A 1047741-nucleotide genomic window follows, 5' to 3' on the forward strand; every position below is an offset into this window, starting at 1 on the left:
CTTATATTTGTAACAATTTATCCACCAATTCCTCTAGACTCTCTGGACAAGAGAAAAACATGAGATCTATTACCCATATTTGTCACAAAAACCAAAAAGGAGTTTTCTAAGATACCAGTTCCTGTGTTCTTTCCTGCTCTTTCTAGCAATGCTGCTAATTGATCTGAATTCACTAATTTTCCATGGTACTCTGATAACTTGCTGGCCAGTTTTTATCCTGACGGTCCAGAATGTTAAAATCTATGTTCATCTTAACATTTAAGAGTAGAGCAATAATAGTGCCAGAGATATTTAAGAATGAGTTTCCTTGAATTTCCACTTGAAGAAAGGAAGAGGCCTTGGAAAAGATTGAATCAAGAACTTTACAATTGATTGGATATACTTGGGGAAATTATATTGAGAATCCTTCTTTGTTAAATACTATCCAATCAGGACTTGCTATTCCTGTTTTTGCTTTATTTTAATATAATTTTCTTGAAACCTCATCAAATGCATATTTGCCATTAATCATTCACTACAAAGCAAGCTGTCTGCTGGTATTCATATAGTCTCACACATGTGTACATATCTGTACATGAACATTATAGAAAGAGTTGCTCAATACCTATAATGTATTCAGACAATAGAGAAGGAGCCCTTCAAAAATGAAATAGCAGTTTTTACAGAGTTTTATGTACAGGAATGTGTTCAACACTTAGGTATGGGAGTATAATTTTTTAATAATGAGAGAAGTTGATTACCATGTTCATATCACTTTCCTTCAGACAGGCTACTGACTTTCCTTTGGAAAAAATCTTCATTTCCCATTAAGTTGTCAAGGGTCACAAGGATTTAGAAAGCATTTAACCACTGTCCTGGGTTGAATAGTATCCCTCCAAAATTCACATCCACCCAGACCCTCAGAATGTGACTTTACTTGGAAATAGGGTCTTACCGATGTAATTATTTAAAATGAGATCATACTAGATTAAGAAGGCTTCTAATCCAGTAATTGGTGTCCTTATAAGAAAGCCGTGTGAGGACAGAGACACAAGGAGGAGAGCACCATGTTAAGACAGGGACATAGATTGAAGGGAAGCATCAACAAGCCAGGGAATGACAAGGATTGCTGGCAACTAGCAAAAACAAGGAGAGAAGCATGAAGCAGATTCTCCCTCGGAACCTCCAAAAGGAACCAACCCTGCCAACAACTGATTTTGAACTTCTAGCCAACAGAACTATAAGAAACTAAATTCCTGTTGTCTGCATATGACAGCAGGACTGTTGTAAACATCTTGCAGCCGTGATGGGACAAGCCTGAGGACCAAACCAGTCCTCTGAGAATGGCAGAGGAAAAATAGGAAAAGAGCCCGAGCTTTTAATAACATTATCAAGCCTCTGAATTAATTAACCTTGCAATCACTCTATCCTGAGTTTTCTTGTTAAATAAGATAACAATTTCCTTATTCCTTAAGCTCCTTTCAGTGGGGTCTTTAGCCCTTTGCAGTCAAAAACATCCTAACTGATAAGTCATTTCTGGTATAAATACAAAAGAGCAATACTTTAGCTCCATTTTATGTTAAGTAGACTTTTGTGCATTACTCTAGAGCTTAGCTATGAGGATAAAAAGATGAGTAGAATTGAAACGTATGTGAAGGGGAAATCTCTTATACAAAATAACTTGAAGAGAGAAAAGGCTATCTTCAGCTAAATGTTTTTGTGCAGATAACAATGACATCAATGGTCTTGAATTATTTAATACCTTGTTCCACGGTGTCATTTATGAGCAATGTCTTTTGCAGTTCAAGATTAGAAGCATCTTAACTTTGCATTTCATTCACCTTAGTCACATAGTTTTCAATCATCTGTTTTTCTATGTTGGCTATGCTTCAATTTATCTTTTCAATTTATTAAAACTTCTTTTTTGTACCTGAGCAAATACAGCAGAATACATGCAAAATGCAAAAGTAGAGAATATGTAAAAGTAAATAATCACCCCCAAATAAATAATCCATATCTAAAGCATTGGTTTTGCTAATATGAAAGGGTAACAAAGCAAGTAAAAATGAGCTGAAGATGACCAGCAAACTATGACAATAAAACTTGGGAATAGTTCTATGAAATGAAAAAATATATTTAAAAGTATTTCTTTCTGAGGTGAAAGTGATATGGCATTAATGGGCTTGGAGAATGAGTTTAGATGCTGAGTGGGGGCTTGAAATAGTACCAGGGAAAACTATAGTTCAGCAGCAAGGGCTGGAAAACTAGAAAGAATAAGTAAAATGGAGCCAAGGAAGAAGATGAGATCATAAAAAGCAGTCTATTTGAGGTTCAGCTCTAAGATTTGTATAATCAAAGTAAAAATTTTTCCATTTCAGGGACTGAAGTTATGTTGAAATGGATTTTGATAAAACTCATCATTCAAACTTTATGAGTACGACTCCATAATTGCTACCTATCCATTATATAGAATGTACCCACAGACTTCTGTTGGCTGAATTAGTTCTGACTCATTGGTATGTTTTTAGAACATTTAGATATATCGGTGGAATGAACATTTCAGGCAGTGTTGTCCAAATGCACCTCAATCAGAATACTTCAGTAGTTTCTGTCATTTCTAATCAAGCACTAAAACATTACAAACCACTTAAAACATTTCATAAAATAGGCTTTGGTGAATTTTGTTTCTTTAATTTCAAAGGAATTTAGCAACAGCCTAAGATAGTTGTTATTGCTGTTTTTAATGTTAATAATACTCCCCTCAAGAGAAATAAATAGTGACCTGGTTATTTATTCATTCACTCAGCGTTTATCAGCATTGCTCCATGCAAAGCCCTATACCAGGTGGGAAATTTTTTTTAATCTTTTTTTTTTTAGATTTTATTTATTTATTCATGAGAGACACAGAGCGAAAGAGAGAGAGAGGCAGAGACACAGGCAAAGGGAGAAGCAGGTGCCATGCAGGGAGCCTGACAGGGACTCAATCCCGGGTCTCCAGGATCACAACCTGGGCCGAAGGCAGCGCTAAACCACTGAGCCACCCGGGCTGCCCCAGGTGAGGAATATTTAGATGAATCAGACAGGGATTTTGCCCATTCTGATATCACAGTTAATTTGACAACATAAAACACATACACAAACGACTATAACAAGAGATAGGAAGTAGTAAATGTTAAAGGAGATGTGGACATAAAATTCAAGGACAGTGAGAAAATATTGCCATGAGAGAGGTACAGGAAAGGCTTTGTGGAGAAAGTGCATCAATGCTGAATTCATTTCTTCTTTCAAGAAAAATTTACTAGGAAGGTCTCAGCCCTCACGGAAGGTACAATCCAATGGGGGAGACAGCTGACAAAAGATAGAGATTTGAAATTTTTTTTAAATTTTTATTTATTTATGATAGTCACAGAGAGAGAGAGAGAGAGAGAGGCGCAGAGACACAGGCAGAGGGAGAAGCAGGCTCCATGCACCGGGAATCCGACGTGGGATTCGATCCTGGGTCTCCAGGATCGCGCCCTGGGCCAAAGGCAGGCGCCAAACCGCTGCGCCACCCAGGGATCCCAAAAGATAGAGATTTGAGAGTGGAGCATTCCAGGGAAAGGGAAAGAGTTTAGTGAAATCAAGAAATGGAAATAAGGGAATGCCTGGATGGCTCAGTTGGTTAGGCATCCAACTCTTAATTTCTGCTTAGGTCATAATCTCTGCGTTGAGATCTCAGGGTCATGAGATGAAGACCTGTGTCAGGCTCCATGCTGATCATACAGCCTGCTTAAGGTTCTCTCTCCCTCTGCCCCTCCCTCACCTGCTCGCAGGCACTCTATCTCTCTCTCTCTCTTTTTTGAGAGAGAGAGAGAGAGAAAAGAAATAGGGTCAGTGTGGCCACAGCATAATAAGGGGAGAGTGATAGGAGGTGAAGTCAAAGGGGTAGGTCGGATTCAAATCATGTAAGACCATGTAGGCTATAGGAAGGAGTTTGGGTTTTACTCTAAGTGCTTTAGGAAGTCACTAAAGGGTTGTGCCGGAAGATAACATGATCTGGTTTGCATTTTTAGAAGATCCCTGTGGTTGCAGGATGGAGAAGGGATTGTAAGGAAGTAGTAGGAACAGGAACACCTCTGAGTAAGCAATGAAAAAGTTCAGGTGAGAGATCATGACTGAAATTCCATTGGTAACCAGAGAGAGAAGTGGCTAGATTCAAGGTCTGTTCTGAAGATAGATCCCAAAGACTTCCTGCTGGAGCAGTGTGAAGTATAAAGGAATAGAAGAATAAAAGATGACCCTTAGGATTTTGGCTTATAAATGGTGGTGACATTTACTGAAATTGAGAAGGCCTGCAATGGGAGTAGGGCAGAGGGAAGAGATAACAAAAATCCTAATTTGACCATGTTACATTTGAGATACATTTTGGACATCCACGTGGAGATAAGTAGACAGTTACATATACAGATCTGGAGATCACTGGAGATAAAAGGGCTGAGAATATAGGTTTGTGAATCATTAGCATATAGATGGTCTTTAAAGCCATGGACCTGGAAAGATCAGTAGGGATAAAGTGTTGATAGAGACCTAGATTGGACAGAGACCTAGGACCAAGCCCTGGGACACTTGAGAGATGAGAAGGTTTTCATAGGCAGAAATCAGAAAGGCATTTAACAGGAGGAAATGAAGTGAACCAAAGCTCAGGGATGGCAAAGCGCTGAGCACGAGTGGGGAAGCATGGATAATCCATTTAGGGAGAGTCAATAATAGATACTAAGTCCTAGATTTGGTCCAGACTTCAATGGAAATCATGGAGGGTTTTAAATCAATGGAGTGATTCTGTCCCTGATCAAGTCAGAGTAACTTCTTTGTGATGCCCTTGTTGAGATACCACTAGAAACCCTCGACAAGATTGGTTTTTAAATCCTACCTGAAGACAACTGGAGAGCAAAGCAAAAGCAGGCAGATACTGCAGGGATCAACACTTGAAGAAAAGCATCAGCTCTTTGTGAATTTCCTGTGTTTATTTTATAGCCTCTTGCCTGAAGGCAAGTCCCACTCTTCACCTGGCAGGGCAGTGAAACTCTGTTTTCCTGGTTTGACAAACCCAAGGACAGAGTTTAGACTGAGGTGGGGGAGGGGATAGAAATCTGAATGGAGAGAGGCAGAAAGGGAGTACTTTTTTAAAAAAAGATTCATTTATGGGGATCCCTGGGTGGCTCAGCGGTTTAGCGCCTGCTTTTGGCCCAGGGCGCGATCCTGGAGTCCCAAGATTGAGCCCCACATCCAGCTCCCGGCATGGAGCCTACTTCTCCCTCCTCCTATGTCTCTGCCTCTCTCTCTCTCTCTATGTCTATCATGAACAAATAAATAAATAAATCTTTTAAAAAAGATTCATTTATTTAAGTAATCTCTACACCTAACATGGGGCTCAAAGTCATGACACCAAGATCAAAAGTTGCACGCTCCTCCAACAGAGCCGGCCAGAAAGGGAATACTTTAAGTCTGTGTTGAAACATTGACTAAATCTCTGGCTGATCCTGGAAGTACACATACAGAGGGCAGACTCCAAGAAGTCCAGGTAAGGTTAAAAAAAAAAAAACACTGAGATTTTAGCTGCTGTTCACCATGGGGGAAACCGTTTGGAATTTGAGCTCAGCCAAGTTAACCGCCTGCAAAAACAAACAAAAAGTTCTTTTGGAAGAACAGAACAGAATCCAGAATCTCTAAAAACATGTCATTTACAATATCCAGGACACAGTCCAAAATTATTAGACATGTGAAGAAATAGGAAAGCATGACCCATACTCAAGAGAAAAAACAATCAATGAAGAAAAATCAATGGAGATGACCCAGATGTTGAAATAAGCAGACAAAGAAAATACACTTGTAATGAATAAAGCTGAAGAGTGAACTCATCCCTCTGTATCTTAGAAAAGTTGAACTTAAATCAGTGTATGAGATTAATTTGAGGATGCAGAGGCCAGAGATGGGAGAACAGTAAGGAAGCTTTGATGAGTGAGCAGTTCTATGGTTATAAAGATAAGAAAGATGGCAAAAAATTACTTTGAAAAATATCATCTGACTATGGGAAGAAGTGAGAGGAATCAAAGATGACACTGAGGTTTCAAGTATGGCTGACTAAAAGAATAATAGTACCATGGGCAGAAATAGAAATGTCAATAGAGGATATAAAGCTTGGATATTAGATGACAAATTCAGCTTTCAAAACATTGAGTTTGAAGTGTTAAAAAGATATCAAGATGGAGTATGCAACATAGAGTTCCAAATTCAAGATAAAGCTATGCAAAAGGTCAACATGAAGGCTAGGAAGAGTGATTTGGGGACATTTAAAGAAGTGCCTAAAAAAATGGATTAAATTTTCAAGGAAAATGTCTATAGGTAGAAGATAAATAATATATAGTATTTACATATTGCTGCATAGCAAATCAAAATGCTTAAAACAATGACCATTTATTTAGTTCATAATTCTGTGGGTTAGCAATTTAGGTTGGGTTCAGCTGGACATTTATACTGGTTTCTTACAGGCTTTCTCATGTATCTGCCACCAGCTGCTGGGTCAGCTTTGCTGACAGTTGTTGGAATTAGGTTGAAATAGATATTGATAAAACTCACCATTCAAACTTTATGAGTATGACTCCATAACTGCTACCTATCCATTATATAGAATGTACATCTTTCAGACCTTATCTGAGATGGTTCATCGCTGCTCCATATGTTTTCTCATCATCTTGTAGTTTAACCCGGGCTTGTTGACATGAATTCTAAAAGAACAAGCAAAATATTTTAAGGCTCAGACTCGGAACCAGCAACACATTGCTTCTATCTCATTCTGCTGGCCAAAACTAGTCATCAGGCTGTCCCAGATTCAAGTAGTAGAGAGGTAAACTCCACACTTTGACGGGAGAAACTGCAAAGTCACATCACAAAGGGGCATGGATACAGAGAGGGGAATAATTTACGGCCATTTTTGCAAACTACCAAAAGTAGTCAAAGGACTTTGAATTTGCACACCCATGTTCACAAAAGCATTATTCACAATAGCCAAGAGGTGGAAGCAACCCTAAGTGTCCATTGACAGAAGAATGGATAAACAAATCATGGTATATACATGCAATGGAATGTTATTGGCCTTAAGAAGGAAAGAAATGTGCACATGCTATACATGGATGGACCTTGAGGACATTATGCTAAGTGAAATAGGCCAGTCACCAAAAAGATAGAAACTGTAAGATTCCATTTATATGAGGCATTTAAAATGGTGAAATTCATAGGAACAGAAAGTAGAATGGTGGTGGCCAGAGGTGGGGGGGAAATGGAAGTTGTTTAACAAGTACAGAGTTTCAGTTTTGCAAGATGAAAAAGTTCTGGAGATCAGTTGCACAATAGTGTAAATATACTTAACACTACTGACCTATACCCTTAAGTGGATAAGATGGTAATTTTTACGTGATGTGTTTGTTATCACAATTAAAAATAAAATAGCTGTGAAAAGATAGAATTTTGGATATGACCCATATTTGGGGAAGAAGAGGAAAAAGAGAACCAAAGGAAACAGATTTTGCCCAGTCTGGAACTAGCGGAAACCAATCTAGCGAGTGGGATTTGAAAATGGTTCTCTACTCTTCTGTCTTTAAGGACCACTGTAAGATAAAGGGTTCTGGAATTGAGTCTTTCCTCAGTAAAGGAAAGAGGAGAGCAATCTGCTCATCTGGGTCCCTTTTCTCCAAGATTCTAGAGTTCACATGATTTATCCAATCATCCAGGCTTGTAATAGAGTGGTAGAAATTCCAACCCCAGATCCACTTCCTTTTCTTATCCCTGCCAGCCCCATCTCCTAGTTCTGGACCTCAATTCTGGTCTCTTGGCTTCACATCAAATTGATTATTCCCTGTTAAGGATACAGTCAGCCTCCAGTGCTTCCCAAAACCACAGCCCCATTTTGCTCCCAGAAAACAGACATCCCTCGGAGAGTGATACACACCTTAGAATGGTTCCAAAGTTCTGCTGCACTCAGGGATTTGTTTGTCTGGGCTGTCCTTTTGCTGACACAGAAGGGATAACTTTCCTGCTATCCCAGATGGCCAGATTTGCTTAGTTCTGCCTTGTTCCCTGCTTACTCACTACTACATTCAAGATGTCTTGTGGCCAGAATTGGAGTCCTCTTGTCACTTGAAACTGCTGAAGATGGGAAGTCAGGGAAATGGGCATTCATCTGAACAGCCAAATGGGATACCAAAGTTAAGTAAAAACTTTAAGACCACCAAAATTCTATTCATAATCAAAATGCTATAACTGTCTCAAAAGTTTACGGTTTGTGGGTTTAAACCAAGATCCAGACAAGGTCCACACATTACATCTAGTTGTTTCTTTTAATATAAATCATTACCCCCTACCCTCTTTTTATTCATTTCACTGACTTGTTGCAGAAACCTGACCAACTAAACCTGAAGACTGTATCACACCCTTTATTTTTGCCTATTTCTCTTTTGTTTTGTTAAAATTAATGATTTCAATAGTGATACTTTACTTTTTAATTGAAGTATATAGTTGATACACAATGTTACATTAGTTTCAGGTATACAACGTGATGATTGGACAATTCTATACATTATGCCGCGCTCACCACAAGTGTAGCTACTGTCACCATACATTGTTGTTATACCATTGATTATATTCCCTACGCTGTGCCTTTTATCCCTGTGACTTATTCATTCCATAACTGGAATACTGTGCCTTCCACCCCCCTTTATCTATTTTGCCCATCCCTTTGCCTCCTTCCCCTCTGGCAACCACCAGTCCTCCATATTTATGGGTCTGTTTCTGCTTCTTTGTTTGACTTTGTTTTTTACATTCCACATATAAGTGAAATCATTTGGTATTTGTCTTTATCTATCTCTCTTATTTCACTTAGCATAATATCCTTTAGGTTCATTCATGTTATTTCCAATAGCAAGATCTCATTCTTTATTATGGCTGAGTAATATTCCAATGTACATGTATACCACATCTTCCTTATCCATTCACCTATCGATGGACACTTGGCTTGGTGCCATCCTTGGCTATTGTAAATAATGCTGTAATAAACACAGAAGTGGATATATCTTTTCATTTTTTTAATTTTTAAATTTTTTTATTTATTTATGATAGTCACACACAGAGAGAGAGAGAGAGGCAGAGACATAGGCAGAGGGAGAAGCAGGCTCCATGCACCAGGAGCCCGACGTGGGATTGGATCCCGGGTCTGCAGGATCGCGCCCTGGGCCAAAGGCAGGCGCCAAACCGCTGCGCCACCCAGGGATCCCTATCTTTTCAAATCAGTGCTTTTGTTTTCTTTGGGCAAATATACAGTTGTGGAATTACTGGATCATAAGGTATATCTTTTTAAAATTTTTTTGAGAAATCTCCATAACTGTTTTCCACAATGGTTGCACCAATTTATATTCCCACCAACACTGCATGGGGGATCCCTTTCTTCCACTTCCTCACCAACACTTGTTATTTCTGTGTTTTTGATACTAGCCATTCTGACAAGTGCAAGGTAATATCTCATTTTGATTTGCATTCCCCTGATGATTAGTGATGTTGAGCATCTTTTCATATGTCTGTTGGCCATCTGTAGTCTTCTTTTTTTTTTATAAATTTTCTTTTTTTAAATTTTTATTTATTTATGATAGTCACAGAGAGAGAGAGAGAGAGGCAGAGACACAGGCAGAGGGAGAAGCAGGCTCCATGCACCGGGAGCCCGATGTGGGATTCGATCCCGGGTCTCCAGGATCGCGCCCTGGGCCAAAGACAGGCGCCAAACTACTGCGCCACCCAGGGATCCCCATCTGTAGTCTTCTTTGGAAAAATGTCTATTCAGGTTCTCTGTCCATTTTTTAATCAGGTTATTTGTGGGGTTTTTTGGTGCTGAGTTATCTAAGTTTGTTATATATTTTGGATATCAATCCCTTAATGGTTATATAATTTGCAATTATCTTCTCCCATTCAAGAATGCCTTTTTGTTTGCTGATGGTTTCTTTCACTCTGCAAAAGCTTTTTAGTTTGGTGCATCCCCAATAGTTTATTTTTGCTTTTGTTTCCCTTGCCTTAGGAGACATATCTAGAAAATTGTTGAAAAGGCCAATGTCAAAGAAGTTACTACCTATGTTTTCTTCTAGGAGTTTTATGGTCTCAGGTCTCACAATTAGTCGCTAATTGAGTCTACGTTTATTTTTCTGTATGATGTAAGAAAGTGGTCCAGTTCCACTTTTTTGCATATGGCTGTCCAGTTTTCCCAGCACTATTTAAGTGACTGCCTCTTCCTCATTGTAAAATCTTGCCTCTTTTATCATATATAAATTGACCGTATGAGTATGGGTTTATTTCTGGCCTCTGTTCTGTTCGATTGATGTATGTGTCTATTTTTGTGGCAGTGTTGTACTGTTTTAATTACTACTGCTTTGTATTATATCTTGAAATTTGGGATTGTGATACCTCCAACTTTGTTCTTCTTTCTCAATACTGCTTTGTATATTTGTCTATTTTCTTGCTCTGGTGTCATTTAATTTCTTTTTCTAGCCCCTTTTTCCCTGAAGACAGAAATTAGCTCTAGAGGGGCACAGTTCAATGGAACTCACTACCAGAGTGGAAATGTCTTATGATGTGCACTGATACCATAGTCACTAGCCAAAGATGAAAATTGACACTTGAAATGTGGTTAGTGGGATTGAGGAGATGCATTTTAAATTCTTATTTTATTTTACTTAAACAGCTATATGTGACAAGTGGCTATCATAATGGACAGCACAGCTCTAGATGCTTAATTGAATTCCACTTCCAAGTTCTTGAGAAGAAGACTTCATAGGTTTTTTTTGTTCTTGAAAAGAAGACTTCATAGGTTTTTTTAGTATATGATTCCCATTGCATGACATAAGAGGCTTAGAGTGTTTGGTTGCCCCACCTTTTCTGGTGCTAAGAGTGAGCAGTGAGTTCAAGTGGTGATAGCCTGATCCTTCCAGTTCAAGTTCCCTGTCCACTTTTCATATAATGGCTTCATTCATTTATAATTTTTGCCTAAATCAGTTCTTTCATTATGGATTTCAAAATGGTGCCTTTCTAAGTCTATCACTCTGCCTACACTTATAAGCCAAAATTCTTCTATAAGGAACTTGCATTTACTAATTTTATATGGTTGGTCCAAAATACAGTTTATACAAGAAAAGACATGATAAATCCTTAATTATTTCTCTTAATTGCCATTAATGGCTGGAGAGAAATGCAGGTGTCTTGCATCTATGCAAAGCTTCTGGGATTTTATCCTGAGCTATGGAAAGCCACTGTGGATTTTAAGCAGGGGAAGAACAAAATGAGATTTTCGTTTTAGGAAGCACCATTTGGCCATAGCGTGGAAAATGAGTTAAAAGGAAAATTCCAGAGGGAGCCGTCATAATACAGGCCAGAGATGGTGAGGACCTGAACTCTAGTGAGGGTGGTGGAGTAGAAGAGTTTGACAGAATCCAGATTGGAAAGCAGAATCAACAAAATCTAGCTGTCAAATCATGTGGTAGACGGGGTAAACAGGGTAGGATGACAGGATGAACTCTAGAGTTGTAATTTGGTGAACTAAGTAGCTGGTCGTGCCATAAACCACCTTGAGAAATATAGGAAGAGAAGTAGAGAGAAGTTACTTTCCAAATGAAAAATGAAATCAGCCCAAACACAGACCTCTTGGACAGAAGGAATGATTTATGAAGCTGCAGCATAATTCTTTTCACTAGAATCTAACAAATAATAGTGAGTACATACTATACTCAGGAAAAATTGCTGATATAGGATCATCTGGATTCCAGAGATCTATAAATAAAAAGCAGGAGTTATTTTATTAGCATTAAGTATTTAACCCAAAGAAATTAAATTCCAGGCTCTATTTCTAATCCATTTTTAAACATGTTCCAAATTCCTATCTATCATTTTTTTCCTATTGCTTACAGAGATGTGCCTACTATTTTAGGAAGTCCTTAATAGTGGATAGAATGTTTTCAGAAGTGAAAAATGCTGTGCAACTGTATAAGCAAAAATCTCAGTGGTTGTATTCGTTTGCTAGGGCTGCCATAATAAAGTACCACAAACCGGGGGGCTTAAGACAATAGAACTTTATTGCCCACAGTTCTAGGGGCTAGAAGTCCAAAATCAAGGTGGCAGCAGGGCCATGCTCCCTCTGAGAGCTGTAGGGGAATCCTTCCTTGCCACTTTCTGGCTTCTTGCCTCTTCCTAGCTTCCAGTGGTTTGCCAGCCATCTTTGGTGTTCCTCGGCTTGTAGATGCATCATTCCAATCCTATGTCTTTACGTGACATTCTCTCTGTGTCTCTGTCTTCATATGGATATCTTCTTATAAAGTCACCAGTCATATTGGATTAGGAGCCCACTGTACTCAAGTGTGACATTATCTTAACTAATTATATCTACAACAACCCTGTTTCCAAATAAGGTCATATTCTGAGGTACAGGATGTTAGGACTCCAATATATCATTGTTGAGGGACACAATTCAACCCAGTAGAGCAGTCTAAAGACCTATACTGAATTATGGAAAGAATAGTTTTCATTTGAAAATTATCTCCTTGGGGCGGCTAGGTGGTTCAGCTGATTAAGCGGCTGCCTTCAGCTCAGGTCATGATCCTGGAGTCCTGGGATGGAGCCCCGAGTTGGGCTCCCTGCTCTGTGGGGCATATACTTCTCCATCTCCCTTTGCCACTCCTTCTGCTTGTGTGCTCTCTCTCTCTCTGTTAAATAAATATAATCTTTTTTTTTTTTAAAAAAAGAAAATTATCTCCTTTAGCATTATTTCAAAAGCATGATATTGATTGCTCTTTGGAGAAACTGAAGCTTAGTTTCATTTTTTTTTAAATGACATTCACAGAACCTTGTTGTCTCTAGCAAGGTGAAAAAAAATAAAGAATAAGAAAGTGATAAGACATGCAAATGTATTTAGTAAAGATTGTTTAAAGTACTTATATAATTGTATTTTATGATACATTTCCCCCAAGCATTTTTCTGAACATTTTCTGAAACTAATATAGTGCAAAACATTCATTCTTTATCTGAATGAAACACTAATTATTGCTGACATTATGTATTAGAACAAAACAAGATAGTGTATGTAAACAATTTAACAGTTTGCAAGTACTCAATAGCTGTTAACTGCTATCAATATATAGTATTCTTAGAATTGCAATGAATATTAAAGAAGTTAATACCTGTGAAACACTTATAATAGTGCCTGACACATGGTATGTACTCAATATATGTCTAGCTTTACTGTCAACATCACCATCATTATATAGGATGGCAAAGTGTCTAGGCTTTTGGGTGGTCCAGTTGGTTAAGCGACAAACTTTTGATTTTGGCTCAGGTCATGATCTGAGGGTTGTGGGATAGAGCCCCAAGTCCTGAGTCACCAAGTCCAGCTCTGCGCTCAGCAGGGAGTCTGCTGGAGATTTTCTCTCTCCCTCTGCCCCTCCCCACTGCGTGCACATGCTCGTGCGCTCTCTCTCCCTCTCTCTTTCTCTAAAATAAAGAAATCTTTTAAAAAGTATAAGACAGTTGAGTGTCCAAAACTGTGATCAGCACTTGAACTCAACATTTTCATATAGTTTCATTAGGTAGGGTTTCTTTAAATTTCATTTAAACTATAGAATTCATCCCTTATTTAGTGAACAAGTGTAGGTTATTTAAATTTAGTTTTTTTGAAATTGTGCTAATTTCTTTTTTAATAAAGGGATTTTATATGCCCCCAAAGTATACATTTTATTTACTAGTTAACAGGAACATGACTTAAAAATAAGCTACTGAAATCATAATCAGTGTGTTGTGTGATAAAAATATACTTCATCTCCAAGTATGGTAGTATTCATCTACAGTCGATTTTTCCTGCGACAGATTTGATTTGACACTCCTTCATTCATACAATTTTTGTGATTAAACCTGCAGATTTCTCAAGTATATAGATTTTGAGTTCAGTTGGTGGTCGAGGAATAGAGTTCCATTTAATTCCATAGCCTTTCTTCAAGTCACTTCCCCAGTCGAGGTCCTCTTGTGGGGCTGGTCTTACATCCAAGTCATTAAAAATGTCAGGATATTTTCTAAAGTATCTTTTCTAGTTGCAGACTCAAATGTACATTCAAAAAAACAAATACAAGCTTTTTAAAAAAAATGTAACCACAATAACAGCCATGGTCTAAAACAACAGTTCCATTAAGTTTGGGTTTGGTGTTTTTCTTTCTCTTTCTTTCTTTCTTTCTTTCTTTCTTTCTTTCTTTCTTTCTTTCTTTCTTTTTCTTTTTTTTCATAGTGATGAGTACAAACCGGTGGTCCTTAGGTCTTAGCTTTAAAATGGTTTGTGGACTGAAAAAATTTGAGAACCACTGCTCTGACCAACCAAACTAAATTGATAGTTGTAAAACAGGAATGTTTATTCTCTGAAGGAATACTTTATACAGCAATTTTTGGTTAATGTTAAAGCAGCCGTTTTTAATATCAGTTTGAAAATGAAATTTTAATGTATTATCTCCCTCTTATGAATTACTGTTCATAAACAAGAACATTTAGTGGGTCTTTTCTGTTCTAGTAAAATGTAAACTGAAGGAAAACAGTAGCTTATTAAAGCTCCAAGAATGGCTTCTCAGTTCCTTGTCAAGTCTCAAAGTCCCATAATTCTTTCCCTTCAAACAACTCTGAAACAAAATGACACCTCTAAGGAGTAAGCATTTTGGAAACCAATAAAGGAAAACATTAAAGCATGTCTGACACAGACCTCTCCTCCACACTTCCCTGTTCTTCCCATCTTCCCTACATAAGTATGAGTCAGGTAATGTTAACTTTGAATCATACATTCGTTAGTTTCTTTTGAGCATTACATAAACAAAGTTTTGATCATAGCCTATGAGGCAACTGACCTGTAATCATTTGCATTTCAACACATGTGGCTTGAAAACAGAGCAGTAAGTTACCCTACATGCTCTTTTATTTGAATTCCACAGGAAGTTACTCACCAGATCATTTTTTGTGATCCAAGAATGCACTAAAGAAATAGATTATACCATAATAAAATGCTTACACAACAATAACTTTTGAGTGAAGCATTTAAATTACATTATGTATGCAGGAATACTCCCTTTCTGAAGTTGATAACAATACCTCCATTTATTGAGTGGTTCCCTATGGGGCAGGCGCTGTGCTCAATGTGTTACAGATGTTTCCATTCAATCTTTCCATCAATCCTACCATGTATGTATTATTACCTTATTTTCAAATGAGGAAAACAGAGCTTAGTCTGCAAATATTTATTGAGCAACTACTATGTTCCAGACCCTGTTCTAGGCCATCAAGTTGAGGATTAGAGACATAAAGGAACCTGCAGTTGGGCACAGGCCTGTCTCAGCTCTTATCATGATCCCATATTGCCTTACTGAGAAGAATGTTAAAGAAGCAATTCAAGTATTTGTATCATAGAATGTCTTCCTCTTAGTTCTTTATAGATTTTATTACCATCTTTCCTCATAGGCAACTCTAGAATCATTGGCCTTTATATCTGGAGGGGAACCTAGAGAAAAAGGATCCTTACATTTTCCAACATTTGAATTTTCTCAACTAAAATGTTCAAATAGATGTAGAAATTCCTGTTGTCTCTTGAGATGTGTCTCAATGAAGAAAATATTCTTTTTTAAAAAAGATTTTGTTTATTTATTCATGAGAGACACACAGAGAGGCAGAGACATAGGCAGAGAGAGAAGCAGGTTCCATGCAGGGAGCCAGATGTGGGACTCCATCCCAGGACTCCCGGATCACGCCCCGAGCCAAAGGCAGGGGCTCAACCGCTAAACCACCCAGGCATCCCAATGAAGAAAATATTCTTTTTTTTTTTTTTAAAGATTATTTATTTATTTATTCATAGACACAGAGAGAGGCAGAGACACAGGCAGAGGGAGAAGCAGGCTCCATGCAGGGAGCCCGACGTGGGACTCGATCCCAGGTCTCCAGGATCACACCCCAGGCTGTAGGCGGCGCCAAACCGCTGCACCACCGGGGCTGCCCTGAAGAAAATATTCTTAATTTTTATTTGGGAACTTTAAAAACCCACAAAATTCATATACATGGAAGATATGTCACCATGTATTTTGTTTGATTACTGTCTTATGTGAGATAAAATTTGAGCCTAAGTTTTATCTTTCTTTCTCTCTGTAAAGACATAGTCTCTAGCAATTACTTTTTACTTTTTTGTGAAAAATAAATATGCTTCAGATAATGTGAAGGGAAAAAAGACTCTTCAGAGAGATGATGATGATTACATTCTATGGGTTTTCTATAGTAGTAACAAAGCTATATGTAATAGAGCAGTGAATTTTGGATATGTGTAAGAAAGAGATTGTGCCACGATCTGTAGTTAGTCATCTTGTAACTTTTCCAGACTGATGGAACTCCATTTTTTGAACAAATGTTATTTTGTTAAGTAAATGCCCATTTAAACTTCTATACAAAGGTTGTAATTATAGCAGGAAATTGTTGGGGACAGGGGAAGTTAAATTTGGTTGTCTTGTCATACATCAGGAATGATTTCTTGGAAGTCTAGTCCAGATTTTCGACTGAGGTTTGCTGTTTCCCTTTGCTGTAGTTTCAAGTAATAACTTTCCAATATTTTGGTTCTGAGTGGGAGATTTATGCAGGAGGTGGGGCATAGAATCAGACTTTTGTGCTGGTTTTGTACCAAGGAGCTCCAAAAGACAGTGGAATGTGAGGATATCACTTAACATTATATTATGACATAAAAGGCTCAATGTGAAACTTCTAAAGGAGTGCTGTCCTCTAGAACTATAGTGCTTATCTTGACAAGTAAGCCCCATATATAAAATGTATAGTAGCTATATGAAGACATAAAAAGAAACAGGTGAAATTAATTTCAATAAAATATTTTATTTAACTCAATATATTCAAAATACTATTTCAACATGTAGTCAATAGAAAAATTATTACTGAACTACTTTATATTCTTTTTTTTTGTACTGAGTTTGTGAAATCTGGTGTGAACTTTACACTTACAGCACATCTCATTTGTGACCAGCCAATCTTATTTTAATTATTTCAAGAGCCATGTGTGGCTAGTAGCTACCATATTAGCCTGCACAGGGTGATCTCTAGAGGCAGCTTCTTTGAATAACTAAGAGTTTTCCTTTCTTAAACGGGAAAGCAAAAAGTACTCCTGTTCAGGGTAATATCAACTTCTATGTTCAAATAACTCTTTTTACCACCACCTACAAGAAATATCCCCCAGGTTCATTTGATTTTCTCAAATTATCCCACCCAGAGAGAGTGGTTGCACAACTTTTGGATTTTAAAAGAAATAAATGAAAAAAGGTTAACAACAACAACAACAACAACAATTCACATTTCTCTTTGGACAAAAGGAAAGAGAATGGTGTTTTTCTAAATCAATTCACAAATACTTATCAAGTTGATCCTATGTGCAAGACGGCTGTGCTAGTGGTAGACAGCACATTATTAACAGTTCATTTCATTCTTAATTCCTGCAATATGAGTACCGGCCACAGTAACTTCGTTTTAGAAGTATTCTTCTAGTTTTCAAGGTAAAAAGAATAAAAGTTGATACCGAAATCAACTTTTCAGTATACAACTTGATTTATTACTGTGGAATAATTCGCACGGGTTAGTGTTAGACACATAATAACTGCCTCCTTAAATACAAGGTATGTTTTTACTCAAGCAAGAATCTCAGTTGTAATAACTGATCAGTTTGGTGGACCAATTTACCTTAAACTAACCAAATTGACCAACTTCTTTTCGCTATAAGGAATGGTAATATGGGTTTGCAATGTAAATGAAAGAAAGAAAAATTAGGCACTTCCTACATAAATATAAAGCAGCGCACAACTCCTTATTCTTAAACTTCTGCGAACTGGTTTTACCTTCCGGAATTACGGAGACCGTGCTGCCAAATTAGCTGAGTCTGGGTCCAGACTGGATTTGCAGCACTAGAATCAAGCATGTTGGGGGAGGTGACACAATCACGAGCTAAGTCCTCCCCACCCCCCGCCGCACAGACCACGCTGAGCCTGCCCAGATGTTGCTCAACCCTGAGCTGTCCCCCTGAGTCCAAGGCTGCGAGAGAGGGCGCACGGCGAGGACTTCCGGCCACCTCCTTGGGCCCCCTAAACAGATGGAGTCGCTTCTGGTGGCCACGAGGCTCCCGGGCCTCGAGCTTGTGCCAGAGGGCGTGCAGGCGAAGGCAGCAGAAAGATCCGAACACCTGCCTTCTTCGGGGCCAGTGAGAAACCTTGCACCGCCCGCGCAGACCTGGCCCGCCAGGAGTGGGGCTCTAATCTCAACCTCACACCTGCCTTAGGAAGACAAGGGCTCTCCAGGTGTCTGGGTCCCGGGATGATGAAAGCGAGCTGTTAAAAGGCGTGCACCGGAAGCGCAGCGGGGGACGCGAGGTGGCCGCGGGGCGTGGGAGGACCGGGACGCCTGGGCCCAGGCCTGAAGGGATGAAGGCACTGGCCTTCCCGGAGATTTCCCTTTACTTTTTTTCCTTCTCGTAGAGAGGGTTGGCCAGTGGCTGCAGTAGCTTTCCACTCAGCCCAGCGACTTTTACAGAATTTTGCCCAGGCGCACGGAGTCTGCTAGGCACCTGGCGTTGGGAACACGAGGTGGAACCGCACCCCCCACCCCCCCACCCCAGCGACACTCAGTCCCGACGCCCAGGCCTCTTCCCACAAACTCTCAGTCCTTTTGGATTCCGTTGCCGTCTGGGGATTGGTTTTCCTTAACCCAGGGCTTCCCTATCTTGGGCTGGAGGAGTTAGGACCTCCCTCGCTTTCTCTCCTCCACCCTGGGCCAGCCTGATTTTTTAATCTAATCTTTTATTTAGAGTCAACAGTGGAGCAAAGAACCCCAGGCTCCTGCCAACAAGATATTTTAAAATAATTCCCCAACCTCTGCTGAGTGGGGCAGCCTCAAGGAACCTCCTTGTTTTTTTTCCTCGTGCAGATTTAGGTACCAGGGAGCGGGGACTTTGAGAGTCGAGGTTCATGCCCGAGGGCTCTGCAGACTTTGGGTGGGGGGCGACTCAAGCAAGACAAATGAATTCCAAATATTAAAGATATAACACAACTGCCTCGATTTGGAGAGCCTTGAATCAAATCGAGAGACGAACCTCCAGGGGGCTCCAGGGCACAAAGCTTACGTGTCCCCATCCTGGGGGACGTTACGGAGGAGGGGGCGGCAGGTGAGTGCCCAGCGTGTGAGCCTGGATAGGGCGGATCCTGGCCCATTAAAGGATGTGCCCATAGACACTATGCTCCCCACAAACACCCACTGAGGAGTCAGACCGAAAAGACACCCACTCACTCCCCGGGTCCTTGACACCCGACTGCGCCCACTGTGCCTCGCCCACCTCCCTCCCCAGCTAGGCGGAGACCACTGTTCTCTACATCCTTAAGTAGCCTCCGACCTGCTCGGACCCTTAGCCTAGGGCTCCCAGCCTTTAGCTTTCATTGCCCTTCCCCTTTTCTTTCCCCTGCCGCCCGCCGACGCCCCCAGATCTCTCCGGCTCGCCCTTCCTGAAAGTAGGCGAGGCCCAGAAGCTGAGGTTGGGGCGAGGAAGGAGGGAGGAGCGAAGCGCGGCGGCCGGGGGCGTGTCTTCCCAAGCCCCGCCCCCGGGTGCGCGCGGCGGTGGCGGCGGCGGCCGAGCCTCGCTCTGAGAGACAGGTATCGCTTAGGCGCCATGTTGTGAGCGGAAGTGGGGGAGCGCGCGGCCGCCGCTGTTCTGCTGGGAGCGGGCGCGGGAACCGGCGGGGGGGGCGGAGCTGTAGTCCCGGCGGCGGAAGGAGGAGAGGAAGAAAGGGGCGAGACCCGGTGCCCGGCAGCGGCGCGAGGCTCTCGCTCGGCGCGCGGACATCTCCAGCCAGGCGCGCGGCGTTCGAGGGTCGGTGTCGGCGCCGAGCCCTCTCCCGGGCAGCCGGCGCTGGTGCTGCTGCTGCTGCCGCCGCCGCTGCTGCTGTCGTGGGGCTCGGGCGGCGACAGAGCGGGGCCGGCCGCGGGGCGGGCGGGGAGGGAGGAGGCGGTGAAGGCGGCGGGCCGGGGGGGAAGATGCCGCTGGCGCAGCTGGCGGACCCGTGGCAGAAGATGGCTGTGGAGAGCCCGTCCGACAGCGCTGAGGTGAGTGCCGCCGGGCGGCCGGGGGCTGGCGCGCCCCTCCCCTCGCCCCCGCCGGCCAGCTCCCCTCCCTGGAGCTGGCCACTTGGCCCCTTCCTCTGCTGCTCGCGTCTCCCCTCGGTCTGGGATTCCGGTTTGGGTAGTTGGGGTTGGTCTATTTGCCCTTCTCTTCCACCCGCACCCTCACCTCCCCGCCCTCGCTCGGGGGGCTGTGGTGTGGTGGCGCGTAGGGTTTGGAGTGGGCGCTGGGGCTTTGCAAGAAGCTGATTTTAATCAACTTTGCGTGGGGGGACCGGGAAGCGGAGCGGGGGCCGAAGAGGAGTTGGGAAGTTTGGCCCTGCCTGCTTGGGGGCTTCCCTGGACCCTGGCGACTTTGGAGTGTAAGGGAGGGGTATGGATTGGGTTCGCTGGGAAGCAGGGACTCCCGAGTCCGGCCAGGGGAGGGAGTTGGTGCTGTGAGTCGGGCGCGCAGGGGCCAGAACGGCCCAAGGCAGGACTGGCGACCTGTGGGGGCTTCGGGTAAGGGGTACAGGACAGCCAAGGGTTTTTGCCTTCCCCCCAGTCTGTCTGCCGCAGCGGTTTCTGCTGGTGCAAAGGAGAAAGTGGAAGCCTGAGATCCACCCCCCTCCCCCATTTCTGAGGTCGCTGAGCTCGAGGACCCCAGTCCCTAGGAGCTTTAACTTGAGTTTCCTGTCCATGGAGGTGAGAGGGTGATGTTCAAGGCGATCATTAGCCGCCCTAAAGGGCTTTCAGGTTTTCTTCGCCCGGGATCTATTCGATGACGGTCCCTGAGACACCTAACCGAGTGCCAAAAACCCAAAACAATATACCCAAACACGGCAAAACAATTTCCCCGGACACAGCCTAGCATCGAGCTTTCGCAGCCGTCCCTGTCCCAGAACCAACTCGGGGTCTGCGAAAATAATCCAGACAAGACCCATTCCAGGGCATCAGCGCTCCTCTCCGAAGTGGAAAATCAATTCCTGATGGTGGCACGTCTGTGATTCTCCCTTCTTGACTTTTTGCTATCTTCTATCCCCGCAGCGGACTTTGGGGGATTACAGGATGATAGCCTGCGTGTGTGTAATAGTTAGTGAGTGACCCCATTTCTGGAAAGCATGACTGAAACGCGGGGGTGGAATGGGGCAGGCTCTGATGAGTGGTGTACTTGGCGGCAGCCGCTGCCCTGCCGGCCTCCGCAGTGTGAGAGGTGGATAGGGTTACTGGTTACGTCAGTAAGACCGAGGCTCAGTTTGATCTGAGATGCGGGACACTTGCATTCTCGGGTATAATGGAGGGGGAGGGGAGTCAGTTCAAATTGCTTTTCAATTTTTTCCTAGTCACCTCCACCCACTGCTGTATAAAATGTTTACTTGCTCTCCTTAACGTGAGCAGAGTTGTAATAGTGCTTACGGCTGGTACTTAGTATTTTGTGACTTGGATCATATTTTTAAAATCTAAGCTAAACGCTGCTCTTCAATGGAAAAGATATTGATAGATGTTTTCTAAATATTTTTAAAAAGGAAATCACGTTTTTAAGACTAGCAGGATTACATTTAAATTTTTGTTAGCCTGTTTAATACTATCGATGTATTATAAGGAAATTGAATTTAAAATGTTTTATCATCCTTTGAATGGATAGTATGGAAATTAGTATGCAAACAGACTCTTTTCATTCATTTTTTCCTTCAGATTTATTTGCATTGAGTAATATAGCTAAAAGCTTTATAAAATATGTTCTCAAAGTGCTGACCTTGTGAAAAGAAATTGAATTGCTTTGAGCCTGATTGTTACATGCAAACGGTAACATTTGCAACTCATAATCAGTCCACATTTCTGCTTGGCACGTATCAATGTGTTAAAAAATCATTTAAAATTCCACCTTATCTTTTTTCTACATAGCATACATTTGGATAAGGAAGGCACAAAACTGATATTTATTTAGCACTTACTATATGCCAGATACTGTGGTACATGCTATTTCATTTTATCCTTCCTATGACCCAACAGAGTAGGGTTGTGATCCTCATTATTACAGATTAAGAAACGGAATATCTGAAGTTAAGGGCACAAAGATTATAAATAGTAAACGACAGAGCCATAACTCAAAGCCGAGTGGGTATAATTCATGTGCTTTGCTTTATATTAAGGTAGCTGCTTCAGATCCTTTGTGGAAAAATTCAGGGTATAAATAAATAAGCCAGTAGTTGGAGGTCATGTATTTTTCAGAAACAGTTACGGTATTATAAGCGATCGCACTTGTTAAAGCCTAGTTATTTCAGTTACTGTCATGGTTTCCAGAACCTGGCAGATAGGATTCCACAACTTGCCATTTTCAAAGAATTTTCTTGATATTCTGGCATAAGATATGTCACAGGGAGCTGGAGTTGCCTAGATTAATTTTTTAAAGATTTTTTAATGGCCTTTAGATATTTTGTTGCCTTTGGTGGTTCATCTGTTTCAAGTAAATTACTTCTGATACAATTTTGGAAATTGAAGCCAGCAAGGAAAAGGTTGAGAATTTTCATTCAGAAGTCTAATATTGAACTTAATATTATGTCTGCTATTATGCCATCTCCTCCCCCAGTAAGTTCTTAATAGAAAGTAATTATATTTTACCAGAATAAAGTCATTTTTTGAAAGATATTTACTTGAGTAAATTCATCGAAATTTTTTCTTTCTGGGCTAAAAGGTGTCAGGGTTGGTCTCTATAGAGATTTACATTTGTGGTCTGATTCCTAGTAGATTGTAAAATCTTGAAAGGAGAGCCTTTTTTTCCTTTGTATTCTCAGCACTTAACACAGTGCCTGGCACATGTATATTATGAATCCAATAGACATCCACTGAGTGAATTATGATGGTCAGGAATAGGGTGATTATCAATGTTACTTCTGTTCTAATCATTTTAATCTTACATTGAAATATGAGCAATCTTAAAAACCTTAGTACCTCACCGAAAATACAAGGCAGTTTCTTCATTCCTTTACATAGCCTTCCTGCTTTTAAGACCTCACATGGGTCTCATGGTGCTCAAAACAAAAAAACCCTTGTGGTTAACTCAAACATGGGTCATAACATGATAGGCTAGAACTAGGCCAAATGTTTAAAGAAGCAAATTTAGGATAATAAAGGAAGTACTATGTAAGCAGTCAAGGTTAGTACAAGATTAAAAACAAAATAGTGTCCTAAATAGTCTAGGTGAATTCACAACTCTTTAGTGAGTTATTTAAAGATGCTAGTATGTTTTTGAGTGTCTGACGGTTTAGGAGACAGATATCAAGGAATTGTGACTATTCTGTAAATTCCTTGCCACTGCTGTCAGAGATAACATTTACTAGATCATAAGCCTGACCTAAAGTGACACTTTTTCTAAGTTTTCAATAAAGGATAAATGATAGTAAATGTAAATGTAAATAAGAACAATTTTAATTAATTTAGCCTTAATATACTTAAGGTTATTTTTGCTTTATAGAAATGTGCTGTATAAAAATAGCCACCTTGAATTGTTTTAAATAGCAAGTACCCATAATGCATTAAAATATTAATTATATAAATATTTTCTTTATAAAAAATGAGACCCTTGTGTTGGAAACCATCTTCAGTGAATGTGCATCCATTTTTATCTTCAAAGATTGTATTGGATTCTGGAGTATTTCTACTATATTGATATTAGGTTTCTTATTTTTATCTGTAGGGAAATACATTCTATTGAAGTATGATCATTGATTTTGAAAAATGTTTTATTAAGTTTCTTTTCCTTTTCCTGTTTCATTTCTATCACCTTTCAGGTTTTTTTCTTTCCCCCAAGTGAAGATCTGAGGAGAGGACAGGTATTGTTACATGTCAACTGTCAATAGTAACTGTGACACATTACTGAGCACTTCATTGTTTTCAGTGATTATGATATTATAAGATGTCAGTTTTTGTTCAACTAAAATTTAGGAAAGTTTGCTTTTTTTGCAGCTCTTCCTATACTAATTGGATTGATCCAAAATGTGAAACTTCTTTGGTACATTTAAATTTTAAGATAAAGAGATAAACCTAAAGAAACAAGTATAGGCAGACTTTGCCTTTTCTTTAGTATGTTTCTGGAAATTAAAATGAGTATATCCTATTTTTATTTAAGGAGACTGGCATAATTGGGATGTGCACTCTTGACCAAGGACATGATAATTGGTAAATTATAGATAAAAAAATATAGTAGATCATTTATCGAAAGTCTGAATTGCAGAATTGTAAAGATTTTTTTAAAAATTTATCACACACTAAAAAATTCATATCATTGTGATCATTGACAAGATTTGCTCTAGAGTTCCGTACTCAGGGACATGTGATATAGCAGGCTGTGAATGTTGGGTGATGTCAAGGGCGCCAGTTTCCCAGTGCAGACTGGATGCTTTAGACCCAGTGATCCAGATTACAGTGTACAACAGTGACATTTTGGTGGTCCCTTGGTAATGCATGAGTGTTATAGAGCTCAGTTGTTTATGTGTTTTGATGGATAACAAGTTTTAAAGCATTGGAATGCAATTGTGCAAATCTATATTATACATGCAATTCCCCAATTCACATAATAGAAAATAAAAACAACCAACTGCAGTTTTATATTTGGCATTAAATGTCTTCTTCTACCCCACTTCAGATTTGCTAGTTTCCTGTGTCACTAATCTGGAACAATTAGCAGATCTCACATATTCCAGCTTATCAATTTAATACCAAGTAGCATAAAAACAAAGATAAAACAACTGTAAATGTTAGTTTTCTGAAACAGATTGAGGATAAAATGTATCCATTTAAGACAACTATTATTTTATACATTTGGCCTATTTTAAGCCAACACATTAGTTACTAGCAATTCAATATTTCAGTTTTACTTACCTCCTTAAAATTTAGAAGGTACTTTGTAAGATAATTTGGATGTATGGCAAAGTGTTGGAGCCATAAAGACCTGGGTTTGAGTCCTGGCTCTGCCACTTAATAATTTAGTGATCTTATGCAAATTGGTTAATGTCTCTATGCTTCAACATTCTAATCTGTAAGATAGGGATGAAATAATACCTACCTCATAGGGTTGTGGTGAGAATTAAGTGAAATGATAATATATATAAAGTATGTGGTTCAGTGCATGGTTTAAGTGTCTAATAAATAATATAATGAATCTGTCTAACAGAATTGTGTGAGGAAGTTCTGTGTTTTTCCTCTGGGGTAATTTTTTCTGAATCAAGCAGAACAATTAAAAGTGATTTGTTTGATTGATCTGTTTAAACAGCCATTATTATATCTGAATATAATTATAAGGATAAGGTAAATGCGAATCTCTTGAATCTGTCCCTTTTTATATTGTTCCCCTCTTCAATATCATCTTTAAAGGGGAAAGACAAAGAACGTTTGAAGAATATGTGTGGAAGAAGGAAGAAAGCAAAGTTAATGTTCACATTTCGACATTGGTCAAATTGGAAGGCATCTCACAGTCCATGGCATGCGATTGTTTAATTTGCAGTGTTTCTTTCCCCTTAGGGATATATAATAGTATATTTTACACATGATAGTGTCTTACGATTGGTGAAAGCTGGTGTATCCTAGATGTCAACTTCTTGAAGGAAGTATGTCCTTGAAGACATGGATAAAGTCAATATATAGTGTTAATAAGTAGAATTTTAACTTACTTTCTCTAAAATATACCAAAACAAAATGTGCACACCTTTTTATATTTTAGGATAAGTCCTATTAATTTCACTTTTAGGGACAGAAATTAATATGTCACACCTCCCTCCCCATTACTCTAAATACATTTGTTTTGGTTATTTGAATATGCCACAAGTAACTGGGTTTTCCTGTCTAGAAATAAAATCCTTTGGATTTGGTCTTTTATGTGGTATTTGTACTTAAAGAACTTGAAATATGATATACAGTATTTTTAACTGAGAAGTCTCTGGAAATGTTAAAGATGTATCTATGCCCCAGCAACCATCTCTGTCATGCAAAAACAAAAACGAAACAAAGGAGTGTAACATAATCAAATACATGTGGCAGTTATAGAGGTAAATAGTATTTGGCCAATGTCTTTACCTCATAACTTCTTAGAACTTTTAAGATGATATTTGTACATGCTGAATCTGCAAAAAAGATATAGCCCACATCATTTGAGACTTCATGTCAAAACCCTTTTTTTCAACCATCTATTGAAGTCTCAAAGGACACAAGTGCTTTGCAGAACAGTTTGGACACTGATAACTATAGTAACATGATCCAGTATTGCCTGCAAATGAGCTGTTATGTTTAATTGTATCAAAGCTTTTTTTTATGTCAAGAGTTTTTCATTTTGAATTGAAATCTTTTAAATTGTACAATTCTCCATCTTTTTTTTAAGATTTTATTTATTTATTCATGAGAGACAGAGAGAGAGAGAGAGGCAGAGACCCAAGCAGAGGGAAAAGCAGGCTCCATGCAGGGAGCCGGATGTGGGACTTGATCCCGGAACTCCAGGATCATGCCCTGGGCCAAAGGCAGGCACCAAACCGCTGAGCCACCCAGGGATCCCCCAATTCTCCATCTTATAATGGACTAGACATTTAAATATAAAAATTTATTTTTTTAACATTTATTTGAGAGACAGCAGAACAAGAGAGAGCATGAACTGGGGGGAGAGGGAAGGGGCAGAGGATAAGGGAGAAACAGACTCCCCACTGAGCAGGGAGCCCAACAAGAGGGCTGGATCCCAGGACTCTGGGATCATGACTTGAGCTGAAGGCAGACGCTTAACCAACTGAGCCACCCAGGTGCCCCTAAATATGATTTATTTTTTTTTTAATTTTTATTTATTTATGATAGAGAGAGAGAGAGAGAGAGAGAGAGAGAGGCAGAGACACAGGCAGAGGGAGAAGCAGGCTCCATGCACTGGGAGCCCGACGTGGGATTCGATCCCGGGTCTCCAGGATCGCACCCTGGGCCAAAGGCAGGCGCTAATCCGCTGCGCCACCCAGGGATCCCCCTAAATATGATTTAAATGAAAATTTAAAATAACTTAAACTTTTTATCCCATATTCTGAAAATTAATGGTCATATTCTACCTTAATATCAAGCTAATTGCCTCTGTTAAGTGGCCTGTACATTGACTTGCTCTGTAATTTATATCTCAAATTCATTATTTTTAAAAACTCTTTTATCATTTGGAAACTTTATGTTGCCATCAATCTGCCTATCTCTCCCACTCTTCTTTTTAAATTAATCGCTTCTAACTCACAGTTACTAGAAAATATCTAGGATTACTGATATTTTGATAGTCATTTTTAACTTGGGAACCTTGTTACTCCATCTTAAAAAACAGTTTACACTCACAGCTTACCAAATAATGTAAAAGAGCATCCTCACCGTTTTTGTGATCTCTGCTCATTGTATACACATACCTCTGGGGCCAAGGGTGTTTGGACATACTACCTATTAATAACAGTGTTTTATGCTTCAACATAGAGTGACCAAATGGCTCAATTACTGGCATTACCTATTCTGCGTATTTACCTTCCTTTCTGGAAAGTATCAACTAGAAAGGAATGTGAATAAACTAAAGAACAGGCCTACAAAACAGAAAGCTAGCCTACTGCCCCACCTGGAGTCAAGTCTCCACATGGTCTTTGGAGGGTTTTTTTCCCCATGAAATAGTGCTAGTTTCCTGACTGTTAGCTACCCTATATTTGTGTGTAAATCCAAAAGCGCTTTTATACTTCCTATCATTCTTTTCCTTTATTAGTATAAATAGAATTACAGCAGTAGCATAACTTGTCAGGCTTCCCAATATTCACTAATATACCCATGGTATATTACATACCTTAAAAACTAGTTATGTTTAATCCACCATGTAAATTGATTTTTATAATCTTCTGTATAATGATGATCTCATCTTCAAACTTGACCTGGTCATCTAGATTTCTGTGAGCTTGCCTCTAATCCTGTGGTCCACAAAGCTTGTTATAGGAAACTTGGTTCAGTCATTTGATATGTGTTAGAAGCAGATGTTAAATTGATAGCCTGAAGCAAAAGATGATTTTGACATAATAGATTGAAGTGTGTCTCACATATAATGTTTTGGTAGAAAACTCTCCAGAAATCTTGTAGAATCTATACTAAAAACTTCAGATATTCTAATTTTTTACATTTAGGAGCCTGAAAATAAGATAAAATAATAGTAAAGATTAACTTAAAAAAAAACCCATAACTTCTAGATCATCATTGTTCAGTAGCTACCAGCCACACATGGCTATGGAGCACTTGAAATGTGGCTAGTGTGGCTGAGGAACTGAACTTTAAATTTAATTTGAACTATTTTAAATTTAAATAGTCACCTGTGGCTATTGGCTGCCACATTCAACAGCACAGTTCTAGATTATAGGATTAGTACAAATTGAACTTTTTTTCCTATACTGGTGTTTTTCAGCTTTGCTTTGTTATTTGTATTTTGAAATTAATAGGCTAAAGCTTTTTCTTTCTTTCTTTTTTCTTTTTTTTTGTACAATTTTTTTCTCTGAGCTAGGTGTCGTCAGAGTCCACACCACCACCACCATCTTGCCTGTGGTGGTGCGTTAGTTTCCTTTTTTTTTTTAAGATTTTATTTATTTATTTATTTATTCATGAAAGATACAGACAGAGAGAGAGAGACAGAGAGAGAGAGAGAGACAGAGACACAGGCAGAGGGAGAAGCAGGCTCCGTGCAGGGAGTCCCACATGGGACTTGATCCCAGGACTCCAGGATCACACCCCGGGCTGCAGGCGGCGCTAAACCGCCGCCGCGCCACCAGGGCTGCCTGCTAAAGCTTTTTCTAAATGAAAGAATATTTACTATGCTTTTTCAAATTATGTTTAACCAGCTTTGTTTTGTTCTTCACCTACCCTGAAGATTTTTATAAACCCTATTACATGGTATGTGCCCCTCAAATCACCATTCTGCACTTTCTACACTTTTGCTAGCTTTCTAGTGACATTTCTCATTCAATGATAACACCAAGGACTGGGGAAATTTAGCTATCAAAAAATGTTGCATTTTGTTAACTATGCTGTGCTAATTAATACTGGAAAAGTGGATTGATACATCTTGTAGATTAGCATTTACTCAATGTCCTCTGTAACTAGACACCGTCTATATCAACTTGAATGAGGTAGACATAATTCTTCTCAACCTACAGATAGGGAAGCTAAAGCCTGGAAAGGTTGAATAAGCTGCTCATGGTTGCACAACTAGTTAGTAGAGGAGGCAGGAATCAAACCCTAGTCTCAGATTGCAAATTTCACTGATCTTCTGCTAAACTGCCATGCTTGAGTTGAGAACAGCATGTAGGTGAGTGACTCATTCTAGATGTAATCTCCTACAGGGGAGAAAGCTTCTCTGTGGTTTGCCTGAGAAGATATTTTTATGGGAATGTATAGGTAGAGTTAGAAAATGAAATCGATTCTACTCTCCAAATACATTGTGGGTTAAATAGGTTTTTGTGACCTGGCCTGAGAAATGGGGTTTGTAACATTGTATGACATAATGTTTTGGGATTTCTAAACAGGTGTCTTACATGTGAACATTTGAAACAAAAACTATAGTATTTGGAAAAGGGGAGGGGACTGTCCAGATACTAGTTAACAGTCTTCATAAAGTAGTCCTCAGGTGTGTGCTTGGGTAACTGTGTTCTGTTTTTGAATTGCTGCTTATTAAATCATTACCTCTTTATATTTGCATCTCTTTAGAAAAATCTATTTGACACTCCCTCAAAGTGTCAGAAAATAGGATCTGAGTCAACCTGAAAAAGTTACCGGTTATCTTGCTACAGTATAAAAAAAGGAAACTTAAAGTTTACATGGTCATTGGTGGTTTTTTTTTCCTGTTTAGGTTAAATAGCCTTAATTAATCATTTTTAAAATTGAGATATGATTTACATACCACAAAATTCACTCTTGTATACAATTCAGTGGGTTTTAGTATATTCACAAGGTTCTGCAACCATCACCACTATCTAATTCCAGAACATTTTCATCAGCCCAAAAATAAATCCCATACTCATTAGCAGTCATCCCTATTCCTTCCTTCCCCCAGCCCCTGGCAACCAGTAATCTACTTTCTCTGTAGATTACTTATTCTGGACATTTCATATTAATGGAATCATATAATATGTGGACTTTGTGTCTGACCTCATTCATTTAACAATGTTTTCAAAGTTCATCCATGTTATATCATGTATCAGTGCTTCATTTTTATGGCTAATATTTTACTGTATAGATACACCACATTTTGTTTATCCATTTATCAGTTCGTGGACATTGGGGTTGTTTCCACTTTTTGGCTATGGTAAATAATGCTGCAATGAATATTTTGTATTAAGTTTTTATGTGAACATATGTTTTTTATTCTCTTGGGTATGTACCTATGAGTGGAATTTCTGTGTCATATGGTAAGTCTATGTTTAATATTTTTGAATTACCAACAAATTGTTTTCCAAATTCCTTGAACCATTTTACATTCCCACCAGCAGTGTATGAGGATTCTAGTTTCTCCTTATCCTCATCAACACTTGTTACTGTCTTTTTCATTATAGCCATCATAGTATGTGAGCAGTGGTATCTCATTGTGGTTTTGATTTGCATTTCCCTAATAACCAAGGGTGTTAAGGGTCTTTTCATGTGCCTGTTGTCTATTTGTATACATAATTAATTCTTGTGCTTATTTTTTACTGATTTGGAGACTTAAATGGAGTTTTTGCATTAATGCTGTTAATAGAAGATCCTTGTCTATGTTATATTGTATACAGACCTTCCTGGAGTTAAATAGGATTATGTTCCATCATAAGTTGGAAATGCATTTAATGCACCTAACATACTGAGTGTCACAGCTTAGCCTACCTTACCTTTAACATGCTCAGAGCACTTATATTAGCCTAGAGTTGGGCAAAATCCTCTAACACAAAGCCTATTTTATAACAAAGTGTTGACTAGCTCTTGTAATTTATTTAATACTGTACTGAAAGTGAAAAACAGAATGACTTTAAGTGTATTGGTTGTTTATCCTCATGATCACATGGCTGACTAAGAGTGCTATTCCTTACCACTGCCCAGCATCATGAGAGAGTATCATACCACCTATTGCTAGCCAGGCAAAAGATAAAAATTCATTGTGGTTTCTACTAGATGACGTTAAATCACTTTTGCACCATTGTAAAGTCAAAAAATTATAAGTCAAACCATCATAAGTCAGGGACTACATAGTTCTTTAGAAAACTTAGTTTCAATCTGTGTTTTCAAAAGTTTTTTTTTATTTTTATATGTGATAAATTCAAAGTTTTTCCTAGAACTCTGGTTTTCCAACTGGATCAGTAGAGCCCTATGTTCTTTGGAGATATCTTATGTTACCTCATCACCTGGACCATCCCTTTTCCCAGCCAGAGTAGAGTTTCTAGAGGAACACAACAAAGAGTTAATGTTAATTATAGAAAATTATGGCAAGAAAGCAACTATTGAAGCAGTGATATTTTTCATTAGAGTCTTCAGTGTTGTTAAACTATTCTATAGTTTCTTATTTAAAGCAAGAGTACAGGAAATAATTGAAGATCAATTAAAACTGTATGTTTAGACTCTCCAAAGTTAAATATAAGTCAATAGATAAATGATTTTTTTTCCAAGAATCCATTTCTTAGGTTCAGTGAGATGTACAGGTGTTTCATTTAAAGAAGTAGGAAAATACAAAACAAAACCTTCTTGCCTCCTTTCCTTCAAGTTCCTCCTGGTTATTGGTATAATTCAAGAGGAATAACTATTACAATGGATGTTGGTAGCAGTAAGGAAGGTTACTTAAAGAGAAAAATGTCACAGACAAATTAAAAATAAGATTTCCTGGGGTACCTAGCTGGCTGGTGGTGGAACATGTGACTCTTGATCTCAAGGTCATGGGTTCAAGCCCCACATTGGGCATGGAGCCTACTTTAAAAAAAAGGATTTCTTTTGGATTATTAAAAAGAGCTCATAAAGGAGTTTTTTTTTAATTTATTTATTTTTTATTTGAGGGAAAGAGCACGTGAGAGATAGCATGAACAGGGGGTAGGGGCAGAGAGAGAGAGGAAGAAGCAGGCTCCCTGCTCAGCAGGGACTCGCCAGGACTCTGGGATCATGACCTGAGCTGACGGCAGACGCTCAACCAAGCCACCCAGGCGCCCCATAAATGAATTTTAAAGTGAACTTTTCCCCTTGGCTGTTTGAGTGTGTTGAGGATATTACTAGGTAATGATGAATGAAATATGATTATTTCCTTTGGAATATTATAGTTTAAAAGTACTGAGGTGGACAGGCAGTTAAATAACATGAAGCAAGCTAAATTAGCCAGGAATGTTACAAATAGATATAATTGGAACTTCAGAAGAAAATTATGATCTATAATGTTACAGCAGTTTTCCATAGTGCATTTTTAAGCATAATGTGGAAGATTAGAAAGTAAATATTATTACCCCGACACCTAATAAAGTTCCTTTTAAAACACACATACACACACAAAGCAAATAAATGTTATTTTCAACATGAAAATCACTTAGAGGAGATTTCTGGTTCTCCCAAGTTGAAGGAATCCCATTCCTCTTAGGTCCTCTTTTACAACTAAAACCCTTAAACATAACACCTCAAGTACAGGAACACTCTGAAAGGTGGAAACAAGAAGGCAGACTGCCTACAGACTTTGAGACTCAAAGAATGACACAAATAGTGAGTTCCTTGGGTTATTTTTATTGCCTCCCGTATATCTTGGACAGGTCCTGTAAAAGCCTCTGACCTGAATCACCAATAGGCACAGACAAAAGGGGCTCCAAGAAAAGCCTGTTCTCTTTAGCCAAGTGAATCGGGGAAAGGGTAGCCTAACAATAGTAAATCTTTTTGGCAGTCCCCGCCCTACTGCAGCCAAACACCCCCAGAAAAATCCCACCCTACTCCAAAGAAGCAAGTGGCAGTGCTTGAATTCCTCCACTCAGTGATGTTGGCTGGGCAGATCAAGGACCTAAACTCTCATTCCCTGCCTAGCAAAAGCAGACAGCACTTTGATTCCCCCTGCTGGGTGGTTTTGGCAGGTTGGTCAGGAATTTGATTTTCCCTCACTGTCCCCCCTCCATCCCACTACCTGCAGAAGGAAGTGATTCTCTCACTAAGGTACCATCAGTGGGGTCCAGGAGCCAGTTGAGCCTCCACCCCAATCTGGAAGCAATGAGATTTAACAAGGTGGTATTAGGCAGGGGTAGTCCCCACTCCTGCCCTGAGCCTACACCTTCATCTAAAATCAACAAGGTGGTTGGACGTGGACTAGTCAACTCTGCTTCCCTTCTTTCCTGATGTCATTGGGGCCCAGTGGGTAGCTGAGCCCCCTCCTCCATCTGGCATCTACAAGGCAGAACAAAATGGTGGATGGCAGGGCTGGTTGGCACTCTACTTCCCCCTCTTCCCTTCCCTGTTAGCTGGGCCCTTAAGGAAGTTGAACTTTCCATTCTACCTTACAGCAAAAAGCAGTGTGAGTCAGCCTCTGCTTTTTTTCTTTCTTTCTTTTGTTTTTTAAAGATTTTATTTATTTATTCATGAGAGACACGGAGAGAGGCAGAGACATAGGTAGAGAGAGAAGCAGGCTCCCTGTGGGGAGCCTGATACAGAGCTCAATCCCAGGACCCTGGGATCACAACCCAAGCCAAAGGCAGATACAAAACCACTGAGCCACCCAGGTGCCCCTCTGCTGTCTCCCTGTTGTCAGTGTGATCCATCAGGGAACTGAGCTTGTACCCCTACTCAGAGGCAATGCAATGGTGTGGTACCCCACTTTTACTGGTACCAAGAATGGAGCTGAACTTCCATCTCACTCCTGTTCAGAAAAGCAAGAGTCCTTGCTCCACTTTTACCAGGGTGGTGTCAGTGGGGCCCAGCAGGAAGCTGAACATACACATTCACCCTGCCCTTATACTACATCTCAACTAGTAGACTGCCTGCTAAAAAATGATTAAATAGGATCAAGAGTTTTATCTCCAAGATGTCCATTATGCAATTAAAGATCACTGTACTAAAAACCAAGAAAATCACAACATGAATGAGAAAAAAGTCAACAGATGCTAACACCAAGATGCTTCAGATGTTGCAGTTATCTGACAAGGTTTTTAAAGCAGCCATCATAAAAATGCTTCCATGAGCAATCACAAACACATTTGAATCAAGTTAAAAAAAATTATCTTAGAAAAACAAAAGATATAAAGCAGAATATGGAAACTTTAGAGCTGAAAGATACAGTACCTGAAATAAACAATACATGGGCTTAATAGAAAAGTGAAGATAACAGGAAAACGTAAATTTGAAGATAGAGCAACAGAGATTACCTAATTTGAACAACAGAGAAAAGTGAGCCGATTAAAAAAAAAAAAAAAGTCCTAGGAGCCTGGGGAACATTAACAAGAGATTTAACATCCATGTCGTCATAGTCCCAGAAAGTGGAGAAAAAGAGTGGACCTGAAGAAATAATGGCCTATACTTGCCCAATTTGGCAAGAGACAAAATCTACAGATGCAGAAACTGACTGAACCCCAAACAAGATAAACCCAAAGTAATCCATGCCCAGACAAATCAGAATCAGGCCTTTGGAAATGAGAGCGTGTTTAATGGGTATGGAGTTTCAATTTTGCAAGATGAAAATGTTTTGGATATTGGTGGCACAACAGTGTAAATATATTTAACACACTGAACTGTACACTAAAAAGTAAGATGGTAAATTTTATGTTGTATTTTACCACAATTTTTAAAAAAATGCTTAAACTAAAAGTAAAGCAGAGAATCTTGAATACAGCTAAAGAGAAATGAGCTACTACATATAAGGGAACAATGATTCAAATGACAACAGATCCTACATTAGAAACCATGGAAGCCAGGATGAAATGCACCATTTTTCAAGTGCTGAAAGAAAAAGATCAGCCCAGAATTCTATTCCCAGCAAAAACATCATTCAGGAATGAAGGTACATTCAAAACAGTCTCAGATGAAGAAAGGCTAGGAGAATTTGTCTATAGCAGATCCTGAAAGAATGACCACAGGTAGTTCTTCAAGCAGAAAGGAAATTTTAGAAGAAGGATCTGGAATATCAAGAGTAAAGGAACAATATGAATTATACACAGTCTTTTCCAGAAAATAGAAGAGGAAATACTTCATAATTCATTTTATGAGGCCAATATTGTCCTGAAACCAGGACCTAAAGACAGTACAGAAAAGAAAGCTATAGACCAGTATCCCTCAAGAACGTGAACACAGAATCCCCAAAATGCTAGCAAAAGAAATCAAGCAACATATGAAAAGAACTATACACTGTGATGAAATGGATTTTATTCCAAGGATATAAGATTGGTTCAGTATTTAAAAAATCAGTCCGTATAGTCCACCATATTAAAAAGGAAGAAAAATCACATTATATTGATAGTGCAGAAAATGCATTAAACTGAATTAAACATTCATAGTAAAAACTCATCAAACTAAGAATTCTTTATCAGTTTGCTAAAGAATATTTACACACACACACACACACACACACACACAAAGAAAAAACCCACATCATACTTAATGGTGAAAGACTGAATGCTTTCCCCTTAATATCAGGAACAAGACAAGAATGTCCATTCTCACTACTGCTATTCAACATAGTCCTGGAAGTTCTGAACAGTGTAATAGGCAAGAAAAGGAAATAATAAAAGACATACAGATTGGAAAGGAAGAAATAAGACTTTTACAAGTGATTTTGTAAATCCCAAGCGATCTACATAAAACTAGAAATGAGTTCAGAAAAGTTATATGATACAAGAACAGAATAAAAGAATAAATTATATTTCTGTATATTGGCAATGAATGTATGAAAACTGAAATGAAAAACATAGTACCATTTGTAATTGCTCAAAAAAAATACTTAGGTGTAAAACTAACAAAACATGTATAGGATGTGTATGCTGAAACTAAAAGTGCCAATAAAAGAAATCAAAGGTCAAAATCTATGGAAAGGGTACTGTGTTCATAGATTGAAGACTCAACATATTAAAGATGTCAGTTCTCCCCAAATTCTTCTAAAGGTTTAACACGAGCTTATTCTGAAAGTTATATGGAAAGATAAAGGAACTAAAATATCTAATATAGAAATAAAGTGGAAGGATCCAATTTTAAGACTTACTATATAGCTTCAGTAATCAAAACTGTAGTATTTTGTGGTATAAACGCAGAGGGGTGCCTGGATGGCTCAGTCATTTTGAGTGTCTGACTCTTGATCTCAGCTCAGGTCTTGATCTCAGGGTTGTGAATTCAATATAGAACACAAATAGACCCATACAAGTACAGCCAGTTGATTTTTATCAAAGATGCAAAAGCAATTCAATGGAAGAAGGATAAATGGGCTTTTCAGCAGTGGTGCTTGGAACAACTACATATCCGTGGGTGAAGCAACACCTCAACCTCACACCTTATACAAAAACTAATTGAAAATGTATCATGGGGGAATTAACAGTATACTTACCTTGATGAGCAACGAGTAACGTGTAGAATTGTTGAATCACTATACTGTATGCCTGAAACTAATATAACACTGTATGTTAACTGTAGTAGATTTAAAATAAAAAATAGGAGAAAACGTCTGCTAAAAAGATGCACACACAAAAAAACTCAAACAGGAAAATATCATGGATTTAAATGTAAAATATAAAACTTTTAGAATTTAAACCTCAAAGAAACTCTTCAGGATATTGGGCTAAATGAAGAATTCTTAGACCAAACACCAAAAACACTATCCATAAAAGAAAAAAATTAGACTTTATCAAAATTCAAAACATTTGCTCTATGAAAACAACCCTGTTAAGGCAATGGAAAGACAAGTAGGTTACAGAATGGGTAAAAATATTTGCAAACCTGTATCTGAGACAGGGCTTGTATTTAGACTATATAAAGAACTCTAAACAGTAACTTAAGGCAAACAATCCATTTAGAAATCTGACAAAAGAGATGAATAGGTATTTCACCAAAGAGGATATATAGATAGCAAATAAGCATATGAAAAGATATCAGCATGGTTAGCTATCAGGGAAATTAAAATCATCATGAGGTATGAGTCCTTGACTTTTGGAAGAGCCAAAATAAAAAATAGTGGGAATACTGAATGTTGGTGAGGATGTGGACATTGTAGATTTCATGCGTTGCTAGTGGGGGTATAAAATGATACAGCCTTTCTGGAAAATAGCTCGGCTCTTTCTTTTAAAACTAAGCATAAACTTACCGTATGACCCAACAGTCATACTCTAAGGCATTGATCCCAGAGAAATGTAAGGCATTGATCCCAGAGAAATGAAAAGTAATGTTCACACTGATGTCTGTACACAAATTTTTATAGCAGCTCTATTTTGTAATGTCCAAAATTTAGAAACCAAATGTCATTCAGTAGGTGAATGGTTAAATAAGTTGTGGTACATCCACACTGGAATGCTACTCAGCAACTTAAAAGGAATGTATTATTGATACATGTAACAATCTGGATGAATCTCAAGAGAATTCATACTCAGTGGGTAAAGTTACATATTGTGTGATTCCATTAACAAAACATTCTTGAAATGACAAAATTATAGAATGGTGACAAGACCAGGGTTAGAAAGAGAGCAGGAGGGAGGTGGGTGTGGTTATAAAGGGGGAGCACATAAGATCCTGGTGGTGATGAACTAAGTGTTTAGTATCTTTATAAGTGGTGTAAACACAGGAATCTATAATGTGATAAATTGGATAGAACACACACATGAGAACCTGTAAAACCATTGAAATCTGAATAAGGTCTGGGCTTTGTACTAGTATAAATTTCCTTGTTTTGACAGGAAGTTATGTAAGATGTGACCACTGGATTAAAGGTATATGGGACCTCTCTTTTACTTTTGCAACCTCCTATGAATCTATAATCATTTTTTACTTAAAAGTTAAAAAAAAGTCCGCACTAGATAAAATTCAATGTCTGTTCTCAATTAAAAACAGTAAAATGGGATTAAAATGGTGTCTTTAATGTGAGACTTTAAAAACAGTCTCAGACCAATAGCCAGTGTCATGCTTGATGGGGACATACTAAGTCAATCTCATTAAAACTGCCTGCTGTTTTCACCTCTATTTTATACTCTAGAAGAGTTTGCTAATACAATTAGTCAAGAAAATCAGAGTATTCAAAAGAATAGTAAAAAATTACTATTCATAGATGTTATAGTCATCTACTTAATCTAAGGAAGTCACTAAAAAGGTTCTTTAAAACTGATAGTCTAATAAGGTGGTATTATGCAAAAATATATTCAGAAATCAATAAATAGCTTTTCTAGGTAGAAATGGTAATGGAAAAAATCTCATTCAAAGTAGTAAATATTAAATTTTTGGAAATTAACATAATAAGCAAAGGGCAGGAAGTAAATTTAAAAATTAGTTGCATTAAAGAATAATTTGAATAAATTGGAAGAAAAGCTATTGTTCTTTAAATTACTTTAAGAGTTAAGGCTTGTTTTTTTCCTTCTTGTTTATTTTTTAAGAATTGAGGATAACATTCTGTCTTGAATGTTCCCAGATGTTTAGTTTTTTAAAAGTTTCTTAGGCTTCTTTTAGTTATTTTATAGTTTATCTGAACAATTAATACTAACAATTTTTAGTAAAATGAACTTATTGATGGTGATAATAGCATAGCATTATCTTAATATACTTAATATATGTGCAGCTAGAATTAATCATGGAGCTATAATTAGAAACTTTGACTGTTTTTTCAGAAGTAAACCCTGATGCCAGGTTGTGTTTATATATACTTATGGTAATTTTTAAATACGCATACACATTTTTAATGAGTAATTTGGATTATTATTTCCTAAGTAAATTCAACTCCAAGCTTGTCTAAAACACTTTGTATTAAGATACAGTTAATAAAACACAAATAGGAATTTTGCTTGGATGTTAAGCTCTGATTTATTGTGTATTTGAGTAAATCCCATTCTGTTTCATTTTACTACGTACAAGTTATTGCGGTCTTCTTTTTGTTCATAAGAATGTTGATAAGACTGTATCTAACTTTAAGTGATTGTTAACCATTACATTATTGGTGACATATATTGGGTTCAGGTCAGCAAACATTCAAGCACCACTTGTTTTTATCAATGAGGAAACAGATTCAGGTCATTTTGCCACAGTCACATAACAAAAGCTTGGGCTTTTAAAGCCCTTCATCATGGTTTTTCTGTTTTAGATAGGAGGGCTCCATTAAGCCTCTGGAAACCAGAAGAAATCATTAGACTTATTCCTGAGACTCTTAAATTAGCTAACCCAAGTAATGCATTAAAGAGTTACCTAGTACTAAAATTTTTAGCCTTCAAAATGGAAGTGGTCCCATTAAGATAAGAGACTCCTCAGAATCCCCTCACATATTTGTATTTGTCATTTCCTCTGGCAAGGCGAGCAGGAGGAAAGAGAAGCTAACATTGAACACTCAAAGACACTGGGCTTTACCACAACCTCCAGCATAACTAGTATCCAAATCTTATAGATTAGAAAACTGAGGCTCATGTTAAGTAACTTGCCCAAAATCACACCTATAATAAAGGGCAAAGTCAGGTTTTGAAGCTTAATATGTTGGATTCCAAAGCCGAAGATGTTTTCTCTACATTGTGATTTCCCAGACTTGTCTAATCACAGGAATCATCTAAAGTGCCTGTTTAAAAAATGAAATGAAATGCCATGGGGATCGCTGGGTGGCTCAGCGGTTTGGCGCCTGCCTTCGGCTCAGGGCATGATCCTGGAGTACCGGGATGAAGTCCCACATCGGGCTTCTTGCATGGAGCCTGGTTCTCCCTCTGCCTGTGTCTCTGCCTGTGTCTCTCATGAATAAATAAATAAAATCTTAAAAAAAAAGAGAAAGAAATGCCATGGGGCCATGGGGCTTCTGAATTTCTGATTCAGTTTGGGATAAGACCTGGTAATGTATCATTACCAGGAATCTTAGGTGATTCTGATCATCACACAGGTTTGGAAAATACTACCAACTCCATTAGAGTACTGAGTTGGGACTTGAAGGCATTAGGAAGGCAGGAATAGGTTTGGGAATAGATAGAGGAGCTTAAAAAAACATGTTGACACTTAATGAGTTACCAACACTAGTGAAATAAGAATAGTAAAATTTGGGGCACCTGGCTGGGTCTTGATCTCAGATTTGTAAGTTTGAGCCTCGTGTTGGATGTAGAAATTACTTGAAAATAAAATCTTAAAAGAATAGTAAAATTGGATTGTGAAAATTATAAAATTGCTTTAGGTTCCTTACTCTGCACAGAAAAACAATGTCTTTTTTTCTTTTTCTTAGTACTTCTCTTTCAGGTGACAACAGTTACACAATCATTCTTTGACATTATCCTTGTTTATATTTGGGTACAAAGGCACTGCTGAAGGATGGCTAAAAGTGTATTTTGGATGCAGACAGGAAAGAAGGAATTAGACTCAGAAATAACATAAAGGTGCACCTGGGTGGCTCAGTCAGTTAAATGTCGACTCTTGATTTCTACTCAGGTCATGATCTCAGGGTTGTGAGATGGAGCCCCGAATCATTGGGCTCTGCTCTGGGGCGTGGAGCCTGCTTAAGATTCTCTCCCTCTCTGCCCTTCCCCTGCTCACAGGTGCACACATACAAACTCTCCTTTAAAAAAGGAAAAAAAGAACATAAAAACAGCTTTAAATACAGAATCAATAATTTCCTCAGGTGTGAAAACTCTAGAAAATCTTAAATAACTTTAATCCTTTAAGTTTAAGGCTTAAAGTCACAAGATTATAACATTCTCAAGCTGCAAGAGCTCTTAGATAACCACATATTTTATGCATAAAGAAACCACAACTCAAGAGAGGCTTAAGGACTTGCCCACAGACCTGTGGCAAATTTTCAAATCCATGCTGGCCAAGGTTCCATCTAACTCTTTTGGATTGCAGATAAGTATCAGAAAATAGTGACTTTTCCACAGTCACACTGCTTTTTAGAAATAAGTTTACTGGCAAATCATATTTACCTTATATTCACTACTTTGTTTATCTAATTTTATAGTTTCTTCCTTCTTTACATGCCCTCTTGAGAGCGTGAATATATTCAAAGGGATTGTTTTTTAGGAGATTATGCTATTTGAAGTATCATGTCTGAATAACAATATGTTAGAAAAATGAACCATTACCTTCTTAGAATAGTGTATTTAATAAATGGACACTTTCAGAACATGTTGTGTTATGGAGGAACTCTAGTTTTCTCTACCTTTGATTACAAAATTTTATTTTATAGAGAAAAATGAGCAAAGGTAGATGTCTATACGTGAATTCTAACAGCATTTCTGTTTTAGGAGTATGAGCTTTGGATTCAGACTTGGGTTCAGTTATCTGCAAACCTAAGAGTTCTGTGATCTTGAACAAGTTATTAACAATTTTTTCTTCTCTGCTGTACAAAATAACCCATCTCATGGTTTATTAATGATTAATTGGAATGAATTGAGAGAAAAAAATGTAACAAGGCTAACATCGTATTTTGAACAAAATAAGCATTGCATAAGCGATGGCTGTGGTTATTTCCTTGAGCCAGTAGTTATTTACAAGAATGTTAATTTCTGAATGAGTGCCTTGGGTTTATTTCTTCACTTTCTTTATCATAATCAGAAAATATGATCTGTACAATTCCTACTTTGAAGAATTTTGTATTTACTTTATGGTCTAGACATACTCTTTATAATTTTTCATAGATACTTGAAATGAACCTATATTCTTTTTACATTCTAAAATTCAGTATCTACTCTATCTAATGTAAATTACTTCAAATGCTTTGTCCTTATTTTGTTCATTATGCTAGCTGATACTAGAATGCTAAAGCTTCCCCTCCTGTTTTGTGTTTGTTCATTTAATGTTATAGTCTCCAAAATATCTTTTGTGTTTTGTGGTTTGTTTGTGATTAAATGTTCAATACTATTTTGCATTTATTACTTTTAATGACTTGTTTGAAAAAATAACATGCTAATTATAGATCTGAAAAATAGTAAAACATACACAGAAGGAAAAACATTTTTACTCTAAGAAATATCATTATTGAGTAGGGGTTTTAGATTCAGATTTGGGTTTGAATTTAGGCCCTGCTTATTAGCCTTAGGCTGATGTTAGACTTTTTTTTATTTGAGCACCTACTAAATAATTATTGAGCACCTACTTGTGCCAGGCATTTTGCTAGGGGCTAAGGATATAGTACTTAAAAAGATTGACCTACCCAACGTAGTTTAATTTCCCATTTGTAAATTAGTGATAATGCCTTGAAGAGTTGTTAGAAGCATCAGAGGTGATCCGATAGTACTTATCACTTGCCTGGTGTGTGCTAATTGCTCAGTAAATGATAGCAATTATTATCACTATATGTATTAAGAACTAATTACATTTTTAGTTCAAATCAGATGACCTTTCTAATTGGTTATAGGTTTTTGCCTCACATTTTATTTTTGGCCTCAATATTACAAACTCTTTATGTTCTTCTAGTCTTACTTGTTTTGTTTGTCTCTTTAAAGCAGTAAATAATTGTGTGGGCTTTTTAACCTTTTAAAAAATATAACCAGTGACTCTTAAAATTTTTATTATTAAGTATTTCAAACACACCAGATAAGAGAGAATTGTATAATGAGCCACCATATTCCTTTAACCCCGGAGAGATTGTCAATTTATGGCCAGTCTTGTTTATCTGTACTTTACTCATGCCCACACACACATTCTCTCTTCCCCTCCCTGGCTCCAGTGGATTATTTTGAAGCTAATCCTAGATACATCAATTCAGATGTAAATATTTCATTTATATTTCTTAAAAGGTAAAGACTTTTAAAAACACATAACCATTGTAACATGATCACTCATAAAAATGTCAATAATTCTGTAATAGCATTAAGTTCCAGTAAGATACTTTCTTTTAATTAGATACTTTAAACTTTACATTTCTTACATTATTTCTTTTGAAATGATTTCTGTCATCTTAAGTTTTTTTTCTTGTGGTTCTTTTCCTTCTGACATATGGATTATTTTTGTTTGAGGAGGTTATGAAATATTGAAAAAAGAATTATAGAGTTGGAAAGACTTGGATTTGAGTCTTGCTCTTGCCATTCACTAATTAACTTTGCTGAGCCTTGGTTTCCTCATCTGTAAAATAGGGGTGATTATACCTACCTCATGTTCTTAGGGTTGAATGTGATGCTTTCATAAAGTAGTTATTACAGTCTTTGCCAGTTATTATCTTCTAGTGATTTGGACTGCAATAAATAAATTGTTGGTTATCATATGGTTTCTCAAAACATTCCAAAATTTATATTTATTAGCTAACTACTAAAACTAGTGGTTTTCAGTAATCCTTTTAGGAAAAGAGAGAATTGAGAATCTTTTTCTCCCTTCTTCCACTACCTCTTTTATTTGAATCTACATTAATTTAGCCTGAGATTACAAATCTTACCTTTAACTAAGTTTTATATTGTTTATATACTTATATCAATTATTTACTCTTCCTTATAGACCCTTTCTCCATTAGTGGGGTTATTTTATTCATTTGTTTCTAAATATTAAGTTGGTGTCAGTATACTTCACTAGTTCTTCCCTACCTCAGTAGTCTTAAGTTCTTATTTTGATTCTCTTTTAATGGTCTAGGACGTATCTTTGAACAATTTATGAAAAAAGATACTACCAGGATGGTGAAATTTTATAAGACTTTGCTGATCTAAGAATAATTTCCTGTGACCTTTGTACATGAAAAACTAGGACAAGGTATACAATTCTTAGATCATAACTTTTCCCTTTCAACTTTCTGTAAGTCATTACTTCATTGTCTTCTGGCATTTTATTGTTGCAGAGGAAAAATCTGAGGTCATTCTGATTTCAGTTCCTTTGAAAATAACCTATTTTTTTCTGCTTGTATGCTTGTAGGATTATATCTTTATCCTTGAAATTTAAAAACATTTGCCAGGACATGTCTTGGTGTTGATGATCTCTGTTGAACCTTCTCAGTCTCCAGTCTCAGGTATTTTTTTTTCAGAACTGGAAAGTTTTCTTATACTTTTGATTGATTAAAATGCTCTGTTTTTTTCTTTAGGAACATCTGTTATTCATAGATTATTTCTATGTCTGTCCTCCATAGTTTTTTAATCTTTTCTTTCTTTTTTTTTCATTTATTCAAGTTTGTCCTCTGTGGCATGGATTCTGTTTCCTGCAGTGTCGATTCTAATATTTGCTATTCACAATGCAGATTTAATTTTGCTACTGTGTTTTCATTTCTTTATTCTTACCTCAACATACTCCTGTTTCATAAGCAGAATTCCCCTAAGGGGTACACTCCAAAAAACATAAGGTGGATTCAGGCCTAAAATGGATCTATTTTCTGAGGCCACAAACCACAGGACCAAACTGAAAACAAAAAGCTTCTGAAAGGGTCCTCTAAAACTTAAAAATGTAGATATAACCAGAGGTCATTTCTACCCTAGTCTAGAAAATACAGCAGTCTTGAGTATTAGCAGACCTTTAGTTGCTCAAGGAATAGCAAAGCAACCCATAAGGGCACCTTAACTAGAAATAATGGATTTTTCTGATTATATTAATTGCACTTTTTCTCATTATAAAAATAATAGATAATAAATGCATATAATTTTGAAAATACAGTACAAGAAGAAATTCCTATGACCCAGGTAACTACTGATAACATTTTATGTTTTGCCAGTTACATACACACATGTTGGGGGGGGGCATAAAATTGGGGTCATGCTATATAGTTTTGTATCCTTTATGATTTAATATATTACAAGCGTATTTTTGCATCATTAATTTTTTGAGGCCCTTATTTTAACCATTGCATAGTATTCCTACATATGAATAGATGTGTTATGATTTATTTAACCAGTCCCCTGTTGGTCATTTAGATTGTTTTCTATTTTTCAGTATAATGAGTATGATGAATATCACTGTACATAAGTCTTTATGCACATCTCTGATATTTCCTTAGGATAAATGAGGAGCTGATTCTTAATCCTGTCATATTGGTAAGGATTATATACATTCCTTATTAAGAATATAAAATGCTTGTTTCTTATTGTTTCATTGTGATTGCATAGAAGATTCTTTGGATTCTGAACAATTTGATGGTATCTGAACTGAAATTCAAGAGAGGTTTCTCATGCCTCATCCTCAACACCTTCATGGACTCCTATTGTATATGCTTTGGGCAGGAGAACAACTGCGGATGTCAGGGAGTTTGGAAGGCAAATATACTTGTGGGAACTTGAGGGTGGTTAAAAAAATATATACAGTCCTTGCTCATTCCTACAACCCGGTCTTCAAATTAGTACACCAGGGTTCTGGACCCTTTCTTTTCCTCCTCCCTTCCTATTATTTCAGGCTCTTATTCTCTGTGAGGAATTCTTTTCTCCCGATGTTCATATGTATATTTCGTTTCTACATAGGAGGATGTCAGATGATAATTCCTAGTAATCTCAAGGTACCATCGTCAGTCACAGATGATTTTTTTAGTTCTAGTATACCTGTGTATGATGATCTCCTGTTGGACTCAAAGCATTTTTTAATGTATTTTATATTTTCTTTAAAGGCATCCAACAGTAACCTGAAACTGTGCATTGTTGTAACATACTATTACAACAAAACAATCTGTTTAATAAAGTTACTTAAAACAAAATTTTTATTTAGTAAAATATTCTTATTTTTAACATTTCAGAATTTTCCTTAAAATACTTGGGAATACTCTAGAAGTCCTGAAACCTTGGTTAAGAATTACTGGTTTGGATTGTTCATCCTTTTTAAACCAGAAAGATGATCTTAAGTGATAATTTCATACCACAACCTTAGAAGTTATTTTGAAAACAATTCTTGCTGAAATGCAAGCTAACAGTCTCCTTTGTCTGATTTGTTCTGATGAGACCCATATTGTATGTTATTTTAATTTTTGACTTTTACACATTTCAGACTAACAGAGTAAAGCATGATTAGCATTTCCTAACCTTTTCCAGTATTTCACATAATATTTGCATATGTACAATCTGCCAAGCTCTGCAGTTTTTTGGCCAGAAGGCATAATGGTGGGATGAGAGAGGATAAATACATTTGCCTCACTTTTAAACTATTCTTTTTTGTCTGTACTCATTCTTTGGCCACATTGACACGTATGAATGATCTCTTTCACCCTGCGTGGTGGGAAATTGGCTGTATTAAGTGGTGAAATAAGTATCTCAGCACTCCCCTGTACTACTTCATTGCATTTTATCTTTAGAAGTTAACTGTAGAAATGTATATATTACACAATTCAGGCAAAAGAGAGGGGACAGGAAGTAGCATTTACTGAGTATCTACTGTCCCTTGGTGGATCCATTTGAGTACAACATCCCTGTGAGGTAGATATTATGTGCATCTTATAGATGAAGAAACTAAGACTCAAAATGTTGAGCAACTCACCCAAGGTCAGGTAACTATAGCAGTAAGTGACAGAGCTGGGGTTTAAACCTGGTACTAGTGAGATGCAGACGACATTTTTTCTGCTTCTTAAAATTAAATAAGTTTTCTTATTCAATAGGTACTATTCCTTGAACTTTTGGAACTATAGAAATTGTGATATCGAGTCAGACTGATGGCCCATGTATCGTAATTCCTAGTGAAGCCAAGGGTCATTTTTCATAAAGGAAACTTATTAGTTGCATGAATAATTATGCTCATTTCTAATAGATAATACTTGAATCCTTGTTTTTATGAAATGATCAAAAGGTTTGTTGAAGTAAAAATGCTTTTTAAAGTAGATTTTTGTAAAGCTTCAATATGTAGAATAACATTGGCTTTTATATTTTCCTTAAATTGTTCAAAATTTTCAATCTTTGCTAAACTTAGAAAGGAAGTAGATATTTTGGCAAAAAGTAGAGCATAAACTACCTTTAGATCATGTTTCACTTCATTTTTTTTTAGATTGCCTTGTTTGTATATTACTGTTAACTGGCTGGGTGAGGAGTTTAGAAAAATATATTGTAAAATTTATGGATTACATGAAGATGAATATAAGGAAGAGGTTTATTAGCAGATTCAAAATCCATTTTATAGAAGCTGTAGCAATCCTATAGAGGATCAGAACTAGAAAAAGATGAATCAAAAACTTAAAATAAGGCTTTATTCGTGAGACTAAGTATATCAACAGGTATACAGGGCTTAGTTGCACTATAGAGAAGGCAAGTATTTAATCAACAGAAAACTTAGTATGACTCAGCAATGTGTTTTGGGCATTTCAAGAATAATGCATACGTGAACTGCATTAATATACAAGGGAGGTGATAGGCTCTTTACTCTGCATATGTCGTATCAAGGTTGGAATGTTAATTGAAAGCAGTTCTGTATACTACTCTTTAAGATGAATTTGGTGCATGCTTAGAAAAGAAGATGGTCTCATCTATCTGAAAGGAATGTTTGAAGGAACTTGGCTTGTCTAGTAAAGAACAGACTCAGGATGGTTTACGGTCATAAGTGTAGATTTACTTCCTGCGATTTTGCAGAGTACAGGCAAGTTAATCATCATATATTAGCAATTCTATTAAAGGGTATTTGTAGCTGAAGAAAATTACTATATAATGAAGAATTTTATCTAGGTTGCCTGGAGAGATAGTACATTCTTGTCCTGATAGTGTTCAAATCTAGGTGAGAATGGGAAAGAAAGAATTGAAGCATATGATGTTTATTTGGAACAAAAGCCTTTCAAGATCCTTTACTTACTATCTCACTTTTGAGTCTAACACTAACCCTTTGAGTAGACAGGCAAATATCCCCATTTTGAACAAATAAGATAATAGGCTGAGACAGTCTGAATTGCCCAGAATAATAAAGCTCCCAGGACACTATTCCATGTTTAGTGCTATTTCTACTATACCAGTTAGCCTTAAAAGTAAGTTATAAGTAAGGGATTCTTACTTTGTATACACTGAAAATTGCAAGGAGCAGATGGTTCTCAAATTTTATTCCCATGGAAAATGTAATTGTAGCTCAGTCAGATCAAGGGTTCTAAAAGTCAAGTAATGGGGAGCTATTCAGCAGATCTGTGTTATAGAAAGAGAACTCTGCATACAATTAATGAGAAAATCTAGTTTGCACTACTAAATAAACGATGGTACCATTCCCTAAAATAGCAAATGTAGGAGAAGTAGCAAATTGGTGAGCCATAAAGGGGGTGACTGAATTTTGGATATAGTTAAAATGGCTACCATTGAGTGTTTATTAAGTGCCAGGCACTGTGCTTAGAGTTTTATATCATTTATCTTAGTCTTTACAATGACTTTCTGAAGATGAGACATTTTAATCTCTACTTTTCATATGAAGAAACTACAACTTAGTTTAAGTAACTTGTCTAAGGCTTCATAATTAGTGTAAGAGCAGAAATTTGAGTCTAGGTGTCTGGCTCCCAAACCAGTGTTCTTAAGAGCTAGTTTAAGGTTTGTCTGTGATGTTTGGATAAAAATGATCAGTATTCAGTTGAATAAATGATTGTGGCTTTTGGGAGAAAGATGTCTCCTGGAGTTGAGTACTTACCATAGAAGTGGACAATACTATAGCCTCTGAAAGTGTCTTAGGATGATAAAGGTTGTTTATACCGGCCTCCCTTTTTCTACGTTTTAGCACCATTTCTGTGCTTTATAAAATTGTATAGGCATTCCCTAACCTAGGAACATACTCTATGAATGTTTGAAAATGAAGCGTACTCTTTTTATGAGTCAGTAGACCCATGAGATCCTCTAGGATAGATCTCTAGGTTGGGGACCATGTATTATTATCCATTCATCCACAGCTTCACACCTAGAACATAGCATGAATGAAATGAAATGGGAGGATTAATGGATGGATAAATAGGGATTTGGAGGGTAGAGAGCGTTCAAATTCAGAGCATCTGCCTCATGTGGGATGTAGGGTAATGGGTGGGCTGCCTTCTATTTCCCAGTTGATAATGCTCCAAAGATGGCTAGCTTAAATCCTTCTACATTTGTTGAATTGACAAGTGGTCAAGGGCATTTACTCCTTTTTCCATTGAAGTAACTAGAGAAGCCCCTGTGTTCCTGACTTCTGGTTTTGTTTTGTTTTGTTATTAATTACACAAATAATACATATTCATTGTAGACACATTAGAAAATTCAAGTATGCAAAAACAAACATTTTAAATTGTCTAAAATTCTTCCACCCCAAAATAGCCACTGTTAACATTTTGGTGTATATCCTTCCAGAGTTTTTCCCATACAAATATATACATTGAAACATGTATATATTTATTTAAAATGGGATCATTACAATCCATATTTTTTTGTAAACTGCTTTTTCACTTATTACATGTGACTGTCTTTCCATGTCAATAAATTTACATCTTTATTATCATTTTAATGACTGTATAGTATTCCATTATATGGATGTACCATCATATATTTAACTAGTTCTCTATTGTTAAGAATTTAGGTTTCCAATTTGGAGTTCTTTTTGGAAAAAGTTATGGTGAGCATTCTTGTATGTACATCTTTGCACACTTGTTTTAATACAGACTTAGATTACCTTCCTGGAAGGTTGTACTGATTTATACTTTCTCCAGCAATATACTCTAAGTGCTCTTTTCCTCATACTCGTATTAGTGCTGGGTGTTATTTTTTCTGTAAACATTACCAGTTTGAAAGGCAAAGGTATCTTTTGGTTAAATGCGTTTATTTGATTAGTACTAAGGCTGAACTCTTTTTTCCCTTATTGCTCATTTCTGTTGAGGTTCATCATTTTTTCTTACAGGTTTGTAAAACAAAGTTATTTATGTATTCAGGATGCCAACCCTTTGTCATATGTTGCTTTTTTGTAATCAATTTGTCTTTAATCTTTTTTGTGTCTGGCAGATGACATTTTAAACTTTTATCAATTCAAATGTCATTTTTTCCTTTATGATTTCTACCCTCCTTACCCCATAAGTATTATTTACTTGTATTTTCTTCTAATACCTGTATAATTTTATTTTTGACATTTAAATGTTTAATGCATCTGGAATCAATTTTAATATGGAGATCTAGCTTACTTTTCCCCTGAAATAATCAGTTGACCTGATTAATTAATCAATGGAGTTGGAATATAGAATGGTTTTGCCAAAGAAAGTATTGTAAATGATGTTTGGTGAGGTTTAAATGACACCATTTGTAATGCATTTAACTTAAAATAATCTCAAGGGCTCACCTGGAAAGGTAATCATCATTTATTATATTATTTCCATGAAAAATGTTTTTATAGTTAACTTTTAAAGCACAACCTGTTGCATTTTGGCAACTACATACTTATATGGTGATTTGGTACTTCATTAGAACCCTGTAGGGGTGATAATATTCCTATATGATTTTGTTTTGTCTGCCTTCATTTAACTTTAACTGATGTGAGTTCCGTGTTGGTAACTTTCAACTTGTGCTTTTCACAGAATGGACAGCAAATTATGGATGAACCTATGGGAGAGGAGGAGATTAATCCACAAACTGTAAGTAAAATATTATATAATAAGGGATATAGATAAATCAAATGCCATAAAATTGAAGGATTCTTATTTTTAAACTGAGCAAAGTAATGATCTTATAGTATTAGAAACTTGATGATGCTTTCACATTAATTTTACCAAAATACAGTCTTGAACATGCCAGTGCCATTTTTAAAAACTGATTGGTAAGACTGATTTATTTAAGAGAATGACAAAACAAATTGCTTTATATTGTTGGAAGTTTTTCATTAGTACCTTAAAACTTATTTTTTTTAAAAAATCAAACCATAGATTTATTAAAGACAAAAATATAAGGATAATACTTTATAGAAGCATTTAACATAGAAGATGAACATTCACCATTTCCTCATCTTGTTTTTTTATTCACTTCAAGACTCCAGCACCTAGGCCAGTGACTGGCACATAATAGACACTCATTAAGAATGAATTTAAAAATGTTCCTACCTTTAAGATATCCATTGTTTGCAGCACAGTTAGTATCTTCTTTTTATTCCGTACACAAGACAGTTATTACTGATATTTATAATATATATATTCTCAAACTTGTTCTTTTCACTTAATAAGTCTTGAACATCTTTATATGACAGTACATGTAGATCTGCTTTTTTAAATTGTTGCATGATATTCTATTTTTTTGAGATTTTATTTATTTAGTCCAGAGAGAGAGAGAGAGAGAGCAGAGGGAGAGGGATAAGCAAACTCTACTCTGAGCACAGAGCCTGACATGGGGCTCAATCTCATGACCCTGAGGTCATGACTTGAGGCGAAACCAAGAATTGGACACTTAACCGACTGAGCCACCCAAGCACCCCTGATGCATGATACTCTATTTTATGCATGTCCTATACTTAATGGAATTTTCCCCTATTTATTTTTGTGAACTTGTGTTTCAGTAGGATATAGTCTTAGAGAAGGATGCTAGAACAAAAGGTATGAATATTTAAATCTCAATAGGCATAGGAGCTCCTGGCTGGTTTAGTCGGAAGGCATACAACTCTTAGTCTTGAGATCATGAGTTCAAGCTCCACACTGGGTGTAGAGATTACTTAAATAAATAAATTTTTTAAAAAATTAAAAAATCTCAATAGACATTGCCAAATTGCTGTCCAAACCAAAAAAGTTACAAAAATATCACTACATGAGAGTACCTGTTCAACCATACCGTATTCAACACTAGATATTATTAGAAATTATTTTTCATTTGAGCTACTCTAAATAAATAATACTTTTTCATTTCAGTTTACGTCTCATTTGATTATTAATAAGGTTGAGTACCCATGTATTACTGGCCTTTGTGTTTTTGGTTGCTTATCTCCTTATGGTCTATGTGATCATATATATTCAGGGTATTAACTCCACATCGCTAATGTATCTTACAAATATATTCTCCTTATTTTTTTAACATTTGTTATGTTGTCTTTCACTGTAGGTATACAGAAGTTTTCATTTTTTTTAAGTTTTCATTTTTAAATGGTCAGATCTGGCTTCTAGGTTTTGTGTTTTGGTTATAAAATATCCTCTTATATTTTCATCAACCACCTCTATACTTTTGTGATTTACATTTAGGTCTGTGGTCTACTTGGAATTGTAATACCCATTATGACATAGAAATCTGACTTTTCTTTCCAAATAGCCTGTTGTCCTAATCTCTACTAACTGAACAAATAAAACCTATTCAACTTATTTGAAATCTCTTTTATCATATATAGAATTGATATATATATTCCTTCTTTCAGTTTCCTAGGGGGCTGCCCTAACAAAGTACCATAAGCTGGGTGGCTTAAAATAACAGAAATTTATTCTCTCACAGTCAGGAAGACACCAAAATCTATGTGTCAACAGAACCATGCACTTTGAAGACTCTGGGAGATGATCTTTCCTTGCTTCTTCCAGCTTATAGTGGCTGCCAGCAGTCCTTGGTGTTCCTTTACCACGTTATTCCAGTCTTTACCTCCATTGTCAACATGGCATTTTCTCTATATATCTCCATGTCCACAAATTTCCTTCTTCACGTAAGGATACCAGTCATTGGATTAGGGCCCACCTTACTCCAGTATGACCTCATCTTAACATTATTGAATCTACAAAGACCCTGTGTTCAAAAAACACATCCACAGGTACTGGAATTAGAAATTGAACATACCCCTTTGGAAGACACAATTCAATCCAAGCATCCCTGAAAGTCTTCACCTCACATATATTTTCAATTACTATACTTTTATTATATATTTTCTATGTGTGGCAAGGCAAACCCTCCCACCATTTTACTTTTCAAAATTGTGGTCTTACACATTATCCAAATGAACTTTACAATCAACTTATCAAGTACTCCTAAAAAAGTTACAGGATTTTTATAAAAATTCCATTAAATTTGCTAATTAACATGAAGAAAATTATTTTAATAATATTGAGTCTTCACATCTCAAAAATATTTATTCTGATATTCTTTTATATCCTTTATCAAAAGTTTACGGTTTCTTTTTTTTTTAAGATTTTATCTATTTATTCATGAGAGACAGAGCGGGGAGCGGGGGGTTGCAGAGACACAGGCAGAGGGAGAAGCAGGCTCCCTGTGGGGAGCCCGACATGGGACTCGATCCCGGGCCTCCAGGATCACATCCCGGGCTGAAGGCGGCGCTAAACTGCTGAGCCACCCGGGCTGCCCAAGTTTACGGTTTCTTACATATAGTTTTATACATTAATTTATTAAGATAATTCACAGATATTTTATAGTTTTTGTTATATTGCAGTGGGATTTCTTTTCTGCTCTTTTCCATCTGGTTATTGCTAGTATATAAAACGTTAAATGTTGGGGCCCCTGGGTGGCTCAGTCAGTTAAGCCTCTGCTTTCGACTCAGGTCATAATCCCCGGGTCCTTGGATCAAGCCCCACATTGGGCTCCCTGTTCAGCGAGGAGTCTGCTTCTCCCTCTCCCTCTGTCCCTCCCCCTGTTCATGTGCTCTTTATCTCTCTCTCTCTCAAATAAAATCTTGTTAAAAATGTTAAATGTTTCTATATTCTTTTTAACATCTTGGGAAAGTTTTCGGAAATCAAATTGTCAGGAACATTTTGTCAGTTATGGAAGAGTGAGATCATCATACTCTTCTTAAAATCCTTTAGTAGTTTTGTGCTTCCTTCAAATGAAATCCAAACACTGCAATGTGACCTATCAGGCTCTGTATAATAAGATCTTTGTATACTTCTCTGGATCATCCTCAGTCATGCTCCTCTACCCTCTCCTGAAAGTGCAGTCACTCCAGTGTATCAGGCTTTCTTTTGCTCCTGGGCCTTCATAGGTGATAGTTCCTCTCTCAGAATTCTTTTCCCTTAGCACCCCTTCCACTTAACTCCCAATCATCCCTCTGGTCTAAGTTTGATATCACTTCAACTGAGGCATCTTCCTGACACAACTACCAGTTTTATTTCAGCCCTCAATTTTTCCTTTGTGCTGCCATAGCAGCCTCTGAGTACCCTAAATTGGAATATCACATTAGATTCCATTACTTATTTATTCCCGACTAAACTGTGAGCTGCATGAGGCATTGACCATGTAGGACTTATTCGTTGTTTTCTATCGAATACCCAGTACCCAGTAGGTGTTCAATAAGTGCTTGTTAATTAAATGAATGCGTAAATTAACTGTTGGCTAGCACAAGGGCCCACACATGGGACCTGTGCCTGAGGTTACCTTCACATTTAGTGTAGATTTCTGTTCTGCACATCTCAGGCCATTTGAGGCATTCTATTTCATTCATCTAGAGTATGTATTTACTAGCATTTAAGCAAATATGAAAACAAACAGTGAGTGTTAATATTTATTTTTTTTGTCACCAGTTACCTGTTTTTCTTTACATAGCAATTTCTTTGGAAGGAAAACCTTCAAATTTTTTATTCTCTCTGTAGTCCAAAAACATTTTCCATTGTGACATTATATGGCTCATACTTTCCTTCAGAGTACTCATGGCATTAGTCACATTACATCTGGAAGAAAATTGTATTTTATAGCCAGGTTGAAAAGGTGCTAGACTGGGTTGTGATATCGAGCTCCACGCTGGGAGCTCTCCCACTCACTCTCCCCCTTCCCCCCCCACCCCCGTGCTTACTCATGCGCTTGCGTTTACATGCTCTCTCTGGGGGGCAGGTGGAAGAGGTGCAGTGTGAGTGAAGTTGTTGAGCAGATCATTCCAGATTATAAGAATTAGGATTGAGTATAAAATAAAAGCCTAATATTTACTATTTCATTAATGGTATTAAATCGAAGAGATTGTCAAATATATATTAGCCTTATACTTTTAAATTATATTTGCCCTTAATGTATAACAGTTTTCATTTTGTCAATTACTGATAATTTAAATAGCAAAAGTTGAGATTAGTTATTAGTTATTATTTGACGCATAACAAATTACCCCAGACTTGGTAGCTTAAAACAACATGCATTTCTTATCTCACGTTTTCTGTGAGTTATTAATCTGGGCACAGCTTAACTAGGTCCTTTGGTTCAGGGTCTTTCACAGACTGCAGTGAAGGAGTTGGCCAGGGCTAGGTTTTCATCTGAACCTCAACTGAAAAGGTTTCTTCCAAGCTCACAAGTTTGTTAGCCCAGATTCTTGGCCCATAGAAAGTGTGAGATGGTAATTGTATATATGGAGCTTGTCAACTGGTAAGCTTTCTTATAGGTTGATTGGCCCCTTTTTTTTAAAAAAAAAAGATTTATTTATTCATGAGAGACCCAGAGAGAGAGAGGCAGAGACATAGGCAGAGGGAGAAGCAGGCTCCATGCAGGGAGCCCGATACGGGACTCAATCCTGGGACTCCAGATCACGCCCTGGGCCAAAGGCAGACACTCAACCGCTGAGCCACCCAGGCATCCCCCTGATTGGCCCCTTTTTAATGGGAGTATGATGAATAGCCAGTTTTGACCACAACAAGATGGTAGGATGGATGGAGAATAACCTGGGTCCATTATTGACCTAATGATCTTGTGATACCTCTTCACCCTAATTTACTCTGTTACCTATGGACTGTTCCATGAGAGGAAAATAGGCACTTATCTTGTTTGAGCCACTGTATTTTAGGGTCTTTTTATTACAGCAGCCAAGTCTGAACTCTGACTATAGCGAAATCATTCATTAACCAAGTACTTCATGAATTTCTATTAGGTGCCAAAAACCCTGCTCTGTTGTTGGAGACACAAAAGCATAGGAGGGAAACTTGCAGTCTTTAAATAGTAAAATAAAGTTGTTTTTGTGTTCTCTTCTGGTAAATAATCACCCGAAACATCAAGGAGAATAAGAAACAGAAATGTGGTCTTTGAAATTAGAAGACTTCTGTAATTTGAACCACAACCATAAATATGAAAAGTAAATAAAATAGTTATAACAAGAGGAAGTTAAAGACCTTTTAGAGGGGTATAGCAGAAGGAAACATGCCTTATTTATTGTCCTCATAGCCCCAGAAGAGCTCAAGAATGAGGTCACCAGGTACCATGGAAGGTGGAGGAATAGCACAGGGCTGAAAACAGATTGGTTGAATGTCAGTATAAACAACTTCCACTCTCTCCTCTGTCCTACACCCGGAAGAGACCGAAAGTATTTTATAGAGAAAAATGAATCAGAATGGCTCCAGACTTGGGAAACCCCAGGTATAGTAGGAAATGGGGTGAAGCACTGGGCTAGAAACAGATCAAGTGAAAGCCTACTACTAAATGTTTTTTTGGTCCCCTTCCCTTACCCATTACACCAACCAGGACCATATCTTTCAGGCAGGAAAGTCAAGCCTTCTTTCCTGAAGAAATTGAATGGTCCCTGAATAAAAGACCTTCAGAACAGAGATTTAGGAGATCTTAAATGTAAAGGCTGGCTATTTGGCCAATTAACCTACAAAAAGGGATAAATTGACAAGCTCCAGAACACCTGGTTCACCTCTTAGTGTCTCACTCTTAAGTATGACTGAAAAGCCAAATGTTGCTGGACATTTTGAGAAAGGCTTCCAAATGAAAGAATAAGCTCAGGCAGCCCGGGTGGCTCAGCGGTTTGGCACCTGCCTTCAGCCCAGGGCGTGATCCTGGGGACCCGGGATCAAATCCCACATTGGGCTCCCTGCATGGAGCCTGCTTCTCCCTCTGCTTGTGTCTCTGCCTCTCTTTCTCTTTATGTCTCTCATGAATAAATAAATAAAATCTTTTTTTATTTATTTTTTATTGGTGTTCAATGTGTCAACATACAGAATAACACCCAGTGCTCATCCCGTCAAGTGCCCACCTCAGTGCCCGCCACCCAGTCACCCCCACCCCCCACCCACCTCCCCTTCCACCACCCCTAGTTTGTTGCCCAGAGTTAGGAGTCTTTCATGTTCTGTCTCCCTTTCTGATATTTCCCACACATTTTTTCTCCTTTCCCCTTTATTCCCTTTCACTATTTTTTATATTCCCCAAATGAATGAGACCATAGAATGTTTGTCCTTCTCCGATTGACCTATTTCACTCAGCATAATACCCTCTAGTTCCATCCACCTCGAACCAAATGGTGGGTATTTGTCATTTCTAATGGCTGAGTAATATTCCATTGTATACATAAACCAGGAGCCTCGGTGTCCATAGAAAGATGAATGGATAAAGAAGATGTGGTTTATGTATAAATAAATAAAATCTTAAAAAAAAGAATAAGCTCTTGAAGGAACAATGCAGTAAAAAGGAAAACAGAAGTTAAATCTGAGTGTTAAAAGACAAAGTTGATATGCTAAATAAGAGTAGGATGCTATTGTTTCAATTAGAAAAAGAAATTCTTAGAATTAAAAATGGAATAGGAATGTTTTACATTTTAGTAGAAGATTTAGAAACTAATGTTAGGGAATCTCCCAAAAAATAGAGTAATAGAAAGAGATAGAAAATTAGAAAATAGAGAAAAAGGGGAGCATTCTAACATCTACTTAATAGAAATTCCAGAGAAAACAGGGAAATGGAAGAAATTAGGAAAGAAATATCATATTTGAATATCTCATTTAAATATCTGTGAAATTGAAATGTTTGTTAAAGTCAGTGGTGTGACACATTTTAATTGGCAGCATTTTTCTCCTATAATGGTACAGTGATAATTGTGCTCTTAGATAGATGGAGTACTAAATTACCCAACCCTCCACCAAATTTTCCCTAACATGAGGCCTGTGAGTAGCTAGATTAAAATAACCTAATGAGGATCCCTGGGTGGCGCAGTGGTTTGGCGCCTGCCTTTGGCCCAGGGCGCGATCCTGGAGACCTGGGATCGAGTCCCACACCGGGCTCCCGGTGCATGGAGCCTGCTTCTCCCTCTGCCTGTGTCTCTGCCTCTCTCTCTCTCTGTGACTATCATAAATAAATAAAATTAAAAAAAAAAATTAAAAAAAAAATAACCTAATGAAAGCCTGCTAATAAACAAACAGAAAACACCTACTCTCAAGAGGAATCATTATTGTGAATTATCAAACACCAGTGAGAGAAAACCCTAGAAGTGTTATTGGACTGACACCCCACACACACACCAAATTTACATGTTGGAGCCTAATCCCCAATGTAATGGAGTTTGGAGGTGGGGCCTTTGGGGGGTAGTTAGGTCATGAGAGCAGATGCCTCATAAATGGGATTGGTGCCCTTATAAAAGAGACCCCAGAGAGCTCCCTTGCCCCTTCTGCTATGTGAAGACACAGCAAGAAGATGGCTGTCTATAAACCAGGAAACAGATTCTCACCAGACGCTGAATCTGCTGGCAATTTGGATTTGGATGAATTAACTTCTCTTGTTTATCATAAGTGACTTAGTGTATGGTATTCTGTTCTAACAGCCCAAACAGGCTAAGACCAGCTTTTAGAGATTTTTGAAATAAAGGACTGTGTGTAAAAATAATATCAAACATTTCAACATTGAAAGTTAGAAGACAGGGAACAATGCCTTTGAAGTGCTTAGTGAAAATGATTTTCAACCAAGATATTTTCAGACATATACCTATTTTTAGGAAGTTGCTGGAAAGTGGGCTCCACCGACACTAGATGGTTGTTAACTAAGAAAAAGACATGAGATTCAGGCAACAAAGGATCCAACATTTATAAGCACAATGAAGAAAGCTCCTTCCCGTTATGATGAATAAAGGGTGCTTCAGAAGACTAGTTCAATCAGTAGGCTTAGAGAGTACTCAGTCCAGATTGAAGCAGACAGATGATTCCAGGAAGGCTGTCTCCAGGGGAAAAAAAAATAGAAGTGATGAATTATCCAATAGGTTTGTGTACTGAAAATTCACTTAAGAGACAGAGTGAGAAGAGTTTGAGATAGGCATAAAGGAAGCAAATTTTAAAACAAACCAAACTTAAGAAGAAAACAGCTGTACACAAGAAATATAACTAGAGTATATTCCTTACCTTGGTAGTGAACAATGTTTGTACAGTCATAATAATTATAAAAACGGATTATTGATTTAACCAAAATTTGTGATATGAGTGTTAAGTCATCTATAATAGGATGTCTGATGATAATATCTGAAATTGATGAGTCAAGAGAAAGTAGTATAAGATTATTCTTGTTCTTTTTTTAAGTTTTTATTTAAATTCCAGTTAGGTAACATGCAGTGTAATATTAGTTTCAAGTATACTATAGCGATTCAGCGCTTCATACATCATCTGGTGCTTATCAAGACAAGTGTGCTCCTTAATTTCCGTCATTCCCCCACCCACCCACCTCCTCTCTGGTAACCATTAGTTCCCTATAATTAAGAACAGTGGTTGGCCTCTCTTTTTCTCCTTTGCTCATTTTTGTTTCTTAAATTCCACATATGAGTGAAATCATATGGTATTTGTCTTTCTCTGATTTATTTCACTTAGTATAATACTTTCTAGCTCCATCCATGTCGTTGCAAATGGCAAGACTTCATTCTTTTTGATGGCTGAGTAATATTCCATTGTATATATGTACCACTTCTTTATCCATTTGTCAGTTGATGGACACTAGGGCTATTTCCATAATTTGGCTGTTGTAGATAATGCCACTATAAACATCAGGGTGCACGAATCCCTTTGAATTAGTGTTTTTTTATTCTTTGGTTAAATACCTAGTATGCGATTGCTGGATTGCAGGGTAGTTCTATTTTTTAACCTTTTGAGGAACCTCCATACTGTTTTCCAGAGTGGCTGCACCAGTTTGCATTCCCACCAAGAGTGCAAGAGAGTTCTTGTTTCTGCACATTCTCGCCAACACCTATTGTTTCTTGTGTTGTTGATTAGAGATAAATATCAGAGAGAGCAATGAAAAGAGCTGAAAGGGTACCAGGAGCTCTAGGTACTGCTGCTTTTTGGTCATACAAGCCTTGCAGCACTATTTGTACATTTAACCATTGATAAAAATTTAAGGTAACTAGAATTTAAAATAAAACTAGTTATAGCTGGTATAATCAGGTAAAAATTCACAGAAGACATAAAGTTTTGGTATAGGTTTTTAAAAGTGAATGTCAGTATTTCGGTGAAGGCATTCTCATGGGCAAGTGATGTAAAAAAAAGCCAAAGGGGGAAAAATGTGAGAGGTACCTAAATTAGTTTGACTAAAATGATAATCATAAAGGAAAACCAAATTTCTTTTAAACATAAGATATCTACACTCAGCTCTTGAGTTATGGAGCTGCCCCTGTGTTGTCTCTTGAACATGTACTCTGGTTTCTGTTTGTGAAGAACCATTTCATTCTGGCTGGATTGTTTCCCTCCTTCACACCGCATCTTTTCTCTCTTCCCTTTGTTCTTTGCCCTACAATCTGCCTTCTTATATCCTAGATCCACTTCTCTTCCATCTTCTGCAATTTTATTTTATTTTATTTTATTTATTTATTTATTTTTTAGATATTCAGTCATTTTTTTTAATTTTTTTTTAATTTTTATTTATTTATGATAGTTACAGAGAGAGAGAGAGGCAGAGACACAGGCAGAGGGAGAAGCAGGCCCCATGCACCGGGAGCCCGATGTGGGACTCGATCCCGGGTCTCCAGGACCAAAGGCAGGCGCCAAACCGCTGCGCCACCCAGGGATCCCCTTCTGCAATTTTAATACTCTTTTCCTTCATTTGGCTTTTTAAAGGTTCAATACTTTCTTGTCTTTACTCACCTGAAGTAAAAACCTTTATTTTCTCCATGTATCTCATAAAATATAAGGACATTTATCCAATTAAGTTGATTCATACCGGAATATAACAGATACTTATCACCTTCCTCAGTCTTCTTCCCTCAGGGATGTTTGCATATTAATCAATATTTTTTATAATTTATTGAATTTCTCACCAATTAGTTTGTTCTAGCTGGTGTCATTTGTTCTCTCTCTCCTGATGAAGAGACTTGATTATTTTTTGTCTTTATTCTGGTAGAGTTAGGGAGAGACTACCTTCATAGCAGAAAATAAAGTGCCATATAGCACTTCAAGCCAAGATATCTTTCTGGACTCCAGAATTTCCCATCTTTTCTCGGCTGACTAGAGGACTGGCTAGCATAATCCATGCTGAAGAAATAGGGAGTCTTGACTGTTTAGGTCTCTGTAGTCATCCAAGAGCCATCATTAAAGCAATTTCTTGCTTAGTTGGGAAATAATTCTCTTAGTGGTTCTTGGAGTACTGGGCAAAGGTTCTTCTGAGGCTTCCAAATTAAAGGAGATAAATAAGTTCCTAGCACAAAGTAAGAACCCAATAAGTATTCATTTTCCTGGCTTCTTCCTTCTAGAGTCTTTTTTTTTAGATTTTATTTATTTATCCATGAGAGACACTGAAACTAAGGCAGAGACATAAGCAGAGGGAAAAACAGGCTCCCCACATGGGGAGCCCGATGTGGGACTCAATCCTAGGACCCTGGGATCATAACCTGAACCAAAGACAGATGTTCAACCACTGAGCCACCCATGTGCCCCTTCCTTCCAGAGTCTGATCCTGCTCTTTCAGACTACTCACCAGGGATAAAGTATGCCTCCTAGGAACTATGGTGGTATCCAGTAATTTTGTGGCTGACAATAGATGTGGCCTTAGACAAAATTGTGAAATGAGCTAATCTTCTCTTAATTTGGTCTTTGACCCTTCTATTTCTCTTATTATTTACTTCTGGTGACCATGCATACATCAATTACTTATGACATCAACTTTATAAATATTATATGACTACAGTCCTAAACACTGTATTTATCAACTCAGTCTTTGTAGCTCTTGTGTCATAGTCACATGCATGATTAGCAAGAATGAGAGAAAGCTTGTTAAAAGTAATAGTGATAAAAATGGCTTAAAAAGATAAAGTGAAGATAATTCATGCCAGGTTAAGGAACAGCACCTCTATGCAGGACACAGGCAGTAGTACACTGGCAGTGCCCCCCTTCTTTACAAATCCCTTGAAGTCATGATAGGCCTTTTAGGAGTAATTTCTTCAAATTTGCACACATCCCGTTACTCTAGCAATTGTTCATATAAGTAACCCTAAGGCCGCAGTAATGTGTATGATGGCCTTCACAGTATCCGGGGAATTTCACCAGTTCCTAGTTGTCTGCTGATTTCCTCCACTTCCTTGAAGGTTCCCTCAGCCTGCCTTAAACCTTCCATTTGAACATCCAAAGTGATACTCATAGCCATGAGTCCAACACATTCTTGCACACCTCTTGCAGTCATCGTGGGCCAAACACAAAATAAACTATAGAAAGAGAAGCCCTAGCTTAGACAATAGACAGTGAAGAACCCACTCAACACAGGAAAGTACAATAGAGTGCTCATTGGCAGGGAACATTTGTAGAGTGGTACATTGACAACACTTACTAATTGTGTAGAGTATTGTCTGTTCTAACTCTCATTGGCTGAGAGTATATTTTAGCACTCAGAGCATGGGAAAAATATACTCTAGTACATATAAGTATATACCACTTAGGAAAATATTTCTTAGATAAATAGCATTATAATTAGCACTGCATGGTGGCATTAAATGGAGTATGTGTATAATTGGCAAATTTTCCAAGCATGTAAAGTTTCCCTTTGCTACATTTTTGGCTCTCTTTCAGCGCTATTTTTTCACTTCCTAGTGTCCCTTTTGTCCACCCCTAAAGAGCTTTTAAACAAATACAACCTTCCCCCTTTTTTTCATGGCTTGCCTACCTCATATGTTGCCTCTGATCCAAAATTGCTTCTCCTCTCCTGCAGTCTACACATTTGAGTGATTTAATCATAATTGGAAAGAAAGCAAACTGATTCGATTCAGTTCTGTTCAAGTATGAGTGGTTTGAGTCTATCTAAACTACTGTCATGATTTTGAAAGTTTATTAATAAATGAGAATTCAAATAAAGGAACTAAGGATTTGGTGAAAGAAGCTAGAAAAAGAATTACAAAGTAAACTTCTAGGGAGCCAGAAGAAGGAATTAAATACAAATTCCAAAATAAGTGAATGACAAAATAGGAGGTGTGTGTGTGGGGGGGAAGCAAATACACAACATTCAGAAAGCAAAACATGCTATGATCACAGATAGGAAAAAGTTTAAAACATCTTGACAACAGAAATATTTATAGATGAAATGATACAATGGGATTTATTTCAACATAATTATGGGGGGAAATGAGTGTATGAAGCAAGATTGGCTGTGAGTTGGTAATTGTTAAAGGTAAGTACTAGGTACATGAGGATTTGTTATAGGAGTCTACTTGAGATATGCTTGACATGTTCCTTAAGTTTAATTTTAAAAACAAAGAATACTAAATGTAACTGTATACTAATATAAAAGTCTTGCTGAGGGATGCCTGGGTGGCTCAGTAGTTGAGCATCTGCCTTCAGCTCAGGATGTGATCCCAGGGTGCTGGGAATGAGGCCCGCATCAGGCTCCTCACAGCAAGCCTGCTTCTCCCTCTTCCTACATCTCTGCCTCTCTTTCGGTGTCTCTCATGAAAAAAATAAATAAAATCTTCAAAAAAAGTCTTGCTGAAATGTGGTTTTCTAGAAAAATCTAAATGTTATCATTTAGAAAGGGATAGAAAAACAGAATATGTCAATAGCAGGAGAGAAATTTAAAATGCTAAACTCTCCACCTCCCAATTATGGTGCCAGGCCCCTATGATTTCATGGAGAAATCTTTGAAACTTTCAAGAAATAGATCATTCCTGTAGTCTTTAAATTGTCCTAAAGCATAGGAAAAAATTTACATTGCCTTCTAGTTTGTTTTATAAAGCTAGCAAAGCCCTGAAAATGAAAGCTAACATACAGAATGAAACTCTGCCAATTTGGCTTATGAATATAGATGTAAAACTCCTTTTAAAAATTTACAAATCGGGCAGCCCGGGTGGCTCAGCAGTTTGGCACCGCCTTCAGCCCAGGCCCTGATTCTTGGGACCCGGGATCGAGTCCCATATCAGGCTCCCTGTGTGGAGCCTGCTTCTCCCTCTGCCTGTGTCTCTGCCTCTCTCTCACTCTGTGTCTCTCATGAATAAATAAATAAATAAAATCTTTAAAAAGAAAATTTACAAATCAAATACATATATTAAAACAGTGGATTTTTCCCAGAAATACAAACATGTCAGGACATCTGTTGATCTACATTATCAAATTGTTGGGTCAAAGGAGATAAACTAAGTGACTATTAATGGATAGTAAGACGTGTTATAAAACTGACTATTCATTCCTCTAGTCTGACCTTAATATGATAAAATAATGTCTACAACCAAATACTGACTTCATATCTGAATGATATAGTGAGTATATTCCCAAGTCATGATCAAGTGGTGTTTATTAGTGCTTGCTTTATGGTTCAGAGACTGAGAAATTTGGATTTTGTTCTGTGGCAGGAACAATTTGAGAATTTGAAGAATTTGAGGTGGAGGTATGACCCAGTCTGATTTCTGTTTTAAGATTATTCTGGCTGTATACTAGGCATCACCCATTCCTTTTCCCACTGCAGTAGCAGAGTTGACAGAGCCCATATGGCCTGTAAAGCCAAAAACACTTACTGTCTGGCCCTTTACAGAAAAAAGTGATAATGTGTATAGTAATATTCAAGTGTGTATATGTGTGTATACAGAAAAAGACTGGAAAGCAAAGCACCAAGAATAGTGATTTTTTTTAAATTTTTCTCCTTGTTTATTATTCAAGTTTTCTGTAATAGACATGTATACTTTTAATAATAAAGTTTACTTTTTTAAAAATTTTATTTATTCATGAGAGAAACAGAGAGAGAGAGGCAGAGACACAGGCAGAGGGAGAAGCAGGCTCCATGCAGGGAGCCCGACGTGGGACTTGATCCCAGGTCTCCAGGATCACGCCCTGGGCTGAATGCAGTGCCAAACCGCTGAGCCACCCGGGCTGCCCCTAAAGTTTACTTTTTAAACAATAAGATAAACATTAAAACCAGTAAGAGACAAGAATAAAGAAAAGTTAGCGGAAATTTTTTTTTAATTTATTTTTTTATTGGTGTTCAATTTACTAACATACAGAATAACACCCAGTGCCCGTCACCCATTCACTCCCACCCCCCGCCCTCCTCCCCTTCTACCACCCCTAGTTCGTTTCCCAGAGTTAGCAGTCTTTACGTTCTGTCTCCCTTTCTGATATTTCCCACACATTTCTTCTCCCTTCCCTTATTTTCCCTTTCACTATTATTTATATTCCCCAAATGAATGAGAACATATAATGTTTGTCCTTCTCCGACTGACTTACTTCACTCAGCATAATACCCTCCAGTTCCATCCACGTTGAAGCAAATGGTGGGTATTTGTCATTTCTAATAGCTGAGTAATATTCCATTGTATACATAAACCACATCTTCCTTATCCATTCATCTTTCGTTGGACACCGAGGCTCCTTCCACAGTTTGGCTATCGTGGCCATTGCTGCTAGAAACATCGGGGTGCAGGTGTCCCGGCGTTTCATTGCATTTGTATCTTTGGGGTAAATCCCCAACAGTGCAATTGCTGGGTCGTAGGGCAGGTATATTTTTAACTGTTTGAGGAACCTCCACACAGTTTTCCAGAGTGGCTGCACCAGTTCACAGGCCCACCAACAGTGTAAGAGGGTTCCCTTTTCTCCGCATCCTCTCCAACATTTGTTGTTTCCTGCCTTGTTAATTTTCCCCATTCTCACTGGTGTGAGGTGGTATCTCATTGTAGTTTTGATTTGTATTTCCCTGATGGCAAGTGATGCAGAGCATTTTCTCATATGCATGTTGGCCATGTCTATGTCTTCCTCTGTGAGATTTCTGTTCATGTCTTTTGCCCATTTCATGATTGGATTGTTTGTTTCTTTGGTGTTGAGTTTAATAAGTTCTTTATAGATCTTGGAAACTAGCCCTTTATCTGATATGTCATTTGCAAATATATTCTCCCATTCTGTAGGTTGTCTTTGAGTTTTGTTGACTGTATCCTTTGCTGTGCAAAAGCTTCTTATCTTGATGAAGTCCCAATAGTTCATTTTTGCTTTTGTTTCTTTTGCCTTCGTGGATGTATCTTGCAAGAAGTTACTATGGCCGAGTTCAAAAAGGGTGTTGCCTGTGTTCTTCTCTAGGAGTTTGATGGAATCTTGTCTCACATTTAGATCTTTCATCCATTTTGAGTTTATCTTTGTGTATGGTGCAAGAGAGTGGTCTAGTTTCATTCTTCTGCATGTGGATGTCCAATTTTCCCAGCACCATTTATTGAAGAGACTGTCTTTCTTCCAATGGATAGTCTTTCCTCCTTTATCGAATATTAGTTGCCCATAAAGTTCAGGGTCCACTTCTGGATTCTCTATTCTGTTCCACTGATCTATGTGTCTGTTTTTGTGCCAGTACCACACTGTCTTGATGACCACAGCTTTGTAGTACAACCTGAAATCTGGCATTGTGATGCCCCCAGATATGGTTTTAGTTAGCGGAAATTTTAATAAGATAAATTTAAAGAAAGTCAAAAGAAGCAGGAAAAATATAAACAATAATACCTAGTTTCATGCACACAGCCACACAAATATTATCTGTTTCAGATTTTGGCATGTGATACTTCTTACTAAGGCAGCCATTATTTGAATTCCTACTATATGCTCTTTACTATGGGGATGCAAAGATAAGTATGGTGTCTGTTCTGAAGATAAATCTGGTAGGGGCAGAGGCATGTGCTTTAACTGTATCAGTGCCATAAGCAATGTACCAGAGGGCCTTAAGCACATTCATTTTTGGTTAGGAGATAGTTTGCACCCATATAAAGCTGTTGCTCAGTGATGAGTTGTAATATGATTATAAGGGATTCCAATCATATGAACTAGTCTTTTAACTTTATTTATGGTGCCTTTTCATGTAGAGAAGTTTTTGAATTTTATAATAAAATCTATGCTGTTATTTTCCTTTATGGCTTCTGCATTTCCCAGACAAGTAGCCAAATGTCCTAACATCTCCATCAGATGTAAAGTGTCACATTTATTCTTTTATTCCTTTTTTTCGCTCTGTTTATCTTTTACACAGTTGGTATCACAGTGCTTTCATTAAGGTATCATTTCAACTCAGGGAGACTTATTTTGGATTTTGGTATCTGAAATATCGCACCATTTTCTTAGTGCTAATATTAAAAAGACAGCACACAACAAAATGTGACTGTTAACCTGAGCATCAGTAGTCATTAAAGCCAATTTAGACTAACCCCTTAAATTCAAAGGTTATTTGGTGGCTTCAATAAAGTTGATAAGTGCTTTACTTCAATAAAGTTGATAAGTGCTGTATATAGAGACACTCCTATTTTGTTTTGCATGTCTTAATCAGTTGCACAGTAACCATGCTGTTTGCTGCTTCTTGACATTCTTAAAAGGCATCTCATGTTCAGACTGCAGTTTTATATTAGGTGGTTGTCCTAACCATGCTGCCCTTTTGAGCATTTGTAAGGAGCTAAACATATATAGAACATTATAGAACATAGCCGCAAAAATTTGATATGGCAGGAAGGGCCCTGGCCTTTCAAATGGCACCTATAGCACCTAATCGACACTCTGTTTGCTCAGTAAAGTAGTGTTAAAGTGAGCTTCCATTATAGATAGCTCCATCATCAAATATGTGCCTACTTTGATCATGGTTCCTTTATCCAGAAAACTAGCTGATCATTTTTGGTGTTTTCTGAAGATTCTTCAGGTTTTATGTTTTTGTTTTGTTTTGTTTTTTTTTAATCAATTAATTAACATATGGTGTATTTTTAGTTTCATAGGTAGAGTTTAGTGATTCATCAGTTGTATATAACACCTAGTGCTCATTACATCAAACTCGCTCCTTAATGCCCATCACCCAGTTATCCCATACCCCACCTACTTCCCCTCTAGCAACCCTGTTTGTTCCTATGGTTTGTCTCCCTCTAAGATTTCATCTTATTTTTCCCTCCCTTCCCCTGTGTTCATCTATTCTGTTTCTTAAATTCCACATATGAGTGAAATCATATGATAATTGTCTTCAGGTTTTGAAAATTCAGTCATTTTATTAAATTCATATAGGTTATGTATATTAATGATTGATGTTTTTGTTGGTTCCACATAGGTTAAAGGCACATCAAGTAGAGCATTTTCCCACAGCTCTCAGTGTTTCTATCCTTGGGTTTTGTTTAAATGCCACTATCTCAATGATCATATTCTGATTATTGGCATATTTTTAAAAATATTTTTCCATAATAAAAATACCTTAGAAGAAATTCTAGAGGCTGTTAGAGAATAAAATAGAGTAAGAAATTGTCTGGTAACTTAACCCCTCCTTTTACAGTTTGGCTTATTCAGTAAGTGTTTCTTTTGCTCACTGATAACCCAGGGGTTGGTCTTTTATTTTTTATAAAGATTTTATTTATTTATTTGAGCGAGAGAGAGCATGAGCAGGGTGAGGGGCAGAAGGCAGAGGGAGAAACAGACTCCCTGCTGAGCAGGGAGCCCAGTGCTGGGCTGGATCTGGGGACTTGAAGATCATGACCTGAGCCAAAAGCAGACATTTAACCTACTGATCCACCCAGGCACCTCAGGTCTTTCTTTCTTCTTCTTCTTCTTCTTTTTTTTCTTTTTTTGTAGTATATTTTTTTATTAGAGTTCGATTTGCCAACATATAGTATAACACCCAATGCTCATCCCATCAAGTGCCCCCCTCAGTGCCCTTCTCTTAATTTAAATTTTATCAACTAGGATTTTTAGCTATGGACCTTGAAGTCTTTAACCTGGCCAATAATTGAAGTCTATAACCAGTGTGAATTTAAATATAATTTACTTTAACTTAAGACAGGAAGAATTTGTCCTTATATCACAATCAAAGTTTCTTGCATGTGATCATTTTCTTCCTGTAGTTATGAAACAATGCCTCATTGACAGGGAACACCCATGACTTGTCTATATATAACCTTAAAATAGTCTTGAGACTGTCCTTCGGAGTGTGTGTGTCAACGTTACAAAGGGTAAAATTTCACATATGCATCAATGACTTATTATTTTAATAGTGCTGATTAGTTTCATTTGCTTTTAAAGAGTTATATAGTTAAATACTGGCATTTCTCAGGATCTGAAATAAAATAATATTCATTTCGCTGGTTGTGAAAATTGTCTAGAATGCTGGGAACCAGGAGTTAACATTTTAACAGGATTTTGCTATCAGCAAATCTGTTTTGGTTTCCTGTTCTGGCCTCCCTACCTATCAGCTACATAGTGCCCTCGCCATTACGTTTCTCCTTTCTTTTACCACAGGAAAATTGTCAGGCCTCTTTTTCTAGCATTTCAGGACCCGCCTGACAGGAAATTTTCTAATTGCCGGAACAGCTGGTAGGAGAAAACTTTGCAGGGGCTTGGCCTTCCCTTTCCAACCTAAGTTTTACAGTCAGAAATTCTTTTATCACCATCATGGTTTCGTAGCCATGTTTAAATTTTTGTCTTTTCGTGTTCGCTCTATACAGGTAAGCTTTGTTTAACTTCTGTAAAGACTAAAATGTTTTAGTAGGAGCTCAGTGTAATTATACTAATTAAACAATTATTTCATTTTATATATTTGTTTAAGAAGCTTTCCAAAATTCAAAACCAGTTTTTTTTTTCAAAACCAGTTTTTAAAGAACTTTTAAAGGATAGTATTTCTGTTTGCTAAAAGAAAGCCACTTAAGTGTATTATTCGTTTCAACTGTATATTTTGTAAACTTATTTTTACATTGGCTTTTTTTACTGGTAGTTTTTATTTTGTCCATGTTTGTAATTTTGTATAATAAAATAGACGACAGTAACTCAATATTAAACCAGTCATGAACAAAATTGTGAATTTACTAGTATTTAGGAGATTATTATGTAAGCAATATTTTGATGGGTTGGAAAATGTATTATTTTAGAGAGTGAAGAGCTTAAAGTCAGAGTTTTGTTGAAATTGACTCCTTTCAAATTTTGAAGTTTTTAATCAACTGTATTTAAGTAACTTTAAGTAATTTTATCTAACCTAGAGTAGGCACAGCTTTCAAAGCATTATTTTGTTAAAATGTGTTAGTGAATGATAATTTGCATTTTATTTCATCTAAAATTCTGCCAAATAAACTTGATATTTTGCCATGAGAATTGCGCTATCCTGCTGCTCTTTAAAGAGAATTTAATTTTTTGATTGGGATTCTCGATTAGGAGAAAACTGCTCTGTGTAGCAATGATTAGGAATGTTAGTCTGGAGAAAAGCAATGCTGGTTTCTCAAACATAGAAAGAAGAAGCTGGCTTGGAATACTCTTAGAGAATTTGGTTAAATGAAAAATGTTGAGCATATTTATCATCCATTAACAAATAAGTAAGTTGGATTTGGTCCAATTGTATTCTGGAATACCTTAAAATGTGATTTTTTTTCCAGCATGGCTTGAATAACCAGCCTAAATTTTTATGTATCTAGATCATCTAAAAATTAACATCTTTTTAAAATTAAAAACTACGTATTCTAGAACCTTAGGTATCTGTATAGAGATTAATACTTTAATTTTGAATTTCATTCAAGAGGCAGATAAAGTATACGTTTTTCATTTGTAAGGTCTTTATGGTAGGCAAAAAAAATAGTTACATATCTATGGTTAGAAAAGAAAAGATTTATTTATTAGTTTTTACCCAAAAAAAATTTAAATAATTTACTTCAAGTTCCAACTGTATTTTCTGACATTCAAAACAATTTAGAAAATACAAATGCCTTAAGAACACACTTCCTGACCCAAGGGAGAGCAGGAAAAAGGAAATTATGTATACAAGTCAGGGCATAATGCCAAAAGTTGAATCATCCTTTAAAATCAATTAATATCACCCAGTCTGTTTACTTAAAGGTAGTGTGTTACAATATTAGGTTTTCTGTAACTCAAATAGACAGCATCGCTTTCTGTTCCTTTTCTTTAATCCCTTTACATTTTCAGAACAAAATTACATCTTTTTCTCTCGACTTAAAAAGGAAACATTAGGTTAATTTTTTCCCATTAAGGGGTGAACTTTAAGGACCATTTAAGAAGAAACCTACAGACCTCTTGGTGGTCCTGGAAAACAAATGAGGGGACTTTCTGTGTCACTGGAGGAACACCGAAAGGTCCACCTGTCCATGAATTTCTTCTGCCATTTTTCTGTGATGTCTAAAATGATACTCTTTACAGAATTCCTAAAATTATATTTGTTAACTGACCTTGTTTTTTCTATGATAGGTCACATCTAAACAAGTATATATCCAATAATAAATCCTTGAAACCCTAGGTAAATTCCTAGAGAGCAGATACTCTATCTTAGTATCAATAACACCTCACACACTATGTGGCTCATAATCTGAATTGCCTTCTAACAGAAAGGAATGGCCCTAAGAGAATATATCATAGATTAGAAACATTTCCATTAGGACCAGGCAATTAGGAAGAAGCAAAAGCACCAGAGCCTCCTGAATTTTAGTCTCCTCTTTACCTGTTCTTCTCTTCCTCTCTGATCCAAACACTGGTTTCCATGTGTGCTCCCACACTGACCTTTCCACTGGCTTGTCTCTGCTTGAGATACTCTTCCCCAAGATGGTTGACTCCATCACATCCTTCTGGTCTTTACTCAAATAGCACCTCTTCAGTAAAACCTGCAGTGATGGTTTTATTTAAAATTGCACACTTTCAAAAAAACATTGCAAGCTTTCCTTTTTATCCCTGCACTTCTGATCCCTTTTACCCAACTTAGTATCTTTTTTTCATGGTAAAAAAGAATATGTATCTTGTTCTAACCTGAATATACCTATTCTTATCGCTTGGTTTCTCCCCAAAATGCCAGAGATTTTGGTCTATTTCATTTATTACATATCTCAGGCACCTAGAAGAGTGCTTGCTTGGCATGTATAAGGTACTCAATAAATAAATGTTTAAATGGATGAATGAATGACTTCCCAAACATAGCTTGAGGGTATTGTACACCTAGGCTGGGGATGGCAAATATCCAAAAATAATGGGAGTGTAGACCAATGATACAGGGGTGTGATGGAGACAGTTGCCAGCCTCACAGTTTTACCTACAACTGGAACTTTACTTATCAAATAAACATAGACTTTGTAAAAATAAAAATACAGAATCTACTATAATTTTTAGAAATATACAATGTAAGTTTTTTCGTGATGATGAATGGGCACATATCAATGTATCATTTAATATATGCTTGGACGCCTGGGTGATTCAGTAGTTGAATGTCTGCCTTTGGCTTGGGGTGTGATCCTTGGTCTGGGTATTGAGTCTGGCATCGGGCTCCCCATGGGGAGACGGCTTCTCCCTCTGCCTATGTCTCTGCCTCTCTCTCTGTGTGTCTCTCATAAATAAGTAAATTATATATATATACACACAAACACACACACACATACTTGTACCAGAGAATGTAAAAATATGTGAACCTCACAGGGGAATAATGGATCTAACTCAAATCTATGCTTGACTTCATTGACAAAATTCTTTTTCCATAAAATTATAGTTGCTTCACTGTGTACTTACAGGAAAAATACAATTTTACAAACTGTACTTCTTTGTTTTAATGTAACAGACTTACTTTGGTAAAAAGTGGTTTATTGGCACGATCTGTTTGTCACATGCAAATGTCCATCCTTGGATTATCAGTGCCTTCAGAAATTTGATATTCCTCTCTGTACCCATCTCATTGGATTCTAGTTATGAGCTAGAAGAGCACATTGTTGCTTTTCTCCGTGTTGTTCAAGATTACTCAAGCTTTAGTATTGTCCTGGTTGAACCTCAAATTCATTTCAAAAATACCCATGGTCCCATAACTTGGAGAAACTGGTGACATTAAGCACAGTCTGGCATTGAGATACCAATCAAGGGTATTTTGCCTATACTCCTATGACTACATACACATAAAAGTAGATAGAAGGAAGGTAGCTTGCTAATGTGATTAGTAAAAATTTAAACTTGGAAGGAACCCAAAAAATGCGTTAAAGATAAAACAGGGACAGATCTTTAGAAATTTTTAGGGTAAAAGGGTAGGGAGTGGAGGAAGTTGCTGGGTTGTTTTTTTTTTTTTTAAAGAAACATTGACAAAAGGAGCACTTGCAAATTTATTTTAAAATAAGATTTGCCAGAATAAGAAATTCAGTATGAGGATGGGAAAATAAAAACCAAGGAAGTCTCTCAGAAAATAGAAAAAAGATAAGTGACATACAGGATTCAATCCCAGATATACAATACCTAACTAATAGAGAAATTGCAAAAAGACAAACCCTGAAAAATGGACGGAAGGAAATTATCAAAAGAAAAAAAAATGTTAGCATTGACACAGAGAAGAATTCAGGTCTCTAGATTATAAAGGCTTACCAACCATCTAGCATTCTAAGAGAAAGGAGACCCATATTTATCTCACTAGTGTGGAATTTCAGAAGTACAAGGACAGAGAAAATTCTTAGAGCTTCTGGAAAGAAAACAGTTCACCTTCCCAAAAAAAATGTGTATAAGGCTAGCATTACCCATCTCAGTAGCAGTCCTGGCTGCTAGAGGGCAGTGGACCATTAGCATCAACTTTCAAGGCCAGATTGCTTTTATTCTAGAATTTGGTACCAAGCCAAAGTGTACAAATGTGAAGACAAAGACATCTTCAGATGTGCAAGATTCAGAAAACTTTTTTCCACATCACCTTTCTTAACAAGTTACAAGGGAGTAATCTGAGAAAGAGAAGGACATGGGAAACTGTGAATAGTGGGTTCGACAAGGGAAGCACTGAAGAGATATCTAGAGGTAATAGCTATGCAGCAAAGCCTAGAGAACAACCTAATGGAGGGCTCTCAGAAGAATGGGAAGTATGGTAAAGGATTAAGGAAAAATTAAGACTAATGGTCAGATTAACCTCCCCCCCCCCAGGGATGATGGGGCTGTGATCCTAGCTCCGGGTGTAATCCCAGAGTTCTGGGATCGAGTCCCACATCAGGCCCCCCTCAGGGAGCCTGCTTCTCCCTCTGCCTCTGCCTCTGGCTCTCTCTGTATCTCTCATAAATAAATAAATAAAATCTTCAAAAAAAAAAGAAAAACATGTAAAAAAAATTATGGTCCCAATAGAACTCAGAGTAAAATGTATCATGAATTTAAGCATTTGATGAAGTAAGTGTTGTTTTGTTTTGTTTTGAGTCCCCTTGGATTGTCTTGGAAGTCACTTTTATGGGCCCATATAAAAGGAAATTTAATGTACTTTCTAGCCAGGATGTAAACAATATATTGTCTTAAAAATGTGAATGCTGGTGTATAGGCCTGCTAAACAAACAAAGAAACAAACAAACAAGTAAATAAATAAATGGCTGTGGTGACAGCATGAAGGATTTGCTTGTAGTTTCAGAAGAGAATGTTAATTTTTTAATATGAATAAAAACATAGGGAAGTTTGAGAGAAAAAACGTATAGGCATTATTAACCTCCTTTGTAAAGTGAGGAGTTAAGGGGCACCTGGGTGGCTCAATCATTTAAGCATCCAGCACTTGATTTCAGCTCAGGGTTTGATCTCAGAGTTGTGAGTTCAAGGCCCACATGGGGTTCCACTCCTGGGTGGCTCAGTCAGTTAAGTGTCCAATTCTTGGTTTCAGCTCAGGTCGTGATCTCAGGGTCATGAGATTGAGCCCCACATCAGTTTCAGTGCTCGTGGTGGAATCTGCTTGAGATTCTCTCCCTCTCCCTCTGCCCCAACCCTCCTCATATTCTCTCTCTCTCTCTCTCTCTCTTTCTCCCTCTCTCAAATAAATAAATCTTGAAATAAACCAAAACAAAACAAAGAAGTTAGGATTCTATACAACAGTAATAGAAAGAAGTTTATGTAAAAGTAATATAATTATCAAACAATCGGGAAGATGATGAAAGTGGTATGAGCAATTCCTTCATCTTACTTTAAATTAGCAGGCATTGTCTTTAATAAACCAAGAAATTATCAAAGTAAGTGCAGAAAGAACTTTTTTAAAAACCTGAGGAATGGGAGTGAGAAGAGACTTGCATTTAATCATAAGGTATTCTGTCACTATTTGATTTGTCATCCATGTGCATGTATTACTTTGATTTTAAAAACAAAATGTTTGAGGAACAGGAAAGAACCCAGGTTGACAAAAGATTACGTGTAAGGCAGTGTTGGGAGAAAATACCATAAAAGTAAGTTGTAGCCATATTGTAGAGGGCCTCAAGTGCCAAGGTGAAGCAGTGCATTTAATTTATGAAAACTCAGGAGAGCTTTTGAGCACTCTGGTCATATGACTGGAGCTCTCATTTCAGAAAGTGAATTTGGCAGGAGGATGAAGTGGACTGGCATTGGCACAAAGGGGTCATTACGAGTAACCAAGTTTGTTTCAGTTTTCCACAGGAAAGGTAATTAAGGATTATACCTGGGCCATGCTATTGGAAATAGGAAAAGAAAGAAAGAAAGGTATTCCCATTACCATGTTTGATGCATAGTAGATGTTTTAGTATATGTTTGTTGAATGAAAGGGTCAAAGGGAGATTCTGTGTTTTTTGGTAACTTGTTGACATGAGAGGAAAGGAAGGCTTGAATAGTTACTGCTGTTTATTTTGAGGTCCATAACCTGATTGCAGCTCTCATTATGAGAATAAGACTTGATCCTCTATGCCTACTGCAAAATACAAAACATTTATAATTCAGTGATCCTTCCCTACCTGTGTTGCACCTTTGTGACATACAATTATAGTATGTATTTTTATGAAATAAGAAATGAAACAATATTGCAGTCTAAAATTACATCCAGGGGGATCCCTGGGTGGCTCAGTCGTTTGGTGCCGCCTTCAGCCCGGGGCATGATCCTGGAGACCTGGGATCGAGTCCCGCATCGGGCTCCCTGCAGGAAGCCTGCTTCTCCCTCTGCCTGTGTCTCTACTGCTCTCTCTGTGTCTCTCATGAATAAATAAATAAAATCTTTAAAAAAAATTAAAATTACATCCAGGATCCCTGGGTGGCGCAGCGCTTTAGCGCCTGCCTTTGGCCCAGGGCACGATCCTGGAGACCGGGATCGAGTCCCACGTCGGGCTCCCGGTGCATGGAGCCTGCTTCTCCCTCTGCCTATGTCTCTGCCTTTCTCTCTCTCTGTGTGACTATCATAAAAATAAATAAAAATTTAAAAAAAAATTACATCCCACTTACCCGAGAAAACTGGTAAGACATAGAATGTTATAGAGTATAGTTCTTCATAGCCTCATGATTTAAAGGCATACATGGCTGTTAGATTCCAGTTAGGCTCTTGAACAGATAGTTTTTTCCATAGTAGGCTGACTGGTACATGTTAAAATCCAACCTGTGACCTTGGCCTCTTGAGTTTAAGTCTGTAATCCACTAGTCTTTAAAATGTGATGTGACAGCACTTTGGGTTACAGAAAAGAAAGAGGAGAATTTCTTTATAGTTTCATTTCCATGTGTAATGTACATAATTTAGTAATAGAAAAAGTATATATAATCTATAACCCAATAAGTATACAAATATTGGGTATATGCTATTTTTTTTTTTACTGATGAGGATATGCTACCAAAAGTTCAGAGACATTTCTCTAATCACTTTAGCTAACTGACCCAAGAGTTACATACCAGTAGGAAATAAATGTGTATGTTCCTGTCATTGATCTTGGATGGAGAACCACAGAGGCTCTAACAGTCTCAGTGTGGTATAATGCTAAGAGCCTTGTTTTAGAAGTCAGAACCTGGAATTGAGCCAGAAGTCTGCCAGTTATTGGTTTGTGATCTTTACTTAATCTCTTTAAACTTTAGATTGTATTCAAATCATTTGGCCTTTAAAAGATCTGTCAAATTTCTAGTGATGAATGGGGGAGTCTGTAGAGAATTCTGAGATGTTTTTGCTTGCTCTGAAGTATACTCCACCCTGTTATCAGCCCTCGCTAACATTGATATGTAGCCAAAGATTTGTTATAAAACATAAGTGTAAGATAAAAGGTGAAAAAAGCACCTAATCCAGGCTTGGTACATGATAGGTGCTTAATAAATATTTGCTGGATTTTAATCTAAGTCTTCCTTAATCAGTTCCACATATACAGTGTTCTTTGAAAGTTTTCTTAAAATAATTTGGTAATTTGCTTCCTACCTTTCCTAATATAGCTACAAAGAGCTATCACTCTCGAGCCCCTATACACCGGTCTTATTTGCAGAGAAGGGTTGCACAGGAAGGGAGTAGAGTCTCAGAGTCAGGTAATGCTTGGTTCTACCCTAACACCTACTGCACAGGATGATTATGAGAAATAAAGGAGATAGTGCATGTGAAATTACAAAATAAAGGACTAAACCATGTTAGAAGATTGTTTTATTGTTGCCACAGTTTTGAGAGCATTCAAAATGATTAAGTTGCCTAAGTAGTCACACAGTCTACACACTTAGGTCTTACGAAGTAAAATGGTGGAGCTGGATTCCTTTTTTGTCCTGTTACAGGAGCTTTTCTTCCTTTCAGTGCTCATTTTCAAAACCTGCCACATTAGGATACCTAGTATATCTTTTTAAAAAATGGGATCCCCGGGTGGTGCAGCGGTTTGGCGCCTGCCTTTGGCCCAGGAAGTGATCCTGGAGACCCGGGATCGAATCCCACGTCGGGCTCCCGGTGCATGGAGCCTGCTTCTCCCTCTGCCTGTGTCTCTGCCTCTCTCTCTCTCTCTGTGACTATCGTAGAGTTAAATAAATTAATAAAGATTTTTAAAAAAATAAAAACTGTGTAACTCTATATATAGCCAACATCCTATCTCAGAAAATATTAGTTAAGCTCAAACATGCATATGGAACACAAAAATAATAAAAATAATTATTTGTGTACAACACATTCGATTCCACTAATACTTAGGCAGTAGGAAAAAATAACATGATAGGCAAAAAAAAAGAGAAAAATAGTCTTTGATAGGCTTATATTTCTGGTATTGTTGGGTTTTGCTTCATTGTTTTTGGCTGTAACCTATAGTACTTGTCTTAATTAAATAAGGTATACTTTATCTGCTAATCCCAGAGTAAATAAGTAATTGAAATTCTGTATATACCTACATATATTTTCAACCTTTCTTCATTTCTGATGCCTTCCCTCAGATATACTGAAGTATCCGCTGTCTAAAAATTCTTTTCTTAACCCTAAGACCTTCCACTGTTTTACTATGCTGAGTAGTAGTAACTTCTTTCCTGTGTCTAATCCTCCATCCATATGTTAAATCTTTTTTGATTTTGTGTTTTAGAGTTATTGCCTTTTCCACCTCTCAGATCTCAAGTACTCGAAACAGAAAGTAATTTATATATTTCCAACAAAATAAATTTCAGCATACTGATTCAAATGGCCTTGCTGAGGGTAGAAATCTCCATATTTGGGCAGCTAGGGTGGCTCAGCGGTTTAGCGCCGCCTTCAGTCCAGGGTGTGATCCTGGAGACCTACGTCAGGCCCCCTGCATGGAGCCTGCTTCTCCCTCTGCCTGTGTCTTTGCCTCTCTCACTCTCTGTGTCTCTCATGAATAAATAAATAAAATCTTTAAAAAAAAAAAAGAAATCACCATGTTTGCCTTGGAATATTTTTCAACCCCACTCTCCAATAAACATGATTTGTGTATGTGGAGGGGGACATGGTTCTACCTAATACCAGCACATGTCAGAACACAGCAAATTAGGGCAGCCCCAGTGACGCAGCGGTTTAGCACTGCCCTCAGCCCAGGGCCTGATCCTGGAGACCTGGGATCGAGTCCCACATCAGGCTCCCTGCATGGAGCCTGCTTCTCCCTTTACCTGTCTCTCTGCCTCTCTCTCTCTGTGTCTGTCGTGAATGAATGAATGAATGAATGAATAAATAAATCAATAAATCAATAAATCTTAAAAAAAAGAACACAGCAAATTATTCTTTTGTGTTTTCAGACTTCTTTACACCCTCTGCCCTTATCCCATGAAACTATTCTAATTGTCTCCAATAGGAAGAATGAAGACTTGGAAATACCTCAGTGCTAACGTTAAGTAGAGGTTAAATTGGTTTATGCAGTGGGCTGGTATCATTCTCTCTGACTTTTAACTTGAAGGTGTATTTGCAGGTCACATGGCTGGCTCAGTTGGTAGAGCATGCAACTCTTGATCTTGGGATCACATGTTCAAGCCCCATGTTGGACATAGAGCTTACTTTAAAAATAATAATAATTTGAGGATTTCTAATATGATATGCTAAATTTATATTTCTTGATTTATAGCTGGAGAAACTATCTCTAACTCTCTCCTCCCTTTTTATTTTTTTATGTCAATAGGAAGAAGGCAGTATCAAAGAAATTGCGATCACACATCATGTAAAGGAAGGACATGAAAAGGCAGATCCTTCCCAATTTGAACTTTTAAAAGTATTAGGGCAGGGATCATTTGGAAAGGTAAGTCATGAGTGTGTGTGTTTTTAAAACGTGTTTTTTTTTTTTTTGGAATTTGTTCATACAGATGGAGAATGGAAATATTTTATGAAATATTTGTTTAAGCAATGTTTCTCTCTTCTTAAATTTGTCACTATCAGTAAGTTTGGGAAAGTGAATAAAGTCATTCAAAGGACACTGGAAATTTTCATAAATTGTCAGTAATCACTTCATATTTATTTTATCTTAAAGACCATGTGACCTCTCAATTGCATTTTGCAAATGATTAAAATAAAAAATATTCCCCTGATAATCTTTTTGAGTCCTCATGTAAATTTGGAAGGTGATCTTGCCAGATACATTATAGCAATATATCCCAATCTTTCTTCCAGAGTATCCCTAATACCAGCAGAAAGTGAATGGTTACACCCATGGAATTAGGGTGGGGGATTACCACTATGAGTATGAAATTCTGGAGACTTACAAGTAGTTTTCAAAATGAATGCAAAGGTTGCATTCTATTCAATGATATTCATGTTTGTTTTTAATATCAAAAAATGTTTCCCAGAGCCACCAACTACAATTGGTCCAGAAGATGCAACATCATCATCATTTTCTTCAAATATTCCTTGTCCCCCTGCTGCATACCTCAGGACACTTTCTGTCCTCCTTTTTGAGAAGTACAGTATTATGATTACTATGATTTGATATAACTAATCCATTCCTCAGTAGGAGGAAGATTCTCCGACTGCATTCAACTTTCACATTGCAATGCTTCCTTACCACCTCCCCGTGATGAAACATCTGAAGATATTATGCTTTGCAAGCCCTCAAAACAACACCACTTTAGCTCCCTTGTGTATTTTAGGGGGATTGTTTAGCAATTCTTGGCTAACATAGGTAATTTATTACATCTGTTAACCTCTTTTAAACTCAAAATGATGCTTTTGTTTCAAATATAGGGTTAAGTAGGCAGTAGAATGTAATGGTTGCAAGTTTAAGCTCTGGATCAGCCAGACATGGATTTTTTCCCTTCTACTTACTTGTTATGTGTGCTTAAACAAGTTACTTAACCTCTTCAAGCCCTATTTTCCTTTCAGCCGTCATTAAATATTGAAATTCCTCAAGGTTCCATTCTAGGCTGCCTTCTCCTCACTCTATACTCCCTACTAATTATTTTCTCTATGCCCACTGTCTTAATTATAACCCACATACAGCTGTCCTAACAGATTTCTATCTCCAATCTAGATTGTGCCTCTAAGCTCTGAACTCTATGTACAGCTGCATATTTTTTTCTCTTCACATGACTCAAAGGCAGTTTAAACTCAACATGTCTACAACCAAAGTCATGATTTTCCCCTCCCCCCCAATCCTATCCTGTTTCACTTTTCTTTGCAACTGTGAATGGCATCCAGTTAAGCAAGCCAGAAACTTGGGAGGCATTTTTAACATATCGTTCCATGGCCCACCCTTTCCCCTTGCCTCTCACCACCAATGTGATCTATCAGCAAGTCCTACTGAGTTAAAGATTTCTCAAATCATGCCTGTCCTCTCCTCCCCTGCCATTCCTCCATTCTATACCACTCCCATTTCTCCTTGGCCTGTTGAAGGAGGCTCCTAACTGGAACTTCCAAATTTATTCTTTCCTCAAGCCACTATTTACATGACAGCCAACAAGAGGTAATCTTATACTTCAGTAGCTTCCTTTAGCCTTTAGGATAAAGGCATACATACTCTTAAGATGGTTGAGGAGCCCCTTGTTCTGGTGCCTAGCAACCTCAACAACATCACTTTTGTATTTTTCACTACCTGTGTTCTGGCTACATTGGCCCTTTTTTTTTCTTAAGCCCCTGGCTCCATCCTACTAGAAAGCCTTTGCACGTGTGCCTTCCTTTGCGTGAAACACTCCACCCCACCCCTTCTTCATCTTATTAATACCTTTCATGGTTATCATCTCAAAGAAGTCTTCTCTCCCATTCTGACTAGGTCATATCCCTGTATTTTACCCTGTCAGAACATTATACATGTCATCTTCACAGCACTCACCACAATCGCAGTTTTTCACTTGTGTAGTTGTTTGTTTATTGGCTATCTCCTCAACTAGACTATGTGTTCTTTCAGTGAGTACAAGGGACATTCTTTGTGCCGTGTCTCAGCATTGAGCTGGTAGCACAATATCTAACATATAATTCTGGAAAGAAGTAATGAGTAACCGGGCTCCCTGCATGGAACCTGCTTCTCCCTCTGCCTGTGTCTCTGCCTCTCTCTCTCTGTGTCTCTCATGAATAAATAAATATTTTTAAAAAAACAGAAGTAATGAGTAAATAATAGTTCTGACCTCATAGGTTAATAGTGAAAATTAAATGATAAAAGGCCAAGCACATAGTATCTGCTATGAAATTGTATTATCATGCAGATGCATTATGGATAAACCCAAATAGATTGGTTTCTTTCTATACATTAGATTTTCAGAGAACACAATATTTAAGTTGCCAGAGGTTAGCATGCATCTCCCTTTATTTCTTTAAAAGTAACTTAAATACCTTACTATAAATAGCAAACATTAAAAATAGGGCGTCTCCTTTCTTACTCATCCTAAAAAGACAGCGTAAGCCAAGGAAACAGGGATGACCTGTCAGAGCTTAGAATAGCTTCATGGGGGAGTTCGAAAGGTCATGAATGCTGTGGTTGGGGAAGATCCGATGGCATCTGGGACCACTGCTGCTCCGGCTACACTTGACTGGTGACGTGCCAGAGGGAATAGATTAAGAGTGCCTGAGCAGGAGCACAGAACTGGGTGGCTGGCCTGGTTCTTGTTCCAATACCTCCACTGTGACACTAGTCAAATTATTTAACCTCTCTTAGCCATAGCTTGTGCAGCTATAAATAGGCATTCCTTAGTCCGCCTGCCTCCCAAAATTATCATGATGATGTATTACAAATGCTTGTGAAGGTCCTTTACAAACTAGAAGTGCTGAAAAGTGTTAAAGTACTTTCAAAGAAGGGTGAAAGAAGTTTGGAATCCACAGGGAGAATTTTTCTTGTAGAATGGCACAAAGAAGCTTGATAAGGGAATTTTAAGAATAAATACCAGGTGAATCCTAATTATTTCACCTAATTAGAATTTATTTCTGTTCAAAAATATTAATAATCTCTGATTACTTTTAACATTTGAACATCATTCCATCTTAGGAGCCTGATTAAGAATGCTTTTTCTCCCTAGTTTGGCTCCCTGCTAACTGGCTAAAAAGAACTAAAGGGTGATGAGGCATCATGAGAGGGGTGGAGGGTGGAGGAGCGATTTGGGGAGAGGAACACACAATGCATCAAAGTTTCTGTGCAAGTTGTGGTGCTCTTCACTAGACTTTTGAGGTCACTGTCAATCACCTTTAGCACAGTTTCTCAAAGTGAGAAACTCGACTTGCCCTAGAATCAGTTGAATGTAGCATTTTTTGATTTTGTGTTAATGGACTGGCATGCTAGTGCAGGTAATTGAGAGCTGACCTGAAAGTTAATTCTTGATTATAATTGCTTCTCTTCCCATCTGTAGCAACTCAATAACAAATGCTAGGAAAGAATAGGTGAAGAAAAAAGTTGAAATTCAGGTCTATTTAGCCAGTATGCTTAAAGATTGAATGAAGAAGATCATGCATCACTATATTGTACACCTGAAACTAATTTTACATTATAAATTAATGAACTGGAATTTAAGTAAAAACTTAGATCACAAACCTAATGATCAAAATGAATAGATTTATAGATAGTTTTATATTAGTCATGTTATAGCATGACTGAATTATTTAAAGCAGGCTTATTCATTTTGCATAAATTTCACACTATATTTTGAAAGAAGCTAAAAATAATTTGGAAAATCAAGAAGCTCAGTAACATACCTAGGAACTGTGTTCTTCATATTTAGTTATATACGATAATTCGATTTTTAAAAGATCAAAGGTAGGGTTCTGTCTTAAGTCACATTAAATATTTGTGAATGGCCTCTTCAGTGTGTTTTAAATTGTTTTGCCCAGCAATGAAAAATTTATGTGCAGTTTTCATACCTTGAAAAGACCAATTATCAATAAATAATTATATCAATAGAAAATTGTGGTCAAGGAGAACTGTGTGACAATTTCTATCAAATCAGAAGAATTTTTATTTTGTTAAAAGCAGAGCAATGACCACCTGTGTTATACTTCAAACATGTTAGACTTTAATTACATAGTTTAAAAATTTTTGTGTCTTATATGCTCTTTGGGAATTGGCAGACAACAAAAAGAAAGAAAACAAGGTATTCACTTATGTTGACACCCCAAGTTATTACCAGTGTTTACAACTCATTGTATTTATAGTTGATACATAAGAAAAAGAAATATCTACAGTCTATCAGAATCTCTAATAATAAACTATTATAGAAAGGATCTTATTTTTAACAATGGCATAGTTTGTGATACTTTGTAAAACTTATCTCTCATTTAAATACAGGTTTTCTTAGTCAAAAAAATCTCAGGCTCTGATGCTAGACAGCTTTATGCCATGAAAGTATTGAAGAAGGCCACACTGAAAGGTAAGTGCTGTGACTGTTTATACTGTTTGAGTAGTCTAAGCAAACTGAAAGGTCTCAACAGATCTCCAGTGACTCCTAGGCCAATTACTTACATTCTGAATCTGTTTCTGCTACTGTCTTTAAATTTAGACTTTATTTTAGTGAATTTTTCCTACTGGGCTAGGAATCATATGACTAGTGAGAATGGTAGTTGCCATGTTATAAAAGAAGTATTATAAATTCATCTTGGGCTTTTGCAAATAGAGGTTTAGAAAATTCAAACTGGGCTTGATTCATCTTCAAATTAATGTGATTATTTTAATGTAAAAACGTACTGATTTACTGGATGCAGAATAGCTTTTATTTTAAGGACTTTATCATTTTGACTTCTGGTCTCCAAGTTTTTATTCTAATCCTCTGATTTTGAACAATTTTATATAGAATTTGACTCTTAGGGGATCCCTGGGTGGCGCAGCGGTTTGGTGCCTGCCTTTGGCCTAGGGCACGATCCTGGAGACCCGGGATCGAATCCCACGTCGGGCTCCCGGTGCAGGGAGCCTGCTTCTCCCTCTGCCTGTGTCTCTGCCTTTCTCTCTCTCTCTCTCTCTCTGTGACTATCAAAAATAAATAAATTTTAAAAAAAAAAGAATTTGACCCTTAGGTACATAGTTATTTAGAAGAAATTATACATAGTTTTTAAAATATTTAAATCTTTTATTTAGTAATATTGGCTATTTTATCACATAGCCTCTAGTAGTTGTATTGATTTCTGACATCATTTTTTCCTCTGCAATTTATATATAATCTTAAACTTTTAAAATTTTCAGGAAGGGATATTTGTGATGATCATTTATTATTTCTGATGTTATTCTTCCCAGTTAGTCACCTACCCTGGATATCATCATTCCAAGAAATTCCAGCATTCTCTATAAACACCATCCTATTTTTCCTTTCTCTTACTCCCTTCCTGAATGTATTTTCTTTCCTATCTAGTCTCTACAACTGGCACACTACTTACTTGATTCTTGCTAGGCCCAGGGAGTTAAATTATATCCTCAGTGCCCTACTTTATATCGCTACTTGTATAACTTTATGCTTAAATTCCATGTTATAAAATTACATTGGCGGAACTTAAAAGAGTTCATTCACAACAAGAACAAGAGTAGGTTTCATATATTTTACAGGATCTGTGTTGTGCATAACATAGGTAAAGGAAACTATAAAACTGGAAAACCTAAAAGATATCAGGAAAGGAAATAAATGCTCAATTCCTTTTAGAGAAGGCTACCTGTTAAGAATATCAGTATTCGGGGGATCCCTGGGTGGCTCAGCAGTTTGGCTCCTGCCTTTGGCCCAGGGTACAATCCTGGAGTCCTGGGATTGAGTCCCACGTCGGGCTCCCTGCATGGAGCCTGCTTCTCCCTCTGCCTATGTCTCTGCCTCTCTTTATCTTTCTCTCTCTCTCTGTCTCTCATGAATAAGTAAATAAAAGGGTGAATGGATGATTAATTTTTTGTGATCTTGAATGTCTTAAAATGCCTTTATTCTACCCCCTCAGTTAATTTATAATTTGGCTGAGTGTAAAATTCTAGGTGAGGAATAATTTTCCCTCAGATATTTGAAGGCATTGTTTCCATTGTCTCCCAGTTTCCTGTGTTGTAATTATGAAGTTTATTCCAGTTCTGATGTCCAGTCCTTTGTATGTAAGCTGCTTTTCCTCTTTAGAAGACTTTAGAATCACTCTATTCTTTATCCTTGGTGTTCTGGAATTTGTACAGTGATATTTCTTTATTGTGAATTTTTAAAATTCATCATACCAGATATTGGGTGGTCTCTTTGAATCTAGAAACTCATTTCTTTGGTTTTGGCAAAGTATTTTGTCATTTTTTCCCCATTTTATAACTCCTGTTCTTTGAATATGTTGACCTTCTTGAACCTTTTCATTTTTTTCCTTACTGTTTTCCAGTTTTGTCTTTTTTTCTGTTTTCTAGGAAGTATCAATTATCTTTCAAACTTTCTATTGACGTTTTTGTTTCTACTATCATTTTTAATTTCCTAGATTTTTCTTGTTCTCTATTCCCTTTCTAAAAACTTTTTATTATGGAAAGTGTCAAACATTTACAGAAGGAAACAAAAGAATATAGAGAACTCCCATATACCCTCCTTGCTGCTTCAGCTTTCTCAAGTCAAAAAAAATTTTTTTTGCATGTTTCCTTTCTTTTCCTTTCTCTTGATACTATGAAGCAAATCCTAGACATTGTAAACTTTCTTCCATAAATATTTTAGTGTGTATCTCTAAAAGATAAAGATTCCTAAAAGAAATAATACAACTCTGTCATTATACCTAAAAAATCAATATACAAATATCTAAGCAGTGTTCAAATTTCCAGTTGTTCCTGTTGTTATAATTCATCTTTCTTTTTGTAATCTGTTCAAATCAAGATCTATATAGATCTCTATTTTGTAGTTGGTTGATATCTCTTTAAGTCTTTTAATCTATGAACTCTGTCTCCATTTTTTTTCTTGGTAGTTTTTGTTGATGATAATGGTTTCTTCCCCCTACCCCTTTTAAAGCTTCTTATTTCATGGGTGCTTCACTCTATTGGTGGATATAAATTACCAGGTTTTTAAAATTTTCTTTTGTTCTTTATATTGTCTCTGTTTCCTTTTATATCCTTTTTTGTGTTTATTTTGATAGCTGTTATTCATATTTAGAGCCTTTCCTCAAATGCCTGGAGATCCTTTGCTATCTTTTTCTCATTTAAGAATGAGGTAACAGGGATCCCTGGGTGGCTCAGCGGTTTAGCGCCTGCCTTTGGCCCAGGGCATGATCCTGGAGATGCGGGATCGAATCCCACGTCAGGCTTCCGGTGCATGGAGCCTGCTCTCCCTCTGCCTGTGTCTCTGCCTCTCTCTCTCACTGTGTGCCTATCATAAATAAATAAAAAAAAAATTAAAAAAAAAAAGAATGAGGTAACAGCACCTGGGTGGCTCAGTTGTTTGAGTGCCCAACCCTTGGTTTTGGCTCAGGTCACGATCCCACAGTCCTGAGATCAAGCACTGCACTGGGCTCCACGCTCAGCAGGGAGTCCACTTGAGATTCTCCCCTTCACCCTCTGCCCCTTTCCTCTCTCTCTCTCCCTCTCTCTTTCAAATAAATAAATCTTTTTTATTAAAAAAAAATGAGGTATCAGGACACCTGGGTGGCTCAGCGGTTGAGCATCTGCCATTGACTCAGGGCCGGAACCCAGAGTCCCAGGATTGAGTCCTACATCGGGCTTCCTGCATAAAGTCTACTTCTCCTTCTGCCTATGTCTCTGCCTCTCTCTCTCTGTGTCTCTCATGAATAAATCTATTTTAAAAATGAGACCAAATAGCCAGTTGGAAAGGGCCTTGTGGCAAGAATTTGCTTATTTTTTATTGACTTCATTCCCCTAGGCTAAGCTTTTAAAGCTTTCTCTTAACTACTGTGTAAGTTACCACTTACTCATCATCTTCTGCTCTTGCTTCCCCTCCTGTTCTTTGTCCTTGTGAGTTTATGCATAATTTTTTCCATTATCCTAATTTCAGTCCGGTTTTAGAAGAAAGTAGAAAGTAAAACATTTATGTTTAACCAGAAGTCTCTTTCCATTTCAGAGTTCCTATTAATACAATGAATAGGGTCAAATAGAAGTCAGTAGTGTTGAGTTTGTGGGGACTTTTGTCCTAATACAGTAGTCTGTGGACCTAAAAGTTTTATAAACCATTGCTTAAAACAGTTTCTTAATATATAATCCTAGAAACATAAACAGCATTTCTTCTTGTTCACTCTTATGTTCAAGTCAAGGAGGATTTAAAATCTAATAACTACTGTATGAGAAAAATTATTTCAGAGGAATGTAGTTGCTTTGCCAGCATGAGTCATTAACAAATTCTATTTTAGGGTTCAGAGTTTAGCCAATATAAAACATGCCTTCTTCTAAACCAGTATATCCTTATCAAAATTCCTGATTCTAGAGTGATTTATATTTGTCAATAGGTCTTTACATTAGTAAAAGAAACCAGATTAGAATTATTACACAGTCCTGTTTCAGACAAAATGAAGGCATTCTTAAGTAAATCTCGCTCGTTTTCAACTAAACAAGTTTTCATCAGTGTTACATGTAAGGAAACCACCTCACAAGATAATCAGAAAGAAAATCATCGTATTCTAGCCTCTCATTTCATAGAGAAGGAAGCAGGAAGTCCCCAAGTGGTTTAAGAATTTGAGCAAGGTAATTCATCTAGTTACTAGCAGGGCCACTAAAAACCTGTAGCTCTTGACTCCTAAATAATTGTTCTCTTCATTGTGGTAGAATAAATAGGTGAGGGATATACAGTAAATACGCTGGTGGATATTTTTGCTGCTTACTGAGCAGAGAGGTGAGTTTTAAATGATAAGCTTTGGGATCCCTGGGTGGCGCAGCGGTTTGGCGCCTGCCTTTGGCCCGGGGCGCGATCCTGGAGGCCTGGGATCGAATCCCACGTCGGGCTCCCTGCATGGAGCCTGCTTCTCCCTCTGCCTGTGTCTCTGCCTCTCTGTCTTTCTCTGTGTAACTATCATGAATAAATAAATAAAAATCTTCAAAAAAAATAAAAAATAAATGATAAGCTTTGTTATCTTTGTATAATTATTAGAAGAGATAGAAATTTGGAACCTAGCTCTAAGGTAATAGGAACTAAATCCAAGATCATATGGGTAGCAGTAGAAAAAGCACAGATGTGGGCTAGACTGGAACAGAATTGGATAGAGGACACCAGAGTTGTTGTGATAGGACAAGATAATGAAATCAGAGGTTAATACTGAATTTGATACACTAGCTAGACAAGTCATTTAAAAGACAGAGCTTTATAGATATCAAGAACAATTTGATTTCTATACCTGGTTTGCCCATTTTCAGTCAGTGGCACCAAAATCTCCCAATTGGAAGTGGAAAACTGGGAAAATGTGAAACATAGGATTTAGTTTTAGATTCCTTTATTTCTTTTTTCCAGGGGTCTTATTTCCGTGTTTTAAATATCTGGTCACTTTATATTGAAAACAACGCCAACTCGTCTTTCTCTCTGTCCCTTCCCTTCCCCCACAGAAGACTCTCTTCCGCATTCTCTCTGCTTAATCTTGACATAACCATTCAGTCACTCTAGCCTAAAGATTACAAGTCATTTATTATTTATCCTTATTATGCAACAGAAAAAAAATAAATTTTAATGAATGATCATTTTCACCTCTTAAATCCATTGAGCTACCAACACAGAATACTTCTCAGAATGTATTCTATTTATTTATTTAGTTGTCTGTCATTTCCACCAGATTATGAGCTTCTTGAAGATTATTTTGTTTGTATGTGTATTTCTCCCAGTGCCTTGTACATAGAATTTGCTCAGGAAATCTTTTGTTGGTAAAAGAGAGCTTTACCTACAGGACCAAATATAAATGTATCTGCCGTTCCAGATTGTCAGGAATCTGAGTCCTCTTAATTTCACCGCCCCCTCAATTTCCATACTGATTTGGTTTTTTTTTTTTTTTTTTTTTTTTTTCTCTTCCTCATGCATGCCTCTGTGTCCTTGCTTGCACTGGCACTCCATACCTGGCCTTTCCTTTTTTAGGCCTGATCCATCCAACCCATCTAAATCCCACTCTAAAAGTTCCTAACTCTACCTCTTCACTCTTGCTTTCCCAAACTCATCTCTCCTTTCTCTGAATTTCTGTACTACTTATTACTGGTAATAAGTCATTTTATCCCTTTGATCATACTCATCGTGCTATACCTACCATTATCTCCTATATACCAAGCTCTGGGATGTATAGACCTTATCTCAAATGGTCACACAGTCCACAAAGGTACAGTGGTGTAATCTCTATTTTATAGATGAGGGGTAACGGAGGCTCAGAGAGTTTAAGTAGGTAACTTGCTCAGGATTACACGGTCTGAATCCAATTTTTTTAACTCCAAAAATGCCTTTGTTCTTTCAACTGTACCCATTATTTCTTCTCCCTCTCTTCCTTCCCCCAAAATAGACCTTCTTGGGTATACCTATCCTTCACTATATCTGCCACATTTTACAGATGCTTAATGAATGCTTGTTGAATTGAGTTGATAGGGTTTGTAGGGGTAGTGAAACCTATTCCATTTTCTTGTGTGTTTTAATATTTCATTGGGATGCCTCGTTTTTAAAAAGTCACTCTTTTTTGGCCACTTTTAATAACGTTGATTAAAATACTTGTAAATTTAATGTTAAAGCCAACATCTGATTCAACATCTGATATGTTCTCTGTAATTTTTTTTAACTTAAAGCACAGATTTTATAAATATGAAGAATTTTTTCTGGTTGTATAGTTTAGTAAAAAATATTAATTTTGAAAATTCAAGAGTAATAGTTTTATTTATACGTACTAATAGTTTTACTGGTATATATAAAAATACGAATTTACAGTTTTAGCAAGATTTTACTCAAAATAGGCACCAAAGAGATTTTTTTTAAAAGATTGTCTCTGAAAATTATTGTAGTATAGCCATGTGTACAATATTTTGTAGTTCGAGACCGTGTTCGGACAAAAATGGAGCGTGATATCTTGGTAGAAGTTAATCATCCTTTTATTGTCAAGTTGCATTATGGTAAGTTATGAACCACCTGCAACCTCATCCCTCCACTTGATACCCCCTCCCTGAGTGCAATCAGATAATTTAATGTATATAAATATTTGCTTGTGTATGTTTATATGTGTTTACCAGATAAAGTCATGGAAATTAAGCCATTACTCCTTAAACAAATTTTAAAGGCCTTTATTGCATTTACACTTATATTTCTGAGTGGTAGCCATAGGAATAAGTAATAATAATCAGTTTTTTATTATAATAATTAATAACAGTATACCAGGATTTTATAGTCCATATGTGTTAGCCCAACTTGTCTTAAAAGCAAGAAAGACAAAAAAAAAACAACAACAACAACAAAAAAAAAAAGCAAGAAAGATCCTTAATGTCAACATCCTGAAGCTTTTATCACCTTTCTTTCCCCCAAAGATGTATGTGCTTTTTCTCAGTGGATAAAGTTGTGGTGACTTTTAATATGCGTAATGAAAGCTAACCAACCCACATTTTCCCTGCGCTTAAATGACATGGTTTTTGTATTTTGTTTAATAGTTAAGTAACCATGTAGGGAATTTTTCTTATTGATCACATGTTTTAAAACTACTGTATTCCTGAGAGACTATTGCCTCAAGAAAGTGCAACAAATATTCTAGTGGTTCCATAATAAGAAACACTGCATTTAACATTTCTGCATGGAAACTAAGAGAAATCAGTGGTTATCTTCCCAATAAAAATCAGTTTAGATTTATGATATAATAATTAATTTGCTTAAAAATAATATTCATTTGTGAATGAGTTGACCTAATGTAAGCCAAAAAACAAGCTGGTGGATTAAACAAATTTTCCTTTCTTCATTCAGCTTTCCAAACTGAAGGGAAGTTGTATCTTATTTTGGATTTTCTCAGGGGAGGAGATTTGTTTACACGCTTATCCAAAGAGGTATATAATTAATCTCTATTTTTTATCTATATGCATCCTGTTTTAACCTAAAGCTTTGTTGTATTTCAATATTAAGTTTTATCGTATTATCTCTAGTGGCACAAGATTCTTACATTAAGGTATTAGAGCCAAAAAGAGTTATATTTCCTATCTTTTGAAGTTATTCTGAAAGTAGGACTTCAAATTGATAAACTGTCTTTTGTCCTGCTTCTTTTAATTACAGTTTTTCAAAAGCAATCATGTATCAAGATATACTTAAATTAGTAGTGGAAATTCAGTATGCATTTTAAAGATCACTTTCTAAAATGTTACTGTGGTGGGCCAGCAATGGCACAATCTGAATATAGTTGTTACATAACAAAATGTGAAATTATTTCCCCCACAGTGCACATTTAGCATTTAGAAAATGATTAATTTGATCACTTTTGCAAATTCTTTTCATAAGTAAATTGTGGATAAAACTACATGTGATTAACATACTTATAACTTTTTGAATATTAAAAACTCTAGAATGGAATTTTAAATAAAAACTATAGACACAGAAAGAAAATAAGACAAAAATTATTATTATTTTACTTTAGGTGATGTTCACAGAAGAAGATGTCAAATTCTACTTGGCCGAACTTGCACTTGCTTTAGACCATCTACATAGCCTGGGAATAATCTATAGAGACTTAAAACCAGAAAAGTAAGGAATCATGCTACTAAGTTGAATATAATGTAATATAATTATTTAGGAGGTAATAAAAAATAAAATTACTTTGTAGAACTACCACAAGAATTATGTTAGAGTTCCTGTGCTTCCCATTTCTACTAACACTGTATTCTCTTACTTTTAAAAATCTGCCAGTCAAAGATTCCTGGGTGGCTCAGCGGTTGAGCATCTGCCTTTGGTTCAGGGCGTGATCTCGGTCCGGGGATCGAGTCCCACATCAGGCTCCCTGAGAGGAGCCTACTTTTCCCTCTGCCTATGTTTCTACCTCTCTCTCTCTGTCTCATGAAAAAAGAAATAAGATCTTTAAAAAATCTGCCAATCATAATATCTGTTATTGTTATATTGCTTTCATTTGCATTTTTATTTTTAATGAGGTTGAAATCCTCATTCATATGTTTATTGGCAATTTGTATTTTTGTGTGATTTTTCTGTTCATGGCCTTCATTCATTTATCTTGAATATCATTTTTCCCATTGTTTTGTAAGAAACCTTTACAAATTAAGAATTTAACCATTTGACATATATTGCAAATAGATTTTTCTAGTTTGTCTTTTAATTTTATTCTATTTTTACCTACACAATTATTTTTTTCTCAGATCTGCCAGTCTTTTGTAATTTCTTCTATGACTTTTATTCTTGGAAAACCTTTTCCCATCTTATAATCAGATATTTTTCTTCTTATTTTATGGTTTCTTTTTTTTACTTTTAACTCCATCTGAAACTTTTTTGGTATGAAGGATAGCATGCATAGAGCTAATGCTTCCCTCCTCATACACTTTATTGAAATTTCTTTTTTTTCTTAGAGGATGGGGGGATAAGGGGCACAGAGAGAGAGAGAGAATCTTAAGCAGGCTCCACTCCCAGTGCAGTGCCTGATGTGGGGCTCAGTCTCACAATCGTGAGTGAGATCATGACCTGAGCTGAGATCAAGAGATCAAGACCACCCAGGTGCCCCTGAAAATTTTCTTCTCCACATTATTTCAAATTTTAAATGTGAGTTGAGCAAATTTCCCATTGTTTATATAGTAGCAACTGTCAAAAAGCTAATATTTGAGGAGACTGGGTGGCTTAGTTGGTTAAATGTCCAACTCTTGATTTCAGCTCGGGTCATGATCTCAGAGTCCTGAGATGGAGTTACATTTTATTGTTTTATATCATTTAATTGAATGTATTTATTTTAGACGATTGGATTAGCATTGGTCATAAAATTATGTATAAAGGACCGGCCCTTCTTAAGAGTCGAATAAGATCAAATGTAGGTAAGACGTGAGATCTTTCACCTAGATGTCTAGGTGACACTATTAATTGAAATAACATTTAGTTGTTAAATAATCTAAGTATATACCATAATATAGAACTTAGAAGAAATTTCAATTTTAAACCAGTTGTTTTATGCACTGTAAGGGGTTTTCCATTTTCCACATTGTTTTAAACCAGAACTCTGTTATAATAAATATGGCTAAAAATTATTTTTAGAACTTGAAAGGGAACGTTGCCTATTGAAAGAAATATAGTTGGCTTTTTCTCTCAAAGGTAGAGGATGGGCATGCTTATCTTAAAAAAATGTATTTGCTGCAGAAGGAATAAGTAATGTTCCTTTAGCTATGTTCTCTTTTTTTCTCAAACTACTAAAAATAATTTGAATTTTGTTTTTAGAACTTTCATGTATTTATTAGGCAGAAGGGAGGATGATTTCCACCATACCTTAATAATTCCCTTTATATTCCCTAAATGGTTGGTCTGCTTTGTAATCAAGCATAATTAAGATTTGTATTTTTTTCATAAGTCTCTTATGAAAAAGACTTTGATAAAGAAGTCTCTACTGAATTATCCTCAGTGGCAAACTTTATTGTAATCATATTTGAATTGATTATTTAGAAAGGTTAGTGGTATTTTTGACATAGTAAAATTTTATTCTATCAAAATTTGGCTTTCACATTTTTTTAGTTAGAATTAAAAATAAGGAAATGCCTGTGTTATGGAATAGCTTTGAATATAAATGAAACAGTTTATTACTTGGCCTTTCAAGTCAGTATACTTAAAATACCTATCCAGAAATAGAATTATTGGCCTACAGCCTAGTATTTACCCTTCCTATAGCTTATTAGTTAATGACATTATTCTCCACTCAAGTATCTCCTAAAGCCAGAAACCTGAGTATCTTCTCCATTTGTTCTTCTCTATCATGATCCATATCTAAGAGCTCACTAAATACCCTTTATTTTCTCCTCTAAATTGGTTTATTAAAATCCAGATCTGATTATCTCTACCTTTCATGCATATAAATATTTTATGATCTTCAGTGCTCTTGAGAAGTCCAAACTATTTGGAATGCCTTATTGACCTTTTGTAGACTGGCCCCATGCATTCAACATACATTTCTTATTTGTCTGTACTCTACCAAGCACTGAACTATAAGATGGGTAAGGTCAAACCTTCTAGAAGCTCACAGTTTACTAAGAAAGAGAGAAAACACTGGAGAATGTATACAGTGAAGGGATGGGTCAGTGAAAAACAAGGAGTATAAGGAAATTGTGTTAAGAAGAGGACCAGGGGATCCCTGGGTGGCTCAGGAGATCCCTGGGTGGCTGAGTGGTTTAGCGCCTGCCTTTGGTCCAGGGCATGATCCTGGAGTCCTGGGATTGAGTCCCGCATGAGGCTCCCTACTGTGTCTCTGCCCCCCTCTCTCTCTCTCTCTGTCTCTCTCTCTGTCTCTCTCTCTCTCATGAATAAATAAAATCTTTAAAAAAAAAAAAAAAGAAGAGGACTGGATAAGGTGCACCTGGGTGGCTCAATCAGTTAGGTGTCCGACTTTTGATTTCAGCTCAGGTCATAATCTCAGAGTTGTGAGATCAAGCCCCAAGATCCAGCATTGAACCTGGTTAAGATTCTCTCTTCCTCTCCCCCTCCCCTACTCTAAAAAAAAGAGGAATGGATAGAAAAGCTAGGAAAGAGTGACTGAATCAGATGCCTAGAAAATGACAGCTTTAATTCAGTTGACTTAAATATGTGGACCCTCTGTCTATTGTGCAAGCACTAAGGATTTCGGTTAGGCCACTTCTGCAGAAAGGTATTAGAGCAACTAGAAATCAGAGTATGGGTTTTGGCTCTTTTCCTAATAGTTTTCAAGTGCTCTTATACACCTTTATAAGGCTTTTTGCCTTTGTGTGTCCAAAAATTTTCTCCTTTTTTATATTTGCCTTATTCACAATACAAAAAAATATTTTATTTTATTTTATTTATTATTTAAAAAAATATTTTAGAATAAATGTAGTGATCTGACACTTAACACAGCAGTTTCAGGTCTAGGGTCTATAAATATCTACTGGTTTGAAAAGATTTTCTGACTTTATTTTCTTTCAGCATACTTCTTGATGAAGAAGGTCACATCAAATTAACAGGTAAAAAAATCCTCATTTTATTAAAATATTCTATATAATTTCTTTTAAGGCTGATTATGGTACAAATATTGACTAGCACATTGTCTTAAAAACTTGGATTAGAATTTTTAATAATAAATGTAAATATTGGAACTCGAAATTTAAACTTTAAGTTTGGAAATTATTGTGGGATATTTATGAATTTGATATTTATTTTGGCAGATTTTGGCCTAAGTAAAGAGTCTATTGACCATGAAAAGAAGGCATATTCTTTCTGTGGAACTGTGGAATACATGGCTCCAGAAGTAGTTAATCGTCGAGGTCATACTCAGAGTGCAGACTGGTGGTCTTTTGGTGTGTTAATGGTAAGGATTGAGGTGTTTTTTGAGTTCAGTAATATGGTAAAACTATAAATCACTTGTTTTTTTATTCAGCAATTTTACAAGATTTGATTTTAATTAAGATGATGCTTTTTTACTTTCTAGCCTTGAGATTTTATGCTTATTGACTAATACCTCTGATGATATTGCCTTTTTGTAGTTTGAAATGCTCACTGGTACACTACCTTTCCAAGGAAAAGATCGAAAAGAAACAATGACTATGATTCTTAAGTAAGTACTCCCTAATAGATATGTTTTAATGAGATTTAAAAATACTTCAAAGTAAAATAGATTTTATTCATCGATATTATGACATTAATATTGATGTGTTTCAAATATGAACAAGACTCATAGATTTAGAATACTCATGTTACTTTTCTTTTTTTGCCACACACATGTTGGAGCCTTTGGCCTTTATTCATGCCCCCCACCAAGTACCGCCAGAGACAAGGCTCCTGCCCCAAGCAGAAACACTGGGGGTCCAGGGCTCTGGGTTATATCCTCCAAAGGAATACTCATATAATCCTCATGTTAATGCTAACATATTGAAAGATTTACCTTTGAGATTTGGAATATAACAAGGACATCCATTATTCTACCTCCATTCACATTATCCTGGAGATACTAGCAAGTACAGTAAGACCAATAAAAGAAGTAAGGTTTAAGGTTTAAAAAGAAGAAATAAAGTTGTCATTATGTATGTAACATGATTGTGTCCATAGAAAATCCAAATCTTCATATACATTCTTGGAATTAATAAGAGTTGAGCTAAATTGTTAGATAAAAAATCAGTAAATAGGGATCCCTGGGTGGCGCAGCGGTTTGGCGCCTGCCTTTGGCCCAGGGCGCAATCCTGGAGACCTGGGATCGAATCCCACATCGGGCTCCTGGTGCATGGAGCCTGCTTCTCCCTCTGCCTGTGTCTCTGCCTCTCTCTCTCTCTCTCTGTGACTATCATTAAAAAAAAATCAGTAAATAAAATCTATTTCACATCTATATACTAGCAACAGAAAATGGAATTTTTAAAAAAGTATTTACAATAGTATTAGAAAATCTCAAATAACTAGGGATAAACCTAGCAAAAGTTATGTAAGAACTCTATGCAGAAAACTTAGGAAACTTTATTTAAAGAAAAATTTAAAAGACCAAAATAACTGGAAGGTTGTACCATATTCACATTGTGACAGCCGTAGTGTTGTAAAGATGTGGGTTTGTATAGATCAGCAGCATTTTCCAACAGAAATGTAATGTGAGCCACGTACATAATTTTAAATTTTTTAGTAGCAACATTGAAAAAGTAAAAAAATTAATATTAATTGTAATATATTTTATTTAACCCAGTATATCCAAGATATTTTCATTTCAACATGTAATCAATATTAGAAAATGATTAATGAAATATGATTCATTTTTTCATATTAGGACAATATGTCATTGAAAGAAGTATAGAAAATAGATTTGTGCATTAAAATAGCCAGGTAACAGACCTATACATATATAGACATTTTATTTATGACCATTGGAAATTGCAGAACACTAGGGAAGAAACAGCCTTTTTAAATAAATCATGCTAGAAAAATTGGTATTCATATAGGAAAAAGATAAAACAATCCCTACCTCACACCACACACAAAATCATTTCCAAGTATATTAAAAATATACATATATTTTAGTATATGTGCTGCCAAAGTGAGCACACATATGTATTTTCTTATATATGTAAAAAGGCAAAAAAGATTCTAGAAGAGCATAAAAGTGATGATCTTTGGGTTGGAAAAATAGTCTTCGGATACAGAAAGCACTAGCTGTAAAAGACTAATAAAGTATTATTACATTAAAACTGATAACTTCTTATCAAAAGATTCCATTTGAGAGAATAGAAGACAACATTTGAGACACATCCAACAAAGGGCTTATATCTAGAATATATCAAGAACTCCAATCAATCAGTAAGAAAAAAGCCCAATAGGAATGTGGGTAGGAGACGTAAGGACTTCACAAAAGAAGATATTCAATGGCCATTAAATAGCTGCTCACCCTCATTAATCAGAAAATGCAAATTATAACCACAGAGAGTTATAACTGCATACCCACCAGAATAGCTAACAGTAAAAAAACTGGCAATATAAAGTGCTAACAGGATGTGGAGCAGTAGCAACTTTTAACCACTTTGGAAAGCAGTTTTTTGACCATGTTCCAAAGCCAAATAATATATATACCCTCATCCAATAATCCTATTCCTAGGCATGCACTCAATTTACATGGATCAATTTACTTGCACATTAAGAAACTAGAACAGAGATGTTCATAGCAGCATTATTTGTAATAACCAAAAAGTGGAAAATGGATCACTGGCAGTAGAGTGGATTCATAAATTATGCTATAGTTAGTCATAGAATGAGATACAGCAGAGATACTATGTAAATACTTTAAGCTTTGCAAGCCACATACAGTGTCTGTCACGTATTCTTATTGTTTATTGTTTCCAACATTTTAAAAATGTAAAAACCTGGGTGCTTCAGTGGCTCAGTCAGTGAAACCTCTGACTCTTGATTTCAGCTCAGGTCATGATCTCAGGGTCACAGGACAGAGCCCCTTGTTGCACTCTGCCCTCAGTGCAGAGTCGCCTTGTCCCAATCCCTTTATTCTTCCCTGCCACTCACACATACTCTCTCTCTCAAATAAATAAATACAATCCTTTAAAAAAATGTAATAACTGAGACAGCTGGGTGGCTCAGTCTGTTAAGCCTCTGCTTTTGGCTCAGGTCATGATCCCAGAGTCCTAGGATCGAGCCCCATGTCAGCCTCCCTGCTCAGCAGTAACCTGCTTCTCCCTCTCCCCGTCCCCCACTTGTGCTCTTGCTCTCTCTTAAATACATAAACAAAATCTTTTTTTTAAAAATGGAAAAATCATTCTTAGCTCTCAAGCTATACAAAAACATCTGAGGCCTTTGGTTCAGGGGTACAGTGTGCCATACAGCAAAGAAAATGAACAAACCACAGTTATGTGCAGCAACTTGGGTAAATCACATTAAGAATGTTGAGCAAAGACAGTTCAGACACAAAAGAATAAATAACTATATGATTCTATTTACAAAGTTTTAAAGCAGACAAACTGAAACATAATTTTTAAGGTCCATATTTAAATGGCAGCAGCCAAGGCAAAGTAAGAAAAGTGGTTACGTTGAATGAGGGGTTCTGGCAATGTTATATTTCTTGGCCACAGGACTGTTCACTTTGTGGTAAATCAGTGAACTGTATACTTTGGTGTTGGGGCTGTGCCAAGTTTGTTTGCACTTTATGTTATTCTCCCCAATAAAAACAGCAAAAAATATTTGCTCGATAAATGAATGTTCCCTGAACCTTCTTTACTTCATCTATTCGGGCCCCTTCCTTTCAGTGAATAAACATAGTCTAGTGTTAACAGACTAACTCTTTCTTTGACCTGGCCTTGTTTTCAAGTTTGTGTACCATCTTCCTGCATCCTTTGAGCACAAAGCCTCTTTAAGGAGTAGTCTGTGCTTTCTGTTACCATTTCTTGGCTCCTTTTATTCCACAACCTGTTGATTGTTCATTACCACCACTCAACTGAAACTCCTTTTCTTATGGTCACCAGTGATCTGGTTGCTTAAACCAGTGGCAGATTGTTAGGTGACTCTCTGCACCGTTTGTGGACACGATTCATTCCACAGAAGGTTGAGGTCTTGCTACATATACTTAGGATGCAGTGTGAACAAGACTGACAGGATCTTCTGTGGTCTCACAGAGCTTGCATTCTATTAGAGGAGACAAAAAATTAATATTTGAACACATGAAGATAATAATTCCGGATAGTAATAGGAGCAATAGGCATAATAAACCAGATTATTTTTGAAATGTGAGGGAAAGGGCAGAAGCAGGAGCCATTTAGATGAGACAGGTAAGAAAAGTGTCTCTGGGAGTATTTGATGCTATTGCCACCTTCTCCCCATTTAGATCTTTCTACTCACATCTGCTTCTCCTCCCTCCCTAACAGTTTCTCTTTTGGTCTCGTGCTTGACCATTCCTTCTCTGCCTGCTTTTCTCTGTCTCTGCCTGCTTTTCTCTGTTTAATTATGAAAACTTTCTAATGTAATTCACAAAAATAGGATTAATACAGTGAACACATATATCTGTCATGCAGATTCAACAGTCCCCAAGATTTGCCACATTTGCTTCATCTGTTTCTTTTTTCTTTCTCTTTCTTCATTGAAATATTTTAAACATTCCAGACATGCTATTTCTCACCTACTGCAGTTTGCATCACTGTAAAGTATGGATGTTTTCTTACATAACCATACCTAACAAGACACTGCTAAGTATCCACTAATACCAATTCTTGACCAGATTTTTCAGATTCTCTCCAGAACTGTGTCTTTACAGTCCCAAATCACATCTGAACATTTCATTTCTCAAGCTTCTGTTCTTCCAGAACACTCTACCCTGTGTTACCTACCATTTACTTGTAGAAGAAACCAAGACAGTTTTATAGAATTCCACTTTCAGAATATATCTTGTCAAAAGACGACCTCTTGGTATATGAAATAAAAACCATAAAGCCAATCCTATCGCTTACTACAGTAAGAAAGAGAGATCCTGATCTAATAGTGTCTAAGCAGCACAGACCAGTGTTCTTACGTAGGGTTTTGGGCGAAGGGTAGAGTTCAAGAATTGGCAGATTTTCAGGGCCATAAGTGGGTTGACATCATCTCTAAGAGTGGTTACTTTGGTGGGACTGTTGTTGATCACTTGGCACTCAGGTGTGGTTGTTGGAGTCAGCCCATTTTTGTCTGGCTGATTTTCACAGATGAAGAGCAGTTACTTATTGGTTGGTTTGGAAAAAACAAAAACTATGTTCACCTAGGCAAGTTGTTTTTGATCAATTGAATGAATTTAAAGCCAGTTCTTGTGGCTCTCTTGTTAACATGGTGACATAACAATTAGCCTTCTAGGAGTGTTGAAATTGTTTTATTCTCCTTATAATATTGTTGAACTTGTTCCTTTGTTGAATTTCTGGTTATTTTTTGGCAAGATTATTTCATAGCTCATGCTGCACACATGAGCCATTGCATCAAATCAGAAGGCTTAGAACACCTGGTTGCCCCACTTTAAGTGACCAGTTCCTATAGTTACATCTGATCCCTCTGTTGCAAAGTTCCTTGGCAGATTTTCAACTAGTGGTTTCAACCATTGGTAACCATTAATTGAAACAATTATTTTATTAGGGATTCAAAAATAGTGATTTTCTATTTTATTCCTTCTTCATTTATTAGCTGATATTTTCCAAAACAATGAACTTTCTCTCATCAACGAGGGCTCTTTAGTTACCTTGAAATAAGGCTCAAACAAGAAAAGCAGAATAAATGTTTGATTCTTTCCTTAATTATTTCCAATTGCCAGAGCCCTGGTTACCTCCAGTGGGGATGGTGTTGAAAGAGTTGGTTTTTATGTTAGTTTTGACTACAACAAACCCATGGGATTTGATAATCAGTGTGATTCAGCATTTACAAACAATTGCATTCATTATTTTTAATGCTCAAATTGTTCTTTTTCTGACCACTGTTTTAATGTTCTTGTTCCCCAGGGTTTCATCTCTGATATGCTTTTCTTCTCTTCTGTGCTCATTTCGATCTTCCCTATAACTACTCTCAGCATTTTAATTATTCTCAAATTACTCTTTCTTACCTTAACCAGACATCAGACCTGTATTTGCATTTACTCACTTGCTTGGCTCTCCAAAAACATGATATGTATGACTTAACATCTTTAAACTAGATTTATCTGTTTGCTGTTCTTTTTTTCTTCTTGTGCTTTCAATTAGCCTCATTTCTAAGTACCCCATTTCCCAAGCCAGAAACCTGAAAATCACTTTTGATTTCTTCCCTTCTCTTGCACATGCAGGTATTGGTCAAATTTGCTTTCAGAAATATTTCAGTGTCCCAGGCGTTTCTTTGCATTGTACTGCTTACAGTTCTTAGATCATGGTGGTCTCTTACTTACACTATTGAGTCAAGCTCCAAAGTAGAATGCTTACAACCTACCACCACTTCCCACTCCAGATCAGTCTATACTGCCCTTGGAGTTACCTTGTTGAAAATAAATTTGGTCATGTTATTCCACTGTTTAAAGACCTCTGGTATATCCTTATTACCTAATTTGGCAGTATTTTCCCAGATTTGTTGAACAGAATGCTCCCCCTACAAGATGTGAATAGGTCTTCTCTGAAAAAGAGGTACTGGGAGCAAATGTTTAGAAAAATACTGATTTCTTTACTTTAGATTTTTCAGCCTTTTATATGCATGTACTTTATTCTGTGTTTCCAACAAGGGGTATAATAGATAGCATTCCACAAATTCATTGGATCATGAAGTATTTTGTTGTTGCTGCTGAGTATCTAGAGAAATCAAGGTTATTTAGTAAGATGTTGGGGGAACACTGGCCAAGTGAATAAATTCTCAACCTTTAAATTGCATTTAAGGAGATCCCTGGAAGGCTCAGTGGTTTGGCACCTGCCTTCGGCCCAGGGCATGGTCCTGGAGGCCTGGGATCGAGTACCGCTTTGGGTTCCCTGCGTGGAGCCTGCTTCTCCCTCTGCCTGTGTCTCTGCGTGTCACCCTCTCTCTCACTTTCTCTCTCTCTCTCATAAATAAATAAAATCTTTTAAAAAATAAATAAATAAATTGCATTTAAGGCCTTTCACAAACTCTCGTGTTAAATTAGATATCCCCTGATATTCCCTTAGCAGTCTTTCCATACGTCCTTCTGAATATGCCTCTTCACGTACTAGGTTTATCCTTGGGTTATCCATCTCCGTCTTCCCCCACTGACTTGATGGGGTGCTATCTTTATCTGTATCCTCAACACTAAGGAATATCTGGCACATAGTAGCTCAGTAACAACTCACTGAATAATAAATGGATCTATTTCTCAAATAGACCTTTCTCTGCTAGCCATTTCCCCAGCTCTTTAATTATTTTCATACTTAGAGGATCATTAGTTTCCTTAATTTATAAATTAGAAAAAAAATAAAATTATATATTAGAGCTGAAACTGACCTTCAAGCTCATTCAAGCTGGTGGGTTTCAGACTGTACCTTAGACTCTTAGATGTTCCACAGACCTCTTTCCCACCAGCTCTTCTTCCCTGTAGGGCTATTAAAGGGAATGGGAGGAAAAAATAGGCATATGATGCACATGTTCTTTTAGCAGTTGTAAATAGTGGATTTCTTAAATTCCTTTTGAAAAAGGGTTCCAAGGCTACATTTTGGGAGCCATTGATCTAATAGTCCCCTTGCTTATAAAGAAGTGGTAACAGACCCAAGAGAATTGTCTTTTCCCAAGGTCACAAAGTTCTTAGTAACAGTGCCAGAACTAAGACTCAGATGATCTTACTGTCACAGCAGTGCTTTTTGCAAAATTTATAAAAATGGAAAAGTTTGTTAGAATATTATGGACTGAAATTCTATTAAGTGTTCACACAAAAACCTATATACAAATGTACAGAGCATCTTTATTTGTAGAATCCAAAACTGGACACAATCCTGATGCCCTTTAATAGGTAAATAGATAAACTGTGATACATCCATGCCATGGAATGCTACTCAACAACTAAAAGGAATGATTTATTGATACATGCAACCACTTGGATGAATCTCAAAGGAATTTATGCTGAGTGAAAAAAGGTTACATACTTTATAATTATATTTACATAACATTCTTAAAATGACAAAATTGTAGAAATGTAGAATAGATTTGTGATTGCCAGAGGTTAAGAATTGGAGAGGGAAGGAGACAGGTGTAGTTATAAAGGGACAACATGAGATATGCTGGTAGTAATGAACTATTGAGTATCTTTACTGTGGTGGTGGATACAGGAACCTATACATGAGGTAAAATGGCATAGAACTTACACATTGAGTGAACTTACACAATGGGTGCAGTTAAAACTGGAGACATCTGAGTGAGATCAGTGGATTGTATCAATGTCAGTATTCTGGTTGTTATAGTATACTATAGTTTGGTAAAATGTTACCATTGGGGAAAACTGGGTAAAAGGTATACAGGATCTATTTGTATTATTTCTTACCGCTTAGTATAAATCCACAATTATCTTAAAGTAAAAAAGATTAATTTTAAAAATTAAAAATAAAATACAAATACCTCCAAAAAATAAAATGTTACTATGTGGATTTATTCTTTAGAGCCAAACTTGGGATGCCTCAGTTTTTGAGTCCTGAAGCCCAGAGTCTCTTACGAATGCTTTTCAAACGAAATCCTGCAAACAGATTAGGTAAAATTTGTAATTAATTTTTTTTGTTTTTTTTTTTTTTTTTGGTTTATTGGTCTTTGGGGTTTTGGGGTGGGGGGTGGATATTTGTTTTGTTGTGGAATTATGATATATTAGGACAAATGTTAAAAGCAAAGGCTTGGGGATCCCTGGGTGGCGCAGCGGTTTGGCGCCTGCCTTTGGCCCAGGGCGCGATCCTGGAGACCCGGGATCGAATCCCACGTCAGGCTCCCGGTGCATGGAGCCTGCTTCTCCCTCTGCCTGTGTCTCTGCCTCTCTGTGTGTGTGTGTGACTATCATAAATAAATAAAAAATTTTTAAAAAAAGAAAACAAAATTAAAAAAAAAAAAAAGGCTTGATGCCTGGGTGGCTTAGCGGTTGAGCACCTGCCTTTGGCCCAGGGTATGATCCTGGGGTCCCAGGATCAAGTCCCAAATCAGTCTCCTCACAGGGAGCCTGCTTCTCCCTCTGCCTCTGCCTCTGTCTCTGTCTCTGCCTCTGTCTCTGCCTCTCTCTCTCTCTCTCATGAATAAATAAATAAAATCTTTCAAAAAAGCGAAGGCTAAATAAAGTATATATTCGTCCCTGAAGTAAAATTACCATTTAATCAAAAAATTTAAACCATTTTTTGATAGGTGCAGGACCAGATGGAGTTGAGGAAATTAAAAGACATTCATTTTTCTCAACAATAGACTGGAATGTGAGTATACATGAAGATTTGCTTGAATTTTTTTTATAATTAATACATGTCTAAGTCTCTTTTTTTTTCCTCCAGAAACTGTACAGAAGAGAAATTCATCCACCTTTTAAACCTGCAACTGGCAGGCCTGAAGATACGTTCTATTTTGATCCTGAGTTTACTGCAAAAACTCCCAAAGGTAAGGAGAAAATGTGAAAACCTAAATATAACAGTGTGTGTGCGTGTGTATGTGTGTGTATAATACTCATATCTCCCCTTCATACTATATCCTTCCTGCAGTAACTAGATAATTAGTAAATCCTTTACAGCATTTTATAGCAGTCAAGTTCCTTGTTAAATCTTTTAGCAAATTAGGTTATGCCTTAAACTTTGATACTATTTATGTGAAAAAAAAATCTTTGGTTGTGTGTTTATTTACCTGTAGCTATTTTTACATGAAATAATCTTTTAGTATAGATAGTACTCTTTAAAACTCTAATATTCGTTAGTATTTTGGAAGTACTTTTTTAGTTCAATTCCAAAACATAACTTAAACTTTATATGAGGTGTGACCATCTCAAAATGATTTATATCCTGTGTCATGCTTTATTCTAAAATTACATAAACATTGACTGTTATAGAGAAATTATCTTTGAAATGGTAATCTGTATTTCATTAAATTAGTGTATGCATGCATGTAATGGTGTGCTCTGCACTCTAATACCCTGTTGTTTAAGTGTACTAGACCCCAGGTTTATCACTGACAAACAAATAAATAAAAAGTATATTTGTATATATTTTCTATACAGTACATCACTTAAACCTCATTGTAAAGCTTTCGAGACAATATCCTCATAATTTGTGTTAATAAGCATTGATGGATGTTTATTTTTATTAGACAGTCTTAGAAATTAGGATTAATACATGAACAAAATTTCATCAAATATATGAATAGTGATATGCATAGAATTGGTAATATATGGTAATGTTTTACTTTACTTTCTCATTACAATTTGGCCTGATAGAGGAAAAATTTCAGAAAAGAGCAGTTCTATATTGTATTCTTCCCAGATTGGTTCTCTTAACAGTGGTCTTCAGTATAATACTGTTACATTGAATTAAAATGCACTAAACAGTATTTATTGCTGAGAATATCAAGCTGATGTTAAAAAAGAACTTTGTATGGAGTTGATATTTAAATATATTTGCCTGTTTGGTTTTTGCTTTCCCTTAGCCTTTATAGCATGATTATAAATATTAGTATGCTTAATTGTGTGTTTATATTTATGAATTATACATTTGTTATGCATGCTTTTATTGTTTTATAGTGAATATTATATTTTAAAAGCATTTTTCTGTTTTTGTTACTGCTAGTAGATTCCACATAAACAATTTGAGTAACAATATATGTCATGTCATAAAACATATTTTAAGGACTGCATACCATGATTGTCTTAGAAATTATTTTCGTTCCTTATATATATATAAATATAGTAAATTTTAACATGTAGTTTAGATTTCCAGATTCTGATATTGTATATTGAGGCCATCAGACTAAATTCCTTTCTCCTAAATTATCTGTGGATGAACCCTGTATCTCCCTCTCACCAGGATCCATAGCATTTTTAGGTTATCATTTAAGGTTGCACCATCTAATATGGTAGCCAATAGTCACATGGGGTTATTTCAATTTAAATTAATTAAAATTTAAAATTTTGTTTCTCAGTCACACTAACCACATTTCAAAAGGTTAGGAACTGCATATGGCTACTGGCTACCATATTGAACAACACGATAAAGAAAATTTCTATCACTACAGGAAATTCCATGAGACCATGCTAATTTAGAATAACATTAGCCTAGTAATTTTCATCGATTTATTATATTCTTCAATGAATTAGCTATTTTCTGGGCTCAGAGGAACTTGGATGTTAGAGTTGTGATGCCAATAAGCCATCAGGACAGAGCTGATTGAGTGTTACTGAGTTATCCTGGAAGCCCTGAATGCCTAAAAAGTGGAATTCCAGAATAAGAGAAAGGTCATACTGTCAACAGTTCTTCTTCCCTTAACTTACCATTCAGAGTATAACCTTCTTAGTAATGTATTATTCTTTTCAGATTCACCTGGCATTCCACCTAGTGCTAATGCACATCAGCTTTTTCGGGGGTTTAGTTTTGTTGCTATCACCTCAGATGATGAAAGCCAAGCTATGCAGACAGTTGGTGTGCATTCAATCGTGCAGGTGAGTGAATGTCTAAGTAATTTAAAATTTGAAATGTTGTAAGATATGATTCACTATGTGAATAATTAGATTAGATTTGATCTGATGATTTTAAGTGAGCAGTTTAAAATACATTTTATATCATTGACTTACTCTTAGAAATTCCTTTCATATGCCTTTAAAAAGATAGGGTACCTAAGTGGCTCAGTTGGTTAAGTGGCCAACTCTTGATTTCTGCTCAAGTCATGATCTCAGTGTCATGAGATCAGGCCCAAGGCCAGCCCCACTACTTGGTGGGAAGTCAGCTTAACATTCTCCCTCTGCCCCAGTGTGTGCACGTGCTCATGCTCAATACCTCTCTCTCTCTCTCTCCCTCTTTCTCTCTCTCATAAATCAATCAATCCATCTATCTATCTATCTATCTATCTATCTATCTATCTATCTTTTTTTTAAAGATTTTATTTATTTATTCATGAGAGAGAGAGAGAGAGAGAGAGAGAGAGAGGCAGAGACACAGGCAGAGGGAGAAGCAGGCTCCACGCAGGGAACTCGACGCGGGACTCGATCCCAGGACTCCAGGATCGCGCCCTGGGCCAAAGGCAGGCACTAAACTGCTGAGCTACCCAGGGATCCCCCTATCTATCTATCTTAAGGGAAAAAAGATTGCATGCACCAGAGTCCTGGATACTGATCTAACTTGAAAGGGGAATTCTAAGAGAGTTGAGATGCATATCACCATCTTGTCTCTACACTCTCCTATGCCTCAAAATGTTTATCAGGCCTAATTTGTTTCATCTTCTGCCTTTGTCAGGTCAGCCTTGATGAACTAAGATCTCCTGGTTCCCTGATGGCTTGGAACAGGGCTCAGCAGATTTGTTCTGTAAGGGCCGGTTAATAAATATTTGAGGCTTTGTAGGCTATATGATCTCTGTTACAACTACTCAACTCTGACAGTGTAGCATAAAAGCAGCCATGGACTGTAGCTAAATGAATGAGTGTGGCAGTGTGCCAATAAAACTTTATTTATAAAAACTAGTATTAAAACAAATTTGGTCCATAGGCTATACAGTTCGCCAACTTCTGCTATAGAAATACATAAGAAATAAAAGTGAACTTCAGCCTTATATTTTCCAAGTTTTGTGTCCTTGTTCTTTTGGAGTCCCCGTTGCTATTTAATAGAAATGGTTATAGATACTACCTTAGGATGTCCCCCACCCCATTATCCCATCTGTGTATCAGAGTTGGAGAATGAGGTAAAAGCCACAGAAGCAGGTTTCCAGATGTCTGTATGCCTGTAACACGAGACTGAACTAGTAAATGTTATTAGAGGAACACAAGTAGTACAAACCATTAGATGTATTTCTTCCCATCCTAGTATCATGGAAAGATAAATTTAATTCATCTTCTGAATTATAGAAGGAACTAGATATATCTTTTGAAGCACTGATTGTTTTTAGGGCACTAATTAGTGCTTGGATTTGCTTAATGATGAATTTGCTTGAAGATGAAGTTGCTTTTGCTCTCAAGTTTTCTTCGCAAGTTAGTCATCTTGCTTTCCACTTTCTAGAAAACCAATTTAAACACTAGTTTTTAAATAAATTTCATGGTTAAAGTAGTTTGTTCCTTTTACTATAGCAAGCATGTGATGTATGGCAGGTTTTTAAGTTATAACTTCTGTACCTAACATAGAAATCACAAACATATATTCTACAGAATTCAAATTCTAACCGATACACAGTTTGTAGACATTGGTAGGCAGGAGGCGGGTCTCCTTTCAGTATCGCCAAGGACAGCACAACTTCCCTCAGCCTGCTTATGAAACTACTAATTTACTAGGCATCATCCTACCATATGTTATCAGTCTTTAACCTATTAATAGCTTCTCTAGCAGAAATGTATTGAAGCTTTGACTTGAGAGTGGAAAATGGAGGGCATGGCTACTGATAATCCACAATGACGATAATAGGTGTCACCTTCAAATATGTTATTTTTATTTAATCCTCACCATTACCCTCTAAGAAAACATAGTTTAGGGTTGCGCAGTCTGCAAGAGGAGCATCTGAGACAAGAATCCCAATGTTCTAATTCTGAATCCTCCTAAATATTTTCTTCTATACCAGAGACTTTAAACTTCTCCCTATTTGCAAAAGTACTTTAAAAGACCTAGCATCAGTTGGGGAGTGCAATAGGGCTCAGTCACAGGCAACCCCTTACCAAGTAACTCTGCATTTTCGGTTTTACATATTCAAATTTTTTAGCATAAGCTTTTTCTTAAAAGCCTATTTCTTGCTGTACATTTTATGGCAAACATTCTAAAATACACAGTTGTGGGGATGCATGGGTGGCTCAGTCGGTTGAGCATCTACCTTTGGCTCAAGGCATGACCCTGGAGTCCTGGGATCGAGCCATACGTCGATCAGGGAGCAGGGAGCCTGCTTTTCCCTCTGCCTTTCTTTCTTTCTCTCTCTCTTTCTGTGTCTCCCTTGAATAAATATAAACTATTTAAAATAAATAAAATACACAGTTGTGGAAAAATAAATGCTGTAAAGATTCATTTTTAATTTTTGCTTATATTCCTTTATATTGTTAATATCAGCAATGCATAATGAGTAACATATTCCTCTATTATGAATTATACCATTGTCATTACAAAACTCTTTGTCAATTTATAATTGTGTTTGTAGCAGTTGCACAGAAACAGCATTCAGTTTACTGATGGATATGAAGTAAAAGAAGATATTGGAGTTGGCTCCTACTCTGTTTGCAAGAGATGCATACATAAAGCTACAAACATGGAGTTTGCAGTGAAGGTAAATATTTTTAGATTTAAAATTCAACTCTGGGGTGCCTGGGTGGCTCTGTTGGTTGAGCATCTGACTCTTAGCTCAGGTCTTGAACTCAGGATCATGAGTTCAAGCCCCATGCTGGGCTCTATAGTACCTAAGGTCCTCTATGCCCAGCATGGAACCTACGTTTTAAAAATTAAGAATAAATTAAAAAATAAAATACAGCTCTACCAGTTGTTATTCACACATGTCAGTACAAGTTAAAATTAAATTTTTCTTTGGCAAATGTGCCTTTCATTTTTTTAAAAAGGTAAATTTAAATATCTGCCTATAGCAACCTTCAGGAATCTCAATTTGGAACCATGGATTCACCTGTAAACTAAAGGCAGGTAGCGTACCTTTGGTTTGCTCAAGGCAGTAGTACATCTGACTTGATTTTTAATAGCATCTTCTTACTCTAAAAAGTAATATGGGGGCATTTTGTGGTCTTGAGTGTCAGGGACTTCCTCAAGATTGTATGCCAAATTTTATGTGTTTACATTTTTCTGGCAAAAATGTTCATATTACCAAAAAAAAAATGTTCATATTGTCCTTCACATATAAAAGGATCTGTGAACTGATAAAAGGAAAAGACCACTGTTAGAAAATTTATTATCATTAGCTGTTTTAATTTCATTGTTTCATTCATTGTTTTAATTTCATTCAAGACAATAAGAATTTTTGAAGCCAAATCATATGGCTCTATGATAAAGTTTGAATTACAGACCTGTAGCTATAAGTGAAAAAATACTACATTCAAGTCTCTGCCTTTTCACTTCTTGGAATGGTAGTCACTGCTCTCCCAATACAAGCAATTTAAGTAATGTCTAAGGCTCTTAATTTATTTTGGACCTTAGAACTGGTCTGTAAGTGTGGGTAGCTCATGTTTACTTACATGAAGAGAAGCATTAATTGTTTTTACTTCTGTATATCCATCTGTCTTTCTAGATCTAATATGATTTCACTGTGCAAAAATAAAAATAAATGTGTTTTATATATGCATAGCAAATATCTATGAAAGACACACACATACACAAAAAAATTGTTATTACTATTCTAAACTTGGATGTAATTGCTTTAAAAATCGTCAGTGTCCAGCTTTCTGTCAGATATAAGGATAAACCATAGAAATGCATGTTAATTTGCTCTTCTCCTACTCATTGCTCTTAGTGAAATCTGGGGTACATAGGAATTTTCAGATTGCTTACGAGAAAGGAGAGAAGGTGAGTAATGCACATGATGGGCAGTTTAAGGATGTGTCTTGCCTCCATAAACACATCAGAAAAAGAGCAGAAATACCCTGAGGTCCCCTTTGAATTACAGAAACCAGGAACAGTATACCAAAACCTCAAGAATATCTTCAAGCTATTTGTGGATTCTTGTGACTTAAATTAGATTCATAAAATCAATCCTAACACAGCTTCATTCTGCTGAAATTACCACAAATCTAAGATCTACAAACACAAGTATGTGATATAAGCTCTGCTCAGATTAGCAGATCAAAGAAAATGTTGCTAGGAATAACACCTCCCAGTGTGTTCTGGTTTTCAAAAGACTAGTCCCAGATCATCTCCCTTGAATTAGGATGTCTATTCCATATACCTTTCCTCTTAATCATCTATTTGCCTAATTCCACACTGTCATTTGCATTTGATTACAGTGTACACCTATGTTTGTATTCCCTGTTCTCCACATACAGAACTGTTTTACAACTAAATCCATTTCAGATAACAGATTTGATTCATACTTTGAGTTGCAAGCTTTTTCCTAGATTGCTGGAGCATTTGAGTATTTGTTGTGTACATTAATTACTAAGCTCTTTTAAAATTGAAAATATAAAGGTCACAAAATTTGTTTGAGACTACCCTCTGGACAAAAGAAAGCTGAACTTGTCCTTTTAAAAATATAATATCACTTTAACAGATTAAAACATTAAGAGATGGGGACCCCTGGGTGGCGCAGCGGTTTGGCGCCTGCCTTTGGCCCAGGGCGCGATCCTGGAGACCCGGGATCGAATCCCACGTCAGGCTCCCGGTGCATGGGGCCTGCTTCTCCCTCTGCCTGTGTCTCTGCCTCTCTCTCTCTCTCTCTGTGTGTGACTATCATAAATAATAAAAAAAAAAAAAAAAATTAAAAAAAAAAAAAACATTAAGAGATGTATTTTTAAGAAGCAGCTGACCTAAAAGGGTTGAAAAGCTACATTAGTATTTTATTTTATTTTATTTTATTTTTAAAGATTTATTTATTTATTTATGAGAGAGAGAGTGAGAGAGAGAGAGAGGCAGAGACACAGGCAGAGGGAGAAGCAGGCTCCATGCCGGGAGCCCGACGCGGGACTCGATCCTGGAACTCCAGGATCACGCCCTGGGCCAAAGGCAGTCCCCAAACCGCTGAGCCACCCAGGGATCCCCTACATTAGAATTTTAAAGGGCTTTATCATAATAATTAAACTTAACTCTAGCCAAGTAAAACTCTTGGTGTGGTTTCTCTGCTTAGCTTTCTGCCTAGCTTCAAAAATAAGCTTGTTCTACTTAACTGTTAATTAATTTTTTATAAGTAGCTTACAACTAATGGGTTATTCCATTGAAGCATTTTATTAAAGGAAATAAAGTTAATTCAATAAACAGATGCTAGTGGCAGTATTATAGATACATCTTGTTCTTAATTATATGTATTGATAAGGGTTAAAAGTTGACTGAGCTTCCAAGGTTTTAAGACATTCGGGGATGGAAGAAAAATACCTTTTCTTGGGGCTTTTGAGTGTTTAGTAAGTCCTAAACTTAGACTGGCTTTCAAATTTTGATTAAACAGTCTGGCCAGGTACTAGAATAAAACTGGTTGGTAAATGGCTCATATGTCCAGTATTTATGTAAGATAATACCTAAGGTCTGTAGCTGTGCATACTTAAGGTTCGTGACCTTAATAGTTCATGAGATTTTATGATAAATATTTGCCTTTTAGATTATTGATAAAAGCAAAAGAGATCCAACAGAAGAAATTGAAATTCTTCTTCGTTATGGACAGCATCCAAACATCATTACTCTAAAGGATGTAAGTAGTAGATTCTTGAACTCCAGTAATTTGAGTCACTTGTCCAGCTCACATTTGGAATGTTTTCAAATATCATGTGATAGACCAAGAACTTGATAATACTAAGTTTTAAAAAAATTGACTAAGGACAACATGTATAGCATAATTTAAGTTCTAAAGAAAAACATGTTTAATTTTTGTACTTTGCTTTAAGAAGAAAAGCATTGCTGACATTATTGCTTTTAATATCTATATTTATTGGAACATTTGGGTAGTTATTAGTATTAGGAATTGACTAGTCTCATGCTCCATGTTCTCCCCAGACTGTCTTCCATAGTACTGCCAGAGAGAGCAAACACTTGGATATAACCACGTTACTCCCCTGCCTACAGTTCATACCCTGCTTCACCTCCAGTCTGCCTTCCTCTGTCTGCAGTGGTTTTCACACTTCCTCTCATACCCCATGCTCGAACCATGCTGCATGTACATGCAACCATGTACATACACATCTTTAAACTTTCCTCCTTTTCTCATGCTGCTCTTTGAATTTATGGTTTCCTCAATCAACAATACCACTTCCCTTCTTTGCCTGGCCAACTACCGTACATCTAGAACTTTGCTAAAACATTACTCGCTCCAGGAAGCCTGTCCTGCCCATCACCACACCCCAGACAAGTGAGGTATCTTTTCCTTGCTACCTGTGGTTTTTATCATAACAGAGCTGTTGGCAAAGGGTATGAACTCCCCAGACAGTATTAAATCTTCTCTTGCTGATGGTGCTCACATAGGCTCAAAGGCCGTATCAGAGTTGTAGACCTGATATGTCATGTGGCCAACTAAGCCAGAGGACTTCTAAGATACTTTGCCTTTCACCTCTGAGATTTTGTGAATTCCAAAGTTTAATCTCCCTTCTTACTAACCCAAACTCCCAGTTTCCTCAGATTAATTTATCACTGCATTGTTAGGAGAATGTTAGCTTGGTTCCATTAAATGTGAAGCTGTGTAACTTAAGTGACTCTTTGATATAACCTCCAAGAATCCAACTAAGTAAATCAAAAAGGAGGTGTAGAAAATACTTTCTCTCATCCTTGCCTTAGAAATTCCGTAAGCTGTCACTGTTTTTACATCTTTCCTCCTTCCTTCATTTCAAATTTTAAAGTCTCTAAAATTCTCCCTACTTTTATTACAGCATCTCCAACATTTTTTTAAACTCTTGTTTCTATGTCTGTTTCTACTAGAATAAAACATTGAAGATGGGTATCTTGTTTTCTCCATTTTAGGGGCCCCAGTACATGGTACCTCTTATGGAGCTAAATAAAAGTGTTCAGTAACCCTGTGGTGAGGGAGAATAAAAGGAACTGAAGTTTAATAAAGGGGTTATTTCAGTTTGGGATTGCCTGGAGTACAATTCCGAAATTAAAATGAGCTTTCTATTTCTACGTTAGGAGTAAACTGGTATACTTCTGTGGAGTTAGGTGGAATTTCTTTTCACTGCTTAATCTTCCTACTTAATTCTTGCCACAACTTGTCTTTGAGTATAATCAAAACCAGAATAATTCATTGTACTGTGTATGTAAATACAAAAGTTCTGCAATTGTAGAAGTTCCAGGAAAATACAGGCGTGTGTCTTTATTCTAGTCTCTGCTGTCATCAGTAGATAGAAAGATCAAGAGATACAAACCCTGAGAGCAAAAGTTCAGTGCTTCTTCATATACACTGCCCATAGTTACTTTGATTGCCATGACTTACGTTTCACAGAAGGAAATTACAGTTTATTTTTCTGACATTCAATCTAATCAATTCCTATTTTAATATTCTTGTATTTACATAATTGTTTATGAATTTTATGCCTTCTATTGACTGTGATCAGTAAAATTTTCCTTGACTATAAAATGAATTTTAATTTCTCTTGAATATGCTAAACTTTGTTCTGAGCTTCAAATAATTTTTTACATTTTGATCTTGAATTTTACAGGTATATGACGATGGAAAATACGTGTATGTAGTGACAGAACTTATGAAAGGGGGTGAATTGCTGGATAAAATTCTTAGACAGAAATTTTTCTCTGAAAGAGAGGCCAGTGCTGTCCTGTTTACTATAACCAAAACTGTTGAATATCTTCATGCACAAGGGGTAAGTCTTTCCAACATTTTATATATATGTGTACACACACACACACACACACACACATACACATACACCTTAACCTTTTTATTAACCTTTTCTTTCTTAATGTTTGGAATAAAATTATAAAGGTAGAAATTACTTTATGCATTGATGGAAAATAACTATGATTAGCTTAATTATTCTGCTGTTCTTCCTCTAAATAAACTTCTCCCACCGAACTTGAAGGGATACTTTGAAATCCTAACTTGTTTATATTAAATTCTTAGGCTTCCTAAGAAAAAGCAAGTGAGGTCTTCTGACCTAGAAGACCTATCACTGTTTTTGCTAGGCCACTCTGTACTCTTGAGAACTGGGTCTGTTGCAAGTTTAGAAGCAGAACCAAAGAATCATGGGTTATATTCAGTTATAAAAGGAAATTAAGGGCTTATTTCTTAAGGAGTTTATTTTCAATACATTATTCTCATTCTGTTTGTGTTTGCTCCTAGACGCTAACAAGTGGAATGTGTTAATTTCATCCTACAGCTTCTTGACTTCTAGCTGGTCAAGATTTGCCTAGTAACTAGCTCAAAATTCATGTGACTCTGTATTCTCTGAAGAATTGATGACTTTGCAGTCATCTGAGTCTTCTCTGTTCTTTTCCCATTGCATCAGCAGTAATTAGTTGTCTGAAGAAATAATGTTCTCAATGTTAGGAACTAAAACTGAGGAGATTGATTAGAATCTAGACTCAGAATTCAGTAGTAGAAAAGACATAAATCTGATAAGGAATATCAGTAGGCTTATATGCAAGAGAAGTATTTTTTTTTTCAAGAGAAGTATTCAAGTAAGTAAGTAAAGGGGGAAAATAATACAGAATTCTAAAGGAGTTAATATCTTTTTGTATGTGTGACATTGTCACTTAGATCAAATAGACAATACTAAAAGTCTGGACTTTTTTTTCCTTTTTACTCCTAAACCTCATGCCTGTTCCATGAGCCTGTTGGTGCAAGTTTGTTGTATACCTCATCATACAAACTGTTTCCTGTACTTAGAATGACCATCCCTCACTGTTCTGGCTTGTTTATTCTATTCCTCAGGTCTTGGATCAGATGTTACCTCCTCTAGAGACCCATCTCTAATCTGTTTATTCTCTGCCTCCCCCACTACTATGTAAGCTCATAGCATGGAAAGGCAAAGATCTTATGTGTCTTGTTCACGATAGTTCCTTATATAATACCCTGGCACATGATAGGCATTCAATATTTGTTGAATGATTGAGTAACCTAGAGACAGATACTATTGCTATTTGCATTTTACCATAACCTACTTAATCAATTGGACAAAGAGGAGGGAAGTACATGCTACTTTTTTCTTCCTCCTTTCCTTGCCCCAATTCTGTATTAGAGAGTTATATTTACATTATCAGCATTTTATAATAAGATAATTTAAAGGTCAGCACTCATCATCTTGTTGAGTACGTTGCTTGTCAGTTTGTGAATAAAGAGTTTTCCATAATGGAAATGTATTGTTAATGTACCTCTTTAATTTGTATTTCAACTAGGTGGTTCACAGAGACTTGAAACCTAGCAACATTCTTTATGTGGATGAATCTGGCAATCCAGAATCTATTCGGATTTGTGATTTTGGCTTTGCCAAACAGCTAAGAGCAGAAAATGGTCTTCTCATGACTCCTTGTTATACTGCAAATTTTGTTGCACCAGAGGTAACTGTGAAATTATTTGCTTCCAGTATTTCAGTATATTTAAAAACTCATTTGGGGGCACCTGGGTGGATCAGTAGTTGAGCGTCTGCCTTTGGCTCAGGTCATGATCCTGGGATCCTGGGATTGAGTCCTGCATCAGGCTTTCCACAGAGAGCCTGTTTCTCCCTCTACCTATGTCTCTGCCTCTCTCTGTGTGTCTCTAATGAAGGAAGGAAGGAAGGAAGGAAGGAAGGAAGGAAGGAAGGAAGGAAGGAATATTTTTAAAGCCTCATTTGCTGTGTTTAATATAGCATAGTTAATAGTTGTTTAATTGAAGACTTACTGAACAAATAATTAAAATAAATGTCAGCTCTTTTTCTTCTGATGGCAATTTATCCTGTCCTCAGCCCCCTACTGCTTAGTCCACTATAATCCTTTCCTTGCTCTGCCTTCTGTCTTCCTACATAATCACACATCTGTAGAGGTCTACTATCACTAACACTTTTGTACTTGTGAGCGCATGGAATTAAACGGAAACTAGCTTATTCTCATTCTTTCCTAATCCTTCTAATTTCCTGGTTTAGTCACCATCTTCCTGTATTTCTGAGGCTAATGCATCATGGTCTCTTCTTGTATTTAGCTTCGTAACTAGGTATCATCTGTTATCCCCTAAAATCAATTCAAGGTTCTTCTGTTCACAGAACTACCATCTTAGCCCCTGCTTCCTTCACCATATCCCAAATGACTACTAGAGCCTAGCTGCACCCTGCTACCTCTCTGGTTCTTGTGATCATTCTGTAGAAGAGCTCTACAGTGAGTTACTGAAGGCTTCTTCAAGCACTGCTTTGATTGAGTTGCTTCTTTTCCCCATTGTAGCAAATCTAAAATCCACTGCTTTATCCTCAAGATTTCTTCTTTTTATAATCACTGTTTAAAAAATATAACTATGAAATATGTAATAAAAAATAAGTTACCCCTAATATAGGGCTTATGTGCCAGTAACATATGTTAGCTGATTTTATCCTCACAAATACAGTTTACATATAATAATTTCTTCTCATCATAACAATGTGAAGCAAAACTTTCATTCAAATTTTACAGGAAACCAGGTGCACAGTAAGAGGTTATGTAATTTGAGGTCAGATTTGAGATTCGATCCCAGGCAATATGGCTGCAAAGTATATGCTTTTACCATTAGATATTTCACCAAAAAGTGATAATAGTTGGTAATGTTAGGACACTTGGATTATAGAGCTGGATTTCCTCCTCTATTTTCTAAACTTTTTGTAATTTTATTACTTTTGAAATATAAAGACTACTTGCACCTGTTCTCCTGGTGGCACCAGAACTAATGAGGGACAGACTTTTTGCTTGTTTGTCCACATATCCACAGCTTCTAACACATACTAGTGTCCAAGCATGGTCACTTCATCTAGCCATCTTGTTTTTCTTCTTGAGTGTTTCATGCTTCAGATGAGCAATCTGCTTCTGGAAATCACTATATAGCTGTTTTGCCTTTGCATGTTGAAATGAAAGTTTTTGCTTCAAAACCGTTTTTTGCTTCAAAGCCTCTAAATTCATCTTCTTAAGGAAATCTTCCATGATTAAATTCTCCTTAGACTTGACTTTTTAACTCTGTCTCAATTTACCACTTAATCACCCAAGTTAAAACTTGGAAGTCTTTCTGAAATCCTCCTTCTCCATTATTTCTCTACATCTGGTCAGTCACCAAACCTTTCCACTCTGATTTCTGACTATTCTAGATCTCTTTTCCCTTTCCTTATACATCCCATCTCAACGGACTCCTTCCTATTTTATTTTTACATCTTTTTCTCTCCATGTCGTGCCTTAGTGTGGTTCCTCGGAGCCTTTCACTTAGTTTTCTACAAATTGCCTCCTATCAGATGGCCTTGTTTCCAGTCTGTCTTTTTGCCAGCATTTCCTCTATTCCTTGAGTTTCTCTTTTGGTATACACATCTACTTATTTTTATTTCCCTGTTTAATGCTTCAATGACAACAGATTGCCTACAGGAAAATATTTTAATTCCTTAACAAGATATTTATAAAAGTCCTTCTTAGTTCTCTCTGGTGTCCCTACCTAGACACTTGGTCACACTGAATCCTTGCCTGTCCTTAAGCATGCTCTGCTCTCCTTGACTCTGCCCTTTAAGTGTCATCTGCTCTCCTCTACCTCCTCCCTTTACCTCCCAAATTCTTATAGTCCCAGTACAAGAAGGCTGTAGCTTCCTTCTCTCTCCATATTAAGAATGAATTGTTTTGGGGCTCCTGGGTGGCTCAGTCATTTAAGCATGCAACTCGACTTCAGCTCAGGTCATGGTCTCAAGGTTGTGGTATCAAGTCTCTTGTGGGGCCCCATGCTCAGCAGGGAGTCTGCTCAAGATTCTCTTTCTCCCTTTGCCCCTCCCCCCACTCACTGTCATGCGCTCTATCTCTAAAATAAATAAATAAATCTTAGAAACAAAAAAGAATGGTTTCCTCATCTTTCTACCCATAACACCTTAGGCATAATTTTGTTATAATACTTAACATGTTAAAAAAAAAATACTTAACATGTTGAATTATTAACTATATATATATTTTTATTTCCCCTGCCATATTTTAATTTTCTTAAGGAAGCAAGAGTGTTTTGAATTTATCACTGTTCAAGCCTGATAATAGTTGTTGATTACTAAATGCTCAAGTGAATCATATTTTATATATGTAAAAGTATAGTTTTGCACTGTATCATTTGTACTTTTATATGTTCCTAAAAGTTCTATTTTATATAACCATTTCTGCAGCCTCATACAAAATGAATATAAATTCATTTAAATAAGAAACTTGGAAGCAGAGAACAAAAAAGAAACTTCCCTTTAGTTTTATAGTCCTCTATATGCCATGATGGCACTCAATAAATGCTAATTCAAATACCAAAACTAAATTTATATGTGTATATATATATATGTGTAATATATATATAATTACTTATAGAATATTCTAGAACAGGATTAATATATTGCCTTTTTGTTAATCATGTTCTGTTGAGGTTTTTCTTAACTACATTGATAGAAGATATAGTATAGTTCGGCCTATTCTAATCTCTAAATTCAAATCTCGGTGGTATGTTAATACTAATTTTTACTTTTTCTAGGTTTTAAAGCGACAAGGCTATGATGCTGCTTGTGATATATGGAGTCTTGGTGTCCTCCTCTATACAATGCTTACTGGGTGAGTGAACCATATTTTGTAAGCATTTATTCATCAATATATTGTTCAAATTATCTAGTTTTATTTTTTTAATCTCTGTGTTGTAGTATCTTCTTTTCATGTTATCTAATAATACAGTCCTGTGGGTGTGTGTCTCTTTATATATACTACATTTATAACTATATCATTACTGGGGATCCCTGGGTGGCTCAGCGGTTTAGTGCCTGCCTTTGGCCCAGGGCGTGATCCTGGAGTTCCAGGATCGAGTCCCACGTCAGGCTCCCCGCATGGAGCCTGCTTCTCCCTCTGCCTGTGTCTCTGCCTCTCTCTCTGTCTCTGTCTCTCTCTCTCTGTGTCTCTCATGAATAAATAAATAAATCTTTAAAAAAATAAGTATATCATTACTGATTTTCTATAATGTACCATTTATTAATGTCTTAAGGTCTTAACTTGATTTTTTCCATTACCTTTTTTGTACACTTATGTTGTAAACATACACTATTTTAAATATTTTATTCTAACGTGTCATATCTTAAAATATTTATATTATCATATATTAAGACTAATTAATATTTCATAGCTTATACCTTGACCTGATGCTTTATGGAGCTTCATGCTATTGATATTTTTCACTTTAGGAGATTTCAGTAAAGTATATTAATTAAATTAACCGGAGTACTCTTGGATACTACAAATAAATGTGAAGATTACCTACAAAAAAAGAAATTTTGCTCATTAACATTTTAATTTCATTATAAATTAGTTACACTCCATTTGCAAATGGCCCTGATGATACACCAGAGGAAATACTGGCACGGATAGGCAGCGGAAAATTCTCACTCAGTGGTGGTTACTGGAATTCTGTTTCAGATACAGCAAAGGTAAGTATGGCTTCCTATTATAAACTTTTGAGAAAATAATTTTTCATAGTCCCTAGTGAGAAAGAAAATATCAGTTACAAACTTTTGTTTATAAAGTATTATTTTGAAGTGGTGTTACCAAATAACTTGAACTCAAAAATGGACCAATTATTTTGTTTCCCACAAGGTAATGGTTTGGCTTTATTACCTGTACATCTAAAACTACTTCTTGCTGACAAACATGATGAATAATAATGATGGTATAAGAAACTCTTAACAGTAGAGAACAGGGATGCCTAGGTGGCTCAGCAATTGAGCATCTGCCTTTGGCTCAGGACATGATCCCGGAGTTCAGGGATCAAGTCCGGCATCGGGCTCCCTACATGGAGCCTGCTTCTCTCTGCCTGTGTCTCTGCCTCTCTCTCTCTCTGTGTCTCTCATGAATAAATAAATAAAATCTTAAAAAAAAAACAATGGAGAACAAACTGAGTATTGATAGAGGGAGGGGTTGGGGAATAGGCTAGATGGGTGATGGGTATTAAGGAGGTCACTTGTGATGAGCACTAGGTGTTACATGTAAGTGATGAATCACTAAATTCTACTTCTTTTAAAGATTTTATTCATTTATTCATGAGACACAAAGAGAGATACAGGCAGAGGGAGAAGCAGGTTCCATGTAGGGAACCCGATGTGGGACTCGATCCCGGGACCCTGGGATCACGCCCTGAGCCGAAGGCAGACGCTCAACTGCTGAGCCACCCAGGCGTCCCTAAATTCTACTTCTGAAACCATTATTACACTGTATGTTAACTAACTAGAATTTAAATAAAAATTTGGAAGAAAAAATACAAATCTGTTAACCAAAATAATAATAATGGTGGTGGTAATCTTCATGATTTGTGTGTCTGTTCTGTGCCTCACACTGCACTTCACCTAAATCATCCCATTTAATCCTCTTAACAAACCCTATAAAATAGGTGGTAGTATTCTCATTTCACAGAAGGAAGCAAGGCCAGAATTTTTGTGTCATTTTGTCCGTGGTTACATACTGGGAACATGTGGGTGCTTCAAACTAAGCAGTTGGTTCCAAAGCCCTTGTTCCCTAGACTAACTGCACCATGTTCTATTTTTGACCAATATTATGTAGAAAAGGGTCTCATCTTTTTCACAGTAAATGGTAGTATAGTTTTATAGTGTCTGCTTGAAATCCATTTGAAAAGCCTTTCTCACCGGAAGATCTGCCATCCTCTGCCAGACTTGCTTTCCAACTCTGCTCTAGTTTTACTTTATTCATAGAAAATGCTCTTTTAAAAAGAAGAGTGAAAAATTTAAAAATCAGAAAAAGAAGAGCCAAGTTTTCTACTTCCAAATAAGAAAAACATAGAGGAGATAAAGAAGACACGTAGTGGTAGAAGTACTTGCTGATTTCTCTGAGAGGAGGAAGCCTGAATTGAGATGATTGCATAAGTAAATAGGGTATTTCAAAAAAGTAGGCTAATACTTTTGGCATAGAGATGAAGCCTCTGTTAAATGATGTCTGTATAGATAATATTTGGCTTTGTATCTGATTTAAAATGAAATATTAGCCTTTTCCTTTTTTTTTTTTACCAATATTTCTTAAACCAGATGATTCATTTTTCTGGGACTTCTTTTTATTTTTATTTTTTTAAAGACTTTATTTATTTACTTGACAGAGAGCGAGAGAGATCACAAGCAGAGGAAATGGCAGGCAGAGAGAAGGAGAAGCAGACTCCTCGCTGAGTAGGGAGCCTGATAGGGGGCTCAATCTCAGGACCCTGGGATCTCACCTGAGCTGAAAGGCAGACACTTAGCCAACTGAGCCACCCAGGCACCCCCTATGATTTCTTTTTTTAATCCATGTATTAAGCACCTACAACATGCTTAATATGTGAAGGTCCAGGAATCAAAGACATGACTGAGAGAATTCCTTATCTCAGGAAGCTCATAGTCTAGTTGGGAGATCACCAGAAGTATACAGTACAGTGTCATGTATGCTGTTACAGTGGTACATTTTTTGTGTTAAAGAAGTTCACAGATGGTGCTCAGTCAGAAAGATTTCCCAGAAAGCTTTCAAGAAGCAATGAAGGGATTTTCCTGGCAGCTTTACGGAGCAGAAGGATGTATTCTATCCCAGGCTGAGGGAGCAACACATGCTATTTGTGGTCAGGACAGCCTGAAAATGACAGAATGCCTCCAGGTTGCTGTGCACAGTTTGTTGTGACTAGGACAGGGTACACGTGAGAAGGTAGCTGATGAACCCAAATTATGAAAGGCTTTGTAGATTATGCTCAGGATTTCAGGTTTATTCTAGATGTTGGAAAACTGTTGAAAAATATTAAGCACTGTAGTGATCAGATTTTTCTTTTTCAAGTTTATTCTGTGGAGCAGTAATTCTTATCGCTGGAGTCTGCCGGAAATTGTCATGGTTGGTTATGAGGCAGGCATATCAAGTAATGTCACAAAATAAAGTGTCAGAGCTTACCCATCACTTCTTTTTATTTTTTCAAAGATTTTATTTATTTGAGAGGAAGAGAACGAATGAGTTGGGGGAAGGGACAGAGGGAGAAGCAGACTTCCTGTGGAACAGGTTGCCTGACATGAGACTCAATCCCAGGACCCTGGGATCATGACCTGAACCGAAGGCAGATGCTTAACTGATTGAGCCACTCAGGCGCTCCCATCACCTGCTTTTTAAATAAATTATAGAGATAACCTTAATGTGCTTTAATTTCCATAATTTGATTCTCATTAACTTGTATTCTAGTATGCTTTTTTTGAATGAAAGAAAGACCAGAAAAAAAAAAAAAAAAAAAAAAAGAACAGGCAGCCCCGGTGGTGCAGCAGTTTAGCGCCGCCTGCAGCCCAGGGCGTGATCCTGGAGACTCGGGATTGAGTCCCACATCTGGCTCGCTTCATGGAGCCTGCTTCTCCCTCTGCCTGTGTCTCTGCCTCTGTGTGTGTGTGTGTGTCTTTCATGAATAAATAAATAAAATCTTAAAAAAAAAAAGAGAGAAAGACAGGTGAGGATGAGATAAAAATAGTGTGTGAAAAATTGAATCTCACAGCCTTTCTTATTAATATCATGTTATTACTGATAACTTTTGTTAATTTGTCCAGATAAGACCTGAGATTACAAGCATGTGGTATAGTGAATACCCCCACAAAATTGAGAGGGAGGGTTTTTTTTTTTAATTTTTTTTTAATTTTTATTTATTTATGATAGTCACAGAGAGAGAGAGAGAGAGAGAGGCAGAGACACAGGCAGAGGGAGAAGCAGGCTCCATGCACCGGGAGCCTGATGTGGGATTCGATCCTGGGTCTCCAGGATCGCCCCCTGGGCCAAAGGCAGGCGCCAAACCGCTGCGCCACCCAGGGATCCCGAGAGGGAGGGTTCTATCTGATGTGTTGCCTCAAGAGCAAGCTGCACATGTGAATGTCATTAGTCATATGGGCCATATGTGTCATGTGTGGCTTTGAGAAGAAAAATACTGTCGCTACAATTTAATAGGCACTTATGTGCCAAGAACTGTGCTAACACTTATACCTACACTATTTCATTCAGTCCTTACTGACCTAACATTAGGGGGTTTAACTTGTAGGGTTTTGCAACATTTCAGGTCACAAATGATGAAGACCTAAACTAGAGAAGTTGTAGCAGGATTTGAGCCAAATGGAAGAGAAATTTAGGAGGCAAAATAGACTTGGTGGTTAATTGGACATAAGAAACAAGGAAGGGGCACCTGAGTGGTGCAGTTGGTTAAGCATCTGATTCTTGGTTTCTACTCAGGTCATGATCTCAGGGTTGTCAGATCGAGCCCCACATTGGGCTCCATGCTGAGCATAGTTTGCTTGAGATTCTCTCTCCTTCTCCCTCTGCCCCTCCCACTTGTGCGCTTGCTTGCTCACTTGCTCTCTTGCTCTCTCTCAAAATAAATAAGTAAATCTTGAAAAAAAGAAGAAGAAGAAGGCATGAGCAGATAGTAAGCATGTAGTCCACATTTCCACCTCAGACTAATGAGTAGGTCGTGGTTTCCTTCACCAAGATGTGGAATACAAAAGTAGTTTTGAGAGGAGTGATAATTACAGATTTGGACATTAAGAATTTGAAACACAACTGTAATACATAATTAAGAGATGTATGTCCATTAGTCAACTGATTATATGGATGCAGATCTTAGGAGAGAAGTCTTGGGTGGACAGTGGAGTTAAGAGTTGTCATCATCTGTATTAACTAAAGCCATGAGCACAAATGAGCTTATCTGAGCAGAATGATGAGAGCTATGGAAGGAATGAACAGACTTTGGTTGTGCCCTGGGCACTTTTGCAACCTTTTATGTACTTGAAGCACATTTTCCCACTTTAAGAATTTGGAAGGGGAGTTCCTAATTGTTTTACTTCTTCTAATTTTGCTCAGTAACTTATTCCTGTTCTTAGCTGTTAATGATAACTAAAAATAAGAAACTGTAAATATCTGATAGCAGAGGCATACTTGGAATAACATCTTGATTCCCAGTACTAGTCATCCACCAGGTTCTGTTGGTTCTTTCTCTTAAGTACCTCAATTTCATACATATTTCTCCACCTCTCTCCCTTTTTTTTTTTTTTTTTATTTCTCCATCTCTTATACTGCCCCGAAGCCATCATCTCTCACCGGTCTCACACTGGAGTCTCCAGGCTTGCACCCTCCAATCCATTGTCCTCCACACTTAGTGAGCTAAAGTACAAGCCTAACTCTATCACTCCTTTGCTTTAAATGATTTCTTACCTCCAAAGTCCAGATTTGCTAATGTAGCTTACAAGGGCCTTCATGATCTGGTCCCTTTTCACCTTTCCCACTTAATTGCTGCCATGTTCTACTTGGCAGTTTTTGCTACAGCCTCACTGCACTCCTTTCAGTTCCTTAATTATGGCATGTTCTCCTCCCTGAGGGCTTTCCTCAAAACACACTCAGCTCTATCTTGCTGAATTGCTCTGTATTCCCTTCCCCTTTTCTAATCCATCTACTGCTCATCCTTTGGGTCTCACATTCCTCTAAAGTCACTTCTAAGCCACCCCATCCTGTACAGGTCAGGTGTCTCTTTGTGTTCCTCTAGCTATACCTCTTGATTCATCCCTTCAAAGAATTTACCGCTTGCTTTGTAATTGATTCTTTGTTTCTCCTTCACTGGGCTGCAAGCTTCATGAGGTCAGAGTTCATTTCTATCTTGTTTGCTGCTAAATACCCAATGCCTAGCAGAATACCTGGCCTTTAACAAATACTTAATAGATACATTTTGAATGAAAAATTAAGTGGTAGATGGCTTTCATAAATCATAACTGTTATTTTGGAGAGTATAAAACTATCTAGCAATTATATGGATCTATATTCCATGCATAGAAAAAGCATTTGGAGAGATATAAAGCATTTGTCTCTGAAAGAATCAGATTCTGGGAGTTCTTCATGTTCTTTTGCTTCTCTATTTTTCTGATTTTTTTTATAATTCCTGTGAGATGCCCATGAAGTGGAAAAAATAAAAATAACTCTAATCTGGGACGTCTGACTGGCTCAGTCAGTGGAACATGGAACTCTTGATCTTGGGGTTGTGAGTTCAAGCCTTGTGTTGGGCATGGAGCTTACTTAAAAAAAAATAACTCTAATCTTTTGGAGGGGGCATTTGGAGCCCTCCAATTAAATTCCTATTATTGGACAGTTATGTTCTGCTTTGCGTTATTTGACAATAACAAAAAAGTCTTTAGCTGAAAATTTACTTAGAAATAAACTTACTAGGGCACCTGGGTGGCTCAGTGGTTGAGCATCTGTCTTTGGCTCGAGTCATGGTCCCGGGGTCCTGGGATTGAGTCCCACATCAGGCTCCCCACACGGAGCCTGCTTCTCCCTCTGCCTTTCTCTGCCTCTGTGTCTGTCATGAATAAATGAATAAAATCTTTCAAAAAATAAATCTACAAAAGTATAGAAAAATCAGAATATCTCAGTGAAAAAAAGAGCCAAAGTACTTAAAGATATGTAAATATGGTAAATTTACTCTTTGTAATGCACCAAAACTACTGTTAGGGAGGAGAAAAACAGGTTTTTGCTTTTTCATTCTTTTTAATATTTATTATTATTCTTTTAAAGCATGTATTATTTTTTTAAAGAAATTGTCATGTTGGGGGCACCCAGGTGGCTCAGTCAGTTAAGCATCCGACTGTTGATTTCAGCTCACGTCATGATCTCAAGGATAGAGTCCCATGTCAGAGAGTCTGCTTGAGATTCTCTCCTTCTCCCACTGTCCCTCCTCCTGCTTGTGCTCGCTTGTGTGTACACACATGCGTGCTTGCCTGCTCTCTCAAATAAATAAATCTTTAAAAAAAGAAAAGAAATTGTCATGTTGACCAAATTGCCTTGAACCCCAAAGTTTGGTACCAGGAGAAAATAGTGTCATAGAAGCTAAGGAAGAATGCTTACCAGTATCAAGTGCTATAGAAAAACAAACAGAAAAGTTTAGGATTGTTTTATTATTATTATTATTCCCATTACAGGACCTAGTGTCAAAGATGCTTCATGTGGATCCACATCAGAGACTGACTGCTGCCCTTGTGCTCAGACATCCTTGGATTGTCCACTGGGACCAACTGCCGCAATACCAACTAAACAGACAGGATGCACCCCATCTAGTCAAGGTGAGCTGCCCCATTCAGGCACTGTTTTCTGCATGTCCTCCCAGAGAGTGTGAGCCTCCCTCTCCATGCCCGTAGCATCTTTCCCTTTCGCTCAGCCTGCATCCATTTCTCAAGTGAGATTCTCTTACAATGAGTGGTTTAGAAAAGAAAAGGTCAAGGTGCGCCAAAATATTATAAAACTACTTTAAGAATGACTTCTGAGGGATGCCTGCGTAGCTCAGTATTTGAGCGTCTACCTTTGGCTCAGAGCGTGATCCTGGGATCCTAGGATCAAGTGCGAGTCCTGCATCAGGCTCCCCACAGGGTCTGCTTCTCCCTCCGCCTATGTCTCTGCCTCTCCCTTTGTGTCTCTCATGAAGAAATAAATAAAATCTTTAAAAAAAAAAGAACGACTTCTGAATTTATCAATCAGATAAGCTTATGGATTTCCTAACTTATTTATACTTTTCTTTCTTATGCAAAACCCAGAGCAAACTAGGTTGTCAGCAGTGGCAAAGCAAGTTCTAAAAGAGCATGCTTTGCGGCTTCTCATATTAAAGGATTGCAAAGAAACAAAATGTCAGGATTTCTGGGTGGCTCAGTGGTTGGGCGTCTGCCTTCGGCTCAGGGTGTGATCCTGGTCCAGGGATCAAGTCCCATGTTGTGCTCCCGGTGAGGGGCCTGCTTCTCTCTCTGCCTATGTCTCTGCCTCTCTTTCTGTGTCTCTCATGAATAAATAAATAAAATCTTTAAAAAAAAAAAGTCAGTAGTCCTGAGAAAAGTGAGGACTGCTTGTTATAGGCATATCCTTGTCCTTTCTCATTTATAAGTTCAGCCTCCCACATTTGCCTCTTTAATTTTAATTAAATCAGAGGGTTTGACCAGTATGGTTATTTTCATTATGAGCCCAACTAAATCTATATAAATTTTCATGTGAAGAAATTATTTAGGGGGAAAGAAATTTCCATTTCATATTCTGTGAACTTGTGACTACCCATTGTCGTTTGTGTTGTGACCTTTCTTTCCTGTTTTCAGGGTGCTATGGCAGCTACATACTCTGCTTTAAACCGTAATCAGTCACCAGTTTTGGAACCAGTAGGCCGCTCTACTCTTGCTCAGCGGAGAGGTATTAAAAAAATCACCTCCACAGCCCTGTGAAGTGACCTCAGTGAGATATTTGGTACCATGGTGTAAGCTGATAGCACAAGTTCTGGCGACAGGTAGCACATACCTGAGAGACACCTGCAAGCACACACTGTCCCAGCTGGTACCCATAATGCTGCTGCTCCTGCTGCTGCTCCTGCTTCCGTCTCTTCTCGCTTTAAATGATTGTTAGCAAGTTAGATTTTCCTGGAGCTTCGGATGAAATGAAAATGGAAACAATGATGAAGACATATTCACTGAATCAACAAGAATAATGAACATATGAATACCACCTAAAAATACACTGAATAAAGTACTCTACACCATATAGCATTATTTTTATAGGAAATATTTCATGTCCCTGAAATATTCTTTGTTAGTTATAGGGATGGACAGTTTATGTTAAGCACTTAGCTTAAACAATCCGTTTCTATTAGCACTGTATCCCTTGTGCCATCCAACATTTTGTATGTTTTTGTAAACAGTTCATATACAGTACATTTCTGTACTGCTTTCTTTAATGTATACATGCTTTGTTTAACTTGGAATCTATTATTATTAATCAATTGACTATTAAATCTGGTTAAATAGTTCACCTGGATTAACAGTATTGTTGGACAGCCCTAAAAATGGCCAGATTGTGGAACAGCTGTTGAATGTAATACTTGCAAAATGTACATATCTTTCCCCATGTCTGTTTCACTGGTTCGTTCATTTGTTTGTTTCTTAAAGTCAGGTGCTTTGTCAGACTAACCTAGAGAGCTGTTATGGTAGAGAAAGTTATCACATGTGTGTGGCATGACATCAAGAGTACACCTATGAAGTTAGTCCATATACGTTGCAACTCCTTAGGGTTCTTTTTTCCTTAATTAAGGAAGTAGTTCTTGCACTTTTGAGCTTGAATAGTATCCATATTTAGTATTTGGCATATAATTTGGGATTTTGCCAATATACATCAAAGGCCTTTAAGAGTAATGGTGAAGAGATTGGTGAAGGAAAACTTAGCAACAGGTCATACAAGTCCCATTAGATCTTTCATGTTTAAATAGATCAAATTGCAGAATTTAGGATATGAATAACAGGATACCTGTTCTTATATACCTGCAAGAAAAGTATGCTTTTTTTTGGAAAAAAGGTAAATCATAATGAGTTCTATCCCATTACAATGCTCTATATTAAACACTAATTTGAATGTAATAAAGGCCACCAGCCTCTCTATGAAATTGGATTTAAACTTTCTTATTTGAGGGAATAAAACATTCTTGATCAAACAATACCTGTTCTCACCTGAAATCATAGCTGAGGTAGGCTAAGTGAATGTTCACCATTGAGTGTTTCCTGAATTCCTTCTGATGATTTTTAGCCATATAATGCTTCCTTTAACTTCAGAAATGATCAGCTTTCATGGTGGTCACTTGGGTCTGCTTAGATTACAGTGTTCATTATCTACATCTAATTTGGGTAGTTTCCACAATTTTATTTGATTAAAGAAAACTTTGTTTCCATTATTACCTGTATTTTGGTCAAGCTACCTAGCATACATTGATATGTAATATGAAAAACATGAACACGGAAATTTAACTTAACCTTATCAAGAATGTGCCCAACAGATCTTTCTTACTCATGTACTGAGCCATTTACATCAGAAGTCTTTTTACCTGCCCGAAGCTTTAAATCTTTCTTTTAGAGTACAAAGCCAAGAAAACATACTTTAGTTAAATGTCTTAGAAGCCACTTATTATTCCTTAATTTCTCTTCTTTGCAACTAAAGAGAAGGGGAAAATCTATAACATTCATTTTGCTTAAGTGACACAAAATGATTACTGCACAGAAATCAAATGTAAGTTTATCTTCTAAATTAAAAAAATATATAGGAAGAGGGATTCAGAAGATCTAGATGGGGAAAGTACTTTTAAATTCTTGAGTACATGAATGCTAACTATCAAAAATTGCTTCCCATTGCCTAGAAAGAAAACTTTTTTTCTCTCTTTCTCTCTCTCCTCTATTCAGTGTTTCAAACCACAACCATCCCAAATTCTTGTTGCTTTTTAAAATGTTAATGTAACTCTGGGCAAAAAAAAAAAAGATTTCCAAATTTTGGACACTGATGCTATTCCATAATTGCTTAGGTGTATTGTCCATCATAGTCTTAGAACCAGAAGTAAATGTGTAAATCTTTATAAATTGTCTAGTCCAACTTTCTCATGTTGCATGTAAAGAACCTAAGACCCAAAGCAAAGACTAGAATCCTTAACTTCTCATTCAGTTTTTTTCCCCCTCATAATACCATGCTGCATTCCCTTCATATTATCACCCAACCAGGAACAGAGTTGTCCAAAAAATACATATTTCTCAGGACAATATTCTACTGGTATATGAATGCCAAGCTTATTGCTTTCAAAGATACTTTCTTCTTTGCCTACTCCAGCTACCAGTTTTATTGGAGAAAACCAAGTCGTATGTACACAAAACTGAAGGCTTTTGCCTAAAATGCATTTCATGAGCTTAATTTATTTCATCTGTAGTCCTGGTGTTCCTATTTCCTTTGACTTAAGGCAGACAGACTTGGCCAACAGTTGTGTTCTAAATATAGTGCTTGTACTGGGTTTACCTTTCCATTACTTACTGAGTCCAGTTCCTCTCGGCCCTTCACCAGTTAGTTCTCCTAGTTACCAGGGCTTCTCCCAGAAGGTTTTAGTTCAGTCTTAATGATTATTTTAATGCTAAAGAAGGAACTAAACCATCAGACCACTTTTACAAACCTCCTCTTAGCCTATAATCCAAAATAATATCTAGAATGGTAGATTGCATTTAATGTTGCCGAGCACATGCTGAAAAATATGGATTACACTACCACGTGTTTGTATCTTCCCTTTCAAGTAATGATGTTAAGGTAAGTTTTTGTCCTTTTAATTTTTTATGTAAATCATTTCAACTCCTAATTTATAGATGTCTTTTTTTCTAAGTACAGTAGACCTTTAACAGATTTGACATGGATTCATTTATTCACAAGCAACCCTAAAAGTCCAAAAATATGATTTTGATAAGCACAGAATCAACATACTGCAAGGCTGATGTGGGAAAAGTCACTGAGTGTCTGGAGGGGGTATGGTGTATATGCAGTAGATATTGACATTTCACATATGGTAGGCTGCAAAGTAAGGGTTTGGATCAACCATTTCCCACCTAATTTTAAGAAGTGGTTGCTTTTGGCGCTAGGGGACATTATGGGAGGTGGGGCTGGCCTGTTTGTTGTGCCCTGTACAGTCAGCCCAGGAGATCCTGGAAGGAGAGCGGTGCAAAGGCTTCATGAGTAAGCAGAATGGGTTGGGTTGGCAAGGGACTGGGGTAAGTCCAGCCTGGGATGAGAGCAGAAAAGTATTCAAGATTTGGGAGCCTTGGTACTTAATCACCATGGAAACCAGCAATACATATCTCAACATGGCTTTGATACTCTCTACTTCCCGGCCTTTATAAATGACTGAAAATTTTTCAGGTTGCTTTACCATATTTTATAGAGATAATTCTCATGGTGGTATCGAGCATTTATGAGATTTATGAAGGCAATAGGACAGGTATCTCAGGAATGTAAAGGGTTAGAAAAAGTCTGTTTTCTGTGTTTAACAAATACAATGGGTTCCATAGTTGATCCTTGGTTCTTAAACCAAGAGGTTCTAATCTAGCCCTAGAATTTGTCCCTCCAAAAGGTCTAGCTCCATGTGACTCACAAACCAGATGTATACATTGAGTTTTATTTAATTGACAGATAAGTTGACTTAACTCAGTATTTATATTTCGATTAGTGAAAATAGTCCTCTTTTCACCTCCAGATTGCTTACATTTTGCTGGTTTCCCCAAGTGACCATTGGTGGAGACCAATTAATGAAGGAATGAAATTTGCTTTCTTGGGACTGTGGTATTCTGCAGAGCCACGCTTAACCACTTTTTCTAGTGAAGAACCTACAGAATGATAATACCTAAATATGGATGGCCAAGAAGAATTTGTATCTACAGTGTGCTTTATGTACTTCTGACACTGCTGTATTTTGTGTGGTCAAGTGACTTGTAACTGGTTCCAATGTGACTGTTCTCAAAGAATTCTAGTAATTAAGTCGACTTAATTTTCTTAAGCCTCATATTACTATCAGTCTCACATTTACCACTTTGATTCTAGTCTTTTAACTGTTCATAACAGGGCATACCAAGGGTTGGGATGAGAGTCTACTTCCTACCTCTTAAGGCACTTTCCTCATTATTTTGCCATATAACCTTGAAGTGCATGATAAGCTGTTTAAATGTCCATGACTTCTCCCAGAGCAACTGGCAAAGTATATGACGTTGAATAGAGATTAGTGGAAAGGAAAATTTAGAGACTGAGTTCAGAAATGCAAACCTCAAGAAAACCTCTTTAGAGCACATACCATCTGAGTACAAAATGTGTAAACGTCTGTGAGAGGAGAGTCTGTAATAGTCTACGTAGATTAGTTCAATATCTAATGGAAGTGAAAATCTTTACTCCTATTATCACTATAGTACTGAATGAACCGTATACTGAGTTTTTCAAACAAGTATGTAAAGTAGGACTTTTAAATACAGAGCAAGGCCATAAGGATAAAGGTATTGGTTTGTGTTTCTCTAAGTGTAGTTTATCATCTAAAGCTTTCTTTTTATTTTTTTTTTTAGTTGCCATTCCTTAGCATCCTTAATAATTATGGGTGATGAGTTTTTAATTCTTAAAATTATATACGTGTATTAGGTTTATCTTAACTCTTACCCTAAGCAAAAGGGATGGTATACACCTAAGGGATGTAATTATTTTGCATTTTTGGCCTTGGGTGGGGATGGGGTGGGCATCTACTTAAACAGTTTTTAAAAAAGAAAAAAAATCACAAATATTTTTCTACTATTATACATGATCTTACTTTATACTAGTTTCTCTCTAGTAAGGCATGCCAGAAGCCCAAGGTACCATATCATGAGTTCCTATGTATTGTACCTTTTATTGGTGGTTAAATCGCATCAGATGCTTGGCACTGCTGCCATAATTATGAAATGCTTGTAAAGGAATAAATATCACTGAATACTTTAAATTGTTTTACTTAAGAGTTTAATCTGGGAAGTTTTCAAATCATACTATTAATGTGTAATCTAAGCTCTTTCAGATGTATCCATGAATAATCCTGGAACAATATTGCTTGTATTCCTGTCACAGAACAGGTTTTGTAATCTTTAAAAGAAATGAAAATTTATATAATAAAGTTTCAAATAAATGCATGTATGTCATTTATCAGGTTATTTCAACTATATGACAATATGTCCTAATGTCAAATTCTATCCAAAGTATAAATTTTTTTAATTGGATTTCTAGAACTTAAAACAGGAACGTTTCTAAGTTAATAAGGAGCACAAAATAATTTTTGTATGTAGGTGCCCCTACAATCTATTCTTAATATAGAATCTGAAATTATCTGTTCAAAACCTACCAGGGATTATAACAAGTCATTTGGTCCTGTTACCACTCTGATTTCATCTGCCTAAACTCTCCCTGGCTCACTGTGTTCTAGCCACACTAACCTTCTTGCTATTTCTTAAATATGCCTGATATGGAGAACATTGGCAAATTTAAAAAAACGCCAAACTTCATTTTAACTTACAGCCCACTGACAAGTACTTGAGACAGGCAGAGTTCCTCCAGGAACTCAACCGCCTCAATGTGAGTACTTTGCTAAAGGCAAAAGGCAACCTTAGCTTGACATTAGCCCAACCTCCAGGATCCTGTAAAAATCCCTTTGGAAACTTCCTTTATCCTACCCTCCCACCCCCACCCCTTGCCAAGATATATGTTAGCTATCACCCTCCGAAGGAAGTTGGGGGAGAAGCGGTGGGGCGGTGGAGTGGCAAAGCTAGAGGGAGAAGCAGACTCCCCGCTGAGCAGGAAGCCCTAGGCAGGGCTGGATCCTAGGCCTCTGGGATCAAGACCTGAGCCAAAGGTCTTAACCAAGTCCCAAGCTTAACCAACTGAGCCACCAAGGTGCCCCTAAAGACCCTATTTCTAAATATAGTCACATTCTGAGATGTTAGGGGTTAAGAATTCAACATATGAATTTTGAGAGAGCACAGTTCAGCCCATAACACTTTGTCTTCTCTCCTCCCTCCCTTCCTGTGTATATTGAGCACTTCCTAGGTGCCAGACGTTCTGCCAAATGATGTTAACAGTAGGCAAAAGATGTAGTCTTGGGGATCCCTGGGTGGCGCAGCGGTTTGGCACCTGCCTTTGGCTCAGGGCGCGATCCTGGAGACTCGGGATCGAATCCCACATCAGGCTCCTGGTGCATGGAGCCTGATTCTCCCTCTGCCTGTGTCTCTGCCTCTCTGTGACTATCATAAATAAATTTTAAAAATTTTTAAAAAAAGAAACTTCCTCTTAAAAAAAATGTAGTCTTTTATAAAGTAAAAACAAGTGCCATGCAAATATGATGCCTTGGTAATGGGGATGGCCGAAAAGCCTTGCCCTTCCCGTCAAGATCCCGACCAGGTTGGGCGGGTGAAAGGGTCTAATTAAAACTAGCAGTGAGATCAGTTAATGAGTCAGCAGTAGCTGAAACCCGGAGACGCGGGCTGGTCGGTCACAAAGCAGCAGAGTCAGCTGTCAGCCAGCAGCGGGCGCCAGCGGAATCCGCCCTTTATTATGACGCTCGGGCCCCGCCCCCTCCCTCCCGGACTCCTTCTCCCGGCTCGCGGCACCGCCCTGCCACTCCGCGTGCTCCTGCGAACTCCCGGGAACCCTTCCAAAGCGCGTCACCGTCCGCTCTAACAATGGCGGGGGAGCTGGGGCGCTCAGTCGGCCACGCCTGCGCCGTAGGGCCGGGGAGGGGGCGGGGGGCGGGCCCGCCGGCGTTGGGAGGCGGGGAAAAGCGACGCAAGCGGCCGCGACGCCATTTGCTGCGGCTGAGCGTGGGCGCAGGCTGATCTCGGAAGAACTCGGTCGCGAGACTCTCCCGCGCACGCGACCCGTCCTCTCTTGCCTGCTTGCTACCGCGCGGTCCCACGCGTCGCTCCTGGGGCCCCTCGGAGGAGTAGCCGCAGCCGCCGCCGCCGCCGCCGCTCCCTAGATTGGAGTCGAAAACGCCAGGAAGCCGCCGTCACCGCCATGCCCAAGAATAAAGGTAATGCCGCCCGGACCCTGGAACCACGACTCCGCTCGGACCCGGGCTCTCCGGCCCTGACCGCGGCTTCCGGGTTTCCCAAGCCGCAGTGACCTTCCTCTCCGTAGTGCCTGTGCGCGGCTGCACCGTACGGACGCGGTTTGGGGCTTGGGAGAGGAGCTGGGAAGTTACTACTGCTACCACTTTGGCCACATTGGGGTGGAGCCGACGCCATTTTTGTAGGGCCTCCTGCGGGAGAATGTGGGCTTTTGCTCGCGATTCGCGCCAGACTGACCGCGGCGCTTTGTGGACCTGTGGGGAGACCTCCCCGAGGCGGCCAGGGTTTCGCAAATGGGCGCCTATTGGCCTTCCTGGGCGAGGAGACTTACACCCTGGAAGCACTTAGTAACTTTCAAAGGGTAATGCCCGCTCTAGGGACCAGGTACTCCTGCATGGGTTTCTTTATGGACAGTTGTTGAGTATTGAGACGACTCCTCCTTCCTTGTAAGCAGTGGACGAAACCTTGATGTATATTTGCATATTTAAGGTTCATTTCTAGAGATTTACTCTTCCCCATCCCTTTATGGGCTTTAACTTATTTTTTTTTTAATCCCCAGAACACTTGTTCCATATTTACCCACGTTTTCTATTTTTGCTTCAGATCTTGTCTATATTGTGTTGGGAGTAAAGAGCTTTTAAGTTCCTCCATTCTGAGGTTAAACGTCCACAAATTATCCGTCTCAAAAATAAATTTATGTGGAATTTCCAAAATGGAAGGTCTAATGTACCTCAAAGCAGAAGAATCCTTAAGAAATTACCCTTTCCCCCCCCCTTTTTTTAGACTGAAGGGGATGCTTATAAATTTTCAAATTGTATCTTTATAATTTTTCAAAGAAATTGTGTCAGTAGAAACCGGGAAACCTTGTATTTCCTTCAGGAGAGGATCATATTACACAATTCACAGGAAGTTTTTCTTTGGTTATTCATTCTTGAGACCCCTGCCCTGATCCAGGCCTACTTTTGTTCTCCTCTACTTCATAGCTGGCTCCAGGGATTCTTCTACCTTCTTTCCTCTTTGTAGTTGTCACTACTCATTTTATCTCCTGAGGTACTTGGTTTTGCCATTCTGTGCAAGATTTGGTGCAGTTCCCTTAGGGTACTCCATTGTCTTCGGAAATCTAACTTGCAGGTCCTTTTTGTAGCATTTTACTCTAATTATTCTGAGTGAAATCTATTTCTAAAAGTCAGTTTTCTTGTAGCCTGTCCAATCTTTTATTTTCTTTTAGATGGTAATTGGATCACCTCAGTAAGTAACTTATTCTTACCTTTTTTTCTAGTGATGAGATTTCCAATTCCTTCACTAGACTCTTAAGTTCTAATGGGCAGTAATATATCTGTCTTAATCACGTTGAATTGTTAGCACTTGACACTTAGTAGATGCTCAATAAATATTTGCTGGATTAAGTCACCTTCCTTTTGGTTGACTCCACTCTCATATAAATAATAGGTTCCCCTTCGGTTCCCAGGGAACAGGATTTCTTAGTTCATTAGCCTCTTCTAAGGTTACACTCCATTACATGGCCATAAAATAGGGGACTGATCAGGGTATGGTTAATTATGGTAAATTGGCAATCAGTGGATCGTTATCCTATAATATTTCAGCATACAAAAATATAGATAATACAAGGAACACCTGGGAATCTATTACTCTGAACTTGAAAATTAAAACAATCATTTAAAGGCCTGTTTCTCTCCATTGGAAAAACCAGAAGCCCTGTGAATATAATTTTGGGGATGGTTTCACAAAGATATAAATTGCCACAAACTGTGTGTTGACTGACTTTTGCTTTGAACTGATTATTACCAGCTTATTTCTTCTAGAATTCTCTAGATACTTTTATTACCTCAGGAAAAGGGATATCCTTTGGTCCACTCATGAAGACTATTTGGGGTAAGGTGCTCCTGCACTTGGAGGAAGTTACTACCTTTACTTTTTAAATTGCCACTCTTTAGGACTATGTGAACTACCCTTGATTGATTCTTTCAAAGAATTGCCCAACTCTGGTATATAACTCAGTAAACAAAGCTGATAGGATCCTTGTTCTAATGGAGCTTTCACTCTGGTTTGAAGAACTGGCATGAATGCCTTGGAGCCAAAGCTACTGTTCTCTTTCTAGGAAATCAGTTTTGGTATGCCCTAAGAATGTCTCACATACTGAACTCTGAGGACTCTGCGTGGGTCAGGACATTACAGAGGCTCATTTGACCATAGCATGAAGCATTGTGAGATTGCCCCCAGGACAGATAAAATGCACTTGATTTTTTTTTTTTTTTTTTTTTTTTGCACTTGATTCTTGAAGTGTCTGTCTTTGCAGTGGCTAGGTGTATTCTTTATTCTGTTAGGGTGGTGAACCTTTTGCTGCTTCTAGGTTTTTCCCATGAGTCTTTTAATATCACTACCACATACAGCCTTTCTTCCACTTTTTGAAAATGGGCACCAGTGTGGTTTTAAGTTCTGGAATGGAACAATGCTCTGGAGAAATAACCTAATGTGAGGGCCAGGAACAGAAAAAGAGAGATTAGGTTCGGATCTTCACCCCCCCACACTGAAATATGTTGAGTTAATTTTCTGAGCTTCAGTGAACTACCTGGTAAACTGGAGATAAATGACCTTTTACTTCATGGGGTGATTGTGACAAGTAAATGGGTGGCTTTATTGTATAGTGGCTAACAGTATAGTTAACTGGGGTGGGGTCACACTGCTCATTTCAAATCCCAGATCACACTTGTGATAAAGCCTTAAATAAGTCACTTTACCTTTTAAAGACTATTATCTCTTGGGAAATGAAGACAAAATAGTACCTATCTCATAGGCATAGGCTTGTTACAGGTGAGTTACTGGGACAGTGAGACCTCTACTTCAATTAAAGCATAAGATAATGGAAGAAAATATAGGTGTGTTTAAGAGGTAGATAGGTATGTTTATAGTTTGAGAGATCTATATTTAAGGTGATTGTGTTGCCACTAACAAACAAGGGTGTTGATTTAAGACCAGCTTTGTTTAAAAAAAAAAAAAGGTTTTTTTTAGTAAAATCAAGCTTGAGAGGACAGTAACCTACTCACTGGAGTCATTAGAAATAGACCAATGCTTAGTTGAAATAGTGGGCTTAAATGTAAAATTAGTAGCATATAAGTGATAGGTGAGAGAAAAATTAATTTCTTTAGAAAGTGGGTTAGCAGGTGGGAAATTGGAATTCATGAAACTAGAGGAATAGGCATAATGGGGGAGGGTGGCTGGTGAAAGTCAAGAATAGTGCAAGTGGCCCTTTAAAAGTCAGAAAAAGTTGGGAAATGATTAGTAGTGTCGTTTTAAAGTGTGAAAAAGAGGAGGGAGAGGGAACATAGAGGTATTTCGATCTTCTGTTCTAACTCCTTCACTTTACATAGTCTATAACAGATCCTGAGAGGTTTTTGTGAAAGTTCCTTTTATCCTTTCCTTCTCCCTCCCTCTGCCTGGTCCTAATTTTCTTGTTTCCATCTTAGAAATATTCCTCCTGATTGATTGTCTCTTCCTTTTCGTGGCTAGGCTCGCCTGCTTCATTGTGCATGTGTAAAGGACAATGACCAGTTTCCCACCCAAAGCATCATATCCCTCTGGTTTTTTGTTGAAGTATTTTTTAAAAATTTTTGGATAGTAAGTACATTTACAATTCAAATATCAAAAAGTATGAAAAGTGTAATCTCTTTCCTAAACATGTCCCATAGCTAACCAGTTCTCCTTCTCACAGGTGATCATTGTTAATTTTTTTGAATATGCTGTCCCAGAGGTATTTATGTATATATAAGCAAATATGAAAATGCATCTATCTTCTCCTTTTTTTTTGTTTTTTGTTTTTTCTTTTTTAAGAAATCCACAAAAGCAGGGACGAGGAGGGGCAGAGGGAGAGAGAGAATCTTAAGCAGGCTCCACCAACACACGGGGCTGCTTAATCTCACAACCCTGAGATCATGACCTAAGCTGAAACCAAGGGTCGGACACAACTGACTGAGCCACCCAGGCACCCCTGCATTTTTCTTTTTTACACCAATGGTAGCTTTATACCCTTCATCTTGCTGTATTCATTTTTAAAACTACATTATAAAGAATTTTGAATATATACAAAAGTAGGCTAGTATAATGAACCTTCAGATACTCATCTCCTGGCTCCAGACACTATCAATTCACAGCTAAACTTGAACCAGCACCATCCACACCAAATGAGTATCCAGACTTGGTCTACACATTGCCGTTGATTGACAGGTCTTTTCTTTTTAAGATTTTATTTATTTAAAGAGAGTGCACATGGTGAGGGCGGGGAGGAAGCAGAGTCACTGCTGAGTGGAGAGCCCATCGTGGAGCTCTGTCCCAGGACCTGGAGATCATGACCTGAACCAAGGCAGACTGGCCAACTGAGCCACCCAGCTGCCCCGGCCTTTGTTTTTTTGATTAGTTTTACATTTGTAGAGAAATGAGCAGAAGGTAGAATTCTCATATTACCCCAGCATGTTAACATTTTACAGGAGCCAGTATACATCTAGTATTACTAACAAGTTCATAGATTACTTTAAGGTTCCTTCTTTATGTTCACTGTGTGGGTTTTGATATATGTATAATGACATGTATCCACCATTACAATAGCATACAGAATAATTTCACTGCCCTGAAGATCTTCTGTGTTCCACATACTCCTCTGCCCTCTCCTCCCCAACTCATGGCAACTACTGATTTTTTTTTTTTTTTTTTTTTTTTTTTTGCTGTTTGTATAGTTTTGCCTTTTTCAAAATGTTACATAGTTGGAATTATACTATTCAGCCTTTATAGGTTCCTTCTTTCCCTTAACAGTTTGCATTTAAGGTTCTTTTCAGATCTTTTGGGATCTCCATAGCTCATTTCTTTTTACTGCTGAGTAATATTCCATTGTGTAGATGAATCAGTTTATTCATTCACCTACTGAAGACATCTTGGTTGCTTCCAAGTTCAGGAATTAGTGCCTTGTGTTCTTAACTTCAAATACTTTGCTCAGTGAATATTTCCTGCAGCTTTAAGATAAAATTCAAACTCTCAAAGAAGCCAGAGTTGTTCTCCCTCTACCACAAAATCAATATATCCCATTCCAGGAGCTGTAACTTTACCACCTCTTGCCCCAAGTCATCCTACTTAAACTTTTCATGGGGACATCGGGTAAAAGAGGGGGCTTATTTATTCAGAAATTTATCAGTAACCATTATATCTCCCACCTTGGCCCTTGTGGGCCACTGTAAAGGAGGGGTTCACTGAGCACTGTGCTCAATCAAGTGGCCATTGTAGTTCAGGAATTTTGATCATTGAATGCAGATGTCCTCAGGGATCTATATAATTTTATATAATACCTGTTTTTGGCTGGTTTGTGTTTTATGTCAGAGATAACCCAAAAGGAATTTCCAAGAAGGGTAAGGGAATGATGTGTTTAATATGATTGGAAATTGTAAGTTTAATACGATTGTGTGACCACATTAGATAAGTTTTTAAATTAAAATGATTTTTTAAAAGTGTATTGCGAGTCATTTATTTCTTTAATACTACTGTATAGATAATTAATGTCTTCTTCCTTAAAACCATCAGGTAAAGGAGGTAAAAATAGACGCAGAGGTAAGAATGAGAATGAATCTGAAAAAAGAGAGCTGGTGTTCAAAGAAGACGGACAAGGTAAGCATTTTTGTGAGGACTTTTTTTAGTAATAGTTTTTTCTTTTTTCTTTTTTAGTTTCCTTTTTTTCAATATGGATGGGTCTTGGGATCAAGAACCATGTTGGGCTCCCTGCTCAGCAGGCAGCTTGCTTGTTCTCCCTCTGCCTGCCACTGCTCCTGCTTGTGGCCCCTCGCCCCAATCAAATAATTTTTAGAAAACGGAATTTCAGGCAGCCCAGGTGGCTTGGAGGTTTGGCGCTGCTGCCTTCAGCCCAGGGTGTGATCCTGGAGACCCAGGATTGAGTCCCATGTCAGGCTCCCTGCATGGAGTCTGCGCCTCTCATGAATAAATAAATAAATAAATCTTAAAAAAAAAAAAAAGAAAAAAGAAAACCATTTCAGTGTCTAAATATGAAAGAACTATTCATAACCCTGAGCGATGACCTCCTGTGCCCCTCTTTGCCCTTCTGCTCCTCAGCCCTCCACACCTCTCTAGAGAGCGTCTCATCATTCCCTGGTATCCTCTGTGCAGTGAGGGTTGGAGGCATTTCTGTAAACGTCTGGGTTTCATTGTTTTCCATGAACACTCATAACTAAAAATCCATTATACGGTTCATAGGGAACTAAGCCTCAAAAGCTATGGTTAACAATTGCGTAATTTAGCAGACCTTTTCATTAGAATATGGATATTTAAGGGGTTAATTAGAAGTCTTTCCCTCACTTCTCCAGTGCTATTAGCATATAATTTCAGGATACAGAATACAGTGAAAGTGAACAATTGACCTTTATAAGCTAAGATGCATAACACTAGTTTCCCATATTTTTGAGCAATTTTTTTTTAGCAATGTCAAACCTTTGGAAAAGTCATAGTATTAGTACAATGAACTCCCTTAAGCCCTTGATGTGCGTGTTTCTTGAACATTTTAAAGTTAGTTACAAACATGAGACTTACGTTTACCATACCTGCTGCATTATGCTTCTTAACTATATATACTCTTACATAATCACAATAGAATTATCACACTTAGATAATTTAACATGACTATATTATATATCTAGTATATATTTTTGAAGTTTTCCAGTTATCCCAGTAACCCAGTAATTTCCAGCATATTTCAACAAACAACATTTTTTGTCTTTTTTTTTTTTTTTTTTTTTTTTAAGATTTTATTTATTCATGAGAGAGAGAGAAGCAGAGACACAGGCAGAGGGAGAAGCAGGCTCCATGCAGGGAACCTGATTATGGGACTTGATCCTGGGACTCTAGGACCACGCCCTGGGCCAAAGGCAGGTGCTAAACTGCTGAGCCACCCAGGGATCCCCTTTTTTTTGTCTTTTTATTAGAATTTTAGTGGTTTTATTTATGGCTGTGTATATGTAAGCTGCTTAAAATGAACCATGTTTTGTGGCTAAAAGACCTTTTCGTTTCTTAGCCTTAGTCTGAGCAAGTCACTTCAGCATTTCAGAGGCCTTTCAAAGTTAGGTCTTAGTGTATTTACAAATCAGTGGATATTCTCTCCGTAGAATAATGACTTCTAGTATAACAAAGACATTATTAACATTAAGCTATTTGTTTGCCAAATATACCAAAAATTGTGCTGAGATTAGCCTCTAAAGGATCTGAGGGACAGGAGATCCAAAATCTGGAAACAATCCAAATGTGGGAGATTGATGAGGTTTAATGTACATTTTGGGACATGCCACCTAGGTCTCCAAAAATAAAGCATATAGTTATGAAGATAGTAGTCCTTCTGCTTATTCAAAATGAGTTGTTAAAGCATTTCTGATAGCAGAGATAGCTTGTTATAGAAATGGCATTATGGAGTCTAGATTCTGGCTCTGCCATTAACTAGCTTGGTGTTTATTACCCTTTTGTATTTATTTTACTATATATATTTATTCCTAACCAGTATACCTATGTGTTCTAGTCAGTTTTGTTTTGTTTTTAGATTTATTTATCTTAGAGAGCAGAGGGGAGGGGCAGGGGCAGAGGCAGAGGGAGAGAGAATCTGAAGCAGAGTCTGCTGAGAGCATGGAGTCCGACTCAGGGATTGATCCCAAAACTGAGATCATGACCAACGCCAAAACCAAGCATCAGACTGGGCCACCCAGGGGCCCCTGTTCTAGTCCATTTTATGTGGACTTTTAAGTTGCTGTTTTGAAAAGTTGAACAGTATCCTGAATACTTCTTTTTCCTTCCTCCAGAGTATGCTCAAGTAATCAAAATGTTGGGAAATGGACGATTAGAAGCAATGTGCTTTGATGGTGTAAAGAGGTTATGTCACATCAGAGGGAAATTGAGAAAAAAGGTAGGTGTGGAAATTTGTTTTACTTAAAATTGTGATTAAGGGAGGGAAATGGCTCTATAGTTTTTATGGATCAAGGACCTCATTTTTGTAAGTTCCCCAAAGATTTCAGTAAAACAGTGACTTGCCTATGATAAATGAAAGCCACAAACTCCTTAATGGTAACTGTATGGATTCCATTTCCATTTAAAGACACCATTTGTATCACCTATGTTTCTGCTCAGAATGTTTAACCTGAATCTAGTTATGAAGAAACAATCAGCAAATCCAAATTGAGGGAGACAGGCAAAACAAATGGCCTGGCTTTTAATACAATGTTAGTGATCTTGCGGGGGAGAGGGAAACTATTCCAGTTGAATGGAGATGAAAGAGACCTAATGTTAAAGGGGTAAGTGGCCCATGTTTGGATACTGGTTTGAGGGTAGGGGAAATAGTTGTAAAGAGTGTTAAGAAAAATTGAATATGAATTATATTAAGTATTCTGGTGATACTCAATTTTCTGAGTGGGCCAGGTTGGAAAGGAATGTTGGAAAGGAATGCTTAATTTCCTATCACAGTGGGTGTTGAGGCAGATATATTAATCAAGTTGGGTAAAAGTCCTTCCAAGTCTGATTTTATGGGTATTTTTTTAATCTCGTTTCCAAACTATAAAGGAGTTTTGCTAGCTTTGTGTATGTGGGTTGGTGGAAGGAAGAGAGGGAAGGAAATAAAAGCATTTATTAGAAATACATTTCTAACTTTGTATTCTCACATGTAATGGATGGACAACTAACCACTTGGAGTAATTCACTATTAAAAATTCCTTACTAATTTCTAATCATTCTTCTGGAATTAATAAAATGTCAAGTAGTTAAATAAGAGTGTTATTTTTTTTTAATATCTCAAATTATACAAGATTTGAAACATGCTCAGCTGCTTACTGTAGTTTTTTTCCCCTAATTCTAAATATAGGTACTTCATCCACAGTTGGGTGAATAGTATTTTATGGAAAGACTGACGCAGTGTTGCTTTGATTCTTTATTTTTAAATATGACATGCATTGACTTTTCTTTCATAGGTTTGGATAAATACCTCAGACATTATATTGGTTGGTCTCCGAGACTACCAGGTAAAAAAAAAATTTTTTTTTCCCCATTTATGTGATTGAATTTCAGTGAGCCATTAATGTTTAGAAGTTAAGTCATGACCATATTCGACCAGTTCCACCCCAATATGCTGCTCACAAGTGTGTCCACAAACATTTCTTAAGGGCCAGGTATTTTTTAGGTGTTGTGCTAGGTACCCTAGGCATCATGATTCCCAAATGGCCATTCTGGGGAGTCCACGTTTCCACTCTGGATAAAATAACAACGTGAATTTTTCATGAAGCTAAATGGCCCTTTTTCCTTTTTTTGGTATTTAAAAAGTTGAGTTTTTTGGAATGAGTAATGTTACATAGTGGTTGTTTTGTTTGTGTTCTTATTTGTCAAAATAAAAATTTAATCTTATGTTGGACCTCTGTGGAAATTTTTCTTTTCTTTTTAATTTATACGTGTTGAAATCAAAATCTGGAGACTGTTACTGTGGTGGATACAACTGAATGAGTCAAGCTGCCATCCCAGAGAATGCCTGGTAGTGAAAAGAATGACAGGCACACTAGTAATTACAATACAAACCATGATAGAAGTATGTGCCCTAAATTTGGATGAGCATTTAGAGGAAAAAATGGTAGTTGCCCTTCATGATCTCAACCTGGAGACTACTCATTTTGGGTCTGTGTAGTTCATTTGAATGCTTTTCTGCCTATTGGAACTCATCATCATATATTGTGAGTGACGTTTCTATTTTTATAACCTTGATCCTGCTTCGATTTTTTAAAATATATATTCCAGAATAAAGAACTAAGATCTTTATTCTAAATCATTGTTTTTTAACCATGAGTGAATTTTTTCCTCCAGGGGCCATTTGACAGTATCTGAGATATTTCTGGTTGTCACAACTGAGGGAGGCAGTGTTGTTGGCATATAATGGATAGAGACCAGGGGTGATGTCAAATATTCTGCCTTGCACAGGATAGTCCCTACAACAAAGAATTACCTAGCCCAAAATATCAATAGTGGTGAGGTAGAAAAGCTTGCTTTAATTCATACCATTTTTGGATGCCTGGGTGGCTCAGTCATTTAAGCATCTGACTCTTGATTTTGGCTCAGGTCATGATGTCAGAGTCATGAGATTGAGCCCTCCTTGCTGGGCATGGAGCCTGCTTAAGATTCTTGCTCTCTTTGTGTCCCCATCCCCTCCCCCACAAGCCTGCATTCTCTAATAAAACACCATTTTAATGTCCATTTTCTTCTTTTGATCTTAAAAATAACCCCAAAAGTAGGAAGAATAATTCTGTTTGACAGAATAAAGAAACCAAAGTTTGAAAAGATAAAACATACTGACTATAAAATGATAGCCAAGACCATCCTTGTCTGATTATTAAACTCCCAAAAACCACCTTCTCTACCTCTGCCACTTAAAGCATGGTCCAGGGACCAGTGGCATCATGGCTTTTGGGGACTTGTTAGAATTGCAGGTTTTTTGACCCCACCCCAGTCTTCCTAAATTGGAATATACATTTTAACAGTTTCCCTTTGAGCGTCTATAAACATAGTTCAAGAATTCCTGGTTTGAATCACACTGCCTTTGCATCAGTGATTGTTTTCATAGCCATTAGGACCTGCTTTTAGGTCCAAAGAACCTTTTGAAGTTGAAACAACCAACTTCAACACTTCTTCCTTAACTGAGTCAGATTCTTTTCCAATGGGAAAATGTGAACAATCTATGACAGTAGTTTTCAGTGGTACATTTGCATCAGAAACACTTAAAAAGCTTTTAAAAATACAAATTCATGAGCTTCACTCCACTTCTACTAACATATCTTCTGGAAATGTAAAGACTCCACTGGACATTCCATTCAGTTCATATTCTATGAACCACTGATTCATGGAAATGTATATTAATTTCCTTAGGTTATTACACAGTTTCTGGTGGTTGTTTTGTTTTTAAGATTTATTTATTTGAGCGAGAGGGAGAAGGGGAGAAGCAGACTCCTTGCTGAGCAGAGAGCCCGACATAGGGCTCCATTGACCTGGACTGACAGCAGACGCTTAACTGACTGAGCCACCCAGGTGCCCCCGCAATCTTAGTTTTAGACTGTTTAATCCTGTAAATTATGGTTCCAGAGAATTTTTGTATTTCAAAAGACTTCTAATCAAAACATAATAGTAAATAACCTAAAAGATTGGGTTTGCACAGTTCTGCTCTTGTTAAAGTGAGATCTGTAAATATCTTCCTTAAGCTTGTTGATCATTATTCATTTATGTAGCTTCATACTATAATCCTGAGGATGTTCTTTAGAAGGTAGGAGATAAGTTTACATTTTAAAGGGGCTTTTTTTTTTTTTAAGATTTTATCTATTTGAGAGAGCACACAAGCAAAGTGAGGGTCAGAAGGGGAAGGAGAGGGAGAAACAGACTCCCCACTGGGTGGGGAGCCTGATGCAGGTCCCCATACCAGGACCCTGAGATAATGAATGACCCAAGGAGAAGTCAGAAGCCTAGCCAACTGAGCCATCCAGGTGCCCCCTAATAATTATTTTTAAAATTTTAATTCCAGTATAATTAACTGTATAGTCATTCAGCAATTCCATACATCACCCAGTGATCATGACAAGTGCACTGGGTAGGAAAAAACTTTAAAATGTGAAAAAAAGTATGTAACAACAGGGAAATTTGATTTTTTTTATCCAGTTTTAAAATAATTTGTGAAATAATGGATAATATTTTGGCATAATTAGTTCTAAAAGTTAATGGTCTCTTTCAGGATAATAAAGCCGATGTAATTTTAAAATACAATGCAGATGAAGCTAGAAGTCTGAAGGCTTATGGCGAGCTTCCAGAGCATGGTAATGTCTGAGTTGTTTTATTAACCTGTCATAAGGTGTTAGTACTTGGTGTTATTTAGATAAAAGGATTTTGGTAGAATTTTGTGGGTTTTACTTTTTTGCTTACATGGTTTTTATTTATTTATTTATTTGTTTTAATTAATTAATTAATTTTTTATTTATTCATGAGAGAGAGCAAGAGAGAGGCAGAGACACAGGCAGAGGGAGAAGCAGGCTCCTTGCGGGGAGCCTGATGTGGGACTCAATCCTGGGTCTCCAGGATCACACCCTGGGCCAAAGGCAGGCACCAAACCGCTGAGCCACCCAGGGATCCCCACATGGTTTGTTTTAAATATGCCTATTTATACTTCATAATACTGACTACCTTAAGAAAAAAGTTACTGGGATTCTGTCCTTAATAAATATGTTTTCTGGTGTGGAGTTATATTTTATAAACTCTGAACTTCTGCATAATACCAAAGGAATAATTTTGTTCAGTATTTTACAGTAACTTTCTCAAGATTGTCAGTGTTCATCTACTTAAATGTGAAGCAAGGATAGTAGGTACTGTTGAATTTTTTAAAGTCGGTTTTCAATTTTTCTTTTTTTTTTTAAAGATTTTATTTATTTATTCATGAGAGAGAGAGGGAGAAGCAGGCTCCATGCAGGGAACCCGATGTGGGACTCAGTCCCAGGTCTCTAGGATCACGCCCTGGGCCGAAGTTGGCGCTAAACCACTGAGCCACCTAGGCTGCCCATGTGGAAAACTTAAAAGTCTTTCATAACCTCACCAAAGGGGGAATGTACTCTACATACTATTTTGTAAACCTACCTTTTCCATTTGGTGGTTTTGTTTTGTAGTGTTTTTTTGTTTTGGGTCTTGCATATTATTCTGAAAACAATATAATTTTACTTCAGCATGAAAATCCTGCTAAGTTATTTACTTGACATTTTCAGTCCAGAAAATGCTAGTATATTGGGGAATAAGACCAGCACCTCTCAGTTCATTTTCATTGCTTCTGACTAAATTTTCTGATTGATGAGTCTGGTGACTGGTAAGTCTAACCATTTTTTTTAGGCACAGCTGGAAGTTGTATAGTTTCAGAATTTGTGTAACTGGATCCTGCCTTACTAAAAATATCTTTCTGAAATAAATAGTTGGGACTATATCAAACAAAATGCTTTTGCATAGTGAAGGGAACCAACAAAACAAAGCGGCAACCTATTGGATGGAAGAAAATACTTACAAATGATAAATCTGATAAATGGTTAATAACCAAAATATATACAGAACTCCTACGATTTAATGCCTAAAAAACCTGCTGTATAATCCAATTAAAAATGGGCAGAGGACCTGAATAGACACTTTACACAGAAGACATACAAATGGCCAACAGACCTATGAAAAGATAGCTTAGCATCACTAATCATCAGGAAAATGCAAATCAAAACTACAGTGAGATATCCCCTCACACCAGTCCAGAATAGCTAGTATCAAAAAGAGAAAAGGAACCTTTGTGCACTATTGGTAGAAATACAAACTGGTATAGCCAGTGTAGAAAACTGGAGGTTCCTCAAAAAGTCAAAAATACCATTCAATCTGGTAATTCCACTACTGGTTATTTACCCAAAGAAAACAAAAACACTTATTGAAAAGATGTATGTACCCCTATTGAGCATTATTTACAGTAGCCAAGGTACAGAAACAATCGAAGTGTCCACTGATAGATAATGCATAAAGAACATGTAATTGATACACAATGGAATATTACTCAGACATAAAAACAAAGGAAATCTTGCCATTTGCAGTAACATGGATTGATCTAGAAGGTATTATGCCAAGTGAAATAAATCAGAGACAAATACCATAATGGTTTCACTTACATGTGGCATCTAAAAAAACAAATGAACAAACAAGAGAGAAATAGACTCCTAGAGAACATAAACTAGTGGTTGCTGGAGGGTTGGGGAGTAGGTGAAATAGATGAAGGGGATTAAGAAATAGTGTCAATTCTAAAGTCATGCCTGAAAAGTGCAGCATGGGGAATATAGTCAGTAATATTGTAATAACTTCGTGTGGTGACAGATGGTAACTGCTTATTCTGGTGAGCTTATAGTGTATATGTATAATTATCAACTATGTTGTGCACTTGAAAACTAATGTATATGTCAGCTCTACTTGAATGGATAGAAGTTTGACTCATAAGAGTCTTAGAGTTCAACATTTGGTATCAGACCACTTCTTTTAGCAGACGCTCATTTTAATATCATCTTGGTTATATGAGCATATTTGTTATTGTTTCTTTAGCTAAAATCAATGAAACTGATACATTTGGTCCTGGAGATGACGATGAAATTCAGTTTGATGACATTGGAGACGATGATGAAGACATTGATGATGTGAGTAGATGGATCTTGCATTTTCCAACTTTGGTTTCTGAATTATCCACAGAGAAACCAGCTCTTTTTCCTATCTTCCTTTAAACTAAAAATGTTGAATAGAGTATATTTCAAGACTTGGCCGTATTATTGAGAAGACAACTAGTCAAACTATTATACTTTGGGAATTCTTATAATCTTTTCAACATTTCTTCCAGAAAAGATCAGTATTTGCTTTGGCGATATGAATGCTAGCGTTGGAATCATAACTTGTTTAAGAGTGTCTGGAGAGAGAAATATTTTGAAATTTAGCCAACAGTTTTAAGAAATAGAAGATCTTCTCAAAAGATTTTATTTATTTATTTTAGAGAGCATGTGGTGGGGAGGGACAGGGGGGTTGCAGAGAAAGAGAGAGAGGATCCCAAGCAGACTCTGCCCTATGCGTGAAGCCCAACGTGGGGCTCGATCCTACAAACCTGAGCCAAAACCAAGAGTTGGACACTTGACTGAGCCACCCATATGCCCCAAAAGGTCTCCATTGTAATAAGGTTTTTATTTAGTTATTTTAAAGATTTTATTTATTTATTCATGAGAGACACAGAGAGATGGAGAGGCAGAGGGAGAAGCAGGCTCCATGCAGGGAGCCCAACGTGGGACTCAATCCTGGGTCCCCAGGACCACACCCCGGGCCGAAGGCGGTGCTAAACCACTGAGCCACCCAGGCTGCCCAACGAGGCTTCTTCCTCCCCCCCCCCCAGGCTTCTAATAATATATGTTGTAATTCCAGGGGTGCCTGGGCGATTCAATCGGTTGAGCATCTGACTCTTGATTTCAGCTCAGGTTGTGATCTTAGGGTCATGAGAATCAGGCTCTGCGCTTGGGGTAGAGTATGCTTAAAACTCCTTCTCCTCCTTCTGCCCCTTCCCCACATATGTGGTCTTTATCTAAATGTTTAAAATTGAGACCTTTTGCCAATTATGTTCTTTTAGCTGTTGGATATGCAGTGTTGACAAACTCTTGGTTTAGAGTTGGTGTTTTAGGAAAATGTATTATTTTTCTGAAAGGTGAAGCAGTTATGCTCACAAGAGTAAATGCCCTTTTTTGTTAACATAAATGAAATTCATACTTAGTTTTTGGCAATATAAACTTATTAAATAATTGGGGTAGTATTATAAGTTACTCATAAATCCAGTTTGGTCTCTTTTTTTCAACTCCTTAAAAAATAAAGTTCAGAACCCACCTGTGTATATAAACGTAAAAATAATTTTGCTAATGTTTGGTTTGATTCAAAGATGAAATTTTAGTGTACCTGGGGCAATTGTTCCTAAGACTGCAACACAATTACTGGAGCCTTTCAAAAACACAAAGGTTCATCTTGGGAAAATTTGAGTTAGACATCACAAGTGATCCCCACTACCAGAATTCGATCATTAACATTTTTTATACCTGATTTATCACATATCTTCTTATATCTTTACCCATTAATTCATCTTATATTTTGATGCATCTTAAGACCATTTAGAATACTCAGGATGGGGGATCCCTGGGTGCCTTAGTGGTTTAGCACCTGCCTTTGGCCCAGGGCGCGATCCTGGAGTCCTGGGATGGAGTCCCACGTCGAGCTCCTGGCATGGAGCCTGCTTCTCCCTCCTCCTGTGTCTCTGCCTCTCTCTCTCTCTCTCTATCATAAATGAATGAATGAATGAGTGAATACTCAGGATGAATTAAGGATTTGAGTACATATCCTCCATGCGTATATGCATTTATGAATTTTTATATAAACATTTTTTTAAGATTTTATTTATTTATAGAGACAGAGAGAGGGGCAGAGAGAAAAGCAGGCTCCATGCAGAGAGCCTGACGTGGGACTCATCCAGCGTCTCCAGGATCATGCCCTGGGCTGCAGGCGGCGCTAAACCGCTGCGCCACCGGAGCTGCCCAAACACATTTTTTAAATGTACTTCCCTTTAGAGACCCTGAGCCACAGAATTCTTGTGACTGAATTGTTTTTTTTTTTTTTTTTTTTTTCTGAATTGTTAATGATACTTTGACAGTAGATTTATCGATTATACTCAGTGACCAGACCTGACATGGAATTGTGTTGTAAATTAAGGGGCAAGCCAAACATTTTTGGAGCTGGATTAGAAGGCCTCTGTTGGAAATTAAGAACCTAACCAGAGTACACATTTGAAAATGAAGCCACATACACAGAGGTGATAGGTTGAGGATCTAGATAGGGTTAAGATTCTCTAAGAAAAAACTTGTGAATCTGTGCCAGTGATTCCTTGAACTGGACCCAGTAAGCTCTCAGGGAAAGACATGGTAAAAGATGGTGGATACTAAAGGAATTTGAGTTATCTTCAACATTTTGCAAGGGTTGCCTTGTTTATCACCTGAGAACTTTTTCTGGACATTTCTCCAGATGGCTTATAGGTATGCTAGCCTTCTTTCCTATAACCAGGTTGAGAGGAGAATTTGGTCATTGTCATACTTGGGCTCTTTCTCTAATAATACTCCTTTGTGTCTGCTCCCACCCTAGAATACAAAATCTCTCATCACTAACACAAAAGGGAAGAAACACTAAACTTTATTAAGAATATTTTGCATAAAAAATAAATAAAAAATATTTTGCATAACGTGACATTTTGAAGGAGGTTGTAAAGATTTTACTGGCAACAAACTAATTGAGAAAAACTCGGTGTATAGAATTTCCTCTTCAAAGATAGCCTTAAGGTTTGCAAGCCTCCTTTATGCGGTAGACTGCTGGAATATAAGAATTCTTTTGTTTGATTTGATATTCTTTTCCCTTCCAGATCTAAATTGAATTCAACATTTTACATTCCAATTTCTCTGAGGATTGTTCCAACAATTTGGATTTTGGCTGTGACCTGTTAAAGAAGATTAAAATTTCATTAGCATGAGTGCAATTTGTTAAAGCAGATTGATTTGTTTCTAAGGTATTTCTTTAAAAACCGAATTCTCTTAAGTGAAATGTTAAGCCCCCTTTTTTCTTTTGATGTATTGGAGCTTATGGGTAAAAAACTACATCGACTGTTTTTAAAAGGAAGGGGGAAATGCATTACTGCCTTTCCTACTTTGACCATTTTCCATTAAGTGAATGTTCTGAATAAACCATTTACCCTACACTCATGGATTATGACTAAGCCCTAACTTTGGCCTGTTGACTGTACAGTGATTTTCTGTATATTCCAGTTACTTAAATGTTCCCTTGAGATTTTGATACAAATTGAGGCGGCAGAAATCTGCATTTGAGGTAAAAAATGATTAGGTCTGCTTTTCATATTTAAGTAGCATGTGGCTATTTTTGTACTAATTTTGATATCATGTACATTCTTTTCATGATATTATTTTGCCACTATAAATGTATCAACAAAAATGCATTTCCAAAATGTAAGTTTTAGAACCTGGGTTTTACTAGCAATTTTTAATTTGTAAGGTTAGTAGTTACAAGAATTGAACAGTAGGTGGCACCCAGTCATCTTAAACTGAAATAGTGATATAGTTGTCATTTTTTTTCCTAAATGTGCATAGGAAATTTCCCAAAACAAAAGATTGTTTTGATCATATGCATGTATGTAGAATATTTTTGAAGAACAAAAATATTGTTAAGTGTCATTTTATTTCAGAAGTCATAAACATATAAGCTACAATTTTGAGTGCTTTATAAACACTTAAATTATATATAAATGAAAATTTAATTTCCTAAAAACTGTACAAATTAAGCCTTTTTCAAACTATCCCTAAGCTGGGAAAAGAGGAGGGAATAACAGTTTACTGAAAAGATGGTTTCTCATTTCTAAATGGAAGAGCTACAGCTGAGAAATACAATAAAGACAATGTCATGCTGCAGAGTATATTATACCCTTACTTTGTGCTTAGGATGTATTTTATTGTGTGTAAAGATTTGTTTTGTTTGTATTTTATTGGGAATTTGGATTTTCCCTTATTTAGTTTTTGTTCTCAACTCTACTGAGATGAAATTAAGGGCTGGGCTATTTAGACCATACTAGCCACATTGAAATCTTATGCAACTTTGAAAGAAGAGATCCATCATTTAGATTGTGAAGCTTTTATTCAACTGGTCTCCAGAGATGTTTTCAATGATGAAAGTACTCCAAAGGGAAATAAACCTTCATGTGGCTTCAAAACATAAGCACATCTTCTCTAATCTCATGTTTATTCCTTAGTGTGCAAACTGGAATCAGAATCTGAGGTACTATAAAACATTATTAAATCAAAGAATAGAAATGAGTAGACAGTTGGAATTTGTATTTCTTACTCTGTGGAATTCTGAATGCTTACCTAGATGGAATGAGCCTGAGACCATGGGCTGGTTTTTAATACTTGTAAGAAACTAGTCTTGAAGAATCAACTTAATGATTATCTTCATCAAAATCTAAACTTCCTAAGATATTTAGGCTTCTGTACGAAAAGTGGCCAAATTTGTGGTGTATATATAGATCCTTTTTCTGTGTTATTTTACCAAGAAAGTTGTAACTCTGCATTTGTGGTACAGTTCATGGTAGTGATGGTACAACTCATGTTAGTTTTTCTACTTATCTCCTCTAACAAATATGGTTCATCTGAAGATTCTTAAAATTACAGCTATGACCCCTATCCGTGTGTGTTAGTGATATTTTTTTTCCTTGCCTAGGTAGTAACAGCTCAATCTAGTGCCATTGCATCCTGGAAAATCTCAAATCATGATTATAAAATGGTAAAATTCTAGGTCCTATGCAACACTACTTGGAGGGATTGTTTTACTAACTTGTCTTTAATGTGAAAATTTATTGATTATATTTCAAATGAGGAATGGAAGTGGTCCTTAGTTGGGTTTTTTGTTTTGTTTTTTGGTATGTGTACGTGTGTTGTTTTTTTTGAGTTTGGTTGTTTTTTTTTGTTTTGTTTTTGGTTGGGTGGGGGGTTGGTTATATATACTCTTTGATTCCCGTAACACAATGCTATAAGGTATGCCCTGAAAGACAATAAAATGTTTGAAATCCAAGAATAATGGTTCTTCCTGCTAAGTGGGTATAATAATTATTACTAATTAATTTGATGGGCTTGCATTTTTCATGCAGTGTTGATTCTGCTTCCAGTTAGAGTACATATGGTGGCTCAACAACCAAACCAAGTATTTGTGTGAAAAAAGATTTGCCAAAACTTAATTGCTTGACTGTTGAATCTGTTTTAAACATCCAGCCTCTTAAGAGACCACCTCTTAAGGATCCTGTAAACTATGCATGATAAAAATTCTTGTATTTTATTAAGGAATGGCCGTTGGTTTACTCACCACATCTACAGAATCATGGCTGTGAACATAGTTGGTTACAAAACTCCTTGTAACTTGTAGTTTAACTTAATCTCATCTATCTTGTATAAATATTAAATTATAGGATGGTGAAGAACATCTTTAGTAGATATAAACTGCTGTCAGTGTTGACTTCAGAGTAATCAAGTAGGTAAAAGCATGTTTGAAATAAAAATATCTAGCTGGATTTATACTTTATTTGTATTGTTTACAGATTTTAAAATAATCCAGTATTAACTGTAGCTTGACAGTTAAAGTATCAGAATGAAAGTGAGGTTCTTTATGTTACCTATCATAACAATTTTATAAAGATCTGTATTGGTAGGAGACATTTAGATCTTTATCCTGCTTAGCAAGAGGAAGTTTCACTTATACTGTTTGGATTCCCATGAACTTTTACATACCACATTTGTGTTTTTGATTTATCTTAAACTGTCATTCTTTTTATACTCATTTCTTCCTAGTCAGCAGAGAACAAAATCTTTAGTCTCACTACAGCTGCGTTAAGACACTAACTTCTCAGGTACAGAGTAAACCAAGGAATTTGGAGAGTACTGGAGTGGGTCAATCCTTTCTTCCCCCCAGCTGCTGTGTACTTAAGAGTCAGTGTGATAGAGTGAAGAGCATGAGCCCTGGGGTCACGAGGCCTGTGCCCTAACCCCCACTCTACCCTTTACCTGCAAGTGACCATAGGCACCTTCCCACACTTGTGAGTTTCAGGCTCCTCACCTGTAAGATGGGGATGATGAGAACAGTACCTGCAAAATTTGTGGGAGGACTAATTATGTGTCCATATGTGTAATGCACCTAGAGCAGTGTCTGCCGCTTTTCACTTGGTATCCAGGACTGTAGAAGATTAAATAAGCACATCTTTTATATTCTCTATTTACCATTTCTTTCACTTGCAGTCTTTGGTTCCTATAATAAAAGAAACTTGTAGAATATATATATTCATATATTCATGTTGATACAATATTTAAAATAAATGCTACCATCCTCATTTAATTCAGCATAAGACTAACAGAAGTCTCTAAATTGCTTAAAGATGGATGTTTTGCAAAATACCAACTACTCTATATTTCTTTAGAGAACGTTTATAGTTATTGATAGTTCTGGTCATTTCATTATTTAGTCTAATGAGTCCTTTTACTATGTATAGATTTATGACAGCTAATTAGTACTGACTGATTTGGAGGTTTGGACTTATGTAAGAAAAAGTCCCATCATTTGGACTTATGTACAAAAAATTGGATGCAAACTATTACAATTAGAAAATAAAATATGAAATAACTTTTAACAGTATGCAGTTGATTCTTTTCGAACTGTTTTATTTTTTTTAACTGTTTAAATTTATATTCATGATTCTTTTCTGAAAACCAATTGTGATTGAGGGAAAATGTATACTTTGTATTACAGTTGTTTTTGAATGAATACATTCAGACTCCAGATATGGGGTTGCGTTTTGTAGGTGAGTGATTTGGTTACAACCATGTGCAGAAGACATTTTCTAATATTTCTAATAGTAGATCAGTTGTCCAGAATGACCTCAGATTGCCAAAATCACATTCACTGGACCTTATTTTGTGTTCTGCAGAGATACATGGATGAAGCAGATATCCTGGTCAACTTGCTCACTTTCCCCCCCCTCCCCCAGCCTGCTCACTTTTTAAAACTGTCTTTTCTGTTTAAATCCAGGCTTTGTTCAGTTTACAGTTTGATAATGGGCAGATCAAAAAGTATGGACAGGGCAGTCCCAGTGGCTCAGTGGTTTAGCTCCGCCTTCAGCCCAGGGTGTGATCCTGGAGGCCCGCGATCAAGTCCCACGTCGTGCTCTCTGTATGGAGCCTGCTTCTATCCCTCTGCCTGTGTCTCTACCTCTCTCTGTATCTCCCATGAATAAATAAAATCTTTAAAAAAAAAAAAAGTAGGAACAGAATCTGAGTTAAATACCCTATATCTGATACTCCATTCCAGTTATGATCCACTGGAGTATCAGGTATAGAATTAGTTGGATTTTTGCAAATTTAATAAGGATCAATGCATATTTATGATTTTAAATCCCTTAGAAATCCAAGAATAATTGGAATTCTGTTTACTTGATAAAGGTTATCTACCAGAAGCAAATATAGAAACAATCTAAAAAGCCAATCTTACGGGGCGCCTGGGTGACATACTTGGTTAAACCTCTGACTCTTAGTTTCAGTTTGGGTCTTGAGCTCAAGCCCCCTGCCCCCAATTGGGCTTCATGGTCAGCAAGAAGTCTGCTTCATCCTCTCTCTCCCTCTGCTCCTCCTGCTTGTGCTCATTTGCAAGCATGCACTCTCTAAAATCTTTTTTTAAAGCCAATTCTACTTAAGAATGCCCCTGAGAAGCAATAAAAATTATTAATCTCATTAAATCCAGCCCTTGAGTACACACCTTTTTAATATTGCATGTGATAAAGTAGGAAGTGCTACAATAAAGCACTTAGGCATACTGTGAAGTATAACAGTTGTCTTTAAGGAAAAACCCTTGTGTGTTTGAGTTGCAAGCTGAATTTGCCACTGTTTTTCATGAACACTATTTTTCCTTTAAAAGGACAATGACAAACTGGTTATTGAAACCTAGGTTTGTGGTCAAACATTTTTTCAAAAATGAATGTGCTGAGGCTGTTCCCCAAGGAAGACAACTGGCAACACTTGTTGGTGTTGGTAAGATTTAAGCTTTCAAGCAAAAATTAAGTTTCGAAAAACTAGTATCTTATCACAGTAAAGACAAGAGATTAGTGATCATATTAATGTGTCTTAAAGGTGTTGACACTTGGAAGATCTTCATAGCTGAATCAACCAGTATTTTCTAAATGATCAGTGGATTTTAATGTAATAGAATAGAAAGATCATTGATTCAGTGTTCGATTCCACACTGCCGCTAACCTTTGAAGACATTACCATTATCAATATAGGGTATGGAATCAAAAGTACACAATTATCTGAAGAGACTATGAGAATGTTTCTTCCTTTTCCAACTAAACTACATGCCTCTGAGGTCAGATTTTCTTCATATGCCTTAACTAAAAGAACATACTATAACACATTAAATACAAAAGCAGATCTGAGTCTACTATTAGGCCAAACAGTAAAGAGATTTGCAAAAATGTGAAACAATAACACTTAATTTTTTTTTGTTTTTAACTTTTCATTAGAAATATATTAAAGCATCGGGTTTAGTTTTGAATTAAAATTAAATTTCTTTAAAGATTTTATTTATTTATTCATGAGAGACCCACACACACAGAGAGAGAGGCAGAGAGAAGCAGGCTCCATGCAGGGAACCTGACGTGGGACTCGACCCTGGGACTCCAGGATCACGCCCTGGGCTGAAGGCAGCACTAAACCACTGAGCCGCTGGGGCTGCCCTGAAATTAAATATTTTTTTAAAATTTCTAATACATCAGTATTCATGGATATAACCTATCAGTGAACTTGTCATTTCAAGGAAAACTGAGTGTTGCCAATATTAACATTTGTGCTATCAAGTAAAAAGTTGGAATGCCTGGGGTTCCTGGCTGGCTCAGTAGGTAGGAGCGTGCCACTCTCGATCTTGGGGTCATGAGGTCATGAGCTCCAGGTTGAGTATAGAGGTTACTTTTTTAAAAAGTTTTGGAAAACAACATCTACCACTATTAGAAAGGTTCTTTGGGAGTCTCCCTTTTAGGTTAAGAGTAGGGGTTGGCAAACTTTAAAGGACCAGATAGTATTTTAGGGTTTGTAGCCCATATGGTCTCTTAAAACTACTCAGTTCTGCCATTGTAGCACAAAAGCGGCTGTAGTAACAGAAATGAGTGTGTCTATATTCCAATAAAACTTGAGTATATGAAATAGGTGGCAGGCTACATTTGACCCATTCATGGGCTATAGTTTGCCAACCTCTGCTGGTATGGGTCTCAGACAAAAAATTTGAGAACTGCACTAGACTAACAACTAAATGGTATAATAGGTTTTAAGATAACCATTCAAGTATAACTAGATTTTTCGGAAGTTAATCTACTGGAAAAAGCCCAGCAAACTAAAACTTTAATTTAGACTTAAATAGACATTGTATTCATAGATGATATACTATAAAAATGCCAATTCTCCAAAGTAATCTGTGATTCCTTTTTTAAAGATGTTTATTTGAGAGAGAGAAGGAGAATGAGCGGGTGGAGGGGGGCGTAGTCAGAGGGAGAAGTAGACTCCTTGCTAAGCAGAGAGCCTGATGTGAGGCTCGATCCCAGGACTCCACGATCATGACTTGAGCCGAAGGCAGACGCTTAACTGAGCTACCCAGGTGCCCCTCTGATTTCAATATAATTACAATTAATACTCCATCATGAAGTCCAGGTGGCTCAGCGGTTGAGCGCCACCTTCAGCCCAGGGTGTGATCCTGGAGACCCAGGATTGAGTCTCACGTCAGGCTCCCTGCATGGAGCCTACTCCCTCTGCCTGTGTCTGCCTCTCTCTGTCTCTCTCATGAATAAATAAAATCTTAATAATACTCCATCATGATAGATGGGAGGGAAGTTGTAGAAAAACTGATTCTAAAATAAGTTCATATGGAAGTCATGAATTTCTGAGAATTCTAAAAATAGGAAAGCAGACCTCTTGGTCAAGTAATAAGTAATGCCATAGTGATGAATAGATGCAGTAACAAAAACATCAGAACAGAGCTCAGAACCAGTCCATGTATATATGAGAATTTGGTATATGATAAAAGTGGTTTTGGAATCTTTGGGGAAAGGATTTTCAAAAAAATTTATTTCCATGAGAGACAGGCAGAGGGAGAAGCAGGCTCCATGCAGGGAGCCCAATGTGGGACTTGATCCTGGGACTGCAGGATCACAACCTGAGCTGAAGGCAGATGCTCAACCACTGAGCCATCCAGACATCCCAGGACAGATTATTTAATGGATGATGCTGAGAAGCTACACTTTACAGAGAAAAGTAAATAAGGATCCCTATCACACCATAGACTGAAAATAAATTGCTTTGGAGTAGAGGTATAGACTATCCTGGAGTCAGAAATATAAAATAATAGCTCTTTGTTCTAACTATGTGATGGTTGTGGTTTGAATTTATCCCTTTTCCCCTTGACTCCCATCTCCACTAGGGTTGAAAGGCTGCAATAAACGTCCCACAATTGGGCCTTTTAAAGCTGCATTAAAAAAAAAAAAAAACTCCTAAAGTACAAACCATCAGGTGAAAAGTTGATTTATTTTTTTAACCATGGGAAAGACCAGGATCAAGAATTGTGGATGGTTGCTAAGTCTTAGGAGGAAGTTTTGACAAGGAGTAGGATATTTGCATGGCTTTACAGTGCCTCCCCACAGATTGTCTATTAGTACCTCTACGGTGGAGAACCTGGCAACCAATTAGGTAAAATTACTGTATCCATGTTATATTTACTGAAGTTAATAACTAATATGGTTGTAAAAGAATATTCTAAAAAAAAAAAATTCTTATTAGGAAATACACATTGAGGGATCCCTGGGTGGCTCAGTGGTTTGGTGCCTGCCTTCGGCCCAAGGCGTGATCCTGGAGTCCCGGGATCGAGTCCTGTGTCGGGCTCCCTGCATGGAGCCTGCTTCTCCCTCTGCCTGTGTCTCTGCTCCCCCCTCCCCCGTCTCTCATGAATAAATAAAATCTTTAAAAAACTAAAAAAAAAAAAAAAAAGGAAATCTACATTGAAGTATTAAGGGATAAAGGGTCATTTACATGTATGCAATTAACTCAAAAAACAGTTGAGGATAAAGAGATAACACGATAAATGGGGTAAAATGTTAACAATAGGTGAATCCGAGTAAAGGGTATATGAGTGTCCTTTGCAAACTCACAACTTTTCTGTAAGTTTGGTATTATTGCCATATAAGAAGCTTTATAAATGGATGGATTTGGGCATAAAAGTTAAGGAGTTTTGTGCTAATCTTAGAAAAGGTTAATCGACTGTGTGAATTTATAACACTTAAACCTCCAAGGAATTATCCAGAGCAAAAGAAACTCCTGAAAATCACCCGGAAAAAAGACAAATAGTTCAATAAAAAGACGGGCAAGGATTGAATAGGTAATTTAAGAAGAATAAAGCTAGGCACCCAGGTGGCTCATCGGTTAAGCTTCCTACTCAAGATTTCCACTCAGGCAGGTCCTGATCTGAGGGTCCTGTGATGGGGCCTTGCCTCTGGCTCTGCCTTCCGCCAGGAGCCTGTTTGAGGATTCTCCCACCACCCGTGTGCTCTTTCTCTCTCTAAAATAACTTTTTTTTTTAAAAAGAAGAGTAATAAACCAGAATGAATAACTGATCTGTTTCTGATTTGTATACAGCTGCAATGAATAGATGTTGACAGCGATACCAAGCAAGGAAAAACCGTGATAGCTATTGAGCAATATTATTTACATATATATTAAGACCATGCATATCTTCGCAACACTACGTATTCGAAAAACAGAGGTACAAAAATGAAACCGTGAGGTGCCTATGACTGGAGGAATGGAAGTAGGAATAGAAAGTAAAAATAGAAAAAAAAAGAATAAAACTAGGGTGGGGTGTTCTGGCATGTCAGCAAGACCAGAGCTCAAGAGTTGGATGAATTGGGGATCCCTGGGTGGCTCAGCAGCTTAGTTACTGCCTTCAGCCCAGAGCGTGATCCTGGAGTCCCGGGATCGAGTCCCACATCGGGCTCCCTGCATGGAGCCTGCTTCTCCCTCTGCCTGTGTGTGTGTGTGTGTGTGTGTGTGTGTGTGTGTGTGTTTCTTTGTCTTTCAAGAATAAATAAAATCTTTTTTAGAAAAAAAGAATTATGAACTCCTACCCAAGTTCTGTAAGAAGGAGGGGTGGAGTGAAGACAGCACCCATACCTTTATTAAGGTGGCTCAATCTTACTTGGGTTAGGAAATTTTTTTTAAGATTTATTTATTCATGAGAGAGACAGACACAGGCAGAGGGAGAAGCAGGGTCCGTGCAGGGAGCGGATGTGGGACTCGATCCCCGATCCTGGGAATCAGGCCCTGAGCTGAAGGCAGGCGCTCAACCACTGAGCCACTCAGGTGTCCTAGAAACTTTTCTTTACAGCCAAGGGACCAGTCCCCACTTGCCTGCTTTCCTGCTCATTTGTGTCTAAAGTCCCTTTCTGGCTTTCTCACCATAGCCGTGCCCTATTCCTGACACACCTTTGGGAGTGTCACCAACACGTCCATCATGTTTTTGTGCCACAAAGAGACTCTCCAGGCTTTTCACTACTAATTCAGGTGCCGGTTCCTGAGGGTTTGAGCTTGGTGGGTTTTTAAAAGATTGTGTAATTTAGATACTATAGAGTTTACCCATTTAAAATGTACAATTTAATGGTTTTCAGTAAACTCATGGAGCCAACCATCACATAATCTGATTCTAGAATGCTTTTATTATCTCCAGTAGAAACCTTGTACTCTTATTCAGCTTAATTTGGTTTTTTAACCATGCATTTCTATCTACCCCAGGGGTGGGAGTTAAACCCACAGTGGGCTGGTCACTGTCCAACAGAGAAATGTGCAGCCTGGGGCCCCCCTGCGATCAGTTATCACTTGGCAGGCTATACCTGGGTAAACACCTGGAAGTTTGAACTAGCACTATGTATGCAAAGATATCTTTTTCAATTTGTATGTTTTTTTTTAAAAGTGATAAATGCTCATGGCAGGGGTAAAAGGATGTCCAGGAGAATCCCATCACCACCATTACACACACACACCCTTCCCCGACCTCTTACTCCTAAGGCTACACACCTTTAATAGTTCCTTGCGTGTCTTCCCAGAGAGGTGGTCCTCGCAGAGATTTCTCAACTGGGCAGTATTTTCTCCCGAGGAAACAAGGAACCATCGAGTAGCTGTGGGTGGAATCCGCCAGGGAGTGAGGGCATGGTTGGAACGCCTAGGTCCCCAGACTACATGCCCCTGCCCTGCCTTGCAGGCTGAGCAGCACGCTACTGTGGCCCTGCCCTGGGTGGCCGCACGCCTTGGCTGGGCTGAGGAAGAACCTAGCACCGGCCGCCCGCGCACCTTGAGGACTGGAACCTAAATGCGTTAGGTGGGAGGGTCCGTGGGCGTCCACACTAGTGGCACCTGCCTGAGGCCCTAGCCAGGAACTGTTTCCAGGGCTGCAGTCCGCAGTGTGTATGTGTGTGGACGCCTAGCGTGCGTGAATGTCCGAAGGCTGTGTGACGACGTGTGTCCACGGTGTGGGAGAACATGTACATGCTGGGTGAGCACGCGTGCACTGTGGTTACTCTGAGGATGCGCGCACACTGTGAGAATGTGCATCCTGTGTGTACAACGCTTTGAGTGTGCGCACTGTATGGGGAGGTGCATTTACACTGGCGTGTGCACACCACATGTAAGCAGTGTATGAGGAACTGTGTACACGCCATGTGTGCTTCTGCGCTGTGCGAGGACCGGTGTGCACGCCGAAAGTGCGCGCGGTTTGTATGCGTGCTGTGAGAAGTGGTGCGCACGCCGCATGTACACGCCGCGTGCCCCGTGCCCTGTGAGGGCCGGTGTGCCCCTCGCGTGTGCGCGCGGTGCGCGTGCGCGGCGTGAGAACTGGTGCGCACTTCGCACGTGCACGCCGTGTGCGCACGCTGTGTGAGGAGGACGCGTGCGCGTGCGGGTGCGCGCGGGTCCGGTGCGGCGCGGCGGCTCCGGCAGTGCGCCTGTGCAGCCGGCGCGTCCCGATGGAGCGCGGCGGCGGCGGCGGCGGGGCTGGGACCGGGACCGAGGGGGCTGCACGGGGACCCCCGCTTCCCGGGAAGATGGCCGAGTCAGGCGCGGTGCGGACCTCGCCGCCCAACCACCGACCTTCAGGTGGGGCCCCCGGGGTGCGGCGGGCGCTTGGGGGCTTCAGGTCGCCCCGGGGGGCGGGGCGGCCCCGCCGTGGGCCGCGCAGGGCAGCGGCTCTGGAGCGCGCGGGGCGGGGACGCAGCGCGGTGCTGGTCTAAGCGCCCTTCTCCCCGCCCGGGGTCGACTGGGCGCCGTATCCGGGGCCGCGTCGCTCGCGGTGCGGGTGGCAGGGGCCCTTCTCAGGTGGCTTGAGTGAGTGGGTGCACTTGGGGGTGGCCTAGGGTGGGTGGCAGGTGTGTTTGGTGTGGGGAGCCTGGGCCCACGGTGGTGAGGGGCACTGGGGGAGGCTGAGAGGGCTCTAGGGGGTCGCCGGAGCCTGCGCGCTCGCCCACTCTGCGTCTTGGGAAATGCGCGCGAGCGGCAGCTGCAGCCTGCCCCATAGGTGGCCCGGCTTCGTGCTTCGCGGCATCCCGGGGGCAGATCCGGCACGTCACCCACTGGCAGGGGCAGGTGGAGCGCCGCCTGGGCGGCCTGGTGCGAGCCCCCCGCGGAGTTCCCCTGCCACCCGCAGGCGCCCCGCAGGCCTCGTGCGCGTTGCCCAGGGGTCTGGTGGGGCCGTAGGCCCCTTCAAGTGGCAGCGCGACCGCTATGTCTCCCAGCCCGCGAGGCTGCAACTGCTAGGGGCTGTGGAGGGCTGGTCCCCGGACGGGCTGCTCAAAAATGAGCGAAGCAGGGGGGGATTTTGAGGACATTTGGCAGAATTTTAGATAAGCAAGTCTCACGTCTTTGACGTTCTGTAAAGTGGCTGCAGGTAGTGCGGGGGTGCAAGCCGCGGGGAAACCGATTTCATGCTGTTTTTCCAGGCAACACCTTTTTTTTTTTTTAAGTTAATGTGACCTATTTTTAAAACATTTTTTTACTGTAGTATCACATGCATACGACAGATGCGCACAGGTCTTAAGTATATGATTCAAAGAATTATCAAATAGTGAAGATATGGATATTGTATATGAGGTGAACCAAGGAAGGGAAAGAAGTGAAAGGAAATGCGCTTTAATCATTTGAAACATGTTTTTCATGGTGGATGGGAGGTATTTTCTGATTGGGCCTTCATTTGCATCGTTCATAGGAGGAGGTGGCTTAAGTCTTTTCCCAATTTGTGTTTTTCTTGGTGCAGTTTTTAAGGCAGAATTTAACAAATATCACAGGTTAGTGATGTAAATTCTATAAATATGTATACTTCTGTTTTCATTCTTTTTGCTTAATTTGAGAAACTCAGATACGTCTGCTAGGGAAGAACCCAGAACCCACCACCCACCCACCCATCAGAATCAGCCTTAGGGGAGGGAGACCTAGCAGGAGAAAATATTGGAAAGGTTGTTGAAGTTTACAGTTTTATTTGAGAGTCTAAATAATAGGCTATTTCCATGTCTTAAAGGTAGAGACGGGCTGTATGGTAAGGCTTGCAATTTGTGGGATTTAAATTTCTTTGAAAGAATTTAATAAAGGGGCATTCTTATTAAGTCCTAGTAGGAAACTTTGTAGAACCACTTAATGCACTCTCCACTGATATTAAAATTAGCTTAAAGCTGTTTTCCTTTATTTGATATCGAAACCATAAAAAGACGTATGAAGGTTTAAAATATTACAGTTGGATGCGTTACAGTTGGTGTGGAAAAATTGGAGTGTTCAATTTAGGTGCCAGGTAATACCATGGTTTGTTCTTTTGAAGGCTAGTAAGGTAGATACTTAGAAAAATAATGTCATCCTCAGTAAAATCGGGATTATTGTAGTTTTATTATCCATCCTGGATGCTGATCGTTCTTGGTTGCCTAGAGGCCTTATCATTTTGGATCCATCCCTAATAACATTCATCCTGCACATCTGGGGGATATGAGTTTATGAGTGGTTTTCCTAGGAGCTCTGTAGAAGGTGGTGAGGGAATACCTCTTGTGGTTTCCTTTAACAGAAGGTTCTTCCAATCTTGAAATCTTATGCATGTTCCCATTACTCACCAGTGATGCTTTTTTATCTTTCCTTTTATTTACCCCCAGCATGGAAATTAGCAAATGTATGGTTCTTTCTAATGCTTTGTTATATGCACCATATAACTAATGATGAGCAAGTGCCTGTTGCTTGAATCTGCTTTGATTTCTTTAGCCAGCAAAGAATCACTGGATCTCAACTGTCAGGCTACCTCAGTGTCATACAGGTCCTGTGCTTCCCTCAGCCTGAAATGCCCCCTTCTTCCCTTTTTCCTTTCCAGGATTCACTCCCTCTAGGGCTCCTGTCAGTCAGAATTAAGGAACTTCCTCTTGTCTGTGCCTGCAGCACCTCCAGGGAAGCACTCTTATTCTGCCTGTTACATTAACCTTCCAGCTCCTCTCAGCAGGCGTTCTTTGAGTGCCCACTGTAAGCTGGACCCTGTGCTGGTGGCTACTGCTGCTGCTGAAGCTGAGTAGATTGAGGGCCAGAATGCCTGGATGTGAATGCCACCACACCACTTTCTCAGGGAAGTTATTTGACATCTTGAGCTTCAGTTTTCTCAAAGAACAACATGGGGAGATAGAAGCACTGCTTTGAGGATGAAGGAATTAGTATCCGTAAAGCTGTGCCTGACACATGGTAAGTGCTCAAGCTGATTAGCGGTTACTTCCAATTATAGCATTGACGTGAGAACAAGGCCTGGGTCTAGGTTATAGGTGCCTCTCTCAGTGCCACCTGGTACCGAGGGTGGCTGCGTGGTCATATTACTCCTCAGAGTTTCTGCACATACTAAATCTATAACTGATGTTTAACAGTTGCATTATGCTGGGAGCAGCTATACTGAATGGAACGCTCAGTAAATATTCATGAGTTGGATTAAAGTTGTGTGTTGGTGGAGTTCATGATTACACGAAATTGGAATTACAAAGCGTGTTTCCTAAGACCTGTTGACTTTTTTTTTAAAGATTTTATTTATTTATTCATGATAGTCACAGAGAGAGAGAGAGAGAGAGAGAGAGAGAGAGGCTGAGACATAGGCAGAGGGAGAAGCAGGCTCCATGCAGGGAGCTCGACGTGGGATTCAATCCTGGGTCTCCAGGATCGCGCCCTGGGCCAAAGGCAGGCGCTTAACTGCTGCGCCACCCAGGGATCCCCCTGTTGACTTTTCTGGTGCATTCAGTGGGCAAATGTTGTTTATTGAATTGAATTCATTTGCCCATTGTTCCATAGTAAGGAGAGAATTGCTTTGAGGAAAGGTAAGGTTCCCTGTTGTCCTTCCACTTGGAAATCTTCCATCCCCTGCCCTAGATCAGGAGAAAGTGGTGCAAACTGGAAGTTCACGGGACCCTCCCCCAGGGGCCAGAGTAGGATGGGGCTGAGTAGGAAAGGCTGAGAGTAGATCCTCAAGAAACCAGTATTCTACATCCTTTCTCAAAGTTGTATTTAAGACTATTCTTGAACAATTTCTTTTTTTAAGATTTATTTATTTATTTATTTATTCATGAAAGACAGAGAGAGAGAGGCAGAGACACAGGCAGAGGGAGAAGCAGGCTCCACACAGGGATCCTGACATGGGACTCGATCCTGGGTCTCCAGGATCACACCCTGGGCTGAAGGTGGTGCTAAACCGCTGAGCCACCCAGGGATTCCCACACTTTCTTTTTTTTAAAAGATTTTTTACATAATCTCCATATCCAATTGGACTTGAACTCACAACCCTGAGACCAACAATTGCATGCTCCACCAACTAAGCCAGCCTGGCAGCCTGAACACTCTAATTCTAAAACTGCTTAGACCTAAGAAGAGCAAGTTGACTTTGTACATGTGTATTAACATGTCAGGTCCCCTTGGCATTAGGAAGGACTCATGGATCAGGATGGAAAGACCCAAAGTTGTGTTTGGTCTGGGACTTCTGACCTTGTTTAGTTATGACATTATAGGACTTGGACTTGGCAGGACCTTCAGGGTAAACTGCTGAAAGTCTGCCTGACTCTTTGCGTTTTCTCTTCTGATGTCCCAACCTTGGTGACGCAAATTGTCAAAGTCTATCATTTCTATTTCTAACCCTTCTTCCTCTCCAAGATTAAAAGATGTTTTCCCCTTAGTCAGATGCCCCATCTTCTGGAATAGTTTGTTTTTTAAAAGAACATCTCTCATCTTTTGTTGGAATTATATGGATTGAATCTTTTTTTAAAAAAAGATTTTATTTTTAAGATTTTATTTTTTTATTCATGAGAGACACAGAAAGAGGCAGAGACATAGGCAGAGGGAGGAGCAGGCTCCCTGTGGGGACCCTGATGCAAGACTGGATCCCGGGATCATGACCTGAGCTGAAGGCAGGCACTCAACCACTGAGCCACTCAGGTGCCCCTGAATCTGTTTATAAACAAGGATTTGCAGGGTTGATTTGAGCAGGCAAGAGATGGGGATGTTGGTGCACAGTCTGGTAGGCCTTGTTGGGAGGATTTAACAGGATATAAGTCAGAATGCATCCAGCATGGTAAGTGCTCCCAGGATGGACGGTATGGGTATGATGCTGACAATGATACTGCCTGGTTTTGGGGGACTGTGTGTGTGCTGTATTGGCTCTGGCAGCAGTCCAAGGATTTGAAAACTTTCCCTGGCCCTGTCCTCCAACCTCTCATTAGTGAATTGTACCAGAAAAAGGAAGTGGTTGTGGTTGGAGGTAGCTGTTCTTGGGGTACTGTGGCCTGGGAGGGATTGCCCACTGCCTATCTCACATCTCAGGTGACTCGCTTCAAATGTGAATTGGCTTCTGAGGCTCTGGGGCAACCTAAGCTTCGGGATCCCCCTCATTCACCTCTGAGGTCTGTCTGAATATAGGCTTTTATCTGCTTTTTTTGTCAGGAAGCATTTTTTCTACCTTTTTGCCTAGGAAGTTTCCTCTTTTTAAAACTCTGTGATTAGCAGAGTTCAGGTTGTATCTTAAGGAAAAGGAAGATAGGTATGAGTGAGCTACACAACTGTGATGCCAAATTCCCATGATCCTTTGGAATTGCAGAGTCTATCCCTAGGGTACACAGCTCCTGGCTAGCACTGGGTTCATTCACTGTCTGAAAATACCTGCTTTTCCTCTTGATGCCAAATAGACTGACCTCTTTTAGCCCCAAACAACCCTATGGGGTGCTTCCTGCTCCTTTGTCATCTCCACTCTCTTCATTTTTACCTTCCTCTTTATTATGTAGTAATAAGTTTAGTGAGACAGTGTTTATATACTATACATTTCATCCATTTAAAATGCACAATTCTGGCTGAGTGAAGTAAGTCAGTCGGAGAAGGACAAACATTATATGTTCTCATTCATGTGGGGAATATAAATAATAGTGAAAGGGAATATAAGGGAAGGGGGAAGAAATGTGTGGGAAATATCAGAAAGGGAGACATAACGTAAAGACTGCTAACTCTGGGAAACGAACTAGGGGTGGTAGAAGGGGAGGAGGACGGGGGGGTGGGAGTGATTGGGTGACGGGCACTGGGGGTTATTCTGTATGTTGGTAAATTGAACACCAATAAAAAAATAAAAATAAAAAAAATGCACAATTCTGTGATTTTCAGTATTTTCACAGAGTTGTACGCCATCACCACAGTCAATTTTAGAAGTTTCATCACTCCACAGAGAAACCCCATACCCATTAGCAATCATTGCCCATCCCCCCTTGCTGCCCTCCAGCCACTTGCGGGCTGCCACCGATCTACTCGTCTCTGTAGAGACCTCTGGGTTTCTGCCATGGCGGTCTTCAGCCTTTTTTTTTTTTTTTTTTTAATTTAAAATTTTTATTTATTTATGATAGCCACAGAGAGAGAGAGAGGGGCAGAGACACAGACAGAGGGAGAAGCAGGCTCCATGCACCAGGGGCCCGACGTGGGACTCGATCCCGGGTCTCCAGGATCGCGCCCTGGGCCGAAGGCAGGCGCCAAACCGCTGCGCCACCCAGGGATCCCGGTCTTTAGCCTTTAATGCAGACACATGTTGTTCTTGCCCAGCGGTCCATGGGTGGGTCTCTGTGTATCAGAGGTTTAGAAGCCATCATTCTGTGCTCTCCATCTTTTAGGTCCAATACTTGTTTCACCACAAAGCCTTGTGCCTTTTCACCTTCTGTGCATTCGGCTGCTCAGGGCCTGCAAGGCAGCAGAACCTGAATGTAACCTCCCAGACAGCCTACAGTTACACACTGCACATGTGTTCATTTTAGCTCCTCAAAAGGTAACAGCTGCCACTTATTGAGCACTTCTGTGCCAGGCACCATTATAAGCACTTGGCATACATTATTTTACTTTACTTCACACAACCACTCTTTATACTTTTTTTTCTGTTTTTATACTCATTTTAGAGATGTTTCAGTTCTATATTGCTGTGTAGCAAACCATTTCAAACTTATTATTTCTCACAATTCTGGGGGTTAGGTGGGCTCAGTTGAGTGGTTCTTCCATTCCATGTGGTGTCAGCTCGGGTCACAGTCGGCTGGGAACACATGGGTTTATAATGTCCACCATGGCCTGTCATGGGCCAGACATCTAATCACAGGGAGTCTGTCTTGGACTTCTCACAACATAGCAGGTGTGCTTCAATAGTGAGGAAGCAGAGTTGTCATTTCTCTTAAGGCTTGGAAGTCCCAGAATGTCACTTTTCTTGCATTCAGTGGTTAAAGCAAGTGACAAAACCAGCCCAGATTCAAGGGGAGGGGAACTAGACTCTACCTCTTGATGTAAGGAGTGGCAAGCACCTAATGGTAGAGGAATAATCTCCTTTTTTAGAGATTCTCTCCTGCAACAGATATGTTGAGTGTAAAAGAGGTGAAATAATTTTCTCAAGGCCATACAGTAAGTGGCGAACCAGTGTGTTTGACTCCAGAGTTAAGTATTTTTAACCTTCCTGCTACTGTGCCTTCCCCAATAGATTGTAATAAACTCCTTTCACACATGGGCCACGCCTCCCACATCTTCTGTACACCTCTGGAGATCTAGCTCAGTACTTTAGGTCCACATTTTATAAGGATTTTGTGTGCCTTTTTCTCAGTACACAGTTTTTCTCCCCAAAGGTAATGAGGACCCACATTTCATTGAATTACAGCAAAAAATTATTAATTAAAATGCTTAGAGGGCACCTGGGTGGCTCAGTGGTTAAGTGTCTGCATTTGACTCAGGTCATGATCCCAGGGTCCTGAGATTGAGTTCCGCATTGGGCTCCCTGCTCAGTGGGGAGCCTACTTCTCCCTCTCCCTCTGCCTGCCACTCCCCCTGCTTGTGCCCTTTCTCCCCCCTCTCTCTGTCAAATAGATAAATAAAATCTTTTTTTTAAAAAGGTGCATAAATCTTTAAAAATAAGATGCTTAGAGAAAGAGAAGTTCCATTTAGCAGGATTTCTGGTGTGCCAGGAATTAACTTCCTATTCTCTCTGTGCCAGCCTTTATTGTTGGGCCCTGGAAGATCTCTTTAGTACGCTTTTCTGTCTTAGGACACTATTGAGTATGACTGAGGATTGCAGTTCTTGGGCCATCACTCCAGAAGGGGCATGGAAGATTCTTTTATACTCTAAGCCAGTGTTTCTCAAACTAATTCTGGTGACCATTTTTTTCCCCTAACTTCCAGTCTGTTGTTGACCAATATGATATCTTGGTAAAATAGAATTAAAAAAAAACTTACTGAAGAAATAAAATGTAAAAGACATGGAAAATATAACTCCTGATTTTGAAGTATTAGATTAGTTACTAGATTCTAAGATATCAGTGGATATTAGATTACTCTGTCAAATTCCTGTGTTTCTAAATGCAAGCTCTCAATTTATATCCCTATTGTGAATGATAATGAACAGTAAGGAGACTGGTACGTGTTCACAGGCCACAATCTGAGTAGCTGTGCCCTGGGCCAGCATTTCCCAAAGGGTGTGGTACACAAAAGGGTTTTAGGTTACATGTGGACAAATTTATTTTTTCAATTTTAGGTTAATAGGTGTGTAGATTTTTAAATTGTATTATAAAAATACAACTAGTACATCAAACTTTAACTTCATGAATATTTTCAGAATGAGTAGAAAATGAACTCAATTTAAAGAAAAGTACTGAGTAATAATATAGGTTGATGCTGGCTAATACAATGTTAGCCATACATATAATTCTAAATTTTCTAACAGGTACATTTAAAAAAGTAAAAAACAAAAAGGTGAAATTAATATAATACAATTTATTTAACCCAGTATACCCAGAATATTATCATTTCAACATGTAATTAGTATAAAGGATCATTAAATAAGAGCTCTCACAATGTATTTTTTGCACTGAGTCTTCCAAAACCAGTATATATTTTATAATTTCAGCACATCTCCATTTCGACTGGTTACATTTCAAGTGCTCAGGAGCCAACTGTGACTAGTGGCTACCATATTGGACAGCACTCACTGATCTAGAGCATTTCCATCTTGGCAGACAGTTCTTTTGGTCTAGAAATGGCACCATGGTCACATAGGGCACAGTGGTATTGAGTGCTGTTGAGAGTGGTATGAATGTGTGCTGTGGTATTCAGTCCAATGCGGGTAGGCATAGTGGAAATGGAAAGATGCTTTGATAAAGTGGTCTTCCCTACAATAAGGCAAAATAGGCTTACTCCCCAGGTGCTTGAAAGGAGAAGCTGTATTGGCTCTTCCCAGCATGGCCAAGTGGTAAGATCCTCCCACAGAATGTTGTCTTGGTGACCTGACAGGTTGTGAAAAGAGGGTGGGCTTGACTTTGTGGTAATTGTTGAGCTTTTATCAATGGAAAGCATGGTATAATATTGATAGAAAGATGGGAGGAGACAGCAATATTAACCAGCTTAGGATCTTCCAAGTTCAGTGTTGGGGTTCAATGGGAATCCTCTGTACTGAGTGGGATCTGGTAAGCCGGGTTGGGATGGGCTCTGTGAAGTCAGATCTGGGCATTTTCCCCTCCTCTCCCAGAGTTGGTATTGTATCTTCCCGACTGCCTGTTTACAGAAGCCACTTACTCATTATGATCAACAAGTTCCTAATTGGTTGACAGGACAAACTCTGGGGACCACATTACTGGGCAGTTCCAGTGAATTCACAGATTGTTCCCACCTCCTGTGTCCTGGATTTGATTATATGAGAGAGCTGGCACTGGCTATAAAGGGACTTACTTGGGCAGGGCCAGTTAGCCAGCACTCACTTTCAGGGCCTGCAGGACAAGTCCCTGACCAAACCAAGTTATCTTCCTCCTAAGAAGTTGGTCTTTCTCAGTCTTTGACACCAAATATTTAAGAATTAACTATTGGTTGGGGAGCCTGGGTGGCTCAGTCAGTGAAGTGGTCTACTCTGAATTTTGGCTCAGGTCATGATCTCGGGGTCCTGGGATAGAGCCCTGTGTCGGGCTTCTTGTTCAGTGGGGAGTCTGCTTGAGGATTCTATGTCTCCCTCTGCCCCTCTCCCCACTCACATTCTTGTTCTCATGTTCTCTCTCTTTCTCTCTCAATCAATCAATCAATCAATCTTTTTTAAAAAATTAACTGTTGGTTTAGCAAATCCACCAGTGTGGAACCTGGGTTGGTGTGGTAAGCTTAATTTCCTTCTTAGCTCTGTTTTTCTGTCTTTTGTTTTTCTCTTTCTCACTTCTCATATTTATTTCTACTCTATTTTATATAAGCAGAAGGAGGGCATAAAGGAATGCCTGAAATTAATAAATACAGAGCAGGAAGTGTTCCTGTAGCTTGGGTCTTTTACCAGGCACTTAAAGCCCTTAATTAAACAGTACTTTTTGTCCCTATTTCAAAACAACACCTTAATATGTGCCCTTAACTTGAACTAACCATCTGAATTGTAAACTGGACAAAATAGGATTCTCATGTGCTTATTTTTTAAACCATATGCTCCCCTACCCAAGATTCCTATTCTAGTCCCTGAGTACCTAGGTGCACTTTCCCCTTACCAGAGTGGGAACTGTCCTTATGCATGGGAGTGGTATCGCCTCTTAAGAGTTTTTGCTCTTTTCTACCTTAATTGTGTGGGTTGTCTGGAACACTAGTCAAGGGCTACAAGTTGGTGGTGAAATATTATGATAGCTTTCCTTCCACTTGGATAATTTCCCCCCACTAGAGATATGTATTATGAACAAAACTTAAATGATCATTTTCATTAGGTAACCAGTATTATTTAAGCTGTTTTAGTTACATCTTCAAATTTTCTTTTAAAAATTACTAATTCTAATTGCGGTTTTCTTACTACAAGACATGTTTCTGCTCTCCTTTTTCCCGTTCCCCACTCACCTAAATTTCTACTTCACTTGATTTTGTTTTTGTCCATCATAAATTATTTCTAAAGAATAATTGCTTCTTATTAATGGTCCATTAATTTCCACACATGCCTGATCTTCTGGGATGAGATTAGCTCTTTTTATAGCAGAATGGTCAAGAAAGCAGAATGTGGACTGTTTCACTCTATCCTGTTAGCTTTCATTTCTCTTAGTTGTCTTTTATTTTCTCTCTCTTTTGACTGAGGGACCCCAGAAGACTTGATGCCTGTCTATTAACGATTGCTGAAGGTCCTTTGTGGTACATGATTTCATCTTTATTAGTTAAAAATTAAAAGGATTCTTGGCACTTCGGCATGTAAAGATGATTTCAGAGTGAACACTTCTTTTTTTTTAAATGTATTTATTTACTTTAGAGGGAGCGGGAACATGTGAGTGTGCTGGAGGAGAAGGACAGAGGGAGAGAGAGCCCTAACCAGACTCTGCACTGAGTGTGGAGCCTGATGCAGGGCTCGGTCTTATGACCCTGAGATCACAATGTGAGCCAAAACCAAGAGTCAGATGCTTAACCACCTCTGCCACCCAGGTGCCCCTAGAGTACATGCCTCTTATAATCAGGCCAATTCAAGCAGGAGGTACCACATGCAAGGACCAGGACTAATAGAACTTTCCATGAGGATTGAGATGTCTTATGTCTATTCCACATGGTAGCCACCAGCCACCATGTGGCTATGGAGCACTGAGGAACTGAGTTTTTAATAGTTTTAAATAATAATTTTAATTATTTGATTTAAGATAATTTAAAGTAAAATAGTCACATGTTGTAGTGGCTCCTGAATTGGACTGTGTAGTTAACTAAATGTCAACTAACCTTGACAGATGAAGATCAGAAATAAAGAATAAGTTTCAGGCCTTAGACAAGTTACTTCAAACCCATCTTGTTTTGGTGTCTCTTCTACAAGCTCCAGTATTTGGCCCTTGTTATTCAGTCACTCTCAGATGTGCACAGGCTATCAAGTATAGAACCCAGAAGTTACCTCCTGAGGTTCATATCAGATCTGTAGGGCCATGATGGAATCTAGCACCCAAGACTTATTTCTGGCTCCTGGTGGCTCTGGAGCACCCCTGGTCAGCTAACTCTTCTTTGTCCCTGCCTCAGTTTTGGCTATACAAATTGGTTTGAAGATAAATTGGATTGATTTACAAGGCATTATGAAACCATTGGATGAAACCATTAGCTATACAGGATTTGGGTGGCCTGCAAGGAGAACTTTCCCAGTGAGAGACTGGCAGGGACTGAGACCATAGGCCTAGGCCAGAGAACCCCATGGCGGAAGGTGAGGTTGGTGAGGGCATTTGGGGACATTGGGCACCATAACTGAATGAGTCATGTTCCTTCTTCTCTAGGACATACTCACTAAAGTAGATAAGCCTCAGCTCTCTTCTTCCAGCTTGTTCCTTACACACTATGGCCACAGGTGTTGGCCCATGAAAAGAACTCAGTTGCTTGTCTATAAGATGGTACACTAGGAAATTTGACTGGTGCTTTCCAACTCTTGAGATACTATGATCTTCCACTGCCGGCTCAGGAAGCAGGGGGAAGAAGGGTAGGTTTGTCTTCACTCTTTTGTTGTAGGGATCACTAGCCAAGTAGGCTTGGAGCCAACAGACTTACCAACCTTCCCCTTTCCCAACCAAGTCAGGACTTCTACCTCCTTCATCTCTTATGACCCTATCTCTGTTGTCTGAATTAGACCTGTCATCTGGGGCCTGACCATTATTACAAGAGCCTTAGAGGTCTTAGTCCCTCCACCTAGGTCACCCCTTTGTCATGGATCCATCTTGTCACTCTCTTACTTAACCTCTTCTGACATCTGCCCAGTATGAGTACAGTCTAAACTGCTGATAGGGGATGCCTGGGTAGCTCAGTGGTTGAGCATCTGCCTCCAGCTCAGGGAATGATCCTGGATCTGGGGATCAAGTCCCCACATCGGGCTCCCTATGAGGAGCCTGCTTCTCCCTCTGTCTATGTCTCTGCCTCTCTCTCTGTGCCTCTTATTCATAAATAAATAAAATCTTTAAAAAAATAAACTGCTGATAGGGCAGGCATATTGAGATGGGGCTCCTACTTCCCCTTTCAGCCCCCTCTCTCTGGCCTTTGACCCTTGCAGCTTGTAGCATCCAGCACACTCTGCTCTCACTTGTACCTCACTGCCCATGGGCCTGCTCTTCCCTGTGCCCAGAATTCCCTTCCTCTTTGTATCTGCCATGCTTGTCTTTTAGTACTTGTCTCACATCTCACCTCTTTCCTGAAGCCTTCTCTAACCACACACTTTTGGTGAAGTTTTCTTTTCTCCTCCGTTTCCATTTCGGTGTTGATAATGTTAGTGCAGTTAAATCAGATCATGTGCAAATAAACTTGAGGTTGGCATTTGGAAACTAAAGTACACAGATCTTAAGCACACAATATGATGAATGTTTACTTATGAACATATAACCAACACTCAGATCAAAAAACATTTCCAGCACCCAGAAAACTTCCTCATGTCTCCTCCTAGACAGTGGCCCCCAAAGGGAACCATTGTTCTCACCTTTTTTTTTTTTTTGAAAATTTATTTCTTTAAGAGAGAGAGAGAGAACGTGCATACGGAGGGGAGGAGCAGAGGGAGAGAGAGAGAGAGAAACTGAAGCATACTCCACGCTGAGCATGGAGCTCTTTACAGGGTTTGATCTCACCACCCATGAGGTCAAAACCTGAGCCGAAATCGTGAGTCAGACGTTTAACTGACAGAGCCACCCAGACACCCTCTCACCTTTTCCCCCTGTGGTTTAGTTTTGTTTGTTTTTGAACTTTATTAAAATGGATTCACACAGCATGCCCATTTTTACTGTGGCAAAATAAATATATGTAACTTCAAACTATTTTAGCAGTTTTTAAGTTCATTGGCATTAAGGACATTTACATTGTTGTGCATTCATCACTGCCATCCATTTCCAGAACCTTTTCATCAAGTATATACTTTTTTGTGCTTGTTTTTTTTTTCCACTCAGTATTATAAGATTCACCCATGCAGTTCATTTCTTTTTATTTCTGAGTAGTATTATATTGTGTGACTATTACTATAGTTTGTTTATCCATTATTTTGCTAATGGACACATGGGTTATTTCCAGCTTCTTATTCTCTTGACTAAAACTACTATGAGTATCCTTGTATACATCTCTTGGTGCCTATGCAAATGCATTTCTATTGTTTAAATGCCTAGAAGTGGAATTGCTGGGTCATAAGGTAGACATATGTTCAGCTTTAGCAGATAGTGCCAAACTGTTTTCCAAATAATTGGAAGCAGTTTCCCATTGTGGTTATAACAAATCACCACAAATTTAATGGCTTGTAGCAACATGAATTTATTATCTTATAATTATCGTAAGTCAGAAGTCCTAAAATATGTGTCAGTAGAACCTTTCTGGAAGCTGCAAGGTGAGAACCCATTTCCTTGCCTTCTCCATCCAGCGTCTAGAGGCTGCTTGCATTCTTTGCCTCATGACTCCTTCCTCTATTGTTAAGGCCAGCAGGATAGCAGTATCTTCCAGTATCTCTCTCTCCAGCTTCTGGTTCCCTTGTCACATCTCTAACCCTCACTCCCCCGTAATTGCATTGGGCCTGCTTGAAAAATCCTCGATAATCTCCCCATCGCAAGAGCCTTAATTTAGTCACATCTGCAAAGGCCTTTTCGTCACATAAGGTAACATTTTCACAGATTCCAGGGATTAGAACATGGACATCTCAGCAGGGATGAGGGGGAGGATATTATTCTGCCTACCACATGTCTGTACTGTTTTGCATTCTCATCAGGAAAGCATCAGAGTTTCAGTTCCTCCGCATCTTTGTCAGCACTTGGTATTCTCAGTCTTTTTAATTTTAGCCATTCTGATGGGAATGTGGGGTACATCGACAACTACCACCTCCAGGCAGTATGTCCTACTTTGCTCTGATATATATAACTTTATTGCAACTTACCAGTATTATAAATATTTGTTTACATGTTTCTGTCTTGACCAAACCATATATCCTTCATGCAACAGGTCGTAGCTGGTTCAGTAAATGCTCCTTGGATGGTAAGTAATGACTGAGGGCATTTTTTTAATAGAGAAGTGAGCAGAGCTAAAGATGTAAATAAAAGGCTGTGTGTATAGTCCCATCTCTGGCTTGAAGTAGGGTTTCTCCCAAATAAAAAGTAGGACCAGAGCAAATAACCTGGTTTCTAGCTTTTGCATGCTGTTGTCTTTCCCAAGATAGTTAATCTATAAGTGAGTAATGCCATAGAAGGAGATGTGGGCCTCAACTCCTGAGGGCGTTGGTTGGAAATGACTTCACCTTATATGTAAATTAGAGGGGAATGCAGTTCCAGCAAGCAGTCTTCTGGGGAATCTGATCTTGGACCTTTTGGAGTGGCTGAAGTTTTCCTTTTCCCTGGATTCTGCTCTAGTACAGCAATACACTGCAGCTTCTGGCTTGCAGAAGGAAGGACTGGAAGGTGAGTGGGGCTTCTTGATCTGAAGGAATGTAGTGTGTGTAGACTTAAACCCACCTTGAAGACTTGAGGCTAGAATTTCTGAGGAAAGTGAAGCCAGAGTAGAAAAGAATTTCTGATGCCTCTGGACAGAGTGGTGGGTGCAAGTGCTTTGACACTAGGGAGATAAACCTGGAAGGAGAGATTAGTATTAGACAAAATGTACACAGGATTGTGGATTCCTTTGGGAACATCCTAATGTAACTACTCTCCTGTTCTTGTTTGTTCCCAGTTTATTTTGCTGGGCACACCCCTGGTTTCATGAGGGCTATAAGGTTTCAGGGACTCAGTCTTATCTTTCCAGGTCACCGACGTGTTGGCAGCATTCCTGCAGCTTGGCATTACTTTGACCCTCTGGGGTGTGGTGTGTGTGAGAGACACCTTTCCACTGATGTGACAGAGGATTTCTTTGGCCCTCATAAGAAAACTTCTCTGTCACTGCGAAGACCTGGCTGGTCAGTATTTAGATCACAAAGGGGTTGGTCTTTTCAGAACATGAGAGACTCCTAACTCTGGGAAACAAACAAGGGATAGTGGAAGGGGAGGTGGGCGGAGGGACAGGGTGACTGGGTGATGGGCACTGATGAGGGCACTTGACAGGATGAGCACTGGGTGTTATACTATATGTTGGCAAATCGAACTCCAATAAAAAATATACAAAAAAAAAGGAATTGGTCTTTTGAGAAAAATTCTAGCTCAGGGTAGAAGTTACTGTGTTGGGCCTATGCTGGGGTTATTGGTCCCTGTTGAAACATACTGACAATGTCACAGCTTTAGTGATTTGAATAAGTACACATGTGATTCACAGGCTGATCAGCAAATAAGCTAGCCATGCCAGAATCAAGGCATGCCTGGGCCTTAGGTGGTGCAGCTGACACACGCACCCCAGGAGGATTGGGATAGCCTGAACGGAGCTCTGGCTATGTTTATGGAGTCCCAGTGACTTCCTGGATGTCCTCTGCTCTCTGCCTGGTGTATTCAAATTGTGGAAAAGTCATGTGGCTGCATTCCTGCTGAGAACTGACCCTCCCATACTCAGACCAAGGGCCTGGCCTTTTGGAGTTCCTCTCTGTTAACTCTAGGTCTGGAGGGGATCTCAAGGGAGAACATGGAGTGATGCCCCCTGTAAGCAGGTGCATGTTAATTTTTTCCAGGACAGCGGATTTTTACTCCACATTCTCTGAGGCTGGAGAGACACCCCTTACTCCTAGGTCAAGAAGTCCTTTATGTTCATATAGACATCTCTCCTCGAAATGCCTCTCCTCTTGCTTTGCCCTTTGTGGACAGGAAGAACAACCACTCAGCATCCTTTTGGTAAAATCTCCCAGTCTCCATAAAGAGACCTGGGGCCCAGTTCCCTAAGCCTTCCTTACATGACTTTTTGTTTGGTGTTTACTCCTGTGACATTGGTGTCTCCTTTCTCTGACTTTTTGTACAAATTACCCATTATGTAGCCTTTTTACCTCTTTCTTCAGTTAAGAATTTACTGATGAGATATTACCTCATACCTGTTAGAATAGCAATTATCAGAAAACAAGAGAAACAAATGCTGGTGAGGATGTGGAGAAATTGGAACCCTTGTGCACTCTTAGTGAGAATGCAAACTGGTGCAACTGCTGTGGAAAACAGTATGAAGTTTCCTCAAAAAAGAAAAAGTAAAAATAGTACTATACCATATGATCCAGCAATTCTCCTTCTGAGTATATATCCAAAAGAATTAAAATCAGGATCTCAGGGATATTAACACTCTTCACAACAGCTAATATGTGGAAATGACCTAATAAATGTCTATATACGAATGAATGGATAAAGAAAATGTATATACATACAATAAAATGTTATCTAGCTTTAAAAAAGAAGAAAATTCTGTAATATGTGACAGCGTGGATGGACCTTTGATGACATTATGGAATAAGCCAGTTATGGAAAGACAAATACTATATGATTCCATGTATATGAAACACCTAAAATAGACAAACAAATTCACAGAATAGAAGAGTAGATGGGTGGTTCCCAGAAAGTAGGGGCAGCAGGGAATGGGGAGTTACTAATCAACACATAAAGTTGCAGTTAAACAAGATGAGTAAATTCTAGAGGTCTACTGTACAACATTATATCTAGAGTCAACAGTACATTTAAAAGTTTATTAAGAATGTAGATCTCTCAGAGCACCTTGGTGGTTCAGCCAGTTAAGCATCTGACTCTTGATTTTGGCTCAGGTTATGATCTCGGGGTTATGAGATCAAGCCCTGCATCAGGCTCTATGTTTAGTGTAGAGTCAGCTTGAGATCCTCTCCCTGTCTCTCCCTCCCCCTCCCTCCCTCTCTCTTCCTCCCTCTTCCTCCCTCTTCCTCCCTCTTCCTCCCTCCTTCTCTCTCCCTCCCCTTCCTCTGCCCCCCATGCACTTGTTCTCTCTCTAAATAAATAAATAAACATCTTTTAAAAAAAGAATGTAGATCTCATGTTGTGTCCTTACCACAACAAAATTTTAAAGATACAAAAAATTAAAAAAGAATTTACACTTTAAGACATTAATCTGATCAGTTACTGACTTGGCCACTAAGTAGCTATGAGGACATAGCTAGTTTCTTGGCCTATTCTTAGCCCCAGTTTCTTTACTTATAAATAGGGGTAAGGGGCACCTGGGTGGGTCAGTGGTTGAGCATCTGCTTTTGGCTTGGGGCATGATCCTGGGGTCCTGGGATTGAGTCCCACATCAGGCTCCCTGCAGGGAGTCTGCTCCTCCCTCTGCCTATGTCTCTATGTCTCTCATGAATAAATAAAATCTTTAATAAAAACAAAATGGGGGTAATAACAGAAATTCTTCACAGGGTTGACAGGAGGATTGTGTAATGTAATGCATGGAAAGTGCTTAGTACAGTGTCTTGCACACAGGTAGTGCTCCATGAGGTAGGTAGTATGGTCATCATCTGTGCATTGAGTATAAGATTCCAAACCTTATGTCTATGAATATAAAAAGTGTATTTTTGGGATGCCCAGCTGGGTTAGTCTTTAGAGCACGGGACTCTTGATCTCAGGGTTGTAGTCAATCCCCATGTTGGGGGATAGAGATTACTTAAAAATAAATTATATAAATATATATATATATATTTGTATATAGCATACATTTATACCAATGTACTTATATTGATATATATATATTTTTTAAGATTTTATTTATTTATTTATGAGAGACAGAGAGAGAGAGGCAGAGACACAGGCAGAAAGAGAAGCAGGTCCCATGCCTGACGCAGGACTCAATCCCAGGACTCCAGGACCACGCCCTGGGCCGAAGGCAGGTGCCAAACCACTGAGCCCCCCAGGGATCCCTCGTTTTAACCATTTTAAAGTCTACAATTCAGTGGCATTGAGTACATTCACAGTGTTCTGTGACCATCACCACTATCTTTTTCCAGAACTTTGTATCATCCCAAACAAAAACTACACCCATTAAATAGTAACTCCCCATTATGCCCTCCCCCCAAACCCTGTAACCAGAATTCTATTTTCTGTCTCTATTTGTCTATTCTAGGTACCTCGTATAAGTGAAATAACAACATTTATCCTTTCATGACTTATTTCTTTTAGCATAACATCTTCAGGGTTCATCCATATTGTAGCATGTATCAGAATTTCATTTCTTTTTAAGGCTGAAAATATTCCATTGTATGGATAGACCACATTTGTTTACCCATTCATCTACTGATGGACACTTGAGTTGCTTCCACGTTTTGACTGTTGTGAACAGTGCTGCTATGTACTGGGTGTCCAAGTATCTGTTTGAGTCCCTTCTTTCAATTCTTTAGGATATAGACACAAAAGTGGAATTGATGGGTCATATGGTAATTCTATATTTGGCTCTGATTTTTTGAAACAGTTTAATAATTATTATTGATATAATTCATATAAATGTCACCCTTGTTAAGTGTACAGTTCAGTGGTTTTTCATATATACACCAGGTTGTACAATCATCCCCACTGATTTTTATAGCCTCCTAGGAACCAGAGTAGAGACAGAATCTTGAAGGCAGCTTAAGTGGAAGGAAGGGAGCTTTCAGATTTGTATGAGATTCTTTAAAAAAGTAATTCACAGGACACCTGACAGGCTGAGTTGGTGGAGCATGAGACTCTTGATCTTGGGGTCATGAGTTCAAGGCCCGTACTGGGGACAGAGATTACTTTAAAAAAAAAAAAGATATTTGTACCAAAGCCTTCGAATGCTATGCAGTCTTTAGCAAGAATACTCTGCTTGCTGTGAAGCTTTTAGACTGAAATTCAGAAAGGCTCCCCTGCTACCTGACATATTTTCAGCTACTTAGGAGGCCTTGTTTTATGGATGTTGAATAACCTCACAAATGGGTCAGACTCCTCAGGAATGCTCTGGAAGCCATGGCTTCTTTCTTCTTTATTGCATCTCTTATGTTTGCTTTGTCAGATGTCCTTCCCTGGCTTGAACGTTGTTCTATTCCTTCTCTGGTTCTGATCCCAAATTCTGCAACTACTTGGTTTCCAAACATCAGATTGTTTACAATGAATATTTTTAATATTGATTTTTAGATTTCAGATTGCTCTGCTTTGAAACAAATAATAAAACTCTTACACTTTAGTTATTGAACAACTTGGGAATTAGGGGCTCTGGCCTCCTGTCCAGTTGAAAACCTACCTATAATTTTTTATTCCCCCGAAATTGAACTACTAACAGCCTACTGTTGACCTGAAACCTTACCGATAACATATAACTGATTAACATGTTTTGTGTTATATGGCTTATGTACTGTATTCTTACAACAAAGTAAGGTAGGTAAAGGAAAGTGTTATTAAGAAAATCATAAGGAAGAGAAAATACATTTACAGTAGTGTACTTTATTTGGGAAAAATCCTCATGTAAATGAACCTGCATAATTTAAACCCATGTTGTTCAAACCTATGTTGTTCAAGCATCAACTGTATATGCCATTCATGCATACCAGCATGCTCTGTTTTTTGCTTGTTCTTGTCATGTAGTTGTGGTTTTAATATTTTATGCTTTGGGGATGGTTTTATTTTTTTTATTTTTTTAAATTTTTATTTATTTATGATAGTCACACAGAGAGAGAGAGAGAGAGAGAGGCAGAGACACAGGCAGAGGGAGAAGCAGGCTCCATGCACCGGGAGCCCGACGTGGGACTCGATCCCGGGTCTCCAGGATCGCGCCCTGGGCCAAAGGCAGGCGCCAAACCACTGCGCCACCCAGGGATCCCTGGGGATGGTTTTATTGTGGTCTTTTGATAATTGGTCAGCTTTCATTACTTTTTTAAGATTTATTTAAGAAAGAGAATGCATACATGTGAGTGGGAGAAGGGCAGGAAGAGAGAATCTTCAAGCAGACTGTGCTGAGTGTGGAGCCTGATGCAGGGATCAATCTCGCAACCCATAATCTAGCTGAAACCAAGAGTCAGATACTTAACTACCTGAGCCACCCAGGCACCCCTCTTTACTTTTATTTTTAATACTGTACAGTTCCCCAACTTAGTGTATAATTCAGTGTTTTTTAGTATATTCAGAGTTGTGCAGTGTAGAATCATTACCACAATCAATTCTAGAAATTTTCTTCACCTCAAAAAGAAACCTCATATCGTTTAGTAGTCTCTCCTCCTTTCCTCCCAGCACCTATCCTTAGGCAACTCAGTCGCCAATCTACTCTGTCTCTATAGATGTGGAGCCAGCTGTCTTGCATCCTTGTTAATAGTGATTTTCCCCCCTAAATTTTACTATAAGCCACCCACCCATCCTTCCCTCCCTGTTGCATTCTTGTCATTTGCTTCTTGTTGTTGTTGTACATGTAGAGTTTTTGACTCTAGTGATAGTAGTAGATTATCTATAAATCCGTCAAAGTGGATGTGGCACAGCTGAAGGAATTCATCCAAAAATAGCAAGGACGGACAGGTAGCCACTGTTGAGTCCTGGAATGTCCTTTTAAGCCACTTGCCTTTATTGTATACTCTGAAGCTGGCTTTCTTTTCATTGGCTGGGCTGCCAGAACCTCGGAAACTAAGTCAGTGGGAACCTCTGGGCTGGAAGTTGCCCTGGGTTTGATTCCTGACCCCATGTAAGTTCCAAGATGGAAATCAAATGCACAATTTCCAGATGTGTAAATTCAGTAACTTCTTCTCTAACAGAAACAATATTTAATAGTCATTGATGATAGAGGAGCTTTAGAATCTGCAAATATCTGTCTGTATCATGCCAGTCATTGTTATTGGCAGTGAGAAAAGATTGGTGCACTTGGGCTTAAATAGTTTATTCATTTAATATAGTAATTTTCTTGCTTTTGTAGCCAGATACCCTGGGTTTAAATCCTGGTACTGTTCCTTTTATTACCTAGGTGACATTGAGCAAGTCACTTCACCTTTTTGGAAGACTCTTTTCTGTGAAAGGGAAGAATAATAAATCTGACTGTATGAGATTGTTATGAGATTTAAATAAGATAATACATGTAAAGCACTTAATACAGTGCTTGGCCAAGAGTAAGAGATCAGTAAATGTTAACTGGTATCAAGGGGCCATATTTATTATGTGCCTTCTGTATACAAGGTGCCAGGTTAGGTTCTATGAGGAATAAACTAGAGTCTCAAGAATGGAATTCAAGCCCTTTTGGTGTTACAATTGTGCCTGGAGCTTGGTGGTTAATGCTGAGGAGGCAGAGGCTGGGTGGCATCCATATTTTGTCTCTTTAGAACCATAAATTTTATCAAATAATTTCTATAAAACACAGTGTTGATTGGAAGCATCAACACAGGAAAGATTTGACTAAGGTTAGGTTCTTCCTTGGAATGGTACATATTGTCATTTCTTGTGAGCAAATTAAAACATTTTATCATTTACTGTTGGCTACTGGTAGCCATAATCAAAGCAAACCATGTTTGTCAAATAAACTTGACAAAAAAGGGTAGTCATGATCCTATTTAATGAATCTCCTACTAATTTTTCTGTGTTAAAAAGACATCAGTTTGTTCCCAGGCATACATATCTCTTACTCTATTTCATCTCCATATTGCTGCTATCAGAACGAGTACCAGCAGGCTATTTCTGTGGAATTTTCTGAGCCACGTGAGAGAGCACAGTGTACTCTTAGAACAAGATCTGTCCTGCCTTTCCTGTGTTCCAGAGTCTACTTTGGTTGAGAGAAATAGAACGAGCTTCTGTTTGGGGAGGAACTTTGGGTTTTTATATATTTCTTAAAACAGAAAATGGTGAGCATTCTGATGGTAGAAGTCCTGTATCAGTTTTAGTTTGAGAGAATCGTGTTTGACCTGGTTGTAGATGATCAGAGTCAGCTGCAGTCTGGTGTAGGCTAAGCCTTCTGACCCATAGGAGGATAGGACCAGGGGCTGGGCCTTAGAGTGTCTCCCAGAGGCCTCTTAAGATATTGCTTCAGCCCCTTAACTCAGTGTTGTCTTGGAAAAAAATCTTTTAGGACCTCACTTTCCCATCAGTAAAATGGGATTACTTCTTGCAGTTGTATTAAAGATTACAAAAAAAATTACATGTAAAGCACACAGCATGCTGCCTTTCAGGGGTTAGGCCTGTTGAGTAGTCTTTCTAGGCTTGGAAAAGAATGGTGAGTTTGCTTTGTGGCACCTTCAAATGAGCACGAAGACCAGGCCAGTCAGTTTCTTCTTCTTTTTTTTAAAGATTTTATTTATTTATTCATGAGAGACACAGAGAGAGGGAGGCAGAGACATAGGCAAAGAGAGAAGCAGGCTCCCCGTGGGGCTTGATGTGGGACTCAATCCCAGGACTCAGGGATCACGCCCTGAGCCAAAGGCAGATGCTCAACCACTGAGCCACGCAGGTGCCCCAGCCTAGTCAGTCTTTTGGTCAGTTAAACATCCCTCAGGGGGCACCTGGGTGGCCCAGTGGGTTGAGTGTTTGACTCTTGAGGATCTCAACTCAGGTCTTAGCCTCAGGGTTATGAGTTCAAGGTCCGTGTTGGGCTTCACACTGGACTTGGATCCTACTTAGACAAAACATCCTTCAGTTATTTTATCCAGGGGGAGCATAAAATGTGTGACACATGCTGACACTCCTTTATCCCATCCACCCCATGCTAGACTCAAGTCATCACCTGGAAGCAACCTCAACATCCTTCTGATACCATGCTCCAAGCAGCTGCTGCCAGTCAGTCAAGATTAGCAGGAGAGATGCAGGCTGGTTGTCACCCTTGCAGCATGTAGTGTGTCTGAGGGTATTGACCTGCACCCCCACTCCTCCATGGCAGTGTCTGTTGAATGTCCTGTCTGAACGTGAGCCTGGCTGAATCAAAACCTTGTAACAGGGATCCCTGCGTGGCGCAGCGGTTTAGCGCCTGCCTTTGGCCCAGGGCGCGATCCTGGAGACCCGGGATCGAATCCCACGTCGGGCTCCCGGTGCATGGAGCCTGCTTCTCCCTCTGCCTGTGTCTCCGCCTCTCTCCCTCAATGTGTGACTATCATAAATAAATAAAAATTAAAAAAAAAAAAACCTTGTAACACTCTTTGCTATGTTTCCACAGCAGCTAGGCTTTTCTGCTTGTCATCTCTGTTAGCCCTTGTTTCCTTCTAGCTTCTATTTCAGCAGCATCTCCTTTAGTGTTAAAATGTCCATAAGGCATTTCTATTAACAACCTCGACAGAGTCTAAGGACAGGTACTTAAATGAAGCTCTTGGTCTACTCCAAAAATGTTTGAGTGCCTGACATGTGCCAACCTGTGATACATGTTAGAGTCAGCACAATACTTAGCTTTCCAGAGCTCAGTCTTGATAAAGATAAAAAGTAGACAAACTTATGCTTTTTAGTTCTTCCCTCCACCCTGTGGTAAAGGCAGAACTAATCTCCTTTTACAAGGAGGCGGCGGCTGAGAGAGCTTTTGAGGTTTGTTAAACACCTACTGCATGGAGCCGGCTTGCTTTTTAGCAGCATGCTGGTGAAGGCATGGCTTAGGGACACCCTCTTCCTGTCAGTGGGGCATCCATACAGGGGCATGAATGGTGGGATGGGCTGCAGACTGCCTATTCCACAGCCATCCTTCTCTTCTTGTAGAGCTCAGGTATTGGGGTAGACAACAGTGCAGCTAGGCTCTGAGTCATTCCAAGCCTAAGTCATTCTTGGTGGTTGCATTCTCCTTTGCCATGTGTTCACTCTTCTGGTCTCCCTTGCAGCCATGTGACCTAGTACCTGCCAAGAAGACTTAAGGGGAAGATGACTATAGATCTTTCCAGGACCAAAGAGAAATGAGCAGGAGGAGAGAGCCCCTTCCTGTTTTGACTCCTACCCTCTTCATTCCACTTCACCAGCTCTCCTTTGAGAATGTGATACTGGAGATGTGGCAGCCATCTATCTTGTGGTCATTAGGGGTGAACACACTGAAGGATGGCTGAATAGAAAAACAGATCTTGAGTCCTTCATCTTCCAACCATTGAAGGAAATTGAAGACTTTTTTCCTAAATGCCTCTTGACGAATGAGATCACAAATGTCTTTGTGGTTTAAGCCTAAAGTGTGATTCATAGCCTGGCATCATGATTGCCACCTGGGAACCTATCAGAAATGTAAATTCATGGGCCCTGACTTTTTAAAATTTTTATTTAAATTCAATTAATTAGGGATCCCTGGGTGGCGCAGCGGTTTAGCGCCTGCCTTTGGCCCAGGGCGCGATCCTGGAGACCCAGGATCGAATCCCACGTCGGGCTCCCGGTGCATGGAGCCTGCTTCTCCCTCTGCCTATGTCTCTGCCTCTCTCTCTCTCTCTCTCTCTCTCTCTCTCTCTCTCTCTGTGACTATCATAAATAAATAAAAATTAAAAAAAAAAAAACTTAAAAAAAATTAAAAAAAAAAAATAAATAAATAAATTCAATTAATTAACATATAATGTATTATTTGTTTCAGAGGTAGAAGTCAGTAATTCAGCAGTCTTAAATAACACCCAGTGCTCATTACATCACATGCCCTCCTTAATGCCCATTGCCCAGGTACCCCATCCTCCCACCCCCACCCCTCTAGTGACCCTCAGTTTGTTTCCTACGATTAAGAGTCTTACAGTTTAAAAAAAAAAAAGTCTTATGGTTTGTCTCCCTCTCTGATTTCTTCTTGTTTTATTTTTTCCTCTCTTCCCCTATGATCCTTTTATGTTTCTTAAATTCCACATATAAGTGAGATCATATGATGATTGTCTTTCTCTGATTGACTTATTTCACTTAGCATAATATCCTCTAGTTCCATCCATGTTGTTGCAAATGGCAAGATTTCATTGTTTTTGGATGGCTGAGTAGTAGTCATTGTGTGTGTGTGTGTATACACCACATCTTCTTTATCCATTCATCTGTTGATGGACTGGACATCTGGGCTCTTTCCATAATTTGGCTATTGTGGACATTGCTGCTCTAAACATTGGGGTGCAGGTGCCCCTTCAGATCACTACATTTGTATCTTTGGGATAAATCCATAGTAGTGCAACTGCTGGGTTGTAGGGTAGCTCTATTTTCAATTTCTTAAGGAACCTCCAAACAGTATGTTTTCCAGAGCAGCTGCACTAGCTTGCATTAGGATTTTGTGCTGTCCACTTCAGCAGTTGTACTTTTACAAGCCTTCCAGATGATTCTGATGTAAAATCAAGTTTGAGAAGCACTAGTTTAAGCCATTGTAGCTTTCTTAAAATTGTTGCTGTCAAGTCAATAAGAAAGGAGCTGCCATTTGCCAGTCAGTTCTCTATGTCCAAATGAGGACCAGTTTGTCAACACTGGCAGCTAAGTTACCCCCGTGGCTGTGACACAGATCTGTTGACTCATTTGGTTTGATGATGCTTTTCCCAGGGGGCCACAGTCAAACCTGCCTCAGTTTTGGGGTGTCAGTGTCTGAGTCTACAAGCACCTGTCTAAGCCCAGCTTAGCTCCCATATCCTGTCACTCCCTGTGGAGCTCCAGAAGTCCTTTGCCCTCAGAACCAAATATGATAGGTATAGATATTTATTTCCCCTGTGGAAAAGAATTCTCCAGTAAGTAAAGGGTAATAGAGGAGACACTAGATGTAAAAGTCTCACAGATATGTGAAGTGATGTCTGAGGTATTCAGACAGCAAATACTTGCTGAGGACATACTCTAGCCTGGGCTCTGGGCTGAGTGCAGAGAAAACAGTGGTAGACAAGATAAAAAGATATGGTGGAGCTAGAATATCATAACTGCAGTCATGAGGACAGACTGGGGCTGTGGGTACACATCGAATGTGTCTTCCCGGAATACCAAGGTAGAGCAGGGAATGCTTCCTGGAGGAAGTAGCTATTTATCCAGGAGTATTCAAAGTATATGTGTTGGGGGTGCAGATTGTGGTGTTCAGGCAGGAGCTGCAGCTTGTGTAGAGGTAAGAGAGACCTTGGCTTCTTCAGAGAAGAGACAAGAGCTCTGTGCCAGGAGGGCAGAGTCCCTTTGGAAATGGTTCTTTTCAAGCTCTCAGACCCAGGGATGCATCTGAGAAGCACGTTCAGATGTAGACAGAACAGTATTTAAATTATTTGCTAATGTGAACTGGACTCTCATTGTCTTAAATGGAAATAATTTATTTACTGCTTTTTTAAAAAAGATTTTATTTATTTCCTCATGAGAGACGCACACAGAGAGAGGCAGAGACATAGGCAGAGAGAGAAGCAGGCTCCACACAGGGAGCCCGATGTGGGACTCGATCCCGGGACCCCAGGACCATGCCCTGGGCTGAAGGCAGGCACTAAACTGCTGAGCCATCCAGGGATCCCATATTTACTGCTTTTTATTAAGGCCCACTGAATGCTGGTTGGACAAAGCAGGCAAGTCATGGACACTGCTTTCATCTCACCTCCCATGCTGCCCTGTTCCCTCTACATTTTGTTGTTGGGTAAAATTATGATATGTACTCATTCTCATGAACAGGGGCATTTGCTGTTTATTTGGGACCTTCATAAAACCACTTTATTTCACTAGGCCTCCCTTTCCTGCTCCTGTGAAGTGGACTAAAATCGTATTACCCTCACTTGTCTGATCCTAAGAACTATCTGTTCTGCTTGTTGGAAATTCAGATTCTCTGCCTCTTCTTGGGAGGTGCCATTTCACCAGGCCGGAGAGGTTTAGGAGTCTGTACATTTAAATTAACTTTATTGTGTGTGTGTGTGTGTGTGTGTGTGTGTGTGTGATATATATATATATATACACACACAGACATACTTTTATATGTATAATTTATATACAAGAGGGATCCCTGGGTGGCGCAGCGGTTTGGCGCCTGCCTTTGGCCCAGGGCGTGATCCTGGAGACCCGGGATCAAATCCCACATCAGGCTCCCGGTGCATGGAGCCTGCTTCTCCCTCTGCCTGTGTCTCTGCCTCTCTCTCTCTCTCTGTGACTATCATAAAAAATAAATAAATAAATATTTTAAAAAATTTATATACAAGAAAATGCATCCATTTTATTTTATTCTTTTTTAAGTATTTGAGAGAAAGAGAGAAAACAAGCAAGCAGGGGGAGGAGCAGAGGGGGAGGGAGAAAGAATCTCAAGCAGATTCCATGCAGAGCATGGAGCCCAATGCAGGGCTTGATCTCATGACCCTGACTGAGATCATGACCTGAGCTAAAACAGTCAGACAGTCAACCAACTGAGCCAACCAGAAGCCCTGAAAATGTACCCATCTGAAGTGTACCCAGTAGATGTGCTATGACAAATGTATACACTCCAGAAATCACTCGCATGATCAAAACACAGACCAGTCCGTCTGAACACCTTGCAGACACTCTCCATGCCCAACCCTAGGCAATTATTGATCTGCTTTCTGTTGCCATAGATGAGATTTGCCATTTTTAGCATTTCCTATAAATGGAATCTTATAAGAATGTACTCTTTTCTCTGTGGCTTCTTTCATTTGGCATGTGTTTGAGATTCATAGGTGGTGTGTGTGTGTATGTAAGTAATCATTCCTTTTGTTGCTGAGGATTACTAAGAATATACGACTGTTTTTGCTGCATTGCCATTTAGTCATTCTCTTGCTGATAGTTGGATTATTTCCAGTTTTGGGTAATAGATACTGTGAGCATTCACGTGCAAAACCGCTTTGTGGACATACATTTGTATTTCTCTAGGGTAAATCCCTAGGAGTGGGGTTGCTGGGTCATGATAAATGCATGCTTTGGGAAAGGAATAGCCAAACTCTTTCCCCAAATGATTGTACCAGTTTATATTCTCACCTGCAGTTCAGGAGAGATCTAGTTGCTTTGCATCCTTTCCAGCACTCGATAGATTTTTGTGGGATTTAAAATTATTTTTCTCTTTCTAGTGGTTGTATAATGATATCTCATGGTTGTTTTACTTTGCATTTTCTTGATGATTGAAGGTATTGAGTATTTTTACAGGTGCTTCTTGGCATGTGAAGTGTCTATTCACATATTTTGCCCCCCCCCCTTTTTTTTTTACTGAGTTGTTTGCTTATTTCCTGCAAGAATTTCTTTATTGCTTATATTTCAGAATTTTACATCTTTATTCACAGGTAAGATTAGTCAATAGTTTTTTTATGTTAGTTTCAAGTGTTTTTCTTTTTTAACTTTTTATTATATTCTGGATGCGAGTTCTTTGTCAGACATCAGTATTGTGAATGTTTTCTACTTGTCTGGTTTGCCTTTTCATTTTCTTAATAGTGTCTTTTTGAAGATCAGAAGATTAAATTTTGATGGAGATTTGTCCCTTTTTTTTTCAATTTTTTCTTATAGTTTGAGATTCTTGTGTTCTAAGAAATCCTTGCCTACTCCAAGGTCATGATGATGTGATCCTAGGTTTACTTGTAGAAGTTTTATAGGTCTGTTTTGAGTTAATTTTTATATATGATGCAAAGGATGGATTGAAGTTAATTTTTTAAAAATATTTTATTTATTCATTCATGAGAGACACAGAGAGAGAGAGGCAGAGACACAGGCAGAGGGAGAAGCAGGCTCCATGCAAAGAGCCCGACGCAGCACTCGATCCCGGGACTCCAGGATCATACCCTGGGCCAAAGGCAGGCGCCAAACCATTGAGCAACCCAGGGATCCCCTGAAGTTCATTTTTTTTTGCATACGGATAGCCACTTGTTCCAGCACCATTTTTTGAAAAGACCATTCTTTCCCCATTGCATTACCTTGATGCCTTTGTTGAATATTCTGTTGCTCATATATGTGTGGCTACATTTCTGGACTCTTCATTGTGTCCTCTTGTTCTGTGTGTCTGTTTTTATGCCAATACCATACTATCTTGATTATAGGACTCTGTATTTTTTATTTATTTATTTATTTATTTATTTATTTATTTATTTATTTGTATTTTTATTAAATACTACTAGAAGTTTCTTGTGATCCATGTCCATTTGGGAAACACTGTACTAGAGTTTTCTAAGGATCCTTCCAACAATGACATTCTTAAGTCTCTGTATTCTTGGCAGCTCAGCTTTAGTTTGTACTGCAGCTCATTGCTGCTTAAAGTGCAGTCCACAGGCCAGCAACATCAGCATCATCTGGGAGCTTGTTCAAAATGCAGATTCTTACCACTTCCCAGACCTAATGACTAGAACTTACGCTCATTATAATGAAATCCCCAGCTGATTCCCATCAAGGTTGCACAGCACTCTCCTGGATGTAATTCCCCTGAAACAGGAGTTTTCTAGCTTTTTGGATCATGAATAACTCCGCAACTAGAAACATACTACAATGTGCATATTGATATAGCTGAAACAGATTTTTATACAGCAATGGCTACCCTTCCTTTATTTGTGTTTGCTTTTCTTCTCTTTTTAAGATTTTATTTATTTGAGAGAGAGAGAATATGAACATGAGCAGGCAGGAGAGGCAGACTTCCCGCTGAGCAGGAGGCCCAATGTGGGGTCCAGTCCTGAGACCCTGGGATCATGACCTGAGCCTGAGGCAGATGTTTAACTGACTGAGCTACCCAGGCACCCCTGTGTTTGCTTTTCTATTTTTCTTTCCTCTCTTCTCCTACCATATTCCTCCCTCCTTCCCTTCCTATTCCTTCCGATTGAATTCTAAAGTTCACTCATTCTCAGTGAACAGTTTGAGCATGTAGCTGTGTAGCTAATTCTACCACCAAATTCTAGAATGGTTCCATCATCCCAAAACTTTCCCTTCTGCTCTTTACAATCAGTCCTGCGGTATGTATTTAAAATAGCATTAGCTACCGACACTTTGCAGAGAGTCCTAGACTTGAGTTGGACTGGCTCTGTAACACCAGTGCTCAGACTCAGCTAAAAGTGACTCTGAACTGGGCCGAGGGCCCTGTGACGTAACTTCCAAGCACAAAACTATTTTTCACAGAAAATTATTTGTAGGTGGCTCAAATAACTGGGTGGCTCAGTGCTTGAGCATCTGCCTTTGGCTCAGGTCATGTTCCTGGGATGGGGTCCCACTTTGGGCTCCCCACAGAGAGCCTGCCTCTCCCCCTACCTATACCTCTGCCTTTCTCTCCATGTCTCTCATGAATAAATAAATAAAATATTTTTTTAAGATTTTATTTATTCATGAGAGACAGAGAGAGGCAGAGACACAGGCAGAGGGAGAAGCAGGCTCCATGCAGGAAGCCCGACGTGGGACTTGATCTCGGGTCTCCAGGATCATGCTGTGGGCCAAAGGTGGCGCTAAACCCCTGAGCCACTGAGGCTGCCCCAGTAAATAAAATCTTTTAAAAAAAAAGTCACCTGTATATTTTTGTCACATAATAAGGCATCATATATTTATAAGAACTTAAATATGTAGAAATTAGTTGCTGAATCTATAAGTTAAAAGAATCCTGACCATCTAAAACCCTTGAGTTGATATGTCTGCATATTTTTTATTCAAGTTTGGCTTTTTGTGAGTTAGACCAACAGTTTGCAGAGAGGTGAAATGATTTCAGCCATTTTGTTTAGCAGTTGCCAGTTACATGTGTCTGAAATAATTTTCCAAAAATATAAAGGGGTTGATTTGCGAAGTTTTATTGTCCACATCACATTCTAAAAGGCTAGTCCTTAATGATTTAAAAGCTCGGAGTTGACTACATGTTGTAGATATCTGTTGTCAGTGTGGACTGTTTTCCTTTGTAATCAGTGCCTGAGTTTGTATGTAGATTCTGCTGTTTACCAGTTGTGTAGCCTCAGAAAAGTGTTTAACTTCTCAGTTTTCCCACCTGGAAAATGGAGATATACCTCATATATTTTTTTGGAAAATTAAGTGAGTGTAGACATGTCAAGCATTTAGGACTGGGCCTGACATGATCATTGTTGGCTATCATTAATCATCATTATTGTTGTTATTATTTTTGGTTCTCTAAACTAGCTATTGACAAAATCTCCCATTTAGCTATTTTCTAAGCCTCCCAAATTCCTTAACAACCAAATTTAATGGATGATGGATGAGACATTACTCATCCATCATCTTCCCCCCCCCCCAAGTTTTCCTTATTTTTGTAGATGGTGTCAGCCATTTTTCTCCAGGCTGCTTAGGCCCAGAACCTCATCTTACCTTTGGTTTTCTCCTTTCCACCTCCACTCAGTTGTTTATTTGTGTAGTATCTACCTTTCTGTGCTAGAATTTATCCATTCCCTTCCATTACATTCCAGTTTAAATCCTCACAAACTCTCATCTGGATTATTCATTCACTATGGAGCTGACATAGGAGGATAGGGTTTCTGCGGGCCAAGTCCTGGACCCACCCAGGTGGGCTAGGAGAACAGGATGGGGTGCTGGGGGTGCTTGGCAGTGTGAAGGACAGAGCAAAAGGACAGTGGGGAGAAGGCTCTGAGGAGGACCAAGCCACACCTCAGATCCCTCCTGTATTTGAACTGCCTTTATGTTCTTCGTGGACATCTCTCTGCATAAAGTCATTAGATCAAATTGAACCAAATGGCTCATTATCAGCTTGAATGGTCACCTGGAGAAAAACTCTAGAAAGTATTTTACTCTAGTACCTACTCTTTATCTTTGTTTATGACATTTGGTGACCATCTTAGCTATGGTGTGTGTAGGACCATCATGCCCTGTCCTGAGCAGAGAACTCTAATTTTGAAACCTCAGAAGATTGGTGCTGTGTTTGATGAAAGAACCGACTGCTGTATCGATGAGTGAAACCTTAGGTTGCCTTGGGAACACAGACATCCTTCCTGTTACTATAAAAAGGGATACAGTGGCTGCATTCATGAGGCAACCTACATTTTAATGATTCTTTGTGGTAGAAAAAAAAGTACCCAAAGGGAAATGCTATATTTTTAATAACTGATCAAAAACTTAAAACTTCCTTTTAGTGCTGATCAAATCAAGTAAATCCAGTTTTTAAGTGCTGTTATATTTTACAGGGATCAAAGCTGCTCCCAGCCCTCTCTCTTCCCACCCTCTTCCCTGGTACTGCCAGGGATAATTGTTGCAAGACACAATATGAATTGCTTCCATCAGCAGGGATTGTGATTAAGGATATAATTTATACTAATGTTCTTAGGAGGGAATTCCTTTGCCCAACAGGGCCTGTGAAAGCCACATAAAAGCAAAGGGAATATGTGTACCTTCCTTGGAGTGGTTTTCTCATTCCAGGTCCCCAGGGCAGTCCATTATCCTTGCCTCTGTTGCAGATTTGCACCATGGTTTCACTGCACCGCCATCCAGGAAAGTGACATTGAGGCAGTTTGTTCCATAACAGATGTTATAACACCCTTAACAGTACTAATGTATTTAGTCACAGTCCTGCCTAAGAAAACAAATTGTGCCTATTGATGCTGTCAAACACTAATAATTTTATTGATTCTCTATTTTTGAAGAAGAATTTTTAAAACTACTACAAATTGCTACAGCTTTTAACAAAGCTGCCCAAATAGGAATCATGTTTATTCTGTATTTATCATTTTCTGGCCTTTTTATTGCTGCTCTATATTGATGTGGCATGAACCAAGGTGTATATGGTGTGTAAAGGAAGTCTTTCTACATATCACATGCAGCACAGCTTACTAGAGAGGGCTTTTCAGCCTTTTAAGGTTGGAAGATTGATTGCGGGGGGAGCTGTGGGGGGTGTCCTGTGTCCACTGTGGGATGTTGCATCCCTGGCCTCAACCCCCCAGACTCCAGTAGCATCTCCTCTCCCCCCACTCTAGTTGTGCCACAACCCAAAATGTCTTCAGGCATTGCCAAGTGCCACATGGGGGCACAATTACCTCTGGTTGAGAACCTCTGTATTTGAATTTGTGTAGCATGCTGTTCTTAAAGGCAGCGGTCATTTAAGCATTGGTTTGGGGTCAGCTATAATAGAAATGTGTGTAGTGACCTTTAAGTGTGACATTTTGGCTAATTTAAAATGTGGTGAATCCAAAACTGGATTGCTCTGATTGACTAGCATACTTAAATAGCACCAGTATATATTGTTCTCTGTTGATAGTGTTTGCAAGTGAAAGGCAGCGTGCAGGATTTAAAAATACATACATCATCGGTTTTTACCTTCCTGTGGTGAAAAACAAGTAAAGAAACAGTGACAGCTACCGTAGGCAAGGCACCCATGCATACACACTTAACTGTAGTGCACAAAAGGGTGTTTCTTATGTATTGTTTTGGATGGCAGGGGCTTTTTCTGTGAAACAGCCAAAGAGAAGCCTTTACACGTCCATATACCTTGGGACTGAATGAATTCCTGAAGGCCTTGTTGTTTTACTTTACAAAAATCTTGTCCAGAAATAAATACCAAGATTTATGTCTAACTTTTTCTCTTGTCAGTATCATATCTGTTATCTTACTGTTTTCAAAATAAGCTTTGACCACTGACAGTAATAAGTAGAACTTTAAGATTCATGTGTCTTTTGTTTTTCCAAAGAGGTATTAGGGGGGTGGTTGGAGGGGGATGAGATGAGGTCGGGTGAATTTATTCAACAAGCTGGAGATATCTGCAAGGCTGTTAAAAAGACAAAGCAGATTGCTCAGAATGATGCTGAGTGAGGGCACACCTTGTGCTCTGCTCCTGTGGTTTAAGAAGAATCTGAGACATGAGACAGGAAGCTGTTTCTGCCTCAAGGCCTCAAAATGTCCTTGAAAACTGTCCTTGTTTAAGAATTATATTGTGGCTGAGCTGAGAATGCTACATGCCAGGCTGAAGGTTGGGATGGGGGTGGAGCAACCCTGTTGGGTATGCACTTTTTAGTGAAAGAAGGAACAGGGGGTTATGACTTTGAAAATTCTTTTTTTTTTTGAAGATTTATTTATTCATTTGAGGAAGGGTGGAGACAGAGGGAGAGGGAGAGAGAGAGTCACAAGCAGGTTCTTCATTGAGCATGGAACCTGTTGTGGGGCTCAGTCTCATGACTTTGAGATCATGACCTGAGCTGAAACCAAGAGTCAGATGCTTCACTGACTCTACCACCCAGGCTCCCCGACTTTGAAAATTCTTAATATGTCTCTAAATTGTTTATAATACAAAGAGTGGGTTTTTCCCCAGCCTCTTTATTTCCCCTTTGTATTTTGTTTTAAAATTAAGGAATCTTCTATAACTGGAGGCCTGACAACCACACTGATGACTCGGATTGGGTTTCCAAAGCCCTGTCAGTGGTTCCTCAAAGTGCTGGTGTAACTGGGGCCATTTCTAATGTGGGATTGTGTTACCATGAACTAAAACTGGGAATAGAGGGACTTGGACCAGGGAGAGTTCACTGTGGATGGTTAAGTTGTACAGCTATGGTCAAAGATCAGGTCTGGTGCCCAGTGAGACAGCAGAGGCAAAGCAGGCAGCCTAGGAACAAGGGATTCTCTACAGGGAGAGTGAAGGTTCCTGCCAACTCTGTAATGTGAGGATGAAGGGACCTTAAGTGCCTGTGAGCATGTCAGTGTGTGGAAACTCTGAGGAAACAAAGTCAAAATAATGGGCTTAGGACAAGGAGCTCTGTGACCTGCCTAGCTCATGCTCAAGGACACGGCTCTTGGGATCCCTGGGTGGCGCAGCGGTTTGGCGCCTGCCTTTGGCCCAGGGCGCGATCCTGGAGACCCAGGATCGAATCCCACGTCGGGCTCCCGGTGCATGGAGCCTGCTTCTTCCTCTGCCTGTGTCTCTGCCTCTCTCTCTCTCTCTGTGACTATCATAAATAAATAAAAATTTTAAAAAAATAGTTTAAAAAAAAAAAAAAAAAAGGACACGGCTCTTCCCACCATTGTGACTCTGGGCCTCAGCTAGGTCAGGCATGGCACGGAGATTGACCAGAAGGGCTTCCGGTGACACTCTGGGATCCTTTACACATCTTTTACTTTCATGGTCATCAAACATACACACCACCTTGAAGAGAACATCAAATGACAGTACTAATAATGGAATGCCACAGTTAATGTCTCTTTACTAGCTATTACCTGCTGGATTCTGTCCACAGTTTCAAAGAGATGTTTGTAAATCTTTTGTACTTTATTGCTGACAAAGCAAGTAAGAATAATCCTTTTCCCCTGTGTTTGGCCCTTTTTCCAGATGTCCAAGGCCTTTCTGAGTCTTATCTCAGGATGGTGAGTTGGGGGCTTGCATTTTCACACAATATGACCCTCACTATAAACAGCCACTTCTCCTGGTATGCAATCTGCCCCTGCCACACCACTGAAGGACAGCTGGGTGCTTCAGGCTTAGAAATATCGATTCCTAACATTTATCGAGCAATGACTACAGCAGGCAGTGTTCTGAGCAGTACACACATGCATGCATACAAACATTAATTCCTTCACTCAAACCCTCCCCACTTCTTCTCTCCCTTCCTCTTTCCCCTTTGCCCTTTCCTCCTCAATCTCCCTTTCCATTGATGCTCCTTGATCTCAGTGGGATTGGAACCAGGCCTTCCTGGCTCCTGAGCTCTTGCTCCCAGACACTGTACCTAGCTGCCTTCTCCATACTTTCTGGGGGATGGGAGGGCTATTTAAGGGTCTGCAAATCAGAGCCTTACCCCTTGCTTGGATCTCTGCATCAGGTGAGCCTCTGGATACTCAAACCAAAGCCCCATATGTCAGAGCCTCCCTATCTATAAAGGACCTTGAGGCCAAGTTCAGACACCTGACCTTGTGTGCCTTGTCCATGGTAGAAATCTCAATACTTGCTCTGCTTTCCATGTTCACTCCCTTTTCTGGTGCCAGCTCCCACTTCTCTGGGTTTTTTGTGGTCACGCTTGACAGGATGGGTGGAGTCCAAATTCTTGTGGCTGCAAACAATTCTGTGATGACTAGAGACACCCTTGAGGGAGTGGGCTTGAATGTGGAGGAGAGGTGACTGTGTGGCCACCACATGGCAAAGAATCCTGGGAAGGTGGATCTCAGCATGGAACCACCCAGTTCTCTTGGTGAGCCCTATGCTTAGATGTTGAAGGGTGGCAGAATATGGCACCCCAAATATGCTTCTTTTACGTAAGGATGAATTTGTAAGGGAAGTCTATGTTTTTTTTTAAAGATTTTATTTATTTATTCATGAGAGATACAGAGAGAGGCAGAGACACAGGCAGAGGGAGAAGCAGGCTCCCTGCAGGGAGCCCAATGTGAGACTGGATCGCGGGTCTCCAGGATCACGCCCTGGGCTGAAGGCAGGTACCAAACCACTGAGCCACCTGGGCGTCCCTATTTTTAAAAATTTGCAGTAGGAGCACCTGGGTGGTTCAGATAGTTGAGCGACTGACCCTTGTCATGGTTCAGGTTGTGATCTCATAGTTTGTGACATAGAGCCCGTGTTGGGCTCTGTGCTCAGCAGGGAGTCTGCTTGAAGATTCTCTCCCCTGCCCTGCCCCTCTAAAATAAATAAATAAATCTAAAAAGTTTTTGCAGGGATCCCTGGGTGGCGCAGCGGTTTGGCGCCTGCCTTTGGCCCAGGGCGCGATCCTGGAGACCCGGGATCGAATCCCGCGTCGGGCTCCCGGTGCATGGAGCCTGCTTCTCCCTCTGCCTGTGTCTCTGCCTCTCTCTCTCTCTCTGTGACTATCATAAGTAAATAAATAAAAAAATTAAAAAAAAAATAAAAAGTTTTTGCAATAGAAAGAGGGCCAATACCAGGAAGAGAGCTATTACTGGAGCAAGCTTTTTCACCTGAGAGACATATCTGCACAGTAGGGCAACTTTTGTTTAGTATTTTTTCTCCTTACCTTCCATGAATTGCAATGCCCCTCCCCCCCAACATCTTTCTTTTGTCTCTAGGTGAAGATAGTATTTAAAATCCTCTTTCTATTACCAGAAGTCCCAGCCAAGAACTCAGAATGGTAGAGGGTAAGTTATATAGGTTTCATTTAACTAGTAAATCATGTTGTGAATAGAGTATGCTGTGCATATAGGTCCTTTTGAAATAATATATACTTACATTAAATTGATTGTAGAAACACAGGAATCCAGGTAACTCCTGCCTCCCAGATGAACACCAGGGTGGGAGGCAAGTTTGTGCATCACAGTGCCCAGTAATTAAGTTGAATTTTTTACCTGTTTGTTGTCTTCTTTTAGACACCTTTGATTTTGTTCCTCTCACTTTCTAAGTGAATTATTAGCAAGGAAGAACAAGTCTTAGAATGGAAACTGACTTCTTAGGAAGTTGTGGGGGGTTTCTTGGGGGGATTTTGTGGGATTCTTGGGAAGACTGAAATATGGAGGTTATGATTCCATGGCCCAGGGCTTGGGCCCAGTGAGCATCTGCCACAACTTGTTTGGTCTGCATTCTCATATATCATCAGCGGAATGGGGCCAACTGTGACTACTCCTGCTGCCAGGTGTTTCACAAGACCCCCATAACCCTGAAGTAGGTAGTGATGTTCCTGCTTTACAGAAGAGCAGCTGGAAATTCCGAGATACGAAGAGATTTACTCAGGGTGCTTTGACTGGGGTACTTTGGGGCAGACTGCATAGATGGAGCCAAGAAGAAGCCACTGGGGCCAAGCTTTCCACATAATACGGAAGTAATCCTACAGAGACAGTTTTCCTGGTGGCTGTAGAAAAGAGCCAGGTCATTTGGACAGTGGTATCTGGGATCTGGTATGTGTGGAAACAGTTAAAGGTTAATAGTGAACTTGGAAGAGAATGATTTTCAAGGCAAGAAGCTGGCTTGTTAGACCTCCTTATTTCCTGAATCATGAGGCAGTTTTTAAGAGCCCTGCAGCTTGAGCCACCCTCCCTGGGCCTTTGCAAGTGACTTCAATTTCCACACTGGCTCTGGTGAGGCTTACCTTTTGTCTCCCATGCTACCCTTAAGAGTCTGAGTGTCCACCCACACTTCTTTACAGGGTCACAGTGGTTGCCTGGGATATCCAGGGTTAGTCATGGTAGCCTGGGGGCACTAATGACATATAGCAGATCACCCAGCACTACATTTTGCTTTTTCTATTTGTTATCATAGTTGTTGGAGTGTTACAAATAGGTATCGTACACAAAATATACATATTTTAAGTGCACCATCAGGTGATTTTTGACAAGTATGTACATGGCCTTCACCCTAGCAGCAGGGTCAGGAGCTCCTGAGATGCCTGGTGGGTCTGCCACTGGAGTACTGGTGCAAGCTGAAGATATTGCTGATTTGAAAACAGGTTTTAAAGATGAGGAGAGGGGATCAGGGACTAGTTCTAGACTATAGTAGTAGCCATTGTGGTGGTGCAAAGGGGGATAATAATGATGATACTGATGAACATGAATGCAGTCTGAGAGCTTAATATGTCCTAAGCACTTGTATTTGCATTCTCATTTAAGGACCACATCTAAGCCAGTGATGGTGATGATGATGATGCTGTTAGCTAATATTTATTATGTACTTTTATTATTTTTTATTTTAAAGATTTTATTTATTCATGAGAGACAGAGAGAGAGAGAGAAGCAGAGACACAGGCAGAGGGAGGAGCAGGTTCCATGCAGGGAGACCGACATGGGACTCGATCCCAGGTCTCCAGGATCACGCCCTGGACTGAAGGCAGCGCTAAACCGCTGAACCACCCGGGCTGCCCTATTTATTATGTGCTTTTAATATGTGCTAAGAGCTTTACATATATTCTACTTCAAACTTTACATTACTCTACAACACAGGTACTCCTATTATCCCTATTTAACATATGAGAAAACTAAGGCTTAGAAGCTTCCTTAGTAGTCACACTGTCTGTGTGTGCTGAGCAGGTATTTGAGTGAGCCCAGGCTGAGCCCATTTTCTTGTGTTCCTTTGTGCATCCCAATAAGAATAGCTCCCAGTTTCTGGACATCTAGATCCCTAGGTCAGTATTCTTTCCTTTAGGTGGCCTTCCTTTTCTGTCAGTACTGAGTTGGTGCCTTTCAGCTTGAGAATCAGCCAGACAGGCCTAAGATCCAGGCTTTGCTACATAGCACCTGTGACTTTGGGCAGATTTCTTAACTTTGAGTCTGTTTCCTTATCTGTAATATAAGGGTATCTTCCACATCCTAGGATTATTATGAACATTAAATAACATTTGGAAAACATAATGCCCGGCAGGAAATAGGTGCTTAATAAATGGTACCTTTAGAAAAAGACAGTCTGGCCCATGAATATGTGTACATTTTACGAAACTGGGTATGGTTGAATTTTATAATGTGACACGTTTTCACTTGATTCTAGGGAACTTATTGGAGTTGCTGGAGTGGGTATTCTTGGGACATTTGACTATGTGTATATGAATATAATTAGGAAATTTACTGTTAAAGTAGTGATGAACAGCATCAGCATCATCATATACAGCCTTCATAGTTAATGTTTGTGAAATATCATCTACATATTCTTTTTCTGGTAAGAAACTACTTATGCTGCTAAAGACAGGGTCTCCTTTCTATTGATTTACCAGAAGAGGCATGTGTCTACATGTCATAGATACTAGTGATAACTGGTAACTGATACTGTTGGAAGAAGATGAGAAATCAAAAAAAATTATATATATACACACACACATCTACATACATACACACATATATGTATATATGTTCTAGTTTAATTCTTATGGAAAAAGAAAGCTTGCCCTGATTTTAGCCTGATGCTGTTGCATGCATTCTAATTGCCCCATTAGGAAAGGTAGGAGGATTGGTTTTCAGAAGACTTCAATAGTGGAAAAGAAGAACCCTGAACAGGAACAGGCTGGCTGGAATGCTAACAAAGAATACCTCAAATGGTTGAGCTTCCACTGTGTGCTGGGCACAGTGAAGCAGTGCCTGTAATCTTCATTTAACCCTCATGAGTAAGATAGGGACTACTGTTCTCCTCATTGTTTAGGAGAGGGGTCCGAGAGCACTTGCTACAGAACTTCACCCTTGTGCCTTCTTCCAGTAACCATCTGCGGAGAATTTTGTGGCATATTGGTGATGATTATGTGACAAGTTTCAGGGTAAGGAGGAGATTCATTCTCATTGTTCAGCCTTAATGTCAAAGTTCTATGTTCTTTATGATTGATTGAACTTCACCCAGTTCTACACTTAAAAAAACCAACTGGTCATTCTCTCTATTGTGCAGTCCTTGTTTAAGAAAATCATTTAGGAGGGGCATCTGGGTGGCTCAGTTGGTTAAGCATCTGCCTTCAGCTCAAGTCATGATCTTAGGGTCCTGGGATCAAACCCCACATCGGGCTCCCTGCTCAGCAGAGAGTCTGCTTCTCCTTTTCCCTCTGCCTACCCTCCACTCATATGCTTTCTCTTTCTCTCAAATCTTTTTTTTTGTTTTTTTTTTAAAGAATCATCTAGGGATCATTTGAGTCATTTAGTAGTAGTATTATCATGTCTGCATTTTTCCAGAAAACGTAATTCATTTAGCTATTTTAAAGGAAACCTATAGGAGTTTAGTGAGTATATTTCATAAAAACATAATAACAGCATAGATTTGCATACATCCTTATATCGTTCCATATTTCTCCACTTCTTTCTTTTTTTTTTTTTTTTTTTTAATTTTTATTTATTTATGATAGGCACACAGTGAGAGAGAGAGAGGCAGAGACACAGGCAGAGGGAGAAGCAGGCTCCATGCACCGGGAGCCTGACGTGGGATTTGATCCTGGGTCTCCAGGATCGCGCCCTGGACCAAAGGCAGGCGCTAAACCGCTGCGCCACCCAGGGATCCCTCTCCACTTCTTTCTTTTCAAGGACATTTTATTTTTTATTTTTTTTTTTAGGATTTTATTTATTCATGAGAGACCACACACAGAGAGGCAGAGACACAGGCACAGGGAGAAGCAGGCTCCATGCAGGGAGCCCGATGTGGGACTCGATCCTGGGTCTCCAGGATCACGCCCTTGGCTGAATGCGGCGCCAAACCGCTGAGCCACCTGGGCTGCCCTCAAGGACATTTTAGTATCTATATGCATTTTTAAAAAATTTATTTTGATACCTGGATGTCTATGCCTTCATCCTAGTAAGTCGGCTATTGAACATAAAAGGCATTTCCAGCCCTGCCTCCTTCAAAAGTATAAATTATGACATCATCCTTGAAAAAGAGACATGTTGAAAGTAGTGAATGGGATTGTAATAGTGACATTTTCTTACCATTGAAACTAAAATTTAAACCAGTTCAAATAGCATTTGAGAAATGGATTAGATCAGTGGTTCTGAAAGTGAGGTCCCCAAACCACATAGCATTAGCATCACCTGGGAATTTGTTAGAACTGCAGATTCCCAGACCTTACCAGCCCTACTGATTCAGAAATTCTGGAAGTGGGGCCCGGCAATTTGTTTTTCACAGGCTTTCTGAGGGATTCTTCTGATGTATGCTAAAGCTTGAGAATCACTGGATTTGTGTTTGTCCCCAAAAATCTCAAAAGAGTTATTAAGGTATGGAGAGAAATGGTATCTTTGGAGTTGAAGTGACCCATTTCTGCTCTTATCAAAGACAGAATATGGAATTAATGGCCACCGAAGGGTCTCTATAACCCTTGATTCCCCTGAGGTTAGCTCCTCCCTAGGCATTTGTTTCTAAAATAAATATCCAAAGCTCAAGTGATAGCCAAAAAAATAGAACTCAGTAACCAAAAGAGATTAAAAGCAATTCAGATCTTTACTGGAGATTAGGAGAGTGTCAAAAGATTGAATTCTAACCTGTAGCTCTTTGCCTATTCCTCTGGCTCCCAATGTTACACACACATATACTATACCTTCCAGGAGTCTCTTGAAACTCTTCCTGTGTTCAGCTCCCAAGCAGAATTGTACCCAGAGGCAGCCTTAACAAGGTTCTGACTCCCATGTCCTCCTCTTACTTCCTTCTCTCTTTTGTTCCCTCATACAGGTTTGCCTCCCTTTCCAGTGTCTATTAATCAAAGCTGATTCGCTTCTTACAATCCTGAAACCCTTTTTACCTACATTCTCTATCTATAACAAAAGCCCAAGAACTGATCCAGCATATCAGATGGGCAGATGGAGGAAGCCAATTGGATAAAGACAGTTCTTTTCTGGTGGAGGAAACGGACCAAACCTCCCCATCTCTCTCTCTCTCTCTCTCTCTCTCTCTCTCTCTCTCTATCTCTCTCTCTCTCTCTGCAAGTAGAGGGTTGAATTGGGCCTCTGAGAGCTCTTCCACCCTGAATTCCATGATTTGGGATCTTGAAATTTATTTTATTAATTATTTAATTTATTAAATTTACTTTTTGGGGATTTTTTTTCTTTTGGGGGATTTTTTTGTGCATTGTGCACTGATATGATTAAACCCTGATTGTAACAGTGTAAGGGTTGATTTATTATTCTCAGAATCCTTTAATGGATATGAATTTCATTTTGGAGAAAAATCAGGTTGCAGGACAAGAATCTTTAGAAGATCTGTCAACTGTTGGTGCTGTTGATTTTCATTACAGTCCACTGCATTAAAGCAGTCATCCTGAAATATGGACAGATGCCGACAGGACCTACTGAGAATTGAGATTTAGTTCCACATTGAAAGAAATTTAAATAGAAAGTTTAGTAACCCTATGGGATTGTAATTGTTTTTAAGATTTTATTTTTTTTAAAGTTTATTTATTTATTCATGAGAGACAGAGATAGAGGCAGAGACACAGGCAGAGAGAGAAGCAGGCTCCTGCAGGGAGCCCGATGTGGGACTCGATCCCGGGACCCCGGGACCACGACCTGAGCCGAAGTCAGACACTCAACCACTGAGCCACCCAGGTGCCCTGTTTTTGAGATTTTAATTGAAAAACATAAGAGAGGAATATGTGATGCTTTCTGGACAAAAACAATACCCTCATGCAAAGATGAAAAAGGTTCTAGATTCTGTCAATTGATTTTTAGTTTACTGGTAGGATTGAAGTTCAATGAGATTTCAGGCTTTATTATTTTCTAGCATATTTTTGCATATACCATTACCCCTCTGGAATTTTCACCTTCCTCCCCTTCATTGATCTGAATATGATTCTGTAGCAGAGTGTAGGAAAAATCACAGTGGAATAAGGATCAGAGAGAAATGAGAATCCTCCCACTTAGTATGACATTGGGTGGGTCACGACTTTTTGAGTTTCAATTTCTTTAATCTCAAAATATAGCCCCCCTAAAAATAATAGCCACTAACATTTAATGAGCTTTTATTTTTATCATAATGGAAAATTCTTCACATATATCATCACTTCATGTAATCATAATTGTGTATCATAACACATTTATAATTTATTATTTTTTCATCACCTCCCCCATCTTTTGAACAAACAGTAGCAGATATATTTCCTTTTCTTTCAGCTTACAAATATTCACTTTTGTTCCCCAGTTTTATAAAATATAACAAAGATCTTGAAATTGTGTGGCAGATATTTTTCAGGGATTATATGTATATGTATGATTTTTACATACTCAGATGAACCACATGCATTCTCATTGTATGAAAAATGCTTTATTGGAACCAAATATACCATTTGGATAATTGAGAGGAAAAAGTCAAAGCAGTAACTTGGGAGACTTGGACGAAGGCCACAGATGAGATTTTAAATGTTATTGTGGAGCCCTCCATATGATGGTTTTTTTTCTTTCTATTATTGCAATATAATTCACATAACATGTTACCATTTTGAAGTGTAAACTTTGGTAGGGTTTAGTACATTGACAGTGTTGTACAACCATTGTTTACTATTTAATACCAGAACATTTCCATTATCCCTAAAAGAAATCCTGTATCCATTAACAGCCCATCATCCCCTTCATTCCTTTTTTTTATGACCAAATAACATTTCATTATATGAACATACCATGTTTTATTTATCCATTTAGTAGTTGATGGACATTTGAGTTCTTTCCACTTTGTGGCTATTCTGAATGATGCTGCTATGAACATTCATATGCAGGTACACCTCCTCTTTTATACCCATCAGCACTTTATTGAGGGGTATGCTCCCTAAGAATTAAGAGTGAGGGGAAATGTATATGAGCTGGGGAAGGAAGGAGAGAAAATAAAAGATGATGCATCATCAAGCTGACTATGGCATTGCAATCAAATGCAGCTGGTAGTGCTTGGACCCTCAGGCCATGTCCAGAGAGGTTAGGAATCCCCAGTGACTCAGTAGAATCCCAGTTCACTAATAAAAGAAGAGCAAGCAATTCATCCATTGTTACCTTCCTGTCTCAGAGTGCTTGTCACAGGGCCTTAACCCCTGTGTCCTCTGGGTCATGTTTCCTGGCATCTGCAGGACTGGCCTTGTCAATGTCAAGGTTCTACCATTGCTCCTTTTTACCTGGTGTCACGTATGGGGGCTCCTCTGTTGGAGGCAGTGGCAGGAGCAGCTTCCAGGGCGTGGTGAGTGAGAAGCTACTTGAGCCATCACTAGAACAATTGTGGCTAAGGAGCATGACAGGTGGCTGAGGTCCAGGGTTGGTGAGCCCATGAGTCTGAGCAGTTTAGGGTGGTGCATAATCTGGGTCCCTTATGCTGAGTGATCCAAAATTGTTGCTTGTTTGCCTTTGGTTGATTGGTGGACTGGTTTTCTGGTTACATTGCTGTGTAACAAACTACACCAAGACTGAACAGTTTATAATGTTGCCTTCTTTCTCAGGATTCTTTGTGTTGCCTTGGGGTTGATGGAGTGGTTCTAAATTGAGATCTTTACTGAAGGGCAGCTGGAGGGCCAAGATGGCACACTCAGAGGCAGATAGTTGGTGATAGCTGTTGGTTCTGCTGGTTGGAACACTTTCCTGAGACCCACTGTTTGACTTGGCCTTCTCATAGCATAGTGATGTGTTACAAGATGGTGAGTCCCTAGAGCTAGCATTCCATATCCCTTTTAAGTATAGGAAACTGAGGCTTTTAAAGTTTAAATAAGTGGGTCAGGTCATACAGAGGCCACAGGAGTGATGCCTTTGCTCTGATGCTTGTCATAGGATCACAAGAAACAAGGAAATGTGTCTCTTAATATCCTTTCTGGGCCTGGCATACAGTAGGTGCCTGTGAATTCAGCATTTATTAAGTGCTTATCATAGTACAGAATACTGTACTAGGCCCTTGGGGCTACAGGAAGAAATGGGACATGGGTATTTCCCTTAAGAAGCTTATTTTGGGTTTGTTTGATGGCTCAGTCAATAGAGCATGCAACTCTTGATCTCAGAGTTTTAGGTTCAAGCCCCACATTGGGTATAGAGTGTACTTAAAAATAAAACCTTGGGCAGCCCAGGTGGCTCAGCGGTTTAGCACTGCCTTTGGCCCAGGGAGTGATCCTGGAGACCCGGGATCGAGTCCCACGTCGGGCTCCCTGCATGGAGCCTGCTTCTTTTTCTGCCTGTGTCTCTGCCTCTCTCTCTCTCTCTCTCTCTCTCTCCTTTCTCTGTGTGTCTCATGAATAAATAAAATCTTTTAAAAATAAATAAATAAAATCTTCAAAAAAAAAAAAGAAAGGAAGAAAAAAGAAGCTTATATCCTGATCGATGGACTGGAATAGGTAACAGTGTGGAGGGTGGAGCTTCCTGTGCTTGAGGACCATGAATGAGAGAGGGACCCCAATTCAAATTAAAGAGGGAAAAGGGCTGAGAGAGGCAGAGCACTGATAGAATTTAGAGGAAAGATTTATTTTAGCCTTGTGGGGGAACATTGGGGGCAGTGGGAAAAACTGCTTTCCTTTCTTTATCTTGGTACTCCTTGCCGAACTCCAGCAGCATAACAGGTACAAAGATGCTTCAAAATGTTACTTGTTTTTATAGACATTACTGATAAAAGGTTTAAATGCTCTACACATGGGGAGGTTTCGGTCAATGGGACATAATATTCATGGCCTATTCATTCAGTAAGTGTTTGAGTACCATGTGCAAGGTGCTGGGGATTGAGAGATAAGAGTTTAGAGGGCAAGGGGCGAATGAATAGGCAGGCCCAGGCCATATAGCATGTGGGGCAGTAACAACCGTAGCAAAGGGAACTGCTGTGTGTGGGGATCATCTCTTTGCAGGCAGATGGTCGATCATCTCTTTACATTCCCTCCATTCCACTTTGTGACCCCCACATTCTCCTGGGCTCCAGACATCCACAGAGGAGCCACGGGCAAGGCCTTGCAGTGTAGAATGAGCATAGTCTAGAACAACAGTTCTCAAGATGTGGGCCCTGAACCAACAGCATCAGCCTCACCTGGGAACTTGTTAGAAAGGCAGATTCTCTGCATTTGTATCTTTGGGGTAAATCCCCAACAGTGCAATTGCTGGGTCGTAGGGCAGGTCTATTTTTAACTGTTTGAGGAACCTCCACACAGTTTTCCAGAGCGGCTGCACCAGTTCACATTCCCACCAACAGTGTAAGAGGGTTCCCTTTTCTCCGCATCCTCTCCAACATTTGTTGTTTCCTGCCTTGCTAATTTTCCCCATTCTCACTGGTGTGAGGTGGTATCTCATTGTGGTTTTGATTTGTATTTCCCTGATGGCAAGTGATGCAGAGCATTTTCTCATATGCATGTTGGCCATGTGTATGTCTTCCTCTGTGAGATTTCTGTTCATGTCTTTTGCCCATTTCATGATTGGATTGTTTGTTTCTTTGGCGTTGAGTTTAATAAGTTCTTTATAGATCTTGGAAACTAGCCCTTTATCTGATACGTCATTTGCAAATATCTTCTCCCATTCTGTAGGTTGTCTTTGAGTTTTGTTGACTGTATCCTTTGCTGTGCAAAAGCTTCTTATCTTGGTGAAGTCCCAATAGTTCATTTTTGCTTTTGTTTCTTTTGCCTTCGTGGATGTATCTTGCAAGAAGTTACTATGGCCGAGTTCAAAAAGGGTGTTGCCTGTGTTCTTCTCTAGGATTTTGATGGAATCTTGTCTCACATTTAGATCTTTCATCCATTTTGAGTTTATCTTTGTGTATGGTGCAAGAGAGTGGTCTAGTTTCATTCTTCTGCATGTGGATGTCCAATTTTCCCAGCACCATTTATTGAAGAGACTGTCTTTCTTCCAATGGATAGTCTTTCCTCCTTTATCGAATATTAGTTGCCCATAAAGTTCAGGGTCCACTTCTGGATTCTCTATTCTGTTCCACTGATCTATGTGTCTGTTTTTGTGCCAGTACCACACTGTCTTGATGACCACAGCTTTGTAGTACAACCTGAAATCTGGCATTGTGATGCCCCCAGATATGGTTTTCTTTTTTAAAATTCCCCTGGCTATTCGGGGTCTTTTCTGATTCCACACAAATCTTAAAATAATTTGTTCCAACTCTCTGAAGAAAGTCCATGGTATTTTGATAGGGATTGCATTAAACATGTATATTGCCCTGGGTAACATTGACATTTTCACAATATTAATTCTGCCAATCCATGAGCATGGAATATTTTTCCATCTCTTTGTGTCTTCCTCAATTTCTTTCAGAAGTGTTCTATAGTTTTGAGGGTATAGATCCTTTACATCTTTGGTTAGGTTTATTCCTAGGTATCTTATGCTTTTGGGTGCAATTGTAAATGGGATTGACTCCTTAATTTCTCTTTCTTCAGTCTCATTGTTAGTGTATAGAAATGCCATTGATTTCTGGGCATTGATTTTGTATCCTGCCACGCTACCAAATTGCTGTATGAGTTCTAGCAATCTTGGGGTGGAGACTTTTGGGTTTTCTATGTAGAGTATCATGTCATCGGCGAAGAGGGAGAGTTTGACTTCTTCTTTGCCAATTTGAATGCCTTTAATGTCTTTTTGTTGTCTGATTGCTGAGGCTAGGACTTCCAGTACTATGTTGAACAGCAGTGGTGAGAGTGGACATCCCTGTCTTGTTCCTGATCTTAGGGGAAAGGCTCCCAGTGCTTCCCCATTGAGAATGATATTTGCTGTGGGCTTTTCATAGATGGCTTTTAAGATGTCGAGGAATGTTCCCTCTATCCCTACACTCTGAAGAGTTTTGATCAGGAATGGATGCTGTATTTTGTCAAATGCTTTCTCTGCATCTAATGAGAGGATCATATGGTTCTTGGTTTTTCTCTTGCTGATATGATGAATCACATTGATTGTTTTACGGGTGTTGAACCAGCCTTGTGTCCCAGGGATAAATCCTACTTGGTCATGGTGAATAATTTTCTTAATGTACTGTTGGATCCTATTGGCCAGTATCTTGTTGAGAATTTTTGCATCCATGTTCATCAGGGATTTTGGTCTGTAATTCTCCTTTTTGGTGGGGTCTTTGTCTGGTTTTGGAATTAAGGTGATGCTGGCCTCATAGAACGAATTTGGAAGTACTCCATCTCTTTCTATCTTTCCAAACAGCTTTAGGAGAATAGGTATGGTTTCTTCTTTAAACGTTTGATAAAATTCCCCAGGGAAGCCATCTGGCCCGGGACTCTTGTGCCGGGACACCTGCACCCCGATGTTTATAGCAGCAATGGCCACGATAGCCAAACTGTGGAAGGAGCCTCGGTGTCCAACGAAAGATGAATGGATAAAGAAGATGTGGTCTATGGATACAATGGAATATTACTCAGCTATTAGAAATGACAAATACCCACCATTTGCTTCAGCGTGGATGGAACTGGAGGGTATTATGCTGAGTGAAGTAAGTCAGTCGGTGAAGGACAAACATTATATGTACTCATTCATTTGGGGAATATAAATAATAGTGAAAGGGAATATAAGGGAAGGGAGAAGAAATGTGTGGGAAATATCAGAAAGGGAGACAGAACGTAAAGACTGCTAACTCTGGGAAACGAACTAGGGGTGGTGGAAGGGGAGAAGGGCGGGGGGTGGGAGTGAATGGGTGATGGGCACTGGGGGGTTATTCTGTACGTTAGTAAATTGAACACCAATAAAAAATAAATTAAAAAAAAAGGCAGATTCTCCAGCTCACCCCAGGCCCACTCTGTCACAAGCTCTGGGAGTGCCACCTGATAGTAAGAGTTCACAAGCCCTCCAGGTGGTTCTGATGCATATTCCAGTGGCAGGGGAGTAGTGGGCTAGGCTAGGACATTTCTCAGTCCTGCTGCATGTTAGAATTACATGGGAGTTTTTAAAGCACTACCATTCTGTTTACACCTAAGATAGTAAGTTAGCCTCTGGGAGGGAAATGCATCTGTCCTTTTAAAAGCTCCCAAGGTGACTCCATTGTGTAGCCATATTTGAGAACCACTGGTCTTCCTGCATTGAGACAGATGACAGCACGAATCACCATGGAGGTGAATACATTCATGCCTTGCCAGTCCACAGAGAGGAGGATGCCCCACTGGGAGGTGGCTGGCAAGCATTGTATTTATTGTTTGATAAGCTCTTCATTTCTAGTTCCCTTTTCTTTTTTATGGACACTGACTCAGTTGCACTGATATGAGTATGTTTGGGAAAGTTACTTTAAAATTCATTTAATACAATTAATTTTTAAAAGCCGAACACAGCTGGCTTCCCCTAAAAACTTTGTATTTTGATAATGGTTATTACCAGTACCATGAATAATTGACTGATATCAGCTCATTAATATTCTAGTGAGAGAGTGCTAAGGCTAATAAAATTCATTTTAAAATTAGTTTTTAAAAATGTATTGCTACAGCCCAAGGATAATGGGAAGTTACTCCAAGCAAGAACACATCAGTGAAGTATGAAATTTTACGGTGTTCTGTTAACATAAAATAGTTGTTTAGCTGCTCAATATCCCTGTTTCATTTTCATTTCCATGGAGTGAGTTGCTCAGGACGAGGCCTCTGTTTCAGTAGTGCACATTACCTGAATGCTATTGTCCTGGGAAGCATTCTTGCATCAGGAATGGCACAGGCATGGCTCTGACATGTATACCCCTTGTCCTTCTCCTGAGTGAGACACCTCCCAGGAAGATATCCTCTGCTCCCTCTGTCTTTGGTTCTTCTCCAGGGCTTCACCCCTTAGCCATATTTTTTAAATTAAACTTTCTTTTTTTTTAAAAAAAGATTTTATTTATTCATGAGAGACACAGAGAGACAGAGACACAGGCAAAGGGAGAAATAGGCTCCTTGCAGGGAGCCTGATGCAAGACTCAGTCTCCCAACCTGGGATCATGCACTGAGCCACCCAGGCATCCCTAAATTAAACTTTCTATTTTGAGGTCACTGTAGATTCACATACAGTTATAAGTGATTCTACAGAGAGATCCCATATACCCTTTACCTGGTTTTCCCCAACAATACTAGCTTGCAGCACTATAGTACATTGTCCTAACCAAAGTGGTGACACTGATCTAGTCAAGATAGACAACATTTCCATTACCACAGGATCCCTCATGCTGCCCTTTAATAGCCACCTACTCCTTTCTGCCCCTCTTCCCTATCCTCTGACAAGCACAGATCTATTCTCCATCTCTTCTCGTGGGTTCAAAGATAAAATTGAGTCTCTGGTTTAATAAAAAAGAAACAAGTGTACGCATATAGTACGAGGTATTAATGGATAAAGGATGATTTATTGGGTAGGAAAACTAAACATTTTAGAATTTCAGGCCATACAGAGAGAAGGCTACCTGTAGGAACCAAATTGAGCATTAACCCTTAAGTATACTGGGTCTTTAGAGGAGGTCTCTTGGTATTGTTAATGTTTATATATTATTTACCCTGTGTTAATCATGGTATACCTCAATTCCTCTGACTGTGTTGTACTAGTGGTAATAACTGGTTAAGTCCATGGCCCCTAACAAATAGAGGTGGTCTGGTTTGTGCTCTACTGGGATAAGCCGGGTGCTTCTCAGCAGAGGTTCCTAGAGCGTCATGGAAAGGCACAAGATGGAAGTTGGAGATATGAGTTAATTATTTGGCTTTTCTTCAAATGAATGTTCTAGAAATGATTGAGAGTTCTTGTATTCAGGAGGGGCCAAGCTGTGTGAAAGAACGAGGCCCTACCCCAGCCTTACAACCCGGATTGAACTCTGAGATTTGCTTATCCATATGTGCCCCAGAGCAGCTAAGCGTTACGGAAGGGATCACATGAAGGAGCTGCCAGATTTCTCCTTCAGTGCTGTCCAGTGTGATAGTTGCAAGCCTCATGTGGAGAGTGAGTGTCTGAAATGTGACCAGTGTGGTGAGGAACTGAACTTTTAATTGCATTTAATTTTTTAAGTTTATTTAAGGAATCTAAATACCCAGTGTGGGACTTGAACTCATAACCCTGAGATCAAGAGTCACATGTTCTTCCGACTGAGCCAGCCAGGCTCCCCTAATTGCATTTAATTTTGATTATCTTAAGGTGAAGTAGCCGCACATGGCTTGCAACTCTGTGTGACATTACAGAGACTCCAGGTTACCCATATTGGAATGTTTGAGTCACTTCACCCTCTTCATTGAAGCCAAAGCAGAATTGCTTTTCATGGCTGTCCCCAAGATTCTCTGGCTAACCGTGTTTCCCATCTAGCATCAGCCTCTCTAAAACATTTCCAAACCATCAGTTTGAAGAGGAAGCAAATAATTACCCTGCCTGGACATTGGCCAGATCTGCACCCAGCCAGCCAGTGCTTGGCTTACAGTAGTGCTTATTTGATACCTCTCTAATGAACTAGACTTAGACCTTTCCAAATTTGCAGACTTATTCCAGAGACAAAGATGGGATTTGTTCCTTGTGTGTGATACTGGGTGACAGATTTCATTCATAGGCACTAAGGTCAAGCTGTTACATTTCTTCCTTTGCAAGAGAACAGTAGTTAAGAGTGTGGGTTCTAGAGTTAGGTTCTTGGATTAGGATCTGGCTTTTCCACTTTCTGATGGTGTGACCTCAGACAAGTTAATTAACCTCTTTGTGCTTCCCTTTCTACAACTATGAGGATTGAAATAGTACCTGCATCATAAGGTGACTGACCCAAAGAAATACAAGAAGTGCCTTTGATCCACAGTAACTGGGTCACCTCCTATTATGATGAAGCACGTGATGATGACTTTTTTTTTAATTTTTTTTTTTTTGTGATGAAGACTGAGCACGGTAATGAAGATTTTCTGGAAAGGAAATGATTTGTAGTTGTGACTCTTACAAGTGCCCACAAGGGGGCAGCCTAAAATAATGCATATCCCTGGAACAGAGCAACTTGTTTTTGTAAAGCATCTGGGTAATGTGGCCAGTTCCAAATGTGCTTGGCCCTTTTCCTTGTTTTTCTCTTCTATTTGAAAAACACTTTTAGTGTTTCTCAGACTGTACCTCAGATACAGGGCTGGCTCATTAACATCTGAAGGGTGACATGGGCAATACAGAGTAAGGTTCAGGTCCTGCTGGGAGGGACGGGTTGATATGGACACAAGCAAGCATCTGTCCAGAGGTGCTGAGCTTCACTTTGTAACTTCTCACACAGAATAAATTCTTATTAATCAAATTCTTTTTTTAATTTGATTTATTTATTCATGAAAGACAGAGACAGAGAGACAGAGGGAGACAGAGAGAGGCAGAGACACAGGGAGAGGGAGAAGCAGGCTCCATGCAGGGAACCTGATGTGGGACTCCATCCCAGCTCTCCAGGATCACACCCTGGGCTGAAGGCAATGCTAAACCACTGAGCCACTGAGGCTGCCCATTATTAATCAAATTCTTGATTGATGTAGACACTAGAGCCTGAAAGCGTTTAGAAAAAAGAGAAACTTGGTTTTTCTCTCTCTTGTCTTGTAGGCAAGACTACATGCTTGCCTTTGAGCATTGTGCGTTCACCTCAGGGGCACTGTTGAGTGGTACCCCAAGCTGGGGTGACCCAAACATAGATAAGCCACCCTTGCCTCAGTAGCCTCTCCATCCTCCCAGGGATACTGAATCAGAGAACTCTGTAACCAAGCAGAATGGAATTAGGGTTCTGCCAACTGTGAGGGAGAATAGCATCATGGGGTCCGGGGCACTGTGAGATCCTGAAGGTAGGTGGGATTTAAATAGCTGTGGGGATGTGGGAGAAGGGTATTTTGAGCTGGAAGGTGTGTGGAAGAAAGAGGCAGTGCTGATGTCAAGTTGGTTGGGAAGAGAGTTTGGGATCAAACTGTGAGGAGTCAGCAATGATGAGCTTAGAAGTTGGGCCTTCAAATTCTTGATGATGTTCATGTTGTTGGTAGCATGATGATCAAGAGCTAACTAAAAACAAACACGAGTAATGGCATTTATAGTCCAGGTTGATTTTCTAGCACTTTAGTCTTGAGCTTTAATATACCTGATATATAATCCAGGCTGCAAAATCAGATGCCCATGGGGAGTTGTGATAATCCAGTGTTTATCACATCCATCTCTGTATTCCTGCTGCCTATATTGAGTCCAAGCCTCTAGTCTCTCTCCTGGATAGTCACAGGAACTTCCCCAAAAGGGGTGTAGGTAATTGTGGCAGCAAGGCACACAATGAGGTCAGCATATGATACTACCAAAAAGAGGGCCTGGGCCTATGAAAGTGAGTCTGGTTGTATTAACACAGAAGCTGATTTCTCCAAGATGTTGTGCCTAAATATTATATAAGTAATGCTCATGAATGATTGTGACTGAGTGTAGTAAATTATTTCTAGTCCTAAAATGACCATGAATATCATTTGATCTTTGACTCAGAAAGCCCTTTATGGTCCTGTAGAAGATGGGTAGAGATGTGGAGCTTCTGGGATGTTTCCTGGACATTTTGTGGGGGAGGAACTGCCATCTGTTCCTTTTATTTTTATAGATATTTACATGACAAACAGGAGTACATTTTATTTCTTCTTTTTGATTCTAAAATACTAAGATTGACATTGGAGCAAATTTAGCAGAACCAAAATCAAACTTGAGTGTTTATATTTCTCAGTGTTTACCAAGGAACTTGTATGTGTCCCTCAGCATTTGGCTCCCTTCGGAAAGTAGAATGTTCACTATCAGTTTAATAATTGTGTCCACTTTTGTGCTTCTCTTCTCCCTTGGGATCCAGGCTTGGGGAGGCTTGATGGGCTTTTCTGCACACTACCAAGCCTCCCTGGCACTTGCTGTATTTTCTGACCCCCTCCAGGGCCAATCCTGGGCACAGAGGACTAGGGAAAGACTGTGGTTCTCCAGGATTGGCATTGGGACCACTACAGCACAGCTTGGTGGGTGAATGTGAAAGCTATGGCTACTACCCCTCAGCTCTCAGGGCCTGGCCGTGTGTGTGTGTGTGTGTGTTAGGGAATAATGTATTGGGCCTCCGTGGATTAAGTGATGGTGATAGATGATGTATATGTGTGGCCAGACCCCCAGGGTGCAGGACCAATGGCCCCTGGCACTCAGCAGATAGGGACAGAGGGAAGAATTAATTCATCTTGTTTTTATTTTTTGTAGGCATGGATGGATTTTTAAGATCTGATGAGAGACAGAGACTAGCTAAAGAAAGACGAGAAGAAAGAGAAAAATGTCTTGGTAAGTTGTGCCCTTTGGCTGTTTAGGTTCAAGGGAATAAAAATATGGTGGTGTATTTTCTGAAGATCCTTAGAAATTGATGGGTGAATGGGAAGAGAGGTAGAACAGTTGCTAGATGAACATGAGCCCTAGAGAGCGAATCCACTCTTCGGCTGGCATGTTCACAATTGTTATTTATTTCTCAGAACAGTTCATTTACTCAGTTAGCAAACATTGAACCTCTGCTGTGTTCTAGACACTCTGCCGGAGACTGTGGGTAGGTGGTGAGGAACAAGAAACAGTCACTGCCCCCACCTCCTCAAGCATCTACTATGTGCACTCACTCAGGCTCTTTCCAGGGCATCTAGAAGGGCCATCCTTAGAACTGAGAAAATTATCAGTTAAGACATTTTCTATATTAGGATGGGAAACCTTGATGAGAGAGGGTGTCTTACCTCTTGCAAACTATAGACAGATAAGTCTGATGTGTTCCCACAGGGTACTGTGAGGTAGGTAAATAGTGAATTAAGACAAGTGAGCTTTCTGGTTCTTCTTGATTGCCTCCTGCTGGTTAGTTCACACATTCTTTCCCCAGGGAACCCTTCCCTGACCCTGCCAGATAGATAGTCCTTAGGAAAGGTCTTGAGGGGAATGTCATGAGTTTACAACCCTTGTATAGCTTAATGTCTTATGCATGGTACATACACAGTTAACATGGTTTTTAGTGGATGTCCCCTTAGAACTCATTTCTCAACCTAGTGTATGGCTTGGCCACCATGACAGATCTGACTTGGTGATAGCAGCAGGAGCTGTGGCTCCCGTGTACAGGGGCAGTTACTGTGTACTTTCCACGCACAGCCTCATTTAATCTTCACCACACTGTGATTTTGCAGACGCAATGGTCCCCACTTCACAGAAGAGGTAACCAAGGCAGAGAGATGATGTAGTTAGCATGCCCAGAGTCCCCCAGCTAGTGGCAGAGATGCCAGAACCCTTCATCTCAAGCACTGTAGCCTAGAATCTCACCGGGTGCTTTTTGTTTGTTTGTTTTGGTTTTGGTTTTGGTTTTGGTTTTTTGTCTCTTGCTGCTGCATTTTGGTTAATCCAAACAGTGTGGGGTGCTCTGGTAATGACACTTCTCTTCCACTTTCCTTCCCCCAGCTGCCCGGGAGCAGCAGATCCTGGAGAAACAGAAAAGAGCTAAGCTCCAGTATGAAAAGCAAATTGAGGAGCGATGGCGGAAACTGGAAGAACAGCGGCAGCGGGAGGACCAGAAGAGGGCTGCTGTGGAAGAGAAGAGGAAGCAGAAGCTCCGGGAGGAGGAGGTAAAGTCCCAGGACCTCTAAGCCATCACAGTGGCTCCCACAGGGCTTGGTGCTCAAGGGCATCCAAGTGTCCTGCCCAGCTCTGGGATACGAGAGAGATTTACTACTGAGCTTTCTCTCTGGTACCTCACCATGCCTTTTCTCAGCAGCAAGACAGCAAGCCCTGGAGTAGGGATGAAGAGATTTACCCATTCGACTCAGGTGTTAATTTGTTCTGTGACCTTGGATAAGCCATTTAGACTGTCTGGGTATTTGCTTGATTTGCTTATCTCTGAAGTGAGGCGTTGAATTTGGCAGTCTCCAAGGCTTCTTCCAGACCTAACCTTCTCTGACTTTGAGACTCAGAGAGGATGATGGATAGGGGCCTGGTAGTGTAGTCTGGGGGTTGTGCTGGGAACCTGTGCCTTTAGGGCAGACATGAGGCTAGGGGAAGGGATGTGAGGGCAGAGGGTAACTTGGTTGTCTTATTCACAGCAAACTGTCTGCCTTCAAATACAAAGATGCTAGTATATGTAAATTTTAATGCAGTTCCTTGCTTTAATCATCCTTTCTCTACAGTTACCTTTTAAAAGAGAAATGGATCGTTATTACCACTGCAGAGTCCTTTATTTTTTTCTTTTCTTTTTTTTTTGCAGAGTCCTTTATTACTAAACTTTGAAAATATATTTAGAAAGCATATTTGGAGAGTAGATTTTCTTAACAAGTGTATTTTAAGGATGTAATCATAGCCTTGTATCAGGTGATGATCATTTTTTATTCATAAGCTATAATGACTCATCATTTAGTATGAACAGTACAGAGGTTAATCACCAGTTCTATAGGATTCAGAGACATTTATATAGGTTTGGTGTCTTTTTAAATCTGTTTGATTTATGACTATATATCTTTTACCCCTTCCTCTTTTTTAAATGGAAAAAAAAAAACCCATGAACATGTACGCATGTATACACACACACACACACACAATTAGACTCATCTTTGCCCACAAAGCACTCATTTAAATGATGATTTCTTTGTCCCTCTTGGCAAATGAAAGTCATTGCAAGGGTCTTAGCCCCACTTTACCATTGTTGGCTGTGGCCTGATGGCTGCATGGATTCGTCTGCTCCCTGTGCAAATCCCAGCTCTACTACTGGGCATTTGGTAGCCAGGAACAAGTCACCTAGCTCTTCATATCCCTATAACTCAGTCTCTTCTGCCCAAAACAGAGGTAGTCACAGGAATTAAAGGAAGTGACTTTTGTGAAAGTACCCAGCAAAGCACCTTGCATAGAGTAGTGTTCAGAAATGTTACATTCCCTTCAGTGACTTCAGCTGAATCTTTACTGGTTGCACTTTAAGATAATTTTCTGTTTGCTTTGTGTGCTTCCTTTTACCCCTAACATGGATGATAATGGGGAATGGGGGATGCTGCCTGATTTTTGTCACTACACATACATGCTGAGCTTGCTTCCCTCTTTTCCCCAGACACAGCAGGGCAGGGCTGAGAGCCTGGTTGTGTAGCAACACAAGGAAACAGCAGCCTTCCTCTGCCACAGCTTCTACCTTCATGGCCTCTGGAGTCCCAGGTGGAGCTTAAGAACTTTCCACACGCAGGCCAGCCTGTTAACCACATCAGTGTCAGCAGTCTGCTGATGCTTAGACCTGCTTGGCATTCTTGTGGGTGATCTTTAGAGAGGACAGGTAGGTCTACATTGCAGGGGCCCCTTTCCAAAGGAGAACCCTGCATTTACCCTCATGGTTCCCTGGAAATCTTTGGCAGGGCTGCCCCCTGCTTGGCACGTGGCTACATAGATTCTTCAGTCTTTTCTTGTTCTTGTCATGTTCTGTCTTTATTAACCAGAGAGAAATATCTGCAGGAATGGTTCATTCCATTTCAGCCCATTTTGCTTCTGTAACTTATTGGAAAGTATTTGGTTTGCCTGCCAAGTCCCAACTCTCTGGGGCTGATCTTAGGAGCTCAGAAAAGACCTGTTGACTCCACACCTCCTTCCTAGCCCTGTCTTGGTTCCATGTCCTTAGAGTTGCCAGGATGTTGCTCTTGGTAACTCCTCACATATGTGTGGGTGAGCCCCAGACTTGACCAGGGGGCTTCCTGTCTGCCAGTACAGAAGTGGGCACCACAAACAGCTTGGTTTCCAGAGGTTTTCAGGACTGGGAGAGCTGGAGGCTGGTCAGGCCTGTCCTGGGGAAGGAGATAACCAGTGTCTACTTGAGATATTGACCTTGAGCTCATTATCTAGCTGAAGGCTACTTTCTCCACAAGGTAGGTTCTTCTAATTCTTACATGCCACACAGCTCTCAAGAATCAAGCTTTTAGAATAAACTTGTTACCTACGTGGGTTAGGGCTGACAACACAAGGTACTCCCCCATTCTCCACTTGGGGGAGTATAGTTTCCTGACTAGAAGTGCGGATTTGGTGAAGCTAGCTCCATGTTTCTCATGCTCAACAGATAACCAGGAAAGGCCTCTTTCAAAGAGTAACTTCATCTCATACTTCTCATACTCTTATTGCTTGATACCTAACAAAACCCACCAGTCTGAATGTAAAAAGAAGAAATTTCTGGGGCACCTGGGTGGCTCAGTGGTTGAGCATCTGCCTTTGGCTCAGGTCGTTATTTGGGATCCTAGGATCAAGTCCTGCATCGGGCTCCCTGCAGGGAGCCTGCTTCTCCTTCTGCCTATGTCTCTACCTCTGTCTCTTTGTCTCTCATGAATAAATTTTTAAAAAAGAAGAAGAAATTTCTAAACTCCCCTAAACAAAAACTTCACTGAGCTGAGAGCTAGCTGGTCTCAGAGGGCATTGGCTGGCATGGGGCCATGGGGCCTATGTGGCCTTCTGGCCAGATATAAACATCTGTATGTAAAGAGAAAAACCTTCTGCAGACCCCTTCTACGAACCCCTGGGGGCTTGTCCCCACATTGTTTTCCCCAGAACACATGTTGTAAGGGCAGTGGAAAAGGCACAGCCAGCTCTCCACTTCTGCCAGAGATGGCTCTCTGGTTCATCAACAGTACCTGAGCTGTGCCCTTCCAGAGGGCTTTTATATTCGTCAGCCAGCTCCATAAGTCATCTTGGTTATTCTCCTCTGATTTCATCTAGGCAGATCTAGAGCCAGAGCTAAAGGGTCCATAGGTGAGATCCCTTCATTCCTTCCTTCCACTAAGCAATTCCCAATAGAGGACATTCTAAGGACAAGAATCTGCCTTGCTTTTCCCCATCCTCTATTGATCATCTGATGATACTCAGGAGAACTAGAATTTGGCAGGAATTTCTGTATGCAGTATGCAGCTCTAATATTTATTAATACTGTTCTTCTGGTGTGATTGAACTTTCTTGCACGCTCTTTTATGCTCACCCTTTCCTCTAACCAGTGGTTCTCATAGTGAGTTCCATGGCCAGCAGCATCCACATCACCTGGGAACTTTTCAGAAATGCAAATTCTTAGCAGGTATCACCTTAGACCTGTAGAATCAGAAACTCTGCATGTGGGGCCCAGCAATTGGTGTTTAACAAGCCCTCCAGGGGATTCTGATGCAGGCTCCCCAAGTTTGAGAATCACTGCTTTAAGTAACTGTCCTGTTAATAATTTCCCTTTTCAAATTTGAACTCAGTATTGGTTAAGGACTTACTTACTATGCTAGTCATCGTCTCGTAGACCTGAGTGATTTGGTAATGCAGGTAATGTAATCCCAATTTTTTAAAAGATTTTGTTTATTTGAGAGAGAGAGTGAGTGAGCATGAGCATACTTCTGAGCATGAACACAAGGGGAGGGACAGAAGGAGAGGGAAAGGGAGAGAATCTCAAGTAGACTCCACATTCAAGCACTGAGCCCTATGCAGGGCTCCATCCCATGACCCTGAAATCATGACATGAGGTGAAGCAGAAACCAAGAGTCAGACACTTAATAGACTGAGCCACCCAGGTGCCCTCATCCTCATTCCATCAAATGAAGTAACAAAAACACCCCCCCCACACACACACACACACAATAATAGTGACTTATATAGGGCTAACCTCTAACAAAAGAGAAGTGAGCCAGTTTAGTTTTTTTAAGATTTATTTATTTATATGAGAAAGGGAGAGAGAGAACACATGAGCAAGAGGAGGGGCATAGAGAGAAGCAGACTCCCCACTTGAGCAGGGAGCCCAACTTGGGCCTCGATCCCAGGACCCTGAGATCATGACCTGAGCCAGAGGCAGACGCTTAACTGACTGAGCCACCCAGGTACCCCTGGACCAGTTTTGATTTTGACATGTTTGAATCACCCCATTCTAATGACTTTGGGTTCTGTAAGTCTCTTTACCATAGAGTTTGAGCTTGGTTACCATGTATTTTTCATCATCTCTGCAAAAGTGGGTAACACAGAGTGATTGTGCTCTCTCTCAGGGATAGCTTCATTTTCATAATCCTGCTTATGATTCAAAGGAATGTATCTCTAACAGTGGAATTTGGAGCAGCTTAGTAGGTTGGAGGTAGATGGCAGAAGGTTTTTTTGTTTTGTTTTTAAGGTAACCAAACAGTCCGTAAGTAGGTCTGGTGTTGGGTGAGCATTCCCTTATAATTACACTCCTATATAGCTGTTCAGTAAGTTTGGCTGGCAGGTCTTGATGTTATTTGTTGTTATTGGTCCCCTGGTAAATGAAGGACTGTCTTATGAGGTCCTTTGGCATGTAGGAAATCTCCCATAACTCACTCAATACTAAATTCACTCTGAGGTAAAAGGTTTCAACACTTAAATTAGGTCATTGGTTAAATACTTTATGTTAAATCCATATAATGAAATACCTTTCAGCCTCAACCTCAGTCTCAAGCGACTGTACTTCAGGTATCAAATAGTCAAAAAGCTCTAGTCCCTCCAAACTGCCAACTTTTCTTGGGTAGGCCCCGGGGGTTGGCTCTCAGAATTTAGTGGGCCAGGGTCATGAAGACAGGACTCTGCTAGGAAATGCACACTCATGATTGTAGTCTCAGCCAAAAACTAGAGCAAATAAAAATCTGAGACTTACAGGAGAAAAAAATCCCCTTTCTACTCAGAGGTCCCTGGAGAGGCCATCTCTTAGCAAAGTGCTATTCAGAGAAAAAAAATATGCAGAGGAAGCCGAGATGTGGATAATGCTCATCCCATCCCTCTGGTATAGACAAAACGGATAGATCCAGATACCTCTTAAGTGACCTTTCTGTGTTTCTAGTAAGTGAAATAAAGGAACCTTTCCCTGATTCTTAAGTTATGGTTATGCAGTTGGTGCTGCCCTAAATTAATTTTGCTTGCTTTTTATTCAAGCCATGAGAAAATAGTTATCTTATTGTTTTGGAGTTGGGCTAGGATGAGCCCATTTACTAGAGCAGCTCAAGGTTGATATGAAGGCAAAAGGGCATCAGTATATACCTGTTTACCTTGCTTCAGGCCTTGTCCAGTGGAGGTAGAAAGAAGATGTGGTATTTGCAGTGTCATTGGGATGGTGGGGAATACAAAATTAGAATAGCTTCACTCCAGTGCCAAGGAAATATTTGCCAGCATTCAGACCCAACTTTATAAAAATAACACTTTGATTAACATAGGAGAGTGCTTTTAATAAATGCTCTGGTAAGGGAGAAGCCTAGTTGTTGTTTTTTTTCCTCTTCTGGCTAAAAACTATTTAGTTCTTCCTCCCCTCCCCCCCATATAACTCCTTGAGAATGCATAGATGCTTTATTTTATGGCTAGGAGGTTCCCTACTCTTGTCTCTTTTAAGTTTTGAAATATGCAGCATTATCCCCTGAATACTGTATAAGAGAAAATTATTACAATGGAGAAAACAATTGATTCCCTTTTAAGAATTTCTAAGATGAAAATGAGTCTTGGTAAAATAGATCTCAAAGCCAGGTATCACCCCAAAAAGCTATGCTTAAGGCTATAAAAAATCAAATTATATTTTTATTAAAATATTTTCAAACCAGAATGCTTTATGCTTTTCTACTAGAGAAAATGCCCTTGGTTCCAGAGCACAATTCCAGTTCTACTCAATGGGGCAAAAACGAGACTTGAGACAGGTCTGAAGGGGTTAATGCTTGTCTGGCATTATTCTTAAATCAAGGCCTGGCTGCTGCAGCAGCCTGTCCCCTGGGGCTGAGAGCCAGCACTAGCTGCATTGTTTACTCTCCACCCACTAAGATCTGCTAGTGTGGTGGGGAGAGCACGTGTGCTTGGGTTTTGGATGCTGAGCACTGAGAGCCCCGTTTGGTGACTCACCCTGAGCCCTGAAGCACAGCAGCACAGTAGCACAGTGGGGCTGGGTGGTTATGTTGCTCTCCCTTGCGTAAATTGGGCAGGAGCGGCTGGAGGCGATGATGCGCCGGTCCCTGGAGCGCACACAGCAACTGGAGCTGAAGAAGAAGTGCTCATGGGGAGCTTCGCTGGCCACTGGGCCTGGAGGTCGTGATGGTGAGTGAAGGGCTGTCCCTGCATTGCAGGGCCCTGGTGGGAGATCATGAGGCAGGCAGGAGATAATGGGCACAGGCTGGTGCCACTGGATCCGGGGGATGCTTTGTAATCATCTGCAGGTACCTTTTTCAGATGTGATGCCAAGCTTCCTGCGTATGCATTTCTCAAGAAGGGAATTTCTGGGTTCTTTTTGCTAGCAAACAGCAGTTGATAGAATAACTGGGCTTTAAGGTAAAGCATAAGAAAAGCAAAGAAAATGAATGCTTCATTCGGAGAATATAAAAAATAGTGAAAGGGAATAAAGGGGAAAGGAGAGAAAATGAGTGGGAAATATTAGTAAGGGTGACAGAACATGAGAGACACCTAACTCTGGGAAATGAACAAGGGGTGGTGGAGGGGAGGTGGGTGGGGGAGATGGGATGACTGAGTGATAGGCACTGACAGGGGCACTTGACGGGATGAGCACTGGGTGTTATGCTATATGTTGGCAAATCGAACTCCAAAAAAATATATATATACAAAAAAAAAGAAAGAAAGAAAATGAATGCAGAGCCTGGTTAACCAGATGCACCTGACAAGCCTGGCGATAATCTGATTTCAGGGAAGGTTAGATAGCAGTAGACTAAGTCCCTGCTGCACCATGGCCCTGCAGGGTTGAGCAGCGGTTACCCTCCAAAAGGGGCTGGGGGTTTTCCTTCCTCATTATTCATTTTTGTTGCTCTTTCAATTTTGTTTCAAGGTGACTTATTTCATTTTTTGGTTCATACTCATCTTTAAATTTTCAAGTGTTTAATGTGTGGACTGTTAATAGTCTCTGGGTGTCCTTTCTCTTCAGCGTCTTCTGTGATCTTGTCATTATGTTACACAGGAGCTGTATACTAGCTCTGAGAACAGATGGGTTCTATTTGTAGTACAGTTGTTTGACTTTGCTGTATTGTGCTTTTAACCTTTTGTCAGCACTTTATTTTTTTCTTTTTGAGGAGTCAATAACCCATTTCAGTTTTTCTAATTTCCTAGTTAAAACTAAAGTCAACCAGGAATTGGGACTTTTTTCTTTTACCTCTCTTTGCTCTGATTTTTTGCTGTGTAGGTGAATCAGAAAATACCCCACCCCCTCCTCTAGGTTTAGCAGCCAGCACCCTCCCTCCGGACCCAGGGACCACTGCCACCGCTGCCGAGTCCACCAACGGTATATCTGAGCTTCACCGTGCCATAGCGTTTTGTGATGACTGTTCTGATCATTCCCCTCCATCACTGTGTCTGTCTCGAGCACTTTTACAGTTGATTTCTTAGACTGGCCCCTTAGAACTTTTTTTCTAGAAATGTGAATGACATCCTCATATTTCTTTGTTCCTCTGTCATCATGGAGCTGTGCATGCCTTACATACACCGTAGTGCCCTGGAGACATTTCATCCTTAGCTCACTAACTTCTGTCTTGAAAATATTGTCAGTGTTTGATTTTTGTGCATTTAGATCTTTAACATTCTCATTAATTAATTGGTTTTAGGCATTATGTAGTAGGGTGTTTGAGTCACTTCTGATTACCAAAACCTGTGCTCTATAGAGTTTTAGATGTTAATGTGATGGATTCCTGGAAGAAGTGTTTGAGATGGAGTGGTAGGGAGTTTATCAGTACTAACACTGGGAACCCAAACAAGGAGATAAGTTTGCTTTGTTCTTGATTTCATCTCTCTAATAGGCTCTTTGTTTTTGGATACAGACCTGCGAAATTCTTAGGGTCTAGAACAAGAGTGGAATTAGTAAAACTTTTCTCTCATTTAATAAAGACTTTAGAAATTCAATCCATCTTTGGCTAGCAAAGAAAACACAAAATATAAAAGGGATGCAGTATTTACCAGCAGTACAGATAAAATTACAGCGGTAGAAATAAATATCCTTGGTTTCCAGCATTCTTTTGACAAATATCCTTATTGTGTTGCTGAGTAGCAGAGAATTTATTCCATGGGCCAAATTAACTATAGTGTGGCACTGGTCTTCCTCTAAAAGAGATGGGGCAGTAGGTAGAGTTGATAATTACCCCTTGAGAATCTCACCCAGGGCTTGGGGCCAGAATGAGGCAACCACAGTACTTAACTCGGGCATACAGTTTAAGGGAGCACCTTATGAAGACGAAATAATATTTGAATAAATCACAGTTAATGCAGAAAAATCCATGGTGAACAAAATATCAAATTTCTAAAGACAAGTACCATACTGAGCCAGCCATATTGGAGATCAGGCAGAAGGGTGGAATGTGTACCCCTTTACACATAGTCTTATGGACTTTCTACTGGTTAATTTTTTTTTCATTAAAGTAGTTGAAAAATGCTGAAAAATTGGTAGATATATTAAAACTCACTTTTTAAATTTAAATATTTTATTTATACCAAAATAGAATTTATTATAATTACACTTCAGCTTAAGATAATTTTTTTGAAAGATTTTATTTACTTATTCATGAGAGACACGAGACACACACAGAGAGGCAGAGACACAGGCAGAGGGAGAAGCAGGCTCCATGCAGGGAGCCTGAAGTGGGACTCGATCCCTGGGCTCCAGGATCATGCCCTGGGCTGAAGGCAGGCACTAAACCGCTGAGCCACCCAGGCGTCCCAGCTTAAGATAATTAAAATGTATTTAAGATTGTCACTTGAAGGATACCAGGTGGCTCAGTGATTGGACATCTGCCTTCGCCTCAGGGAGTAATCCTGGAGACCCAGAATCAAATCCCACATCAGGCTCCCTGCATGGAGTCTGCTTCTCCCTCTGCTTCTCTCTCTCTCTTTCTCTCTGTGTCTCTCATGAATAAATTAAAAAAAAAAGATTGTCACTTGATCACGACACATTGTAAAAGATGGCAGTTTTCTTATTTGGAAACAAGATGAGAGGAATACATTTTGAACATATTAGTGATGAGTTTGCTTCCTTTAAAGCCAAGGACACACATCTTTCCTTTTGCCTCAGGCTTTGATATGGCTTGACAGGGCATTATTAGCACCTCTTCATTTGCTATAATGGTTTAATTTAGAAACCAGTCCAAAATAATGCCTGGAAATTAGGAATACCAAACGCAGGACCACATGTTAAAATCCTAACCATAAACAGTCACAGCATTAGAAAAGCGCTATTGTGATCCCATCTCTGGAGAGGAGGAAGAAACCAATTGCTAAAGATTGTTTTGCTTTAAATACAGTGACTTGCATTCCATTATTATTTCTTTCTCCACCCTGAGCTTGTAGATAACCTTCAGAAAAAGTCTGCTTTCAGCTCACACAGTCTCAGACCACTGAACATTTTCCAGTGGTGATTTGTCTCTGGGTCCAGATTGGTTTTGTTTTTGTGGAGTCTGAATATGCTTAAGATCCTTGGATGCAGGAAATGATTTGCTGGCAGAATTAGCATGGCTTTAGTTGAACAGTTGAGTGAGGTTGACTATTTGAAATTGAAGAGAAGATCTTGCTTCAGACTGATGGGTGCCTTGGCCTGTGCATTTCCAGATAGGCTAAGTACATAGCTGGATGATGGAAGCCGTGTGCTGTGCCACAGCTGTTTAGGAGGCGTGTGGATGAGGACAGGAAGAACACTTGGGGCTATGTGTTTCTCAGTCTACAGTGGTATGAATACCAATGTCTTTAATGCGTTTCTCTGCAGCATGTGACAAACTTTCAACATCAACCATGAATTTGCCAAAGCAGACGGAGCCTCCCATGAGTAAGCGCCTGTCTTCATCCACCGTGGCAATATCCTATTCCCCAGACCGAGGCAAGTGAATGTGTAGACCTGGTCTCTGTGGTTTTCTTCTTTCTAGTGTGAGTGTCTTAACATCGGTCTTTGTGAGAGCCCCTCTTGAGCCTTCTGCAAGTACCTCCATTATTTGAATTCAGCCTTGTGGTCTGAATGTGGGAGCCCCAGGGCCTTGCTTAATTGGACTTTGGAAAGTGACATCGCTCTTTAGAGCCAGGTCATTGTTGAATAGGTACAGGAATTTATGATATTCTTTCAGTCTGAAAGGGATTATTGGATTTTCCACAGTGCATGTAGGAGTTATCGTGCCCTAGAATTAATTGACCAATGGGCACATGGGACTGTTAAAAAAGTAACAGCCTGGTTATTGATGTGATCTAGTTGATCAGCCAGAAACAGCAGAATTGATCATGCAGATATATGTGGAAAACTTAGATGTATGAAAAAAATGGGACTCTGCTGTTGTCTGTGGTTTGTAGGCCTGCCCACTTCTGTTTTGAAAACAGAAGTTCAGAGCTAATATGAAGCCTTTAAAAGGAGAATAGGATGGGTGGCCTGTTCCGGCACTCATTTTGAGGTGGAAAGTGATATGGACATGTGCCGGTTCCAGAAACTGAATAGATTTAAAACTGGTTGTGTTCCAACAGAGGCTCAGATAAGTCACTAAACATATGACTTTATACCTTTCAGAGTATGTAGGTTAAGGAAGAGAGGGAAGCTCTCTATGCATTAAATGCATATTTTAAAACATCTTTGGAGAAGTGCCAGGTGCCAGTAGAATATTTAACAGGCTAGGCATTACCAAGGGGCAAGCAGGAGAGTGTTCGTGACTTTGAAGAGGCCAGTATGCCTTGCTGATTGTTTTTCACTGGCATTGACCTTGCACCTCCAGCACAGAGGCCTGTCGTGTGTCAGAGACCCCATAAGTGTCAATGTTGCTGATCTCTGATGCAGTTCATTGTTGAACTGAACACTGGAAACCTTGAATTAATTGAGAGCTGAATGAGAAAACATCTACTTGCTTTTAATTCTGTATAGCTTTTCCATAGTGAGTGTATTCCATGTGTTTTCATTAATTCACATGGTTACAAATTGAGGTTAAATTCATATTTGCATTGATTACTATGTAAAGATATCAGTATGTTATTGCATATTGTTGGCAACTGAATTATCTGCTTGTGGATTATAAATTGAAAAATATAATTCCCAAACCATTTACTGGCTAATGGGTACCCAAGAAATTCAAAGTAATGGAAAAGTTAATCCGTTACCACATAATACATTCCAAAGCCATCAAAATGACATTTCAGTCACTGAATTTTAGATTATGATTACTGCTACTTCCATTAAAGCCGATAATTAGTTGGCTATTTTTGTTTTTGTGGTTCTTATTTAATTTTTGCCCTTATGTACATAGAAAAAGTATGAACAGATGCATATTTATACGATCACAAAATCAGTGTATAATGAAATGTTTTTTAACAGAAGACCCTAAAGTGTTTCATAGGAGTAATCTTTTTACAATGGTAGATCTACTTGGTGAGTAAATGGTTTCTTGAGTCCATATTACATCTTGGGAGATGGGCTAATTCTCTTTAAGTGATACAGGTAATATTGTGATACTATAATAGCATATTCAATGAATTCTGGCACCCCAAAAGAATTAACGTGTTCTCCCAAACCCCAAAGGACACATCATTTGTTTTATTTTACTATGACAAACTCCAAATCCATCCTTTGCTAAAATATTTTTATTTTCCACATTCATTCTGCCACCCAAAAGTTAATTTGCATCATAATCTGTGTTTGTTTTAAATATTTTATTTTGTTTTAATTTTGCTTTTTAAATTTTTCATTTGATTCCATCCCTCAGCTCATCGTACACACCTTAGTCCCATGGAAACCTTTCTTGTTATGCGACTGTTGACACCCACACAGGCTTCTTTAGCCAGAAGCAGAAGTGTACTCATGCTCTCTGAGCAGGCCAGTGACTCAGGTAAAAGAGGCCAAGTTGGTGACGCCAAGGAAAATGCCCAAAGTGGTATTGGTTGACCTACAGGTTATTCCTGAATTTTTGTATTTTGTTTCCCATTTGCTGACTTTGAGAAATGTCTTCAATGGTTAATAACATTTTCTACCTACCAGTGTTTTGCTGTTACTATGTTTGTTTTTTTTCTTTTCAGTGTCACAGAGGTAAGTAAATTATTTTATGATTGAGGGCATGTGGATTAGGGAAAAAAATCTATTTCATGAGCTATGGAGGTTAGTAGACTTTCTTAAAGAGATGATTTGGCAAAGTAGCCTGTAAACCACAGTCTCTGGAGTCCTATAACCGGATTTGACACTTGCTAGGTCTTACCACTTTGGGTAAATTAATTAACCTCTCTAAGCCTCAGTTTCCTTTTTTAAAAAAGATTTTATTTATTTATTCATGAGAGACACACAGAAAGAGAGAGGCAGAGACACAGGCAGAGGGAGAAACAAGCTCCAAACGGGGAGCCCAATGTGGGACTCGATCCCGGGTCTCCAAGATCACACCCTGGGCTGCAGGTGGCACTAAACTGCTGAGCCACCGAGGCTGCCCCTCAGTTTCCTTTTTTTTAAAGACTTGTTTACTTTAGAGAGACAGAGGACGTGCACAAGTGTAAGCACACTCATGGGGAGTTGGGGTGGGTAGAGGGAGAGAGAGAATCTTGAGCAAGCTCCCCACTGAGTGTGGAGCATGACACAAGGCTTGATCCCACAACTCTGAGATCATGGCCTCAGCCAAAATCAAGAGTTGGACACTTAATCAACTGAGCCATCCAGGCATTCCAAGCCTCAATTTCCTTATCTATAAAATTGAAATACTTTAAATTGTCATGAGGATTAAATGAGATAAGACCATGATTGGCACAGTAAGAGCTCAATAAATGTCTAGAGCCTTGCTGCTCAAGGGGTGGCCCATAGACCATCAACATTGGTATCGCCTGGGAGATTATTAGGAAGACATACTCTCAGGCCCCAGGAGACCTGCACAGTGAAGTCTGAGAAACTCTAGGCCACACTGTCAAAGCTTCTCTTGACTAAATCGGATCAAATTGTCATGGCAAGATTAATGAGGGCTGACATTCTCTGTTTGCAGATTAGCAACATTGTATCCACAATAAGGCAGGGTTGGTCTTAGTTCCCAAAATAGTATGTTCACTTAGATGACATATAAATGACATATGATCCTCTATTTCTAACTAGTTTTTAGAAATAGCCTACTAGTTTCTGAGTAGTTGTACTATTTCCACAAAGAAGATATACAAATGGCCAATAAGCACATGACAAGATGCTCAACATCATTAGTCATTAGGGAAATGTATGTCAAAACCACAATGAGATACCACTTCACACTTATAGGATGGCCAAAATTAAAAGAAAATAGGGTAAATATGTGTTGGCGAGGATGTGGAGAAATTGTAACCTTCATACGTTGCTGGTGAGAATGTAAAATGATGTACTCACTTTGGAAAACAGCCTGGCAAGTTCCTCAAAAGGTTAAACATAGGGTTACCATGTGACCTAGCAGTTGCACTCTTATGTATAGAGCCCAGAAAATTGAAAACACAAAATAACTGTCCCTGAGTAGTTCTTAGCAGCATTAGCCACAAAGTAGAAACAACTCAAACGTACATCAACAGATGAATGGATAAACAAAATGTGGTATGTCCATAAAGTGGAATATTACTCAGCTATACAGAAGAATGAATTACTGATACATGCTACATGATGAACCTTGAAAACATTATGCTTAGTGAAAGAAGCCAGACATAAAATTCCACAAGTTATATGAGTCCATTTATATGACTTGTCCAGGATAGCCAAATACAAAAAGACAATAATGCTAGGAACTGGAAGAGTGGGGAAAGGGAATGAATTCTAAATTGGGTATAGGGTTTGTTTTGGGAATATTGAAAATGTTCTGGAATTAGACTGTTGTTACAATTGTACAAACTTGTGAATATACTGAAAACCACTAAATTGTACGCTTTTTAAAGGGTTTTATGGTGCATGAATTATCTCTTTAAAAATTCCTGGGAAATAGAAAGTATCCCCCTTTTGTGAACAAGGAATGTGTCAGAAAGTCCCCAAGACCATTTGCAGATCATTGATTCTCTAGGAGGACTCCTAACTATGATTTATTACAGTAAAAGACTAAGAGCAAAATCAGCAATGGGCAAAGACCATGGGGTAAAATCTGGGGAAGATCGGGAACAAGCTTCCAGAGTCCTCTTCCACTGGAGCCATACAGGGCACATTCCCTCACCAATCAGTTGTGACATGTGTGAAGTGTTACTTACCAAGGAAACTTATTAGAGACTCAGTGCCCAGAGTTTTTATTGGAGACTGGTCACATAGGTACCCCTTGCTAGGTACATACCCAAATTCCAAACTCTCAGAAGGAAAGCAAGTGTTCAGCATAAATCATGTTGTTTGTACCAACAGCTCAGGCACAGCAAGCCACTCTTATCGGTTAATGGTGGGAGCTCTCATGGAATCCAAGTTCCCTGATACCAGGGCCAACCTTGTAAGCTGGCCTTTCCAAGGACAGCAGTTAGACCTGCTATGTTTTTCTTCTCTTTTTTAAGGTTTTATTTATTTGCGAGAGAGAGAGAGAGAACACAAGCGCACAAGCAGGGGGAGAAGCAGACTCCTTGCCGAGTATGGAGCCCAACGTGGGGCTCGATCCCAGGACCCTGAGATCATGACCTGAGCCAGAGTTAGTCGCTCAACCAACTGAGCCACCCAGGCACCCCTTTTCTTTTCTTTTGTGTACAGTCCATCCCCTTGGTCCTTGGCAAAGGCATCTTTACAGCAGAATTACCATCAGCAGGATTCCACACAGGCTGAGGCCAACCAACAGTATTGACCTCACTTACACCCTTTAGGGGTTCTGGACTTAGCCAGTTAAAACACAGACCATTAGCCATAAAGATCTGTCTTAGAAAGCCAGATGGCTTCCTCCATAACTTTCTTTCTGAACCTTTTTTTTTTTTTTTAGCCTAGCCGAAGGCATCAGTTCAGGCCCAATACAGCCTGGCCAGTAAGATGAAACTGTCTCAAAGTCTTCCAGGGCTGAGGCAGTATCATAATAGTCAGAATACATACCCAGGGAGTATAATCCCTGAGGGCACATGTGTCCCCTGGAAATAGTTTACAGTGTTGGGGCACCCCAAGCAGGACATATATTGGTCATGCAGTATAGGCAAACAGGGCTCCTATTGTGTCATTCCCACCATGGTCCCTCCCACCCCAGGTTTCTCTGGCCCAAGGAATTCAGTTCAGTCCTTGCTTTCAGAGGTACTGCCTGAGGTGGTCAGTTCCAAACAGTTCTGTGCACAACATGAGTTCATGAGTTCATTGCCTGCTAAGTGCGGGTGGCATATGGAGGTGATCTTTAGGGACCATACAGGAACTGGCCTGCCCTGTGGCTCACAGTCACATTGTCAAATGCAGCCTGTGTTCAGCAGTCCATTGGAATCTGAAGCGCTCACAGCAGCTGGCACAGACAGCACAGTTTTTCTTCAGGAAGAGGGGAGAGTTCCCAGGAACAGTTCTGGAAAACAAAGACCCTGAATGTCCTTCCTATCCCCTGCACCACTACAGGTGCTAGGTATGGTGGGTTTTTTTTTTTTGCCATTGTTATCAGGGTGCCCCATTCAGTAATTAAGACTTTACATTTTCTCAGTCATCCTCTAGTTTTAAAATGACTGTTCATAGGGAAAGGTTGAATGCAAGGACCAGAGCCTTTTTACAAAAAAAAAAAAAACAAAAAAAAAACCAATAAACTTAATTAGACATCATGTTCAGGAACAAAATTCTGAATTAAAAAAAATTCAGGAAAGGTTTGCATCAACTGCCATCTCTGTAGTCCCATTTATTTATCCAGTGAACAGCCTAGGAAAAAAGCAGTCTCTCTCTGGGGACAGATGCATTGCCTTCCTGAGGTGTGTGTAGCAGAAGAAAGGAAGGGAAGTAGAGTCAGACTCCTAGTCCATTGTTATAAACTGTTCCTAACCCAGCCAGTCAGATACCAGACGTCAGTTGAGTCTGATCCTCAGGGGTGGGTGAAGGGGTCATACTGCCTCTTAGTACCCTGTCCCAGCTCACAGCTATGACAGGAATCACAGGTTAGGAATGTAATTAGGCTCTGCATCAGAAATTAAGAGCTGACCAGCACTTCCATGTTAGATGGTCCCATCAGAGAAGGAGCTCTTTCCTGTGAGCATTTGTTCATGACCCAAGTGGCACAGCTGGTATCTGTGATACTTTCATGGGGTAGGGCCTCGTGGAGGAAGTGTTCTGTATCTGTAATAAACCTGGGTTGATTTTTAAAACTCCAAACGTATCTCTCTGTCTAGAGATGGCCTCTCTTTTCATGTCTTCCTTTTTCCAGAGGCTCCATTATGCAAAAGTCATAGCAAAAATCATCAGGTGTGGAGATTTGTTCTGGTTCCGGTACTTAGAATTTTAAATTTCAGCCAAATCACTAATGGCAAAAAACAAGGAGGTTGTGTCTCACTCCCACTTGGAGGAGAAAATAAAAACCAAAGACATTACCTGGATTGTACTTTTCCCCTCACTTTAGCCAGCATGGCCAAAAACAGCTAGAGGGCCCAGCAAGTCAGCTCTTGGAATTGGATGGGTTATCTTGGGATCCCTGGGTGGCGCAGCAGTTTGGCTCCTGCCTTTGGCCCAGGGCGCGATCCGGGAGACCCTGGATCGAATCCCATGTCGGGCTCCCAGTGCATGGAGCCTGCTTCTCCTTCTGCCTGTGTCTCTGCCTCTCCCTCTCTCTGTGTGACTATCATAAATAAATAAAAATTAAAAAAAAAGAAACCTGGATGGGTTATCTTTAAATACCATAGGTATTTATCGCTTAAAACAGACAGGAGCTCGGTTGCTATTTGACATGGTGACTGACTCCATAGCCACCAGGCACCAGAAGGTCATCATCCTCCATTCCTTTAGCCTTCTTTTTCAGACACTGCTTTTACCATTTATCAGAGAATCAGAGTCATTCTTGCAGTTCCTGCTTCGGGCACCAACTATGTCAGCATCCCCAAGACCAGCCTCAGGTTTGGAGATTTGCTAGGAGAACTCAAAGGACTCAGCATATGGTGGCACTCACAGCTGTGATGTGGTACAGTAGAAAGCTACACAGGACATCAGCAGAGGGAATTGGGACACAGATGAAGTCCAGAGGACACCGAGTGCAAGTTTCCAAGAGTCCCTCTCTCAGTGGAGTCACACAGGACATGCTTAATTCCCCCAGCAATGAGCTGTGATAATATATGTGAAATGTTGCCAACCAAGAAAGCTCAGAGACTCAGTGGCCAGGGTTTATCGAGGGCTGGTCACATAGTCTCCCCCTGCCAGTTACGTACTCGAATTCTAGACCCTGAAGGAAAGCAGGATAAGTCATGTTGTTTGTACATACAGCTTAGGCATATGAGCTACTTGTTAATGGCGAGAACCCTTCTGAAATCTAAGGTTCCATGTACTGATCAAGGGCCAACCTTGTAAGCAGGCCTTTCCAAGGACAGTTTTCAGGGCTGCTGTGTTAACTTTTTCCTGTACAAGGAAAGTGACATTTAGAGAGGTTAAGTAACCTGCCTAGAGTGATCCAGCTATTTGGTGACAGTGCTAGTTTTGGGTTCCAAAGCCCGACTTTGAACTCCTGAAACGAACTGGACTCTTGAACGTTATGTATGGAAGTCTTTTGAGATAGTGTCTATTCTGCACATACTAGAAAAAGTATGGTGGTATTTAGAGAATGTGGATTGCCCATGTTAGGTTTTAACAGAACTGTGTTCTTCCCAATTCCCTTCTTCCCCTACTTTTTCCATCTGTGCTCCTTGTCTCTTTGGCTGTGATATTGTAACTCTCTAGTATCCCATGCCTGTCCTCGTGTAGCTCCTGCTGGCCCTCTTAAATCTTCTTACAAGTCTTCTCCCACTCGGAGTGCTGAGAGGAAGAAGACTCCGTCTACATCTGGCGTAGGAGATTCTGGGAAAGGAGCCCCTGCAGGAGCGGAGGCCTCTCCGGTAGGTTTAAACCCCCTCATTCCTTGGGGCTGGTTTATTTGACAATGTGATTACTCCCTGTGCTTGACCTGGGGTCTCTGTGTCTATCAATCTCCAGAGACTGCTCAAATGGTAGACTTAGTTTAAAAAGTCACCCATCCTTTGAAAATCATTTAACTTTTTGCATTTTCCTAAATCTAAGTGCCTTGGAGCAAATTCCTAAAGACCTTGTCCTTGTTACAGCCTGCCCTCCATAGGACAGGAGTCAAAAGGAACGTTCTGAGTGCCCTCTCTCTGCTTTTAAGTACTAAGATTCTAGGTCAGCCTTCAATCCACAGTAGTGGCCTTTAAACATTTTTGACATCATACTGATAGCATCAGTAAACCAAATGTTGAACAGGTATTCCCAATTATGTGCATTTATATAGGAATTATACATTCCATACTGCTTTTACTAATTATTGCTTGATACATAACAAATCACCCCAAACCTTAGCCGCTTAAGACAAATGTTTATTACCACACTGGTTCTTCGGGTGACAGATTGAGGATGGTTTAGCTGGGTGGTTCTGGTTCAGGGTCTCTTCATGACAGTGTAGTCAGGATGATGGCCAGAGCTGTAATCCTCTGAAAGCATGGCTGGGTCTCTTCTAGAACTGGCTGCTGGCCTCAGGTTTTTATTGCATGGACCTCTCTATAGAGCTGCTTGAATGTCCAAATGACATGGTAGCTGGCTTCCTACAAATTGAGAAATCAATGAGGGGTGGGTACAGGCACTCAAGGGAAGAGCTGCAGCACCTTTTATACTCTAATCTCACGTTACACACCATCATTCTGCTATATGCTGTTCCTTAACAATAGACCAATAGTTGGTCACTAAGACCAACCCACACTCGAGGGAAAGACAGGAGCATCAAATGACATGTGGACCTGTTTTAAGACTGTCACATTACTATACTATTGGACATTTATTTTGTAACACCATGTGTGTTTTTAAAATCCATTTGGCCCTGAGGTTCTTACATGAGAAGTGAATGTGTCAGAACCTTGGGTTTTACTGTACAGTCAATTACTGTGGAAGGGGGCTAAGGTGTGTGTGTGCATGGGGTGGGGGCAAGGAGGATTTATTCTGGAAAAATCCAATAGAGAGAGAAGGGAGCCACCTTTGTGGAGCCCCCACCATTTACCAGGCACAGAGGCCGTGCCTCTTGCCTCTTGCTGAGGGAGGCCATCGGGAGGATGTACAGGGGCAGGTGCCTCCCTATGAGGTTGCAATCCCCATTACACCAGGTACACTGTTAGAGTCCACAGCTCAATGTCTTGGGTGTTAAAAACCACATTTACACCCACCTGTAGTTTTTTTCTGAGTGATTATGTATTTTCATACTCTTCCCAGTTTTCTTTTTCATTTTTAAATTCTTTAAAAAAAATTCCAATAGGCATACAGTGTTCCATTAGTTTCAAGTTACAATATAGTTATTCAACAATTCTATACATACTCAGTGCTCAACACAATAAGTATACTCTTACTCCCCTTTACTTCTTTGACCTATCTCTTCCCCTCTCCAGCAACCACCAGTTTGTTCTCTATATTTGAGAGTCTGCTTTTTGGTGTATCTCTTTTTTTCTTCATTCATTTTTGTTTCTTAAATTCCACATATGAATGAAATCATATGGTATTTGTCTTTCTCTGACTTAGTTTGCTTAGCATAATATCCTCTAGATCTGTCCATGTTGTTGCATATGGCAAGATTTCGTTCTTTTTATAGCTAATAGTCCATTGCATATTATATACCACGTATTTTTTTTTTACATTTATGCCACATACTCTTTATCCATTCATTTATCAGTGGATACTTGGGCTGTTTCCACAATTCGGCTGTTGTAAATAACCTGCAATAAACATAGGGGTGCATATATCCCTTCGAATTAGTGTTTTTGTATACTTTAGGTAAATACCCAGCAGTGGAATTACTGGATTATATGATAGCTCTATTTTTAATTTTTTGAGGAACCTCCATACTGTGTTTCACAGTGGCTACACCAGTTTGCATTCCCACCAACAGTGCATAAGGGTTCCTTTTTCTCCACATCCTTGCAAATGCTTGTTGTTTCTTGTTTGTTTGTTTGTTTGTTTTTATTTTAGCCATTCTGGCAGATATGAGGTGATAGTTCATGGTTTTGATTTGCATTTCCCTCATGATTAGTGATCTAGTTTCTATATGTCCAGAATTATAATGTGGTTCTGTTCTTAGTTTTTTGCAAGATAACAGAGTAGGAAATCTTTGCATTTTGAGGGTAAAGTGTCTTTTTATTGGATGATCTCAGTATTGACCACCAAATTGATGACCTCGTGGTGCTTTCCTGCAAAGATTCCTGTTGTGGGAAGCACTATAACTTCATATGGACTCTACTGAAAGAAAGCTGTGTATCACTTCTATTCCATCTGGGATATTTTTAGAAATTGTACAAGTATTGCCAGTGATGGGCCATGGCTGACCTATTCTGTGTCCCCTTCAGACTGAGAAGATGAAGAGGAGCCCTCGAACAACAACTTCTGTTCCCAGTGCGGGCCTTGGGTCTCCTCTGAGAAGATGTGAGTTTCCAGGGAGCATTTCTAAGAGGTCATCTTCTCCAGTGACATCCAAGTAAGCATCTTTCTGCTTTGCCACTGTTGGACAATTAAAACAATTTGGTGGGGCTCTATATAGTGCAGCACGTGCTTCCTGCTGCCGCATGGGTCGTGGCCAGCCCTGATAGGTGAGCAGGAGGGATGCTGGACTTTGGGTTACCTCACTCGCTCTCTGTGTATCTTTTGGATCAATGATGGGCTCTTCAGCTATTTGTTGCCTGGTAAGTATGAGGCTCTGATTTACTGAGATGATCCATTCAACATTTTCTCTTTCGGTCCATCAGTTCCGTTCTGCTTTTCTGGCATTCTCCTTCACCTGCATCTAGAGTGAAATGATTGCACTGTACTTGGGTGCTCAAGCTCATGTACTTGAGCACTCACTCTCTCCTTCTCTCATCTGTCTCTTCAACAGAGAGGCAATAATAAGTTGTCTGCCACAATTGGCAGTATGTTGTTGTTGTTTTTAAATGAAGCCATTATATTTTTTTTGTTAAGCATTGGGTAAACTCCCCAATGAAACCATGTAACTGCAAAACAAATTCACACTGTGACCACTCTCTTAAGTCATTAAGAGAGACTCCTAACTCTGGGAAATGAACAAGGGGTGGTGGAAAGGGAGGTGGGCGGGGGGGTGGAAGTGACTGGGTGACGGACACTGAGGGGGTCACTTGGCGGGATGAGCACTGAGTGTTATGCTATATGTTGGCACATTGAACTCCAATAAAAAAAATGAAATAAAATTAAGTCATTAAAATATTTTACTTAGAGTAACCAACAAGAATAACTCAGTAAATAACTCAGTCTAGCTAGCAAAATGGAATCATTTTCAGTAGTACTGAGAGAGAAAAGAGAAATATGATTTTAATTTGGGAAAATAAGAAACTCTGTAGAGAGAATCATGTAAGACTTGTTTAATGCATCAATTTCTTTAGGAGAACATAGGATGAAACACAAATTTAATGAACACTTGGGGGACGCCTGGGTGGCTCAGTGGTTGAGTCTGCCTTTGGCTCAGGTCACAATCTCAGCCTGGGATGGAGTCCCACATTGGCTCACTGCAGGGAGCCTGCTTCTCCCTCTGCCTTTGTCTCTGCCCCCCTTTCTCTGTTCTCTCTTTTTAAAATTTATTTATTCACGAGAGAGACAGAGAGAGTGAGGCAGGGACAGCAGAGGGAGCCTGATGCGGGACTTGATCCCCGATCCCAGGATCACACCCTGAGCTAAAGGCAGAGACACTCAACCACTGAACCACCCAGGCATCTCTAAATAAATAAAATCTTTTAAAAAAATTAATACTTCGGAATTTGTTTAAAATATTCAGAGAAAAAAATATTTCAGGGTGACATCAGCTCTTATTTCTAGTTTGTTGCATTCTAACAGAGACTTGTTCCCTAATATTATTTTGTTCAGAGAACATGTGGTTTTTATAAATTACAAATACCTGTTATTGATGTATATGTCTTCTATAAGAGAAATCCTTATATAATATGTTGCTGAATTAATAGCATCAAGTTTTTGTTTTGTCTTTTAAGTCCATTACATTCTTTCTGTGCTAGTATTGCCTCTCTTTGGTTATAGCATTGCTCTCTTGCAAATTCTAAATCCATTAGGTGGGCTGTAGGTCTCTATTTGTCATTGTCTTATTTCTGAGTCTTCCATTCACATGTTACTACTCAGGTGTTAGGGTGAGACATTAACAAAGAAAAAAGCCTATTCATATTGGGGTTTTTCTAGATTACACTCTTTTCTTTCATACTGACTCATGGTCCCTGCAAGGAGAGTAGCTGGCAAGTTTCATCATCATCATTGTAAATTGCACCCAGCTAACCTAAGGAGGTTGTTGCCTTCTGTAGAGATGATAATTAAGTTTTTAGAAGCAGGCTCATAGTGGGCTCTGTGCTATTTCTTTGATGGTGTGTTTCAGGAACTATTTTATATATATATATTTTTAACGATTTATTTATTTATTTATTTGAGAGAGAGAGAGAGAGAGAGAGAGAGAGAGGCAGAGACACAGGCAGAGGGAGAAGCAGGCTCCATGCCGGGAGCCTGATGTGGGACTCAATCCCGGGACTCCAGGATCATGCCCTAGGCCAAAAGGCAGGCGCTGAACCGCTGAGCCACCCAGGGATCCCCTATTTTATATATTTTTAAATTGAGATACAATTGATTATATTAGTTTCAGGTGGACAAAATTATGATTCAGTATTTGTATACATTATGAAATGATGACCATAGTAATTCTAGTTACCATCCATCACCATACATAGGTACAAAATTTTAAAAAAATTTTTTTTTCTTGTGAGGGCTTTTAAAATTTATTCTCTTAGCAACTTTCAGATATGCACTACAATATGGTATTATTAACTAGAATCACACTGCTGTACATTACATTCCATGGCTCACCTATTTTATAACTAGAAGTTAGTACCTTTTGATCCCCTTCATTTATCTCATCCACTCTTCCACTCCCCTCTTCCCTCTAGCAACCACCACTCTGTTCTCTGGATCTGTGAGCTTGGTTTTGTTTTGTTTTGTTTATTGTTTATATTCAACATGTGAGATTTTACAATATTTGTCTTCATCTGATTTATTTCACATAGCACAGTGCCCTCAAGTTCTATCCATTTGTTACAAGTGACAAGATTCCATTATTTTTTATGGCTGAATAGTATTCTATTGTATATAAATGGAGCTATTTTATATTTTAAAGGACACGTCAGCCAAATCTTATAAACAACTCTCTCTGACCAAAGAGATTTTTTTTTGACCAAAGAGATTTAAACAAAATCCTAGACTTTTCTTTTTTTTTTAAGATTTTATTGAGAGAGTGAGCCGTGCATGTACATACATAAGATTGTGTCAGTTGGATAAGGGGCAGAAGAAAAAGAGAGGGAGGGAGGGAGAGAGAGAGAGAGAGAGAGAGAGAGAGAGAGAGACTCTCAAGCAGACTCTGCACTGAGTGCCAAGCCCAACTCAGGGCTGGATCTCACAACCCTGAGGTCATGACCTGAGCTAAAATCAAGAGTCGAATGCTCAACTGACTGAGCCACCTAGGAGCCCTCAAAATCCCAGAGTTTTTAATGCAGTTCAATTTAGAGAAATTTTTTAAATTTCCCCTCTATATAGAGGAGTAATGAGTACCTAGTAGGTGCTCTATAATATTTGTGGAATGAATGAGTGCAAGTCCCTGTGACCCATATGCTTCGGAGAACCCCCAAATGAGTGAGAACAGTCTCCAGTTGAATAGACCCCAAGTGAAGTGAGAGAGAGATGGGGATGCAGATGAGGACAGTTGCAAGCCTAGGGCAGATAGAGTTGTTCAACGTAAACTGCTCATTCCTCAGAACTCAGCTCAGCCATCATCCTCTGTAGAACCAGCCAAAACTGAATTCACCCCCTCTCTGTGCTCACAGAGCCTCATATGCATACTCCAATTATTCCTTCATTCGTCAAATGCCTACAGAGTGCCTTCTCTGTGTCCAGTGTTCTCAGCCCATGTGAGAAGCATACTTGACAGTGAATGACAAATATAACATCAAGTGGTGAGAAGTTCTATGAAGCAAACTAAAACTGAGTCAGATGACAGTGGTGGAGGGGGGAGTGGTAGCTAGATATGATGGTCAGGGAAGGCTTCTCTGGGGAGGTGAGATTTGAACAGAGCCCTGAATGGAGTGAGGGAGCAGACCATATTGATCTGTGGCTTCTTGCACTGTATCATCTGCTAGACTACCCAGAGGGTGGGGACTGATTGGATTTATTGTTGCACAGTAAGTGCTTAGTGTGTCCATGTGACGAAAACAAGAAGGGAAGTAGAACCTAAAGGGCAGAAGCAGATTGGCTGGTGGGGATAGGCGATGCTAGGATCATTCCTGCCCAAGGACTCAAGCCCTTTGCCTCCTCTTTTCTTTTGAGCCATTTTTCAGTTTTTTCCTCCCACTGATCAGTTCCTTAAATGTTCTATTTTCTGGGCTGCATATTTCTCCTGGGAAATTTTTGAAGGATGAGGGGTACTGGTTTCTAATACTGTAGTACAGCATATTCCTGCTACTTCAGCAGAGAAAAATTAATGAAATGACCTTTTTTTTTTTTTTCAGAGCCCTGTACTTGTCATCTCTAGTCCAGGCAGGAAAAATAGTGAACTTAACATAGCTGGACTTCTGGTATACTGTCAAAACTACCAGAATCATTATCTCCTTAAGAAGTGCCCTTGGGGGCTCCTGGGGGGCTCAGTCGGTTATGTGTCTGCCTTATGCTCAGGTCATGATCCCAGGGTCCTGGGATTGAGTTCCGTCTCTGGCACCCTGCTCAACAGGGAATCTGCTGCTCCCTCTCCCTCTGCCCCTTCCCACTGCTCCTATGCGCGCTCTCTCTCTCTCTCTCTCTCAAATTAATAAATAAAATATTAAAAAATATAAGTGCCCTGGGGACAGGAATTTGCTCCAGTACTTCTAAATCAGAATTACCAAGTTAAGACGTCTAAGGAGAAGCAAACATTTCTCTTTTTTTTTGAAAAATTTTGAAACTTTATTAAAACTCAGTTAATTAACATATAATGTATTATTGGTTTCAGAGGTAGAGTTTAGTGGTTCATCAGTCTTATAAAACACCCAGTGCTCATTGCATCGCGTGCCTTCCTTAATACTGTTCATCACCCGGTGAGCCCGACCCCTACTCCGCTCCCCTCCAGCGACCCTCATTTGTTTCCTATGATTAAGAGTCTCTTATGGTTTGTCTCCTCCTATAACTTCATCTTGTTTGATTTTTTCCTCTCTTCCCCTATGATCCTCTGTTTTGTTTCTTAAATTCCACATATGAATGAAATCATATGATGATTGTCTCTCTGATTAACTTAGTTAGCTTAGCATCATACCCTCTAGTTCCATCCACATCGTTGCAAATGGCAAAATTTCATTTTTTGGATGGCTGATTAGTAGTCCATTGTATACATATATCACATTTTCTTTATCCATTCATCTGTCGGTGGACATCTGGGCCCTTTCCAGTTTGGCTATTGTGGACATTGCTGAGAAGCAAACATTTATTGATTTTAAGACATTCAAAAAAGAAAGATAATTTCTCCCCAGGTAAAAATTAATGGCTGAACCACAATGGGTATGAACCAGGTCTGAGAAATGTGGGAAGTCAGGTAGACTGTAAATAAATTCTGAAAATCCAGCCAAACTCTACAGCAGTGAAAAAGAATGGATTTCAGCTGCCCACAACCAGTGGGTGGATCTCAGGAACATAGTGTTGAGCAGCAAAAGGAAGTTGTAAAAGAATATCAACAGTATGACATTTATATTGAGTTCCCAGATGTGTAAAACCAGCATGTTTTCAAGAATATAAATGTGGTAAAATTATTAGAAAAGTAAGAAAATGGCAAATATAAAATGCAAAGTAATGATGGCTTCTGAGTGGGGCATAGGGGAGGAGGCCAGGAAGGGGTACACAGGAGATTCCAGCCTATTTATAATGTCTTTCTTTGGAACTAGTTGTTAGGTGTGTGGGTATTTGTTATATCATCTTCATGTTGTATCATTCTTCATGTTATATCATTCTTCATACTTTTCCTATTTTATAAATATTTTTCACATGCTCAATATTGAAGAAAGAAAAAAAAGAAACCCTTGAATTTTAAAATGGTGTCGCACACAAAATAAATCCCAATCAGAGTGACATTTTCAGCCTTCCCTCTGCAGACCAAGTGTGTTGATCTTTAAAGCATACTGGAAGCGATGTGGCTTTGAATAGTGGTTTAGTTAGTCCTTTTGAACCCCCCATCTAGAAACTCAGACAGGTCATGTGATAAATGGCTCTGACAGCACATTGTTCTCCTCCCGGATCTCAGATAAATTAAGCCACTGTTCCGTGGCTGTGCATATTAATGGCATTGCTCTTTTAAGCGTTCAAGTTTATTTCCATTGTTTGCATTGTTGAGTACTTGTATGGGTTTTAGAAAACTAGCTTCAGCAACACTCTCAAAGATTTGGATGGAGCATAGCTTTCTTCTTGTAACCTAGAGAGAGGAAATGAAGTGTGGCCATGTGCGTTTACCCAGCCTGTCCCTGCCTCTGAGTTTTGGTGCTGCCTGTACTCCTAATTCTTCAGTGTAAAATGTTCTCTAATGGTTTCAGCTTTTTATAAATATACTCTAAGTCATTTTGGTCATTATGATGGGGAATGTTTCAGTTACCTCTTGCTGTATCATAGTAATAAGCTACCCCCCCCAAAATTTAGTAGCATAAAATAACAATTTGTTATTGATTCTCATAGCTCCATAACTTTGGCTTACCGGGAGGGTCTCTTTTGGGGTCTTTTGTGTGATTTTTCTGAGGTTTGACTTGGGTTCATCTGGTAGTTCTCATCTGGGGTCTTCCACCATAGGTTCAATGTCACTTGGGGCTGTAGTTAATGTAGGTCTTGACTGAGCTGAAAGTCTGAGATCAACCATTCACCTGGATGCCAGTTAATGCTGGCTATTGGCTGGAGCTTGGTGGGGGCTGGGAACCAGAATAGAATGCCTACACATAGCCTCTCCATATGACTTGGGTATCTCACAGCATAGCACTGAGTTCTAAGAGGCAGTGTTCCCAAGAACAAACAGGAAGTAGAAGTTGCCAGGCCAGTTAAGTACTGTGCCATGAATTGGCACAGCATTCCTTCTTTGCTTGCTATGTTTTGTTGATCAAAGCAGTCCAGCCAACCCAGACTCGGTGGGATGGAGAAAGAAACTCAAAAGATCGTGTGGGGTCAGATAAGATTTTGTTGTGGTCATCTTTGGAAAATACAGTCTGCCGAAGATGATCACTTTGAGAGCTCATACCTGAGCTCAGTTTGTGTCAGCCTAGATTAACTTCATCATGCATTTTGAGAAACAAAACAGATTTTGTTTGTCATCAGGGGAAAAAAATAAGACCAGGTTGTCAGCATGGCCCAAAATAAGTACCTCCCACTCAGAATCATGGACTCATGGAGCCAAGTGATTCCTCTAGTGGTTGAGGGCCTTTAATCAATCATTACTGAGCATCATTGCCTACATTTCCCTGGTGCATATATGATGTGGTTACACCTGCCTACAGATGAGCATCTACACTGGATCAGGGCCTCTATTGACAGGCTGGCTGTTGTTTTTGCCACCACCATTTTTTCTCAGATAGACTTTTACATTCTTTTTTTAAAATATTTTATTTATTTATTTATTTATTTATTTATTTATTTATTTATTTATTCATGAGAGACAGAGAGAGAGAGAGAGAGGCAGAGACATAGGCAGAGGGAGAAGCAGGCTCCATGCAGGGAGCCTAACACAGGACTCGATCCCGGGTCTTCAGGATCACACCCTGGGTGGAAGGCGGCGCTAAACTGCTGAGCCACCCAGGCTGCCCAGACTTTTACATTCTTATATGAAAATTTTCTTGAAAAGGATAATTAAAAATGTTAAGTTATGCTCCCTCCTCATAGCAGACTTATACGTTCACAGTACATTTGATAGTCCTGTATTTTTTCAGTTTTACTAGAGGATAATTTGAGTTTAGACTTTTTTTTTTTTAGTTTTGACCAATTTTTAAGAAAAATTTTTAATTTTTCTTTTTATTTTTAATTTTTTAACATTTTATTTATTTGAAAGGGAGCATGAGTGAGGGGAATGGCTGAGGGAGAGGAAAAAGCAAGGCACCACACTGAGCAAGGAGTCCATCTCGGGGCTTGATCCCAGGACCCTGAGATCATTACCTGAACCAAAGGGAGACCCTTAACTGATTGAGTCACTCAGGTGCCCCCAAAGCCTTTTAATTTTTAAGTCCTTTCAGCCGTACAGAAAAATTTCAAGACTAGACCAAAGATGTTTAGTCATATTTGCTTCGTCATTCCCATCCCCCCACATACTTTCATTCACTCTGTATAGACAAACTCACACAGATTTTTCCCAGAGCCATATAAGAGTAAATCAAAGACATCACGACCTTTTATCCCTAGGAATGAAGACATTCTTTTTGTGTAACCACAATACGATTGTGAAAATTAGAAAATTTATTTTTGACATGTTACTGTTACTTAATTTACAGTCTATGTGCAACTTTTGCTAACTGTCTCAGCGAGATTCTTTATAGCATTTTCCCCCCACTCTGGGATCCAACCCTGGCTCCCACATTGCATTTGGTTGTTTTGTCTTCTTGGTCTCCTTTAACTTTGAACAGTTCTTCAGCCTTTCTTCTTCATGACCTTGACATTTTTAAAGAGTACAGGCCAGATATTTTGGGGAGTGTCCATCAATTTGGGTCATGATTAGACTCAAGTTATGCATTTGAGGCAAGAATCCCACAGAAGACATGTTGATTTCTTCTCAGTGCATCGTATCAGGAGGCCATGGTGACAGGTTGTTTCATTACTCGTGATGGTAACTTTGACCACTGGGTTAAGGTGGTAGCCACAAGTTTCTCTGGTATAGAATTGCTTTTTCCTCCCTGGAAAGTAATAAACTCTGACCATGAACATTGACTTTTCAAAATGTGGGCCACGCTGTGCTGATAAGGAGGCCACAGACCCCTCCCATTATGTGGATAGGCTCTGTTCACTATGCCTGGAGTCAAGTGGCTTTAGAGAAATGAACTAGATTCCAAGATGTGGAGGAAAATAGTCCTTTGGGTTCTGCTTTGCAGTAAACTCACATCCAGAAGTGTGACAACCCTCTCTCAAACTTATTCTTGCTGCTCTACTTACAGAGGGGTTTGCTCATTATTTCCTACCAGTCATGGAACCTCAGAATGTTATATAATCCTGCCTTGTGCACTAGAAGACCTATCTCTACCACCCTAGCAAAATATGTGAATCCCCTCTGTTAAATCTTTAATCATTGGAGGAAGTATTGAACTTTTAAAAATTAAAATGGAAAACCTAAGGGCACCTGGGTGGCTCAGTTGGTAAAGTGTTTGCCTTCAGCTCAGATCATGATCTCGGGGTCCTGTGTTGGGCTCCCTGCTCAGCCAGGAGTCGGCTTCTCCTCTCTCTGCTCATGCTTGCTTGTGCTCACTCGTGTGCTCGCTCTCTCTCTCTCTCAAATAAATTAATAAAAATTTTTAAAAATAAAATGGGAAACCTATAAAAAAACAAGATGAAGAATCAAATAATTTGAGGGCCAGCTTTGGCTGTCTTATCTGGTAGCACCTCTTGGGAAAGATCCTTTAAATGCTTAGGTCTCAGATACGAGTAATATCCACCTACCTCACTGGATCATTGTGGCAGGCAAATAGATACTTTTTATGTAGATGAGAAAGTACTTATCTGTGAAAGCACAATAAGTTCCCCTGATAAATTCATGTTTAATTTCTTTCATCAGTTAAAGATACCTGTTTTAAGAAATTGCAAAAAAATAACTTTGCCAGACTTTGCTTGGTTTGTAGTAGTGTGAGCAGAGCTGACCAGAGAGCCTTGGAGCCTGCCAGACCAATATCCCCTGGTTCAGGATGCTTGTGCTTAGCATCTCTTGCAGTCCTAAATCCCTGTAGAAAAGTGGCAAGACAGAATGAGCAGAAAACTACATAAATGGGGGTTAAAAAAAATGGGGGTTAATAGGGAATTTTTAAGATTGTATTCTGTATTTTGGTTGCTGTTGCTTGCTATTTAAAAAAAAATCAGTGATGCCTACACTTTTCTAAGTTAAAGGTTGTGTTTGTGCATGCATGCGTGTGTGTGTGTGTGTGTGTGTGTGTTTTCTAATTCTGTATATTGAACAGGGGCTGGAGTAGGGGAATGTAAACAGACTGCTTAATACAGTGAGTTTATCCTTACATGTAAGGTAGAAATTAGTTTGAGATGCATGCTTCTAGGTAATTAGCCCAGTTGTATTTAGAATAGAACCTCTCAGTCTGTGGTGTGAACAGAACCATTGCATGACTTTTCTGTTGAAGCAGGGCTGCTCAGGGCTGAGCTGACCTGAGGCTGTCAGACCTCCCCCATCCAGACCTTTCCGGCTTTTTCTCCCTAGGATTGTAATTCTTTTTTTTTTAAGATTTTATTTACTTATTCATGAGAGATACAGAGAAAGAGAGAGAGGCAGAGACACAGGCAGAGGGAGAAGCAGGCTCCATGCAGGGAGCCCGAGGTAGGACTCGATCCCGGGACTCCAGGATCAGGCCCTGGGCCGAAGGCAGATGCTCAATTGCTGAGAGCCACCCAGGTGTCCCCCGAGGATTGTAATTCAGCCATGCATTTCCATCTACAGGTTCCAGGCACACTGATTGAGGGTGTGACTTCATTGCATTCCATTCTCTTCTGATAGTGAGCCATTTAAACCAGCCCCAGGGGTACATCAGGATCCAGATGCAGGCTTTCTGCCTGCTAAGGAGACTAGAATGGATTGGGCCTGCAGCCAGTTCAGGTTTCTTACTTACTCCCTCAATTCCATCCCTGGGGACCCTCATGGTGGGAGTCATATCTGCAGAAGAGCTTCTTATCCATCTCTTCATTCACTGGCAGAGACACCAGCACAGTGCAGACCCCCTTGGGTAGAGCCCACCTCTTCAGGCACTGCTCAGAGAAGCTCAGAGTGTGTGCTTTCTGTAGGCAAGTCCCAGAGAGAATGTGGTTGGACTGGGCTGTGTGAGTCCAGCACCTTTGCTCAGTCTCACCAGCTGTGAAGAATCCAGCTGTGACTCTGTCAAAATATATAAGCCACTAATAGTTACCTCTCAAGCTAAGGCTCTCAGGAAGCCCATAGTTGTGCCTTGGGGTGACTGTGGGGATTAAGACACTGCCTATCCAACCATAGTAGCTCTATTCTTATCTGCTTTATACAGATAGAATGTATGTGGAGGTAGCTGTATGTATGTGTCATTCAGGTGGTTCTCACCTGGGATGACCTTGTCCCTGAGGGGACATTTGACAGTGTCTAGAAACATTTTGGGTTGTTGCAACCAGGAGTTGAAGGTGGCGATAGTTATTGGTATCTGGTAGTTTGAGGCCAGGGATGCTGCTAAACATCCTACATGCATAGGACAGCCTTAAAACAAAGAATGGTTCAGATCCAAATGTCAGTAACAGCAGGGTTGAAAAACCCTGGTACATATGGATATGGAGAGGACAGGATACTGTGCATGCATGGCTCTTTGGTGTGTATGCAAGAGAGTCTAGGAACAAATTTAGAAAATCAAGGTTAAAGGGTACAATTGGAAAGAAATACCTGCTATAAACAATAGCCAAACTGTGGAAGGAGCCTCGGTGTCCACCGAAAGATGAATGGATAAAGAAGCTGTGGTCTATGTATACAATGGAATATTCCTCAGCCATTAGAAACGACAAATACCATTTGCTTCAACGGGGATGGAACTGGAGGGTATTATGCTGAGTGAAGTAAGTCATTCAGAGAAGGACAAACATTATATAGTCTCATTCATTTGGGGAATATAAAAAATAGTGAAAGGGAATAAAGGGGAAAGGAGAGAAAATGAGTGAGAAGTATCAGTGAGGGTGACAGAACATGAAAGACACCTAACTCTGGGAAATGAACAAGGGGAAGGGGAGGTGGGCGGGGGGCTGGGGTGACTGGGTGACTGGCATTGAGGTGGGCACTTGACGGTATGAGTACTGGGTGTTATGCTATATGTTGGCAAATCTTTCTCTCTCTCTCTCTCTCTCTCTCTCTATATATATATATATGTTTGTATATATGTATATAAATCAATGTCTCTATATATATGTATGTGTATGTGTATGTATATATATAAATCATTGCCATTTTTAAAAAAAGGAAAGAAATACTGGTTGCTGAGAAGTCCCTTAGGAATCGTGAGCCTGAGTCAGCTGAGCCCAAGGGCAGACTGAGAACAGTCTATAGTGGGGAGGCACCATCCATGTGGCCAAGTTGTTGCAGAGGTTCTGTGTGGCTCCAAGCCTATAGGATGATGGCACAGGGAAGTTGGTATGGCCAGTATGAAACCATTCTTTCTGGGGCCAGAGCTGTCCATCTGGGGAGCAGACTGTTCGAAGGGGCAGACAGTCTACCATGGATGTGAGATCTGGACTGATTCTTTATTAGTAAAATACCAGATGCTCAAACAGCGAATTTTAAAAATTCGAATTAGGTTCAAGTTGTATTCATTGGGTCGAGTATGACACTATGTGTCATTATGTGGCCCTTGGTCTGGCTTTTTTTTTTTTTTAAGATTTATTTATTTATTTATTCATGAGAGAGAGAGAGCGAGAGAGAGGCAGAGACACAGGCGGAGAGAGAAGCAGGCTCCATGCCAGGAGCCTGACACGGGACTCAATCCCAGGACTCCAGGATCGCGCCCTGGGCCAAAGGCAGGCGCCAAACTGCTGAGCCACCCAGGGATCCCCCTTGGTCTGGCTTTGATTAAGACAAAGTGTTTTCTTGGGCATTTATAGCTGGCCTTTAAGCATGAGAGCATCATTGGAAAACTGGCCTGCATTTTACCTAATCCACATAACACTTGATGATTATTTTTTAGCTCAAGACCAAGTATAATAGTGATTTGATCATACTTTTTCCTTACCATCAGAACCTGATTAGGTAACTCTTAATCCTATGGTGATATATTGGCCTTTAGTATTATGTCGAGTTACTTTTTTTTTTTTTTTTTTGCTGTTTTCATAGATCAAAAACAGTTGAATATTGGAAATTTCATATGGTTCAACCTGCTATACAGGATTGAGACTGACATTTTGTAATTTATGTACAGATTACTTCTTTCTGAAGGAACTCTGCAAATGCTTCTTTCCTGTGCAGACTTCTGGGTAAACTCAGCTTCTGAAGCTAGGTTGTTACCTGTATCCTCAACACCTAACACTCACCAGGAGCCAAGCCTAGACCAGTGTACTTATGATGGACCTTTTTTCAACATAAGACAGGCTCCAGCATTTTAACAAAGCAGTATTTCCCTGAGTGACAGTAGGCTTGTTCTCAGCTTTCACGTCTTCCCAGTAGCAGGACAGATTCTTTTAAATCTTAAGAAACAAAACAAAAAAAAGACACCTCTACCTCCTCTCCCCACCCTTTGCCTGAGTTTGTTCCTCAGCATATGAAAAGGAACTGGATATCAGTCATACTTTAGTAAAGAGTAATTTAAAAAAAAAAAAAAAAAGGGAACCAGGGGGGCAGCCCCGGTGGCTCAGCGGTTTAGCGCCGCCTTCAGCCCAGGGTGTGATCCTGGAGACCTGGGATCGGGATTGAGTCCCACATTGGGCTCCCTGCATGGAGCCTGTTTCTCCCTTGGCCTGTGTCTCTGCCTCTCTTTCTCTGTATCTCTCCTGAATAAATAAATAAAATCTTAAAAAAAAAGGGAACCAGGGACCTTAAAGACATTGTGTTGAGTGAAATTATTTCAGCTTTTTTGGAACCATGCCTCTTAGGAACAGAGAGAAGGTTCTGTGATCAGGCCCAGTAATCATCTGCTGGTGTGTTTTTGGTTTTCCAGGGCAACTTCAAAAGCATATCCACAGTCTCCAAAGAATATGAAGCCGTCATACCCAGGGTCTCCTGTGAAGTACCGCTTACCCACCTTTCCCAACCAGGAAACACCGAAGAGGAAAGCAGAGAAAGAGAAGAGCAATAAGGAAAGGGAAAGTGTCCTGGCTCAGCAGGCAGCTGGCCTGCATGGAGAAGAAGCCCCAGAGAAGCATGTGGTAGACAAACATGTCACTGAGAAGCATGTGGTCACAGGAGGGAAGGCTGAGAGCAGTGGAGGTAGGACCTTCTTGTCAATGCTGCCCCCAGGCCGTGGCTTTTACATATTGTTTCTCTCTTTGCCCGATCCATGTGGGAGTCTCATGTTTGGGAGGGAAGAAGGAAAGGAGATTTTTCCCTCTGACAACTTCATGCCCTCATGCTGTTTTCTCAGGCTTGCACATTGCCCCTGAGTGCTTCCCCTTGGTCTCCTATGGATCCCTTGGAGGAGGGATTGACACTGGTCATGGCTTTGGAATTTCATGGGGGTGTTGAGCTGCATCCAGCCAGCATCAGCACTTCCCACAGAGAAGGTCTTCCTTTAGACCTTCAAGCTTTTATGCTAGATGCAGTGAGTTCACCCAGATGGGCACTGTGGTGGTGGTTCCTGTGGGTCATGCTAGCCACCCTGTCTCTTCTCTTCACCTTTCCACTACCCTCCACTGGGAAATGCATTCACAGGGTCACAGCCATCCTGCTGCAGCCTCTCTGCTCAGTGGCTAATCGTACCTCTCCCAGCAGCATTTCCCATTACCCACTGAGTTGGACTTTTGTTTCTAAGTGGCAGCTACACTGATTGTGAGTACAATCAGTATTTCATTTCCCATGATCTTTTCCTCTCATATAACCTCAGGGAAGCACACAGCAGGCACCACTGATGCTGGAGAGGCTGCGAAGATCCTGGCTGAAAAGAGACGACAAGCCCGGCTACAGAAGGAGCAGGAGGAGCAGGAACGGCTGGAGAAAGAAGAACAGGACAGGTATGGGGGCTGCTCAGAGTTTCGTTACCATCTTATATAAAAAGCTATGGTAGAAAGAGCAGCTCTCCTTTCTTTTTAGAGTTTGAATTATTGATAAAAACTTGGCAGAAATACAGGTCTGTATGGCAGGTGTTCGGGAGACTGTGTCTTCTACTAGATGAAATTAACAGTGATGAAATGTTGCCCTTTTAAGACTACCTGGAAACTCATAGCTCCTGGATCTAAATGTTACCAATAACTTCCCATTCTTCCCTTGGACTCTAGGACCAGCCAGGCCTCATAGAGCTATCAGGGGAGTTTGAGCATTGCACATGGAATGACGTTCTCCCTGAGGACAGGAGGTTCCAATGGTAGAGATCTTGGTTCTGCTTCCCAAATCATGTTTTTTCCTTAAATTTTCCTAACTTACACCCCCAGGTGAGAAGGAGGAAGGTTGAACAAAGGCCCCTAGATGAGGTGGAAGCTGATGTCATTGTCCACAAGCAACAAGGTACAGGGACTCCAAACCTGGAGCACAACAGAAGACATCATGGTAGTGGTCCTTAAATATGGGAGGGGGTGTCAGTACCATCCAGGGAATGCAATGAAAATACACAGACCTAGGCCCCATCCTGTTTTAATAGCTCACCAAAGTGTGAGAACCACCATGTTGTTAGTACCAGGACACTTTAGTCAAAGTACAGATAGTTCTGCCTTTTCTGATCTTTGTATTCAGAAAAGAATGCATGTTGAAGGACAAGCTAGATTTTATCATTAAATTGATAAAGAAGCTTTCAGGGTAATCACACAGTGCAGTCCAATATATTTAGGGAATTAACTTGACAGGAAGCAAGCCATGCCACAGCACTTCAAGACTGGTACGGAATTTAGAGTGATAAATAATATAGGATTGCCTTGATCCTTAAGTGACCTTGGCAAGTCTTTTGTGGTCTTTAATTACAGGTTTACTGATTTTTTTCTAAAGACGGGCAGTAGGTCTTACTTGTCCCTTTTTCAAGTTCTGTACTTCTCTGATGATTTTCCCACCTCCAGCCCTCTGGTCAACAGTGACAGATCTTTTGTTGAGTAGTGTGTTTGGGCTGGTTTGAGTGGGCCATAGGATTATGAAAAGAGGTCACAGGAGGTTAAGATGAATCACAGGACCTCAAATGACAGGCCTTGGTGATTGAAAGTTCTGGGCAGGTAAGTAACATGATTGTGGCTGTATGCTTAGGAAGGTGAAGTTCTTTACCTTCCAGCAATCACCCTCTCTCTCACACACATTTCCTACACAGCCCAGCTCCTGAAAGACTTGATTGTACTTTCTGTCTTTATTTCTTCAACTCATGTTCATATCTCACACTCACCATTCCTCCAAATTGCCAGACTCCTAATCCATTTCTTTGTTGACTTTGGCCTTATCAAGCTTGCCCTTGCTTCTTTTACCTCTCCTCCTCAGTCTCCTCTGTCCACCTCCCATCCTCTCACATGCTGCCTTGACTCCTAACCCTAAGTCCTAGGCCAGTTTCACCTGACAAGCCCTCCATGAGCAGTGGTGCTCCCTCCTGTTTGACCATTTTCCTCTGGCTTCAAAAGATTTGGGGCTCACATTTCACATAACAGTTTCATGGTAAGCATTTGATGTATTAAACCAACTCTAGGGATCCCTGGGTGGCGCAGCGGTTTGGCGCCTGCCTTTGGCCCAGGGCGCGATCCTGGAGACCCGGGATCAAGTCCCACGTCGGGCTCCCGGTGCATAGAGCCTGCTTCTCCCTCTGCCTGTGTCTCTGCCCCTCTCTCTCTCTGTGACTATAATAAATAAATAAAAAATTTAAAAAAAATAAAAAATAAAAAATAAACCAACTCTACTCTCATCTCCCCTTCTACCCTCATTTTCCCTTTGCCTCATTTACCATCTGTTTCTGAAGCCAATTTCATATTGTTTTGTAAACCTTTAATACTTCCTGGTACAAGGGAAGCACTAAATAACACATGCATGCTGGTGACCTCTGAATCTGTGCCTATGGCCCAGTCTCTTGCTAGAACTGTACTGTCTACTACTATAGCCGTCTATTCCCATGTGACTACCAAAATGCAAATTTACTAAAATTAAGCAAAATTCAGTTCCTCAGCTGTACTAGTCACATTTCTAGTGTTCAATAGCTACATGGCTAGTAGCTACCATATTGGTTAACACAAATTTATAGAACATTTCCTTCATCACTGAAAGTTCTCCTGGATAACACTGGTCTAGAACCTAGAGGCCATATCCCAGTTGCCTTATGCTTTACTTTGAGTGTATCTCAAATGCATCTCAAATTCAGTGTGTCCAGAGCAGGTCCAGAGAGAAGGTGCTGAAGGACAAGATGAAAACAGATCAAAGAATGGCAAGTTCAGGATGTTGAAGATTAAGCTTTTGTTTTTAATGAAAACTTTTAAACACACAAGGAAGAGCGAATAGTGCAACCCACATTTTTGTTCACAGATTTGAATAGTTCAAGGCTGAGCACGTGTCAGGGATGTGGTGCAAGTACAAGAGGGGCCAGGGGCTGGAGGATGAGAGATGGGGTCATTACATAAAGACACGCATGAAAGGCCATTGACAGGGATAAGGGATGCATCTACCATATGCATATGCTATATGATGACCATGATGCATAGTTTTTTGGTACTTTCTACCTGGCAAGGAAAGGAGATGGGTTTGGAGTAGGTGACAGGAATTAAGACAGAGGGGTGATAGAATTGCACATAGCTCTTGTGAACTCCAGACCCATGGTAAAGATGGCAAGGGCAAGGAGGTAGGGCAGCTTGTAACAGCAGCACTGGAGAAGTGACCAAATCCATGTTCTCTGGTTTCTTAAGCAGGTAGAGAAAGAATATTCATCCTTGGAGAGTATATTGAGGGACTCAGTTTCACATAGGAAGCTAGTTTTGACCTACTTTGGGAGAAATGGAGTATGGTTAATGGAGAGTATTTTGTGTATAACAAAAGGGACAAGCAGGTACTCATGGGCTTTGTGGGGAGGAATGTGTGTTGTACTTACATTGATGATGAGAATTAGGGAGACTTATGGGCCAAGAGGATGTTTCCTCTGTGTGTGTGTGTGTGCGTGTGTGTGTGTGTGTGCGCGCGCACTTTAGGCACCTCTGAAGTCCTTATGGTAAAACAGAAGAAACAATGGCATTTCAGATCCTGAAGATGAAGATAAAGGTGAAGTAGCTTGTATATTAATTCATATACAATATATATCTTTTGTGTATTAACTTCTCAGAGATAGTCAAAACCATCTTGTCAAATGAAGGATAAGAACTAAAACAGTGCTCTGAATCAATCTTTGGATAAGTTTTGTTATCGACACACCCATTTTGTTAATCTTGTGTTAAACATATTTGGTCTTTCATTGAGAAATCTAAGAAGTGGGGTTTCTTTCTGATTAGGCCCCATAATGCTCTTGTCCAGAGTTCTCTAGAATGTTTGTTAATAATTTCATTTGTTCCAGCAATGGAACAAATTTTTTTATTATTTTTATTTTTTTTAATTTTTTAATTTTTATTTTTTAAAGATTTTATTTTTTTATTTTTTTTATTTTTTTAAAGATTTTATTTATTTATTCATGACAGACAGAGAAAGAGAGAGAGAGGCATAGACACAGGCAGAGGGAGAAGCCGGCTCCATGCAGGGAGCCTGATGTGGGACTCGATCCTGGGTCTCCAGGATCACACCCCGAGCTGAAGGTGGCACTAAACCTCTGGGCCACCAGGGCTGCCCCAGCAATGCTTTCAGACACTGCAACTTTTGCTAATGTAGGATATATTGTGTACTATTAGTCTTGGGCTAATGTCTTTCAGTGTTTCTGTACCTATGTATTTCTTTGGTGATACATAGGCCAGCTGCCTCTACAGTTCCTGCAAGACAGAAGGATTTTTTTAAAATTTTTTTTTATGATAGTCACACAGAGAGAGAGAGAGAGAGGCAGAGACACAGGTAGAGGGAGAAGCAGGCTCCATGCACCGAGAGCCCGACGTGGGATTCGATCTCGGGTCTCCAGGATCGCGCCCTGGGCCAAAGGCAGACACCAAACCGCTGCGCCACCCAGGGATCCCAGAAGGATATTTTTTTAAGTCCTGATATTTTGGTAGGGAGGGCAGAGGGAGAGAGAGAATCTTTTAAAGTTTTTATTTATTAGAGAGCACAAGCAGGGAGAGGAGCAGAGGGAGATGCAGACTCCTCACTGAGCAGGGAGCCCCACATGTGGCTGGACCCCAGGAACCTGGGATCATGACCCGAGCTGAAGGCAGATGCTTAACCGACACCCACCCAGGCACCCCAGGTGCACTCTTGATCTTGCCCATATATCACATTGCCATTCAGTACACACTGCAAGATGAATATGATTACTTAATCTTTTTATAGTTGAGGAAAGTGAGCCGGAAAAATGTTAGAAATGTAAAAACAAACACTTACACTTTATAGGGTTTTCTCTCACTGCTTAGAGCTCTTTATCATTCTATTATCAACCACTCATCTGTGGATGAAAAATGCCTAAATATCATTTAATTTTCATAAAGCAAATAATAAAAGATTCTTTAACACTTTATTTTTTTAAGATTTATTTACTTATTTTAGAGAGCATGAGTGGGAAGAAGGGCAGAGGGATAGAGTGAGAGAATCAGCAAACTCCCTACTGAGTATAGAGCCTGATGTGAGACTCTTGTCTCATCACCCTGAGATCATGACCTGAGCCAAAATCAAGAGTTAGATACTTAACTGACTGAGCCACACAGGCACCCCCAAAAGAGATTTTTTAAGATTGGCAAAACAAATGAGAAATAGATGTGGTTTTTGTTTTAAATATTTTATTTATTCATGAGAGACAGAGAGAGAGGCAGAGACATAGAGGGAGAAGCAGACTCCCTACAGGGAGCCCGATGTGGGACTCGACCCCTGGACCTGGGATCATGCCCTGAGCCAAAGGCAGATGCTCAACCATTGAGCCACCCAGGCATCCCAAGAAATAGATATTTTAATTTCTATATTAAATATAAGAGTTCTGTTTAGCATTTTCTTTCACTTTCCACTTGCTACTTCAGAAGTCATAGAGCAATTGGAACCCAAAGTAAACTTTTTGAGCTCATAGTCACTACTCTTAAATTGCCAACTGCCATAGTTGTAGCTATTGAAACACTTGTAGGTTTTTTTCTAGCTTCAGATAGTTTTAAGTAGTTATTTCACTTAGTTTTTTAAAAGAATTGTCATTAATTAAGAATGATGGAGCTGTGGTCATTTGTAGGTTGACTAGGAAACATTTGTGTCTTCATTAGGGTATGTTCACAAATTAATACATCATTACTCTTGGTATTAACAGAATTTAAAGTCAACTCGTGTGTGTGTGTGTGTGTGTGTGTGTGTGTGTGTGTGTGTATTTTATTTTTTTGGTAAATGTATGGCTTTCCAGGAAGGATGAGTCAGTTTCTTGAGTGGATACTAATTCAAGTGCACATGTCTGTAACTATGTTGTGCCTTATGTTCTCCTGTCAGCACACACAGTTCTTTGGCAGTTTGGCTTTTGAGCATGTCATCATCTCCTAACAACAGTTATGTTCTCAAAAGGCTGGAGAGAGAGGAATTGAAAAGAAAGGCAGAGGAGGAAAGACTTCGCCTAGAAGAGGAAGCCCGTAAGCAGGAAGAAGAAAAGAAGCGGCAGGAAGAGGAAGAAAAAAGAAAGGCAGAAGAGGAGGCTAAGAGAAAGGCCAAGGAGGAGCTGTTACTAAAAGAAGAGCAAGAAAAGGAAAAACAAGAAAAGGAGAAGCAAGAAAAAGCCATGATTGAAAAGCAGGTACTGTATGACTCTTCATATGGACTCTCCTTGAGGGGTTTAATTAGTATTAGGTAAAATTAGTTAAATTTGAATGACTCATAATACTTACTTGAAGTTTTTTCTTAAACTAACAAGACTGGTTATTAAGTATGAGTTACTTTGGGCAATAAAAGTGAATTTTGTAATGTTTGCTGTATGTCAGTTCACATTCCCCAAAAGGTAAACCCTAGGATGAGAATTTGGATGCCAGTACTTTATTTGGGATAAGATCTCAGGAAGCTGGTAGGTAAGTGAGGGGAATGCCAGTGTACGTGCACCAGTGAGTAGCTTACTATGGACCACTGGGAGTTAGTTCCTTTGGGACTCTAAGAAACTGTGGAATATGCCTTAGAATGGTCCCTCTGAGGATTGAGTAAACTGGATTATTTGTCAACTCCTGCCTCTCATGGCTGTAGGTCACTCCTTGGGGAATTAAATTTCTGAAACTCCTGGGGCACCTGTGTGGCTCAGTTAGTTGGGCGTTCAACTCTTGGTTTCAGCTCCAGTTGTGGTCTTGGTGTCATGGGATCGAGCCCCACATCAGGCTCCATCCTCAGTTTGGAGTATGCTTGGGATTCTTTCCCTCTTCCTCTCCCTCTGCTCTTGCCCCTCCCCCAACTTCCGTGTGCACACACTAATAGGTAAATAATACATATAAATAATAAAATATATATAAATAAAATATTTAAAAGAAAAAAGTTTCTGTAACTCCTGGCCACAGGAGACTGCTCTCAGACACAGGAAGACCTTGGCAGGCAGTACTGGAACTATCTGCAGGTAATTTGCATGATGGACTGAGGCTATGTGAGTGAGGCCTGGGATGTCTCTGTGTCATAAAGCAGGCTGTGTAAATCCACACTGAATATTGAGAACAATATCCACTTTGAGGTAGATGATAATGTGGAAGAACATGTGCATATCCCAAGGAATCCCACTACAGTGCTTTCTCAGCTTAGTAAAGTCTGTGCCTTGGTTTACCTGTTTCTGCCAGAAGGAAGCAGCAGAAGCAAAGGCCCAGGAGGCAGCTAAACAGATGCGTCTAGAAAGAGAACAGATCATGCTGCAGATTGAGCAGGAGCGACTGGAGAGGAAGAAGGTAAGAGCTAAGGATCAGGAGGAGTTAGGGTGAGGCAAGAATAGGAAATGAATCCAGTTCTGTTCTGTAGTTGTTGGGTAGAGGGATCTTAATATTGTCTAATTAGGTCAAGTTTGTTGATAGTGCTGTTCAAATCTTCTGTATCCCATTGGTTTTCTGTCACCTTGTTCTATTAGTAACTGAGAGAAGAATATTAAAAGCTCCATCTGTGATTATGGATTTATCCATTTCTCCTTCCAGTTCTTACCAACTTTTGTTTTATGTTTTTGAAACTCTGCTGTTAGGTAAATACATATTTCAGATTATTAAGTTTTCCTGTTGAATTGACCCCCTTTGTTGCTAATATATCTTTATCTCCAGTAATAATTGTCTTAAAGTCCACTTTATCAGCCTTTTTATGATTAGTGTTTATATGGTAAATATTTTTTCCATCCTTTTACTTTGAACCTATGTGTGTCCTTATAAGAATCTCCTGTAAACAGCATATAGTTAGGACTTGTTGTTTTAATCCAATTTGATAGTCTGTCTTTTCATTGGAGTGTTTTATCTATTTACATTTTATGTAATTAGGGATAAAGTTGGGTTTAAGGAGGCTGATTATAAAGCTCCATTCCCATGGTGTCCTAGATCCAGCCCAGACTTTGTACTACTTTAAGCCTGAGAGCTAGGAGACTAATCTCTGGCCTCCCCTTCTGACCTGCACCTCAGCTTCACTTTCTCTAGGGTGGTCCTCTAGAGTGACAGATGGTGATTTGTTGATTTTCAGATAGTCTAAGGAGAGGAAGGAAAAAGATGGGGTACAAACCATTGATTCTGGTTACTATTTCACTTCTCAAGCATCTGACTTTGTTCATAGGGCAGAGGTGTATATCTGCAAAACTGATGGAAAACCTTTCTGTACTCATTATCCTCTGCTGATGTTTCTCTTTTACAAGTTTTCTGACATTAAATTGCATATAGAACCAACTGCTTTTTTTTGAGAACCAACTGCTTTTATATGTATTTGATATTATAGACCTTTTATTTATTTATTTTTATTTTTTTTATTATAGACCTTTTACCTGGTTCTTTTTGGTTTCTAGAGAATTGATGAAATCATGAAGAGAACAAGGAAGAGTGATGTGTCTCCAGAAGTGAAGGTAGGGTGTTCAGTGCCATTTTGATAATTTATGGACTGAGAAGAAAAGAATGGCACAGTACATTCAGTGGGATTGTAGGTCTTGCAGAGGAACAGCCAGAAAAGTTGAACTCTTCCTACTTTGTTCCTGGCTAGATTAAGGAAGCTGTCAGTACCTGGAAGGAAAGAGAAGTCTAAGAGAGGAGTTTCAGAGACAGGGTGGTAATGAAAAATTTCCTCCAATAAGAGGGTGTAGGGATGCAGAGAGAGGCACAGTAGTCCCTGAATAAAACAGAAAATGGTGACATATTAATAAGGGAAACAGCTGATTTGTAATAAGCTCAGAAGACTCCAAGAATTACCATGGAACAGGCAGATGGCTCAGCATAGTTCCAAATATCCTTTGGTGCTTTTCAGAAGCACCTGTCTTTCTGTGTAAAGTCTTCCTTCCCTGTATTTGTTTTCAGAAGGAAGACCCAAAGGTGGAGCTTCATTCTGCTGTGTGTGTGGAAAATAAGACAAAACCAGTTGTCCCGAATAAAATTGGTGAGTGTGAGAACTGGTTCTTTGGTTCCTTCCTTTCAGCATAGCCCTTCCTATGGGGGGCAAGCACCCGTGGGTCTTCAGAGTGTTATTGCTGGAAGGGGACTGTGTAGTTTCCCTGCTGGGAGAGTCTTCATGTCCACCACAGTTCTGTCAGGTCCATTCAGAAAGTGGTACTCTAATAGTCCCAGCACAGAAAGCCGGCCACCTGCTGGCCCATGCTACTTTCCAGGGAGCTTACCAGCTGGTCAGGTTCTATTCAGAACTGACTCTGCTATACTATTGTGGTTTCTCCTATCTTCTAGACTTCCAGCCAGTCCAGCTCTTCTCTCTCGAGTATACTTAAAACTCCTTAGCTGTGTATATACCATGGCAGCCAATGTCAGAAGGGCGTGTCCATCTCAGAGGCACTCTATCTCTCCTTTGCCTTGGGGCTCAAGAAAACACTTTGCAGAACCTGGGGACCTGTACAGTATATGACACCAAGCCTCCTGGGTGGGTCATGAGTCCTGCACAGACACTGATGAAGTCATTAGTCTTCTTTTCCCTGTGTGATGCTGATGATATGGGGTTCTTTTTGCAAAACAGTGCAATACTGTTGGTAAAGCAGTTATTTCATTGTTCTGGATATTTTATGGTTAACAGAATGACTTTGTGTTCTCAATCAGAAATAAATGGATTAAACACCTGCCAGGAAGTTAATGGTGTGGGGCGTACTGCGCCAGAAACTTTTCCCCGAGACATTTTCTCTAATGGGCTTAAACCAGTTGGGGGACTTGTTCATCTGGACACCATTGATGGGAAATCAAACAGTCTGGATGATTCAACTGAAGAAGTTCAGTCTATGGATGTGAGGTAAGTTGATTTATTTTCAGTGTTTGTTGATCACTGCCTCTGTTGATTTTTTTCATCTTTTACACATGTGAATCAACTAAAGTAGGTTTGGTTGCCATTCAGGAAAGCTATCAGTGTTTTATTAGAGTCTTTGGTCCGGTTCCTTAGAAGTAGAGCCTAGGAGGGGTGCCTGGGTGGCTCAGTGGGTTGAGCATCCAAGTCTTGGTTTCAGCTCAGTTCATGATCTCATGGGTTGTGGGATCGGGCCCCATGTCCAGCTCTTCACTCAGCAGGAAGTCTGTTTGAAGATTCTCTCCCTCTGTCCTTCCCCCCACTTGTACACATGCGTGTTCTCTTTCTTTAAAATAAATATTTTTTTAAAAATAAGTAGAGCATGTGACAAGTATTCTAAAGCATGGGATTTATAGGGAGAATTCTCTGGAACAAGTGTAGGATTGGAAGCAGGATGGGGTTGGGGGAAGTGCTGGGGCTCCCGGGCCCATGTCTGGGCCATGCCAGAAGCTCTCATTGATGACCACCAGTCCATGATGTTCTGGCTGCAAATTACATAAAGCTTTTAACTGTGATTGAGCTGAGCACTCTTCTCAGAGATTTTGAGTGGTGATTTTTAGTTTTGTTTTGAAAACAATAAACAGAGATAAACCTGAAAAAAAAAAGCAAAGATTCTGTTTTAGGTAATCCTACAGGAACTCTGGAGGATGAATTTCCACCAGAGTGGTCTGATTAAGGGAGGCAGCCTTTGTGCCACTATATCCATCAGTCATTGAGTGTGGTCACCCAAGGTGGGGGATGCAGTTATAACTTCTGTGGGCATAGGGCTCCAAGTAGCCAAAGGCAGTTGTCCAGAGAAAGAGTGGCAGCTATGAGCTACCAGCAGTCTGCTTGCTCTGCAGCTGGCAGATGGGTGCACCCAAGAGGACCCAAGTAGAATACCAGCAGGACTCAGTGTCCAGTGTCTCATGTTAAAGAAACTTGTCATTGGAGACTTGATAAAGGATCTAATTTGCTTTCAGATACTAAAATCTTAAGGAATTCTTAAACTGATGTGTTTGTGGATAATACCACCTGGCAAATTGATCCTAGATAAAAGAATTCAATTAGCATGTGGTTGGAGCAGAGACACTGAAATGGAGAGTCTTGGGCAGGGCAGTTGAGTGGGGGCAGCTGAGTCAGGCGGCAGCGACGGCATTTTGCAAAGTTCTGTCAGAGCTCCAGCAGGCCAGAGCTTACCCTTCTCTCCTTGGCTGCAAATTCTCAGCTTCATCTGGGGAGGATGGGTCTTTCCTAGGGCACAGTGATTGTAAATATCCCAACTTGTGCACTCTGGCCTTGAGCCAGATATGTAAAAACCCTGGGTCCAGCTCCTTGTGACCACTAGAGCAAATTCTACAGAGACAGCCCTTGCCTCCAGTCTCCCTCTCCTCAGCCCCTGGGGAAAAACAGCTGAGGCATCTTAAATATTAGCACAACATCTCTGCCCCCACCCCATGTTGAGCCTATATCTGCTTTTTCTTTATGTCTCTTGGAGTGGGAAAGAGGATAAGACACAGCATCAGCCAGGGTTCAAGAAAGTAAAGGGGCTTTGTGTGTGCTCCGAGTTTTCCTCTAGCCACCTCTGCATTTAGAGAGAGATGACTCCTGGAGGTTGTACCCAAGCTTGTGACATTTCTCCTCCCCACACTCTGACCAGCTGTTTAAACCCAGGGAAAGGAGGCAAGGTGAGGTGGAGATGGGGTGGGTGTTTCTGCTAATGGGGCAGTTTGCCCAGGCTCCAGCCACCAGAAGTGGTGTTAGATCTGCTACTGCCCCTTAACTAGGCTGAGTATGAAGGAAATGGATTTTCTGAGTTTTTTCAGTTCCACGGTTTTTTGTAGATTCTTCTCTCAGGTCTTATAAAGGAAGAACAGTCGAGCCTGGCAGCAGCCTTACTCTGGCTCTTAAGAAGGACTGAATGATGGGACCTCACATTCCAGCCCACCACTCATCTGAGCTAGGCCTGTGGTTGACACAGCTATGAAACTTCTTCTATCTCTAGGTTGAAGAGAGAGCGAGCCAGGCCTGCTGGGCAGGAGCTGGATAAGTCAGGGTGGGTAGAGTGGGCTCTTACTTTAGAGAGGGAAGATGGAAGAGATTTGCTCTGCAGGTGACTGGATAGGTGGTGGGGTCCGTGTTCACAATGCCTCCCACCTAAACTGAACACTTAACTGCAGGTGGCTCCACACAGACTTCCTCAGTATGATCACATCACTCTCACAGGAGCCTGGTAGGAAGAAATGATTGTTCACCCCATTGTACAGCAGAGGAAACTGGAGCCAGGGGACAAAAAGCAGCTTGTCCAAGGTGGTACTGCTAGAGAAAAGCAGGACCAGGAGCCCCAGTGCTGATTAGGGCCCTTCCTCTGCTCAGTTTTAACTTCTAGCATTTGCTTTCTATTTGGTTTTACCATTTTGAAGGTTTTGGAAGTGGTTGTCTTCTCTGCAGTAGAGTGTTGGTCAGCCTGTGGTTCTTATTTTCTTATTTCCTGGGGGCAGTGTGAGCTTGGCCTTCACAGCCCTACTCAGTCCACTTCCCTTGTTCTCCTCCATTGGGGCCTTGCGTCTATCAGTGTCTCAGAGTTGAACTAACTTGTATTTTTTGTAGTATGTTTCACACCAGCTCTGGCCCTAAATCCATCTTCTCTAGAAAGGTAGTATAACAAAATATCACAAATAGAATTAATTTTTGCCTCTTTCTCTACCTCTCTCCTTTCCTGCCCTCCCACCCCCACATTCCAGTCCTGTTTCGAAGGAAGAGCTTATCTCTATCCCGGAATTTTCACCAGTAAGTGAAATGATTCCTGGGGTGTCTCTGGACCAAAATGGAACTGGTAATGCCCGAGCTCTTCAAGATCTCTTAGATTTCACCGGACCCCCCATGTACCCTAAGCGATCCAGTGAGAATCTCAGCCTGGATGACTGTAACAAAAACCTGATTGAAGGATTTAACAGTCCTGGCCAAGAAAATACTCTGAACACCTTCTGTTGACAAATACATCCATCTCTTTAGTGAAAGGTACGTACAGTCTTTTAATTATAGTCTAAATCTATACTTCTCCAACTGGGGTTTGTGAAGGTGGGAGAAACATCACTCAGTCTCTTGGATGGTTAGGTTTATTTGAAAAATAGAAACGTGAATATGAATACAGGTATCACCCGTTTTTCAAAAGTTCACACTATGCCAAATGTAGTTTATGAAAGATCTACATTAGTACCAGTTTACATTAACTGAAGGTAATCCAAAGAGGGTTTTCACTTTTACAAAAAACGACAAAATGTGAAAATTGTATTCAGTGTTTGTCTTGGAGCCAGCTGTTAGAGAAGCAGCATGTGCCCTAAGTAGTCAAAGTGTCTCCACCAAGCTCCTTCCTGAGAACTGCCCTCAGCATTCAGCTGCCATAGCTCTGCACTGTCTGTGAGCATCTGTGCTTTCTCTCCATTTATTTTGCACATCCATTAGCAAGATGTGTTCTAAGGTATCAGAAAAGCCTAAGAGGTTATTTTTGGGGTCTGGAGATACTCAAAATTTTTTTCATGTAAGTTAGTGGTAATTGCCTCTTAACCTTACGCCATGCTACAAGAGGTTTCATAGGAACATTCTTTCAGATAGGAGGAAAACCTATATATAGTATATACTGCAGCACACACATAATAATTGAGATGGATTCAAGTAAATCCTTTGTATGAGAGCCTTTAGTGCCACACCCCACCATGCCTGCTCTTGCTATTTGGGGTTTGTGGATGGGTGTGTATGTTGAGAGTACTTCTGAAAGTTTGATCAGGCATCTATATGGAGTAGCACCATTTTTAGAGGCAAAGAGAAAATGCTGTAATAGTGGTGCATGGTGATATTAATAAAATGAATTTCTCCCCTACTTTTACTCAATGACATCCCACATTCTATCTACAGTCATTTATATTACAGTGATGAGCATTGGGCCAAATGTTCACTATTTTGTTAACCCATTCTGGAATCTTTTAAAGCAAACATTTAATCTTGGGTCACATCAGAAGGAGTGGGAGGATGGAGAACTGAAGTTTGTGTCCTGAAGCTTTTATTCCTCACCTTTGGCATTTTTTCTTGCAAAAGTGGGTTTTAAACACTGAATTTATGGGACTTAGTTATATATACCTCACATTGGATTTACTTCAGTTTGGGGCTTGATTTTGATGATGAAAACATAATTACAATCTATCATTAAATCCTTTCAAAACTTAATTCCAATTGTCTTCCCATTTTAGAGTCTTCAAAACATTTTTATATTCTCAGCACACTCTCACTTTCTTTTTTAACTTTATTTAAATTCAGTTAATTAACATATAGTATATCATTAGTTTCAGAGGTAGAGTTCAGTTATTCATCAGTTGCATATAACACCTGGTGCTCAATATATCACATGCGCTCCTTAATACCCATCACCCAGTTACCGCATCCCCCACCTATCCCACCTCCAGCAGCCCTCAGTTTGTTTCCTATGGTTAAGAGTCTCTTACGCTCCACTCCTATAACAGAACTTCAATGCCTGATAGGATATAGTCCAACCTTTCTGTTTCTCGAATGAGGAAACATAAGATGCCTGTTCAGTCAGAGGAGCATGCAGCTCTTGATCATGGGTTTGTGAGTTCAAGCCCCATGTTGAGCATAGAGCCTACTAAAAAGAATATTAAGGTCTATTTTGGGGCACCTGCCTGGGTCAGTTGGAGGAGCATTCGACTCTTGATCTCGGGGTCATGAGTTTGAGCCCCATGTTGGGTGCAGAGATTACTTAAAATCAAATGAGGAAACAGGTTGAGGAGACCACATGACCAGGGTCACTGTATTTTGTGTACATCTTCCTGTGCTCAGCTGTCAGCTGTAGACAGTACATCTTAATAGTTCACCTCTCTTGGCTCTTGGGAAAGAAGTTGTGGCCCTTTCACACATGAAAGGGTATGCATGGCAGGTAGTTTTAGAATAAACCATGTTCCTAGAGAGTATTATGCTAAGTCAAATTAATCAGTAAGAGAAAGACAAATACCATATGATTTTCATCATATGTGGAAATTAAGAAAACAGACAAACAAAAGGGAGAAAAAGAAGCAAACCAAGAAACAGACTCTTAGCTCTAGAGAGCAAACTGCTGGTTACCAGAGAGGAGGTGGGGGGGGGGGAATGGTTTAAATAGGTGATGGGGATGAAGGAGTACACTTGTGATGAGCACTGGGTGTTGCATGGAAGCATTGAATCACTATATTGTACACTTTTTAAATAAATTTATTTTTATTGGTGTTCAGTTTGCCAACATATAGAATAACACCCAGTGCTCATCCCATCAAGTGCCCCTCTCAGTGCCTGTCACCTAGTCACCTCCATCCCCCGCCCACCTCCCCTTCCCCCACCCCTAGTTCGTTTCCCAGAGTTAGGAGTCTCTCATGTTCTGTCTCCCTTTCTGATATTTCCCACTCATTTTTTCTCCTTTCCCCTTTATTCCCTTTCACTATTTTTTATATTCCCCAAATGAATGTACACTTCAAACGAATAGTACACCGTGTTAACTGAATTAAAATAAAAACTTAAAAAATAAAAAGAATGGGATAGAAATAAATAAGCATGTGTTAGTTGCTTGTTTTGACTGCATTTGGCTTCTTAAAATAAGTTCTCTGAAATCTTAAAATGTGTTTTTAAGATTTTTTATTGTGGGGGAGTTTGTTGGGGGTTTTTGTTGTCACAGTGGTTGGGGGCAGCACTGATATTAGGAAAGCAGAGTTTGGGATATTAGCATCCTACAGGTTTTTGGACAGTCACAAAGAGAATTTGGCCACCTAATAGAGTAGTCCTACCCAAAATGCTGTAGCACTTCAATTGAATGATACTATATGAGCCAAGGAAAATATCATTACCAAGGGGGTAGAAAGTACCAGACAGTGTGATCATTTTAGTGAAAGAGAATAGATACATTGTGCTCTCTTCATTCATCTCACCTGGTTTTGTTTTTGAATTGACACAGGTGGTGTTTGGAGAACCCATGAAGCTGCTGGTAGTCAAATCCGAGCTGCCGGTCCTCTGAAGAAGCTCCTATTGTCCTAAATCATCGGATTCCAAATTATTAGATCAAAATGTAACTGTATTCCTAGTTAGTATGTCAAACACCGGCCACTCTTGGTAGAAATCTTGAAACATTGGCCTCGTTGGGCTTTAGCAAAGTTTCATGTTACAGTTCTATTTATGAGCTTCAGCTGCTGATAAAGCGCTTCTTGTACTACTTTATTATCATAGTGAGCCTCTGAATAACCCAGGTGATCCCGTGTTGGAAATTCACCTTATAGCTGTTCTTATTCCCAAAGTTGGAGTACATAAACATGTAGATGTCTTTTCCTGTAAATATTCTAGACATTAACCCAGACTCTACTTAAGCATATATACCAAACTTGGGCTGCTTATCTCCCTGTGTTTAGAAGAAGAAATTCCAGAAGGTTTTCCCCCTTCTCTGGGATTTCTTTGTTGGAAGTTACTATCAAGAGGCTTTTTTTTTATTATTAAGCTTAGCCACCTGTAAAATGTTTGCCCCACATTACTCCTTGGGGACCTAACAGAATAAGTCTGGTTGATTAAGGAAACAAGCAGTGTGGAATGATTTCTGTTCACTTACGCATTTTCTTATAGATGTGGGCACCTGAATCTAGCGAGAATCTTGTCATTGTTGCACCTTTAAAAGTCTCCAAGCCATCGAGTGGCTTTTGGACTAAAGGAAGTTTAAATGAATTGTGTATCTCATGCACAGGTGGTTGGTTTTCATGTTGTTGCTATTGCTTTTCTCTTGGATCTTGGGGCCCTTGTTTACTCCTGTGTTTGCTCTAATGAAGCTAGGCACAAGTGAAAATGATAGTGTTCTGGAACACGGGGGCCCTGAATTGGACCTAATATGTCACTTTAAAGACTTTAACATAAAAACATATGAACTGAACAGGGGACATATGACGCTAGAATGTATAATCCATGTGTTTCATGCCATATAATAATGTGTTTTCTTAATTTTATTTCTTGTGGTAAAATGTGACTTTCAGATTAAAATGACCTTCTTTGAAACTTTTTTTTGACTTGTACAGTAAAGAGTTTGGAAAATATCCATAATTTTGAGGTTTGCAACCAGGAGATAAAAAGAAGTCTCGATAGTAATCTTGTTCATGTGCTTTTAAAACCAGCTACAATTTAAGACTTCATTAGTTATGGAAACTGTATGTTTGTGTATGTGTATATATTAAATAAAATATATGCCTCCAGTAATGCAGTGCCATTGATCTTGATGAATATCAGGGTAAAATCCCTTTTATGACAAGCACACAGAAAATGATAGCATGGTCTGACTTTCAAAAAACGCCTCACCATCTTTCTTACAGCTTTATTTTGCTGTTTGTTTTGTTGTGATCTGTTGTACCTCACAGCACCATTGTGACCGTGGTGATGCCTCATTTGCATGATTTGTACGTTGTGTTTAATGTGAAATACATGTTCATTGAAGAGTCTGATGGCTTGCTAGTGTTTTGTTTCTGTAGGCTCAATGAAGAAATGTTCTGAAACCAAATCAAATTTTTTAAAACCTATGTGGAGAAAAACCAAAAATCCTGTGTGGGTGTCCTTTCCCTGTCAAACTCATTAAAATTTCTCTGTTGTCAGTTCCAAGTGCAGCCAACTGGAAATAAGCTTAAGTGATGAGCTGTCCCTAGGACATGATGAACTTCTAGGTATAGTAAAGTTGCTGTATTTTCATACCACTGATGTGAGGGAATTCTAGCTAGCTAAGATGCAGTTAACCTTAGTGCAATCCACAAAAACAGTCCACATAGTGATCTGGCATTTAAACAAAATTATAATGGGTATGGTGATCCTTATTTTCCAGTAAGCTAAAACCCAGGCTAGCTGTGTGTGTGTGTGTGTGTGTGTGTGTGTGTGTTTAATTCATGGCCTGTCTACAGCCTGAGAGACAGTATCAGCCAAGACCAAGAGCCAAGAGGGCAGAACTGGAATGGGAATGTTGGAACTCTCATGATAACTTTCTGCCCTGCCATCTCTGAAGCCAGGGATCCAGTCTATGCAGCCCTCCTCAGTTCTGCTGACAAAGTCTCTGTTGAGTGCACAGGAGTGGACATCCTAAGTCTTTCCCTGTACTGAGTGTCTTTGACAGTGGCATTACAGCTAGTGTCTGTCATCTTGAGCCCTGGCCACAGGGTCACAGTGGTGGCCAGTCACTCCTAAGAGCAATTTTTATTTCGTGAACATTCTAAAGTTTTCTTAGTATGTACAGGTTTTCTATTAGTCAAATTCTTTGTAAACTAAATTTGGAAAGCAAATGTAAAGAACTATTTTGTTTCGAGAGGTGCACTGGGGCACATTACCCATTACATTGGCCACAACAGAGTGACCTCCATCTCCACTCTTCAGTATTGTTCAAGAAATGCAATTATGTGAGAAAGTAGAGTGAGAATGCTTAGAAATAGAAGCCTTTACAGATAGTGTTTGGGAATGGGGCAGACCCAAAGAGAAACAAGTGAAAAGCTCTTATAGTATTTTCACAAGTGAGCCAACTACTAAGGAAAAATCAGTAGTTTTCTTACACATTAATAATAAACAGGAAATCCCAAGAAAACCCAGAAAATTCCTGGAAATAAACTCTATCTAAAACTTGATCAGCAGGGACATTAGATGTAAATGGAAAGACATGTCCCCAAGGTAGGAAAACCTGTGTGTGTGACTAATAGTAGGTAGCCCTCACCTTTGTGCAGTATTTATAAATTGAATCAAGTCCCAGTCAATGGAATTTCTTTTTTGCAACTTGTAAACATAATTATACGGTACATGTAAGAAAGTGAACACAAAGCTAAGAAACTTTTTAAAAATGAGCTTTTTTTTTATTATTTATGATAGTCACACACAGAGAGAGAGAGAGACAGAGACATAGGCAGAGGGAGAAGCAGGCTCCATGCACCGGGAGCCCAACGTGGGATTCGATCCCGGGTCTCCAGGATCACGCCCTGGGCCAAAGGCAGGCGCTAAACCGCTGCGCCACCCAGGGATCCCTAAAAATGAGCTTTTTAAAAAGGGAGAATCTCCCTGAACAAACAGCTAAATATGTGATAAAACTTCAATAACTAAAGCAGTGTAGTCTGATAAATAGAATTTGAAATAGAAAATAGGCATCAGGGATCCCTGGGTGGTGCAGCGGTTTGGCGCCTGCCTTTGGCCCAGGGTGCGATCCTGGAGACCCGGGATCGAGTCCCACGTCGGGCTCCCGGTGCATGGAGCCTGCTTCTCCCTCTGCCTATGTCTCTGCCTCTCTCTCTGTGTGACTATTGTAGATTAAAATAAATAAATAAAGATTTAAAAAAAAGAAAAATAGGCATCAGAGGATCCCTGGGTGGCGCAGCGGTTTGGCGCCTGCCTTTGGCCCAGGGTGCAATCCTGGAGTCCCGGGATCGAGTCCCGAATCGGGCTCCTGGCATGGAGCCTGTTTCTCCCTCTGCCTGTGTCTCTGCCTCTCTCTCTCTCTATCATAAATTAAATAAATAAAATCTTTTTAAAAAATAGACATCAGTGACATACCCAAGAGACATAAGAATATAATGTTTGATGGAATAAGAATGGATTATTTCTTCCTGTGGAGAGATAGCATGTGGTTTAGTGTCTCCCGAGCATCAACTGAGTATCTCTGATGGGTTTTGAATAATGGCCCAGAAGTCAATGAGGAAATTATAAAGACAGGAGCAGGAACCAAGGTATAGCTACCAATTTTGATTCAAGGTTTAATTCAGGGGAGGATTTAGGCACGAGGCTTGGTACAAGTCTAAAGATCTTGAACTGATGCCCCCCACCCATCAGAAGGTGCCATGATCTCAGGAGGCGAGAAGCAGTGGCCTCTACTTGCCATCGTTTAAGCTTCTTTTGCAGGAGTGGACTTTAAGAGCAGCGCATCCACAGTTCCTGCTGTATCTAAGGTGGTCCTAAGACTTCTCCAGATTATGAGGTAGGTAGGAGAGGGTTACTTCCTTGAGGACACACGGCTGGAACTTGACAGTGCTGGGGCTGACTCCAGGGCCCCAGCTTTGGTACCCCCAGGGGAGTTGACAGGTTCTTCTGCCCCTGAAAACAGCAAAACTGCTTTTGCTAGAACAGGTGCTTATAGCTGAGAAGGGCTAGAACTCCTATGGGGAATCCTAGTTCTGAGTGTGCTTTTTTTTTTTAATTGTTGAGATATTCACATACTATAAAAATATCCCCCTTTTTCATTTGAGTGTGCTTTGCACGCATTTCTTATCCATCCATCCACTCAAAGCAGCAGAGTTTGGCTGTATTATTGGTTCATGTCCCCATTGTACCTAGAAGCAAGAACATGGGATTTGAAAGTAGTATTCCCTGAACCAATCACTTCCCCATCTTCCTGTCCCAACAGGCCAAATTAATGCGGTGTTTATGTAACCTGATTTATGTGGGCTGTTCAGTGTTGTTTCACATTCTCTGTGCATAAATATTGGATCAAATTCCAAACACAGGCTCACTCATCAGATACCTAGTATGGGCCTTCTAAGTCAATGAGAAACATGGAGTGGGTGAAACTGAATTAAAATGCTTTGAAAAGGATGCCTGGGTGGCTCAGCAGTTGAGCGTCTGCCTTTGACTTAGGGCATGATCCCGGATTCGAGTCCCACATCGGGCTCCCTGCATGGAGCCTGCTTCTTCCTCTGCCTGCTTCTCTACCTCTCTCTCTCTCTCTCTCTCTCTCTCTCATGAATAAATAGTCTTTTTTTAAAAAATGCTTTGAAAATTCTGACCCTTGAAGACATGCTTTTAACAGTGACCATCTGATCTAGTGGGCATAGGGTGGCTCTATTTGACTCTTGTTTTGGGGACAGATGGCCCATGTTAACTAGGAGGGAAATATTTTTCTTTTTTGACCCTAAGATCCAAGTCAGAGTCCAATACAGTGGGCACTCCACACACAGCAGGAAGAAATCACTCCTGCTGCAGCCCAGAGCCTGAGAGGCACCTTTCAAAAGACAGAGGGAGCTGATAGGCTTCAATGTGACACCTAGTGAACTCACTCCCCACCTCTTCTTGCAGCTGTGCAGTAAATAAGAGAGAAGCATCTGTGAATCAATTAGTAAATACCAAAGTTTAATCCTTCCAATTGACTCTGAGGGATGGTTGATGTTAGGGAAAAAGCCTAAAATGACCAGCCTTATGGACTTCCAAGATAGTGTATTAGAGCAGGCTTTTCCCATGTCCCCTTATCTCAGGAAATGCAAAAAACAACGAATAGAGTCCCAAGGAATTGGAACTTCGTGTAAAATAACTTTTTTTCCCCGCCCCCTTCCAATAACTTCCTTTTTGACTTAGAGCCAGCAGCCTTCTGTTGACTGTCCTTGTCTTTTAATCACATTTTCCGGGGAATATAAAAAATAGTGAAAGGGAATAAAGGGGAAAGGAGAGAAAATGAGTGAAAATATCAGAGAGGGTGACAACATGAGAGACTCCTAACTCTGGGAAAGGAACAAGGGGTAGTGGAGGGGAGGTGGGTGGGGGGATGGGGTGACTGGGTTATGGGCACTGACGGGAGCACTTGACAGGATGAGCACTGGGTGTTATGCTATATGTTGGCAAATCGAACTCCAATAAAAAAAGTTTTTAAAAATCACATTTTCCTAGTGTGTGCAAGCTCATCTTTGAAACGACCAGAAAGTCGTCAACAAAGAAGGGATAGCTAAGAAGGGGCTCCGTCTTGCAAGTAGACATATGGAGAGCTTGTGGGAATGCATGTAGTCCCCAGGGTGGGATGCAACGCTTGTTTTAGAACAGACAATCTTATTGGTACCATGGGAAGGAAGAAATAAATTTCATTTGCTCAGTGGACCTGACCTTCAGAAGGGTTCTCAGGGATCACTCCTGTGCAGTGATGGCCCTGATGGCTGTTATGGGGTGTTCAGTATTCACTGATGGTAAGAAATTATCCAGAACGTGGAAATAAGGCCAAAAGATAACCTGCATGCCCTTTCAAAGACCTGCTAGAGCGTGGTCTTAGCGCAGCAGCCCAAGGGCCACTGAGTCTCAGGAGACGTAGCTTTGTGTGACTGGCCATGTGCTTGGACTAGGACCCAGTCTCTGGAGTTACTCACTTGTAGATAGAAAGTTGCAGATGACTTTTGTCTTACAGAAAAGTTAACTCTAAAGGTTATGCCTCAAAAAAAAAAAAAAGGTTATGCCTCTTTGTTCCTATAGGGCACTAAACAATTTTGTATGTAACTTTGCGATCTCATCCCACCACTTGTTTCCCAACAAATGTATGTCCTGTGGTGCTGCATGTATACCCACATCCGTGTGCCCAACAAGCAATCCCCATATCCTCAATTGGCCCAGTTTTGTCATCCTGCTCCTTGATGAATTCAACACAGTTTTGACACATGCTCATGTATGTTTGTATCACAATTGTGCCTGTAACCTTTAGGAAGTTACACTTTGATGATAAGGAAGCCTTAAGTCCTCAGTAGGTTTGGGAAATTACAAACAGCTGCTATAATGGCTTTATTTATTTATTTTAAAATATGGAACACTTGACAAATTTGCGTGGCATCCTTGCGCAGGGGCCATGCTAATCTTCTCTATATCGTTCCAATTTTAGTATATGTGCTGCCGAAGCAAACACACTATAATGGCTTTAAAGATTTAAATTAAATGCTGATGTAGTGGATGTCATGGTGTACCACCTGGATGGACTTCCTCTTTCAGACTGAGGTATTTGTCCTTCCAGCTGCTGGAAGGACAAGCTTTGCGTAGTGGCAGTATCGTAGCCAATGAGGTTTATCAGATGCTGGAAGGACAGTTGATGAGGCTTGGTGGTGGAGTTCCTCCCTGAGAATTGACTCTTTTTTTTTTTTCATTGAAGTTTGATTTGCCAACATACAGTGTAACACCCAGTACTCATCCCATCAAGTGCCCTCCTAAGAATTGCCTTTGACTAAGGGAGGCTGCCTCACGGAGGTTAAACCCCCTCACTTGGGTAGCCTGTATCTAATGGATAATGTGGGTGTACAAAAACCCTTGCCTCAAAGTGGGACAATTCAGAAGGGCTGTCTCAGCTTCAGAGCTGCTCCCTGTGGGTTCACCTGAGGCCTTTGTTGAGGCTGCATTGCAGCCCAAGTTCTCCCTCCTGCTTCCTCCATTCCTCTGTGTACTCCCCATGTGCCTCCTGCATGCTAACTGGTCTCAGACTCTGTTCCTAGAGTACAAGACCTGAGCCAGCTAGGCATTGTACTAAGAGCTTTCCATGCACTCTCCACTAAACCTTAGCAATGGCTTTCTGAGATAAGCACTGTTGTTGCCATGCTCACTTTACCATGAGGACCAAGACAGGTGAAGTTGTTTGTGCAAGGCCACATACAGTCAGGAAGTACACAGCTGGGCTCCAAAGCCAAGGTCTGCTTTTGAGCCTGTGCTTGCCTTAGCCTACTATACCTCAAAGTTCCTGTTTGGGAAAATCACACAGACTCAACCCTTTGAGGCTCTTGCCAATTGACACATCCCCTAGCTATATTTACAAGTTTTCCAGTTATTATGTGTAGTTATGATGGGTAGTGAGGTCAAGTCTGCTGTTACATATTTTTGTATTGTTACAATTTGGGATGAGACATTTATTTGTGTGATTCTTTGATTAATGTCTATCTCCCTCATTGTAAGCTTCTTGACAGCAGGGCTGCCAGACTGCCTAATATTCCTACCACCTAACACAGGAATTCAATAAGTATGTGAGTGAATAAACACAGTCGTTACTGAGGAAATCTATGAATTAAAATCCATGGCTTCTGATCTGCATATCTTTCTGTCAGACCCACATTCTATCATGACAGTCTAAAGGATCGTGATTTTTTGTTTTTGTTTTTGTTTTTTTGTTTGTTTTTTTTTTTAAAGATTTTATTTATTCATGAGAGACACAGAGAAAGAGGCAGAGACACAGGCAGAGGGAGAAGGAGGCTCCCTGTGGGGAGCCTGATGCGGGACTTGATCCCAGGACCTTAGGATCACAACTGAGCCAAAGGCAGACAACCAACCACTGAGCCACCCAGGTGCCCAAGGATCCTGGTTTTTGTGTTTGCTTTTGGATTCCTCAGCACCTAGAACACCATCTGTCACAGAGTAGCCCCACAATAAATCTTTGTTAAATGAGTGTTGTTGTTTTTGTTGTTATTGTTTTAGTTAAGAATAAATATACCAATTTGGATGGTTCCACTGTATGCAGCAGAAAGTGGCTTCAATTTTAAAGGTATTTATCAATCACATATGATAGTATGTGGCAAGCTCCGAAGGCAGCTCATTGATATCAATATTCTGGAGCAGCATTTCTCTGTCTTGGCTTTAAGAAGGCAACATCCCATCCTCATGCTATTATGGTCAAAGGGATGAAGGTGTTCGTGTACAGGATGCTCCTTGTACTGCTCCCTCCTTCTACCAGGAAGGTAACTCTTTCTCAGAAGCTCCCAGCAGATATCTACTTTTCCTTGGCCAGTACTAAGTCTTACACTGACCCCCTAAGATAATCACTGGCCAGAGGGAAGGGGATGATCACGTATGTTAGTTAAAGTAATACTAGCTTCTCTTTTTTTTTTACGTAGGATCTTTTATTATTTTTATTTATTTATTTATTTTAATTTATTTTTTATTGGTGTTCAATTTACTAACATACAGAATAACCCCCAGTGCCCGTCACCCATTCACTCCCACCTCCCCTCCTCCTCCCCTTCTACCACCCCTAGTTTGTTTCCCAGAGTTAGCAGTCTTTACATTCTGTCTCCCTTTCTGATATTTCCCACACATTTCTTCTCCCTTCCCTTATATTCCCTTTCACTATTATTTATATTCCCCAAATGAATGAGAACATATAATGTTTGTCCTTCTCCGATTGACTTACTTCACTCAGCATAATACCCTCCAGTTCCATCCACGTTGAAGCAAATGGTGGGTATTTGTCATTTCTAATACTAGCTTCTCTAACAATTACTCGTGAAGATGCTGAATGTCTCAGATACGACAGAGCTTTTTCTCCCTCATGTGAAGTCCAACACAAATGTGCCTTATTATAACTCTCCTCTAGGTGGTAATCTGGGGACCAGACTCCTTCCATTTTGTAGCTCCTTCATCTTCCAACTTTATCATATTTTTCTGCATCAGGCCCACAGGATAGGGAAAGAGTATGGAGAAGACACACAACTTCCCAACCAACTAGTCCTCTAAGGGACGCATACCAGTTCCATTCATATTTCATTGGCAAGGACTAATCACATGACTCCACATAGATAGATTGATACAAGGGTTGGTGGGAAGTGTAGTTCCTGGCTGGTTTGCTTCTTTCCAGATATATTGCTCACCCCTAGCTTTCCAAAAATTCTGGTCATACCAATTCACTTTTACAAAAGACCTACATTCATACCTGTTTTTGCTAACTGAAAAAAAATCAGAAAATAATTTTCACTTTTATGAAAAAAGCTGTTGCCACACTAATGTAGGTCTTTCATAAAAGTGAAGTGGCTAATGCAAACTTTTGGAAAACAGGAGATACTCTTGGCTGTACGCTATTTTGGCTTAGCACAGTTTTCATAGGAAGTTTGGATGGAAGGGAAAACCTGTACTGTGCAAGGGGAAGCACAAGTAATTTGGTGTATAGTTCGTTATTTCTGTTATGCCATGATTAATTTAGCCAGAGCTGTGTAATGGGAATATGATGTGAGCCACATATGTCATTTTCAGTGTCAACTAGGGGATCTGGGAAGAGAGGGGCAGTAAATAGTTTGATTGCATTATTGTAAAATCTACCACAGGGTCCATTCTGTTCTCTTTCCCTACTAGTCTGAAGGGAGAGTAAGAAGAGCTGGTATGAAAAAGTAGAAGAAACTAGGGGGGCGGTACCTAATAAAAAAGGAGTTAAACAAGTTAAATTTATCAGACAAATGAAGTTTTTGAGAGCTTAATAACTTTTGGATTGGCATCTGGGTTGTACCAGAACACACCAGACTGCTTTTGGTAGGAAGAGTTATGTGAACTGAATTTATCAAGGATCTGGGGGAGGAGCTTCAGGAAGGGGGCAGTAAAGATTTAAATAAGGGGAGTAATAAACAGTTTGCAGTAAAACTAAGTTTTAAACCTAACCTCATTGTTCCTTTTTGCCTTGCATCAATGTAGATAGTCCCTATCAAACTTCTTTTCAAAATAGTTGCTGAGTTGTAACATGTTTTAACACTACAAATATTATATGACTTTCAGAATCAGGGGCAAGCCACTTCACATATTACATTGCACAAGAGTTCATCAGAAATAATTTATGGGACCAGTGAGCTGGTAGTAACAACCAAATCTTGTTTAGGAATTTGTCCTCCATCTCAGTAGGAAAACAGACATAAAGACAGTGACCAGAATGAGCCAAAAAGAATCTGCAGCATAAGCCTATTTAAAAACATTTTCTTCCAAACAGTATAAATCAATTCTGTTTGCGCCCTGTTGTTGACAAAGCCCTTAAAACAGTAAAAGTAAAGAAAGGACAGCACACACACACACACACACACACACACAGAGCCTATCTCAGGGGATGGAAGAAAACAAGGAGGAAACAGGGCCAGGTAAGCATTATACATCGAATTTCATTTACAGTATTAAGCAACCCAAAGTCAGTTAAGAAAAGAGAAAACTCACCTGGTTTTGGGAGTCCTGGGTTATAAGCACTAATGTAGTTGCTGAAGGCATGACCAACACAATACAAACCATCTATACAAAAACTATGAGAAAAATCTGGGCCAACAGCATTGTCAAGGGATGAGAAAGCTATTTGTCCTACTTATTTCTAATTATCTAATTCTCACATTAGCATTTTAAAAAGAAAGCTGTATAGAAGGGCAGCTGGCAGTTTTCCCCAGAAGCAGTGTTCCTCCAAAAAAATGACAATACAGTGGGCACTTGGTCTAAGTCTGTATCAATACCTGAGTCCTTTTTTTTTTTATTTGACTTTTTTTTTCTGGTTTCAGAATTAGTAGTCTAAAAACTACTATGAAGGTAGTTGCAATAGCAATAAAATAAATTTTAAAAAACTACCATGAATTTCAACAAGCCTCTCCATCTTCTGGTTTACAGGGAATACACATTTTAGAGAAGTGGTTCTCAAACCTGAGAGTGCTTCAGAATCTCTGGGAGGCGCTTGTCGAAACTATACTGAGCCACACCCCCAGAGGTTCTGATTCAGCTTTGAAGCAGAAGTTGTGTTTTTGTTTTTGTTTTTTTTATTTTTAATTCTTTTTAAATCTTTTTTTTTTAATTTTTATTTACTTATGATAGGCACACAGTGAGAGAGAGAGAGAGGCAGAGACACAGGCAGAGGGAGAAGCAGGCTCCATGCACTGGGAGCCCGACGTGGGATTCAATCCTCGATCTCCAGGATCGTGCCCTGGGCCAAAGGCAGGCGCTAAACCACTGCGCCACCCAGGGATCCCCTCCTTTTTTTTAAAAATTCAATTTGCCAACATATAGTATAACACCCAGTGCTCATCCCATCACCCAGTCACCCCACTCTCTCACCCACCTCCCCTTCTGCAACCCTGTTTATTTCCCAGAATTAGGAGTCTCTCATGGTTTGTCTCCCTCTCTAATTTTTCCCACTCAGTTCCCTTCCTTTCCCTTATAATCCCTTTCGCTGTTTCTTATATTCCATGTATGAGTGAAGCAGAAGTTTTAAGATCTAGTGCATGGTCCCACTCTTGTTCCTTTCCTTCTAATGTGACAGCAGTAATATGTCAGAGAGGGTCTGTTCCTTCAGGTCTGTTCCTTCAGCCTCGCTCCCAGACAGAAGCATCAAAGCTGACCCTTGATGGACTTGAAATGTAAGCAAGAAATAAACATTTGTTGTTATAAGCCACTCAGATTTGGGGATTGTTATTGGAGCATAATTTGTTATTACTAACACAGAATCCTTGTATTAAACATACTCAGCATTCAGTAGCAGATTTGGCTTTGCAAAGAAAAATAAAATAAATGGAAAGGTAGATAATAACCTATTTTTGTTAGCTTGTTTTGTGTGTGGGTGCATGTATATATACACAGCAAGAGCTATGTGACCTTGTGCAAGCGACTTAACCTCTCTGTCCACAAAGTGAATAGCAAATAGTGTGAAGGCCATCTGCTTGTGCTGTTAACCAATCAGTCTGAACAAAGATCACCTCGTTCAAAGATGATTCAAAGAATATCTATCTCTACATAATAAAGTACACAAAAACTAATCACAGAAGGGAGAGAAGAGCATATTTATGAAAATTATTGACTACAGAATTCAAAAGGAAAAATTTATCACCAGATTAGCATCCTTTTGCAAGAAGTTAAGATGAAATGCAGTCAATAGGACAATTTGAGAGAGAGAGACGGAATGAAGCAAGGAAACTAAAATCTCAATAACAATTTAAGTAAAAACAGAAGCAAAAATAATGCTTTGGGAAACCTTATAAGTAATATTGAAAGCAAATTTGAGTTGTACAGAATGCCAAAAAAAAGGATAAAGAGACAAAAATGATAAAACAGAGGGATGCCTGGGTGGCCCAGCAGTTGAGCTGAACCTTTGGCTACAGTGTGATCCCAGAGTCCCGAGATCAAGTCCCGCATTGGGTTTCCTGCGTGGAGCCTGCTTCTCCCTCTGCCTCTGCCTCTTTCTCTCTGTATCTCTTATGAATGAATAAATAAAATCTTTTTTAAAAATGGTAAAACAGAGAACCACCACAGATAATTGCTCTTCCTAAAAGACCAGAACAAATAGAGCAGAAACAGTTCTTGAAGGTAGAAGAAAACCTTCCTGGACTGAAGCCATATATATGCAGATAAAAAGGTCTCACACCTCCTAATCAGGCAGATGGGACAATACGTGCAATGGAGTGGAAGCAAAAGCAGTTTTTGTCTTAAACTGCAACACTTCAGTACAGCCAGAACACTGAGTACAAGCGAGCAGAAGGCTAGAGAGGTGAAGTATGAACCAGATAATGAAAGGCCTTATATATTATGCTGAGGACTTTGGGAAGCAGGAAGCAATATCATGTATAAAGAGAGGAAAATGATCATTGCTGTGGGGCTTAAAGAGAGTGGTAAGAGTTGATAACAGCAATTATTGGAAATGAGAGAGGTCACATAGAAGAGGTACCAAGGTTCTAGCGGGTATCCATAAACTTGTAGTGACATCATTCTGTTATAGTTGTGTGACTTTTTCTTCCCAAGCAGTACTTGAAAATACAGATGTAGACATGGAAAATGCAGATAACTGGAGTGTTTAAAGGTGGTCGTTTGATCATTTTGATGTGTCAAAGGACAATTCCAGAGGTTCTGCTTACAAGAGTGATTGAAGTTAAAAGCCATGAACTTAAGTCAGGGAGAAGATTCAGGGGATGTGAGAACTCTCTGGTATTTGAAGAACAAGTACACTGGGAATAAGGGAGAGATAGGACTGCAAGGATGAGGATGTGAGTCCAAATAAACAGAAATTGGACACTTAAGGTTTTAGAGATGGAGCAGTATAAAGTGATGAATGTCTAGATTTTCTAGAATATGTGCCTGGGAATGGGTGGATAAAGTAGAGGTGAAGTCATCTGGGTTGAGGAAATTAAGGAAACGTGGCTCAATCATGGGTGCTGGACTCATTGGGATGATGGCTGTAATTCAATTCAGATGGAGAGGAAAATTCTAACGCAATCAGCTGACAGTGACACGGGAGGGTAAAAGATGATACGACCAGATGAGGTGGACTCTGAAAGAGAAATCTTGCAAGGGGTAAAAAAAAAAAAAATTAAAGTGTCAAGTGAGAAAGCTCCAAGAGTGAGGAGATAAGTACCTTTGGGGCAGATGGATGGAGTGGGGGAGGAGAGAAATCAAGAGAGCAAACGAAAATGAGTCAGTATTTTGAATTGGATGGTGGGGAGATGTTGGTACCGTTAACCTATTTGGGAGTTCTGGGGGGGGGTTCGTTTTCTGGGTGGAAACTTAATTTGAGGCCATGAGAATGGTTAGAGATTGTGCAGGCAGGGAGAGGCTACAGAGGTACAGATGAAGGTGGGCTGGCTTTGGAAGGGCCTCGAGGGCCAAGGCAGGAGCTGGAAAGCTGGGGCTCATCTGCCCCGCCACCTTTGCCTACTGTGTGCAAGGCTGGAAGGCCCTGGGACCAAGCTCCTGGCGCTGGCTGAGGGATGGGCTCCAACCCCCTGGATCCCGGGTCCTGGAAAGCCTCGTGCATTGCTCCCCCCCGCCCCCCACGGCGGACTGGCAACAGACGGCGCATGCGCCCTGGACAGAGCGGCAGAGGTGGGAACGCCCGGCAGAGGGCGCAGGCGCTCTGGCCGGAGCAGCCCAGGCGGGGCACCCTCGCGGGGAAGGAGTTGAGAGCAGGGGTCGGTGGAAGAGCGGGCCAGCGCGAGCCGCGGAGAGTGGGCGGGTCCGGGGTGGGGGCGGGGCGAGGCGGTTCCGGAAGGAAGTGGTTCCGGGTCCCGTGGCCCGGCGGTGGTAGCTGTGGTGCCTCTGCTGTGGGAGGTGGCGGCCGTGTGAGGGGCGAGGCCCGAGGGGCTGGCGGCGGGGCGGCGGCGGCGGCGGCGGCTGAGGGGCTGGCGGCGGCGGCAGTGACTTCCCGGCCGGGTGAGCGGTCCTGGGGGGCGGGCGGGGCGAGGAGGCCCCGGCCCTCAGGGAGGGCGTGTCCGTCGCCCGGGAGGGGCGGTCTTGGGGCGGCGAGGAGGGCTGTGGGGAGGATGCTCCGGCTGGTCTTGGACTCCCTGGGGGCCACTCCCCTCCCACCGCCCCAGGCCACTGGGACAGTGCCATCTCGGGCGCGGCGACCTGAGCACCTGCTGCCGTGGCCCTAATCCTTCCCCGTCGTCCGGCAGCCTGGGGCCCCGACGTTTCGGGGCGACTGTCATGGGGACAGGGGGTTGGTGTTGAGGGATGGTGCCCTTGTCCCTGAGGCGAACCGGGACGCCGAGCCTGAGAAACCCGAGCCGAGGAGACCCTGCTTTGTCCTCCGGAGGCTCTCCTGCCGCGCAGCGGCATCTTCTTCTGGTAGCGTCCAGAAGGAGTCGTGAAGGATGCTCTTTATCCTGCTTTACAAAGTAAAACTTGTGTTTTTAGAAACGTATCTTGAAAATTGCCGCATCTCCCTGTGCTCTTTCTAAGGTGTATTAGGAAACTGGGCCAGTCACTGTCAGGATTATCCTGTCGGTAAATCAGGAGGAAAAGAAACCTGAGAGAAACTTATTCTCCCAAATATTTTCCTGCCGGGGTCCTTTTTGAGCTGCCTCCTAGGTGATCGCTTTTCTTTTCTGTAACAAAGTAAAAACCACAGGTAGAAATCTTGAAGGTCTGTCAGACTTCTGGCCCAGCAACCTTTTTAGGATTTTCCTGAAAGAGACCTGGGATGAATGAGACTTTGGAAAGAAAAGATTTTGGTGGGGATTCATAATGAGTGCTTTATTTTTCAATAGTATTTTAATTGTTATGATATAGCAATGTTTATTAAGGGTTATTTTTTAATGGTACTTTTAAAACGGCTACTAAAACGTTCTGTTGAAAGCCCCTGCTGTTGTTTCACAGCTCCCCCCTTTAAAGGTCTTTTTAGAAATATTTTATATAGAAACATTTAATAATACATTTATTAACAAAATTTCTAAAATAACGCAAAACCATATGAAGAAGATAGTTTCACCAGTCCAAGTAACCATTATGAATATGGTTACTGCATATATATCTCCATTCTCTTTTTGTGCAGATATGAATGTATGGATTTTTCTAAAGTGGATTCTCTTTTGTAACCATTTTTTTTCTGACTTCATAGCATGCCATTACATGGCTGTAATGATTTATTTAGTTGGTTATTCCATTTTCACTACTTAAATACATTATTGAAGAAATGTAAAATCTGCACACCCGTGATTACTTCTAGTGTACATTCCTAGATTATAGAATTGTTGGGTTTGTTTTTTTTTTAAATGTAAATTGCTCAGTTTCCCTCTGGAAGGGATGTGCTATTTTGCACTCCCACCAACAATCTGTGAGTGTCTTTTTCTACACCCTAGCAAAAGGCAACATTTAAAGGATTTCTACAGGATCACTTTTGGGCCATTTATGTTCTCTCCAACCAAGTACCATTAGTATTCTCTAACTTACTTTTTAAAAAATTTATTGATAGCAATTCGGTTTCTCATCTTTTATTCCATTTTACTGGTTTAGTAAGGAAGTGTTATCCAGGTGAGGCAAAGGCATCATAGAGTGGACAAGAGATTTGAACTCAGGGGTTCCTTGAAATCCAGTATCTCTGATTCCTTGAACAAATCACTTATCTTTTCTAAGGGACAATTTCCTCAACTCTAGACTAGATATTATGGTGCATTTGCCTTACCTTTCTTACAGGGTGGTTATTTAAGGGTCGAATGGGATTTATGGGAGGTGCATTTAAACATACTTTGTCTTGTTGCCAATTATTGCCATATTGTAAAAATTTCAGAGCACAAAAGCATGTTGATTTTTTAAAGTAGATTTCTGAATTCATAAAAGCCATTCTGTGATACCTTTGCCCCACACTCTTTCACTTATTAAATTTGAAGGTTTTTTTACTTTTATTCTAGATTATATTCAGAGTGCTCTCAGTTATGAAATTAGGTAAATGAATGGATGCATCTGCACAAATATTGAAAGAGCATATATTTAAAGACACTGTATATAAAGCTGAGGGGGACAAATATAAAGCTAAATAAAATATAATCTGTGAAATCGTGATAAATAAAATATAGTCTTTGTGCCCTACAGCTACAGAATGCTCAGGCAGCTAAAGCTGCTTTCCAAATTTAGACGGCAATTTTAGATGTGATGCAGGATGTCAACTATTCTCAAGTGTGCTAAAGTCCAATTCTGCTGACCGAGCATCTGCACAAATGACCAGGCAGTCTCTTCAGGGTCATCTTTCTGAAGGTAGGAATTGCGAGTTGGGGAAATGTTAGTATTTGAGTCTGAGAATCTGGATTCTGGTTTCAGGTCCTTCACTTGGGGCAGATTGGTTAACTTTTTTGAGGCTTTTTTTTTTTCCACCTATGAAATGGAGGTTAATTCCAACTTCCTTGAGGTTTGTTGTGAGGATTAAATGAGATATTATTTGCAAGACGCTTAGTGAATCAATAAAACTAGCACTCATGTTCATTCTTATCCACTGAAAACTTAGCATCTTGAGGAAAAAGAAACTAGTACCTTTGCAACTTTGTGTGCCTCCCTCCTACTAGTCATTAGCACTTAGTAATGCTTGCTAAATTAACATAAAATAGGGTGACTGGGTGACGGGCGCTGAGGGGGGCACTTGATGGGATGAGCACTGGGTGTTATTCTATATTTTGGCAAATTGAACACCAATAAAAATAAATTTATTTTAAAAAATAAATTAGGGATCCCTGGGTGGCGCAGCGGTTTGGCACCTGCCTTTGGCCCAGGGCGCGATCCTGGAGACCCGGGATCGAATCCCACGTCGGGCTCCCGGTGCATGGAGCCCGCTTCTCCCTCTGCCTGTGTCTCTGCCTCTCTCTCTCTCTCTCTCTCTGTGACTATCATGAATAAATAAATAAAATCTTTAAAAAAAAAACTGTGGAAAAAAATAAAATAAAAAAATAAATTAACATAAAATATGACTGCTGATAAAAACTCAGTATGGACCATTGAAGGTAATATGTAAATGTGGGATACTGAGAGAAATTGACTACGTTATTTGGAGTTTGCATTAAGGAATTAAAGGAAACAATTAATTGGACCTAGGTTCATCTCTACTATGTCTGTCATTCTATGTTATATCTCTGGTGCCAGGCACATAGTCCCTCCTTATCAACAATAAACCTCCTCCTTAGACTGCTGTTACCCAGCCACAACCCAGTTTCTTTTTCCTCTTCCAGTCAGCCTGTTAGGAGTTGGGTTTGTTTTGTTTTGTTTTTAAAGATTTTATTTTAAAATAATCTCTGTACCCAACATGGGGCTTGAACTTGCAACCCTGAGATCAAGAGTCACATGGTACACTGACTGAGCCAGTCAGGTGCCCCTAGAAGGACTCATTAATAATTGGCTTTCTTAAGTCTCCTTCCCTTCCACTTAGTTCTGTAGCCATGTGGATCTCTATGTAGCTTTTGCCATTAATCTCCTTTCTTGAAATATTCTTTAGTTTATGAGATTCTATGCTCTAGGGTTCTCTCCTTCCTCAAAGGATGTTTCTTCTCTATCTCCTTGGCTGGTTCATCTTCCTTAAAAAGTTGATGTTCTTATAGGCTTGGTCCTTTTCATGATACACGAGGTGTGGAATGATTTATAGAGCATTGAGACTATCTGGTGTTTGAAGGTTTGGTGGAATTATCCTGTGAAACCATCTGGGCCTGATGCTTTTTCAAGGATATTTCCTTATTTCTTCTATGAAAATTGGTCTGTTTAAGCTTTCCTTTTTTTCTAGGCTGTAAAAACTAAAGTTTGTTACTTAATTTATTTTTTGGTTTCGGGAATAAATTCAGTGATTTATCACTTACATATAACACCCAGTGCTCATCACAAGTGCCTTCCTTAATACCCATGGCCCCTTTAACCCACCCCCCACCCACCTTTCTCCATCAACCCTCAGTTTGTTCTCTATTGTTAAGAGTCTCTTATGGTTTGCTTCCCTCTCTCTCTCCTTTTTCCCCCCTTCCTATATGTTCATCTATTTTGTTTCCTGAATTCTACATGTAAATGAAATTATATGGTATTTATCTTTCTCTAATTGACTTATTTTGCTTAGCTGTTTAAGCTTTCTGACTCTAATGGGGTAAATTTTGGTACTGTGTATTTTTCTAGCAAATTATCTCTTTCATCTGGGTTTTCAAATTTTGTAGGTAGAGAGCTACACAGTAATCTCTCATGATTTAAAATTTTTTCTTCTATTTCAATGGTTGGTTTCTCCCTCGGTCTGTCTTATTTTTGTATATTTGTTTTCCCCCCTTTTTTCTTAATCACATTATCTAGTGGTTTATATATTTTATTTTTTTCAAAAACTATAGAATTTTATATTATTACTTAGATCTAGTTTTCTATTCTCATCCTCCGTTTTTATCTTTATTATTTCCTTTCTTGTGCTTTCTTTTGGTTTACCTTGGTTTTTTTTTTTTTTAGGTTTTTTTAAGCCTTGGAAATGAACTTATTTGCATTATTTCATTTTTATTGATAAATATGTTTAGAGCAACAAATTTCCCTTTGATCATTGCTTTAAATGTATCCCAGAGAATGTGCTATGTAGTGTTCTTGTCATTATTTCTTTAAAAATCTATAATTTCAGTTATAAGATACTCAGTTATTTAATAGGAAGTTTTTAAATTCCTAGGTGGAAGAGCTTTTCTGTTATTTTTATTAGTAAATCCTGGCTTTATTACATTATGATCAGAGGATATTTGTAATATTTCTATTCATGGCAGTCACTGATGTTTTCTTTGTGATTTAATATGAGTACTTTTGGGGGATCCCTGGGTGGCGCAGCGGTTTGGCGCCTGCCTTTGGCCCAGGGCGCGATCCTGGAGACCCGGGATCGAATCCCACGTCGGGCTCCCGGTGCATGGAGCCTGCTTCTCCCTCTGCCTGTGTCTCTGCCTCTCTCTCTCTGTGACTATCATGAATAAATAAATAAAATCTTTAAAAAAAAAAATATGAGTACTTTTGGTGAATGTGACATGGGCACGAGAGACGAATGTGTATACTCTCTAGTATCAGAGCATAGAGTTTGATAAATATCCTTAAGATTTATTCTATTGATTATGCTGTTTAGTTCTTCTATCTCCTTATTTTTGGACCACTGAATTGTCTAATATACCACTAGGGGTGCATAAAGACCCCTGTTATTAGTGTGTTTATAACTGTCTCCTTGCATCTCAAGTAGTTTTTGTTTCATAAAGGTGGTTCCTATGTTATATTTATGTAAATATGTGTATTTTTGTATGTTCTGTCTAAATCATAGATTATGACTTTCAGCATTAAAATTTGTTGTTTTTGTCTTTGTTTTTTGGTCATGATGAATGCTTTGGGGTTTGAATTCTTTGCCTAATCCCAGAAATGCCACCCTGCTCTCCTTTTGTTACCAATTGCCTTTCATTTTTGGCCATCCTTTCATTTTTAATGTTTCAACATCACTTTGTTTTAGATGTGTCTTTTGTACAACTCCTTGAGTTTTGTTTTACGAGCCAAATTGAAACTTTTTATTATAATAAACCTATTAGGTGAGTTAAGCCCATTCACATTTATTATTAGGACTGATATATTTGGCCTCAACTTTATCATAATATTTTGTTATATTTGCTATTTCTTTTCATTGCTGGCTATGAGGTATATTTTTTGCTCTTTTATTAAAAAAATTGGGGGGGTGGCATTTAGCAAGTTTTGTATTTTTGTTCTTATGGTTGACCTTTGTCCTTATACCTTTATAAATGCCCTTACTCCCCTGTTGGTTTATTTAATCTTTTGTGTGTGTGTGAAAAAAAATACATTGTATTCATGAAGTAAAAGTAGGTTAATGATATAGGAAATAGTGAGATTCTTTATCTACTTCTAGCTCCTCCTTATGGAAAACCTGACCGGGGGGTGGGGGGAGGGGAAAAAAAAAGAAAACCTGACCATAACACCTAGCCTCTGTATCCAAAAGCATAATCCATCCTCTGGTCTCCTCAGGTCTGGCTTCCTCTGATTTGCTGATCACCCTCTTGTTCTGTGGGCTCTGACTTGGTGCAGTTCTGGGCTTAGATTGTGGCTTCTTTGTTGCAAAGGCTTTCCTGGGGAATTCTTTACATTTGTAAATGCTAGGTTCCTATTTAGTACAAAATTTTTGTCAGTTGATATTTTCTTTTTTGGTAACATCTTTACTGAAATATAATTAACATACCACACAATTCACCCATTTAAAAGTGTACAATTCAGTGTTTTTTGGTATATTCAGAGTTGTGCATCCATTATCACACTCCAGTTTTAAAACATATTCATCATCCCCAAAAGAAACCCTGTGTCTGTTCCCCCAGGGCCCCACCACCCCACCACCCCACCCAGGCAACCACCAGTCTATTTTCTGTTTCTGTGGATTTGCCTATTCTGGACCTTTCATATAAATGGAATCATACAATATGTGGTCTTTTGTAACTGGCTTCCTTCCCTTAGCATAAGGATTTCAAGATTCATTCCTGTTTGACCATGTGTTAGTACTTCATTCCTTTTTATGGCCAAATAATGTTCAATTGTATGGGTATACACATTTTGTTTATTCATTTATCTCTAAATGGACAGTGGGACTGTTTCTACTTCTTAGCTGTTATGACTAATGCTGCTATGAATATTTATGTATAAGTTTTTGTATGGACATATATTTTTATTTCTCTTGGTTGTATATATAGGAGTGGAATTGCTGGATCATATAGTAACTCTGTTTAAATTGTTTTTAAAAGGTTTATTTAGTTAGTTTTTTTTTTAAAGATTTTATTTATTTATGAGAGACACACACACACACACACACAGAGAGAGAGAGAGAGAGAGAGGCAGAGACACAGGCAGAGGGAGAAGCAGGCTCTATGCAGGGAGCCTGACATGGGACTCCATCCCGGGTCCCCAGGATCACGCCCTGGGCTGAAGGCAGCGCTAAACTGCTGAGCCACCAGGGCTGCCCTATTTAGTTTTTTTTTTTTTTAAAGATTTTTAAAATTTATATATTCATGACAGACACAGAGAGGGGTGGGGGCAGTCAGAGACACAGGCAGAGGGGGAAGCAGGTTCCATGCCAGGAGCCTGACATGGGACTTGATCCCGGGACTCCAGGACCATGCCCTGGCCCAAAGGCAGGCGCTAAACTGCTGAGCCACCCAGGGATCCCCTATTTATTTAGTTTTGAGAGAGAGAGAGAGAGAGCACGAGCGCATGAGTGGGAGGGGCAGAGGGAGAGAGAATCCCAAGCAAATTCCACACTGAGTGCAAAGCCTGATACGGGACTCCATCTCACGATCCTGAGCTCAAAACCTGAGCGGAAACCAAGAGTTGGATGTCCAACCAACTGCATCACCCAGGTGCCCTTGTTAAATCTTTTTTAAAGATGTTTTTAGATTTTATTTTTTTCCAATATTTTATTTATTTATTCATGAGACACAGAGAGAGAGGCAGAGACACAGGCAGAGGGAGAAGCAGGCTCCATGTAGGGAGCCCGATGCGGGACTTGATCCTGGGACTCCAGGATCACGCCTTGGGCTGAAGGCAGGCGCTAAACTGTTGAGCCACCCAGGGATCCCCTAGATTTTATTTATTTATTTGAGGGAGAGAGAGAGAGAGAGAGAGAGACAGCAAGCACACAAGTGGGAGGAGGAGCAGAGGGAGAGGGACAAGCAGGCTGTGCTGAGAGCGGAGCCCAACTCAGAGTTCTATCTTAAAACACTGAGATCATGATCTGAGCTGAAAGAGAGGTGGATGTTCAGCTGACTGGGCCACTGAGGCATCCCTCTGTGTTTAATTTTTAAAGGAACTGCCAGACTATTTTCCCAAGCTGCCACATCATTTTATGTCCGCCCCCCCCCCAGCAATGTATGAGGTTTTCTTTATCTCTTCATCCTTTCAACACTTGTTATAACCATCTAGTTAGTGTGAAGTGGTAGCTCATGATTTTGATTTGCATTTTCCTAATGATTAATGATGTTGAACATCTTTTTACATGTTTATTGGGCATCTGTATACCTTCTCTGGAGAAATGTTAATTCAGCTCCTTTGCCCATTTTTTAATTGGGTGGTCTTTTATTATTGAATTGTAAGAGTTTTTTTTTTTTAATTTTTAATTTATTTATGATAGTCACAGAGAGAGAGAGAGGCAGAGACATAGGCAGAGGGAGAAGCAGGCTCCATGCACCGGGAGCCCGACGTGGGATTCGATCCTGGGTCTCCAGGATCGCACCCTAGGCCAAAGGCAGGCGCTAAACCGCTGCGCCACCCAGGGATCCCTGTAAGAGGTTTTTTTGTATGTTCTAGATACAATCCTTTATCAGATATGATTTGCAAAAAAATTTCTCCCTTTCTGTGGGTTTCCTTTTTGCTTTTTTGATAGTATCCTTTACAGTGTAAACATTTTAATTTTTGATGATACCTGATTTATCTATTTTTTTTCTCCTATTGCCTGTGTTTCTTAAAAATATTTATTTATTTATTTATTTTGAGAGACACAGGGAGAGAGAGAGAGAGCAGCAGAGACACAGGCAGAGGGATAAGCAGGCTCCACACAGGGAGCCCAACGCGGGACTCGATCCCGGGTCTCCAGGATCAGGCCCTGGGCTGAAGACAGGCGCTAAACCGCTGAGCCACCGGGGCTGCCCTATTGCCTGTGTTTTAAAGTAATATCTACGGGCTCCCAGCATGGAACCTGCTTCTCCCTCCTGTGTCTGTCTGTCTGTCTGTCTCTCTCTCTCTCTCTCTGTCTAAATAAATAAATAAGTAAGTAAGTAAATAAATAAATAAATAATCGATCTATCTATCTTTTAAAAGATGGGGGGGATCCCTGTCCCTGGGCAGAGACATAGGCAGAGGGAGAAGCAGGCTCCCCACAGGGAGCACGATGTAGGACTCAATCTCAGGACCCCAGGATCACACCGTGAGCCAAAGCCAGCCGCTCAACCAATGAGTGACCCAGGCATCCCACTATTGGTCCTTTACTGACATTTTCTCACTCATAATTTGGTTGGATGTAGCTCATCCTCTATCTAGTAGATTTCTCAGAAAGGGCTAATTAAGTGCAGGAACTCCCTATGTTCTTGTATACTAAAAACTGTTTTTTTTCTTTAGTCTTGATATTTGAAGGATAGCTTGACTGATATAAAATCCTTGGTTCACACTTACTTTCATTGATTTTATTTTATTTTTAAATTTAAATGGTGATCCATTGTTGCCTTGCTTTATATATTAGTTTTGAAATATCTGATGCTAGTCTGATTTGTTTGGATTTATAAGTTATTTATTCTTTTTACCCAGAGGTGTTGAGGATTTTATCTTTTTTAAAAGATTTTGTTTATTTATTTATTAGAGAGAGAGAGAGAGAGAGAGAGAGTCTCAAACAGCCTCCACACCCAGCACAGAGCCCTACGCAGGGCTTGATCTCGTGACCCTGAGCTCATAACTTGAGCCAAAACCAAGAGTCAGACGCTTAACAGACTGAGCCACTCAGGCACCTAGAGGATTTTATTATCTTAACTTTGAAATCAAATAGTTTTTACTAGGCTATGTTTCAGAGTTGATTATTTTAGGTTAATTTTCCCAGGTATCTGGTGAGCCCTTCATTGTATAGATTCAAGTATTTTTCCATTTCTGGAAAGTTTTCTTTTCTTTTTCTTTCTTTCTTTCTTTTTTTTTTTTTTGAGGGGGGGAGCATGAGCAGTGGGGGAGGGGCAGAAGGAGAGGAAGAGAGATTGAGAGGCTCAATCTCATGACCTTGAGATTGTGATCTGAGCCAATATCGAAAGTCAGACACTTAAGTGACTGAACTACCAGGTGCCCCTGAAAAGTTTTCTTGAATTTTAGTTTAAATGTTAGTTTATTTCCAATGCTTGTTTTTTCTTCTCAGAGACTACATTAATACAAATATTATTCCTTCTTTACCTGTCTTTTAGTTCTACTACTTTCTCTCTGACTCAATCTCTGTCTCACATACTCACTCACTCATTCATTGTCATTTTCATTTTGGAGGGTTGTTTTCCTGCTTTTCTTTGATGTCCCTTAGTAAATTTTCATTTGAGTTTATTCTTTGGACACCTTGTAATTTATCTTCACTTCTGAGATAATTTAGGTTTTTTCCTCCTATTTCTTTCTGAGTTCAGTTAAGTTTTTTTCTGTCATTTCACTTTGTTTTTTATTTATTTTTGTCCTTAGTTTTTAAATTTCGGATTCAAGGTGAGCTTTTAAAAATATATATCCTTAAATGCATTTGAATGTATTTAATTCTGCTGGAAATATAGACTTAGAGTTTTCTTCTGCTTCCTGGTTTTTAGGTGAGGAATTTTCCTCAGTTGAGGAATTCTCTTTTTTAACTTTCTTTTTTTAAAGAATTTATTTATTTATTTATTTATTTATTTATTTATTTATTTATTTATTTATTTATTTATGAGAGACACATAGAGGCACAGGCACAGGCATAGGCAGAGGGAGGAGAAGCAGGCTCCATGCAAGGAGCCCAATGCGGGACTTGATCCCAGAACTCTGGGATCATGCCCTGAGCCAAAGGCAGATGCTCATCGACTGAACCACCCGGGTGTCCCTCTTTTTTAACTTTCTTATAAACACATGGAAATCATTATACTTTAGACATTTTGCAAATCTTGTGAGTATGAAATAGTATCTTATTGTTTTATCTTCCTGATTAGGTATGGTTGATTATCTTTTCATGTTTATTCGACATTTATGTTTCCTTTTTTATTGTAAACTAAAAGGATAGAGCTGTCATTTACTGAGGTGGGACAGAGACCATAAGAGGAGCAGAATTTGGAAGGAGGTCAGGAGTTTGCCCTTGGACATGTTTGCAGCATCCAGTAGGTTGTTTTGATATGTAAGACTGCAGTACAGAAGATAGGTGAGGGCTGAAGATACAAATTTGGGGATTGTTAGTTTATAATGATTATTTAAAGCCATGAGACTAAATGAGAGTGTAGACTGGGGAAAGAGTATAGACAATGAGAGGTCTAAAGACTGAAGTCACTAGAGGATGACTGGGTTCACTATTTTAGGGTCAGAGTGGTGAAGGGGGAGATGAGAAACCAGCAAAAGAGACAGAAGGAATTGTTAGAGGTAGGAGGAAAACCAGGAAAATGTAGTATTCTGTAATTCAAGTGAAGAAAATGTTTCTAGAAGGAAGGTATGATCGACTGACAAGTGCTACTGGTGGGTCCAGGGTAAGGAGGAGAAATAACCATTGGATTTAGTGACAGATTTGATTAATGATCTTGACTAGAGCAGTTTGGTGTGGTGGTGGATTGAAGGCCATATTGATGTGAGGCCAAGCAAGAATAGGAGAGGAATCAGAGAGAATGATTATGAAAGGCAACCCCTTGAGGAATTTGATTATAAATGGAGAAAGAATGGGGCACCTGGGTGGCTCAGCGGTTGAGCATCTGTCTTTGGCTCAGGTCATGATCTGGGTCCTGGGATCAAGTCCCACATCAGGCTCCCTGCAGGGAGCCTGCTTCTCTCTCTCCTATGTCTCTGCCTCTCTCTCTGTGTCTCTCATGAATAAATAAATAAAATATTTTTTAAAAATGGAGAGAGAAAAAAAATGCAGAGAAAAGGTGGTAGCCCCAGGAGGCTATGGTTCTAGAGATTTGGGAGCTTCCCAGGAGGTAGGTTGTAAAGTGATGGGAAGGATCTACTGAAGAGAGGGAAATGTTGTGGGAGGAAGAAGAGAATCACTGGAGCTGGGTCTTTCACTTGAGTCAGGGGATGTGTCCAGTGCTATCCTGGTAGAGATGGCCTCTTTTGGCACTAGCATCCTCTTCAGCATCTTTCTGGGAGTGAAGGTGCCTGCTGTCCAGTCATCTTTGTGTGTTCAAGGGAGATAGATTCATTCACTACCCCTGGTCCTGTACATTCCCTTTGAAGTAGCAGCATATCCAGTTTATCTACTATTATTGACATCTTCTCTCTGGTCACAAACTCTGCTGGTGTTTCAGTCTTTTCTCTCTCTGTGTATCCTGAAGATAATTCCTTTGATTAATTTTACTAGTCACAAATAAATTAGTTTAAATCAGAGATTGACAAACTTCTGTAAAGGACCAGATAGTATTTTAGGCTTTGTGCTTCACAGACAGCCTCTACTACATATTCTTCTCTTTCTTCTTCTTCATCTTCTTTTTTTTTAACCCTTTAAAATGTAAAAACCATTGTTAGGTTTTTACTCTGTTTTTTTATAAATGAACTCTTCCTTCACCCTTATCCATTAAGCCACTGAGCCAGTACTTTTAATTACTAGCTGATGTGCACTAAGCAATTGCAAACAGAGTTAACTTTTTTTAAAAAGATTTTATTTATTTATTTACTCATGAGAGACACACAGAGAGAGAAGGCAGAGACATAGGCAGAGGGAGAAGCAAGCTGCACGCAGGGAGCCCAATGCGGGACTCGATCCCAGGACTCCAGGATGATGCCCTGGGCCAAAGGCAGGCACCAAACCGCTGAGCCACCCAGGAGTCCCCAGGGTTAACTTTTAAAAAAAGTTTTATTGAGATGTAACTTACAGGTTTAAAGTGTGCAATTCAATGGGCTTTAGTATGTTCATAGAGTTGTGCAACATCTTCATAATGTCTGATCTAATTTCAGAGTGTTTTCATCACCCCAAAGCAAACTTTTTTATAGCTTTGAGGTATAATTTATATGCAATAAAATTCACCCATTTTCAAGTGAATAGTTTGAATTTTAATAAAGCTAATTTTAATATTATCAAAGGGAAATGTTTTGAGTAATACTTTATTTAATCACATAGTAAATCTTATTTTCTCCCAAGGGACCTTCACCTTTTCCTTTAAGGCAGTAGTTCTGTATTCCTTGGGCCAATAGCATCCATATCACTAGGGCACTTGCTAGAAGTAAGGCCCACCTTTGGGGTAGGGTCTAGCAATCTGTGTTTTAACAAGCCTTTCAGGTGATTCTGTTGCACACTGAAGTTTGAGGGCCACTATTCTAAAGTCTTTTGCAGAGTGGAATTGCTGGGCTATGGGATATGAGCGTGTTCAACTTTAAATGGGTACTGTCAACTTCCAAACTGGTTAATACTCATGTATACTCTCTTAGCAGTGTATGAGAGTCCCTATTGTTCCACATCCTCACCAACACTCCAGAATGTGCAACTTCGATTTTTTTTTTTGTCAGTATTGTGGATGTGGAATGGTTATGATCTTAATCTCATCAGTTACTGATGAGATTGAATATCCCACGTGTCCATAGATCATTAGTGTTTTGTGTTCTGTGATATATTGTTTGGAGTCTTTTGCTTCTTGAAGCAAATAGAGTTATTTAGACAAATAATTACAATGTATTCAAATAATCTCAAAATAAACCCAGAATTCCCAAGAAGAAACTCGGGGAAAATAAGAAAGTCAAGGAAAGAATCCCAGGGGAGATAATGATCAGACAGTCCTGAAAGAATAGAGATTTGTCAAGTAGTGTGAGGAAAGGCCATCTATGTGATAGTGAGAGCATGGCCTGATCAGGGAAAATCAAGTAGTGTGGTATGGTAAACTAGTAGGTTATGTGGAGAAAAAGACATACATAAGGCTTGGAGGAAGATAGGAAGTGACTAGATATATGTGGGGTTTTTTTAAAGGCTTTTATTTATTTGAGAGACAGAGAGCAAGCATGAGCAGGGGTCGGGGGAGAGGGAGAAGCAGACTCCCTGCTGAGTGGGAGCCTGCAGGGCTCCATCCCAGGAACCTGAGATCATGACCCAAACCCAAACCAGGAGTTGCTTGGACACTTAACTGACTGAGCCACACACGCACCCCTGGATATATGTGTTTTAAATTTGTTTAATCTGGGCAGCCCCAGTGGCTCAGCGGTTTAGCGCCTGCCTTCAGCCCAGGGTGTGATCTTGGAGACCTGGGATCGAGTCCCATGTCAGGCTCCCTGCATGGAGCCTGCTTCTCCCTCTTCCTGTGTCTCTGCCTCCGTCTCTCTCTCTCTCTCCCTCTCTCCCTCCCTCTCTCTCTCTGTCTCTCATGAATAAATAAATAAAATCTTTTAAAAATAATAAAAATAGATAAATTCGTTTAATCTGGGACACCTGGGTGGCTCAGTGGTTGGGCGCCTGCCTTTGGCTTGGGTAGTGATCCCAGGATCTAGAATTGGGTCCCGCATTGGGCTGCCTATGAGGAGCCTACTTCTCCCTCTGCCTGTGTTTCTGCCTCTCTCCCTCAGTCTGTGTCTCTCATGAATAAATAAATAAATAAATCTTTAAAAAATTCGTTTAATCTTTTATTGATTCCTGGGCTAAGGTTATAATTAGTTTGGGTGGTTTTTTATTTCCTTTCCTATTATAAATAAAGCTAATATTAAACACCTTAGTATATATAGCTGATTTTTTCTTTTTAGATTATTGTCTTAGAGTAATAAGTTTATTTAGTTTTTAAAGATTTTATTTATTTATTCATGAGAGACACACAGAGAGAGACAGAGACATAGGCAGAGGGAGAAGCAGGCTCCCTGCGAGGAGCCTGATATGGGACTCGATCCCAGGATCATGCCCTGAGCCAAAGGCAGATGCTCAACTGCTGAACCACCCACACATACCATAGAGTAATAAGTTTAAACTGAAATTATTAGGTTAAAATAAAGTAGTCATGATTAGTTTCATAATTTCTTACATATTTCAAGATTACCCATCATTAAGGAAATGCAAATCAAAACCATGAAGTACCATTTCACCCCCACTAGAATGGCTTTAATCAGAAAGACAGACAATAGCAAATGTTGGTGAGGATGTGGAAAAATTAGAACGCTCATACATTGCTGGTGGGAATGTAAAATGATGTAGCTGCCTTGGATAAGTTTGACAGTCTCTCTAAAAATTGAACATAGGGGCGCCTGGGTGGCTCAGTCAGGTAAGCCTCTGACTCTTGATTTCAGCTAAAGTCTTGATTTCAGGGTTGTGAGTTCAAGCCCCACATTGGGCTCCATGCTGGGTGTGGTGCCTACTTAATAATAATAATAATAATAGTTAAATATAGAGTTATCATATGACCCAGCAATTCCACTCCTAGGTATATACCCAAGAGAAAAAGAAACATGGGTCCACACAAAAATGGATACACAAATGTTCATAGCAGCATTATTAATAATAACCAAAACTATAGAAATAACCCAAATGTCCACTGAGAGAGGACATAAATAAAAGGTGGTATATCCATACAGTGGAATGTTATGCAGCCATAAAAAGAATGAAGTACTAATACATGGTAAAACAGAGATGACCCTTGAAAACATTATGGCAAGGGAAAGAAAACAGTCACAAAATACATATTGTATGAGTCCATTTATGTGAAAGGTCCAGACTAGGCAAATCCATAGAAAAAGAAAGATTAGTGGTTGCCAGGGTCTAATCAAAGGAGGGATGGAATGGGGAACAACTGCTAATGGGGTTTCTTTTAAAGAGGTTTAAAGTGTTTTAAAATTAGATTGTGGTAATTGGTTGTACATCTCTGTGAATATACTAAAAGACACTGAATTGTACCCTTAAAATGAGTGAATTGTATGGTATGTGAATTATATCTTTAAAAATCTGTTTTTCAAAAAAAATAAAATGAAGGGGCACCTGACTGGCTCAAGCAGTAGAGCATGCAACTCCTGATCTTGGGGTCATGAGTTCAAGCACTATGTTGGGCATATGTTGGGCATATAGCTTACTTAAAAATTAATAAAGTGGAAAAAATTCCTCTAGAAAAAATATGCTTTTTCATCAGCAGCAGCAGTATTTGGTGTCATCCCCCTTCACCAACCTTGGGATTTTTATTTTTATTCAGCTTCACAGGTAGAAACTGATATCCAAAGCTTCTTTAGTTACGTTATAAAGTCCCTCGGTAGAATCTAAACTCCAGAAGATAGGAATTTTTCCCTATTTCTGTTCATTGCTGCATCCCCAGAACAAATAATTATTTGGCTGGCAAATAATGACTTAGTAATTTTGTTGAAGGAATGCATTTTAATTGTTTTTTTATTTTTTATTTTTTTCAAAGTATTTATTTATTCATGAGAGACAGAGAGGAAGAGACAAAGGCAGAGGGAGAAGCAGGCTCCCTGTGGGGAGCCCAATGTGAGACTAGATCCCAGGACCCTGGGATCATGCCCTGAGCCGAAGGCAGACGCTCAACCACTGAACACCCAGGTGCCCCTTGATTGTATTTTTAAAAGATTTTTTTAGGGGTGCCTAAAAAAAATGGGCCACTGGGTGGCTCAGTGATATTTTACTTTACTTGCAAACTAACACATTAGCCTACCACAAGGCACTCCTGGGTCAGAGACAAAGGCCTTTATTATATTCATGGTACAACAGACACCCTGAACGTTGTATTCCTGTGTTGCCCTGACTCCTGAGTCTTCTGAGTGGGCGCTGCAGAGCGAAGCGCAGAGGTGACCACATAGCTGAGGAACCCAAGCCTCATCAGGGGCTACAAGCAAACCCACCCAAAAAAAATATAATATATATATTTAAAGATTTTATTTATGTATTTGAGAGAAAAGTTGAGAGAGGGAGAGAGAGAGCTTGAGCATGATCAAGGGAAGAGCAGAGGGAGCAGGAGAAGCAGACTCCCCTCTGAGCAGGAAGCCCGACATGGGGCTCCATCAAGGACTTGGGTACTCTGGGATCATGACCTGAGCCAAAGGCAGACACACCCAACTGACCGAGCCACCCAGGCATCCAGTTTTAATTAGAGAATTCTTGGACAGCCCAGGTGGCTCATCGGTTTAGCGCCGCCTTCAGGCCAGGGCATGATCCTGGAGTCCCAGGATTGAGTCCCACGTCAGGCTCCCTGCATGGAGCCTGCTTCTCCCTCTGCCTGTGTCTCGGCCTCATTCTCTCTCTCTCTCTCTGTCTGTGTCTCTCATGAATAAATAAAATCTTTAAAAATAATAATAATAATTAGAGAATTCTCGCCTTTAGTGTCTTAATTTCACAGTTCCTCTGAACTAATTGTTCTTACTAACCTCGGTTTCTTTTTGGAAAGAGGCACTGTATAAATAATTGAATTGAATGTCCTTCTGATGAGCGTTGTGGTTCAAGTCCTTTAACCTTATATACTTTTACTTCTAAAATTCACTACAACAATAGTTTGCAAATGTTTGACTATGAGGACTCCCTTTTTAAACAAGTGTCCACCTAATAATAGTTATGCTTTTTGTATTAATGGGAAAACTACATAGTAACAAGAAGCCATTTATATTTTTAACAATGACCACACAATCTTCAGAAATTTATAAAATAGAGGTTATAATATATGAGACACATACTTATTCCATAGTCTGTGCATGGTGGCTCCGTGTATTATTTCATGGATCCATGGAAATAATTTTGAAAGCCATCAGTAGTTTGGGGCCAATAAGTTGGGAACTACTTAATTACAGTGTCAGAACTAAGGAGGATTACTGAAATATAAATAATAACTAGTATAGAAGATTATGCCATAGTCCCATGTTTAAAAAATTTAGTTCCTAAAACTATCAGCTTCTTTTGAAGACTTAATATTATATTTTATACAACACCTAGGTGGCTCAGTGGTTGAATGCCTTCAGCTCAGGTCGTGATCCAGGGGTCCTGGGATTGAGTCCAGCATTGGGCTCACTACAGGGAGCCTGCTTCTCCCTCTGTGTCTCTGCTTCTCTCTCTGTCTGTCATGAATAAATAAAATCTTTTAAAAATATATTTTATTATTTTAAAAGATTTTATTTGAGAGAGATAGCACAAGGCTTAATATTTTAAAAATCAAGTTTACATAACTTTAAAAGTGTATTTATTTGCCATTATTTGTTTTACCAAAAAAATCAAAAGCAAACTAAATGTTTAATCATACTTAATCAAGTTTTGGTATATTTATCTGGTGGAAGGTAGGTAGCAATTTAGTACTACAATTAGGTATTGTAATTCTTATTATCCAGAATTTTAAAAAGCAGGATGTATCATCAGGTATCCCTAAACATTTTGACTGTGATTATATGAAGTGTTTATGTACATGGTGAAAGCAGGAAGGTAGTAGTGGCTCAGATGTAAAAGAGTTCTGGGTAGGGATTTCCTATTTTTGGAACACTTATTTAGCAGTTGCTGTGTGCCAGGCACCATTCTAAATTCTTTTCATGACAACTCAGGGATCATTCCACTGCAGTGTATTTGGCCTTTGGGACCTGTTTTTGTGTGACCCTTGAGCTAAGAATGGTTTAATATTTTTAAAGAGTTTTTTAAAAAAGAAGATGCAGTAAAGACCTTCTATGGCCCACAAAGCCTAAAGTAGTTACTGTCTGGCCCTTTATAGGACAAGATTGCTGCCCCCTGATTTAATTCATTTTATTCTCACAACATTCCAATAAGGTGGGTCCTATTATTATCATCCCCATTTTACAGATGAGGGAACTGAGTATAGGGACCTTCAATAATTTTTTGTCGGTGGTATTTACTGCTTTTACAGCAGATTGTAGGCTCTTTCTGTAAACTTGCCTAATACTGTTTTTCTTTGCAGTGTAAAAAGTGGATAGTGGCTCAAGTGTCAAAAGATGGCACGGTCACGATCTCGATCCCCCAGGTGGAAGCACAGGTGAGCAGTTCTTAGTTTAGCAGAGGAAGCTTGGGTTTGGGATGTGCTTTGATTTTCAAGTCCACTGGTACTGTTGAAAACCTATTTTAATAAGTTCATGGAACCTGTTATTCACAGTAGGTATTTTACAGTAATAGAGATTGTATTTCTAGATTCTGAAAACTGGCAGCTTGCATTAATTATGGCTGGCAGCTTGACTTAATCCATAATAAAAAGAAATGCAATGGCCACAGCAAGGGAGAGTGAGAAACATCTTTGAGTGTTACATTTTTTTGCATCAGTAAGTAGTTTAGTACTCTTCTGTGTTTTTTTTTTCATAATCATTATTTTTGAAAAAATTGGGAGTTAGAAAATCAGGAGTTACCTCTTTCTTCTTCTTCATTGCAGAATAATAGAGTTTTGAGTAATTCATTTGTAGTTCAACTTTCTTCTTTCCTTGTTGGCAGTATCAATAGTATATACACATAATTAGATTGGAACAGTTCAGCCAGTATTTATTGTATACCTGCTGTAGGCTCTGGGGCTACAAAGGCAATATGATGTCTTCTGGGGCCTCAGCAAGCATGCAGACTGGCTGGGAGATTGGCACCACAGTCAGCTATGATACCGTGGGTTAAGTACGGTGCTACCGACTGGGACAAAGTATTCTGGGTCCACAGAGAAGGAATAATTCTGCTTTTATGGAGGGAAAAAGGGGATGCTAAGAAAGCCTTCCAAGAAGACATGAAATTTTAGCTGGCCATTTAAGGATGGATAGAATTTCTAAAGGCAGAAACAAAGAAGAAAAGTATTCCAGTTAAGGGAGGGCAATAGGAGCAAAGGCATGGAGCTATGAAAGTGACTAGTATATTCTAGGACTTTAAAAAGGACCATAATTACATACATAAAAAGCAGACCAAAACTTCTCATGTTAATACAACTTGGCCATTGTTCATTATGGTTCTACAGTGATTAATCAATCATTTTGTTAACAATTGTCATTTTGTAATTTGCAAGACCAAATTGTAACAGGAAGGAGCTTCAGGAAGAAAAGGGAATGTAAACAAATGGGTAATTTTAATATGGAGGGCATCACAGAGGTTGTTTTGTTTCACCCTTTTGTGATAGGTGCTGATGAAGAAACACAGAAGACTTGCCAAGCTTAGTACCTGATTTCTAGATTCCTTCTTAGAACTCTTTGTCAAAAACTGTACAGCGTCTGATATTTTACTTTACTTGCAAACTAACACATTAGCCTGCCACAAGGCACTCCTGGGTCAGAGACAAAGGCCTTTATTATACTCATGGTACAGCAGGCACCCTGAGTGTTGTGTTCCTGTGTTGCCCTGACTCCTGAGTCTTCTGAGAGTGGGCGCTGCAGAGCGAAGCACCGAGGTGACCACACAGCTGAGGAACCCAAGCTTCATCAGGGGCTACAAGCAAACCCACCCAGCCTTGGCCTTAGAGCAGACATATCCTGGATAGCAAACAAATTGGCCCTCTTTCCCTGAGGGAGGCCCTATCTCTGTCTTCCCAGGCTGTGGTGCCTTGGAACAAAAGCTGTCAATGCCTCTGCTTACCAATGCAGAATGCAAGAGACCCAGGGAGGATTGCCTCCGAACAGACTCCTCAGATCTCTTTTGTTTCTTTAGGAGAATCGAAAATGATAGTAACCATTCCGGCAATCTCCTTCAAAAGACTGGGGTTTAAAAAAAAAAAAAAGACTGGAGTTTTATACAATAAAGCCCCTGATATGAAATATAACAACAAAGCAGTACTCATTATGAGATAAGGACTAAAGTAAGGGGCTGAGTATTTCATCCAGTCTGGAGACCTGTCTCTCCCTGCCAGTTTTTCTCCTTAGCGATGGAAGAAATGCACTCTTCTAGAAAGTCCTCAGAGGCTCTACCTGCTCCTCCCTGTGATGAGGATGGATGACAGAGTTCCTTCTTAAGCTAAATAATGCACTTGCTAGTATGTCTAGTTTGGTGACTCCAGAGGGAGATATTGCCAAGACTAGTATATAAATCCCAGTATGTACATGAGGAAGATAAATCTGCCTCCTTCCTTGTGGGGAGGACACACAGATGTGTCACCAAATGGAAAGGGTCTGACTCATGGTTGCTCCAACTCCCTGGCAGCTTCTGAAAGTGTGCAGTAACAAAAGCTGCAAGGGTAGCTGCCTCATTGATTAGAAGACTATAAGCCCCCAGGGAGGAGATTGGGAAATTGGACAGGTTAGGTGGGAGGTGCAGGTGCAAAATTGAACTTTATTGTGTTCTGGGTAGTAGTAGTGCTCTTCTCTCTGCTCTTGAAGTCCAGGCAACTCAGACTTGTTTCCCTGGCTACAGGAGCCTTCTTCCTCCTCCATGGGAATGAAATCTTGATGTTGGCAATGCTGAGGTATTGGGGAAGGTAGTTACAGAAAAGATATGCTGTCCCTGGGGAACATGATGGCTGCATTAAAGCCCACATTCACCAATGTTATAAGCTCTATTTCAACAGCACATGTAAGGGAATAGGTCTGGGAAAGAAGCAATTTATCTATCTTAGTAGTATTTATGGAGGAACTAAGTATGAGATTCAAGCCTTAATGCCCTCTTTCCCTCCCATTCCACACACGAAGTATGTAGTTTTTTGCTCCTCGAGATAGCCTTAGTACTTGGGGAAACTGCGGGGTCAATCTTCAGTCTGAGATTGGGTTTATTGTGACATCATAAACTCTTAGAGTCTAATTTGATTTCATAGGTTATGTTCCATTTGCCAGAGACTCTCCTATACATTAATTTGTGTGACTCTAGCCCTCCTGTTGTTTGTTTCTTACCTGGCTGTTGAACCTGACACAGGCTTTTGTTGACTGGCTCTTTTGCCCAGACTGCTGTCAGCAGTCTTCTAAAATGGATCTTGCTGTGTACCTAAGCTGGTCCTTCTCTAGCAGGATGAGTGTGCTTAGCCCATTTTGATACGCACGTGGGATGCATTAATTCAGATGGAAAAGTATGCTTGTTGAATTGGCCAGAACAGTAATCAGACACCCAAATGAACAATTTAGAATACAGATATAGCAAATTGTTGAATTTAATTTGAGTGGGAGAAGCAGTGGAAAGCAAATGTCTTATTTAGTTAGTTCATATTAGGGCAAACCTAGTTTATTGTCTTTAAATGGACTGAACTTTTCCATTTGTTTACATAGGTCTTTATCACCAGTACCTAGAAATTCTGAACACTACAAGCAAAGACATTCTCATTATGGCTGTGACTATAGGAAGGATCCAAAAAGACCCATGACTTGGCGAATGGAGAGTCAGAAACATGGACAGAGTAAATCAAGGATTCCTTCTCGTGGAAATACACATTACCGATCTTATGAACATAGATCACCTTCCCCAAACCTAAGAAGAAACTCTTTAGAAAATGTTTATTCTTATAAGCCTTACCGAGTATACTCACCAGGAAGAGGGGATGGTAACAGAAGATCTCACTATACGCCCAAATACTCAGGAAGCGTACCCTACAAAGAGCACCAGAGGAATTGTTATCCCCAGAAAGTACAGGGAAGGTATATTCCTGATGACCACAGCAGAGTCAGAGGAAGTGGAAAAGGAGGGAAACCGCCTCAGAGATCAGCGGCAGATTCTTTTAGGTTCGAAGGAAAGTGGCATGAAGACAAGTTGAGGCACCAGAGGATACAGGACGAAAACCATCCTCAGTCACCTAGAAGAGGTTCTGAAGACTGTGAGAAAAGGAGCTCTTTTCAGAAGAGGTATAAGAAAACATTAAACCTGGGTAATTTTGTATAAAGCCTCAAGTGAAAAAGTCTGTTTACTCTTTACTTCAACTTTATGGTTGAAGAGAACCACCTTGAAAAGCTTTTGTCTAAAAAAGATAAAAAGCATATAATGTAGTTATGGTCTACTGGTAGTAGTGAAGTATTTCTTTTTAGAGTAAGTCATGTTAATGGCTAGAATTGTAACAAAAGATGGTATTTTCCTCTTTTGCTACCTTGTGCCTCTATGAATTGGCTTGAGGGATTATAGTTAACTGGCCACTGCATTTAAAGCCATGCTGCCCAACATTCCACACATATAAATTCTTACTTTCTTCTCTCTAGTGCAAGTGTAAACTGCTTTATGTCAACACAGGTATCCTGAGGATCGTGCTTTCAGAAAATACGGTCACACATCAAAAAGACCCAAAGATGTGGAGAGGTATGAAAACAGAGAGCCTGCCAGGAACCCACAGTGGAAGTTTGGGCATTCTCTTCCATCTTACCAAGAGAAGAAGGAGCAGCGGAACCTTGGACCATCTCATCGACATACTCAGAGGGAACCTCCAGAGACCAGTTCAGCAACCAGGGTATCCTGTGACTATCGCCACAAACGTCGTAAGGCCTCAGGTGGGGACCAGGACATTTCTGATGGAAGAACGCAGAAGCACTCTAAGGAGGAAGATAGAAAATCCAGTTCTCAAAAAGGCTCTGAAAATAGACAGTCCGTTTGTTTTAATGTTGGAAGAGGGAGAGAGACTGAAGGTGGGCAAGCCAAAGAACCTTCCAAATCATCTAAGAAAGACTGCACTGACTGCACTCCCTCTACACATTCAAGTAAAAATGATGTTGGCTCGAAACCCTGCAGCAACAAACGGAAGGAGAAAAGAAAGAAAGAAGGGGGTGGCAGGAAAGAGAGCAACTCTTCCAGCAACCAAGCTGATAAAAGTAAACTTTCCAAAGTGAAACCTTCATCTGCCAGTCTTAAGAAGAAATCACTTACTGTTAAAATAGATGCGAAGAAAACAATAAATACATCCAGGTATTATTTTTGTTTTTTCTTTGTGCTATTTAAGAAAAATATGTTTCTGCCACCTTTATTTGAAGCTTTGAAACTGGAACTCACGGTGTGTTTAGAATCCATTGAGTGGGGAGGGATTGCCTGGATTTTTTCACAAAAGCCCTGTAATGAGGATGAATCCCATGATTAGTAATACAGAGTGATCTCATGTCTACTGGTTTCCACATCTCAAGTATCTCAAGATACTTTTTTGGTGCAGGGTACTCTCTGGAGTTGTTTCTTTTCATGAATTTATGTTTCTGTGCTGCTAGATTTTCTGTAACCAGGGATAGGCTGGGTGGAGTTAAAGGTGCCATTCCTTGCTCAGTTTCTCAGAGCCTGTTTTCCCTGTTGCCTCAAATCCAGAGAATTTTTTATCTGGAAGGGCTCTTCACTGGCCGTGATTTTATAGAGGAAGAAAGCGAGGCCTTGAAAGATGAAGCGACTTGTCTAAGTCAGAGCACGTGTGGCTCAAAGAGGCAGGTAACCTCACTTGGTTCCTGCTACCATCTCAAAACAATTGGTGCTCAGCCAACTAGCTTCTCCTAGGTAGAGGAAATTAGGCTAGAGTCTAGAAAGAGACCTTTTTTAAGACATTCACTTTAGCTCTTAATGATTCTTAAAAAAAATAGGCTACTGTTTTAATAGGTTATATTCTGCTAAAGTGGTTTGCATACTTTGTTCAGTTATGCATATTACCTCGGTTTATGGATTCTGGAAATAATAAGGCACTACAGTTGGCTATGTCAGCTAAGTCTGTTCATTACCTTAATACACTACCAGTATGTGAATAAATAAAGTGATGGGCTGTGGTGATTTGATGCATTTATGTTTACAGTTCATTCATACTTGTATTGCAATCAAAAACAATTTTAAGCAAAATCTAAGGTCAGAATATGACAGGGAGGGAGGTAAACCCACAGGCTCTCTTTCTTTTTTTTTAAATATATGTATATTTTTTCTTAAAGTTAGATATGGCAGTCCTTCTCCCTCGTATTTCCCTTACAGTCATGTACTTACAAAAATATTGTAAAATATACATATGTATATGTCCACAGAAAGCATTTATAAATATGATAATGTTCTAGAAAGTTGGACAAATAGAGGGGGGAATCACTCAATATTCTACTACCCTAGGATAGTTTTATTAACAGCTTAGTACAGCTCCTTTTGTATTTTTCTGTGTATATCTATACATGGTTGTCATAATACCATATAATTTTGTATTCTATTTCATATAATAAGCCTTAAATCATTTTGTGCTATTATATTTCCTGCTAGTTCTTAACCTTAAGAGCACAAAAACTACTGTAAGCATCAACTTTGAGGATGTTCCCTCAAGCTTTTTTCTTTTGAACATTACACTATGAAAATGTCCAAATACACAGAAAAGTTGAAAGAACTGTATGGTAAATACTTATATTCCTACCACTGAGGGTCTACAATGAAAATTTTACTCTACTTTCATAATCATGTATCTGTCCATTTATCCATCAATCATTCCATCTTATTTTTTCCATATATTTCAAAGTGGATTATAGATATTAGTACCCTCCCCTTTAAATTCTTCAATATTTCATTTTTGTTTACATTTTTTTCCTTTGGAGACAAAATTGCATACAATCAAATCACAGGAATCTTGAATTTTTTAATAGAAGTAATGATACACCTATATTTAATAATGATAAAAAAATTAGTTAACTTAATTCTTTAATTAATTAACTTAAAAGAGATTAATAAATTGGTTTAAAAAATAAATTGGCTTAACACTTTTAAAGAATCTTAAAAAAAATAAAAAATAAAAAAAATAAAAAAAATAAAGAATCTTAAAAATATCAATTCTGAAGGATTTTATTGTAATCTCATTAGAAATATTGAACATGGTTAATTTTATAATTAGATATTAAGAAATGGAAGCTTGATTTTCATTATGTGTCACAAAAATAAGCTTCCCAAAATTGAAGCTGCTGTATCTTTTCTTTTGAATTTATGAATTATAATTTTGTGAAATTTATGACCTGTCAGCACATGTCTGAATTACCTGACAAAGACCTTAGGATAACTTGATCCTTAGGATGGCTTGTGCAGCAGAGCTATCACTGCAATATCCTTCCTATTCAAAGACCTGAAGAATAAATAACTTTGTAAATATATGCATCTTGACAGTATGATAAAGCATAGTCGACAAAATCTCTCTGATGATAATTATTTATTGATGAATGGTTAAGTTGTAGAAGAGTTTTGTGGGGTTGGATTTAATTATGTATGGACTGATGAAGTATCCATAAAACAAAGGCAGTTAATGCCTTCAACAGAGTCATGTTTTCAACTATTAACATAACTTAGATTTTCCTCTGCTTGAAAAGATTAAATCATAGAGTGGAGAGAAGTTTATTTGTTGGTTAAAATCTAGAGGGTTTATCCATTTTTTTGAAAATCTGAGATGGTTGTTTATGCATTCATTTGCTTTCTTAGCTTTGATCACATATCAGTGTATGTTCTTCCAGTTATCATTGTAGTTGAAGACATATGTGATTAGGCTAGTGATTTTTCTAGATTCCAGTTTGTATCTAGAACAGCAGTAGATTGACACTTGCTTGAATGTTCACTGCATAGTTAATACTTCTGTTAACAAAAGCTATAGTCTAGTGACCCACTTTGTCAGAAACTGCATCATCAGAGGTAGAAGTTACCTATAAGTCATAATTATATGTTTCAGAGTGTAAATTATGGAGTCATAATATGAAAATTTCTACAAATGCTATTATGAATTCCAAACACTGCTGTGTACATCTTGAAGTTTTGGGGCAGATGAAGGGAGTTTGGGTTTAATGTTGAGCAAGTAGGTGAGAGACTGAACCTTGTTCAGGCTAGGAAGGAAATGTAGAGAGTTAGCAGGGGGTGCCATTCTTTGGAGAATAGCAGGGGGTGCCATTCTCTGGAGAATAAACTGGTATGGATGGACCTGAGGCTCCTTTGACCTCCCTGGCTGCTGGTACTAGGTGTCTAGGATGGGAAGGTTGGCTATTAAAGTTGATATTAAAGTTCATATCAGTCACATATGCATATAATCCTTTTATCTCTTACCTCCCCTCCCCAGAAGATACAGGGAGGGCCTCCCTACCCCCATCAGCTATTTCCCCATTCTGAAGGAGGATGAGGTGGGTGATGGGACCCAGAAGACATCAGAGCTCTGATGCTCTAATGAAAGAGGTGCCACACGGGTGGGGGACCAATGTGAAAAACCATAGGATTGAAGGAAGGTAACCCAGTGACACAAGTTTACCTACCTGTGATATGCCATGGGTGGAGATACTTTTGTGATAACACAAACCTGCTACCTCACTGTTTATTATCAGAAAAAGCTAAGATTTCCCCCCCTAATATTTCTAATATACATTTTTAAAAATCAAAAATCAATTGAGATAAACTTCCCTTTCATTCTTATTTTTCACCCTAGCTTCTCTAGTGTGTCTTAGGGAACCTAGCATAAGAAGATGAATATTCTGTTTTGGGTAGGGGTACATCAGTTTTTGTTTTCTACTGGGTCCCTGAGCACTCTGACATTGGCAGACCACCTCTCCATGCCTTTTTGGGCCCAAGTTAACCTGTAGTTTCTCCTCCTGGCTTTACAACTTTGCTTCCATTGGCCATGTGTTGGTAACTGTTGAAGCTGGGTTGATAGGCTCATCATAGGATTTTCTGAACTTTTGTATATATTTGAGATTTCATATTATAAAAAATAAAATATTTAAATTTTAAATTGGTCTAAATGAAGTTATAATTTTAAAATAAAAGCAAGCCAAGAAAGTTTTTAAAAACACACTTAAATTGGCCTCAATTAGAATTTTGAATTCTGTCAACTTTTTAGCTAAAACTGTTATTTCAAATTGTCTAAGTTGTTTTCCATTTATTATTTCTTCATTCAGCAAGTATTTTTTTGAAGACCCACCTTGTGTGAGACAGCCTGTTAGGGTACCCTGGGACTATAAATTGGCGTAGGATTGGGTTTCTTTTCCTCTGGTCTAATAGACAATAGGGCAATGGTGTTAATACCATGGCACAATGAGTGATACACAAGGTGGGGAATTCTGGGAAGGCTTCTTTTAGGAGTTGTTGACATGTGAACTAGGCTTCAAAGGTTTTAAACATGTGGAGATGAGATGAAAGACATTTTATATTTATAGGTTAACAAAGGCAGACAACGCACACAGGAACTTTGAGCTGTGCTTCAAGTGGTCAGTGAAAGGGAATAGATGGACAGGAGGCTGTGAAGGTGACATTGCCACACTGCCAGCCTGGTTTGACAGGAATAGCTGATCAGAGAGGGCAGGAAGCTCAGTTCTGGCTGCTGCCTTCTTTCTGTGAGGTGACTTGGATGGGCACTGGGGTTGGAGAGGCCAGTTCGAGGAACTTTGTGAAAAAAAAAATGCTGAATTAGGGGAATAGCGGTTCTCCCTAACCCTTTACCCTCGGCTTTGGAAATGCTAAGTGTCTTTTGAGGAAGACAGGAGCAAATGAATAACTGGGAGAGTGCTCTTTGAGCAATAAGATGCTGTTCTTAGGAGATAACTGAGAAAGGACAACTTGATATGTGTCGCGTGGATTCTGTTGTAAGCTTCCAGAGGGCAGAGGATCATCCATTAGTTTAGGTTATTCTTGGGCTTTTTGTAATTGTTGTTTTGCCATGCAGTTGGGTTTTTTGATGGATCTTAACTGTATATAAGAGGAAATTAAGGTTTAATGTGGCTTTTTATATTTTCCTAGTTATTCACAACACTCAGTGAGAACATCAGGGGAAATGTCCTTAGAGAAAAACAAAACAAAACCAAAAACGAGTGGAGTTGGAGCAGGGAAGAAAGAAACCTGGAAAATTTCATTCGAACAGTATCAGAAGTAGTACTAGAATACAGGTGTTTGGCTATATTTTAATTTTTAAAACTATCTAAACTGCATCTCAGATGAGAACATTTAGTCTTTTCAGCTTACCTACTTGTATTGGAAGTATTTCTTGAAATTATGAAGTTGTTAATCAATGCCTGTCTTAGGAAATAGTGAAAGGAAAATGTGAACCAAGAGGTGATTAAATGTATAAATGTAAATACTTAGAACATTTTGCATTCTCCAGTTTCAAGAAGCCTTTTCTTATAGCAAAACCATCATAATTGTTTCTAAAAGACTAAAATTTCAGGTAATATGATTTTAATATTTCCTAGGAAATGACAATTTTAACATTTTTTAATAATAAATCTTGCAGTGGACTAACTCCAGGATAAATTGATAGGAAATGTAAACACTAAAATTTCAGGAATTAAGTGTAGCTGTAAAGTATACCATAGCACTCCTAGGGATTGAGGGTTGGGCATGGAGTGGGTATAAGAGTTATATCAGTAATTAACTTGTAATAAATGACAAGTGAATTTTAATAATTACCAGGTGGAAAACTGGAAACCTTTACAACTAGTTTCCTCATGGGAGAAACTGAGGCTGCAGTACAAAATGTTATCAACTGATTTCCCCTTATGGACGGACCATTTTTGTAGTTCTATTTGAATATCTTATTTTTTTCCTGTAAAATGTTTTCAAAAGCATTTTTTTGTATGGAGCAGACTTTTTGTACTGTTAAAAACAGTATTTGTAATTGTTTGTTAGTAGAGGTTGTTACGGGCCATTCTAGCTTCCAGTGTTTATCACTGAATGTCTCTCAGTTATCAGATACGCAGTGGGAAGCTTGGAGCAAATTAGGAAGAAAGAAGGGAAGTGAGTCTTCTAATTAAAGTCTTTCTGATGAATCAAGGAAACCATAGCATTGGCATCAACCTGCTGCATAATCACTTTTCCAAGTTTCTGCTCTGGCAGGGAGTTGTCTCAACAGTGCTAGTTTGAGAGCAGGGAGCATAGAAAGTCATATGGAAGGCTTGCCTCTGTTAAGTTAAAAATAGACACATAAAACCTTCTTATTAGAGAAGTTAAAAAGTTTAAAGAGTATCTATAAGCTCCTCATTACCCTGGAACAGTTTCATATATATGGCTATTAAGTGACTTAAATAAATTAATCTGTGCATGTGTACACCCACACCCCAAGATGTATCCATCAGATTTCTGTTATTTATTCCAGCGGTGCTACTGTTATTTAAAACATATTTCAGGGCTCTCTTGTGGGTTTATCTTCAGTCTGTCACATACTCATAAAGAACGTCAGCACTTGTAAATCTCAGTTCTTTGGTAGTGAACATGATTTTTGGGAAGAAGCAAAAGATATTTAGAGTTAAATGCAGAGGAGTGAGATGGCTGTAAGCTAGTTAGTGCCATTTTGGGTCCAAAATGAGGTATAAATATAAAATAACAAGACATTTTCTTCTGTGACACATAATCTGCCTCCAGACAAAGAATTTAAGAGTAGTTTTAAGCAAGAGCAGCTTTCTTGGAATAAGGTGTAGTTTCCCATTATGACACTTGGAAGGATTATGTTCATAACAAACACTCAGCTTCTGGGATGGAAAGCAAAACACTCAAGACATCCATTGTCCCAGTGTCATAGCACCTCCCCATAGGGCTATTGTAAAGATTAAATGAGATAATGTTTGTAAACAAGTTCTGAGCCCCTGTGTTTGGCTTGCAGTAAGCCCCCAATAACTGTTGGCTATATGTCATAATCATGACTTCATAATGACACAGAAAGGTCAAGAGAGCTTCTAACACAAGTTATAAAGATTCAGGAAACATTAGAGTGGTAGAATAGCTGGTTTTATATAACAAAATAACAAATAATAGCATTTCTTTAAGGATGCATTTAGGGTGAACACTAATTGGTTCTAAGGATCATAACTTCGCTAACAACTAAGACTATTTGCTGACAGTTTAGTGAGATCTTATAAGTGATTAATCCCAACAGAGTTTGATTTCAAAATACTAAGTTTCTCATTGCTGATATAGAGGTATAAGGATTTTTATGAAGTCAAAGAAGTTATTATGTTTGATAACAGCTTTTAAAGTGTGGTAGTACTTCAGGATAGCATAAGCTTGCTAGATACACAATTTCATGGACATTTGGGAGTAGAAAATAATCTAATTGATTATTTTTTGCATATTGACCTTTGATGCCTTGCTGTATTTTTTGAGGTAAAAATTGTTTAACTTAGAATTTTGAGGATTTTATTATTAAAGTCGCAAATATTTAATGATCTCTGATTTGAAAAGGAGAACTCAAAACCATGTGTCTAAGGCTATTTCCTCCTACGCATTATTGCACATGTTCTATGGCATACAGTTTAGTGCCTTAACTATAAGAAAAGATAAACATCTTTTTAGTTTTATAGCTATCTTGATTAATTTTAATAAGTTCTTTTCTCAGTACACAGTTTCCAATTTAGTTAAACATTTACAAATTATTCTAGGGCTGCTTCTAGCTATTCCACAGAGAGACAGATGTCACATGATTTGGTTGCTGTTGGCAGGAAAAGTGAGAACTTTCATCCAGTGTTTGAACATCTTGACTCAACTCAGAATACTGAAAACAAACCTACAGGAGAATTTGCTCAGGAAATCATAACTATAATCCATCAAGTTAAAGGTTGGTATATTTTGCACATACATTAGGGATAACACAAAAATAATGTACTGATTTTTCACAAGATAAAGGTAAATATCTGTGATATAGTAATAGTAATATTTCATTATAAATTAGGTCATTAATAAGGAAATCTGTTGGAGAGAGTGTAAGATATTAATTCAAGCCTAGTTCTTCATGTGTTGTTCCAATAACCTGATACTTCAAAACATAGTAGATTACAAATTGAAAGTCAGAAAGGGAGAGGATGGATTCTACAAGAGACAGGACTATTGAGAGTCGTGAGAAACAATAACTGATAACCAAACAGGAAGGAGGAAGCAACAAACACCTTATATAAAACTGGACAAGAACTCTGGAAGTCTAGGTATTTTGGTGATATTCTTAAAGCCCCCTGAGGGCGTTGCTGGGACTTTGTGCCATAACGGTGAACATGAAGTGATTGATAAAAAATTCCAGTTTGATTTGGCATACTCCATGGCATCAGGGAGTTGTATCACAAACACTTTAAATATTTGCATTAAATTGTTTCGTTTTAGCTTCTGGCCAGTTTCCATTAATTGGAAAATTCAGTCACATAGAACACCTTTCTTCATTGATGCTGCATAATAAAGCAATCGTGGGTATGATAAACTGGAGACCTTCAAGAATTTCAAATTTTTTATTTTATATTTCTTACTAGATATTTGCACTGATTTTTAAAAAATATTTTATTTATTTATTCATGAGAGACCGAGAGAGAGAGAGAGGCAGAGACACAGGCAGAGGGAGAAGCAGGCTCCACGCAGGGAGCTGGATGTGGGACTCGATCCCGGTCTCCAGGATCAGGCCCTGGGTGAAGGCGGCGCTAAACCACTGAGCCACCCGGGCTATCCCTGATTTTATTTTTACTTTCATGCAACATGTTTTGAAAATGGATTATTTTCTCTGCATCCTCAAACTAAGGCACATACTTACTTTGAAGCATACAGTTTGTCTGAAACAGTTCACCTTCTCAGTTCCAGCCCCTCTCACCCAAAGGAAGTGTGATTCTTGGAGGAAAGGCAGGTGGTAGTGCAGAAAAATCCAGGACATTGTCCCAGAGTAGGAGCAGTAAATTAGGGAAAAGGATTGCTTAAATAGCATTCTGATGGGTCAAGTGTATTACCTTTCTCTCTATCCTGTTAAAAGCCTTGTAGCATAGCTTATTTCATACTGTCTTCATGAGCTTCAGTTCATGTTAATTAAAGTACAATGGCAGTAGGACTCCTTCTGTGATATATAAATAACATTTAGCTTTCGTTCAGAATTGTTTTGATGTTTCCGGCTTGTTTTTGAGTTTTTTTTTTACTCTAGGTGAACTGTAAAACTCTGTGCCATCTTTACTTCCCAGTATACTAAGGTCTTACCTGGGAGAAGAAAGGTACTCACTTTGAGAGAGCCACTGTCTTTTCCCCCAACAAATAAGCAGGCATGTCTAATAGGAACAGAATCCTTGGGTTGATAAGTCAGGCTTTTTTTTTTTTTTTACTGTTGATTAGGCTTGGGAAAGCATGCGAGCGCTACAAATTAGTCTGTGGAACACGTTTAGGTGCCACATATTTTCGAGAGAAAACAGGTTGGACGTTTTTTTTTCACAGTCCCTTCTTCCTGTGCTTATGTGTAATCTTTTAAGTGATAATCAGTTTTACACTGAGATAAACTATTTGTTTCCTTTTTCAGCAAATTATTTTCCATCATCTGACATTACTCTACATGAGCGTTTTTCAAAAATGCGAGATACACAAGCTGCAGATGTAAATGAAATTAAATTGAATTCAGATCCAGAAATTCACAGGTAATGATTGATTATTGTATGCCCATTTAACTCATGGGAATAAACCTCAGAACAGATTCAGGAAGGTGCTGCTTTCTATCTTGCTGTAGACTCTAGGACTGCATTTCCTACCTAAAAGCCAGGACTAACCCAAGCAGGTACTGGGCCATTGCACTTTGACGGAATCGGTTGTATTAAAGCCATTGACTAGTATTGTTTAAATGTGTAGGACTTTGACAATCTTTACCTACCTAACTTTGATTCTGTGTCTATAGTAATTGCCTACTGAAGTTATCACTGGAAGAATGAAAGACAATTATCGAGCCATTGAAATCATGGGTTGCTTCATGTTGTCAGAAATGGCTGTTCTGAGGGCAGCCGGATGAAAACCTATGTCTTCTTCTGCTGGCACCTGTCCGCGCAGGTGGTGTGCCGTGTCTTGCGAGCTGAGCTGAATCAATGTTAGAATGCAGTAGATCACCGGAGCAAAGTTTAAGGTTACACAGACTAGTGATTTGAGAACCACTAAGGCGTCACTATCATGTTGTTCACAGGATATGTGTGTCCTGGGAGACTGCCATGTAGATGAACATCCAACTTGGCAGGAGGTTTCTTTTGCTTTTTCCAAGACACACCAGCTTTATTTCAAATTCCATTCTCTAGTAATGGAATCAAGGTATCAGTGTATAACATAATTATTTAATTGTAATATGCCTTTATTATTTTAGGAGAATAGATATGTCTTTGGCTGAGCTTCAGAATAAACAAACTATGGTATATGAATCAGAACAGGTAAGTGAATACAATTTTTGCTGAAAGATTCTCATTGTTGGCATATTGGTGGAAAAGGGAACCGGTAATGGAGAGTAAAAAAGGGATTTAAAGTGGGTGTGAAAGAAGGATTGAGACCCAGGAATCTGAAATTTACAAAGCTCTCCAGATGATTCTAGTTACTGGCCAGGTTGCAGAGAGAACGCTGACAAAAGACAAAAATATTCCCTAAGAGAGACAATCCCTAAGGGTAACAGCTTTGTAAAATTGACCTACAGTTATAGTGTTAATACTCATTCTAAAACTTCACACTGTAAAGCTTGTGGAAAGTATGTTTGATACCTACATTTTTTCCCCAAGCAAGTCATGTGGAATATTTTTTTAGATTGCACATGGAATGAATGCAGAGGAACTAAGTTTAGTTTGATATTGCCTTTCTTGTACTGTAGAATGTATGAAAAATTCTGTGGAATATGAACTAGCAAAATAATGAAAATAATACTGAATTTTTGTATTGCCATGCATTGTATTCCCACCCAACACTTCCTCAACTCATACATTTCCCCCCACCTCCCCTCATTTCTTTGCTAATTAGAAAAACTCTCTGGACTGGGGCACGGGGAAGAAAACTGGCTCTTGGTTTAGAAGTATATCAAGTTCTCAAAGAACTGCTAATTTATTCATTGAGAGTAAAGTGTTTTTGTAGAGGAAGAATTTTAATACATTTCTGATAGAATATGTAAATAATTTTTTTCACTTGTAAATAGTTAAAATTTTTATTAAACTTACAGAGAGGTAGTTTGGTTTATTGAATAGATGCTATTTTCAGAAAATTTCCACTCATCAAAATACTATAACCAACTCATAGGAAATTTGAAAAATCACCTCTAATTCAACCACTTAACACAAAATATCATTTGATCATCTTTTATCACAGTCTTACATCTGGCATTTTAACATAGCCACTACCATACTATATTAGTTTCAGATGCTTTTTGCTTTTTACTTAATAATATTGCTTTTATGTAAAATCTCTGAGCTCCTCATGATTTTTTATGACTGAGGCTTTTCAAATTTTAATTAACTTTTCTCAGTAATTTTTTTTTCATGTTGACTTCCACATAGCCTATGTTGACCATAATTTAAATGTTAGTGCATTATTAGACTTAAATTTCCCATGAAATCATCCTTCCCTCTCCTAAAAATTTATTTTCCATTTACGTTGCTTTCATTTTTTGATAGTTTTAAATATAGCACTTTGAACATATTTGGGTAGATAGCCTTTTCGTAGGGATAGTGTCCGAGAAGTGGGATTCCTGGTTCATTGTTATGAACTTTTCTGTCTGTGCATTGTCGATTGTGTCTCAAGATATTTTAATCGATTTACACTACCATTAACAGGGTGAATACAAGGTAACTTATTTAGGACTTTTACTTAAGGTTCTTATTAGATATGGTCTTTGTGCAACTAACAGTAATGTGAATGGTTTGTCTTCTGTCAAAATTCCTCAGACTCTGGTCAAAATAATAGATCCAAATGATCTACGACATGACATTGAAAGAAGGAGAAAAGAACGGTTACAGAATGAAGATGAGCACATTTTTCACATAGCTAGTGCTGCAGAGAGGTAATCAGTAGATGAAAAACATCCTATTATCAGGGAGTTTTTGGTTTTAGCATATTTTTCAATTTTTGTGTGTGATGATTTTCATTTTAGTGTAGGGATTTAATCCTTCAAATTCATTTTATATGTTTAAGTGAAATCTTTTAAAATGTTTCAAAGTTATTCAGTGATCATCATATGCTGTTTGATTGAAACAACAAAAATTAAGGGGTAGGTGAGTATTTGAGGTCTTCGTAATTTTAGAAAAGAGTATAACAGCTTTTTGAATATTCGCAGGTGCCAGGACCTGCAAGTTTATGGACTGTTTGATTCAACCTCACTGAAACTGACACATTCTGCCCTTTAGATTCTGGTGCTCTTTGAATATTACAAAATTTCCTGAGATTAATACAGTTCTCTTTTGGAACTTTTCATGGATGTCTGTCCATGAAGCAGAGGTAGGGGTAGTAGAAAATGTGGAGGAGACAGGAGTTGGAATCCCACCTCTGCCATTTTATAAGCTGTTTGCTCATGGGCAAACTGGCTTAGTTTCTAGAGCCTTTTCCTCTATAAAATGAGATGAACTAATTTATGATGTAGACAGTTTAGACATATTAAATGAGCTGGCACATGCAAAGTACTTATGCCATGCATGGCAAATTGATTATCAGTAGATCCTTGTTTTTCTTTCCCAATTCTGTACTTCTTTTAGGGGCTCTGAGTATTTTAGATTGGCCCCAGTTTATCACTAGTTTTAAAAACTATGTGGGATTCATGGCAACTCTGGGGCCCCATATAATTATGAGGTATAATGGAATAAGACAACATTTATACTTCACCCAAGGATCTTCAGGCTATTTAGATCTCTCAGAAAGTAGGAATATATGAACAGGAAGGGCCAGTGTTAATTCTCTTTCCATATCCCTTAGTATCAAATTACTAAGATAACTGACTAGCCTTTTAAGTCAAGTCTGTGGCTAACTAGGTCTTAGTCAAAATACATGGAGCTTGTTTAAAACTGGACTTGATGCTGACAGCAAGTTTGGAACTCATTAAAAGATAGCTATTTGTTGAGGCATATAAAACAACTGAAAGTGGTTAGAATCTCATCCTTTGGTGGGTGAAAGTCTCTAGTTTCCCAATATGACACAGCATGACTGCTCTTTAGCGACATAAGCTCTCTCTCATGCTTTTCTTAACTCAGCAAGTGTAAGAAACTCAGTGTGCCAAGAAAGAGGATTTTTAAACCAGATTTAAAATAATCAGCACTTTATAAAAACCATGTAATATGTAATGCTTTAGAATATATCTTCACCCTTTGAGATGAAAAAGTGCTTGAGCCCTGGAGTTGCACCTGAGTTCAACATCCAGCTCTGTAGACACCTAGCTACGTGACTGATCTTAGGCAAGTTATTTAATTTTCATTTCCTCATACATCAAATACAGATGAGAATTATACTTAGCTCTCGGTGGTGGTGAAGATTAACTAAAGTGACAGGTGTGAGGTACAGAGTAGCTGGTCAGCATTAAATATTATTAATATTTGCTTTGAGGATGGTGTGTAGTGTGCAAAGATAACATTCTGTACAGTGTCTTTTGCTAGGTGTGTTGAACTGTTTTATTTGTATTGGATACCTGGTGTGGCATAGTGGAGCCATGTGGATTTTTTTTCTTTTAGCCATGTGGATTTTTTAAATTGAAATATTACTGACTGTAAAATTCATCCTTTGAAAGTGGACAATTTAGTAGTTTCTAGAATATTCACAAAGTTGTGCAGTTGTCACCACTGTCTAATTCCAGAGCATTTTCACTACTCCACAAGAATCCCTGTAACCATTAGTTGTCATGCCCTCTTTCTCCATTCCCTCAGCCTCTGGCAACCACTAACCTACTTTCCATCTCTGTGGATTTTCCTATTCTGGACATTTCATATAAATGCAGTCATGCAGTATCAGGCCTTTTGTGGCTGACTTCTTTCATTTAGCATATGATTCTCAACATTACTCCATGTTGTAGTGTGAATATTTGTTTTATGGCTGAATAATATTCCATTGTATGGATAACCATATTTTGTTTATCCCCTCACCAGTTGGTGGATATTTGGGTTCTTTACACTTTTTGACTATGGTTAATTATGGTGCTGTGAACATTCATGTGAAAGTTTTTGTGTGGACTTATGTTTTCTTTTCTCTTGTGTATATACATAAGATTGGAATTGCTGGGTCCTATGATAATTCGGTGTTAAACTTCTTGATGAACTACCAGACAGTTTTCCACAATGGCTGCCTCATTTTGTATTCCCATTAGCAGTGTATGAAGGTGCCAGTTTCTTCATATCATCACAAGCACTTGCTATTGCACATCTTTAAAAAAAGATTTAGAAAAAAATTATTTCGAATCTTTATATTTATCCTAATTTGATTTCCTTCTTAAAATAAGAAATAAACTGTTGATTTTATCCTTTTGTCTTAGAAATTCAGTCTATGAAATTGACCTCATTACTATTTTTGCATAAACCTTTTTAGTCAAGTGTTTAGATTTCTGTAGAAATTCAGAAGAAATGAAATATGAAATCATAAATCACAGGATATTGCAGTTTCCCACCTGTGTGATCTTTTCCCCCTCAAACAGTTATATACAAGTTATTTGTGTATGTTTGCCCACCATTGTATCCCCACTGCCTTGAGCTCAATTGAATGAATGTTGACTGAATGAATGAAGACTTTGCAAAGGAGTATATAGGACAGAGGATACCTACATTGTAATATATTTAAGCCTTCTTTTAAGCCTGATTACCTTTTATTCCCTAATACATAAGGTAATCTTTCCTGAGCAAGCCTAATGCTAGGACATTCTCAAAAATTCTGTTCTCTCTTTTTTTCTCACTTCTGACCAATATCTTATCCTAATGTCTCTATGTCTTTTCCTGACCCAATCTTTCTCCCTCTTGTAACCACCATTACTAAGTTCCATACAGTGTTACCAAGTGTTGTGCTATATAGGCATGATGTAGTAGAGATGTAGTGGAGCATAAAGAAGCTTCAAAATAGAATCAGTAGACTTTGAGAGGACATCAGATTGCAGAGACTTTCCTTTTAGCTACACAGTACCCAGAAAACATACAGAGGAAGAAGGTATACACAAGGTCCTTATCCTCGTCAAGCTTACAGTTTAATGGTAGGAGAAAATAAATAAATACATGTCAGTGAGTGATAGGTGAAAATAAGGCACAAGAAAAAGTCTATTAGGACAGAATAATATGTGTAGTGTGTTTTTATTTAGATAGTTATGGAATGCATTTAGGATTTTTTTTAATTGAGCAGAGATGTGAATTAAGTGAGGGAATTCACCATAGGTTTTTTTGGGGGGGGGATAATATTTTTTAAGAGCAGGAACAGCAAAGGCAAAGACCCTCAGGCAGAATCATGCTAACTCTTATTTAAGGACTAAAAAGCAGACCAGTAAGGTTATAACACAGTGGGAAATGAAGAGAGTAAGTAGGTAAGACCAGATTGTTGAAGAGCCTTGGAGGACATGATGACTTTGTATTTTACTCTGAGTGAGATTAGGAAATATTTGGGGTTCTAACCCAAGAAGAAATATAATCTCATTTAAATTTTAAAAGATTCACCTTGGTTGCTGGGTAGAGAATGGATTGTAAGAGCAAGAGAAAAATCATTTCTTTCTCATCTAGAAAAAGATTATAGTCAGGAAGTCAGAGCATGGTAGGTAGGGTCAACCTATCAGGAAACCAGCCTCCTCAGATCTTGTTCCTCAGATATCCTCTCCACATGGTATTTTCCTTATGGTCCAGGAAGGGTGTTTGTGCCCTACCCATCATGTCCATAGTCTAGTCTTGTCTTTAAAGACTATGGAATTGATACATGCAGCTTCAGCAACATTGGTCAAAATTTAGTCTCATGGCCATACTTAGCTGCAGAGATGCTGGAAAATAGTTTCTTTAATTTGGACACTCATTTGCCTGGTCACAAATCAAATATCAAAGGGTTTAAATTTTTTATTTTAAAAAAATTTGGGGGGGGGTTTACATTTTTTATTGTGGCAAAATATACATATAATAAATTTACATTTTCACCATTTTTAAATGTACAATGCATTGGCATAAAGTACATTAACAGTGTTGTGCAACCATCCACATTATCCACTTCCAGAATTTTTTCATCTTCCCAAATAGAAACTCTATACCATGTAAAGAGTAACTCTGTATCCTCTTTATTCCCAGCCCCTGATAACCTCTGTCCTTTCTGTCTCTGTGAATTTGCCTGTTCTAGGTAATTCATATATATAATTGTCCTTTTGTGTCTGGCTTATTTCACTTAGAATAATATTTTCATCCATGTTGTATCATATGTCAGAATTCCATTTTTTCTAAAGATTTATTTATTTATTTATTTATGATTGAGAGAGAGAGAGAGAGAGAGAGAGAGAGAGAGAGGCAGAGACACAGGAGGAAGGAGAAGCAGGCTCCATGCCAGGAGCCCGACGTGGGACTCGATCCCGGGACTCCAGGATCGCGCCCCGGGCCAAAGGCAGACGCCAAACCGCTGAGCCACCCAGGCATCCCCCAGAATTCCATTTTTTTTAAAAAGTCACTCCTTCATAAGGCTGAATAATATTCCATTGTATATACTACATTTATTTGTCCATTTTTCTGTTGATGGACATTCAGTTTGTTTCCGGCTTTTGCCTATTGTATATAATGCTCTTAAAACGTTGGTGGCATCATCTTTTTGATTATAGCCATCCTAGTGGGCATAAAATGTTATCTCATTGTGGTTTTGATTTGCATTTCCATAATGGCTAATGATGTTGAACATCTTTTCATGTGCCTTTTGTGTGTCTTCTTTGGAGAAATGCCTATTCAAATCCTTTGCCCATATTTTAAATTGGATTATTATATTTTTTTGAGATGTAAAGAATTCTTTATATATTGGACATTACTCCATTATCAGATATATGCTTTGCAAAGAGGATTTTTAAAAGTCCATTGTTTTATTTATAAAAGTAATAGTATATGCTAATGGCAAACATTTGGAAGTATACAATAAAGTATAAAAATATAAGGCATTCTTAATTTCATGAATCAGAGATGACCACTGTTAATCATTAATACACTTCCTGTCATTTATTTTTTCTGGGCATATATGTAGTATATTTTAAATAATTAAAATTATCCTTGGGGCACCGGCTGGCTCAGTCAGTAGAGCACATGACTCTTGGTCTCAGGGTTGTGTTCCAGCCCCACGTTGGGTATAGAGATTACTTAAAAATTTTTTAAATCTTTTTTTTTAAAGTAGGTTCCATGCCCAATGTGGGGCTCAAGCTCATGACCCCAAGATCAAGAGTCAGTTGCTCTACCAGCTGAGCCAGCCAGGCACCCCCCCAAAAAAAGCCTTAGAATAAGTTATCCTCCAAATACAGCTTTGCACCCTACTCTTTTGACTTACTATCATATCATGAGCATTTTGACAGAACATGAGAGTTTTTAACATTTCATAATACTCTGAGTAGCTATTCCATGTCAGGTTTTGGGATCAAAGCTGGGACCACAAAATAAACCACCTACAGTGCCTCCTATAAAGGGATCACAACTTGCTGGGTAAAACAGGCAGGTGCACCAATAATAAACACGAGTGATATGTGTCAAGACCCCCCCAAGTGCTTATTTGCTTGTAGCAGGGGTATCTAGTCTACCTCAGAGGGCTCTGGAAAAGTCTTCCTGGAACAGTGCAGATGGAGCTAAATCTTGAAGTTGATCTAAGTGGAAGGAAATCACAACAGAAGGGATTGCTTATACAAACTCATGGAAACAGGAGAGATTTTGTATGTTGGGAACTGCATGTGACTAAATGTTTCCAATGCCCAGTGTGCATGTTGGGGAGATTGGAACAAAGTGACAGGTGAGATAGGAAGAGCCTTGTAGGTCATGATGAGGAGTGTGGATTTTATCCTGATGTCAGTGGGGGACCCATGGAAGGGATTGAGGCAGGGCTGAGGTAGTGAGCAGTTTGTTCACCACAGAGCAGGAAAGATCTGAGGAACACTGTGGGGAGATATGGGGATGTGGCAGGGAGAGGACTGCTCGAGGGCTATGAAAATGAGGCCCCAATGTCAGAAGAGAAGCCCAAGGAAGGACCTTCCCTCCCAAGTCCGGCTGCCTGAGAAGAGGCCATAGTGGCCTCTAGACATTGTGATGACGGGAGAGGGGAGCTGTCCTTTGTTCCTGTGGCCCAGAAGCAGCAGAGGTCTCAGCTCTGCCAGTGAGGGGACCTGAGCCAGTCACACTCTTTGTGTCTGGTGCTTTCCTTAATAGGAGTCTGTCAGCAAGGGGAATCCAGTGCTGCCAAAGTCTCAAGATCAGTAATTATTTTCCCTCAGAAAACACACATTCTACATATGGTTTCGGGGGTTACAACCCCCAGGAAAACCATCCTGGAACCCCAGATTAAGAGCCCTGGTCCAAAGAATGCTGTTTCCCCCTATTGCTAACTTTCAACTTAGCTAAATAATGTTTGTTGAAAAATAAGGGTTTTAGCCTTGATAACTATCATTTCATTTGTAATTTTAGTAGTGGTAGATCTTTTGAGGTTTGTTGCTGTTATTGTTGATGTTGTTGTTGTTTTTACTATTGTGCTGCTTTAATTGTCTCTGAAGAGGGCAATTTGACTTCTCTTTTTTATTTGTTGGGTAAGGTAAACTAATAAAATATTCTTATTTTCTTGCTTTCATTTTATTAGGGATGATCAGCATTCCAGCTTTTCGCGGTTGAAGAATACTAATGTTGATGAATTCCAAAAACCTACAGGTTTTATAAAATCAAATTTTAGAAAATTTATTCAGAAACCTCCTATGGTAAGATTAGAGTTCCAAATTTTTCATTTTTGTACACTCCATTCTCTTCACACATACATATAGAGATCACCAGTATTTTTCTAACGGTTCATTAAGTACATGTTATGCTTCTGCTATTCACTGTTAATATTCTGTTGAGTCTTATACTTACTATGATAGAGAAAATAGTAATCTCTGATTTAGTAGGATTTTATTTCATTTATTGTAGTACTAACTTTTTAAAGATTTTTTAAAAAGATTTTATTTATTTATTCATGAGAGACACAGAGAGAGAGAGAGAGAGAGAGAGAGAGAGAGGCAGAGACATAGGTAGAGGGAGAAGCAGTCTGAGCCTTCAGCCCAGGGTGTGATCCTGGAGACCCAGGATCGGAGTCCCACGTCGGGTTCCCTGTATGGAACCTGCTTCTCCCTCTGCCTGTGTCTCTGCCTCTCTACCTGCCTCTCTCTCTCTCTCTCTCTCATGAATAAATAAATAAAATCTTTTAAAAGATTAAAATTTAAAAAAAATTAAAATTAAAAAAATAGAAGGTGGGCCTCACTGGGAGCCTGGTCAGAAGCTGTCTGGTACGGTCCTCCCGCTGAGCCCTAGTGATTCATATCCCTTCACTTGCAGAATACACCCCTCCTTACCGTGGTCCCCCAAAGTCTCTTCTCATTACATATATCTTTGTGCACTTATTCAAATTTATAGACTTAGTATAAATTCAAGATGACTGCTATGAAAAGGTTTTATAGCATACTGCTCAGGGCACATGCTGCTTCTATAACAGCTGGCTCCAAGACAAACACTGAATACAATTTTCACATTTTGTCTTTTTTTGTAAAAGTGAAAACCCTCTTTGGATTACCCTCAGTTAATGTAAACTGGTATTAATGTAGATCTTTCATAAACTGCATTTGGCATAGTGTGAACTATATTTACCTTCAGTAAACTGGTACTATGCCTTTTTTTTAACTTGGGGAGAGAGATAAAGGTGTGATAGAAGAAGATTTGTGAGAAAGTACAGCAAATAGAATAGCAAATGGAATGAATAGGTTATAAGACTTGATTTTGGAAAAAAGAAACTTCAGGATGGGCCCCATCTTTTCTGTTCCCATTAAAGGATTCTGGTTCTTTGTAGTTGCAGTCTTAACACTCTGACTTTTGATACTTATCATGGCAGGAGCATCACCTCAAATCAGTTAGCTGAGTCAGCAAAACCTGCCTCCTACAGTGTTGAGAATTTTCTTCTTAGACAATGGGAACCCTTTAGCAACTCCACATAATAATGGGTTTGGTTCTCTTCTGGATGCCTGAATAAATACTAAATGTATAGTCCATTTTCTAAAAGTCATGCATTGTGTTATACATTGTGTAGTATTTTTTTATACTTCTCACATTCATGAATTAAAGTAGCCCCTCACAAACTAGTATGGGTTCCATGGAGGAAGACATATGTATGTTCCTGCAGCTAAAATACATGCTACATGTTTTGTGTTCTTAATCCTATACATTTAAAATGTGCGTTTTTAATTTTTTTAATTTTTAATTTTTTTATTGAAGTGTAGTTGACAAACTATATTAAATTAGTTTCAGGTATATAACACAGTGTTCAATGAATCTTTGTGTTATGTTCATCACAAGTGTAGCTGCTGTCTGTCACCACACAACATTATTACAATACCATTTACAATATTCTGTATGCTGTACCTTTCCTCTCTGTGACTTATTCATTCCACAACTGGAAGCCTATATCTCACACTTCTTTCACCCATTTTGCCCATATCCTCACCCCTTCTCCTTCAGCAACTATCAGTTTGTTCTCTATCTATCAGTCTTTTTCTGCTGTTTATTCATTCTTTTTGTTTTTCATATTCCACACGTAAGTGAAATCATACAGTATTTGCCTTTCTCTGACATTTCATTTATCATGATACCCTCTAGGTCCATCCATGTTGTCACAAATGGCAAGATCCCATTCTTTTTTTATGGCCAAGTAATATTCTACTGTATATATGTATCATATTTCTTTAACCATTCATCTATTGATGGATGCTTAGGTTCCTCCCATATCATGGCTATTGTAAATAATGCTGCTATAAGCTGGAGTGCACATATCTTTTTAAATTAGCATTTACATTTTCTTTGGGTAAATGCCCAGTAGTAGAATTGCTAGATTGTGTGGTAATTCTATTTTTAATTTTTTGAGGGATCTCCATACTGTTTTACAGGGGCTGCACCAATTTACATTCCCACTAAGAGTGCATGAGGATTCCTTTTTCTCCACATCTTTGTCGCTTATTTCTCCACGCTTATTTCTTGGGTCTTTTATTCTAGCCATTTTGACAGGTGTGAGGTGGTATCTCATTGTGGTGTTGATTTGCATTTCCCCGATGATGAATGATAATGAGCATCTTTTCATGTGTCTGTTGGCCATCTGTACATCTTTGGAAAAATGTCCATCTAAGTCCTCTGCCCAAAACTTGTATTTTTAAAATGGTAAGAGGAACTTTAAAAAATAAATTTTAGGGATGTCTGGGTGGCTCAGCAGTTGAGCATCTGCCTTTGGCTCAGGGCGTGATCCTGGATTCCCAGGATCGAGTTCCACTTCGGGCTCCCTACATGGAGCCCTCTTCTCCCTCTGCCTGTGTCTCTGCCTCTCTTTCTCTGTGTCTCTCATGAATAAATAAATAAAAATCTTTTAAAGGGGATCCCTGGGTGGCTCAGCATTTTAGCGCCTGCCTTCAGCCCAGGGCATGATGCTGGAGTCCCGGGATCAAGTCCTACATCGGGCTCCCTGGATGGAGCCTGCTTCTCCCTCTGCCTGTGTCTCTGCCTCTCTCTCTCTCTCTCTCTCTCTCTGTCTATCATGAATAAATAAATAAAATCTAAAAAAAGAAATCTTTTAAAAAATAAACTATAAAGTATATTAACCCATACCAATACTTTTTTCATGCAGAATTATACTACGCAGAGAAAAGATGACACTACTCACAAACCTTTTGGAGTTGAGGGAAGATGTCAAAACACAACAGGCTTTAGAGGACGTTTTAAGGTACTGGGTGTTATTTTCCATCTAATTCTAGCTTTGGGTTTATGCTTTGAACATAATGTTCTAAGTGTTAGTAAATTAAAAGTTGCTTTTGTGATATTTCAAATAGTAGCCATAAACTAATATTTCTGGACATAAATTTGTAGTTAACTGTAATCAGTTTAATGACAACCCCTTTCCTCAGGACTTGAGTTTAAAATATTTTTTTAACCAATAGAACCCATTTTCAAAGATTATATGGAAAACACAAATATATAAAACAGATGCACATGGGATGGCTCTAGGTGAGGAGGCAGACAAGGTCCTCGACCTTCCCTTTAAGCCTACCCCTTCACCTCTAAGATGTAAATGCATAGCTTTGTAGTTTCCAGGGTCTACAGACTGAAAAATCCTGCACATAGGTGTATAGCCCTCAGAGTCCTTCTGCATCAACTGAGAAAGATTCTGGTCTAGTAAACTTTGTTAAAGCCTGTTTCATCACATTCTAATTATTTGTACAGCTATGTCTGATGTAAGTGATTAGTTATTCAGAACACCTCATCCCACAGACATATGGAATAAGAATTACAGTGTGTGAAGTACTATATTTCTCTCTCCTTGTTCTCAAAAGTTGACATACTTTTTGGAGTGTCTGGGTGGCTCAGTCAGTTAAGCATCTGACTTTGGCTCAGGTCATGATTGAGGGGTCCTGGGATGAAGCCCCACATTGGGCTCTGTGCTCAGCAGGGAGCTTCTCCCTCTGTCTCTTCCTCTGCCCCTACCTCCAACTTGTGTGCATGCTCTCTCTCAAATAAATAAATAAAATCTTTTTTTTAAAAAAAAAAAGATGTTGACATATGTTTTAAATCCATTTTGACTGAAGTTCCTTCTTATGATAGGTACTTTATTAATATATTTTTTAAAGATTTTATTTATTTGAGAGAGAGAGAGAGCAAGAGAAAGAGCATGAGCAGGAGGGTGGGGGCTGAGGGAGAAGGAGAAGCAGGCTCCCCCACAGAGCAGGGAGCCCAATGCAGGGCTCGATTCCAGGACCCTGGGATCACAGCCTGAGCCAAAGGCGGACATTTAACTGACTGAGCCACCCAGGTACCCCACTTTATTAATATTTTTAACTCTACACTATCTCTCCTTTCCCTTGAAAGAAAGGAAAATAATCTAGGGTTTTTTGTGAAGGCAGCAGGCAGGCTAGATAGTTAGCTCATTAGGAGGAAGTTAATATGAGCATAAATGTAGTATAAACTATCCCCAAAGTACAGACTAGGAGGTAGTTAAGTGGTCTTCTTTTAATACCTGGCTTGTTGAGAGGCCTAATTTCTAGATGTCAAAAATTTTTTTCATTTGTCTCAACACAATTTGAAGGCATTGTGTAGATAACGTTTTTTTTTTTAAAGATTTTATTTATTTCTTCGTGAGAGACACAGAGAGTCAGAGACATAGGCAGAGGGAGAAGCAGGCTCCCTACAGGGAGCCCAATAGGAGACTCGATCCCAGAACTCCGGGATCATGCCCTGAGCTGAAGGCAGACGCTCAACCACTGAGCCACCCAGGCTGCCCAGAAATACACGATTCTTAATAATAAAATCAGGGAAGAAATAATCCTTTCTAAGAAAAGGAGCTATTTCATTAAAATTTGCTTTGTGGGCAGCCCGGGTGGCTCAGCGGTTTAGCACGTGTCTTCAGCTTCAGGACAGATCCTGGAGACCCGGGATCGAGTCCCACGTCGGGCTCCCTGAGTGGAGCCTGCTCCTACCTCTGCCTGTGTCTCTGCCTCACTCTTTCTCTCTCTCTCTGTCTCTCAAGAATAAATAAATAAAATCTTAAAAAAAATAAATAAAATTTGTTTTGTAATGGACTAATTCAAAGCAAGATAGTAATCACTTTATTAGATATGTAAAAATGATCAGTATAAATTTCAAAATTAGCTCTTGATATGTCAAGTTTGCATGGATAGTTTTAATAGAACTATAGTGTCTCATTATAATTCTGTTTTACCTGAATTTTTTGTGGCCTTAAGAAAGTAACTGGAAAATATGCCTGGCATAAATGCTTTTTTAAATAAAGTAATGTGCTTCATTATACATGACATACTCATTTGTTAAATAATTGTGGAAAGAGGAATATACTTCGTTTTTATTTTTTTAAAGATTTTGTCTATTTATTTGAGAGAGAGAGTGTGTGTGACACATGAGCAGGGGGAAGAGGGAGAGGGAGAAGCAGACTCTCTGCTGAGCAGGGAGCCTGACATGGGGCTCAATGCCAGGACCCTGAGATCATGACCTGAGCTGAAGGCAGATGTTCAACTGACTGAGCCAGGCATCCCTGTATAACTTCACTTCATCTTATAATCACTCCATTATAACCTACCATTTGTATATTTCCCACATGGGAATCAAACAAATATTCATTGTCTTTTTATGTCTATTATAATACTAGGCAGTGTGTGGGCCATGAAATGGTCTTTTTCAATGTAAACTCTTGAAAATATTTGCTGTAATGGTATTTTTATAGTAAAGAAAGATTGGCTTGAAGATACTGACAGGAATAGAGTTTTGGAGGGGCACCTGGGTAGTTCAGTCTGTTAAGCATCTGCTTTTGGCTCAGGTCATGGTCTCAGGGTCCTGGGATGGAGCCCCATGTTATGGGGCTCTGTGCTCAGCAGGGAGTCTGCTTGTGTCTGTCCCTCTCCTTCTGCCCCTCCCTCCACTTGTGCTCTCTCTCTCTCAAATAAATAAAAAAAAAATCTTTTTAAAAAATTGCTTTTATGTAATTTTTTAAAAAAATCATTATATGAAATAAACTACAAGGCTCCTTTGAAGAAAACATACTTTATAAGCATCATTAACCTCTTTCCTTTTAATTTATGTAGTGCCTAGAATCAAGGGTGGCTCCGAGTACCAGACATTTTTCCATTTCTTATACTAATAGATTTGGAAGCTGTAGTTTTTACATTTCATTTTTTTTCTTTACAGACCAACTTTAGAGGTGGCAGATTCCAGCCCCATTATAAATCAGGCCTAGTACAGAAGAGTTTATACATTCAGGCTAAATATCAGCGTTTACGATTTGCTGGCCCAAGGGGATTTATCACTAATAAATTCAGACAAAAATTACTGAGGAAAAAAAAGGTTAGTTGCATTATGATCATTTAAAAATGTAGAGTGACTTTTGAACTCCTAAATTATCTATGTTTAATAGATCAGGTGTTTTTTTAATATAATTTTGACGTAGGTTACAATCTAGATCTCATAGATGTTCTTATTGCATGATATTTGAAGAAAAAGTTCAAAGAGTGATGGTAATAGAGTTGTGAATGTTAAAATGCTTTTTGCTGTTATGCCTCAAATACTGTGAATATGTCAGCTATTTGAACTTTTTACTTTGGAATGTCTATTATATGTGCTTGCTTTGGCAGCACATATACTAAAATCGGAATGTCTGTTGTATGATTCATCTTTGAAATGGAAATTCAGGTAAAGACTCTTAACTGATATATTTAGCCCTATACAATGTGAATTATCTAAGTACCAAAAAATATTGAACTGACTGTATAAAAAGGGCACACAATTACAAAATATACTAACTTTTCTTTTCCCCCATTCATGTGTTTTTTATTGTGATTAAAATACATATAACATAAAATTTGCCATTTTATCCATTTTTAAGTATACAATTCAGTGGTAGTAATTACATTCATAATGCTTTGCAACCATCACCACATGTGCTAACTCTTAATAAAAAGTTTCTTGATAATTTGAATTTTGTTCTCTTTTAGTTGTGGATTGATTTCATTTAAATATGTCATATTGGTATTTGAAAATGCAGCATAAATATGATATAAAATTACATTCTACACATTACATTTTAAATGAGAACAGTAGCATTACATCAGTTAAGTGAGGCATGTTTGCCAATTTTCGGACTTATTTTTGTTAATTTGGGGCTATATTTTCTCTGAGAAATATGTGTGTATCCATTGTTGCTATCAAATGGTCCAACTGTGGTTTTCTTAATTTTCTAACCATAAATGTTTCCTTGAATATTCATACTTGTGAAGCCCTTACACTGAGCTTGCTTAGTGATTTTAGTAAAACTTATTTTTCAAAAGATGGACTAGAATGAAATTGACAACTGTTTTTTTAAGTTTTAGAGGTAACGGTATCTTCTGTAACTTCTCTCACCCTGCCCCCTACCCCCCAATTTTAACTGAAGACTTGAGGTGAAGTTTTTAATTTCACCATGTATGTTACTCTTGATGTTATTGATGTTATGAAAGCCATGTCTTCTTTGTAAATATAAATGAACTGGACATGTTTTCCCCTCTTGTCCACCTCCCTGCTGTCAGATTGAGTTGCTGCTTTCCTTCCTGTCTCATGTGGCAAGTTTCCCTGCAGCAGATCTCGGTATATGTCCCCAGTCACAGTTTAGCAGCCTGGCTGTTTGCAGGGAGGCAAGTCATTGATTTCTACTCAAGGCGGAAGGCTGAGGCAAGCCTTATTATCAGTTGCAAGGTTGGATTTCAGGTACTTGTTGTGTTTCTCTTCTGTTGGCTCTGTGTTACCTTCCTTTGACTCCATTTTTACCTCCAGTTTTTAGATAACTGGGGGTTCCTGAGTGCTTGACTGCCTCAGCCTGCAGTTTCTATATGCTCATTGAACTTGTACCATTTAGTCATTCTTTTCTCAGACTTACCATGCCCATTTCTTACTGACCACCCAGTTCTTCCCGACCACTTGACCCCTAGCCTCACTTAATAGCAAATAGAAACCAGACATCAAGCCTTCATCCTAGGATATAAGAAGTATGTCCTAGAAGGGCCCCTGGGCAGCTCAGTTAGTTAAGTGGCCAACTCTTGATTTTGGCTCAGGTCATGATCTCAGGGTCTTGAGCTTAAACATCCACCCCCCTACACTCCCCAGCACCTGTCAGGCTCCATGCTCAATATGGAGTCTGCCTGAGATTCTTTCTCTCCCTCCCCTCGGCTTGTGCTCTCGCGGTTGCGCTCTCTCTCTCTCTCTGTCTCTCAATAAATAAAATCCTTAAAAAAAAAAGAGTGTGTCCTAGAGGGAGCCACAAGCTGCTATGAGTCTTCAGCTTAGGGCATTGGCTTTTGTATCATCATTCAAAATGTAGCCATTACAGTTAAGGTCCAGTGCAGCTCATAGCCTGCCCTCCTTTTGCCTTTCGCTACCATCTTGAGTGCTTTAGAAGTATTCCCAACACACTGCACTTTTTAACAAACGGTGTCTTCTACATTTTTTCTTAGGCCTACCCTTCTGGATGCTACTTCATATGTCTTTGTATTGTAACTACATTGACAGGGGCCTTTCCATTCTGGCTACTGTCAGTGCCTACAAGCAAAGCATAAGTAGGCTTTTTATACATTTGTGTTTGAACAAGGCCCAGCTCTACAAGTATGACATGAAATTAGGGACATACCCTGGTAGTAGCTCCCTACTTAACAGTTGAGCTCCACACACCTCAACCTTTAGAGAAAGAAATGAGGCATTGCAGTTCTTTGTTTTTGCCAACATCTGAGGTAAGGTACTTAAGGCTTACCTGGCCTTTGGACTGTCCCAGTAGTAATGTGCTACTCTGAAACCCCATTCCATTGTATAAACTGATGACTTAGATCTATTACTTCATCTCACCTCATCCTCATCCTTTATGTCCTAAAGAAAAGAGATGCAGGCTTGGAGCCTTTGGTTTTTTCTAGTGTTGCTTACTTCCTCTTTCCCTTAGATTAGGGACACTTGTGCTCATATTGACTTACTGAATATGAGGTACCATTTATATCACTTTTCATCTCAAGCTTCTATATTGGAGGGAACTTGGAAGGTGCTGTCCTGGAGAGAAACCATAGTCTGGGCAGTATCTGTGCACTGCTTTGACTTTTTGCCCTAGTAGGGAGTTCATTCTTTTTATTGTTATTAGATCACCACCTAGATTAATTAAAGATACATGACCAATTAGTTAATCTAGGTGTCCTGAACCTGCTTGAGCTTGAAATTAGATATGAACCTACACATTCATACATGTCTCATAGTCCAGGAAAGCTTAGATTGATCTTGTCTGGACTGCTCACTCCCCAACCATGTTGAAATGACTGGCTGATCATTTATGGCTTGAAAGTCTTGTGATGCTCATCTGTAGTATGATCTGGATACTGTGCCATCAAACATGTGCTTCCTCTCTCCAACACCAAACGGTCTCAGAGAGGAGTGGGGGAAATCCTAGATGTGGTCCTAATAGGTCTTCTTGTCCCACTTAACAAGAGTGGTTTTGGCTCCCCAAGTGCCTACAAAGTGTCAAGATTCCCAAGAAGTATTAAGTACAGAACTGAAATTCTTCCTCCTAATTTATCCGGTGCTTCTCATTATTAATCCCTTTCTTGGGGATCCCTGGGTGGCGCAGCGGTTTGGCGCCTGCCTTTGGCCCAGGGCGCGATCCTGGAGACCCAGGATCGAGTCCCACGTCGGGCTCCTGGTGCATGGAGCCTGCTTCTCCCTCTGCCTGTGTCTCTGCCTCTCTCTCTCTCTCTGTGTATGACTATCATAAATAAATAAAATTTAAAAAAATCCCTTTCTGACACCCAGATTCCCTTTTACTGTGTCACCTTTCTCTTGAATTCTGTGCTTGGGCTAGAAGATGAGGGGGGTGGGAGGAATGTCTGTTACCACCTGGAATAAGGCTAGTCTTTTATTCACATTCACAAGTGATCCCCTTAAATATCCTCTGCTCATTACAAAATTTTCAGAAACTCTTGAGGGTCTGAATATGCACCACAGTAGGACAAAGAATGCAGTAGAAATTCATGAAGCCACCTCTGAGAACATTGCCTCTAAAACAAATCATAGCAGTTGTGTGTTCAGTCAGGGAGACCTAGAGTTCCTTAGCATCATAGATTTTCTAGCGGTTCGCAAGGTACCTGTCAGTGAGGTGCCTACCAGAGCCCTTCCCATGGATACAAAGGGGAAAAAGGAGAGAGCGCAATGACACTGCAAGAAGGAAGTTAAAGACTGGGATCTATGGCCATTGGGGTTGAAAAAACCCTTGAAAGTTCTAGAGTATAAAGATAGAATGGGAAGCAAGATCAGGTGACTCAACAGGAATCTGTTACACACCTGCTATGTCCCTGGAGCTGAAGTGTGCCAGGGTGGTATCATCACCTTCAGACAGTTGTGACTTCTGGAGCTTCCAGTTTCATTATCTATCTCTCTGACTTCTTTGTCTTGTTTGGTGGTTTCTCTCCTTCCATGAAGCCTTTAAAAAATACAAGCATTCTCTAGCATTATATTCTTTCTTCTCTTTATTTCTTCTACTTGCCTTGATTGCCCTCACGTCTTCCCAATGTTCTAGCCATTACCTCTGGTGATGTCTTTAGCTCTGACTATTCTCCAGAGCTTCACATTTCCAGCTGCCTCCAAGATACCCTCATACCCTGAAGGCACCTCAAATTCAGCATGTCCAAAATCAGACTTTCATTGGTACAAACTATAGCATGTGTGACCTTTAAAAACACGATGCTGAGTGACAGGAATCAGTCAAAAAAGACCACATATTGTATAATTCCATCTATACGAAATACTCAGAATAAATGAAGCCATAGAGACAGAAAGTAGATTTGCAGTAGCCAGAGACTGGGGGGTTAGGGGAGAATAGGGGTGTGTGTGCCTGCTAACAAGTATGGGGATTCTTTGTGGCTAGGAAAATACTCTAAAACTAATTGTAGTGTCTGATGGTTGCACACCTCTGTGAATATACTAAAAAACTATTGAATTGTGTGCTTTAAATGGGTGACCTGTATGGTGTGTGAATTAGATCTCATTAACACTGTTAAAAATAAAATCAAACCCACTCTTCTCCCCAGGCCACTGGTTTCTCCTTGCAGCTAGCCAGACAGCTAGAAAATTTTCCTACTAATCCTCCTAGTTCTCCTTCCAACTTTAGCCAGTGCAAGTCTTTCTCTCACTCACCCATTATTTCATTCATCTCATTCCTTTTAATGGCTGTATATTATTCCATTCTATGTTTAACATACCCTGAAATTTTGAAAAATTATGCATACTTGCATACTTTTAGGTCAGTATCTAGTAGTTTTTGTCATAAGTTTAAATTGTCATAAGGGGTATAATTTCTGGCATATAAAAACTGAGAGTCTTAACTAAAACTGTTACATTATTCTTTGGAAGCTCTTCAGTGGAACCTGCACACCACAGAAATTTGATGATAACACCATTCATTTTCTAAAATATGCAAACAACCTCTTTTAATGTATTTTGTGTCATTTCCTTGTCTTTGCCTTGAATTTGGATATTATTCTATTTACCTCATAGATTTTTATCTATGTCAATATATGTCAAAGTTGACATGTATTGTAATAGATTCTGTGACTCTTAGATGTTAAATATTTCCTCTGCATTGAGTTAACATTATAGTTGATCAAAGTAGCATAAATATATTACAGGTTTTGTTAAGTATTGACTAGACAAAAGTCATATTGGAAGTGAATTATTTATTCTTTTCAATTAGTTCATATAGTCACATACAAATGTTACTTACTGCTAATAGAATAATATCGTGTTCTAAGTATCCATTCTATTTTTTCTTTTTATAAATGTAAGTCCTGAGAAACCTTGTCTGTATAACCATGTAGATGAAAATGAAAGGACTTTTTTTGTAGCAATGCTACTTGGTTCTTTGGACTCACTCTGAATTATAGGTCAAAAAATCACTTAGTGATCTGTCATCAAAAACTATTTTGAATGTTCTTTTACTGACAGCTTGATTTTTTCCTTCAATTTTATTAAACAAAAGCAAAGAATCAGAAGCCATGTGGCTTGCAGAAGTATGCTATTTATTACTAGCTGCTAGGGTGGACTCATTTTCATGACACCATCACCAATATCTCCAACTGTCCTGTTTGGGGGATCTTTAGGTAATGCAAAGTAGTAAAATTCAGAATGAGAAGGTGTATCTTTCTCATATGAAATGGGAGGTGAGGCACCAGCCCTAACCAGTTGTGCAGACAGGTTAATTTTGGAAAGTGAACACTGGGAATTTGAAGATCTAGCTATTACTTCTTTCCAAACTCTCTGTCCCCACATGCTCCTTAGAAAGTCTTCATATGTTCCTAATGGTAGGCATACCTCAGTTTGATAATTGCCAACTTATTTAACCAAGCCTCTGTTGATGACTTTGGAATAGCTTACAGGTTTCCTTTATTTTTGGTAGCAGCACTGGGAACACTGACATTTTGGTACCTTGTCATAGTCTTCTTTTTATTCTTTATACTCTGACCGGAAGTACATGAAAGGACCTGTTTACCTATACCCTCACCAGTACTCTATGTTATTATTCTTTATTATTGTCAATCTAATAGCAGAAAATACTTCTCATTTATCTTTCTTTGGTTATTAATGATGTGAGCATATTTTTATGTGTCTGTGAGCCAATTGCATGCCTTCCCTCAATTTCCTTATGTCTGTGCTTTGTCAGCATTTCTTTTGAGGGATAGTACTTTTTCTTATTTATTTGTGAGAGCTCCTGATTTACTGAAGGTGTTAACCTATCATACATTTTGCTGGTATTTATTTTATGTTGGTCTGTTGTTTGTGGTAGCTTTTACAACACAAAACTTGTAAATGTTCAAGTGTCTATTTGAGTTGGTCCAGTAAAGGCTTAGAGATTTCATATCATACTTATCCTTATAAAAATTCCTTATAGTGTTTCCTTTAAGTGGTTTTATGGTTAAATTTTAAAATACATATTCATTCCCTCTAGAATTTATTTTTATAATACAGTGTGAGTTGGAATCAAAATTTTTTCCCAGTGGATCATCAGTATTTTTAAACACCATTTATTGAATAATATGTCTTTTCCCCACTGATTGAAAATGCCACCTTTAGTGTGCACTACATTCTTCTGTATTCCTCATCTGCCTTCGGAATCTTTGAAGCCTCAAATTTGTTTCCTTGCCTGCTGTGATTGCTTATTCTGTCCATTCACTACTAGCACAGTTATTGTCCCAAAACACAGATTGAATCATGTCACTCTTACACAAACCCCTTCCAAGGAGTCTGTTACTTAGAAGAGACTGGACTTTTTTTGCCAGCTCCAGCCCTCATAAGCTGCCTTTCTAAGCACAATTCTTCATTCTTCAGGACCCTCTGCTTTTTTGGAGCATAACATACATTTTCATGTATTTGTATCTTTGTTCCTGCTATTCTCTTACCTGGAAATAGCCTTCTGATTCTCATCGTTTTCTTATTAAACCTTTCCTTTTAAGACCTACTATAAAGCCTTCCCAAAGCTCTTGTTTATTTGGTCTCTGACTGTTGCTGTTTACCTTCCTGTTTCCCCAAATAGATGATCAGCTCCTTGAAGATAGAGGGTACCTCATTAGTCTTCTTTTTTTTATTAGTCTTCCTATCTTCTCCTTTTTGCCTTTTATATAGTCTGTTTTCAGAAAATGCCTGTTGAATAGAATCAAATCTAACCATATATACACACACGCTCTCACACATCTATTTATAGCTCTAAAAAGTTGGTGAATGGTAGCCATTGTGTCAGCGTCCCCAAGACTAGTCCCAGGTTTGGTGATTTGCTAGGAGAACTCAAAGGACTCAGCATATGGTGGCACTCACAGCTGTGATGTGGTACAGTAGAAAGCTGCACAGAACATCAGCAGAGGGAATTGGCACACAGGCGAAGTCCCAGTGCCAGAGGACACCGGGTGCAAGTTTCCAAGAGTCCCTCTCCTAGTGGAGTCACACAGGACGTGCTTAATTCCCCCAGCAATGAGCTGTGATAACATATGTGAAATGTTCCCAACCAAGAAAGCTCATTAGAGACTCAATGGCCAGAGTTAATCGAGGGCTGGTCACATGAGCTCCCCCTGCCAGTTACATACCCGAATTCCAGACTCTCAGAAGGAAAGCAGGTGTTCAGCATAGACCATATTGTTTGCATAGTTTAGACACTCATCAGTGGTGGGGATCCTCCCCAAATCTAAGTTCCTGGCTGATAGCCAAGGGCCAACCTCGGAAGTAGGCCTTTCAAAGGATAGCAGTCAGGTATGCTATATTAACTCATCGCATAACCCTAGTTTTGAAGAGCTTAATTTCACAGATGGCAAATGTCTAAAGAGAGGAGGAAAAATCAATATGTTAGGAATGGCCAGGGAAAGCATGCTCAGTACTCTTACAGAGGAGGTAAACTGAGTCATGGAGAATAGCAGAGCATAGAAGGGACTACAGCCAAAGATCCATATTTGGTGGCAGAGCGTAGAGAGTTGGGTAAAGATAGCAGTGTGCAGGTTACTGAAGGCCTCACAAACGAGGTAAGGTATCAAAGATACGAGGTATGAGGTAGAACAGCTTGCTAGACTGAAGAGAAAGTATTGCTGAGGATGATTTCTTGGTGAGTGGTGGGTACACAGGGTTCTGGGGAGGAGATGAGGTGCAAGAAGACCCACAAGGGAGCATTGGCAGTGATACCAGGTGTCCACTTAAGAAAACCTAGACCAGCCTGGTGCTCATATACCAAGGTCAGCATCCTGTATAAAGTATGTTTCCAAATAATTGGAAGAATGGAGGGATCGAGCTGAGAGATGGTGTGGAAGAAGCTATGTCAAGGGTGAATGTGATCCAGAATAATTTTATATTTGTAAAATCAAGATATTTTGGTTGAAAAACTTTAAAGAATTATTATAGAGTTTCCTTTTAAAGTTTTGAATAGGCAACAGATACTTTATTTGGTGGACAAAATATATGGTTTTGTATTATGTGACCAGTGAAGAAATGGGACACAATGAAGTCTACCTCTATTTAAAGGAATGATGTTGACTGTGTGTGTGTGTGTGTGTGTGTGTATGTGTGTATATATATATATGTATTTTGCACATTTCATAATTAACTAAAATAGAATAAGAATTATCTATCAGCACTGCTTTTGTTTGGAATTAAATGTTTCCATACTAATGTAATGACAAAAAATAAATCAACTTTTAAATTTCTTTCAGTTTTAATAATGTAAGATCCTATTAAAAGGTAAGGATATATGTATTAATAAATATCTTTAATGTCCCAGAAAAACATGCCATTTACCATTTTTGCTCTTTTATTAGTTGCATGGTATTCTGTCCAGTTTGTGGTTGGTAATTTAATATTTCGCATAGCATCACAGTATAGAATCCACATTCATTACCCTCTTTAATCACAGTTTTATTGTTGTGAATTCCTTTTCCTTTGTTTACGGAAGACTTACATCTTTTTATGTTGTAGGTAACTATCCGAAAGCAAGAAAGCTTCCCCCCTCCCAGACTCCAATAGCTTTCTCTGCTATCACCCAAGCTAGAAGAGTCCATGTCAATTTAAAATTAAAGATGCCATATGATGTCAAAGATAAAATTCCAGTTTGGGATTGTGTGTATCACATCAGGCTCCGTGTTGAGTTTTAAGAGTCTTGAATTTTTTTTTAATTTTTATTTATTTATGATAGTCACACAGACAGAGAGAGAGAGGCAGAGACATAGGCAGAGGGAGAAGCAGGCTCCATGCACCGGGAGCCCGACATGGGATTCGATCCCAGGTCTCCAGGATCGCGCCCTGGGCCAAAGGCAGGCGCCACCCAGGGTTCCCTTGAATTTTTCTTTTTATGATCCAGTGAAACTCCCCCAAATAGCAAAATGCCTTTTCATCAACTTACTAATAACCAGCGTAGAGTGTCTTATTATTTTCTTTGTCCTACTGACTTAACTATTTAATATCTGCTTTGATGTGTTCTGTTGTTACTTTGCATCTTTGGGGTTCCACATACCTTTGTGGGGGTCTTGGCTGCGAGTAGTACTACATGAATTAAAATAGCTTAAAATTGCAATGTTAAGAGAACTCTAGCTCAGATGTTATAACTGACTCTTCTTTTGAAGTCTGTATTTCTTTTGTTTTCTCTCAATAGGAATATGCAAACATTGCCACAACAATCTAATCTGGAATTATTACAAATGGAAACGACACTACAGGATGATATTTGAGAGCACCTCTTTTTGTCAGGACTTAGAATTGGCACTAAAGCACTAATACTGTAACTTTCTTGATAAAATAACTTTATTTTTCTGTAGTGGAATGCTGCAACTTTTTTACACTTAATTGCTTTTAAATTACAGTATTCAATTTAAAAGTTGTATTAACTGCAGTTTCTTTTGCAAAAAGTTTCAAAAGGGCATTATTTGTTGATGCATTTTTTTCTGAGCATGGTTTCATAGAGAATTTAACTGAGTTATATCTAGATGTTTATATGTTGAAAGTTTTGCTTATGTAATAAAAACAAAAACAAAAATATCTGAATTGTATAGTGTCTGTACATGAAAGAACTTGAAACAGTGGCCTTATGATAAGTAGCAAATTTTATATCAGATTTTTCTTTTTTCTGATGACAGTTTGGCTTATAACTTGAAATTTTCTTAAGTTTCTTAAGATCAAGGCCTATATAATTTATACATTTCATATTATAAGAAGGCACGAGAAAAGGTGCTTCGAAATTTCCATCAGGTAGTTATGAATGCACTGAATTTTTACCAATTGGTTCATTCTGTTTTTTCCACCACTGTTTGCTCTTTCCAATTTCAAAATGCTATTGTGGAAAATATATAAAGATTTTGTAATTTATATTCCATCTTACTTTCCCTCAGGGCAAGCTTGTGCATATCATATTTTTAAAGGCTTTTTAAAAATCTTACAGACAAAATCTCATATTTGGAAATTGTACTTTACTACTACAGCATTATACATTTTGCAAGCACCTGTTATAAAGTGTTTATTTTAAGTTCAATTGTATTGAGTACCTACTAGCATAAGATAAAATTGATGGGATTTTAAATGATATTTTAGGTCCTGGTACCTTATTATCTTTATGTTTTCTTTGTTCTGCATAATAGTATGTATACATTCCCAATTAAAATTTTGTGAAATGTTTATTTGTAATAAAATAAAATACTGTGCTCCTTCTGCTTGAAGAAGTTACTTGCCAGTTTGTGAGAACATTATTTTAATTTCATATGAGAATTACAGCACTGAGTAGGACCTGTTGATATTTAAAATCATTTTTCAGTTACAAAGGCAGAACTTTTAAAGCCAAAATCTGGTAAGAATTTGATTTCTCATGCCTGGATTATGAAAAATCTTACTACAAACATTTAATTTTTTTTTATCTTTGTAAGATAGGGCCGCCTTTCCTTATAGTGGGTCAGTAATAAGTGAGGGGAAGAGTACTTACATTAGAATTGGCTAATAAATTTAGGCAGATGGCCTGTCTTACTGCTGTGTACCATCTCCCTAGGTCAGGTTTTCCAAACATATTTAACATTCCACTTATGGTAAGAAAAGACATGTGTGCAGCAGTATGACAATTTATATTGTGTGAGGTACTCATAACATCTGTCTTAAATTTTAAAAGAATCCCATTTATTCTCATATTCTGGGGGACACTTATGAGCCTTGAACATTTAACCATTTGGTTAACACATTTATTGCACAGATTCTGTGCTAAAATTACAGCAGTGAACAAGAAAACAAGACACATGGAGCCTGCTTTTATGGTCCAAATAGTCCGATAGGGAAACTGGATGGGTTTTTTTATTTTATTTTTTTAATTTTTATTTATTTATGATAGTCACACACACAGAGAGAGAGGGGCAGAGACACAGGCAGAGGGAGAAGCAGGCTCCATTCACCGGGAGCCCGACGTGGGATTTGATCCCGGGTCTCCAGGATCGCGCCCTGGGCCAAAGGCAGGTGCTAAACCACTGCGCCACCCAGGGATCCCAGGAAACTGGATGTTGAACATGGAAATGTAACTTGGTAAACAGTGTTAATTCTTTGGCTCTATTTATCGTAGCACATAAGGCTAAGACAATTGACTCAATATTAATCATTCCACGGCTGATTTCCTTTTTAGGCATATATGAATATACTTTTGGCATCGTCTCAATATGCAAAACATGTTATTTACAAAATACCTATTGGTAATGTGGATGCATTCAGAAAATATTGCGTGCATAAGGTTTAAAGCCTAAAAAGAAAGGCTTGCTTTATAGTTTAAAGCCTAAAAAGAAAGGCTTGCTTTATAATTTAGAGTATAAAATAAGGACAGGGACTGTGTCTGTCTTGTTCACTGTAGTATCCCCAACTCCCAACATCCTACTTGACATACAGTAAGGACTTATTAAATATTAGTTTAATGAATAACAAGTAGAATATGTTTCTTAGTAACTTAATATCTAATTTGCATGTGGAGGCTGAACAGGTTTCCTTATCCATAGCATTTTTTATTGACTAAGAAGAATTTGAATTCTCTAATGCATAAGACTATAGAAGAGAAGTTGTTTTGGTAAGTCATAGACTATTGCCTTTTCCCCTTCCTCCCCTGTGTGGTAGGCTCTTCCCTGACCCTGGGGGGGACAAGAGTCCCTCCTCTGAGGAACCTCATATAAACTGTTGGAGAAGAAATTCACAAAAACAAAGAATCCAATATAGAGTGTTAAGTACTCTACTGGATATATATATATATATATATATATATATATATATATATATACATACACACACACACACACAAAAGTTGAGGAAAAAAGTTGGCATTCCTGGTTGCATATCCCCTGGTCACATGGTCTTTCTTACTGGTTTCACAAACCTCAAAAGGCACTATGTGGGTGATTTTGCTGGTCTTAAAATTTGATGGTTTGAGGGAAACTGGCTAAAGTGTACATGGGATCTCTGTATTCTTTGTAATAGGTACATGTATATCTCCATTTATCTCTATGTAAATTTCATTTTAAAAAAGACACCCATAATCTTATCACAGACAAAACTATATATATTTTAGAGGCTACATTTTCTTTTTTTTCTATTGGAAAAAGCTATTTGCATTATAATGAAATAGCTGGATGCATAATGTGGACCACATTTTATCCAACAAATCCTACATTTATAAAGTTTTTTTTTTAAAGGATGGTGATACTTCCAGATGGAAGCAGGAAAAGTAAAACTGTATCAGAAACTCACTTTTTCCATTATCTATCAAATTCAGCAACCAAATAAGGAAGAGGGGTGATGCTAATGCAACAAGGTGTGGAGTGACTTCAACCCCTCTCCCGCCTCCTAAGTAGCACAGAGTAAAGAAACAAAGTTGACCTCATCTTGGTGAGCCTTGGTTCTGGACACTTAATGGGAACCCAGAAAAGAACGGATACCCGGTTCCCCAAAGTAATTCCAGCAAAAGGAACGGTATGAACTCTGAGTCCATTAAAATACAAAACTAAGATTTTAAAACTGAGGAATTATAGTTGCAGAATAGAATGTAAATGTTAAAAATCTCGAAAAAAATTAGCATTTACTGATCAATTAGGACTTGTTGCGGCGGGTGGGATGAGGATTAAAAACTGACTGCCTCATTTTGCGAAGCTAGGTATCATGTCAAGTTACAATGTCTAAGATTGTATTATATAATATAGAAGAAACCTAGTGACCAACCTTAAGTCTTTCACAGTCTTTTTCTTGACCTTTAAATGCACTGGTTCTCAAAGTGTGGTCCCCAGTCAGTGATATCAGCATCACCTATAAAACTTAGAAATGACGATTCTTGGCCTCACTCCAGACCTACTGAATCAGAAGCGAGCTTGGGCCCAGCAGTCTGCCTGCACTCCAAGGGACTCTGCTATGTGTTCAAGTTTGAGAATCACTGACTTACAAAGCTCTTCTGGGAACCAGTAGCCTTATAGCAAAGAAACATCTCAAGTTCAGCAGCCCCTTCAGTTTCATGTTTAAGGTTTCTCTACAGCAAATAAAATCAACTAAAACTTTTTCAAATAAAAAGTATAGCAATTCCCACCATCAATCCTGCCTGTACTTATGAGTAGAGAGGTCTGGAAACATGCCCACCCACTGTCAACACTGGTGGTTTTTTAAGTGGTGGGGTTATGAGTGATTCTTTGTGCTTTTCTGTATCAGTAGAATACAACAAACATTGTGTCATTTTTAGAAAATAAAGTCATTCCTCTTTTTTAAGTAGTAAGGATATTTAATCCTATCCATAGTATATGTTACTAAAGATCCATGTATACAAATTTTACTTCCAAGGGCTGCCTAGTTTACCTTAGTCCAGAGGGGTTTTTAACCTCTGCATTCCTCCTCCCACACCATAACGTGGGTAAGCTTATTTAAGTATATGTTGTATTGACTTTTTAGTAAGAATTCTTGACTTAGGGGCACCTGGGTGGCTCAGTTGATTGTCTGCCTTCGGCTCAGGTCATGATCCCGGAACCCTGGGATTGAGCTCCGTGTCAGGCTCCCTGCTCAGCGGGGAGTCTACTTCTCCCTCTCCCTCTGCTCCTTCCCTTCACTCGTTCTCTCTCTCTCTCAAATAAATACTTTTAAAAAGAAGATCTTGACTTAAAATTTTAATGTAATTACATATAGTTTAAATCATTTTACTACTGTTGTTTTAGAAAAGACTTTTCCTCTGACAATATAAAGTACATAGAATAGGGTCACCTAGCTTGCTCAGTCGGTAGAGCATACGACTTTTTTTTAAGATTTTATTTATTTATTCATGACAGACACACAGAGAGGGAGGAAGAGAGGCAGAGACACAGGCAGAGGGAGAAGCAGGCTCCATGCAGGGAGCCCGACGTGGGACTCCAGGTCTCCAGGACCACACCCCGGACTGAAGGCGGCGCTAAACCGCTGAGCCACGCAGGCTGCCCAAGCATACAACTTTTGATCCCAGAGCTATAAATTGGAGTTCTGTGTTGGGTGAGGAGATTAATTTTTTTAATGTACATAGAATAGTATGTAAAAGGAAGAAAATGCATTCATAATCACACTGCTTAAATAGATTTAGTAGAAACTAACATTTTGATATTTTTTCATTAGTCTTTTCTGAGCTTTTGGTAGTTGATATAATATTTTATATATGTATATTCAGTCTTTGCAGGTAGTCACTTATAAATTTAAAACATGTTTGTAGTTTCTATGACATTCAAGTTACTGTATTTTGGAAGGCAAGGGATAGAATCCCATTCCCAGAAATCTACAAATGTCTTATGAAATCCTAGAGTACCATATTAAAGTACAGAGGGCTTGTTTTTGCTGTACACATCATTAAAGATATTAAAAACTAAGTTTTACAGATAATTTCCTAAATTCTTCAAATTCTAATGCCTCTTAATGATGTTTAAAATAATATTTAGTAAAGAAGAAGTTGATTTGATGTTGTGAAGTTCTTGCTGATGACTAGTTCTGCAAGGGATTACAGGGAACAGGGCTGCTCAGACTCACGACCCCGGATGTGGATGTAGCCTACTGAGCCAGCCAGATGTCCCACAGAGTTTAAGCTCCCTTTATTTTTATTTTTTTAAAGATTTATTTGTTTATTTTAAAGAGAGAAAAAGAGACGACTGAGTGGCTCAGCGGTTGGGTGTCTGCCTTGGGTTCTGGGCATGGTCCCGGGATCCTGGGATCGAGTTCCGCATCGGGCTCCCCACAGGGAGCCTGTTTTTCCTTCTGCCTATGTCTCTGCCTCTCTCTCTGTGTCTCATGAATAAGTAAATAAAACCTTTAAAAAAATAAAGAAGGGATCCCTGGGTGGCTCAGTGGTTTAGTGCCTGTCTTTGGCCCAAGGTGTAGTCCTGGAGTCCCAAGATCGAGTCCCACATCAGGCTCCCTGCATGGAGCCTGCTTCTCTCTCTGCCTGTGTCTCTGCCTCTCTCTCTCTGTGTCTCTCATAAATAAATTAAATCTTTAAAAAAATAAAAAATAAAAAAATAAAGAGAAAAAGAGCGCTCCCAAGAGTGAGCTGGGTTGGGGGAGGGGCAGAGGGAGAGATGGAGGAGAAAGAGAGAAAGAGAAGCAGACTTCCTGTTGAGCGTAGAGCCTCAGGCAGGGCTCAATCCAACGACCCTGAGATCATGACCTGAGCCAAAATCATGAGTCCATCACTCAACTGAGTCACCCAGGCACCCTGAGCTCCCTTTAAAGGTGCCTCACTCACCAGCTTTTGCACCTGCACGCATGCTTTGTTCAATTTCCATTGTCCCAAATGTCCTTTCCCTGTATCTGCCTGGTCAATTGCTTCAAACCTGATTCTTAAGACACAGATTGGTAGCTTTTCCAACCAAGCCTCCTTGGGTTAGCTGCCTTTCCTCTGGGCTTCCAGAACACCTAAGCACACCCTTGCTTAAGCCCTTAAGCACAGCAACTAGAGATATAGCCTCTTTCTCTTTACCCTCCATCTGGCTCTGGGTCTGACATATACCAGTAGCTCAGAAATACTTGTTGAGGGCAGCCCCGGTGGCGCGGCGGTTTAGGGCAGCCCCAGTGGCGCGGCGGTTTAGTGCCGCCTGCAGCTCTGGGTGTGATCCTGGAGACCCAGGATCCAGTCCCACGTCGGGCTCTCTGCATGGAGCCTGCTTCTCCCTCTGCCTTTGTCTCTGCCTCCCTCTCTCTCTCTCTGAATAAATAGACAAATCTTTAAAAAAAAAAGAAATACTTGTTGAATGATTATAAACACCCCCATATTAGCCAAAACTTTGTAGCAGCTTCTTGGTACCTACAGAAAAAAGAGTCCAAATTTTAGCACCTGGCTTATTTATGAAATACTTGGAAAGAAAAGCAGTAAGGTGGGCTGCTTTTCAGAGTTGTTACTTAACCAGCCTTCCTTCCAGGAACTCCCCTAGGAGACCTGTTCCACAGTTTCCTGGAGACAAGGAGATGAAGCATAAAGGGAACTATCAGACCCTGGGCATCTTCCCAGGAGCTAGGTGGTAAGTCATCCTCAGTGCCAAAATTTAATCCACCTTTTATTTCTTTCTTACATCAGATTCTTAACATCTCAAGAACAGACAGCTTGTAATTTCCCTTATACTGCCAGGCTTGGAGGCTACCAGCCACAGAGCAGGCCTCAGTAAATATTGTGGGTGTTAAGAGCAACAAAATCTACAGAACTTTATCTTTTTAGTAGTTGATCAGTATTGGGGATGGGATACAGTCCTTCATTGCTTTCAAGAAGACATGTGTGGTATTCTGGTTCAGTTATTTTTCATCTGCACTGCAATTAGGAACATGACATTATCATATATTTCAACCAGTTGTTTATCTAACTTTTTTAATTTGGAAATAATTTCAAACTTACAGAAAAGTTGCAATAGTACAAGGATCATCAATACACCATTTACTCAGCTTTACCTGTTAATATTTTCCATTTGCTCCGTCATTTGTTCTGTGTGTACATGCACACACACACATTTTTTTCTGACTCATTTGAAAGTAGATTTCATACATCATATCCATTACTTCTGAATACTTCAGTGAATATTTCCTAAGAACAAGGACATTCTCTTACATAACCATAGTAGTTGTCAACATCAGAAAATTTACCATGTTAGAGTACTTTTATGTAGTTTGTCACCCATATTCCAAGCATATTAGTTTCCTATTGCTGCTGTAACATATTACCACAAACTCAGTGATTTAAGGCAACACAAATTTATTATCTTACAGCTCTAAGGTCAGAAGTCTGAAATGACTCTTACTGAGCTAAAGTTGAAGTATCTGCAGGGCTGTATTCCCGGTCAAAATACTTTGAATGATACTGTGTTCCAGTCAGGGTGCTATATCCACACCCACCTGTCTCTCATTGGTGATGTTAATTTTATTTATTTTTTAAAATTTTAATTCAAATTCCAGCTGGTTAAAAGTGTACTATTAGCTTCAGGTGTACAATATTGTGATTCCACACTTCCATACATCATCTGGTGCTCATCGAGACAAGTGCCCTCCTGAATCCCCATCACCTGCTTCACCCATCCCCCCACCCTCTCCCCCTGTGGTAACCATCAGTTTGTTCCCTGCTTCTTGGTTTGTCTCTTTCTCTCTGTTTTTCCCTGTGTTTGTTTTGTTTCTTAAATTCCACTTATGAGTGATGCCATGTGGTATTCATCTTTCTCTGACTGACTTACTTCACTTAGCATAATACTCTCTAGCTCCATCCATGTCATTGCAAACGGCAAGATTTTGTTCTTTTTGATGGTTGGGTGATATTCCATCGTGTATATATACCACATCTTCATTATCTACTCATCAGTGATGAACACTTGGGCTGTTTCCATGATTTGGCTATGGTAGATGATGTTATAAAGGTGACATTAGGGATCCCTGGGTGGCGCAGCGGTTTGGCGCCTGCCTTTGGCCCAGGGCACGATCCTGGAGACCCGGGATCGAGTCCCACATCGGGCTCCCGGTACATGGAGCCTGCTTCTCTCTCTGCCTGTGTCTCTGCCTCTCTCTCTCTCTCTCTCTGTGTGACTATCATGAATAAATAAATAAAATCTTTAAAAAAAATAAAGGTGACATTAATTTTAATCACCTGGTCCAAGGACTTGTCCACTCTTTCTACTGTATAATTACTGAATTTTTTGGTTTTGTTTTGCCTGCATTAAATAAGCAATCTGTAAGGAGATACTTTCAGATTTGAAATATGCTATTCTTCATCAAAATCACCCCCATAGATTCAGTAACTTAATGGCTCTTGTCTGAACCAATCTTTACAATTACGGCTACAAAATGATGATTTTCCAACTCCAGGACTCCCTCCATGTTAAGCAGCTAGCATTGATATTCTCCTAGAAGCTAGGACCTCCCCTTTACTCCCATTAATTTGTCTTTATTATTGATACGGATTCATTCCTACTTTTTCAGTGGTCTATGATTCATTATTGTCCTTGATTATTTTAGTGTTCAAATTATCCCAGCTTTGGCCAGTGGGAGCCCTTTTAAGCTGATGACTATACCTTCTACTATGCCCCAAAATTATTTTTAGCACTTCTTTACTTGTGGCCTACAAGATGCTCCAGGTTCATCTTGAACATTCCTTTGCCTCAGCCTTGAAATCAGCCATTTCTCCAAGGAAGCCTGGTTCCTTTTAGTGGATAATGATATTAAAGACCAAGATTTGGGCACTAGAGCCTGTTGCTAGTGGAGTGTCTTTGCTTCTAAGCCTTTCTGGCAGCCGTAGCTAGGAAACGGACACACACACACACACACACACGTATGCATATTACATACACATACACATTTTAGAAGTGACGAGGTCACATTGATACCTCCCATCCGCCCCTATAGGATTCTTTCTTGCTTTCCCTATTTCATAGTTGTACGTCCCTTCTTTCACAGTGAGGACCCTGGCTCCCAACAACAACAAATCATTTCATCATTTGCTCAATTCCACAAGACACCTAAAATAGTTTCACACTTGCTTCAGTCATAGCACAACAGGAAGCAAACCTACTAAAAATAGTTCAGGCTCTGTTTGCAGTTCTCCACCCCCACACCCCTAAAGACAGAAGGTATATAGATAAACACTGTGTTCATAAATTACTTGAATTTGGTCTTCACTACCCCCAGCCCTCCACATTGTGGTTATGTTGTTCATTCGAAATATAGCCAAGCTTTTTTTTCCCATTTGCTTTCAGTTTTAGCTTTCCCCCTTCCCATCCTTGTTGATTTGACTTAATTTTTTGAACATGTAGTACATTAACATAGTTCCACAAATCAAAATTCTACAAAAAGATATAGAGACGTGTTACTCCCTCTTGTATTCCTTCAGTGCTGTTCCCTTCCACTCCTTGTATGTGACTAATTTCTGGCCTCTCGTTTCCTGTGCTTCTTTTGGTAAAGACAAGCAGACGTATGTATGTTGCCTTATTCCCCCCTTTTTCGTACACAGAAGGTCCCGTTCTCTATATCTTCTTTTGCACTCTGCTCTCTTAACGTAAGAAATTCTAGAAATCACTCTGTGTCAGATTGTGAGATTGCGCCCGTGCTTCTGTACAGCTGCGTAGTACTCCACTTGTAGCTGTGCCCTTATCCAACCATGCTCTTGTATTTGGACATTTAGGTAGGTTCTAGTATTTTGTAATTTAAATGATGCTATAATGAATAACCTTGTGCATATTTGTTTTCATCTAGTTGGAACTGAATCTTCAGGGTAAAAGCCAACAAATGAGATTGCTGGGTTGGAGGGCAAAGAGTATATGGAATAGTCTTAGGTATTGCCAGCTCTTCACAGGAGTTATCCAAGTTCCCCTTTCTTCTAACAATGTGGGAGACTGCCTGTCTCCTCACAGCCTGGCCAGTGGAGTGTATTGACACATTCTTTAATTTTTGCCAATCCGATCCGTGAAAAATGGTATCAGTGTTGTTAAAAAGAAAACCATACGCCCAAGATGGAGTCACTTATGCTAGGCCAAGTCACTATACCAGTACTTAATACTTAACCTAACTGCAGTTTCAACCTCTTCCAGGAATCTAGTCTTAACAGGTCAAGTCAGGACTTTACTGATTAGCACCAATGAGGTCATCTGTCACAAGGAAGATGGGATAATCTGCATGATAAGACCCCTCAGCCCTTTACCCTAAGGGAAGGTGACCTTGCTGAAACAATCCTTTCTTTTCTTCTGCCAATAACTTCTTGCATCCAACTTCCTTCCTATAAAAGTCTTCTATTTTGTACAACTCCTCAGAACTGCCCTCTATTTGCTAGATGGGATGCTGCCCAATTCATGAATCACTTAATAAAGCCAATTAGATCTTCAGATTTACTCAGTTGAATTTTTGTTCTTCAGCAGGGTTATTTTAATTTGCATTTCACCAGAGATATTTTAATTTTAAAACGTTGGGAAAGAGTCTTGGTTGCAGGTGTGATTGTCACATACTGAAACCTTGTTGGAGGTGAGTTTTATAGAGTCTCAACTTTATGTTCTCTAGAAAAATTATCTGAAAATAGTTTGAATTCTAGAAAAATTTAAGCATACATCCCACCCACACTGAGCAAGACACAACTTTGGAGCCCTTCTACCTGTTTATTCTGTAATTTGGTTTTTTCCTGTGGATGTTTTAATTGGTAGGGACTCTTCTAAAGCTTTCTTGCCCCACCTAATGGGCAAGGAAGGGAATCAAGCTGCCTGTTTTTGAGTGCTGCCTTGAAACCAGAGATTCAAGCATCCACCAAGATGTTCTGGCTTCCCAGAACTTAGCACAAAACAAGATTCCAGAGAGAACAAGATATGGAGATTTATAGTCATGTTTTCAATATACTTCTAGAGCGTGGATAGATAGCTAAACCATGTTTTAGAGAGTTAATTAATACGGGTAGTTGACATTCTTTTCTTAGCTGTGCTAATTGCTACATGTGTAATCTTTGCTGACAGCTGTTGCTGTAGTCAGTCTCTAGGGCCTCAGATGCTCATTTTAGAAGTTATTTATTTATGCAGAATGGAAATAATCGTTTTTCTCATTTATAAGAGTAATGCATGCTTGACGGGGGTGGGGGGATATCCTAGAAATTATGGGAAAGCATAAAGAAAAAATTATTTGTACTCTCACCACTTGGTTGGTAACCACAGTTAACAGTTCCACAGTTAACAGTTTGGTCTCAGTACTTTTTGAATTTTGGCACATAGATACCCACTCTATGCACACACACATGCCTGTGCACACACCTGCACACCCACCCACCCACCCACATTTTTTTACGGTCTCTCTCTCTCTCTCTCTCTCTCTCTCTCTCTCTCTCTATATATATATATATATATATATATGTATATATATATATACACACATACACACACACACACACAAAAGTGCCCACATTTTTCTACCTATGATAGACACATACACTTTTTTTTTTAACAAAAATTGGATAGAATGAACTTGCCATTTTGTATTTTGCTTTTTGTCACTTAATTTACAGGGACCATCCTTTTCTATTCTGCCTAAACTCTGTAGCATAATGGTTAATTGTTACATAGTAGTCCTTTTATAGGTACACTTTAAACTTCTTTTTATCCCAACATGTAGTTGTTTATATTTTTTCAGATCATGAACAATGTCTATGAACACAGATTTTTGTACACCTGCATAATTATTCCACTAGCATTAATTCCTAGAAGTAGAATTGTTGAGTCTAAGAGTTCATGTTTTGAAAACTGTTTCTATTAAAGTAATACAGATACATGGGCTCAGCAGAATAATGCCATTCCATCAAAACCATCCACATCCTGATCCCTGGCACTGGTAACTGTGTGACCTTACCTGACTTGGTGGAAAGAATTTTGCAGATATAATTAAGTTAAATATCTCAAGACAGGGAGAGATTATTCTGGATTTTCCAGGTGGGCCCAATATAATCACAAGGGGCCTTATTATGGAAACAGGGAGACAAGTGAGTCACAAGTGAAATGTGAGGATGGGAGCAGAGGCCAGAGCCGCCTGAGTGCTGACGGAGCCCCAGAACGCAGGCGGCCTCCAGCCTCCAGGAGCTGGCCTGGCCAAGGGAACACACTCTCCCCTAGTGTCCCTGGAGGGGGTGCAGTCCTACCAGCACCTTGATTTCAGCCCAGTGACACCCATTTTGGACTCCTGACTTCCAGAGCTGTAAGAAATAAGCTGTGTTGTTTTACGCCACGAAATCTGTGATCATTTGTTACGGCAGCGATAGGAAACTGACATGCACAGCTTTGCCATTGTCCTAATGAAGGCTTATCTCTCTCTGCAGTGGCCCCTGCCCCGCTCCTTTGTGTCTTGAGTCCCATTCCCCAGGGGGAGCCACTCATTGCCCTGTGGTCAAGCTACAGAGTCATCCAGGGATAGTTTTTGCTCTCTACTCTCTTGTATGGCATCCTTGTTTTCTGGGTCTCTTGTCTTCTTCACTCTTAGTATACTCCTTTCTTTCTCTGAAGCACACCCTCCTGACGTTTCTGAAGACAGTAGTGAAAGGTATGCATTTGGAGTCCTTACGTGTCTGAAAATGTCACTCTTCCACCTTCCGATGTGATTGTAGGTTTGGTTGAGTATAGACTTCTAGGCGTAGGATCATTTACTCCCAGAATTTTTTTTTTTAATTTTCATTTATTTATGATAGTCACAGAGAGAGAGAGAGAGAGAGAGAGAGAGAGAGAGAGAGAGGCAGAGACATAGGCAGAGGGAGAAGCAGGCTCCATGCACCGGGAGCCTGACGTGGGATTCGATCCCGGGTCTCCAGGATCACACCCTGGGCCAAAGGCAGGCGCTAAACCGCTGCGCCACCCAGGGATCCCTACTCCCAGAATTTTTAAGATATTGCTCCATTATCTCCAACATCTAGAGACCTTACCGAGAAGCCTTATACTCTTCTGATTCCTAATCCTGTTGCTATACAGCTTGCTTGTTCTCTCTGGAAGTTTTGGGGATTTATCACTGGTGTTTTGGAGTTCATGATAATATGCCTTGATGTGAGTCTTTCATTTTTTTTTTTTTGATGTGAGTCTTTCATTCATTGTCCTGGACACTTGGTGAGCACCTTCCTTTTTATTTATTTTTTTTTTATTTATTTTATTTTTTTTTTTTGGTGAGCTCCTTCCATGTGAAGACCATTGTCCTTCAATTTAGGGCCATTTTCTTGTATTATTAAGTCAATAATTCCAGCCTTTCAATTTCTTTGTTTTCTTTTTCTCTGGACTGCCTATAAGTTGAATAGTGGACCTTCTGGAATGATCTTCTATATTCCCAATCCTTTCTGTTCTGTTTTTTCCTTTTTTTAAGATTTTATTTATTCATGAGAGACAGAGAGGCAGAGACACAGGCAGAGGGAGAAGCAGGCTCCCTGCAGAGAGCCCAATGGTGGGGGGAGGACCCCGGGATCACGCCCTGAGCCAAAGGCAGACGCTCAACTGCTAAGCCACCCAGACGTCCCTAACAGTGTATTTTAATTCCCTTCTAAAGAAGAAAAGACCTGTGTGATGATCTGGTAAATATCTGGGCGACACCGAGATGGGCCTGCTCACTTTTATTATACCTTCTGGGAGATTGCCTTGAGTCTTTTATTCAGTCTTTAAAATTTCGGTTCTCATACTTTGAATTTCCAAAACTTTTCTCATCTTTTGATTATAACAACGTTGCTTCCTCTTCCTCCTTTTCCCTTTCTCTCTCCCTTTCTTTTTCTCTTTATTCATGTCCTGTCCTTATTTCATGGATGCAGTACGTTTCTTACTGCTGTGAGAGTTTTTTACTGGTGTGGTTGTCAATGTTGGAGTCACCGTTTGTTCTCTATATACTTTTCTTTCCGGGGATCCCTGGGTGGCTCAGCGGTTTAGCGCCTGCCTTTGGCCCAGGGCATGACCCTGGAGTCCCGGGATTGAGTCCCGCGTCGGGCTCCCGGCATGGAGCCTGCTTCTCCCTCTGCCTGTGTCTCTGCCTCTCTCTGTGTCTCTCTCTGTCTCTCATAATGAATAAAAAAAAAGTTTATATACTTTTCTTTCCTTGTCCCCTTGTTTGTGTCTTGTCTTCACAATAGAATTGTTTTTCAGGGACACCTGGGTGGCTCAGTGGTTGAGCATCTGTCTTCGGCTCTGGTCATGGTCCCGGGGCCCTGGGATCGAGTCCTGCATCGGGCTCCTCGCAGGGAGCCTGCTTCTCCCTCTGCCTGTGTCTCTGCCTCTCTCTGTGTGTCTTTCATAAATAAATAAATAAAATCTTAAAAAAAAGAAACGTTTTCCAAATGTCTGGTGATCTTTTATTGATGCTGAACACTTAGGCTCTTAAAAGCCTTTTGGCCATCCGATGGCAGTGGCTTTGATGAAGGGTGACAGAGCAGTGTGTCAGCTTGGATGTGTGAGGAAACACACGCTGCACTTAAATTAGGCCATCAAGAAGGGCCTAATAAAGGATTGTTTATGAAGATGTGGGCAGGCATTAGGGGAAACTGCATGCCATGGGTAGCAATAATAGAGAGTTTTTACTACCTAAGGCTTAAAGAGCAAAAGGAAGGAGTCATTTGCAACTCATTGAGGGTCTTCATATGGAAAGGAGTAGCTGACTGGAGCTGTGTCCTTATGCCATAGCCTGTTGGTGACACAGCAGAGAGAGAGCAAAGGGAATATGTACCCTGACTTCTCTCTCCCACCATCCATCTCTGCTGTCCAATGAAAGAACTTGACAAGAAGTCATCCATACTTCCAGCACCCAGAGCAGGCTGGATGAAGACCAAAGATGGAAAAGGAAGACGTCCAGCATAGACTGTATCAACCTGGGTCTGTTCTGGAAAATAGAAGCCCCTCTGCGTGTTTCAGGTATAAAAATTTGAATGTAGATTTAGGGGCTCATGTGGGGGTTGGAAGAGCTAGAGACAGTGGTGAGGGTACAAGTTAGGAACAGCACCCAAAAGGTCAGAGGAGCTGACATGGAATGCCTTGGCCCAAAGCTTCCCAAAGCTGGCATAGAAGCTGCAGCAATTCTCAAGAATCTCTGAGAAGGTGCCGCCACTCAGCCCAGTTTACAGTGGCAAAGTGTTCCCAAAAACTTAATAGGGAGCCTCTGCAAATCTCATTGGCCGAGGTGTCTGGTTTCTACAACCTATAGGAAACCAGTGTTTGGTTCCAGGTTCTCCCACATCTGCATGTAGGAGTCTTTCCCCTAGGCCCCCCTGGTTTTTCTGCAGAAGGAGTCTCCCAGGGACACCTGGGTGGCTTAGCGGTTGAGTGCCTTTGTTTTGGCTCAGGGCGTGATTCTAGGGTCCCAGGATCAAGTCCCACATGGGGCTCCCTACCTGAAGCCTGCTTCTCCCTCTGCCTGTATCTCTGCCTCTCTCCGTGTCTCTCATGAATGAATGAATGAATGAATAAATAAAATCTTAAAAAAAAAAGAAGGAATCTCCTGTCTCCTGTCAGTGGCAGGGAGGGCAGGCAGGGAGGATGGCCCTACTTTGTCATTAGTGTTCCGGGAACTGGATCCTCCTAGCTTTAATGTCTGGTGCAGCAGGGTAAGCAGGGGACCAAGGATTCAGCCCCTCAGCATACAGACAGTGACGTGTCCCCCTGATTGCAGCTCTAAGCCTCACCTGGATTTTGTTCGGCCAGGGGGTTTCCTGCCTGAGGTCTGCTGCAGACTCCTGTGCGGTGGTTTCCTGCTAAGCCTCTTACCCCTCCCGGCTGCTGTTTGAGTCCCAATAGTACCTTGAAATGCCTAGTCCTGTGATGTTTCCATTCTTGTTCTCCTTGTCCTTATGGGTGGATTCCCTCTTTATTCCTTTATCATCATTTTACTGGGATCTGAGAGGGAAGGATGGTAACACAAGTAGCCAGTGTGCCAGGATTAACCAGAAGTGTGTTTTTCTTAAGACTTTGCTACAAATTGTCAAAATAGATGCTCACTTTTAAGTCTTGAAGTAATAATTTTTAAATTTTGAATTAAAAACATTTGTTCAATTATAGTCATTATTTATTCTAAGATGTTCAAATAAGGAAAATGTGAAATAATGAAAGTATAACAACCTTTATTATTATTATTTTTAAAGATTTTATTTATTCATGAGAGACAGAGAGAGAGAGGCAGAGACACAGGCAGAGGCAGAGAAGCAGGCTCCCTGCAGGGAGCCTGATGTGGGACTTGATCCCTGAACTGGGATCACGCCCTGAGCCAAAAGCAGATGCTCGACCGCTGAGCCACCCAGGCGTCCCTTTTAATATTTTTAGAGATTATTTATTTATCTAGAGAGCACAAGTTGGGGGAGGGGAGAGACAATCCGTTTTTATTTAAGTTTTTTAAAATTTATTTATTGAGATGCAGAGAGAGAGAGAGAGGCAGAGACACAGGCAGAGGGAGAAGCAGGCTCCATGCAGAGAGCCTGATGTGGGACTCGATCTAGGGTCTCCAGGATCATGCCCTGGGCTGCAGGCAGCGCTAGACCACTGTGCCACTGGGACTGCCCTTGGGAGAGAGAATCCTAAGTAAATGCTGGGCGTGGGGCCTGACGCAGGGCTCAATCTCACGACCCTGACATTGTGACCTGAGTTGAAATCAAGAGTTGGACGCTTAACCTACTGAGCCACCCAGGCACCCCTAACAACCCTTAAAAGCAACTTTTTCCGTTACTAAAATTACACTCATTAGAGGAAGTGTGGAACATTGTCAGACACAATACTAAGCACTTTAAAGTGTTAGCCCCTTATGGCCTCATGCTAACCCATTTTACAGGTGAGGAGCCTGAGGCACAGAGAGGTTCAGAAACCTCCTAAGGCTGCCACCTGCTAATAACCTGGTAAAGCCTAAATTGTTCAGACCCAGGCCAATGGCCACACTCCCTCCGCTCTTGGCTGAGAAGAAGGAAGGGAAAAGGATCAACTACAGCCACGTGACACCAAGATAACCTTTTAACCTTTTGGAGTATTCACTTCCACAGTTGTAAATGTATTTTCTTTTTTTTTTTTTTTTAGATTTTTATTTATTCATGAGAGACATAGAGAGAGAGAGAGAGAGGCAGAGACACAGGCAGAGGGAGAAGCAGGCTCCATGCAGGGAGCCCGATGTGGGACTTGATCCCAGGTCTCCAGGATCACACCCTGGGCTGAAGGCGGCGCTAAACCGCTGAGCCACCTGGGCTGCCCTGTAAATGTATTTTCTAGGTTAGAAGACAATTGTAAGTATTGGGTCTGGGTAAATATATACCCTGTGTCTTATCACTCAGTGTTATGCCATGAGTTTATACGTATATATATTTTATTGCAAGCAAAACACAAGGATCCATTTAAATTTTATATTAAAGCCTCTGAATAGCAGTGATGTGAAACAAATTGGGTTGCTTTGTTCAGTTCAGACGACTCCATAGTTTCTTTTCTTTTTTTTAATTTTTATTTATTTATGATAGTCACACAGAGAGAGAGAGAGAGAGAGATAGGAAGAGACATAGGCAGAGGGAGAAGCAGGCTCCATGCACCGGGAGCCCGACATGGGATTCGATCCTGGGTCTCCAGGATCACGCGCTGGGCCAAAGGCAGGCGTCAAACCGCTGCGCCACCCAGGGATCCCGACTCCATAGTTTCTAATGGAATCAGACAGCTGACTTCACATTGCCAGGCCTGCTTCTCTCTCTCCTGCTAAGGAACTTGGGCATGACATTTAGCCTCTTTGAACTTGAGTCTCCTCACTTGTAAAGTGGGGATAGTAACATCTTATGTGGTTGTCGTGAGAATTTAAAAGAAGAAAGGAGAATATCACAGGCCCCTGTTCCTCCATAAATGGTAGGGATTATTATCTTAATATCATGCTTACTGCCCAGAGACATTTCCAAAAGATAGATAACCCACTGGATTTTTATGTCAGGTTGAATCTTTTTACTCCTTTATCCAGGCGCTGAGAAAAGGTCTAGTCCCTATCTGATAGGCTACTTGTGTGGTGTTTACAGTTAGGAGAGACTGATGTATATATAAAACTTTTCAGAAAATGTAATTATAAGCACACTCCAGAGTTTCAAGATTCCCTCTTGGCCAGGACGTTTTCTGGGAAGTGACTGGTTAGATGATCGTCAGACTAGACACAGGGAAAAATGATGTCAGGCTTAAGAATGTCGCTAGACCTCTGCCCTGAGGTCAGCAGAGAGAGGGGGTGGGTGGGGAGGTAGCTAGTTTCCCCGAAAAGGGCTTAATCTCATTAAAGAATATCAGACAAGTCCTTAAGCACTTTTTTCAGGAATTCTAATTTTTTCCCAGAAGGTTATGAAATACATTCTCAAAAAGTTTTTTTCCAGACAGGTTTACTATTTCACAGTTGAATTTATGAGAAAAAGAAAAGGCAATTTGGGAATCTTCCAAGAAGAAAGTCCTGCCTCCCCAAGGTTTTCAATTTCCATCATTAGAGCATTAAAAAAAAAAAAAGGAGTTACTAGCTCAAAAAAAAAAAAAACCCCACAATGATAGTATGTGGAAATTGTCATGTATCTTAGTATCATCACACATGCATAAAATGTCTGAACGAATATTCCAACAGAAGTTAGCTGTGATCGTCAACTATCTCTGCAGTATTTGACAACTGCTAGATTATGGAAGATTTTCACCTTCTACAGTGTATCTTTATTTTAAAAAATTGTGGGGCACCTGGGTGGCTCAGTGAGTTAAGCATCTGCCTTCAGCTGGGGTTATGATCCGGGGGTCCTGGGATCGAGCCCCACTCAGGTTCCCTGCTCAGCAGGAGCCTGCTTCTCCCTCTCCCTCTGCCTGCCGCTCTCCTTCTCCCTTGGTTTCAAATTAATAAGTAAAAAATTTCTAAAAATTGAAATAATGAGCACGTATTACTTTTGTAATGATAAACACCAAATCGATTTTAGCAGCTCTGAGGAGTGGTCCCCTGGGGCTCCCTTAAGCCCCTTTTCTTTTCTTTTCTTTTCTTTTTTTTTTAAGATTTTAGTTATTTATTTACCACACACACACACACACACACACACACACACACACAGGCAGAGACACAGGGAGAAGCAGGCTCCCCGCAGGGAGCCTGATGCGGGGACTCCATCCTGAGACTCCAGGATCACGCCCTGGGCCGAAGGCGGTGCTAAACCTCTGAGCCACCCAGGGATCCCTGTAGCCCCTTTTCATTACGAAGCATCAACCAGTTCATCGGACAGACGGACGGACAGATGGACGGGCCCACCGGTGGTCTGGGCTCTCTGGAGGGCTGGCTCCGTGGCGGATCACTGGGGCCCACCCCCCAGGGCCCCCAATCAGGTGGTCTGGGATGGGGTCTAGTGTCCCCATGGGCGGCGGCCACGGCCAGTCTGGGGACCACACTTTGCGAAGTGCTGTGGTCCAGGAAAGACCCTTTCCACGGAGAATCAAAGCCAAACAGAGATGAACTTCACTCACTTCCCACTTTCGCCTCTGGCTGTCCTGAAATCATTTGCGGGGAGAGGAACTCGATTTGACTGACTTGATTTAATAAGAAGTTGTGCTGGAGAAGCGTTGTGCCTTATCTTATTAACTGAGCACTTGGTTCAGGGCCACGTCCTGTGGCCTCTGGGCATGAGGACCTGGTGGGGCTTCGCCTCCTGGGGGGGTGGCTGTGGCCCATTGCCTGCGACCCACGCCACTGGCTGTGGTTTCTCTGGACCCCGAGGGGTGACACTCACGGTGGTGGGGGAGCAGTTATTGCCATCCTGCTTTATGGGAGCAGGCAAAGCACAGGGAAAACATCCTTACTAGGTCCCGTACTACCCACCGATCATGCATGGGGTCACTGGGTTTTTGTTTTTGTGGTAGTAAAATATACATAACAAAATTTACCACTATAATCATTTAAAAAAATTTTTTTAAAGATTTTATTTATCTATTCATGAATGACAGAGAGAGAGAGAGGCAGAGATACAGGCAGAGGGAGAAGCAGGCTCCATGCAGGGAGCCTGAGGTGGGACTCGATCCTGGGTTCCGGGATCAGGCCCTGGGCTGAAGGCGGCGCTAAACCGCTGAGCGCCCCGGGCTGCCCTAAAACATTTTTTTTTTTAGATTTTTTTTATTTATTCATAAGAGACACACAGAGAGAGGCAGAGACACAGGCAGAGGGAGAAGCGGGCTCAATGCAGAGAGCCCGATGTGGGACTTGATCCTGGGACCCCGGGATCACACCCTGGGCCGAAGGCAGGCGCTCAACGGCTGAGCCACCGAGACGCCCCCATTTTTAAGTGTATAGTCCAGCAGCATTAAATATATTCACATTATTCCATTTATCTCTAGAACTTTTTCATCTTCCCAGACTGAAACTCTACCCATTATCACTCTTTTTAAAATACGCAACAGCCCTTGTTGAGATATAATTTGCATGCCATACAATCCACCCATTTTAAAGTATAGAAAACAATGGTTTTTAAGCATAGATTTGTGCAACTATCGCTGCAATACATTTGTAGACACTTCGGTTACCCCTAAAGCAAGCTTGTGCCCATTAGTAGTCACGCCCCAATCCCCAGCCCCCTCCTCCACCCCCTCCTCTACTGCCTGTCTCTACAGACCTGCCCATTCTGGCGGTTTCAGGTAAATCGAATCATATGATATGTGTCCTTTCATAGCTGGCTTCTTTCACTTGGCATCATGTTTTCAGGAATCATCCATATCTAAGCATGGATACACTTTGTTCCCTTTTGCATTCACTCTTAATAAGATTCAAATTTGAACTCATTATCTCCTTTCTGCCCACAATGACTTCCTTTTCCACTTGGTTGATGTCTCGAACTACTCAGCTTCCAAACAAGCTAACAAAATATTTCCTTCAAATCCTCCATCTGTGCTCCCTACCTTCTCCCTAAAGCCACTGCCTCACCAGATCTGACAAATGTAGTTCAGACAGGACTCTAGAATGCTAACCTCTCCTCTTTGTCAGTGTCAGTGTCGTTGCATTTATTGCCTTTAATATCTTGGGCCTGCCCATTGGCCTCCCACTTGCACACTCTCCATCCTCTGGTCCCACTTCTGTGGGGTCTCCAGTTCCCTTCCTACAAATCAGTCTACTTAGAAACCTGTGCTCCCACCCATTGCTTCAGGACCTGGCACAGAGACCCCTTCAAATTGGATGTTTGGCTGCACTCCCACTCCTTCCACGCAAGCTCCCTTGCAACATCATCTGTTCCCCAGAGTCTGAGCATTCTCACGTGGTCCTCCTTCTGTCTGGAATGCCGGCAAACATCTGTGCATCCTGGAGACCCAGCTCCAATGGAAGCCAAGTCCATGATGTTGCCTCTGGGCTTCTCCTGAAAGCTCAGGGAAAAGAGAAATCACTTTTGTAAGGCAGTTGCTACTTTTATTTCATTTTTAAGAAGATTTTTATTTATTTATTTGAGAGAGAGAGAGATCAGAGAGGGAGAGGGAGAAAAGAGATTCCCAGTTGAGCAAGGAGCCTGATGAGGGGCTGGATCCCAGGACCCTGAGATCATGACCTAGCAGAAGGTAGATGCTTAACCAACTGAGCCACCCAGGGGCCCCTTAAAGATTTTATTGATTGACTGATTGAGAGAGAGGGAGAGAGAGAACGCATGTGTGAGTGGAGGGAGGGGCATAAGGGGAGGCGGAGAGAGAGAGGGAGAGAATCTCATATAGACTTTGTGCTGAGCATGGAGCCCCAATGTGGGGCTTGATCTTACAGCCTTGAGATCATGACCTGAGCTGAAACAAAGAATCGGATGCTTAACTAACTGAACCACCCGGAGGCACCTAGCAGTTCCTACTTTTAAATCTTCATTACTGTTAAGATCAAAAGCCCTCAATCATCAATCAGCTCCCATTTTTATTTTAATTTTAATTTAAAAAAATATTTTATTTGCTCATGGGAGACACACACACAGAGAGGCAGAGACACAGGCAGAGGGAGAAGCAGGCTCCATGCAGGGAGCCCGATGTGGGACTCGATCCCGGGACCCCAGGACCACGCCCTGGGCCGAAGGCAGGTGCCAAACCGCTGAGCCACCCAGGGATCCCCCACTCCCATTTTTAAACACTGGCCTGTTGGGATGGTTTATTCTACTATGTTAAATGCCAATTATTCTATTTAAAGTTGTTCATATTATTACAATGCCTATTTCACATTTATGATCTTAAATTAACATCTGGCGTTTTTGGAATTTCTTTGGAATATCACTTCGTTCATTCTTTGTAATAATATCCTTCTTTACACATGACTCCTTGTAATTTGGGGGGGGTTGCGGATAAAAATGGGTAGAAAACAGTACAAGCTATATTTCTCGTTAATCTCCTAGGACTGTTCTCCTAGTTTACTATTCTCTTAGATAAAGCAGTGCTGTGAAAAAGGATGAGAAAATGTTCGAGGCAAATTAGTCTGTCCACCGGGGCTCTTTTTGTGTCTCTTAGACACAAATTCCTGTGACTGATCAACTGGAAAGTCGAGTACTTGGGCAGCCTTTGGATTTCTAAATGGGAACACCCTATTCCAGCTTTAGAGCCTTGTGGGAGAGTACATTTCACCTTTTAGTGACTTCCTTTGTGTTTTTCTGCGCAATGCAAGCCTTTTCTACAAACCTGGTAAAAATAATCATAGTTCAGCTGTCTGATAAGCAACCTGCTTCTTTGATTTGATTAGTTTTCATCTCCATAGAGCTGGTAAAACCAGTTCTCTTGGATTTGTTGCAAAACATTGACTGAAAAAGATAAAAGGAGAAGTGAGTGGGTCATTCCAAGAGTGGTTATCAAGCCAAATCAACCGCAATAGAGCAAGCTGTGATTTCTAATTCTTTTGATGTGATCCAGATGAGTTACCTTGAACCCAGCATGTGCAACACAAAGGAAAAAGGGAAAAGCTTGCCTGCAGAAGGTCAGTGGAAAGCCTCAACTGCTCGCTTGGCCTCTATCTGCCAGGGTTTCTCCCTGACTTATCCCTACTAATTTGAAAATTTGAGGTGGATTGTGCCTGCCTCAATTATTACCATGGTGTTCGGAAGGGAATTTCCCCTTTCCCTCATTTCTTCCACATTTATAAATTGGAATTCCTCTGTAGGGAAGACTTGTTCTGTCTCCCTGACTTCTTCACTTGGCTGTTTATTTATACCCCTATAGACTTAAAGATAGAGCTATTATGATATCTTTGGGTTATAATCCAATGGAATCGTTACTTGTTGCTTGAATTGTTCCAGCTTTGGGCTTTGGGAGCTCTTTCAGGTTGGCTTCTGTGCCCTTTTTGCTTTGCACCATCGTTTTTATTGAGCACCTCCTTACTTTCTGGCACCATGAGATTTCCATTTCTCCATAAAGCTCATCAGAAGCACCAGATAATGACTGTCTACTGTAGAGCACTCTGCATGTAATTTCTTTTAATGTAAAGATGATATTAAAGGTTATCAAAGCAAAGTATCATTCATTACATGTAAATTACAGATGTCAAGTCCGAGTACTTGAAGAGAGTGAGCATGACAAGCTGTAAGAGCTTCATAGGCAGAAGCTCGACTGCTTTCCATTTTTATCCAAAATGTTACCACAGCTGAGTAACACAGAGGGGCCTCTTAAGTCATGTGATATCATTTTAAGTGTCACACCTCAGCTATTCTCCATTTCCAAAACGCATCATCCATTCTGGTCGAAATGGGAGTTCCGTGGGACAAAGATGTGATATTAAATGCAACTGTACTTGTTTAGCAATATTCATGAGATGAATTCACGTAATTTGAAATATTGCACTATTCTGTTAAACAACACTCCTTTTAGAGGGAGGCAGGATGAGGAATTACACATCTATTCTTGTCAGCAGCTGGATTTGAATTTTGACATTAACTTCCTCTGGACTGGTCACCAAAAGTTTCTCAAAGCAAGATAAAAGGACAATAGGAACAATTCAGGAGAACCAAATAGTAAGCGTGTGTGTGGGAAAGAATATCCACTTTTGTAATTTAGAGAAATTTAAAATGAAGAAACTTCACAGTGTTTGAGTAGAATTCATACCACTTAGTTTACTTAAGGCAATAAAATTAGGGCACAGCTCAGGATTTTCAAAAATGTTAAGTCTTGCCATCAGTCCTCCTTTGGTGATATAATGATAAGTTTATTGGGGCGCCTAGGTGGCCCCGTCAGTTGAGTGTCAGGCTCTTGATTTTGGCTCAGGTCATGATCTCAGGGTCTTGGGCTGGAGCCCCGTGTAGGTCTCTGTGCTCAGTGGGAAGTCTGCTGGAGACTTTTTTCTCTCCTTCTCTCCCTCAAATAAATAAATCTTTTTTAAAAAATGACATATTTATCCATACAGGAAGCATACCCAGATCAAAGAGTAAGGGACAGAGTTCTCTGACTCATGAAGGTATGACTTGAAATAGACCAAAGCAAAAACAAAACACAAAAGTTCAGGTTGGTTGTCTTCACCCATGCAGAGCTGAGAGGAAACATAAACAAGAACACTGTCTTCCTCATGCAGGATAGAGAGATGAATAAGATTAAGCAGGACATGAGACAAGCTGCTGATTTTTTTTTTTTTTTGAGGTCTCTAGGGTTCAGCCACCAGTTTGCTGGGTTTGGAGTATTGGTCTCTGCAACATCCAGGTAAGCTATGGTGGGTAACACTGACGCTGATCAAAGACTTTGGGCCCATTGCTCTTGAACGCATGGGGCAGCCAGCTGAGGATCCTCAGCACCGAGATGCTGGCCCATCATAAATCCAGCTCAGACATCTCCGTGTTGAACCACGCCCAGTCGTTTTCAGAGCCCCGAGTCTTCCTGAGAGAGGGATAGGGTAGCCCAGTGACCCTGGCTTTAGCAAAAAGAACCACCTCTTGAATCAGACAGACCCCAGAGCAGTTCTTCTGAGTGGGGTTCAAGAAAAACAAAGCCCGAGTAACAGTGGGCTTAGCCGGGCTCCGTGAGTTTCAGCGTTTGTCAGCTCTGAGACCCTATGCAAGGCCTCGTGATCCTGATATGCCAAGGCAGGTAATGGGTGAGGCACCACCGACCCCGGAGCAGGTGCAACGAGTGTTCCTCTGTGCCTCCAGCATTGCAAATTCTTCATTTCGGGTTCTTTAATCCCCTCCTTAGGAGTCTGCCACTGATGTCACTACTATCTTCTCAGCAGCTCTGTGGATGCATCTTTTCCCCCTTGGTTAGTGTCTTGTTTAGCTTGCTCAGACACACAGGACAAGCATTTAGAAAGTTGACGTTACTCATCTCTTGCTGGTAAGACCCTGACTGTGAGAGGGTTTGTTTGTTTTTAAGCTAATGAAACAATGATCGGAACATCTTTCTGCCGAAGTCCCAGGATGTAACCAATTTACCAGAGTTGCCCCCAACATCATGGGTGAAGTATGAAGACAGCCCTATATTGGGTAAGGGGTCAGCCTTTATTTGTCCCCTCTGGGTCCACTAACCTTCAGCCTCCTCCGTTTTTCAGGGGCCAGTGATTTAATTTCTTAATTGTTTTCTCTTTTTGAATGTCTCCCGTCTATTTCACTATCTCTTCCTACCACCAGATGGTGGAAAGGGAAAAGGAAATAACCGGATGGTAAATGAATGTGGTCCTGGCCGGCAGAGTATTTATGGCGAAAGGTGTAGTGGTGAATGGACCCAAAAAGGAGCTTGTGAGTTACCTGTGAATTCCCTGTTTTTATTTCGGTGCCCATTCAAAGGTCGGCGGCCCAGGTCCGGGCGTCTGTGTGGCACAGTCAGTACTCTGCTGGGGAAGGAAGTCTGCCCTTGTCTCAGGAGAGTCTTGGGAACATCAGAGCCTGGGAACACAGCTGAGCAACCCAGCCCCACCTGGCCCAGGCACGGGGTCGGGGTGAGGGGTCCCTGCGGGGGTCCCTGGTGCGAGGCGATGTGCCCCACCAGTCCTGCTACGTTCTTCTCTGTCTGCCCGAATCTCCATTCCACCGCCGGCTATAAGCCGAAGTCGCCCTTGGCCGGCCTTTCCCACGCTGCTCTGAATGGATGTAGCATTTCTCTCCCTCCATAGGGACCCCTTCTCCTGCCTTCCCAACAGCCCGCGGCGTGACAGCTTATTTTGGGTTGCCTTGATCCCCGATCCCGGGGATCAACACCCTCAGCAGGTGTTCATTCCCTCACCCACCCACGGTCTCCCCTCCCCCGGCTCGTCCTCCACTTCTCGTCGCATGCTCTGGATCTGCCGCTTCCACCTCGTTTCCCACGTGCTCTCCTCTCGGACGCCCCCTCCCCCACGACCCCCCCTTCGGTCTCGAGGAGTCTCGCGGCATTTCCCGGGGCGTAAGCCGAGCCGCCGCGGGTGTGGGGCGGCCTCGCGAAGCTGGGTCCCTCTCCCGCGGGCGGTAAGGGGGGCGCCCAAGCGCCGCGGCCACAGGGACGCCCCGGGCGCCGGTCCCGCCCCGGACAGGCCCCGCCCCGGACAGGCCCCGCCCCGGACAGGCCCCGCCCCTCGTTGGCCCCGCCCCCGCCCCGGCGGCCGCGCGTCCCCGGCAGGCTGAGCCGCAGGAGCTTCGCGGCGGCGGCGGCGGCGAGGAGGGGGGAGAGCGGGCTGCGCGGCCGCGGCTGCCGGGCGCTGGGCTGGGCGGCGCTTCTTCTTCTTTTTTTTTTTTTTTTCGCAATTTCCACTCGCGGGGAGCAGGAAACCCGGCGCAGCCGGGCGCAGCGGGCCGCGATGCAGCAGCAGCAGCAGCACCAGCAGCAGCAGCAGGAATCGCCCCGGGGCAGCAGCGGCAGCAGCAGCAGAGGCAGCAGCGGGCGGCGCTGAGCCGCCGCGGCGGTCGCTACTGAGGAGAAAGCCGGCCCAGCCGCCGCCGCGTCCCGACCCTCGCGCCCCAATCCCCGCGCCCCGGTCCCGGCGTCCGACCCCCGCGCCCGCCTCCGCCAACTTTCACGCTGCCTCGGCGGCCCGGCCCGGCTCGACGCCAATGGGTGAGTAGGGGACTGCCCGCGCCGCGGCGCCCGGGTGTCCACCTCAGCCTGCGGGCGGCGCGCCTGTCCCGGGACCGCGGAGTCGGGAGGACGCCCCGGGGGCAGGGCCCTGGGGGGTGACACCGCGGTGGGCACCCTGCCTGCCTCGTGCACCCCCGTTCCCTCCCACTCGCGTCCCTGCTGAGCCCGCGCGGCACCGACGGGAACCCCCGGGGGGCCTGGGCGGAGGATCGCGGGCCGGCCCGGGGCAGCTGAGGCTGAGGGATGCAGGGGGTGTGGTTGGCTCTTCGGGTGGGCGGGGAGAGTTTTGTCTTGGCCATTTTCTCGCCCCAGCGCGCCCTCCTCTGCGCCGAGGACGTGGGTCCTGGGAGCTGGTGGGCTCCGGCCCAGCGCGGGGTTCGCGGTGTCTGTCCCCCCGGCCCCCCGCGGGGGAAGCCAGAATCTCGGGGTCTCGGGGCGGCCAGGGGCTGGGGGCCGACGCGGGGGTGGTGCTGCGGGAAACGCCCCAGTACCCGGCCTGGCGCGCCGTCCTCTGGCCCTGAGCGCCAGGCGCGTCTCTGGGAGCCCCGCTCCCCCCGGCCCTGACCCCCTCTCTGCCTGCCTGCCTTCTCCCAGTCTGGCGAGCTCTCCGCCCCGTGATGCCCAAAGGCCACTTCCTACATCCTCTAAGTCTGAAGGCTCTGGGAACTGGAGCTGGCGATCCAGTCCTCGATTTACTGATCGAACAGCAGTTCCAAGTAGGCAACTAACCGTTAGGTCCCCCGGGTCCCACCTGGTGTAGACTCTGGCGTATTGGAGCCGCCTTGCCCAGAGGATCTGGCACTTTCTTGGGCAAAGGACTTGTGATTGCCTGGGCTAGCAATCATGTGGCCCACCCAGTTAAGGTTCTTGCTGGCAGCCAGGCTCTGTCTTTCATACCTTTGGCAGATTATTTTTGGGTGTTTCTAGGCCAGGCAGAGGAAGGCTGTAGATCATAATAAATCATAATAGAGTGAGACCTTTCTGTGTTCAGGTAATAGGATTTGAGGAGGCGAGTCCAGCACTGATAGGCAAGCTGTCATAGGATGCTCCCGAAGACGGATGCGCTGGAACGGGGAAGGTTTAACCCAATCAGTTGTTGACAGGCAGTTAAAATCCCATTTGCGGTCATTTGCCAAAATGGTTTTCCTTTTCTAAAGTGGTGGCAATTTGATGGCCTCTCGGCTTCAATGTCACTTTTTTCTCAGTGCCCTTCTCTGGTCCCTGCACAACCTCCAGTCTAAATTAGTTTCTCTGTTACCCTTTCTCCTATTGCACCTTTTTAAAAATAGCGGTATTACATATTTATTTGTGTTAACATTTATCTCCCCTGTCAGCTCAATGACTGTAAGGACAGAACTGTGTTGGCACTGTTTTGCTCACCACTGCTTGCTTTGATGTGGAGCAGGCCCTCAATAAATATTTATTGACTGACTGACTGAATGAATGAATGAGGGGGTATGACACTCTCCTGCCTGATGGAAGACAAAACACTTAGCTTAATGCTCTTGTTTTGCTTTGGCACCTAGTAAGATGATTTAATTTACTAACAGAAATATATACTTTAAACATTACTGATTGCCTTAGTAACAGGTTGCTTTTTCCTGAGGCAACCAAATACGATATTTTGATCACCTTTCCTTTTTTGTGTGTCCCGAGAGGGTTGCACAAAAAAAAGAAGTTAAATACAAATGTCTTCTGTGGCTGGATTGTGCTTTCTGTATCTCAGAGGGAAGAGGAGTCCAGGTTAAGAAGAAACAGACCTGTTTATTATTCAACTCTGAACTGTTTTCATTATCCAGAGCTTCCTAAGAAAATTGCAGACTGCTTCTGCAGTTTATAGCCCTTTCAAGCTTAATCTTTTTTTACTGTGACCATTACAAAACCGAGGGGGTGCAGAAACTGATTTTCATTTATTTCAGGTGTTAATACTTAGAGGTGATAAGATTAAAATGAATGCTGTGATTTAATTCATTAACATGTATATAGTGGGACTTAAGATGTCTATAGTAGTTTATGGCTAAAGATTGCCTGCTATTTTCTTTTTCTTTTTTTTCTTAGTGGGGGTGGGGGTGAGACAGGGAGAGAGAAACATAAGCAGGCTCCACACCCAGTGCAGATCCCAAAGTGGGGCTTGATCCCACAACCCTGAGATCATGATCTGAGCCGAAATCAAGTCAGACACTTAACTGACTGAGCCACCCAGGCACCCTGAAGAGTTGGTTGTTTTTTTTAAGATTTTATTTTTAGGTAATCTTTATGCCCAATGTGGGGCTTGAACTCACAACCCTGTGATCAAGAGTTGCATGCCCCACCAACTGAGCCAGCCAGACGGCCCCCACACCTGTTATTTTCTAAAGCATCTTCAGCAGTGTATTTGTGATGAAGTACAGGTATTTAACAATTGATTCTGTATGTCCTCTGATGGAGCTACCCAGTAGTGCCATTTCTGAAACGGGCGTATGTCCACACACAGGCACGGCCCCCTTCTCCGATCCCCCAAGTCTCCTTGGTTTTCAAAAGATTTCACCAGTATATCACTTTGATACACTTGCATTCTTACTTGGCCTGGTAATGATTTTTCTGTTGATGGCTAATGCAGTAAAATTGTATTATATAGTCTTTAATCTGAAAAATAACCGAAGAGCATCAAATCCCTAACTCTGAAATGAAGCCAGTTAGTTGTAAAATGGCCTCTTACAAAAGCCCATCAGAATATGCCCTCAGAGCTTGCAGGCAGATGCCTGCAGTGCCACATCTAGGGAAAGCCTCTTGTAATTACAATTGCACAAATATTAACAATTCACATCTGTGAACAGTGGAGGATTTGCAAGCCCAGCAAATGATTTTTGTTTAGAAAATTCCAGAGTAACAACAAAGTTTGGACTGTTTTTAGCAATATATTGTTTTGGTGGGAGATTGCTTTATGGCTAAACTAAAACTAGAATGAATGTAATGTGTTGGTCTCCACAAACATTCTAAAGTTAAAAATGGAAGAAAAGACTCTACCTTTATCGCTCATAACCCTTACTTTACCCTCTTATAGTCCTCATGGTCCTGGCAAAACCTTGCTACCTTCCTGGTTGCACAGACCTTCAGTTCCTTTGGCAATACGAACATTCTCTCATCAGCCCTTCTATTTGAATTTATTTTAAAGTAGATTGCATACAGTGGTCAGCATTCATCCATTCACCCATCTATCCATGCAGTGTTTATTGATCTGCTTTGTGCCAGGCATTGTACTAGGAACAGGCACGCAACACACACAGACTTGCCAGCTTGGGCTTTTCTGGCTAGTGGAAGAGGTAGGCCTGGATGCAGTACCCATGATAATACGAAATTAGAAACCCTGCTGGTCTTACGAAAGATTAGAGAGGGGCAGTGTGATTTAGGCTGCAGAGGGTGGGAACGATGTCTTTGAGGAGGTTGTGTTTGAGCTGAAATCTGAAAATTGGGTAGGGGTTGGCACTGCCCCCCTCCCCGGCCCCAATACACCTGGTGTGGAACAAGCAGTTCTCTCGAGGCAGCGATGGACCGCAGGGAGCTGTGTGGGCCTGTTCCACACGGAGGACTGGGCCTGTGGCAGGGGCTTTAGGGGAGCTTTTAAGGAGGCCAGCTGTTCTCTGGACTGGAGGCTGGCCGGAAGCGAGGTAATTCCATGATTGGGGCCCTTGGTAGACCTTATCAAGCAGCAGGGAAGACAGGACAAAGGCTGTGAATGGTAAAGAAGCAGCAGTCACTCATATGAGCCAGGATCGGGGGATGTGTGGGGACTTCTGTGGTTTGGACAAGGTTCGCTTGTTCTCCGTGTTCAGACGGGATTACAGAGTGGTCTTGTTTTGGTCTTGTCCCATCCCGGTCACAGAGTGGCCTTGTCTGATGTTGGTGTCCTGGGAATTGTCTGGTCAGTGGAGGAGACTGCCCGGCCTGCTCCCGGATGGCCGGGGCTGCTTTTCTGAGCTTACTAAGTGATAAAGGGGGGCAGGGAAGAGGAGGTGATCGGGGAGGACATGGCCCTGTAGGTGTATTTTGTGGCTGCTTCCTTAACATGGGCCAGCTCTGGTCTGCGGACTGTTCTACATTAAGCGCAGTGGATACCTGAAATACAGGGCAAGAGATACAGAGCCACACAGAGCAAGCTGCTGAGAACCAATGTCAAGGCCGCTCTTAATGGAAGGATGAGGGCCGGAAAATACTTGAATCCCTTCATCATGAGAGGAGAGTCTGATACAGTGATTCTCAGAGTGTGGTCCCCCAGCCAGCAGGATCGGCCTCTCTGGGATCTTGTTAGAGATGCACATTTTCTGGCCACCATTTCTACCTACTGAAGGAGGAAGGGGGCATGGGGGGTGGGGGTGGAGCCCAGCAATTTGTGTTTTTTTTTTAAAGATTTTATTTATTTATTCATGAGAGAGAGAGAGAGAGAGAGAGGCAGAGACACAGGCAGAGGGAGAAGCAGGCTCCATGAAGGGAGCCCGATGTGGGACTCGATCCCGGGACTCCAGGATCATGACCTGGGCTGAAGGCAGGCGCTAAACTGCTGAACCACCCGGGCTGCCCAGCAATTTGTGTTTTAAGGAGACCCCCAGTGGTTCTCATGCATGGTCAAGGTCGGGGCATAGAACCTCCTTGCCTTGCAGGTGAGAAAGCTGAGCTTCAGAGTATGTGGGTCACTGAAGAGCACATGGGCACTCTGGTCAAATATAAGATATTGTTATAAGTGACACATGGCATTAGAGAAGGAGAAAAATATGTTCCTAGTTCAGAACAAACCTCTGTGGAGTCACTAGAACAGTACACTGTTGATTCTTCCATGAACCACATCCATGCCAGACCCCAGCACCTGGGCATTAGTGACACTAGCTGGCCCATCTCGGCGATGCTCGGATGTTTACCAGAGCATCACACCAGTCTTTTCTTCTTTAGAAGGGACATTAAAATACATTGTTAGGGATGCCTGGGTGGTTCAGCAGTTGAGCATCTGCCTTCGGCTTAGGGCATGATCCCGGGTTCGAGTCTTGCATGGGGCTCCCACGGGGAGCCTGCTTCTCCCTCTGCCTGTGTCTCTGCCCCCCACCGTGTCTCTCATGAATAAATAAATAAATCTTAAAAAAATAAAAAATAAAATACATTGTTAGCATTATTAGAGTTTTTGATATTTGTTCTTGATTTTTCTGTACCTGGTATCTGTGTTAGCTTCTGATTGCTGCTGTCATAAATTACCAAACACTTGGTGCCCCCAAATGTCATCAGTTTATTATCTTTAAAGTTCCGGAGATCAGAAGTCCAATACAGGTCTCACTGGGCTAAGATCAAGATGTGGGCAGGACTGCATTCCTTCTGGAGGCTCTAGGGGAGAATCCCTTTCCTTGCTTTTTCCAGTTTCCAGAGCCTTCTGCATTCCTTGGCTCATGGCCCACTTGCATCTTCCAAGCCAGCAATGGCTGGCCAGGTTTCTTTCATATCACGTTACTCTGATACCGACTCTTCTGCTTCTCTCTGCCATGCTTAAGGAGGGCGGGAACTGCATCTGTTTGGTCATTGTGTCCCTGTGCTGGCACATGGGAAGCCCAAAATTGATATTGGTGGAGTTAATTATTATTCCTAACCTTCTAGCCAACTTCACCTGGGTGTGTCTTAGACACTACAAACAGCCTGCTATCCACTGTGCTCAGTACTTCTCCTCCCTAGTCCCCATTTCCTGGAGGGTACCAACACCTTTCCTGTCACTTCCATAGCTATTCCACTGTTTGCTTCACCTCTTCTTCCTTTCCCTTCTCCCTTCTCTCAGCTCTTTCCAGTGTACAGTCGAGCTCCAAGTGTTTCTGGAATTAACCCCATGTCACCACTCTTCTGTAGATGCTTTAGATCCTGAACACCTTAGCAAAGCCTTTGAGAAGCTCGGCAGCCACCCCTGCCTTGGTTTGTTCCATGCTTGTTCAGGCGTCTCAGCCTTGCCCATGCAGTTCCCTTCATGGGGAAGAGATTCCACCCTCTTCTCTGCCTTCTAGTCTGTCTTAGGTTCCTCTTGCCGTGGTAACAAAATACTACAAATCCAGTAGCTTAAAACAGTATACATTTGTAATCTTGCACTTCTGGAGGTCAGAGGTCCAAAATGGGTCTTACTGGGTTGATATTAAGGGGTAGGCAGGGCTTCATTCCTTCTGGAAGCTCTAGAGAAGAATCTATTACCTTGCCTTTTCCAGCTTCTGGAAGAGGTGCCCACACTCCTTGGCTTGTGCCCACATCACTCTAACCTCTGTTTCTGTCGTCACATCTCCTCTCTTACTCTGAACCTCCCGCCTCCCCTTTTTTATTTTTTTTTATTTTTATTTTTTTATTTTTTTATTTTTTTATTTTTTAATAATTATCTTTTTTTTAAAATTTTATTTATTTATTTATGATAGTCACACAGTGAGAGAGAGAGGGGCAGAGACACAGGCAGAGAGAGAAGCAGGCTCCACGCACCGGGAGCCCGATGTGGGACTCGATCCCGGGTCTCCAGGATCGCGCCCTGGGCCAAAGGCAGGCGCCAAACCGCTGCGCCACCCAGGGATCCCCGGCCTCCCCTTTTTTAAAGACCGTTATGCTCTGTTGGACCTGCCTGGATAAGTCAGGCTGTCCTCCCCATCTCAGGCCCCTTAAGCAATCTGACAAGTCCTGTTTGCCATGGGAAGAACATATTCACAGGTTCTGGGGTTTCAGATGTGGACATCTTTAGGGGGCTGTTAGACAGTCTACTATGCCTCTTGTTAATCTTTGGAGGCTTGCTCCAAAGATTGCTATAGAACACATCATCTTGTATGAAGTCTGTTCATCTCCGACAGGGTGTCCCCAACTTCATTGCCCTGGCTCATTGCCCAGCATGCACTAAGTGCCGTGTGTCACTGAATGAATGAATGAGTAACCCTTTCACCCAAGTGTGGTTCCTGCTTGAAATTCTCGGAAAGCTGTTGGCTGCCAGGGGTGTGCGTGCATTTCTGTAAGATCCCCCAGGGCCGACGTGCTGACAGGGTCTGTTTGCTGACAGTTCATGGTGGCCTCCACCACAGTGGATGAGAAGGATAATGCTGCATGTCACACAGCTTCAACAAACCACTGCAGAGACAAGAAAGAAAATTCTCTCTGGCAGGAGTTCTCGACCAGGGGCAGTTTTGCCCTGCAGGGGAACATTTGGCAATGGCTGGAGACACTTGGTTGTCACAGCTGGTGTGGGGAGGGCAGTCTACTGGCATCTGAGGGCCAGAGATGCTGCCACACATCCTACGATGTACACGACAGCCCCCCAGCAGTTATCCGGCCCCAAAAGTGGGGGAAGCCTGCTCTGAGTGTTACACAGATGGTTGAGGTGCCATTTCCTTTCTTAATCATCAGCTGCTCTGGACACAAGGTCTCCTCTGTAGCCACAGCCTTTGTTTTATGAATAAATCAAGAGGTCACTGGAAAGAAAGCAGGGCTGGGCTCTTTGGCATTCTTTCACCATTTTGTCCTCTGAGTAGAAAGTGTCTTAACACAGCTCATGCTCCTCTGTCACTCCCTGGGTTGCAAAGTTGTTAAACTTCTTTCTCCTGTGTTTGGCTTCCCTGATGTGTTGCCTTCCTAGTGGGACGTGCTTATGTGCCGAGTGGCAGATGGTGGGTCCTTCTGCCACTCACACATCAGTCCCTGGAACTGAAGAGCTGGAAAGGTCCTTGGCAGTCATGGCAGCCCACACCGTCAGATGATGAGACTGCGACTCAGAACCAGAGTGACAAGGTCCCCTGGCTGCAGGACCCTGCTTCCTGGAAATGGGAAAGAACCAGCCCCGCATACAGGTAGGCTCTCAGTAAACGTCAGGGTCCTGCTTCGCCCAGGGAGGCTCTTTCTACAGGCTGTTTCCCTAGTAAATTTTTTTTAAGATTTTATTTATTTATTCATGAGAGACACAGAGAGAGAAAGAGGCAGAGAGAGAAGCAGGCTCCATGCAGGGAGCCCGATATGGGACTTGATCCTGTGACTCGAAGATCATGCCCTGGGCCAAAGGCAGGTGCTAAACCACTGAGCCATCCAGGGATCCATCCCTGGTAAATTTTTTAAAAAATAGCTTTATTGAGATATAATTCACATATCTTACAATTCACTCATCTAAAGTGTGCAGTTCAGTGGTTTTTGGCATATTACATTATTAGTTTTTAAAATCGTGATGAAATAGCTTGAACCAAATTTGCCGTTTTGACCATTTATAAGTCCTCAGTTTCATGGCATTAAGTACGTTCACAGTGTTGTGCAACTAGCCCCGGTGTCTGTTTTGAAAACGTTTTCATCACCCTTCCCTGGCAAGTGTCGAACTTGAAGCATAGAATCCATGTCCCACGGGGGCTCCTGGCCACCCGAGCACTTTGGAGAACACCGGGTGGGAGCCCAAGGGACCCAGTTAAGATTCCAAAGCAACACAGGAAAAGAGAAAGTATAGCTTTGTTGATTTTGAATGTTTTTGGTCAGTGTTTCCTTTGGGAGGCACTTCATCTTTGCTCTGTCCCTCTAGCCACCTCCCCAAGTTACACCCCTCTCACCCCTTGGGGGACTTGTGAATTTCCTTTTCCATCCTGAAGCATTTGTGTGTTAGTTGCTTGGATAACCTCTTGGCAATTACTGGGGTTCATTAGGATATTTCAGTCACGGGAGAAAGCACTGCACCGCCAAACCAATCCCTCGAATCTGCACATAGAAGGTTGACAGAGTTGTACCTTTCTTTGCCCGAATTCTTTTAGTTGGCAAAGGTACACGGGCATCCTGGGTGACTGTGAGCACTTGGTTTTCAACCTGATTGTTCTTTTATGGGTAAATATCTTACAGGCAAGTCTACAGTTTTCATTAGGGGACGCTTCAACAAAGCAAAATGCAGCTCGTGGGCCTTACTGCGGTGATAAACTGTGCTTATACTTAGCTTCGGGAAGAAAAAACACTAATAAGAAAAAAATCCTCAGTGACGTTTGTCCTCACTGAACTGTATTCAGTGGGCAAGAAAAGCCCAGTAAAGGCCTTAAGCTGATTTCCTTTCAGTGGCCACGGAAGTTGTGTGCCCCCCCCCAACCCCCGCTGGTCTGCCCCCAGGTGGGGGACAGAGTGGCAAGATGAAGTGCTATTCGATTCATACTGCTGTTTCCTCCTCAGTGTCTTGGATTAAATACTATAAATATTGAATTGCTCATTAATTATTCACTTTGCCTAACAAATTTAAGTCCTTAAGCCCCTGAGTGCAGCATGTATAGATGGTTTAAATCACCATCTCCTTTTCACCATTTCAACTTCTTATCAGTCAGTATGTAAACACCAGCTCTTGTGTTTCTGTTGGATTTTTCTGGACTGTTCTAGGCTTGGAAGGGTTTGGGCCCTGTTCTAGGTCTGGTCCTCTGGGACTGCACTAGTTTTATTCATCACACACCCACTCCCTGTGTGAAAAGTCTTTAATTAGCTTAGTGTCCTCCCTAATTATTCCAACTAGTTCTCATTTTTGTGCCTAGAGCTGGAAGGAGGTGCTTGAATGTTGTTTTGGATAAGAACTGGAAAAGGCCTTCCTGGCTTTGCTCTCTTCTCCTCTTAGCCAGCTTCTTCATGGATATTCATTTTCTTCACCAGACTGTTCTGGATGCTACCTTCTGCCTGAATATTTTGCATGCTAGCTTCTGGGTAAAATTCATTTGACATGAATGGCTTCTTAAATGGGCATTGCCTTCCTCCTGTTTTGATCATTCAAAAACCAAACACCAAAACCCCTCTTCACTATGAACAAAATGGGATAGTTTTTCATCACTTAACCAGCAATTTCTCACTACCCTCTTGTTCTCAATAAAATATTAGGTGGACAACAGAGGTGTCAACCCAAATACAGTCTGTCAATTAGCTCCTTGTTGACACCTAAGCAGGTTGGGCAGAGCAAGTGTTGGGAAATTGATGGTGATGTTTTAGCTTAATTGCTACCTTTGAATGTCAGGAAAGAAATGAAAAGAAAGTAATTAGCCTTGGGGGGTCTGGGCAGAGAATAGGAATAGTGGGCTCACAATTGAGGGCAAAATTTGCAAAGGGAAGCAGTTCTCAGTGCTCATCCCTTTGTTGGGCATCGAGCCTACAGCTGCTTGCTGGGGAAATTTTAAAAACATATTTTAAAGTCAGTTTCTGGAAGAGGTTATATATCCATGTGTTTCAAAATTCAGAAGGAGCTAAGTGCTCACAGTGACAGGTGTCCTTCCTAATCCCAGTCTTCCAGATTCTCTGGTGGTCCCTCCACCTCCCCCTACTCCAGCACCCCCACCCCCTCCAGGCTGCCTGTGTTTTATTTCTCCCAAATTCTTCCAGGCAGGGTTCATGCCTGTACCAGCACACAGGCATTTCCATTATTTCTCCCTCCATTTTATGTTATGATTAATTGCTGATAGAACTTCTTATTTTTTCTTTAAGATTGATTGATTGATTGAGAGAGTATGCAAGGGGAAGGGCAGAGAGGGAGGGAGAGGGAAAGGAAGAGAATCTCCAGCAGACTCCATGTTGAGCCCTGAACCCGATGATGTAGGGCTCAATCTCAGGGCCCCAAGATCATGACCTGAGCCTAAACCAAGAGTCCAACACTTATTCTGACACCCCAGCGCCTGAAGGGACCAGAGAACTTTTGTGTAGCTGGTGGCTTCCTCCCCTGGGGATGTGCATCAGAGCTGTATGCCTAGGTCTTCTTCATCTGATTTTGATGGGCTGACAGGCATATTTTGGGAGAGTTCCCTAGGAGATGCTGCTGTTTACTCCTTAGCTTTGGATCTTAACTGATCAAGACCATGCTTCTTCACTGGGTTAGGGCTGTCTCCTGCTTCATATTGTGTGTGTGTGTGTGCAAGCATGCATGCATGCACGAGTGTGCAAGCATGTGCAGTAAGGACTTTCTTCAAGTGAGGAAGCCAAGCAGACCCTGTTCATCTGAAAAGGAGGGCTTATTACAGGACCACAGGGGCCTCTCATGCAACCCAAGGGCCCCAGGGAGCCCCAGAACCAGGGATGGGCCAGCTGCCCCACGTGCTATCTGACCATCTCTCCTCCCTGCCCCTGTCCCCCTTTTGCTTTCTGTGCGACTCATTCATGGGGCATATGCCACAGTTCCAGCCACTGTTAAGAATGACTTGATTCATCATCCCAGTTCCAAATTCCTATTAGCAAGACTGAGCCCACTGTAGTCAGTGTCACCCACTGAAGATACACAGGTGACTGCTGTGAGCCCACTTCTGTGAGGGGAATGACGTGCCCAGTTCAGGTCCCGTGCAAATGTAAATGAAGGAGGGTCTGCTTGGTGCCAGGTGTGTGCTAGGCACTGGGGCAGCCATGATCCAAATGAAACCCTGCCCCTGGGAGCAGTGCTGATGAGATGGGGGGACTTGGGGGCCACTCTTGGGGCAGACACTATAAATGGGGATGCATGAATGCCATAATCCAGAATACCTGAAAGTGCCCTGTGCCCATTTTTCTTGGCTTTCTCTTGACAAAGGGGTGATTGGTGTGAGGTGGTGCTGGAGCCTTTGAGGATGTTCCATCCGTCTTTGGAGTCCCTTTCATAAGGCTCCCTTGAGGAAGGGCTCCTGGCCATGCCAGCCACAGTTGTGCTTCCAAGTGAGAGTGAGCAAGTGATGGGGTTATTTGTATCCTTTTGAGACCCCAATCGTGTAACTCACCTTCATTTTCCTTTTGCATGGGCAGCACGTAAAAACGTGTAGATGTGGCTTTGGGGGCATTTGGATGGGTGATGATAGCACACTGTGGGGTAGGGTACAGTTGTGACACTATCTGGCACTTTTAGGGAACCTGTGGGTTTTTAAATGGAGGAAGAGATCAAGGCATTGTGAAAAACAGACACTGCCTGGTGATGAGTTAACTGCCCAGTCGGGGAGACAAAGAAGAGAGGGGGCAGGGGACTGTCCCCCTAGTGTCTGGCCTGTTGCTTCTCTCCAGCCTCAAGCCTTCTCTCCTCTGCACTTTCTCCTCCACACCCTTTTTTGGGCACCTCACTCTACCTCCAATCCCTCACTCCCCCCACCCCAGTTCTCTCTCCCACCCTCCTACCACCTCCCCTTCACTCGTCCCTGTTGGCTCTCTCCTCTGCTGCCTCCCAAGTAATTCCTCTTCCCTCCCTCCTCCCACCTTCTCCCCCCACTTTTTTCTTTGTTCCCCCTCTTTCCTCACACCCTCCCCTAGCACCCTCTCTGTCTCCCTCCCCCACATCTTCTCGTCACCCCCACCCTTTCCCCAATTTTCTCTTTTTTAAAAGATTTTATTTATTTATTCATGAGAGACACAGAGAGGCAGAGACACAGGCAGAGGGAGAAGCAGGCTCCATGCAGGGAGCCCAACATGGGACTCGATCCCAGGACTCCAGGATCATGGCCTGGGCCGGAGATGGGTGCTTAACTGCTGAGCCACCCAGGTGTCCCCCCCCCCATTTTCTCTTCCTTTGAACCCTGTCATTCTCAACTGTCCACCTCTAGCCCCTCTACCCAGCCTCCTCTCAACTTCTTGCCCTCCCTCTCTTTCTCTCCTTCCCTTCCCAGAGCCCCTCTCTTTTTTGTCCCTTTTCCCTCTGCTTTCCTTTTCCTTTTCCTTTTCCTTTTCCCTTTCCCTGTCCCTTTTCCTTTCTTTCCCTTTCCCTTTTCCTTTTCCCTTTCCTTTCCTTTCCTTTCCTTTCCTTTCCTTTCCTTTTCTGTCTGTCTCTTTCCTTCCGTCTTTCCCACCTCCTCACTGTTCCACCCTCTCTCTTCCTCAGCCCTCCTCTCCTATGTCTGTCTGTCCCCCCTTCTCACCCCTGTTCCTTCTTCTCCACACCCCTGCCTTTTCCTCCCTCCTTACCATTCTTCTGCCTCCGTCCTCTTCCTCCTGCCCCTCTTTTCCCACCCTCTACCTCCTGTCTCCCCCACCTCCTCCTCTTCTTCCTCTCCCTCCCCAACACCCTGTCATTTCCTCAGGGCCCCTTCTCACAACCCTCCCCTTGCTTCCTGAGAGCTCTCCCACCATTGTTGCCCTGGCCTCCAAATTTCCCACCCATGTCACCCCATCACCATCACTACCTCCTTTGCTCAGTACAAGTACTGTGGCCATGAGATGAGGTGAAACTGTCCTATCTTCAGTGCAGTCTCAGGTCACAAAGCCACAGCAGGAGGTGTGGGCCCCCTGGGGGAGAAGAAACCTTGGCCAAGTGGTTGGGGGTGTGGGCTTGTGGGAGGAGCCTCTGCCACTGCCCCAGGCTGGAGGTTTGGGGGGAGCCCAGGACTGGGGGTGTGGGGGCAGCCGGTGGCGGTTCGGTCTCCCTGTCAGCTGGGGCTCACCTTGCAGGACCTGCCTGGGAACTGGCGGTTCTAGGCTACTTCTATTTCTACTCCAATATTCTCGAACCTTAAATTTCTTTGCTATAAATATATAGCGACTATATTATAGGGTTTAGAAAATAGTATGCAGGAGAATTTAAATTGACAGCCCAAACTGTACTTTGATGCAGCCACTATCATTTTATTTTGGTGTATGTCTTTTCAGTCTTTTTACTGCATACTTGTGGATATGTGTGCATGGATTGTAATAAATGTAATTGTATGGCCTGGTGTTTTGTTTTGTTTTTGTTTTTTACCTTCATAGCCATCTTCAAAGCCAGTGTTTTTAGTTGCTGAATATCCGAGCTCACAGTTCTCAGTTTATTTAGCCATTTCCCTCTCATTTGAGCAGTTAGATTGTTTACATAATCTTGATATTATAAATAGGGATATGATGGACATCATTTTCCTTTTTATCCCTTAAGAAATTCAGGTTGTAGGTAGGGTGTCATTTTATATCCATTCCTTGGTTCCCATAGCCCCCACAGTGATTAGAATGGCCGGTGATAATGAAGATGATGATGATGATGGAGAGGACTTGAGTCTGTGGGGATTATTACATGGGGATCGGTGGGGTACTTGCCGTCCTGTGCTTGCTTTCAGTTTTAGTTCAAGAAACTATGTGCTTGGGCAGCCCGGGTGGCTCAGCGGTTTAGTGCCGCCTTCAGCTCAGGGCCTGATCCTGGAGACCTGGGATCAAGTTCCACGTCAGGCTTCCTGGATGGAGCCTGCTTCTCCCTCTGCCTGTGTCTCTGCCTCTCTCTCTCTCTCTCTCTCTCTCTCTCTGTATGTGTGTGTGTGTCTCTCATGAATAAATAAATAAAATGTTAAAAAAAGAAACTATATGCTCACTTGGCTTATCATCTTTTCTGTACTATATGTGCTTCATGTGCGCGCGCGCGTTTGTGTGTGTGTGTGTGAGAGAGAGAGAGAGAGACAGGAATAGAGACCGGAGTGGGGGAAGAGAGACACCTCTGAAGGAGATTGCTAGCGTGCCTTTCATAGTCCACAGCACCGTACCCTTTTCATTGTGCCATTTTGAGGTGATTAATCTTGGTTTAGCATTCAGGTGTGAGATTAAGGTATACACAGTGAAAGGTGAAACCCTTGGGGGTTTGATTCCTTCTGTTTCTTTTCCCCTTCCCTCCTTCCACTCACTTCATGCCCTGACTGGCATTGAAAGGATCTTTTCCAGAACCACAGGGAAAACTGTGTCTTGGAGGCCCTGGGTCCTCAGTGTGACTATATTTTGCTGGGATGTGGGTCTAAGTCATGTGCCGACAAAGGAAAGGCCATGGCTGTAATAACCCTCCCATGTTTCTGAGCTTAGCTTTGTGTCCTCATCATACACTCCCTGAAAAATGTTATGCTTTTAGCTTTGAAGGGCAACAGGTGAGGCTGGTAAGACTCTCCAGATCCAGGCCAGAAGAACCATCTCAAAACCTTGCCTTCACGGTGCATCAGTTTCATTAATGGATAGCATTGTGTAAAGTATTTATTCCTCAGCGAACAAGCGTACGCCAAATGTCAGCTGTACCTGATAAAAAATTAGTTAAGTATTTATGGTGCCCTCTCAGGGGTAAGTTTCTGTGAAAGTTCTAAACTTCATGATAGTACATGTTAGAGAGCATTGGTCGCTAATCTGTACCACATACTTTCTCTCTTCCTTACATTTTCAGATTGTGAACATAACTAGCTCATACTGGTAGAACGAACAAGACGGTTGACCCAATGCTGCCATTATTGGAATTCAATGAACTTCTACAAGTATTTATTGAGTGCCTGTTAAGTGTAAGATTTGATAACCAGAGGAACTCAGGGGTAGCTAAGGTTCCTTTCAATGAAACATTTTAGTTAACTTTCATTTCCTAACTGGGAGGGAGAGTGCGATGTGATTATTTCAGGAACCACACAATGAAATAAACTGTCAAACCAAAGGGTGTTTGCTTTTAGAAGTTCTCTTTATCCATAAAGAGGGAAAGGTCTTAATTTGAGGAACACACATCAAGTCAGAAGACAACTTTCTGAGATATGACAAGGTTTAGGCAGTTTCTGAAACTCCCTCCTCGCTGGAGGTCTACAGAGAAACCAAATAGAGCAGAGTTTCTCAAATGAGTAATGTGGGAGGTCCCCTCACAAGGAAATTGGTTTCCAGGAATCCCTGTTTGGCCTTAAACATTTGAAAGTGCTTATTAGCTTTTATTTATTTATTTTTACTGTGGTCCAATATGCATAACATAAAATTTATCATTTTTACCATTTTAAGTGTAGAGTTCATTAGCATTGAGCGCATTCATGTTGTACAACTATTGCCACTGTCCTTCTCCAGAACTTTTCAATCTTCCCCACCTGAAAAACTCCATGCCCTGTAAACACTAACTCCCCATTGCCCCTGCCTCCAGCCCCTGGTGACCACTGTCCTACTTTCTGGCTCTCTGATTTTTCACCACCCCAGGAACCTCCTGTAAATGGAATGATACCCTATTGGTCCTTTTGTGACTGGCTTATTTCACTTGGTGTAATGTCTTCGGGGTTCATCTGTGTTGTAGTGCATGTCAGATTTTCCTTCCTTTGTTTTTTTCAAGATTTATTTATTTCTTAGAGAGAGAGAGGAGGGGCAGAAGGAGAGGAAGAGATGGAATCTCAGGCAGACTCCCCACTGAGCCTGATGTGGGGCTCTCTCAGGACCCTGAGATCATGACCTGAGGTGAATTCAAGAGTCAGATGCTTAACCAATTCTGAGCCACCTAGGCCTCCCCCACCTCTCCTTTCTTTTTGATTGCCTTAGACTTTTTAATAATAATAATACTTGAAGATCCAGGCACTTAACTAGATAAAAACTCCTTTTGCTTTTGGCTCATTTGTAAGTATAAACCTGACACAGATTTGCAAATTAAGCATAAATTAACCCAATAAAACTCAAATCAACACTAATAGGAGACAGGGTGGTGTGTTTCAGAAAAGAAGTCATAGCAGAAGATGTGGCACTGCACACTGCTTAACGTGGCATGGCCTTTCGGGTTCACTTGCTTCTCCCATATCTTTTGTCTTTTCAAATCGTGGTGAGAACTCTTCCTTCATGCAGACCATTTTACTTGCAGTGATGCCTTCAAAACAGTTCTGAAGGAAGATGTGGTGTTTGATATACACACATTGTATGTTGTGTAGATAGTGTCAAGTGTCATTATAAAATATACACTCATGACCCCGTATCCCAATGTGTGCTCTGGCTCAGTCTCCTCCCTGCTTTCTCAGGAGGAGACGACCAGGAAGGGTCTTTGTATTATTTATTTATTTTAAAAAAGATTTTATTTATTTATTCATGAGAAACACAGAGAGGCAGAGATGTAGACAGAGGGAGAAGCAGGCTCCCCATGGGGACCCCGATGGGGACCCAGTCCCAGGATCCCAGGATCCTGACCTGAGCCAAAGGCAGACGCTCAACCCCTGAGCCACCCAAGTGCCCCACAAGGGTCTTCTTAAAGTCATCATTCCCTTCTTCTTTAACAGATAGTTATTCCCACATATATCTCCTAAAAACATATTGTCTGGGTTGTGCTTGGTTTTAGTTTTTTAAAATTGGCACCAGACCGTACAGAGACTTGTGATTTGCTTGTTGTCTCTCATTTTGTAGTTTGCTTATTTTTCCTGTCTGGTGTGCCATTGTTTATTTGTCCTTTCTCCTGCTGGTGGACTTGCATTGCTTCCAGTGTTTTGCTACCAAGAATGGACTTCCTATCACCATTTTAATAGATGTCTCTAGGTTAGTGTTAAAATACGTTTTTTTGAAGGTGTATAGCAAGGAGTGATTTTCCCAGCTTTCAAGTTACTGGGTTTCCGAAGTGGTTGTACCAGCATATTCTTTCTTCCAGTGAATGAGGGAATGAACAAACTAATGAATGAAGAAGACAGCGTATTTATTGAAGGAGAGAATATGTGAGCTATAGAACAGAATGCCAAATTGGTTTTCTCTTTTTTTCCCAAGATTTTATTTATTTATTCATGAGAGACACAGAGGGACGAGGCAGAGACACAGGCAGAGGGAGAAGCAAGCTCCCTGCTGGGAGCCTGATGCAGGACTTGATCCCAGGACTACAGGATCACGACATGAGCCGATGCTCAACCACTGAGCCACCCAGGTGCCCCACCAAATTGGTTTTCAAAGTGTATAATCCCAGAGCATAAACATTTCAGCTGCTCCCGTGCCCACCAGCACCTGGCATCCCAGATATATTGGGGCATAGGCTAAATAGCTGTCAGAGACCCCAAGGTAGCATACTATTTTCCTCTCTGGCCACACCTGTCAACCCCTGGACTGTTCAGGATGGGTGAATGGCTCTGCTCTTCAGGGTCATTGGGGTCAGGTGCCTTCTCTCCTGCTGCCCTCTCCACGGTTGCTAGGCCCTTGCCTTTGTCAGCATGGTAGGAGGGGCTTACTGGTGCAGGGGAGAGGGAGGTGGCGGGTGAGCAGCTCCTCTTTTCAAAGGAGTGACTTGGAAGCTGCTCATGTCATTCCCTCACACAGCCCATTGGTAAGAATTTAGCTAACGTCTCAGGCCTCACAGCAGGTGGGTCTGGGGGATGTAGTTTCACCCGGGCAGCCCTGTGCCCCATACAAACTGGGGGTGGGGGTTAGTTTCCTATTCCTGCTGTAACAAATTACCACAAACCTAATGGCTCAAAACAAGAGAGTTTTCATCTTGTAGTTTGGGAGGTCAGAAGTCCAGGATGGGTTGGCAGGGCTGCGTTCCTTCTGGAGGCTCTAGGGGAGGACCCATCCTCTGCCTTTTGCAGCTTCTAGAAGCTGCCAGACTTCCTTGGCTAATGGTCCCTTCTTCACGTCACTCCCACCCCTACCTCTGTTGTCACATTTTCTCTGGCTCATATGTTTTAAGGCCCTTGTGAAGATGCTGGACCCAACCAGATAATCCAGGATATCCTCCCTATCTCAAGGTCCTCAAGTTCATCACACCTGCAAAGTTCATTCTGCCTGGTTAGGTGACAGACATATGCACAGGTCCTTGAAATTAGCATATGGACATATGCGGGGGTGCCATTATTCTGTCTACCATGGAAGGAGGGAAGGGTTCTATTTCTAAAAGGAGCAAGGGGACACCGGGAGGTAATCATCAGTCTCTGCTGCATCATATGACTGCATTTTTGCCAGTCTCATGACTGTGGGTGTATTTTGAAAGTACTCAGTTGTCAGAGCTGGTGAACTTGCTGAAGATGGGACTTCGTTTTCTCTTACTTTGTGACTCCCAGGGTTTACATGTCTAAATAATCACAAAAGCGAACCATATTTTTGAGGTCTACTTCTTTTTCTCACGAGTGACAGTGCCCTCCATCTGTCTTCTATTTGCTGTGTTCCTTTTGTGAAGGCCATTTCCAACTGCTGGCCCACTTGTAGTTTCCTTAGGGAAGCCCACGGAGCAGCTGGCGTCGCTAGCATCAAATACATGGCGTGTATTAGGAGTTTGGCACAGAGTAGGGGCTCAAATGGGTTGCTAATAAACAACCAAAAAGGCCACACCAGCACATGGTGCTGGAGTCCTCTCATGTGTGAGGACCCTCTCATATTCTGTGCACATGATAGGAACACTGATCAGACTTCCCTGTCCTAATAGCTTTTGGGCCTCCCAGCTTGTGTGGTCATCTGTTTTGTGTGCATGTGCGTGCGTGTGTGTGTGTGTGTGCGTGTGTGTGTGTGTGTGAGAGAGAGAGAGAGAGAGAGAGGCAGACAGACACAGATTTTTTGCATGTACTATGGACTGAATGTTTGTGTCCCCACAAAGTTAGTATGGTGAAACCCTAATCCCCAATGAGATGGTATTTGGAAATTGGACTTTTTGGAGGTAATTACATCATGAGGGTGGAACCCTCATGATGGGGTTAGTGCCCTTATTAGGAAAGATGGGAGAGAGCACTCCCTCTCTCTCCCTCTCCCTCCATCTCCCTCCCTCTCCCTCTTCCCCTCCCCCTCCCTCCCTCTCTCCCTCCCTCCCTCTCTCTCTCTCCCCTCTCCCTCTCTCCCCACTCCCTTTCTCCTCCCCCCACCCCCACTGTTCCCACAACCACTGTACAAGGATACCAGGGAGAGGATGCTCAGCAGGACTTGACCATGCTGGCGCTGTAGTCTTGGACTTCCAGCCTACAGAACTCTGAGGAATAAATGTTGAAGTCACCCAGCCTCTGGTATTCGGCCCACACTAAGATAGCATGGAAGAGATGGGTGAACCTGAGAAGTATGGTGGTATCTATTTGTCAGTCCCTGACTTTGTCTTTTTGGTGGAAGACTGCAAATATTTACATTAATGTTGATAGATACACAGAAGTTTTGGAAAATAACTCATAATCATCTAAAATTATAAATTTTTTCTTCTGTCAGTATGTAGAAATAATGTAAAAACAAATGCCTCCAATGACTTCAGAATGTCCTCAAATGGTGCTGAAACTGAGTTGTGTGGACTGAGAGTGAGTGCTGGGAGCACTGGGCTTATGAGTAGTAATGTTGTGGAAAGGCCCTTTGCTGTGGCTGGTGTTCTGGAAATTCAGTGTAGAAAATAAGATTATTAGGAACTGTGAGAGCCACATCAGGATCTCATAGTGGCCCATGGTGTTTTATAAATCTCGAATTCCTGATGTTTGAGAATCCAGTTGGCTTTTCCATAACATTTTAGATCCCTGGATGCTCTTAAACGCCAGGTCTTCTGGTATCCTTGGGCTGGCATTCCTGCTTGGCTGCGGTCATGGGAGCTCTGTTCAGATGGGTGAGCATGTGAATCCAGTTTGCTTTGCTCTCCACCACTCCCTATTGCCTCCAAGACATGAGCTGTGATCGGCAATCAGTTGCTAGAGATAGGCTTCTACTATTATTTTCCCCGGTCTTCTTAACTTTTTGGATGCCCTACCTATCCCAGTAGACCATTGAGTTGGTTTTCAAGCACCCCTAACCTCAACAGATTTGAGTCCTCTCCTGAAATTACAACCAGATTGTGCTCTCCTTGGTGGGGCCGAATCATTCTTTCAGAGAGAGTTGTTGGAAATTTGCAGGTGGTCCTGCTATTAGCTAATAGCACCTCCAGGTGGGCCTGCTATTTAATGACTGACTCCAGGTCACTCTCCTCTGAATGTTCCTGTCACACCCAGCAGGGTTGGTCTGTTGCTTTTCATCTGGTAACCTTGGTCCCACCATGTGTCTGCTTGGCCCATGAGCGAGAAAGACCAATAGTTTCCGATATCCCAGGCTCTTTCCACTCACCTGAGCTGCAATTTGAGCACCAAAACACCACCAGTGTCTGCTGCACTTTCTTTAGACCCATATTGTCATTGACCTTGATGCTGACGTGTGTGTTGGCTCTATGCGAGATGTGCCTTGGGAGCTATTGTTTTAAAATAGGTCCTCCTGTCAAGAGCATCCAGGTGGTGGACCTTCAGTGGTAGGAAAAGATATTTAAAGGCATAGCATGACTGGAGAGTTCTGAATCAACCCGATGAGGGATGTCTTTTAGGGGTGGGATAAGTGAGACCAGGGCCAGTGGGAGGAATGCTGTGGGAGAGCAAGTTTCCCCACTCTGAGAGGAAGGCAGGGGTTGGGGGTGTGGAGCCGCAGGGGGAGGAGTGGGGTCTCATCTGATTTCTGTGCTAGTTCTGGTCCTCCCCACCTCCCCCGAACTGGAAAACTTCTTTCAGGAATTCGTTTTTTTGTCTGCCACCCATTGCTTCCTTCTGGTTATGGGGGGCTAAGTCAATAATGTGTCAAATTTATGTGTGCACTGGTTTTTGGATATAAGGTAGGGAAACCTTGCTGTGGTGATGACTGAGGAGTCTGCAGTACTCATTAGTCTTTCGCTGGCTCCAACGGCACCATCCTGGGCTCTGCTAAGTCTTTGCCTGGACCCTTCCTTTCGCATTGCCCTAAGCTCTGTCCTGGGAAATCCTGGCTCACAGCCTGGAGCTGAAGAGTTCTTGCTTAGGAGGTGGAAGGGGATAGCACGTTTGGCTAAACTAATTCATGCGTGCTACAATCATAATTTCACTTTCCTGGGTTGGTAGTTATGAATGAGAAGAAACCACTGATCGAGGATGAGTTACTGATTTTTGAGCGGGGGGATCATGAGATGTCTTATTTATCTTTGCTTTACTTGGTCTGCTGAAAAATGCAAGGAAATCCAAGTTGTTGTAGCCAGACCTCATTCTCTCTTCCTTTTCCTCCCTCCCCACCCCTGACTCGGATGCCGATACTTCCAGATGCACAGGAGAAGGGGTCACTGCTTGAGGAAAGGGCATTGGGCATGTGCTGGTTCAGGAAGCCCCACCAGGTACTGCAGGGACCCCACAAATCATGCCCTGTGGACCATAGTTCCTTTGGCGCCAAAGCAAAGACCATGGCCGGCTCCTTCACACTGGTATCCCTGGATCTGGCACGGTGTCTCAGCCAGAATGAGCAGCAAAAGAAAAATATTTGTTGAATGAGTGAAAACAACATATGATGTATGACTCTAAAGCCAGAGTCTCGTTTTCCCAAACTGGGCCAGGAATCGGGAATTCATATCTCCTGCGTGCACATGGTGGATGGTCAGGAGCAACTGAGGAAGTTGGCGCTGCTCATCATCTTCCCTGCTGCTGGCCCTGTCGCTGTGTAAGGTCTACTCCCATGTTTGGATCTATTTCTCTCTTGACAGAACCCAAGAAATAAGTAAAAGTTATCTGTGGCACGGAGTGTGGGACAATTTTGGCGGCATGATGGTATTTGTGCCCGGACCACTTCTACTGTACTTACAGGAGTCTTCCTGTGGCCCTCGATGAGCCTTTATTTGGCATCTCATTTACACCACACTTGTCAAGAAAAGAGCAATGATTGGCTCAGACAGGGTGCACTGTGCTGTTAGGGCAGCTGGCAGGCTGGCTTGTTTTTACTGTCTCTCCCAAAGTTTCCTTGCCGTGAGTCCGCCACAGAAGAAATCTACTTTATCTTTCTTAGTTGTGGCCAGGGTTTGGGCTTGCCACACTTCCTCCTGGGGACATAATGAAGTGCATGCATGTGCCCTGGGCTGTGCAGAGGCGATCTGAGATAAGTGTGCTCATTTCTACAGGCTTCTCATCCTGCATTTTAGGGAAGTGTCGCTGGCCCCTTGTGTACCCTGCAACGCGACATTTTTCTTCTCTTTTCCTCTTGCTCTACTTTATCTTTAGCCTGAACTAGTCTGTGGTGTTTTGCTTCAGGATTCTTTTCTTCGTCCCTAGGGAGTAACTGCTTAGAAAATGCCTTCTTGTCAAAAACACAAAGTCTCCAATATCATGAATTGGTAGCAGAAACTCCTCTGTCATTTGGCTTAATATTTTAACTGTCGGTAATGGCTAAGAGCTGGCAGCATGATGGTGGGTCCCTTTGGAAGCCAGTTGGGCCACCGGACTGTTGGCTCTCTACTTTTGTCAATGTGGGAATGCTCACTTGGGGACCAGCCCATTTATCACAGCCACTCCGATCTTTTAATGCTTTTATGCTTTGGAGAATTATAGGAGCCATATGCTGCCTCACAGGTAAGCGAGACTTGCTAAAAATAGAGCTTAAATGGCCCACTGTTCTGGCATTGGAACTCATGGCTTTTTATTTTTAGGCCAGCCTTTGCCAGTCCTAACTACTCTCAAGCCTGGGTAATAGGAATCAGTGAGCGTGACCTTTGTCAGTTGGACACTGTTAGAGGTTGAACCCTCACTCCCAACTAGTTGGAAGGAGAATCCAAATCTACTGACATATGGAGTGCTGACCGCCATGTGGCTCCTCTCAACTCCACCCTCTACTCAGGAGGATTCTGTGTCTCCGCACATTTAGGGTGCTCACACACACACACACACACACACACACACAGAAAATACATTGAAAAAGAGTGAGTTCTGGCTCTCTTTGAATTTCTGGCACTGGCCAAACAAATAGCCAGAATGGATTGGCATACACCAGCTTTGAGGCCTTTGAAGAACAACATTGAGACTCAGATCCATGTACTGTGGGGTTGGGATGGTCCGAAATGGAAATCATCCTCAACATACTTAGTTGCAGAGTGATACATTAAATGATAGGTAAGAATAGGCTTAACTTCCATTGCTCATTTCATAAGTAATAATCTCATTTTACTATCCCCATTCTTGCCCACCTTCAGTTACAGAAATAACTCTTGAGTGGGTTTTCTTTTTAAAGATCTGTGTCAAGCAAATACTTCACAAAAATGGCACAGGAAAAGTGTTCTATTTAGAATTGCCCTGTGACACAAAACCATGTGTGTTTTCTTTCCCCCGGCACTGGTTTCTTTGGAGGTAAGGCCTAAGGGAATGGAGACCAATGGCAGCCAGAGGCATAGAGCCAGGCCTTCAGGGGAGGCAAGTGTTGTGGCTTTTTGAAGATAGTTTTACTTCAGACTCATTTATTTATTAGGCCTTGGAACAAGCTACTATGGTACTTGATAGCCAGGTGTATTTGTTTCCCATTGCTGCCATAACAAATGGCCACAGAATCAGTGGCTTAAAACAACACAAATTTATTGTCTTACTGTTCTTGATGTCACAGGTCTGATGTGGGTCTCACTTGGCTAAACTCATGTTGACAGGGCAGTGTTCTAGGGAAACTCTAGGGAAAATTATATTCCCTTGTCTTTTTCCAGCATCTAGAGACTTCACATTTCTTGGCTCATGGCCCCCTTTCTCCATCTTCAAAGCCTGCAGTGGGGGGTCCCCTCCTCACCTCACATCACATCACTCTGGCCTTCTCTTTGTCCCCAATGTAGACTTTTAAAATCCTTAGGATTGCATTAGGCCCACCAGGATAATTCAGGGTAATCTCCCAGTTTTAAAGTTGGCTGATTAGCCTGCTTAATTCTATCTGCAACTTTAGTGTCCCTTTGCTAGGTAGTCACAGTTCTGGGGATTAGGATGTGGATAGCTGATGGGACAGTGGGCACTGCTCTGCCTACCATACCAGAGATGCTGTTTCCCCCCCTTTTTTTTTAAATTCCAGTAAAATTAATGTACGATGTTCTATTAGTTTCAGGTGGGGATGTTGTTTTTTTCGATCTCCGGGTCAGGTAGGGCCAAAGAGGCAGTAGATTTGGTGGCAGCCTGTGGAAGACAGCTTCCATCTTTGTAGAGTTTGAGGAAGTTGAAAAGGAGGTTTCGCTCAGCCCAGCAGGCTGTAAAGTTTGTCAGATGCCTGGTTGCTCTGTAGACCGTCCTGGAGTTAGGGCCAGGCTAGCTGAGGCTCTCCGTGACAGCCGTCTCTCCCAGGGCTGCTGGGGTCTTGGGTTGTGCTGAAGGAGAGCCTGGACTGGGGACGGCTGGAAACAGCTGGGCTGACCAGCAGGAGAGGAATGAGGAAGCAGGGGGATGAGGACAGGAAGTGACAGATGAGTCTGCCCCTTGGGAGGAAGAAAATAGAAGATGGGCTTGATTATGTCTGGCTCTAAAGAAAATAAAAGTATGGGCTTTCTTGTTGTATGCTTCATGATTGATTCCACTGTTGAGTCAACTTGAAGACTCTGGGCTAAGTAGTTTGGTCAGGTTTTGGACATCCAGCATGCTCCGGCCCCCATAAGCCCTAGGGGTTCAGTGTGGACACTTGGTGTCCCAGGGGAGGCTCGTCACTGCCCAAATGGCCCCCTCTGGAGACAGCAGCAGCCCAGCTGGAGGCATTGTCCCTGGAGGGCCCCTCTCTGGGGGGTGTAGACCCGAGCTGGCTCATGTTCATGGGGCCATAAACATGTTCTCGGGGCCATAAACATGTCCTCAGGAATCTGAAGACATAATCTGTTGTGAACTGACCTAAGTTGGTTTGTCCTTTGAAGAATTGTCACCTTCTTTTGGGAAACAGATGATGGGAGCCTGTGTGTCCTTTCCCACAGTTCTATGACCAGGAGGTATGTGACGGGGAAAGCAAGTCTCAGATCAATTTTGGCCACTCATTAAACACTTGTTACCAAGCAGGCTCAGAGGGAGCCCTGCCTGTCCGTCAGGCTCTGCAGAGTTCGAGCTCTCTGGCCAGGTGAGAGATGGGCAATGCATGTGTGATAGTGTTGCAGGGGCAGGATTCAGCTGGCTTCTGGGGAGGGGGCAGGGCCCTTCTTTAATGGGCAACTAAGGATCCTGACAGAGTCCAGGACCCCTTTTCTGAAAGCAATGGACTGCTGGTATTCCTAGATTCTTCTGTGTGGTTCTTGGGAAGGTCGAGGTGCCAGTATGATATTTTCACCCAATCCAGAGAGTAGGGAGCCACTGCTCATTTCCATTATGCCAACTGACCAGCACTGCTGTGGGTAGACTCTGTTTAGTCTTTCAAAGGCTGACCCGCTATCCTTGGACCATTCTTTCCTGATTTGGGTATTCCACATGTGAACTTGCCCTCTTCAGGGTAAGGATTAACTAAAGTATATTTGTATAGGGATCCCTGGGTGGTGCAGCGGTTTGGCGCCTGCCTTTGGCCCAGGGCGCGATCCTGGAGACCCGGGATCGAATCCCACGTCGGGCTCCCAGTGCATGGAGCCTGCTTCTCCCTCTGCCTGTGTCTCTGCCTCTCTCTCTCTCTCTGTGTGACTATCATAAATAATAAATAAAATTTTTAAAAAAAGTATATTTGTATATATTACACTGTTTTTTAAGAGTGGGTTGATTTAAAATTTTTTTTGAACTTTTATTTTTTTCTTTAGACTTAAAGATGCAAAACACAGTATAGTTTCCATATATCACTACTCAGCTTCCCCTAATGTTCACATCTTACATAATCACAGTACTCTTACCAGAACCAGGAAATCAATACTGGTGTAATATAATTTACTAAAGATCTTGTTTAATTTCTTTTTAAAAAAATTTCTTTTTTCTTTTATTTATTTATTCATGAGAGACACACACACAGAGAGAGAGAAGCAGAGACATAGGCAGAGGGAGAAGCAGGCTCCATGCAGGGAGCCCGATGTGGGACTTGATCCGGGGACTCCAGGATCATGCTCTGGGCCGAAGGCAGGCGCTAAACCACTGAGCCACCCAGGGATCCCCTCTTATTTAATTTCTTAAGTTTTTCCACTAATGCCCTTTTTTTGCTCTTAGGATCCTATCCAGGATCCCACATTGCATTTAGTTGTGATTTCTCCTCCATAGGATATCCTGCATCCTATGACATTTGCTCAGTCTTACCTTGTCCTTCATGACCTTGACACTTTTGAAGAGTATTGATCAGTATTTTGTTGGATGTCCCTCATCTGAGGGTTTTCTCATGATTGGACTGAGGTTATGCATTTTTTTAATGGTGGCAAAAAAATCTAACCATCAAATTTACCATTTTAACCACTTTATACATTTCAGTGGCAAATCAGGTACAATTCATGATGCTGAGCAACATTACCACTATGTATTTCCAGAACTTTTTCATCATCCCAAATGGAAACTGTACCCATTAAGCAGTTACTCTCCACTATTCCCTCTCTCCAAATCCCAGTAACCTCCACTCTACTTTCTGTGTCTATGATTTTGCCTATTCTAGGTACCCCATACAACTGGAATCATATACTATTTTTTCTTTTGTGACTGGCTTCTTAACATACTGTCCTCAAGTTTCATCCATGGTGTAGCATGTGCCAGAACTTCATTCCCTTTTAAGGCTGGATAATATTGTATTGTGTGGATAGACTACGTTTTGTTTATCCATTCCTCAGTTGATGGACACTTGAGTCACTTCTACCTTTTGGCTATTGTGAATGGGGCTGCTATGAACATGGGTGTATAAGTAATTGGTTCACATTTTCAAAAGGAATGTGGAGAAACTGAAGGAGATACAGTCTGGAACTGGAAGGACAAAGTACTATTCTGTTTCTCCCATCCCTGACTAAGACTTTCACAGAAGAGAGAGGGACCAGGGTGGGCTGGGACAGTGAGGTGGCAGGGGGTTCAGAGATGGGTGCCAGAAAGTTGAGGGGCCAGGAGGAGAGAGGGAGACCGAGCTGTCATACTTGCCCAAAGGTGCTGCTACTGGGGGAAGATGTAGAAGGTGCAAAGCAGGACCAATGGGGAGAGTCAAAGGCCAAGGGGTAGAATGGACAAAGGATGAATCAGGACTATGGTCCAGTGCAACAAGAGTGGTTTATTTCCCACCACGCAGAGCCAGACAGGAGGGAATAGGGACTGACCAGCCTGGAAATTAAGTCTACTTACTATCTCCTCCTGCTCTTTTTCAAAATTTTGTGACCATATATCCAGGTAAGAAATATATTTTACATTGCAACCTGATGCACACACCCATCCTTAGTTATGAATGAAGTACTCATTTCACAAGAAAACATTTATGAGATCTACTCCAATATTTTTTTATTCAGTTCTGTTTTCATTCTTTCTTTTTTTCTTTCTTTTTTCTTTTCTTTTGTTTTCTTTTGTTTTGTTTTCTTTTTTTTTCTTTCAGCTCATTGTGACCTCGTTTGCCCTCAGCTTAAAAACAGTGCTATTATGAAGCCTCACATGCAAAGTTCTTTCTGCCAGTTAGTTTTTCTTTTTCTGTGGGCTCCCCCTTGCCCTACTCTGTCTACTCCCGTGAACAATGTAAGATCATGTTTCCCTTTTTGGTTTGGTTGTCAGGAAACTAAAAGGCAAATTGCCTCGACCAAGCGGTAAGCCTCTGTATGGTGGACATATACTGTACACACTGCTGTCTTAACTTGCCCTGGCTCTTGATCTTTTAGCTGTATTTTTCCTGATCCTCATTATTCATATATTTTTGTTTTATTGCATGAATTCTTGGGAACTGCCCTAACCTATGTGGAATATGATGGAATGTGATGATAGAATACAAAAGAAATCATTGAGAACTGTTGATCTTGACTGAGAAAAGCTGTGGGGTATAGTCTGTATCCTAGATTTTTTTGCAGTGAAGTCTGGACTATATAATTCTTTAGCTCTGTGATTCTCTGACTTCTTTTTTTCCGGGCCTTTTTTTCTTTTTTTCTTTTTTAAGATTTTATTTATTTATTCATGAGAGACACAGAGAGAGAGAGAGAGAGAGTCAGAGACACAGGCAGAGGGAGAAGCAGGCTCCATGCAGGGAGCCCGACGTGGGATTCGATCCCGGGTCTCCAGGATCGGGCCCTGGGCTACCGGTGGCACTAAACCGCTGAGCCACCCGGACTGCCCCCAGGGCCTTTGTTTCTTTGGCTGAGATTATCTGGAAAGCACCTCCTCTTCTTTTTATTTATTTATTTTTAAAGACATTTACTCCAGTTGCAAAGGTAGAATTTGGGAAGTTCGGTATTGGTGTGGAGGAAAGGTGTCATTTTATCTTTAAATAAGGATATTTTAACTTGCACTCACATTTCTTAGAATGCCAGTTGTTTATGTGGACCTTTTTTTTTTTTTTTTTAATCCCAAGAATGTCTCTTCATCAAGCACCCCTGCGTCTAGAGCTTCCCCTGCTTCTGCCCTGGTTCTCATCTGCCTTCTTGCTTCTCTGCCACCGGTAGCCTCTGCCTGGGGCCCTCTTCTGGCACAGATGTCTTCCGAGAGCCCCCATTTTCTTTTTTCTTTTTAAAAATTTTTTTTTTAATTTATGATAGTCACAGAGAGAGAGAGAGGCAGAGACATAGGCAGAGAGAGAAGCAGGCTCCATGCACCGGGAGCCCGACGTGGGATTCGATCCGGGGTCTCCAGGATCACGCCCTGGGCCAAAGGCAGGTGCCAAACCACTGCGCCACCCAGGGATCCCCAAGAGCCCCCATTTATGGCTGCAGTCACTTTTCGTGCTTCTGGTTGGTGCCCGCTGATGTTCCCACACCCCCTCTCCTAGGTCAGAAGGCTCCGAGGGAGGGTGAAATGAACAGACCATCTACCCCCCGGACCTCTCAATGGGATACATAGACAAGAGAGGAAGAGTTTGGGGTTGAATCAGTTTTTAAGTGAAGTTTTCAGTAGGAAAATGAAAGGTAAGCAAAGGAACAAACAAGACTAGTATTAGCTCTGGGGAGAACAAGTTGCAAAAAGAGATAGAGTACCATGTGGCCAGGCTTGCTACTAGTAATGTTGGCATCTTCCCAATGCTGGAATCCTTTGCATCAGTCTGCCGGGGCTGCCAGAACAAAGTGCCACACGCCAGGGGGCTTAACAACAGAAATGTCTTCTTCAGGGAAAGAGGTCTTCCAGGCCTTTCTCCTGGTCTTGTAGTGCCATCTTTTCTCTCAGCCTCTTCACACCCACTTCACTCCATGGGTGTCTCTGTGTCCTGGTTTCTCCTTTTTATAGGCACACTGGTCATACTGGATCAGACCCACCCTAAAGATCCTATTTCCAAGTATGATCGCATTCTGACACACTCGGGTTTGGGACGTATGAGTTTTGGGGGAATCAATTCAGCCCTGAAAGACAGTGAACACTGATCTATCCAGAGTAATGGCCCACCCTCCCCCGTGAGGTGTGTCCACAGGGTGAGCGAGGAGAGCAGACCTCAGCTTCCATGTGGGAAAGCAGCACGTGTGGGTTGAGAATGAAGCCATCAAGGCATAGAGTCATGATGGCATCTTATTTAGGCTTGGAAGCAAATACCAGATCAACTAAAGGAGGGAAAGTAGTTGCTGGTGAGGAGGGGAGGTTTGAGGGAGGGTGCAGGCATCTGTTTTCCTAACAGTACAGCTGTTTGAATCTCTAAGCATGCCTAGGGTCACTTGGGGGACAAGGACCTGTGTCGCCCCTGTCACCTGCACTTAGCTGCTCTTGCCTTCATTTGAGGTGATAAAAGGAAGTGGGGATTTTATCCGCATCAGAGGTCACTACTGGCAAGAAGTCGAGTCTTAGGCTCTCTGTGACCTATTTGTCATTTTATTCGGAAAGAACAGAGTATTTCTCTTTAGCTCCTGATGTAGGATCTACTTGAACACACTTAAAAGCAGGGTTTCGTGGGGGCGATGTAGTTTATTACATATTTGAAATTCTTCAGAAGATGTCTACTTTCTTTTCTCTCTGTTGCAGTTGTCGATTTAGAAGCGAACTAGAAGCATCTGACAGGAACTGTCACTAACCCACTGTGAAGTTAATTTTATTTTGGTTACGGGTAATTGTTTCATGTTTGCTTCTGTGGGGAACAGCAGTGATAGATTTTCCTCTCTTTTTTTTCCAAAAGCTTCCCTTCTGCCTGTATAAACCTTTCTTTCTCCTTACTTCTGCGATGTGATGGTTGAAACCGAATACTGAAGTGGGCACTTTTATCTGCAGAGGGCCTAAGTCCTGCTGATGTCAGCTAGCTTGTGGAATGTGCTAGGCTGTTGTGTAGCTGGTGGGATGAATGGATTAGGCCATCTGTGGAAATGATTAGAAGAAAAGTATCTGGCAAAAGAGCAGACCAGGAAAGTTAAAAAAAAAACAAAACGTAAACAACACAAAACACTTTATGGCAAACAGTTCAATTAAGTTGTGAGAATGGGGAAAATTAACAAGGCAGGAAACAACAAATGTTGGAGAGGATGTGGAGAAAGGGGAACCCTCTTACACTGTTGGTGGGAATGTGAACTGGTGCAGCCGCTCTGGAAAACTGTGTGGAGGTTCCTCAAAGAGTTAAAAATAGACCTGCCCTATGACCCAGCAATTGCACTGTTGGGGATTTACCCCAAAGATTCAGATGCAATGAAACGCCGGGACACCTGCACCCCGATGTTTCTAGCAGCAATGTCCACAATAGCCAAACTGTGGAAGGAGCCTCGGTGTCCATCGAAAGATGAATGGATAAAGATGTGGTTTATGTATACAATGGAATATTCCTCAGCCATTAGAAATGACAAATACCCACCATTTGCTTCAACGTGGATGGAACTGGAGGGTATTATGCTGAGTGAAGTAAGTCAGTCGGAGAAGGACAAACAGTGTATGTTCTCATTCATTTGGGGAATATAAATAACAGTGAAAGGGAATATAAGGGAAGGGAGAAGAAAAAGACTCCTAACTTGGGGAAACGAACTAGGGGTGGTGGAAGGGGGGGGAGGAAGGCGGGGGGTGGGGGTGAATGGGTGACGGGCAGTGAGGGGGGCACTTGACGGGATGAGCACTGGGTGTTATTCTGTATGTTGGTAAATTGAACACCAATAAAAAATTAATTTATTAAAAAAAAGAACTAGTTAGAAATTAACGTTTGTGCCATCAGTATACACACACAACAAAAAAATGTGATATATAGCACATCACTCAATATATACTCAATGATTAATCAAAAATGTGTATATGCTTTGTATGTGTAGCATTATGCCAGGTAGGGGCTAAGAGTAAATGAAAATATAAACCCAGTCCCTTTTCTGAAGGAACTTAAATCTGTTTTGAATGACAAGACATATAATTTAAGAGATAATAAGAATTAAAATAACAGTCTAAGATGGAGATTGGCAAACTGTGGCCAATAGCCCGAATGTGACCTACTAATTATTTTTGTAAATAAAGTTTTATTGGAACACAGCCATGACCTTTATTTTTTTATTGTCCGTGGCTGCTTTCTCACTATAACACCAGAGTTGAATACTACAGTTTGTATGGCCCACAAAGCCTAAAATATTTACTCTTTGGATAAAAAAAAAGTTAAGAAAAAGTTTACCGGGATCCCTGGGTGGCGCAGTGGTTTAGCGCCTGCCTTTGGCTCAGGGCGCGATCCTGGGGACCCGGGATCGAGTCCCACGTCGGGCTCCCGGTGCATGGAGCCTGCTTCTCCCTCTGCCTATGTCTCTGCCTCTCTCTCTCTGTGTGACTATCATAAATAAATAAAAATTAAAAAAAAAGAAAAAGTTTACCAACTCCCAATCTGAGACAGTAATTCAAAGGATGTTACAAGGCAGTATATGATAATTAAAAGTAATTTGCTCAGTTAATGCTAAAGTTAGTAAATCTGAGAATGTGGTGGGGGATGGATGACAGGGTTTGAAGTTGACTTCAAGCCATGAAGATGGAGAGCATTTTGTGATGTAAGGAATAAGGAACCAGATTTCATGGATGAGAACATGTAAGTGTCCTCTGGGGAAGAGTGTGTGTGGGGTAGTGTGGGCCAGGATGGGGAACCAGAATTGGGGCTGGGGGCTGGGTATAAATGTGAGTGAGGTTGTCAGTGTCAAATCTGTGCCAGATTGTGGTGGGCTTTTAGCTCCAGGACCAAGAATGGGAACTTTCCCCAAATATATTATTTCTTTCAAAGGCAGTATTCATTTACACAGTAAATATTGGTTCTAACCTATTGACCTCAAGGGTATGTTAGCATTCATTGAGACACATCTTTATGGACTGGTAAATCCAGCTTAATTGTTTCACATACTGCTAGTTCTAGGTGTTTTGAAGAAATTCTTGTCATTTCCAAGAGAGGTTTAGCCTTAAGATCCTTTGAAGGCTCCTAACGCTGGGAGACTTGTACACATGGACAGTCTCCCATTCCATGGTGACAATGTTCTGGAGAGTCTTTTGAGAAGGAAAATTTTGGAAAGCAATGTTGTGTGGATGAGAGATGTTGTTGGGGGAAAGAACAAGAAGGAGACCTCCTCCCCCACCATCCTTGGGCACTTCTTCATCTCTTCCTTTCCTTTAGAGCTTCTCTATTGTCCACCAGTTTGTCTGGGTCTACAAAGCACCCTGCAGACGTTCTTGCAGGGTGTGCTCCACCTTCTGGACCCACAGCCCTGTGCGGTTGGTCAGTCATCCTAACTTTCCTTTCCACCTACCACCATCTCCCTGACTCTGTGACCACCCTCTTCTAGTCTGTACCTTACCTGCTTGGCCTGGCGGGCACTCCCCACTCTCCCTGGATCAGTTACTGGAGGCAGCTGAGCCCAGCTCTGAATCTGTTCTCTCCTACCTGGGCACAGCTCTGGGGCGCCCATGTGGCTCTCACCTCTGACCTTGCTATGGGCTCTGGAGGAATGGTGGGGGTGGAGCAAGGAGCCACTGCCTGTTCTGCTGGGTCCTTATGGCCGCCCAGCAATGCTTCCATTCACCTCTCACCCACTCTTTCATTTTCTTTTGTAAATGAAAACACACACACACAAAATATGCAAAGGAAATTCCATAGTGCCTTTGCAATGAGCTTATTCTAGACTGCTTTCTTAAGTTTCTCAGATTCTCTTCCTGCACCTGACCCTTACCCATAGATGATCCTGATTCCTGCATAAGAGAGGGCATCAGTTCTCTTGTGTACCCTCATCTCTGTCTTTGCGTTGCTATTAGAATGCTTATATTTCCTTTTATCTTCTTTTTATCCAATGTCAGAGAAAGAAATGTCTTTCCTTCTCTTTTCATCCTTTCCTGATTCTTCTCCTATGATGGGCCCTTGACTTCTATGCCTGTCATCTAGCCCAGTGTCTCTGTTCCCCCAGACTCTTAATAAATACTTACCAGACCGAAGAGCCTTTCTGTCTGAAACAATGTCAGCTAAGAATTTATAAGGGCAGGCAGGCCTAATTTGGCCTGGTTTCATATTTGAGTATGCTACGTGTATTCATGTATGCACTTGGGTATCTTCACATTTTTCTCAGTATAGCCACAGTGTCTGGAGCTTATGACTCAGAAGATCTCCACTGGACAAAAATATGAGCAGGGATGGGGGCAAGAAGACAGTCTGTAAATGCAGACTGGCTGGCAGCTGGGACATCAGCCACCCACCCTCAGACGGGTTATCTTATCTCTCTGGGAACCAGACTCTTCATAAATTAGGAATAGCAATAGGCACCTCAGGGTGTGTGCTAGTTACTAGTGCTGTATTACAAGCGACTCGGAACTTAGCACCTTCAAACAGTCATTCTTTTTTTTTTTAAATAGCCGTTCTATTATGCTTACAGATCTTGTGGGTCAAGAATTTGGACAGGGCACGGTGGGAATGGCTTGTCTCTCAGCTCCACAATGGCTGGGGCCTCTCCTAGGAAGATTTGAAAGCTGGGGGGGGTCACTCAGCAACAGGGGAGCTGGGATCCTCTGAAGGTACTGACACTCACATGTTGGCCCAACTCAGCGGCCACCTGGAGTTCCTGGTTTGGTTTCCTCACAGCATGGCAGTCCTCAGAGTATCCCAGCAAGTGGGGTTTTTTTTTCCCCCAAAGTTTTTTTTTTAATTCACAAGAGACAGAGAGAGAGAGGGAGAGGGAGGCAGAGACATAGGCAGAGGGAGAAACAGGCTCCTTGCAAGGAGCCCAATGTGGGACTGAATCCCCAGACCCTGGGGTCACGCCCTGAGCCAAGGCAGACGCTCAACCGCTGAGCCACCCAGGCGTCCCCCCAGTAAGTGGGTTAGAAACTGCATATTAGGCTTTGTCACCCAGCCTTGGAAGTCACACAGCATTATTACTTTCTTGCACTCTCCTGGTCCAAGTGCTCACAAACCTGCCCAAATTCAAAGACCCAGGGAGGGAGATTAGACTACCTCTGTTGATGACTGGGGTCACATTCTGGAAGAGCATGAGAGGGGTGATGTGATGAGGATAAAGGCACCTGGCACCTAGAAATTAAGAGTATATTTTCATTCAGCAAATACTTATCACATTCCTACTTTAGGCCAGGCATTAGGCCAGCTCTGGGTAGACAGGGGGCAGACACAGCAGTATCCTCTCTGCCTGCCTGTGGCTTTCGCTCTGCTGGCGGACAAAGGCAGCAGTCCAGCATGATTAGATCTGTGATGAGGACTAGGAATTTCCCCTCCTTTCAGGGAGAGAGGGTGGTTGACTGGATTTGCTTATTTCATTTATAGTGAGAATGAAGTGAATTTCCCCCTTGGGCTCTTGCCTGCTGCTGCCTTCTCAGTGGTACTTCTGCAGACCTGTCGGCTCATAGCCCTGAAAGGTGCCTTGGAAATCATCAGTCCTGGGGTCTGCAAGCATCTGACCCTATTGTTCAACGCATACTTTTCCTCCTTCCTAAAAAGGGGCTTAGGAGAGTGGTGGAGGTATGGAGGCATAGGGGGTACTGGCAATGGATAGACACAAGTGCCTGTTGGGGCTTGCCCCCACCAAATGAGGGGCCAGCTCTCAGGGACTGGAGTGCCGAGGGCTAGGCAGGTGATCTACCACATTTCTGTCGTGTTTTAGCACACAGTTCTCAAAGATGAGGACTCTGTTAGAAACCATAATAATGATATACCACTTTTACACCTAAACAACCAAAACCACAGCCTTCCTTAACACATCTCAAGAAACCCCAAATCAGAATGTCAATTAGTATAACCGCTATGGAAAACAGTATGGAGGTTCATCAAAATATTAAAAATAGAATTATTTTATGATCCAGCAATCCCACTTCTGGGTATCTATCTGAAGGAAATGAAGAGATATGTGCACTCCCATGTTCCTCGCAGCATTATTCATAATAACCAAGACATGAAAAACGACTTACGTGTCCATCAGTGGATGAATGGATAAAGAAAATATGACATGTACATACAATGGACTCTTAGCCATAAAAAGAAGGCAATCCTGCTTTTTGTGACAACCTGGATGGACCTTGAGAGTGTTATGCTAAGTGTGATACGTTAGACAGAGACAGACTGCATGATCTCACTTTGTGGAATCTAAAAAAGCCAACCTCACAGAAACAGAGTAGAGTGTGATTGTCAGGTTCTGGGAGTGGGGTGGGGAAAGTGGGAGTTACTGGTCAAAAAGTACATATTTCCAGTAACAACATAAATAAGTTTTAGGGCAGCTGGGTGACTATGGTTAACAATACTGCATTGAATACTTGAAAGTTGCTAAGAGAGTAGATCTTTTTTTTAAGATTTTATTTATTTATTCATGAGAGACACAGAGAGAGAGAGAGAGGCAGAGACACAGGCAGAGGGAGAAGCAGGCTCCATGCAGGGAGCCTGATGTGGAACTCGATCCCAAGACTCTGGGATCATGCCCTGAGTCAAAGGCAGATAGATGCTCAACCGCTGAGCCACCCAGGCGTCCCAAGAGAGTAGATCTTAAATATTCTCACCACTACCACATACACACACCAAAATGGTGATTATGTGTGAAGGGAAGGCTGTGTGAACTAACTTTATTGTGGTCATCATGTTGCAATATATAAGTGTATCAAATCATTACATTCTATGCCTTAAACTTACAGGGTGTTATATGTCAATTGTATCTCAAAGCTGAAAGAAAAAGTAAAACATGACAGAGAAAAATAAAGTTCTGTTCTCACTCCACACATAAACACACACCACCACTGCCAACAACAACAACAACAACAACAACAACAAAATCCAAATTCAAAATGTTCCCAGAGGTGACCTTGCTATTTTGTTTCAAGGTCCATGCTTGTAGAGCTGTAGAACACACTTTTGATTGTGTTTGTTGCTTACTATGGTTTTTTAAATAGTAACTAAAAGTATATTTTGACCAAGGAATTAAGGTTAAGCAGTGTACAATGTGCAAAGTAAATATAGGTTAAGTCCCAGTTGCCTCAGAGTTTCTTTTGAAATGCACCTCTTGTAGGGAGATAATCTTAATTTTGGTTACTTGAGATGTATTTTATAATTATTTGCAAAGAATAAATGGTAGCACTAAAAAGGGAAAATACTCTTGGATCAATTTTTAAAAATATTTATTTATTTATTTATTTATTTATTTATTTATTTATTTATTCATTCGAGAGAGGCAGAGACACAAGGTAGAGGGAGAAACAGGCTCCCTGCAGGGAGCCCAATGTGGGATTTGATCCTAGGAATCCAGGATCACCTCCTGAGCCAAAGGCAGACGCTCAACCACTGAGCCACCCAGGTGCCCTGGATCAATTCTTTATTTAAAAATATTTGTGGATATCTCGTGCCCTCAACAAATTCAGGTATTGAAACACATGCACGTGCACACACACACATAACTTTTAATATCTTGTTGCCTTTAAAAACCCCATCTTCCTTTTCAGGTGCATTGCTGTGTATAACATGGTGAGGTGAATCACTTGTGAAACTCCTGGTTACACCAGGACAAGTTACACGAGCATTTAGATTTTTCTCTTCATTTTTTAGGTTCACTGAAGAACATTGTTCTTCTCCTTACACATTTAGAGCGTTTTAACAATCCGGAAGTGTTTCAGCATGTATTTCTTAAAGATAAGGACTCTTTTCAAAACCATAATCACAATATCATTTTTACACCTACAGCAACTAACAATGTTTCCTTATCCCCAGGCTTTCAGCTCAAATATTCAGTGACACATAGTTAAAATATGTAAAAAGGCATTTGTTTGAATCTGAATCTGGAAGGTCCATACTTTTTTATTTATTTATTTATTTATTTATTTATTTATTTATTTATTTATTTATTTTTTATTTATGATAGTCACAGAGAGAGAGAGAGAGGCAGAGACACAGGCAGAGGGAGAAGCAGGCTCCATGCACCGGGAGCCTGATGTGGGATTCGATCCCGGGTCTCCAGGATCACGCCCTGGGCCAAAGGCAGGCGCCAAACCGCTGCGCCACCCAGGGATCCCAGGTCCATACTTTATGACTGGCTCGTTGTCCCTGGGTCTCTTTTAATTTAGGTTGCACTATCTCCTTTCCCTTTCCTTTGGATTATTTACTTATTTATTTGCTTATTTTTGGTTGAAGGAGCTAAGTCATGTGCTTGTAGAGTTTCCTAGAGTCTGGATTTTGTTGACTGCACCTGAGGGTGCCATTTGACATATTCCTGGCCCCTGGGTCCCCTGTAACCTGGCAGCAAATCCAGAGGCTTGCTCTACGGGGGTGGCAAATCCTTTGGTCATAAGGCTCTTGAAGCCTGGTTGTCTCTTTTTGTAATGTCAGCAGCCGTTGGTGACCATGGCCTCGGTGCTGGATTACATTAGAGGTTGCGAGATGTTGATTATCTCATTCTTTCATTCCTTCTTCATTTGTTAGTCAGAATACTCCTATAAAGAGGAATTGTACCTCATCAACTATTTGGTTATCCTACGTTCATATGGGAAAAGCAGGACAGATGTTGGATTCTTTCCCTTAATTTCCCAGTTCTCAGAAAAATGAGTTGATTCTCCAGCATTCTCCAAAGGTGATCATTGATTTTTTAAAAAGATTTTATTTATTTATTCATGAGAGACACAGAGGCAGAGACACAGGCAGAGGAAGAAGCAGGCTCCAGGCAGGGAGTCCCGATGTGGGACTTGATCCCCGGACTCCAGGATCATGTCCTGGGCCGAAGGGAGGCGCTCAACCACTGAGCCACTCAGGCGTCCCAGATCTTTGATTTGAAACAAAACAAAACAAAACAAAAATTCTGAAGCATACATCATATAACATATATCGATTTGAGACATCAAACCTGTTTGACATGTTTCAATCCATTGCAGTTATTCTTACTGATTCTTACTGATCATTTGTGGCCAGTGGGAGCCTTTTCTCATTCACTTCTGAGTTCTTTTGACATGACTCTATTAGTCTTTGATGGCTTCCTTGCTTTGACAAGATGTTTCAGGCTTGTTACCTTTCCTGTTCCAGCCTTGGAACCAGCCATTTGTACAGTGCTACCTGGCTTGGTTTTTCTTAGTGAAAACTGGTATTTGGAAACTTAATGCAGTTATTTCTGAAAAAGAAAATCGTACAACTACTCTTCTTGGATCATCCTTTCAAAAGTCTTTTGATGTGGGACTGTTGATCCTTTTAGTTTTATTTATTTTATTTATTTATTTGTTTTATTTTATTTATTTTTCACTTTTGGAAAAGGTTTTCATAATGTTAAGCCCTGGTCCAGTTTATTTATGCATTATTCTGTTTGTCCAACTTTAAATTGCAGTCCTCAAGGGAAGAAAAAAATGTTGGGTTTTAACTTCACGCTGTTCCTGTTCATCTTTGTCCATAAGCACTTAGTAAGGGGTTTTCTGCTTCTGTAACAAAGTACTTACAATGTAGTTGATTAATGAAATGTTCTTAAAGTAGATAGCCACTTTTAGCTCAGATTGTCTTTTATTAAAGCTGTTAAAAATGCCAACTGAAAAGAGTTGCAAACCATTAGTGATTACAATGTCCACAGACTCCCCCTTGCCATACATACTGTCTTACATGAAACACCAGGAACCCATCGAGCCGAGCGCACTGTGGCCAATGCAGTGTTGCAGGTGCCCCGGCTCTTCTCTCCAGACTGGATGTTGGGAAGCTCAGGGTAGTTACTCCTCTAACAGTTTGAAATTGCAGACTGCTTGGGAGAGCCGTTGCTGTGCAGTTACGCTCCGCTCTCAGCCCTGTGCGTTTCTCCCAGACCCTGTCCTCTTGGATTCTCAGCTTCTCATCCAAAAAAAAAAAAAAAAATATCATCCTTGCAGGTTTCTCTTCACTCAGCAACAAGCACTGCTTGAGCGGTGGGGCCAGACAGTCGGCTCAGCACTTGAGGGCGGAAGCATTGGGCAACGTGCCTTTTCTTTCAGAAGGCCCACACGCTTCCTTCTGCCTTCCGGGGGCTCACGCCCTAAGGGACCATTACACCTGGGGTGGACGTGAAGCCTCAAGAGAGGTGCTGGATCTGCCGGGGGAAGGCAGTGAAGATCCCCTGCGGTTTCCTGTCACCCCTGTCTACTTTCTCCCCCACCAGACAGTGCGTTTCTTATTCACAGAAGCCTGGGTGGTGACTCAGGCCTTGCCGCTGGGCAGACTGACCACTGTTTTCTGTGGAATCATGCCTCACTTCCCCCCTTTTGACCTGCTTCCCCAGTCTTCTGAGCATCCTTGCCCCTTACGCTCATTCCACTTAGTTGCCCTGAGGTCAGCAGAAAGCCTTTGTCTTTCTTCTTTTCCTGCCGCATGTCCACCTCTAGAGCCACCTCCCCAGCCACCCCAGACTGTCCTTGAGAAAAGCCAGAGCTGTATTCTAGTGCAGTCCTTACAAGATATCTTGTACTATAGGGCAATATGAATGAATTTTTATTTTTTTATTATTTTTATTTATTTTTAAAGATTTTATTTATTTATTCATGAGAGACACAGAGAGAGAGAGAGAGGCAGAGACACAGGCAGAAGGAGAAGCAGGCTTCATGCTTGATCCTTGATCCCGGGACTCCAGGATCACACCTTGGGCTGAAGGCAAGCGCTAAACCGCTGAGCCACCCAGGCTGCCCTGACTGAATTTTTATTTTTTTAAAGATTTTATTTATTCATAAGAGACACACACACACACACAGAGGCAGAGACACAGAGGGAGAAGCAGGCTCCACGCAGGGAGCCTGACGTGGGAATCGATCCTGGGTCTCCAGGATCATGCCCTGGGTCGAAGGTGACACTAAACTGCTGAGCCACCTGGGCTGCCCTGAATTAATAAAGAAGTTTAAGCAAACATTTTCGATGCCTTGTCCATAACCAAATGTGTTTCACCCACCCATGCAGTGTCTGTCAAATAAAATTGGTTCATGGCATGAGTGGATGTCGGGGGGAGAAGCAGTGTTTTCTAATTATTTTATTTTCTCTAATCTCTAACTTAATTAACCCATAGTATAAGCACACATTTGACTGTTTCTTCTTCCTTATTAAGATTTGGTTGGCCCCAGACCCTTTGGATCTTCTCACTGAGAAAAATAAGGGATCACCTTCTAATCAGGCACCTGTCTTTAGGTCACTCCTTTGAATTTGAGAGCCAGGTTGTCATTATAAAGTCAAGGAGGAAAAAAGCCATATCTATTCATCCTCAAGCCACTTTGTTACTTACAACTGTCAAGTATTTATGTAAAGCAACATTCATGTGTTTTCTTTCTTCTACTGAAGAAAAAAGGTTATGTTTTCTTTAAGTGGCTAAGCTGTTTTGACTTAATTAACTTTTTATTGAACTGGTTTTTTAAGGAGCAGTTTATTTTCTTCTCCATGGTTGTTATGTAGAACCATTCTTTATACAGTCTTATCAACCATAATCAATTGTCTTGATTCTTTGCTAGTTTTTACCTGCAAAATCATCTGCACAGAATTCTCTGTATTCTCTTTTTTATTAAAAAAGATCTTTTTCGGGATGCCTGGGTGGCTCACCGGTTGAGCGCCTGCCTTCAGCTCAGGGCGTGATCCTGCAGTCCCTGGATCAAGTCCCGCATTGGGCTCCCTGTGTGGAGCCTGCTTCTCCCTCTGCCTGTGTCTCTGCCTCTCTCTCTGTGACTCTCATGAATAAATAAATAAATAAAATATTTTTAAAAATCTTAAAAAATCTTTTTCAGGCCAAGTTATTCTTCTCCAGTCTATTGAAGGCACATTCTTCAAAGATCTGCACATTAGGTTTGCAGGGGTTAATTTCAGTCAGGAAGTATTTAACAACTCATTGTTTCTGGCTCCTTGGGTGAAGCCTGGTGAGGCCAAGCCTTCCAAATGCAGGCTGTGAGGGACTCACCCCCCAGCCTTTGTGAAGCACTTTTGGTTGAGGGAGCAGGTAACCCAGCCGTGGTCCTGCATCACATCCTCATCTCTACCCTGGGGCCCCTCTGTCGGGGCAGTGGTTGTGGTCGGTGGTCGTGGCAGAGGTGGGGATGGAGTCAAGGCTGATTATAGTGGAACTTGAGAGGTTTGGGCCAGTGGGCCATAACCTATTTTGTGACTAACTGGTTGTGCTGGTTTTTGAATTTTGCTAGCCTTAGAGTCAGACAACTAGGCTCGCATTTGTAACGGCATTTCATTGTGCTTGAGTAATAAGCTGTGGTTTGGGGTGATGCTTTCTCAGGACATGCATGCAATTGCCAACAGTTATTGAGTACCTACTCTGTGCCTGATGCCAGGTGAGGGGGAAGAGATGCTCAGATCTGCCCTTTAAGAGGTCCCATTCCAGGGAGCAGAGAGGGAGGATGTGCATGGGGAAACCTTCACAGCACAGCACGGTAAGGGCCTACTGGAAGGCTATGGTTTATGGAGTAGCTGCTGCATACAGGAGTTTATACGCATCGCCCCTCAGTCGTTGCAACCACCCAATGGGTATATCACTTCCCAGTTTTAAGCACAGAACAAATGAATTCAAGCAGGGTGTGTGTCCCCTGACACACAGCTAGGGAATATCTCAGCCAGAAGTCACTCCCAGGCCTACCATGTCAAGGCCTGTGTTCTTTCTCCCACGGCTTGTATCTTCCATGAAGATGCTTGGGATAGAGATAGCCCGAGTTGAGAGATGGGATTGGAGGCTGGCTTAGTGAGCAGTGTAACAGGAGTGTCATGGGAGGCAGTCGGCGGTGGGCCTTCTTTCCTCTCTCCCAGCTGGCTGCTGCTCTTTCTTCTCTCTTGATAGCTCTCTTTCTCCCTTCCCTGCTGAGGCCCAGTTCTGAGAGCTGCTGCTGGGCCCCTGAAGACATCATTTAACACTGTAGGAAGCCATCCCTGCAAACGGTGCCTGGGGAGAGAGTTCAGGAGCAGTGACTTAGTTCACTGGAGTCTATGTTCTTTGCCTGTCTTCCTTGGGGAAGCTCATGCTCAGTTTCAGACAGTTTCAGGACTTAGGAATGAACGTTTGTTGGCCCCCGAATGGTCTCCTTAGTGGTGTGTTTGTGAAGATGCCACAGGAAAATGTGCTGGTGTGGAGGTCAGCTGTGTTGGACCTCCCAGCACTGGTGGCCTTGATCCAGGAAGTTCAGGTCCCCAAACCCTGTGCCTTGACACTACCGGGAGAGCTGGGGATGGTGAGAACTGGGCTTTGTGCAGACTTGTGTAGGGAAGAGTCTATTGTTCAAAAAGTTGATGTACAAGTGTATCTGTTGGGCAGCCTGGTTGGCTCAGCAGTTTAGAGCCGCCTTCAGCCCAGGGCGTGATCCTGGAGACCTGGGATCGAGTCCCACGTCGGGCTCCCTGCATGGAGCCTGCTTCTCCCTCTGCCTGTGTCTCTGCTTCTCTCTCTCTGTGTGTCTCTCATGGATAAATAAATAAAATCTTAAAAAAAAAACAAGTGTATCTGTTGAGGTTCTCTGGTTGGAAGCAACAGAAACCAACTCACCCTCAATCAAAGTAGGGAAGAGGATTTATTGGAGGGCTGCTGGCTGGTTTATAGGATGGAAGAAGAGCTGGAAGTTCAGTTTGAGAAAAGATAGCAACGAGGAAGCCCCAGAGCTCCTTGCCTCTTTGGGGAGCCCTGCCGGGGGATTTGCTCTAGCCATGTCCAGTCTTTGTCATGTCCATCTGCTGTTATGAGACCTAGTTGAGTCCTATCCTGGCAGATGTGGGACATTTTGATGGACAGTCCCATCAGACTATATCTCATAGGAGAGGGGACGGTCCCCCAAATGGATTCCCCTTCTGAATGGGGATTGGTCTCTCCCTGGGACACAAACGCAGTCAACCACCTCAGTGAGTGATATCTATGATCGTAAATTCCAAAATAAACATCACGTAGTCTTTTTATTTTTAAAAACTATATTCAAGTATAAAATACCCATTTTAAGTGTACAGTTCGATGATTTTAGTAAATTTATAGCATCGTGAAACCCTCACCACAGTTTAATTTTAGAACATTTCCGTCAGCTCAGTAAGATCTCTTGTATTCATCTGCAGTCACTCCCTGGCCTAGGCAACCACTGGTCTCCTTTCCATCTCATTAGATTTTTTAAAAAGATTTTATTTATTCATGAGAAACACAGAGAGAGAGGCAGAGACAGGCAGAGGGAGAAGCAGGCTCCATGCAGGGAGCCCGATGTGGGACTTGATCCCGGGACCAGGATCACGCCCTGGCCCGAAGGTAGGCGCTCAACCTCTGAGCCACCCAGGCGTCCCTCCATCTCATTAGATTTGAACATAAGTTCTTGTATGTTCTTGACCAGTATAATTTTTTCTGGGTGTTCTGGGTACTATGTTATACATGAAAGGATTAAAAAAGAACCCAATGGTGTGGATGTCTCTATCTCTCTGGTCTCAGTTTTTCTCCTTTTCACTTTGTATCTTCTCTTCTCTTGCTGGAACCATGACCTGGGAGAGTTTAGTCCCAGTCTTGACACTGCCATGATTTAGCTCTCACCCTCTCTGAGCCTCAGTCATGGAATCTTCCAGGCCTCAGTTCCTCATCAGTAAAATTAAGAAAAGGATTTGACAAGATGGTAACTAATGTTCTTTCTATCTCTAATCATCAGGAATCATGATCTTTCCTGGTGAAATCTTTTTTGGCAAACAATTACTTTTTGATTTTGTATGCTTTCCTCAATTAGACATCTGGAACAAAACATTACAAAATTATTCTTTAAAATTCACAAATGAAACAGTTCTTTTTCTTTTTTTGTTGAGATACGATTGACATATAACAGTTTCAGGTGTATAACATAATGATTTGATATTTGTATATATTTCTTTTTTTAAGATTTTATTTATTTATTCATGAGAGACAGAGAAGAGAGGCAGAGGCACAGGCAGAGGGAGAAGCAGGCTCCCTGTGGGGTGCCCAATGTGGGACTCGATCCCAGGACCCTGGGATCATGCCCTGAGCTGAAGGCAGATGCTCAACCCCTGAGCCACTCAGGCGTCCCTGATATTTGTATATATTTCTTTCTTTTTTTTTTAGATTTTATTTATTTATTCGAGAGAGAGAGAGAGAGAGAGAGAGAGACAGGCAGGCAGAGGGAGAAGCAGACTCCATGCAGGGAGCCCAATGTGGGACTCGATCCCGGGACTCCAGGACCATGCCCTGGGCGGAAGGCAGGTGCTGAACCGCTGAGCCATCCAGGAATCCCTATTTGTATATATTTCAAAATGATCAACACAGTAAGTCTAGTTACTATCTATCACCACACACAGTTTAAAGAGTTTTTTTCTTGTGATGAGAACTTTTAAAAAAAATTTTTTTTTGTGATGAGAACTTTTAAGAGTTAATCTCAGTAACTTTTATATATACAGTTAAATATTATTAACTGTGGTCACCATACTAAATATTACGTCCCCACGATTTATTTATTTTATAACTAGAAGTCTGTATCTTTTAACCCCTTTCACTCATTTCACATCTCACCCCCCACCTCGCCAAACCTTGCCTCTGTCAACAGCCAATCTGTTCTCTTTATCTATGACCTTTTTTCTTTCTGTTTTTTTTTAGAGTCCACATATAAGTGAGATCATACAATAATTATCTTTCTTTGTCTTTCTCTTTCTTTCACTTAGCATAATGCCCTCGAGGCCCATCCATGTTGCTGCAAATGGAAAGATTCCATTCTTTTTTATGGCTCAGTACTATGCCATTATGTATGTGCCACATCCTCTTTATCAGTTCATCTATTGATGGACACTTGGGCAGTTTCCATGTCATGGCTCTTGTAAATAATGCTGTAGCGAACATAGGGGTGCAAATCTCTTTTCACATGAGTGTTTTCATTTTCTTTACGTAAATACCCAGGAGTGGGATCGCTGGATCATGTGGTAGTCCTACTTTTAATTTCGGAGGAACCTTTGTACTGCTTTCTATAGCAGCTGCACCATTCCCATCCATGGTGCACAAGGGTTCCTTTTCCTCCATTTCCTCACCAACTCTTGTTATTTCTGGTCTTTTTGATGCCAGCCGTTCTCACAGGTGTGAGGTGATATCTCCTTGTGGTTTTGATTTGCATTTCCCTGATGATGAGTGATGTTGAGCACCTTTTCATGTACCTATTGGCCATCTGGATGTCTTCTTTGGAGAAATGTCGATTCGGATCCTCTGCCCGTTTTTAAAAATTAGATTGTGTGTGTGTGGTTTTTGTTTGTTTTGTTTTGCTATTGAGTTGTATGAATTATTTATATATCTTAGATATTAACCCCTTATTAGATATATGATTTGCAAATATTTTCTCCCATTCAGTAAGTTGCCTTTTTGTTGATTTTCTTGGCTGTGTATACATCTGAAATTCTTTTAATTAATTTATTAATTTATTAGTTTATTAATTTTTAAAGATTTTATTTATTTACTTGAGACAGAGAGACAGAGAGAGAGCAGGAGCAGGGAGAGGGACAGAGGGAGAGCGAGAAGCAGATGTGCCCCGCTGAGTAGGGAGCCTGACTCGGAGCTTGATCCCAGGACTCCTGGATCATGTCCAGAGCCAAAGGTACATGATTGATTAGCTGGCTGAGCCACCCAGGCACCCCTGAAACTATTTTTTAATTTAAAAAAGATTTATTTATTTGAGAGAGAGAGCAGAGGGAGGGGCAGAGGGAGAGGGAGAGAAAAATCTCTGGCAGACCCCCTACTGAGTGCGGAGCCCTGATGCAGGATTCAACTTCACAACCTCGAGATCATGACCTGAGCCAAAGTCAAGAGTTGAATGCTCAACTGACTGAGCCACACAGGCACCCCCATCTGAAATTCTTCATGCTTAAACTGCTGAGGGGTTTGTGGCATCGTGTGTGTGTGTGTGTGTGTACACACAAAGGAAATTAATCGGGAAACTTTTCTTCTCCTCTATGCTCTGGCTTATTCGGGCATTTGTGAGCTGGACGCTATGCTAGGCGAGGGAGGTAGAATCCTGCAAAAGATAAAGTCAGACTTGCAGTCAGACTGCAAGCTCCATTGGGCTGAGCCAGCGTGAGCTTTTGGCATGGTAAGTGCCAGGAGACAGGAAGTTTGGTGCAGAAGTGGGGAGGGGCTGGGTCACAGAGCAGGGCCTCTGAAATGCCACCGTGAGAAGTTTGCTGTGAGAAGGTGCTTGGCAGCTGGCTTAGCCAACTGACAGTTAAAAAGCACCCATTTCATGTTTTGGGGGAGGACCCATTCCAGCAAGTTTGAAGGCAGAGATCTGGGTGGTTGACATGTTTTGTGTGTTCAAGCAGACCTCTTATCTCCTGGCTCTGCCTGTTTGTACACATGGCTTAACCGTGGCTTCGCCTTTTGCAGCAGCGCTAGATGCAGCCAACGTGTGGAGGCTGGCTTTTGGCGCAGCAGGCAGCTGGAAGGTGGTAGTTTTCTGACGGGGAGACGTTCTTAAGTTTTGTAATTTATGGTGTCTTTAAATATGGGATTTTGTTTACTGTTGCCCTAATTATACCTCCGATATATTTTATTTAGCTTGGTATTTTAATTTTGTGCTCATGCCCACAGGTAGTTTCCCAAAGGGTACCATTAAAAAAAAACCTTAGGTAATGTTTTATCATTTCTGCAGCTTCCCAAAGCCAAGGAAATGGGTTTCGGGGATGCAGACTTTCTCGTGGGCTTTTGTGAATATATTTTTTAAGATTTTTATTTATTTATTCATTCATTCATTAATGAGAGAGAGAGAGAGAGAGAGAGAGGCAGAGACACAGGCAGAGGGAGAAGCAGGCTCCATGCAGGGAGCCCGATGCAGGACTCAATCCTGGGACTCCAGGACCATGCCCTGGGCCGAAGGCAGGTGCCAAACTGCTGAGCCACCCAGGGATCCCCTCTTGTGAATATATTGACTGTGTTTATGAAATGTGAGGTCTTGATTACCTGTCTGCCACGTATTATCCTAAATTAGCTCTGTCCAGTGAAAGTATAATACCAGGTTGCATATGTAATTTTAAATGTCATAGTAGCCACATCCATAAGGTAAAAAGAAACAAGCAAAATTAGTTTTAATGATATATTTATTTAACCTAGCATGTCTAAAATAATTTCAATGTGCAATCAATCGCAATATATGAGATATTTTATGTTCTTTTTCTCTCAATAAGTCTTTGGCATCTGCTTTGTATTTTATGGCACATCTCAATTCAGACTGTCGACATTTCAGGTACTCAAGAGCCAAACATGGCAGGTGATACTATAGTGGACAGCCAAAATCCAGAACCTTTCAAAGGCTTGCAGACAACAATGGACTTAGCCTTTCAAGGAGATAGGAGAGACACAGCCTCATGGTTTATTAGCTCTTAAGAATACCATACATAGTTTTCCTCCTCTTAGAGCAACTTGATATATAAAAATTCATCTTGACAGGAAAGGTAAAGCAGGAAGTGATTATTCATGTTACAAAAGCATTAACCACAGGATTCTTTAAATAGCAAGCTCCCTTAGTGCACTGAAGAATCTGACTCAATTTGCAAAAATGTGATTGACACTTGGCATTTTGGTACCATCTTGATTGGGCAGAGAACTACCTGCCATTAGACAATGCAAGCTGAGCAGCTGGTTTAATCATGGCTTTTAATGAGCACCTACTACATGTCATGGATGCTCATAGGAGAGAGAGAGAACAGAACTAAGAGCTAAGGGTTATCTGCACCCAGAAGGCATTAGAGGCTCACTGGGACCATGAGACACATGTGCAGCTACCACCACATGGAATTGCCTTGAGGCCCAGGGAAGACTGGGGGCTGGAGGAGCCAGGAAGGTGATACGAGGCAGTCAGAGTCCAGCTGGCACCAGAAGGCAGATGTATGTGATGACCTAGTGTCTAAGAGATAAAACAAGTGTAAATCTGGAAAGACCAGGTCAATAGGATATTGGAAAGACTAAAAAATTATGTAGTTATGCTTTATTTATCCCTGAGCCCCCACTTCTTAATCCTCAGCCTTACTTACAGTAAGCGTCAATTAAGGTGTGTTCTCAGGCCCATCAAAAGAGGGAGGCTGAAGCAAAACCAGGGTGCGTTTCTCATAAGTTTGTGGCAGCAGACAGCAGCTGTTAACTTCTCAAAAACCATATTAAAGCAGATTCCTCTGTACTTTTCCAGCTTCATTTTTGGTAAGGCCCACTTAGAGAACAGAGAAAGTGAGACTTGCTCTTTAGGAAAGAAGCAGCAAGGCTGTGTTCTGGAAGTTGATGGGGTTCTGAGCTCCCCAAAGTACACAGGATTCAAGTTCAGTGTCTAGTTAGACTTTTGACTAGATTCCTCCTTTGTAGCCTTCCTGTGCTCCCTCTCCCCCAGACAGGTCTCATGTGCTGCTTTGCCCCTGATGCCACTCACCCATGATTTCCTGTTCCCATCAGACAGACTGTGAGCTTTTATTTCCAAGTGCTAATGGGATCAGCTTTGGGGAGCCTAGGTCAGTGTCCCAAACCTTTCTTGATTAAAAAAATACCTATTTTTATAAAAGTAATTGAGTATTTCCATGTATATATTTAGGTATAGATTATATGCATATATTACTGTAGTAGTTGACTGAGAAAACCCAAAAGAAGCTTCTAAACATTTGTTATTAGGTTTAGTGGACACTCCAGTCCACTAAGTGTCCTCACACTTTAGGAACATATAAGATTGAGTATTATATGACTTCAGACATTGGTAGAAAGTGAAGGCATTTGTCTTCATGGCTCAGGTGCATTCTTTTAAATATCTTGCAATCCCAGTAGTTCAATTAGGTTATATACACCTATATCAATGGTGGAAAACACCCTGTATTATAAATTGTCTTGATAATTTAGGTTTTGGTCGTCTTTCTGGAAGACCTGGTTGGCCTGTCCTTGTGTTCCCCTCCCAATGTAGCTGGCCAAGAGCTCACACCAGAAGCTGTAAGTGGTAGCTCCACCATTTCCTTGTTTCCTTGGTCACATGTTGAGTATTGTCTACAACCCCTACTTTTTTTTTTCTTTTATTTTAAAGATTTTATTTATTTATTCACGAGAGACAGAGAGAGAGAGAGAGGCAGAGACACAGGCAGAGGGAGAAGCAGGCTCCATGCAGGGAGCCCGATGTGGGACTCGATCCCGGGTCTCCAGGATCATGCCCTGGGCTGAAGGTGGCACTAAACCGCTGAGCCACCCAGGCTGCCCCAACAACCCCTACTTTCTTAACACAAATCTTTCCAAGCCTTTCATCCATTTAGTGAGGGGTAATAGCCACAAAGAGGCTCTATCAGGAGGCATTACAGAGCTGAAAGCTGGCTCTGGCTCTAGCCACCATTCTTATCGAGGAGGACCACTGTCCCTCAGGCTGCTTCCTGTCCTTAGAGCACCCTTGATTGCCGGACCTAGAGGCTGGGTGAAGGAACCAGTGTCATTCTGCAAATAGAATATTAGGGAAGTTGAATTTTTTATCTTTTTAAAATTAAAATAAAATGAATTGATGTTCTAGTTTTTTTTCATGATATCAACTTATTCCTGAAGTGAGTCCATCACACTTTGGAGAGTGCTGGCTCAGAAAATGATCTTAACTGTTTTGCTGAGCTTCAGGTTCTTTAATTGGGAAGAAGAACATCATAATATTGTGAGGATTAAATGAGATAATGCAGGAAAATGTCAGGCACAGGAACAATGTTTTTTTTTTTTTCCATTCATGTATTTATTCCACAATCAAAATAAATCATAATTTAAAGCCATAACATTTTGAAAAGGTAAAGGAGACTTTGTGTCACAGTTGCATTAATAAAACACACTGGCCTAAAGTGCAACACTAAACAGGTGTTTTCTGTTCCCGAGGTGGAATAAATACGTGACAATTATACATAAAATTTCACTAAAGATCAGAGATGAGGCAAATAACCCTTGGAAAGAAACTCTCCAATGAATAGAGGCAGATTGCACATAATTTTCCAATAGCAGAGCTTCAATTAGATCCCTGTCTAGATCATTTAAAGAAAGTTATTTTTTAATGGACCTGGTTTTGATCGTCATGATGGCTCATTTTAACTGCTGGGGAGCAGAACATAATACAAGAAGATAGGAGTGTTTCTGCCTTTGTACTCATCAGGAATCACGAAAAATCTGAAGAGGCCACGTTGTTTCTGTTCTTATGTGCCTTCTTTTTGTTTACAAGTGATGAGAAGGGGTGGGGGGCAGCCCGGTGGCTCAGTGGTTTAGCACTGCCTTCAGCCCAGGGCCTGATCCTGGAGTCCCGGGATCGAGTCAGGCTTCCTGCATGGAGCCTGCTTCTCTCTCTGCCTCTCTCTCTCTCTCTGTGTCTCTATGAATAAATAAATAAAATATTTTTTAAAAAATAAGTAAGTGATGAGAAGGGTTTACAACTCAACTTCATCCTGGGCACATTCATGACAGCAGTCAGCCAGCTAATTTTGAAATGAAGAAATGATTCAGGCAAGGAAATTTCACTTTGGGTTGCTTATGAACTGTCTGTGTTAGCTGACTTGAACGGACGGGGGGAGCATGCCAGTCTGGATGGCCAGATGATCCTGAAGCACTTTGGGAATTCATCTCTAATGAATATGCAAACCCATTTGACAGGGAGCCCACTTACCTACCAATCTCTTTTCTGGAAACCTACCCCAGTGGACTGAAATTTCAAAAGTCATTTTGTGTTTTTTTTTTGGTCTCCTACTAAAGAAATCTTCGCCAAACCCAAGATTACTAAGGTTCTATCCTGTGCTTTCTTCTGAAAATTTTATAGTTTTAGCTCTTAGGTCTGTGATCCATTTTTAGTTCATTTTTGTATGTGTGCTTCCTGTAGAGTTCATTTAAAATGTTTCCTATTCCATTTCTATAATCCCCAAATTGCTAATTCACCACTTGAGGTTTCACCTAATTTTTGCTACCCTTGTATTGATTCATTTGCCATTCATTCATTCATATTGACCTGGGAATATAGTGGGAAAAGGACAGGAAGTTTATTGGTTGAAGTGGGTGTGAAGCGAGACCAAGGTGTAGATGAATTGTGTAATCCATATATGGATAAATTAACGTGCTTGCTCAGGATCGCTTAGCTCTGCTAACTTGCATCTGTACTTTGTCAACAAGGAGACCCATATGTGTCATCTGTTGCTTCCACCTATGATCACGTATAAAAAAATCACCCCAGATTGGGAGAACACTTTAAAATGGTATTGCTGCCTGAGGGACGCCTGGGTGGCTCGGTCAGTTAAGTGTCTGCCTTTGGCTCAGGTCCTGATCCCAGGGTTCTGGGATCAAGCCCTCCATGTAGGGAGTCTTCTGGAGATTCCCTCTCCCTCTGCCCTTCCCCGCTGTTTGTGCACTCAACTTTCTCTCTCTCTCTCTCAAATAAAGTCTTAAAAAAAAGGGAGTGTTGCTGCCCAAGAAGCCCTCTGTTGAGAAGGCAGTTGTGCCCACAGATGTAAGCAGCTGAGACATCGCTTTGGCCAGCAGGGCCCTCAGTGTCAGCTGTCTTTACGCATGTTGTGGCTGAGAGGGGCATCAGTCTGTGGAGCGGGAGTTATTATCACCCACATTTTGCATGCCTGAGGCCCAGGGAAGTTAACATCGCACAGTTCATCTGGGCAAGGGTGGGGACACTGACGTACCCAACTTGTGTCTGTTACTTGTCTTCTCTGTGCTTGGGGAAATGACGCTGCCCTCCCTCTGGGAGTGCAGATGTTGTTGGCCTGCTGTCACTGTGTGATTTCCCCTCCAAAGCTCCTGCTGGCCTGAGGCCTGTGGGCCACTCGGCCTGACCACGGACCTGTGCTTTGTGGTTTCTGTGCAACAGGCCTCAGGTTAACCAAATCAGGTTGCTGTGTGGGGGCCCTGTTATTTGAGGTATTGGTAGAGGGGACCTTCCTTTAATATGATGGCTGCTCTTCCAGGGATGCTGGGCCTCAGACTTCTGCAACATTCGATCTAAAGTGCTCTTGTTTCTGTCCCTCTTCCTTCCAGTGGAGGCCATAGTGGAGTTTGACTACCAGGCCCAGCACGACGATGAGCTGACTATCAGCGTGGGTGAGATCATCACCAACATCAGGAAGGAGGATGGAGGCTGGTGGGAGGGACAGATCAACGGCAGAAGAGGTTTGTTCCCTGACAACTTTGTAAGAGTGAGTACAACGTGAAACCCTTTTCCTGTCGCCCATGTGGGTTCTCTTGACCAAAGCTGTGGGGGCACTTGAGGAATTTCCTGGGCTCTCTTAGGGGATGCGTTGATGGTTTGACCTCTTGTGTACTGTCAAGAAGAGCACATAGAGCCTTGTGCTAGATATCTAGAGACCCATTTTGAACTCACTTTCTTAAGGCCCAGAATGTTCTCTTTTTAAACTGTGTCACTGGGGGCATCTGGGTGGCTCAGTGGTTGAGCATCTGCCTTTGACTCAGGTTGTGATCCTGGGGTCCTGGGATCAAGTCCCACATTGGCTCCCCGCAAGGAGCCTGCTTCCCCCTCTGCCTAAGTCTCTGCCTCTCTCTGTGTCTCTCATGAATAAATAAATAAAATCTAAAAAAAAATAAACTAAGTCACTTAGAAAATGCTGAAAAAATATATTTATATTTTATTTATTTATATTTTATTAAATTATTAAACGATGTTTGTTTATGTACTTGTTCACTGGCTTTGATGTTTTAAAAGAACTTTATTCTTTTCCATTCCATTCAGAATGAGGTGAAAGTAGTTTTGACTATTTCAGTCAAGTAGCCATCAAACTAAATGTAAAATTCTGATTATGCTATGTTTTCGACCTTTGTATTGATACTGCTTTTTTGATAGGAACTATATTATTTTCTTTTCCCCTTTATGGCCATGAAGCATTGAATAAAATCTACTTTTTCAGTAAAGTTTTGAATATTATGCCCTTTGCAGAAGTCATCTAGGGGTTTAATTACAAAAATGTAGCTCATTCATGTTAAGAAATAACATACTGCACAGTTGTACATAATAGTTGGAATGGGGTGAAAAAAAGGGCAGGTCACCTTGAGGCTGTTCCCTGTGGGAAATGCCAAGTAGATCTACACATTTTTTGTACCATAAACTTTCTATCTAATGCTGGGGAGGACTGGATTGTTCTCAGTAGGAAGGGCTGTGTGCAGAAGTCCCCAGGGCCTCTACTGTCGTCTCAGCGGGTAGCGGACCATGCCGCAGACGTGCGGCTGTGGGGAGCAGGTGGTGCCAGCAATGCTGCGCTGAGAGAAGCAGGTGCCCTGGTCAGAGAGCCTTGAGGGCTACGTGGGAGGGTTTTGTGAAAAGGGATTGATGATGAAAAACAGTATCCAGCCCCTGGGTCCTCTACCTGTACCCTGCCCCCCAGTCTAGAACAGAGAGGATCTCGGCTCAGTCTTTCCTCAGGATCTTGCCTCAGTGATCCTGCTAACATTTCTTTTGTTCAATTGTTTTTGTTGTGCTGAAGGCTGGGGGAAGTTTTGTGGGTAACATGCTGACAAACTTGCTTTCTGTAAGGAGTTGTGGGAGTACAGACTTTTTTTTTTTCTTGGACTACAGTTGAACCTAGCAGCTCTCTCTCCTTTTAAGAGTAGGAACGCATTATATCTGGGCTACCACAGACTGACTCTACTGTATTGATGTGTAAATGGGGGTGAAATATTTGGCCCTTCCAAACAAAACTCCCAGTCTGAGGACAAGGACCGTCCTTGAAATTGACCCAATTGTGGTGTGGAAGGAGGATCTTTCCAGATAAAAGGGGCAAAGTTTTGTGTGAAGATGGAGGAGAAAGGAATGAGAGAGGAGGACCATGGGAAAGAGAAAGGAAGATCTGGGAAAGAGAGAAGAGGACCCTTGGAAGGAGGTGAGGACTGTGGGAAAGAGAGAGGAGGATTCTGGGAAGGAGGTGAAGACTGTAGGAAAGGGAAAGGAAGACTCTGGGAAGGAAGGGAGGACTTGAGAGGAGGGAGGACATCCCTGGGAAGAAGTGACAACGATGTTGGCACCAGTTTTGAGGGGAGGCCAATTTTGAAAGCCTTATTTCGATGTCCTATAGGCTCAGTGCCCCTCATCCCAAACCACAAATCCATAGACTCCAAGAACTTCTGAGTTGGACTTTGCTCAGGGCTTAAGGCTGGGCAGCCACATAAGCATTTGTGGGGGCTGGGGGCACCAGGATGGGGAGGCAGAGAACGGGAAGAGCCTATCCTCCTTGCTCAGGGAGCGCTGGGGAGCAGGAACTCCTCACTGAACCTGGGGCCACAGGGGCATTTCTCCACCCTTCGCCACCTGCTGGGCCTGGGGCCACCCCAGCAGGCTCCTGCCCTCTGGCTTCATGGGCTTTGGCTCAAGGGGAGTGCTGGCGGGAGATGGCATGGGGAGGGAGGGAGGCCAGCCAGCCAGGTCGGGGATTATCCTGCTGGCTCTGGGCCTCCTCGGATTGTCCCTCTGCCAGCCTTGTCCCTCTGCCAGCCGGTGGCTGCTCCTAAGTCCCCTGCCTCCATACTCCTTTGTCTCCATCCCCTGTTTCTAGCCCCACCTCCTGCCTCTGCCGTAACTCACCCACTTTGTCCCGCCTCAGATTACCTAATTCGGGTGTGCCATCTGTTTGCTTTTTGGAGCCCAACTACCTCATCTGGCCACTCTGAGGATTAGAGGAGGCAGGACTCAGCACGTGGCTGGCCACCTACAGCGTGTGCCGCTGTCCCATGTCACCCTCTCCCCTGGCCCGAGGGCCTAATCACTTGTCCTCTCACCTCGGCTAGAGCACTTCCAGTGTGGAAAGTCACACTCTCGGGAGGTGCTTGTTCCAATGGAGCCAGAAAGGATGTGGCAGGAACGGCTGGGGCTGCACCACTTGTGGCTGTCACATTTGGCAGAAAAAGGAACTTCTATTCTTTCAGATGGCTGAGTCTATTTTCAAGTCTTCACCCACTGGGAATGTTTTAGGCCTATTATTGAAAATCTAGTAGGTGGATGCAGTGGAGTTTAACAATAACGTGAACTGCCGTAGAGGGTTCTAGAAGCTGAAAATACATCTTTAGGTAATAACAATCATATTGGCATAAGTTTGCAGTTTTGAGAGTGGGTTCACATATGCTTTATTTAGCCTAAGAATAATTTGTCCCTGGATTGAATTGGGTAGTCTTGTGGAATCCCATTGTTTATTTGTGTGCTTCTGTGCCAGTCTTAGCACCGTCAGAGAGCTTACCTTAAGCATTTTCTTGATTCATTTATCAGATTCATCGGTGTCCCTATGGAGCATGGTCCCCCAACACGTTGGGATTCAGTATCCACCCTCAACTCTGTATTGTTACAGTTTCTCGAAAGAAAAATACCAGCCATTCCAATCACCCCCTTGTTAGGAAGGTGCCTGGGCTTTGCCAGCTCTCGAGCTGAGATTTGTTGGCAGGCATAAATGTACCCAAGTAGGGTACAGTCATGGCCTTTTGGGTTTATCCTCCTTTTTCTTTTCTTGACTTAGTTCTTATTTATTTACTGTACACGTGGAAGAAGAATCCATAATCCTTTAAAATACCCCTTTCCTTTCTTTCCCCTACCTCCTTTTTTAGAATCCATTTCTCTCTCTCTTGCTGTCTCCTTTTTAAAAAATTTATTCACTTCTAGGTGAAATTTACATAGAGCAAAATGCTGAAGTTAGAACTGTATGTCTTGATGATTTTCTTTATGTAAGTATGCACCTCTGTAACCGTCATCCAGATCAATCCTATTTCTCTCCCACCAGTAGGTGCCATCATGCCTTTTCCCAGTCATACCCTTTCCCATAGGTAATCTATCATTATAGATGAGGCTTGCTTGTATTTGAATTTCATGTAAATGGAATCATAAGGTATGTGTTCTTTTATGTATGGCTCCTTTTGCACAATTAAAATGTTATTACATATGTCAGTACTTTGTTCTTGCTGTATAGTATCCCATTTTATGAATATGCCAGAATTTGTTTATCTGTTCTCCTGTTGACAGACATTCGGGTTATTTCCAGTTTGGATATTTTATGAATAAACGCTCTGAACATTCTTGTATAAGTCTTCTTATAGACCTAGGCCTTGTTTCTCTTCTGTATTTACTCATGGGAGTGGCATTGCTACTTACTCACTTTCAGATGTATATACTTTTTTTTCCGTTTCAAGCTGTGGCCTCTTTGGATGGGTAGGTGGTATCATGCTTGTGCTGGAGGCTTCTTTGTGCCACACTAGCCCGCTGAGCTAATCACCCTGAATCTGGTTATCTTCTTGTAACTGCCCTATTAGTATGACTGCTGAGGAGTCCCAAGGCCCAGAAGTCACTCTCCCAGAGACATTTGATTGTTGGACCCAAGAAGTATCAAAGACTAATTCTTAAGTTGTTAAAAACATGCAAATAGAGAAAGTTCTATTGTGTCAAAGTTTACAGGACTCATTTAATGAAAGAACTAGCAGAATCACAAAATGGATTCAGTGAGGATATGAAGAACAAATGAAAAAGTCAGCAGAGAAAGGGATGTTCAAATAAGATTGCTATGTTACGTTCAAAACAGGTTTGTGTTTTAGAGAACAATACAGTCTTAACCTCTGGGGCTATCATCTCTACCAGAAAAGGAAAAAAGAAAGGAGCACACCTTATCATTTTTCTATATGTTATCCCCTGACTTTTATAGGGCTGTAAAATGTCCTAATAAAGTATTAGTTAAGTTACATTTCCAGAGAGAATCAGATGATCCTGCTGGGGGTGGGGCTTATAGAAAATATATCAGCATGACATTAAAAGATCACACCATCATCCTTTGTCGCCTAATTTTTAAGTTTTGGATGTTAAAATGGACAATAGACCACAATAGACCATAATTTGGGGTGTGATAGTAGGAGGTACTAAGATGAAATCCTCAAAGTCATTTATTAAAAAAAAAAAAAAACAAACCCAAACAGCTACCCTTCTGGGATCTGAAACTGCCACATAGAACAGAAACATAGCCACCTATTAAAGGCAGATATGGGCTTTTTCATAGAAGTCCATCTTCCCCATGTTGGATTTAATTACCAGGGTCTTTCTTTCAGAACCTTAGCCCCAGATCCAGACAGTAGGGTGTTTTAGTCCAGCAAAGGATTTCTAAGCCGCATTTTTTTCTGGGTTCTCTTGACATGTATCCACAGATACACATTTTTTAATGGCCAGCCAGAGGAATTTGAAAAAGAAAAAACCTTGAAACTTTAGTTTGGGCCCATGGGCATGTAGCTGACTGCTTTGGGAGGGGACCTTTGGTGAAGCACAGCAGGACCCAGGCCCTCAACATTTTGTTGTACACAAATAGACATGTGGAAAGCAGGAAGCTGCGGTAGGGGTTAAAAGAATATGCTTGTTGGTTTTGAAATTGATCTGACACTGTCTGTGAGGAAGTGAGCCATTCTCTCTGCCTATTTGTACATGTGTTAGGGAAATGTACACTTTGCACGCTGCAGGCCCATCGCAGAAGGCTGAGGTGTGTTTACTTGCAGCTTGCATGTTTAATGCTGAGTATAACAATTTTCAGCTTGGTTTCCCATTGCCTAAGTCTTCATTTGCTAGGCATTTTAGATCTCTCTTTGGCATATCCAGAGCCTGTTTTGTATTTGTGTAAAGTGGTTGAAGAATACCATTGTTTTGTACTCAGTGAGGTGAAAGGTCAGGATTTTGCATATTTGTACCATTCTGAGAGAACAGTCACTTTGCTGAGGATTTTTTTTTTTTTTTGGCATTAGTGCTGATTTTAATTGTGGCACAATATAGAAGTACAAGGTTTTACTAGCATGAGCTGATAGAAGCTTTAAAACATGCCCTATTACGCTATCAGGTAGCCTCATAATAGAAATGTATCTCAGGCTGCCAAGGTTATATAAAAGATACAGGACAGGATGGAAATTATTTCTTGCTTTTTTTGGTGGGGTGAAAGAAATAACTGCTAACCCAGCATCATGATGTGCTTATTTGGAAAAAATAAATGTTAGCATTTTAGTGATAGTTTCATCTTCCATTTCTTTTAGCTGGGTGTGAAATAAAAGGAAACTTGCTTTCTCAAGTTTGACATTTTATTGTTAATACACCTTTTGTGTCGGTAGGTGGCCATCCATTAAGCCCGTGGGAGTCCTCCTGGGTATTTCTGAATTGTGGTGTGAACACATGTGTTTGAGCCCTAGCGGCTTGTCTTCTTACAGCATTTAGTTGTTGTTTTCTTTCTTATTAGACAAAATATTAGCAATGTACCCTTTCCATCTTCCCTGCCATCAAACCCATTAAGATCCCAAATCCTCATCAAATGTCCAGTTTGAAAAGTAGGGGGATGGTAGTTAAGAAAAAAAAAGTTCTTATGCAAACTATCCTTTCTGTAAGCCTAGGCCTGTGTTGGAGCTTTCCCAGGACTCTAAATTTCTACTTCAAGTTACTGGACTTTAAGTTCTATCTGCATGAGAGGAACACACCACTGAAAGGAGGTACATATATGTTTACCCTTTTCCTATGATAGTCTTCGCCCTCAGATTTTAGTTCTGTCACAGAAGAAAATTTGAGTTCTGTCCCCTGTGTCCTTTTCAAATCCGGACAAAGAGCACAGTCCTCTCACTAGAGCTGTCTGTGCTTCTCAGGTCTACTTACGTGTGCTGTGTGCTCAAGGGGTAGTGGGGGTCCGGGGACTCGGCTGGATAACCAGGATACTTTCCCCTGTTCCTCTGCCTGTGCTGGTAGCTTGGCCCCCCCCCCCCCATTCCCCTTGAGCCCCACACTCTCCAGAACAGATGACCTGACACATTGGGGCTCCTTGTTCACACTGCTTGTCTAATGCCTTGATTATTCAAACTTTGTTGGCTCTCTAATTTCATTAAATAATATGGGAACACATCCATCGCTCTCAAAATAAATACTCTTGCATCATTTCTTCTAATGTTGCCAAGCTCATTTGTTTCTGAGTCACGCCAGTCTTTCCATTTTCAATAGCAGAATGTGGCCCCCTCATTACTGTCAGAGGTTACGTTAAGCATCGAGTGGATCCTCGTCCACTGGTTTCGCAGTACTTGTAACTTTAGGCCTCAGTTTGGGTAGCTTTCACCTTGTAGGCACCTTAATTCTCAACTGACAAGGTGGAATTCTTGATGAGATCATGGAAGCTGTTGATAGAACAGGTCTGTGAGTAAGTAAGAGGTCATTATGTATTTCTTGACTGTCAGAGCTGTGCCGTGTATACTAGTAAGTCAGAGACGTAGTCTCTGGGGGATTAATGGCAACAGAAGTGTGCTGGATAAACAAGAGAAAGACATTCTCTCTGGAAATACAGACATATAACGGAAGGTGACAGGTGTGTGTGTGTGGGTGGGGGGGCTTCACTTACAGTCTCATGTGGATCTGATTGTCCTGCTACAGAGGAGAGAACCCTTGCAATGGGACATACTTCGAAGAGGTAGTGTGGCGAGTCAGTTCAGTGCAACACTGAATCAAGCTTCCTGTATTAAGGGAACACACGTCGGTTTTATGGACCTGGTGACCGTGTAGTTTGAACTGCTTTCTGGCCCATGGGCCCTTTCAAGGAGACTGCCACTCCTGCCACACTCTCTGCTTGAAGACCCCGTGTCCCGGAGAATTGTCAAAGACAGGGTTTCTATTCCTTATTCTGGTCTGGGCAGGTAAGATGTGGTTCCTTCCTCGTCATTCCTTCTGCTGTTCCTGGGCAGAGGCACTTGTTCATCATAGCCGGAGGAGGCGGATGATGTGACGCTGCTCCTCAGGAAGAAGGAGCCGAGGGTGTTGTGTTTGGGGGGCACCGTGCCCACCCCTCGGGCTGGGCTGTCTCTGCTGCTCGGGTGGATGCTGTTGGCTGTGGGTGCCCCTTGGTGCGATGGGCTATTCTTTATTTTAAAAAGAATCACAATTTTTTTTTAAAGAATCACAAATGTACTTCAACAAATGGTGTAGAGTAGATATTTCCAAGTTACTGTTATATATTCAGAGACCCCAGAGTGGATCTCACTCATCAAATTTTTTAAAAAAAGATTTATTTATTTGAGAGAGAGCGAGTGCAAGCCGGGGTTGGAGGTGAAGAGAGAGAGAGAGAATCCTGAGGCAGACTCTCTGCTGTGTGGAGCTCCATCCCAGGACCCTGAGATCAGGACCTGAGCCAAAACCAAGAGCCGGCTGCTCAACTGACTGAGCCACCCAGGTGCCCCAAATTTCACTTTTTAAAAAAACTTTCAACCCAAGGGACATTAACTTTATGCATGATATGGAATATTATTTTCAAGATATTTGTGTCTCTGAGAAAGGTAGCAGGAATTATCTGGGTGTATTAGATAATGTGCTCACGACACCTAGTTGTCATAGGTTTTTTTTTTAATTTATTTTTTATTGGTGTTCAATTTACTAACATACAGAATAACCCCCAGTGCCCGTCACCCATTCACTCCCACCCCCCTCCCTCCTCCCCTTCTACCACCCCTAGTTTGTTTCCCAGAGTTAGCAGTCTTTACGTTCTGTCTCCCTTTCTGATATTTCCCACACATTTCTTCTCCCTTCCCTTATATTCCCTTTCATTATTATTTATATTCCCCAAATGAATGAGAACATATAATGTTTGTCCTTCTCCGATTAACTTACTTCACTCAGCATAATACCCTCCAGTTCCATCCACGTTGAAGCAAATGGTGGGTATTTGTCATTTCTAATAGCTGAGTAATATTCCATTGTATACATAGACCACATCTTCTTTATCCACTCATCTTTCGATGGACACCGAGGCTCCTTCCACAGTTTGGCTATCGTGGCCATTGCTGCTATAAACATCGGGGTGCAGGTGTCCCGGCGTTTCATTGCATTTGTATCTTTGGGGTAAATCCCCAACAGTGCAATTGCTGGGTCGTAGGGCAGGTCTATTTTTAACTGTTTGAGGAACCTCCACACAGTTTTCCAGAGCGGCTGCACCAGTTCACATTCCCACCAACAGTGTAAGAGGGTTCCCTTTTCTCCGCATCCTCTCCAACATTTGTTGTTTCCTGCCTTGTTAATTTGCCCCATTCTCACTGGTGTGAGGTGGTATCTCATTGTGGTTTTGATTTGTATTTCCCTGATGGCAAGTGATGCAGAGCATTTTCTCATGTGCATGTTGGCCATGTCTATGTCTTCCTCTGTGAGATTTCTGTTCATGTCTTTTGCCCATTTCATGATTGGATTGTTTGTTTCTTTGGTGTTGATTTTAATAAGTTCTTTATAGATCTTGGAAACTAGCCCTTTATCTGATACATCATTTGCAAATATCTTCTCCCATTCTGTAGGTTGTCTTTGAGTTTTGTTGACTGTATCCTTTGCTGTGCAAAAGCTTCTTATCTTGATGAAGTCCCAATAGTTCATTTTTGCTTTTGTTTCTTTTGCCTCCGTGGATGTATCTTGCAAGAAGTTACTGTGGCCGAGTTCAAAAAGGGTGTTGCCTGTGTTCTCCTCTAGGATTTTGATGGAATCTTGTCTCACATTTAGATCTTTCATCCATTTTGAGTTTATCTTTGTGTATGGTGCAAGAGAGTGGTCTAGTTTCATTCTTCTGCATGTGGATGTCCAATTTTCCCAGCACCATTTACTGAAGAGACTGTCTTTCTTCCAATGGATAGTCTTTCCTCCTTTATCGAATATTAGTTGATAGTTGTCATAGGTTTGGCTGTGTAGGGACTCCTGTCCTTGTGGAGGGAGCATTTACTGGTGTCTGTTCCATGCTAGGCACTGGAGGCTATAAACCCAAATGAGACACATTAAATGGAATAATGTATTGTCAGACATATGACTTCTTCCATAGAGTGACAGTTTTAGCTCCTGTGACCTGGCCTTTGGTCATTCTGTACCCCAGACAGTATGTGTTAGACATTGTTCTACAAAGATGGTCCTGAGTTAGATACCACTTGGGAGGGTTTTGACTGGGTTCATCAGGCAACTCTGTTAGAATGTGTTAAATGAACCTACGGTTGGTTATCTTGTGGCCCTGATTGCTGTGTTACTTTATCGAATAATATTGGCTACATTCTCTTCCAGGCTTACTGGCTGCCTGGCCCTGTGTGTATAAACTGCCAGTGTCCGACTGTGTACAAGGACATTTACTGAGCACTTACTGTGTGCCAGGGAGGAAGAAGGCTAAGCCCTTCACATGTTTTATCACTAAATCCTTATGACACTCTATGGCATAGGTACTGTTCTTTTTTATCACGCCTATTTTTCAGAAGAGGTAACTGAGGCATGGGCATCTTAAGGTTAAAAAACATGCACAGTCACACAAGCTAGGGTTGGGCAGAAAGTGCATTGGCACATTGGGCAGCTTGGCTCTAGAACCTGAGCTCAAGCCCACAGCATTATCTACATGTCCGCATTGCCCTGATAGGAGTAAGCCCCTTGCTGTTGTTGTCCGCTGCATTATGCCTTCCCCAAGTGTCCACTCAGTATTTTGCATATTTGCACCACTCTGAGATAAAGCTCACAATATTTTGCTCTTCTTGATTTAAGAAAGAATCAAAATTTACTTCCATAAGTGGCATAAAGTAGAGATTTCCAGGTTACTATTTTATATTCAGAATCTACTTGTTTTATTTTTTGACTTTTAAAGGATCGTCTTCAGAAATCAGCTATTTCAATTCAAAAGAGCAACTGCTGCCTGGATTTTTGGGCTTGTGCTGTTTTTCCTACGAATTGTGATAGCAGGGGCACCTGGGTAGCACAGTCAGTTAAGCATCCAACTCTTGGTTTTAGCTCAGGTCATGATCTCAGGATCCTGGGATTGCGCCCCATGTTGGGCTCTACGCTTAGCGTGGAGTCTGCTTGAGATTCTTTCTCTCCTTCTCCTTCTGCCCCTCCCACTCATGCTGTCTCTCTCTCTCTCTCTCTCTCTCTCTCTCTCTCTCTCTCAAATAAGTAAATAAAATCTTAAAAAGAAAAAAACAACACCAAAACCCCCAAAGTGTGAAAGCAAGGCAATTTGGGAAAATATTTCATTTTATTAATTAGGAAGGAAACTTGTTATTTTGTATTGTTCATGATATGCTTTTCAGAAGCAGTTTGTCTTTTCTATCAGTGGCTAATAATCCAGATGTTTGACTGCCCAATTGTTCCCCATCCTTAGGGTCCTTGAAAGCAACCAATTCCTGCTCAAATTATTCTTTAAAATTTAAATACATAGTTTTTTTCTTTATTTCATAGTTTTCTTTTAGAAAACAAAATCCTAACGTCTAGAACCCGTTAAATGCTATTGTGAGAAATGTTACTCCAAGAAGGATCTGGAGTAATTGAGGGCAAGTGTGTCACCAGTGAGAGCCCACACCATTTAGCAGATTCCTCAGACTTCGTCACTATTGCAATGCAGGAAGAAGTGGGGGGGTGTCTTGTGACTCAGGGAGAGTAGTCCCCTGACCCAGTTGATCTTGGTGATTATGCATAATTGAGTCCTATTTTCTTAATGACAGGATTATTGAATCTGAGCTTAGAAAAGGACTTTGAAATCATGTGTTTCAACCCCCAGCTTCCTAGCAGATCATAATCTAAACCATCTAGGATATTGCTGTGATCATTACTGGGTATTTACACTTGTGACATGTAGGGTCCCACAGGGGCTCCTTGCCAGTGGGTCTCTAATTGGCCGTGCTCCAGATGAACTCTATTGTCAGAATTTTGGAGTGGGGAAAGGACTTGGAGAGGGGCCTTAGAATATTTTTAAAGTTCAGGTGATTTTGCTGCTTGATAAAGCGTGGGCACTCTTTTTTTATACAATGGCACCGATAGTAAGCATCATCCTTTTTTAAGATTTTATTTATTTATTCATGAGAGACACACAGAGAAGCAGAGACTCAGGCAGAGGGAGAAGTGGGCTCCATGCAGGGAGCCTGACGCGGAACTCCATCCCAGGACTCCGGGATCACACTCTGAGCCGAAGGCAGGTGCTGAACCTCTGAGCCACCCAGGTGTCCCCATCCTTTTTAATCTAATATTTTTTTTCAAGCCACATGGGTTGGTAGCCTGTGACCTATAGTTCTACATTTAAAAATATTATAATGTTACTGCTAAAGTAGCTTTTGGATATATGTTTATGTATACATATATACATATGTGTATCTATGAAAACATAATCCTCCTGGAAATTATAAAAATAAATGCTTACCACAAATATACAAATGACATAGCAATATGTAAACATATTGCTCAGTTCGAGTCTATTAGAGTTAATACATTCTACTTGTAGAAACTCTAGATTAAATAATGAACTCCATTCTGCCCTCTATGCAGTGGTAGTGAGGTAGGCAGAATTTCTAGGATTGGTCTCCACGATTTCACACCCAAATACCTGGGGCCTGTGAATGTGATGTGCTGTCTAGTAATACTGTTATGTTAGATGGCACAGTTGACTTTTAAAAAGGGAGGCATCCTGGTGGGCCTAATCTTATCACATAAGCCCTTAAAAGCAAAGAACTTTCTCTGCCTACTGGCAGAAGAAGTCCTAGAAATTCAGAGCTTGAGGAGGACTTGCTTCTTTGAAGATGGAGAGGTTACATGAGAAGGATTACAGATGACTTTACTGGAGCAGAGAGTAGACCTTGGCTGGCAGCCAGCAAGGAAACAGAGATCTCAGACCTCCTGCTGCAAGGAATTGGATTCTGCCAACAACTTGAGTGAGTTTGAAAGTGGATTATTCTTTCAAGACTCTAGATAAGAGTCCAGCTTGGTTGACATCTTGATATCAGCCTTGTGGGATGCTGAGCAGAAAATCCAGTTGGAGCCTGCCTGGACTTCTGACCTGTAGAACTGTGAGATAATGAATGGGTGTTGTTTTAAACCATTAAGTGTGTGGCTTAAAATAAAGATAGCAAATGGCCTGTGGCAGTGCTCTTCTTCCCTACTGGTAGGTTGTCATTGGAGATTGAGTAGGGAATCTGGAATTTTGTATCCTGCCTGGTGGCACCAGGTGACCATTGCAGCTGTCCTTTCATTCACTGGCGTGTTGTCACTGGAGACCATGTTGGGAATCTAGACTTCTGTTCACCCTACCCCAGCTCAGCAGTAATAAGTGCCCCCCCATCACCTTCCCTACTAAAGTGGAGAAGATCTTGGAGAGGAGGGAGCTGGAGAAAGGAATTCATTAGACCCGTGTAGGAAGTCCTAGGCAAACTCCTGACCGACTCATACATGAATATGACTAGAATTAATATGCCAGAAAGTTTGAGAATAGCAACTACAGTGTGGAATATCACCCAGTTTTCAGAGTGACTTCTAGGTAACTCAAATGAAAAGACCTGAATAACAGTGGAAGGGCCCCGGAAACTAAACTATTATTAGCATTATGGCCCACAATAGTAGCCCAGGACCTGCATGCTTGATCTAAATAGGATCTGCAGCTTTATAATATAGTACCCCCAATGCCCAGGATACAATAAAAAGCCACTTGTTGTATCAAGACCCAGGAAAACCACAACTTAAATGAAAAGGCAGTCAATGGATACCAACACCAGGAAGATTCAGATGTTGAAATTATCTGACAAAGATTTTAAAGCAGCCATCATAAAAAATGCCTTAATGAATAATGACACTCTTGAAGAAAAATGAAAAATGAAAAAAATATCTCAGCAAATAAGTTGGAAATATTTGAAACATGGAAATTATAGAAACAAAAAATAAAACTGCCATATTAAAAAGTTTACTGGTTAGCTTAATAATAGATTAGAGATGACAGAGGAAAGAATCAGTGAAGTTGGAAACATCAATAAAATTTACCCAGTCTGAACAACACATAGAAAATAGTCTGGAGGGATGCCTGGATGGCTCAGCGGTTGAGTGTCTGCCTTTGACTCAGGGCGTGATCCCAGGGTTTGGGATCGAGTCCTACATCAGGCACCTGCATGGAGCCTGCTTCTCCCTCTGCCTGTGTCTCTGCCTCTCTCTCTCTCTGTCTCTCATGAATAAATAAATAAAATCTTTAAAAAAAAAGAAAAGAAAATAGTCTGGAAAAACAAATGAACAGAGCCTCAGAGACCTATGTTACAATAACATAAGGTCTAACATTTTTGTCATTGGAGTCCCAGAAGGAGAAGAAAAAAGTGTGGAAATAAAAAGTATTCAAGGAATTAATGGCTGAAAACTCCCTAAACAGGGTAAAAGGGACAAACTTCCAGGATCAAGAAGCTAAGCAAAACCCAAACAGGATAAAACCAAGGAAATCTATGCCAAGATACATCATAATCAAACCTCTGAAAGCTAAAGACAAAGAAAAAACAGTGAGAAACAGCATGTTACCTATAGGAGCAGAATGATTTGAATGACAATGGATTTCTCAAATAAAATCATGGAGTCCAGAAGGAAGTGCACAGCATTTTTGAGTGCTGAAAGAAAAGAACAGTCAACTCTGAATTCTGTATCTAGTGAAAATATTCTTCAGGGATAAGGAGAAAATAAAAATATTCTCAGGTGAAAGAAAACAAAGAGAATTTGTTAATACCAGGCCTACTCTTAAATAATGGCTAAAGAAACTTTTCTAAACAGAAAAGGAAATGCTAATGGAGGGAAGCTTGGAACTCCAGAAAAGGGGGGAAAATAAACAGTGGATGGGTAAAAATAGGGGTATGTATAATAGATTGTCTTTATCCTCAGTAGCTTTTAAAATTATGTTTGATGGTTGAAGTGTATGTTATAATATCATTTGATGTGTTCAATATGTGTAAAGATAATATATGAGAAAATTATATTTAAAAAGTGGGCAGGGTATAAAAAAGGTATCAAAAAAGAAAAATGAAAAAAAAAGTGGGGAGGGTATAAAGGGACCTCAATGGAAGTAAGGCTTTTTTTCTTAAGATTTTATTTATTTATTTATTCAGGAGAGACACAAAGAGAGAGCAGAGACACAGGCAGAGGGAGAAACAGGCTCCTCGCAAGGAGCCTGATGCAGGACTCAATCCCAGGACCGGGATCATGCCCTGAGCTGAAGGCAGATGCTCAACCACTGAGCCACCCAGGCATCCTGGAAGTGAGGTTTCTATATGTCACTTCAAATGGGAAAACAATGATACCACTGGCTGTGATAAGTTATGTATGTATATTTTAATAAGTAATAAAATATTAAAAATCATTAGAAAATTGTTCAATGACATACTCATAAAGACTGGAGTATTTGGATAAATCAAAATGGAACTTTTAGAAATGTACAAGTAGGGCAGCCCAGGTGGCTCAGTGGTTTAGCACCACCTTCAGCCCAGGGTGTGATCCTGGAGACCCTGGATAAATCAAAACGGAACTTTTAGAAATGTACAAGTAGGGCAGCCCAGGTGGCTCAGTGGTTTAGCACCACCTTCAGCCCAGGGTGTGATCCTGGAGACCTCAAACACAGGATTGAGTCCCATGGAGCCTGCATGGAGCCTGCTTCTCCCTCTGCCTGTGTCTCTGCCTCTCTCTCTCTCTCTCTCTCTCTCTCTGTCTCTAATGAATAAATAAATAAAATCTCTTAAAAAATTAAATACTTAGTTTAAAAAAAAAGAAATGTACAAGTAATTCACAAGGAAGGCAAGAAAAAGGAAAAAGAAGAATGATAAATAGAAAATAAGGAGAAAATAAATAACACAAAGGCAAACTTAAATCCTGACATATCAATGATTACTTTAAGTAATTAAAGTACTAATTACTTTAAGTAATTACTTTAAGTGTAAATGTCCTAAATATACCAATTGAAAGACAGAGATAACAGAATGCATAAAACAATGTGACTCAGCTATGTGCTGTCTACAAGATACTCACTTCAAACAAATTGATATAGGTGTATTAAAAGTAAAAGTGTGACAAAAGACATACCATTAAAACAGTAATTTTTTAAAAAGCAGGAGTAGCTATTTATAATATCAGATAAAGTAGACTAAAGAACAAAGAAAATTGTGAGACAAATGATAACATTGTCATTCCAATAATAAAACAGCAATCCTAATATGTATGTACTAAACAACAGAGCTGCAAAATACATGAAGAAAAACTGATAGAACTGAAAGACAGATACATCCACAATTATAGTTAGGAGCTTTATTTATTTTTTTTTTTAGTTAGGAGCTTTAGCATTTGAAAGAACTACTACTAAATAGATCATCAGTGAGGATATAGAAGAACTGAATAACATCAGCAACCAAGCAGTTCTAATTGACATTTATAGAACACTCCACCCCGAAACAGCATAAAACACATCCTCAGCAATACCCATGAAATAGTCACCAAGTTAGACTATACCCTGGGTCATAACACTAACCTCAATATATTTGAAGGAATGGAAATAATACAGAGTATGTTGTTTGACTATGATGTAATCAAACTAGAAATCAGTCACATAACATAAGGATAACAAGAAAATCTCTGAACACTTAGAAATCAACACACTTCTGAATAATCCATGGGTCAAAGAGAAAGTCTCAAGGGAAATTTAAAAAACATACCAAACTGAATGGGTGATGAAAACACAACATATTACAATTTGTGGGACACAGCTAAAGCAGTGGTGAGAGGAAAATCTATAGAACTAAACGTTCACATCAGAATGGAGGAAAGTTCTGGGTGCCTGGTGGCTCAGTTGGTTAAGTGTGTACCGTCAGCTCAGGTCATGATCTCAGGGTCCTGGAATTGAGCCCCGAGTCAGGCTCCCTGCTCAGCAAGGAGTCTGTTCCTCCCTCTCCCTCTGCCTCTCTCCCCCACTTGTGCACGCACATGCTCTCTCTCTCTCTCTCTCAAATAAACAAACAAACAAATAAATCTTTTTGAAAAAGAATGGAAGAAAGTTCTCAAATCAATAACCTAGGTTCCCACTTCAAGAAATTAGAAAGGAAAAGAAAAGAAAAAAAAAGGCAAGCAGAAGAAAGGAAGTAATGAAGAGCTGGAATCATTGAAGTTATAAACAGATAAACAGTAGAGAAGATCAGTGAAAAAACTCTTTGAAAAGCAATAAAATGGATAAACCTATTGGAAGACTGACAAAGATAAAAAAGAAGACATAAATTGCAAAGGTAGGGATAAAACAGAGGCTATCACTACAGATCTTGCAGTAACTAAAAGGAACCTAAGAGAATATTACAAACCAGTCTGTACACATACATTTGACAATTTAGATGAAATGGGTGAATTCTTTGAACAACCACAAACTACCAAAACTCACTCAAGATAAAATAGAAGGATAATCTCAATAGTCCTGTAACTATTAAAGAAATTGAATTCATAATTTAAAAGAAATCTCCAAGCCTAGAGGGTTTCACTGGAGGTTTCCACCAAATATTTAAAGAATTATCACCAATTCTACATAATCTTTTCAAGAAAATAGAAGAGGAGGGAATGCCTCTTAATTCATTTTATGAGGGCAGTGTTACATTGGTACCAAAACCAGACTAATAGTATAAAAATAACTATGGACCAATGTCCCTCAAGAGCATAGATACAAAAATCCACAAAAAAGTATTAGCAAAACAAATCCAGCAACATGAACTATGTACCATGACCAAAAGGGATTCATTCCAGATATGGATGGCAGATTCAGTGTTTGAAAATCAGTTAATGTAATCCACCGTACCAACAAGCTGTGGGAGAAAAAAAAAATCACATAATCATATCAACTGATGCAGAAAAAACATATGCGGCAAAATTCAACATCCATTCATGATAAAGAAAACTCTCAGCAAAGTAGGAATGGAGAGGAATTTCCCCAGCTTGATAAATAGCATCTACAAAAAACCTATATCAGTATTATACTAAATGGTGAAAGACTGAATGCTTTCTTCCTGAGAATGGGAACAAGGTGAAGATGTCTGCTCTCATCACAGTACTGGAAGTCCTAACCAGCACAATGCTGAGAAAAGAAATAAAAGGCATAGGAATCGGAAAGGAAGAATAAAACTGTCTCTGTTTGCAAGTGGCATGATTCTCTATGTAGAACATCCCAAGAATCTACAAAATAGCTCCTGGAACTAATAAGTGAATTCAGCAAGGTCACAGCATAGAAGATGAACACACAAAAATTAATTTTTCTATATCCTAGAAATGAACATATGGAAACCTAAATTAAAAGCACAATCCCATTTACAATCACTCCTAAAAGAATTGAGCTACTTAGGTATAAACCTAGCAAAACACACATAGGATATATGTGCTGAGACTACAAAATGTTGATGAAAGTATTTGAAGAAGATCTAAATAAGTAATGAGGTTATACTGTGTTCATGAATTGGAAGAGTCAACAAGGTAAAGATGTTAGTTCTCCCCAAATTAATCTATTGGTAAAATAATTCCTATCAAAATCCCAGGAAAGTTTTTCTTTTTTTGTAGCCTTGCTTGTTTTAAAATGTATATGGAAAAATCAAAGGATCTAGAATAGTTCAAACAATTTTGAAAAAGAGGAACAAAGTAGAAGGACTCTAGGATTATTTTATAGCTTAGCATAATAGTTCTAGTAATCAAGGCAGTGTGGTATTGGTGCAGAGATAGACACATAGGCCAGTGACACAGAATAGAGAACCCAGAAACAGTCTCACACACAAATATGCCCTACTGATTTTTGACAAAAAGGCACAAGTGATTCAGTGGAGGAAGTAAAGCCTTCAGCTGGAACAACTGAATATCCACAGGCCAAAAAAAGGGAACCTTAACCTCAATCTTACACCTTATAAAACAATTTATCTCAAAATGGATCAGGGATTTAAGTGTAAAAATATAACTATAAAAGTTTTAGAATTAAACAGGAGAAAATCTTTAGGACCTTGGCCTAGGTGAAGAGTTCTTAGATATCATGACCAAGAGAACATTAAGAAAAAAAATCGATGAATTGAATTTCCTCAGAATTAAAAACTTTTGCTCCTTGAAAAATCCTGTGAATAAGATGAAAAGATAGGTTACAGATTGGAAGAAACTCTTTGCTAACCACCTGTCCAACAAAAGACTTGTATTTAGAATGTATAAAGAACTGTCCGAATGCAAGAAGCCAAAAAATCCAACTAAAAATGGGTAAAAGGCATGAACAGACATTTCACCAAAGAGGATAGACAGATGGAAAATAAGCATACGAAGAGCTGTTCAGCACCAGGAGCCATTACAGAAATGCAGATCAAAACCACAATGAGATAGTACCACGTATCTTAAAATGGGCATTGGAATGGGGCTAAAATTTTTAAAAATAGTGATAATACCAATGCTGGCAGGGATTAGAGAAACTGGCTCTCTCGTGTATTGTTGTGGGAATGTAAAACGGTTCAGCCACTGTGTTCATAAGAACACAGTTTGACAGTTTCTTATAAAACTATGCACTTGTCATATGACCCAGCAATTGTACTCTTGAACATTCCTCTTAGAGAGCTAAAATTTTATGTCCACACAAAAACCTGTAGAGGAGCATTCATAGCAGCTTTATTTGAAATAGGCCCAAATTGGAAACAACCCGAATATCCTTCAGTGGGTGGATGGTTAAACATGCTCTTCCATCCATACAGTGGAATACTACTCAGCAATAAAAAGGCATGAGTACAGGCAACACCTTGGATGGATCCCAAGGGCATTGTGCTTTGTGAGGAAAGCCAATCTCAATGTTATATACTGTATGACTCCATTTATGTCGTGTTCTCAAAATGGCAAAACTATGGAGTTGGAGAACAGATCGCATGTTGCCGAGGGACAGTGAGCAGGGTTGAGGGAGGACTGGTAAAACTATAAAAGAGCAGCTCAAGGGAGTTCTTTGGAAATGGGACAGCTCTGTATCTTGATTGTGATGGTGGTTCCACAGATCTACACACTGGATCAAATTGCATAGTTACACACACGTGCCCTCCCATCAGTGCATGGAAAACCTGATGAGAACTGAAGATCTGTAGTATAGTTAACAGAAGTAAACCAATGTCCGTTTCTTTGTTTTGATATTATACTCTAGTCATATGGAATACCATCCCTGGAGGAAGCTGGGTGAAGGGTTCCTGGGACTCATTGCACGATGTTTGTCACTTATTTGTAAGTGCTTTCCCATATACCACCATCTCCAGTCCATCCCAGGTGTTCCAGTCATCTCTCCGGGTGGTCAGATTTTGCCATCCTGTCATAATGGCCATGGCTGTGATTTAGGGAAGCTCTGCCCCCTGCATAGGTACAGCGAAGCATAATTGTTTGGCCTTGTCTTTGGTGGGCCTGCAGACTGGCCTAGCCGATGAAAGAAGTAGAATAGGAGGAGTGAGGAGGGGTGGAGGAGGGGAGAAGCGGGGGTGGGGGGGCAAGTGAGGGGAGGTAGGGGGCCTCAGAGACAGTGTTGATGAAAGGGCTGGATGTAGGACCCACCCTGGGCCCCATGTCCTGGGGCAAACTTTTCTCCCCATCTGCTCTGATGCCCCTTTTGCTTGTGCCTCCCACTGAGGGCCACACTGATGGTCTTAAAGTGTGAATCTGATCATTCCCCCTCCCCATGTACTCCACTCCAGATACTCTTAAAATTCTTCTTTGGCCTTCCTTTGTTCTTAAGACTGAACTCTTGAATGTGGTCAGCCCTGCAAGGTCTTGTGTGCTGTGACCCACCCATCTTTCTTTTTAGGCTCAAATCCTACTTTATACCCCTGCACTCCCTACTGCCTTCCCAGCCCCAGAGGTCAGTTTATGCTTTCCCAGGGGAACCTTCCTCGTCCTCCTGACTCTTACACATGCCCATTTTCTACAGGCCTTTGTAATGCCATATTTCTGTCCTCGGTAGCACTTGTCACTCTTGGAATTTTAAATCTGTTTTTGTGGCTATTTGACAAATGGCTCTCTTCCCTAGTGGACTAACGCCCCATGGCCTCTGTGCAGCATTGTGTCTTCCGTGCCTGGCGCACAGCAGTGCTTTTCCATGTTTGTTGAATGAGTGCCTATCTTTGTTGCTTGTTTCTCTGGGCTTGTGATTATTGACACCATTGGGTACTTGGCCCTTACTCTTGGGATGGTGGTGGTAGTGGCCGCTTTAATAGACCACAGCCTGAGGGTCTGACTTCCAGAAGCAGCATGGCCTGAGCATTTCTAAAGGAACTAGTTCCTCTGGCCTCTAGGAAATGCACCTGGCGCAGGTCTGGTGGTGAGGCTGGCAGTCGATTGGAAGATGGCACGCTAAATGGTGGTCACAGGCTTCCATGTTCGGTGGATGTTTGTGTTGTTTCTCTTTCCCAGCTTCAACTTCGTTACCTGCTGACAAGTTACTACATAGCCTTAGAATGTGGGGTTCTCACAATGTATGCGGTGATACAGAAATATGTGTGCTCTGAGAGGAAAAAGCAGGCTTGGGAATTGTATGTGCCGTATAATCTATAAACTACCATGTCTTGTGTATAGGGAGAAAAATGCTAAAATGCTAATAGTGGGGATTTTTGTGTCTTTGTTTCTAAGACTTGAAAAAAATTACTTAAAGTTGAAAAATGTTTTGATCTGACTTGTTTACTTTTCCTTGGGGATTAAGGTGCATTCATCCTTCAGCTTCTTGAGATTGAAGTGGCTCCCAGGCGTGTATTACTTTTTCTCCGTTGTTTTTTTAAATTCCTCTTGTCTTCCAAGTGAATATGAGATTAATGAAAGTACCCAATGAGCTAGGGGAATTGATCTCTATGTAATTTGGTTTGAATTTTTATCAGATCTGTAGCTATCTGAGTGTGTACTGATCAAGCATCTTTATTTGATCACAAACTGGTGACTCAGAGCACTGGTTTTGGAGTCTAAGCTGAGCTCTACGACTTTGAGGGGAGTTAATTAAGCTCTCTGAGCTTCACTTACTCATCTATCAAATGCTCATGGAGTGTTACTATGTTCTAAGCACTAGGGAATATGCGGGTGAATACATTGGACAAAAATCCCTGCTCTCATGGCACTTACATCCTAGGGCAGAAGACAGACAGTAAGCCATAAACATAATAAATAAGTTATAGTATGTTGGAGGGAGAAAAAAGCAGGGGAAGGGGATATGAATGTTGGGGGCTAGATTGCAATTGATGATAGGGAGGCCAGCAGAGGCCTCACTGAAAAGGTGACCTTTAAGTTAAGACTTGAGGCAGTGAGGAAGAGAGCCCTTTGGGGGGATCCGGGGAAAGAGCCTTCAGGCAGAGGCAACAGCATGTGCAAAGGCCCTGAGGAGGCAAAGTCCCTGGTGTGTTGGAGAAGACCAGAGACCAGTGTGCTGGAGGGGAGAGAGCTAGGTGAGAGAGTCAGGACATAGGCTTAGAGGTCACAGGGTTTCAGATCAGGTAAGGCTATTGTTAAGACTTGGGACTCTGGGTGAGATGGGAAGTAATCAGGGGAGCTCCAGGCAGTGGAGTTGATGTGACTGGGGATGCTGTAACTGGTTCCTTCTGGCTGTCCTGTGGAGGACAGACCCACTAGGGGCAAGGGTGGATGCAGAGAGCACAGGTCAGAGGCCAGTGCAGGAATCCAGGGGAGACCAGAGGGCTGGTAGTGGGAGCTCTGGGAGAAGTGGTAAGATTCTGGATATTTCTGAAGGTAGCACCACTAGAATTTGCCTACCAGACTGGATGTATGGGAGAGAGAGGAAGGAGGGATAACCCTAAAGTTTTTGTGCTGAGTACTGGGAAGCTTGTTAAGGATGTGGGTCTGCAGTTCAGGTGCCAGGTCCTGGCTACATATGGGAATTTGGGAGTGTTTCAAAGCCCAGGTGAGATGAGATCATTTGGGGGAGGGAGTGTGGCCAGAGGAGAGAAGAGCCCTGGGCTCTCCAGCTTAGAGACTGACGGAATGGTCAAAAGGGGAGGAAAATAGCCAGCAAGTGAATGTTCTGAAAGGCAAGGGGAGAAGGTGCTTTGGGAGGGGAGTGATCCCTGCTCATGGCACACCAGCTGTGCAGCCTCAGAAATTTCCTCCCCTCCCTGAAGCAGCTCTTCATCTGTGAAAGGAGACAATACTAATATCCTGGTGGAGTCTTTGTAAGAGCTAGATTTATTTTATCATGTGCCAGATACTGGGAAGCTCTGAGAACAGAAAGATGAATAAGTAATAATGTACACAGAGTCCAGCTACACATTATTATTACTAATAATGATGAATACTTGGTATAAGGGGAGCTCTTACGAGAGGCTTTTTTCCCTTTCCAGAATTAGTCCAAGTATGAGCATATAAATGAAAATTGCTACTATTCTTAACTGAGAAATAGAATTCTTCTATTATGTTCTTGCATTTAAGTACAGAATATCTGTTTTTTTTTATCTGATCAGTATTATTGGAGCTCTTAAACCACATTGTAAGAATTAGGATTAAAAAAAATCCCATTCATATGCCCGCCGAATGTACACATTCTTCAGGCTGATACATTCTGACATGTAAAAAAGGTTAATGTCTCCAAAACCAGGAAGCAGAACATTCCAAGTTTTTATCACAGAGTAAATTTGATGCATTGCATGAAATCTTCTTTATTCCAGGAAGCCTTAAGGAACGTGTGCCATCTTCCTAAGTTTATTGAAGAATATGAAATGGACTCTTAACCCTAGAGAATGAACTGAAGGTCACCAGAGGGGAGGTGGGTGGGGGGTGGTTGAAACAGGTGATGGGACTGAAGGAGGGCACTTGGTCGTGATGAGTACCGGCTGATGTCTGGAAGTGCTGAATCACTGTAATGCACACCTGAGACTAACATTGCCCTGTATGTTAACTAGCTGGAATTTAAATAAAAACTTAAAAAAGGAATATGAGGTGGAATAAATGGTAGTCATTTGAAATAAAAATGGTAATTTTGGAATAAAAGTTTTTCTAGGTGATCAAGTTGCATGATAGTTAAACTTTAGATTTTTGACTCATCCATTCAACTTTTACTTGATGACATTTTTGAAATCATATTTTCACTTAAGGTATCACTAGATTTCTTTTTTAGGGTGAAGGTAGAGAAATATATGCAAACACATCTGTAGCTTGGTAATGTTGAAAGGTGGATTTTCCCCCTTCCTCATGATGTGTACACTGTGTGCTGCAAGAAATCCTGCTGTGCCCTTGTCTTTCTAAAGGAATTTCAGTCCTTCTGCTGTGAGCTGTGAACCTGGTCAAGTCACTTGCACTCAGCCCAACTTTATTGAGGTGTGTGGAGTACAGGGCAATCGCTGCAGATCCAGGCTCTGCTTTCTGGGACTTGATGGGGCTTTGACCAGGAGTAGTAGTGCCCCATGATCCTAGACATGTGAGTCTCAGTTTATTAGCTCCGAGCCCCTGGGAAGTTATTTAATCCCCCTGGGTATCTATTTTCCCTCTTACGAAGCATGGATAGTAACAGTAGTATCCCTCTTGGCTAGTGTACTAGGGAGAATGCATGAGATAGTGAGTGTACGGCAACTCAGAGTCGTGTTTGATGCATATTAATCAGTCCTCAAATATTAACTATTAACGTTAAATATTGAGTCATTCTGAGAGACTGGAAAATATGGAGGTATGGTGTTTGTCAGTTGGGTGCTGTGGGCAGCAGGAGATGAGATGGAGGTAGGAGTGCAGAAGGTGTATTTGTGGAGGGGAGATAACACCCTTGGGAGATGAAAGGGCGGGGAGGGGGGCAGAAGGGAGCCTCAGGCTATAGTCCCAGCCAAGCTGACAAGGAGCTTCTGAGCAAACACTGCCTGGCAGAGGAGCCTGGCATGGGCAGCCCTAGCAACCCCCACCCCCACCCCCGCAGTGCCTGGCCAGGGCTGCCCAGGAGGAGTGTCACCTGGGCTGGAAAGCAAGCTGGGGCAGGGCCTGAAGGCACCAGTTCTGTCCTGAAGGGACACGTGGGCCACCTCCAAGGCCTGCCCAGGAGACGTTTTGATTCACCGCACTATCTTAACTCACAAGGGGATTTGAAATAATGTATTCCCTCCCCCATCCCCCACAGCTCAGGGGTAAATCTCACCATCTGTCTGCCACTGAGGATGATTAGACAAGAGATCTTGAGATCTTGAGGGACTTTGAGGGAGAATGAAGGTAAAAATGTGAATGTCTTTAATGTGTGGTCACAACACACATGAACACAAAAGCCATACACACACACACACACACTTAGCTATTTGTGGAATGAGGTGCATGAGGTCAGCCCATTTTAGCTCTTTGCTGCCTGTTTTGCTTGTCATGAAGGAAAGAGTGTTTCATTTATTGTCATACTTCCTCTGGGACCACCAGGTTTTTCTCAAGAAAACCAACAAAGTTGAAAAAAAAAAAAAAAAAAGAAAACCAACAAAGTAGATACCCTGTGTCTAGGAGTCTCGGTGAAAAACACAGTGGGCTTGCCTCGTTTGCAAGTGGAGAGGCTGTCCAAGGCAAACCACATCCTGCCCAGGCTTTCTTGAGGCAGGTGGTCCCAGATGGAGGCCCAGAGCAAGGAGTCATGGGAACCCAGCTCTCGTCAAAGGCCTTGGGTAACACTCGGGCCCTGCTCAGTTCCGGGGCCACGTGGGGACCCCCCGGTTGCTGTGTCCTCTTACACTGACCCTTTCTCTTCTAAGGAAGCAGCACAGCTCATCGGCGGCTGTGTCAAAGCTCTCAGGGATGTAATTTTCCTGGCTGTAAAATGAAGCCGTGGTCAAGATCCGAGATAGCTAGTACCAGTAGAGCAGGGACCAGCTTAAAACCAAAAAGGGGCTGTTTTTGCACATCGTGGAAGAAAAAATAGATTAAAATTGCCTTTAAAATATTTACTATAGATGTGTATTTTAGTCATGATTATAATAAACCATAATTGGCATTGACTTAAGTGTTAAAACGTGAATATATTCTTAGCAAGGCTGTGCATGTTTCCACAGTATCTCGTCTGCAGTGTGATGCCAGATGCCCAAGCCTTTGGTCACTCGGGGCTTGCTTTCTGACCGCATACGATTCATGGTAAAGAAACGGGTAAAGAAACGATGTCCAAATGAATAGGTTGACAGATTATGGGCAAAAGATACATCAGAACTGTTTAAACCTGCAAGTGTTATCAAGTTAAAACTGCTAAAACTGTAGTCACACTGTAACAGTGGGGCCTTCAGGGGCACAGATGGAAAAGAAATCAGGTTTATTGCTGTCATTCTGTAGCTGCTGTTTAACAGCTTGGCTTATATTCACAGTTCAATCTTTAACTGTTTCTCTCAGCTGCAAAATCATGAGTGTGTGCACAACCTTTTTCTCTCCAAATCTTGAAACTGCAATAATTGCCAGCCTATTAAAAAAATACATCTGCCATATGAAAGTAGTTTCAGCTATTCTGTGTTAAATGAGTAATTATGACGTTGGGCTCTGGTGGCACATGACATGAACTTGGATACATATTTGAATATGGAGCATGTCAGGTTCATGTGGTTTCAAATATTGAGAAATCCCTTCTTTGTGTTTATTGATATTTTTTTCATGGTCTGCTCTGTTATTTGGTTCAAAATATCACATGACAGATGATCTCTCTGGTACACATAATCCATGTAATTACAGTGAGCGCTGCTTCTGTCAGTGGTGGTGAAAAAATCCATACACCTTGGGGCGCCTAGGCAGTGTAGTTGGTTAAGCATCCTACTCTTGGTTTCAAGGGTCATACAGTTGAGACCCGTGTCGGGCTCCCTACTTAGCATGGAGTCTGCTTAAGACTCTCACTCCCTCTCCCTCTGCCCCCCACTGTGTGCATGCTCTCTCTCTCTCTTAAATAAATAAGTCTTTAAAAAAATCCATACACCTTATTTCTTTTTTAGCCTCTGATATTTTCTATTCAATTTTACTCTTGCTTTTATTTAAAAACTTGAGTTTGAATGGTTTCCATTAACAGATATTTTAAGATGACAGTCAAGTCTAGGATTCTGCCAACTTGAAGCTGAACACAGCCCCCCAGCCCTGGAGCTGGATATGAAATCTAATTTCAGGCATGGTGCAATGCAGGGAGGTGGCTGATTGCCCTTGTGACAACATAGCACAGTTGATAAGCACTAGTTCTGAGGCAGGAGGAGTGTGTTATTTAGCTAACTGGTGACCCTGATTGCAGTTCTACTTGGGGTGCATCTCACAGAGCCACACAGGGTAATTAAAACTGCAGGTTCATTATTGGTGAGGTCATCCCATTTTGGTCCCATTACAAACTAAGGCCTGTCTTCATTTGTTATAATGAAAGCCAAATGGCAATTCATTCACTTTACTAAAAACTATATCCTCTTTTCCGCTTAACAGAAATGTACATATGAGTATTAAAGGATAGAAAGAATCAAAAGTCACTCTCTTCTGTTAATGAAACTTGCTGTAGGGCTAGTCTTGGCCTGTGGCATGCATTTGCCATTCCCAGACTGCGTGCTCACTCAAGTTCCTCTCAGCCCTGTAACCCATTGCTATGTCTGTCGTGATGGCAAAGACTGGTAGGTTAGTCATGCCTGCCCATTTTTTTCCTCAGAGGGGTTAGAATGGTCTTAAGTACAGAGAAGGAACATGTTAAATATTCATCTGGTTTAATTGAATTTAATATACAATCCTTAAGATTAATCTGAAGTTTTGGAGTCATTAATGGTTCATTTTTTCCATAGCAGAGAATTTATTTGCTATTATCTAAGATAGTGAATTATTTAAGTAAAAAGGGAAAGTTCTTTCCATGAGATGGATCTCAGCAAGCTGTTGCTGCTTTCATTTGCATATGATTACTGATTAAATTAGGAATGTGAGTAAGAGGAGTGGCAGTCTGAAGATTTGAAAACTTAGGTTATTAGGTGTTGCATGACGTGTTGCAGCCTGGGATCTGACACTTGCTGAATGATCTCTGGTGCACTGGTGTGTGCATCGGTGACTTCAAATTTCCATTAATATTAATAATAATGGTTGGATATCAGCTTAAAGGACGGACAGTAAATCAATTAATGTGTAACATCATCATATACTTTGATTTATAAACATGTACAAGTAGATTGTTCTCTTCTACTTTAGTTTCTTCTGTCACTTCTTCAACACTGAAATTTAATGGTGTACTGGGGTGATTTGTATATTTTTAAAACAGTTTCTGAAGTGTTGCCCAAAATACTGGTGGTTTTTAACAAATCAGGTGATCTCTAAATTATTGAACAAGAATCAAGGGCTGAAAAAAAAAAAGAATCAAGGGCTGTATACATATGTCAGCCTATTTATATTATAGTACTATTTTCCACCATGGTTGATTTTATATTTTGAAAGGTTACTGAACTATTAAAATATAGAAGAGCATGGGAATATCAACATCTGCCTACCTACCACCTATTTTATCAAATGTTACCATTTTGTCATACTTCTGATTCTTTAAAAATCAATAAATAGACTTCCAGTTTCAGCTCAGAGATGTAGAGAGCTGCAAAGATGTGCCTCCCACGCTTACAAGAAAAAATCTGGACAGATTGGAAATTGACAGAGAACTGAGTTTGCAGAGCAAACAGCCATTTAAAAATCTGGAGAGAGGGATTTTCTGAGACATGAGGCCTGAGCATTTGCTTACCGGAGGCAGAAGCCACCAGACACCGCAGAAGTAGGTAGAAAGATCAAACTAAAAATTTGACAAATGGCTGGAGGCTGGTTGTGGGCTAGCTTGAGAGTGTGATGCTCCCAGGGGCAGCAGAGGACTAGGAAAGTGTCCTGTGCTTTCACAGCCTTTTCCTGTAGGAATCCTGCCTGGCTCTCACAGGAAGGACTGGGGAAAATCTGAAGAAAACACCTGGTGCAAGCTGGAGGTGCTGGCTTAGGGGCCACTGAGAAATCCACTCAGATCAGACTTTTCTCCCTTAAGGAACAAAAGGCTTATTCTGCAGCGGGAAGGATGGGGTCTGAGGGCACTGGTGAAATAGCATTGCAGCTGGGGGAAGAGTTCCATCCAGCCTAGCCCCCCCACCTCACCTAAGAAAAGTCTTAATCTTAGGGAAAGGGCCCCAAGGCTGTAGGCTGAGAATGTTGGAGGGTTCCCAGTGCAGCTGGGGGTGAGGATGGGGGAGCTGGGTTCCTGGTCGAGGGGCAGAAGCACTTGTGGAGGCCAACTGCCAGACACAAACCTGCTTTGCGCTCCAAAGATGGAGGCTTAGAGGATTCACAACCCTCCCCACCCTGCCAGAGCATGCTAACCAGCCTCCAGGAATAACAACAGTGGATTACAGCAGGGAGAACTGCAAGAGACAGACTCTGGGTAGCAGCACAGAGGGAAGCCCCAAAGCCAGGAGAGGGGGCAGAAACAATCCCTAGAAGAATTTAAAGTTTCTCGTGTCTATAGGAACAGCAAACCTCAACATGGCCCAACTAAACCTCTACCTGAAGGTCTCATTTACCTCAGTATCTCCTGCTCTATACAAAATGTCTGGCTTTCAACCAAGAAGGGAAAGACATGCCAAAAGGCAAGAAAAAGCATTCTGAAGAGACAAAACAGTCATCAGAACCTGACACAGAGGGGCGCTTGGGTGGCTCAGTCAGTTAAGCATCTGCCTTTGGCTTAGGTCATGATCCCAGGGTCCTGGGATCAAGCCCCACATTGGGCTCCCTGATCAACAAGGAGCCAGCTTCTCCCTCTCCCTCTGCCTGCTGCTCACCCTGCTTGTGCACACGCTCTCTCTCTCTCTCTCTCTCTCTCTCTGTCAAATAAATAAAATCTTTATTTTTAAAGATTTTATTTATTTGTTCATGAGAGACACACACACACACACACACAGAGAGAGAGGCAGAGACAGGCAGAGGGAGAAGCAGGCTCCATGCAGGGAGACTGAGGTGGGACTTGATCCCAGGTCTCCAGGATCACACCCTGGGCTGAAGGCGGCGCTGAACCACTGAGCCACCTGGGCTGCCCAAATAAATAAAATCTTAAAGAAGAAACCTGCCACAGATATGACACAGCTGTTGGAACTATCAAACTATATATACATGTACATTACCTATCTTATCCCACTGGGTACCCTTTATGTGCCAGGGGCCATTTTAAGAATGGTCTTAACAAGGTCTGTGCTCTTAGCATACGTTCTAACAGAGGAGAGAGAGTATAACTGCAGACAAGCAAAAAAAAAAAAAATTACAGCTAGTGAAATATGCAACGAAGAAAAAGAGGAGGGGAAAAGGATAGAGTGGCTGACTGTTGGAGTGTGTGGGCTGTTTTCAGCCAGAGTCATCAGAAAAGGCCTCTTGGGGGAGGTGAAATTGTAGCTCACACCTGAATGATTAGGAGGCTCCTGCCATTACTGAGAGCCATCTAAGTGGAGGAGATCAAGTGCAAAGGCCCTGAGGCATGAACAAGCTTGCATCCCCTCAGTATAATATTAATGCTCTGGAAGGTAGCAGTGTTACGACAATGTTGCTGATGAGAGCAACCCCTGCAGCTGTGTCACTGCCAAGGCTAACCTAGGGAGGAAGTTGTGGGTGGGTTCTCTCCTGCTCACATTCTTTCTCTCTTTCTTTAAACACATACAGAAATTACTCTTCTTTCTCCTCATTTTGGGGGACCAGGAGAGTCTATAATACCTTTCTTATAACCACTTCAGGACCTGGCACAGAGTGAAAAGGAACTTGAATTTGCTGTTGTGAGTCAAAGCCTCATTATTTATCCAGTAAAAGTGTATTATTTATTCCTCTTCATAATTGCAGAGAATGTGCATTAATTCCGTTAATCCTCACCCCCACCCCCAACCCCCGGGTAGTGATTATTCCTATATTACAGATGGAAAAACTGAGGCTTGGAGATGAAGATTGCAAATTCCTTAAAGGCCAGCCTTGGTATCTAAACCCCAGTAGCCTGACTTTGTGTGATTGGATTGTAAGAACTGAAGAGAGGGGTAATAGAGACTCATGAAAGCAAAGTGAATACAGTTGTTTAATTCTTCTGTTAAGTCAGTTGACTGGTGAAACTGCCTGGGGAATTGGACTTAATAAGGACATGGTGCACCATCTATCATTTGTTCGTTTGGTATGAGTGCTTCAAAACTGATGAAAATGGGTAGTTTAAATAGTTTAATATCCCAGTTTCCTCTGCTGTCTTACTACTACATATATAATTACATAATATGAACACTGTGGGGACGCCTGAGGGGCTCAGCGGTTTAGCACCTGCCTTCAGCCCAGGGCATGATCCTGGGTCCCAGGGTCGAGTCCCACATTGGGCTCCCTGCATGGAGTCTGCTTCTCCCTCTGCCTGTGTCTCTGCCTCTCTGTCTCTGTGTCTCCCATGAATAAATATGTGAAATCTTAAAAAAATATGAATACTGTGAAGGCAATATTGTCTGGCACTTGTCTACTGAGAACATTCCGGAAATCAGCATTTGTGGTCTCTATGACTTAGTTACTATAACTGATATCAGTCTACTGTTTTATTTATTTTTTGTTTTTGTATATTTTTTTATTGGAGTTCGATTTGCCAACATATAGTGTAACACCCAGTGCTCATCTTGTCAAGTGCCCCCTCAGTGCCCATCACCCAGTCACCCTATCCCCCTGCCCACCTTCCCTCCACCACCCCTTGTTCGTTTCCCAGAGTTAGGAGTCTCTCATGCTCTGTCACCCTCACTGATACTTCCACTAATTTTCTCTCCTTTCCTCCATAATCCCTTCATCTTTCACCTGCTCAAATGCTTTTTATTTTTTCTATAATGCTTATTGTTTGAGAATAAGTAAGTCATAAAAATAAACCTTAAGGGGCGCCTGGGAGGCTCAGTTGGTTGAGCTTCCAACTCTTGATTTCGGCTCAGGTTGTGATCTCAAGGTTGTGAGATTGAGCCCCAAGTTGGGCTCTGTGCTGGGTATGGCGCCTGCTTAAGATTCTCTCTCTCCCTCTGCCTCCCCACCCCCCACTCAGGTACACCCTCTTTCTCTCTCAAAAAAATTAAAAATAAACCTTAAAAAGCACATATTTGGAGAGGTAGAGCTTTACATTGGATGAAGAGGATGATTATATCCATTGGTTTCTGTTTTTTGCCATTAGAGGAAAGGAAAGAACTTTCCCACGAGCACCTCTCTTGACACATGAAAAGGTTGCTGGTGTTCAGTAATGAAGCATTCATTAAAGGAAATGTAACCTGGGTGGAATTTTCTCTGAGTAGTCATAATAATTGAGCACCTACTGTGTGCATAGTTCTATTTTCTGTACCATTCATGTGGTATGATAAGCTGGGTGAGAAAAACAAACCTCTATACACTTCCCACAGACCAGAGAAGTTAAGTAACTTGCCGAGAGGAGCACAGCTAGTCAGTGCCAGACCTGGATTTGAGCCTCTAGGTGGCTTAACTCCAGCTTTCCAAGTGCTCACTCCTACTCCTACTAGGTTACAGGATATCTGGATGGCCTTGGCTATATTAAAACAGCAACAACAAACTAAACCATAATTAGCATGAAGAGGGTACCCAGATCTGTCAGATTCTAAGAACCTGCTGGGAATCTTCGCTGAGCTGGATGTTAGGCTTCTGTGAGTTTTTATTTTTATTTATTTTTTAAAAAGATTTTATTTATTTATTCATGAGACACACACACACACACACACACACACACACACACACACAGAGGCAGACACACAGGCAGAGGGAGGAGCAGGCTTCATGCAGGGAGCCTGATGTGGGACTCAATCCCGGGTCTCCAAGATTATGCCCTGGGCCGAAGGCGGTGCTAAACTGCTGAGCCACTAGGGCTGCCCTTCTGTGAGTTTTTTAAAAAAGATTTTATTTATTTATTTATTGAGAGAGAGAGTGTGTGTGCAGGGGGAGGAGCAGAGGGAGAGGGAGAGAATCTCAAGCAGACTCCCCGGACTCCCCGCTGAGCATGGACCCTGATGCGGTGCTCAATCTTACAACCCTAAGATCATAACCTGAGCCAAAATCAAGAGTTGGAGGCTTAACTGACTGAGCCACCCAGGCGCCCTGAGGTTTTTTTTTTTTTTTTTTTTTTTTTTTTTTTAATATGCAGCCATGTTCAGTTGGAACTCCCACCTCCAATGAATGCCTTATGATGGTACTTGAAGAAGGGAAATAAGCATATACATTTTTGAAAAGTTTCGTCAAGTATATTGATTTTTAAGAATAGGTGCAATTAGTAGTTCGTATTAGTTCCAAGAATTATGTATCCTGTAATGCTTTGGTTCCGTGTAAAGCACTTTAATATCACAGACTTTGTAGGCTCTGCTGCTTTGACAGTATAGGAGTCGAATGTGGCTGGTAGCTTTAAACATGCGCAGGAACTCAAGTGTTGATTCTGCCCCCACAAGTGGAAAAATGCTTTGCTTTAATTGAAAAAACAGGCTGTGTCTAGCCTTTGACTCCCTTTACATTTAATCTGACTACTCAAGAGTTTCTGGGAGGGCGGGGAGAGAGGGAGCAGGATTCGACCCTGTTGTTCATCAGTTAGATCCTGAAAAATTTTGGAATGTGAATTCTGACGGTGACCTCCCACTGCTTCTTCTCCCTTTTGTGAAGGCGAAACAAAAACACTACCTAGGAGATTCTGAAGCCAGATGGTGGTGTAGCCCAGACTTCTCAAGCTCTAACAGTGCCCTGTTGCAGGGAGGAGGGGGGGGCAGGGGGGGGGGAGTGTGAGGGGACATCTTGTTAAAATGCAGATTCAGATTCAGGAGGTCTGGGCTGAGGGCTGGTGCGTGGGGGAGAGACTGAGACTGCAGGGCTGACAAGCCCCCAGGGGATGCTACTTTAGTACTCCTCATGGAGAGGGCCCTTCTGTCCCCGGCCCTCTTCTGTCCCCGGCCCTCTGTCTCAAGGCCATGTTGATCATCTGAATCACCTGGGGAGTTCGAACAGCATAGCTTCCTAGCCCTCAGCAAACTGAGTGAACTAGAGTCACTAGGGCTGAGGTTACGCAGATATTTGGGGTGGGGGCAGTTACTGATGTGGTTTGATAATCTGTTAGCTTTGTCCCTTTTTGGCCGTGTGGGGGTGGGGATGGGTTGGATAATGACAACTTTAAAAACTTCACTGTAGGAATCAGATTGAGATGTTTAAAGACAAGCTTTCTGACATCCTAAGAGCTTCCTGTTTGACCTAAACTCCATGAGAAATCTTGACAGCCACTCCCCTTGGAAGGGAACTGGCTGGCTCTTGATGATTGTGTCCAGACTGGCTGAAATCAGAGTGTGGAGAAGAGAGTGAGGACTTAATGGTTAGTTTGCTGACCTGCTTTGCATTAGATAATGTCTGTGGAGGCTCCCGGAGTGAGTCCAGGGGAGCCGGGGCCCAAATATGGAAAAGAGGAGCCATGATGATGAGGTAGGAGTTGAAATTACCATTGTGATTGTTTAAAGCATTATTTCAGCACTTTCCCACGTGCCTGGGTATGGGGTTTTATTTTTTGTGCTGCTCAGAGGGCTGGACAAGCTGAGGGGGGTGGTGCTGGGTGACAGCTCTGCTCTCATGCAGCACCGACCCGGTCCCTGGTGGAGTCTTTGAGGGTCACCCCTTTCACAGTATGAGTTTTTCTTTTTTTGATAACTGAGACTCTCCAGCAACTGAATTTTTTGTATTTCTGAAATCTTATTATTAATCTTTTCCCCTGAGATCATGTAGGAAGGTGAGACACCAGGGAGAGATGATCTTCCCAGTGTTCCTTGATCTCTTGTGTCCCTTTTAAAAAGTCCCGTTCTTTGAGACCAAGTGTTTCCCATTCTTGTTGCATTTACAATTTTCTTTGCCCCAGCTCCCTTACTTGTCTGAGTTTTTTTTTCCTTTTTTTTTTTTTTTTTTATAAAGGGAAATGCTGTGATCAGAAAAAAACAAAAAGCTGGGTGGGGGAGAGCCAGAGGCAGGTTCCAAGTGACCTGGCTCTGACCCACACCTGCTTTTCCTACAGTGACTTCAGGCCCAGCAAGGAACACGGGCGCCCACAACGTGTGAACCCTGTGAGAAACCCCTGAGCCCTGGCCTCACTGAGCACTTTGCTTCTCTCTGCTCGAACCCTCCCTGCTGCAAAGACAAGGCTCTAGGACGTAGCCTGGTGGGTGAGACAGACCAAGAAACCCACTTTTCTAACCTATTGTGGTGTGCACCTAGTATGCCAAAGGAGCTGAAGAGAGGGGACCTTAGAGCCTGAGCAGGAGAGGAAGGAACAGAGGAGGAGAAGACGATGGTGAGAGTGACCGAGGAAGTGTGAACAGAGGCATGGAGGGGGAAGAAGTTTGAGAAGTATCTGGAAGGAAGCCTTGCCAGGGAGTAAAATAGGAAGTGGAGGTGGGGGTGGTGGTGTTGGGAGGGTGGGGGGCATGAGGTGGGGAGGTGACAGGGACCTTGTGCATGTTCCTTTGTAAGGAATTTGGACCCTAGAGGTGATCAGGATGCATCAGAGGAAGGATTTTAAGCAGAGGCATGTTGCCATCAGATGTAGATGGAGGAAGAGTTTCTTTAATAGGTAGATTTCTTCTGAATGAGCATCTGCCCCTGTGTAGCTTATTTTAAAAATAGCTTTATTGAGATCTAACTTGGATACCATACAATTCACCCACTCGGAGTGTCCCATTCAATGGCTTTTAGCATATTTACAGAGTTCCATAACTATCACCATGATCCAGTTTTCGTATGTGTCCTTCATGCCCCAAAGAAACCTTATGCCTGTTTGCTGTCACTCCCCACTTCCAAGCCCAGCCCTAGGCAACCAACCACTCATCTTTGTAATTTCTCCTTTTTCTTTAACATTAAGGGGAATGTCTTCCGTGAGTGTATTAACTTGAAGGAGTCTCTTTGCCAGATTACAAACTCTCACTTTTCCCAGCTATTGCTTGACCCGTTCCCGTCAGCTGTGATGCTTGTTCGCTCATGTAACGGGCAGGCAGGTAGGGTGGCCCCCCAAGGGCAGGGTGTTCATCTGCTTGGGGTGACGTCAGAGACCTGTGTTCTTCTCGGCTCTCCTCCAGGGTCTCATTCTGCCGGGAGCTTCACCCCAGGGCTGCTTTCTCTGTGGTTGTCAGGCAGCTGTAGGATGGCATCTCCTGGCAGTGGGGCCCTTGGCTTACTTGCTCGCGGCTGGCATGCAGGACTCCTTTCCTGCAATCTGTGTGAGCTTAGTTCCTGTTGTCCGCCAGCCCAACCAGTGATGCCTTAGAATTAATTAATCTGCCCCTCTGGAGCTGGGAGGGGGCTCCCTGGGGGACGGGTGGCCACCTGTGACCCACCAATAGTTGGCTCTGCTGGGGAAGGAGGAAGGGAGCCGCCGCTGCCGGGTAGGCTTGTGAAGAATGCTACGGGAGTGTGTTGGAAGCTGACCCTAGCTTCCTGTCTCTGCGAAAAGCATCATTGATTATCTCACCAATTCTGGAGTTTGTACGAATTTGGTCAGGGGGTACCCTCAGGTTTACCTTTCAACAATGTAATAGTGTGGGCAATAGTGGGAATGGTGGTAACATTAACCTATGGGAAGTGGAAAGGGAGGTGGACGGGGTATTGGGGTGACGGGGGGCCAGTTGGTGGGATGAGCACTGGGTGTTATGCTAAATGTTGGCAAATTGAACTCTATTAAAAAACTTAAAAAAAAACAACATTAACCTATGGGAGAAATAAATGATTTAAGTCTCATTAGAAAACCTGTTTGCTCTAGGATAGAAATGTTTGAATTCATGACTAGTAGTAAATACTAGAAAATTGTTCTTTTTTAAAAATTTTATTTATTTATTCATGAGACACACACACACACAGAAGAGAGAGAGAGAGAGAGAGAGGCAGAGACACAGGCAGAGGGAGAAGCAGGCTCCATGCAGGGAGCCCGACGCGGGGCTCGATCCCGGGTCTCCAGGATCATGCCCCCGGCTGAAGGCGGCGCTAAACCGCGGAGCCACCCAGGCTGCCTTCGAAAATTGTTCTTATCTAGTTACTAAGTTAGCCCCTTGGAATCTCTCCTTGGGGGTGGTTGGGGGGGAATGAAATCTTGTCCCAAATATGTCAGTATTTGAGTTACTTTGTGAACTTGAAATTAACAAAAATGGACTTTCTTTCAAGTATAATTCACGCTTCACTAAGCCAAGTAGACATTCTGCCAGTTATTTGGACTTTATTAAATTTTGCTTTATGTGTAATAAAAAAATTCAAGGTAGGCCTCTGCTTTGCAAAGTAACTTACTTGATTAGGAGCTGTATTTTCAAGTCTGTTTTGGAGTGAGGTTTGTCCTCATGTAAGTAATGAGCGTTTGCTGGTGCAGCTCTTTAATGGTGAGAACGGATGTTGAAGAAAGCAAACACCATATGCCCTTTGTTTCCCGTGCATGTCCCCTCCTGGAGGCTGGGTGGAGTGTTTCAGCTGTCTCGAATAATCTCCATTTTGCTGTTACTGCAGACTTTGCGGTTCTCCCACTCTTCTCTCCGATGTTACAACTTCTTCCTCTTCCTCCTCCTCAGTCAGAAAGGTTCCACGTTCTCAAGTGCCAGAGATTGGATTAATTTTGAAAAATGAGTTTCCCTTGATTTGTGACAGAAATTAGTGCAGAGAATTAAAAAAAAAAAACCACCCAGTGTGAATGTGTAGTGGGAGGGGCAGACGGGTTGGGTACGGGACAGGATGCTTAGAATAATTCTGCTGCCAAGTGAATCAGAGAGACTTGCAGCTCTCGGCGAGCACGGAACATACTCCTGCCCAGAGTTCAGGCACAGTCAGCCCGAAATCACCACTGCATACTCCACAGAATGGACCTTTCAGCAGCCAAAGCCCCTAGTGCTGCAGACACGCCTGAGACTGTAAGTAGGCCGTGCATCTGGTTTGATTGCTCTTAGCGCTGCATCTTTTGTAGCCTGTTGCCCGACTACTTCTTTAGGCTGGGAGGAGGCACGATGGGGAATTTGGTCCCAGCTCAGTCCTTCCTCTTGAGATGGTGAGCAACACTGTTTTCCACTCAGACCTGGGTCTGTTTTCTGGTTTGTAGCAGAAGGGAATTGCTTTCTCCGGGCGCTCCTCCGTGACAGAAGTGGCTTCTAGTTGAGGCCCTTTAGTAGCAGCATCCGTGAAGATTGTGGACGGCTCTATCGTCTGGTGTGAGGGCTCTTCCCTTCTCCCGACTGCGATCACTGAGTTTTGTCCAGGGGACACCCCAGTCACGGAGCCTCCTCCCCCACTCCGTGCCCCGCAGGCAGCCCTGAGGACAGTGAAGTGTCCCTCTCTGGGACTGGGGAACATTTCTGTGGCAGCTGGCAGGTTTGGAAGCCTGGGATGCAGGCAGGTGTAGAATCCAGATTTCCTGTGGTGGGAAGGAGAGAAGAATGAGATAGAAGGCAGAACAGAAAGTCAGCCTGAGGTCTCTTAAGAGCGCTGTCCTGCTGCTAGATGCCGGTCGAGGTGGGCGGGCAAAGCTCAGATCCTCACTCTGCTAACTGGGCCACTAACGAATCTCTCTCCTTGCCTTACCCTTCCCATCTGAAAATCACTGTCTTTGCACTTCATGGGATGCTGGATTGTTTGAGGTCGTGAATGTGAAAGTAACTAGTACTTGGTAGGCATTTGCTAAGTTTAGTAATTTTGCCCTTCGTACCCCTTCTTCTTCCTTAGTGGCACATGGTACCATCAGGGATGCTGGGCTCTGCCCCTGTGTTGCCATCCTGGCTTCTTTCAAGGCAGCCCTTGTGGCCTCCAAGCTCTCTTGCTTGATGTCATAGATTTGATAGCTTTGTTCAAGACCAGAGCCCCAGGTTGCCCCTTTAGCCCAGGTCGTGTGACCCCCTAGGACAAGGAGGTCTCAGGAAGAAAGTGTGAGTGGATCATGCTGGGTCTCAGAGGTCCTTTTTGAGTTAAAGATCGTGGGGACAGGGGCCCAAGTCAGGAGGCCATGTTATGAATCCTAGGGGGTCAGGGCTAATTCAGAAGAGTCATTTTTCATTCAGTTTTGAGTTCCCAAATTCTGGATACCTATATTCATTTAGGGCAAGGGAGAAGGAAAAAAACATCTCGAAGAAAACTGCTCAGCAGTTCATCTGATTTCTGATTCCCAAGTACGTGTAGGGCACTGTCAGGGTGACACATTCTGTCTGGTTGTTTCGGCTAACCTGCTCGTGGGTTTAGGTATCCCGCATGATCATCAGCCAGTTCCCAACAGACACACTCCCATTATGGGTGTGTGCCTGTTGAGGGGACTTTCTAGAGCCTGTCTTGTTAATTAGCTTTACTCTGTGCTTTATCCTTGCTAACTGTGAGTTAATTGCTAATAAGAGTGTTTTCTTGTCAGTCACAAGTTTCCACCCCTTTCCTCAATTGAATTTCTGGTATTTCATCTTATATTTAGGTGAAAATCGTTTGCCCTCAGCCAGCCAGATTCCTCAATAACGGTCTGCGAGCTCTAACACGTTGCTAATTTTTATCAGTGATTTTGGAGTCATTGTTATCATCTGTACATTTTGGTCTACAGGATGATACAAGAACACTTTTTATTTTAACTGGCATCGAAATCATGTATCACGGCATACCAGCCTTCAGTGGCTCTCCGTCGCTCTTGTTTGAAATCCACTTTCCCATCACCGGCTGTGCCTTGTGTAGCCTGGTGCACCTACCTTCCCAGCCTCGTGGCTGTCACCTTCACACCTGGCTGCTGCCCTGTCCTGCTGCTAGCCCCAGGCACTTACGGTGCCCCCCTGCCAGGAGTGCCCTTTCTCTGGCTCTTGCTTGGCCGGCTTGCTCTGCTTTCAGGTGTTGCTTGGAGAAGGCCCTAAGCCATCTTATCTTTAGGGACTTCCTCCATCTTAAGTTTCCTTTCTCCCTTCCTGTCACATCACCTTATCTATTTCTCGCAGAGCACTTATATCACAGCCTATAAATCCCTGGTGGCCTCACATTTGTGTGGCCCTCGCTGCCTGCCCCACTGGCATTTCCGCCCCAGTGCTGGCAGAGGCCTTGTCTGTCTTATTCCACTGTCTCCCCAAGCCCCGAACTCAGTTCTCAACACCCAGTAGATACTCCACCAAATTTTCTTAAATGAATAGAGGTTTTGGACGATTAGTATCGTGGATGACTTTTAAGTAGTCTGTGGCTGCAAGCTGATGGAGACAGTTCCATCTCCTCTGTGCTGGCCCCTCCCGGCCCCATCTGCCTCTGTCGCCGCTCTGGCACTTTGGGAGCACTCCAGACCTCGGGGCCCTGTTTCCCACTCCTGGCAAGCTGGTGGCTGGTATCCGGAGCAACCCTCTAACTGTTTGAAGCATCATTTTTGTTCTCAAAATGAAAACCACCTGTCTTCAAAGTGAGTTGCTTAAAACAAATACTTATTTCTTTACCGAGTCCTTCCTCCCCTTCTGCCTTTCCCCACCTCCTGCCAAGAATAATGGGAAAACCCTCCTATCTTGGAGAGTGGTTTTCCCTCTGGTCAGAAATCCAAAGCTGGAGGATTTATGACCCAGGGTGCTGAGCAATTGCTTTCCCCTGCCCTGCTGCTCTCAGATGTTCACACTGTTCTCCCGAGGGGCTCCCAGGGGTCCTGTGATGGGGGCTCAACCTTGGTCTTGCCCCACTTTGCACTTTGCCTTTAAACATCCTTCTTCCAGGTATGGAACCTAGCCCAGGGCACCACGGAGATGGTGGCAGGGCTGGGGACAGTGTCTGAGTAGTGTTCCATGGCAGGCTGCTTGCCAGCTCACCAACACCTCATACCACCTCCAGGGAGAAGCTACTATTGCCTGCATTTTAGAGATGGTGCAGTGAGGCTCAAGGAGATGAGGAAGGTTTTAAGCAGCCAGGATCAGAACCCAGGTTTCTCTGGCTTCCGAATCCTGTATTATTTGTTGGTGTTCTCAGGGTATCCCAGGTTTTGTTACCCATGATCTTCAGGTGAAAAAAAAAAAAGCTGGCAACTTCGTGTAGATACATGTTTGCATATGTGGAACTGCAACAAGTTTCCTGAAATAATAGTTGCCTTCACGGTGCACGCTGCACTCTTACATTCTCCATTCTATTTAAAAAATGCTCGTCAGCACATAGCAAGACTCTGTTCCTTTTTAAGGCCAAGAAATATTCCATTGTATGTATATGCCACAGTTTCTTTATCCATTCATCCGTCGGTGGACACTGAGCTGCTTCCCTATCTGGGCTGCCAGCGGCTGGGGGAGGGGGAAATGGGTGGTGCTGCTGGGGTATCAAGTCTCCACCGTGCAGAATGAGTCCGTACAGATGCCTGTTGTACAACACGGTGCCTATAGTTAACAGTACTGTACTGTGCACTTCACACTTTGTGAAGAGGGTAGGTCTCAAGTGTTCATGCTGCAACGGGAAAAAAAATACCAGCGAGGATCTTCTAAATGGATTGCATGGCTCACTAATTGGTGGCAACTTATGGTTTGAAAATAGTCTAAAAACACTAGCATAGGGGATATGTGCGTGCTTATTTTATGTGGAAGCCTGTATGAAGAAAGCTACTTTTAAAAATGCTTATCGTGGGACACCTGGGTGGCTCAGTGATTGAGCATCTGCCTTTGGCCCAGGGCGTGATCCTGGAGTCCCGGGATCCAGTCCCACATCGGGCTCCCTGCATGGAGCCTGCTTCTCCCTCTGCCTGTGTCTCTGCCTCTCTCTCTCTGTGTGTCTCTCATGAATAAATAAATAAAATTTCTTAAAAAAAATGCTTATCGCAGTATAACCTACACATAGAAAATGCACATGAGACTACAGCTTGTTGAATTTTCACAAACCGAACACATCTGTGTAAACAGCACCAGATCAAAACACATGCCATTGCTTTAAGCCTCTTTGAATCAAGGCAGGCAAGGAGCGCAATAGAAAGCAACGTGCCCTCCGTTTGTTCCGAATTGTGCACATGCAGCTCACTTGATAGAATCTCTCTTTTTAGGGTCCCATATTTTGTGTGTCCAGTGGCAGGGCCTGCCTGGTATTTTAGGTCTAACAACTCCCGAAGGAGTAGAACCGGGCCTCTGTGAGGACCATCTGAAATGGCCACAAAAGGAGGCTGAGGATGTGCCTGCTCGAGCGTGCACAAGGAGAAGGAGGAAGGAAGAGGAAGAGGAAGAGGAAGGGCCAGGGCCCCACAGTGGGTCTGGGAGCACTTGGCTGTGCGGATTTATGGTGATAGTAACCCAGACGGGTTTTACTGCAATGGGGCGGGGATGGGGGTGGTGGGGGTGGTGGAGGGAACTTGTGATTAGAATTCCAAGCCCCTAGAAGTCCACTGACTTTTGTGTAAACTAAAGAACATTCGCCTCTCACAGTGAGTACTGATCTTTAGAGGAAATTCTTAGCACACTGAATCAAACTTTCTCTTGGCAAAAGACCTGCATGTATCTCAGTACAAAAGCCAGCCAGATTAACTCTGCTTTCATGATGTATGGGTTCTGTAAGGTCATGCTGTTGGACAGACTATATCCAATTCCTCATAATGACGTGTGCAGAAACGAGAGGGGGTGAATACTCGAACGTGCTCTTAAATGTTACGTGCTGTTACATGGTTTTATTAATCTCTTTGTGAGCCACATTGATAGCTTTTAGACTGCAATCGCTTCCTTGAATCAGGGACTTTGGGATAATAATAAATCCTTTGTCTTTGTTGATTAGATAAGCTCGTATTCATTGTTCATTTTTGTGAAGGAGACTTTGAACTCTTACACATTTGGTGTGTGTTTCCTGGTGTTCTGGACCTATAGTGTTCACTATGGGTTTGTGTTTAATTCTGTATTTGTTGTGGAAGAAAAGCCCCGGGGCTGTAGCAAACACACCGTGGGACAAGAGGGAGCACCCCACTAGGGACAGGGAATGAGCATATCTGACTTACCATTCCTTTCTTGGTGCCCAGTGTTGGGCCACTAAGCACTTGATGAATGAATGGAAGGAGAGAGGAAAAACTCCTAGGTGCGGTTTAGTGGTGTGTACTATGTGCTTTGTCCCTTCTGTCCTAGCCTATGACATGGATACCTCATGTCCCTTTTTGCCCAGGGACACTTCTGGTGTATTCCTGCTATCCTAGCATCACCCTCTCTCACTCTGAGGTGTCCTGGTTCCAGTGATAAATTGGTTCACTCTGAGAAGACATGAATAGACATTTTTCCAAAGAAGACATCCAGATGGTCAACAGACACATGAAAAGAGCTCAACAGGGCACCTGGGTGGCTCAGTGATTGAGCATTTGCCTTTAGCTCAGGTCATGATCCTCGGGTCCTGGGATTGAGTCCTACATCGGGCTCCCTGCAGGGAGCCTGCTTCTCCCTCTGCCTATGTCTCTGCCTCTCTCTCTGTGTCTCTCATAAATAAATAAATAAAATCTCAAAAAAAAGAGAGATGCTCAACATCACTGACCATCAGGGAAATACAGATCAAAACTGCAGTGAGGTATCACCTCACATCTATCAGAATGGCTAAAATCAACACAAGAAACAACAGTGTCAGTGAGGATATGGAGAAAGGGGAATCCCCATGCACTGTTGGTGGGAATGCAAGTCGGTGTGGCCACTGTGGAAAACAGTACAGAGGTTCCTCAAAAAGTTAAAAATAGAACTACCCTATGATCCAGCAATCACACTACTAGGTATTTACCCAAAGAATACAAAAATACTAATTCAAAGGGATACATGCACCTGATGTTTATATCACCATTCTCTGCAATAGCCAAATTATGGAAATAGCCCAGGTATCCATCTACTGATGAATGGATAAAGAAGGTGTGGTATGTACACACACACACACACACACACACAGGAATATTACTCAGCCATATAAAATGAAACCTTGCCATTTGCAATGATATGGATGGAACCAGAGAGTATAATGCTAAGTGAAAGAAGTCAGTCAGAGAAAGACAAATACCATAGGATTTCACTCACATGTGGAGTTTAAGAAACAAAATGAACGAGCAAAGGTGAATAAAAGAGAGGCAAACCAAGAAACAGAAAACTGTAGATAACAAACTGGTGGTCACCAGAGGGGAGGTGAGGGCAGGGAATGGGTGACATGTGATGGGGGTTGAAGGAGTAAACTTGCTGTGATGAGCCCCGGGTGATGTGTGGAAGTGCTGAGTCACTGTATTGTATACCTGAAACTAATAGTATGCGGCATGATGACTAACGAACTTGCATAAAAGCTTTAAAAGAATTAATTTGCTCTCAAATATTCTGGTTTGGATAGACAGATGGGGAAACTGAGGGCACAGAGAGGCCACATCACTTCCTGATGCCACCCAGCCAGTAAGAGGTAGTGCTGGGATTCTTTCCTAAGAGTCTGATGTCACATTTCGTCATTCGATCACTAAGTTTTGCTGCCTCACAACTTAGGCCAAGGAATATGTAGTGGGAAGAAAAAAGCATTCTGTTTTTCAGTCTCACTGTTTAGTAAAAATTAACTGCTGTGATGTGTGACTCAGGGCAGTAAGAGTGTGCTGGTGAAGACCCATGGAAATCCTAAATGTGCTTTCCCTGGTGACGCTGGATACTTAGTATCCTAGAGTGCTAATACCATTCACATGTATCTGGTGCTTCATAGTTTAAAAAACCCTTTCTTTTACATTATTCTGTTGAAACTTCATGTATACCCTGTGAGGTGGGAGGCAGTATTTCTGTCTTACAAAGGAGGATAGGTGATCAGCAGGATGATGTGATCACCTGCTTGAGATTTTATAGCCAGAAAGAGAGCTGATCCAGGATTCACATCCTATTCTGCTTCCATCATCAGTGCATTCTCACTGTAGCAGAGGGCCCCCACAGTCAGACGTGCTTATGCAGCTATTTCAGGGGTGCTGCTCATGGGTGGTTAGAAAGTCCTTTGAAGACTCATTACTGGAACACAAGGTTTCGCAGCCTTGGCACCGTTGACGCTTTGGGCCATGTAGGCTATTGTGGGGGACCGTGCACTGTAGGATGTTGAGCAGCATCCCTGGCCTCTGCCCATGCTGGTAGCACTCCCCTCCCTTCCTCCCCCGGTTGTGAGAACAAAAATGTCTCCAGACAGTGTCAAATGTCCCCTGGGACATGGTTGCCCCTGGTTAGGATCCATTGGCCTAAGTTCAATAGCAGCATTTGAAAGAGGGAAAAAGACAACCTTGAAAATGTCAGACCTGTCATTTTCCTGCTTGAGTTTCTAAAGCATCAGAAAAACTATCAAAAGACCCACAAAGGGGCAGAAAAGGTGACAAGCAGCACATTTCATGTTGGATTTGGTTCCATACAAGAGTCTTGGGTCTCCCAAGGAAGGATACGATAGCCAGAGTTTTTTCAAGTTTAAAATCACACAATTAAAAATGTTTTTTTAATAAAAAAGTTAGAATAGAGATCAACTGAAAAAGGCACATATGCAATCTCCTGGGAGCCTGCTGCCCAGAAATAACCATGGTTCACACGATGCTTTACCTCCTCCTAACCTTTTCCAACATGCATATATAAATCTTCCAGATAGGGCCATGCCACGAATGCTATTATAATCAGTTTTTAAATTTTTTAACCTTAAGTGTGCCACAAATACCTTTCCATATCTCTGATATAGAGCAACAACATTTATTTTTTTTAATTTTTATTTATTTACGATAGTCACACACACACACAGAGAGAGAGAGAGAGAGAGAGAGAGAGAGGCAGAGACACAGGCAGAGGGAGAAGCAGGCTCCATGCACCGGGAGCCCGACGTGGGATTCGATTCCGGGTCTCTAGGATCACGCCCTGAGCCAAAGGCAGCCGCCAAACTGCTGTGCCACCCAGGGATCCTGAGCAACAACATTTAAAAAATATTTTTATTTATTTATTTGAGAGAAAGCACATGAGCAGGGGTGAGTAGCAGAGGCAGAGGGAGAAGCAGACTCCCTGCTGAGCAGGGAGCTGGACACGGGACTCGATCCCAGGATCCTGAGATCATAAACTAAACCAAAGCAGATGCAACTAAGCCACCCAGGCACCCAAGAGCTACATCATTTTCAATGACTGCATAGTATTTCATCATATGGTTACAGTATAATTTATTCACTTGGTCTCCTATTGTATACATTTGTTTCATTTCCAATTTTGTTTTTGGTATAACATGCAAAACTGTGATGAGGATTTATGTGTGTGTGTCCATGCCCTTCACAGCCTCTTTTTCGCCCCCCCTTCCAGAAATAAGGAAATTTTATCATCCATTGAACAAGATGCCTAATTCAGGGATGCCTGGGTGACTCAGTAGTTGAGCGTCTGCCTTCGGCTCAGGGCCTGCCTGATCCCAGGATTTGGGATCGAGTCCTGCATTGGGCTCCCTGCGAGGAGCCTGCTTCTCCCTCTGCTTAGGTCTCTGCCTCTCTCTCTGTATTTCTCATGAATAAATAAATAAATCTTTTAAAAAAAGATCCCTAATTCATAGTGTGCTGGAATATATTATATACCTTTGCCCCTGAAAATTATGGAAAAATGCATTCATAAAAATTCAATTATGAAAAAAAAATTCAATTATGTACTACTAGATGTGCAGTGTGGTATGGAAAATTCTTTGGTTTTCTGATTAAATGATGACTAATAAGAAGCCATGTAGGTTTCATGCCCTGTTCATGAAAACCACTCTTAAACTGTAGAGGGCTACTTCTTGAGTGGGAATTACAACACAGTAAAGATCACTGAATCTTCCTTTAAGAGTTTGCTCATTGCTGAGAGAAACTTAGGGCTATGTTCTCTTGGATTTTCATTGTTTGTGTATTTTTCTTATATGTGTTTAAAAATTATAAAATGAAAAAATAAAAAAATGATAAAATGATAAATTTGTGGCAAAATCTTTAAATGGTACAGAAAGGCGTAAAGTTCTCTCCTTTACTCTGCCTTTGTATTTTTTCATTCTCTAGAAATTTTCTATGCATATACAAACATTAAAAATGTGCAAAGAGGGGCACCTGGGTGGCTCAGTAGTTGAGCATCTGCCTTTGGCTCAGGTCGTGATCCCAGGGCCTTGGGCTTGGGTCCCACATGGGGCTCCCTATAGGGAGTGTGCTTCTCCCTCTGCCAGTGTCTCTGCCTCTCTCTTTCTGTGTTTCTCATGGATAAATAAATAAAATATTTTTTAAAAATATGCAGAGATTTTCTCAAAACCCCAAACAGGTCACCGATTAAACAGAGTAGGTGTAGGCACGGCAAGATGCGTTAACTGAAGAGAGCTAATCAGTGCCCTGTTTTGGGTTTTTTCAAGCTTTTCCTTCTCTCCTGCAGCTAACTGGTCTATTTTATTTATTTATTTTTTTTAAATGATCTATTTTACATGAGTCTATCTGTAGGCTACATGCCTAGCAGTGAAGGGGTTGGGAGTCTGTGCCCTTAGAATTCTCGTAGATATTGTGAAATTGCCCATCCACTGGGAGTAGCTGGACTTGTTGCCATTAGGCCTTGTTTTCCTGCCTGGCATAAACTCTGGCTTAATAAATCTGGAACACAAAGCTTGGCCTGATCTCTGGGAAAGACCATCAAGGTTAGGAGGCCATGGCCTTGGAAGTGCTCAGGGAATATGCATTTACTGGTTTTCTCCTGGGATTGGCCAGAAACTGGCTTTTGCTTTTTTCAACTATGGGGTAAAAAGTACGTGTGTAAAGCCAGGAGACAATACCCAGGCAGGCACCTTTTTGATAACATTTGATGATGTGTCTCAGTCAGAATCTATGTAGCAAACGTAGCAAATGCACCATGCAAATTTGTAAAATAGGAAACGTACATGTAACATGCTCTAATTATTTCATGATCATTTCCACCCCTCTTTTTCTCTTCTATGAAGTCTTTTCTGGTGTTTCTCCATCCCCCATCTTCATCTACTCCACGCAATTTTTTGCACTTTCCTTTTTAAAAAAATGATCTTGATGGCCAGTATTGCATTTTATTGTTGTATTGCCTTATTTTTGTCCAGCTCTGTCTCCCTGACAAAATTTGAACCAATACTTGGTCTCTAGTCTTCGTCACCCTCGTGTGGTGTCAGCACATATGTACTTTGATCGGCTGCTTGCTTTAGAATTGTCCTTATTTTATGGGGCCCCTGTGCCTGCTAATGGAGGTCCGTCCTTGGACAGCCCCCGTCGTTGGTATCCAGAAGGGTGCTCATTAAGTTCTCTGTCGCCTCACTTGTCAGAGCACTGCTTTCCCGCCTGGGGAAGGGCCCGGCAAGGTGCCGTCTCTTATTGGTTTGGTATTTGAAGCAGTGGAGGGTGGCAGACACTTGAAGATGGTTCTGTGAACCCCAGTGGGCACAGCAGCTGCTACAGCCCGGCCTAACAGTATGAAGGGCCTGTGTTTTCTGAGAAAATGCAAATGTTCACTCACTGCAGTCTTGGCCAGGATTTTTTTGAGCTGGCTTGGGGTTAGCCACCCCAAGGCCGAGACACAGAGAAGAAAGCAGATCTCAGGAAACCTCTCCTATATCAGTGAGCCTAAAACTGGGCCAACTCTTGGGGTGCACCCCCTTTCCCAGTGTTCTAGCTACTGCTAGGAGGGATTTGTTGGGGCTCCGGTCTGCTTAGGTTCGGCCTTTGGCCAGGTTCCTTGCAGGGGATGCAGGGGCCATCCTCTGCTTCCTCCCCAGGCCTTTCTCGCCTCTGCTTTGTCTGAGGCTTACCCTGGGGCCCTGCTGATGTGGCTCCACTGGGAGCTTCCTGGAGGGTGGCCTGGAACCTCAGCAGAGAGTCTTGAAAAAGAAACAAACTGAAGAATTTTATTTGTTTATTTTTCTTATTGTTCAAGTAATAAATGTTCTCTTAGAGCAAATAAGGAGGACTTTTTAGAGGCAGGCAATGTGAACCAAGGGCAATGGCCTTTGGAGCCAAACGGTTCTAGGTTGGAATGTGGGCTCTGGGACTTTCTCCTGAAGGAGCTATGATGAGCTGGATTGTGTCCCCTCCATATGGTGAAGCCCTAACTTCCAGTTAACTTCTAGCCTCGGGATGCTACTGTATTCGGAGACAGGGCCTTGAAAGAGGTATTCGAGTTAAAATGAGGGCACTAGGGTGGGCCCTCATGTAATCTGATTTGTGTCCTTATGAGAAGAGGAGATGAGGGCACAGGGAGACACCAGGATGTGCACACAGAGCAAAGACCACGCGAGCACACAGCGAGAAGGTGGCCCGCTGCTAGTCACGGAGACAGGCCTCACATGAAACCTGCTGACACCCTGCCTTGGACTTGTCTCCAGGACTGTGAGGAAATACATTTTTGTTGCCGAAGCTCCTCAGGCCGTGCTATTTGTTAAGGCAGCCCTAGCAAACGAATACAGGTGCTGTTAGCAAGTCAGCTGCTCCAGTTTTGCTTCCCCCGCCCTGAAGAGAGGAGCACAACACCTACCTCTCAGAGTCGAGGTGAGGGACAGCCATGATGCCTGGCTTCTAGCAGGTGCTCAGGAACAGTGCTCGTGATAATGCCAATTTAGTAAGATAATGGTAGAAACCACTGCCAGCTCCTCCACCTGGGTTTTCTGGCCTCAGCCTCATTTGAGGAGGTTTGTTTGTTTGTTTGGTATTTTCTTTTAAAGTCTTTTTCAAACAGGGTTGCCAGAAACTCCTGGGATAGGGGAAGGTAGACCCTTTATGGGGCTAGCAAGCAATGAAGTATTTGCTTCTGAGCCCTCCTTTTCATCCTTTTCATCTTTTCACATATCGGGCCTCCAGGCACATTGTTATTTGGGACAAGGATTCTGCTGCTAGATCACTAAAACCTTCAGTGGGGTGTGAATATTTACCGCCCCTAACATCGCCCCACATGTAACATCCACTGTGTTCATCTGCTTGAGCTGCTGCAACAAAGCACCGCAGCCTGGGAGGGCCTACACGGCAGAAAAGTGTTTTCTCATGTTCTGGAAGTCCAAGATCAACATGTGGGCAGGGCTGGTTCCATCCGAGAGCCGCGAGGGGGAATCGGTTCCCTGCCCGCCCTCTGGCCTCTGCTGGGTTGCTGGCCATGTTGGGCTTTCCTTGGCTTGTAGAGGCATCATCCTAATCTCTGCCTTCATCTTCACATGACATTCTCTCTGGGTGCGTGTCTCCACATCCAAATCTCTCCTTTTGATGAAGATGTCAGGCACACCGGGTGAGGGCCTGCTTGAATGACCTCATCTAAACTTGATCGTCCACACAGACCCCATTTCCAAATAACGTTGCATTTGCAGGTCCTAGGCATTAAAGCTTTAACACCTTTTTGGAGAATACAGTTCAAGCCGTACAGCAATTTTATCAGAAGTGACTTTGCCAGCAGTGGGTGTGTGCCAGCGGCGGCAGCTGCCTGGAGAAGTCCCCTGGTGTGGTCCGCCCCTCCTGTCCATCATGCGGCTTGCAGCTCACAAGTCACCTCCTCAAAGAGGCCGCTGTCAATAGAGAGGGGTTGAATGATTAAGTAGATTGCTGAGCAAGATTAAAATGCGACTGAGAATTATGCTGATATTTTTCCCTTCAAAGTGGGAGAGGGCTTGTTTCTACCCCACAGAGATGTTACTTGTAGCGTTCTTGGGTATGTTAGTGTAGCACCACACTACACATGCTATTTAAATAGCATTTTATGGCTCTGAATGGAGACATCGGGCATCCTCCGAATGTCATCATGTTTCCTGTTCTGTGTGCAGAGTGTGGCAAGAGGACTCCATTTGTTGGATTTGGATTTTTTTTTTGTAGTGACTCACAATTTGATTATGATTTTACAGTAATTCACAGAGCAGAACTGGCTAGCACCCTTCTCTGAAGGACATCCCAGGTCTAGAAAAACCCGTGAGTTAAGAGTAAGGGAAGCATTTACTGAATGTAGTTAATCAGTTAGTGTTTACTGAGCATGTTCTATTTGCCAAAGCCATGCTAGGTACTGTGCAGATACAGAGATGGTATAAGCAATAGGTATAGCCTCCAGCAAACACATGAATAAAACAGTTGGAAAATATACAGTAATACTTACAAAGTTGTACAAGAGTGTGTACTATAGAAATGAAGCGGAAAGGAGCATCTATTGTGGGCCCGAGGTCAAAGAAGGGCTTGGTGCAGGAGCTCAGCTTAGCTAGGGCTGCACCAGGAAGGGTAAGAGGTCCCAAGAAGAGGAGGAAGATGGTGAGCCTGAGACAGCACTGCCATAACATTGCTAAGCTATGTGATAGTCCCAATGTACAGTGAGCCACCTTGTTTTAGTAAAACTAATTTTGTTCAAGGAGTACCTGGGTGGTGCAATTTGGTTGGCTGCCTGACTCTTGGTTTTGGCTCAGTTCTGATCTCAGGGTCATGAGATGGAGCCCTGTGTTAGGCTTCATGCTCAGCGTGGAGTCTGCTTGGGTTTCTCTCCCCCTCTCCCTCTGCCCCTTCCCGCTGTGTGCACTCTCTCTCTCTAAAATAAATAAATAAATCTTAGGAAAGAAAGTTAAAAAATTTTTTTAATGAATTTTGTTTAGAACATAGATATGATATAATTTGTAATAGGAAAAGATCAGAAACAACAAAGTGCCCTTCAACCTGGGAAGAGTAAATTATAGTATCTCCAGACAATGAAATATTCTATAGCCAGAAAAAAGACTGCAAACACTTTTTACTGATATGAAGAGACTTTCCAAATATATTGTTAAGTGGGAAAGGCAAGTTGCAGAACAGTGTGAATGATACGCTAATGAATAAGAAACTGGAAAATGTCCAAGAAACTAATTACAATTAGGAGCAGCAGTGGTAATTACCCTGGAGTGTAAATGGGGGTAATGGGAGCTAGAGCATGTGTGCACTGTGCACCTATTTTAGAGATTTGAATGATGTTAATGTATCCTATTCAAAAGGCTAAAAAGAAAGGTGTGATGTTGGTAGCATTTGGTCACATTATTGCTGCTCATAAATGGATTTAAATGTCTCAGATGCTTTGCCTTGGGGGTGCATAATGAATGAAAATAACCAGCTCCACTAGACATCTAAGGGGGATAAGTTCTTGCATTTGCCCAGAGAATGAAATTCTCTTGACCAGATTTTTGCTTTTATTGGTTATCACTAGAAATGTTTCACACATATATTAGAATAGAGAGAATAGTATAACGGACCCCTTTGTACCCATCATCCAGTTTCAGCAGTTGTCAGCTGGTGGCCAATCTTGTCTCATTGCTTCTCCCTCCTCCTTACTATCCCCCATCTACCCCTGACCTTGATTCTTTTAAAGGCAGGGCCTTTCTGATTGTGTTATTTGGAATTATCACTCTGTTCCCCTGAGTCCCACCATGGCCCCAGACATGCAGGGCAAATTAGATGCTTAAAGGTGGAAAAAAAAAAAACTTTAACGGTTTGGCTCATCTCAGGTGCATTTTCCTTTACTTAAAAAAAGTTTTTTTTCAATTGTGGTGAAATACACACAGCATGAAACTTATCACCTTAACCATTTTTAAAGGTACAGTTTAGTAGTGTTAAGCATATTCACGTTGTTGTGCAATCCATCTCCAGAACTTTCCTCTTGCAAAACTGAAACTCAGTACCCATTAAAACAACACCCTCCACTCCCCCCTCCCCTCAGCCTCTGGCAACCACCCTTCTGCTTTCTGCATCTGTGAATCTGACTCCTCTGACTCCTCTGGGGACCTCATATACGTGGAGTCATCCAGTGTGTGTCCTTTCTTGACTGGCTTATTTCATGTAGCATAGGGTCTTCACGGTTCATCTGTGTTGTAACATGTGTCAGAATTTTCTTCCTTTTAAAGGCAGAATAATATTCCATTGTCGGGCTCTACCACATTTTGTTTATCCAGTCATCTGTCAGTGGACTCTGGGGTTGACTTTACTTTCTGCCCCCTCTTAGAATATAAGGTGCCATGGCTCATAATAGTTTGATGTGATAGCACATCTGAATGTAGCAGCACACATTCCTCCAGTTAAGGGAATGGTTCTGAGTGACTTGAGAGTTTTTATGCCAAATACTTGCCTTGAAAAGATCAGTAGACCTTTCTTTCTGCTCTTTTGACCGAGAGGACCTTTTTCTCACAAAGCTCTTACATCGAATTTTGTCTCTCACTAGATTAGATTATGAATTTAAAGAGTAGGGCCAGGACCAGGGAGGCATCTTCCTTTGCCCAGTACCTGGCACTGTGCTTGGTGCTGGCTGGGTGCTCCGGATATATTTGTTACAGAATGAACTGTACTTTGAGCAAGGCACATAACAGTATCAGTGTAATGAGGGAGGTGAACCAGAGGAATTCTAAGGCTCTGTTTGGTTCTAACATTGTTTGGATCCATTATTAAATCTGATGATGAAAACTTCTGACTCTGGAAGACAAGAAAGTAGGGGATAGGGGAGACACGTTTTTGGATAGATAAGATCTATTTCAGTGCCAATTCCGCTATACCCCAGAGGTGGTCATCTACAAATAGAACCATCCCAGGATATAGTATTTCTTAAAATAACATTTTAGATTTGCGATTTCCTCTTTGTGTGGTGGTAATACTGGTTGAATAACAAAAGCTATTGGCTAAAAAGTTATTTTGAGTTTAGCTGAACTGTGTACCACATTTCCTAGATGTGCATGGATAGAAAACAAACCTCCTCTTGACGTCATCATCTTTACAAAGAATCCCATAGGAAGTCTTAGTGATAATTTTACCATGAGAAGAAGTCAAAGCAATAAGCAACAGAGAAAAATGAAGATTCCAGAATTAGAGCTCAAAAAGCTGGTAAGAAAATATGGAGGGAGATGTGATTTGAGTATTGAATCTTGATTTACTGAACTTTGTGCTGGTTTCTGCATTTTTGTTTTAAGCCTGGTTTCCAAAAGTCTCTTGTTAGCAACCAGATGGTCGTCAAATAATTGATATATGTTCATTTTAAGCCCATTTGGGCAACAGTGGCCTGTATTTTCCAGTAGAAAGATTTAGTAATTCTGTTGGCCTTTGAATGCCAATAGGGTTTTTTTTGGGGGGGGGAGTTGAGTTCTCTAATGTCTTGGAAGTAACCTCTGGAAAATTGGAACCAATGAATTGATTGCATGATGTACTTGGAATAGAAATGAAGAATATGGATACAGTTTATTTCAGTTTACAACTACCCAGCCTTAGAAGTGGCTAAATTTATAAAATTAGAAGAGATTTTTGTGTGTGTGTGTTTAGTTTTTCTCCCCATTTGTTTTCTGAAACTTGAGTTAATGAATAGGAATAGACATTTAAAATACACTCCTGATTTTATTCCCCACTTTTAAAGAGTTGTTCAAAACCCTAGGGTCTGCTGTTCTGTCATCTTACTAAATGCTTTTCAAAGGAAGAAAATGTAAAAAAAAAAAAAAAAATGCGGCTTAGGGGTGCCTGGCTAGTTCAGTTGGAATAGCATGAGACTCGATCTCAGGGTTGTGAGTTCGAGCCCCATGTTGGGTGTAGGGATTACTTAAATAAAAAGAAAACTTTGTTTTTAAAGCAAGACTTAGATTGCGATAAAAGGGTCATAAGTTGCCTCCTTGTTTGGCAAGCCTTAATAGTCTGTTTTTGAACTGGAGAAATGCATTGGTGATTGTGGGAAGGTGCTAGTAACCAGCACACTGTGATGCCGAAAATGGTGAAAAAGGCAGTCGAGTTCTGTCTGAAGAGCCTGTTATAGTGGTGAGGATTCCTCAGTGCCGACTCTCGGGGTGGAGATGAGGTAATGCCAAAGAGCAGCAATGCTGTGGAGGGAGATGCCCTTTTAATTCATTGATAACTGCTCAGAATGTTACCAGGTGTTTCCAGAAAGAGCCTGTCTTTAAAAATGCTGTGCACTCTCTGTTTGAGTCCGTGTGGTACAAGGCCTTCCTTTCCTCTCCTCCCTCCTGCACCATGATTGGCTTGTCTTCATTGTTTTGGGTGGTGACCTGGGATCTGAGTGGACCATGTAGCCAAGCCTTCAGCAGTAGGGCTCTGGGCAGCACCAGCTCCAGGTACCTCATTGCTGGGGAGATCAGTGTCCTGTGGCTGCTGCAACAAGTTAAACAGGTGGGTAAAAACAATAGAAATGTGTTCTTTCACAGTTTTGGAGGACAGAAGTCCAAAATCTAGGTGTCAGCAAGGCTGTGCTCCCTCCAATGGCTCTAGGAAAGAATCTCTTCTTTGCCTCTTCCAGCTTTGGGGGAGCTCCTGGCCTTCCTTGGTTTCCGTGGCTTGTGGCCACATCATCCAACCGCTGCCTCTGTTTCCACATACCTTCCCCTAGATCTGTCCTCTCCCCTGTGTGTCTCTTAGGATCCTTGTCATTGGATTTAGGGCCCACTCAGGTCATAAACAGTCATCTCTTCATCTCATGAACCTTACTTACATCTGCAGAGATCTCTTTTCCAAATGAGGTCACAGTCACAGCTTCTGGGAATGGGGACATAGACCTATCTTTTGGGGAGGCGGGTAACCATTCAATACACCACAGTGAGAACGCCAAGCCAGGATGGGGCCTCACAGAAACCACACTGGGAGGCCTTGAGAAGGAAGCAGAGAGAATGAAACCCTTCTTGGGTAATACTTTATGGCAGCTCGTGTTTGCATTTGCTTAATCACCATCATCTTCGTTGTTATTATGTGGCAAATTATACATGATATAAAAGTTACCATTTTAAGCACTTTAAGCACACAGTTCTGTGGCAGTAAGTACACTAATGCTGTGGTGTGACCCTCACCACGGCCCATCTCCAAAACCTTCTCATCTTGCCAAACTAAAACTCTGTACCCATTAGCCATGAGCACGCCCCTAAGCCTCCCCTCCAATTATTATTATTTTTAAATCTTTTAAAGTTTTGTTCTATTTTTAGAAGCATCATGTGATCTTTTAAAAATCTGCCTGGTCATTGAAAAACCACTTAAAAAAGAACTTCATTGAGGCATGTTTTACATATTATATAAGTCACTCGTTTCAAGCATACATTTTAATGATTTTTTAGTAAATGTACACAGTTGTGTAACTGTCACCATAAAGTGCTTTAGAACATTTTCACCACCCCAATAAGATCCTTCATGACTATTTATAGTTATTTCTCATTCCCACCCCCAGCCCAACTGCATATTGCCTGTTTCTATGGATTTTCCTTCTCTCAATGTTTCATATAAAGTTTTATTTAAAACTAAAAAATATTTTTTTTCTGGATTGTAATATATAGAGAAATACAACCCCATCCCCTGAGAGCTTGTGAGAAATGCAGACTCTCAGGCTCTACCCTGGACCTATTGAAATAGAATCTGCATTTTAACAAGATCTCCAGGAGATTCTTATGCATATTAGATTTACAGAAGCACTGATACATTGTATTTACTTTGTCCCCTTAATATATTAGGAGCATTTCCCCCAAAATCATCAAATCTCTTCTGAGAACATATAAATCCCATTATAAGAATATACCACAATCTATTTAACCAGGCAGTTCAGGGCAGACATCAGATTTCCCTTTTTTTTTTTGGCCACTGAAAATAAAAGTGCGATGACCATTTTTGCATGTAAATCTTTGTGCATAGTTTTCTATTCACTGTGCCAGTAACTCCATTTCTAGGAATTTATCCTAAGGTGGTAATTATAGACATATTACCAAAATTGAGAAAGTGTGTATATATGTTGATTAGGGTAGTTGGCCATTTATTTTATTTTATTTTTAATTTTTAAAAGATTTTATTTATTTATTCATGAGAGACACACAGAGAGAGGCAGAGACATAGGCAGAGGGAGAGAGAGAAGTAGGCTCCATGCAGGGAGCCTGATGTGGGACTGGATCCCGGGACTCCAGGAACACACCCTGGGCCAAAGGCAGGTGCTAAACCACTGAGCCACCCAGGTGTCCCTTATTTTATTTTTTAAAAAGATTTTATTTATTTATTTGAGAGAGAGCATGCTTGTGCATGAGAGAGCATGAGCAGAGGGGAGAGGGACAGAGGGAGAGGGAATAGCAGACTCCTCACCGAGCAGGGAGTCTGATGCAGAGCTCGATCCCAGTACCCTGGGATCATGACCCTAGTCGAAGGCAGACACTCACCTGACTAAGCCACCCAGATGCCTAGTAGCTGGCCATTTAATGGACTGGATTCCTGGAAACCAGACTCGAAGTCCAGCAGGTAGGGAACATTTGGATCCCAAAAATGGGATGTTAGAGCCTCTTGCCAACTCTCCCCTCCACCTTCTTGAGCATCAGCTTCATTATTGAATGAGATGAATGAACAAATGAATGAATGAAAATGGCACCAAGAAGTGGAATACAGGTTGTCCCTCAGCAGCAGTAAGATAGAACGGGGCAAAAAAGCTGGACTTGTCTGGAATAACTTTCTCAACTGTTGTATCCTCACTGACCCTCTGCCTGCCACTGGTCACTTCTGCCCTTAGCAAGTGGCCCAGCGTGTCCCTCTGGAAGATCTTGCTGCTCAGGCAACCTGTTGCTTCTTACTCCTAGGTGAGGATTCGTGCTCATGGGCATTGTAATGGGCTCTTCCTCAGAACACACTAGGCTTCAGATTCCGTTTTTCCACTTGTCAGGATTGTGGGTTCTTAAATATTTCTGGTTTCCTGAGTTCCTAGGTCCCTGGGAAGTATATGAGGAGATCAGGCCTTGCATGTCCACCTCTTGTCTGCCCCATGGCCAGGTTCATTAGGGTGAGGAGGAATTGCATGAGTCTAAGGAGAGGGTCCAGAATCTTCCCGTTACCTTTTCTGCACTGCCATGTTCTTTGAGATTTCTACTGCTATCAAGTTTCCTGGGGAAGAACCATTTCTTCTTTTTTCTTGGGGTGGTAGTGAGAAGGGAGGAAGAGGTTTTGAATGTGCTCATTCTTGAGGTTTCACATCCAGCCTACTGCTTCAGAGGATCTGGGACCAGGCTGTCATCTCACTGGAAGGGCAACTTTTTTGCTCCTCTGGATGGTCGATCACACACCAGAGTGTATAGCAGTACCTCTGGGAGGGCTTGGTACATAGTGTACTGGGCCATAGTCACAGGGATTCTGGTTTGTAGGTCTGGGGTGGAGTCGGAGAATCTGCATATCTGACAGGCCCCTGGGTGATGCTGCTGTTTTGGGACCCCACTTCCAGAACCACTGCTCTAAACTACTCCCCTTACCCCCTCTGCTTCCCCTGCAGTCACTTCTTTTTTTTTCTTTAAATTTATTTATGATAGTCACAGAGAGAGAGAGAGAGAGAGAGAGAGAGAGAGAGGCAGAGAGAGAAGCAGGCTCCATGCACCGAGAGCCCGACGTGGGATTCGATCCCGGGTCTCCAGGATCGCGCCCTGGGCCAAAGGCAGGCGCCAAACCGCTGTGCCACCCAGGGATCCCCCTGCAGTCACTTCTAAGTAGGCAAAGCAAGGCTCTGGGGGACCAGTGTGTTTAAGGGTCTTGCAGCGAGGGATCAGGTTAAGACTTCTAGATGCAGTGCCTGTGCTGTGTGCTTACTTGCTCGCCTAATGATACTTAGCTCTGAAGACAGGCCTTTCCTAGTATAAGGACCAGCAGCTCATTCAAATTACTGAGGTTATTGAGTCATTTAGGGAAATAGGAAACTTGGGATAAGAACAGGAGCCCCAGGCCCTTCGGGCCTCATGGGAACTCATCCAGAAAGCCGGCAGGCATGGGGCACTTGAAGGCCAGCTGTGTGCCCTTGAACTTCCATTGTCACAGGGCAGAGCTGAATGTTTCAGCCTTTCAGCCCCTGCTCTTTCTGTTGACTTCCTTTCTTCCCTGTAGGGTTGTTCCCTCAGCCAGGGCAGGGCAGCTTCTTCCTGAAGGGTTCAAGTGGCAACGGGCCCTTTCTCCACAGGTCCCCAGCCCATCGGTGGCAGAAGCTGCTGTCCTTACTGAAATGAGTCCTCATGTTGCGTTGTCATGACGCCTTACCTTTTCTGTTTACCCCCAAAGGCTTAAGGACAACTGTTGGGAGCTGGGAAGGGTTAGGGGAGATGGAGGGAATCTTGATTCAACTTGGTCTTCGATGCTGAGTCCTCACTTAATGGGTCTTTCCAGTCTTGGTGGTGGCTGTGTGCTGTTTCAGTACAGATTCAGGCAGTAGGTGGTTGGCAATTTGGTATAAATGAGAAGTACATTAAAACATTCAGGATAGCAAGGGCTCCTATAAAAACTAAGAGAGTAATTTGGCTTAAAGGGCCAGGCTGCCAAGCTAGATTTCCACTTAATTCTGTTGTCTGTCAGCCCAGGGATATCACTGCCCTGTGGACATCCCCCTCCCCCGTTTACCCCTGTTGTTGGGAGTTTGCTCCAGAGAGTTGCATCTATGAGGCAATCCCCCCTTTCTGCATTCCTTTCTACCCCCAGCTTCTTCTTTCAGCCTCTGCTAGACCATCTGAGCAAGAATCCAGGCCCAGGTCATAAATGTTTCTGTATCAGATTCCCTTCAACAGCACAGGGTGATTCCAGCTCCCCCATGGAAGTGTGGCTATTTATCAATGTATGGTATTTTGAGAGTTCTGACTTTAGATCATTTTGAGAAGGTATCTTCTGAGGTCTTTATTTTCTGTAAACTGTCAGAAGCAGCTAAGTCCTTTGGGGGTGGGTGCAGATTCTTGGTACTCTCTGTCATCCTTTGGGCTAGTCACATTGCTGCTAAATTTCAGCTGAGCTCCATGTGCACACGGTAAGGTAAGGACACCGTCTTATTTTTGCCAGTGTGCGAGAAGGTAAATTAGGCTGTGGTACTTGAGAGTGAAATTATTAAATATCAATGGGGGATAATAAATGTGAAGTAGCATGCAAATCCTTTGATATGATAGCTGTTTCAGTGAAAACACAGCTGCTAAGATACTTCCCTAGCTATAATTGAGAACGTAATTTTCTTTAAGGCCATTTAAGCCACATCTTTAGTGGCCTTTGGGTCATTAAGAAACACAAATGTGGGTGAGTCTCTGAAAAAGATGAATAAACATGGAGTGGAGGATGCTTGTAATGCAGGATGGCAACATCGAGGGCCTAGGTATTCCAAATAGACCAGAGACTAATTTGTTGTGGGGTTTATTAATAGACTGGAGTCAACACTTGACTAATACGGCCATTTCTTCCATTTGGAGTTAATGTTTACACAAAAACTTCCCCAGTAATGGATGGTTTAGAGTAAGCAGGCATGTCGGCTTAAGACATAGTACTAATATTTCTTGAGAAAAATTGAACGAGGCATGCTGTTTAAATCAATAATTGAAAATGAGAGGTAGAACTTGCCTAAAGAAAAGGGAAAGGCGAAATAAGAGCAGTTAATTGGAAGAAAATCAAGCCCACCCAATATTTAGATGGTTTAGAGGCCAAGTGAATATGAAAGAAAAGAAACCCTTCTCTAGTTCCATAACGTCATCACTTTCCTGGCATATTGTGGAGCTTTTGATGGTGGTATGGTACTTTCCTTAGCTAACAGGAATGGAGGCTAACAGGAATGGAGGGAGTGTTGCCGGGCATTGGTAGTGTACTTGTGGAGAGATGTGCCTTAAGTCAGGGTGGACCCCTTCTGCCCGAGAGTCTGATAAAATCCCCTAATGTCAGATCACAGATGGAATTTCCAGACTGTGCTCTGGGGACTCGTGACAAATTCTTTGTGAAAACTCTGTATGACACTACTGGATGGAAAGGTTTTCAGGGAGGGGATTGGGGGAAGTGCCGTTCAGCTGTAGCTTTACTTATCACCCCCACCCTCAGAAGCCCGGATGGAGTGATGCTCAGACAGCCTCTTGGCAGTCCTGGCTGTGTTTTGAGGTCTAGCTTTGTAAAGTAGGACAGCTCTTGCAATTATGACTTTTTTTAGTCAAAACTTTTCTGGATTTCTCTGTAGTTTGAGAATGTAGTCTTAAACACCTAACGGTGAAGATTCACATTTCTGTGGGGTTTTTTTTAAGATTTTATTTATCTATTCATGAGAGATAGAGAGAGGCAGAGACACAGGCAGAGGGAGAAGCAGGCCCCCCGCAAGGAAAGCCCGATGTGGGACTTGATCCCAGATCCCAGGATCATACCCCGAGCCGAAGGCAGACGCCCAACCCAGGCATCCCATGTTTCTGTGTTTTAATAAATTCTTGAAATGTATTGGGGAAAACAGTATCAACTAGAATTTCCTCAGGTTTAAAAGTTAACCAGCTCAGCATATCTGAAGATTAACAAAAGGATGCACACTGAGATTTATTTTTACTTTGTTCAAATGCTTGCTGATAAATGTTAAGATGTAAAAGCCAAAGCACACACTATGGAGTAGGAAATCAAGTACTTTCATTTATACCAGAAAATAGGAGAAAGATAAAATCAGGGTCAAACACTCAAAGAAGACAATCAAGAAAGACTCTATAGTTAGGATGATGGGGGAATTTTTTTGAGGCATGGACCATTTGACTTTGGTGACCGTGAAGTCACCGATTTCCCAGGATGCTGCCTTTTCAAGTCACGTAGCGTTTGTGAAAGCTGATGAACAGCCAGTAGTTTGGTTTTCTACAAAAGGGTAGCACTGGGTGTCAGGGTGTTCTCAGGACATGACCCCAAAGCCACATGCCTTTCACACCGTGATGTTGTCATCCGGGACCTGGGGTGGAAATGCCAGCCCAGACCCTCCCTGGCCGTTTGTTGAGCTATTCTGAAAATGATAATGATGATTCTCATAGATGTGTGTGTGCACCTGTGTGGAAGACTGCAGATTGCTTGGTGAAATTTGCCTTTGAGTTCAGAGATAGGAGCTGACATCTGTGGAAGCAGCAGGTCAAAGAAGACAAGTGAATATGGATGATTCAGACATGCACACGAACCTGTGGCTCTGCAATTATAGAAAGTAAAAATACATTTTCTGCTCAATTTGAATAATTGGAAATGAGGTAAAATTCCAAAGAGTGAGTTGTGATCTAGGACAAAAGAACCCCTGGAATGAGTGACAGCTTGGTGAGCTAGAGGTGGAAAGAAGAATGAAACAGCCATTCAAGTGACCTTCATGATGGATGGCCTCTGGGGCCTGGGGCATCTCTTCTTATGGGTGTCTCTGCTCTCTCTGTGTGGGTGTGTGTCTGTATTTCTCTCTGTGTCTGTCTGTATGTGTGTGCCTCTGGGTGTCTCTGTTCATCTGTGTCCATTTGTATGTTTGTGAGTCGGCCTGCGGGTCTGTCTCTGGCTCTGTGTTTGTCTGTATGTCTATGCCTCTGTAGGTCTGTCTGTGTGAGGGTCTTTCTGTCTTACTCTCCTGGAGTGAATGGGCTGCTCCAGGAATTCTGGTTAGGCAGAGTGGGCTGGGTTGCGTTTTTTTTTTTTTTTTTTAAAGATTTTATTTATTTATGATAGTCACAGAGAGAGAGAGAGAGAGGCAGAGACACAGGCAGAGGGAGAAGCAGGCTCCATGCACCGGGAGCCCGACGTAGGATTCGATCCTGCGTCTCCAGGATCGCGCCCTGGGCCAAAGGCAGGCGCCAAACCGCTGCGCCACCCAGGGATCCCTGGGTTGCGTTTTTAACCAGTGCAGAAATGCTAGAGGCAGATAGAAATAGGTAGGTGCACCGCAAAGCGCTGCATGGTGAGCAGGTTCCCTTGCAGTCATGTGACACCTGTCCCAAGGGTAGGGGAGACGAAGGGAGAACTGGAAGTTTTGGAATTGTGTTTAATTTGGGGCTTACATCCTCCACCCTGCCTGACAAACCACCCACGCATTTCTCATTTGGCATTACTTTTATCCTCACCCATCTCTTTGGGATATTCCCAGAATACTGGATGCTTCCTTTTGACTTTCTCCTGTGCAGAAATCATTCCTCTTGGGAGTCATTATTATAGCTCCTGTTAATTTTCGTGTTCTGTGTTCGGTGTTGCAAAGGAGAAGAAATGAGGGAGTGTGGGTGGTGACTCAGGAACCTGGGGAAATATCCCTTATTATGTCTAGAAATTTCCTCTTGAATATTTAAAAACTGGCCCCGAGCTATTCTGGCCTTAATTTCTGATTGCTATCTTTCCTTTGACCTCTCTTATTCCATTTCTTCTTCCTCCTTATCTTCTTTTTTTCTCTTGCTTCTGCCTTGAGGGTCCCGAAGCTTCCCAAAGCTGTTGGAGGTGACTGGTAACTCCCTTTATTGAAAGATTGCTTTCTGACTCTTTGAGCTCGCAGCTAGCAATGGATTTCTCCTAATGTCACACCCAGAAGCCAAAGGGACTCTTTTTACTGTTGGTAATAGCTTTGAATTTTTAAAAAGGACATTGTTATCTACAATTATTTAAGTAACTTTCCTATTTTTCCTCTTTTTCTCTTCTACTTGAATTCAGTCTCTCTCTCTCTCTCTCTCTCTCTCTATCTTTTACCACCAATCCAGGTTTTCTTTCTTAGATAACATATGTATTTAAAATTTATAAAATGAAGATGGGAACATGAAATGAAAGTAATGTCATCCCACTCTCTAGAGATGACCATGGCTGAGAATTTACTTTCTAGCTTCCCATTTATTTGTTTTAGGTATGGATAGGTGTTTGTTATTTTTCTATGAGATTGGAATCATACTGTACATAGTGTTTTGTAACCAATTTTTTTGCTTAGTTTTAATAGTGGGAAAATACATATAACAAAATTGTAACCAATTTTTAAAGTATTGAACAACTATTAATATTTTTATTTCTAAATTTTTAAAATATTTTTATTTTTAGAATAAATAAAACTAAAATAAAAATGATGTTTAGCAAAGGAGAAAAATGAAAAAATGGTACACTAAAATATCCATTCTTAAACCTCATTTTATATGGATACAGAGTCTTAACTGTAACCAATTCTTAAAGTTAGCATAACCTCACTTAGTCTTCCACAACACTGTAATGTTTTGCAAGCTTTGTAAAGTTGCAGAGCCTTCTCCTCAAAGGCAAGACAGAGAGAAGCAGAGCCTTATTATTGAGGCAGGTTTGAGGAGCCCAGGCCCATCATCTCAAGGCCACGGTTCCTGGTCACCCTCCCCACAGCCTTGAGGACTCTGAGACATCCCAGCTACTCAGTAGTCAGCTCTAAAAACATACGGCCCTACCTTCTAGCAACTAGATTGTTAATATCTTATATTGCTCTAATTTTCTCAGAAAGAACAATTGTTAACATCCTTTCAATCCATCATGGAGTGTATCTGTGGTTTACTTCCCTTGGATACATGCCTAAAATAGAGTTCTTGGGTTTAGAGTATAAGTGTTTTTGTTTTTTTTTTTTTGTTTTTGTTTTTAAGATGTATGATCCCTATTTTCAACTGGCCTTTCCCAAAGCCTGCCGACTTGAACTGCTATCAGTAGATTAGGAGAAGGTTCCATCTCTCTTTCCCTGGGTAGACTCTCTTTTAAAAATTCAGTGTGAAAAAAAAAATACAAATTCAGTGTGTCCTGCCATGTGTTATTGTTTGATATTTACATCTCTGGTTACTACCAAATTTATATTTTCACATATCTGTTGACCATAGATGTGTAGTTCTTCTTTGGTGAACTATCTATTCATAACTTTTGCCCATTTTAAAATTTAGGTGTTTGTTCATGAATCCTAGGGTAAAAGCCCTTGGTCTGTGCTGTATGTATACATTTGAATTGGGAGATGATTGTGGGCCAAGTTTCTCGTAGTCAGATTTCAACATGAGAACTTGGAAAGGATAAAAAAAAACTCTGGATTTCGATCTCTGATTATATCATATTGGATGTCTTATCTGCTATTTAGAAATGCTCCATAATATTTGTTAGAGAGAAGGTTAAAGCCAAGAGTTACATTATGTTTGGAGACATTTCTAGGGTTTTACTTATCTTTATTATTCTGGTACCCAAACTGGAATATGTAAGTACTATCTTTTGGCTTATTATGAACGCACACTGCATTAAATATCTTCTACTTGAAAAAAACACAATGTGCTCCATGTGCTTTTTGGCACTTATGTCATGAGTGACAGCAGCCTTACAAAGAGCCCGGTAGCTTTGGGTGTCAGTGCCTGGAAAGTAGTTGACTTTTTTTTTCCTATCCATTTGCCAAGTGATGCTAAATCAATAATAATATTGATTTGAAAAGGAGAAAAACATGTGGTGAGTATTTGCCATGAAAATAAGTCACAATGCAGCTTTAAAATAATATCATTTGATATGCCCTTATAAATAAAGTGGAAAACCTCTTTTGACTTCTCAGGAGATTTCACTATTTCAAGTTAAGAAACGTTACATGGCTCTTACTAATCAAAAACAGTAAGTTCAACACTTACTGAACTTAGGTGCTGAACTTAGGCAGACAGGAAAACGAGATGCAGAATGTCAAGTTCTCTTTCTTGACTGCTAACTCTGGGCAATGAACTAGGGGTAGTGGAAGGGGAGGTGGGCGGGGGGTGGGGGTGACTGGGTGACGGGCACTGAGGTGGGCACTTGATGGGATGAGCACTGGGTGTTATTCTATACGTTAACAAATTGAACACCAATAAAAAATAAATTTATTAAAAATAAATAAAAACTAAAAAAGAAAAGTTCTCTTTCTTTTTTTTAAAGATTTTATTTATTTATTCATGAGAGACACACAGAGAGAGGCAGAGACACAGGCAACGGGAAAAGAAGGCTCCCTGGAGGGAGCCTGATGCCGGGCTTGATCCCAGGACTCTGGGATCACGACCTGAGCTGAAGGCAGACGCTCAACCACTGAGCCACCCAGGCATTCTGTGTTCTCTTTCTTTTCTTTTCTTTTTTTTTTCCCCACCCCTTCTCTTTCTTTTCAACCTAAATACCTCCAATAGTTGCAGGTTTTTGTGGATCTAGGAAACATCTTCAGTAGTTAATTTACTCATATGTTGACTCATAAATCAGACCATGGGATTACTCATCCCCAAATGCAGAATTGGGGATCAGTCTTGGAAAATTTTGACTGACTTCATTTCAGTCTTCCTATTGTGAACATCCATTTCATTCTGAAAACTCAGCATATTCTATTTCTCCCAAACAGACACCACAAATGAGTATTTTGTATGTTTCTTTTCCTTCAAGGAGAACTCAGTTCTTTGCTCATACTATCTAAGCTCTGAGACAAATGCCAGCCAAAATTGCTTGGTGTGTCCAGGAATGCCCATGGTACATGCTGTTTGGTTCTGTGGCTGAGTCAGTCACATTAGATGGATTTTAGCTTCACCCTGAGTGGTTACTGAGGTTGTGGATAACATGTATTGATTTACATGTCTCATTTATAAGGCAGGGTATGAATTACAAACTGATGCTGTTAATTTTGATCGAACCCCAGGTATTACTGTGTGGTTTGTTTGCTTGTTTTCCCTTCAGCATATCAGAGTCTTAAAACAGAATCACTGGCGTGCCCTTTCTGTATTTAACCTTTGAGGTGTGCCTCTCGTTGTTGAGCTGGGGTGGTTATAGCTGACTGACCCAAATGGGACATTGAGCAACAAGATAGCTCAGAATGATAGTAAATCCTGTGATCCTCTTCATCTGTGTTTGTGGCTGGGTAAAAATCTCGCAAATTGCAGCTTGTGTGTGTGTTTTGTGTGTCTGCATGTTGTGTGTTTGATTTTTGGGAAAACTGATACCAGTGCAGTGCATTGTTATTAGCACATCTCCTGCCTGTGACCCGAAGCCACACCACTCATTTGTGGTGCTCCCCAGTGTGCTCTGGGTTCTGAGCAAATTAACCTCCAAGTCAGAACTGGCCAAACTCTGGGGGAGCTGAAGCTAAGCCACTCTGCTGGTATGGGGGCGGGGAGTAGGTCTACCAGGAGAGGACCAGCGCAGGTTGAGAAGTTGTTCTACATCTCCACCAGTTAATTATTGCAGCATCCCAGCATGTAGGAAAGGAACAATGTGACTAACATCAATAGCGATTATTTTCCTTCATTATTCTGTCCACCTGCTATTTACTGTGAACATTCCAAGGAGAAGAGATAAGCCAAGGCTACATTTTAAAAATCCAGAGTCTCAAGGCATGCTTTGTCTCTCTTTCTGGTGCTGATGGGTGAGGATGGGGCAGGGCTGTCATCAGATTTTTAGATCTATTTTTAAACTTTGAGGACAAATTTTATAAATATGAGCTGCTGCTGCTTTTTTAAAAAAATCCCTTTCTACTCTAAAAATAATTTGCTGGGAAAAAGTTTTTGAATTGTTTATTAAAGAGAGACTCAGATTCAGCTGAGTGTGTTTCCTTATAAATAAAGGGGAAAAAATCACCTCGCGGTTACTGTCTGAAAGCAGATGTGGCTTCTTGGGAAAGATTTCTGAGATGTGAGTGCCAATGTAAGAATGTGGAAGAAAATTCAGAATTCTTCCTTCTGGCCTCCCCTTTCAGACCCTCGAAACCCTACTCATTTCTTATCACCAAACTGGTATGTTTTCCCTTTTGGGAAGACATTTCATTCTCCCCAGTGGTATAAATGCCCCCAGCTTCTGCTCTTACCAGTACCTTTGCCACACTCTTGTCTCCTATAACACTTGGTTATCGTGCTGTTGTGATCACTCCCATTTACCACGGGCCACATACTGCTCTAAGCTCTGTTCAGAGTTTGTTTTATTTAGTTGTCACAATAACCCTTGGGTTAGATGTCACCATTATTCTCATTTTAAAGATGAACTAACTAGGCTGAATCTGGCTCCCCAAAGATGTCCACATGCTAATCCCCAGGGCCCATGAAGTATGTTACAGATAGGGTATGTGGCAAAAGGGATTTTGCAGCTTTGCTTAAGTTAAGGCTCTTAAGATAGGAAGTTTGATAATCACCAGGGTCCTTGTGAAGAGGAGGCATTACAGGCAACAAAAATCAAAATAGCTAAGTCAGAGTACATCAGAATCAAAAAGTCCTGTGCATCAAAAGACACAATAAATAGAGTGAAAAGACAATGAAATAGGAGAAAGAATCTATAAATCATGTATCAGAATAATAACCCCTGTAACTTAACAATAAGAACAAAAAAACAACCTGATTAAAAGTGGGCAAAGGACCTAAAGAGACATCGCACCAACAAAGATTTACTGCCGGTAAACAAGCACATGAAAAGATGCTCAGCATCACTCATCATCAGGGAAATGCAAATCAAAACCACAGCAAGATATCACCTCACTCCCATTAGAATGGCTACTACAAAAACAAAACACAACACAACACGGAAAATAACAAGTGTTGGCAAGGATGTAGAGAAATTGGAACCTTCGTGCACTGTTGGTGGGAATGGAAACTGGTGCAGCCACTATGGAAAACAGTATGGAGGGTCCTCAAAAAGTAAAAAACAGAACTACCATATGATCCAGCAATTCTACATTCAAAAGAATAGAAAGCATGGTTTCAAAAAGATATTTGTACATCCACGTTCATAGGAGCATTATTCACAGTAGCCAAACGGTGGAAGCAGCCCAAGTGTCTGGTAATGGATGAATGAACAAAATGTATATACATACGATAGAATATTATTCAGCCTTAAAAAGGAAGAAAATCCTGACACACGCTACAACATGGATGAATCCTGAAGACCTTATGCTAAGCAAGATAAGCCTGTCACAAAAAAGGAAGATACTGTATGATTTCATTTATATGAGATACCTGGAGTAGTGAGACGGAGAAACAGAAAGTTAGGGTAGTGGTTAGTTACCAGGAGCTGGGAAGAGGCTAGAGTGGGTAGCTGTTATTTAATGGGTAGGGAGTTTCAGTTTTATCACCTGTTAATCTATTAATGACTATTATTTATCTTTAGTCTGTTAATGCTATATAAAGGCAGATATTTCCAGGCACAAATGAAGACTCCTGCCTCAGCTGCTATCACTGGGCAGTTTCCCACTAGAAAATACTTCGTCAGCTTCAATCCTAAGCTTTGGAAACTGGGCACCCAAAATCAGGGCTTTGTACTTCCCAGAAGGAGTTATTTTTTTAAAGGTTTATTTATTTATTTATTCAGAGAGAGCGAGAGAGAGGCAGAGACAGGCAGAGGGAGAAGCAGGCTCTGTGCAGGAAGCCCAACACGGGACTCGATCCTGGGTCTCCAGGATCACACCCTGGGCTGCAGGCGGCGCTAAACCGCTGCGCCACCGGGGCTGCCCTATTTTTTTTTTTTTTTTTAAGATTTTAATTTTAAGTAATCTCTATCCACGTGGGGCTCAAACCTACAACCCCAAGGTCAAGAGTCACATGCTCTACCCACTGAGCCAGCCTGGGGCCCCAGGAATGAGTTATTCTAAGCTGAGCTTTGGGATATTTCTTTCTTCTTTGGGGGATCAAGGTGGGAAGGGAGAGGCCTTCCAGTATTATGCATTAACCTTTGCCATAAAGTCATTAGAAAAAAAATAGTGTTCTTTTAAAAATCTTTCAGTGGACAAGGCCTTTATAATCATGTCACACCTCTAAGACGAAGACCTCAGGGAAAAGAGTAGATTTTGCCAAAAAAATTTAGAAGCTTCTGGATGGAAAGAAATAGGATGGATAGAGTAAGTAGACAAATGACGAACAGGGGAAACGCTCCAACATATGAGAGACCAAGGGACAATCGTTTAATAATCAGGGAGCGCTTAGAACTGAAAGGGAAAGAGGCAAAGTGCTTCGTGGTGAAACTGACAAAGGGCAGAGCAGGCCCATCACCGGAAAAGAAAGCCAAGTAGATGGTAAGCATGTGAAAGCCTGATCAACCTTCATTTGTGCTGATTAAAGAAATGTAAATTAGATTCCATTCTCTGTTATCAGATTGGCAAAAATTAAGAAATTTAAAGATACAGAATACGGACAAGTCGGCACTCGTTCATGTTGTTAGTGGGAGCATAATGGGGAGAAACTGTTCGGAGGCTAATCTTGTTTGTCTGCTAAAAGTAAGGACGTACCAAGACTGCAAAGTGAGATCAAGAAATTTCACTTTCAGAATTTGTCCCCCAGTGACACACGTGTATACGTGCAGAGTTAGAGACCCAGTGATGGTCACTGTAGTGTTTCTAATTGCTGAGGACTCCCTCTGCAGGGGAGAGGACTGTTCCTTTCCAGCCCCAGAGTATAGTAAATTATCCATTTAGCCAAGGACACACAAATTTAGCAGTAGCGGGATGGCCTCAGGGCAGGCGCAGATGAAGTATATAGCAGCGTGTTTCATGCCACCATCTCCGCCCCTGGATCCCACTGGTCTACAAAGCAGCGGAGATTCTGCTGTGCCATGGGTTTGCTCCATCAGCATTCCAGAAGAGCCAGCGATGACAGCTGGTGTGCTTCTGTTCATGGTATGGTGAGAAACATGCAGCTCCCATGGTTCGTGACCCAGCCTCCAAATCCAGCAAGGCCATGCGTTCGTCTAGGGGAGTGGAAGGCAGAGGCAGTAGCCACATGTCCCTGAGGAGCTGTCTCTGCTCTGCTCCGATCCCCTCATTTTCCTGGCCAGCCCTCCCCTACCCTCAGCTCTGACTTAGTCGTGCTCTTTAATCTGGGTGGTTCTCATTGGTCAGACTTCCTAGTTCTGAAATCTTGCCTGCACAACCAAATCACCCAATCTGATACTGGCAAATCCTACAGTTGGATTCTGCAGCCATGGGGAAGTGGGGCAGAGCTCTGAAAGGAGAAGATGTCCAAGACACATCACCAAATGGAAGAAAGCAAGATGCAAAACACTACATCTTGTATGAGTCCATTTGTGTTAAGAACAAGTAGACAAACACACACACACACACACACACACACACACACACGGCTCATTAATAGTTCCTAGGGTAACAGGCCTGGGATTTCACTGGGGATTGGATGTACTTTTACCTTCTGCTTTATATCTTCTTTTGCTGTTTTGTGGAGCAAGCATGTATGCCTTTAGAATGACTAGTGTTCAAGATCAAAGTGATATGGAGGCATATATTACAAATACATATAGTGAGAAAATAAGTGGGAAATATCAAAAAGGGTGACAGAACAGGAGAGACTCCTAACTCTGGGAAACGAACAAGGGATGGTGGAGGGGAGGTGGGTGGGGGGATGGGGTGACTGGGTGACAGGCATTGAGGGGGGCACTGGATGGGATGAGCACTGGGTGTGATATTATATGTTGGCAAATGGAACTCCAATAAAAAAAGTATAGTATTAGAAGACGTATGAGGATCCAGCAGTTCTGTCCCTTCTCATGTCCTTGTCTTTTAAGAGGTGATCACTTTTCAGTTCAAGCTCTTGCCTCTAGTATTCGCTGCTGTACTTCTGTATAATATGCATGTGCTGCTGTCTCTTGGTTTGTCAATTCTAGATATTATCTGTTACCTGCTATGGTAGTTAAGGATCTCAGCTCACTTATGCCACCCACCCCCAGCCTTACCCCATCTTCTCTATATGCTTGCATCTCAGGTTTTGGTCTAATCTATATTTAATGTTTTCATTACTATAGCAATGTTGATATTGGGTATTGAAGCAAGACTATGATATTCTTTTATATGACTTCCTGTTTTTCCTACAGATGACAATTCTTTGTTGAGTTATCTCAGGACGTGCAAATCTTTTCATACCTTGAAATAAACAACTCTGTAAAATGCCTCTTAATCCACCCCCATCCCCCACAGAAATACCAGCACCTTCCAACCTGAACTGGTTGCTCTTGAAGCTACTGCCCAGAAGTCAGCCAGGAAATTCTTACCACCTCTGTTTTGTTACTGACTGCCCTGGCTCATGGCTCCTTCCCTCTTTTATTTTTCTCACTGGATTTGGTGGATCACACCCTCTAGTACCTTTCTCAGAAAGAGTGATGGGAATAAATTTTTTGAGACTTCTGTTAGACCAACTGCAGTAGGAGTTGGACACTGGGAAGTTTCTCCCTTTTAATACTCACCACTCCTCAGGGCCTGGCTTGTGTCTATTGGCAGGTGGGGCTCCCACTCCTGCTGATGAAGCCTGACACCTCCGGGACCCAGAGGCTGGGCTTTCATCCACAAGATCTCATTCAGTCTTCAAAATATACTAATCGCCCATTTCGTGACCAACAGAAGTGAGGCACCATGGTCACACCCTCTGCACCGCCAGGGCTGGAACCTAAACTGAAGAACCAGTTGTGGGGGCCAGTGCTGCTACCTTTCCAAACCCAGCTGCTCCTTACTGGAAGGAGAATTAGCTGTAGTTTGCACTGAGTGATAAGTCCCAAACGCATGGTCATGGATACAGGGCAAGTCTAATTATGAGTGCCCGCCTGTGTCTGCTTCCTGAGCACTTCAGCTCTAGTTAGCCATTCTTTGCTAGAAGTATCTTCCAGTCTTATTGACTGTGCATGTGTGTGAGCATGTATGGGAGTGTGAGACAGAGACTGTTTATAGTTATGCTTCTAGTTCCTTGCGATAATTAAAATGCTCTGCCTATCATTCATATGAGCTCAGTATGATGATTTTTATTGCTCCAGTATCTAGTTCCAAGCAATGCAAGACTTTCACCCCCTCTTCCCGCTCCTTTTGTGATCTGAAATGCCTCATTACTTAGCCGTTTTCTGCTGATTGCACAGTTTAGCATTTGATCTTTTTGTTAACCATAGTCAGGTGACCACACATAGGGTAATTAGATTAACCTGCCCCTCCTCTTCTTTACTGAAACAATATAAAATCTGGTATTCTGTTGGCACATGCTTTCCTTAGATTAATGATCTTGGAGCTGCTGTGTGGAAATTTGCATAGCTCCCTACAGCTCTGAGAAATGAAAATGCCCAGCTGTCTAAAAGCTTTAATCAGGAAATGAGCATGAAATGGCATTGTTTTGTCATGGGCTTGGAATAATTTATTCTTGACAATCGAGTTATCCGGGATGGAAATATATGTAAACATTCTTTCAACAACCAGTAAACAGGTGCTTTTTTGTTGAAAATCCAAGAATTTCTTTCCTTGGGAGTGGCTTTCAAATCATTGGTCTTCACCCTGCTCGCTTCCTAAAGTCTATTCTATTGTCATATTTCCTTGTCTCTCTTCTTTTAAATGGCAGTTTATGGAAGTTGGCCTTTCTGAGCAAGTGAAGAGAGCATACCCATATAAGTGGGGTGTGGTGTGACCTCAGGGAGTGCAGGCTTGGCCACAGAACTGCCCCCGTCTCAGTCCTCCATCCTAGGTCTGCTCTTTTACTCTGTTGCCCCCTCCTGGGACCCACTTCCCCATCTGTCGAAGAGAGATAATAATGCTCCCTACCTCTCAGTGTGGCTGTGAGTGTTAAACGAGTTACTCCATGCAAACCCTTAGAACAGTACCTTACTTATGGTATTCTCTTAACAGTTGCAAGCGAATTCCGTAGTTTTTAGATCTAGGGAAATGAAGAATAGATTCAGTTTCTGTTTATCTGTAAGAGATCCTAGTGTATTTACATTTTCTCCATTAGCTTATTAGTCTTAGAAGCAGTTGTGACTGAAAATTCACTCTGAGACACATGTACTGCTGCCATTTATAGCTGGCACATAAGTAGGCACTCAAATATCTGTTAGAAGAATGATAGAGCTCATGATAATGGCCACCATTTTTTGAGCGTCTGGGGATGAAAGATGACTGAGACCTCTTCCTTTCCCCTGAGGCCCTCACAGAGTAGCCGAGAGAGACCTAGATAGAGTACAGGGGTCAGTACTGTGACAGGGATTCCCACCAGGGGCCGCAGGAGCTGGGGCTCTTCATCAAAGCTGTTGAAATGATGGCAGAAATGGCTGTTAGACCTGGATGGCCCTTCTTTTATCTCCAAGAGCAGGCTGTTTACCTAGCACCTAGCACGTGATCCAACAATCCCTATGTCTCATGGAGTGGGTATGATGTCATCAGAAACATTTATACATTTTTCCAGAAGAGGCTGTTGGAGAAAGTGCCCACCCTTCAGGGAGCTCAATTTGAGATCATATAATTAACCTTTTTGAGCATAATTAGCCAAGCCCACACTGTTTAAGTCTTATACTCTGGGTACCAAAGTGAACTGTATTCTGCCTATGACAAAACTACAAATAAGGTTCAGTATTGCCTTTTTATATGCATTTTTTTTCTGGGTTGTCATGCCATTGGTTATACTTATATTTCCAAAATTTTGAATTTTACATCATATTATTGGAAAAAACAATGGATTATTGGGCCTGGTGTGATTTTCTCCATGTCTTAACTTTCTTATCTCCCCTGCTTGGTAAAATAGACGGACTGAGGGCTTTCTTTTAAGCTTTGTATCTGCTCATATGTTGGGACCCAGCAACACTGGAATCAATAACACTAGCAGTGGAAAAGATGTAACTGAACTATATGAGGGGGCAGTGGCATCTTCTTCTTTGTTTGCAGAAAACATAGCAGTCAATAGTCTAATGATTGGGAAATAATAAATTTCAATGATTACTTTTTATTTATTTTTAAGAAGATTTTATTTACTTAGAGAGAGAGAGAGAGCAAGAGAGCACAAGCAGGGGGAAAGGCAGAGGGAGAGGGAGAAGCAGGCTGAGCATGGAGCCTGGTGTGGGGCTCGATCCCAGGACCCTGGAATCATGATTTGAGCCAAAGGCAGATGCTTAACTGACTGAGCCACCCAGATACCCCTCAATGATTACATTTTAAATTCAAGTTGCATGGCTAACACAGGCATATGGTACCAATTAAAAGGGACAAAGTAAATGTATGCTCTCCCTGTCTCTTGGCCACCCTGTTCCCCTCCCTGGAGGAAGTCTCAGTTATCAATTTGTTCTGTATTACACAGTGAGGCACGTGCACACTTTTGCAGAAATGCTAGCATACCTTATTAGGCTTTTTTACCTAGCAACATATCTTAGCGATTATCCTTATTGGTACTTAGAGACCTGCCTCATTCTTGGAGAGAGTTGCATGGGATGGCTTTACTATAATTCATGTAACCAGTTCTCTACTGATATTCATTTACATTTCAGTCTTGCTGATTTAAGTAGTGTTGTAATGATTAACCTTGTACATACACCATTTTGCACGTGTGCAAGTATACTTGTAGTTTAAATTCCTAGGAGTGGAAATATTGAGTCAAAAGGTATAGGCATTTAAATTTTTGATAGGTAATTGCCATGTTGCTTCCCACAGAGGTTGTCTTGATTTATATATCAATTTATACTGTCATTGGAGAGTGTGAGAGGGTATCTTTCTCTACACCTAGCTAAAATTATATTGTTTTGATGGTTGCCAATCAGACAGATGAAAAAAACCGATTTTTAACATCAGTAGCATTAATAAATTCACTGGGTATCAGAGAGATCCATTGAGAATCTTTATGTATTTAATACAAAAAATTTATTATAGTAAAAGTTATAGTAATTATAGTAAAAATTAAATACATCCCTGTCTTTCTAGACTATTAACTTCTGGAGAGTTTTGTGCTTATTGCTCTCTATACTTACTACTCTTTGCATGGATAGCAGCTGTGTGCTGGGCACTACACTACACACTGTGAGAACAGACAGTACTGTGTGAGGAGCCAGATCCTAGAGAAGACTGGTATGAACATGGTACAACAGTGGGTATAAATGTTACACTTTTAGAATGAGGACACAGACAGAAGGATTCAGGTCTTTCTGTCCAGTGAGCACTGCGCAGATATTGTCAAATGAATCCTGCCATAATTTGCATTTTTCTTATGAGTGTGGTTAAGCATCTTTCCCTGGGTTTGAGTCATTTTTTTCCCTATGAATTGTCCTTTGCTCTTTTTTGTTGGGTTATTGATCTCTTTCTGACACTTTGTAGAAGGTATTCTCTCTAACAGGCAACATTCCCCCACTTGGAATCTTGTTGATGAATTTTCTTTTATTCTTGTTTTGTCTATTTTGCAGTTTTCTGTAATTTATCAGTCCTTTCTTTTACAGCTTCTGGATTCTGTGGCAGAGTGTCAAATAGTCTTTCCCACTCCGAGATCATAAAATATTTCTCTCATATTTTCTTCTAGTGCTTTTAAGGCTTCATTTTTGAATGAGTAGATTTATTTTGAATGTCTAACATTCCCAGTCTAATAAAGAAATAGATATTGCTTGTTTAAGGAAGATGAGGTACTGTGTGAATTTTCTTACTGTATCTTCTTCCTACTCTTTTAAAAATTTTTTTTTATTTATTCATGATAGACAGAGAGAGAGAGAGAGAGAGGCAGAGACATAGGCAGAGAGAGAAGCAGGCTCCCCGCAGGAAGCCTGTTGTGGGACTCGATCCCGGGACTTGGGGATCACGCCCCTGAGCCAAAGGCAGACGCTCAACCACTGAGCCACCCAGGCGTCCCTTCCTACTTCTCTTTTTTTTATTATTATTATTCATAAGAGATAGAGAGAGAGAGAGAGGCAGAGACAGAAGCAGGATCCATGTGGGGAGCCTTACGTGGGACTCGATCCCAGGTCCCCAGGATCATGCCATGGGCTGAAAACGGTGCTAAACCACTGAGCCACCCGGGCTGCCCCTTTTCTACTATTCTTAAGCCAGATCTGCATCCTGCTAGGTGAGAAGTTGGTTGTGATCCAGTGAACGCCAGCTGGGTCATTGGAAGGATGATACAGATTTCCATGTTGTCATAGCTTTGGACTGCATTGGAAATAATACCCTTCATCTGTAATGGGTGTCCTACCCATAACACTGCTAAATTGGCCATTCATTTGACAGATAGTTATTAAGTGCTTACTAAAGCATCTCCAAACAGCTGGTTGGTATTGACACCCTTTGATCCACTGGTAATAATCTAGATGTTTAGCAGGGCATGGGCAGATATAAAGGCACCAACTATCATGCAGGTAACCTCACTGCGCATGTATCAGGAAGCTATGTTACCTCTTTGGGACATGAAGGTAGCTATTGTTATCTTTGTCCAGCCTGTAGCACTTCCTGAGCTCCTCACAGCATTTATTCCCATCCTATCGGTCAAGAGCTTCTTGCCTGGGCTTGTGTTATCAGTGATTCTTGGGAGATAATACTGCAAATGTATGATAGTACAAATATGTAGTTGAAAATTTACATAGAAACATGACAGTCGGTATCCTGTTACTTAAAAAAAAAACTTGTTAGCTTTGAGCTGAAAATATTGTAGGTCAATCTATGATGATATTGTCAGAGCACTTTTCTAAGTGGCAACATACTTTGTTAAATATAAGAAAGCCATTGGTGTGGTTTCACTATGTAATTTTTAGGGGAAATTATGAAATATTTCAGGCATTAGAAAAAGACAGAAACTGAATAGCAAACACCAGTGTGTCCACACCTCTCATTTATCAAATCCTCATATGTTGCCATATTTACTTCAGATGTTTTGTGTGTGTGTGTTTTAGAAATATTTCTAGTGAGGTTGGTGTGTCTCATAGTTCAACAGCATGGGTATTTTTTAGAATTGTGATAATGAGAGATATCTTTTTAGAGAAATAGGATCTTATAGCTGAAGCTCCCCTGGTGCTCTCCTATTGCTTTCAAAATACTTGCTGTGTCTTCCCAGGTGTTTTGAGATTGACTAGCCCTTTCTGAAGGGAGCCAAATGCTGGGAAAGCAGTCTCTGCAAGCATGCGATGTTCATGGGGTAGCAGCTCCTCAAATTTGCCTTTTATGTGGGGGGCAGGCAGGAAGGGATTATGCTTGTGGGGGATGGGGGCAATGTGCTATTTTAGAATTCTGTATCTATTCAAAATTCTCTTGCAGTAGATTTGGTGTAAGGGTTTGTTTTAATGATTTCCTTTTATCTCCTGCCAGTGGTAATTTTGCAAAAAGGTTTTCCATGAACTAAGCATAGGGGGCACAGCTGTGATGCCGCAGCCACACCTGGCCCTAAAGGGAGCCTTACCTGCCGAAAGAAACAGACCAGGTTTCAGGGCAGGCTGATGAATGATTTCTTTTCTCCTCTGCTCTGCTTCTATCCTGAGCTGAGGGAACCCTGCCCAGCCTCACTCTAATGTAGAGGGAAGCCCAGGACCAGCATTTTCTATAGGGCAAGGCATCATGAGCTCCCCTTCCCTGGTGTCAATGGCACCAGCCTGCTCCATGTGCCTGTACTGTTGGTGGCAGGAGAGAAGGAAATATTTTAAGATGTGGGGAAAGCAGCTGAGGTGGAGAGGAAGGACCCCGTGGAGGGAGAAGATCCACTCAGCTGATTGTGACAGTTGGATAAGTCACCCCTTGGTTCACCCACTTGGTAAGGAGCATCTGGCACATTCTGACCACTGGTCCCCTTAACGTCAATCCCAGAAAGCTTTCCCCTGAGATGCTTTTCATGTTTTTGACCTTCTAGGATGAAATACTGGCACATTTCACTTTAAATGAATCTGTTGTCTTCTGGCTTAAGCATTCATATTGTTACTTGAAGTGGAAATAGCATACAGTGAAGTGTGGAAATCTTATACATGAACAGAGTTCGATGAAGTTGTAGGTGTGTATGCACCTGTGCAGCCATCACCCAGACCGGATTATAGAACTTCTTCATCCTCCCTGTCATTACCTTCCCAGGGGCAGGTGGGAAGCTTATCTCCATTGATAAGCTGTGCCTGTTGTTCCACTCCACATTAACAGAATCATACAGCATGTGATCTTCTCAGCCTGGCTTCTTTCACTCAACATCCTGATGGTGGAGTTCATCTGTTTTGTTAGGTAGTATTCTTTTTTATAGCACTTGCTATTTAATGATGACGTTAATAATGACAAGAAGTCATCAATCTATATACCACTCCCCAATTTACTCTTTGACCCTGAAGACACCTCTGTGATGGTGCCAAAGCATTTAGCATTAGACTTCTTTTTAGAGATGACAAAGCAGCTGCTTAGAGGCTTTCAGTATCATCCCCAAGGTCACCCACCTAATAAATGATAATGCCAGCACTAATTGTTTTTTGTTTTGTTGGACTTGCACCATCATTCTCCCCACTTAATGTGAAGCTTGTGTCTTTACTTGTGTCAAGGTTGCTGGCAGGATGAGAGGAGGGAGGGACCCCAGACTGGACCTTCACTGGTGTTTCACTGTGGAGTATTTTGGTTAATAGAAAGAAGTTAAGGTTCAACCAAACCAACCCCCCCAGCACCTGGATAGTATGTAATGGATGGGGAGGCTGAGGAGAAAAGAGGGAAAGCCAGCTTAGCTCAGCAGCCAGCCACATCCAGGCAACTCCACTTATCACAAAGCAGACTATGCTAGTCTAGTTCCCAGTTGTGTACAAATTATGCGTTTGCTCAGTGAGGCTGTTGTTTGCAGGCTGCTAAATGCGTCATGGCAAATTTTTGCTAGAGTGGCATTATCGGGGCTTTTTGGCCTCCAGATGTGGGTGAGCCATCTTGGGCTCTGATCAGCTTAGTGCTTTGGGAAGCAGGAATATAAGTTCTCCTGTCTCTTCACTCACATTGCCCTTGTGACATGGCTCAAGTGTTATCACAGCATCGATATCTTACTGATGGCCTCAGTTTTACTGTACATGATGAGTTTCCACTGTTGAGGCATCAGATTTGGGATAAAGTGAGGTTGGGTTTCCTTTACCTCCTAAAGAGGTTTGCCGATACCCTGATGATTTTGTAGTGTTTTAAAGCAAGCACAGTCATTGCTGATTTATATATGTGGGGATGTATAAATTTCTGTAAGCCCCCATGGCCCACAGTTCTGGCCTAGGGTGTGGCCTCTACCACTGGAATGGTAGGATCCAGGTTCTTAACAATGGTGAAAAATATAGGCCTAGTGTTAGAAAGTGAAAATTGAAGGTTGGGGGCTGGGAACATTCAGAGCCAGGAAATCCAGAGTCCCATGATCTGGATCAGAACCTCGGAGAGCTCCAGGTAACCAGATGCTGGCAGCTGTGGGCAGGCAGAAGTTATTCCAGTGCCAAGTGCACCCTCCCCTGCAGCAAAGAGCTTTCATGTGTGGATGAGAAAGAACTTCAAGGACTGGTGCGTTTGTGGATAAAGTAGTACCTTATATTCTTTAGCTATGGAGGGAAGTGAAGATTCCCACTGGAGCCACGGGTGTGGTGATTTTGAATCTCCGCTCTATAGCCATAGCACTAGTTCTTCCTTGGAGGTGAAGTGTAGCAAGAGAGCCCTGGCCAGAAGGCCCAGAGTTGGGTCCCATGGCCCACTATGCCTTTACTAGCTTTGTGGCCTTTGGCTGCTCTTGCGTCCTCTCTGACTGGGTCTCACGATTCTTGAACGCAAAAATATATCAGTCTGGAAGAATCAGGGTTTTATTTCTTTTTTTTTCAATAACATAATGACAGTGCTACCATGAGGAGCAAGTGAAAAAATATCTGCTAAAACACTGTAATTTCTCTGAGCCTTTGCCTGTGTAAGCTTGTGTCATTACCAGCATCGTCACCTATTTTTAGAGCCTACCAATAGGAGTCCATGACATCAGATGCCTGTAAAAGTCGAGGTGTTGTTAGAGAAGTGCACTCCCCATGTTCCATTTGCATGGTAATGGGCACTGTGGGGCCAGCATGCATGTCGGATAGTTTGAGCTAGCAGTACACAGGGATGTGTGGCTTGCTATGCAGTTTAACAAGTTTTTAAATGAAAGGGTTTATCCTGTGGTCTTTTGGAAGTAACTGGGCAATTTCAGTAGGGGAGTGACAAGAGCATATATTTGTTTTTGGAGAGTGTCTCTTGTGGCAATGTAGAGGCTGACCTGGGAGGGGAGAGGCCAGAGGCAGGGAAACATTATTGCCACTCCAGCAGGACTTGGGAACAGTGGTTGAGAGATGCGCTCTGAAGTGAGGTGGGTTGGGTTCCGATTCTGGCTGCTGTATGGCAGGCTCTCTTGGTGCTGCACGTCTTGGTGTGTGTGTCACTGGTGAATGGGATAGTCGTGCAGGCTCCACGTTGCCATCCAGGTGCAGCTCTGAGAGCAGCTTCGGCATGTGACAAGCACACCCGTGTTAGCTGGTGTTCCTATGTATGTTTTCTTGTGGTAAAATACATATAACGTGAAAGTTGCCATTTTAACCATTCAAAATGTACAGTTCAGTGGCATTAGCCACATTAACGATGTTGTACGTTATCCTTATCTCTATCTAAAACGTTTTGGTCACCCCAAACAGGAACTTTGTAATCATTAAACATTGACTCTCATCCCCCCTTCCCACTCCCTGGTAACCTCCAGTGTTTCTATGAATTTGCCTAGTCTAGCTGCATTATGTAAGTGGAATCATACAATATTTGCCCTTTTATCTTTGGCTTATTTCACTTAGCATAATGGTTTCTAGCCTTATTCATGTTGTAGCAGGTCTCAAAACTTGATTCTTTTTTGAGGCTGAATAATATTCTTTTGTATGGATAGACCACATTTGTTCGTCCATTCATCTGTTGATGGATACTTAGGTTGTTTCCACCTTTTGTCTACCAAGAATAATGCTGCAGTAAATGTTGGCATACAAGTATCTCTTTAAGTCCTCGATTTCAGTATTTTAGGGTATATACCTAGGAGTAGAATTGCTTGGTCACACAGTGGTTCTCTGTGTAACTCTGAGGAACCGCCGTACTGTTTTCCACAGGGGCTGCACCACTTTCCATTCCTGCCAGTGGTGCACAAGGGCTCCAATTCTTCCACAGCCTCATCAACACTGTTTTCCTTTCTAAAAAAATTCTAATGGGTGCCTGGGTGGCTCAGTGGTTGAGCGTCTGCCTTCGGCTCAGGGCGTGATCCTGCAGTCCCAGGATCGAGTCCCACATCGGGCTCCCCTTGAGGAGCCTGCTTCTCCCTCTACCTATGTCTCTGCCTTTCTCTCTCTCTCTATCTTTCATGAATAAATAAATAAATAAAATCTTTAAAAAATAAAAATAATAAAATAAAAATTCTAGCCATTTTAGTGGGTATGAAGGAGTACTTCATTATGGTTTTGATTTATGTTTCCCTAGTGACTAATGATGTTGGGTATCTGGTCATGTGCTTGTTAGCCAGATGTATATCTTTTAGGAGAAACATCTCTTCAAGTTCTTTGCCTGGTGTTCATGGTTTTAAGACAGCATAGGAGGAATGGAGAGAACTGAGAGGTCGAGGAACTAGATAAAGCCCAACTGGGTGACTGGTGAGGCATGGGGGTTAACACTGAGTTTTCCAGCTTGGGTAAGTGAGTAGATGATGGGCTCTCAAGCAAGATAGCTCCTCTCCCTTCCAGAAAAGAGGCAGGTCAGAGGGAAGGTTTTGAGTTGGTGGGAGAATGCATTGAGCCTGGTGTACCTGGATATTGTGCCAGTGCACTGCCATACCTGTGTGTTTGGTTTCTCTGGAAAAATATGGGGCATATTTTTTGTCTCCTCCCTGCTTCCATCTAAGAAGGAACTTAAGAAATCTGGTCATTGTTAGGCTTCTGTGTGTGGCAAATATAAACAATCATTGGCGGAGTCAATGGAATCTGGGATTTATGAACCAAACTCTTTGGTATTGCTGTTTTAGCCCTTAAGCACTTGCTCGATCAGGTCATTCCTTCCAAACTTGCGAGGTGCTGTTCTGAAGCCTTGGGTTTGGGTATTCTTAACAATCACAGCTTCTAGGGGTACCTGGATGGCTCAGTCACTGGAGTGTGTGACTCTTGATCTTGGGGTCTTGAGTTTGAGCCCCACGCTGGATGTAGAGATTACTTAAAGACAAAAACCAAAACCAATCACAGCTTCTAAAGTTCTCTCTAGTGATCCCTCCAGTCTCTCAAACATTTGTCCCTCTCTCACACTTCCCCAACTGCGTGCCTTTAGTGGTTAGTGTGAGCAAATGCTTGACAAGTTGCCCACAACCTACTGAATTTCCCCGAATTGGTCCCTGGTGACCTTGGATGTTGTATCGCCATGTTACGTTGTGTCCAGCTGGGAAACTTGTGTGTGCGTAGTCACATCCACACTGCAGTGGAATGGGAGGTTTGAGCAACTGTTCTGCCCCCAAAGAAGCAACCTCTGGGGAATGAGCACCCATGGTGGCTTGTTTTTCTTTACTTCTCAAGCCATAGCAGCCTGGCAGCCATCACCAAGAAAGCATCCCGTCATGTGGCTCAGGCGGGCAATGTTTGCAGATTGTCCCCTGATGCCATCTGCCTGTGAGGCTACAGAAACCCCCGGCAACTGCTGTTCTAGCAGGTGCCGTGGCTGCTGAGGTGGGAGTCCGTGTACATACACACACATGCACACAGCTTTGTGCTGGGTTGGCCTGGGACGCCAGCTGAAACTCTCAACCCAGCAAAGTGCCAGCCACAGTTGCTGATTTCCGGTGGGGCCCTGGTGAGGGAGGGCGAGGATGTTGTGAACTGAGCCAGCAATTGGGGAATTGGATATGGTAACTAACACCCGGGTGTATTATAGGAAGCTGCTGCCCAGTGGCTATGTTTTGACAAGCTTTTGTTCCTTTCTTTCTGCCTCTGCCCTCTGCCCAGGCTGAATCTCAGCCCCCTACCAAATTTGCTGTCTTCATGTTTATTCTATAGAAGGAGCCCGTCCCCATTTCCTGCCCCATGTTCTTCCCAAAGAACACATCTCTTGTCCTTGAGCTCTTCCTGCTACTCAGCCATGCTCTGGGTCTATCCCCTTAGTTTTCCCTTTTTCCCACGTTGGTATAATTAGTCATGGTTTCAGACAAGCCCAGAAACCCTCCGCTCCAGACCTGCAATTTGTGAGTTTCTATCATTTTGGGCTATTGACGCTTTCAAAAATAATTATGTAAATTATTAGAGTAATTTGAAGTAATTGTATCAGCCATCAGTTTTTAAAATTCTCTATCTGGGCAGCCTGGGTGGCTCAGTGGTTTAGCGCCACCTTCGGCCCAGGGCATGATCCGGGAGACCCGGGATCGAGTCCCACGTCGGGCTCCCTGCATGGAGCCTGCTTCTCCCTCTGCCTGTGTCTCTGCCTCTCTCTCTCTCTCTCTCTTTGTGTGTGTCTCATGAATAAATAAAGAGCCTACTTCCAAACAAACAAACAAAAAATTCTATGTCTTTGGGCAGCCCTGGTGGCTCGGTGGTTTAGCGCCGCCTTCAGCCCAGGGCATGATCCTGGAGACCTGGGATCGAGTCCCACATCGGGTTCCCTGCATGGAGCCTGCTTCTCCCTCTGCCTGTGTCTCTGCCTTTCTCTCTCTGTGTCTCTCATGAATAAATAAATAAAATCTTTTTTTAAATTTCTGTATCTTTTAAAAAATATTTTATTTATTTGAGAGAGAGAGAGAGAGAGAGAGCACATGAGCAGGGGGAGGGACAGGCACCCCCTCACCCCGGCTGAGTGTGGAGCCTGACTCAGGGCTCAATCCCAGGATCCTGGGATCATGACCTGAGCCAAAGGCAGACACTTAACTGACTGAGTCACCCAGGTGCCCCTAAATTTTGTATCTTAATGGGTCTTTGATAAGAGACCACCTAGAGCAAACTTTGTCCATAAAGGGCCAGGTGTTTTATGCTTTGATCTCTGTTCCAAATACTTAGGTCTGCTGTCATAGCAGCCCTAGAAAATACTTAAGCAGATGAAGGTGGTTGTGTTGTAATGAAACTTTTATTTATAAAAATATGTGGTGGGCTGTCATTTGCTGACCCTTTGGCCTAGAATGATGGTCTTTATTTCTGTTTGTCATTCTTACATTTTTCTTTGTCAGGAGTTAAAGAAAGCCAGAGGGACTTGATGACTGTAAATGAACTTAAATCACCTTCTTTGGGGTTTAGCATAATTGTGAACCAATGGTGATATGGGAATATATTTCTCTAAACCCCTGTTGGGAAAGATTGAAACCAAAAGGCTTTTAGGTGGTGACTTTGCTTGGCCAAAACTTTTCATTGTTCAAAAAGTAGGACAGGCTGTCACTTCGAGCTGTGTGGTGGCCTTCAGTATCATTCATTCTCTTTCTAGTCACTTGGAATGGCCATAGTCACATAGGTCATGTCACCATATTGGACATCATTTTACTTTACAGGACCAGGTGCTCCAGTAATAAATGTAAGGAAAACAAGCTACAGCAACATAGGAAATAGTATTTTTCAAACACCATGTTATACTGAGTTGAGGTCATTAGAGTTCATTTCCAGAAAGCTGAAGCTTAAAATAGCCAAAGAGCCATTTTAAAAATTTCAAACAACAGTCTTGTTTTTCTTTTATCCTCACAGGAAATAAAGAAAGAAATGAAGAAAGACCCTCTCTCCAGCAAAGCTCCAGAAAAGCCCATGCACGAAGTGTCCAGTGGAAATGCTTTGCTATCATCTGAAACAATTCTAAGAACCAACAAGAGAGGTATGGAAAAAAAGAACAAGCCCCCTCCCCACACACAAACCCAAACTGGAAGCTATTGGGTAAAGTTTCAAATTCTGAATTGCTAAAAAATTGAATGGCATTTGTCCTTTTGGTTTTCGTATAAATTTGGACACACACATGCACACACAGGGCGAGTAACAATGTAATAACTATAATCAAGGGAACTAGTACAGTTTTTTTACAATAAGAAAGTAGACTAAATTTGTAAATGATGATTTTTCTAGGACATTAGCTTTCACTTCCATATCTATTTTTATGGATGAAAGATGACTTTAGAGAATGCTATGTTGCAGGCTGAGCTATGCGTGTCTGGCCATGCTCTCTTTTTAATTTAAGGGCAGGCTTTATCAGGGTCTCTTTCTCTACCTGCTGGGTTCCCAAACACAGACCTTGTCTCTCTTGGTTTAGGAGGCAGTATGTGCAAAGATATAGCTCATACATCCCTCTAACCAAGAGAACTTTAACCATCTCATTTCCCTGTTTTGAGATCTCAAGGCAGATTTTCAGGTATTAGCTCGTGGTGGTTTTGTTTTCTCCCGTATCCCTCCTTTGTGACATCGTTGTTTGAAATGATAGGAGAGAGAATGTAAGGTTGCAGAGAGGACTCGACTCACCTCTACTGTGGTCGCACTAGATTTCCTCAGTTTTTCCTGCCCCTGCCCTCACTGTGCATCAGACAGGGCTCATACTGAGCGTGCCCATGGTAGGTTAGCATTCAGCTGCAGGCTTTTCACGGGCTTATTACTTCCTTAAAGAGAAATATAGAGCTGTTCAAAAGCAGGAGCAGGAAATGTATTAGCAAAGAGTTCCATTAAAAAGAAAAAAGAAGGCAAGTTTACATAACCACAGGGAAGAACAGCTAATCTTTCATAAAATTTAGACAGCATAAGAATTTGTCCAATAAACTGTCCATTGATCATAGTGCTCGAGACATTAGCTTTGTGTCTCTCTTCCTTCCTGCTTCTTCCTCTACCCCCTCCAGCTGCCCTGGGTTACATTTCCCTTTTTGAATTATTCAGATTAAGTATTGGCTGGAGGCCCACGCTGGTTAGCAGCTATAGGATTTTCTTTCTTTTCTTGTTTTCTTTTTTTTTTAAATCCCATCCTACCAATGCAGGGGATTTCCCATTTTAAGAATTAAGCAGATTTTGCTGTGAAACTATAGTCGTCCCGGCCAAGTGCCTCCTTCGTTCTTGCAAATAAGTTCCAGAGCTCCTGAGGCCTGCCCTTATAGATAGTTTCAGAGAGCAAGGAGTCAGTGTGTCTTTCTATATTCCCAAACCTTGCTTGCTTTCCTGAGCCCCTCTCGTTCCTCCTCGTGCTTCTTGGGTCAGTGAGTCAGGAAAGTACACGCAACATGACCAGTGGCAAGGCTCCTCCTGCCAGCCCTGCTTTTTGTAAGGTAAATAAGAGAATTAAGGTAATTAATTGACTTAACAAGATAAGGAATTAATTAAGTTAAGGAATTAAGGTAATTATCCAGATGAGTTTGATAAAAATTACCTGAGAACTTTAAATGAAAGAAGGATTCCAACTTTTCTGATAATTGCCTCTTTGCATCTAAAACTCTGACCTCTGAGGTCCTCCATGGGATTTTTCATGATCCAGAAAAAGGTACAGAACAGGGGTGCATATGGAGTGCCGTTCCTTTCTTAAATCTTCGCCTTAGGCCCAAAGCCCGATGGTGACCAACCTTTTACTCTCGGGTATTTTATATAATGAATCTGCCAGTGGCTCTGAGACCTTAACACATGGAGACATGCTGTAAATATGAAGCACATAAAATACCATCTCCGTTTTGTCCCAGGCTTCACACTGACCCTCAGGTCACCTGGGCCAAACATCAATTTCCAGTTGAAGGGAAGCATTGTGTACGGAGGGCCAGCACTATGTTTGGCCCTGCCCCCACCCGTCCATACTAACAGTATCCTACTACTCCTTATAATAAACAGCGGGGTGGATTGATTGGCCTTGTCAGGCCAGATAAATAGTTCATTGTGCTGAGCTCAAAAGCTACATTTTTTTCCCACCCCAAATCAATGAAAAACCACTTTTTTCCCCCTTAAAACAAGGATCAGAGGCTAAATCTGGGGATGATTCTAGTTACTTGTAAACACTTCCATCCAACTAATTCTTCAAGTTTTATGAGTTATTGTAAATGACCCAAGTCTTCTCCTTCTCTTTGTTTTCACCAAGCTTTGTCCCTAGAAATCTCTTGATGTTTTTGTCTGTTGCTGTTGTTATGGAGGAAAATTACTTTCAGAGTTTAGTAACAGGCTGCTTTGTTTCATTAACATGGGATCCTTCTTCAGGTATATGAGTCCACCTTGTGATTCAGCCTTGGACCCTGTGAGAATTTAAGAGAATTAACACAAATTATTTTTCTTTTAATAAATAAAGATCAAAATCTATTTCTGTTATGAGGCTGAAATTGAACTACTTCACTGGGTCCCAAACTTGAGAAAGACTTAGCTGAAGAAGTTTGCCCAGTTGTGGCCAATGGTTTGGGGACATGCCTCACTTTGCAGCAATGGCAAGTGGGTTATAGTACCTCACAGTGTGGAACAAGCTTGTCCTCCCCAGGCCCTTGTATGAGGTCAAGAGCCACCCTAGGTTTGAAGGAAGCTACTATAATAGCCTTGAGAAAAGGCCAGGACCATGCAAACAGTTTGGGGACAGATTAGTTTCAGTTTTCAACTTGAACCTTTGCAGATCTCTACAGAGTTGATTTAGGGAGGTACTGGAGTGACTCCATTGTGCTTTTCGTTTGAGAAAAAGATGGAGTGAAATTGAGAGAGAGAAGAGTTCCTCCAGACAGCCTGGCAGCCATCAGCTATACATTCTAGGCATTAGGGCTGCAAGGACATTAGTATCTGCTCCCACACCTAGCCATTTCTCTGGGCTTTACCCGAGTCACAGTGAAGGAGATTTCTGTTTAAAACAAGCTTTTCCCAAGGAGTAAGAAGTCATTTTTCATTCATGCTTGCAGCGTGGATGTTACATATCCTGAAGTTATCCCAGACTCCAGAATGTTGACAAAGTGTAGCCAGAAAATCTGAAAATTCTTCTGGGAGCCAAATGATGTTCTCATGAACCAGACAGAAAAAGGTGGTCTGTTTCCTCCTGAGGAGGATTTATTCTTTTGTTCCTTCTCTCATTAAACCCATATAGAAGAATGATGCGCAACTCCCAAATTGGAATATTGATATCTGGAGGATTTTTTTTTTAATGTTCAAACCTTACAGTTAAAAGCCAAACTGAACAAAATGGACATTTTAACAATTAACAGCAAATTCATCCAGTACATACTTGAAAATCAGCAAGGAGGATTTTGTTCATTTCTACTTCAATTAAAGGAAAGACAAAATCGTTGGGTCTCATCTCAGAGTGGTTTCCCAACCAACTTTATTTATGTGATGGGTTCAGTGTCCAGGCTGTAATCAATACCACACTGGCCTCTGTAAGGCCCAGCTTCTGTTTCGGGGCTCTAGTTCCCCGGTTTTTGCATCGCTAGCAGACCTCATGGGGAAGCTGCCTTTCTCAGAACCCCTCCTGCTGCCTACGATTTAGAATATTGTTCCTTCCTCACTTTTACATGGATCCTAACGAGCGTTTAATTGCACACGTTTATAGTGTGCCACTGCAGGCCTGGCCCTCTGCTTGGTGCTGGGACAGATGGAAGGACTAGAGGAACACCACCAGCCAGGCTTGCCTGCAAGCCCTTGCAGTCTGTTGTGTCCCTTGGGAAATGTTAAGAAAGTGGTGTACATTTCTTAAATCCTTTTTATCGCAAGATGGGGATATGTCTCTAATTTACTGCTGTCATTCTGAATGTGAAGCCACTCCGCGGGTTTCTGGTTGGCTTTATGTGTCCTTGTTTCTATTTCCAGTTTATCATGAATTCAGTGTTTGGTAAGTCTCTATTGTATTTTGCACATTTATTATTCTTTGCTATTATTATTATTATTATTATTATTATTATTATTATTATTATTATTGTTATGCTCTCCTGATAGAAAATGTCTTTTATAATCATCTTTTTAAGTCGCTCTGCTACTTTGGCATCTGCCTTATGAAAGATAAACTGCTTTTACCATCTTTATTTAAGGTTTATTGTGCATTTGCATTTTACTGCCCCTTCCAGGAACTGACTAATGCTGGAAGATCTGATGGTCTCAAAGATGTTATTTGTAACAGGTCTAGCACTGATGCTACAATATGAGATTCAAGTTGAGCTGGGGGAGGGTTACTCTCGAAGTTGCTATGTGGATGTGTCTTGGATTGTAGAACATGACTCTGTGGGCTCATTTCTCATGTATTTAGTTCTTCAGACAGGTTTAATTCAAAAGTCCTGAACAGAGGGACCAACAGCTGCTCTGCCTCTGGTGACACACTGTTGCTTTAAAAGTTGATGCAGAAATTCTTCAGAATTCATTTTGTGTGTGGATGGGTGATATATACATGCCCCCCAGCATAATATGGGCCTCGTGTTTGCCACACAGAAAGGCTCTCCATTTTGGTCTGCTGCTTGTGGCTGTCAGAAGAATCATACCTAGGGTTTATCTTTCTTTGCCCCCAGCACCAGTCATTCCAATACCTAAAGATCTGACTGTAGTGGCCTCCCTCCCTTGTTTCTACTGAAGGGGAAATGTTTTTGCAAGCTCTCATTTCTTTAGCATTTACTTGGCTATTCACAATAACGTTCTCGAGGTATCTGCGGGCTGGTTTGTCAGGACAGGAGTGCGCATACGCCCGGCCAAGCACGTGCTGTGTGGAACTCTGTGTTGGCTCCAAGGCAGTGGCCTGGTTCTCTTGATAGGCTATGGGCTCTTTGTTTGAAATGAAACTGTAAACAAAGGATGGAAAAAGTGTGTCCTTAATAAAGAAAATGTCAACTGCTTTGCTTTTCCAGTGCTTTGTTGGTTAAGGTAGATGCAAGACCTGGGAATTTGTTTATAGAAACAAGATTTTGTTCCTTTCCAATTTCCTTTTGGAGAAACAAATGTGAATTACCCTGGTTACCTGGAATCTGAAAATGTAGCGTGTTGGGTCAGATTTTCTTCAACTCTCCAAAGTACCTATTGATCCTACCTAAATTGCTGGTTTTTATAGACAGATGGAAGAGTAAGAAGTTGAGAGAAGGTGTTACTGTTGTGTGGAAGCTCTTGACTATCACCTAAGCTGGTCTTTTCCATGGGGAGATGAAAATAAAGCTGGCCATTGGCAGTGAACCTAGATGGATATAATATTCCAGCCATTCAATAATACATACATCGTGTAAATGTGTCTTTGTATTTATCATCTTCTTTCCCAGGGGGTCTTCATTCTTGAAAGTTTGAGAGTAAAGGGACTGTTAAGAGGTTTTGTAAAGTAATTGATCCCTGGCTGCATTACTGACAGGTTCTGTTGGGAGCTGTGTTACTGGCTCTATGGGACTAGTAGTTGATGTTCAAGTATGTTGCTCCTATTTATTTTCTTATCTGAGTAGTATTGCCTCTTGGACCTAGGGATGGTGGTGAAATGGGTGGGAAATGCCATTCTGAGTGGTGGTTGCCATTGTATATTTTCCATACATATGGGTCTTTGGCAAACTTGGTTTTAAGAAATTTTCATGTCTACTTTCAATCTCTATGTCCTGATTCCAAGGTGTTAACCCTAGAGGAATTAGTGTACCCTGGACTAATTATTGATTTAGACTTCTAAGGCGTTCCTGTTGGGTTGCCACCCATCCATCCAGAGGACCGCCAGGGAGTGGGTTTGTGGTGGTGGCTCCACCTGGTGGCTTTCCCAGGAAACTCCTCCTCCTGCCCACCTTTTCTCCCTGCAGAGAGAGATGCCTTTGGTTCCTCTGACTTAGTGTTCTCAATTCATGCCATTCCATTTTAAACCCATAGCTTCTCACATTACACATGTGTTCGTTCTCTTTAGCTCCATTCCTCTCTCTTCTAATTTTTGTTCATTGAACTCACAGAATCTGCTTCCCCATCCTTGTCCCATCTGTTACACCGACACTGACAGGGATCATTGTTGATAAGTGTGGAAAAAAAAAAGGACTCCTATAGGCATGACTCTAGGTGTAGGTAATAATTTGAATTTAAACACAATGAAGAAGTACACTAAAATTCCTGTAGGTAAGACATAATCTCCTCCTTAGTAGCTCCAGTTACCCCTAACTACTTTACTTCTTATTGGACCCAGTTTTCCTAAAAGGAGCAATATTTTATGACTGATGTTGTTTTCACTTGTCAGCAGGTGGTGAAATAAAGAGGCTACTGACTTTGTTAGCTTCATTATCATTTGTCAGTTCTCTACAGGAAGCCCCTTCTTGCCTGGCCATGGGCCAGCCCCCCATCCTCACCCCTCTCCATGCTCCCCTCTGGGTATACCACTGAGCATAAGTATTCTTGATAAATAAAAATGTTTCTTCTTTAATTTCATTGTTTTTTTGGGGTTTTGTTAGTTGATGACATTGCAGATGTGTTTTAGCTACATTGTGGGTTAGTCTGAGAACTTAATCACCACTTATGACTTTGTTTCTATGAGAAAAAGCATTTGGAATTTCAAACACTGCATAGTGCATAACCCATTTGTAAATCTGACTTCTTTCTTTGATTTTTACATTGCTGGTCTGAAGCCTTGGGTACCTTTTAAAAGCAGAGTCCATATAAGCGGGGAAGATTGTGCTTTTCTCATCGTGCAGAGGCGTTTACAGTTCCTGTGGTATAGAATGCTAGGAGTAGGCAATCTCCCTACAACACGCCAGGCTCCGAGGGTGGTGCTGACCGACCACATGGCTCCATTGTGTACAGTGCTTATTTTCACCACTTCTGAGCTGGACCTCGGTGAGCCCAAGTTTGTCTGTATAAGGTGTATTCTCAAAGGCACGCTGTTGTATATTTTCACCTACTAGAGAGGAAGCCATGCAACATGTGTGACATGTTCAGATAGACACCAGGCCAGCAGTTCCCAGTGTGCGCTGCACAGAATTATGACCCTACAAAATATTCCACAAAAGAGGGATGGAGAGAGAGAGATAAGGAGACAGAAAGGGAGAGAAAATTGGCTCTCTGGACACAGGAATTTTGGCTAGGGCCGCCTACACTAATATCCTCCTGGAGAATGGCAAGCACCAGAGCATATTGCAGGCTCTTGGATGTCCTGTGGTCAGGAAACCTGCTTCTCTTCGGTCAGTGGACCCCATTTTACTGAATACTAGTTAGGACTCTGCTTTGCGATGTGTAGGTCTTGAAAATGCAGGGCGAGGAGCTGTCTGAGCATCCTGAGATCATCTTCGGATTGACCCTTGCACAGGGAATGTTAGAGTGAGTGGGTGGTGGTGGCTGTGCTGGTCCTGTGAGAGACACTGACCAATCTTCTATGGCCTGCGGCTGTGAACAGACACGGTGCATGATGCTGGGAGAACATCCCCTGAATCTAATACTTGAAAGCCAGTCCTCTTGGTAGGTTTTTGAGTGACAAGTTAAAAGCAATTTTTTTCCCTCTTGATCATTTCTTGGGCCCTTGTGTCAAAGAGTGCCTAGGCTGGGCTTTGGCAGGAAAAGTGGGCCGAGGGGTCTGACCCAGTGAACACAAGACCAGCTCTACCTGGGACTTGGGTCAGGATGGAACAGGGATTCTAGGAGCGAATTTTAGGATGACAAAACAGTAGTCCCATAGAGTCAGGAGAGTCCCCTTGCCTTCTCTACTTGCTTTGATGGAAAGACGGGGAGTCTTAGCTCTCCTTGATACCATTAAAACCCTGATCAGGCATAAAGAAGAGGTTTGTTCACTCTCTCCTGTTAGTGAAAGAAGCTGTCATTTTGAGTTCAGGTAATGAACCCACTTGTGGAGCTGTGGGAAACACATAGCCTGCCATTTAGAGTTCTCACATCTAGGATTCCTGAGGTGGCTGAGGTCCCTGAAACTGTCCCAGCCTTCAGCCTGATTCAGGGACCTGCTTGTTGACATGCCAGGAAGGAGGACATGGAGCCTCTGCCCAGGGAACCTGAAAGGACACCCCTCTGATCTGGAGGATCCTCTTTTCAAAAGGGAGATTATTACAGGTAGATAGCTGGTAGATTAATTAAAGGTAACTAATGAGAGGTATTGTATTGGGACAGCAACTGTCCTTACTTGTAGAAAGCCCTGGAAAAAGAGCCTTTTCTTTCTTTTTTTTTTAAGATTTTATTTATTCATGATATACAGAGAGAGAGGCAGAGACACAGGCAGAGGGAGAAGCAGGCTCCCTGTGCGGAGCCCGACGTGGGACTCGATCCTGGGATCCCAGGATCATGCCCTGGGCCGAAGGCAGGCGCTAAACCACTGAGATACCCAGACATCCCGAAAAGGAGCCTTTTCTCCTGTAGTTTCCTCAGTTTCTTCTAATTGCACTTACTGGTCCGTTGTCACAGCTTGGTCCCCCTGATGCCACCTGCAGCTTCAGTTTAATCTTTGGATTCATGGCTTTTTTGTGCTTGTGAAGCCCTAGGATGGTTCTGCCCTGAACAACGAGGACATTTCCCAGCCTACCTCCCTAGCCCATGGTCTGGCGGACAGTGGGCCCAGCTGCAGTGCCAGGTGGACCACTGTCATAGTCCCCTACCAGGAAGGGAATGAGAGAGCAGCCAGAAACTTCGTCCGTGCATGCACACATGCTCAAGGAAGCACATTGGAAGAGGACTGAACTGCTTGCTCCATTTGCAGTTTCCTGGAGACCTGAATAAACTCAGTGGTAGCAGGACCTTGTGGCAGGAAGAAGGGCTGCAGGCAGACTCCAGCTCCCACTTCTGCTGTACCCCCAAAGTTTCTGTGGGACATTAGGCAAGTCTCATACTCTGTTTTCCCATCTGTAAAATAAGGAGACTCGGGCAGCCCAAGTGGCTCAGTGGTTTAGCGCCGCCTTCAGCCCAGGGCCTGATCCTGGAGACCCGGGATCGAGTCCAGCGTCAGGCTCCCTGCATGGAGCCTGCTTCTCCCTCTGCCTGTGTCTCTGCCCCGCTCTGTCTCTCTGTCTCTGTCTCTGTCTCTCTCTGTATCTCTCTCTATCTCAAATAAATAAACAAATAAATAAATAAATAAATAAATAAATAAATAAATAAATAAAATCTTTTAAAAAATAATAAAATAAAATAAGGCGACTACTCTTGTTAACTCCCTCAGGGAAATTGTCAAGGTAAAAATGAGGAAAGAGAATGAATCTTGGGGCAGAAGGTGGTGAGAGAATGAACCAGGAGTCACTGAAAACAGTAGTAGTTGTTATTAAAAGTGGTAAACTGCTGGTAAGACCCCAGAATGTTGGGAAGAAATTACAGATTTATGGACAACGATAATGAAGTGTTGTTTCCATGAAGCAACGAGTGATCAGATGCACATGGAGCAGTCTGCGGGATAGACCATATGCTAGGCCATAAAAGAAGGCTCAGTAAATTTCAAAGGATTACAATCATACAGAGTGTGTTCTCCAACCACACTGGAATTAAATTAGGAATCAACAACAGAAAGAGATTTGGGAAATTCATGAATATATGGAAATTAAACAATCTACTCCTGAATTACCAGTGGGTCGAAGAAGAATCCCCAAGGGAAATTTTGAAATATTTAGAAATGAATGAAAATGATGAAAACACAATCTCCGGAAATCGACTGCATATAGCCAAAGCAACGCTTAGAGCAAAATGACAGCTGTAAATGCCTGTATTCAAAAAGAAAACAGATTTCAAATCAATACCCTAACTCTCTTTTCTTTCCCCACCTTCACTAAGATATGTTTGATATATAACATTGTATAGGTATAGGTTTGAGGTGTAGAATATGATGATTTGAGACATGTATATATTATGAAATGATTTCTACAATAAGGTTAGTTAACATATCCCTCACCTCCCATAATTACCATTTTTTAAGTTGTTATTGTGAGAACATACAAAATTCATCTTTCTCTAACATATTTTACTTAGCATAATGCCCTCAAGTTTCGTTCATGTTGTCACAGATGGCAGGATTTCCTTATTTTTATGGCTAAATAATATTCCGGTGTGTGTGTGTGTGTGTGTGTGTGTGTGTGTGTGTGTATGTGTGTGAGAGAAAAAGAGAGAGAGAGAGAGAGAGAGAGAGATTTTCTTTATCCATTCATCCATTGCTTAGGTTGTTTCCACATATTGGCTGTGGTGAATAATGCTGCAGTGTGCAGTGAACACAGGGGTACAAGATATCTGTTTGAGATAGTGATTTCATTAGCTTTGGATATCTGCCCAGAAGTGGGATTGTCAATAACCTAACTTTCTACCTTAAAAAACTAGCAAAAGAGGAATGCCTGGATGGCTCAGTGGTTGAGCATCTGCCTTCAGCTCAGGTCATGATCCTGGGGTCCTGGGATCGAGTCCCGCATCAAGCTCCCCACAGGGAGCCTGCTTCTCCCTCTGCCTATGTTTCTGCCTCTCTCTCCATGTCTCTCATGAAGAAATAAATAAAATCTTAAAAATAAGAAAGAAGGAAACTAGCAATAGAGGGTTGCCTGGCTCATTGAGTTGGTAGAGCATGTGACTCTTGATCTCAGGGTTTTGAGTAAAGCCCCACGTTGGGCATAGAAATTACTTAATTTAAAAATATTTTTAAAAGGAACCAGAAAAAGAAGAGCAAACTAAACTTGAAGCAAGCAGAAAGAAGGAAATGAGAGTGATTAGAGTGGAAATAAGCGAAACAGAATAGGAAAATACAGAAAATTACTGAAATAAAAAACTGGTTCTTTGAAACAGTCAACAAATTGATAAACTTTAGCTAACACTGATTAAGAAAAAAACGAGAGAAGGTTTAAAATTCTAATACAAGGAATTATAAAGGGGACACCACTTCCAATCCTGGAGAAATTAAAAAGTTTGTGAAGGAATACTGAGGACAACTTACGCACTCCTTGTGGGGTTGTAAACGTGTGCAGCTGATTTGAAAAAGTGTCTGGCTGTTCCTCAAGCTATGAAGTATAGAGTTATCTGTGACCTAGTATTCCATACCCATGAGAGATGACAACATATGTCTACCTACAAACCTGTTCACAGTGGCACGATTCCTAATGTCCCCCAAATGGAAACGACCCACATGTCCATCAGCTGGACAGATGAACAAAAATGTGGTTCATCCACACGATGGAATACTGTTTGGCAATAAAAAGGAACGAAGTTTCGATACATGCCACAGCATGGATGAGCCTCGAAGACAGCAGGTGAAATTAAAGAAGCCAGACACTAAAGATCCCATGTTGTATGATGCCGTTTATGTGAAGTGTCCAGAATAGGCAAGTCCATAGAGATGGTAAGTAGGTTAGTGCTTGCCCAGAGCTGGGTGTCAGAATGGAAAGTGACTGCTCATGGGCAAGAGGTTTGTTTTGGGGGTGATGGAAATTCTAAAATCACACTGTTATGATGGTCACGTGATTCTGTAACTCTAGAAGAACGATTTAATCACACACCTAAAACGGGTGAATTTTATGGCATGTAAATAGTATCTCAATAAAGCTGGGTTTTGTTTTTTTTTTTTAAAGATTACTACACAAAGTGGCGTTGCAATACCGTATCTGGCTGTGCCTGCCTGTCTGTCTGCCTGTCTGTTTCTTTCTGTTTTACAACCCCTACCACTCCCCTCTTCCAGCTGGAGGACAAGATGTGTCATTCCTTTATTCAAGTCTTTAAAAATTATATGTTCCTCAGTGAAGCTTTATATTTTTCTTCATTCAATCAGTTGCCTAGGAGATAGTGAATCTGAGAGATCAAAAAGACACTGTTTTGCTGGGATGACCTAAATATTAGAGAATTGATTTGAGAAGCGTAGAGAACTGACGGTGGCATTCTATTGTTCATTTCTTGAGAAGAAAGGAGAGAGTCCCTGTAAATCAAAAGGCAAACCCTTATATTCTAAATTCTGTGCTTCATAGAGAGGCCTTTGCTGGAAAGGAAAGAATCCATTTAGGGTTCCAATTTTTCTTGCCGCTATAACTCTGTGCTGGCTATTTTTGCTCATAAATCTTTTCTGCAGCTCTGATGATTTCTTTACGAAAGATTCTTAAATGTGGAATTATTGGACAAAAGCATGTATATATTTTATGGCACTTTAAGCCATTATTATGAAATTGATTTTTGAAGGGTTGTACCAATTTACATCATCACTAGAAGTGGGAAGAGTGCTTATTAGTGTTTCAAGCTTGAATTTCTTTGATTAATAGAGTTCTCTCACATTTTCTTTTTTCTGTCATGTGTTTGTATTCTTTGCTCTCATATTGAGGTCTTTATATTTTTCTTACTGATTAGTGTATTATTCCTTTGTCATTTCTGGCAAATTGTGCTTCCCAGTTGGTTGGCTTTTCATTTTGTTTACAGCTGGTTTTGAGGTACAGAAATAGTACTTTTTTACACAGATTCATTGTTGATTTTTTTTCATGATTTCCCTGAATAAAATCTCACATAATTTTTTTCCTTCTTTATACTGGCTTCATTTTTTTTACTTCTAATTTTTAATCTCTTTGGACTTTTGACATGTAGTGTGTGGTTAGTATGCAAATTGATTTTTATTTTGAAATAGCCACTTTTTCAGGACCATTTCTTGAATAATCCTGCCCTTCCCCCCATTAATTGTGATATCTTCTTTGTCATATACTATTACATATATTAGGGAATTTTTTCTGGACTTTTGCTTCTGTCCCATTAATTTGTCTCACCATTCTTATATCAATATAGTTTAAGTATTGTGACTCTATAGTATGTTTTAATATGTGATACAGCATTTATCCTTCTGTTATCACTTCTCATTTTCAAAAATATTTTAGCTCTTCTCTTTCATTTTAAAATTGTTATCATGGGACACCTGTGTGGCTCAGTGGTTGGGCACCTGCCTTCAGCTCAGGTGATAGTCCTGGGATCCAGGATCGAGTCCTGCATTGGGCTCCCAGCAAGGAATCTGCTTCTCCCTCTGCCTGTGTCTCTGCCTTTCTCTCTGTCTGTGTCTCTCATGAATAAATAAATAAATCTTTTTAAAAATATTAATTGTTATCACGTTTTACTTTTTAAATTTTTAATTTTTTAAAGATTTATTTATTTTAGAGAAGTGGGAGGAGGATGGAGCAGAGGGAGAGGGAAGAGAGACTCCTCAAGCAGACTCCCTGAGTTTAGAGCCCAATGTGGGGCTTGATCCCAGGACCCTGATATCATGACCAGAACTGAAATCAAGAGTTGTCTGCTTAAGTGACTGAGCCACCCAGGCACCCTTGTTACCAAGTTTTTAAAAATTCCATTGGGATTGGGATTTGAATTACATTGAAATTGCACATCGATTTAGAAAGAATCGACATTTCCCCAACTTCTTTTGTTTAACAGTTTTGTATTGTGCCATCTAAAATGTCTTCATGTACAATGCATAAATGAAATGCTTTTCTCTCCCTTGCCCCTCTACTGCAGACATCATAGTGGACCAATTCTTGCAACCATACACCAAATTAAAATGTACATCCCTTCTGAATACTAGACAGCTAATTCTAGTGACCCAGTGACATAGGACATTATTCTGTTTAGCCAAGTGTCAGTAAGGGTTTTATTTGTGAAGTCTTGCTTCCTCCTTATGTCATCCCTACATAGATTGAGGTTATTGTTGGCTCTTGCAAATAGAATCTTTTCCCCCTCCTGTTTTTTTTTCTTAGCACAGAAGAACATAACTTTTGAATATTTATGTTGTAATAGCTCTTTGTGGAATACTCTTGTTAATTGAAAAATGTTCCCCTTTAATATTGAGGGAATTGTTAGTATTTATCATATTATTTTAGAAGGTGGATGAGTGGAAATTACAAAATGCTGTATTTGAACAAATGACATCTTATTTTTGGTTTTTTAGAGATTTATTTATTTATTTGAGAGAGAGTGAGAGAGAGCACAGAAGCAGTAGGGAGGGGCAGAGGGAGAGGGAGAGGCAGGCTCCCCACTGAGCAGGGACCCTGATGTGGGCCTCAATCCCAGCACCCTGAGATCATGCCCTGAGCCAAAGGCAGACACTTCACCAAATGAGCCACCCAGGTGCCCTGTCATAGGTCCATTTTAAATATGAAGGAACCGAGGTGGGAAGAAGTAAAATGACTCACTGGCTGCAGCAATAGAGGCAGACGTGGAAGGTGTCTTGCTGCCTTCACCACAGGAAAACCTAAGCAGTAATATGAATAATAGCATCCAGAAAGCCTTAGTGAATGGCTGTTCTAAAATGATGATTTTTTGGACACTTGTAGCTGCATGTTATTCTGTTAATACACTTAGATTCTTTTGCGTGTGTGTGTGTGTGTGTCCATGTTTAGATTTAGATTTTTTTTTTTACTAGATTATAAACTCCTTGAAGGAAGAGGCTTTATTGTATTCATGTTGGAGCCAACTTTAATTATCAGATGGAAGGATGTACTTGTACTCAACCACTCTAAGCCTTTTGAGAAATGAGTTACTGGAAAGAAAAGTACCAGAGGGAGAATAAGCTTTATATTAAGTTAATATATTTAAGGAAAAGCTGTTGAAATTCTGTGATTCAGAGAAATTATCTTGGTTACTGAGTGCCCAGGGAGAGAGAAGACTTATTAAGGGTCTGTTTTGGTAAGTGGATCATGAGAATAACTACTGAATCTAGCTCTCAGCCTGATAATGGGCCATTAGTGGAGAGTGAGAAAACCAATGGAGGTTTCCAATGGAGGAGATTTGAACCAGATTGAAAGAATATGAGGGTAACTGTTTTGAGAGTAGGCTCCGACACTTTTCCAATTTCTTAGTGAAATGTGAGCTGAAAGTAGGGGAAAATTTCCAGGGTAAGGGAAACTTTCGCTTTTGTCATCATTTTAATCTGTATTTGGTTTGTCACCCTTCCCCAAGGTTTTCTAAATAAAAGTGTGGAATTCAGTTTATTTTACATAGAGCAGTGTGTCTGCTTTTCCCGTTTCGTTGGAGTACACGGGCCAGATTTAGCTTTCCCTTCCTTTCTGGGCTTCTTCCTCTCTGATATTTGATTGCTCATCATCACTACGATCAGAGCCAGGGAGAGAAAACGAAGATATTAATCAAAGGAGATGGTTGGATTATGTGATTATATGTTAATTTTGCTCATCAGGAACCCATTATTATGAATTATCAGTGATTAGTACTGTGTCTTCAGATTTCAGTTTAAGTAAGACTTGTCTGTGTAGCCACCTCCAGGTGGGTTGCTGGAGATGCTAGAAGTCTGGAGCAGGGACCCCCTCCCACCCACCCACCCCCAGCCCTCAGGTTCGCACTCTCTCTTACTTCTTTCCCCTCTCCCCACAGCCAGCTTGGGTGAATTCTTTGGTATCGTCATTCCTTCCAAAGGAAAATCAGATTTCCAGAATGTTTTGCTATTGAGTTTTTCCCCTTATTCTTTTTGACCCTTTTCTAGGCCATGTTATTTGACAGATTAAAGCAAACAAATGAACAAAAGCACACAGTTAATAGTTATCTTAAAAAAACACATTGTTTAGGGGAAAAATGACATCAGTTTTATGTTTGACTTTTCAAAAGCTTTAAAGCAACTCTTTGATAGTATCACTGGGAGTAGCTTGTTTCTTTTTTTTTTTTTTTTTTTTTTTTTTAGCTTGTTTCTTTTGAAGAAGTTAGCCTCCTTTGTAATTTACTTTTGACGAAATAATTGAGATAAAAGATAAGATGTATCTATACAAAAGGAAAAAGTAACCGAGTTACTGATGTGTCTACCTTGTGGACAGGGACAGGCAAACCCAAATGAGCCAGGAATGGAAATTCTGTATCTGTTTTGTGCATAGATGTATGCTTAAAAAAGTACTTCACCCTTTCCTCGTAAATTTTGGCCCTATGGCTCTGACCCTTTTTTCATGGAATTTGAGTGCAATTCACAGTCATGTTTAAGAGCCTCCTTGCCTCTTTCCATTTTCCCTTCCCTCTCCTTCTCCATCTCTCTCAGTGATGACTTACTCTAAGCTCCATCCCATCCTGGATCAGGACCCTAGGCTATGTCCGTGTGTCATTAGCTTTTATTTACATTTGTGCAGGCTTGACAGGAATCACATAGATCACTGAAATCCAGGGATGACCCATAGAAACCATTTTGCAGTTTAACTGTAAATCTGTTATTAGCAGAGCTTATGTAGGATGCAGTTTAATTTTTCTTACTCCCTGCCAATCCTCCTGGGCGGGGGTGTTAATGCATTGAAAACTGACCAAACCTGGGCAGCGAGAAGGAAGAGAGAAGAGGAGATTGCAGGCATCAGTAGGGTGGATCAATCTCTCCCTCCCTCCACATCTTCATAAATTATGAATTGTATTGATCTCTTCATATTGATGCATGAACTCATTCTATCAGAAGCCCAAGTTGGAGTAGAAAATGGAAAGTGATCATTTATTAGAGCTGTGTGTCAACTGTATGCTGAAACAAAACAAAACAAAACAAACAAAACCATGCAGGCCTGAATGGCCTCCCTTTCAACCCTTGGCTTGTGTGTGGCCAGAGGCAGATAGGGCCTGGGCCACCAGCCTGACTTGATAACAGTTGACAAATATCCTGTCTGTTTTCAGTGGTTTAGAACTTGACTGTCAGTTCGTAGAGGCTGGGAAACCATCGTGTTTCCTTTTGTCCCTCAGAATTCTGCCCAGGATGATTCAGAGGCCCTTGCTGGAGGACCCCTGAGACATCCCTGCCCTTCTCAGCTCTCCCGGCCCACAGCCATTTGGGGAAGGCCATTTTACCTTCCGAAGCATCTGTTTCTTTATCTGCAAGTTGAAAGACTGAGAAGTTTCCAGTAGTTTTTAATCTGAGGACCCTTTCTAAAAATTGTTGACCCTTTGGATGGCAAATTTCTGTGTATTCTTCAGATTAGGATCGGTGTCCTGCTTATCTATAGTCCTGCGAAGCATTTTAACCTCTACACTCATTTTGGCTAGTAAGCCGTTTGGAATATTAAAAAACTTAAAGATCCCACTCTCTTCTTTCAAACCCTTTCCAGAGTCCCCAGGAAGGAATATTGTGGTCCATGCTGCATACTCTGTACGTTTGAGCTCCTACAGCCAACAAACATTTATTGGATGAATCAGCTTTCCACATGACCTGTCATAAGCTTTGGGAGAACTTGAGAGGATTCTGGCTTTTTGCTGAGAAAGCCCTATGGTGATTTTATTGAGTAGTGAAGTTAAAACAGTGTTTTGCCTTTTGTAAACCACCCATTCTTGCCCACCGCATGGCATTGCGGGCTCTTTACTCTGCTTGATTGCACGGGGGTTGAGTGGGTGGTGAGCTGTGTATTCATTTTGCATTCAGCTCAGCATGCTTCAGAATCCTGTCTCCTCCAAAGGCTTTTCATTTCATCGCCATGTTTATTTCAGTGGGCGTAGGATTAAATCATTCATGGTAAATTGCGTTGAATTGCAAACTCTAGGTACCAGTCCCATCCCCTCAACTTTGTTGGGTGATGCCTGAAGACTGCTAGCTAAGTGATGATTTTTTTTTAAGATTTTATTTATAAGTAATCTCTATACCCCCAATGTGGATCTCAAACTCACAGCCCTGAGATCAAGAGTCACACGTTCCACCAAGTGAGCCAGCCAGGGATGAATTTCTTTTAGTATGTTTCAAGTTTCAAAACATTGTTTAATAAAGATATATAGAATGAATCAAGAAGAGATGTGAATGGATATTTGTACACCCATGTTCATTGCAGCATTATTTACAGTAGGCAAAAGGTGGAAGCAACCCAGGTGTCCATCAGTGGATGAATAGACAAACAAAATGTGGTATCCATATAATGAAATAGTATTCAGCCTTAAGAAGGAAGAAATTCTGACACGTGCTTCTACATGGATGAACCTTGAGAACACTATTATAAGTAAAATAAGCCAGTCATAAAAGGACAAATACTGTAGGATTCCATTTATATAAGGTACCTAGAATAGTCATATTCACGGAGACAGGAAGCAAAGAGGCATTGCCAGGGGATAGGATGGTGGGGCGGGGGGGTGGGGTGGGGACTTAGTGTTCAATGGATATGGAACCTGAGCCTGAGAAGATGAAAGAGGGAGATAGATAGGGATGATGGTTGTACAATAATGTGAATGTGCTTAATGCCACTGCATGGTATACTTAAAAGTGCTTAAAATGATAAACTTGATATTATGTATGTTTATCACAATAAAAAAATGATCAAGAATAATATGACAAATACTTAATACCCTTCTACCCACTATCAGCTAAGAGATTTTCAAAATGAAGAACTGCAGTTGGCATGTCACTTGTGTTACCATATCTCAATTTCATTGTGTGTATTTTGAGGCATGAATGATGACTTCGGTGAGAGACTTCTGTGTCAGGGGAGTTTTCCTTCTGCTTTATTTTCCATTTGCATTTGTTAGCTAAAGATAAACATACTACAACAAGTAGGAAATGTATAAACTTGCTGTCCTTTAAAATTAGTGTCTCTAGAAACTTCTAAAAAGAATTTTTTTTTGCTAACTTCTCTTACCCTCTGGGCCTCGATGAATATGGAGAAACAGTCGAGGGAAATAACACTCAATTTACCAGGACAGGAGACTGAGACAACATATTTTCAGCTATTATCCTCCTTGCATGTGTGTTTTAACATCTTTTGAGGATCTCCTCTGTGCCAGGCATTGTCATATCAGTTATCTGTTGCCACAATAATACTGCATGACAAACAACCTCAAAACCTCCATGGCATACAACAGTGAGCATTTATTGCTTCTGAATCTGGGGTCAGCTGGAAGCTAGGTGGATGGCTTTTCTGATTTGGGAGTTCCTCCCATAGCTGGAGATCAGCTAGCGTTTGGCTTCATGCTGTGGGCAGCGAGCAGAGTGATGGGCTTCTCTGATCATATCGAGTGGGGGCAGGAAGCTTCTCTTCTTTGAGACATCCTGGTCAGATCCATCTTCGTCTCTCGCTGTGCTACACTGGCTTAGGGCGGACTGCCTGTCCTTGTACTCATCCATCCCTGGCTGGACCTCATAGCCCAGGTTTGGTGGTCTGCAGTAGAGTGGCTGCCGAGGGGCAACTCCTGTGTCCTTAGCTGCCCCTGCATCATTGAGCAGTGGATTCTCCTACCTGTCAGATTCCTGCTGCTCCTTTCTTCTGCATTTAGCTGGTGGCATCCCAACCTTCATCAGTTCATCCCATGAATACTTGAGAGTCATTTTTAACTTGTCCTTCTTTTTTATCCCCTTCATTTGTTGCTCCTCCCTTTGTTTTTGTGGTCATTACTAAGGAACTGTTCTGGGCTGGGCCCTGGGAGAGCCTCCAGTAATCTCCAAAGAGGGAGCCTAGGATGTGAGAATCAGACGTTCCCAGGCAGCGTGGGCAGGGAGAGGAGAGCATTATGTGCTGGGTGCTATGCTGTCCTGTTGTGGTGCTGGTAGGGGCACCGAGCTCCACCTCAAGGGCAATCAGGGACAGTGTCCAGGAGGGCATCATTTCTAAGCTGATGATTCTGCCTTAGCAATCAATATCTGTCATTCCTCCTTGAAACAGAACAAAAATATTATCCCTGGTCTCTTGATTTAGACCCATATCTCTTCTTGTAGACCAGAGTTTGGTAAACCACAACCTATGGGCCAAATCTGGTACGGCTTATTTGTATAAATAAAGTTTTATTGCCACACAGCCATAGCCCTTCATTTATGGATTGTCTGTGGCTGCTTTTGCCCTGCGACAGCAGAGTTACGTAGTTGCCACAGCGACTGCCTGGCTTGCAAAGCCTAAACTATTTATTCTCCGGCCCTCGAAGGAATAACTTTGCCAACCCCTGCTGCCGATAGGCAGAAAAACTCAGTTCCTGCCCTCCAGGAGGTTTCATCTCACAAGAGGAGACTTGCTTATGTGTGATGTATAGAAAACTTTGTAATGAAGTCTGTGGGGGAAAAGATTTTTAAGTGCTGGAGCAAGTAGTCCAAAGATCAGTGTTGTTAGAGGGATTCATGCACATTTATTTCTCTTTCCTTCCCTCTGCTGTTTTTTTCTCTAGTCCATGAATGAATCCACATTCATTTTCTTTCTTTTTCTTTTTTTAGAGAGAGAGAGCCTGCATGTGCCTGCACATGGGCGGGGTGGGGGCAGAGGGAGACAGAGAATCTTATGCAAGCTCCATGCCCAACATGGAGCCCAACTCAAGGCTCAATCTCACAACCGAGATCATGACCTGAGCTGAAATCAAGAGCTGGTCACTAAACCAACTGAGCCACCCAGGCACCCCTCCACATTCATTTTCTTGCTTCAATATTTCTAGATTGACATTTTCTACATTTACAGTGTCTAAATTTACACTTTTCATGACACTCAGTTCCTTCCCTCTGAGGAAGAGAGTAAAGGTGTAGAGCAGTTTGGAAAATGAGAAGTCTGAATGTGAAATACCATCTTTTAAACATACCTTTGCTACTCTCCTATACTTAACATACCTTTGCTACTCTCCTATACTTAAAACGAATGTAGGAGTTGCTTAAATAAATGAGAAAAGGCCTTTATTTGCTTTGAACAAGGAGCTAATATATGCACTGCTAATCTATTTGCTTGAAAAAAGTCTGCTGAGAAACCTTCCCTTACAGGTAGCCTGGTCCCTTTATTTGCACTGCTCATTTGCTCCTAGAAACCTGTCCTTTTTGGGATGACACCCCTCCAGAAAGACCTTGGTATCAAGACCATTTGCAGCTCCTAGAGGAAGCTCCCGCCCCACCCCTTAACGGGCTTTGTCATTCTGAGGACCACAGAATTGCCCCCTTGGAAGGCAGCTTGTGTGCTAGTGTGTTGTGTAGACCTCACTGCTCTTTTTTTTTAAAGATTTGAGTTGTAATTTTCTTTTAGACTCAACCTAAGTTTTCTTAGTTAGACTCAGTATTAAAATAATACATGGTTAGTGTCAAAACTTAATTCAGGGCTGCCTGGGTGGTTCAGTGGGTTAATTTTCCAACTCTTGATTTTGGCTCAGGGTCATGAGATCAAGCCCTGCATGGAGCTCCACCCTGGATGTGGAGCGGGCTTAAGATTGTCTCTCCCTCTCCCTCTGCCCCTCCCCTCCCCTCACACATATTCTCTCTCTCTCTCTCTCTCTCTCTCTCAACACAAAACAAAACAAACTCTTAATACAGGAAAGTCAGAGTACAAAGAGTCACATAAACCCCTGCCTCCCCTCCCCACCCCCGGCCACCATGCACACTAGCTCATGATTATCTCCTCAGATCTCCACACATATACATTTGGATGATACAGAAGATATTGCACATATTTGACCATAAAATTTCAGTTTCAGATAGTATGACCTAATCCAAACACATAGTGATACAGACATGTTGATGGGATCATAGTGTTTATGCTGTATCATGATTTGTTATGTTAGGTTAAAGCGAATCTTGGAAATCTTGCCATACCAGTTCATTTAGAGCTATGGCACTCTTTTATAGTCCATGTGGACTTACACCTGAAGTAGACTAACCAGTCCCATAGTTGAAGGACATTTAGGGTGATTCTGGTTTTTCACTATTCCAAATAATGTAGCATTGAACATTTTGATATATTTTTATACATTTCATATAACTTATCTAAAGTATAACTACCTAAAAGTGGAATTGCATTCTGGTTTTTTTTTTTTTTTTTTGCATTCTGTTTTTTTTTTAATTAAAAAGTTTTTTTTGAAAAAAAAAATTTTTTTTGAAGTATTGCTCAGATGCCTCCCATCCCAGTTGGACTTGTTGACCTTATCATCCTTCATCCTCTAGGGATACCCACAAAGATGGGAGTGTGGCAGGAGTCGAACAGCCCCTCCAGGCAAGTTGTATGCACTTATAAGCACTGGCACAAACTTTCCTCCCTTTGTGGAACATTTGTGCACTCACTACCCAGCAGGCACTAGGGACTTGCAGGCAAAGAATGACAGCACAGCTGACTAGGGCTGGAAGAAAGACGTGTGTGTGAAGCTCTGTGAGTGCATGGAAGCCCAAGTGACCACCTTATCCTGGGCTGGGGGGACCTTGTAGTTGCCTTTCATAACTTCACTAGCTAGCAAAGGGAGAGAAATGCAGGGCTTGGTTGGAGCGGGGATATTGGTGGTGCCAGATGTCAGCCTGCAAATGAGCTGTCCTGGCATTCGTGGAAGGGAGCGTGGGCACTGAGCCCACGGCGCCTTGATGATAGTTCTAGCCACCCACGGACCTGGGTAATAAGAGGGCATGTGGCAAGCAGCCTCCTGAAGCCGGAGCCACATGGCTACTCATGGAACAGGACCTGTGATGTTGCCTGATGTGGTGCTTTTGTCGTGATGTGCTCCTCCAAAGGCTATGGAATATTCCAACAGACGGAGTCCAAATGTTATGTTTACTGCTCTATTTTTTAATATACATAATTCCCCTCTTGCATCTTTGGGTTTCCATGTAAACCATAATCTTGAAAACAGGGATTAGGAGTTCTTAGCCTTTTTTCTAAACTGCTGTGAAATCTGTTTGTCAGTCTGGTGAAGCCTGTGACCTCTTCTCAGAATAATGTTTGTAAATGAATAGAATAAAGTCCATAGGATTGCAAAGGAAACCAATTATGCTACAGTACAGTTATCAAAATACTGCAAAAACATAAATAATACATATTCTATATGGATGCATCGAATAGCAAGATCCAGCAGTGAGTCTAGAAGCTATCATAAATTTTGAAGTAAGGGTGGGTGTAAATGATATTTCATGATAACTGCAGTGACAGGGACGTGAAATGAAAAGATCTATCCAGGTGGTAGGAAATCAGTAAAATCCACAGGTGCTGCCAGGACCAGTGTGGTTCATTGCCTTATATGCATAGTGAAAAGGAAGGCCAGATTTTAGTTAGAGGATAGTAAAATTAAAGATATAATTTTCTTCCCATCCATGTTTAGATCCCTGAATTAACTCTGTCCACAAACCCCCATTAAGAGGCACTGCTTTTGGATACAGAAGAAGAAATTGTGGGCCTGCAATCCCCCACCTTTGCATCAAGAAAATTCATAAATACCCTGGCTTATTCCCCCACCTGTTGATTCTGATGGGGATGAGGAGGGAAACTCTATTAAAAATAAGTCAAAATTAGAAAAAAAAAAACATTTTGACTAGCTGCAGTAAAGATCTTTCCCCTTCTGCCTCAAGAGGGAAATAGGGAATTTTTTTGTCATTCTCTAAATCTCTCAGGACAATGGCTGTTTGGGGTACAGATTTTAAGAACTGAGAAACTCTAGGTTTGTTTGTGGTAGGTATTTTCCCCTTAGAATTCTCTCAGGATAGGCAAGGGAGGTGGCCCCCAGATGAGAGTCTCTCGGATTTTCTAGACCTTTGCCACACTTCCACGTGCGCTCACACGCACTCCCCCCCTTCTTGTTCCCGCCCTTCCTCCCCCCTGAACTGTAAAAGTTAGGGGTCTGATCTATTTGTCAGCAGCAAAGTTTGAGAATGCCTTTAAAAATAGATGCGTTAGAGGGAGTGTGTTGGATAGAAGGGAGAAATCTTGTTTATGCTCAACAAATAACTTATATTTAGAATCTTCCTTCAGTTTTTCCTTTGAAAATCTGTATTCTCATTTCACTTGAATGACTCTGCATGGAGCATTTAAAAGTAGATCAAACAAAACTCTATAAATATGTTGAGTTCTTTTGGGCATTTTGCCAAAATAAGCCTTGCTAAAGCAGAGAAAAGCAATGTGCTTTATGTATCGGATTTTCTCTTCTGAACATCCAGACTCCATCCCCCAGCGACATGGGGGCCTGGACTGGGGAAGTCAGGCCAGGGACACTTGGGGAGGTGTCTGCCTGGTGTGGTCTGTTGTGGGTTGGCCCATTGAGATTAAAGGGCATCCTGAAAGGCCCACGCCACCCTGGCGTGGGGAAAGGGGAAGACCTGAAGGATGTTTAGAGACATCACTGACTGTTTTCTGATGGGAAAGGAAGGATGGCGAAAAGAAAATTAGTTGAATAGGCACAGATCATTAACACGGCTGCCTTTTAGCAAATTCACAAATGGCAAGATGAATAGAGCCCAGAGAGGGCATCAGGTGGCAGTACAGCCTTCTGTGAAGTAGGTCTATCCCCATTGTTCCAATTTAAGAGATAAGAAAACTGAGGTGAAGAGCCACGATGTGACAAAGAGCATGAGGTGTGAGGTGGTCACAGTGCTGGGGCCACTAGATTATGTGTCTCCTGTGTCGTGAGGCCTAGGACGCTCTTCCTGTGTCTTAATGCTGTCCGTGTAGACCCTGTGTGCAAGGCAATAAAATCAGAGCTCATGTGTCCTTTTGGTGGGTTAATTCATGTGCCATTTATATAAGATGGTTGAGCGAGAGGACATTACAGTGGTAGAAGTTCTTCATGCACTTGGCACCAAAATTACAGATGTGGCTTCTAAGGCAATATCAAGTATTAACATTGAAAATATCCAGAGGCAGACTCTCTTTGCAGAAACTCAATTTTTTTTTTTGTTGTTGTTGTTGTTTTTAGAAACTCAGTTTATTTAATGGATGGCCCCTTTCTATATCGCACTAGCAGCAGAAAGTCGATTTTTGGGATCATACGTTAATTGACTGACTATTCAAACTCGCTTCAGTGGCTTCTTTAGAACAGAGCATTAGACTCCAAAGCCTGTAGGCCTGAGGGAGGAGTAGGTCAGGGGATCTATGTCCCTTCCTTTGCTCCTCCATCAGTGAGAGAGAGTGGGCATTTGTGATGAGATGGCATCCTCGGAACCATCATGAGGAGTGTGTGGGTGTGCTGAGATGAGTGGCGTTGGTTGAAGAAGGTATGCGTCAAAGAGCCGAGGTGTCAGAGCTGAAGGGATGAGGCAAACAGACTAGGCCGCTCAGCGGTAACATGCATCTGGTGGGATGAGGGCAGTGCTTGGCGGGGGAGCCCAGAGCCCAGACGAGGCACCCCCGCGGCTGGGTGTGTACGTGTTCCTGTGAGTGAGTGAGTGAGTGAGTGAGAGCGAGCAAGCTCAGAAGATGGACACAGAGCCCCGCTAACCCCCGCCGGCCCCTACTACCTGGAGGGAGACGGCTGTCTGGCCTGTGCAGTCAGGCCAGGGAAAATGAGCTTGCATCCAGAACTGATAGGATATGATGGGGCTCCTTGGCTTTTCTAACAGCGTCTGATCAGAGTAATAGTAGTGTGGACTACAGATATGGAGGCGTTTCTCTGGCTCACACCTCCCGTTGTCCTCACGGACTAGCCACAACCAGTTCAGACCCCTCAACCCCTTGGCATTCAGCCTATGACAACCACCTTTCTGTCTGAACCAATTCGTATTTATTTATTTACTTGGAGAATAGAGACTAACTTTACTATGAATGTCATCAAAGCCTAATCAGAAAAATAAGTTTCACAATGCATGATAATTATTTTAATAGGCAACTGTGATGGTTTTTTAAAAATTATCACAGTATATTATTACATGCTCTTTGTAAAAACAAAGTGACTCGCAGAAACATTTACACAAGTCTCTCTTTACTTTCTCCTAATCCCCCTTTCCAAAAATACCACTGTTAATTTGGGGCATACCCTTTCATACCCTTTTCTGTGCTGTACCAGCATGTTCTTGTATGCACACACCCCTTCTTTCATTTATTTCATTCTATCAGGCCCTCACATATTAATCGAATGTTGAATGGATCCATTTATTCATTAATAAACATTTCTCAAGTGCATACTCTGTGACTGCGTTCTGAGTGATAGGAGTAAATCTTGGAGTCCAGGGTGGAGGTTATAGAGGGAAGAAGGGAGTGGGTATGTGTTTGCAATGTGGGGAGCATATTACACATATTATGTGATTTTCTCTTTTAATTTAACCTATTAGGGGCACCTTTTCCATGTTAGTATATATAGAACTGCTTGTTCGATTTAAAGAGCTGCTTAGTTTCCCGTGGCCTGGATATACCACACAGCCAGTCCCTCTCAATGGACATTCAGGATGTTTCCTGTGTAGATCTCTGGGCATAGATGCATTTGCTATTAGAGACACTGCTGCCCTGCCTGAACCTTCTTATACATACATCTCTCCCTACTTAAGTATTTTCTGTCTTTTAATGGGACTAAATTTAAAATCAAATATATGTTATTTCCTGCTCAGATATATCCCTGCTCTGTCATTTGGTATGGATAATTGACAGTGGACCATAAACTTAGGAGAAAGCATTTAGGAGTATATTAGACATTGTTTAATATCACACATGCTTCAGACTGCAATGTTGGAGAAGGCGGCACTTTTGACCCCATGGCAAGATGACAGGCCACCATCTTTCTATCTCTGTAGCTGCAACAATTCAAGGTGGTATTGGCTTTTTAAAAAATTGTGGTGAAATACACATAAAGTAAAATTTACCATCTTAACCATTTCAGCATTGGCTTTTAAACACATGTGGGTGGGTGCCCTGTTTAACACCAAACAGTGCTGGTTAATTAAATACTGTACGTTTCCACTGTAACACAACTTTAAAGAGTTAAAGTTGAGGCTTTAACTCTTTCCCTCCACCCTCACTGACCTTTTCCAGTGCCTCTTTGACTGTCTAGAAAATTTTTGTTCACAGAACAGTGACCCACAGACAGAATATGGAATAGGTACTCATTAGTTCATTCATCCATCAATCCATCAAGAATGGACTGTCTGCTCTAACAGGGCCCAAACTAGGTGCTGGGGATCAAAGACAAGTGAGAGAGGGGCGCTGGCTGCCAAGAGAGCAATTGAAACACATCAACTAATGATACTGTGTATCTGCCTCTCTTTCCCTGTGTATATGATTCCTTCCATCATGTTTTTCATGACTGTTGTCTTTCATTGTCTTCTGTTGGGCTATCTGCCTGCTTCTAGGCTCCCTCCGCCAAGGTATTCTGCACCCCCCCACACACCAGCCACTTCTCCCTACAGCACTGCCCTCATCACATCTTGTAGTCATTTCTGTGTCCAGAAACTTCCTGTGGGGAAGTTCTCCTCCTGAGAGCATCATCCAAAGTTCCCCAGAAATGCACATCTAATCTGCCTTCCTGGTATTACCCTGGCTTTGTGGAAGAAAGAGGGCTGTAGACCACAACTTATTTAACTTGTGTCCCTCATACAAGTTATCCAGTCTGTCTGTGCCCATTTATGAAGATGGGGCCAGCATCCTTAACCTTACAGGATTGGTGCAAGAACTTGTAACATGCCTAGCATGGTTCTTGACACAGCAGACACCTCGTCAATATTTGTCTCTTTCATCTCCAACAGGACTTAGTTGATTTTCCTTATGTGACTTTTGACTTTACCTGCCTCCCTTTCCACACCAGTCATGGCTTCAAGGCCCTAATAAATGGTTCCCTACCGATTCTATATTTTCCTCCTGTATTCTGGTAGAATTGGGAACAAATGAGCACTGGCATAGCTATAACCTCTTTTCAGATGAACCTTCCCTTTGAAGTAGCAGGCAAATAAATGGATTTACTGTTTTCTGCCATGCAAAGATGTTGATTATAGGCAGCCCTAAGAGAATCAAGGAGGCTCATCTCCAGGGACCAAACAGTGCTGGTTAATTAAATATTGTACGTTTCCACTGTAACAGTCCAGCCACAGCCAGAGGGGTTTGGCAAGAAAGACCCAGAAGTTCCTCATTTTTCTAGCATGCCACCAACCTCAGAAGTGTCCTCCTCTTCCTCTGAGCTATGTATGTTACATTGAAACAGGATAAGGAGTGAGAATTTTCCCAGAAAACGGTATGATGCTGGGTCTGGCAAGATCAGTCATTCAACTTTCTCTCTTCCCTTGCACCCCAGATCCACTGGATGTTTCTAGTATAAGGGGGTGATTCTCCACATGTATTTAGTTTACTTTGCATTGTCTTTCCATCTTGAAATAGGAAGCCTAGCCTTTTGCATAAATTGAGGTTTCTGACTCAAGAACAGCCTCTTTGGGAATCTGGAATGTGCTCAGTAAGTCGGGGGGTTGCTGCACCCCCAGCACTGGTGGCTAATGAATCATAGCAGAGACCGCCATCTTTTCCATCCTCCGTCCTCCCAGGAGCACATTTTCAGAGCTAGAGGCTGTTTGGTAAGACTTTTCTGAAGTCCTATGAAATTAAAATTACAGCATGGCACCATTCACCTGGGGTATGTATTAGCCTGATATCACCAGACGAGTTTGATTTTTCTTCCCCTTGGGAGAGGAAACTGAATGTAGAACCCGTATAGCATGTTCCTGGAAAATTCCATTTATTTTTGAACAACCAATCTGTCTAGATGTCTCTTGCCCCTGACTCTGTTAGATCCGCTTGAGGAGCTCTTAAAATACAGATGCCCGGACTGTTGCACCCCAGACCATTGATAAAGGGTGGGGCCAGGGAACTTATATTTTTTTCCTTTCCCCTCCCCTAAAATTTTTATTTAGAAACATTTCAAATGTACAGAAAAGTCAATAACAGTATTACAGTGAACACCCATCCAGATTCACCCACTATTAGCATCCTGCCATGTTTGTTTTCTCCCTCTATGTATATGTATATGTATATGTACACACACCAACATGCCCATGCACGCTTGCACACACACACTCTTTTTTCCCTTAAACAATTTGAAAGTAAGTTACAGATATCAAGACGCTTGATCCTAAATACTTTGGAACCAGGACATTCTCCTCTGTAACTGCAATAGAGTGAGCACATGCAGGAAATATAACATTAATATAATGCTATTATCTAGCATTGGTCCATATTCAGATTTCCTCAGTTCTCCCAATAATGCCCTTTATCACCTTAAAAAAAACCCCAAGTGCAATTAAGGATCACATGATATTTAGTTGTTGTATCTCTTTACTCTTTTTAAATCTGAAACAGCTTCTAAAACAGTAGTCTTTAAAAAATTGTATGTGATCGTGATTTAAGAAAGATTTTTTAAAAAGATTTTATTCATGAGAGAGAGAGAGGGGGGGGGGGGCAGAGACACAGGCAGAGGGAGAAGCAGGCTCCATGCAGGGAGCCTGACGGGGGACTCGATCCCAGGTCTCCAGGATCAGGCCCTGGGCTGAAGCCAGCGCTAAACCACTGAGCCACCTGGGCTGCCCAAGAAATATTTTTTTTTTTAAATTAGATCAGTTTCTGTAGACTGTCATCGTTTTGGATTTGCATGAGTGTTTTCTCATGGTCAGATTTAGGGTAAATGTTTGGGGCAGAAGCATTCTGTAGGTGATGTTAAGTCTTTTTCCACGTGCCACGTAAGGAGTCCCATTATTGGCAGTGTGAGCTTTAAGACTGTGTCTATCTGGTTTCTCTATTCTAAGGGGACCATTTTCCTTTTGTAATTAATGAATACTCTGTGGGGAGATACTCTGAGACTCTTTACACATCCTAATCCCCAACAAGCTTTCACCCAGTGGTTTTAGCAACCATTGATTCTGGCCATGATGCTTATAAAATTGCGGTTGTCTGTTTCTATCATTTCTGTATTTATCAGCTGACATGCTTTTCCTAATGGAGAGCTTTTGCTTCTTGCCCTGTACCTATCTATCTAATCAGTTCACCAAGCTAGGTAGCTATGAACCTAGCTACCTCTTGAACTAATCAGCCTGGGTTCATGAATTATTTTGGAAATTAATAAGTGATAATACAACCCTCAGTACATGCTGCCACTGTCCCAGATTTGGCCAGTGGAAGCCTCGTCAAGCATCTGATCTCTGTGTCCTTTTGAAAGTAGCCCTCAAGTGTTTGAGCACTTCACTGGTGTTAGCATTAGTGGATATTCTGTTCTCACTTTGTGTTCTCTTTGCCCCAGCCCTGGAAGAAGCTATTATTCTGTGGAGACCTAGTTCCTCTGGGACTGCTATTTAGATTATGAAAGCTCCCCAGGTGATTTCAATATGCAGCCAAGAGCAAGAACCACTGGTTAGAGTCCTCTAAAGGGGGATCACCTGTTCCCTCAAGGTGTTTTCTCCTTGTCAGTCACTGTCACCCATTGTCACCTGGAATTAGTGGTACTGATTCATTACTGAGGTTTAGATTTTTGTGGGTAGTGTCACTTGGTGAGTCAGAATTATGTGCAGGTCATTGACCCCAATACCCATAGAATATAGTTCCATAGGCCTTCCCTGCATTTCAACCTCCTGACACAGGTAGATGGTCCCCAGGCCATGTCTGGAGAAAATGCCCGAAGTAACCCTGGAAACAAGATCTGGGGCTTCTAATTTTCTTTTTGACCTTTGTCAATGTTTTCTCTCTTGCAGTATGATCTCAGGATCCTGCCATGTGCCCTAGGCATGCAGCAAGGATCCATTTGATTTAGTGGGTTCCTTGAAAATCTCAAATGATTTAGACCCTTGTAGTCATACTGGTGTTCTGTCATAGGAGGTATGTGATATAAAAAAAAAATAGGCTGTGTGCTTGTTGAAAGCTTTCAGTTGAGCCAAAGACCTTTTTCAACCACTGCATTGTTGTTATATTTTTGTGGTCATTGAATGAATCGGCCTAGTAAAGTTTTCACATGTAAGACCCTAGAAGGCTCTAAAATAGAGTGTGCTGTTTCTAAGGATGGGTCATAGTGCCCTTCTTAGTTTCTGTTCTGTCATTTTTAGAGAGTGTGAGTGAGTATACTTTGTTCCCTCTCCTTCCAACCAGTTTTATCTCATTAAAATATCCAGCAGCAATAGCCTCAGTATCCAGCAGCTGTAAGGAAATGCTCCTGATTTGTGGTTTTTCACTTCCTGGTTTCACATTTTTACCACGTCCCACATGGCCCAGCGAGTCCTCTCTGTAGTCTCAAGACCCATAGCTGAGAGTTCTTAAGAACAGTCAGACATGGGAGGCAGTGGCTCTGGGGCTGTAAGACCTCTGGTAAAACACTCAATCTCGGTGTTTCTTCTTGTTTGTAAATAGGAGGTTCAGTATGAGGATTAAGTGGGGTCATCTATACATGGTGCTTAGCTTCGTGCCATTAGGGCTATTACTTTCAGTATTTAGACACAATAAGTGATCAATAAATGCTAGCTGGTATTGTCTTATTAAACCAAGCTGGTTCTGAATGTAAGGGCAGGAATACATGAGGCCCTAGAGCGGGAATTGGGAGTATGCTTGCCTTGCCATCCCCATGCCTATGTTTCCACCTGTGAATGCATGGTGAGGCACTGGCATTTTGTGGCCATCATACAGTGTGGCAATAAAGGAGAGACATGTCAGATACACCCTGTGACATCTGCCTTATCCATTCATTTTTTGGCAGACCATGTAAGCACACACATTTGCACGTATATCCATAAAACTTATGTTTGTTACTTTTTGTAGTTATGTCTTAGAAGCTAAGTGGTCCTGCCTAGAAGACACACACAGGGACAAAGGATGGTGGCAATGACCGTCACATGAAGGAGGAAAAACATATGTTCTCTCCTCTTTCTAGTTGTTCTAATAGTGATTTGTATGGTTGGCCACGATCAGCAAATGCATTTAAATTTTCTTTCAAGACTCAGTTTATCCCATAGAAAAAAAAAGCCCAAAGTAATGTGTGAAATCTTGAGTTCATGTGGACCGGGCTCTGAGTGTGAATGTGGTAGCTCAAATTCAGGGATTCTAAACCACGGCCTTGGGCAAGTCATCCTAGTGTTTCTCCAGTTTTTACCAGCTATTAAAAGGAGATGACAATATTGTCTATATACCTCCTCAAGGACGGTCAAAACTGACTAGTAAACATCACTGAAATGCCAGGAGGGGGAAATAAGGCAAATGACATCCTTAAAGTCCCTCAAATTTTGTTTGGACAGAGGCAGCTGAAATGTAGTGTCTCCTGACATCAGTCACCCACCTTGAACTGGGTTTTAGATTGGGTAGATCTGGCAAGAAATCGGAATGGTGATGTGCAGAAATTGAGGCCTGGCAAAGCAGCAATCCAGGAATATGGGTGAAAATCTAAGGCTGTGTCACCCAGTGTTACAGGAAGCAGTTAAATACAGATTGCAGAGAACCTGGGACAAGACTTGAACAGAATTGGTTCATCCAGCATTAGGGGACAGCTCTGACTCAGGCTGAGGAGATACTGCTGCTCACTAGCTTGATGTCCTTGAATAAGACATGGAACCCTGATTTTCTCACTTGCTAAATGGTTGCTCATTCTGGCTCCTCTCTTTTTCTTTCTAACTCACGTGGTTGGCAGGATGAGATTGGATGATGGATACCAGAAGTGCTTTAGAGAAGATCACAAGCTATCCCAGCGCCAAAGGGAGTAACTGTTTCTGCCTGGGGTCTGGTCAGGTGGCCTTTACCTTCGGCAGCCTCTGGATACCTCACTGCAGGGCTCACTTTTCCTGATCCTGTATGTTGGTGATGTGTTTGATTGGACTTTATGCCACCAGTGAAGCAACCTTCTTAGAGGCTTTTAAGAAATATCGATTAGTCTGGCAGATGGAAACTAGTAAACGTGTCATTCTTCCTGATACCAGACAGGGCGTTATAGGAATCTGATGCAGAGATCTGGTTCCAGAGAAATCTGATTATTCTGTTCCAGGTCCTGAGTCTGAGGCGTTAGTCTATCCTTGAAGAATACATCACTCTCTCTTTTGCCATTTGTGTAGCATTGGGTTAGATGCTGTTTCTTACAGAGGGTTTTGTGAAAATAGGAAATTACATATAACTGTGTTTCATGATCTCAGCCAACACTGGGCCTTCAGATGTTATTTTCAAATAGCTTTGGTCAGGCCTGGTGACTTCTGTGGTTGTGAGTGTTAGGTTTCAGAGATGTGTCATGTTTACTTGTTCTCTGTTCAGATTTGTATGTGCAGAGTTTGCTTTTAATATAACATCTAGCAAATAAAAGCTCTTACCGATTTATAATAAGAGGTATATGTATGGGGGCAGGGAAGTCACAGGGAGTAGGAGATGGGTGCCGAGATCGCCTCGTTGTCCAGACCTTCTGTGCTAGAATGAGGAGTCCGTACCTATTATAACACAGATTGCTGAATTTGCCTCCTGTTGCATTGGAAGCCATGGAGCCACAGTGGAATTCTTTGCTCTGGAGTACCACTCTTCCCCAATCCCCCCTCCCTGCCTGTCCCACCCTGGGGAGAAGCCAGCTGGGATGGGCCCTCACTGCTTGGGAGAGCCGAGCCCTCCATGGCTAACCCTTGGCCTTCAGACAGTGCAGTCAGCAGCTGGCAGGGCCCAGGAGCTCTGCATTTGTTCTCCCTCAGGACCAGGTGGCTTGTGGTTTTGCACGAAGGTGTGGAGTGTATTTGTATAGTCACCAGAGATGTGATTAGACAAGATATTGATTCTGAACCTCAGCCCCCTTCCTTCTGTTCGACTCGGTTCTTGCCCTAGTGAGATGCAGGCAGAGAAAAATAGAACAGAGAGAACTAGGCCGCTGGCTTTTGAGACATATTGATCAGTGAGCACATCCGATGTAGCAGACCTTCCCCTTTGTGTGATGTCATGCCGCGTGGGGCCTTAGTGTGGCCTGGGATCACTCCCGCAGGGATTTGCTTTCTCTGGGAAAGGACTAGAAAAGGAAAAGAATCACTGTAGGCAGTATCCAAAAAGAATGGCAGCATTTCTAAATGTGTTTCCTTGAGGTCGTTGATCGCTTTGGTTTTCTAGGCCATGTGGTGACAGGAGGGAACAATATGAGGTGGTGAGCCTTGAGCAACAAACTTCGGAGCAATGCTGGTCTCACTTCTCTGCTATCCACCTCTCCCTGGCTTGGGCCGCCACTGCCGTCTCTTCGTCTGTCCCCCTACCCCACCCTATCGTACATACCACATGCATGTTCTTTCTGCCCACAGGGCATGTCTGTGGTGTGGACAGTTGTTTCTGTACCTGAACCAGCTCTAAGCCTGGGCCTCCCAGTTGGGCTCCTCAGGATGAGCGAGATGCTGGAACCTTCAGTGTCCTCCGGTCAAGTGAAGTGTGGTCCTGGCTTTTATCTTGATTTGCCTGGGTTGGCTCTGTGTGAGCAGCCAGGGATCCTGCTAATGGGTCCCCTGGGACAGAAGGGAGTGGAACGAAGTGGATCTGTTGAACCCCTGTGGGGCATTTGAAATGGCACCAAGGGCGGGCTGAAATCTAACTAGCCTTTGCTTATCAGGCCTGAGTTCCAGCATGTTGAAAGGGTGCTGATTAGTAAGAAAAAGGCCAGGCTACTTTATCTTTTCCTTTGCACATTTGGGGAAAATTTCCTCTGTCTTGCTAGCATTAGAAGCAGACCATTCTTTTTATTCTACATCACATCAGCTTTCATTAAAAGTCAACAACAGCAAAATACAAAGCCCCATCCGTGGAAAAGCGTTTAAGGCAACACTGTGCTCCAGCGCTTCAGGGGTGGGGTTTTTGCCTTCTGCACCAACGGATCAGTTTCTCATATCCATGCCTTTCTGACCCAGCAGCTTTTAAAAGACCAAGAAGCATTGCTCTGCTTTCTACTGCCTCTCTCTCTGAGACCAGGGCTGCCGTGCCTCTAGCCATGTCCCAGAGAGCATATTTGAGACAAGTCAGCTTAATTTGCCTGCATGCCTAGGAAGCCTCTCTTTAAAAATCTAATTTTGAGACAAGAGCTATATCTAAATATTTTGCTTTTCCCATCCAGGCGAGCGACGGAGGCGCCGTTGCCAGGTGGCATTCAGCTACCTGCCCCAGAATGACGATGAGCTTGAGCTGAAAGTCGGCGACATCATAGAGGTGGTAGGAGAGGTAAGTGTGCCAGGTGGGTGGGCAGGTGATTTCCTGTGGGCTGTCAGGACCCACCCCTGGTTGACCTTGCTGTGGCGGATGCTAGAGCTTAACAAGACCTTACACGCTATCAGGTTGAGTCTCTTCTCAAAGGAAAGGATTCCCAGAGAGGAATGCTGCCAAGCCCACGAGGAGCAGGTGTGGGCCATTTGAAATTATGGTCTTTCTCACATGGTGTGCTCGGTGCTTCTGGGTTTCCAGTCCACTGCCACAGCCTTTTCTCCTCTGCTTCAATTGCTAGTAGACTCTGGCTATCCAGAGTGACCCTGAGCCATCTCTAGAGGGTGAATTTGGTTTTCATCCTGGGGGACACTGGATTCAAAGGGAAAGAAAAGAAGTGACTCTTATAGAAGACTGGTATGTGATAGGCATGACAAGGTTCTTTATACATGAGCCCATTGGATGGCCTATCACAAGCACTTCAACTTGTGGATGAGAAAAGAGGCTAAAGAGGCCCTAGAAGAGTTAAGGCTGAGGGTTGGAGCCAGGTCCACCTGGCTGGAGACCCTGTTCTCTCCACTGCACCACATTCTCTTATTCCTGCTTGGTCCTGGCTCCCCACACACTGGCACAGGCTTCTCAGGCTCCACTCTCCCACTCTGGGCAATCCTGGACTTCAGACCTGGAACCTGATCATTCATTCTGATTCAACACATGTACCTCTCTATAGAAATACAGTTCTCTGGTAGCTTTGGTTTCATGAGTACCATTTGACCTTATAGAAACCCATGGTTTACAAAAAATAAAAAATAAAAAGGAAGCTAGAAGTCAAGGAGGAGATTAAGTGAACTGTGATGTGGGTCCAAATAGCAGGGCTGATGCTAGCCACCAGATTCCCTGATGCCCCTACAAACATAAAATGAGCATGCGTCAAAGCCTTATTTAACCTGTTAACAAGGGGATGTGCAAGATGGTATGGCTGGCTCAAAGAGAATTGTGGAAGAGCAAAATATTTATAACTAAAAAGGAAAATACTTGATTAAGATTGCTAAGTCAGGGCACCTGGGTGGCTTAGTGGTTGAGCGTCTGCCTTTGGCTCAGGTCGTGATCCCAGGGTCCTGGGATCAAGTCCCGCAATGGGCTCCCTGTGGGGAGTCTGCTTTCCCCTCTGCCTATGTCTCTGCCTCTCTCTCTCTCTGTGTCTTTCATGAGTAAATAAATAAAACCTTTTTTTTTAAAAAAAGATTGCTAAGTCAGATGTAAAACTACACAGTATCCTACAGGGCAATAAACTAACCTTTGAGATTGTCTCTTCTAGGGAATAAGGCGCTTGCATCTCTGGCAGTCAAGATTCATTTTTATTGCTATCTGAACAGAATCATTCTCATCGCTCTTGGTTCTGCCAGTTAACATCCACTTTAAAGGAATCATAAATAGTGAATAGGGTGTCAAACAAAGATATGTACCTCTAAAGAATCAGTTATTGGGACTCCCATTGGCACTGGGAGGGCACAAAGTAACCTCTATTGCCTATTTCTCAGTTTTGGAGAATTTGTATTGACATGTCATTCATTCATCATTTTTTGAGAGAGAGAGAGTACCTGTGTGAGTGGGGGGGAGGGGCAGAGGGAGAGAGAGAATCTTAGGCAGGCTCCATGCTCAAAGTGGAGCCTGACTAGGTGCTTGATCTTACAACCCTGAGATTATGACTTGAGTTGAAATCAAGAGTTGGACACTTAACCAACTGAGCCACATAAACACCCCTCATTCATCTTTTTTTTTATCCCTGTTGCCAAGCAGGACACATAGGAGACATTTGTTGAAAGTTGAATAAATGAAACATGAACAGACAACAGTGTAGAACATTTATGCCAGGGGTAGAAGGACAAATTTCTTTTTTTTTTTAAAGATTTTATTTATTTATTCATGAGAGACACAGAGAGAGAGAGGCGGAGACACAGGCAGAAGGAGAAGCAGGCTCCTCGCAGGGAGCCCGATTTGGGACTCAATCCAGATCCTGGGATCACGCCCTGAACCGAAGGCAGACATTCAACTGCTGAGCGACTCAGGCTTCCCAGAAGGACAAATTTCTTAAGACTGAATCCGTGGGAGAAATTCCAAAGGGAATAATAAACAGTATGACTAATAATTTTTTTTAAAAAAGTTAAAATTTTGGTATAATTTGAAGCAAGTTTAGCTAAAGAAAACCCCAAAAACAATAACAAAAAAACCAAACTCAGAGGACAACAAATAAACATTTTGCAATAAATCATGAAAAGTTATTATATATATCACATATGAAAATATATTAGGAAGATACTGTAACGATGATAAGTGGTAGATAAATCTGTCATAAATACAAGTCCCACAAAGAGAAAGAAAAACCTTTACCATGAAGAAATGTTCCACACTGCTATTAATTAAATAAATGTAAATTAAGATGATAACAGCTCCTGCTTTTGAGAATCCTAAGAAAACATTTTGTGGTAAGACTGTTGGTAATACCGAGAAGTGTGGTAACTTTGTATATCTTTATGATCCTAATATGCAGCTATTTAGCAGGGTATGGCAAGAGCTGCACAAATCTGAATTAACATCCTGTGAGCCAGTAAGCACACTCCCAGGAATTTATCCAAAGAAAATGGTTAACAGAAAAAGAATATGTGAATTGAGTTAATTGCTTGTGATAATGAAAAATAATCAAGAGAGAGAATAGTTATGTGAATTAAGTGATATTATCCAGCTAGAAGATCGTGAAGACATTAAGATGGTAAACCCAGAGGTCTTTAAATCTATATTTATTACAATAATGTGCAAGGTAATTTTCTGTTAAATTCTGCTAACCTGAGAGCTTTTCAACAGCGGGATCTTGTCTTGATCTATCTTTACATACGTGGTACCTGAAAGAGTGCCTGAAACCTAGTATGTACTTTAATAAATGCTTGCTGAATAAGTAAATGAATAAATGGAAGTCTGAAAAGATTTTTTTTTTGCAAAATAAATGAACGATCAGGACACAAAATTGCATACATTAGGACATAGCCATGTAAAATATATCTCCGCACATGTGATTAAAGACTGAAAGGGAACAAGACTTAAAACTGGTTGTGTCACAGAAGACAGTTTTTCCTTTAATGTTGTAATAATGTTTTATGTAATACAAATCAAAATAAGGAAGATTATTAACACATTTCTGGGAGATAGTGCCTGCCCTTGCCTGCCTGTTGGCTGTAGAGAAAGCAGGCATGGATCGCTGAAGGAGAGGAGGGATTGCAGGTATTATTCTTCTTTCAGTGATGATGTAGGACGTCCCTGCCACCTGCAGGACCAGCGTCCTGTTCACTCGCCACCAGTTCCATGCTAGATTTCATGATGGGCTTGCTTCACAGAGGAAAAAGGAAAGATATGTAGCCTCAGATATTTATGTAAAACAAAATGTAAAGGTTGGCCTTTTAAACCATGTTAAAAAATTACATTATCAAAAAATGAATTTTCCCATTATGGCAATTTACTTGTAATATTGCAGATACTTGGCCATAATGTAAAATATGCCTTTTTATAATGGATGTATAAATGCCAGTGGATATTTTCTCATTCCACTGGAAATTAATTAACATCCCAAATCAATAAAAACTCTTCAGTCATAGGGACAGATTGAGGTAAGACCATAGTATTAGCTTTTCAAGACTATGAAACCAATCAGTCTATCGGGCAATAAAAGTATAATAGGTGATGTTGTGTATGTGTGTATAAATATGTTATATTTTTATTGAGTGATTAATAGATTGATCCTACAGTATCCCAAAGCTATACACCCACACAAATGCACACACACCCCTTTCCCTAAAGGAGCAAAAACCCCCAGACAACTCTTCAGAGGATTTTGGGGGTATGGACTGGTTTGTTGAAAAAGGTTGAATCAAGTAGAGAATCAATCGTAGGGCAGCCCCGGTGGCGCAGCAGTTTGGCGCTGCCTGCGGCCCGGGGTTTGATCCTGGGGACCCTGGATTGAGTCCCACGTCAGGCTCCCTGCGTGGAGCCTGCTTCTCCCTCTGCCTGTGCCTCTGCCCCTTTCTCTCTCTGTGTGTCTCTATGAATGGATAAATAAAAAATCTTTAAAAAAAAAGAATAAAAAAAAGAATCGTAAAACATGATATTTTGTATATATTAATTTAATTAGATATATATATCTTATTTAATTAAGACAATTTTATTAAGATACTATGTATCCTAAAAAAGATAATATATATCCTATTTAATTTTGCCATAAAATATGAAAATGTGCATTCATTTGCCGTTTGTCACCATAAGTTCATAGAGTCAAGTTGTTCTTCTTAAATGCAGGTTTGCTGGTTTGAGTTATGTCCTCTCTGCCTCCATGTTGCCTCCTTCATGATTTCCATCACTTTTTAAAAAAATGGATTGACAACAACACAAAGGAAGGAATCAGAGTCCCCATTCCTTCTAAATAAAGTTCTACAGTCCACTGCCCCCAGTGTCTTCTGGTTGTCTCATCCACACCTAATTTGGCAGCAGGTTTTTTTCCTTTTTTTTTTTTAACTTTCACATCGTTCACCATTATCCTTTCTCACCACTGACTTTCTCTTCACACTTACATATTTTTTGAGCTCTGTGACCACATGGTGGTCTAACAGAGCAGTGGGCTTACGTGGGTTTGGGTAGACATAGCCCAACCCTTATCTGGCCTGAATTGGCTGCTAGCCCGGAGAGCTCACCCCAGAGGGGCCCATGCAGATGGCTCAGAGAAGGAATGGGGAATGCAGGGCTGTCCGGGCTCAGGGCACCTGGCAAAGTTACCTTCCTCTAAACAGCATTTAGAATGCTTCTGCCTACTGGCTAGAGATAGTGCCTCTACTCTCATCATTAGGTTCATATTTGCAAACCTAAAGGAACCAGGCTACCAGTTTGAAAGAAAAAATTGCAGACTGAGTTCTTAGATTTTTTTTAAAGAAATCACTGTAAATATACACTTGTGCTGCTTTTGTCCAGAGTGGAAAAGACTGATCAGTGCAGACGGAATTCTAATTATAAGGCCAGAGATGGCATATAGACAAGCTCGTCAGGAGAAATGGCATTTGAAGGCCTCTGGAGTTTCAAACTTGGCTTGTTGGCCTTTTTTTTTTTTTTTTTTTTTTTGCAAAGGGCATTGAAACCTCTTCGTTTCCCTGTCTGTGTTACCTAGAGCCTGGGAAAGGAGCTACTTTTCTTCTTGTGTTGGGATGACCTTGGTGTCAGCCAGTCTCTCTGTGGTGACCCAAGGGATATTCAGAGATTCTAGCTTTTATTTGTTCTTTGTGGTTTGTTTTTGTGGTATTTTTCAGTGGTCCCTAGTCAGGCTCGCTGGAGACCAATGGTCTTAATTTCAGATTTAAAGCCTGACCTGGCCTTAGAGTTTGCAAAGATGGTAACTTGTACTTTCAAGAAACTTAGGCATCACCTCGCACCCAAAACAGTGGGTTTGGTTCTCTCAACTCGAGTTAAATGGGTTGTTGAAATTCTTCAGAACTTTAACTTAATCAGACAACATTTGTGGGTACAGATGGGCAGTTATGATATTGTGAATTATAATGAGAACTATATATAATCTGGTCTCTGGCCCATTTCTGGCACTGAGCTCCTAAAACTCTTGGGCTTTCCTAAAAGAGTAATAGAGGGGTCTTTTGTTATGTTAATGGGGTAACCTTTGAAACACCTAAGCAAAGGAGCCCCCCACTGCTAGTGGAGCCAACAGTAGGTTAGAGGGTTGGACATTTCAGTCCCTCCCACTGACATTGGGGAGGGTGGGTGCTGGAGGTCGAATCAGTTGCCAGTGGCCAGTGAGTCAATCAACCATGCCTATGTAATGAAGCCTCCGTAGAAACCCCAAAGGACAGGATTCAGAGAGCTTCTGGGTTGGTGAACATGTGGAGGTGCGTGGAGAGTGGTGCCTGGAGAGGGTCTGGAAGCTCCACGCCCTTTCCCCGTGCCTTGACCTGTGCATCTCTTCCATCGGACTGTTCCTGAATCATATCCTTTTCTAATAAATCAGTGATCTGGTAAGTAAAATGTTTCTCTGAGTTCTGTGAGCCACTCTAGGAAATTAATTGAACCCAAGGAGGGGATCATGGGAACCTCTGATTTATAGCCAGTGGATCAGAAGTATGGGTGACAACCTGGACTTGCAACTGGTGCTAAAGTAGGGGGTGGAGAACAGAGCAGTCCTGTAGGACTGAGCTCTTAACCTGTGGGATATGGAGCTGTCTCTGGGTAGATAATGTCAGAATTGAGTTAAGTGGTAGGACACTCAACTGATGTCTGAAGAATTGCTTGTTGGTGTGGGGAAACTTCTCTCACCCCCTCCCCACACACATTGGAACTGGGTCCAGGGACCCAAAATAGCAGGTATTCCTCATTTTTTTCTTGGTCTAAGAACTTCAAAGACTTGCATATGAAGAAAGATGCCTTTTGTTTTATGCTTGCCTGAGAGAAGTCAAGGTCATTTAAAAGCTGATTAATTAATTAAAAAAATAAAAGGTGATTAATAGGGGATCCAAGCATACCCAAATTCTTACCCATCAAGGCACCCCTTGCTGTAGAAGCGTTTATCTTTTCAGAAAAAAAGGAGATAGCATTAATATAAAAATTTGTTTATTAGAATGTGATAATCCAAAGAACTGAGGCTGCTCTACAGTCATTTCTTCAAAAAACTTTGGGTGGACACGTCTGATGATGTAATGTGCACAGGTGAGAGAGCATGTTAAGGAAAGGGCAGCCACGATTAGAAGAAAAAGTGATTAGATTAGAATCATCAGCACACAAAATAGACTACAACTGTATAAAAGCAACATATTTGCAAGCTAAAATCTATTTGTAAGAGATTTGCATAGCCATGGGATTTTTCAAATATCTGCTCTGTGGCAAAAGCTGTGTTCGTGGAGATTGAAAGATTTATTGAACAGAATCTTTGCTTTGAAACATGCTCGGTATAGTCAGGGAGCTTAAGATTTGCACAGCTAAGAAGCTAATGAATAACCCAAGATGGTATAAGAGTGGGAAACGCTGGCCTTGACAAAGGAGGAAGGAATTTAAAAACAAAGGCGCTCCCCGAGGGTGAAGAAGATGCTTCCTAGAACAGGAGGAGTTTCAACCGCAGGCACCTGGAAGGTGAGAAGTATTTTGATCATTTCAGCAAGCACAGGGTGTATTGTGTAAGGCGCTGGGCTCGTCTGGAGTGGTGAGGACAGGGTGTTAGTACAGCCTTGCTCTGGAGTCAGGGATGACCTGGGAAGCTTCCAGGGCAGGTGTGGAGTAAAGGAAGCAGAAGCTGGCCAGGCAACAAAATGCTGATGAGCTAAGTGGCGGTGCCTCCCACACTGAACTTTAAAGGAATACCCCCATTGGAAGATTCCTTACAGACAGGTTTTCTAAGATTAACACATCCCTGTAGACAATTTTCTCACTTGGGAATAGTGACGGGACAAAGCTTCAGGATCTTGATTCATCAGAAAGAGGTTATCTTGATGGTTTGATTTACTCTTTGTTCATATTTTCAAGTTGGAATGACAGTAAGGCCTTAGCGTAGAGTCATTTTGGAATTTGGGGACCTGTAGATTAACCTGTAGCTATTTTGAAGGACAGGACTGTCTGTTGCTGAAGGATGTCTAGAAAAGTTCTACCAAAAACCCTTTCCAGGGATCCCTGGGTGGCGCAGCGGTTTGGCGTCTGCCTTTGGCCCAGGGCGCGATCCTGGAGACCTGGGATCGAATCCCACGTCCGGCTCCCGGTGCATGGAGCCTGCTTCTCCCTCTGCCTGTGTCTCTGCCTCTCTCTCTCTCTCTCTCTGTGACTATCATAAATAATAAATTTAAAAAAAAAATTGGGATCCCTGGGTGGCGCAGCGGTTTGGCGCCTGCGTTTGTCCCAGGGCGCGATCCTGGAGACCCGGGATCGAATCCCATATCAGTCTCCCGGTGCATGGAGCCTGCTTCTCCCTCTGCCTATGTCTCTGCCTCTCTCTCTCTCTCCCTGTGTGACTATCATAAATAAATAAAAATTGTAAAAAAAAAAAATATATATATATATAAAAAAATTAAGATTTAAAAAAAAAAAAACCCTTTCCACTGTGAGGCAAATTGTGCATGTAGCTCTGTCTCGTTGGGCAGAGTTTGCTAACGTCTTAAATAGAAATTGTATATGTTTTCTTTAGTAATTTCCCTTTGAATTACTCTGCAAATTTTCCTTTTGAGGGGCCTCTTTCATGTGGAATAGGCTTATTCTCAGAATAATGAGGGAATAAAAAATCACTTTCCCATGTATGTGGAATGTTGTGGCCTTGCCTGAAAGAGGTAATCAGACAATGAAGTACACAGGAATTGGGGGAAAATATTGGCCCAGGCATATAGGACCTAGATAACACTTGTTTCTCTTTAGCACAACCAGCTTTCATGTCCCAAAATCAACAGGGATGGTTATTTAAAGCAACTAAAATGGAAAATAATGTAAGTGTTCATGCCTTCAGGGAGTGGTTCCTTTAAAAACATTTTTTCACCAATTCCACTAATAGAAAAAGATGTTTTCTAGAAAAAATTTGTATTTTTCTGGTAATATTCAAAAGGAAAAACTATGTGTTAGAACATTTACATGAAGTTCTAGAAAAGGTGAAATCAATCATAGGCGATAGAAATCAGGTGGGTGGTTACCTGAGGAGGTAGATTGACTAGGAAGGGGTATAGGGAATTTTCTGGAGTGATGGCAGTTTTCTGTACATTGATGGAGGTGTGGGTTACATGGGTGCATATGTGAAAACTGATTGACTTGTACTGTTAAGATGTGTGCATTATATGAATTATGCCTCGATTTTAAAAACTTTTAAAAACTAAGTATTTCTCTGGTGTTCTAAAAATTTTCAAAATACGTTCCCTTACCTCTCAAAGAAGAAAAGGCTGGTTGGAAATTCTCATTTAATTATATCTGAATAATTTTTTTTCGATCTATAATTTACATAAAACATGGTATTAGTTTTAGGCATACAGCATAATTGATACATGTATAGTATATAGTGTGATCTGATTACAGCAATGGGTTTAATTACCATCCATCATCGCACATAGTTAGAATTTTTTTGTAAGGTCTACTCTCTTACTAGCTTTCAAATATATGATACACTACTGTTAACTATAGTCATCATACTACACATAATATCCCTGGGATTTATTTATCTTAGAGCTAGAATTTTGTACCTTTTGACCACCTTCACCTACTTCACCTACACCCAGCCCCTGCCTCTGGCAACCACCAGGCCTTTTTTTTTTTTTTTTTTTTTTCCACCAGTCTTATTTCACTTAGTGTAATACTCTCAAGGAACTTAAAAAGAAAAAAAATGAAGTACAGGATTGGTAGAAGGAAGGAAATAACCAAGATTAGAGTGTGAGTAAATAAAATCTAGTCTAAAAAGATAATAGAAAAGATCAGTGAAACTAAGAGTTGGTCTTCTGAAAAGATAAAATAGATCTTTAACTAGCCTCGCCAAGACAAAAAAGGGGACACAAATAAATAAAATCAGAAAAGCGGAGAGGTTACAAATGACAACACAGAATTACAGAGGATCGAAAGAGACTATTGTGAGCAATTATCCACCAACAAATTGGACCGCCTAGAGAAAATGGTTAAATTCCTAGAAATAGAACCTATGAAGTCTGAATAAATTTTGAGGAAATTTTTAGTCATGTTAAGGTGTAGGCCTTTCCTTAAAGCTTGACTTTTCCATTGTCCTTTCTGGAAAGAGTGGTAAAACAGCTCTGGGAACAATGAAGCTGACCTCATTTCGCCATGTGCCTCCCCCCACCATGCTTCCCTCACAACTCTCCCCCCTCCAATACATGCCCCCCCCCCACAGTGTGCTTCTGACTGAGGTTTGGGCTACAAAGGGTTAATTGCACATAGAAAGCTATAACAGCCCTTAAATGGGTTTTTCTGTCTTGCTACTCACACCTTGAGGTAGACTTTAGATTTGGTAAAGCTGTTGTTGCATTTCTTAGTACAGTTAACAGGTAAAACCTCAACTCTGATAAGTCGAAACTATTCCAAATAGCTATGTACCTCAGCATAGTCATCTTTGCATCCACAGGCATCCTTTCTGTAGTGCCTTACAAATGTAGCTAATGTGTATAAAATTGGGTGGATGGAAGTGTAGAAATTCACCCTGCTGCTTACTCAGCTTCCAACAGGGCTAAATAGCTAGAGATGAGCTTCTTGGGCCATGAACTCACTTAGATGCTGGCGATTGTGAAGACACGGGAACTGCAGCCTCCTCCCCCCGACAAACTGTTGAAGTGCTTTTACTGTGTCGTTCTTTCTCAAACACTGCCAGGTGTAAGGTACCTATTCCCAGCTCTGGGCTGAAGGTAGGGTTCTCTCTCAGGATGGAGCCCTGGGCTCCAAAGCTGGCTGAGTTGGGCCCAGGGGTGCAGGGTGGGGGCTGTTCTCAGCCTAGAGGCCTGGTCTGCGGCAGGCTGTAGAGGAATGTGTGCTGGTGGGGGAGAAGGTGGACATTGCTTCCCCTTTCTTACTCTCCTTGGAGCAGAAATGCTAAGCCCCTGCTAACATCCATAATCCACAGTTTATTACAAAGAGACACATTGCTTTCTCTCTTTTAAATATAGAAACAAACATAAGCAAGCTTGATTTCTAAGCAGGCTCTGTATGTTCCTTTGTTGCAGGAGCTTCTCAAGCAGTCTTTCTCTGTTTTGTTCACCAGTGAATCTGCTCCCAAGTCCTAGAGCACTGCAGGACAGGTGCTTAATAAATGTTGGTCAAATAGGGAGGACACACAGACCTGGGCTTGTTGGTCCTTAATGAAGAACAGTGGCTAAAGTTGTCCTGTCTTTTGGTCCCCTTTGCTCCTCACAGCGGGGCAGATCCTTCTGTGGCGGAGTCAGGGCTTCAGAGATCCCCATGGAGGGTTTGCCCTAAGGATTTCCCTGCTCTTCATACTTAATTCAGAGTGTGAGGTACTATGCTTTACTCTTTGAATGAATGAAAAAATGAATGAATGAATGAATGTATTTGCTCTAGGCTTCAATGCCCTCATCTTAATACTGGAAGTGGAACTCTAGAAAATTGGTGAAGAGGGATAGTGGGAGGGTAAGGATCTTTTTTTTTCTCTCATATCCCCAGCCTGAATCTTACAACTAAAGCAGCCAGCTGGGATCCCTGGGTGGCGCAGTGGTTTAGCGCCTGCCTTTGGCCCAGGGCGCGATCCTGGAGACCCGGGATCGAATCCCACGTCGGGCTCCCAGTGCATGGAGCCTGCTTCTCCCTCTGCCTGTGTCTCTGCCTCTCTGTGTGTGTGTGTGTGTGTGTGTGTGTGTGTGACTATCATAAATAAATAAAATAAAAAATAAAAAAAAATAAAAAAAATAAACAGCCAGCTATAGGAAAAAATAGTACTGAACAGTTCTCACTGGCACAGGGGCCAGACACCCTGCCACTGCCAGGGTGCCTGTAATGGGAAATGTACCTCCCAGGCAATGAGCCGTGGTTTTACTGCCTGCCCCTCCACTTACAGTGTGGCTAATGATAGACCTGTGCTGTTTCCCTGTTGGCCACTCCTCTCAGACTGTGCTGTGACATTGATATAGGCATCTGGGGGTGTGGTGAGGTAAAGACACCCCTGTTTTCCCAGCAGGCAGCTAACCAATCCCACATATCAGGAGTACTTCCTTCAGGGATCTCAGGCTGGAGCCACTTATTTGGGAACAGGAATGTTTTAGATACTGTCAAACTGAATCAAGTGGAATTGGCCCAGCCGCTCCACACTGTCGGGGATTATGCTAGGGACTGCTCATTTGTGGTCCATGCCCTTGGTTTTTCCCTCCTGCCCTGTGATTCTGGGAGAAAGAAGGTCATTTTATGGTTCCTTATTCAGGACAAGCACAAAGGATCCCCCCACCACAAATCCGGTGACTATTTCTATTCAGGCTCATGGTGAATTTTCCCAACCATCCTAATCCTATAAAAAGCTCCTTGAAAGAATAACACATATCAGTTGAGTTGGCATAGAAACATGGAATGGTTTCAACTGAGATGCTGTTAAATGCCACAGTGTGGTATTGAATAGTCACTGGGACAGTTGTGCCTGGATGTCTGGATTCTTTCCCGAAGATTCTGTGATCATGCAGATATAATCACCACTCTGCAAGCCTGTATCCCCTGAGTTCCCTCACGAAGCCTCCAAACAGCATTCTAGTGGTCTCCATTCCACAGGTTCTGTCGGCTTCCCCTTTCTGGAGTGTCTCACACACCTCCTTCCCTAACTTAGATACATCTCCCATTCTCCTCTTCAAGGCCAACCTTAATTTTGATTTCTTTTTTTTTCTCTGAGCCTTCCTGTAGCATCCCAGATCTGGGGGAGCTTGGCTTTGTGTAACAAGTTAGGTTTGTGCTGAGTCATGGCATTTCCCTGCCTCTCTACCTCCCATTGCAAGTATTTTTTTTTAAGATTTTTATGTATTTATTCATGAGAGACACACAGAGAGAGGCAGAGACATAGGCAGAGGGAGAAGCAGGCTCCCTGTGGGGAGCCTGATGTGGGACTTGATCCCAGGACCCTGGGATCACGACCTGAGCCAAAGGCAGATACTCAACCACTGAACGACCCAGGTGCCTCCATTGTGAGTTTTTAGTCACACATGTTCTCTCCTCTCTTTCGACCACCAGCCCTTCTACTTTGGTAGATTGTCAGCTGCTTGGGTGGGGTGAGCCATGTCCTGGACAGTTCTGTGTCCCTAGCCCCTAGTGTAGAATCATAATATATCTGTCTCGAACACCGATGGAGTGTATTCATTATCCCTATTGTATAGAAAGGAACCAGGATTCAGTTTGGTAGGAAATTTGAATGAGGTCATATAACTGCTGAGCTTCAGTAGGATTTGAACTGGTCTTTTGACTTTAATATTCTTTATCTTTTTTGTTTTAATTGTTTTAGCTCTTAAATTGTATTTATCAGTTTGTGTGGATGTTAAAAAAAAATCCCAAAGGTTCAGAGTCTCTTTCCGTCTTTTTGCACCGTGTGAGTAACTTAATACTTGCTTGTTCTCAGAATGTCCTGTTATTTTCCTTCAAGGAGCCACTTCGCTGTTCTGACTTCTGACTTCTGCTGTTCTGTTAGTGGCTCCATCACAAAATCTTAGGATGACTTTTTACCTTCCTCTTGCTCGTCCCAGCTAATTGGGGACTCAAGACCAGCTCAGAGGGCCTTCAAATCCGTACCTGCCTTCTCCCTTATCACTGCCTCCCCCAGACCCAGCTCTCACTCCCCTGCCCAGAGGACTGCAGTCTGGCTGCCCTCCCTACCTCCCTTCTGCCCTGTTGTACTTCATCTCAGGGCAATCTAGAACCCTGCAGGGAGTCCTTCTACCTTCCGATTGAGATTTTAGCACAGGGCTTCTTAAGGGCTTCTTAAGGGTCTTCCTAAGGCCATCTAGTTAGTTTAGTAGCCCAGGAAGCCATTGTCACTTGTTAAATAATGGCTTTAAATGCACAAAATAAAACATAGGAGGGACACCTGGGTGGCTCAGGGGTTGAGCATCTGCCTTCAGCTCGGGGAGCCATCCTGGGTTCATGGATCAAGTTCCTCATCGGGCTCCCTACTAGGAGCCTGCTTCTTCCTCTGCCTGTGTCTCTGCCTCTCTCTCTCTCTCTCTGTGTGTCTCTCATGAATAAATAAATAAAATCTATAAAAAATAATAAATGTACAGTTACAAAGGGAACCATCGAAATAGCTATCAAGCTATTTTAAAAGCAGATTTTGATATGATAATCTATGTTTAATTTCTTATTATAATTAATAAATAATTCTGTATGAATACACTAAATAATAAGGTCCCCAGCAGGTGTGGTAACTACTACCGCTTGATGGTAGTGATGGGTGCAAGCGATATCTGGAGATACCCACAGCTTCTGTGACATGATACAAAAATGTCCACGATTGGTTTGGTGACGAGTCACAGGTCCTTCTACTATTACTGTTTCACCTACATTTGATAACCAAAGTAAATGCCAAATTTCAGTCTGAAGTTAGTGAAAATACATTGTTAATTCCTTTCCACTTGTGTTTTTGGCCCCCAGGTCCAGCCCCCTTTCCTGAGTCTGAGTCTCAAGGCTCTAAGGTCTGCGATTGCATTCCCTGTTAGCTTGTAAGCTTTGGGTCCTTCTGCTCTCCCTGTGTGGGCTCTGTACTGTGCACCGTACAGATGGGAGAGAAAACCGGGAACTCCAGTGTCTAACCTGAGCACTGCATCTCTCTTCTTGTTTGCATCTGTGCAGGTAGAGGAAGGATGGTGGGAAGGCGTTCTCAATGGAAAGACCGGAATGTTTCCTTCCAACTTCATCAAGGAGCTGTCGGGGGAGTCGGATGACCTGGGTATTTCGCAGGATGAACAACTCTCCAAGTCAAGTAAGGAAGTCCCCCATGCAGGGAGGGGGTGGGGACACCGGCAGGGGCTGCTCCAGCCTCCCCCTCTGTTCTGTAGCCTGTGCCTAGTGACGGTGACAGAAGCTCACGAGTACACTTCTGGTCGTGCGGCCTTAACCCCCGCGGTGTAGTAGGTTATCACTGTAAAGGCATGAGCCGCACCCCTTCACGTGTGCACAGGCACACACTATCCACCTCTGGATAGGTGACCGTCAGCCTCCAGGCCATTTCAGTATTCCCCTGTGGCTCACATTACTGTGCTTCCATACACTGCTCTCACTGCCAGTTAATAATTATTTTTTAAATGAACTGAATGAGACTGCATTTCTCAGCATCCTTTGAGGAACTTGGAGGAAAAAAATGGCACACACACACACACACACCCCGTTGGTGGTGAGAAGTGCTGTGTTCAGGACGACCGCATGCCAGCTTCATTACTAGTAGGACCAGACAGCTGAGAGGCCAGCCCCACCTTGGGTGAGCATGTGTGTCTTTCCGCGATGGTGAGAACGAACTCCAGGTCTTTCTTTCTCCAGGGCCTGAAGCTCTCCTCCCTCCAGCTTCTCTGCTGCCCTTTCCAGCTCACGGAGCAAAAGGTCAGGACCGGGAAGCTTTGTTCTCCCAGTCGCTAACCCAACTTCCCACGTGGGCGTCTGTGTATCTCTTGTGCCGTCCTGAGCCAAGGTCATGGCGTGAATGTCGGAAGACGCTCGACTGTCCTCGTGGCGCAGCACTCCCTGGGGGCGCAGGCTTCCTTTTCTAAACTCAGCCCTGTCAAAATCATACTGAAACGTCTTTCTTTTCCATTTGGAAAAATCTGACTTGAGTGGTGTTCTCCAGTTAGTTGTGTCTCTTTTATCTAACCAAGAGTATGATAGACAGATTCCCAATGTGGAGGTAAAGCCACTTCCAGAAAAGTGCTCGGGCGACCTTCTTCACTTGGCCTTTCAGCAGCTCGGGCTCATATCGCCTGTCATACATAGAAACAGCAGCTCTGGCTGGTTGGCTCACAGGCTTCAGGTATACCCTTTGCCTCTACTGCCAGTGCCAGGGACCCCACCCCAGCCCACCCCCAAACTCCATTCCATCCCAGGGTCTATGGTAGGAAATAATGGGAGGTTGATTTCGGAGCAAGTGAAGCATCTTGGAGCTCCTGCTGCCTTCTCTGGCTTGGGGTGGGGTGATTCTCTGCTAACAAGGCTCAGCTAGTGAGTACAGCTGGGAGGGTGGTGAGTGTCCTTGACCCCATGATAGTGGGAGTTGCTGTAGGTCCTGAATCATACATTAGTCCCAGCTGCCCTGGTGTCTCTTTTTGTACACGGGAATAGTGTTGAACCTGGTAATTAGGTCCTATGATAACGACACTGTATCTCAGGGATGTTGAGAATTAAATGGGCTTTCTTGGGAGGGGGGACCAAATTGGGTCATCGTACCATTATTTCTGTGGGGAAGTGTATTATGAGTTCTAATAGCAATAATGCACATAAATCACCTCACCCATGTAAGGCCGTCCATAAATGGTCACTTTCATCATTAATCATGATAGACTCTTGGGATATATAACCAGTTTGTGTGCTGAGACTGATGCACACTGATTGGTACCATGCACACTGAAGCATTATCTCTGCATGTGGAAGCTATTATGAGATTCCTTTACTGATGCAGAAAAGGAGATCTGGAGAGGTCTCCCTCTCTGGGAGAACCTTGACTTCTTGTATCCTGCCATGTTACCTGTGCTTTCATGGCTGGAGGGTCAGAGAAGTAATGCCTTTTGTATTTTGGGAACTGTTGAAATAAACTGCCTCCTTTTGCTCTAACTTAGTAATATGGACATTTGACCTGCCTGACCCCCTCAGTTCAAAGTGCACGGTGCTGGGATTCCTGGGGCAGGAGGTTAGGAGACTGCTTAGAATGGTCTCTCTGGGCGCTTAGCCTTCCTTCAGATGCTCAGAAAGGACTGTTTCTCTTGGAGAGACTCTTCTCCCCAACACTCATTCAGTTAAAAGCCCTCCATTTCAGGACGAGGAGAGCCCACAAGTTTCAGCAGCCATGTTTAGTTACCACAGAATCTGTTCCTTATTGGGGAGGGTTTGAAGTCCCTGAAGAGGCATGGTCTCCTAACAAGGATGGGTGTTTCTAAAAGAACTGCATGGCCATGGCAATCTTCCTGTATGTACAGTTAAGGACAAGAGGGCCCATCTCTCCATCTTTCCATCTGTCCACCCATATCCATCCTTCTATCCTTCCTTCCTTCTTCCTTTTCTTCTGCTTCTCATTCATTCAGCCTTTGCTGAGCCCCTGTTGTTACTAAGACACTGCACAAGACCCTGAAGATATACAGAGTTCCTGCCTTCATCAGCTCGCATAACAAAGGAGTACACAAACTGGAAGTTTGGGAAGGTGCCCCAGGTGCTCCATGAGTGTCTGAGGAAAAATGGTATACAGAGGTGGAGAGGCCAGTCCCACATCCCAGTGGACAATGGTGGTCACAAAAGACTTCATACAAAAAGAGATGTGATGATAATGTCCCTGTGGCTTGCTGAATTGAAGTAATCCCCTGAAAAGAGAAATAGCCTCTCTCAGCATTCTGACAGGCTTTTCAGTAGCTGTTTACACTCTGAAGATAAAATGTCTATCCAGTGGTAAAATGTGTAAAATGTAGTCCCAATCACATACAGAAGTTATGTATAGTGGTAGTAGGACTTGTCTAAGCGGAACCTTTGGTTTTAAAATGATTCTGCTTATTCCCTATTCGCAGAGAATGGCATCAGTAGTTTCAATGTGCTTTACTTTAAATTTTTTCTTTTTAGAAATAATTATAGTCACAAGAAGTTGCAAAAAAAAAAAAAAACCAACTAGAACTGTATAGAGAGATCCCATGTACCTCTCATCCAATTTTCCCTGGGGATAACATCTTGTATAACTGTAGTAAAGAAATGCCTATTTACTTTTATCATAAAACTAAGAAAGACAGAGGTAGTTCGTGCACAAAAGACATCTAGGTTTTTACTCCAGTACAAGCTAAACTGTACTTAATCAAGATCTTTGTTAGACCTGCCCACTTAACATTCCTAATGTTTATGCCATTTTGGCAATTTTTAGAGAGCCTTGTGCCTTCATATAAAAATCCTCTGAATTTAAATGCTACCAGACATCAGGGTGAGGTTTTTTAAGCAGATAAAATCTATGTCCTGGTACATATGAAGAAAACTTAGTGTACAGTGTATCCTTGTGTATCTCTTTGTTCACACAAGTGCATGCACAGACACACACACACACCTACATGTGCACATAATTATTTGGTATTTGTACTCTTCACATTTCTATTTCCAGAAAGTAATGGGTGAATGTAATACAAGAAACCTTGACTTATATTTTTGAGGAAGTGTACCCGGACATCTTGACACATAGCGGGTGCTCAATAAGCACTTACTGAATCCCTTTTTACTCTGAGGAGGCATTTTTATCTTTGAAAGACAGGTGCTTGAACTTGCTTTTCTTTTACCGTGTTGTATTTTTTATATATGGTGGTTGTTTATGAAAATATCTGAACTGTAGATCTTTGTTTAGGGTAATCTGATCTGTCAAGGAAAGAGTTACAGCAATTGTACTGGTTGATGTGTTGACTTAAACCTTTTACCTTAGATAAGAAAGTTCATAGCTATGTAGCAGCAGAAACGTTTTGCTCCATATTTAAATTTGAAAACGCTATTGTATTTTATAGAATTTGTGAAACATTAGAGGTACTTTTTCAGAGGTTTCTATACCCAACATGGGGCTTGAACTCATGACCCTGAGATTAAGAGTCAGATGCTCTACTGACTGAACCAGGCAGACACCCCATAGTCTTCTATTTTTAATACAATTTGTTAGCTTGAAGGTGGAGGTACATGCATTGTAATTTATATCTGATTATAATCAGATGTGTTTCAAGTCCTTCTAAATCTATAGATTCCTCCTCCATGTCTCCTTTTTCTCTTATAATTTTTGCTGAACAAACTAAGGTCCTTTGTCTATGAATTTCCCACCATCTGTCTTTGCTGATTTCGTTTCTGCTATGCCATTAACTCTGTGTCCCTAAAAATTGATCATTGCATCTAGGGGCTTAACTAAATTGAGGTTTGATCTGAATAAATATATATATTTCCCAAAACATCATAGATGGTGATGTATCATCAACATGGAGGCTCACAATGTCTAGCTATCTTTCTTTTTGAATATTAGCAGCCACCTATGATTCCCACCCACCATTCATGAACCCATGAAATGGGTTCCCATTTTTCAGACCAATGGTGAAAAAATTTTGAGTAAGTTAGATTTTTAAAAAAAGAAAACATCCAAGTGGTTGTGATAGTACTGTGGGCAGAATCTTATGTTAGGAATGGAAAGGAATTTAGAGATCTTCCAGCCTGGTATCAGATAAGAACCCTAAAGTTCAGTGAAACAAAGTCCTTGGTGTGGCATGGCTTACCAGTGACAAGGCCATAATTACGTGCAGGCTTTCCACACACACTTTGGTATTGCCTTTATTCTGGCCCGCAGTTTACTCTTTCACAGGGCATCTGACAAATTTCCAATTTGAGTAGAGTTTAGATTATTTCTTCTTATTATTGGAGATCATGATTAATTAATTACCTTTTCAGTTTCCATTTTGCACATGCTAATATTGACTGTGAAATAGAACTAATTATAGGGACACCTGGGTGGCCCAGTTGGTTAAGCAGCTGACTCTTGGTTTCAGCCTAGGTTGTGATCTTTGGGTCCTGGGATTCAGCCTTGCATCGAGCCCTGTATTGAGCTCTGCACTTAGCAGGGAATCTACTTGAGATTCTCTCTCTCCCTCTCCCTCTCCCTCTTCTACTCCCTCTCCCTCCTCCTTCTCACAGGCGAGCATGTGTGCATGCTCACGTTCTCTCTCAAAAAACAAACAACCTAATTATAAATTATACTGACATTATATTAAATTATAATCAGAGAATATCCTAAATTCTTAAAATTTATTTGGACTGAGAGGCAAATCCAGATATTATTGTTGTCCAATTTCCTTTTCAGACAAATTCTGCTTCACATTTTGGACATAAATGTATCTTTTATTTCTAACATTTTTTTAATATTATTAAATTTCTCAGATTCTAAACTAATTGTTGTAAAACTAAAAAGTATTCCTGTTTTTTTTAAAAAAAAAATACCACATCATTTAGCTACAGAAACATTTTCAATTATTTCCATAATTTTCAGAGGGACAAAATTTACATTTTCTTTCTATAACCATTAATAACCAGGAGATTTCAGTTTGAATTGACTTTATAGTTTTCCTAATTCCTTATTTTGGAATTTTAGATTCTGATAGTTTCATGACTTGTCAAGCTAAGACAAAGATGGAGATGGCTTTTTAAAACTTGGGGCAAACCACTTTCATGATATAGAAATACTGTATTTCATTAGTTGTAGGAAACAGATTGTTCTTTTTTATTTTGTACTTTTTGTTCTTTTTAATATTAGATGGTATTTGTTTTGTATATGCCGTTCTATTAGCAGTGAAGAGCAATTAGCAAATTGATGAAACAGTTTCAGGCAAAATTAGATGCTAGGATAAGCATATGATTTTCTGTTGGAATTCTAAAATTCTTCCCTTTTACAGCGTTTGCTGCCTTCAGGTATTAATATTTAATAGTGATAGTAAAGTATTTCTCCCGGTGGAATAAGCAGCACTCATATTCGTGAACTTTCCAATTGCCTGTCTCTTTTGTGTTTTAGATAGAGTATGTGTCCTTGCTCACCGCAGCCCAGGCTGTTTCCCGTCATCTTGCGGGGAAGCTTGGCACACACACTTGGCCGTTCAGAGACATCAGAGCTGTGGTCTCCCTCAGAGATCCTCAGACGTGGTCCTGGGGAAGAACACAGGGAGGTTCTGTTGTACTTGGAGGGACTTTATCAAAATACTGAGTTCTTTACTTCCGCTTCCTTTTTCTGACACTGAGAAGGACCCCCGCTGTTCAGTTTGGGAGGGCCTTGCTTGCAAAGCATCTGCGTTCCTTGGGAATAATGTCACTAATGACTGAAGTGAAGCAGAATAAAAATTTCCCCAAATAAAACAGGCCCGCTGTCACTTGCTTTTTTTTTTTTTTTTTTTTTTGGTCATCAAAGTCCTCAAGAGCTGCAAATCTAACATGAACCTTTGAAACACTTTATTGTTTCTTTGGATGATTCTTATATGGCCAGTGATTTTGAACATCTAAGTTTTTACTTTATTTTTTTTTATTTTTTTTTTTTAAGTTTTTTTTTTTTAAGTTTTTACTTTAATTGGATGGAGCACATTTATCAAACAGGGAAGACTTCAGAATTAGGGTGTCCCACCATGCCTGTAGGACATGGAAATGGGAAATACCCGATGGTATTTTAGTTGTCTATTTGATCATTTGACGTTCTCTTCATGTGTCAGTAGTGACGTGGCCCAGAAGCTGACTTGATGTTTCCTGTTGGGGTTTTCCATTTTCCTAAAGAATATTTTAAGAAGTGACACAAGTTACTCCCTCCCTCTCAGTTCCTCTCTCTGTAAACGTAGCCTGCTTTTCCCTCCCTCAGACCTATTATGAGTGAGCTGCATGACTGGCCTTTAGTTTGATATTTAGCTCATAAACCATAAGAGAACCTATTTGTTGGGTAATTTAGAGTAATGCATTTAGCAAACCATTTTACCTGCCCATGGTATTCTCTGTATGGTGTGTGTGTGTGTGTGTGTGTGTGTGTACTCGAACTAGGACAGTGTGTATGTATTTCCTGTACTTAAAATTCCAGAGAAATATGGGCTTTAGCTGTGTGTCCTGTCCTACAGTCTTGATAATCTCTACTGGTAACAACAAAAAAGAGATAATTTGACGTTTGACAGTAGATGAGTCCTATGTCCTCATGCTTGAGTACAGTCTCATGACTGATATGGCAAAAGCTCAATTAAGGTGTTTCAAAAAATAGGGTTTTCTGGTGTCTGCAGCACTAAGCAGAAAACCCCTTATATCCACACGGATGCCACTATTGGTTTCAATCCTCATTGGTGAAGACCCCCTCTAGCTTATTAGTACCTTTCCTTGTTGAAAGGTACAAAGAGTAAAATCCTTAAAGAGAATCTGTGCCTTATTTAGAATCTTGGGGTCATGGATATCAGTTTGTGTCATACAGGGCTCTAGGGATAGAAGATAAAAGATAATGGGCCTCAATCTATATTACACATGGGTCATTAAGGAATCCAGTGACTTGGATTTCCTCTGGTTAATTGAGGTTTTCCTTTTCTTGAGCTAAAATGTGGCAATGGCTTCCAGGTTTAAAGGGGGCATAATCTCCATGCCAGTCATGGGCAGAGGCAAGCCCCTCTTCCGGATGCTCATTGCTATCGTGGTTGTGTGGGGACTTTGGGCTCATTCTGTAACATTCTTAAATTCTGCCTAATGGTCTCTAATTAATTTGCCAATAAAACTCTTACAGCGGATTCATTGAAGGCAAGTTCAGTTAAAGACTCTCCTTCTTCCTTCTTTTGCCATCATTTGCTCCCCCCTTCCCCTCTCTTGTTTTTCTCTCCCCTTCTCTTCTCTCATTCACTGTCAGGAAAGACTACCTTTGAAGGGACAATTCTGTACCGAGCTGCACCGGGAAAGACGGAGGGCCACAGACGCTATTACAGTGAGTGACCTAAACGGCAGGAGGCAATTGTAAAGTTAACATCCGAGTACTTGTGGTTTTTGACACGGCCGCCGCACTTTCCTGAGCTGCTCATGCTTCTGCCAAGTGTGTGTGTGAATTTCTGATCCAAGGACATGGACTTATTTGCCTGAATAAGTGCTGTCTCCTTGGTGTGTGCTACAGGAGCATTCTCATCACCAGCCCTGGCGCTTTCTTGTTTGCTTTATGCCTCTGCCATGTGTGTAACATGCGTGCATGAGCCATGCGTGCAGAGAAGGGACCAGTAGCATTTGTCATGGCATACGTATTTGTACCAGTATCTCTGGGCCTCTGCGGTGGTGTGAGATGGCTTTCCATGGAAATGTCAACCTCTCGTGGTTACTGCTTTTCCCGAGTGGCTCATTAGAAACCAATAAACCATTTCTTCATTGTGTTGTTCAAAGAAATAAGAATTTGGCATGAAAGTCCATGCCAGAAATGGCGTTCTGCTTTGCTCATTCAGCCAATCACTGCACGACAGACTTCTTTTGGCAGGACCAACGGATAGCCTTTTGTGTTGTGAAATAAAGCTGCCAAAAGTTGAGGGGAAGGACACGAATGAGATTAATGAATGAATTTCGTGAAGCTCTTAGAACAGTTCCTGCCGCTGAATAGCACTATACACGTGAGTTTTAAATTTAAAATAAACAAAAATGGCTCACAGACCTGAATTGATCCATGCTGGAATATTACGGTAAATTACACAAAAGTGTAATTTATTATGTCATTTGGCCAGCCATATAACAGAAAATTTGAGGCTCTGTTCTTTTTTTTTTTACCTTGAGGGAAAAGCTTCCACCCTGGTGTACATGTACACATATGCACATACATATCTACATGTAGAGAAGTGGCGAAAGAGAAGGTTCAAATGTGAACGCCGGAACCGTGCTTCTCAGACTGTCTGTGGTGAAGTTTATTTTTATTTCTATCCCCCCACGGACGGATACCTGGTCTTGCTGTACACAACTTTACTACGCATGCAGTGTGCCATCTGCACCTCACCACAGGCAACTGACAGATCGGGACTGGTCTGTTCCCTGGTCACCCAGACAAGTCCACGGGCCACACATCTGAAGTCATACCAGTACACACTGCTATAAGTGTTTCCAAATATGCACACTTCCTGTGCAAAGCTTGCTATGTACCAGTAACAAGCCCTTCATGAACTGGCCCTAGCCCACAGACCGCGCTCTGTGCTGTCCTACCTGTCGGTGTCACCTGGCATTCTGAGCATGACACGGGGACATTTTCAGGATGGTGTGTATGATGGGCACCAGTAGCTATAAGATGCAGCACCAAACCAACATGAAAACGTCACCTTTGATTGTCTCCAAAGGGAAGGAATTAGATTTTGAGTTCTTTCACCAACCCAGATACTCAGCTATATAATTTACATTCTTAAAAGTGATAGAAGCAGGCTGCCAGAATGTCTGGAAGAAAAATCTGCCATGTGTTTTCTTCCCAGTCCATGCTTATGTGGTTGAATGACTGTGCCCCCTCTCTCTGTGTAATGTGAAGAGCATTTCTCACAGTGATTAATACAAAGTCATTAAGATGAACCTGGAAGGCAGCAAATCCCTGAAACTAGAAGCTCAGTGAAATCAGAATGGCAGTGGTTGAAAATATTATGGTTCTAACTAATGAGGAATGATAGAAGACTCCTTCAAATTCCTCTCTTTGAAGAACTAAAACAGCCTTGCCCTAATCCATTTGCCCTGCTGCCTTCTGCTGCTGGTGGTGGTGGTGGTGGTGATGGTGGTGGTGGTGGTGGTGGTGATGGGGAGGGCAGGACGGTAATGGTTTCTTCCCACTAACTCTTTCTTTATTCCACCCTCAAATGGTTCTTTCCAACCCAGAAAAGAGTATACAAGCCATTTATCACATAGAAAGAATCCATACGGCAAAATGAGAACATGTTAAAGGGGAAATGACACAATATTTAGACTCCAAAATTATATCTCCAGCAGGGATAGTTCCAAAAACAATGAACAAATAAACACACGAATGGATAGCTAATCCAGAGGGGTTCTTCATGTTTTGCACACTCAAATCCAGGCCTATAAATTACAGCCGACCCCATTGCTGTAGGCTGCTCCTCATTGCTCTGCCCTCCATTCTTGCTCACAAATGCTGTTCTTTAGCTAATTAAAATGTACACCAGGGATCTTCCTCCTCTCCCCTTCTTTTTTGGCTTATAAATACCATTTTATTGAAAACAGCAGCAGCAACAAACACAGCCATTGTTTTAATGTTAAGGATTTGATTTTGAAACTTGTTAGCAATTTATAATGACCTTTCTATATTTTATCTGTTTTCATTTAACAGTTTCTTCCTGCACTGAGACTACTTTATTTGAATGACTTCGACATTTTATAACATTTTATGTGAGCAATTATTTGGTGTATTATTCTTACGTACTAGGAGGCCACCTTCCCTGTAGAAAGATAACGTACAATTGGCTAATACAGAACAAAATTTGATGTACTTTCATCGAGAGCATCGTTGTCATAAGGGGATGTACAGTAAACGTTCAGGAGCTATTCTACACATCTAGAGGCTTTAGAGGCAGATTGAATGGCAAACTAGTATTCCATAAGATATCATTTGAATCCGGCCCTTTGATGGGATGACTGATATACTGACTTTCAAAGTAAGAGTGTACACCTAGAAATTAACTAGAAACAAATAGGCTCTTCCTTTTAGGAACATGATTGTGGGCAGAGCCTGGGGAAAAAAGAATCTGGGAGGTAAGTGTTCATGCTGTCTTGCTGACAACTATTTGGTGACTTCCAACACACACCACAAGAGGTCAAAGGAAGGATGTCATGTTCCCAGTGTTCTTCTTTGGAAAGGGATTCAGCCTTGGGGAAATGATGGCATTGAGGGAGGGAAGAAGAACAGTGGGCTCGGGGAATTCTGGCCTCCGGGAAGGCAGCTTCCTTCCTTTCTTTAACAGACACAGTCATCTTTGCCAGTGAAGGCGTCTCAATGTCAAGTTTGGTTTAATGCTTTCCTAGAGAAACATGTCTGCGTGCATTTATTCCTTGTGAAGCCATCCAAAGAGATTTAATTCTTTGGCAGTCATAATTTTGTGTGGTTTCTTTAATTGCTAATTTGTTTAAATGGCTTTTAGCTTTACAGTTTCCCTTTAGGAAATGTTACTTTCATTGCTAATTGCTAATTGCCATGAGTCATAGAGATTGGAGGTACAGTATGTGGTCCTGACGGGGTGGGGTGGTGAGGACAGAGTGGGAAGGGTTGTCATCACACAGACTGTGGCAAAACAAATTTGTATTAGAATCAGGCTCTGGCTGAAGAGAGGTGAGATGTCACATAAGAGATCTGCTTTGAAATTAGATTTTTTTGGGGAAGAATTTCAATTCACTTCTGAAAATCAAAGGCTGGGGGTGGGGAGATTGAACAAAACTCAGAGCCACCTGAACGCAACATATTCGACACATGAAATGAAAAGTCCTGTGCCCAGTAACACTTGTAGAGGTGGTTCCTGGCTGGCTGTGAGGTGCTTCATGGCTGTGGCTGATTTCTGAGCTCTTTCTCTCCCCGTCCCCACTCTTGACAGGTTTAAGGGAAACCACAGGCTCCGAGAGTGATGGGGGTGACTCGAGCAGTACCAAATCCGAAGGTGCCAACGGGACAGTCGCAACTGCAGCAATCCAGCCGAAGAAAGTTAAGGGAGTGGGCTTCGGAGATATATTCAAAGACAAACCAATAAAACTAAGACCAAGGTCGATTGAAGTAGAGAATGACTTTCTACCAGTGGAGAAGGTATGTTCGACAGTTTCTGTTTTATTTCAACACCATGTGGAGTACCCAAAAGTCCATCATCGTAGGGCATCTGAGACTTCTTGTGCCTCTTCTGGGGTGTCGGTATCCTCACATGCTAGCTGTTTGCCCTCTCCCCTTTGGGGCTCTCCCTCTGTTTCTGGAAAGGCTCATGCTCCAGTTTACATCTTCTTTTCTTACGGATCTCTCTATGGAACGCATCTCAGTATGGCTTTTCAAATGGACCTGGACCATCCCCCCTCCCACCCCAAAAAGCCCCTCATGCCTGGACCCAGCTAAACACATGACCTTGACACCTTTGAGCACAGACTGATCCATCACTTCTCCTTGTCCATTTCTCTAGTGCTTTGTGCCTGGGTGCGTCGATTGGTCCTACAATAGACAAAAGGGGTTATGTATTTTTTTCACTGGCAGTTAGGTGGGAGTGATTTCAGACTGCTGAAAGGAAGTCTCCCACGTGTATATATGATGGAGATGGGCCATGCTGTGACTCCCTGGGTTTTTCCCATCAGGAAGCTGGTTGTTTTCTTCTACCTCTCTGATTCTGGGTTGCAAGAGGCAGACAATGTGTTGCTGCTAAGTACGCGGTTGCCACAGCAACACACCCAGAGCCATCGAGCTTGTGGCTGTCAGTGACGTCTAGTGTGGTACACTTCTGAGCACCACGGCTTTGCTTAGGATTTGATAAATACTGTGGAATTTTCCAAATTGTAATAAGCTACACTCATGCTGTGCTTAAGGAATGTTTGATAATTCGATTTAGCGCTGAAACTTTTGCTTTGATGTTTGTGCCAGTAGGCTCGGGGGATGGGGCATTGGCAGCATCTCTAATGCAGGTTTATCAGTGGCTTTTAAATGTTTTTCATTTTTTGGGTGAGATGAGTTTTTCAAAGTTGCATCATCATCCACTGCTGTACAACTTCCACCCGCCTCTTTCCCCCAGCCCCCAGCAACCTTGCCTGGTGTCATCATACATTAGAAACAGAATCTGGAAAGGAAACTTTGGGACACTTAATACTCTTAGAGATGAAAAAGACAGAAAGGGCAGAGACTTAGACATGAAGCACTGTTCCATTTACATTCTTCTTTCGCTGCAGCTTATCTGAGCCAGCTTTATTTCTTTCAGTAAGTAATATATGATATTTCTCAAGATCTAAGAACTGTCTAGCTGGTATCCCAGCTTGCCAACTCATTTCTCCTTCACATGATCACCTTCAGATTCCTATAAATATTTACAAACGAGCAAGTCCCCATTTTGGGAGGAAACAATGGGTATAGTTTTTCTTCATTTTACTCAACTGGTTGAAATGAACGTGACCATTGACTCAGTTAGCAAACAGTTAATTTTTTTGGTTTGTTTTATGATTCTTGGTCTTATTCTTTCCTGTGTAGGACAGTGTGTGTGTGTGTGTGTGTGTGTCTGTGTGTTTGACTTTTGTTGCTATGAATATTTGTTTTAACCACAATAGTAAATTGGGCTATTATCAGTAGCCGTTTTGGCGTCACATGTAATACTCCCGAGTTTATGCCTCAGCACACTTCTCTGAACCCCGGGGCCATATCCCTGACTGCCAACTTGCACATCTCCACTTGAAGATCTTAAATTCTTACTAGCTTTTCCAACCCTGAACTCATCGTCTTCATCACCTAAAACTGCTCTGCCCATACCCTTCCCCGTCTCAATGAAGGCCGCGGCTCTCCCCCTCATCCAGATCAGGATTAAAGTCTTGGGTCTGTCCCTGACTTCTTTTCTCACAGCCTGTGTCTGATGCATCAGGTGACTCCATCAGCTTTGCCTCTGTGAATGTCAGTAACCCACCAAAGCTCATCACCTTCACAGTTCCCCTGCTCTCTCGTCATCACTTAGTAATCTCCTTATAGGGCTTCCTGCTTCTCCCCTTCCCCTGCAGTCTAGTCTCAACAGGGAAGCCAGGGCAATCTCTTGAAACCCTAAGTCAGATCACGCCACTCCCCTGCTCACATCCCCAGAGAACCAAAGTGAAAGGCCTCCCCCAGGGCCACAGGCTGCAGTGACTGGCGTCCATTACCTCTCAGACTTCTCCCCTTGCTTACTCCCTCCTGGCCCCTTACTTTTCCTTCAACATGCCAAGCACCCTCCCACTTGGAGATCTGTTTCACAGTAGTTTCCTCTGGCTACACACGCTGCTTCTCCCGACCCACTTCGCTGCTTGCCTCTCCCCCCATTACTCTGCTCAGACTTCACCTTTTCAGTGAGCCCTGCCCTGGCCCACTCATTCTAAAACCTACCCTCCTGGCCTACCCTGCCCACTTGTGCTGCATGTTTTGTTTTCCATAGCATGCAACTTTTTCTAACATAATATTTATTTCTTTATTGTGTTTATTATTTATTTTACTCACTTATATATGCTATGTGCTTAGAACACTGTGTGGCACATAGTAGGTTAGGTGCTCAGTAAGTACAAGATGTATGAATACTATTTAAACTGTGTTAATATAGCATTCTAGAGATCGCAGACTTCTATAACATGAGGGAACTGGGTGGGATAATATAACAGTTACATAGTTGGAAAATATAGTGGTTGTATGGTTCACTGCGTTATTGTGAAGCAGAGATTTATTGTATTAGTCTTAGTGATATGACATGTTAACATCATCAGAGTAATATATATGTGTGTATGCGTGTGTGTGCATCTTGATTCATGATTTGTTTGCAGAAGGAAACCATGTGCTGCCGGCAGTCTTAACCTGCTTCTCATTGTGAAGTCTCTGGGGAAAACGTAAACTTCCCAGCTTGCTTTACTAGCTGTGGACAGATTTTTTATAGCGTATAAGAGGACTCAAAACTATCTCCACCCTCTGTTGTTGGTGCTATGGATAGTTGCATAGATTTATGGATCCGTTATATTACTACACAACCAGTCATGAGAGCTGATAAGTGCGATAATGTTTTACTAGTGTACAACTTGGTTCTCGTCACTTTTGAGATGGATTTGTGTCCAGGATTTATGTTTGCGGAATGAAGTTTCCTTCAAGAATTGAGTGTGCCGTTTTGATTTTGCAGAAACACGAATTGGATCCTATGTGACAGCATTTGGTAGATAAGACCCAAGCAGGTCTTCCACTTATGCTGGGTAGTTGGCCTTCTGAGATGACTGGTTTGATAACTTGGATAAAGAAAAAAAAGAATCTGGTAATTTTTAACAACTGCAAGCATATTATATTTTCCATTCAAGTTGAGAAGTTTTGAGATTCACTTTTCTCCATTGCTAGAAAATGCTGTGCTTGTTTTCTGCTGCTCTAATCCATATCACCCTAACCAGAGTGAGTGAACGCTGATAATTATACCAGGACAGGTACTACATAACAGCCCCCCACCCCCAACAATAGGGAAATAGTGAGTAGTCTTGCTTCTTAGTTTACTGAACTATAAGGAAGGACCCTGTTTATGAGTCCTTTTATCACTGTGGATGATTTGTTTAGCGCATTGTTTAACTGAAATGTTTACAGATGAACTCATTTGTTGTCTGGGATTTTGCTTCGTAATTCAGAAGATGGAAGAGTGAGTAGGGCATAAAGGAAATAAGATTGGTCATGAGTGTATAATAGTTGAAACTGGATGGTGCATACATGGGGGATGAGTACTCCATATATATATATACGTATATATACATATACATATATATATATATATATATATATATATATATATATATATATGGTAAATTTCCCTTGCTAAAAGGTTAAAGAAAAAAAGAAGAACCTTGGGAAAAAATATACCATTCAAATTAAGCCTAGAAGTAATATGTGTTATATTAAAATAATGGAAAATATAGTGTGTCTACAAATGAACCAAGTTAAATTTCATAAGATTAGAAGGGCATGGTACCATTGTTATAGCTGATTGACCCTGACAAAATCACTTAATCTCAACTAAGCCATATGTAAAATGGGAATACTCTATATACCTATCCTCTTAGGACTTAAAAAATGTTATATAACAGAAAATACTTTGAAATTATAAATGTAACTCATTTCAACTAGTATTTATTGAGTACTCACTATATTTTCAGCACTGGGGACATAGTGGTAAACAAGACCAGGTCACTGCCCTCGGGGAGCTGCTGAAAAGTAAACAAGCAATAATAATACAGTGCGGAGAATGCCATAGGTTGAGATCAGGTTGAGAACACAGTGCCGAGCTGTGTTCTTGGGCATGGCAGGAAGTGATGAGTTGTGAGGCAGTCTGGAGAATGAGTGTTCATGTACGAGTGTACCTTCTTCCTACAGGAAGTAATGTTTAGACTTACTGTAGGAAGTAATGTTTTTAGGCCTATAGGAAGTGATGTTTAGGTTGAGAACCATGGCGTCCAATAGACATTCATCAAGCCAAGGAGTATAGAGTTATCAAGGTGAGAAGAACAATATGTATTAATGCCTTGAAGGGAAATTAAAATAGCACAGAGTATGTGTCGAGGCTTCAGCAGGAAGTTGGGAAAGATGAGAGCAGAGAAGGAGCAGAGCCCAGATCAGGAAGGGCCTGGTGACTTGTTAGGAAGTCTGAACTTGATCTTAAAGACAGTGAGGAGCTATCAATGGGCAGCTGTTTTCAGCAAGAGAGTGATAAGATCAGGTAGGTGGTTTAGAGAAAGTATTCCAATTTACAATGGGAGGAATGGATTACAGGAGACAGGGTGACTGAAATTGAGGAGGGAGGTTAACAGAAACTTATGTTGGCTCTCCTAATAAGCTCTCCTCCAGCCCCTGAAACCTGGGTTCTAAACCAGTTAATGAATAAGGTGAATCAGTGGATGGAGAATCAAAATAATATTTTTGCTCCTTTTTTCAGTATGGATATCCATTTCACCCAGCACTGTTTATTGAAAAGGTCATACTTTCTGCATTGCATAGCCATTATCACCTTTGTCATAATTTAAGTGGCTGTGTATGTGTTAGTCTGTTTCTGGACTCTCTATTCTGTTGGTCTGTATTTTTCCTTGCACTTATTCTTTTTTTTATAAAAAAGATTTTACTTATTTATTCATGAGAGACACACAGAGAGAGAGAGGCAGAGACCAGGCAGAGGGAGAAGCAGGCTCCATGCAGGGAGCCCGATGTAGGATTCGATCCCGGGACTCCAGGATCACACCCTGGGTCAAAGGCAGGCGCTAAACCGCTGAGCCACCCAGGGATTCCCTCTTGCACTTACTCTATGCTACCTCATTTACTGTAGCTTTTTTTTTTAATTTTTTATTTATTTATGATAGTCACAGAGAGAGAGAGAGAGAGAGGCAGAGACACAGGCAGAGGGAGAAGCAGGCTCCATGCACCGGGAGCCTGACATGGGATTCGATCCCGGGTCTCCAGGATCGTGCCCTGGGCCAAAGGCAGGCGCTAAACTGCTGTGCCACCCAGGGTTCCCTACTGTAGCTTTATAGTCAGTCTTGATATCTAGCAATTGAAGTTCTCACTCTTTGTTCCTCTTCAAGATTTCTTGGGCTATTTTTTAAAAGATTTTATTTATTCATGAGAGACACACAGAGAGAGAGAGAGAGAGAGAGGCAGAGACACAGGCAGAGGGAGAAGCAGGCTCCATGCAGGGAGCCCGATGTGGGACTCGATCCCGGGACTCCAGGATCACGCCCTGAGTTGAAGGCAGGCGCTTAACTGCTGAGCCACCCAGGCGTCCCTCCTGGGCTATTCTTGACCCCTTGTATGTTCATATAAATTTTATATCATCCCCACCACCACCACCAAAAAACAACCAAACAAAAAAACCCTCTTGGGATTTTCACTGAAATTGCATTGACTCTATAGATACTTTTGTAGAGAAATGATACCTTTCCAATCCATGAACATGTTATGTTTCTCTATTTATGTAGATCTTATTTCGTTTTGTGAAAATTCCTCAAAGCTGTACACTTAAGATTTGTGCACCTTTCCCTACCTATGTTATATAGCAATGTTGTTATCGATGAAGGCAAAGTTGAAGGATATAGATGAGTGTGAGAGCCAAATGGGCCTGCTAGCTGATCCCCAGAATTACAGACCCACCCACCCAGTCTCAGCAATATTGAACTAAAGCAGACCCATGTGAGATAGAAGGGCCTGTGCCTTGGAGAACAGTAGAGGACAACTTCAAAGAGGAAGAAAGAGTTGAGTTGAACACGCCTAGTTTATTTTTCTGAAATTTACCTGTCAGAGAAGTCATTTCATTCTCCCAGGGAAGGTGAGTAAAGGGGCAGAGAGTTCCAGGAGTGTCCGTTTGTGTCCACAAAGTGTCTGTTTGGGCTCCCTTTTACATGGCAGGAAATATCAGAAGATAAATAGTTTTTCTAACAAACAGCTTTGAAGTGTTGTCATGGATGGTTTAGGGAAATATTTTGAAGGGAGAATGAAGAAATTTGATAGTATGTGAAAGATAAAGGAGAGGGAGGACTTGAAGATAATGACTTGGGCCACTGGCTTAAGCAGTTGGGTGGTAGTATCATTTCCTTGGTTAGAGACCAGTGAAGAAGAAAGATATTTGAGGAGGAGAGAAGTCATGGATTCAGTCTTAGATCAGCTGTTTTTTTTTTCCCAGCTGGGATTTTTAGGTAATTGTGGGACCATCAAGGGGAGGCATCCAGCAGGCTGTTGGGTAAATAAGTCTGGTGATTGAGGGAGAACTGTAGATTTAGGTTTGGGAGACATCAGCATAGATATTGGGTTGGAAGATTATAAGCAAGAAGGCAACCCAGACAGGACCTTGTTCTCACAAATATGGCTTGATACCTCCTTGCCTCCACCTGTGGACCCATGAAGAAATTTTCCTCATCAGGCTGCATCCCTGTAACCCCAGCCTGGCCCTTTTCATAAACTCCTTCCCTTTTAATGAGTCACTCAGATGGTCACTCCGGCCAAACACTTAGGGAAAAGGATGGCAGGTGTTACACATGAGTGGGTAAATTACAGCTATTCAGGAGAATCCCCAGGACCTAACCTGACATTCCTTTATGTAGAATAATCTGGAAATTTTGGCACCAGCTCATTCCATGCCCAGACTCTTTATACTGGTTGTTTCCTGGATTCCCTACAAAGAAATTCTCCAAGAAGCTCCTTTCCCATGGTCTTTCTCTCTTAATTGATTGCCATTTGTGACTTCTGATATCTCTCGCTTGCAATGATTCTGTTTTCTTTCTACATTTGCTACTGTATCTCACAACCTGACATTTTGTTTGTGACAGTCTCTTTTCAACTCTAATCATCTTGGATCTCATTTGTCACCTAAATTAATGCCTTTATAATATCAACATTGTAGCTTTTACTTGTAACAGAAAGTGAGATTTAAAGTCGTATATAAATGAGCTACTAATCATTTTTTTAATCAGCCAAATTGCAGTAAGAGAAATTTTACTATTTTTGTACATAGGCAATCTTTTTATCCATTTAGTAAAAATTCATCAAGCTGTATACTTAAGTAAAATTAAAACATGTAAACATCTAAAGTGATTATCTTAGTTCCTTAAAAATGAGAGATTTAGGTCTCTAATCCTTTGAAGACTAGAAATAAGTTCTGGGGATCTTCAGGAGCTAAAGATACCTTCTTTGACTAAAGAAACACAATTTGGTCAAAACCTCGTTGTGGTTACCCGAGACCTATAGTGTTGGATGTCCCTCATTTTGGTTAAAAGGTAAGATTACGTGACATCTCTTAAGCGGTTGGAAAATCCATGGTTTTTAATAAGTGAATGGTATTAAGATGCCCACTGGTTGCCTGGGTGAATGGTTTGGGATTTTTAGACTTTGTTTTCTGTGTCATCTTTCCCCAAAGTGTCTCTGTTAAATTTTCTTAACTAGGAGAAGTAAGGACAGGGGTATTGGTAGGAAAAGGGAACCAGAAACAGTATTAGGAGATTACTCTTTGACATGTTAGATGTTGCTTACTGTTCTACATATGCTTGACATATACTTTCTAAAACACTCAGCATAGTAGTATTTTCTAGGAAATGTTTAATTGCAGCCAGATCATCACCAAGGATCGCATTCCCAGAAGGCCTTAAATGTATGTTTTTAGGAGTATAGTGGTTATTAAGCATGCAGGCCAGATTGCCTGGGTTCACATCCCACCTCTGATTTTTCCTAGGATAGACTACTTAAGCACTCATTGCTTTAGATTCCTCATCTGTAAAATTAGAATACCAACAGGACATGCTCCATATGGCTGTTGTGAGGATTAAGTAACACAAAAAATGGGTAGAAAAGTGCCTGGCATATAATCATCACTTGATTAACATTCATAGTTATTATTGCTGCCCTTCTGGTTATTAGAACAGAAGGAGTGCCTGTAAATAGCAGTGCAGTTTCCAGGATCATTTCTTTAACTTTTTATTATGGAAAATTTCAAAATCAGGGAAGTAGAATTGAGTTTTGCCATGTCTGGACAGCTGTTTGTTTGGCATCACCTCAAATATTAGCCTTTAGAAAGGAAGAAGTGCCATGATTTTGGACCTTGCCATCATATTCATATTTATAACTCCTTGAAAACCATTGTTAAACTGTAGTAGGCCCTCAATAAATATTTGTGAACTTGATCCATGAATATAATGTTTTGTCCTAATCCAGTTGAAATTATGAAGGAAGACCCATTCTGTTTGGGGTCTGCTTGTGGTCTGGCCACAGATTCACTCTTTCATTTGTTTATTAATTGGCTCATTCATTCACTAACTGAAGCTTTATTGAATGCCTTTTATGGATCTGCAGTGGCAGCTCTGGAAATTTCTAGATAAATGAACTCAGGAGTGGCAGTCCCTTTGTAAAGGAGTCAGCTAGGTGGCATGTCTGGGTTCTCTATTAGCATGATACATGCATATTTGTTACCTGGCAGGGTATTTATTTGGGGTAAGACGAGTCTGGTGTAGTTAACTGGAATGGAGTTAACACCTCCTCCCCTGCATCATGCCTTGAATCAGCTGTCACATACAGGCCTCTCATTTAGTGCTTCAGATTATGTACGCGTGGGAGAAAAGTGGGTATGTATAAAAGCCATTATGATGCAGGGGAAAAGAACTAGCAGATGTACGTCCAAAGCATCAAAGAGAATAGGGGAAGGAGGAACGCCTGAGTGGCTCAGTGGTTGAGTGCCTGCCTTTGGCCCAGGGCGTGATCCTGAAGACCTGGGATGCAGTCCCACATCGGGTTCCCTGCATGGAGCCTGCTTCTCTCTCTGCCTGTATCTCTGCCTCTTTCTCTCTCTGTGTCTCTCATGAATAAATAAATAAAATCTTAAAAAAAAAAAAAGAGAGAGAGGGAGAATAGGGGAAGGAGCTACTACCTCTCCTGGAGGCCCAGAAAGAAGAGATGGGGTGTCAGGGAGATCTTTTCAAGCAAAGTAATACTTGGGCAAAGTATGAAAAGATAAATGGGCTTTCGTGGTACTGGTAGTGTGTGCATGGATAAAGAGAGAGGATGGTTATGCAGAAGGGCTGGATTTGGCTGGAGTACAGGGGATGTGGTTGTGGTGGTGGAGGAGGAGGTGTAGGGGGTTGGAGGGGAGGTGGGCCCTCTTCCTCCAGCCACTTCACACAAGCTGTACTTCTGGGTGAGCTGGCTAGTTGGTGGAGGAGTTCCGTTGGGGAGTGGCATGATCAGATTGGCACTTTAGAGATAACTGGGGAGGTGCTGAGCAGTGTGGACTGGAGATGGGGAGGAAGTAGCTGGGAGAGTTGCCAGCCCCGGGGCTCCGTGGTTGATGACTAATTGGCCAGGCACCAGGAACTTCTAGTAGCTCTTGGAAAGGGGCAGATGGGCCCACCTCATGCACACTCTTTGAGTTGGGCCGCTGTAGCCTGGGTTGGCAGCAGAACTGACAGAAGAGCCAAGTTTCCTTTCAAAGAAAACTCTTTTGTATATTATGGAAAGCAAAAGGCCAGGACTCAGCTTTCAGCTATCTTTGTTAAAGAGATGGGCTAAGGATATAGAGATAATAAATAAATGAAGTAGGGAAGGCATTGTTAAATGCATTTCTGTGCACATGTCCATGAACGTAATCATGTATGTCTCTAAATCACACATATACGTTTATTTATGTATATGTATATGTGCAAGTCCATCCTTTATTCAGAGTTCCTTAGGTTTTACCTGATGTCCTTTCTCTGTTCCAGGATCCCATCTAGGACACCCCATTATATTACATCTCCTTAGGCCCCTCTCTTGGCTATGACATTTTCTCAGATGTGCCATGTTTTTGATAACCATGGCAATTTTGAGAAGTTTTGCAGAATGTCCTTAAATTGGCATTTGTCCGATGTTTTTCTCACACTTAGACTGAAGTGGTGGATTTGGGGCAGGAAGACCGCAGTGGGGAAGTGCCATTCTTATCATGTCCCTATCAAGGGCACATCCTCTCAGCATGACTTCTCACTGTTGATGTTGACTTTGGGCACCCGCCTGAGATTGGATTTATCAGGTTTCTTCACTGTAAAGTTGTTCTGTTTTTTCCCCCTCCTTTTCTAGATTCAACTCTTTAGAAAGAAGTCACCAAGTACACCTCACACTTAAGGAGTGGGAAGTTCCACTTACCTCCTTGAGGGAGGAGTATTTTTATATTTCATACCCTCAATTAATGGGAATTCTTCTACACAGGCAATTTGTCTATTCTCTCCATCCTAATTAGGTTTCAATAAGGTAATTTGTTATCTGCCTTCTAAATTCCAAATGTTAATTCCCTACCTCCTGCACCACCTTGCCATTCACAGCCTAGTGACATCTCCCACATTTGTATGTGTGTGTGTTTTAAGATTTTATTTATTTATTCATGAGAGACAGAGACATAGGCAGAGGGAGACAGAGGCTCCATGCGGGGACCCCAGTGTGGGACTCGATCCCAGGACCCCGGAGATCTCGACATGAGCCGAAGGCAGATGCTCAACCACTGAGCCACCCAGGCACCCTCCCATATTTGTTTTCTTGGGTGATATATAAACAGACCTATCAAGCAGATTGAACATTTCTTGAGCGCTGAGATAGCATCTCATTCAAAAATCCCCTACACCATAGGCACTTACTAAATATTGAATAAATGGTTTTTAAATTAGTGCAATTTAAAAAGTAAAAAAAAATTCCCCATAGTTAAGAAGTGAAATGGGTCATCAGAGTGAGTACGCAAGAACTGTGGTAAGGTGAGGGTACTGTTGATGTGGCACTCTGCCTTGTGAAGTTGTCCTGAAATTGTGATAGTGGCTAATAGGGCACTTCCTTTGTACCAGGTACTTTTTTAAGCACTCTGCACATATATTACCTATTTAATCTTCCAGACACCCTATAGATTGGTTTGGGGCTTTTACCCCTATTTTTTAGATAAGGAAACTCAGGTGAATGGAGGTTAAATGAGTTGCTCAAAATCACACGACTGGGAAGTGAGACCCCAGGATTTTGATCTCCGACACTCTAGCTCTAGAGTTTTGAGCTCTTCACCACTGGGCTTTAAAACCATTGAAGGGATGATTGAAATGGTATCTCATTTGGGGCCCAAACAAGATTGCTATTTAAACAGTTTATTCCAATCTGTGAGGATACTACCAATGACATGGCTGGCAAGAGTTCTGCTGAGTTTTCCTAGGTCGAATGTTTCTATAAAGCCGCTGCTGTTTTTATTCCTCGTTTTTTTTTTTTCCTTTTTTTTTTAATGCATAATTTTTGTGTGTTACCACTAATCTCACTTCTTTAAAATACAGGTATTTTTACGATAGATATTTCACATACAAACCATATTCTAGATCTCTGTCATTCCCCATCAGATTATCTGTTGAAAGACAGTGGGCTTTTTATTTTCTATCTGATGTTTTTAAACAGAAGTGGCCGCTGGGTCCTGCCAAATAAACGCTCCTTCAGTGTGTTCCTTGTCTGAATGGTCACACCTGTGGGTCCCCGGGAGACAGCTTCATTCCTGCAGCAGGCAGGCGAGGGAGGAGGACTTCTCGCAAAGCCACCCAAGCTGTGAATCGGCCCTGGTTTCCTGAAGCGTAAACAAATGCGAGCTTTGTTCTCCCCATTGCTCATTTGGTCCCAAGTATGACTCAGGGTTAGGCTGGGTCCTTCAGGCTCTGTGCCTTTGGCTGTTGGAAGGAAGTGGGAGGGTTCCTGGGTAGTTCTGGGACCTTTTCAAACTGAAGAAAGGAGGCTGACTGCATGATGGGAGAAGAGGTATTTCTTTCTTTGCTTTTAGAGATGTAATAAGTCCCCTTAATCTTGCATCTTGTCTGCGCAGTTTTCTAACAAGCCTTGTAAAGGGTTTGCCCCAGGGGGGTTACAAGAAGTGTCTGCCGGCTGGGATCCCCTTCAGAGGGGGGCTGTGGATATGCTAAGGAAGAACCTATAGCTCTAGCTCGGAGGAGGCTTTTCTAAAGTCAAATATTGCACTGAAACTCTTTAGCTGTTTTAATCCTCCCCACCCCCCACCCCTTTGGTCAATTCGGCCATTGATTTTTACAGATGTTTTCAATTTCTCTTGTGTCTTGGGTTTTCATGTGCTCATACTGCAGAGAGTCATTTAGATGGGTAGTTTGCACAAGCAGTAACTGTTACACCATGCCACTGAGATGTTTAGCAATTACAGATGTTTGTGCAGTAAACAAATCCAGCTTGCTCTTCAGGTTAACTCAGGGGAGAAGAATATGTCCACGCAGAGTGAGCCAGCTACGGGGCATTTAACTCTTGGGAGGCATGGACATTTGGAGTTTTCCTGGTGAATGGAGAAGCTGTGAGTAGTGACTTCTGGGTGGGTGCTGGGGAACTGTTTTTTATAGAGGTAAAGATATTTGACTAATTTTGTTGGACTGAGCATTTCTATTCATTTGCTCATATATGCAGCAAAATAAAGACACTAAATTATCTGACTTTCTAAAAGTTTGCTAGTGACAGGGGGTCTTGTTTCTCTTGGTGAGTTGTTCATATTTGTCTACCTAAAAGCAGAAGTCTGTCATTTTCCAAACACAGAATAAAATTCCCTAAATAAACCACAGGGTAAGTGAGGCTCACAATGCGTCATATGTCTTCCATATTCCTGTCTCTTGTTGAAAAAACATTTAAAGGGGAGAGTTGATGAGATCTATAAAATATGTCTCTCTGTGGCTTTTTCTGTGGGCTTTAACCTATAATGTTTTCAGAATTACACGAAAAGGAAGAGAGCATAACAAAAGGGAACACATTATTTTAACACATTACTTTAAGAGTAGGGAGAACTTCTTGAAAAGTTTTTTAACGGCATCTGTTGCTTGTCTAGAAGTATGTGAGTACAGGCAGCAGCTAGCTAAAATATAAAATATACTCATCTGTGATGGATTGAGAGAATTTTCTTGTTGAAAGCTATCTTAAAAAAAAAGAAAGCTATCTTAAATTTGCTACTTAATTATTTAATAATAATAATCATTATTATTATTATAATTATTATTGCCAGATATCATTGTTCTGAGTTCTAAAAAGTAGAAATGAAAATTAGATATCTATATGTAAAATTCAGCTGGTGACTCTTTGAGAAAGTGCAAGCATGTTGATTGTAAGGTGTGACCTATGGAAAAAGGCTCAGCCATAGCCCTGGGCTCTCACAGGAGAGCCTCTGGCTCCCTCAGGCTAGGGCCTGGAGATGGCACAGGCAAGGTAGCCCCTGGGACCCTTAAAGGGTTCTTGACTTCCAAACTACTAATTTGCATTAGCGAACCCCCCCCCCAAAACCCTTTGCTTATTCATTTCTCAAAATGGAAATAGCCCTGTTATTTCTCTGCTTACAAGAGTTCTTTGCAATAATTATTATAATAATAAAAATGCAAAGTTAAAGAATATGAATACACTGCCCTGAATCCTATTACCTAGGAACAACCGTTATACATATATCCTTCCAGAATTTGATTAGAACAGGAATGTCCATGCAGTATGCCCGTCACTCTTCATATGATAATGAGGTCATAGTAAATGTTACCTGTTTTTAGAACTTAACATATTATGGGCCCCCTTTTTTCCAGGCAAATACATGGTCATCCCTGTACAGGCATACCACCATTTATTGAACCGATCCTCATGTAATAACTATTTACATTGCTTCCACATTTTTCATTTTAAAAACAGCGTTCTTGTATATGCATCATTATACCTGCCCTGATTATTTTTTTCAGGCTGAGTTTTTTTTAAAGATTTTATTTTATTCATTTATTCATGAGAGACACAGAGAGGCGGAGACACAGGCAGAGGGAGAAGCAGGCTCTGTGCAAGGATCCCGATGTGGGACTTGATCCTGGGACTCCAGGATCACGCCCTGGGCTAAAGGCAGGTGCTAAACTGCTGAGCCACCCAGGGATCCCCTCAGGCTGAGTTTTTAAGAGAGGAATTAACAGGTTAAAGGCTGACTTAATTCTGGTTGGTTTTGTTTATAATGTTTACCCAAGTAAATGGCGAAAAATTCCAACAGAACAAAAGTAAGACTTTCTCAGTCTCTCGCACCTGGCTTTAAAACTTCTCTGTGACTTCTCCATGAAAATCCCCATAAAAGCTTTCTATGTACTCCTATAGAAATGTAGAGTGTTTTTATTACAGTAAAATATATACAACACCATTTTATCCATTATTAGGTGTACGGTTCAGTGGCATTAAATATGTTCATATTAATGTACAACCATCATCACCATTCATTTCCAGAACCCAGAACTTTTTCCTCTTCTTACAATGAGACTCTGTAAACTCTGTAATCCATTAAACACTAACTTCTAATTCTCCCCTCCTCCTAGCAACCCTTCAACTTTCTGTCTCTATCAATTTGATTCTGCTGGGTACCTCTTATAAGTGGAGTCATAAAATATTTATCCTTTTGTGTCAGGCTTATTTTACCTAGCGTAATGTCTTCAGGGTTCATCTATGTCGTAGCAGGTATCAGAATTTCCTTTCTTTTTAAGGCTGAATAATATTGCACTGTATAGCTATGTCACAACTTGTTTATTCGTTCCTCCATTGATAGTCATTTAGGTTGTTTCTACCTTTTGGCTACCATGAATAATGCTAAAATGAGCCCTGGCCTACTGATACCTATGTGAGTCCTTGCTCTCAATTCTTTTGGGTATATCCCAGAAGTAGAATTACTGGATCATATGTAATTCTATTTTTAATTTTTTGTGAAACTGCCATGCTGTTTTCCACAACAGCTGCACCATTTTGCATTCCTACCAGTAATGCACGAGAATTCCAATTTCTCCACATCCTTGCCAGCACTTGTCATTCTATTTGTTTGTTCTATAATAGCCATCCTAATGGGTGTGAAGTGGTAGCTCTTTGCTGTTAGAATTGGTGTTTAATTAATGTATGTTCTTGTTGCCTAAGGGGAAAGGAAACTATTCTTCTCATCTTAGAACAATGAGTTGAGGAACAGGTCTTCAGTCTGAGAAGCCACATGAAGGAGCAGATCAGTTGCACTATCCCCAGAGATCACAGATGGCTTGAGGGAAGGACCGAGCCCCCTGTTCCTCAGCCCCTGAAGAAAAGATGAGCAGGGAGCCCAAGTGGTTGCTTGCTTTCAGGGGTTTAATGGTGACCAGGACTGCTGCTTCTGAAGGTTTACTGAGAGTGAATTCAAAATAGTCCTTCTGGGATCCCTGGGTGGCGCAGAGCGGTTTGGCGCCTGCCTTTGGCCCGGGGCGCGATCTTGGAGACCCAGGATCGAATCCCATGTCGGGCTCCCGGTGCATGGAGCCTGCTTCTCCCTCTGCCTGTGTCTCTGCCTCTCTCTCTCTGTGTGACTATCGTAAATAATTAAAAAAAACAAAAACAAAATAGTCCTTCTGATAAAAGCTGAATTTCTTTTTTGTGCTATTGTTAATTATAAATGATAGTACCTCATTTATCCTACATGGTAGGGAAAGCCAGTTTTATGATTTATTTTTTTTTTTCTCTCCTCACCTTCTGCTCTGGAATTCCCTGGGGATAGGAAATGAAAGTCTTTCCTTTCGCACATTTGCTGGCTCATTCATTTGACTCCGTTGATATTCTTCAGTGGGGTGAACTGAAGTATCTACAAGTATTTCATGTGGCTCTCTTTTGTTCTTTACTTATATTCATAACTATTTCAGGGCAGCCCTGGTGGCTCAGTGTAAACAGCCTTCAGCCCTGGGCGTGATCCTGGGGTCCCAGGATCGAGTCCCACATCAGGCTCCCTGCATGGAGCCTGCTTCTCCCTCTGCCTCTCTGCCTCTCTCTCTCAGGAATAAATAAATAAAATCTTTAAAAAACAAAACAAAACTATTTCATAGTGTTTATAATCCTGAAGTTTGCAGATGCTTTTCACTCCTGAAAGTCAAGATTTTAAAAATTTCTGTGTGCCCATTAAAAAGATCCTGCATATGTACCTAACTTGTCTTTTTCTCGCTGATATTCTTACTACCTGTAAAATGATAGTCTAGACAACTGAATTTCAGTGGGATGGATTAAGCTGAGTGCTCTATAAAAACTGGCATCTTTTAAAAAAGATTTTATTTATTTGAAGGAGAGTGTGCAAGTGTATGAGGGGGAGAGGGTGGGAAGAATCTCAGGCAGACTCCGAACCCAGCGTGGAGCCTAGGCTCATCCCCTGGCTCTGAAATCAACAGCTGAGCCAAAACCAAGAGTTAGGTACTGGACCGACTAATCCATTCAGATGCCTCAAAACTGGCAACTTTTTTATTTTTATTTTTTTTTAAACGATTTTATTTATTTATTTAAGAGAGAAGGAGAGAGAGAGAGAGCATGAGCAGAGGGGAGGGGAGGTGCAGAGGGAGAGGGAGAAGTAGACCCCACTGAGCAGGGAGCCTGACATGGGGCTCGATCCCAGGACTCTGGGATTACGGCCTGAGCAGAAAGCAGATGCTTAACTGACTGAGCCACCCAGGCACCTCAAAACTGGCAACTTTAAAACAAGTTGCCCAGCTTACTTTGCACAATGGTGTGACTTTTCTTCCATTTAAAGAATTTAGATCACAGGGATTGTTTTGTGCTTTTCAGTGGCATCAGAGGCCATTTAAACAGAATGAGATGATAGCCTTATTCTCAATGCAGGCTTTTAGTGGTGAGGCCAGATCCCAAATAGATGTGTGCCCATAAATGCTCTTGAAGCAAATGGAAGCATAAGCATAATAACCCCTACTTACACCTCTGTTAGAGCTTTCTCTCTCTCTCAACCTGAGCTATAAAATGAACAGTTGACAAATTAAGAGTACGCAGGAATTGCCTTAAAAGCCGCTTCTTCATCAAAAGGCCATTGTTAAGCCATTTCATAGATAGCCTGTGACTCAGAAGTCTCACCTCAATTAAACTTATGCTTGAACTTTGAGGAATAGAAGAGGTAATGTTTGGACAACTAAAGGCAGATATTTGGGGTCTCTATCATTTAGAAGCTGTATTTCTGTTTTGCTCATTTAAGATGAGGAAGTTAGAAGTGGTAAAGATGAATTTACTGCCTCATTTTCTTTTTTCTTCTTTCACTTGCTAAGCATTTTCACCCACCAGCGATTTTAATATGTTTTGCTCCATTTGTTTTGGTAGCATCTGTTCAGTCTGTTCTTTTTGTTTTGATTTCTTAGTTGGGTTTTTCATTTTCTCTCTCTACCAGAAGCAGTTTTTCTGAAAGTTCTTGAGTACCTTTTCTAGACTATTAAGAAAGTTGATACGAGAAGTAATGATGTACGTATCAAGACGTTTGATCCTGGAGTAGTCCCAACTTGCCCTCCTGGTACAGTGCTAGTACTGTCTGATTGCTGCAACGAGAGAGCTGCCCACATTACGTGTCCTGAGTGTCTAATTACAGATAGAGTTCTTTTGCTTCAAACCCCAGTATCCCCTCCACATTCAGGCATTGCTAGAAACAGAGAAAGTTGGCTGGTTCATAATTTAGAATCCTACTTTTTCCAGTGACAGGAATACAACTATTGTTGTTTTTTGATTTGGAAGAGGCTGAAACATTACAAAGCTGGCAATTCTGTGCCTGCACATATAAGTAATCTGACTAAGCGATGCAGGTCACGCTTTCTCTTTGCAGTCTGGAGGTGAGCAGGATATAATAGACGGGCGAACTAACCATGCTTCCCAGTAAGGGTTATAGGATCTCTGATAATTTGGTGTAATTTTTGTATTCACTGCCCACGAGTTCGAACAATGCCAGGTTTTTCGACTAGATCCTTCAGTCATACATAGGTCACTAGTTAGGAGAGCAGAAAAGCGTCTGAATATAAGATGAAAAGAAGTCTTGAAAAAATTAGTGGGGCCAAAAGAGATAGAGCCAGGTCAGGGGAGGGATCACAGTAGTTTCCAAGTACTAAGAAATTGTTTTATGGGGCCATAGAGCAGTATGCTTGTGTGTAGCCCAATCCTGACTTTAGTCTAGAAAGTCTATCTGAAATGAAGATTTGAATGTGGCCTGATTGTCTTCTCATGAAATTCAATGACTAGAAAGAGACTGGGGTATCCAGAGAGGCAGTGACCGAAGGCCGTGAATGGAAATGGTCAAGAAATTGAAAGTCAGGTGCTGTGGACAAACGGTGGTCATCATCACAAAGAGAGGCTAAATGGAGTTTTGGAAGGAGGTGAAGGCTTACATGGGGTTTGATGGTTGCTTGTCCTCTGGTCTCCCGATGGCTGAAAGGAGCCCCCCTGTAACCTGAGGCATGGTGATCAGGTTAGGAATAAGGAAGATGTGGCCAATACTGAGGCCTGATAGACTCTTCCTTGTCCTATGGCAAGGAGGATGGGGAAATCTTTTCCTGAAAGTCCCTGTAGAAGTGGATAGATAACCATCTGAAACCCATCTCTGAAATAAATCAAGCATGATAACTCGGGAGTTAGGGAATAGGTTAGAAACTCCAGAAGTACGATTCCTGCTCATTGTCCTTCTTTGCCACCATCTTCCATGAATCTGTACTGTTTTCCCTGTGTGGAGCCTGTAGCGAGACTTTGTGGAAGGTGGCAAGAGAGCTGTAGCTCTCAGGAACTCAGAAGTGGAAAGCACTGAAAAGAACATTCTCCATTGTAATAGAAAAGGACAAGGAATTTCTCAAGACCAGAAAATGCATCAGTTGGGATATTTTACTGCACACATTCTCTCCCCCCACCCCTGTGAAACAAATAAAACATACCTTTTTAAAAAATAACATAGAATTATAAAAAGTGCCATTTAAGAAAGCACATGATTAAAATAGGTGATTTCATGTTTTGTTTTGTCTTTCAAATGAGGGTTTTCTTCCCCTCTATTTAGTGTGGTTTGGTGTCTTTGTGTATGTTACAAAGAAAAGAGAAGAGAATGGGGAAACATTTTAGTACAGGAAAATGAGAACATGCAAAATGAGTAATGAAAGACATACCATTTGTTCATTTGGTGAGCATCTAATTTGCCTAAAACTCATCTCAGGCACCCTAGAATTCCAGCCTTAGGAGAACTCCTTTTTTTTTTTACCTGAGATTTGCTACTGAAGAGACTTTAACTTTGAATGAGTGAATGAATATGCATGATAGCCCAACACAGGCTGAATTGAACTTTTTCTCCAGCAGACCAGAAATCAGTCCACCAAAAGATTCATCTTAAAAGTGCGTTGATTCAACCCATCTACACCCTAACCTCAGTTCCCTTAAAAAAAAAAGAAAAGCAGGCGTGATTTTGAAAAACAGCAAAATCAAAGTATGTTCACATTAAGTGGAGACAGTTGTCAAATAGCTGAGAAATGAAAATAACCGTGAAATCTATGTGATTTTAAGATTATGATACACTTAAGTAAGTAGTTCTAAAAGCAGAGGAAAAATGAAACCTCAAAATTTGGGGGGGGCCTGCTTTTCATCACTTTTTTTTTCATTTGAGGAACTATAATCATTACTTCAGTTTGTGTTTAAAAAAGTTTTTCAAAAAAAATAAAATAAGGTAAAATAAAAAGTTTTTCCTTTTGGAGAACTGGAGAACCACTAGAAAACAGGACAATAAAGCCACAGACTCCATGCAAATAAGTCACACCCTTTCAATCATTACTTCTTCAAATACTGAGAAATGAGGAATCTAGAATTTTTGTCTTTGATCATATGTGAAAAAGTTACAAAGTAAACTCCACTTTTTTTCAGTTCCTGTCACACATTTGAATAGGAATTCATGGGTTCAATCAGAAGAGCAGGAAATCTATTTTCTTAACTTTGAAAACATGATACAATATCTTGATCCTTTTTTGGAACGGCATTAATTAGAAATGATTTTATATCATCAACGCAGTCACTGAGGTTAAGAGCTGATGAATAACTATAAGTAAAGGGTGGTGATAAATGGTAGGCGATGCTCTATATGGGTGGTGTCTTGTGAATTATTGTCATGACTCATTTTACATCTGATGTTCTCAACATCCTTACTAATGACTTGGAAAAGGAAATATAATGACCTACTAATAAAAGCTGCATGTGATTTCTAGTTAGGAGGTATTGCATATCAAATCAGGCCTTATGGAAAGAAGTCGGTAATGTAGAGAGGTAGGCCATCCTTTCTAGTTAGTATGTGCTATTTTCTTAAAACTTTATTTTTTCTCATTGTAAAAATAATAACTGGTTTGTAAAAACACTGGAGAGTAGAAAAATAAAAAAAAAAGTAAAAAGTGCTGTAATTTAATCACCTTGGGGCGAACTATGTTGACTTTTGTTTTTGTGTTTACTTTCAACCCTTTTGCCATACATTTTTTTAAAAGATTTTATTTATTTATTCATGAGACACACACACACACACACATACACACACACGCGCAGAGCGGGTGGGGGGTGGGTGGAGACACAGGGAGAGGGAGAAGCAGGCTCCATGCAGGGAGCCCAATGTGGGACTCGATTCTGGGACTCCAGGATCACGCCCTGGGCCGAAGGCAGGCGCTAAACCACTGAGCCACCCAGGGATCCCCTGCCACACATTTTTAACTGGTTGAGATCATACCACACATATAATTTTTTTTTCATACACATACTTGCGCATCTTTTCCACTTAGCATTATATAAAATTTCCCATGTTATTACAAACTTAGTGAAACATCTCTTAAAGTGTGTGGAATGTTTAAATGCAAGGCTCTAGATACCTCGAGGATCTGGGAGAAATGGAATTTGCTGGTTGCATTGACTCCTGTCAACATTATGTCTAAATCTCCCACATTATAGCTGAAAACACAGCATGTTCTTGAAAACATAAAACATAAAAATAATGTAGGAATGCAGTTTGGGCTTGTGGGCTGTGTAGTGGTAGGCATTCCACAAAGGTTTGTTGAATTTGATGTACTACCTATAAGGTCTGAACAGAATTCCCGTCGTCTCATCCTTGCTGATACTGAAAGAAGCCTTAAGAGCAGCCTTCGGCAAGAGCCCTGGCTGCTTCCAGGTAGTGGACTGTGAATTTAGCTTTTCACATCTAAGTGTCTCAGTAATTTCTACTAGTAGCTTTAGAAATCTGTACCACATGAGTTTATGGTTTCATTTGGTCCATGTTTCTTAACTGCCTTGGGAGGAGTATCTGTTTGGCCTAAACATTTAGGATTTCTTCATCCATTGTTGAATGGATGCCAAGCTTTGTAAAAGATGGCTCGGAGTGATTTTCTGTGGTGGTGTGTTTGCTCCTGAGTATCAAAATTCCCAATAAAAGGCTTTCTGTTCTCTGACAACAGGCCATTTTTCCCAGACACACGCCTTGTTGTTTTTCCATCGTTAACAGTAGATAACAGTTTGGATGCAGCCAGAAGCAGTTGGCATGGGCCTGTATTTGAGGGGCTTCTGGAACAGTCTTCCGGCCACTCACTGTAGGGTGCCACCTTAACCGAAGCTTTATTGACCTGAAAGCTCTGTGGGTTGTCGGCTTTGGCCTCAGTTGTTTCTCCCATTTTCTTTGTTCTGTCTGTTTTTCCTCCCAGGCAATGACTATATGGTGATTGCTGTTGCTTTTCTTCCTTGCTCATTTGTCAGAATTATAGCTTTGCTCCAAGCTGTCTCTGCCGCGTGACTGTCTTGTAAAAGTCGCTTCATGCTCTCCATTCCCCAAGCAAAGGAATGGGCCAGTTAACCTATTATTTTAAAAAGCTGCTGTAATCGAAACAGTCATTCTTTGTAACTAGATTCATAAAGAGCATTATGATGATTGATTTTTTTATTCAGTAAAATTCAATAATAGCAATAATAGCTGAGCACTTTATATACATTTTTCCATTTAATCCTCCTAGAAAATCTATAAGGTACATGGTATCATTTCCATTTCAGACAAGGAGACAGGGGTATAGAGAGGTTAAGTAACTTGCCCGAGATCACATAGTGGTAAGTCTGTTCGTAGAGAGGAATCCTACTTAATATGAAGTCACTCTTGCTAGATACCATCATGAAAGACGGGGAAAGTTTATTCGTTCTGTTGTTCTATCCCTAGCACCTCAAAAAATGCATGGCACACAGTACTTTCTCCATAGATCTAAATATTTTTGATGAATGAATTTATTGTTGACTAAAGTAAATTATGAATATTTAGTGCCTCCAGTATGCAAGATGTACCCAAGGATACAGAGATTACCAAAATGCAGTCCTGGCCCCGCCCCCACTTGTATTCTAGTCCATCAGACAGACTACACATAAGTAGCCATAAATCCAAAGCAGAGAGGGTAGTGAGTGCTGTTCAGGAGATTCAAAGCATCTGCAGTAGGAACATGGAAGGTGTAAGAGAGTCCAAGGGTTACATGTAGGATATTTTCATGGAAAACACAGAATTTGTGTTCACCCCTTATTGTTGAATATGGCTTAGTAACTAGTAACTAGAGCGCCCTGAAGTTAATTTGATCTCTCTTGAAGGATAGCCATTCTTGTGGCACCTTGGGGTCCTCTTTCTAAGTATTTCACTCTCTGTCTAGAAGATGTAACCAATATGTGCCTGATCTCTGCATATATTTAGGAGGTTCCTGTTTTGAATAAGTATGTGTCGTGAACTCATTCTTCCTAATGGAATAAAATATAAAGATGGTATCATCGAGTCTTTAAGTTTTGATGCAGTTTTCTCTTCCCTTCTTCTGTAAAATCGGGGAGACCAGATGATTTTTAAAAAGGGGGGGGGAATAAGAGTTATTCTTTGGAAATCTGTGGAGCAGGCAATGAAAGGGATGAACGAGGGCAGCCCTGGTGGCGCAGCGGTTTGGCGCCGCCTGCAGCCTGGCGTGTGATCCTGGAGACCTGGGATCGAGTCCCACATCGGGCTCCCTGCATGGAGCCTGCTTTCTCCCTCTGTCTGTGTCTCTGCCCCTCTCTGTGTCTATGAATAAATAAATAAAATCTTAAAAAAAAAAAAAAAGAAAAGAGGGAAGAACGAGCCCGGCAGCATTAAAACCAGAGCTCTGTAGCAGGAGCCAGACTGAGAGACTGTCTTTCTGGAAGCAGTAGGTTGTCCTTCAGAGAAATGGAAGGAGTGTTTCCTCTAAGACTGAAATGAGCTTCTGGACAAAGATGGGGTTGTTCTCCAACTCACCTCTTTTGATGCTGGCTGCACCCCAGATTGTTTTGTGGTTGAATATTAAGTAGCAGGGTATTAGAGGCTCATGAGCAGTTTCTGGCCATTCTCGTCAACATTCATGCATAGAGGCTTATAGGGAAAGAGGCGTATTCTCTAAACCTTTTGACAATGTGCAGTAAAATATACATAACACGAAATTTACCATTTTGATCATTTTTAGGTACATACTTCTGTGGCACTAAGTACATTTCCATTGTTATGCAGCCATCCCCACCATCCACCTCCAGAAATCCCTTTGTCTTGCAAAACTGAAGCTCTATACTCCTTTAGCGCTAACCCTCCATTCCCTCTGCCCCCAGCCCCTGACGACCACCCTTCTACTTTCTGTCTCTAAAAATATGACTCCTCTAGGTGCCTTGTATGAGTAGAATCATATAGGATTTGTCCCTCTGTGACTGGCTTATTTCACTGATTTTAATGTTTTCAAGGTTCATCCATCCATGTTGTATCATGTGTCAAGATTTCCTTCTTCTTTAAGGCTGAATAATATTCCAATGTGTGCCCTAGCCCTATAAATAGCTGTTTTACTTGAAAACAAAACAATAAAGCATTGCTGCAAATATTACCTCTTCTCTGAAACTATTTCCTTTCCTTTCCTTGCTCTGAAGGACACAAAAGCTTCTCTGGAAATTTCTTTTTTTTTAAGACTTTATTTATTTATTAGAGAGAGTACATGCAAGAGAGAGCAGGGGGAGAGGCAGAGAGAGAAGGAGCAGACTCTGCACTGAGCACAGAGCCCAACAGCAGGCTCGATCCCAGGGCTGGGAGATGGTGACCTGAGCCGAAGGCAGATGCCCAACCAACTGAGCCTCCCAGGCACCCCTTCTCTTTTGGGGAAAGAAATTTCCCATTTTTGTCTCTAGTGTAAGACATTTTTGGAGACATATTTGACTAAACTGTTTACTTTAAATTTGTCAGATTAGAAAGATACTTTTTCATATGTCTCAAGAGCTTCTTCTGTGTCTCTGTTTTTAAAAAAGTATTTTAGTTTTCAAATGGTAGATTGGTGTTTTAACAGTAAGCTAACTGTTCACAACTATCACAGGCCTACTATTTTTCTCCAAAACGTCACCATACCAGCCTTGGAGCACTGAGAACACATTCACTATGATTCTTCACATTAGGATAGATTCTCTGAAATGCTTCTCTGAGTCTCTGTGATGGGCTGCTTTGCTCTCTAATCAGGATCTGAACTTTTTTTTTTTAAAAAGATGTTATTTATTAAAAAAAAAAGAAAGAAAAGATGTTATTTATTTATTCATGAGAGACACAGAGAGAGGCAGAGACATAGACAGAGGGAGAAGCAGGCTCCTTGCTAGGAGCCTGATGGGAGACTCAATCCCAGGACCCTGGTATCATGACCTGAGCCAAAGGCAGATGCTCAACCACTGAGCACCCAGGCATCCCAGGATCTGAACTTAATTTTGCTCTCAGTGCGTCACTGACGCTCAGTACCTATGGAAAATGTATATATGTAGACTCAAGAATGTAACGGAGTTTGGGTTTTGTCCATATTCAAACTAGTTCACAATCACCAACTTCTCCCTGTGGTGTCTGAAAGTATGGAGAGGTCCAAATACTTCTCCAACGTCTCTTTTACATTCTTCGTTTCACTGCCTTGGTTGGATCATTGTGGCAACCTCCTGTTTAGCCCCTTGACTTTTGCATGTCTTTACTTTCTCCATTCTTTCGGAGGCCACCAAATCTTTGGTCTTAAGGTCGCAAGTTTGATCACACTACATCTCTGCTTACTACCAGTTGCCGTTAAGATAATGCACAAACTTAATATTGGCCCCAACTTACCTTGCTGGCCTCCTGACCCAAGTAGCTCTCCCTTCCTCCTCACACCCCCTTTCCCTGCACACATTCTCACTTTCACTCCTTCTTCTCTTCCCCTAGACCCTTTCCATCATTCTCTACCTGGCAAGTTTCTGCTCACTTTTCAGAATTTGCCTCAAGCTTCATCAGTGCTGTGAGACTTATTTCCCAGTGTGGAACTATTAATGGCTCCTTTTTTTCTCTTCTATACACCTTTATTGTAGTGTTCATCCCTCTGTACTATGATGCTCTGCTAATGAGTCTGTCTCTGCTACTAAATTTTGAACTTAGTAAAGGTCCAGGACTTTGTCCATCTCATCTTTTAGTCAACTTCCACCATCACCCCTTACTATATCTACTTCAAAACACTCAGGGGAAAAAAAAACACTCAGGGGAAAAAAGCCACTGAGAATATATACTGCTACCCAGCCTCCAGCATAGAATGAAAGGGTGGAGGGGAAGGAGGGGATAGGGGAAGGAGAGAGAGGGCAGGCTAGCCTTCACTTTTGAGATATAAAGGAAAACTAAGAAGTGTGGTTTTGCCTTCAAGTGTGTCATAAAAATGTCATGATCCGGGGCACCTGGGTGGCTCAGTGGTTGAGCATCTGCCTTCGGCTCAGGTTGTGATCCCGGGGTCCTGGGATCGAGTCCCACATCGGGCTCCCTGCAGGGAGCCTGCCTCTTCCTCTGCCTGTGTCTCTGCCTCTCTCCCTCCGTATCTCTCATGAATAAATAAATAAAATGTTTTTTTAAAAATGTCATGAACCATTGGAGGCTGCATGTCAGTAGAAACATTACTGAAACTGGCTTCGTGTAGCCAGTTGGACTTTACTTGAACCTTAAAAGTGAGATGGGATTCAAAGTCACTGAGGGAGGAGGTGCCAACCCGGGTAAGGGGACATGGCCTAGACTATGTTGTGATTGAATAAATCAAAATATTTTAAATCCAGAAAGCATCTTTGTATGTTAATTGGATTCATATAGCTACTTTATAGGAAAATTAGGACTTGGGTCTACAAAAGTTCAGCAAGTTTCCTATTAAAGCCCTGGATGAACAAAACTCAAACCAGCCCCATGGTATTTACTCCTGCCATACCATCCTTCTCTCTCCCTTACTCATACTCTTTTTTAATTCTCCAGGTGCATCTAAAAAGAGAGCATTGTTAATCAAAAGATAAAACTAAATCCTCTAGTCTAAGGAAGGTTTACATTTTCCTTTTATGTGTCATAACACTGAAAATAGTCTTTTAGAGTATAATGGCGAATTGTATTTTGTCTAAGTGGTATATGCAATGGAAATTTACTTTGGCTTGTTCATCCTCTGTGAATAAGATGATCCTACAACAAAATAGCATGCAGGCTTCTCTCTTGGGAACAGTGGGGGTAAAATATAAACAGTATTTTTTTCATATAGTGTCAGATGTTTGGAGAGCTGCCTTCTATGATTTTAATGTTGTCTGAATGTCCATTCTCCACCTCATTGAGCACTTAAGTAGGTTTTGATCCATTCTTCAATGTTGGTTTCCCCAGCAGGAGTAGAAGCCTCTACTAAACCTTATTTTGTTTTGACAAAGAGAAAATCCTACCCTACCTGAGAATGTATTCTAGGGTTCTTTCTAGTTTTTTTTTTTAGGGCATGGTCTCTAGAGCTATTCAAAATGCAAACAAGTGACCCACATGATCAAATCCTGGCAGAAGATAAAGTGCATGATAAATGATAGAATTGGCTGAAATTCACAGATACATCTTTCTACCGATACACACAAATGCGTGCAAGTGTCTCGGGGAGAGAGAGAAATACACTAACAGAAAACAGACTTCATACATACATGTTCAGTAGAATGACAGATACTAAACTTTTATTGGACAGATTGAAAGAGTAAACCCCGGAAGGCCTAATGGAAGCATCTAAGATGGGCTTTGGAGTTTTATATGCAGAGAAAGTTGGCTATTAGTCTTAAGAGCACAAGGGAAAGATACCAGCCATTGAGAGATATGGCTGGTTGAGGCAATTGGAAGTAAATTTCTTCAGGGCTTTGGGAATTTATATAAACAGCCATTAAGTAGCAGTATATATTCTGAGTGGCTTTTTTCCCCTGTTTGTTTTTTTTTTTTGTTTTGTTTTTTTAAAGATTTTGTTTATTCATGAGAGACAGAGAGAGAGAGAGAAAGAGAGGCAGAGACACAGGCAGAGAGAGAAGCAGGCTCCATGCAGGGAGCCCGACGTGGGACTCAATCCCGGGTCTCCAGGATCACACCCTGGGCTGAAGGCGGTGCTAAACTGCTGAGCTACCTGGGCTGCCCTCCCTGAGTGTTTTGAAGTAGATATAGTAAGGGGTGATGGTGGAAGTTGACTAAAATCTGAGTCTCATGGGAAATCAGAGGAAGTTAGCCTGAACTGGGGAATAGGATTCTTGTCTAGAAAATTAGTGAAACAGTCCCTGTGGTGGTAACAAGGCTCTAGGCTTGGGTCAAAGAGGAAAGGGTAAATCTGAAAACAGGGCCTTGGTGTGCATCAGATATGAGAAGATACAGTAAGAGAGTAATCAAGGGTGGGTTCTAAGTCGTGAGTCCAGGAAACAAAGAGGATGAGTCCTGAGATTTTAGGAAGCAGAGGTAGTGGTGTTTATCCAACGATTCCATACACTACTCATTCTTATGGTGTGTTAATAGGCAGCAGGAGTACCAGTTACATTTAGAAAACACTTAGGTAATGCTAAGGATAAAGTTAAACAGTAACTATAGGACTTCTCAGAGCCTTTCTTTTTTTCCAGAGCCTTTAATATGCTATTATGCAAGTATTAGGCCAAGTGTTCGATGTTTCCCGTATTTACCAGATTGTGGGATTAGCCGTTTTGGCAGTTGGTTGGTTGGTTGAACATCTTGGGAACATACTTTGGAAAATTATTTCAGAACAAGAGAATGGTGTATATACCTGGATGATAATGAACCCTCCAGATGAAGATCTTTTGATCATAATAGATAGGAACTTGAGGGAACATGAGGCAATAGGCTAGGATGAATATTTAGAAACCATAGGCAGAGAGCTGTCTACCAGAAACATGGCTGAGACTGGATTCTGCTTTATAGTGACTAATAATTAATAGGAGCTCAGGGGCATGGGTACAAGGGCATGAGGCCGGGGCAACAGGTCTAGGACGATATCCCGGAAAATGTGCTGTCACCTAAAACTATGCTGGAAAGATCTGATACATGGCAGTGACAAACCATGGGGCTCTAAGAGGGCCTCCTGGTCTGCTTTGTCAAGAAGGACCTCTCCCCTCATTCACCAGTTGTGCTGTGGGAGGATGCTAATGCTAGGGCAAAGGGGGAGTCCATGGCACCCCCAAACTCCCTGCTCCTCTCAACACTTACTGACCCTTCATATCCTTTGTGGAGATAGAGAATAAAATAATATCTAGGTCCTGCTCTCAAGCAGGTCACTATATTTGAAGAGGAAAAAGGGAGAAAAGCAGTTAAACTTCTCAGTGTAATACAGTTAACAAATGCTTCCAAAGCAGCTATGAATCTGATAAGGTCTTCAACCATGATTGGGCAAAGAGGTTTAGCATAACTTGAATTATTGCTAAGTTTTCAAGACAACCAGGGAAATAAATGCTATATAAGTAACTAACTGTAGGTCTGAAGCCCAATTTTATAGTCAGAAGATTACTTTAACAATTCTTTTTCTTATAGTGATGCTTAAAAATAGGCTGAAGCATGCATCTTTGGAGATGTCAGAATTGACCTAGTGGTATGTGAGATGTTTTAAAGGTGACCTCTGTCTCTAGAATGGAACTAAAAATATATTTTTACTTTTACTGGACCGTGCATTTTATCTTCAGAATTCTGAGTTGCATTTTACTCTGCCATATGTCCTGTTGATATTAAATAGTTTAAACTGAGCCAACCAAAGATGGGCAAATTGACAGTTGCTAATGTAAATTTCCCAGCAAGTAGAAAAGGCTTCCATCAGAAGCTCACAGGCGCACATTGTAAGGATGCTCCTTTGTGCTTGTTCTCTTCTGGCTCTGACATGAGCTTCAGGGCTTTGGCTCTGCTCCTACTGCTCCCTGCTGAGCAGCAGGAAGACTTTTCATAATATCATCAATTATAGGTGTTCGTGAAGGGGGTGTTTAAAAAGAAATATTCAGAGTTTACAGTAAGCTTTAGTAATTTGTACATCCTTTCAGAGTTATGATGTTAAATGAAAGCTAAAAAGTTGTGGATATGGTTACATATACATACTGTTTTGTTTTCTCCAGTCACTATTTCCTGTAGCTTTTATCTCCCCATATCCTGTATGTGACTAACATTTGGGGTAACCATGCCACATTGCTATACACTCCTCAACACAGCACTCTGGAAAACCCAATGCATTGCCGTTTCAGTGTTTGCAGTGATGTGTGGCATCCTCCTGCCTTTTCATATGCTTCCCTGTCTTGCATTGAACAGGCACTTAATAAATCTGTACTGAGCAGAAAGGAAAAGGATACTGTTATTTTTAAAAGATATTTATTTATTATTGAGAAACAGAGAGAGAGAGAGAGAGGCAGAGACACAGGCAGAAGGAGAAGCAGGCTCCACGCAGGAAGCCCAATGCAGGACTCGATCGCGGGACTCCAGGATCACGCCCTGAGCCGAAGGCCAACACCCAACCACTGAGTCACCCAGGCATCCCAGAAGGAATACTGTTAGACACAAGTGTAGTAAAAGGGATGCCTTGAAAGAGCCATCCTTTATCTTATATTTTACCAGCTGTTTGAAGAGTTATCTCATGTATTTGGCTTTCTGTGAGCACTTGAGTAATGTCTGCGTATAGCTTCTCAGAAGATCACCCTCTTCTAGAATAGGTATCCGAAAACCTGGTCTACTAACAGAGAGGCTTCACTGACTGCTAGAATTTAGGGAGCTCTCACTCTCTTCCCCCTATCCACTGAACCTGGTTGCCTTTGTGATGAAGAATTATGTGTGGTATTCTTGGAGAGGGGACTTTTCAGAGATGGGACTTAAACTTCTTTCTTTAGCATTGTCCTATAATGAGAAAATTGTATGCACTCAAAGGAGTTTATATCTGAGTTATAATGAAGTCACAGGAGTGGGTTGATTTGAGTAGGACCCTGGCCTCACGCTCCATCAGTCACAAAGAGAAACAGATATATTAGTCATTAGGGAACTGGATTCCACTGGGCTCAAATCCAGTGACTGTCTTTCCTACAAGCATTAGTTTCTTCATTTTGGCATAGAACAGGAAAAAAAAAATTACTTGCTCCAGTAACTGAAATCATATGGGGCTTATCTTTCCCAATGCTATATTACCAGATCTTGTGAAGCTAGGAGTATATATGATGCTCCTACTGTACACAACCCCCCCAGAAACTTAGTACTTTTGTCAAGAAAGCAAATAGTTGAGAGACTTCTGGTCTTAAATATTCAAAGGAATGAATTTTTTTAGTTATTTATTTTTAAAAGTCATTTTTTAAAATGGAGATTAGGATGTGGTAGGAGAGACAAAAGTTGCTGGCAGCCTGGTGATGACTGTATGTCGAAGTAGATCCATAGCAATAGTAGATGATATCAGTGGCAATCAACAATTGTCTATTTGTAGAGTCTTCAGCTTTATACAGTCATCCGTATGGACATCTACTCCCAGACTAAGCAGCAGCTCCAAGATTGGGGGGGCAAACAGAGCAGAGTAGCATAGATGTTGGTACTAATAAGTCTTTAGGCCACAGCACAGAGAAGAGGAAATGCTGGGCTGAGCTGTGGAGCGTAGCTGGCAAGTGTTCCTTTACAAGGCAGATGGTAAAATGGGCCTGTTGCCCATCTCTTAGGAGTGAAAGAGTTGTGTCCTGAGCAGAGTCAACACAACCCCCAAGTGCATGGCCAGTCCTTGTCCTGGATAAGCTACCTTCTTAGGAGGGCAAAATCCCGGAACCCTGCTGAGGAAGCAGTGAGTAGAGATCCTGAATCCTCTTCCATAGCTGCTGGAAGCCTAACATCCTTCTTCACTGCCTGCAAGGTGGACGAGAGATGTTTGGATGTGATTCCCTGATTTCTCTGTCCACTTAGGCCTGGCCTTCAATTATATATGACCTATATGTGTACTAGAGCTAGGCATTGCCCTTTGAAAGTTGAGAGTCTTTTCACTTTTATCCTAGTGGACCAAAGTTGTTTTCAGCCACGTAGGGGAAGCTGAAAGCCTGGTGAGAAAGCAGTATTTCATTGCCCCTTGTTTTTGTTCTTATATTTAGGGGAAAGGCAGGGACAGAGGTTCTAAAATGTGGTGTTTAGAAAGGGGTAGGGCATTTGGGGTGGATGCATTTATGGAGGAGCACTGCAGGCTATTAGTGGGCAGGAGCAAAGGTTGCCAGATATCCTTTAGTGTAGTGTGTGAGACAGTCTCGTACAACGAAGAGATGTCCCATCTACCATACCCGTAGAGGGAAACACTCTGAAAGCCACAGGACTTGGCTCTCCCTGAAGGTTTGTGCAGTCATGCACATCTGCTCACTTGGCCTTCAAAGTAGTCTGAGGCTAGGGATGGGCATCCATTGTTGATACAAAACCATCTTCCTGTCCATTCGTCCATCTGTCCCTTCCCACACCCATCCTCTCAGGGTTTCTTTAGTGAAGGGTCTCATAGCCACCTGGGCTCCCATTCTCTCCCCTCAGTGACATCGTCTCCCACTGTCAGCTCCACTAAACTCTCGTTCCTCTCTGAGCTGAGTGACATAGTAGGAGTGATGAGTTGTTACGCCACCGGAGAGCAGAGAAGGTAAAAGGCATCAAGGCCTTCTGGAAGGAGAGAGAGAAGAGTAAGAAGAGTGAAAAAGATGGTTTATGATGTATGGAGGTATGAGAGTAGGCACCTGCATTGTTAATTAATCCAAGAGAGGTATTTGGTTAGTGCTGATGGAGTCCCACCCACATCTACGTCAGGGCTTCTGGATCTTGAGCGTGCATCAGCATCCCCTGGAGGGTGTGTTCAGACAGAGACTGCCCGGCACCGTCCCCAGAGTTTCTGATTGAGAAAGTCTAGGGTGGGGCCCGGGAATTGGCTTTACTAGCAAGTTCCCAGTGATAGATACTGTGCTGCACGTCTGGGAGCTGTACTCCGCCTGTGGGATGCCTGGGGGATCAGGCTGAGAGGGGAGGAACTTGCCTTACTCTTGACCTTCAATCACGGCCCAAAAGAAGAAAGAAGGAGTCCATTTAAGTCCAGAGCCCCTGGCAGATGAGTGCATTATCAGCCTCACCATCACCCCTGTTGCTGGGATCCACACAGAGGCCAGGGTGCAGTATTTTCTGAAACAGTGAGGAGAAAGAACAGAGTAAGCTCTGCATTCGCGTGTCTTTCTGTATAGAAAGAAGTAAGTGTATTTAACTGGTGGCTATTCTTGATGTATCTTAGCTTTCGCTGTCCTGTGAACCAGGGCGTCAGAGACCATGAGCAGCACTTCGTTTTGTTACTAAATAAGAGGCAGTTGTAAGAACACACAACCTGTGAAGGGTTCCCTAAAGGAAGGCATCTGGTTTAAAGCCCAGACCACTGGGGGATGCCTGGGTGGCTCAGTGGTTGAGCTTCTGCCTTTGGCTCAGGTCATCATCCCAGGTTCCCGGGATCGAGTCCCACATCAGGCTCCCTGCATGGAGCCTGCTTCTCCCTCTGCCTGTGTCTCTGCCTCTCTCTCTGTGTCTCTCGTGAATAAATAAATAAAATCTTTAAAAGAATAAAATAAAATAAAGCCCAGACCATTGGAAGCCTCCTTTAAAAAAAAAAAGATTTTATTTATTCATGAGAGACACAGAGAGAAAGAGAGAGAGAGAGGCAGAGACACAGGCAGAGGGAGAAGCAGGCTCCATGGAGGGAGCCCGATGTGGGACTTGATTCCGGGACTCTGGGATCACGCCCTGGGCCGAAGGCAGGCACTAAACCGCTGAGCCACCCAGGGATCCCCAGGAAGCCTCATTTTTACCCAGAAAGGAACCCAAGTCAGGAATGAGCAGTGTTTCCTTTCTGTATTTTCCTGATTTCCTCTCTCCACTGTCAGTAATCACTAAAGTATTAATGGTTTTACTTTTCTTCTTCCTAATAAGTTAACTACAGTGTTGCTTTGTTTCAGTCCCTAAGGGAAGGATGGAGATTGAGGAGGATGCCATTGGAAGTGCAAACAGGAATGTGAATGCCACTTGACAGTGTCTCCTCTTCTCGGCACTTCCTGATTTTTCAAGATAATACTAAGGATGGTTTTTCGTCAAATTTGACCTTATGGCCAAATAACAACATGCTTTCTTCCTCCTTGATGCTTCCTTGGAATCACAAAATGTTATTAGTTTGAGTACTTAGCAGCAGTCAAGGGGCGGCATGATATTTTGGGTTTCATTTTTTATCCAATTTAGAAAGCCCTGTGGCACTAAATAAAAATGTCACCGTGTAAAATGTAAAAGCTTTCTGTCACAAATGTTTTTAAAAATTCATGAAGGTCTGAGGATTTGATTTATCTTATCCTCTTTCTGTGATTTATTCATATTTAATGTTAGTTTCAACATTTGAAGCATGAAGAACTTTTTCAAATTAAAAACTGTGGTGAATCGGTTTTATTTGAGGAAACATTCCACCAGGCCAGTTTTTGAATTATGCAGTTCATTCCTCTCCATGTGTTTGAAGGACAGATATGTTTGGTTTTCCCAGTGGCTGGAATTCTCACCAGGGAAAGCATTCATTGCTGGGGAGCTTGATTTCCCCAGCTACTTGGTTTCAACAGCTGTTTCGCTGGAATCAATAGACAGTTTCTTTGGGCCTTAAGCATAATCACACGAATGTGGTGGCAAAAGAGAAGAGTGGGAAGAGACCTCACCTTTGGAACTATCATTTTGTTTGCTGTCTGCTTTTTCGTTTTTGGTACTTTGAGCCTCTGAGCCACCTGTGTTTTCAGGAACATCTTTAGTCAGAGACAAGATCAGTCTTTTCGGTGGATGGTCATAAATAATAAATGATAATAGAATTAGCTTTGAATGAAGGAAAGAAAATGAACTCCAAACAGACTCATCTTTTTTTTTTTTTTAAGTAAATAAACACCTAGGATCTGTGACACTGGCCTCTCTCAAAGCCCTGGAAGGTTAAAAGGCTGGTGAGAGGAGGGCTGCAAGGCCCTCCATGTTCCGCCTTTGGGGCAGCTAGAGCTGTCCTTGAGGACGTGGATGTGTTGACTTGTACCCTGCAAGACAAGTTGGATTTTTTTCGGTGGCCAGGAGATGCAGCAAGGCACACTTGCTCCGGACACTCAGGCTTCTGCCTCGCTTTCCACCTGCCTGTACACCTGTCCTTCTGGCCCTCCATCCCTTTACCCTTTCCTTCTTTCTGTCTGTTTATTCTTTCCCTCTTACTACCATTCTTCTGCTCTGCAGACACTTGTGAGCACCTCCTCTGGGCCAGCTGCTGTGCCCCAACAGATGTAGTCAGCTTCTCATAATGTGAGAGGAAATGTGCCTGTCTAGTCTGCTGAAAATAATCAAACTTTTAATAAGGACATAAGGAAGAATGACAATAAAAGGTACTGAGTGCCTCCAAGGATAAAGCTCTTTCTACCTGGTCCTCCCACTTGTTTGTCATGGAGGGTCTGACCTGTCGAAGAATGGCAACCACTACACGCAGCAGCAAAAACTTAAGTCTGTGGTTTTTAGAAGCAGTCGGGAGCATTTTTTCATCATGAACTTGATTTTATTTCTTTGCTTAATGGAGAGAATCATCTTGTTCAGTAAAATGGTCTCTTTCCTCCCCAGACTATTGGAAAGAAGTTACCTCCAGCTACAACTCCAGAGCCGTCAAAACCAGAAATGGACAGCAGGACAAAGAGTGAGTTACCTTATTTCTCCAGTTTACTCTTGGAAGCCGTTAAGGGTTTTCCAGTCATGGAAATGCCTTTGAAAAATCCTCACATTATCTAAATGGCTGTTTAACTTTTTTTATTTTAAATTTCAGGGTAGCTAAGGTACAGTGTTCTGTTAGTTTCAGGTGTACAATGTAGTGATTGCACAGTTCTGTACATTACTCAGGGCTTGTCATGATTAGTGTACTCTTTAACCCCTTTTACCTTAATGGCTTTTAAAAACACATCACAAAAAATACACCCAAATGTGTTTCATGAGGTCCTGCCAGTGGGTGGGCACAAGTTAGGTTCAGAACTCCTGCAGGTTTTCTCCTTTCTGGAACATGGTCCTTTCCTGCCACCTGTATCTTGCCCATGTGCAGAGCCACGGCTTATCTGTGTATACCCAAGCACTTTGCATAGTTCAGGAGGCAGAAAGATTTTAGAGAATGGCAACTCAAACAATTTGGGGACACACAGGCCTTCAAGTCCAGGGCCCTATCTTCTAGCCTGAGACCTCAACCAGCACTCCCAAACTCTGCCTTCCTGCCAGCATCCTCCACCTGTCTCGGCTATTATCTCTTGACATACAGATGTCTTTCTTCCATTGAGCCAGATACGCTCTTCCTGTAATTTTTATCCACGAATTTTAGTATCGGAATCTATATTGGTATTAGCCCATTTTTCTCTTAATAGCTCTTTAAGTATTTGAGGATGGCTGTCTCCCCAAAACCTTCCCACAGGGCAGTATTCCCTACTTTGGGTCCATTGCCAGTTAAAATACAGGATGTCCAGGTACATTTACATTTCAGATAAACAGTGAATAATTTTTTGGTTGTAAGTAAGTCCCACGCACCATTTGTTGTTTATCTGAAATGCAAATGTACCTGGGCATCCAGAATTTGTAGTTCTTAACCTGGCAAGCCTCCAATTCCTTTTGTTATCCTTCCAGTAACTAGGGCATTCTGGATGGGCTCTGGTCAGAACCAATTACTTCAATTCCTTCTAGGGATTTTGTTTTATTGTTGTTTGTTTGTTTTTGTTTTTGTTTTTAGTTTCAGATTTTCTTATGAGGATAATATGGACAGACTACTAATCTAGTTTGGAAAGCCAAAGATTGAGAGAACATAAATCACACAAATATGATTAACGTAGGAATAAAGCCTAGCTTTATTCTTTTAATTGCAAAATAATATACCAAGAGTTCGTTTTGCAGGGTAAAATGGGTAGATTCGAGAGCAAATGAGTGATACTGCCTTAGACTTAAGAAAATGAATTTGTGGGACTTGTCAAGCCAAAAATGGTGGCTTTGAGAAATAAGTTCATGGATGGTACAGATGCAGATGCTAGATCTCTGCCTTAATGTTTAGGGTTCAGATGAAGTCTACATGCCTTTTGTCCATTAATGATATAGTCAGATTCCTGATAATAGGCAGAAAGCCCCCTGGTCTAAGTCTCTAACCCCGCAGTTCTTACACTTGAGTGTGCTCCAGCATCACTTGGAAAGCTGGGCCCTACCCTCCACCTTGCTGGGTCCCACCTCCAGAATTGCTCAATCAGTAGGTCTGGGGTGAGGCCTGAAAATTTGCATTTCTAAGGAATTCCCAGGTGGTGCTACTGCTGCTCCTGGTTGAGGACCCACACTTTCAAAACCACTGTTAGGAGCTTATACATATTCCTAAGGAGAAACTGGCCCTATATTTTTATTCATGCAGGTTATAGGCTTATCATGCTAGACCTGCATTTAGGCACTAAAGAATTTTGAGGAATTAAGCATTAAATCATTTCTGCAAACATTTCTCTTGTTGGACAGTAGCCTGTCCTTCCTCCCATTCACCTGCTTATTCTATAGTTATGGCTATTTAACAAGCTTATAAATGATCACTATTATTAGCAAAGTTGCCTGGATGTCCAGAACCGGGAAGAGGCAGAAGAAGGCAAAGGAGAAGACCCATCAAGCCTCAAAGGTGATTGGAATGCGGTCCCTAGGACAGGCTGTCCTCATGACATGTGACAACCAGTGGTCTTTATCAACCTGACTTGTGTTTACAGAAATAGTAATCTGAGAAACAGAATTTTTTTTAACGGAAAGAGTTTCAGTAGAAGTAAAGTTGACATTCTCTGTAGATTGTTCACCTCTGTCCAGAGGAAATAGGACCTTGGGTGACTTGTGGGTTGCTTTTGGGAGGGGCCTGAGCAGTAGGGGCCTGAGGGTCACTTGTAGGGGATGTGGCACAAAACAGGACAGTCCATGGGGCATGCTTAAGTGACTAGTCCTCAGGTCTCAAGAACTAGCTGTAGGATAAGAGCATGTCCTTGATGCTTTCTTTTCACCCTCTGTAATGACTGCAGACAGGATATTTGAGTCTTCTTGGAAAGATTGGGTGGGCTGGGGGAGGTGGGCAACTGTGTTATTAGAGCACATTAGAGCAATTAGAGCAGTGCTGGCTAATAGAAATATTATGTGAGCCACATACATGATTTCACATTTTCTAGTAGCCACATTTTTGAAAAAGAAACATGTGAACTTATTAATTTAAATATATTTTATTTAACTCAATATATCCCCAATATTATCTTTTCAACATATAACCTGTATAAAACAATTAAGTGAGGTGTTTTTATTCTTTATTTTATATGAGTCCTCACAATCCAGCATGGATTTTATACGCATGGCACATCCAGCTTGGTGCAGCCACATTTCAAATGCTCAGTAGCCACTTGTGCCTAGTGCCCACCATATTGGACAGTGTAGTTTGAGAGTAATTCTGGGATCCAAGATGGGCTTCCTGGGCCTAGGTATTAACACAGATCCGAATATTCAGCTCCTTCAAGCCTGTGGGAGGATCCTGGCTCTAGCCCAAGCCTGTTCCATCCTACAAGTATCTATTAATTACGTCCATCCACCTGGCTCCCTGGAAGCATCACAGTGGGGGCGTGGGTTTTAATAAAGTATGTTTTTACAGAGGCTGGCTGGTGTGTTTTGGCCAGGAGTCAGCAGTGCGGATTCTAGGACCAGCTGTGTTATTTGCTAGCTGTGTGACCTTGGGCCAATAATTTTATTTCTCTGGCCTTGCTCTTCATTGTCTGCGTTGTCTGTGAAGTCAGAGGGCTGTACTAGAGAGAACTCGTGAGGCTTCTCCAGCACCTTCATCCTCTGATTCAATTCCAAAAGCTTTACAATTCAGAGTAAAAGGTTTCTGCATTCAAAGAAGTGAGCAGCCAGACGGGAGAAGCAAGAGGAAAATGGGAACAATTCAGTAGGAATATGAGATGTCACCGGGTACGGGTGGAAGGATGCGTGTAGGTGGGTAGCAGGTCAGAAGAATTCTCACTGTCAGTGAAGGCTTGAAGGATGTTTATCGACAGATGTTTTTCAAGGACCCAGAGCAAGAATTTCTGCAGTTAATCTCACCCACGTACTTCCTGGCTTTCATTGTAACGAGCAAATTCTGGGGTATTTGTTCTCCCTTGATTTCCACGAGGCACCTAAGTCTACTAAAAAGTCTCCTGCATTGGGAACAATTTGCTGCTTCAAATTTTGATGCAACTGCCACGTTCAAGTGGAAGGACATAGAGTGCTGACCAACTATTAGAAATGACCCTGAGCTTGGAAGCAGGGCAGCCTCCTTCCTTCTGGTTAGCAGACAGATCTCTAATAGAAACTGCTCAGGAGTTCAGAGGACAGAGGCCTCGTCGTCACATCTCTGTCCTCGGCAGCCTAAAGGAGTAAGCGTTGTGGTGGTTCAAAAAATGTTCACGTGGATTGGTATTTTCTGAGGGCAAGTAACTCAGCTGATTGGGATTTATTTAAACAACTAACATCATCTCCCCTCCCCCAGTAAACCTTTTATGATATTGAAACTCATCTGAAACACATGCTGGGGAACAGATTGCCATGATTTTCATAACAAGAGGGAAACTGTCTAAATATTCATAAGTGAAGTACCCTGAGATTCCTCCAGCTACCACATCTGGAATTTCCCTGTTTCTTACTACAATTGATGCAGATTTGTGGCCTCTGTGGGATAGAAAAACAGCCCGGAGAAATGGCTACTTAGCATCTTTCTGAACAAACAGTTCAATCTCAGAGATTCGGAGGACCAGTTGAGTAGGAGGGTTAGGAAACAGATAATCCTGGATAACATTGGAACAAAGGCAGGTCAGACTTCAGAGTAAATGATGACCATGGGGCAGAGGCTAAACTTGAACCCCCCCCGCCTGACCTCCCCTCACTCCATTCCTGGACACTTGTACCACCTTTCTGGTCAGTTTGTTCATTGCCTCATGTCTTGGGGGTTGTCCTCTATGGTGTGACACATGGTGCCTTGTAGCTGTCATTAGTTCCTCAAGGCAAGGGCTATGTCTTCTACTCGATACGCCCATACAGCACAGAAAAGTGCCATGGACTCCCTGGGCACATAGCAAGTGATGATGGGGCACATGAATTAAAAATGACTTACAATTCAACCAGGCTCCATATTGGACAGAGTCTTGTAAAAGTGGCACAGTAGCCATGGATCCCCTTTCTCGAGTTCACAGTCACCAGTTGGAAAAAAGACACATTTGTATGTATAGGATCCTCGAGCTTATATTGGGTTTCTGAGGGATTAGTGGTGGTTGCCAGTGTTCCATGGGGCTTCACAGACCCTCCGTTCTTTCTAGTCCATGCTCTAGACTGGTCGGCCCAAGAGCACTAAGACAGACCCTTGTCCGACAAAGGTTTATTGGCTCATTGCACTGAGGAGCCTGCATAGCACCAAACATGAGAGTAGTTACCAGTTTGGAGGAGGGAGAATGCAGTGGAATGGAATTGAAGCAGTATTTTGCTAGGCTCCAGGTAATGCAGGGCTGTGTGGAAAGGGGTCAACATCACATCTGTACTGGGAGGTGCACCCAGGTCGTTTCTTTGGGAACCACCAAGTTCAGATAAGAGTGCAGTGCTGTGTTCAGAACTCTTTATGTGTGCCTCTGCACCTGCGTGGGGTATCAAGGTTGCTTTTCTGTGTCACAGTGACTTTCATTCCTTCAGTCAAGAGTGGAACATTTCAGAGGGTGGCTGAGTGGCTCAGTCAGTTAAGCATCTGCCTTTGTCTCAGGTAACAATCCCGGGGTCCCGGATCAAGCCCCGCATTGGGCTCCCTGCTCAGCGGGGAGTCAGCTTCTCCTTCTCCTTCTCCCTCTGCCCCCCCACGCCCACTCATGCGATCTTGCTCTGTCTCTCAAATAAATAAATAAATAAATAAATAAATAAATAAATAAATAAATAAATAAAATCTTTTTTAAAAAGAGTGGAACATTTCTTTCTTTTATTTTTTAAAAAAGATTTTATTTATTTATTCATGAGAAAGAGAGAGACAGAGAGGCAGAGACATAGGTAGAGGGAGAAGTAGGCTCCCAATAGGGAGCCTGACGTACTCGATCCCAGGAGCCCGGAATCACGACCTAGGCCAAAGACGAGAGCTCAACCACTGAGCCACCCAGGTGCCCCCAGAGTGGAACATTTCATTCTGACTGATATGATATATATATATATATATATATATATATCAAAGTTTCTGATAGTCTGTGGTTTTAGAAGACACACTTACTCTGGGAATAAGAAAGCAATAGTGCTTAGAGAAGGGGGTGCGAGGACCCTTTCCAGCTGCAGTGCATACTTGGGAGAAATACTATTTCCTGTTCACTTTGCAGCTGGCTGTGTCTGCATTTGGTACGTCAGCCTGATGAATGGCTAGGCAGGTTTTTACTTTCTCAGTCTAAGCTAATTTTTGCTTTCTCACCACATGTTTAAGTAGCAGAAAAAGGAGTTGATTCTTTTATGTTAGTTTTTTTCCTTCAGCCTTACCTGGGAGCTCTTTCATGCTACCTTTTCAGGGGAGGTGTTTTTTGCTCATTTGTCTCCCCTAAAACTCATATTTGGGCATGTCCAGTTTGAAACAAGTATCCTATATAGTGCTGTACTGTGTGTGTTCTGTACTAGAAGACAGAAAGGCTTTGCTTGTCAGATTTTTATCTTTTTCTTTTTTTAATTTCTCCTTTTAAAGCAAAAGATTAAAAAAATGTTATAATTCATAGTAGTGAAATAATTTGAAAGTCAAATTCCCCACAGCATCTAGGACTAGAGGCAGTGGTTGTGGTTGGGGTCACCATCAGCTTTCTCATGGAGGCAGGTGTTGGGCTTGAGTTGACAACATAGTGACATGTGTTTCATTTCCTGGTCTGAATTTGAGTGTAGACCAAGGTTTTTCCACCTTGGCACTATTAACATTTGAACCAGATCACTCTTTCTTGGACTGTTCTATGTCCATTATGGGATGTTTAGTAGCATCCCTAGCCTCAATACACTTGATGCCAATAACTGTTACCACCCCCTCCCTCTGTGGCAACCACAAATGTCTCCAGTAACTGCCAGTGTCCCCTGGGGAGCAAATTAGCCCAATTTGTGAACTGCTGGTGCAGATTCTTGTAAGCTCTATGAGGGCACTTCTTCTCTTGCTGCTGGGCACACAGTGGACACTTAGTTAATATTTACTGAACAAACGACAAGTGTAGTATTCTCTCCAGCAATCCCTACCAGCCCCAGATCCTCAAACTGACACAGGACTGGATTTTCTGTCTACGTCTCTTATACAGTATGCCTAGCAGTGGGCACTACCACCACACTGGCCCATCCTCCAGGTCCCCACCATTGTTTTGCTTTTTTCTAGCATTGAATATTTGCTAATACCCATGGCTGGATCAGTGGCTCTCACAGTGCGGTCCCTGGATCTGCAGCATCAGCATCACGTGGCAACTTTTTATAGATGCAGATCCCCAGGCCTTGCCCAGTTCTAGAGGATCAGGAACCTCGGGGGTTTGGTTTTCACATATCTTCCATCTGGTGCTAATGCCCATTTGTGCGTGAGAATTACTGATGTAGATTGTTCCTTAAGTTTCCCTGTTTATGAGAATCACCAGGGTGCTGTGGATTGCTGGTCCCACCTCAGATCTGTTGATTGGAACCCCCAGAGAAGGGAATCTGAGAAGGCAGGGAAGCAACAGGTGCCCCCACATCATTCTTGTCATCAGGAATGGTTGGGGAACCCCACTACCACCACCACCACCAACTCCTACTCTTACTCCTCTGGCCAAAGTCCTAGAACATTGTACAGAGCCATTGCCATTTTACTCCTCCTCTAAGAAGAGAGCCTGACTTTCCTTTGGGAAATGATTCTGCATTCATGATACTCTGGTGCTTTAAGCTGAAGGCATCACCCTTATCCTTCTCTCACTGTTGCCTTGTCGGAAGCCTTGTGCCTCATTCTCTCTTGTCGGTTCTAAGCTCCTTGAGAACCGGGTAACAGTTTTATTTAACTTAGCCTCTTTCCCCCAGAATGTGACCCAAGTCCATACCCTTATTGCATTTCCAAGATACAAAAAGCTGGAAAAAGGTTTTATCACTTGTTTGGTGATAAAACTTGTCCTGGACTACATAAATTTAAGTATATAGCCTTTATTTAGCCCACTTGGGGTGACAAATCATCCACATGCTGCAGAATTTGAGTGTATTTGATGGTTGAGTGCATCCCCAGATCCCTGCTGAGGATGTTATCTATTGTATGGATGTAATACATTTCCTTTTTAAAATCTGAAAAATTCTGTCCCCAGGGCTTCTGGATAAATGATTATTATGAACCAGTAGTGCCTCAGATAATATTTGTCAATTTAATGAAAGAACTTTAGGTTTTGATGTTGGTAAAAATAGACACCACTGAGCTTGATACTTTTGTTCTGGTATCCCAAAGGAAAAGAATTCTAAGGGTGACCTGGTACTTTCCACCACTGCTGGAAGTTCTGGAAGGCTTCTTATCAGACTCTGTGACACACGGGATTTTTTTTTTAAGATTTCATTTATTTATTGGAGAGAGAGAGAGAGAGCGCAAGTGGAGGGGGGAAGGGAGAAGCAGACTCCCCACTGAGCAGGGAGCCTGATGCGGGGCTCAATCCCAAGACCCTGAGATCATGACCTGAGCAGAAGGCAGGCACCCAACCAACTAAGCCACCCAGGCGCTCCGACACATGAGATTTTAATCTTCGTGTCCTAAAATTGAGTCCAGAGAATCATCCTGGATTTAATGTTATTTCCTTGATTGTGTGTGTGTGTGTGTGTGTGTGTGTGTGTGTGTGTGTGTGTTCTGCTTGCAGATATGTTTATTCTTTTTGTTCTGCTTTTATTTTTTTAAGCTAAGGGTATTTTTTAAGTTGGTCTGTTTGGGTTTTTTTTTTATATGAATAGATTTTAAAACCTTGTGAAGGGCCTCATGGGCTATGAGCATGTGAGTTCAATTTCTTAAATGGTCTGTTTTTAATATTATGTAAATTTCTAAAAATTTAGAGATTGAATTTTTTTTTTTTTTTTTTGGTGAGAAGGATGTGAATCATGAATGGATTTCTTGGGGGGTTTTAATAGAACAAGATTCTAAAAATTGGAATGCCAATCAGTAATTAGTATACAGGATCTTGATTTGGAACTAGGCCAAGGTCTCAGGGTCCTTGAACCTTCTGATAACCTACACAACATTTTCTCTGCACCTTTGAATGTGTTTTTTTTTTCCTTTTTTGGGAAAGAGGGAATCACTGTTTTTTTTCTTTTTTATCAGATTCTTAAAAGACTCGAAGACAAAAAAGCTCAAGGGATGCCTGGCTGGCTCAGTTAAAAGAGTATTCGACTCTTGATCTCAGAGTTGTGAGTTTGAGCCCCATGTTGGGTGTAGAGATTACTTAAAAGTAAATATATAAATGTAAAAAAAAAAGACAAAAAAAGCTAAGAATTGACTTAGGATTTCAATCTTAGGCTAATGCATTAGTTTTTTTTTTAAATCTTTCTTAAAAAATAGAGACAAATTCATCTCAATAAGTTGTGCCTTTATTTTGTTATGTGCATGTGGGCATTCATTTCTATTTGATCTCGGACTAATTAAATCCATCTAATTGATGAATAGATGGAAAATGCCTGCCTCAAAAAATTAATTTCATCCCCTTCCTCTCCATCTCTGTCTGCTACTCATTTAAAATTTCTAATCTTCCCACGTCCAAAAAGCATTTGGAATTATATTCTTTCAAGACATATCAAATGCCTCCTCCTTTGTGAACTCTCTCCTGAATGTAATCATGCCTTCCTCTGCAATACCACAGCCATATCCTGTCAGAGTGAGTCTGTACTTCTTCCAGCATTTGTCTTTTCTTCTTGTCATCCTTTCACCCTTGCCTTTCCCCAGGCATTAGTTTGTCACTTCCAAGTGAGGATGTGATGGGTATTGACTTGCATATCACAGGCCCAAGAACTGACAATGTCTTTTTCATGGTGGTGACTCAATAAATGTTTGAATTAAAGTAGGGAACATCTTTGTTCCATATACTATGAAATTAAAATTATAGTCTCAGAGTTAGTCCATTTTTTTCACTTATTATTTTTTAGTGTCTTAAAACCATTGGTACATCCAAAGTAACAGCATGTTTTTATTTTCCAGTACTGCTGAATTAGGACCTTATTTTCAAATATATCATGATAACTTGAAATGTGAGCCTGTGGTTGCCATGTTTGATTGGGGGGGCATTCTGAGTTATAGTGCCCTTGACTAGAGCCATGAAATGTCAGAGCTGGCCACAACTCAGGTCTAGTTCAGTATGTTTTTTGGAGCCTCCAGAGCTTCATTGAAATTATTTCGGGGACCTAGGTGGGAGTTGGGCCAGCCCCACTCTCTAACCAGAGCAGCTCTGTTTTTAGTTGTTTTATATTAGAGTTTTGGAATAAGTTGAAATTTGCTGAAAAGGTGTTCTGTTGAAGTTAACCAAACTCTCCTCTCACCCCCCTTGGCCAGTCTCTCATTTTATACCTAAGGACATTGAGGTCCAAAGCTACTGTGTAGTTGTCTCAGATTTTATGCTTAGGACAGCCCAGCTAAAATTAAACCTAGTTTTGACTGTCCTGATTCCTGGCCCAGAGTCTCCTCCTATTTAGCTGTCCCTCAGATTTTCCTCCACTTTGTAGGTATCACTAGGGGATCAAGAAGCATTGAGTGGGAGCTGCATCAGGTTATGGGGATGCAAAAAGGGGTGAGCATGATGTCAAAACTTGCTTCATGGACAATAGTAGTTGACAGTAGCCACTGGTACCCATATCTCCTCCTTTAACTAAAATTGGTGCTTTCCAGATAATTTTCTAATGCATTATACACAAAACAGCATACATGGTGGAAATGTTTTAAAACTAGGTTATGTTGATGGTCATACTTATTAAAACTATTCAAACCGTACAATTAAAATGGGTGAATTTTCTGGTATAAAAATTATATGTCATTAAAGCTGTTTTTAAAAAAAGGCAGGGTATTACTTGCCCTCCTTAACTAATGGGGAAACTGGGCAGAAAACAAAATGGCCCTGTGAAACATTTTAAAGGCATACTAGTACTTTTTTAGAAATATTTCCTTACTATATCGGTTACAAGTCACTTCCATAGTCATTTATTGAGCCCCTGCTATGGACCAGTTCCTGAGGTAGCAAGGGAAGAGATAGGGGGAGAGTGAGTGACACAGATGCATAGGAAGTGGCTTTTTGAGTGGAGGCAGGTTATAGTCATATGTGTGTGTGTGTGTGTGTGTGTGTGTGTGTGTGTGTGTATACATACATACATGCGCAGTTTCAGGGGAGGTAAGTGGAGGTATCCTCTTCTACCAAGTTCCTTCATGTCAGAGTACCTTCTGCTTTGAGTGATCAATACCTATGCAGCCATAAAGTAGTGGTAAGCAATACAATTTTATGGAGTCAGATAACAAGGAATCCAGAGACAGACCCCTTGATGTTGATTAATTTGACAGACATCTCAATGGTGTCAAGAATTGAGAGTCCTCTCCTCTGTGATTTCCTTGGCTTTCCTCTCATGGTTGAACTATGACTATAACTGTGCCAAACATTGTACTGTCTTCCAACAAGGATGAAACAGTGTTAAAAGCAGAAAGGCAGGGGCAGCTATTTTCCTCACAACTAAAAAATCAGGGAACAAAATCTAACAGCCTTCCTCTCCTCCTCAAGCAGATTTCCTCTCACATCTCATTGGCTGGAACTAGATCACATGCCCACCCCTAAACCAATCACCAACAAAAGGGAGTGAAATTAACATTATTTTCCTTGACAAATCTCACTCATCCTACTGCAGACAGCTATTCCCAATGCCCAAATGCAATACCTGAATGCGGCAGGATTATATGAACTGGGAAGGGGATGGGGAATGGCTCCTGTGAACCAATGTCTACCACACTTAGTTTTTTTGATGGAAAGGATTAGAAACAATGTTTGTTTTTTCCTTTGTTGACCACAGGTGTCCTATCTTGTTTGTAAAATATTTCCATGATTTCAATCCAATGAATTATTCTTCAAACTGGGACTCTGCAGGGCAGTTCTTCAATAATGCTATACTTATTTCAGTGTTGTAAGTTTTGAGGTTGGGTTGTCATATTTCACTAGCACAGTCAATAGGAAAGTTGGAAAAGAGCTGTCATTATCCAATTTAACGATGTTTAACTTTTCCCATCCTTTTAGAATATTTGGCTGATTCAGGATTTGGGAGGCTTGCTATTACTAATTAAAGAGAGATGGAACATTAGTAACTCTATGGACCTGGGAATCTTTAGGCATATTAATATTGATGGGATTTAGAACTAGTGTCCCTCAGCATGGCCTGATGAGCAAAAGGTATCAAGGGCCCAGAGTACCTAAGATGGAAGGTTTCCAACACGAGGGAAGGGGATGTAACTGATATACTCTGTCAATTGGACAGAAAGCAAAAACATTCACACAGAAAGTGAGTCCCTCTCTTTTCCTGCCCCGTTTCCCTCTCTCCTCCCTGTGGTACCCTAGACCACAGTCTGTCTGTATTACAGATTTTTTATTGCCTTTATTTTATACATGACTCTCTTTGATTGATGTGACATTAACCATAATACCCCCCTCCCCACATTTCAGTCATATAAATTGTACTAGGGACAATATAATTGATACTTGTGTATATAGCTCTAGGTTATGATCTGTCTGCAGGAACTGATCTGATCCTTGGGAAATATCTAAGGTCATTCAAAGCCATTAGGTTTGTTGACTTAGCTGCAGAATAATAAATGCCTGTCCCAAGAGATAGTAATTCTCTTGAAGTTTTCTTTCAACCTTTAGTTCTAAGTCATCAAACCCCAGTTTTCCAAGTCTTACTTCCCTGGCTACCTGACAAATGTTTTTGCTCTCTTCTAAATTGATGCTTTTGTGTAAATAGAGAAGATTTAACATCAGGTAGACTTTCTTTTTTAAAGTTTATTTATTCATGCAATCTCTATACCCAACGTGGGGGCTTGAACTCATGAACCTGAGATCAAGAGCTGCACACTCTTCTGACTGAGCCAGCCAGGCACCCCTGACATCAGATGGACTTTCAAAAGCATATAATTGTGGGCATATCTGAACTGATTTTTAGTGGCTGTAGTGTTTTTCTCTCTTAGGTACACATCCTTGCTGATGAACATCCCCACCTAAATAGACAGGTTCCCACAGAGACGCCATGGGACATATTTGAACAAGTTTGTCCCCCCTGCCCCATATACACATGTGTATAAAGAACATTTAGTTGGTATTTGTTGGCTGTTTGTGGTTGACACATGTTCATATACAAATACCTTTCTTGCGAGATGTACCATAATGAAGTCTTTTTTTTTTATTGTTTTAAGTACCATGTTAGCTTTGTAACATACACAGATACCCTGTTTCTGATTTAGTGATGTGTGGAATAAGACAGTGAGGGCCGAATTTAAGCTTTTTTCTCTTTGTAGATTATGTCTGCTTTTGCATGCACCCAAAGAGTATATGAAATGGTATATAAAATAAAGTACATCAAATATACATCCAAGATCAAGGAAACCATTTGCTTTTCTGCCTGAGAGAGACACAAAGCAGTCAGTGACATTTGATGACATCACATGGTTTGTGAGGGAGGGAAAATGAAGAGAATACATAAGCATGAGCCCCAAATGAACAATCTTAGGTAGTTTCCTGAGGGTGACTCTTTCTTTATGCAATCATTATTATATCCTATCTGTTAAGTGCTTTTTCCTGAAGTTGATGTGAGAGAGAACATCTTTTCCTGGGCCAGCTCATTAGGTGAAGCACTGTAAAGGTTGTGTTTTCTTTTCTTCTTACAGCCAAGGATTACTGCAAAGTAATATTTCCATATGAGGCACAGAATGATGATGAATTGACAATCAAAGAAGGAGATATAGTGACTCTCATCAATAAGGTAAGCAGACTTCCTTCCTGCCTTTTAAACTGCAAACTTGGGCAGCCCCAGTGGCTTAGCGGTTTGGCGCCACCATCGGCCCAGGGGGTGATCCTAGAGACCCGGGCTCGAGTCCCACATCGGGCTCCCTGTGTGGAGCCTGCTTCTCCCTCTTCCTGTGTCTCTGCCTCTCTCTCTGTCTCTCTGTGTCTCTCATGAATAAATAAATAGAATCTTTAAAAAAGTAAAAATAAACTGCGAACTGCTTCGAGATGTTGACTGGACACTACAGCTTTTGTTTTAGGCCTCGAAACACTTGATTTTCATTGCCCGAACTTCAGAGGAAGAATCTTGCATCTTGCCTCTTGATCAGGCTAAGCCCAGCGTACCCAAGTGAATGAACGAACTTGGAAACTGAGTAGTTCTGTTGGCCTTAGCACCAGCTGCAGATTGGCATGGCCCGGGGGAAAGCTCCATCCCAGAACGGCTAACCCAGAAGGTGGCCTTCTTGGCTGAAGAGCCTGCCCTGCACAGCAGCCCTGGCTGCAAAGCTGTGTCATGAGGCATCCAGAGGGGCTTTAAAAGGGCAGGTCATGCCTCACAGGCAGCAAATGCGTAAAGAATGTGTACTGTTCAGATCAAAGACAGGTAGCATGCCTGAGAGAATTTTGCTTGTCTTGTCTGGACTAAGAAGGTTGGATGATTTTATTATCATTACAGGCAAAGCCCTGTAAACATACGGAGAGCTATAAAATCTGTGTGAAGTGATACAGCTTAACAGGGTCTGAACTGTGTAGTATTTATGTTTTCATGCAATGGTACTCACCAAGTAAGTGGTTGAAAGATATCTTATTTAAATAATTCCTAGACTATATGGTGTTTTATCTGAGATACAGGATTCTCGTGATGGTCAAATATGGTGAAAAGCTGACCCATCTTTGAGATGTGTAAAGTGGCTTTATTCTGGGGTCCAGGTAAGTGGCAGGGAACTCGTGATGCTCTTGGCATAAGCGTGACTTGGGGATCATCATGGCTGCCTGTGCTCATGCTGGGCTGGAAAGCATTGGCAGGGTGGAGAGTGCAGGGAAAGGGGAGAGAGAGGAGAGGGGTTCGGGGTCTCGCTCGTGTGGCCATTACTGAGAGGGACAGGATCACAGTGTTTGCCTGCCCCCTCCCTCCACCCCCATGAATGTCCCTAAAGTGATGGGTACGATTCACCTTTATACTACCCGACACTTACCTATAAGAAGTGTTGTAGAAGTTGTGCATTTTAAGACCCTGAGCCAAAGATGCCAGGGAATTAATGACCACAGAGGTCAAGCAGCTTACCAAAGATCAAAACTAGTTTAGGGAAAGAACTGGCCTTATCCATACAACAGTGGTATGCTAGACAATGCTAAGAGTGCCTTTCTGGAATAGCAAACTCTTCCCACCTCTGCTGAGGGCCCAAGAACTTGCCCATCGTTTTTCCCTGTGAGCTGTTCTTCTGCATTCATTTTAGCGTATCTCTGTTTGTACGTGGCTGGAGGAAATCAGAGCAGGGTAAGATGTGGCCCTTCTTGTTCCTCTCTGCCAGGGAGGCAGAAGCCGTTCTTCTCTTTCTTTACCACCCCTCCACTCATCCTGAAGCAGGCTGCTTCTGGGCCGTGTTTCCTATTTTGAACCATAGCCTTCACCAAACACTCAGAATAAAGAAGTTGTTAAATAGGTGTAAAGCATAATTACGAATATTTCGATCCTTAGCACAGATACTTGGTTCTAGTTCTATAGGGAAAGGGGTGGATCGCTTCTCCCTGCGATGGTTAAGCAACCAGAGAGCTCAATAAACCATTCTTTGCAATGGGGGGGGGGTGCACTTTACCATTTTTGTTTTTCTTTATGTTCAGAGGGGGCAGCCTCTTTTTAACCGAAAAGCAGATGTGTCAATAATATTTAATAAGGTTTGGGGAAAAGAAAAAACCACCACAGATGGTCTCTTATCTGAATACATCTATTTCTACCTTAATATATTATATTCCTATTCTTGTCATTTGATTACATATGATGAGAACACATTCATCTTGATGTTTTTGTTCCTACCAGGTTGAGATCCAGTCTGATAAAATGAACTGAATTTTTCAAAAGAGCTTGGTCAGAAAGAGTCTCTTTCCTGGTTCCCTCCTCCATGCATATGGTCTGGAGGAAGGAACAGACAGGTGTGGAAGGCTACTTTCAGGAGGGTCTAGGAGATGGTGCCCTACATCCCTGCTTTCAGAGCTTCATGCATTTAGACGCAGTTTAGAAACTGAAGCAGCTTATAGATGGTATTATTACATTTGCAAAATGTGACTTTGTTATCGTTGCCATACACTGGACCCCTTGACCTGGCTTAAGCCCTGCTCTGGCTCCACAGGCCTAGAGCACCTGGGTCGTTTTGACACTTGCTCCCTCTCGTTCAGCCCTGCCCCCGCTTGCAAGCCCAGCAGCACCAGAACCTAGCACCTTCCTGTGTCCCTGCCACTCATGTCCGTGGGAAAGCCAGGCCTAGGCTAGAGTTCACACCTCCTCCCTCTCCCAGCACCTTCCACGGCACCTGCTTTGGAGGAGAACCTTGGAGTGGCCAGGGGTAGAGGGATGCTAGCATCCCAGCCCCCTCTTTTTATCATCCCCTCATGGTGCTTTGCTCATGGGACCCCTCTGCTGAAAGTCTCTAGCAACTTTCCTTTTCTTCTCCTTTATTGTCAAATCCAGCTAGATTCTCCTGGCACTCATTGGCCCAGGTACTCTGGCCTCAGTCTGGCTTTCTGGCTTTGATCCACATTGCTGTTCTACAACGAGCTCTCCTGGGATGTCCCCATCCTGCTCGTGTATCCTCCTAACCCGACCCAGACCATGTTGCTGCTGCCCCAGGTGCCCTCTGCCAACCCACTTAGCTGGCTTTTCAATAGCTAATAAGACAGCCAGTCTTAACACATGCTATATTATGTACCTGGGCCTATTTTTAGCTTGCGACTTAAAAATGTCCCCTGTGCAGTATAAATTTTGTTTTTTTTATTATTTTATATGGTCTGTGAAATCAGGTCTCTTGATACCCTGTCCTTCTGCAGGTTTTGACTTTTATTCCCATAAAATATCTGCCAGCCCTGACCTAGCATTCCACTTGGTTGGAAGCATTTTATTATTTTTTAAAGATTTATTTATTTATTTATTCATGAGAGACGCACAGAGAGAGAGGGGCAGAGACACAGGCAGAGAGAGAAGCAGGCTCCATGCAGGGAGCCTGACGTGAGACTCGATCGCGGGACTCCAGGATCACGCTCTCGGCCGAAGGCGGCACTAAACCGCTGAGCCACCCAGGCTGCTCTGTTGGAAGCATTTTAAAATGACAAGTGCCATGTAGGCTACCAGCTCAGGGAAACCAGGTTTGAATCCCAGCAATGCCATTCATGGCTGTGTGTCATCACGTAACCTCTCTGATCCTCAGTTTCCTCAGCCAGAAAGCAGACCTCACAGAGCTGCCATGGAGATTTGCTAAGGTGCTGTGTATACACAAATTGTCACTTCAACCTTGCCCACTCTTTCTCTGACCTCAGAAGTGGGGAAGGACGGGCTCTCGTTAATGGGCCCAGTTGCTGCTAGGGCAGGAACACTGAGAATGAGGTGGGTAACAGTGGTGGAAGATCTGTCTGAAAATAGCTCAGAATTCACAATGGGTGAGGTTTCAGCAAGAATTTGGAGGAAAAAATATGCCACACGCATTTTGCTTGCTGAAAAGTGGGGGGAAATGGAGACTGAGTCTGCCAAACCCTGCTGACGTTATAGAAGATTCTTCCATCTTCCTCTGAGTTAAAGGATCTCCTAGAAATTTATTTAGGTGAATATGTGCTGTTGATATTATAATGAGAAGAGCTTCACTATGATTTGTTTAATGTGTATTTCGATACACTTCTTTATTGTATATATGAGTTGAGATGAAAGACCTGAATCATTGTCTAAATTCAACTGCGTTGGCTGTAGAGGTTCTCGATTTACCCCAAATTCCACTGGTGTTTTTCTCTCAGAGTCAGCTAAGGTGGTTTCCCTTTGTCCTGTTTTTCTGTGCTGTGGCAGGAGTCACAGGGCAGGCGCTGCCCTCATTTTTAGCCCTAGATTGTCATTTCGTGTAGCTTTCTAGAAAGTGAGTCAGACACCCTTAGTGGGTGCCTGTAAGCCCTCCACGGTTCCTGAAATAATGTGCAAAGACCTGAACTATTTGTGTGTGTCCCTGGAAACTAGGATGAAATGTGGCAACCCAAATGGTTTGTTTTTTAGTTTATTTATAAAGAATTCTTGTGGATTTGGGAATATTTCCACTTGCACAGAACACACCTGTGTTTAGCTTTTATTTCCAGTCACTCAAAAATAGCTCCTTCATCTGTGTTCTGCCGCCCCCATCCCTGCCTTCGTGATTTGTGCTCAGAGCATGGTTGAAAGGGCTCAGAAGCCTCTGGGTCTGATTTCCATCCCAAGAAGCTCCCTGGAGAAAGGCTGAGAGCAGCCTGGTGCAGACCAGGCCAGGCTGTGGCTGTAACGGTGGACACCCCCGAGCACTCCTTGCCCTGACCGCTGCCAGCGGTGGGGGGGGGGAGCGGGCCCTGCGGAGGAGAGGCCCGAAGTTCCTGCCCTTGGCCCACAGCCTCCAGGCCTCCGCCCCCCTACCCTGGAAGGAAGGGCTTCCCAGCGCCACTCCTTATAAACAAGGATCTTTAAGTATGGGTTTCTTATGAAAACGCTCCCCTGAGTAGCTGTGTCTTTGACTCCTAACGAAGCAGACACAACCCACCCCCACCCTTGCTGCTTCAGGGGCCTAAGCCTCTTGGACGACATGAAGGTAAACACTAAGAAAGATAACGTTATTGGTAAAAATCATGGAGCAGTGGAGATGGAAGGAAGGGGAAGGTAACTGACAGATGCACCTGAAAGAAGGAGGGAAGCCAGAAGATTAGATAAAGGTAGAAATAGAGGAAAAAATACAAAGTGGGGCATCTGGGTAGCCCAGTAGTTAAGCATCTACCTTCAACACAGGTCATGATCCCCAGGTCCTGGGATCGAGCCCTGCATCGAGCTCCCTCGTCTCGGGGAGCCTGCTTCTCGCTCTCCCTCTGCCTCTCCCTCTGCCCTTCCCCTACTCATGCTCTCCCCACTCTCTCTCAAATGAATAAATTAAAAAATCTTAAAAAATAAAATACAAAGTGAGAGTTTCACCTTTTCCTCAGGATATATGAAACCAGGGACCATTAAATCCCTGGAGCTTGACCTGCTGGGAAGGCAGTTAGGACTGCAGACTAGCTAGACTAGCTAACCGGCTTCCTTCATCTCTCTCTACCTTCCTCCTTTCTAGACAACTCTGGAGCACCTGACTTAACGGGTCATTTCATGTGCACGCCCCGGGCTTCCCAGTGCAGGGCCCTCCCGGGTGGCTGGCGGCAGGAGCCCAGGACCATTTGTCGCCCTTCCTTTCCCTGGTGGCGGCCCTGGAAGTTAGGTGGGACCGCGGGTGTCCAGTGCACGGTTTGGAGAAGGAAGGGAGGCCCAGAGTACAGAAGTGACTTTCCCAGGGTCTTCAAGCAGGGTTGTAGAAGGTGGGGCCCAGGCGCTCCCAGAGGTGACTTGTCTGCTCCTGGAGCCACCCTCTGTTGCTGGGTAGCTAGGGCAAGTGTCTCTCAAAAGATTCTCTTTCTACCTTAATGGCATTATCATTATTTAATCAGGAAAATGATATTACCATGCCATTACCTCATCTGCTTGCATGTTGGTATCAGTTTTTGTGATCTCTTAGGGTCAGGATCATCCGTGACTTTCTGATTCCATCGTCACCTCCACAGAAATGAAATGATAGTGCAGAGGAAATGATGAGCTCAGCTCAGGGGTAATGTTGGTTCTTTCCGTTCCTGAAGCCCTCTTCTCCCTCTTCCTTAGGCTTTCTTCTATGTGGGCAGATTTTTGCCTTCCTCTTTTCTTTGGGCCAGGTACCACTTAGTTTTCTGCTTGCTTTTAGCATGAAAAAAAGCAAGAGAGAGAGAGAGAGAGAAAGAGGGAGAGAAGGAGGAAGAAAAGGAGGAAGGGAGGAAAAGAGAGAGAGAGAGAAAGGCGGGAATCCTGAGCTCCTTCTTAAGTCATTCTATGATTATATGTTCTTTTGTTTGTCCTAATGTTTATTTTCTCTTCCTGCCTCCCTCTGATTAATTCATTAATTGAAACATTTATTCACGGGGAAAAATGTTTTCACACTTCCTTGCTCCCCGCCCCACAGGAAGTAAGGATGTTTGTTCAAAGAGAAGTGGTTTTAGGAATCTCAAGAAAGGTTCTCAGGCTGGTATAAGAAAGCCCATCAGCTAAATAGATTGCTGGCCTTGACCCCTTTCTCTCTACACTGCTGAAGCTTTTAGCAGAACAAAAATGCTGGGATTAAATGTGGTTTCAAGGGTGAGGAGTAAATTAGCAGATGTCACCCTGAAAATGATGACACGCTGACAGACCCATTAGAAGGACATGTTTTATGAGTGAATGAAGAAGTTAAGCATAGTTCTGGGATCATCTGGGTTTACACACATTTGAAGAATGCCAGTGTTCAGCAAATGAGTCATTTATGTCATAGGAGGTACTTTTTTGCGGTATGGCCTGTCTTGTTAGACTGCATATATGCCCTTACTGGAGACACAAGTCACAGTATGTCTCCCATTCAGAGCATTAGAAATCCCGGGGAATACAGTTTGCTACTGTTTTGTCTTCCTCTTTAAAGTAACCAGAACACTGGGACTGTTGAGAAGAATCCTGATGCTATAAGTACATTTGATCAAGACTCTTCCTCACTGAGCTCATTTATTATAAACGCAGTTTTCAATTAGATGAGGCTGGTAAATATAGGTCTCAAGGTAGTAGAAAATTTCTCTTTAGTTTACCTGTAGACAATCAGGACAGTATCACCCCCAAATTTTGATGGCCATGATTGCAGTTTTCATAGACAGATGAGTTTGCAGTTGATGAGACTCCCCAGCTTTATATGCCTCTACAAGTGATGTAAAACTGTTGTACGGGGCCTGCGTTTGTTTGGCCTAATGATCATCTCTGCCCAGAGTGCTGTGCTTTAGTGGCAGGACATTAGTAATCTGTGCAACACCACCATCTTGGGATACTTTTCTCCTGCACCACACAGGAAAGCCTGCAGGTGTCTTAAGGAATTAGAGAAACGCTTTCTGTTTTCTATTTCCAACCTTTCTGTTTGTATTACTCAGAGAGGGCCATTGTGAGAATTAAATGAGATGTTGTGGCTGAAAGTGCTTTAGAAATATAAAAGTTGAATTCTAGTTACTGCTCTGAGAAGTTATTATGGGAAGAAGAAAAGACGAATTCCCAGTGACTGGAAGTTCTTACTTCATCTATTGAACTATCCTGAAATTCAGTTCAGCACTCTCCCTGAAAATCCCCTTTATTATTTATTTTTTGACTTTTCTTAGGATAAAAGTAATTTATTATGGTTACACAGCCTCTGTCTTATTAGAGTATCGCAAAGCTCTTTTTATTATTCACATTTGCATTTTATTAAAATATGCTTTTCTGAGATGGAAGGTGGCATGGAATGCACTTTTAAATAGTACTTCAAAATTATAAATAACACTCTTGGAGAAAAAATGAGAAGAAAAGTGATAAATAGATAAATACAAAGAAAAGTCAGAATCACCTGTGACCTCACCACCTTCAGATACTTCTCAATATTTGAGCTGTATTCCTCCAGATGTTTTATACATAGACATACACACATAGATTATAATTCAAAATAAAAACAGGGGGATCCCTGGGTGGCTCAGCGGTTTAGCGCCTGCCTTCAGCCCAGGGTGTGATCCTGGAATCCTGGAATCGAGTCCCATGTCGGGCTCCTTGCATGCAGCCTGCTTCTCCCTCTGCCTGTGTCTCTGCCTCTCTCTCTGTGTGTGTCTCTCATGAATAAATAAAATCTTTAAAAAAAATAAAAACAGGATCGTATCACACACACTAGTCTGTAACCCTCTTTTTTCTAAATCTATCATGCCTATCTTGGGCAGCATGTTTAAATGGTTTCTTGTGTCCTATTGTATAAAGTATCATGGTTTTCTTCTATGTTTAGCTTGTTTTTAGGTTTTCTTTATTTTAGACCATGTTGCATGCAGTCACTGTGTCGTGAATTCCTTGTGCAGGTAATTAGTTCTGCCACTTTCTACTACTTGTATAACCTCAGGAAGGTTGCTCAGAGTCTCTGTGCCTCAGCTTCCATGTCTGTGAAATGGGGATGATGTATGGTGTTGCAAAGATTGAATGAGTTAAGGTAGGGAAAGCACTTAGCCTGCCTCCCTCAGAGTAAGTGCTGAATAAATGTTAATAGTTGTTATTTATAGATGATAAATAGCTAACTGTAATGCTGCATCAATTCCTTTTAAAGGCATTTGAGTGATGGAAGTGATGAAAGACTGCAATTTAGTCTCCCCACAGGAGTGTGTGTGAATGTTTTCCTATCCTTGTCATCCCCGAATATTATCATTCTTTCTAATCTCTGCTAATCTGATAGGTGTTTGCATTCTTTAAAATGATTACTCAAGTTGAGAATTTTATGTGTCATTTTCCAATTGATTTTTATAAAACTACCTTATACTCATGACATTAGCCTGTCATCTTTCACTTTACAAATGTTTTTTCTTAGTTTATGACTCAGGGAGATATTTAAGAAAAACATCATTAAAAATAAATACCTTTTAGACTTAAATTTTCTCCATTTTCTGCTTAACTAGATAGTGCAGTACAATTCATCCTTTTAAGAATAGTTTTACTTAAGGCTTTTATATTTTAGTCATAGCTGGAAAGGGTAGCTGGCTATTAAATGCATTCCTTTTCTGCCTTCCTTAGGGCTTTCAGAGGTTCTATTTAAAGCTTCTGTCCTTACAAGCATTTTTTTACAGTGGCATTCAGAGAGCCCCTGAGGTTCTGCATGGATATATATATATATATATATATATATATATATATATTTCCTCATATTCTAGATGAGAGCGTGGCCAACTTTTTCTGTAAAGGGCCAGAGAGTAAATATTTTAGGCCTTATGGTCTTTGTTGCAACTATCCAAAAACAGTCGTAGAAGTAAATGAATGGGCATGGCTGAGTTCCAATAAAACTTTATTTATAGACACTTAAATTTGAATTTTGTGTAATTTTCACATTCCTTGAAATATTCTTCTCTCGGTTTTTAAAAACCATTTAAAAATGTATAAACTATTCTCAGTGGGATGAACAGAAATAGGTAGCAGGCCAGATTTGCTCCATGGGCTATAGTTTGCTGGCCCCCGAGATAGAATATCTAGAAACAGACCCCAAAAATACAGCCAATTAATTTTCAACAAAGGTCCAGGGAAATTTTATTTTATTTTTTAAAAGATTTATTTATTTACTCATGAGAGACAGAGAGGGGGGGGGCAGAGGCACAGGCAGAGGGATAAGCAGGCTCCATGCAGGGAGCCCAACGCGGGACTCAATTCTGGGTTTCCAGGATCAGGCCCTGGGCTGAAGGTGGTGCTAAACCGCTGAGCCACCTGGGCTGCCCAGTACAGGGAAATTTTAAAAAAGAAAGGAGAGGGCACCTGGGTGGCTCAGTGGTTGAGCATCTCTCTTTGGCTCAGGTCGTGATCTGGGGTCCTGGAACCTGCTTCTCCCTCTGCCTATGTCTCTGCCTCTCTTTCTGTGTCTCTCATGAATAAATAAATAAACAAAATCTTTAAAAAAAAACCTCACTTTAAATAAAAAAGAAATAAAAAAGAAAGGAGAGTCTTTTTCAGAAATGATGTTGGCACAATTGGAAATCCATAAGCAAAACAAAAACAAAAATGTACCCTAATCTAAACCTAACACATGATGCAAAGATTAACTCAGAATGGGCTGAGTAGATCTACACGCAAAATAGATCTACTAAAATGTAACATACATCTACATGTAAAACAAAAACTACAAAATGTTATTTATGAAAACATAGGAGAAAGAATTGTTAGACATGACACCAAAAGCACAGTCCATGAAAGAAAATACTGCTAAATTGAACTTTAACAAAATTAAAAACTTTTGCTCTGCAAAGATACCATTAAGAGAATGTTGGTTGGTCTATTTTTCTTACAAGGTGATCTGAGCCCCACTGTTAGTAAATAATTGCCTGATAAGTAATTGCATGAATTTCAAGGAGCTTGATTTTGTTCGCAGTCTTCCTATGAATATCCTTTGTAACACAAGACCACAAATCTCCCTTATCAGAGTCCTTTCCCCCAAGGTGGCAAACAAATGTAGCCACACCCTACCAGTTGGGCCTGGGCTCAGCTGAGCAGCCTGAGGGCTTGGATTTGACCTGGGAATTGTATTTTTCACTCACTGCACAAGGCTTATAAGCTATATTTGCTGAGGATGGAGAAAAAGACCCTGAAACAAGTTTTTATGCCAAGGGAATAAGTTTTCCCTAATAGGAAAACTGAAACCGAGAGTTGTCTGATGAAGAATGAGATGGAAGGTAGGAATTTAGGAATTTACCAGTAGTTGCTACAGCTGGATGATCTTGGCATTCATAATATTAGGTCATGGCTATGCCCTTTACCTCATATGCCTTCCTGGTCCTTATCTGTGAACTGAAGATACTCCCCCACCTTCATCCATAACAGCTGTCTTTGTTACCTCTTAGACATGCTGCAGGAGCTAAGAAAATCTCTTAAAACATGATGAAAGGTGCTTTATAAGTGCCAATGTCTTTGTCAATGAAACAAAATGATTCTTTATTATATCTACTACCCTTTTAATGGAAGAAAAGCATGTGTCAGGATGCAGAATCAATACGGTTTTCTAAACATGAATGCAAATGAAAACAGCTGTAGGATGCACTTCCTTGAGAGGTAAACTGTGTTGTTAGCCAGGTGCTTTGAATGATCCAAAAGTATCATCAGAAACAGCTTCCAAAATTTAGCATTAAATGGGCACCTAGGTGGCTCAGTCGGTTGAGGGTCAGGCTCTCGGTTTTGGCTCAAGTCATGATGTCATGGGTGGTGGGATCAAGCCCTATGGGGTGGGGGTGGGGTTCCATGCTCAGCAGGGAATCTACTTGAAGATTCCTTCCCTTTACCTCTCCCTCTCAAATAAATAAATCTTTTTTTAAAATTTAGCATTAAATAGTCATCTTGATGTAAGTGATTTAACAAGTAGAAAATGGGAAATTTCTATGAAAAAATACTGGTGCATAATTTTGCATACTTGATTATGTTTAAATAGACCCAAATAATGTATAAGCACTTCCTTAATGAGTTGCATTTTGTGTATGACTTGTTCACATGCCTTCATGTGTTAATGGCTCATGGCATGCTTTAAGCCCAATCATAAGTAAACAGGACAGGTCCTCTCTGCAAATATCCCCTTTTCACATGATTGCTGATTTTTGAAGTAGATTTATGGGGGTAGAAGGTCTTTAATTCTGACATTAGGAAAGAGGCTAAAAGCATAAATATTTTCTGAAACTTAAGATTATGTAACCTGCAAATAAAATAATGAAATTGGTAAGCTATTGTTGTATATTTGTTGCGTACAAACTGTATGGCCATGCCCCACAACTCTGGGAGACGCCCAATATGAATGGTGATTCTGAATGTGGACTGTTATGGAAGTATCTGTTGGCTGCTATTCTCTGTAAGAGGCTCCAGATAGAAGCATCTTCTTCTAAGAGGGAAACAGGCTGTGAGTCATGAGGCCTTAGGGGCTTCTGCTCTGGCTTCTCTCCTATTAAAATCCCTTCAGGCCTTCCTCATTCCTGCTTGCCTGCCTCCCATAATGTCTGTGGAAGTTCTCTTTCTGGGGACCAAGATTTGATCTCTGCTTTTTGATCAGTTCTAAGTGACATCTGGACTCAAAGGTTACTTTTGTGGCATTTCCTAACCCACATGCTCTGAGTGGGTTTTGAGAGTATAGGGTAGTGATCCCCTCAGTTCTCCAAGTGGATCAAAAGGGCCTTAGGTAGCTGGAAGCCCCCTCTGAGTTGATAGCTTTCAACAACATTTGGCTTCCAGCAATATGGCATCAAAATAGTATCATTTTATATGTGTTCTATTATCTGAAAAAAAATTGGGTGGCACTGACTTACTGCATGTATTTAAATTTTCCATATAACGATGTTTAACACTGACTCTACTTTTCCTTAGGGAATATTCACCTTCCCTGTTAAAGAAAGGTACATATGACAAGCAGAGGAGACTCCAGGATAATTAAAAAACTCTTGTATGTCTTTTCATTTTAGAAATTCTTTCTCTAGGACTTCTTTTGGGAATTAGACCTTGAAATAGCTCAGACTTTTAAAGATAGACCTTAAAGTTCTATTAAATCTAAAATAAAATAAATTCTAATTAAAGAAACAGTCTTTTTTAAGCAAGTATAATTTCTGGCTGTAGCCATGCTGGCATTAAAGGTGTTAGGCTTCCTCTCCTGCCATAGACAACTTTAAAATTGGACAAAATACGTGAACCCACTGTTTTTAGGCATTGAGTAATACATAGCTCGGGGATGCAATCCTTGAGATAAAGATTCCACATCAACCCTGGCTGTTTTCCTGGGGGCTCTTTCAAAATTGCAACACAGGGCAGTGGGCCCCATCAGAAAGCAGAAAACTCATTAGCTAGAGGAAACCAAGATTGTAATTCAGGGCTGCCAGGGTGACTGGACTTTCGGGGCAGTGAATTGCCAAGGAGCAAGCTGTACAAAGAGCAAGCTCCAGCAGGCTATATAGAGGAGTCTCTTGAGTCTTTTGTCAAATACTAAGCTGTGCATCAACAGGGCAAGACTCCGCCAGGCCTAGCAGAAAACAAGCACATGGGAGCAGGTGGGCCATGAGCTGAATGAGTATCTCAGAAGTCACCAGGGATGGGAGGGTGGTGGCCTTTCTGGCCAAGCAGGGTAGAAAAACTCTGTTGAATACACCTGGCATTCAGGTAATTGAACCCAATTGTAATTGAGAACCCAGAAAAGGCAGCCACGGGAACAGTGCTACCCTAACCTACCCTAACAAAGTATTTAAGCAGAGCCTTGACAGGTCAAGCTGATCTGCAAGTAACTTGCTCGCCATAACAAAACTCAACACTCTTACAAGGAAGATCGCAAAAATCCAGTCTTCAGGGTGTAGCTTATATAGTTGTTGAGACCATTCAGTCACAAATTACTCTATGTATGAAGAAGTAGGAAAATGTGAGGGATGTTGTGGGTAGCTTATAGAAGACATGGGGACATTTCTGAATAGTTTGCAGGCATCCATACATGCTTCAGTTCATATTCGCATGACCAAGTGGAGGCTTGATTAGTGCTCTTTGTGTGTTCCTTATCCAATTTCTCTCTCTCTCTCTCTCTCTCTCTCTCTCTCTCTTGAGAGGCAGAGACCCAGGCAGAGGGAGAAGCAGACTCCCTGTGGGAAGCCTGATATGAGATTCAATCCCGGAACCGTGGGATCACGACCTGAGCCAAAGACAGATGCTCAACCGCTGAGCCACCCAGGCATCCCTAGTTTTTCATTACCAGTTATATAATATGTCAAATGACAGAGTCCTAAACTAACGTTGCAAAGCCTGTAAGTTATTGCCCAGTAAAAAAAAATCAGGGTTTTTTTTTTTTACAAGTTAGATAAATTCTTTGAGGTCATGAGTTCTCAGTATCAACAAAATAGTGAATGACTCCCTAAGCCTTGACAATCCTAGAATGTTGACATTTGTAATGTGACATTTTCCTTTAATTTCTTTCATCAGTGTTTTATAGTTTTCATTTTGTAGGTCTTTCACCTCCTTGGTTAAGTTTATTCCTAAGTATTTTATTATTTTTGATGTGACTGTGAGTGGGATTGTTTTCTTAATTTCTTTCTAGTACTTCATTGTTAGTGTATAGAAATGCAACAGATTTCTGTATATTAATTTCACGTCCTGAAGCCTTACTGAATTCATTTATCAGTTCGAATAGTTTTTGGAAGAGTCTTTCAGATTTTCTCTATAGAGTATAATGTCATCTGCAAATAGTGGAAGTTTGACTTCTTCCTTGCCAATTTGGATGCCACTTACTACTTTTTGATGTCTGATTGCTGAGGCTAGGACTTCTAGTCTATGTTGAACAATAGTGGTGAGAGTGAGCATCCCTGTCATGTTCCCGACCTTAGGGGAAAGGCTCTCAGTTTTTCCCCCATTAAGGATGATGTTAGTTACGGGTTTTTCATATAAGGCCTTTATTATGTTGAGATATGTTCCTTCTAGACCTACTTTGTTGAGAGTTTTTATCATGATTGGATGTTGTACTTTGTCAAATGCTTTTTCTGCATCTGTTGAGATAATCATATGGTTTTTATCCTTTCTCTTGTTAATATGATGTATCATACTGATTTGTTTTTATTAAGATTTTATTTATTCATGAGAGACACAGAGAGAGAGAAGGAGAGACATAGGCAGAGGGAGAAGCAGGCTCCATGCAGGGAGCCCAATGCGGAACTTGATCCCGGATCCCAGGATCATGCCCTGAGCCAAGGGGAGACGCTCAACCGCTAAGCCACCCAGATGCCCCTATCATACTGATTTGTGAATATCAAACCACCCTTGCATCCCAGGAATAATCCCACTTGATCATGGTGAATGATTTTTTTTTAATGTACTGTTGAATTTGGTTTGCTGGTATTTTGTTGAGGATTTTTTCATGTGTGTACATCAGGGATATTGGCCTATAGTTCTCTTTTTTAGCAGTGTCTTTTTCTGGTTTCATGTCAGGGTACTGCTGGCCTCATAGAATGAATTTGGAAGCTTTGCTGTCTCTTCTATTTTTTGGAATAGTTTGAGAAGATTAGGTATTAGCTCTGCTGTAAGTGTTTAGTAGAATTCCCCTGTGAAGCCATCTGGTCCTGACTTTTGTTTGTTGGGAATTTTTTGATTACTGATTCAATTTCATTGCTGGTAATCAGTCTGTTCAAATTTTCTGTTTCTTCCTGATTCAGTTTTGGGAGGTTATGTGTCTTTAGGAATTTGTCCATTTCCTCTGGGTTGTCCAATTTGTTGGCATATAATTTTTCATAATATTCTCTTCTAATCCTTTGTATTTCTACAGTGTCAGTTATTGTTTCTCTTCCTTCATTTCTGATTTTATTTATTCGGGTCCTCTCTCTTTTTTTTCTTGATGAGTCTGGCTAAAGGTTTATCAATTTTGTTTATCTTTTCAAGGAACCAGCTCCTGGTTTCATTGATCTGTTTCATTGGGTTTTTTAGTCTGGAATGTGACATTTCCTTGAGCGAATTTGTATCTGGGGCTATATCCTTGGTTTCTCTCATGAACTGTGGTCTGTCAGGCATTTCTTCTGACATTGAGAGAGACAGTAGTCTTTTTTTTTTCCCCTCTTACCTCATAAACCATGATGTTGATGAGCCTGCTTTAATAACTGACTTACGGGGATGTTGGAAATTCTGAGCCAAAATCCCAGCCATGCAGAATAATTGCATCTCTTGGGGAGGTGTTAACAAGCAGAGGCAAAGCTGAGTGCTCTTGGGCTGTGGCTTCTATGGATCTTTCTCTCAATAGACCCCCTGAAGCTCCACGCAGAAGACGTTCATTAGTAAATATTAAACAGCGCTTTCTGTACTGCTGGTGGGATGCTGAGGGTGTAAGACCCCCTCGGGACACTCTGAGGCTCACTTAACAGCCACACTGAAAGTGTACAGCACTCACTTTCTTCTGGCGTGATATCTCAGTCATCAAAGAAGGCCATGAAAATTTTTTTTCAGCCATGCTGGATAACTTCTGGGAAATCAGAAATTTCTGGGGAATGTGGGGACAGCTAACCACCAAGAGAAGTGACTGAGCACTTAAAATGAATCGATTTTAATCTTTCCATTTTTTGGTTTGATATGTCCATTTGTAAGCTATGCATTCCCGTCTGAACTCAAATAGTGCACTTACAGTGTCTGAGAAAATGTGGCCTACATTTTGGAGGTACTTTTTGTTTCTACAATTATAGACAAATAATTAATGCGGTACAGACCAACAGGTAAGCCACATCATATAGATGAAGCTTTCTTGTGTAGCTAATCTATACTTGCTCTTCCTCATTCAATTTGACCTCACTTCTGATGTTTGAAAATTGAGAGAAGTAGATCAATAGTCTGGGGGAAGATTGGGCCATCCATCATTTCATCCATTTAGCCAACATTTATTCAGAATCGGTATTTGCCTGGAAATGTTCTAGGTATTTGGTGGGTGTAAAGGTGTAAAGATAAGATCCTTGTTTTCAAAAAGCTTACCATTTTTGAGAGTCTTCCTACTCAAAGTGTGGTTCATGGACCAGCAGCATATGCATCACCCAGAAACCTGTTAGAAATACTGAATCTCAGACCTGCTTTAGACCTACTGAATCCAAATTGGCATCTTCACAGGATCCCCAAGTGGATAGTATGTGCATTAAAGTTTGAGAAGCACTAGTCCAAATCATTGATTGTTAACCTGCATATTGGGAGGACCTGGGGACTTCTAAAAAGTGCCGATTTCCTGGTGCCACTGCCTAGAAATTGTGCTTGAATTGTGGGGTGTAGCCCAGGCATTGGGAATTTTAAAAACTCCCAGATAAATGTGCAACCACCATTGATAAACCCTAAACTATTAGGTTGCTCTGCATTCTTGACAAAAGGGAGCCCAGAAGGAGGTTGCAGCTCATTCTGTTAATCAATCTGCAATCCAGGTGGCAGGTTTGTCTCTTGTAAACATTTGTAGTGCCTAGACTAGAGTCCAATTGGCCAGAGCTCACTGGTGACTTTCTGCCAACAAGTTGCATGTCAGGAGGTGACCGTCAGCCGGCCCCTGCTTTGGTTAGCTGTGTGACGTGCTGGAGTGCTTCAGCCACATTTTTCAGGGCTCCTCCGACAGGATCAAGTGGACTAAGGCATGATATTGGGGTCTGGGCAAGTCTTCCCTCCTCAGACCTGCCCTGGGGCCTTGGTGTCCCTCTCTTTGGCTTTCTTCCAAGTGTGTGAGCTACAGCCACTGGTGGTTTCACCCAAGGATGGTGACAAATGTGTGTGATCTTAATTCAGAAGCTTTCCTGGTCAGGGCATTGGAGCAGCTCAGTGGTTGAGTGTCTGCCTTTGGCTCAGGTCATGATCCTGGGGTCCTGGGATCGAGTCCCACATTGGGCTCCCCACAGGGAGCCTGCTTCTCCCTCTGCCTGTGTCTCTGCTTCTCTCTGTGTGTCCCGCATAAATAAATAATCAATCTGTCTGTCTATCTATCTATCTCTTTAAAAAGAAGATTTCCTGATCATATTGTCCCTCAAGGTCCCTGAGACCAGTCCATAGAATCACCATAATAATGATAACCACCAGCAGTTATGTGGCTCTTTACACCTCGCCAAGATTTTCCTGTGTGTCAAGAGACTGAGACCCAGAGTTTTTATAACCAGAGGGCCACTTAAGTCTCCGCAGGCCCGTTTGCTCTCTTTCCCCCTTTCCTGAGATAGCTCCGAGAACCTGACATAGTGCAGAATGTAGAGGTAGGAGGACAGCACAACTACAGCTCTATTTATTCATTCCTTCAAAGGAAAAACATCATTTGTTTTTTATGAGGAAGAATACCATATTTTACTCAAATATCTGCCTGGTGATGAGGCATCCGGAAACCATTTTGAGGACTTGGTCATAGAAGAGTGACCATTCTATGTCAGAAATATCATTCTTTCCATACTCTTGACTCTTTTTAAAGTACTTTCCTCTGCTTTTGTGCCAGTAGAGTTATTTCTAATTGTCATTGTTCTGGAAACTTTCATCTACATGCTGATCTTTCACTCTTTCCCACTGCAAACTCCTGCCTCATTCAGAAGCTGCCCCCTCAACCTGCTTATACTGGGCATTACTCATCACTATTGGAATCTCAAAATCCGCTAGGGTGGTCATCCTCTTGGGTTACATCTCTGTTTCCAGTGTGATTATTAACAGTGTCCCAGGTTTGAAAAGAATTTAAATGGTCACTCTCACATGTTCCAGTATTTTGGCTGCACTGCCTCTCTCCTCAGTGGTCAGCTGCTATCTCATTGTCCTGCTTTCACGCACCTCCTGCCATCCTCCTTGGGGACATCCGCTCCACCCTGATGACATGCTGGCCTCGCACATCACTGACCAGCTGCCCCTCCATTCTGCTTCTGTCACTCACAAGGGCCATCTTGCCTCACACTTCACATCGCTCTTCAGTAGATGTTGGTTGGGAGCCCCCTGGGAGCCAGGCACTGCCTTCACTCTAAGTGCTGGTTCTTGAATGTTTTCTTCCATGACCCCTGCTTCCTGCTTTCCCTCTTCCCTTCCTTCATGCTTAGTGATCCTGCTTCTGACCTTTCTCATTGCCTTGGTTCGTCTCTCATTGTCTCTTTTCAGGCTACCTGGTTCATCTTGGTCCCACTTGTTTTTAAATCTGGCCTACCACTCCTGCTGGCATTTCTGCATCATATTGATTCGCTGTCTGCCTCTCCCACTAGGCTCTGAGCTCCGGAGCCCTGCAAGGACATTATGATTTTCTGTTTACCCCTGAATTCCTCTGCTATCCTGTATGTTTTCAGTCCTCAGTAAATAAATTAAATTTGCTGCTCCTTTACATTTCCAGAAGCACAGCCCTCATATGAATAATTGTCTCTTCGTCTCTGCAATCAAAAGGCTTGTTCTTTTGCCTGGTTTGTCAGAAAGGATGTATTTCCACTTCTCATTTTGCTATCGGAATTGTTCCCATTTCCCTTAAATTAGCTTCTCTTGCCAGGGGGTAAGAAGCGCCCTGCACCAGATGCCTTGACCCTGAGCTGGTTTCTATCCTGCAGCGGGGCTCCCCCTTTCACTTTCCTCCATGTCCTGGGGCACACTGGCTGTTTTCTTTTAGGAATGTGCTTATCTCATCCATGAGCCTTGTATTTATCTTCATACCAATCAGAACAGTAAGACAGATTGTACTCTACCTTCCCTCTCTTACCTTGAGTTACACAATGATTAGTAATGTTAATGTTTTCCTTAAAAAGCTGAGTATAGACAAGCCATCTAAGCCATTCTCCACTGATGGGAGATCTAATAAATATGTCGTTTGCATACTTTTCCCCTGTAGGCATATATGAGTTCTCCAGTTATTCTGGATATGCTTCTGCAAATTTTCTTCATTGTTTTTCTCACACATAAAGGAAAAGGCTTCGTTACAATGATTCAACCCAATGATTGGGTTGCTCCTTGCCTAAGATAAGGCAAGGCATGGATATGCACCAGTCAGAAAGTTTGGAAGGAAGCTTTTGGAAAGAAATGTAGCACCCAACAATATTTGAGTGCCTTTTGTGGATGTAATTCTGTATCAGGTGCTTTGAAATGAATGTGCAGGGAAGTTCAGTCCTCACATAAGCAATCCCTTTGCGCATGAAAAGATTTAAGATTGTTTGAAAAGCTGTGAATGATTATCTCTGCTTTGGTACCAGAGCTCTTGGTTGATACCTATTAGCCATAAGGACCTTGTATAATATTGTATGTGGGTCTCTCACATAAATCTCTAAGCTCCCTGGAGTTAAGGATCATGTTCTTTGCGTGTTTAACGTCTGGTGCCTACAAAAGGAACTTACATATACTTTACATTTCATAGATGTTTGTTGAATTGAATATCGTGAAGTGCAAATTAACACAGTTGTGAGTATTTCAAGAAAAGATAAAGCATTCATCATTATCACTTTCCTAAAGGTGAGTTTCAAGCTGGGTTTGAAGAGAAGAAGGACTTGTCTGGAAAAAGAGGAGGGAAAAAAAGGTGCCAGGCATTTCCTTAAAAGCAGAGCCTTCTGAATTGAAAGGTTTAATTTCTAAGGATTAAAAGTAAAAGAATGTCACCCCCCCACCCCTTCATAACATTTCCTGGTATTGTTGATGACGAGATTTCTCAGAGTTGGAAGAACAGCAGGAGCCATCGTACTCTGCCACCACCGCCCCCATTCATGAATCCCGTCTGTGGGGACTGATGCTGGATTATTTAGGGAGTGATGTGACATCAGCAGGACCAGAATACTTACCTGGGCTTCTCTTTGTCATTTTCCAAGAAAGACAAGCATTCTCTTATGTTGTCTTTTGAACCTAGGTTTGTTCTGGGTAAATCTGAACTTGATGCTTCAAATGTCTGTTTTTTGGTGTTGGTCAGGACTAGAATTTACCATCTCTGCTTGAGCCCTCCTGGCCCCTTCCCTGCCCCACCCCGGTGCTGTAGAGGACCGGGAGTGCCTCTCCGTGGGCCCTGAGCATGATCTCCTCACTTTGTTGAGCATGCCCCGCTTCTGACGTACCTTAAAAAGACCTATGTGTTTCTAGCACTTTTTGGGAAGCCTTTGCTCATTTTAGGCTCTACAGGAATTCGTGATCACAGTCTGAGAACTGGGTTTTTACTCAAGGATGTGTACTCAACAGCAGTATACACTGTACATCCACTGGGCAGGAAGAAATGCCCAAGTGAGGAGGTTTGCGGTAGGCCAGGTGAGTCTTGGATTAGGCTGGTAGATGTGGAACTGGAGCTGGAGGACAAATATGAGATATATTATAAAGCTAGAGCAAATTGGCCTTCTAACTAATTGGATGTGGAGTAAAATAGAAGTGATTTTGTGGTCTGAGATTAAAGGCCCAGGAGAACCATGAGGCTGTTAGGCTCAGAACGGAAGCTTGGCACAGGCCAAGCTCTCCGGCTCTCTCTCTGGCACCTGGCATAAAATAGACGCTCAATAAACATTTGACGAGTGAATGAACAGAATAGGGATTATTTGAAGGGAAGCAGGTTTGATCTAGAAGAATGAGTAGATGTATTCTTTCATTTAGTAAGCAAACATGGAGTTCTGTGAGGTGGGGGAAGGGCTTTTCATGATGACAACTGTGCCCCATCACCACTGAGAGGAGAAGGTGAGGAAGAACAATGCGTTCATGAGCTTGCCAAAAGTGTGATTTTTCTTATGCTTGGCCGATTGTCACAAAGCCCTTTTTAATTTCCACAAGCTTTGTGATAGGGCAACCAAAGAGAACATTTGTGCGTGTGGTACTTTCTAAAGCACGTTTTACAGTTAACGAAATCATTTTATTTCAGCAAAATTCAGACGAAGAAAATACATATCCTCCCATCTTTAAAGAAAAGAAGATCGTATTGATTCAGGGCATCTGACAGCAGCCCTGGGTTTTGAGTCCCAGCCAGCAGCTCCAGCACACTTGTGCTTTTGTTCCTCCATCTGACTTGGAGATTTGTGCTGACTTCATCTCAGTAACCACTGTTGCACTGATAGCGGCCTCCAGGAAAGGGCCTCCATTCTCTGAGAGTGGTGGCAGGCCTCCTCGGAGGGTGCTTGCCACATTTCTCACTCTCTTCTCCCTGTTTTCCTAGGATTGCATCGACGTGGGCTGGTGGGAAGGAGAGCTCAACGGCAGACGAGGAGTTTTCCCTGACAACTTCGTGAAGTTACTTCCACCTGACTTTGAAAAGGAGGGCAATGTAAGTCTTCTGGCCTTGACGTCAGCGCTCCACACGCTCTTGAATTTGTGGCTTCCGTGATGGGTGTTGGGATACCGGGTGAGGGGAGTTTAGCGGACCACTGAAGAGCACTGGCGTTTTCATTCAGTGGACCTGGTTTCTGGGCCCTCAGCCGTCCTGTAGGCTGGGTGTGAGGGTGAACAAGTTCATTACCTGACAAGCCTCAGTTTCCTCATCTGACAGCTGGTCACAGTGACCCTTATACTGGTGTTGTTGCATGAATAAGATAATGTGTGTAAAGCACTCGTTGCAGTACCTGGAACATATAAGCACCCAAATGAGAAGAACTCTTGGGTGTCCCATTTGGTAAGCAGACTGCCTGCATCCTGTGTGGTATGTCCTTGGGGGGCAGTGGGTGGAATGCCCAATATTGTGGAAGTGGCTCCAAAGCACATTGTGAAGCCGATGATGCAGTGAGGCCACTGATGTTCCTACACTGTGTGTGCACAAACACGGACATGTATACAGACATACACACACGTCCATATATGTACTTGCATACACCTCTGATCTGTTTTCTCTCTGTGGGGACCCATTGTCCGATGCTGTTTAAATGAGCTGGTCCATCTTTGCCTCACTCCAGGTGAATTGTTTCTCTGATGATGATGGAACAAGAAATGTTGAAAAGTTAGAGGCACTTTACATCTTAAGAGGTCCTTTCCGTTCTGCTGTGCCCCTCAGGGCTCTTTGCTCAGGCTTTCACTTGACTTCTGCCTGCCTTTCTGGCCGGGTTCCTTTTTATGCCTGTTGGGGCTCTGCTACTGGACCATGAACCTGACCTTGACCCATGACCATTCCCTTGGAGCTGAGGTTTATGAAGGATTGCTACACACTGGTGGAATGGTTGCTAAAGACATTAAACAGCATTGATGGCATATGTACTGCTTAGATGAACAAATGTGATTGTTCAAGAAGCTGCCTCATGATCCCACCAAGGTCATACCCCATAGATCTTTAGATCAGTTTGAAGCGTAGGGCCACACCCCTAGGCTTTTGGAGAGCTTGCTTTCCTGTATCGTTTAGCAGAAGAATGTTCTGTTCCTCATGTGTTATTCTCTCTTGGAACTGAGTTCTGGGTCCAGACTATCTGGATTCTGCTACCTGGTGTTTTCTTTGTCCCTGACACTTAATGCTGGTCCGTGGACTACACTTTATCAGGATTGCCTGGAGCTTATTAGAAATACTCAGACCCCGCCCTAGACCTGGTGCATCAGAACCTGCATTTTAACAAGATCCTCAGGTGAACTGTTTACACATTACAATTGGGGAAGTGCTGGCATAGAAGCAGGTATCTGTTTCAGTTGATGACAACCCCACCATCTAGTTCCTAACCATATTGTGGGAGGGGAATCAATTCTTAGAGAAGAACTCATCAATCAAGAAAAAAAAACAATTTCTAGCAAGCAAAATCATTTGAGCCATTTTTACTGGATGATCATGGTGGTCGGTTATCAGTTGACAAAATCCATCCCTGAGAAAAACAGATGCTAACATTTAGTAATGACCGGATGGTCAATGTTTTGAAACAAGAGGACACAGGATTGAGGTTTGGCAACCGTTTATAGAGTGTAATACTTGTGACTCGAGGCTACAGCATTGGCTAGACCTGGGCTTGAATCATGGCCCTGCCACTTGTTCTGTTCAAGGTCACCCCACTGGATGTGTCTGAGCCCCAGTATTTTCATCTATAAAATTGTGAGAATAATTGTACCCACCTTGTTGAACTGTTGAGAAGCTAAGAATTCTTGAGCACAGCGCCTGGTACTTGGTAAAGGCTCCATATGCATTAACTTTTCTGGTCCTTGTAATTACTGTTTTCACGAGTGTGGGAAGGCTCCAGCTGAAACTATAGTAATGATAGAAGTCGGACTCTGGTTCATCTTGCTTCAGCTGGTCAAATCAACACATTTATCTTAATGTCTTTGTGAACTTCCCTGGGAATCCAAATGCATCTGAGAATTTTGATGATAGCCTTTAAAAAGAAATCTAGTACTTTAGAAACTATATTTATAGAGACAAGCGGGAACAGAATGGCATAATCTTCATGTTATTTCTCATATTTTTTTCAGGATCTGCTACCTGGCAGTTAGGTTTTATGTTTATTTATTTATCCACCGTGTGTTTTTTGGATCCCTTCTCGTGGGCTAGCCACCGTGCTGGTTGATGAGAAGTGAAGAGTACACACAGTTACTGCCCTTGTTGGCTTAGAGTCAGGTAGCAGGTCTGATGTTCAGGGCCAGAGACCTGCTGGACCTTTCTGAAAGGACATCGAGGGTGGGCCTCTTCCAAGGAGTGGAGTGGAGAAGGCTGTTCAGACTGCCTGTTTGACCCTTCTCACCAATCTTTGCAAGCCTGGTGAAAGGTGTCCATGTCCTGAAGCATTTGGCTGCCAAAATCTTCCTGGTGACTCCTCTCCCTGTGGCCAAGAAATCTTAGCCAGAGTGCTGTCCTGATGGACGTTTGCCCCCTTCCTGGTTCTGATTGAGGTAGGATGATTTTGAAGGCTAAGGTAAAATCTGGATAATTCTATAAGCAAATGGGCAAAGTCTGTGGTTGCCTACATTGTGACACCTTGCTTTCTAGTTCTCAGTCACATTTTAGTGGGGCAATAAATACACCAGGTGAGAGATTCTGTGACATACTCTTTTAGGAGCTCTGCTTCGTTACGTAAGGTATTAAGGGAAGACTGCCGCCAAGATAGTGAAGTTGTCAGTGAGGAGTAGACTCAGCTTGCTCGTTGAGGCATGCACACTCTTTGGAGCCCCATGGGCATCTCTCCAACCTCAGACAAGCAGCCACCATATCCTTGATAGGTCTTTTATTTTTTGTTTAAGATTTTTAAAATTTATTCATGAGAGACAGAGAGGCAGAGACATAGGCAGAGGGAGAAGCAGGCTCCCTGTGGGGAGCCCAATGCAGGACTTGATCCCAGGACCCTGGGATCACGACCTGAGCTGAGGGCAAACGCTCAACCACTGAGCCACCCAGGTGTCCCCTGATAGGTCTTTTAACCTTGTCCCTAAGAAGAAAACACGGTTGGGGAAAACAATAGGCAAACCTGTCAGACAAGGTAATGCCTACAGCTGAGAAATGACGGTATAATGTGACATTTAGCTTTTAGAAAATTTAAAGTATTCCAACCTTTTCAGCCCCTCTGGCCCACAGAACCAGCCAACCAGCTTTCCATTGGCTGTTATACCAGCTTTTATCGCTACACCCAGAGTATTGGTGAGCTGGTGACAATGTGATGGGAGCTGGGGCTGTTGTTTGCTGAGTTGGCTGTGTAAAGATGATTAGAATCATTAACACAAATGCTCTGTGTGAATGACAGAGTCTGGAACATTATTCCACCACCAGTTTCAGCACATGTCATCTTGTCTTGCCAGTGGCTGGGGCTGCAACCATTCACCCAGGAGAGAGGACAGTCTAGGATGATCAGGGTAGATAGCAGCACACGGCATGTATTCAGCAGGAGACCTCTTGAATCAGTGAGCATTCTGACGAAGCTGGCTCTTTCTGCTGCTGTGGTATGGACTCAGGTGGTTACCACGGAGCCTTTGGGAATTTCCTGGAGGGCTTTCTTTCAGAGAATGCTCAGCAGATTCTCTCTCACTAGGTGAGAAACGCTTTGGGGCTTTCTCTCAAGATATTCCCCTGGGAGGGCGGAAGGGGGGGAGAGCACCCGCTGATCTCTTGGTGCATATTTTAGAGCAATTATGTAAGCTATTTATGAGAGAACCTAGATTCACTGGCTGTCTGTTTATTTTGAGACTTGACAGTAAAATTGAATATCAAAATGGAAAGATTAAATATTCTGAGAGCTCTAATGAAGCAATGCACATGCTCTGTCATGATTATTGAAGGAAAATGGGGGACCTGAACTCTCAAGTACAGCAGAAAATGTTTCACTGTCATTGAAAAAAATAGAAGAGCTATTCCAAATGGTAATTGTTCTGAAAGATTGCTTTTTAAGAGAAAGTCTCAGGCTCTAGAGCCTTGAAGAGAAACTGTTCAAATCACTGGAAGAAGATGTTACTGTTCTACTATCCACTGACACGGAGGACTCTTCTGAGTTGATGTACCATGTCAAGAACCAGGGCACTTCGAAGGTTCCCATAGCAGATGTTCTGCAGTGGAGGGACTGCCTCTCTGGGACACAGAAACGTTCCCTGAAAGATTTCTAAAGATGCCTGTGGCTGTGATGCAGGCTCACCTTTGCCAACTCACAGAGACTTACCCGGCGAACAGACTGCCAGCTTACTAATTGCAACAAGAACTGAAATGTCAGCCAGTCTGGAACACATGGGTCTGCCTGCCCAGGGCGTTTGCTCCCTGTGGGCCTGGTTTTTAAGAAGCCAGATTCTACAGGAAACCACAGTTATCTGGTGCTTTCTATGGGAGCAAGGAATGAAAACAGGAGGAGCTAGTCATTCTCACCTACGGTCTTTCACGTCTAACTTGAGGCACCCTCATGCACCAGGCGGGAGGGTGTGCAGGGTAGCTGTATGTTAAGCTCAGCTAATCCCAGATGCTGCTCACAGTGCACCCTACCTCCGGCCCCAGCAACTTCCACAGCTTTCGGTCTTCCCAGCTAACCGGACCCTTCTTGTTCATCGTCAATCTCCAGACACACTGTGGCACAGTCAACTCTGTTTCCCACATTCTCAATCATAGTTGAATGCCAGCCTTGAGATCGTTCTAGATCACCCAGCAGTTTTGTAGGGTCCAAACTTTTACAGGAAAGGAAGACTCGCTTGATTCCTACGATGGCTATTCCACTGTAGGGGGATTTTGCTGGCGTAACTGTGACTGCATTCTCTTTACCACGTTCTTAGGAGGCCCTGTTCCTTCAGCCCCCAGCATCTGACAATCCCGTTTATAGAACTGCCTCAACCCGAATTTTCTTTGTTCCTAGTCATGTCCTTCAGCCTTTTGAGAACCATTGCTTCTAGTTTCTAAAGATGTCTACTGAATTACTTCCCCAAATAGTCTTTCAAAGAGAAACAAATATGTGTTTCTAATAAGCAGCATTGTGAAAAAAAATCTGCCTACAACCTTGTCTGTACGTGTAGTTTTCTGGGTAATTTCAGATGCAGAGATGGGGACTGTTGAGGCATTAATGTCACCCAAACGTGACCTAATAATGGAGTCTTAACTGAGCTTCCCTGAAGCAGCCTGGCTGGTGTTCCTTCCCCTTCCCTTGCTAGTACTTAGAGCCTGTACTCTCTCAGCTGAGCACCTCATTCAGTTGTACTCTTGCCTGGAGTGATTCTCTGTCATCACTCCATCTCAGCTGTCATCTCTGAAGGCAGTCCATGTCCCAAGCTTCTCCTTCATGGGGCCTGAAAGTGTGTGTTTTAGTTCAGGCTGCTGTAACAGAATACCATAGACTGGGTGGTTTATAAACAACGGGACTTTATTTCTCACAATGTGGATGTTGGCAAGTCCAAGATCAAGGTGGCAGCAGATCTGGCATCTAGTGAACATCCACTTCTTGTTTTATAGATGCCTGTCACAAGGCAGAAAAGGTAGGGGAGCTCACTAGGGTCTTCTCTAAAGACACTAATCCCATCCATGAGGCACCACCCTCATGACCCAATCGTGCCCCCAAAGGCAACACCTCAAGACACCACCACATGGGGGATTAGGTCTCACCCTGTGAACTTTAGGTCCACTCAGTGGACAAACATTCAGCCTATAGCAGCACTCTTGATGCGGGATTGGTTCTCAGGAATTGCTTGTCCTTTGGTCATTTGATGACCAGGTGTACCTTCCCTTCCTTCGATTCCTCCCCTCCTACTTACTGCTCTCTCCTGCTCTAGCATGAAAGAGGAAGAGGAGGCAGGGAAAAGCTGGGTCCTCTGTCAGATTCCTCCTCCCACTCACGGGGGAGCTCAGGCCTTTTTATCTGGATGTGAGGTCTGGGCATGGAGTTGAGGCATCAACTTTTACAGTGGGCAGAAGGAGCAGAGGCGTGAGCCAAGGGGGTAAATTGTGAGAGCATCTTGCGGGGGAAGCCAAATACTGAAGCTTGCGTGACTACCCAATAGGCTAGCTGTGTGGATGGGCCTGGCTAAGAGGGAGACCAGGGATGCAGGCCACCAGGCCAGAGGTTAAGGAATCTCAAGAGAGGCCCTGCCGAGAGCAAGTTTTTATGGTGGCCCCTGGGGACCTCCCGTGCTAGGGACTCTGCAGGGGGGCCCTTACAGATACTGTAATCACTGAGCATAGCCCCAGCTGCACTCTCCAAAGGTACTGCCAATCCACCAGGGACAGGGGAGAAAGGGCAGTGTGTGTTTCTAGAGCCATGAAGGGTACCCTGGTCAGGAGCTGTCCATTTTTGTCCTCTCTCCAGCCTCACACAGACCCCTCTAGAGAACTTGGCTGGATGCCTGAGGGAGGGCTTCCCAAGGCTCAAAATCAAGCCAAGGTTTGCTTCCAGAACCTTACCAAAGTCCTCTAACAAAGCCCCCCTAAAGGGTACCCAGCCATCAGGAGTATACTCCTCTGGTTACTCTCAACGAACCACATGTGTGGGGCCAGAGCTCGAAGGCAAGAGGCCAAGTGGCAAATCAAAATTCCTGCCAGGGAGGCCAGTTGAGCCAGCTGATGAGCTCTTTGCCTGGAACTGGCCAGGCTTGCCAAACAAAGGGCAGAGTCAGCTCTGAAATCCATCAGCAGGAAGTAAGACTTGCCTTCCTGCTGTCTTCACTCCAGAGCATTCAGATCTATTTCCTTCCTGGTAATAATGGTAAGAAATCAGATCTAGTTAATGTATCCTCTGAAGGATGGTGTTTGCTTCTGTGTCCCAGCCAATGACTGCACCCAGGCAGACTCACATGCAGGCGCACACAGGCCTGTACACCCTGCATATGTGAAGACCATGGAACGCATTCTGCTTTCCTAGAAATCAGAAAACGTTGGCTCACTGATTTTGTTAGAACATTTTTACGTTGGCTCTTAACAAATTGCTGCGATCTGGACAGTGAGGGATGTGAGTTCTAGGCTGTCTTTGGCCAGCGCCTAGCTGTCTCTACGGCCCCCGGGGCCTCAGTCTTCTCAGTGTAGAGAGGACCCTGTGATCACTCGTAGCTCTGACATCCTGTTTCTAGCATCAATCTGCGAACCAAGCAGGCCAACGCCACCTGAGTTTGGATCTGGAGTGTTATATTTCCACTATGGAGGGAGGGCTAAAGCAAAGAAGTAGAACAAGTGCCTCTAAAAATTCATAACTTAAAATACTCGTCTGAGTTGAGAGGGTGTTTCTGACTGCCCACCTGTGGCGCTAGTTGATCCTGGTCAGCTCCTCAGAGAAAGTGCTGGGCTCCTGCTTAACCTGGAGGTCCCCTCTGTGCTGTGTCCTTCATCTGGTCACAATTGGACATTTTGGGGAAAACCGACTAAGTGACATGGCTTACGTCTTTTTATTTGAGAATCATAAACGCCTGTGTTGAAGTTTTTCCCGTGACATTTTGCTACACATTTTCCCAGCCTGCCTTCTCAGTTGTCACTACTGTCTTCCTGTTGCATGTAAAGAAGAAAATCCCCAGAGGCTCACGTGTAGTTTTGTGCTAATCCTGGGGGTGGGGTGGGGGATGGGGGGGGGATCTGGAGCTTCATGGAGCCCTGGCCCAGGTTCTGGTTTAGGATTACCTTCAAAGACCTCTCATTTGAAAACATGGCATCATTTCTCATCTAAGGAAGGAGGAAGGCTAAGTTTGATGGAATCAGAGAGTGAAGTCAGACAAAGGGGGAAAAAGAAAACAGGACAACCTGTAAACCTGCTTTGCTAATAAGCCAAGCTTGGCCCCCAGCCAGTGCTGATCAAGCCTGGTGGGCGCAAGGCACGCAGTCATAGATGGTTCCCTCCTTTCAAAACTGCCCCCAGCTGCCTCCACTGCTGCCAGGGCTCTGCATGACACCTCACACCTCTGCCTTCTTCCTCTGCCACAGTGAGGCACACACTTGCCACGACCACACTAGCCACATGCTGTTAGCCTCACGCCTCCCATCCTCTCCATGTCCCTCTGCTCGGCTTTGTCGCATTTCATGTGTTGGCTCCTTGCCAAACCTGACACAATACTAAGGGATTTTTTTTTTCTTTGCACAGTAATCTTGGAAAACTTGATGATTTGTAATTGTCGTTTTTTTGTGGGGAGGGCTGTGGTTTGAGGCAAGGTCACTGGGAACAGCCTCGGCAAGTGGAGGCTCATGTGAAATTGGTTATAAAATTTTTCAAATGAGCAGGAAGTGAGCAAGACTTATCCATGGGTAGGCATTGTTGGGGCTTGGCTGGGAAGAACCAGGCTGCAGGGTGCTGGCTGTTCTGTGAATAAGAAATTACGCTGATCCTGAGGTAAAGGAAGGTTCGTTGGCAGAGTTTCAGCAATAACTTCATTAGGTAAACACACATCTGTCCCCAGCTAATTTATAGAAGGACAGAGAAGGGAGGCAGAAAGAGGAAGAAGTTGGAATGGAGAGCCGGAAGGGACAGGCCGATGGGAAGGGGCCTTCTGCCAGGGGACAGCCTGTGTGCAAGGGGAGGTGGCCCTTAGAGCATCTTTCTTTCTCTTGTTTGTCATGAAGTTAGTCTGTACTCATATGGACAGTACGGAAAACATTAAGGAAACATATCCACACTCACATGTGCCCATAATCCTACACTAGCCCCATATCACACTATACATTTTTTTCCTTTCTTTTTTTTTATTTTTATTTATTTTATTTTATTTTTTTCCTTTCCAATTTTTTTCTTTCTGTATATTTTGTAACATAGTTGATTTGAGCTCATACTGTAGCTGCAATTTGATACCCTTTTTTCCCCCCAACTTACACATGATACAGTTCCCTGTGCTTATGTACACTCTCTGTGTGGTATATGGCCATGTGGTGGTCCGTCTTGTGGATGCTCTCTGGCAAGGCGGGTCCTTCACAGTGGTTAAGAGCACGCCTGTGGGTCAGACAGCATGGGGCTGGGCTCCCAGCCCCCCATCCTCGTGACTTTGAGAAATGGCTTCATCTCTTTGAGGCTCAATCACTTCATCTGCAAAATGGGCATAGTAACATCACTACTTACATGATTGTCACAAAGATTCAACAGGGCAGTGCTTACTGACTCCACCTCCTCTCAAGAGGGAGGTAATACCATTGCCATTTTACAAGTGAGGAGGCTTAGCTAGATCAGTTCACTTGCCCAGTGTCCACGGCCAAGAATCGAAGGAGCCAGCATTTGTAATCCATCAGTCTCAGAAGCCCCACCTCACAGCCACGATGCTACACTACTTATTCAAGGTAACTTCGCCATGTCACCCAGCTACTGAAGAGCAGAGGTGGCATGTCCCAGAATCCAGAGTCCACATGCTGGGATGCCTCCTGAAAAAGTTCTTTATGAGTCTCGTATTCTCCAGCTTTTACTTGAAATCATTTCTTCATGTGCTCTAGTACTGGAGCAGTTGCCAGCAGGTCAGGGCCAGGGACTGGTGGGTGCTTTGGCTGGTCCTTGCGGTAATGTCATAGTGGTACATTTTCCGAGTGCAAGAAAGTCTGTGAAGCTGTTTTTAAAAAAATCATCGGTGTGTGATGCCCAGAGAGGGTCAAGAGAAACATCAGCAGCAACATGGATTGTATTCTTGTCCTATTTCCATCTTTCCTTAATGATTTTTTTAAAGATTTTTTTTTATTTATTCATGAGAGACACACACAGAGAGAGAGAGAGAGAGAGGCAGAGACACAGGCAGAGGGAGAAGCAGGCTCCGTGCAGGGAGCCCGATGTGGGACTCGATCCCAGGACCCCGGGATCATGGCCTGGTCTGAAGGCAGATGCTCAACCACCGAGCCACGCAGGCGTCCCTCCTTAATGATTTTGATATTGAGATGGTTCTCTCTTTGCCTCTGGTTCCCCTCTCCAAGAATCGTTTCCAAGAATTGTGCCCTGGCTGGGCTCTTGACCCCTGAGTCATTTACCAAGTCCAGCCTGACCATCTTCCTCCTACAGTCAGTCCTGGGTGAGTGAGCAAGGAGAGGCCCTGGAACGGGTTCAGGGACCGATGCCACTGATTGCATTGCTGCCTTGTCACCTACAGAGTGACAGGTTGTGAGAGGAAAACAAATCGGAGCTGATATGCAAGAAAAGCTCCATTCCACTTTCTAGGGTGCAACTGGTCTGTGGGGGGGCCTCATGAATGGCCTGCCAGCCTCGGGGTCAGGAGGAGCTGAAGGTTGAAGGCACAGACTCCCAGCCATGGAAGCCCCTTGGCCTGCTTTTGCTGAAGGTCCCACAGTCCAGAGCAGATCTGATTTCGAGCTGTCCTAGTGACTCTCCTGAATCACTTGGTTATTCAGCAGATTAAATCTTAATTGCAAATGCGGTTTCAGCGTAGGAGGACCATTGTGCTTGCTGGTTTCAGGCCATTTTTGCTGAGCCGTGCTTTTCCAGAAGGCTGTTACAAATTTAGAAAGGGGGAAATGGTATTTCATTTGTCCATCAGAGTTTTGTTTTGCAGACTGAATTTATTTTAGTGTTGGTTTAAAGGTGCCAAAACTTGACATCCCCGGAGAGAGACTTGCTCAATTTTTGGAGAGCTCCTCTGGACTGTCCAAACTACATCTAGAAAACAATGTCTGTGGTCCTTATGTGACAGGCCAACGATCTTGTTGGCTTGCCAACGATCTCATGTGTTATCATTTTGATTAATTTTTCAGAGACCCAAGAAGCCGCCTCCTCCATCCGCTCCTGTCATCAAGCAAGGGGCAGGTAATGTGCTTCCTTTCTAGACACAACGTGCATCTTTCTGTGTGTATTTACAGCACCCTTGGTAGAGCTTAAGGTTCTTAGATCCTTTTGCCATGGATTACCAAATTGGAAAGTTACCACTTGGTCTCAACAGGCAGATTTTAAATATACTGCTGTTTTTCCTAAAAAATAAACATATCATTAAAATGTATCCCTGGTACGGTGAAAAAAATCTAGCCTCCCAAATGAATAACCAAAAAAATTTTGCTTTGGAGTAAACCAGGGTGTTTTTTCTCTTTTATTTTTTCTATTTCTAATCAACTGCTTTTGAGGAAAGAACTTAATTGTCCTGCTTTTGCCCATGCCCACCTAATCTTGAGGGTCAGCTTGGGGAGGATCACTTCCCACGGGTCATAGCCTTACCACGTATGTACAGTGGTGCTGAATTTTTAACCAAAAAAAAAATTGTGTGGTAAACCAAAATTTGTACTTATTTCACTTACCCCCTCCAACAAAAAATGTTATTCTAGCAACAAATACTTTTCCTCATGATACTTTTTTTTTTATCTTTAAAAGAGTCCAGTTCACTTTTTTCTATGTAGTTCAGCTACTAAGGTTGAATAATATAGGAAGACTTGATATGGTTGGACATTTGGTAACTCATTGTACACGGGATTCTCATACATAAAAATGATCCTTCATATTTCCCCATAGAACTCCTCTTTATAATTGTTAAGAACTAATTATGAGGAGAAATTCCTCCATGAATAACTAGTTAAGTGACATTTTAAAAAATTAACAACTAAAACAGAAGAAGAGTAGGGGTATTTTTAGTTCTGCATATTAATAACTGTGAAATTTCTATAGCATTTGAAGTATGAATAAATTTCCAGATTGGTTTATTCACAGATTTATTAAGGAGTGATTTTTTTAAAGTTTTTTTTGGCCCACCGAGTTGTGGGGGAAATCAGTTTGATCCCAAATTCCTTTTCCATTCCCTTTAGCATAGTTGAGAATTACGGAGATTAAGCCCTGAAATGAGGTGTTAATTACATCTCTGGCTCCGCCCCCATCCTCGTTTGCATTGAGCAGTTTAATTTTGCCACCTAGTGGTTCACACTGGATCAATATTTTGTTGTGCTGAAATTAAAGCTCACTGTTGATTTGCATTTCTCTGACTACCTTTTTCCTCGAGGCCTTGGTGATGGATTACAGACCAAGGAGATGAACTGAGTGGCCCAAGGCTCAAGTCGCCTAGAATGTAACTAGGATTGGATTCTTCGTGGTAGCAGGATTGTCAATTCCTCCTGCATCTCTAGGAATGATAACGAACTTCTTCATTATCTTTAGAAGCCTAGATTATAGCATGATAGGCAAATTCTTTTCCTTTTAAAGCAATTTTACGAAAGGTTATGCTGGAGCTCTGTGGGGCAAAGCAATATGGCATTTAATTTTCCTAGATCCCTACTGCTCATTTATCCTACTGAATGATCCTGGGAATTGCTTTGTGACAGGGAGGTAGATATTTATATTTTCTCTATCATAAGCTTTCGTGTTTGATTATTTGATTAAAAAAGAAGATGTGGAATTGACAGAAATTAGAGTGTTTAATTTATAGTGAATCATTAAGGAAATTTAGGTAAAATGTGCTCAGTGGATTTTTTTTTTTAGTTCTTTTGGTTTCTGATGCTGTGTAATTGAGATTTTAGTACCAAGCACCAATCCATAGGGATGGGCATGTAAGGAATTCGTCCAGCATTCAAGCAAGTCTATCAGTCTGAGGAGTACTTGTGATTGGTTTCATGCTTTAGCTATTTTTCAAGTGTTCTTATGCACCTGAGGCCACAGACACTGCTGAAGACCCCAGCTGAGGGAGCAGCTGCAGTCCACTCGGCCATACAGGTGTATTTGGGGAAATGTAATATGTAACATTTGAAGCATTCAGACACAGATTGACAGGACTGAGGGAGAACCACATATCTTCACTGCACATCCCTCCACTTAAAAATTGCTGCTTAACAAACTACCCCAAATATTGTGGCAGAAAACAACTATCTTCTTATGTCCACAGATTCTGGGGTCAGGAATTTGAGCAGAGCATGGCCAGGACATCTTGTCTCTCTGCTCCCTGATATTTGGGGCCTCAGCTGGGAATGCTGGGCCAGCTGAGGCTGGAGGGACCACTTTGGAGATGGCTGCTTTGCTCTCATGTCTGGCTCCCCTTGGTAGGAGTGGCTGGAGGGCTGGGCTCAGTGGGGGCTGTAGACCAAACTGTCTACACATGGCCTCTTAAGTAGGCCTCAGGGCTAGGGGCTTCTCACATGGAAGCTCAGTATTCCAGCAAATAAAGCAAACACTATACCGTCTTTTGTGACACAGCCTTGGAAATTATATGCTATCATATTGGCCACTGGTTGAAGCAGTCACAAACCTACCCACATCCCAGACAGGGGACATAGACTTCATCTCTTAATGGGAGGGGTAGCAAACAATTTGAGGCCATATTTTAAAACTGCTACAACATAGAATCCAGGTCCCTGTGAAATTTCTTTTTATTTGTAGAGCAATAGCCAGTGACCCACTATTTGCATATTTTAATGATTGACTTGTCTATACATATTTTCCACCCACACCCAGTGGTTTCCTGTGACTGTTTTGATGCCTAAGGAAGTCAGATTTAAATATCAGAAAATATTAGTGGCGTTCTTATAAATTAAGGATGTATATAGGCAGGCAAACTAAACAGCATAGGCCAGAAGTGGCTTCTGCTATTTCTTTTTTTTTTTTAATTTTTTATTTATTTATGATAGTCACACACACAGAGAGGGAGAGAGAGGCAGAGACATAGGCAGAGGGAGAAGCAGGCTCCAGGCACCGGGAGCCTGATGTGGGATTTGATCCCGGGTCTCCAGGATCGCGCCCTGGGCCAAAGGCAGGCACCAAACCGCTGCACCACCCAGGGATCCCGCTTCTGCTATTTCTAAGTGGCTTTTATTTGCCAGGTAATGCCAGTGCTCAGCTTAGGGGGAAAAAGTCTATTGACTTTGCTGCATTTGATAAATATTTAAAATGCTGGTGTGTCTAATAAATGGTTAGAGAAAACATGTTCTGATCACTGTTATCCTTTCCCCCATAGGTACCACTGAGAGAAAACATGAAATTAAAAAGATACCTCCTGAAAGACCGGAAACACTTCCAAATAGAACAGAAGAAAAAGGTATGAAATCATGTCTTCACTGGCACTGATAGGAAACCCATCCCTCATAGGGCTAGTCCACATTACCCACAGTTTGTTTTGGGGTGGGGTTAAGGGTGGGATATGGTGATTATGTTTTTATTTTGGTTGCTTTTAAATATTCCATTTCTAAGGAAATAGGAGAAAAGGTTATGTGGTGCTTCTTTGGGCCAGAATTCCTCATAAATGAAAAACAACCAGCCCAGTCACTTAACACATTGGGTTTCTTCCATCCTGGTCTTCCTGCCATTGCTGTCCTCCCTTAACCAGTGACAGCCGGAAGTCCAGGTGCAAACTGGAAGTTTTCTAAGGGCCTGGATGGATCCACCTCTCCCATGCCCAGTGCTCCAGGGTGCTTATTCACTGTTGACAGGTGGATGGGACTGAGAGAAATTCCCATCCAGACAAGTGAAAAACTGTCATCCTTGGTCACTGCTGGACTTTCGACTCTGGCTACTATGTCACAGACACATGTCCTTTGTAAAGAATCCTGGGGGGCAGAGGGCATAGCAAAACTGGGAGAAGCAGCTCAGGGCCCTAATGTCATCTGAAGGGAATGATTTCACCGGTCTCACACAGTCAGCTTTACAGATGTGTTTGACTCCTACTGTTCTGAGTGTGTCTCCCAAAGAAATCTGCATGCTGTGGAAGGGCTCATTTTGTTAGGTGTCTAAGATTTGATTGATCACACATTTTATGGGAAAAGTGCTCTGTTATTATTATGAACAGGAGGCAGAGCAAATCCCATTTTAAATAGCAGTTATTTGGAAGTCACAAGAGAAATGCTGAATTAATGAATGTAATTATTTGGAGGTGCTCCTGGGTGGCCTCATGAAATTTTATTATGAAATTTAATATTTTCTATCAGCCTGCCAAAAGTTCTACCAATGTTGCCAGCTCTTAAGAAGTTACATCTCTTTCTTTCTCAGTGAACACTTAAAATTTGAGTTGTGGAACCTCATTGAGAAGGCCAGTTCTGTGTCCCAGATCAGTGAAAAAACAGCCGTGTGTGTATCACACAAACAGCCCTTTGAGGAGAGCGTGTGCTGTGACATAGCCAAACATTGCCCCCCGTCCACATGGAGGACACATGCCTAGTTTCTGGCTAACAGCCAGGCTCCATGATAAGGACACTTCCTGCTCTGTTCCACGCTGACTAACATAAGGACCCAGCTTACATGTGAACAACTGCCCTAGTTGGCTGGCCAAGTGGCCACGCACTTCTGGTTCCTTCCACTCCTATGGTTCCTTGCTCAGTGCCGCAGTGGGTCTGGAAGGCAGAAACCCTGTCAGAAGCAACAGGGAAGCCAGACAGCCAGCCCTACCCTGAGACTTGGCCTCCCTGTGAGGTGGCCACAAATCCCCCTCCCATTTGTTCTGCAGGCTGGCAGAAGGGGGGGCCCCAGTCCCTCCCAGCAGAAGGAATCTCCCCTCCTTTGCATTTCAGCCAAGCCCTTCCTCCTCTGGTCCCCATGGACAATAAATGAGTTCCCAGCATTCCTGGATGGAGGATATTCCCCTACTAAAATGTGGGAATAAGCACAGTGATATCTGTATAGTAACTGGTGGGCCTCTTAACACTTTTGCCGATCAGCCTGGGCCCCTGAACAATATGAGTTTGTGTTTACAAGCAAAACGTGTTCAGAGTTCCAGCTTACAAGTGAACACAGGAAACCTGCCTGTCCTCCAGTGGGCAACTCTCTGAAGTTCCATCTTTATAAGGAAGAATGTGGGTACATGCTTTAAAAAAAGATTTTATTTATTTATTCATGGGAGACACAGAGAGAGAAGCAGGCTCCTCCCAGGGAGACTGATGTGGGACTCGATCCCCGGACCAGGATCAAACCCTGAGCCAAAGGCAGACACTCAACCGCTGAGCCACCCAGGCATCCCCTGGATACATGCTTTTTATACCACACCCAGGGCAAGGCTAACTGAGGATAGAAAACACAAAGCTGTCCATCATGCTGCTGCTCAGGTGGCCCCCAGATCTGACTTTATTATTTTTTTTATTTGTCCTTTCTTTATTGAGCTATGGTCATGGAGACCATCCCAATTTTTCATAAAATCGTCTCAATACTGCTGCAACATCATGGCATAAAAGATTCAAAGTGCCACCAGACATAAGGACCAGAGTTTTTTTTTATCATAAACTATGAGGCTAGGTAATGTTTAAATGGGAATATTTGATATGGATGGTCAGATGAAAGATACCAAAATGTCACCAGATCTGACTTTAACCTCATTCTAATAGCTGTCTCCAAGAATCCTTGGGAACCAAATACCTGTGACACCCCAGTTTGTCTTCCAAGTTCAAACTGTGCACAAAAAGAATCCAGAATTAGCTCTTTGTTCCCAGAAATGCACCCCCCCCCCCGCCTGTTTTACTGGCTCATGGCCCTTTACACAGGCTGACCTGAGAGGCATCAGGCCCGTTTCCTCCCCACACCCAGCAGGTCCTGTGGGTCCTTCGCCAAACTCATCACCATTTGCTGAACACCTGCTCTGTGCCAGGCACCAGGTAGGATCTAGAGAGAGGACCAGACGTGGGCCCCAGCCTTGAAGGCTGACATCCTACAGGTACTGGCAGGCATGCACACACCCAGCAAGTAGCCAAGTGGAGCCCATTTATAAAGGGCTGCCTTTCTGGCCTCAGGTGAGGAAGTAAGAAAGTCTACCTCTGAGGGTGAGTTCGGCGGTTGAGAAGGGAATGTGACAGGGTCACGGTTCAGCCAGGCTGATGAGCAGGCCTGAAAAGGATGAGCAGGAGTTCACCGAGGGTGGGCAGTGGCCAGAGGGCCCTGCAGGGGCAGAGTCTGGCACAGGCAAAGGCCAACAGCGGGCTGCAGCTGCTGAGGGGTTTTTCCTGACTTGATAAAAAATAAACAATGCTCTAAAAATACATAGATAAATAAAAGTTAAAAAAAAAAAAAAACGATGCTCTTCACCTTTGCAGACAGCATCAGTGACTTTTTTAAAGCAGGAAACCAGCAATCTGCCCCTAAGTACTGTCACTTACACTAGGTCTCTCTGTCTTCTTTATGCTTTTTAAACGATGACTTAAAGAAAGACCAGAGAGAGAGCCAAAACTGGACTTACAGAAGCCTTCCGTTCCTGCCATACCGCCAAAAAAGCCTCGGCCACCCAAGACCAATTCTCTCAGCCGACCGGGTGCACTGCCTCCCAGGAGGCCTGAACGACCAGTGGGTCCCCTGACCCACACCAGGTACTGCTCTGCTCTTGCCACTGGGGACGGGCGAGGGTGGGCCACGCGTCACAGGAGAGGGACCTCAAGTGCAGCAGAGCTAAGGGAATGGGGGACAAAGCTGCCCTTCCACCTTCTAGCAAAGCTGTCTGAAGACTCCGGCTACTTCTGTCTTGCTCCTGTGCTTGGGCAGAAGTTGGTTTGAGGCTGGGAGGCACAGTGCAGATTTTAAAATTAACAGCCAGAGAACAGGGGTCCCGCATGTAGGCTCTGCTCACACACAAGGATGTTCCCTGTGCTTCCTTAGGGCAGCCAGCTGCCCTTCAGACTGGAAATGTGGGTATCACACCCACCTTCATCCCCTGGATGTCCCCCTGGCCTCAGGTGTGCACATCTCACTGGGAGCTCCATCCCCTGACCGCTGACCCTGCTCTGTGGTGCTTCTTTCCCCATCCCCAGGCTCCCTCTGCCCTAGACTGCACAGCCCTATTTGTGGAACCAAGGACTTGGCATGGCAAATGGTGTCTTATTGTACATGTCTCCCAACTATGAGACCCTCAGAGGAAAGGGCCATGCTTTGTTTAGGCAGGAATTCTAAGATAGGCCTGGCACAACTCAAATTTGTTCACTGGCTGGCTGGACACACGTGTCACTAGTGGGAAATCAAAGTTGGACATTGTGCTTCCAGACCTGAGATGCCCACCATGGAGCAAAGGAGTGTTGTGTTCTCTCTACAAGTTAATTGCCAGAACTTTCTACCCTTATGTGTGTATCATGTGTTGGTGTCGTATACCCAGAGCAAGCTGGTGCCCTGGAGGTCTTTACATGTGCCTGTTGACAATAGTCACTCACCAAATTTTTGTTCTTTTGGGCCAAGTTTGCATGGTGAGAGCCTCATGGGGCTTCAGCACCCTGGTGGTGGAGTCAGGCAGGCTTCCAGGTTTGCGTCTCACCTTACCTCAAAACCCATGAGCCTCAGTATGTCAATGCCCCTTTGCACCTCACTTTGTCCATCTGTACATTGAGGATGAGAATGGAATGCACCCAAAAGGATAGGACAGGATAATTCCCAAGTATGCAGCCCCATGCTTGTAAATCAATGTTAGTTTCATTGTCATTCTTATTTTTTTAAGGCCTTACTTTTGAGTAATCTCTACCCCCAATGTGGGGCTTGAACCCACAACTCCCAGATCAAGAGTTGCACACTCCACTGACTGAGCCAGCCAGGCACCCCTCATTATCATTCTTATTATTGCATGTTACACTGGGTCTACTGCAGTGAAACAACAATAGCTCATTTACTTCTTAGGAAACAATGTTTAAATTGTGGTAAGTACACATAACATAAAATTTACCATCATAACCATTGGTAAGTGTACAGTTTAGTGGCATCATTGTTGTGCAACTGCTACCATCCATCTGTAGACCTCTTTTCATCTTACAAAACTAAAACTATGTACCCATTAAACGCTGACTCCCCTTCCCCCTGCCCCAGGCCCTGCCAGCCCCAAGTGTATAGTTGGCCTTTGAACATGCAGGGTTAGGGGCACTGACTCCCGTGCAGTTGGAAATCCACTTTGACTCCCCAGAGACGTCACTACTAATAGCCTACTGTTGACCAGAAGCTTTACCAATAATGTAAAGAGTCGATTAACACATAGTTTATATGTTCTGTGTATTATAGGCTATATTCTTACAATAAAGGAAGCTAGAGAAAAGAAAATATTATTAAGAAAATGATAAGGAAGAGAAAACACATTTATAGTACTGGCTGTATTGAAAAAAATCATGTGTAAGTGGACATACACAATTCAAACCAGTGTTGTTCAAGGGTCAACTCTACTTTCTATGTCTGTGAATGTGACTATTCTAGATGCCTCATGTAAGTGGAATTATACAACATTTGTCTTTTTATGACTGGCTTATTTCACTTAGCCTGATCGCCCCAACGTTCATCCACATGATAGTGTGACTCACTCTTAAAAACAACACAGTTGCCCACATATTGAGGCAGGTAGCCATGTGAGTGGTTGAGAAATGTCAGAATCTCAGCCGACTGTGGTGGACACACATAAGCCCACGTGTGGGAGGCCGGCTGCCCAGCTGAACACGCAGCCAGTTACCTCAGGGTGAGCCCATTGGAGTGGCAGCTCGTTCACCTGTGTTGTTCTACGGGCATCTCCCAAGGTCAAAACAGCTGCCTGCTATCATGGCCCATGGGGCGACTAATGGGACCAGGGCCATTGTTGAGTTTGTCAGGCTCTACACGTCATGCCCTCTTCTACCGACAGATAGAAGGCTTTGTGCACATGTGTACAACAGGCCACTTGGCAGCCCCAGTGGCCTCAGCTCAGGCCTCTTCAGCAGCTTGGTTGACCCAGAAGCTAGCAATCCAGGAGAAAAAGTTTACATAAACCTAAGTGCTTCTGAAGAGAATATGAGCTACACAGAGAGACTGGAGAGCAAAGGTTGCACATCACCTTGTGGTGGGTGAAAGGGGAACAGAAGGCCCTCTCTGCCAAGTTCTGTTAGTCTTCCAGGGTCTACAGACATTTCCCTTAAGTCAGTAACAATTTCCAGAATATTCCCATTGTTTTAATCTGATCTGAAGAGAAGTACAACTCCAGTGGCTTCTTTGCCTTCGAAGGTTGTTCTCAACCCTCTCATCGTGGGATAGGTACAGGCTTAGTGAGCCATCAGTTAGACCTGAATGCAAGGGGGAAGTAAATTATAACAGTTGACCTTCTGGGCTCACCGAAGCCCCCTTCCTGCCTCTGCCTAGCTCTTCTCTGCCTCCAGCTCTCCCGTCATCTGCTTGGCAGTTAGAAGTATGGATCGCTGGGGAAGATACTTGAGCAGGGCTGTGTATAGAAGCCAGTGGGAAAGCTAACTGTTCTTGATGTGTGCGGCTTCCCACTCGCCTTGTGGTGGCTCAGTCCCCAGGGCACTCAGTTTGCAGAAAGGGAACAAGGGAAGAGAGCCCCTGGCTTCTTTCCTGAAAATCCTAGGAAGTGGCAGACCAGGCAAGGCTGGGGGTTACTTGGGAAGCCAGTACCTGCTTTGGCTACTTGGTCAGCCAGTTGAAGGGAGGACAGTACCTTTTCCAACTTGATGAATGTCGAATTTGAGCGTGGGTCAGAATCACCTGGAGACCTTGTTCAAACAGATGGCTGGGTCCACCCCCCCCACACCTTTGCTGACTTGGTAGGTCTGGGCTGGGCCTGGGAACTTACATTTCCATCAAGCGCCTAGGTTGTAATCTCCATGCTGCTGGCTCACATCCATACTATGAGAACTCCTGGTCTAGATCCTCCCAAGTTTTTGATGGTGCCCTCCCCTTCCCTCGCTGCCTCTAATGCACCTGTTAATGCTCCCCGAATTCAAAGCCCACTTAGCACACCCAGCTTCTGGAAGCCTTCCCTTATTTCTCATGATTGCTCTCTCTTCCAAATGCCTGACACCCCATGTTTAGCCTAGTGTGGGGCCCCATGCTGTGCCACTTGGGATGCTCACACCCCCGGACTCCTTTACCAGATTTAAAGCAGATCAAGAGTGTGTTTTGTCATCTCCACATGCTTTACAAGGTTGAGCATATGGTAGTGGCTCATTTAACACACTTGTTGAATGCCATGGTTCCTACAAAGGGAGGGAGGTGCCAGTGCTTACATTTTGTTCACTTTTGCCTCTCCTGTCATCCTTCCCAGGCCCTGTACAAGCTCTGTAGCACATGTGTGTCATGTTCTAAGTTACATAATGTGCCATGGATTTCAACATTAAAAACTTTAAGAAGATCAAGGAAAGGCTTATCATTTATCAATACCTCATGCACTTCATATTTTTTGCTAAGCAGTTATGTTGGACAACCAACCCATATATTGGTTTATGAACTTGTCTTGTTCTGCCCAATTAGTTGAGGTAGGAATGTTCACATCAAACAGTTTTGTGTAAGTGGTCCTCCAGAGAAAAGGTACTGTCTGCTGTGTGAAGCCAAATCATCTCTATAATTTACTTGACCAGACGGATGGATTGACAGTTGAATACATGGACACACAGTCATTATTTTCCATTCTTATGGGGAACGAGGCATTGCCACTCTAGCTGGAGTGTCTGGGCTTTCACTTGCTCTCACCAGCCAGAAAGCTTGCTGCCAAATGTGGCTTCCAGAAGAGATTGGTTTCTTTCCATTTAGACAGGAAGTAGTATCTTTTAGAATAAAGAAATACATAAGTTTAGGAAGAAGGGAATCCTTTTTAGATACAGTTGCTTAACAGAAATGTATTGAGGGGCCACTGTGTGCAAGGCACTGTCCTAGATCTCACTAATGTTGGGGCTCAGTTGCAGATCAGTTTCCAGGAATCACATCTGGGAGAAGTAAAATGACACCCAAGCACAGTTTTGTGTCCAGTCTGAGCAAATGGAAGCATGCCATTAACATATTTACCCATTGGTAAGAATATTCTTCCAATTTCCAGAAAGTAAGTTAAGATGGAATTTTAACAGGAAAAAAATTGTTTTAAAGAAAAATTTAATACCAGAGTTGATTTAAAAATTGAATGATGGGGGATCCCTGGGTGGCTTAGCGGTTTGGCCCCTGCCTTCAGCCCAGGGCATGATCCTGGAGTCCCAGGATCGAGTCCCACATCAAGCTTCCTGCATGGAGCCTGCTTCTCCCTCTGCCTATGTCTCTCTCTCTCTCTCTCTGTCATGAATAAATAAATAAAATCTTTTTTAAAAAATTGAATGATGGGGCACCTGGATGGTTCAGTCGGTTAAGTGTCTGACTCTTGATTATGACCTTAGAGTCATAGGATTGAGCCCCCACATCGAGATCGAGCCCCACTTCAAGCTCTGCACCAGGTGTGGAGCCTGCTTAAGATCCTCTTTCTCTCTCTCCCTCTGCCCCTCTTCCTGCCTTGTTCTCTTAAGAAAAATTGAATGATGATAGGAGATTCCACTAGGCTCTAAGTACCTCCTTTGAAAGTATGCACCTTGGGGATGTTGTCATTATTATTTCCCAGTGTGCGAAGACAGGCTACACATCTCAGGCGTTGGTGGTGCAACAAGCATTCTGTCTACCTGCATTTTCACACGTGAGAAAATGGAGGCTCAAAAGTATAGAGCCTATTCATTTGTCTGAATATTTGATCATAAAAATATTTCAATCAACAGAACATACCTAAACCTTTTTGTATGTGTGTGTACACACACAAGGAACATGTGATGTTATATGTCTAATAATGTAATAAATATGGGTTCAGAAACCTCTGTGAAAGGAGGACCTGAAACTTGGGAGAGGGTCCAAAAGGAAAAGGAAAAAGAAAAATCCAAGGAAATGCTAGAGAGAAGCAGGTAGCTCTAAGCTTTAGTAATTACATGTGGTGGGAGGCAGCGAGCCAGGAACCTGAGGGGCAGGGCAGGTGTGTGCCTTCAAAAGAAAATAATCCTAATAGGGAAAGAGGTTGAAGTGGGTTAGAACAGGTTTGTTAATCCTCCCAAACACAGATACCTCAATTTGTACTATTTTTTCACTTTCTTCCCAAGGAGCAGGGAGGCTGGAGCAGAACCTTTGTTCTGAGTTACAAGGGAGTCTTGCGTGTTGTCTGCTATTGTGTGTCCAGCACGGAGCAGTGTGTGCTTTCCAAGTGCGGGGGCGGGGGGGTGGCAGGTGACTGGCAGGGCGGGGGAAGGCGAGGCTGGTGTTCTGGGGGCCTTGAGTGGTAGACAGGGGGTCTGGGATGGAGGTGTAGGAAGTAAAGCTGAAAGGCTTAAGGAGGAGGTGAGGTGAGCAAGCAGAGTGAGAAAAGCCGATGGCTGGAACAGGAGAGGCTAGTCAGAAAAGGGAGGTGTGTGCTCACAACTTCAGAGGTAGAGTAGATCTGAAGAGGCCCTTATCCACAGAGAGAGGGGTTATAAATCTGGGTGCCTGAAGATGAATGAAGGTCATAAAGACTGAAGGGACCAGGGGGAAGCGGGGCTGGCATCGAGGATGGATTGCCCACATGGCTGTCATAGGCTTAGGAAGATGGCAAGAGCCAAAGTGAGGTGAAGCCGATGTTCCAGAAGCCAGTGTCCTCCCAGAGGGATGTTGGTGTGTTCTGGGAGTTGAAGACACGCAGTGATTAGAAAGATTCTACAGTCAGGGTGGCGGTGGGCCATTCAGAGAGGAGGTCGTGGATATGGCAGGGGGATTGTTACGGTGGCTCAAGCATCCTGAGGGGTACCGTGCCTTGACCTCAGATGTGGAAGCATGTGTCAGAGGAGGGCTCTCAGTGAGAAAGTGGATATTTGGGTCTTGGACACCAGGCTGTGGGCCAGACCTGTGCCACTTGGAGATGGCTATTGCTTTAAACGTAAAACCCATGAGGTACTTTTCCCGTGATGGGCTGGAAGTTCCACCACAGAAACTAAAACACCAGATCCAGTGGGGAGGACAGTGGAATTGCAAGATTTTTACTTGTAATGAAGATGGAGCCTGGATTTCAGAGAAACACTGGGAGATAAGAGGCCGAGGCGCTCTGAGACATTTGAGCTTGAGGCAAAGATTAAGTAAACATTTATATGCCAAACATCAACTCCGTGCTTAGGGAAGGGCAGATATCTCTCTTGAGACCAATTTACCTACACGGAAGTTCATTTTTCTTTAGATTTACACAGGCAGCCCAACTGCTCCAACCCCTGGGGTTCCAACTAAACAAGAAATAAGCTCACAGGTCCCGATCACTCTGTGGGGGGTCTGGCCCCCATGCTTACCACAAGAAAGCATTTAAGAAGACTTCTTTGCTCTTACTAGGTATAAACCAATCAATCAATCAATCAAAAAGGTAGGAGAGAAAGGTAGCTGGCTCATGCAAATGCTCCCTAAGCAGGCAGGTAAAATGTGCACTTGGGTGCTTCGGCCATCATTTTGAGTTTGGATTACTGAAGTATTCAAAGTGTGTTTTCAAAGAGTCCTAGTGGTGCATCACGTGGTGTTGGAGTGTTTCCTTTCTTTTCCACAAATCAGGTGCGAGACATGTCTTTAGAGAATTTAGGAGAGAGATCTTGGCTGGTAGTTACAGAGGTGAGTGTTGTTGGCTCATGGATGGTACTTCCAAGCATGGAATGATCCCTCCAGGAGATTATAGAGAGAGTGGAACCAACTGTGGGGAAAGTTGTTATTTATAGGGTGAAGAAAGTATGAAGAGCCTTCAGAAAGGATAGATGGTGTATGATATCATGGAAGCCAGAAGAAAGCAATATGGAGCAACCACAGATCAGTGGGTCTCACACCTGAGAGTGCGCTGGAATCACCTGGAAGCTGGTTAAAACATAGATCGCTACTCCCCAAAGTGTCTAATTCACTAGACCTGGGTTAAGGCCTGGGAACCTGCATTTCTAGCAAGCTCTCAGTGCTGCTGCTGGTGGTTAGCTGACCATGCTGTGAGGACCCCACCATAGTGTGCACCCAGGAAACTGAAGGGCATCCACAGGCTTTGGTCACTAGCGTTGGCCTGGGGGCTCCCAGTCCAAGAGTTTCTATACATGGTTGGTAGCAAGAGACAGAGTTGGCATGGATTGAAGAGAGAATGGGCAGGTGGCCAAGCCCATTTGGCCTGAGAGAAACTTGGCTATGGAAAATGGCGGCTTACAGATGGATTCAGTGATGAGAGAGGTGTGTGTGTGTGTGTGTGTGTGTGTGTGTGTGTGTGTGTGCTATCATCCATTCATTACAGATATTTATCAAGTGCCTATATTTGTGACCAGGCCTTCTTCTAGGTAGTAATTAACTGTGGTAACCGGGCTAGACTTGGCTCCTGCCCACCCATTGCTTTGGAGCCAGCACACCAGGGCCAATAACCCACACCTCTACTTCCTTACCTGGTGACTTTGGAGGAGGTGTGCACCTCCCCCAGTCTCAGTTTCTGCCTCTGCAAAATGGTAGAGTGAGGCCTCCCTTGCCCAGGTGTGTAAGTTTGAACAAGCTGCAGCACTTCAGGCCCCTACCTCTTTGCCTGGCACTTGGGAGGCATTCACCTATGCATGCTTCCTTTCCTCCCCTGAGATGGCTCAGTGGGTGATCTTGGTGGGAAGGGGGTTTCCACAGGGTGACAAGTAGGTCATACACCATAGCCTCAAGGGAGGGATGAAACATGGACACTCTCAGCACACCGGCAGGTCCCTAGGGGGTGGAAGCATGAACAGCCTCCCCCAGAAGCACCTAGAGATTCAGAGGAAGCCAGGACTCAGGGAAGGCCATGACTGAAGGATGGAAGTTAATTTATGGAGCCGAGGAATCCCATAGGACACGAGAAAAGACCTGGTCACATTGTAGGGACGTCTGCTTTCTTTGCTGACCTCATTTCATGTGGTCTTTTCTTCCACTCAGCCCTAAAATGAATGTTATTTCCTGCAGCAAGAAACAACAGTAGTGATGGGGTTTGGCCCCAGCCCAGAGGCACCAGGCACAGAGGCACACTGATTGTCCTCCCAGTGATGGTCCAAATCAGGCAAGGGACCAATGGGGGATCAAGTCTCACACGTGCACGGTACCAGTTGAGTCATACCATGCTTTTTTCCATGGGCTATTTCTTTGAACACTCTTTGCTCAAGTGGCCCCTCACGAACTCTTCTGAGTCACATGATGATGAGTTCCCCCTCTTCCCGGCATCTTTAAAGCCCCTTGCCCCTCTGAGATGCCCAACTGTGGGTTTGCAGATGCGGGCTGCAAGGTCATCCTCCTTTTGCCTTTGGAGGGGTAGTGGGTTTGTGCCCTGGATGGCCTCTGGAGAGAGCCCTGTTCCCACACACACTTGCAGAGTCTGCACAAAGAACAGAGATTTGGAGGGGAATTGAGTGGGCAGTGTCCCATCACCTTCCACTGTGTCTTCACCAACTATAAATAGCCAAGCTTGTTTGTGCTCATCCAAACAAGGACGCAATACAAAGGGAAAGCTGCCAGGAAAACCACTCTGGTTCCAGCCCCTTGCTCCCCTGGCCTTGCTTGGGCTGTCCCATATTTACATAGGAGGTTCTCTGTCAAAAGTGCCTGTGTTTCCTGGGACATTTTTGGCTACCAGGTCAGTATATAAGGACTTTGCAGATATCAGCAGTGCCTTTGGCTCCTTAGTTCTCAGAAAGGGGGGGGGGGAGGGAGCCTCCTCCTGCCCTCCCGCTGATGAGCAAAGGAAACTGGGCTTACCGCTATTATAATTTTTCCTTTCCTGATGGAAAGATCCTACCTTTCTGGGCCATGACATCCCAGGGCAGAGCTCTTCTAAAGAGTTGGCTTCACATCTGCTACCTTCACAGATGGGTGGAGTCCTCTTACAGTTGTTCATTTGAGAGAGAAGAAATCTCTAGAAGCATAAAGCATGTGCCTATGGATACTCATTTTGATTATTGCCATCCCAAGTGTGTGGGGCAAAGACAGGACTGGATGCCCGGAAGCTTCCACCTGGTTTCAGCTCTGCCAGTAATTAGCTGCATGGCCTTAGGCACGTCACTCCTGTCCTTGGAGCAAAGACCCTTGTCTGTAATAAGATAGGGGCTTGAGCTGGGGTAATGTGTGCCCAGTTCTAGTGGTCAGCCAGAGTGTGCAGTGTTACGGACAGTCAGGTGGGGAGTGGTCACTTCCTTTGGCCTCGTTTCCTTGGTACACAGTTGGACCAGCACGCGGCAAGTGCACAACGAGATGGGGTAGTTTCACATTAGAAGGGCCAATGAAACAAGGCTGTGGAGTTGGAGCAAGAAAGAAGACAGGGTAACTCACGTCATTTCTCTAGGATCTTCACATTGACATCTGCCGTCGTCCATATGTGTTGACACCTGAGTGGGATGAAAGCTGGAAACAAAACAGAGGATTTGCAGGGTATGCCTTGGTCTCCTGAGCATGAGGACAGGCCATTTCTACTTCCTTCCCTTTCCCCTTTCCCCTTTCCCCTTTCCCCTTTCCCCTTTCCCCTTTCCTTTCCTTTCCGTTCCTTTCCTTTCCTTTCCTTTCTTTTCCTTTCCTTCTTTCCTTTCCTTCTCAGCTTATTTTCTTCCCCCTATAACAGTTTTTAGGCAGTTAAAGCCCAAACATTTATTTACATTAAGGTAATAGATCCTTCTGAGAGTGGGCAGGAGGTCTGCCAGAAAGACCTGGATTCGGGATCTTCTGTTCAGTAAGGGTCTCTTTTCCCCCCCGTCAGCCCCACTCACCTCTAAAAGGGCCATGGGTCTCTTGGGTGGCATTCGGTTGCTGCTGCTAGTGCTGTCGTTCGTTTATTTATTTGTTTGCCTCAGCTTCCTGCGCACTTCAACACCTTTTCCAGGCCACATGTCTTGGCTTAACTGTCCCAACTTGGGCTAAATTGGGCCATGCCACTGGCTGAGCTCATGTTCTCAAGGGATGCACATGGCGCATCTTCCACATTTCCGACTGTACACGCCCCATCTCATGTCTTGGTTCTGAGCGGGAAGAGCAGGCACCTCTGGGCCAGTTGAGTGTGCAGTTTTCATCTATTAGGAGTACTTTTTAACCTGGGGAGCAAAGGTGATTTCCTCAGCTGGCATGAGCTGCAGGGACACCAGCTGCCTGGCATCCTCAGTGACTCACCATTCTCACGACCGGGTGACTTAGTGAAGCAGCTTTGAGAAGTGGGCAAAAGCTTGAGCTCTGGAGTCAAAGGTAATAGGTTCAAATCCAGACCCTGCTGTCCCACTTTAATGACCTTTGGTTAGCAAGTAACTTCATGTTTCTGAGCCTCAGTTTCCTGACCTATATCATGAAAATAAAGGGCATCACAGGCAGTGGTGTCCAGGAAGCAGGCCCTGAGGCAGTATTTAGTGTGCCAGCTGTTTCAGGGTTTAGTGCCCCTGAAAGGGAGAAGGGAGCAGTGCTGGGCAGAGAGAGAAGACAAGCTGTGATACTAGCTCACCAAAGCCTTGGCCAAGTCCACACAGGGGCTGAAACAGCTCCTCTGAGTTGTCCTGTGTTGGGTGGAACTGGCCAAGATTTTTATACTGTGGCAGGTGGGCCACCCTAGCAAGGATATGCCTTGGTGGAGGAGGCTCCCTGTAACCGAGGAAGTCCCTGGAGAGGCCAACAGCACTCCCAGCAGCAGGAGCATCCAGCCCTTTACCAGAGGGGACTCCGGGCAGTGTGGCTCCGTGTCCACCATGCAGAGTAGATACTTAAAGAGATGGATGTGACCATCGAGTAACAGACAATAGGAGGTTGTCCTGGTGCCTAGCTCACGATTGGCAGTCAGTGGTCAGTAGCTGCTGCTCTTATTTCTATGCCATGGTAGTTTCCACTTATTCCTACTGGTGTCCTTGAGCTAGTCAACCCATTATCTGCAATTTAGGCTCCCTGTCCAGTAGGGCAAGGAGACTTCCCTGCCAGTCGCCTGTCCAAGTCACATGTTTCGAGGGTCCATAACCAAAACTGCTGAGAAAAATACGAGACAACAGCACCATTTGGATTTAAAAATCAGAAAGGAGTAAGGGCAACCTTGTTCTGGTATCTTTGACTATATGGTAATATGCCTGCTTTCTTTTATTTTCCCCTTTTATCCAACAGCTGTGGGCATAGAAACTCAGCATACATAAACCCTCTTGGGGGCTAGAGGACTGGGTTTTTCTTTTCTCGTTGGATTTAGTAACATCCTTTTTACCAAAATGGTAGCCATGTGTCGGGCAGACTGGAGGAGAGCAGAGACCATCGAGGGCTGCAGCCTCATTGGGTGTCAGCCACTCCAAGCATGTGCTTTGGAGAATTTCAGAAATTCTGGTATTTTTCAGAACTGAAATTCATTAGCATTGTTGTAAGAGTCTATAAATACAGTGAAAAGCATTTACAAATAGACATTGTAAAACGCTTCCACACCCACAGTCTGAACACTGTCAAAACACCAGCTGCAGCTTCCTTACTTGGAAGGATCAGAACCTTTTTTAAACGACACCTACTGTGTTTTCAAAATAGGCTTGCTTCTGGCCCTGTATAGAAGATAATTTCAGCCGAAAGCCTGTGTCTGGCTCTTGGCATTCGGGATCAAGGCTCAGAGAGACGGGGGGATCCTAAGCTCCTTCCTATCAGTGCAGCTGGTGCTTTAGCATCTGGGGACAGGTCGCTCAGGGATGGTACTTCCTTTCTTCAGGTGTTCCCTCATGGCTTAGACCTCTTGGTCTAGGATTTATAACTCCACACACCCCCACCTGGTTCCCAGGTGAGCTCCAGATGTGGTCACAGGTGATGACAGGGGCACCTGTGGTCAGGGAGGTTCTTAAAGGAGTATGTAGGCAAGGGCCAGACCATCTCACCTTTGACCTTGGCAATACTCCTGCGGAGAAAGGAGAGAGAACATAAGCTGCCTGAATTGTATGGGTCTCTGTTGTTAAAAGTGAATTTTAATGAAGGAAAAATTTTACTTATAGTCTTATCCCAGAGACAACTATTATTAACATTTTGGACAATTTATTTTCCATCTTGTCCCCTGTGTATGATTTGGTTTGTTTTTCATTGGTTTTATTTAGTTAGGATCATACTGAGTATCCTACAGCTTTTGGGGGAAAAAATTGCATCTATTGTACAAAAATACATGATGCATTCCCATTTCAGAACAAAGGCAAATATTCATTGATTCCACAAGTGTTTTTGAGCCCCTGCCAGGTACCAGGTGCTGAGCTGGGTGCTAAAAATCACCCATCACATTATCCAGGAATAGTCACTGTAAATATTTTTCCAGTCTTAAATAACAATCCCCCTTCCTGATACCCAAGCAGGGCATGTGGGTATATGTGCATGGAAGAGTGGGTCATTTTAACTTGCTGCTGTCCTTTGCCACTGTAATATCAGCCTTTGTCCTTCTTGTCATAATGTGTTTCTAAATATCATTTTCATGACTATATAAAAGTCCACCAAATATAGGTTACTCAACTGTTCCCCTCTTCATGAAAGATTTCAGTGTTAATTTTTCTTTATTACAAATAAGACTGTGGTCTTATTTGATCTACAAAACCCACTTGGGCATTTCAGACTATTTCTTTAGCATAGCCTCCCAGAACTGGGCCAAAGCAGATGCCCATTTTAAATGCTATTGATATACACCCTATTCTTAGAAATTACTTCTTTTTACCCTGAACCATTCCCCAAAGGCTTTGTGGTAACTTTCCAAAATGCATCTACAAGAATAAAATAGTTGAGAGTGACAGTAAGGGAGAAAATAAAGGTAGAAAAGTAATATAGCCCAAGATAAGATGAGCACAGTAATGAGCAGTAGGGTTCTCTACAGTCCCTCAAGATAGGCTCACATTTAACTGGAAGCTTCTAGCTGTCAAATCAAAGAGGGAAGTGGCGGCTCCAAAGATTCATAGTTACCAAAATGCACGAATAAACCAAATGTTCAGAAGCAACCAAGCTGAGCTGTTCTGAGATACAGATCATTAGCTGCTACATAAAGCTCGTTCTCCCACCAGCACACCCTCAGATTCTCTGCCCAGCCACCCGCCATGGTGTCACCTCAAACCAGTTTTCCCCTTGGGAAAAAAAAAAAGCCCAGTGGAATTAACTGGACTTTTTTTTTTTTTTTATTAACTGGACTTTTGTTGCCTGAATGACCTTTCTCCCTGAACAGAACACATGTTCTCACAGGTTTTGGTCCTTGTGTTCCCAAAAGGACAGGACTGTCTGGCCCTGGGTATAATTTGAGTTGTGTTAGTTTGGGGAATGACAGCACCAAACCATTCCGACTCTGTAGTTAGAAAATAATAAGATTGAGAGCCCTTGAGAACTTTTAAAAATGAAAATGCTTTTCCTACAAATAATGGTGCATTTACAAAACATTTCATCCAGAAGGTTACATTCAAACTAGTAGCCACTGGGGCCCTGCCAGCAGAATGTTTTGAAATGAATTTCCTCAGTCTCATTGTTGCTGTTGGCTTGGGGTCTGCTCGACGGAGAGAGTCCTATGGGACCTGCCCTTTGGTGGCTGGGCATGGAGAGGGGCTCTGCTCCAGCAGCCTGGCCTGGGGGCCCCCAAGGCCCTAGGAGACGGGGCTGAGGTGGGAAATAAAGGCTCTGCTCTGAAGCTCAAGCTGCTTCCCCCTTCCAAGCGCAGTAGTCCACGCTCTTCTTGAACTTTTACTTCGGCTGAGCTCTGAAAAGCCCAGGAAGTCTCATAATACACACCCACAGCGTGAGAGCTATGTTTTGTCTTGGTGGCAGTCAGGCCATTCGGCCCAGCCCTGTCACCCTGGAGTTCTTACCTCTGCTTGTCTTCTGTTGAGGGTACTTGACGTTACACTGGAGGTTACAGATCAGGCTTGTTTGCTTGGGAACTGACGGGGGCTTGCCTCCTTCCACTGGGCCTCCTCCACCATCACAAGGACATGCGAATCTCGCTGAATGCCACTACCACCGGCCCTTCTTGTGCAAAGACACCGGGTTCGGCCCTGTTAAGTCCCTCCCTTGTCCCCAGGCTTACAGGTCTCCTGCTCAGCTATCCTTCCATTCCCCATTACCCCCAGGACAAACAGAACCCTCTAGTATTCAGCCTGGCAGTCTGACTCTGCTGACCTTTCTGCTCTCACTACCCTCTGGGGACCTCAGGCTTTAGCCCCAGGACCCCTGGCCACACCAGGCACTCCCACCCACCTGGGGTCCTGGCTTTACTGCACCTCCTCCTGATATGCCCTCTCTCCCTTTTCTTCCATGGCCCGGCTGGAATGCCACCTCCCCTGCATGCCCCTTGCCATACCACACAGGTCCCCTGCCCTGATCCAGTCCTTTCCAGATGACTTTGATATGCCTGTCTCTTGCATAGCCTGTGCCATGTGGGCCTGTGTCTGTCTGTCTTTCTCGCATTTAGACCATGAGCCCCTCCAGAGTAGGAACTACCTGGCTTGGCCCTCTCAATCCCCTCTGCATGATAGGTATCAGACAGGCGCTCTCCTTTGAGTAACTCTGCTACTCATTGTGTGGTTTGGCTTCAGGCCATGATGACTGCCAAGAGCCATGAGGTGGATTATTTCTGTTGCTTTCCCAGAATGACTGCTTGGCTTCTCCCTCTCACTTTATGGGTGAGGATCTTTTCCGCTTTCACTACCATCATAAACCTCAGATAATCTCACTCAGGGCTCATCCCCCTGAAAGGGACTAGAGAACTGCCCTTTTGGGGGGAATTTGGAGGAACCTTCTGTTCATGCACGAGTGAGCTACTTCTCTCATCATCTCAGAGGCCTATTCCCATTCCTTGGGGCTGTTCCTAGCCCAGATACAGAGGGAAGTCACTCGTGTCCTGATGGGCATGGGGGCACCCACCCAAGAGCTGTCTAATTTTACAGGCTTGTGCCCCAGCGCCAGCCTTCAGGCTGCCAGATCTTAAACTCAACCCCCTGTGCCTGTCAACAGCCTGGCTGATTCCTCCGCCTCAGGCCAGAAAACCTTTTTCTCAAGGTTAAAAGTAGCCGACCTTTGACAAGCAGCATTGGCTAAATTCCTTGCTCCTTAAAAGGAAAGCTCCCAGTTATCATTTGCTGGTGCTTATTTGGCCATGGGGCGGGAGAAGGCCCTACGCTGTACCCTGTGTACCAGCAGGAGGGTTTGTGGCTAAAGGTGTATTGCTGAACAGTCATTATTAAAATAGCCATCTCTGAAAATGTGTGCTGGAGAGGTGGGCATCCAGTCTGTCAGCCGGTTTCACCAAGGCCCATGTGGTTGGATAGGTCATTGGCTCCCACTGGCTCCCTCACAGGCGCAGGCGACAGTGCCACCCGCCCCATGCACAGCACGCTCCTTAATGCGCGTGCAGCAAGAAAGCTGACAAAATGACAAGGGCACACACCAATTTTTAAATGCTTGGACTTGTGTTTTTAATGTAGGGGTGACGGTCCAAAGATTGACTTGGTGGGCAGTTCGATCTCTGGCATCCTGGACAAGGATCTCTCGGACCGCAGCAATGACATCGGTGAGTAAGGAGAGCTTTCTGGCTTCTCTTTGCAAAATTTTAAGAGAACTTCAGAGTTTGACTTGCCTTCTTAAGCAGCCTGATGAGAACTAACACAGCCATTTCAGTGAAAGGCTAATAGCCCATGGTTGGTTTTAAATGTCACAGTTTTATAAAGAAGGGGAAGTGATGGTGGTTTCCACATTAAAACAGATTGCCTGGGATTTCTAATCTCCCTGACCTCAGGAGAACAGTCTAATGAAAAGAAGTGATAAATAAACCTTTTGTAGAAGTGGACGTTAGCACTTACATTCATATTTTCTAGTGATATACCTATTTAGTGGAAAAAAAGGTGAATGGGTGAAAATGAAGAATGGCAGAGTTCGTTGTAGTCACAGCACTCAGTGTTTTGAGTTTGAATTTAAAATGAGCTCTGGCATGAAAATTACCACTTAGTTAAGAATGTGGGTAAGTTTTTCAAAGGTTAAGGTAGCACTCTTTGATAAAGGGGAAGGTAGTTAAAGTCTCTGTGGGTACACAAGTTTTGTTGGAGGGTCTTTTGGGGATGTGCGCAGGTGGCATGAGGTTGCATCTGCTGGTTGATGCCACTGTTGGTCTGACTTGGATGACAGCCCTTTTAAGAAGTCTAGATTCAGGAACTATTTTTTTTTATTAGCTTTACATCTTTTATTTGTTCCTGTCATGGTCACAATATTCTACATTAATAGGGCTACATTTTGGAATTTGCCTTTTTAATTCAATGCTTTTCTTTTGAAATAATTAGAGATTGACATGCAGTTGTAAGAAGTAATACAGAGAGAATTACATACCCGTTACCCTTTTTCTCTCAATGGTAACATCATAATGAACCTATAGCGTGAGATCCCAACCAGGATATTGACATGGACACGTCCACCAGGTTCCCCAGTTTTACTAGTACTTGTGCGTCTTTAGTTCTTTGCAGTTTTGTCACATGTGTAGGTTTGTGTATCTACCACCATGGCCAAGATACAGAACATTCCATAGCCATCAGGATCCCCCCCTGTTGCCTTTTTATAACTGTACCCACCTCCCTCCTCTTCCCCACCCCTTCCCTAACCTCTGGCAGCCACTCTTAGGGACTGATTTGACACGGAAGATTTCCAGCATCTTTTGCATTGGCTGCTCAATTTAGAAACAAACATCTGACCACTGGCAGGCTCATAAGAGGCACCAGAGTGCCTAACGTGAGCCTTCTCATCACCTGGGATTACTCCTCTTTGGGGTGCTGTTTTTGTTTTTGTTTTTTCCTGAACCTGCTAATAGAGTTGCATCTTTGCAACTGCTGACTTGCAGTCTCTGGTCTGATCTTGAGAAGACTTAGTGGTAGGATGTGTCACTGTAACTCTAAAGACCAAAAATATTTGCTCTGTCTCCAGAGACTGTTGCACATCCTCAGCCTTTGAGAAGCTCAGTCAGGAAGCATGACCAAGGGCTTCTGACAGCTTGGGCTGATGGAATAATAATAGAAATGCTGGCCTGCTGGACTTTTGACCTGGTTAAAGGGCAGAGCGGAGCAGTAATTGGCTATGAATGAGAAGGAATCATCAGAATGAGCCTGCTGAAGTTTTGGTCTTGCTACTGTGGTTTAACATTTTAAGGGCCCACATTTTAAGGCACGATAACCAGTAATGTGGGGCTTCCCACGGGAAGGGAGGTGTTCTCCCTCCCCCAGAATACACAGAGCTGTGCCTTGCCTGTGAAAGCATTGGCCTTTGGCTCTTGTTTTCTTTGGGTCTGGAGATGACTCAGGTGGCTCTCACCAAAATAGGAATTTCATATTTCTCAGTCTGACGAGCTAGTTTGAAAATGGTGGGGGCCTTGATCAAAGTGTCTTTGTCTATGAAAGCTCTTCATTCGTGGAAACAGTACCAGTTGTGTCTATCTGGGAGCCCAGAAAGAGCTGCTGAGGCTTAGTTTGCTCTCACTTAGCAAGAAGACGTTAATCCCAGAAGGCTGTAATTCCTCAAGCTAATAATGTAACACATATTATTTGCGTTGCAAGAAACGATGATCAGCAGCCATGGAATCAGCCACTAAATACTTGAGTACCCACTCAAGGACAAGGCCCTCATGCACAGGTCCTGCCTCCCAGCAGCTTCGGGTCTGTTTTGGCTGCTGGGACAGCAAATGGAAAGTGAGGTGACAGCAACGGTCTGTCTGACCACTGAGTGGCAGAAAGTAATGTCAGTGAGAGTTGGGGATGCTCCTTGGTGCCCAGGGTGCTAGGGCAGGCTCCATCGGTGAGGGGGGAGGGGGGGCAGACTTATCTGGATCTAGAAGTTGGGTTCGCTGAGGCAGAGGCAGGCAGGGAGATCCCATGGGGCGTGCTGGTAACTGAGCACAGATCAGCCGCAGGAGAGGCTTCGTGCCCACACGGAGGGAGCTGCCCTGGGCACAGAGGTCTGGGCGGGACTCGTTAGGAAGGGGATGCCTCTGTAATTTATTCGGCAGGTGCTGGGTTGACACCAAACTGGCGGGATTGGGTCTAAGCATTTAGATACTAACTGATGGAGCTCTATGAGACCAGTCAGATGAAGGAAAGATGGGCGTCAAGGAGTCAGGTTATTTGATAGTTTGGGCTTGAGGCAGTTAAGAGAGCCCACATTAAGCCTCGCCATAGGATTGTGAAAGAAGGGCTGGATGGGGAAGCAGCAACTCGAGAGAATTATTGCCAGGCCTCAGGCACAGGCTGGATTTAGGAGGAGGGAGGAGGAGAGAATACTGTGTCAGCTGTGAGGTTTGAGGGTAGGGGAAAAATGACTTGGGTAGAAATAAGCATGTCTGGCGGGGGGACTGGCGTGGAGGGGAATGTGGATTTATTTAAGTGTGTTGACTTTGAGATCTAGTCAGTGCTGGATGAGGCGGAAGCTGGAAGGCCAAGGCTGGGGAGGGTCGACGTTGTAGAGGCCAGCAAGGATTGCAGGTAGACGTTAGGACCTTCCAGGCGACATAACGCAGGGCTGGCACCTATAGACAGCCCCATGTGTGAGTGCAGGCTGCTGCCTCCAGGCCAGGAAACGTTCCGTAATTTATACAGACTCTCTGGGCTGTAGCTTCTTTATTGATGAAGGGAACTAACATCCCTCCCAACTTTCCTACCTTGTCTTCCAGAGTTCTGTAAAAATCACTTGATGGGCTGCTCAGTGATAGAAATGCTTATTATTAAGGCTGTTGTTTGCTTAGAAGGGATAGTTAAGTCAGGAAGATAAAATCCTTAGCATGGAAGAAGAGAAAGAAGGACCTAGATCTTAAAGACCAAACCATTTAAAAAAAAAAAAAAAAGACCAAACCATTCACAAAAGTCCCTATCTAAGGGAAAAGAGGAATCTGGCAACATCTCAGAGACCAAGGGATGAAAGGATTTTAAGCAGAATGTCTTCAGGCCCAAATGCAGAAATACTGTCACAGGTGGGTTGGTCAAGGAGAATAGGACACTGCAGAGGAACTGCCTCCCTTCAGGGCTGCTTTGTGTCTCTGCTTTTGTAGCACTTGTTCATTGCTTTGAATCAAGAAGGAAATTATTTGTACCAGAATGTTTTGTTAGTGACTCAAACAATTGAAGCTGTCCAAATGTGGGCTGCATGAATAGCCGAATACAGCCCTGAAAGCCATTAGAAATCATCAGTGTTAGCTATAAATAAATCTGTTTCCTCTTAATAAAGCTATAATTTTAAATTATTATAATATTGAATTAGAGAACATGGCTTTTTCAGATCTCGTGTGGGCAGCTACCAGCATCTGTCAGCCCCACAGTAATTTAGAATGAAATCAGTTGGTCTAAAACGATGTTGTTGATGTCGGTTTGAGATACTGTGTATCAAACTACACCGCCATATTTCAAGTAACATAATAGGAAACGTGGATGAGCTCCAGAGCAGGCCTGTGCATGAATAGAAATGAAAATTAAATTGTCCAGTTTTCTCTTGCTGACGGAAGAATCTCTGCTCCGATTGAATGGGAGATTATAGGCCGAGAAGTCAAGTGCCATAACATTTACTTTTATTATGCCATATATTGTAGTTCCCACGGCATGGCAGGATTTATTATTACACCTCAATACCGCAGAGATTTTCCGACTCTTTCCCGCTGAAGCACACAGCAGCGGGCCCTCAGGTGGGAAGCAGCTCAGGAACTAAGCCATCTAGTTGTTGGAACTGATTGACTTAGAAGCAACCCTTCTTGTTTCTCCCCTGTTGCTTGCCTCCGTCGACCGTTGTTCCCTGTTCTATTCAGCTCTCATCCCACTTTTCCCACTTCCACCCCTTTATGTGGACATCACCCCCTCCTCACATAGAAAAGCTGGGAATTTCTCACCTGTCTTTCCAACCTGATCCACAGATACACACTTGACATTGCCATCCATCTAGGGGCCAAGTGTTGCTAGCTATAAAGTCGATGGACTTAGGACATGGAACTGGCTTGGAGCACATGAATGAATCTAACTTCATCTTATCCTCAAATCTCTCATGGATGCCTCCTGGCCTTTGGCTCCTGTGAACCAGGAAATGCAGAAGCACTTCCCTACTGATACCCTGGGAGTGCTATTAAGAGCTCATTAATTTGAGATCCTGGAAAGGTTCTGAAACTGGATTGTGGTGATGGTTACCCAACTCTGTAAACTTACTAAAAATTGGTAAGTTGTACGCTTAACAGGGGTGAATTTTATGGTATACAAATTATACCTCAATAAAGCTGTTAAAAGAAGCTCTGGCTCCTATCCAGGGACACAGGTCATGATTACACGCCAGTTTATATCAGGATTGTTTGAGAAGCAATATGCATGTCTCCAGTGTGACTGCAAAAAGCAAAAGAGGGTCATGTGCTTTATTCCAAGGAAGTGAGACATCTTGAACTTTGGGTCTTGAACCTAGTCAGTCCTCTGAGCATTTTTGGTGTCCTCCCTGCACTTCGGGACACTCGGCCTTGGCTCCAGTTCATTCAGAAGAGGTTCTATGCCAGAACTCTCCCTGCAGGGCCACGTGTGACTCCCCACCTCTCACCTAAGACTGTTAGGGCTCACAGTCTAGGTTTGCACTGAGTAAATGAGGTCAAGCTGGCAGCCAGGACTGGTTTCAAAATCACCTTGCAGTCCTGGAGGAGTTGGGCTGATGGCAAGGCCTTGTCCTTCTGGGCACTTCTAAAAGTCCGGTCCCGAATGTATACTGATGATGTTCACTGACGGACTTTCACGGTTAGAAACATTAGGCCGCACCCAAACCAGGGCACTTCCCTCTGCCCGCTCAGCCCCGATCAGGGCAGTCCCGATCTTCGGCAGTCTGTTGGGCTGGCCGGGCTCATGCTTAGTTTTGATAGGTTCTGCAAACCTCTTTTACCTTGTCACATCTGATAAGAGCAAAAGCAATAAACGTTCAAAGTGCCAGTAGGAAAACGCTCATGAATACTAAAGGAACAGGCGGAGGTTAAGCTAAGCAAAGTGGGGCGATGGTGATACATGTTGCTTAACCTCTTGGGAGCGATGTATTTGGCTGTGCGAATGATTCAAAAACACAAAGAGTGAGCAGTGCCATCCTGCCTGAGCCACCTGCAGCCATCAGCCAGCAGCAAGGAAAAGTAACTGACCGGTAAGATGAGCAGGGGGACGTTTGGGTGTTTAGCAAGTATGTTTGAATGACTCTTGGCTCAGAGAGGGTCACTGTGCCAGCTACCTGCGCGGACCTGTGACCAGCCCCAGAAGCTCACCTGCGCGCAGACGCAGCACATCCTGCTCTGGTATTTTGATTGCCCACCTCTGTGCTCAGGTCTCCTGTGGTCTACTTTCAGCCCCATGGCTCGGGCATCTCTACTTTTGCTACATGCTGAGACCACTGGCAGCTTGAAGAATGCAAATGCGGTATAGTAAGTAGCCTATAGGCGGCAGAGAGACTTACACAGTAAGCTTGGTCACTTCTGTACTGTGCTCAGCCAAGGCCTCCCTGCCACGAATGAATGTGGAAGCAAGAAGGGAGCAGGTGACACGCAGTCTCAGATGGCACATGGCATTTATTTGGCCTGCAGTGCCCTCTGCCCACTGGCCCCGGGCTCACAGATTGGCAGAGCCTGGCTATGGCTTCCGTTTGACTTGTAAATATCCAGAGGGATCTATGACCTGTGGGAAAACCATGCTCAAGTAACTCCCTTGCCATACTAAAAGCACTGGAGACAAAACTATACCTTATTAAGGAGGAAATTTGAGTTCCCAAGCTCCTTCTCTAGCCATGGGCCCTTGTTAAGGCCTGATGTGGACACCTGGGCCCGGTCCACCTCCCGCTACCTTGGATTCATTACAGGAGAAAAACGAGCACTTAGGAGTGAGGTTGGTGGGCCCCGTTAGAGGGTAATTGGATCTGGTGGTGACAAGCTAAGGATGAGGTGTCAGTGCACAGAGAGCCCTGATTTAGAGCCGGAGAAGCCGCTTTATTTAGCTGCGTGGTGACCTGCAGTGGCGCTCCCCACCTCCCCAGGCTTGAGTCATCTCTCCCCGAGGTTGTTCATGTTCTTTGGAATTCAAAGACACAGAAAAGGCTTTTCATTCGAAGGACTGCTGACTTTTATTTTACTAATTAAGGACATTTTAAAAAGCAAATGCCATCACCTGGTGGAAATAATCTCTGAGTTTAAAGATTGGACAAATTTAGCTTACTGGAAGACTCACAGCGTTGGCCTTCTTTTCCTTGGCACTTTATAGACAGGTGGTAGCTTTGTCATGGATTCATACCCAGTTCTGGGGATGGCTTCTGAAAATCACAGGTCTAGCACATGTGTGCAGGGGTGAGGGTCTGGGGAGAGGAGAGGTGTCAGGGGCAAACAAAAGGCCCCAGAGAGAGGCAGGTGTTGAAGCATGGGTGAAAACTCACTGCTGCCCAGAAATGTACAATTAGCAGATCAATTTTTTTTCAAATCGCTCATGAAATGTCAGATTTTAAAAGGCACTTTACTTTTTTTTAAAGATTTTTTTTTATTTATTTGAGAGAGAGAGTAAGCGCATGAACAAGAGGGGCAGAGGCAGAGGGAGAAGGAGAGAAGCAGATGCCCCGCTGAGCAGGGAGCCTGAGACACAGGGCTCTATCTCATGACCCCAGACCACGATCTGAGCTGAAACCAAGAGTCAGGGGGCACCTGGGTGGCTCAGTCGATTAAGCATCTGCCTTTGGCTCAGGTCATGATCCCAGGGGTGTGGGATCGAGCCCCCCATCAGGTTCCCAGCTCAGAGGGAGCCTGCTTCTCCCTCTCCCTCTGCCTGCCACTCCCCCTGCTTGTGCTTGCTCTCTCTCTCTCTGTCAAATAAATAAAATATTTTAAAAAATAAATAAATAAAACCAAGTGTCAGCCATTCGACTGACTGAGCCACCCAGGCGCCCCTATAGGGCACTTTAAATACTTCATACCTCTGTCCTCTTCCTTCCCCCATGGCTGGAGAATGGGGTCCTCCAGTTCTAGAGGTACCTGTCCCTTCCAGTGTGGTACCAAGAGAACCGGGCTTCAGGCAGTAGGTCTTTCCTCCTTGAGATTTTTACTTGGCATTTAATTTTGGGTTCTGAGGATGCCTGGGTGGCTCAGCAGTTGAGGGTGTGATCCCAGGGTCCGGGATCAAGTCCCGCATCAGGCTCCTTGTGGGGAGCCTGCTTTTCCCTCTGCCTGTGTTTCTGCCTCTCTCTCTCTCTCTCTCTCTCTCTCATGAATGAATAAATTATTATTATTATTTTTAAAGATTTAATTTTGGGTTCTGTGTGATTCCAGGCATTAGGATGTTGTTTCACATGCAAGATTTTCTTTTTTTTTTTTCTCTAAGATTTTCTTTTATGAGTGTGCAACTGCTCCTCTTTTCTCTAAGTAGAGTGCTATTGAGTGAGATGAAATGCCCTGTTCCTCTGCTCCCTGAAAGGAGACGCACCCTCTGGATGTACACCCCGCTCTAGCAGGCCATCCAACATGCCGTGCACCTCTTTGGGTCCTGGATTTTTATTTTTTTACTTTATTGAGTAGAGTTGACACACAATATTACATTAGTTTTGGATGTGGATCTTGGTTTTTCAACTTTAAACCTGGGGCTTGGAGGAAATTCTCATAGAGGTCCAGTTTGGCCCCACAGGCTTGTCTGCCTCTGTTTCTTTTAGTTGAGATTTCTGGACATTGAGAAAACTGCTCTTTTGGTAACCTCTAATTCCTCTTTAAAATTAAACAGCTTATTCTTTTGTTTGTCTCTTTATTGAAATTCCTTCAGTTCTGTTTTTTTCTTTAACCTAGAGTTGCTAATTTGGCCCTTTCTAAGTCTTCATCTAGGGTTTTTGCTTGTAAAAGATTTGCTGGCCAGATGGAAGTTTAAGTAATCAGCAATGGTGGGCATAATAGTCATGGTGTCACTTTTTATACATTTTTAAAAATTATTCATTCACATTTTTAAAAAATGTATCAAAAATTTTGAAAAACATAAATGGGTAGGATGTTTGCAATCCTAAATAAATTTGAGTTCTTAGAGCAAACCCTTAATACAGAGACAAGATAGTCCCACAGAATCACCGAGGAAAGTGGGGTACGTTAGAAGAACTGCGGGTTCTCAGGTAGGCACACTTGGATGTGAATTATAGCTCTACAAGTTCCAGGTTGAGTGACTCTGAGCTCCACTTTCCTCTTGTGTATGACAGGGTTAGTAATGGCCATCTGCCTAAGAAGATTGTTGTAAAATTTAGACCTGATAATTTGAAGCGGCACACACAAAACAGGTGATTTCTAAGTGGTAGCTGGTGTAGCCATAGTCACACAGAGGCAAAGAACCAGGCATCAACCTCCATTCTTACCATGACTACTGTTCCTGGAAAGTAAGAAAGTTCTGAACATATAACATTAATCAGCTAACTGAAGTTCTCCCCACCCCCTAGTTACAAAGGGAGTAGGTACTTTAAAAAAAAAAAAAAAGGAAGAACATGGGGAAGTTAGAAAGTCCCTTCAGAGTCCCAGCCTCTCTTTGAGATAATCACTGTTAATTTGTTGTACACACTTTCAGAAGTCTTTCCGTGATTGGGTAGGTGGATGAATTTCTTTAAATGTAATCATGTTGTATGTACAGTTCACAGATGTTTTTTGAAATAAATAATGTATGTTTGACATCTTTACATGTAAGTCACATAGGTCAAACTTCTACTTTTAATGTCAAGATAATATTCCATGGCATGATTCTAGCATAACCAGTTCACTCGGAGCAATGCTGCGAAGAGCAGCCTAGGACAATGATCTGTAGACAGGGCTACCCATACCCTGGGGGGCCATAGATACTCCCAGGCCATGGATAGTGCTTCATTTCTTATATGCTCTTTCTTCAAACTCCTCTCCTGGGAGAGACCCACTGGCAGGCTGCTTCTCCCTTTCCCTTCCCCTTTGCCAGTGACCTGCTCTCCGCTTACACAGCATAGCCAATCTCTTGCCCACTCCACAGGTATGCAAACCTCTGGTGCAAACTGAGAGACACTTTCAGGATTGGCATGGTACTTGAGAAATTGAGTGATTTTATTGACTGGACAAAAAAAATCCATTTACAAGTTGGTTGGTTTGTAAGTCTTTGCTTCTTACAAAATTGAAGGAGACCCACTGAGTTGTTCATTGATAGATTGTTCAAAATAGTTCTTGGTGATGCTAGACCACAGTCTGATTTTTGCCGTATAATTTGGAAAGGGTTCAATGAATTGAATAACATTTTGATAACAAAATTCTTTCCATTCTCATATACTTCTATTTATGTGAACAAAGTTTCTTGACACATCAATAGAAAGAAAAATAGGAATAGAATCAATACCAAGCCATGGCATTCTCATGTTAATAATCACACATGTGTGCATAAAGTTATTTGGAGGGAAAGCCCAATAAGATTCTCCTCTTTTATGCTGACAGGTTATCAGAATGTATGGTTGTGTGTATACATATGCTTCTATCATTTATGTACTACTAATAATTGTCAGGTAACTCCTTCCAGAAGAAAATTCATTTTTACACTTAGAGCCTTATGATCACAGGAAATTAAGAAATCATAAATTTCTATTTATATACATGTTTTTATGTATGTTTTTATGTTTTATAGAAAAAGATAATGAATGAAAGACAAAATTAACAAAAGCAGAAAGATAAATTACATTAGAGTAAAATCCAGCAATATGACAGAAATATGAATTCAGAGAGAGAAAGGGGTAGAATTTCCAACTGCTAAAGAAAAGCTTATTTGTGATTTAAAAAGTTTTTTTTATTTTATTTATTTATGAGAGACAGAGAGAGAGAGAGGCAGATACAGGCAGAGGGAGAAGCAAGCTCTTTGGGGAGCTGATGCGGGACTCAGTCCTGGGACTCCAGGATCATGCCCTGAGCCGAAGACAAGTGCTCAACCACTGAGCCACCCAGGTGTCCCATATTTGTGATTTTTTTAAAAGACTTGTTTATTTTATTTGAGAGAGAGTGAGAGATGCAGGGGGGGAGGGGCACAGGAGAGGGAGAGAGGATCTCAAGCAGACTCCACCCTGAGCACAGAGCCCGTCATGAGACTTGATCTCACAACCCTGAGATCATGACCCTGAGATCACGACCGGAGCTGAAACCAAGAGTCGGATGCCTGACTGTGCCACACAAGCACTCCAGCTTATTCATGATTTTTTAAGACAGATGACAGTGGGGCAGCCCCGGTGGCTCAGTGGTTTAGTGGTGCCTTCATCCTGGGGTGTGATCCTGGAGACCAGAGATCGAGTCCCATGTCGGGCTCCCTGCATGGAGCCTGCTTCTCCCTCTGCCTGTGTCTCTGCCTCTCTCTCTGTCATGAGTAAATAAATAAAATCTTTAAAAAAAAGATGGATGACAATGGTTGTTAAACTACTGTGGCATTCAAGTATATTTTGAATATATTTAAGAGAGCAATATAATAGTTATATTTTAAAATATAGCAGAAATTACATCTTTTGTGACCAAAACATGTCAAATTTTAGATGTCAACTTAAGATGTGTAAGGGGCACATGGGTTTTCAAAATTATTTTAGGCACACTGGTAAAACAGTTTGAAGACCACTGGCCTCATAAATATATCACTCTACACTTACATAAACAATCCTGTGGATCGGTTTCTAGAAGTGGACTATCTGAAAGTGTATACACTGACGTTTTGTGATAGGTGTTGCCAAATGGCATTATGAAAAGGCTGTGCTAATTTACATTTCTGCAATAATAGCATAACCACTATTTCCAATAAGTACATTATTTCCTAAATTGTTTTGCATAATGAAGTCAGACCTGTAGTAAGCAGCTTTTAAAGGAATGCAGATCTGGAAAGTGACTGACTTTTCCCCCACTGTTTGTTGCCTGTTATCAGTTCCTGTGAAGCACTCTACCTCTCTTCGGTGCCATACTTCTGGAAGGCATGCCCCCTTCCCTTACCTCTTCTCCAGATCTAAATTAGGTGCCCATGCTATCATTGCTAACTTCATCTTTTACCTTTCTTTCATAGTAGCTAGCAGAATTTGTAATTAAATATATAAAAGTCTATTTCTCTTGGGGGCTCTAAGCTCTGTGAGGCAGGGACTGTGGCTATTTTGTTCATCCCATATCCCCCCAATGCCTAGCCCAAAGTCTGGGGTGTAGGGCTCACTCAGTAAATATGTACAGAATGAATGGATGAGCATAAATCAGAAGAAATGCCAATACCATGATATAGAGTCATGGTAGAGATCTTCGTTGCCACTAGTCACATGTGCCTATTTACATTTATTTAAATAATCACGCTTAGCCATATTCCATGTGCTCAGTAGCCACATGGGACCAGTGGCTACCATACTGGACGGTACAGATACAGCAAGTTATCATCATCACAGAAAGTTTGAGTGGATAGTGCTATCAGAGAGTGACTGTACTTTCATTCTCCTAACTATAGCCATGCCTGGCACACAGTAGATCCTTAATAAACATTTGATTAACTGAATGAGCAAATAAATTCTGTATCTCCCTCTCTTACTCTTCAGCTTCAAGTTTCTATGTAAGTTACTTTGTACTGAAAAGCTGAAGGGCCTGGCTTAATTTGCCTAATATCTTACATTTATTGCCAACAATTTCCTTAAAGAAACCTAGTCCCTTTCTCTATCCATTTAAAAACACAGTGGAATAAATATTTTTTTAGGTAGGCTCCACACTGGGTATGAGCCTAACCTGGGACCTGAACTCATGACCCTGAGATCAAGAGCTGAGCCTAGATCAAGAGTCAGGTGTATAACTGACTGAGCCACACAGGCACCCCCCAAAACACTTTGGAGTAGAATAGAACAAAAGCAGCTTATTATCAGAGCATAGAGGGGTTTCTTTACATACACAACATTATATTCCTAGTATCTTTTCCTGTTCTTGATGTGGAAACAGTTCTCAGAATCAGTTAAATGAGAGGTAAGGTGAAATGTTCCTGCTGTCTGTTCCATGCTCTATAGTGGAAGGAATGCCACAGACATGAATCCGAACATGGGCTCTGTCACTTTCTGCTGTGACCTTGACCGAGTTTGCTAACCTTTGACCCTCTGTCTCTCTCCCTTTATGAAAACGAGTAGCCTGCTCAGCATGGGGTTTATGCAGGTTAAATGCATGTGTGGAGTATGGACTAGCAAGCTGGCCCAACAGTAGCTCAGACCTGTTTACTCTCGGTGCTTGTGTTGTGCACGATTGGCACCTGGATTACAAATGAAAACACAGCAGTTAATCTGCTATGTCCTTCCACATTTTGGAGGGCTTATTTTCCCATAGAATCTAATCTTTGCTCAAGTAAGAATTTTTCAGTTGGTACCTCAGCTAACACAGGTGTTCATTTGACCCCTACTAAAGGGCCCATCTTTGTCGTCTGCACAGATTTGCCACACTAGTCACATGGTTTCTGTGCAGAATGAGACTTCCTGTCTAGACTGCCCTGAGATGCTTCTTCACTGTGGAGAAGGGACCTACAGCCCTGTGGGGTTAGGCTTTTCTCATCTTTAATCTGAAAGAAAAAGCGAGAAAGAGAGAGAAGGAAGGAAGGAGGGAAAGAAGGAGGGAAGGAAGGTAGAAAGGAAGGAAGCAAGGAAAGAAGGAAGTTTGTTTTTTTCTTGTAATGTAGCCTTGCCCTTAGATCTCTGTTCTTAAATCCCACAGCTCCATCAATGGTATATGAAAACAAAATTATACCTGATGATTTGAAAGAGTTTTCATATAATTTCTCATTTACAGAAGAATAACCCTGCAAAGCTGATAGCACAGATAATTCTCCCATTTTCTCCCCCTGGTGGAAAAACTGAAGCCCAGAAAGGTTTTTTGCTCATGTATTCAATAATCATTTATTAGACACCCACCGCAAGCCAGGAATGTTAGGCCTGCGAGAAACACAGATGAAAGCCATAGCTTCTTTCCTAGCTGCTGAGGAGACAGATGAGTCAATGAGGAATGTCAGGCAGGGAGCTGAATGCTGAGATTGGGGTGTGGGTGAGTAGGGGAGCCCCCAAACCAGGCTTAAGGGTATAGTCTGGCTCCTTGGAAGACGTCTTGGTTGCTAAGCAAAGCCTTGATAGCCCCAGGGAAGAGGAGGCAAGGGGAGGGCAGGGGAGGAAAGGAAGTCACACAAGGGACAGGACAGTAGTGGGCACCAGCCATACCGTGAGGGCCCTGGCCGTGCTCAGTCACCAGGATTTCCTGGGAACTTGGGAAGAATTTTAAGCAGAGGAGGACGACATCCTCTGATCTTCACCTCACACATGTCTCTAGGGGCTGCCCATGGGGTGGTACCAAGTTGGGAGTGAGAAATCCATTATAGCCCTTCTAGGCCTGTAGTCTGCAAGGAGCACTGCCAGCTGTAATGATCCTTGATGGTGACGTGGAGGAGAAGGGATGGCTTCCAGAGATACTGGGAGGTGGCAACATTGCCACGCTTCAGCTGTAGGAAACTTCTGCGCTAGGGCTCTTGCTCCAGTCCAGAGCAGTGAGCCCCAAGGAATAAACAGCCATTTAAGAGCTTGCAAGCAGTTCCTTCAGTGACAGAAGGCATGTCCCAGACTTTTAACTCTTTCTCTTCTGTGCTCTCAGTGAATGTGTTTTAGGTCACCTGTGGTCACTGGTACCATCCCTCCCATCCGTGGAAAATAAGCCTACATTTTCTAATTGAACTAAATAGGCTATGACTGCAGTTGATGGAAAATGGGCAACTGTGTGTGCCACGAAGAGTCAAACGCCCTTTCCAGGCTGGCTCCGCGTCCAACATAAATTATCCCCGTATGTCTGCAGAGGGGTTCGTCTTTCAAGTATGAGAAAAGCCAAGAACCTCTCATCCTTATGAAACTCACTTTGAAAAAAATACCCAACATTTGCCAGTTCAATCGTTTTGGATTGGCTTGTGAGCATTAAAACCATTTTTTACTAAGGAAAAATCCCCAGCCAGGCTGAGAAAGCTTATATCAAGTTTCAGCCTGATTCATTTCAAAAACCATCGTGAAACTCGGGACATTTTCTTCACACCACAATGAGTTAGTCATGGAAAGTCTGCCTTCATGTCAGCTAGCACGGCTGCAGTCACGAGAGCACGCTCAGTGCCACCGACAGTTTCTGCTGCCGGGTGGCAAAGTCCCCCCTCCACTGTTAGAAAGCAGAAGCACGCCGCAGTTGGGGCTCTGAGCCTCCCTCTTCAGCAGGTGACCTCTCTTCTTTCTGGAAGTTGAGCTTTGCTGTCGTGTGTCCAAAAAGTGCTTTTTACAAGCCTCACCTGGAAAGTTCAACGCAGCTGGGTATGCATGCAGAGGTCAAAAGAGGGGCTCCCCCTGCAGGACTCTGGCCATCCTCTTCTTGAGTGACAGGGACCAAGCAGTCCTGTCGGCCATCTGTCAATCTGTTGAGGAGATGCTGGCGAAGCGTGGCCAGCCTTCAACATGTCCGGATGTTTTTAGTGTAGACCTGAGCCAGTAAAATGAAGCGGGCCAGCCAAGCATCCTCTGCAGCCGCGCACAGGGTGCTGCCTTCCACCCTGGGTGGCCACCTCATGTCCCGGTAGCGGGCGCCTCTGGAGGCGGCGCTCCTGGAATCAGAGTTTCTTCTTGGGATGGGTTATTCATCTGTCGGCTAGTTCATTTGTTCACCTGTTCCTTCATTCACAGAATATTAAGCACATTTTTCCCGGGAATGTGCTAGACTTTGAGAGCACAAAGATGGGTTTCTGTCCTCCTGGGGTCAGGATCTAAGCTTGGAAGACACATGCCGTGCCTCTGAGTCATTCTGAAAGGGTAATTTATTATGGACAACCTCGTATGTTGTCACACCCTCAACAACGCCCAGGTGGACTTCGTTATTTTAGTGGGCCCTGGGAGCTGGGCGGGGAGCATAGATGGAGTCCTCCCTGGAGCCCTGCAGAAGTTTCCTGGGTGTGACCTTGTGTGTCCCTACACACCAGTGGCCATGCTGAGTCCATGCGGCGGGGCGAGGGGGGCTGAGGCCGTGCCATCCACTCCCCTTGCTCCCCACACCCCGCTTCCACCCCACTCCGCCAGCTAGGTCACCTCACGGCCACCTTCTCCCACTGCAGCCTTTTCTGACTCGTCACCGATCCCCCGAGCCTTCGGGCGCCACTTTGATCAGCTGCTTGGGCGCCTCTGTGGCCCCACACACCAGGTCAGCACTGCCCAGCCTGGCCTGGGAGGAGCCCTCTGCTGCTGAGCCCTACTCCCAACTGCTGGCCTGGGCAGGCCGTCCCCTCAGCAGCCCCGGAACACCCTGCCACTCCCCTGGTGGTGGTGCCCTGGAGCCCTCTCGTCGCTGCTCAGTCCAAGCCTTCCTGCTCCCTGCCTGCCCCTAGCCTCTGCCAGAGCAGTGCTTCTCTACGTGGTGGCTTGCTAATGTCACTGGGGAAGACTGAAAAACTGCTTTGCCCAGGCTACACCCCCAAAAATTCTATCCTCACAGAGGGACCCAGGCATGAGTCATTTTTTTTTTAATTGTCCAGGTGATTTCACTGTGCAGCCACGGTGGAGAACCAGAGTGAATTAGCCTTTAACTGTTCACTGCTTCACCCTCCTTCACCCTGCTCATCTTTGGCCTCCAGAGCTTATTTCCGTTTCCAGGACAGAGTCCTGGTACAGGCGGGCCCTCTCAGCCCCTGGTAGTGTCCAACCAAGGCCCTTAGCAGCAGCTCGATTGCTAGAACGTTTAATGGCCTTCTCCATCACCTCCTCTGCATCTGCTCCTCTCTTCTCCCCCAGGCTCCCCTGGCCCCGTGTGCCTCCTGTGCCCTATACCCAGCCCCCACCCTCCAGGAGACCTCCCTGTCCTGGGCCTTCTTCCCTTCTCCCTGTTGGGGAGCCACATGGAGAACTTGCTAAACTCGTATGTAGCGTGCACACAAGAATATCTGTGTAACACCTTTCTATTAACAAAAAGAGGAGGAATGATTGGGGAACTAATTATCCAACAATAGGGGGTTGATTCAATAAATCATGAATTGCAGCGCAACAGAAGATTATGCAACCATCAAAATATTTACAGAGAACTCTTGGAGTCATGGCATATGATGTTAGGTGAAATAAGCTGAATTCAGTTCTCCATATAGTGTGAACTGGACTATCTACTTTTAGAAAAAGAACCTGAAGGGTTATATATATATACTGAAACACTAATAGTGGCCATCTCAGTGTGGTAAGGTTATACTTGACTGTCCTTTGTTATAATTTTATGTTTTTCCTAAAACAATTGTACTTTAAGCATGTACTCCTTTTGTAATCAGAGAAAAAGTGATTCAAAAACTAATTGGGGAGACATTAATATAAGATGATGACCTAGGGCATCAAATGAAGTGTATAATGGGGAATTTTGATTTCAAACAGCATGGAGTTAGTAGAGGTAAGTCCCAGGGTGTGGCCACAAGAGGAACCTTTGAGGAAAATAAGATTCTCTTAAAGGGAAGGCCCCTGAGAGGGTCAGGCCAGTGAGCTGGCTCTCAAGAGGCCCACATAACTATGGGGGTCTTGGCCTGGGCACAAGGTGTGTGAGCCGACTGGCAAGGTGGGGCTTTTCGGGAGCCTCGCATTGGTCTTAGGTACTGATTGGCTCCCCTGTGGCCTCAGAGCACCACTGATACTTTTCTTTGTTGTCTCTGCAGATAGTTAACCTTTGGTTATACTTCCCTTGCCCTGATAAGATGAGTTCATTGAATAATTATTCATTTACCAGGTGCTAGAATAAAGTCATATAATCTTGGGTATGATGTAATGGTTTGTGCTTGGTTTTGTCTTCCACTAAAGGAAGTAGCCTGCAGACAACACCTGCCTATTCATTAATAGAATAAAGCTGACCATCACACAGCCAGACCACTTACTATAACCACCAAGAAAAGAGCTCTCCCTAAAATAAGGAGGGAAAAAAACACACCTAGTTTTAATCTTTTCTGTCCTGAGCCCCCATATTTGCACTTATAGCAGTTATGGTGCTTTCAGCTGTGAATAAAGGATATCTGATTAAAATTGGCTACAATAACAGAAGGTTATTAATTTTACATAGCAAGAAATCCGAGCACTAGATGATTCCAGGGTCAGTGGGTGGCTCATTGGGGTTGTCAGTCATCCAAAGTCTTTCTATTCTTCTCTACCATCCTCAAAATCTCCAAGAGCATTGCCCTTGTCTGCCTTCATGGCCATAAGATGACTACCACAGGGTGTGCCTGGGTGGCTCAGTCAGTCAAGTGGCCAACTCTTGGTTTCAGCTCAGGTCATGATTTCAGAGTGGTGAGCCCTGCATCAGGCTCCGTACTAAATGGGGAGTCGGTTTGTGGATTCTCTCTCTCCCTCTGCCTCTGTGCCTTCTCCCTGCCACCCACCCCTACTTATGCTCTCTCTCTCTCTCTCTAAAATAAATAAATAAATCTTTTTAAAAAATGGCTGCCACAGTTCCAGGCAACCTGTCCATGCACAACAGCATCCCAAGCAGGAAAGACGAAAGGGCTGCATATAAATGGCCTTCTCCTCACTTCCTTTCAACAGAGACTGTAGACTTCCCCTTTCCCCTTCAGTAATTCAAATTGGGCTATGTAGCCACCTGTAGATGAATCACAGGCAAAGAGGAGCAGGATTGGTGTCATTGGCTCAGACTAAACATGGTTCCTGAAACAAAACTGGGGCTCCATTAAAAGGAGAATGGGAAATGGTTTGGGAAGGCAGTGCCTGGCATGGCATATGAAATACGACCTACTCGTCAGCAAGAGTTGGCATTCCCACAGTCACAAGCGATAATGGGTCTCTGTGTCAGCCTCTCTCTGCCAGCCATTCCTTTGTGCATCACATACACACATCTACACTGATTTGTAAACCCTCAGAACTAGATAGAATGAGGTGACCCCTTGACCTAACCATTTGTTGAAGAGGGTGGAAAAGTAAAGGTGGAGGCCTTCCTCCTGGACACATGTGAGGTACTGTTATGATCTGGCTGGATGATTCTATGTTCATCTGAGGCTCCCTGAGGGCAGAAGGTAGCCTGGGTATCTGGCCCCATGTGTAACACAGAGTAGCTGCTCAATCATAATGGAGTGAATGAGTGAGCAGATGGATGACCAAAGATCATGTCTCCATTGAGTGATACATCTCGAAGCAGAATGGTGCTGGGTTCTGGGAGTTATCTGGAGATGTAGAAGCTTGCTCTCCACCTCCAGGGAGTTTATAGTCTAACTAGGGTGATGGCCAGGCTGTGGCTGCACAACCAGAGGAGGAGCCTACCCTTTCATCTCTTTTGAAAATCAATGTTCAGCATTCACGTCCCATGACTATCATACCTTGTGATAACTGCTTTTTGTGTTGAGACCACAAGAATGTTTATCTAGCAAAATGAACTTGCATTTGTGGAAGAAAGAGGATTCCTCCTTTACCCCTTTTTCTGTAGCTTTTAAAGACTTACCGTGTTTATTGGATGACCAGAGGATGGAAATCACCTTCATAAATCCAGACGTGAAGGATGAGTATTAAGGAAACGAGGTGCTTGTGGCCTGTTGTAAGAATCTTTCCTCATGCCTATTATTGCTCTTAAATCTCTGTTTTACTTTTGTTTTAGACCTAGAAGGTTTTGACTCCGTGGTATCATCTACTGAGAAACTCAGCCACCCAACCACAAGCAGACCCAAAGCCACGGGGAGACGGCCCCCGTCCCAGTCCCTCACATCCGTAAGTGTCTACTCGCTTCTGCTGCTGCTGAAAAGCAGGGCAGGCTGGAGACTCCAGCCAAGGACTCCCCTGCGACTGGCTGATATGAGGACAAGCCAGAAGAGGGAGGCCAATGAGATACACTGCTGACCAAAAGTGATTGGAGAGTCTTCTGGAATCAAGCAGTATTTCTTTCCCTTGTTCTTTGCATATCTGCCAGTGAAGTGGGCACTACCTAGTCCCACTTTCCTTCTCTCTCCTTCCAGACTGATCCTTATTTGACCCTGAATGAAATTGGTAAGAAAAAAAATGTCATGTTTTATGGTGGGAGAGGAGAGCGAGGCTCGTTTGGTCTATAAGCAAAACTTTGCTAAAGAATGATCCACCACTTATACAGGTGCATGACAGTGGCCAAGCTTTTTTCTCCCAAAGCGCCATTATTGGCACCCCTCCATGGAACCCCACACATGCCTTTAGGAGATTGCTTGTAACATACAAGGTACGTGGTCATATAGAAGAGATAAGTCAGAACACTCCAGATAACCCACAGAAGTTTTTTGTTTGGGTCATTTTGAATAACTTCTTTCCTCACTGGAATCCTGTAACACATTTGTTGTACCAAATTTCAACAGTGAAATGCACAAAGAAGAAAGTAAGTGACCTGTGCCTGTAATCCTGCTTTCCAGAGCTAAGAACTGTTAACCACTTGCTGTCTATCTGTAGCTTTTATTTAAAATTCTATTTGTATATATAACGTTATTTCTTCCAAATGGGGTACATAGTACATGCCTTCCCCCCCTTTATTGTGCACCTTTCTCCCCAATCATTGCCCATTCTTCCATGATGTCACATTTAATGGCTGCCTAGCGTTCCAACCTGTGAGTGTATGAGAGTTTACCTAGTCAGTGCACTATTATTGGACACTAATGTTGCTTCTACTTCTTTATTATAAACACGGGAGTGAATGTCATTGGAGAAAAAATCTTGATGCATCCACAAGCAGTGTCTCTCTCTCCCTCTCTCTCTCTCTCTCTTTCTCTCTCTCTCTTTCTCTCTCTCTCTCTCTCTCTCTCTCTCTCTTCTCCCCCTATCTCTATATAGCACATTGTCTTGTCCTTGCTGGGAATGCAGGTCTAAGGCCTTATGACCTTCATTCACCCAGATACATCAAGGAATTAACCTTTTGCAGGTTTTCCAGAACATTTTTCTACTTCCGCCTCATCACTGATCCCCCCCCGAAGAGGTCCTCATTTAGAAGAAAAAGAATGCCACTTCCTTTGAACCTCTTCTCTCATTTCTGTTGAGTTTGGGGGTGTGGTTTGAATCATGCTATTTTTCCTCTTTGTATGAAACAAACCTCACTATGTGTTGATACCTTTTTTGGAAGAAAGACTTGACAAAGTGGCTTACTTTTTCACTCTTTATTTAGAGTTCTGTGTCACTACCATCTTTCCTCTCCCTACACCCTCCCCAACATGCCTCTCTCACACACAACCTATTTAATTTCTTCTTAGTCTCTCTAAGTGTTTGATCCTACCTCCCACATCTTCTCTATAAATCCTTCTTCAGTTTTGTTTTTCCTCCAAATTCTTCCCAACTTTTCAAGATCTAGAGGGCCTTGAGGCATCCAGAATTAAATACAGAGAAAGCCAATTTACCATCCCCCACCCCACCCTTGATTCATACATCCCATGCCTGGGGATTTGTGTATATCTGGGGAACCGCATAAAGGCACCTCATCTTCACTTGCTCTTAGCCTACACCTTTGGTCATTCACTCATTCAGCTAATATTTATAGGCATTTATGGCATGCGGACTCAGCTCTGAGCCAGGTGCCAAGGAGTGAGCCGTACCTGGTCCCTGCCCATGGGAAGCTTATGGCACTGTGACTCAAAGTTGGGCATTTTATGTGGAACGATTTCATTCGTAGACCTAAAATAACAGGATACATTTGTGCTTTAAAGAAGTATAATTACTCTCTTCTGTTTGTTCCCACCCATCCCCACATGGCTGTGTCCTTTGAATTTGTATTTGCTCTTCCTCCATTTAGCGCCCATAGGTTTTTCATAGCAAAATGGGATCGTGGATATGGACCTATTCCTAACAGGCCACTCCAGGGAATGACTGGGCAAAGGCACCTGTCAGAATTCCCCAGCCTGGGGCCTCTCATCCTAGTCTGAGCTATTTATGTTTATTGAATTCATAGAGCAAGCTTTGATTGGCAGCTCATGAACTGTAGGTTACACAGGAGGAAGCTGGCTTTTTGAATAAAATCTCAAAGCGAGGGGATACAGGCATTGCAAGGTGGTTAAGCAGTTAAGCTTAGATTAATAAGAAAGCTTAGTTGGAGGTATTATTCTAGGTAATTGGATTTTCAGATAAAACAAAGATTAACAAATAAGACCTTTTAGTTTTAAAACTTTGCTTACAAATCCCTAGATATATTAGTTTTCTGCCTTAGAAAATCGAGTAAACAGAATAAAATAAATATGGTGTGATGTAGGCATTATTTTTCTGTAATGACACCAGTGATGATTCTAAATGGAACATTTTTCCCACCACCAGGGTAGACAGCAGAGAGCTGCGGCTAAATACGAGCTCACCCAAAGAGATCTCTGGAAGATGCTTTGTTTAAAAAAGATCCCTTGCCATGGGAACTCTTATTTTCATTTGCTTTATCCTGAAATAGCGAAATTCTAGCACAGGAGTCATTTATATCCAAGTGAACTCCAGTGAGTTGGTTTACATTCATCCAGCCTTTTGATATTCACAGTGAGGCAGAAAGGGTAGGAGTATTATCCCCATATTTTACCAAAAGATGCTGTCATTCTGTACATATAGCTTAGTGAAAATAGAATCTACAACAGATGTAGATTGTCCATGGCAATGAGGGTGAAGATTTAGCAGTTGGTCCCACAATTAGAGGTGAGCTTGCCCTCTGGCAGGCAGGGGTGTGCCCTGGAGCTGCAGAAATGCTCCTCCCTGGCCTGCAGGCCTGTGACCTCCTGCCCCCTGAATGGTTTCCTCTCAGATAAGTTCTTGCAGGCACTTCACTATGCCTTAGATCTCGTGGTCCTGGAAAATGATCCAAAGGGAATGGAAGAAAGGCAGGTTGGAGGCAGCCTCGTCTTGCCCTGTGTCCCTCCCCACTGGATTGTCAGCCTTGCAAGAGCAGGGACCGTGTTCGGCATGTCATCTAAGTTCAGCACCAAGCTCAGTGCTTAGTACACAGTAGCAAATGTTCACAGAAAGAAGGGAGGCTCCGAAGGATGGAGGGAGCAGGAAGGGCTGGGTGATGCAGGCCTGCACAGGTGACATGACCGACGGGCATCAGTGCAAAGATCTCATGGAAAGATCCCTGCTGTAGGAAATCTTGCTTCCTAATCCCAGTTCTGCCACTATCTTTAGTGCACAGATAATAGCACCCTTTCTGCCTCTCGAGGTTATAATGAGCAAACAAAACAGTAATATCGAGTGCTTTGAAAAGCATACAGCATTATGTTAACAAAAGCTATGTCAGCTAAGGTGTAATTCTGACAAAAGCGTTTTCTTTTGGCTTTATCCAGTCTTCCCTTTCAAGCCCTGATATCTTTGACTCCCCAAGTCCCGAAGAAGATAAAGAGGAACACGTTTCGCTTGCACACAGAGGAGTGGAAGCATCAAAGAAAACTTCAAAGACTGTTACCATATCCCAAGTGAGTGACCAGCCACGGCAAGGGGGTCCTGACAGCACGGACCCCTCCCTGCCTTTATGCGTACGCTCTGACGAGGAGTTACAAACCAAACAAGGATCAACAGATGTTGTAGTCAGGCTGCTATAAAAGAGAGCCCTAGATGGGGTGGCTTAGAGACAACAGAAATTTCTTTCTCACGTTTCTGGAGGCTGGAAGTCTGAGATCAGAGTGTCAGCACGGTCAGGTTCCAGTGAGGGCCCTCGTCAGGGTTGCAGACCACTGACTTCTCATTATAGCCTCATGTGGTGGAGAGAGGGTGAGGGAGCTCTCTGAGGTCTCTTTTCTAAGGGCACTAATTCTGTTCACGCGGGTTGCACCCTTATGACCCGATCGCCTCCCAAAGGCCCCACCTCCTAATACCATCACCACAGCGGGGCAGGATTTCCATGTCTGAACTTGGGGCAGGGTGGGGGGGCACAGACAGTCCAGTGCAACAGAGAATGCAAGGTTTTGTCACCCTTCAGTAACAGTTATTGCTTTAGTCCCCAAATCCCTGAAGCGTGTTTCAAAGTCCCTAAAATTGGACAGTCTCTCTGAGATAGAGGTTTCGTTGTTGATTTTCCAAGTTTTCTCTTGTGGTTTGATCTCTTCTTCATACCATCGGCCACACATAAACGTATACTCTCACACACCAACGTCACTGTCACCACCGTCACCAGAGCAGCTTGAAGAAGGAATGCACCACATACATCAAATGCTGTGCACCCTACCCACACGTCTAGGCTTTTGTGTTCAAAAGTGATGGTGTCACAGATTATGTTGAGGCAGCACACGACTTTGAATAACTAGTGGGGGGTCCCTTAAAGAAAAGCTGATTTGGGTTCATTTATTACAATAAATTTAGAGTCTAAAAGCATTTCTGTTTCATTGCATGCCCAGGAAATGGTATAGCTATTTTAAATCGCTGGCTTGTGAGAAACAAAGAAGACAGTGGGTAGCAACTGTGTGTGGCTCTTGAAGGACACCCTGTACTAATCCTGTTCACCCTCTGAATGAACAGGACTAGTGTTCTCATGCTAAGGGAACCCAGTCAATTGGAATTATTTTCCATACACATTAGCAACTGCTTTCTGCCTAACAGCAGAAAATTGCAGTCATTTTTTTAAGACACTTGAACCGGGAATTAACACAAAGAAATCACAGGGTGTGTGGGATTTTCCTTCTCGCAGATTTAAGAATTTACACATATGTCTAGATTTTCTTAAAAACCCGGGCTAAAGTAAGCAAAACTGTGATCCTCTAAAACACATCAATGGTAGTTATTCACAAAACTGAAGCATTCTTCCTTTATGAAAGGATTCCATTTACAGAAATTGGGCTTAGCCTCGGTTTCTGATGAGCATAGGTATGCCTACCGCTGCATGCTCTCTGCCTTCCCCGGGGTGTCTCTGGGGTGACACCTGCTGGTGGGCCGTGGCTCTTCGGGTTTCAGATTCTCACAATTCCGTCCCAGTAGTCTTATTTCCTTTCCTGGAAGTTGTCATGTCGTGTTGTCTATTGCTTCTATAAATTCCACCTGAACTAATCCGGTCAGGGTGTATGGTGGCTGATGCTCTGCGAGGGCTCGCGAAGGTTCTTGTCAGCTGCAGTGGGCTGAGAGAGTTGCTTGGGAAGTGCTGAAGGAAGCGTTGGTTGAAGAGTTGTCTGGAAGTCAGTCTGTGAGGAGGACGTTGGTCGGTTGGAAGAGGCATGGGAGGATGCAAGCTGGGAAGTGGGGAGAAGTATGAGCCCAGGAACAGGCAGGAAGCCGAGAAAATAAAAGAAGCCAAGAATATGATGACAGGAAAGCATGACTGGTCACGCTCAGGCAGCCAGTCGTGGTATGGGGCTCGAGGGTCCAGCCGGCAGGGCAGAGGATTGAAGCCCAGGCCTGCCCGTTATTAGCAGTGAGACTTGGGGAATTTGCTGACCACGTGCCTAAGCCTCAGTTTCCTGCTTTGTCAGAAGCGTACGCCGGCTGATCCTTGGCATCTAGCCGACGGCCGGCATGCGACCGGAGCTCCATAAATGTCACTCCCTCTTCCCTCTTACTACAACTCCTACAGCAGTAAGCACAGGACAGCAGATCGCCGTGCCTGGCAGCAGAAAGCGCTTTTCCTCAATGGTAACTTGGCAGAGAAAAGGCGGGCAGAGAGGCTGGGAACGATGGCCCATCTGCTTCTGGCTCACTGTGCCCAGTCTCTCCCTCTAGCACAGCCGGAATCCGCACTCTCCTCCTCCCCGTGCCAGCCAGGCCCCTTCTTGGCTCTTGCCCTGGGCACCTGCTGCTGGAGGAGTCCCAGCTGTGTGCCGGGCTCCACCAGCAGCCTCAACTTCCCCGTCGCTCAGCCCCTCAGCTCCCAGCATCCTATCTGCTGCTTGCCCTCCTCCCCACCTGCCCTAGGTCTCGGGATCTCCCCTGCCCCGGGGTGGCCCTGCTCCCCTCTTCCTTCCCGCTCCCTGTGCCCTCCCGGCCTCGGCCGGGCCGCTCCTCCATCAGGCCTCCTCCGCCTCCAGCCTGGCCTGCTGCTGGTCTTTCCCCAAGGATATCATCCAGCTCGGCGTCTCCCATCTTTGAAAGCACACAGAACCCTTGCATGATTGCGCCTCCTCCCGAGGCTTCTCCGTGAACGCTCTCTTGCTCCCATCTTCCATCTTCAGCCAGGGTTTCTGAAAAGAGAGTCCTCAACGTGCAGGCCGCACGCTTCCCCTCCTGTCCAGGTGCTGACCCGCCGTGAGCAGGCCTCGGTCTCCTGTGCTGCATCAAATGGCCCCCAGCCCCTGTTTTCCTCTCAGCACCCTTGACCCACTTATCCAACCCTTCTTTTCCTTCTGGAAACCCCTCAGGTCTTCTGGTCTTGCTTCATCTCCTCGCGCGGTGCTGTCGCGGTCCCCAATGGCTCTCACTTCTCTTCCCACCCCGTCAATTCAGGGAGCCCCCAGGTCCCGCCACGGGCCTCTTCTCCCCAGCTTCGGGGTTATTCACCCCCACGGTGCCACTTCCTCGAGGGATTTCTCTGGCCCAGCTTACATTTTATTCCTTGGCTCTGCCCCCTGGACACATCCCCCTTGGCTCTCCCTCGGGCTCCCGAAACTCAGTGTATCAAACTGTCCTCCGGGCCTTGGGGCTGTTCCTCCTGCCGTGAAAGGTACAACCTCCACGCCTGCTCCCTCCGTCCCCACCCGTGGCCCTGCAGCCTGTCTGGAGCCACATCTGCGGGGTGTCTGCTCCCTGAGGCCAGGCACCCCATCTCTCGTTGGAAGAGCCTGCCTTCGCCACATCTCTCAGAGCTATCCCTGCTCTGTTCCCTTGGCCACCATCTGTCAAAGCCCCACCATTCCTAGCTTTCATTGTAGGAGAACCTCCCAGCAATCCTGTCAGCCTCCAGGCCCTGCTGCAGCCAGAGTCGTCATTAGCTTTGTGCAGGATGCTTTCACCCCATCCCACAAGCCTGCTCTGCCTCCCCAGCCTGAGCCCCCCACCCTGTGCTGTCCTTGCTGCCGAGTGCCCGCTTGCCATGTGTCTCATGCCTTTGCCGAGCCCATTCCCTCCTCCTAGAACCTTTCTTTCTGGTCACCCTTGCTTTTCTGGCCGCCTCCTCATCCTCCTCCAGGATGGGACTGTCAGCAGCACCCTGCCGCCTTCCCTCGGGGACAGTCGGTCCCTTTTGTGTACTTCTGTGGCTCTCTGTGCTTCCCGCCCTGTGTGCAGAACCCCCACGGCTGCAGTGTGTCGGCTAGTCTGTCCTCACCTTCCTGTGTTCTGAGCTCTTGGGAGCTAGGAAAATGCTTTGCTCACTTCAGAGTTTGCAGAGCCTAGCAAGCAGGTGGGCCTCCAGACTTGTACATTCAACCAGCTAGGGACTACCTGTCCAGGTGGGTGGTCACATTTAAAACACACAGGAGGAGGCACTTGAAGCGAGGAGGCCTGTGCCAGGTAGGCCTCTGGGGGCTCATGGGTGAAGGGATGAGTGACAAGTGTGTATCGAGAGGTGAGTACAAGGATGTAGATGGAGGACTTCCTTGAACATGAATCCCTGGCCTGAATCCTCCCTGCCTTCCCTCATCACAGGTGTCCGACAACAAAGCATCCCTGCCACCCAAGCCAGGGACCATGGCTGCAGGTGGTGGTGGCGGGCCAGCCCCTCTGTCCTCGGCAACATCCTCCCCCCTGTCATCCTCTTTGGGAACAGCAGGACACAGAGCCAACTCCCCGTCTCTGTTTGGCTCGGAAGGAAAACCAAAGATGGAGCCTGCGGCCAGCAGCCAGGCGGCCGTGGAGGAGCTAAGGACGCAGGTCCGCGAGCTGAGGAGCATCATTGAGACCATGAAGGACCAGCAGAAGTGAGTGTCTGGGGCCCAAGTTGCTCTCCACTGGGCCAGGGCCTCATTCTGCAAGCCTGGGTCCCCCACCTGCCCAAGTGTGTGGCCCGCTTCCCCAGGGTGGTGGCAGCAGGTAGGGGATGGGCTTGAACCTGAGAGGCTTCGTGCCACGCAGCTCCTTGTGTCAACCAGGTCTGCTGCATACAGGGAGGGCACGGGCTGGCCACCGGGTACACAGCAGTCACTTACCAGGACTAATGCACTCGGCAGGCTGCTAAAAAGAAAGATCTTTAAATCCCCATAAAATACGGTATGCATGTATACCACTTCTTAATAAGCCCAACAGCCACCTTTTCCTGTAGCACCAGAAAAATTGCAATTTCTTCAGTTAACTGTCTGATGAAATAATTGGCTTGCATTTAGAATCTTTAAACCCAAGACTTTATATTCAGCAAGATGTTCTCCCCATGAGACTCGGGGCTCTCTCCATGCATGCCTGCACACGCTCTCCACATCCTTGGTCCTCAAGGAGCACTTAGATGAGGAGAAAGACCTGTAAAAAATAAACAGCACACGTAAATATTACCCGGGATACCGTATGCAGTGACAGAAACAGTGAAAGGGTTAGAAGTCGGAAAGTACTTAATCTGAGTAAACTGAGGCTCAGAGTTAAGGCATCAGTTAGCTCTTTCTTGGAGGAATTAGCAGGGGGAAGCGTCTATAGAGGTGTTTCCTGAATGGGATTTTGAAAAACGATGTAGAATCCACCGAGAGCAGAGCAGTGCAGTAGACGCAACAGTACGAGGAGGTTCGTGGGCACAGCCTGGTGGCTGGTGGCTCAGTACAGCCCTGGCGCCTGGCCTCCTGGATGGGGAGGTGCCCAGGGCAGTGGTGGGTGATGGGCCAGAGACCCGCCAGCACACCCTGGGAGCCTGTCTGCAGCTAGCTGAAGCCCTGGCACCTGCCTCCCTGCGCGGAGCTAGAGAGCCCTGGTGTGTTTTGGGGCCACGTACTTTGAGCAGTATTGTTGGGTTAAAAAAAAGCTGATTTCTTCTCTAAAGGACAGCTCAGCGCCTTCACTGTACATCAGGAAGATGGAGAGGATAATGTATGCTATTTTTTGGAAATGTGCCTTTTCTCTAGAGCACCCTAGGACAAGGGTTATGAGCAACTCACTTGGCACATTATGGCTCCGTTCAGGTTCTGCTTCACTCCAACTGGGAGGGGCCGTATGAAACTAGGCCCCCTGTTCTCACCCCCTACCTGGACAGTGCCCATCAAATAACTGTAGAATCAGCAGGATGGAGCTAGAGAGGCTCTCGGGGCCAGCCAGGCTGCCTCTCACTCGTCAAAGCCCCCAGCTCCTCTCTGGGTCTGCAGGTTACAGGTTTGGGTAACCACAGGCCCCATCCATGTCCGGATGGCACGTGTCTCCTGCCCAGTGAGCCCATGGCCCCAGTATATCCCAGAGCACTGGGTCTCAGCCTTCTGCAGAGGACCATTATTGGATCAGACTGGCCTGGATCCAGGTCTTCAGCCCTTTGGGCCCTCCGAGGGGTACCTGGAACGGCTGCAATGGCCTGTGCCTGCCTCAGAATGAAGACGCCCTGGTACTTTGAGGCCTCTCCACCCGGCACTCCTCCCCACTGTGCAGCCAGGGCATAGATGCCCACGATTGCCCTTCCCCAGCCCGTGTCTTCTTGAATCGACATGTCAGAGAGGTCCTGTCCCATGCCTGCCTCTCACAGCTGCCACGCCCGTGACCACGGGGTCCCTAAAACCTCTAGCCCAAGCTCTAAGCGTCCCCTCCCTCTCAGCCTTCAGCAGAAGTCCCTCTTGACTCCCCTCCTCCACACACAAGCTGCTTCTCACCTCCCTGCTCCTGCCCTAGCTCTTCCCCAGCAATCCCCCATCTTCCTTCCTCCTCGTGGGCTCCAGGCCCTTTTTTCACCAGTTCAAGACTTAGTGACTTTCTTTGCACTGGCTTCCCCAACTACGTCTTCCAATCTGTAGGACTCAAGGCTCTGCCTGCCATAGTCTTCCCTGAGTCATGCTTTCTGCTGAGGATCTCAGCTACTTGTTTCCTAAGCTCTAAGTAGTGCCTAGCTGAGATAGAGGTGCCTAGCATGGGCTTCAGTAAATACAGTAACGAATCACAACCGGTTAATGTCCAAGACCCCGGTGTGTTGACAGCAGGGTCAGGACACTAACCCATGTGCAGGGACCGTCACGGTGCTCATCTGAAGTGAGCAAATGTAGTATAACTTAGGCCATATTTATTATACTGTCTCTGCAGTCCTTGTGTTTTGATTTTCCAGTCCAGTTTGTAAAAATGTACATGGAAAATGGAACATCTGCTACCCTAAAATGGAGTACATTTCTCTGATCAGAGTGGCAATGGTAGCAGCATCCTAAGTAGAGAGTCCTGAGTTTGCAAGATGATTAATTTCGTTCCACTTCATTATTTAATGTTATAAAGGGCATTAGTTTGCATGTCCTAACTCATGTCTACCATCTCTGTGACATGATTACTGTATAGTTCAGCTATTTTAACTCCAAGATTTCAGGTATTACTATTTGTGAGATTTTGTGCGAATCTGTGAAAGCATAGCAGTAACCTTTTATTAATTTAAAACTGTGAAAGTGAAACATACATGGGGTGACAAAAATGTCTGCAGTGAGAATTATTATGTAAAAACATTTAAAGACCAGTGATCCTATAACAAAGGGCCAGCAAGAGGGAAGGCAACAGAATCTGAGCCTGGATACCTAGAATCTAGCCATCGGGCAAGTCAGGCCACTTCTCTGGACTCACCTTCCCCATCCTCTTTTAGGAGAAGCTTGGACCAATGGATTTCAAGGTCATTTCAGACCTTCTGTTTGATGGCCACAGATTGGGGGAGCCCAGAAATAATAGCAAGCCTCTCTGTCTGCAGTAAATGTCAAGCAATAACAATGCAAAGAAAGAACATAATGTTTTGTCCACATGTTTGTTGTAAAAGGCTCAGATGGATTTTGTGGTGATGAGAGGCTTCTTATCCCTTATTGGCGAAGTCCGGGCTTCTGTTTAATTTCATGGCCATTTGCTTTTCAGACGAGAGATTAAGCAGTTACTGTCAGAGTTGGATGAAGAGAAGAAAATCCGGCTTCGGTTGCAGGTGGGTCCCTCAGGGTCCTGCTGCCTCGTGAGAGGCTCAGTCAGGGGTGGGGACCGCCTCATGGCTTCATTTTGAAAGTAGATGATGGTTACTTCTCTGCAGATTCAGATGTGCTTCCCCTGGCAATTTTCTTAGAACTGTGTAGGCTCACTTCGCATCCTCTGCTGCGGTCCAGGAGGTCTTCGGAAAGGGAGCCAAGAGTGAATGTGACCCCAGTTGGGGTTCTCATTTGGAATTTATCTGAAACGTCTCCTCTCTGAAAAGTTCCCTCCGATTTCTAAAGGCCTCATTATAGTAACTGCCAGAGGGCATGGTGCTGGGGGTCTTCATTGCCAGCTGGCTTCTGTCATTGGAACTCCAAGGACCACAGCTGTCCACACTCAGCACTTGCTTTTCATCTCTTCTCCCCGAGGGCCGTGTCAGTCCTGCCAGGGCATCAGAGCCCTGTCCCCCTCCATCCCCTGAACCAACTCAGCCATTACCAAATGGCAGAGAACATGTGGGAGTTGCAAAAGGCCAAAGGCAGACTTTGAGCTTTCATCCAGTTGGTGTCCTTGGTGGTACCTGGGACCCATGCTTCCCATCACTTTGGGGGGCACTGAGAGACACCCCCTTGGGCCCGACCAGACACCACTGCCTTCCAACACCGCTAGGTGGTCCAGCCCATCGGGACAGCCCACTCTGCCCCCTGACCGGGACACTGGAACTCTTGCTGCTTTTGACAAATTTTGGCTACGGGTAGCCTGAGAAGGCACATCCCCACCATTTCCTAGCGCCGCGTGTCTGTGTGCCTGTGCTTTAGGTTTCTGTCACTCTGGCCTCGTTGTCCGCTCGTCATTCAGATGTCACTTCACCCATTCCACCTTGAAGAGTGTCAGGTTGATTATCATCTTTCATTCGACCAAGTTGATTATCTTTCAGCTTCTCTCAAAGCAGTGAATTCATTATGATTTTGTCCGGCTCTTGTTTTTCCTTTATAGATGGAAGTTAATGACATAAAGAAAACTCTTCAATCAAAATGAATACTTGATCAATGAAATGTCACATTATTCATCCTGAGTCCAAGACTCAAATTTTCCGCCCCAGCCAAAATAACCTTGTGCCAAAAGATTAAAGGTTTGCCTCCACACGTCCCTGTTTGAAAGATTAGCACAGAAGTCTTGATAGCACAACACAAATTCCATCCAAGAGGAGACTCTTCCCCCGGTATAATCCTGGGCACAGCACTGGTTGTGACTTAGAGCGAATTGTGCTAAAGGCTTTTTTACTGAGATCTCACGCGAAACGAAAACTCAGGCAGTTTAGTCCATAGTGGTACTATTTTGATGATATTTTCCATTAATAAAATGTAATTTCCGATTATTCGTTTACAAGCTTTATAATTTTATGATTTTTTTAATCGTGTTTTGTCACAGAGTCCCCCAGTGTCTGTATCACACATAGTCCAGAGCGAGCGTCCCATTCTTTTGCTTCAGGCAGAAAACTGCCTCGCTTTGTGTCCCCCCTAGGATTCTATTACATATGCAATTTTAGGTCCGACCCATCTCTTCCCCTGCCAGCTGACCCCGCCACCCTAAGATAAATTTTAGCTTATATATGATGGTATATTTACAAGAGAGAGAAAGAGAAAACCTGGTATTTGCAATGACCTGTGCCTTCTTTTTACCACCCTCTTGATTGGAGCTTTTGTGATGCAGCTACCATGATTCAAAGGAAAAACAAACAAAAAACAAAACACCTTTTTTTAAAAGCGACTTCTCAGAGTCCACTAGAGGCCACTGTCTTCGAAGCTTCTGTCACCTAGCCAAAGGTCCCAGGAGGAGACAGCTGTGAAGCTGGGCGTGCTCTGTGGTACCAGCTATTACGTCGAAGTCCTCCTAGTTGTAGGTTGTTCATGGAACTAGAAGTGTCACCCTTGCTTGATTTTTCATCAGCCAAGTTAAACCCCTGCTTCCTGTCCTTTGCACCTTTTGCGTGAACAGAATATGCATTATGAAAGCAAAAATAAATAAACGTAAAATGCAATGAAAACAAGGGGGGGAAGTTGTGTTATTTTCTGCCCTGGGTTGCCCGTGTGTGCTGGTGTTCAGACTGTACCCACATAATGGCATTTGCCTTGTTCTCCTGTAACCCCCCTCCTCAGGTCCGAGAGAATGGGGGGACGCTGTTGTTGAAGTGTAGCCATTGGATCTTTCTTGCATTTATGGAATTGCTTTCTCCGTCCCAAGGAAACCAGTGTTTGCCTGTCCGCTCTATCTCTGTAGCAAATGAACAGCTCAGCCTTAGACTATGTAACTGTTTCCTCATCCTTAGCTGAAAATAAGGGGGTGTACTGTATCGCAAGATTGTTTGGGGACTGGGGGGTGGGGGGTGGTCCCTTCAGGACCCCTGAAGGTGTTTTATGTGTTTCTCCAAAGCTGCTTTGTCTATTTCCTGAGTTTTAGAGTGAAAGTACTAAATATTAATGGATTTGCACAACCGCAATGAAGGAGAATGGATAACATGGAAGGAGTGATGCAAAAAAGAAATCACCACATGTTATTGGTTATCCAAAGTATTACAAACAAATGTCTCTTCCTTCCTCTCTCCCTTCCCCGCCTTCCTCTTGCCTCCACGCTCATCCTCGCTGCTTGAGGCTACTACTTCCCCCCGAGTACTGTCCTTACAGAGCCCGACACCCTGTCTTCCAGGATGGGGGCATGATGACAGGAAGGGAGACCATAAAGAAAGAAACCCCCCGCCCTGCATCCCCATGTCTGGACAGATCGCCTTTTCATCAGCCTTGCTCACAGGGTGCTTGGGGCCGGGAGCACCAAGTTTCCGAGGGCAGCGTAAGACATTCCTGAACCCCTTCACTCTTCTAAGCATTTCTACGTTAAACTTAAAGCCTTGAGAGATTTCCCACCGCCTAGTGTAAGAATGAGGATTGAATTCTTTGACATTTGGATTTCTCATTTACTCATCGTGAAGATCCCTAACGCTCTAGTTTTATATGATGTGTATACAGAGTAGGATTGTTATAATGAAATTGAGAGGTTGAGCGCCCTCGTGGGGCACTAGCAACCTGGAATGTAGAGGGCTATCATCTTCCCCTTGTAGAAGCCACGGGCTTTCTTTGTATGAGGAGAGGGCAAAGTGATTCTAGAAGGAGGAGTTGGCCTAACTAGCTTCCTTACTGCCCCTTGGGCTAACCAGCCAGAGGATTCTACATTATGGAACTGCTGAGCCACTGTCCGAACAGCCACCACCTTGACTCTACAAAATGGACCCGTCAAGAATATTGAGAAGCTTGGAAAGATCACTTGAAAAAATTCTTTTGCATTCAGCATGGACTCGACCAGCATCTATGGAGATTATTTTTTTGCTTCATTTTCTAAAATTGTATTTAGAAAAGTCTTAAGTATTGTGCTTTGTAAAGAAGATGATTAAAATGAAATTTTGTGAAAATATTTTTGTTCAAAGTTGTCATGGTCCAAGAGGAATGATTTCTTGGAATTCAAACCATTTTTCTCCATTTTACACAATTTGATTACTCTTCTAGAAATGTCTTTGGAAGACATGGAATATAGTACCCCTCACCCCACTTATCTTTCCCAAGTGAACAGAAATAACCCATTAAAATCCATGGCTGTGAATTCCATTTTTACATTGTTGGATTTTACATTCATATTTCGGCAGAAAATTCTAGTTAGGTCTACATTGTTTTTTAGTGTAAAAATCATTAAATTATCATTATTCAAATAATTGTGTAAGGCCACTTTTATTCATCCACAGCCCTCTAGACAGCATACTTAAGTACCTGATTTGTTTTCTTCCATAAAGACAGCCTGTATCTATCATCACATGTGTGTCTTTGGTTACTATTGGTGGAGTTTTATTTCCTTTCATAACCAGCTCCTTGATGGGAAAACCACAGGGTGTGTAATTTATTGCTCACAGTTGCCACAGTCTGTATTAAAAATAATCCCCAGGTCCCACAAAGCCCTTTGTATCCTAACCTGAGGTCACCAGGGTCTCTGTTCTGTATCAGATTAGGTTTTAGTTCTCTAGCTATTTTCACACAAATTAATGTCAAGATATTTTAGACCAAGAGGGGCTGGTGAAAAGCTTTTCTTTTTGGTTCGATACAAATGAGACGTGTAACAAAGCATCACGTGCGTGGGTGCTAGGCGTTCGGCACAGCTGATTGCAGTGTCCAACAGAGCAAAGGCTTGGAGCTTACGACCGAAGCCTGGGGAAGAAGATGCCATTCCCCAAATTAGGTGTAATGAGGGAACACAGTGGCCAAGGCAGAGGAACTCTTTCCTGATTGGAAATAAATGTTTGTTGGTAGTGTAAGGACAGAGCGGGGGCTTCATGTCTCTTAAGGTGATAGGCAGTTGCTGTCATTCCTAGTTCTATCCCTAGTCACTGAGGCTTGATTCCCAACACATGGAGCAGAAGGCAGCCCCTGAAGCCAACAGGAGTCCATGAAGTAGCTGCACCCAGAGAGGTGGTTTTATTTCATGTGTTTTTAATCAGTCCCAAACTGGAGTGGCTGTGGGGGCAGCCTTTCCTAGAAATGACATTGTGCGGTCATCATGTTTGTGAATACAGAGTTCACGGTAAAATAGGCTATTCCTTTTTTCTTGTTAGAGCAATAAGTGATAAAGTATTTCTTTTGGGGGGGGCACTGGGGTGGCTCAGCGGTTGAGCGTCTGCCTTTGGCTCAGGGCATGGTCCCGGTCCCGGGATCGAGTCCCACATCGGGCTCCCCACAGGGAGCCTGTTTCTCCCTCTGCCTGTGTCTCTACCACTCTCTCTGTGTCTCTCATGAATAAATAAAATTAAAAAACTTTTTAAATATTTCTTTTTAAAAAAAAATATTTTATTTATTTGAGAGAGAGAGCATGCACAAGCGGAGGAGGGAGAAGCAGACTCCCAGCAGAGGAGGGAGTCTGATGCAGGGCTCATTCCTAGGACCCCGAGATCATGACCTGAGCCAAAAGCAGACACTTAACCAACTGAACCACCCAGGCACCCACAGCACTGTCATTTAAATTGTGAATGCTTCCCTTCCCTCTCACCCCTATAGAATGTTACTAGTTCTCCAGGAAACTAAGATTTGTTGTCAAGCTTTGAGTTCTTTGATGGGAAAGTGCCCTGGAAATGCAAAACTTAATTATAGTTTCTATTAACTTAAAAAAAAATTTTAGAGGGGTTCACACACCAACTTTAAAAATAAGCAAGTGATAAGGCCATCCTGAAGCCAAACAAAAACTAGGAAAAAATCAATAACATTTCCATGGTTATTCCCCAAAAGAAAAACAGATGTCTTAAGAGAAATGGAGTGGATTCTCTTAAAGCTTCATGATTCTTTCTTAGCTGCAGCTCAATCTCAGTGATGTGAGAACTTGGCTGGGGCAAGCTGAACATGTATCAAGTCCTTACGTTGTGCTGGGCACCAGGATATGTGCTGAAGGCAACGTGGCCTCTGTGCTCATGGAGCTCAAATTGAAGGAATAAGCAGATAGGCAGGCAAGTTTTCCACAGTACAAGAACATGACCACAGAAGTCCAGGGACTTTGGAACTGCAGAGGAGAGGTGCCCAAAGGAGCCTTGAGTATGGGGAGACCAGAGGAAGAGGGGTATTTTTGGTTAAGTCCAATTTTAAAAAAATTTTAATAGATTTATTTATTCTTTTAGAGAGAGAAAGCACGAGCAGGAGGGACAGAGGGGGAGGGAGACAATCTCAAGCAGACTCCATGCTGAGCACGGAGCCCGATGTGGGGCTCAATCTTATGACCTTGAGATCATGACCTGAGCCGAAACTAAGAGTCAGAGGCTTAACCACCTGTACCATCCAGGCACTCCTAAATCCAACTTTTTTAGGTTATAAAGCTGTGATGAACATCTTTGGGCATAAATCTATGCCCACATTTCTGATTTATCCTTATTAAGACAATTCCTAGAAGTGGAATGTGACTATGAATTGCCTAAGATTTTAGCAAGAAAAATTTTTGCACAAGCAACAAAATAAAAAATGAACAAGTGGGACTATATCAAACTAAAAAGTATCGGCACAGCAAAAGAAACCATCAACAAAGTGAAATGACAACCTATGGAATAGGAAAAAAAATATTTGCAAACCACACATCTGATAAGGGGTTAATATCAAAAACATAAAGAATTCATTCACCTCAGTAGCAGAAAAAAACCAAATAACCCAACTTGAAAATAGGCAAAAGACCTGAACAGACATTTCTCCAAAGACAATATACAAAAGGCCAACAGGTACATGAAAAGATGCTCAACATCAGTAGTTATTAGGGAAATACAAACCAGAGCCACAATGAGATATCACCTCCCACCTGTTAGAATGGTCATCATCAAAAAGACAAGAGAGAAATGCTGGTGAGAATGTGGAGAAAAGGGAACCCTTGTACACTGTTGCTGGAATTGTAAATTGGTACAGGCACTATGTAAAACAGCTTGGAAGAGCCTCAAAAGATTAAAAGCAAAACTACCAGATGATCCAGCAATTCCACTTCCGGAAATATATCCAAAGGTAATGAAAACACCAACTCAAAAAATATCTGTACTCCCATGTTCATTAATTTGCGGTTAGCAGAGGTAGAGAGCAGATTTGGAGAAAGGTGGTCAAAAGGTACAAAATTCCAAATATAAGATAAATAAGTACTGGGGATATATAGCTAACACTGCTGTACGATATATAGGAAAGAAAATTTTTTTTTAAAGATTTTATCTTTTTGACATGGCACAAGCAGGGGGAGCAGCAGAGGGAGAGGGAGAAAGAAGCAGGCTCTCCACTGAGCAGGGAGCCCGATGCAGGGCTCGATCCCAGGATCCTGGGATCATGACCTGAGCCAAAAGCAGATGCTTAATCAGCTGAGCACCCAGGCGCCCCAAGGAAAGTTTTTAAGAGAGCAAATCCTAAAAGTTCTTATCCCAAGGAGACATTTTTTCCTTTTATTCTTCTTTCTTTTTATTGTATCTATATGAGAAGATGGATGTTGGGGTCCCTGGGTGGCTTAGCGGTTGAGCATCTGCCTTCGGCTCAGGGCATGATCCCAGGGTCCGAGTCCCGCACTGGGCTACCTGCATGGAGCCTGCTCCTCCCCCTACCTATGTCTCTGCCTCTCTGTGTCTCCCATGAATAAATAAATAAAATCTTTTTTAAAAAAAGAGAAGATGGATGTTAGCTGAACCCGGAATGGTAATCGTTTCATGGTATATATAAATCAAATCCTCATGGTGTATGCCTTAAACTTATACAGTGATATATGCCAGTTATTTCTCAATAGAACTAGAAAAAATATTCAGCCATATGGAGAAATCCCAGGGAAGGAAAACAACATAATGAAAGTATTTGTTTCATTAAGGTGGTGAAATTGTGAGCTATAAAATGATTTTCTTCTAATATTGCTATTATTCGATAACTAAAGATAATTATAAAAATTTTTTAAAGAATATCTCTCACCTGATTATAAACACAGTTGAATGAACATTAGTATACAAAGGTAACTGACCACCCAGCTCCCCTTGAAGTTGTATTTGCCTAAATCTCTGTGCGTGTCAGGCTTGAATCTCTTCTTTCTGGCTAGTCACTGCTCAGATGTCACCTAATCAGAGAGGCTGTCCCTAACCCACTAAACAAAAGAGCACCTTTAGCCTCGATCCTCCCGCAGACCCCATATACTGATACCCTGCTTAATACACACGTGCACACGCACACATGTGGACACACACATCTGTGTTCTGTCTCCCCTCCCTAGAATGAAACCAACCAAAGGCAGTGACTTCATTTTCTTCACTGCTATATCCCCAGTACCTAAAAAAATATACCTGAGTCCGTAGTAAGCATTTGATAGTATTTGTTGACTGAATAGATGAATTGGTAATTGTGACTGATGCCAAAAGCAATTGATTCTATGAATTTGAGCAGCCCAGTTTTACCTTTACAAAAACTCTATGTGCAAAAATGTAGCATTAGGGAAGATTCATGACAAAACAGTTACGAAGAACGCCTTCTGAGGCACTTTACTTGTATGTGAGTCTCAACACCCAAAGCCCAAGAAGAATGCTTATGTTACTATGAATCTTAAAACAAGTTCACATGATCTGCACACTATTGTCTCAAACTGTCATCCACTATTAAAAAACCATGGCTACCCCTGTTTTAAGATATAAAGCATTCTTTTTTAATAAGATTCGCTCTGGGGGCACCTGGGTGGCTCAGTCAGTTAAGCATCTGCCTTTGGCTTACATCATGATCCCGGGGTCCCTCTCCCTCTGCCCCTCCCCTCCGCTCATTCTCTCTCTCTCTCTCTCTCTCTCTCTCTCTCTCTCTCCCTCCCCCCCTCTCCCTCTCCTTCCCTCCCTACCTCTCTCAAATAAATAAAGTCTTTTTAAAACTTAAGATTTACTCTGGAGAAAGAATGAATTCAAAGGTGAGCATATTCCTGACACTTTACTTTTGACACTTCTCAGAGGTCACTTGAGAACCGAATTGCTGCCCCTCAGGGCTGGCAATCTGCCCTCAAAGTGATGAATAAGGAGGACATGTAGATAAACCCTGGGCCTCCAAGATGTGCTATGGAGTTCTTAGAGATGATCCCTGGAAGGCAGTAGTAGCAACACCGACCAGGAACCTGGTAGAAATGAAAATCTGGGGGCCCTGCCCCAGGCCTACTGAATCAAACTCTGGAGAGGGACCCAGGAATCTGTGTTTTAACAAGTCCTCCTGGGGATTCTGATGCACACTCAAGCTTGAGGGCCACTGTCATGGCAGGGGGGATCGTCTTATTCTCCGTGAGTTATGTGTAGGATAATCCATAGTAATCTTCTCCAGAGATCTCTATTAGATTGTGGCTACATCACAACAAGGTGCACTATCCAGAAACTATGCAATAGTGTATTACATTGAACCATATGAAGTTGACATTCTTGTACGTCAAATATTATTGAATAGGGCTTCCAGCTTCAGCACAGAGATCAGAGAGCTATAAGGTGTCCTTCCCATGTTTACAATAAGAAAAAATCTGGACAGACTGGAAATTAGAAGAGAATTGAGTTTGCAAGCAAATGACTATTTCAAAATCTGTAGAGAGATAGGCATTTTCTGTGAGACATGGAACTTGACATTTGCTTACCAGGGACTAAAGCTACCAGATACCATATAGGTGGAAAGGAAGATCAAGATAGAAAACTGAAAACAAATAGCTTTTCCTCCAGGAACCCCAAGTGGCCCTTACATGGAGGATTGGGGAAATCCAGAGAAGATTCATGGTGCAGGCTGGAGGTGCTGGCTCAGGAGCCACTGAGAAATCCGCACAGACCTTTCTCACTTAAGGAACAAAAGGCTTATTCTGCAGGGGGAAGGACATAGTCTGAGGGCACTGGTGAAATAGCATTGCAGCTGGGAGAAGGGAATTCCAACCAACCCCAGCCCCAGCCCTCAACTCATCTAAAAAATGATTATTTCATCTTAAGGGTGAAGGGCCTCAAGGCTGTTGACCGCGAACACCAGTGCATCTGGGGGAAGAGACCGGCCTAGGGGAAATCTATCTCTGCAGTCAGAGGCACATGTGAGGGCTGTCCCCTGAAATAAAGGCTTAGAACATCAGAGACCACCCTCACTCTGTGCCCCCACTAGCACACTAACAAAACTTCAAGAATAATAACATGGATTACAGCAGGGAGAGCTGCCAGAGACAGATCTTTTATGGAGAGCAGCACAGAGGGAAGCCCCAAAACCAAGAGGAGGAACACAAAAAAGATCCCTAGAGGAATTAAAAGTTTCTGATGTCTATAGGAACAACAAATCTCAACACGGCCCAATTCCTGGCTAGGATAACATAAATTCCTCTACTAAATTCTAATTTAACACAGCATCTGCTGCCTTATATAAAATGTCTAGATTTCGAGAAAAAAATTACAAGGCATGCCAAAAGCCAATGAAAAAGCCATCTAAAGAGACAAAACAATCCTCAGAACCACTTAAATATGGCACAGCTACTGGAAGTATCAGAGAAGGAATTTAAAATAATCATATTATGTTAAAGGCTATCATGGAAAAAGCACACAACATGCAAGATCAGATAGGAAATTTCAGCAGAGATGGAAGCTATAGGAAAGAATCAAATGGCTGGAAATTAAAAATGCAGTAACAGAAATGAAGAATGTCTTTGATGGGCTCATCGGAAGACTTCAATGTTTATATTTACATGAATAAATACCAGGACTGACAAAAAGAGAAAAGGCACAAATCACCAATTTGAGAATGAAATGGGATACCACTACAGACTTTGCAGCCATAAAAGGGATAATAAGGTAATGCTATGAACAACTTCATGATCTAAATTCAACATCTTAGAAGAACCGAACTAATTTCCCCAAACTCACAAACTATCAAAACTCAACCAAAATAAAATAAACAAGCTTGACAGTTCTATAACCATGATGAAAAAAATCAAATGTGCAATTTAAAGACCCTGATAAGGAAATCGCCAGATCCAAATGCTTTCACTGGAGAAGTCTACCAAACACTTAAAGAAGTAACACCAATTTTATGCAATCTCTTCCATAAAAGAGAAGAAGACAGAACTTCCCAAATCATTTTATGAGGCTAGTATTACTCTGATATCAAAACAAGGAAAAGACAGTATCCTCAAAAATGAAAACTGCAGGTCAGTATATTTTATCAAGCTAGATGCAAATATTTTCAATAAAGTAGTAGGAAGTAAAATCCAGAAATGTGTTAAAAGAATTATATACCACACCCAACTAGAATTTATCTCAGGTATCTCAGGTATGCAAGTTCAACATTGGAAAATCAATGTAAGCCACCTTATCAATAGGCTAAAGAAGAAAAATCACATGCTCATATTAATTGATGTAGAAAAATTGATGAAAAAACATCCAATATCTATGCACATTATTGATTCTCGGTGAACTAGAAATGGAAGCCTCCTTAACTTGATAAATAGCATCTGCAATAAACCCACAGCTAATGTCATATGTAGGGTGAAAAACTGAATACTTTCCCTTTAAGATTAGAACAAGACAAGGATGTCTGCTCTCAGTGCTCTTATTCAATATAGAACTGCAAGTTCTAGCCATAGTAACAAAGCAAGAAAAAGAAACAAAATGCATGCAGCCTGGAAAAAAAGAAATACAACCATCCCTATTTGCAGACAACATGATTGTCTGCATGGAAAGTCTCAAGGACTCACAAACTTCCTGAAGTGAGCTCAGCAAGGTCATGTAATAAGAGAAGTGTGGTGCACAAAAACAATTGCATTTCTACATACTAATAATGAACATGTGGAACCTGAAATTGCAAACCATGCCATTTATATTCACTCTAAAAAAACTAAATACTTGGGCATAAACTTAATACGTACACAATTTGGACGCTGAAGATTAGAAAATTCTAATGAAAGAAATCAAATAAGTTCATCTAAATAAATGGAAATGAATACTATATCCATAAATTTGGAAGATTCAGCATAATAAATACATTAATTCTTTCTAGGTTGATCTATATGTTTATGTAATTGTCATCAAAATCCTAGCAAGGTTTTTTTTGTGGACATAGACAAGCTTATTGTGAAATTTATGTGGAAAAACACAGGCCCTAATTCAGCTCAAACAGTCTTGGAAAAGAAAAAAGAGGAATCACTCTCCCTACTATTAAGGGTTAGTATATAACTTCAGCAGTCAAGACAGTGTGGATTGGTGGCAGGATAAATACATAGGTCAGTGGAACACAATAGAGAATCCAGAAACAGACTCATACAGATATTCCCAATGATTTTTGACCAAGGGGTAAAGGCAATTTAATGAAGGAAAGATAGACTTTTCATAAAGTGGTACTGAAGCAATTGAACATCCAGAGGCACAAAAAAAAAAAAAAAAAAGAAAAAGAAAAAAAAAAGGACCTCCACCTGAACCTCAGACCTTATACAAAAATTAAGTAAAAATGTATATTTTTTTAAAAGATTGATTGATTGATTGATTCATGAGAGACACAGGCAGAGGGAGAAGCAGGCTCCATGCAGGGAGCCTGATGTGGGACTTGATCCGGGACTCCAGGATCATGCCCCAGGACGAAGGCAGGCACCAAACCACTGAGCCACCCAGGGATCCCCAGTAAAAATGGATTTTAAATGTAACATGCAAAGCTACAAAACTTTTACTACTACAATTATTATTTTTTTAAGTAGGCTCCATGCTGGGTGTGGAGCCCAATGTGGGGCTTGAACTCACAAACATGAGATCAAGACCTGAGCTGAGATCAAGAGTTGGACACTCAACTGACTGAGCCATCCAGGTGCCCCTAAAGCAACAAAACTTTTAGGAAAAAACATAAGAGAAAATCTTCAGACCCTAGGGCTGGGCAAAGAATTTATTTTTTAACATGGAATTAAAAACACAATTTATAAATAGAAAAATTGATAAATTGGGTCTTATCAGGATTAAAAACATGTGCTCTGTGAAAGACCTTATTAAGAGATGAAAAGACAAGCTACGGACTGAAAGAAAATATTTGCAAACCACCTATCTGGCAAAGGACTAGTATCTAGAATATGGAGAGGACACTTGAAACTCAATAGTAAAAGAGCAAACATTCCAGTTAGAAAATGGGCACAAGATATGAACTCACCAAATAAGATATACACTTGGCAAATAAGCACATGAAAAGATGCTCAACATCATTATCCATTGGGAAAATGCAAATTAAAACCTAATGAGCTATCACTACACAGCTACTGGAATGGCTAAAATGAAAAAGTAACTACACCAAATACTGGTAAGGATGTGGAGAAACCAGATCAATCCTACATTCCTGATGGGAGCACGAAATGGTATAGCCACCCTGGAAAACAACTTGGCAATTTAAGAAATTAAATATGCAACTACCATATGACGCAACATTTGCACTCCTGGGCATTTATCCCAGAGAAATCAAAGCTTATGTTCACATAAAAACCTGTACATCCATGTCCACAGCATTTTTACTCATAATAGTCCCAAAGTGGAAGCAACTCTAGTGTCTTTGAAAGGACAAATGGATAAAGAGATTGTGGTACATCCACACCATGGAATAGTGCTCAGCAACAAATGGAAGGGACTACTGAAATGTGCAACATCTTGGCTGCATCCCAGGGGATCAAGCTGGGTGAAAAAAGACAATCCTAAAAGGTTACATACTGTATGATTCCATGTACATAACATTCTTGAAGTGACAAAATTATAGAAATGGAAAACAGATTAGTGGTTGCCAGTGGTTAGGTATGGAGTGTGTGGGGCGAGATGGGTGTGGGAATCAAAGGGCGGTAGGAGAGATGCTTGTGGTGATGGGACTGTTCTGTATGCTGTCAATGTCGTCGTGATAGTGTACTTGAGCTCAGCAGGATGTTTCCATTGGGGAAAAGTGATTAAAGGGTACACTAGATCTCTGCATGATTTCTGACAGCTGCATATGGACCTACAATTATCTCAAAATAAAAATGTTTAATTTCAGGGGCGCCTGGGTGGCTCAGTCAGTTGAGCCTTCAGCCCTTGATTTTGGCTCAGGTCGTGATCTCAGGGTCCTGGGATTGAGCTCCACATGGGGCTCTGTGCTCAGCAGGGAGTCTGCCTGAGGATTCTCTCCCTACCCCCCCCCAAATAAATAAATAAGAGGCACCTGGGCAGCTCAGTCAGTTAAGTTTCCAACTCATGATTTCGTTTCAGGTCACGATTTCAGGGTTGTGAGATCAAGCCCTGTCTTATGCACTCTCTCTCCCTCTCTCAAATAATAAATAAATTTTTTTAAAAAATAAATCTTTTTAAAAAATGTTTAATTTAATTTAATTTTTTTAAGATTTTATTTATTTATTCATGAGACAGAGAGAGAGAGAGAGAGAGAGAGAGGCAGAGGGAGAAGCAGGCTCCATGCAGGGAGCCCGACGTAGGACTTGATTCCCGGTCTCCAGGATCAGGCCCTGGGCTGAAGGTGGCGCCAAACCACTGAGCCACCTGGGCTGCCCAAAAATGTTTAATTTTAAAAAGTCTTTTGCACACACAAAATAGCAATTGAGACAAAGAGGGAATCTTATAGAAAAGAATCATCAAGGTGGTGACTAGCCTGGATATCATGTCATGGAGAAATGATTGAACTGTCGGGGGCGTGGGGAGCAGGGTATCACCTGAAAAAAAAAAGAAGACCTAAGAGCAGTACTTGGAAAGCTGCCATGTGTAAGAAGAATTCAATTAGAACTGGGTAAAAGAATTAAATTAGAATGGGTAAACGTTACAAGAGAAGATTACATTTGAATATATGGAAGAACTTTCTAGAAACTAGAGCTGTGAAAATATAAGATGATGGAATTCTAAATACCTAGAGATACTGGTGCTGTTTCGTAAGCCTATCAGAATGCTTCAGGGCCTTTCTACTGGCTCTTCCCTCTGCTTGAAATGCTTCCTCCCATACATATTTGCGTGGCTAACACCCTGATCTCTCACTCAAATTTTTGTTCAACGTCCATTCTAAGTCAAGTGGGTGCTCTGGTTCATGTTATCATCATCCTCCAGGCCCTAGGCTGATGAAGCAGGTACCATCTGGAATGTTGCTAGTAGCAGAAAGTGGATGGCAGGGAAAAAAAAGAGAGCTCTGGAAGGTCTTGCACCAGTACCAAAATGCTCAGTTTCAAAGTGAGGCTGGACATTCCCAGAAAAGGGAATTAGAAATTAGAAGAGTATTTTTTAAAGATTTATTTATTTATTCATGAGAGACAGAGAGAGAGAGAGAGAGAGAGAGGCAGAGACACAGGCAGAGGGAGAAGCAGGCTCCCTGCGGGGACCCCGCCGTGGGACTCGATCCTCGGTCTCCAGGATCACTCCCTGAGCCGAAGGCAGACGCTCAACCACTGAGCCACCCAGGTGTCCCTGAAATTAGAATATTTTTGGAGAGAGACTGGTGCACTGGTGAGTTTCTCCCTGTCAGTGGGGTGTTGGAAGGCTGCCTATCACTTACCATGAGCCTAGGGAAAGGATGCACAGAGAGTTTGCTACATATGTCCCAAGAAGTTTTCAGGACACAGAGGACAAGTGTCTGAGTCATAGCTCATGAATCTAGAGGTCGAGATGGCTGGCTGAATGCTCAAATGAGGGCAGCAAGAGAGGGGCTGGATAGGAGAGGCCAGCACCCCCAGAGGTTGTGAGGCAAAGGAGAGATGTTTCCCTGGACTGGGTGTGATCCCGGCACCAGAGAGCCATCAGTGGGGTTGTCTTAGATCCTCTCACTACACACCCCCACCTTAGAGGGGTGGCTAGCAAGGTGGAAGAGGGGACAAGAAGCCAACCCTGCTCCTCCTTTTCACATCATCAGTGCCCAGCTGGTACCAGGCTTAAGGAGAAGAAGTGCTTTGCTTTTAATTTTAAACTTTAAAGTTTTCTTATCTTTTTTTTTTTTTAAGATTTTACTTATTTATTCACAGAGAGAGGGGCAGAGACATAAGCAGGCTCCCTGCGGGGAGCCGGATGCAGGACTCGATCCCAGGACCCCGGGATCACGCCCTGAGTCGAAGGCAGACGCTCAACCACTGACCCACCCAGGTGTCCCTAAATCTTCTCATCTTAAAAGAATTTCAGACCTACAAAAAGGTTGCAAAAATCATAGAAGAAGCACAACACAGGACAGAGATCCTTGAGAAAGAACAAGTAAACAAGGTGAGCCCAACAACTTCCCCAGCTTTCTGCCTTGAGAGAGATTCCAGGCTAGAGAACAGAGAGAGGGAACATCTTTGTCCTTATTATTGAGTTGTAGAAGTTCTTTATATATTGTGGATACAGATCCCCTATCAGATATGTGATTTACAAACATTTTCTTCCATTCTGTGGGTTGTCTTTTCACTTTCTTGATGGTGTCCTTTGCAACATATTACAAGCCATTTTGACAAAAGCAGGTTCTCATCCTGAGCCAACCAGATGCAGCCGGAAGGCCAAGGAGGCTCCAGTGTGAGTACTGGAGAGGAGACCGCTGCACATGGAGTTCCAGAGATGCGTTGATCTGGAATCTTCATCAGAGTACTGCCCAGCAGCTGTGTGTGAAGGAACCTCCTGAGGCTGGGAAAAGGACCACCTGAAGGGGTGGGGAACAATCCCTGGAGGTCCCGTAGGACCAGAATAGATTCTGTGTCTGCCGGCCGGAATGGAAATGTCGGAACCCCCAGGACGTCAGGTAGAGTGCTCAGAGGGGTATTGCTCAGTAGATGGGATTAATTAGCTTTAGCCTAAAGGCTGCTCTGATCCACCTGAAGCTCAAAAGCAATCCCCAGAAGAGTCAAACTGTTTCCAAGTAACTTAACTCTATCCTAGAATAAAGCTCAAGAATATTTACAGGAATACAAAAGTGTGCAGTATCCACTAAAGCAAAATTTGCAACGTGTGGCATCTAATTAAAAAAAAATTACCAGGCATGCGAATAAAGGAAAATATGACCCACAACGGGAAAAATCAATAGCAACAGATCCAGGAATAAAACAGATGAACGGGATCCCTGGGTGGCTCAGCGGTTTAGCACCTGCCTTTGGCCCAGGGCGTGATCCTGGAGTCCCGGGATCGAGTCCCACGTCGGGCTCCCTGCATGGAGCCTGCTTCTCCCTCTGCCTGTGTCTCTGTGCCACCACCCCCCGTCTCTCATGAATAAATAAATAATTTTTAAAAAACGGATGATAGCATTAGTAGACAAGGGCATTGAAACGATTATTATAACCATATTCCATATGTTCAAGAAGGTAGAGGGTGAGACGAGAATGGGACTGTACTGGGTGTCACCAATGGGGGGTCAACTTGGGGGTGAGGTAGCCATTAGTTCGGAGATTGCATGCCCATACCGACTGACTTGGTCTTTCCATCCCTATCTATCTTTAAGTAATACTCTTGTTTGTTCCATCAAATATTCCATCTGTAGCATGTCTTAGAGGAAAATAACTTACAATTTTTAACACATCTTATGAAGTCCACCTTTTTCTCACAAGCTTCTTGCTTACTCATTATGTATACTTAAAGCATCCTGTGAGCTTCTCCTATATTTTATTTTTTTAAGATTTTATTATTTATTTATTCATGAGAGACACAGAGAAAGAGAGGCAGAGACACAGGCAGAGGGAGAAGCAGGCTCCCCGCAGGGAGCCCGATGTGGGACTCGATCCCAGGACCTTGGGATCATGCCCGAAGGCAGATGCTCAATCACTGAGCCCCCCAGGTGCCCCTCAATCCACTGTTCTAGTCCAAACACTGGGGCAAAGTGGTTTCCAAGACATGCACTTAGGACAAGGGACAAGGCAGGGGCAAGAACCGAACTACTGTTCAACTACACAGAAGAGACTAATCCAGCATTTTGCAATTTTCTCAGTGTGGCTGGGGGTGGGAAGCCAGAAGAACATCGAGAAGGGGCTGGGGCATGTTTCAGGTGTGCAAATTACTGGGGACAATGAGAAAGTGCACTGTGTGCACCAAATGCAGAGAAGGCGCTCATTAGCTAGGGAAATTCTAGATTTTTTACTCAGCAGGGTTTGTGTTTAGAGGAAGGTATTATTCAAGCCAGAATTGACAACTCCTGTGAGTCCCACTCAGCCAGCAGGGCTCTGGTGAGAGCTGAAAGGAACACGGAAGACTGAAGTGGGGGCAACAGCAAGACACCGGCAAGTGATTGTGAAATGGGCATCTTTGCCCTCTGAAGACTGTGCCAGTCGTTGGAATAATCTCAGATAAATAGCACATTAGGAAAATTACTATTATTATGCATTACAAGACTACAAGGAAAATATGTCCATTATATTTTTTAAAAGCTCAGAACAGAGGTGTTGAAAGTTTTCCCTAGCTTCCCTCTTCTCAGTTCTGGTCTTTGTGTTTTTACAGACCTCAGAGCCCATTTTCCATTCATTGGCCACAAAAGAGGGTGCACATTGATGTCATTTGTTGAAGTTCCTAATTTCTACCAGGACTAGAATTAAGGAGGGGTTTCTTCCAAGATTTATACTGGCACTTTCTGCTTTCTTTTGGGGGTGGGGAAGAGGCATGGACTGTATTATTACTGAAACATGAAGGCAAGCCAAAGCATGATTTTGTAAGGTAAGTACCATCCTGCTTTTGTCAAAATGGCTTGTAATATGTTGCAAAGGACACCATCAAGAAAGTGAAAAGACAACCCACAGAATGGAAGAAAATGTTTGTAAATCACATATCTGATAGGGGATCTGTATCCACAATATATAAAGAACTTCTACAACTCAATAATAAGGACAAAGATCTAATTTAAAAATGGGCCAAAGATCTGAATGGACATTTCTCCAAAGAAGTTCGACAACTAGCAAATAAGCACATGACAAGATGCTCTACATCATTAGTCATAAGGAAAATGCAAGTCAATATCACAATGAGGTACCACTTCACACTCACTAGGATGGCTCTGATAATCAAAAAGCCAATAACAAATGCTGGTGACAGCGAAGAGACATTGGAACCCTCATATACTGTTGGTGGGAATGTAACACGGTGGAGCCACCTTGGAAAACAGTGGCAGTTTCTCCAAAGGTTAAGCAGGGAGTTGTCATATGACCCAGAAATCCCATTCCTAGATACATATTCTCTGTCCACACCTTGTATGATTCCATATATGTGAGGGGTCCAGAACAGGCAAATCTATAGAGAGATTGATGGTTGCTTAAGACTGAGGGGTATTGGAGGGATCCCTGCGTGGCTCAGTGGTTTAGTGCCTGCCTTTGGTCCAGGGCATGATCCTGGACTCTCCGGATCCAGTCCCGCATGGGGCTCCCTGCATGGAGCCTGCTTCTCCCTCTGCCTGCGTCTCTGCCTCTCTCTCTTTCTGTGTCTCTGTCTCTCTGGGTCTCTCATAAATAAATAAATAAAATACTTAAAAAAAGACTGAGGGGGTATTGGGGGAGAGGCAGGGAGAGCTAATGGATATTGGGTTTTGGGGGGAGCTGATGAAAATATTCTAAAACTGAGTGTGGTGATGGCTGCTCAACTCTGTGAATATACTAAAAAACACTTAAATGGGTGCACTGAATGGTTTGTGTATTATATCTCAATAATACCAGTATTAAAAATGAAAAACTAAAACCTAAAAACCTTGTGATAATGTCCCGTGCAACTCAACTTTTACATAAAAGCACTACCTGCGGTGGTAATATTTTAGTATTGGAGCCTAAAACTGTGAGGCAGGTAAAGTCCAGAGTAAAGATCCCGTTGGGTTCACAGCCTTTCATAGGTCAGGCGGGCATCCTTCTGGGAGTGTGTTTCCCTGGCATACAAAATTTGTTGCTGGTGATTCCTAGTGCTTTGTCAAGGTCACAGTGGAAGTCAGGACCAGAGGGCCTGCAGTACTGGGCTCCGAGGGTCGCTCTCGGCAGCTGGGGACCGAGAGTACAAAGTCAGAGGGGAATGACTTATCGATCGATTAGTACCGGAGACGTTTCGATCATTGCGATTCTGGGTTAAAACTAATTCTGTCTTTATTTTTTTAAAAGATTTTATTTATTTATTCATGAGAGACACCCAGGGAGAGGCAGAGACACAGGCAGAGGGAGAAGCAGGCTCCATGCAGGGAGCCCGACGTGGGACTCGATCCCGAAACTCCAGGATCGCGCCCCGCGCCGAAGGCGGCGCTAAACCGCTGAGCCACCCGCTACCTCTGTATTTAGTTTGAAATTGAATATTTACCTCCAACCAGCGCTTTGAAAGAGTTTCTACCCGGCTTGAAGAGCTTCAGATTGTTTCCAGGGCTAAAACCGGGACTCCTGACGTTGGTCAGTCCGGCGGGACGGCAACCCCAGGGTCCTGCCACCCACGCCGAATCCGCCCTCGTCGGGCGCTGCCCGGGGGAGGCGGCAGGGGGCGCCCCGCCAGCTCCTGCCCCGCCGCCCTCCCAGCCCTCCCCCGCCCCGCGCTCGCCCTGACGTCCCCAGCCCCCGCCTCCTCTCCCGGCCTTCAAAGGGCGCCCGGGGGCCGCGGGGCCGGAGCTTCCGTCTGCGGCGCGGGCTCCTGCGTTCACCTGCCCGCCGCGCGGCCGCCGGCACGCGCTGCCCGCCGCAGCTCCCCGCCCGCGCCCCGGGAGCAGGTGCCGGCCCTGCCGGCCGCCCGAGCGGAGGGGGCCCCCAGGAGGGGCGCGCGGGGCGGCCGCATGGAGAGCGGCGGCGGGGCGCCCCCGGCCGGGGCGCTCGGGGCGGCGGCCGAGTCAGTGCGGGGCCCGCTGCCGCCGGGAGCCGAGGGCGCGGCGGGGCCGGCGGAGCCCGACGGGGCGGCCGAGGGCGCGGGGGGCGCGGGCGGGCCGCGGCGGGCCCTGCGGGCCGTGTACGTGCGCAGCGAGAGCCCCCCGGGCGGCGCGGCCGGCGGCCCCGAGGCGGGCGCGCGTCAGTGCCTGCTGCGAGCCTGCGAGGCCGAGGGCGCCCAGTTCACCTCCGTGCCCTTCGGGCAGCTCGACTTCGGGGAGACCGCTGTGCTCGACGCCTTCTACGACGCAGGTGAGGCGGATGCCCCCTTCGCCCCCGCCCCGCCCGCGGCCCCGTCGCGCTCGCGCTCCCCGCCGGCTGTCCCCGCGCGCCGGCCCTGCCCGCCCGCGGCGACGGTGCGGAGCCTCGTACCTTTCCACAGATGAGAAAATGGAGGCCGCCGGCGCTGAGCCTCGTTACTTTTTGAGCTCCTTAAACCTCAGTTGAGCCAAGAAGCGGCCCGAAACGCAGAGGATGCGGAGCCCTCCGCGCTCGCCGCCCCTGCCGCAGTCAGGGCCCGACCCTAGGCACACGCGACGGGCACCTGGGGCACTCTTCAAGCTCCTCATGCCCAGGGTGTATCTCAGACGAAAGATCCTCCAGTCCGAGGCCTCAGGAGTTTTTAATGCTTTTCCAGGTGATTCCATTTTGCAGCCAAGAGTGGCAGTGGGGGTGCTACCACAGAGGGCGGGTATATGTGTGCACCGGGAGGTGCTCTTAGAAACGCCCGCCGTTCCCTCCAGTACTGTGATTCCTACCCCCAAGCGCGCTTTGACGGTGTGGCAGATGTATTTTATCCCACAGTGCACAAGCGTTTGGGGGCTCGGGGTCTCCTCTGTTGCTGGAATGGGATACTAGATCTCCAAGCTCGCTGTGATAAGCGGGTGGTAAGAATCCAATCTTAAAATCAAGATTTTTCGGTCGGCCAGTTTCTCCAGGTGTGGAATGGATTGCTGCTTGGATGCGTCTCCTTACTGAACCTTTGGAATCTATGTGACAAGCCTCTGGCCCTTGGGTGACATTAATAAGCCCCATACATGAGACGGTAGTTACCTGGTAGTCCTTGTGCCTTGGTTTCCCCACCGGTCAAGAGGTGGTAACAGTGCCTCCCCTAAGCCTAAAGATGTGGGAAGGTGGGGGGAGTTGGACACGCGGCCGTGGGGTGCTGCAGCAGTAGCGGTAGGGCCGTGTCTACTCCCGGGGAGGCAACCTGGATCTGCTTCCCCCAGAGCAAATGTCCCCACCTGGAGGGGGCCAGGGTGTCAGGCTTGTTCAAATAAGGCGGCAGCTGAGCCCGTTGAAAAAGCGCTCTCGAGGTTTCTGACCACTCGGAGGGTGCTCCTCAGTGCTGTGTCTCTTCGGAACAGTTCCCGGGGAGCCCACTTCACCCAGAACCACTCCACTTTCTTGACTTTTCATTCTCCTCTGAAATTGGAGTTTGCACAGCCTCTTCTCTGAAAGGTTAAATGTTCCTTTTGCTGTGGTGCAGGACTGTGGCCTCCTGCCTGCTGGCGCCAACTCTGAAGACTGGCGTGCCATAGCTTTCCTCTCTGGGGGAGTGTGTGTGTCTGTAACAAGCCTTCATCTACTAACCGGACCCCTTCTGGTTGGGTGCGAATGTTCTGGGAGTCAGAAATCTTCGGCTTTTGATTCCGGAGCTACACGACAGGCACCTTCTCTTGCTCTAGGTCCAGATTGCCTAGAATTTTCTGCATCATGTACCTCCTTTGGTTGACCTTGGCTTGGTCTTGAGTAAGTCATTTCTCAGTACGTCATTATCACTAATAAATTCTTGTAGGTTTGACGGCAAATCCAGCAGTGGGTTCAGGACCCCTCCCCCCCACCCAGGCTTCCTAATCTCTGCCACTGATAGACTTTGGGCATTTCCATTAAAACAAAACAAAACAACAAAAACACAGGAAAGCAAATCTGTCACTTTAGCTTTTTTTTTTTTTTTTTAGATTTTATTTATTTGACAGAACTTGAGAGAGAATGAGCAAAAACGCACGCACAAGCACAAGCAGGGGGAGCAGCCGGCAGAGGGAGAGGTTCTCTGCTGAGAAGGGAGCCCCATGCAGGGCTTGATCCCACGACTCTGGGATCATGACCTGAGCCTAAGGCAGAGGCTTAACCGAGACTGAACCACCCAGGCACCCCACTTTGGCTTCTTTCTAAAAGCACACTGTCCAACACGGTAGCTACTAGCCCCACGTGGCGGTTTTTTGTTTTTTTGGCAGTTTACATCGAAGTCCGTTTAAATGCTATAAGTCAGTTCGTTATTTGCACCAGCTATTTCTCAAGTGCTCAAAAAGCATAGCGAAGAGAGCATTTTTCCTGATCCCAGAAGGTCCCACTGGACCGTGCTGTTCGAGAAAAATGCTTGTTGGGAAGGGGACAGCTGGAGCTGTCCTACATGTGTTTTAGGGAGCCTGATGTGAAGCGTGAACACTTCTGGTCTCTTGTCCTAGCAGGGCAAGGCTGGGTTGGATTGTGTTTTCCCACTCCTTGTGCAGTTATCCGTGGTCCTGTGTGGGTCTGAAGGGGAGGTTCTAGGTCCTCAGTGCCCGGGTGATTTGGTGGGGTGCGAGAGCGCCACAGGCAGGCCTTCAACCCAAGTGAGGACCAGGGACATTGGTGAAAGAACACGGCCGTGAGTACTTGAAAAAAATCCTAAAATACATGGTACATAAAATTTGCCATTTAGCCATTTTTAAGTGTGCGTTTCATTGGCCTTAAGAGCATTCATCCTCTTGTGCAACCGACACCACCGCCCATCTCCAGAACTTTTTCATCAGCCCAAACAAAAACCCTGTTCCCCTTAAACAGTAATTCGTCGTTCCTCACTCCCCCTGGCCCCTGGCAACTGTTGTTCTTTCTGTCTCCGTGAATTTGCTTCTTCTATAGATTTCATGTAACTGGAGTCCTACGGTAGTTGTGTTTTGTGTCTGGCTTATCTCAGCATAGTGTCTCCGAGGTTCATTCGCACTGTGGCACGTAGCACAGTGTCCTGGAAGCCTAATGAGTACGCCACCATTGGCGTGTACCGCATTGTGTTAATCCTGGCATCTGCAGGTGGGCTTTTGGCTTGTTTCCACCTTTATAGGCCATTGTAGGTAATGCAGGAATGACCGTGGGTGTCTGAATACCTGTTGGAGTCCCTGCTTTCACTTTCTGGGGTATATATCCAGATACAGAATTGCTGAGTCATATGGTCATTTCATGTTTAGTTTTTTTTTTTTTGAGGGACATCCTGTTCACTTTTAGCGGAGGTGGTGGTCATCCCTGTGTGCCTTTGGTCTGTAGAAGGACTAGCGTTCATTTTATTAGTGTCTGTCCTCCGTCTTCAAAGATGAGAGTCTGGAATTTAGTAGAACTCTTAAGCAGTGGGGGGTCAATCCCACAGTTACTTCCAGTATTTAGAAAACAAAACAGGTGTCCTCTCTCTCTCTCTCTCTTTTTTTTTAAAGATTTTTAAAAAATTTATCAGAGAGGGATGCCTGGGTAGCTCAGTGGTTGAGCGTCTGCCTTCAGCTCAGGGCATGATCCCAGGTCTGGGGATCGAGTCCCACATCGAGCTTCCCATAGGGAGCCTGCTTCTCCCTCTGCCTGTGTCTCTGCCTCCCTCTGGGTCTCTCGTGAATACATCAATAAAATCTTCAACAAAAAAGAAAAAGAAAAAAATTATCAGAGAGCGCATGAGAGGGGGGTGGGGAAGCAGGCTCCCCACTGAGCAGGGAGCCCAACATGGGGGCTCAATCCCAGGACCCCGGGATCATGACCTGAGCTGTAGGCAGACCTTAACCCGCTGAGCCACCCAAGATACCCCTTAATTTCTTTTTCTAGAAGAAACCTCTTCTGGATTGGCCTTTACTCCTTTTGTTTAAATGCCCATTTATCTACTGGAACAGACTTCACGGTCCTGACTCGAGGTCACTTACTGTGTGTGTGGACTCTATTTACACGGAGCAGCCTGTTCTGTTTCGAGTGTCTGCTGCGTCTCCCCCTGGAGCTTCTCAGTGCTTGTGAACATAGCAAAAACTGAGACTTCCTGCAGGAAGGAAATCTGTGTAACTCTCTTGCTTTCCCACACATTTTGGGATGGAAGTACTATTATCCCAGATACTATAGTCGAATAGGATTACTGTGGTATCAAATCTGAAACTGAGAATCTGGTTCAGTAGAATACAACACAGTTATCTCCGAGGAATGCACCGTATTATTGATGCCCATTTACTCTCCAATTGGTTGAGTGGTTAATGACCAATCTAGGTTAGAGCCTCCACCTGTGTGCTAATTTGAGGCCTTCCTGCCTTAGCTGGTAACTGGTCCAATGACAAGAACCGCCGCTTTGATCAAGCCTTGTCCCTACCTGCCCTGGGCGCTGGTTCTCTTCCAGTGCTGCTGGGTCTGGCTGTGCCTAACTTTGCTCCTCTCTGAGCCTCATTTAGATGCTGCTTTCCTGACCCAGGGGCCCTACTTCTGCGGTCTTTTTCTTTATGGTAATGTTCATGGTAATTTTCCAAATGGTGAGCTCTTGCCACCTGTGGTAGGAAATCCTTGCACTTCCTGAACATCCATTAAAAAGGCCAAGGTCCTGGGCAGCCGGGGGGACTCAGCGGTTTAGCACTGCCTTCCGCCCAGGGCCTGATCCTGGAGACCTGGGATCGAGTCCCATGTCAGGCTCCCTGCATGGAGCCTGCCTCTCCCTCTGCCTGTGTCTCTGTCCCACCTCCTCTCTCTCTCTTTCTGTATCTCTCATGAATAAGTAAATAAAATCTTAAAAAAAAAAAAAAAACAAGGCCTGGGCTTTGGTCTCCAGATGAGCTAATCAGCTGTGCTCTATCCTGAGGACGCTCCTTTCCTGGCTGCCTCATACAGAATCATTTGCAGGTTGCAAAGTATGGCAGAGACTGCCGGGTTAGCGGAGATGCACGCTGCTAGTTGTTGCTGGAAAGCAGGCCTGGGTTTTCTAGCACCCTCTGAGCCTCGGTGGGAGGTTATAACTAGCTCTGACCAATGAAATGGAAGTACAGGTGGAGTCTGTCGCTTCTGGGCCTAGGTGTGAGCATATCTAGTAGTCCTTCCCATGCTCTGTCACCCTTTTCCACGGTCCCCAGTGTAGATGATGGCAGTGGCACAAGATGGAAGGCACCTGGATCTCTGGACCACTCTTTGGATGACAGCTATTAGAGCAGGAGTGTTCGCTTATTTTGCATAAGCAAGAGAGAAGCTTTTGTTTGGTCAGGCTCCTAAGATTTGGGGGCTGGGGGTGTTCTCGTGGTAAGAGCATAACTTGGGTCTTGAAAATTGAGCACAAACCCTAGAAAGTTGTCGGCGAGGCATGTCTCTCCAAGAGGAGGTGGGGCCAGGTAGCCCCTCGTGCCCTGGATTCCCCCCGCCATCGTGATTTCCCCCACGGTGGAGCCCGCACCTCTACTGCCGCGCATGAGGACGACAGAATTGAGACGCTGGTGTCCCCGGGTTAGTCCCAGCAGTGAGGGAGGAGGGGGGACACGTTCAAGTTTGTTTTCTTTGGTTTCACTGGCTTTGGAGTCTAGGTTATTTTTTTCCTATTAAGTGCTATTGTAGTGATTGTGTTTTTAAGCTGATGGTAATATCAGGCTTTCTGCCAAAATAGAGCATGTAATGGTTTAAAGTGTGACCGGCTCTTAGCTTTCGCTGTCCTTTACGTGGGTTATGTCTAGCCTCTCCATCTGTGATGTTACTTGTGGATTATTTTTAGGATTTTATTTATTTGAAAGAGAGCATGAGTGGGGGGGAGGGGCAGAGGGCGAGGGAAAAACAGATGCCCCGCCGAGCGGGGTTACCGACGCAGGGCTCGATCCCAGGACCCTGAGATGATGACCTGACCCGAAGGCAGACGCTTAACTTAACTGACTGAGCCACCCGGGTGCTCCGTTCTTGCGGATTCATCAGTCTGATGTGTCGTGTGGCAGAGACCGTGCCCTGCCTGCATCCGTCTCTTCGTGGTTCCCAGTCTCCCTTGCAGTTAGCGTGGGCCCTTGTGATCAGTGCTGGTCACTGAGATTTGAGCAACATCAAGTATCACTTTGAAAGTGACTGAGAGGGATGCCTGGGTGGCTCAGCGGTTGAGCCTCTCCCTTCGGCTCAGGGCGTGATCCTGGGGTTCGGGGATTGAGTCCCACGTCGGGCTCCCTGCAGGGCGCCTGCTTCTCCTTCTGCCTATGTATCTATCTCTCTCATGGATAAATAAAATCTTGGGGAGAAAAGGTGAGAAATTAGTGTGCCACCTCCATCTCACTTTGCCTCTATTTTGGCAGACTCAAAGGTCATATGTTGGAGTTGGTAGTTAGCCCCTGAAATTTTGGGGATTCGTCTCCTGTGGCAGCATAGCCTAGCTTACGCTAATAAAGCTTGCAGTGCATTCTGCAGAATTGCCAAAATGCATCTCTCCGCTTTTGTGGACTTAATTCACAGGTGCTTCTGCTGAAGAGTGAGCTTTATAAATGCCTTAAGCTGGCTTGTAATTGGATGCACACTCTCCCCATCGCTCCGGAAAATGCATAGTGTTCTAAGGAAGACCGGCCTGTGGGGTGTGTGGGTTCGATGGTTGTAGAATATGCACTTTGCGTGGCATCTATACGTGGTCAGGAGACTGGCCACATCTATTTCCAGCAGAATGTAAGGGCAATAGACAGACATCATCTTCTCTTAAACAAAGTAAATATTAACGAGCAAAATCTTCAACCTGGGAGTCAGTCTTGACCCCACGCCCTGGGTCATTGCCAAAGCCAGCCTATTGCTTCCAGAATGGTTCCCAGATCTGCTTGACTTCAGTCTGTGGGCCCCTGCTACCCCGGTCCAGGTGTTGGCTTTTCTCATCCACGTTGCTGCCCACGGCTTTGTCACTGGTCTCTTAATACTGGGTCATTCTTGGTGTGTTCCACTCTGTGTCGTCTCCTTTGATGCCACCATATCCTGGCACTTTCCGCCACCCTACAGTCTTGCTCTGCCCAAAACGCCCTTAACTTTCACATCTCCATTCTTTAAGGGAGCCTTCACGGACTCCTCGCCTGTTCTCTGCCAGCTTTAATCACACGGAGGTTTTCATTCCTAGTGAGTAACACAGTTGTGATTAAGTAATTACCAATTTAATGATCTTCTGCAAGACCTTGAACTCTTCAATGGTAGGGAGCCAGATGTGGTTTTCTTTGCTACTCCTGGAGTGATTCCTAGGAATAGCTATCCAGTTCCTTTTTAAAATAACTCTCAGTGGATACAGATGGCACTTGGTTTCTCCTGTTGAGATGAAGCAAGACTTGTTTGGTACCCTCAGATGGAAATCAGAGTGTGGTTTCCTGGAGAAACCATGCTGAAAATGGAGGACAGGCATAGATAAAGTACAGTTGTGATTCTTACTAGGAAAGAAGGTACATCCTAATGACACATTTCTGTATCTGAACCTTTCTCTTCAGTGGTACATATCAAATAGAAGAGACCAAAACAACTCAACCGGAGGCCCTGGAATGAAAACAGTGGTTTGAACTCTGTTCTGGGAATACTGATTTTTTTTTTTTTATTTGTCCACATTTTTGGTGATGTATATTTTTCATAACATAAACGTGATTTTATTTTAAACAAGTGCAGTGGGAGATCACAGGTAGGGTTATAACTCAGAAGTCTCTTCTCTCCCTACTGGAGACAGTGGCATGGCTTGCTCAGGCCACAGTGACTTTACTCCTGGGGACAAGACCACATGACCCCCTGACAAGACCTCAGCTGCCCTCTGCTGGACCTGGCTGCTGGCTTGCCCATGGGGGCCATTGCCAGAGCCTCCTTCCTCTCTAGCTGCTGTTACTGCTACTGACTCAGCATTAAAACCTGGAACTTTCCTCAATTCTTCGTCACATGGGCCGAGTGAAAGAAGCATTGCACCTGCAGCATTTCCTTGCAGCTTTGCTGTTTGAGCTCTGAGTGCATTTAGGGTAGATAAAGTCTCGGGGCTGGCCTGCTGCATTGCCGGCTGTATGTTATTGGGGCAAACTGTGTTTTGGGTTCCTAGCGGCCAACTTACATATTTTTGGAATGCAAGCCTTATACTCCTGTTTAATGCTTCAGTGTATCAGGCTTTGCGATAGGATCTGTTTAAATCCCGGTCAGATCACATCGGTGGGGAAGGGGTTGAACTCCTGCAAAGCCAGCTGGAAAACTTCTGGCTTCCCCGATACCTTCCCGGCTTTCAGGCTATCGGGTGTGGCAGGGTTTGGCCAAAATACCTGGCAGTTGTCAGGGCTTGGTTGGTGTTAGGACGTGCAGCACAGGAAGGAGTTGAGCTGTGGACCTGGGCAGGAAACAGAGTTCACCGGAGAATCGGGGTCAGTCCAGGGGCCGAGCAGAATTAGAGGTGGAAGCAGGAGAGGAGTAGATGCATTAGATATAGATGAATTTTTTCTTGAAATTTTATTATGGAAAATTTCAAGCATGCACATTATGCAGCTTCAACAATGATTAACAATGTGCCACGTTGTTTTTTTTCTTTACCACCCCCCCCTCCACACTTGGTTCTTAGTCTTAAACATTTTTACCATATAGTGTGTATACATTGAAATGTAAGAATCTCCGCTGTGCAATTTGAGAAATGACTAAACCCACAAAAACAGACCTTATCACAATAGAAGTCTCATCTGTCCAGAAAGTTCTCTCATGTCGCCTCTTGCTCATTCCCCTTTCCACCCCCATTCCTGGCCCCAGGAAGTGACTGGGATGCTGTCACCACCAGTTAGACATGCCTTTGCTAGAGTTTTGTATAAAAGGGCTCCTACAGTGTGTACTTTCCTGGGTCTAGCTTCCTTTGCTCAGCGTGATGTCTTTGAGATTCACCTGTATCGTGCTGCGTATCTGTCGTTTGCTCCTTGTTGGTGCAGAGCACTGTTGGGTTGCGTGGACATACCACCGTTGTTTTAGTCATACTCCTGTTGAAGGACATGTGGGTGGTTCCTAGTTTGGGCTGTTACAAGTAAAACTGCTACGAACATTTGTATATAGGTCTTTTTTTGTGGGCAAGTGTTTTCATTCCTCTTGGGTAAATAACCAGCAGTGGAATGGCCAGATCAAAGGGTAGGCGTGTGTTAAACTGTGTAAGGAACCTCCAAACCTTTTCCCCAGGTGGTGGTACTCTTCTGTTCCTAGCACTGATGCACAAGACTTGTGGTGGCTTCGCGTCCTCACCGACACTGTGTTATTGAGCTTTTCAACTTTGGCCTTACTGGTGGAGCTGTAGTGTGGTTTCTCACAATGGTTTTTATTCCCCTTTTGTTGATGATTAATGATGTTGAGCACCTTTGCACGTGCTTTTTGGCCATGATAGATATCTTCATGAGGTGTCTGTGGAGATCATTTACCCATTTAATTGGATTGTCCTCTTATTGAGTTAGAAGAGTTCTTTATATATTTTGGATTCAGGTGCTTTTCAGAAGTATATTTCTTGAGCATTTGCTCCCAGACTGTGGCTTGCTTATTCATCTCCTTGGGACTTGTGATGAGCAGAGAATTTTCGTTCTGATAACGTCTCACAGACACTATTGTTCTATTAAGGTTGCCTCTGTGTCATCCCTGGGAAGTCTTTGTCTCCTTCCAGGTTGTGATTGTACGCATACTTTCATGTGTTCTTCTGAACACTTGACTGTTGTAGCTTTTACCCTGAGGTCTGTGATTGGACACAGGTGACTTGTGTGAAGAACGCCTGACACCTGTGTCAAGCACCTGAGAGAAGGGTTTCACCCTGGATGTGTGTTCCACACACTTTGAGTCAAGTTGCTAGAACCACGGCTGCCTCCCTTTCACCTCATCATCCAGGAAAGTGTAGGAAGTGCAGGTTATCCTTTGGGCAAATGGCCTTTCTGTCCCCCAACGTAAAGACCACCAAAACAGATCCATTTTTAATTTTTATTTTTTCAAGATTTTATTTAGTTATTTGTGAGAGACACACAGAGAGAGGCAGAGACATAGGCAGAGGGAGAAGCAGGCTCCCTATGGGGAGCCTGATGCGGGTCTCGATCCCAGGACCCTGGGATCATGACCTGAGCCAAAGGTAAACATTCAACCACTGAGCCACCCAGGCATTCCACCAAAATAGATCCATAATGAGGCTTGACCAACCTGTGTTCCATCATTGTGTCCCACTGCCCTTGGTAACACAAGTGGCAGAGGGGAAGAAACATTTTGCTTGGCAGATCGGGTTTCCTTTGTTGCCCTGTCCTTTTTTGGCTGTGTGGCCCTGGATAACTTACCTAACATCTCTGAGTCTCATTGAAAAAATCTCTAGGTAGAGATTGAAGCATAGTGCCCTGAATGTGGTAAATGCTCAAGAAATGTCAGGTAGTAGGGTCCCATTATACTCCTGCAATTGGGTCAGACCTTTTTTTTTTTTTTTTTTTGCCCAAAGTTTTTGAGGTTGGAAATTTAATCCTAGCTTCATTCCTGGTCCTGTGTTGAAGAATGGAAGTGAGGAAAAGGTATAAACCTCTGCTTCAATAACCTCTTTATTTTTACTTTTTATTGAGGTACAAAGCACATCCAGAAAAGCGCACAGTCTTAAATGTACTGCTCTATGAGCTCTCAAAAGCTTTATGCTGTGTAACTCCATGCTTGGATCAAAAAAGTAAACACCAGTGTGCTCGCTTCTGTTTTCCAGCCTAGTCAAGAGCACCAACTATCCCAATGTCTGCAGGGAGTAGTTTTGCCTGTTGGGGTACCTTTTTTTTCTTATTTTAAAAGTTTTTATTTTAATTCCAATATGGTTACCATACAGTGTTATATTGGTTTCAGGTGTACAGTATAGTGATTTGTCACTTCCGTGTATCACCCAGTGCTCGTCACAAGCGCCCTCCTTCATCCCCATCAACCGTCTCACCCCCCACCCCCACCCCCCTTTGCTGACCAGTAGTGTGTTCTTTAGAGTTAAGAGTATTTCTTGGTTTCTCTCTCTCTCTCTCTATTTATAAACGGAATAACACAATTTCCTTTTTTGTCTCTGGCTCCTTTCACTCACCATTATGTTTGCAGAATTCCTCTCTACTGTTAACACAGCAGCAGTTTGTTCCTTTCCATTTCTATGTAGTATTTCGTTGTAAGAATACACGGCAGTTTATGTTCTCTGTTGAACGTGGAGTCGTTCCCAGTTTGCAACAATTAGGAACAGCGCCACCGCTGAGACTCTTGTACTTTAAAAAACAAAAACACAACAACCCAACCCACCCAGCCTTCGTGAGGTATAATCGATCCGGTGCAGCGGACAGCCCAGCGGTTGTTGCACGTCTGGGGAGCCGCGCAGCCGTCACCTCTGCTCGCCCCAGGCCCCTTGCATTGCACCCAGGAAAACCCCTGCACCCGTTAGCAGTCCCTCCCCGCCGCAGCCACCCAGCCCCGGAGCTGGGCAGCCTCTCCTCCCCCTCTCCCCCTCTCCCCCCCCTCGTCGTGCTTGTTCCCATGAATGGCCTTATGAACGTGTGGTCTTCTCACCCGTGTCCACAGCTCATCCGTGGCGCTGCACGGGACCGGACTGTGCCCCTTTCGCTCGGCTGCGTGAAGTTCTGGATGTACTGCAGGGTGGTATCTCCTTGGGCGTTGGGGTGGTTTCTGGTTTTGGCTTCGGGGAATAATGCAGCAACTTTTGCCGTGGACATCTGCTTCCATCTCTCTTGCCTGTGTGCCTAGGGGTGGGATTTCTGGGTCCTATGATAACTCTCGATTTAACCTTCTTTTAAAAAAGAAAGTTGTGGGATCCCTGGGTGGCTCAGCGGTTTAGCGCCGCCTTCAGCCCAGGGCGTGATCCTGGAGACCTGGGATTGAGTCCCACATCGGGCTCCTGCTTCTCCCTCTGCCTGTGTCTCTGCACCACCCCCCCCCCCCCCCCCCCCCCGTCTCTGTCTCTCATGAATAAATAAAATCTTTTTTTAAAAAAAAAAGGTATACAAACAGCCAACATACACATGAAAAGACAGTCCTTTGTCGTTGGGGAAATGCAAATCCAAACCACCGTGAGCTACCACTTGAAACCCACCAGGACACCTACAATAAACAGACACCAACCAGTGTCGGGGAGGCAGAGACACAGGCAGAGGGAGAAGCAGGCCCCATGCCGGGAGCCTGACACGGGACTGGATCCCGGGACTCCAGGATCGTGCCCTGGGCCAAAGGCAGGTGCTTAACCGCTGAGCCACCCAGGGATCAGTATCTCAGTTTTAACTTGTATTTGCCTTATTCTATGTGAGGGTGGACATACTTCCCTTTTTTTTTTTTTTTTTTCCTGAGCGCTGTTTGTTCATGATCCTTCCCTGTACTTTTTACCTATTGGTTTATGGGATTTTGGAAGAGAGTCTTAATTTCTAGATTTTTCTAAACTCTTTGTTTTCTGTTGTTCAAATTAGATCATTTCTACTGACCTGTCTTTAGTTTCACTGACCTCTCTGTCACGTCCATTCTTTTTGTGAGCCCATCTGGTGAGTCTTCTATTTTGGTTATTAATCATTCCTAAGATTTCCATTTGGCTCTTCAGTTTATTCATTGGTACTTTCTATTTTTTCCATTCTTTTCAGAAGTATCTTCCTTTACTTCTTGGAGAACTTTTTTTTTTTTTTTTTAAGATTTTATTTATTCATGAGAGACCAAGGCAGACACACAGGTAGAGGGAGAAGCAGGCTTCTCGTAGGGAGCCTGGTGTGGGACTTGATCCTGGGCCCCAGGATCATGCCCTGAGTCAAAGGCAGACACTCAACCACTGAGCCACCGAGGCGTCCCTTCTTGGAGAACTTTTATAATAATTGCTTTAAAGTCATTGTCAGTGATTTTGATTTCTGTGACCTCTTGTTATCAGATTCCATTGGTTGTCTTTCCCATGTGAGTTTGAATCGTTCCTGCTTTTTTGAATTCAAAGTAATTTTGGATTGTACCCTGGATCTTTTGAAATCCTATAAATGAGATCCCAGGCCTCACATATATCCTATGGAGCCTGTTGGTATTTTTGCCCTAACGGGTGGTCGGCCTAGTTGATTTAGGCTGCCAAGCTCGGGTTTAGTTGTGGTAGCTTTTCAAAGCCTTTTCAGTGCTGCTTGGCTTTGTACTTGGTGATTTACTGGGACTCCCCTTTTCAGTCCTGGGGCCGAACACCGGGAGATTTAGTCAAGCCACTCTGCCTCACACTTTGCACAAGTGCCCATGTTTGAGGCCAGGAATTTGGAGAGGGGAAAAAAGCAATGGGGATTCGCTGCCCCCCCCTTGGGACCACAGCTCCTCAGGTTAGAGCAGAGGCCCTGGTGACTGTAGGCCCTGCTGCCTCTGCCAGCCTTAGCTGGTATGGCCGTGGGGGTCACAGGGGTCCTGGGGTGCAAGGGAAAAGAGAAAAGTAGAGAACTGCCTTCACTCTCTCTGAGCATTTGGAGGCCCCTTTGCTGCTTTCTGAGCCAGAACTAGGGAGCCTCTCCTGGTGCTCTCTGCATTGACACCCAGCACCTATTTGGAGGGTTTCGGGCTGCCTTTAGTCCTGGCAGGGGGGAGACTGAGGGGGAAATAGGGAACTTGCTTTGGGTTTGGCGGTACATTGGAATCAGGTCTTCTCTAATCTGTTTGCTTCCTTTCTAGATTATTAAACAGCTATTCGATCCTTTCTGCCAAGTTTTTATAGATGCATTCGGGGAGAGACAGGCTGGGATGTCTACTTCATCTGACTAAGAGCCAGAACTTAAACTCGTACCATTACATTTTGACATGTCCTGTCGTGAAGCATAACCAGAATATAATATCTCTATGTCTTACTGATCAACTCACCATGAGCAAAAATACCCTCAAGGCTAGCTGCATTGTATCAGGCCAGTTCTGTCCAGATGAGATGCTCTGTGTGACTGTTAAAAGTTGGGAGCAGAGGAAGTGGAATACAAGAAACACAAAGCAATGGAAATGGTCGATATCATAAAGGTTCTTGATGGGCCTCCAACATAGCCCTCCAGTTATTTTGGTTGTGAGCCGGGAGCCAAGACCATTCTGATGTCTAGAATGACCCTTGGATTGTCATTGGATCTCATAAGGCTGACTGACGTTCTAAGACTTATTGGTCGGATTCACTAAAAAGTGTTTTCTTTCCTGAGAATGAGAATCCTGCATTCAAAATACTCAACCTTGCTAGGTACTTTTCATAAAGTCTGTGGCTAGTGAGGCATGCTCAATGGAAACCAGGAACTCTGGACATTGATTCTCAAAGAGCCACCTAGAAAAAAGGGTTTTGGTACTTGGTGGGGGGGGAGATGAGATGGAATAAGGACAAAGAAAAAATGGCCCTGTATCCAGCAGTGGATCCTCGCTGCCATCACCAGATGAACTCTGTGCCCCTGCACAGGCTGTGGGGCTGACCCTCTCCGGAAGCTGGGAGCACAGAATGGGTGACATCAGTGGCCCGGCAGGAGTCCTGGCACCTAGAGTTGATCTTGAAGGAACAGTTGATTTTATTAAGGTAAAGGGGGGTAGGGTGTTATTTTTGAAGTGGATGTGAAAGCCATGGGTCTTCTTGTGTTGACCAGAGGTCATTTTTAATGAGCCAATCAGAGAACAAATTAAGGAAGGCAGTGCCATTTCCTGCAATTTTGTCACTCTGACAGAAAAGCTCAGCAGTACCGCCTTCACGGTGGGGTGCTGTGTGGTGCCAGTACATCAAGCTCTACTCCTCTCTGAAATTGCACACGTCTTGAAGGTGATGTGTGACACAGACCTTTTAGAAGAGAAAGTCATTATCTGCTGGTCAGAAAAGGGCTTTTGAGAACGATGTCTCGAAATTTGCTGAGGAGAGTTATGTCAAAGCAGATCCCTTTATAAAAGGGTGGAAGGAAGCGGAAGAGAACATTCAGGTGACAAAGGTGGAAGTATTGAGGTGGTAGATGTAAAGGCTACCAGGGAGCCCAGAGTTGGAGCTGTGACGCGTCCCGTCATGCATGGTGGTGCTTGCTGGTACTGCTAGCACTTTAAGCGATGAGTGCACCCTAGCGTGCAGGTTTTTTCCCTGTTAGCTCAAGAGCAACATAAACATGCGAGAGCTAAGTGACTTAAGTCATGATACGTTTTCTATTGCAAATATTTCCTTGTGAGTGCTCTAAAATTAAGCCCAGTGAGTCCATTTACCTCAGAGCATCATTTGCTTATATTTGGCATATGTCTTTGGAAAAACTGGTAGTGGACACATCTGAATCACATGTATAAAGGTATACACAGATTTTGGGGTCATTCTTTAAAACAAAAATGCTGGGAAGCAAAAGACCGGGGGCCAGGTATAGGTTCCCAACATCCCCACTCTCCTGCACCCCTGTCTTCCCCATTGCAACGTGGTACTTGAAGCAACTGGCACCCGGCCCCTGTCGATGGTGTCTTTGGTAGACTTCCTGACACCGAATTGGTAGGTTGTCTCCCTATGTGATTGGAAAATTGGATTTAAAGTAGAAGTAGCCTCTTGTCTAGTAAATCTGGGCTCTGTGGATTTTTTTTTCTTTAGGATTTTTTTTACTATTTATTAGAGCACATGTGCACAAGGAAGGGCAGAGGGAGAGGGAGAAGCAGACTCCCCGCTGAGCGGGGAACCCAATGTGGGACTCGATCCCAGGACTCTGGGATCATGACCTGAGCCAAAGGCAGATGCTTAACCCTCTGAGCCACCCAGAAGCCCTGGGCTCTGTTGTTTTTAGGGAGCTTTTGGATGACTCAGTTGCCCTAAGTTCAATCAGATTTTTGAAATGTCTCCGGCAGTAAAGCTACTCTAAATCTAGTTCATTTAGATATAACCAATCTTACTTATCTTCATTATTTCAGATTACCTGGAATATATTTAAAGGCTGGCATGAGCCAGTACAATCGCAGAATTACTATATGGTAAATCATTTACCATTATATCATTTTGTTGATAAATGCTTTGCTTTGGAAATCAGACCCTTTTAAGCCACACTAGGAAATTAGAGTTTTACTTACTACTTATAAAAACATTTCACATAAAGACTATTCAAGATAGTGTTCAGAAGTTTTTCATGAACTAAAATCCTATTTATCATCTTTATTTCATACTATCACATTGTGAAATCATTGTAATTGATTCTTAAATTGTTTGAAGGGCACTTTTTTTTAATTTATTTTTTATTGGTGTTGTTTTTAAATTCACACACTTAACTGCTAAGAGTAGATTTTAAGGGGAGCCTTGGCTTGTTGCGAGTTCCTGACGTGGTGTCCCTTTTGAAGGGTTGTTAAAGCAAGATGGGTAGGGTGCATAAGTGTCTCCATCAAGAAGGATGGTTTATTGTATGCAGACTTCCCCCAAAGCTGACCTGTGTCATTAGAAACTGAAAGGTAATGGTTGCTCCAGAGCACAGGCTGTATTTGCAAATGAAAAATCAGCATTTTACCTCTTTTTATCTGTGATCTGTTTGCCTAAGGTTTAGCTTGATAAATCAACTATTTTACGCCTTGTGGCTGTGTTTGAGAAAGTGAGTCAGGATAGTAGGAAACCTCATGTGGACACTTGGGAGCTGTGATTCTGTTTGTGCCCTGGCTGCGTGACCGTGACCATGGGTGAATCTTTGTGCTTCATTTCCCCATCTGTGAAGTAAAGCCAATACCTTCCCTGCCGGTCTCCCAGGGTGGTTCTGAAATCCAACCTAGATGTTTGTGGAACTACTTTGTAAATGTCAAAGCAGATGACCATTGTGGTGATTGAAGCCTTATGATCTCTAGGGCGGGGGTAGGGAACAAACCTAGATGCCTCATATATAATAAAAATTCCAATGTGGTGTTTAGTCATTTAATATTTATAAATCTGCTAAAGTAATATCCTAGGAGTTGTAAAAATGAGCTAGTTGAATATTATTGTTTTATGAATCCTCAGCGTAATCTCAGTCTTAGTGGCCTGAGTGACAAACACCAGGTAAAAATGTCAACTTTGGGTGTGAGACCATTTTTCTTTTGAACACGGATTACTTCGAATCTGGAGTAGCAGTGTCTGTCTGCTGTGCATGGAGTAGGGACTGAAAAGTCTGTGTCCCAGCCCTTGGTGGAGCCATGGAGGGGCCCTTGAGCGGAGGAGTGAGGCTAGAGGACAGGAGCCCTGACACAGAAGGGAGAAGGCAGAGGAAAGAAGGCGCTTGCGTCTCCTCAGCGACAAGCCACCCCCCCACACACAAGTTGTGGGTTTCCAGTGAAAATGGCCCACATCAGTTGGGGGCTGCTGTCCTTCGTCCCTGGCCTCTGCCTGTTCCTGTCACTCTCCTTTGTCTTCAAGGAGCTTGAAGAAAGCAAGAAAGCCATGGCTCGCTTGCCTCAGTTAACTAATTACACCTGTCTCCGTGGCCTTGGAATTAGCATCTGTGCTGCCACCTAATAGCACAACTCTCAAACCCATGCTTTTTCACGTAAGTAGGTGCAGTCCAGGGAACCGTCCTATAAGCAGACTGATTCATTCAGCTGCAGTGTGATTCTTGACTCCGAGCAAATGTTTGCAGGGAACTGTTACCCGTTGGAGATAAATGAACGTTGTAAAGTGTTTCTTCAGCATATACGTTTGTCCTTTCTTGAGCAACAACCTCAAGAGGGGTGAATTTGGGCAGGACAGGCTCCTGTTTAAAACCTGTCAGGGGGCAGCCCGGGTGGCTCAGCGGTTTAGCGCCACCTTCAACCCGGGGTGTGATCCTGGGGACCCAGGATTGAGTCCCGCGTCAGGCTCCCTGCATGGAGCCTGCTTCATCTTAAATCTTAAAAAAAATCTTAACATAATCATGACAGGTTTTTTTTTTTTTTCCAGAACTGTTAGGTGAGACATTGATACTACAGTAATTTTCTTTTTAAGATTTTATTTATTAATGAGGGACACACAGACAGACGGACAGACAGGCAGAGGGAGAAGCAGGCTCCATGCAGGGAGCCTGACGCAGGACTCGATCCTGGGTCCCCCAGATCACACCCTGGGCTGAAGGCAGCACTAAACCGCTGAGCCACCGGGGCTGCCCTACAGTAATTTTCTTAAAGATTTTATTTACTTATTTTAGAGAGTATGTGGGGTGGTGGAAGAGGAGCAGGATGGGGGCGGTGTGCAGAGAATCCCAAGCAGACTCCCCGCTGAGCCTGGAGCCTAATGCTGGGCTCGATCCATGACCCTGAGGTCATAAGCTGAGCTGAAATCAAGAGTCAGACACAAGCCACCCAGGTGCCTACTATAGTGTTGTTGTTGTTGTTTTTTTTCCCCATTTGCATTCTCCTTTTTGAGCAATACATACTGAAGTATTTGGGAATGAAATGATGTCTGGGGTCTGCTTAAAATAGTATGGTAAGGGGGTGGTTTGGGTGCCAGTAGAAGTGAAACAAGCCTGGCTGTGAGTTGTTAGTTGTTGAGGGAAGTGAAGGGGCTATGGGGGCTTCATTATACTATTCTACTTTTATTTATATTTGTATTTTTCCATGATCAAAAGAAAAACAAAAAACCACCCTACCATAGGTTTCCCATTGCCTCAAGATGGAGGCAGCTCTCTTAACATGGCCTTCAGACCCCTTCACCACCTGGCACCTAAGAACCCTTCCAGGCTCATCTCCTGAAATTATTTGCAGTCCCCCTAACACATGCCATCTTATGTCTGGCCCTTTGCCCTTGTGGTCTTCTCTTCCTGCAACACTTTCCTTCCCTTTCCATCACCTCACCCTCACACCGATTTGCCTGACTTTTCTGGGCCCCCAGATCCCAGACAGCATTCCTTTTTGCAGGCCTTCCCTTTATGACCTTTGTGCCAGTGTGGGTTGAGTACCCTTCTTGTTCTCATTTCTGTCCCTTGAACTCAGCACGATGCCTGGCATATAGCAGACGATCTGTAAGTTAGAAAATAAAAGGCCCACCTAGGGCTTGTTAGCGCTTGGCCTCAGGACTCTCAGTGCTTCCTGCACAGAGCCAGTGATGCCTGGTGCTGATGTGGCTACTGCCTACCTTCTTGTGTCTTCTCGCTCCATTCACCTTGCCTCTGTTCTGTGTCTTTGGGATTTTCAGTGACTTTCCTATGAGTCACAGCACTGCAAGAGTAAGTTCAGATGTTCTTTCCAAAATCTCTGCATGTGGTAGGGAAGGTTCAATCAAACTTGAAGTTTTATACTTTCAAAAACGACAAGTTTTGAGCTGGTGTGCAGTACTGCTCGGCACATTTAAATACTCTCCTTGTTGTTGTGATACGTTGCCTCCTCCATTTGCAGTAAGTCTCCATAGGACACACCTCCAGGGGCATTTGAGCTACATTTTCAAGTTAATGATGGACATGTGAGCCAGAAGGAATGTTCATTACAGCAGTTAGAAATAGGAAAAAGGAAAAAAGCACATATATTTAGATAGGATGGATAAAGAAATTTCCATCCAGGCCTCAGTCCTCATATAATGGAATGTTATGTTGAACTAGAGGTAGACATGCAAATTGGTGGTATCACACCAGTAGCAAGTCCAAGAATACATATGGTGTGATACTATATATGTATATGAGGTTCAAAACCATGCAAAACTAAACAATATCCTGTTTAGGGATTCATACATTATAATATGCATATATGTAATAAGTATATACATGTGTATATAACATGACATGCATATCTAATATATAATCTTGTGCATGTATGTAAGATACATGTGCATATATATACACATGCATGGATATATATTTATATATACATTTAGACATGTAGGGAACTGATAAATACAGAGATCAGGACAGAGGCATCCTCTGAGCAGGAGGGAGGAGATGTGACTGGGAGGAGGCACATGAGACTCTGACAGTATGGATGATGTTCTGGGTCTTGGGCTGCATGGCAGGAGCATTGTTTGACATTTCATTGGGCTTTACAATTTGTACATAAGGTGAACATACTCCTTTAGAGATCACATATTTCCTAATAAAGATAACAGCAAAACTAACTCCAATAGCAATTTTTAAGTGAGGCCACGTTCCCAGCACTTTGAGGAGGGAAGAGGTTTCTCTCGTTGCTTCTCTTCCACTGCTCATGGGGTGCTTCTAACCCAATTATTCATCACTTTCTGCTTTATCTTAAAGGCTGGTAAAAAAAAAAAATAAAAGACTGGTGGTAGAAACACCAATTGCAGGAGTTCCCCATTGGTGATCAGCGGGAAATAGATTCAGTAGACCAATCACCTCTCTTTCTCTCCCACACCGTGTCCTGTCCTTGCTGATCTCAGATGTTGCTGTGGTGGACATGAGTGAGATCTCCAAACAGCCTTCCCTCTTTTACCATCTGGGGGTCCGCGAAAGCTTTGACATGGCCAACAATGTGATCCTGTACCATGACACCGATGCGGACACTGCTCTTTCATTGAAGGTAAAGGGGATCATTTGTCTCCTGGTGAACACTTGGCTTCGGGAAAGCAGTATTATGCATTCAAAGAAAATGTACATGTAGCTGGGAGGTTGGAGATAAACAAAGATTCACTTGTGCAATTCCTTCCTTCCTACTACAGCTTCTCGCTCACACAGATGACTTCCTGACCACTGTATGAGCATATGCTCTACAGAGAGGTGCTTGTAGGCAACTTCACCATTTCCGGGCTCATTAGGGAAGTGAAGGCAAAAACTGTTAGCTTCCATTGGAGCAAACACGCCACTCTGAACCTTTCAGTGGGCAGTTTGATCCAAACCTACACATTAAAAGTTTCTCAACTTGAATGATAAGATGACGACACATAACCATCACCAGAGTGGGCAGAAAGTTCTAGCATAGGCATCCTCCATATTTAATCTGTTATTCCTCCACCCTCCAACACCATTCAAAACAGAGCAAAACTGAAAACTTGTATATTTATGCACAACACTGTATTGAGGTTTTTACACCTGTATTCTTGCAAGTTTGATACAGATTTTTTTTGAATAATAGTACTCCTAAGGAAAAAAAAAACAACTCCTATTTGGAACATCGGTGGGGAGATGGTAGTGGAATATAAGGCAGTGGAGTGGAGGTGTTGAATCACCATACTGTACACCTGAGACTAATACAACACTGTAAGTTAACTGGAATTAAGATGAAAACGTAAAAAAATGCTCATGTTTGTAAAATGTGAATGTCTACGGTGAGTTGCCGTAAAACTCAGGGAATATTAGTATTGTCAGATGTCTTAATATTGGTCAGAAAAATGCTGGTCTGTGTTAAATCATTTCAGGAGTGAAAGCTTAGTTTGTTTACAACAGTGTTACTCAACCTTGACTGCACTTTAGAATTACTTGGACAGCTTGTAAGTATCCCAATACCCAGGTCATACCCCAGACCAATTACATCACAGTCTCTGAGGGATTTTTTTAACCTCCCAAAAGTACAGCCACGGGTGAGAACTAGTGGCGTCAAATTCATGTTCATGGACACCAGTTCCAAATGTCCAGCTCCCTTTGTGTTAAAATCACTAGTGTATGTAAATAGCACAGTTTGGTGATGGCAAAGTTGAACATTTTTGTGTTTCTTGAGATTTAATATTAACCAGATTTTTCTGGGTTCTGTAATAATCGGGGGTTATTTCCTGGTAGAAATCCAACCTGCTTCAGATGTGTAACCTCTATGTGTTCTGTATCACATACACTTGACATAGATGTGTACTCTGTAATTAGAGCACAGTATTGTGTTTTAAGAAGTCATTCATAGGACATTGAAAGAAGAAATTGGTTTATTATTGTACTTTACATTGTATAATAGTTTCCCAGAAGGCTATAAACCAATCTAAATTATTACTTTAGACATTTAGATGCTGATTTTTTTTCTTTTACTGATTTTCGCTAAGGCAGTTGTGCTTGAAAAATATTTAGAACTAGAAAATATGAAAGGATAGATTATTAAGCCATATTTTGATGAGAAACACAAAATTAAAGTATTTTTTCCAATGCAATATGTTTTTTCCCCTCAACAATGCCTTAGTGGTCTCCTCTGGAAAGTCCCATGACCTGGATAAGTTTTACTTTTTAATAGTATGGAAAAATATTTCCTAAAGGGGAAATGTGACGCCAGAAGAAGGAAGCTGCACTTGTCCTCAGAAAGCCAAGATCTCAGAACGTCCAACTGTATAAACCCCATTTTACAGCTGGTTTTTTTTTTTTAAGATTTATTGATTGGTTGATTGAGAGAGAGGGAGGGAGGGAGGGAGGGAGGGAGGGAGGGAGGAGCAGGCTCCGAGCTGGAAGCCTGACGTGGGACTCGATCCCGGATCTCCAGGATCACACCCGGACCACAGGCTGCGCTAAACTGCTGTGCCACCAGGGCTGCCCTACAGCTAGCTGTGCCACCAGGGCTGCCCTACAGCTGTTTAATTACGTTTTCTCTTGTCCGCAAATGTTAGCTTACAGCACATGAATGCCACGGCCAAGGGCTGCATAACCATTATTTGAAGTTAACTGGCTAAAATTGTCGTCCTTGGATTTGAAGGTTCCTAGACAGTTCGAGTGAGGTGTGGGAAGTCCCCCCAGCAGTGCCTCTTCTGTAGGAGGGCTGCCTGGGTGGGGTGGCACTGAAGGAGCCAAGACATGGTTGTGGACCTGAGCGTAGCGTGGTACTTCCCAGGCAGTTCTGCGCTGTCCCTGACATTCTTCACTGAACAGGCAAGGTGCAGAGCCTCAAACTTGAATCTCAGAATGTCTCTGGACAAGAGCATTGCCACTGCTCCGGGAAATCCTTAAAACTGTGTATGTCCCTCAGTCATTCCTAAAGCTAGCCAATCATGATGTGCTTTCCCCAGAATATGAATTCTCTGAGGCTCACCCTATTTGAAGTTGTTTACACAGGGGAAATGGGAGGTTTCAAGTGACTAACTCTTGCCCTAAGGTAGGTGCTGGATGATGGAGGGCAAAGTGCTTGTAGTGCTTCTGGAAGTTAATGGCTTTTTTAAAAAAGCTATATTCATCTTATCATTTTTTCTTTTCAGGATATGGTAACCCAGAAAAACACAGTAAGTACGATATTTTCAGATTTTTTTTTTTTAACCTGGAAAATGCAGAAGAGCTTGCCTGAAAATCCCACAGATAGCAAAGTGATTTCTAATGGTGCCTGTTGGAGTTTCTCAGGGGGCCGGCTAGAAAGCCCTGCCCTGCAGGCTCCCTGCTAGCTTAGGCCCTACTCCCACCCAGGGCACAGGGCGGGAGGTCAGGTCAGGCGAATGGCCTTGTTCTTCCATTGCGCACTGGGTCTTTGAGCCTGGAACCATCTGGCTGTCTCCCTCTGATCTGGGTTGCTCCCACCAAACACCAAGATCCTTTTTTGCTGGAGCCATTACCTCCCTCATTTGCCACCAAAGTTTCTCTAACAACAGAGAAACATGAACTTACACCCCCAGGTAATATGGGGGCCTAGCCGAGAGTGGCCTGCCACAAGCTGGAAAGGAGGAGGACAGAATTTTTCCTGCTCTCTCATGTATGTGGTAAAGTCTCCCAATTTGGCTTCTCAGTGCCTGCTAGGACCTAGTGATAAAGGCATGTTGGTTTGAATCATCTAACGAAATCCCCACTTTAAAGACCTTCAAGGGGTTCCTGGGTGGCTCAGCGGTTGGACACCTGCCTTCGGCCTAGGACATGATCCTGGAGTCCAGGGATCAAGTCCCATGTCAGGCTCCCCGCATGGAGCCTGCTTCTCCCTCTGCCTGTGTCTCTGCCTCTCTCTCTCTCTCTCTCTCTCTCTCCCTCTCTCTCTCTCTGTCTGTCTGTCTCTCATGAGTAAATAAATAAAATATTTTAAAATAATAATAAATAAATAAAGACCTTTAAGTTCACGTCCTTGGAAATTGTGCCAGGATTACCCTGTACCTTTGAATGCCCCTTAAAGCGCCTATCTTCCTAGACCTATAGCACTGTAGTTTGTCCGCTTTTGACCTAGACGAAGGACCTTCTCTTTGTCCCTTTCCTTTGGGCCCTCAGCTCACTTCTAGCCCTTCTAGAAAGGAAGGGCCTCCTACTTCTTTTTCTCTAGCAGTTGGGATTCCCAAAGGGAGGGCAAAAAGACCCAGGAGGTAGAGCTCTCCCACGGGTTCCCTCTATAGGGAAACAGGAGCTTTGCATGACTTCACCCCTTTCACAGAAGGCCCCACCCTGTAGCTGTGGGGCCCAGTCTTATCTGGAACCCAGACAGAGCTCCCTTCCTGAGATGGAAGCCTTGACTCTCCTCATGCAAGCCAGAAGATGAAGTTCTAGAAACAAAACAAGTTTATGTAATTACCATTGCAGCTTGTATTTAACAAGCTGACCTGTAAAATTAAGGCATCAGAATGAGTTTGAGTTATTGGGGAAGAGAAATAGGAAGACCTGGGGCCTAATCTTGTCCCATTTAGGTACTGATACTGTCCACTTATAGGAATCTTTCTTGTTCTTTCTAGATCTTGATTTCTTAAGTCCCCACCTCCATGGAGAGAGTGGGGATCCAGTAAAAGGAGCCTGGGGCTGAGGCTGGAAGGCACAGGTTATAGTCCTAGCATTGTCTCTGGGTAACTTTGGGCAGTCATTCTGCCCCCCTCCTCAGTGTCCTCATCAGTAAAATGAAAAGGTTGAACTCTATCACTTGGTTCATAGATAACTTCCAGCTCTCAGAGGCTCGTTTCACACTTGTTGCACAAGTAAAAAGGTGTAACTTGGATTTGATGTAAGGAATGTCTCAAGGTTATTCCTCCAAACAGGAATAACGTTAAGGCAAGGTGCCAAGAAGAAAACTATCTGTCCTGACTGTTAAGTGTTTTGGAGCCTAGAAATATTCTTGTTCACCAAGAGACTTAGTGTCACTCTGTTACCATTCCACTAAATGCCTCCCCTTCTGATACATTCTCCCTCCTTCAAACACCCAGGAATTCCTTCACATTCTTTGTAATTCTAATTCTATATCATGGCACCATTCTCCTTAGGGTGTGTGTGTGTGTGTGTGTGTGTGTGTGTGTGTGTGTGTGAGAAAGAGAGAGAGAGAGAGAGAGAGAGAGAGAGAGAGATGAACTTATTCTAGAGGATTTGGCAACTAATCTTTCTGCTATATTTGCCATTAGAATTCTGTGTTCAGTGCTGGTTGTCATGCTTGATGGGGTGTGAAAACTTAGAGGATTCAAGAGAAGAAAATAAAGGACCAGAGGTGGCTGGAAGGGTGAAAAACACCTAAGGAAAGGTTGAAGGGAAACAAACCTTGAGAGGTATTGTTCATGGTCATTTCAAATGTTTTCCATTTCTGGAAAATAGGGAGACAGTTACTGCTGCTACTCCAGGTGGCAGGGAAATAGGGCAAACTCAGAAAAGGTTGGCATCAGCAGAATGGTCATCTCACAGCTAATGGTGAGTAAACATTGAAAGAGAATGTCACAGTAAGTCAGGTGACTTTTAAGGAGAATTTGTTTGCTTGTCCCCTCAATATGGATTGGGCTAATGCTACTTGGAAGCAAGGGTCTGGATTGTCTAACTCTGGAGGTTTCAGGAAAGACTCTGATGAAATTGTGGGTCTGTAATAATTGGGCAGCTTTAAAAAAAAAAGGAGGTACAACATAGTCCTCGCTAGTGAATTACAGAGTCCCAAGAATGACATATATAGATGAAATTGCACACATTGAATGTGCTGCTGAATGCTTAAAGTGATTTTTAAAAAGATTTTATTTATTTATTCATGAGAGAGAGAGGGGCAGAGACACAGGCAGAGGGAGAAGCAGGCTCCCCACAGGGAGCCTGATGTGGGACTCGATCCAGGACCCCAGGATCACGACCGAAGCCAAAGGCAGATGCTCAACCACTGAGCCACCCAGGCCTCCCACTTAAAGTGATTTATGAAGACATGGAAACCATGATGCTTTTGAGATCTCGGAATTGTTTTCTATTTCTAGAATTATACCTATTATGTTGAACTTGGTTTCATTTGGTAGAGGGCTGGTGTATTGGGGCTCTCCAGACAAACGGAACCAGTAGGCGGGACACTTGGGTGGCTCAGTGGTTGAGTGTCTGCCTTTGTAGTCCATTCTTTTTCAGACAGTGCTCATGTTCTCACGTTCTAGGGTTGGTTTTTTTTTTAATGCTTTATTTAGGCTGAATTTACATGCCATGAAGTTCACCTTTGTGTACACAATTCAGTGATTCTTATTTTTTGTTTTTTAAAGATTTTATTTATTTATTTATTCGAGAGAGAGAGAGAGGGAGAAGTAGGCTCCACATAGGGAGCCTGACGCGGGACTCGATCCCAGGTCTCCAGGATCACGCCCTGGGCCAAAGGCAGGTGCTAAACCGCTGAGCCACCCAAGAATCCTCAATTCAGTGATTCTTAATAAATTAGAGTTGTGCTGCCCTTGCTACAATCCAGTGTGAGAGCATTTTTGTCACCCCCAAAAACACCTGTTTGGAGACCATCCCTGTTGCCACCCCCAGCCCCAAGCAACCACCAATTTGCTTTCTGTCTTGCGGATGTACTTTTCCACGATTTTTCATATAAGTGGAACCATACAATAATGTGGTCTTTCATGTCTCCTTTCTGTCACTTAGTATGAGGCTTTTGAGGTTCATCCATGATGTAGCCTGTATCAGTAGCCCTTTTGTATTGCCAGGTAGTTACCCAATTGAATGGGTATATCCCCCATTCTGTTTCTCTGAATAGCTACACAAAAAGTTTATCTGGATGAAATGTGCAATACCTGTACGATAGAATACTAGTCAGTGATAAAAAAGTGGATGGGTGCTTGGATTATTCCCACTTCTTGGTTATTATAAATAATGTTGCTATAAACATTCAGGTACAGATCTTTGTGTGGAAATATGTCTTCATACCTCTTGGCTAAAGTATCTAGAAGTGGAAATGCTGAATCATCAGGTAAATAAATGTTTAACTTTCAAAGAAACTACCAAAATAACACCAAAAGTGGCTATAGCATTTTTACATTTCTACCAGCAACGAAGGTCTAGTTTCTTTACATCCTCACCAATACTTGGTATTGTCTGGTTTTTGGTACCCACTCAAGTGAGCATGAAGTGTGGTCTCTTTGTGGTTTTGTGTTTCCCTAGTGACTAAATGATGTGGAGAAGCTTCCATGTGCTTATTAGCCGTTCAGTCTTTGATGAGAAGATTCTAATAAACATTTCGTTTTTAATTGAGTTTTTTGTCTTATGGACTTGTAAGAGTTCCTTGTATATTCTGGAAGCAAAGCACTTAGCAGAGACTTTTATCAATTACTTCTTTTATGGATTGTGCTTTTGATGTTGTATCTAGGAACTCTTAGCCTAACCCAGGGTCACAAAGAATTACTCCTATGTTTTCTTTTTAAAAGTTCATTATCTTAGACACTTGAAATTAATATAACACTATATGTTAATCACACTGGAGTTTACAAAATTAAAAAAATTTTTAGAGAAAACGAGTAGTTAAAAAATAAGTTTTAGAGTTTTGGCTCTTACAGTTGTCTCTCTGATGAATGTTGAGTTAGATTTTGTGACTGATGTGAGCTAGGGGTCTAGCTTCTTTCTTTTGAGTGTAGAGACCAGTCAACTCAGCACCATTTCTTAAACACTTTTCTTTCCCCAGTGAAATAGCTTGGCACCCTGTCAAAATCATCAGATCATAAATGTAAGAGCTTGCTTCTGGACTATAAATTCTGTTGCAATGATCTGTATGTTTACCCTTATTCCGGGGTCATGCTATTTTGATTACTGTAGTTTTATATAGTAATTTTTGAAATTAGGAAATATGGTTCTCCCAACTTTGACCTTTTCAACTTCATTTTGGCCATCTAGGGCCATTGCAAATCTCTTTGAGAATTGGCTTTTGCATTGCTATGAAACAGGCCATTGGAATTTTGATAGAGATTGCATTGTCTCTGTATATCCATTGAGTGATATTGACATTGTAACAAGACTGTCTTCCAACCCAAGAACACAGCAGGTCTTTCTGTTTATTTAGTTCCTCTTTATTTCAGCATTGTTTTTATAGTTTTCAATGTACAAGGTTTTCACCTTCTTGGTTAAATTTATTCCTGGATATTTTATTCATCTGAGTGCTCTTGTAAATAATATCTTTTTCTTTTTTTTTTTTAATTTTTATTTATTTATTTATGATAGTCACATACAGAGAGAGAGAGAGAGAGGCAGAGACACAGGCAGAGGGAGAAGCAGGCTCCATGCACCAGGAGCCTGATGTGGGATTCGATCCCGGGTCTCCAGGATCGCGCCCTGGGCCAAAGGCAGGCGCCAAACCGCTGCGCCACCCAGGGATCCCAATAATATCTTTTTCTTAATTCTCTTTTCAAGATAGATTTTTTTAAAAGTGTGTTTATTTAAAGTAAGCCCTATACCCTGCATGAGGCTTGAACTCATGGCCCTAAGATCAAAAGTCTTATGTTCTACTGACTGAGCCAGCCAGGTGCCCCAGGATAGATTTTTAAAAATATTTTTCATAAAAATCTTAAACAGTTAACACGTAGTAGTTCATAATTCAGTTTTTAAAAATTAAGGTTTTTTTCTTTCTTTTTTTAAAATTTTTATTTATGATAGTCATACAGAGAGAGAGAGGCAGAGACATAGGCAGAGGGAGAAGCAGGCTCCATGCACCAGGAGCCCGACGTGGGATTCGATCCCGGGTCTCCAGGATCGTGCCCTGGGCCAAAGGCAGGCACCAAACCGCTGCGCCACCCAGGGATCCCAAAAATTAAGTTTTTAATTTTAATTCCAGTGTAGCTAACATACAGTGTTGTTTTAGATTCAGGTGTGCAATTTAGTGATTCGGCAGTTCCAGGCATTACTCAGGGCTTGTCAGCGTTACTCTTTGTGTCCAGCCCCTAATTCCCCCATTCCCTCTCATGTGATTCACCTTTGAATCCAGGTTCCGTAAAAATTACTTCTTTTCTGTATTCTTTTCATCTACTTTTCATCCTTACGCTATTTCCGCTTGCTTTACAGATACCAAAGATAGCCATTTTCTGCATTTTATCACTTCAGAAAACCTGTTTATGTGATGAAAGATCAAGGTTGAGCCTTTATGGGAACAGGAGTGAAAACGTAGCCAACCCAGAGACATGACTTTATCTGTTAAACCTTGGAACTTCCTGGTAGTTTGTTATTAGTGTGCATAGTCCATAGGTATTCTTTAACTGTTTTAATTTTCCTTCACAAAAAATAATATCTTTAAAGTTAAGGTATATTGGGCAGGTTGGTTCCCCCCTGGAAGCAGACTCTGAGACTGAGTTGGGTGTGCAAGAGATTTGTTCAGGCATGCCCTTGGGATCAAGGCTGAGGAAGAGGAAGGAAGGAGGCAAGACCATGAAGCTGGGATCAGGCTCAGTGATGGCCTTGGCTAACCCCGTGGGGGTGGCGAGGCTCTGGCACTCAAATGGGCTTGTACCCCAAGATTGAGGAATGTAAGACTGTGAGGCACAGAAATCATTTTTACCTTTGAAACAGTGGGTAATTACCTGGAAGCTATACATAGCCACCCCAGAGAGGAAGCATGGGGACCCACACCTCCCCTGCTGCCCAGGAAAGTTAGTAGAAGATGAGCCATTCCACCCAGTACTTAAAGAAGGAATTATTAAAAGTACACTAGTCCTTATTTTCATTTGTCATGTCCTAAAGCCAGAGTTCACGGTTGGTTTTTTTAAAAAGCAAAGTTAAATTTCCAAGCTAGGATCATGTTATTAAAAAGCACCTTATTAAAAAACTAATCTGGTTCTTGACCTCTGGACTATGTGGTTATTTTTTTTCCTGGAAAACCAATGAGATTTAAGAGAAACTAATTGTTCCCATTGAAATAGTTATCTCTGTAATCCCAGTAAATTAGAAATTCTTTGAGAATCAGACATGGGCAGTATTGGGTGCACTTTCTACCATATTGGAAAGCTTTTACCTGGCTCATGAGCCCATTGAGGACTCAAGTTTTAGGGTAACAGAAGTTCTCTGGGTCTTTCTTCCTTCTCTTTTTCTTTTTTTTTTTTTTTAGGTTTTTAAATTTATTCATGAGACAGAGAAAGCGAGCGCACGGGGGGGGGGGGGGGGGCGGGGGGCAAAGACACAGGCAGAGGGAGAAGCAGGCTCCAGGAAGGGAGCCTGATGTGGGTCTCGATCCCGGGACTCTAGGATCATGCCCTGGGCCGAAGGCAGGCGCTAAACCACTGAGCCACCCAGGGATCCCCACTTCCCTTTTTCAATTAGCGGTGGTTGGGATCCATAACTATCAAAGATGTTACAGATTGCTTAGGGACACTTTGGTAAAAAGTGATACTTTTTCCTTTAGATATCCTTTGGGTTTTCTGAGTTCAGATTACATTTTCTACCACTTCTATTAGGAAAGAACCAATTTTGAATAAGAAGCCTACGTCTCCTAGTTGATGGAGAGGCAGAGTTTTATGTTACACATAGAATGTGATTTATGTAAAAATCTGTCCTTTGAATATTTATTTTGTGTAGCTATTTTCTTAGTATTTCTGCCTCATCTTAAATTCTCTTCTCTCTAGTCTTGATTGATGCCTTTTCCTCCCTACATGCCTGTGGCCTTGTGCTCTCTTGCTAATTGGAGTGTTGCAGAGGTGCAAACCATAAAACTTGGACCTCTTCCTCTTGAATATCACAGGAGTGAGGTCACCTTTCATAGGGCCAATGTCAAAACTGAAACAGAAATATCTAATTCTGGGGCACCTGGGTGGCTCAGTGGTTAAGCAGCTGCCTTCAGCTCAGGTTGTGATCCCGGGGTCCCAGAATTGAGTCCCGCATTGGGCTCCCTGCAGGGAGCCTACTTCTCCCTTTGCCTGTCTCTGCCTCTCTCTATGTGTATGTCTCTCATGAATAAATAAATAAAATCTTTTAAAAAATATCTAATTCTGCCTGCCAACTTGAGTAAGTCTTTGGTGTCTGCGATGCCCATTTATTTTCTTTAAACTGAGAGACAATGCACGTAGCATCAAATTCACCATTCACCCATCTGTTTGTGTTGGGTATTTTGTTGTGTGTATCACAGCTTGCTTTCTTAAAGATCTTTAAGAATAAAGCTGGAATGGCAGTTACCAACAAGAATCCTGAGGAGGAAGGGGAGGGACCTGAGGTTTGTCTGGCTCTGTGGGCCACTTGGTTAACCTTTCTGGGTCTCGGTTTCCTCCTGTATAAAATGAGATGATGAATCAGATGATTACTGAGATTCATACAAAATCTGAAATAATGCTAGGACTTTATGATAGCCATTCCGTTGTTCAAACAAAGCAGATGAGCTGTTGCAGTAGCTCAGTTGGTGCTGCATAGCGTGTTTCTAGCAGAAATCACTTCATATACCTTTTAAGTGGCACAGTAGCCTGATCATCTGGTTGAAATTGTTATTCAGCTTTGGTACATTTATTCCTATCCTGTCCAAATAAACCTAGAAAAGCAATATAGAATGTTGTTTGTATTGATCTTAAAAACCACAACCTCCCCCCCCCAAAAAAAAAACCCTGTACTCCCCTGATGTGCATGTGTGGTGATTTAAAAAATTCTCCTGTAACTGACTAGAAAAAGAATTGTATCTATTAGGCTTAAAACCTTGTAATCCTTTTTTTTGGAGAAGCACTTGGCTTGGATTTTCTTTCATAATGAATTGACTTTTTCATGTGTGGTCATGTTAAATAATTTTTGAAAAAAAATTACTGTCCCATTTTCATTTGCTCTGTCAATCTTCTTGGGAATGCTTTTCTGTGTTTTTCTGGTTTCCATTTTCATTTGTGTCGTGATTTGTTTTTTTTTTAAAGTTCTCTAGGAGTTCGAGCTGAAAGTCTCATGAAGTCTGTTGGGATAAGTTTTTTGCACATTTGCTCCAAACAATTATCAAAATTGTGCTGTTACACCGTTGCCACCTGCTGCTAGCCATCAATAAAAAATAAGAGCAGGTTAATGAGGCCCCTTCACGTGTGTTTCTGTCCTGGCCTTCTTGGACATTTGGCCCTCTCACAGAGAGTACCTGCAGAGGAGCTAGAAGAGGGGAAAGTCCTAGGTGTCCTTAGTTAGTGACCATTATTGAAACCCATGGAGGACAGGGAGGTTAAGAACCCAGTGTGCTCTGTTCTTGGCTGTTTTGGAGAATCCAGGCTGTTTGTGGATGGGAATCATGCTGTTACTCATGGAAGTCTTCCTATATGAAGCCCATTGGGAGAAACTCCTTAGAAGGCTGCAGGTAGGATGTTCTATGTGAAACATCTGTTGGGACTCCAGCGCCTGGGGCTCTTAGATTTTAGAGGGCTTTGGGATGCCTTTGTCAATCTGGAGGAGCCTGTGGATTTCTTCTCAGAATATCTCTTAAAATGCTTCAGTAAATACAAAGGATTACAAAGGAGACCCATTATACTGCAACATAGATTACAACTTAAAAAATATTTTAATAACTGTGTGCTGCTTTATAATGTCTCAAATAATAAGATCAAACAGGTCAGAAAAGTCATAATTTTAAAGGAATAATGGATATGAAAGTTATTTTGAGATCTCTGCAGGAAATTTGATGAGATATGAAAAATTGTATGATTTCTGTTAGTGACTAAGTCCCAGGTCCTGCTAAAACTAAGGTGTATTACCTACGTTTCTAATTGAAGTCAACATTACATTTCAGTTAAAGGTAAATGGTGACAAAGATGTAATTTTTTTCTCATTCAAGTTCACAGGCTCCCAAGGATTAATAGACTCCAGGTTCAGAACTCCTGATCCAGTCCAGCACTATTGAACATTGCTAATACTTCATGCCCACTATGTGCCATGGCCACAGTGAGGCCTCTGTCACCTTCTGAAGTTGACAGTATTATTGTCCCCATTTTAAAGATGAGATCACTGAGATTTGGATAAGTACCTGGTCCAGGGTCATTTATCTGGTGTGAAATGGAGCTGGGATTCAGTCCTTGACTGTCCAAGTTCTCCACCATCTCACTATACTTGAGCAGAGGTGATGCTTCCTATTCCAATGTTAATAAGGTATTTCGTTTTCCCCTAACTTAGCAAATGTTAGAGAGGGGGGAAACCCACCCCACTACCCAGCTCTGCTGAGAAAATGATGAAATGGGAATGCCTCCGTGCATGATGGATGGGAGTGTAAATTGTTCCATCCTTTGTGACCATAGCACATAGCGACAACCGTAACTTTGGTCATTTTGTTCTCGGGAAGCTCCTCTTGGGAAAAGACCACAGTGTCAAATCACAAAGCTGTTGGTCTCCGTGTACAGCCAGGAACTTGTCAGAACAAAGTTAAACAACAGGAGAATGGTTACATGATAAATATACCCCACATGGTGTATTAGGCAAGTATTTAATTAAATGCTTGCCTAATTAAAAATTAGGGCATTTGACTGTGGAAGTGTTGAATCTCCCTATATCATATACTTGAAACTAACACTGTACCTGGAATTGAAATAAAAACTTAAATCGCTGACTGGCAGAGGGGAAGAGTTACGGCTCTATATAGAGCTGTAAGAGTTCAAGACTATATAATCAAACTTTTATGAGAGCTTTTTAAAAAGCACTAGTTATTTAACTTAGTGGTGCTGTAGGACTATCAATTCATGGTGGTGAATCTGTACATGACAGTAGTTCTAGAAATCTCCATTGCTAACTTAGGAACTAGAAACTGGAGGACCGATTCCTCCACTCTCAAACATCACAGGATCCGAGACCAGTGGCTTTTACTCTGCTCTCTGACCTCACTTACTGTATCAGAATCTTCCTTTTGGAGATACTTGAAGAGTGTTTGGAATAAGGGTTTACATATTAATGGGCCTAGCACACTGGTTCTAATGCCCCTTTATGTAGGAAACTAAGCTGCCTTTGTTGAATGTGTTTTAATAAGCTGAATTCTTGAGATGTTTCCATTTATAAATGTAACAATTACAAATATACAAGCTTGGTTCGCTATTGGACATGTGTTATGCTAATCAATGTTTTTCTTTTTAATTTCTGGTCTCCCCACCAACAAAAGTCTGAATGTGCCCCATCATTTGAAGATGTTTGGGCCTATTATTCTTCTTTGTAAGAACAAAAGAACTGCACTCAAAAGCCTGTGCTTTCATTTGGAAGTTTATGAATTGCTTTTGTAAATGTAGCCATTGGTCCCAATTGCTTTCTGTAAAATTTCTTAAACTTTTATACACTTCATGAGAGATTTTCTCAAAGGGAGTATTTTTACTTTGCCAGGGCTCCAGATTCCTGCTGTCCCCTTGGTCCTGTTCATTCAGCCCGCTCAGTTGTTCTCAGAGGTCACGTATTCCCTCTCTTTCTCTTCATTTTTCTCTAACTGTGGCTGAACGTTTGCCCGAAGGATCGGATCCCCTCCTGGCTGCGGGCAGGTCTTCACGAGCCTCTACTGCTCTCGCTCTGCCCACTGGAACCCTAAGCTGGGACAGCACATAGCATAGCTTTGTCTGAGTCTGATTTTTTTTCACACCTCGTTATTGAGGATTTGAGTAGGTTGGGGACAGAGTTTACTTTTGTGCTATTGGGGAGGAATGGGTTTGCTGAAGAAAGGCTGTAAACACGATTTCTGCAGAAATGTTCCTTTTGGAAATAGTTTTAAGACCTGTAACACTTGTATCCAAATAGGCAGGATTCTTGGACCTTCACTTACCTGCCTGTTGCAGAGCCGCAGGGTCACTTAGTTGTAATGTTGGGAAATATTTTGGTTAGAATTGCTACTCTGTAGAAGGTTCTATTTTTTTTAAGATTTTATTTATTCATGAGAGACACAGAGACATAGGCAGAGACATAGGCAGAGGAAGAAGCAGGCTCCCTGTGGGGAGCCCAATGTGGAACTTGATCCCAGGACCCGGGATGGCGATCTGAGCAAAAGGCAAAGCTCAACCACTGAGCCACCCAGGTGTCCCAAAGTTCCCTTTTTTTTTTTTTTTTTTTTTTAAGTTGAGAGAAGAAAAGAAAGAAGCATAAATTGGGAGAGGTTTTTTTTTTTTTTTTTTTTTTTTTTTTTTTTTTTTTTTTTTTTTAACTTTTTCATTGGCCGCTTCTGGTTCTGTTTATTGGTTTCTGTGGATTCCAGTTAAGAATTGGTGCCGTTCCTTGGGCCAGTATCACCTTCTTTCCACCTGCATCTTTTGTACTGTTAGTGTCAAATAAATCCCATTTCTGTAGGTTACAGCCCCCAACATAGGATCACATACATTGTTCTATGCATTTGTCTTTTAAATCGGTTAAGAGAAGAAAGAAGTTGACAGTCCTATCATCTCTTCCTTTACTGGCATATTTGTTTTTATCAAGTGAATTAGAATTAGTGTCTGGCATCCCTCGCTTTCAACCTGAAGAACTGTCTTTAGTAGTTTTTGTAAGATGGGTCTTCTAGGAACAAATCATCTCCATTGTTGTTCTGAAAATGTCTTCGCTTCACCTTCATTTTGAAAATCTAGTTTTGCTCCATAGAAGATTCTGGCTGACTTATTTTGTCTTTTGCCCCTTTAAATATGTCATCCTGCCGCCTCCTGGCTTCATTAATTCCAAAGAAAAGTCAGATGTTGATTTAATTGGAGTTCCCTTGTACATGCGAAGACATTTTTCTCTTGCTGCTTTCAAGATTTTCTTTTTGTCTTTGAAAATGTTGACTGTGACATATCTGAGTATGGATCTCTAAGTTTATCCAGCAGGAAGTTCATTAAATTTCTTGGCCATGTGGATTGATTTAATCACATTTAAGGAGTTTTCAGGAATTATTTCTTTTTTTTTTTTAGGAATTATTTCTTTGGATGTTTTTCTGTTCCTTTCTTTCTTCTCCTTCTGGGAGTCCCGCAATGTGTCATGTATGTTGGTGCACTGGATGGCGTCCCACATTTCTTTGAGGTTCTGTTCCTCCTCCTTTATTTTTTTTCTCTCTGTTCCTCAGATTGCATAATCTATTATCAGTCTGTGTGCAAGTTTGCGGATTCTTTCTTTGATGCAGATTTCCTGTTGGGCCCTTTCAGTGAATTTTTAATTTTGGTTATTGTACTTTTGAATGCCAGAAATTCCGTTTGCTACTTTTCTGTGACTTCTGTCTCTCTGTTGGTATGTTCTATTTGATGAGATGTTGTCGTCCTACCTTTAACTCTTTGAGCACTAGTGTCCTTTAGTTCTTGGAGCATCTTTATAATAGCTGCTGATCTCTTTCCCTCCTGTCTCTGGAGCTTGTTGCTCGCTGGCTGGTTTGTTGAGTGACGTCACTAGACTCCTTCAGTGAAGTCTCTGTGGCACAGGGTCCACAGCAGCTCTGACCCTACCACCCCCATGCAGGGGCAACGGTGGGTACACCGGGGCTCGCCTCAACCGTATCTTTCCCCGATTTCCCTGTTGTGTTCTTCCTGTGTTGAAAACACCCCCTCATTGTCAGCTACCGTGTTTTTGACCGTACCCTCAGACGTCAGCGTTCCGCAGTTTGACGTCATGAAAGTGGGGCTCCTTGGCAGGCGCAGTCTTCGAGGCCAGTCTTAAAGCTTTCCTCTGACCTCATGAAGGCTCTTCTTACTTAGCGCTCTCTGCCCCGTTGCTCTTGGGGAAACAAGCTGGTCTACCTTTGACCTATTGCTGCCTTGGGACTACCAACTCCCTCGTGGTTTCCTGCCACAAAAATGTCCCCGGTTATGCGATAGTGCCCATAGGTTTGGCTCTCCCCACGCTGTGTTGTGTGTACCCTGGTCCACTTCTGCAGAGCTCTCTGTTCTTACACGATGCCTCTGGCCCCAGGCAGAGCCCCGGCACCCCTGCTCCAGGGCTGGGGACAGGGAGCAGCTTGCCTTCCTCGGGATGACACCCTGCTCTAGGGTGAGGTGCTGAGCGAGGGTAGCGGCACCCAATCTTCTCAGCTGGCCTCTTCTGATCTGGATCTTTGCTCTATGTGACTGGGGACAAAAGGTGATCAGGGCCCAGTTTTCTTGGCCTATTTTGCCGAGCTGTGGGAACCAGGTAGAGAAACCGAGCTCTGGTTCTCTTGATCGCACTTGCCTGGAATAGAGCTGCTCCGGCCCAGGGCTGTGCTGACTGAGAAGGCTGCTGGCCTGGCCTGGCCAAGGAGAAGCTGTCATCCTAGACTAGAGGCTGTGGGGTAAAAGGGAACCTCTTCTTGGCTCTGCCCACCCAGAGTAGCATTTCTGTCCCTCTGGGCTGCAGGACCAGGGAGGAACAGGTTATCAAATGCTAAAGTCTCACTGTTCTTACTAAGATAGGAGTTGCTTTTCTTGAATAAGTGTTTCTCTACTTGCTGTATGCTCTTCAGATAATTCAGAGACTTAAAATGTTTTTTAAAAATTTTTGGAGGGGGGTGCCTGGGTGGCTCAGTGGTTGAGCGCCTGCCTTCGGCCCAGGGCGTGATCCTGGGGTCCCGGGATCGAGTCCTGCATCGGGCTCCCTGCATGGAGCCTGCTTCTCCTTCTGCCTGTGTCTCTGTCTGCTTCTCTCTCTCTCTCTTTCTCTCTCTCTCATGAATAAATAAAGTCTTTTAAAAAAATTTTTTTTTTGGCCAGCTAGGGCTATTTTTCTGGAGAGAGAATCTGAGAAGCTTCTCACCCTACCCCCTCAGGTCTAGCTCTGACTTAAAAAAAAAAAAAAAAAGAAAACCCTCAACTTCTTCACAGATATTTTACCTTCTAGATCTCACTGATCCACACAGTCCTCTTTCCTCTTTCTGCAGTCGGAAGGCTTTTACCATAAACTTAGCCAATGGCAGGTGGAAGAACAAGCAGTTTTACCTTCTGATTGTATAAAAAGCATTTAACATGGCTTTTCTGTTACAGATGAGGGAGAAATTTGTCTCCAACCTATCAAAACCTTCCTTTGCTGGACAATAGGAGTGTAGCTTTGAGGATTTGAGGATATTACCAGGAAGGGAAGCATCTGTGTTGCCTACTGCAGGCAGTTCCCAGTGATAGCTGAGAAGTAGTCAGAGTCTTCCCCTGACCCCAGTTATACCCACACACCTGAATTTGCCACTTCTGTTTATAACACACCCATCTCTGTTTTGAGGGATTTAACCCCAATATCTGGTGCCCACAGGGATGGTCTCCAGCTGCTATTCTGCAGCAGGGTAAGTATTCTCAGAAAATCCTTTATTTCAGGAATAATAAAACATCGAGACGCTTAATGTAAGATGAGGGCCATCCTGCTACCTGTTTTCTGTGACCTATCAGTTAAGAATGGTTATTTCATTTTTTAAAACCATTAGTTATTTGATGGAGTGAGAATGCGAGTGCACAAGCAGGCAGAGCAAGCAGGCAGAGGGAGAAGGAGACTCCCTCCTGAGCAGGGAGCCCAATGTGGGGCTTCATCCCAGGAGCCCAGGATCATGACCTGAGCCAAGGGCAGATGCTCAACCAACAGAGCCACCTGGGTGCCCTGGTTATTTCATTGTTAAATGATGGGGAAAAGTCAAAAGATGACTATTTCAGGATTTGTGTCAATAGGAAATTCAAATTTGTGTGTGTAAATAAACTTTTCTTGGGACTCGTAGTTATGCTCCTATGTTCCCATGTTGTCTATAGTTGCTTTGATGCTGCAATAGTGATGTGGAGAGGTTGCAGCAGAGACTGGCCCACAAGATACAAAATATTTCCCACCTGGTCTTTTACAGAACCAGTTTGCTGATCCAGTCCAAAGTACGTTTGAATGGAGCAGCACGAGTAATTTTAGGGCCTAACAACATGTCTCACCAGGACTTAGCAGTGTCTGTTAAGGTTCAAGGAAGAGAGAGTGTCAGGATGAGTAGTTACTCTAAATTCAGGTGGGAATGAGCATGCTGCCATTGTGTAAGGAAATCTCATTCACAAGGAAAACTTCAAAATGTATGTCACAGGGCAGCCCAGGTGGCTCGGCAGTTTAGTGCTGCCTTCAGCCCAGGGTGTGATCCTGGAGACCCGGGATCGAGTCCTGCATCGGGCTTTCTGCACGGGAGCCTGTTTCTCCCTCTGCCTGTGTCTCTGCCTCTCTCTGTGTGTCTCTCATGAATAAATAAAATATTTAGAAAAAAAATGTATGTCACATAGGTATTTGAAATTAGTTCCCCAATGTGGCAGGTTTTCCCTTCTGTTTGATCTGAAATGGTAGTATTCTGTTTTTGTTTTTGTTTTTTTTTTTGGAAAAAGTGTGCTTCCCAAAGTTAAGTCTGTATTATTCTAAAATACTCGGATAATTCTATTGGTCAAGTTTTAAAAATTCAAGAGAAAAAAATCAGATAAATTATTTCTGGCATCATATACATTCTTTTAAAAAAAAAATCATGAAAGACAGGCAGAGACATAGAGGGAGAAGCAGGTTCCCCGTGGGGAGCCTGATGTGGGACTCGATCCCAGGACCCCGGGACCATGCCCTGGGCTGAAGGCAGATGCTCAACCTCTGAGCCACCCAGGCATCCTCATCATATACATTCTTGAAAGCTAAGTGAAGGGCTAGGAGTTAAAAAGAAAAAAAAAAAGCCTGGAATTTTTTTTAAAATTTTTATTTATTTATGATAGTCACAGAGAGGGGGGGGGGGGCAGAGACATAGGCAGAGGGGAAGCAGGCTCCATGCACTGGGAGCCCGATGTGGGATTCGATCCCCGGTCTCCAGGATCGTGCCCCGGGCCAAAGTCAGGCGCCAAACCGCTGCGCCACCCAGGGATCCCAAAGCCTGAATTTTAAGCTGGTCGCTTTTGCAGCAATGTAGACAAAAGATCTGACTGATGGAAGAATGCCCTAAGGTGTATTTTAATCTTTCAAGTGTGCTAAAAGGTGAGCATGATTTAATGCTTTTTAGAGGTAGTATTTATGCTTTGCAAAGGATCATGATTCATAGTCAGATTGTAATTATTTCTTAGCGCTCAGGTAAAACAGTATTTTTTTTTTCTATTTGACAATATAAAACTTGAGCATCCTTTTTCCAAACATCTCTAAGACTAGTCCTATTTATTGGTATCTGTTCCCTGCAAGACAATTTTTCTCAACAGAGTTTATAATAGTTCACCTGTGGTTGAACGATCAAACAATAGAGCTTTTCCATCTATGCTGAAAGAAAGAAAATCTGCCTTTACATTGCAGTTCTTGGTTATCAGTGGGTTCAAGGTCACTCCAATTTGAGGGGCCTGAAATGATGTTGTCTCCATGACTTAAAACCCTTAAAAACTCTGCTAGTGAAGTTCAGAGACATACACAGGTCAGTTTAGCAGGTGAAACGAAATTTTTGTTTTCGGGCTGGTGGAATTGAGTGGTTTCCCGTTCTGTGCCCAGTAGATTCCTCGTCCTATTGCACACATTGTTAGTCATTCTCAGGCACTTTCTCCTTCCCTGTCCTACCAGGTTTCGCCTGCCCAAATCCACTGCTGTGTTTCTGCATCAATTACTTTGTGAAACATTTTTGTTTCTGTTTTCCAGGCATCTAGTGGAAATTATTATTTCATCCCATACATTGTGACACCGTGTGCTGATTATTTTTGCTGCGAGAGTGATGCGCAGAGGCGTGCCTCAGAGTACATGCAGCCCAACTGGGACACCATCCTGGGTCCACTGTGCGTGCCCCTGGTGGACAGGTTTATTAGCCTCCTCAAGGACATCCACGTGACCTCCTGGTAATTCTCATTCACTGTTAGCAAATCTGGGAGCTTTGCCAAAATTTTCCCTTCACATTCACGGCGCAGCCAACTCCTAGGAGACTGTAATGCCCAGGGAATGGGGAATCCCAGCCCATCTGTTTGAAGTTTTTCTGGAATCCATTATTGTTCCTTGCTACTTCACTAGGTTGGGCCAGTGAGGTGTAGCCAAAAGAGAATAGAAGTGGAGTTTTAGCAGGTGAGGGTTGAGCCTGTGTCTGGCCCCAACTCCCCAGGTGACCTTGATAAATAACTCTATGTAGCCATTTCCTAGAAAATAAGGACGTTAAGTCACTGTTAGTTTTCATGCTCTTTCAACTCTGAGATTCCATGTTTTTTTTTTTTTTTTTATTTATGATAGTCACAGAGAGAGAGAGAGAGAGAGAGAGAGAGGCAGAGACACAGGCAGAGGGAGAAGCAGGCTCCATGCACCGGGAGCCTGATGTGGGATTCGATCCCGGGTCTCTAGGATCGCGCCCTGGGCCAAAGGCAGGCGCCAAACCGCTGCGCTACCCAGGGATCCCTGAGATTCCATGTTTTAAGATCACTTCTGAACACGATTGCATCTCTCCCAGCCCCTAAGCCCACGCAGCTGTAGAGGTTGTTAATGTGGCTCAGCAAGGTCACTCTGATCATAAGTTCTTGCCTTGAGTCAAGCCACAGCCATCCTGAGCTCAGGATGTCTTGGGATATGTTCTTTGTAGATTTATATTGGAGAAGGTGAGGGATACTCGTTCAAAGAGGTGGGCAGGTTTGGGTCTGAGTCCTGGCTCAGATAATTCTGTGCTTGGCGGCCTCATGAAAGTCATCTCACTTGTCTGGGCCTCTCTGCTTAAGAAGCCATGCCTTAAAATGTTCTTATTTGAAAAGCTGGAGGCCAAAAATCATCCACTAAACCAAAGGATCTAGTGTTTGTTTGTTTGTTTGTGGCCAGTTTAAAGGATTTACTCCTGTGAGTTATGTCACAAGAAGGATCTGTCCTTCCAAAACAAATGAAAATCCAGAGCTCTGGTGGAATCAGCTTGAAATGGAAAGGCCCACACATCCCCCTGTGGCTCAGGTGGCAGCTGCCTGAGCCGTGATGTGGCCCTGTTGTGTTGGTATGACATACACATTTGCTAGCAGTCTGTTCTTTTTTCTATCCTGTCATCTCTTGTTTGGACACATAGTTTCTTCTACACACTAAGAAATAAGACTAGAAACCCAGATTTTGGTGACCAAATGCCAATACTGATGGGGGACCTTTTGTGGCCCGTTTCCTGCGCAGCCTGAATCAGGCATACCTTGCTGCTCAGTGAACATTTTAGTGACATTTAGGGAGAAAACTCTTCAAATAGCATCTTTGCAGGTCTGATGAGGAAAGAGGCTGGCTTGAGTCTAACATATGAACAAGGCCTTGCAAAAAGTGGGCTCAAGTTCGTTTTTCATGAAATGTGTGTGTCAGTAGGAAAGCACCTGCTTTGATTTGGTGTAATTTCAAAGGACTTGAAATACCTGTTGGTCGCTTCTACCCCTTGAATGGTTAGTGAGAAGGTACTTAGGGCTTCTGGTCTAAAACACCTGTAAGAGGGATGGCAGATAAGCTCTTTGCTCAGGTGTGGACTCTGATAAAGAGCTCTGGTAAAGGTTGCCTATAGCCTTGTGTTGAAAAGGGGTTTGAAGCCATTTCCATGTTGAGTGTCCCCAAGCCATACTCAATTCAGTGTTTTGTTTATTTACTTACAAGTTATAGCTCTTATGAGGTTTCTCAGTTTATTAAAACTATTTTTCAGAATTAGCCTTAAAAACAAGACTAAACTAAAGTATAACTTTTTACTTGTCAGGCTAAACTAATAACACTTTAATATTTTTGATGCCTTTATACTCTACTAAATGGACAGTGGCTGTCACCCAATGTAATGACTCCTAAGATTAATGATGGAATTTTAAACACTGGTGGAATCTGCTAATTTGCACAACGGGATGATAAAAGACAAATAAGAAAATAAAAAATTAAAAAAAATAAAGCAATACACTGATAATTTTATATCAGTGCATTCTCTAAATGTTAATTGAGGTCCTATTATACAAGCATTGGCACAGTCTGTGTACTGTATTCACATTTCTTTGGCATAGCTTTAAAATTACTGAAAGTAAGTAACATTTGGTTTTAGTCTTCTGATGTATTTGTCTTTCTCTAATGACTGTTAAAATGAGACTGCTCCTTTTTTTTTTTTTAAAGATTGAATTATTTGAGAGACTATGGAGGTTGCAAGGGAAGGGGGAGAGAGAATCTCAAGCAGACTCCCCCCTGAGCGCAGAGCCCACTGTGGGGCTCAAACCCACAACCCTGAGATCATGATAAGCCTGCTCCTTTTTTTTGATGAGCAGCCTAGTTTTTCTCTCTACAGTGAAGTCCTCTCAGCTACTTAATGGGTTGATTGTAGATTACTGCTTGGCAGTGCTCAGTCTCTATTAACACATTACTTGGAAAGTACGTAACATATTTAATTCAATCTACAGTCATTGTAAGTTGGCCTCTATACATCAAATTTGATCATTTGTAAAGATTTTAAACCAAGTACCAGATACTAGCATTGGTTCTCTGAGAGGCTGCAGTTAAGAGATTCCAGTGTAGATTTGAATTGCTTTAGATGTCTTCATACATCCCTACTATTATCTGGATGCTCCCAGGAAGGAAGTTTTGGTTGGAAAAGCATTCTGGCAATTAAAAATGACTAGGGGAGTGGGAGTGAAAGGCAGAGGTTGTCCGTAAGCTTCCAGGCGCAGCTGCTGCGATTGCTCATGGACACACCCAATTTCCGGCTCTTGGCCAAATGGAAAAAGCTTTGTGATTTCTAGGTGGGGATACCTGATAAATTGATGTTAAAGATATTCTCATTATACTGTGTTTCATGGCTTTTGGACTTGTATTTGGCTCTGTGATAACATGTTAATAGTGGGGGAAATAAACGGTTCAAGTAACCTTGAATCAAGCAAGGTAACTCTTGCTCTCTCTGTGTTGGAAAATCCCAGAAGGGATAGGGTGGGGTGGGTAGTGAGTCCTATGCGTCACCCAAATTTCAACTCTGAAAATATTTTTCAAAGGTCATAACGAACTGAGTTTGTTGATGTTGAATGGTTAGTTGCTACAAAAGGTGACCAGCAAGTGGGACATGTCTCCTGTCTCTGTTGGTGCAGGGAGGCTCATGGCGAGGAGGGTCCCCCGTGTGTCCAGCTCAGTTGTGGCGATGAGAACTAAGTTGGTTTGAGCTTCTGAAGAAAACAGGGTCCCAGATGCAGGTAGATGCGACCAGAGGTTTTCCTGTTTCCCTCTCCAGTGCTTATTACAAAGAAACCTTGTTAAATGACATCCGGAGAGCCCGAGAGAAATACCAGGGTGATGAACTGGCAAAGGAGCTGGCTCGGATCAGACTTCGCTTGGACAACACTGAAGTTCTGACCTCGGACGTCATCATTAATTTGCTGCTGTCCTACCGTGACATCCAGGTAGGAGCACCCTTGCTGGAGGCCAGCGTGCGTGGGGCTCAACCTTGGCCTGAGGAATTCATTCCTCACATGAAACACTCTTACACAGGCGTGTGGTTAGCTAACTGGTTTATAGGCAAAAGTACGTGCCTAGGTCATAGGTCCCCTAGCATATCTGTCGTGATGGTAACCCTGGAGGTTTTGTCTCCTCAGATGGCCACTCTGGCCAAACCTCATGCAGTACTGCTTGATAAGAGGAACTTTGAATTGAACAGTTTAAATGCCCTTTATGCAAGGCATTGTTTCAGGCTCTTGGCGAATCCTAATTCATTTAATCCTCTTGGCAAGCTTATGGGATGTATACTTCATCATCCCCATTTTACAGATGAGGCACAGAGAAGTTAAGTAAGTTGTCCAAGGTCACGCAGCATTTAGCAAAGTCAAGATTCACACCGAGGCAGCATTGTCCTTGTTCTTTACTCCACTGCTGTGGTACTTTCTTCAGGCCTCTTGTCACTTTCTTCCTTGTTGACCCCTGCCCATCAGTGACAGGGAAAGCAGGAGTAGTAGAGGCACATCCAGGACCCAGGGAATGCAGATGCTTATTCTAAAACAAGTATCAGAGCCTCATGAAGAGTGCTGGACACCGTTTATAGGATGCGGTACCATGATGGAAATGGTGGAGGGTTTCGTCCCTCCAACTTAAAGGCTGTTAAGCCATTTATAAGGATGTCTTGATCTACTTCCCTCTGGAGTGGAACACAGGACAGCGTGCCTTCCGCACAGAGTTCTACAGAGCCGTGTTGGAGGTTGTTGACAACAGGTCTTTAGATCTAAATGAGAAGGGCACCCAGTTCTGACATGAACAGAGGAGAGTGGACCGCTGAGGAACGCCCGCCCTGCTGATAGACTGATGGATCTAATCGACTTTAACAGCAGGTGCTATTCAAGATTTTGACAATGATGAAATTAAGGCCCAGGGGACAAGAGAATAGGAATGACCTTTTTTGAATTCTTTCTTCCATTGAGCTGCTGGCTTTGTTCTGTTCCTGCTTTCATGCCTCTCTTCTTTTTATAAGCTACTTTATTTGAAGGTAAGCCAGAAGCTTCTTGGGATACACTGCCTCCTTTTCTCAAGCAGCAGCATCAAGGTGTAGAGCCACAAAAACAGGCACAGGATTTCAGTGGCAGTCCTCCTCAGCTAACTGTGGCTGGCTGTCAGCAAGTTGGCCAGTCATAGCGGTTGGAAGCCTGGCTGAAAGGGTAGCAGATGGCATTGCTCGGAGGAGACCCAGCTGAGACCAACACAGTAGCAAATTTTCTCTGAGTAATTATGCAGTTTAGAACTATGGTTCTCAATCAGAGGACGTGTGGCCATGTCTGGAGACTTTACTGATTTTTCACAGCTCAGGGGTGAGGGGGAGGTGCTACTGATCTCTCATGGGTTGAGGCCAAGGGTGCTGCTTAACATCCCAGAATGCCCAGGACGGCCCCTACAACCAAGGACGGCCCCTACAACCAAGGATGATCCAGGCCCAAAATGTCAATAGTGCCAAGGTTGAGAAACCCTGGTTTAGATGAGTTCAATTATTTCTGGCAAAATAGGAAGGATCTGGCATGATTCCTCTCTTCCTGTGGTAAGTGACTGTAGAATTTCATGTGTGTTAAGATCTCGCTTATGTTAACCCACAGCTCTGCTCGTGGTGGTAACTCTCCTGCGCTTACAGCATGGTAGCTTTTTTCTGGGCTGCTGGACTCCCTTGCTTGCTTTTGTTGCCTTTGGATTTAGCCTCATCCCCTTGATCCTTTTGTGGCCTCTGATAGCAGAGATTCTTTGTCTACCTTTTCTTTTATTCATTTTGGTTTTTTGTTTTTAAGATCTTATTCACGTTGTGTTACAGGCTGTAAGGTGACTTCACTAAATGCTGTCTGTAGGGAGAGGCTTGTATCCCGGGACAATCTTAGGCTGATAACCATTGAGAAGAAGCTGTGAAAGGCTGTGTGTTTCTTGTCTTTCTTCACCTTGGGACCTCTTGCCAACAGGACTATGACGCCATGGTGAAGCTGGTGGAGACACTGGAAATGCTGCCTACGTGTGACTTGACGGACCAGCATAATATTAAATTCCATTATGCCTTTGCACTGAATAGGTAAGAGAGAGTAGATGTATAGAATTCTGAAACATGCTGCCTGTTAAATTCTTCTTTCATTCAACCCTCACTGAGTCTGAGCCAGATCAGGTGCTAAATGCCAAGGTTATGAAAATGGTCAAAGCGTTTAGTCTTGGTGTTTCAGGACTTTGTCTTTGGAACATATATTCCAGCTGTGAGGTCAAGGCTCTAGAGCTCAGAGTGCCAAATGCCTTGATGAAAGTTTGCCCCAAATGCTGTGGAAGCATAGCAGAGGGTGAAAGTCATTCTACTTGGGGCTTTTAAAGAAGCTTCCCTGGGGTCTTTGGGGCTGGGTTTGCAATTTGTAGTAAGATTGACGTCATGTGCAAAAGAGTGTGGGGCAGGGTTGGTGAAAAGGCCATTGTACTTGGCCAGAGCAGGGGTAGGAGCTCAGTGTTCCTCATGTGCAGCGTGCCTTTTGGGGGGCATCCAGGGCAACAGCATCACAGAATGTGCGCGAAGCAAACACAGGCCATGAGGCTAAGCGTGGAGGCTGGGACTGTGTCTTGAAAGGACCTTGTATACATGAATAAGGGGTTGGTAGTGTCTTGTGGACTTTGGGGGACTGGTTGAAGCAACTGGAGGAATGTTGACGGATAGGAAAAGAGGGTGCTGTCTTCATTACTAGCATAATCTGAACTTTGCAGTACAAGTTATGGGGCTAGATAGAGTTTGTGAGACTTGACAATTCCTGCCTGGAGACCTGGAGCCTCAAAAGCTTGTGTGCAGGGAGTACCCGTAAAGCAGGTGTAACCAAGAGACTCCAAATGCAACGATTCAAGTAAGACAGAAATTTCTTTCACTTAGCAGTGTAGCGGTGAGAGGGCCAGACTAGTGGCTTAGGGCTGCTCTAGGAGTTGTTTGGGGACCTGGTTTTGGACCGTTTTGTAGCTCTTGAATTTGCAAAAATGTTGTCCTGATCTAGTTGAAGCTAGGTCACCACTTCTTCATATTCCAGCCTATGTAAGGGGGAAAGACTAGAAGCTCAGGACAGTTTTCTTTAAAGCAAGTAGAATTAGCACAGGACACTTCTACTTCTATCCCATTGTTGAGAGCTTAGTCACATGACCCTATCTAGCCAGAAGGGCAGCTGGGAAATGTAGTCTCTACCTGGGCAGCCACATGCTCATTCAAACATGGGGTTTGGAGGGTAACGAGGAGTTGGCCAGGTTGAATCTCAAAATCCTAATGCCTCAGTGTTTTAGTCCTGCAGTCTCCCTTCTTCCCCAGATAAGATACAGGAAGGGGAGCAGCATTAGGTGAATATGGTAAGAGCCATGTCCAGATAGATACACTTACTGCTGGACCTGCCCTCTGCTGGGGCCAAGAATTGGTCATATTTAATCAGGAAGCAAAAAATTCTGGGAAGGTATTCAGACTTAGCCTGAGCACCAGAGAGTCCTGACACTTCATCATCAGCCTTCCATGGCCAGTATCTTCTACAGGGAATGAATACAGTGAGCTTAGGAGGTGACCTGAGTGAGAGGACTCTTGTGTCAGCTTTCTCAGAGTCTTGGTTTGGCTTCAGCAGCTGGATATGTGTTATATACATATATATAAAACATATATAGTTATATGTTGTGGGCTTACCACTGACAGCATCTGCAGGACAGCAGACATGTTCGGGAGCCCATGGCTTCAGGAGTCTCCTGACACACATGACATCACGTCTTTTATATTGAAGTAAAATGTACATGCAGTGATATGCATAGATCTCAAGTATACAATTCGATGAACTTTGATAAACCAACAAACACTGTAAACAACACCCCTCTCAAAATAGAAAACATTTCCATCCCCTCGGAGAGTTCCTTTGTGCTCTTCCCCACCCCTTCATAGGCAACCACTGTTATGACATCTGTCAGATGTTAGATTAATTTTCCCTGTCCTTGAACTTTGTAGGAATCACAGAGTGTGTATTCCATTGTGCTGGTTGCCCTCACTCAGCATCATATTTGTGAGAGTCATTGGTGCTGTTGGATGTATGAGTAGCACATTCATTCCTCTTGCTGTAGAGTAGTCCACTGTATGGATATACCACAATTGATCTATCCATTTCATTGCTGATAAACTTTGAAGGTGTTTTCAGTTTAGGGGTGTTAAGAACAGTGCTGCTATGAATATTCTTGCACATGATTTTTGTACACATATGGCACAGTTCTTTTGGGTAGATAGCATGTGCATGTGTCGTGCTGTAGTAGATATTGGCAAACAGTGCTAGGATTTTTAGTCTTTTTGGAGAGGAGGTTTCATGGTCTCTACGAAAATGGGCCTGCTCTCTCCCCACTGGTCTTTAAATTCGACCTCCCAAGGTAGGGAGCGCTGGGGAGGGCATCTTCATTAAGCCTGGGGTTGGGGAGGGAAAGGTCCCGTTACTCTGTTACGCTAAAGTAGTGTGTGCCACTTTTATTTATACTTAAGCGTACTTGATTAACCCTTGATTTATAAGGATTAAATGAGTTAGTACTGGTGACGTTTCTGGAAGAACGCCTGGTACACTAAAAGTGCCATTAAAAAAATGGTTTGTTAAATAAAAACTAAGTCAGTCGCCACCATGTCTTCTCCCAGATGGAGTAGAGGTGACTATTGTCAAACAGAACAGTCTGATTGCCATCCACTCGAAGTAATAAAAGAGAAAAACAATTTGTGAAGTGGAAAACCAGTATCTAAGAGAAATGGGTGTGGCAGGATGAAGTGATCCCAAGACCAGTGCGTTTCCAGTTTGGAAGCAGATTGGCTGGGACCGCCCGCAGCTGAACCTTTGCTCTCTGGTGATGGCTCTTTTCCTTCTGGCTGACTGGTAGACAGTGGCTCTGTATTACAGGCCGGGCAGGGTATAACTTGGCCAGCTGTTGGCATATTCACAGTTGACTTTCACACTAAGTACAGCTTTGAGAAACTTTATGGCATTACTTTGTGTCTATAAAGGTGAATATAGTGATGAACAGATAATTTTTCCTGCATTACAGTTGACCTTTATCTCTTCGGAAGCAGAACACATCATGGCCATGAATTAGTTACTCAGGGTTGGCAGTAATGAATGATGTTTGACCCTCAGATGGCAAGGGCTCTCTGTTTCGAGGCACAGGCTGGCTTGATCACCTAGCTGTTCCTGGTAGCTGCCACTTCAGCTACATTCCGAAGCGCATTCAAAAATGCTTCAAGTTTCCTTCGAGCAGTTAAACTGCTTGCCACTCAGTGGCGTGGAATCCTGTATGAGTAATTTTCATTTGCTGTTGTTCTTATAGACAGGACTTTATAGACATGCAGCCAGAATAACCTGACCAGGGATCCTGACAGCAGGCTGAAAGATAGTCTGGAAGAAAAGTAAAGGAATCAAAGTAGTAGGTTAAGAACAATAACACTTGCCTGTCACAAAGTAGGAATGTTCTCATATTCTACTCCTTGTGTCTTCGGGTCAAGAAGTCAACTCCAGCAAAATTCCTTGATGTGGAGCGGAAGCTGAATGCATGACACGTTTATCAGAATATCTGATGTATCACTCTCTAAATGGGTTAAGGGGAGTGATAGAAGAAAGTACTCTGGGGCCTAGAAATGTGTATAGGGGCAAGAGTAGATGGATGTTACAGAATCCAGCCTGTGCCAGGGGTGCTGCAGGCTTGGTCCAGAACCTACAGCAGTCCCCTCCTCCTCGGCCCCTGGGGCTGCCCAGCCACGTCATTGCTCACGTGAAGGGACACATGCCCCCAGGAGGGCAGTGTGGGCTTCTTGTCTCTGCCATAGCCACCAGCATCCCTTTCTTCGTGTCTTCTGTTTATGTTCACTGTTCGATCTTGCCATCTTAATTTATACATTGATATAACCATTCTTTATTAGGTGTTTGGCAAAAGTAGAAAAACGTTGACCTTTCCTCACTTATGTAGTACATTGGTCTCCAGGTCCCTAAAATCGTGTTGCAAAAGGAGGACACATGTTTGTGGCGATCGTTTTCTGGGCAGTGAAGAGAAACATGAATCCTGTGACCTTAAAAAGAGGTCATCTGGTGCAAACCCTTCATTTCAGGAGGAAGACAGACAGGCAAGGGCCCAGGATCTAACAGCCGGGTGGTAAGAAATCTGGGGACCAGAACTCCCCAGTTTTAGCACAAGGCTCTGGATACACTAGTTTAATAATGTCACACAGCATAATCTGTGAAACTACCCAGAAGGCTTTCTCTTATTTTCGTTTGCCTGAAGGACAACCAGGAGAAACCCTGGGCCTCTTGGAACAATAGGGCTGTCCTTTTATATGTTCTGCTCTGTCCTATATGATGAGAGCATTATATGGTTGCTGAAGATTGAAGCCACTTTCGTAGTATATACTTTGAATGCCAAAAGACCGGTTGGATTTCTTTTTATGAGAAATAGACCATCTCCATATGTTCTGAGCACTGGCCTTGCCAATAATACATGTTTTCCTTTTGAAAAATATTTAAAGGACTTAAACCATTTCCATCAGTCTTCCCCCTGGCCTCCTTGGCCTAAGAATCTTTCTTTCCTGTCCAATTCCTGCTTCGGTTCCCTCTCTTTTGTCCTCACACTTGCAGACTTCTGTGTCAGGGGAGGCCTTTGTGCTGAAGAAGACAGCACATGAGGGGCGCCCTAAAGTTAACAAGTGATGGAAAAATATAATCACATGTGTTGTATGTTACACACACAGTTTCTCTCTCTTAAACAGTTTGAGAAATCTTTCAAAACCACTCTGCTGTTAACAACCCATAAAACTATGGACTACACTGCTGTGGAAGAAATGAGGGTAATGGTAATTAATTAAATGGAATGTTTTTAAATTGCAATTCCAGTATAGTTAACATACAGTATAATATTAGTTCCAGGGACCCATGGGTGGCTCAGTGGTTGAGCGAGCATCTGCCTTAGGCTCAGGTCATGATCCTGGGGTCCTGGGATCGAGTCCACATCAGTCTCCCTGTGGGGAGCCTGGTTCTTCCTCTGCCTATGTCTCTGCCTCTCTCTGTGTCTCTCATGAATAAATAAATAAAATCTTTAAAAAATCAGTTTCAGGTGTACAATAGTGATTCAGCACTTCTTGCAACACCCAGTACTCATGATAACAAGTGTGCTCCTTAATCTCCATCACCTGTTTCACCTATCCCCCCGCCACACACACCCACTTCCCTCTGGTAACCATCAGATTGATCTCTAGAGTTAAGAGTCTCTTTCTTGGATTGCCTCTTTTTTTCCCCTTTGCTTATGAGCCAAATTATGGAAGCAGCCTGTGTCCATCAATAGATTAATGGACAAAAAAGATGCAGTGTGTGTGTGTGTGTGTGTGTGTGTGTGTGTACACACAATGAAATATTAGCCATAAAAAAGAATGAAATCTTGCCATTTGCAGTGACACGGATGGAGCTAGAGAATATAAGGCAAGGGAAATAAGTCCAAGAAAGACAAATACCACATGATTTCACTCCTATGTGGAATGAGATGATTTTAAGAACTAAATAAGAATATCTCAAGTAAAAAACTTATTAGCACAGTGCCTGGCACACCAAAGAAGCTGAATGAATGTGAATTGTCCTTTTATTTCCTGACAGAGAATCCCAGCCACCAGGGTTGTATCATCTTCAACGATGGTATTTGAGGAAGGCTTCTTAAGAAGGGCTGCAATCTAGAAGGCCATTGGAAGTAAAATGTGAAATTTAGTGAATAGCTTCTGAGTTCTTCTACTTCAAGTAGAAGTCCCTTGATTGAGGAACCTTGCATAAGAGTTCTGGAAATTGTCCCATGTGACCTTGGGTCCTGCCCTACCTCCTGTCTTTTCCTGGTTCACTGCCCTGTCTCTATCCTCACCTGCCTTTAGTTCTTAAGAGGGGGCAGGTTGTTCTCGTGGGTGTTTGCTCTGTCTGGAGTGTTCATTGCTTGCCTGACTGAATCTGATGATCCTTCAGGGTCTAGCTAAATGTCCCTTTCTTTAAAGGTTGGTGTTGCAAAGAATACCACATCAAAACAATGTCCCTGCTGTTACTCATTCTCATAGCACCTGTTCCTTTCCTTCATAGCACTCACATTTCTGTGTTACTTTCTAATATTTATCATCCTCCCCAGTAGGCTCAATCTGAAGGGGGCAGGAGCCATGGTCTGCTGGGCCACTGTCTACCCTGTGCCTGATACTGTTGTGCCACCCACAGAGTAGGTGTTCAGTAAGTACTTGTTGACTGGGTGAGTGAATGAATGACTCCATGACCAGCTGTGGTCTGCATATGAGATCCATAGGAGATATCTGGGTGCTTACAGTTAAGGGCTTGGTGTAATAGAAGGCAAGTCTATTGAATTTTTCTTTATATGTGTGAAAACAAAAATATCTAAGTCATACATGTTCAGCATATACTGAAACACATAAAAGAATTATTGGTGATGCCACCATTAAAGTGGGGCATGGCCCAAAGCAGGCAATCCAGAAAAGTGAAGGGCTGCATAGGCTAGGTCAGGGTCAGCAGCGATGGGTGTTTTCCTCGTGTGAGATCCCAGGTGTCAGTCAGGTGGGACAGGATATGGACTCAGAGGGGAATTGGTCTTTAGCACCAAGGAAACCCATGCCTTCTTGGCATTGGTGACTTGTGTATTAGGGTAGGGTAACTGCTGTAACAAATAGCATAACCATTTCAGTGCCTTAACATAATGAAAGTTTATTTTCACTTACGCATCATTCCAGTGTGAATGTATTGTGCTTGGGCAATCTCTTCTCTGGGTGATTGACATTCCACTCTCCTGCCATCTTGATGCTCCACCCTTTCTTCAATTCTCAGCTCTCCTTTCAGCCAGATGACAAGAAAGGAGAGACCATGGTGAATTGCCAGGGATGGTGCATACGTGTGTGCGAGTGCGCATAGCAGCTACTGAGATCTCATTTGCATACCATACAATTCACCCATGTAAAGAGTACAAGCCAGTGGTTTTAGTATATTCAGGATTGTGTAATCATCACATTCAATTTTAGAATATTTTCATCATTCCTTCCCCCAAAACCCTGAATCCATTACCAGCCTCTGCTCCCCATTCCCCCCAACTCCCCTCCCCAGCCCTAAACAGCCACTGTTGGGTTTTTGGCAATCCATTAGCAGTCACTCCATATTCCCCACCTCACTGGCTGGACCTAGGAAACCACTCATCTGGTTTTTTGTCTCTGGATTTGTCTGTTCTGGACACTTCATATGAATGGAATCCTATAGTAGGCGAGCTTTTCTGGTTGGCTTCTTGCACTTAGCATACTGTTTTCAGGGGTCATTTGTGTTGCAGCAGGTGTCAGTACTAAATTGCTTTCTGTGGCTGAATAATATTCAATTGTACTGATATAACCCATATTACACATTCATTTGTCAGTCGATGGACAAAAGTGGGTTGTTTCCACTTTTTGACTCTACCAGGGAGGTTTGCTGAGCATGGTCAGGAAGTGATGTTCGTTACTTGTTTGCATATTTCATTGGCCAAAATTCAGCCTCATGGCCCAACCTAACTGCAAGGGAAGTTGGGAAATGTGTTCTGGCTCAGGGCCCAGGAGGAAAAAAAAAAGGTTTTAGTGAACACATTCTAGCTTCTACTGCAACTTGCAAATAAGGAGTAGAGTTGAACTGGATGCATCCCTGTGAACATCCCTGAGAGTGTGTCATCAGAACAAAGAGTGCAGGTGGGAATACTCTTCACCTCCTGTAGCTTTTGTGAAAATGGGAAAGCCAGCTCCCCGTCAGGGCCTGCCAGTTCACTATAAAGCCTAGCCTTCATAGATGTTGCTTTGTGGTTCCAGCAAACTAGGAGAGGTTGCAACGATGGGGGCAGGGATGGGATGATTTAATAATGGTTCTACCCTGATACAGCACTAGGTCCTCTTTGTAGAGTCAGAAAACAACCATTCTGCTTCGTGTGTTTCTTTGGCTCTGGGCATTGTCCACGCTCAAATACAGGTTGCCTCTAACCGTTCCCTTTTCCTTCTGTAAATAGGGGGCATCTGGCGAGACTAAGGCACCTGCTTCCTCGTGGCAGGTGTCTTTCTGTCAAGATCCAATCAGGAAACAGAAACCTCTCTAAGTATCTAAAATAGGGGAAATTGACTCTATGGAATTGGTTACACAGGTGAGGCAAGAGCTGAGAAGCCAGTCAGGGAACTGAGGCCACTCAATTAGCATCAGCAGGTAGCTGGTTCCGTGCCTCCCTTGGCTGGAGGGACACAGAAAAGAGGTGATAGGATCAGAATCTAGGAGCCAGGATCCCCTAAAACCATTACAAGTCAGCTTCTTGGGAACTGGATCTACAGAAGAGACGCAGCTATCGCTAGAGCCACTACACAAAACACACCACAAAAGGGAGCAAGTACTCTGGCTCCTTCATTCTTGGCCTCCTCCAGGTGCACGTCCACCGTTGTCTTCCCCTGGCTGCTCATGACTGGTAATCAGGGTCTGGGAGTCTGGAAAGCAGCCTGGAGGAGCCCGCTCCCCCGCCCTACAGAGCAAAGCAGGTAGCCGAGGACTGTATCTGACCGCAGAGACCAGTGAGTGGCCCAGCAGGCCACCGACCTTTCAGAAGCACTGATCAGTTTCTACGTATTTTTAAAGCCATCTTTATTGAGGTAGAAGGTAGAACCGACATACGATACAATGCACCCATTTAAAGCTCACAGTTCGATAACCTTTAGCCAAATAAATACACTTGTGTAACTACCACCGCAATCAAGAGACAGAAGGTTTTATCCCTCAGAGGTCCCTTTTGCCCTTTTTTGTCACACCCCCCACACACCCATCCACCCCCAGTTTGGATAATGACGATTGATTCATATTCCCAGTCACTGATCCTTTCTTTCATAATGTCCAAATCTGATATTAGGTCCTTTCAGTGATTTTTAATAAAGAATTCAGTTTTAGGACTTCTGTTCATTTGTTTTTTGAGAGTTTTCATTTCTCTCACAAAATACCTTAATTTTTTTACACATATACATTATATATGTATGTATATATACAAACACACAATGTATAGTTTTAAATTTTTGCCAATTTTAGTGACAATCATTTTTTATCTTGATTATGGGCCACATTTTCTTCTATGCACATCTCATAATTTTATTGTATTCTAGACATTTTATCTAAAAAAAAACAACATAGAGACTGAAGTATAATTTGTTTATTATCCTGAATATCTATATATGACTGATTTTTTTTTGAGTGTGTTTCTCCTGGAGGATGGCTGGGTTGGCCCTGGACTCCATTTTAATCAATTTACTTCCGATTAGCCCAACCCCCACCTCTTGTCTCTGCTCCCTTTCTCATCTTGTCAGTATTTGAGCAGGGAGGATTTGGGGTTGCTGTTCCTCATATCTTTGGATTCCATTTTTGCAGGGATGCATGTCTGAGTCCTCTGATAAAACATGTAATATCTTTCTACTTGGAGCCTCTCCTATACAGTGGCTTTCTTGGCAAAATGTGGGGGTGGGGGTGGCTGTACTGCAAGAGAATGCTAACACTGAGCAAATGGTTTTGCTTGGGGACCCTTCCAGATTCCATGCCATCCCATCTAGCTCATGCTGTTGTCCAAAGCTTTGCAGATTTTCTCTTTGTCCTTGGGAAGTGTTTCTATCAAAGACTTGTTCTTCCATTTCTCAGTACCTAGAGCAGACCCCCTGCTGTGGAAACTGTCCAGGCTCTTTGCTTACCTCTGACCGGGTGTTTTTTTGTTTTTTTTTGTTTTTTTTTTTCTGGAATCAGGGAAGTTCTTCCTCCTCTTTGGTACGGTTTATGGATTGTCCAGGCTCAGACTGTTGCTGTGGGAGTGGAAGGACTTTCTTAGTCTTCTCCAGGGAAGCAAGCAACTCTTGAAAGGTTTTTGATGGGCCCCTGAAGACAAAGTTGGTTGTAGAAAGGACCCCCTGGTCTAGTGAGACATTTTGCTTGTTAATTCTGAGTGCTTGCTTTGGAGAAAAATGTTTTGGAACTCTGACTCCCACCTTATGAACTTTCTTTTAAAAATACAATACAGCAAAGATGGACAGACAGATGGGATGTTTAGTGACCAACGAGAGCTCTGGCACAACTGTAGCTCACAGTCACCTTGAGGGGTAAGCAAAATCAAACAAACTTTTCACATGAAGAACTGAAGGACAGAAAGGGTGAGCAACTTGCTTGACTCAAATGGGTAATAAATGGTATGAAAATAACCAGAACCTAACTGTTATTAGAAGATTCCCAATCTGGTGTTGTAGGGTGTTTTGTTTTTTCCTCTGTATATCTTATTGCATAAATAATAAATAAATTTGTTTTTGTGAAAAACAGGAGGGAATAAACATTTTTTTAAGATTTATTTATTTATTCATGAGAGACACACAGAGAGAGGCAGAGACACAGGCAGAGGGAGAAGCAGGCTCCATGCAGGGAGCCCAATGTGGGACTTGATTCCAGATCCCAGGATCACGCCCTGAGCCAAAGGCAGACGCTCAGCTGCTAAGCCACCCAGGTGCCCCCCCAAAAACGTTTAAAGCAATTGTCCCTTATAATTCTAATCTCTAGTCCTACACATATTCCAGAAGTAATCTCTCACCACTTTGGTGTATATCCTTTCAGTTTTCTGCATCCTTACATACTCCTGACTACATCACTCAGCAGGGTTTCTACAATACAGAACCATATAGGAGATGCACTGCTGTGGTCTTTGTTCACTCAGCAGTCAGTTGATGAAGGTCTTTTCATGTTCAGTACTGCTCAGTTTGTCATCCATTTAACAGATGTTTGTTGAGCACCTACTATGTCCTAGATCCAGTTATAATCCCTGGGGCATAGCTGTGAACAGACCAGACAGAAAAACCTCTCCCTCTTGGAGCTTACATTCTTAAGCGGGAAGAGACTATACAAACGAAGTACAACTATTTTTTTTTAATTTTTATTTATTTATGATAGTCACAGAGAGAGAGAGAGAGAGAGGCAGAGACACAGGCAGAGGGAGAAGCAGGCTCCATGCACCGGGAGCTCGATGTGGGATTCGATCCCGGGTCTCCAGGATCGCGCCCTGGGCCAAAGGCAGGCGCCAAACCGCTGTGCCACCCAGGGATCCCCGAAGTACAACTATTAACACAATTTAGGGTGCTAGGGAGGCTGGTGGGGCATTACAGTTTATAAGCTGAGTGCTCAGAGAAGATTTGACTTACGAGAGAGTGACATGAAGAAAAAAAAATGAGAAAGAGATGAGGGAGCATACCATGTAAATATATTGGGGGAAGGACATTCCAGAAGGTTCCAGGGAAGAGCATAGAATGGCAGGGAGGCTTGTACAGCTGGAGGAGAGTAGGTGATGGTGAGTGAATAGTAAAATAACTGGGAGCCAGATCTTCTAGAATCTTGCAGGCCTCTGAAAGAAGATATTTGCTCTGAGATGGGAGCCTCTAGAAAGAGGGTTTTTTTTTGTTTTTGAGATATAATTGATATATAACATTAGTTTCAGGTGTATACATGTATACATGTACATTTTGTGTAAAGACTATACTTTCAGGGATCATTTCTATAGTTTGTTTTGTGTAACAATTACCACAGTAAGTTTAGTTAAAGTTAACATCTATCACCACACATAATTAGAAATATTTTTCTTGTGAAAAGAACTTTTAAGATCTCTCTTAGGAACTTTTTAAAGGAGGCTCTGCACCCATTATGGGGCTTGAACTCATGACCCAGAGATCAAGAGTCACATACTATACTGACTGAGCCAGCCAGATACCCCATGGAACTTTCAAACATATAATACAATATTAACTATAGTCACCATGCTGTGTATTACATCCCCAAGACTCGTGTATTTTATAACTGAAAGTTTATACCTTTTGACCCATTTTACTCCACCCCTGGCAGCCACCAGCCTGTTCTCTGTATCTTTGAGCTTGGTTTGTTTGGGTTGCTTTTTTAGATTCTACATGTAAGTGAGATCATATAGTATTTCTCTTTCTCTTACTTATTTCACTTAGCATAATGCCCTCAAGATCCATCCATGTTGTTGCAAATGGCACAATTCCTTTTTTTTTCTTTTTTTTTTTTGGATTCCTTTCTTTTTATGACTGAATAATATTTGGTTGTATATGTATACCACATTGTTTATCCATTCATTCACTGATGGACACTTGGGTTGCTTGTAGGTCTTGGCTATTATAAATAATGCTGCAGTGAGCATGGGAGTGCAGATATCTTTTAGATTAGTATTTTTGTTATCCATAGATAAATACCCATAAGTGAGATTGCTGGATCATATGGTAGTTCTATTTTGAATTTTTGCAAGGATCTCCATATTGATTTTCAAGAATCTCCATTTTTTTTTTCCCCGAGAATCTCCACAGTGGCTGCGCCAATTTGCATTCCCACCCACAGTGCATGAGGATTCCCTTTCTCCACTTCTTTGCCACCACTTGTTAACTCGGATTTTTTTTTTTTTTTAATCTTAGCCATTCTAAGAAGCAAGAGGTAATGTTTCCTTGTGGTTTTGAAATGCATTTTCCTGATGATGAGTGATGTTGAGCATCTTTTTCTGGGTCTGTTAGCCATCTTTACTGTTGGCCATCTTTATGCCTTCTTTGGAAAAATGTTTATTTAGGTTCTCTGCCCATTTTTTAATCAGACTTTTTTGCTATTGAGTTATATGAATTCTTCATATATTTTGGATATTAACTTCTTATCAGATATATTATTTGCATGGAGAGTTTTGAGTAGTGGAGTGACATGGTCTGACTTAGTGTTTAGCAGAATCACTCTGCTGTGTTGAGAACAGATAGTAGAGGGGTGAGGGTGGAAGCAGGAAATGACAGTCACTTGGACCAGGGTAGTGATGACTGGGGGTCATGAAAAGTAGGCCATTTTTGGCTATGGCTGAAAATAAGAACCAACAGAGTTTTTTGATTAAATAAAAAATATTAGAGAAATGAAGCATGATTCCAAAGTGTTTGGCATGAAAAACAGGAGTGGACTGGGCATTATTAAATAAGGCGGAGAAGAACAGCTTTGACCAACAGTTGAGTTTTGGACACATCAAGTTTGAGGTATTAGACATGCAAGTGAGATGCTAGGAAGGCAGTTGGATATGTAAGCCTGGAGTTTAGAGGAGAGCTCTGGGCTGGAGATAGGAATGTGGGAGTCATCAGAATATGGATGGTTTGAAGAAGCATGGCACTAGATGATATCACCAAGGGATCTGATGTAGCAACTGATAAAGAAGCAAGGTCCAAGTGTTGTGCTAAGGACACTCCAGTGTTAAAAAGACAGGGGAGATGAATAGGAGCCCAGAAAAATAAGACTAAAATAGAAGGAAAATCAGGAGTGTGTGTGGTGTCCTGCAAGCCAAATGAAAGTGGTCCAAGGAGGAAAGGAGTACTCAAAGGTCAAGTGCCACTGGTGGGGCAGATAATATGAGGGCTGAGAAGTGGTCCATGCATTTAGCAGTGATGCAGACTTACTGAATGAGAATATCCAGGATAGGACACACTGATGCCTGGATCCCATCTCCAGAGAATGATTTAAATGGCCTCAAGTGCAGCCTCAACATCAAGATTTTTAAAGTTTCCCAGGTGATTCTAACATGCAAGCCAAGGTTGTGACCCCTGCTGTCTTAATTCACATCTGTCAATTTGTGAAATGGCCTTATTGTCAGAAACATATGTTGCCAGACTAATGAAACACGGGAGTTTTTATCTATGGACCTATTCTTGGATACTTTGGCATCTGAAAATGATAAACAGATCTGAAAACTTGATGATTAACCACTAAAGGGATTAGCTATTTAGCACCTATCCTTAAGTTGCTTTTAAGCCAAAAATCACTTTTCTTTCACTTTTCTTTTCATTTTTTGCAAATGTTCAGTTTTGGGTATTTTTTTTAATCCTGAGAAGACCTTTTGTTTTGATTAACAAGGGTAAGTTTCAAGTTAAAAAAATTCAAGGGAAATGTTGCTGTAAATGGTCCAAAGAAAACAAAACAAATGAGCCTGAACCCAGATCAATAATGAAACATTTAAAAGAGTTCAGGACATTTTTCTCTGAATCCTGAATATTTGACACCTCAAAAGTTGGCTCATAACAGATGTAGAAATTTTGTAGCTCATTAAAGTTTTAATCTTTTTCATTTTCCTGTCACAGACTGTAGAAATTATTTAAATGCTCCACTAAAGTTGAGTTGTGTTGATATCTGTTGGCTTTTAAAAATGAGAAGGTATCACGGGTAGGCTGTTCATTAAGAGATCTGTTTTGCAGGCTAGTTAAATGGGATTCTGTGAACAAAGAGAGTAGAGATCAAATATGTGAGAATAAGACCAAGGCAGAAAATAGAAAAAGTCAGAGTTGTAATACAGGCTTAATTATTGCAGCCTTCTAGCAGAATGCCAAGTGTCTAGATTAGCCTTTCTCAACCTGGATTGGGTTCCACAGAGAATTAAACCCTAAGGCATCTATTGTATCAATTGAACAAACTCCCTTATGGATCCAGAATGGGGCTACCTATGTACCATACTTGGGAGAAGGGAGAAAATAGTCACTCAAGATAATCATATAACTTTCTCTGGAGCTTAATTCATTCAGATCCCAGTTGAGAAAAGCTGTTTGAGATACTAATCTTTTGTCTCAAATGATGGAATAGTTTTATGAGGTACAAGTCCTCCAGAAAAAAGCGTAAAAAAGCCTGTTGTAAAATTGCCAAGAACTTAAAAGGAATAATCTCTTTATTCATCTATTAGAATAGTTATTAGTAAAACATGCACAGGAACACTTTGTACAAATCCCAGCAATGATTTTTTTGAACAATCTAACGTGTATCCTTCCAGACTGTCTATGTACATGAACATATATGTAAATAGCGTTTACTGCAAAAAAAAATGGGATCATGCTATTTAGTTCAGCAATTTTTTTTCATGAACTCTTATGGGAATTCTTCTATATAATTACATACAGACCTGCCTCTGTCTAAGGGTTACATGATACATCGTAGTTTGGTTGTTAAATATATTCTGGGGCACCTGAGTGGCTCAGTGGTTGGGCATCTGCCTTCAGCTCGGGTCATGGTCCTGGGGTCCTGGGATCAGGTCTCGCATCAGGCTCCCCACAGGGAGCCTGCTTCTCCCTCTGCCTGTGTCTCTACCTCCCTCTCTCTGTTTCTCATGAATAAATAAATAAAATCTTTAATGTATATATTACCATTCATATGTTAATGGACATTTGGGTTATCTCCAGGTTTTCATTGTTAGGAGCAATGCCATAATAAACACCTTTGTTCAAAAATTCTTGAGTGTATATATATAGGAGTTTTTCTATAGTACAGATTCGAGAAGAATTGTTGTCAGAATGGGCTTTGACTTTTTTTTGTTTCGTTTTTTTAATATAAATTTCAGACACAGTCCAAAGTAGGAAATACTGTAGTGAGCCCTCTTGTACCCCTTTCCCACTTCAATAGTCATCCCTGCACGTCCAGTTTTGCTTCCTGCTCACCCCACCTGCCCTGCCCTCCTACCCTAATGCCAGATTGATCATGAAGCCAGGACAGGCCATTTTACCCATAGTGATTTCAGTATCGTCTGAGGGAGCACTTTACAAAACACGGTCATGATTGTGCTGTAATGAGCAATAATTCCTCAGCAGGAGCGTTTACATTCTCCCAGGTACCTCTCTGTCTTTAGTTTTATGTGTACAGTGGGTTTGAGTCGTGATCCAGACAAAGTCTTTTTTTTTTTTAATTTTTATTTATTTATGATAGTCACACACAGAGAGAGAGAGAGAGGCAGAGACACAGGCAGAGGAAGAAGCAGGCTCCATGCAGTGGGAGCCCGATGTGGGATTCGATCCCGGGTCTCCAGGATCGCGCCCTGGGCCAAAGGCAGGCGCCAAACCACTGCGCCACCCAGGGATCCCCAGACAAAGTCTTATACATGGCATTTGGTTAATAAGATTCTTAAGTCTTTTTTGTTGTTGTTGTATAGATTTCCCCTTCTTCATTTTAATATAGTTGATAGGTTTCAATCCTTTATAGTTATTCTTCCTAAGGCTCACACTGTCTCCTCTTTGGCCAAACACCGATTCTTTTTGGTTTCTGAATCTTTCTGATGTGAGCTTAGTAGCTCCTTTGTGTCTTTGTATTGAGATATTCCAGGATCATCTTAGACCCATCTGGAATTGGCTGTTCCTCCACAGAGTCCTGCTTCCATGTAGTGAGACATGGTGTTTATAGGCCCCAGTCAGGGCCGGAAGTTCTCATTGCTACTGAATTGGTCATCTTTTGGTCCTTTTCAGTAGACAAGGAAGACCACCTTGTGAATCCATACTGATGTTCCAATTCAAATTTGGGACCATAGGATTTTTACTGAATTTTTTTTTCTGTATCTCCTATGCATAGCTCTGGTTCCTAATGATATTAACATTATTTTTTTGGTATTCTATACTACAAATATGTAATATTTTCAAAATACCAGTACCATTATTATCACTAACAATGTGATTACTGGAAACTATATAAGATTTCTTTGCGTTTCTATTTTTTCCTTAGGTTTTTATCCCTTTAAGAAAATAGTCAAATTGCTGTGTTTTAAAAATAGTGGATTTCTACTTGGTGCATAAGCCATGAGGCACATGCGGAGGTTCATTTGTTTTGTTTTGCTGCAGCCACAAATTCAGATGGTGTTTATTGGCAAATGGTGTTTTTAGGGAACACTTAAAATTTTATTTCATTTTCTTTCATAATTGTGTAAAAAAAACTTGCATAGTTTCAGTCACATTACAAAAAAGGAGTTTCTTTTCTTGTCCCTTTCATCATGTTCTCTCCCTCCACCTATTGGTGGTAACTTTTATTACCTTTTTGTTTATCCTTTCATTTTGAAGAATCAAAGCAGATACATATCTCTATTCACTTCCTCCTTTTGCTTAAATAAAAAGGTAGCTTTCTGTGCACAGTATTCAATACATAGCTTTCTCATCTTAATGGTATATTTTAGAGATCACTCCATTGCAGTGTTATATAGAAATTGTTTCTTTTTACAGGTATTTAATATGAACATCATTAACCATAGTCGATTTCCTCAGTCTCCACTACTGCTGAGCATTTGCTTCCAAACCTTCATGGGAAGCTATAATATTTCACAGCCACAAACTCAGGTTATTTTGTGGCAAAGATTATTTTAAGAATGGTCTAAGGAATCTACTATCTGTGGAAAATGAATTTTTTTTTACCATATAATCTAATAAGGGAGAAGACTGATCTATGAATATAGAAATAATTTTTCAGATCTGCTCCGGTGGATACAACATGAGACTGGAAAACAGATTGCCAGGGTCTTTGCCTGTTTGAGGACGGCAAGGCATTCTCAGGTCAAGAAATAAATTTCTCTTGGCTTTCTGAATTTGCGGGCTCTGCTGCTTTTCCAAAAAAGCCTTTTGTCAAACTGTTATCATTACAATTCAGGCTTAGCTTCTGAAATCCTTGCTGTTCATCCAGCAACAGGAGCCTGCCGTGTTATTTTTTTCTCTTTCCAGACACGTTGGTCTGCATCTGCTTTCATCCACAGTCTAGGTCTCATTGAGAGAAGGGACCAAGTAGGGACCGTGACAGTCTGAGATTTACTGGTGTGAGTCTGAAGCAATTGTTAAATTGGAACATGAAAAGAATGAGTTACAATACAGACTTTGTTTCCTGCTAAAGCACAGCATCCTTGCACCAGCCCCTCACAGAATGAGTGCATATATACTACTGTGTCTTGGTTCAGACATGTGTGATCTTACCACACAAATCTTTCAGGAGAAACCGTGCAGGCGACCGAGAAAAGGCTCTGCAGGTCATGCTCCAGGTTCTGCAGAGCTGTGACCACCCAGCCCCCGACATGTTCTGCCTGTGTGGGAGGATCTACAAGGACATCTTCTTGGATTCAGACTGCAAAGATGACACCAGCCGAGACAACGCCATTGAGTGGTAAACCCTCCATCCTAATCAGTAGCACAAGCATCTCTGCAAAGAACAGAATTGCAGAGGCTAAGGATCCAGGTCTTGTCCCAATGAATATAAGTCAGCCTGCCTGCCTGTCTGCTGGCAGTGGGGGAAAAAGTCGTTAAATGTGGTTTGGGAATTTCCAGATGCCTTTTTCTGAAGAGAAACCATTAGAAACAGGTTTTTGTAGTGGTGACATTCTTCTCACGAGTTCACTCATTTATAAGAGCAAGGAGGAGGGCTCAGCATGCTCCTTCCCAGCTACTGCTTCCAGAACTTTGTTCTACTGCCATCAGGGTGTTATCTTTTCAGTGAGCTGTTCATTCCTTCCTCCATTTGTTCATCTAACAAATGTGGGTTTAGGGCTTACTGTATGCCAGAAATTTCTCTAGATGGTGGAGATAAAGACACAGCAGACATAGACACAAATTCCTGCCATCATGGACCTTGCCTTGCTGGTAAGGGAAGTCAGACAAAGAAATGGAGAAGAATCGGATGTTACCTGTTGGTGAGGGTTCTCGGGATAAGGTCATCAGAGAATGGGAGGAGGAGGCTTGAGAGGAGTTGTATGCAGTTTCAGGTAGGTCAGTGGTCAGTGAAGGCGAGTAAAGATGTGAGGGTGGTGAGATGAGCCTTGGAGAAAACTGTGGGGAAAGTGTTTTTGGGAGTAGGGGCCAGCAGGAGCCAAAACCCAGAGGGGAAGCTTGCTGGGCATGTTCAAGGATGGTGAGGTGTGAGCAAGCAGAGAGCAGCAGGAAACAGGAGAGGAGAAGACCCTTTGACTCTGAGTGCAATGATATAACATTGGAGTGCTCTGAGCGGAGCAGTGACGAGATCCGATGTGCATTTTCACCAGCGTGCCCTCGCTGTTCAGCAAAGAATACATTTCCGGGGGTGTATTAGCTATTGTTTGCTGCATAATGAACAAGTCCAAAACTTAGTGGCTTAAAAACTTCTCATTTTTCATGATTCTGTGGATTGGCTAGGCTGCTGCTTGGCTGGTTCCACTCTTAAACTGCTGGGCTCACTCCTAAAAATGAGGTCAGCTGAAGGCTCAGCAGGACTGGAAGGTCCAAGATGACCTCACACACATTTGGTGGCTGGTGCTGGGTGTCGGTAGTGTGCCTCCATGCTCTGCCTGTGGGTCTAATCCTGCCAGACCAGGTTTCTTACGCGGTGGGCAGCATTCTGAGAACATGAAGGTAGAAGCTGCAAAAGCCTCTTAGGCTTAGGCTCTGGAACTCACACAAGGTTGGTTCCACCACATGCTCTGGGTCACATCACAAGTGTATCGCATGGTTAACGATTCAAGGGTGTGGAGAAATGGACTCCGGCCATGGGCAGGGGCAGTGACAGAGGCACGCATCTCATGAGATGAGGAGGATCTGTGGCAATTAAATAATCTACCACAGGGGCAAGGGCAGAAGCAGGGAACAGTGAGGAGACGACCACAGTAATGCAGGGAAGAGCTGATGGAGCCAGAGTGGTGGTGATGAAAATGGGGAGATAGCAGAGCCTGGACGTAGGTAGAAGGTGGAGCCAACAGCCTACCTCATCTGTTTGTCACAAGAGCTCTTGACATGGCTGCTCCACTCTCCATTCTAGCTGCTTCCCCTTCCCCTGTCCTCCTCTGGCTCCATCCTGCTCTGTCCTCTCCCCTCATCTCTCCATCCACTCTCTTCCCTGGTGATCCCCCTCACACCCACACTTTGGGAACCTGAGCCGGTCTCCAGCCCAACCTGTGTCTGAAGCTTTGGCCCCACCACCCCCTTGTTTGTTCCACCTGGGGCAGAGCTGCTCTGTAAGATGCAGGATGTCCGAGGCTAAAGTTCCCTTCTGCTCTCCATGCTAGGATGGCCTCCAGTGTCTTGCTTTCTTACTACCATCTTTCAGCCTCCTACGCTTAGACTTTTTGTTAATGTTTGAGAATTTTCACTCACTTATCCCCCCCCCCATACACACACATGGTCAGGTCCCAATTCTAACCCTTCTCTGCATCTTCCCTCACTCTTACCACTTCCACCCTGCTTGGTGCCTTTCCCCTGCCCTCCACTCTCTTGCCGGGAATGTTTTCACAGTATCCCAAGCATGCTCTCTGCTTGGTGTCTCTAGAGTCTATTCTTCATCTATTGAACCACCATTCCTTTTTCTTCTTAAAGCTCAGAGACCCACCCACAGCGGCTCTCCGTTCCTTATTAAATAAAAATTCAAACTCTTAGATTACCATTCTATGTGCTCTGCAGACTTTCTCCAACCCACCCTGAGCCCTGTTCCCCACTACCTGAAACATATCCAACTGAACCGAATTTTCCTGGGTGTTCCATAGGCTCCCGTCTCTGCTTTTGCCTTTTTCTGTGTTGGGTATTTCCTTTCCAAATCACTGCTGCTGCACATCTATCCATCTTCATACCATCGCTCAAGCTTCTAGAGATGGCCCCACATACCATCTGTGGGTCCCTCTAGACTTGGATTTGTGTGGTGTAAGGATACTTATCCTACTCAACATTAGTATTTTCCCTAATTGTACCGGCTTGTGTGGGGATCTTATTACCTCCACCGCAGTGTGGGTTTGTGGAGGGCAGGGACCCCATTTTATTCTTAGTAAATTCCCAGTAGTACCTGATGTACTATTGCGATAGGAGTCACTCAGGGCATTGAAGGGGAATTAATGTTGGGTAGAGCCAAAATAGGAAGCTGTGTTGCCACCACAGTGGCCAAGAATTCAGCCCCCGAGTCAGGAGATGACTGCCTGTGGCTCCTTGAAGAAAGTCTTAGGAGCCTTTCTCCATCCACTTAAGGAAGTGGGGGGTCCAAGGGCAAATGAGGCTTAGTCTTTCTGGTACATTAGCTTTGGTGAGACCTTGGGATCGTCTCAGCCAGGCTGTCTGGTACTGAGCTGGACCATGTGACCCAGGGAGGCAGGGGGCTGTGAGAGGCAAACCTGGAACTTCAGTCCTGACTGTATGCTCAAATTTTGTCTACACCTAAGCTGGGCAGATGAGAGGCAGAGTGAAGCCCACCCTCTGCTCAGATGACTTTTGATAGTAAAAGAACGTGGTAGGGGAGGAATCAAATACCATAAGATATGATTTTGAAAATCCCCAAAACATTTGGGATAGGGTTCAATTTTATTGGAATTTTGTTGGCTGGGGTTGAAACAACGTTCTTAGTGTTAGTTGGTCCCTCCGTCCATCTGAAGTGTGCTCATGTACTGCCCCAAAGTTCATAAAACTAAATTTTAACTGACTTATAGGATAGGTTCTCCCTTCCACAATAAATATTTTGTTGGTGTTTAATTCTCTTGTTGTCATGTGAGTGATCAAATTCTTCCTGGTTTACAAGCCTTTGGTATGAACAGTGCCACTTAAAGACATTTCATTGTCATTACTTCATTGATCAAATTCTTTTTTTCCCCATCCATGATATTCCTACCCACTCATGGAAGGGAAAGAAGCTTTCTATGTAAAGAAAAAAGAGAATTAAAATGGCACTCTCTAAACTTCTGGTACTAAAATGGTATTCTCTGTTTCAGATATTGTTCTTTATCCTAGTGGAATAGATCTCTGCTCTTTCTCTCACTTTATGCCACTATTTGCAGAGTAATCTAGAGTCCAGGATTCTGGCAACACTGCTTCCTACAGGAAAAACTGACTCCATTTTGTGATAAAAGCAAACAGCCTGCAGAGTAATAGCCTACAATTGATGGAATTCCTATGTAATGAAAAATGCTCTGTGTACAAATGGAGTCTAACTTTTAAGATGAGATTTGGACATCCAGTTGTGGTCTGCTTTATGGGGGTAGAGTTATAAAAGGTTTTAAATTTCTTTTGTATACTTTAATTTATTTCATACAGTTATTTTATATATAAAATCATAAAAATATATAAATTTTTATATATATATAAAAACCTGGGGCACCTGACTGGCTCAGTCAGTTAAGTGTCTGCCTTCCGCTCAGGTCATGATCCCAGGGTCCTGGAATTGAGCTCTGTACTGGGCTCCCTGCTCAGCAGGGAGGCTGCTTCTCCCTCTCCCTCTGCTTCTCCCCCTGCTTGTACTTGTGTTCTCTCTCTCTCTCTCTCTCTCTCTCTCTTTCTCTGTCAAATAAATCTTTAAAAATTTTTCCTCATCAGTTTTTTTTAACTACTTAGTGTTATGACATTTTTAAAGAAGAGTTCATGAGAAGGTTGGCTTGTGCCATTACTTACCATTTTTTCCTTGTACCATGATAGTAATCTGGTAGGTCTTTCATTACAGGTACCGCAAAGGCTTTGAGCTCCAGTCATCTCTCTATTCAGGAATTAACCTGGCAGTTCTGCTGATAGTTGCTGGACAACAATTTGAAACTTCCATGGAACTAAGGAAGATAGGTAAAGCTATTTATGATCACAGGAGTTGATAGGCTTTGGTCACCCCAATTCAGCATTAAAAATTATCTTCAAATAACTAGCATTTTATTTCACAGGTAACAGTTATTCTCTGATAGCACACCTGAGACAGCAGCCAAAATAAAGTGCATGCAAAAAAAAAAATAAAGTGCATGCTATTTCCTCTCTCTAAAGGCTTGCATAATAGGAGAGAAGCTAGAAAGATTTTTCATAACTTCATTAAAATTCAAATCCTTCAGGTGTCCGGCTGAACAGTTTGTTGGGAAGGAAAGGGAGCTTGGAGAAAATGAGCAATTACTGGGATGTGGGTCAGTTTGTCACCGTCGGTGTGTTGGCCAATGATATCGGGAAGGCGGTCCAGGCGGCAGAGAGGCTGTTCAAACTGAGACCTCCAGTTTGGTGAGTCGTGTGTGTGTGTGTGTGTGTGTGTGGGTGTGTGTGTGTGTGGCGGGGGGTCCTCACTTCTCTCAATATCTGATCTTATTCTGAAGGGGAAAGTGGCTAAATTGCAAAAGACAATAACACTTGCTGTGTTTGTCTTTCTGACTTCTTCATTAACATAAACAATGTAATGGAAGCAAAAACAGCTCCGCAGACACACTTGGTTTTATGTGACGGGAGGGAAGGACAGACCCACTGGCACATACATGTATGGAATATGTCCCTGTGTGCCCTATCTCCAAGATGAGACTTTCAATCTTATTAATTTCTTCAGGTCATCTCAGTCATTGAGAACAAAACATTCTTTGGTACTAGCATGTATTTGTGAAAAAGTGGGTAGTAGAGCTAAAAGCACACCAAGAAAGCAATGTGCATCACAAATGTGCACAATGTGCATCACAAAAAAACCAAGATACGGTCAAAAACATGGTGGCACAGCAGTGGCCACAGGTTAGCCCATTATGTAGCCATTAAAACGTGCAAGAAAGAACACTGGGAAACATGGACATGTGTTCATGGTCTGTCCCAGAATAAGAAAAGCCAACGGCAGGGTATATTGTTCTCGATCAGCGGTTCTCAAAGTTGTTTGTGTATCTGAATCCGCTATGTTGATTAAAACACAGATTGTTGGGGGATCCCTCGGAGGCTCAGCAGTTTAGTGCCTGCCTTCGGCCCAGGGTGTGATCCTGGAGTCTCCCTGCATGGAGGCTCCCTGCATGGAGCCTGCTTCTCCCTCTGCCTGTGTCTCTGCCCCTCTTTCTCTCTCTCTCTGTGTCTCTCGTGAATAAATAAATAAAATCTTAAAAAAAAAAAAACACAGATTGCTGTGCCCACCCTTAGGATATCTGGTTCCAAAGGTCTAGGAAGGGGCCTGAGAATTTGCATCTACAGCTGACAGTCTGCTGCTGGTCTGGGAAATCATGCTTTGAGAACCACTGTTCTCTGTGGACTCCTTTTCATTAAAAAGTGGTGTTCGGTATGTAACTCAGAGTAAAGTCTGAGTTATTGCGAGGGGTGGGCAATAGCTGACTTGCCAGTTGATGTGAAGCTCCATGAGAATCATCATTCTGTCATTGATTCCTGTGGTCTCATAATAGGTGCTCACTAGATATCTGTGTAATTATTTTTTTAAGATTTATTTATCATTCATGAGAGACACAGAAAGGCAGAGACATAGGCAGAGGGAGAAGCCGGCCCCTCGCAGGGAGCCTGATGTGGGACTCGATCCCGGAACTCCGGGATCGTGCCCTGAGCTGAAGGCAGATGTGCAACCACTGAGCCACGCAGGTGTCCCAGTATCTGTGTAATCATTGAATGAGGGGTTCGCTCCAAAAGGGTGACAGTGGTTCTCTCAGAGACATAGCCTTATGAGAAGTTTTAAATCTTTTTTATCTTCATTTTTCTAATTTGTCTAAAATGCATTTGGATTACATGCATAATTTAAAATTTTTTACGTTTAATGATCCACTTTCATCTGCCCCCTGTTCTTGCCCAGCTCAGTAGGACAGTCTGGACTCACAGGGGTCAGAATGTCTGTAGTCATTTTCAGTTGAACCCCATTTCTTCCCAGTCAGTCTGAAAGACCCAAATGTGATCCCCAAACCATATCAACATCTTGGAAGTCTTTCTGAGGCTGCACGAACAGGGAGGCAGGCAGAGCCTCTAGCCCTCCTGGAGCAGCTGCTTTTTCCAGAACTTTTCAGGTGCTCTGCTGCACCTGATCCAGACAGAGCGGACTCCACAGAGGTGACAGCTGAGCCTTGGTGCATTCTCAGTGCATCCACACCTACCCTGGCTGACAGTGTGGGCACCTAATATCGTAGCCCCAAGACCGCCCCGGGGTTCATGATTCACTAGAAGAACTCATAGGACTCAGAATGGCTGTTGTACTCAGGTTTAAGATTTATTACAATACACGTATATACAGACAGAAGTCAGCAGAAGCACAAGGCATACAGGGTAGAGTCTGGAAGAGGCCAGGCACCAGAGTCCTGCTGTCCGCGCCCAGTGGGGTGACTTACACAGTGCCGATTTCTCTCCACAACTATGGATGGCAGCACACACAAAGTATTGACAACCAGGGAGGCTCACCAAGGCTTGGTGTCCAGGGTTTTATGAGGGGGCTGTCGGTTGTACAGGTATGGAGCATCCATGTGGTTGACCTTAGTCACCGAGTCCCCAGCCCCTCTGGAGAGGACACTGATATAGCATGGCCCAAGGCCCCCACCTTGAGTCCTATTGTTAGGATGGACTAGGTGGTGTGGCCCAAGGCCCCCGATAAACAGAAACATTCTTACCAGACTGAATAGCCCAAGGACTCAAAGATGATGTTCCAAAAGCCAGTCAAGGGCCAGACCTTTCTTTGGAATGTGTAGAGTTTAGACAACCCAGGCCTACTGAGTTCATTGTTCAGTGCACAGTACCCAAGCAAGTCAGTCTGAGTCAAGCTGATCTGCCTTCCCAGGGCAGCTCCAGACTTGGTCCTCAAAGGACAAAATAATACTCTGATGCTTTCAACTCAACCATCTGCATTCACTGCCAGAGAGGATGTGACCAGTAAAGATGTGGTGAGATTGAAGATCTCATAACTTCAAAATCTACCTGGTCAGATCTAATTTAAAAAATACAATGAGTTTCACATTGGTGACTGGCAGAGGTCAAGAAGAAGAGGAGGGATGGAAGGGAAATGGTATGACTGTAGAAGGGAGACGGGAAGGATCCTTGTGACAGTGAAAGTATTTTTTATCTTAACTGTATCCATTCAATATCCTACTTGTGATCTTATTCTAGAATTTTATCAGCTATCATCATTGGTACAAATCGGGCCAAGGGTACATGAGATCTCTCTGTATTGTTTCTTACGACTATATATAAATCTATAATCACTTAATAATAAAAAGGTTAAGTTTAAAAAAGACCATGAGTTTGCCATTTTGTAATTGGTTTGAATTTCAAACTGCATGTTTTTGTTTTTAAGACAAGTTAGCAAATGTTTGCCAGTGTCCACACTTTGAATACCATTAACCCAATGTTGGTAAAAAGCCATATTGTATGATTTTGTTGGACAGACTTATTTTGACCGCTCTTTGGATTTCTTTTAATTAAGTCTGTGGCTGCCAAATGATAAAGAAGCACTCATTACACAATATGATTTTAAGTAAATGAAGCTTTTGGGAAACCTTTTTTAAAGGGAGTAGAATTGATTCCATTTCTTGAAGAATCTAATTTATTGGTGCTCTTGATTTTTCCAGGTACCTCAGGTCATTAGTTCAGAACTTGTTATTAATTCAGCGCTTCAAGAAATCCATTACTGAACATTCACCCAGGCAAGAACGGCTTAACTTCTGGTTAGATATGATTTTTGAGGCAACAAATGAAGCTCCTAATGGACTCAGATTTCCAGTAAGTCATGCTAAATCCATTTCTTTCAGATAGAATAAAAGAAACTGGGGATTGGTGCTAATTATTGAGTACTCTGAAACATAGAAAAACCTTAGAGTAATTGAAAATATTAGATACCCATCAGTCTTCTGTAGAATCAGCCAGTTGATCGATCAACTCACTAGAAAAAGTCGGCTATGACCTCTAAAATAGTGTCTCAACTGAGAGTCATTTTGTCTCTTGGCAGACATTTGGCAGTATCTGGAGACATTTTCGGTTGACACAACTGCAAGGAAGGTTTTGCTCCTGGCAGTTAGTGGGGTGAGGGCCAGGGGTGCTGCCAGCTACCCACAGTGCATGGGTTAGCCCCTCCCCCAGCACAGAAATACTCAGCCCCAAATGTCAGCAGTGCCATAGTGGGGGAACCCTGTTCTAAATCAGTGCAAGAGTAATAGTAAAATTTTGTAACTTGGTGCTGTTTGCTGTTGAGCTTTGGTTTGCCTCCAATGACACTAGTTAATTTTTAAAATATTATTGGAAAGCAAAATGGCGATTAGCTTTTTGTGTCAAATTTAGACGACCACCTTACAAGGAGTCTTAAGATATCTAAGCACCCTAGATATTGAGCTTCAGATCATTATATTTCATATTTATGCCATGAGATTTTGTGAACGTGCCATGTTGAGGAATTTCATTAAACTTCTAATGGAGATTAAGTTGTTTGAAATGATTATGATAATGATTTTGTTCTTGGGTAAGAAGTTTGAAAATCTTTTAATTATGAAATATTTCAAACTTATTGAAAGGTACAAAAAAAATAATGGAACAGACACTTGTGTAATCTCTACCCAGATTTAGCGACCTTAAATATGTTGTTTTACTTGCTTTGGAAATTCATTCATTCATTCTCTTCCTCTCTCCTCTCTTCCTCCCCTTCCCTCCCTCCCTGACCCCCAGCAATAAAACATTACTGATGGAATGTCACCTCACTTAGCATAAGTCCTCTTGTATTTTTTACAGACTTGGGAACCTACCTGCAGATCATCCAGTTTCCTTCATTTCTCTCAAAAACTGTTGCTTCCCTGTTTCTTCTGTCACCTTCTTGGGCAGGCCTTTCTTGGCCACCCTGGCTAAAGTGACCCCGCATACACCTTTATTCTGTTGTACTTGACTCAGAGCTGCCTATGTGACCATATTCCATATCCCTATGTGTGTATTTCTTATCTGCCCCATCAGAGCATGGACTCCCATGTGAGGAGGGGACTTCTGTCATGACTGGTGTCCATGGGCCCTAGAGCAATGTTGGCACACAGACTCAAATACTTGTGGAATATAGCACTTTCTACTTGCTCACTGGGCAGAGTGACCTGTCTGTGGTATGTTCCTGTGTGTCACAGAAATCTGTTCTTTTAGGTGCTGGTGATAGAACCAACCAAAGTCTACCAGCCTTCGTATGTCTCTATAAATAATGAGGCTGAGGAGAAGACAGTTTCTCTGTGGCATGTCTCACCCACAGAAATGGTAAGAAAAAAAAATCACAGCTCTCTTTATTCTCTGTTGTGTCGTCACAAATTCAGTGTTCAAGTAAGAGAGTCTTTGTTGTAGTACTTGAAAGAACAGGCACCTGTGACTGACTTGTAAGGTCCAGGAGTGTATGAGAGTATAATTACAGATGGGAGAGAGGACGCTGGTTTTCCCATTTTATATATGTTTATATTATATATTTGTGTATCTGTGTGTATGAATGAATGTGTGTATATTTATGTGAATGAATACAGGCTTGTTGAGAAAAGAAGTTAAGGGTGCCTAGGGTGGCTCAACCAGATAAGCCTCTACCTTTGGCTCAGGTCATGATTCCAGGGTCCTGAGATCAAGTCCCAAGTCAGAGTCCCTGCTCTGCAGGGAGCTTGCTTTTCCCTCTCTCTCTGCCATTCCTCCTGCTTGTGCACTCTCTCTCTCTCTATCTATCTCTGTCAAATAAATAAATAAAATCTAAAAAAAAAAAACAAGTTAAACCATGAGGAGTAATGGGGAAAGTCCCTCCAGATCCCCCAAAACCTCCTTCCCATTCCCCTCCCCAGTGACTTGGTGGATATCCATCTTTACCATTCTCTAAACTCCCTTATGTATGTGTAGGTGGGTGTATGCATGCAAAGATTGTGTGTGTGTGTGTGTGTGTGTGTGTGTGGAGAGAGAGAGATAGAAGCATTTTCATTAAAGTGAGATCATACAGTGTATATTATTTTGCAACTTGATGTTTTGATTGATTCTTACATCATAGTTTTTCAGATAGCACACAGTGATCCATCCACCTGATGTTTTTAATTGTAATATTCCCTATATTCTCATATCATGGTGATACCTTTCCAAGTATGGATGAACCATAATTTATTTTCCTACCTGCCTGCAGTGCACATTCCAGGCTCACCCATGCACTCTAGCCAATGATAGATAGGAGGTCAGTGCCCATCCTGGTGGTTGCACCCTACATGCTCCCATAGATTGTTTCAGGAGCAGAGATTCCCCAAAACAGAACTGCTAGATTTAAGACTACCTTTGTTTAAAAGTTGATAGCTATGGGGCACTTGGGTGGCTCAGTCAGTTGAGAGTCTGACTCTTGGTTTCAGCTCATGTCGTGATCTTGGGATCCTGGGATCAGGCTCTGCACTCAGCAGGAAGTCTTCTTGAGATTGTCTGTGTCCCTCCATCTCTGACCCTGCCCCCATTGACTCTCTAAGATCTTTAAAAAAGAAAAAGAAAGGGATGCCTGGGTGGCTCAGCCGTTGAGTGTCTGCCTTTGGCTCAGGGCGTGATCCCGGAGACCTGGAATTGAGTCCCACATTGGGCTCCCTGCATGGAGCCTGCTTCTCCCTCTGCCTGCATCTCTGCCTCTCTCTCTGTGTGTGTGTGTGTGTGTGTGTGTGTGTGTGTGTGTGTGTCTCATGAATAAATAAATAAAATCTTTTAAAAAAAAGAAATTTGATAGATACTAAAGATAAATAAAATTTGAAAGCTCCTGTCAGGTTTGTACCACTTCAATTTATATTGACACCAATGATACTGGAGAGGGAACACTTTAAGTGCCCACTAAAGAGGTCACAGAAACACTGGGCCGTGCCTGGTGTCTGTGGTAGTAACTATGTTTTTGTCTGTGTGTGTCTGAAGTACTTCTTCAGCTTCTTTCTTTAATAAAACATTTTTAGTAATCTAGCACCTTTGGCAAGTGCATTCACTAGGTAGATCTATTTGCTTTGTATGTTTTCATGGAGTGTGAGGAGATGTCTGCCATTAACCTGGCAAAGAAGGATTTTTTTTCCTGGATATAAGAGAGTGAGCAATTATGTCTTAATCAGGCAAATATAGACCATATCTTCAAAAATGAAATGCAACATTGGAGAATAAGCAGAGGGCCAGAATCATATAAGAAATTCCTTATCAGAAATAGTCCTAACACAGCACCCCCCCCCCATTGTTCAGGGAGTACAAGGTCTGACTTCTGCTGGATGAACAAGTTGCCGATGTGTGCTGTACACCATGGCCCCTATAGTTACTAGTATGCCATTGTGCACTTCAGAATTTGTTAAAAGAGTGAATCTCATGTGTCCTTACCTGCCCGCCACCCCCCCCCACACACACACAAAACAAAGACCAAGGGACCAAGGACACTTGGGGAGATGTTGGATCTGGCCATTACCTTGATTGTGGTGATGGTTCCATGGGTGTCTGAAACTTCTCAGATTATGCACATGAAATTTGTGCAGGTCTTCGTCTATTATACCTCAGTAAAGGTATATAAAAAAAAAAGAAATAGACTTGAAATCTTGAGTTGTGTAACAGGATACCATGAATTGGGGGCTTAAACAGTAGATATTTCTTTCTCCCAGTTCTGGAGGCTGGGAGTCCCAGGGTGGGATACCAGTGTGGTCAGGTTTTGGTGAGGGCCCTCTCCCCCAGGTCACAATAGGCTGTCATCTTGTGTGCCCCCAGATGATGGGGAGGTATTTCCCTTGTGTCTCTTTTAATAAGGGCACTAATCCCATCGTGGGCGCTCCATCCTCATGACCTGATTGCCTCCCCAAGGCCCTATCTCAGAATCCTGGCACACTTGGGGTTAGGGCTTCAACAGCTGGTTTGCAGAGACCCAAACATTACAGGTATAAGCCAGTAACTTTGTCTAATATTTAACAGAGAAGCAGCCTTCTTATTCATCAGACTCAGCCATTAGTGAAGATGAGCTGCCCGAATGCGTGCTTGGGTTTTTTTGTTTGCTTTGCTGTACTGTGTGTATTAATTAAATATTTGAGTGCAAAAGAAAAACCACAATAAAATTTACACATGGTATTCAAACAGATCTCCTTTGAAGAATGAATATGTTCTCTATTAAATTTACCTCTTTGGCTGTTTTTAACCTTTTATGGAAGTATACACACTGAAAAAGTCTATCAGTCATAAATGTATAGTTCGATGGATGTTTGCCAATTGAACACACCTGCGTGACCAGCATGGTCAAGGAAGAGAATATCAGCAGACACCCTCCAACCCCAAAGCCTGGCTTCTGCCCCCTTGCGCCCCCCTCCAGATCCCATGCTTTCGATGTTGGAATTCTTGTATTAGAAGCAAGCCTTGATGATTTTCTTGTGTCATTGATGCCACTGTGATAGGAGAGGATTTTCAAAATTCTGATCTGTAACCTGACCATTCCATTGATGTACGTACTCAACTCCTCATGTTTTGACAAGTACTTGAGGAAAGAAACTAATCCTATTCAAGTGGACTCTTCAAACTTTTGGAGCCAAATGTCTTTGGGCTTGTGGAATTCTATAAACTTTGTCCATTGTATTGAATCCTACAGTGCTTGCTGCCCTTAATGGACATTCCCATGGGTACATATACTATCTCCCTAGTTGTAAATGTGTTACTTTGAACATAGTCCATAATAAGAAATGGAAAAGAATGGTAGAAGCAGCAAATGCTAGTTTTCATTGACTGATGAAATGTTTTGTACAAGTGCTCATAGTTGTCAGAACAAACGTCTGAGGGAAATAGAAATTGCCTTTTTTGCTTTGAGAGGAAGCTTTTGCTTTAGCCTTCATTTACATTTTTGAAATTCTGCAGATCATGAAAGCAAGCAGATTTGTCTGGAGTGAGATGACATTTCTCTACACAATGTTACATTTTTTCCTGGTGGGCTGTGGCTGGTGAGGGAGATCACATGCATGTGCGTGTTCACTTACATGCTGCACTGCTGTAAGAGTAGGTTAAGTTCTGGTTTGTTAGCCAAGGATTCAGAAACTTCTGCTGGTATATGTTTAACAAGCAGCATGGGGACGTGTAATGTTTGCTGGTTCCTCCAGTACTGTTCCCACCATGGCCAGTTTCAAGCAACCTCCAGTGGATGCCCCAACTTGGGGTTAGGAGGAGATGTGCACGGTTGGCCTTCCTAAGCTGGCTCCAGGTGCCCCCAGCACAACAGTGTGAGTAGGCTGTGCAGGGCAGGGACATACACAGCCTTGTACCCTCAGCAGCTCCTGTGCCCTGGAGTCGCCAACAGGCATCCAGTAGCCCCTGCCACTGAGCACACAGCTAGGGCTGCTTGTTAGGAAAAGCTGTTATTGTTACTGCTTTTTCTGCTTATGTTAGCAACAGGAGAAGCGCATAAAAAGTCTACAAAATTGTCACAGACCCCCAAGATGCCTCCCCAGAGGCACACACTCTAGGACCAGGAGGGAAAATGCTGAGTTGGCACCCAGGGGACCCTGGAGACATGCCCCTGCCTCTAGCCTCCTGGCCCATTGCTCTGTAGCCCACCCTGGCTCTGCTTCCAGTGCACTCTTACTGGAGGCTTCTGACCCTGACATGGAAAGCTACAGTCTCAAGTCCATTTCCTCATGATTTAGATGTAGTAAAATAGCCATTCTCAGAAAGGGTGAGGTCGCTGCCTGCCGGGAGAAGACAGCCACCGCAGTCATGATGGAGGACTCTGTGCCAATTGACCCTCCAGGACAGCAGATCAGAAACCGGATGGGCAGTCCTGACTTCCACCACCAGGCGTTTCACGAAAAACCCCACCTGCAGATGCAAGGGAGTGTGGACTTGACGATTTCATTTACATGTTATTGCAGGGCAGGCAAAACTCTCCGTGGTGGTAGAAATCAGAATAGCGGTTGCTGTTTCCACCTTTGGATGACTAGGCGCGTGGGGGTTTATGAGGGAAGCTTCTGGGCTGCTGTTCCTGTTCTGTCTCTTCATTTAGAAACTGGCTACAGCGAGTCTTCATTTTGTGAAAATTTACTGCGATGATCACTGTGCCCTTTTCTGAACATATGGTATACTTCAATTCAGAAGTTTAATAATTTTAAAACACTTGTTCTGGTCCTCTTGTTCTTCCCCAAAACCATGACTGAATCTCATGGCTTTACAGATGCAAACTCATGCTCTCTTATGGAGTGTGAAGTCCCTGTAATCCTACCCTCTCGTCCCCTGAGCTGGCCCTGCGGAGTCCTACGTGTGCTCTTCTGACCTCCTTACTCCATGCGATTTCTTCTTCCAGTCACCCAAACCCTAACTTGTGCGGCGGCGTCTCTAACTACCTTTCCTCCCCTTTCACTGAATTAGGCTGCTTTCTTGCCTATATTGTGTCCACAGTATTTCCCATTGCTCTTTGATCACTTTTTGAGAACTTCTCCCCAAGTGCTTTGCAAACTCAAGTATGACTTATATGTTTTTATATCCATAGTATCTACAAAGCAGGTCCCCCCCCACACACACACACACAAATGCCCATTGACTGTGATATAAAGGGAAAGACGGGAGTCTGTGTTGTTTACTTCTTAACCTGCAAATCTTCCTCCTAAATCAGGAAGTTCCCTAAAGCTATGCTGTGGGGTAAACCTTCCATCTGGGGACACTTTGAAAGCTCCTGTGGCCAAGCTCTTTATATACATGCAGCTTCTTGCCTATAGGTGACTTGGACAAGGTGCTCTGAAATCTGCCCTGGTTCATGTTTCTGTACCCGAATCCAGAAGCAGGCTCCTGCTCTCCACCACGGCTGCCTTTCACTGACTTTGAACACAACTCCTCCGAAATACCCTCAGTCTTTGTACACAGTTGGGTCCCAGGTGGGGGCTTCCATGTTGATGTATGCTTCTATCTCTCACGGCCCTCACCTCATCTTCTACAGAGTAGAAACTGGGAGCCTGGTGATGGTCTCCAAGGCCCCGTGTGATCTTCCTCATGAGCTCTCCAACCTCCTCTCCTACTCCCTCTCTGCTGGTCCCCAGACATGCCCTGGGGACATGCCTTTTCCCTTCAGCCCAGGACTATATCTGCAAGTCTCACTCCTTCACCTGCCTTAGCCTTCTGCTGAAGAGTCCTCAGAGATGCCTTCTTGGAGCACCCAGTTTAACATCATGACCCCTGCCCCACCTGAATGCCCTTCCCGGCTCTCTTTGGCTTTTCGTCCTCTGTCATGCTGTTCAGTTACTACTTAATTTGTTCTCTCTCATGCGAATATAAGCCCCATGGGGGCAGGGGCTTTGTTCTTTGTTATGTCCTCAGTGCTGGTACCTTGCCTGGCACATAGCAGGTACTTAACATGGTCAAGTGGACCTTCTCCCATTGAGGACCATCCTCCCACATCCTGTTGTCGTTCCTCTAGGATGGCAGGAAACTCGTCACCCAGATGCTCGTGGCTGTTCTCCTATGCCATATGCCCAGTCTTCTGGCTCTCACATTTCTCTGGGGGAGGGGGATGCTTAGCTGGTCAGTTAGGACATTCTTTGGGCCAGCCAAATGTGTTTCCTTATTTTGAATGATTTTCTCTTATTGTGACATATTGGTATTGTACCTCGGATCACTCTTCTAAGGCTTAGCTTTGTGCAGCATTTGTTAAGTACAGGCAGTAGTGGTGGAGGAAGGAAACAGTTATCTTTAAAAATGCATCTTGTACAGATTGAAATCCAGGTTAGTCTTTGTGTTAGTTATGGAAAGCGATCTGCTGAAACAAATAGCCCCCAAATATCAATGTCTTAACATGATCAAAGTTTATGCCTTGTGTCATACCCAAGTTGGCAGGGTCCCCATTCCCTCTCATAGTGGAATAGAGGATTGCTGAGGTTATTATGAACCACACCCACAGTTGGTACACGTCATTCTTCCTCACATCCCATTGATCAAAACTCTTCTTGCGGCCCCACCCAACTGCAGGGGAGGCTGGGAAATGTATTCTAGCTGTGTGCCCAGGGAGAAAAAAGAAAGATGGGAGAACATTGTTGTCTGCCACATTCTTCTGCAAACATTTTCAGAGGTCACCAACTTGGGTGGGCTGTCCCCAAACTCATTTTAGAGTTTTCCTGATATGTTGACAGAAGATGAAAGTCCATTCAGTGGTGCTTACTCTGTGCTTATTCTGTTTCAAATTCATATCTTTTGCTCTAAACTGGATTAAAGATACAAATGACTTTTTGCAATACGTTAGAAAATGTTTCTGGGGGTGCCTGGGTGGCTCAGTTGGTTAAGCGTCTGTCTTTGGCTCAGGTTGGGATGGAGCCCCACATCAGGCTCCCTGCTCAGTGGGGAGTGCTCCTCCCTCTCCCTCTGCCTGCCACTCCCCCTCCCCTGCTTGAGCGCACTCTCTCAAATAAATAAAATCTTTAAAAAAAAAAAAAAGAGGAAAAAATGTTTTTGGTCTTCTAAGTTATGTAAAATATATTGCTCTAACTCCTAAATCTGTATTGAAAGTAAAATAGCAGAAGTAATTGACCAGAGAATGAAATCAAAAGTTTTTTTTGGCATGGAAAAAAATCAAGCTCTACTGACTTTTGTCTTTAAAACCTGCAGAAACAAATTCATGAATGGAATTTTACAGCTTCTTCCATTAGGGGAATAAGGTAAGAACATAAGGGAAAATGGCATTATTGTTCTAATACAAATAATGATGGCAGTGTTTTATTACTTTAATGTTTCCACTTGTTTATAATATGTGATATTCTCATTTTTAACATAATTCAAAATAGACTATGTTCTCTTTTGTGACCCTGCCTGAGCTTGTTCGTGTGCTACTAGTAAGGGCTTCTTGGCTTGTTGTGACAAAGCAGCTTTTTTTTGGTATCCAATAGACTAAACTCTCTGGTCTCAAACTTTTTTTAAAAAAAATACAGAAGACAAAGTGTTTCTTCTCTGAGCCATTGATGTTCAAGTGCTCAGGGAACCCCGGAATCCCACTGACTGAAGGAGTTACGGTAATGACACATGGTTGGGGTCTCCTGAGTAGAGTAATGGAGCCGGGGGCATTGTTGTTATCAGTTGGGGGAGCATATGGTGTAATCCAAGGAGAGCTATGGTGCTTGCTCTTTGGATCGGGGTAGTGACCATTTGGTGACCCTTGTGGCTACACTCTGAGCTTTACCCTGCCAGCACATCCAAGAATAGGAGCAGCTCTGAAGCAGATGTGAGTTCTAATCTTTCTTTCATTGTTTAACCTTGACAAAATCACTTAGCCTCTTCAGGACTCTGTTTCTTCATAGTTTCCATTACATGAAGGGCTCAGATGAGAACTGTATGTCCTTTATCTGATTGGAAGACCACAGGCTTCTGAATGAATCCCCTGTTACCTCCAGACATAGTATGATCCTGTCCTAGGCACAGCACTATTTAAATTAGAATAAGGGATCCCTGGGTGGCGCAGCGGTTTGGCGCCTGCCTTTGGTCCAGGGCGCGATCCTGGAGACCCGGGATCGAATCCCACGTCGGGCTCCCGGTGCATGGAGCCTGCTTCTCCCTCTGCCTGTGTCTCTGCCTCTCTCTCTCTCTCTCTCTCTCTCTCTGTGACTATCATAAATAAATAAAAATTTAAAAAAAATTAGAATAATATTTTTGTCATGTCAAAGGGAGGGAAATAATTTAAGAACAGTAGTATTTGAGTAATACTGCTTAAAAATATAATTCAAAGTCTTGAACATTTTCAAAAACTTACTACTCCAGAAACTAAGTGATATGAGAATATATAGTCAAGAACCTTTTGTTTGTGCCTCCTCATAGAGCTGCCTCTTGCTGCCATTCAGCCATCATCAGGGATGTGCAAAGGGCTAGGGGTGAATCAGACCCTAGGACCAATATGCTATAAAGAGCACGTGTTGAACATTCCCAGTGCTACCCAACTAACAGTGATAGTTCATTTACAAATTGGTTTCCGAAACTTATGCATAGCCTTGTTTTAAGTATTTTTAAATCACCCTGTACTATTGCTGTTTCAACTCCGTATTTGTCATGTAATCCCTGACACAAAAAGAATGGCTAAAGAAGCTTTGACTCTCAGGGAGAGATGACTTAGAGAAACATAAAGTAGCATCATTTGTTTGAAGAGAATTTAGGCTTTTCCATAGTGCTGCCTGGCAAAATGAAGGCCATCGTGTAGGCTTTGGCCCAGTGTAGGTAAAGAACTTTCTAGCAGTGAAATCCATCAGCAGATGGAGTATGGTGATTTTCTGTCACTGGTTATGTCCAGGAAAGCAGAACATTGAGTGAGATGCTGTAGAGTCAGATCCTGACCTTAGGTGGAAATGGACCAGATAACATGTAAAGGCCTTTCTTGAGCTAAGATGCCACATAGATTTCTACCTTCCTTGTGTGGCCCCAAATTCTGTGTCCTGTTATTTTTCAAGTCTAGAAATTCCTTAAGATGCCATAATACATTATTTCACAAATAAGTTTCCCGGCTTGTGTGTGAAATGATAAACTCTTGAGGGAGAGAGACCGTATTTATTTTGCGTTCTTGCTGTTCTATGCTTTGCTTAGCGCTGTATCTAATGGTAAGTTCTCGATACATACAAAAGTCATTTGATGAATACAAACTCAAACATATGCAAGATAAATGTCCCTGCTATTTAAATTTGGTAGGGAAATAGAAGTCAAATTTGGAGAGTATTTACTAAAACATTAATAAATCTTGCAAATTTGTAAAATGGAAGAAAATCTAGGACTAGATTTTTCTCAAAAATGTAAAAGTGACATCATAACTTAAAAATAATAAGGTTTCTTATGTTTTTCCAATTTTACAGCATATCCAAGTTTGATGAACGGTGTTGTTTTCTTTATGTCCTTGATAATTCTGATGACTTTCAAATCTACTTTTCCACTGAAGACCAGTGTAGTAGGTGAGTTACAGCTGATTCAGGTGTTTGTGATCTAATTATGGCAAATAAGTTTTGAAGGATCTTTGTTGGGAGAATATTTATTAGATGCACTGCCTTTCCTGAAATTTTAACTTACAGAAAGTTACTTTTACAATTTCACTGAGGTATAATTCACATACCATGCAGTCTGCCCATTTAAAGTGTTGTTCAGTCTTTTTTCAGTTTATACACAGTTTTGCAACCATCACCACAATCTAACTTTAGAATATTTTCATGATCTTCAAAAGAAACCTAGTGTCCATTACCAGTTACTCCCCATTTTCCCTCAACCTAATCCCCCCAACCCCTTCCTTGTGCAAAAATGAATCTTCTCTCTCTCTCATTCTCTGTGGATTTGCCTGTTCTTGACATTTCATATAAATGGAATCATATCATATGTGGTCTTTTGTGTCTGATATTTTTTTAGTTATTATAATGTTGTCAAGGCTCATCTATGCTGGGGTGCCTGGGTGGCTCAGTCAATTAAGTTACTGCCTTTGGCTTAGGTCATGATCCCAGGATCCTGGGATCGAGTCCTGCATCCTGCTCAGTGAGGAGTCTGCTTCTCCTTCTCCCTCTGCCCCTCCTCCTGCTTGTGCTTACTTGCTTGCTCGCTCTGTCAAATAAATAAATAAAATCCTTAAAAAAAAAAAAAGGTTTGGCTATGCTGTACCATCGTATCAGCACTTCATTCTTTTTGCGGCTCATCACTCTTCCATTGTATGGACATACTTGATTTATCTGTTAACTTGAAAGATATGAGTTGTTTCCACTTGTTAGCTATCATAAATAATGCTACTAAGGACGTTCACTTGCCACTTTTTGTGTGGACCTGAGTTTTCATTTCCTTGGAGCTAAATTACTGGGTCTTACATAACTCTGTGTTTAACCCTTGAGGAGCTGCCAGACTGTGATCAGATTTTACATTGTCAACAGCAGATTATGAAGGTTCTAATTTCTCCACATCCTTGCTGCACGCGTTATTGTGTATCCTTGTAATTCTAGACATCTTGGTGGGTGTTAGGTAGAGTATGATTGTGGTTTTGATCTGCATTTCCCTGATGACTGATGATACTGAGCATCTTTTCGTAAGCTTACTGGCCATTTATATATTTTCTTTGGAGAACTCTCTGCTCAAATCCTTCACCCAATTAAAAGAATTTTTTAACCTTTTATTTTGAAAAATATTCAGAACTACAAGGAGGTTTCAGAGGGTCACCTGGCTGGCTCAGTCTGTAGAGCATGCGACTCTTAATCTCAGGGTCGTGAGTCCAAGCCCTATGTTGGGTGTGGAGCCTACTTAAAATTTAAAAACAAAAATTTTTTAATGAATAAAAAATTTGAGAAAAACAGTACAAAGAATTTCCATATATAGTTCACCCAGAATTCCCCAGTGTTAACGCTTTACCACATTTGTTTTACCTTCACTCCATACTCATGATTATTTTTGTTCTGAACTGCTGAGTGAGTTGTAGACATAATGCTTCATTACCTCTCACTACTTGTGTGCATATTTCCTAAAAACAAGATTCATTTACATAATCACAGCACAGTTATCAGGAAATTACGATTGATATGGCTCTGTAATCTACAAACCTTAGCCACATTTTATTTACTGTCCAACTAATGTCCTTTACAGCAAAACACAAGATTTTTTTCTCTGTCTTGCCATCCAGTCCAGGATCATGTTACATTTAAGGGTCATATCTGTGTAGTCCTCATTTATCTTCATAAGTGCCTCTTTGTCTTGACTCAGTGCTTTCAAAGAGTACAGGCAATTGATCTGGTGTAGCCCATCTGTTGTGGTTTGTTTGCTCTTTCCTCATGATTGCATTAGTGTCATGCATTTTAGGAAGGAATAGCACAGAAGTGATGTCCTGTCCTTTTCATGCATTATATCAGGATCTATATAGTATCTTGTTACTGGTGAAATTAACTTGGCTCACCTGATAAAAAGTAGTGTTTACCATGCTTCTCCAAACTGCCTATTTTTAAAGGGGTCATTTGTATTTTTGTAAATGTTTTTGAGAATTCTTTATATATTCTGGATACAAGTCCTTCATCAGATGTGTGATTTGAACATAACTTCTCTGTCCTCTGTGGGTTTTGGTTCACCGTTGATTAACATTTTGATGCAGTTCAATTTGTTTTTTCTTTGGTCATTTGTGGTTTTGGGATCACCTAAGAAGGGTTTTCCTGACCCAAGGTTTTCTATGGTGTTTGTTTTCTTCTTAGAGTTTTAGCTCTTATATTTAGGCCTCTGGTTGATTTTGATTTTGAAGTCATTACTTTATATTTCCACCAGCAGAGTGTGAGGATTTCACTTCACATTTTTAGCAACGAGTGGTAATGTCTTGTGAATTTTAGTTACTTTGGTGAGTTCATACCACATGTCTCCTGACTGTTGTGTTTCCCAGCTTTCAAAGATTAGAAGCAAAGGTGGGATGGGATTAAAGAAAAGACCATTTTAACGTTTTATGGGAATTATCTTCAGATGTACAGTACTCTTCCCTGCCACCCTGCATTGAATAAAAATTTTGTCAGTCAAATCACTTGTATGTAAAGAAACAGCTACACAAGTCTAAGATAGCTGATGTGGCCCAGCAGCATTTGTGAGAAAGACCTGCGGGTAACAGTTGATAGTAAGCTTAATCTATGTCAACAGAATGATGAGGCCACCTTCTACGTTTCCTCCCTACACCCTCCATCTACAAGACCTTATTTTGCACTTAGAACAAGAGTGTCTACAGCATGAGGGGTGGGAGTCCCACTCTCCTTAGCACTAATGAGATCATCTTGGGAACACTGGTCATACCGCCAGACTTGAGTAAGACAGGGACACCTTTCAACAATTGCCTGTTAGTGGAGTGACTTAAAAACAATTCCTGGAGGAAACATTGAAGGAACAAGGAGGAAAGATTGACAGGGATTTAATAAAATTGTGTACATTTCTAATGGGCTATTATGTAGAAGAGGGATTAATTCTAAGCAGTCCATGGATGGGACCGACGTGAATGAAGTCTCAGTTCAATGTAAATAAAGCACTTCTCATTGAGTTGTCCACAGAATGAGCAACCTTCTGAGGTAATGAGTTCCCTGTCACTAGAGATATTCAAGCCTCAGTTGACCAACCAGTTAGTGGAGCCACTGTATATAGAAGGGGATTCAAGTATCACATGAGTATTTGAACTAGATGAGATAACCATTAAAGTGCTGTGTGAATCAAGGAGTAGATTGTTCCATGAACTTGTAAAAACTTGATGTATATTTAATCACAGTTTAATAAGTTAAAGCTAGGGAACATGAGTGATGATAATTAGCATCTTTGTGACATTTGCTGTTCTAGGTTTTGCTCTTTGGTTAAAGAGATGATAAGCAATGCAGCGCGCAGTACAATGGAGCTGGAGGGGGACACCGATGGAGACACCTTAGAGGTGAGTCACTGAAGACCTACAACATGGAAAAAATTACTTCTTCTATCTTTTTTTAATTTATTTTTTTCTGTTACAAATATTTTTATATGTATATTTTTTTATTGGAGTTCGATTGTATCTTCGATGCTTAAAGAAAATGTCCCATTTTTGTGTGTGAAAATCCTTTATATTTAAAAATACTCTTAACCACAGGAAACAAACTGAGGGTTGCTGGAGGGGAGGGGTGTGTGTGGGGGGAATGGGGTAACTGGGGGGGCAGATAGGCATTAAGGAGGACACATGATGCAACGAGTACTGGGTGTTACATGCAACTGATGAATCACAACTCTACCTCTGAAACTAATGAAATGCTATATGTTAATTAATTTAAATAAAAAATAAAAATACTCTCTTGTGGCTACAGCGGGGAGGTGGATGCTGGCAGTGGGGCCCTGGGGCTCTGAGCGAGCAGGGCAGGTAGGGAGGCCCTGGGGTGGGCCTGCCTATGGAGCTGGAGCCGGGAGCCCACGGGTCTCAAGCTGCTCTGCCAGGTGCCCCGTGGGCAAGAGGAGGCTAGAGCGTGTGCCTGCTGCAGCCTTGACCTGTGCTCTATCCTGCCTGAGCAGAAGGAGCTGTGCCCCGGGGCTGCTGCTGTTGCCTGGGCTGCTCCCCTCCCTGTGGCGCCTACAGGACTTGGGGGAGGGAGGGCCGGAGCCCCGCGGGAGGAGCAAGACCTGTGTGTAGCGACCGACAGCATGTGTGATATTGTGGTGTAGGCCGGGAGGAGACTGGCCCCTCACCTTAGAAGTGTATGATGCCGCGATCGATGCCTTAAGAAGTATGCCCGCACCCTGACAGCAGGTGAGGGAGTCGCCGAGTCTGGAAGAGCACCTAGAGGGAGGCCGTGGCAGTGTCCCACCCGGTGGGGGTGCTCAGGGCCTGCCAGTGGAACCTGGTGGCGGACCTCACCGGACCTCACCGTGGAGGAGCAGCAGGCCCCAGGCATCAAGAATGAGAATGCGAGCGGTAGAGGTGCCATCAGCAGCAATGCGTGTCCCTGACATCCTGGGACTCAGATGGGCCCACCTTGAGGACTCCTGGTGACCCAGCTGCTCCCCTCCAGGGGCCCAAAGGCATCTGCACAGCCCGAACTTTGGTTCCCCCACCGAGGTTGACCAAGTGCTTTCCGTGTGCCGGGGCTGTGAAGACCTAGCAGTGCTCCAGGACGAGGGACCCCAGCACTAGGCACATGGCTGGCTTCTCAGAGCTGGCATTCATTGAACACTTACTCTGCCGGGTGGGGCTTTGGGCACCGTACAGATGCTCTCAACTATTCCTCAGGATCGCCCTTGAGAGGGGAAGTTGTAAATAATGCTGCAGTGAAGTAGGGATGCATGTATCTCTTTGAATTGGCGGTTTCATTTTCTTTGGGTAAATACCCAGCATTGGAATTGCTGCATCGTAAGGTGGTTATAGTTTTAATTCTTTTTTTTTTCAAGATTTTATTATTTATTCATGAGAGAGACACAGAGAGGGGGGTGGTGGAGGCAGAGACACAGGCAGAGGGAGGAGCTGGCTCCATGCAGGGAGCCTGACGTGGGACTCGATCCTGGGACTCCAGGAACATGCCCTGAGCTAAAGGCAGGGGCTAAACCACTGAGTCACCCAGGCTTCCCTCTAGTTTTAATTCTTGAGGAATCTCTGTACTTTTTTTAGAGCGGCTGCACCAATTTGCATTCCATCCAACAGTGCACCAGGGTTCTTTTTCCCCTAGATCCTAACACTCATTTTTTCTCTTTTTGCTAATAGGCAGTCTGACAGATGTGAGAATCCCAAGCTCTTTTGGGCACTGCCGCTCTAGTCTAGTTATTACCTGATTATACGTGTGTTTATCTGCACAGTTATTCAGATTTGCCACTAATTCAGGTCCTCACATTGATTATAATTTAATGAGTTTTTTTACTATCAAGTTAGTTTGAAATTCAGTCTTTGAGGTTTCTTTCAGAAAAATATCAAAAAGGTTTATTTTAATAATTGACTCAGGTACTTGAATTCTTAGTTTAGAATCAAAGTTTGTTATGGAAATGAGTTGAGTGATGCACTTTGAAGGTGACAGATGAGGAGGCCGAGAAAGGTGGGAGGTAGAAGCCTTGTATGGAGAGGCTGATATCTGGGTAAATCGGATGTGATGGGCACCTGTTAGTGATCTTGAGTGTCATGAACATCCTTCAAAGTACACGGGACCCACACACATTCTGTGCATTTCTGGAAGTAGGCACAGCGGAGCATAGAAACCACGGAAGCAAGTATTGTTCAGCAAGTATTGTTCAAATGTAATTTTGAGAGTTACATTTATTTTAATCCTCGGAAAGAACCAACTAGAATGCAGCTGTACAACAACTTTTGATAATGAGATTGGGGGAACAGAATGACAATGGCGATTATAGGTAGAATGTATGTGGTGTGTTTGATGCTGGATCTGTCCACCTGAAAGGGGAAAGCCCTGCATACATGCTTTGTATTAAGACAATTTTAATTTTATTGACCTTCAGTTCTTCTCTGGACTGTAGAAAGAGGTTGGTTTCCTGAGAAGCTAATGAAGGATTAAGAAGAAGGCACCTCTTTGGGATTCTTGACATGCTTAGAAGTCTTTTTAAATTGCAGCATTAAAGTGGAACCAAATCTCCAAAAGCTGAGCCCACTAAGTTACATATGAGCTGTATTTTTAATTTTTTTAATTCCATCTCTTAAAATCATGTTGTAAATATATGAGAATTCTACCCTTTGACAGTAATTACTGAGTGGAAATTACATAACCTAAGGAATATGACCTGCCTGGTACTCAAATAATGTTATTTATAAATTGAAAATTGCAGAACAATGTTTAGGCTCTTATGGGGCTCCACCAGGAGTGGTGTGCTTTTTGATCTTGTTGCTTTGCCTTCTTCAGTATGCGTATGAGCATGATGCGAACGGCGATAGGGTCGTGCTGGGGAAAGGCACGTACGGGATCGTGTATGCCGGAAGAGACCTGAGCAACCAAGTGCGAATCGCCATCAAGGAAATCCCAGAGAGAGACAGCAGGCAAGTTGGGGTGAGAGTAGCTCTGTGCTCCAGTGGCATGGTCAGATGACATCTGCATGTTGCCTTCAGTGCCAGACACCGATGCACACGTGCAAACAGCCCTTCATCCTGGTGGTCAGTGAATTGTTAGGAATGGGTTTACAAGTGCTTTCTGGCAGCTGGAAGACCCTTCATCATTCATCCATTCATTTATTCACTCATTCAGTCATCTGGCCTTTCTTTTTTTTAATTTTTTTATTTATTTATGATAGTCACACAGAGAGAGAGAGAGAGCAGCAGAGACATAGGCAGAGGGAGAAGCAGGCTCCATGCACCAGGAGCCCGACGTGGGATTCGATCCCCGGTCTCCAGGATCGCGTCCTGGGCCAAAGGCAGGCGCTAAACTGCTGAGCCACCCAGGGATTCCTGGCCTTTCATTTTTAATGGGATCCTATGTTACGATATTTGAGCTGAAAGGCCAGTCCTGAAATGAACTCCTCTAGCTTCTTGTAATGCTAGGAAAGATTAAATGACTTCTCCAAGGACATGAAGAAGCAAGACCAGGGTCCAGTCTCTTGAATTCCTTGTCTACTATTCTGTCTCTTAGGCTCATGCCAGATACAGTGGCACAGTTGTATTTGGGGGGAAATTGCTGGCATGTCCCATCTCCTTTGACTGGTTGCAGTAGTTCAGCTTTTCATCACCAGTAGTTTTTCCGGGAATTTTAGAGCTAGAGGAGACCTTAGAGACTGTTTCTGTCCCGCTTTCTAAATTTGTGGCTGAACTTAGGATGTTGGGCACTGGGACTGACAGGTGCCTAGGATGCTGGCCTCATGTCAGGGTGCTCCTGGTTTGGTCAGGCATGCAGATACCTTGCCTAGGGGTCACAGTGACAAGTGCCACAGGAGAGGGGTGCACAGAATGTATGTGCAATAGAGGAGAGGAATCACTTTTCCTGGGTGAGTTGTGGTAAGTTTGAGGAAATAAATCATCTTGGAGCTGGTTTTTGAGGGATGAGTAGGAGTCCATCTTCCATCTTGCAGAAGAGTGGAGGCTAGAGCATTCTATGCTGAGGGAAGAACAGAGCTGTTCAAACCCAGAGTATATTCAGAGAACAACAAATTATGTTGAGACTTGAATGTAGGATGGAGGTGGAGACACTCTTCAAATGAGGCAAACATTTCAAAAGATGTAGTCTGACTTGAGTTTGAAGTTCCTCATGTGCCATGGTGAGCAGTATGGTCTTTCTGTGGACTTGATGACAATAAGTGATTTGATGAGGCATGTGTTTCAGGAAGAGCAAACATAGCCAGAAGAGAAAAGACAAAAGAAACCAGATGCTGGGCTAAGGTCCATTAGGTAGCTCTTGCTATAGTGTAGAGTGAGTCTGCTGAATGAGACTAGAAGGTAGCTGAAGACAGAACCTTCTGGAACACCACTCTTCATACGAGGCAGAAGAAGAAGGCCTGCTCAGAGAGGCAAAGGATAGTTGGAGAGTTCAGACCCTAACAAGAGCAGCCATTCATTGAGTACCTCCTGTATGCCAGGCACTCCAGTGGGTGCCTGAGACAGGACACACCTTGGCCTTCAGCAGCGCTGTGTGGCTGGTATTATGGTGCCGTTTTACAGATGGGAACCTGAGTACTCTCATAAGAACCAAGGGAAAGACCATTTCTGGAAAGAAGGGATGGCCAGCAGGGCAGGTTCTTGGCACAGTGCCGCGTGGACTCCGAGCCCCAGGGATCTGGCAGGTGATGCTGGCTTTGCCTTTCTTACTAGGTACTCGCAGCCTCTGCATGAGGAGATAGCCCTGCACAAGTACCTCAAGCACCGCAATATTGTTCAGTACCTGGGCTCCGTTTCTGAGGACGGCTACATTAAGATATTTATGGAGCAGGTGCCTGGGGGTGAGTAATCACTAATATTCTGGTCTCACACACTGAGAGCCACTGATGAAAATACAATGTGAACATCATCATCCATCTTGCCATTTAAAAAGTGACAGACCTTTTAGAAGTTGGAGAACATTTGTTTCTCAGAGGAGTTGGATACAAACTTTTCAATGTCACATAAATAGTCTGTTTGTGGTTTAATTCAGTCATCAAATATTCATTGAGGAATCTACTGAGTGCCAGCTGCTGAGCTGAGCACTGGAGACAGATGAATAAAGCATAGTCTCCAACCTTGAAGCCTTCACAGTCTAGGAGTTTAAAGACTGTTTGGAGACAAGGGGACAGCAGTTTTAAAAATGACACTGCAAAATAACATGTTTGCTGTGAAATCAAACACCATGGCCTTATCCACAAAATCTCCCAAATGCAGGTGGCATCGGTGCGTAGGTAGAGTGCCTCTGATCTGGAGCCGGAGTGTCCAGCTTGAATTGGCCCCTCCGTCTGCAAGCTGTGTGACCTCAGACAAATTCTTTACCTCTATGCCCCCTCAGTTTTCTGATGGAATAAATGAATTGTAAAATTGGAGTAATAATAATTACTCTAATGATTGACGTTGTAATAATTATTAGAGCCATAAGGACCCTAGCTCAGTGAGTAGTTGGATGGATTAAATGAGATGGTTGTATGTAAAGCTTTTAAAATGGTGCCTGGCAGAGAGCAAGAGCTCAATAGGTTTTCATTTAAAAAAATAACAATGATAATTATGATCTGAATACAAACACAAAAACTTCCATTAGAAATCTATATTCAGGGGCCCCTAGGTGGTGCAGTTGGTTAAGAATCCGACTCTTAGTTTCAGCTCCGGTCATAATCTCGGGGTCGTGGGATCGAGCCCCACATCAGGCTCCATGCTCAGCATAGAGTCTGCTTGAGATTCTCTCTCCCTCTTCATCTGTCCCCGCAGCTCATGCACGCATGCTCGCACTCTCTCTCAAATAAATTAATCTTAAAAAGACATTCTGTATTCATTCCTTTAACCAACAGTTATTAAGAGCCTACTATTCTACCAAGAGGCTGACTTTATGTATTGAGAGCTGGGCAGTAGGCTAGATCTTGAAGGTTACATTAAGGATAAAATACAGTTTCTTCTTCTCTCAAGTTGCTCCTAGTCTAGCAGAAAATATCAGTGGCTATTGACATTCCAAGGGTTTAAGGCTGACAGCAGAATTGGAGAAACGGGCGCACATCCCCTTTGACAGATGGAAAAATTGAGGCATAGCGGGGTTCCTTTAGCACTGTGTAAGGTGTCCAGCCAAGGCTGGCCGATGCCTGAGGGCCTGCACAGTGACCCCTGGAACACACGGTCAGAATACAGTGAAGGTCGATTTTCTTCGGACCCAATGGTTCGATGTTTCATATAATAAGGGCGAGGGTCCTAAAGACAGTCCTGCCCTGTGACCGGTGCAGGGGCTCCTCCTGTTGAGGATGAACAGACCCAACCTCCTCTGATCCTAGTCTCTGTCTCCCTAAATGGCCCCTCATTCTGGTCCTGTCCCTCTGTGAGTTCAGGGCCAGGTAGAAAATGTGCTTCAACCCAAGTAGAATGGCCAAGACATTTGCGCATCATTGTGCTCTCCTGACTTTGTGCCACTTACCAGAGCTAAACCCAAAAGGAGCCCCGTGGATTTCCAGAGCCCGCTGGAGGCTCCTGTTTACCCTCCCTGTGCGGGGCCTTCTCTGGCCACGTGGCTTGCATGTACGGGAGTCCGGCAGCAGAGAGAGGAGAGACTGCACTTAGTCGCGTGCCATTGCCCTGATGGCTGATGTGGGGGTAGGAACCTCACCTCGCTTCATGTCTTAACGATCGAATCTTCGTTGCCCTGATCCGTTTTCTGCTGTGTCCATTTCCAGGAAGCCTCTCTGCCCTTTTGCGATCAAAGTGGGGGCCAATAAAGGAGCCCACCATCAAGTTCTACACCAGGCAGATCCTGGAAGGCCTTAAGTATCTCCATGAAAACCAGATCGTTCACAGAGACATAAAGGTATGTGCTTGTCTCAGCTGCCAAGGCTTCGTTTGTGCCACTCGGGCTGGCGGTGTCTGCAGATTGATCGGCTCAAAGGAGGGAGAGAATTGAGCACGTCCGCCCCCAGAGTGCCGAGTCTAGTCTTGCTAGAAGCTTGTGACCGTTTCTTAAGGTCCAAAACTGTTTAATGCTCGCTTGTTGAAATCTGTCTTTAAGCCCTTGATGCTCCTTTTCCAAAGGGTGACAACGTTCTGGTGAATACCTACAGTGGCATGGTGAAGATTTCTGATTTTGGAACCTCCAAACGTCTCGCAGGAGTGAATCCATGCACTGAAACTTTTACTGGTAAGCAGGCCAAGGCTGGGGTGGGTGGCCATGCTGGAGTCGTGTCTCCTAAGCCCCTTGGCGCAGTGTGGTCAGTCAGTAATGAGACTGGACCGTGCATGGTCCCCAACGTCAGATGGTTTGAACTTTGTCATCATGGTGCTCTGAGCCAGCTGCTTGGGGCCACGATACTGCCTTACTGTCGTCTCTGTCTTCAAAGGTTGGGTTAGGTGTGGTGTTCTCCTTGAGGTTTTTTCTGAGGGTTTCTAACCAATGAGCAAAATAGCATCTCTTTTAAGTGAACGTGGTGGATAATTCTGGATCACAGTAGTCCTCAGACAACTCATGAGGGTGCTTTACTGGTCTATCCTAAAAATAGCCTGTTATCTTCCTGCATTCGGATCCGTGGTGCGGATACGGTTAGGTTTCCAAGGGAAGCTGATTGTTCTGGTGAATATGGTGTTGTAGGTGGGCTTGAGGGGTCGGCTTTTCTTCTCCTTGTGTCAGTGATAGAATCACGTAAGTGTCGAGAGGGACTGGATTCAAAGGGTGGCATGAAATGACCAACTAGCTTTCCATTTACAAGACCAGGGAGTCGAATGAGGTTCGAAAAGCTGCCTGTGGCATTTTGAAATTCCTGCTTAAAGGAATTGGTCCTTTGAAATAAAAAGTACTGATTCTGAATAAGTAAAGGTTTCTGGTCCCCTAAGGTATAATAAAAGGACCACAAAGATCCTGCTAGATGGAATTAAACACTGCTTAGAATATTATAGCTCTGAAGTAAGCTGTATAAAAGAAGCATGGCTGTTCTCTATCCCTGGAGCACCAGATCTGTGGAGTGGACAGATTTGTCCTTGGCTTTAGTGAATAATGTCTCAGCTTTGAAAAACTTGTCTTCAACAAGAGTGTTGTTGTATGTTGACCACTGGACGCCCACGGTGGAGACACATTCCCTATCTAAAGAGAACTTTTATTAGTCAGGAATGACATCTCGATTGTAACACCAGGGAGGTGCACGCACCTCAAAATGGAAAAATATTACACCAAAGACCCCACTGGCATCTCCCAAAGGAAGAGTGTGTTGAATTTTCGTTTTTTGTTTCTGATATAAATACACATGCACCAACATGTCTATGTGAGCGTCTATGCATGTATGATTGGCACTTTTTTTATTACCCCTATTGAAAATGACTTATATCCTCCTCTCTGGAAGCCACCAATTAGCTTGGCAGTATGTAGCAAGAGGGTCTCTGATATGACAAGGAGTTATTTCAAAACATCAAACCTTTGACAATTTATCTCGTAATTAGCATCCCCAAGGAGGAAAAAAAATTCACAAAGAAAATGCATGTATAATCCATTATCGCATATCACATTTTCCCAAGTAATTGGCTTGAGGAGGCATGAATTTTGCATTGCAAAATAATGCAGGGGTGTTTGGGGGATGATAAAGAAGGGGTCTCATTTGGGGTAGGAAATTCCCCTGCATATCATTACTCTTTGCAACACAGAGCTGTTCTGTAAAGAATTCTCAGCTGGTTCCTGCAGAGCCCTGCTTGGATGCCTGTGGACGTGGCGGGGCTTTTCCGTGCAAATGCCCGGAGGCTGTCTGGAGCCTGGAAAGAGCCAGAGGCTAAGGCAACTTCTGGCACTGAAGCCTCCCCTCCTGTGTGCCTCTGAAGGGTTTTCACTGTAGGTGTAAACCAGCTAGAATGGGAGCAAGGCCATTATGGCTGGGGTCAACTGTCTTTGCTTCTGTTTTTGTTTTTGTTTTTGTTTTTTAACAGTTTTATTGGGGTAGAAAATGTACCCGTTTGAAGTGCATGATCCGGTGGTTTCTCATTTTCTGAGTTGTGCAGTCTTTGCCACAGTCCAGTTTTTGAAGCTTTCTATCACTCCAGAAAGGTCCCTGTGCCATCTTGCAGCGGTCCCTGTCCCCACCCCAGCCCCAGGTGGCCACAGATGTGCTCTCTGCAGAGATGAGCCTGCTCTGGAGATGTCATGCAATGGAAGAGCCGGTGGTCCTGTGTACCTAGCTGCTTTCACTTTGCACCTGTTCCAGGGCCATCCATGCTGTGCCATGTATCAGTACTTCGGTCCTTTTCTGGCTGAGTGGTATTCCATGGTATGGATTCCATGCTTATCCATTTACCGGTCACTTAGATTATTTCCACTTTTTGACTATTGTGAACAATTCTACTATGGACAGTCACAGACAAGCCCTTGTGCAGACCTAAGTTTTCATCCCTCTTGGGTAGATGCCTAGGAGTGGATCTTGGGACAGGAACTCTATTCCGGTCTATGGCTGTGAACACCTTTTGTTCAAATTCTGGTTCATCTGCTTGCTAGCTGTGTGACTTTGAGCATGTTACTTCACCTCTCTGTGCCATACATAGTTTCTCCAGAAATAAAATGGAGATGCTCCTGGTACTACCTCAGAGGGTTTTTATGAGGATTAAATGAGTTAATACTGGTAAAGTGCTTTGTCCAGTACCTGACACACAGCAAGTGCAATGGGAATATTTGTTAATAAAATAAATACTAATTTTGTACTTAGAAGTCCCAGGTTATTAGGGCTGGCAGGAGGCTTTGAGAGGATCAAGTTTCTGTTGGTAACGAACATGTTGAACCTGTCAGACTTAGAGGCTGTAATCATAAAAGTCCTCTCGTCTTCACCTCCCACTGCCCTCCGCGTCCTGTCCAGGGCAGGAGTCCTTTCCCGAGACCTTGCCAGCTACCCTTAGACAACTGAGAGAAAGTCTTAATGGCACTTGGAGAAGCAAACAGTCTGAATTGGGTAATTAAAAGGGGCCCTGCTAATATACTTGTCAACACTCTGGTCCTCGTTCCAGAGACAGAGCTCTTACCCTGTCACTGCGGGTCTGGCAGCCGGCAGCCCGGAGTGTCACCTTTTAGCCCCCCACTCCCACCTCCTTCCTGGCTCCCCAGCTGCAGGAAGGGGAGGTAAGGGAACACAGAAGGTTGTCACTTGACTGGTACTGTTCTAACCTGCATTTGTGTGCTCGGGGACTGGCTTATGGTTACCGTCAACGCTTTCCTGCTGGGTCCTTCTGGATGCAAATCCCATGTCCTGGGCAGAGACCTGTCCTTTAGCTGACTGCCCGCTGCCCCCATCCCTCACATCGTATCCACCCTCCCTTTTTTTCTCCTGAGGGATTCAGGCCGTGAGATATGGCCTTTGAGCAGGATTCCTTTTAAAAAGACCCTAGGGGTGCCTGGCTGGCTCAGTCAGTTGGGCATCCGACTCTTGATTTGGGCTCAGGTCATCGTCTAGGGTCCTGAGATGGAGCCCCACTTCAAGCTCTGCACTGGGTACAGCAGTGTCTAAAGAAGGAGCTTTCAGTACCTCCCACCTCCAGTCTCTCTTCTCGACCTTTTTCACCCCTTGATCTGAGTAGAAGACCCCTGGGCTAGGGCCCTGCGAGGTGTGTAACCAGTTGTGTGAAACCCCCTTGGAAACATGGCCCCATCGCCAGTCTCTCACCCTGTGCCTTGGTGTCTGGCTTTTATCTTGGCACATCAATCAGAACTTCTAAGTTACTGTCCTGTGTCACGCAATTCCCTCACCGACAATTTGAAAAACCTACTTGGGCAATTGTCGAGGAGCCCCCGATCCATTTCATGTCCCCAGGGGGGTTGGGTCAGTCCCTGCGGGTGTCCTGTCACCATGTTCTGAACTCCACACCCCTGCTCCGGTGTAGATACCTGAGAGTCATGGCTGCCTGGCTGGCTGATGGAGTGACTTGTGTGGGCACACCTTGGGGGACATGCAGTTTAGAAAGGATATGATGCCCTTAAGAGAGCCAGATTAAAGGCAAGCAAGTTTCCCAGGATTTCTGCATTATTCAGATGCCTCCCCCACCCCCTTCTTGCATCTTTACTTAGTTTCTCGACAGAAGCCATTTGGGTGTGATGTCCACCCACAGCATGCACATGGCTTGGGGACAGTCCTTTGACTATTTGAAGTAGTTGTGTGGATCGGTCTCCACAGGATGCTTACTGTGAGTGGGTGATTTTTCTGTGAATATGGTAGTCAATAAAACGGGGCACCCGGTTTTCTCTTATTGCTTTACACCTTCCAATTATATGGGAACGAATCACATTGAGGCTTTGGAAATCCTTGCATCAAGTTCCCTTTTGTTCAGGCAGTATTTGCTTCACTTGTGCTCCTCCTAGCTTCCTTGCATCTGCCGGCGATGTCATGGTGGATAGCTCCAGATGGGAGACAGAAGCCCTGAGTGCTAGCTTGAGCATATCCCCTACCTTCACTGAACCTCATTTTTCCTCATGTATAAAACGGAAATCACAGTAGATAGTGCCTCTGCCAAACCTTACCGAGCTGTGAGAGTCACGGAGACAGCGCTACCTGGAGAGGTTTTGTAAGCCATTGTGTACTAACGGGAAGTCAGGCGTTGTGGCCAGCAACCTTCAAGGTGGCCGCCGTGGCCCCCACCTCCCGCCATTCCCAGTCCTGTGTGATCCCCTCCCCTTGAATGTGGGCTGGACCTAGTGACTCACTTTAATGAACAGATGAAGGCCGAGTGGCGGTATGTGACCTGGAGATTAGGTCAGAAAAGACAGCGTGGCATCCTTCTTGCTTGCTATCTTTGGGTCACTTGCTCTGGGGAAAGCCATGGCTTCAGCAGCCCTTTGGAAGATCCCATGTGGTGAGAAACTGAAGCCTCTTTCCAAACCCCACCTGAGCTTGGAAGTAGATCCTCCAGCTCCATTCTGGGTTTCAGACGACTACAGTCCAACAGATACCCCAGCCACAGCCTAATGAGAGACTCTGGGCCGGATCCACCCGACCCAGCTATTCCTGGATTCTGACCCTTAGAAGCTGTGTGAGATCCTAACTCTTGTTTTAAGCTGCTGACATTTGGGGTAATTTATTGCATAGCAATAAATAACTAATATGGATGTCATTACTAAGTCCTTGCCTTTATAAAAGGTGATGTTCTGTATATGTTTCCATATAAAGAAAATCTCCAGGGACATTTGAGTGGCTCAGCAGTTGGGCGTCTGCCTTTGGCTCAGGGCGTGATCCCAGGTCTGGGGATCAAGTCCCACATCCGGCTCCTGCGAGGAGCGTGCTACTCTGTCTGCCTGTGTCTCTGCCTCTCTCTCTCTCTCTCATGAATAAATAAATAAATAAATCTTTTTAAAAAAATCTCCAAATTTAGCATTATGTAGGGAGTTTATCCTCCAGTTTTGAAACAGTTGTGCTGAAGTGGACAGTTACTCGCTCAGGGTCATTAAACCATTGCAGTTTGGCTTGGCACTATTTTCTACGTTGCATAACTGTGTAAAAACGTATTCTCTTCCTCTTTTAAGAATTAACTTTTAGGGGCACCTGGCTGGCTCAGATGGAAGGGTATGCAACTCTTGATTTTGGGGTCCGTGAGTTCCAGCCCCACATTGGGTATAGAGATTACTTTAAATAAACCTGGGCAGGGGATCCCTGGGTGGCGCAGTGGTTTGACGCCTGCCTTTGGCCCAGGGTGCGATCCTGGAGACCCGGGATCGAGTCCCACGTTGGGCTCCCGGTGCATGGAGCTTGCTTCTCCCTCTGCCTGTGTCTCTGCCTCTCTTTCTCTCTCTCTCTCTCTGTGTGACTATCATAAATAAATTAAAAACAAAAACCTGGGCAGCCTTGGTGGTTCGGCAGTTTAGCACCGCCTTCAGCCCAGGGCCTGATCCTGGAGACCCGAGATCCAGTCCCACATCCAGCTCCCTGCATGGGGCCTGCTTCTCCCTCTGCCTATGTCTCTGCCCACTGCCCCCCCCCCGCCCCCGTGTGTGTGTGTGTGTCTCAGGAATAAATAAATAAAATCTTTAAAAATAACTGTTCACTGGGACTGAGTTATCTCCCTTGGGCTTGGCGGGAGCACCAGGAAGGTAGAATTTAAACCTTTCAGGGAGGGCGTTACTGGACTGGAACAGATAACGGGGCGGGGCAAGATGCAGCTGGTTCTGAAACTAGGAAGGGACCCCCAAAAAAGCTAGAAATTGGAGCCAAGCACTGCTGCTGGAGCCATTGAGGGCCCAAGGGGAAGCTCCTGCAGAGGAACAGCGGCAGATGTCGGGGAGCAGGTAACCCCACCCTCCTGGTTCTGTGGGTTTGCGGGGCAGGGCGCCGCTGCACGCTCTGGCGCCCCCTGGTGACGGAGCCTGCAGGGAGCTGCGGGCGAAGCCGAGCCGCGCTTCCCGGCCCAGCGTCCTGCCAGGCCCCGCCTCCTAGAGCTTCCATGATCAGCGGGTCGGGAGCTAGTTAGAAGGCACGTCCTCTGCCGAGGCCTCTCCCTTCATTATTCGGGCGGCGCAAGCCCGGGCGGGGGATTGTGTCACTGGAGGTTCCGGTCCTGGGGCTCTGGGATTTCCTAACCACGCAGCAGGAGCAGGCGCTGTGAGCCTGCAGGCGGCCAGACACTTCCCTCCCGGCCCTTCAGCCTCGAAAACCAAAGCTAGCGCTTGCGCCCTACTGATCTGTGGAGCTCACGGCCCCCACCCGATTTATATTTGACCTTAAATTCGTTTGCATTTTTAAAAATTAAGAGAAATTTTAATTCATGTCTTCAGTCTCCCCGGCCACGGTCTTGAGACAGGCATTTGAGTTGCCCTGGGCATCAGTGCCCTCTCTTCACAGCTCGGCCCGTATCATCTGCAAGTTCTCGGCCTGCGATAAACCACTTTGCCAGCGTCTGGGGTCTTCTGCTCTTGCTTTCCTCAGCCTTAGTTTCAGGAAAAACCTAAAAGTTGATTGCTCACTCCTGGCCAGTGACTGAGCATGGCGGAGATACTAGAAGAATGTGGGACTCCTCCAGGGAGCAGCTTGTGGTCAGACTCCCCAGTGGCCTGGGTGAAGTGGTCTCTAGGCTGTTCCTCTTCCCCCCTCTTCCCCTTTCCCACGGGTGGCATTGGCACTGAGGGTGACCGCTCCCCCTGCCCCTCCCGCTCCCTCCCCGTTCTCCCTCAAGTACTTCTCCCCAGTAACTCTCTCCTGTATCTGATCCTGTCTTGGCATCTATGTCGCAGAGAACCGAGTTGATCCAGATACAGCTTTTCTCAACTGGCTTCAGGCAGAATCGAGCACTTTTTCATCCGTGTTCTCGGACCCCGCTCTTCTGAGGCTTACCCCCATTGTCCCACTGCCCCCGGGGGCCCCCAGCGTCGTCACCTTGTCCATCTCCTCCCGAGGCAGTTCCTAATGGTCAGGCGCTATCTCTAACCTCTAATGCTTCCCTGCATCTGGTGTGCCCTACTGTGTGCTTATTGTATTGGATCGGGGCCCACTTATCCTTGGAGGAGCTGAGCGATCTTCTCTCCACGTGACTAGTATCAAAGGAAGACATGTTGCAGGTCTCTGATGAGAGAAAGGACGCAACCACATCACGTAAGCCTGAGAGGAGGCTCCATCTGTAATTTAATGAGAGGTTGAAGTTCACACACTTGTTTCCTAATGGTCCATTTAGACTTTTGAGCAATAGGGTGCCCACGATCTTTATCTTTTCCCCATAGGCACGCTGCAGTACATGGCACCTGAGATTATCGATCAGGGACCTCGCGGGTACGGTGCCCCAGCTGATATCTGGTCCCTGGGCTGCACCATCATCGAGATGGCCACCAGCAGGCCTCCGTTCCATGAGCTCGGTGAACCACAGGCAGCAATGTTCAAAGTAAGACCTGTTTGGTGATTGAGGTTGCTTGCGGTGGGGAAATAATAAGCAGAAAGAAAATTTGCCACTCTAGAAACCTCTCCACAAAGGGGAAGAGAAAGAAAAGAGTTTTGTTATTGAATAAGCATTAAACCAGAATGTGGTGCATGTCACAAGGCCATCCACTAAGTGGCTGCAAAGACAGAAAGAACTTGTCCTTCTGTTGAGCCCAGCAGTACCACCACCCCTCACACCTGTGTTGTCAAAGGAAATGGTGATGAGGCCTCACGTGCATGGACAGGATAGCGTCACTGGTCACTCTAGTGTGTCCAGGGGGCACCTGGTAATTGGGAGGACCATTTGCATTAGCTAATTGGCTTTACTCAAAGGAAAAGTAAACTCCATCTTTAGTACAGGAGGTAGTTTTGGAGCAAGATACTACTGAAGTTGGGCTCGTCCCTTCCCACCGAAACTAGGAGATAGGGACATATCCTCCTTGATGTTGACATTTCCAGGAGGAGTTGGCCTCCAGGTCCTTGAGACATTCTTGGCAAGAGGCTTATTCAGCTTTATTTTTTTTAAGATTTTATTTATTTATTTATTCATGAGAGACACAGAGAGAGGCAGAGAAACAGGCAGAGGGAAAAGCAGGCTCCCCGTGGGGAGCCTGACGTGGGAATCGATCCTGGGTCTCCAGGATTAGGCCCTGGGCTGAAGGGGGCACTAAACCGCTGAGCCACCCTGGCTGCCTGCTTATTCAGCTTATTAAAAGAGATTCACATGCATCTCAAAGAGACCAAGAACTTGGAGTTAGACGTTTTCTAAAGTAAGTGCTCTAAGAAAAGAGAGGGGATCTCTTCCCTCCTTTTCCCCAGGGAGGAAGAAGCCTCTTACTTCGAATGTGTATTTGCCCTTACACTAGGTAGGGCTCAGAGGCCCCGCAGGTCTGTGTCTTTGGAGGGCAGGTTTCTAACTGGGTTTAGAAACCATAGCAGACGATGTCTACTCTGTCAGCCTAAAGCCCTCCCGGAGCTGACAGGAAGGGTACCCCATGCGGTGAGGCCCACATAAGACTGGCCACTATGGGCGGGGATTTTACCCTCCCGGGCCTGCTCCCTTGGGAAGGGATGCGTTTGCCACACCAGGGGAGGCTGACACTGGGGCAGCCCCTGTGTCTAAGGTCAGGTCTGCGGCTTCTGGCCCTGTGTATGCTTGGAGAAGTTGAAGAGAGGCTGTGGCCTCAAGAGTCCATTGGCAGCACCGGCCTCCCATGGAGCATTTTTGTTCAGTCAAGGCTAAGAAGGAAGAGAGCGGGTTCACTGCTCACGGCCATGAGGTCACCGTGCACTGAGACAGCCGGATAGAACAGGATCCAGAGGCCTTCCTGCCTCTCTGCTGGGCGTGGTGGCCTCTCAGCCTGTCTGCCCCGGGACCTGGCAGCCTGCATCTTGCCGGACACTCCAGCTCAATCTCTAGCGAAACAACTAACAGGTGTGGGTGCAGTTTTCTGCCCACGGGCTGAGTGGAGGCCTCTCCGCAGCCCAGGTCCTTGGCGCTGCGGGTGCCGTGGCTACTCCCCTCAGCCTGGGCCCCGCAGAAGGTTCTCAGAGCTTCCCACCCTCCCAGCCGCCATCAGGCAGCTCCGATGCCAACCCCTCAAGTCAACAAGTATCTTCTGGTACCCACAACCTCCACAAGACCCTGAGCACCAGGGCTGGAGGACAGCAGTGACCGCCCCCATCCCTAGTGTTGATCCATGATGCAGCCAGCTGGGGTTTTGAAAGATCTTACCCACAGCTTCGCCCCAGGCCTCCGGATAGAGACTAGTTGGTACCGATCAAAACTTCAGGGGCTGATGATATGAAGGCCAAGGTGAGGGTGATGTGTCTACACCACTGGAAGCTGAAAGAGGCGAGGAAGGATTCCCCATCGGTTTCAGAGGGAGTATTGCCATCACGGAGAGAGAATAAATTTCCACGGTTGTAAGGCACCGAGTTTCTGGTACTTGGTGCCAGCACCCTAATGGGCTAATACAGGGAGTCCTGTGGTTAATAGCAAGGCACCTTTAGAAAGAATGCACTAGGGCAGCCCGGGCGGCTCAGCGGTTTAGCACTGCCTTCGGCCCCGGGTGTGATCCTGCAGACCCGGGATCGAGTCCCACATCGGCTCCCTGCATGGAGCCTGTTTCTCCCTCTGCCTGTGTCTTCGCCTCTGCCTCTTTCTCTCTCTCTGTGTGTCTCTCATGAGTAAATAAATAAAAAATAAAATCTTTTAAAAAAAATGCACTGGCAGGGTGCCTAGGTGCTGCCCACATTTGTTCTCTGTTTTCTCAGAGTCTGGAGGCAAGCCATTCCTTTCTTCTTGGGGTGCTCGTCCTGAATCTCTGTCTGGGCCCCTAGTGCCCTTCCCTCCCTGCCCCTCAGGTGAGGTGTGCCACCTGGCATGTGTCCTGCATTTCACATCTTGGGGGTTGTATTCCATCCAGCATCTGGTGTTCTCAAAATTTAAAATTGGACTTAAAAACTGATTGTGGTAAGAACAGTTAACATGAGCTCTGCCCCCTTAACAAACTTTGAAGTGCATACTACAGGATTGCTGACTGTAGGTGTGGTGTTGGAGAACAGACCTCTAGAATGTATTCATCTTTTTTTAAGATTTTATTTATTCATAAGAGACACAGAGAGGCAGAGAGAGAAACAGGCTCCATGTGGGGAGCCTGATGCGGGACTCAATCCCAGGACCCCGGGATCATGCCCTGAGCCGGAAGGCAGATGCTCAACCCCTGAGCCACCCACATGCCCCTAGAATATATTCATCTTGTTTAACTGAAACCTTGGGTCCTTTGATTAGTAACTTGTGTTCTCTCGCCTCCAATCCCAAACTCTTGAGCCTCCACGCTTGGTGCCCTCAGGGCCCCAAGAGGACTAGGACAGAGGCCCTACGATCTCTTAAGGCTTAGGCTCTGAGACTCCTGTGATACCACTTTTTCTGAGACCTACTGGGCAAAGCCAGGTCCCAAGAGGCCAGGCGGGTGAGTCCTCGATGATAATCTCATCCACCAATCCCTCGAAGGATGGCGGGGGTTGGAGCTTCGCAGGGAAGGTGTGTGCCTGAGGCCTCAGCGTCACATCTATCACCTCCCAAATGCAGGTGGGGATGTTTAAGATCCACCCGGAGATTCCAGAAGCCCTTTCAACTGATGCCAGAGCCTTCATTTTATCCTGTTTTGAGCCTGACCCCCACAAACGTGCCACTGCCGCCGAGCTGCTCAAAGAGGGTTTCTTAAGGCAGGTGAACAAGGGCAAGAAGAACCGAATTGCTTTCAAGCCGGCAGGTGAGGTGCACCCGGATAGCTGGGGTGCCGCGCTGGAGGCCTGGGCTCCTCTGTTGTTCAGCGAGCGGGCGGCCCTCGATTTCCTGACAGGCACAGGGAGCCTGCCAGGCGACAGCGGTACCCTCCTTGTTAAAGTCTTTCCTTTGGGATTGTGCCAGGGAGGGAGGCCAGAGGTGCCCTGGCTGGGCTTTGGGGTCTTCTCTACGGCAGAGCCCGGCCTTTCCCCTGTGCGGCCCCCGACCTTGGTTCGCGGGGGCACATCAGGGGATTTGCCTGCGGCAGCTGCCCTACAGGCCACTGAAGCCAAGTGACCCCTTCTAGGGCAATGAGTCCTACCTGCGAAGGACATAAAAGTGGCCTCTGAAAAGGAAGCCATTTGTCCCCTTACCCCCCCCCCCCCCCGTGTGGATGGAGTCAGGACAGAGAGGCTCAGCATCTTGCCCCCAGTGTGGCCAGCTGTGTCAGCGGGTCCTGTGGGCTGGTTAGAAACGCGGTCTTGGGCCTCTCTCGGACCTGCTGAAGAGGAACCTACATCTCAGGGACCCCTGGGTGACGGATGGGCCTGCTGCGGTGGAGCAGCGCAGGCCTAGTGGGCCCCTGCGTGGGTCACCTGGCCTGGGGGGCCATCTGAGATCCCCTCCCCCCTCCTGGTCTGTCCCCGCACAGAGAACACCCGGGGCACCGCCCTGGCCCTGCCTTCGTCTGGGGAGCCCATGGGCAGCAGCAGCAGCGAGCACGGCTCTGTGTCCCCGGACTCTGATGCCCAGCTGGATGCGTTCTTTGAGAAGGCCCAGGCACCCCAGCACCAGCTCGGCCACCTGCTCAGGTACAGCCCACCCCTCCCCCCCACGGTGGGCCTGTGAGGGGTACTCGTGTCCACCAGGGGCCAGATACCTCCCAGGTCAAAGCCGGACAGCCGCCAGGGGCTTTTGCTTGCTCTCTGCACCGTCCATAGGCCAGCAGTCAGGCCAGGGAGCAACGGGGAGGCAGCGAGGCAGCAGGTGCACTGCAGTCACTGCCCCCACCCTCCTCCCCTCCTCACTCCCCCTCTGTCCCCTCTGCCCCTCCTCCCACCGGCCCCTTATTCCCCCCTCGCATCCCCCCCCCCACACTGGTACTCCGGTTAGAGGAAACCCCTCCTCTGTCCACCGGCCTGCCTCCTGCAGTCTCACCTTGCCGTGGGGACTGCGGTGAGCACCCCCAGCCCCTCCCCGCCGTCAGGCGTGGCTCCTCGAGCCATGTGCGCCTGCGTTCGTACACAGCGTGCCCGACGAGAGCGCAGCCCCATCCCCGGAGGACAGGGACCCAGGATTCTTCCTGCTGCGCAAGGACAGCGAGCGCCGCGCCATCCTGTACAAAATCCTCTGGGAGGAGCAGAACCAGGTGGCCTACAACCTGCAGGAGTGCGTGGTCCAGGTAGGGCGGTCGGAGGGGGCGCCGCTAGTCCCGCCCTCTACGCAGGTCCAGAGCCCCAACAGGCCAAGCGGGACCGAGGCCCCTGCCACCCCGGAACTTAGCCCAGTTACCAGAAGTATTTCCCAACATCCTTCCCTCTTCCAACAAGACAAAAGAAAATAAAGAGGGAAGGAAAAAAAAAAAAAAAAAAAAAAAACAAAGACTCCCCTGAAGCCTGAATCTGCGGATCTGCGGTGAACCCGGGCGTGGATGGAGCCGGGCCGCCCTCTGGCGGAGAACAAGCCTAATGCAGCACGAAGCTCGGGGCTCCCAGCCTTTGCCCTTCACTCGCGTTAGTCCCCCGTCTTGAGACCCCCGCTGCGGGACCCAGAGTTGCCCTCAGAAGCTGGGAGAGCAGCCACTGTAGGGAGAAAGGTTATGAACCAAAATAGTTGCATTTTAACTTATTTTGGAAGCGGGAAGGTCTTTTTAGGAAGAGGCCACTTGCTGTACTGTGAACTGTGCCTTCTGACAGGGGCGGGGCCCTTCCGAGGGCTTCAGCAGGAGGGCGGAACCGTTCCCAGGGGGCTTCAGGGGTGTGTGTGTCGCCCAGGGAAGAGGGGGCCACCTAAGGAAAGCTATGGAAGAAATTCCAGAAGCTGACCCCTTCTCACCTGGGGTGTCCACATACTACTTGAGTTTCCTCTCCCTCCCTGACTTAATAAAAGTGATTTTTTTGGGGGGGCTGTCGGTAATCAGAGTTCAGAAGACTTGCACCTCTCGGTCGTCCACATCAAGCAAATAATTGGGATCCTGAGAGAGTTCATCCGCTCCCCGGAACACAGAGTGATGGCATCCACGATATCTAAGCTAAAGGTGGACCTGGACTTTGACAGCTCATCCATCAATCAGATTCATCTGGTACTGTTTGGATTTCAGGATGCTGTAAGTGTTCTGTGTGGCTCTAGAGAATGTGCTAGAAGGCAGGAAGCCCACTGAAGTGGCTCACAACCCAGACTGTGGAGTTCAAGTACTATCTTCTCCCGTGGTCCCTGTTTCTTCTAAGCTGCTTACACCCGAATCCCTAGTTTCAGCAGTTCCTTCTTAATACCGAATATGCAAGTGCGGGTGAGTGGGCTGGTTGTGTTCGGCTCCTCAGAGCAGGAGGGTAGGACTCACAGGACTCGGGTGCAAGTGGCATCCGCTGGCTGAGTGGGAATGAGATGTCAGCTTACATGTCTGTGCAGATGTGAGTTGCTCCAGGCCTGTGACCGTGTCTGGTCCTGCTTTGTGTCCCATGCCCCCAAGCCAAGAGCCTGACCTCTCCTAGGTGCTCAGTTAACGCTCCTTGAATAAACGGTGAAGAGGCCCGGTGTGGGAGATCCCATCCCTGCGCATCCCCTAGACCCAGCATAACTCGGGGCAGCTTGCAGGAAGACTCCTTCCAGAAGAAACAAGTCAGGTGGAAACGCAGAGCAGCGTGGCTGACATTCTACCTCAGAGTAGAAGTAGTCTAGAATGAGTAAGAACTCCGATTGCTTGCAAGTACATTGGCTGAGAAATCGGGATTTCTGTGATTTGTAGGTAAATAAAATTTTGAGGAACCACTTAATTAGGCCCCACTGGATGTTTGCGATGGACAACATAATCCGTCGAGCGGTGCAGGCCGCGGTCACCATTCTCATCCCCGGTAAGTGCCGCCTTTTCAGTCAAGGTCAGACTCAGGCTGTGGAAGAGATCACAAGTATCCTCTGCACCCAACAATCGTCTTCTCTTTCCCATCTGGGCTGTATACTTCCCTGCAGCTCAGGACATGCTAAGACCTTCCCCTGGAGCCGTGCTGTGTGCCCCCTTGGCCTAACCGAGGAGACCGCACATAGAACCTGGGATCTGAGAGGGAGCACCGAACCTGCACGGGGGTCCTGCAGCACCCCTCTCCCACACTCAGGAACGCCTACTGAAAGCTTGGTTTAATGGCTCCATCTCTTGTCAGACTCCTCGTGTGGTAGCTCTGGAAATCTTCGGCTTTTGTGAAATGCTAGAGCGGCTTAACACCAGGGTCGCTCTCCTGTGGGGACTTCATCCTGGGAAGGGAGGCTGTGCTCAGCTTGTTGGCATGGCCACTTCCTCTCTTGACTTTGCTCCGTCCCTGTCATGTCACCTGCCCAGCTTCTGCCAGCTTTCCTGAGGAGCTTGGTAGACCCCAGGACTTCATTACGCCCCACTCACTCCGTGCAGACACCTTTCTTTAGTAAAAGAATGCAGGCCACGTTGGAAGCCTGGTTGTACCTTTTTAAAAACTGTCCTTGGCTGATGTAACATTCAGCTTCAGTTTCATCATCTGTAAACTGGGGGTGCTCTCTCCTCTCCAGAGAACGGAGTAGGAGTCCCGTCCCCATTCACAAAGTCAGCTGTCCCTGATGGAGCACCACGTCCCTGATGGCTCCTAGCAGTCTTGTGTGCAGGCCCAGAGGAGACCCGAAGCCCTGGCCTCACTTAACCATGGTCCATCCTCTGCCTTCTTCCTTTGGCAGAGCTCCGAGCCCACTTTGAGCCTGCATCAGAGACCGAAGGGCTGGAGAAGGACACGGACGAGGTAGAAGAGGACCGTCCCCCAGCAGACGGGCCTCGAAGTGGAGCGCGTGTGGCATATGGAAGGAGCAGCCCCACGTCCGCGGGTGCCCCCGGGGCCCAGCCCCAGCAGCTCCAGCACCAGCACCTGAGCCTCCAGCTGGGCGAGCTCAGACAGGAGACCAACAGGTGGGGGGGGGGGGCGGCGGGTACCATGACTGGGGCCAGTCAGGGAATCGGTAGACTTGCTGAGTGTCCCCTCTCAGGTCTCAGAAGAGCATCTTCCCCAAGGAGGTGGGCGGGGGTGTTCTCAGCTTCAGCTGGGGGAGATCGCCTCCCTTTAAGGGCAGCACCCCTGAGTCCTGGTGCCTTGCCACCAGCCACACACACAGCAGTCAGCCATGCTAACGGCCGCAGCACCTCGGAAATTCTTTTTCTTTCTTTTCACAAAGATGAGGCCCCTGGCGTGGCCTGCAGGTCCAGCAGACTCCGCGGTGGGCGGCTGCAGCCTGCACCCACAGCAGTAGCCAAGCCCAGGGTTGGCTGGCGCTTCATCTGATGGACAGGTAGCCCATGACCCTGACCCTAAGTTTGCCCTCTCCTCTTTGAGCCTCTTGCTGGGATGCATCAGGATTCCCCAGCAGGTGCTCGTGGACTGCCTCCGCAGCCAGGGCACCCTGGCATTGCCGTGAGGTGGCCCCCTAAGAGAGCTGGTCTATTTTGTTCACTTCCTGGCACATAGTAGGCATTCAAAAATATTTGTTAAATGAATAAAATGATTGTTCACTCTGGGTAATCACATCATCAGTGGACTTATAAGATGCCTTGTTGCCACATGATCACTGCTAGTGCCAATTAATATTTAACAGGGAGACGTGGTGCCAAGTATTGGCATTCCACAGGTATTGTGGAAGAAACATTGTATATACTCTGGGGATCTCTGAAGTTTGACCTTAGGCAGATCTAATCATTTTTTACAGACCTAGAGTGTTCTCTCATTTTTGAGAGATATGCAGTTTTAGTTAACAGGTAGTGGCGGCAAAATTTTGAAAGCTTTTAAAATATGACACGTGAAAGTTGCTAGTGATACTTGGCACTTCCTTAAAATCTTTACTGGTAAGGTTTATAATCATCAAATATAAACTGTTATATATGGGCTCAGGGTTTTTCATCTGCACTGATAGGCCTTCTGTGACCTTCCGGTCTCAGTAGCACTCGCAGCAGCTGGCATAGCTGAGGATGGTGGACACACACGCCTGTCCCGGTGTCCTGGAGATGCCTCAGCCATGCGCACACAGCAGGAGGACGGCACCTCCTGCCCAGAGTGCTGCTACCTGGGGGCATCTGGTCTGTCTTGAGCACGTGAGACCAGTGCCTGTGAAGCATTTAGCACAGTGCTGGGCTCCCTCTGCTTGAGGCCACCTTCCTCCCGGCGCTCTCCTGCCACTGGCGTCAGAAGCTTCCTCCCCTGAAGAGGAAAGAGCCCAAGAGCTCGCTTCAGCCACTTGATGGGACTCAGGGAGACAAGCTGTCCTCACCAGATCCTCCTGGCTGAGCATGCTGCTCACCCTCAGGTTATCTTCTGGTTTGTGATACACGTTGAGACAAAATGCCAAGTGCCGGACTTTGTTTTCAAGGGCAGGGAACACAAGGAAGGTGCCCAGGCTGAAAGCAGGCAGTGTGAATGGTGTTAGGCTCTCTCTGAATAATGGCATTTTTTTTAACCAGACTTTTGGAACACCTAGTTCAGAAAGAAAGAGAGTACCAGAATCTTCTACGGCAAACCCTGGAGCGGAAAACTCAGGAATTGTATCATCTTCAGTTACAATTCAAATCTAATGGTGAGAAATTTTCCACTTGCTTTGTGTGTGAGACCACTTAAAATGGCTAGTCAGCCTTGCCACAGTTGCAGTTACTCTCTAGTAAAGCAGTAAGTACTCCAGTATATTCTGGAATACTCCTCAGTAACAGAAAACCACTGGTACATTCAAAAACATGGATGAATCACAAATGCATTATGCTCAGTGAAGGCAGATTCAAAAGGCTACATGCTATGAGCACCTAAGTATGGAATATTTATGCAAAACTCTGTTAAAGGCAAAACTCTAGGGACCGAAAACATCAGAATTGGGGGTGGGGGGAGAATGATTATAAAAGGCTGCAAGAACTTCTGGGGGTGACATAAATTTGTCATCTTGATGACAGTAGTGGTTACATGACTGCCTGTCAAAGGGCACGGCCCTTACATACCTAAAAAGGGTGATTGCAGATTTATTGCACAAGTTAAACCTGATCCACTTCAGGCCACTTAGCAAAGAGCTGCAGGCACCTCTTGGAATGTGGGATGGATAAGCACGGGCACAAAATCTCAGGACTGAAGTCTATTTCCTCATTTGATTTCCAGTGCAGTTAAGGATGAGATTCCTTACAAGAGGCATTTTACAGACTGTAATAAGCATTTAAAGTGGCAGATAGAGGGATGCCAGGGTGGCTTAGCAGTTAAGCGTCTGCCTTCAACTCCAGGCATGATCCTGGAGTCCTGGGATGGAGTCCCGTGTCGGGCTCCCTGCATGGAGCCTGCTTCTCCCTCTGCCTGTGTCTCTGCCTCTCATGAATAAATAAAATCTTTATTTTTTTAAGGTGGTAGACAGATAGCAAGCATATCAGATTCGCAAGTAACCTCACCCTTACCTGTGGTCCCTTTAATCTCTGGGAAGTGAATCCACCAACTAGGGAGTGTTGTGTAGTATGAATTAGAACAGTTCACACAGTTTTTTAAAAATTTTTTTATTTATTTATGATAGTCACACACACACACACACACACACACACACACACACACACACACACAGGCAGAGACACAGGCAGAGGGAGAAGCAGGCTCCATGCACTGGGGGCCCGACGTGGGATTCGATCCCGGGTCTCCAGGATCGCGCCCTGGGCCAAAGGCAGGCGCCAAACCGCTGCGCCACCCAGGGATCCCCAGTTCACACAGGTTTAAATTCATTTTCTTTCAAATCACCTTTATGTTGTATAATAGTTTATTTCATCCACCTTGTTACTTTTGAAGAGTTTTAAACATTAACATACAACAAAATACATCTCACATCGTTGCAGATACTACAGAGAATTCAGCATCCCCTCCTGGGTCTCAGGAGCAGAAAACTGATAAAGAGCTTGTGGACTGGTTACAACTGCAAGGAGCAGATTCGAGTACAATAGAAAAGGTAATTTCTAACAAAAAAGCATTCCTATGCCCTTCTTACAAAGCAGCTTAGCTCTTCTGTATTCGATTTTTGTTTCAGATTGTTGAAGAAGGTTATACCCTTTCTGATATTCTTAATGACATCACTAGGGAAGATCTAAGACACCTTAGACTACGGTAAGAATGGCTTCAAAACACTGTAATAGAAAATGACTTTTTTGATGTGATTGTGCTTTTAAATCAGTAGAAAACAAAGTGGTGGTCACTTTACTCCTTCACTGAAATCAGTTCTCCTTCCTATGTATGGCTATGGCTTAGTCAGAAAACCAACTACCCAACCTCCTCTCTCACTCCAGAGTTTCCTTAGGGTAGAGTTGGGTACCAGTGGGAGGTGAAACCCCAGAGCTCTCTCCAGCCCCTCCTTCCTCAGCCTGCTCCGCAGAGCCACCTGGCCCTCCTACTGGAGCCCAAATACAAGACGAAAGACCTCTAGTTAAGCGAGGAACTGCATTTTGGCAATCTAGACAGGTCTAGAGTTGTACACTGTAGCTTAAGAGCTCCTAAAGAAGTACTCGGTGGTGTGCTTACGACTCTAAAGCAGCCTCATTTGTCTCCTAGTGGCGGTTGCCTCTGCCGGCTCTGGACAGCAGTCTGCCAGTACAGAAGGGCTCAGGGGTCTCCAGCCGCCCGAGATGAGGCTGAACCAGTCGGCTTAGGCCAGGGGACAGAGGGAGCGAAGAGCTGACATCCTTCTTAAGATTTCTGTTAACATACACCCGAATTCCACTAAGTTTACATAAGGAAAACCCCGTTATTTAAGAGTTTGAAGTTTTAACGAATTGCTGAAATGGGATGAGCTTTTTAAATCTCTTACCAACATGTTTTAAAGGTGAGTAGAACTTACGTATTGTGAGAACAGTGGCTGAACTCTAATTTGACATCCCAGAATATTATGGAATCTTTTAAACAAATTTCAATATACACCCTAAAGTAACAGGCTGGGCCTCACTGTTTTAGACCATAGCTTACTATAAACTGGCATTGTACTTAAGAATATGCCTTGTATTTAATGTTTGATATGAATGTAAATAGAAAACTATTAAGAAAATAGCTTTGTATTTAATGTATAAATGAAGAAAACTAAGTTATTTGGCCTTTGAAATGATTATGGTCTTATTTAAAAATGGCATTGTTGGGGCACCTAGCTGGCTCAGCTGATGGAGCATTTGAGTCTTGATCTCAGAGTTGGGAGTTCGAGCCCCATGTTGGGTGTAGAGATTACTTAAAAATAAAATCCTTAAAAAAATAAAACTGGAATTGTCCTTCTACCTCCCTGACTGGAGATAATATACTTTTACTGAAAAATGATGGTCAGTGTGAAGAGGCTTTAGCTCCCACACGCACACTGAGGAGGGTGTGCATGTAGTATTTGCTGTTAGGTGAGGCACAGGGGCCCTTGCCAAGGGTCAAGGGAATGATCCCACTCCCCTCAAACGTAGGAATGAATGGCTTTTGATTTAGTTGTATACTATTTTTCAGTTATTAAAAGGAATAGAACTATTTTAAGGAAAAATCTGAATCTAAAATAACCTTATATAATATTCACACTAAGTGTGCAGTAACATCTTTTAATGCAACACTGTTGTACAGTTGTTGTACAAAACACATGCAATTACTACCTTAGCCTATATTCTTTTTATGGGCTTTTCTTCCTTAACAAATTTGAGAACACAGAGACCCTTAGAGTTGGAGCCCACTGAAGGTGTAACTATCTATTATTAACTGATAGACTTAAACTTGATCCACTGATTTGCACCCCGAACTTCAAAAGGCGGATCGCTGCTGTAAATGTGATAGCCTAGTTCTTCCAAAGGCGGTTCCGGATCAGCAGTGGCAAACTGGGCAGCATCCTCAATTTCCTTCCTCACTTCAACATCAATTTCCTATAAATCAGATTATAGTTCAGGAGGTTACTGAGTAAACAGCAGCATAGATACAAGCAGGTCTACTTGGAACAGGTTGCTAGTACAACTAGAACTCTCCTAGGAATAGAAGTACTAACAGGGGCTCTTTATGAACCGAACATCCAAAGTATATTTTTAGGAAAAAACAGCTCCTGGGTTTCAAGGTTTTGCGAATATGACTGACCCATACTTTCCCACTGACCCAGGCAGCTCTCTGGGTGCAAAAAAAAAAACTGGTTGCTGGAAAAGGCGAGCCTACCTTTAGTTCCTCGACACTGGCCAGGTTGCTGTTCACCATTCTATCCTTGAGAAGCATGATAGGGTCGCTCTTACTTCTTACTTCCTGAATCTCCTCTCGTGTACGGTAACTACAGGAAGACAAACAGTAGGTAAGGACAGCTCCAGTACAGCTAAGACAGTTGTTGACTCAGACGTGGGCTTCGGACACAGAGCGGTCACCGGGGGAGGGTGCACATAGGATACAAGAACTCTTCCATGAAAGATACTAGAATCTTAGAGGCAAACTCTACCCTGACGATTCCCCTGGCTTCTCAGGTGTTCTGAAGAGGAGGGGCCAAGCTTTTATTTGCTTTTTTGATCCAGATGTAGGATCTGAAGGAAGTGGTAGAGCCACTGCCTGTGCCCTCTCATGTCACTGGCAGGTAGCAGAATACCAAGCAGGAAATCAGGCTTTAGGAGCCCAGAGAAGTGAGGCCAGTGAACACTTGCACAGGTTTTCCAATTCCTGATTCTAGAAAAGAAGCCCCACGGTGTTCGAGAGTCAGTTAAGAGCACCAACCGCCCATACACACAGTTGAAAATCTGCAAATGTTGACTCCCGAAAAACAAGTCTTATGAATAACACTTTATTAACACGTATTTTGTATGTTACTTCCATGTATTAGTCTATATAGTGTGCTCTTAACGTAAGTTGGAAAGAAGTGTTATAGTCAAGAGAAATGAAAAAAGAAAATCCCTGGATCTGTGGGCCCATGTTGTTGAAACCTGTGTTGCTCAAAGGTCAACTGTACATACATCCTTGTCTTGTATCTTCCAACCACCACTAAAAGGGCTCTATTGTTTTTTTGAAAATACCAAGTACATTTTTCCATCTAAGTTGTTCTTTATAACATTTCTCTTAGAATACCAATCTACTCTCAGGCTTGTTAGGGCTTATTGACTAAATCTACTACTTTTAACTCTGTCACACTCTGGGATGGCAGCATTACATGCCAGGGTCACTAAGTGGCAAGTAAAACTATCTTCCTAATGTAACTTACCTTTTTTTTGACCGATTGATTTCAATATATTGAATATCCCACGTGCCAGGTGGCCTCACTCCATACCAGCCAAGTTTTCACATTTCAACTCTATATTCGGGTAATGCCTACAAAAGCTACATGTCCCTAAATATATATATGCTATACCATTGACCTGTTTTATCCAACAGTTTCTCTCTGTAAAGTAACTTCTACCCATAACATCACAAATCCCAAGTCACATGCTCTCCCCTCTAAGCCAGCCAGGTGCCCCCTTCTCTGCAATTCATTACTGCTCATGCTAACATGTACATACTACAAATAAGGATTTTCAGAATGCTTCCAGGCAAAGACTCAAATAATTACTCGATACCAACAAATTCACCGCATGAAGCCCACTGGTGTCTGGCTTCCAAAGCAAATGTTGAAATGCTTTGCTTTTTCATATGAGTAGCACCATACAAAGCCCACCCACCCAGGGACACCACACCCAGATTTCCCATGACCATACCTGACACCAGGGTCGCTCATGCTGTGTCCATGGTAACGGTAAGTCTGTAGCTCCATCAATATGGGCCCCTAAAACAACCCAGTGAGACGATGAGCACAGCACATCCTTTCAGAATCAAAGATATTCTCATTGGATTTTCTGTAAGTTGGCTGAGTTGTCAAGAATTTCCTATTAGCTGACTGACTTAAGAATTATGTTCTCCTTTCTGATACTTCTAGTTTATATGGAACTTAGTTGCTTTTTATTTTTTTTAAGATTTTAATTATTCATGAGAGAGGGGCGGGGACCCCAAGATCACGACCCGAGCCAAAGGCAGACCACTAAGCTACCCAGGCACCGCAAGAACTTAGTTTCTGAATCAAAAAGGCATTCAGCATGTTCTAGAGCCCACTGATATTATTTCATCAGCACTGCCTTTGACATAGAATAATCCTATAAAACAGCTGAGATTTAATGCAGAAAAACCCATTAAGGCAGGTATGACAGCAAGGAAGGGGATGGTTTTTATCTTCAGGGCCAATAAAGCTAGTTTTTCCCCCTCAGGCACATATGAATGATCTACAAGCATCTGGATTCTTTTAAAAAGGTACAGAAAAATACAATACAAAATCCCACAGAATAGGACTAAAAGCAGACCTCTAGATGTGCTGGAAAGTGTGGAAGGGAGAATTAAAACTAGGCTGGGTAGGTCAATCTCCACCTCACCTATAAGGGCTGACAACCAATCCAGCACAGATGTGGCTAGTGTGTAACAACGTTGGTGGTAACAGACAACACATGATGATTAACCCCAGGACTCGGCTGGCCAGCCCGACCACACCCAGGACAGTTTGCTCCTCCTTCACTAGCCCCCTTCCAGAAGACAGCTTTGAACACTGAGGGGAAGAGGGTGGATCTAGGATCCCTGGGCAGTGTGGTGTAGTAGTTGGGGGTGGGGTGCAAAGGGAGAGGCCCAGCTCTCAGTCCAAGAGCCTGGGATCCAATCTGGGCTGTCATGTATAGTAGCTACGTACCCTTAAACTGCTCTGTGCCTTAGTTATTGTACAGATGAGGGACCTAACTCAGGGGTTGTGTTGGTTCACACATAAGTGCTTACTGCATCACCTGACCCAGGTCAATCCCTCAATAAGGATTTATTTTTCACCTATTTTTCTGTTCTGCGCCACCCAGGAGCTATTGGAAAACACAGTGGGCTAGGCTAAGGGGGTTTCTAGACTCTCCCCTAATTCCAAGATGAGGCTGAGAAAGTCAACACATATAAACCAGTATATATAAAATTATAAAATAAAGTCAACACTATAAACCAGTGATCCTATTTCCACGTTAAGTTTGTATTCCACATGTTCTTTCAGGAACTGGGGAAGAGGGGAATGATATCCACCGCTCAAGTCTATACCTCTCTAGTCTTGGAGTCCCGACGTAGACTGCTGAGCTCTCTGCCACCTCAGCCATACTTGATTTCATTCCTCTGTTCTCATGTGCAGCACCCCCCCACATTTCCCTCCCTGCTCCACCCTCGTTCCCCATTTGCATCACTGGTAGCCCAGTCTTCCCACACAGGGGTGTCATGGAAAGGTAAACCCTAGGGGCATGCTTTCTGGGCTGTGAACACCAATTCAGGGAGAACATCATCCTTTCCACTTGCTCTGCTGGCATCTAAGCCAACCTCACTGTTCCCTTCTCCCTCTACTGCTCTACCTGAAAGGTCCAGATTCTCAGGACTGAAACAGCAAGGTGAAGATTACATACTTTAACCGTAATATTTAAATTATGGAAGATGAGCTTACACAAAATGCCTATTATCCCAGCAAAGTTCTGTGCTGAGCACTGGGAGGGGGGTCCCCAATATGCTCACTCAAGGGGCTTATTATGATTAACAGGGTGGCAGGTGGGGGTGGGTGGGTAGAGGTTGGAGGCGCATAAATAAAAATAACCAAACCACAAGGCAAAATGCTGAGGAAGCACTCAAGAGGAAAGATTCACCCCAAACAGGGGCAATGTGGGATGTTTCCTAAGAGGTAAGCTATCAAGACCACAGTATTTACAAAGGGACCCAATTCACTGGACTCTGCTCCTGCCTTCTACACAACTAATTACCAGCAACCCCTGAAGAGCTACAATAGACACATGGGAGACATTCTTTTAAGATAAATGTCAATGGACATCTCTAGCCCAGAGGGTTGAGTCTTACCTTTCCAGATCTACAGTAGGCGGCTGCAAACCTTGTTGCCTCCCGGACACACAAGATATCCATTCCATCTACCTGTTCATACACAGAAAGGGCAGAGCATAAATCAAACCGTGTCAAACCAATTTTACAGGACCCGTTCACACGCTATGAACAGAGAACGCCTGTGTGTGTCTGGGACTGTCAAGGACCCACACAGAGCTATCACGCTGCGAAGGGGTAGTCCCGGCTGCACACCAGGCGCCCTTACCCGCAGCCCAGGAATGAAGTCGCCTCTCTTGTAGTAATCAGTGCTGGCTGCTGCTCTCTCAACAGACGTTCCCATTCCGTAGCGGTTATTCTCACAGATGAAGATACACGGCAATTTCCACAAAGCTGCCATGTTGTAAGCTTCAAATATCTGACCCTGGAAGTATGTATAAACAGTTCAAGTAGTTTCGTTTTGCTACTTTTCTCTAGACTTCTTCATTGTCCCCAAAAGCTGCTGCTCTTCCTGGCACGAGACCTTTCATAAAACATGAAAAGCTTCCTTCACCTTCCACAGCGGAGCTTTTGAGGCAAAGGAGTGTGTTGGTGAGGGAGGAAGAAACGGCAAGCATCATCTCTTTTTGCAACCGAAGGAAGTGACAAACCAAATAAATTCCACCACTTGTTTCGGTGGGGCCAAGGCAGTGGTGTAGAATATAGTAGGAAAAGAGAAACATGTAAAACTTTGTGACTACCTAGTTTTATGCTTTGTTATAAATCCTAGGAGACCCACTGGACAACCAGAGTGAACCAATGACTGAGAATCAGCATCCGGAGCAGGGCCTCAGAGTGTTGTCTGTGGAATGGTGAGGACTCCGACCGTGACAGGAAAAGTATAGAAAGAGCCAGGGCTCAGAAACCATGAGCCAATGCCATGCTCTCCAAGAGAATGAGTCTGTACATTACAGGATTGGTATAAGAACAAGTCTGCACTGGGTTAAATTGGAAAAAGGTCCTTCACCCACAGGGTGTGAAGCACTGAGCTGGAGGCAGAGGAGAGCTTCTTCCTGGGTGTGTGCCCGTATTAAGCACTTGTGCAACGTGCCACAAAGTATACCTGTAATCTGGCCATAAAACCAAATTCTAGCTTGCCCCAATATGACTACTTCAACTACTAGGCAATAGACTACTTTGCTACAAATGAACTCTGACTACTCAACACTTTGGAGATAAAACTGCAATGGTTATTGCAAAGTCAAGAGAAGACACATACTCACCTGATTAGCAGCACCATCGCCATATAAAGTCAAACAGACCTCATCCTTTCCATTATACTTACAGGCCAAAGCAATTCCTGCTCCCAAGGGCACCTAATATTAAGGACAACCAAGAAAAGAACCACAGAAATCCATGAGGGGAGAAATTAATGCTCTGCATTTCAAGTTCTCACCAGAACTTAAAACAGAAATTACACTGTCACTAGAAACTCTCTACCCTACCCCCAAAATTATAATCAAACTGGTAAAGCAACATGAATAATTCTTCTATTTCAACCATTAAATAACACTTCTGTAAAGATTCAATGACTAAAGAGCTAAAATATGAAACTGTTTTTTAACATACAGCAAAGTCACATTACAAAGTGAGCCAAACAATCCAGTTATAATTTTATGTTGTTACTTCTTTGAGTTTTCTTAAGATTTATTTATTCATTCATGAGAGACAGAGAGAAACACAGGCAGAGGGAGAAGCAGGCTCTATGCAGGGAGCTCGATGTGGGACTCAATCCCGGGTCTCCAGGATCATGCCCTGGGCCAAAGACAGGTGCTAAACCACTGAGCCACCAGTGATCCCCCAAATTTTAGTTAATTAACAGAGCATCATATTGGTTTCAGGAGGAGAATTTAGTGATTCATCACTTACATATCACACCCAGGCTGATACTTCATTATTCACTAACTGATGAGAACAAAAAGGACTACATAACCACAAAAGCTGAAGTGATGTCTAATGTGGCCCCTAAGATCCTGATCACCTGCCTTTCCTCCTCAGATACCCTCAACCGCAGTCTACAGCAGGGAGAGGAAGGCCTAAGCGGATGTGACAAAGCAATCAATGTACTTAAACATAATAAAGGTATAGGCCGCTGCTAGGGGCTCTTGCTTACATATAAAACTAAACACCTAAGAGAATTTTAAATCACTATCCAGGGATCCCTGGGTGGCGCAGCGGTTTGGCGCCTGCCTTTGGCCCAGGGCGCGATCCTGGAGATCTGGGATCGAATCCCCCATCAGGCTCCCGGTGCATGGAGCCTGCTTCTCCCTCTGCCTATGTCTCTGCCTCTCTCTCTCTGTGACTATCATAAATAAATAAAAAAATTAAAAAAAAAATCACTATTCAAATCTATTTATTAACTGATAAAATGGTAGGCTATGAAGCAATAGGTCTTTTAAAGTCCACTCAGCCTCCAAAGTACTAAAATATTTCAGAGGGAAGTTCTCTGGGGGATGAAACATTAAGACATGATCCAGGGCCAGATCTAGGAAAGCATGCAATCCCCTCATCCTTGTCATGGATTACCTGAGCTCCAACAATGCCATTACCCCCATAGAAGTTCTTGGCATACATATGCATCGATCCACCTTTTCCTTTAGCACAACCTCCTCTTCGTCCTACAAATGGCAGCATGTGCACATACACATCAGAAAGCAAATAAACAAAAGAAAACCACACCCCAAGTATCTACTTAGAGGCTCATCAACCACTAGAACTCACAGGCTAGTTCAACTCTATAAAAGCACCCATCCCTCTAGGCAAATATATACTCCACCCTTATCTCCCAGTCCTTGAATGAAGGTCAATCCAGGCCAATGTCTTTGACCTTCCCAGCTCCTTGACCATGGGGTTTCCTTTAAACATCAGCATGGTACCCTGGCCCCCCCGCCTTTTTTTGGCGCTAGTTACAAACATCTTCCGATTTATCCTACATTGGTACACTGAACAGTTCAAGAGTCAAGGGGGACAAAGGGAATATTAAAAAGCTTCCTAGAATTTAAATTGCATACAATGAAATACTCCTGCTCCACTTACTTTCTATGACTGCTAATTTCTACTGGCATGCTTGAGTGACAAACAGTATTATGATTTTACGAAGCTAACATTTTAAAACTTTTACCTAAAGGCCAAATGACCTCAAAAATGGTAAGTTTACTCAAAAGCACAACAGAGGTAACAGAGAACCCAAAGAGAGAGATTTTTTTTAACTCAAAACCGTTTTAATTAAGTTGTAATAGCATCTTAATATGAGAGATCTGCAAATTTATTTCACTGATTTCCCCTTTTTGAAAAATCAATAGCAAACCTGTAAGCTCTGCGAGAATTTCTCTGACAGAAAGGCCACGAGTAAAGGTAAAGCCATGAGCCCGATAGGCTGTGATAAGATGGTCTGTGGGATTTATGCCAGCCTCCAGGCCCACACAACAAGCTTCCTGCATAAAAGGAAGAAGCAGCAATGAATCAATACAATACACATTTCTAGACAAAATCCTTAGACTATTATGAAAATTTAGCCTAGTAGAACTCTTAATAAGCACAAAAGGAGCTTGATTTTTCACTGCAAACAGAATAGAAGGTAAAGCTCAAGCCAGAAGCTACAAATTAATAATCCATAGATGTACTATTTCAAGCCCATGCAGTGATTTGGAGAAAAATCCTGAATATTAAATGTTACTTTGGGGGGAACATTAATATTAGGGGAATTTCATATGAAAATCAACACTTCTGTCCTCTCTTGAAGGACCAACAGGAAGCATTAACCCTGTATTTCCATATGGCACCAACTGGCTGGAACCAAATTATGGTGTCCCCTAGTGGGAAGGGCCTGGCCCACTTCATCCAGTTCACTACCAGTCCCACTTTCTTCACTAATTTATTCTACCCAGCTGGTCCCCATAGGCATTTTAATTCGTAACCCTTGGCCTAAACCCACAAAACAAAACACAAAGTGAAAAACCCTTTCCCCCATGAGTATATGCACTATAGGTGATCACAAAGTCATCAAGGTGCAAGACACCAGCAATGGGACATGTGCATGAATTCTTTAGTATGAGCTTAGCAGCGGGCCTCAGCATGCTCATCTTTATTCTGACAGGCAGGCCTCAAATCCTTCAGAGGCATAAGGCAGGGTAAAAACCAATAAATACAAACCATACTTAAACTCCTACATCTAACATTGTTTTATTACAAAACCACCACTCACCTGACCATCACACAAGTGACAGAAACCACGAATAATTTTCTGTTTATACAGCTGATCTGCCTTTAACTCCATTCGGCGAACAGTCTGCATCATCCTATAGTACCTGAGCCCATCCTCCCTGGTGAGCACTGTGGTGACAGGAGGGCCCTCTTCTAGCCGGTGAAGATCGCATTTCTGAAATGGAATCAGTTAACTTCCAGCTACTGCAATGTAAACACTGACTACCCACTTAGAGATCTAATATCTTATTGCAGTAATATTTAACTCAAAAACCAGCAGAGGAGCACATAAGAAATGCTGCATATTACTTCTGACTCCTTTCATCATAAAGCTCATTATGTGAGAGGATCTAGTTTTAGAGGCAAGAAATCTAAGATGACTTTCACTGAAAACCCATGGAAGTCAAAGGAGTTACAGGCTGAAAGACAACTTTGAAAGGAATAGTCTAAGAAAATTTTAAGATTGATTGATTGATTTATTTATGAGAGAGAGAGAGAGAGAGAGAGAGAGAGAATGAGCTGGGAAAGGGGCAGAGGGAGAGGAAGAAGCGACTCCCCTCTGAGCAGGGAGCCCAATGGACCCCTGGGTCATGACCTGAGCCAAAGGAAGCCAATCAACTCACCACTACCCAGGCACCCCAAAGAAACTTCTTATTGAAATGTTTTACTGAAACACATTCTAAATTTTAGATTAAGTCTTTGTTTTAGCCCATACCCTGTCCCCTCCCCGAAACACAGCAAGCTGCTGAGAGTGAATTCTAATTTTTGCTAAACTTTTTTGAACCTCTGACACTAGAACATTTAGAATAAAATGGTGAAAAAGCATGAATATCAAAATGTTCTATTCCAAAGGTAAAACTGTGTAAATATGTTTACCTGTGGAAAAATTATTAACACAAAGCAAAACACCTCTTACCTTAATTTCAAATGTAGCATCATTTGCAAAATTACGGGAGGCCACCAACACTCTGCTTGCCTTGAAAGACCAAAATATACAAATATATCAGTATGTTTTATTGTCAGGTATTATAAATCAGTTCTCAGAATGCAATCCTGGAATTTTCCTAAGCCCCAACATATTCACGGGTCTATCCCTCCATTCTCTTTACGGTGTTGGGATCTTGCCTTCAAAATGAATCCATGTTCTGGCCAATGAACCATGATCATACCCACCTCTGAAGGGTAACAGCAAAAAGAGAAAGGGAGGCAAAATCAAACCCATCCTTTTGGGCATTTTGTTTCCAAAGAAATTACAGTGAAAATAGAATAAATTTAGTGGCCAAATTAAAGAGATAGCCTAGATAGCCTGTGGGCTTTATTTCTGCTATTTGCAGTCATAACCAGACATTGAACAAACTGTCAGAATTATTCTTCATATAAAACTATGATCCAATTCCTATTTCAGGCAAACCACTACTCTATGAAATGGCTCCATAAGAAAAATATTTTAAACTACTCAAGGTACGAGACATGTGTTAGTGAGAAATCTAGAAGACAAAAGAAAGATACTCAATGGACTCTACGGACATTGTATAATTTGAACAGCTCAGATCTTGGACAGGCTCCTCCAGAAGCCTCAGAAGGGAGATTCTCTGCAACCAGCTTTCCCTTCTTGATGTTTGGGTGGCTGCTATCGCTTGGGTGGTAAAAAGCTGGGGAAATGTCTCTGTCACTCTTTCAATTGAAAATACCTGCTCACAACAGAGGTACTCTACGTGACAGCTAAGGTCCAGATTAGACCACAAAACACTTAACCAATTACAATTACTGTACTGTCACATTGTGCCATGTTTTCAAACACTGATTATAAACTGACATAATGGGACGCCTGGGTGGCTCATCGCTTAAGCGTCTGCCTTCGGCTCAGGGCGTGATCCCAGAGTACCGGGATTGAGTCCCACATTGGGCTCCCTGCATGGAGCCTGCTTCTCCTCTGCCTGTGTCTCTGCCTCTATGTCTCTCATGAATAAATAAAATCTTTAAATAAATAAATAAAACTAAAGACCTTGTTGAAACACTGTATTGTACACCTGAAATTACAATGTATGTCAACTGGAATTCAAAAAAACTTAATAAAACTAGAGACCAAACCCACTGAGAAGATCTTAAAGTTGAAACCAACAATGACAGACTATATATTAGACAGTGAAAGAGTGCTCCTTACTTTGAGCCACCCCTCTTTCTGGCTATTTTGTTTTACCTATTGCCTGCATATATGGCATTAATTATACTAAGGCACAGAAAAATACTTTGAAGAATTAGCTGTTAACTGTAGATTATGTGTGTCTGTGGGCCCAAACCCAGTTTAATAGCTCCCTATCCTTGCAACAGAGCAAATCAGGTAATCAGTGTTTCCATAAACTGTAATTATTGATGAGATGTCCCCAGAGTGCTCAGTGCACTTCAGGCTCTTGGATCTAATGTGCTTATTTATCAGGTTTCAGTTGTGTTAACACAGGCTACTTAGAGTGTTCAAAGTGTTTGTTTTAAAATCATCAGAGACCAATACTTTTTTGAACCTGTACTTCTTAATGCTAAAAAATCATTGTCAGATGAAAGGAAACACACTTGAAACCGTCATGAACTGGGTAAGTTTCTTATTCCACAGATTGCCAAGTTCCCATTCTGGGTTTGACACTTTGATTTGCAAAAGTGTCTTTAAAAATAAATAAGCATACCAGATGTTACTCCCATCAAGACAGAAACAACCACTTTCTAAGCACAGGTGATACAAATAAGTTTAAGGAATTTGTCTTTCAAAAAACTCATTGTATAAAGTAGGTGTTTAATATCTTAGAGAACGTAAGGGAAAATGTTGTACTTTCACTGTCTCTAATCGTTTTTATTTTAAGATTTTATTTATTTATTCATTAGAGACACAGAGACAGAGAGAGAGAGAGGCAAGAGACATAGGCAGAGGGAGAAGCAGGCTCCATGCAGGAAGCCCAATGTGGGACTCAATCCCGGTACTCTGGGATCACGCCCTGAGCTGAAGGTGGAAGCTCAACTGCTGAGCCACCCAGGCATCTCTCTAATGGTTATTTTTAAAAAACTAATTAAATAGAAGAAATGTTATACATAGGAATCCATTTCCGCTGTAATAATCTTTTCTCTCAATAACAATTTTTGACTAAATGAAGTTATATTCTACTCTGATCTTATCCAGTTAACAAATTACTAGAACTCAAAATTCATTTTTTTAAAAATATTTATTTATTCGAGAGGGGTGTGAGGGGGGAGAGAGAGAGAGAAAGAGGCAGGCAGAGACACAGGCAGAGGGAGAATCAGGCTCCATGCAGGGAGCCTGACGTGGGACTCGATCCCAGGTCTCCAGGATCAGGCCCTGGGCTGAAGGCAGCGCTAAACCGCTGAGCCACCTGGGCTGCCCTCAAAATTCATTTCTATTTGATTTGGGCAGTAGTATATGATTTTTTGAAGAGACCAAAGTTTTATGGAGATGAAGCATTTCATGCCAACGCATTGCTGGAAGACTGAAAAACACAACCAGAAATATTTTGGATAGCCGAGCAAATGAGCCTCTAATATTAAATAATGGCTTCTCTCTGTTCCTAGGGACACAGAGATGACAGTAATTTGAAACGCATACACTAATTTTTTTCTGTAGAACATCACCAATTCTATCAAAGTTTTTCCTTTCTACTACAACCCTTTAAATTTAACATGATACAAAACTAAGATTCTCATATAAAGTTGAACACATGTTTCCATTACTTACATTCAACTAAAAACTGAAGTTGTGGAGATTAAATAGCCTAGCATCTGGCACATATTAAGATCTCAAGAAATGTTGGATCTATCATGTGATATACAGAAATAACACTGAAATGAGCTTATCCTTTAGGTGGATCTAATTGCAATTAAATGCTAATGACTGATGAACCAAATTGTGTTTTTTTTCCCCCAAATTATGTTTTGTAGTTATTTCAGTCAATGGGATTCCCAAAAGGGTATACTTCCTACCTTTCAATGATTTCTGCCCACAGTAAGCAGAACTGCCACAAAGTCCTGGAAGTTACTAGAACCTGAACTGCAAGTCAAGCTTGGCTACAGTTCTACCCAGTAATACTACCTCCCCATACCTAGAGGTCAAAATGCTGGAAAGCTTGAGGCACATCTAAAAACTGGAACCATAAATAGTGCTGACCTCTAACCCCACTCTCCCAAGCACCAAAGCTGTTTTCTTTAGCTACTTTTACCCTAAGCGTGTGCGTGTAAGAAGGGCAATTTCCTCCGGGTTCTGCTTGACTGCTCTTGGAAGTGACTGCCAAGAAAAACTCAACACTGTGGGAAAGGAGGGGTGGTGATTTCTGGTGAGCATGACCCAGACTTAACCCTCCAGAGCTGGGTGAAGGTGTTTCACAAATGTATACCCAAGGGGGCACTGAAGTAACATTTTTAAAAAAAGATTTTATTTATTCATGAAAGACAGAGACATAGGCAGAGGGAGAAGCAGGCTTCCCGTGGGGAGCCTGATGTGGAACTTGATCCCAGGACCCCGGGATCACTACCTGAGCCAAAGGCCTACTCTCAACCACTAAGCCACCCAGGTGCCCCTGAAATAACATCTAACACAGATAGCACCTACTATATACCAGGCGCTATTTGGCAAGGTTTACATATATGTCAAGAGTTTAAGCTTCAGGACAACCCCTTGGGGTGAATACTCGTATTATCTCTTTAGAGAGCTGGAAACCGAGCAAGGGAGATTTAAAACAAAAACCTGCCTAAGCTCACAGAGCTAGTAAATGGTGAGGCAGGTGTTTGAACAGGACCAGTTTCTGAAGTTCACGTTCTTAACACACCACGTGGCCTCTTAGTCAAGAAGAACAAAATTAGGAAGACTTCAAATGAATGGGCAGGATCAACTGGGGACTCGTGGATGCCCCAGGCCCCCTTTTCTGTCAGCAGTAAATGAACGGGCATTTCTGGAGCACACCTACTGTAGCCAGCGCCGGGAGTCACAGCTGACCTCCCCGTGGACCTGGTAGAGCTCCCCTCCCCCCTTTTGCGGCTGATGGGCCCAGCAGCCGCTAGTCCCGGAGCCGGGAGCCGAGTGCCAGGCGCGAAGGCAGAACAAAAGGCCCGCTACCCTCCGGCCGCTCCGCAGCGCCCTAAGAGGCACCACACCGCGCGCCCCCAAGCCCTGGCCGTACTCCCGCGTCGGGCCCCGCCTCGACCCCGCTCGCGCCCTACCCCGGGCCGCCCATGCTGCTGCCTCACCGGCTTCTGGGAGACGCCCGACAACACGCGGGAGACAGCGGCGAGCATCTTCCTCATGGATTGCCGGCAGCGGCGGCGGCGTAGGCGACTCCCAAGTACACAGGCGGCGCGGCCCCGAAATCTCCCAAGTCTCCTTCAGGCGCCCGGAGCGGACGCCACGCCTTAACTGCAGCACGACCGACGAAACGGAAATTCGTCACGCGCCGCGCCAGGCCGCAGGCCAACCAAGCGGGCTCCCAGTTGCGTGTCCCGCCCACCGAAGAGGTCCGCGGCCGCTCATTGGGTGTTGGCGCCATAGGGGGCGGGCACTGGGGCTCGTTGCGTCATCACGTCACGGGCGGGCGGGGATGCGGGAACTTGAGGGCGTCCGCCTGGGAAAGTGGAGCCCCGCCTCCGGAACCCCGCGGGAAAATGGCTTTTCATGGAGTTTTGCGACTCAGGTTAGGCGTGCACGGCGGGAAACCGTACGGGCCACCTGCCGTGCGCCCAGTCTCGCCGGGGCTGCACTTTGGCAGCCTTCGTTCAATGCACGGCAAGATGAAGACTCATGGCGTGGTCGGAGCCGAGACGGAACCTCTGGTTTCTGTAAATGGTTCTGCTGCTAACTTGTCTTTAAGAGATCATGTAACAGTTGTAAAATGCTGCCCTGTGTACTTGAGTTACGATCTAAAAATCAATTCCCCAAGTAAATATTGAGAGATCAGCTGGGAAAAGCCTTTAGCTCTAGTTACTGGTTCGCGAGCTCAACGGGAGTTAACAGCCGCATGACACAGCTGATAATAAAAGCACACACAAAGAAGCAAACACAAAAATAAGTCTAGGCTCGATTCAGTGAGTTCCCAGGTCAGAGAGCTGACTGTGGGCCAGTGGGGTTACACCTGGGATACTAGGTTCAGATTTGGGGTCCCCATGTAAGGGGAATGTTGTCAAAAATGGGTGGAATCCAGGGGACAGTGGTCAGAATGGTGAGAGGCTGAAACCACAATTTGAACTCCAAGAACTTGAACCAACTCAAGGACTCAAGTCACCTTGTTTACACTTCAGGTCCCTCACGGCTTGGCTGGGATCTGCTCCATGTCATCTTCACTCTGGCACTCAAACTGATGGAATAGCATCTGTCAGCAACTTACTGTACCTACTGTACCGTAAAAGGCAAAGGGATCATTTAAACTGGCTCTCAGGGCAGCCCTGGTGGCTCAGCAGTTTAGCGCCGCCTTCAGCCCAGGGCGTGATCCTGGGGTCCCCGGATAGAGTCCCACGTCAGGCTCCCTGCATGGAGCCTGCTTCTCCCTCTGCCTGTGTGTCTGCCTCTCTCTCTTAAAAAAAAAAAATAAATAAACTGGCTCTCAAAGCTTCTACCCAGAAGTGACACATGTCATGTCCTCTCAATTTCCATAAACCAGAGCTAGTCACACAACCATATCTGAGTTCAACAGGTTGAAGTATAATTCTCCTGTCAGGAGGAAACCCAGAAAAGAGGCTGAACAGTAAAACCATAGAGGATTAGATACATCTTTACACATTTTCATACCAGTCATGTTCCAGGAGGAAAAGTTATTGTGAGCATATGTGTGAATAAAATGGTTTCGGTTGAGTATAACAATCAATTTTTTTCTAAAATGAGAATTGTCCCAGGAGATGATTCCTTATAGGTGTCACCAAAAGTATTCAAAGCAAAAGTTCAAAGCAAGACCAGATGTCAGAATGGCTAGAAGAAGGACTTCAACACTATCAGGAGCCTGGACTGAGAGACCTTATTGATGCCTTCCACCTCTATGACTAGGTTACAGTGAGAAGAGCACTCCACAAAGGAGTGAGCAGGGCCGTTAAAAGGTAGGGATGGAAGTGACATGCTGCCACTGACTGAATGTGAAGGGTGAAGAAAAAGGAAGGAAAAGGGTCAGAGATTAGATATTTGGGTCATGAGTATCAGCTGGCCTGGATGGCCTCTTGTTGGCCTGGAGGTGGTGGTGGAACACCTATCTGTCTGTCTTTGTTCCCTAGGAAGGTGGAGTTGTAAATCTGGAACATGTGGCTAGAAATACACATTTGGGACTTATTTGCACAGGGGTGATGCTGATTTGTGTGTCCAAGAGCAATGTAGAACATATGGACATAAAGTCATTCATTCATTTGACACCTATTTATTGAGCACTAATTCTGTGTCAGGTACTATACTGGGCTTTGGGGATATAGCAGGGAACGAGTAGAATGTAAGCTCTATCTCACAGAGTCTATGGTCTAATGGTAAATAACAAGTACATATAAATATATGAACATATAATAGCAACAATAGATTGTTTGAAAAAAAATTAAACAGGGTAAGAGGATAGAGAATAAGGAGGAGGGTCAGAAAGGCTCCTCTGAGGAGGGCCATGTAAGCAGAGACCTGAATTTATTCGGGAAGCAAACTATGCAAAAATCCCAAGGAGAGCTTTTCAGACAAAGGGATCACAAATACAAATGCCCTGAAGTGGGAATAAATGAGCAAGTGACTTTGGTGGCATAAAACAGGCAGAGGACCAGGAGAAATGAAGTAGAAAAGAGACCAGAAAAGGAGGGCCCTAGTGGGATTTTTCATCGTTGTTTTTTTTGGAAGGAAACTGAGTTTTGTTTTGAGTGGGATGGGAAGCAATTGCAAGGATAGGAGCTGGGAAGTGGCCATGATTTAATTTCCATTTCCACTGAACACTTAAGACCAGTCTGGTTGCTGAATGGACATTTGATCACATTTGAGCACAAAAGTTCCCTTAGTGCTTGTTCTTTGAGTTCTAGGTAGCTTCTGCTTCCTTTGGGGGAACTCGTAGATGGTAGCAGACTAGATGGAAGTTGTTCTTTGCTCTTTGCTTCATATTTGCAAGAAGCAGATACTATGTCTTCTATATGTCATTACTACCCAAACACTCTAAAGATTTAAGATGTAGGATCTTATAAGAATAATGAAGGGAAATGTGTACATCATTGTTTCTCAAAGTTTGGACCACTGTACAAGTCAAGTGAGACTGACCAGGCTATGTTGCCATAACACATTAACGTCAAGAATCAGTGGATTACTACAACAGAGGTTGATTTTTCACTCATGGTCTATGTCCAATATGGATCGTCCAGGTACTTTCTCCATGATGTCACTCAAAAACCCAGGATGACACTGTGATATTTCAATACATAACCTTTGTGGTCGATGTGGCAGGAAAGGAGAGAGTGCAAAAGGGTCTCACAATGACTCTTAAATACTTTGGCTGAGTATCCCCATCCCTACGACACAGTTCCTCTAGAGATGGTGACTCAGGGAACTCCTCTGACATCCAGCAAGCAACACTCCCTCCAACAAGCGGTCTCCTCCTCGGTGCTGTTCAGCCCTGATGGGGAGCAGTGGCTGCTTTTCTATCTGCTATTCCTGTAGCCTTTATATTTCTCTTTGTCTTCTCCCTCCTACTCCAAGCCCCTATTATTTGAGCAATAAAATAAATAGCAATAGTAGTGGATTGTAACCCATTGAAGAAAATAAATCCCCATGAATCCATACAGACATATGTACATAATTGAATAAATAAGTAGGGGAGAAGAGGCAACTTTTCCTTACAGTAGAAATCCAATTGACTGAGGAGGAAAATATGATGGAAATGGAGCGGGGGAGGGGAGAGGGAATCACCATCTGGCAAAGACCACAGTAGTAATTGTTCGGGCTCATTGGAGGCTAAAACTACTGGGTGCAAGTATGATGACAAACAACACATATGCATAATCTCAAAGTAGCTCCCTACAAGATACTAATCACACAGGATAAAATGGTAAATTCAAAATGGAGAAACAGGTAATCCAATTTATAATAAGTAGGATATTTTCTTTGCACTTTTTTTTTTTGGCCCGAAATTTCAAAACTAGAGTTGAAAGTGACCTTGAAGGTGAGGGACATTCAGGTATTATATGAGTGGTGACAGGCTAAGGTTGCAGTTCATAGGCATTGCCTATGGGCCAAAGTAATCTCATCTGTGTTAGAACAGTAACAAAGGACTCTTGCCTGTGGAGGAGGAGAGGCCAGGGAAATGGAGAAATAATAATAAAAGGCAGGGGCCTGAGGAAGAGAAAATCTTAAGAAAGAGAAGAATCATGGGGGCACCTGGGTGGCTCAGGTGGTTAAGCATCTGCTTTTGGCTCAGGTCATGATCCCAGGGTCCTGGGATCAAGCCCCGCATCGGGCTCCTTGCTGGATGGGCAGCCTGCTTCTCCCTCTCCAATGCTTGTGCTCTCCTGCTCACTCATCCTCCCTCCCCAAATAAAATAGAAGAAGAAAGAACAGCATGTGTTAGGGAAGGTGTGGAGAAAAGGAAGCTGTTGTGTACTCTTGGTGGGGATAGAAATTGTTGTAGCTACCATGGAAGACAGCAAGGAGGTTCATCAAAAAATTAAAAATAGGACTACCTGATCATCCAGCAATACCACTTCTGGGCTTCTATGTGAAGAAAATGAAAACACGAACACCCCTATATGTTCACTGCGGCATTGTGTACAATAGCCATTTACGGAAACAACCTAAGCGTCCGTCCATGGACGAGTGCATCAAGAAGATGTGGTCTACAGGCAACATGGAAGATTATTCAGCCATAAAAAGAAGGAAACTGTGCCATTTGCGACAACATGGATGGACGTGGAGGGCATTATGCTAAGTGAAATAAGTCAGACATCGAAAGACAAACACTATATGATCTCACTTACCTGTGGAATTTAAATAAAGACAAAAACAAAAACAAAACCCAGGCGTATAGATACAGAGAACATATTGGTGGTTGCCAGGGGTGGGGGTGGGGGTGAAGTGGGTGAAGGGAGTCAAAAGGTACAAACTTTCAGTTATAAAATAAGTGAATCCTGCGGATGTCGTGTACACCATGGTAACTATAGTCAATAATGCTGTATCGCATATTTGAAAGTTGCCAAGAGGAACACCTGAGTGGCTCAATTGGTTAAGCGTCTGCCTTCAGCTCAGGTCTTGATCTCAAGGTTCTGGGATCAAGCCCCATGTCTGGCTCTCTGCTTGGCTGAACTTGGGGGCAAATTATGGTCCTTACATGCCTTTGGTTTTCTTGGTTCGAGCTGTCTACCCCCTTGAATGACTTAGAATAGAATGATCATATACCCAGGTGAAAAAAGTCAGTGAACACTAGAGTGCCTTTGATGTGCTAGGCCCCATGCTGGCAGAAGGATTATGGCTAGGGGCTATTTTGACTTTGGAGCCATATAAATGTTTTACATAATCATAAAACAAAATGGAATACAAATGGAGATGAGGAGCAACAAATGAATTTAACCATATACCAGGTTGCTAACATAATCAAAAAGAGAATGGCCTGGAGCTATTGAACAACACAGTAGTAAAACCAGAACAGAAACATCTGCCAAAAAAAAATCTTAAATTTGTTATCCATGTTGTTATTTGAGACCACACACACACACACACACACACACACACACACACACACAATGTGAATGTATGTTAATGTCATTGGGAACCAAGATTTTCTGCATAAAAGAGACACAAATATAAAATCAAAGAGGTTAGAGGCTGATGGTCCTGAATTTGAATTGGAAATAGCAGTGTAAACCCATGTCTATCTTCCCCTTAAAATATATACATCCTAACTGTCCCCACTGGAAAGACCTAGAAGCAAAGACCTGCCCAATAGTAACTATTCCAAAAACCCGTGAAAGAATCAAGGATTTATCCGACCTCTCCTGTACAGACTGAATTTCACTGTAAACCAATAGTTAGTGAGGGCAAGTTCTTTACGGAGCAGTTTCTGCTAACAAATACAGAAGGAATCCTCAAGTTTTCACGTCCCTGACATTAAATAATGGATCTAGCCACAAGGAACTTTAGAACGCAGGACTAAATTGAGAGCATCTGTTCAAGCAGCTGCCCTGAACCTCCTGCCCGAGACCAGCCCAAGGCACCTCACCCACCTGCAGAATATTCTGGCCTCCAAATCCAAGCAGAATTCCAGCAAGCCTCCAGACTTTCTACCAGCCGGCAGGATGCAATCTGTAAAATCAAAAAATGGGAAAGCATTACAGGGGAGAAGACCTGGTGTCTCTAAAAACCAAATGGCAAGATTTAAAAACAGGACAAGGGAGGACAAGGGAAATATCATATGCTAAGAGATTTGAGAGGTTTGCTCGTCAAATAAAACCTGTAGATCATCCTGGCTGCATTTCAAACAAACCAACTGTAAAATCAATCAATCAAACAAACAAACATATATCAGATAATTTGGTTTAAACACTTACTAGATGGGTGTTACCAGGTGGGTGGCTCAGTGGCTGAGCGTTTGCCTTTGGCTCAGGTCGTGATCCTGGGGTCCTGGGATCAAGTCCTGCTTCAGGCTCCCTACATGGAGCCTGCTTCTTCCTCTGCCTGTGTCTCTGCCTCTCTCTGTGTCTTTCATGAATAAATAAATAAAATCTTTTAAAAAATAAACACTGACTGGATGTTTGATGATATTAAACAATTGTTTAGGGACACCTGGTGGCTCAGCCGTTGAGGGTCTGCCTTTGGTTCAGGGTGTGATCCTGGGATCCTGGATCGAGTCCCGCCTTGGGCTTCCTATGGGGAGCCTGCTTCTCCCTCTGCCTGTGTCTCTGCCTCTCTCTCTCTGTCTCTCATGAATAAATGAATAAATCTTAAAAAAAAAAAAAAAAAAAAGAAGAGCGCCTGGATGGCTCAGTCGGTTGGGCATCTGACTTTGGCTCGGGTTGGATTCCCGGTGTCCTGGGATTGAGCCCTGTGTCTGGCTCCCTGCTCAGCGAGAAGTCTGCTTCTCCCTCTCCCTCTGCTGCTCCCCCTATTTGTGCTCTCCTTGCTATCTCTGTTGCTTTGTCTTTCCCTCTCTCAAATAAAAATAAAATCTCTAAAAAAAAAAAAAGAATTGTTTAGGGGCACAAACACTATGAAAGTCACTTTTTTAAAAAAGATTTTATTTATTTATTCATAAGACACACACAGAGAGAGAGAGAGAGAGAGAGGCAGAGACACAGGCAGAGGGAGAAGCAGGCTCCATGCAGGGAGCCCAACGTGGAACTTGATTCTGGATCCCCAGGATCACACCTTGAGCCAAAGGCAGATGCTCAATTGCTGAGCCACCCAGGTGCCCTGAAAGTCACTTTTTTTTTGAAAGTCACTTTTAATAGAGTTCTTATCTGTAACAGATACGGGCTGAGGTTTTCATGGTTGAGATCACCTGATGTCTGGGAGTAGCTTTAGAATAGAATAATTTAGAATTAGAATAATTCTAAATTATTTAGAATAATTTAGAATAATTCAGCAACAGTGGTGACCTCGCTGGAGCACTGTGGGATGCCTCCAGGAAGCAAGGTGGGCCATTGAGCTGCTAACTGCTACAGTTAGTGGTGCCTCCATGGGACTTCATTCTTCTCTGCTCCTGTAGGTCTTTGACAATTTCTCTTTATGGAAGAGTAGTAGAGGGATGCCTGGGCGGCTCAGCGGTTGGGTGTCTGCCTTTGGCTCAGGGCATGATCCTGGGGTTCTAGAATAGAGTCCCGCATCAGGATCCCTGCGTAGAGCCTGCTTCTCCCCTCTGCCTGTGTCTCTGCCTCTCTCTCTTTCTCTCTGTGTATCTCTCATGAATAAATAAATAAAATCTTAAAATAAAAGGAAAGAGCAGTAGAGATGCCAGACATTGGTGATTGCCTATTAGGCAATAATCTTTAGTCGATTTAAGGAAATCTATATTCCCACTTTTCAGTATTTGCTATAGGGCACTGATGCTACCAAAGGACTTGCTATTGTCAAGCAGGTGCAAACATTTATAAACATTCAGTTCACAGTACTTATTGAACATCGATAAACGAGGCACGGGTGTTACAAGTGTCAGGGTGCACGATGGCCGTCTTTGAGCTTGTGGTCTGGGGGGCGTAGGAGGGAGCAGGTATTAAACAGATAAATTACACATATAATTATATATTTAATGAACACATTTCCATTGTAATGAGTGTTATGAAGAGCCGAGGGGCTGGGGATGGTCAGGGAATGCTGAGGAAAATCCTTGTAGAGACAATCTGCTAGTTGGGGGCTCATTTGTTAAGGCGAGGCAGGCACACAGCCAGGTAAAGATGCTTTTGAGAAATGGAAACTAGACAGGTGGTAGATCATCCTAGTCCAGTCAGACCTCATCAAGGATTTAGACATATGTCTTAAGAACAAGATGATGCCAGGGCACCTGGGTGGCTCAGTGGTTGAACATCTGCCTTCGGCTCAGGCCGTGATCCCGGAGTCTTGGGATTGAGTCCCACATCAGGCTCCCTGCAGGGAGCCTGCCTCTCCCTCTGCCTGTGTCTCTGCCTCTCTGTGTCTCTCATGAATAAATAAATAAAATCTTTAAAAAAAACCCAAGGAAAAAAAAAAAACCCAAGGAGATGCCAAAGAAGGATTTTAACACTAGTTTTCCTTTCTGTAAATACAGAAGATACCTATGACGGGACCCCAAGGGAAATTAACTGAAAGAGGCACTACACTGTTTTCACAGAGGTGGGTTTCCTGAATCCACAGTGAGATGTGTGAATAAAGGTGGGTATGGTCACCTATCAGCCAACATAGTTGTGTGGACAAATGGACTCCTGCATTGTCCATATTGCAGTGTGGGTGTGCTCAAGCTGGAGAGAATGTAAGCCTGAACGCTGGGGCCACCGGATCTGGAACCCAGACGTAGCCTTACCTTTGACCTACACTGTGTGGCCTGACAAGAGCAAGGCGAGTCTTTCCTCTCCGGCTGAGGTTGCATCAGCCCGGGCTGGCTCTCCTCAGACCACAGATTGCATCACATTGCACACCCTTCCAAGCCCAGCTTCATTCTCCCACCACGCTGACCTCTGCTGATCAGGCTGGTCTTAAGTTACTGTCCATCATTTTCAGTGGCTGATCCCCCAACCAGAAGCAACCTTTGGAAACCTAAGACGAGGCTGCTGGAGAGGCAGCCTTGCCTCTGGCCTCTGGAACCTGGTCTCAAATCCTGGCTCAGGCCCTTACTAGCTCTGTGACCATGGGCGGGCGGTATAAGCGGCTTTCCTCAGCACCTGGCTTTCCTTCTCTTTAAAAGGAGCATAATGACAATTTTTATGTCATAGGGCTGATATGAGGCTTATGCGGACTGGTATTTGTCAAGGACTTAGAACAGTGCGCCCGACTCATAGCGAGCATTATACTGAATTTTGGTAAATAGGCAGATCTTTAAACATCTTGGTGCCTGCTGGCCTCATTAGATAAGCAACTTTTAGAAACTTTTCTCTTCCAGATAAGCTTTGAAAATTAAACAGGCAGGTACTCAGCAGATGTAAGTGGTGACTATTATCTTAATAGTCAATAGTTAACTACTGTTTGGGGACCACCACCAAGTGCTATTAAATAAAGGGAAAAAATCTGTGTCACTGTCGGACTTGGCCAAAGGTGGTTAAGCAATCAGTCCACACAAAGGCAGACTGTCCCATGCCACATGAGGAGTGCTCAGTGAGCTCAGCACTTGATGTGACAGCCCGAGGCTTCTTTCTGTATCAAGTTCTCTCTTCACAAACATCCGCAGGGCCTTTGTCAGTTGTCTGCACAACTGGCTTAACTGTTGATAAATCTTGCCAATCTCTTTTTTTTAAGATTTTTTATTTTTAAGTAATGCCTGAACGCAATGTGGGGCTCAAACTCATGACCTCGAGATAAAAAGTCACATGCTCTACCACTTGAGCCACCCAGGTGCCCCAATCTTGCCAATCTTAAAGAAACTAAAATGAGGATTTATCGCACACAAAGTAGGGGTAGTTATGGACTTCACCAAATAGCTGTAATAGGATTCTTTTATAAAGCATTTTCTCATAGTTTTATAACTAACATTTTTCTTACTGCAAAAAAGCACGTTCAATAAAGAAATCCTGGAAACTAAAGATAAGTCAAAACTAAAAACTGAAAATATTCGGAGCACTGGGTAGCTCAGTTAAGCATCTGCCTTCTGCTCAGGTCATGCATAATCCTGGGGTCCTGGTATCAAGCCCAAGGCGGCTCTCTACTGAGTGGGGAGCCTGCATCTCCCTCTCCTCCCTGCTCATGCTCTCTCCTGCTCTCTCTCTCTCATAAATAAATAAATAAATAAATAAATAAATAAATAAATAAAATCTTGTTTAGAAAATGAAAATATTAGGATGCCTGGGTGGCTCAGCAGTTGAGGGTCTGCCTTTGGCTCAGGGCATGATCCCGGAGTTCTGGGATTGAGTCCCACATCGGGCTCCCTGCATGGACCCTGCTTCTCCCTTTGTCTATGTCTCTGCCTCTCTGTGTCTCTCATGAATAAATAAAATCTTAAAAAAAGAAAGGAAAATGAAAAGATTCTATAATCATACAGCCCACAAAACTCCTATTAATAAGTCTGCATATCACTTACCAGTGATATACTTTTGATATACATTTATACATTTTAAACACTGTGTAGAAATGAGATCAGAAGATAACTTATTTTGTTAACCTTTCCCCCCAGGCGATGAAATATTTTTAACAACTTGATTTTCTTAAAAAATGTTTATTTTAGAGGGAGAGTACACACAAGCAGGGTAGAAGTAGGAGAGGGAGAATCTCAAGCAGACTCCAACTCCCTGCTGAGCAGCACACAGAGCCTGATGTGGAGCTCAATCTCATCACCCTGAGATCAGGACCTGAGCAGAAATCCAGAGTTGGCAGCTTAACCGACAGAGCCTCCCAGGCACCTCTTTAACAAGCTGGATTTTTTAGACTCTTAATTGTACATTGTAGCTACATTTCAACCAATCCCTTACTGCTGCATAATGATACGGTTTTCCATTTCCACTTTTATAATCATAAACCATGCTTGATGAGCATATCTGTAGCTATCACCTCGTGCAGATTATTATTATTTTTAGGATAAATTTCCAGAGGTGAAATTCTGGGTCCAACAGTACAGAAACATTTCAGGGATCTGATTTACATTGCTACCCTGCCTTCCAGGAAGTGTTAAACACTTTTCAGAACTCTGAGGCCCGTAGAGAACATTATACGTTTACAAATGCACTTTTGGATGTTTGCAAATTTTGTTTACTCTAAGGGCAGTGGTAAAGGGGCTAAAAAGCAGGACCTGGACAAATCAGGAGCAGTGTGCCAGGTTCATCTTGCTTCCTCGACACCATAACTGGAATTCAGCGCATGCATGCCCCAGGCCCCGAGTGCTCCAGCTGCCAACGCATGCGTGCCCGAGCCCGCGAGAGCCCTGGCTGCCGGCACATGCGTGCCCACACCCGCGTGCACCCTCGGCTGCCGGCGCATGCGTGCCCGAGGCCGTATGAGCTCCGGCTGCCGGCGCATGCTTGCCTGAGCTGGCGTGAGCCCCGGCTGCTGGCGCATGCGTGCCCGAGCCCACGTGAGCCCTGGCTGCCGGCGCATGCGTGCCTGAGCTCGCGAGCACCCCGGCTGCCGGCGCATGCATGCCCGAGGCCGCGTGAGCATCCCGGCTGCCAGCGCATGCGTGCCTGAGCCCGCGTGCACCCCCGGCTGCTGGCGCATGCGTGCCCACACCAGCGTGCACCCTCGGCCCACGAGCACCCCGGCTGCCGGCGCATGCGTGCCTGACGCCGCGTGAGCCCCGGCTGCCGGCGCATGCGTGCCCGAGCCCGCGTGTACCCTCGGCTGGCAGCGCATGCGTGCCCGGGGCCGCGTGCACACTCGGCTGCTGGCGCATGTGTGCCCAAGGCCACGTGAGCAGCCCGGCTGCCGGCGCATGCGTGCCCGAGCCCGCGTGAGTCCCCGCTGCCGGCGCTTGCATGCCCGAGGCCGCGTGAGCAGCCCGGCTGCTGGCGCATGCGTGCTCGAGCCCACGTGCACCCCCGGCAGCCGGCGCATGCGTGCCCACACCCGCGTGCACCTTGGCTGCCGGCGCATGCGTGGCCGAGCCCGCGTGCGCCCTGGCCAAGCTGAAGCTGCAGCGTGACGCGGCTACACACCCATCCTGAGGCTGGCTGTGCCTTTTTTCCTCTCTCCTCTCCCACTTCTCCTCCCAACCCAGTGAGTCTCGGTGGGAGTGGAGCTGCCCCCCATGGCTCACCATGGGCACTTCTGTGGGGGGAGGATTGTCGCCATGATGGGCTTAGATGCCCGCCATCTCGTGTAATGAGAATGTTCTCTCTCTCACGCAGGACTTTCACTTGTTCCTCTGGACATTCATGTTGGCGAAAAACCTACATCTAAAATTTGTATATGATATCTTGACCAAGACTCAGTTTTACAGAGAAAAAATAGCATTTGAATGAACTTTTCCAGGAAGACAAATGTATTTACCAAGAAAACTGAAGAAAGACTATGTCAATAATTTGTTGTGTTCTGGCTTTTTCAAGACTTGTTTACCATTGCAGGAAAAGCCCATCACCAAGGTTGACGCTGCTACTGGTATCTGAGTCACTGACCTAACACCGCACTTCAGGCTACAGCGGCAACCTCACAGACGCAGATTCCACATTCGGGGGCAAACATCCAACGCTCCATTGTACCTCTATGTACTGTCAAGGCCTGTGTACTAGTTCCTAACACGTCACTTTGCTTTCATTTCTTCTTGATATTATAATCTTTAAAATACATAAGCTATTTTAAAATACGTAAAGATAAAAAAGTATAAAAGTGAGATGTATAAGGAGGTAATATTATCTACGAGTTGCATTTCATAACGGTAAAGAGGGTGTTGAAAAACATCTATGAAAACACGGCACGGGGCTGAGGTTGCGTTGAGAACAACTTCTGGCGCCCTCTGGTGGCACACTCGAGCATTGCTTCACTCAGCTGCTTCTTGGGCTTAAAAGCTTGTTGGCTCCAAAATGTGGCAACAACATGACCCTTTGGACAAAATTCTACACACAAAATTCCCTGAGTTGTCTTTGGCCATGTCACTCATTTGTCGTCGTTCGATCCCTCCTCCCCCCGGACCACACAACCACCATTCTCTAGAGTGAGTCTTGCTCATTTCTGGGAAAGAAGATGCCGCTGAACTGGGCTGGGTGTGCTGAGGGCCGAGCCTGGAAATGGACAGAAAAGTCAGGAGCCAAGGGGAGAAACGCCAGCCCTATGTATATCTGTTCATAACCTTCTAATTCTCACCAAGAGAGCACATACCCCTCCTATTCTAGGTGTATAAGAAAGGGTAATTCGTTACACGCAATGGGTGAGGGTGATCCTCCGTGGGGCTAAGAAAGCCTAGAATGCGATGGCACTTGCCAGGGAGTCCTGACCTCTTTCTGAAAGAATGGGATTATGACAATTTAGAGCTGGGGTAGCTTTAGCAATGGCTAGTTCAGGTCTCTTATTCACAAATGAACAAGGTAAGGCCCAGAGAGGTTAAGTAATTTGTCTGAGATCACACAGCTAGTTAAAGGCAGAGCTGAGAGCAGAATTCAGAATTCCTGACTTTTAGCCTAAATTCCCATTATGTAAGACTTTTAATAAAGAGTGAGGGAATAAATGCATGAATAAAATGTTATATTTATTGGATTTATGCTGTCTGCAATTTATTTAAACATAATTCAGCATAAACAGGGTGTTATAAATCCATCTGTGAATTTACTCTAACCTTAGTTCTACCTTAGGGGCAGTCAGTTAACCTGTGAAGTGCCTGAATCAGGAAGCCACATTTCAGGGGCAGGTTACTAACATTTGAAGGACCCTAACCAGAAGTCCATATTTTAGAGGACCTGCAAATACCCTATCTAAATTTTCTTTTTTTAAAAAAGAGATTTTATTTATTTATTCATGAGAGACACACACAGAGAGAGGCAGAGGCACAGGCAGAGGGAGAAGCAGACTCTGCACAGAGAGCCCACTGTGGGACGCAATTCCGGGACCCCAGGACCATGCCCTGAGCTGAAGGCAGACGCTCAACCACTGAGCTACCTAAGCATCCCCCCTATCTAAATTTTCACTAGAGAGCTTATTAATTCACCTAAGAAATGTTAGAAATGATTTTTCAGCTGATGAACGGAGTGGCGTTCAAGACATATTATTGGTTGAAAAGATGCTAAGGAACCCCAGCCCTTGCATGAACAGAGTATAAGAATCTGGGTTGCCAGTTACTGAAGACTCTGCCGCGGATCACCATTTTGGGCAGAAGCTTGTGACAGTGCCCAAAAAGACCAAGCAGGCCTTCACCTGCATATGGAAACAGGCCATATGGCAGGTTCTGTGCCTGCATAGGAACAAATGATTTAGACAGATTTCTGTCTGTGGCCTCTTATTTTTAAAAAAGATTTTAAAGAAGCAGGCCCCCCCCCCCAGTGAGCCCAATGTGGGACTCGATCCCAGGACCTCAGGATCATGACCTGAGTTGAAGGCAGATGCTTAAACACTGAGCCACCCAGGTGCTGCTCTATGGCTTCTTATATTGTAACATGCTAGTGAGGTTATGGGGAAGGAAGGAGATAAGGTTTCTGCCTACTTTGGTTTCAGGAAGCTGTCATATTAATCCAAACAACCTGGCAAATTTGAAGGCCCCAGTTCATTCGCTCATCCAACAGATATTTAAGGAGCACCCATTCTAGGATTCCAGGATACAAAAATAGACAAAATCCCACACTATATAGTCACTTAGATAAATTTGCAAAAGCATATCAAAAGCAACTGGTAGAAAAAAAAAGCAATTGGTAGAGGGTGGCCTGTGCGGCTCAGCCAGTGAAGTGTCTGCCTTCAGCTCAGGTCATAATTTCAGGATCCTGGAATCGAGTCCCAGGTCAGGCTCCCCACTCAACTTGGAGTCCACTTCTCCTTCTCTCTTTGCCCCTCCCTCATTCATGCACAGGGCACTCCCTCTCTGTCATGTGTGCTCTCTCTCTCAAAAACAAGCAACTGAAAAAGAACAACAACAAGCAACTGGTAGATTTATTCAAAAGGCATCCTGAAGGCAGCCTGGGTGGCCCAGTGGTTTAGCGCCACCTTCAGCCCAGAGTGTGATCCTGGAGACCCAGGATCAAGTCCCACATCAGGCTCCTTGCATGGAGCCTGCTTCTCCCTCTGCCTGTGTCCCCCCTCTGTGTGTACGTGTCTCTCATGATTAAAAAACAAAAACAAAAGGCATCCTGAGTTCTTTGGAAAAACTCAGGAGAGCAAAGCTTCCTAACCTCTCCAGTAATTAAAAAATGAAACAGTTGTGGAAATTACATGAGGGAAAAAAACATTTTTGTATGAAACTAAAATTTAAGGAGAATTTCATTTGTTCTCAAAGTGAAGTCCCAGCTGAGTAGCATCAACATAAACCACTGCTCCATTGGAAATGCAAATTCCCAGACTCCATCCCAAGCCTCTCGAATAAGAAGCTCTAGGGATGGGGACCTGCAGTCTTTCCTTTAAAAAGCTCTCCAGGTGACACAGGTGCCAAGTTTGAGATCACTGGTATACATTTTAACAAAGGTCAATTCCACCAGGTGGCACTCTTTCACAAGTTAGAAAAATACATTTTTTCCTGTAATTGCTGGATAATTCCACCAGGTGGCACCCTCACAAGAGAAATTAAAAACATACCGGTTCTGTAATTGCAGGAAAATTCCACCAGAGGGCACCCTAACAAGTAGCAGAAAGAAACCACAGCCGTTTTTTGCAATTACATACTTTTGCAACGCCATACTAGGTGGCGTTCTAACTAGAGTAATAGGAAAAACATGTGCTCTGCAATTACATGATAATTCCACTGGGTGGCACCCTAACCTGAATAGAGCTTCCCCCCTCCCCCCCGCACTAACTGCAAGCGAGTTAAGACACCTTTTTTTTTTTTTTTTTTGAAAGACTTGATTTAGAACCTCTTCCCAATGGAAAGAAATCCGAAGAGGATTTTCAATTTTATAATACTGCCGTCACTTTTCTAATGTAGGACTTTCCTAAGAGCAAAATGGTGTAACTCAAACTTTTCTGGAAGGCAGGGGACACTGCTTTACACCATTTCAGCTTAGAAAAGATTTCATATGAACGTTCTTTTCCATAGCAAGGGAAACTTGTACTAGGAAAGACAGATTATGCAAGTGCAAGATAATTCCACTGGGTGGCATTCTAACCTGAGTAATAGGAAAACATCTGATTTGGAATTACTTCAAAATCCCATTGGGTGGCACTCTAATCTGGGAAATATGAAAAATTTCTCTGATCTGCAATTGTATGATAAATCCACGGGGTGGCACTGTAAATAACTAGCTAACTAGCCAACTACCTAATTAGCTATCTGAATGAATGGATGGATGGCTAAACAGATAAACGAATGAATACATAGATAAACGAAAGAATGAATGAATGAATACAGAAACAAACGCGCTGCAATCGCATTATAAGTCCAATGGGCAGCACTGAAAACAAACAAGCTGCAATCGCATTATAAGTCTACTGGGCGGCACTATAACAAACAAACAAACGAGCTGCAATCGCATTATAAGTCTACTGGGCGGCACTGAAAACAAACAAAGAAATGAACGAGCTGCAATTGCATTATAAGTACACTGGGAGGCACTAAAACAAATAACAAACGCACTGCAATCACATTATAAGTCCACTGGGCGGCACTAAAAACAAACAAACAAATAAATAAATAAATGAACGAGCTGCAATTGCACTATAAGTCCACTGGACGGCGGTATAACAAACAAACAAATAAATAAATAAACGAATGAGCTGCAACTGCATTATAAGTCCACTGGGCGGCGGTATAACAAACAAATAAATAAACGAATGAGCTGCAATCACATTATAAGTCTACTGGGCGGCAGTATAACAAAAGAACAAATAAACAAACGAGCTGCAATTCCATTATAAGTCCACTGGGCGGCACTGAAAACAATCAAATAAATAAATAAATAAACGAACGAGCTGCAATTGCACTACAAATCCACTGGGCGGCACTATTCTAAGCAAATAAATAAATGGTGCCGCAATTACATAAAATTTCCACAGAATGGCGCTCCAACACAAGAAATAGGAAAACGCAATTGTGCAATGATAGGAAATTCCACACGATGGCACTCTAACACAAGAAATGAAGAAAAGTGGGAGCTGCAGTTTCAATAAAATTCCACCAGATGTCGCTCTAACATAACAAATAAAAATGTACCGGTCATGCCAGCATCTTAGACTTCCATTACGGGGCACTCTAACATAAGAAATAGAGAAAGTTTTGCCGGTGTTGGGAAAAGTGGCATTTAAGTAAACTTTTCACAAAATATGTGGTGATAAACTTACAGAGTTTATTTACTCATTACTCAAAATGTGAATTAAAATTTGGTATATACACTTTCAGTGCTTTGAGCACATGTTAATTACAGTGTTTGTTTTCTGCATTTAAAAAATTATTTATTTATTCATGAGAGACAGAGAGAGAGACAGAGAGAGAGACAGAGAGAGAGAGAGAGAGAGAGACAGAGACAGAAGCAGGCTCCATGCAGGGAGCCCGATGTGGAACTTGATTCTGGGACCCCAGGATCATGCCCTGGGCCGAAGGCAGACGCCCCATCGCTGAGCCATTCAGGGGTCCTGTTCTTTGCATTTTAATGACTTGCTTGTAGTCTTCCTACTGTGAGTGGGTCTCCGGGGCAGAGACCAAATATCGAAATGTTCTACCTCCGCACCTGCTACTCCAGTTACTGAACCATAATAGGCATTCAATAAGTACTTATGAAATAAGTGAAGGAAAGAATGTATAAAGTGTGAGAGGCCTGTGAAGGTCAAATACATGGAGGGATGAAAATATAAGTAGAATAAAATCTAATGTCTTTGGACTCTTCCCAGGGCTTCGGTACCCTGTAGTGGGATAGGTCAGGTGAAATGCAGAGGAAAATGTGATTGAGACTGAACACCGACATTCGTTGGTCTAAATGCCTTCCACATTTGAGGGGGGAAATCAGTTAGTTAACAGATTCTTGTAAAAACTAGCAAAGTTTATTTAAAAGGATGAAGTTGGGGGATCCCTGGGTGGCACAGCGGTTTAGCGTCTGCCTTCGGCCCAGGGCGCGATCCTGGGGACCCGGGATCGAGTCCCATGTCAGGCTCCCGGTGCATGGAGCCTGCTTCTCCCTCCGCCTGTGTCTCTGCCTCTCTCTCTCTCTGTGTGTGTGACTATCATAAATAAATTTTAAAAAATTAAAAAAATTTAAAAGGATGAAGTTGGGGACACCAAAGTGGTTCAGCGGTTGAGCGCCCGCCTTCGGCCCAGGGCATTATCCTGGGGTCCAGGGATCGAGTCCCACATCGGGGTCCCCGCGTGGAGTCTGCTTCTCCCTCTGCCTCCCTCTCCCTCTCATGAATAAATAAATCTTTAAAAAAAAAAAAAAGCTGAAGTTGAGTGAGAATATGAGGTTTGATTGTGTTTTCCATAGCCGTCAACTGTTTCAGTCCTGTAATTGTTCTGGAACTTGGTTTTTGAATTGAATGTTGGCATCAGTCCCCCAGAGTGGCCTGGGAAGGCAGCCCGTTGGGATCCCCTGAGGACTCCTTCCCCGGGGGCCTCGTGCTGCGTCCGGGCGAAGCTGGAGCAGCAGCCGTGGCGGGAGGAGGGGAGGAGGTCGGGGCGTCGCAAGCTGCAGACCAGACGCAGAGGCCGGAGCTCACCCCGGTGGGCGTGGACGCGGGAAGAAGGCAGCTCGGCCCCCTGGCCTCCTGTGTCCCTTGGGTCCTCCGGGCTGCCGCCACCTGTGTGCCTCCCGTCCCCCACGGAGCCCCCTGCACACCGTCGGGGCTCCTGCCCCTCAGCACCGGGCTGCTTGCAGGCTGCAAGTCCCAGCCCTCCGGCCGCCTGAGTCCCGGGGCGCCGGGCTCCGTCCCCGCCCTCTGCTTGCTCTTGGGAAGGGAATCTCTACTTTACCCTGAGCCCAAACCCCAGAGTCTCAAACGTCAGCCTCCAGCGAGGGCTTTGCTCAAGGGAGGGCGCGAGGCCTGCACCCCGTGCTGCTTGCGCGGCTGGGCGCTCCGGGCGCCCCTTGGCTCCGACTCCCGGGGAAGTTGCAAAATGCCCTACTTCCCGGCTGGCAGCCTGTTTAAAAATAAAAATGGGTTTACGAGGCCCTGGCATCCCTGCCGTGTGTCATTAGTCAGCGTTCGTTCCCTGGAGCGGCAGCCTCAGCCCGGGCAGCCCCAAGCGCCCCCCAGGCCCGCGCTCCCGGCTGCCTCGACTTACCCCAGGCGCGTGTCCCAGCCGGACAGCCGTGGAGACGAGCGGCAGACCCCCTGCTGGCCTCCTGCTCCGGGCCCTGAGGTGCCCGACCTTGTCCCCGCTGGCGTCCCGCCGAGAGCCCCCCTTCACTCCCTTTGTCTGCTGCGCTTCGGGCCGCTCTCTTGTGCTCATCTAATCATCCGCTCCGGGCGGGTGTCCAGGTGACAGAAATGTGCCCAAGTTTTCGTGTGCCCCCGCCACTGGAGTGGGGGTCCCCCGGGGATGGCCTCTCCACATCGCGTCCCCGGCCGGGTCGGCAGACACAGCACAAGCTCAGGGACGCGTCTCGCCCGTCGCCGGGTCCAACCCCCGGGGCCTTTGTCGCCGCCGCCCCGATGCACACGGTGGAAGCGCAGCTCAGTGACCCAAGCCGGCGCTGCTGGCGATGTCTTCGACCGTAAACATTTCAGGGTGTTCTGTTCATCTCATGTCCTCTGTCCAGCGTGAGGACAGATGGGAAACAAGTGACCCGTCAGGCTGGCATGACTTCAGCTTGCCAAGCTCCTAGAAACCGACCAGGCGAGGTCTGGGAACCTCTTATGGACTCTTCTTTTACACACCCGAGGAGGGGACCTCTCCTGGAACAAATGCTACTTTCAGTTATGTGCTGAGCATGACAGTGATTTCTTCAAGGTGAAAGAAAAAAAATCATGCACCTCTGACAGATTTTGACAGATTTTGAATATTCTTACTGACAGATTTTGAATAATCTTACTTTATTTCCTGGCCATGAACTGCTATCAGTGGTTTACGATTTTTCCGATCTCTTAGACCGCTGATCCTCAACTGGGAGTGATTTTTGCTCCCGAGGGACACTTGGCAGCATCTAGACGTATCTTTGATTGTCCCAGCTCGAGGGGGAAGGCATTGCTGGCGTCTGGTACATAGGTACCAGGAATGCGCAGGATGGCCCCTCCGCAAAGAAAGTTCCATTCCAAAATATCAGTAGTGCTGAGACTGAGAAACACTCTCTTAGCCTATGTAAACGAACAGTGCATCACCTTAAAGGTAAGAAAATACACGTTATCTAGAGAAAGGTTGGAAAATATAGATAAACCCAGAGACATGAAACTGCTGACAAGTGTTAACCCTTCGGTGTGTTAGCTTTCTATATATTTTTTCTATGCATGTATATTGTTAGTAGTGACAACGGTATATACCAAAGATAATGTTTTGCAATGCTTTAAAAAAATTTTTTTTTGCTTTTTTGTTTTATTTTGTTTTGCAATGCTTTTTAATTTAATTGTGCCTTATGAACCATGCCCCTGTCCTTAAGCAATATTCCACAACATTGGTTTTAATGATGGCGTAGGGTTTTGAGTGGATGTACCATTATTGATCTAATCATTTTCCCCACTGTTGGACATTTATATTTACATTTTCTAATTTTATCTACTATTCGCAATGCTTTGATGAGAAATCTACATTCCGGTATCTAAGTTTTGGGCACAACTATGATTATTTTTGTAAGATGTATTCTTAGAAGCTGAACTGCTGGATCAAAAGTTACATTTCAAGGCTTTAATGTCTACTTTTTAAAAACTAGTAACTAGATGGTGAGCTTGCTGTAGGTGGAAATACATTTTATGCCCCTGGTGTGGCTCATTATACCTAGCTGTCCTGCATGGGACTTGCTCAGAAGCAGATCTGAGAGTAAGATTCAAGTGCAAGTCAGTTATCTGGAAGGAGCACGGGTTAAGGAGTGAGGACCTGAGACAGGGAAGGGAAAGAAGCCTGGGTGGATACCTGGAGCTCCACCCCACTGAGGAGCTCTAGGAGGACATGGGGAGCATACCTCAGAGTTGTGCTCAGAGGAGCCAGGGTATTAACACTCCTACTCCCATTCATTGCGGCCAACGGCTGCTCCCAGGCCAATCTCTGTTGCCCTGGCCTTCCTTGCACACAGGTGACGTGAAAGCCCCTGGCTGGGGGCACCTGGGTGGCTCAGAGGTTGAGTGTCTGCCTTTGGCTCAGGACATGATCCCAGGATCCCAGGATCGAGTCCCATATCAGGCTCCTCACAGGGAGCCTGCTTCTCCCTCTGCCTGTGTCTCTGCCTCTCTCTGTGTGTTTCTCGAGAATGAGTAAATGAAATCTTTTAAAAAGAAAAGAAAAGAAAGCCCTTGGCTGGAGGGGAATGGGTGCTTGCAGGGGGAGGCCAGCCGTGAGCATGGGGGTGATTAGGGCCAAGAGTACTGCTGTCGGTGCACAGACAGTGACAGCGGCAGCGACACTGGACCCATAGTAAACAGATGGTAGCTGCCTACTCCAATTTTTTCAAATAAACTAATGACACTTTGCATCTTTTTTCCTTAGAGGATGAAGAAATCTTACCGTTTTAGAACAGGAGGTGAGCTGGGACATGACCTCAGTCAAGCTTCCGGCTTCACAAATGAGGAAACAGATCCAAGAACCGAAAAAGACTGTCAAAGCAAGGCTTCTTCACCTCACCTGAGATGAAGGACTCCCTGTGTTAGGGGTGGAATGATGGGTCTGATCATTCAGGTAATTGACACGTAACGACGCGTTCAGTTCTGGCCCTTGGGATGCATTGCCTGTGCCCCCAAGCAGTCCAAACGCCTTTCCATCTCAGAGATTCGAACTTGCTGTTTCCATCTGCAGAGAGTGGTCTCCCCTAGATCTTTGCATGGATACCTCCCTCTGATCATTCATGTCTTGGCTCCAATGTCACTCCCTCGTTGAGGTCACACTGACCTATGATTAACTAAACTGCTAAGTTTAGGGAGTTGTCATCCAATGGTCAAAAGGCACAGACATTCAGAGACAGTATGGACATCAAACATGAATAAAGAGGGGATGCCTGGGTGGCTCAGCGGTTGAGCATCTGCCTTTGGCCCAGGGCGAGACCCTGGGGTCTCGGGATCGAGTCTCACATCGGGCTCCCTGTATGGAGCCTGCTTTTCCCTTTGCCTATGTCTCTGTTTCCCTGTGTGTATGTGTCTCTCATGCATGAATAAATAAAATCTTAAAAAAAATTGAATAGGGCAGCCCAGGAGGCTCAGCGGTTTAGCGCCGCCTTCTGCCCAGGGCCTGATCCTGGAGACACGGGTTCGAGTCCCACGTCGGGCTCCCTGCATGGAGCCTGCTTCTCCCTCTGCCTGTGTCTCTGCCTCTCTCTCTCTCTCTCTCTCTCTGTGTCTCTCATGAATAAATAAATTTTAAAAATCTAAAAACATATCATGAATAAAGTGTTATAAAATGTACAGGAAATGGGCAGATGGTTTGTGTGGAAGAAAATGAAAAAGGAGAGTCCCAGTAGATGGGTGTTCAGCAAAAGCAGGTCTGAGAACAATCTGAATCATCTGGGTGCTGCCTACCCTCTGTTTCCACTCTCTAAAGTTCGGTCTACATCTCCTCTACCTTTCTCCATCCTGTGACCCAGGAGGTTGACCTGCATGAGTTGCATCCACAGACCCCCTTGCTCTCTGGCTTCCTACTGGGTCCAACCAGTGGGCGACACCAGCGAGAGACGGGAGCTGAATGGGCTCAGTGTAAGTATCACCTGTGGAATTCCTTCCTGTGGAATCCAGTGGTGCTTGCCCAATCCCTTATGAATAAACCCTTCATTAAACTTGTCTTGACTTACCCAGTTTATAGATGTTCCATTTGTGTCTTGCTGGAATCTTGACCGATACAATGATTTACTATATTTAAGACTCAGATATTCGACTCAGCACCTGTTTATTTTAGAGGCTTTTATAGTTATTTGAAATGACGTTATAAAAGCCTACTGTTTGGTTCTCTTCTTCCTTTCTTGAAGGTCATGTTTTCTCTACCCTTCTTCAACTTCATGACCATTAAAAAACTCCACCCAGGGGCACCTGGGTGGCTCAGTCAGTTAGGCATCCAATTCTTGGTTTTGGCTCAGGTCAGTCTCAGGGTTGTGAGACTGAGCCTTGTGTTGGGTTCCTCCCTCAGTGTGGAGTCTGCTTCAGATTCTTTCCCCCTCCCTTTCCCTCCTGCTCTCCGCCCCCTTATCCCCCGCTCACACTCTCTAAAATAAATAAATTTTAAAAATAAAATCTTGAAAAACTCCCCCCAGGTTGGTTTCTTGAATGTGGCTCCTGAGTCCAGGGGGTCTAGCATCAAGCTTGCCTATCACAACACCTTCATGCCCTCTGCTCTGTGGGCCACAAAGAATGAGAATCATTCAAGTTTTCTAAATGACAGGAGGCAGACATGGGAGATTGTTTGCTAATCTTCAGAGAAATTGAAGTTGTAAAACACCAGTAGCTCTTAATTATTTTTTTTAAGATTTTGTTTATTCATGAGAGAGACACACACACACAGAGAGAGAGAGAGGGAGAGGCAGGCAGAGACACAGGCAGAGGGAGAAGCAGGCCCCATGCAGGGAGCCTGATGTGGGACTCGATCCCAGGTCTCCAGGATCACGCCCTGGAGGCAGCGCTAAACCGCTGAGCCCAGTAGCTCTTAATTAAAAAAAACAAAAAAACAAAAAAACAAAAAAACTAACAACCCACCTAGCAATGACCTTTAGGTAAAAGCCTGTGAAAGAGCCTCTTTAGGTGAGAGGCTGTCAGGTATGGGGAGGGGGTCTTTATGGCACCATAGGATTCTCTCCTGCCAGCCTTTCTCCTTTATTCCTGTCTACCCACAAGAATGGTCATTTTTGATGGAACATGGTATTTTAATTCATGCAAAGTAGGCTTTGAGAGATAGTCAATATTAGAAAAATAAAAGGTCAATTTGGCTTATGGAAGCTCCATTCTGAGAAACATGAAAGCCGGGATCCCTGGGTGGCTCAGGTCCATTTGGTGTCTCCCTTTGGCTCAGGTCATGATTGTAGGGTCCTGGGATCGAGCCCCGCATCGGGCTCCCTGCTCAGTGGAGAGTCTGCCTCTCCCTCTGCCTCTCGCCCTGCTCATGCTTGTGCTCGTTCTCTCTGAAATAAATAAATTTGATTTAAAAAAAGAAATATGAAAGCCTTCCTTCCATGACCTACCACCACAGGGCAAGTTGGAGTGGGCAGGAGTTTCTGGGCCCTGAGGATCTGATGGTGCTTCTCCAGACGGCTCTGGTAACCTCATATGTGTAGGGTTCATAATTGCTCCTCCACAATGAGCACACTGAGGGTTATGTGTTCTTAATGTACCTTGCAGCTCAAGAAATTATTTTATTCATTCAATGAACATTTATTGGTCGCTTACAATATGCTAGACACTAGTGACAGAACAGTGAACATGACGCAGGCTCTGTCTTTGACAAGATGCTCACAGTTTGGTGGACAGACAAGCATAAGTAAATAATTACTCAGAGGTACAAGGGAGTGAGTTTCGTCTGAGGCACTTGGGGGAAGGCTTGCTGAGGAAGTGGTAATTGTGCCAGGTATTGAAGAAGCCATATGTATTCACCAGGTAGGAAGGAGGGATAAGACTTCCTAGAAGAAGGTCCGGCATGTGCAAAGGCACACTGAGGGTTGACAAGGCATGGAGGGTTCAAAGTATAGCCCTCTGTAGTTGCAGGGTAGGAGTCACAGGTGGGGGAGTAGGGGCACAGTAGGATAACCCCTAATTAATGAAAAATATGTTTTGAAACTTCCAGAAGAGAAGTTCCCTTATTTTAGGAGGGACATGTTTTTCTTGTTAATGTCAAATTTTATTACAATGAAATGGATCTTTTTTAAATGCACATATCTATTTTATTGTTTTTTTTAAGATTTTATTTCTTTATTCATGAGAGACACAGAGAGAGAGAGAGAGAGTCAGAGACACAGGCAGATGGGGAAGCAGGCTCCATGCAGGGAGCCCGACATGGGACTTGATCCCCGGACTCCAGGATCATACCCCAGGCCGAAGGCAGGTGCTAAACCACTGAGCCACCCAGGGATCCCCTATTTTATTGTTTTTAAGAATTTATTTACTCATTAGAGATACAGAGAGAAGCAGAGACATAGGCAGAGGGTGAAGCAGACTCCCTGTGGGCAGCCTGAGGCAGGACTCGATCCCAGGACCCTGGGATCATGACCTGAGCCAAAGGCAGATGCTCAACCACTGAGCCACCCAGGTGCCCCGCACATATCCATTTTAATATAAAATAGGAATTTAAAAAATCCTAGAAGCTGGGGAATCCAAGTGTGTAACCCATTTCAAGCTGATTTTTGCATATGTGTGAGATGGAAGTTCAGTTTCTTTCTTTTGCATGTGCTTGTCCATTTTTCCCAACATTCTTTATTGAAGAGACTATCCTTTCCCCAAGGTGTTTTCTTGACTCCTTTGTCATAAAATAATTGTGATTTCTTTTTTGAGATAACTTATAGTAAAGTGCACAAATCTTCAAAGTACAGCTCAGCGAATCTGTACATTTATATACACCTGTGGAACTACCACTGAAATCAAGATCTAAGAAGTTTTTAGCATCCCTGAAGGCTCCTTCATGCCCCTTTCCAGTCAATACCACCCTCCCAGAAGTAACCACTCTTCTGATTTCTGTTATTGCATGCCATATAAATGCAATCATATAGTCTGTGTTCTTATGTGGCTTCTTTCCTTTTGTTCAGTATCTATGAGATTGGCCCATGTTGTTGAATGACCTCTGCTTCTAACTTTGATTTGACCTGGATTGAAATTAAAATCATGTCAGGCTTGTATTAACTTGGTTACTTATCTGGAAAGTGAGATACATGACAAGTATGTCTCAGGACTTGGGGGATAATCAAATTTATATGTAGCTGTATCCATTTTAGTTTTGTGATTTGACAAATAATAGATAATAAATATAATTGGAAACATTACAGTAGCAGAAGCAAACCCTGCTGTGCTTCCATCAACGGAAAGCAAATGTTATCTTGGGAAAGCCTTTCCATTAAGTTACTGGGCACAAGTTTTGTTGACCATGTTGCCCCTTTTACTGAGAGAAAAGGTTTACATTTCCCCACTCAGAGTGCCATCAATCCAAATGGAGACTATCACTAATGCTCAGTCAGCTCATGAGAAAGACATTATTTTCCACAGATCTCTGTGATCTGTGTGGTTTGGATCTGCTGAAAGGATAGACTCCCCAAAGCCCCATTCATGCATCCGAGCCTGCCCCACCAAGTCTTGGGAAGGCCAAACTCCATGTTAGTGATGCTCTTGGTTTCTGTCATTTGGACCTCCTCTCCAGCTGGAGGAGGAAGGATCCTCAGCTGCCAAAAAGAGTTCCATCCTGGCCACACATCTAAGACATCAAGAAGCTTAAGCAGCTCCAGAAGGAATCTGTAATTAATTATGTTTCACAAATGGCCTTTAGTGTGGAACAGGCTTTTTTTCAGGTCCTGGGTGAGGCACAATGTGTGACTTTGGCAGGTTTACCTAAGTTAGCATCCACAGGGGGAGTGGGGAACACCAATGTCATTTGGAAGAACCCCACTCTTTGCAGGAGAGGAGAGCATCACCAGCCAGGACATTTGGCAGTATTGTCACACCCTCCTGGGCACAATCAGCTCCATCTTTTAGTCATCCACAGTGAGGAAAATTTGGCTGCCTATTGAAAGGAATGGAATTAATGATTTTCTTGTGCTCTGTTGAGCTGGGCTAGACTTCTTACATTTCTGTTACACCACAGAGTAGCATCTTCCCTTAATAAATCACAATCCCTATTCTGTAGTCTGGGAGCTAAAAGTGGCCATTGCTGCAGGGAGGACTGGCCCTGTGGATAGGTGGGTAGCCATCTACAAATATGGGGGAGGGGTGAAGTGCCTAGACTCGAGTCAGCCTGCCTGGGTTTAACTGTCTCCACCAGTTACTGGCTGCTTGACTTCAGGCAAGTAGTTAATAACCTCTCTAGGCTTTGGTCCCCCATTTGTAAAATGGGGATTATTTTACCTAAGTCATAGAGTTGTTGTGAGAAAAAAATAAAATGATCATTATAACATGCTTAGGCTATCCTATATTTCAACACATTTTATTTAATGTAGGAGGAATGACTCTGAGTCCAAACATTCAAATATAAAAACATCATTTTATTATTTCTTTGAACTTAAGTTCAACTTTGGATATCCATGGGATGGGGGAAATTTGAAGTCTATTGAGTCATTTTTTTTAAGATTTATTAAATTTTTTTTAGAAAGAGACAGTATGAGTAGGGGGAGAGGCAGAGGGAGAAGGAGAAAGAGAGTCTTCAAGCAGACTCCCCACTGACCACAGAACCCGATGTGGGGCTCAATTACATGACCTTGAGATCATGGCCTGAGCCAAAATCAAGTTGATTAAGCCACCCAGGTGCCCCATTTTTGAGTCTTCTCTATGCTAGAGCTGTGCAGTTGTTTTATAGTCATTGCCCATGTTCCTCATAATGGAGAGGGTCCTGGTTTCCTTTTAAGTCCAGCAGTTCTGCTGCTTCTAAGATATACCTGGGTCATAGGACTTGGGCAAAATCTCCCTGCCCCTGGGACCCAGTGTCCCTGAGTGTGCCACAAGGCCTTGCCCTCCAAAGTCTTGCCATCTTCATGAGGCATCAACAAAACAACAGGGATCATGAAGCTGCAAGATTCTCCTCCCTCAGGGTTTCATAAGAGAACATTCTAAGGTATTCTATGGAAATTACAAGTATTCCCAGCAGACCAAGTCCTTCTATTGAGTTGATAGAATATGCTAACTAAATAGGAGAAAGGATATTTTGCCTGTGTGATGATAAAATTAAGGAATTAATAAATCTGTTAAAAATTGTAATTCTGGGGATCCCTGGGTGGCCCAGCAGTTTGGCGCCTGCCTTTGGCCCAGGGCGTGATCCTGGAGACCCGGGATCGAATCCCACATCAGGCTCCCGGTGCATGGAGCCTGTTTCTCCCTCTGCCTGTGTCTCTGCCTCTCTCTCTCTCTCTGTGACTATCATAAATAAATAAAAATTTTAAAAAATTGTAATTCTGTCATTTTCTTCTATCTACAGTGCCCAAGATGACTATGGTTCCATGTGATGTGCATAACAGAAGATATAACTCGATTTTATCTGAAAGCAATTTTTTCTTGAATGTTCTAGCTTTTTTAAAGATTTTTTTAAATTGAGAGAAGCCTGGGTGGCTCAGCAGTTGAGTGTCTGCCTTTGGCTCAGGACGTGATCCCAGGGTCCCAGGATTGAGTCCCACATCGGGCTCCCTGCAAGGAGCCTGCTTCTCCCTCTACCTATGTCTCTGCCTCTCTCTCTGTGTCTCTCATGAATAAATAAATACAATCTTAAAAAAAGAGATTTTTTTAACTGAGAAAAATTTAATTCCTCCCTAAAAGTTGCAAGAACAATACAACAAATACTTTAATACCATTCACTTAGATTCACATTTTATTAGCATTTTGCCACATTTGCTTTCTGTGTGTGTGTGTGTGTGTGTGTGTGTATAATCTTTAAAGAAACTTTTGAGGGGTACCTAGGTGGCTCAGTTGGTTAAAGTTCTGCCTTTAGCTCAGGTCATGATCCCAGGGTCCTGGGACTGAGACCCATGTCAGGCTTCTTGTTCACAGGGAGCCTACTTCTCCCTCTTCTCCCCACTCGTATTCTCTCTTGCTATCTCTTGCTTGTTTGCTCTCTCTAATAAATAAATAAAATCTTTTAAAAAATAAAATAATTACCATTTGAGAGTAAGTTGTAGACATGATGACTTTTCATTCTGCATACTTCTTGCATGCATTTCTTATGCAGAAGGACACTTTTATGAAACTACAGTATAATTATCAAAGCCAAGAAATTTACAAATGGTAGATACAATATTATTCTTTATATATGGCCTATGTTCAAATCTCACCAATCCTCCCAGTAATGTCTTTCATAGTATTATTTTTTTTCCTTTCCAGGATCCGATCCAGGACTATTTGCTGTTATTTAGTTGTTGTATTGAAATCAACACTTATGAACACCACTAGAAAAGCATTAGATTAAAAGTCAGAAGCATTGAGTCCAAATGACCTTTTAGCCTCTCTGAAATATAATGGTAATGAAAATGAACATTCACCTTGCCCACCTCCCAAGGTTGTTGCAAGGATCAAATGAGGTACCCTGTTCTTTGTGAATGGCAAAGTACTGTGCGATTATGCAGAACTGTTCCATGCATACACTTTAAGGCAGTTTCCTAGGGCTTAAATGCAAAAAATTACTTTCTGAAGGCATGGGAAGGTGTGAGGCAAAGTCCGGAAAGTGGTTGTCAACAACTCAACTTGGTGGAGATCATAGTATGCCACTAAAGTCACTTCAGAGCTTTAGGAGGGTTCATATTCCTCAGATGACTCTTTCTCTCTCTTTCTTTCTCTTATAGAAAATGTCCCTTAAAGCTGTAAGAATCTGTGATCTTAATTCTGTAACCCTTATTTTTTTTCCTAAAAATTGAGATATAGGTTTCACACAGTAAAATGTGTATCTTAGTACACAGCTTGAATTTTATAGGTATACACCCATGACAGCTTCATCTAGATCACCATTACAGAACATTTTCATTACCCTAAAAGCCTCCCTCATGCCCCTTCTTAGCACCCCTCACTCTCACACTAAGAGAAACTGCTATTCTGACATTTGGTCATAGATCTGTTTATTTGCTCTTAAGCTTCATTTAAGTGGAATCATACAGGATGTGCTTTTTTTGTGTTTGGTGTCTTTCTCAACACTGCTGGCTAGATTCATCCATATTATTGTGTGTAAGGCTAGTTCATTATTTTCTTGATTGCTGTGTAGTATTCCATTTTGCACATATTGCAATATTTATTTTTTACACATTTTACTGTTGATGGATACTTGGGACTATTATGAACAACAACGCCATGAATACTTTTGTGCATGTCTTCTGGGGCACATAAGGACTTGTTAGGGGATCCCTGGGTGGCTCAGCGGTTTGGTGCCTGCCTTCAGCCCAGGGTGTGATCCTGGAGTCCCGGATCGAGTCCCATGTCAGGCTCCCTGCATGGAGCCTGCTTCTCCCTCTGCCTGTGTCTCTGCCTCTCTCTCTGTGTCTATCATGAATAAATAAATACAATCTTTAAAAAGAAAAAAAAAAAGGACTTATTAAATACCAGGAATGGAACTGCTCAGTCATAAAGCATACATATATTCAGCTTTTCCAAAGTGGTTGTACCTGTTTACACTCCCACCAACAATGTGTGAGAGTCCTAGTTTTCCACATCTTAACCATCACTTGGTGTGTCAGCCTTCCTTTTAGGCTTTTGCCGTTTTGGCGGGTATGTAGTGATGTCTCATTGGGTTCTATTTGTACGTCTGACTTATTTGAGGTGCACAGTGACTAGGTCACGTCTGCTGTATCAGGGCCAGCATTAGGCAGCTACTTTCACAAGGAAGTGATTGGAAGAGCACAAGGAAGGCTTCTCATCATTATGGATAACTTTGTGTGTGTGTGTGTGTGTGTGTGTGTGTGTGTGATAGTGGCATTTCTCCATCTGTGGCCACCTGACACCTTTTGAGCACCCATCTTATGTTTGGAGAACTTCCTACATAGATGCTGACTTTTTAAAGATTGAAATAATAAATCTGCTTTCCCAGTACTTTTTGCAGCTAATTCCCATTGATCAGGGTAAGACTTGGATTTGAAAGCCAGTAATTCATGGGAGCAGACACTATGAGGAACTGTGTTCTGGTGAGGGAGGTACAAAGCTCTCTTTCCTTTGGAGGCAGCAGTGGCTGAGTTTCAGGCATCTGGTCCCCACTGTCAGGTCTGTCTGAGAAGTAGTCTACCCTTGGCTAGAGCAGGCCAGTGATGGTTTGGGCAATGTTCCTGGTTGCCCTGTGTTTGAGCATGACTCTCTGTGCCACACCCTACCCCCACCCCAGGTTCTAGGAGCTTCCTAAATATCTTTTTCAGAAAACTTGCTTTACTTGGAAATAATTTTATGCTTAGAGAAAAGTTCAGTGCACATTTCCTAAGAAAAAGAATATTCTTAAATAACCATAGTGCAATTATCAACATCAGGAAATTTAATGTTGATATAATATTTTTATTTAATTTACCATTTGTTTCATTTTATTTCATTTACCACTTGGGTCAATTTCATTTGATCCAATAATATCTTCTACAGCATTTTTCACCTCTAGTACAGGACCTACTCTAGGGTCAGGCATTGCATTTAGTTTTGTTTAGATTATTTCACTGAGAGATAATTAGACATTTCTAGGTGAATGCCCACACTCGTGTTCTCTTTGCTATATACGTTCCATGCTTTCATCTCCCATTTTTTTCACTCCATGACACATCATGTCAACTTCTCATTTCAATGAAATTGTCCAAAAAGAATTTTTTTTTGAGAGAGAGAGAGATAGAATGAGCACAAGCAGGGTGGAGGGGCAGAGGGAGAAGCAGACTTCCCACTGAGCAGGGAGCCTGACGTGGGGCTCCATCCCAGGACCCTGGGATCATGACCTGAGCCAAAGGCAGATGCTTCACTGTCTGAGCCACTCAGACGCCCCAAACATAATAAACTTAAAAAAATTTTTTTTTTCATAATAAACTTTAATAGTTGCCTAGAATGTATAATTTCACCAGTCACTGGTTGGTTGATGTTTAAGTTACTTCAATTTAAAGAAAATTATAATCAGCTTAAAGTAGTGGTTACTGAGCCTGAGGGATTCCACCTCTGAGCTCAGGCATTACTGTTTTTTGCACCCCACAATAGCACAGAAGAAATAAAATGCCTCTTGGGCTGATGTCAAAACTCCCAAACTTAGTGACTGCAAATTTCACAGCACCTGGTCTGAGAGGCTGAGTCATCACCTGCAGACACTTGAAGGGACAGCAGGAGGAGTCTAGCCTAATACATGCGTTTTTATAGATGAAGAAATGACTGAGTGACTCACCTGAGGTCATGTGCCTGGTTAAGGTGACAGTCTAGACGGGACCCACGACTCCTATAACGTCTGGGTAGTGGTTTCTGTCTCCCTCACTGCCCAGTTCTGAGTTCTCACAATCCTCGCTATCCAAAGCGTGGATAGGCCTGCAGCTCAGGCCTCTCCGAGGAGCTCATTAGAAATGCAGATTCTCAGGCTTCACCCCAGCCCCCCTGAACCAGGACCACGAGTCTTGCTGGAGTTTGAGACACTGTGTTTTAAGTTCGGTGTCGATTTTTGGGTCAACGTCCGTGTCTGCCAGCCCCAGGAGCTGGGGCCTTCAGTGGGCAGGATGAGGTGACTCAGGCGACGTCTCCTTAGAGAACTACGCAGTGTTCAGTGTTTCAACAGAACCCCAAAACACGATTCCAAGTTCTGTGAGAGGTGAGACAGCGCAGACACTGACAGATACTGAAGTCAGCTTACAAAACCCTCTTAAGAAGCAAGCTGGCTATTCTCACCTCTGGGCCATTGCACTTGCTCAGGAACACTCTCCAGACACTCCCCTGGCTTGATTCCGTTTCTTTTTTTAATTTATTTTTATTTTTTTAATTTTTATGTATTTATGATAGTCACACAGAGAGAGAGAGAGAGAGAGAGGCAGAGACACAGGCAGAGGGAGAAGCAGGCTCCATGCACCGGGAGCCCAACGTGGGATTCGATCCCGGGTCTCCAGGATCGCGCCCTGGGCCAGAGGCAGGCGCCAAACCGCTGCGCCACCCAGGGATCCCCGATTCCGTTTCTGATAGCAGGTCAAACATCACTCTCCCGGCCCGGTCAACCTGGCTTGCTGCTTTGTGTGGTGTCAGAAGCAGCTCCCACAAGACGGCTGCTCCCACCGCTGCCCCCTGAGGTCCGGCCATCACTCTCTTCTTTGCCCGTCCAGCCCGGCGGTACCGGTACCGGCTCCCTGCTGTTACTCATTCTGCTGTAGTGCACTCTCCCTGCGATTTCCCTAGACCCTGACCACACCTCTGCAAAGTGTGCCTTCCTTAATCGCCTCATTTTCTCCTAACAGAGTGTGGCTTTTGTTTCCAGTCAGGGCCCTGTCGGTGGGAGCTGGGTGGGGAGTGGGTGGGGAGTGGGTGGGACTGGTTGGTGGGCCTGTGTGGGAGGAAGAGCTCTCCAGGTGAGTCTAATTCATATCTGCTTCCCTGCCTTCAGGGGCCACTCTTCCTGACACCTCTTCAGAATTGGAATCAAGCCCAAGTCAGGAAGAAGCAAGGGTGGGGGGGTGGAAGGAAAGGTGGGGCTGGGGCAGAGAGACAGCAGTTTACTAGAGCGGAGAATGCCTGGGACACCAACATTTTCCTTTTATTTCAGGGTCTTTGAAAATCCTGACTAGTCCGGAAGCAAGTACTGGATGGACAGCAAAGACGAAACTTACCAATTTGTAAGACCAACTTGGATGTGGCCACTCATTAGACTACCACATATTCTGCTTTAAAAGAGAAAACAGTACACAGGAAACATTACTCTCCTTTTTCCCCTTGCTGACTATTTCAACTAATAGGCCTATGCATTAGTCACTTTGCTAATGAGTAGTTTTACCCTGGCTCTCGGTGAACGAGGCCAGAGAGGGGGCCCTGCAAACTCTTGGAACACCTCGTGAAAAGTCCTGTTCTTGTTGACCCATTAGCAGAGAGGTGAGACACACCAGGGACCAATGTTTATTTATCGTAGCTATATTTGGAAGTTTAATTGTTTTTCTAAAAATCACAATTGAGAAAAGTTAAGGATTTTATAATAATAGAATCAAAATAGTACATTCTAAGACCTAATGTGTTCTTATTTTTCATTGGCCTCTGCCATTTTCATAGTCCAGAAAAGCAAACAAGGGAAAAAGTGTTTCACCGTGTCCTCTACACAAGCGGTTCTCAACCAGGGGCAATTGTGCCCCTCAGGGGACCCTTGGAAGTGTCTGGAGACAGTTCTGTCTATCAGCACAGGAGTGAGGATTCTCCTGGCATTGAGTGGGTAGACACCAGGGATGCTGCTCAACATCCTACAGTGCACAAGACAGCCTCCACAACAAAGAATGATCCAACCCCAAATGTCGATAGTGCTGAGGCTGCGAAACCCTTCTCTGCTTTCAAATTATAGCTCTATTAGCAAGGAAATGGGTGTCAAATAATCTTTATAACTTAGCAATTTAAAAACCACACTCCAGTGAAGTTAGGTACCCCAGTTTACCGGTATTACTATAAATCACTCATTAAATATCATTGCCTTAGAATTTGTGGAGTTTTGAAAATGGCAAGTTTATTGCATTTTTTTTGGTGTGTAATCGATGTTTTTCAAAATAGAAACCAGGCTAATTGGTCAGATGGAACAAAATAGTTTTGGCACACATGGAGCTTTATTTTTAATTGCCTCTCTAATCAAAAGCAGTTTCCCTTCAGATTGTGGTTCTAACTAAAGAGATGCACAGCCCAAAAGGAAGTGGCCTGAGGTTCAGAGTACCCACGGCAAGGGTAGTGGAATTATCATCTTAACCATTAGCAATTGCAAAGAAGAGATGAAAATCTTGGGCTATTTGGGAAGGATTTAACCAGACAAAAAGGTCTCAAATGTCCTGTCTCCTTTCCACCCAAAATAGTTCTGGCCTGAACATGAGGTCTTCAAGGTGTCTTGGAGTGAGGAGGAAAAAATCTATTCTGGGCATGGACAATCAACAACCACAGAGGTTTGCTGGGGAAAGAAGAGGCCAAGATTGTCTTACTTATAATGCTTGTCACTGAGGGACATGGCATGCTTGTAAAAAAGCTCTTTTGTTAAATCTTATTCTGTGCTGGAGAAGCAGGTTCAGGAGGAATCAAAGAGCTATCAGAGAAGCTAAAAGCCTTTCATGGCAAAGAAAACTCAGCCTGGTATTAAAATTAATGAAGATGTTGGAAGAGCAGAGACAAGAGTGCTGGAAGGATGAAGATAGAGAAACTATTTTAAGGTCATTCTCCAAGAAGATGGAGAAAACAAATGTGGCCAGGTAGAAGGAAATGCCAACTTCTCCAAATTAATTATCCAAAAGAAAAACTACATTTCTTGGAAAAACTGATCCTATGCAAACTTGTAGCTCCAAATACCATTCTTCTGAGTGAATTACAAGAATCGGCTCAAGGGCCTCACCAATTCAGGAGTTTGAAGAGCGCTTGAGAGTTTATTGAAATTTCTACTCTTCTCCAAAGGAATGTTCCTAGAAGCAGAAAATGGTCTGCTTAGGCTGACAACGCTAAAATGATGAAGAGCTCAGATAGGCCCAAGCTGCAGGAATTTAACAAAGTTGTCCAAGGGATGGATAAATAGTGGATGAAGCTCCCTGCCAAAGTTGTGCAACTTGGCTTTGTGGACCATCCAAGCCCAGCTCCCTGCCAGGTGAGGGTATGGGGGAGTGTGTGGCTGTCATGGCTGACTCCCTGCTATGAAGGCCGCCAGAAGTAGGCTGTTCCACTGATGCTTTAAGAACAGTTCTCATTTCAGAGCCAATGAGGGCCCATGCGAATATGGTGGTGAGTTGGGGTCAACACATGTCGGCAAGGCCAGTAATAATACTGCATGATATATAACTAAAAAACGCTAACAGGCTTCATTATGACATCTACTTTTTGAAGATAAACCAATCAGGGATTTATCCTCATCGATGAGATGATAACGAAAGGTAGGGATTAAAATAGAAAGTATTGAAGTAGCCTTTGAAAGCACCAGAGCAAACCAAGAGGAAAAAAGAATTTAATGTGGTAGAAACAATTCTGACCAGGATTAGCAAGAAAGTAAAGATGCTCATGCCCCAACCAGAATGAAGCTAATGACGATAATCCCCAACTTAGTTGCCCCCTTACTCTGCGCCCGACATTGCTAGGTGCTTTCATTAACATCGGCATAGTGATTCTCTCTCACAGCTCTATAAAGTAGGTACCATTACCTCCATTTCCTGGATGAGCTTCTGGCAGGCAAAGACTTTAAGTAACATGCCCAAGCCTCTGTAACTACAAAGCAGCAGAGCTGGGATTTGAATCCACGTCTGTCTGGCTCCAAAGTCCAAGCTATTAAACACTATATTCGGGCAGCCCGGGTGGCTCAGCGGTTGAGCGCCGCCTTTGGCCCAGGGCGTGATCCTGGGGTCCCGGGATCGAGTCCCACGTCGGACTCCCCGCGTGGAGCCTGCTTCTCCCTCTGCCTGTGTCTCTCATGAATAAATAAATAAAATCTTAAAAAAAAACCCCACACTATATTCTACCAGTATAAACTTTTTGGCTCTGTGGTGGAGTAGGGTGCCCCGGGGGAATAGCGGAAGTTTCATCACTTGGGTTTTCAGACTGAACAAAATATTAGTACGTGTGTCATAGGAAGTAATCTCTAATGGGTCAGGGTGGATTAAAATAATATCTGCAACTTCCATTTCTGAATGTTAAGAACTCTTAATCCACAGCACAAGCCATACTGGTGCAGCCCACTGCAGTTTTCCTAGCACCTTCTCACACACACTCTCTCATCTGATGCTCACTGAAACCTTGTGAGGTGGGCAGGCCACATATTACCACGCCTCTCCTCGGAGATGTGATAGGCAGTCCCCTCCGAAACCAAGCCTGGCCAAGTTACTTATCATCAAAAGTATGTGGGAGGAGGGGGAAATGTGATTCCAAAAAAAGTTGCTTATTTCAATCCTGAGCAGTTCATAATTTATTTCCACAGCAGTGTGATTGCTTCCTTTTCAACAAGGCTTTGACTCACTCGGAGGAATGTATTCCATTACAAGTCCGCTGGCTTCAGGCTTTATGTAGAACCCGTTGGTTGCCATGACAACCGGGACTAACAAAATACAAACCATGAACTCTTTCAGTACCGGTCACTAGCTCACTTCTAACAGTCCACTTCGGAACAGTGGAAGCTGATGTTGTTTCCGAGGGAGTGCATATCCATAGCGCCATTCTTTCTGGAGGGCTCCTCCTTCAGGTTTGCACGTAATCTCAAGACATCTGCTTTGGTCTCAAGGGAACCTTGGACATAAGGTTTTTTGTCTCTGTGGCTAAAGAGTGTTTGGAGAACAGTGTCTTCGGCCATGTTATTCTATTTTTTAAAAACTTGCATTTCTCATACCAAACAAATTTTGCTCGGGTCAAAGCAAAAAAAAAAAAAAAAAAAAAAAAAAAAAAAAAAAAAAAAAAAAGAATATACGGACTATACTAATGGCTTGATATAGCACAACCCCTACAGCATTTATTACTTAAGCACCCAGCTCTTACCAGAGGGTGTTTATTCACTATACCAAAAGGTTATAGACAATATGTTCAGATTTTGAATAACGAAATACTTTCTAAGACATCATAAAACCTCATTGGTTATGGCTAAATGGGAAATTGGAAGAAAGAGCGGTGGGGGAGCTTCATTTGAAATAGTTTTTCTGAATTGTAGTGAACCTCTGTTTTTCCTTGCTCGGTAGCCATCCCTAAATCTTCTGAAAGCAATCTGACTCTCTTTGGGTAACCACCCTCTACCTCAACCTCAGTCATGTAATTCAGGTACAGCTGGCCCCACTCCAGTTCCAGGAATGTACCTATAACACAAGCCTGACCAATGAGAGTAATGTGTCCCACTGAATATGGATATTGGTTCAAGGAGAGGCACATGACCAAAGTTAGGCCAATCTAAGCCAGTAAGATTCAACACCACAATATTCTTTTTAAGATTTTAAGATTTTATTTTTAAAATATACCTCTCTACACCCCACAGGGCACTTGAATTCACAACCCCAAGATCAAGAGATGTTTACTCCACTGACTGAGCCAGTTAGGCGCTCCAATTCCATAATTTTTGTTGGAGTTCTTGGGACAGAGGGATGTTCTGGAGTTGCTGACCAGATGTATGAAAGCCTAGAGATCCTGGCAGCCATCTTGCTACCAAGAGGAGACAGTCACCTGAGAACGGAACCTACTTGAAGGGAAATCAGAAGAGAGATGGAAAGAGTTAAGACCCAATTTCCAATGACATTGTTTGAGCCCCTAAGTCAAGCCTTGTCTGAAGTCTGTCTATGGACTTTTTGGTTATTTGACCAATAAATTCCTATTCTCCTTAACTTTAGCTTAATTGGATTTGTTATTTACAACCGAGGAAGTCCTGATTAAAAGAGAAAAAGATCTGTATTATTTTAAATGCAATGATTAAATCTAAGCTAAAAAGTACAAGAGATCTCCAGGGACCCGTTTCAGTGATTAGATAATTATGCCATTCTAATAAGCCTAATTAATTCCTCTGAAATCAATCCCTTGGGGGAAGCTTATTTGCTTAAATATTTTAGAGATCTCCCCTTACAATCTTATTTATGATTTTAATTTGTGCTCCTGAGAAATAAGTTGCTCAGAAAGGGATACATTTTGACTCCCATCTTAACTAAAACACATCAGTGGGATTTTACTGTAGAAGGCACGTGATGTCTTTCTCAGCCTGACAAATAACTGGACGCGCCGATTTCTCATCATGGACAATCCTGAACTTCCAAAAGAAAAACAAGCCATACTATTTTTGAGTCTTCAGCTTCAAGGCATTATTACATTTAATTAGCTTTTGCTCCATTAGGCACTGCGTAGTTTTTTTTTTTTAATTATAAAACATTTGGAGCCCCTGCCAAAAAAACTTTAACAACATATAATTATTATGTTGTTTTCCTTTAAATATCTTTAAGAACTTTACAAATTTTCCTATTCATTATCATCCATCTTAGGAGGTTAATATATTTAGTAGATTTCTTGGAGTACCAATAAAACACTAAAAGTTACATTAGGACAGAGATTCTCAACTCTGGCTGTGGAGTGAAATCACCTGGGGAGCATTTCAAAAATACTAATGGCATGGCCCCACCCTAGACTAATTGAATTAGAATTTTTTGGAGTAGGGTCCTGGCATCAGTGGTTTTAAAAGCTCCCCAGGTGATTCTAATGTCCAGCCAGCGATGAGAAAAACTGCATTGTTGGAAATATTGACTACAATCTATGATCTGCTTCAGTAAGGATGCATTTAATAAGGAATCCTTTGGAAACACCCTTAATTTCTCAAAACAGAATTAAAAAAATATACACACACACACACACAAAAAATACATTATATATGTTTGAGAACTCACTTATGCTCTTGGGTATATGGAGACACCTCTCACCAAACCTGTTCCTTCAAAATTACTTTTCAGAGAAATGTGCAAGAGGCTACTTGCCATGTGTTAGAACACCATTCTTCCTTTCTTCGAGGTGAATTATTTCCATTACTATCCTTGAATATTGTCTACTTGACATTGCATAGTTCTGCAATTGTTAGCTTTCCCTAAGGGAGAGCTTACTTACTAATTCTCCAACTCCACTTAGTAGCATTTGTACTTAGAGGAAGACTTGCTATTACTGCCCCAGGTGATATTATCATCTTGGTTCTGCATAGTATATAAAACCTAAAAAGATCCAAAGAAACTTTCAGTGTGTGAGAAGAGTAAGATCTTGAGATAAAGGTGACAGGATGAAGCCAAACACAGAATCTCTTTCCCTTCACGCAAACACAAAGTGATTTTTAAAAGTAGCAAAAATATACCAATAGCAAGTATAGAAGAAAAGTGATATGAACTTGCCAAAATAAGAAATGGTAGCCAGAGGAAGAAATTGATAATTTGGATTTTTATTCTGACTCAGTGGTGTGCTGGAGCAGGTTCTAATGGGCTCATAAGAGCTGAGCTGAAAGTCCAAGTTTCAGGGATTTTTCAAGCCAGGTATTAAATGGAGCAATTATTATTATTATTATTATTTTAGATTTTTAATTTGTTTATTCACGAGACACACAGAGAGAGAGGCAGAGGCAGAGGCAGAGGGAGAAGCAGGCTTCCCACAAGAAGCCCGATGTGGGACTCGATCCTGGGTCCCAGGATCATGTCCTGAGCTGAAGCCAGACACTCAACTGCTAAGCCACCCAGGCATCCTTTAAATGGAGCAATTATTAAAAATTAAGTTATATATACTTAACAATTAAATTATATTAAAAATAATATTTAAAACAAAGATAGTAAATGCTCAAAAACACCACTTTCTAATTATTTCATTTTACTATTATCTATGTTTTTAAGATTATTTACATCGACTGTATCCATATGGTGGAAATACTGTATAATGTTGTACTAAGCTATATAGTGCTCCATGTTCCAATCCCGCATTTAGTAATGTCATATTGGTAGCTTGAAATTGGCTACAGTGGGAATATTTATGGTATTGGAAACTGGCATACATTATACATCAGGGATTTTTGAGAGCCAGTTGTTAAACATTTACCACCACACCACTGCTCTTAATCTCACCCCCACATCCACTGATGGTCACCTGCCAGTTAACAAAAACCCAAATTCTCACCAGTCACTCTCAATTTAGAGAGAAGTGAATTAATGAGGAAAGTAAGAAACCCTAGAAAAAATCAAGGAAAAGAGTTGCATATTTCATCAGGGACAGAAAAAAGCATCCTTGGAGTATGCCATTTACTATGGATTCATACAAAATTGGGGGCATAATCCCAAGCCTAAGGATATAACATGTTAAGAATAGGGTATGTTGGGACACCTGGATGGCTCAGCAGTTGAGCATCTGCCTTTGGCTCAGGTCCTGATCCTGGGATCTGGGATGGAGTCCCGCATGGGCTCCTTGCAGGGAAGTTACTTCTCCCTCTGCCTGTGTCTCTGCCTCTCTCTCTTTCTGTCTCTCATGAATAAACAAATAAAATCTTGAAAAGAAATAGGGTATGTCTCCGAGTATGAGATCTGAACTCCAGTGCAGATCACAGAAGAAATTCTTTAAAGAGAGCTCGCGTCCCCCACCAAGAGGGCACACAACTCCAGCTGAACTCTATCTCTGCCTCTACGGCCATATCATCAGTGCAGAGAGAAGTACATAGAACATCTCATTTAGGCCTCAAACTGGAGTTGTAAGAGGAAGACAAATGAGTTTGAGGTAAGTTAGAATGGGGTGGAGATATCACTCATATGTGTCGGAGAAAACAAAAGGTCCAGTGAACTGCCAACATGGAGAGTGAGAAACTAAAAAGACCAAAAACCAAAATGAAATGCTAAAACAGCAGATGTAGCTAAAAAGGCTAAAAAGATGTCAGTTAAGAAAACAAGTTGAAGACCAGCACGATACCATTGCAGGTTGAATAAATTAATTAGGAACAACAAGAAGAATGGACACCAGGTGAAATACCACATTATTGACAGAAAAGCTTTGAGGTTATACAAACCTCAGAACAAGGTAAAGACAAATGTTAACATTTTAGAATATTGGTAACTAAATAGAATTTGGTAACACCTCGATTGGGATATTAGAATTAACATCACAAATGAGGGGCAGAGAGACATCAGGTGGATGTGACACACCCTGAGAAGGACCTAGCACTTAGTATTCTGGCTGCGATTGTACAACTGGAATCTAAGAAGCATTCTATTAAAAAAAGAAAAAGTTCTATATTCTTTTAAGATGTCAGTGTCATAAGAGACAAATAATGCTAAGAAACTGATCCAGATAAAAGGAGACTGAAGAGGATGATGACTGTTATGGTCTGAATGTTTGTGTGCCTCCAAAATTCATATGTTGAAAACCTAATGCCCAAGGTGATGGTATTAGGAGGTAAGGCCTTGGGAGACAATTAGTTCATGAAGGCAGAGCTCTCATGAATGAGACTAGTGTCTTTATAAAAGAGGCCCCAGAGAGCCAGCTCACTCCTTCCATCATGGGAAGATACACGCCACAAAAGAAAAATACATAATTTTGGTCCCATCAAAATTAGACTTGTGTTTCAAAGAATAGCATCCAGACAGTGAAACGACAACCTAAACGATGGGAGAAAATTTTTGCACATCATATATCTGATAAGAGATTTGTATCTACAATGTATGAAGAACTCTTACAACTCAATAATAAAGAACAACCCAATTAAAAAGTGAGCAAAGGCTCTGAATAGACGTCTCTCCAAAGACTATATACAAATGGCCAATAAGCACATGAAAAGATGCTCGACATCATTAGCTATCAAAGAAATGCAAATCAAAATTAAAATGAGATATCATTTCATACCTACTAGGATGGCTATACCCAAAAAGTCAGTCCATAGCAAGTGCTATGAGGCTATGGAGAAATCGGAGCCCTTGTATACTTTCAGGGGGGACATAAAGCAGTATAGGTAGAAATCAGTTTGGCAGTTCCTCAAAATGTTGCATACAGTGTTTCCATATGACCCAGAAATTCCACTCCTATGTATATACCAAGAGAAATAAAAACATATGTCCACACAAAAACTTGCACATCAGTGTTTACAGCAGCATGATTCCTGAGGTGTCTGGATGGCTCAGTCGGTGATGTGTCCGCCTTTGGCTCAGGTCATGATTATCAGGGTCCTGAGATCGAGCCCCATGTGGGGCTCCCTGCTCCCTGGGGGAGTCTGCTTCTCCCTCTCCCACTGCTCCTCCTCCTCCTCATGCTCCTGCTTTCTCTTTTTCTCTCAAATAAATTAATAAAAATCTTTATAAATAAATAAATACACATCCCAAACTCTAAATATACATACAAAAACTCACACCTCGATGTTTACAGCAGCATCATTCCTAATAGCTAAAAGGTGGAAACATCCAAATGTCCATCAACTGAGGAATGAAATGTGGCAAAACCATAGACTGGAATATTATTATTATTATTTTTTAGACTGGAATATTATTTGACGATACAATGAAATGAAGTACAAATACATGCTACAACTTTGAAATATGCTAACTAAAGTAGGCAGCCACAAAAGGCCACATATGATATGATTCTATACATGTAAAATGTCGAAAATAGGCAAATCTGTAGAAATAGAAAGTAGATTAGTGATTGCCTAGGGCTGGGGGAAACTGGAGAGTGACTGTTGATGGGTACAGGGTTTCCTTTTAGGGGGCTAGGGAAATGTTCGAAAATCGACTATGGTGATGGTTGTACAACTGTGAATATACCAAAAATCATTGACTCATATGCTTTCGATGGGTAAATTGTATGGAATGTGAATTGTATCTCAATAAAACTGTTATTCAAAAAGTTTTGAGGGACACCTGGGTGGCTCAGCGGCTGAGCATCTGCCTTTGGCTTGGCGTAATCCCAGAGTCCTGGGATCAAGTCCCACATCAGGCTCCCTGCCTGCATGGAGCCTGCTTCTCCCTCTGCCTGTGTCTCTGCCACTCTGTATCTCTCATGAATAAATAAATACAATCTTAAAAAAATAAAAATAAAAAAGTTTTGAACAAAGGGGGAAAGACAGCACAGAATTTAACTAGCATAAGAAGAAACTTTTGTTCTATCTTGGTATTTAACAGATCAGAATTTAGAATCACCCCACCTTAGTGCTAGCAGATAGAAGGAATGACAATCCAGTCCGGCAGGCAGTTGCTTAGCAGGATGCTTATTGAGTTTCTATATGCCAGGCACTGAGCTGGGGGCTGAAGATAGTGAACAAAACAAAAATGGTTACCAGACTTATAGTACTTAGAGTGTGCTAGGAAAACATACATTAAATTACAGATCACACAACTGAATAAATGCCCTAGGAGAAAAATCCAGATAGTAGGAAAAGGTACACTTGAGGGCCCCAATCTAATCTGAGAAGGATGGGGTGCTTTTTGAAGAAGTGATGTTTGAGTTGAGCTCTTGAGGATCATTAAGAATGAACTAGCTGAAGGGGTGCCCGAGTGGCTCAGTCAGGTAAGCATCCAACTCTTGATTTTAGCTCAGGTCACGACCTTCGGGTCGAGATAGAGCCCTGTGTTGGGTTGCATGGTGGGCATGGAGCCTGCTTAAGATTCTCTCTCTCCCTCTCCCTCTGCTCCTTCCCCTACTCTCTCCTTCTCTAAAAAAAACAAAACAAAACAAAACAAAAAACAAAAAAAAAAACTAGATGAAGATTGGGTTTGAGCTAGAGAGGATTCCAGATAGAAGGGACTGGGCCTCCTCTGCCAAGGAGCCAGAGGACAGAGGACAGTGAGAACCCGGGGGCACCATGAAGGATGCTGGAAGGGCTAGCAGACCCTGAGGGCTTCATAAGCCACATTAGGCATTTGGTCTTTATTTCAAAGGCCATGGGAAGGTGGGGACAGATTTTAAAGGAGAGCTTTCAATTCATGTCTCTAGTATGCTTTCCTGTTAAGTTTGTTCCTGAGTTTGTTATTTATTAACAAAAATAAAACTACCTGATGATGTCAGTGGAGGTGCTGTGGCTCCCCCCGCTATTAACCAAATTTCCTAGCCCAGGCTTCTTAGAATTTGGTCCCTGGAAACAGCATACACAATTCCCAGACTGAGAAGGGAGAAGAGAAGGTACAGAGGAGCCCTGAGGAAATTAGCTGGGCCACAAGAGCTTTGGTGAGCTCAGCAACACCAGTAACACAATGATCCATAAGGACATATTGGCCTTCTTCAAGCTTTGGATGTATGTGAGGGAATGAGATCACTCCCTATGACTCTAGGGTCTTGTTATTTACATCTGTGATGCTAAAATTGGCACCATAGGCACTTTATAAAATATGGGTGGAGTGGCCCCTGGCCTCTGTTATATATTGCCTGGGATAGGAGCTGGTATCCTCAATTGAGCACAGGTGAAAACAGATGGAAAATAAATTATCTTACAACTTTCAGCATGTTTTCATTGACTTAGCATCTGTTGGAAAATTTATTCTGAGAATAGCATCAAGGAGCTGATCTACATAGTAGGCAATGGCCAACCAAGGCCTCTGAGAGAGGATTTCTCCATTGGCCAAGGAGGGCTTTGCCAAAGTTCTTAAGGCTATGAGATTGCCTTGGCAACACTAACTAAAACAAGACACTGAGGTTCTTTAAATTTACCATAAGTCACAAGTTACACTTGCTCTTAATTCTGCATTTTCTGGTTGATTTATTTTAATTTTTTTATCTTGGCTGAATGTGGTGGGAGGATGTCTTCCATGCTGTTAATGGCAGCCGAAAACGCTTTTTGATTCTCCTTGCTCTTGATCTTCCCTTCTTCTTTCCTTGTCCTCTTTTGTTCCTTGATCTCTTTCCTTTGAGTGACCTGCTAGAATTTTGAGCTCTTACATACATGGTTCCAGCTGGATAAGGTGAATTTATCGTTTGATAACCATCAAACGATACATTTTATTGAAAATAATTCAGGGGTGTCTGGGTGGCTCAGTTGGTTAAGCGTCTGTCTTGGTCTAGGGTCGTGATCTCCAGGTCCTGGAATGGAGCCCCGCATTGGGCTCCCTGCTCAGCAGGGAGCCTGCTTCTCCGTCTCCCTCTGCCCCTTCCCCACACTGTGCTCTCTCTCTCAAATAAATAAACAAAATCTTAAAAAAAATAAAAATGATTCAATTCTAGTATGTGCAAGGTATGCCCTCTGACCTCAATGCAGCATTTTGACTCTGTGAGTCACCCTACTTTCTTTTTTTTTTAATTTTTTAAATTTATTTATGATAGTCACAGAGAGAGAGAGAGAGAGAGAGAGAGGCAGAGACACAGGCAGAGGGAGAAGCAGGCTCCATGCACCGGGAGCCCGACGTGGGATTTGATCCCGGGTCTCCAGGATCGCGCCCTGGGCCAAAGGCAGGCGCCAAACCGCTGCACCACCCAGGGATCCCTCACCCTACTTTCTTCTTTGGTTTCTCTGACACCCACCTCTCATGCTTCTCTTTTGTCATGGTCCCAATGATTAACACCTCAATATTCATTCAAACCCAAGTACGATCAATCTGAGCCAATCATGGTGTTTCTATTGTTTTTGACAATGAATGATTGCTTTAAGAACTCCTGCAGCCACTTTCCCTCCAGCCTGAGGAGGAAGCCAACACTATTCTGGACAAGTTACAGAGAAGTGAAGTTGGAGCTCTGATGCACTGTGCCTGGAGCCCATGCTAGTTCTGAACTTCTATTACACAACATAATTATTTTCCTTATTGTTCAAGCTGATGTGAGCTAGGATATTCTGTTGCTTGCACCTAAAAACACATTTACTGACGTTCTTTCTTAGTTCTCTCACCTCTACTTCTCAGGCTTCTTGACTGATTTTGCTTCTTTCCATCTCACGGTTTTGTGCTTGGTCCTCTTGTTCTCAGATCTCTATGAGTGAGCTCATTCATTTCTTTTGCTTCAACTGCAGTTTACATGTTGAGGGCTTCCAGATCTAAATTTCCAGCTTACCTTCTTTCTCAAACCCCATATTTATATTCTTTTGCTGTTTGGGGTCACTAATGAAATCAGTCTTGACTGCATTTCACAATCACTGTAGAAATTTCAAAATGTATAGGTATCCATGCCCATCCTTGACAATTTTGGCCCACTAGATTTAGATCAAGTCCAGTGATATCCACTAGAACTTTCTGAGATATTGGAAATAGTCTACATCTGCGCTAGCCAATACAGTAGCCACTAGCCACATGTGGCTGTTGAGCGCTTGAAATGTGGCTGCTATGACTGAGGAATGCAATTTTTACATTTAGTTAATTTTATTTATTTATTTTTAAAATAAATTTTATTTATTTATTCATGAGAGACACAGAGAGAAGGAGGCAGAGACACAGGCAGAGGGAGAAGCAAGCTCCATGCAGGGAGCCTGATGTGGGACTCGATCCCGGGATGCCAGGATCATGCCCTGGGCCTAAGGCAGATGCCCAACCGCTGAGCCACCAGGGGTCCCTACATTTAGTTAATTTTAATTTATTTAAATAACCACACGTTCTAGTGGCTACCATAATGGACAGTGCAGCTAGCCCTTGCCAACTGTACTTGATTACATCTGGGAATCTTTATGAACTTAAATCCAAGATAACTACTACTTCTGTCAGAGACTACTTCCACTCCACAGGCAATTCCTTTGTGATTTAGACCATGACCCACAGGAAGAGATGTATTTTACCTAATGACCCAGTACATATGCACATATACTCACTCACATGTACACACACTCACATATACATCTACTTACTACTCTTGAGAAACTTTGATACTTTCTATACTATTACAGTCTATCAAAAAACTGCTGGCCATGACCCACTAATGCATCAGGCCCCATGAGTGGCCAATTGCTACTACCCCTGCGGAGCTATCTTGTCCCTTGAGGTGCCTATCTTTCTACCTTAGGCAATGAAGTCTTTGAGGGGTGTGCGCCTGCTGCTTGGCCAGGCTCATCAGAGTTCCTGCGGTACAGAGTTGTGGTCTGCAGCAGTGAATGTCTCCCCTCTGTGCTTCAGTCTGTCAGAAGGCTCCCAAAGTGTGCAGCCAATATCTGAGTCCTTTAAAGCTTCTTACTGAAACATCTCTTTTGGCTTGCAATTACAGCCCTCCAGCTCGAGAAGCCTTGTTCCCACTGGGACTTTAGAGGTAAGAATCTGAGTGACAGATATCATGCTGTGCTCAGAATTGCTTCTCACCCTTTGGCTCTCAGAGTGCCTCTCCTGCCTGATGACCAAAGTTTTCCCATCAGTTCAACCCTTTTTGTGTCCAAGACTGAGTTCTCTCTCAGGAGGCTCCTTTGCCTGTGCATATCAGGCACCTGGTGGACCAGACTCCCACTTGACCTGACTTGCAGAAATTTCCTCAGACTCAAAGAACCTGATAGGCATTAAACAACGGAAGTGTGCTGTGGGACCATGGTTGGATTCATTCTGTGCAGAGCTGATGGAGCCTAAGAAAGGGATAGAGAGGAGAAGATAAGGAGGAGGTACCAGGTGAGTTCACCTCAAAGGATAAGTAGAAGCTTGTAGGAAGAGAGAGACTTGGCGTGATGTCCTTCCAGCTTCCAAGTCAAGTCAGCTTCTCTACTTCCACAGAGTTTTCCCCCTGCCTATGTTGTATTCTCCTACTTTGGCAGGGTTGTTTCTGTGTAGACTTTGATCTCTTCAGGTACAAAGGTCATATTTTCTTCATCTTTGTATCCTTACCAACTAACGTGTTGCTTTTTCCTGTTACAGAGAGAAATAGTCACTGAGAGAATGAGCAGTGTATTAGATGGGATAGGGGAGTAAAGTTTGAAGTGAATTTCCATGAGGGAATGGAGCTCTGCTGGTAATTGCTTCCAGAGGTTCCAGGCCAACCCCAGGTCCTCTTCTGTCTAAATGCCCTAGAGAGAATGGATAGATGGATCCTTCTGGAGACTTCCAATGGAGATGTGAGATCATTAAGGGCGCTTTCAAAACCACTCCAGCAACCATTATTTGAACAGGAAGGGAGTTCAGCAGCGAGGTTCCGTTTCCTGCACATGGAACTCAGCATGACCTTAGTATCCTGCTCCCAGGCTGGATCCAAATCCCCATCATATGTGCAGGCAAGGAGTTGAAGCATTTCAGATCTGAATGGGCCTTTGAGATGGAGTAGGAAGGTCCCCTCACCATACTTTGATGAGAATCAGACTGCAAGCCTAAAGCAGTCCTCCAATCGACTTCCTTTCTTTTTCTTCTCCTGGATTTCCATGGAAATCGATAATGAAGTAATGATTGATGCACTGCTTCTTGCAAGTGTTCATGTTCTCACCTCTTAGTAATATCCACTGGGAGTACCAGCAGCTAGAAAACCCAGGAGGAGGAGAAGGTGGTGTGGGCAGAGTTGATGCTATTTTTAGGGGCTGAATCTGAGTTCTGGAGGCGGTTCTGGAGGTGGCTGAGGACCCTCGTCTATACCGCTTGCCCGGTGCACGGAGCCTCTGCAGGACGGTCATGGGAACCGATGCCCTGTGGGCAGTTGGAAGCTGGAGCACAGCTTGGAGAAGCACGGAAGAGAAGCTTTGGCACCGAGACCGATTCTGGAAGAGCACACTGCCGACCCAGTCTTGCTTTTGCTTTACTTCACTCCTCAAAAATTCTGCGGCTGATCTTGGAGTTTGGAAGGAGCTAAATCTAGAGGGGAACAGGCATGTTGGCGACGGAGCCTAGCAGCGTTTGCCTTGCAGCTGCACTGCCCTCATAGCACAGGTGTACGGAGCATGATTAAGTGACCCCAGAAATGTGACCGCCTGGGGTGTGGTGCTCATTCTTTCACCCTGATGCAATTAGCTCAGGGTGTGGGGACTCTCTGCCTCACGCCCCTTTTCCCTTTCCCGCCCCCAAACACTGACTTTCACACCCTGGTGTCGCTGTGAAAAACAGAGACACAGGCAGACAGGTTTCATGCTGTTGTTGTTGGTTTGATTTTAGAACCACTCACTCTGGTCCCTTTCAGAAGCCTGCCCAACAAGCAGGAAGAGAGGCAGGAGGAACTTTTGAAAAATCTTTCAGCAACTTCATTGATCCAGATTTTGTGTGATTTGGCAGGCAATGCCGGGTAACATGTTCCAGTGTTTTAACTTGCGCATAATTGCCAGATTAGCTATTGTTTGACTTGTACGATTATTAATGAAATGTGGAAAAGAAAGGGTGGTGCCTGCAAAGCCTGCGGGAATGTCTAGACATGAGGGTCGGGGTTGGGAGGTGGAGCACCAAGGGACAAGACACAGAATTTCCTTGACTTTGGTTTTTCTCAGACTCGGGATTTCTGCCTTAGTGTATCAACACCTAGGCCGAGATATTGACAGGTGAGAGATCGTTTTTTTGGTTAAAGTGAAAAACCAAGTTTTAGGCTATGTGCAGGAGACATTTCTCACCCAACTGTGTTAAAGAAAAGATGCAATCTCTTAGGCTGTAAAGTTAAGTCACACCGACACTTAGGTTTTGAAGAGCTACTACCTTGTCGGTCCAGCTGGGAGAGAGATGCTCAGGGTAACTCGGTTTTTGGAGGAAGAAGATTTTGGGTTTAGGAGAGCTTATGAATGTCATGCCTGCGCTTTGCAACCTAGTGTCAGGGTCACATCAGGATGGGTGACATGGCAGCAGGGTTATAGGGTAAATATGCCCACCGACTCTGAGAACTGGGAGAAGGGACAATATATGGGATTATGAAGTAACTTTTACTCTTACTGTCTTGGTGTCTTCACTGCTGAGCAGATTCCCTTCCCGGCCCACAGTGGGAAGAAGAAAGCTGAGAGAGGGAATTAGACACGTGAGGATTTGCAGTGAGCCCCCTACGGGCAAAAACCCAAAAGAAACCACTTAGGTAGTGTGCTTAGTTGCTCTTGATAGAAGTATAGATGCATAAAGCAGTATTATACTACTGTACAGAATGGATGATTATGTACATACATGCAACTGCATGTAATTTGTCTCATTCACATTAAATGTAAATTAAAATTTGAAGAGGCTGGATAGACTGATTTTTGCATATGTTGGAGAAAGTCCTTCCCTTTGATTTTATTCAAAGCAAGGCAAGCAGCTCCCTGTCCTCCACCCCAGTCTCTCAACCCACCAGGACCCTCCTTACAGGCAGACCCACCTTAGAAGTGAGCACACAAGCCTCGGCTCCCAGAGAACAGGCTTCGGGCAGTGGGAAATAGGCAGCAGGACTTGCTCTTTCCCCCTCGTCCTGACTTAGCCACAGTAGCTCAAATCCTTGGCCTCGTTTCACTCTTTTAAGTCCATGAGTAGCATGGCCCTGGAACACACGAGAGGGAGTTTTGATTTGGGTCCTTGCAGAAGAAACATGGGACAGGTGCCGATGTCTAGAACAGGTGCATGTCACAGGGAATAACCCTGGGCGGTGGGGCAACTGGAGGCAGCAGGTGGCGTAGGAGCCTGGGATAGAGGAAGGAGGTGTGAGGATCCACAGGGGCCTTTCAAGGGGGAGTAAGAAATGGAGCCATAGTATTCTTTTAAAATATTTTATTTATTTATTCATGAGAGAGAGAAAGAGAGAGGCAGAGACAGAAGCAGGCTCTGTGCAGGGAGCCAGATGTGAGACTTGATCCGGGAACTCCAGGATCACGCCCTGAGCTGAAGGCAGACGCTCAACCTCTGAGCCACCCAGTTGTCCCTAAGCCACAGTATTTTAAAGCTAGAAGAAACCTTCGAGAACATTTTTTAAAAATATTATTTATTTATTAGAGATACAGAGAGAGAGAGAAGCAGGCTCCAGGCTGGGAGCCTGACGTGGGACTGGATCCCGGGTCTCCAGGATCAAACCCTGGGCTGCAGGCGGCGCTAAACCGCTAACCCACAGGGGCTGCCCCTTTGAGAGCCTTTAAACCCAATCCCTTCATATTACAGATAAGGAAACTGAGACTCAGAGAGATTAAATGATTTGCCCAAAGTTATGAGGTATGTAGCAACAGGTATGAAATTAGAATTCAGATTTCCTGTCATGAGCCTGGTCGACTTCCTACTGTGATGAAATATTAAATATGCTAAAACCACAATAAGCTAACATTGAGTTAATTGGTAATTCAAAGGAACTGTCGTTTCTCAGCTGGCTAAATGCCCTATTGTTCTTCATTAAGAAATCAGATAATTCTGATTCCTGACCGTTCCATATTTCTCTTACAGATCCTGTACTTTATGCAGTTTTATTGTAATCATGCCAAATATCACAGGCAGATAATAAACTTACTAGATTATTTTAAATCATTTCCTTGGGCAGCCCAGGTGCCTCAGTGGTTTAGCGCCGCCTTCTGCCCAGGGCCTGATCCTGGAGACCCAGGATCGAGTCCCATGTCAGGCTCCCTGCATGGAGCCTGCTTCTCCCTCTGCCTGTGTCTCTGCCTCTCTCTCTCTCTCTCTCTCTCTCTCTCATGAATAACTAAATAAAATATTTTTAAAAAATCATTTCATAAACGACATCTTCTTTATCCATTCGTCTTTCAATGGACACCGAGGCTCCTTCCACAGTTTGGCTATTGTGGACATTGCTGCTAGAAACATCGGGGTGCAGGTGTCCTGGCAATGGAATATTCCTCAGCCATTAGAAACAACAAATACCCACCATTTGCTTCGACGTGGATGGAACTGGAGGGTATTATGCTGAGTGAAATAAGTCAATCAGAGAAGGACAAACATTATATGGTCTCAGTCATTTGGGGAATATAAAATATAGTGAAAGGGGATAAGGGGGAAAGGAGAGAAAATGAGTGGGAAATATCAGAAAGGGAGACAGAACATGAGAGACTCCTAACTCTGGGAAACGAACTAGGGGTGGTGGAAGGGGAGGTGGGGGGGGGCGGGGGTGACTGGGTGACGGGCACTGAGGAGGGCACTTGAGGGGATGAGCACTGAGTATTATTCTATATGTTGGCAAATTGAACACCAATAAAAAGTAAATTTATAATAATAAAAATAAATGAAATAAAAATAAAAAAATCATTTCCGTATACACTAATTTGTTTTATAGGATCACATTTAAACTCTCTCTTCTTCTTCTTTTTTTAATTGCCAGGATTACTCTGTGATTTAAGCAGATAAACTTCAAAATACCAGGAGAGAGAAAAAAACAACAACAAAATACCAGGAGAAATTGTTTCTAGTATTTCCAGCTAAGACTTGAAAAGCCTAGGGGCTGGAAACTGTATGAAGAAGTCAGGTGGTTCTCTCGAGGCTTCCAATATAGTTTTGGCATTTGTCCCACAGTTGAAGTCTTTGTTTGGGCCGTGTGAAATTTCACGGCGGGTTTTCACGGCTAGGAATGAGTGATTTGCTAAAAAAAAAAAAAATCACTCCAACACTATAAGTAACATCTTTCTTGCTTTGCCTGCAAATTGGTCAGACGTGCCTCATTCTTTCAGAACTGCTAAAATACTTCTCAAATCCAAAACTTTGGTAATGATTCTACCCTAATCTTCATCTTTATCTTCATCTTTAAGGATCTAGTGTCTGTGATTTTTGTAACCATAGGGTGCCTACTGCTTGAAACATAGGGCTTAGGACCCTTTATTTCTTCTATCCAACTTCTTATGAATAGGAATTTCAGGGCAGAAAAATTCAATGATCACAAATTTTTTTTCTAAAATCTCTAATTTATTCTTGCTTTCCACTTTCTATTCAATCCCATTCGCCTTATGTCTTTCAAAGATTCCTATTTCCTAGCACTGACATGTATTCATCACTTTAAAAACTGTGTGTATATATTTTTCCTGTCTTTTCAACAGCTTTGAGGGTGGAAAGAGGAGACTGGCATGTAGGTTCAGCTTGCCACCTTGGTCCAATCACCGTAAGTCAGACATAAAATTATTATTATTATTATTATTATTATTATTATTATTATTCGAATTCGAAAGTGAGGGGGAAGAAGGGGCAGAGAAAGAGGAAGAGAGAGAATCTTCAGCCAGCATGGAACCTGACACAGGGCTTGAACTCACGACCCTGAGATCATGACCTGAGCCAAAATCAAGAGTTGGATGCTTAACCAACTGAGCCACCTAGACGCCCCTAGAATTATTTTCTTAAATGATGATCTTGATAGGTTCCTAAACTGGTACTGAGTCGATCTGATACACATCATGCTAGGGTACGTGGCCTTTAATTTCAGAAATGAGTCCTTGACTTTCTAACAAGGTAGACCTGGTGATAGTTATCTCCAGCTAAGACTGTTTTCCAAGGACAATTGTTAATTAACCCCACTAGAAACCTTTATAGGAGTATTCTTACAGGGCAGTAAACAGCCATATCTGTCATGCCATCCATCTCTGTTGTGGATATGAGAAGATAATGTGACTAGAAACAGAAATCCCCATGTGGCCTAGGTCTAGTTCACAGTTATTCTGAAAAATCACATGTAAACTGGGGTTACGCCATGATTCTGGAGTACATAAACTTAATGTTCAATAATGAGCGCACAGGAGCTAATTTTATATAAAAAAATAGGTGGAATTTTGGATGAAATATATTGTGTGAATATACTCTATTTCTCTTCATGTTTCTCCTCACCTCCCCAAAATCTTGCTGCATTCAGCTGACAGTGAGATGACAGGTCCTTAGTTGTAGTTTAGAAATGCAGCTGACTTTTGTGTGTTGGCTTTGTGTCCTGCTACTTTGCTGAATTCATGTATTAGTTCTAACAGTTTATTCTGGTGGACTCTCTAGCATTTTCTACAAATTAGATCATATATTCTATGAGCAGAGATAATTTTACTTGTCTTTTCCAATTTGGATGTCTTTTCTTTCTTTTTCTTGCCTAACTGCTCTGGCTGGAACTTCTGGTGCTGTGTTGAATAGAAGTAGTAGAAATGGGCATCCTTGTCTAGTTTCAAATCTTAGAGGAAAAGCTTTCAGTCTTTCACCATTGAGTATGATGTTTGCTGTGGAGTTGTTCTGCTTTTTTTTGTTTTTAAGATTTTATTTATGTATTCATGAGAGACACGGAGAGAGAGGAAGAGACATAAGCAGAGGGAGAAGCAGACTCGCTCTGGGGAACCTGATGCGGGACTCGATCCGGATCACGACTTGAGCAGAAGGCAGACACTAAACCACTGAGCCACCCAGGTGCCCCTGCTGTGGGTTTTTCCTATATGGCTTTTGTTATGGCAAAGTAGTTTCTATTCCTAGTTTGTTGAGTGTTTTTTATCATAAAAGGGCATTAAATTTTGTCAAATGCTTTTGGGGTACCAACTGAGATAATCATGTGGTTCCCCCCTCCATCTTCATTCTATTAATGTGATGTATTATACAAATTTATTTTTTTTTATCAATCAATTTCTGTATGTTGAAACATCCTTGCACTCCAGGAATAAATGCCACCTCATCATGGTGTATAATCTTTTAAATATGCTGCTGTATTCACTTTGCTAGTATTTTGTTGAGAATTTTTGCATCAGTGTTCATAAGAAATATTGTTCCATGCTTGTCTTTTCTTGTAGTGTCTTTGTTTAGCTTTAGTATCAGAGTAATGCTGGCCTCATAGAATGAGTTAGGAAGTATTTCCTCCTCTTCAATTTTTTTGGGGGGAAGTTTGAAAAGAACTGGTATTAGTGTTTCCTTAAAATATTTGGTGGAATGCACCAGTGAAGCCATCAGGTCCAGGGCTTTTCTTGGATGCTTAACCAACTGAGCCACCTAGGTGCCCCTAAAATTATTTTCTTAAATGATGATCTTGATAGGTTCCTAAACTGGTACGGAGTTGATCTGATACACATCATGCTAGAGTATGTGGCCTTTAATTTCAGAAACGAGTCCTTGACTTTCTAACAAGGTAGACCTGGTGATAGGAGATTTTTGATTACTGATTCAATCTCCTTACTAGTTTTATGTCTACTCAGGTTTCCTATTTCTTCATGATTTAATCTTGGTAGGTTTTGTGTGTCTAGGAATTTATTCATTTCTTCTAGGTTATCAAATTTGTTGGCATTCAATTGTTCACAATACTCTCATAATCCTTTTTACTTCTTTAGAATCAGAAGTAATGTCCTCATTTTTATTTCCAGTTTTAGCCTTCTCTCTTTTTTGATTAGTCCATCTAGCTAAAGGGTTGTCAATTTTGTTGATCTTTACAAAGAACCAACTTCTGGTTTCATTGATTTTTCTCTATCATTTTTTATTCTCTATTTCATCTATCTCTGCTCTAATCTTTATTATTTCCTTCCTTCTGCTAGCTTTTAATTTAGTTTGTTCTTTGATTTTCTAGTTCTTTAAATTGTAAAGCCAGTTGCTGATTTGAGATATTACTTTTTCTTTTAGGATTTTATTTATTTATTCATGAGAGACACAGAAAGAGACAGAGACATAGGCAGAGGCAGAAGCAGGCTCCCCATAGGGAGCCCTATGCGGGACTCAATCCCCGGACCCCAGGTGATGCTCAACTACTGAGCCACACAGGCGTCCCTTGTTTTTATTTTTTTACACATTTATTTATTTATTTGAGAGAGAGAGAGAGAGAGCGAGCTAGCATGAGCAGAGAGAGTGGAAGAGAATCTGAGACTCCCCATTAAACATGGAGCCTGACACAGGATTCCATTCCACGACCCTGAGATCATGACCTGAGCTGAATCAAGAGTTGGATGCTTAAATGACAGAGCCACTCAGGCTCCCTGAGATAAATTTTTTAAGTAGGCTTCATGACCAACATGGGGCTTGAACTCATGACCCTGAGATCAAGAATTGCATGCTTTATTGACTGAGCCAGCCAGGCACCCTGAGATCTTTCTTGTTTTTTAATGTGTTTATAGCTATAAATTTCCCCTTTAGGATGGCTTTTGCTGCATCCTGTAAGTTTTGCTGCATTGTGTGTTTGTTTTCATTTGTGTCTAAGTATTTTTTAATTTCCCTTGTGATTTCTTCTTTTCACCCATCAGTTTTTTAAGCATATGTTGTTGATCTTTCTTTCTTTCTTTCTTTCTTTCTTTCTTTCTTTCTTTCTTTCTTTCTTTCTGGGAGAGAGAGAGCGGAGGGGGGGAGAGCGTGAGAGAATGAGCAGGGTGAGGGGCAGAGGAAGAAGCAGACTCCCCACTGAGCAGGGAGCCTGATGTGGAGCTTGATCCTGGGACTCAGGGATCATGACCTGAGCCAAACGCAGACACTTTACCGACTAAGCCACCATGCACCCCTAGTATGTGTTGTTTAATTTCCACAAATCTGTAAATTTTCCAGTTTCCTTCTGTTATTGATTTCTAACTTCATTCTATTGTGGTTGGAGAAGATATGATATGGTATGATACCTTTTTGAATCTATTGAGACTTAGTTTGTGGGCTAACATATGGTCTATCCTGGAGAATGTGCCACATGCACTGGAGAAGAATGTGTATGCTGTTGTTGTTGTTCTGTACATATATTGTTCTGTACATACGGCTTTTAGATCTAATTGACTTATGTCCTCTATTTCCTTATTTTTCTTCTGTCTTGTTGTTCTATCCATTATTGAGAGTAAATATTGAAGTTTCCAACTACTGTTATAGAACTATTTCTCCCATCAATTCTGTAAGTTTTTGCTTCTTCTATTTTGTTGATCTGTCATTAGGTATGTAAATGTTTATAATTATTATATCTTCTTCCTATATTGAAACTTTTATTAATACATAATGTCCTTTGTGTTTTATAACCTTTTTTTTCATTTAAAGTCTATTTTATCTGATGTTAGTATAGTTATCCCTATTCTCTTTTGGTTACTTTTTCATGAAATATCTTTTTCCATCCTTTTACTTTCAATCTATTTGTGCTTGAGGATTTAGAGTGAGTCTCTGGTAAACAGTGTATAGTGAATCATGTGTTTTTATCCATTCTTCCAATCTCTCTTTTTGTTGTTGTTGTTGTTGTTGTTAGAGAACTATTGATTTTAATTCAACATAAGTTAAACTGCAGGCATCTGTTGTCTTCCAGCCTAAAAATTAGCAAAACTGTTGAAACAAGGCACATTTTCCCCCATACTTGTTATGTAGTTCCAGTTACCTCCCAAAATTATGAAAATGTTAAAACATAAAAATAGAAGTCTGTGATTAAAAAAAAGTATATAAAAAATTCCCACAAAACCTGTCAATGTTACTCCTTACTCTACAAAATAGAACGAGTAAGAAGAGTAAAAGGTGTTAAAAACCATTACAACAGTACAATAGTATTTTTTAAAGATTTATTTATGAGCAATATGAGGCAGTATGGCATTAAGGGCCAATACAATGGTAAAGGGGTTCGTTCAACAATGTTCCAAAATATGGAACTTGGATGAAAGGAAGAACAGGATTTAGGAAGACATCAAGATGGTGATGTATTCTAGGCAGAAGTGAAGATGAAACCTGATAGGAAAGTAGTATTTATTGTATGATGTGTTAAGCACATCAGTCATCTCATTTAAAATTTAAAATAGAGCACTAAAATATAAAAAAAGTAGTAGATACTAGTATTCTTATTTTACAGATAAGAAAATTGTTGTTAGGGAAGGTTGAGAGACCTGCCTGAGCTCACATGGCTAATGAGTGAATCTCATGACTAACAATTGACCAAGGAGTAAGAATTAACTTAATTCATGGACTTTCCACTTTACCATCCTATCAAGAGTAATAGCATGAATAAAATTTGGAAGAGTCAAGTAAATAGGGTTGGCTGGACCAAAGGGCAAGTGTAGAAAAGCGGTAGGAGATAAAGCTTAGACAAATGGGTCTCATTATTAAAAACTTCAAATACCAAGCTTGAAGTTTAGACTTTCTTTAATGGATAAAGGAGAAGTACTGGCAGTTGAGAGTAAAGAATTTTTAATTTCTTTCCAAAAGATGTTGTATAAATATGGAATGACAGTAAAAAGTAAATTCCTTGAAATCACAGATGTCTTTTTGCACTAAATTAAGGTGCCAAGGGTCATATCTGCATAGTTAGTCAACAAGTAGAGGGATAATAGATTCACTCACCAAGAGCCTTTCATCTTCTATTTATCTCTTAAGAAAACCTGAATCCATTTTTCTTTGAACATTTCATTTTCCTCCCCCAAATAGCAACTTCTGTTTTATAGATTATTCTTATTCTATTCTTCCTTTTGGCTTTATAAAATGAACATCTGGAATTTTCCTGGATTGTTATATTCTTGAAATAAAATTCTATTAAAAGATTTGGAAAAAAAAAAGATTTGTTGTGGTTCAAAGGAAAATTTATTATTTTGTTTGGTGTGCTTTCAAGTTGATGGAACACTTACTGTTGTCATATGTAAACTTAGAATTTCAATCCCAATTGAACCCCTTCGACTGACAAATATAATCTAGATGGGACAAGTAAAATTCATGAGGCATTTATGTAGAAATACTTTCTTTACTATAGTAGTAAATTGGGTGGGTATTATCATTTTCAAGATGAATTACTGGGAAAACTATTAGTCCATCTAGAAATGAAAATTCTTTAAAAGTCCCATCTGCTATTAAAATGGTTGAAATGCTTGCTCTTGCAAGGGCCTGATAAGAAATGTCACAGAATTGCATTTGGTTCCTGGAATTGCCTAGTATTTTAGGGAGATGTCTAATTTTTCTATGTGAGGTGTCTTACACAGAGCCTAGTGCACAGCAAGACCTAAATATTAATTTCTACCTTTTCCTCTGTGGGTGTGAAAGACTCACTATAAGGTCCAAATATGTCCTAATGGCTTATATTTTTGGGTGGTTCTTTTTTCTGATTTTAAAAAAAATCAAGATATAATTTACATATAATACAAAGCATAGTTTATAAGTACATAGTTAGATTAGGGTTTTTTTCTATTATATTTACCCATGTAACCACCACCCAGCACAAGAGAGAGGAAATTTCTCTTATTTCACTTTCTTATGTCTATTACCATAGATTAGTTTTGTTTATTCTAGAATTTCATAGAGATAGGATTGTACAATGTATAATCTTCTGTTTGGGTTTTTTTCATTCAGGATAAGGTCTGTAAGTGTCATCCATATTATGATGCTGAGTAGTATTTCACTGTATTTGTTTATCCATTCTCCTGTTGATAGACATACGGCTGTTTCTAGTTTGGGGCTATTATGATTAAGGCTGCTATGATCACTCTTGTACAAGTCTTTCTGGGAACATATGTTTTTATTTCTCTTGAATAAATATCTAGTGGAAGAATTGCCGAGTTACAGAATAGATGTGCATTAAAGTTTATCGAAGGGATGTCTGGGTGGCTCACAGGTTGAGTGCCTGCCTTCAGCTCAGGGAGTGATCCTGGAGTCCCGGGATCGAGTCCTACATCGGGCTCCTTGCAGGGAGTTTTTCACCTCTGCCTGTGTCTCTGCCTCTCTCTGTGTGTCTCTCATGAATAAATAAATAAAATAAAAAAAATAAAGTTTATTGAAGCCGTCAATTTTCCAAAGTGCTTTATCATTCTCTACTCTCCATAGCAGCTTATGACAGTTCCAATTGTTCACAGCCTTGTCAGCACTTAGCACAATCAGTCATTTTTGTTTTAGCCATTCTAGTGGGTTCCCAGCAGGTTTTGACACAAAGGATATCTAAGTCTATGTGCAGTGGGGTGAGCAAAAATACCGTGTTTTTCAGTTGGTACCTGAGTTTCTCTAAAAGAAGGAACTGTCTTTGTTTGAGAAAGGCCCTTGACAAGCTGATTTGGGTGGACAGGGAAGCCCTGAAGCCATAGGTTGGAAGGAAGCACTAAAGAGATGGCCTACAAAGAAAGGAACAAGAATTCAGGAGTGTAGTAAGAACATAGAACAGAAAAAAGACAAAATTATTGGGAAATATAGAGAGTAGAGCCCTGGGCAGCAGAAATGGCCAAGGGACTTTTCAGAAACAAAGAAATTTAATATTAAAATTTAAATGATCCCCTCTAGCTAGATTCAGCCACACTCAGAGCCTCAGAAGATTCTTTTTGGGGAGTGGGATAGGGAAACAGGAGACCTCTCTTTGGACCTTTGTTAGGGTGGAGATGAGAGAAGAATTCCAAGAAGCTGGCTAGAAAATGTTAATTCAACTGAAATTAGAAATTTGAAGCAGAAGTAATTAAAATAATCCTTGAAAATTCCAGAAACCTTTAGATCTCCCAAGGTGTATGGAGCTTTTATATGAGCTTATCTTTTTATTCCTTTACAAATTTTAAGGGACAGAGTGACACCAGCTGACAGCCAAAACTAGTGTGACCATATGTCCAAGGGTCTTCAGAACTTAACTGGCTTATCCTATGGCCCCTGGGGTAATTAGTAATAGCATCGCCTTTCACTCTTAAAAGTGTCTTGCTTTGGACCATAAATTAATATTGTTGCTCTAGCTCAGCAGTTCTCAGCCTTGACTGAAGATTTAAATCACCTGAGGAGCTTTACAAAATCCTGATGCCTGAGTACCATGTCTAGAGAGTCTGATAATTTGTCTGCTACACAGGCTGTGGGAATCACAAAAACTCTTGAGTGATTCCATTGGGAGGCCAAGATTGAGAATCGCTGCTCTAGCTATAAGCCATGGAACTAAGGATCTATTGGCGTAGAAACTGCGCTCTTGGGAAAACCAGTCAAATGAGGACTGTCATCAAAAAGTGCTTCTTTGTTTCTGTAGCATTCCCAACATTTGGATCTGAAGGAAAGAAATATTGCAAAATTCAACTTTATATTCCAAAACAAAAAAATTAAATAGCAAATAGTCTTTATAAAAATAATAGACTAGCTATAATCTTTTGTATAGCATGACATTTTCATTGAAATTTAAAGTTAGAAATTCTACTTATGGGTTTTTATTAGAAACTTTTGTATAGTACTACTAAGATCTCCAACTTATGCAGGTTTCTCCTTTATTTGGCAAAGCAGAGATAAAATGATTATGGACTGATCTTTTATTTTTGACACACTGTTGACATCTCCAAGGCACACTGATGTGTGTCTGTATCTTTAGCAGGGACACTATAAAGAGATTTGGGCAGGCATGGCTAAGATTCACATTGACAAGGGCCTCTTGTTTTTGCCACCTGGAGGATGTCCATTAACTTGTCTTATTCATGATAAACTGCTGCAGGCACAATTCTGACAGTTCTCTGACTCCAGTCCTGCCCGGTTTCCTCACAAGTAGGGTCCATTGTCTCTCCTCTTTATTAAACCAGCTGACTATCCCTGCCAATTCTGATGTCTTCAGGAGAGATTTGAGGAAACGTAGCCTGCCTCTCTGGGACTCAGCATCAAGTCACCATGGCTGCTAGTGAATTTTTTTTTTTTTTTTAGTGAGCTCTAGGACCGATGTGGGGCTTGAACTCATGACCCTGAGATCAAGATTCATATGTTCTACAGGCTGAGCCAGCCAGGGGCCCCATAGCTGCTAATTTAACCTGAACTTTATGTCTTGGTTCTGGTAACTGGGCTTCCGCCTGTGCCTGAGCCCCACTCCCACATTCCCTGCAGTCGTGGCCCTGGATCCCATGCTCCCAGACTCCCACACTCCCAACTTGTATCTCAATCTTTCTAGGATGCGGGCCCGCCTCTGGGCCCATGGCTAACTCCAGCCCTGCAAGTGAGCCCTTCTCTCAGCCAGACGCCTGCCTCTCAGATTCCTCCATTCCTCCATGTTACCAGATGGCCATCCCTGGGACTAGGTCTGGCGGGGCAGGGCCTGTCACAGCACGGTGGCCAGATCTGGCTTCACACCCTGGCCTTTCTCCCCCTGTCCTGCCTCCATGCACCCTCTGGGCCACGCATGACTGTGTCCAAGGAAAACACAGCATCCATCTGTATGCCTTGTCTTTTGGTTCTTCCCTCTACCTCCCTCGTCTCTTTTGTCCCTCCCATGGCTGCTGTTGTCCCCACCTCCTAACACACCAGCATCTTGACCCACCTTGAGCCTTCAGTGACTCGGCATCTGGCAAGTCTAGTGCTTAAGACCAGACCCTCGACTTCAGGCAATAAATGGCCAGCAAAAGAATTGAGAATGGAAACAAAGATTGTTTCTTGCAGAAGCTTATTCCTGAACTAAGAACACCAATGCATTATGATTTTTTAAAGTAATACATCTTTTTTGTAGAGAGGTCAGAAAGTACAGAAGCACCTGAGACAATCTCTATCACTATTTTTGGTACATTAGGGATCTGTCCTTTCATTCAATTTGCTTTCTCTTTTATACACACCAACATGCACACAGACATTACACATGAAGGTACATATATACTGGAATCACACTGTACCTGTTATTTGTAGTTTATTTTTTTATTTTTTTAAAAGATATTTTCTTTATTTATTCATGAGAGACACAAAGAGAGAGGCTGAGACAGGCAGAGAGAGAAGCAGGCTCCCTGCAGGAGCCCGAAGTGGAACTCGATCCCGGGACCCTGGGACCCTAGGACCCCAGGACCGCGCCCTGAACCAAAGGCAGGTGCTAAACCGCTGAGCCACCCAGGCGTCCCTGTAATTTATTTTTTAACTCAATACTACATCTTAAATCTTTTTAGCAAATTCTTTTAAAAAACAATTTTTAGGGGCACCTGGCTCGCTCAGTTGGTGGCACATGCAACGCTTGATCTTGGAGTGTGAGTTTGAGCCCCACATTGGATGTAGAGATTACTTACAAAATAAAATAAAATAAAATCTTTTTTAAATAGATGATTTTTAGTGGCTAGATATATCTCATAATGTGGGATATGTTATAATACATTTAATTGCTTCTCTACTTGGGGGTTGGATTGTTTTAGGTTTTTGATATTGTAAACAGTGGTGTGATGAACCTCCTGGTACAAAAGTATACATTTTCCCATGTCTTGCTGATGGTGTTATTAGAATAAATTTCAAGAAGTGGAATTTCTGAATTAAAGCTGATGCGTGGGTTTAAGGCTTTTGACCCACTAGTGCCAAATAGTAGAAAGTATATTCTAGTTCCCATCAGAAGCATCTGGGGCTCATTCCGTGTTCTTACTACCAATGGGTAGTATCATTTAAAATTTTTTTTGACAATTGCATACTTTTAAATATATGTGTCAGCTATAAAAAATGTGAATAAGATAATGCTTTGAAACAACAGTATGATAAATGTGAAAAAGGAACAGTCTTTAATATTCATAGCACTGAAGTAACATTCTTTTTAAAAAATTTTTAATTAATTAATTAATTAATTAATTAATTTGACAGAGAGAGATAAAGAGAGTACAAGCAGGCAGAGAGGCAGGCAGAGGGAGAGGGAGAAGCAGGTTCCTTGCTGAGCAGGGACCCCCCCCCCCACGCCATGCGAGGCTAGATCCCAGGACCCTGCAATCATGACCTGAGCTGAAGGCAGACACCCAACCGACCTAAGCCACCCAGTGCCCCTGAAGTGACATTCTTTTATGCCTGTGACCAGTTCTGATGGCTTAAATTTTGGAATTTGGTTGAATCACATACATTCTTTGGACATAACTTTTAAGTATGTTTTATAAATCAATTTTTTAATTTGTTTTTTATTGGTGTTCAATTTACCAACATACAGAATAACCCCCAGTGCCCGTCACCCATTCACTCCCACCACCTGCCCTCCTCCCCTACTACCACCCCTAGTTCGTTTCCCAGAGTTAGCAGTCTTTACGTTCTGTCTCCCTTTCTGATATATAAGTCAATTTTTATAAGAAAATCACCAAACCCATTGAGACAGACTCAAATAGCTAAGTGAAATAGCCAATGACCATTTTATCCACTTGAGCTCTTGTCTAATTATATTATTATAATTAGATTTTCAAAAACGTGATTAGACAGCAGCCTATCTCCAAGTTCACTGGAGATCTTGAAGCTGTTTCCAAAGACTTTTCACATACTAAAAAGGGGTCATCTTTTGCTTAGTTTGGCTGGCCGAGGAATTTTGGCTAGCTGCTGCAGGAAATAGCCACATTGTGGAAAGGATCTGAAGGAAGAAAGGAAAAGAAATGGCAGTTAATTGTGGGATACATGAGTAAGCTTCACTTGAAGGATTTACTCTGAAGTGGAGAGTTCAAAAAACACAGGAAACCCTAGGGATGAAGAAAGAGAAAACTATCAGTAGGCGGAATCATTTTCTTCAAAGAACAGAATTCCTTGTTGTATGGACGGCCATGAAAACCATCTGAATATTGAAATTACAATGCATTTGAGAATGTTCTCTTCACTCTGGATGCTCTTCTGGATAAAAACAAACTAGGTGTGCATCTGGAGCAGCTAGGAAGGCTTTAGATTTTGGTATTCAGACAGACCACAGAAAAAATGCTTCAGATGCAATGCAATATGACAATATTTCCCCTGAGATTATGGAAGTTTTCTATGAGGGAGTGATTTGTTTTTATTTAATACTACAAATGAATGTGTTAGTGGTTGGGTATCGAAGTGGGATTTGGGATTCCTTTTCCCTGGTTTGCCATTAGTCTTTTTTGGTGGCATTGGGCATTGCTCTCTTTTTGGGTTCTGTAAAATTCTAAATCTTTTTTTGGGTTCTATAAAATTCTAAAACACAAGTAATTAAGAGATGTCAAGAAGATTTTTACAAATACCTTACTGGCAGAGGACACGTATGATGCATCACATAGCTGAAACTTGCTTATTGGAAACATCTGATGATTGATTTTCAAAATGAGAAAAATAATTCTGCTTTTATATCTGAACAACCTTTGTCCCATACCCTGGCTCAAGCAACTTAACACCATTTCTTAAGACTATAAAAGCTGCTGCATTTATTGAATGGCTTTCTGACACCTATTTTTAACATATGACAAGTGCCATACTTGGCAAGCCCTCAGCAGTGTCCCCAGTGGATGGTGCACCAGAGTAATTTGAGAGCAAATACTTTGAGGTATTAGCACCCTCAGGAAGATTTTATTAACGAGCTGCTTATGTATAGTTTCATTTAAGGCCCTCTGAATGTTGCTTTAGACTTCATAATAATAATGCTATAGTGGGGGGTTAGAACCAAAATTTGCCTCACAGGAAAATGAGGCCCTAGCATGCTTTCTCCATGTGGTTCCTGGAGGCACATGGTTTGACTCAAAGTAGAATCCCATAGTTGTGCAGAAATAGTGTTCATTAGAGGGTAGGAGTTGTGCTGGTTGCTTCCCATTGGTTATCTCACTGAATGTGTGCAATGCCTTGCAAGGTAGGAATTATGACTCTCATTTGATACACAAGGAAACTGATACCACAAAGAAGACAGGGAATTGATCTGGAGTTCTGTGAGTGCTGGGGCTGGAATGTGAATCACTGCCCCCCAGAGCCCACACTCTCAGCCCTGACCGTGCTGCTTCCCCAGTGCTGGGACACACCAATGCATATACGGTGCTCTGTATCACAGTGAGCTAGTTGTCCTGCTTTCCATTTTTTTTAATGATTTTATTTATTTATTTATTTATTTATTTATTTATTTAAGAGAGAGAGAGAGAGATTGAGAGAGAGAGCACAAACTGGCAGAGGGCAGGGAGAAGCAGACTTCCCACTGAACAGGTAGTCTGATGTGGGACTCGATCCAAGGACCCTGGAATCATGACCTGAGCCCAAAGGCAGACCTTTAACCAACTGAGCCACCCAGGTGCCCCTTGTTGTCCCACTTTTAAAACCAGAAATGTTGGGCAGCCCAGGTGGCTCAGCGGTTGAGTGCCTGCTTTTGGCCCAGGGTGTGATCCTGGAGACCCGGGATCGAGTCCCACATCAGGCTCCCTGCATGGAGCCTGCTTGTGTTTCTGCCTCTCTCTGTGTGTGTCTCATGAATAAATAAATACAATATTTGAAACAAACAAACCAGAAATGTTACTCTTCTGGTCCTGATGTACTCTCATCCTTCCAACAAAATGAGCAAACAGAATGTGGTTAGTGAATGGGTTCTTTCCTATTAGGCCCTGTGGCAGATAAAATAGTGGCTCCCTGAGGATGTTCATGTTCTAATTCCCAGAACCCGTGAATATGTTTTGTTACATGGCAAAGGGGAATAAAGGTTGAGGTGGAATTAAGGTTGCTATCAGCTGACCTTAAAATGGGGAGAGTGTCTTGGATTATTCAGGTGGGCCCAATGTGATCACAAGGATTCTTACAGGTAGAGGGGGGACAGTCAGAAGAGGGGTTCAGAGTGATGTGATGTAAGAAAGATTGACAGCCATGGCTGGTCTTGAAGATGGAGGAAGATGAGCCAAGGCAGCTGGCAGCCTGAAGAAGTTGGAAAACATTAGGAAAGACGTTGTGTCATAGAGCCTCCAGAAACAACATGGCCATCCACCACATTGATGACATGGCCCACTGAGACCCATTTCCGGCTTCTGACCTCCAGAACTCTAAGATCAATTTGTGTTAAGTCACTAAGTTTGTAGTAATTTGTTACAGCAGCAATAGAAAACTAACACAGGCCCTTTATTGGTAAAGCTTATTGGGGGCCAGCAAATAATAGCTTGCAGGCCCAACATGACCTGATGCCTGTTTCTGTAAACAAAGTTGTGTTGGAACCCAGCCACGCCCATTTGTTCACATGTGGCCTGTGGCTGCTATAGTGGTAGAGTTGCGTGGCTGCAGCTGAGACCACTGGGCCTGCAGATCCTGAAATACTTGCCTACGCTGTACACGAATACACCCCAATCTAGAGTGCAGTTACAAATGCAACACTATAACTCTGGATGCAAATTAGGTATAAAAATGTGCCAAATTAAAAAAAATCTATCAAACTGCTTTGAGAAAAAAGGACAAGTCCTCCTCCACTATTTTGGTTAGTAGTCTGAATTTTCTCCTGAAGAGAAAATAGAGCAAATTCCCAGTTAATAGAGGCCCTGATCGGTTTCAGCTAGTGAGTTGACATTTCAGTGTGTGTCAATACTATAGAAAGGTCAAACTGCCTGAATGTGAAGTCAAGGAATAAAGATTTTATGGGAGAGGACATTTATGTTATTGAGGTAGGTAAGAACTTAATTTTAATTCTTGTCTTTCCCCTTAGGAAGAAAAAAAAACACACAACAGAATAATTTCCAGCCTAAAAAAAGGTTGTTTTTCCGTTCTTTTCTTAAATCCCTCCTTCCTTGCTCTCAGCTGGGGAACTCCTCTCCGATTGGCAGCATGTACATGCCAAGAGGCCGCCGGGCCAGTGCTCCCTGCACCACCCGCCGTCTGCCTGCCATTCCCAATTAGCTTCAGCTGGGCCACTTCCTATTTGGGTCAACTCTCTTCTGAAATAGGTGACAGAGGTAGACACTGCTGGAATACTGTCATCCACTCGAACTTGACTATAGAGCAGCTTTTCCATTCATGCTTGGCAATAGTTCTTTTATTGCAACTTTAGAATATTATTTTGGCACGTGTTTCATTTCTACTAAATGCCCCTTTTTCTGCATCTTTGGCTATGGATCCTTTTTTTTTAAGATTGTATTTATTCATGAGAGACACAGAGAAGCAGAGATATGGGTAGGGGAAGAAGCAGGCTCCCTGTGGGAGCCCAATGCAGGACTTGATCCCAGGACCCCAGGATCATGACCTGAGCTGAAGGCAGACGCTCAACCACTGAGCCACCCAGGTGCCCTTTGGCCATGGATCCTAACATTTGTTCAGAATGTTTGTGGAAATCTGTTTCCTTAAAATGTTTCAACTTTTTATCATGGAAAACATCAACCATTTATCAAAAAAGATGGAACAGTCTAATGAACCCCTTTACTAGCTGCCCTCACTGTGACATTGACTCCTGGCCAGTCTTGTATCATCCTCTACACCCACCTATTTCCTCTTCGCCTAAATTTTTTGAAGCAAATCCCAAACATAATGTTTTTCATCCATAAATATTCCAGTATGTATCTCAGAAAGATAAAGACTCTTTTCAGAAAGTATAATCATGTACCATTATCACTTCCTTTTTTAAAAAAGATTTTATTTATTTATGAGAAAGAGAGAGAGAGCGCAAGTGCACAAGTCGGGGGAGGGGCAGAGGGAGAGGGAGAAGCAGTCTCCCTGTTGAGCAGGGAGCCAACTGGTGGGGCTGGATCCCACGACCCCAAGATCATGACCCTGAGATCATGAACTGAGCTGAAGGCAGATGCTTAACCCACTAAGGCACCCAGGCGTTCCATCATGATCACTTCTTAAAAATGTTTAGCACTAATTTCTTATCAAATGTCCAGTCAATATTCAAGAAAATAGTTTTCTTTAATTATCTGACTCGTGAAGATTTTGAGTGGGTTATGATTTGTATTCCCCTTTTGAGGCAGGCTATGATGAAAGTGGTAAATGCATAACTAACATGAACTCACACACCCCATCTTAAACACCACCCCCGCACAAACAAACACTTCTGCACCTGAAAGACCAGCTAACCGTCTTCACTTGTGGAATTAGGGTCCCAAAGAGGGCAGAGAAGGTGGGTGCGAGGAAGTTAGCCATTGTACCTGACTTAACTCTGACCAGCTGTATGCAGATAAAATATTGAAGATACCTTTTGCTTCTTTCTTGATTTTCTTCGTTTCATACCAGGGACGTTCTATGGAGTGAGTGTTGGTAGATTTCCTCCCTACTCACACGCTAGCTTCTCTCATAAAACTTAAAACATATTTCCAACATTGTGAAATCCTTTATTGTCCATCCTTGAAGATAAGTGGCATGCAGTTGCTTGCTCAAGGAGAGGCGTGAACAAGGATGTATGGGGTGAAATTTTGTCTATCACTTGTGTTTCTGGGGGAACTCACAGACTTTTGCTTTTAGTGTTTAAGAAATGTGTGTGGTGACACAGGAAAACAATGATTTTTCTCACAAATGGAAACAATAATGATCCAAATTTCCTTTTTTTGTTTCCAGTCTCTCTTGCTGAAGAGTCTGTTCTTTCCATTTAGGCCAGCTGAGTGAGTGCCTACATCTGTCCTGCTCTTGTGGGGTTGGGGCTGGAGTTGGTAAGAGGGAGGCTGGAAAGGGATGTGTGTGTGTGTGTGTGTGTGTGTGTGTGTGTGTGTGCATGCGTGTGTGGCACTGTCTGAAGCTTTGCTTTAAGTCTGTTATGCTCATACTTTTTTTTAAACAGCTTTATCAAGATATGATTCATATACCATACAGTAATTCACCCACTTAAAGTATACAGTTCAAATTTTTGTGTGCTTTTTAAAAAGATTTTATTTATTTATTTGAGAGAGAGCACAACCAGGGGGCGAGGAGAGGGAAAAGCAGACTCCCTGCTGAGCAGGGAGCCCAATGTGGGGCTTAATCCCAGGACCCTGGGATCATGACCTGAGCTGAAGGCCACTTAGGTGCCCCCAGTTCAGTGTTTTTTAGTATATTCACGGAACTGTGTAACCTTCATCACAATCTAATTTTAGAACATTTTCGTCCTCCTCCAAAGGAAACTATTCACCCATTAGAGGCCACTCCCCAGCCCCCAGCCTCCCATCCTCCCCCGCCCCCCCCCCCCCCCCCGCGCCTCCCCTGCCCCTTATCCTATGGCCGGGAACCCACTAATCTTTCTGTTTCTATAGATCTGCCCATTCTGGACATTTCATGATTGATGCTTTTTTGGTTTTTATGGTTCAACTTTTAGGTCCTCTTTGGAAATTGGGGACTTAGATTTTCCATTGATGGCTAACATGCAGCCTTTACCACCCAAAATCTAAACTGAAGTGTGAAAAGGAAACTAAGAAAGGAGAATGCTAATTATATTTCCAAGGGAAATTAGAAATATGATATGTTTAATAGAAGCTGTTAGATTTTTTTCCCTTGAGAATAGTCTTAACAAATTTCTAACCAAACAGGGAATCAAGGTAAAATGCTCTCCTATAGCTCTGGGTCTGTATGGTAGGTTCTGCCTTCAGCTCCCCCAAATTGGGTAGTGTTATCCAGAGTTTTCATGAAATTAAACATAAATAGAAGATAAAAAGAGGCACCTGGATGGCTCAGTGGTTGAGCATCTGCCTTTGGCTCAGGTCATGACCCTGGGATACTGGGATTGAGTCCCCCATTGAGTTCCCCACAGGGAGCCTGCTTCTCCCTCTGCCTATGTCTCTACCTCTCTCTCTCTCTCTCTCTCTCTCTCATGAATAAATTTTTTTTTTAAAAAAACTTTAAATAGAATACAAATGTAACAGTATTCTCAGGCAAAAATATGAATCTTTTTAAACATTTGAAAGAATGGATTAAAAATAATAGATGATCATATTAGATAACCAAGCATAACATAAGAACCGGCCGAAAGATAATGATTTGGAAGTGGATGGAAATAAACATTAACCACAGATAATGGATCTTCTGACTTGTGTGTGTATGTGCTTAATTTCCCCTTCCTTTTAGAAACCCTGTCTTGAATCTCTTTCTGTTTATTTTCTTTCCTCTCATATTTCCTTTCAGTGCCCCCAGAATATTCAACAAGAGAGCATACAAATTAAAAAGTCAGTATTTCTAAAGAGTTTTGAAGCTCTTGCCATTTTCCAAAAGACCTGGAAAGAAGGCTTCAGAACCATAGATAAGTATCTCAGAATAATTTCCAAAAACAAATGTGCAATTGGTCTTCTTACTAAAACGGATTCCACACCAGAACTCATCAACATACTGTGATTTAGCCACATACTCTCCAAAAAGGAGATGGGATGATGCCTGGATCTTAGCTATGTTTATAAAAATCACTTGAAGGAAAAATAAAACAAAATAAAATAAAATAAAATATTAAAAAAAATCACTTGAAGGGTTTGAAGTTTCAATCATTGCACCATGCATGTGAAGAGCAAAACAAAAGTTTCAATCATTGCACCATGCATGTGAAGAGCAAAACAAAACTCCCCAAACACCTCACTATTGTGTGTTTTAAAAGACTTCAGCAAGCTTAACCCTTTGGAGCTTAATTCTCTGGTTTTGAGTTGTTGATCACTACAACAGCACCCATTGAGAATGTTAATACAAACCTTAGATAAATAAAAATGGGTAGGAGACAAAATTTGCAGTCCCATGTTTTGTTCCACTGCTTAGTTTAAATTGAAAATGGTGTTGGGATCTTTTTTTCTCTTGAAGGAAGGAAACTTGTTTTCTGTTCCTGGGCTTCATGGTTATTTCCTCTCTTCCACCGTTGGAGCCCAACAGAGCCAACCCTTACATCAGAGGCATCTGTTTGCACTAGGAAACTTTTGGTAAAATACGACTGGCCCTATAAGGTTGTTGCAAGGAGCTTTGGGTTACTCAGTAGGTTTTAAAAAGCTATATTTTGAGCATTTGGAGAAAAACTGTTGTGTGAGTATGCTCTGTCTCGAAAGGTGGGTGAGCTGAAGAAAGGTTCTGTAGGAGATAGGAGAGACAGGAGCCCACTTTCATAGACCATCAGAAGCTTCCTCTGGTCACTCTCTAAGCTCTATGGATTATTTTAATTTTGATTAATTAGCAAGGCAAATATGCCCCATAGTTAGGGGCATGACAAAATTGTCATGTTAGGAAACATGGAACAGATACAGATTTCAAATAAAGTCCTGTATTGATGCAAAAACTCCTGACTCCTATCATCTGAATTACTATAAGACCTTGGTCTAGGACCCCCTACTGAAACACGGAAAACACTTCTCTTCCTTTTTTTTTTTTTTTTATTTATTTATGATAGTCACACACACACAGAGAAAGAGAGGCAGAGACACGGGCAGAGGGAGAAGCAGGCTCCATGCACCGGAAGCCCGACGTGGGATTCGATCCCGGGTCTCCAGGATCGCGCCCTAGGCCAAAGGCAGGCGCTAAACTGCTGTGCCACCCAGGGATCCCAACACTTCTCTTCCTATAGCCAAAGTTGTCTTTCAATATATAGGGGCCCTTTCCTGAGGCTGCTTGTGTATGACACTGGCAGATGTAGAATTTGCAACTGCTTCACTAGTGAGAAATCTTAGACCCCATTTCACTGAACGAAGAATTCTAAGCTCTCATGTGACAAAATAAAAAAAGCCAATGTCAAAAGGCGCCTGGGTGGCTCAGTCGGTTTAGTGTCTGACTTTGGCTCAGGTCATGATCTCAAGGTTCCAAGCTTTGCATTGATCCTGAGCCTGGTGTTGGTGTCAGGCTCTGCACTCAGCAGAGTCTGCTTCTCCCTCTCCCTCTGCCCTCCCCCTGCTTCTGCTCTCTCTCTCAAAAAAATTGGGGGGGGGGCACCTGGGTGGCTCAGTGGTTGAGCATCTGCCTTTGGGTAAGGTCCTGGGATCAAGTCCCACATCAGGCTCCCTGCAGGGAGCCTGCCTATGTCTCTACCTCTCTCTGTGTGTCTCTCATGAATAAATAAATAAAATCTTTTTTTAAAAAAAGTCAATCTTAGGTTGACTTATCTCCTAAGGGAGATATGTTTGCTGTTGTAAACCCCAGGAGGAAAATTGAAGCACAGCCACAATTCCTTCATTTATTCAACAAATATTCACCAAGCTCTTTCTGTGTGCCAGGAGCTATTCTGAGTGCTCAGAATATGGAAATGAGTAAGACCAACAAAGATCCCTACCCTGACGGAGCTCCTATTCAAATGGGAAGAATGAACACATTTTTGATGGTTGTCCACCAAAAATCCACTTTCCACCTGTCCCTTGGAAAATGAGTGCTTGGCTAAACTACATTTTCCAGCCTCCCTCAATTGGATGTGGTCACATGACTAAGTTCTCACTGACAAAATGTGAGGGGCACTGATTTCTGCTACTTCCTAGACTGGGCTTTCAGACTTTGGCTGTGCTTCCGTAGTGTTCTCCTTCCCTTTTCTGCCAGCTGGAACCTGGATATGGTGGCGACCCAGCTTCAAGAATGCATATGAGAACAAAAGCCCTGGAAGATGGCAGAGCAACATGGTGGAAGGACCCCAGATCTCTGAATGGCTGGAGCAGAGATGCTCCACTGGTCAGACTGTTCACTTCTATGTTCTTCAAGCCCTGGTATTTTGAGTTTCTTATTTCCAGCCATTTGGCAATACCTTAACTAATACCATAAGCAAATAAATATGTAAAACATGATCATCGAGATGGGATAAATGCAAAGGAGAAAAACAAAAGAGTAATGAGACTAGAGAATGCCAAGATGGAAAGTGAAGCAGCACTCACTGAGATGACAAGGCACGAAAAAGCTGGGAAAATCAAGCAGTACAGATATCTGGGAAGGTGGGGGGCACCTGGGTGGCTCAGTGGTTGAGCGTCTGCCTTTGGCTCAGCTGGTGATCTTGGGGTCCTGGGATCGACTCACACTTTGGGCTCCCTCAGGGAGCCTGCTTCTCCCTCTGTCTGTGTCTCTGCCTTCTTCTGCATGTCTCTCATGAATAAATAAATAAAATCTTAAAGAAAAAAAATATTGTCTGGGAAAGGTAGTCCCTGGCAGGAAATATAGCAAGTGTAGAAGCCCTGAAGTGAGACTATGCCGGGCCTATTTGAGGAACAAAAGGAGGTCAGTATGTTAAAACACAGGGAGTAAGAAGAGACTAGCAAGAGACTGAGGCACAGAGGTGGTGAAGGGAGGAGGAGGGCGAGCAAGTGGACCATATAGGTGGCCTTTGGTGGGCCCTTATAAAGACGTGGCCTATTAATCTAAGTGGGAAGGGGAGCCATGGGAAGGCTTGGAGCCAGAGTAGAAATATGACCTGGCTTCTGTTTTAACAGGATCCTTCTAGCTTCTGTGTTAAGACTATACTCTAGGAGATTGAGTATGGAAGTGTGAGACTAGTTACAAAGCTACTGTAGTAATCTGGTTGAAAATTGATGGTGGCTTGGTTCAGGGTGTCAGCAGTAGTGGTGGGGAGAAATGGTCAGATCTCGCTTACATTTTGAAGGTAGAGTCCATAAAAGCTGCTGTGGGCTATAAGAGAATTAGAAGAGTCCAGAGTGATGCCCATGCTTCTGGGTTGTGAAATTAGCAGAATGGAGTGGCCACTTAATGAATTGAGGAAGATCCTGTGAAGAGCAGGCTGGAGGGGGGAGAGTGAGAGTTAGTTTAGCAAAGGTTAGTTAGTTTGTTAAGTTTGAGGTGCCTCTTAGACATCTAAATAGAGATGCCAGGTAGGCACAGATGGATATGTAAATCTAGAATGAAGGGGGGAGCATCAGCACCCCCAGATGATCCTTAAAGCTTTGACTTGGATGAGATCTCCAAAGGAGGTAGGTGAATGGAGAAGTGATGTGAGGATAGAGACCTAAGGCCCTCCAGTGTTTATAGTTTGGGGAGCTGAAAAGGAACCAGCAGACTGAGAAGGAGCCTTCAGTGAGGTAGGAAGAAAGCCAAGAGAGTTTGGCATCCTGGGAGCTGTGTGAAAAAAGTATTTTAAGAAGTTTATTTGGGGCGTCTGGCTGGCTCAGTCAGTGGAGCATGCCACTCTTGATCTGGAGATTGATCAAGTTGCTTGTAGAGATTACTTAAAAATTAAAAATCTTAAAAAAAAAGTGGGGCACCTGGGTGGCTCGGTTGATGAAGCATCTGCCTTCGGCTCGGGTCCTGCGATCGAGCCCCTTATTGGGCTCCCTGCTCAGTGGGGATCCTGCTTCTCTCTCTGCTCCCCACCCTGCTTGCGTGCTCTCTCACTCACTCACTCACTCACTCACTCACTCACTCACTCACTTTCTCTCTCTCAAGTAAATAAATAAAATCTTTTAAAAAGAGAGAAAGAGAGAGAAGATTATTCACTGCAAGGCAGTGAGGGACAGAAAGGGAGCACTGCTCGGGGAACCAAAAAGCCCAGGGTCCTATTTCCATCTGAGAACTTCAGTTAAAATGAAATGGAAGCCCAAAGAGTTTCTCTGTAGAAGAGGACAGCTAAGCTCAATGATCTGAAAGCTTTCTCTAAGCTATACAATTGTGGAGGAAAAGAAACAAAAGCAAAAACTTCAGTGTGACTTAGTCTCCATTCCCTGCTTAGATTTTTTTTTTTTAAGATTCACTTATTAGAGAGAGAGAGAAATCAAGGAGGGAGCAGAGACAGAGAGAGAGGGAGAGAAGGCCTAAGCAGTCTCCACGCTGAGTGTGGGACTTGATCTCACAACTCTGAGGTCATGACCTGAGCCAAAACCAAGAGTTGGATGCTTGACTGACTGCGACACCCAAGTACCCCTAGATTGTTTTTTTTTTTTTTTAAAAAAAAAAAAACAGTTTTAGTGTCTTTTACTTTTTTATTTTTAATTTAAAAAAAATTTTAAAGTAATCTCTCCACTGAGTGCAGGGCTCGAACTCACAACTCCAAGATCAAGAGTCACATGCTGTCCTGACTGAGCTAGCAATGCGCCCCAGTCATAAGTGTTTTGGAGGCTAGGGAAGCAAACCCTATATACCTGCACCCCCACATGCCCCACAGGCTAGAGGGTCTCATGGCAAGCATACAGTAGATCCGAGTATTTGATAATCCCACATGAAACTCTTCAGCCTCATCTTTGTCTCGATGCTGAGGGTTAGAGATGCATCAACAGGAGAAACAGGCAGGTTCCTGTGAGAACAGAGTCCAGGAGGCCACAGATATAAGAGTTCCACATGAAGTGCAAAAACACCATCCATCCCTTGACACCTCTTAAGGCAGATTTTTCAGTCAACCCTTGAAACCACTCAGACATGTGTCTTAACTTTCTTCTTTTCCTTTCTCTAGTACGTTTCCATCATCGGAGTTGCTAAAGCAGGCAGCCAGAGGGGAAAAGATCATGGAGACAAAAGTACAAATAGAGCCAAAAAATCCCAAGTGACTTCTTTTAGGTGGTTTCTATTAGTCCTTTCATGGGAAGTGTGCAAATATCCAGTTCAGGGCTTATTTCTGATTAGCTGTGACTATCATTCTCCATAGGTATTTCAACTGACCAAAGCAAGATTTTGAAGCAGCTGGGTTTCTTTGTGGAGGAGTCTCTTTGGGGTTTGTATCCTACCACTTGATTGGTTTTATGCACACTGTCCAGTAGTGTATTTCCATGTTTCTCCCAGCCACTCCACAGTGTAAATATCATGATTTTATAGTGTAAAGGGCCAGTGAAATTTGTGAACTCAAAGCCTTCATTTTTTTTTTGAGAATTATCATTAAATAGTACTTTGGTTTAACCTTTACATATCAGCATAATTTTTGCTCAACTGTTGACTTCTCAGATATAATGAGTGAGATGGCAAAAATGCAGGCTATGAAATCATCTTAATAACAATGTTTTCATAATAAGCAAAGAACTAAATGATTTCCCAATAGCTTGTTGTCAAAAGACAATCAAAACAAAACAGAACAGGGGACAATCAACACAGAACACTGAAGGTTCTTTAAAAAAAAACTTTCAGAATTTGTTTGTTGAAGTTGGGTTTGGTTAATCATACTTAGTGGCCTTTTTATTCTAACAGTTGCTCGAACTCAGCGTAAACACAGAATGACTTATGAAATCGCCTGATTTGGGCAACCTCAAGAAACTCGAGTAGTCTTTTCAGGAATAACAATGCTATGAGAGTATCGTGTTTTTTCTTACAACATAGAATTATTTCATTTTGCATTATTAATGTGTTTGCAATCTGGATGGGTACCACAATGACTCTTGAGTAAGTACACTTATGAGGAAATCTGATATGTCTTACCGATCGAAACCAAATTAATGGTTTAGAACATTTTTTTTCTATTGGTGCTTTGTTCTCTTTCCATGTCTTGCCCTGTCTGATTAGGTCAACTCAAGAGGTACAGCCTGCATTTTTAGTGAGTTTAAAAACAGTTTTCACTACCCCTTGAAGCCAAAACAGTGCATTTGCAATGAAATAAGCTGCTTCCTCTCTGTTTGGAAATAAAGCTGTTTAAAGAGCCAATGAGGGACACGTGGGTGGCTCATCTGCCTTCGGCTCAGGTCATGACCCCAGAGTCCTGGGATAGAGCCCTGAGTTGGGCTTCCTGCTCAGTGGGGGGCCTGCTTCTCCCTCTGCACCCCGTCCTGCCCCGGGCATGCTCTTTCTCAAATAAACAAATAAGATCTTTTTAAAATAATAATAAGGGGCCAGGGAACTTTCCTAATAGGTCCCAAACACTTGCATAGGTAGAAAACACTTTTGTCTTTTTCTTGCATCCTTTTCTTGGTGGTGATATGAAAACAAGATCTTTGCTATCGCTTTGTAAGACAGGATATCCGTTTGCTTTCTAGTTGACAATTCTAAAAAAAAAAAAAAATCTAATTAGAAACAGCTTAAACCAGGGGTGCCTGGCTTAGTCTGTGGAGCATAAGACTCTTGATCTCAGGGTTGTGAGTTCAAGCACCACACTGGGTATAGAGATTACTTTTTTTTTTTTTAAGGATTCTATTTATCCATTAATGAGAGACACAGAGAGAGAGAGGCAGAGGGAGAGGGAGACGGAGAAGTAGGCTTCACGGAAGAGGGAGCCCAATGTGGGACTCAATCCCAGGACTCCAGGATCACGGCCCTAGCTGAAGGCAGACACTTAAATGACTGACCCACTCAAGCTCCTGGGTGTAGAGATTGCTTAAAAAAAGAGGGCAGCCTGGGTGGCTCAGCGATTTAGTGCCGCCTTCAGCCCAGGGCCTGATCCTGGAGACCCGGGATCGAGTCCCACATTGGGCTCCCTGCATGGAGCCTGCTTCTCCCTCTGCCTGTGTCTCTGCCTCTCTCTCTCTCTCTGTTGTGTCTTTCATGAATAAATAAAATAAAATCTTTGGGGGAAAAACTAGACAGCTTAAACCAGTGCTTCTCAAACTTTAATGTGGCTGGGAATCACCAGGGGCTGCAGATTCTGACTTAGTAGGTCTGGAGTAGGGTTGAGATTCTGCATTTCTTTCTTTCTTTTTTTTTTCTTTTTAGAATTTTTTAAAAATTTATTTATTCATGAGAGAGAGAGAGAGAGAGAGAGAGAGAGAATGAGATTGAGAGAGGCAGCAACACAGGCAGAGGGGGAAGCAGGCTCCATGCAGGGAGCCTGACATGGGACTCGATTCCGGGTCTCCAGGATCAGGCCCTGGGCCAAAGGTGGCACTAAACTGCTGAGCCACCCAGGCTGCCCCTTTTTTTCTTTTTAGATTATTTATTTGACAGAGAGAGAGAGCAGCAGGCAGAGGGAGAGGGAGAAGCAGGCTCCCCGCTGAGTGGAGAGCCTGATGTGGGGCTTGATTCCAGGACTCTGGGATCATGGCCTGAGCTGAAGGCAGACACTTAACTGACTGAGCCACGCAGGCGCCCTGAGATTCTGCATTTCTAACAAGCTCCCTGGCATGTTGATGCTACTAATAATCATACCATACCTTGAGTAGCAGGGGCTTAAACAGTAAGGACATTTATTACCTCATATAACAAGTCCAGAGGAAGGACGTTCTAAGGTTGGCTCATTCAGTAGTTTAATGATATCATCAAGAACCCAGGTTTTTTTCTTTCTTTCCGTTTTGCCATCCTTGGAATGTTGACATTGGCCTGCATGTTTGTCCCCTCAAGGGTGGAAATGGTTGGCATTTACATGTGGCCTCTGCAGTCTTTTCAGGGGCTTCTTTTCAGCCATGTATCCTTCTCCATGCTAAGTTTCAACCTCTGGACAGTGTGACAGAGGAGAGCCCACCCTCCTAGGACACTTATAAATGCCAACATTAACATGGCTTCCAATTGATTCATTTTCTACCTCTCTAAACCAATGTCTGCATTTTAACATTGGCCTTTAGCCACGCAATCCAGTCTTGAGGACTGGCTTGGTTTGTGAGGGAGGGTGGCCTCGTACAGCTTGGAGATGGATTAGTCATTTTAACATTTCAGAAGGAGACTGTAAATATCCAAGATTATTGATCTCTAGATTTCATAATCTCAGATTTCAAAGGACTGAACAAGAAAACATCTGTGTTGTTGACACAGGGAGTAGCACCAGCCCACTTTCTCTGTCTTGAAACTCCTTCCTCCTGTGACTCTCACTGATGCAGGTATTTGCTCATTCATCAAACACATACTGAATTCCCACTACATGACCCAAACTTACTATTCTTCATTTTCTCCTAAAAGTCTTACTGTTCAGTGAAAAGATATTTTCAAAAATAAAATTTCAAAAATAAAAAATATTTCCATTAATTTCAATGGAAAAAAATCATAAGATAGCCTATCCTGATTCCCAGATGCTGAAACAATTTTTACAGATAGAAAAATATATCAGTTGAGCAGTGAAAACATGTTTTTGTGTGTGATAACAATTTTATAGTAAATAAATCTGAATTCACAATATAAGGAAGGTTTAGGAAGGTTTCCAAAGGTAATGAGAAGAGCTGTGAGTGGTCCTGGTCAAGGGTGTGCAAGGGAGTCCTTCTTTGGAAGGGGTGAATCCAGGCAGACATTCAATATTGGAGTCAGATGTGGACGTTGCTAATTTTCACCTACTCAAGGCTTGGACACAGAAGACACTTCTGACATGGTTGGCTTTGGCATAGCTACAGAAGAAATGGAATCTCTGGGTTGAAAAAAGACCAAATGGAAGTTCACCCGTCTTTTCATAGTTGAGGAAACTATGAAGTCGAAAATCAGATGGATTCTCCATCCACTGCATAAGATGTCTCAAGCTTCTCAAATGTCTCACGATAACTTCTTGGGACATGACACAATTTCGCGGAACATACAACTGATTGAGAATTTATCTTCTCATGATTTCCAAAAATCATGCACAGTAGAGTGAATTCTTTTGCCTCTTCATCTAACACCCACTACTTGCCACTGGTTACCAAGTTAGCTTGCTAGATGATACTTACTCTCTGAGTTGTGTCTTTCATTTGTTTCCTATTTTGCAGGCCCTTGGGCCCTAGATTAGTCCAGCTCTGCCTCTTGGTTCATATCAACTTTTCATCCACACTTCTAAAAGGTGGTACACATGGTGATTAAGAGCAAGGGCTCTGCATGTGGGCAGAGATGAGACATAGGCAAAATAGGTGAAGGGGATCAAAAGGCACAAACTTCCAGTCCTTGCATAAAGAGGTCATGGGGATGTAATGTGCACCATGGTGACTATGGTTAACAATACTGTATTGTGTATTTGAAAGTTGCTTGGGGAAAAAAAATGAAAGTTGCTTGGGCGCCTGGGTGACTCAGTTGGTTAAGTGTTTGCCTTTGGCTGAGGTCATGATCCCAGGGTCCTGGGATGAGCCTCACCACATGGAACTCTCGGCTCACTGGGGAGCCTGCTTCTCTATTCCTCTGCTCCCTCTCCCCTGCTCATACTCTCCCTCTCTCGAGCTCTTTCTCTGTCTCTGAAATAAATAAATAAAATCTTTTTGAAAAAATTGCTAAGAGACTAAATCTTTTTTTTAATTTTACTTATTTATTCAGCTCAACTGCTGAGCCACCCAAGCATCCCGCTAAGAGACTAAATCTTAAAAGTCATCATAACAAGAAAAAAATTGTCACTGTATACAGTGATGGATGTCAACCAGACTTATTGCACAGACCATTTCAGAATATATACAAATATCCAATGATTCTGTTGTACACCTGAAACTAATCTAATGTCATTTGTTAACTATACCTCAATTCAAGACAAAAAGAGCAAAGTCTCTGGAGCCAGACCGCCTGTATTCAAATTCTTCATCTACAACAGTTTCCTAGCTGTGTGGCATTAAAAAAGTTACTTAATCTTTCTGTGCTTCACTTTCCTCACCTATACAGTGAACTGATCGGACCTACCTTGGAAGGTTGTGAGATTTCTTGGAATTAGTAAACAGAAAGTACTCGAACAGAGTAGCACATGGCACACAGCAAACTCTTATTGTGTTATTTTAGCTTCCCTTTCCCCTACTAAGCATCCTTGATGCTGCTGCAGAATTATCTTCCTAAATCACCTCAATAACTGCTACCATGTATTAAGCACTTACTGTATGCCAGACATAGTACTAGGCACTTTATCTACAATACCCATTTAATCCCTGCCTGTTATCTCTAGTTTACAGGTGAAACTAAAACTCAGAGGACCCTGGGATTGGGACATACACACCAAAAAAATAGCATCTTAGTAATAAGAAAAAATGGTGTAGGGGGACACAGGGGAGTTCTTTTGTTTGTTTGGTTTAGTCCTTATCTGGCCTGTTAGTAAGCTCTTGCTGAAAAATGCTATATAATAAGTAATCTCTAATTTTCTCTAAAATGTTTATGCAAACATTTTTTTTTCTGGCTTGGACATCTGTGGATTGGCTATAGTTCTGCTGGGCTCAGCTCTGGATTATCAACTAAGTCACATCTACTCCTGTATTGGCTCATTATGGGAGCAACAGCTACCCAGGGCATCTTCTTCTCATGAAGGATAACAAGTGCAAGCACACAAGCCAAATGTCTAGCACACTGAATGCCTTTAATTAATGTCACATATGCTAACATTTCATTAGCTAAAGCAAGTCACACACGTAGCCAAGCCAAAAGTCAATGGGGGCAGGGAAGTATCATTTTTCTACAATTCTGGGAAGCACAGTAAGGTTACTGGCAGAAAAAAGAATGAAGAATCAAGAACAACCACCCAACCTAATTTATTTATTTATTTATTTATTTATTTATTTATTTATTTATTTTTATTTGAGGGAAAGAGAGCACATACGAGTGGGGGTGGGGGTGGGAGGAGGAGAAGCAGAGGGAAAAGGAGAGAGAGAATCTTATGTAGGCTCAGGCCCAGCTTGGAGTCTGTTGTGAGGATTGATCTCACGACCCTGATATCATGACCTGAGCCAAAAGCCAGAGTTGGACACTTAACTTGAGGTACTCAGGTACCCCCTAACCTAATACATTGGGGTAGAATCAAACTCATTCTTGGTGGTGGGGTGCACAGAAAAATATTGACCACTTAATTTTTAACATAGTGGCTGTCACATAGTAGGTGTTCAATAAATTCATGTTGAATGAATGGGTGGGTAGGTAGAGGAAGGAAGGAGGGAAGGAAAGAAGGAAGGAAATTAATAGCCAGTTGCTGGTTATAACTCAGAAGCCATAAGAGAAAGAAGCTAGAGGTGGTGCATACAAGATTTACTGGCCCTTTGGGTCTAGGGGGTTATCATCTGAAGATAATGAGATTTTGTGACCCATATGCTTCCTTCTCCTGGGGTGTGGGTTCAGAAACCTGATACTTGGAATTTTGACTATTGCCATACTAATACATTCAACATAACTATTTTTCTTTTATTCTGCCTTAATATTTATCAAAGTTCTTGAAAGTAGCAGCATGCTCCAACTTGCCAAAAGAAGCCAAGAAAGAGGCTTTTCTCCATGCTCGGCCAGAGTTTTAAAGGGGAGAGGGGTAGGGGCCTGGGTGGGGCTGGGCAGCTATAAGGAGCCGTGTGACAGAGTGCAAGGGAGAGGTCAGATTCAGGACTGGAAGCTGCTGTCAGAAGGAATTACTCTAACGCTGCCTCTTCCAGGGAGACTTTACTGATTTAAAAAGAAATTACCCTCCTTTGACTCCATGTTCACATTCATTTGTGTGTCTCTTACAGCACTTTGCCTGCTCTACTTTTTGGTGGTGGTCTCTGTGTCTTTGCCTTACTCTTTCATGCAAATCTGGGAACTCCTGGAGACATACGTCTGGCTCACTTGTGTATCCCCTCCACACCAACCCTGCGGCTGGCTGCCTAAAGCCCCAGTGTGAATGCATTGACTTATCTCCCTCCTCACTGTCCTCTTTCAGCGTCTCTGCTCTGGGAGAGGCTGTGTATTGTGGGGGTTTAAAGGGCAGGCTGCAGAGTTCAGGGTATGGATCTCAGGGCTTCTATTTCTTGGCTGTGACTCTGGACAATTTCCTGACCCTCTGTGCCTCCACACCCTCATCTGTGATACACTATTGTGTGTGGGATCCAATGAGTTTGCAAATGGAGAGGACTTAGTAAATTTGTGCCCAGAACTTGGTAAATTCTCAGTCCACCCTGGTGATAGTTACACGGAATCTCACTTTTTGGAATCTAGCTCAATTTCAGTTCAACTAATGAAAGAACAGCACAAGCAGAGAGTTTACAAGCACCTGGCACTTGGTATGCATCCTGTCATGTTGACTCTGGGGTTCCTACTGGTAGCCAATGGCCTGCTGTCCCTTTGTCCAGTGGGCTTGGCATAGCTGTGAACCCGTGAGCAAAACTGGGAGGTTTTCTTCTCCCTTTATTTTACTTTTGTCCTAACTCGAATGTTTTCAGATCTTGTAAATTCGATTGCGTACTTTCTGCCAAGTGCACATTAAGAAGTGTCTACTGTGGAAAAGATAAAAAAGCTGTCTGCCGTGTGGCTTCAGTGTGTTTCTTCTCAAGACTAGCTGCATATTACAATCATCTGGGGAGATTTAAAAAATCTTGCTGCCCAGGCTGCACCCCAGATCAGTAATATCAGACCCTCCTGGCATAGGGCCCAGGTATCCGATCTTTAAGGATCCCCTGGTGATTCCAGGGTGCATCTGGGACTGAGGCCCCCTTGAAGGGAATTCTCTAACAGGTAGCCTGGCTTTTGAGACGCTTCACTGAAGGTCACCAAATGTAAAAACAACAACAACACAGCTAACAAACTCTTTGAGACTTTCTACATCCCATAATATTGCAAATAGGGCTATGGAAGCCCCATTTCCTTTTTCACCTTGGTTTGTGGCAAACGTTGAAGTGGCCCCGACCTGCAAACGTGCGTGGAGGCTCTGGTAATTCTGTCCTTCCTTCCCTCTTCTCTTTCTGGACTTGAATTTTGGTTTCTTTTTCTCAAGTGACCTGGGGGTGGTGAATAGATTGTCCCAAAGGCATAAGGCAGTTCTGTTCATGGTGTTCCCTGCGCTCTTTTTCTAGGAAATCCACTTGTGTTCTAAGAAGATGATTACACTCACCTCTGCCCCCTAAGCAAGTCATTGAAAAGCTGAGCTAAGGCCAAAGCTTCTCCAAAACAGTTTTGTAGAGGTTCAGATGCATAAAATAAACATACAACTTCTAAGTCCTAAAGACTCTTATAAACAATTGATGGACAAGCTGCCTAAAGTCACTCACTTCATGTAAAGACGTATTTACATCATAACAATGCCTCATTTATATGACTTCTCAGGGAATGAGGAAATTCATATTCCACAATTCTTGGGAAATGGAAGCTAATTCCTTTGAGTGCCCAAATCTTGCATTTTGACCCTTTTATTTAAAAAACTGAAGTGCTCTATATTGGTTGGTTTCTTTAATAGAGAATATAGGGGACTTCTGAGTGGCTCAGTGGTTGAGTGTCTGCCTTCGGTTCAGGGTGTGATCCCAGGGTGCCAGGATCGAGTCCCACATCAGGTTCCCTGTGTGGAGTCTGCTTCTCTTCCCTCTGCCTATGTCTCTGCCTCTCTCTGTGTCTCTCATGAATAAATACATAAAGTATTTTTTAAAAAGAGAATATGGAAAATGATTTCATCCAGGGGTGTATATATCATTTCGAACTTCTACTCACCATGACTCAGCCTGAACACATCCTCCGCCCGGAGCAAGCACCACTTCCAACCTCTTCTGTCACAGATGGGGGTGCCACCAACCACACGGCCCCTCAGAGGACCAGCCTCGACAGCTTCATCTCCCACTTGCTCACCGCAGTCAGTCCCCATGCCCTGATGGTTTTGTCACCTGAGTATTCCCCTCCTTTATTTCTCTCTCTCCTACCACTGCCCCATTTCCAGAGCTCACCATCACCTCTGCCTGGACTACTGGAAAAGTCACATGTCCATTCTGCACATTCATGATAGTCTAAATAAAATATGCACCTGCTCGTGTCATATTGTGGCTTGAGAATCTTTCAATGGCCTCCAATTGCCTGTAGGATAAAGGCCACAGCACGCGTGGTGACACACTTTTCCTCTAACCTTCTGTATCTCTCTGTTGAAGCTCTGCTTGGGCTCCTCCTGCATACAGGAGCTCCCCGGCCTTGCCCCTCCTGTTCCCAGACATGGAATATCTTTAGCCCATCTCTTTGCCAGCTCATTTCTAGCTCTCCCTTTAGGGTACAGCGGGGGCTCAAGTCCTTTCTTTCAGAAAGTTCTCTTTCTTCCCTAGCCATGCTTACCGGCTGAAATAGATGCTTCTCCGTGGAGGTCCCAGAATGCCCTGTGCAGATGATGGGGTCAAGGCGAAGAACATGTTCATGTGTTCAATCATGCGGTGATGTAGTTCAGTGTCCATCCAAACTTCCCTCCCCCTGCTTGGCTCCCAGCAGCCACTTATCAAGGCCATCTTTGGGTACATTTTTAGCTGCCCCATAACTCACCTGATGTTCTGGATAGCAACTTCCAATCTGTAGTGGCTTGGGGAATTAGATAACCAGGCTTATTAGAAATGGTAGATCCAAAAAAAATGTCAAGAGTGGTTAGGTCTGGATGTTAGCACTATGGGTTACATACTTTTCTTTTTAAAATTTTATTTATTTATTCGTGAGAGACACAGAGAGAGAAGCAGAGACATAGGTAGAGGGAGAAGCAAGCTCTATGCAGGGAGTCCGATGTGGGACTCGATCCCAGGACCTCAGGATCACAACCCAAGCCAAAGGCAGACACTCAGCCACTGAACTACCCAGGCATACCTCTACTTTTCATTCTTAAACTGAATTTCCTCTAATGAATATGCAGTATATTTGTGATAAAGATGTTAAGAATATATACATTTTAAAGAATTAGTAAAACTTTTAGTCAAGGTCAGCACCTTAGGTTAATTCCATAGAATTCTTAGATTCTCAGTGTGGTCCCCAGACCAGGACCAGCAGCCTCACCTAGCAACTTGATAGAAATAAGAATGGTTGGGTCCTACCCCAGACCTACTGAATGAGAAACTCTGAGCCCAGGCCCAGTCATTTGTATTTTAACAAACTCTCTGGGTGATTGTGATACATACTCAAGTTTAAAAATCACTAGTTTCGGGATCCCTGGGTGGCGCAGCGGTTTGGCGCCTGCCTTTGGCCCAGGGCGCGATCCTGGAGACCCGGGATCGAGTCCCACGTCGGGCTCCCGGTGCATGGAGCCTGCTTCTCCCTCTGCCTGTGTCTCTGCCTCTCTCTCTCTCTCTGTGACTATCATGAATAAATAAATAAAATCTTTAAAAAAAAAAATCACTAGTTTCAGGAACAGAGCCCAGAGCATTAACAGAAGGCCTGGTGACAACCACTATCTTGGGCGTTTGGAGGTTACTTGTTGCTCATTTTAAAATTTAGGGCTCTGTGTTCTAGGGGGTTGGGGCTGCTGAAGATCTGCCCTCTGAACCCTCATGGGGGATTTCCTACAGCTCTTCAGCAAAGGAAGTGCTTAAACACACTTATTTCATGAGAGGGGAACAAAAAATATAATAGTTTCTTATGCTGGAGGTGGGGGTGGGAGGGCTACTGGATGGATGAAGAGTTAATTTTAGATTTCTTTGTAATGGTTCCAATAGTGGAGCCCCCAACTTCTACGGATATTTTTTTAAACGTTGGTCAAAGAATTGACTGAATGGAAGACAATAAAAGAAAATTGCTGTTAACAGGACCCAGAGACCAGGCACCACAGTGACGAACTATGGCTTTGGGGCCTGGGTAATTATAAGGCAGGAATAGTGTCACGGGGGATAAACTGGGGGAGAATGAGGTGTTGTTTTTTTCTCTCTGTTGCAGGAGAGTTTAGGCATTGTGCCTGCTCCAAGCTCTGGAATAACTTTTCAAATTTTTATTTATTTTCACTTAAGTAAATTTTAAATTAAAAATATAATACAGGGCAGCCCTGGTGGCTCAGTGGTTTAGCACCGTCTTCAGCCCAGGGTGTGATCCTGGAGACCTGGGATCAAGTCCCACGTCAGACTCCCCTGCATGGAGCCTGCTTTTCTCCCTCTGCCTGTGTCTCTGTCTCTGTCTCTCTCTCTGTGTCTTATGAATAAATAAATAAAATCTTTAAAAAATAAAAAATTAAAATAATAAAATAATAAAATAAAAATATAATACAGGGGTGCCTGGGTGGCTCAGTCAGTTAAGCATCCAACTCTTGGCTTTGGCTGGGGTTGTGATCTTGGAGCTGTGGGATTGATTACCGAGTAAGGCTCTGTGCTCAGCGGGGAGTCTATTTGGAACTCTCTCTCCCTCTCCCTGTGCCCCTGCCCATCCTTTGCACACACACTCCTTCAAATAAATAAATAAATCTTTAAAAAAATACAACTACAAAGTAACATGTGCCAACAAATCACAAGGGCATGTAATGAAAAGCAACTCTATATTCTATCTTAGAACCCTAGACTCTCTCCTCAAAGGTAACTAGTCTTGTTTGTCCTTTAGATATATTCTATGCATATACAAGCATAAGTAAGTTTAAATATTGGGGTGCCTGAGTGGCTCAGTTGGTTAAGCATCTGCCTTCAGCTCAGGTCATGATCCCAGGGTCCTGGGATCTAGCCTCATGTCAGGTTCTCTACTGAGACAGGAGCCTGCTTCTCCCTCTCCCTCTGCTGCTCCCCCTGCTTGTACTCGCTCGCTCTCTGTCAAATAAAGAAAATCTTTTTAAAAGTTTAAATATCCCCTTTCTACATGCAAAAAGCTTATTGTTTTTCCTCTTGTTAGGTCTAGTAAGTTGTTACCTCTAAAATATACAGTTGACCCTTGAACAACACAGGAGTTAAGGGCACTGATTCCCAAGCAGTCAAAAATTCATGTAGAACTTTGACTTCCCCAAAACTTAACTACTAATAGCCTACTGTTGATCAGAAAGCAGCTTTACCAATAACATAAACAGTATATCAACACATATTTTTTATGTTATATGTATCATATGCTGTATTCTTAGAATAAAGTCAGCAAGAGAAAAGAAAATGTTGTTAAGAAAATCATAAGGAAGAGAATATGCATTTACAGTACTGGCCTGTATTTATAAAAAAAAAATCCACATATAAGTATACCTGCATCGTTCAAACCTGTGTTGTTCAAGAATCAACTATCTAGAGCCACCCCAATTTTTAACAGCTGCATAGTATTCCATTGTAAGACTGAAATGTAATTTATTTGACAAGTGTTTTATGCTTGGATCTGGGGGGTCACTTCCTTCCTTTTATATATAGCCTTTTACCAGGAGAACATCTGAGCTGGGTGGGCTTTAGGTATAAACAATCTCTGTTTCTATCTCTGTGATTTCAGATAACTTCATATTTGGTAAGCAAAGAATTCAAAGACTTGCTTTCCTCCCTAGGGAGGCATTAGCCACAGTTGTAAAAACAAATTTGAGAAGGATCAGTGGGGTGGGGGCATAATATCAGCAAGATGGCAAAATAGGAACTCTCCCAAACAAAGCAACAGAAATTTGGCAGCCATCCAGGGACAAAGTGTCTTTGGGGCAGCTTTGGGATCCAGGTAAGAGGTTGCAAAGCCCTGGTGGAGCTTCAACACTGAGGAGGACCTTTTTGAGAAGGAAGGCCTATACCTAGGGCCGACACCCAGACTGTGGTCCTCGCCCCAGACCCAGAGACAGTTCTGTTCCCCTGTGGACTTGGCTGCAGTCACGTTTGGCCTTGGTGCTGCCACCAGCATTATCCATCGAGGGATCCAGGAGGAACCACATCTACCCAAGCTTTGGGTAACAGGTCCACATATATCTGATCTGGGGTCAATATCCAAGATATGTAAGGAATTCATACAATTCAATAGCATAAAAAGCAAATAATCCTAATTTTATTTTATTCTATTTTATTTTTTAAAGATTTTATTCATTTATTCATGAGAGACACACACACACACACACACACACACACACACAGAGAGGCAGAGACACAGGCAGAGGGAGAAGCAGGCTCCATGCAGGGAGCCCGATGAAGGACTCGATCCCCAGACCCGGGATCACACCCTGAGCTGAAGAAGGCAGACGCTCAACCGCTGAGCCACCCAGGCATCCTGCAAATAATCCTAATTTTAAAAAGGACAGAGAATCTGAATAGACATTTTTTCCAGAAAAGACATACAAATGGCCCTCAGGTACATGAAAAAATGCTCAGCCTCAGTCATCATCAGGGAAATACAAATCAAAACCACCATCAGCTATCACCTCACACCTGCTAGGATGGCTATTATCAAAAAGACAAGAAATAACAAGTGTTAGAGAAGCTGTAGAGAAAAAAGAATCCTTTTACACTGTTGGTAGGAATATAAACTGATGCAACCACTGTGGAAAACAGTAGGAGATTCCTCAAAAAATTAAAAATAAAACTACCATATGATCCAGCAACCTCACTTCTGGGTATATATTGGAAGGAAACAAACTCAATATCTTAAAGAGATATCTGCACTCCCATGTTCTGTGAAGCATTATTCACAATAACCAAGAAAGGGGAACAACCTAAGCATTTGTTGATGGTTGAATGGATAAAGAAGAGTGGAATAGGGTAACCTGTGTGGCTCAGTAGGTTAAGTGTCTGCCGTAGGCTCAGGTTATGATCCCAGGGCCCTGGGATCCAGCCCTGCATCAGACTCCCTGCTCGGCAGGAAATCCTGGAGCACCTGACTGGCTTAGTCGGTAGAGCATATCATTCTTAAACTTGGGACTGTGGGTTTGAGCCCTACATTGGGTGTAGAGATTACTTAAAAAAAATTAAAATCTTAATAAAAAAAAAAGGAAATCATGACATTTGTGAGAAAATGGATGAACCTAGAAGACATTACATTAAGTGAAAAAAGGCACAAAAAGACAAATACTGTCTGCTGTCACGTATGTGGAATCTAAAAAAGTCACATTCATAGAAGCAGAGAGTAGAATGATGGTTTCCAGGGCTGGGTAGGGAAAATGGGAGAGGTTGGTCAGAGTGTACAAATTTTCAGATATGAGATAAATAAATTCTGTGGATCTAATACATAGTATCGTGATTATAGTTAATAATACTGTATGGAAAGGGTCCCTGGGTAACTCAGTTCAGCATCTGACTCTTGATTTCAGCTCAAGTCATGCTATCGGGGTCATGGGATGGAGCTCTGCCAGGCTCTGCACTCAGCGTGGTGTCTGCTTGGGATGTTCTCTCTCCCTCTCCCTTTGCCCCTCCCCACACCCTGCATGCGCAGTTGCAAGTGCATGCTCTTTCTCTCTCTTTCTCTCTGAAAAAAACCAAACTCCATTGAACACTTGAAACTTGATAAAAGAGTAGATTTTAAGTATTCTCACCACACACACAAAAAAACGGTAACCATGTGAGATGATGGGCGTGTTCATTAGCTTGAAGGTGGTAATCATTTCACAAGATATACATATATGAAGTCATCACATCGTACATCTTAAATATATAAAACCTTTTTTGGTGAATGATACCTCAGTAAAGATGGGAAAAATTTTGAGAGGTCAAAGTCTTCTTTGAGATTAAAAAAAAGAAACAAACTCAATACTGGTCACATAGCAAAATGTGCTGCAGAGGTTAGTGTAGAGAATCGAAGATAAGTGCCAGAGATTTTGTACAATTTTCAGATTTCTTTTTTTTTTAAGAGAGTGAGAGAGGGATCATTGGCAGGGTGGAGGGACAGAGGGAGGGGGAGAGAGAGACTCTTAGACAGGCTCCACTCCTAGCATGGAGCCCAACTCAGGGCTCGATCTCACAGCCCTGAGATCATGACCTGAGCTGAAATCAAGAGCTGAATGCTTAACCGACTGAGCCACCCAGGTGCCCCCAATTTTTTAGATCTCTTGAGGGCTTTATTTGGAGAAAGATATACCTTGGCATTTTACACCATTTTTTTAAACATGAGAACACCCTATAATCATTCCATCTTGAAGGTGTATTCTATGGGACATGTCCCTGGATTGATTATGTCAAATGAGTAGGAATTCATCATTTATTTTTATTCAACAAATTTTCATTGAATGCCTATTATGTGCCAGATCCCAGGGATATACATCAGTGAACAAAATCTCACAATTCTTAGATTCTAGCAGAGGCCCTGTATTTGCTAGGGCTGCCATAATAAAATATCAGACTGAGTGGTGTAAACAACAGAAATGTATTTCTTTAGAGTGCTAGAGGCTGGATATCCAAGATCAAGGTGCCAGCAGGTTTGGTTTCTCCTGAGGCCTCTCTCCTTGACTTGTAGAAATCTGCCTTCATCCCATTTCCTCACATGGCCTTTTCTCTGTGCCCAGGCATCCCTGGTGTCTCTCCCTCTTTTTATAAGGATGCCAGTTATATTAAATTAAAGCCCACACTTAGGACTTCGCTTACCCTTAATTACCTCTTTAAAGGCCCTATCTCCAAATGCAGTCACATTCTGAGATATTGAGGGTTAGGACTTTAATATATGAATTCTGGGGGGAGACATAGCTCAATCGATAACAGCCCTCAATCTAAAAAGTCTCCCATATACTCCAAGTATTACTTCTCAAACTTTAATGTACCTATGAGTCACCCAAGGATCTTGTTGAAATATAGGTTTCGATTCAGTAAGTCTAGGGTAGAACCCGAGACTCTGCATTTCTAGCAAGCTCTGGGTAATGCTGACACTGCCCATCCATGGACCACACTTTGAGTGGCAAGACAAAGTCTTCTATGGTGACAATAAGACTTTGTTTTTCAGGGGCACCTGGGTGGCTCAGTTGGTTAAGCATCTGACTCTTGATTTTGGCTCAGGTCATGATCTCAGGATCATGAGATCAAGCCCCATGTCAGGCTCTGAGCTCAGCGTGTAGTCTGCTTGTGATTCTGTCTCTTTCCCTCTCCTTTCCCATCTGCTCCTTTCCCCACACTCATGTTCTCTCTCTCTCTTAAATAATTAATCAATCAATTAATTAATTAAAGACTTTGTTTTTTTAAAACAAAATAAAATAAAGGGATCCCTGGGTGGCGCAGTGGTTTGGCGCCTGCCTTTGGCCCCGGGCGCGATCTTGGAGACCCGGGATCGAATCCCACGTGGGGCTCCCTGCATGGAGCCTGCTTCTCCCTCTGCCTGTGTCTCTGCCTCTCAATCTCTCTCTCTCTCTCTCTCTCTGTGACTATCATAAATAAATAAAATCTTAAAAAAAAAAAAGAAATGCCACTGACTTCTGGGCATTGATTTAAAAAAATAAAATAAAATAAAAAGACTTTGTTTTTGAAGCCTTTGCTAAGTGTCCTATCAAAAGCTTTAGGGAAATAAAACTAAATTCTTCCCACTGATCTATCATTCCAGATGATAGCAGACTGGGGACTTTCTGGATGGTTATTTCTGCAAGCTGGACAGGTCACATCAATTCCTTGGGAACGTCAATTTTCAGTGGCCAGTCCAGCCTTTTCATTCCCGGATGCTTTGTGTGACATGACCCCCTGCTCCCCCTCCCCCCCGCCCGCAGTGACCAGCACTAGACAGGAACTTAAGAGGAAGCTTTAGTAGTCATGAGCAGCTGGTCCCAAGCTTGTCAGAGCTGGAGGATGCCCTAGAGATCAGGGACAACGACTAGCCTCCTGGTGCCTTTTGAGAGTTAAAAGAACTAAGGTACAGCCAAGTGAAGTGTGAGGTTTCACAGCTGGTGAGGGCAGAGGCGGGCCCAGGATTTGGGTGCCATTCCCTAAAGTAGTGGTTCTGGGCATTAGGGGCTCATTAGAATCACCTGGGGAGGTTTTAAATGTACACCTACCCAGGCCCCACTCCAAACCGATTAAATCAGAAAGTCTCAGAGGTAGGGTCCAGGCATTGAGTTTCCCCTCCAAATGCCTCCATAGTACAAGTCCAATATACTAGTAGTAGAGAACTGCTGTCCAAAAGCAGGATCAAAGTTAAATCGAAGATTGCCAGACCCCATCCCCAGAGCACCTGATGCAGTGGGTCTGGGGGCCAAGAATTTGCATTCCTAACAAGCTCCCCAGTGCTGCTGACGCTGCCGGTCTGTCCTTGAGGCTATGCATGTGGTCAGTCGCATTTACCCAGTCCCAAAGGCAAAGACCTGTGGCTGTCCCCACTTTCTGTATCCATCCCTCTGCACACTGTTCTTGAATTTCTTCCTCTTGAAAGGGTAATTTCAATAATTGTTTATTGCAGATTTTAAACTGATTTTACTCATTGAAAAAGCACTGGGGTCTGGGTGAAGAGGAGAAATTGTATTTGCTCTAAGCTCTTCATCCTTCTGTGAAGTGGAAGAAGAATGACCTTGCTTATTCTGAACACAGTGTATCAATTTAAAGACTTTCACCAACCTTCTACACACACACACACACACACACACACGCACACACACTTTTTCCTCTGAGTTCTGTACATATGAATCAGAACATGACAATTTCATTTTCCTGAAAATACCCACTCAATTCCAAATTAATGACTAGGTTCCAGATTATACCAACCCCAAATACTTGAAAGGTCTCCTAGATGTTTGCCAAACTAAATACAAAAGCATGGCAACCACATCATGTTCCTCCAATGGATGTACTTTCCAAATCCAAGGAATGGCAAATTTGTATGTGAGGAATCTTCCCCAGCCTATTTGAACTGAGAACCTGGGAATCCAACCTCCAGAGCTTTAGGTACAGCCACATGAAGTGTGAGGTCTCACAGCTGGTGAGGGCAGAGGCAGGCCCAGGATTTGGGTGCCATCCAGGTATGGATGGAGATGCGGCTAAAGCAAAGGCAAAGGAGAAGATGATTTTTCCCTCCGTGAAATGAGGGCTGGGAGAACAAGAAGATCCTGTCTGTAGCAGTGAGTTGAGGGAGATTGGCAACGCTTCTGAAAAGGTGGGCTATGGTGGAGAAATGCTCCCAAGCAACAGGAAAGGCCTGATACTTGAAGCACTGACTGGGTCACGAGCCAATGGAAGATCTTCATGCCATCTTGGTGCAGTGTCAGAGCCTCCAGCTCTTGCCTCAGCTGCATGTATAGGCGGGACATTCTGTTTATGTGGACCGCAGGCTGGAAAGGACATGGCCTAGAAGCCAGAGCCTAGTTCAAACTCGCTTCCTTCCATTTACCATTTGTGAGCTTGAACATGTTCCCACTCTTCTCATCCTTAGAACAGGCCTAATATTTATAGGTTTAAACATAATGTATATATAGCACACAGTACAGTGCTTGGCACATGACAGGCACTCAATACGTGGTAGTTTTTAATTGAATCAACATCAAGTGTGGACTGAAGTTGGAGATACATCAGATTGGTAAGATGTCACTTGGACAGTTTTTTCCCCCTCATAATTCAGTCTGAAGAACACACATAAATGCACTGGAAAGAATTAAAAACAGAACATCTGGAGACTTGGATTACTGTTCCGGCTCTGACTTCAGCAGACCATGTGGCCTGGGCAAATCAGTTACTTCTGTTTTCTCATCTATAAGAGGGGGAGTTGTAGCCGTGCCTCCCAAGGCCCCTTCTACTCCAACATTACGTATGTATCTATGAGGCCACCAGAATGGCTCAAAAGCTCATTGTTTGGTATTCATCATTCCTTAAAGTGGCATTTTCTGAACTTACCTGATAAGAATCACCTGGGATGCTTTCGAGCATACAGATTTCTAGGCCTTTCCCAAGCACTGCCCTGTCCAAAATAGCAGCCACTAGCCATTTGTGCCTACTAAGTATTTTAAATGTGGCTGGTCCAAACTGAGATATGCCGTAAGTATAAAATACACATAGAAATTTAAGATTTAGCATGAAAAATAAGAATGTAGAACATTTCAAGAATTTTTTGTTGCTCACATGTTGAAATGATAATATTTTGGATATATAAGCAAAATATTTATATTTTAAATAATAAAATATTCCATTAAAATTAATAAAATATATTTAAGTTAAATAAAGTCTATTTCAAATATGTATTTAAATAAAATACATTATTAAAATTAAATATATTGTTTAAGTACTAGAAGATACATTCTTTTTTTTTTTTTATGAGAGACACAGAGAGCGAGGCAGAGACACAGGCAGAGGAAGAAGCAAGCTCCCTGCGGGGAGCCCCATATGGGACTCGATCCCGGAAGCCCGGGATCGTGCTCTGAGCTGAAGGCAGACGCTCCGCCGCTAAGCCACCCAGGGAACTTAGAAGATACATTCTTGAAGATACGTTCACTGTTACTCTTCATTTTTTTATTTTTTATTTATTTTATTTTATTTATTCATGAGAGACGCAGGGAGAGAGGCAGAGACATAGGCAGAGGGAGAAGCAGGCTCCCTGCAAGGAGCCCAATGCGGAACTCGATCTCGGGACCCCGGAATCACGACTTGAGCCAAAGGCAGATGCTCAACCACTGAGCCACCCAGGCGTCACTCTCTTCATTTTTTAAATGTGATGACTAGAAAATGTAAAATCGCCTATATGTGGCTTGCATAATATTTCCACTGGATAGCACTGCCCTAGAGGTAAGAATTCAGAATGTCTACTAAAGTTGACATAATCTATAATTTTAACATCTGACCCGGGTTACTTGGGTGCATCACTATTTGGGAAACACTCCTTTAGGGAACCAAAACAGACCTCATAGCATAAGCAAACCTCACAGCTGTAAGATCTCATAGGCATTAGATGGATGAAGAAATTATCTTGGAATAGGATCAATCTGGGTAGATCTCACTTTTTTCCACTTTGCTTTTAAGAACTCTGCCAGTGCCCTGGTTTTGGCATGGAAATCACTGGACATAATTCCTGAGAGAGAAGGAAAGTCACCCTGAAAGGGTTAGAAAAAGGAGCCTTTCTACCTTGTTCTATGGTTTTACTACTCCTGGCTGCTGTAAGGAGCTTTCTTCAGGCCAGCAGGGTGTTGTCTTCAGGTCCATATCTGGTTAGAGCTAGGTGACCAGAAGCCCATGCCCTAGGAGGTCTAGGTCCACCTAGGGCATGGATGGTTCTTCCCCACTCCTGGGTGACTGGGTAACCTGATTCAGCGTGTGCCTTCTTGCTCTCAGCTCCACGAGTCTCCTGACATGTCATGGGGAGATCCTAGGGGTAATGTCACATTTCCTTCCCCACTGCCTGCCTCCTGCTGACACACAGGAGCACCCTGACAAGCGTCTACTTCACTCTGCTTACAGGAACTGTGAATAACTGAACTCCCCCCAACACCAAATAAAAATACTGTAAGCAGGGCGCCTGGGTGGCTCAGATGGTTAAGTGTCTGCCTTTCGCTCATGTCATGATCTCAGGGTCCTGGGATTGAGGCCAGCATCAGGCTCCCTGCTCGGTAGGGGGTCTGCTTCTCTCTCACCCTCTGCCCCACCCTGCCATCCCTGGCTCCTGCTCTGTCTCTCTCAAATGAATAAATAAAATCTTAACACACACACACACACACACACACACACACACACACACACTGTAAGCAAAATAAAGAAATTTCCAAATACTGACAATTTGACACACCAACAGAGGTCCCCATAAAGAGTTTATTTAGAATGTACCATGGACAGAAAGAAAGCAATCTCAGATGGAAGGTTGAAGATATAAGAGAAAATGAACAAATTAAGCAGATTTGTGAGCAATCTAAAACATCACTGAGTACAAAGGCAATAATGTTTTATAAGGTTGAAAAATAGAACCATAACATCCAATAACGGGAGCATGTACATCAGGCAGATGGTGATAAAAGTCAAAGTATGCTAAGTCCTTGTGTTTTTAAACAGGAAGGCAAAGATATTAATGTAAATATTGATGTTATTTTTGCATATCAAAACTCACAGGGTGACCACTAAAGCAATAGAAGTTGTAGGGGCGCCTTGGTGGCTCAGTTGGTCAAGCATCAGACTCTTGATTTCAGCTCAGGTCACGATCTCAGCGCTGTGGGATAGAGTTCCCTCACCCCACGCACTCAAGAGGAGTCTGCTTGTCCCTTTCCTTCCCCCTGCTTGCTTTCTCGTGCTCTTTTTCTCTCTCACAAATAAATAAATAAAATCTAGGAAAAAAAAAACAATAAAAAAGAAGTTGTATTAGAACAGGCTGACTGCTTTATAAAACAGGTCCAAAATCATAAAATAGCCAAAACACAGTAGAAATGTATTTCGTGCTCATGTAACAGTGGTAGGCAGACAGAAAAGGTCCTTGGAGTGGTTCTTCCTCCTCCGAGATCTCTTTTCTGGGCTATCTATCCTTTTCCATTGGTTTATATCACATCATCCTAATTACTATGGGTTTCAGGTAGTTCTTGATAATGGTAAGATGAGCTCCTCCTCTTTTTCTTTATTTTGCAATGTTTTGACTGTTCTTGCTTCTCTGATCATCAACAAATATTTTAGCTTGTAGAGTTCCACGAACACACCTTTTGGGGTCAGCCTTCTTTACTATATTGAATTTGCTTCTCTGTAAATGTGGTATTTCTCCTCAATGATTTGGACTTCTTTTGCTAATTTACAATGCAGAATTTTTACTTTTTCATGAAAGATCTATCTTTTGTCATGTTTATTTTATGATATGTTATACTTTTAGAAACTACAATTTTCTTTTTACATTTTCTACTGATTGCTATTGTATATAAATACAATTGCTTTTCGTAGTTTTTTTTATATACAGCAAAGCTGTCTAATTCTCTTATTAATTACAGATTTTTTGGAGTTTTCTGGGGAAACCATAGCATCATCTTCCATAGTAGCTAACCAGTAGATAATTCTAAAATGGAAAACTTAAGAAATAAAAATAATAAAACTCTATACAAGGATATATAATTATTAAAGAAACTTGTAAAAAGATTTGAAAGGGGTTGCCTTCAAGAAGCAGAAAACAGGATTGGGAGGAGGGACAGGTGACTGCAGGCAGGGTTTCAGTTTAAGACTAATCATGCTACTGTATTTTTCAAAACAACATACTTACATAAAAATTTAAATTAAAAAATAAATGCTGGGATCCCTGGGTGGCGCAGTGGTTTAGCGCCTGCCTTTGGCCCAGGGCGCAATCCTAGAGACCTGGGATCGAATCCCACATCTGGCTCCTGGTGCATGGAGCCTGCTTCTCACCTCTGCCTGTCTCTGCCTCTCTCTCTCTCTCTCTGTCTCTGTGTGACTATCATAAATAAATAAAAATTAAAAAAAAAATAAATGCTATGTTAGCTACCTTGATAGGATTTTGCATCACCCAAGTGTATGCATTTGTCAAAACTCAATGAATGCACACTTTAAAATTTGTATATTTCATCGTATATACATTTTACATCAAAAGAAAAAAGGAAAAAAAAAACAAAAGAAAAAAAAGGTAAACTAATACTGAATTCGAATTAACTGCATGCATACCAATGTCTGTAATTTACTTTGAAATCCTTCCAAAAATAAGTTGGGTCAGTGAATGGATTGAAGGATGGATAAATATGTGATAAAACAAGTAGTGTAAAATGTTGATGGTAGACTCTAGGAGGCAGGTATATAAGGGTTCACTGTAAAAATTTTTCAGTTTTGCTATGTATTTGGAAAGTTTCATAATAAAATATTGGAACAAATTTTTAAAACTCCAGTACTAAAAATAAATTCAAGAAAGAATCTTCTGTTTGGTGTACCAGCTTGGTAAACTTTAATCTGGAAGTGCTACTAGCTTTCCAGAAGCATTCTATAGCCATTTGACCCACAGACGACTGACCAAATCAAAAAGGGCAGTGACGTGAGAAGAGTGAGGGCAGGCCGATATTTCTTGTTGGCATTCTTACCAGTTTCCTTACAGGGTATGTGCGTGGTTCAGTGTTGAATATTTCATGTCTCTTAACAAGCTTTGTCCTCTGGTTATGAATATCCCTCTTGTCATATGTTCATCTATCTCTTAGCTCCAACTGAATTGTAAATTCATCCAAGCTATAGTTTGTAAACTCCAGGGTCACATAGCCAGTGGTTCATCAATATCAATTTTGCTCTAATACACCAGAGAGGAAATGTAGCTCTCTGGAATAATAGATGTAGGAAAAGTGTAAGCTAGTTGTCTGGGGAATAGAATCATACAATTTTCATTACAGTGGCTCTTAGGGCTTGGATCCAGTCTGGTCATTTTGTAGATGAAGAAACTGAGGGCTAGAGAAATTAAGCAACATATCCAGAGCTATTTAGCTAGTTAGTGTGGTTATCTTTGGATATTTTCTGCTTAAGGCCCATTTTAAGCTATGAAATAAGAAGCTTATAAGATGTGAACTCACATATATTTGAATTAACACCCACCCTTTGCCCAAAGAAGCACTTGATTTGAAAGGAACTATGGGATTTAAGGGACTATGAGATCCTATCCCACCTGTTTGTGGGGTGCAGCAGAAGTAGGAGAACATAAGTGATGGAACGCTCTCCCATACTCAATTTACAACCTCAATTAACAGTATCTGTGGTAAAAGTACTGATCCATGCTACATTGCAGACTAACCTCGAGCACGTTACATGAAGAAGCCAGACACAGAAAGGTCACTTATGGCATGATTTTATTTTTTAAAAAAAGATTTTATTTGTTTATTCATGAAAGACACACAGAGAGAGGCAGAGACATAGGCAGAGGGAGAAGCAAGCTCCCTGCAGGGAGCCCAATGTAGGACTTGATCCCAGGAAACCCCTGGGCTCACGACCTGAGCCAAAGGCAGACAGACGCTCAACCACTGAGCCACCCAGGCGTCCCTGGCATGATTCTATTCATATGAAATATCCCCACTAGGCAAATTCATAGAGACAGAAAACAGACTAGAGATTGCCAGGGTCTGGGGAGAAGGTGAACGGGAGTGACTGCTTACTGGAGACAGGGTTTTCTTTTGAGGGAATGAAAATGTTTGGGAACTAAATAGAGAGAGGTGATTATACAACATTATGAATGTACTAAATGCTACTGAATTGTTGGCTTTACAATGGTTAATCTTCCGTTATTTCAGTTTCACCTTAGTAAGGAAATATGGCTCTCGCGAGAGGAAAAAAAGCAAATGTGACAAGATATTAGCCATTGACAGATCTAGGTATAGGCTGTTCATTGTACTATTCTAGCAACTGTTCTGTTAAGTTTAAAATTTTTCAAAATACAAAGCTGGTAACAAAAAAATATCTCTGGGAAACTAAGAAATAATTTAGTGAGATTGCCAAATTGAGGTCAACAGCTGCAATCTAAAATTCATACAGTTGGATATTTATCATTTGATCACTGACATGTCAAAATAGAAACAAACTATTTACATCCTTGGCCAAGAAAGTTTCTAGCAGTGAAAATTACCTTTAAAAAAAGTATGTATTTATTTGACAGAGAGAGAGAGAGAGCACAAGAGGGAAGGGCAGAAATAGAGGGAGAGAGAAACTCAAGCAGACTCTGTGCAGAACATGGAGCCCAACTTGGGGCTCGATCTCATGACCCTGAGATCACGTCCTGAGCTAAAAACAGGAGTCAGACGCTTAACTGACTGACCCACCCAGGCGTCCTGAAAATTACTTTTTAGGAGAGTCACAAGCCAACCATTGTTTAATGTGGGAGCCTATTAAGGTGCAAATTTCTGAACATCAGTGCCTAAAAAAACTTTATTGGGTCCTTCAGAACAGGTTATACTAACGTGGTTTAACTGAAAGATCTGAGCTTTTGAAATGAGGTGTGTATATTCTGGCTTTGTCACCCTCAGACACCCTCAGGTGTGTGTCTGGCTCACACACCTTCTGATAGCTAAAAGCAAAAGGGTACAAGCTGACTGGGAATGTCATAGGAGAAACATTAGGGGCAGAGGTGGCCATCCTGACCCTTGCCGAGTGTTCTGAGATTCAAGCAGTAATGTAGAAAAGATAATCCTGTAATCTCCCAACGTCACCCCATCCTGTAACTTCATGATGACGGGAGAGGATGGCTCATCTGCCTCCATTGCACCGCGGGTCAGATGGAGTTTGTGCCTCCTTGGCTCCTTACAGGCCCATGACCTAACTCTAAATCCCTCATCCAACCATCTCTGAGACCTGAGACAATAAATCGACCCATCCACATAGGTGAGAACCTACTTGTTTCTCTAAAATACATGAAAAAAAATGCACAAAGATGGATAAAGTTGCACAGAAATTCGAATATACTTAGCACTACTGAAACATACACTTAAAAATAGTTAAGAGGGCAACCTTAATGTTACGTATTTCTTACCAGAATACTAAGAGACTCATAAGATCCAAGTTTTATTTTTCATGCAGCAGACCATAGAATTACTTCCCTTTTGTCTAAAATGGAAGTACACTGCCAATCTTTAAATCCCAATGCAGACTCCAGAAGAAACACAATCTGTGCCTACCGAGGGAAAATAAATCCGCTAGAAAAACACTCAGGCTTCTGCACATTCTTTGTTGAGCAAGAAAAATGGACACAAGAATGGATTAATGGCAGGACATTAAAAATAGAAAAGAACTATTGATTTGAAGGTGTTACCTCAAGAGATAAGTACCAATAAATATTGGAGAGCAGTGGTCTCCATACTTCAGATGATGATGGCAACTAATCTATTCTCCTCAGGGTTTTCTCATGCTTTTGAGATGCAATTATTGTTTAGACACAGCTTTGGAACTAAACAAATCATTAAAGGGAAGGAAGAGGTTCAGTTTGTAAGTATAACTTTTATAGGGTGACAGATACGAGAATGCTCTCCTTAAATAACTGACTTCTTTTTTAATTTTTCTGCAACATTTTGAATTTTCCCAGAATTTTTATCAAGCACACAAGAACAAATTCATGTCCAATCAACAAGGCCTAATAAGATCTTTAATATTTGTCTATTATAAGATCATTGTTGAGATTATAGAGCTGTGCTGACCCACTCAATAGTCACTATAAGCACGGGGCTCTTGAGTATTTGAAATGAGACTAGTCTGAATTGAGATGTGCCATAAGTGTGATATAATCACTGGATTGCAAAGACTTAATACAATAAAAAGAACATACAATATTCCACTAATAATTTTTATATTGATTACATGTCAAAATGATATTTTGGATACATTGGGTTAAATAAAATACATTATTGAATTAAGTTTACCTGTTTCATTTCACTTTTCTAACATGGCTACTAAAAAACTTAAAATTACATTATGTGTTTAGCATTGTATTTCTAGTGGACACCATTGTAAAGACCATTTGAATTTTCCATCTCATTCTCTCACCCTTTAAATATGTCAGTGTGTCATATGTAAGCCTATACATGGGTAAAAATATATTCTGATTGTCGAAGTAATGTATGTTGTCTTTTAAAAAGTGGAATAGGGGAGCCTGGGTGGCTCAGTTGGTTAACTATCCAACTCTTGATTTTGGCTCAGGTCACCATCTCGAAGCCCACCATTGGGCTCCATGCTCAGCACAGAGTCTGCTTATCCATCTCCCTCTGCTCCTCCCCTGCTCTCTCTCTCTCTGGGTCTCTAACAAATAAATTAATTGAACCTTTATTTTTTTATTATTTTGTATTTTTTAAAAGATTTTATTTATTTATTCATGAGAGACCCAGAGAGAGAGAGGCAGAGATACAGATAGAAGCAGGCTCCATGCAGGGAGCCTGACACGGGACTCCAGGATCATGCCCTGGGCCGAAGGCAGGCGCTAAGCCACTGAGCCACCCAGGCGTCCCTAATTAAATCTTAAAAAAAAAAAAAAAAATAGGAGCACCTAGGTGGTTCAGCGGTTGAGGTCTGCCTTCAGCTCAGGTCGTGATCCCTGGTTCCCAGAATCGAGTCCTGTATTAAACTCCCTATAAGGATCCTGCTTCTCCCTTTGTCTATGTCTCTGCCTCTCTCTGTGTGTCTCTCATGAATAAATAAATAAAATCTTTTAAAAATTACAATCTTTTAAAATACATAGATACATAAAAAGTGGACTATGTAAAAACCACTAAGAGAGGAATACCAAACATTCTTCCCTCTATAATTAAAATATCTGTTTAAGCATGACTTTTATGAACATAACCACAGTTTATATTAAACATTCCACTGGTAAAAGAGTTTACACTAAATAGTATTGGCACTGGAGTTGATTCAGTGCCACTAGAAATTGCTTTTGTTCCTCAGAAATTGTTTCCCAAAGGATTTCTTCTCCATTTGGATTAATTGGGGTGGAGTAAGAAATGCAAAAATATATTTTATTGTACTTGGCCCTATGCATCCTGGAGATGGCTTGGAAATTGTATCAGTTACCTGATGAAAAGTGATCTCTGGCTAAAAAATTGCCAAGGATCAGAGAAAAATTACACTGATTGTCAGCATATTCACAGGACTTAGTTGAAGAAGCCAGGATCTATTTAAATACCATTGGAAAATAAATAAATAAATAAATACATACATACATACATACATACATACCCTTGGACTTGGTAAAACAAACAAACAAGAAAAACAAAACAAAACAAAAAAAACAAAAATCACAACACACACAAATCATTGGACTTGGTAAAATGATGGCTGAGATTTTTTTTAATGCACTAATTATGATTCTTAAAAATTCATTATTGTCTAGCTAGCAAGCAATTGGCTGGAATGGAACATTTCCCCCTCAGTTTCAGCTGTCAGTACAGTGTTGTCAGATATGAAAGTGAGCCAGAGGCAAAACCCCACAGACAGGAGCTTTAGGGGACGCTTCCAGGTTCTGCTCCTGCAGCTCTGGGACCCTCAGCCAGAGCAAGGTTATCAAAAGAGGTCAGGGTGTGGAGAGGAAGGGCCTTTGTGAAGAAGACAACTGTTACTTGTGCTTTGGGGATGGAAGAATCACACCCTCCTTCACTTTTAACCTGGTCCTTGAGAGACTTCTGGAGGGCCTCTTGGGAGCTTTGGAAAGTGTTTCCTGCAGAGATGTGGAGAAAGGGGGCCCACGTCGCATCTAAGGGAGCAAAGGTGAGGGCTAGAGCCCGGGGCATCTGGAGCACCCGAGAACGGCTGGCCTACTGCGCCAGCGACCGACTATGGAGGGGCTGCTGCGATAGAAGAGCTTGAAATCCATGCTGGTCAAGTCAAAGAATCTAGGAGTGTCTCTCTGGGATCCGATGAGGCCCTTGTGGCTCATCTTGAGTCCTGTCCACTGGGACGCCCTAGAGGGAAGAGAGCAGTTTGTCAGCTAGCTCTTCAGTAGAAAGGATTAAAGAAATCCCTTCAGGGCTGCCTGGGTGGCTCAGTGGTTGAGCTTCTGCCTTTGGCTCGAGTTGTGATCCTGGGGTCTTAGGATCGAGTCCGACATCGGGCTCCCTGCATGGAGACTGCTTCTCCCTCTCCCTATGTCTCTGCCTCTCTCTCTGTATCTCTCATGAATAAATAAAATATTAAAGAAAAAAAAGAAAGAAATCCCTTCAACTGTGGCAGAGGCTGACTGCTGCCTTTTAGCCAAATGATTTATAAAATCTTTGTCCAAAATCATTTATGTATATGACATCACCAATCTATTGAGTAAGACTGACTCTTGCGGTAATCTGCTTATCACACATTTTCCCAGTCCCCAAAGTTCAAAAGCTCCTCTCTCTCCTCAGGCCGCAGACCCAGTCTGTCTGTAGCCTCTTGTATGTTTCTATGTCTGATCTTTCCTGCACCTTTCTGGCACCTCTTTATAGGCTTCCCACAGCTGGTTCGTCAGAGTGGCCTGCAGCTCCGGCACTGGAATAATTTCAGGATAATCCTTACGTGTCACCTGGCTCCCACCCACTGCTCCACCCCGCCCCCCCATGCCACCTGACACGTCCCACATATCACTGCCAGACTTGTCCTAACTGCACACCTCCAGTTATGTGGCATTCCTACCTTAAAATGCAGGGCAACCGGGTGGCTCAGTCGGTTCAGCATCTGACTCCTAATTTCAGCTCAGGTTGTGATCTCAAGGTCATGAGGTGAAGCTCCTCACCCGGCTCCACATTGGACACGGAACCAGCTTAAAATTCTTTCTTTCCTTTTCCCCTATCCCTCCTCCCCTCTCAAAACAAACAAACAAACAAACAAACAAACAAACAAAACCCCCAAACCTTAAATGCAATGGTTTGTAGCCCCAGGACAACATGTTACCCAGGGAACAGGGCAAAGGAAGGATTAGACCATGGGGGATTTTAAAACTATACATACACTTTTCCTAAGTCATTCTTCCATACCTGTCCTCCTCTCCATGTCTCCCTCCACCCCTAAAGAATTATTACCGATAGAAATATGTTGTCTATGTGACTGGTGGTGAGGCGGTGTTAGTTAAAGGTAGCAATGGTTTTGTAATAAGTAAGCCTTGAATACTCACTGGATTTCTCTCTCACACTGATCACAATCTACAAGGAGTGCTCTGCTTGAGCCGCCTCCTATGGACTCTTCAGGGACCCCGACTCCTGATACATTGTGGCTCTGCCCTCCTCTTTTGTGAGGTGGACATAGTGATACTATTTTTTTTTAAAGATTTTATTTATTTATTTCTTCATGAGGGACACACAGAGAGAGGCAGAGAGATAGGCAGAGGGAGAAGCAGGCTCCCTCCGGGGAGCCTGATGCAGGACTCGCTCCAATCCCTGGACCAGAATCATGCCCTGAGCCGAAGGCAGATGCTCAACTGCTGAGCCACCCAGGTGACTCTATAGTGATACTGTCTTTGTAAAGGGTTGTTGTCATGGTTGATATGTGAATGTATGCTGGTACAAAAGAGCTCCTCCATATTTCCTTCCCCCTTCCCTTTGTTAGGAGTTCCCTGGTAGGTCAAGTTAACTCTACTAACAACCTGTCTACTCCTCTTCCTGGGCCAGTTTTGAGCATTTTGAAATGTGAAGTTAACCTTTAGAATCTTTTCACCTTGCCATTCATTTTTCTCCTCTTGCTTCTAGCCTGTCCTATATCCCTCTTCCAGGGTATGGAGGCTCTTGTTCTCAGTCATCAGAGTAAGAAAAGCTCTGATATCTTTAGTAACCTCCATCCCCCACCCCCCCAATATTTCCTCCTCATCTGCACTCCCAATCTAATCTCCAAGGGATGATATATTTTTTAAAAAACTGGGATATTCTTCTCTAAGTGGTATCTGTACCACAATAGTTTATTTCTATAGGTAGAAGCTCTTCAAGACTCAATAGAAGAAAAAGCCCTCACTGGAGGGACTTCAGGCATGGAAATAGAGGAAGGGGGAAACATTTGGGAAGGTGAATACCTGCCAGGTGGGTAGATGACAGCTCTGCCTCTCATTCTATTCTTCTTCTTTCCTTCCTTTTACCTTATGCAGAGAATTTAGTGTATGTAGACCCTTTCACAAGACAAAACCACTGTCTTAATTTTGGACCTAAAATATTTCAGAATAAATGCAAATTTTTTTATAAAAAGAAGAATTTTAGAGAGCATTTCTTCTAGGTATGCTTAGGTGGGTATCATTCATTCATTCATTCATTCATGTGTCCAGTGCTAACCTTGTTGGGGAAATTTTCACTTGATCTTAGCCAAAAGGCCGAGAATCGGTTGTTAGGGAAGTTTTAAAAGATAGCCACAGGGGTGCCTGGGTGGCTCAGTCAGTCGAGCTTCTGACTCTTGGTTTCAGCTCAGCTCAGGTCATGATCTCAGGATTGTGGGATCAAGCCCTGTGTCTGGCTCCATACTCAGCACGGAGTCTGCTTGTCTCTCTCCCTCTGCTCCTCCTCCTCCCCCACCCCCTCACTCTCTCTCATAAACAAACAAACAAACAAACAAACAAATAAATAAATAAGTAAGTAAATAAATAACTAAAAGCTTTTTAAAAAAAAGATAGCCACAAATTCTTTGACTATCCTTCCATAAATTGGTGGGGTCTAATTCTCCCCTTCCGCCATCTTGAATCTGGGCTGACCTTACTTGGAAGCAAGAGAACGAGTCAGAAATGATGTAAGATTTCCAAGTCCTTGTCAGAAGAAGCCTTGAAGCCTCTCCTAAGTTCTCTCTGAATACCTGCTCACCAGATAGCTTCCTCTTGGGACCCAGCCACCATGCTGTGAGAAGCCCAGACCACATGGCAAGGCCAGATGTAGGTACTCCAGTAGATCTGCAGTTGCACTCCCAGCTGACAGTCATGATCGACTGCCAGACTTGTGAACAAGCCATGGTGGATGTCCAGCCCAGCTGAGGTTCTGATAACTGTGAGCACACAGACATCTGAACATAATCGTGTGAGAGATCTCATTGAGCCTTCCCTGAATTCCTCATAAAATGGTGAGCAAAATGAAATGGTTGTGTTAACACCCTAAATTTGGGAGTGATTTGTTACACAGCAATTGATAGCTGGAATATTTGTCATGTTCATTTTTCTTTTATAATCCTGTCTTTTAAAAAGACTCAAATTTTGTTTCCAGCAAAGACTACAGGGCTCCTGGCCCCATAACATGTTAATACCCTTTCAAAATTTTCTTCCTTGGAGAAAGAAAAGAAGCAGGTTCCAGGTGATCTTCCAAAAACACATTCCTTGATTTCAAAATTTTACCTTCCTTCTGATGTCTCAAAGCAGTGACCATGAGTTAAGTTAATATCCTCATATTCTCTCAGAAGTCATACTTTGGGAATAGGAAAGGAACACCCAAATACAACCCAATAAAATAATGTTCCAATGTCCTAGTAAAACATGTTGCGAGAGAAGCCAATTAGTTTTTATTGAGCAACCCACCTACAGTGTTACCTTTTTGGGCACATTTTGCACATATTCCACCTGTGATGAAGCAGAGTGTATCTTGCCAGCATAGACATTTCTCTTAAGAATAAGAATTTTCTAGATTGATCAGGCCTAGAACTTGTATATAATCATCAGGGAACAAAGAAAACACAGTGTCTTTTAAAGTTCCAATGTTTACAATTGACTACTGAAGTTCCTCCCAAAAATGTTCTTTGTTGTATATTTTTCAAAGTAAGTCTGACCCAAAGCAAAGAATATTGACAAAATAGAGTTCAATGAAAGAAAAGAAGAGAACATAACGCTTTGCAACAGAAATTTTCATGCAAGGGGCACCTGGGTGGCTCGGTGGTTGACCATCTGCCTTTGGCTCAGGTCATGATCCCGGGGTCTGGGGATGGAGTTCCACATCAGGCTCCCTCTGCCTATGTCTCTGCCTCTTTCATGAATAAATGAATAAGTGAATGAATGAATGAATAAATAAATAAATAAATAAATTTTCAAAAAAGAAATTTTCATGCAAGAGAATAAAATTGAACCCCATCAAAAGGCGCAGGGTTTCAGACTGGATAAAAAAGCAGGACCCATCTATTTGCTGTCTACAAGAGACTCATTTTAGACAGAAGGACACCTACAGCCTGAAAATAAAAGGTTGGAGAACCATTTACCATTCGAATGGTCCTCAAAAGAAAGCAGGGGTAGCCATCCTTATATCAGATAAACTAAAATTTACCCCAAAGACTGTAGTGAGAGATGAAGAGGGACACTATATCATACTTAAAGGATCTATTCAACAAGAGGACTTAACAATCCTCAATATATATGCTCCGAATGTGGGAGCTGCCAAATATATAAATCAATTATTAACCAAAGTGAAGAAATACCTAGATAATAATACACTTATACTTGGTGACTTCAATCTAGCTCTTTCTATACTCGATAGGTCTTCTAAGCAAAACATCTCCAAAGAAACGAGAGCTTTAAATGATACACTGGACCAGATGGATTTCACAGATATCTACAGAACTTTACATCCAAACTCAACTGAATACACATTCTTCTCAAGCGCACATGGAACTTTCTCCAGAATAGACCACATATTGGGTCACAAATCGGGTCTGAACCGATACCAAAAGATTGGGATTGTCCCCTGCATATTCTCGGACCATAATGCCTTGAAATTAGAACTAAATCACAACAAGAAGTTTGGAAGGACCTCAAACACATGGAGGTTAAGGACCATCCTGCTAAAAGATAAAAGGGTCAACCAGGAAATTAAGGAAGAATTAAAAAGATTCATGGAAACTAATGAGAATGAAGATACAACCGTTCAGAATCTTTGGGATGCAGCAAAAGCAGTCCTGAGGGGGAAATACATCGCAATACAAGCATCCATTCAAAAACTGGAAAGAACTCAAATACAAAAGCTAACCTTACACATAAAGGAGCTAGAGAAAAAACAGCAAATAGATCCTACACCCAAGAGAAGAAGGGAGTTAATAAAGATTCGAGCAGAACTCAACGAAATCGAGACCAGAAGAACTGTGGAACAGATCAACAGAACCAGGAGTTGGTTCTTTGAAAGAATTAATAAGATAGATAAACCATTAGCCAGCCTTATTAAAAAGAAGAGAGAGAAGACTCAAATTAATAAAATCATGAATGAGAAAGGAGAGATCACTACCAACACCAAGGAAATACAAACGATTTTAAAAACATATTATGAACAGCTATACACCAATAAATTAGGCAATCTAGAAGAAATGGACGCATTCCTGGAAAGCCACAAACTACCAAAACTGGAACAGGAAGAAATAGAAAACCTGAACAGGCCAATAACCAGGGAGGAAATTGAAGCAGTCATCAAAAACCTCCCAAGACACAAGAGTCCAGGGCCAGATGGCTTCCCAGGAGAATTTTATCAAACGTTTAAAGAAGAAATCATACCTATTCTCCTAAAGCTGTTTGGAAAGATAGAAAGAGATGGAGTACTTCCAAATTCGTTCTATGAGGCCAGCATCACCTTAATTCCAAAACCAGACAAAGACCCCACCAAAAAGGAGAATTATAGACCAATATCCCTGATGAACATGGATGCAAAAATTCTCAACAAGATACTGGCCAATAGGATCCAACAGTACATTAAAAAAATTATTCACCATGACCAAGTAGGATTTATCCCTGGGACACAAGGCTGGTTCAACACCCGTAAAACAATCAATGTGATTCATCATATCAGCAAGAGAAAAACCAAGAACCATATGATCCTCTCATTGGATGCAGAGAAAGCATTTGACAAAATACAGCATCCATTCCTGATCAAAACTCTTCAGAGTGTAGGGATAGAGGGAACATTCCTCGACATCTTAAAAGCCATCTATGAAAAGCCCACAGCAAATATCATTCTCAATGGGGAAGCACTGGGAGCCTTTCCCCTAAGATCAGGAACAAGACAGGGATGTCCACTCTCACCACTGCTATTCAACATAGTACTGGAAGTCCTAGCCTCAGCAATCAGACAACAAAAAGACATTAAAGGCATTCAAATTGGCAAAGAAGAAGTCAAACTCTCCCTCTTCGCCGATGACATGATACTCTACATAGAAAACCCAAAAGTCTCCACCCCAAGATTGCTATAACTCGTACAGCAATTCGGTAGCGTGGCAGGATACAAAATCAATGCCCAGAAGTCAGTGGCATTTCTATACACTAACAATGAGACTGAAGAAAGAGAAATTAAGGAGTCAATCCCATTTACAATTACACCCAAAAGCATAAGATACCTAGGAATAAACCTCACCAAAGATGTAAAGGATCTATACCCTCAAAACTATAGAACACTTCTGAAAGAAATTGAGGAAGACACAAAGAGATGGAAAAATATTCCATGCTCATGGATTGGCAGAATTAATATTGTGAAAATGTCAATGTTACCCAGGGCAATATACACGTTTAATGCAATCCCTATCAAAATACCATGGACTTTCTTCAGAGAGTTAGAACAAATTATTTTAAGATTTGTGTGGAATCAGAAAAGACCCCGAATAGCCAGGGGAATTTTAAAAAAGAAAACCATATCTGGGGGCATCACAATGCCAGATTTCAGGTTGTACTACAAAGCTGTGGTCATCAAGACAGTGTGGTACTGGCACAAAAACAGACACATAGATCAGTGGAACAGAATAGAGAATCCAGAAGTGGACCCTGAACTTTATGGGCAACTAATATTCGATAAAGGAGGAAAGACTATCCATTGGAAGAAAGACAGTCTCTTCAATAAATGGTGCTGGGAAAATTGGACATCCACATGCAGAAGAATGAAACTAGACCACTCTCTTTCACCATACACAAAGATAAACTCAAAATGGATGAAAGATCTAAATGTGAGACAAGATTCCATCAAAATCCTAGAGAAGAACACAGGCAACACCCTTTTTGAACTCGGCCATAGTAACTTCTTGCAAGATACATCCACGAAGGCAAAAGAAACAAAAGCAAAAATGAACTATTGGGACTTCATCAAGATAAGAAGCTTTTGCACAGCAAAGGATACAGTCAACAAAACTCAAAGACAACCTACAGAATGGGAGAAGATATTTGCAAATGACATATCAGATAAAGGGCTAGTTTCCAAGATCTATAAAGAACTTATTAAACTCAACACCAAAGAAACAAACAATCCAATCATGAAATGGGCAAAAGACATGAACAGAAATCTCACAGAGGAAGACATAGACATGGCCAACATGCATATGAGAAAATGCTCTGCATCACTTGCCATCAGGGAAATACAAATCAAAACTACAATGAGATACCACCTCACACCAGTGAGAATGGGGAAAATTAACAAGGCAGGAAACAACAAATGTTGGAGAGGATGCGGAGAAAAGGGAACCCTCTTACACTGTTGGTGGGGATGTGAACTGGTACAGCCACTCTGGAAAACTGTGTGGAGGTTCCTCAAACAGTTAAAAATATACCTGCCCTACGACCCAGCAATTGCACTGTTGGGGATTTACCCCAAAGATACAAATGCAATGAAACGCCGGGACACCTGCACCCCGATGTTTCTAGCAGCAATGGCCACGATAGCCAAACTGTGGAAGGAGCCTCGGTGTCCAACGAAAGATGAATGGATAAAGAAGATGTGGTTTATGTATACAATGGAATATTACTCAGCTATTAGAAATGACAAATACCCACCATTTGCTTCAACGTGGATGGAACTGGAGGGTATTATGCTGAGTGAAGTAAGTCAGTCGGAGAAGGACAAACATTATATGTTCTCATTCATTTGGGGAATATAAATAATAGTGGAAGGGAGAAGAAACGTGTGGGAAATATCAGAAAGGGAGACAGAACGTAAAGACTGCTAACTCTGGGAAACGAACTAGGGGTGGTAGAAGGGGAGGAGGGCGGGGGGTGGGAGTGAATGGGTGACGGGCACTGGGTGTTATTCTGTATGTTAGTAAATTGAACACCAATAAAAAAAAAATAAAAAAATAAAAAAAAGAGAATAAAATTGAAATAATATGGCCATTTAAATGTGAGAATTTATAAATATGGGAACTAGATCCTACCACAGTTAAGATATATGACTCCTCAGATGCAGAGACAAGCACTGGACTTTATGCACTGGCCCTCACACAAGAGAGCAAGAAGACAGTGTGGTTGCAATGGAAGACTACACATAGTGCTTGAGGCTCCAATAATTTGGTGTCAGAAGCGGGGTCTACCATCCATAGCACAAGCAGGTCTGGACCAAGACATGCTGGACCTCAAGGCAGACCAAGAATTTTGTGTACTTCAAATGATATTTTTTTTCAATGTTAACACAACAATTTTTCAGTTGGGGACCAGGCCTGGCACCAAGATCATTTTTTCGTTTCCATTGCCTACTTGGCTGGAATGGGACCAATGTATATTTTGATGGTTATGAAAGCAGTCACATGTGGAGATCTGAGTTTTTTTTAAAAGCTTTAGTTCACTTTTATTTTTGTTATATGAAACTATGTGGTAACCACAGCTGGAGCTGGATCCTCTGCACGGAAACTCTGGTGTGGGTCTTTACAAGATGGTCAGTGAATTCCTGATAGGGAAATTTGGTGAACACAGTCTCTTTCCAGGAATCAGAGGTGAGATAGCTGCAGGTCTTGGAGATCGCATCAAAAGTAGCCTTGGCAAAGTTCCCTACAGTGGCAGTGCAGCCCCTGGCCGAAGTGTAGCAGTCGTCAATACCAGCCATCATCAGTAGTTTCTTGGGCACAGGGGCTGAAACAATGCCAGTGCCTCTGGGGGCAGGGATGAGATGCACCAGCACAGAACCACAGCGGCCGGTCACCTTGCATGGGACAGTGTGGGGCTTGCCGATCTTGTTCCTCCAGGAGCCTCACCGCACGGGGAAGATGGAAAGCTTGGCCAGGATGATGGCCCCACGGATGGCAGTGGATACCATGTTTCTAATTTCCATTGCGAATATTATCGTCCTTATAGATTGGTGCTCTGAGTACTTCTCCAGTTGGCTTATCTTTCTACTTGGCTCTGAGCACAAAGGATCCCAGAATAGGAGTGTCTGCTGACTGCCCTGGTGTGAATGGCCAAGGGCTGTCGTGCATGTGTGTGCATATGTGTGCGCGTGTATGTCTCTCCTCTGGAACAAGGTGGATTCTGACACGTTTGCCAATACAGCAGAAGGACTGGTGTTATAAAAATTATCTAAGTTTTATCACTTGAGATTTTAGAACTCAGTAATTTTTCTAGGTCTTTTTCCCCCTTTTTTTTTCCAAACCCCAGAGCCTAGATTTAGGAGTCTGTAAACATGATAAAGCCAAGTCTCTGTTCCTTAAATGGCTCTTAGATCCTGGGAAGGTTACTTAACCCCGTTAAATGGTAGTTTCCTGGTCTATAAAATGGAGATAATGCTATTTAGCTCATAAGATGGTTGGGAGCACAAAATAGCATATTGAAAGCATTTGATGTGATTCCTAGGTCATAACAAGCACTGAGTAAGTAGAAGCTATCACTGTTAGAATTAAGGTACTGAGCAAGGGCAATGCACAACCATCTGCCGCCACAACTACAGTTGATGCTCATTTTACATTATGAGCAAAGTCTATAAATAGTTAAAACATTGAACTGACTGTAGACTTAACTAAACCAACCCACTTAAAATGGTCCATCATTTGCTACTTTACAAGGTACTCAAGAGCTATTCACTTCTCTTCCCGACAAACAGATGGCCTTCCCTCATCTTAAAATAGGCAGAATGACTTTGTGAACCCAAGCTGATCTGGCTTAAAAACCCAAGTATTTCTTATTTCTACACAGATTAATAATTCAAAACAAATTTTTCTAAATAACAAACTTCCATTTCGTTAAAAACAAGAGTCCACTAATGGATGCCTCTAAATTTAGCAACCACTCCAGATGTATTATCAGTGGCTTTGGGTTGTATCCCTCATAATGTACACTGATGGCCAGGCATTGGCAGCACTGGGTGGTGTCAGATGCAGCTGGGCACCAGGCCAGGACCATCTTCTTCCTGGGCTATAGATTCTAACACGGTTAGAGTGGACTTTTAATCCATTAATTAGCAATGAAAAAATAAGAGTGCTATTTTTCTGACATAAATAGTTTCAAACAGCCTAATGAGACATAGTAGGACGGCTTCCAAAATTGATGAGCTCAATCGCTGATGGGAGTAGCCGAAGAAAATGTTCAGCACAGCTGAGATAACCCAACCGTTCTTTCCTGAGCTACTTATGAATCCTGAAACTGAAGTTCATGGGAGTTTTTCAGTTTGTTTTGTTTTTTTGATTTAGAATGGGAAATGCCTCTAACTATCTCAAAGCAGAAAGTATATTTTTTTTCTTCCCACTGTCTGACATCATCAGGTGTCAGTCTACAGACAGTGTCAGTAGACTCAGGCTCGTCCACTGAAGTGAGTCTTTGGGTTAGTTGTTAGATTAATTACCAGGCTTCCATGTCTACACTTGAAGGAGGAGAACGGTAGTAACTCTGTAGTACTTTACAAATATGTTGCTTTTCCTCCCTTTCCCCTCCACCAAATACTACTCCACCATGGCAATGCAGAGAAGTCTCATGAACATCTCTGTCCTGCTGTCACCCATTTGTGGAGCAAAACCATTTAAAATGAGGACGTTTTGCCTGTGCCTGAATCTTAGCAAGTGTATTTCAGCTGGCTTGGAAGGCAAGCAAGGCACAAGTGCCTGAAGGCAGGAAGACAAGAGGGAGCTGGAGACAGCCCAAATTGGTTAAATGCAAAATGATGAGAATTTGATCTTTAAGTGTCAGGATCAGGACCAGCAGCAGGTAAACTAAAAATCTTAGCTCCTGGGGTGCCTGGGTGGCTCAGTCGGTTAGGTGGTTAGGCATCTAACTCTTGATTTCAGTTCAGGTCATGATCTCGGGCTCCTGGGATCGAGCCCCATGTCGGGATCAGCAGATAATCTGCTTCTCTCTCTGTTTCTCTCTCTCTCCCTCTACCTCTCCTCCTGCTTGCTCTCTCTCAAATAAGTAAATAAATCTTAAAAAAAAATCCTTGCTTCCATGTCTTATAGCAAGCAGCACAGTGTGAGTCCACAGCCAATGGGAGCAAAGTATATAAGGGGGTTGAGGGGGGCCCCTTATATGTTTAATGGATTTGTAGACCAGCGGACATTGCATCACTCTCCCGGCCAGTCTGTGGCAAGATGATGGATGTGGCTCCCTCTCTTTTTATTGTAACTATTGAAAACGTATTCTGTAGTCTAGGGCCAGCTATATAATTTGCTAGGCCTAGGGCAAAATAAAAATGCAGGGCCCTTATTCAAAAAGCAGGAAAAAAGTACCATTTAGGTCCTGAAACATAAAATGTGTCCTCTGCTCTTTAGTGCTCTGTGTGTGTGTGTTTAGTTTCTATCTCATGTCACACTAAACTCTCATAGGCACCTGGAGATCCCATTCTGTGATGGGGTGCGTGGGCTCTGCTGGCTGCCAGGTGCCCCCTCCCATCAGCCCCTGGGCCCACGTGCAGTGTCCCAGCCCCAGCCAGGAAGTCAGTACCCCTTCCTAGAGCCTGTGACAGACCCCCAAGGGATAGCAACTTCCATACCTATCAGATTGTCTGCTGAACCCACCACAGTGCTGCAAGCTCAGGGTTGGGTTGGCTCCTGCCACACACCACCTGAGACTCCATGAGGGGCACATATCCAACCCTGACCCCTACCCTGACATTCCTGCACCTGCGCCAGGTAGAATGTGGGTCTCCTTCCTGGGCACCAGTCCCCTATCCCACTCTACCCACACCATTCCACCCCCTCCCCCCAATGCTACCTGGATACTGACGGGGATTGATCAAGAACCCATTGGGGAAGGTGGGGAGGTGACAGGAGGCAGACTCAAGGTGGGTCAGGCTCCAAATGCTGGCACCCCAAGTGCTCCACTGTCCCACAGGACTTTACTTACAAAACACAAATCCAAAGATAAAATTATTAAGAATGTCAATGTGACAATTGTAGAACATTAAGCCACAGTCAGGGCCTTCGCAGCACAGGGCCTAGTGTGACAGCACTTATCAGACATCTACGGAGCCCTCTGGACTGTCGTCTCCAAACGTGTTCCCAAAGGAAGTCCTCCCGGGGTGACACTAACCAAATTCTCTTAGAGCCCCTGGCTTGTCAGCTAGCAGCCAGAGCTGAAAATATTGGGTCCCAGCATAGCTCCATTTTCTTTATACTCATTTATATGTTTCATCTGCTTTTGACTTTCTACATAAGTGAGTTGTTTGCTTGCTTAATGGAGAATAAATTCCCAGCAGGTAGGGACTATATCTTTCACAGCAGAATTTTAAAAGTCTGCACATCCCAAATTCATATACCTTGAGTCCAAAACTTAACCTGTCAAGAGTGAAGGGAAGAAATCATCCACTGCCAAACTCTCAAATGTTTTGAGTACTCTTCATGCAGAATTTTCTAGACCATAATTAACCCTCTTCATAGGCCTTTGAAATGGGGGAGCTTTGGGTCTTGATTACATTGGTTTACAGAAAGTTTTGACAACTCAAAACCTCCAGCACATCTGATTTCCCAGTCCAGTATTTCAAGGCGAGGGCGGCACTCGGACCCTGGTGGCTGCTGCTTTGACTTCTGTCTACCCCTGTAGACAGCCACAAGTTTCCCCCACACCCTCTTCAGTCTCAGGGCAGAGCCCCTAGAAGGTTCTCAAATACCACCATTCTCTCAGTCACCATCAAAGGCATTTTAAAAGAATCAATCAAATTCCATGATGAGTAAATTATGGAATAAAACTAAACCCCATGTTGTTTACCGACTGCCTGGCTCTTCTCTGGCAGTTGACAGTCCATTGTTCTAGCTTTCAAAGACAATGAATTTGACAGAAAAAGAACCTATCATTTGAAACAGACATTACGTTGTAGAGAGTGCATCTGGAATACAGTTGAGACAAAATACATTCATTTCCCGTCTTGTAAAAGTCATTTGAGCTCAGCAATATTACACATATTTCCTGGGAATTCATTTAATTAGCATCAATGAGTTAGCACTGAAGTGTTTGACACTATTTTGTAAAATCACCGTGGAAGTTGCTTTCCTAAAACACTCTCCTGGTATAAGGGTGTCTTCCTTCACTCGGAATTTATTTTATTTTTTTAAAAATTTTATTTACTAATTCATGAAGTGGGATTCGATCCCAGGTCTCCAGTATCACACCCTGGGCCAAAGGCAAGAGCTAAACCACTGAGCCATCCAGGGATCCCCATTTGCTCAAAATTTAGAAACAAAGAGGGGGACGCCTGGGTGGCTCAGCGGTTAAGCGTCTGCCTTCGGCTCGGGGCCTGATCCCGGAATCCCAGAATCCGGGAATCCCGGGATCGAGTCCCACATCAGGCTCCCTGCATGGAGCCTGCTTCTCCCTCTGCCTGTGTCTTTGCCTCTCTCTCTTTCATGAATAAATTTTAAAAATTATTAAAAAATAAATTAAAAATTTAAATTAATAAAATTAATAAAATAAAAATTAAATTAAAAATTAATTTTTTTTTAATTCTTAAAAAAAAAAACGGACTGAAGAGGGTCGTACAGCCTGGGGGAGATATTCCCTCATATGATGTTTCTCTGTCATTGTGTGTGTCACTCAGGTGCAGCCACCTAATTTTTTTGAACCTCAGTTTCCTTCTCTGTAAAACAAAGCTAAGACTTACTCATCCTGCAGTTATTTTCAAGATCTAAGGAAAAAATACAGTTAAAGCACACTGCAAACTCTAAAGCCCACTTCAAATGTAAATGATTCTCCTTGCCCAAGGTCACAAGGAGCGGTTGCCTCAAACTAGATCGGGTCTGGAGAACCTGACTCCTGGTCCACACTCTTTCCACTCCATTTACAGAGATCCTGAGCCATGAAGAGGGAAGTCCCTTGTCACCCACTGCTCCGTCTGTTTATCCATTGTCCATCCACTCATCCATCATCCAGCCATCCATTCATTCATTCACCCAACTGACCCACAAATACTTATTGAAGGTCCCTGCTCTCGTGGACCTTACCAAGTAGGTAAACGTATCAACCTTGGAGTATTTACCACAAACAAACAAAAACAAAAAATAGAGTCTATTTCTTCAGTCTAGGTCCCCAAATGAAGATGATGTGTAGCAGAGGTAGCGAGGAATAAACTTTTGTTACCTAAGCCACCGAGATTTGGGAGTTTGTTTTTATTGCAGTATAACCTAGCTCATCTTGACCAATGCAGGGATTCACTACCCCATTAGTACGTTCAGGGACAGGAGAAGTTTTCCAGTAAAGAAATCGGTTTGACATTATTAAATCCAGGGTTTCTCAAACTATTTTGACTATTGAATCTTCTTTTCACAGAACACCCTAATATTATGGATGTAGTCCAACAAAACACAACTTGCATTATCTTATTCAAGAAGATTGGGAAGCATACTGTTTTCTAGAATAATTAAAATATTCCTAGCTCTTAGCAGTTTGGGGTACGAAGGATGTCACGTTAACATTTATCCTTCCATTTTTTTTAAAGATTTTATTTATTCATGAGAGACACACAGAGAGAAGCAGAGACATAGGCCGAGGGAGAAGCAGGCTCCCTGCAGGCAACCTGATGCAGGAATGGATTCCAGGACCCTGGGATCACGACCTGAGCCAAAGGCAGATGCTCAACCACTGAGCCACCCAGGTGCCCCCGAGGTAGACGATTTCTTGTCCCCATTTTACAAATGGCACATAAAAGTTAAGTAAGGTGCTCAAGGTAACAAACTTATTAAATAATAAAGCTGGAATTTAAATTTTTCTCTACGGGTACTATATATTAATTACCAGTTCAAAAGGGCACTATGTGTGGTCAAATAGTATCTAGAGTTAGGAGACTGAGATCAATATTTTCAAATAAACAATGCATATTTTAAAAAAAACCATCATTCCAGGAGATCAAAGAGGAACTCTCTGATATCTCTGGATCTTCCATCCTTTTCCAGTTCTTATCACAAACATCAACCTGATGAGTTAATAACAATAAGAGAAAATGATCAACTCACTCAGGCATATGAGATGGGTTCAGTGAGCTCATGCTTGCCTCCAGACAGGAGTTCAAAGGCAGAGTGACTGATGAGTATTACATGAAGGTGCAGTTTGTAGGAGGCATCAGAACAAAGTGTCCTTGGCTCTCTGGCCTCTGCATCTTCTGGATCACCCATTTAAGGGGGTGTGGAGAGCAAGTGAAAGCAGGAAATGGATTTCCTCTGTAGAAACCTTCAAGAATGAGGAAATTGAAATCTAGGGTGAGAAACCACTCCATGGGACATTCTGCTGAAGGGCAATCCCTTCTGGGAAGGGTTCGATGAAAAGGACTTACTCTAAGAGTCCTCACCACTCCTGCACACCCACGGACTCAGCCAGCCACTCCTATATATCTGAGAGGGATAGCCCAATCCACAATGCCCCATTTATCCCACTTCAGCCTTTGAGAGAGAAAGATCTCATCCACTGTCACACAGGCAATGCTTTGCCAGGGAAAGCACTAACTTTTGTTTGCTTAAGAAGCACGCCTATAAAAAACTTTCATCACTCCAAATGCCTTGGGCCAAGTTCTTTCAAGTAAGTTCCATAGGGAAGAACTTTTGAAACCAGATCAAAAATTATAATCAAAACAGCCACAAAATTCATCTCTGTATCAGACAAGACAATGGTTCCCCTCCTTGTCCCAGGCCATGAATCTGGCCACTTCACTGGATAAATAGAAGCCATGAAGTCGAAACCTCTGTTTTCCTTCTCTTCCTCTGTGTACGGCACAGAATTAGGGATAATTAAATATGAGATAGCTTTGGAGCTATCTTTTTTAGAGTTTTGTTGATTATTCTCTGGGGGAAATCATATTAAAAGGAACTAGGTTTATTTAATTCCTGAATTCACTCATCAATCATTGAGTGAATTTGCCTCCAGGTCTGATTTCCAGTTGCATTTTAAATCTCAAGCTGTTTTCAGAATCAGATTTATTCCCCCTTTACCCTCCCCATCACCTCTCCCATTCATGTCCCTTTCTCTCCATCATAGACTCACCATTACCCACCTGAAGTGTTTCTTTCCCACAAGGACTTAGTGGGACCGAGGCTGGGTTCCAACATAGCTTCTATGGTAGGAAGAAGTTCAAAGATCTCCCTGTAGATGAGTCTGGATACTCAAGTATTATGAAAAGTCCTCTACTCCCTTCTGAGCTATTGCCTGGGAACATTGCTTGCCACCTCAGCCTAGTGGTTTGGTGCTCTCAAGTTGGATATGAGACCGATCACCAACTTTCAATGACCTTAGGACAATAGAGTTGTGGCTTCCAACGCCCATCATTACCTTGGACTGGATTTACTGAGGAGCTACAGAGAGGGCATGAAGGGTCCTTGTGAAACAAGGTGTCCCTGCTGAGTCCCAAATCAGTAGTCTGTGTCAGCAGATCCACCAGGCTGAGGAACCTGTCATCCTAGTCTTACTTGAGCTGATTTGAGGTGCCTTTCACCTGGGGACAAAAAGAGGAAGGGTAAGGGCACAGATCCTTGGCCTGGTATCTGCCTTGTGCCTGATCTGATGAAAGTTCTGAGACCTTAGAAATAAAGGGGTCAGGGCCTAAAGCTGAAGGGACTCCATTCATCAGGGACCTTCTGACATGCTGAGCCCAAGAAGAGGTCATGCTCCTCCTCCCCTACTCTGCCATATGGCAATGGCCTTGCAGGGGCTGGAGTGGCTACTAATGCAGAATGACAGTTCACGGAAGAGAAACAGGTGTCTACGTGGCAACTGTCAGGAACTAGGTACTTGGCAACAAAGATGGCTCACGAGAATGTGGGCAAATACTTTCTTGAAGAGACACTGGTCCTATGAAGTCCCAGGGATTGGTTGGGGGGATGGTTAGTGATGTACAGGAGTCCATGATTTGGGGATAAATGGGGACACCTGGATGGCTAGTGAAGCTCGTGACACCTCTCCCATTAAGTTAGCTGATCTCAGTTGTAGCGAATTTCTTACCAACTCTTACAGATTTTTAGAGTCTAGCCCTTGGCAAACACTGTTGTAGAAACTGACATAGATATGGATGTCGGGGGGATCCCTGGGTGGCTCAGCGGTTTAGTGCTGCCTTCAGCCCAGGGAGTGATCCTGGAGCCCCAGGATCGCGTCCTGAGTCGGGCTCCCAGCATGGGGCCTGCTTCTCCCTCTGCCTGTGTCTCTGCCTCTCTCTCTCTCTCTCCCCCTATGTCTATCATGAATAAATAAATAAATAATCTTTTAAAAAAAAGATATGGATGTCGGCAACTAAGTCTGGATTCAGTTAAGGAAGAAGAGACGATAAAGAACAATAGTAGGGGAGCCACTGTGTGGGAAGTTCAAAGACACACAAAGCTGAACCTCACTCCAATCTCCAGGTGCGGGCCACTGACTGGAGTTTTTTTCTTAAAGATTTATTTATTTATTTATTTATTTATTTATTTATTTATTTGAGAGAGAGAGAGAGAGAGTGGGAGGGGCAGAGAGAGGGACAAGCAGACTCCATGCTGAGTGAGGAGCTGGATGTGGGGCTCGATCCCATGACCCTGAGATGAAAACTTGATCTGAAACCAAGAGTAGGGTGCTTAATCGACTGTGCCACCCAGGTGCCCCTGGAATTGGTTTTTAATGTTAAATGTCAGCAAATACACTTTCTGTGTCCCATCTTCTAGTATAGTGGGATATGACACTGGCTGTATATTAGAATCACCTGGAGAACTTTAAAAACATACAGATGTACATAATACAGAAATTCTGATGGAGTTTGTTTGGCAGCAGTGCCCAGATGTTTGTTTTCCTTAAGCCCCCAAGTGATTGTAATGTGCAGCCAGAGTTGGAAAATATTGCCCCTTCTAAGCATCAACGGTGACAATACTGGTGATGCCTTCTGAATGTGGTCAGAGGAGAGGTCCTGAGTAGTTTCTATGGAGTCTGTCTGCTTTGGTCAAGAAAGGCTCCAAACACTGGCTCAACTGGTTTTTATCTGGTACATTTTCTCTCATACCTATAACCTCAGAATATTCCAGTCTATTTTAAGCCTTCCTGTGGTTTCTAAAGCACAATACTTTCCATTTGAATCTCATGGGCTATGATTCAATCTTGAGAAGAGCTAATCAGAACTACCTCAATTTGTAACTGGACATTTTTTTATTAATGAAGAAAAGTACATGAAAATGCATCAAACTGTAAAGCCCTTCATAAAAGAGCAAAATTGTTACTTATATTGCTGGTATTGCTACCACCTGTGGTGTAAACTGCTGGGAGGTAGGAAACAGCCATGGAATAATCACTGGATTTGGACAGGGGAATATGTGAATTTGAATTTCTGGCCCAGTCACTTCTTAGCTGTGGGTCCTTGCCCTCTCTGGGCAGATGTTTCTTTCTTTCTTTTTTTTAATATTTTATTTATTTATTCATGAGAGACACACAGAGAGGGAGGCAGAGACATAGGCAAAGGAAGAAGCAGACTCCATGCAGGGAACCCGATGTGGGACTCGATCCAGGAACTCCAGGATCACACCCTGAGCCACCCGGGTGTCCCTAGGCAGATGTTTCATGAAAGATGGAAACATCAATAGACCTCAAAATTTTGTAGATTTTTAAAAAGATTTTATTTATTTATTTATGAGAGATACAGAGAGAGTCAGAGACACAGGCAGAGGGAGAAGCAGGCTCCCTATGGGGAGCCTGGTGCGGGACTCAATCCCAGGACCCCAGGATCATTACCCAAGCCAAAGGCAGATGCTCAACCACTGAGCCACCCAGGTGCCCCAGAAATTTTGTAGATTAAAGGAGTTAGTGTAAATTATGCTTGATAAGGAGTGAGTCCTGAGTAACTGGCAGTTACCCACCTGTATTAGTCAGCTAATGCTATGATGCTGCTGCATAACAGACAACTTCCCACCCCAATCTTAGTGGCTTACTAAAGCAACACTTACTGTTCCCAGTCATGTGTCTATGGGTCAGTTATGGCAGCTCTGTTTAAGGCTATGAATCAGATAGAGGCCTGCTCCACGTGTGTCTCATTCTGAAATCAGCAGCTTCCTGGGGCACGCTCTTCTCAGGGTAGATGACAGAAGTACAAGAAAAGTCTGGCAGAAAGTTGCAGTGCCTTTTAGCATCTTGGATCAGAACTCATTCATCATCACCTCTGACCACTTGCCCTTAGCCAGAGTAAGTCATACGGCCAACTCAAAATCCATGGGACAGAGAAGCATAATCTACCTAGTGAAGTATAGCACAGTGAAGGGAATAAAAGGAAGAATTGTGGAACCAGTAATACATTCTACTACACTTCCTTTCTTTTCTGCAGGGTGCCAACAGAGGAAAGGAAGAGGGGAAAGGAAGTAAATGGTTGGTTCCCATAGGAACTCTGTCTTGTACCTTATTTGTGAGAGCTTGTCTGGCCTCCTTTGCAGAGTGGGTCCAGCATTCACCCTGGGGAAGAAAAGCCATTCTCTGGTGCAGCCAATTCCTGATGCCTTCCTGCCTCCAGGTGTTTGTGATGAGGGATGAACTATTCAAAGGCAGTCCAGAATTCACCAGAAGCCTTTTCAAACATCGCTTGAGTCAACACATCTAAATTGATTTAGGAAGATAAATAGAAGGAATAAACGATGAAATTCAGCAAAACAGACTATACTATCAGTATCAGTTGTCAAAATAGCCAGGTCTTTGTCTCAACTCAACCCTTTCTACCCTTTTAACATCTCTGTAATATACAGGCACCATCTCTGAGTATTTTCTCTAAGTGATACAATCACTTTTCTGATATATAATGGTGATAGGCTATGAGCCCTTTGTTTGAATTCTAACATTTCATTTGGTTTTCAAAACTGGGTGAATAGGCAGCGCCACTGGTCTTATCTAGCTAGACGTTCTGGCCAAATATATAATGTGGTTAATAAACAGTTACCAGATATGCCCCTGTGTATTCACTAATTGCAGGAGGATTTTAGAGAATAACTCAAAGGTGTTTAACCAAACATAATTGTCATAATTGAGGATAATTCAGAATATGTTTTGAGATACTGAAGCTGTAGGAAAGTCATCCTCCCGAAGATCTTTGTTAGAGGATATTTAGTAAGAGCTGTGTTAGCAGAGGGTGCGGGGCAGGGCAGAGTTGGACCATTGTAATCTCAGACAAGCTACAAGACTGCCATTCTCCAGGAGTGATCCCTGGACCACCAACCTCAGAATCACCCAGGGCAGTTTGCTAAAAGAGCAGATTCCCAGGTAAACCCCCAGACTTGATGAATCAGAATCTCTGGGTACAGGACCCAAGAACCTCCATCTCTATGCATGCCAAGGCTTTTGTATAACATCAAATGTAGACAGATGTCCTGCACATTCTTTGATCAGTTATGGAAAATGTGACCTTTTCTAATGCCAGATTAGTCACTCTTACAGATAAATGCAGCCAAAGGATTTTTCCCATTATTATTATTATTACTAAACTTTTTGAAAACTAAGTTTGTGGGCCCCTGGGTGGCTCAGTGGTTGAGTGTCTGCCTTTGGCTCAGGTTATGATCCCGGGGTCCTGGGATCGAGTCCCACATCAGGCTCCTCGCAGGGAGCCTGCTTCTCCCTCTGCCTGTGTCTCTGCCTCTCTGTGTCTCTCGTGAATAAATAAACTCTTAAAAAAAAAAAAGAAAACTAAGTTTGTTAACACTTTCAGCCAGGGTGCTACTGTAATAAGATTTTTGTGGCTTTAAAAAAAATACAGGGGTGCCTGGGTGGCTCAGTGGTTGAGTGTCTGCTTTCAGCTCAGGGCATGATCAAGGGGTCCTGGGATCGAATCTTGCACTGGGCTCCCCATAGGGAGCTTGCTTCTCCCTCTGCCTATGTCTCTGCCTCTCTCTGTGCGTCTCTCATCAATGAACAAATAAAAAATATTTCAAAATAAAAAATAAATAAAAATTAGAGAAATACAACCTGATCATGAGAAATTATATTTTTTCATTATGACCTGTATTTTGATGATAAAAGAATCATACCCCCACCTCCGTGCCATTTTCTCAAATACCAATGACCTACAAGACTTGTAGAAACATTGTTGGGTGAAAGAAAAGCAAGTTAAGACAAAATTATCGTGAAAGGAGAAGGTTTTATCTGTGTGTTAAATTTAGCACTTTTTTTTCTAATGGATAGATGATAAACTGCTTTTTTATATTGTTTTGAGTGCAAGAATTATCTATAATGAAGGTAGTATGACCACTTAAGCCAGAATTCTTTCATTTTCCACTTGGTAAATGCATTTTAATATTTTTCTCTGTGTGCATGAGATCATAAAAAGCATTAGCTGCTTTAATAAATGAATGAAACGGAAGGATGACTTTGAGCACCAAAAGAAATATAGAAACTACAACTAGGAACAACTCGATGGAGTCCTTTATTCCCTCTCTACCTTCTTCTACCTCCTAGTTATTACATTTAAGTCTCAAGGTCCTCATATTGGTGGCTTCCCACTTCCAGCTATGTGGAAAATGAATCTGAACCATTTGGAAGATTCTGAAAGCTTCTTATTGTAATCACTGAACACAAAGATGCAAAAAGGTGTGGGAACATCTGTTTCTTAGATTAAGAATGTTACTGGGATATTGAAAAAATATCTCTTCCATTATCTCACCTTTAATCCAATTAGCACACATAAGTCATTCTCAAAGACCCCGGTAACCATTGCTCAAAGAGGGAACAATCTAGAAAGGAAATGCAAAAGGGACATTTTCAGCATCTTTAGTGAAATTTCGGGACTAATTTCAGAACTACAGTAGGAAAGATCATGATAAGGCTCATGCATGTAAGCCTTTTATGCGCTTGGGCTGGGAGGTTTTTCACTTCATTTTATGACAAGTAAAGCTATTTTTTGAGTAGCAAGGGAAAAATCATGTTATCTCCAAGGTGATTTCAAGGGCAAAAAGATCATCCCTGACCAATGGGGGCTAAAATGTCAAGGGATCAAATATGTTCGTTAAGCACTTACTGCTCTTCTGAACTTTCCTAAACTATTTGCCTCAATGTATCCTCTAGCAGTTTTCAGAGAGGTCAAGGGTTTAACCAAACAGATCTCCTGTCAAAGGTTGAGTGTGCTCTAGCTGAACATAAAACAGCCCCATCTATTCGGCTACTGCTGATTTTACCTGCAGCATCCAGCAAATTGGGATATTATTACAGTGCTCCTGAAGTTAGGATCTGATTGTAACCTGATTCTGCTTTCTTTGGGTAGCAATTAATACTCTGAGAATACAGTGAGTACCAATAAAATGATACTGGAACATTCAGACAGGCAGCACATACTGCTTTTATGGTAAAAGGGGTTGATAATCATTTCTGGTTTTGGTACACATCTCTGCATAACAATCTCAGATTTCTTCTCCAGCATCTTGATGCCCTTCTTCCTCCTCCTCTTCTTCTTCTTCTTCTTCTTCTTCTTCTTCTTCTTTCTTCTTCTTCTTTCTCTTTGATTTATTTATTTGAGAGAGAAAGAGAGAGAGAGTGCATGGGAGAGAGAATCTCAAGCAGACTCCCTGCTGAGCGCAGAGCCCAAAGTGTGGCTCAATCTCAGGACCCTGAGAAAATGACCTCGACCAAAATCAAGAGCCAGACACTTAACTGACTGAGCCACCCAGGCACCCCAGTGCCTGTTTCTAAAACAAATTCTGCACCATGAAATTGGTCTACACAGATACTTCACTGAATCAAAAGAATGAAGGATTTTTACCCTAATTTATTCATTTAGGTAAAGCTACTGTCTGAAGGACTCAGGACTCGTGTGTACAGTTGTGACTGGAATAAATAGGGTACCACTCCTAACACACGTAACATGCTCTTGATCATTGTTCGTTGAATAAATGGGAAAAGAAAGAAAAATAGTGGTTTTAGACCCGGACTAGGACAGCAGTTTGCTCGTGCATGCGCACAGGTGCGTGCACACGCACACACACACAGATATATAACACAGACACAAACTTTTTTTGGTCATTGTGAGAATGAACCAGAATTCTTTAAGATGTAAAGCCAAATTCTACATAGGGATGCCTCAGGTGATATTTAATTATTATGACAGCATTTCGAAAACCCCTGTGGTTCTCTGAATCTACTGGAGTACCTCTCCTCTATTGTCCTTATAGTGAGCCACAGATGCTTGATCTCTGGTGTAGATAGTCAAATCGTTGAGGGCAGAAGCCTTGTCTTACATCATCTTTCAAATTTTCACAGCACCAAATTCAGGGCAGTGGCATTATGTACACTTGAACATTGGTTGACCTGTAGCAAATAGGGTTTAGAAAACCAGAAACTAAAAATAAAATCCAGGGTTGTAGTGTATTAGTGTAGTTTATGGCAATTATCATTGTGTGTGTTTTCAGTGTGGGACATTCAGCTTTGCAAAGTATTTTCATCACTTCTGTTCTCACTCAAGCCCTCATGGACTAGAGGGTGGGTAAAAACAACACATCTGTTATCTTCTGATGTTGTAGGCCTACATGACTATCCTGTCACGCCACCAAACCACAGGACTGACTTCATGCAGATAATGGTCAGTTGGTTTTAGAATCACATGGAAAGAACCTAGTAGTAGGTTATGTTTAACGATCCATGTTGGACATTTTGCAGTTCATTGAGCTGAACGGTACTAAAACAATAGGTAACTTTTACTGAGTACCTTTTATTGTGCCGGGTAATATTTCTTTAGACTCCCTATAAAGGAGGTATATTATTATGCCCATTTTTCAGGTGAGGAAACTGAGGCTAAGTGACTTTAGTGATCTTAAGTCAAGGTCAGATAGTTAGGGATGAAGCAATGCTAGGCTCTGGAGCCAGGTGATGTAGTATCTAAAGTTTCTCTAAGGTAAAGTAGCAGAAAGGGAGCTACTACTTTTTTTCTTTTTAATAAAAGTAAGGGAAATGATGAACTGTGAAATTACAATTCAAAGAAAGTCAGGGGTGCCTGGATGGCTCAGTCCGTTAAGCATCTGATTCTTCAGGCCAGGTTGATCTCAAGGTTGTGAGTTCTAGCCCCACATTGAGCTCCATGCTGAGTGGAGCCTACTTAAACAAAACAAAGAAAGTCACCTACAGATCTCCCTTATTAGAGTGTTAAAAAAACAAAATGTTCACAACCTACCTGCCAAGACATTGGAGTAACTTAGATAAAAATTGTGAAATTGCATTATTTCTGTCTTGGGTCTACAAGATCCTGAGAAATAAATATAATCCAAGGAAAGATCCAGTGGAAATCATTTTTTCCCCTCTCTGTAGACCCCACATTCCTCAGGTGACGAGAAAGACCTAAAAGGGAGCATAGTATAGGAAACTAAAGAGTGGGTGTCAAACTGAGGCCAGTCCTTTGGAATTGCCTGAAGCTCTCCAGTGAGTAGCAGAGGGGATTCTCCTCTAGCCTGCCAGTCCTCCACCCGCTGATGCCCTACCCCGTCTCTCTTAGCCAGTGTGCTTGGAACTGGATGGAGCATCCTTTAAAAAATGGGGTTTCTGCGGCACCTGGGTGGCTCAGTCGGTTAAGTGTCTGCCTTTGGCTCAGGTCATGATCCCAGGGACCTGGGATTGAGCCCCACATCAGGCTCTCTGCTCAGGAGGGAGGCTGCTTCCCCTTTTGCCTCTGCCCCTCCCCTCCTGCTCATGCGCATGCGCGCTCTTTCCCTCTCAAGTATATAAAATCTTAAAGATAAATAAATAAAAGAAATTAAGTTCCTCTACCTCACTACTTCTGATTATAAATATTAATCAACAAGTTTGGGAAGATTTCTAGAGTCTGTAGAAAACATGGACCAGTTTATTGAGAGAGATTGATAGAGAGAGAAGCTATGAAGTGACCCTGAAAAGTCCTTGGGAATGTATTGCCATTAGAAAGGCTTTTAAAAACCAATCACTAATTCAATATGATTAATTCTCTTAAAGCAGCTTGTAGAGTGTTTCCTGAGCAGCACTGGAGGTCACTTCAAACAAAGTAAATAAACCACAGCTAATGTGCTGACATTTCAAAGAGAAAAAACAATTGCTAAAAATGTCCATCCAATTTCCATTACTTATTCCAGTCATTAGAAACAGGGAATGTGTTTATTGATCTAACGTTGCTCAAACAGTATTTTTCGTTATTCAAACGGATTTAGCCAGAGGGATATTCAAGAGTTTGCCTCATAAGAGAGAGAGACAGCAGGAGAGAAGGATTCTTCAGGTAAGAAGCTGTTGTGTCTCAACCCTCCAAGCTGCTTGCCTAAGAGGAGTAACCGGCCTTCCACTAGAGCAAAGCCAGTTTTGCCTCTAATCCCAATTAATGTAGTTGTAGTTCCTCGAGATTCAAAGTAGGACTGGAATCAGCAACATTGGCATAACCTGGACACGCGTTAGAAATGTAGACTCTCGGGCCCCACCCCAGACCTAAGTGGATCAGAATCTGCACTTTGAGCAAGACTTTCTATGATCCATATCCATAGTAAGGTTTGAGACGCACCGGTCAAGGCCAACATAAACGGTTACTGAAACATTTGCTAGAGAAGAGAACTAGTTAAGAAAGAGAGAAAATGCTACCTGATAAAAGCACCATTCTCCAAGGAAGTATTGATGTGGATAGACTGGCTCCGCATCCACTCATTCCAGCCTTGAAGTAAAAACTCAATAGGTCCCGTGGACACATGGCCCAACATATGAGCACAAAAGCCGAGTGTGAGTTTGTTAAGTGATATCCGAAATGCCAAGTAGACGCAGACTTCAAAGGACAAATCTTAATCTATTATTACACAGAAATGATTTAAAAGCATTTTTAATGGCTAAGGTTACCGGCCACGCAGAGTTTGCCAAGGTGGTACAGAAGTCTAAGGAGGAAGATTGCATTTGGTCTTGGACGTACAGAGTTTTGGGGAAATTCAGCTAGAGCAAACTTGAGTTTCTGCCAGCCTAGGCAGAGATGCCATCTCGGAAGACTGATGTAAAACATCTGGACCAGGTTTGGCAGCCACTGCACAAAACCGTTTTCGGGGAAAGGCTGTGTGAAAGAAAGCCTTCACACCCACAGCATCATTGGGAAAATTTCCCTTCGGGTGTCTTTGTTTGATAGCAAGTGGACAAATTTCATTTCTCTATTGGGATAGTTTTATTCAACTGTCCTGTAAAGGAACAATTGTTTCTCCCACTTTTCCATGTGGGCTCCCCCGGAATATTTGATTGTTTATTCCGAGGCTTTATCTGGAATTGGCATGAGGAGACTCATCCCACAGAATGAAGCAGAGCAGACACCGGCTGAGGCTGCAGAAATAATGGGCTAGAAATAGACAAAGGAGGGGCACCTGGGTGGCTTAGTCCGTTGAGCATGGGACTCTTGATTTTGCCTGGGGTCATGATCTCAGGGTCATTAGATCAAACCCCCGGTGTCCCACGTCAGGCTCCATGCTCACTGGGGAGTCTGCTGGAGAGTCACCCTCTGCCCCTCCCCCTGCTTGCTTGCGTGTGTGCACGCAGGTACTCTCCCTCTCAAAGTAAATAAATCTTTTAAAAAATAATAAAAATAAAAACAGACAAAGGGCCCATTTCACTAACCCATCAGATGACCATATAGGCTTGCCAACTAGAAAATCTTCACAGGGGACCACTTTTGCCTCCGGCAAAACCAGCCAAAATCTCTATTTAGCAGATTCACTGGCAAGCAAAACATTTAACTTTTTTTGCTGTAATTTTCTTTTATGAAAGAGAAAGTGTGTGTGTTTTGAAACCAAGAAAAAAAAATATTTTCCTTCCCTGAAGCCAATCTACATTTTGTTCTTTGGTAAACACTGACCACTTTCACCTAAAAATTCCGGACTGTAGCAACACTTTGCCTGTCTTCACAGGTCATCCTAGAACAAAGGTTTAAATAAAATGGACTACTCAAGTCAATACTTTTTTTTAATGCTGAGATTGGTATCTAGTTTTCCCAGGTTGATAGAGAAAGGCTTGAGAAATACAAACCTAACTTTCATTCTAGTCAAGGGACCACCTCGAAGACACAAACAAGAACTGCCTCAAAGCAATTCATTGGCGCCTACCTGGAATCTTTGTGGTGCAGAGGTAGTTGTCATTACTGTCCATTTACCCACTGGAGTGCCCTTTGCATTTGAGGAGCAAAGAGGTAATAGTGTTACCATGTTTGCAAAACTATGAGGGAAAGGCTGATAAATAATTTATAACTACCTTCCCAGCAAAGAACACATTTGTGGGAGCATTTGGAGGCTGCTATTTGCACAGTCGGTTAACAATTCACAAGGTAAAAAAAAAAAAAAAAAAAAAAAAAAGTAAAAAAAAACAAAACAATTCACAAGGTATGACAGGTTGCCTCCAGGATGGTCCCCAGGGATCCCCAGATATTGTGTACTCGTTTCCCCTGGAGTGGTGGCTGGACTTAGCAGTGACTTGCTTCTAATGAACAGAATAGTGCACAAGCGATGACAACTTGAGACTTGGTCATAAAAGGCAGTGAGGCCTCCCTCACTCATTCACCATCATCATCACCATCACCATCACCACCACCATCATCATCATCTGCTCTGGGGCTGCCAGGTGTAAGCAGCCCTATGGTGAGGCCTGCATGACAATGAACTAAAGTCTCTGGTCAACTGCCTTGTGAGTATTTTTAGAAGGGGCTCCTCTGGCCTCATCAAGTCTCAGATGCCTGTTGTCCCAGCTGACACCTCAAGTGTAGCCTTGTGAGAGATTGTGAGCCAGAACCATCAGCCAAACTGTTTCCTGATTCTTTACTCACAGGAACTGTGAGATAATAAATGTTCATTGTTTTAAGATGCTAACTTTTAGGGTAACTGGCTGCACAGCAATGGATAACTAACACACAGAGGTATTATGCTTCTTCTAGATTGTTCAGCAGGTTATTTATTGAGAGACTACCACATGCCAGGCACTGCCAAGAAGTTAATGATCTACCAAACATAAGAAACCTATATTAAGGCACTCCTGGTTTCTGGGCACTATATACAGAACATACAGAGAAGGATTTACCCTTGGAAATGTGTGTTTGTGGTAGTCACCTCTGGAGATTCAATCTACCACCTATAGTTACTACAATCAATTTGCTATTTATCTATTTGTGACTCAATAGGTTATTTGTAGATTGAATACTTCTCTGTAAATTGTGCCCACTTGTATACTGTGAAAATGGAGATGACATTACAAGCCCCTGTCTCTGCTATGGACTGAATGTGTCCCCACCTCTGCCCGCCTCCCCCAGTTAATACAGTGAAACCCAACTCTCAAAGTGATGGTATTAGGAGGTGGGGCCATGGGAGGTGATTAGGTCATGAGGGTGGGAACCCTCGTGAATGGGATTAGCGCCCTTATAAAATAGACCCCAGAGAGCTCCCTTACTTCTGCCGTATGAGGGCACAGTGAGAAGACAGCCATCTATGTACCAGGAAGTGGGCTCTCACCAGACACCGAATCTGCTGGCACCTTGATCTCAGACTTCCCAGCCTCCAGAACTTCGAGAAATAAATTCCTGTTGTTTATAAACCGCCCATTCTGTTATTCTGTTATAGCAGGCTGGATAGATCAAGATACTCCCTTCCCTCACATATCCACTCAATCACTAGGTCTTTCCAAATTCTCCTGAGCATGATTCATGTTCTTTCCTTCTTTGCCATCTCTCTTCCACTATTTTATGTTTTTTCCCAAGATTTTATTTATTTATTCATGAGAGACACACAGAGAGAGGCAGAGACGTGGGAAGAGGGAGAAGCAGGCTCCTTGTGGGGAGCTGGATGCGAAACTCGATCCCAGGACTCCAGGATCATGACCTGAGCCGAAGGCAGACGCTCAGCTGCTGAGCCACCCAGATGTCCAGCTTCCACTGTTTTAAATCAGACCATTTCATCAACAGCAGTTCCTTACTGTCTTGGTATCCCTGCCTCCAGTCTTGCTGCCTTCCCCTCATGTTCTATGCACCACATTGCCAACAAAGGCGGTTTTTCTAATATTCAGATCCTATCCTGTTTTCACCCTACTTAGAACCACTAGATAGTTTTTAAATTTTTGTATGGATTTGTGACAGATCCCTGATATCTGCTTCTATCCCCCACCATTCCTCCTGTTGCCCTTTATACTCAGGAATACTGAATGATTTATAATTTCCTGAATGTGTTTATCAAGCCTCTGTGTTTTTGTTTTAATTTATGCTATTTCCATTGCCTAGAACACTAGTTTGTCCACTGTTAGTGGAGGACTCTCATTCCCTACTACTGAGTTTCCTTTCCATGTGAAGTGACTTTTTTATAAAAGATTTTATTTATTTATTTGAGAGAGAGAGAGAGGGAGAGAGAGAGATAGCACAAGTTGGGGCAGGGAAAGAGGGAGAGGAAGAAGCAGGCTCCCTGCTGAGCAGGGAGCCCAATGCGGGGGTTTGATCCTAGGGCCCTGAGATCATGACTTGAGTGGAAGTCAGATGCTTAATAGAGCCACCCAGGTGCCCCTCCATGTGAAGGGACGTCTATTAGGGTAACACTCCTGCCCTCTCCACCCCAGAGGTTGGGGAGGAGTGATTTACCTGATTAGTGAGTTTGGGAAGGATGTATTGAACTGACCTAAGCCAATTTGGCCGTTCTTTAGTGGTCAGGCTCTTTTGGTTCTAGCAAAGAAAGTAGGAAGGTGAAATATACATTACCATCTTCAAAACTTAGCTACTACGTGGCCTATTATAATGAAAGCTAGTCTTACACCAAATCGCACCAAATGTATATTTATCAGCAAGTAGGCACAAAAACAGTCCTGCCACATGTTCTTGTAAGTTTGTGGAAGGTCCACTTTTGGTCCTTCCACATTCCAACAACCACCTTACAGGAAAGACTTACTCTTTTTGTTTGTTGGGTGGTTAGTTGGTTGGTTGACTGTTTTAATTTAAATTAAATTAATTAGCATAATGTATTATTGGTTTCAGTAGGGGTCAGTTATTCACCAATCTTCTATAACACCCAGTGCTCATTACCTCGTGTGCCCTCCTTAATGCCCATCACCCAGCTACCCCCACCTTTCTCCCCTCCAGCAACTCTCCGTTTGTTTCCTGTGATTAAGAGTCTCATATGGTCTGTCTCCCTCTCTGATTTCATCTTGTTTTATTTTTAACTCTCTTCCCCTATGTTCCTCCATTTTGTTTCTTAAATTCCACATATGGATGAGATCATATGATAATTATCTTTCTCTAATTGACTTATTTCACTTAGCATAATACCTTATTTCCACGAGGAAAGACCCACTCTTAAGATGGATATAGCAAAATTCTGGTGATGGGACTAGCCAATCCTAGAGTTAATCTCCAACTAAGTTCTCCATGAAAAGGTGAGCATAGAACCAAGGGAGATTTAGACCCAGGGCACTGCTTTAGCAATATTAGACTGCTCAGCTTACCAGATTTTTTAAAAATTTTATTTATTTATTCATGAGAGACACACACACAGAGAGAGGCAGAGACACAGATGGAGGGAGAAGTAGGCTCCATGCAGGGAACCCGATGTGGGACTCGATCCCGGGTCTCCAGGACCATGCCCTGGGCTGAAGGTGGCGCTAAACCGCTGAGCCACCCAGGCTGCCCAGCTTACCAGATTCTTATACTTCATTTGTGTAAAAAGCAGTTGGGCCAGTATAATCTTTCTAACCTGCTATATATATATATATATATCAAATACCAGTTATTTCATCAATGAAAAATTATTTCTAATATATTTATTAACAAATCATCTCAGTATAGATTTAGACAACAATATTTTTTTAGTGCTCTCTGGAATGTGCATTCCTGATTAGGTGTTTCAAATGCTAACCAACCACCTTGAGGGATTACAGTTCATTTCTGCATCTCACTGTTTATACCATATAGACAACAGTAGGCATGCTTCATCCAATCACTACTTTTTGGGTACAAGTTGCCCCTAGGAAGCCCCCATTCTCTTCTAAAACTCCAGAGGCAAGCTCTGTCCCTGCAGCGGGCAGGGTCTGCCTTGGTCCAGGGGTGCTGGGTGGGTGGGTCAGTCTAATTCTGGGATTCAGCATTGGGAAGCCCACTTGTTGGCAGGTGTAAGCCACATTCTCCAATATCCATTGTACCAGGGATAAAGTTAATATTTTGGTCTCTAACTGCCAACTTCTTTGTCTTATTTTATAAGTAATTCAGATCTCAAGCTGGGGAGAGTTCTCTATTGGGCCCTTTCAAACACTCCAACTCCAAACTGACACTCTCTTGGCCCCGTCTGAGAAGCCTTTCATGAATCCTACAGGTAGACCTATGAACTCTTACCTATTGACTTTCTTCACCTCCACTCTACTTGAAAAAGCAGGTCCTGACTGCATCTCTGTATCCTCAGCATCTGACATACAACCTGGTACACGGTAGGTACTCAGTGAATGTTTGTTTAATGAATGAGTCATTGTTAGCAGGACATGCTATTCAAAGGGCTTTTTAAGAGGATTGGTCAATGGCTGTGACCTCATTAACAACCTGCTTGAAATAACTGAGATAGCTAACCTCAGATGATTCAGGCAAACACAAAGAATTTCCTAGAAACAATGTCTTTAACAACTTTAAGCTTTGTTGATTTGATGTTTGTTTTTATATTTGTCTTTTCCATTATTCGTTGAGTAGCAACTCTATATATTTTTTCACCTGCAAAAGGTAGATACTGGCATGTGAACTTAACCATTTATTCCACTGTGCCTGGGGCCTAGGCCAGGATGAGGCAAGTGAGGCACTCTTGACAGGAGGAAAATTTAAGGAGACGAGGAGACACCAAAAAAATTCAATAATCAAAAAATATATAATAATTTAATGCAATAATTTTAAGAAATCAAAATTAATGCAAGAATCCATGATTATTAAAATCTCACATTTAATGAAGGTCTGGCATTTACTAGGTAAGCACTGTGGGAACATAGCAGCCTTTTCTTTCAAAGGGCTCACAGCTTCATTTGGAAAAACAAGAGAATAAGCAGAAATTAATTTAGACAGTGTGAAAGTGTTGGGACAGAGCTACGCAATGAAGGCAATGATATCAGATGAGATCATATGTACAAAAATCTCAGCATCTCATCCCAAGCTGGATGCCCTGGGTTCAAGCCCTGCCTCTGCCAATTATAACTGCTCGTGTAATCTTGCACAACTTATCCTCGAACTTCTCTGTACTTTCCTTTCCTCCTTTGTAAAAGTGGGAATCATAATTATATCTACTTCATAGGGTTGTGGGGACAAGATGAGCTAGGACATATCGAGTCCTGAGAATAGAACCCAGGATGTGATGAAAAGTCAAATGTGCTAGCTATAACTAGGCCAGGCTCATTTTTGCAGCAAAGAAGTTGTAACAGATGAAAATTACAGCAAAATATCTTCTAGGCAAGCTGGTAGGAATTATGGTGATTTCTGTCTTTCTCTGACTTGTCACTTACTGTCCCAAACCATTTTTCCCTAGTTCCAGTTGAGCAGGATAAGCTCTTTCATCTTTGGCTGTTCTTTCAAACTCAGTAGACTGTGACTGGATCATTTAGAAAGTTAATGGACAACTCCTGGCTCATGTACAAATGTACAAATCCTCATATTTTTTTTCCTTGAGCCTTTGATACAAAGAACAACAAGTGGACACTATAATATTTCCCCTTAGAATGTATAAAGAGTCTTTTATTTACATTGCCTCAGAAGGAGACTGATATGAACCCTCTGAGGTGGGTACAAGTGACCTTCTAGCACCTTACAAGATCCTGTGAACAGGAGCACACCATGAAGCCGGGAAGAACACTTTTAGTTTTCTTTGGACTGAAGAAGTATCAGAAGATAATTTGCTTTTGCAGCTTATCCAGACTCCACCACCTAAGTTTGGGTCAACTGGATGTTCTGAGGGGGTCTATTTCTGCTTCCCAAATTTATTACTATAAACTTGTCTACTCATATTGTAAAAAGGTCCCACTGTGTAAAAAGTACTTCTGTTTTCCCAATTATCTAGAAATCTAAATATGGACTGAGCAATAGATAATATTTATGAATTATTTGTTTTGTTAACCGTGATAAAAAGCATTGTGGCTATAGAAGAAAAATCTTTTCCTTCCTTTTTTCCTTCTTTCCTTCCTTCCATTTTTTTGAGATACACACTTAAGTGAAAGGATATGAGATTTGCTTTAGAGAAAACTTGGTGGGAAAAAAAAACGAGGATGTGAAGTACCTGATAGAACAAGAATAGCAAGGTATTGGTTGTTGAATCTGGGTTAAGTCCAAAACGATCACTTGTAGTCTCCACTTGTATGTGGTTTTGGAAATTTCCCAATAAAAAAGCAATTTTTTCTGTTTTTAGGCACTGGTTTTCAATCTTGCCTTGGTCCACTGGGTAATCCCTTCCTCAAGGGTGTAAGGTGGTTTCTCTACCCATACCACTGTGCCAGTGTGGATGACAGGTGTGGCTGAATAAAGACCCCTTAGCTCTGGGAGCAGCCAGCAGGACCTAAGGTGGGAGTAGGGGGAAGAGGCTCTCAGGCCAGAATTCCCGGCTGGTAACCTACAGTCCTGAAGAGTCTCATCTATCTACCCTTGCATGCCAGTTCAGATAATCACCATTGTCTTTGAGAGCCAAGTGGAGAAAAAAACACTGGTTCCAGATTGTTCCCATTAAGATGTAAATATCTCCTGGGAGGGATTAACTCAGCAAGCTATTATAAGCACTTAACACCTCAGGTGTTTCAGCAATCAGCTCTGGGGACTGACAGCTCAGTGACACCTTCCTCGGAAAATGGGTGAGTTTTAGACCTGGGCTGAGACTAGGGGGGATAAATCCTGGGGGAAGCCAGAAGGCTGGTTTCTGGGCTCCAGAATGAGTAGGCCTGAGGGGAAGATGCTGAGAAGTTAGAGCGCGGTGGTGGTAGGTGGGATCGTGGACAGGAGTGTCCCTGGGAACCCCAAAAGGAAAAGCCTCTGATCCCCCTCAGAAGGAATCTTCTAGTCTGCTACATGGCTGTGTGGTGTAATAGTTCCACATGCAGAAGTAATTTGTTGAAAACCTTCCCAGGGCTTCTTTATGTATGCCTGAAAATTAACCAAGTTGTTAAAGAACTGTGCTCAGGGGAATTATTATTTTGAATCAAATGCCCCAAAGTGAATCTTTACCCCTTTGTCTTAATGTGGGTCCCCTCAGAAGCAGAAACTAAGACCCGTGGGTGGGAGGCACACTAGCCCTGATCTCCTTTAGAGATATTCTTTTAATATAAGAAAGGAAAAACACTTCAAGCTTGTAAGCCCCAGTTGTTTCTTATTTCAGTAATTCATTACTGAACTGGATCCTAACTGAATCAGAATCCTACCAAGAATGGGAAGATCCTGGGGTTAAGTCCAACTCTAAGGTTGCACCAAACACTTTGAAGTGAGCCAGGGAAGCTGAGGTTTTTCTAAGCCAGAGGGACACGAACAAAGTCCACAAAGTCTCAGGAATTGGAATGAGCCCAAAAGGAGCAAATGGAAGGTTAAGGGAAAATCCAGGAGTCCCTTCTATACCTTGCTTTGTCAAGCACAATGCATGAAGGTAGTTTGCCCTAAAGGTGGAGAGGGTAGGAAAGAGATTAGAAGTTAGGATTGTGGGGCACCTGGGTGGCTCAGTGGTTGAGCTCAGGTCGTGATCCCAGGGCCCTGGGATCGAGTCCCACATCAGGCTCCCCATAGGGAACCTGCTTCTCCCTCTGCCTCTCTCTATGTCTCTCATAAATAAATAAAATCTTTTAAAAAAAAGAAGAAGTTAGGTTTGTAAAGACTTTGTGACCGATTAGGCATCAGAGGTGAGGAGAAGGAGAATGAAGGAAGGATGATCCTAGATCTCTGGCTTGGCAACCCAGATGGATAATACGCCATTTTGAGAGAGAACACTCAGGGAGGAGAGGAATTTAGAGAGAAGATAAGGTTTGGAGAGGTAAGTTTTGGACCTGTTGGGTTAAGGTGCTCAGGAGACCAAGTGGAGACATTCATTAAGCTGTTGGGTCTAGAATCCACCAAAAAGAGCAGGACTAGCAATATCAATCCAGATTAGTCCATCTGTAGATGGGATTTGTGGCCGGCATGTGTTGAGGTTGATGAGAAGATTGTGTGGGATGAGAAGACAGATCACCAATATCTAAGTATAGGAAAAAGACGAGAAGAAGAATGGGAAGTGGCAAGAGAAGAGGACAGGAAACAAGTGGGGTGGTATGTTCCAGTATCCAAGGGAAGGAAGAATTCCAAAAAGAGTCACAAGTTGGGACACCTGAGTGGCTCAGCGGTTGAGCATCTGCCTTTGGCTCAGGGCGTGATCCTGTGGTCACGGGATCAAGTCCCGCAGCAGAACTTCCAACTGCCCGACCCTGCGTCTCTTTGCTTCTGGACTTTCTCTGGCTTCCTAAGTCTGCTTTGCTCATGGACGGTAGGCTGGGAGTGCCGGGAAATTAAGGTGCATCGTTCCCCCTCAAGCAGCTTTCCACCAACAATTTGACAGAAGTTGGTATATAGCTACCCCAGCTCCCTTGCCCCTTAGGTGACATAACTCTGAGATGCATGTCCTATGCCATTTCCCAGAGTTCCCCAGAGCAGGATTAAGCTCTGGTTGCCCATAGCACTAACTTGTGTGATAACGCACACTCTGGTGACTTCCTTCCCTTAGGTTTTCACTTCTTCACTCCTTTGCCTCTATTTCCTGGGCTCACCTCCCAAATAAACTTACGCTTGAATTCTTGTCTCTGGTTCTGCTTCAAGGGGAACCCAAACTAAGATATCTAGAAGATAAGGCCTGAGAAACATCCACTGGCTCCGACAGTCCCGTTCAATTGGTGATTTGGGTGAAGAGATTGCAAAGGAATAGAGCAGCAGATGCCTCATTTCAGGGAGATAAGGAATGAATAGGAGAGGAATGGTGAAGAAGGCATGCCGGAAGCAAAGTTACCAAAGAAGATGCATAGTCATGACATCACATTTCAGTTCAATATGATTTCATCCCCCTTCCCAACAGTACCCTAGTAGTTTAGGGGCTGACCTTTCTCCCACTCTGCCTTGTCTTGGGGAGAGCTGGTGTCTGCCTGCCCCAGTGGAAATTAACAGGCCAGCTCCCTCACCCTGATGGAGACTGTGACCTAGGCTAGATCATGGGATGCCCTCACCTGGGACTTTGAAACCTGAGTGATAGAAAAATTTGAAGACTGATGAGGGACCACTCAGTGCTAACCAGGCTTTTCCAAGCCTTCTTTTGGTCTCCCAAATCCTTAACAAATTAACTTTTGCTCAAGATTGCCAGAGGCAGTCTCCGCAGCCAAGAATCATGATTAATAAAAGAGGGCTATAACTAAAGATTTTGCAGAATGAAAGCAATTTGTTTCTACTCAGATTTTTTCCTTTTTTATGATTTATAATCTAAAGATAGTTTTATTGTACTTTCATGTTTTTCTCTTTTTTCCCCAGTTTGCTGACATATGATTGACACATAACATTGTGTGAGTTTAAGATGTACAATGTGATCACTTAATACATGCATATATTGTGAAATAATTACAATAAGGTTAGCTAACACATCCATCACCTCTCAGAATTACCTTTTGTGGTATGTGTGGGAGTGGGTGGGTGTGTGGGGTGAACATTTAAGATTTACTCAAGTATATAATACAGTATTGGCTTTTTTTAAAGATTATTTATTTATTTATTTGGGAGCGAAAGTGAGCAAGAGTGGGAGAGTGAGAGAGTACAGGAGCAGTAGGGAGGGGCAGAGGGAGAGGGAAAGACAGGCTCTGCTGGGCAGGGAGCCTGATGTGGAGCTCCATCCCAGAACCCTGGGAATCATGACCTGAGCCAAAGGCAGATGCTCAACCAACTGAGCCACCCAGGCGCCCCTATAATACATATTGTAACTATAGTCACTAGGCTCTGATTAGATCCCCAGAACTTATTCATCTTATAGCTGGAAATTTATACCCCTTGACCAACATCTTCTCATTTCTCTCACCCGCCATAGCCCCTGGCAACCACCATGCTACTCTGTTTCTATGATTTCAGCTTTTTTAGATTCCACATGTAAAATCATACAGTATTTGTCTTTCGCTGTCTGATGTATTTCATTTAGCATAATGCTCTCAAGGTCCATCCATGTTGTCAGAAATGGTAGTATTTCCTTCCTTTTTATGGCTGAATAATATTATATACATATACATATATATCTGTGTGTGTGTGTATATATATATATATATATATCTGTGTGTGTGTATATATATATATATATATATATACATATATATATATATATCGTATCTTCTTTATCCATTCATTATCCATCAGTGGACACCTAGGTTGTTTCCATTACTTGGTTATTGTTAACAATTTCGCACAAACATGGGGTGCAGATATCTCTTTGAGATAGTGATTTCATTTCCTTTGGATATATACCCAAAAATGGAATTGCTGGTAGTTCTATTTTAATTATTTTGAGGATCCTCCATTGTTTGCCATAGTGACTCTACTGATTTATATTCCTACAAATATTGCAAGAAGTTTCCCTCTTCTTCACATCCTGCAAACACTGTTCTCTCTGGTCTTTTAGATAATAGTCATTCTGACAGGTGTGAGCTGATATTTCACTGTGGCTTTGATTTGCATTTCCCTGATGGTTTGTGATGCTGAGCACTTTCTCATGGACCTGAGAACCATTTGTATGTCTTCTTTGGGAAAATGTCTATTTGGGTACTTGGCCCATTTTTAAATCAGATTATTTGTTTTTTTATGCGATTGAGTTGCATGACCTCCTTATATATTTTGGATATTGGCCCCTTATCAAATAATGTTTTGCAAATATTTTCTCCCGTTCCATAAGTTGCTTTATCATTTTGTTGTTTATTTCTTTTGTTGTGCAGAAGCCTTGTAGTTTGATGTAGTCCCACTTGTTTATTTTTGTTATTGTTGCTTGTGCTTTTGGTGTTCTATCCAAAAAAATCATTGCTAAGGCCAATGTCAAGGAGCTTTTCCCCCATGTTTTCTTCTAGGAGTTCTATGGTTTCAGGTCTTACATTTAAGTCTTTAAAGCATCTAAATTAATTTTTATGTATGGTATAAGATAGGCATACAATATAAATTTTTGCATGTGAATATCCAGTTTTCCCAACTCCATTTATTGAAGAGACTATTCAGATTTTTTTCTGATTATATAAGAAACCTGTGCTCAGTGTAGAAAGTTGGCAAAGTACAGAAAAGTATTCTGAAACAGAAAAAACCCAACAGCCTCTAATCCCATTACTCAAAGGCAAACACTATTAATTTAGTTGAGGCGATACCACATATGCAATTGAGTATCCAGTTTATAGAGTATGACATACCTTTTTTTTTAACTTAACATTACACCATACATTATCTTTATTTTAACAATAATTTCTCAAATATAACTTTGATGATTCAGAATGCTTGGCCTTATGGATATACCACACTTTTCTAAAAATTTTCCACCATCTCTGAGCACAATGGGGGACTCCTTATAGTCCCAGCTACTCAGGAGGCTGAGGCAAGAGGAAATCCCAAGCCCAGGAGCTCTGGGCTGCTGTAAACTACGCCCATAGGGTGTCTGCACTAAGTTCGGCATCAATATGGTGACCTCCTCCCAGGGAGCAGGGGACCAGCCCAAGTCCCAAATGGAGCAAGTCAAAACTTCTGTGCTGATCAGTAGTGAGATCGCCCCTGTGAATAGCCACTGCACTCCAGCTTGGACAACAGTAAGACCTTGTCTCAAAGAAGTGAAATGAAATAAATGAAATGAAATGAAATGAAATGAAATGAAATGAAATGAAATGCAATAAATTTCCACCATCATTGAATATTCTGGCTCTCTCAAAATTATACCAACTATAGGAATTTTTTTCTGAAAAATCTTCGTTCATAAATCTTGGCTTGGGCAGCTCTGATTCTGTCCATAGGCATGATTCCCAGAGGTGGAGTTATTGTTTTAAAAAGAATGAACTTTTAAAAAAAAATATGGAATGCCTCACGGATTTGTGTCATCTTTGTGCAGGAGCCGTGCTAATCTCCATATCATTTCAGTTTCAGTATATGCTCTGCCTAAGCGAGCACAGGAGTGAATATTAAAAGTACAGGAGGTCTTGTGCTGGAATCACATCCAGTTAACAAGATCCCAATTTATATTTCCTCCAGTGCTCTCGATAGGATTTTTTAAATGACTAATGCCAGGGGCACCTGGCTGGCTCAGTCATAAGAGCATGCTACTCTCAATCTCAGGGTGGTGAGTTCAAGCCCCACAGTGGGTGTGGAGACTACTGAAATAAATAAAACTTTAAAAATAAATAAATAACACAGTTAATGTGGAAAAACAAGTAATCTCATTGAGCGTCTAATTTCTTTGATTTAGATTGACTGAGTCAGTGTCTTTCTTTTTGAATTCCCTATCTTAATATTTTTCTTAGAGATTTGCATAAACTTTTTATTTTATTTTTAATTTTTTAAAAAGATTTTATTTATTTCTTCATGAGAGACACAGAGAAGAGAGAGGCAGAGACACAGGCAGAGGGAGAAGCAGGCTCCATGCAAGGAGCCTGACGTGGGACTTGATCCTGGGTCTCCAGGATCATGCCCTGGGCTGAAGGCAGCGCTAAACCATTGAACCACCCAGGGATGCCCATACATAAACTTTTTATATATGAAAAATATTAACTCCATGTTACATCTGTGGAAAATATTTTTCTGTTAGTTATGTATCTTTTCAACTGACTGTGTTGCTTTTAGCAATTCAACCATTTTAAATGTTTATGTAGTGAAATCTGGTGAACTTTTTCCTTATAAAAAATCTTTGAGATATTTTTCATTGTTTTAAGCTTGTAAAGTTCTCCCTCATCCTAGTATTTGATAAATACTCATTTTGAGTATGAGTATTTATCTTGAGTCCTCTGTTTAGTGATATCACTGCTGATGCTTTCTTTTGTTCACCTTTGATTGATGTGTCTTTCTTTTTTTTTTCCAAGATTTTATTTATTTATTCATGAGACACAGAGAGAGGGGCAGAGACATAGGCAGAGGGAGAAGCAGGTTCCATGCAGGGAGCCCCACGCAGGACTCATCCTGGGTCTCTGGGATCACGCCCTGAGCTGAAGGCAAATGCTTAACTGCTGAGCCACCCAGGTGTCCCTGATTGGCGTGTCTTGATTCACCCTTTTAATTTTAACCTTTCTGGGTGGTCATGTTCTAGGTTGTCCTGTTTAAGCAGCACATGATCATATTTTGTTTATTTTTAGCCCGACGTGAACATCTTTGTATTACAGAGCTTAAACCATTTATAATCAGTGTAAGAAACGATGTGTTTGTTCTTATTTCTGGAATCTTTTTCATACCCTCTTTTTAGGTTTCTTTGCTATTTTCTACATTGTCTTGTCATTTGCTTTGTGATTCTGTTTTCTTTTCTTTAGTGGTAATTTGGAAAGTGTTCTTAATTCTAGTAGTGATTACCTTTAAGTTCATTAAATGTAGCCCTGAACCTACATTTCCCTGGTGCTCAATAGGAAGAGCAAAATTACTTTCTTAGGTCATCCATTTAACAATGAAGTGAGTTTTATTTTTGTGTGTTTTGTTTTGCTTTTACTTCCCACAAATTCCTGTCATTACTAATGTCATCTGGGGTCATAAAACTCAGACAATTATTATGTTATATTTACTATATAGTTTCAAGATTTGGCTTTGATTTACTAAACATATTTGCAGCAATTATTTTCATTAAACTAAATATATATATTTTTTAAAATTTTATTTATTCGGGCAGCCCCGGTGGCTCAGTGGTTTAGCACAGCCTTCAGCCCAGGGCCTGATCCTGGAGACCTGGGATCGAGTCCCACATCGAGCTTCCTGCATGGAGACTGCCTCTCCCTCTGCCTGTGTCCCTGTGCCTTAAAAAAATAAATTTTTTTAAAGAATTTATTTATTCACGAGAGACACAGAGAGAGGCGCAGGGACACAGGCAGAGGGAGAAGCAGGTGCTTCACAGGGAGCCCGATGTGGGACTCAATCCCAGGACCCGGGATCATGACCTGAGCCAAAGGCAGAAAGACGCTCAACCACTGAGCCACCCAGGTGCCCCTCATTTAACTAAATATTTAAGTGACTTCCAAGTTTGCTGCCAACTTTTTTATGGTGTTACAATTTTCTTTCCTAGAGCATGCAAATGAGAATCACCTGGAGTGCTTTTTGGTAAGTTCAGATTCCCTGGCTCTACATCCCACTCACACATCTAGTTCTATGTGTCTAGAACAGCCTTTGTGCTACCCCCTCTGGCCTCAGCCCTACTCTACTGAAAATTGTAGTCTCTGAATGGCTACAGAGAGGATGTAGGAGAGAGCATCGGGAGGGTGAGGAAGGGCTTCAGGAAAGGGTTTCCTGAGAGTAGGAAGCATGTCTGGTTTTCCAATCAGTCCAAGTGCTGCCACAGCTTCTCTTGACACCCCCTCCCATGTTCCCTATGTCTCCAATCTCCAGTTGAGAACTGCTGGTGTAACAGGATGGGAATGAGGGCTAGAAACTGGCTTCAAATCCTTGTTCTGGGATGCCCAGGTGGCTCAGTGGTTGAGCCTCTGCCTTCGGCTCAGGGTGTGATCCCAGAGTCCCGGGATCGAGTCCTGCATTGGGCTCCCTGCATGGAGCCTGCTTCTCCCTCTGCCTGTGTCTCTGCCTCTCTCTCTCTCTCTCTCTCTCTCTCTCTCTCTCTGTGTGTCTCTTGTGAATAAATAAAATCTTTAAAAAAATCCTTGTTCTGCCACTTCCTTGGTCCACTCTTGAAGAAGTTAATCTGTGACCCTCAATTTTCTCATCTGTGAAAATGGCTAAGTCTTACTTTCTAGGTTGTAATCACGGATATTCTGTGAAGCACTTAGCATGGTGCTTGATGATAGCAAGCTCCTAATAAAAATCATTATACTTGCTGTTTTGTATTGATACATCTGTTGTTGTAGAGCTCCATTTTTATGCAGTTCTGATAATTACTTCCTTCCCTTAAAATAAGTAAAGATCCGATGATAATCCATACCCACCACATGTTAAAATCCATTTCTTTGGGCTATCTTGGTGGTGCAGTTGGTTAAGCATCTACCTTAGGATCAGGTCATGATCCCAGAGTCCTGGGATCCTGTCCTGCAGCATGCTCCCTGTTCAGTGGGGAGTCTGCTTCTCCCTCTGCCCCTTACCCCACTCATGTTTTCTCTCTCTCTCTCTAATAAATTTTAAAAACATTTTTAAAAAATCCAGTTCCTCCAAAACAACTTGCTCTCCAGTGTTTTCCCAAACCACAGCTGCCCTCAAGCCTTCTTCCCATCCTACCCCTTACTCATCAAAACTCTATAGTGGTGCTGTCCACTAGAACTTTGTGTCATGATGGAAATGTCCTGTAATATAGAAGATATAGCTCCCAAGCACTTGATATGTAGTGAGTGAGACTAAAGAACTGGATTTTAAATTTTAATTCAGGGACAACTGGCTGGCTCACTGGTTGAGCATCTATCTGTCTTTGGCTCGGGCAGGGGTTCCGGGATGGAGTTCTGCATCAGGTTCCCTGGGAGGAACCTGCTTCTTCCTCTGCCTATGTCACTGCCTCTCATGAATAAATAAATAAAATCTTTAAAAAAATAAATTTTAATTCATTGAAATTTAAGTAGCCACATATGGCTATTGGCTACCATATTGGACAGTTCAACTCTATAGAGTTTCTTTTTTTCTTGAAAAGCCATTGTGGGGCACCTGGGTGGCTCAGTTGGTTGGGTGTCTGCCTTAGGCTCAGGTCATGATCCCTGAAGTTCTGGGAGCGAGTCCCCACATCGGGCTCCCTACTCAGTGGGAGTCTGCTTTTACTGATGCCCCTCACATCGCTTGTGCTTTCTCTCTCTCTCTCTCTCACTCTCTCTGTGTCTCTCAAATAAATAAAAAAAAATCTTAAAAAAAAAGGAAAGCCATCATTAAATTAATGGTTCATCTTGCCATTAATGACGTTTTAGAAGGAAGAAATTCAGTGAAAAATTACGATTATGAAATTTGCACTTTAACATTAGATATAATTTTCTGTACTAAATTTCTAGCCTTTCATACATAGTTTTATTTTGTTCTTTCCTTCAAAAATAAATGCAGAGTTATTCTACATCAATCCAATGAGGGTCAAAATTAAGTAAAAGTTTTCCTGCTTAGGGACGCCTGGGTGGCTCAGCTGTTGAGCGCCTGCCTTCAGCCCAGGGTGTGATCCTGGAGACCTGGAATTGAGTCCCGTGTCGGGCTCCCTGCATGGAGCCTGCTTCTCCTCTGCCTGTATCTCTGCCTCTTTCTGTGTGTGTCTCTCATGGATAAATACATAAAATCTTAAAAAAAAAAAGTTTTCCTGCTTAGAGCATAACATCTATCATTGCCTCAGTTATATTATGCTTGTGAGATTTTGTTTTTTAGTTTTGGTTTGAGCAGATTGACCAGAACATTTGGAGGAGGCTAAGTGCAGGGGGGATTCTGCTGATGATAGACCAGAATGAAAGAGAATTGGAATTTGGGAAGAGACAGAATATGGGGTCACATTAGGTCAGTTGCTTCCACATTTATTTTTACCATGACCCACAGAATGAAACACAGACTTAGGATGCACATATATACATATATAATGGAAATAAAGATTTCACAAGAGCAATACTTGCCTTTGCTACATGGAGTACATTCAGATATTTCCTATTTCATTCTATCCTCTTCTGTGCTGTTCTGCCATATTTTATTCTCTTCTGTTTTATTCTATTTAATCTTTCACATGCTGGTTGAGATTCATGAAATTGACTTCATAATCCACTACCGAGTTCCAACATGCCGCCTGGAAACACTGGATGAGAAGCTGTATGGAGCCATGTGGTTTGAGAGTTGGAGTGAAGAGAGGTGATGTGGGAGTGCTGGGCTTCAGACACAAACAACGATGGGGGTTGTATCAGTCCTCTCTGGCTGCCATAACAAAGTGCCACAGACTGGGGGACTTAAACAATAGGAATTTATTTTCTCACAGTTCTGGAGGCTGAAAGTCCAAGATCAAGGTGCCAACAGGGTTATTTTCTGCCAAAGCCTCTCTCCTTGGCTTGCAGATGACTGCCATCTTGCTGCCCATTCAGAGTTGCCCGTCTGGTACCTCTTCCTCTTATAATGAATGATACCAGTCTTGTGGGAGTAGGGCCCCACTCTAATGGCATCATTTAAACTGAATCACCTCCTTAAAAACCTTAAACACAGTTTAATATGGTTACATTCTGAGGTACCAGTGGTTGGGACTCTAACATGAATTTTGGGAGGACACAATTCAGTGAACAGAGAGAGGGGAGGGGGGGTGAGCCTCAGTGGTCTTCAAGGCAGAGTGTAATGGTGAGGCTGTGAGTGTCAGAGAAGGAGGGTGGCTCTTGCTGGTGGCACTCAGAGTTTTGGGGCCCCTCTCCTTTCCTACCCTTGGAGGTTGAGAGCAGTGTACTACTTATCCTTAGCTTATCAATATCAGGTCTCATTTTAACCTGGAAGTTTTTTGTTGTAGTGTTGTTTTAACATGATAGAGGCATGAAAGTATTTATGTGCTGGAGTAAGGAGCCTATGAGACTTTTTTTTAAAACTGCTTTTTGGGGGGTAGTTTTATGATTTTATTAACAAAAATATGACATGCACATGAGCCATCTTTTCATTTTCTTCACCGTGCACCTGGCATTGGGATTGGTGACTCTGGTGGCCAGTTGCGCTGCTCTTTCCACAATGGCTTTTTTGCTTCTTGGAGGAGACACTATGAGCAATCTCTGCACAGTGGGATTTGTTGCCACCAGCAGCACTTCATGCTCCTTATCTTGTGAACTAGAAACTTCCAGAAGCCACTGGCAGCACAGGCTTTGTTTTCTTGTCACTCCCATAACCACTGTTGGGCATCAAGATCTGACATCAAGATCTGGCCCTTGACTCTCCTGCACACCCCCTTGTCAATGCCTCTGGGTTTCCACCAGTTGCACTTAATTTTGACACATTGGTCTTACTGGGGCCAGAAGAACTTCTTGGTCCTTTTTTTTAATGATCTGGGGCTTCGCCAGAGGTCTGAGGGCAGCCATGATGCTGAATAGGAGATGGCTGCCACCTCCACAGGCAGTGCCAAGGAAGACAAAAATCACTTTTCTTAGTTAGCTATTCAAGCTACAGCAAATGAAACAACTTGGGGATTGGGAGGTGAAGGGAAGCAAAAATTCAGGGAGGAGAAATCATACCATAAAACTAGAGATGCTGATTGGAGTGCCCCAAATCCTTTGGTTCTTATATATTTAACAAGTACCTGTGATACATGGTGTATCTTTATGTTTAGACAGAGAAGAAGAAGTGGATAAAATTAAAACTATGATTGCAATAATAGTTGAAGGAAAAATTATGCATTATTTTGACTTTGTGCAAAGCAACAATATAAAACTTAATACATGAGTGCTAATGGTTCTTAGACTAAAGAAGAAATGAGAGCATAAATATGTTAAAACAAATTATTGTTATATAGTGAAAAGGAGTTGGTTAGGTTCAAGTGGTAAATTCTGAATTTAGACTATAAATGTATGTGCTTGCTTATATTCATATCTAACTAAATCTTCAGTTGCACTTGGCTTATTGATCAACGTTTGATTCAAGTGAGAACTGAAAGTTCTTTTGCAATTGGACAGGGAGCCTGTCTAGTCTCAATAAGCTATTTTTGAGAACATTTGAAGAACAGAACAGCATTTTCTTTGCAAACATTAATTTGCCACATCATACAAAACTATTCCCCTTGGACCACCTATATCAGAATGGTACCATCTCAGTTTTCCAGATACAGAACAGCTCAATTCTCTCCCTGAGGAAGCGTAAAAGCACCAGTGGCCCAAGCTGATGCCAAATTAAGCAGTCAACTGGTTCTCATCCAATACAGCTAAACCAGATGGGCTGCTTCAGAGACTTCCAGGCCAATTCCATTTATTTTTCAACCCACATTTAATAGATTTGTGCATTGCCTGCCTTTTAGGAGGAAGAAAAAGAGCACATTTTAAATACCTCCCTTTTGTAAGTATAAAATAATACCTTCATGTTTATGGAAAATGAAAAGTTAAATAAAAACAAAACATAGGTCATTCATAACCCTGCTTTAAGGCTTTAACATATTTCTTTCTAATATCTTGAAGGCATTTTTTAAAGATTTTATTTATTTATTCATGAGACATACACAGAGAGAGAGAGAGAAAGAGAGAGGGGCAGAGGGAGAAGCAGGCTCCATGCAGGGAGCCCGACGTGGGACTCGATCCCGGGTCTCCAGGACCACACCCTGGGCCGAAGGCGGCACTAAACTGCTGAGCCACCTGGGCTACCCTTGAAGGCATTTTTATAATGAAAATCATCTTGTATATACATGGATTTTTTTTCATCCTTCATTACTTAAGATTATTCCTATTCCACTTAAAACTCTTCCCAAGCATTAATTTCATGGCTTCTAGATATTTCTTTGTGTGTATCCAATAGAAGGAGAGAGACAGCAGGCCAGGGTGAGACTTAAACTGAGAAGGTAGTCCAAAAGCAAGCCAAGGGTAGATTAGTGATATGTCAAAAGGCCAAGCTGATCATCAGGACAAGAGCCCAAGAGAAGGTCCAAAGCTGGGGGTTGATAAGCCATGGTGGAGAATGTTGGGGAGGAGAAAGCTTGTTCCACTTCTCTTGAACTCTCAAGCTGTGTTGCTAAAACCACTTTATCACACCAAATTCTTTCTTCTCCAGGATCAATTATTTTTCAGGGGCGCTGTGGTCTTTTCCTACATGCTGGCTTTTGTTGGCATCCTCTTCTTCCCTACCGGAAGTATATCTACTATACTGGAGTATAATCTTTTTTTTTTTTTTTTTTTTTTTTTTTTTTTTTACTGGAGTATAATCTAAACTCCAACTGTGGGCTTCAGTTAATGCTTTTTCTGCTCCAGTGGCCATGTGTATGAGTTAATTCAGACCTATACTCAAAGGAGGGAACAGCAAACATATTTGCATCTCTGTTCTGGCCTAACTGGGGCCCCTGCTGCAGTGATTTAGCTGTTTTCCTAGAAGGGGAGTTTAGAGCATTTCATGATTATAAATAATACTGTAATAGCACCTTTTTGCATTATCTCTGGCAATCATCCACATCTCAGGTAATTTCTTTCAGGAAGATTCAAAACAGAGGAATTACACAGTCCAAAGGTATAAACTTTTTTTTTTTTTTTTTAGAGAGAGCGCGAGTGTGCACGTGAGTAGGGGTAGGGCAGTAAGGGCAGAGGGAGAGGGAGAGAGAGAATCTTAAGCACATCCCACTCAGGCCCAGCTCAGAGTCCAACCTGAGGCTCAATCTCATGACCTGAGATCATGACCTGAGCTGAAATCAAGTCAGATGCTTAACTGACTGAGCCACCCAGCCACCCCAAAAGGTATAAACATTTTAAAGGGTCTTGATACATAATGCAAATTGCCTTCCACAAAGGTGGTTCCAACTTTCACTCCCACCTGCCACAGAGGACAGAAGAAAAGGCACATGTGGGAACACATTCCTCTGTTTCCTTCTTTTTTTTAAAGATTTTATTTATTTATTTGACAGAGAGCACACATGCACAAGTAGGCAGAGTAGCAGGCAGAGGGAGAGGGAGAAGCAGGCTTCCTACTGAGCAGGGACCCGCCCCCACACACACACACACACCTCATGCAGAGCTCAATCCCAAGACCCTGGGATCATGACCTGAGCCGAAGGCGGACGCTTAACTGATTGAGCCACCCAGGCGTCCCGCATTCCTGTGTTTCTAAGGGTAGGATCTGACAGCTGCAGTTACAGCCAGAAGCCTTGGTTTAAACTCTGAATTGTGACCTTGGTGGATCATTCACTTTTCTGAGACGTGGTTTCCTCGTATGTCTAATGGGACTAATAACATCTTCCCAAAGACTATTGGAATTTGTGAGAAACTGCACATATGAGGCTTAATTCAGATCCCCTTTCAGCTCTGCTTAGAGACCAATCTTGGAACACAATGAGAGTTTAGAATTTAATGGCCAACAATGGTCTAATGGACAACCCTTCCCAGCCACCTTCACAAGAGTTAGGTAAGTGAGAACAATCCTCTCCTTTCCTCTCCTCTCCTCTGCTCTCCTTTGTGACTGACCAGACATGGAGGCTGGAAGTGGGGCTTACCCAGAGCCCCCAGACCACACCACACCTGCACTGCCTGCCCTGCCTCCCAGATGTGTGTGTGTGTGTGTGTGGGGCGGGGGGGGCCTGCTACTCCACCTTGGTAGAATAAGAAGCCACATGGTGGATGCAAAACTTTGGACTAATGTTTCTGTTTTATAAATGGTTCCACAGTTTTGAATTCAGCTGAATTCCACACTTGCCAACAATAGCAAAGTAAGAACACAATTCAGCACCTCATTAATCCCAACATTATTACGTGTGTGGTTTTTGTTTCACATTAATATTTATTTATCTCAAAAAAAAAGCCAGGACCAAGTTAAGCATGTTATAGTCATCCAGCCTGAAGGTCAGGAAGGTACTGGCAGAAGGGAAGAGACAGGAGTTTCTGGGGGAAGCAAAGACCGTAGCTGACTTTAGTTCATGTCCTGATGAGTAACACTCATTGATCATTTTTAAGGACTTCAAAAATTAGGTGAATTTTTGGACTGACTAAACTAAAACTATGAGATGCATGAACAAATTTAGAGTAGCCTCTGAGCCTTTGAATCTACCTACCAACCTATTCATCCCCAACAACTAAAACCTCAAATCCTGGTGGCTTGTTAGTAGCATCTTAGCTCTTGAATGGATCTCAGGTACAACTTTCTGGTTTTACAGATAAGGAAGCTGAAGTTCAGAGAAGTTCCATGATTTGTTCAAGATTGCCCAAGTGCTTATGGGCAGAGCCAAGCTATGACTGAGGCCGGTTATTTTGCTCAGTCCAACATACACACTTCCTCCCTCTGTCTGCATTTGTGAAATGTTTATCATTACAGTACCTATTGTGACTTCAACAAAACAGAAAAGCAATCAGAAAATCAGTGGTTTAATTTTACTGGAATTAAAGTTAATTCCAGTATAAGAAACTGCAGTAGGATGGGACACCCGGGTGGCTCAGCGATTGAGCATCTGCCTTCAGCTCAGGGCGTGATCCCAGAGTCCTGGGATCGAGTCCCATATTGGGCTCCCTGCATGGAGCCTGCTTCTCCCTCTGCCCGTGTCTCTGCCTCTCTCTCTGTGTATCTCTCATGAATAAATAAATGAAATCTTAAAAAAAAAGAAACTACAGTAGGGGGCTCCTGGTTGGCTCACTCAGTGGAGCATGCAACTCTTGATCCCAGGTTGAGTGTACAGCCTACTTGAAAAAAGGAAAGAAAGAAAAAGAAAGAAACTACAGTAGGACATGCACGTGGAGTTTTGTTCTAACTGAACTGATAAGAGCCCTATCTCAGGAAAGAGAGAACTGGGGGAGGCAAGGGAAAGCTGTTTCTAATCTATTTACAGAAAATGTGTAAGTGCAAAAAAGTACTTTGAACTTCTCTTAAGTGGGACAAAGATAGAAGTATAATACCCAGTTTCCAAGATCTATAAAGAACTTATTAAACTCAACAGCAAAGAAACAAACAATCCAATCATGAAATGGGCAAAAGACATGAACAGAAATATCACAGAGGAAGACATAGACATGGCCAACAAGCACATGAGAAAATGCTCCGCATCACTTGCCATCAGGGAAATACAAATCAAAACCACAATGAGATACCACCTCACACCGGTGAGAATGGGGAAAATTAACAAAGCAGGAAACCACAAATGTTGGAGAGGATGTGGAGAAAGGGGAACCCTCTTGCACTGTTGGTGGGAATGGGAACTGGTGCAGCCACTCTGGAAAACTGTGTGGAGGTTCCTCAAAGAGTTAAAAATAGACCTGCCCTACGACCCAGCAACTGCACTGCTGGGGATTTACCCCAAAGATACAGATGCAGTGAAACGCCTGGGACACCTGCACCCCGATGTTTCTAGCAGCAATGTCCACAATAGCCAAACTGTGGAAGGAGCCTCGGTGTCCATCGAAAGATGAATGGATAAAGAAGATGTGGTCTATGTATACAATGGAATATTACTCAGCTATTAGAAACGACAAATTTGACGTGGATGGAACTGGAGGGTATTATGCTGAGTGAAATAAGTCAATCGGAGAAGGACAAACATTATATGGTCTCATTTACTTGGGGAATATAAATAATAGTGAAAGGGAATAGAGGGGAAGGGAGAAGAAATGGGTAGGAAATATCAGAAAGGGAGACAGAACATGGAAGACTCCTAACTCTGGGAAACGAACTAGGGGTGGTGGAAGGGGAGGAGGGTGGGGGGTGGGGGTGACTGGTTGGCGGGCACTGAGGGGGGCACTTGATGGGATGAGCACTGGGTGTTATTCTGTATGTTGGCAAATTGAACACCAATAAAAAATACATTTATTAAAAAAAGAAGTATAATACCCAGCCGACTTTTCTCACCTTCCTTTATGTTTTCTGATTCTACAAATATTTAGCCACTGAGAGCAGGATAGGTCAGCAGAGCACCCTACACATTCAAGGGTTTGTGGGTCAAAGCCTCGGGAGGGGTATGGGCCGGATTATGAGTGGGGTGTGGACTTTTGTTACTACTTAGAGAATGGGGTAATAGTAAAGGATTTAGAGCAGGGGGAACAATACCTCTGAACTTTGCTTCAAGAAGAAGGAAGATCTGGGAGCAATGTGTGCTAAGAAAGGAAGGAAAAGAGATCTCAGGTCCCAACCACTTGGCAGATGTATAAAATCATTGAAGAGACAAGTGGGAAAGACCTCACCTAACTTGCAGAACTAGGAATTATCTTAGTTTGGGATCCTTCCAGAAGCAGACAAGGATTCAAGTGCAAATTGCTTCTGTGAGAGGTGATCTCCAGAAACACTGGTTGAGGAGAGGGGAAACAGGAAGAGAAATGAAGACAGTCACGGGTGTGTTAGCAAGCCAGTTTGTAGTGTGGGTCACTGGAGGTCAATCCCACTGGGAAGCTCTGAAAGATAGAGGAGACACGCCTCAGACTTTTACCCACAAGGGACCAGGAAGGTGGAGGATTCCTTCACCAATTCCCCAACCACTGTTGATTTAGAACTGCTTCCAGAAACACTAACTAGCCAGCACTCAGGGCTTGCCCTGTCTATAAGCCCAATGTGCTCCAACAAAAAAAATGCTCCCTGGCACAGAGTCACTGGAATCCATGGGTGAAGAGTGAATGTCAAGGGAATATGGGTAGAGCACCGACAGTCTGATATGCAGACGCCTGTTTCTCTCCGGAGCTACTCAAGCAGGCCTGGATCCTGTCAATGGGATTCAGCACTCTGTAAGTAGCTGGGTGGGAAGAGCTCTGATTGGACTTTGTTCTCCAAATTCTGTGATTCCTTCACCTTCAAAAATAGGCCACCCTACCTATGAGCACCCTTTGCATTCTTGCCTGTATCTGATTCCATTTTTTAATCAATGCCCCTTTTAAAATTCTTCTCCACAGCACAGATTTACTTGAGGAACTAAAGATGAGTGTTCTGCACATCTTTATACAATTGCATTTTTAAAACGCTTCTCTAATGAGATTACAGAAGACTGGAAATTATAGTAATGAAAGCATTAGGCATGTGATACCCAAGGTAGGAAAGAAAAACATATGAACTCAACGTGCCTTAACTTACTTCAGTGAAGCTGGCGACAAGCAAGCTATCCATCTCTATCATTTACTAGAATTAATTCAAAGTCCGTCTAGGGTTCGATCCAGAATAGAAACTTGCCAGGACTTCAAATTGGAAGCCATTCGAAATTAAAACCAGCATGACATATTTTATTTTCAGAACCACATGACTCAAAATTTAAGAAATTTGAAGAATTTCTGGAAAATTCCATAATAGGTTAATGACGATTTACTTCAAAAGGAGAGAAGGGACTTTCTTAGGGAAACAATACTTGCTTACATCTGTGGACCTTAAAGCTGATCTTTTTGTTCTCTTTCAGTTTATTAGAGGGGTAGGGGTGGGAAAGTGCTAACGGCTCCCAGGATGGATTTTTGAGTGCTGAGGTCCACCCAGTGAACTCCACAGCCAAGTAACCAACCCTTGAAAATACATTTACATCATGGAAGTAGAAACGCCAAGCCCCAGATGACCTCTGTGGGAAGGAATAAACGTAAAGCCCAGGATGAAAACGTGGCATCTCTGGGTGAGACAGCTTTTCCTTCATTTTCGTTTGCCCCTTTGCCCTGGAAGACCTTAGAATCTGGTGGGGGAGATTAGACTCACCGATGAAGAACTCCAGGATAAAGTTGGGAGGAGGGCAGCCTGGGTGGCTCAGTGGTTTAGCGCCGCCTTCAGCCCAGGGCCTGATCCTGGAGACCTGGGATCGAGTCCCACGTCGGGCTCCCTGCATGGAGCCTGCTTCTCTCTCTGCCTGTGTCTCTGCCTCTCTCTCTGTGTTTCTCATGAGTAAATAAATAAAATCTTTAAAAATAATAATAATGAAATTAGGAGGATTAAATTTAATCGTGTGTTCCAATTTCCCTTTGTACTTACAACGATTAAAATGATCATAACAACAATAATAATAGGAAGCCATTTGTAGAACATGTTCAGTAGCCTAGACTCTATGAGGTCATTATTATTACTACCTTATTTTAGAGATAGAGAAACTAAGGCAGTGACCCAAGTTCACACGGGCAGTTACTGGTGGAGCTGAGATTCAAATCCAAGCAATCTGGGTTCAGAGTCCACATTCTTAACAACGATACTATCAACCACACAGCAATTTTTTAATATTAAATTGTTCGTGTACACAGCTGTTTCCCAGTTACTCCGGAAAGTTCTATGAGGTAAGAGACTCATGTTTTGTTTTGTTAAAGATTTTATTTATTTATTCATGAGACACAGAGAGAGAGAGGCAGAGACACAGGCAGAGGGAGAAGCAGGCTCCATGCAGGGAGCCCGATGCGGGACTCGATCCCAGGACCCTGGGATCATGCCCTGAGCCAAAGGCAGACGCTCAACTGCTGAGCCACCCAGCATCCCGAGACTCGTGTTTTTATTCTTGTGTTCTAGCACTTGACACAGAGCGTAGTCCCAGAAGACTCTGGATAAACATTTATTGAACAAATGAATGAATGAAGTTGAAGCGCAGGTGAGATTCTGTGGCTATTTGGAGAAGGAAAAAAATGACATTTATTCACATATATGAAGGAAGGCTGCATGGAAGAAGTAGCATTTAGTCTCTGTCTCAACTGATCAATAGGACCCAGGGAGGTGGAGGGATGTTTTTCAATTCTATGCTGAAAATGCAGACCTTTGGTCACTCGGGAAGTAACTGGCTGGTTGGAGTGTCTACAGCCTGTGACATAACAGGCCTGCTCACCAGAAGGAATGGATATCCTATTGCCAAGTGCTTAGGACCATGGGTCCATCTGCCTCCAGAGGCCGGAGACTGCTGGAGACACAGTGAGGGGGTCGACACTCCACAAGTGGAGGCCTATGCATGTGGGAGGCCAGGGAGTATGAGGCTACACAACCTGGCTCTGCTGGGCTGGGTCCCACCCTGAAGGGCCAAGGCTCTGGGCAGAGGCATCTAGTCCACAGAATGCCCAGCTCTGAGGGGCTGCTGCTGCTGGGAAACACCTGTCAAAAGGAATCTCATGGGTGGAACTGACCAGGTGACCACCATGCCCTATGGAACCAACCTAGTGGTGCTGCCGGTGGTGCGTGCATAGCAGCAAAGAAGGGAATTGGCAGATTGAGAGAAGCCCAGACAGCAATCCAGGCCTGAGGAGGGACTAGGAATAAATCCAGGCTCTGAGACACATCCCACCTATTGGGACTGGGTGAACATGTGAGGGGCCTTACTCGAGTTGGCAGCTTTGGAAATCAGACCGTAAAGGCACTTAATATCTTCATAATGAAGGGAACTTTTCACAGGGGGCCAGTGGGGAATCCAGTCCTCCTCCGAGGCTAGCCTGACAGGACTCCGGGAACTGATAGCTGGATTATGCAAATTCTGTTGACAGATACCAACCAGACTTGTGTAGGGACTCAGGGGTTCCTGGCTGGCCCAGTTGGTAGAGCATTTGACTCTTCATCGGGGTCATGAGTTTGAGCCCCATGTTGGGTGTAGAGATGACTTAAAAAAATAAAAGACTGGTTTAGGAATTTACAACCCTGCGTGATGGATATAGGGAGGACTGTTGGGGTTCGCCAAGGTTGGATTGTGTGAACTGTGGAGAGCTGACTCTCAATGTTAAATGACTGGCCATGTGTAGGAAGCAGCAGGAAACAACTGGAAAATCCCAGGCCCAAAATACAGGCTACCTAGTTTTAATTTCCCATTTGATGACATCACAACTTGGCAGTATCAGTAAAGCCAGGCAGAGTAGTTGGAGAGAACTAGAGGCACTTACCCAAAATCTTAAAATCTTTGACTCCACGGTCCCACACTCTGATTGCATCCTCCCTCCCTGCCATCCACAGTGACACTTTCAGACGTTCCCAGCACACTCGAAGTCCTCTGCCCTAGCTTGTGACCTCCCCACAGCTCACTGGGGGTAGGGGAGCCAAGCAGAAGGCCCTCTCCTTCATGCTGCCCAACGCAGGTCAGACGCATTCCTTCTCTCCCTCCCTTACAGTCTTCCTTCCATTTCTGTCAGGGGGTGTCCACCTTCCATCCACCCTGGGAAGGGTGACCCCCCCCTTCCCAGGGCTTCAGTCACCCGATTCTTCTGCATTTTCACCCCCATAGCTCTTCTGCCTTTTATTCATCTAGTGTTAAACTCTTTCAAATCAAACCCTCTTTTCAATGCCTCTCATCTTGCTATGGCCAATTCGTTTCCTTCCCTTTCGATCCAGATCCAGCGTCTTTCTTCTGATCCTCACTTCTCACCTCCCATTCATTATTCAACCCCCTGTTGGTTAGTCTTCAACCCTGGGCAAGTGGGGCAAGCCGCTGCAAGCACTCCCCCTAAGCCAGTGAAGGACCTCTCTGCCAAATCCAGTTCACGCCACAGGGCTGGCCACTGCCTCCTTTCAGAGGTCTCCTCCCCTGACTTAGGTGATATTGCTCTCTCCTCCCCTCCTGTGATCTTTGCTTGCTCTCTCTCTGTCTTCTCCGTGGGTTTCCTGTGGTGGCCTCCTCTCTCCTTAAATCTTGCTCTGCTCCCGGGTCCTGCCCTGTCTTTCCCTCACTCTCCTCCTCTCACTTCTCCTCCCCTCGCCCCACCCCTCCTCTCACTCCTCACTCCTCATCTCCACTTTCCTCCTTCCCTCCCTCTCCCCAGCCAGGCCTTTCTCCATGGATGAGTCCATTCCCGAGATGTCCACCACCACCCATATTTAGATGGGCCTCTCCTCTGAAATCTACATTTTCCTGCCTGGACCACTCTCCTGAAGTCCAGACCCAGGGAGTCAGCCCATCTGGACAGTTCTCCATGGATGTAACCATGCTCAGCATGTCAGAAACTGAACTCCCCTTCCACAAAAATCTCTCTTGACCTCCTAAATCTCCCATCTTGAGGAATAATGCTAGTGCCCAACCAGTACCCAGAACCAGAAAACCCAGAAACCTGGCAGTCTTTCTCGATGACTCCCTCTCTCTTTCTCTCTCTCTTTTTTAAGATTTTATTTATTTATTCATGAGAGACTCAGAGACACACAGAAAGAGGCAGAGACACAGGCAGAGGGAGAAGCAGGCCCCACACAGGGAGCCTGACATGGGACTCAATCCCGGGACCCCAGGATCACACCCTGGGCCCAAGGCAGGCGCTCAACTGCTGAGCCTCCCAGGCATCCCAACTCCCTCTCCTTCCCCCCTACATACATTGAGCCACCACTGTCTAGAGTGTCTACCTGTCCCCTCTGTCATTTCGACCCCCCCACTGTGCATAGCTTTTTTTTTTTTTATCTGGCCTGGATCCCAGCCTTGGTCCTCTAGCTGGCTGCCAAGGACTCCTTTGGAGATGGGCATGTGGTTATATCATTCCTCTGCTTTCTATCTTTACGTGGCTCCAAATGGCCCTCATGATTAAATCCAAACCTCTGACTATGACCTCTGAGGCCTCCTAGTCTCTTCCCAACCACAACAGGCCACATTTGCCTGCTTCCCTCCTCTCTCCCCTGCCATTATTTCTACCTGAAATGCTCTCCCTCTTTTTCTTCCTTACTTCCCCTTCTTCAAACTCAGTATCCTCTGGGAAGTCTTTTCCAGCCTTTCTCTCCCTCCCCTCCTCCTGGCTAGGCTAGGTGCTCCCCATGCTGCCCACAGCTTCCATGCCCATCTCCAGCGTGGTCCTCGGCACACTGTCCAGTTTCCTTGACTGTCTTCCACCACCGATCTCTGGAGAACTTGACTTTTTTTTTTTAACTTGTGTACTGTAGCATCGAGTACAACTCTTGACACATATTCAGGTTGTTAGATCCACACAAGATTTTTCTTGCTTCAGAGGGCCACAGATATCACAAGTACACATCCCCAAAAGAAGTATCAAATACTTGGACACCACTGCCATGAGGTATCCACTGCTCAACCTGGCACAGCATCCCCTGTGGCCAAAAACATTTACTCTCGTGACTAACACCACTCAGGCTCCAGGGAAATGCTTCTGCACATCTCTCACCCTGTGTCCTTAAAACTAAAGGCAGCTAGCTATGTCCAGTCTTTGTAAGAGTTTGTAGTTGCACAGCAATGGACCTCAAAAAACAGCTATAGCTTTGGAGTACAGAGAAGATCTCAGTCATGGAAGTGCTTAGGCAAGAGAAAACACCAGTTAATCCATTAACATTTCTGTCACATGTAATGAATGTAATAGATCATTTCATAATGAAGTATCACTTCCACTACTCATCTCAGGCATCCACTCTTTCCCATCCCTTCTTCTTTAAGGTTGGGTTTCAGGCAGCCCCGGTGGCTCAGTGGTTAAGCGTCTGCCTTCAGCCCAGGGTGTGATCCTAGAGACCTGGGATCGAGTCCCTTGTCGGGCTTCCTGCATGGAGCCTGCTTCTCCCTCTGCCTCTCTCTCTCTCTCTCTCTGTGTGTGTGTGTGTGTGTCTCATGAATAAATAAATAAAATCTTTTAAAAAAATAAAGTTGGATTTCCAAAGATACTCACGAATTACTGTGGCATTCAGTGTGGTTGCACACAATGACTGGCAAACATTTTGCAATATTAAACAATTCATTAATCTTGTTTGTGTGTGTGTGTAGAGACATATAGATGAAAAATGTGTGAAGCATGAATGATACGGAAGGCTGAATTGCATTTTCTTTACTCTGTGCTTTAGAAAAACCATTACTTTCTTATTATCCTCAAATCACTTAGTTGCAGTGGCTTCTAAATAATTCCATTCATGTGTTGTTTGTTATTAGTATGTTGTAACGTGAATGTGGTTAAGTGTGCAGTATGTTTTTTTTTAAGATTTTATTTATTTATTCATGAGAGCCACAGAGAGAAAGAGAGACAGAGACAGAGACAGAGGGAGAAGCAGGCTCCATGCAGGGATCCCAACCCGGGACTCGATCCCGGGACTCCAGGATCACGCCCTGGGCCGAAGGCAAGTGCTAAACCGCTGAGCCACCCAGGCGTCCCTGAAGTATGTTGATATTAATAAATTCAGGAGGTTTTAAAGAATGGTGAAACAATAAAATCTGGATAACTTTCTTAATGTTCCCTTAAAATATCTTCAACATGAATCTTTTTGAATTTGAAAGAAAACAAAGAAACAATTTCAATAGTGAACTGCATGCAGCCTGTTACATCTTCTGGCAGCAAAAATCACAAACAGCCTGAAATATTCTTTGATACCGTGCAAGAATCACAAGTTCAAAGTAAAATAATTTGTAATTCTACAATTAACCAGCTTGATATTTTCAACAAAAAATACATGTAGCTTATTATTTCTAATGACATAAATGTTAAATGCAAATGGACTCAAAAGTTGTATTGCTAAAATTTGGAAGTGCCAAAGATTTTTTTTAAAGATTTTATTTATTTATTCATGAGAGACACAGAGACGAGAGAGAGGCAAAGACACAGGCAGAGGGAGAAGCAGGCTCCATGCAGGGAGCCCGATATGGGACTGGATCCCGGGACTCCAGGATCACGCCCTGAGCTGAAGGCAGACGCTCAACTGCTGAGCCACCCAGGGATCCCCCAAATATGTATTTTTATCAAAGTGGCCAATCATGCTCTGTTCAAACTCATGGTTCAAGTAAAAAGCTCACCATTATCAATGAAGAAAAATTAGAAATAACATCAATAATTATTCCCTAGGGGGATCCCTGGGTGGCTCAGCGGTTTAGCTCCTGCCTTCGGCCCAGGGCACGATCCTGGAGTCGGGCTCCCGGCATGAAGCCTGCTTCTCCCTCTGCCTGTGTCTCTGCTTCTCTCTCTCTCTATCATGAATAAATAAATAAATCTTAAAAAAAAGAATTATTCCCTAAATAAAGCTTTTTAAGTAGTAAAAGCATCCCAAAACTATTCAAAATGTCAAAAAAGCAAATGAAAAACATTTAGGAAACACAATCAGAATTTTAAACAATGTCACTGTGTAGTTAAAAGTAATCAAGCTTATTTCCTAATCAAGGAAAGAATAATATTGATGTGAGCATATCAATGCAATCAAGACTTCAAGTTCTCCTTATTATAAAACTTACCTAGTAAAACGAGGAAATAATTCTAAAGAAAACATATGAAACAAGGAGCCACAAATTTCAATAATTATCTAAGTTTCAACTATTTTGCATAAAAGTATTTTAATAATGTATTTAAATTATGAAATTCAAGTCTGAATAAAGTTTAATGGGTTTTGTTGGTATTATAGAAGCAAAAGGAGTAATATATTAAACTGTATTGTTGGTGCTTGGGAAAAAATGATACAAATGACAAATATTTACCAAAAAACCCTTATTACCTGATGAGAAGAAATGAGCTTTAGCCAAAATTTTAGGAATCTCTCTGGATATATTTTTTTAAGATTTTATTTATTTATTCATGACAGAGAGAGAGAGAGAGAGAGAGAGAGAGAGAGAGACAGGCAGAGGGAGAAACAAGCTCCATGCAGGGAGCCCGATGTGGGCTCCATCCCAGGTCTCCAGGATCACACCCCGGGCTGAAGGCGGCGCTAAACTGCTGGGCCACTGGGGCTGCCCTCTTTCTGGATATTTTAATTTGGAAATAAGCCACTGCACTCAGTTATCTCTGGATGATGCAATAAAAATGTGTATCAGGGTAAAATCTGACCCACTGCCTGATTTTGTATGGCCTGAAAACTAAAGAAGAAAAATATTTTGTGACACATGAAAAACACATAAAATTCAAATTCCAGTGTTTATAAAGTTTTATTGGAACCCAGCCACACCTATTGATTTACATGTTGTCCATGACTGCTTTCCCACTACAAAGCAGACTTGAATACTTACTACTGACACCCCGTGTCCTGCAAAGCCTAAAATAGTTACCATCTGGCCCAATATGGAAAAAGCTTAACATTCTCTGAAGTAGAACATTTAAAATCCTTTCCCCATAAATTTTATAATATACTGCCATACAAAAAGTAATAATTGAAAAGAATTAAATAAGACAGCCAAAAATCTGGGGTTCCTGGCTGGCTTAGTTGGTAGAGCATGCAACTCTCAATATCAGGATTGTGAGTTCAAGCCCCTATATTGGTGTAGAGATTACATTAAAAATAAATAAAAACTGGGGCAGCCCAGGTGGCTCAGCAGTTTAGAGTTTAGCACTGCCTTCAGCCCAGGGTGTGATCCTGGGGACCCGGGATCGAGTCCCATGTCAGGCTCCCTACAGGGAGCCTGCTTCTCCCTTTGCCTGTGTCTCTGCCTCTCTCTCTCTCCCTCTGTGTGTGTGTGTGTGTCTCCCATGAATAAATAAATAAAATATTTAAATAAATAAATAAATACATACATACATACTGGGGCACCTGGGTGGCTCTGTCAGTTAAACGTCCAACTCTTGATTTGGGCCCAGGTCATGCTCTCGGGGTCATGAGATCAAACCCCACATTGCATCAGGCTCCCCACTTAGCAGGGAGTCTGCTTTAAGATTCTGTCTCTCCCCCTCCCCCTGCCCCTACCTCCACATTTGCGTTTTCTCTCTCTCTCTGTAAAATAATAAATCTTTTTTAAAAAATAAATAAAATTAAAACTAATAAAAAACGGGATCCCTGGGTGGCTCAGCGGTTTAGCGCCTGCCTTTGGTCCAGGGCGCGATCCTGGAGTCCCGGGATCGAGTCCCACGTCGGGCTCCCGGCATGGAGCCTGCTTCTCCCTCCTCCTGTGTCTCTGCCTCCCTCTCTCTCTCTCTATGTCCAACATAAATAAATAAATAAATCTTTAAAAAAAAACTAATAAAAAACCAACTGAAAATCTGGAAATTGAAGTAGTGAAAGGGAGAATATTTGGATCTTCTGGAGCAGTCTGTAAGATTAGAATCTGCAAAAGCAGTTTGGGGACAATATCTAGCCTTGTATGGTCACTTTCATAGAAATTATTAAGTGGGATTAATTAAATATTTTGGAAATTTTAAGATTTTTAAGAGATTTGGCTTAAGCCAATGATATTCTTCCTAAGATGTCACTTTTTTCAGCTCTCCGAAAAAGAAATATTTTGATATTAATGCTGGCAGATTAATATGATGAAAGCAAAATGTTGCTGAGCATATAAAATAAGTAAATCAAAGATTTAAAAGAGGTGGATGATATTATTATAGATGGAGAATTAAGACATACCCTTTGAAACTAGGCAATTATCAATTCCAAGAAGAAATACTATTCATTTGCCTTAAAAATTATTTAAAAATGGATTTGTTGCTCCATGACAAATATGAGGGAAAAAACACGTAATATTAAAACTTTGACTGAATGGTGTTTGTGAATCTCTTTGGATTGAAGGAGAACAAAAATTTCTAAAAATAAGACAACCAATTTTATATAAAATTCCAATAAGTGATTTTCAGGACTTAGTCATGAAAATAAGAAAGATGCTCAATCTACAAAATTCTCACCCAGAATAAGAGCCAGAGTCTTCCAATGTCAATGCTGTAGGTTCAGCAAAAGCTGAAAGAAGCATCAGCACTATGAACAATATGATATTAAGATGAATTATCTTGAGACTACAAGCTACCTAATGACTATCAAGTTAATAATGTAGCTGTTAGCAGAATTTGATGTTGCTCCCTGCCCCAAATCACTCGGAGGCATTATTTGGCAGTAGCAGACCATGTGATACAAAAGACCACATAAAGATTTTCTTAAAATAACAGAAATTATTAAAACTATTTGATGAATGTTTTTTTAAGATTTATTTATTTTAGAGAGAGTGAGAGAGAAAGCACTCAAGCTGGAGGAAGGGCAAAAGGAAAAAGAATCTCAAACAGACTCCCCGTTGAGCACAGAGCCCAACACAGGGTTCAATTTCACCAACCCGAGATCACGACCTGAGCCAAAATCAAGAGTCAGACGCTCCACCAACTGGGCCACTCGGGCACCCCTTGATGAATGATTTAAAAAGCAGTTTTATAATATATAATATATAAACATACAGAGTGAGAGAATAAAAGGATTTATATGCATTTAATTTTTGATTGATGTATAGTATGGATCAATATATCCAAATGTCTCTATCTCCATCTACATATATTATATTTCTGTATCTGTATCTCTATCTTACTATACCTGTTGTTAAATATTTTGACCATTGCCCCTAGGCAAAACTCACATTCCACACTAGTTTTCTGTCCTGGCTTCACCTTTTGGATGGCACACATGGAATTGACTTCCCAGCTCTGACCTTGGCTCCGGGCAGGAACTATTCTGGTTCTCCCCTACAGCTGGCTACACTGCCTCAGACTGCCTTGAGTCACACCCCTTTTAATTCAGCTCAGGCCTCAGGAGCCTTCCTCCCCTGGCACAGCCAGTGGACAGCATTCCCACTTATCTTTCCTAGGTCAGTCTCAGTAGGGCCTGGGTAGTTAAAGGAAGCCTGTTCACTCCCTTTCTGCATGTATCAAAACTTGCTGCCCGGGAATCGGCCGATCTCTTGGCCAAGATGCTCTTTTCCCAAGGGCCATTTTTATTTCATGTCTTGACTTCAGTTGCAGAAGGAAAAGCTTTATTCCTCTACAGAAGAATTTCAGGCATCAGAGGCAGCTGGGAAAGAATTCTGGGAGCCGAAGAATCTAGAATGCTAATGTTTTATGAGTCCTTCTGCAAATCAAAAGAGAAAAAAATTAGACTTTTAACATATTTTTCCAGAGAGGGGAAGAAAAGTTCCCCTACATTCTTTGGTTTCTGCTTTATCACTGAATGCATCATGTGAGTACACAGGCTTAGATGAGATGCAGTTATTATCTGATACATCACTTGCTATGTTATAAGATATGAAGTTATGAAGTTTAATAGAAAAAGACAGCTTGGGGCACCTGGATGGCTCAGCCAGTGAAGCATCTGCCTTCGGCCCAGGTCATGATCCCAGGGTCCTGGGATGGAACCTGCATCGGGCTCCTTGCTCAGTGGGGAGCCTGCTTTTCTATTTCCCTCTGCTGCTCCCCTTGCTTATGGTCTCTCTATCAAATAAATAAATAAAATCTTTTTTAAAGAAAAAGGCAGCTTAAAAAGACATCTGTGTAAACCAGCTCTCAGAATCATGTTCAAGAGGTCTTAGATCTTTTTTTTTTTTTTTTAAGTAAGCTCTATGCCCAACATGGGGCTCAAACTCATGACCCTGAGATCAGAGTTGTGTGCTATATGCACAGAACCAGCCATGTGCCATAAGAGGTCTTAAATCTTTTTATTTTTTTAAAAGATTTTATTTATTTATTCACAAGAGACAGAGAGTGAGAGAAAGAGGCAAAGCAGGCTCCATGCAGGGAGCCCAATGTGGGATTTTATCCCCGGGATCATGCCCTGAGCCAAAGGCAGACGATCAACCACTGAGCCACCCAGGCGTCCCGAGAGGTCTTAAATCTTAACATCAATTGATCAACTGACCATAAGTTGAAACAAATAAGTATGTCTATATCTTCAATAGGGCATACAATAAAAAAAATAGCATAAATTGGATGCTTCTTTTACGCCGGGCATTGTGTTAAGAATTACATATGCACTAGAGCACCTGGGTGGCTCAGTCAGTTAAGGATCTGCTTTCAGCTCAGGTCATGAACCTGGGGTCCTGGGATGAGCTCCACTCGGGCTCCCTGCTCGGTGGGAAGCCTCCTTCTCCCTCTCCCTCTGCCTGATGCTCACCCTGCTTGTGCTATTTCTCTGTCTCAAATAAATAAAATCTTTTTTTTTTTTTAAAAAAAGAATTACACAGGCACTGTCTCATTTAATCTTCAAAACAAATTTAGGATATAGGTACTATTTTTATTCCCATTTACACATTTTATAGCATGCTGGGTATTCTTTTTTTTTTTTTTTTTTGAAGATTTTATTTATTTATTCATGAGAGACACAGAGAGGCAGAGACATAGGCAGAGGGAGAAGCAGGCTCCTCGTGGGGAGCCCGATGTGGGACTCAAGCCTGGGACCGGGACCACACCCTGAGCCAAAGGCAGATGCTCAACCGCTGAGCCACCCAAGCGTCCCAATATGCTGGCTATTCTCTACTTGAATCCCTCTCCTAATCCATTCTTGGCCCATGTGGGCCCCGCTCTGTGCCCCAAACTCCCATATCCTTTGGATTCTGTTTGGATTTGGCCAAGGGAGTCACCACAGGAGATGGAAGGGTGCAAGAAGACAGAGAGGTTGGGCCTGACTGAGGCCAGCCAGGCTGGGATATTTCTTCCCAGCTCCCTCTTCTCCCTCTATCCGGTTATGGCAGCAGCTGCCTCCCTTACAATGACAGCCTCTGTCAGCCCCTCTCCAGAGTACCAGCTCTCACTGGGAGCTGGAAATACCATTTCTTTCTCTTCTTTCCAACCCAACAGTCACAAGAGCTTCCCACTGCTGCTGGTATCTGGGGGCCCTGACTTCTCTTGCCGGTTCCTTTAACCCTGTTCACACCTATATAAACAGTGTCTTCATTAAATTATCTCTGCAGATCCCAGCTCAGTGTGCCTCCTGTTTCCTGCTGGAACTCTGACTAATACGTTAAATCTGCCAAAGATCCTGGTCCATTTAATTTCTTTACTTACTACCTTTTAAAAAATGCTATGTTTGTGTTTGTTTTGAAATGGCTATTTGGCTTTATTTGAAAAGAAGTGTTCTTACACATGAAGTTACCTGTTTTTTGGGTGGGCACTGACTAATTTGACCTTTGGCTGTAGAAACCATCTTCTGTAGCCATATATACATACTGATGAATATCAATCCTCTTCATGGGATTGCTCTTCTTATTCACAAATGTGTAGCTAAAAAGTCTCAAGGGCTGATGTTCAGTGTGACACAAGCACACATTATAGTAACTGGAAAGCAATTTTTATCCTTTTAAACCAAAATAAACATTTGGGGGCATTTCTGGAAAATGTGATTAGGCAACTTAGAGCAAGACACTGTTGACAGCTTTAGCAAGTTCTGTGTGGAGAACTTTATTGGCAGCTCAAAGGGTTCAAGAGCTCAATTGCATTCTTGGGAAAACTTGAATATTTATGATATAATTTCATATCATATATGGATAAATTTTCTTTTTTTAATTTTATTTTTTTATGTAATCTCTGCCTTCGGTGTGGGGCTTGAACTCCCGACCTGGAGATCAAGAGTCACATGCTATACAGACTGAGGTGAGCCAGGCACCCCAGGGATGAATATTCTCGGGTTTAGGCAAATTAATATGTTTTTAAAATAAGAGCAGAGGGTCACCTGGGTGGCTCAGTTAAGCATCTGCCTTTGGCTCAGGTCATGATCTCGGGGTCCTGGGATCAATCTCCACATCGGGCTCCCTGCTCAGTGAGGATTCTACTTCTCCCTCTCCCTCTGCCCCTCTGTGCTGCTTGAGTGCATGCTCTCTCTCTCTCTCTCTCTCTCTCTCTTTCTCAAATAAATAAATAAAATCTTTGAAAAAATAAAAGCACAGATTGGAAATAGAGATTTGAGTTGCAACTTCACACTGGCTCCCAGTTTCTTAGAAGTTAGGTGGGAAAATATATTTAAAAGCTTGTCTTGGAATCTGTCTATATCCTCAGGCATAACTCAGTATCAAATAATGTGTAAGACAACCACACATAATAGATTTTAAATATCACATAAACGTAATCCAATTTTCCTTTTCCCAACCCTCATGATTCATATTTTCTTAGCCACTGGAATTCTTACGTATAGTTTCCAAGTTGATAGGGTTGACTTTTTTTTAATGGCGGTGTGACTAAGCAGAGATAGTTTCTGGGTAGAGCTCTGTTGCTCCAGGCACCAGCTCACCACCTGGACGTGCTCGGCCCTGGGCACGCACATGTGAAGATAATTGTGACTTTATCAAAGCCCAGTTCTTGGTTCTCCTTTCCTCAGCACAAGCCCAGGAAACAAGCCGAAAATACAGGTTGCAACATTATGTAAGTTTGCATTGCATTTTTAGAAAGATATGAGATTTTTATCAGAACCAATCAACTTAGTAATTAAACTTTTATATACTTATTTTAAAGTGTTCATTTTTGCACTTAATCATTTAAATAAATGGTTGCATAAGAAAGTAGTGCTTTATTTATTTTTTTTTAATTTTTATTTATTTATGATAGTCACAGAGAGAGAGAGGCAGAGACACAGGCAGAGGGAGAAGCAGGCTCCATGCACCGGGAGCCTGATGTGGGATTCGATCCCGAGTCTCCAGGATTGCACCCTGGGCCAAAGGCAGGCGCCAAACCACTGTGCCACCCAGGGATCCCAGAAAGTAGCGCTTTAAATGTTATCTTAGGTCAAATAACATTGCAGAGTTGCTAAGGTAGAAAATAATTACAAGGGGCACCTGGGTAGCTCAGTTGGTTAAGTGTCTGCCTTTGGCTCAGGTCATGATCCTAGGGTCCTGGGATGAGCTCCACATCAGGCTCCCAGGGAGCCTGCTTCTCCCTTCCCCTCTCCCTGCTGCTCCTCCCACTTGTGCTCTCTCTCTCTTTCTGTCAAATAAATAAATATTTTTTTAAAAAAGAAAATATTACAAAACATAGCTGCTAATTTTATGGATATTGGACTACATTGGAAAGGTGATCTCAAGGTCTGAAATAAGATCTAAGACCTCAAAATCCTATCTGCTGATTTCTGCCTGAAACTTCCGGACAGAGTTTCTTTTAGGTGAAACTCTCAATGCCTGTTGAAATGAAAATACCATCACAGAAAGGTAGTAGTTTATATTAGATTTGGCTGCAAGTAACAGAAAACCCAAAATAACAATGCTTAAACCCATAGGAGTTAATTTTTCCCTCATGTATAATAAATTTTTTAAAAAAGATTTTATTTATTTATTCATGAGAGACACAGAGAGAGAGGCAGAGACATAGAGGGAGAAGCAGGCTCCTTGCAGGGAGCCTGATGTGGGACTCGATCCCAGGACCCCGGAATCATGCCCTGAGCTGAAGGCAGATGCTCAACCCCTGAGCCACCCAGGCATCCCATGTATAATACATTTCGGAGTTGGTAGTTCAACATTGGGAAGGAAGTCCCATGGTCATCAAGAACCCAGTCCCCTTTGGTCTTTTTGCATCATCATCCTTAGCACATGCATTCTATCTCCAAGTTCCACTCAGAGTCTAAGATGGCTGCTGGAGCTCAAGTCATCACATATGTGTTCCAGCCAGCAGGAAAGAAGGAAGAAAGAGAGGCAAAAGGCCTATGCTAGTTTGTATCCCTTTCTAAAGAGGCTTCCTGAATATCCCATTCAAGAACTTCTCTTTATATCACATTAGTCAACCATGGCTGAAAGATAGGTTGAATAATAGAATCTTGTCACTGGTCTCAGTGAAATCTAGAATAAAACTAAGATTTGGTACCCAAGGAAGAAAGGTAACCAGTGGTCTCAGTCATAGAAGGATAACATTTTCAATCTTTTATCAGTCATTTGAGTGTTAGTGGAGATAAGGGACCTGAACAAATTATTTTAGGAGAGCATGAAAAGCAGTGGAATCTGAGAAGAGTGAAAGAAAAGAAATAAGACCAGGTTAGGGAAGGAAAGCTAAGGAAAAGATTCAGTGTTTGGCACTTACTAGTTAATCAAGAAGCACCTGCGGAAGGAAGGAGGCAGGGTTGAAAGAAGACAGGAAGGAAGGATTACTTTTTTGCGAATGCTTTGTTGATTTTTCTATCCCCAAAAGCCTCCAGCACAGGCTCTTGCCATTTAAATAGTTTTGGATGAGGGAGGCCTGGGTGGCTCAGTGGTTGAGCATCTAGCTGCCTTGCCTTCCACTACTCTCTCCCGCTAACCCATGCATTCTCAAAGAGAGTCATGTGGTCTCCAAAGGACCAAAAATCTTAGATATGACAATAATTCATGGCCCTGCAAAGGGCCACAAATACATAAGCAGGTAAGCAATATATTTGTGGATTTGAAATTTCGTGTGTCTGGGGGGCTGTCTATAGAGTGGGAGGAAGGTCAACGAAAGCACATTGAGAGGACATAATGAAAAAAAGGTTGAGAAACACTAAGTTATGAGTTCCTCGAGGTTGAAGGGGAGCAGAATATGCCACCCCAAAATGTGCCAAAATGTGTTCAAAATAATGTGGATTATTTTGAACTGAAGGCAATCATGACTTAGTAGACTCAAGGAAAACTTGTGCCTCTTCCTCACTGCCTAAAAGAATTCAGATAGGGGTCCTAGCCTGGAAAGTGAGCTACTACCAGAGATAACTTTGATCTGAAAGTCTTACCTTCATGGCAGGGCAAACATCTAATTATTGTAAATAAAGAACAAAAATGAAAGCAGGATTTAAATAGGACAAAAGGAGTAAAAAAGAAGTATTCTTTCTGAAAGTATCAGAAGAACAGAAAAGAAAAGGTCAAAGTGGGGAATGTGGACAATTTTCTGTCCCCATCTATCTCTTTGTTTCCCTCTCTCTTTTTAATTATTTATTTATGTATCTTTTAAGGAGGCTCTCTACCCAACATGGGGCTTGAACTCAGGACCCCAAGATGAAGAGTTGCATGCTCTACTGACTGAGCCAGCCAGGTGCCGCTCCCTCTCTCTCTTTTCTACTTTAATATTTTTTTTCCTTTTTCTCCCATTATAAAAGTTCTAAGATATGAGTAAACCTGCAGGAAGATAATGAAACTTCAAAAATAATTCATCTTTTAGAACTGTCAGAGAGCAAGAACTCCTGTCCCCTTCAAGGGTCCTTCCAGCTAGACTAAGAATCAAATTGACATGAGACATATTAACATGAGAAAATCAGGGACGCCTGGGTGGCTCAGTGGTTGAACATCTGTCTTCGGCTCAGGGCATGATCCCGCGGTCCTGGGATCAAGTCCCACATCGGCTTCCTGCATGGAGCCTGCTTCTCCCTCTGCCTCTGTCTCTCCCTGCCTCTCTCTCTGTGTCGCTTATGAATAAATAAATAAAATCTTTAAAAAAACACACACAAGAAAGTCAAATTTAATAGCATATGTATTGGAAGAATCCATATCGACATGGAAATTCCAGAAACAGGCAAAATGAGGTCTGTATGTCATTCTGAACATAGGAGCAGGGGGTAGGTGCCTGGGACTTCACAGGAAAGGAATGAACTTCACAGGATGATAAGAAGAGCAGATGTATGGTATTTAGATGTTTGCCCTACCATACACATGGGTCACTCAAATAAAATTTATCTCTGTTAATAACCCTTATTCTAGGAGAAAAAAACCCCAATTTAGATTCTTCTGCATGGTTAAAGAAGGGACAAAAGTTTCTCTTGAGCCCACAGGATCTCAATTGGACTCAGCTCAAAATAATCTTAGTGCGGGGGCACCTGAGTGGCTCAGGGGTTGAGCGTCTGCCTTTGGCTCAGGGCATGATTCTGGGGTTCTGGGATCGAGTCCCACATTGGGCTCCCCACAGGGAGCCTGCTTCTCCTTCTGCCTGTGTCTCTGCCTCTCTCTCCATGTCTCTCATGAATAAATAAATAAAATCTTAAAAAATAATAAAAATAATCTTAGTGCCAGAGCAGCCCATTTAGAGGTGGTCTGCTTTCTGCCCCTATAGAACACTGAGGGAAATTTGTATTCTCACAATGAATACAATATTAATCTGAAGCAGTGGCTCCCAAGATTTTTGGAGTTTTGATGTGTGGTTGTTTGAACATATGGACTACATGCAGATTGTACATAAATGCACAGACACACACAAAACAAATGTTTTATTATCCTATAGAAATAACTGAAAAGAAAACACTTTGTGCAGGGCTTACCAATTTTGATCATGCTGGGCATCTCTGATGTATTCATTTTGGTAAATCACTTCTAGATCATTCCAGCTGATAAGGACTTAACCAATGGCTACTTAATATTTTTTCAATAGCAGCGTTATTAAGATATAATTCACAGGGACACTTGGGTGGCTCAGTCAGTTAAACATCCCACTCTTGATTTCAGCTCAGGTAATGATCTCAGGGTTGTGAGATCAAGCCCCACGTGGAGCTCCCCGATCAGCTAGGAGTCTGCCTGAGATTCTCTCTCTCTCTCCCCCTCTGCCCCTGCCCCTGCTCCTGTGCTATAAATAAATAAATAAATAAATAAATCTTTAAAAAGATATAATTCCCAAGGCATACAGTTTGTCCATTAAAGTGTAAAATTGTTTTTTATATATTCACAGAGTTGTACAACTAACTGTTCACCAATAATGAATTTTAGAACATTTCATCACCCTAAAAAGAAACCCCTTACCCATTGGCAATCAGTTCTCATTTTCCCTGCCTGCTTCCCCCAGCTCCAGGTAAGCATTTAAAATTTACTTTCTACCTCTATAGATTTGCCTAGGCTGGACATTTCAGATAAATGAAATCATGCAATATATGTTTATGCTGACTTTTTTCACTTAGCCTCATGTTTTCAGGGATCATCCATCTTGTAGCATGTACCAGTACCTCCTTACTTTTCACGGCCAAATAATACTTTATTGTACAGATATTCCATATTTTGTTTATCCACTCATCAGTTGATGGACATCTGGGTTCTTTCCACTTCTTGGCTATTATTAATAATGCTGCTATAAACATTCATGTGCAAGTTTTTGTGTGGATATATGTTTTCATTTCTCTTGGGTATGTACTGAAGAGCAAAATCCTGCATCATATGATAACTCTGTGAAACTTTTTGGGAAACTGCCACACTGTTTTCCAAAATAGCTGCACAATTTTATATTCCCACTGGAATACTTTCTGTATTTTCTTCCCTACAATCATATTATCATCTCTCCTTTTAATTGTAGCCATTGTAGTGGGTGTGAAATGGTATCTCATTAGGGTTTCATTTTGCATTTCCTTGATGATTAAGGATGATGGACAAATTTTCATTGTGCTTATTGGCTATTTGTATATCCTTGGAGAGATATCTATTCAGATCCTTTGCCCATTTTTTAATTGGGTTATCTTTTTATTATTGGGCTGTAAGAGTTTTTATATTTTCTAAATATAAGTCCCTTGTCAGATATAGGATTTGCAAATGAAGGGGAGCAGGATTTGCCACCAAAATATGCCTCTTTGACATATTGATTATCTGGGGCTGATTATTATTTTTTTTTAAAGATCTTGTTTATTCATGAGAGACACAGAGAGAGAGAGAGAAAGTGAGAGAGAGAGAGAGAGAGAGAGAGAGAGGCAGAGACACAGGCAGAGGGAGAAGCAGGCTCCGTGCAGGGAGCCTGACGTGGGACTCGATCCTGTGACTCCAGGATCACGCCCTGGGCCAAAGGTAGGCGCTGAACCGCTGAGCCACCCAGGGATCCCAGGAAGTTGCCCTTTTATAAGAAACATTTACATGTATAAGGGAAATCTCCATCTGTAAGGGTGTCTCTCTCCGTACCAGGAAGAGAAGGATGATTATATCTCTAGAAACTCTTATCAGCAGAGAAGGTAAGGACTTGGGTCTGCATAACCTTACCCTTGTTTACTGTGCTTTTCCTGGTGACCTCCCATTACCAGATCTTTGCACCACCCCCTTCCCTGGCCCCTCCCTCCCCACAACATCTTTTGTCTTTACCTGAAGATGTTATTTATTTAAGGTGGTTGCTTAGGCCATTTCTGGGAGTTACTCAGTTGTCCTGGGTCTCTCTTGTGTGTACAGGAGGTATAAATGTTATTAGACATCTGTTTGTTTTTCTCCTGTTAATCTATCTTTTATTACAGAGGGGTCTCCACCAGGAATCTAAAAGGGTAGAGGGAAAATCATTTTATCTCCATTACACAAATATTTTCTTAATTAAGCTCTGTGAGTTGTCCTTTTATTTTCTTGAAAAAGTTTTCGATTTTGATAAAGTATAATTTATCAATTTTTTCTTTTGTTGCTTGTGCTTTTAGTATCATATCTAAGAGCCATTGCCTAATCCAAGACCTGAAAGATTTAGGCCTATGTTTTCTAGAGTTTTATAGCTTTTGCTCTTATATTTACATCTTTGTAAAGTAGGGATACAACTTAATTCTTTTGCATGTGGGTATCCAACAGTCCTGGCACCACCAACTGAAAAGACTATTCTTGCCCTGTTGAATTATTTTGGCACCTTTGTTGAAAATCTATTGACTGTAAGTGTGAGAATTTATTTCTGGACTCTCATTAATTCTATGCCATTAATCTGTCCTAATGCTAGCACCACACTCTCTTGATTAATGTAGCTTTGTAATAGGTTTTGAAATTGGTTCATTTGAGTGTAAATTTGTTATTCTTTTGTTTGTTACTCTTTTTCAAGATCATTTTGTCTATTCTGAGTTGCTTTCATGTCCATATGAATTTTAGGAACAACTTATCAATTTCTGTAAAAAAGCCAGCCTACATTTTGATAGAGTGCCTTGAATGTGTAGATCAATTTGATAACTATTGCCATCATAACAATATTAGTTCTTCTGAACAACGAGATCTGTCCATTTATTTGGGTCTTTAATTTCTTTCAATAATGTTTTGTATTTCAGAATATAAATTTTTAATTTCTTTAATTTTATTGAGTGTTTTGTTCTCTTTGATGCTATTGTAAATGAAATTGCTTTTTAAGTTTCCTTTTCTGGGGATACCTGGGTGACTCAGTGGTTGAGCTTCTACCTTCAAAAGCTTGGGGTGTGATCCTGGAATCTCAGGATCAAGTCCTACATCGGGCTCCCTGCGAGGAGCCTGCTTCTCCCTCTGCCTATGTCTCTGCCTCTCTGCATTTCTTATGAAGAAATAAATAAAATCTTAAAAAAATAAATTTCATTTTCTGATCACTCGTTGTAAGTATATAGAAATACAACTGATTTTTGCATATCAATTTTATAACATGAAACCTTTTTTTAAATTTTTATTTATTTATGATAGTCACAGAGAGAGAGAGAGAGAGAGAGAGAGAGAGAGGCAGAGATACAGGCAGAGGGAGAAGCAGGCTCCATGCACCGGGAGCCCGATGTGGGATTTGATCCCGGGTCTCCAGGATCGCGCCCTGGGCCAAAGGCAGGCGCCAAACCACTGCGCCACCCAGGGATCCCCTAACATGAAACCTTTTTAAAATTTTTATTTAATTTCTTATTTTTTAAAAGGCAAAGTTGTGTATTTTAAAGATTTATTTATTTATTTATTTGAGAGACAGCACTCAAGTAGGGGAAGGGAGAGAGAGGGAAGGGAGAGAGAATCCCAAGCAGACTCCCCACTGAACATGGAGCCCAATGTAGAGCTTGATACCATGACCCTAAGCCAAAATCAAGAGTTGAATGCTTAACTGACTGAGCCACTCAGGTGCCCCAAACCTTTTTTTAAAAAAAGATTTTATTTTAGGGGCACCTGGGTGGCTCAGTTGGTTAAGCATCTGCCTTTGGCTCAGGTTGTGGTCCTGGGGTCCTGGCATCCAGTCCTGAGTCAGGCTCCCTGCTCAGTGGGGAGCCTGCTTCTCCCTCTCCCTCTGCTGCTCCCCCAGATTGTGTCTTCTCTTTCTCCCCCTCTCTCTCGTATAAATAAAATCTTTTTTTTTTTAAATAAAGATTTGGGGGGACCTGGGTGACTCAGTTGGTGAAGTGTTTACCTTTGGCTCTGGTCATGATTTCAGAGTCCTGGGATTGAGCCCCATGTCGGGTTCCCTACTCAGTGGAGAGCTTGCTTCTCCTTCTCACTGTTATTCCCCCGTTTGTGTTTTCTCTCTCTCTCTCTCTCTCTCTCTCTCTCTCAATCTGTCAAATAAATAAATAAGATCTTTTAAAAAAATTAAAGATTTTATTTTACTTTTGTATTTCTTTCTTGTTTGTTATTGTTCTTTGTTATTCTTTTAAGTAAACTCTACCCCAAGTGTGGGGCTCAAGCTCAAAATCATGATCCTGAAATCGAGAACTATATGCTCTGAGCCAGTCAGGCACCCCATATCCTAAAATCTATTTAACTACTTTGTTAGTTCTAATAGATTTTAGAGGGACGACTGGGTGGCTCAGTGGTTGAGCATCTGCCTTTGGCTCAGGTTGTGATACCAGGGTCCTAGAATCAAGTCCTGCATTGGGCTCCCCAAAGGGAGCCTGCTTCTCCCTCTGCCTATGTCTCTGCCTTTCTCTGTGTTTCTCTCATGAATAAATAAATAGTCTCTAATAAATAACTAAATAACTAAATGATAGATTTTAGAGGATTATTTGGGATTTTCTATATATAAAATCATGTTATCTGTAAATAGAGATGGTTTTACTTCTTTCCTAGTCTGGCTGCCTTTCCCTCCCCCCGCCCCCCAGCCTAATTTCCATAACTAGAACCTCCAGTGCAACATTGAATTGAAGTATTGTTCCTGATCTTAGAGGAAGCTATTAAGTATAATGCTAACTGGGAGTTTTTCACAGATGCTCTTTATCAGGTTCAGAAAATTTCCTTATATTCCTAATTTGTTGAGTGCTTTATCATGAAGAGGAGTTGAATGATTTTAATGCTTTTTCTGCCTCTATTGAGATGATTATTCTGCCTCTATTGAGATGATTATGTTGTTTTGTCCTTGTTTTATTAATATACTGTATTGGAGTAATTAATTTTTGCATGTTAAACCAACCTGCACTCCTGGGATAAATTGCCCTTGGTTATGGTGTATAATACTGTCTATATGTTGCTGGATTTGTATTTTGTTGATTTTTGCACCTGTATTTATTTAAGATTTTATTTATTTATTCATGAGAGACACACAGAGAGAGACAGAGACACAGACAGAGGGAAAAGCAGGCTCCCTGCGGAGAGCCCGATGTGGGACTTGATCCCAGGACCCCTTAATCACGACCTGAGCTGAAGGCAGATGCTCAACCACTGAGCCACCCAGGTGTCCCGGGGATTTTTATTGTAGAGAAAGAATTGAAACTTTCTAGAATTCACTTGAGTCTGCTGTAGCTACTGTGTGCCTGAATCTTTAGAATTTGCATGCTGATTTAAGAGGTATAAAGGGCTATTATATATTATCTCATTTAATCCTAAAAACAACCTTAGAATGTAATGTCGATGAAAGTGGCAAATGTGTATGTCCTAATCACCTTATGCCCAGCACCTCCCACAGTACCTGGCACATTAGGTACTCAATAAAAACTTGCTGAATGAATGGATAGGCAACCTTGAGTAGATTAAGGACATAGAAAGAAAGGTTGACAAGAACCCACAAGCAGTTTATTTTTATTTTTATTTTTTTAAGATTTTATTCATTCATTCATAAGAGACACACACAGAGAGAGGCAGAGACGTAGGCAGAGGGAAAAGCAGGGTCCTCACAGGGAGCCCTATGTGGGACTCTATCCCAAACCCTGGGATCATGACCTGAGCCAAAGGCAGCCACGCTCAACAGCTGAGCCACCCAGGTGTCCCCCACCAGCAGTTTAAACCACAGTTCTTATGTCTAGAGCAATACTGAATGTAAAACATTAGTACCCAGCACATGATAGGCATGCAGTAATACAAATTATTACTATATATATAATATATTTGTATTACATATATCATATATTCCATCTTCTATATAATAATATTAAATATTTTAATATAGCATAATTTTGCTAATTTATTTACATAAATATATAGGCTTCTTATCATAATTGGCATTAGAATAACTTTAGGACTTGACTATATAGCTTGAGTAAACCTGACAAATATACAGAATCCAATAAGAGGCATTTAAGTGTTTCAGCCCTATAGGATAGCATTTCGTAAGAGTGAAGCTGTAAAGAGATTAGGTAAATCCAATCAGACAATATGGCAATCTGGATTGAAGGGTCTCAGATTTTCAATGATTTATCAGATGAAAAAAGGTAAAAACAGTTACAAAAGTAAATAAGCCTTGAGTTGAATTTACTCAGGGGATTCTGAGAGCAAAACTAACTATGTTTACGGGATCAGAACTTGGAGTTGCCCATTGAGATGGCAACTATGAAAAACTCCATATGTAGCAGGGGGCGCTGTGAGGCAGTTTGGGTTGTAGGAAAGAGCACTCTGAATGTACGTAGCTCCAGATCTCACATTTTGATCAAAATCTCAGTCAACTGAGAAGGTGACCTAAAGATTCACTTGGGGAGTAACTCCAAATTTCTTATGATGACGTAATTGTCTTCTTTTGCTTCTTTTAAATTGAAGCATAGTTGATATGCAATGTTACATTAGTTTCAGGTGTACAGCATAAAGATTCAACAAGTTTATAAATTATGCTGTGCTCACCATGAGTGTAGCTGCCACCTGTCCTCATGCAACATTATTACAATACTATTGACTGTATTTCCTGTGCTGTACTTTCCATCCCTGTGGCTTATTCATCACATAACTGGAAGCCTGGACCTCCCACTCCCCTTTACCCCTTTTGTCCATCCTCCCTGCCTCCTTCTCCCTGGCAACAATCAGTTTACTGTCTGTATCTGTGGGTCTGTTTTTGCTTTTTGTTTATTCATTTGTTCTGTGTTTTTTTTTTTTTAGATTCCACATATAAATAAAATCATATGGTATTTGCCTTTCTCTGTCTGACTTATTTCACCTAGCATAATACCCTCTAGTACCATCTGTGTTGTCACAAATGGCAAGATCTGATTCTTTTAAGGCTGAGTCCTATTCCCTTATATGTGTATATATGTGTGTATGCCTGTATATATATATATATATATATATATATGCCACATTTCTTTATCCATTCAATTATTGATGGACACTTGGTTGGGTTCATACTTGTCTCCTTAAATAGTACCTTTAACCTAGGGTTTCTCCACCTTGGCCCTATTGATAATTTGTACTGCCTGACTCTCTCTGGTGGGAGATTGTCCAACACATTGTAGGATATTTAGCAGCATCCCTGCTCCCTACCTACTAGATGCCAGCAGAAATTCTCCTCCGTCCCAACTGACGAAAAAAAAAAAGTTTCTGAACATTGGCAAATGTGACCTGGGAGGGAAAATCACCCTTTATTGAGAACCACTGCTTTAACCCTAATAAGATTTACGGTTGAGTATAGGGATAGATAAATAACTCAAACCCATAGTATTAATATTTTCATATGTGTGGGAATTTTTTGTGGGTATCTACTTGTAATATTTAAGATAATTTTGAATATTTAATTATCTAACAGATTAGCTTTATGTTTCTAATTTAAAATACATAGATGAGGAATTGATTTAGGCTTGTGATGACTGGATTACCAAGTTTGCAAACAGTATTAGAATATTTGAAAGGACTTACTTAGAAGTTTTGTTTATTACATTTACTAGAATCAGGGACATTCTTAAGGAAGTTGTTAGGAAACAATTCATGCACTTAAACAGAAACTAAAATGTTAAATGTATAAATTTGGTTTAAGGGTATTTAAAAGAACTTAATTGATGAATTGTAAAAGTCCCTGTAAAATTATTGATAAAACCCAATTATATTTATAAACAAAACAAGATTTGCAAGTTGAACTTAAAGGCGTAAGATCTATTTTTAAGTTTTAAAATTTGTTAATTTGAAGCAAATATTATTTCCAAGAATCAAATTAGCCTCTGAATAATATTTTTTGTGTGCAAAGGCCATCCTTTAGGATGCAAAAAACACACTGACAATGAGAAGTTAGTTGCCTCATAAGGGGTGTGACTGATGGTTTTACACATAGTCCCTGGTGGTGCTGAGGAACACTCTTATGTCCTCTTGGTACGCAGAATCACTTTCTGGAATGATGAATAAAACGGTGACTAAAAATGAGAAAATCAAGGGGGAAGATGAGGGGAAAAATATTCCCTCAAAATGAGGGGAAATTAAAGGCTGTAATTTTTTTTTTTTGGTTTTTTGAGGGAAAAATATAGAATAGGAAGATATTGTGTAAAGGTATCTAGAATAGTGTTTCTTAAATTTGAAAGTGCATATAAACCACCTGGGGATCTTGTGAAATTACCAACTCTCCTCTCGAGGGGATGGAGATGGTAGCTAATGCTTCTGTGGTAACTGATGGGAGGAACAAAGGCAAAAGAAAATGTAGACAAAATTAATGTCCTTAGAACCTGCAGCCCATTGACAGATTTTTGAGGTAGGCAGAGTATAACTTTCCTTCCCGAAGCTCCCAACTGTCCTAATGTTAATGCGTTGCTAAAGGAAAAACGACCTTAGCCTGATAATTGTTGTGCCCAAGATTGTGAATCCGAGAAACCACCAAGGAGCCAACACCGATGCAAGCGCACGAGGGTTTATTAGCAAGCTCGAACTTGGGTCCAAGTGTGCCTGACACAGCAGAGCAGGGACTTGGACCCCGAAGTGGGTTACAGCTGGGTTTTTAATAGGCTGGTCTAGGGGATTTTCAGAAGGGGTGGAAGAATTTCTCCAAGTTCTGTTTACATTCGGATGTGGGGCTTTCAAGGGCATTGAGCTCTGTTCTCATTCTAATATGGGACTTTCTGCCACTGGCTTGGGCTCAGTTGTCTTTCTGATATGGGATTACCTGCCGAGGACATTGAGGACATTCTGCAGTTTTTCCCATAAAGTTCAGCTCTTATTCACAGGGGCCTAAGATGGCTGTACTTGTGCTAATGCTAAACTTTAGGTGGGATGGTCTTAATTTTTCTCGGCCTCCACAATAATAGCTTGGCCTCCAGGGTCCTGCTGTCTTCTTTAGCATGTGGAAGTCCTTTTGGAAAGGTCCCTTTGTCTTTACCCCCACACACACCCCCAACTCCATAGTATATAATGAGCCATTCCTCACAACCCCAGCACAGCTCTTTCTGCCCAGGAGTCCTCTCCTTGGGCTTTAATAAGACCACCTTCTTGCGCCAAAGCCCTCTCAAGAATTCTTTCTTGGTCGACAGCTCAGACCCCAACACTCCAAACCAAGGCAGTAATCATTTTGCAATCTATACATGTATCAAGTCAACACGTTGTACGTTTTTTTTGTTTGTTTTTTTTTTTTTTTTAGAGACACAGAGAGAGAGAAGCAGAGACACAGGCAGAGGAAGAAGCAGGATCCATGCAGGGAGCCCGACTCAGGACTCGATCCCAGGTCTCCAGGGTCACACCCTGAGCCGAAGGTGGCGCTAAACCGCTGAGCCACCTGGGCTACCCCAACACGTTGTATGTCTTAAACTTACATGATGTCATATGTCAATTATATCTCAATAAACCTGGGAAATTTTTAAAAAGGTAAAAGTAGCACAATCAATTTTCAAGAGGGATGTGTTTATAATTAAAATTGCTGGTTTAGGGCAGCCTGGGTGGCTCAGCGGTTTAGCGCCACCTTCGGCCCAGGGTGTGATCCTGGGGACCCGGGATCAAGTCCCACGTCAGGCTCCCTGCATGGAGCCTGCTTCTCCCTCTGCCTGTGTCTCTGCCTCTCTCTGTGTCTCTCATGAATGAATAAATAAAATCTTTTAAAAAAATAAAGTCAAGATATCCTTCCTTGCCATATTGATCATTTTAAGTTGGTTTTTTGTAAGAAACTGCAAACACAAGAGAAGCTCTGAAAACCTAGTAGGAGTTACCCTTTTGTAAGAGATATTTACATTTATCTCCATTTGTATGGAGGGAAACCTCCATCTGTAAGGGTGTCTCCCTCCTAGTACCTGGAAGAGGAGGTTGACTCTAAATGTCTAGAGATTGTTATTTATGAAGAAGGCAATGATTTAGATCTGAATGACAACCTTACCCTTGTTTACTGTGCTTTCCTGGTCACCTCCCAGAACTGTCTCCCCACCCCCCAGCACCTCCTTTAGGCCTTAGCTGGAGATGGTGTTTAAGGTGATGGCTTTGGGCCATTTCGGGGTTACTCAGCTCCCTGGGTCTGTCCTGTACTTGCAGGAAGTATACCTGTTATTAAACTTTGGTTTATTTCTCTCGTTAATATATCTTATAGCAATTGAAATGTTAGTCTGGCCAAAGAACCTAGAAGGTGGGGTACTTGGGTAGCTCAGTCGGTTGGGCGTCTTTGGTTCAGGTCATGGTCCCGGGGTCCTGGGATCGAGCCCCGTGTGGGGCTCCCTGGTCAGTGGAGAGTCTGCTTCTTCCTCTCCCTCTGCCCCTTACCTGCTCATGCTTGCTCTCCCTTATGCTCTCTGTGTGTCTCTCTCTCAAATAAATAAATAAAATTTCAAAAAGAAAAAAAAAGAACCTAGAAGGGGAGAAGGGAGAACTTTTCTGTTCCTACAAAGGACTATCTTTAACTTATAAGCCTGTACCAAAAGAACTTCTGCCCTCCTAAGTGAGGGGAAAGGAGTGAGAAGGGTCTTGGTAACCTTCTTCGTTCCCAGCAGTGCCCACGGTGGCTCCCTTCCTCAGAGGCATGAAGTTCAGCAGCCAATATCAACTCTCTTCCATTGGACCAAGAGTGCTAAATATCAACACTTTTAGATGCAGGTGATGAGGGAGCAGAAGGCTAGCTGAGGACAGAGGGCCAGCTGACACCCCACAAACACCGCCCCCCCAGTGGGATATATGTGACATTCCTCCAGGAAGCTCCCAACGGTCTTAATGTTAATGCCTTGCTAGAGGAAAAAACAGCCTTAGCTTGACAATGGCAAGGCCTCTAGTATCTTGTAGGACCTCTTCAGCATATGAGTTTTCTTTTTAAGATTTTATTTATTTATTCAGGAGAGACACAGAGAGAGAGAGAGGGAGAGATGGACAGAGACACAGGCAGAGAGAGAAGCAGGCTCCCCACAAGGAGCCCCATGTGGGACTTGATCCTGGTCGGAACTCCCTGTGAGGAGCCTGCTTCTCCCTCTGCCTATGCCTCTGCCTCTCTCTGTCTGTGTGTCTCTCATGAATAAATAAACAAAATCTTAAAAAAAAAAAGTTCTTTTGAAAACCTCCCTTTTCCCTACGTCCCCCAACTCTGCAAGTATATAATCAGCCACCCCTCACAACCCCGGTGCGGCAGTCCTTCCTGCCCACGGGTCCAGTCCCTGGACTTTAATAAAACCACCAGACTGCACCAAAGATGTCTCAAGAATTCTTTCTTGGCTGTCGGCTCTGGACCTCACCCCACCAAACCTCACCTATATTCCAAAACTACAACACGTGGCCTCAGCCAAGGACTTTGAGTATTCCAGAATCGAATAGGGATTAGGGTTGAAAGAGGGAACAGGGCTAGCTGCACAAAGAATGGTTGATATCCCCGCAAACAACCCCCACCCAGGGTGGGATATGTGTGACATTCTTCAGGAAGTTTCCAATTATCTTAATGTTAATGCCTTGCTAGAGGGAAAAGCAATCTAACTTGACAATGGCAAGGCCTCCAGTATCTTGTAGGTCCTCCTTAGCATATGAAAATCCTTTTGAGGGCAGCCTGGGTGGCTCGGTGGTTTGGTGCTGCCTTTGGCCCACGGCCTGGTCCAGGAGACCCAGGATAGAGTCCCATGTCAGGCTCCCTGCATGGAGCCTGCTTCTCTCTCTGCCTCTCTCTCTCCCTTTCTGTGTCTCTCATGAATAAATAAATAAAATCTTAAAAAAAAAAGAAAATCCTTTTGAAATCTCCCTTTTTGCTTAATCTCCCCCAACTCTGCAAGTATATAATCAGTCATCCCTCACAGGCCTAGGGCAGCAGCTCATCCTGCCCAGTGGTCCTGTCCTCATACTTTAATAAAACCACCATTTTATAAATAAAATCTTAAAAAATAAAAAAAAAGAAAAGAAAAGGGGGACGCCTGGATGGCTCAGCGGTTGAGCGTCTGCCTTCAGCCCAGGACGTGATCCGGGATTGAGTCCCCACATCGGGCTTCCCGCATGGAGCCTGCTTCTCTCTCTGCCTGTGTCTCTGCTTCTCTCTCTGTGTGTCTCTCATGAATAAATAAATAAAATCTTAAAAAAAAAAGCCACCAATTTGCACCAAAGATGTCTCAAGAATCCTTTCTTGGTCACCTGCTCAGGACCTCACCTATATTCCAAACCTTCATCACGGGGGTTGGGCCAGCAGAGAAAATAGAGGGCTTCTCTCCTTCCCACAGAACATCAAGTTCCTTGCATCTCAGTGTCTGACTTCTCTTGCTGCTTGTTAGGTTCTGACAGGATACCTGGAGATCAGCAACGAGGAAGTCCTGGCTGGCTACCGGGAAGGCCCCAGGCCCGGGCCGGCAAAACCAGACAGGCCCAAGGTGGCAGATACCATGACAGGGAACGCTTGATCAAATTAGGAAGAAAAAACGTGAAATCCTGCTTCCCACCCCAAAGAATAAATAAATCTTCTACCCTCTAGTTAATACAGTCAATAAAAGATAGAAACTCAAGCCCCAGGGTGTGCAGCTCTCTCTTTCTTGAGCTCGCCTGCTCTCAGATCTCCAGAGTATACTTCTGGCTTTAATAAACTTTCCCGCTTGTCTTACTCATCTGCTGTGCTGCGTGTCTGTCCCTGACTTCATTCTAGTGACAAGACTAAGAACCTTTGGCCACTTCTCCGGGTCTGGCTGGGCCAAGGCGCCAGGCCCCAGTTTCCTGGGCAACTCTTGTGCTATAAGAATGTAAAAGAAATGGATCTGGTTCTGAAAATCCATGGTCAATAACAGTATTTAACAACCTTCTAGGCAAAAGACAAAAAGGAAAAATGAAGCATTAGAAGTATCAGGAAATAGCTTTTATCAGGAGCTTATACAACGAGACTGATTTGAAAATACAAACAAACAAAAAAATGAGACTGATTTGAAGTGTCTGTTGCCAGATGCCGTATTGACTGAACACAGGGTTTAGGGTTGTTCTGATTTCTGAATCTGTTTGAGAATATGGTGAACTCTAAGTCCAGAAAATACAAAATCTACTTTTATTTTATTTCATTTTAAGATTTATTTATTTATTTTAGAGGGAGAGGGAGAGAGCAAGTGTGGGGAGGGGCAGAGGGAGAGGAATAGGGAGAGGGAGAGAAGCAGTTTCCCAGTGAGTGGGGAGCCCGATGTGGGGCTCATTCCCAGGACCCTGAGATCATGACCTGAGCCAAAATCAAGAGTCAGGCAGACAACCGAGCCACCCAGGTGCCCCTGAATAAACTGCTTTTAAATATATTTGCCAAATAAGGTAGTTTTAAAAAACAATCCTAGTTATGTGAAATGCATTTTTACTTTTCTGAACTGAAAAAAGGAGTATATGGCTGTCATGGGCACTGAAGATAAGCAATGCAGAAATAGATTAGATCTAATTTATCCAAAAAAACCCCAAAAACCAAAACAAAAAACTCAAGACTTGGTTATGGAGTATTTCCCCTTATAACGAAAACATAACTTGTATTTTACATCTTTCATAATGAGTGACTTTGGGAATACATAAATTTTCATTAAAAAACAGTCCAGGGACACCTGGGTGGCTCAATGGTTGAGCATCTGCCTTTGGTTCAGGTCGTGATCCTGGGCTCCTGGGATGGAGTCCCTGTGGGGAGCCTGCTTCTCCCTCTGCCTGTGTCTCTGCATCTCTCTGTGTGTCTCTCATGAATAAATAAATAAAACCTTTACAAAAAAAATCAGACTCTCTGAGGATGGGGCCTTATTATCAGTATTTATTTCAAATTCTCCAGATGGTTTCAATGGGTAGTAAAGTCAGAGTATTACTGATCTGGTCCAACCCTTCTTTTACAAATAAAGAAATTAAATGTACCCCCTCTCTCTCAACAGTCAGTGTTTGTAACAAAGAACCCTGGTTCCCTCATTCAGTCAATATCCTAAAAGGAAGGCACCGCAGTACAGCCTGGGGACCGGAATGGGGAGATGTTCATCTTTGTTGAAAAAAAAAACCTGATAATTGAAACCTTATTAAACTATCAACTACAAAGCCTACAGGGCACTCACTCAAAGACACTAAAGAAATCTAAATTAAAAGTTATTTACAGGGCAGCTCCAGTGGCTGAGTGGTTTAGCGCTGCCTTTGGCCCAGGGTGTGATCTTGGAGACCTGGGATCAAGTTCCACGTTGGGCTCCCTGCATGGAGCCTGCTTCTCCCTCTGCCTGTGTCTTGCCTCCCTCTCTCTCTCTTTCTCTCTCTCTCTCTCTCTCTCTGTGTCTCTCATGAATAAATAAATAAAGTTAAAAAAAAATAAAAGTGATTTACATTATTTTGAGGGAAAAAGGTGCACAACTATGTTTCCAAAGACAAAGCAGGATAAAAGGAGCCTCAGAAACCCAAAAGAATGTAAAGGGTAGAGGATATGCTGGGTCTTAGCAAAATTCTAGTCTCTATTGGGAGAAAAAAAAAAGAAAGAGGAAAAGAACAAAGGGTACTTTGGTTCGGTCCTGTAAAGTTGTGTGAAAATGTCAAGAAATTTCCTATCTACCCCAGAGTGCATAGGATCACCAATTTTGAAGATTTCTGGATTCACTAAGAAAAGTTTACACCATTCATGAAATGACTCATCCATTCACTCAAAAAATATTTGTTAATCACCAGCTACGCACTAAGTCCTAGATCCTGAAAATACAGCAATGAACATGACAGATACAGATGTTACACCTGGGAAGGGTGCTGCCCACCCTAATGCTCTAGATCTCGACTTCAGGAGAAGGCATGTGACATAGGCTTAGCCAATCATAATACTTTATCCTCTTCACCATATGGTTGTCCAAGCCAGGCCAATGAGAATGTGTCCCTGGCATTATCATATGCCAAACCAGAAGTTCTATTTCTTCGCTGTGATTGTTACCCTGGCTGATGATAAGCTAGAAATGTCCATAGCCATACCTCATGCTGTGTAGCATGGAAGAAGTCCTGTGTAAAAAGATGACACCGGAACTAACTATTGAGAGAGGGAGAGAAAGAGAGGGTAAGGGAGAGAAAGAGACCGAGAGAGAGAGAGAGGAAAAAGAAATCTGATGACATAATTTGAATTGCTGTATGAAGAATCCACTCCACCTCTGTCCTTCCCAGATATGTGAGCTGATAAATTTCCTTTTCTTACTTCAGCTAATTTGAGTCAAATTTCTGTCATTTATCCCAAAGAGCCCTGACTCAGACTTACAGATTAATTAAAGGAACAACTACCTAAACCTCTGAGTTCATCTAATACAGTGACTCTCAAATTGGAGTCCCTGAGCCAGTAAGTTTGGGCCACTGACCACTTGTTAGAGATATAAATCCTGAAATGCTACCCCAAACCTCCTGCATCAGTAAGTGTGGAGGGAGAGCCCAGCCATCAGTTTTAATAGGCCCTCCAGATGATTTTGATCCACATGGAAGTCTGAGAAACTCTGTTCTAATATATCTCTTTCCATGAGACGGGAACATAGAAGTTCAGAAATGGGAGGTAGCTTGCTGAAGATCACCAAACTATTTAGAGGTGGCCTCAGACCCTCCTAGTAATCCAAGGGCTATGGGGTTTGGAAAAGGAAGGTCACTTGGAGTTTTGAGGGAAGTAACACATGGATTGGCAAATAGGAGGGGGAAAAATATTTTGGGTCAAATAATACAGTATGGTTGGAAACACTTGCTGTGTGTTTCCACAGGAGTTTGGAGAATATTTTACTCATCTTGGCTCCCCAGCTGAGCCAACAACAATGTGTTAAAGCTCCATGGCCAATGGCAGGGATCCAGGAGAGTCCTTTTTATGTGCCAGCAAAGAGGAATTTCTTAGAAAAGCTACAGAAATTATGCTACTATCACATTTCGCTTTGTGGAGTGAAGGAATAAAGAAGATGAAGGAAAAAGCAAGGGATGGCAGTTTTTCCCAAGTCCCACCTCTCCAGCTGGGAGAATGGGGTTGTATCATTGTTCTGGCCCGGGCGGAAGTTCCTCGGAGGGAAACTGGGCACTCAAATTGGTGACTTGGAGAATAACTTGCGTTTTTTGAACTTTCTTTTTCAGGTGGAGGGAGAGATGAGCAGCGTTCCAGAGTGTCCCTGGAAACTCTATTTAGTAGCTTGCTTTCCGATGATTTGTCCAGCCTGCCCCGGGGACTTGGCCTATCCAGAGGCAAACCTAAGAGAAGAAAGGCCCTGGCACCAATATTTCTGAAGACTTTTTAGGGTTGCCGTTGCCTACTCTGGAGTATACAGACGGTCATAGTAGGTAGCAGAGCAAAGGATCAAGGGAAGTTGCTGGCACTAGCAATTTTAGAGAGGACAAGCTTTTATTTATTTATTTATTTATTTATTTATTTATTTATTTATTTTATTTTTTATTTATTTGACAGAGACAGAGCATGAGTGGGGGGAATAACAGGCAGAGGGAGAAGCTGGCTCCCCACTGAGCAAGGAGCTGGATGCAGATGCGAGGCTCTATCCTAGGACTCTGGGATCACAACTCGAGCCAAATGCAGACACTTAACTGACTGAGCCACCCAGGTGCCCCGAGGATAAGCTTTTTTTTTTTTTAATTTTTATTTATTTATGATAGTCACACAGAGAGAGAGAGAGAGGCAGAGACATAGGCAGAAGGAGAAGCAGGCTCCATGCACCGGGAGCCCGACAGAGGATAAGCTTTTACTAGTCATTATACACTTGTCCTGTGGTATATCTACTCTGGCAAGGCCAACGCCCTCCAGGAAGGTACCTGGTAAAAAAAAAAAAAAAAAAAAAAAACAAAAAACAAAAGCATCACCTCCTCTCATATAAATCCATGATTCACACATTCATTCATTCATTATTTGTTGAATACCAACCATGTGCCAGGCACAGGTCTAGACAATGGGGGACACAGCAGCAACAAACATAGTAAAAAACCAAGCCAAAACAAAACCCAACATCCTTGCCTTTATGGAACTTGTTTTCTGTTTTTTGAGGGGACACAGTCAATAAACAAAACAAGTAAGTAACATTAGCTGGTTGGCAATTAGTGCTATGGAGAAAGAATAAAGCAGGAAAAGAGCAGAGAGAGAGAGCTGGGTATGGTGAAGGAGGAAGTTAAAAAAACATAAAAAACAAGGCAGTCAGGGAAGGCCTCACTGGAATCCGGTGTGGTCTTTGTCATCAATCCTCAGGAAAGATCTCTTGAAGCTGGAAAAGACCCTGAGAAAAAGATTCAGACTATTTTTTTTGTTTTGTTTATTTATTCATGAGAGACACAGAGAAAGAGGCAGAGACATAGGCAGAGGGAGAAGCAGGCTCCCTGCAGGGAGCCCAATTCAGGACTCCATCCCAGGACCCCAGGATCACCACCTGAGTCAAAGGCAGATGGTCAACCACTGAGCCATGCAGGCACCCCAAGATTCAGACTATTAATCAAGAAATAACTACTGAGGGGTGCCTGGCTGGCTCTGTCAGTGGAGCATGGGACTCTTGATCTCTGGGTTGGGAAGTTTGAACCTCAAGTTGGGTATAGAGATGATTTAAAAAGAAAATCAAAAGAAAGGAAAAGAAAAAAAAAAAAAAACTACTGATACCTACTATGGTAAGACAAATGTCATCAAATATTCCATACAGTTAAGTTGGAGCCATAGAACTAATACTGGCCAATTAATTGTGAGCAGAAGTGAAGTGACATGTATCACATTTGGGCTGTGGCATTTAAGTCCCGGTGCTTCCTTCCCCCCTTCTTCCCTGCCACCGCCATCATGGAGACACATGTTCCTGATGATTTTCCCTGAAGATGGAGGAGGCTATCCTGTCCTGCCTCAGACTTCATGCGATGGAGAAATATACCTTTGCCAAGTTAAACCATTGAATTTTAGGGTTGTCACCGCAGCCTGGCCTAAATTTACTTGATAAATACATTTACTATACCCAGATTCAGGGATGAACACTCTAGGGGCAAAAGGAAGAACCAGGCTTTGGTCTCAAGGAACTTCAGTTCTAACTGGCAACTAAAACTGCAACTTAGACTCAACATTCAAGGCCAAGAATCATCAGAGCTTAATGAGTGGTGCAGACAGTGAGGGTTTGGGAATTTAGGGGAAGGAAGGACAGCTGAAGCTTCCTGGCACTCTAGGGGTAGGCAAATAATTATAGAATCCATAGAGCAGGGACACCTATGTGGCTCAGTGGTTAAGTGTCTGCCTTTGACTCAGGGCGTGATCCTGGGGTCCCAGGATCGAGTCCCACATCGGGCTCCCTGCGTGGAGCCTGTTTCTCCCTCTGCCTGTGTCTCTGCGTCTCTCTCTGTGTGTGTGTGTCTCATGAATAAATAAATAAAATCTTTAAAAAAAAAAAGGAATCCATAGAGCAGAGGGCAGAGGAAGCTTTGAAGAACTTGCCCTTGAGAGAAGTGTAGGATTCAAAGAAGCAGAGAGTGATGAAAGACAATTTGGGTCAGACGTAGAGCAAGTACAAAGATAAAGTTAGGGAAATGGGCAAGGCATATTCTAGGCGGGTGTGTGGGGATTCTGAATGGAATTGAGGGTTCACACAGAAGACTAAGGTAGAGGAAAGATCCTAATGGGCTATAAATGGCAAGCAAAGGATTCTGAGCTGGATTCTGTAGATGACAGGAACTGCTGTGTACTGGTCTAAGAAGCCATTTGGATTGTTCATAATTGAGATGCAGTGCAGGGGAGTCTGTTAGGATGTTAATACAGAGCATGTAGCTATGGAAGACCTGAAACCAGGGAAAGGGGGCATAGAGCCTTCTTCAGAGTGGGGTCCCTGGACTAGCAGCATCAGCATTGCTTAGTAGAGATGCAAATTCTCAGGCCCCACCCCAGACCTACTGAAAGAGAATCTGCATTTTTTAAAAGATTTTATTTATTCATGAGAGATACACGTAGAGAGAGGCAGAGACATAGGCAGAGGGAGAAGCAGGCTCCCTGTGAGGAGCCCAATGCTGGACTCAATCCTAGGACCCCAGAATCATGACCTGAGCCTAAGGCAGAAACTGAACCTCTGAGCCACCCAGGTGTCTCAGAATCTGCATTTTAACAAAATCCTTAAGTGATGTTTGCACATCAAAATTTGAAGAGCGATAGTTTGGCAGGCACCAGCTGATGGTCCACCCTCAATCTATTCTTCTCTTGCCCTGTTTTTTTTCAGGCATTCACCCTTCCTCCATGCAGGCCATGTGACTCAGAGTACACTGGTCCTATCCCTAGCTGCAGAGTTAGTTTGATGGGTCTACCCCTCGGTTCTCTAAGTGTGGTCCCCAACAACATTTGGAAAGTTGTTATAAATGTATAATCGGAAAAGTAAATTCTCAGGCCCCACCCAATAGTACTGAATCAGAAACTCCAGGGCTGGGATGCCTGGGTGGCTCAGTGGTTGAACGTCTGCCTTCAGCTCAGGGCGTGATCCCCGGGTCCTGAGATCCAGTCCTGCATCAGGCTCCCTGCAGGGAGCCTGCTTCTCCCTTTGCCTATGTCTCTGCATCTCTTTCTGTGTGTCTCTCATAAATAAATAAACAGAATCTTAAAAAAAAAACCAAAACCCTGGGGCTGTGGGCCCTGCAATTTGTATTTTAGTAAGCCCTCCTGGTGATTCTGATGCAGGCTTATATTTGAGAACCACTTGTCCTCACCAGTCAGTCATGCCAATCACATTCCTCTTGTTAGTGATTGGTTCCTGAATTCAGGCTTAAGCCAATCAGTTTCTTGCATTCCCCCTGGCCCCTGAATTGGTGGAGAGGTAGTCTTAGGACCTAAGTTGGCCCACTTTGAGTAAAGAGAAGGCTATTTAAGCCATAGTTGAAGGAAGATATATATATATATATATATTTTTTTTTTTTTTTTGTTCTTTCCTCTCCTTCCTTCCCTTAGCCTTCTTGATGAGCACAAACGAGGTGACCTGTTGCCCTCTTTGCTACTGACTGCCAACCTACGACCATGAGGGAAACCAGGCTGAGGGCAGAGCTGAAAGGATCGCGGTGAAGAGGAACCAGAATCCTTGCACTGTGCATTTGGTCTTCCTGTTTCCTGAAATAACACATTTCCTTATGATTTAAGCCAGTTGGATTTGTGGTTTCTTTTACTTATAGCCAAAAATGTCATAACTACAGATGAGATCAAGGAAGTATGGGGCCAATGGGCATACCAAAAATATTCTAGGATGAAGGATGTATTTACTTAACAGATATTTTTATTTTCATTAAGTTCCTCAAAACTAGATCCAGGTAGATCAATTGTTATAACCTGAAAAAAGCAGCTTAGGACAAATAAAATGGAGCATCACTTCATGTAGAGAATCCCCAGTCAGTGAATTGGCTAAGAATACACAAATACTTATTTTTAAATGGGAAGGGGACTTAAGGCATCTTCTTAGGTGAAATGAAAAAAAAAAAAAAGGAGTAATATACAAGATGAGCCCGAAATATACTGTGGTTTCAGAAAGTAAGGAAGTGCTCAAAGAGGAATGGACACAGGAGCCAGCCTAAAAGAGCTCCCAGTGACTGACAAGCCAAGACAGTTGGACAACAAAGCGATAACATTGGATTATAACTCAAGGACTCCAATAATTATCTATGAGTTCATAGTGATATAAAGTAAATTGAATAGTTGAATAAATAAAGTCATAAGAGAGAAGGTAACAGCTCTTCCTATAGAAGAATTCCAATGAATGAATGTAGAAGCCATGGGGGAAATAGTAAACTACCATCAGCACAGCACGGTAATCATTTGCAGGCATGACCCACAGATAGATGCTCACGTTAATAAGAGATTTGAGGAGAAACAGGGTATTTGCATAGTCTCAAAGTATCTCCCTCAAGGGAGAAAATGGACATATAAGACAAATGAAGGTGTTAGAAGGGTGTATCTGTCCAGAGTTTTCTCCTGAAATATGCCCTGTGGTTTCAGACAAGGGTAAACCAGAGACTCGGTTTAAAATTGCATGGCGAGCAGACACCTGGAAGGCTCAGTTGGTGGAGCATGAGACTCTTGATCTTGGGCTTGTGGGTTCGAGCCCTACATTGGGTGTAGAGATTACTTAAAAATAAAATCATTGGGATCCCTGGGTGGCACAGCGGTTTGGCGCCTGCCTTTGGCCCAGGGTGCGATCCGGGAGACCCTGAATCGAATCCCACGTCGGGCTCCCGGTGCATGGAGCCTGCTTCTTCCTCTGCCTGTGTCTCTGCCTCTCTCTCTGTGTGTGTGTGACTATCATAAATAAATAAAAATTTAAAAAAATTAAAAATAAAATAAAATAAAATAAAATAATTAAGAAAGAAATAAATTGCACGGCCAGGACTTCGTGGGTTCCTCCAAGAAACAAACAGGGCCAACTCTGTTTGGAGAACTTCAATTACGACTCAGCTGAATGTGACCTGGCCCAGGGAGTTGTCCCCTGTCTCACTTCTTAAGAGATGGGCTCATCTTCCTCCCCCAGTCTCTACCCCAAGGCCCTGGATTGTTCACTGCAGGCAGGGTGGTGGTGAGTTGCACAAGCTAATGCCAGTGTGCAGATCTACTGGGATGCATTTAGTTTCCTCTTGATTCTGGGAATATTTGTGTTGGCATGGGGCCATGCTCAGCTCTTCCCAAGTTGGGACACATTCTCAGAAAGGGCTGGTCCCACCATCCTCATCTTGCTAGAAGCCAAAGTCTGGTTTCATTTTTCATTAAACTGCTGTTTGTAACTTTCATCGAACAGAATGACAACATGTCCAACTGTCTTCATTCAGTATTTTCACAGGAGAGAGCCTTTGCCTCCCACGAGAACGTGTGATTTATTTATCTCCTCTATTGTGCAATCGGTTCATCACCATTAAAACTAACGCAATGTTCTAGAGAAAAATTTTGCTGTATCACATGGTGATGTCGCTCACGTCGGCAGTGATTGGGTTTTCACCCAGATCCACCAAAGCCTACAATACAGGGGATGGAATGGTGTGGCCAGAGGCTTCTCTGATTTGATTGTGAGTGCCTAGGGGGCTGGGATCACCTCTTGCTCATCTTCATCTGTCCAGGGTCCAGCCATAGTAAGTAGGGTAGCATTTCTACCTGTCCACTTCCTGGGTCCTTATAGGGCTGCATTGCCTGGCCCTCTGTGCCTGCATGCAACTCTGCAAACAGTTCCGGCTGATGAGTTGGGAGCAGAAAGCGTTGCACATCAAGCGTGAGCTGAAGCATTTAAATGCTTGTGGTCCAGAGCTCTCTTTTTCTTCTGGCTGAGCAATCAGTAACATTTGAGAGGGTGGCTACTCAGACAGCTTGGGTCCCTGAGTGACTGCAGCAGGTAGAGCTCTCCCTTCTGACTTATAATGAACACTTAGTATGAGTAAGACAAAAACTTTTGTTGTGTTAACCATAGAGATTTTGAGTTGTTCGTTACTGCAGCATAACCTAGGCTACATTCATGTAAAATAAATGTTTATTGAATGGATGAATGATTTAAGCTAGAAAGGACTTTTAAGCAATGGTAGCTCTAGAGTTTCTAGAAAGGAGAAATTCAGTCCTGGTAATCAGATAACCATTGTGTGGGAAGTGGGGGCCATGTTGTTAGATGCCTTTTATTTAGGGTGTTGGAATGTTGGCCCAAAGTATCCCAAAGCAACCCTTGGCATTACTACTAGAATGTATTTATTTACTTAAAGATTTTATTTATTTATTCTTGAGAGACAGAGATAGAGATAGAGAGAGAGAGGCAGAGACACAGGCAGAGGGAGAAGCAGGCTCCATGCAGGGAGCCCGATGTAGGACTCCCTCCCGGGATTCCAGGATCACGCCCTGAGCCTAACACTCAACTGCTGAGCCACCCAGGCATCCCAACCACTAGAATTTTGATTGACCTTATCACCGCCTATGTATTTTACAAATGGGGAAACTGAGGCCCAGACTCAGTGCAGTCTAAGTGACTACAACCCATTAGTTAGTAGCAAAATTGGTAGACACCAAACCCCTCATTTCCTGATTCTCTATTTAGTGCTTTGCCACCTCAACACTGTACCTTTTGTGTCTGGCCTTCAGACAGCAGGGGCTTGAGAGTCACACTCTGCTTGACTCCACTCCTGGCTCTACCACTTACCAGCTGTGGCTCTCTGTGCCTTAGTTTCCTCAGCTGGACAATCCTTAGTGGGTTTCCATGAAGATTTATTTATTTATTTATTTTTTCCATGAAGATTTAATCAAAGTATAAACTAGGGAAGAATCTAACATGCCCAGGATGGAGCAAGTATAGTGTTCATCACAATCACGGCTGTCATCATCATTGTGGTTTCTCATCCTGCCATCTTGACTTGCCCCCAAGTCCCATGTTGTCTTTGTGCTCATTTCCCTTGGAAAATAAGAAATCTGTTAGAGACCATTGTGCGGTATATTGGTAGACTATTTGGTCACAGGTAAAGTTGCATTTGAAGTTCTAAGGAGAGATCTGGGCCTTGAGCAATGGTGAGCTATCCTTTTCTGCCACTTCCCTTTGTGAGAGCCCACACGCAGGAGTCCACCAGAGGGAAAGGGTGAGGAGGACAAGGTCTTCCGTCCTCCCTGGTCAGTCTCTGCCATGTTTCCTGACCGATTGATGCTGGGGCTCAAACTCTATCACCAGCTCAAAGACCCTGTGGGGCAAGATCCAAATCACCCATTCTCGAGTTGCTGGGACAGCAGCCTCCAGACTGTGCTCCCATAGATTTAAGATTGAACTGCAAGTCCCGAGCACTCACAGCCTCCTTGCATATCACTGGACAGTGCCTGCGGAGGTGTGTGACCAGGGCCCCTCTCACAGAAATGGCTGAGGGCACCATGGCTGGAGTGCCAGCCACCTCTTCAGTCCCAGCCTCTCT

At 42.2% G+C, this 1047741-nt stretch overlaps 8 protein-coding genes, 6 long non-coding RNA genes, 2 other non-coding genes and 2 pseudogenes across 67 annotated transcripts; 12 read left to right on the forward strand and 6 right to left on the reverse strand.

The window, feature by feature from the left end:
* Positions 1-19702: 19702 nt before the first annotated feature.
* RPS6KA3 (ribosomal protein S6 kinase A3) lies at positions 19703-134105 on the forward strand. 11 transcript variants are annotated; one of them, XM_077888776.1, is made up of 24 exons: positions 19843-20193; positions 44161-44254; positions 45166-45266; positions 50693-50749; positions 79432-79548; positions 84007-84088; positions 90622-90702; positions 91538-91617; positions 92199-92305; positions 95696-95733; positions 95935-96077; positions 96253-96323; positions 104311-104399; positions 105032-105096; positions 105172-105274; positions 107194-107318; positions 109982-110107; positions 113084-113173; positions 115128-115286; positions 116821-116982; positions 120113-120189; positions 120932-121049; positions 127569-127709; positions 128724-134105. In XM_077888776.1, exons 4-24 carry the CDS (start codon positions 50708-50710, stop codon positions 128844-128846), a joined length of 2139 nt encoding a protein of 712 aa, XP_077744902.1. In that variant the 5' UTR covers positions 19843-20193; positions 44161-44254; positions 45166-45266; positions 50693-50707; the 3' UTR covers positions 128847-134105. The 11 variants fall into 11 exon arrangements, with proteins under 11 accessions (XP_077744905.1, XP_077744902.1, XP_077744898.1 ...); XM_077888772.1 differs by having other exon boundaries at positions 45230-45266; XM_077888774.1 differs by lacking the exon at positions 19843-20193 and adding an exon at positions 24003-24020 and having other exon boundaries at positions 45230-45266.
* Positions 134106-135746: 1641 nt separating this feature from the next.
* Positions 135747-156903, forward strand: EIF1AX (eukaryotic translation initiation factor 1A X-linked). The gene is made up of 7 exons (XM_077888997.1): positions 135747-135997; positions 141618-141701; positions 143888-143991; positions 145046-145096; positions 147835-147916; positions 150204-150295; positions 153088-156903. The coding sequence occupies exons 1-7, from the start codon at positions 135982-135984 to the stop codon at positions 153091-153093; spliced, it is 435 nt and encodes a 144-aa protein (XP_077745123.1). The 5' UTR covers positions 135747-135981; the 3' UTR covers positions 153094-156903.
* LOC144308465 (uncharacterized) lies at positions 138384-139802 on the forward strand. Its single transcript, XR_013374933.1, has 3 exons — positions 138384-138866; positions 139563-139670; positions 139765-139802. It is a non-coding gene; the product is annotated as an uncharacterized LOC144308465 (long non-coding RNA).
* A 7380-nt stretch (positions 156904-164283) lies between the features above and the next one.
* Positions 164284-272470, forward strand: MAP7D2 (MAP7 domain containing 2). 20 transcript variants are annotated; one of them, XM_077889508.1, is made up of 18 exons: positions 164284-164446; positions 218803-218880; positions 220021-220184; positions 226500-226611; positions 227702-227800; positions 230264-230374; positions 232230-232352; positions 238277-238431; positions 240931-241058; positions 254476-254744; positions 255358-255484; positions 261003-261300; positions 262316-262417; positions 263500-263556; positions 264002-264080; positions 264746-264932; positions 267707-267983; positions 270955-272470. In XM_077889508.1, exons 1-17 carry the CDS (start codon positions 164317-164319, stop codon positions 267954-267956), a joined length of 2469 nt encoding a protein of 822 aa, XP_077745634.1. In that variant the 5' UTR covers positions 164284-164316; the 3' UTR covers positions 267957-267983; positions 270955-272470. The 20 variants fall into 20 exon arrangements, with proteins under 20 accessions (XP_077745634.1, XP_077745633.1, XP_077745635.1 ...); XM_077889507.1 differs by having other exon boundaries at positions 164285-164446; positions 262313-262417; XM_077889509.1 differs by having other exon boundaries at positions 164285-164446; positions 238301-238431; positions 262313-262417.
* A 5061-nt stretch (positions 272471-277531) lies between these two features.
* Positions 277532-277638, reverse strand: LOC144309233 (U6 spliceosomal RNA). Its single transcript, XR_013375295.1, has one exon. It is a non-coding gene; the product is annotated as a U6 spliceosomal RNA (small nuclear RNA).
* A 7877-nt stretch (positions 277639-285515) lies between these two features.
* BCLAF3 (BCLAF1 and THRAP3 family member 3) lies at positions 285516-344780 on the forward strand. Of its 6 annotated transcripts, XM_077889414.1 has the most exons (14): positions 285516-285629; positions 287790-287951; positions 304238-304312; positions 307485-308054; positions 308434-309099; positions 316515-316690; positions 318389-318503; positions 319211-319274; positions 320766-320881; positions 327616-327730; positions 330670-330765; positions 333732-333887; positions 342782-342809; positions 343717-344780. In XM_077889414.1, exons 3-13 carry the CDS (start codon positions 304272-304274, stop codon positions 342785-342787), a joined length of 2121 nt encoding a protein of 706 aa, XP_077745540.1. In that variant the 5' UTR covers positions 285516-285629; positions 287790-287951; positions 304238-304271; the 3' UTR covers positions 342788-342809; positions 343717-344780. The 6 variants fall into 6 exon arrangements, with proteins under 6 accessions (XP_077745540.1, XP_077745539.1, XP_077745542.1 ...); XM_077889413.1 differs by lacking the exon at positions 342782-342809; XM_077889416.1 differs by lacking the exon at positions 342782-342809 and having other exon boundaries at positions 316575-316690.
* A 22027-nt stretch (positions 344781-366807) lies between these two features.
* On the forward strand, positions 366808-705997 carry SH3KBP1 (SH3 domain containing kinase binding protein 1). Of its 12 annotated transcripts, XM_077889066.1 has the most exons (24): positions 366808-366929; positions 368579-368638; positions 369305-369414; positions 369559-369666; positions 370668-370957; positions 423693-423850; positions 508265-508388; positions 542972-543075; positions 557380-557509; positions 558064-558123; positions 565127-565201; positions 568821-569026; positions 604155-604227; positions 617461-617555; positions 638953-639060; positions 649801-649852; positions 652968-653048; positions 656133-656292; positions 672112-672197; positions 691266-691375; positions 694921-695049; positions 699140-699411; positions 702485-702548; positions 703529-705997. In XM_077889066.1, the coding sequence occupies exons 4-24, from the start codon at positions 369647-369649 to the stop codon at positions 703568-703570; spliced, it is 2439 nt and encodes an 812-aa protein (XP_077745192.1). In that variant the 5' UTR covers positions 366808-366929; positions 368579-368638; positions 369305-369414; positions 369559-369646; the 3' UTR covers positions 703571-705997. The 12 variants fall into 12 exon arrangements, with proteins under 12 accessions (XP_077745192.1, XP_077745194.1, XP_077745191.1 ...); XM_077889074.1 differs by lacking the exons at positions 366808-366929; positions 368579-368638; positions 369305-369414; positions 369559-369666 and having other exon boundaries at positions 370817-370957; positions 423693-423824; XM_077889072.1 differs by lacking the exons at positions 366808-366929; positions 368579-368638; positions 369305-369414; positions 369559-369666; positions 370668-370957 and adding an exon at positions 378647-378789.
* Positions 647866-666671, reverse strand: LOC144308500 (uncharacterized). Its single transcript, XR_013374967.1, has 3 exons — positions 666451-666671; positions 666020-666091; positions 647866-650013 (listed from the first exon to the last, which is right to left on the reverse strand). It is a non-coding gene; the product is annotated as an uncharacterized LOC144308500 (long non-coding RNA).
* A 16745-nt stretch (positions 705998-722742) lies between the features above and the next one.
* MAP3K15 (mitogen-activated protein kinase kinase kinase 15) lies at positions 722743-836552 on the forward strand. 2 transcript variants are annotated; one of them, XM_077888786.1, is made up of 29 exons: positions 722743-723082; positions 743052-743191; positions 745770-745793; positions 763144-763337; positions 766679-766847; positions 768870-768976; positions 786738-786908; positions 791181-791293; positions 791551-791710; positions 795004-795154; positions 796547-796654; positions 803972-804021; positions 806191-806286; positions 809651-809738; positions 812668-812801; positions 814560-814687; positions 816584-816714; positions 816936-817041; positions 824560-824717; positions 827847-828030; positions 828697-828856; positions 829293-829446; positions 830185-830370; positions 831010-831115; positions 831960-832185; positions 833725-833837; positions 835114-835223; positions 835302-835378; positions 835820-836552. In XM_077888786.1, the coding sequence occupies exons 1-29, from the start codon at positions 722743-722745 to the stop codon at positions 835944-835946; spliced, it is 4011 nt and encodes a 1336-aa protein (XP_077744912.1). In that variant the 3' UTR covers positions 835947-836552. The 2 variants fall into 2 exon arrangements, 1 of the variants encoding a protein (XP_077744912.1); XR_013374852.1 differs by lacking the exons at positions 835302-835378; positions 835820-836552 and adding an exon at positions 832449-832562 and having other exon boundaries at positions 835114-835129.
* TRNAK-UUU (transfer RNA lysine (anticodon UUU)) lies at positions 751128-751200 on the reverse strand. Its single transcript has one exon. It is a non-coding gene; the product is annotated as a tRNA-Lys (tRNA).
* On the forward strand, positions 780465-780564 carry LOC144309334 (small nucleolar RNA U3; annotated as a pseudogene).
* On the reverse strand, positions 835020-850772 carry PDHA1 (pyruvate dehydrogenase E1 subunit alpha 1). Its single transcript, XM_077888787.1, has 11 exons — positions 850589-850772; positions 846264-846323; positions 845349-845522; positions 844452-844578; positions 843671-843762; positions 842368-842460; positions 841374-841529; positions 841127-841198; positions 838936-839003; positions 837425-837533; positions 835020-837144 (listed from the first exon to the last, which is right to left on the reverse strand). Exons 1-11 carry the CDS (start codon positions 850643-850645, stop codon positions 836980-836982), a joined length of 1173 nt encoding a protein of 390 aa, XP_077744913.1. The 5' UTR covers positions 850646-850772; the 3' UTR covers positions 835020-836979.
* An 11751-nt stretch (positions 850773-862523) lies between these two features.
* LOC144307859 (uncharacterized) lies at positions 862524-864122 on the forward strand. Its single transcript, XR_013374545.1, has 2 exons — positions 862524-862649; positions 862781-864122. It is a non-coding gene; the product is annotated as an uncharacterized LOC144307859 (long non-coding RNA).
* A 6131-nt stretch (positions 864123-870253) lies between these two features.
* On the forward strand, positions 870254-878968 carry LOC144308073 (uncharacterized). 2 transcript variants are annotated; one of them, XR_013374706.1, is made up of 3 exons: positions 870254-870813; positions 872122-872310; positions 878713-878968. It is a non-coding gene; the product is annotated as an uncharacterized LOC144308073 (long non-coding RNA). The 2 variants fall into 2 exon arrangements; XR_013374705.1 differs by lacking the exon at positions 870254-870813 and adding an exon at positions 871596-871711.
* An 8475-nt stretch (positions 878969-887443) lies between these two features.
* Positions 887444-888706, forward strand: LOC144308102 (uncharacterized). The gene is made up of 2 exons (XR_013374743.1): positions 887444-887586; positions 888364-888706. It is a non-coding gene; the product is annotated as an uncharacterized LOC144308102 (long non-coding RNA).
* A 58238-nt stretch (positions 888707-946944) lies between these two features.
* Positions 946945-981767, reverse strand: LOC144307919 (uncharacterized). Of its 2 annotated transcripts, none has more exons than XR_013374581.1 (6): positions 981658-981767; positions 976251-976320; positions 974006-974200; positions 970937-971099; positions 969631-969844; positions 946945-947456 (listed from the first exon to the last, which is right to left on the reverse strand). It is a non-coding gene; the product is annotated as an uncharacterized LOC144307919 (long non-coding RNA). The 2 variants fall into 2 exon arrangements; XR_013374582.1 differs by lacking the exon at positions 946945-947456 and adding an exon at positions 953688-954524.
* A 6267-nt stretch (positions 981768-988034) lies between these two features.
* LOC144308152 (uncharacterized) lies at positions 988035-1043945 on the forward strand. 4 transcript variants are annotated; one of them, XM_077888386.1, is made up of 5 exons: positions 988035-988375; positions 995782-995816; positions 1024400-1024519; positions 1039969-1040168; positions 1043786-1043945. In XM_077888386.1, the coding sequence occupies exons 1-4, from the start codon at positions 988372-988374 to the stop codon at positions 1040116-1040118; spliced, it is 309 nt and encodes a 102-aa protein (XP_077744512.1). In that variant the 5' UTR covers positions 988035-988371; the 3' UTR covers positions 1040119-1040168; positions 1043786-1043945. The 4 variants fall into 4 exon arrangements, 1 of the variants encoding a protein (XP_077744512.1); XR_013374772.1 differs by lacking the exons at positions 1024400-1024519; positions 1039969-1040168; positions 1043786-1043945 and adding exons at positions 998407-998516; positions 1003465-1003520; XR_013374771.1 differs by lacking the exons at positions 1024400-1024519; positions 1039969-1040168; positions 1043786-1043945 and adding exons at positions 1002618-1002719; positions 1003465-1003520.
* On the reverse strand, positions 993594-993693 carry LOC144309277 (U6 spliceosomal RNA; annotated as a pseudogene).
* Positions 1043946-1047741: the final 3796 nt, after the last annotated feature.

This window comes from Canis aureus, chromosome X, assembly GCF_053574225.1.
Source record: "Canis aureus isolate CA01 chromosome X, VMU_Caureus_v.1.0, whole genome shotgun sequence".
Classification (NCBI taxonomy): Eukaryota; Metazoa; Chordata; class Mammalia; order Carnivora; family Canidae; genus Canis; species Canis aureus.

Excerpts from the sequence above, each read along its gene's own strand:
- MAP7D2 (XM_077889507.1), top strand. The coding sequence starts at position 164,317 with ATGGAGCGCGGCGGCGGCGGCGGCGGGGCTGGGACCGGGACCGAGGGG. Across the intron at positions 226,612-227,701 it reads TGGGCCTGGAGGTCGTGATG|GTGAATCAGAAAATACCCCA; the intron begins GTGAGTGAAGGG and ends TTTGCTGTGTAG. Across the intron at positions 238,432-240,930 it reads CAGGAGCGGAGGCCTCTCCG|ACTGAGAAGATGAAGAGGAG; the intron begins GTAGGTTTAAAC and ends TGTCCCCTTCAG.
- BCLAF3 (XM_077889413.1), top strand. The coding sequence starts at position 304,272 with ATGGCACGGTCACGATCTCGATCCCCCAGGTGGAAGCACAG. Across the intron at positions 308,055-308,433 it reads AGGAGCTCTTTTCAGAAGAG|GTATCCTGAGGATCGTGCTT; the intron begins GTATAAGAAAAC and ends ATGTCAACACAG. Across the intron at positions 327,731-330,669 it reads TTATTCAGAAACCTCCTATG|AATTATACTACGCAGAGAAA; the intron begins GTAAGATTAGAG and ends TTTTTCATGCAG.
- EIF1AX (XM_077888997.1), top strand. Across the intron at positions 141,702-143,887 it reads GTTCAAAGAAGACGGACAAG|AGTATGCTCAAGTAATCAAA; the intron begins GTAAGCATTTTT and ends TCCTTCCTCCAG. Across the intron at positions 147,917-150,203 it reads TGGCGAGCTTCCAGAGCATG|CTAAAATCAATGAAACTGAT; the intron begins GTAATGTCTGAG and ends TTGTTTCTTTAG.
- PDHA1 (XM_077888787.1), bottom strand. The coding sequence starts at position 850,645 with ATGAGGAAGATGCTCGCCGCTGTCTCCCGCGTGTTGTCGGGCGTCTCC. Across the intron at positions 841,530-842,367 it reads GCGATGGTGCTGCTAATCAG|GGTCAGATATTTGAAGCTTA; the intron begins GTGAGTATGTGT and ends ACATACTTCCAG. Across the intron at positions 841,199-841,373 it reads ACTTCATTCCTGGGCTGCGG|GTAGATGGAATGGATATCTT; the intron begins GTAAGGGCGCCT and ends GTGTATGAACAG.
- RPS6KA3 (XM_077888768.1), top strand. The coding sequence starts at position 20,125 with ATGCCGCTGGCGCAGCTGGCGGACCCGTGGCAGAAGATGGCTGTGGAG. Across the intron at positions 96,324-104,310 it reads ACAATGACTATGATTCTTAA|AGCCAAACTTGGGATGCCTC; the intron begins GTAAGTACTCCC and ends TTTATTCTTTAG. Across the intron at positions 113,174-115,127 it reads ACATCATTACTCTAAAGGAT|GTATATGACGATGGAAAATA; the intron begins GTAAGTAGTAGA and ends TGAATTTTACAG.
- MAP3K15 (XM_077888786.1), top strand. The coding sequence starts at position 722,743 with ATGGAGAGCGGCGGCGGGGCGCCCCCGGCCGGGGCGCTCGGGGCGGCG. Across the intron at positions 723,083-743,051 it reads CGACGCCTTCTACGACGCAG|ATGTTGCTGTGGTGGACATG; the intron begins GTGAGGCGGATG and ends TGCTGATCTCAG. Across the intron at positions 830,371-831,009 it reads TGTTTGGATTTCAGGATGCT|GTAAATAAAATTTTGAGGAA; the intron begins GTAAGTGTTCTG and ends TGTGATTTGTAG.
- SH3KBP1 (XM_077889066.1), top strand. The coding sequence starts at position 369,647 with ATGGACCCAAAAAGGAGCTT. Across the intron at positions 604,228-617,460 it reads AATGGACAGCAGGACAAAGA|CCAAGGATTACTGCAAAGTA; the intron begins GTGAGTTACCTT and ends TTCTTCTTACAG. Across the intron at positions 653,049-656,132 it reads AAATAGAACAGAAGAAAAAG|AAAGACCAGAGAGAGAGCCA; the intron begins GTATGAAATCAT and ends GATGACTTAAAG.
- LOC144308152 (XM_077888386.1), top strand. Across the intron at positions 995,817-1,024,399 it reads ATCACCTGGAGTGCTTTTTG|AGTTGTACAACTAACTGTTC; the intron begins GTAAGTTCAGAT and ends ATATATTCACAG. Across the intron at positions 1,024,520-1,039,968 it reads CCTGCTTCCCCCAGCTCCAG|GTGGAGGGAGAGATGAGCAG; the intron begins GTAAGCATTTAA and ends TTTCTTTTTCAG.